The sequence below is a fragment of the Anser cygnoides genome, chromosome 3 (genome assembly GCF_040182565.1).
Source record: "Anser cygnoides isolate HZ-2024a breed goose chromosome 3, Taihu_goose_T2T_genome, whole genome shotgun sequence".
In the NCBI taxonomy this organism is placed as follows: domain Eukaryota; kingdom Metazoa; phylum Chordata; class Aves; order Anseriformes; family Anatidae; genus Anser; species Anser cygnoides.
In genome coordinates, this window is record NC_089875.1 from 5,353,033 (window position 1) to 6,506,465 (window position 1,153,433).

The 1,153,433-nt window shown below is 41.1% G+C and overlaps 4 protein-coding genes and 10 long non-coding RNA genes across 56 annotated transcripts; 6 read left to right on the forward strand and 8 right to left on the reverse strand.

Moving 5' to 3' along the window:
- Positions 1-626: 626 nt before the first annotated feature.
- PLCB4 (phospholipase C beta 4) lies at positions 627-202,627 on the reverse strand. Of its 16 annotated transcripts, none has more exons than XM_048060780.2 (41): positions 202,434-202,627; positions 200,484-200,638; positions 182,287-182,343; positions 128,544-128,611; positions 92,414-92,514; positions 88,280-88,360; positions 87,935-87,994; positions 86,448-86,591; positions 76,680-76,759; positions 76,093-76,146; positions 70,767-70,848; positions 69,537-69,637; positions 68,860-68,917; positions 64,126-64,234; positions 62,951-63,161; positions 62,244-62,337; positions 61,553-61,632; positions 61,010-61,094; positions 58,425-58,515; positions 57,417-57,512; positions 55,775-55,875; positions 54,042-54,077; positions 51,193-51,334; positions 50,491-50,575; positions 50,135-50,259; positions 48,151-48,202; positions 45,759-45,861; positions 43,342-43,506; positions 40,369-40,573; positions 35,406-35,494; positions 34,692-34,842; positions 31,898-31,947; positions 31,711-31,776; positions 24,288-24,403; positions 20,010-20,085; positions 14,008-14,183; positions 9,555-9,656; positions 7,843-7,900; positions 7,349-7,435; positions 5,227-5,263; positions 627-2,452 (listed from the first exon to the last, which is right to left on the reverse strand). In XM_048060780.2, exons 5-41 carry the CDS (start codon positions 92,495-92,497, stop codon positions 2,364-2,366), a joined length of 3,621 nt encoding a protein of 1,206 aa, XP_047916737.1. In that variant the 5' UTR covers positions 92,498-92,514; positions 128,544-128,611; positions 182,287-182,343; positions 200,484-200,638; positions 202,434-202,627; the 3' UTR covers positions 627-2,363. The 16 variants fall into 16 exon arrangements, 15 of the variants coding, with proteins under 15 accessions (XP_047916737.1, XP_047916741.1, XP_047916734.1 ...); XM_048060784.2 differs by lacking the exons at positions 200,484-200,638; positions 202,434-202,627 and adding exons at positions 170,042-170,126; positions 202,033-202,370; XM_048060777.2 differs by lacking the exon at positions 202,434-202,627 and adding an exon at positions 170,042-170,126 and having other exon boundaries at positions 200,484-202,000.
- A 7,047-nt stretch (positions 202,628-209,674) lies between these two features.
- LOC106036634 (uncharacterized) lies at positions 209,675-236,192 on the reverse strand. Its single transcript, XR_001207487.3, has 3 exons — positions 234,681-236,192; positions 210,322-210,406; positions 209,675-209,785 (listed from the first exon to the last, which is right to left on the reverse strand). It is a non-coding gene; the product is annotated as an uncharacterized lncRNA (long non-coding RNA).
- LOC106036635 (uncharacterized) lies at positions 209,687-228,163 on the forward strand. The gene is made up of 5 exons (XR_001207488.3): positions 209,687-209,814; positions 210,577-210,678; positions 212,625-212,693; positions 221,283-221,420; positions 227,945-228,163. It is a non-coding gene; the product is annotated as an uncharacterized lncRNA (long non-coding RNA).
- A 10,432-nt stretch (positions 236,193-246,624) lies between the features above and the next one.
- On the reverse strand, positions 246,625-678,976 carry PLCB1 (phospholipase C beta 1). 14 transcript variants are annotated; one of them, XM_048060933.2, is made up of 35 exons: positions 678,689-678,976; positions 677,799-677,922; positions 677,068-677,221; positions 616,551-616,628; positions 547,634-547,706; positions 528,407-528,475; positions 409,118-409,258; positions 402,377-402,456; positions 397,329-397,382; positions 396,665-396,740; positions 390,159-390,259; positions 388,579-388,745; positions 366,973-367,119; positions 358,988-359,145; positions 355,238-355,320; positions 348,313-348,397; positions 347,655-347,832; positions 341,556-341,626; positions 340,829-340,925; positions 336,430-336,514; positions 335,226-335,350; positions 334,055-334,209; positions 332,170-332,334; positions 330,199-330,298; positions 327,433-327,537; positions 326,533-326,642; positions 321,418-321,550; positions 320,484-320,537; positions 318,907-319,126; positions 314,889-315,069; positions 312,672-312,748; positions 312,468-312,557; positions 310,143-310,200; positions 309,094-309,180; positions 246,625-249,941 (listed from the first exon to the last, which is right to left on the reverse strand). In XM_048060933.2, exons 3-35 carry the CDS (start codon positions 677,100-677,102, stop codon positions 249,711-249,713), a joined length of 3,669 nt encoding a protein of 1,222 aa, XP_047916890.1. In that variant the 5' UTR covers positions 677,103-677,221; positions 677,799-677,922; positions 678,689-678,976; the 3' UTR covers positions 246,625-249,710. The 14 variants fall into 14 exon arrangements, with proteins under 14 accessions (XP_047916890.1, XP_047916891.1, XP_047916896.2 ...); XM_048060934.2 differs by lacking the exon at positions 678,689-678,976 and adding an exon at positions 678,399-678,416; XM_048060939.2 differs by lacking the exons at positions 677,068-677,221; positions 677,799-677,922; positions 678,689-678,976 and adding exons at positions 257,354-257,411; positions 661,727-661,883.
- LOC136790592 (uncharacterized) lies at positions 346,078-359,036 on the forward strand. Its single transcript, XR_010830844.1, has 3 exons — positions 346,078-346,185; positions 353,494-353,553; positions 358,908-359,036. It is a non-coding gene; the product is annotated as an uncharacterized lncRNA (long non-coding RNA).
- On the forward strand, positions 369,803-373,226 carry LOC106036633 (uncharacterized). The gene is made up of 2 exons (XR_001207486.3): positions 369,803-369,973; positions 373,125-373,226. It is a non-coding gene; the product is annotated as an uncharacterized lncRNA (long non-coding RNA).
- LOC125182440 (uncharacterized) lies at positions 547,730-582,621 on the reverse strand. The gene is made up of 3 exons (XR_010830847.1): positions 582,536-582,621; positions 572,497-572,691; positions 547,730-571,972 (listed from the first exon to the last, which is right to left on the reverse strand). It is a non-coding gene; the product is annotated as an uncharacterized lncRNA (long non-coding RNA).
- Positions 582,624-589,500, forward strand: LOC136790591 (uncharacterized). The gene is made up of 4 exons (XR_010830843.1): positions 582,624-582,734; positions 585,633-585,680; positions 588,019-588,295; positions 589,486-589,500. It is a non-coding gene; the product is annotated as an uncharacterized lncRNA (long non-coding RNA).
- A 64-nt stretch (positions 678,977-679,040) lies between the features above and the next one.
- On the forward strand, positions 679,041-703,695 carry TMX4 (thioredoxin related transmembrane protein 4). Its single transcript, XM_066995384.1, has 8 exons — positions 679,041-679,278; positions 688,174-688,289; positions 692,645-692,690; positions 693,795-693,923; positions 694,875-694,920; positions 697,122-697,223; positions 698,809-698,872; positions 700,515-703,695. Exons 1-8 carry the CDS (start codon positions 679,061-679,063, stop codon positions 700,799-700,801), a joined length of 1,008 nt encoding a protein of 335 aa, XP_066851485.1. The 5' UTR covers positions 679,041-679,060; the 3' UTR covers positions 700,802-703,695.
- LOC106036652 (uncharacterized) lies at positions 684,311-750,803 on the reverse strand. Of its 14 annotated transcripts, XR_010830839.1 has the most exons (8): positions 750,596-750,734; positions 748,928-749,035; positions 726,165-726,369; positions 722,167-722,361; positions 719,460-719,579; positions 715,643-715,835; positions 686,959-687,206; positions 684,311-684,447 (listed from the first exon to the last, which is right to left on the reverse strand). It is a non-coding gene; the product is annotated as an uncharacterized lncRNA (long non-coding RNA). The 14 variants fall into 14 exon arrangements; XR_010830834.1 differs by lacking the exon at positions 722,167-722,361 and having other exon boundaries at positions 750,596-750,801; XR_010830836.1 differs by lacking the exons at positions 684,311-684,447; positions 686,959-687,206; positions 722,167-722,361 and adding exons at positions 692,251-692,382; positions 700,173-700,271 and having other exon boundaries at positions 750,596-750,800.
- Positions 707,105-738,616, forward strand: HAO1 (hydroxyacid oxidase 1). 2 transcript variants are annotated; one of them, XM_013182177.3, is made up of 8 exons: positions 707,105-709,307; positions 717,505-717,656; positions 728,692-728,947; positions 731,679-731,854; positions 732,941-733,032; positions 735,882-736,040; positions 736,316-736,385; positions 736,787-738,616. In XM_013182177.3, exons 1-8 carry the CDS (start codon positions 709,171-709,173, stop codon positions 736,855-736,857), a joined length of 1,113 nt encoding a protein of 370 aa, XP_013037631.1. In that variant the 5' UTR covers positions 707,105-709,170; the 3' UTR covers positions 736,858-738,616. The 2 variants fall into 2 exon arrangements, with proteins under 2 accessions (XP_013037631.1, XP_013037627.1); XM_013182173.3 differs by lacking the exon at positions 707,105-709,307 and adding an exon at positions 715,861-716,590.
- A 3,466-nt stretch (positions 750,804-754,269) lies between the features above and the next one.
- On the reverse strand, positions 754,270-756,300 carry LOC106036653 (uncharacterized). Its single transcript, XR_001207505.3, has 3 exons — positions 755,789-756,300; positions 755,616-755,708; positions 754,270-755,029 (listed from the first exon to the last, which is right to left on the reverse strand). It is a non-coding gene; the product is annotated as an uncharacterized lncRNA (long non-coding RNA).
- Positions 756,301-860,123: 103,823 nt separating this feature from the next.
- LOC106036589 (uncharacterized) lies at positions 860,124-866,520 on the reverse strand. Its single transcript, XR_001207405.3, has 3 exons — positions 866,381-866,520; positions 862,638-862,867; positions 860,124-860,491 (listed from the first exon to the last, which is right to left on the reverse strand). It is a non-coding gene; the product is annotated as an uncharacterized lncRNA (long non-coding RNA).
- A 203,493-nt stretch (positions 866,521-1,070,013) lies between these two features.
- On the reverse strand, positions 1,070,014-1,077,496 carry LOC125182438 (uncharacterized). The gene is made up of 2 exons (XR_007162192.2): positions 1,076,943-1,077,496; positions 1,070,014-1,071,513 (listed from the first exon to the last, which is right to left on the reverse strand). It is a non-coding gene; the product is annotated as an uncharacterized lncRNA (long non-coding RNA).
- Between the last annotated feature and the right edge of the window lie 75,937 nt (positions 1,077,497-1,153,433).

A 1,153,433-nucleotide genomic window follows, 5' to 3' on the forward strand; every position in this document is an offset into this window, starting at 1 on the left:
TGCATCAGTATTAAATTCCAGCTCACAGCACTGTCTCCACTAGCTGTATTTTAGAAGATATTTTTATTACAAAAATAAAATAAAGTTCACCACCCTTTTTGAGCTGCCAGATCCTTTCCAGCATGCTCTGAAAACGCTGCTGCTCCCAGCTCCCTCCAGCACTTGGGAAGAGGACCAGCCAAGCTCAGAGAGCAGGGACAGCTGCTCCCAGTGCGGTGGTTCAGTGTGTGCGCACACAACCTGTCTTCAAAATATTACAGATCATAAGGAGCTGGAGGTGCCTCCACAGGTTAAGTGCATCAGAATGGGAATTCTGAATTGGCATCACAAGTTTGTTTAAATCCTGCCTTAAACACCTAAATACTTCACTGACCTCTGTTTCAGCTGTGTTCTCTGCTACACTGTACTCGGGTTCTTGGATTCTCAATGTAGTGCTGCTACACTGTACTCAGGCTGTTCTGTAGTACTGCAAAGACCAACACTGCACAATTCTTCAACCACTTGAAAGAAATAAGACTCATTTGAATAAATAAGCTATGATATAAATATATTTACACTATGCACATTCTTACAGGAAATACATCTTATTAAAAAATCATAGGCAATAACAACAACACCCTACAATCCACTATGGTCACTACAGGTTTTGAATTTTAAGTTTTTTATTAGAGAAGTTGAAAGTTTCATCTCAGGACCAACAATAACATAATTATCTCTTTTCATTTATTTTGTTTATAGGAATATGTAGAATTCATTTGTACAGGCATATACAACAAAGTAATCGGTGCTTAGTACATTGAAATCAGGAATCTGATTTGTTCTAAACTACCATTTTTCCATGCAGTCATCTTTGAATTGGCAGCATGGACAAATTCCAAGCGGAATGCTTACATGCATCGTTTTGCAATATAACTACAGCAAGCTTTGGAAACATGCAAATTAACACATTAGCAAATTGTTTTTGTATCTAATGGACATAAAAAGGTTATTCCTGATATGAAATTCTGAAAATCTGCATAAATACTTTTGTGTAAAATTAAATTAGTTATGTACTTTTCTTTTACTTGAAGTATCAAGAATGCCCACGTAATTAATATACACACATATAGAGAGAGACCTTGTTATGCTAAAAGTCTTTGTAATTAATCAAACAATATTCTGTGCCATTTATTTATTCAGTATTTACTGGCTAAAAGAATGACTGTGGTCATATAGTAGGCATTACAGTCTTATTAGAATTTGTATCACATGCAAACATACTCTTAGCATTTCTGTTTACTAATTTTATCATGTGGCAACATGTATGTGAATTTTTCTACAATGTTGTGATTCTGAAGTGTATAAATACTTTTTACATTTTCACAGTTACAAACTTTTTGCCAAAAGCCATTTAAACAATCTTTAAGTTACAATGAACTGTAATATCTGGGATCTGCAGCAACAGGATCAAAATGCAATTTCTGTACAAGCAATATACGATGTAAACTTTTCTTAAAGTGCCTAATACATAATCCCTTAGAGCACTGAGCAAGTTTGGCACAAATACACTGTATTTCCCTCATGCTAACCATTGCAGTAACTTTCACAGGATATCGGCTTCTTTCAGACATGATGGAGTTGATACGGCGCTTGTGGATTACATCATTGTACTGCAGAAACATCCTGTGAAGTTACTGTTACAGTTGATGAATTTGACAGATGACTTTGTACATATTGTACTTTCAAACATACACAATGTTCAGCTGTTTACCGTCTGCTGCCTGAAAAATTCTTTGAAATATAAATTAAAAATTGCCCCAATTCTACTCCTTACTAACTTGATTGGGATCAATATTATTACCTAGCAAAAAATCCAGTTCAGTGGGCTCAATGACAGCAGGTGCTGAGCAGCTGACATGTTACTTTTTGTGGTTTGGCAGCATGGGCTTTCTACACAATACCTCACACATGAGAACACAAATGGTAGGTAACATGACTTGACTATGGTTTTGTTGCCATTTGAGATAATAAAAATATCTGTTGTGTTTCAAGGCTCTGATTGTGTAATCGATACAGGCAGTCTGCCTGTGGAGATACATAAAGGAATACAGGACTGGATTTAAAAACTGTCTTCATCTTCTGATTAGTGTTTTCCTGAACCAAAGAAATTCTTATGGAAATCCAACAAAGGAAATTCAGTGCTCAGTGTTAAAAAGAATCAATGAAAACCTTAAGACTTGGTGGTCCATAGCTACATTTTCTATATATCAAAAAAAAAAAAATATGGGGGGGGGGGGGGGGAACAAGGAAAAAGCCCACTTTTCAACCTCAGCAGTAGTATTTTGAATTTTGCTCTCATTTTAAGGATGCTGTGTTTTCCAGCTTCAATTTACATGTTGAGGCTTTAGACCACTGTTGCTGGCCTGCGATCCATCTCTGCTTCCAGCTTCACCATCTGCTGCATCTCCTTTGCCTGCAATCCAAAATAACCACATGAAGCACTGTATCAGACCGTGTGTTCAGAATGATGCACATTTTATATGATAGCATCTGGGTAAAATACAGGCAAAACACACTGAAGATACGTGTAATAACACTATGTCTCTCCCCCCTCCCACCATGTCATTATGTTTTCAAAATCAGCTGTAATTCTTATGTCTACAAATTCTAGGAAAATATTTTTGATTTTATTCCAAGATTCATGGGTTGAATTTCTGAAGAAACACACAGTAAAATACAAAAGCACTAATTTTAGGGAAGAAAACTATTCAGATGCTGGTTCAACTGTTTCTCCTGATAAGAAATGTCTTTGGGAATGTATGGTCAATCACTGCTGTGAGAGTACTGCAATATACTTTTTAATTCCTGAAAAGTTCAGAGTTAATTTATGATCTGGACCAATTTCTTTCCATAAAGACAACAAATGATGAAAATCTGTCAGCGTAACATCTTTCTTGCAGTATGTTACATAGTTTGCCTTTTTTTTTTTTTTTTGAATAATCTTTATCTGGCCTGGAGATCTTTCTTGTCTTTTATTATTACAGATGTGAACTATTTCACCTCAAGATTAGACTACTGCTACATGTCCTCCATGGGATTACGCACATTGAATCCACCTGAAATTGCATCCAATTGCATTGTGCAGAATACACCACTGAATTTATGCCAGATCTTGCAATAAACTCTGCATGTCTCAGGCTTTGCAAGAATAGTTAAAGCACTGTATAAAAATGTTATCTGGCCTGGGAACCCTCTGCTTAGAGGGAGCTTTTAAAATTCTCTTTCTCTCCATCACACATACATACTTGTACATGCTTACTCCTCCTGTGGCTCAGCTACAGATTATAAACTGTACTTTGGTTGAAACTCTGTGGCTTGAAAGAACTGGGAGTCACCATCTCTTCATTTTCTGTGACGACTCTCAATCTGTGAAGTTATTTAAATCCATATCCCAAAGGACTCTGAATAACTTGACCCAGAGGGCAAGCTATCTTTACAACCAAGCCTCTGGGGATTAGGACAAGTTTAGGAAGAGGAAAACCAAACTAATCCTTCTTCAGTGTACCTCCTTTGTATCTGCTAGGCAGGGAAGAATGGTTACTGAACTTGATTTATGTGAACTCTTCCTCAGAAAGTTGTAAATGTTGCTTTGACAGGGAAATTTGATATACAAACTCCTGCTTAAGTAGTCACCTATTCTGGACATGCAAAGACATATATGTGAACATGGGCAGATGTAGATCTAAAGTAATGAGATGCACAGCTATCCGTTTTGCAAGGTAAACGTGGGTTTGTACGTATGTGATATACGTGCCTTCTTGAAAAATCTAGCCCTGTACTTTCACAATCATCATCATCATCTTGGGGAAAAAAGTAATTATGATAATAGCAAAGAAACTGTCATAAATATGATTAAAAATTAATCAATGCTCTCCATTTAAATGAGTTAAAAGCTTGAAAGTAATGAAGAAATAATTTTAACATGGAAATGTGAAAACATAATAAATAAATTAATATGTACAACCTCTTCTGAAATGTTGGCTGGATTTTGCCTGTGTGTGAAGTGCAATTCCAGATAAAACTCTGTGTTTGTTTTTTAGTGACTCATCCATTTTACGTTTTAGACTTGTGACTTAACTGCTGGCACATAGTGTCCTATAAATATTCTGCACGCCAGTGTATAGCGTACGGAATTATTTTAGAGATAACCTGGTTTCAAAGAACACATTAGCATAGGATCACGGTGCCCATTTTTGCTACTCTGAGGCCAGTTCAGACAGTGCACTCTGACGTGCACACACAAACACAATATGACGAGCTTTCTGGAAGGCAGTGCTAAAGCTACAGTGAATCCGTGAAGTTAGTGGCAGTTAATGGACCCTGCTTGCAAAAGATGCTTGCTCTCTAGTGAAATCTGAGACAGGCTAAGAACCATATATATTAAATGAAGAATCTTTTTTTTTTTTCCCCCCCCCTAGCCTAATGAATGTTTTTTTCCTCATTAGATGTCTGTAAATACATGTTGCAAAAGTGTGGTGCAATATGTGAGTATGTTATCAATTCAAGAAGATAATTCAGGTCAGGCAATACTGTAAAACTGGATGTTCAAGTCTAATACAACTATTTCCCTTGGAAAGACAAGGGTTAATAGAGATTTCTTGTGAGTAATGATTATTTAGGAAGCTACAGCAGCACAGCCACACAGTATAATTACCATACTTTGTAATGCGCTGGATTTTAAAGTGAATTTTGAAGTGCTGGAAGCCTCTTCTTCAAACACTAAAAAGCTGTTTCTAGCAATCTATTTTATAGTTCGCTATTTTTAGTGTGGAATTTCTTATTTTATTACCATACTAATATATGTGAATATTCGTTGTCTATCAGCATTACCAGTTAAGCATATGTATGTTAACACTAAAATAGTTTTCTTCAATCAATAGACACTTTTTGCAGACAGTTTAGAACTCTGAATGTATCTTTCAGTAACAACAGGTAATGTACAATACAAGTTAATCTCTAAATATTTCCTATTTACATTGTTGTACATATGCATCTGAATTGGAGATGCTAAAGCACAAAATACTGTTAGGCTCAAATACTCGTGTGCAAAAAAGATTAACATTGTGTTCACTATGTCAATGGTACTTCCCAGTGGTTGCATTTACAAGGAAGGCTCCAACGATAATGATTCAATTTAGAAGGAAAGCACACTGAAATAAGAGTTTGCTTATTATACGTCCATCCTACCTTGTGTTTGAGACACTGCATGACAGGATTTCAAAAGCTGTTTGTACAAAAATAATAATGTCAAAATTGAGTAATACAAGGAGAAACAAATTAAATGAATGAAAACTGAAGTGAGACTAAAAAATTAATGCAAGGAAAACATACATAAAACAAAAATTTAAATTATAACAGCTTGTATTGAAGGCTGTTTCCACCCATATTTCTACTTTTTACATTCTATATTTGTATGAAAAGTTTCTTCACCCATTTGATCAGAAAAAAAAACAACCACATTTTGAAATGTGCATTAAACAAATACCACCTTTATTTTGATCCAATTAGCTTTCACACATCAACGCATATAGCAACGAAACCAGACCTTGGGTTTGCATTGGTGCACTTTAGGGACTGAAAGGAAGTGGTCAGGACAGCACGTGTGGAAGTATATTTTCTGATGGATTAAATCAAGTGGGTTAAAAAGCTGTTAAGGACTGCCCATGGTGGAGGCCTCCACATGCCCCCACAAAGTGATAACCTGACAGAACCTGAATGATTTTCCTCTGTTTCATCACTGATGATGTGGGCTGACCTGCACTGTAATGGAGTATGAGCAAGCTCATGTAGGCTGTTATTGCCTCTCAGCAGTGGAGGCTGTAACCCCAGGTGAGGGAAGAATCTAACTGCTGAAAGAGGTGACTCCTTTAACGACCCACAATTATTTCCCAGCAGCCTATCTCCCTTATACATGACGTGTTTGCCACATTGTGGTTGAAAGTACAACTGTAATCATTCTCTCTTGTCCTTATGTGTTTAAACGCTGGATCTAAGGCCCTCTGAAGCCACCAGCAGTAAGACACCACTGATAACACCTGTCTTTGGATCAAGCCCACTATTTTTTGTCAACTAGTTCAGTTTACAGAGTTCTCTGTGATGTTCTCTAAAGTTAATGCTACAGGTCCACTGTACCCCAATTGCCTCCCCTAGGTGTCCTCCCACCCCACCTTTTGATTGTGTGCAGCTATTGCTCAGGAGCAGAATGACCAATAGATTCATTCGTGTTGTATGTCAGAGACGGCATCTACAGAAACCCTGGCAGGGGACAGACTGGAAGTTTTGCTTGCTGTCCAGAAGGAAGGTGGAGCAATCAGAAGGCAGAGCCACAGTGGCCGGGGTTCAGTAGTAGCAGCTGCCTGTGACCCTACTTGCTGTCATCACCCCAGAAGTTAACCCAGTCACACACAGCTTTTGGGACTCTTGTGATACTGGAAACACTTGATTTGGACGTACTCTTCCCTCCCACTCTGCAAGATTACTTTAATTCATAGTATAGTGTCTGCCAGAGAGTTTAAGTTCAGAAAATTTAATAGCAAAGAATTAAGTGCATAACCCTTGAAAGCAACAGGTATTAAACACATCCTTTCTCTCTCATCTTACTGAACTGCTGGGTATATCCCCCTTGCAGTTTACGCTTGTGTAAGTGCATTACTGCAAGTTCATGCATATTACAGCTCTGCTGGCTCAACCTTTCAGCAAGGGAACTGCTCAAAACAGTACTGCTTCTACCAGAATTAAGATTAGAATTTTCCTTGCCTTGCCAAGTAGCTTTTTCAAATAAAAAAAAATAGTGATTATAAACTAGCAGAAACTAAAAGTTATTTTAATTAGGAAAGGGTGTATTAGCACAGATTAAACTCCCCATGCTGCTATACTCCTCTATTGTTCAGTCCAAACTAAAGTGGCTCTTGGAGTTCAGAGATGCTCTGTGCACATGCTTTACCTCTATTTCCCAGTCAGCACTAGAAATATAAGTTCAAAAGCAACAGAAACAGATTTTCTTGAGGTAGTTTTGTGGAGTAATTAAAATTTGTATGCTGGGCTTTTTATTACTGTCATATCTAGCTAATGATTACCAAAGTGGCTGAGCTGCTAAAAGGACAGACTGACTAAACAGTTAAGCTTTCACATCTGAAACAAACCGAGTTCTACATCATTCATTTTAACTCTCCCAAGTACTTGAGTGACCATGACCAAGGTCATTTTCCCCAGTTTGGTAATGATTTATATTTAGAAGCATTCTGTTCAGCCTGATTCTGGTTACCATTCTTACTAGTCTGCTTTTATTTTAAGCATTTTTAAAAAATACCTGCTCATTCTGCTTCTCTAAGACTTCTAAATGCTCAAGTTGAACTTTTTTCAACTGATCCATTTCTTTTGACTGCTTCATTGCAAGCTGTAAGCGAGAGAAAATATTGGGAGAGAAATATAATGCATTATTGAAACACAAAACAAAAACTTAATTGAAATATATATATATACTGTGTTGCCTCCTTTGGATAGTACAAAACATCACAGGAGGCCCTTGTATCACAGAGTCTTAAGAAGAGCTATTAATATAAAAATAATATATTTATACATATTGCATATAATATATATACTACATAGAAGTCTAACAGAGACACATCAACCTTAACTTTGTTGTTTGAAAGTTTCCTCTTATATAGATGTTAGATCTTTATACTACAAGCATGTGGAACAAAGCAAGGACAATCATTCATTTTTATTTATTTTTTTACTAGGGCTGTATTCTCAACACAGAAATGAAAATGAATATCCAGAAATAGTCAAGGTTATAGTTACCCTTTTTCTCTCTTCGAGGAACTTTTTTGTGTTGCTGCTGTTCAGTTCTCTGACTCGTCTAAAGAAATACAAACATTGTCCATGAAGACTTGTTAGGAAAAAAAAAAAGAAACTCAAAGGTACCAGCAGAGAGAACCACAAACTTGTAAATTGTATTTTAATTTTTGATTATTTGTCACATATGGCACTAATGGCAAGCTGAACAGTCCTCTAGTTATTACACTTAATTGTTTCCAATGAAGTTTTGACTTTTTGCCTTACTCAGGAGTGGTGAACAGAACTTAAAAAACTGTTTAATTCATCTGTGTATTCTTCATTTCACTCTCCATTCATCAAACTAAATTGATTACAGAGTGCTACATCTCTAGCAGTGGCAATGGAAAAAACATCCGATCATCATATGTAAAGTTATGGTTTACCAATGCTTTAAGGTTCTTAAAGGTATTATTTATACAAAGATAAATATACAATACTAACGTAAGAGACACAATCATAAGCCTCTCTTCTTAGGATTCATGTCATGAAATATACCAGAAATAGTTCAAAGAACTGAATCAGACTAACCTCAAAGCCTGAAAAGTGGAACTGCATTCAGACTGCATTCAAATATTTGAAGAGATTTATTTTCAAGTTGTTACTGGAAGTCTTACATAAACTAAGCATACAGTTACAAAGGCCTCTGACAACTCATCTTTCTGATGAGCTAGGAATTTGTAACACTTAAGAGGCTTAATTTAGTAGGAACAGGTTCAAGCCTTTTGGCCAACACAGCCCAGTATCAAGGAGAAAAAGTAAAGAGGAAAGAATGAGCCAGATGGCAAGCCCAAAGTGAAGGGGAAACCTTGAAGGCTTATGAGACATCATCATGTACATTCTGCTTCTATCTACTTATTTGGAAACTTAAAGAAGAAACTTAAAATAGATATAATGCAAATCAATCTTCCAAAAAAGTCTCGGTAGCTGGTACTGGCAAGTCTCTCATGTCAATTGTGGCTGTCATCCCCAAACATGCTTTGAATAACCCACATTTAGAAGTGTAGTTGTGCCCTTGGTTTGCTGAGCTTAGATACTGGCCAGGTTCCTAATACCAGCACATAATAACAGAGAGAGCTGTGGTTCTGTTCAGGACCAGAGGCAATACACTTGCTGTTCAACAGTACACCTCCAGCTTCTTCACTCCTATCTTTCATCACCCTCTCCATTTATTATCATCGCTTTTAGCACTCCTGTCTTCTGTTCCATCTCTCTTCTGTGTTATCAGTAGAAGATGGAGAAAAGCATTCACTGGCACCACCTCCTGTGTTTTTAGTGATGCTGCCTCTTAAGTTATTCTAAGTCCACCTAGCACCAAACCTCAGACTCCCTTTTCAGAACAACCCTAATGTAATTTAAAAAAAAAAAAGTGCAAAAAAGTATACTGCACTCCTAAGTACAGTCATTACAACTCTTAGACCTACACCAGTCACTCACAGATAGTAAGTTTAAAGTTCAGGACATTTTTGTTTCCCTGAGAAGGGCATCACATTTATTAAAAGAATAAACACGAGAAAAGTAACACCTTTCTTAAAATGGTCATTTAAAAGTATTCAGCACAATCATTAGACATTGTTTCCCTACATAAAAACATGGTTTTAACAGAGTTAATCTGTGAGTTCACTTGCCAGCTTTTGATAATGTTCTTCTCTTCTCAGAAAGGAAGCTCTGGTACTTACCTCTCTCTTTCTGCTTTGTTTTTGATAGATTTGTCTTGGCTTATGGCTTTGCTGTTCTCCATAGATATTTTAGCCTGGTTGGCACGCATCTCCTTGCTTTCCCTAAGCAAAATCAAATAAAATCATGAATATACAAAATGCAATTGCTGATGAAGTTGGTTTCCTGGTTTCCTGCATTGTAGCTTATTTTGTCCTTGAAGTATTAGCGAAGAGGAAAGACCAGACTAACAAAATTGCTTTCCTTTGGGTAGACTTTATACAATTTGAGCAAGCATTCAGAAATCTTCATTTGTCCTAGAGAACATAATTGGAAAGAGAAGCTTTATGCATTTTACACTTTGAATGTTTTTAAAGGGTGGAAAATAGTCTTTTCTCCCTACTATAAAGTTGTCTGAACATGAGCTACTGTCAGCTATGTAGAAAATGCAACTTACCTATTACATATCCTGCACTCTGAATATGGCTGCAATATGAATAGTAGTAGTACTTCCTAGGGTGGTATGAGCTGACAGCCTTCCTTTCAAGACTTCTACTTTGGGACTGCAAAAAGCCCTATGTTTTAGACCATGGCCGAATCTGTGCTTGTTTTCTCCTTCTAGCCCAGAGAACCCTGCAGTCTTTTCTGTGAAACTGTGTAGCTTTAACAGGAGTTAATGATTCATTGTTGGGAATAACAGCACAGATGCTGACTTTCAGAAACGGCTTATGAACTGTGAGTGAACAGAATTTGGCTCAGTCTGGGTAAGCCAGCCAAGCTCCAGAAAGGCCTTCCCTGAAGGCTTTCTCTTACTTTCTGCCTGCTTAGTATTCCAGCTCTGGCAGCTCCTGATCTTAAGTGCTTATTTAAACAGGAATTATATATGGAAATTAGACAGTGAATAACTGGCAATAGTAATTGTGAAGTCCCCAGCAGTGCATAAGCATGTAAAAGTTACCTGTTGCAAGCCAAGGCAGTGCCTCAGTCTCTTTTTCTGGACATATCTTAGAGTAGAACGCTGATTAATTATTGTACTTATTAACCCCAAATTTTAAGTATGCACAGGAGAAGAGTGGCACAGAACAGAGAGCTTAATTTAATGAAATGTTGACACAATTTTTGAGGCAGTCTTTAATCTCTAGAAGACATTGATGATTAAGTAGCATGAGTAAACTTTGTTCCATAACTTACATTTTTCATACATTGAAACTTTTTAAAAAAAATGCAGCACTCTTTTTTCCTCTAAGAATTCATAAGAAACATTTCCTGAATACAGACTTAAAAGCAGTAAAAATGAGACAGAGCTCTAAAAAATGTTCTTTAGAGAGCATATTTCATTCCAATTGTCCCTTCTCCAAATAAAAGCTTTTATTTTCTATATTCAGTTTAAAGTAATTTTCAAGAACACTACCTTAAGAGCAGTATTGAAATAATTTTTTTTAAAATTCCTGTGCACTGGGATATGAAAAATGTTAAGTGTGGGTGTTCATACTGACTTAATCTATTTGCATCAGATATAATTTCAGAGTGAAAGCAGTTAAGAGGATTAGAGGACTACTGTGCATCACTGATGACTTAAAATGAGGCTTTGGCCATGGATATGGCTAGAAGAGCTGACACCTATCCATGTGCAACTGTTTCTCTGTTCTAGCAGCTATGATTTAGCTCTCAGTTGCACTGCTAATGGTCTTCCCGGGTGTTTTTGGTTTTCACCACTTGCAGGAAATAGAAGATATTTTTAATAGAAGACATGAAAAATCTCATCGTCCTTTTAAAATCACCAACAAGCACTTGTAGGGACCACTTCTTGTTTCTAAAATAGCATTTCCCAAAGACAAGGCCAAAGTTCTAGCATCAGTTCACTGCCTAACTGCCTGACGTGGGGCTTCACGTGAAATCCCGAAGTTCAGCCCATATGCCACAATTAAAGAACTCCCTCCTGCTCAGAGGTGATGGGTATACCTATAGCACAAGTTAACTGCAAAAAGTAGATAAGCCGGGATGGCAAAGGAAAAAGGGATTCTGAAAAAACACCACATGCGACTACAAAATTTAACTGTGGTTTCCTACTGTATCATACTGATTGTAACTCTGAAATTTGTACAAATGTCTTCTGAAAGGATACCTGAGTTTAAACACGCGAATCTATCCTGGGAATTTATACATATATTTAGATTACATTAAAGTGCATTAATGTTATATCACCAGTCTTGTTTGAGTATCTAGAAAACTCCTTTGTATTACAAAAAAAAAAAAAGGAAAAAAAAGGAAACAATTTTCCTTTCTCTCTCATGTTATTTAAATACAAAATGCTTGCAGATATGAGCTTCAAGTCCTCAAATTTCTGAAATGCTGCAAGCTCACTACATCACAGTCAGTAAAGCTAACCCATTCATGGTAGGTAGGGGGGATGGCATCCCTAGAGTTCAATAAGCTTCAGATTTTTAGTAGTATTTGCTGTCTTCTGCTTTGTTTTTAAACGAGCTCAAAGCATAAACTGTAATTGCTTTTCCCACTGCACATGAAGGGAAACAATCTACCCTGCAGCAGATAACTATCATTTTAGATTACTGATCTTTTCTACCAGCTTTGTGTCCTCTGTTGTGATAGCTAACTGATTACTTCAGCTCACAGAGAAGGGAAGCAGCAAGAACAGCATGCTGAGAGTATGGTTCACCTCCCACGCTGCTCTCAGATAGATCCCTCTTTTCCTATGGTTACCTGAGCTGTCCCTTGGTTATTATATGCACCTATACATATAAATGTGTATGTGTTCCCACATACAATACATTCTCTGAAATAGTTCACAAATGATTAAGTGTAAAATTTCTTTGGGGGCATTATTATTCACATTTCGAATTTCCCATTCCATATTCTTCTGAAATATTCATAGATGTAGACGCACTCTTACATTCGTTTTAAACAGGGAAGTTCCCGGTCTGCACATTTGGGGATTACATACAAGCTCCTGAATAAGCAGAAACACTAATTGCCATGAATAAAGCAAAACAAATTTTGAAGGTTGTTACTCCTGGGACAGCTGAGAAGAAAAAGTTCTCAGCATTTACCAGGATGTAGATTTTGAGGTCTGGTTCTTAGGAGCTCTAAAAATAGAACAATATGTGGACTTACACATAAGTGATTGTTAATAAGAGAGAAAAATCCATTAATAAGAATATATGAACCATTTACAATAAATTATACAGGGCCAACACAGAGATGCAGAAATTCTAAACCCAAGAGAGCACATATGGAAAACTAACTAAAACTTAATTTCAAAAAGATGAGGACAAAACTATCCTGTTCCACAAGCAGGGTATACATCAGTAGAATACCTTCTAAGTGCTGGAGTGAATTTCAAACAGGACAGAAAACAGGACTCTCAAAACCAAAGAGATATGATTTCTCTGGGCTGGATGATGCAGCCCAGTATGATTCAGAGACACAATACTAAGGACTGCACCTTCCTCTGGCTAGTGTCTTTTGAACAAAGCATTTGTATTATAATTTAACAATTTTCTGACTTTAGTTTTGATGGGGTATGTATTGAACGACAGCTTGAATACATGGGTTAACACAGAGATTAACATAAAGATGAGCTCACTAAAAGCCTTTTGCTGGGACAATTCTCTGTTGGATGGAAAACTTGCAGGTCCCAGCATGTGTTCTCTGATGCAAAGATAAGCTGCTTTTTTCACTCAGAATTTTTTAAAAAAATAATTTAAATTCCTTCGTTAAATGTGATTTATTTATTCCTTTTTCCCTATGGTTTTGATGTGAAAGATGCTGTAGACAATTACATATGAATATGTATATATGTAAACACACATATTGCATTCATGTGCTTTTAAGGCTGCTTCACATAATAGATCATAGCAGGGGAAAATGATTCCTCTCCTTATTTCTATTTTTTAACAGTCTGGATACTATTTGTATTTAATTTCTTCAAACTTCAAATGTGCAGGACAGTTAATCATACAAGGAATGTGACAGTAGTGTCATGCAGTATCTTCTGCGTTCCCAGTGATTATGGCAGTATATTGTATGAAGATATTAGTCTAACATAGCTTACCTCATTATCTGTTCTTTTTATGATCTTACGTTTTGTGGATCTTTCTTATAATCAACAACGTTATAAAAACACGTACCCACAAGTGCTAGCAATTTAAAGAACATTTCCATACTTGATCTTTCTCAGTTTTTCTGGGTAAAGTCCAGACACATCCACAGCTGATGTGAACTACCACCACTTCATCGCATCCTCTGCCTTTAATGAAGTTCCTGCAACCTAAACCTGCCAAGAAGCCCATTCCTGCACCTCTCTATTCCTTGCCTGATAACTTAATTCACTTCTACCATGCATGCAGTCCAGTACCTTTGACAGCAGTACAGGAGCTATCAGCGCAAGAAACTAGAGCATTCTACAAAACAGACACAAGCCAAGCCCTCGTCATCAAGTAGCACTGCCCTGCTCACCTGTCATGTGAAAATTTTAGCTGCTGGGTTTGTTGTTCATGAGCATTAATCAGCAGTTTCTTCAGTAGTTCACACTGTTGGTTCAAGTGTAAATCACGGATTTCTTGCTCTTCAGCACTGTGTGTATTGATCATCTCGGACCACTCTTTAGTGTGCTGTGCCACAATCTCTTTGACCTGTAGAGAAGGAACAGCAACTTTGCCAGTGGTTCTCGGGCTATAAGACCAACTATTACTGCTGCTGAAGATGATGTAGAGACAATCATAAAAAAAAAGATTATAAAGAATGCAGCTAAGCTGTGAAAACAAAGTTACACAAGTGAAATTGCTTCAGAGTAATGAAGCCACTGAGGACAGTACAGGGTGTTATAAAAGCAAATATAAAGCCACCCCTAACACCTAAAGTGCCCTGAATGAATTGACTGCATTTATGCTTTTGACTGTACTAACATTATTTTAAAACCTCCTCTAACACCAAGTTCATTATAAAATGCTTCCATATTCCTGGTTGCAAGGAAAAAAAGATATTAAGAATATTGAAAGTAACAATGGAAAAACCTAGTGAGCGGGACTTCTCTGAGGGCTTAAATACAGTCTTCGATTTTGTGAGACAACTTTAAAAACAGTTAGTTTACAGAGACATCCTGTATTTAATACAACCTGTATCTTAGGATAGGTTACATATTTTTGTTTTATATTCATTAAGTCAGCAGGGAATCTGACAAGCATTCTTCTTTTGCTTATCTCCCAAGACTCACAAGAAAAAAGAGATTAAAGTTTTGGAAAGTTCCCAAGACACAATTTGAAGAAGTCTAAATCACTAGAGTTGTTATTATAATAGTATATTACACTCAATGATTTAGAAAAGAAGCTAATAGAAAGATATATTTTATTATCCTTTAATAATCAGCTTTGGGTATTTTGACAAGCTATCTCACTTTTCCATAAATGGTATACAAAATGTGCATCACAAAAAAATAAACCTATTTTCAGGTACTCATTTCAAGTGCTGCTATGGTAACTAATCGCATTTGGGTCACCTTCTATGAAAGCTAAACATTACTCTTCGAATCAAAAATTGCCACCATCTTGCTCAAAAAGTGAGTGATGCCAGTATTTCAAGTGTGGGCCCACAGAAGCTCTGCATAATGCAGAGCTGATTTTCCTACACACACTGGTGATGGTGAAAGAAGAGGGGGCTTGAAAGGACCCAGTCCCCATTCTGCCCTGGAGAGGCTCATCTGAAGGCCACCCTACACAAAGGACGTGTAATAAAGCTGGATTCATAATAAAAAAAAAAAAAGCAAGTAATTTTCTAACAGATCTGGGTGACTACCACTACACGAAAAACAGACCTGCATTTAACTACAGTTAAACAAGTGTTTCATATCAAAACAGATAGGATGTGAAGCAGAAGCAGCTGCAGGTGAGCTACCTGTAATTTTCTGCAGCTGTCATAAAAAAAAAAAAAAGCACTTTGAGGGAGGACATTGGTAAGACCAAAATAGGCTTAATTCAACAGGATATTTAAGTGTGAATGTGCCTCCAGAGAAACGAGTCATACTTAATTTTGTGCATGTGGGTAAGCATACTACTAAAACAGAACCTGTGAAGTGATACGAGCACTGAAGGATGTGGAGCTGTTAGTGGGAGTAATAGCTTTAATAAGAAGTTCCTAAGGCGGTACTGCCTTTGGAGCCAGAAAAACATAAAGATTTGGTTTTAAAATGGGTCAAAACAAATGCTTGGAAGTTGGTAAGGAAAAAGCACTTATTTTTCAGATGGAGTTTCTGAAAGGTTAAGGTGCAGGCACTCCAACTCACCTCTAGCACTTACTATGGCACTTAGGTTAGGACCAAGTTTAGTCTAAGCTCCTTGTAATGGTGATGAGGAAAGTGGGACAGATTCACAGCAGGATTCATCACACCTACAGATTAAACACTCTCTGGAGATGTCCCTGTAATATTTATAGGGCCTCATGCAACTAGACACTTTGGTTATGAATTTCCTCTCAATACTGATCATTTGGCTTACCCCCAGGGAGACCTGGAGTCTACTTCAGTGGAGCTAAAAGTTAGCCATTGATGAAGTTTTTGGGAAAATCCATTATTTTTTTTTTTTTGATTTACTTTCAGCATGAGTCTCCAGATGGATTCAGCTTCATCCATGATTTGGAGAAAAAAGATTCAGGTAGATCCAAAGTCCTTAGTGAGTGAGTGTAATTGGGACCACAGCAGAAAACGGACCATGCACTCAGAAAACTTCTATTGTCACAACGTTAAAAAGTATTAATGTTTAGAAAAGAATAATGTAATTATGAGACCCACGATGCAGACAGAGCCAGCAGCAAATCATGTACCATATACCTTGGCACAGGAGCCAACACATGGTTTGCTACAAAGATTTGTGATTCAAATTACCTTCCCATAGAGAATACCCTGACTAGCCTCTGTCCCCTTTCAAAGGTCAATAAAACTGTAGCAGGCGCTGTGAGAGAGCTGTCCGGGTAATCTTCTCCCTCACTTGCTGCTGTGCAACTCTTCCATACAGTCAGTCACTTGGGACTGGGTTTCAGACTACTTTAAATTCCCAGAAAGTGCAGCGGATATTAACATATGAGATCTGATTCCTAGTCACAGTAAGGCTGTTCTACATGGACCTAGAAGGACAGGCATGCGTCCAAGTAAATAAAAGAGTTTGCTTTTATTTAAAGTGTCTTCACCTTGTACAGGAAAAGCAAGCAAACTTCGCATAAAAAAGAATTGTGACTCAATAAAACAATGAAACATATAAATGCATAAATAGTGGATACCTTGGTGAAAGCAAATATTCTGTGACTTTCAAGTGCAAAGAGCTTCTACAAAGCCCAAATAAATACAGAGAAGGAAAGAATCAAGTGCCCATTACAAATGTTTAATGTGATCACAGTTTTAAAATGGTTGATATATACACTACAGAAGAACTCGAAGGCAGAAATCCTGCATTTCAGATACACTGATAGCAAAGAAGAAAACCCCAAGGAGACTTAAGCATGGCAGTACTCTTAAGCATTTAATCTGAAAATACAGGTAATAAGAATAGAAAATTGCTTCTGTTCATGGACAGAAATGCTACTATGTGCTACTAATTTCAAAATCAGCATGTAATCTAAGTGGCAGGTATGGCTCCTTGTAAGACGAGTTTTTCTCTTGGGGTGGGAAAGAAAAGGAAGATTTCTTTCTTTCTTTTTTTTTTTTTTTAAATATCCTGCAAGCTAGAAGTCTTATTTCAGGAAAGGCAAGATATAACTTGATGAGTAGGATGCAAGGGATTTGCCAAACAACAGTTACAAAATTTGAAATACTCAATTTGACTCAGATTCAGATGACCTTAGAACTCAAGGCTATTAAATCATCTGGAATCCAATTTTGCTACAGGTCTGTGATACACTTCAAAGTTTAGATTTAATAAATTCAATATACTTCCTTGCTTTCTTCCAATTTATTAGCATTGCGGTTAAAATGACTATTTCAATTGGGCTGCGTTCTTGTCCTACTTTCCACTATTAAGGTAGTATTGCTTACCAAAAAGATAAAAAAAAATAACCATTAGCTAACTTCAGTCTTCTCTGCTCTACAAACTGTGTTTGTAATCCTGTCCTTTCATCTGTTCCTACACTGTGCCTAAGAGACTAATTAATATCTTGATAAGGAACTTTCTTTTGCGTAGGATAGATGCAAGATGTTTGTTTAGTCACTAAGTTCAAGCAGGAATAATCTTTGAAGTAATCTTTCTTTTTACTTCTTTTCATCCTCTGCCTGTGTGATGCTGGGACCTACTTTTCTAATGCAGGAGCGTAATTTGCATCTGCTATGGTAACTGTGTGAACTACACATTGGGACATTCAGATCTAATTTAAATATTTTATGCCAAATTGGGCTGGACGTTTCCTCATGACAAGAAGACTTTTGTAGATGAAAAGGCACTTTGGTGCTAAAAGTGTGCATGCACATTTTGACACAGAGCTACATTGAAGGACATGAGCTGTAATTAAAGCTGAATTATGGTACCATCCAATTTCATATTAGTGGGCCAAATACTGAGAAATGCTGAACAACTGTTAATTAATCAAACTGCCAGTATATCAGTGTAATGCATTCAGCATCTCAGAATTTCATCTAATAGTGCACCTACGTTCATCTATGATAAAAGATAATTTCCCTATGGTCTTGGGCACTGTTTTCTAACTTGTTGCTTGTAACGCTGCGAACAATCTCTGGGAATAATTCAAGGGCCCACACAGAGTAATTGAAACAAAAGAAATTTGTGAGAATACTAAAATTGGTATATAATGTGGAAAATTTTGATGGAACCACAGCAAGCAAGATATTGAAAATCACTGACCTAGAGCAAACCACAGAGGTAGATATTTTACAGAGGAATTCTTCAGAAATTTTCCAACATAGAGAGAGAGGCTTGGCATTTCAAAGGAGCTTAGATTTAACTCTCTTTGGAAAATGTCATCCTAAAACCTGACATGGGAGTGGAAAACATCAACCTTTTTTCCAGATATGGATTATAATTCAAACAAACTGTTTTGAAAGCAGGATTTTAAAAGGAACAGAGCTCAGAAATTGCATATATTTGTGGAAAGGGGAAACATGAGTCACATTTATCAGGTCTGGAAGATTAATGAACACTTGGATGGTCCTCGTGTACAAATCAGATATCTTAACTCCAGACTGCCAATGACACAAGCTGAAATCACAGCAAAGAATTTTCTACACAATATAACTTAAAATGAGTTTTGGAGCTCACGTCTGGATGATAGGGACCTAGTGCTCCTCAGAGAGTTTTTTCTCTAAGAAATAAATGAATTATCTTTTTAAAGTTGTCAACAAATCTGCTTTAATTAAGAAAACAATTCTGGGCTTATCATAGGAGAAGGAGATAGGAAGATGAGAAAGACACACCAGATTTTTTCTTCCTGGTGGTTCTCCTAAATCTTTGGCTGAAGAGGCAACAACAAGAAACAATCCTTGTTTAGAAGACCAGGATCTTCTCCACATGAAATAATACCAAAGAATAAAATTAGGAGAAGAAAAGATGAAAATAACCTTAATTCTCTAGTCTCAAAGATGTGGCTGCTTTTGTTCGTATTTTCTATGCTCATCTGATTCATTTCATGGGTTTCAGCTTTTACATTAACACTCCTGCTTACTTACTGTGTTCAGTCTCCTGCACACTTCTTTCTTCAGACCATTTTGTACATGGGTGTGTCTTCCAGTATACCTGCCACCTTCTAGTTTGAATATCTTTTAGAAACTTGAAAGCATGTCAACAAGTGGTAGGTAAAACTTTCAAAGAAAATATGCAGTCAGTGAGCATAGTGATAGTATAGAGTTACAGAGGAAGCAGCTCTATGCAGCTCAACATGAATGATGAATCACAACTTGAAAACAGCTTTTTCAAACGAACTGAGGTTGGGCCTCTGAGCACTTCTATTCTCCAGCACCTTGGAGAAAACAATGTAACTAATCCCTGGAGGACAAAAAAAAAAAAAAAAGAAAGAAAGAAGGTGGCACTTGGCTCAAGAGCAACCTGGTCTCCTGCTTCTTTAAGAGACAGACTAGCAAGTGTTGTCCATGGTGACAAAGATGGAAAATGAAAAAGAAACTTTTATGTATGTATGCTGGGAATGTAATGAATACTCAGATTTCACATAGCTTATTTTTTGCCTCTTTGTTTAGCTAAAACTGACACAAATGGACTCAAATGACCAGTTTTGCCTCATGAGGCATGCATATGGTGCTTTCTTCAATAATTGTTAAAGGACAGGAAATTGATGTTGCTTTTTAAATATTTTTTGAAGAAACACTTTTAGACACTCAATTACTCCTATTCTTTTTGACATGTTGTTATTGCCAAAAATCATTCATATGCTTCCAAGAAAATTAACTACCACTTGGGTCTCAAAATCTCTATTTCAGATGTTGCATGTGTTAAAATTGGCTGTTTGCTTACCTTAGATTTGTGATCTGATGTTAGTGCCTGAATTTTAATTTCAGTTTCTTTCTTCAATTCAACACAATTACTTCCTCTAAAAAAAGCAAAATTGAAAATGTGTGCCACAAGTTAAACATCTTCCCATTCAGTCAGCTCTTACTAATTAAAATGTTAATCAATGTTGAAGTGCTACAGCGTATTGGAATGAAATTATTTCCTCTGGCAATTTATTCACAACTTACAAAATATTGTTGGATTAATGATCATTTAATTCAAACTCCACACAATTAATTCTAGATTGGCCCCACAATTATTCTGTTGCTGAGGATATGTCAAACATCTCCATTTATAGTACTCAGTTTCTTTTTCCTTGCTAAAATAATCCAGCTTCTGCCTGAAAACCTACAGGCGTACACATTACCTTGCTGTGATTTTATCCTCTGGTTTAAAAGCCATTTTTGTTATTGTTTTAGTTCAAGGCAGAGAAAAAGAAGTCACTTGAATAACTGTCTCATGGGGCAATTTGGGCATATTGAATTTGAATGCCGGTTGAAAGTCTCGGTACCCCTTGGTGGGAGAACAGAAGTAAAACGGTAGCAAAGAAGGGGTCCCATGCGGATGAATCCAAGCATTAGTTGCCTTATGTGACTTGCAGAACAACGATCTTGAAGACAGCCCTTGCTCCTGCAATAGGCTGAATACAGCATGGCCTTTGTGACCAGGTAAAGTTAACAGTGTGTTGAATGCAAGTTGCAAAGTTTGTTTTGAGCAGGAGGAAGACTGTGATTCCAAGAAACAGGCTGGTAAAATGGCTGCAGAGGGCCCATGCTGAAGCCCCCCTGACATGCCTGGAAATGGATGACTTCTACCTCTCACCCACAGAATTTCCTTCACTAAAGATCGTTATTTGGGCTGTGTACTGGGTAGGGTGGATGCACAGCAAAACTATTACTTTGCAACTACAACAGCAGTTCCAATTACTATCTCACCAAAGTCTATGAATTTTTATAGGCTCCATCTGACAAGCTCCATCTTTACCTATCTAGTTGTTCCCCTTTGTGCAGTAAAACGTTTTTAGAACAGAATACAAATTCACACATTGGTAGTCTCAGTTTTTCAGTTTGTAATAATAAAATAAATTTAGAAGAGTCTACTTTGAGATCACTGCAATAGTTCTGTGATGGATCATCTGCTGATGTAAACTGATGTAATGCCACTGAATGGATGGAGGTGCATTCATTTTATAATCTGAAGCTGGCCCTAATAAGAATGGTTATTGCTTGACTGCTGTAACATTAATCCATGTTTGCTCTAGAAAAGGAGCTTAATGAAACTCTTAACAAGTTTATATCCTGCTTTAATATCAAAGTACTGCAAAACTTATGGAAATTAGCTGAAAACTTTATCATCAAACAGTACCAGGAAAGCCCTTACTGAAAATAGTAGTGTTACATGCCTTGAGTTCCCAAGGGCCATCAGAAGGACTAGTCATTCATTTTCTGGTTGCAGCAGGAAAATTTTTGTACAGATTTTTAATACTTGTTTGACACTTTGGAAGTAACAAAGCCATAGAGACAGGTTCTGACCATAGTTACCTCTGCCTGATTAAGAAAGAGCTGCAAAGAAAGAGTCTTTGCTTATGCACGTGTGTAGCTGTGATCAGAATCTGGCTCTAATTCATATATGATTTGTCACACACTACAAAAAAGAGTGTTCCTTAGGGGAATTAAACATATTTTTATCCCAAATTAGCCTAACTGGTCCAATCACCAGATTTTTTAGAATCCCAGTCTTCAAAACTACCAGTTGAGCCCTTCTCTGGAAATGCAGCTTTCATGACATCTGAGGGAAACCTTCAAGCCAGGCTGGACATAACTAGAGCTGTCCATACCTGCAGTGACATGCAGGATTAAACTGTCAAGTCACAACTGGGGATAAATACCCAGAAATGGTCCAATACAATGTAACATGTCCACACTCACGCACACATATACACTTGGATAGCCTTGATAAATCAGAGGGATCTCTGTGTGTCCCTCAAACTCCATTTCACAGTGGGAACACAAGCATACATATCTCCATAAGCCTCCCCAAAGATTTGTGAGCATTTCAAGTGTACAACAGAATTAGCACAGGGAGCAAAATCCTGTCCATCTGTTGGTGAATTAGCATGTGATTAAAATTTTTACTTTGCTGAACATTATGCAGTTGACATTTTGTCACACCATGTGGCAGAAATGGACCACAAAACACTGCACAACAAATCAGAAGAGAAACTCTTCTATATACCGATCAAAAAGGTGTTGTTTTTTTTTTTTTAGGAAGTGTCAAGTATCTGGCAATTTAAATATGACTACCTTAAAAACACATTTTACATGATTATTTACAACTTTTATTGGCTTGTAAAGGCTTCAAAATAATAGCCAAGGAAACGGAACATGTCCAATACTCACTGAACCCAAGATCCCTTATTCATCGGATTGTTTCAGTTCAAAAGAGTGTTCAAGTGTCAGCCAGTGCATCCACTTTAAAAGCACGCCCTGAAATACACTACCCAGCTGGGGTGAAGTGACCATGTGTCTAAATACCTGGCTGAATGGGGTTTGAGGGCTGCATACGCAAAGACCCTGAAGGAAGCCCTTACAACGTTTTGATGCTCAACTAAGAAGTGTTTTCACAGAAAGCCTGTGGTGGCATAGGATTTTGATTTGGTTGGTAATTAGATACCAATAGTTATTCTCATAACAAGAAAGAGCCATCAGATGATTGACAGCTCTGAAGTCCCCAAAAAGTATGGAGTTGTGGTGAAAAATAGTATCTGGCTGTGTATTGGATCTGCTTCTGAAGTAGTTATTTACAACTCTAAAAAAAAAAAAGTCAAAACCCAACAATGAACAAATAACTTTGTTGATAATTTAAAATTATCATAAGGGCTTTGGCATCCACAAGGGAACTGTTATAAAAATTAAAGGAAGACTCTGCAAGCAACCAACTAAATGATGTCAACCTGGGAATCAAATTATCAGCTACTTTTATACTTGTCCCGATTTGGTATTATTCTCGAAAGCATTGTTACACATGGCTTTCCACTATTCACTGCCCAGAGACAGCCATTACCACCTTTAACTTTGCAACATAGCCTCATTTGCTACTTTACTATGTCAGGAAGAGGCACTGGCCTCTTCTCAAGCCAACAGGAATACTGAACAACAGGAATATTCTTAAATAGCACAGCACTGGGAAGCTTTTCTCCCCTTGATGATGGTACAATGTCCAGGGCCTAGTTCAGTGACACTGTAGTAAATGCCCTGGTTTCATTTATAAATCCAGCTATGTCAATAACCTTCTGCTGTGTTATATTCAATGGAAATTGAATCAAAGACAAATTAAATTAATTTGTCCTGTAGTTAATCTCTCTGTTTGGTGAATTGGTCATTTTCTGGAAGAAACTACTTAGGTTAGAAATATTTGGGTGCTTACAATTCCCCCTTCCTGGAAAAAAATCCACAAACTTTTTATAGAGTTTATGTGCGCTTGTCATAATTTAGTGAAGAAAATTCTCCTTATCTTCCTTACTTAATTCTATTTCTGTTTTAAGTTTGTTATATGGACCCCCAAATATTAAAATAAACAAATAAATACAATACAACAACTCTGTCATTCCAAATCATTTATAAAACACAAAGTATTTGTGGGAGAATCCAATGCTAAAGATGCATTCATGTTTGGCATTCAGTTAGTGAGCTGGTTGCCGGTTGCTGTTTACAGACGACAACAATATGCAATTAAGGCTAACTATCAGCACAATTTTATATAGGACTAAATAAAGCAATTGCTGCTTTAAGTCCCAATGGACTTAAAAATGGACTTTTGCATGGCAAAACTCTATTAAAACTAACAGGATTTAGAAGCTAGATTTTTTTCTCAAGATCAATCGTTTCCTTCTGATCATTAGTGAGACTGAGGACCTGGGTCAGCTCTCACTGAACACAACAATGACATTCCCTGGAGAATGCAGTGAGACCAGATCAGGCCAAGGAAATGAATATTTGAGGCAATGCCTTTGCTTTCATGTTTCACCTACTGACAGTAGAAAACTAGAGAAAGGCAAAGTGAGTATAACATTTATGGCCCATGGTTAGAGCCTTCAAGCAACTCAAACTCAGTTTGATGTAATATGCTGGTTCAAGCTGCAATTAATTCATCTGAATGACCATTTTATGAATGTTTTATTCCAGAACACAAAGCATAAAAATCTATTTTTAGTCTACAAAAAGATTTAAAATGGTATCTTACCCTTTCTTCTTGATTGCCTTCTCTAACATTTTCTCGTATGATACCTTTTCTTTATCATATTGTGCCACTATTTTGTCAATTTGTGTGCAGTGCAACTTCTGCATAGCGCTGTGCTCCTGGAAAACAGTAGGACCTTACAATTAGGTTGCTGGATTTTTAATGTTTAGTTTTCTTACAGTGTAAAAATCAATGGATGAACAGATAACTTTGACAATGGAATTTAATCTGGGTTAGCCATCTGCTATTAAAGGTTCCAGATATTCCACCGTAAGTGCTACAGCATTTCTCCTTTGTTTGAAAAATGAAAATCTGTACTAGACCTTAAAAATATGGTATACTGTTACATCGAAACAAAATAATTATGGCAAAAAATACCAACTGGTACTATACGCTTAACTTCATCTTTTTGAACAAATGCCCATTTAAGTGCTAAGTTAAAAAAAATAAAAATAAAAAATCAGATTTATAAGCTCAGATCATACACTTTAAATTTTCTGAATACTGAGGAGAACAAAATTCATCCCAATCCCCTTCCTTGACATATTTCATACTGAATACAGCACTAGCTCCTAGGCCACTGCAAATCAAAAAGCTTCAAGTCCAAAAATAATAGCTAAAAATCAAATAATTAACAACAGAAAATTCTGAAGATCTGTCCTATGACCCCTACTGCAGCAGCAATCTTATCATTAAGAAATTCCATCTTGTTGTAGGGCATCTTCCTTTGCAAGCAATAGTAATCAGTGAAATATGGCATTCAACTACACATGCAGACTGCTGCAAATAACCATTGTCTTTTTTTTTTTTTTTTTTTCCCCAAGCAACACAGCACATGTTGACAAACTGGAGTTCACAGGGCTATTTGTAAAATATTTCACACTAGGGATAACTTGCTGTCACTACTACAGTTATATTATTTACACTGGTGAAGTGGCAGAGGAGGTTTATCCATGGAAAGGGAGGAAAAACCTTTTATAATGAAAAGATAGATCACTAACGCTCCCGATTGGGTCTAGCGCACAGACAGTTCCTTCCCATTACAAGACTGTACTGGAAACAACACTCGTAGCACTTACATGTAGACTTCATTATTAAACTTGACTTCTTATTCTCCTTTATCAGAACAGCTGTTCGTGAGGCAAATATTTAACTACAGCCAAGAGCACTAAATATTGAATTTACATTATAATATGAATATTGTTTGTTAATTTACATTAGTTTATTAATATTCAATTGCTCCACATTTTATCTAATCATGACAAAAAGTCTTGCATTAATTAATATGGCCTCTTACCAGGACTTTATCTCTGTTTTGCTTTTTATAGCTCGTTTTGAAGTTACACTACCCTTGTTATTCTACTGCTCTTTGTTGTTATTTTCTATACACCTGTGTTTGCCTTATCACTGTTTCTTCCTTTAAAAATACTAATTAAAGACTTTTGCATTCACTTTTACTAAAATGCTAATACAAATGTTGCGATGCTTTAAAAAACATAGCACTGGGATGTATGCAAGCACTCCAACATCTGCTAAGCACTCCCCCAGGGAACATACACAACTCCTGAATTTTATACTTAAGAGTGGAGAATTGAATTTTCTGTTCTGCAAAGGATTTAAAAGGAAACAAATAAATTCCATCAACATTAAAGCATGACAGCCTCACCAGGGAGTATCTACACTGACTAACCATGTAGAACAAAATATGGGCAGCAAAAAGAATGGCATAAGCTTAACGGTACAACAATGCCACAGGTGAAGTTGAGGAGAGTATCTAATTGTCCAACTACACACTCTCCCCAAGTCTAAAAGAACAATACAATTGCTGCTGTGCAAATATTGAAAAGTATGAGCCATCTGCATGCTCATGTGGCACTTCTGCATAATCTGCACATCACTTAAAGCTAGAATACCTGCTTTTACCTAAGGACAACCATGATTTAAGCCTTATATCTATCACAAACCAACTTTAAACTTTTGCAGAGACTCGCCTCTGATGCCATTGCTCCAAGACAACTCTATCTTATATATGAAACAGACATATTGCAGACCATATCCTTGCTCCCATTTCCTTCCTCCTGCCCACCCAGTTCAATAAACGTGAATTTGAGCACAAATATAAACAGAGCTGGAAGAGGAAGATGGGCTACTGTCAGCCACTGCATGGAAGGCACAGAGTACTGGAAGTCAGCACCATACCAGAAGTCTCCTGAACTACATGACCTTCAAACCCTGGAACACTATTTAAAATGGTTTAGCTGATGTGAGTTTGTTTTCTGTCTCTGCTCAAAGGAAAATTCATTACAGCTAGCTGTTGCATCCAAAACTGTCAAGATTCTAGGAAATATGAGTAATATCTTAAAACACTCTTTCTCAGTATACTTTGTTTTCAGATGCAAATTTCAGGCAGAAAAATTCTTGATTGATTCAGAATATGTTTGCAGATAAAGCTCTTCTCAGCTAGATCTCTCATGAGTCTCTTTTTTGAATTTGCATTTTGAATTCATGTCTTTTACATAGATATATTTAAAAATAGCACTTAATGATTATACTGAAAATTGAAGCCACGGTTCAGCTGGGGCTCTGGGTGGTCAACTAACTGATATAAAAAGATGCAAATCAGAGTAAGACTACCTATGGAAAAAAAGAAAAGAATCATATATAGTTCCATTAAAAGGAATGTAAAGAAAATCAAAATTCTACCTATTGAAGAGAAGAAAAAGTAAGTTCTTATGATACAAACTGTTATTCCTACATGGTATCTCCCTGACGTAACATTAAAACTCCTTTATACAACTGAAAACTGAAGTACGGAAGACTCTCATTAAAGAATACCAAAATGATGAAACGACAAAAAAACGATTATTTTCAAATTCACTATCTCTTTTACAGAACTTTATTCATCTAGAGCCCCCAAATCATTTGTACTGTCTCTTTTGTGCTATGAAATGGAGATATTTTTTTTTTTGGGCGGTTGTTTTCTTGAAAAGGCTTCTTTTCAAACAGCGCATACATTTAGAGTCAATATAACCGTGTGGGATATGATTCTGAGATTCATGTTTTGGGGTGATAATTATGCTGTTCTGGTTAGTGTCCGTGGCCATATTGAATTCCTTTAGGGGACATTTGTGACTATTGCTTTCTTGTCTGAATCTACAAAACTGTATACTACAGTGACCCGTTGTACCTTTGACTAGTAGAGAATAATCTCTCATTATCTTGCCTCCTCCTCTGTCTAATGCGAGAGTCACAGAAGCTATGTGACATACCTGCAACAGATTAAAATTCAGTAGGGGTCCATAGGAGCAGGTTGTTAGCAGATCAGAGGCTCTGACTCTTAATGTAAGTATGCCTCCTTGCCTTTATAGCTCATCTACCTGCGATGCCACCCAAATCATTTACCTAACTGTACTCTATATCTAACTTGATAAAAAAATATAAAAACTAATGGACATCATTCATGCATTCTGTAGTTCTACAGTAGCATTCATACGAAGAGACTAAAGTTACTTAAAGGACTGTAGGCAGAAACTACTGTGTTTCAAAAGCTGTCCAGAGTTTTTAAACATTTCTGCAATATGCAGAAGTGGCTGGACATATTATTTTAACAACACCAAAAGCACAGATTACTAAACCTAAGATTCAAGATGAAGTTATTCTTAATATGGATTTTTAAATGGTGATCATTACACAAACTTGCCACTATTTTTCAAATGTCAAACAAAACAAGGATTGTAGTATAAGAGGCAATTTCAGTTTCAGTGTGCCAGTATAGCTTCTCTGCTTCAGAAGAAGCAGTTGAGTTCTGCGACAGCGCTGTTTAATCAGTTTTTGAACCCAATCCTCTGCTTAGTTTGTGGCCTGGGTAAGAACAGAGAGACTTGTAGAGGGGAGAGTGAACTTAATAGAATCACAGGACTTGTTGTGAAACATTGTCACTCTTTGGTACTCACTACAGTTTGTTCTGCCTTTAGTCTCTACTCGATCTCTACTTACTCTATTATTCCCTTACAATCCTTATGGATTTCTCTGAAAACATTCTGCCTTTACAGAGCTTTGAATATGTGCCCTTTACATCACTCTGTCCTGAGTGAAATCTCAACTCTTCACTATTTATACACTTCACGAAATCCAAAATTCTGCATTCTTTGGCAAGCCACTAAATCTGACATCAGGGAATGGGCAAAGTTAACTTTATCTGTCACAGAATATCTGTCTGTGTTGTAATGACGATACTAAGACCAGTGATCTTTTTGCAACTTTATGAGCTCTATCAGGAGAACAGAGAAGATCAGAGAAGAGGAGTTGGAAGGGACCGACAAAGATCATCAAGTCCATCTGCCTGATCACTACAGGGCTAACCAAAAGTTAAAGCCTATTATTTAAGAGCATTTTCCAAATGCCTCTTGAATACGGACAGACATGACCAGATATCTTATTTTTCCCATATGAAAGTGAAAAAAGTAACTGTAAAGATTGTAATTCCAGCTGCCCAAACATCCTATATAAAAATTAACTGGTGCCAGGCTTTTCAGAATACAATACTCTTTGGCTTTGTACTTCTTTGATACTATCTTTCTTTTTATTTTCAATAGTTCAATGTTTCGGCCATTTTCACTCCAGCAGCATAATAAAATTCTCTCATCCCTCTACATATTACTATTAATCTGTTTTTCCTACATGGCATAGCTCCTTGCAACTGTTGTACCCTATACACACACAAACACACACACCCTACATACGGTGACCACACTTTATGGTTTTGTTATTAACTAATTTTTAAGAGAATATTTATAATTATTTAAGTCGGTGACCATTCATACTCAAAATTTGAGGAGGCATTTCTAAGGAATGCAGAGTGCAAACTGGCCAGACCTGTGATGTGCAGGAGAGGGATAAATGGATTAATACCTTTTGAAAGGAACTGTTTAAACCTCCTTTCTTCAAGGTCTCCTGAAGATGAGGTGACCACTTGTATTATTGTGCCTCCAATATTCATCATACTGAGAAGCTGAAATAACCACAGAATTACTCCATACAGACCTGGCAGACAGGGCCACTTTTCAAAAGCCCTGTAAATGCCTAATTGACTAAGCTGCACAGAAGTCCTTGGGTTCATAACCCACCTCTGCAAAAAAAAAAAAAAAAATTTTCCACTGGGCCTTCTGTGCTGGAGAGTTTTACATCCTTCCTGTACCCTTGGCATCAATGCTGTACTGTAGGTGGTACAAAAGTAATTCTGGTAATTAATCTGGAAATGCGGTGCCTGTAACTGTCCTACACATTCTCAAACCAGAGACTGACAACACTACGTGTGTTTTCCTACAGAGCAACCAACCTCCGCCTGCCACCATTCCAGCAGAGCTGCTAATACTTCTCTACACTGAGTGGATGCTATCAGTGATGAGGACCCTTACTGCTGCCATTTCCTCAGCTACCTCTGCCCAGGGCTATCAGTTTAGCTCCAACACTGCTTCACTGCTTTGATCAGAGCCCCTTCCTCTCCCACCCCTCTCTTCCACACTTGCATGCATTAATTTTCCATAATGAATTTTCCACAAGGCCAATTTTAGACAGAGAAGGGTTGAGGGTTGGACTTTTTTTTCTTTTTTCCTTAAACAATATGAACGTGGTTTTTTTGTATTTACTTATTCCTCCAGACCTCAGGAGTGTCTATGGTTAAATGAGAGCCAACCTACTCCTGGAACGTCTAAGTTCAATGTGCTTAATACAAAGGTTTTCTCTAATTGATCATGGATAACTGACTGCATAGCTCTCCTGCTCCCTCACAGCTTATAAAATGCATTAAGAACACACTGATGAGTACACAAAGCACTTTCCCAAGATCATCTCTGAGCTGCTATGGTCATACGTTTCGGCTCAGATTCTCTTCTCCAAATTCAAGAAGTTGCCCTTTCCAAGGTCTTTAGCAAGACATGCTCTAGACAGGCACTTTCTTGTTAGGACAGACTTGTATTCACTCAGCTTGTACTTGAAAGCAGCAGGACACAGGCTGGCTCAGACCAAAAATAGCTGTGCTTGAGCTAATGCTGAAAGCTCTTCTGAGTGCACAGCATCTTCAGATTGTGGCTGGCAATTTTTCCCCCAGATTAGAGGAAGCAAGTGCAAGCCTGAACAAATGAATCAATTTTTTAACATTAGCCAGCGCAGTGTTGGCTAAGATACCCTTGCACTGCTGTGGGTCGCATACATCAGGAATATATATCATTGAGTATGGCTGTTTCCTACGTAACCATGGTACCATTTTCATTTGCAAGAAGTTGCTACAGCTGACTACTGGGATGTTGTCCAGTGAAAGAGAAAGTAAGTGTTTAAAAATGATAAGCCTAGAAGAAGGCCTAGAAGCTGCCCATGACACAATGACTCATGTAAGAACAACCCATACTTGTAAGATAATCACAGCTGTCCATCATTATGAGACAGAAGTGCTACTTTTGACATGGGTGACACACTCTTTTTCATGAGCATCGGCTTTGTAAATAACACTAAAATGGAGAAATCACTCATTTGCCTTCTGCACACAGCCAGTATGGGGTGTTAAAGTTAACTATTTTCTTATACTGCTTTTAGTAATAGGAGCCCCAAAAAAGTGTTGATTATTCTAAGTATTTTCTTCATATTTAATTGCACAGACATAGTACTCCATATCCAAACAACAGTCATGAAAAGAAACACAGAGTGTGATATTAAAAAATGTCCAGACATTACTACGTTAGGTCAGATTTGCAATTTAATCTGCAATCAAAGAGAACAAAGGAGTAACTGCTCTAAAAGCCAGAAAGGATTTGCATGAATTGCTAAAATTGAGAATAGTTTTTTCACTTGTTTTGCCATTGTTTGAAACAAGACTAATGGTTTCCTAATGATAATGGGCAGGAGAAAATGGGCCGTAATTTTCTAATGTAAAGTATATTTGTGATACTGTTGTATTTGGGATATCACTGCCAACAGTATCAAGCGGTAATATATATGTGAGATGGAATAGCACATCTCATTTTTTCATTTACACATTCCAATTCTGTTTGACAATTTGCAGTTTCTCCACTGTCTTTGATGCAGCACCCCCTCACATCATTACTGCCTTTCTTCCAAGCTGCCTGCCAATATGTCATGCAAGAGGGAGCTAGGTAAAATCATTATCTGGAAAAGGTGAGCTTTGGATGCTTAAATGGGTCAAACAAAAGCACACCAAAAACTCAGGGAGACATAAAAAGGGTTGCTAAAGGGAAAATTAACTTACTGGAGCATATTTCAGTACACTTAAAACAGATATGCCCTTTCTTGGTGGTCCAAATACTGTTCCTTAGTTTTTCTTTTCATTTTAATTAGGAGCTGCCTATGCTAGTGAGTGCTGCAACTTATTTCAATTAGAGTGTGTTGCTCAAAGAGCTTTTCATGATCATACCTTTGCATGCTTCTTCTTTAAGGCGTTCAGCTCTTTCTGCTGTTTCTTTAAATGCTTTATGTAAGCCTACAAAAAGAGAAGTTGGATCAATTTTTCTGTGGTCATATTGACTGCAGCCAGATAAAAACCTGGCTACTTAAAACAAATAATTAGGAACACATCTTGAAAAGCCTGTGCCCATGCTTACCTTCATTTGCTTTAAATCTTCTATCTTCACTTGAGCAATAAGGTCTATACCTAGGAAGATACTGGTATGGTTTATCTAAAAAAACCTTTATGCATATTACTGTATATCACACTTCAGTATGAGTTTTACCACAGAAATCTACATTTAAGTTAGCAATTAATTACTATTTTTCACCATAAAAAAACTCAGGTTAATGAGAAAATTATTCATTGACATAACAAAGATACAGTTAATTTCCTTTTCAAATGCACTGCTCAGTCAATTGCCTTGTGAAAAAAGGGAATTGGTGAGTGTATTTTAATCTCTTAGAATTTTTCACTGAAGTGTCAAGACACAGCAATCTAAAAATTGGAAAAGCTCCTTTACTGAAAACACTGCAAACCATTTATACACACTAAAGTTGAACTATGCAAACTTCAGAATTCCGGTAAATAGCTGAAGATTGCTCTGGCACTTCTCGTTTCAGGGGGAATGTTTCTTTGGCAAGGTTGTGCATGACTATATACAGTTAACTAAGATTAGATATACTTATTCTTCTTAATTTAAAACACAAAAATTGTGGGAGTGAAAATTTATTTGCAGCCTGTATGTTAACAGAGGTAAACTTTGCATTTTAGTTAATATCAGGCTATTAGAAAAGGAACAATACTACGGTCCAAGACTAAAGGAGAATTAAAAGAGGAGAAACAAAAAATCACAGTAAGTAGAAATTCTAATGAAAATTCAATGTTACAATCAAATCTATCATGCAAGAATTAATGTACTACTTAGATGAATGAAAATATATTCTGATCTCCTGAACTGTAATGCAAACAAGAACAAATCTAATTTCATCTTTATGGTTTAATAAATGTTTTGTAACATATTATGACTTTTTTTTTTTTTTTTAAACTACTCGGCATATTCTACATGTAACCATGAATAAAAATGTCAATACAATGCCATTAGAGCTGTAATTTGGGGGCAGAGGGGTTTTTACATAAAAACATTAGATTGTTCCTAAATACACTGCAAATCTATTTGGTTAAATGCTATTAATAGTGTCCATGGACAGTAAGGTTCCTCCTGACTTGCAATGAAGTTTCTGCCTTTTAAGCTGAATTTAACTGATAAAAATCCAGATGCTGTTAAAAAAAAAAAAAAAAAAGAGGGGAGGGGGACTGGGGCAATCTCCTCAGGGAACAAGATTTTTCGATTCTCTTAGAAGCATGACATTTTGCTCAATTATATGCTATTAACATTAGTCTTGTGAATGAGACTGGAACAGGCTTAGGCATAGATAAATACAGAGGCTCAAGTTTTCAAAATCGCAGATCACCTAACTATTACTGAAAGTCACATAGAGAACAACGTAAAAAAACCAACAACATTCTTGTGCATTTGAAAACCTTCCCCAGACACCCTCTCTTGCTGGATATGTAATTTCTAATGGTGAGGTGCATTAAACATTGTAACAGTGGTAGAATTATTAAGATCTTAAAAGATCATAGAAGCAATACAAAAATAAGGCCTGTTAGTCAGGTATAAAAATGACCAGCTCCATTTTAACATGAAAGAATGTGAATAAAAACTGCTTGCAAACAAGAACACACTAGTATCAAAATCTCAGTTTAAGACCACATCTTAAACAGGGCACCACCAAGTGTGCCATATTCTAAACAAACTTCCTGAGGCTTTTATTTTAAAATGCCAACTCATTTACTTTGTTCACCAGGTCTGATTCCATGACAACCAGGAATTAGTTGCCAACCCCAGCAAATTTCATGCCCAATTAATGCTCAATACAACTAATGTTTGTGCATCTTGGTGATGATACATGAAATATTAAAACACCTTGCTGCATAAAATAATCTGGTTTGAAGAACTTTGAAAGCATTCAGGTGCTAGAGATGACCTGTTCTATTGCCAAAAGTGACTCAGGAGAGATCACAACTTGTTTCTCAAGAGATTCCTTCACATGTTTGTATTCAGCCATGTCTGCTTATGTTTGAGAACAAGAGCAGTTAGTACTCCTTTGCATTCCTATTGATCCTTTTGGGCCAAGATGGATGAAAGAGAATGAATCAGACTAACTCTTGAGGGCCATTAACAGAAATATTTATTGTGTTCCATTCAGCTGTACCAATTTGTTTTCTCACTTAATCTTCACTACCTGTGATGAGCTATGAGAGACAAATAATCCCATCTGACTCTATAAGATGATTTTGTAGAGTGAACAGTGTATAGTGAGAAAAAAATACTTATTCATTTCTAAATGAGCACATTCAATATGGGTGTTTTTGACAATAAACACACCATTTCCATAATCACTATTCAGAGTAAAACCACACAATGAAAACATTTCTAATTGTGGGGAAATCTCAACAGAATCCGATGAATTCTAAATACCTTTAATTACTTAAATCTGCAACTCTGCCAAGGGATTTGCAGAGGGAAAAAAGAAAGCAGAGGAGTTCTTGTGGAGTGTACCAAAAAACAGTCATTCCCGTTGCTGTGGCTCTAGTAAACCTTTGGTAAACTTCTCCCAGAGTCACGTAGGTTGCTACTATTAGCAGTGGGCATACAGCTGCACAAAGAGGTCACTAAGTAAAATAAAGCTGTATTGGATTTATGCAGCCTTTTTGGTAATACATGAAATTTCTTTGCAAATAGACCAAGACCACTACCAATAGCAGAAGTTATTATCTAAAGGGTAAGAATAAATAGACCTGCAAAACCAAAAATGAGTATTAAGTACTCTGTGACTTTCTGAACCACATCAGAGCTGATGGAGAGGCCCCTGATTTTTGTTTACCTTTCTTAGCATCAGTCCCAGATCCAAAGCCTGCCGTGGTACTTGGTCGAAGCTCAGAGCTACTCTGAGGAGTCACATTTGCTTTGGCATTATTGGCTTTTCCTTTTCTATCATTCTTTGATGTGTCATTTGGTACATCAGCTATATCACTCTGGAAGAAACGTGCACATTGTAATAAATTAAATGCTGTCTTACCTGTAGTACAAGAGTTGGGGTAAAGGAGATTTCTGAACTTGTTTGCTTTATACATAATTAGGAATGTTGCAACATATTTTCAAATAACACTATACTCAATAAAGTATTTGTAACCTATTTTAAATGGCTATGAACTAAACTATGGCTCTTTTCTCACTTCTCAAAATTTTCACTTCTATAGGATGTGTTATCATGGCCTGCGGAAAGTTAGACAGTGAACAGTATTTCAGTGCGTGTTAGCACAGGCCAGTGTTATTCAGAGCAGGCCAAAGAGGCTTATATTTGCAGATGAGAAATGGTAAGGTAATATGCATCCACGGGAGAAGGTCCAGTTTACTTAAAAACAAATAACAAACAAAACACAAAAAAGCAGCAATCCAAAAATCAAAGAACTAAACTCACAGACAACTGACCAAGTGACGGTGATCTTTTCACAACCTACATTTTACATCCTCTATTATAAAAAAAACCTTCACAATATGAACATAAAAGGGCTGTTTGTCATTAAGTTCTACTTACGGTTTCAATGCCCATAGCCCTCATTTGGTCCGCTCTTTTTTCTGTTATAGACAAAAATTTCTTTGGATCTGACAAAGCATCCACAATATCTGTAAGAAAAAAAATAATAAACTTTTTATCATCTTCAGAGGCATTTAGAAATTCATCTTTTATAAGACCTTCATTCTGCTACTGTTATATCAGCCATGGCTTGCAACAACACCCCAGCTTTCTACAGTGAATTTGCCTGGACTGAAAGCACTCATCAGCAGAGCACCTGAACACATCAGGAACATGAATCAGTTTATGAAGTGCCAAAGGAGTGATATTAATCCAGGTGGTTTATTTTGGAGAGCAGAGCATAGTTACTTTAAGTTCCTCACGGCTGATGTCACTAGAATTTGACACCAGAATGGGATGTCCTGAGTGACACAGTACTAACAACTTTGCCCTTTGGTTATTTGAGGGGGTGCTGACTGACTTGGGATTGCAGGGAACTGTAGAAGATGCTCCGTTATATCTCTTAGTTCAAGCACAAAGCTAAACAGCAATTTCATTTGGGTGGTTAAAGTGACCAGACAAATCCAGTCTCACTCGCCTTTGTGATGCTCCACGCTTGCAACGTGGAAGGCTGTGAAATGGCTTTTCTGTGAACCGTTAATGACCAATATTTGAATCTGGCCCATGCCACAGTACTGCTAGTGGTATCGTAGCTCTACTCAGTACCAGACACTATCAGGCTCTTCTGTTAAAGTGGTTAGTATTAAAGACAAGCTCCAGGAAAAAGTAATGATCTCCCTTGTTTCCTCCTATTCCGTAACCTTTTTCTACCCTCTGCTCCCCAGTAGACAGTGAGGATCTGAGGTTGGTTTCTCCAGGATTTCACACCAGAGTGAAGGCTGTACTGGGTGCTGGCATCGTTTCTTCTAACTTTCTGTGTGAATGAGTCTACAGAGTACAGCGCTATGATCATTTTGGCCATTGGCACACCAACTACCTGAACCACAACCTTAGCTGTTCCCAATAAAATTGGACACTGCCACTGAAGTCAGTGCACAACTGGCATGACATCAGAATTTGGGCCAGGAGTAGGGGTGAATATGTTATGTGTTCAGCCCATCTGCCCCTGCTGGAGTGTGACAGAAATATATAAAGCTAAAATTAAGAATTGCACTGTGTAAGTTTAACCATATAGATTAAAGAATGCTTTTTCCATATACAGTGATAAAGCTGTAAGCATAGGTCTGCGGGAAGACAAAGAAACACAAATCTTTACCTGCATACTGAATAATCTTTTTTCCATGACTAATTTCAAAACAGTCAAAGAATTCACAAATGACAAAGGAGGCCCTCCACAGCGAGAAATGATTTTACAAATTAAACTGGTTCACTATCTACAATAAGAACACATTTAGAGACCACAGCAGCGATCTGCTTTGATGATCCTTCTGACACTTTAACTTCAGTATTATGGACAAAAGGGTCACTGGTCTCAGTTAATAAGCCTCCCTTGTCAGAGCAGTAACTTAGGAAAGGAAGTTTAACTGCTGCAGCCCGATTCATCATTCATTACAAAATGTTGTCATTTAATTAACTCAGGCTTTTTGTCATGACCATTAGGGAGACCAAGGAAGGTGACTCACTTGCAAAGAATCTTTTTTTTTTTCTTTACAGAATGCTGCTGAGCCCTATTTTCAGCTGCTTACAAGTAAAAGATAAATGTTTTTGTACCCTTACATTTTAAATGGACTCACTAGCATAATAGACAATTATTTCTGCAGTGACAGTTCTGACAGTCACAGTTTTCATTATTTGAATGTTGTCCGTGTTCCATGTCATATTTTTGGCCATTTTCCAAATTAGCTTACAACAATGTGAGACAGAGAAGCCAGCCCACTAACCATGTCTGTAATAAACATCCAACCCATCAAAAGCTTCAGGAGGAAGTTTCTATCTTGTTCCAATGGGGGGCTGCACTATATAATCTCTTTTTCAACCTAAGTTGTCTGTGAACTCCTTTGAAGTCACTGGATGCATTTCTCAAGCAAAATAGCATAGACTGGGCTGCCATTCCCACAAAAGTTGTATTAAATAGGAAGCATTAATCTTGATGGCTCTCTTTGTTTTCCCAAATATGTTGCCTCCAGTAACTGGTGACCCAACTATGTCTTCTGAAACTGTACTTTATATACACAAAAATATAAAGAATTTATTTTCAGCCATACCCATGGCCTTAGGACCATACCAATGGTAGCTCAGAACTGAGTGCTTCCCTCTTGCCTAACTTAGTAACCATGTCTTTTTGTCCTTGGCACTTACTCTTCAATGAAAACCCAGGACTACCCTGCTAACATGATGCGTCATTTGAAAATAGAAGCTGATTATTATCAGCTTCAAGGTAAAAATGACTAACATGTTTGGGAGAGTGAGACCTTTGTGAATTGTATTACTAACCATATGAGCGCTACACCAATGGCTCAGCATTTCTACAAGTGGGATGTGACTCATCACTGCTTTTCACACTGTCATTTGTCCTTTGTTTACGTTTCTCTTTCCTCAGTGAGGTAAAGTGGGGGTAGGGAATAACATTCTATAAAAGAATCCCTATTAAATATAGAAGGGGGAAAATCAGGGGAAGAGTACATTACAGAGGACTCTAACCACTAACCTAAGTAGCCATGATTAGTGACGTACAAATTTCTACTATAGAAGCTTCTCTTTGGAGAATGCTCCTTCATTTGCATTAATTTGCACCAGTCTTTTGTTTTATTTGGACAGAGTAGCTGATGCAGATAAACCACACACACAAATAAGTAAACTGTACAAAAATAAAATTATGCATCTTTTAAGGACTATAATAGATTAATGACAAGTTATTATTCAGTACAAGTTTTTAAATCCTACTCATACAAGTTAAAAAATAAAAAGAAAGCAGGCAGCTATTGAATCAAGTTATACCTTCCTACAGGTTTGCTAAAACAATCATGGAGGTCCTAATGATAGCTCATAAAACAATAAGAGGTGCACTGCAGATGATAGGTACTTAAAAACACATGCCAGGAGAATATTAATGATTCCACATGAGTGTCAAAAGTTATTTCACAGTTGTTCATCAGCCTGCTCTATATCGATGAGAAAAATAGATGAGGCACATCAAAGCTATCTGGGGAAGGGAGAGAAGAATAAGTGAACTCATTTAGTTCATATTAATATGGAGCCTGTTTTTTCCAACACTACACCAAGACAGGACATCCAGTTTTCTCATTCTAGCAGCACTTCATTGTAATTATAATTATACTTAGGGGGTTGTAATATTTTTTTTAAGTCCTCAAGTCTGCCAGATAAACCACCTGTAGTAATTGTGACAATGCAGTAGATCAACCAGTACTGAGCTGCACACAATTTGCAAATTCTAAACCAAATTGTTCAAATTCTATATGAAAAGCAATTCTTTCATTTATGAATTTGCATAATGTGCTTAAAAAACAATAATACCTTCTTACTATACAACCAGAACACTCAGCCACTTGAACCATACTCAAGTCCTCTAAGTTTAAATTCTCCGCTTAGAAGGTGGTATCATTCAGAAAAATGTCAATCCCAAATCAGAAGCATGTCCCTAGTTTAGGAAATATTTTAGCTGAGTCATCTACTGGCAACTTTTCTGTCCTTAAGTTGAGAAAAAAATTAAAGCCAATGCTTAAATGTGTCCCTTAGATTCATGATCCAATTACAGCCTTGAGAATCGCAAGCTTAAGCAGAAGCTTACATTTGTCTTCGTAGTCCCTGAAGTTAAATACTGTTGATGAAATATGCTGCATAAAGGCATGGCAGAGCTCCAAGACCTGTGGCAAAACTCCAGCTGACTTGCAACAGTCAGGGTTTCACATGTGACGTATATAAATGCTTCTGTAAATATTTCTTCCATGGAGTTACTGTTATTGAGGTCTAGGCCTGTTTATTTTTTAAAGTCTGGATAAATACCAGCAAACAGTCTTTTAGATACATTATCTAATGTACTAGGTAAATCTTCCCTTTCTCCAATTTGTACTATGGAGAAGCCACCAAGAATTCTTTGCATAGATACCAAATTTGATATTGTTTTTGCAAAAAGCAAAATATTTTTTTATTAACAATGTCTCACCAATCAAATTCAAGTTGAGCTTCATTTTGCTGCAGAATCAGAGCACAAACATTTAATATAATTTCTAGTTTGCAGTTTTAAGTGGTTTACATATTGTCTAATACACAAGTGAATTTCATCTGCAGTGAAGAACACAATTCCCAAAGGTACACCCTGAGGGTGAACTTACACATTACACAGATTTAAGTGGTGTAATGATTATTCTCAGCTGCTTGCTTGTATCCAGACATGGCAATTTGCCACTGCTCAGTATAAATGATGATAGCCCTGCCAAACTGATCATGGAAATGGCTCAGATTAAAAACAACTTCCCTGAAAATCCAAATATAATTACAACATGCTAAAAACATATAAACTTGGGAAAGAAAAACGCAGAATGTTTTCAGACACTAAGTTCTTTCACTATCCGTTTTTAACAACAATACACCAATATTCTCAGGATTACCAAAGTGGCTTTATTTGATAGAGTGCATGTCTAGACCTATAGGACAAACACTACAGCTTAAATACATTTCACCCTTTCAAACCTATACATTAGAAAAAAATAAAAATAAAACCTTCTTAGTATTAACAAACAGAAAACAAACTCTAGCATTTGTTTATGTCCCAAAATTTCTGTAATTTAACAGGACACATTTCGTTGCCATTAACACTGATTTACTTGGTCTGAAACCTGGTTTCTAAACTGAAGACATGAGGTTTCCATGGCATCTTTCCAGCGCAAACCTCATCTTTCCAGCATTGCATGTCTACTCCTGGCTGGTATACTGACACCACAGTACTTCAGCACTTCCAAAACACTCAAGATTTATAGCACACGGAGGTACAGGTTTATCTCACCTCCAAAACCATCAGGCACATATGTTTTAAGCACAATGTTGCAGAAAACCGTTGGAAGAGAGAGTGGTTTGTTGCCTTCATTCCGAAGTGAAATGTGTCTGTAACCTGCTTGCAGACCATCCAGAGGCAGGATCCTCTGACCAATCAACTTATTATTGTCATCATATACTGCTATTCTCAGGACAGCCAGATCAGGAAGAATAACCTGGAAAGCCATAAAATGAAGAAATTTAATGACTAATACAGTAGCACCCTCCCCACCTCCCATGTTTGAAGCAATCTGCTCATTCACTTTGTATGCTAGAAACAGACTCATCACTGAAATATAACATCAGTCCTTGCAAATCACATACTTTCAGATTCCCTTTCCTAGATTTTTTTTTCACCATAAATAATAGGTAATTTCAGAATTATCCATTCTTACACTTACACTAGCTAAATATTTTGTGTATTTATTTTACGTTACTGGTGACATCAATAACAGGCAGGTAAATACTATTTGGGAAATGGCAGATACCATGGCAACCAAAGAGTAGATAACACTGAATCAGGAGGAATTATGACCCAAAGACTGGATTTGGGATGTATCCAAAAGGGCAATTAAGAATGGAAGGAATGCAAGCAGAAGCTAATGGGGATGTATGCTGAACTTTGGGTTCTGCAGAGTGGAGAAGCAGACAGAGGACAAGACAGGGTGAAAGACCTGCTGAAATGGTGTGCTGCCAGCCAAAGTGGATACTCACAACATGAAAGGTATGCATGGTGGGCAGGAATGCTGCCAGCTATCTGCATCTGTCAGCTCTCACCTTGAGTGACCAAAAGAATAGCAAAAAATCCCCTTCCTTCCTAAGAACAAAGATGCTGCCTCTGTGTGTGGAGCAGCAAGGAGGAGACAGACTAACCAAGATGTGCAGCCTCTGTGTCAGTCTGCCTTGACTGTATGCTGGGAAAGGTTTTCCCAATCTTTCCCTACCCATTTCTATTCACTGATGCTTATGGTACAAAAGACCTAAGTGAATTGCAGCTACCGTCGGCCTTGGACTTTCCCCCTAACATTTTAACTTTAGGTTTTAGAAGCCACAGAATAAAGTATGCTTTTGGTTTCTGAACCCACCTGAGCTATTCATAGATGTCCTGCTCTATTGCTCAGGATGAGTGATAACTACTCACTCACAGCACAGGTTACCACCAGGACTGACCCACATTTCCCCTTACACAACAGAGTGACAACACAGAAATTGGTTAGAATGACTGAAGCTTTATTTTAATTAAAAACAACAAAACATGACAGAAGAACAATCGAACATGTTACCTGAGAACAACTGTGTAGGATTAAACATCAGCTTAAGGAGAACATTGTAACCCAAATAGGTCAGGTAAGATCTCTCCTCTACAGGCCACAAATGAGTACATCTTTCGTTACTTGATGGACTCAGAGACTGACTAGGGAGCAGGAGTGGGGATTGAGAAGGTTATAGTTCCCTCTCTGTTCATTTGTTCTAGGGTATCCTTGAAGGCATTCCAACCCTCATGACATTTTAGCACTGTGCACCTCACATTTTCATTTCCTTCAACCAGAAGAACTGTTCCTGCGGTGCTTACACTGTTCATCTGCCTTGGTCATCAATGTATGTTTTGATTACAGTGCTGAGCTTGATACAATAATGACCTGGGATGAAGAAAAATAATCTCTTGGCTTACAGTATGAGTTACTTGAGAGAATGTATGACCATGTAATTGTTTATTGCAGAGTAGAGCAGAAAGTCCAAGGAATATTAGCATCAGCCATCATATTCATGTCATGATATACAGGTTCCCTGCTTTTACAATGAAGCTGAGTGCACCCTGTACTTTATGGGCCTTTTGATTTGACAAATTGGAAAGCAGCAGATGCTGGCCATATGGCTAGCAAGCCATGGGCAGCATGATTGCCTGTCACGTACTTAAGCACTTTCCCTGGGCCTTCTCATACACAGGGTAAAGCGCTTGAATTCACATTCATTTCAGAAAATATCTGAGTCCAGAAGAGTCTCTTGCATTAATTACATTTCTATTAAAAAATAGTTACACTGTTTAGAAAGCAGATGACGTGTGTCGTATACCCAAGAGTAAAGTGGTATCACCACGCGGCAAAGTCTGTCACTTTGGAATAAAAGAGCAACAATTCTGCATGACAACAAAACAGGTGTAAGCAAAACAGACACTCTCAAAGACAGCACTGCTAACACATGTAGTCTGGATGAAACTCCAGCTGACAAAAAATATATATGTGTGTCATATATATAAAGACTGAGAGATAAAAACTGAACATGGGCAATAACAACTGATCTCTCTTTTTAAATCCCCCATACTAAGAAAAAAAGGTTTGTTTTTCTTTTGTTATTGAGGAAAAAAAAAAGGTACATAATGCACATGGAGGAGGGAGCTGGCAACACATCTGAGGAACACAGCACCCTTCCAACTTTTCCATGTAACAACATTGACCTTAGCTTTGGATGCAGCATCTCACCTGCCCTCTGGGCTGAAGGAACAGTGCAAGATAGCAGCCACTGCCAGGGCAGGAAAGAAGAAATCTCCAAGGAATGATGGTGTCCACCAGCGGGGGCTCATTCTGAGCAGACTGCATACCTTGAACACAGGCATGGCCACGATGGAGGTGGCTACCTCCGAGTGGGAAGAGGAAGCAAAGGGGAGGGAAAAGCCAAACAGAAACAAAAAATCATGTGACAGCTACAGAGGTTATCCATTAGAAAAGCAAAACAATGCAAAATTAAAAAAAAATCTCTCGAAAGCTTCTTTCAGCTTTAGATTGTTTACTGCAGTAAACAGGAACCCTACAAACCCTTTTTCATGGGAGCAGCACTTATTCATGTGAGCAGTCAGACTGAAGCAGGGAAAGGTAGCTCAAGTGAGCAAGGATGCTCATGTGCAAAAGGGCTGACAATGACAAACTGTACTTTCCAAATATCCTACCTTTCGAAATACAAATGATTCTTCATTGTAAACAGGGTTCAGACCATTGTTCATCACCATGCGTGTTCGAAATTCTTTACGTATTGTGTCCGTGGGTAAACCATACATATCCACTTCTACATACGTACCAATTTTTTTGTCTGATAAAAACTGACCAGATATTACCTGCAACATAATAACAGAAGAGTTAGGAAAAGCAGTACAGAGAATATCAACAATACAATGTACACAGCACAATATGAATACTGGAAATATGGATATTTTTTTATTTAGTGAAGGCACTCTGACAAAAGCTTTATACAGAGCAGATATTTATTTAATCATATGAAAATGGTATAATTACTGCTAAAATTGCACTTACTTGGAAAAATTATGATAAGACCTTAAATATAACCTTAATTTTCATTTTAGTTCTCTTATATGAACTTACAGAGTAAACTCTATAAATGTGAAATGTGACAAACAAAAAATTACTTCACTCACTATGTTACAGTATTAAAAGTTATAAACAAGTTATAACACAAGAGCCCAATTAGCTGCTGTCTACAGAGGCATTCAAAATTTTAACAAAATATGCTGAATGAAACAAGCACATTGGGCACTACTATTTCACAACTGCTCTCAAAACATGCTTTAAACTTTTCTGTTCAGAATCTATTATGTGTCTCATCTACAAAGATGTAAAAGGAACCTATTGCTCTTCTTTCTCTTTGGTGCAGGTTTTATAGAAATCACATGTCAATCTAATTCCATATTCTTTGTCTGGGAAATGCACGATGCTTAAAAAGCAAACAAACGAACAAAAAAAATGCCATGCATGACTCCTCTGTATTGCTATGTATATAAAGATTTGCTGTGATTTTACTTCAAGTCAAGATTAATCTAGTCACAGCAGGTGATTACTCCAGGGCAAATTTATATTCCACCAGGATGATCTATTACTTAAAAATATAGCTAATGTTTTCATTACTAAGATCAAGGAGGGAAGAAAATCATTGAAATGCAATTTTGCAGATCTAAGCTCATTTGAGACATTCTTTTCTTTTCATGATCTAACATTCTTCCAGGGAACACTCTGGATAACAAATCTGAAAAATGTTGTGGCTGAGGTGCACCAGTACTGGCTTTGGTCTACTCTTACAGTTTTTTATTTTTAAATAACAGTATGCATCTACAAGGGGAGTCTTGCTCTTTGTCAGGGCTTCTAGCTATCACTGCAGTACAAATAAAATTCAGAATCAAGAGACTATGCAGCAGAAGATGGACTCCTTATATAACCCGGATCCATCTCTTTCTCTCTTCTGTGCGCTCTTCCTGCTGTTTACATCCACCAAGCTTGTTTTCTATTTAATAAGATTGTACATTCTCCTCTGTAAGGACTGTATCTTCCCATGTATCAAATGTGTACAGCATTCTTCAGCAAAGCCCCAACTCAGAGTAGGCACCAAACAGTAATCATTGCAAACAAAACCTTTTATATTTTTCCTCCACAATTCTTGAATGAATTGGTTGACATTATTATTCCATTCTTATGGGTTCAGGGAAGAAGCATGGAATTATACACAAGTTTTAGTCACTCCAGAAAAACAAGTGACAAAATAAGTGATCTAAGAACCATCTCTAGTGTTTTGTAGCACTATGTTCTCACCGCCAGATTCCACTTCCTCCTTGGAGAGATTGTACTGCCTTTAAATTTTGTTTTAATTTTTAAGTTTCTGTTCTTCTGGAGGTGCAAATGAAACTTAGATGTCTACAACGCACAATGAATCCTTGTTCAGAGAGACTCTGAGATCTCTATGCTACACACAGAAAGAGACAACTGAAAGCCAAAATTTTGTTAAGCTGCACATAGGGTATTTGAGCAAAGAGAGCCAAGTGTCAAGTCAGAAAACAGGATTTACAAACAATTACCAAAATGCGATGCCTAGCCATGTTTTGGAACCACAACAGAAGATTTATAGACTTTGCTAGTCATAGATGAGTCTAAAGTAATGACCTCAATCACAGGAGCCACTTTTCTCTACTTATTTTGAAAATATCCTGTCCACATATGCCCATATTCCTCCTTGCCCTGTGGTGAGGAGTGAAGTTTGTAGTTTCATACTATCCACAGAAATGAACTCCACTCATTTACTCATTTCTGATGTAAATCAAGAAGAGCATGAGGGGGCTTAACATTCAGTGATAATGTGTAATAACAAATCATTTCTAATTATATCACGTTCAATTCAGATCAAGTAAACACAGATGTCTTAGCTTGCAATCAAAAAACAACAACAACTGACAAAAAAAGAGAAAAAAAATCTGAGGACATACAGACAACCCAAACAGTTTTTGCAACTATCCTATTTCTATTCACATTTAAATGTGATTTGGGATGTCCTGAGATGACAGAAGTTTGTCTGCAGCAGTTTTACCTGTACAGAACACGTTGCAGCAATTACACCATCTACAGGAGTTTCAGAGAAAGGGTCAAACGTTCGATCTGGTCGCCGCATGAAATCTGGTTTAAGTAGATAGCTTATTTCAAGAAAAAGAAGAAGAAAGTTATTCTTTTGTGGAAACTGAACTTGTATTAACTACATAATAAGTGGAAATGGATGTTCTAGCTTTAAACAATGAACTCTCCTACAGCACTGTGAAATACAGACTCATTCTAGCTGCAAGTGTGAGGAAATAACACTGCGTACCTAGAATAGAGATAAATGTTAATCTTAATTTTGAATTACCAGATACTGAGGGATTAAATCAATCCTGGATTTCAAGAGGAAACTAAATGTAATGTAATAAAGGACATTTCAAAAAAATTTAGTAACACATTTTAAAAATACAGTGAGTTATATAATAAAAAAATAGATGTTCTCATTTATTTCTTAAGTGCTTTTGAAAAATACATAGAAAAATGCAGAAAAATACAACTGAAAAAAATTATTATTTTTTTTTTTTTAAATGAAGCAGTTCCAGAGAGTCAAGACTCACACAATAAATTTCAGCTTGAAGCTAATTTTTTCATCTCAGTTATAAAACCTTGGGGAAAACAGCTGATGTTAGTACTGACAGATTGTTAATTATAGTAGCACGAAAGGTACTACCATAATAACACTTACAATACATCCCTGAGGACTATACACTGGATCAACATATCAATGAAGCTAATACGTGCACTGGTGAATCAAAAGCCAAGGATTCTGCCATCAGAATAAAACAGTAGCTGATCACAAAAATGCTATGCTATATGACAGGAATTTTGTTCCACTGGTGGAAGAAAATGTGTAACCGGAGTCATCTTGCTAATTCTGTAGCCCTGACAGACCGCAGTTGCTAGTTTTTTTTTTTTTTTTTTTTTAATCAACATTCTAGCCTCTCTAGCAAATCACTGGTACACAATGTTATGAAGTCCTACACAGGATTCAGGAATAACTTAAAAAATGCTAGAAAAACTCTGAAAGACACACTCCCAATGCATTTTCTCCTATTTTTCATAACATGGTTTCTGTTTAGGAAAGTAATATTGCTTACTATTCTCACATTAAAAATGTGTGTAATTTCATAATATTTTACTGATTTAAAGTAGACTATGGGCAGAAGGGAACTATCTGAAACATGCTAAGCCTAGACTTCAAGGCCTGCTGAAATAAAAAATTTTCATGCTCTCATTTCACCAGCATGAAAACTGTAAATCAGAGAAAAAAAGGATAACAGACTGAAGGAAATGTAATTTTTAATTTTCATTGCCCTGAGTGTTTTCTCCCTGTGATGAAACAGCACCACATTTACAAAATATTACCACTATATTACTATCTATTACCACTACATTACTGTAATACCAGAAGACTCACACAAGATCCAAGAAATTTAGTGGATAATGAAGCCTGTCTCAGAGAATTTGCCAGAAGTATATAGTTGCTCTTCTACTAGGCTAGTGAATCAAATAAAAAAGGAACCATATTCTGGCATAAAGAATTTTGTTTTCTTCTGGTTTTGTTATTTTGCCTGACATGACCAGAGATTGCACTTTTGAGAAACCCAACAGCCTCTATCGGAAGAGTTCACATTTGAAAAGAAGGCATGAAGAGGCAAAGTACTATGCTGACCATTCTGCAGAAGAAGAATTTTTACCAAGCTCCATCTACTCAGATTTTCCTTCTGAATAAGACTTCTGTGAGTAAAAGAGATGTTTCTTCTCCAGGATGAGTTTGCAGACTTCAATGTGTTTCTGGACTGTCATTTCCTACAATTCCTCAAACTTTTTCCCTTCTCTTGATATTAAAGATCAATCTATCCTATTAAGGTATAAACTCAGCATCCAAAAAAAATCTATCAACATTGCTTTAGAATCCCGTTTCATGCAAAAATAATGAGCAAGAACTTAGAGATGAAACACCATTTTCTGTGAAATCTGCTCTCCACACAAAGTACAGGCTAAAAACCAAACCCAACCAACCAACAACAAACCTCAATTTACTCCAGGGAAATTTGGCTATTCTGTGAACTTGCAATGAATCTTCATTCTGAGTCATATTTTTGAAAAAAAAAATTGAAAACAGAAGCTGAAGATGGATTTAAGTACCTGTGAATGGTATTCCTGATCATCTTCATAATTTGTACACAAAGCTTCTTCCATCTCATCTTTAAAAACTGGGCATCATTAAAAAGCATACTAACTTCCCTGAATTCTGTTAATTTCTACTCCTCACTTAACGTCCCATTTTTCTTTTTTAACATATAATTAATAGTGACAAAATTTTATTAAAGCCACAGTAAAGAATTCTGATACACAGTGACAACAGTTTAAATCACATCACTCACCCGCATGATCCATTATATTCAAATTTTCCTTGATTCAACTGCATTGCTAAATCTGTCAAAAGAGAAAAATATTACTCTTTCTTCCTGAGTAATGCAGATCATGAACAATCCTTTTTAGAGAAGAAAATAAGACTGCGTGTCCAGAATAATAAGTTTAAATGAAAATTAAATTTAATGCATATAAAATACACACAGACCTGCAAACCAAAAGGAAGCAATATGAAAACTTCAGGTTTCTTCACATTCATAACAGCTTTATCAACCAAGCTGAAGCACAAGCTGTGCTTAGAAAACAGCTTCTCCCTGAATTCAAACATAGCCAGTGGTTGTGTTAAGTACCCGGGATAGGATTTTAGTCATCTAATTTTTGGCATTTACAGTACGGATTTCTCTATTCATGCTAGTGATCTAGAATCACTTTAAATAACAGACACTTTTAACAGTGAAATTAATTTTGTTCTAAGATAGACATCTAAAGCAAACATCCTGGAATTGTGTATTTCTCTACAGTGACCATACAGAACCACCTCTGATGAAGATGCCTGTAACCTGACGTCTTACAGAAGGCGAGATGAATATTGCACTTTTTCTACGGGTTTAATTGAATAACGTACCACAAAAAGAAACCACAGATATCACAGCAGCATTGCTTAGTTTAAACTTTTAAGGCACCTGAGTTTTATTTGGTGCATTATTATGACATTTGTCTATAAAGACAGAAGAGTAAACAGAAACCCTCTCCCAAACTTTATGATATGTTTTCCTGCAGGTTTCAAATTACACTGGAATACAACATCCTTGTTTAGCAATAACAAAGGCCTTCTTTTGCTCATAGACACTACTTATTAAAGGGAACAAAATTTCTTCTATATATTCTCTGTTACACAAAATACAAGATTCTCATATGCTCATATGAGGTATTATTTACTCTACTGGACAGCCTTAGCTTCTATTTCCTCAACTGTTCTTCAGCTTGCCAGCACCATTGGAACATGGAAGACTAACAGAGGAAAGTTGTTCATTTCCAATTACAAAATTAACACTCTTACTCTGCAATACAAAGGGGCTGAGAACAATGTGCAATGGGCAGAGGCAGTACTGGGAGAAGAGTGAAGCTTGCATATGTGCTCTGATCTCCAAACCATGTTCAGTGACTGGCTCACGAGCAGTGTACTCCAGTACAGCTTTCTCTTGCCTCCTCAGTTAGAAATCAGTCATGGCAAGGGTGCAAAGCTTTGCAGGACAGAGCTTGTGATCATTAGAAGTTTCTACAGTACCAAAATCACCGCTGAAGGAAAAGAAAAGCAAAAAAATACAGAACATTGGTCCTATCACAGATAGAAGACGAAAATGGAAAAACTGCTCTGTTACATATATAGCTGAAGACACTCCTATATTAATTAGAAAAGGAAACAAAACAAACACCCTGTTAGTTATACTCACACCTTGATTGAACAGAACAATAGATCTCCTCTCAGTATTTGCTGTGGAGAGGCATTTACATTCCTGGGTATTGTTCTCCAAGATGTGATCTCAGACCTCATTCTTTGATGCTAAACACATGACTCTCTAACACTTCACATCAGTTGGTCTAGAAATGCACTTGGCACAGTCACTACTTTTTACCATCTTAATTTGTATACTCCCTTCATCTTTATTTTGGAGATGTGCACAAAACTGTGCCAAAGCAGTGTTTTGTGAAAACAGTGATTCCCCTGCAATTAATATTTTTATTAATAAAACATTATCATTTGAGAAGTTATAGTACTCTCTTATTTTTCCATGAAAGGAGGCTAAATTTTCCTTCAAAGTAGAGCTTTTTCATTACTCCTTATCTTACGCTTCCATAATTCCCCCCCACCACATTATTTAGCCATATGTCCGTTTCCTCAAAAAATGCCAGAAGCAAATCCATGGCATCTGTTTGAGAGTTACTGCCCAAATCATTCTTTAGGATTGAGGTTCACTGGTCGTTGCTGCCTACCTGGGGTCTGATAGTTCAGTGAGACCATCTGGCAGCCAGCGTTCCAGAAAATTTGAGGCATGTAATTACTTGAATCCACTCGGCCTCCCTTTGGGTATATCCGACTCATTTGTCGTTTATTATAACTGTATAATTCATCAAGGAAAATGAAAGAACATCATAGAAATGTATGGTCACATCCTGGTAACTTCAGTATTTCTTACATTAATATTACTATTTCTTATCTTATAAAGCTACTTTCTTTTTTCCACTACAGACGTGGAACACTGCAAACCTAGAAATGTTCATTTGTTGTTTATCTGTAGCATTAATAGAGAGAAGGACCTAGCAATATCCAGGAAGACTTGAAAGGATACTTCACAAACTCAATGGCATGGGTCTTCAAATACCCTAGTCCAACTGATTCATTGAAAGAAGACATGTTATGATGAATATTACGTTCTAGAAAGAAGAGACAAGATATTTTAAAGCACTTTTGTAATGTCATATTCAAAATAATACACTATGGCTAACAGAAGGATATAGCAAATTTAGGTCTGCTTCCCCATTATCTGTTACTCATTGAATCAAATTATACTGCAGAGAAATTAAGCAACAATTCTGACTTGCCACTTTCTTTCACTTTCTGGGAAATTAACAAAACTTTAATTTTTTACATTACAAGAAAATTGCTCTTTAGAGCCTATGTTGTGTTGCTAGATAAGACAAACAACATGATAAATGGTCTAGCGGTGCAATATGAAAACTTCAGCTAACTGCTGACCACTGTGACAACCACTCTCACCTTACTTTACAGAAAGATGAACTAAAAAAAAGTAATATATTTGAAAGGGTCTATAGAATATAATCAACCTCAACAGCTTCATATTCTCCCTGTAATTTAGTGACTCCATGTGGATGATCAATAGAATAGCATGCTAACTTTATATTCAGGGAGACAGATGACAGTCATTAAAATAAATCTTCCACCATTTCTAAATTCATGAAATATAGAGATTAAAAAAACTACCTAGAATAAGCAGACAAATACTTTTATTTCATTCAACCTTTTATGTTACCTTCTGCTACATCGAAACCTTGAAATTTTACAGGCTGAGCATAGTTGACCATTGTTGATAAATATGGATGTATATTTGTTGTGGCACCTACATATTTGTAAGATGCCATCCACGCTTGTTCATCTTCAACAGTTACTAAACCCTGAAAACACATTAAAAAGAATAATCACTATTTGTGTATGCAAATACTGTTAGATTTTCAAATGTGACACAAAATTATACCCAAATCTGCAGAAAGTTAAAGAAAATGCATATTTATATAAGAAAAGAGGAAATTTCATGTCACAAATTATGATTTATTTTCTTGCTGATATATGCACCAAACATTCTCAATATTATAGGATGCATGTGAGAGGACCAATAATTAAAAAAATAAAAGATCCTAAGCAGTGGGTAAATATTTCATGATGTTAGTAGGGTAATTCTGGGGATAAAAGAGAAACGTTACAATGGACTGAACAATGCTGGGAGATCATGCTCATTGTCACATAAATTCCTAAGAACTGCAATTTAATACACACTTTCTGAGAAGAATTGTGGCAGTAGTGCACACTGTATACTGAGTACAATTTTCTCAGCATCAAAACACAAATTGATTCAATTGCTAATTGTTACTAATAAAAGCAAACCAAAAAATAGGATTTACAGCTTTCATTGGAGAGATAGATGTGACAAGACCAACAAGAGACACAGTACCAAGCTCATATCTCTGGCCACTTACAAGAATAAATATGTGAATCCATCATTTACATGAGGATACAGTATATTTTAATAGAACTGCAAGTTTTCTGCAAGTATCTCACATCATAGAAAACCACAATATGAAGCACTTCTCATGTGGATCTACCTGCCAACTTTTGCGGATCTGTCTACCTGTCAATCTTCCTTCCACTTTTTCCTTTCCCTAAATCAGTTTGAAACATATTCTTTTCACTGGGGAGAAGAAAAAAATCTCTGTAAATCCATGCAAATTCTGCAAGGTTTACAGTTCACAGCATTTTCCCACAAACTTATTTGCTTGTTCTCCTACCAGTGAACCAACAACCAAAAAATCTAGCATCCTGTAGGCTGACTATGAACTTCAGCAAGGAAGTACTAAGTATCTTCAAAATTTCTTAAAGTACAGCTTTTTATTTTCAGAATGCAATCTGTGCTTGTCAGGAAGTTCTCCTCCATTATTGTATCAGCAAATAGTGAATAACAGTGAATAACTGCAAAGTCCTTTCTTAGGCAGTAAGAGTCATCATACTTCACAGCATTAAAGCATGGAAGAAGACAGTCCACAGTACCTAAACTACTGCAACTCATTTATTCAGGAAATGGAAGATAAAAGTAAATGCGAATCTACTTATCAGTATTATGGGCATGTATCTGCACCTGCTACATAGTTCCGACATGTTTCAAAAAACGAATTTCAAGAAAAAAATATATGCCCTGATATGCTAAGATTAGTCACAAGTACTGCGTGGAATATACAAGTTACCAGAATGAGTCCAGGTACACATGGTTTTATTCACAGTTTAGACTGAATTAAACTTCCAGAGGCCCATGAAATCAAACTGATGCCTATTTCAAAGTTGCTCACCAGGGCTCAAACCAACTGCTTTTCAGGAATGGTTGAGGGTTCACAGATTTGTTTCCTGAATATGCCAAATGATACACGCTTTTATTAGTAGAATATAGGCTTTTTTGTTAGCAGGTCAATATTATGTAATATAGTATAGATCAAATTAAGGCCAAATTCCTTCGAAGGAACTAGTCCTTTTCAGGTTCATCATCGTTGGAAGGCCAATATTCAGGAAGAACTGACCACTCAGCTTCTAAAAACCAGGCTTCTTCAATGTGCCTTCTGCTGACTGCTCAGAATTGCTAATAATATTTTACTATCTTGATCCAAAAACATCTAAGTACTGAATCATGGTGAAAAGGAATTCAAAACTGTATGCATTAGTGCTGAACAATAGCACCCTGCAGGGTATAGCTGTATGACTAAATTACTGACACACCATCTCTATGATCATTTTCTAAGACAATCTACTGGCCACTAATTTCATCTTGGTTACCTGCAGACTTGCAATTTTTAAAAATAAACAGGCTATGCTTTTTGCAGTGTTCACAGCTAATAATTTTGAACTTTAAAATTATGAACTAGGGAGGTGAAGTAGGGATGGGATGTTTCTTAAAGCCTACGGAGACAAAGTAAAGGTTACGACAGGACATGACACTTTAAGGGGGAGAGAGAGAGAACAAAGGGAGAGTTGATCTTTCTAGGTTATTTGTACCTCCCCACCATCAAGAAAAGAATCAGAACCCACTTAGAAAACAAAATAGACTGAAACAAAGTGTGGTTAGAACAGGAGCAATTTTAATGACAGAAGGATGGAGAAGAGTGGAAGGAGGTGGAAAGAGTCTTACAGAAGGGATTCTTGGGAGAAGAAATGCAGAAGTCCCAAGGGAGAGCAAAAGGAGGAAAAAGAGAGAGGAAAACAAAATGCAGTCAAGGTAAGGGAAAAGATTAAAAAATAAAACAAAGCACAACCAAACAAAAAAATGGGGAAGATGCATCTCAACACCATTCAAAGAACTGCTGTTTCCCAGTGCATGACATTTGAGACTGAGATCACACACTTCTAAGCAGGCACAAGTCATGTACTCCTGTCTGTCCCCACGTTTTCTGAGACCTACCACCAGTATACAACTAGAGGAGGAAAGGAGGCAGAGTCACTTTCAGAAATATACTGTAGGAGAAGTGAAACTGCACATAAAATTGGTAAACCACTAAGAGAACAAGTAGTATGTATTTTATATATAAAGCAATAAAACAAACTATGTAACAGCCTACATGTCACCTTTTTATTGTTTTCTTGCTCAGAATCTTCAACAGCCTAAGGGGAAAAAATATATATGCATTACCCAAGGAAAATGCAATAGGAAACACTCACAGTAAGGAAAAAAATAACAACTCAAAAAGTTAATGCATTTAGCAAAAAGTACACCCTTTTCCACTTTGTTGCATGGCTCATCTGTCCCATATGAAAAATTTGAAGTTTCTTTCAAATTTGGGTACACAAAGTACGAAATTCAGCAGCTGGCTAGCAGTTAGAACAGGAGAGAGGATGCCAGACAGTTAAGCCCAAACAAGTTCTTATCACTAGATGTTGGGGACTGGAAATTTCAGAGAAGAATGAAAGAATGTCACACCAGAGTGCACAAAGGATCATCTGGATATGTAGGCTGCCCAGACTCTGAAAACTTAAGGGTTAAGAAAGCTGTAAATGTGCTTTAGATGTCTACATTTGGAAAAGGCCTATCTCAAGATGCTATTTGCAATGGGACAAGTAAGCCTCTCTGCTGTCTGTCTTCAATTATAAACTACCAGTACCAAGTATCTTAGATAAATGTTGACTTGGCACTGAATATACATTCCTAAAGAATAAGGATCAAGTCACTGATCAGCAAAGAAGCAGAGTAGTTAACAAAGGGTATATACTGATGATGAGTGACTAATTTGAAAAACAAAATAAAAATAATAAAAAGAAAAATGCTCAGGTAGTTAAGGACAAGCTGATTTAGCAAGTGAAACCAGCCCTAGAACAGAGGAGTTAAACAGTTCAGTGGGAAGATCCACAAAAGTACTGAAGAAGCAAAGATGGAGAATTGAAGAGAAACCAAGAAGGTGACAGGTCTGTTGTCTCTGTGATACTGCTGAAGAGAGACACAGTGCCAACAGCAATGTCTACTACGAAAGTTTTTCTGTACCTATACTTCTATCTGTAGTAAGATCCAAAGGTAGCCAGGCAGGTGAGAAGAAGTGGCCAAAACACTTGAGTGACAGAGGAGCATGATCTGATAAGGTACCTTAGTACTCAATTTTTGTTTTGTTTCCCTGTAACAAGTAGCAATAATGTCTTCAGTACCAGAGCAGGATTAGTTTTGAATTCCAATGTTCTGTATCTAATTATTGTCAAGTAATATTCTGTTCCTGAACACTAAATTTCACTAAACCAAGCACCAGTAGAACAAAGGGGACTCTTACGCTGTCTGCCACCTGGCTCTCTGGTACTGCCTCACTGCAGTACCACCCCACTGGAGAGTGATCTTCCTATTTTGCCTTTACTGCTGCAGATGAAAGGGACAATCTACCCTAAGAGTTAACAATAAAGAATCCCTGAAACAAAGACAAAGGATGCAGCCTTCCAAGAAAAGTTTACTGAGCAAGAAAGCTAATACTCACCTCATATTAGGGCTCTGAAACTGAGATGCAAAGTAAAATATCAGAGCCAGAGGGAAGAAACTGCTTGCTGCGTTTAATTAGTATGTTTGGTCAAATCCTCCAACTTCATGTACACATTTTTTCCTACATACTGATTCTGTTTCCTAAATAAGTATTCTGCCCGAACAAGCAGGGTGTATTTTGATCTACAAAATTTTGTCTTCTCATGAAACTAAACATTAAGAATCTGGTGAAGATCTTGTGTTTGACTCTTCAGATAGTGCTGTTATGCTTCCACAAAACACAATGTCTTTTACAGCCTCCTCCATGGAAAGCTTTCAAAGAGATATAAGAAAGAAGCAATCCCACCTTTTTGACACTGATGGCAACAGCTTCTTTTTGACCGTAATCATCTACAGTAAGGTCACTTCCAAATTTGTATTCTGGATGAGCTTCTTCTTCCTGGTCAGCTGCACAAAAAAGAAAGAAGGATCAGTGCAAAAACCACAGCAAACTGCTGTTTTAGTGTGAAACATGAAACAAATGATAGTTGAATACACAGGTTTGGTTACAGCATATCTTTATATAGAAATAGAATCCAGGGTATTAGATTTCCAAGGATTTAGTAGTAATAAATTACAGATAAGGCCTGAGATTCTTATGGCTTTGACATGGTTAATAAGGGAGATTTTTAGTGTATTTCTGAAGGAATCATTTTTTTTTTTTTTAAAAAAAGGCAAAAAACCACAAACAACAAAGAAACAAACAAACAAAAATGCACCAGCAATATAGGTTTGGGGTAATAACTAGAAATGAAGGCAGGGTTCTCTAACTAAAGATGAAAAAGGTTGCCTGCATCCAAACTCCTCATGTGGCTAGTCAGTCTCTCCTCATGTGCCCCTGTTACAGGGGATCCTTCCTGTTTTCTTTGAGGGTGATTTTCTATAAGAACGTGGTGTTCTCAAAGAAGCTAAAAAGGTCCCTTATGAACACAACATCATTAACCACATTACGCAGTTGGACTTAATCAATAATTTTAGAAAATACTTATTTGAGCCTCTTGGAGGTCTAGCACATAATTAATAATAGCATTATTAGAAATAAGCATTCCAATGGAAATCAGCTTGCCAAACAACAGAATCACCTCTGTGCTCTTAGGTCATTTGAAGAAAGACACTAAGAGGCCTCTCCAAAAAATCACTGTACTTCAGTCTCTTTCTGAACTGCAAGGACAGACACCATGGATCACCAAGAATATCTACCACATTGAACTCTACTGACTGTAACAGCAGTGACTTTGTGCTAGGAAGAAATCAAGGAGAGGATCAAGGGATAGGCTAAAGCTGGGACATCTGGCGTCAGATGGGTCACAGGCCAGCGGTACGGACACTTGCAGGTACTGAATGATTTATCTCTTCAGAAGGCGGACATAGGTGAGGTAAATCACAACCTAAAAATGTCTTTTTTCTCTGTTGGCCATAAAGACATTCTGCATCATTGGCTTATATGTAGATGTTTAAACTGAAGGCATCTGAAGTTTGGCAAGAAAAATCCTATCTTTGATTTTATCCTTATAAATGATAATGCAATAATCCAATCTGATGTTGACACAAGCATTATAAATAGTAAAAAAATCTCTTTTTGAAACAAAGATTACAGGTTCCCAGTCACTCTACCCCCTCCCTCCCTCAACACATATATGTACAGTGAAAATTGACTTTGTTTCTGTTCCAGTATGATTTTTGAACAGTAAGTAGAAGTTAAAAATTATCACTAGTACTAACTGAGCTCACATTTCTACCACAGCCTACAACAGAGCCAGGAGCAGCTGTAGTATCTATCTGAGATGAGATGGTAAGGCTGGAAGTCTGTATAAATGGTTCTACATTGAGCCCACACTTTCTGCTCCTGCCACAGGCTGTGACTCTGTGGGTAACGCACATACTACTGATGCCAGCCTACTGTTTTACAATAGGCAGTGTTTGAGAGCCCTTCTCTATGAAATCCTCACCACTTTCTATTTCTTCTTCATTATCATCCTCCAGGATATTTACAGGAGCAGCAGTTTCTCCAGCCTCCATCATCTTTTTCAAAGCATCAAGCTGTTCTGTTCATAAGAAAAATAAAAAGTAATCAGTCATGACATCAACAGTTTGTAGCACAATTAAATACATCAGAACAATCATAAATAATTCTCTGATCCTGAGAGCTACTTTTATTTAAAGGGATCTTTAAGATAGAGTTTTCAGTCAGCAATAAAATTTTACAGAGCATGAGTATCATTAGGCACGTACTGTTCTTAGATCTGAAAAGTGGTCAATAAGAGCTATATCCAAAGCTCACTGAAGTTACAGAAAATATTTCCATAGACTTCAAAGGCCTTTGGAGTGAGCATATTATTTCTTCAAAGAATAAGTAGACAGCTATCTCTTTGGTGGTTGATGTATGCAAATGGAGACAAGGCACTTGAATTTTCAATTGTGTTGCCATGTGTGTTTCAGCTAGACAGTATGAACACAATCATGTATCACTAAAGTCAGCAGAAGGTCTGCATGCTTATCTTTTACTGGAGAAGGACCAGGGTCTATCACTTCAGCCGTACTGGGAACTAAGATAGCAACATTATTATTACTGAAAGGAGATAAATATCAGAACTAGCAATAACAAGAAGAAGAGCAATTTGAAATTCCATTTCATTTTTTGCTTATCCTGGAAAAACACAGCAATGTAAACATACCAGTGTAGGCAGAATTTACTAGAGATCCTATCTGTGTTATATTTTAGCTTGAACAGCAATCTGATAAAGTCCCAGGGTTACATTTCCAGGTCTGTCTATGCCCTTGCTGAATGCAGATAGCAAGGCCTAAGCTCTGTCAGTCATATGAAACACAAGGGCAAACAAAGTATCATTTACATGTAATTCATATTCTTCAACAGAAATGTATGAGCAATTTGGAAGCCTTAGTAACGAAGTCCATTCAAATTAATCTAGACTTTTGTTTAAGACAAGATTACTTACTTTTTTCTACTTCAGGTTTCAACCTTTTATTCTTTATGAGAATCTTTCTTTTGAGGTCATTAGGAGAAGGTAAGGCTTTACCTGGATCAAGCTGTAAAATAATTTATAGAAAAGGTTTTAATAACATCTATTTGACCTCTCTATAACTCAACTGGGGATTTTGACTTTAGGACGGTAATGGTAAGGGGCAGTGAACAAGCAGTGCCACCTCAGGCACAACCCTTGGAGGCAGTCTGACTACAGTTGTCTCCTCTGATTCTTCCCTATTTCATGGGAAACCTGTGCTCATCCTCATCTACACTGGTTATAATGTCTCCCATTCTGTCCTGCCTAGCAGTAGGCACAGAAGAGACCTCCAACCATTCATCAGAGGACTTCCTACTTTCCTTCTCTACATGTGGCTCACATGCAGTTTAAGTCAGAGTTTAGCCCTTTTTAATTTCATCTCTAAATAACTCACCTTTTATAGTCCCTTCAAGCTGTAATAATGGAAGAGAGACTGCCCACATATGCAGAGTAAAAATGGGCTGGCACTGGTGAATGGAAAACTCTGCCCAGTCCTTAGCTAAGTGGTGAAGACTATTTTTGCCAGTAGGGCTACAGGGTCACATCTTCAGTATTCGTGAAAGCCAAATGGCAAGTCTGACATACACAGGAAGTACTACTAAAGGTTTTGTTCCAACTCCGGGAGGGAGAAAATATATTACTGGAAAAAAAAAAAAAAAAGTAAAAAAAATCCTCTGATTTAAGCCTCATCACATCACTGAGGCTAAGAAACAGATTTGGATATGATAAGTAACACACTCTCCACCTTAGGCTTGCTAAGGATATTGTAGAGGGAGTCACTGCTATAATGGATTGTGGTTCCCAGATAACTATAAATGATACAGGAGTAGAAAATATTGCCAGGACTAGTAAAAATTCTTAGAAGAAATGCTCAGATATTCTGATCCTTAAATCCAGCTCTGAGCTACACAGAAGCAGCACTGGGGACACAGAAACAAAAGAACAAAGCACCACAACTTGAAACCCAATAAAAGAAGCAGAGGTGACAATTAGCAACCAGGGAAAAAACAACAACAACAAAAAAAACCAGCCCAACTCCACAAGAATGGGTGCAAACCTCCTTCCAAGAAGGTAACAATATCCATAACTACCAGGGCTAGTGTAGTCATTAGAGTTTTGGCATGTTGGATGAAGACAAAATACAACTGTTCCTGAGAGTGCCTGGGTTGTAATTCCACTAGATGTCAGTGCCGCAGAGCTCATTCATCCCCAAGCACCCCCAAGCACAGGGCATAACTGCATGCCCATTTGGACGAATATTTCCTTCTCCTTAAAACTAAATCTGCTTCAGCCAGTGCTGTCTCTCTCTGAAGTCTGTCCTCCTCAGTCTGTAGAAGTACCAGAAAACAAGCACTCATACACAATTCAGGCTCCTTTGGCCATCTCTGCCACATTTGCTTTGGTAGCAGCTGGGGACTGAATTCACCCACAACAAGGAAGGGGTACAAACTGCAGAAGGCTCAGTACTGCTACAGAGCACAGGCAGCCAAGACTAATTACTGGGCCCTGAGGTAGAAGCATGGTTCTCTTTGGCCAGCTTTATTTTAGGCTTGCCTGAAAGCTGCTGGAGGTTGTCATTTATGAGGAATGTGGCAAGGTGCTACATATAGCAGGCAATTTTACAGGTTTAGTTCTCTCGGATGCACCTTTCATGGCAATGACCATCAGGTCACTGCACAGGTCACCAAGTCTGGTGAGTTGCTGTCCCTGCAACATGCAAGGAAACCCAAGAAAAGCACAGTTCTGAAGAAGATAATACCAGGAGGTCCCTTGCAGGAGACGACAAATAAAGCAGAATCCTCTTTGACATGGTCTCCCACAGCACTGAAGAGTGCCTGTAGGTTTTGGGTGGCTGCTGGCAGACAGTGAGCACATTGCTCAGGAGAGTAGCAAAGGACTGGGGGAGTAGTTGCAAGCAGTGGATAACAAGCTATTAAAGCCTCAAACACTGTGTTTGTGGAGGAGTGCCCGTTATTACTTCCTGCCACGCAGGAGAGTGAAGTGCATGCAGATTACAGTGCACTTGATAGTCCAAATGAGACTGCAGGGAACTCTGCTTAATTTAATTGTTAATGCAGTAGTGGAGGCCACCTAGACTTCAGGGTCTGATCTAGAGCATAAAGCATGCAAAGTGTAGCTGAAATAGAAGGTTTCCTGAACTGAAACCATGCAATTTAAAATTAATTGTTTTTCAACAGTGACTGGCAAGTTGCAGAGTTATGTATGACCTGGAAATACAATGTATGCGGTGTATTTTATATAGGAGCTGATATTGCATCACACATCAAGGGGATGGATTTCCCCAGGCTGCTTGCCAGAGCCCTGTACAGAAGAGATTGAACAATCAGATAAGGATGTTTGTACCAAAAAGCGTAGACATTCAAATACACTAGTCATTTTTGAAAGCACAGGACTGGTAGTGATCAGCACTCCAACTATAGGTGATAAGACCCCAGTTTATTGTCTCTTTTAAACACAGATAATGTAAAAAATAGAAACGCTGTCAGAAGGTAACATACTGGATGTGTTTCTAGAGGCTGCTTCAACAGGAGATCTCCAAAAAGATCTTCACAGTATTTTGACATCTTGTACTGCTGATATTTGCTGTAAAAGATGATGTTGGTTCATTTTTTAAATATAAAAAAGAAATCACTATTAGTCAGCAAAACAGAATAATACTAAGTAATGTAGACTTCCCAAATTATATACTACCCAATTTCTCTCAGCTGAGACACATTACTTTACTGTAATTAAACTGTCAATAAAGGTCTGTTATCTGACAGAGATGAATTTAATAAGACCAAGAAAATAGATTAACTGAATCCCACACAACTAATGGAACATGCAAATATATTTCACAGCTTTACCACAGATAAAAAATATTGCTATTATTAAGCTAGCTAAAAATTGACTATTAAAGTACATTCCCTTCCAAGTAACACCCAGCATATCTGCATAGCCCAACACACTTTTCAAGTACATTCAAATAGTAGCATTTTTGAGCTTTATCACCTTTCTCATCCATTGTACTAAAAAAAAATATTAAAAAGGGCACTATATACCTGCAGTGATTTTCAAATGAAAGAATGACGGGGTATTCTGATGTAACAAATGCTGTTTCCTTAATGGCTTGAATTACATCCTTTAAAATGCAATAATAGGATTCAAAATTAGAACAGATCAAATTACAATCATAATGAAAAAGATTTTTTTGTCCTCCTCCTCATCCTCAGAAACACAGAACTGAGTTTCACATGTGCCAACTGAAACCAGAACTAGAAAAAAAAAAAAGTATGCTCCTTCTTCTCTGTTTACCCCCCACAAACAACCTGTGCACCAGCACCCAACTGCAGCTGCAGTTTCTACTACCATCTCCATTCTGCCAGGAAGCATTTCTGTTCCCTGAATGACTCCTGCATCTTCAGGCTGTTTCCACAGCTAAGGAACTTCTCAGACAGCAGGGAGGATATTTACTCTGCTGTTCAAAGAGCCACCGAATGTGAAAATATTGGGCAAAGTAATCAAGCCTGCTTTCTGCATTTTTTGTGGAAAGGCAGCAGTAGCACAGGGGTATGTAACTTGAGCGGGAAATGAGCCTTAATATCTGGGAACAAGAAACCACGCCTATGCAATTTGTCAGTCTGTCAAAATGGAGCAGTGGCAGATGCTGAGGAGGAGAGGGGTGCCTTGCATGGATTCTTGTCCAGGGGTCCTACTGGGGTTTGTTGCCAGGTGGAGAGGTCAGGCATTTACCTTGAAAAGAATATCTGTACACATTGCTTTTCCATGCGTTATTATTGGTTCTTGGTCTTCACCTTTTCCATCCCAACAGTCCAGCTCAACACATCTAAAGACCCAAGAAAAATATCACCTTTCTTAGTGCTTCAGTACAGGTGAGCTGCCTGGGACAAGTTCTGAGCAGCGATGTTCAGAGCAGTAAGTTACCAAGCAGTTTTGGGCATTACGCAATTCCTTTTAAGCTGTACATGTGTAATTTCAGACTGCTTTTATTACTTCAGGTATTCTACCTTAAATACAGTATACGTGGGGCAAGATATTAATACCTGAAGAAAAAAATAGCACTGTAATACTCTTCTATTTATTATCTTACTCGGTTAACTGTGACACATACTAGTAGGTCAAGAAATCAAGCAGGAAATCATAAACATTCTCATTTACTCATAGGGTTCTTAATTACAAATCAAGAAGCACTCTGAAAGTCTTTGTTTGTCATTTTGATATCAAACTTATCTTTCTTACAACCCAACTCCAGACACCAATTTCTACATCCTACTGCCTTCCAATGTTTTTTGTGACAAAGTCTTAAATATGTATATTTTCATTTACCACATTGATATATTTATGCATTCAGTTATACACTATATCTTCACCAAAGTATACTATGTAGTCTTAAAGTATTAGATTCACAAATATTAAAAGACTTATCTACTGCTTCCAACCTGCATCCAGCCAAAAGTACTTGTCTGTACATCTCCACCGAAGACTTGCCACCAAACTGCCTGCCCGTTAAATATGTATTGTGAGAGGAACTGATAAAATAGTGAGCCAAAGGATGGTCCATTTCTTGATATAATTCCAAACGATCTAAGAAAACTGGTGCATTTTCATCTGACATCAAGTATCTGCAAAATCCATCACTTGATATGAGACCTAGAAGGCAGAAGAAATCATAGTAAATTACTACTTGAAATTTATAGTGGGTAGGATTCAAACTATCTTTCAGAACATGAACGCTAGCAAAAAAGGTATGTCTCTAAAGGTTTCTGCAAGCAAACACTTCTTTTCTTCCAGTGCTCCAAGCTGACCAGCAACTGTGTCCTTGATGCAAAATCTGACACTGTGTCCCCAGATAATAAAACCAGATGTACAAGAAAGAATCCTGACAGTAGATACGTTTTTTAAAAGTTTCCCAAATTTATTTCAGACCTCTTGGAAATATAAGTCAAAGAAAGACTCTAAATAATTAGCCACAATTCAGTTCCTGGCTAGAAGAATAAGCCAACATCAACCCCCGCTACAGCTTTGTGCTTGCAAAACCCTCTTCCTTGCAATTTAGTGAACAACACTTTCCTGTTCTAGATTAAGTCCCACCTTCATAAAACATGATTTTATATGTTCCATCCTAAACAGATGGCAACTTCTGTAGTATACACTTTTTTTATTTTGAAAAGCTTGTAAAACTCACTGGAATCAAGAGTAGTCAAAGAAGAGTGAATTAAAAAAAAGTCAGAATTAGAATCAGGTAATTAATACTAATATTTCTATTTCATACATGGCACATGCTCGATTCTTTCTAGAAGGAGTTGCCACGTTGTTCCCCATTTACTAAACCCCAACGTCAAGCTAACCTCTCCCATTTTGTACCAGGCTAGGCTGTCTGTGTGGCCACAGTGTAACTTGGATCAGGGAATTAATCCTTCTGAAAAATCACTGATTTTGAGGGGGAGATATCTTTCAGCAAATCAGTTTCCTGGTCTACTTCACTGGTTAGCCCTGCAAGTGCTTGCCCCTGACCACGAGGACCGTAATCTCCCTTCAAAAAGTTTGCAGGCTTCAGAAGAAATTCCCCAAATGCCTAAAAAATAGCAAATCCTGAATTTCCTCCCACATTTACCTTTACTCTTCAAGTCTTCATCTGGCTCATATGTCTCAATTATCTGCATTGCTCTTTTTGTGTCATAAAAGGGAAATAAAATTTCATTGAGCCGAGGATCTCGTTGATGCTAAGGTTAGAAAACAACAGAATTCAGCAAAACAATATAGTGCATGGCTACCATCCAAGAGCATTTCATTACTGCAGATGAGAAAGAAAGAAGTGGACATTTAAAAAAAAAAAAAAAAAGCCCTAAAACTTTCAGACTATCCAACAGCAACTTTAGCTTTAGACAGAAAACAAACCTTATCTTCCATAAGAAACTTAGGCAGCTTTATTATAAATATTTCCAAATAAATCCACTGTAACCGTATAACTGGTCTTACTGTTGCTTGTTCATGAAAATAATGACTGCACTTGGTATACATGCCAATGAAATGTTGACAATAGCTAAGCTCATCTTTATAAAATCTCTCTTCTTCCTTCCAATCTTTTGTGTAGATCATGTAAACTGGCAGGCTTGACTGATAGCACAGTAATCACCTCCGCAAAAATGCATGTCTTCAGCAATATCTATAGCTGAAGTAAAAATTGAAAGTAAAATAAAGCTGTACTATATATACATAATTTGAAACCTGAATTTAGAAATATGAAACTACTGATGTTTATTTGTGAATCCTAGAAACACTGTGCACTATTCAAAAAAAACTTAAATTCTTAGAAGAGATATATACAATTTAGAAGAACTTTATAGTATCCTCAATTCACAGTAATTTATGGTATTAAGATTTCATAATATATTTAGTATTTCTATGTATTCTAGATGCAATTTAGCAGTGATTTCTAATACACTAAAATTCAGAGGTTTTTTGTTTTGGTTTGGTTTTGCTCACAGTTGTGCTATATAACATTTGTTTTTCTCCACGCTGGATTAGAGCTGCACACTGTGTGCCTGATTCTCCATTAAAAGAAAATTAAAAACAGAATTGAACGGAGTAGTGGCATGTAAGCAGATGCAATAAAATGTAAAGAAATAAATATGACCATGAAAACACTCTTTTACCCCAGTAGATGCAGTTTTCAAGCTGCAGTTTAAGCAGAATTCAGAAATGTAACAGGCCACCCCCATATTGGTGATCAGTAATTTGGAGTGGACAGGATGGTGTTCACATGGCTTGGCACAGCATTATCAGCATTTGCTGTAATTCCTTATGTGTATGTATATATATATTTGACAGTTTTTCAGAAAGAAAAGTAGTTTCCAATCAAAAATAAGCACTTGATCTCTTTTCTTACAATCAATACATTGATGAATGTGCTTTATTGATTCCAAGAAATTACAACCAATGCCAATTTAATCATGCAGTTAAAGAGGGATCTTTCAAGTAAAGCTACTGACAGTATGCAGCATCTAAATTACAGCATTTTCATTGACTACAGATCGACTGTCTGGATATCTAAGTAAAACTCAGATGAAATATGAAATGAGAGCAGCTGGATGCAGGACATAACTTGCTAAGCAGCACAGAACAGCAATACAACACTGGCATGCAAAAGCACAGTCTAATATGACAAATGACAAGCTTTATATCATGAAAGACATTTCACTACTTCAAAAAAATTTAAGAAGTAGACAGAAAGGTTCTTACTCAAGAAGAGTACTCTTACCCATTCTTCTACAGTTAATCATAAGCATACAGAATAAAATAAATGGGATAAAGAAAAAAAGCCTCCTCTAGAATAAGACTCCAGAATTACTGTAAGTAGCTAAGAGCAAAATATTCTTCTTGTAGCAATGACCATTGCTCATTATCAACTTTTTTCCCCATTATAAAATCATGTCTCCATGTTTACTTAGTTTAAAAACCAAAGCAGATCTGACAACTGATGACGTGTTATTTTAAAAAAATGGAAGAATGCTTATTAGTGTATCTTGGGGAAATCTTCTGCATTACTGAGCTTGCTGGCACAGCTGTAACATAAAAGCTGACTGGAACTAAAAGCAAGAAGTTTCATCTAGAAAGACAACATGTCCCTGGACTAATTGCATATGTCCAGAGTTGCCTTTGCTTGGTCTAGTTACCATATGAAGTAGAGAACCCTTACCCTAGACATTCTTAACCACATAAGGGTGAACCATCTAAAAGAATGGGGAGAAAAAAAATCCTGTATAGTTCTGGAAAGAGAGAAAGACCATTTAGCCTCCCCGACCTGGCCTCCACTCTACTCTCTGAGCAGATATAAACTGAGATGTAAAGTAGCTTTTGTGCCCCAAATAATTTTACTTCTTGAATTTGTCCTGTGCAGTGGAGTAAGACTGGCATCCTTACGTGGAGATGAAAAAACAGAGGGAGACAGAAAGAGAGAGTAAATGAATGGGAATGAAAGAGGAAGAGCAAGCAAGAGAGTGGAAGGGAGGGAGGAAAGGAAGAAGAAAGGGAAGAAGACAGTGGGAAAGAGAGGGGGCAGTGGGAAAGAAAGGGAAAGAAAAGGATCTCCTCATACCTCCTTCCCAGGAGAAAGGTTGAATCCTGGTCAGATTCAGACTACTGAATTTCCACTTTGACATTTACTTAGCTTATAATTTATTGCTGCAAATGAATGGCAGGAGCAAATCTCAATAGTAGTGACCTCAGTTGTTTTTCTACTACATTTTCTTTTTTCTAAATTGGACTTAATAACAAAAACAACAAAAAAAAATTCTAAAACTTAAATTTCTAAAATCTTCCTAGAAGTTTTAATACTCATACACAACTAAATCAGCTGTCAGCCAGAAGCATTTAAAAGGCAAATAGAGATAGCATTTTGACTGGACAGATGCTCACCCTCCACTTATACCCAGTAACATACCATCATGCTCTCTTAAAAAGCTGTAATGCTTACAGTTTTTGTGGCCTGCCCTGGAGGCTATGGAATTCAAATTAATTTAGGCTAAAGACTCTCATGAATAATTGCCCTGCCAAGCAATTCTCTTCTCCTAAATTATCTTCTTGTATTTTCCAGCATTAAATATCACTACTAATTGCAGTACTGGCCTGTTGTAAAGGGGACAGAAATGATCACATCAGGTGGGAGAATTTAGTTTATTTAGTGCATTTCAAATCATGACCAAAATTTTAAACGCCAAATATATTTGAAGACCAAAATACCTTAAGCACTAATCCAAAGGCATTGGTTTCAAGTCACCAGACTAAATGTGCCATTCTATAAAACTTTTCTACATTTTTTTCCCAGCTCTAGTCACCAACTAAAGGGAAACAACCATTAGTCATGAAGTATTAATCACAGAATCACAGAACTGTAGGGGTTGGAAGGGACCTCGAGAGATTATTGAGTCAACCCCCCTGCCAAAGCAGGTTTCCTAGAGCAAATTGCACACATAGGTGCCCAGATGGGTCTTGAATATCTCCAGAGAAGGAGACTCCACAATCTCCCTGGGCAGCCCTCGCTGTGAAGTTCTTTTGCATGTTGGTGCAGAACTTCCTGTGCTCCATTTTGTGGCCGTTGCCCCTTGTCCTGTCCCCACAAACCACTGAAAAGAGGTTGGCCATATCGCTTTGTCTCCCACACTTCAGGTCTTTATAAACATTGATAAGATCCCCTCTCAGTCTTCTTTTCTGAAGGCTGAACAGACCCAGGTCTCTCAGCCTCCCCTCACAGGGGAGGTGCTCTTCTTTTTGAATATTCTCTTTTATATGTACTTTGGTTCGATGAAGAATGAGTGCATTCCCAACTGAAAAAGAAAATTTTACTCTGAAATTGATCTACGAATTCTGAATATGATCTATTTGATTTTTCTATCGGGGAACTTATTGCTTGAATCTTAATATAACAGTATCAGAAATATATACATTTCTGATATAAATACAAATGGATTTGTAAATAGTAAAATAATTTTAGAAGGAAAGAATTTTGGTAAGGCTTTTGGTCCCTAAAAGATCATGCATCATGCAGAGAAGTAAAGCAGCTACCCGTGTTCTATATGACAAGAATCTATTGGTACAAACCCAGGTAGAATGTACTTATTTTCCATGTGTAAGTTCTTGTTAAATCTACATAGTGCATTTGCTGTTGCAATTCTGATAGAGTCAGCCTTCCACAACTTACTGGGCTTTAGGAATAGGAAAAAAAAAAAAAAAAAAGAAACCCCTCACACTGTTTATTCGCACACTCATGATGTTTTTAAGAAATACTAAATACTCTTGCCAACAACTGTATTCTGGAAATACAGCAATAAAAATATTTCCTCTTATGCTGCACACATACTATTTTAAAAATCATATACAAACCCTTAAAATACCCTCTTAGCTCTTAGATTTGTAATAGATAGAAATATACTGTACAGTAGAATCAAACCAATGTTTTTAAAAGCCTACTTCATTTCTTCTATTATTCAAAGGCATAAGCAGATATATTTATCTGTGGCCTTTAGGTAAAAATAATTGCTTATAATAAAATACTGGATGTATTTTTAATAAAAACGCATCGAATGTAACAGTATAAAATGTATTAAACATACACAACACAAGACAACAAGCAAATAATCTACAGAAGCAATCTGCAAAAGCCAACATGTAGGAAGCACAAGAACATATAAGGTTGGAGCTGATTTTTGCACCTGGATGTTACCATAATGGAAAGATCAGCAGATCAGAAGCATAGCAAATCATGGCATGATACATGCAATGGATAGACTGGAAGAAGCAAGCCACTGCAGACAGACTTGTATGGTAGTTAATGTATGAAAAAGCTTACTTCATTTAGAAAGCTCACTAATTGGTCTACCGTTAAATAATCAGTTTTGTCTCCATTGCTGAAAAGAAATTTATTAGAGAATGTAAGTTTTCATATATGATGCTACAAGTAGGTATGATTTACATGTTGACATCGTCAATACTTCTAAAACCTTCCACTTCTCTGCCTAAAATAACTTTATAATCTCAAAATGAACAGTCACAGAAAACAAACTGTCTATGCTTGACACAATGTATCTCCTTTACTTGCTATAATTTAACACACATTACTTCATAAAACAACATGTAAGTCCTCCAGCTGAGAATAAATTGAAGGAAGAAACTTTTAAAACATCAAATTTCTTACTTAATTTAGTTAGTTTACATAGTGTGTTAATCACCTAAAGGAGCAAGTTAAAATTACAGTAGTTAGTAAAGCCAATGCAAAAAAAAAAAAAAGTTCCAGGTGCTTCTTCTAACTCATGTAAAAGTTGCTCTAAATACAGAGTGAACTTTTACATTAACAATCTGAGAGGGAAGGAAGGGGAAAAACATAGACTTAAGGCTTGTCTTAACATATTGCTGATGATACTAGGATTCAAGGTTAAACAATCTTTACAGCATTCTGTCACTATTAGATATGGACTAAAATTACAATAAAATTAGTTTAAAGGAAGATTATATTATATTTGAACTTACATCTTCTTAAAGAGGTCCTCTATGTCAGTTCGGGGACATATCTTTTGGGTGAGCTCATAAAATTTGTCATAAGTAAATGCTGCAGGCTCAATTTCATCATTCTGCAACAAAATGCAAAGGCACATTTGTTCAGCAAAAGACTGCTTATATGCTTTATTCCTAAGAGTGTTATCTTACACCACAAAAAGCAATCAAATACTGTTTTAGCTCTTTACCCATTATACATTTACTTTACCTAGTTTATTTTGTATTTTTTCCAAACAGTTCTCAATTCATCTTTATCACAGATCTGTCAGTTGTTCACATATTCTGACCTCACAGCAACATTAATTCTACATACACAGATTTGGAACCCAGTGTTTATTTTTTCTAATGAAGCTTAAAAAAAAATATCCAAACTACTGTATTAACTTCAAGATACTTATGCTGAAGCCAAGACACTTCAAGAAAATGTCTCAGGTTTGGTACAGTGGTTTTAAATAGCAAAGCAGCTCTCTTACAGGGGTGCATAAAATTTCCATGAGAGGGAATGCACAGCTAACACATTCAGTATCGTGCCCTTCTTTGGCTGAACAAGATGAGAACTGCAGCTGTGAGGAAAAAAAAAAAAATCACCCTTGGTGTCAAGCACCGCAACCGCTGGACACTCAGTTTTCTACGCTCCCCCTCCCTGGCTGGAGACAGCGAGCTGCTGAGCCTGCAGGCTGCCTCCCACCAGCCTTGGCAGGTGCCAAGCCAAAAACTATGGGCTGGAGTCTCCAAAATGAAAAAAGGGAGACTTGGCAGGGAGCAAAGGTGAAGAAACCAACCATGACTGTAGCCAGCTGTCACCCCTCTGGGGCTGCTGACAGGGGCTCCAGCTGCAAGCAGGACAGAGCTGGAGAGCAGTTCTTCAGTGGAGGGGAGCAAAAAGCAGGAGGAATCCAAGAAACACAACTGAGAGGGCAGCATGCAGCCATGTTCTGCACTCATGTGCTTTGTATAAACGCATGGGGCGAGGCAGTTATTACAGAAAAGAAGAGAAGCCTCATTTAAGAGGTTTAAGGATCGCTATGTCATAAACATTTGATTACATTTTGATTTTAGTAAACAACCTACAGTGATGAATAAGCTACTCACGAACAATACGCATGTTTTTGCATGATGCATATGACTTTGATCACAGATATGAATATGAATGATTCATCAGTTTATTAATGTACAAAGAATTTATTCAAAAATGCAAAATACCTTTCCACTGGGAAGACCTAATTCCTTAAGTGCCTGAAAGATCACTTTTTCTGTTTTACCTGATGCAAAGGTTCTGGTAATGCTAAAACAAAAGAGTGGGGGAAAAAAAGGGAAAAATGTTAGTAACTTCTTAAACAATCAGTTCTCTCTCTCTCTTGCTTTTTACTGCCAACATTTTCCTCCAACTTCAACTGATGAATATAAGCATCTTCCAAGTAGTAGTGCAGCTGAAAAAATGCTCCATGTTTCACAGAGCAGCAGTGTTCTGCCTGCAAGCTATCCATTAGAAAACATCAAAATAATGAACTGCAAAAAGAACAGAAGAGTTGCTGTTTTTTTCAGTATACTGGGATATGGAGCTGTGAAAAGCATTATTCTTTTGGATCTTTTCACCTCCACACATAGATAAATGACTGTGTTTAAAAAGTAGCAGATTCAACAAGAGAGAAGACTCATGGCTCCAGGCTTTCCTGCTTGCGGTGACTTCTCTTCCTTTCCAAGCATTAACCTATGCCTCCCACATCACCCTTAAGGTAGGCCTGAACCATTCTCAATGGCAGGTTCCTTCCTCTTTCCTTTTCAAGCAGTCTCTGCTAGCCAGGGACTCCCAGATACATGTCAGATCTTATTCCCTGCTCCCTCACCAGCTGCAGTGTTCACTCCTCCCTTCGAATGCTCCCTTGCCTTGCACGCATTATGAATGCCCCTGTTCTAGATGTACTATGCATTTAAGTAGGTTTCCACCAAACTGATTAACATCCATTTGCTTCCACAAAACAATAATTCCATTTAAAGCTTAGATATTTGGCATGTTTAATGTAAAAACATTTGGTCTATTTCTGTTTCCATTTGAGACAAGTTTGAACAGCCTCTACCTCTGGAAAAGTAGATCCAAATTTGACACTCTCCTCCTTTCCAGGGTCTAAGCTAAAAAGATGCATCCCAGAACTCCTTGATTTTGATGTCTCAATCTGGAGGGGAAAACTGAGGTCTGTATCCGGTATCTATTGCTAATGCTAAGAAAACCTGTATTGTGGGAAATACCCTATAGCTGCCTCATGAGAATAAGTTGCTTGTTATCATCAAGACAATCGTTTGCGGACTCTTTTTGTTAGTCTCATGCATACTAAATGATTTCACAAGGTGAAAGATGTGAAATCAACAGTTGCTGTTATTTGTTGCCATAGCAATTCACAGTTGTTCTACTCTCCAAAACACTCTAAGACTCCTATGTAAATATTTTCATACTAATAAAATGAAGATCAGGAAGCCAAAGATCCAAGTGATAAAGTAGTATTTTAACCTATCTTGGCTATTTTTTTACTGGGTTCTTACAACAGGTTCCCATCTCCCTATTTAGGTACATAATTAAGTTATTTGACTTCCAAAGCTAAGTACTGTGATGTTTTCACTGAATTATAGAATGAGCTTAACTTTAGGCACCTGTTTCTTAAAAAAAATATACATCTCAAGCAGCTATTTTCTCCCAATGCTATGACACTGAATAACATCAGGTCTATAATTTATAATCTGTCTCCAACCCTGTAAAAATTCTATGCCTGTTCTAATGAATCAGGCCCCAATAATAAATATAATGCCAAAAGTGTAATATTGGCATAAGTAATTACTCAGAAATGGAGAGCCAAGATCCCATGGCTGCAGAAAACTTCTTTTTGATATCAAACTATTTACTTCACTAAAGATAACAGCAAATATAGCAATGATTTGTAAATAGAGCAGCAGTCTAGAAACAAGTACATGAATTAAAAAAGAGTTTAAAAGTATACTTTCATTTTGCTAAGGGTACTGTAAATAAAACTATTTTTTATTCTATCTGAAGAGACTTCATCCTAGCATATTTACATTCATCTTGTAGTATACCTTGGAAAAAAATTGGATTATTTCTGACACAAGCAAGTTGCTGGTTGATAGACACCTACAGGTGTTAACTCCTCATGTTCTATGGTAGATTTTTTTTTTCTTTCTTACCTTTTTTTTTTTGTTGTTTGTGAGGGTGGGGGACAATGTATCAATGTGCTCTTTCATTTTTTAAAATACTTCAAATCTAGGACTGAGGGTTATCAATCTACCTTGCCTTTTGATGGATTCAATAACTTGGTTATTTCAAAATATTTACCACTTTCAAATCATTATTTCAAATATCAAATCAACACAGATACTATTCAAAACAATCACTTATTCTGGCTACACTGAATTTATCAGTTTGGCTAGAACTGGAAGTACCACTGTGTATACTGTCCAAAAAAATCATCTAAAACTACGATTTCCAACCATCATCTAACTATAGGAGCAGACATTTCTTCCAGGCACTCTGGAGTAATCAATACAAAGCTTATTTACTAAAATGTGTAATTTCAAATTAACTTAATTAAACCAGTATGAAACAAATGTAGTCTTTGTGCTTTTTTTTCTCTTTTTCTCTTTTTCTCTTTAATCTTTATAGTTAGATGCTAAATTAGCTCAAACTCTTTTAAATGTAGTCATACCAATGGATGATCATAGGTTGACCTAATTTCATTTCCAGCCAGGCTCTATCTGAACAGGCACAACTTTCACATACAGAAAACCTGTTTTCTGCCAATGGAAAGCTGCAGAAACAGAGTATTTTTTTTATGTTAACAAGCACTGACTTTTTCTGTTATCATTTATAGTAGTTTGAAAATCTGAAAATACAAAATATTTTAACCAGTGTTCTCCTAAGGCTTTTGCACTACTAACTGCTAGTATTTCTTCTCTCTCAAACACATTACATTGATAGTAATAAATATATGCCCCAGAGTAGGTTCAAATCCAATAGCAGCTGAGAAGAATCTCCATGACCTTACAACCCCAACAGTACTAACAAGGAGTCAGGAATATTTGCACCATTTACCACTGACAGCCTAAGGATTTTCACCTTCTCAAACTTTGTCATTTTCTATGCCCATGTGTTGGCTGCAACAATCTGTATTAAACCTAGAAAGAAATGCAGAGCTCTGACTTCCCAGGTGAGATTTTTTCCTCGGGATTTTACTTCATTTCTGTGTAGAAGTGAACTAAAGGGGATCTTGCGATACACATTCCTATAGCTTAACCGACCTGCTAGGTATTCTCCGAGAGGATACCATTCCTATCTGTATCCCCAGAGCTACAGTCACTGCTATAGGGGTCTCTGAGCAGCAGGAGGAGGTGGATGTTTGACAGAGCACAGCTGACTAGAAGACACTGAATTTTAAAACAAGGAGGTAATATGGGAGGGACTGACCATAGCAATCTGGAGGTCTGTTGAATGTGAAGCATCAGTAGTTTAAATCTGTAGGAAGATTTACTTGGGTAAACAACGTGAAACTCAGTGCATAGCAGAAGCATTCTGCCCAAATTTCCTGGTGCTTCTTGACTTGCCTTCCTTCAGCTGGTTTCCTCACCCGCGTACCCTTTTCCTCATGAATCTAGCTCCTCCTATTCCTTGTCTTCTCTCCCATACTCTTCCTTTGCACTAAGTGCTTGTGGGAAGAGGAGAGGTTACCCAGTGATGAGAGATCTGTGTGCCTGTGTCTCACTTCATAATAAGCAGGTGTTGCTGGACCAGGCCACTTTCATTTCACTGTCCTCCATCAGGGCTCTGCTGCGGAGGGGACGACAGAGCTCTGGTTCAACCTTTTTTCCAAGACAGGTCTAGAGAACAGTCTGATTTTTCCCGTTCGTTGTCATTCCTCTTGCTGACATCTCTCCTATTCCTTTCAGCCCATGATACAGTGCTTACTGGATGAGCACAAAAAGGTTGCCACATTTTACCCACAACAACGTAAAGAATTCCTTGAAGATGTAAAGATTCAGGTTCCCTCAGCACAGCATGGGATAGTAGATTCTTTACAAATTCACACTGCAAATCACTTTTGCAAGAAATTAACCTTCTAGAGACCAATTTGTGTCAACCTGGCACTCTTGGAACTGGAAACACTTTTAAGAAAAACTATTCAACTTTAAGAGACTGTTTAAGTCTTCCACAATCCAAACTCTAAATCTGACAGGATGATTTAATTCACTGGAATAACAAGCCAGTGGACTGGACTCTCTTCAGCAATATGCGGCCTTGTCTGCATAAGTAAATTAGTCTGCTATAGCACAGCAGAGAGAACTTGTGCCTCCCTAAATGAAAGGTAAAATATTTCAAGGTGGAAAAAGTTTCAGACAAGCTAGCACACTATTCATTCAATTCTGAGGAATAAAGCTCTGTGTTCAAACACAGACATAAAGCTCTGACATCTTGAAAATGAATTTGCTCCTCTAGTACTGTTCCCACATCTTTACCTTTCAGTTGATATTACTCATGGGACCTCAGCACAGGAGATGCCTCATGGCAGTTCAGTTCAAGTTTCGGGAATAGGCAGGAGCTTGGCAATGTGAAAGCAGAAAAATTAATACACTGAAGCAGCCTTAACATTGTCAAGGTGTTACTTGAATAATGAAACTGAAGAAACCTGGAGGGCAGCATAGCAGGCCCTTTATCTTTTTGCAGATTCTGAAGATGCATAATCCTCTCCTTCTTGCATGGAAAAAAAATATCTGTAAGGTTTACTTTACAAAGTCCTTTTTATTGTTCTTTTCTGTGTGTTCCTCCTCATGAAAAATCAGCATGCTCCAAAAGTGGGGGTTTCACATACTGGATGAGAAGGAAAGAAGCTCAATGTATTGGCAAGAACGTCTAGAGCAGGGCAGGGAGAATTATTTGCCTAGCCAGAGAAGACTGAAAATCAGTAACTTGAAATAGTTAATAGCTGTACAGAAAATACACTGTTCTAGTTTTTCAGTCACTGACAACTAACCAAATGATTCATTTACCATGTGGAGAAAACCAAATGTTATCCTGGGGGTTCCTATAAAAGCAGAAATAATTTTGGCAGAGCCGTATCTCTCTCTTTTACGAGGAACTACATTTTACAATGTACCTCTTTGTCCCCTACTTAACTGGCCTGCATTTTTATATAGCTCTTCTGTTAAGTATTTTATGAAAAACCCTTCCCAGAGTTTGAAGAGTTGTAAGCTGAGAAAGCTGATGCTCTTAGCTCTTCGTGACTGAAAACAATTACAAGAACTCATATCTTTAAAACGGACTAAGAGAAAAATCATTGGGCTGATAAGAAGTCCTCCCTAGTTTCCAAGGAGGCATGAAACTCAGCTCAGTATATCTAGTTCTATGCTTGTTCTTATATACGTGTTAGACAGTGATAAAATTGGTATTGTATTTAGTTACTAAGCCATAGAATTGTTATTAACATTATATAACCAGCACGTGATAAAAACTTGAATGCCCAATTGAGCTTACCTCCGAACTGGAATTTTCCCATTTGTATTTGTTAGAAAGGCCAGCTTCATCCAACTGAAATTAAGAAACAAATATTTTAAAAATACTATTTGTTAAAATTAGGATACTTATATTAAGCTTCAGATTACTGACATCCTTGTGAAATGAGTATAAGGAGATGATTGTTTGGTAATAAAAAATACTTCTCTGTAGTCTTTTAGTGTTTGAGGCAGAGCAGTTCTTTAATTGTAAGGGCAAAAAGCAGCCCCAAAGAATCAGCATATCAGTTAACAGGAGTTTGAAAAGAAGAAAGACTCATGGGATTCTGTTTCCATATACATCAGCAAAAGAACAATCCAGACAATAATTAAAACATACAACATCAACAAATCAAATGAACGGTTATAAATTCTCTTATAATTTCTCTTGGGCAGGTGCCAAATATAGACTTGAGAGCTCTTATGATCACAATGAAGGATAAATCTTAAACTAATTTAACACCATTCAGTTTATTACACTGTATTTTTAAAAATAATTTAAAAGAAATGTAAGAATGAAATTATAAGGCTAGAAAAAAGGAGAAAAAGGGAGGAAAGAAGGTAACTTACTGTTTCTTGAGACATGTCATTGGACTGACATTGTTAGCTCTAAAGTTATGTATGATGGATCCAAGTCCTTCTACCCATTGCTGAAAAACATGAACATACAGAAGCACCAAATTAGGGAAACTGTAGATGGAAGAAATTGGAAAGTTTGTCTTGACGGAAGGCTTTTCTTCCTTGCAGCTATGGATAATGTTAATATTCTGAGTTAAGGAAAAGAACCCGCCCACTTCACAGCCTACAACACCACAAAAAAGTCCAGCTGCATTTTACCCACTGATATGTTATCCTTCACTAAACAAAGTGATTGTGCTTTCTATTCTTCTAAGTACCACATGCAGCATCTGTGGTGCTATTAAAACAGTTTACTGCCAGCAAAGGAAAGCAGTCCACTGATTGATTTATTAAGCTTTCTAGTTATAGCCCATATAAATATATGCCTCCCTTTCAGTCGTTGCTGGCATTGTTAGCTATTACTAAGCAACATTATACAATATGTGATGACATGTTTAAATGGTTCAGTGTTAGAAAAAGGAATGAAACAAAATATTAATAAACTAGAGCAGACCACAGGGATGTACAACAGTTGCTCTCTGATGCTGACCTCATCTAACACCCTGTTACATATTCAGTCCTATTTTCTTCCTGGCTTTCATCCTTAAAAAGCAAACATTCCAGTAATCATTGGGATGACTTTTAGCCAACAGCAGCATTACATCACTTATGTAATTCCTTTTTATGAATCTTTTTTTCCACTATAGCTTGTACCTAGACTTGGTAGTGCTGTATAGCAGAAGCTTAAGGATTAGACCTTAACATGAACTCTCATTGATTTCACTGAGAATCCTGGCAGGATGAAGCTATAGCAAGAGAAAAAACGATAGCATTACAGGCCAAGTTTGATCTCAATTATGCCACTGTAATGCTAGGATTACTCAACAGATAAATTACACTGGTGGAACTGAGATGGGATTCAGTCCACTGCTTAACATCAACCTTATGAATAAAGCTTCTTGCTTCCGGCCAAATTCTGTGCGTGCTGCTTGAACTGACTTGGGCAGGATCCAGAATTTGACACTTAAAAATAGATGGAGATTAATATATTTTTATTTTCATGAATGAGTGCTGTACATCTGAAAATCAGATAAAAAAAAAAACAAAACAGCATTTATATAGGAAGAATACTAGTGTCTTTGGACATATTGTGAATTGCATGTATTTAAATCCCATTGGCTAAAATAATGAAAAAAAAAAAGGTTTAAGGTGTTCACTCAACAAATAAACACACTCAAGCAGACCCTTGTACTTGTGACACATTACAAGCCCATCACAAACTTCCTTTTAAACAACAAATTGTTGTCAGACTCCCTTAAATTAATCTTATAGATCTATCTGACTTTGGACAAATTATCCACTTACTAAGACATTTATTAATACTTACATATTCCTTTCTAAGTTATTCTTTTTTTAGGAAGTAATGCATACAAACAGATAAAGTGTGTATCTGAGAATCATCTAAAAATAAAAGTCTGACTTAAGAGAAAGGCATAGTATGTGGGGTTTCTCAGGTGTGTTTTTATGCTTTTCAATCATTCTTCTTGTTATAATTCACAGAATTATTTACCTTTGATTTTGTTATCACATTTGAAATACACAAGATACCACATACATTCATCACACGAGCAAGCAGACAGTCCAACAGACAACCAGGCAGTGAGGTAATGCAAGCGGACACTCCATCAGTTACTCTTCTTTCCAAGCACTGCTCTTTCTCTCTCTTTCCCTGTAACATTTGCTCTGCCCTTGCCGCCTCATTGTGCCCTAATAGCCCAACCTACCCTATATTTTCAGGCTTAGCAAGTCCCTGCCAGGGCAAAAGGCAGCCACCTCCCCACCACTCACAACTCCCAGACATATAGGATGTGGTGTCACCTCTAAAGCAGCTTCCACACCTGGGCTTGAAAACAGCCCACTAGTCTGTTCTCCCATTTCTCTTTTCCCAGCTTCATGAATAAATGGACTTAGTAGTCAGAGTATGGATGTGCTGTCTAGGGATATGAAGAAAGTAAGGATCATGGGGAGAGATATTTTAGTATTATTATTAAAACTAATATAATTGGAAGCCATTGACCAACTTAGGGAACACATATCTTTTCCTACAAATGTTCCCTCACCAAAGATGATACAGGAAGATTGCTTGCAATAATTTCAGGAAAAGTGTCTGAACAAGTCTCACATATATTTAGATTCCCTGGAACTGTGGAAACTTGACTCTAATTTATCAATTATTTTATTTATTTAATTTGATAAATTAGAGTAAAATGTCACTTTATTGCTACACTAACACTGTCACAGCTATATAAAAATTTATTTTCTCTATTCCCTCACAAGCAACTCAACCTTTTAACACTGACCCAGAAAGTAAAATGGTATATGCACTGTAAACAAACAAACATAAAAGAATCCTGCAAGATTTAGTTAGGCAAAATGCATGTTATGAATAAGGTTGTCTTAAAAAAAAAAAAAGGCATTTATTTCTGCTAAAAAAATGTCCTCAGTGCAGTACTGCCAATGACACCATTTCAACAGGAAATAAACACACACAGATCCATTTTGATTTGAAGGCAACGGACTGCAACTACACCAGACATGAGAAAATTTAACATTTAGCAGTAAGATTACCCAGCATTCATTTCCAAAGTTACTTCAATATATTAGGAACAGCTGCCAAAAAAACAAACCAAAACAAAACAAACAAAAAAAACAACACTGCTAGAAAAAAGTAGATACAGTGAGAACTCACTGAGCACTTAGTAAGCAATTTCTTTGCAGGAAGTATCCTGATGATTCCCACTTTAGAGGGACTCCCTAATCTTTATTTAGTGATAAGGCCCTTTCCTGACAGAGATGCCAAATCAGGAACTCGGTTCATGTTCACTGAAAGGGCACAGAACTGCAGCCAAATGCTGATAAAACACAAAAGCATCACATCTCTGCTGGCACCAAGCAAGAGATTAACCTCAAAGTCTCTGCCCATCTATGAATCGTCTTTACATTGGCACAATGTCCCCTGGTCAGGATATGGGAGCTCGAGAGCCACACTTTTTTATCCGTGCCACATCACACAGCTGCACGATGATGTAGCATCTGGCTGCCTGGGCTTCGGTTTGGGGCTAAAGTAATTTCTGGAGTGTTTCATCAGATCTTCCTCATGGCTACCAGCTGGCTCCAAATTAAAATTGGGAATAAGAGAGCTGAGGAAAAAAAGATGTTTCTGGATTGTGAAGACACTATGTAGAATTGAAATGACATAGGATGAAGAAAATTCCTCATCCACAGATTAGTATACAGGCTCTGTGCAATACATTCAAATTCTTTGTCAACTGGTCAACATGAAACATCCTTCTGAGCTAGAATGGTTTCCAAATAACAACCTCCATAATCACTTTTAAGGCAATGTTATCCAGTGTACAGATATTCATAAAGTATCCAAAGCCCGAATACTATATGACAAAAGTCAAGGTGCAACATATTCTTTTCTGTCAACAAAGCATTGCCGTATTAAATGTACCGCTGTCTGATGACATGGTGGAAGAGATGAAAGAGTTCAGCCTTTTCCCAGCTTACAAAGAACACAGCAGTGGCAACACTTGTGTGCTGTGAGAGCACTGCTGATTTTACAGATGAAGGTGCAAAACATGTAAACCTATGCAAGTAAACAGGGATAAAGATCCTCAACTCCTTTCCTTTGTGCTCAGCATCTCTATATTGCTATGTCTCCAAAGAAGGAAAATCCTACAACAAGATGAAACTGAAATGAGGTAGATACTTCACTTTGGTCTTACAGAAAACAGAGTTGCAAAATGTTTTTTGATAGAAATACAAGATGCATTTTTTTCTCATTTATACTGATGCTAAACATTTTCAGATTTTCAAAAATGGCTCAGTACCTTTAATCTGTCAATGGAGCTCCTAAATGGCTCTCTATATACCAATAATTACTCTGGATTCATATAGAAGAGGAATCTGGTCCCTGCTATCTAATCTTAGAGAAACAACAACCAAGAAAAGAAATAAAAATGAAGACAAAGATACCTTAAACACAAACCCTTAGGCTGGCACAAGAGGCCAAAATTTAAGTACGCTGTAGACTGGAATAAGCAGGCTGTTTTATTTTTCTTTAACAAGATCCAACATTGTCAAATATCTCTATAAGGAGAAGGTGCATGAAAAATTTATTGAAGAAGCACTCTCCATTTTTGCTGGAGTACTCAAATGCTTTTGAGGCACTTAGTGACCTTGTGTTAGCTGAGGTTCATTGATGAAATACAGGCAGCAGCAGCAGGGTGCACAGATAAGTTTGACCTCTCAGCTTTCTTTTAGTCATCAACCTTTCATTTAGGAGTGTTAAAAAGGGCAAAAATTATGAAGCACTAAAAACCACTGTAATCTACAGCTCATGCAATTCCAGACAAGGTCATCTGTGGCATATTTATAAACAAGGTCAGTATTATCCAGACCTCTCTTGAGGTGATTTTACCTTCACTTTTTCATTGCAATCTCTCCATGGTAGCACTCTGCTTAATTCAAGCAGTGGGAAAGCCAGGGAGGCAAGAAGGCATTCCCCCAATTTCAGTATTCAGTGCCTGTGACTGGCTTAATAATTTGAAGTTTCAGGAAACCCACGGAAAACAGAACCGTGTTTCTCAATTCTTACTGAGAAAGAAGCGTCCTGGCAGGATTCCCTGGTATTTTGCCCTTATCCATCGATGTTGTGACCAGCAGATGTCCCTCTTCTCTCAACACAGATGTCTCAGAAATCATTTCTGTTCTATAAAAATCACCATGCCTCTACAGCATGAGACAAGAAAAGCCAGGGCAGTAGACTAGAGATAGTGCAAAAGCCATCCCCTACCTGATCAACTGGAGCACAGATTTGTCAGCTATTGCTACAAACATTCTGTTACAAAAATAAAAGGGCCTCTTCCTACTTCAAGTATTTCATCTGGAAAGCTGAGGCTCACATAAACACTGCATTGCGAGTCGTGTGATGTGTCCAGATCGCTTCCACCCTTCAACAAAGCCTTCCATCCTGGAATGACTTTTCCAGCACTGGAGGGGTCTACTCTGAAAGCATCTGGAAAACTCACTTTGGCTGCTTCATTATGCAGGTTCAGACAAACATAGTAGAGATTTACTCAGTGAAATAGACCTCCTGGCTACAGAGAACCAAAGCTTAAGTTTTCAACTTATTGATACTTCTGTAGCAGCGTAGCCAAGAAAGAACATGAAAAAAAGCAGAAAGGCAAGCACATCGAAATCACAGACATTTAACCACAGTCTGGCCAGGATATGAAGGTTTCTCTAGAGAACATGGTTTTACTTACTTGGCAAAGGGCTACCTGAATGTGTAAGCAACAGTCATAATTAAGATGGTTATAGTTTAGAAATGTTTATCATGTAGGTTATGAGACATAAGCCATATACTAGCATGACATAGAGAACTGCAGTAGACTTTTAGAGTTACGTTCAAGTATGTTCTGCAGTTTTTTATAGAAAGACTTACCTTGAAACATAAAAACAAAGCAAAGCTATGGGAAAACAGAACCTTCCTGCAACATATCTTTGGGATATTCCTGTGGGAATCTTCTGCTGTCCTCTAGTTGTCCTCCTAGCAGTATGATTTGGGCAAATAATAACTTGTTTCATGGAGAAAAAAAAAACTCAGGGCCAACTGAAAAAAAATATTTTTTTTCTTTTAAGTAAAAAGAGCCATATACTAGAACAGCAACAAAAAAGATCAATCTGAAGAGCTTCACCTTAAAAAAATGATGGTGGTCCATTTGACCATTTTTTACCAAACATAAATCAATTTAAAAATGAAAAATACTAGTCCAGCTGAAAAGCTGAGATATTTAAGAACATCAAAATGAAATGATTTCAACTGCAGTCATCTTCAATGCCAAATATTATCAGTTGGATAATTAAGCTGGCATTTTGCCTCTATGCTGCTTTTTAGCATGAATAACAAAGTATTTCAGTATGTGCTAGTCATTCTGGTGCCTCACAGGTTAGCCATCAACATGTGATTCAATGTCTCAATAACACAACTGTAGAAAACATCAATTTTCTACCAAGTCCAGCAATGCTATTGTAAAAGATTACTCCCTTCTCCTTCCCTCACTGCCTCCCATCCCAACCTGCTACCAGCAAAAGGGTGTGTGTGAGCACTCCCTGAGTAAGGCTATCTCAAACACTGGTGTGAGCTTCAGCCCTAAAAAGTTGTTAATGAATTAGGAAAATTCACTTCCCTGAAGTGAATTAGGAGTGTTCACAAACTCCTCCAACAGCACAGCAGTGGGAACAGTACTTTCTGGGAGAGATGGTCCTTCTCAGTAGCGCAGCTGAACCTGAGAAAGAACTACTGTCAGGGCAAACTCATGCCTTTATTAAAGAATGCAAAAAGAGCTGACTTGGGATAATTTTTTAAGTTAAAATCCTCAGTGCGTTGCCAAAATGGATGAGCAAAGAAGAAAGTCCAGATTTGAGGTTTTTAAACTGCAACAGCTTCACTGGCCTTTTGCCAACATTGAATAGGCAGCCTATAGTCAGGGTGCCTTCACATCAGCACTATATTACTTCCACTGTAAGGAAATTTGCCTCCAAATACTCGATGGCCCTTTCAAATGTCCTACATTGGGGAAAGCAGATTGTCAGATTAAGTCATAGGCTGTCCACTTAGGAAGAAAAAAAATAAAAAAGCACATGTATGCACACACGTGTGTGTTTTAATTCTAACTCACAATAATCTCTATAACCTGATTTAATCAGGATTCAAAACATTAGATTTTAAATTCCACCTTTTACAGTCACTCCCTACTACCACATTGAAGTTGCTTTAGGAGTGGACCATGACAGCTGCTTGCAATCAGAGACAGAGTACACCCTATTTTGTCGTTGTTTTGTTTTAAGAGTGGAAATGAAAACCAATTTCTCAGCTGAAAACACCAATAAAATTTAAGTAGATAGAATGTAAATACCAGAGTTGGAGCTTGGAGACAAGTGGGAAGATAATAAACACACTCTTTTTGTTGGAATAGTTATCCTTGGAGCTCAGCAATGACTTGGCCAGACCTGCTGAGCACATCACCACAAGAGGCAGAGGAACGTCGGGCTGCCTCAGTGCAGAGATGAGGACAGATCAGTACAGACAGCCCTGCCTGGAGGGAAGGGTTAACTGCTACCCACAGCATCCCTGCCTACCTGCAACAGTGCGGGCACTCCTAAGGGACTGTTCCTACACTCGGTTACTCTGTCTTATACACGTGCCAGAATCTGCTTCCCACTGATCCCATTCCTTATGATATGGATAGCCTGAAGAAGGCAAACACCTGCATTCATTTTCTTCTATGTCATGGTTATGCAGTCCCATTTACAATCCAGCCTTCAATAAGTAACAATTACTTTTTGTCTCATATGAAAGTATGCAGTTTACCTGTCCAACATTTACTTATGGGAAAAAAAAAAGCTTTCCAATGTAGGTTATGGTCTCCTAACTCAAGGAGTTGGACTTGATGATCCTTATGGGTCCCTTCCAACTCGGGATATTCTATGATTCTGTGATTATCTACAGAAGCAGAATATCTTTTTGCCCTATTTCTGTCACTCTAAAATAAAGGTTCTGGGCTTTTGCATTTGGATCTGTCACTGAAGTCCCTTGTTTTAAAGCATCCCAATCAGGTGCCAACCAATCCTGATCTTGGTTTATCTGAGGAATGGCTAAAACTTCTGCAGCAAGTAACGCTCACTTTCCCCATGGCAACCAGCGAAAACAGCACACAACTACAGATACATCCCTTACCCAAATCTGGGCTGCTTAAACCACAGTCATTGCCCCTTTTTCTCCAAACTCTTGTCTCTGTCATTTCACAGTAACAGTTTACTTTTTAATGTGGACTATATATCAAGGCCCATTTTAAACTGCAGTAGTAGCTGCATTGCTACCTAATGACATGTAAAGACCTGCTGCTTCTAGAGGAGATTTAGTATGCTCTGGAAGAAAGATGTTTTCTCATGATCAAAACAGGAAGAATCACAAAGGAACACTTCTATCTGCAGATAATTCCTAGAAAATTTTATTGCAGCACAGGTATAGTAGCAAGCTGATGCACTCATCATATATGAAAGACCATCATATTACAGACCAAATGAATTCCCATATGTCCATATCCCCAGCAAAGCTGCAGCTTTAGGTGCAACTTAGAAAGCTCTACATTGTTTTTGACTTGATCTACCTTACCATCTCCCTTGTGTCTCAAACATATTAGATCAGGTGGATCAGCATTGTTGGCAAATTATGGAAAAACTCCCAAATGCAATTCTCTTACAACTACAGGCCTCTTAGAACCCACCCACAAGAAGACCGCAGTATATGACATTTCTGATAAGCATGTTGGTGGTTAATGAAGCAGGACATGTTTTAGATGGTATAATCAGCTCATCTATTGTGACAGCATATGTAATTGGTTAACATAGACTTCACAAACCGAATAGTCTAGTACAGTTTACGGAGATTAAAGATGGCTATCAAACTTCACTACACCTTTTTTCTTTCCAGAATAAATCAGAGACATTGTTGGGTTAAGTATAAAAGTGAATGCTGCAAGCATTTCTTTTTCTTTGCCTCTTAAATGTTTGTAAAACATAACCATGGCACATTATTTCCCTGAGAGCCTGCTGAAAATATACACAGTAAAATCCATTTAGTGTGTTCATGTAAGTTATACAAGAACGTCTCCTTTCATGGAGTTTACTCAGTACTCCCAGTGCTTAAAGATGCATGGATCCAAGCAATGAAAAATCAACCAAGTCTGCCAAGGGATTTAATGATGCTGTATTTAACAGGCACTCCGTTTTAAAGGAGGGGTTAGCAGGTGTATGTTACTCATCACTATTCAGTATGCATCTCAGAGGCAAAACAGGGTGTAATGTTCCATAAGTATGGACAATCAGAAGAGAAAAGCAAAAAATGTGAATTTTTGAAGTCCCTTGAATCTCTGGATTTAAGCTATTGGCAGTACTCTGGATCAAGCTTCTCAGAGCAGTTTAGAGCAGATAGAGAGAATACCAGGTCTTGGTGGAGCCACAGAACTTTCATTGTAAACTGCAATCTTCAACTTGCAGGAAAGATGACGTGTAAAAAAGCACCATTGTTTTCTTAAGGCTGTTCCACATAAACGGGAAACAGAAAAGAACCTGGGTACACTGGAATCCCCTTAACTGTACAGAATTTTCTTTCCTGCTTTTGTCTTTTCAAATCATATGAACCATATGATACAATTAGGTTATCACCGAACAAAATTTTGGAGGGCTGGGCTCCACTCACCATGGAAATGAAAGTAATTGCACTTCCCTTCAGCATCACTACGTGTTATAAATCCACTGCATAAACTCCACATAACGTGCTGTGCAAGCCTCATGCAGAGACACTAAATAGTTAGGGGGAATGTTGTGTCCTATATGTCTCTCTGCTTTTGATTAATTACCATGCATGTAGAGGATGGGAAAGTCACTATGTCCTTTCACCATAGCATATAGACATTTTACAGAATGCTCCAAATGGATGTTTGTTGTCCTTTTGCAGAGTGTGGTAGCAGACATTAAAAACAGGTATTTCAGTCAGCGAAGCAGGCTGACTTACTTCAGAAAAACAATCACATACTGCTGAGGAGCTCTCCTTTTTTTCCTCCCACACACTGTTTAACTGTGAAATACCTTGGCTATTTCTGTGTTTTCCGCTACCATGAAAGTGAAGCTGATGTTCACCAGATCTGTGCCACTGCAAACACACACTATCCGTCCTTCCAACTCATTTTCTGATTTTCCAACAGCCTCAAGTGCAGTTAGTATTTTGGGATCCTGTTAAACAGAATAAACAGCTTGTTACATTTGCAATACTGATGTTATGCAATGCATTATGGTAAAGATGCTATTCGATCTTCATATACAGTAACACCTTTAAACCTTTGCCAATCTTATTAAATGAGTGCTTTCACTTAGGATCACTGTGCGTGAACCTAGAAAACAATATATTCTAACAATCATGAGAACATGACCGTAAAAGCTCAGCTGTAAATGAGGTACTTTAAACACATTTCAGAAAGTTAAGTTAGAAATTACGTATATTTTAGTCATGAGAAAAGAAAAATGAATCACTCCAAGAAATGGAAATAGAGAAACAGTATTAACCTCTATGTAAATTATTCCTGTCTAGTTAAGTCTGTAATTACTGAGAGTTATGATCTGTGTGACTTTTTGGCTGTTTCTTAATGATACATCTTACAAGCTGGTATCTCTGCTGAGGGTCAAGAGCTATGAATTTAATGGGCATAAAGAACAAATCACCTATGTAAAGTCAGAGGTGAAGTCTGAAGCATATTGGTATGGTTGGCTGCGCATGAAGCATGGGGTTGTCTGCACCACCACTTCTCATGCGCCTTTTCTACGGGGGAAGCATTTTAGTTTATGGAATCCCAAGAGAACTACTAAGAGATGGTTATCTATGGTTAATATAAAAACATTTAGCAGTTGAAAGTGGAAATGCAGAGGTCTTAACAGATAGATTTCTTCACAACAAATTTTCTAAACTAAAGGCCTGGAGGAGAGAGGCCCAAATTTAATCTCAGAACATTCTGCTTATGCTTTCTGAAGAATACCATTTAAATTATTTCCAAAGTTTTGGGCTTCTACAGAAGCTGTAGCTAGTCCTTCTGCTGATGTTCTTCAAAATTGCAGACAGTGACCACTGACTCTCTGACCACCTAACTGCATAAACAGGAATGCAAACAAAACTTTCTAGGCTTTTATATCAAGGAAACAAGAAGAAACAACACATCTTGAACAAAAAGAACAAACTTTGGAATATGGAATTTTGTTTTTTTCCAGGTTCTTAAAAAATGTATCACAATACAATGTTAGAAAAATAATTAAGAACTCCTAACACATAAGCTTAATGCCTATTGCTCCACTTTCACAGCATTCTGAAAGCTAAGCGCCATACTAAATCAGGGAGACCAGATCACAGAATCTTCCCAGTGCAAACATACCAAATTACTTGAGTTTAAAACTTAAAATTTTAGACTTATTCCAAGAGAAAAGCTGTGTTGGTGGTATTTGTGAGAGAAATGAACTCTGTTCTGCATTTCACGTTTTGTTTAAGTATTCTTTGTTTAAAAGAAGAGTATAAATTAGCTATAGAGTACCTTTGGTACAGCTCCAAAACGAACACTGTTGATCAGAGAACATTCTAATACCTGTCCTTCCTGAAATGGAAAAAAAAAAAAAAAGAAAAAGTTGAAAGGTCTGCTAGGAAGTGCACCAAAGCCAACAGATTTTATTTGCAATCACTGTTCATTAACACTAAACAGTATTTCCCTCTTGTTTCTGTTAATTCCCTCTTTAAACACTTCTGTAAAGTCCAAAAGAACAGAACTAAAGGTAGTTTTGTATATAAAGTAACATGATATTTTACATTTTTAAAAACTAGGCAGTTTATAAACCAAGTGCAATAATACGTAATATATATTTTTGACATAACTGTAGTTTACCTTTCCTTCACTTTTCCAGCTCAGAAAAAAGCCAAATTCATCCACTTGAAAGAGACAGTTGCTTTCAAAGACAAAAGATTCCTATACAAAAGAAAATACAGATAATTATTTTAGTCAGTTTGAGAAATGTCATAGATCAATTTATTGCTCAAAAAATAAAAGACTGTTACATTTTTCCCCACGTGCCTTCCTGGGGAATTTGCCATTCCTAAGCAATCAGAAGTGAGAAGGAAGGCTTTTAAAAAATGATCATTTTTAATGATTTGTTTTTTTGCCAACATTTGAAACACTAGGATGCACTTAGTATTTTCATACTTTGCTTTGCAAGTATAACATTTCTTTTTTAATAAAAGCACCAATTCTTAGCTCAAAAACCTTAATGAAATGGAACTTCAAAAATATTTATTGAAAACTGAATACTTCAAACTATACTCAAACTAAGTTCAAAATTATGTAATTGCCAGCATTACCTTCAGGATCAAATGACCACATTTTATTTTAACATTCAGAAACTGGGAAGCACTTGTATGTTAGACTATGATAGTATGTATGCCACGAGTATTTTTTAGCCAGAGTATCTGGCAAGCAGAATTTGAAGGATATTGATTAGTAGAGAAATCAAGAAAGGATAGCATACCAGAGGGACTAGACAAGGCAAAATATCAGATTAGCTGAAAAAAAACAAATTTCCTCCACACACCTCCAGCCCCAATTAATGCATCATAAATTAAGCTAAAATGTAGGATAACACTGTGCAGAATCAATCATTTTCTCAATAAAAAAGGATCCAGGACTTCCTTACTTCCTTAACTGAAATCCAACAAGCATGGGGGCAGGCTACAGCACTGCTTACTGTTTCAGAGATCAAAGTGTTGCTCTGCATTCAGGGCTGAGATACCTTTCTGATATTCCCTGTCTTCCTCTGAGCATATAAGCAAGACCAGCCATAACATCAGAGGTGTTTCCAGAGTAAAAGGTCTTACATACAGAACAATCTGAATTGAGGTAACAAAACAGGTAAAAACTCCAACGCCTTCAGTCCTTGGAGCACACTTGTAAGTCAGTAACTCTGCCCAGGACAGACTTGTCTCACTGGGTGACTCTGGGGCTGCTCCCCTGCTCAGCCTGGGATGAGGGACTTCATGGGGCAACCACCACTGTCTTTTTGGTGTCTGCCATGGCACAAGGGCCTCAGGTGGGCTGAAGAATACTCACATTCCAGTTAGGTCTTATCCCGACTTCACACCAGGCACAAAGTCAAGCAAGTACCTGGATCCAGAGTTTGGTAATGTCTTTGAGCCCTCCTAGATGGAGGCAGCCAAAGGGGCTATGCTGTGCTTGGGATAATTCTTCCTCTTCCCTGGATACACTCGTTATTGAATGGTGTCTACCACTTCTGGACAATGTTTTTTTTGTCATCAAATGAGATTTACACAACTTAAGGACTGTAGTTTTCCATCCAAGTAGCAAACAACTATGTTAATTTTACAAGCAGGGAACTGAGATAGAAAATAGAAAGTTGCTGTAGCTTAGCCTGAGCCAACACCTCTACAAATAAGTTTCCAGCATGTACTGCTCTGCTCATCTTTCTCCACCACAGCTTCTATTTTCCTGCCTTCACCCTAGCACTCATCCCTCATGAAATGTACTTATTGCCAGACAACTCAGATTTACTAGTTTTACAGCCCTTGGAGTCCTGCAATGTTTCATATAAAAACACAGCTAGCTACCAATCAAAATGAGTGCCTCTTGCATTTTCCAGAGAGATTACTCATACAATAAAAGGCAAGCCGTTTTTTTTTTGTCAGTTATTGCATCCCCGCCTATCAAAAGCTCTTGATGTAACAAAAATGTTTTCACAAAGGTGTTTATGTAAACTGCATTCATGCTGACGTCCCACCCTAGCCTTGACCCTTTTCACTAAATTACTTTTTTTCCTGCAATTTGTCTTCTTGCACTGTAAAGAAAGTACCTACCATCAGACCATGTACTTGCAATTTGACTAGCAACGTTCCTAATCACGTCTGATTTTTTCTTCCCATATTCTGAGACATTCCTCTTCTAGACTCAGACTTCTCAGCAGTCAAATATGATAATGCTTTGCTCAAAATACATTTCTGCCACTTCGTATTTCTGCCAGTTAAGGGACTCCCCCATCAGGAAAAAGATGGATAGAGACACTGCTCCACATTACAGTAACCCTAGATTTTTCTAGACACTCAACGAAACTTGGGCACAAAAAAGACCTCCCATGCTGTACTAGAGCTATTCAGTCACCAAGACCCTCGACCAATATTCCTGAGCCCCAGTTCTACACTGACTTGTCGTGTGACCTCAGTTCACTTGCCATTTATCTTTTTCCCATATGGTCTTTCTGTTAAGGTTGGGGAATTAAGTACAGAACCTCAATTAGAATGAGAAGGCCAGATCTGAAATATTTATCTTGAAAATTGCAAGCCTTACAGTACAGAATTGGATCTTGCTATGCTTGCATAACATGACTAAAGCAACGGTGTTTTTCTCTTAGGTAGGCTATCTACTTACTACCACAACACAATTAAATCATTGCCTATGTATATCATAAATCTGACAATATCAAACAGCTACACCATCTAGTGCTCACTGTTTACAGGCTACAGATCTTAACTTCTGAGTCACTGTTTTCTTACAGCCCTTGATGATTCCTTGTAAATTGCAGATGAAATATACCCAAGTTACCCAAGTGAAAGCCTTTTAATGTTTCCAGAAGAGTCCCTTTCAATAAAACAAACCAGGCTTCCAACTGTACAATAGCAAACCTGGAGTGAACTGTAGCAAAACTTGCAGCAATGTAGATGGCGCTTGTCACATGGATGGACAGAGAAAATTCTGTTCCAAAGGTGGCAAGTAGGATCCCCCTTTCCGTGGAGTTTTGGAAGGCAATAAATTCAGCTGGGAAGACCAAGACTACTGGTTCTACCATTTAACCCCATGTATGCACAGCGTTATCTGTTGGCTAGTCTTCCACGAGTGCATGCTGAGCACACCAACCTACCGTACAAAAGAATTTCATTTCAAGATGTCTTTTTCTCCCTATCACTGCATCAAGGACACGTGTGCCACACTGAGCATTCTTGATTCCACACTGAGATCTGAGCACTTGAACTCTTTTCTGTATCATTCTCACCTAAGGTGCAAGAGAACCACCATGGTCCATAACTCCTCATTTGGATGCTCACAGACTGAATTTCTGGAATACCATTTACTGAAGGAAAAACAGAGCTTTTAGGAACCTCCTTTTTAGGTCATTCAATGTCTATTAGTACCTTCTTAGTTTCTCTGTCCCCAAAACTGAACATACACGGTAAAATAACTGTCCTTACCTTGTCGGTTCTCATGATAAAAAATACATTTTACCTACATTTCAAAAGGTTAAGAGAATATCATAATATCCCTGAAGGGACTCACTTCCTGTCCAAATGATTAAAAATAGTCCCTGATAAAATTATTCTCACAGGTATATCAATGCTGAATGTAAGGTAAATGTCTCAGCACTTTATTTTGGCTGCCTGTGTAAAATGTCCTAATTTGCATTCCTTTAATAGATTTGGATTAAAGTACAGGTGAAACCAGGATCACAGTAATCACATTTCAGAAAGATTACAGGTTGATTTTGTAAAGGAGTTAAAACCACTCCAGATCTCAAATTATGCATATGAATCACAATATAAATGCTTTGTATTCTCTTACTTTCCTCTATAACATGCAGGTCCTCAGTTTGTATCTAAAAAGACATAATCTTTCCCCCCACCCCAAACCAATACATTTAAAAGATGCACTTTGTTCAGTAATATGCTTTACGGAACTGCAAAGATGAGAACTTTATGAGCATTACAGATATTTTGATTCTAATCTCCCTTTCTCTTGCTCAGGATTTATTGCAAATCATTGGGATTAAACATATTTTAATGTTATTTCTTTTAAAAGCAAAAATCTGTATAGCAATGAATTGTAATGATATTTTCTCCCCAAACACATTTCTGCAGTTATGTGAAAATTTATGTACAATGAAAACAAAGCATGAAATATTCTGAAACATCTACATATATAAAGAGAATAGCAAATTAAATGCAAATGCATTAAATGGCCTCTTACCTCTTCATATCTATCAAACACAGCTCCATCTTGCATGAAAGAGGGAACTGGCTTCTGCCAGTTAAATTCGTATGGTTTTGCCATGATTACAGAAGAAAAACCTGAAATGGAATGAAAGAGCAGAGTTCAATTGCTGTCTTTTAAAAGGAGTATTTCAAAGTCTAAACAGGAAAAATAGTGACTTTTACCTTTTTCGTTCACACAGGAATATTAAAAAGTCACAGTGCATTTCCAAATGAAGTTTTCCTCACTAGAATATTTTTGTTTAGTAATTCAAATGAAAAATTATTATTAAATGTGTGTCAACTATTTGAAAAAACACTTGACACTGTAACATTGCTTTAGTTTAAATATCTGATGTATCACTTCTAGAGTATAATGAGGCTGGGATTAATGCAGCCCTAGGTGACACAAAATGTCACAACTGATAGCACACAGGAGTACTTCTTTTCAGAGGAAAACATCAAGTATTACATAAACTGATTTATTTTTTTTCCAATACACTAAATTGCATACTACCTAGACAAAACATTTTTTACCCCTCTGAATTTTGTGTTTCAAAATCCATCAATATTATTTAAAGTTATAGTTATTTACAGTAATATTTTACACATAAAACAATATACACATAATATATAGGTCCAAATTCATGGGGAAAAAAACTGTTTAGGAATATAGGCCATTAAATGAAACTAGCTAGCAGCATTGCTCATTTGTGTAAGTTTAGGAATGCAAATAAAAGAAACTGTTAATTTAGAATACAATACAGAAGTCATAACATATAGACCTTACAACAAAGCCTATCAAATTATTCAGTATCTTTTCCATCACCTTGGTGCTTTCTAGGTTATGTTGTTGTACACCACAAAATGTTCCAACTACATTCTCTGCAAAGTTTAAACAGCATCTGCGTCATGCCTGCTTACTAACACCATCTTGGTTACTCCTTCATACGCTAGGCCAGAGCTTTGCGTGAGAGGGAATACACTTGGCAGCAGCATGATAGGACTGACTCACAGATGTCAGCAAATCCATTCCATGAAACGATGTATTAAGACAAATGGAGCACACAGTCACAATAATCTGACCCCTCGTGCTCCTGCCTATTTCACAGGCAAAAAACACCTTGCCCTGTTCTTATGGGCTTGGCCTAACCCTCTTCTGACAACTGCTCCAGACACACTGCTCAGGAAAGGTGGTATTATACAATGTAGGAATAAAAGACTGCACAAACACTGCACCAAGAGAAAGATGTGTCTTTCACAACAAAGCAACACGCAGATGTTAAGACCATAACAAATAAAGTCCATCCTACACATGGCAACCATCTGAAGCCACACTGCTCTAAAAGCAAACTCAGGGCTGCAACTCGTAACTCAGTTTTCTGATTCCCTTTGCATCAAGAAACAGCAGTCTTCACCAGCCCTAAACTTCGCACTGGTTACTCTTACCTTTGCTGGACAGATGTACAGAAAAGAGGAAGTTGCCATCCCATAATCCTGCTCTTTCACCACACTTTCCTCCCTAGTCCTCACCACGTTGAAGGTACTGCTATTGGAAGGTGGCAGTGGACCCCCGCTGCCAAAGTGAGGTTAGCCCAGGAAAACACAATTGCTTCTCCCCCCAGTGTATTTGAAATGAGGTTCAACAAGTTTTTGAAGGTGAGAAACATCTAATAATTTCAGGAAGCAAATTCTGGGGAGAAGATCTCTCTATGCTTGCCTTAGTCTTACGTTTATCTACTATTGATCAACCCTAGCAACACGATACGGAGTAAGTGCAACCAGCACAATTCTTACTCTGTTATAGTGCAGGCACCTAGCCCAAACAAAGTTTGTCTAAGTGAGCAGAACAAAAAGCATACATAAAATTAAAGGGAAAGTATGACAGCCTGTGTAATCTATGCTATGCAAACCATCTTTGTAGTGTTTACTTATACCAAAACTCTGAATAGGAGACTAAAATATTACCGATTAGGTAACAATCCTTCAGTGATGCTCTTAGACTGAAATGGCTACTTTGACTGAACTTTAAACCCAGAATAGATACAAGTGCTTAAAAAATAAGAATTTTGCAGTGCCCTCCTTCTCCGTCATGTTCTCATTCCTATCAAAGATGTTCCAGCAAGAAAAAACAACAAAAGGACTCAGCAAATACTATTAAGGACTCCATCTAACACTAGCTTTAAGAACAGTTACTTTTGATAGTTCTATATTGAAAAAAATATCCCTACTTAAAAAAACAAAACATGCAAAATGCATTTTGATGCTGCCTATCTCCTCCTCCTCATCTCCTGCCCTTTTTAGGTCATTGATGTATAAACATGCATATTATGCTTCCAAAGCCTTGTAAGTTATATGAATTCATTCTCTGTAACTATCAAAAATACAATTTGACAATAATATACAACACCATTAAGTGTTCCCTTCTTTTAAATATTCATCCTTTTTTGTTGTTGTTTTGTTTGTTTGCTTGTTTGTTTTGGTTGGTTGGTTGGTTTTCTTTTGTTTTTGTTATGAAGAGATGATTTGAACAAAATAGAGAGCAAAGAACTAGGACCAAGAAGTGATCAGCTACATTTATTACTCTGCAAAAAGCCTCCCCCCGAGCATTTGGTTCTTACTACTCTGTAAAAGAGCAGTAATATCTTCCTCATGAGGACTGCAATGTTCTGAGATCCTTTCAGGGAATGTGCCAAATTATTGAATGTTTATTATTGTTTTAAATGTGCTTATAATTTTAGGTTCTCTCCTGGTTTAAGCTGGCACAGAGCTGCTTTTTTGTCATTCTATGGAGAAAGCTGTATAGTAGGACGGACTTCCCATTGCAGTAGCATGATAGTGTCTTGTTCTACACAACTCTCAGACTTCACAAAGTAGCTCACGGTAATCACAGCACCTTGAAAATGTAGTGCTTGTTCTTACAACAAAGCTACATTTAGAGAAACATCTTCAAAAATAAGTTGTCTTACTTCACAGGCTTTACAAACGGCAAAATTTGAAACCAGCACCAACAAAATCCTATACTATACAGCAACTCCTCAAAAATCTTGGGAAAATACCCTTTAGATTTAAAGGTAACTTAAAACATACACACCTGAAGCGATAAACACTCCATTTTGACAGTATATTGACCATTCCCCTATAAACATGCTTTTATCTATTTAAATGACTTTTACTATCAGAATGTTCCCAAGAAGAAAAGTCACTTTAATGTGATAGGTAGTTTATGTAGTAATACACAGTGCCAGCATGTGAAGTCCTTCTGGGAAAGGCAGATACGTTCTGTGCTAAATCATAAGCAATGTGATGACACTTTTAAGGCTGTGAAGAATACTCTTCAACAGTCCCTTTACTACATCCACAGCCTTCAACCTTTGTTTTCTTCTTCTCCAAACAGACACTGAACCCCATACAGACAGATTTTAAAACCTAAAAGCTCTGCAACTGCTCTGAACCCCTGTACAAGATACATCATAACATTTCATCCAGCATCTGCCACTCCGAATCCTGTATGTAGCAAGTGCTTGAAGGGACACCTATCTTCCAGAAAGAGTTATTACTTTCACACTACAGACATGCACTTTATTGACAATTTCAACTTGGTTGAGTTCATCATCCAGTCACTGAAACATGACTTTCTTTACAGATATATTATCCTTGTCTGAGCGCTTAGTACAATGAAGTTGTCTCATTACTTCATCACTGAAATTAAATAGATTGAGCTCCTCAGTTTCTTGCTGCAATGCACACTTTACAAATCTTGGTGTCAGCCCGAACCCTCTCCAGTTTCCCAGCTGTTTTTCTGAGGTCGGGGGTCTGGACCAGGACACACAAAACAACACAGCCCTCTATCATACAAGCTGGAATAATTCTCCTACTTCTTATTTGCATAACCTTGCATTTAGCTGCAAGAAAACACGCTTGATTGCTCATGATTTAGCAAGCAATCAAGTTCTGTGTCAGGGACTCAAGCTCATTGTTATTACCACCTCACCAATCTCTTCTTAGCTCTACTCTCTCACAGGTCTCACAGTTTACAGATGAACTAAGACAGATGAAGTGTGAGGGAAAGATGGCTTGCGTACACATAGCAAGGATTCAGACAAATCGTAACAAACAAGATTTTTAAGCCATATGCTTTGGCAGCTGAGTAGAAGGTGAAGAAATTTTTCTCTCCTTTTAGAAAACCTCTTCTCAGTCTCTCACATTTCTTACACTCCTCTCAAAAATCTGTTCTTCCACAAACCTCTCAGCTTTTAAGATCACCAAAAGAAAATATAAAACACTCCCTTGCCACTTTTTGGAACTCTAAATCTTCATCAACTACTAAGCAGTTTGAGCAAAGCTTAAAACAAACAAACAAACAAAACACACAGCATTCCAACATGCATTTGATTGCAAATATATGCATGCATACACCATTGCCAGGATGAAAATCAAGAAGTACTCTCTTTAACAAAATTTAATAACTATTAAGTGTGAAGATTCAACTAGGAGAGGGAGAGATTTTAAGAACAAAACTTAAAAACAGTCATTCTAAAAAATTTCACTCAGTTAAAATTTTAAAACAACATTTAAAAATTAAAAATGTTTTCACTGACATAGAATTCTTTAAGTATAAAAATGTCTCTGAATACATACCATTCACAAAAGCAGAAAAAAACACTCATAAAATACACCTCAGGAGTTGATCAATGACCACAAGGGAGAAGCAGGTAAAGTCTCAAATGCGGTAGTTAAATGCCTTCTGAGCAATCTCCCTTTCCTTCAATACTGATTTATGCCTGAGGTCATAATTTGGGACACACAAAAAAAAAAAAAAAAAAACACACACCTTCTGATTCACCTGGAGTACCCAAAGAGTTAGGACACAAAATTAACCATATCCAGAACAGCGTTATTTAACACAGAAGTCTTCTTTGCTGTACTACGCTAAATCTGGGGTGTGGGGGGTGAAAGGATTATAAATCCTGTTTTCGTTCTTTGACCAAACTAAAGACAAGGTGTGGCTGAACAGGAGGAGGAAAGGATTCTGTTAATACAAAACAGACAAATGTTTGGGGAAAGAGGTGATATTCTAAACTAACCCACAGGGCTGGCTAGCATGATGGATAGGATACTCCTCGGATCCCATAAACATCCTGTCAATGTTGAGACACTGTTGGAAAGGACAGCAGTATTCCTTAGAACTGACACCCCCAGCCTAAAACGCAGTAACTCACAATTTCCATTTTGCTTAGCCCCGAGCATTATAACAATACCTGTACAATTTTTTATTTTTTTTTTTTAGTAATTACTATTTTTGCCTCTGGAATGAATCACTACCTGCTGAGTGAAAGAAGGTGAGGAGGCTCCACACACTCTGTTAGCCATTTCACCACTCACCTCATCAAATTACGCTCCCTAAAGAGTGCACTGGTTACTGTCTGGGTGGTTTACAGGGGCAAAGTATAAGCAGCCACAAAACATGTTTAGCAATCTTGCTCTGTCATATATATTTTTCTTACAGTTACAAGGAAACAACTTTAAAAAAAAAAAAAACACTAATGAATTTCCTACTCTTTCCCCTCTTGAAGTATATACATCCTTCACCACCACTCCTCTTTAGTAAACAAGATTTGTCATAACAAAGACAACCAGATCCACATCAGCAGGCCTGTGTAACTTCTTGGGTTTGTTGTGGTATTCATTCCAATCCAGAAAGTCTACCTGCAGGGATATAGTTGCAGGGTTGTGATCCAGAGCTATGCAAGGCTCCTGCTGATCAGGCAGTGCAACGCTGAAGTTCTTATAAAAAAGCCACACTTGTTTTTTACCCTGAAGCACTGTCATATGCAAATGCCTCAATTGTTTCTAGATCTCTGTTGGAAGAAGACTCAGATCTTCATGTGTTTACTCGTCACAGTCAAATTTACTTGGTCCTAAATGTGCCAGCATTATCACATGAAAAATGCATAGAAAGGCTGTTTTTTAAACCAGAAAATGTGGTTTCTACTCTAGAACTTAAAATTCAGAGCAAGTTTCAAGAAAATTTAGAAAATAAGAGCAGCTACAGTGCAAGTCCTATGTAAAATGTAATGGTGAGAGCCACACTGCTGAATTTCTGCAGCATCCATACTATTTTTTAAAGCAATTCCAAGTTTTCACAGCTCACCAGGCCCTTCCACAGCCATATTTTGTTGTTGTTGTTGTTTTTAAAAAAAGAATGCTCTTTCAAGCAGGTTATTTTTAAACACATTATTCCCACAGCTAATGCAAGCAACTTAACAGTTCTCCCAAAAAACAAGGTCCAGAAGCAAGAAAAGACATACAACAGAGCTCAGGCATTGAAAATGTATTGTTTAAGTAATGGCCTCGTTTTCGATTTTGTTTTAATTGCTGGAATGCATTGGCATGCAGGGGCACCTCAGAGGTTAGCCCAGAACAAGTGGCCTGTTTGTCACTAACCTCTTTAGCATTTCACACAAGGTCAGTGGGGCTGCCCACTGCAGAGCTCTGCTTCAGGCCAAGAAATGAGTCTCTCTGCTGCTGACAGCAGAAAACAAAAATTGCTTACGCCATAGTGCTGAAAATGAGATGGCCCTGCCTCAACATAAGGTCTGAACTGTGCTTCAGTCATTACCTCTGATGACAGCCATTATCTCTAACGAGTAGAGTTCCTGATAGACCAGAGGAGCCAAACATGACCTCCCTGCTTCCTTAGCTGATTTTCTATTTGTCCCAAGGCCTTCCTCATCTGTTAATACTTACAGTGTTGCCCAGTTCATTCCCATTCATTCCAACTCTCTCATAATACGCCCTAAGTACTTACGACCCATCCTTTTTTGAGGAGCTTTACACTTCCTGAGAAGTCTACCGTACATAAAGAAACATAGTGGTATGTAAAGAAATTTATTCTGGGTAAAGTACGTTTGCAACAGCATAACAAGAACGTGTTCTGGCTTTTAGAAGTATATTTAAATGGGGCTCTTAAGGAAAGCTTCTCAGTTAGATGATTCAGGCCTAACTCCTCACTCCACTGGAAAACAGAAAGCCAATTAAGCCATCTCATGCTTAAAGCAAATACTTAGTCCTGAAAAGGTAAATTATTCCTAAGCTCAGCAGCAACAGAGTCACTGGAGCAGATTCTTCAATTTGGATCAATTCAAAAGGGATCACTGAAGTCATTTCAACTCTTCACATAAATTCTGACAAGACTGCAATCAGTCCTCATATGCCACCATTGCAAACTACAATTATTAGCTTATATGCTGACCAAAATGAGCCTTTAGATAAGTGCCACTTGAAGTGCTAAGAAAAACAAAAGCAACTTGGCAATTTCAACAGCAAAGTGTTAAAAAAAAAAAAAAAAAGGGGTAAATTTTTACTGATAGTGCATGAGGAAACTCCTACAATGAAAACAGAAGCTCATCTAGACGCATCTCTAGGAAACATATGTTTTGAATAGTAAAGCTAACTTCAGAGCTATCCTAACATAATGGAAAGTCAGTAAAAATTTAAGTGCTAAAAAATCATACAAAAGCATAAACTTTATGGAATAAGTAGTTTTTTGTTACTGTTCTTTCCTTTTGGTGATGGAAACTTTGATGTTTACATTTTCAAATTTGTAACAGTGAAAGCAAAAGGCAAGGATCTTCCCAAAGGATGATATCAGGAACTGACCTACACTTAATGCTGTCAATTGTACACAGAACTTAGCAAAATGCCTCATTAAACATATAATGATAATTAATTTTCATTTACATGTATTCTTCAGTACCCCTCTAAAAATAATTTATTGCTCTGACCAGTCAAGAGAAGGTAATTTCATAACATGAGCATATGTCGAACCTTTTCCTAGAACTTTTCCTGTTTTGTCTCATTCTAATAATCAACACTAACCATATATAAAATTGTGTAAAAGAGTTGAAGACATCGGGTTTATCTTTAGTTAAACAACAGAATTGTTAGAGGCATTCAATATTTTAGCATAATATCAAACACGCCATTTCCTTGAAGTCATCTCCTCGCCAGGTAGTAATTGAGAGTGAATTGGACGTAGATGAAAGCAATGGTTTGTGTAATAATTGTCAAAATCTTTTCTGAATTGCTATAGCATATAATGTATGTATAACATGTATCTTGATTTAAGAAGCAATGAATTTTATTAACTTTAATTACTTCACTCCTTGGCTTTCAAATGCAGAATGTTAAAACAAAGAACTTCTACTTCATAGAACAATCAAAAAAAAACAAAAACAAAAAACACCACCACCATCAAATACATATCACTTGCAAAAGATCATATATTTCCTGAATTACTTGACACTAAATCCTTTCTTTATGGTCTTTTAAATCTGACACCTGATATAATTACAGCAATGAGTCCCACAGGAAAGAGACATCTGATTTATTAAAAACTAAATAAAACAACAGACTCTTCAGTATAATATTTGGGCAATTAACACCATACTTAATTTGTACTGCCACTTAATCTGCAACTGACAGCTAACATATCTTTTAAAACTGTGAATTCTGTTTCTCCCTTTTAGGTACACCTCTATGACGTGTCAGTTATTTTAATTAAAAATATTAACGATTTTGACATTTAGAACATGAGTTTCTTCTTTGTAGTCTCTTTCTGGGGTTTAAGTGCTCTAAGAAGTCTCAAACAGAAGTGAGGCCTGTACTTCAATGTGATAGGAATACATAAATACATGTTTAAAATTAAAATGCTAGGAAGTATTCAGGTGGAAGTATGAAAAAACACCGAATAACCTTAATGTAGAAGCATTCCTGTTATGATGCAATAGTTCAGGGATCCCAGGCCATAAGACAACTGCAAAAGTCTAAGACCAAATTATTACTTACAAATACCGTGAAAAAAGCAACACAAACTTCCAAACTAAACAAATATCAGTAGCCTTTCATTTTTAAATGCAAGGAAAAGTTATGGAAATAACATCAGCTAGTATCTCAAACAAAAATAAAGCAAAATACAAGTATCAGCTGCTCCATGAACACATCTTGAGGACACACTTGTCTGTTTCCAAACATTCACACAGATTTGGTATTTGCATTCAAGACTTGTCAGACTTGTATTAATAAAATTTAACGAAAGGTCAAGATCACATTTTTGTATTAGCTTCTAAATCTGTGTGTTTGAAATAATCCCTTCACAGTCAGATACATTAGATCAAACCAAACTTTATTAAAGTTTTGACATGGCTTAATATGAATTTGCTCAAAATATACAGATATTTTAAAAACTAATAAGCTGTAAGGAACATTGATGTTACTCTAAAATCTGAAATTAGGAAAGCGACAATATAACTGCAGGACTCAATTCTAACTGGTTTTCTAGAAGATTTCTGAGAAAAAAGCAGTGAGCCACAATGCCAGCTTAAAAGATCAGATAAAAGCTGAAATGATCTTTAGAGATCGCTCTGGTAATCTAAAATGTATTAATGCAAAAAAAAAAAAACCCACGCGTTCATTATTTGATAGTACTGTGGGTGGGGTTAAAAGTAGGTATTTGTGGAAAACTTAAATCAATTACAAATTTATCGGTAGCCTGGGCAAAGCCTATAAACTACAATCACTATGAAAATACAGCTTTTTATACTATTTAGGTAAAATTCTCATGGTGCACTTTAACCCACAGCACTAGTCAGAAAATTTTTGCCTGCATTTTAGAAGTGATAACACTGCTCAGATTTCTTCTTAGCATCCACCTTGCACCTTCGAGGTTTTTGCATCCCCTTCTTTAAACAAGAAAAGATAATATGGAATGAAAAGTAGGAAACAGATCTAGTATCTGCATTTGAGCAGTACACTCTTTCCTTTTGTGCACACAATATCCTTTCTCTTGTTTTCATCAGCCTTCACTTCCCCTGCTATCCTGCTCGCTCCCACACTGGCACCTGCCCTGATTCAAGTCTCAGTGCAGGCATAGTGTTACCAGCTGGCTGGAATGGAAATCATCCCCTGCTGTCCACCAATCCAGCCCCAGCAGCTGTGGTAAATGCAAACCCTGGGTAACAGAGTGGTAGGAGCAGCCTTTCTTCTTTAGTTCTGTGTTATAAGGAGAGCTCTAGTAAGGGTGGCAGCAGGACAGCTGGAACCTGGCTGGCACAGGCTGCAGCTCCCCCAGAGCTTTTGTGTTTTGGTTAGTTAGTTTAATTGCATTTTTCTGAAAAAAAAAAGAAAAAAAAAAGTTTCAAATCAAACCAAAATACAAAGAAACAGAACAAATTAATTGTCTTTAATGAAAGCTCTTCCTATGATTCCTCCCAGTCAGTATTAGGAGAAGAAAGACTCTTGGTGTTCATGGCATGCACCTTAACAGCACTGTGCAAAAAGCAAATCTAGGAACTGGGGTGACATTTAACAGATGGAAGAAGATAATCAAACCGTCTGGCCTGAACACTGCTGTATAGGATCAATTTGTCTATTCTCCTCACTCAAAAACACTCTCATTGTATGCAGAAACAATGTTCATTACCAATTGTTCGGGGAGAAAAAAAATAAATAAATAAAAATACAGTCCCTTTGGATTACCTGGGAGTCAAGGGACTTGGGTAACAGCTGAGGTTCAGCCAAACAGCTCTGGAATCCTAGCTGGACACTGTGCTGCTTTCCATTTTCCTCTTATCCCTCTATAAAATGAGCCTAGCAAGACTTGTCTTAATTACACTTTTATTGATACTTTTTTTTTTTAAATCTGTACAGAGAGTTTGAAGGCAGTGACAGCAAGATGTCCCAGAACTAAAAGTTATTAATGCTATACACCTTTAATCACCAAGAACATTCCGTATTAACTCATTAATACATAACTGGTCATTTTTTTTCTGAAGATGAGACTGCCACAGTTCTGAAATATAACGTATCACAACTAGGCGAGGTGAAAAGTAAAATGTTACTTAAAATTTGGAAACCTAGCTCTCTTTCCAGCAGGACAGCTGCCCACATATGGACAGCCACATTTGAGATGCACCGAGCTATCAGCTACTTACAGCTTTAATTTCATAGAGATTCAAGAGGAAATGATACTGGTTTTGAACTTGAAATTATTATTATTGTTACTATATTATTGTAGGTAGGTGGCAGAGTAAGCCTTTCTTGTAAATTTGTTTTAGCCAAAGTTCTTTTCAAATGGTTGTTCTGCCACTGCCCAGAAGCAATAAAAGCTATGGAGACAGAACAGGGAAGAGTGCTTTCATTAAAAAAAATAATGACACTGATCCCTCAGCTGATAATTTCATAGTTAAACATAAATGAAAGACAGGGATATATGAAACATGATATCACATTCTCTTTTCACTGCCTCAGAAAAACAGTGCGATCTATATATATGCTTCTATTAAGTAAATATGAAAACAACTCTCTTGACATTGTGGCATGCTTCCTGTCACATCAGGCATTATTGAATAGAAGTTGTCTCTATGAGGTAAAATAAGATTGCAGGAGATATCTCTGATAAGTTTATTTGATAAAACAGTTCAGGAGTGCTAATGCACTCATTAATGATGCCTTCAGTTGTTTACATTCCTTGAGAACAATGTCCCTAAAATGTCTTTCTGAACATTAACGTACCTCGTGTTTAAAAACTGGGGCACAACTGGCCAGGCCAACTGTTTAAGAGAGGGGTGGGAGAGTGTTCCAAGCCAGCAGCCTCTCCAAATCCTGCTGCGGGCTGCATTTTGGCTTGTTCAACTATTCATAATGTACACGAAGATTTCTGGAAGAAAGGCATCTTACATTTCTGTATTGCTCCAAATGGATGATTTGACATAGTATTCCAAAAGGGATAAAAATAAAAGTGTTGGTATGTAACCTATTTGTCCACTATGGAGACAAAAAGGAGGGTCAGTCTGCCAGTCAGGGGTGCTGGTATGGCATGCTGGCATACACAACCCATTTTGAACACTTATTTGACATCTCATAATAAACAGCAGGCTTTACAGCATGCTGAGAGATTCGATTTATTCAGACTTTTCTGGACCAACTGGAGACACCAGAGCGAAGGGACTTTCTTTCTCTAAATTCCTAACATTAAGATGTGATTCAGTGTTACACAGCAGGAAAAAAAAAGCAGGGGGTGGAGAGGGGGGGAGCCGATACGTTTCCCAGCCCGCAGTACAGAGTAAATGGCCTCATCGGTTCTCTTTGTCACGTCATAGCTGGTATGAGCGACTTCCACCGAGGTGAAAAGGACACGTACAGCATGAGCAGAAGATACCTCTGCCCTCATGCTGAGACAAGTGTATAATGGAACATGTTCACATAGGTAGGAACATAAAAAGCGTTCTCCATGGAAAGGTGAGAATACACACATCATGCCCGAATATGAAAACATTATTGATTATGTACAACCATTTGGGGAGAAAGAAATGAAAGGCATGTATAGCAAAGCGCACAAGAATTAAAAAGAGGAGGAGGAAACTAGCAAAAAAATGCAGAAAGCAAGGACAGGATGTCTGACACAAATGTGAGCTTCAACAGCACAATGAAGCACCTGAGAAGGCCAATAAAGCTAAAATGAAAAGGGAAGGTGGCTCACAATGCTAGAGAAGAACAGTGGGTAGTTTGGAATAGCTGAAATGGAAATGGTTTGGGATAGCACAAGCATGGCTATTTTTAGAGACTGTTCAGAAACAGAGCTCAGTTTCTGCAATAGGGCTGGAAAAGAAGGGACAGAGTGGAATATATACTAGGAAAGACCAAAAAAACAAAATGCTGGTGTCTGTGTGGGGGGTAAAGAAGTGGCAAGAACAGTGCCAACATTCCAGGCAAGAGCAGACTGGGGTTATTTATTGCGGCAGCTTGGGAGTGGGGATGGCATGGCTCCCAGAGACAAGAAGTTCAGCATTCCCCCTTGCTGCAGACAAATTGAGGGGATGTGTGGGTGAGATGCCTGGGAAGGTGCAACAACTGATTCTAGACCACAGGGTGGAGGTCAAAGGCAGAAGAGCCAGTTTGGAAGTCATCAGATGCAGTGGGAATCAAAGGATGCAACTCATTACACCAAAAAAAAAAAAAAATTGATAAAACAGCCCTTACAGAGACAAAAAATATTTTGCCATTTGCATGGGCTGTATTACACTGAGGTGTTCTTTGGTGCTGAACTAATGCTGCCACTCTCCACACTGGCCTCCTGCAACTTCACACCGAGTGGTACACATACTAAACAAGCACAGTGCCCACCAAAATCAAGAGTAGTGACGTATGCAAAGCATAGCAGACCCTGCAGGTAAAAGCAACATTTTTACATGCCTAAAACCAGCTTTGCTCCATATATCACCATTAAGCATTTCCAACATGGTAATTACCATTGCACAGAATAATATCTTAGGCCCAGCAGGCTTTTCCCATAAGAAAACTGGTCAGCTAGTTCAGACTGCTTTTCTTCCTGTCACATCCCTATTAAATGCTCCAGACTGTTTAATGTGATAAAAATGTCTAGACTGTTTTTTGACTGAAAGCATAAAGAAGAGAGTTCTTTGCCCTTGGCTAGCAATCCCCTTCTTTGCTCCTTTCCTGGTAAGTACAATAATGTGCACGCTGTACTTCTGCCGACCACACTTTCTGCTATGGTAAATGTTATCTTTGTAAATCCAAGACTTTAGAGACAAGCCCAGTGGAAGGTAGAGAATATACACCCTGTATATATATATATATACACACACACACACACACACACGGTGCTGTACAGTGTTGCTTTGCAAGGAAAAATTTTGAGCTTATAATGAAGTGTAAATGTTGCTGAAGGAAAGACGATGAAAGAGCACCTCTCAGTCAAGTGAACAAGAAAAGGAGAAACTAAACAGAGGAATCTCTGTAAAGATTAGTAAAGAGCAAGATGGTTTGCTAAAGCAGGAAATAAAGGTAAAGTATTGGCAAGAAATTCCAGTGGGCACATTAGAAAAAGCATTACCAAATGTGAATTAGTGCTTTGAATACTTTATGGTCCCTAGTTGCCCTCAGTCTTTAGCAGCTGTTTATTTTTGTGTAACAAAACTTCTGACATAATTACAATCATGCTAAACTTAGATGCAAGTACACAATTTATACTAAAAATAACCCTCTGGCAGTGAAATTACCCAGCTCAACTGGTACACACCCTTCAGCCCTTTCTTTTTAGGCTCTATAAATCTGCATCTGTGGAGTGGGTTGTGGTCAAGGAACAGGTGCATCTGATTCTTGTCAGCATGTGTGACTTGTGTGTTGGAAACTAAGCTGCATACCATGGAAAAAGCTTGAGAAGAAACACTATCCCTGGACACCACTCATTGTAGCTGACTCCCATAGGAAATACAGCTATTGCCAAAAGAATTCATGGACAACGTGATGTGACAGAAACATCTTTTTGGCACAGTCGCAACTGGCTTGTCAAATAACATATTAAAGTCCCACTTTCCATTTTCCTGTACCCCGTTTGTTCCCAGATTAGCATAGTCTTAACACCCTGAGGGTGACTTTTTGTTTAAAGTGCCCTTATTTCTCATTCAATATCCCTAAATTGCTCGTTCTCTGTGATCAGACCATAAGGTGCACAGCCAAAGGTGCTGAAGAAGAGACAACTGAACACTCCACGGGATAACAACCAAGGGCGTGGGAATATCTGTGGGAAGGTTGGTCCAAGGAAAAAAAACGCAGCTTTTCCACATTAAAAAGCTCTGGGCAGAAAGACCTGTACAGTGAAAGTACTGGCCCACCACTGAGCACTTCTATTTTCCATCCTCAAGGTACCATTTTCGTTGAGCAAGTCAATGTTCCCCTCTGTTAAAAGTGAGAATAGGGTTTTCCAGCATCACCGGAGGTGATCTTACTGTTTTTGAAGCACTGAGACACTGCACTACTTAATACAATACAGTGGAAAACTGTACAGTATTATATATATTAGAGCAAATTGACAATTTTTGAAAAGAAGTTTTTGTGAAACAACTGTGTGTGCATGTTGAAAGTTTGGATCAGGACGGTTGCACATTGATTTTTTTTAAAAACTACTAATACAGTTTCTAGGTCAATAAGCCTTTCATCTTGTCAGTCCACTCCTGCAATCCTTGTGCCTGCACAGTTCCCACTCATGTCAGAGGGTGCTTTGCACAGCCGTGGCACTTCTGAATTAAGACCTTTCTTTGCTGTATATACGCACAGTTCCTCTAGGCATCTGAGTGAAATGGCACACACAGGGAAAAAGGAATAGGCTCAGCCAGCATTTCTCTGAAAAGCTCCACACCACCCTGAGTAACAGAGAGCTCTGCAAGCTCCTTATGCTGAGCAGCTGGTAGGAGCCTCCTGAAGGAAGGCACCCGCTCTGTACTTACTGAGATACCACGCTGCTGGGGATTTTTTTTTGGATGGGAGACAAAAGCAGCACAGGGAAGAGAAAGGCTGTTGCTTTTCCTGAAACAGAAGTGGCTGGCACAGACAAAGAAAGAACAGACTTCATAGCACCTTTTGGTACTAAGACAGGCAGTGTGTGGCCAAGAGATGCAAGAGCACCAACTTTTTTGGTGGCTGCAAGCTGTGATATCAGGCCAGCCAATCTCGTCTAACACACACTACTGAGAAAAGTCATTGTGATTTTGGGAACTTTGGGGTTGATTTTTAGTATGCTTCCTCTCAGGACCCTGAGTTTTCTGCATTCCATTTTCTGAGGACTGTTGTTTGAGAATTGGTTAATCAGACTAAGTTTGCTATTCCTGTAAATTTTACCACAGACTGCAAACTCTGCTTTAATGCAAAAACAACAAATCTAGAGCCACAGCTTCTGCTAACTTAGCTGATAAATTGAAACAATTTCAAGAGCTACTTTGTTCCTTTTTTTTTTTTTTTTTAAAATAAATCCTGTGTGCCCATAGACAGCAGAACAAAGAAGGGCACAATTTATTTATTTATTTATTTACGCTATGAAACCTGATTTTAAATTTCAGGATGGCAATACTTGAAAGTCAGGTTGAATATAAGATTATGCAGGTGCTGGATGTGATAAGTAGAAAAACTGAACTTTCCTTCAGAAATCCAAACTCATGCATGAGATAAGAAGGAATGAGGTACTCAGATATGCAAAAACCTATCACTGTGGCAAAACTATCAGGTTTAGGAAACAAAGGCCACACTTTTCGAGCTTCTATAATGAACAGTGTGCTGTTACAATTAAAGAAACCTGATTTCCTTTCTCATTTGGACTGGGTCCTGGTAGGCACATGCCAAAGTCAGTTCTATCCAAATCTGCCTTTCTTAGGAGGTTTGCCTTTGTTTTGGATCACAAATATGAAATAGATACCAGAATAAAACTGTCACAAGATCCTAAACTAGCAAAAAGGCACAATGATAAATAAGAGCTCCAGACAGGCTACCTGAACCCCTACAACTGTAGTCTCTGGCATGCGCACAAGTTGAACTTGAGGAACACAAAGTGCAATCTGCAATACTACACTGCAGGGAAAAGCCACCCACTTGCTCTGTAACCACGCCTGTGGCCGAAGGTAAGAAGGGACACCACAGAACTGCTGTATAAATGATGTGTCATAAGACCAGTTTACTTAATCTTTATAAAATAGTCTTGAAAAACATTTGTTAAATCCTTAAAATATAAGCCAATATTAAACAAGCAAAAAAAAATATGAAACTGAAGATTTTTCCTTCTTTTTTTTTTCAGGCATTAGTATTAAGAGATACATCCCTTTTTCTTGTATAAAGAGTGCAGAGAACTCTTGGATGAATGCATACCTCAATCCAGCATTTTGTTCATACACAAAAATCTTCTGGCATGCATGAATTGATGTTTCCTACTGGAACTAGGTGGTCAGTCCCTCAGTGGTAACACTGGTCAAAGATCAGGTATTTCTGATGCACAGGTTGGTAACAGAGAAAAAGCAGCTCAGACTACAATAGTGCATGCATCTCTTATTCCAATGTTCAGTGGGCACACTGGTGCTGTGCAGTGTACCTTGTAGATGTGCAAGTAGGCTCTGAGCTTTCTGGGATGCTATAAGCACCGTGCAGGCTAATTTAGTCTGCTTCTCAGCCACGCAGAGCTCCACATTGCTACAGCAAGGCTGCTTCCAGCTCACTCAGTGCTTGCCCAGGGATCTTTGGTATTTCTACCCATTACAGTATGTAGGGCAAACATACCTTCTGCTGCAAAACTGTAGTGTGAATGCTGCTTTGCAGTACATTTACAGTCACTCAAAACAGGCTGGCTGAAAGCCGTAAGACATCATAAAGCCATCTTTGAAGCAGAGATGATTTTAGACTGCAGTAATGTTCTCAAAGACTCTTCACTAACACTTGTCTTTGTTGAAATAACAGCCTGCAGTTACTGAATGTTCTGTAAATTACTCCATACTAGCAGTATTGCCATAATATTCATTTTCACAACCTATAAACAGTACCTGCTCCTATGTAACAAGACAGTGAAAATTCAAGTATCTATAATAGATTTCTGTCTTCTAACAATTAGCTTCTCCAGGCTAGTGCACTACAAGATAAGATTACTCCTGCAAAGCACAAGTGAAATATGAACCCCAGGTTTATACTCTAGTCTTCAAAATTGAAAATTTACTTCAATAAAAGCACTGTTTAAGGATTAGATTAAAACTTATACTCAGGAAACTGAAGCAAATTCAGCTGTAAAAAAGCACTTATTTTTCCCCACGGAAAATGTACTCAAAAGGCAGTGCACTCAGCTCATACACCACTTCTTAGGAACAACCTGTAAGAACCCCATAAGGCATTTGCAAGTTATGCTTCAACTTATGCAACCTGCCTGCTAGATCTCATCTCCAGAACATCTCGAATGGAATGCCGAAGCTAATTTTTTCTTATTCTGTAAGAGACATAAGCAAACAGTTATAAATGGTAACAGCCAACATACAGAGATGAAATGAAACAACCAACTTCTGGGAAGAGGCCAGTGTGCCTTGATTATAAACATTGTGACAGAAATGGGATGTTCTGGGACACCTGGGAGATGCAAAGGATGCAAGTCACGATTGCTCTGCTTGCAGAGGATCAGCCAGCAGCACCCTGTGTGAGACACTGAGTTTCACCACAATTTTCATAACATTTTTTGCTTTTCCCAAAGCCCTTGATAGCACATGATTAAGCAAAAGTCTCTGCATCCATCTTCCTTGTGGTTGCAGATAAAACTTTTTTAAAAATCTGAAATATCATTACGATAAGAGACAAAAATTTTTGCAAACACACAAATTTCAGTTAATCCTTTTCAGTTCTTCTTGAGCAGTTTGCAAGATTTCATACAGCTCTGGTTGCATTAAGAGTTTGAAGCTCTAGCAGCAACAGGCATTTCTCTTCAGTATAATGAACTCTGAGGCATCTCGCATGTCTTGAGTGATACGAGCCATCTGAAGCATCATTAGAATTATATTTCAGTCATATTCTAATAGAGGAGGAGGAAGAAAAGTTGTTTGACAAACATTTTGGATCAGCTCTGAATCAAATCAAATCAAACAGAAGACAGCTTATAGGTTTTAAATATTTGTACACACACACATATATACACATGCACCCCGAGTCAGAAAGACAAAGGGATTCATTAACCTGGGAATCTCCAATATCATTTGGTTTGGCTGTGAAAAATTTTCCCAGCTCTTAAATCTATGTCATTTATAAAGGTCTTTGTACAGTTGCAATGTAAATACATTCGATAGGTAATTTTGAAAACAGTGTTCTAATGCTGAACAGAAACATGTCTGTAAAAGGCACAGCGACTGAAAAGCCAGTGGACATATGCTTTGATGAAGAACCAGATGATCTGGTTTAACATTTGATTTTCCTCCCAGGGCAGTCCCACCTACTTAATGAAAAGGAATATATGCCTTGTTAGCAAGTCTTCGTAAATCTGACTGCCTGTTTTGTGTAGTATGAAAACACTACAACATTACCTCAATGCACAAAACCCAAAAATTCAAGCTGTGCTAAACCCAATCATATGAACTATTTTTTTGTACATCTCGGTTTGTTTTCCTATTAGCAAGGCATGAAAATAAGCCAGTAATAAGGAACAGTAATAGATATTGTTAACATCAGTATTAACCAGGTAAAATAAACAGCAAAAGAGAAGAACTGGGAGGAATATTGGTGGAATTAACTCACAAAGATATTGCTTAAGGAAGATTTCTGTGCATTGTGGACAACAGCAGAACAAACCTAATTAAAAATAACTAATAACATGACTAAAATCTTGGAGCCATTAAATGTTCACTATACTTTAACATCACAGAATCTATTTACTGTTTTATTAGCTGGATACCAGTTGCATCTATCAATCATCTTGTTTGTTTGTATTTTACAAAAGAAAATTTTTGGGTTTAGAGAATCCAGTTTACTTAACAGGCACTCAAAAATAATACATATTATTTTTAAAGATTACCAGGGTGATCATATGTAACATCTCTATTTCACCTTGTTTTATGTTCCTGGTGGTAAATCCTTGTTGTATACACAAGATGTGTACTGTTTATATATGTAGTGCCGTGCTTAATACTCCCTCTTAGAAAGACAGGAGAAAAATTAAAGCTAACTTGTTCCATTCCCTACTCTTGTGTAACGTAACATTCTTCTGCTTCATAGCAATACTTAGACACAAAATCAGTACTTAATAGCCTTGTATTACTTATTGAAAATTACTGAAATAGATTTATGATGAACAGAAAATGGCAATAAATTGTAAAGACAAAAAAAAGAGTGAAGAAAAATAGGCAATGCTAATGAATTTGAAGAGACTGTCTCCACCCAAGTATTATGATAAATATTACCATCTTACCTTTTTCCACAGACTGCTAATCTTATTTGTTTATATGCTGACATATATTTAATTGGCTTCTTGAAGTTAAAATTTATGTATGCAGCAGGAGGAATCAATGATCTTCTTAAATCAAAAGGACTTTCATATTTTTACCTTAAAGTCTGAGCATATTGTACATACTTAACTCTTCCTCAAAAAAAAAAAAAAAAAAAAAAAAAGAAAAAATTCTCTTCAAATCTCTTCAGGATTTAAGATGCAAAGTCTGGTCCAGTAATAAACTTGACTATAGACTGCAGTGCTCATCAGATGGTCAGAAAGCTCCCAAGAAAAACAGACACCTTTCATAGACAAGAAAGGATACGAATGGCAGAAAACAGACATGATCTAAGAGAATAATTTTATTTATCATCCACCAGATGTGGAATGGTATTAATTTTATACACCAGAGGCTCTAATTTCACCAGAATACCTAATCTGACATTGCAACTACTGCACTTGTTCTTACAGGTGAAGCACCTATACATATACAAACAGACAGCTGGGACAAGTTCACTCGTTTACATGTATACACTTACTTGATGTACAAGTTTGAAGACCATGAACTATCTTTCAAGAGGAGCACAGAGATATAATAATACCAAAGAAGCTGTTTAGTGAAATGTCCAGAATCACCTCTTAGACTCAGCTAACTCACACTAGTCTGTAAACCCCCGTGAAACACTACCTACACTGCTACACGTTTAAATACACTTGTAAATCTGGTGCTAGGAATGCGTAAAGTCAAAAGCACATCAAAGCAGAAACAGGTCCCCAAAAGCCTGATTCTCGTCAATATACTGAGAATTATGCTATTTTATTCCTGGAGTCAGAACTTCAACCGGGTACCTCAGCAAACTGTTCCAATCAACGCAAATGCTTGATAATAATTTTCCTCCAATTTCTGACCTGCTATCAGGTCAACTTCCTGAATGTCACACACTGCCACAATACCTACCAAATTCTTCTAGGACCATCTGGATGCTTTTTCCAGCTATAAAGCATACATATTCAATTCTTGTCATCATGGGATTTATCCCAATCTATTTTGAGAACTATCCCCACAAAAATGTCTAACAGACTTCCATCATCAGGCAAGTTAAAGCTTGAAATAAGCACAATGCTTCTACCCCATTTTGGTACTCTTCAATCATAGCTAGCAAAATTGTCATTTCTAATATTCAAGCCAAAGTAAAATTCACAATGTCATTATATTGGATCTGCAACATTTTCACATTAATTTGCAGGTTTCTCATTCATTCTTATTTCGTGCTTTGAATATGCTTGGATCCCAAACCAATTTCCTGAGATATATTCCAAAATGTTCAAGATTTAAATGTCATGAAGGAATCTGTAATTCATATTCAGACCAATTTTTGCTCAGCTTTGTAATTCCCTCCATATTAAAGCACCTTCATTAGATACTGTTACTTCGAGTGCTTTACCAGAATGGTTATGGCTTGGAAATATGACTTCAGTCATATTAAAAGTAGCAAGTCTCATTTTCCTATTTGCAATGTTCCGTTAACATATGCAGAACAATATAGACAAATTGGGCAGACAAAAATTAATATGAAGATGTCACCAAGTACAGTAGCATATCAAAGCAAGTGTCCAAGCCGCAAGAGATGTGACCAGTGGAGAGCTACAATTATGAAGAATAAACACTGGCTGCATTTTCATCTGATTTTTATTAGCACAGATTTTTGCTATCCTTTACCTACTTGGAAAAGCCAATGAGTATAGTTTCCACTACTAGATAATATCTTCGCTTTTGAGTACCTTTACTTCAAATTATTTCTCTCTACAAAACTATTAAATAATCTTGCATTATTCAATGTGCAGAGACATAATGATAAGGATGAATAATGAGAGAGAACTCAGCATGATCACTGCATGCACTGTTTAGGACAGGCAGCTTCATCTACCTCATAGTTTGCTTGCCACTTTACGGAAAAATTAATGCCACAACTTACAGAGACAAGGACACAATTCATTCGAAACTTGAAAGCATCAGAAAACCGCACAGTAGAAATACATTTCCATACTGCTCATGGAGACAGAGGTGTTTTTACCTGTCTAATGCACTTTGTCAAATCTGCCTACAAGAGCTCCAGATGTCTGACAGGAGACAAACACATTCCCATGGGAGAGCTGGGCATGCACGTGCAGGAGAGACCTGCAGATCCCACTGGTGCTGTCCCAAAGTACAGCGGGTATCTGCAGTCTGGCAACCGGCAACTTACTGCATAGCACAGAGGTTGATACCAAAATTGTACACAGTTGAGCTTGCAAAGTTATCAAACACCTGCTGCACACCACAACAAAAAGGATGTCTCGGGTCCTAGGTAGGATAATACTGAGATAATCTGTTCTGGTATACAGTAAGCAGTCATCACTTGCTCTTCAGGAGCTGCAAAATACACTTAATTTTAACTTAGTGCCAGTCATCTGCTTTTAACTGTTTAAAACAGAATACAGAGTAGGACCAAAGCACTTTTCCATACCACCCCTATTATCATGCCACTAACATAAGTTATAGTACTAGCATGAGTTTTACTACCTAAAATTTTCTATTCAGCTTCAGCCTAGATTAAAAGGATGCAAGGAATTAAAGAAGAATGAGCTTTTCAAAACAGATCTACATATAGTCCCATCTAAGCAAAGATGTGGTTACCATGGTCCAACTATGACCTAAATACTATGATCTACAAGTGTCTGCAAAAGGTTAACTACACGGATTACATCTAGTTTCACTGCACAAGTATTCACGTGTTTAGTTTTGTTCCCCCCACCCCACTTATTCTGGTATTTATGAGATTGACGCATTTGAAATAAATTCAAATGGGGTCTTAATCCATAATTTTTCAAAGATGCAACAACAGAAACCTCTACTAAGCAAAGAAATGATCAGTACACTGATCTTCTGAACTTGGAATACACACTTTTCTTCTATGTTTACTGTTTTGTTGGGAGAAAACACTATTGTTTAACTATTACACATAATGAAAAATAAAATCAATTTTCTCAATTTGAAATTATGGTATCTCTGAAAATTTATACACCAGTCATTGAAACACTGTATTAAGATGACAGGTAACCAACAACATTTAATTAGTTGATCTACAACTTCCTCTTGATTGCCAAAAGACCTATTCTAAATTACGTATAGACACTACTGCCTGCCCGGGGCTCAAGGCATGCTCTCATATTTATTTGGTAGTTGCAGTAAAATTAATGAGTTAACAAATATTGGAAGTGTTTCTAGGATTAGGACACAACTGCTGAGTAGAAACTTCTTGACCAAATTCCTTTTCCTGATAGCTTAAATCTGGCCACATCCCAAAATTTTGTGATTTAAATAATTTACACTCAGCCACTCAGAATGTTCCTTTGCCTTATATGCAAACTCTTTTGCAGGAATTTCTATGGGAAATTAGCATACGCTACTACTGTCTGACAGTGGCATGTGTTTCAAAATAAGCACAATTAAAAACTGAAAGTGACAATGAAAGACAATCACACTTACTTAGTAACGTAACAGAGAGCTCTATATAGTCATTTTAGAAAGTATAATGAATTGGCAAAAATTAAGATTCATATGATCACTCCACCACAGTTTAATTACTCTCCCAAGAGAATATCACATGCATAATCAGTGCCAGCTATACTCTCTGATTCACAGTTTAAACACTTACGTAAGATGATCTCTATTTCTGTAACAGAAGAGGAAAGCCCATCTTACGGACGGTAAAATTATACGATGCAGGGAAGGTGACAAATCCAGGTTTACCAAACCCTGAATTACGCTGAATGGCTTTAAACTGGAACTCCTTTTGGAACACTGCCAAGGATCTAGTATCAAGGGATACTTTAGAGCAACATATTCTGCATGCAAAAGTGCCGAGAGAGTATGTTAGAGAAATTAAATCATTCTGTTCCACTATTCAGCACCCGTGGAAGCCTAAGCAGAGGCTGGTAATTAGCTAATTTGCATGGACTCTGTGAAGAAGAGTATTTAAAAGAATTCCAGCAATATAATCTTTAAAGAGCATGACAGCCTGGCCTGACTGGCTAGCTGCTTGCATATCTTGTATTCCCTCTGTCTGTGGCAAGACAAGCCATTTTTAGCTGTACAAGGATGGGTTGGTAGATTTCTGAAAATAGCTACATCTACAGCTCAATGTGTAATTTCCTCACAAAGAATCTAATCAGACTCCCATTTAAGTGGACTGCAAAAGCTGGATCAAGAAAAGGAATTAATCCATCCCTCCTTCAAAACACCCTGTAGAAAAATAAACATTCTTCTTGTGTTTATCCAACTATCTTTGTGATCACAACCAGGAAAAGTACCAGGGCAGTCACAGATGAACTCAGGAGATCTATTTTAGGCACTGTGTAGCAAAATGCAGCCTCTATAGATGCTGTGATAGCCCTTGGAAATACCACAGACTTCTCTACTCCTCTGTCAGGGAACAGTAACCCCTAACCCAGAAATGGGAGGTTGAAGCCAAGGCATTTCTTCTGTCAATTTTCTTTGAGAAATGATTATTTTGGAGTCATTTACTACAGGTGGTAAATTACTATCTCTACAATTTTTCAGATGTTCCAGATAAGGGTTTTAGATTGAAATACAACAATTACCTTTCCTGTATATGAAGTATTATCTTCCAAAGCTCTAATTCTCCAGTTTTATGCCAAGGCCTGAGATTTGCAATGGCAAAATCACAGTAAGTCAAGCCTAAGTCCTTAGCTACAACAAACCATATTTTACATATAAAAGGAAAACGGCTGCACCAGCACGAACCTCTGGTTTTATATTACTAGTGTTCTGTACATGGCACTTCAATGACTGTGGTATATCATCTGTTTATAAGCTGATTAATTCTGTGCATGCAATGTGCATTTCAGAGGTAATATTTTTTTTTCTGATGATACAGCTTTATATCCTGCATATGAAACACCAGCCCAAAAGCTGTTTTCAAAGTTACACAAATATTACATCCAGTCTACTATGCAAACATTCATTCTGGAATCTTGACAACAAGGAACTAACTTTTAATGCTTCAACAACATTTGCAAGTTGGAAAAAAATAAAGAAATGTTCTGCGTCAACAGGATCCTCCCCTTCAAGGAAATTAAATGCCAAAAATAAATATGGAATTCCCTCATGTGGCCCTGATGTTTTCTTCACTGTTTTCCCATAGACCTCAAAAACCAGAAGAGTATGCCTGGATTTTAAAGAAACACATATATATAGAAGCTATTTTGCAGAAGGAAAGAAAATCTACATATTTCTACCAGGTTTTGCGGTTTCTAATTAACTACATGATGTGTATGGATAAAGTTAGCACAGTGAGATGAAATTTGCAGATTTTGTCCAATTTCTTTAACTGAGAATAGCTGAAAAGAAAACAGAAAAGCTTTTGGACACGGAAGCCATATTTTTAGTACTGAAACGGAAATAGCAATGTTGAAGCTAAATGCAGATTATATTTGAGCTTTTTTTTTTTCCCTTGATCTTCTCCTGATTTTTCTGACGTTTGCAGCCACACCTCCCAGTCCCTAGGATGAGGGAAGCAATCCTGTATAGCAAGTGTAACAGAGGCTCTGTTGCCCTCTGTGCACCTTCCCCAAGACGTTTCCTTTTTCTGCATGTCCCCTTCTCTGTTCAGACATCTCCCAGCTCTTCACAGACCTCCCCTCTTGCTGAATTGGTTGGTTCCACTGCTGTGATTTAAGCCACTGTCTCCTTTCCAAACTCTCACACCCATCTCATTTCATCTTCTCCTTTATCATCATACTTCTTTTGTCTCTTGTCTCCCTTCTCCAAACACAAGTTGCTCATGTCCTTCTGACTCCACTGTTCATGGCAATTTCTGTTCTCTCTCCTTTATCTTTGACTGTTCATGAGCCATTTTAAACTGTATCAGGCAGGGAGGCTTGCCTCACAGACAAGGCCTACAAAGATTGAGGTCAGACCCTGGTTCAATTACCAACTTGACTGCAGGCCCTGTGCCACTCCAGGCAACACTGCTCATGCTGCATTTCTACAGCAGAAATACAAGGTTATGATTTTCCTTCCTCAATGGTAGCACTATGAGGATAAAGAGAGGCTGGAGCATACTCACTGATTCAAAATCTTTGGAGAACTTCAGTGTAAAACTCTAAGTATACAAGGAGTAGTCTCCCAAAGTCTAAAGCTCTGTCTAATTTAGGTGATTTTCTATGGAGAAACGGACATAACTGACTCAACACAACTTCAACCACCTTATTGAGTACAAACTGTAAGAGCCAAGGACTGTTCATTCTGGTTCTGTATATGTTAGAGTACTATCAAGACACCTAGTACCGAACGAATTCTAAATAGTAACCCTTTTACTTTTTTTTTTTTTAAACACAGAAGCACAACACCCATTTATAAATTGAAGAGCATGTTAACACATCAAGTCTTTTTGATGCCACTACATCAAAACACAAACCAAGCACTATTTAATTAAAAATGCTACTTTCTTAAGGGTATGTAAATAACAGGTGACTTTTTAATTTTTGGATCTTTCATGATGTAGGCAATATGAAAATCTTGGACTAAGTGAGTTATTTGATCCTAAAACTGAGAAGCCAAGCAGCAAACAAACACTATTACAGTGGCATACCAAAATTAACAAAACAAAGTATCAGATATCAACTTTCAGGGCCCTGTCCTAAAGGACGCAATGGCCAAAGAGCATGGGAAAAATGTTCAAGTGTTGGCTGCACCTGCAAGACTCTGCATGCAGACAATCGTGCTGAGAATAAACAACTAGTCAGCCATGCAGCTATTTGCAGAGCTATTTGCTCTTAAAAATGTCTACTTTCATACATAAATGCTGGGCTTGAAGGGCACAGCATTCATGCCTCTAAATTGAAAAAGAGAAATTATGATCTTCGTGTTTAGGACTGTTCATGTGAGACATCCAACTCTGTAAGTCCTAGCTGTCATTCCTACACAATTAGAGCCCCTCCTAATTCCTGCCAACCAAGATCTGATGTGGCTACAGCTTAATTCAGACTGATGTTCCTTTCTAGTCTGTGCTTTATGCATCTACCTTTTAAATACCAGTTTTGTAAGTTCCTGTGCAAGAAATCCTTCTTGCTTCTTGGGGAAAAGGGAAATTAATTCCAAAAACAAAACAAAACAAAAACCCAAAAAACCCTCAGACATTGAAGGACTTGGTCAGCCTGGTCAGGAGAAACTTTCCTCTTCCTTCTCTTTCTGTCTAAGCTCAGGGACTCCCACGAGGTGAGGTGCCTCACAATACTGGACAGCCCACCAGTAGAGGTACAGAGGTCAGTACCTATACAAGGCTCTTTCACTGCCAAAGCCACCGGCATAACAGGCAAAGAGAAGAGAAATGTTGGCAGGTCATGAGAGTACAAGGAGGTGGAAACAGACATCAGACTATTCTTTTTTTTACAGCAAAATACTAAAAAGCAGCAATATTCTAAAAGATGCTATGTTCTGCTGCAGGCATAGGGATTCCTATCTCTGTGTTTGTCAGGCAACGACTTCATATTTGATTTAATTTCTCTTTGATTTTTATTTGAATAAACTTTGTATTTGGTCAAGTAAACTCTGCATACCAAAACATTGCCAAACATGGTATGCTAGTAACAGAACTGAGTAAAAAGGCATTGTGTGAAGGGAGGAATTTAGATGGATGGGAGGATACTCACATATAAAATGTCAATCAATTATGCAACCATCTGCATGACTCAGTAGATGTGAAAAATTATTCTCCTAAAGGAATGTACTTAAAAACATATGGAACAATATTCTTTTTCCATAACTTTCCTCTACTCCACAGATCCTCAGTCCATTTACCAATCACAAAGGTGCTTCAACACCGTTATGGATTACAGAACATTTCATTAAACCTTAATCTTTTGCAGGAAATAACAAGACTACAGCCTGTAGCTGCTTCACCCAGGCTTCACTTCCCACATCGTGGTAACTCCTGCTATCCAAGTATGAAACTCAGTAACCCACTATATTGCTGCACAGGACATTATCTCAGAACAGGATTTTCCCTTTTTTAGGTCAAGAAATAAATGAAAACTTGAGCCCTCTGGGTAATGGTCAGACACTTATAACTGCTTTACTGTACGAAGAGTCATGTAACACATCATAGTACACAAAGAGAGCCAGATTTTCAAAGCTGCTCAATACTTAAGGCTTCAAGAGAATTTCACTCCTTTTTAGGCTCATGAGTGAAGTGCCTGAATTTTCAAGTGCTCAGCACCCAGTGAGAACAAACAGTCCTGTTCGTATCACTTGTACAGCAATTGGCCATTTCTCAGAGGACATTATCAAAAGCTGTTCCAGCTCTGTTCTTTTCAACAGCATTGCTGCCTAATGGCACCAAACATTTCCTGCAAAATAAAGATAGGTTTACTTAGCTTTTCAAAATAATCAATTTGAAAAAAATGGGACAGAACATGTGGAATGTATTAACAGGTCCCAATTTTCAGGAGGAGCTGTCAGTTGGTCTGTATGAGAGTAGACCACTCTCCTGCTGTGTAAGCTTTGCACTTTAGGAACTTAGAAGCTGGCCAATGGCGGGGGGAGGTAAGAAATTCCTTTTCTGCTGAACTCAGTCGTAAAAGGATCTGAGCTCTGAGGTACCTTGTCACTTTGCTTTCTAAGAAATAAATTCTCTAAAAAATGAGTATGTTTTGCTAATCTGTGCAAGTCATAAAAGCAAGTTTACATAGTCTGGTGTTTCCCTGCTACGCAGAAGATATTTCTGTTACAACTACAGTTAAGAAACAAGATGTAAGTATGGTGACTGAAGCACTGTACAAATTCAGGAACAGACTGTTCTCTATTGAATAATCCTCTGGAAAAAAAAAACAGGCAAAGTAGAGATGTGACATTGTTTGCCATCGTGACTGTTTTCTGATTGTGTCTCAGTATGTGTGCATGTATGCGCAAGCACCGTTATATAAGTAACACTTATAGAAGCAACAGGTGGCTTAGTAATAAAACTGAATTAAACTTAAGCATAAAATCTTAAGACTTTTTTTTTTTTTTTAAGTCTTTTCTTCCCCATTTTCTGTTAAAGTCTGAAAAAAGGCCAAATTTAAGTAATGCTTGCCTTTTTTTTTTTTTTTTTTTTGGTAACATTAGCTACAAGAACCCCTCAAATAACCCACACCAAAGCCACAGCTATGGAACTGGGACAGCTAAGCAAAAATGAGGAATCGGCACTGCTTGCATGGCCTGCTTCCCACTCGGGAATGGCTATTCAGGAATTTCAGTGGTCCCAAGGTACCTTGAGATCTCCGACTCCCTCCCTTCACAAGTCCCCCATAAGAAAATGTTATGTCTCCACTATTAATGCATGGTTCCTTGTCAGTAACCTCTCCACAGCAGAGTGACATTTTAATCTATATAAGACTTCAGGCAATGGTAACAGCATTCAAATTCTAAAGGGTCAAATTTTAGCTTTAAATTATGTCTGCATTAGGCTTATAACTTTTGTATTTTCTCCCTCTGCCACTTTTCCCCCTCTTACTCCTACTATCTTTCATGGCAGCTTCTAAGTTTCAGAAAACTCAAGAGCAGTAAAATACTCTAATTTTGGTGCTCATGCATTGCAAATATACTCACAGGGAAACCTAGGCATCACCCTTAAGACATGCAATTCAGTGCAAGCAGAAAACGCCAGACAGTTCAATAAGATAATATGAGAATACACAAAATATGCAAGCAAAGAGAACAGCAATCAAAGCTAAAACAGATGGTATATGAGATAGTACAATCTCAGAGTCTGAAATCATCACTTACAGCACTGAGGTGAAGTGCAGGAAAACAACCACATCGCAGAAGCATTACTTCAGCTGAGAGTCAACACAAATCAAAACCAAATTGCAATCCACCAGGAAAACGTGCTCTACTAGTCTGTGAGTTTACAAAAATACAAAAGACAACACTTCTCCACTATAGCATAATATAGCCTTGCTTTTTAGCAAACTGCACTCAGATGTTGCTCCTCTGACATCATTAATCTCCATGGAAACCTCAGAATGACTGCTGGCCTGAAATAGGCTCTGTCATCCCAGATCAACTCATAAGTAGTCCAGCAAAAGATCTTATATCTCATATTTTTGGCTGTACATTTTCACCAGTGAGCACAACTGAAGAGTTACAATTCCCGTGGCCGCTATGAAATAAAGCTTTCATTCCTGATAATCAGAACATGCAAAAGTTGAAACATTTTTCCAGCTGAGTCCAAGATAGATTCAAAGATCTCCTACTTCTAGAGTAAGATGCAGACTGAAAACAAATGAAAAAAACAACGAAAGATATGTCTTTACTGAAGGTTAAAAGATGATAAAAACTAGAAGACTAACCTCCTGAAAATCCACTTGTATATCTGCATAGCAGATTTGCAGAGCATGCTATTTTCCACAGCATTTTCTCTCTACAAGCAGAGAGCAGTGTAGAGCAAAGATAACTTTCTAAAAACATTTATTAGTATTTACTTTGGGGGGGTCATCAGGGAAATGCCTGCATTAAATGGAGTGCAACCAGATGGCTTGTGTTGGGTTTTTCTTTCTCCTTCTCCATGCTAACACTGCCAGCCTCCACGACTAATGTCCCCAGCACAGGGTCAAAGTGTTACTCAGATGTTTTACCTACAAACAAGTCCTCTGCAAATGTTTTCTAACGAGTTAAACTGACAGACTGAGACAAGCAGATACACTAAGTGTCACGAAAGCTGTTCTCTTGGCAAGAAGCCACGTACACAAATTGTTTCTATGAAGAAAATATGCATTTGTATACATACAGGCAGTATGTGTTATACACATACAGAAATAATCAGACTTCTCAGGGACCAAAATTGAGAAAAATCTTGAAGAGTTTTGAGCCTTGCATAGTTCCTGCACTAAATAAACTTGCTTTCTTGAATGTAAATCGGTCATTGTTATGAATTTCCAAGGATAATTAAACAAATTGCCATATAATTTTTTCTGTGAGATGTGAAAGAAAAGAGAGACTTGCAAAAGAAAACAAGAGAAAAAAACTAAATTGGCATATAAGGATTTCTACTTATTTCATTCATTTTCAACAGTCTGAACAAGCACGCAGAAAATTACAGGATTCAATCCTAAAATGAGGCACCTCCACTTACAGCTGCAAGTACTTAGGCATTTCCAGAAAACCACACCCTTACTTCCTTAGGTCTGACCATCCCAATTTTAACTCTTCCAAGTCATTCCTTGATCATAGTTTATTTCAGTTCTGGACAGCAAATGTCTTCTGTAGTGTATTTGTCTTCTTTCAAACCCAATGAAATCCTGGGGCTCTCTATATAGCTGGGTTTTATATACTACAGTATTATGGTACAACAGAAATATCTTAAGACCAAGTTGTTAAAGGCTCACTAACTCAAGCAACACCACCGACTGCTAATAATATCTACGCTATACAGTCAGGTCTGTGGATTTGGATGTTTGTTGTTGTTCTGTTTGTTTTTTTGTACCTCAGCAGCTTGGAGAAGTGCTCTAGACAGAAAGGGCTGAACTTGATAGATGACTGACTGATACCTTTAATTTAACGTGTATGTTGTAACCATCTGAATTTATGAGTTCATTTGTTAAGTACCTAAGTACTTAAGGGTAAGCACCTAAGTGCTTGGAGACCCACTAGAGACCAACAGTGTCTGTACAGAGAGGTCCACATCAATTCAGAGGGGATACAAACATGCCACCAAATAGTAGCATTGTTGTGTATTATAGGAAATCAATCTGACAGATCACAGAGGTCTTGACCATAGCTCTTTGAATGGTGGGGTATAGTCATTGCTAGCACTTGGCTCCGCACAAGCTTCATTTAATCATCAAACAAGTTCTCTGCCTGCTGCATAAATGTCAGGCCCTTTGCGTACCTACTCTTTTACCAGGGAAACACAGAAGAGGATGAGAGGTATACATCTGATGAACATCTTGCTGGACTGTGATCTCCAGCTATTACCTAAGGTGCCCAAAGCCACATGCTCTCTAGATTTGTCCTTCCTCCAACTAACAAGAAGAAATAACAGGGCACCTGCATAGTGCAATCTTTATGACTAAAGTGCTGAGCGGGAGTGAATTCACCAAAACATTAGGACTGAATGATGCCAGTTTTACAAGCATGGATCTTGAGGGGGCACAATCAGCTCTTACCTTTTTCTCTCTGTGGAAGGACCAAATATACACCCCTATCTTTGTGCTCACTACTGATTACAGGGACAGAGTCCACAGGATGGCAACAAACAGAGCTTGTCCAACATGGGAGCAGAGGAAAGCAAATGCCAGACAGAAATGCCTTTTGCTCCCTCTAGGAGTCCCCTGTAGTCTGGTGTATGTTGTGCCTTACACTTGCTAAGGATATATCTGTGCATTTATTTTTATTTTTTTAATTTCTGAAGAGAATCAATGAACCACTGGATTTAACTATTAAAGACGTGTGCACCCAATAATACAACGATCATACAAGGCCTAATAAAGATTTTACCACCAATGGTGGCTGTGAGGTGATACCTAGGGGAACATATCTGATCACACCAGGTGTATAACTACACTTTTCTCAGAACATTCTTCTGTATTTTGGTGCCCCAAATCTTTTAGCCACAGGCAGCATTTTTATGTTAAATGTTTTCCTTGGTGGGCATTTCTTTCATGAGTTTGTATAATCTATTTATTACCTTCATAAGAACAAGCTCTAAATAACACAAACCCATGCTACCAGATATATAATCTAATCTGCTAGCTCTGACTAAACCTCCACCCTTGGAACCTAGGTATGGATATCTGAGGAGGGACAGCAGTGGGATTGCTGCTTACGCCTGTCTCTGTGTTTTTTCCTCCAGGTTTCCCTTCATTTTTATGATGGCTTCAGAACCATCGAAACATAGTGCAACATGAAAACACAAAACCTTTCAGCCAGAACAATGACTCAGTAAATTAGATTAGAATTACAGCAACAAATTGCTGCTTGTGTTTTTGTTTTCTGTTCTGTTTTTTGTTCATTTGTTTTCCCTAATTCTGCAAATCTAGCCCACCTTCTTTTCCCCTGCTCCTACCTCTGACAGTAAGAAGTTATGAAGCCTTAATAACCCTGCTACTAGCATGAAGGAGAAATTGCTTGGCTCCTGCTCCCCATGAGGCTTTTATGAAACATTTAGACTTCAACAGCTCTGCAAACAGAATACAAAACACTGCCTGTAGCACAGAACATCAAGGTATGATACACTTGATAAACAGAAAGAAAGGGCAAGTAATTTTTTTTTTTTGTAGCAACTAATGCTAAATTTCACAAAGGGCTACTCAAGTTTTTGTAACAAACCGCATGCCCTGGTTGCTTTTGTTACTCATCCTGACCACAATAAAATGCGGCATGCTGGTCTTCAAACAATTAACTGTAACAAAGAGAAGTTGCAAGGAGAAAAAGAGAAGAAAATACACAGAAGACTACTGAACTTCTAAGCATTTATGGAGTGGATTTAGGACCAAATGAGGTAACATCTGATAGAAAGGTGACATACATATCCTTCCAAGACAAAAGCTCTGTCTGTATTGGCAGCCTGACATTGCCAGGCAACTCACACTGAAGCACCAAGGGCATATCAATGCAAGGAGTTTGTTAATTGTTGTAAAGCCACCATGTCATTTTATAATTCAGGAAGCACCAGACATAGCAACAGATGAAAAGAAATGTTTTAAACATTCCCTATTTTTTAAAAAAAAATGCTCATTGGATACAAGCTCTCTTTTCCAATATTTTCAGCAAACTTCTGCACTAAACAGATCTCAACCATTGTGCACTCGTGTACTTACATAAAAGAAAGTTTACTAATTGCTGCCTTATTGCAAGGATCTCACATGCAGGTTTTTAAACTTTCAGTCTTGCAGCAAAAAAAAAAAAGTATAATTCTGAGAAAGGTTCAAACAGGCTTCTGAGCTACACACAAAATATTCAAAGCCAGTAAAACCATCATAAGGCTTAATTACAGAATACAAACAGTTGATTAAGATAAACCCTCATAGAGCACAGAATCTTTTGTTAGAGATCTAGCACTGGACTTAGATGCTACAGCTTGTTTGTTTTTAGATAAATAGAATAACACCTATAATAGATACTGAAATACTGGTTTATACTTCTTAAATAACACTAATTTAAAGGTAAGCCCTAACATAACCTGATCACGTTTGGTATTTTGAAATTTCAATAAAGACACACATTTTCATTTAGGAAATATATACCCATGCACCAAACGACGCCTGAAGCTAACAATACAAAAGCTTTCTGAACTGAGCCTGGATACTGTTCTACCGTAGCCCAATACTTCATTATCCACTTGATTTCTGAACAGCATGTATTCACTCCAACCCATATGAATGCCAAAAGAAACTTCTGTTGCTGTTTGTCAGTTGCCATGCTATTGTCAACTATTTCACCCTTTGGGAATACAACATCCACCCACAATTTCCCAAGTTTGTACTAGTAAGCTCTGCCTAGCACTAGCTGTATTCCCAGGAAAAAGATACCATTTTTCAACTATCCCTATCACTTATTTAAGCTTTATAACAACATGAACAGATTCAGTTTAAGCATTAACAGTGATACTTGAATCATATCCAACAGCAAAGAGGAAAAAAAAAAAGAGCAATACCCTTTGGTATATTCCCAGCTCCATATTTTCTGTGGACATTAGATCAGAAAATGCTGAATTGTTTGGCCTAGAGTTGAAACAAGTCTATGGATTAAAAAGGCAAGTCTGAGTAATGCCTGTACCAAATAGTCCTCCCTTTTTCTTCACTGTTGGTATGCACAAATTTGTCTGCCCGGTACTGATAGAAGAGAGAAAGATTCAAACTTTCTCCAATGTTTACAGTGAGATTTGCTTTGGTGATCCAGAGCCCCTGGTGATAATGAACCATCAGACCACAGGATATAAGTACACTGTCTGCTCCACAGTGTTTCACAGTTTATCACTGGAACATCATCCTAATTTTTCCAGAAGGATTTAATAGATTACTTAAGAGAGCACAGCAGTGGGCTCCCATGATAAACAGATATGCTTTAAGGAGCGAGACATTTGGGTGCATCACAAGAAGTTGTCTGGAGGAATAGTCATTTACATCTCCCAGAGTGAACCTAACGGGATCCTAAAATGTGTACAACATATCATATCCTCTACGGTGAAAAATTTTGGCATTACACTCTAACCTATACCTCCTAAAGTGAGCAAGCTGTAAGAGCCAGAGTAAGGTAGCAACAAACTGAGTAATGCTGATTACAGACAACTCCTATGACTGAAGGAAAGGGATTCCATTGGGCTTGAAATCTCAGATAGCTGTTGACCTATATAATAAAAGACTGGATGTAAAAAACAAAAAACAAACAAACAAACAAAAAAAACCTCTCTCTCAAATTAGGACACATATCCAGTATTTCTTATTAATCTGTATGCTGTGCACTGCAGCAGCTTCAATTGTTGCCAGTATTGCATGACACTCACACATAGCAACAGAGCTCAAAATTTCATCATGAAGATGTCTCCTATTTCGAAAGAGCAAGAACTAGATGGAACATCTAGCTGATCTTTTTGTTGGCTTTATTTTGTAATGAGACAGAGGTTACTATGAACCAAACAAAAGCTAGGCAAGTGCCAAACCTACGTTATAGTTTTGTTATGGTGACCTGCAATCTGGGAGTGCTTCTGGAATCCCATTAGCTGCTTGGGCAGCCCTGCTATACAGAAATGTGTTTCCACCTGCTACTTCATGAAGTTCCTCTTCACAAGTTGGTCGTCTACATGGTAATAATCCCCGACTACTTCCTCTCAAAGTAAGCAGGCTCTTTTTGTGGAAATACTGCTACTATCAGCTACCTCAGAATTTACCAGTCACTAGTTTTCCAGTGGCAACAGCCCATAGCCCACATGCTATAGTCACTCCCCAGAAAAACACAATAAAGCTGGCAGTAGGCTGTGATTTTAAAGTATTATAAGCCAATACCACTGTGAAACACATAAAACCCAGAAATTAACTGCTAAAGTAACAGCCTCCCTGTTCTCTCATACTCATAATCACTTTTATTTTTACTAATTATGGGATAATGTATGTGAAACCAAGTCATACACTTGTTAATCTATAGGGAATTGATTAAAAGAGCGATACAATAGTGGACTGAAAGCTTAAACTCAGAGACAGAAAGAGAGGAAGGAGGGCACAAGGAATAGAATTGGAATAGAATTTGCAAATTCCATTCCACTTATAATTTCTAGTTTGTAAACAAGTAACTTACAAAGTAGCTCTGGACCGGATGGAAAAACAGTAGCCTAATTAGGCTGATGTGCTGGGAAACTCTTCCTTCTGTGAAGCAATAAAACAAAAAGAAGTTCAATATAAAACCTGGTGTCATCTACCAAATCTCACGATAGGTAAAAACACACCCCTCCCACAGTTCACAAACATACAGTATCAAGATAATTTTTTTTTTTTTAATTAAGAACAGGATTCAGTTATGACACCTAAATCTTTCATTGGAAAGTTTTTGCTATGTGTCTTTGCATAGAAAAAGATAAGTTATGGCTGGTAGTGCTGGAAGCTCTGGATGAAGTATGCCATTCCCCACTGCACTGTGCCAGGTCAGTTTTTAAAATTCATAAAGCATCCTGAATGATTAATAATCATCACAAAGGAGCAGCTGAACAGTGCTGCCACATTTATACCTTCCAGAATAAACGCTAGCTGATTTTCATTGTTTGCGTTTCATGTGTTCCTTAGATGAGCAACATAAAGTTATGGAGCCCCAATCATACACCACACACTATTTTGTGTAGCATTGTACCAAAACAGAACCAAAGACATTCTGTGTCCTAAACAGCTCATGGGAAAAGTTGATAGCACACATAGCTAAACTAAAGGGGTAAAGCATTGGAATTAAGATAATACTGGTCACACAGGGGTCTTGAAACAGCAGTATTTTCAAAGAAAAGAGATTTTCTATGATGAACTGAAGAAGGATAAATGATGTAGCTTGTCAGATGTTAAGGTAGTACCATTTGCTGCAAGAAGAAGCAAAAAATCAGAGTATAAACAGGTCTTGAGTTGAGAATGTAAGAAGTGAGCAATGAAGGCTTGGGTCCTGGACTGCTCAGTGGTGAGGGTGTATTTCTTATTACAGAAACAGAACAGAGGTGAAAACCACTGAGAATCATGGTAAAGAGCCCTGAAAGCACAAAAGAGTAGTTGATGTTTGATGTCCAAGACAGGAGGACGCAAACAGGGCAATGGCACCGTCAAAGAAACAGGGTAAAAACTGGAGCCATTTCAAATTGGCATGAGCGAAGTAGGACTCCATTTTATCAAGACAAGTCAAAACATTTATCAAGACAACAGGAACGTGACATATTAAGAATCTGGGGAAGAATCAGATGTGTGCATGGATAAGAAACTTTTTTATAACAGATATTAGACTAAATGCATGACACTCCATTCTTCAGACCGTGACCCAAAGAGACCAGATTAACAGAACTGCTTAACACCTAAAATTATCAGTCAGAGAAGCATCATGATGGTGCTCACAGCACTTACTTTTGGGAAAGAGGGAAGTAGCAAAGGAATTTATGTGAGACCAAGAAGGACAAAGGAGGCCCTGTAGAGAAAGAGTGCAAAAGCAGCTTTTAACTGTATGTGTGAATTTAAGAAAAAAATGAAGATGGATAGGGGAAACTGAATTTAACAAAGTGCGCCAACAGTAGATGGAGCTGTGAGATAAGAGAAGAATCTAACTTTTAAGGGGATGAGTTAAAATAGCAACTCTGAAAAATCCAAACTTAAAACCCCATCTTCATGTTAAGTCATTAAACAATCCACAAGAGCTGTTTGATATGCATATGATAGCCATACCACATTAGCAGAAGGAGTTGAAACAACCTGTAGCTTCTTTTTCCTGCCCTTAAATAAGCAAACATTGTCCATGCCTAGTGCAAGTTAAATCCCAGCCAGCTTGCTGTCAACCAAGTGCCAGGATTAGCCAAGCACTAAGCAAATGCAAACTCTTGATCTGATTTAACAACTGCGTTGAGGGGTTGTACACATTCTTCATGCTTTGCAGTCTACACTGCATGCTAATACCTTCTGATTTTTTTCATAGAAGCACAGATGAGAATTTCATACTATTTTCTGAGATCTATTAAAAATAATTATTTACGATGAAGTCTGTTTACCTCTGGAAAGATGCAAGTAATACTTTGAGGTAGAGGGTAACAAACACTAAGGATATTTTAAAAGATCTGCAGAGACCACTGGTATCACACCATCACCATAAGAAAGTCTATAAACAGACTGCAGCAACGCAGGCTCCACTCCAGACCCAAAACAAAGCCGGACAACACTAATAACTCCAGATGGAATTGGAAATTTTATCTGAAACTTTTCTGTAAACAGAAACAAGGAAAAAAATAAACACCTAGTCCTGTATAAAATGGATTCCTTTATTGAACAATGTACAGTGAGCCTGTCAAGGGTAAGAAAAACTTTCCCTGTCAGGGTTCTAACAACCATTCCTACGACACATTGACACATTTTAACATCTGATTCTTCTGTGCACACTCTCCAAAAGCAGCATGCTCATGCTTGTATGCAACTGAGGCACAAAAATGGAACTACTAGCCTCTCTCACTGAAGAAAGACCCCAGAAGCGAAGCGCTGTGAGAAGAACCAAAAATAGGGAGATGACATATAATCTTTAATCCTTCATTCCATGAGGAAACCTTACCACTACCCCAATTCCACAAGTAATCTGGTGGCCAGAACACACAGATGATCAAATTGGCATTACCAGGCCTACTTTTCCAGAGACCTGGAAAAGAGCCTGTGTTCAAAAGCTTGTTTGCAGATCTCATCAGTTAGCCTGATAAAAAATATCATCTGCTCCTACAAATCTTGTTTCTTCAGGTAAAAAAGAAACAAATGTGTTAAATATAAGCACCTGATTGGCCATATTTATAAACAATTCACAGGGGTATCACTGAGGCCTAACCGTGTCACATGGTGCTAATTGCAGTGTGGGGCCTAGTTCAACAAGCTGTCAGATGGCCTGTCAAATGGGAATTATGTGCATAGCTACAGGAAAATAAATTGAAGTATATGATTAACTTGATCAACAATAACAGAGTGGGAGTACAGGACAGGTTTCATTTTGTACATAAATGGGTCCACAGTCACACAGCTAGCCTGCTGTACATCAAACAATCCATTTCTCTTATTTTTGTGAAGCTGAGCTTTAAATCATGTTACATAATTTGTAAATCACCATGCTGTAGCCTACTGATTAATATCATGCTTGCCAGTACTCAACCAAGTCATTTCCAGACACAGGGGAAGCCACAGAATTGTTCTGGGGCCCTTCAGACTACTGACATCCATGCTAATTATTTGCTACTTCATGGTCACATATAGTTAGATATAAAGTACAGCATGACAGGGTTGGTTAAGTCCTTTATTATTTAAAACATTTTTACATGTTATTCCTCCTCCTACCCCCCCTCCATAAATCAGCATCACAGCAAACATACAAACGGCACTGAAACTCATTCAGCACACAGACGACAATTGCCCCTGCCACATGCTGTCCCTAACTGCAACACCCTTACAAGCACAGAGCCCGAACATCTGCACACACAAACAAAATCCATGATGAGCAAATGCACAGCTGCCTGCTGAGATGTCCTGCTTCCCACTGCAGGGCCTCTGCATCTCTCTCTGCGCCCAGTGAACCTTGCTCCCGAAGACTTGATCAATGAAGAGACAACAAGAAAGGGGTTAGACACACAGCTATCCACCTACTCAAAGTGAATGGCACTGCTAATACATGACCAGGAACAGTCACCCAAAGGGGAGGCAGGGGAGGTTAGAATAGCAAACATTTTCTGTTTGTTTCTACAAACTCAAGCATTCGATCATTATAAAAGAGAACACAGTAAAAATAATGTTTAGATCTAACAACTGCCAAAGCCAACAATACAAAATCTTTCTGGTCCCCAGCGTAGCTAGTCAGCTGTACAGTATGCTAACAATTGAAATGTTACTGTTGTTGAAGAAAAAAAAAGTGATTGGAAGTACTGCAGTAGAATTCCAGGCAGAGCAGTAATTTCTGCCATAACAGAAGGACTGCTAGACGATTTGGAAGATTAATAAGAAAGCCAACATTCACAACAACACTGCTGGATAGGCATGGAGTAAGGAGGGGAAGGGAATGGCAGTGCTATTTTCTTTTCTTGAAGAATACTGGTCTTGATAGTTTCTAATGACAGTGAAGTACTTCTGGGAAGATCAAGCTGATAAACACACACAATCAAGTTTGCCTAAATTTGGCACATAGTAGAAGCCATATTCTTATAAAAATTCTTACAAAACCCTGTAACAAGCAAGTAGGGAAAGAAGGGGGTTTGTCTATCCAAGTTCACAAATCCTAAATAAGAGAGATATGAGCTTCCTCTAAACCCTTCATAACACATACAAAGAACATTATGCAAAGATCATTATACAAAGAACACAGGAATTACACAAGGAACGCCGATACTTATTTTAGGGAGACTGCATTGTCACCAGGTGCAATCTAAGGTGACCACTAGTTTCCTAACGGCAAAGCCACCTTAAGGGGTTCCTACCATCTTTCGTGCAGAATTATGTAAATTGGCAGTCTACTGCTGTCCTACTCATCTGTTGTGTCCGTGCCGCTGTTTGTGAGACTTGAATAATTTTAGGAGAAAACAACAAATCACAAAACCCTACCTCTATCCTTCCTTCCTACATTCTTTTTTCCTTATTTTCTAAACTTAGTTCACTGATTAGGGTTACAGTTTGGATTGACAAACAGATGCATGAGCACAGTTGAGGCAATATTAAGTAACAGTGGAATAAGGAGAAAAAAACATCAGACTCTGAGTAGGAATTATTAAAAAAAAAAAAAAAACCTTTACACCCAAAGCAATAAAACATGGACCTGCATCCTCACATTCCTATTTCATGCTGGCCAGAGGCATTCATGTTTTTCTTCAGTGCTGCCTTGTGTGTGCTCTTTAATTGTAGCATGCTAACAGCAGTTGGCATTTTACAAAATCCTGGAACTAGGGATTAAAGTTTTAAAGGATTTAAGGGCTGTGATTTCAAGCTGCTTTACAATAGTAAAGAACATTGACTTCTACAGAGAGTTGTAACAGGAGCAGTAAAAATCATGTCCAAATGGATGTGGGGAAGACAGATGGTATTCAAAATGATGAGATTTTAAGAACCAGCATACAGTAATGTGCCACAGCTAGAGCAACACATGGAAAATGAACTAAAACTCTTAACTGTTTGCTGGACTTTGCAACTGCTACTTCACTACTGAGTCAGGGATCTTTCTGTTAGTGCTGATGTACATATGTACCATAACCAGTGACTTACCCGCTGTTATACCCCTAGTGTGAAATCCCGGGCTTACATTAGTCAACAGAGAAAACTGCACCAATGTCAATAAACAGAGGTTCCTGAACTGGGGTAAAGAGAGTACTGTTAAAGGGCAGAGGGAGACAACTCTTCTGGAACAGATGCACTTAGCTCTGCTTTTAGCTTGGTCTCCCCTCACACTAACTTCAGCTGAAGGCTCAGACTATTCGCCTGTGTGCAGCCTTTTCACCTGAAAATACAAAGCATGTAGTAAGCACCTGCCTGCACACTGTTGCTATTGAAAGCCAGCACTTCCAGTAAATCATAGAATCACAGAATCGTCTAGGTTGGAAGAGACCTCCAAGATCACCTAGTCCAACCTCTGACCTAACACTAACCAGTCCTCCACTAAACCATATCACTAAGCTCTACATCTAAACGTCTCTTAAAGACCTCCAGGGATGGTGACTCAACCACTTCCCTGGGCAGTCCATTCCAATGCCTAACAACCCTTTCAGTAAAGAAGTTCTTCCTAACATCCAACCTAAACCTCCCCTGGCGCAACTTCAGCCCATTCCCCCTCGTCCTGTCACCAGGCACGTGGGAGAACAGACCAACCCCCACCTCGCTACAGCCTCCTTTAAGGTACCTATAGAGAGCAATAAGGTCACCCCTGAGCCTCCTCTTCTCCAGGCTGAACAATCCCAGCTCCCTCAGCCGCTCCTCGTAAGACTTGTTCTCCAGACCCCTCACCAGCTTCGTCGCCCTTCTCTGGACTCGCTCAAGCACCTCCATGTCCTTCTTGTAGCGAGGGGCCCAAAACTGAACACAGTACTCGAGGTATGGCCTCACCAGAGTTGAGTACAGGGGGACAATCACTTCCCTAGACCTGCTGGCCACACTGCTTCTTATACAAGCCAGGATGCTGTTGGCCTTCTTGGCCACCTGAGCACTCTGCTTGCTCAAATGCTCTTGCCCAACTGCCTGGTGCCAGTATCAGCTGTGCAAACCCACTCTGGAGATCACTGCAAGAATGTAAATTGGGCAAGACCACAGCAGTGAGAGAAGCTTATGTATTACCCCACTGCTTCTGCAGCAACAGGCACAACGCTAATCCTGGGAGCCCAAGGTCACACCCCTCTGCTCCACAGAAGGTCCTTGGATTCTGGGGATGTTTTCGGTTATCTGTTTTTGGCATCAAACTCCCTCACATGCCTCTCCAAAAAGATTCAAGTTTTAAATCTATACATCTTCTCAAAACACCCAGCAACAAGTTTGTCCTGAAGCCTCAAGTGTTAGGAGTTCATGGGAGCTCATTCTGCCTTGAAATGATAGCTGCACATCACTCCTCTTTCCTACAGCACTGTACTGAGTCTTTGATATTATTTATTGCATTCACTTTATAACAATTGAAATTTAAAAAGAGGAAGACCTTCAAAACCACAAGGCCATTTCAAGAAAAATGCCAACACCCCCTCATACTCAATTACAAAGGTTTGCAGACTGGGCAAACAGAAGCCCACAGTTGCCACAGAAAGTAAAGAACCTTCCGTAAGACAGGATGTGGCAGGACCAGAGAGAAAAAGCCACAAAAATATTTTCATCACAGCAGTAACTGCCTAATTCAGCTTGATGAAACCCATCATTTGTTACTGGAGACAGCAATGATTCCTTCGGCAGTGACTCAGGAGTGATACAAAGTGCCTCTACAGAGCAGCCACACCATAAGTAAATCCCCACAAGTGGAGATTTCTTGTAAATAGACAAATATTTTGTGCCTGAAGGGAGAAAATACACACGTGAAATAGAAATGAAGTGCTAAACTCTAGATAGATGGCAGCCAGTAGAAATAAAACCATTTAAAATATATGTTTATATTCACTGAAGATCTAGGTGCTCTGATTAGCACAATTCTGTGAAGGACTGCAATGAAATTAATTAAGCAGAAATACCGAATGATGATTCCCCAAATTTTCACTTTGTGTTCTAAAGGATTAAACTTGAAAACAGAAAAAGGTGGCCCCTTTCTGGCTGCAAAATGATTTGAGGATTTTCAGAAGGTGGCAGTTTGACAGTTTAAAGAAGTTAGGACAGCGTAAAGTCACAGCAAAGTACTACCATCCCAAAAAAGCAGCACATTTTGCATCTAGTCTTTCTTTTGATATTTCTATTTCCTTTTTCTTACTAGGTCAGAATAAAACAAGATTTTCTTCTACATATCCTTTTGCTACTGATTTGAATGAAAAAAGAATACACTGACTGTCATTATAACTTGCTTGGAGCATAATGAGGTATTTTGGAGAGTTGTAAGTGTCCATTCTAGCCTCGTGGTTATAGAAACAGAGAATCTATCATGACTTCCATATATACTGTACTTCACGGTTGGTTTTTGTTTGGTTTTCCCCCCTAAGGGTATACCAGAAGACTGTTTTTTTAAAGAAGACTGAAGGAAACACAATTCCTTCTTATGTGAAAGATAATGAAGTTAAGGAGTAACTATCTGTATTTTTCCAATGGAATTCTATCTTCAATTTTTCTATTCATTCTTTGCTTTTGTTTTGTCTCATAGAGATCAAATTAAATGATTATCTTAAATTTCCACATATCATTTGCACAAGCCAGATTTGTGTTATTTTTGACCAGAAAAATCTCAACAATGGTGCGTTTTTAATCCTTCAGCCTTACACCCACTTCCATATTTATATAATGGTATTTATTCACTTCCAGATACTGACTGTAGATTTCAGTGACACAAGTGGCTTTATTATTATTATGAATCAAATTAGATTAATATTTCTAATGCATGAATAGAAGCTCTTAGTGGAACACTGCCTTTGGTCTTGTCAACATACGCATTTTTACAAATTATGACTCCTTCAGATTTCTTCAGCATAAGGCCGCAACTCTGCAACCGCTTGCTCAATGGGGCCTCAATTGGTTTGAACTCAAATGATCCAAAACCTGAACCAATTGTCAAGGCCTCACCACAATGCAGCCATATCCTGATTTTTATTCCGCAGTAGCACGTAACTCATGTTTTGTGGAAAGGCCATATACTGACTTCCCTGTGGCTGGTTTATTGACAGGTCTAGAAGGTGCCATCCCTACTCAGCAGCCTGTATGAGAGCTTCCCAGGGCAAATGCCATGTCTGCCGCAGGAACGCCATCTATGGTCGGGTATCTAGTATATCACATTTATCTTCAAGAAAGCTGTAATACAGAAAGTCTCAAGTAATTCAAGTTTATACAGTAAATGCTCAAAAGGGATACAGTAACAATCTATAAGCCGAGGTTTTACTTGTCTACTGCATCTTTTAAGGCAATGATATTCTCTAAATTTTCATTTTACTGTCTAATAATGAAGCCTATCACCACCTAATCTTTTTCTCTCTCCAGTTCTTCTCTTTTAACCTGTCGTGCACTATGGCTTTAATACGATACGTCACTTTGACATATATACCCAGTTTCTGTAAACAAGGAGGGCCACTGATTTCAACTATGCAATGTATACTGTCTCAAAAAGGAATCTGTCGTAACTACACGTTCATTAACATTTCAACCAGAAATAACAGGGGAGCTATTATTTCAATCAGGAGCAGCAAGATGAAGCACGTGAGAATCATATTTAATTTACATTCAATGATTATTCCTTTTGAGACAAGGCTAGGGTACTGCTGGGACGGGCAATCTGTGAGGGTCACTTAGGGATGGATCTCAAGTGACTCCCCCACGCTCTGAGACAGGACTTCACTCCCCCAGAAGTCCACATAATGGCTGTTAACAGTAGTTTTCAGCACTGTCAACCCCATCACCAGGCCACCTCTGGCAAAACAGCACAAGGAACTTGAGGACTCCTGTGAAAATCTCAGACCAAATATGAACAACTGTGACAATTTGTTTTCAATCCCTATGCCTAGGCTGGGCACAGGGAAAAATCCCTCTGCAGACCCAACAATGTTGCCAAGTCAAATACAGCAGACTTCTTAGAAAGAAGTCGTCCAACTGATAACCACCACTCAAAGTAAGACCTTCCTAATGCAACAAAACATTGATTTCTATGGAAATTCCAGACAGTTTCAAAAAAAGTTGTCTATTCTAGATTCCTTGAGCATCTGAGTATTTGCATCTCTGAATGTATTCATGTGAATGAGACTCTGTGAGACTTAAAAAATAAAATAAAATAAACACTGCTGCAATGGTTTGTTCACAACAGTATTTCTTCAACTGAAGTTCACTAAAGTTTCGTACTGGCCCAATGACTGATGGGTCACCATTCCCATGAGATAACTATTTGAACTTGTGCACATATGGGAACATAATGCTGACCTATTTATATTTTTAAGCTAGTCCGTATAAGATGCATCTGTAATAATACAGTGCTCATGGATCTCTCACTGAACTTCTGCCATGTTTCCCACTTTAAAAGCCATTCCCTTTGGAAGCTATATGTGATCAAAGAGCTTTAAACATTTTTTCACGTCACTGGAATGGTAATGATTTCAGCACTGGAAGCTTCTTATTTGAGTAGGATTTCATGAACAATCACAAAAGTACATGATGTCACTATGGTCAAACGATCCTGTCTGGAACGGAATGAAAACATATACAGACATTTAATATACAACTGGAGAAGAAAAGGTCCATTCTTCAGAACATCAAGTTAAACATTTTCAGCATCAACAATAAAAGCTAAACTATGATAACATTTTCAGTTTCATGTATTTAGAGAATCAGTTGAGTGCATATACAAATATATTACAACACTAAAAAAAAAAACCAACAACAAAGAACTACAAAGGAAATACGCAAACTTGCAGAGCCCCAAACATATACCCTTCACGCAAGTAGTTGGGCTATATGATATAAACACTTACGATTTGCATTTCATTTAATAGGATGGTTTTGGTAAAGAACTCTAAGTTCACTACTAAAATGATGGCTTGTCACTCAGCAACTAAATGCTCTAATTCATTTAAATGTATGAATCAAGTCTTACTCAAATTTTATGCTAACCCTGTTTCATCTTATAATGATTACCAGTAAAATGCCACAAAAAAAAAACCGCATGGATCAATGTTTCCTCCTGAGGGGAGTGGAGGGGCAGGTGCTGAGCTCTGCTCTCTGGTGACAGCGACAGGACCCGAGGGAACAGCATGGAGCTGGGACAGGGGAGGGTCCGGCTGGGTGTTAGGAAAAGGTTCTGCACCCAGAGGGTGGCCGGGCACTGGGACAGGTTCCCCAGGGCAGTGGGCATGGCACTGAGCTGCCAGAGTTTAAGAAGAATTTGGACAATGCTCTCAGACATAGGGTCTGGTTTTGGGGTGGTCCTGTGTGGAGCCAGGAGTTGGTCTCCATGATCCTTGCAGCTCCCTCCCAACTCAGGATATTCTATCATGCTGTACGCTATCATTTCCCATGAAAATCTCTATATAAGCAAATATCGTAAGGACATCAATGCAGTGCCATGTAAAATTATCCAGTATCACAAAAGTCCAAAAAGCCAGGTACTTCAACTGTCATCTTATAAAAAAAAAAAGATTGGTCCAAAGTATTCTGTATTGAAGTATTCTGAATATATATTCTGTATTGCCAACATCAAGCCTTATACAATTATTTAATTCTAGAAAGACTATTTGGAAGTTGCAGAGAAGTCACATTTTAACAGAGAAAGGCCTTGACAGAAATGCGTACATTTAAGCCTATGATTGACCTCACTTCCATGAGGCTAGTCGTGAAAAAATAAAAAAGGCCTAAAAAATATTATTTACAAAAAGAACAAAATCATCAGACATTCTATTCTGTGGGAAAACTAAACAAAAGCAAGTTGTAGAAACTGAGGAGCATTCCAGGGAGCCTTTGTATGGAATAAGATCCCCCCTCCCCCCCCCCCCCTTTTTTTTTCCCTAAAGCTCCAGAAAAGCAGACAATAAGCAAAAATGAGTGATACAAAGACAAAAAGAGGAAATGACCTTAGGTACAAATGCAATAACAGAAAAATGTAAACGTATATGCTTTCATATTTGTTTCTTTATAAAATATTTGTCTATATACTTAGATAATTTTCAAAGCAAAGTTGATGATACAAAATTTTGATGATACAAATCCTCCACTTGGACTTAGAACAGTTTGACAGTAACTTTTTTGTTTTCTACTTTACTTGTAACATATAGACAATAACCTACATAGCCACTATTTTTTCCCTATAACTTAAATCTCCTAAAAGCTACAAATACACTCTGACCAAAAGAAAGATGCTTTTCTTTGGGCATTCTTAGAATTCCCCATGATGATTACTGAACAGAAAGACTATTCACTGCGATCTTATCACTCTACTACCACATATTGTAGTCTAGTTTGCTTCAGTGCAGGCAGGTGGAATGCAAGTGATTTCATCTGGACTGCATTTGGCCCTTACAAAGCTAATTACAAAGCTGTATGGAATGAGCTTAAAGAAAATGCATGAAATAATTTACAATACAGTTGCTTTGTGCTTTAAGAAGATCACAAATGAAGCTGCATCAGGTTTCTTTTTACAGTCAACCAAGCATCTCATTTCACACAGAAAAATGCTTTTCTTCTTTGGGCACATTACCTGCATCTCTAATTTCTTACATTTGACATTACACACAGAAATAAACTGGTAGGGTCATATTTGTTACTGTTTAAATAAGTTGTATCATGAGAGCTGTAAAATCACAGCTGAGCTGTACAACTACAAAAAAAGCAGCTTTTTAGAGCTGTTTGGGGGGCTTTTACTTGCCATGTAAAAACTACCCAGTTTTCCGTGCTTATTTACTCTCTCCTTTCCCCCTAGCCTCCACAAGAGTCTAGAACAGGAAGAAACTGCATTCCTGGCTTTGGCTTGCTACTATTTCTTTTAAGGATTTTTTTTTTTAAAATGGTTATGAATCAGACAATGAGCATGATTTCAAAGTGAATTCTGCCACTGACTTAATTAGAGCTAGGATTTCATCCAAAGAATGTTACCATATGCTATTTAACATTATCTGTAATGTAAACTGTTATATGAAATATGGCCTGACTGTTAAAAGAACCAAAAGCTGTCTAGTGACTTCCTGGTTCATCATATTTCCAAAATTTGTCTGCTATAAAAACTCAAGCTCCTTTTTTTCCCCCATTCCTTACAAAAGAACCTCTTCATTTAAGAAGGAAAAAAAAAAAAAGGAAAAAAAGGTAAAAAAAATTGTTTCTCCACGCAAAGCCAGGAACATATCTAAGCATAAAATTTCACCAGTATTGTAGCAGACTGGTTTCAATTTATTAAAACCACTGATTTGAGAAAGGCTAGAAATAGGAGAAACAGGAAACTATATAAAGAATAGAAAAACTGATACCTTAAATATGGAACTTTTTCGCTCAAAGTATGCGATCTTTAATAAATTGACATGTGAAGAGGCAGTCAGTGTGACTCGTCCAGCTAACTACATTGTTGCTCAGATCAAAGATGAATTTTAATTGTTTTGAAAGAAAAGGGAATAACCTGCAGAACTAGAATACGTTTTTTAAACAATACAAGGTGTTTGTTGATGTAAGGAAACAGGACATGACAACCACTGTAGATTAAAAAGATGCAACTACATTTTTCATCTGGCAGTGTCCCTGATCAAATGCCAGACCACAAAAATACCAGAATAGTTTCAATTGGCCTGCAAGGGCACTGTCCATACCCCACCCCCTGGAAGTGTTTAATACCAGGTTGGATGGGGCTTTGAGCAACCTGGTCTGATGGGAGGTGTCCTTGCCCATGGCAGGGGGGTTGGAATAAGATTGGCTTTAAGGTCTCTTCCAACCCAACTCACTCTGTGATTCATTCTATGCTGTATGCAGAGCCAGGCCTGAACCTCACAGCAATACCCAAGCATACCCTCCCAGACATCCAGGGCTTCCTTGCCTGGGAATTTTGGCTGGCTCACTGCAGGCTTCAAAACACCACCACCAGACAGCTTAGATCACCCAGGTGTTTGGGTTCAGCTGCAAATTTAAGCCTAGAGCTATCACCAGTGGTACAGATGTAGCCTATTTGAATTTACAGATTACATCCCATAGTCTTCACTACAACACAGACGAAAGTGGTGACTTACAATGGAGATTGCCTAGGTAGGTAACTCTTTGCCACATATAATTAGGGTAACTGTTCCTCTCCATACAGAAGTCTACTCTGAATTTTGTAGCCAGGCAGATGACCAGTCAATTTTGAAGGAGGGGGAGAGACTGACACTTTACCAGATAGAGCTGCAAATACAGCTTCATAATTCATATTCAAAGTTTCCACTTTCAACATTTATGTAAAGGTTCTTGCAATGTTTCACAACTTTTCTATAGGTATTTGATTGGGCTTATTTTGAAAGAGTTGCTTGAATTATGCTTATTTTATGAGGACTCCATTACTCATGTAATTCCGTAGGTTAAGTAAAAATAGATAAATACATTTCATTACGTTTTACAAGATTTTCAACAGTCTCAAAGTTTTATTGAATTTTTTTCAGTAGGGAAGAATTTACAGAAAAAAGTCTCGTAAGTCTTTTGACATTTTAAATTGCTAACTTTTCTATGCTGTAATAGGTACTTCTATGGCAAAGAAAACCAACAACGCCTCTGCCAAAAAGTCACAATAGGTTATGTACAACTTTAATAAGCACAACAAAAAAAACAAAAAAAGAGCTGTTATCAGACATCTTCCAGTTGCAAGATAGAATTAAAATGGCGCTTACTATATATAAACTATTGTGTATTAGACCAGTTTTGCCTTTATTAGTGTATGTGTACCCATCATATTGCAGTTCTGTAAAAACAAAACTGAATGAACAAATGGTTTACAATTGATTCATCTAACTCAATCGGTACATATTTTACTTCATTTAATTTTTAAAAAGCAAGAAATCTTATGCGTGCCCCAGCTATGCTCACCATAATTTAACAGTAATGTATCCAGACAGCCTCTAAGTCAATGAACCTTCACTTTTCATCAATTTGCAATGCAATGCCATTCCCCACCAGCAGCTCCGTGCCATTCCATTCACATCACCCATTTCCCATGCACTGTCTTCCACCTGTCCACAAAATGCTCTTGAGCTTCATGTCAGTGATACTGTAATTCAATACTTCTCCTTTAATTAGAAGGGCAGCTAACATGGGAAGATATAATTGATATAAAATCTGATGCATTTCAAACAAAACAACAACAGTCTCTTCATTACAGCTTCAATCTGTCAGGCTACTGGCCCATTTCCATGATTTTCTAGTAGCATTTTTCAGTATCTTACACTTGTCTTGCATGTTATTTAGTGAATAAAAGATAATTTCACTCTCTACCACTCCTATAAATATTCTTGAGTTAAGAATAAATCAGCCAATACACAACAAAAATACAAGTAACAAGGAAAGTGACCAAGTGTGTAACCACACAGAGGAACTGCTCACGCAAGTATGTGCTTACAGGCCTTAACTGATTGGATGTATAAAGGACACATTAAAAATAACATTAACCACTGTCAAGGCAGAAACAGTCTGCATTTTACTAGGTGTTTTCTTCTTTGCTAGCTTTCAGTTGCAGCAAACTAAAACTGTATCAATCAAGAAGTGTTTGAGACAGACTTATAATGTTTATAATACCTCAGCTATTCTGAAAAATGCATAACTGGTCTGAGAAGGAGCAAAATTTTAGAAAAAAACTCTTTGTAAAATTTAAAATATTTAATAAGTTAAATATGCCCTTGCTGTTTCTATCATGCATCATAGTACCCTCCACTGAGTTAGGCTTAGTCTACACTGGAAGATGGATTTATCTTAACTTTACCAGTTTTGCATCATTAAAATACACAGTACAATTTCTCTCATAGGACAGATAAGTCAAATTTTACTTAGATGAGTGTTTTTTCCCTTGGGTTTGTACTCCTTTATATACAAGAGGAATCCAAATAAAAAAAATACAATATTAACTAGTAATGTTGTAATCAATACTACATAAATTCAGGTGGGACGAATTATATCAACCAAAACCTACCAGAAACCAAATCTGATTTTTTTTCTTATCCAAACAAATCTGAATTGCAAAAAGCAACTGTATAGAACCATTAAGAATACATTTTTTTCTGTATATACACACACATTTATTCTTAAATAAGTAAAGCATAAAAAGGACTTTTATCTTTTAAAACCCCAATGCTATTCTCCATCTAACCATCCCTTGATACAACTCATCTCTTCTGTGAAAAATAAATGGCACAAGAATGAGCCTGAAAACATGTCTGTATTACATCTGCCAACCTTTAACAGTGGACACAGCTAACACTGCTGCTGGAGGCGGCGTTGCTGCACGCACCGAGGTGCTCAGCCACTCTTCATCCTGCCAGCACCAGTGAGGCCGGTCAGTGCAATGCTACAGGGGGCTGCCTCTTGGCGCGGGTACCCAGACGTGCCTGCTTCTCCAGTGGTGCTGACATTTCTGTTAGCACTGTTGCATCCCTACTGGCACCCAACCAAGCAAGGCAGATGGGTGACGCTTCAAATGCGACTCTCGATGCTGTGCTCACACAACCAGCTGCAGGACAGAGGTAGCATAAACACAGCAAAAACTTAACTGGAATCACTCTGACAGTGCTATTCTATGTCTTCCTCCATGTGAGAAACAAATTCCTTCTCCTGAGATCTGAATTGCCTCACCCTGCAGTACAGGGTACAACAACATCATGCCAGAATGACTTCTACAGAGCACAGAGAAAAAGGAAAAAGCAAAAGATGGAAAATAAGTTTGACTCTGTCTCCCCAAAGTCAGGTAACTCTACCCCACACACACCCTACCAGTTGATCCAGTGCCTGTCACTGCTTTGGCTAAGGCTGACCCTCAGAAACAGAAGGTAATCATTATCCATCGTATTTGCCATCCCCACGCTACTAGCTTCTCTGCAAACCTGTGAAAGGATCTGTTAGCACAGAACACGGTTCTATCACATTAGCCATTTTCCTTTCACTTATCTTTCTATTGATTTTTAAACAAGCCATCAGAACTTGAACGAGACAGCTCCTGCACTAAGAACTAAGCAGCGTCTCAAGATTGCAGGCAAATTGCTAAATTCAGGACGAAACTCTCAAAGTGTTCTATGATAAAGATTGGGCCTCCTGGGCAACCATACAATTACAGCATAATGCAAATAAATACCTCTGTCTGCATTACCACAATAACATCATCATCAGATGACACTAGATCATCACTGACTGTTGGTTCAGAATGCCACCTAATGTAGAAAATGAATTATCTGGTGCTGTCTCTGCAGTTATCTCCCATTTTGCTGACCCCCTCCCCCTCCCCCCCCCCAAAAAAAAAAGCACAAAACGGACAAATTTAGAAGGCAAATAAGTCACCTTTTCAATTTGTTCAAAATCATCATCTAGGAAATGATAAGAGAATTCCCTTGTGCAGCATTGCAAATGAAAATAAGATGTTATGAGAGAGCTAAAGAACAACTATACTACAGCTGAAGAGGACAATAAAGGCATTATGCTAAATGGTTTCAGTGCCCCATCTATCTACTATTTTCCAGTTATGATTAAAAGCAGAGGCAATGCAAAAAGACTGATAAAATTGATTCTGTTTGACATAAATTTCCTACCAGACAGCAAACTACTGTGAAAGAATGCCTGGTGACAGATTTTATGGTCACATACAAAACAGGCCCAAATTATTACAGAAATAATTAAAAAATAAAAATCAGCAGACCACCCAGATTGTTAATTGCATTTTTATTACACATTCTCTGAATATACTTGCAGATCAGATCCATTTTGTAAACAGGATTTTTATGGCTTAAATTCCATAAAGTAAATAAATAATCATCATCAGAGTAATCAACTATTGACCCCAATCTAAAAAACTGTGCTCGTCTGGAGAGGGAGCTTGCATTGTGCCGTTACTTAAAAGTAAGAGCATGTATAACTACGAGCTCCCCCTCACCTAAACAAACATTCATTTTTGTTTTGCATTCCTCTGATCTGTTGTGGGGTTTTTGGTTCATATTTTTGTTGTTGTTGTTTTTTGGTTATTGTTTTTTTGTTTGATTGGTTTTATTTAAAAAAACAAATTACCACATACTGACAATAGCTCTTGGTACAATGCAAGCCAGCCACGATTTTCTTCCAATATAGGCCATGTAGCCCTTCCAACTAATTGAGGTCCAGTCACTCCCACATTTGCCATATAAATGGAGTAAGCAAAATGGTCCTAGAAGTTATCTGCAGTTTATCTACCTCTCTGTCCTATAACTAGCAATACTCAAGTAGGCCAAATATCAAGAATGAAAATGCACACAAAGGCGGTCAATTTTTAACTGTATTTTTTTCTTTGGAAAACATAAAACCTTCAAAAGAGTCACATGTTTATAAGAGAAAAGGGAAAGTATCTGCAGACATAGCCTAATCAATTTTTCCCTTATGTGGGTATAGCCTAGAGCAATGCACTCAACTCCCAAACCTCTAGATCCCTAACACAATAAGGCATGCAAGTTGATACATACATGAAGAATACCCCTGTACAAGAAATAAACCAAACATTTCTTTTTACTAACCTTAAAAATATATTTACAGTGACGCTTTTTAGAGATGAAATGTAGTGAAAAGCTTCCAAAACGCATTTGGCTTCATATTTATAGGTATCTATTAATTCTGTAAAGTTCAGCTGATAAGCTCCTGTTAATTATAACACTTTCTGTGCATGCCTTTCATCTGAGGTTCTGGAAGTGCTTGGAAAATCTTAATTAGGTCTCAGAACACCACTGTGAAGAAAGAGTATTCTCTTTGCACAGAAGTAAAGACAAGGTGCAGACAGATTACGTGATTTGCCAAAGGTCACAAGAAGGCTCTGGTCCTAACTGGCACTCAGCAGACACCAGCGTTAGCAGAGCTGTTCTCTCCAATACCCTCATCTCCAGTCACATCTTGCAACCACCACACCGCTTACTTCTGTCCCTCACGTAAATATCGTATCTCCTCTTTGATTTTCAGTCACAGATTTAGCTGGAGTCCATGGAGACTCAGTCTATTCCAAGGAAAGTTCATTTCTAGTTTGGGGCAGTTGCATAAATTTCTCTGCTTTAATCTGAACTGGTCTATGCAGGCACAACTGTTCGTTAAAGCTACAGCAAACCTTGCTTGGTATAATTAAATGTTGTGCCTGGAAGGCTGGAATATCTTATAGCATCAAAGGTTTAAAATCTCATTTTCAGCCCTGATTACTTGAACCACTACTATAAAACTACAATGGATAAAATCTCATCTGAAGCCCATTAAATCTTTGCTGTTGTAATGGAAGAGTAGCAAACAATCAATTTGCATTTTCCAGGGATATTTACCTCTACTGCAGCTTTCAGTTCTGCAGTGAAGCATACTGTCTGCCAACTTGGTCTAACTTAAGTCCAAAACTTCCATTTTTTGTTGCCAATCATCTGCTTCAACAAACCATACTAAAAAAAAAAATATTAAAATCTGCTTTCATTTGTTTAAAATCAAGTGAGTAATTCTATTTGGCAGGATTTATGATAGCTGTAATACAAACGTGAAGTAATGAGATGACAGTTATAAAAGAAAAGCTCTAAAAAAATGGGAGTGATAAGGAGAATGATGATCAATTCTTCTAGTTGTAAGCTAAAACATTATTCAGCTTCCTACACAAACTTATACCGATGTGTCTAACAAGATGTTTGATGCATACATGCCCTTTTACCCATCCAGAATCAGAACTACTCAGACACCTCAAAAAAAAAAAAAACAAAAACACAACACTTTTCAGGAGTGATCAGCGCACACAGCACGTAACCTTTGTGCTCATCAATAGATTTTCAGAAGATCAGGACCTGGTGGCAGCAAACCTGAGATGAGAGCATATTGCTCTCCTGAAAAGTTCACATTTACCATGGAATCCAACTGGCAGCTCAGCTTGGGGGAAGGGGGGGGGGGGGGCCAGAAATCAAGTTCACACTGCCACTGCACTTTCAATTGAATTTAAACCTCACCTAAAACACAGCAGATTAGGAGTAGTCAAGCAAGTGTATCGAAGATATTACTCATTCACCAGGCAGGGAAAAGGTTCATTTTTGATTAGGGAATAGACCACAACAAATTATTCCAAATCCGTTTCTATTTTGTCCCAGTTAAAGCTTCTTACTTAATCACTCCTTGAAAATATAAGATATGCTTTCATTCATATTACAAAAAAAAAAAAACACAAACAAAAAAAAAAAACACTGCTGCTTCACACTACTCATTAATTTGAAACTTTTATATTTGGAATCATCATTTTCCATTCCAACTGTACTGGTGAGATGCACAAAGACCAAAGAGTTGTCAAACAAAACAGCATACAGTTTTTAAATGCAAAAACAGCCAATAGGAGCTTTTAGAAAAACACAACCTTGCAAAAATCATTTGGAAGTTGAAACTGTGGGTATACCCAGCACTTCCAAAAAAAAAACAAGAGGCATGGGCAGCAAGCAAGAAAAGTGGTGCACAGTGCTTCTACATTTAAAAAAGTTGGAAGTGGCCCCTCATACGTAGAAGAATGGAGATGAAAGCATTTTTCGCCCAGGTCAGATTGATGAAGACCTGGGTGGGGATAGTGAAGACCTGATCCTAAACAACAAAAGGAAAAAAAAAAAAAAAAAGGTCACCCCACTATTTTCACATACCAATAGGAAGAAAAGAGTAGTTAGTGAACCCCCTGGTATTGATGAGGAGCAGAAGGGCTGCTGCCAGCCACCCAGAGATGCATTCCAAAAGAATATACTTTCTTTAACAACGTTAGAGATATTTCAACTTATTGTTGTGCTTAGAGACAGTAGCAGTGAGATGTTTTCAAACTGGGCCTCATGTCTGAGCCCATGGTTTGCCCCAGAGGGCACTGTACGTTGAACAAAATCCAGTCTTACAACCCTGAGGCAAGTGAACAGCTCTCATGACAATATATGGACAGACAACCCAAAACAAATCAGTCAATACTCAGAAAACATGCTGGCTTCTTGAACCCACGTGCACAACCAGCCAGAGCCCCTTATTTATAGCTTTTCAGATCACAGGGAAGCTGAGGATAGACTGTGTTAATTTTATATCATGTTTTTTAATTAAGTTTTTCAGAAACTCAGAACCCAATTTTCTCTTCATAATATGAAGCTTTACTGGATATCTGTAAATAGAACATGGATTCATTTCCATATAAAGAGATCTAAATATACTACCCTTCACCAGTGGAAAAAAATAGAAAACTCCATGTTAACTAACAGTCCATCTAATCTTTCACAGACTTTACACAGTGAAATCATTAATACAGCTCATGCTGCTACGAATCAGTCCCTCTGAATAAAATACAGGCACTATTAATGGGTAGCAGTGATACTTTAGTCCAACTCTCCACGGCTAAAGAAACACTTCATTAAACTGAATGAAAAGAATGAGTATCAGGTTGGAAAACAATGGCCTTTGAATTCCCGCTTCTACTGAACTAGATCGACATTTTGCCACTGATTTTAGCAAGGGCCGAAATCACAATTAATTCTGAAGAGCACCAGGAAAAGCAGCAGAATTTCCCACTGAATTTCCTCCATGAAGTGCATTTTTGCCAAGCAGGGTGTCAGTTGCAGCCATAAAGCAATGCCTTCCAAGGAACCCTTCCTCCTGCTTTCTAACCATGAAAGAGCACAGGCGAAAACAGAAAGAACCGACTACTAAAACAAGACATGAGAAGTGAAGAGCTGTTTGTTGTTTTTATTTCAAGCACTCCATGGTTTCTCGAGTCATAATCATCACGATGACAGGGTTTTTCCTCAGGTCTTCATAACTAACCTAAACTATACATTGGGATTTGTGGACATAACTTAGCAGACAAAGGGATGGTCAATGATAGATAGAAAAAAATCCAGTTGGTTGTCTGTGCTCAGGTATACTCCTGATACATGCAAATTACCACAATTTCTAATATATTCATTACACAAGAAACATCATAAACTTAAGCTATAGTGTAATAATATTAAAAAAATAAATTTTAGAAACTATGCATGTTTTGAACATGTAATAAAATAAGGCATTATATCTGTTCATTCTACTTACTATCTAATGCATACACACGTTTGTCAGGGAAAAATCATATTTCTTCAGATGTTTAAAAATTTTCATTAATCATCTAACTACTCATTTTGTTTAATAAAAGAATATTTTAGCGATGAAGTGAAAAAAAAGAAATCATTGGCTTTCGAAAGAAAAACAGCTACGGAGTTTAAAAGTATATGCAATTAAACTGTAAGCTAAAAAGCAGAGTTCTACATATACCATTTCCAAACGGTTTTTGTACAACATAACCAGGGAGGCTGGCTTCATTTCCCAGCATTGCTTGTTAATAGCTTGAGAATGAAATACTTATTGTGGGATTCTGGTGACTACACCACTCAATTGTTAGAATGATTGCAATGTCACTCAATAATTTGATTGTCCTTACTGAGAGCCATTAGACACTGAATGTTTCTGAAAGTCTGGGACTTGTTTAACCAGGAACTGATCTCTTCTCAAAATATCACCAATTATTTATGAGGGAATAGTTGTTTAAGAGCTTTTGACAATTCGAATGTCTTCTAAACCCAGAGTCATGTAAGAATTAGCTAATGATTCTGATGGTAAATTATCTTAGCAGGAATGCAAGAAAGATAATGCCTGGTTTTAAATCATCATATACTACCACAGAATAATAAATAATAATTATTTTATTTTATTTTTTTAAGTAACAGAGGTATTTACCAGGCAGTAAAGCAAGAGCCAGTGAGTCCTAGACTGGTAAGTTTCTTTGTGTGGGGAATCACTTGAGTCTTTGGGTATTCTTTAGCAGCTTTGGAGCAGTCCTTGCGTCAATAATCTGAAACACATTTCAACAATTTTCCTCTCCCTGAGGAACCATGCTCTCAGGTCAGGGGTGTGGGACTGTGAAACACTGGAGTGGAAGAAGTTGACATCACGGGTGTAAACACCTAGGCTGCACATGGGTAGGTGCATAGCAGAAAGGTGAAGGAGGCAGAGAGTACAGAGAAAAGGGCATACCTTAAGTTGGGGCAGAAGGATTTCCTAGTAGGATGGGTAAAATAAAGAACATGTGGCTATGGAAGCATGGTGGGAAGGTGACAGTTAGAGAAAGTAGGGGAGACATGACTGATTTAATAAGTCAGATGCAAAGCTGAAACTGCTGCTGTCACGAGTAGCAGTTCCAAAGCAAACCATGGATGAGAACTCATGTAAGGTTATAAATAAGCATCACAACAAATAGAGCTTGTCCCCAAGCTCCACTGTTTCCAGCAGAGGTACTCTGTACAGCCAAGACTCCCTCAACATAAACCAGTTCATGTTAAAGGAGGGAGCATCCACCTTTGAGATCGGGGGAAGGATACAACATCCCGCTTCCAAAATGAGGAAGGTTAGGTGACAAGCCATCAGGAACACTAGGATCCCCAAGCAACCAGGAGAAGTTCTCCATTCCCCACCCCCATTAACTTCTGGTCTGTAACAGGAAACACCTTTTTCTACCTTCTCTGGAAAGCAGGCTCTGACCTAAAAACAAAGGCAGATAATTCACTGGAGCATTGAAGTGTGCAAGTGAGCAAACAGCGTGATTCCAGAGCAAAGGGCCCAGACAGCAGAACTCCTCCTGTTCCCAGCTTTTCATCCTGACTCAGTGTAAGAAGAGATTTACATGATGAGGAAAGAATCAGTACAAAAAGCAGAAAGGAACCAGCGCCGCTGAAGAAAGGGTGAATGTGACCCCTTTTTCTTACACTTCCACCAACACGGGAAATCGCCTGCCAAACTCTCTCTGCCTTCATTTGGCACAGGAGAGCAAGCAGTCTGAGTTACACTGCTGCTCATACCAGCAAGCTTTGCACCTTTCAGAGAAGTCCTTGCTCTCATTATCTGTCCAGATCATCCTATCACCATCATCATACACACGTCTCTGATACGCTCTCTCTCTTTGCTCCTTGCCTTTTCTCTTCTTCACTCCCCAAAACAGCAATATTGGCAATGCTATCTTAAAACGGTAATAAAATAATCAAACCCAGCATGAAGTCTGAACTAAATTCACTTCCTCTTTGAGTTGTTTCTTCCTCGCTCATTCTTCTCTTACTTTTGACCCAGATTATTACCAGGGCTAATCTACAATTTTCAATCAAACCCGGGATTTTTATGGAGAAAACATGCATTTGATTACACTTATTTTTGCCTGACCCCATTCTCATCAATGATTCAGTTTTGGGGCTGTTGTCATCACACTGGCACTATCACAAACTCTTTTTTCCTCAAGAGAAAGGCAATCGGTGATTAGCTGTAGTTCCACGTTTCTGGGTGAGAACTCTGCATCTTGCGTTTGCTTGGTATTGCAAACGCTGCATGCAGCCATATGAAAGCTTTTTTCAAGTCTGTCAACACAGCTTTTTCCCAGCCCACCTTATTGATACCCTACTAAAATTGACATGTGTAAAAGTTACTAGCACTAAAACAGAAAATACTGACTTCAGTAGTTCTCAGGCTATTTTGTAACAATCACTCAAGTCAAATGCTAAAGGAAACACCTGAAATTTATTTTATTTCATTTATTTCCAAATGAAATAAAAACACGGATGACCCCTATTTGCTTATCACACTTGATGGTATTCTCAAGAGTGATATTACTTAGGTTTCATAGATGCACTAATCTAAAAGCTGTCAGAAAATTCAGGTGTGTCAGAAGAATTTTGTACTGGAAGCATACTGTAAATCACAGACTGCTTCAGAGATGACATTTTCAGAAAAGCTTGAGACTAGCAGTAAGCCAAATAAGGATTTTTTTCAATGAGTCTACTACACAGTACTTTGTTACTCTCGATCTTTCTCCTTCCCACAAGATCTGTAGACAGAAAGCAGATTTCATTCACTGTGACTTGCAGTCCATGACTCAAAGATGTTCAGAAAGAAACTCAATGAGGGCAGCATTCCAGATTGCTTTCCGGACACAACATAACATCCCATCACCCCCAGAGGAAACACACCCAAGTGTTGAAATTCCTACTGGAACATGTGCTCCCTCTTCACTTGGCAAAATCTCACAAGCCAAAAAGCCTCAGCTGCTGTATGATACCACGTGCCAAAACAGATATCAAAGCCTTTGACATCATTCAACCTCAAACAGGAGAAATTCTTTTTATAACCACATGTAGTAGTTCTATGTATGCAAAATTTCTTAAAATGACACTTACGTGTACAGCTCTTGAACTGTCCCATATGCTTCCTTCCCTTCTTTCCCTATCAACGCTATCTTTACATCAGTATCAATAATACTTATTCCCATCAGAGGCTTTGCATACTTGCCATGGAAAACACTGCACTCTAATTTTTTCTCTTAATATCTACAAGCAAATTAATAGTTTAAGACCTTGTTTTATGAAAAGTGTACACTCACATCTTGAGTTAGCCCGGACGGTACTAAAAGCACAAAATTTATCGCCTGCTCACTTTTGGAGACTTACGATACAAGCAGACGGTGGAATACCCTGTTTTTCCCCAAGGATCATCTAATACAGCAAGATCAAATGAGATGAAAAAGTTGTCTTACAGAGCAAGTATCAGCAAATTTCAAAGCACTAGAAACACAAAGTGGATTAGAACATCTCCCTATAAAAAAAGGATCAGATAACTCCTGATCCGACAATGTCTGGCTACCTATCTTTGAACAACACATTTTGCCTTTGTGTTTTATCATCTCTACAACTGGGGATAATGCCATCTCACGGGACTGTTTTGAGGTTTAATTATTACTTGTAAAGGCCTTCAACTTCCTGAGCTGAAAGGCACAGTTTTAAACATTAGTAGCATACATAATGTAGATCTGTATAGCTTACAGACCTTAGCAGTCAATCCTAGCAAATAAAGCCAGAATATGTTACACGTTAATGTTGTGCTGCTACACGCAAGCATGCAGAAGATTGCGCACATTGTTTAAATTAAACTTAAGGCTCTGCGACAAGGGAAGCTATTTGACTTTACCACGGGGGTAAAGTCTACTCATTTAAAAGCTGCAATAAATCTATCAGGAACATTTCTGTATTAAATACTGGACATAGTTGTACGAGCTTTCAATACTCCTGACAAACTCCTCCCCTAAAAAACAGAGTTGGTAAAGAAAAATACAAGTAGAGGACATGAAACATTTAGCCTCTAGGAGAAAGGGGCTAACGGATCTAACGTAAGAGGAAAGTCAGTTCTGTGCAAAATGCATAGGCGCTTGCATAACAAGCTTTTTTTTTTTTTTTTCCCCCTTCTCATCTGCCACCTTTTTTCCCCTCCAACAAAGGGCTTACTGTACAGCATGGGAAAGAGGCAGCTGTTCCCATAGGACCTCTAATAAACTTTGGGCCTATAGTCTCATATGAAAATGATATAGCCCTTACCAAATCTGATTTTACCAAATAAGGACCTTATTCTGAGCTAATGTCCTTAATGTCACCTGTCAAACTCATCTAGCTACTTCCTTCCAGCTTATGCCAGTATGGATGATCGGAGTATCAAGGCAATCCCTACTACAGGAGACCTTGCTCCCCTCGGAGGTGGGACTGCATCCCCCCTATTCAACCAGACATTCAAGGCTCCACCACACCTCCCCAGCATGCGTTGCTTCTCTTCCTCATTTCACTCTCAGTACATCTTGAACGCATACTGTCTCCCCACAGCTCAGTATGTGGTGCCAGCAGAAGGAATCCCTCACACTGTTCACGTACTGCTCTCCTTATTTACACAGATGAGCACGATATACAATGGATTAGGAAATCAATATTCACTCCAACCGCACTGCAGCTAAACCTCAGTACAGTGTGCTCTATTTAATAAATTCTCCCACTTCTGATAGTTTAAGTTTCAGAAAACCAAATTAGTATGTTAGACTGAAATAAAAGAATACAGCCAACCCAAAAAAACACCTGATCTTTTTATCCATGTTTCAAGAGATACAGAACTACTTTTCAGTTTAGCTTTTTGTCATGAGCATTGTCTGCCTTTGAAACAAAAATACAATGAAAAGAGATAGCTGTGATCATCAGTAATTCATTCCTTTCCATGTGCATTTATACTTACACCCGTTAGGTCTCTACAACTAAATGCTGCACCCTATCAATATGCAAATAGCTGCTTTCCCACTTCAAGTTTCAGACACAAAAGAATGAAAGACTAGTTCATTTAATAATTGCTTTTAAGAGACCAGTGAGAATCATCAACAGTAAGTGTTCTTACGGGTTTCACTCTGATCTTGGACAGGAATACAATCAGTATGTGCTGAGACAAAGGTCCATGCTGAAAAGCAGGACTGATGAACTGTTTGGTAGAGGAGTGGGGGAAGATCCTGTCTCTGCAGCAGGCTGTGCATGTAGGCAGGGAAAGGATATACACACATGTACCATACTCTCATTGTAATCCAAAGGCTGAGTGAATGACAGCAAGTCACCTGTAACTTGAATTTCAGTCCTTTATAATGTATTAATGAAAAACCAAGACTGAGGTCACAGAAGGAGGCTTATATAAATTAAATGCTAGAACGAAGGAAAAAAGGGAAAGTTTATTAGCTAATGAACAGGTTGGCCTATTCCTTGGATCCAACCGGGATATTATGGTCCAGAGATAGGGACAACTAGGTGGCTGGGTTCAGACAGCAGTGATTAACGAGTCTCAGTCTACGTAGATGCTGGTGACAGGCCAGGTACCACAGGATCCTGCTTGACATTGAGAAAGGTTTCAGTGAATCCATGGCAATAAACTGACAGGTGCCTGGAGACTAACAGGATAGAGTGAAAAGTCATAGTCGCAGAGAAGTAAGACACATTTGTGTTGTTTTCCATTTATTAAAGTTTTATATAAGAGAAAGAAGATATTTATTTTTGAGGTTTCAAAAAAAAAAAAGATAATCTGCAAAGGTCAATATACAACGCATGATTACAAACTATTTAAAGGCCAAAGAGACTATTGTGCCAGTGCTGAAAGTCAGTTGCTGTTCTGTAACCTTTAGAATGACTTTCTTATCAACAGTGAGTAATTGTGACCTTTCTCATCAAAAAAGTGCGATCAAATTCTTAATCCATTATAGAGAACACAATGGAAAGAACTTTTTCCTCCTTTATTGTTACAACATTTACGCAAGCCATAGGCAATGAGTAGTTTCAGATGGTATTTTGATGTGTCAGGATAAAGACCAAAGGGAGTTGGCTTTTTTTTTTGTTCGTTTTTGTCATTAAGAAATGAAGGCTTGTATCCTCAATTTAGTTTTCTGTAACAGTTTTCTGTTGTTTTGGGGGGGAAAAACAAATATAGCCTTTTTCAGCTATTATAAAATTGAAGCAGAGGCCTAATGTTTCCCTTTGTTAATTATACAAAGTGTTTACATGATAACATGATAGCAATGTTGAACAAAATTCAATAACATTATACACAACGTCACTTTAAAACAAGTAATTCTTTTAGCACATTTGACAATTTCAAGGGCAACTACCTGAACTAGAACAGTAACAAGCACAAGAAAAAAAGCAAATATGTGTAAGCCTCGGACAACAGCTCTTGTGGTAACCATAAAAATGAAGAACTACAAATCACCTTATGTGCAGAGTTAGCTTTAACAGAGAAAATGAGCGGTTGAAACGTGAGTTTAATGAAGCTGAAATTTCTCACCTAACTCAAGAGTCTAAGGGCTATATGCACAAGCTAAGTTATCTGTCTAGCTCTAATGACTGCAAAATGTTAGACACCTCCGGAAGACAAGTCATACCATCCTTGGATATTTGTCTAGAACAAGACAGATGAATCATTCCCCCAGAGGTGCCTTATTCTCTCCTGCAACTTCAGGAGCCACCAAACCAATAGCTTAAATAGATGCGTTGCTTTAGGCAGCCAAACTAGGTGAGATAAATCCTACCCATACAGCTAGACAGCATATCAAATAATACTATATATCCACTTCTTTGTTTATGTAAAAACTGAGATGTGCCCTTTTTTCCTGCACTGTAACTTAATACTTCCTTTGTAACTCATCCCTCATCTAACCTGTTTTATGCATTCTCTTACAAATATTTTCTCCCCTGGTTCCCCCTCTCACTGCTCTCATCTCTTTAGAGAGAAAGTAAAAAAAAAACAAAACTTTTTAAAAAATAGAGAAATTTTCAAAATTGTGTAGATCTCAGTTTAGATAACACTAGAACTGAAAGAAATTTTAAAGCACCTGGAAACATCCCCTGCATCATAAGTTTACTTTATGCCACAAAATCACTTCCCAAGCTTCCTCTGCAGTGTTGGAGGATTTTTTTTTTTTTTGATGCACATTACTTAGTATTATTTTATCAAAAATACACTTAATTCTTGTAAGTGTAATAAATACAGAAAATATTAGAAATACTGTATTTTACCAGAACGCCAATAAAATCAGTGTGGCAATGAGTACTTGAGAATGCTACTCATTATATGTTTGGTATTAGTTACAGCTCTTTTCTAAAGACTCAGTACAAAAATATGGACAGAAAGATGCAAAGGCTCACGAAACTGCATGAACAGGGCTTTTATTAAGCATTTATGACCACGTAGACCATTGGTTTGATGTTATTCTTCAATTTTACCAAAAGTACCATAGATAAAGATAATTTCTTGTCAAATGAAACAAACACAATAAAAACAAAAAGAGCAGTGTAAGACCTTACAATTACTTCAACATCACCATATAAGTTAACTACAGAAATTAGCTCATGTGGAACATTTTATGATTATAAGCTATCAGAACATTGGCAGTTGATGTTATTCAGTGAATACCAGGAAAAAGTAATTATATGAGAGCACAGAGTTAGAATAAATATCTTCCCTGATAGGTGTGAAAAAAAGGAACAGATGCATGCCTGATGCAAACTCAAATGTTTTTTTGGAAGTTACTGGCATCTGAAGATGTGGACTAACATTTTTATTTTTAAGGAAAAAAGAAAGAAGAAAGTAAGGAGCATAATTCTAATTATGTAAATACCTTTTTTGTTAAACAAGGTTGTTGCAATTTTGCATTAAATCAAGCTACATGATTTCATCCTAAAAATTCTGTTAAGTAGTGTAGGTGTAAGAAGTGACCTTGTTCAGAATGAGAGCAGCCTGGCGTTAACACCACGTACTCAAAACTCTGTTAGAGGTAAGAGAATAGTACAGTGTTCTGGCTACTACCTGGCTGCTCACACAGTATTTCCTCAAGTATTCCTGCAGTTACACAAACAGCTGAAATTATCTTCCTCTCCATAGTACTGGGATTCTCAAGTAGAGTATTTCAAAAATGCCTTCCATTGGTTCTACTGCACAGCTGCTGTCCTGACAGCAAAGACAGTTTGATTAACCAAAAGCAAGTTTGCTTGGACCTTACACAGAGCTTTCTCCTCATAAGCTGACACAGAAATACATCCAATATATACAAGTGCATATGCAGAATCCAGCAGCAAAGACTTACCTAAAGTACCAACTACCTTTGTAAATGTAGCAGTTATCTGTAGAAAAAAATAAATCACCCCTTTAGTTAAAAAAGCACAAAATCACATCATGCCAAGAAGTAAAGATGGAGAGGTAAAAAAAAAAATCCACCACATAGCGCCTTTTATGTTTAAAAAAAAATGTATATACTTAGTGGAGTAAAGGCAGAGGAAGATGCACAGACTTCAGATGTTTATGTTCCAAGGAGCTCAGAGGAACAAACCATATGCCTGAAGTATGTTCTCATCCCTGAGGGTATTCTAAAGAAAACAAAAGCATAGACTGTCCTACTGAAAAGGGCAAAAAAGTCAAGCGTACAGTAAAGGACAAAGTGGGATAGGAGTTGAATCATACCTGCAGAAAGAAAACAAAAAGAATCTACAAAACATAGTCTGCATTTGTCTTTTGACAAAGCTCCTAACAGATCTTTTAAAATGTATTCTATTTCTCTTAGCTCTGATGAAAAGAACAGAAAAAATTGCTACACATTCTATGTTCTCCCAGATGTTCTTGTTGATGAACAGAAAACTTTTCTACTTTCATAAGCACAAGCTCCTTCACAAAGCCTGTGGAAGCCACAAAAGTGAGACTTATGATAGTTTTCTAAACATTGAAGTTGTTATGATCCTGATTCAGCAAAAGCAAACACGAATTCATGAAAGCAGTTATTCACACTGCCATTAATGAAACCAGTCCCACAAATTAAGTTGCATGATATTCAGCAAACCAAATTCTCTCCCTCTGAAACTATCAGTTGAAGAGAACACATTTACAAGCTTACTCTAAGAACCTCCAAGCGGAATAAAATAGTTTAGTTTCTGCTGTTAGGGAGATTCATTAGTCTATATTTTATTTATTCCACTAAAAATATTGTGAATATTTACCAAGTTTAAAATACTGTCTCAGGAAGAGCAGCCCTGATCCAAGAAGAGCTGAAAACAAACTGTTCATCATCTTGAGTTGAAGTAACTCCACTAAGAACAGAGATTTACTGAGAAAGACTCTTTTCCTATAGCTTACAAATAAATTAAGTTGGAGAATATGTATGGGCAAACATGAACAATGCTCTGATAAATATTCAAAGTATTTGTGCTGTAATAGAATCAGTGTTTAGAAGAAATGAAAGTATACAGCTGCATATACCTGACATAAACCTTGAAATCTGTTGTCTTTTAAATCCTAACGACATCGGAAGTATTTACTGGGTATACACTACTATACTTAAAAAGTGAAAAAGATAAACACTTATCAGTATGCTATCAAGAAAGGTAGTTTTTTTTTTTTTTTTAACATAAGAAAGCCGCATCGGCTCTCTTCATCCAAGAGAAAACAGAACTCAGAACAAGGTAATCTTAGACAAGACTTAAAATATAGTTAAAGGAAACAAACATATCACGTTAAAATTGACCTCTTTTTCAATATATATCTCACTGAACAATAAAGCAGTATGAAAAATAGAAAATGAAAACATTTACATTTGTCTCCCTAAGTTTACTGATATTTTTATTACTTGAACATGTACCTGAGCTGTATAGTACAAAGCAGTATCTAAGTAATGCAGAACAGCTACTATTCATACTTATAAAACACAATTTCTCCACGAATTGCCTTCAGTAAGTCCCCAAACCAAAACAGAAAATTATACTTCAGTAACACTGGCAAACTTTCAAGCCCCCTCACTTTCCGAAGCTTAAACTATATGGAAAGAAAACAAAACAATAAAACGAGTAATCTTCAGTTTTACAGAAAAGAAATGTTGCAGGTTCTAAGATAGAAATCCTTAGAAGTCTGAACTACATTTCACTTGAACAGTAAGACACTTGAATGGTTAAAAAAAATAAATAAATAAAAACAAGCTATTTCTTACAGGCATCAGAATGGTAGCACTAGGAATAAATTCTCACCTAGCAGCTAACGCCTCAAAACACTTTCCTGTGCTGGAACATGCCCTTTCCTTCCATACCTACTTTTTCTTCCCTACGTAGCTTTAAACTACGCTTACAAACCACAAAAATTAAAGTAGTGGTTAGGGTGCATACACTTGTATCTGGCTTTCTCTTAAACTAAGAATTGTAACAACAGCTGTTTAAATACAGCATCTTCAGTGCCAGATTACTGATCAAAATCTCATCCCAAAACCCACTTTTTGCTGGGGGCCACTTGTAACTCTATTTTGCAGACCTTCGGGCTTACATAGCTACCCCTAAAGTTCTCTATTATTACAGTTCCTTAATCAAAGCAACATAGATCGAAGTCTACACCTGCCTGCAATGCAATCCTCTCACCCAGCTGTAATGCAGGTACAAAATTTTAAGTTTTAGGTTGGGATCAAGAAGTTTAACATCTAATCTGTGCAGTATACACAACATTACTGACCTCTTTCAACTGGGCCATTTCAGACATCTGCCCAAGCAATATTCCTCAATCTAGGGAAAGTTAGCTTTCTGAATAATGTATCAGACATTTCCTCCCAGGCAATACGCTTCCATCCTGGCTATCAATTTGCAAGCCAAACCAAAAGATGTCCATAGACAAACATGGTTCAGTCCAATTGTTTTCTGCTTTCATACCCTAACAGAACAGGAGGGGAAAGACCAGGAAGAAACGAAAACAACATTTTCATCTTAAAATAGGACACAAAAAATGCACCACACTAAGACACCAGGACACCATGTTTCTAAAAGTCAATTTAATTAACCTCACCCCGCAACAGCTGAAGTCTTCAATTTCCAACCAAATTACTATTTCAGTAAGTAAAAGAGTAATTTTCTTACATCAAGACACAGCATAGAATTAATGTTGTTTTTGTTACATTTTAATGAAGCTCAAAGTGACACATGCAAAACATCAGAAATAAGAGCATCACCAATCTGAAAGCAAATATTTTAAAACAAATAGAACAAATGTCGTTTTACTGTGCCCTCCCTAGTTTCCCCTAAACATTTCATTTTCCTGTTTTTTAAAGCATAATTCTCTCTCCTGGGACTGAGTAACCTTTAAATGGATCTCTAGTGCAAGTGAAACATCTGACTGACTATTCAAGAGAAAAAGTGGAACTATAACTCACAGAGCACTCTCTAACGCACAAAGTAAACAAACAGGAAAGATGGAAAATCCCACTATTTATATTGTGGTCACCTTCTGATAAATGTAAATGGGAGAGTTGAATTCTACCAGTAGAAAGGTGACTTACAACTAGACAAGTATTACTGAGGAGAAATAAGTATGTTTCAACTGTTTGCTCTGAAACTTTACTGACTTTCTAGGTTTTGCAGTTTTCCAGAAGCCGAGGAAAAACCCTCATCAGGTCACATCTCACTGAAGCAAACCAGAAAGCAATGCTACAAATGGAAATCATGAGGAACGTTCTGACCATGCCACTTTTCCAAAGGCATGTCACAGTTCTTGAAAAAAAAAAAAAAAAAGAGTGGCAGGGTGCAGGGTCAACATCAGCAAGTTTTCCCTCCAGCATGGTTTTGATGTGCCTAACAACCTCTAGTGGAAACAAGCCTGTGCAGTGTCAGCACCCCCCAAGTGCTTCCAGCAGCCCTGATCAGGCTGGGACATGCAGATCTTCCAGGTCTCAGAGGGGCTGGACTCTAGAGAAGCCACAGCTGAGGAAAGACCTCAGTCTCTGAGCATCCATGGACAACTAGGTCTTCAAACTAACAAAAAATAGACACTGGAATTATTTGCAGGACATTCTCCTCAGACTAGTTTTGTTCTAGAACTGAACTATTTTATTTGTTTTGTATTTTATTTTCTCCAAGATTGGGTTCTCATGTACTCTAGAAGGGTACATCTATGCATTCATACAATTATTTATCCAAGGATATCCTGTATCTATAAAATGTCACTTATCCATACATGTAGTATAGATTTTTTTATATTTCTAATTGATAAGAACATTTAGATGTGTTATAGTTATATGCATTTTTAATATATCCATATAGCTGTACATTTGCAGCTAATGTTTTTGTTACATCATTATATAAATATTGTTATATCTTTTCTTCTCCCTTCAAGAATTAATCACTTGTAATCCAACAGAACAACATATTACTTGTCTAACTGGTGGGTGCAGTGTACAGAAAATCAAATGTGTATTTTTTTTTTTTGATGCTTTTTTTTGCTATGTATAGCATATGTTTCATTGTTACAGAATGTTTCTATGAGGCAGAGTGACATTAATGACAAAAAATGGACTCATCAGATACTCTGGAGAGTTGCTAGTAGTTTTTTTTGTTTTGATTTTAAGTATTATGGGCACATGGAAGAGTTGGCATTTCTGATTGTATACACTTAGCACAGAGGTGAATGTCAGTACAACAGATCCACTTACTTAAAAATAAGTAAATATCAAGAAGGTAAGACTTCCACCTCCCTGACTAGTCTTTACTATGACACAGTATTAATCTGAAGCACGTTTGTATGGTTAGAGATTTTACTTTCCTTAAGCCATACGCAGAGAAATGGTGTAAGAAAGGATCTTTAGACAAAATCTTAGTGACTGCGGTACACTCTAGCCATGTAGGAAGCAGCAAGGAGGAGAGTTGAACCATGGTCCCAAATTTTACCGCATCTCTTCCCAACTTCCCTTGTGTAGTCCTGTTAATGTGGGTACACATTGCATGAGTTGCATGATAAACATTGTAAGAATAGTTAGCAATTAACTGAGAACAATATTTGGATTTATACCCTGAAATTTAAAAAAAATAAGAGAGATTGTGAGCCCTAAAGTGGTTCAGCTTTATTTCCACAGCCAGTCTCATTCTCCTTGACACTGCCACTTGATTGCCTTTTTAGTCCCCCTCAAACAGACACAGACACACACACACACACAAAATAACAACAGGTTTACAGAGAAGCTATTAAGGCACAGTTGTGGAAAATACTATAGTGTCACTGAGCTAAACAGCCTCCCCAGCTTCGCTCTGCAAGTTTGCCTGTAGGAACATCAGTGGCTGGATGCCTGTCTGCGAGTCCTCCTTCAGAGGCACATTCTCTCTTTAGAGAGAATACTCTACCCTTTCAGCATACTTTGACTCCTGTTCAACCAAAGATACAGCACTTGTGCACACTGTTCTTTGAAAATACATCCGACATTATAAAATCCTCAGAATTACGTTCAAATGAGTAGTGTATCTGCAGCCCTAGCACATCGGATCGTTCCTTGTTGCAGTTTTGAAGCTGAAGGCTCCCCAGCCTGCTTGCTACCCAAATATACAGCTTGTATGCTGGACCTATCAATTAATTGGTTCATGTGCTGTCACTATGAACTAGTTATCTAGAGTTCCTAGAGATAATTGTGTTTTTCTACTTAAGCATTAAAAATTATACTACATATATAACAGGCAGACTAACACACACAAACTAAGCAGAAACAAACCAGCCGATTGAATTTTTAGCAGTCAATGCAAGATTTGGTTAGCGTTTACTGAAGTTCATCTGGTAACTTGGTATGTAGGCTAAAGCTGGCCTAGAATATCTTGTATTAATAAAATTATTATAAACCATTCACAGCCCCACTCAGCATCAGGTTTGACATATCACAGTTCTGATTCTACAGCAAATCTAAGGAAAACTGCATTTGTTCTCTCATCTTGCTCAAAAGGGTACTTTATTCTGTAGTTTTTCTAAGTGCCCTAGAAGTGATATGTATATGTTAATGGAACAGTATATAAAGTCACCTCAAAGACAATTGTTTTAAAATTGTAAACCCCTACAGATGGGATGTAGGGTGACAAGTTAATTTAAAATTAGATTCCTGGATATAGTGCACACCTGATAATTGAGAGAAGTGGGAGGAGGGAGAAGAAGGTTACTGCTCTATATTTGAAAAGGTGAATCCCTCCTTCATTAGGAGAGGAGAGGAACAAAATCCAGAACCATACTGCACGGCAGATGTAACTGCTACCAATTGCAAGGATTTCTAAACAGCTGCAGGGGATGGGGATGGATGTATCCATGCTTGTGCTTTTTCACTACAGGTGAAATCCATTCAAGTTCAAGGAAGCTGTCAGGGTGTTGTGGTAAAGAGAAAGACCACTGAATACAAACTCTCAAACAGCCCAACATATGCTCTTCTGCGGCCCTCTCTCATCACGGGAGAGCAGCAGAAATCCAGAGACACTATCGCCCCCATCTCCATCACTGCTCAGACCTGCCCACAGGGCACCCTGAGAACGGCCTCCGTGCTCTCCCAAGGCACAGAGGCACCACATCCAACCTGGTGCCCCTTGCCAACCTCGGTGCTGAGGCACACCAACCACACTTTCGTGCACCTTGTTGAATTTCACACCCACAGCCCATGCAGAAACCTCACTCTCTTCCCAATGTTTCACACCAGCAGCACCTACCAGCAAAGCTGAGGAGGAAAAGACAGGGCATCTGCATGTTGCCATTCCTGCTTCTGCAAGGCCACAGGATTTGGTGGTATAACACAACATTGCTACAGGTTATTTCTACCAACAGCAATTGTTATTTGCGAAATGCCAGCATTGTGTGTGCGACAAAGTATGACACTAAAGTAGAGCAAGAAATTCAGCTTTGTCAGCCACACATGGCACTCGAAAGAGGAGCAGACAGAACAGAGACAATGAGCAGAGAATACGGCCACTGTAGCTTCTTATTTTACTAATGGTTCTAATTGCTGACATTCAACATTCAATTATTCATACGCAGTTACATGTTCCTATTGTGCCAGAAGCATTGTAGGGACTTTGAAGATAAGAGTTGATAAGAGCTGCACTTAGAAGTATTTTGCCTTAATTACTTAAGAGAATACTTGCGTACAAAATATCTAGAAACACACAAGTCAATGTGAGCATTAGGAAATAAGCCAAACCCTGTAGGTTTAAGAAGCGTGCATAAGTGCGCTCCCCTTCCTAGCTCCTGAGGCTCCAGCATTTTGCCTTGTAATTTAAAAGAGCCCCAAGTACAATTCCACAACTGTTGTTAGAACTGCAATTGCAGGTAAGCACGTATACATGTTCACATACAACTACCAAGAAAGTAAATACGTATGCTGGACAGTACATCTCTAGAAATGTCTGATGAACAAAATAAAACAATGGGCTACAGTTTAATTCTTTTTAAATAAAATACGTAAAAATAGTCATAACAGCAGCAAAACCCTATACAAGAAGCTTACAAAACAACTAGCAGATGTGAATCAACACAACTGAAATCAAATCAAAATTCTATCTTTATGTTTTCCTTTTTACACTTCTACAAAAGAGTCAACCTAAAATTACAAGGATGTAAAAATGCTCTACTTTGGAAAAATTAAAAAAAAGTGGCATGCAATAAAAGATCTATTATTAGCTTTGTCACTGTTCTATTTGTCTTCAATATCTTTCATAATAAAACCTAGAAGAATGAAGGGCAATATAATTATTTCTAAATCTCTACATAAACAAAAAGGGACTGTCCCCATTTACAGTTTAATATAGAATTAAACACCAAATCAATATTAAATAATGACTGAAATTGTTTAGGCAGCTGGCTGCATTTATGTTGACCTTACCTGCCACTTGACTGAGAATTTTCCATATACTGAATACAAAATAGCTTACAGGACACAAAGCTGATTATTATGTCAGACAAACTCTTTCTTCTCCTTTAAGTTCATACAACTAAGCCTATGGCAAGCCTCTAAGAGGCTTTTGTCTTCTTCTGCATTACTGGGGGGGTACTTTAAGTGATGCCAAATTCAGTTTTTTAAAATACAGATCTTGAAACTACTGAAACACTTTGGAAAGAAGTACAGTCATTTACTCAAATTCCCTCCATGCTAACAACTGACTAATTACAGTTCCTTCTCTTAGCAAAGCTCGCAGTACATTTTTGTTGCATATTAGCCAGATTTTGTTTGGAGTAACTTTTCAGCTTTTTCTCTTTGCTAAGTACTTTTTAGCCCCACAGTGTCTGAGAAGCCCCTCTGAAAATATTAAAAAAAATAATAATACGCGCCATCAGCAACACTTCCTATTCTGCACTGCGGCTACAGAAGAAAGGAAAAAAGAGGAAACTGCTGACATGTTCTCCACCTGGTGTTTAAATGGTTTTACCCACGAGACAAACTGGACTTCAGACTGCTCAGATTTAAAGGCTCTCAATTTTAAAGTTTGATGTGTTAACTTCAGCACATGAAAATAAAAATCAGGAGTTACGATACATGGCTTTCTTTTTACAACATTGAGCTGGCACTGGCAAACAAACTCTGTTTCACTGGTTCTTTTGTGGGTGTGGTACTTCGAGTCACAGAAACAAAACCAGAATGAAGCATATGTGATGCTTAGGACCCTTGAGGGAATTCTGTGGTTTGCTGTCTTGCAGTTGAGCTATGAACAGTTACTGCTGTGGTCTAACCCATCTACCCCATGAACTCCAACAAATGTTTACCTATCTGCCGCTCTAATGTGTTACTCAGCAATTCTACAACAGAGCTTGAATTCACCAAACCCCTGGGAGCTGTTTCCAATATTTCATTGCATTCTGCAGAATGCACACTCATATACTTAAAATACACAGTGGGAAAGCAGTGTACTGAGAAAGGGCTGAATGACCATTGACATAGCAGCAGTGAATTGCACGTGGACAGTAAAAACAAGAGAGGAATCCATTTGTTACGAAAAGCACATTAGATATGAAGATGTCAGGGACCAGTTCCATTAGCACTAGCCTAACAGTAACCTTGAACTAGCTTTTGATTACTTTCAATTTCTGCAGCCATTGCTCTTAAGACAGTCACAGCTGTTGAAATCCTGACATCGCAAACAAGAACTCCCATTCGTGTTAAGATGATCAGGATCTTCATCTGTTTCCTCAGTAGCAAAGAGATTTTTGCTGCTTTACTCTGAATATGGTTTCAGTAGCAGTGGAATAGGGGAAAAAGCAATAGCCACATTTTTTGCTTGATCCAACAACACACACACACACACCTTTAATTTGCTCAAGTTTTGCATTAGCGCTCATCAGAAAAGCAATGGAGAAGCAACTTTTGTCCTTCTGCACATGCATTGAAAGCAACAAAAAAATTTCATTCTCACAAGCCTCAGCCTATCCAAATGGCCTGAAATAACTTCCTCCTTAATTTTTAGTGTTTTCTGTGAAGTTAGACATTCATCAAAAAACTACATATAGGAACAACATCTAAAGATGCACGGGAAATACTCCCTTATCTTGGAGCCTGGGATCATTTATTTTACTGCAAAGAATATAAAATCAATGCCTGAGAAAGTACTGAAGAATTATGATCATATTCTTAAATACATTAGTTCTGTATCTGATTACGCTAGCAAAAAAAATGGGCAACAGGCACTGAGTGTCTTGGTATTGAATTACCATGCAACCTTTTCTTCTAGCAACGCAAATTTTCAGTGTATAGACTATGAGTAAAATACTAGCTTAACACTAGTTTAAATTTGAAGTTATTGGCCACAACTGCCAGTTTCATGGCAGATGCAAGGTTCTGTTAAACAAAAGCTGGGTATATTATTTACCACAATTACCTATGAAATACCACATGCAGGAAAATAAAGGCAAAACCAGCTAAAACTGTACTAAAATCAGCATAACATCTTTAAAGTAAATTTCTTCATATCTTCAAAGCTTCAAAGAAATGGAAATATTGATTTGGAATGTTATAATTCACAGTAACCCCTGATCCACTGTTCTTCTGCTTATGACTTTGTTCTACCATAAATTTTGTTTCATATCAACTTGCTGACCAATAAAAGTTTCTGAAATTGCTCAGTACAATTACAGTAAGCACACCAGCACTCCCCCATCTAAAAAAAATGAACTGTACAGCTAATAAGAATAATCATTGTGATCAATACAGATCAATCTAGTGATCATCACACGAGAATACCCTTTGGCTGCTTAGTTTTTCTGGTTTTCTTTTAACCTTAATGGAACTGGGATGCAAAGAGGAAAGCTGAGAGCAAGAATTCCTCAAACAGGAGGACTCCTGCAACCAGAAATACCAGAAATGCAGAAGCACATCGTGGTACCAGCAGAGATCCTCGTTTCACTGTGCTAACTGCTCTGCTGACAGATGGAGGGGCACTTTTCTTTGAAGAATTTTTAAGGAGTAAAAAAATGGCTAAGAAAGTGATATGAGCAATCCAGAATCACTCACTGAACAAGCAACCTGTGCCTGCATTGCAGATCAATGGTGTCCCCCCTGAACCTGCCTGTTGATAGATTTACAGGGGAACTACAGGATAGTAGCAAAATCACATCACTACAAGAACAGGGGACACATGCAGATGAGATACCTAGCACCAAAATAAAGTTGCAAAAACAACAGCCAAAACACTGATGCTATCAAAAGCTCTGCAGGCTATACAATCTGCCACAGGAGCTGCAAGATTTGGTGGAAAGCCCCCATTATGCCGACAGTCTTGCCAACCAAATGAAATAAATTGAAGTGAAACATGAGAAAGCGAGAGAGAGATGGAAAAACAAACAAAAAAAATTTAAAAATTTATTTGGGTTCTCTCTTAAAGCACATGAATGCAAATGGTAAAGCTGATTCCACTGATTTCAGCAGGCTGTATCACCAACTCCTGAATAATAAATCTTCTTTCTAGTTCACATCAGGGAAAAAAAAAAGTCAATTGATACAAGATGTTACAGTGCTTGTGAAGTGTCCTGGCTGGAACATTGTCCAGGGATTAGAACAATTAAAGACTATTCAGGCTCCATCCCTTAAATCTAATTCTACTCCATTAAAACAGTTGGATTTTTCCCTTGTAACTGTGAGAAGAATTTGGCCTTAAATTACAATTGTCTGATAGCTATATTTACAGAACTGGCAATACCCTGAAAATACAGAACCTCCAAGAGAAAAGAGCTCATAAAAAAACCTTATGGGATTATCAATTAAGATATTCTAACTTCCAAACTTAAAATAAATGGAAAATATGTCATATGAACCTCTGTAGATATTCAATCATTTTATTTTTATTATATTGAGACCCATAATTGCACCTGGAAGGAAGGAAAAACTGGATCACTTCGTCCCCATTGGTCTAAAAGCACAAGTACCATCAAGAGACATACCTGACTCACGAGCAGAGTGAGCAGCAATGAGACCAGTATTAACAAGCTTCACATGAAAAAAAATAATTAGGACAGTCAAAAAAAAAAAAGAGGATTTAATTGTTCACATAGCTATGAAATAGAATCCACACCGTTTAGAAAGTTCAATGAAACAATACTGAAGTAAGGAGTTCTGCCTCTTACCAATCACACATACTGCCGTATAATCCACTACATATGCTAAACATACCTATTTTTGGATCTTAACTTTATCTTCCATTTTGTGCCTGATATTTAAAACATAGGAATCGTTTTAGCACAATACGGTTTGTATGTAACACACAGAAAACAAACTTTTCTTGAATCATGTGTGCATGCATTTTACCAGATAAGTCCAACAAATCAGCCTTTATCTTCTCCACACAATATTATGTGCATTTTCATAGAAACAATCATCTAGGTATAAACAGGAATGGCTCGACTGGTGGAGGTGTTTATGGAAAGGAAACAGAGGTGTTTATGCACCGGAAAAAAGTAACCTGCCATTGAAGAGAACTGAAGTATAAATAGCAGAGAGGGTCTCTGCACTTAATATTAAGCATATATGACAACTGAGAATGAAAAAAAATGAAGAAATGCCAACACAGAAAAATATTTACAGGAGGACATAATCAAGATTCAAGTTTAAACCTACCAGGAGCTTGCTCCCATCTTGTTCTCTATTTTCAAGTATAATCAATTGAACCAGAAAGCAGTTAATACAAAAACACTTACATGAGAAAGGCCTTGCTTTTCAGAAAACCGTTACAAAGGAATGTTCATTAAACAGGCATCTTATGTATTGCTACACCTCTAGTACCTGCACAAAGCAAAACAATACCTTTAATAAAGTAGAAGCCAGCAGCTTTCCTAATGCATCTCATAAAACCAGTGTGCGCAAAGCTCTATCAACCCTCCATTTCAATTTCCATACACATCAAGATTTCTCATCTACTGCTCATCTAAAAAGAGGAATAAACCAATTGCCTATCTGCTGAAATAAGGTTTGTGGAAAAAACTTGACTGAAAGAAAGAACGTTTTAAACTAGAAAATATATAATTAAAACATGTTTCATTCTAAAATGAGTAAGCCCAAGCTATTTCATTGTGTTTGTTTTGTTTTTGCCCTGTCTTTGCAACATATTTTCTGTCAAGTATGTTGCAAAGCACACATACCTGATAAAGCCAGACATCCAAGTGGACCAGACACCATGCAGCAAACATTTTGTTTACCAGAGACATTTATAATTCAATTTGGAGACATTTGCAAATGTTAGCTTTCAGACTGCCCTCTTAATGTGTTCTTTAACAACTCAGTAGATGCACAGTAACTGCAGGTATATTAGTATAATCAGTCTCGGGAGTAAATTATGCCATCTAGCCTTTTAGTAATGTTTTAGTTGCAAAATTCCAAAAAGAAAAGGCCATTTCAAGTAAAACAGACCACCTGGTTCAAAGGAAACCTGTCTGGTGGACAGGTTACATAAGTGAGAAAATGCAATATCAAATCATCTCTAATTATATTCTGAACATTTGTTCTGATATTTTGAAAAGTTCTGGATAGTTTAGCTGTTAAATCTTTAAAGTGAACTGCAGAAGTACTTCCTCAGTGGAAATAAAGGAAACTTTATTTGACAGACAAAGCAAGATAAAAATTCAGCTTGCTTCAGAAATCTTGTGTTGTCTTTTTTTTTTTTGACATCTTTTAATAGTTTTTTAAAACATTGTTATTTTAAATGACTTCAACACATTTCCTTTAGCAAAGAATCCAAGTTTTAGACTATACTGTCAAAGTCCCAATAAAACAGAGATACTTCCACCAAAAGGTAATAATACATGGTATCTTTTGCAATCCTGAGCTCATTAAAAACATCAACATCACAGCAAAAAAAGTGGAACAAAGTGCTTCTAAAATTAATATTTTAGAAGAAAAATCTCAAGATCCTCAAGTCACTAAGAGAAATCAGGTAAAAGCTTAAAAACAGGGGAGAAGGAAGATTTTTTTTTTTTTAACCTTTCGGTAAAGCGTCAAAATGACGCAAAATGATTAGATTTTCTCAGAGTGGGAAAAATTAAGAGTACTATCAAGCTATTAAACCTTCCATTGGATCATTTGTGGTATGAGTTATTAGCATAATTGGGGGCATGCTTTATTATGACCTCTGCAAAACTTTCATTTCCCAAATGTGATAGATACAAAGTGCTTTTGTAATACCAATAATGATTATTTCCTATGGGAAACTGCCAATTATAAGTTGGTGAAAAAGGCTATGCTGGGTGTACATTGAGAAAGCGAACACACCTACCAACAGTCAGACTAATTAAAGCCATTCTTCAAATATTAATAAAGCTTTCCAATTCCATGAAATATAACCTGTACATTTCAGTTCAACCACATCCTTGTCAGGTCATTCATTCAACAATAATAAATATTTGACTACTGTTTAAATACAGCATTTATGCTGAACATTCACCTTTCCCTGGCAGTAAACCAAAACATGTGGGAAGCTGTTTTAACATTTAACCACTTGACTCAATTTCATATTATTTATATCAAGTCACATCAAGCGCCAGCAAAAACAGACACAGAAACAAGTCCCTTGTGTTCTGGAAACACGTATTAGAAAAAAATAAATCATAGTGAAGATCACCTGTAAGGATAAGCAATAAACTGCCAAAGAGAGCGTGTTTTATAACACTGACTCCAGTATACTCTGCTGAGGTCACAAGTACAAGAGGTAGCAGAGTCAATAGCATCATTTCCTGCTCTTCCGTCACCTGCTGTCTCATACCCTCAGCTGCCAAGGTTCACATGCTAATGCGCACCACCAAGAAAAGAGGGGACAGAGGGCACAGCCAGACAAAATTCCTGAACATGCCAACTTGACAGCCAAAAGACAGGACAACCACCTTCCCACCCACCCACACAGAGCGTCCAGCTCTACACACGTACGTTAGGCATGCCAGAGTGGGAATGCTTTTCAGCAACACCAGCCTGAGGCATCCTGTTTGCAAAGCTTCTGTTGCAGCCGTGAAACCATACTGCACAGAAATGGCAAAGCCTTCCAGAAAATGCAGTTTTAGGATATATAGCGCACACAGTCTCTTCATAGATAAGCCCTGGCATTTCAAAGCTCTCCCTGGATCCCGCTGGTTGTACAGACTGAGTTGGTAGGCTGCAGACTCATACCAGAGAATAGATGAGAGCAAATGAAGCTCCATTAAGGAATACTTGGGATACAACCATGTGCTCCCACATTACTGAATAGGCTTCAGCTTTTACTGATTAACTATTCCAGACACTGTTGCTTTAATTACCATTACCTCATATTTAAAAGGCATTTGCTGTAATGTCTTTGCTTTAGCCACCATAATTTTTAGAAGTTCTTAGAGTCTGATTCTCATTTATGCTCCTGCCAATTTGCAATACCTTCGCGAGATGAAATAGACGTAAAAGCAAATGTAGAAATATTGTACTACACCTTTACCTCATCTCTGGATTAACACAGAAGAGTAGAGTATTAATGACAAATCTGATTTGAAACTTCATGTGACATTAGAAAACACTCCATGCTGATACATGAATTGAGAAAAGAGGAAAGCTTTTACTTTCCTTAATATATTCTCCTGGAAACTGCCTAAATTGTTTAAAATTTTACAAGAGCAAACTCCCCAGTTCACCAATTGTTTATATGCACCATTATGAAGAAAAAAAATGTTCTGGAGAGTCTATGCAACAGACAGCTTAATTAGGGCATGGAGGAAGAGGCATGTTAAACCAACAGAATAAAAGAGATCATTTAAAAACCACTTAAGGAAGTTTGTTCTAGGTTCTTCAGGATATCTTGCACAATGAATATCTACATCCTTAAAATCAGATGTGTTTACACAAAAACAGGTTGTAAAGACTCTCACAGAAACAAGACAGCTAGATTTCAGGCATACAGACCCAGCTGATTTGTAGATGGGGTTATATGTGCAAATGTTTTTCTATTTTTCCCCTACAAGTTATAATTATATTGTTCAGTCTGATAAAAGACACTTTGCCTAATGAAAGATTTCACTTTGCTTAGTTCCAACATGGCCACAGGCAAATGCCATGTGGATGTTTGATATGAATCCTTCCTTCTCAAAGTTAGGACAGGCAGAACTGACTTTTGAAAGGAACCACAGGCACCAGCTCCAACTTCAGCAAACTCAAGTTCTGATCCACCTGGACAACAAGTTTTCCATCTTGTATCTACCTTTCAGAGAGGGAGTTAAATGGCTTAGTGGACCACACATAAGAATCGATGTGTGCAAGCCCACACTTTATTTGGTGAAATTTAAAAAGTCAATTTAAAAACTCGTTTACTTAGTTTTCAAAGAGAAAGATTCAGAAATAACTTGAACAAGCCATCAAAGTACCAACGTGAGGCAGACATGCCTGACCATCTTGCTGGAAAGGACCTCCTGAATTCAAAGAGCCAGCTGCTCAGCATAAACGTAATTCAAACAAGCCGCATATATTTTAATAGCCAGGCTGCTTAGCTTTTCTCCTCCCAGAAAGTTTGTAAAGAATGAAAGACACAGTAGCTTTCTAAAGGCTACAATATAGCTAAGCTCAAGGTGAGATGCCATGCAAGAAGAAAGTGACTGAATTAATTTTTGTCAGACTGAACTTACAAACTGGAGCTAGAGATATACATTTGACCACCTAGACCTGATTAAATGCAGTAAGCAAAGCACTGCCTCTTTTTGTATGAGAAGAGTGATCTCGTAACCAGGCCATTTATAAAAACACTCACTGAAAAACAAGTATAAATGGTTGAATTCCTCCAAAGAAACAAATACCTGAGAAAAGGACTTTGTAGAGTTTGAAAAGCAGCCTGTGTATCAGTACAGGAGTTACCTGTAACCTCTACAGCAGTGCTGAAGATAGGCTCCCAACTGCTAACCCAGACTGCAGAAGATCTCAATGATCTTGTTTACAATCCAGATTTTGTCTGCTACAGATCAAACTGCAAAAAGTGCAGTTATTAAATCTATTTACTAAATTTACTTATTACTTTTCACTGTAATGTTTAATACAATGACTTATTAATTCTGAAAAAGAAGAAAGCTAAAAATACAAACAACTGAAAGGGGGGAATGTGTGCCATTAAGCAATAAACAACATTCCATATTTCTGTCTTTCCCCTTTGTTTTACAAAAAATAACTAGACAGTAGTCTCATCACTCCACATACTGTAACTTTCAAAACTTGGCAGAGCAACTCTTGCACATTGTGTTTCAGATCCAATAACTCAATACATGCTTCAAAGATCTGGCAGCAGTTCTTTTAGGACTTATTTCCTACTTTTCTGGCTTATGCAACCTGTTGAGTTTAGAAAATTTACACTCAGTAGATTAAGGTGATGCACACAGAGAAAGAGGAAATCATAATAACCACAATAATTATAAATGAAATTTTGAATGCAAATTTGATTGGCCACAGATATTTCCATTGCCTGCAAGGAATCATTCTGATGAAGAACAGGACACACAACCCTCTCAGATTCCAGCTTTCACAGGTACTACAACCAAAAACATTTTGTTAGGGTAAACTGCTGCCAATAGGGCAGACTCCATAACTATCACACACGCAAACTCCCTGTTCTCTAATGCAATACATGTTTTAAGAGCAACAGAATTACAACAGGTAAGGTATGAAAACTAGAACAAAAGCAGGTTCTGGCAAAGCCACAGGGTGATGGGGAGTTTTGCCTTTGATTAGAATCTGTTTACTTAAACACTCAGCCAAGCATCTCTCCTCTAAACCAGACCACAAATGTAATTATGGAAAATTTCACAGGGATGTTTTCTGTAGTTTCATAGTTTAAAGAAGTTAAAGACTTGGGGGGGGGGGGGGGGGGGGGGGGGTAGTCCTTTCCAAATGCAATGCATTTTCTGGCAGTAGTTGAGTAGTTTTCTTTTTGGCTTCACCAGACTACAGTAAGACCTAAAGATGAACGCACCATTTACATTGTATAAGAACACACATCAGTTTAAAAGAAAATATATACTAGTGTATCTCTAGTAGGGCTTGGCAGGTAGTTTCAACAGGAAAATGGAATCAGAAATGAATAAAACATCTTATCCAAACTCATCTGTGCACATGACCTCTTGCTTCCTCCCCCACAACACATTTCCTACATCTGACAGTTTTATTTTTACATTTCCTGGTTTTTCTACCACACTCTGTTTATTTTGCAGTTTTTCCCCTACCTTCCAAACTGTTCTGCCTATTCTGTAGCCCTCCATTTCTTTCTCATACACTCGGCTCCAGTTGAGTTCAGTGGCAAAAATCCCACCAACCTGACTGCAAAGGAATTCCTTGGGAACATCACCCACCACCTCTGCCCCCTGCCACCACCACCACCATTCAGCTTTCACACTGAGTCATGTCATCCAATTTTATGTTGAGAAACTGGAAAGGGAATAGTTTCCTCCACTCTTTTCTACTCTACCCTCTCCATTGCCAGGGGCATACTTCTACCAGTTAGATTGAGCAGACCCCAGGAGGCAATTCAAATCGCTATCAAGGAAGAAAGCAACCCAGAAAAAAAGAAGAAAAGAAAAAGAGGAAAACACAGAAAGTCAGCACTTAGTGTCTTAGTGAGCTGAGCCTGCACAGAGCAAAACTGTTTACAAAAATTCCACTTTCTTCAGGTTTCATTGAGGCCTAACAACACGAGCTGTCATTTTGTCTTACTTTCAGACCGTTTTCTCACCCACTGCAGTTTATCCCACATTGCCCACCTTTGCATGTAAGACCAGGTCTTTCCATATTTTAATGAAATAATGCTCTAGTGTTGGGCATTAATGAAACATAAAATTTGAATAAAATAGCATAGCTTAGTTCCTTATATAACATTCCGCTACCTGTGTGCTTTCCTTCCTGGGGAGTGCACGAGAAAAATCTAAAGGGAAAAGCTTTACTAGGCAGCCAGATGAAAAAATATCCAAACAAAAGAAAGCAAGCATTCCCAGCCTAAAACAAGTGCTAATTCAGTTTACTTGTCACACAGCTTTGTATACATACACCACTTCCAACAAGAGTCATGTATGCAGGAACACTTTGGGGAAAGCAGTTTTTATTTCCTAAGTGTCTGATCTTTCCCAGTAAATTATGGGTACAGATAGACAGACTGGATCAGACCCAAGGCCTGTCTACTGCAGTACTGTCTTGGATGCCACCACCAGATGCTTTAGATGAATGCATGAGAATCTTGCAGCAGGCAGTTATTGGATAATTTGCCCCCCCCACATAAGACTCATGCTGATCACTGATAGTCTGAGGTTGTCTTATGCAATGAGAAATAAGTTAATTATCCATTCCAAATTTTTATTATTAGTTATAATGATTATATGGCTATCATAAACAAAATATTCAGCACCCAAGAATTATTTCCTCCTTTTTTTTTTTTCCTGCATTAGAACGCCTGAAGATTCAGTCACAGTTTAAGACAGACCAACCATGGAAATGATGGAATATAATCAGCTCTCATCTTAGAAATTTATGAACAATTTTGAGGCAGTTCTCTGGTAAACTTCAAGAGTCCTCTCCAGAAATCCACCAGTCCCTCATCCTTTCCCTATTAACCTCCACTCTGCCACCACAAATGAAAACAGACTCATTTCAGGATTTTATTTAGCAAATCTACTTTTTGGCCAGATCAGTTCTGTGATTCGCTAGTTGCTTACACAGGTTTTTGATGTAAATGAGCATCCTGGGACAGAAATCAGAGGCTGGGAGTGAGATTGGGGACTGCTTTCTTTAGCAGCAGTGTACATGAAACTACAGGGAATCTGACAACCACAGCCGTGACTACCACCATAAGTGATCTACATACTTTTGTTATCACTTGCTTTTTAATTCCCAGAGCTCTCTCCCTTCTCTCTGAGCCACCAGCCTCCCTCAATCTGAGACCCTCACTAGTCCGTACTTCCTGCTCCATCCACGCTCACCTTTCCCAAAGAGGTCTACCTGCCACTAGATTTTGCTGTAATTATCTGAACAGTCTTTCACAGTAAAGTGTGAAGAATATGTGATTTCCAAACAGCAGGGAATGTTTAGAAAGCAATGCTTCATCTGGATGCAGTAAGCTTCTTTTAATTTTTTCTTTTCTTCCCCCCCTCTGTTTTACATCATTGACTCCAAGTTTTGATGACAAGATATTTTAAGCATTTCTGACTTAGAAGTGTGCTAAAAATAAGAGAATTTTTTTTAGGAAAACATTGCCTAACTTAAGGGAAACTTGGTATATACACCACCTAAGTAAGCTACGCATGTTGCTTACAAACAGCAGATAACTTTTCAGACCTAAAAACTCGATTTCTGGAAGCCAGAGATAACATGCATAAACAATCTGACAGGCTGTAGGATTCAATGGATCTGATTAAAAGAACAGAATTACGAGTCATGGGCAAAACAGATGCTACAGAGCAAAATTCATCTCAAGTGGAAAATACCTACGCAAAATATCTTAATTGCTGTGCTTGTCAGGGACAATAAGAAGATATTCAGTGGAGACAGAGTCTAAAGCTAAGGTTAAAAACCTCTATTTTGAGAATAGTAAACTGAGCAAATTGCATTGGTCTCTTACAAGAAGAGAATTTCTCTTCTTTGTCCTTCCCTATAAAGTGTCACTTCCATTTTGGGAGTGGTTACCATGCCCTATATAATGATCAGAAGGCAAATACTTCAGGACTAAAATTCATCCTCAGTTATGTGAGTGCATATATAGTTATGCTGTGCTGGTGGGAAGTCATACACTGACATAAGGAAAACACACACAGAGTATTTCTGGGTTCATAGCAAAAAAGATTACATAGAAGTTCATCAAGTTTTGGACTTTTAAAGTAAAGAAGTAAACAGTGCAACACTAGAAATTACAGAATGTAATTTGTACAAGTACATTGGGTGTGAGCAGCACCACATTAACAGTGTTTGCATTTGCACTTGCAGTACTTTCACAGCTACAAGACAATGTCTGTGGGTATGTGTCAGTATTTTGGAGGCTCCAGAGAAGTGAATGAACTAGTCACCTAAGTCTACCAAGTAAACCAACTGTTAAAGTAAAAACAGTTATAGATTCAGCTATAAAGATCAGAGCAGGCTTACTCTGTTAAGCTCCAGTACTCTTAAGAACCTAGGTTTTTAAAAGAGCCAGTAAATTGCTACTATTTTGTAATCACAACAGGGTGGAAAAACTTGAGCAACTGGATTACTGAGTGATCTGTTAATGATCTTCTTGAATACAGAAGAAACTTGCATCATTTCTCTCCTACCCTAGCAACCTTCATGTTCAGGTTCTCCATCCTTTCTCCCACCCTGCCAGGATGGATCAGAGCACAGAGGCCCCCGATGAACTGGTTCCAGTCTGTCATATGCAGCAGGATGGACAAACACTATTTACATGTCCTGGAGGGACACAGTTGCGAACATCACTGTTCAAATCTGTTTCATTACCTACACCACAAGAACTGCTACCCTGAAGGAATCTGCTAGTACCCTTAATACTACCCTCAATGTAATTACAAGATTAAGATTTAAAAAAGTACTTTTTTGTTTGAATAGTAAACACAAACTGCACAGATGCAGAACACAGAGAAACAGGTAAAGAGAAACAAAAGAAAGGTATATCTGTGTGTGGCTAATATGTTAGCTCCTAATATGCCTGCCTTCATGATTCTAACCAATAGTCCATCAGGTGTTCAAACTCTGGCTTGAGGATCCAGTTATACAATAACATCTTCAAGCCACATTAACGGGCAACGTTTATGGACAACATTTTACTAGTGAGAACCCTTACTTTCTTTTACAGTTCGACTTATCTTTGGTAATGGCTCTAATTTGTGTCTCTCCCTTCCTCCACTTCCACTCAGTCAGGAAGGCATTTAAACTGCTTCATAGCTGAGCGGGAAGATATCCGTTTCAGAAAAATATTAGTGTTTCTTGAGCATAGTCAGACTCAACTACTGTCTGCCTACAGGGTAAACAGTCAGCTAGTGACTGTTCCAGTGGGCTGCTATCTCCTAAACAGAACATTAGCAGAATGCTCATTTCCACAAGTCTGAGCTATCAGGGAGTGAGGCGTTTCCTTGTGTATTCCATGTAAATATACAGGTGGGTTGTTTTTTTAATAACATCACACACAATCACGTAGTTAGGATTAACAGAGGCAGGATTAACATAACTGGCTCTTACTGAAGACAAGATACAGAGATCATTAAGAATCACTTTGGGGTGAATGTTCTTAACTCCACATCTGAGAGAGAGAGAGTCACAAAAGTACCCACATGAGAGCACTAGCAATTTCAACAAAAATACCAAGGCCCAATAATCTGACTGTGCCCTTCACTCCAGAAAAAAAAACCTCTACACTTCTAATCTGTAAAATTGCCATAGGGATCTTATTTCACCTCCATAAAAATGAACTAAAATGTGGTAATGAATAAAAATCATGTAATGATCAGGACATTGTTTTAATTACCACTCTGGTCAGGAATGCCCACTGAACATTATGCCCAGCTTCAACACTACAGACTTTGATCAGGGGTTTAGTACTCCTCCTTTCAAGGAGGTCAAAAACTATAATCAATAAAGCAATTTTTATTTGGGTAATAGCCCAGTCTCTCTGCGAGTAGGAAAGTGGCAAAAGTTCCCGTAGCTGCTGACAGCATTGAAAGAGGTGACTATTATACATAGAGATGTGTTATGATTCAGGCAACATCTCTTATTTGCACCCCCCTGTCCTCCCAGCACTCTGTAAGCAGAATGAACCTGTAAGGACCCACTGGCTGACCTCAGCTCCTGAAGGGATACTGTTCAAAATCACACACTTTAATAAAAGACAATATTGCACAACAGTCTCACCTCTAATAATCTGATATGTTAGCGTGCTTGCTATCCAAAAAAAATTCTCCCAGGCATCCTCAAGGTAACTAGTATTAACTTCAGTACACTGCTAGCAGACCTTGTAACTGACTGTATAAATTACAACTGCCTGGGGCTATTTTTGTTTTGTTTTTGTTTTCTTGTTACTGAGCCAAATTCTCTTCATATTTACTTGATGTAAGTTCAGAAGTTGTGGAATTAACTTTTCCTTTGTTCCAAAGGGTTTTAACTTCTTTGACTTTAGATGTGCAAAGCCTACAGCATATCCCCATGCACATTATGTTTAAATGGCTAAAATTGCGTCCAAGTAGAAAGCGAAAAGGAGCAATCATAACTTTCTTCACCTAATTTCACGCTTAATGACTCTTACCACCGCTATGTAGAGTTTTATTTTGAAGGCACGCAAGTTGCTCAAATGCAATAGCTAAGGTACACTCAAGGTAAGGTACACTGATTCATCCCCTCCTTCTTTACCAATTCTAACAAATGAGCCAGTTATCCCAGCAGTTCTGTCACTAGTGTGATTTCATTCTGAATCTCCAGTAAGTTCTACTACTTACACCTGGATATGAATTTAGTTAGCACTACCCGTATTTTCAGACTGTTGCTCTAAGAAAACATTTACAGTAGTTTCTACTTTCCAAGAAAGCTATTTCTGGCCAATGTAGGTTTTATTTATTAATTATTATTTTAGCAAATAGCACTTTTGCCCATAAGAGAAATATTTTAATCATTTACAAATAAACAGACCAATTGTGATAAAACACCATGTCACTGTGCAACAAATTTCTCAAATCCTTGTGGTGTACATTGTGGGAATAAACCAACAACCAAGAAGTAAAAAAAAAATCTTGGGATGTTTTAGTGACTAATACCAAGGTTATATGTACATAAAACACTGCCTACAGCCATTGTGTTATTACTTCTAAAATTCTAGAAGACTAGGGCACCCACACACCCTTTCGTATCAACTACTTTTCTGCACTGACATTTTCCTGAGACATCCCTGCACAACAGATCTGTCTGGAATTGGAATCCTCATCTCAGATTCCTGATGATCCTGAGATTCCTGATGTGAATTTAGATACATTTTTATATAAGCAACAACAAAAAGTAAATACGTTATCCCATAATGGTCATTTACAACAATTTCAGTTGAAGGAAGAATGAATGTTCTAAACTGTATGTGCATGGGTAGAGCTCTGCTCCTATATACTGAGGTGATAGGCAAAGAACTCATTTAACTAAACTGAATGGATTAGCCAACAGGGCAAGGCTGAGGTCTCACCCAGAATTGGTGAGAAACTAGCATTTGCTTCAACAGTCCTTTTGGCCTGCTCAAGATCTGGATACTGAACCAAGTGGAATTTTGTGCTGATTTGGTGCTTTCAGAGGAGAGCAGACTCCAGTCAGCAGCACCAAAAAGGGTAAGAATCCTTGATGCCAAATGGCATATATAAAACTACAGTCAGACTAGAAGTACTTAAAGTGTGAAATCAAGGTGGTGTGCAAGTGACCAGAGTGCTTAAAAAAAAAAACAATAACAACAAAACATGTTTCCTGCAAATCTGAGGTGAGAAGAAATCGCTGGAACTACTTCGAAATTAGAGCACTTCCATTGCCTTTGCAGCTGTTTTATGAATGGATCCACAAAAGCTCGGGAGTTAGGTTGGGCCTTAGCAGGAAAGAGAGGTTTGTTGATTCCTTATCCCTTCTCCACAGAATGTTAGGCCACTACAAAAAGATGAGGTCAACAAGTACCTATAAACCCCTCAGTTGCCAGTGGTACCAAGCCATCCTCACACATCTTTCTTAGTGTCAAGGTACCTGGTTTTTGGGAGAGCTCAGCATACTCTGAAGTTGCAGACTTGTGACCTAAATTCTTGATGAAGTCTCTCCCCTCATGAACCTAAACTATTGTTCTTTCAGAACACATTCCTCATTCTACTAAGACTGCCAGCACAGCATCGAAACACTGAACAATATTTTAAAACTTGAAGTAAGTTATCTAGTAAAAATAAAAAAGATCAGATTAAAAGGTTAATAGAAAAACACTTACTTTTTGAAAATCAGAAATTACTCCGTAGAAATTCCCATTGTAGATGACATCCTTTCCCTAAAAAAGGAAACAAAACAAAAAAAGCCTTAATTGTACAAACTAATACCCAGTTAATAAAATACAGTGAGCTACGTCAAGACATTTTTAACCCCCAGAAATAATTTTTCATAATGATTACATCCATTATTGGACATGAGGATAATATCCACACAACAAGCAAAGCAGCATATTTACAGAAAGAGGAATGAAGGGGACAGAAGTGTTCAGAATTGAAGTCAAATCCGAATTTAGATTAGAAACCTATGCATTAGAAGAGGCTTTGAAAGGAAAAAAAACAAGTGTTCGGTTTTCAAAATAATGAAAAATTAACTTAAATAGATCTTTCAAATGAATGTCCATCAAGAACTCCTGCACCTTAGGATTGAAGTTCTGTTTTTTGCTCTGTCATTAAGCTTCATGTTTTTTTTCTTCCCTTGAAGGTAAAATAAATTGAAGCCTAGAATCGAGCGCATCCACTAGGCACATACTCAGGATTAAATCTGACCTGGTACCTTTCAGATTTTTATGAAGTGCAGGAGAAAAGATGTATGCGTGTGTGTACACATATGCATGTGTATATACACACAGATACCTCGGCAAGATTAGAAACAGAGGTTCTGGGAACCCAAACTCTCAGCCAAAGATATGCCAGAGCATGATGAAGGTCTAGCATTTTGCCCTGAAAACGCACGGTGCATGAAATGCCCTAAGTATCATACTAGAGTCACTAAGAACCACGGCAATCACAATTACAGCAACGAGAACAGTTAAAGAAAATCATTTCCTGTTCTGGTGGAATCTCCAGTAGTTGCCCAAAAATTCTACTAAAACAGAACTTTTTCTAAAACATAAATAGCTACTCAGGGGATGATGGCTAGGTATTTCATTCTTATTAAATATTGACAGTGCGCTCTTCTAATAAAAGACCACACAGTGCTTTTGCTTTGAGAAGGTATCATCACATCACCACCACCTAACAACTACACACAAAAGTGTCCTTATACTTATTTCTAGGGTCAACTGAAATCAGTTTAGTGCTAAAATAATCTCACAGTTCAAAACATGTTATTGTTGGAAAAACGATGTTACAAAAATATTTTAAGGCATGTAAACTACTTTAGTAGTCTGCAATGGCAGATACATATTCAGTATTTGTTTTCTTGCAGATTGTGGTCAAATTTTAACACGGTTACATCAGCATAAATGTAGCACAGCTCCACTGAAATCTGTAGCATCATACCACACCTAATGCACATAACAGAAGCAGAATCTGTTTCTCAACTGTTTTCAATCATTTACAGCTTTCAGGGTAAAACTGCCACTGGGCTCTGAAATTTCTCATGTTCCACGTACACAGATGAATATAATCTCAAAATTAAATCAAAAAATCATCTTCTCTTTAATTACATAAATATCAAAATCATTTTCTTTTCACCAGTTGAGTATTTCTTCAAGATCTTGTTTGTGTTCAAAATCTCCAAAGGCCTTTTAGTAAGACTGTAAATTCTTTGACAGAAAGAGAGCCAGAGTCAAGTCTCAGTTACACAGGCAGAAATGCAGAGCAACCCTTAATTCACAGTAACTCAAATACTGACAGGGAAACAGCCTGCAGCTGCAGCCTCAGGTTTATCCTTTGTTCCACAGCTGGTTGTAAAGGCCAAAAAAAGACAGACCAAATAATTCCTAATATTTTCATTCCTTTCCTGTCCCAAGAAAAATAAATGAAGGAACCAAGAGGTAAATAAGCTGGTCTTAAATACCTTGATGCCTTTTTTTTTTTTTCCAGAGAATCATTGATTTTATGTTCCTAAATTCCTGAACACTTAACCGCACAGATATCACAGATCTCAATTGCAACTAAAAACCTAAACAGTTGTTGAGGCATCAAATGCGGAAGTGTTCATTAATCATCACTGGCTACACCACAGATAACACTAATCCTTCTTCTACTTGAGACATTACAGGTAGAGATTTTCACCTTGGGGTTTACAGACCCCTGGAGACTCAGATTGTTGCTAAAGATCCACGAAGAGCTGCTTAGAAAAGCAAGACTGACAGCATACTTTCCATTCTGAAACCCAGCCTCCCTAAATATACCTAAATGTCCCAGACTTAGCAATTCAATTATTTTGTCCAGCACAAATTATAAATCTAGTAGTAAACAGAATACCTCTCACTAACTAGCCATCCAATTCTTTGTATTTAATAGTGCTATCAAAACTACTGTTGTCTCTCTTTCTTTCTTAAGAGTATCCTTATACATTTTGTGCTTGCCAGTCAATCCAGGCCTTACAAGCAAGGTAAAACTTCTTTTCATAACTTTGGTCCTTTCACAACAGGAAAGGAAACTGGACATTCAGCTGCCGCTGGGAACGTGCAAATGCATTTCTGCATGAGCCAGAGTATTGCCAAGACTAGAAAACTTCATACTGTTACAGAAGAACAGTTTCTTCCGGCAGGAAAGAAAATCCAACTTCCTGGTGGAAGAAAAAGAAGCCAAGCAACTCCAGCAGCATCTATTCATTGCTGAACTCCAGAAATGGATCAGTATTAAAAATAAGCTCTCAACTTGAATCAAGGGCAGCTCCTATTTTATACTGCAGAGATTTGCTACTCTCACCAGCCCACTCGTATATGTGAAGTATGAGCTGAAAGGGAATCATTGAAAGTGAACTGATCTGTTTTTCAAAAACATTTAGAAAACATGGCCATTAAGCTTAATAGTTTTGTACAGTACAGTTGAGAGAGAGACTGTGCAAGTGAGCTGTGTCTTGCTCAGCTGCACATGTCCAGTGATATCAACTCTTCCTGGTATGGTAGCACTCATTTATAAATTAGCCTTAAAATCTACTAGGTGCACTGCAGTATTCAGCAGAAAGTTCTGGCCCTATCAGAATGCCGAGCAACACAAAAATGGTCTTCAAAATCCCTCTGAAAAGCAGTTATGCTAGAGCTGAGCCATTGGGACCATACATCTTCACTTCCATATCATGGATAGCAAATGGAGCTTTTATTTCTCCTATCAAAGTGTCACTAACACCAAGAGACAACGCTCTTACCTGGTTCTGAGCTACTGTTCAGAAAGGCAAGACTTGTTTCTTGACTAGTCATCTGAACCATGCTATCACCTTAACCAGGCAGCAGAGCTTTGCCTAGTTGTCTGTCTCTCCCCACTGTATGACTTCAGGTTTTTCTTTATAGGTTACCAGGGGATTAGGTCTTCAAAATCCCCAGCTAAATCATGATGATCCATCATCACAACGGACAGCTTTCATTGAGACCCTGGGTTTGTCAACAGATCCCAAACATCCCTTTACTTTTTTGAACAAGCAAACAATTTTTTTTTTTTTAACCTTTTTTTTTTTTTTTTAAACTTTGATCTCTGAAAAGATCAAAGAATGACCTGACAGGAACACATTCCTAGAAGTCTCCAGTGGTTTCCCACCTAAGAACACTTGGCAGAGGATGAAGAGCACTTGCTTGTGTTGCCCACTGGGAGAATAAAACCTTAGAACTCAAATAAGGACTTTTTGCCTGATTCTAATTAAAAGCAGAGTAATAGTACCTGATTTAGAAAAGACTGTTAAAATCTTAATTTAACCACAATGATTTTGGTCCTACTCTAAAACAGTCATTACCTTCCAAACTTTCACTCATTTTGTGCCAAAAAGGACCATCAACCATAGTGTTGTGTTAGTTGTTTTTAGACACGTATTTCTTTTAAATTCCACAGACCTAAATCCCCTATGCAATAACATGACAATTTCTAGAACAGTTCTTTCTTCCTTTTCAACTTTTTTCAAGACCCGCAAATAAATAAAAGCTGCAAATCACACTTGCTTTAATGCTAACTCCTTGAGAAGACAATGCCAGCTGGTACACATTTGTGGGCAGGAAACCCCACACACTAAAGGAACGTGATGTCAGCCCCCTGCCTCTGACAGCACGCAGCAAGGCTGTGCGCTGCCAGGTGCTGCCTTCAATGGTGCAAGCTGTTCTAGCTAGGGCCACACTGTCAAGTTGTTCATCCTCGCCCGAAGCCTCGGAGAAACCTCAGCTCCTTCCTGGAGTGGAGCCGTGCCAGGGACATCAGTCTGTTGCTGGTGACACACACTACACACAATTCAGTGGCTTCCTGCTCAAAGCATTACATAATTTGAGCCTCTGGCATATCTTTCTGGAACATTTCACGTACTAACCCACAAGATCAGTAGCCTTTTCAGTCACCAGATAACTCTGCATCTTTTCTTCACCGATACTGATCCGGATGGTACTGACTGCAGGCCTAAGGCTGTCTATTCCCAAGGAAATAAAAAATGGACAGTTACGACCTACAGACACAGACAAAAGCAGCAGCTAAACAAATATGTCGGTAACTTCAGAGCCAGTGAAAAAATATATTTAATCCATTTCTGCCAAAAGAATACCACGATCAAAAATCGCATCTGGATTAATTAAGAACAGTTGCAGTTAGCTTCACGGAATTAAGCCAGAAAGTTATTAAACAAAGGAAACACACAACCTGCTGCTAGTGCCATGTGATACACTACCTACCGGTCATACATCTGACCCCAGCCATGCTCTCATGAGTCAAGAAAGTTCTCAACTCAGGACCTGCATGCATATAGCTATGTTGAAAACTTAGTTCTTCAACTACTTCTTGGTGTTTGCTGAGCAGAGTTCAGTATCTTGAATTCCTGAAATAGGCAGACTATTTTCCATAGAGACACCAAAAAAATTGGAGGCCAGAAATTATTCTTTATGAAAAGTATATTGATGAATAATAGTTAAGTACACTCTCAAGAATTATTTATGTAAATAAATCTCTCAGGCTTGTTCATACAGTGAATGAGTTATATTTATCTGATAAAACCACACCATTTGAGCCAGGCAATAAACAGCAGTGTGTTTATGCAATACAAAATAGATACCGCAAACTCTTATCAGTATGCAAATGTAACAGGCCTACAAAATCTGCAACTTGAGTGCTGAAATTTCAGGGTATCCTAAAGTTCCTGCAGGTACTTTTGCTTATGTCTTAGGAGAATATTTTGTTTTTCCTCAGAAAAACAAACACTATCTTCGGTCATCTACAGAAATTCTCTGGAACCAAAATTATCCTGCTGCAGTTTTGAGAGGTTTTTAATCTATGAAATCACTCACTGCAGATGAAAGCAGTAACAATCCAAGACCTCACTTAAGGCATTGCAAAGAATCCAGCTCAATTATGTGTAGATGCCTTTATTCTCCTTTGGCCAATGAAATTATTTTCACACAAAAAAAAAAATTGCACTCTGACTAAGAGCAAGTAAGACCTCTCACCATACCCAAAGAAAACAGAAATGAAGGGGCAATCCCAGAATCCATCCTGCAACCTGGGCAGCCGATGCAGGCACCAGAAAACAAGCAGCAGGTGAGAAGAGGGGAAGAAGATGGATGCTTCTTTCAGGCCAGCAAGCCACCAGCTGCCAGCTCTTTAAATCACTAAGATAAAATGCAATAATCTAAGGTCTCCAGGGATATCTCAATATGATCACAGAGGTCCCACCACAGCTCAGTCATTCTTTTTGAGATGTGCCCCTGTGCTCCAGAGTCTGAGAGTTCATTTCTCGTTGTTCATGTTTCAAAACGCAGACCAACAACTCCCACACAGCATATTTTGATCTGTGCTTTTATAATTGCAACCCTCGACAACAGTAAGAGAGAGGGATTACACAGCAGTATTTCTCCCCTTGAATATTTACTGAGATAATTATGTATCAGTTATAATACTAGTTGAACTGCACAGTGCAAAAACAACACTGAGTGGGCATGCCATTTTATTCAAGTCTTTTTGTCCCGTAACATATTGGGAAGTACACAGCCGATTATATTAGGGTAAGATCCTCCAGGATAGATGTGCTCAGCTTTTAAATACAGTCCCTTTTTTGGCAGTCATATTAAGATACATCCCCTCCCCCTACCAAAACAAAAAAACCCACACACCACTACATGACAAAACATTACCAATTACTAAAGCCACCTGCACTTCCAGAGAATGTTCCCTTCCATACCTTCTTTCCTTCCTTCCTTCTGGGCTGCACAGTGAAGATGAAGCAGTATATTTACAACAAATTTTATGCTAGCAGATTTTACACCACAAAAAACCTGCTTTGCTCCAAGTTCAGCAAGGTGGTGGGCAGAAGTTTACGCAATCAGGCATTATGAACTAAAGGAAACCACAGGACAGACATTTAATTTTATGTAAATATCTTTTCCCCCTTTCTCACTCTGCTTTCCCATTTGTTTTAATTCCATAGGAGAATGTGACTGGCAGTCACTTCATAATGCACTGCAAGGCCTAAGTGCCAGCAGCTTTTCTCGTCTCAACAAAACATACAGAGCTGAAATTAAATTACCACTGGCTTAAACACACTTATTTTACTGCTACCCACCTAGAACACATACCCAGTTCAAAGTAAACATGTTTAGTCACTGCATAATATGAAGCATAAAAGAAAAATGTTCACTGTACTTAACTGAGAGTTACGTTCCAAAACAATTTTGATTACTATCTCTGAATCCAGCAGCAACCAACTAGCTAAAACTGGCATTATTGTGATGGAAATAGCATGATATTTCAATGCAAGAAAATAAAACTTGTACCAGATACTAGCACAGGATTTGAAATCCACCCAAGAAAACCATTCGCATTATCAGTTTGTATTATTCTGCTCTTGCATTTTAACACCAAGTTTAAACATTAAGCTGCAAGTACAATGCCTTTTTTTTTTTTTTTAAACTGATGCAATTTCTTGGGGGCAAAATCTGATACGGCTGGTCAGATTTCCTGTCAAGCAAAAAAGTGGGAGACATGGGTTTAATTTTCTATTTGTCCAGTAAGCAGATTAAAGCATTACACACCTGCAACAGGGGTTTACAGAGCCTCACTGTGCAAACATCCTGGGTCCTATGCTGTAGGCTATATTAAAACCAATCACTGATGATGGTAGCCAGCACCAGTTTGTGCTAGGTTGCACAGAGTAAAAACTTACACCTAAAAGCCAGCCAATAATTTTGTAGTCCCACTTGACTGAAAACTATTACCACGTGCAGCTCCAATTTTTAGACTGATCTTTACCACTGCAATTAGAAGAATTGCTGAATGCTCATGTTGTTGCCTCTGTTTGAAAAATTGTATTCAACTCCAGGCTCCTCCAATACTGATGTTACAAATGCATTTGGGCAAACAGCATTTTTAACAAGTACGTATAATGCCTAAAAAGAAGTTCCAGAACCGCCATTAGATCTCTGAGTGCTGTAAAACTGAAAAGTGTCAAATAATTTTAAGCACAGCTGAAACATCTTTCTAGATGTATGCTTTGTATATTTGACAGCAATTTCTGCCCAATCTCTCCTATTGCTTTCCTCATCCAACTATGCAGTCTGTTTCTGTTGCCTTTCAGGGAACTAGAAAAGAGAGGGAGGAAACAGAAACAACACAACCCAGATAAATGGGTTTAAAACTGACAGGGATATTCTGTAGCAGACTTCATGTGTGCAGCTGCTTCAGTGCATTTTTTAAAAAACAAAATAAAAAGCCATATATATATGTATGGTTTTGACTTGAGACTGTCCCTTTAAGCAAGCTTTGCTGATTCAGACTATGGCTGTACAGTTGCCAAGGGGGAGGCAGGGGGGAGAGCTCCTGAGTTATGCTCTGACTTAGGAGGTTTACATAGGGAATCCTCATACCTAGAAATAACACCAAGAAGCACATTTACATTTTCGCTGGAAGACTGGTGTCACAGATTATACGAAAACAGACTGCTTGATAAATACTCTGTATCAGACTATACTTCTAAAACCGAACAGAATGGAACCTCGCTACTGCTGGGCTATAAATCAAAACTGGATCTGTTCCATAACAAAGGTATTAAAGACAATGGCCTCTAATACTGCATGACACGTCAATCTAAGCAGAATGAGCAGTGCTTTACTCCATACATTAAGCTGCACGCCTGGGAGTTTGCTCTGCTATAGTATGTGCATGTCCCTGATTTACTACATTCTGATTTGCAATTCAAGGTCAAGAAGTAATTTACCAGAATCCCTGTTAACACACATGCTGCTAGCTTCTGTAAGCCCTCTTATTACACTAAAATAGTCTCAACAATTGGAATATAAAAATATAACAAATTGTCTTAATCATGCTGAAAACTGCTTTATACCTTTAGACACTTCAGCATATTGAACTGAACAACATGGATGCCATTTCTTTTTAACTTACAACACTCAATCGCATAGTTAAAAACACTGTGCTGCAGTATATTATCTCATCCAAAGTACCAATGAATGGTCACCAGCCAGGTCAAAAGGAAAAAAAAAAACAAGAAAGAGGGAATGCAATATATGCCATAAAATAAATAATTCAAGGATAGTCCCTGCCCCAGAAACCTTGCAATTTAGGGCAAGAATAAAGAACCCTTAAGGGATCGTACCAAACCTACGTAACATTCCTGAATTCCCCATACTTTAAGGGCTCAAACTGCAAGTATGTGTTGCAGAAGATTGTTGTGTATCCAAGTATTCATAAGAGAATGAACTGTCATGTCAGGCACTACCATGACAGATAAGAGAGATATTGGAAAATTATCATAGTCAGACCACCAGAGGTGGGGTGTGTGTGCAAGACACTGTATTTAACCCAGATCCTGGCCTGGAACATAAAGAAATGTAAATTTAAAAAAGTTCTCACTACAGCCAGATACACCTATGTCCAAACAATACAGGAAGAAAAAATGGGGCAAGACTCCGGAATTATCACACAGCAAAGAAACAGCCTTCAAGCTGGGCCTTATCCTTCCTACGCCACAAAAGTCTACAAGCTCTAACCTTCAGCCCAGTCCTACAGTTAGGAAACATGTTTGTCTTGAGCCAACTTTTTGGATATACATTTCATTTTAGATGGAATAATTTGACCTTCCTTGGATGTATACCAAGGAAATTGTCAAATTCAGTTCTGAAGCCAAATGAAGTACTTCACCTGCAAAACACACAAACTGATGTAATCATATCTCAAGTTCTGAAGGGTTGCGATGGTGCAGGTGCAGCATGCTGCACCCGGTTCAGTTTTATTTCTCACAGATGGCATGCCTCCTTTTAGTTCCTGAGTCAAAGCCCAACGTAGGTGCCAGGAGGGCTCTGCTGGTGGAGGGGGGTGCTGCCCTTTACAACAGGTGAAGTAATATAATCATCATTTCTGATCATTCAATATACTACACACTTTTCAGATTTTGGTTCTGTCTTTGTCAGGTCTAATTTCAAGAGAGGAAAAAAATGAGGAGCCTCTTTTTATGCTTTATCTATTGGGTAGAATAGCCTTTTCTTTTACTCCCACTCTGTCTTCTGCTTTGCTTCCGAGTATTATTAAGCAACTGACAGCTTTTTAGAGGTAGCAAGTAGACCAGTACAAAATAACCATAGAAATAATATACTATAGCACCACTGATACAGCATATCAAAGCAGTCAGCAGACAAGCGTCATCCAAGCTTCACTAATACCTTGCAAGGTGACAAAGTCTCTTTCTAAAGACGGGAAGCTGAACAGAGGGGAAAAATTAGAGTGACTTACTCTAACTTTTGCCAGGCCAAAACACAGTCCCAATGACAGCACAACACTGGCATCATTGAGCTAGACATGGTCTACAGAGCCACTTGCTGTATTAATGTTAAGAAGCAGGGTATATAAATTTTATCAGCTCTTCAAAGATCATCTCACCAATCCTTACCTCATGGGCTTTGCTCAGAATGAGCTGTGCTGAGAACAGAACAAATCATGTCTCCACTCATGTACCCCTCATACGGTAATTTTCCTCTATTATTATTTTCCCTTTTAACAATGAAAAATAGACAAGTAAGTAGACACAAACAGTTTTGGCCTATAAAACCTGCAGATGCAGAAATCTAGCTGTGAAGGAATTACAATAAGAGAACAGATAAATTGGAACAGCTTTCTGAGAGACTTCTTAGCTGAGGCACAAAGTGATTTGGAAATGAATACAAGGCTCACGTTGACTTAAGTTACATGGTTGTAACACGCACGCTTTGTCAATAGACATTGCTGAACATAAAGAGAATTTTGGTTAAAAATTTTGTTTCAGTCATTAAGAAACATGCTAATTACCAGCTGAACTGCAGACTATCCAGCTAAGCAAAATGTGACCTGTCAAAGCCTTTAAGACAACATTCTTCAATTTCTAAAAACCTGAGAGGTTATGATACTTTGAAGAGACGGAAAGAAAAAAGATTTGTCCACTTTCAGTCATTTTTAAATAAAAATTCCTTTCTGTGTTTTAAAAATAACTATGAAGTATCATCTTTCCTTCAACTTCTACAAAAGAGAAAAAGACAGCCAGGAATTTATTTGTATTTCATGTGTAGAGAAGGACCTGTTTGTTTTTTTTACTGAAATGAGTTGGTTTCTTAGTTATTGAGGGATTCCATGAAATTTTGAGGGCTTACGAAATTAAGCAATATGACACCAGAAAGCCATTATCATTTAAAGTACCAATTATTTTTAAGGAAGAGATGTACCTTACATAACAAATACCACAGGTTTACAAGGTACCACCTTTCAGATATAAAGTTTTAAAGCTCTTAAAAAAACTGACATCTTGCTCTGATAATTACTACCTCTAAAATTTGAAGAAAGGCTTTGCCTTTCATCTGAGAGCTGTGGAAACCAACACCTTCATGATCCAAGTTATGGTTAAAGTTTCAAATTAGTCATGAAGGTCTTTATTGTACTTCAGTGCCACTAAAAGGCAGGAGCTATTCTTTTAGATATTGGCCTCTATTAAGAGAATGGAAAAAAATGAAGTAATTAAAAAACTAAGTCTATGAAAATTTAATGTAATTTTACATGACTAGTTTTTTTTTATTATTATTATTTTGCTGCATTAAGATTGTGTCTTGTAGAAAAATCCATTAAAAATGGAAGAAAGAAAGTTAAATGAAAATACACAGCAAACGTTCTTACACTAAATTACGGTGGTATGGAGCCAACTTCTCAGAACTGTATAATGTAACAGTTAATACAGCAATGTAATTCTCTGTTATTTCTACCTGTGAATTTCAAGATCTGTTTTTCAGTTTTCAAGAGTCATAAAGTAATCTCCACATTGCTCAGCACCTGAATCATGGAAAACTACTCACCGTATCAATCATTTGATGATTCAAAATTACCTGAAGAACTACCTGTATTTCTTTCCGCATAATTTCAGATCAATTTAATAGATGTTTTTAACATAGCAAGCATCTGAGAGCTTGGATTATATCTTTGTTTTCACAATATTCAACCTCAATTGTTCTGTGGGGAGGGGAGGTGGTTATGCTAAATTAAAGTGAGCAGTGTCTCATCAAGGATAAAATAGAAGCATAACCAGGATGAGAACTGTGAAGATTACAGGGCACTATTTAAGCAAGCATAACTAAAACAAAGATACATAAATTGAGCGTGTACGTATTGATAGATTGACTCAGTTTAGAAAACTGAAGTGCTACAAAGATGATAAAGTCCTCAGCAGCTAAGCTCACTATTTGTTGTTTTTGTTTTTAAATTACCCTACTTTACACCAACTCACAGCTACTCATGTAAGTATTGCTTTCATCTCAAATGTTTTTTTTTTTTAAATACAAGAGAAGTTTACAAAATAAATGTGTTTGTATAGCAGAGAATTACTACAAACATATACTTTCGATTTCCCCACACTTAGGATTACATTTGCATTACACAAGGCCTTTAGCTCATTGTAGGAAGTTGTTAGAAACTAACACAAGGATCTAAGCAAAATCTGGAAAGTACAATTTACCTTCCATTTTCAAAAAAAAAGAAAAAAGAAAACAAAACCACCAACTGAATAAGCAAACTGGTGATCTGTTACCATAGCCGAGAGCAACAACACGTTAATTTTTCTGGGGCTGCAATTTAGTGAAAGGAACAGCACTGAAAGTGAAGATGCAGTAGATAAATGGTGATTGAGGTTTTACACACAACCTGGACTAGCTGATAAAGGTTTAAGTAGTGAGCTGGGATTCCCCTATCAACCCCAATTTGCAGTGCAGACTTCATTAATAAAAATTCTTGTAAACGAACTTAAGCAGACTAGCAGAAATTAAGATTTATACCCTCCATACCAACTGAATGAAAACACGCAGTAGGAACAGCAACACTCAACACAACTCCATAGTAATGTTCATAAAGCTTAAAAGAGAAAAACAAAATGCAGAAGACTGATACAGCTGTTTCCTTTTCCTGTCCATCTAAGCGCCTATGCATCTTTACTACCAGTTCACTGAAGAGAACTAGAGTGATTATCAGCTGTCTTCCTTTTCCAAAGTAAATGTTTACTAACAGCTAAATCTGCAAAAAGAGACGTTTGGGGTACTCACTCCTATGCACACAATCCGTGCACCCGTTCACAAAAGTACCAGTACAGGTTACCAAGGTCATCAGCAGTACATCAACTTTTTAACTGGATTTGCCTCAGAGACTGTTAAATGCCATATGCTCCTTCCAAGGTGTCAGCCTTCATTAATTCAACAAGGGATGAGATGGCAAAAACTCACATAAAAGCAGTACAAATACTTCTTCCATTACCTGACACAAAGGCCAATTTAGCTGCAAGACATTTTCTTGTCTAAAGATACACACACGAAACAGCACACAGTTACAAACCACTGTTATATGACTTCAAGTTAACCTTATGCTCTCATCAGGATATCTCAAAGGAGACCATTCTATCATATACCACCTGTTGGGCAGGCTAGGCGTGTGTGCACATTCTACTACTTTCAGTCTGCGAAGGAGGTAGGGCAGGGGTGGAAGAAAATGAAAAAAGCACATGGGGCCAAACATGCATAACGTTTTAGGATGCAGCCAAGTAGATGAGGGACTGCCTGAGGTGTGCAGTGTTAAATGAACAATACATGAATGCAGGGAAGCAGTAACCTGTACAATTAAAAAGCTGCCCATTTTGTTCTGACCTGGGCAAAGGCTTTCTAAGAAGTTACTTCTGTTCCGTGCCACCTGCTATAGTCACAGGTCAACAAACGCCTGTATGTGTTTCATAGCTGAAAAACTGCACATCAGCAAAAAGAACAGCCAGACTGCTAGATACTGCCAGATGTGAAGGGTTTGGAAGCAATTGCTGTACTGGTTCAACCGAGGCAGAAAGAGATCACAAGACGAACAGACCCTCCACAGGGGAAACGTGACACAAGGGCTACCTCTCCTCATTTCAGAGCAAGCAGAAGCAGCTACAGCTAATGTGGGGGGCAGAATATGGCACCACCATCTCCCCAGGATAACGAGCAGCAGCTGAATCTCCTCCCCACTCAGGCTGCCCTGTTTGAGCCCTCCGTTATTCTCCCAGGTTGCAGCTCTGCCGTCTCCTCCATACACCCACCTTCTGCTTCAGCATGGGAATTCACCAATCAAAGCAGATAGCTGCATCATGTGAGGGCTAGCAGACAGGCTGAGGGAATTTCCGAGAGCTCCCCTGCACCTGCAGCATACACGGATGCAGGAGATTTCCAATGTGAAAATTACAAGCTGAGCCGCGATGTCAAAATACTCACATTAGCTGCAACTAACAGCTCTTACGCCAGACTGCAGCACCTCATTTGCAAGCTGCTCTGATACACCTGCAATCACATTCCATCTTCCCTTGTTGTTTAGCATATGACAATTATTCTGAGGCGTATTTTGTAGAGAAGTGGTACACAAATAACAGACTGTAAGACCAGAAAGAAATCATTACTCAGTCTATTCTTTGCTGATGTCAGGCGTGCAGTACAGTTCTCTGCATCCAGCAGGGAGACCAATTAATCTGCACCAACCCTCAAGAGCTATATCTAGAGGAAAAAAAAATAAATTTAAATCATGCAACAGCCCGTCTGCCTTACAGTCAAGGTTTAGGAACAATACATAGTCCATTTGATCAGCAGACCTTGCCACACAACCTCTCCTTTCACAAAAATATGCTCTATTGTAATTTCTGCAAACAAACCTACCCGGAGTTTCTCAGCCCCTCCCCCTTCTTCTTCAAAACCACTGTTCCTTCCCTGATCACAGTCCTTCACAGAAGTGATTATACCAATTCTGTTTGGTTCAGTAAATCATGTCAGCCTAGCCAGACCAACCATTCCATGACTCCACTTCATACATCCCAATATGTCATTTATCTTCTATTTCCACTCACTTTTCTGAGAAGGACTCTGGATGAATTAGAGTAATGTGCCCTTATCATGTCTGTGTAAGGAAAAGAGCAACTTGCATGAAGGTATTAATATTGAAAATTGCTTTAAAAAAAAAAAACTTTCATCCTAATTTGAGTATTTCAAAACAAGTAGGCTCTTACTGTAGCTGTTAATTCTGTTTCCTTCCTATGTTTCCCTTTAGCAGCTGCAGCAACAATATAGATGTCTAAAGGCTGCGATAAGGACAAGCGTCTTGGATCCAGAACATAGCCTCAACTAAGAGGAAACTAGAAAAAAAAATAATGAACGTCAAACAACATCTCAGGTAGGAAAACCAAAAAACAAATGTGAGAGAGACAGCAATTTCAAGCACAGGAAAGAAGAGTGCTAGAGGAAAAAAAAAAAAAAAAAAAGAGGAACAGAAAATCTCTTACAGTTTTGGAATGAAGGCCTAGAAGATCAAGGAGGAAAATTACCACTTTGACATGAGAAGCTCTTTCATCCAACCTATCTTGTTCAAAACCACAGCTTACATTTCACAGGCCTTCCTTATTATTTTCCACAACATCACATTGTTCACAGGATCACAGAAACTAGATCGCTGGAATCCAAGAGATGTTTCTTACTAACCTTTTAAGTCCTTACTCTATTTGCTCCCTTTGTTAGTCACTAACCTCCTGACTGCTCACTTCCAGGCTGCAGGAACATGTGTGCCTAACTTCAGTATAGATGTTGTTAGAAAAAGAAATCCATCTACAAGTTCAAGAATAATGCTCTTCAATAGTGCTCTTCAATACCTTTTTCATACCAGTTTCCTCCTCACCAAAATGCACACAAATGTGGATATAGTTGGATATCCAACTTTCTCAGATGGCATAATGATAGACCAGATATAATATGTTTTTATACAACTCTGATAGGTGGATTACACCTGTACATTTTTTCTCTTCATATTTTCATATCGTATTGCATAAAAAATGCAAGCAAAGGCCTAGATTACAACATTTCAAAGAAATGAACGATCTATCAATATAACATCTTAAAAGGAACAGTGCATTCAACCTGACCAGTTACTCTTGAACCTAACCTTGAACCTACATCTTAATAGATCTTCTTGTGGTCATCTAAAGTTATCTCACAAAGAAAGTCAGAATTTGAGAGCCCCAAAGTCAACTGAATAGAAACAACTTTTTTCAAACCTAGGAGCTGTGAACTCAGTTGCCTAGAACTCCAAGTTATTGTTACTGGTTAAAGAAACAAGCTCTTGATTTGAGAAAAGAACAAGCCCTTAATTGTCGAAGCATAGAGTTTCATCATCGTTGTGGTAAAATAATAGCTTCCATGTGAAATGAAAAATAAGGCCAAAACTTTAGATATATGACAGCTGCCAATTACCTACTTAAACCATGTTTCTTAACAAGTAGAAGCAAGAGGAGAGATGCAACATCAAACTTTCTGGTTATGGAGCAGAACTGCTATCAGAGAGCACGCAGCAATTCCAGAAAGTCAGATTATGGATTCACCTCCTCATTCAATGAGTTGGTTACAACACAGGAGGACAAGTGAAACCTCTCCATCCCTGTAGCTACGGGCTGTGTGATCTCCACTGTCCCACAACCAGCTCTTGGCCATTGGTGGGATAGGATCAATACAAGTAGCTGGCAATGGAAGAGAGCAGGAAGCCGCAGAGAGGTCAAAGTAAGGGCCCAAGTGGCCACAGAAACCTAAGCTGCGAAAGAGGCAAGTGGCTTTACCTAGCTGGAGACCTCACAGTTTTCCCTTTTCATGAGCGACAACTGCACTGATCCCTGGAACAGGTTTCCTTGCACAGAAAAGACAAACTGGTGCTTCTTAGAACTCCAAAGGTAAAACAAAGCTTTACAACCACTGACAAATACCGTTCATCAAAGCCTAGTAACACGCCAAACAGGCCAGTATGACTTTGTAACAGGCTGCCTGATAGCTGGGCTCTTCGGTAGAAAAGAAGAGAGTTTTGTTTCATTCCTTCCCTCTCCAGAAATCGATAGCCTTTTGCTGTTGCCTGGGTGCAGATTTAATGAGTTCTTCATTGAGTGGATGATACCTAGATATTGCACCATCCTATTAACAGCAGTAACAGCCTCACCGGAGAATGCCTTGTATAGACAAACTGACAAAAGAAACCACAGCACCTCACCACCTTACATAAGGCTGATATAGGTCTTCAAAAGGAGGGAACACAACTATTGGTTTTCCTCCAAGATCCCAGCAGCAACATCCTCACAGGTATAAGATCAGCCCAACATCCAGAAGGCTGCTGGAGAGGAATCTCTGAAGCCATAATAGTGCTGCTCCATCGATTTCTGTGCCTCACATAACCGCCCAGAATCATACTGCCCTGAAAGTACAGAGTCCTGGCATTAACACTACAAGAACAGCTGTGAAAGGGCCATCCTGATACTCCTACTCAAGTTGTAGCTCTGTTCTAAGCACTCAGATGTATCAGCACATCCTTCTGGAACCTGGAAGTTACTGCTGGCATTGTTAGTTAGACTCTGAGCCATTCTGGAACTGTTGTCTTCCACAGTTTCATAAGCCTCTTTATCCATGTTTAGAAAATTTCCAGAAACCTCTACCTTAAAGAGATGGGTAAGGAACAGTGAGATAGATTTTTACAGCTTAATGTTCAGAGTGAGAGCATAAGCAAAGCCTGTCCCTTAACATCAAAGCACAATATTTTTGGTATTTATATCGGCATTGCATATATTCAAACCCACTAGAGGTCAGATCTTTGGAAATACAAGTCCAATACCACACATCAAAGTCAAGCCTACACATACTTTTAGTGCAGCAGCAAGAGTACCATAAAGCCTGCTCCCAGAAAGTCCCACTGAATAAAATTCATCTGAGCCTTTGATGCATGCACTTAAGTCATTTTGTTGTGATAAGTACTACACATGGGTCTTTCATAAAAATATGATGTCCTAAACAGTATAATAATAGAAATAATCAAACAACAACAAAAAACACCACCAACAAAAAACATTTGAAGGGTTAATAGCCTGTCATAAATATCTCCGTCATGTACAACCTCTGATGACGTTAAAGAGTCTTCCCAAAACTGTACATATGACACATCTTGCAAAATCAGTAAATGAACTCAAGCTATCAAGTTTGCAATACTCGAAGCGGCACAATGCACCTATTTATTAGAGAATGGAACTAAGCCCAGGCTACTCATTAGCCACCCTGCAAATAATGCTTATGCAACCTTTCATAATGATTCCCACCAACAACCATCCAGAGATTTTACGAATTGGAAAATTTCGGTTCTAAACTAATTTACAACAATTTTCTGAGTCTAATGGGAGAGATGATTAAAACTACAGAGGAAACCAGTCTTCTCCAAAAAAATCAATGAGGTATCAGTTTTCATAACTAGTTACTCTTAGGTGAAATGCCTGGATTAAGTTTTTGTTCTCATTTTTAAAATTCTGATAAGCATTCCTCTGTCCCTTTTCTCCCTTCCAACTAGAAAAGGGATTAATTCAATTTTAAGAAAAATATGAAAACAGCAGTCTCAGACTTCATTCTTCTGCAAGTTACAAACAGGAAGGAACAGCAATTGAGCTGTTAAAACCACTGAGGGAAAGTAAACCACAAAACAATACAAGTAGACCACTAAAAGTGACAAGTTAAAAAATGAACAAGAAAGACAAAATAAGTAAACTCAAAGTATGGAAATTATAATCCTAGAAGTTTTCAACATAGCATACGCAAATGTTGCAAAAATAAAGTCATCAATTCCTACAAAGCTGTAATAAATATTTGACAGACTAACATAGCCCCAAGTTCACCATCACAGTCAGATATTACTGGAACAAATGGCCAAGTCTGCAGCAGAAGTCAGCAGCATATACCAAGCCAAAACAACTCACCATTATTTTAGAAAAATAGGAAAGCCGAACACAACCAGTGATTTTGGGTGGCACAAAATAAGAAGGTATTTCCTCTGTCAGTAAGGGAAATTCATATGAAATCTCTCTTCCCCCCTTATGGTCTTTACCTCTTCCCTCTCAAGGTTCTTTATTCCCTGCACAGTAAGAAAAAGCAGAGTGTACGTTACGCATAAATTCATGACAGAAAAAGCTGTTTTAGAACAAAGCTCCTCTGCGTGGGTGCATGTCTATAAAATAATAGGCATTGTTACTCAACCATGTACGTATCCACATCCAGCAATCAAATCAGATCCTAAAATTTTATTTTGACAGCTACATGCAGTTATATTCTCACCAGAGGTTTAACTTTCACATTAATACCTGGTTTTTAGTGCTATCATCAACAGATGAATCAAAATTGACATTTGAAGCTAGAGTGGTATTAATAGGTGGGAAAGGAATTCTCATCCCTGAAAACTGTAATTTATTTTAATTACTTTACAAAGTTACCAGTTTTAGAGAGGAATAAGTCTCTTCCCAACTCACATTAAGGAATAATCTCTGTGTAATACAAAATCACTCAGCTCTACATAACAATAATTATTTTGTGGAACACACCAATATTAGATACCCTTCATCCAGAAAAAGCCTGTAAATACTGTCGACGTTACACTTTCAGAAGTTAGAGAAAATACTGTCAGCTTGCTACAACTCCTCAGGTAAACGACAGAATACAACCACCAACACAAGCATGTTATGAAAGAATCTGCTCCATCCTTTCGCAGAATCAGAAATGCAACATTTTCTCCGCGCTCCATGTCAACTCCGTGTATTAATTTGAGAATTCCACAGCGCAACACCATGTGAAGCTTGAAAGCCCAAACATTATTTAAGCATTACGAGAGTGTTTCACAGTTGAATATAGATTTATGCTGTGCAAGACTTGGATTCCGGGTAGCCCTGACTGCCAGTCTTTCTTATGGATGCATCCCCATGGGCACTTTAATGTTATATAAATTCTCTCAGAGATAAAGATTATTTGATAACTTTCCAAAATCATTCCTCTTCGAGAAAGCATTACCTAACAAAGACGCATCACACACTTCACAAACAGATTAGATTCCCGGGCTTCTACTACATGCTAGCATGAAAGAATACCTGCCATTTATTTTCAGATCTTCAATAAAGAAGAGGGAGGCTGGCTAACTGTAGCTGGAAAGGATAAACAGCATTAAGTAACAGGTGTCTGACCGCACATATTTCAAAACCACGCATCAAACAGGGTGCACTGCCTTGGTGGCAAAAGGGAAACATTGTTTTGCACCTGGCTTTGGAAGTTACCACTGAGCAAGCGGCTTCAAAAGCCTGCATCTACTTCACACACACACACACAGGCAACCCAGGCACTCGTATCCCCAGAGACCTTTCATTTCATCTGGAAGAAAACAAACAAAAACCTTCAAAGGTGAGCCTTCTTCCAAGAAGGAGGAAGAAAGAAAAAAAAAAAAAAAAGAAAGAAAGAAAACACCGCAAGAAAGTTATACTTAACTCCACAGAAACATTTGTCAAACCGCCCAGCCCTGACAAAATCCGGATGCTCTGAAGGAACTACGGCGAGCTGCACAGCTGGCAGCGAGGATGAGGAGGGGAAGCGCCCCCACGCACACAGCGACAGCCACACGTCGGGCTCCGGGGCCGGGGACCGAGGCTGAGGGGACCCGGGGGGAACCAGGGGGGACCGGGGGAGCCGCCCCGGGCGGAGCGGGGAGCCCAAGGTTACGGCCCGGGGCGGGCACAGCCGCTGCTGAGGAACGACGTGGTGCTGCTGCCGGCACCCCAACGGTCACCCCCCAACGGTCACCCCCCAACGGTCACCCCCCAACGGTCACCCCCCAACGGTCACCCCCCTCAGCGGTCGCAGCGCGCACGCAGCCCGCCGCCGCCTTTTACCTCAGCCGCGCTGCGCAGGGTGGCCGCGGCCGCGCCGAGGCGCCGACCTCCTCCTCCTTCCTCCTCTTTCCTCCTCCTCCTCCGCACACTGTGCTTGTGCGAGTGTGTGCAACCCGCCCGCCTCGGAGCGGCGGCTCCCGGCTCCTCCTCCCTTCCCTTTTTTCCCTTTTTCCTCCTCCTCCTCCTTCCCCCCCCGCCCGGCGGCCCCGCCGCGCCCGCCTCAGCCCCCGCAGCGCGGAGGAGGGCGGCAGGGAAGGGGGAACCCCAGCGCCGCTTGGGCCGGCCCGGCCGCGATGCACCGACCCCCCCCCCCCCCTTCCCTTCTTCTTCTTCTTCTTCTTCTTCTTCCTCCTCCTCCTCGTCCTCCTCCTCCTCCTCCAACGCCCAGGGCCGCGGGCAGCGCATGGCAAGTGACGCCGGGCTGTGTTTTGTCCCCGTGTCACCCACGCGGCTGTGTCTGGCCAGGCCCCCGCACCGTGTTTACTACGGGGCTTTTAAGGGTGTGAAAGAAATCTACACCCCCACCCCCCCCGCCACCGGTCTGGCCTCTGTAGAGTTTGGCGCAGAACGCGCTGCTGGGGAGAGAAAGGATTGTTTCAGAGGTGGCTGGAGGGTTCCCCGGTTCTCTCACGTTGAAAGGAAATTGAGGCTTACCGACCCAAAAAGAGGCAGGAGACGACCGTCTTGAGTACAGAAACACTCCTCAAAGAAAGGGGCGAGAGCCCCTTTTAGCTCTTCTGTGAAAATCTCAGGGCCTGGCAGTGCTTTAAATCGTGCTGTGAGGTCAGCTGCCTTTTTTTTTTTTTTTCCTTCCAATTTTTGTCTCCAAATTACAGTTGGACTACTTGAGGTTTATTTGAAGCGAGCGGCAGCTCAGCTTGCTCGCCCTGCGTTGAGCCTCCTCTAAGTGCACATGCGGTCAAGAGTGTGGGATTCCCTCTCCAAATACCAGCCAGCCAGCCCTCTCACAGCTAGCAACTGACTGAAAACCACTGCTGTGGCGTTGTCCATGTAACACCCTGTCCCTTGTGCTCCTCTGTTTGCTGTCATTGTGTGCCTGGTCTCAATTTTCTCTCTCCCCTCTGGCTTTATATGAGAAGTCTTTACCTCCGCATCAAGAAAAAACATAAACACCCACAAAGACAAACAAAGTGCTGAGTTTTACAGCCGGAGCAGGTTCCCATCTGTTTTATCCTACAGCTCGCCCTCTTGGACTTTATTGTTAGTGAACTGCCAAGTTTGGCCACCTGGGGCTTCCAGCCTGGCCACCCCAAAGTTCCACCAGCACCAGGAGCTGGTGACAGCACTCAGGAGTAAGGAAGGGTAGCCAGCCATGGCTGTAGAAGTTACCTGGGGTAAACTGAGGAAGCAGTGGATAAAAGGCTGAGGAACCAAGTGGAGAAAAATCAACATACTTTTCTTAGACTGTCATAAGGGTGTTGAATTGCCACGAAGTACCCCCCAGCCTGGTAACACAGTGCCCAGAGCTTCCACGGGCAAATGACAACGTTTATATTATGCTATACCATAAACTATAAAAATCTAGCTTGGAACAAGAGCGCTGTTGGCACTAGGTGCTGTACCAGGATGTGATAAAAACTATTCTGCCTCTAAGAGCTGAGACAGTGCTCCTGGAGCTGCCATGGAGAAGTGAAGAGGTGATGAGAACAACAGCAATGATGACATGTGATTTCAGGGACTGCCTGTCAGCACAGCAGGCCTTCCAGCTGAGGGGTTTCTATAATTGAGGTAAGTGTTATTTTAAGCAGATGTTCTTATTTGCTTATGTCTACTCAATTAGAAATTCCTCACAGGCATGGTGGTGGTTGCAGGTCTTTAGAAATATATGAAGGGGAGCAAGCCTGCAGCTAAGGCTTAGGCAGGGCATATCATGCAAAAGGAAGAGTGTGGAGGAAATGACAAAGGAACTGGAATGAGAAGCACATGAGCTTGATGGAGGCCAGTATCACTGGCAAGGGTAATGGGATCAAGTTAACACATAAGATGGAGGAGCAGTGATTATATCCATTAAGTTCAGAAGGCATGAGCTTGAATGTGAAATAGACGCGGGGCTAGCAAAGAGTTCTTTGTTTGGGTTTCTGGAAGTATTGATTCCTGAATAATTGAAATGGACACATTTGTTGGTATACTTATGAAAGTATATGAAAACTTCTTATCTTTTTTCATTGCTGTTGTTTTGCTATTGGGCTGCATGTACGTTAGTTATTATAAAAGACAAAAGTATTAATTACTATTATTTTAATTCCAGTGAGGATTAACAGCTTACTCACTAGCAAATACTGTTTGACTCCCTCTAGGAATCCCTGCATGGTTTGAGTTCAGACCTCCAGAGGTTGTAATGTCTGTAAGCATAGACACTATTATTCTGGTTCATAATGCTGTCTGGCTCTTCTCATAATTTATCTCCTTCACCCCCAAAATGGCTTCTACATGATGATACTCCATCACTGACTTTTATAAGGCTGCCTGTCTGTGCAAGGGGATTTTATTCCAGGATAAAATTCAGGCCTATTGTCTTCATTTTTGTGGTTTTAAAAAGTTGTAGCAAAATACAAGGACTTGAAATGTTTGGGTAACTACATGAAACGCAGACAAGTAGTAGCACCTCAGAATTAGTGAAAGTAGAGTTTCTTTACAAAAAGCCTTTCTTTGTTCTTACATCGTCTTTCCCTTTCCAATGTCATCTCTGTGACCTGATGTCTCTCATTCAGTGAAAGAAGGGCAGTCTTCACAGGAACGGTCGTCAGGACTGTGACTCTACAAGAAAACTAGAGATACTGACAATGGCAGTTTTAACAGCAAGAGAACTTCACATTAAAAGGTTTTTAAAGTTGTAGGAAATAAGGCTATAGGAAGGGTCCGGGACTCCCTATGCAGCCTTAAGTGGTAGGGTCAGGCCTGCAGATCAAAATCAATTCCCATGTTGCAATTTTCATTGTGCTACATCTCTGTTTACGGACTTGAACTTCTAAACACACTGCAACGGATGACACTTTCATCCTTGCTTCACTGATATCCACCTGACTTCAGCAGCACTTTCAAGAAATTGGAAGAAAAACTCAATGTAACTAAGCCACTGAGGAATGAGTTTGGAGTGAACGTGAGAACCTCAGATTTTACAGCTAGTTCTTAGGTTGACTTGCTGTGGACAAGATACAGCTATTCCGTTTCTATTTCTTCCTGGCAAAATATTGACATTTCCTTCATTAAGAGTGCATGGCAATACAGAACGCTGTTTGTCAGTTATGGCTTTATAAATAGTACATATAAAATATGTGAATGCTAAAGATTACATGCTGGTGGCTTAGAACGAAGATTTAGGAAAAGGCAAACTGTGCTAACAATTCACATCAATTAAAAACAAAATGCCACAGGGAACTCAGAAAAAATCTAACCTCTGAAGTGATTAGCTGAAACACACAGAATTTAATATAGTTTTCTCCATTAGAGGTAGCCAGCCACATCACCTGATTGTGTTGGCTAAAAACTACATCTGTCCTCGGAGAAGCTAGCTCAATCTGAAATCTTATTTCCAAAGACATTGCCTGAAAAGTTGGTAATGTCACTTGAATCTTTCACTTTTATTTCTTACTTGATAAAAGGGTGCAGGACACTTCACATTCACAAGCTCACTATGTATGAGAGTATCCACGCAAAGGAGCTTATTCTGCATTTTATTTTCAGGTTGTCTTAAGACAGGATTTTCGTTGGACATCCCTGTGCTTATTGATTGAAAGTATGTAGTAGGTATAGAAATGGGATAGGTGTTTCAAGCTCTAACATGGAAAATTCAGTGAGAATGTTGAAGCTGAAGGTCTACTCCATTAGCTCACAGACAGATGAGTTCTGATATAGCCCATGTTGAGGTATTATGCAGTGTCCTTCCTACCCATTTATACCACCTCTTGATCTGACTGTTAATTTCTTTGGTTCTAGGCCTGGATGATCCTAGTAAAAATACATTGACATGAAATACTAAGGAACCCATCATCTGCATAACAAAACACAGTTATAAAATACTTGAATAAATGCTCCCTTTGCAGCTCTTACTTTGATCATGTGGATAGATACTATGGTGCTCTGACACAAGTCAGCTCAGAGCTAGCAACACAAGGCATTTTTTCCTCAGTCACAGTCCTTAGTGCAAGCTCAAGAGGACATTCATTATCTTCTCAACCCTCATCTTCTGTCCTCCTGCACATTGCACAAAAACTGTTCCCTGTGCTACAGGTAGTATGTCTCTATAGACATTTGGAGCAGACTGCTCTGACTCTGCTTAGAGCTTACTGGAAACTGCATTAGGATGATGCTCGAGCTAATATTCCTCGTGATACGGCTTATTACCGTGGGCTCAATGCTGTGCGCAGTAGCTACAGTGCTTGTAGCTACATGGCTTCTGCTCTGCACGCTCCCCTGGGAGGACTTTGTTGCTTCTTCTGCCAAAAGGCTCTACCCAACGTGTTATCATCTGCCACTAATGGTACCATGGTTGATATTGATGGGTGGAATTTTGGTCTCAGTTAAGTCAATAGCAAAGCATCCACTTACATCAGTGTTTTCTTCAAGTCTTACATTGCAACCAAGTTCACTCATCTTTAATGCAAAAGGCTATCCAATAGTTATTCAAAAGGCAAATTGCAGATTGAAACAAAAATACATTGATTTTTCATCTTCCAAAAAATGGCTGGGGCAAATAATTGTGGTTAGAAGTTTTTTTTTTGCTTCTTCTTCTTCATAACTCTTTCTTGAACATTGCTGAACCATTTCATTGCAGCCTCAGGCAGACATCAAGCTTGGAATAATTTAGTCAGGACAGTTAAAATTTTGGCAAAATATCAAAATTGCTAGGCAGTTTTAACTGTAGATGTCACTACCAGTTCCCCCTTGCAAAGTCTTGGCTACCCAAATATTTGGTTAGATAGGATGCAGCTCAGTGAAAGATTTTCTTGAAGCTTCCCTTTTTTTGCAGCGTATTTTTCATGAGACCATTCACTTTCCACATCTGTAAATACCATGCTGTTCCTGACCAATCATGGTCCCAATCATTTGTATTGGCTATGATAGGTTTGTGTTGTGGACCCATACCCCACAAAATGCTTGGATTTAAATAAAAGCCAGGGTTGCTTTATTAAATATTAGCTCTGTTGACAAGCAAGATCTCTTCCAGTATCTGGTCCTTGACTCATTACAAAAATAATGTTATATCTGATAATTCAGAAGGACTGTTAGCTTCTTCTTAGGCTTTTCAGGAAACTAGACACACACAAAGATGTGTTAATAGGAATGACTGGGAACAAGGAATGTTTTTCTTCTGCCTACAACATACTAATGACAGGCACTGCAATTATTATTTTTGAGGTCTTATTGAATGGAGTGAATATTACCACTCAAAAGTGTGATAGGGTATCTACTCAGAATACTCAATCTCCTCATTGTATTGTGATATATTTGTCTTCAGTCCTGGACTCCAGGTCCTCTGAATGCAGCAGGACAGAAACATGTGGCTGGAGAAGAGTTCCTCCAGAAGCTGGGTAATGCAGCAGAGAGGAAAACAGAGCTTTCATGATAATGCTGTTAATAAGATTGTTTTTTTCCATTTGGACATTAAAAGGAAGGGGTTGAGTTTCTTTGCCCTTTTTAATGACAAAAAAATAGCGCTGAACAACATTTTTTGAATCTTAAGATAGCAGTACCTCCACCTTCTTATTGAGAGATCATTTCTTTTTAGTGTCTTAAGAAAAGCAAATCCCCAGTGCCCCCAAACGTGTTTGAGAGGGCAAGAAAACACACATTTCAAATCAAGTTGACTTCCGCCTAAGTGTTTAGGCTAGCTGAAGGTGTTTGGCAATGCCTGCAAATAAATTCTAAGAGTATCAACACAATCACTGCTTAAATAACAGTATGTAATATTACAAATAACAGATCAAAAATATAGAAAAACAATAACTACTACTTGTTAGAATTTGTAAAGGAAGCCATATTAATCAACTGCAATAAATCTATGCTTACTCAGTTCTCTAAGTATTGATGAAAAATGCAAGGATTTTTCAGTTTGGGATTTTTGGGGTGGAAGAAAGAATTCAACCATAAAGAGGAAAAAAAAAAGAGTCCAATTCATGAATCCTTCTTGTTGATTTTTTAGTTTAGCAGTTGACTGTCCTTTCTTTTCAGTCCCATCAAGTGTTATTCAACACGAAGTACCCTAATATCTCAATGCTTGTGATTGGCTTATAAAAGTGGAAGTAAATTCCCCATCAATATATTTAAGTGGAAAATAAGGCAATTTTTTTTAGTAGCCATATGGTGGGCACAGTGAAGACTGAAGACCCTTTGTTTTGTGTTTTTTTCTTCTTTGTTTAAGTTTGTATCATGGATTATATGACAGTGCATGCAATAGAAGGTCCCTTCCAGTCCTATGTAAACATTTCCTATATCTTCCTAGATTTTTCTGTAAGTTTTCTAGGAAGTGACTTAACTAGTAACATTACTTTATGTATCCCTCCCAGTGACATACCTTCCTGTTCTTTCTTTTCCAGGACTTAGATTGTCTTCTCTTTCTCAAAACTTCTGAGAAACTGTGGTATGATATCGTCGGTCTTACTAAAGTACAGGCAACCTTGATGTCATCTGCATCTTTATATATATTTATACAATGCAAGTCCACATGCATGCAGAGTACCTAGGGGCTTTCTGTACTGCACTAGTATCAGAGATCCCTTGAAAGTGACGTTGTGTGATCGGATTGTGATTCTGCATAGAAGAGCAAACAAAAATCAAATTGGCAGATTGTCTGAAGAGCTTTGATACTTCAATTCTGCTGCTTGACATATTTCTCGTCCGGTACTTCTGCAAAAAGTCAGTGACATCAAATGAACTCAGTTGTCTTTCCTCCCCACCCTGGGCAGATGTGCAAGCCCACTGGGAGTCAGCCAAATGTGTTTTGTTTGAGAGCAAGCGTGCTTTGCTCACCTCGCCTGACAGTGACAAAACACAAGGCCATCTGCTGGCAAAGAGGGACGATGGGAAGGACAGCGCAGGGCACCTGCATGCCAGAGAGGGCCGAGTATGTTAATGCCACCCACTGCTGAACCATCTGCAGGTTATTGCATGATAGTGACTTGACGGACAGTGACTAATTAAAAAGGAGTCCCACCACATCCACTGCGCAGGCTTAAGTGCATCTCCTCCAGCTAGACTGTTATTTATCTCTTCACCTTATTTTCAGCATTTATGTTTAATTCATATACTGGTGGTGACACACTGCAGGAGTCCACGAATGCAGAAGACAGCCACTGCTTGAGCCTCAAAGGAACTGTCTTTTGGCAATAAACCTGAAGAACAGACATCAAACCACACTTTGGTAGGTACAGAAAAGGTTGGTCACTTGAATACTTATGCATGTGCTCACTGTGAGGTGTGTTACTTACCAGGTAGGGACAGCAAGAATGTGGCATTAATGCAACAGCAGCAGCGTCAATTCCCCAGTTTACAGGTCTCTTTTGAGGGACCTCTTTGACAGTAGTGCAGGATGGACAGCCCCTGGGTCTCCTGAACGCATTGGGCTCGTATTAGGGAACTGCAGTTACCTGCCTCCTTCTTTTTGCCATGAATAGTTGCCATTTTCTCCTCTTCTTGAATAATTAAGCTACAGATTAGTAATTCAGTGATTTGTCTAATGTCTGGTGTTGAACAGGGATTGACTCTCTGCAGCAACACACAATGGTTAATGCTCTTGCTGACCCCAGGGGTAATTTCCCCCCCCTTTTTTTTTAAACTAGAAGGACTCCAGTGCTGTTCTTTTTCGGCTTCCTCTCTTCTCTATTCTAATGCTGCCCTTAACCCTGTATCTTGAGGTATAGTAACCAACCTGTCCTTGCTGAGGAGTGGGGAGCAATCTCCATCATCGGGCCAGTGATGAAATGACATCCTTCTAACATCACGTGGACAATGAGCTGCATGAGAAATGAGATGTGGTGTTCTTACTAGTGGTATCGGTTAGTCATGCCATAGGAAGGCCGTGGCTTTCTCCTCAGGCTGCATAACAAGATTTTTATCTCCTGGCCCTTAAGAGCTGACACTGAATGGGTTTGAAGGAGACTGAGAGAGGCTCTTGTTATTGCAGACAGAAGGAGCTGAGACGTAAATGATGGTTCCTGCTTCTCTCAAGTGGAGATTCATTGTCAAAGGCACATCCCCAGTCTTTGTCCCTACCATTGCCTCAGAGGTATGTGCTTCCCCTCCCCTGCATTTACAGGGCAAGACCTTTTCCTGTGAGCCAACTTGATCCCTGGTTGAATGGAGGGTGCAAGACAGTGCCTGAAGTAAAAACTCAACATGGCTAGCCTCAGAACATGTTCAAAATAGCCAGTAAGAAGTACTGCTTGTGTTTCCCCCTTGTCAGCCTCCACTCCTCCTCACTTTCCTTTCCACCATCTGCTACTACTGCATTCGCCCACCCCAGACAACCCACCACAGCCTTTCCACCCTTTTCTTCTGCACCAGGAGGGGAAGGGACTCTGCTTGTGGAGCAGTACGTCTGCCCCAGGAGCACAGAGGGATTTGCCGGAGCACAGCCAGGTATGCACCAGCTGCTGCCTCCCTTCTCCAAGCACTGCCAGGAGCGAGGAAGGCACATATCAAGTCACCTAGCCTCAGCTGAAGCTGGGGACAGAGTATGGGGGATGTTAAGTGAGTGAATTTGGGCAAATAAATTACTGGTGCAATTTCACCGGTTTCACCAATTCAGCCAAGGATGACTTTGGTCCAAGGAGACAGTAAGAGTAGAGCACTTGAAGGATTAAGAGCCTGGGAATTAGTCCCACACCCTTGTGGTGGTTTTACGCGGGTGGGCGGCCGAGCTCCACCACAACTGCTCTCTCACTCCCCCTCCTCAAAGAGGAACAGGGAGAAAATACGATGAAAAGGGCTCAAGGGTTGAGATAAGGACAGGGAGATCATGCAGTAATTATTGTGATGGGCAAAACAGACTCAGCATAGGGAGACAGTAAGATTTATTGCTAATTACTAACAAGCTAGAGAAGTGAGAAACAAAGGAAAGAAACCAAAAGCACCTTCCCCCCCCATCCACCCTCTTCCACCTCCTCCCCCCGAGCAGCACAGGGGAACAGGGGTTATGGTCAGTCTATAACGCTGCTTCTCCGCTGCTCCTTCTCGGTCACTCTCGTCCCCTGTGCTGTGGGGTCCCTCCCACGGGATGCAGTCCTTGCCAAACTGATGTGGTATGGGCTGCCCACAGGCAGCAGCTCTTCAAGAACTGCTCCAGATATGGGTCCGTACCACAGGGTCCATCCCTCAGGAGCGAACTGCTCCAACCTGGATCCCCCACGGGCAGCAGCTCCTGCCAGGTCACCTGCTCCTGTGTGGGCTCCTCTCCACGGGCTACAGGTTCGGCCTGGAATCTGCTCCGGCAGGGGTCTTCCACAGGCCACAGCCTTCATCAATGCAGGTCCACCTGCTCCATCGTGGTCTCCTCCATGGGCTGCAGCGTGGAACCCTGCTCCACTGTGGTACTCCATGGGCTGCAGGGGGACAACCTGCTTCACCATGGTCCTCACCACAGGCCACAGGGGACTTCCACTCTGGCACCTGGAGCACCTCTCCCCCTCCTTCTTCGCTGACCTTGGTGCCTGCAAGGCTGTTTCTCACTCCTCTTACTCTCCCAGCTGCTGTGTGGTGCAGCATTTTATTTCCCTTTCTTAAATATGCTCTCAGAGACACAAAACAACATAGCTTATTGGCTCAGCTCTGATCAGCAGCAGGGCCCTTACCTAACATGGGGCAGCTTCTAGATTCTTCTCACAGAAGCCACCCCTATGGCCCCCTGCTACCAAAACCTTGCCACCTAAAACCACTACAACCCTACACTGACAGCACCACACATACACCATGACACTAGTTCAACAATTGCTCATCTTCAGTTCTCTAACTCAATAGCATCACTCGTCAGACTAAAACCTTAATGAGTGTTTGCCAAGTTCTTGTAATCACACCAAATTTCATAATTCAAACATGTTTTGAAGCTCCAGAGAAAAAATGTACATCAGTGAGAACCAGCCATCTGGAAAGCTTTGGAGTCTTTTTTTTGCTCATTTGTTTGTTTGCAATTCATCTACTACAGTACTGTAAGTGTAATTTTTTTTTTTTAAATAGGTTACAAGATGAGTTTTGACTACCAGATGAAAGCACAACTCTTGCAGGGATAATGCACTACTACAAAATGTAAGTGATTTCCAAATGATGAATGAGGTTTGTGATTATGCCAAGGTATCATCCATACTGTTATGACCTGCTACTTCCTGACACTGTTTGTGCAATGGTTGACAGTAATGTCATTTTTCTCCTGCCTCCTCCCAAGTTGTAAGCAAGGAGTAGGGTCCTGAACTTAAGGTAGAAAGGAAGAGACAGAAACAACCTCACTACATGTGAGGTATTAAAAAATTATTGGTCAAAACACCAAAAAAGATAAAGTGATTGGCTGAGGGGAGTATTTTATGATGTCCTTTTTACATCAGGTTTCAGTCTTCTCTGAAGAACTAAGAAGGGTGGAAATGTACATTTCAAAATGAAAACTAGGAGTCGGTGTGTCAGCTGTGAATACAGGGAAAGTATCAGTTGTTCCCAGAGAGTTAGATGGGGAACACTGCTAAATTTGGGAGGCATTGGTAATGGATTACAGAGGTTGTAGATCCCATGGAAGGGTTGTAATACTAAAGATATTTGGCCCATATTGTTTTATGGCTCATGGGCATAAGTGCTTATAGGGCTACAGGGGGATGAGGCAGCTGGAAGCTGAAAAAACATCTGAGAGATGGAGCTCCACCACAAGCTGCCATGGTGAACTGGCTCACGTACCAGGCACCCATGAGACAAAGGGGATTACAGTCATGAAGACAGTATTTTAGCTAATGAGATTGCAAGGCACTGCTAGTGTAGGCAAAGAAAAGCTTAAAATACTAAATAATCCTTGTGTTCCTAAAAAAAAATAAATCAATCAACTAAAGTTTTTTTCTACTGTGATGCAGCTACATAGCAAGTCCATAGTGTAAAACATTGATACTGCTTCCAGTGAGGTCCAATATAGCATAATAGTCACATATAATACAACTGCATAATATAGTTGAATAATATAATAACTAACATAGTTGAAGTTATTCCACATACAGGTGACAGCTGTAAAAACATCATTCCTAGGTTGTCCATTAGTGGCCAGAAAATGTTGCTATTTAGTATCTCTTGTGAGGTCAGTGCTTCTGAATACACTGTGTAAATCTAGGTTTTGACTAAGCAAACCTATGTTATTTTAAATTATAAATACAAAATGCCTTCTAAAAAAAATCCTTTAAAACATACCATGATCCCAGCCTGGGTTCATTATATATTTCATATTACAGTATGTGACAGCTCTGCCTTTGTACAAAATTGCTTTAAATAAGTGATTAGGTTATTCCTTCCATGTTCACACCTTTGTTTTTAATTATTTATCCTTGCTGACATAAGTTTATGTATCATATTATTCATTTCTTGATACAAGTCTATAGGTGTTGTATAATTCCATTTAAAGAAAACAGGATGAAGAATATATTTGTAGAATGTGATTTGATTTCAAAAAAACCTCCCCCATTTTTCAGTGTCAGCCCTGCCAACATCAGGCATGGTGGACAAAGCCCAAAGTTAGAGATTAGAGTACAGAGCTGAAAGGTAGATTGCTTCTCAGGGCTGCCAATTGTTAAATAAAATCACATGACATCATACAGATATTCATGGAAAAGCAATAGCATTTTTTAGAATTAAAAGACAACTTGGAGGTTCTTTTGGGGATATCTTAGTATTACCTTAACCAGAAGAACAAGTTTTTGTTTTTTTTTTTTTTTTGTATCTGATACTTCACAAATGATCCTCCCCATCATTTAAAGAAAGAAAAAGGCAAAGTGAACTGAAGATAGGCTCCTTATTCAGTTCAACTGTCCCAGCACTGAGTGCTGCCCACAAGGGCAGGGAAAAGCTCTATATACCAAGGGCCCTTGCATACAGTAGTGGGGAGGGGAAGACATCTTCCACCTTTCTGCCCCATCAGGTTTCCCACAAAATGAGAGAGAATGGAGAAAAAGAATTAGCACACCTATTCCATGCAATAGCTAGACAATCTACAAAGTGATCCAACACCTCATAGTTAGATGTGGCAAAAGCCACCTAGAGTCAGACTACAGCTCTTGATTACCATTCCAGCCATCTAGCCTGCCCTCCCCCCCGCAGAGACCTGGGCAAGTTTGAAGACCATGCTTAGCACTGCAATATCCTAATCCTAGCCTATAACTAGGGTGGTCTCTTACCCCTGATGGCCATATGCCATTATTTCTAGCCAATACAGGTTTGGGGTTGTTTTTGTTGTTGCTCTTGTTTTTATTTTATTTTGTTGTTGTTATTTTTATTTGCCTGTTTTGAGTGGCCAATTGAAGGGTAACTAACTGAGAAAACAGAGTCAGGAGAATTGAACACAAATCTGAGAAGGAAGGGAGAGGGAGACTACCAGCAAAGACAGCTTCTGGAGAAAGGAAAGCAATCCAAGAAGAGGAATGAAAGGATGCAGAAGAAAACAATGACAGAAAAGATAACATGGTAGAAGATAAGAGTGAAAGCGTGTAACACCATCCCACCCCCAAACTCGGGTAAAAACTGTAGGTGTTAAGTAAATTTTTAATTGAGAGCATAAATGATTTACATGCTCACAGCAGTGCATCCCTCCTTCCTCTACCATTAGTGAGGTTCTTTCAGCAAGTATCAAATCTTGATTTCCAACATCATTGCAGTAAATAAAGACTAGTCTTTATTCTTTCTATTCCTTCTGATAGTATATTGTTTTCTAACCCATCAAGCAAAGATCAAATTGAGAATTTTTTCCTCAAAAAATGTATATTAGTTGAACATGTCAACCTATGGTCACTAGTGGGGTCCCTCAAGGCTCCATTTTAGGGCCAGTCCTCTTCAATGTTTTTATAAATGATTTGCATGTAGGACTAGAAGGTGTTTTGAGCAAATTTGCTGATGACACCAAACTTGGAGGAGTTGTGGACTCGGATGAGGGTGGAAAGGCCTTGCAGAGAGATCTGGACAGATTGGAGAGCTGGGCGATCACCAACCACATGAAGTTTAACAAAAGCAAGTGCCGGGTCATGCACCTGGGATGGGGCAACCCTGGCTATATGTACAGACTGGGCGACGAGACGCTGGAGAGCAGCCCCGCAGTGAGGGATCTGGGGGTTGTGGTTGACAGCAAGTTGAATATGAGCCAGCAGTGTGCCCTGGCAGCCAGGAGGCCCAACCGTATCCTAGGATGCATCAAGCACGGCATTGCTACTTGGTCGAGGGAAGTGATTGTCCCACTCTACTCTGCGCTGGTGCAGCCTCACCTCGAGTACTGTGTGCAGTTCTGGGCACCACAATACAAAAAGGATGTTAACCTGTTGGAGAGTATCCAGAGGAGGGTGATGAAGATGGTGAAGGGCCTAGAGGGGAAGACATATGAGGAGTGGCTGAGGTCACTTGGCCTGTTCAGCCTGGAGAAGAGGAGGCGGGGGGGGGGGCCTCATCTCAGTCTACAACTTCCTCGCGAGGGGGAGTGGAGAAGCAGGTGACCTATTCTCCGTTATCACCAGTGACAGGACCCACGGGAATGGTGTTAAGCTGAGGCAGGGGAAATTTAGGCTAGACGTCAGGAAGAGGTTCTTCACCGAGAGGGTGGTTGCACACTGGAACAGGCTCCCCAGTGAAGTAGTCACTGCACCAAGCCTGTCTGAATTTAAGAAGAGATTGGACTGTACACTTAGTCACATGGTCTAAACTTTTGGGCAGACCTGTGCGGTACCAGGAGTTGGACTTGATGATCCTTATGGGTCCCTTCCAACTCGGGATATTCTATGATTCTAATCAAATAGTTGTTTATACTCTTCAGAGGAAAATGCAACTGTTAACATTTGGATAGTTCTACAACTAACGTTTGTATGATCTTACCTCTTAATGTGAACATATTTGAATGCTTTTGGGTGCGGCATGATAAAGAGCTGGTTACTAAACTTAGCAGCACTTCATGTAGATTAGACGTTATAATTGATGCTTACAGAACAGGACCCAGATAAATTAATTTTATGTTGCTCCAATTTCACTGGTTTAAATTTAAGTTACATGAAGGGCCTTTACCATGGGGAAAAGTGTGCATGTATTCATGGACAATTGAAACTGTCTTTGTTCTCTGAAAGTGGGTGGGTGTGTTATTACTGCCCAGGGTGAGCTCTCCCTAGCTCAGTGCCCTGTGATCTCACTATCAGACTTCAGCGTCTTTCAGTTTTCTTGGACTTACGCATTTTCCCCTGCACTCTGCTTCACTTCTTGTACACCAACAGCATATTACAGACTTGAACAATTCCTCTGCCCCACACAAAACAAGAACAATACTGCTCACATTGATTTTTCAGTCCTGTAACCATCCTTTTTCATAGCATTAAGGCCTTGGACATACTATGGGTTTTCAATTTGCATCTTCAGGAGCTTTAGCAGGGAAGGCATTTAGACAGACTGGCTTTGCAGAGCAGCTCCCAGAGCAATAATCCTTTAGCTGGCATAGACAAAGGAACAGCTAGAAATCCCCAGTGTGCATTCCTCTGCCTCCATTTCCTCTCTTTTCCTGCTCCTCTTGCATCATTCAACTCTTCCAAGGGGTCCAAAGTCCCCATTTCTCATGCACCTTCTGTTCTAAGTCAGACTCCTGTACTTTTTCCTCTTCCTGAATGCACTCTCTGGTCAGTAAAGTTACTTCACTGAAAAGTACACTCTTCCGTTCCTATTTCCTTTCTGAACCTTCTACCACAAGCTTCTCCACGTACCTGAAATTTTTCTTGCCCTCTGCACCTACTCCTGACACACACAAACTTTCTATCCTGCCTCTCTTACTCAGCCTCCAGAATTGTTACAGATCCGCTGGTCTAGTCATTAGCAGTTTTCCACTCAAAGATCTGGCTCCATGCATGAAATTGGGAAGAGCAGGGCTTTCCCTAGAACAGAAATACTTTTGTTTCTTTCTCCAGAACCTGCTCATGTGCCAAGAGCCTTTAATGATCAGCCTGGATAAATCTGTTGGCACCACGCTGTGCCTTCAGCAAAAAAGACTGCCAGCGACATAAGGTACTGATAATTCATACTAGTCAGAGTGGAATTTATATATTGGGATAGATAACCCAAATCATCCCAATATTATATTATACTCGGGAGACAATTTACTGTAGAGGTGGCAGGCATGAGGCCAAGCAGTGAGATTTACACCTCCGGAGCCAGGAACCTAATTCAGCCGCAGCTGATCAATGAAAGCCTGAAGTAAATGGAGCAGCTCCAGGATTGTACTGAGGTACGAAGCATTAGCCTGAGTGCAGACTGAAACCCTGGGCTGCGTCTTCCCAACCAGTATCTTTCCCAAGAGAGGGCTTGAGGCTTTGAGTTGTTCCAGATGCAATGCTCTAAAATACTCCTGCTGCAAGAGGTGAGAAGCCTCATCCTTCTCTTTCACATTTCCAGGTGGGTAATTTAGATGGCTCAACCTACTGGCTTCTGTAAACCATTTTCTCAGACATTTTTCTCCAAGCACTGTAGAAGACACCTAGGTGGCTGTGTGAGGGCTGTGGTGGAAGGGTACCCAGAGCTAATTGCAGCATGCACTGTACTAGGGACCTTTTGTAAATCCAGATCTAGCTACTGAAGTTGTTTCAGCACTTTTAAAAAAGTCTCACATTCACTAAAGAAGCCTTATTCTACAATTAAGATTTTTTTTTTTAAACTTTCCCATATTGTGCAACAGCCCTTATCACAGTTTGAGTTCTCTATGTTGATAAAGAAAAAGGAACCCCACAAATCTAGAGTTCAACTGAAACAAAAATAACCCTAATTCATGACAATCAATGAACACTGTCAGGGCTTGTATGGGATCCTGTTTTAGCAACTCTTAATTAAAGAGTTGGCACATTCCAAATACTCGTCTAAAATTGTACTTCATAGAAGTCATAAAAGAGGGAACTTCAATCGGTGTTTGAAGAAAGAATAGATTTTTTTTTTGTGTGTGTGTATGGAATCTCTAGTTAAATATTGGCAGAAAAGGGATGTAACAACAGTAACAGGCAGGGGAAACAACCTGTAGTCAGGCCTCATTAACATTGATTGTATAAAAATGATTTTGTTTCACTTTTCAGAAGTTTGCCCATTTTTTTTCCAGAAGTTAATATGAAACTCCATAGTACAGTTTTCATAGCCTAGTTTAAGCCTTGGAAGAAGATACTTTTTTTTTTTTTTCCAACTTAAGAAAAAAAATCCGATCAAATTCTCTTTGTGAGCCTTCCCTTCTGTTTTTGTCGTATCTGGGTAACCATAAATTGAAGAAAACAGTATTGCTCATCTGTCTAATCATTTGGCCTACATTTTGATTCTGTTTCTATGCAGCAATTCAGGTGTTATGGTTAGTGAGACATGGAGAGAGAAGCAAAAAATATTCTCACCTAATGAATAAAGGGGCAATAATATCCCAGGTGCTTCATTATTCATGAAGACATCAACATAGCTTAAACTGCTCTAAATTCTCAGGGCTTGTCTACACATGGTGGTTTTAATTCAGTTCAGTTAAACCAATGCAGACTTAAGTTGTTGGTGCTGACTAAACTTAAACAAGAGTAATATGGTAACAAAAGTATTGTCCAAGGATATTGTCAAAGTGATAGTGAACTGTATCTAAACACAAAGATATGTTTAGATAGGATATAATATGCATCCTTTGGGACTTAACTCTCATACTGATGCAAGTCAGGTAGAGGTACCCCAAAAGACAATTTCTCCTAACTGCCTGTTTCTAAACATACCCTCAAACTCTGCTGGACACTGGGCATGGTAGAGCAATAGCCTAATCACTGCTGCAAACCCTGCATGTTTTTATTCTTGTCTTTAGGGATGGCATTTCAAGATACCAGAAATCAAGTAAGTGTGCAAATGCAGACCTGCTAGACATACAGCATTGCTATGTTACATAGGCAGGCACTGGCATTACAAGAGTGGTCCAGTTAGCATTTAATGCACCTAAAGATAACTTGAGCACAGAATGCAGTTCTCAGAAGTCACATGCACTGTGTCAGGCCCAGACAGACAACAGACTGCAGAGCAGGGTGAACCAGGGTGTGCCCTGACCTTGTGGGTCACAGATCTCCCAATTTAGGGACCCTCCTGATGAGAATGTACCTTTGCTCTTCCCCTGGGCTTTATCATCAGTGTAAGGAATCACCAAAAAATTTAAAACCCTAAGCACAAGCATCAATATATTCAGTGTATTAATGCCAAATTTATCCTAAAAGTCTAAACTCAGGAACATTTTTCTGCCTTATACATATTTCTAGCTCAAAGTGCACCTTTTCTCCTGTTCTCAAACCTTTTCCTATTTATACCCTCCTTCAACAGCTGTGCCTTATTCCCCATTCAGCATCCATTTTCCCTTAAGAGGGATAATTAATTTAGAACTCCAGGCAATAAGACTTAGGTGAGAAACCAGCTTTCCTGGTGTTGCCTTTCTTTTCTTACCCATTAAACGGTGCAATTCTGTCTGACATTTGCATGGGAACAAGGGAATACATCTAAAATCGAAACCAAAAGCGAAAAATAAATTCTTTTATTGCTATACTAGCATAACAAAACAAAGGAGGAACTCCAGAAGTCATTTTTCTACTACTACAGTATTACTTCATCACAGGTTCTTAGTATCTAAAAAGCAAAGAACTGACAAAATGTAGCTTGATGTGACATTCACCTAAGCAATCACATGCTTGCCCAAATCAATAGTTTTGGGAAGTATTTTCTGGAACCTCAGATACAAGAGCAGTACTTCGGAGATTTCCACATGAAAACAGACCAGTCTGTTGGAGTTTATTTAATCTTTTGTACATGCTCCATACATTGTAGTCCTGAAGGCTTCTAGCAGTCAGGTGCTTCAGTTACCTGGTCAATCTCAGTCCATTCTTACCTGAGATGACTGATCCAAGTGATCATTTTGACCTCACAAAAAAAGCAAAAATTGGTCCCCAGACTAGGGGAACTGTCACCTCAGCTTTTTTGGCTGAACTGGTCTTAGGATATTTCTGCCTCTTACAAAGAAACTCATCCTGGATAAGAAAACACGAACCGGAGAAAGATTCAGTGTCATCCTACTCTGAGTACAGTTTAAAATCTTTAGTCAGTCAAGGACCTATTATCTGAGATACCTCCTTCACTGTTTTGGGTTACTTTAGCACTCACAGCAAGCTTGCCCTGATCTCAAGAAAGCTGCAAATATGGGCAGGTATTGCAATAGGGCACAAGTGTCCCAAGAACACGTGATCATATAACCAGGGACATATTGATAACAATGGTTATTCAGTGACGTTTGTACTGATGTCCGATCAAGCTAAGACTGAACTCAAAGACTGTTTTGATTTCAGTGCATAGAAAAGACTTCTCTTGGTGATGCAAGTATGACAACTAGTTTATTCCACACACATACAATGAGTGACTTCTGCTAGCCTACTTCTTGCATGATTTCCCTTTAGAACTAAAACCCCAGTCATGATTGTGAGAAATATTACCATTCCCACCCCCACCAATAATGTCACAGTACATGAAGTATTGAAGCAAAAGAGAAACCATTCACTCATGCAGTGCTGTATTTCTGAGTCTACTTTGACTCTTTACATAAAATCCATGTGGTTCTACCTTTCTAACACAGTATGTGCTCACTGTCTGCACTGTATTTTTCAGACACTACAAGAGTCGCCTTATGGAAGTGGATTTGTGGACAAGAGCAAGAGGGGAACCTACATTTGCAGTAAATAAAAGCATCATTCACAGATCATCTCAAGTCCTACCAGTGACCTTTTGGAAATACTGCCTAGACAGGTAAGGGAATTACAATGGTGATTATTTTTTAATTTGGTGTTACTTTTTGCTCTGAAGTATACTGTGTACAAAGGAAGAGGAGCTTGCAAACTGTATTTAAAAAGAAGTGGGTTTGTCGGAGATGACAATAGTTAGGGGGAGATTTAAATGAAATAATAGGTGTTTTTTTCATCTTTAATGTCTGTAATTAGTTAATGCACTGTGAAAAAGAGCACATCATTACTCTTTTCTCCACAAAAAAAAAGACACAGCACTGCAAACCCAGTATTTTGTTTGCTCATCTTTATGAGCCTGATTCCTATTTAGTATATGTTTAGCGACAATACATTCAATTGAATGATTTACAACATACATGACAACTTTTCAGAGGAGGTTTTTAATCAATGTCAGGCAGCTTCCTGTTTTTCAACATGTAAACACAAAACAGGAATCACCACTAACATTATTAGTGTTGGCTCATCTTCCTGCTGTTTGGATGGGAAAGCCCCATTTTTATTTTTTTTGGCAGTGAATTAATATTGTTACTTTTAGAACTTCTTCATTGTAAATGCTGAATTAAATTTATTATCATAAAAGAAAAGCCCTGTATTGTACAGACACTGCTCAAGTTGCAAAGCCAGACACTCCTGGAAAATGTTAGAATTATGTTTACATCATATTAATTTTGCATGTTATTACTTTTGTATTCTTAAGTACAGACAGCAACCTTACTGGTAATAGCAAGTCTGCTTACGACAGCTCCAGTTATGCCATGTTTACTCACAAGTATCCTGAGAGCAGGAATCCATCCCCATTCAAAGCATTTCACTTGGTTTGCAATACTTTCACTGGCAGTTAAACATGCGTAAGTAAGGGTTGTTTTAAGCACCGATGTTTAGCAGCACACAACTGCACCGCATTCTGGTATTCATACCAATAGCTTAACTGAGGATAATTTTAAGTTGAGCAAAGTCTAGTCCTTCACATTATGGTATATACAGCTAGCAGCTGCTAGCAGCTAACCCTGCCTTGTATGAAATACTTCAGTTAAAGTAAAAACTAGCTCCAAGCTAGTAAGAATTTTTTCTATCCGTGTTCTTTTCATATTGCAGCTTACCCTTTCACTTTGTTCAGGGAAGGATAGTTAGACTAAAAAGCACTTTGAAATAACAAAACATCACTAAACATTTAGTTTCCCCTTCCACATGATCATGGATTTTTTTTCCAGCCTTCTCTTCAAGCCTAATTGTTTCCTGTTATCCACACAATTTTATGTAGGTACACACCCTACATAAGGTGCCAAGCTGCACAGTATGCTGTTAGATTCAGTAAGAGATTTAAATTTAGCAATTTTCTGATTGGAAATAATACCATTATTCATATGCCCTTGTGCTAACTCCCAGGCTGCTGCCTGGTTCTCTTGATAATAATACATTCCTGATGCACATTATCTCAGAGGTCAGTGCAGAAGGAAAGGTGTTACACAACTCTCAAGAACAAATCCTCCAAGGAGATCTCAGATAGGCACAAAAATGTTATATCCTAATCTTGGCACAACATCTGCTGGTCTCTTACTCACTTGAAATATATACTGTTTCTAGGTGTTACTTATGTATGTGTCACTCATATGTATATTTCTTTAACATGCTTAGTATATCCATTATACAGGATATCTGTTAACAAGAATGGTAAAGAACAGTGGACTAATGGGCTAAACTAGGGAAAAATCTGAGTTTATTCCTATTTTTGAAGTTACACGGATGATTTTTACTAACTTCCATTTCTTTGTAAATAACCTACAAAGGCAAATATCTAAAGATAGTGATAAAAATCCGGAAGCACCTGAGCAATGGCCATTTTCTATAGGTGCCCACATTCAGAATTTTGCTGACCCTATAGACCCAAGTTTTAAATTTGTGTTTCTTGGTGACTTGATTGCTACACCTGAGGATTACGTGTAGTGTCTTTCTATCAGAGAGGGTGTTGTGAAAACGCAGAGGCTAACACTGTATCAGCATGAGAGTCTATACAGGAGTGCAGAGTCAGCTGGAGATGCTTCAAAGAGCCTGGGTACCAAAAAACACATTAGCCTTTCCTGAGCTCCCTGCTGTGGCCAAACACCTCCCAGTCAAACTTGTTCACGGCTCTCTGTTTTGCAGTCCAGTCACTTGTATGACTGCAATGCAGGCATAAGTCAAGGCTGGCGTAGCCCTATGGAAATAGAAAAGCTGTGCAGCTGCAAACAGCTGGTATGACCTGGGACAATGAGCTGATGAAAGTTAATAGGGACAGGAGCACCTGTATGCTTCTCCCTTCCCCACCCTTAGATCTACAACTAGCATCTTAATGTAGTGAGTTGCGCGCAACTGTGCATGAAAGCTGCCAAGAAATGGAGATTAAAATATTTTATTTGCCTGAGGTGAAAGGACTTATTGACACAAGGCAGGAACTAAGATCTTGTTTACCAGGTAAGTGTGGGGGCTAGAAATCAATACACAAAAAATTGCTGTGACCAGAAATTAAATTCACTTAGTGAACAAAATTCATGAAACCAAGCTATGCCTCACACCACACCTTTGCATGATTAATGCTTCTTTTGTCTTCTCCCAGAATGGCCCCTTTAGAACCAAACATTTCCACAGGACACTAAAATATTGTCAGTCCTTTCTAGTGAAGCAGTAATAAAGGCTTTAAGTCTTAATGAAAGTGTTGAAAAATTAGTAGAAAATTTAAAAAACACACATGCAGAAATTCACTTGTGCATCACTTTTAGTGATTGCTGGTAAAGCAGGTTTGATGGGAGCACTAATTTTTTTTCGTTTCCTTCCTTATTCTTTTTTCCATAAATATAAATTGTCCGACACTTACCCTCGTCATAGTCGTATTAAATAGGTAAAAAGATTTTCTTACCATGATAGTAGTTATTCTGCAAAAGAGAAAGATGGAGAGGCTTTATGAAACAGAGGTAGCAGAAAATAGTAGGAGTGTGTGAAATTGCAGAACAAGGGGGGGAGACAGGAGCTGCTGACTAGCTTGCTAATAGAGCCAAGGAGCTCTGGAGAAGAGATGAGAGTGGGAGAGCAGAAAATAAACCCAGTGCATCTCATACTGATATGCCATTCTCCAGATAAAGGACAGAAAGCCCAAAGGCCCTGCTCATACAGATTGGCATTGCTCTTCTAGCTCTAATGACAACTGTGCCTAGTTTGGGCAAGCAAAAGAAAATAAGTCCGATAAAAATAACAAAAGGAAAAGATCTGTATCCCTTATAGTATTATTTCAAACTGATCATCTTGTGATGGCACACAAAAGTTGACAGAAGAGCTACCAGTCTGTGGCACAAACATTTGACATGTTTGCTGTAGGCAGGCTTTTGCAAAACACATTTTGGGGCTCATACTTTCTTTCCTCCTTCTCTCACTTTTCTGGGACCTTAGGTGCAGCTGTAGTACTTTAGAGATTCTTTTCTATGTCAAAGCAGAAACACATTCTCCAGCTAGTGCTGATCCCAGTAAGAATGGTAGTACATATACTTGCAGGTAGTGGAGAAAGAGCTTCAGTCTACATAGAATACTGTGTCTGTATGTATTTCTGGCAATCAGCAGAAAGCATGCTTTACGAATTCTCTGCTTTCTCATAAGTCCTCACCTACAAGCTCAGATCACATCTCAACACACTAACCATGCAGTTGTGTGCAGGCTTGTCTACTCCTCAGGCAGAGTTACGTAAGAGTTTAATTGCCAGCAGATTAAAATTCAATTTAACGTGTATTTGCCCATGCAGTGCTGAATTCACTGCAGAGAGGAATGGTGATCTCCTTAGCGCTCTTTCCTGTGCTGTCCTGCCAATCCAGGAACCAGTAAAAATTATTGTGTGCTGCACCAAAAGGAATGGGTTTAGGAAGAAGTCGTCCTCCTCCTCTGACAAGGGAAGCATGCTATTGCTATTAAAAAAAATATAGGAACTATATAGGTTTTGACTTTTAAAGGTGCAGAGATCCAGAGTATACAACTGTGGTTGACTTTCAATATAACTGGTTTAAAAAAATCCACCACACACTATTTGTACAAGTCTTTCTTTCAAATAATTAAAAGAAGGACTAACAAGAATTTGCATTTTAAGCTTGAATATGAGTCATTCCTGGACACATCCTACACATTTAGTAAACAAAATCCCATTTTGTTACCTTTGTCTTTGCCTTTCTGATTGTAGCAACTGCAGATCTTTCCTAGGAAACGTACACAATTTGACCAGTGGTGAAGTAAAAACTTCTTGGAAATAACAAAGATGTTTTCATAAAAAAAAAGAAAAAAAAATCTATTGATTAAAGTTACCACTGAAAAAAAGCTACGGTAGAAAGCATACAGATAGTTTGAGTAGCTACCAGAGTCAGACAGACTAGAAAATAAGAGGCTATGCTCTATTCAAGCTCTAACCCCATGCTTCAACTGCTTCCACAGTCTCAGCACAGCTGGAGATTTTTGCTAAATTTATCAGCAGCAAAGCAGTGAACAACCAGGAAATATGAAAATGGCATAATTAGACTTCAGACTTAGCATCCCAGCAATGGGAGCAGAGCAGCTCCCCACCCCTTTGAAACCAGAGGCAAATCTCAAGTGTTGCAAACCAGACCAAAAAAAGATGTCACTACATGGTTGCATTTCTATTTGGAAGAGTTAAAAAGGCAGAACCGTATTTAATCGTACATTTGAAGGAGATAGAGCTCAAGGCAGCTGCAAATTTAATTTTAAGCAAATCAGTGTTATAGACACTCAGGAAAACAAACCAGAAATATCACACTTTCTAGTGATTTAAAAAATATATATTGGTGAAATCTTTTGTGACACTTCCAGTGAAGCGGTGCCTCTGTGGTACTGAGGTTATGGCACATTTTCTGAAGGATGAATTAACCTATTGGGTAAGACTTCACAAGTGCTAAAACTTGCTGACTTTCTAGATTAGCTAGGCATGTCTTCCTGTTTTGACAAAGAAAAAAGCAGTCAATTTGGAAAGCTTTACCTATATATCATTTAGTTTCTCTAAAAACCATTAAGCTGATATTTTTGAAGCAGATATTGAGGAAAAATGCTACTCTGATGAATCTATGGCTTTTTTAAAAAAAAAACACAAAAAAAGCATGTATACTGAGAATCCAAAGTCTCTAATAAAATCAATACCTTGCATTAGTTGCCCTCACCATCTCTGAAAAACCAAGTCTTCATATTATTATAGCATCAGTGCTCATTCTTCTAATTGCACTGTATGGAGCTGATGAACAAAGCAAGCTTGTTCTGCTGATTTTTTTCTCTGTAGATACTGAGTAGTTGTTGTAGTATAAACTGGTAGTTGTGTAGATAAAGTTGAGATATAACTCAGCATTAAGATACTGTAGAAAGAGGAATGAAATAAGAGCTACCATAGAGTAAAGAGTAGAGGATACCTTCTCCTTGCATTAACATTTTTGAACTGAAGGAATGGGCTCAGCTTTAGGTAGCCCAGTGTTTTGTACTCTATTAAAAAAGTATCATTATCAGAGAACATTTAACATAAATCCTTCCTAAGGATTCCCTACAGGAATAAGGTGGTCTAGCTAACAAAAACTTGCCTTATTCAATAAAATACACTCCTTCTTCCATCTAAAATCTAGATAGGGCACCTACTTCTACCATCTTTGTGGGTCAACTGCTACTGCACAAATGTTCCTTTATATCCAAAGGATACCTGATCGCCACTCCATGTTGCTACCTACAGGACAATAGTCTCCATTCATGTATCTTGCAGAGTGAACAAACAAGGGCACAAGATGTTGCTAAGTACACAGAAACCCATACAAACTCCCACAGACACACCACTTTCCCCACAGTATTGTCACGTAACATGTCACATGAAGGAAGTCAAAATAGCAGGATTTGCTGCCTTGGCTCCTCCCTTTGCAGTTTTGCAGGAGAGAAAGGAAAAGTTACAAGTCTCTGAGTAAGCTGTCAGTTCACTGCTGCTGCAAGAAGCAACTGCCCCACTTGCAGGAGACTGCAGTTATTCGGGGGCAGATTCTGCTTTGTTTCCGCATGCGGGCAGGTCAGGGCTCTCCTATTCCTGCAGTCACAAACACCTTTGGGACCAGATCTCCAGACTGGAGGAGATGAGGTTGTTGTCCTGAAAATGCACTGCTTGGAAGATCACATGGAAAAATCATAGGAGGACAGAGTTTTTATAGACTATAGGTTTAGTACTATGTCAGTACAGCTTTACGCCTTCCCCTAATACACTTTTGCTTCTCGTTTATCAGTCCTGCCTCATGAAAACACTGCAACACAGACATGTTCATCTCTCATTCTTTATATGGTGCCCCAAAGAGCAAAAACACCTCTCAACACCTGTCAAATGCCTTTGGTTTGGGACACATTGCATAGCTAGTGCAATCTAGCACATCTTCTGAAGGAGTACAGAGGTCAGAGTCTCGCTAATTGGCAATGTTCTTCAGGGTGGTCTTTGAGGTGATCTAAACTAATGTGTCTGGACTGAATAGATCTTATCTTCTTTTTCAGCATGCCAGTGGGTGCTGACCCGCTGACAAATTCTAGCACTAAAATAGGTATTCAAGGAGCCCCAATGTGGTGGAAACTGTTCAGCTGAGCAAGGCTAATACAGAAGAACTACAACTGAAGCTCTTGCTAATTACAGTAAGTGTGGGCTTTGCCCAAAGGAAAGGATACACCAAAATCACAGAAGTGGTTTCTCAGGGCAGGAATTGTGTCCTTGTATGAATTTACCTGTAAAGTACACTCCAGGTGTACAATAGAAATGAGTGATACAAAAGTATGCAGCAATAAATAGTGATGGCATCCAGACATCCTACCTATCAGCCAGCACATTGGCTACCTGCTTCTTATCTTCCCATAACCAGTCCCAACCTTCAACCCACCATCTTACCTTAGTGCAATGATTTTTCCAAAGGAGACTTTCTACAATTTAAGCATCAAAATTGTACTTATGAAAGAAGTTAAGGTCTGTTTCCAATAGTAGTCGGAAATCCAACAGGGTTTCCCAACTGAGGAAGTGTTACGGTAACAGATTTCTGAGTTGCATGTCTGCCTTTAGTTCATGAGACTGATGGTTCATTAATAGCACACACGGAAGAGCAACTTCCAGATACTCACCACCATCTATCTATACATGCACACATTACTGCTACAATTATGCTGAAGGCATAGGGGGCTTGTGTACTGACATTATAAATTAGAACAGATCACTTCCATTCCCTCAGCTTTCATAACTTGGCTATAACAAAAGAAATTGCAGTGTAGGGAGCTGGCAAGTTATGGTTTGTATTTGTAAGAGAAGGACATAGCAAGTAACTGTGTGTAGCATTTTGTTCTTTGTACTGAGAGTGTGTTACACTACAAAACCCTTCCTTATTTTTCTGTAAGCAATTATGTGTAAAATAAAATAGCAGCTATCTTAATGCTGTCCAAACCTAGCCGTTCTCTGATATGAAATTTGAAGATGGCTAAAACTAGTTTGTAAGCAGCTTCTTCCTGCTTAGTGTTAATCCTGGGGATAAAAGGAAGGAAAAATAAAAATATATAAAAAAATCTAACTGATATTAATGCCAGGATGGCAATGAAATTGCTTTTTACTCAGCTATGATGATTGAAGCATCATTTGTACTTGGGAAGCAACATGAGTAGTTGGATACTTTTGGATAATACTAGTTTAGCTCCCTTTGGAAACCATTTATGCTAGTCATTTATTCCCGGTACTGTGCTCAGCTGACTGTACCATACATCATCTCATCTCTGAAGAGAAGTTCTACATAAAATTCCTTCTCAAGCAGTACTTTCCCAGCGCAGGATTCTTGCACTTTGTTCTGTGGCAAAGATGAACTCGCTGGTACAACAGAACACCCATTTCTTTTAATGTATTAGGCCTCAAGGAGGGCTGGTAATTTCCATTTCCCCCCTAAAAACCCAGACCTACTTTCCTTTAAAAACTGATCTTTGCATTCTGTCCCACTCCTGTACACCTCAGTTTCTATAATCAGCATCTTATATAAGAGACCCAGAACTGGGAACAGTTATTTATCAGTTTTTGCATGCCCTCACTTTCTCCCCAGAGAGCACTGAAATAATGTGACAGATATACGCTTGGTATAAGGGCTGTTGTAGCAGACAGCTTCCTCCTGCTAGACTGAACCCACCATCACCCTAAAAGGAATGGTGCTGGGGAAAGAAAACCTATTTGTGCTGTTTGCACTATGGAGTCCCTACTCTGCTCATCACAGAGGTGCTGCAAGACACAGCAGACTCCCAGGGCATTCATACATCCCGCCATTGCAAGAGCTGCAGAAAAGCCTCCTGCCTGAACCGCAGCATAGCTCAGGGCTTATGATGTTCACAAAATAAGGCCAACCCCAGCAGCAGCACAGGGGGCTGTAGCCCACATCCTGGAGGCAGGGATGGGCACGCCAGTTGCATGCCAAATACAGACTGGGGAAGAGGATACAGGCATGTTATTCCCCTCTGCGCTAGCGCCCTGTTTTTTGCGCAAATATCCATCCCCAGTACAGGAAAGCAGGAGGGGGCCGTGGCACGCAGCTGGAGTCAGGCTCCCTCCCAACTTCACCCTGGGAGGCTATTTGTGCTTTTTATTGTTTGCCTGTTTATTTTCAGGTGACTCTTCCACAGCCTTGTCACTCAGCTGGTTTCTAACCGACCTGGCAGGTTTTTACTGCTCCCTTCCTGGTTGCTGGCAAAACAACAAAGTGTGGGATTTATAGGCAGCAGCTCCCTCACAGTAGCTGCAAGTAAAGCGTCCTCACGAGGAGAGGAAGCCTTGCTGACAGCTGCCTCTGTTTGAGATGTCTGTGTGTATTTAGGCCCTGCTCCATCACAGCACTGTAGCACACACTCAGCATCGGGCACATCCGTGCTGCTGTCACTAGGCTACACAAAGTAAGGTGTGTGCTCAAGTCTTTGTGGGCTGTAGGGCCTTAAAGCCCTGCTTTATTGTCCTGGCAAGTCATGGAGTCATTGTGTAGCCTGCAGTGTCCCAGGTTGATGATTTACAGAGCAGCTGAAGAGAAAACTTGCAGCACACAAGTACCTCTGCAGTAAAAAAAAAAAAATAAAAAAAAATGCACAGAATAACCCACTTGATTAATTCTGGGGAGAGGCTTTCAGGAGTGAATATGCATTTATTCTTTTTAATAGGCACTTTGGCCACAAAAATCTATCAACTCGGCACAGTTTTCTCTCTGTAGAGCACCAATAGGCAGGAATCGCTTCTAGAAGTCAGCAATGCATACCCTATAAATTGCTAATAGGCACCATACAGGGTGCAGGGGCTAGCAGCAGCCTTCTAGTGATAGATATTTTCTCCAAAATTTAGTCAGTGCTTCCACCCACTCCTTGTCTTGCCTATTCATCTTATGCCAAGCTTTTTTTTTTTTTTTTAATATCTTTGACTTTGTTATGAGAAGTTCCTTTGTGGGAAGCAGATGAGACTAACATTAAACCAGAAAGTTGTAAGGGTTTCTGAAGAGGCCAGAGTAGTTTGACAAAAGCTTATTCCTCCCTGAAGAAATATCCACTAATTATCAGTGAGCAGACTGTTTGGTGCAGAAAATCCAGCATCCTAGTTTGAACTTTGTTACTAGTATCCTCCACGAGCTTTATTCTTTTGAAAAACCATTTCTTCAGCAAGATGCTGTAACCCAGTGCCCTCAGATCAGCCATCCCTGCCCCTTGCCAGACCACCTTCATTCTCTCTGCTCTCCCACTTCCACAGAAAAACTCCAAATGCTGTACAAGCCAAACTAGAAAGCCTTATTTTTAAAACTTGCCACCCAGACAAAATGAGTCTTTCTGGTAAGGGAAAACCACTTGGTTTCTGAAACAGGAGCAGGAAGCAGCTGTGCCAGCTTGAGGCATCACACAGCTATGACTGGGAGTAACAGCACTCAGCCTTAGAGTTCGTCAGTGAGCCACTGCCTCCATAAGATAACCCAAACCATTTCCTGATGTTTCCCTAAATTGCCTCTGAGACTTCTGCTCCCCCTTTGGCTCAGTAATGCAAGTTCCCTTCACTTCTCTTCAAGAACTACATTGCTTTTACTGACAGGGTTGAAAATTTGCCTCAGATTTCTGCTAAATAGAAGTTGGGCCTCTTCATTTTATTATTCACTCATTGTCCACAAGGTTGGTCTACAGCAACAAAGAACAGATGTGAATATCAAATGTGAAGCTACCTGGTGTCATCACCACATAATCTGTGTTACAATAATGCTCAGTTTTCATCCGACCTTCAGAAATCAGCAGATTCAATTACTTATAGCATTTGCTGAAGATCCTCCAGGGATCTCACCATAAATTATACTGTATTCTACAAATAGATATGACAACACTAATCAGAAAATTAAGTGACAGCGATCATTCCTGCGGAGATACTTAAACATCTGATTGAGCGGGTATATTGGACCTGCGCAGCCTACAGCTTTAGTCTTCAAGAGGTGCTGCTCTCATGCATAGGAAATGCTGACCTTGCAAGCATGAACCTGTAGGTTACTTAAGATATCTAATAAAAGAAAAAGGCTGATGTCTCCAAGCAAACACTAATAGATATTGATGGATGGTGACTGTAGTCCCATCATAAATATTTTGCCCTGGTTGTTTCTACCCACTCAGCTTTACATGACAATTTCCAGAGTCACCAGAGCTGACGGGTGACTTAGGTGTGACACTTTCTAATAATTACCCTTTCCCCACAGGGGAATGCCCCCCTGCCCTGCCAGGTAGACCTAAGGCAGTACTTTCTGGAGGTGCACTCAGGAGCCATTTCTCAGTGGATGTGGACTGGTCCTTGTCCCATCTCTGCCCTCCTCGCCCTGTCAAGTTGCAATGGAAAAGCCTTGACTTTTTAAAACCCAGTGCTGTCAGCCAGCTGCTGCTGGGACTGTGCCCCATGTGTTTCACACATGACAGGCAGTTCAGCAAGAGCGAAAATACTAGCCTGGGAGGGCAGTGTATAAAAAGGGCAAAGCTGATGGCTGCAAGAGACCTTCTAGAGGTCATGGAGCAAAGGAGAAAAGTCACTAAAACAGTAGGCAGAGTGCATGGTGTATGGGCTGGGGCAGGCACCAATAGCAGGACTGTAGCAGGGCCCACGCTTGTAAGCCTTCAGCAAAGAGAAGCATGCAGGAACCCAATGCACTGCTCTGCTGGGAGGGTCAGCCAAGTGATCACAGAGACACATCCTGCACTCACAGGCAGTGTCACCTTCATCTGGCCCCATCCTCAAGCCTTTCATTAGGAGCAGGTGCCACAGGAGGTGGGGGCAGCATGGAGTGGAGAGGTGTGATCACATCTCCTACTGCAAGCTGTTATTTTGACAGCTCTATTACAGACATATAGAAACAACTCCTGTGAAGTGTAAAGTACCGTAAAAAAAATCCAGGAAAATCATCTGTCCTGCAATATGCCAGCTTTCACTGAGGAAGACGACTAAATGCCAGTGAGAAGATATGTGGTGAATTCTTTCTAGGGCTTTTTCTTTGGCCATAGCAAGTTAACATTCACCTGAAGAACAGTCTTTCTTCTCCCACTAAGGTGTGGTTAGTCTGTCCCCTGTTCAGCTTCATAGCAGCTCTCTTCCCCAGGAGAAGTCCTTTTTCCTTTGAGCCAAACAACTTAAGGAATGAACAGCCCTTTTCTGAAATACCTTGCTTGGAAGAAAAGCAAACAACTTATCCCAGGAATCATTATGCTCAGAGTGCAAGTTCAACTCTGATTGCGTTCACGTGAAATAACACAGTTTATGGAGAACACTGCTGTTATTTCTTAATCCAAGTGCCAACAGTGCCAAGTACTAGTACGCAGACACACGCTGTCTGATCAGGCCAACAATTTCCTTGCCAGCACCTTGAGAAAGGTTCCTCCCCGCCATTTCTCAATTTAACAATGGTGTCACATCCTATGTAAACCAAGGTTTATCTCATACAAAAAACACAACACCACTCAAAGGAGTGTGATGTCGTCTCGAGCCATCTCTGGAAGAGTAAACAGGCATGTGCTCAGCCCAGTGTGTGGCTGCAGCGAGGCAGCTCTGCTGGGACTCAAGCCATATACTGCCACCCCGTTGCTGCTCCAGGAGCCTGCAGTTGCATGGAAGAGCGGGCTGCCTGAAGAATTTCATGCCCTGTACACCTTTGAATGATAGAGATCTGTCTGAATAATCCAGCAACATGCTGGAAGTGGATATTCTCAGAGACAATAAAACCAAAACTTCAGGTATTTTCTTCAACTCGCCTGTTGGAGTTTAAGAAGTGTTTGGACTGTGCACTTAGTCACATGGTCTGAATTTTTGGGTAGACCTGGGTGGTGCCAGGAGTTGGACTCCGTGATCCTTATGGGTCCCTTCCAACTCAGGATATTCTATGATTCTTTTCCCCTCAACCTACCCCAGCCACACACAGTACTGTGTAGCAACAACATCTTTTAGCTTAACACAAACAATCCTGCTCATTTGTGTTAGCAATCTCAACAGATATGTATATGCACTTCAGTCTTATTGACCCTTCTCTCCCACCTTCGGGAAGAAAAGCAGCAGAAGTGCTGATGGAGGAACTCTGGTCACACTCCCTTCCAGTTTCTGGCGGCATTTGCTCAACAGTGATAGCTCGTAAAGAAGACACAAATGGCTTGCTAGTCAGGTGCTTGTTGTGGAGCCCTACCCAGAGGAAATTCCTGTCAAGTACTCTAGAAATTCACTGTGACTTTGTTACATTTTTGCTTCATAAGAGGTATCCTGAAAAGTTAAATTTCATCCCTCATTATTGCAAATTATTCCCACAGGTGAAGTGCTTTTTGGCTTAGGCAAAATACCACAAATTGGTGCTGTGCTCCGTTAGTTAAGGGAGGCTCAATCAGCATTACTCTTCTGTCAAGGGAATGCCTTCTTTCTGCACCTGACACTTCTTGTGAAGGGGCTCTCACAGCAAAAGGGAAAGTTTTCAACCTAAGGAGCAGCACCCAAGTGCTGCTGGCAGGAGGTAACCTCACTGGCAGCTTAGAGATGCTTCAAGTACTCTACAGATTGATGTAGTTATTTTCTTTCTTTCACTTACAAACCAATGACGCTATCAAACACTTCCACGGGAGATCAGGTTGCAAGGACTGAACTGTGGGAAGTAAAGTTGCAACTTGGTGTAGCAAATCCGCATGCCAGGGAAAGATTATTTCATTTTGAAACAAAAAGATAAATTCATTAATTCATCCTCTCACTTACTTGCTCACAAGCAGACAAAAATGCACATCCGGATAGCCCCACAGGCACTAGGATTCTGGTATCCAGGGGGTGCGTCCAGGAACATTCATGATGCTGTGGATGACAAATAATAGCTGCTACAAACCCCTCTGACATATCCTTGTCCTAGCAACCAGGCACTGTTTTTGAAGCTGCTTTCTTACACCCTTCAGGAGCTGATGAGGGTTGGTCTCTCCACCCTGTCCCACCTGTGAGGCATTAGGATTGATTGGCTCACTCTCTGTGTCTCCTGCATTGGGTGGTCTGAGGAGCTGCCTGTAGAAGTGCTGGACATTTCATTGCTTCCTAGCATATGTGCCTTTTGTGATTGTGCTGTTAGAGCAGGTTTGATAAAGAATGAAGCTCTGTGTCTAACTTCTGTCTTTTGAGCCTATGTGGTACTGTTGGGGAGGTCATAACAATACCTTCTGCTGCACCAAAGTGATGCCTCTGCAAAAGCATCATTGTTTCACATCTAATGAATTACTAGCAGGTTTTAATGCCAGTGTCAGTTGATGGCACAGTCAGCAGGTCAAAGTGCCTTCAGTATTTTATGATGCCCAAAAGCGTCAGTTATTTTGTCAAAGTTTAATTATTCAAACCTCATACGTATTAGCTAGTAAACCCTAATTTCTTGCTTCACAAACTTCCTTTCTTTGCTCTCTCCAGCAATCTACAGTTTTGCTAATGAGCACACAGCCTCTGCACTCCTCACAGGACAGCTCAGGGCATAATTCCTGCGGGGAACCTCAGATGAGGTGTTATTTTGCTTCATGGGAGAGGTGTCCTGTTCTAGGGGTCATTTTTAGAGAATGCAGAAGGAAAGGACTTCACCCAAACCCTACAGACTACTGCAGCTTCTAGCCTACATGCTTTCTGTCCATCAAGAGTGTGATATAATCTTGCTTGTAGAGGATTGTACTGCTACCGCCCGTTAAATTGGTGTAGCTGTCCTTGTACATCTGCCTGGAATATGGGAAGAGAAAATGCTTTTGTTTAAGCACAAAAGCTCTGCTCACAGCTGAGGCATTTGAGAATCACTGCAACTCGAGGCCATTTTTAACTTTCTGCTCTGGCCATCACCTTGGTGCAGTTTGCCAAGGGTGGATAGAGAGGCTTTCAGTCCCACAGAAACCATGCCTTTTTCTTGCTTGCCTTTTTTGTGCACGTATTTTTAAGGCAAGTCTTAGTCCACTGGGGCCACAGGCTTACTTGCAGCTTTGTGGGAGGCTCATCGTACAATGTGAATATAGTAAAAGCTACAAATAAGGCCTTTTGCTTTCTCCCTTCCCCCTTTCCTGTGTCCTCTGCCATGGGTATCACTGCGTTTTCTGGATGTTTATACAGTACCTCTTACATCTGGGAATGGTTATAGGAAAAATCAAGATAGGGCAGATATTTTAACCGTGGAACACCAAAGAGAGTTTCATTTGTCATGAGCTGGAGTAATTAAAAGTCATTTCTGCATGTTTTGGATGAGGGATTCTGACTTCAGTCAGGGCATGAGCTGTGCAAAGTGCTTATTTTTATAGTTTTGACGTAAATCATGGAATGTTTTCCTTCTTAATTTGGAACATTTGCCCCAAATGTTCCAAGTCTGTATAGATAAGTCCATGCTCTTTTCTTCCTCACGACATACATCCGTACACGCTAAAGTTGCAGGGTTGACTGCCCAAGTTCAGCTGTACTGAAGACAGGACTGGGACTTCTTTTAAAAATAGTAATTTCCAACTGTTTCTGTTAGGTCACTGATCCCAAGTTAGATGCACAATTTTACTACCTGTTAAAATCTATCTTCTGCTCTGCAGAAGTGCCTTTGGTCATTTGCTTAACAAAACAAACGTGCCTCCCTCCCCCAAATCCAGCACATATACAAAAATAATTTCATTGGTTATATCTTTTTTCTCTGGGGATATTTAAACTGTCAACTTTGCTGAGCTATGCTCTCCCCTCTCATTCTGTTTCATGGGAGATGTTCTGTTACAGGGCACTCATGGCAAACTCACATTTTGAAATTTTCCAGAGGATTTAATATTAATGCACATTCAAGAGACCCAAGAAATCTTTCTCTTTTGAAATGGTAATATGCTATCAATAGTTTCTAGAGCTGGTATTGTTCAGCTTTCACAACTAGTTCAAAATACAGTCAGTGCAAACACATCTGATCCCAGGATGACAAAGATATATCATTTTCCAGGTCAATCACTGGCCCAGAGGATGGGCAGATGATTGTTGGCTCTCCAACATTGATTTGAGAAAGCAATTTCAAATCAGCCCATGTAATTGTTATCATTTAATGTTGAACTAGGAACTCTCTGCATTTCCAGCTGTAGCTTCTCTTGTTCATGGAAAGTCCTGCTTGGTCACCAACAATAAACTCTTGAAAACCATAGGGCACATCTCAAAACCTCTAGAGGCAGATGTGGGAACAACAGAAGCTTTGATTTTGTTTAAATCTAAGTCATTGTTTAGGAACCAGTTATTATAATGAATGACAATGCAAAACCTTTTGAACCCATGAAGCCTGTTACAAATGAATCCACACGTAAGAAAAGGGTTTATCACATGCACACTTTCCTGTAGAATTGGGTGTGCTTTACCACTGTTAAATAGAGCGCAATTAAATAGTGCTTTCCTCAGCCCCCATGGGTTGTGTCTGTGAAGTCACTGTGATGACCCAGCCAAGGATAAAGGTCAGGTAATGCTCAGCACAACTGAAGAAAGGCAAAGAAGGCAAATGTAGCCTCGCTTCAGGAGGTTCCTTTTCCTTCAAAATCCCACCCTGGGCACATGCCACAGCCTGTATGCTGCTCCTGCCCTCGGGCTAGCACAAGTGTTTTAGGCCTGCATGGTACATCATATCAGGGATGTGATCTGGCTAGGAAAGAAGGAATATCTCCTTCATTCCCCTGCAGCCCTTTTTTTAATTGCTTCTGAGAAATACATACAGAAAATTGTATGTGCAGTCTCAGCTGTCAATCTTTGCAGCCACCCAGAGTCAGAAGTGACGGTGCAATATAGCTGCCAATCCCCTCAAGTTGAAACTTGGACTTAGTGTTTAACATCCATGACAAGCCATCAATTAAAATGCACTAAAATCCAACTCTCAAAACAGTTTAAATGATTAATATTTTGAAGCTGCTCATATAGAAACAAAACATGCCAAAATGTTGGCTAGAACAACCAACTTTGCACAACAATTTGTTTTACAGAGAGTACTCATTTGTTACAATAAAAAGCATGACGCAATCACCATTTCATTATTAAATGAGTACATTTTATTTTATTTTTATTTTTTATTTTTTTTTAGCAAACGTGGCAGATATGTCTTAGTAGCAACAGGGGATTCTTAGCAGACCTGTGCCCGAACGGTGTGTCGATGCCCGCACACCTTGCTGTACAAGTCTTCTGTCAAGAGAGCACATATTTAGCCTGAATCCGGCAGCAGTGATCGCGAATGCCTGGCTGTTAGTATGCCTGAATAGGCTTCATTTGCAATCAGATCCACAGTGTGGCTCAAATGGAAAGTTGCCTGGTAAATTGGTGTAATTTATTGTAACTAAGACTAGTCCTGTTCCTGCTGCAGCCGCCAGCAGATTGCAATTTTGTCAGGGAAAGCAGGATCAGGCACTGTTGGCTGGTGCCTGTATTTCTGCTGAGGTAAGGCGTGCCAGCCAGAAAGATATCCCAAAATGGTGCCATAAAAATATCCCCCATTCCTTTTTCTCCCCTTTTATAAAAATACGGCACACTTTTAATCAATTACTTGTCTTCTATAGCTCCCAGTGTTAGTGGTTTTATATCCTCCACTGATTTAGAGTCGCTAACTTCGATATTACTGCAAGTGTTATGATGTTTATTGATTTTTTGAAAGCATCATCTCCTGCAGTCATGTGAAAACAGTTTTCAATTCACAAATTAGGAATGGTTCCACCTCTGCTGCTTGCAAAGGAAGGTGCAAGAATACACTCAATAACTGCTGCAAGCACCCATAATATTACTGATGATAATTCTTATCATTACAAATAAGAATAAATTCCTGATTTAAATCAGGAAGCCTCACAGATGTCCCTGTTTGACTTTTGTGAGTGGGTGGCAGTACCAGGTAATAAGCCAACTCCTGCCCTATATGACTTTGCTGCTCCATCACCCCACAGCACATACACTACACTGATTTATACCATGACAGACTTACAGCCTTATAAACCCTTCCCCGGTTCTAAAGGCCACTGTAAGGAACTAATTTGAGTGAGTGATGCTGAGTGCTAATCCTACAGCACTCACAGTTCTCCAGTAGTTCATACCATCTGCATCCACAATGCTGCTGAGATGCTGAAAGCTGGCATGGTTTGGACCTGTTCCTCCTTTTGGCCTGGGGGCGAGTGCAATATTATCTTTTTCTACTATCTAAAAGAGACAGATCTGGTGGCAATTTAAGGATCATACATTATACTAGGCTATGGAAAGAATAATTTATGCCCTTGAGCCATTCTCAGATCTTTCAGCAAAATCAGACGTCTAAAGGAAAATCTAGTTCTTTGGAGAGCCACGGGGATTAGTAACACACCCAAGAGGACATGGGGGCCAGACATGATGGGATTAGTGTGATCCACAAGCATGGTTTTGTCATCTGTGACAGATTCAGGCATATACTTCATGTCTCTGTGTTTTGTAACAGCCATCTGGAAGCGCAAATGGGAAAAGACTGGGGTATGTTTCTTTCACGGCCCTGGTTTGTCTTCTTGCAGACAATAACATCACTTCTGGCTTTTGCACAGAGCTGTGGGATGCCTTCTCTGCTGCTGGCTTGCACCACTCCTCTTTCTTTCTGATGAGATGAAAAAAAAAAAAAAAAATCCTCCAAACCATCCTACGCAGGAGGGAGCACTCCAGCATAAACTGCCATTTTAAAAGGCTTTCTTGATGTTGTATTTCCTGGAAGATGAGGCTTGTGCAAGCCTTTGTGTCCTGGTGCAAGCCTAACTGCTCCACTACAGACTCAGGATGGGAATAACGACTGGCACGCAACCTCTCTGACTGACGTTCAGGTGATTTTCAGGCAGCATGCTGAGCCTTAACACTGCCCATGCAGGTTTAGGTGCCAGGTTTTTAAGGCATAAAGCAACTGCAAAACATAAACAGAAGGGAACCTGACACATTACAGTGGCATGCAAAGACACCCCCTCCCCTTTGGCCCTAATACATGCCTAAAAACTCGTCATAGCATGCAGTAGACCTTTGTACGTGTAGCTCTGAAAGAGAGGGAATATTCCAATAACACTGCAGCCAAGATGATCACAATCATCAAAAATATTCCTCTGGACTGGGAAGGAGTCCTCAGCCCTACTGGGCATTTGTCAAGCTGTCTAACAAGATAAAAAAATACCTGTTGCCCCCCTAGGATCTTGTTGCATTCATGCAAGGAGTAACTAAGACAGCTCTGCATCTGTTGGCTTTTGCCTTCTGCCTAATGCTAGGATAATCTCCCTCTGCCAAAAAAAACCCAAAGGCTGCCTGTTAAGTGCTCCAGTTGGGACAATTCCCATTAGAGACAGCAGGATCTATCTCCAGTTCCCTGAGAGCATCGCAACGGGCAGTCACAGTTAAACAGTTGACCTAAGGCAAATCTAAGATGATCTAGGTATTAAAAAAATAAAAAAGGCAAAGAACTTCCCTCCCATCCAAAAGGGAGCAAGACCATCCAACCACTCTGAGTTGGTGTGAATATGGGGTTTTCAGTCCAGCTCCTTCCTATAACGTTTGATGGTTCATTAAAAAAATAAAAAATGAACTGCAGAGGATTCTCTGGTGGGCTGTAAGAACTCCAAAGGACTTTTGACAGCATTCTCGAGGTATTATTAAGTTTTCAGAATATGTATGTGTAGCACAATAATTAGTTCCCCTGAAGAGACCCCAGTAATTGATGGATTTTTTTCTGATGTCTCTTATGAAAGTATGAAATGGCTCCTCATACAAAAGCAGCATTGGGTTTTCACTCTATATGCCAAACAAGCTAAAAATCAATATTAGTGCCTGGCTGGTAAATTCTGACACACAAAGAAGTCTGTGCTATGTGTCAGCAGACAGATTAGCAGTGGTGGAGGCAGTGCTGCCACGTTTCTGCAGGTGGGCTTTGCCCCAGACCCGAATAAAGGAGCCAGAGGCAAAGAAACCCACATGCCCGCTGAGAGGGAGGGTGCAGGTGAGGAGGTGGCAGCAGGTAATTCCCCTTGATCTGCAACTGGGATTACACCTGCTACTTCAGCCTCCAAGAATTACCTTTTGTACTTCTAAGAAAAATCAAAGAAGTCCTTACCTGGAGCAACAAGTTACAAGCATCATCTTATAAAGCCAGTTCTTTACTTCTAGTGATGCTCCAAAGTGCTCAGAAACTGAGTAAGTGTGCAATAAATAGGACACACTCTGCCCAGTGGCACTTCAAATACGTTAGAATAAATACCATATGGGCTCCGTGAGTTTTAGGAGTGGGGATGCAAACCAGCCAGTCGGGCAAGCATTGACAGAACAGCTGGGGACGGAAATGATTTTCCTCGCCTCGACCGTCGCGAGTTTCTGCTGAAGCTGCTGCAGAGCGTCAGCTAGTGCCAAAGGGAGGGAAATGTTTTGAGAAATGAAAGTGGGACCCAGGAGAAGGGCAGGAACCTGCCGGAAGAATCAGTTTGCGTGAAAATCCAGCTCCTTTCCTTGAGACGTGCAGATCCCATGCTTTTTTTAATGCAACTATTTTTATGATAGCACTATAGATAGTCAAATAGTACATTGCTTTGACTATCCTAGTGCTTGTAAGTGATCAGAACACAGGGAAAAAAAATACGCAGCTGTATTAACTCCGTGTGGCAAGACACTACCGACTGTGTAAAATTCACCTCAACCCACGGAGTCTCCCAGTGACACAGGTGCAGTTAAAGAGTTTTATGAGTACATGTAACATTCACCAGTGTCTGTCCCCATGCCCCAGACCCTGTCTGGCCCCCATGGTCGCCCCACGGCTCCTCCATCACATGGCCCATGGCACTATCATCGGGGTCTGCGCCAGTGGGGACCAGCAGCATCCCGCAGGAGCTAAGAGCAGCAGCATTTCCACAGAGAGACAAATAATTTCATTCTCATTAGTTACTTTGACACGAGAAAGTTATCATCACTCCCTGATCTGTCAGCAGAATGACAGAATGGGGATTTGTTAAGCCTGATACAGTTTTTAAATTATGGAAATAGCAAGACCATTGCTTTTCATGAAGTAACTCCAGCAGAAAGAGAGAGAGCGCACACACCTCAAGCTGAATGTCCTCAGGGAAAACAAAGTAATTATTTTGTTGCTATCAAGGAGATACCAGGGTGTTTTCTTCCTATTTCTAGGCTTCTAATATAATAACAGGAGTTAATAGCAGCAAGATGTGCAAGTCATTAGCTGATGAATACTCCAAAGCACTGGGCTAAATCAGGCCCCGTGCAAGAGAGAGCACACAAGATTTCTCAGCAGTGTGGACTCAGTTGCAGCCATTAGGACTTGTTCATCATGCTAAGCCAGAGATTGAAGGCACCTAAATAGTGCTGTATGAGAGGAGTTTCATATAATGACGAACTAGGAGTGCCTTTTTCCACACTAAAAAGAGACTGAACACATCCAAGAAACACTGTCTCTGGATGAGCAAGGAGACACCACCTATGCTCCCATCATCTACCCAGGTGCACAGCACAAGTCACTGTGCTCAGTGACCCAGGGGCTGCTCTTAAAACAGCTTTTATCTAGAGCAGATGCACCACACCAAATACAGCCCCAGACCTGGGCCTATTGTCACATGCAGAACTGCACCAAACATGCCCCGCACTTCGCTGTGGGTGCTGACAGCACAGAGCGTGTGCAGGAAAAAAAAAAAACTCCTGGGTACTGGGAAAAGCTTTTCCCTCTTCCCTGGGTCTGGCAGCTGTCTGCAGGTTTCTGAGAGCTCGCTGCCCTGCGCACTGCAGAAGGAAGCAGCCTCTGTGGCCTCCTCCAGTCACTAAATTACAGCAGCTAACAGCCCTGCTGCCATCGCAAGCAGCGGAGGTGGTGCTTAAAGATCAGAGGCAGCGTTTTGGAGCAGCAAAGTGAAAGCAGGGAGTAGTATTTATTTACTAAAGGGAAAGAGGCTTCTTCCTACTTCTAGGCATCCCTTTACATCAGTAGAGGCTTTTCCCCTAGATGGAAAAGGGAGCTTGAGGGACCAAGCTCTTTGCTGAGATCCTTGTACCCTTCAATGGAAATCGTGGCACACACCGGGTGCTGCCTCCTCCTGCTCCTCTCTTGGGCTCTGTCTCCAGCTGTTTCCCCAAGGCCGGCTGGCTGCCCTCGATGAGTCAGCGGCGTCTCTCACCACAGACTTCACGGCTCTGCTTCCAGCCAGAGTTCATCTGCTCCGCTCGGGTGGTGGCGAGCTGCGAGAGCACTGGGGTTGATTTTCTTTATTTATTGCTCAGAGCTCCTGGGATGCCACAGTTTTACAGATTTACGTCCTTGGAGAGAGGCAGCTCACTTTCTGAGAGATGTCCCATATAACTGAACCGTAGAGACTATGCTCAGCATTATGCTGCCAGCCTTTGCAATTAAAAGGACATTACAAAACCTTTTCCAAGGCAATCACAGCCTTTTTTGGGGGAGGTGGGGGGAACACACTCCAAGAGAAGAACAAGATTGTGCTAAGATTCATGGACCTTGAGGGCAGGAAAGACAGCTGGATCACTTAGTCTGGCTCAGTGGCCCTGCAGCCATTGCCCTCCTCTCTGCTGTGCCTACACGGACTGCATGATGCAAGTAACGTAATATGGCACAGTCCTCTGCAGCTCAACGGCCACCTTTGCTTTCAGTACTTACAATTAATCACCTCTGGTGAGTTTATACAGAAGGAGAAAAAAGAAAGAATATTGTGCCTTGCCTCTAACATGCTTGTGTACAGCTTCCAGTTCTTGTCATGCTTCCAGGAGGCTCAAGCGCTCCTCAACTTCTAGTGGTTTTCCCATGAAAGCCTAACTTTCAGCTGTCAATATACAGCACTGGCAGAACTTTTCTCTGCACCTTCCTGAAAATCCAGATACAAAACTTGCACAGCGTATTTAACACTTTTAACCTCTCACCCAGATGAAAGCAAGTCATCCACTCTGCTTGCAGTTCTCTCAACTCCAGGGCACATGCTGCTGCTGCTACTAGCAGAGCAGATGAATGCAGCGCCACTTACTAACTAAACATGCAATGTTACCTAAGAGTAGAACAAAGCTTGTTTATTTCATTAAAAATCAAACAAACAAACAAAAAAAACCAAAAAAAACCCCTGCTTTGATCCCTGTTACAGAGGCTATATCCATGTATTTGAGCATGCAAGTTATCCCACTGCAGTTCAGAAACACTAATTACATTACAGTTTTCAGCAACGAAACCTCTCCTGCTCATTAGCTAGGCTTGCACCATTGATACAGTAGCAGGTTATATAAATCTCTTTGCATTTGTCAGGTTGGCTTCCATTTGTTTCTAATTAGAGCTTTGCACCTCCCTTGCTACCTGAAGTCCTTCTACCTGCTCTGGCAGGCTCCAGCCAAGGTGATTGGCACCCCTCACCACGAGGCACAGCATGCTCTCCTCCCCACATTTCGTAGCCCACCATTCCACAAAACCCAAGCCTTTAAAATCATTTCAGTTATACAATAGGCAATGTGTTACCTCCCCTCCTTTCCTCTTTACTGTTTGCAAGCTGAACGCTTGGATTTTCAATTTCTTCCTTTTTATTTTTTTCTGACATCCATCTTTCTTAGGATGCTATTCCCACGATTCCAATCCTGATGAACTCAGGAACTGCACACACTTAGAAGAATTGCAATATAACTACATTGTGGAAAGCAGCACAAACCTCATGTCTTTTCTCCTGCTGACTGTCCTACCAGTGCACACTACTGGAGAGCTTCTCTCTTTAGAGGACCTTTTTTTAATTCCAGCACACATTTCTGCAGTCGGCTTCTTTAACTTTGCCAGTGACCATCACCAACTGCTTTTTGCACATGGCTTTAATTTCCTGCACTGACCCTTTTGCCAAGTAGCTGTTCCTTCATCGCATAGGAAATCCTCATTCTCTTGCTGAGCCTTTTAAGAAGAGAACAAGGCCAGGGCCCTGACCCTGGGGCAAAACTAGGTCTAATGATGGCCAAGCAAGTCCTGCTGTGCGCATTTAGGGATGCTCCACTTCTGGGCAGGGCTGGGTAAGGAGGTCAGTATTGTTTCAACTCTGTGGGAAATGGCAGGATCACAGACGTAGTCTCACCTAGCTTTCAGGTGTCTTCTGTGTATGATTAGGGCTAAATCCAGGAGAGGATTTATCTGTTTCCAAATTAAGTAACACTGCCTGGTTCCCTGATGCCTGGTGTCAGAAGTGAAAATCAGATGCAGAGTTAGGTTCTTCTACTCCCTCTACAGTTACTGGGGTAAGCAAGAGGTCTTTGAATGAGAGCCCAAACAAGCCACATGCAGTCACTGAAGCCCAATCTGTCAGTAAGAAATGGTGACCTGAGGTTTGCAGCTGAATCTTGGTGGCTTCTTGATGGGTTTGCAGAGCCCACTTGAAGCCTCAGCAAGGCTTGCTTTGCCTAGCATCCGCAGCTGCACGAGAGCACACAGCTCTGCCCCTGCTGCCTGGCCTCTGTGACACCATTGTCCCCTTGGTTGGCCTCCAAATAGCTCTTCCACACATCTAAGCTTGCCACCCTCTCTCCTCAGCAGCCAAGTCAGTCTCCTGTGGCCCAAGTACAACAAGTGCTGGGGACGTCTGCTCGGCTGACTGTGAGAATCCTGCCTTGCTGAGCCCCACGGGAGTCCGGGGTTATTTCCCAATCCTTCCCATGGCCTCCTGGCTTCTCCTGCTGTACTTGCTGTCACTGTCCGTCCTCCTCGTTATTGGGGTCTCCCCCTCATCCTCCTGAAAGTCTTCCCACCACACTGCTCCCTGACCCCACTCATCCGCGATGCATTCCTGTCTTCCTCCACTGTCCCGCCTCACTACATGACAAAGCCTCTGCAAAACCCCATTCTTGATGGTTTCACATCCCGCTATTCCTTCCTCAGGAAGGAAACGCACCCCTTTTTCTTTTCTTTTGCAGTGTTCCACCTCCATTTCTTTCATTTTCTTACTCTCTTGTGTCAAATTAATGGTCTTGATATTCAGCTCTATTCCTCCCTTCTTTTCTGCTTTTACGCTGCACCATGTCCATTCCTCTCTTCAGACCCCATTTCCCCAAACCTTTCTGAGTGAGCAATTTGAATCTAACTGCCTTGGAGACTATTTATTTTAATAGGTATATCCCTTAGTACACTGGATTAATATACCTGCTTATCTCTTCTCCCAGAGATGATAATTTTTTACCTCGTAAATTAAATGGGGAAAGGAAAGTCAAAAGCCAAAGGAATAGATTCATTTTCCAATGGTCTCAATGGCCCCTGCAAAGGTACATTTCACAGCACATATATAATTGCATAGATGATTAGTGAAACAGCTGGGGCAATGGAAAGAAGTAAGGCTGCTATAATTTGTTGAGGTAGTTTACAGGTATGGCTGAAAATCTTGCAGTTGTTGTCCTATAACAGCCTGTCTTGTAAACCAATAAATACTCTTATCGGTTTGTTAGCTGCCATGCACTTCTTCTGTTTTCCATTTTTTTCAGAACAGCAGCAAATACATGTTTTCCCTGGGAGGGGCAGAGGATGTCCTCACATGTACAATTTCTTGTTCTTATTGTAGTGAGCACAAGAGCCTGCGGGGAAAACTCATTGGCTTCTTGTGCCACTGCCCTTTTTGAGATCAGAGGGCTCGGTGTAAGGCCACTGAGGTCAGGAAGGTCTCCTGAGTCAACTTCCACTATAGAGTCAATGAACAGAGAGAACAACCACTTTGTGTTAAGAAATTTTTATTTGTCCTTTGGATCTGTAATGTAAGCACATAAAATTACAAGTGGAAGAAACATCATGCCACAAAATTGCATAGAATTTTTACAAAAATGTGAATTATGCCTCTGAAACAATCATAGATTGAAGAACCAAAAAATATGTACAAGTTAACTGAAATATTTCATCCTACTTTGAAAGCAAATCATCAAGGACTAATCAATCACAGACACTATTAATACAATGTACAAGAGCAACACTGATTTCAAAAAAAGGCAAGCAATGATGTCCCTTTAGTTATCTTTCAGTGAATGTTTAGTTACTACATGAGCATTAATTAACATAATTATGAACATGTTAAATCTAAAATGTCTGGCCTTCATTAGAATTTTTAAAATTCTGTTTATACTGCCAAAAACAAGCTATTTTCAGTAGTGTAAAGATATCTGAAGTGCACGACCTAGTTTAATATAGACAGCTCTATTCTATACAGCAGAAAGTCCACGATACAGCATTTCCACACATTCAACACGGAACAAGGCAAATACATAAAAGGCACAAGACTTGCACATCATAAAGACCCTTTTTCATTATCTTACTCTAGTTCAAGTAATATCAATATTAAATGATATCTGTTTCACTGAAATAGTTCGAACAATGCAAGATGTACAGTATTACACACTACCTTACACCTGCAGAAAGTGGCACTGTACAGATATAAAAAAATGTGAGTACAGTAAATGGTCAAATACAAACGTACTGTAAAATGACTACAGCTGATAGTATACTTAATCCAACCAGAAGGTTTTTTTTCTTTTTTTTTTCTTTTTTTAAATATAAATAAAAGGTTAATTGGTATTTCCCCAACTTTCTTCGAAGACTGTGGTGAAGTCCTGGCTCCGCTGAAGTCCATGGGAATGTAGCACTGAAATTCAAAGGAGCTAAGATTTTACCTAAAAGCCTGCACTGTACAATGAGTTCTATAATGCAATAGTCTTCAGTTTTATTGTGAAGAGTGCTATCAGTTTATTCTTTTAATAATTTAGACAGTATGTCATTTTTACTTTATAAAATGCAGCATTACATCTTGACTCTTCATTTTCCATGAACGATTAAGCTTGATTTCAAAGTGCAAAATAAAGATTTACAGAGGATTCACCTTCTCTAGTATTAAGATGGAAATTAGATTTTTGAATTTTATGCTCATTAATTTCATCATCATCAATCAGAATAGTTTTAATCCAAAATATGATCTTCAAACAATGTGCAATTTTCTTTCTGCTCTAAATTTAAAAAGAAACATCAAAATACTGTTCGTCTATGATTTGAACTTATATATATACACAATTATTTAACTGAAATTTTAAGCTTGATTTGTATTTTATTGCTTAAATTTAAATAAAATAAGTTCCTTTAAAGTACTAAAATCCTGAGGGAAAGGAGGTAAAGTAACTTAACTGTTATAATGTATTAAAATGCCTTTCTACCTAATTGACTTCTTTCTCTGTTTGCTTTTGAATACAAAGTAAGGCCCCAATCTTGCAAATGTGTGTGAACATTATTACCCCAAATAGTTCCACTGAGCCCAGTGGTGCGCAGTGTTAAGTTGTCGATGGGAATTTGCAGGATCAAGCCGCTCCATGCAAATCTGTTTTTTGCCGTAATACACTTTTTTGCTACATGGCTGAGGGAAAAGCCTTTAGCATCATGCACTGGCTTGGGGACAAATAAGAATCCATCTGTAATGTTTTATAATTCCTACTTCTGTTAATATCGGATGCCAGAGAATAGCGTTTCTTTACCTTTCCAAATATGCTGACTTTCCTGAAGTCTGTTGTTTGATATAAATTTCTGAAAATGTGCTGTTACTTCTCTCATGCATATCATACAGTACATTAACTTTGATTGTTCTTACATTAAGAAGTCAGTTAAACGGATTAATATACATTTTTAAATAACAGTGATCAGGTTTTTATATTTTGCTTTTAAATTTCAGACCTTAGTAAAACTGAACCTCAGTCTTAAAAATAATGGAAGATTCTGTTAAATTTCAAATACTGTAGTCCTAAACATTTTATAATCCTATCAAATTCAGTAAGCTTAAAATATGATACTTAAAATCAATACTTTTGTGTCTGCAAAATATATATCAAATTTATATTCTAAAACTACTTTGATTTACAACACTAACACCACAAAAAGAATTCCATGATTCAATGACTATTTTATATCAGTATAACCCAGATGTTAGCTTTCATAAAGACTCTCTATTCACATATCCCTGAAACTTCTCATTTGGCCAACAGACCATGCTGACTTCAAACAGAAACGTGCCATGTGTGTATATAGACAGATGTGTGTGTGCACATATATATATATATATATATACAAACATATATGCACTCACACAGTGTAACAAACACAGACGTACACAGACACTGACAATCTCCAGGCAAATTTCTTCTCTTTGTTTTTCTCTCGTCTCCACAGTTCCAAGAATTTTCAGCAGCAAATATATTTCTTTCCACGTGATAAACATGATATCAAGACAGCAAGCCACCAGTGCTTGCAAAGCTAAAAAGGATTAAATGTTTCAGTGCAAATGTAAAATGATGGTACAGCTGTCAAGGTGCAGTTATAAAGTAGGAAACAAATACAATTAAGTACTGTTATAATATTCTCTAGGATCTGTATTAGTTTGGAGCACTTCGCGCTGGCACTTCAAAAGGAAATCTGCACACATTTGTCTCTGTTCAATACACTGGTCTTCATTAAACATTCTTAACAGTGAACATGGCCAGAAAATTACCCATTGAAAATTGGCCAAAAAAAAAAAAAAAGAGAGAGAGAGAATGATTAACATATTAATTTTCCCATTACAACTGCACTAAGCTTTAGCATAATAATAAGATGAAGAATGAGAATGAAGACCTTTGCACAATACTTTATAAAACGTTCCTTTTGGGAAATGTGCACTTGAATGCAGATTCCTCCTGCCTTCCGAAGCACTTCAGTGGCAGCTCACTTTGGGAAAGCAGAGCCAGGCAGCTGGGGAGTGGTGCGCCCTCGCGCACTGATTGTTGCTTGGGCAGTTAAAAAGTAGTATCAAACACTTTTTCTGAATTATCTTCTTCCAATTCCTCTTCACTTTGCAGAGGTTTATGATTTGATTTTCCACTGTCAGATGCCAGGGAAGAGGGGGCAGAACTGTGGTCTCCATCTTCACTGATTTTCCCTTTCATGGCTTCCTGTACAAACTCCAGAATTTCCAAAGGCAGTCTTTTGAATTTGTCTTGATATTCCTGATCAAGTTCCACCTGCAACTGCAACAAAACAAACAAGCTGTCTTCAGTTGTATCTGATGTGACTTACCTTAGATACATCTGGGGAAAGTACCACATGAGGGGCGGGGAGGGAAATTAATAAATCATTTCTGCATGATTCAAAAATATATTCCTTTCTTTTCCATATTAGCACCACAATTATAATATGCCCATTAATAACCATGCAGCCATTGCAAAGCTGAAGGAAAGTGCAGCCCTTTGTGCATAAGGCCGGTTTTGGGTATCGTGCTTGGCTACCCAAATCCTTAAAACACTCGTGGTTTAGCTGTATTAGTGCCCACAGTCCCACTGGCTTTCACAACTCATTCAGGTATAGTAAGGATCACGGATAAGCCTTTGAAAGATCATGGCCTTAATTAAGCTTCAGGTAGCAAATCACACATTAATCACACCACAAACATTGCTCAGAGAACAATATAATAACTTGTGCCAAATTTCTTGGGTTGGAGAAACCATTAGGAAAAACTCAGTTGTCAAAGAGAGTCAGAGAGAGAGGGGAAAAAAGTTAAATTACATTTTTTAGGGCTAGATCATGGAAAGTTACATTATCTGATTGATGTAGTATGTGTCTTGGACATTACTAGGGAAAAAGTGTCATATCATCAACAGGATGCAAAAGGCATGCAGAAAGAAATCTGGCTATCAGTCTTCAGGAAGCTGTGGGCCCTTTCCCAGTATTTACTCAATTAGCCTTTGTTTTTAGTGCCCATATAAGGATCTGCATGATCCATTCTTTAAAAAGCGTTAATGCATATGGAAGTTTCAACTGAAGACAAAGCCAATTTTTTTGTCATGACCGATCTGAACATGGCAGGAAGCAAAAGGGTTGAGTTCCAAAGCCAAATACTGCTAGCGCTCTGTCCGTCCATCCATCCACCCATCCACCTACCTTAAAAAGAGGGAGTCAGATTCTGCTAACTGTAGCTGCAGCAGTTTTGCAATAGTTTCTTAGACAATTGTATTTTGAGCTGTATTTTTTCAGGAATGTATAAAGATGCTATGAATTCTGATTTTTCAGCTCTATGCTTAAGTCTAGTCAATCTAATTTCAAGTATTCACCCCACTGTGATGGATCTCACCTGGTAATACAAATTTTTACTCAAACATTAGGACCTACACACGCTACTCTTACCATCCATCTCCTGTCCACAGCATGTGACTTTACCACTACACCTCCCTCTGAGCCCTTCCAATGCCATTCCCTGTGCTTTCATCCTGGTTTTCATCCCTCATCTCTGACTTTTTTTTTTGTGAGGCCTCTTCTCCTTTCTCCTGATGTGCAGATCAATGTCCTTAGCTCACCTGGTCTAGATCTACATTAGACAAATTTTGCAGCTTTTCTTCCTCAGTATCTATGATCTAGCCTTTTCCTTTTGTTTTTTTTTTCTTCTAAAGCTCATTCCCTGCCTTGTTTTTGGCAATCTTCCTGCTGTTCCAGCCTCCATTTCCCACCTTGGCATCACATTGCTGATAAACACCAACAAGTCTGGGGCATAAATGGTTGCATTAAATACACCATGCCGCTAAAATACACGTTTGTGCCAACAGTTATTCAATCAGTACCATAGTACCCTTCTTTCACACGGTACTCTTCTTTTGAACTCTTGTTTTTTGGCTTTATGTCTAGATATTTTGAAGGGATATTCCTTTTGTCTCTGTTATGATAACTCTTCCAACAGTAATGTGTTATCAGAGAGAGAGAAACCATGCTGTAAGCATGGTTGGCAGGAAAAAAACCACAAACTATGCTGATTGTCCCTCATTGCCCACCGCAATCCATGGGAACACAGTGTCCAAGCACTCCCCCCCGCCAGGCACCACCTAGCTGAAGCTGCTCTAGGGACAGGCAGCCCTGCACACTATTTTTTTTTTTTTTAATCTAAGAGTGAAGGGAAAGGCTCTAGAGCACTGGAAGACGAGGCTTTATGTAAGGACATTAAATTCTTTACACAGGAACATCTGAGCCAGAGGTGGGGATGAAGGGCTGCTCTACCCCCCACCTCATTGTTGTATATGGAGGAACTGAACTTGTACATTTTGGGCATTTCTGGTATAGAAAGATGCATGTAAAATCAAAAGTCAAAGAAAATCTCCTGGCTCTCAACTTCCTTCAGAACCTTGATTTGCTTAATTAGGTTCAAAAGCAATAGAAATAATTGAAATCCCTCAGAAACAGAACCTTTTCTGAACCCAGTGCAACCATAAGCATGTTGTTATAAAGCAGTTGAGCCTAATATTCACCTCCTAAATGCCTCCAGCGGATAATCCCCCCTAAGTCGAGTGTTTAATAGAAATGACATCAATCTGGAGCTACCTCTCTCTCTTCAGTGTCTCCAGAGACAGTCTATATAGATATCTAATCATGAAAAGGTTGAAGTTAGTTGAGAAGGAGCAGACAGTAGACAAGGAGGGTTGATTAAAACTGTAACAGTGTGTAAAAATGAGGGGTTTTTTGATTTTAAAGGCATCATCAGTCTTTCCCCCTGCTCAGCTTCAAACAAGCACCTCAGAGCCCATTCCCTGACTCCCAAGCTATCACACAGGACTCAGCTGCAAAGAAGAGCACAACAGGTGAGGCTGGGCACACCACAGCCATCCCACTGCCAGACCTCACTGACGTCCTTTTCAGTGAGCCCGGAGGTTGCAAACCTGCATCACTCACAATGCTTTAGCCATGTGTTTTGCCTTAAACCACCAGCCCCTAACAACACTGGCAAACAGCTGTGGGTCAGGGTTAAAGAAATAAGTTGCTTGCTTAAAACCTGACTCGAAAAACCTAGCTGTTTTTTAAGTCTCAGTGTCCTTTTATCAGACAACGATAATGATATTTTGTGGCCCTACAGGGAGATGACTGTTCATGCATGAATGGGAGGTTGTCCTCCCATTAGTAGCAGTAGTCTTGTACATCTTTTATTCGTCTTTCTGACTCTGTGACAAAGTGCCACGCCAGGTACCATTATGAAACACCAGCTGAAATGGGCTGGTGTTGCCTAGAAGTACATGTAGCCTTTTGCTGCTGGCCACCCAGCTGCTTAAAGTATCCCTGTAATCCTGTCCTGCTGCGCACTGAAGACTCTTGGACCGATAACGCACAAACTGAATAGGCGGCAAAGGGCAAGTGGGCGTGTGGGTGTGTATATAAAAAGCCCTCTGCACAACCAGCACCCCACCAGCCTCTGGTCCAGTGTGCTCTTACTGTTCAGTTTGCTGTCCACTTGGGTTGCTTCCCATTGCAAGTCCACCTATCTGCATTTCTCTGCTCTGTAGCTACTAAGCAAGGTGACGTACAACTGCTTTTAGGATTTTAGTGCCTGACAAGGAGGGGAAGATGAGACTAATGATTAGATGGGCAGATTGTTATCTAGACCACTATTCCATTAACACATAACAACCTTCCTCCTTGTGTTAGCTCACTACTTGCCCTCTTACTGATCCTCTGGCCTCTCTTTAAACCCCAACAAAAAAACCCGTACTGATCAATGTAACCTGTGATCAATCTTGTGGAGGTTGGAAACATTATTTCTTGTTCAGGTAAATCACATTCCTATGTATTTAATTTACAGGCAATTACCTAATACTTTAAAATTTGGAGCTGTCATTACATGCTTGCAGTGGAGTCCTTGGGGATATGAGATGAATACGTTACACTCTTGAAGGCTGTGGCCATAAGCTTTAACTCTTGCATGTACATTTCTATCTACCTACCCTTTTTTTTCTTACCAAATGGTGCTAGTTAAAAAAGAAAAAACAATCAGTTGATGCTTACACCAGCTTTACAAAATGGTTATGTATCAGTTTTGTTACCCCCAAATTACAGACGAAAGCAGAGAGATTAAACTTAGGCAGGGATAGGGATAAAGCTCATGATATGCCATCCTCAGCTGCATCTGGTTAGAAAGGGGCTCTTCTCCACTCTATATGACTGTTTATCAAACTTTACACCCATCATGACAGGCCTGAAACTGTCTGTGGACAATGGGGACACCAAGTTGTCCTTCATGGAACTTGTACAGTTTGTGATTATATGCACCACCGCTCCAGATCACAGTAGGTATGCTGAGGCTTTGATTACAACTGTCCTGCCTCTGTTACCTGTACCCCACAAGGGTTCCCTCAGGCAGCCCGTGCCAGAGGGTCCCTTTTGACTTTAGCCAGGCATTGGGCAGCACGGGTGGCTGATGGGCCTGGGCTCCTGCGCCTCTGTGCCCCGGAATAACAAAATCTGCAGCCTTTGAACCTCAGCTCCAACCAACACAGCAGCTAGCCACATGGACGGCAAATGCGCGGGGCTTTACATGACTAAGCCTGTGCTTCAGCGAGCAGAGCTCCTGGCGGCCAGCCAGCTGCCCAGCTGATCGGCTCACATTCCCTTTTATTTCAAAGGGCTCTTTGGCATCCTTGGCTACAACTGCTTTCCAAAAAGGGTCATCATTCAGAGAAAGGCCTCAGCAACACTTCCTTGGAATGTGGGAGGTGAAAGTGAGTATGGCCATTCAGCTTAAAGCAAGGAAAATGCACTCAGGGAAGGAAACAGATGGTATTATGAAAGCTCTTTATAGCACTTATACCTAGCTATTATTATTAAGCATACCAAAATAACAGCATTAAAATAGTGACCATAGGATTAAAAACAGTAACTTTGATCAATAAAGAATTACAGAAGCAGAAATTGTGGTTTCAGAGTATCCCAATCAATCCCCTCTAGACTTCTGAATACTTGCAACGTGATCTAATGAACTTCTGTTTCTACCAAGAACAAAAATAAAATGATCACATGAAAAATGCAACGTGCTGCCAACACAAGTCACCAGGAGTGCTGAAGTTCACGTAGAGTGTTTTGGTTAAAAGAACTTGGAAAATTAGAAAATAAATATATTGAACCCCTTAATCTTTAATTACTCCACATTTAGGGTACTTGATACTATCTTGCCATTAATTTTAAGCTTAGAATACTGAGCTCCTCTTTTCTCACTACCTGAAATAGATCTCATCCCTCATCCCCTGTGGAAAAGCAAACAAGCTGGGATAATTAGGTATAAGAATCTAATAACAAGCTACCAAGAACTTTCAGGTGTGGAGGAAAGTTAAGAAAACCTTTGCGGTAGCTCAACCCATGGGAAGCAGTTATCTGCACAAGCACAAATATTTCTGGTTTTGGGCAACTGGATCTAGGATTGCAGCTGGCAGGAGCAAAGACCTTACTGTGTGCAGTAAATAAAACCAGTGGACTAAAATTTGACCCCAGCTGTCTCCAGTGAGTATGTGTGTGGTCATGGAGACCCAAAGAGTTCCCAATCCTGTTGTAATTGGAGCATCTATACAAGAATCACACACACAACAAATTTGGGAATGCATCTGTGAGCTGATGCGGTTGCCAGGGTCATGTGAAAGTCTATTACATCTTCCCCACAGCCAGCCTCAATGGCTTGAAGACAACAGACTGACACACAGCTGGCTGACAGGCAGCACCACTTCCATCCGACCTCCGACCTCTACCTTGACAGCCTAAGGGAAATTGTGGGGGAAACCATTTCCAACCTCTCACCCTCCTGTCACAGCAGGAAGTTTGAATACTTTGAAGTTGTTAACATGAGTATTGCTGCTCCTTCCCATTGCACCTCAAAAGGGGCATTTCGGAAGTTAGCAAACACAGTGATTTCCAGACTATTTTCCCTTCTCTTCCTTCCCTGTACAACTTGGTAGATTGCACGCTTGGTCTGCGCAGCAGTGACCACATAGTATCATTCCCCTGATGTAAGATCCCATCCCTGAGGCAGTTACCTAACGTAAAACCAACCCACTATCACACAAGGACTGAGATTCATCCAGATCACACATTTTTAAAAAATATATTTTCAACTCAAAATAATGGAAAGGTCACTACCTGAAAAGCACCTGAAGAACTAATCTTAAAAATGTTTTGAGAAAGTTATGTCTAAAATACAACTGGTTAAACATTTTGGTGGAAAAAAATAATCCACCAAATGCGATTTTGTTAAATCAAAAACATTCATGAAGGCCATATTTGTTTTGATGAAGTTCTTCCAATGAAAAATATTTAGTATGACTCAAAATAAACTTTTCTTAGTCTCAGATTTTCCATACTGCTTGCAATTTTTCTGTAAGGCCAATTTTCTGAGTTTTGTGCTCCTTTTAGCCTTTCTTTTTAATCTACCTTATTTTGCATTATTCATAAATATTTTCTTACCCTGATCATGCTCTTTCTAGCTGTGAATGATGAAGGAATTATGAACGAAAAATAATCAACATTACCTGGCTTAACAATCAAGATAAAATGCACGCTGAGGACTAAACAGTTCAGTATCTCCAGCAATGTCTGACTTTCCCAAAGGAAACCCTTTATTCTCAAGCTTTTGAAAAGATTTTAATGATTTTTGAATTCTAAATCCAAACGTGAAAAAATCGTAATTAGCATTATTTCCCCTTGAGGTTGAGAGTATAAAAATGTCAAAACAAATGACTTTTTTGGTACATGGTTACTACATTTGTTTACCAGTTGCACTTTGAAACTGATTTGTATCTATAATTTCTGTGGCACTACCAACATGCAGTATGAGATTTAGTGGCACAGAAATACTACCTGTTCTTTTTTTTTTTTTGATGATAATCTCAACTGCATTAATTTCTTCTATGCAATTTCATCAGGATGCATTCTGACAAGAATTAATAACCAGTCTCTACATGATTCGTTGCAAAAGGGTGACTGCAACCTCTACAGGACATTTCTGTTTAGCATAGCTCCCATTTTCCTTTTCACATATCATTGGAACTAACTATTTATTTTGTTAACACCGGTGACACTGATGTCTTCACTGGTCAGTGAAAGCATACTGCAACAGAAATACTGGTCTGAGATTGCAGGCCCTTTCTCACTCCTCCCCCGTTTCTCTAAATCTGCTAAAGCTCCAAATATTGTTTTTCTTCCTGCAAATGCTTGACCCATATGCCTAAAGATAATTTTGAATAGAGGATTTGGGGCTTTTAAGACTGCATCAGACAACAAATATGCATAATGTCAGTGACCTCAATTTAGCTTCCAAAAGAGCGCATACAGGACTCCTGGATTAAGGGTACAGAGAACAAGCAAGCTGCTGTTCTGCAGCTTTTCATTTTCCGAGCTTACTTAATTAGAAAGCCATTCTGGAGGGATACAGCATTAAAAGACATATGAGTAGCAAGAATTGTTAAAAGCAGATGGAGGCTCAATAACAGGGAGAGTGAAATTGAGGAACAGAGCGCAGGAATCAAGTGATTTATAGGCAGCAATTTTTGTTTAATTGGAAACAGGAGGACTTTCTTATTAAGAACCATGTTACTCCTTCCACTAAGCAGATTTCTGCTGGGAAGACAAAGGAGTAACCACTGCTTACTTGTCCTGGTGCCTCTTGCGGCCTCGGTCCCTCCGTGGGGCTCAGCGTGCCATGGGGCCTGCAGAAAATGGTGACTCAAGGTGAGGCTGATGGGTTTGGGAAGACCCAGGACTCCTCTACAGGCATTTCCCCAAAGTGATATACCTGCATCTGCCATGTAGAAGAATGGCCCAAAGAAAGCAGCTGGGAAATGCAGTTTCTTGGGAAGCCAGAGCTGGGGATGCAGAGTTAACATTGCTACATGTGCAGAGCTCATTAGAAGGCAACGGAGAGTTGAAGGAAAGTATTTTCTCTTTCTCCCAGCAACCGTAAGCAAGTGCTTAAAGGAACATACCACCGTGTTAACATTTGGGCTTAACTCAAGGACGATATAGCTAAATGTGAAAGAAAGCTGTTAGGTAGCTGAGGCCTTATCTCAAATGATGCTGGTGCATGGTATCGTTAAAGAAAACCTAAAGGCACTCTGTAACAGAGACAGCACGGATACACGCATTGCACTAGGTAAATGACAGCTGGTGTGGTCTTTACACAGAGTGGAAAGCTCCCATTAATGATTCCTGTCCTCAGACAAGGACATCTCAGTTTTGCTGCACTCCCACCACTGCCTTTACAAATAATGGTTACTTTTCAGACCATGACAGATATAAGTGACACCAACTTCAGGACTTTCTGTCCGTTAGCCCCACCTTGAACCCTTTTTCTTCCACATAAAACTTCCTAATCCTTCATACAAGGTCTAAGACACCAAGCTAATCTTGTCCTGCATGGTCTCAGTGCCACTCCTGACTGAGATCATGGGCCCTTGCTCAGGGGTAGCTGTATTTTCGACTGACCCACCCCTGGTTTCCCATGTCAACAGGTTTCACCGTCCAGATACTCTACTTTAGAAATTGCCCCAACACACGCTTGAAAAAATCAATATAGCACCTGAAGCCCTTTATAAGCCAAGGAATCTAGAAACTGTATATTGTGCTATCTTCCCTTCTTCATATGCTCCCTATTTGACATTCCCTGACTGCTATCTTCCATGTTTCAGCTTCCTGTCTCTTCTTATTAAAGCAAACGTGATTTGCTGCACTTTCCCCAATGTACAAGTCCCCATATAAATGAGTCCTTTAATATCTGCTGTCTCAAGGCATTAGACTGTAACCTTAGGGCCTTCATCAATCTGCGTCTCCACCTTTATTAACTGCAACTTCAATTAAACCAATGGGACTGCGAAGAAACCTGGGACCTAGGCTCCTAGGTTTTAACATTCTCATAAAGAAACGCGTATCTTCTTTCTGTATAGTAAAGCAACATCTATTCCAAGAGCTAATTAAAAAGTAAATGTTTGAGTGATGAGATGTCTATCGGTGTCCAGATTATGTATGTATTATATACACACATGCCTGCACTGTACTGCTGATGAAAACTTTTGAGTTAGAGAAGTTCCTTGCAGCAAAAGCCTAAAATGGTGACTTTTTCCTACTGGCAGTTATATTATTGTTAGTAATTTCAGATCTCTTGCGTTTTCTTTAAAGAGAGAGCTTGTACTGAATTCTGTGGGAGGATTTTCTTCACAGTAACTTTGTTTCCTATTTCTTCAGCAGGGCAGCAATTTATTCTCATGCAAAGTCCTCCTCTGTGCCTTGTAAGCTGTATATTTGGAATCATTCTTCTTTTTGATGAGTATTTTGTGTAACTGTTTCTTTTTGTGGATAAAAAGCTTTCTTAATCTGTCAAGTGTTTTTTGTTGTTGTTGACTGTATAAATATGTGACCTATGCATCTCATGATGCATATCAATAAAGATAATTTGAGCTGGTATGAATGGGAAAAAAATCCCTTCTTCATGAAGATGTATAGTATTTTCGGGCTAGATTCTGCTCTTTTTCATTATCACCGGAGAAAGTTAACTTCACTGTAAGCAGAAGAGAATCTGCTCTGTTTCAATGCAATAAATCCAGAGAAATTCCACTGAAGTCTCATCTATCAACAGATACTGCCCTTAGTTTATTGGGATGGATCCAGGATGAATAACTTTAGTGACATAGCTCAAATGGAGCTTCTTAATTGGTCCTTTCTTAAAAAATGCTGTCCATATTTTGGGTACTGTCTTCAAAACAAACAAGCAAGAAAAACATCAGTGCATCCATTACCTTCTACGGATGGTGATTTTTTCATTTCCATGTTGCACCCCGTAAACAGGCAGCTGACTGTCCAATAGCACAAGCCTTGAAAGAGTAGCAGTATTGCAACTCTCAGCTCAAGAGGCCATAACAGTCCCTTGGAAACTCCTTTTAAATGACATCTGGAGGTTATAACAGCAACAATATAGTCCAGAAATACTTCAAATCCCGGGTGGACCAGAGGACACGAGGCTCTCAGAGCTGTGCAGCACCAGAGCAGCTGAGTAGGGTGTCTCCTGGGGGTCCTGGAATCCATGGGGCCACTTATATAATGTGTTTTGCCTAAAAGTGGTGCTGTTCTGCAGAGTGCAAGGTTCTGGCTATTTTTGAAAGAGGACAGAGACAAGACAAGAAAGCTTCAGGTGCTTAAGGCCTCCTGTGCAAGGGCTCAGGAGCTGATGAAATACAGACCTGTAAAAACAGTGGTGAAACCCACACCACATCTTTTGGATCCTTGCCTAAACTGAACTCTGAATACAGTTTAACAAAGTGCTTTTCAGTCTCTCACATCCACCTTGCTAACAGATAATTATAGCATAGCCTGTGTCTGACTCTTGGCAGGACATCTCTAGCAATCCCATCAGTATTGCAGAAAATTCCCTCTGAGCAGAGAGACTGCTTCTCAAACACAACAATGAAATGAAAAGGAAATAAATAATTTATTTCTCTGTCTCTCTCTAGAGGCATCCCTGTGCTACTCAATGGAAAAGGAAGAGACGCATCCTATGATTAAGTCTGGCACCTCCTTTCGCTGTGATAGTCTGCTCTGCCCTCCTACTCAGCCCAAGGTCTCAAGCCTGTTTAGAGTAGTAAAAGCTCTGAACACACACTGAGGTCTGTGCATCTTGAGATAGCATGCTTCTTAAGGTATATGCTCAGTATAATTTCCATGTCGCTGATTATTGTCAGGGAACTGCAAGGAGTTTTAGAAGCAAGCCGTCATTAGTTCAAAAATAATCATGCTGATAAAGCCTTATAATGCGCATTGACTATACCTCTTCGTATTAGAAAGTCTCTGCAGGATGGAACCTCACTGAAAAGTGTGCTTGGAAAACTACTGAGCAGTCAGTCCTTCTGTTAATATCCTGTTAAAATGAATGTTTTTAGACTAGAAAGCAAGCACTCTCTGAATAAAGATCAAAGCCTCAGAAGTTTCTTCCAAAATTTTTTCAAGTAATTGCAGCTCTGTAATCCTTTGTAACAATGAAGGCTATTCCAAAATATTTTCAGCTCACTAGCAACGTGAATCTAGCTTCCTCTTTACTATTAGCAGAGACACGCATCTCCCCAAACGATGAGCCAATTTAGCAACCAACCTATTATTCTCTAACATAACCTAATGAAAAAAATCTATTTAGGATCTAACTCAGAGGTATCAGACACACACAAATGTATGCAGTCAAATGTGCATATGGTAGTAACATTAGGCAAACACTGGCAAATATTTCTGCTATTTATTGCAATGTCTCAATTCAAGCAATGTTCTTCACTTCCTTTGGAATAGGGCAGTGGGGCAACTGCCACGCTGCCAAATAAATCCAGATATCATTTCTGATCATTAGCCCTACTTCTGACCGCTGTTTGTCTTTCTTCAAATGAGGTTGTGGAAAGACAAGAAAAATGAAACATTACAAGCTAAGACTTTCTTTTGAGAGAGTAGTGTGCAACTTTTGTTTCAGTGAAGTAGCCTGTTCTGCTCTAACACCCACATGTCCCTAAACATACCAATAAAAGGAAAACTTCATTTGACATGCGAAGGACTTTTTAAAAAGAAAATTACCTGTATCACACTTTGCCAGTTCAGAAGTTTGGCAGTGTATATTATCTTTCCCAGAAGACAATTAGAGGTTAAGTGGATGAATGACTGGATGATAAGCATATTCTTTTCTAGCTATCTATGTCTTAACCTGTTCGGTAAATATTTTTTAAAATAAATTAGAATTAGCTAATTTTGAAAATTAAGATACAGTCTCTCAAATCATTTAGGTGCTCTAAAAGCTTTCAACTTTTAAGCTATTGTGCTAAAATTGGAAATTTAAATATGCTTTCTGCTACCCAGAGCTTGAGGCAGGTGTTGACCAAATGATTAATAAACGTAAATACTTGTAATTTGGTGAAAGCAACATCTTAAAGATCAAACACGAAATTTCTTAGGTGCTTGAAGAGCAACCCAAGAAAGATAGCTCAGCTATTCATGTCTTGGATGGAGACCACTTTGGGAAGGCAATAAAACAGAAGTACACAAGCACATTTTCATCTCATAGCTGAGTTTTATATTGACTTTGCTACTCTGCTTCACAGGTGGGGTTAGGTGACTTTTTATTTTTATTCATTTTTTCACAGTTTATTTGTCAAAAAAAAAGTTTTGGCAGGATAATCTATACATTTTTGAACTGCTGTCCATGATTTTAGCCATCTCAGAATGAATTACTGTAATGCTCTCATTTTTTGTTTTGTTAGTAAAAACATTAGAAAAAATCAAAGTGTTTTACTTCTTGAAGGCAAAATATTCAAAACCACTCAACTTTGGCATTACTATGTGCCTAGCAGAAGTTTAACAGTGGACACACAGCTACTGTCCTTCACTTTCCATCTTGTAGGTATAATGGTTTAGTACTTTGGCCTTTCTACTTCCAAGAGGGCAGTGTAAGGGAAGCTGAGACTGAGCTTAACAATGACAAAAAGTTGGAATTCGATTTAAATTCATTATATAATTAATATTAAACTAAGTTGTACCATTGCTGTTAAGAATGCAAAGTCTGATGTTGGTAATGGCTGCTCTATGTCCATATACTACTGCTATCTTCATTTCTCTCTACTTCCATCTTTTTTTCATCCATATACCCACCACTTCTCATTGTTTCATGCTATATTGCACAGCACACCATTTTACTTTTTTTTTTTTTTGACTTGGGGTGCAAAATTAGTATGGAATTCTTACTGTACCTCTTAAAACTTTACAGCTCAATGTAAGAGCCGCACTGCCCAGAGGTTCAACCTCATTAAAAATAGCCTGAAGGCTTTTACTTTCTGATACTACAATGAACTTAAAAGGAAAAATACCTCTTCTTGTCTGTACTGCTATTACTGGATTAAGGAGTACTATGCAAAGGGAGGTTAATGGAGCTATCCTCATGATTAAGTTCAAGGGATTAATGTTTCAGTTCAGTTGTTTTTTATTTAAACATTTTTTCAAAGGTCATATTAACACTAACTATCACAAACTCAGGCAACTCTCTAATTACCCATCAAGTTTAAATGAGCCATGCAGAAAACTTTATTTCAATGATGTTTAGCAAGCATCCCGCAATGCAAAAACTGACATATAAGGTAACTCATAATGCTAGATAAACAACAAAAAGCTTGTCCCAGTGCTGCACAGAGTAGGTTGGCTTCATTCCTGTTAAGAGGCAAAGCCAAAGTTCATTTATGTTTACAAGAAGACGGTGATTGACTTTGATGGGTTTTGGATTTACAGTACCAGCAACTGTTTAAATACAGGCAAAAACTAACCAGGTCAAATGAAAGAAGCATCAGCACTAAATAGCACAAAGTGCACACTCTTTCCCAAACAGAGATCCAAAGCTGATCAGGATTTTCAACTACCTTGACTTAGCAACTGAAGGTAGCTGCAAAACACGAAAGAGTTTAGGAAACAGGGCCAGGTTGCTGCTTAAAATCCAGGCCTGTTTCAACAGACAGGTAGAGACAACAAATTCCTGTGGAAAAGGTCAGATGCCATTCTCACGTCCAGACCCACTGATCTTTTTCTCTCTGCATGCAACCTGATGTGGGTTTCTGTCGAGCACCTAAGCTCCATGAAGAAAGGAAGCCTCTGAAGGTGTTTTGCCCCTCTTTTAGTTAGTATGGGTGAACAACTACCGCCCTTACCGTGCTGCAGCCCAACCAGCCAGCAGAGATCCTCAGGTCAGCTGTTCCCAAGTGTGGTGGAATATGTTCAATGGGCTATGCTGATAGAAAACATGCAAATCATAAACACAGAGGAGCAGTTGCATGTTGAAGTCTGCTCTATGGTATATTTTTCACCTTGCAGTGCAGTTGGACATCTTAAAGTCCTCTTGAACAGATTGGTCAATGATACTGCCACCAGCACACTTTGTTTTTGCAGTCAGACCTCTTGCCAAGGAAGAGGAATATATTCCCTAGAAGGTATAGCCAGCAGGTACAGGAAAATAAGGAATGCCACAACTTACTAACACTGGACAGTGATACCTTCATACTGGTAACAGCTTGCTGTATTCAAGAGAATGGGCTGAAGAGGGAGAGTCCATGCTTAATTAGAGAAAACATTTCCTTTAGAGCACAGTGTGAAGCTGCAGGTTCGAGAAGGACGCAAAGTACCTTTTGTCCATGGTGTCCTATCCTTTATAGAAAGATTCAGGCACAGCCAGTCAAGAACAGCATGATGGGCCCAATGAGAAAGAGCAGCCCCCAGAAAGGTGGACGAAGTACCAGCACCACGAGGAATCGGTTCCTTCAGTACCTTCCTTTCCCACAGGTCTCAGTGTGCAGAGACCACACCGGGGCCTCCTCCCGCTCTCAAGCCTACTACAGGAAGAGTGAGCTTTTCTATTGACATCAGCGTGTGCTGGATTTGGTCCCTGGCCTTTCTCCTTCTGAACTTAATATAGTTCATCCAAGTTTAGTTCACCAGAGGGTCAAGCTTGAACTGAGATGAATCCCATGGAACTTCGCTAAGTCCTTTGCTTTTTTTTTCCACTGAGATGCCACCAAAATATATAACATGACCTCCTTAGAGCTCTGATTTGTTTTTAATCTGATTTCATTTGTGTGTATCACTGTTGGTAGCCTCTATCTTGTAAAAGTTTTGTACTGTGCAAAACCTTATTTAAGAAAAAGAATTGGCAGTATAACCAAACCACTTTCCATTAAAAGAACTTATCTTCTTAATGCTCTATCTGTATTTTATTATTACTGCGGTACTTGACATCTTCCAAAGGCATTAAGAAGTTCTTGAGAGGTCTTATAACTTTACAATGTATTCTGTCATGCCAGTTCTGATCACAGTCTAGTTGAAGATAAGTTTAATGAACACTAGAAGAATACATGTCTCGCATGGAAAGTGATTCAGTTATTTGAGAAAGCAACAGTATACTTTGAAAACACTTGTTGCTTGGGTTAAAGCTCTATTTAAAACGTGTATAGTACACATTTTACTGAGGATAACAGAGACTGATTTTGAATTTGGGGAGTATTCCAAATGATGGTAGGCAAGTATTAGAAATAACTAAGATTGTTTACTTGCAAAAAAATCTTTTAGAACAATGACTTATAAAATACCATCTTTTCTGCATCTAATGCAAATGGATTTAGAACTATAGAACTACAGACAAGCATTAGATTTAGTAATGATGAGTGGATAAGCAAGTCAAATGCTACTCTATATAACAGCAATAAGATTATTCTGAGTTAGTTACAAGAGTTATTCCTAAAAAAAAAAATTAACACATGTTATTTAAACTTTCTTACATATCAATTAGTTTGAAAATAATAAGTCTTTAGGCTATCTATTAATTGCAGCACTGTAGACACAATCTGTATTTAAAATTATGCAGTGAAAATTAAGCCAAAGCACCAAGCAGTCTTGGCTAACAAAAAAGATTTCCTCAGCCCTTCGGATAAAGAAGGAGAGATAATGGGGGCACTGAATTCACAAGAGAACTCTTTCTCAGTTTACTATTCTCTGCTTGTCACATGTTAACACAGACTACCGAAGCCACAAGCTGTTATCCACGTGTTCAATTCGCAGTGTTGCATTTTCAGTGCATTCATTTTCTGATCATACGGTATGACTGTTTTCAGACAAAAAAGAAAAGAACTCCAGTGATTAATGCAAAGGAAGGACAGCAACATATGTAACCTGAAGAACAGCTGATTAAGAAGATTCTGCCACAGGATCATTTACAAGTGCAAGGTAAATGTAGATGGGAATTTTAATTAGTTTAGCTACTCTTTTTTAGAAGACAGAGGGAGGCTGGTTGCAGAGGAACATCTATACATCAGAAGTCACCAGTTTTAGTTTCTACTTGCTGTTATGGCTCTAGGCTCTCAAAGAAGGCTTCAAAGCACTCTTTTACGTCTTACTGTCTTTACAGAATAGATCCTATTAAAACAGAAGTTCCCTTGTCTGGACATATTTTGCTGCAATGATGTGCTGAAACTACAACTTGGCATTTGTACCATTATAGCTGGTTCACGCTGGCATTTGTCAGAGGTACACAGCATGGACTGCCACATCAGTCACAGCTGCTGACTGCAGCCGCTATCCTCAGTGGCAGCAGTGATGGGAACTAGAATTATTTTTAAAAGTGCAGCTATTAATTGATAGGTATTTTTTCCTGAGTCTTGTATGCCTGCAGCATCCATGAGGAGTCAGAGAACATTCAGCTGAATGGTGTCTTCCTGCCACAGAAATTAGGAACAAGCAGCTGAAATATTCTCTCTTGGAAAGAATGTCAGATGGAGGTAATCAGAAAGTATACCTGAGAACGATGCTTCTTTAAAGTCAGACAAACTGAAACAAACAGGTTGCTATCTTAAGTCTTCTCTGTGTGCTACACCAACAGCTACCAAGCTGTTACACCTTACTGTCTCTGGTATCTTGCACTTAATTATACTCTTACTTGATAAGAAAAGGCAGAGCATCGGGCAGTTACCTTTCTGTGTGTAATACAGCTCTTTATCCTCAGACAGTAGTGATTTATATTTCTGTGCTTGGAAAATGATAAACTCTTTGACATGCAGCCTAGCCACTGTGAGATTTCCTACTGTCAGTATCCTGACATGTAAGTTGGTTAAAAAACACTCTAAGATGTTCTCTACTATATGCATGTTTATTTTAAACGTGCTCCTCTAAATGCTCATTAAATTGTTATAGGAGGGAAATCAAGGTGAATACTGAGTCTATCCTCTTATGGCACGTCTGTATGTTTGTGGATGCATATACTCACAAAAATATGGGAAAAATAAGAGGGCATCTGACTATTTTTACGTAAATCAAAATACTGATTTCACTGGCATAAACAGAGATTTTCTATAAAAATTCACGTTACTGAAGTATTCATACCAGACCCAGGTAAAGAAAGGGTCTTTGGTGAGATACTTGTCTTTTTCTTTTCTTTTTTTTTTTTTTTCTTCTATCTCCTGCATATTATTGAAGGAGAGACCTGCTGAAAAAATCTCTGGGTACTGACAGAACTGGACATGAAAATGGACACTGTCATGGTGGTGACCTCTGACAGTTGTCCACACTAGGAAGAAGGGGTGGTGAAGCTTACTTGCCCAGAAAACTTTTGAAAAAGGAACACAGCAGGGCACAGGACACTCTCAACTTCTTAGCAGGCAACATTCATATTTGCAATGCATATGCTCCACCTTACTCGTGTTTGTACAGGAAGACAGACACCTATTTCACCTAAAAGATCTCTGAGCAAGCTTATTGCCTTTTCACATTATATCAATTCCTGCAGCTGCCAAGAGAGATGACCTTGATCATCTTGGCCTGGATCAAATCCTCAAACATGGTTTATATCACTTAACTGAATCTACTTTGAGGGAGCAGCAGCCATTAAGGAGCAGCTGATATTACAAGAAATTAACTCGAGACTTAAAAAAAAAAAATCACCTAAAAAGTAAAAAACAAATGAACAAAAAACAAGTAATAACTTAAAAATTGAATTAATTTTCAATCAACTAGTATTTTCTAATGTGAGCCACAGTAGTGCCTGACTGAATACAGATGGGAATGAAGGGTATTCCAGGCCAAGAGGAGACATTAACACTGACATGGAACTGGGGAGAAGTTACTGCAGAGTTTATTCCATTATGCCACAGAGAGCATGAGCCCCTGCTCAGAATTACAATGAGTCTTTGAGGAAAAGACTGACAGCGAATTATCATTCCCAGGAGGTTCTGTAATTTCCATGCTACTTAGCATTACAGACTCATACACCTATCACACCTCAACTTCAGCAGGATCCAAGCTAAGCAATATAAGATGTATTACTAAAAGAAAAGGGAAAGAATTAATTGCTTCCAAGGCCATCAGTCCTATCAGGAATACTGACTCCCAAAACCTGATCTGGGCTTTCAGATTTTTCAGCAGAAAAGATCACTCTGAGAACAGAAATATTACACTGAGATCCCACTGACCTATGCAACCCTGCAAAATACGACTGAGCCAAAAAGATACTTCTGAATATCCTGGTATTGAATAATCTCAAGAAGAACATCAGGAGATAATCTATTCTATATACTAATGGTTTCTAGAAACACTAACCTTCAGTATCAGCAGTTGGTGAAATAATTTGCCCTATGTGCTTCAAGCCGTATGTTTTATTCAGGCGTTAACACCTACTTTGTGAAAATAAAGATGTCAGAATGTGAGCTACCACATGCAATATCATTCCCACAGGCCATACAGTAATTAAGCATGCAGACTGACGTTGCACCACACATAATTCTAGATGTACGTAACAGGCATTAAAAGACTTACAAAAATCCAGGTTTAGAAAAGATGCCAGCTTGATTCTAGACAGCATCTACACATGGCTGAAGCCTAATGAAAAACTCTATCATGCACTTAAGTGTTTATCTGAAAGATCTTAAAGGATGAGGAAAGTGTAGCAGTAACTGTTGGTCTTTCTTTTCAGAGCTATCACAAGCCATCCCTTCCTGGCTTGGAAGGGATGCATGGAAAAAAAAGAGCTGCATGTTCAGACCAGACTTTTAAGTTTACATTCTCTTATTCTGCCTCAAAAAAATGTCTTAGGTTTCTGCTGTTGACAAAGATCAATCACTATTATCAAATGAAAGTTTCTGCTATAGATGACTAAGTGGATTCAGATAGTTCCTGATAGTTCCTGAATGAAGCTGTGAATTTAGGTCATTTCTCTACATTTATGCACAGCTACTCTCATGACTCATAAGAATTACATACCTCTCCTGCATATGAATATTCTCTAAGGTCATTAGTTTTGTTCAGCCTAAAGTCATTGGTTTCTTGTATGGGAGAGAGCGCTGAGATACGTCTTGATGGCCTGCATGAAAACTTGACTCTTCTCTTCCCTTCTGTGCCACCTGACCTCCTCCTACCCAGCCACTTCAGAGCATGAGAGCTTGGGACAGAAAGGAGTGGAAGAAAAAAGAACTTCCCATCATTCTCATATTTCCTTTAGAGCAAGTGAAACTGTGGGGTGGATTCCTTCCCCCTGGTTGGAGCTCCCTGTGTTCCTAGTGCTGATCCATGTTGTTTCCCAGTTTTCATGCACAGGTAGGACACACTGAATGGTAATTCCAGCATGCACAGCTTCCCTAATACCACATTCCCCTGTACGCAGTCTATGAGGCTGAACTCCTGAGAGCAGGACAAAGCAAAAGAAAGAATAACTAAAAGTGGACCAGACAAGGTGTTATAAGTGGTTACGTGGCTGCCACAGGAGGTTCTTCTCTGAGGTAACATTTGCAGGAGCAATTGGATTGCCCAGCTGCCCACCATCCTCCCAAGATATCCTGATTTGACCCAAGCAGGGGACATGAAGTTGGCCTCATATTGTTTAAAACGTAGATGATGTATGGTGAGAACAGAGTTAAGCACTTCTCTTTTTTAAAATGTTCACAGAGTGGTTTCAAGGCAGCTCAGCTCTATTTCTATCCTCCTGCTTTTCAGGAAAGGAAGACAGAATATCCCCGAGGAAGAGAAATCAATATTCTCATGACACTTATACACAAACAGCAAAGAAATCCCAGTTCCTTAATGAACAATTGCCAATTTAATGTTGCCATCTCTACTAAGTCACTCTTTTGAATACTGTCAAGGTGCCAACATATTCATTATGTCCTCTACTTTCTTTTGTCACAACTATGCTCAGGAAACACACGCTTTTAGTTGCCTTGCCTGTATCCAAGAGGAAAACAACATTCATGCAATCAAAGCCCCACCTAGCAGCTTTAATAGCTGACCTTATCAAATGAGAGAACTAAAAAATATTTAGAAGTAACTGCATTCTTCTTAAAAAGTGTTAGAAAAACACTTTTCAATAGTAGAAACATTAAAATAAATTGTAGGTATATAATGATATGTATAGATACATGAAAAATATGTTAGTGTCCCTATAGGCAGAAACAGGTGATCCACAGCAAAACAAAAATAAAAAGCCTGACCAATCAAGTTATAGTCACATGCTGTAAATCAAACTTATTTAGCATTTGTATTTCAGTAGAGTCTAGAAGCAAATCTCTATTTTGCAAGATACATATCAAACACACAGAGCTGGTTCCTTCTTTCTTACCTGTACATGCTCATAGAAGTATATGTGCATTTAAAAAACAAACAACCCCCCCCTAGGCAGGCTAATAAAACAACCCCTGAGGATGCACAAGGAATTGACACATTGCTGCTGGCTAGGGACGAGAGCAGCAATCATAGCAAACATGCTCCTTCACCACTGCTGAAGGTGCAGCACTGCTAACACCAGCATTGGCACCACACAGACTGGAAGTGTAGTCTCAAAAATCTCGGCCTTGGTTATCATTAGGAAGGGCTATAAATTATAAAACAATTATTAAGGCCTTGTATGTGATGGTGAAAAGCCACACAAGGATGTTCCCTAGCAGGGTGGAGCTGCAGCACTCTTGAGAAAGCTTCTTCTACTCCTGAGCATGTGTGCGAGTTGAGCCACAAGACGCAGAAAAGCAAACACTGCCTGCCTGGCAGTTGACCAAAATCCTTTGCATCCAGGTAACTGCAGCAGAAAGGTTGGTTTTGTTACCAAATACAGTCCTCACTGAGAAGCTATGGCAGTTCTCAAAGAGAAACAAAACATATCAAAACATTGCAGAAGGCAGCAGTAGAAAGAGAATATTAAATAAAAATACAAAGCAAACAGGATTCACTGATTCAGTGACAAAGGTGTGTGGTTTATTGTCACCCCCATGTCAGTGAAAGCTCTGGCATGACCATACTTAAAGAGGTTTCAGGAAGCTCACTTATGCATAGTCATGTCTCCTGATAGCAGAGATATCCCTGAAATACTAATTCCTTCTATCATCATGTTCTAATCATTAGCCCTCCCATAAAGCAAGGAAAAAAATATCTTTAATCTACTTGCATCTTTCTTCCAGGCTTTAACTGCCTTTCCCCATTTGTCTTCTGTTCTTCCTCCCTGAAAAACTCACTCTCTTACCTCTAAATCTTTCCCTTCAGGCTTTGCTAATCCTGCTTTACTGATTCACATTCATAAATTCTTTTTTTTTTTTTTCCCCAATTTTCCCTCCTGCTCTGACACCCTGGTTAATCCTTTCTTTCTTTATCCCATAGTCTGGTGTCCCAGATGACAAATCCTAAATTTATCTTCTTGGTAAGCTTGATCTTCAGAGGTACCCAGAATTCTCACCTTCAACATCTTTCCCCTAGCTCATTCTTTACATTTAGATGCTCTCAATTCCTACCCCTATATCTCCCCCCACATCAATCTTTACCTCTTCAGAGAGACATTTAACAGTGCCTGGTTTTCTGATCTGTGAGTACTGCAGCTACTGTGAGCAGAGAACAGAGGATATTCTGATGACCCAAAGGGCTGTAGGAAGATGGCTTATATAATCATGCTGCTACACACAGCCCCTGACCACTGCGCTGAGGTGGGGCAAAAGCGGCAATAAATAAAGCAGGCAGGCAGACAATGTGGTGGGGTATGATTTGAAGAAGCCACAAATTGCTTTACCGGCATAAAAAGAATGTAATGGCCAGTGGCGACATATTATGCAGCTAGCAGATAATAATCAGGGCTGTAATTGCTCAAAGATTTCAGAGGAACCACCAGGCAGTAAATTGTGTACGCTCCTGACTCAAAGTTTTGACATGTAAAATGAAAACAACATTAGCATTACTTGATAAAAAGGGGAATGTTTCACTCACTTTCACTATAGTCTCATATTCCATTTCTACTTCTGTTTTTCCTCTACTTCTTGTTCTTCTATGCTCTTTAAAACAAAACCAAGGATCATTTCAATTTGATGTGATTAACAATTACTCTAAGCTGAAATGACATAATTCTGTGCATTACAGTAAAATAACAACTCTTTAATCTATGTACTTAAAGAAAAACAAAAGATTACTTCATGCTTCTGCGTGCTGGCTCGTTAATATGTGACTAGGTAGTAGGAACACGTTAGTCAGAGAAACCAGTCTATGTATCACAACCTGTCACTCCATACTAAAAGAGGACAATATTTTGACTGTGTCATGTGGGAGATCTCCTAAGTTGCTGCTTAGGCACATCACGCGAAGTGACATGTTTTTTTTCTGGGAAAGGATAAGAAGTATGTCTCTGGAGGACAAAACAAGTATTGCCCATGCTACCTGAAGTCTGTGCTTGAAGAAATACCTCCAGCCATTGCAGCAGGAGGGCCTCAGGCTGCAGCCATGCCTAATCCCATGAACTCAGTGCAGTTTGCATGGAAAACCTTCAAAGACAACCCCAAGTGCTTACGAGAGTGGTGGAGCTCTTTCACCAGACAGCCGATTCCCCTTGACTCAGTCTTGCCACAGTGCCTGAGCAGGAGGGGTGCGGGACATGGTGCTGTTGGAGATGTCACTACTGTTTGCTTGCCTTCATTCTGACTTGGCGTTTCTCTCTGGAGCTGAAACTTCTGTTTGACAGTTCCAAAGAGCATCAGGATTTTCAGATTGTCCCATCAACCTAGAAGACCCTGATGTGCTGCAGGCATGCTACTCAGAGCTGTCTCACTGGGACGGCTGTGGCTCATCACACACCACCTTGAGCACCTGAACTTAAACTCTCTCTCTTGAAGAGGTCTAAGGTCTGCATCAGGGAAGTCCTGAAGGTATTCCAGCATCAACCAAAAAGACTCATGGTTTTTGTGCAGTTATTGGAAAATGGCTATAAAATTATAGTCTGGAACTTGAAAAAGCTGGCTTTCTGGTTCTTGCTGAGTGTAGTATTCCAACGAAGTTACTGTGCCATTTTCAAGTGGCTGCAGTATGTTTTATTCTCTGTTGTGTTAAGTTATTGTGGTAACTGCCTTGTTTTACTTTAAGTGTGATTTCAGTTATTAAGTGCTTCATAGAGATAGCAATTGCATGAGTATATCGCTGAACTTGGTTCTGTTTGTAGAAGTTAAACCATGGCTCTTATGTTACAGATGGTGCCACTAAAACCTTGACTCTTTCCGCCTCATGTACTTTATACCTTATTATGTATTCAAGATAATGAATACCACATATACCTATGTACAATGTCCAAGAGCCAGAGCTGTAATAGCATCTGATGTAATATGAATCAGCCCTGGAATAATCGCATGCAAGATCATTGAGGTCAACTGTATTTTGTCTTAGTCGTTGGCTGTCAGGTTTGCTACAAATGAAAATGCAAACTGAAACCTTTAAAAAGAAACAAACAATAGCACAAAATAAAGTTTTCTGTTTTAATATTTAAAGTTAAAATAGCTTAATAACTGTAGTGCTCTGTTTTCAATTGATCACAAAACATTTTCTCTAAAAGCAATTTTTTAAACTGAATGTAATTATTGAGCCACTTCCTTGGTAATGGGTAAAGCAGCAGAACGATACATTTGAGCACTGTGTCCTCATTCTACTTTCAGGCAGATTCATAAATGCCTTACAACTGAGTCACAATGAAAGGCAAAAAAAATTAGTTAATGTGGCAGAATTTGGTTGAAAATATTTGTAAAGGAACTTATACCACTCTTTCTTATACTGTGTTGCAACAAACGAATTAAACCATTTTTATTTTCTCCTTGAACTCTTTCTCACCTTGGTAGCAGTGGGCTGTAAAACTACTGCATTAGCACTGACACAAATGGTGTTATAAGATACATGTTGGGTATAAGATGTTCAGGAAATGGGTGCCAGTGATTGTGGTAGCTTGCACCATTTTGACATGCAAAATGAATCTAAAATATTAGCTGAGGAAGCAGAAAGTGACAGTTTGTAGCAGAAAAAATGTAGCAGCAAGAAGGTGAAACGTAAAGTGAAAAAAAGAAAGCTACTTTGGTTTGCACAGTTCCTGATCACTTCTGATGCACTTCGTTTTTCTGTCCCTTTGATCTCTACACTTCACTGGTTTTGTGCTCCCTCCGACAGACAAATCAGATAAAGTGCCCTATTTAAAATTGGGAAATTTAACAACATTACATACATGTTTGCAGCACACAAGCATTTTGTAACTGTGGATGTTGGCCTGGTTACTTCAATGAGGCTCATATCTACTCAGGCCAGGTTAAGATTTGACTAGAAATTCTTTTAAAACCAATCTTGGAAAACACCATTAAGCATACTCTTGCTAAATTCCTTTGTTTGTGCCACATTATTACTTTTTCTTACTTTAGACACTAGTTTTAGCCAGCCTCCTGTAAAGGAAACATTTGTGTTGGTGCAAATGTGTGTCTACTTTGCAGGCAGGTGACTACGGGTCTGTATTGGTTAGTGACCACACACCAGGTGTACAAAGTAGGCACGCATTTGCATTTGCAAACATACAGATTTTACCTACCTGTGGGGTGAACATCAGGCTCAAAATAACCAAATGTTTCAAAACAAACAAACGAACAACAACAAAAAAAAAAGGCAACATGATAACTTTTCTAAATCAAACTGAGGATTTTCCCTTTGGTTATTTAGCAAGTACTCAAAACACAGTCCACTGAATTTAGGAGAGATATCTGGATAGCATGAATTCCACAGTGATGGGAATTATAAGGTTACAAGATACAACTCTTTAGTTGTAAGTAGGGTACACACCACTCAAAACCAGTATCGTCTATGCAGCTTTCAACAATATAGTCTGTGCACTTGCACCATTAGGATTGTGCCAATCCAAATTACATTAGTGTAGCAGATGTATATTATATATTACACACACATATTTACCACAGGGTGCTCACTAGTTTTGGAGATCCAGGCACTGTCTTGCAGCATAGGAAAAAGAAAGTCAGAAAGAAACACAGGGATTAAAATGAACACTGAATTCAAACTCTTTTCTATTCTGGTGGTCATGACCATAAGTTGTCATCATCACATGATCTTTATAATCCCCAAGCAACTCCTTGATTCTAGCGTGAGAAATGTATTTCCAGATGTACAGACATTGTGCTAAGCAGCTTTTGTGAAATCTTTTGTGAAATTATGAAATGTGTGGATAATACAACACAGATACACAACAGATATATACTTTCCCATATCATAACTAGACAGCCAAATGTCTATTGCTTTTATTAGAGGTGAGACAACATTTCAGAGAAAAGTCACATATGGGAACTGGACTGTAGAATACTACTAATGACGTGGGGAAGTGTTAAAACACTATCTGCTATTCAGTGTCTACCTAATGCTGGTTTCCTAGCAGTTTTCTGGAGACATCTTCTAAAGCAGAAAGTCTAAAAATCATTCAGTGCAATTTCAAGCTTTTAAAATACTGAAGTTGAATATATTCTGTTTTATCTGATAATCCTGAATGTGTCCTTACTTGTGCAAATGGCCAGAAGAAAAGGCTGATTTTTTTAATTTCTGGTTTCTAAGAGTTCATGAAGAGCTGTGGTGTGTTCTTATTTATTGTGACAGTAGTATAAAGAGTGACTGCTACAATTAGTCCAGAGTTATGTTCTTGCTAGTGCACAGAAATGTGGCCCAGAATCTGATCACACACAGCAATAAATTATGACGACCTCACATCTCCAATCAAAAATTGGTAATATGGCCGTATTCTTTACAAATATCTTTTACAAACATTAAAAATATGATCAAGAAAAGCATATTGTATCAGGGAAAATAAAAAGGGAACGCTGCTTATCCACAAGTGCTGCCTCACAGCACATCATTTTCTTCTATGAATAATTCACACCCCTCCCAGTTATTCAGCAACTTGCATGTGTTGCTGTTGGCTCTGCCTTTGGCATACACTTAGGGTGTTTTCAGAGACCACAGCAGCACAAAATCACCACGTTAAATGAAGAAGAAAAAAAAAACCAAAAGCACTTTGAGGGGAAATGGAAAAGTTTTAAGTGATGGAGCAACCCAAGGGACTTGAGATTTTCAGATATAAGCCATCCATACCTAGCTCCTTCTGTTTCTGTGCTGTAACACTCCTATCAAGGGCTCATCTGGCTAAAGGATTCCACTTGACTGGTGGCAACTGGGGGAACATCTTCCTGCTGAACCTCTCAGCAGCTAAGAAGCCAGCATAGTTTACTGGCCACTAAACTGAAGAAAAAAAAAAAGCCATCTGGACGACAGTACATACTCTCCATTATTTAATCAATGGACCAAGCAAACAGGTCTTGGAATTTATGGAGGTTCTGGTTTAAATTATTATTAAGCCATGACTCCCTTTCAAAAGCTGTTTGCAGCTGTATTATGTGCTGTACAGTTCACCTTCAAAATAACGTGCCAGATGTATTTTAAATAAGTGTTCTTTATATAGGTATCTACAAATAGAAGATTGAATTGCAAAACAAAACAAAAAAGGAAATGAAAGGGTAGAGGGAATGCTTTCCCATGGATGTAATCTACAGCAAGGTTGCACAAACAGATACTTAGGACAAAATCTAGCTCATGGCAACACAGAAACAGTACAAAAAACATTCAAGGTAGCAATCTGTAGTCATATTTTGAAAGCTGTGAAATGTGATTATATTCTCATCTTTCTTGGGTCAGAAAAAGATCCTCTGCATCTCTATCACAAAGACAATGCACATAAAGAATGCTTATTAATTGATCCGAGACTGTGAACTAGACAGAGGAAGAAATGTAGGAGGAAGAGAGGTCCTGGCTTTGATCTCAGTGAAAGAGTAAAGTCAATTCAGATTAATTCTTTTGTATGGCAAAGAAAATCACTGTTTAACAACAATGTGATGAAATCAATCGCTATGGAATTTCACACCTAAGTTACATACACACAATCCAACTGTAGCACAAATAGTCTTCATTTGCACTCCTATTTCTCTTCCTGGACAAAAGTACATTTCCATTTCTGCTTATTATCAATTACTTCAGTTATATCATTTTTAAAAATCAAATGCTTCTATAGAACAGCTCTATAAATGCCAAAATATTATCAGAATATATGTTTTTAAACTAACAAACAATAATAATAGTTCCAAACCTCAATACAAGATCCAGGAAGAGCATAACCAAAATTCTGCATGTACAAAACATTTTATCTATACCTTTCTGTATGTAGAAGAACATTTATCAGTTTACAGGCTAGAAAAAGATCGAGATTGAAATTTATTTCTCAGAAACATGTTTCTATTAATATAATAAATGACACTTAGATGCAAAAAGTCCAATTCATGACTCTTTCCTCCAGAGTTCATGTTCATCTGGTCAAGCATGAACAGTTAACGCACCATGGTAATGAGGCCGACAAGATTCTGTGAATGTCTCAGTGGATGATTTTAATTGAAAGTCTCAAAGACACACTCATTTAGGACATGGGTTTGCTCCGCTGAAGTCAATCTTGATTTTGCTATTGCTATCAGTGAGAGCACATTAAAAGCTCACTTCTTACTTCATGGATGTAATTGGCAAATTGCCTTAGCTTGAGAGGTAGTCAGGCAACACCTGTGACTCAACTACTTTTCACAAATTACTTTAAGGGAGTCAGTGTTACTATAGCTAGTCCAGAACAGCAGGTTGGTGAGGGATTATTTTAGAGTTCATCAGCTTTTATGAAAAAATGCATTCCAATCTACTCAATTAAAGGGAATGAGAATATCAAAGAGATGAGACTTTGATTCCCATTGGGAGTGGGCTAAACAAAGAGAAGAAAGGATATGTTGTATTTTTACTAGGAAGATTTATTTTTTGTTATCATTCAGGAAGCACTAAAATAATTAAAGAGAAGTCAAGTTCTTTCACTGGCCACAGTAACAGGGCCACCAAAAGCTTCAGATACTAATATCTTCTTTCTGACATGATCATTACGGATTTTTAGGTGTTCGATAATACTCCATTCCTAGAAAGCTGGATTCTTGTTTGAGTGCCATGGCTTCTATACAGAAGACAACCAGTGTTCACAGAACCTATTATATAACAGGAGAGTAAGAAGCTGTCAAAGTCTTCATGCAAAAATCTATGTTATGGAGAGCACTTTTCTACTTTTAAAGATCTAGTCTGTCTAGATCACACGCACATTCAAAGTCATTTGATATAGACTAGTTATCTCAGTATTTCACATTAAGCAATGCTGAACTCTCACTCACTTTAAAATTCAAGTATTAAATAGATGTATATTTATGTGTAAGATCATAACAAGAACTGGGAGGGACCTCTTAGATGAACCATAAAACTAGGAGAAATCAGCTTAGCTCCATCTTAAAAATAGTGTTCTGTCTGCACAAAAATATAAGGTATGTAGTGTCCCAAACTGCAACTACTTGTCTGATGCCTAGTTAAGCATCAGCTAACCTAGTTATTTCTGTAAGAACAGAGCCTGCAGCAGTATTCTGCAATGCCTGTCTTCCCTCTGTCCTTATAGTAAACAGGTCAAACACAGTAAAGCCCAAACGCCTTCAGCGAAATACAACCATTGTCCCAATTTAGCAAATGTAACACAATATTTGATTTTTTAAAGTGTAAAGTGTTAATACATGGATTTTGTATAGAAATTATCTTCGGGGTTATAAAAGACTAAGCCCTCTGATCTGGATGGTGAGACAGACACTTCTGTTCCATAAATGATGTTCAGATTTGGAAGTCAGCAAACTAAAGAAAATTCTTCTCCTATACCAAAGTGTCATTCTAAATGACACCAGCACATATCCAAAGTGATACCAGTAACATCTCTGAAATGGTTATGAGCAAATGCCAGTGAAATTGAGATGAGCATCAGGCAAAAGGATGTTTCAAATTGATTCAATGACTCATATGAATTAAATAGTTTAGCATTCTTATCTGTCAAATTGATTTCCTTTGCACCTTTCCATAAGTCATTTCACTGCTAAGGTCTCAACTCTCCCATCTGCAAAATAAAAGTCTTAGTTCGAATTTTAATACTATTAGAATCTGAAAGCAATAGCAGAGCGTTGTCTTACAAAGCTAGCATGATAGCTTAGGCAATTTTAGATCCTTCTCTGTTAAATATAGCAGATTGCACAGCTTTCCCTGCAATGAAAGGAGATTTATTTCCTAAGAATGCTCAAAATCCAAATCCTTTTCCTAATGAAGTGTCAGATAAAAGGATCTTTTACTCCAACACCATATCAAGAAAACATCATCTCCCCAAATTTCATTAAACATTAAATGATTGTGAAATAAACAAATCTTGTTTTTTGACAAATTGTTATTAGTTCCATTCATTTTGTAAGACATAATGCATATGACAATTAGTTTTCACATGACTATATGGGAGAAATCCCTTCTATCCCTGTGCTCAGTACTGTATATTAAGCTCATTAGGTTGTGTCTAAGAAGAGATTTTCAGCTTCATTCTTTTCTGAAACCAAAGCTAGCCTTAAACAGATAATGTAGCTATGGCTGATAAACTCAAGATGCCTTAATATCAATTTGCTCAATGGAAAATCCTACTTATTTTGAACTAATTTAGTACAGCAGTACCTGTTCAAGATCAATTCACAGCAGACTATTTCCTATTTATTGCTAATTAAAATCACGGATTTCCTGTTACAAGCAGCATATAACCCTGAAGAATTAGCTACAAACCCAGTGTGTTATCGACTCAGCTGGTGGACTATTTCTAGACTTACTACCTAATTCTGAGTTTTATAAAAACAGCTAAGCAATGACAAAACTGCAAAAGTGAGGCCAGGCCAGGTGATGAAGGAAAAACAGGAGAGGCTCTCTGAGATTTATTTTCTCAACATTACAGAATTGCAGAATGGCTTAACTGTGATTCTTATCTCCAGCTTGAGGAACTGAGAGCACAGTGGGCTGGAACTCTTTCTTGGCACGTTAAATTCAGGGACCACCCGGCCTTGCTGTCTCAATTCCAGCCCTTTCCGGTCTTGTAGAGAATAATACACTAGCTGTGAGCCAAGGGGATATCTGCAGGTGGCATCTGGGTTTGACCTTATCCACCCACACTTTTGTTAGAATTACACAAACATATTTTCAACTGATTGTGCTGGGCAGATAGAGGCCAATTCTTTCACTTCTGGAACACAGTTGTCAGGAGAGCACACAAGCATGGGAACAGCTCAGAAAAAATGGATACAGTGGAGTGGTACTGAATTAAGGGAGAGTCCACCCAAAGCTTTCAGTGTGTTGCTTCTGAGCATTCCTGTTTGAGATTTAAGACTCTGTCTGAATGTCGGAGTTATCAGGAAACCAGCATCCACCAGACCAGATAAAAGGCTCCATCATGATACCAAATTTCCAGAGGCTAAGAAGGGCTGTCCAGTCCCTCTCTCTTTTCACTAAAACCCATAAATTGAGAGAGGATACAATTACAGGAAGACTGCACATTACTTTTGCTTACTAGTGAATTAACAACTTCTCCAAAAATCTTCACCTCATTCCCACAGAAAAAAAAAAAAATCTGCTTAGGCTCATCTTAGGGGGATCCAATCAATCCCAGCACCCTGAAATGCATTTCCACATAGAAGTTTGAGTTTAAAATGCTATGGAGAGAGTGATGTACAAATGTAAAAAACCTCAAGGAAGCAACCCTGCAGATTTCGGAACAGACATATCTTCAGAGCTTTTGGCAAATCAAGTGCTGGCAAATGTTCCTATTTGCACCAAGTCTTGCAAAGCCGTGGTGTTTCCTACCCAGTCTGTCAGCAGATAGAAGACAAGAGACAGAGTGTATATCTCATTTAAAGCCTCCTCTAAAGCTTTTATTTTAAGATAAGCTAGTTGTCTGAGCACTGTATGTGGAAATAACTTAAGAGTTTAATCTCCAACTGGTAAACGTTATGAAAGGTAACATTAACTGACGTCAGCCTGGAAGATTCGTAATTCTCAAAAGCTACAGTGATGCTCATCTCAGGGCAGCACCACTCAGGCACAACTGTAATAAGATCCAGACCAAAACTATAGCAATTGCTGGCCAGCAGGTAAAATTCTCACACCAAAAGCAAGTGGAAGACCTCTTTCTTCACCAGTTTAAACAGACTGATATGAGACTACTACTACATTTTAAGATGTTGCATTGAGTCTTACAAGAGTAAAAAGGCAAGCAAAAAAATCTCAATGCTTTATCAAACCAGGCCTGAAAATTCACAACTTCAGAAGCAACTGGAGTTTGAAGGAAGCCAACCTTGTTACTAGTGTTTGCTTTGACACCCCAAAAATACCTGTCAGAATCCCCTTCAGGTCTGGAGTCGTGTGAAATCCAGCAGATTAAGGTTATGACTTCGTTTTTGGTGCACTTACTGTTGAAAAAATCTTCCAGTTTTTCTTGTTAGGCGGAAAAGGGCAGATGCTCTTCTTTTAACATGCCACTCGAGTACACTGCTGTTTTAGTGTTGTTGGATTTCACCAACAGCAGCTGGTGAAACGAGCTGTGCTGGCATGGGGCACGCATTTGCATCTCCCTGGTACAATGACTCTTATGTCACTAATGTCTTATCTGTGTCACTTACATTCTCTTAAACTCAGCAATAAAGCTTCCTTTTCTTTACTCCCCCCAAACATTTTTAACCTCTCCCCAGGTTTGGGACTAATATCTTACTCATTTTGCTTTTCCTAGGGTAAGGTTTAATTCAAACAGATATTATTCTTTTTAAATTTTTTTTTTCATAACAGTACTTGGAGATATTAATCACTTTGCAAAAATATAATAGGTGCATAATTAATGTAATAATCATCCCGAACGTATATTCAGTAGGTTTAACAAGAAAGAAGTACTTCAAGTTTTCTTTCATTGTACAAGCTCTTTAATCTTGTACAAATATTTATATAATTAATCTGGTTGAAAACTTTGTTCAGGAAGCAGCTGGGGCAGGGACTGTCTTTTTCTGCAGTGACAGGCCCCTGCAGAACCAAGCATTTTAGGGTCTCTGCTCCTGCACTGAGCTTCTGCAAATTCATGAACACTACCATTTCTTGAAGAAACAGTCTTATTCTTTCTGCAAAAATACAAGGAGGCTTGTCATGCTTCAAATTTAGTCAAGCTCCTTATTTTTTTTTCAGAAGGAGGGCTTCAATTCAAATTCACGGATAAATGAAATTGGTGTAGCTGAAGCAGACAGTATCCCTGGCAATCCTTTTCTCTCCTGAAGATTACGCCATTCTTGCAGGCACAGCTGAGCAAATTCTGTATCTGCTCGCAAGTTGCTGTGGCTTAAATTAATTAAGTGCATTAATATAATCTGCTGCCAACTGGAGTCCACATTAACAGGCAGGACCATAAATATGGAAGCAAGGTGGGGGGCACATATCTCACTGAGCAGACTGCAAGGAAGGGCAGGGCAGAAAGCTAAGGTCGGTGTGAGTGCAGCTGTTTACACACAGTTCTCAGAGATCAAACACTGAACGAGAACCTGTATAGTGCCTGTGAACTCTGATCAAACACCAACGTTCTTGGTTCTGTTCAACCTCGTCTGCACAGGCAGTTCAACACCCCTGGAAGCCAATAAAGCCAGCTGCTGAAAATCTTACAGAAGGAAATTGGGAAGTGGGCAATTACCTCACCCACGGCACATGTGGCCTGTGACTTTGGGGGTGTTTCAATGACAGCTTTACCAGGGCTCTGAGGAGCTGTCCCAGCTGGGGTCAGCTTGGGGGATACCAAACAGCGCTAACAACTGCTGAAATTCAGAAGTAACGGGAAGTGATACAAATGCAAGCAAATATTAACAATAACACTTATTTTATCTGCATTTCTTATTAAAAGAATTAAATTAAATTAATAACAATAAGTATAAATACAAATGCTCGCGCTGATATTTAGATGATGAAATGTACTTCTGTTATTTAGAGCACTAACCAGTTCCTGTTCTTTGAAAGCTTGAAACAGTACTTCATTTATCTCCATCTTGTTTTCCATCATAACTTATTTATTTAAAGTATGTTAGGGGAGAAACCTAATTTGTAAGGACATTTTCCAATTAAGTTTATTAATTAAAAGTTAGACTCAGTTGGTTTGCAAATAATAATATTTAAAACCACAAACTTCATGGATTCTGGGAAATGGCTGAGAATGCAGCTATGCAAGTACTAACAGAAATGATCCAAATTTTCAGTCTCCCAAGCGTTACAGCATGTTTTCTGGCATTCTGAACGTCTGCTCGTTTTTACATGATCTGTAAACAATTTCATTTGCTCCAAGACTCTCTTACATTATTAGAGAGTTATTGTTCCCACTGGTTTCTGTTAGGTAATGCTATACACAAGTGCTTACATGGAAGCACGCACTTAAAACTAATGGCTTTAATGAGTTTTACATTTAAGTTCTGCTCTGAATATGACTCTTTAACAAGAGTCTCTGTGGAGATCTAACTTTATGAATTTATGCTAGAATCCAGTAATATCCTAGGAATTGTCTGCTGCTGCACTGACTCAAATGTCTGTCATTCAGACTGGTCTTTAGAAATCAGTGCGAAAACTCTCAGCTTCAGGCAGGACCAAGACTTTGTCTCAGATCCAATGAAATCCTTAAGTTAGTCTAAGTCTTTCAGGTTATATCTTTGAAATTAAACCAGACTCATGAAGAAAAACCCAGAGATCACATTGCTGTGTCTGACTTGGTGATCAATTAGAAACAGACTCATCCAACTGAACGGTTCACAACTACTGGAGAAAGATTTAAATCTAATAAACTGCAAAAAAATAATAATAATAAAAAAATTATTGCAAACCACTTTAAAACACTAAAATTACTTATTTCTCTAGTGCATTTATACCAAGTGAATAGCCATACTTTGTGAATGCAAGGATGTTTCACATCTAAAAATAACTTACACTGTACACTGATTGCAAATCTAGATATACCCAAGGCAGCCTGTATTTGTAGGTCAATTTAAAGAGGGAAGGGAAGGGAAGGGAAGGGAAGGGAAGGGAAGGGAAGGGAAGGGAAGGGAAGGGAAGGGAAGGGAAGGGAAGGGAAGGGAAGGGAAGGGAAGGGAAGGGAAGGGAAGGGAAGGGAAGGGAAGGGAAGGGAAGGGAAGGGAAGGGAAGGGAAGGGAAGGGAAGGGAAGGGAAGGGAAGGGAAGGGAAGGGAAGGGAAGGGAAGGGAAGGGAAGGGAAGGGAAGGGAAGGGAAGGGAAGGGAAGGGAAGGGAAGGGAAGGGAAGGGAAGGGAAGGGAAGGGAAGGGAAGGGAAGGGCTTAAAGCAAAATCAGATGTTATGTATTTCACATATCCATAGTGGTCATATGCTGAGTTACTGCAAACTTTCTCAGAAACATGGTAATTTAGATGAACATACTTCTTAACAGTTTCCTTACTAAAACAGATTTTTCCCATATGTTGAAAAAGTGATCTTCAGTGGACAATAAGCCCTTAGACACAAGAATGTGTATTATATTTCAACAATTTTTCCTTTTGTAATTCCAATCTCCTTTCAGCAGGACCAATTCTAATCCTCAGACACGTGCAGGTATGTTGACTGAAAGCAACACTTTCTGTGCCCTCATCTAGATGTTGCCCTGAGGCATTCTTCATGGTGGGCATGTATAAACACATGGCTGAGTCCTCCTAATCACATCCTACCCATCTTACAACAGCTTCACACAACATTTAAGCAGCAGTTTTCTTTGCTTCAGTGATAAACAGAAATAAACGTGGTTTGATACAATTACTGTGCAAAAAGAGTAATTTCTACGTTCCCACAAAATGCTTTCAGAAATAATAATAATAAAAAAATCTGGAAAGTCTGTCAGAGCCTAGCCATAACTGGAGAAACCAAGCGACTCCAAGTTTTGGACAGAATTGGTTCACAATATGTGAACACACATTTTAAATTAGCATGCTTGTGTGCAGACAACAGCATTGTATTCTCATTTTGTAGTGGTGTTTTTAACCACATGAGTCATAATGCAGAGAAGGCAGGCTGAGGAAACCTGATGGCTTCCACGCTTCAGAGTGTTTCCTTTGTTTAAGAAGGACAATGTTTCCTCTGTTCAGGACAATGTAAGGGGGAACTTCTTTGCTGTATGTTTGACATATGCTAAATCCATTTTGTAGATAGCATGGAACCTAGAAATCCATAAATCCGTCTTCCCCCTTTTTTATTTTCCATACAAGGGAAACTCTGACTTCATTGTTAATGCAGTCAACTAGGAAAACTTGAGTAGACCACAAAACTCCTTCATGGGATTAGTGGTTTCAAAACAGGACTGGGAACCATCCGAACCGGATTCTAATTTTGTCATGCAGGCATGTCACTCTGAAAGGTGCTTAAGCCAAAGATTTCAAACACTGACACCTAAAGTAAGGCAGCAAAATGCAGAGTTAGCTATGCTACCAGCAAATCCTCTAATACACAAATAATATTGTACTGTTTGAGTTGGGAACAACATAGGGAAGTTTTATTACATGTGTTCTCCTTTTGGAATTTATTATTCTTTTTAGATCTCAAACGCACAGATTTAAAACTCGTGACCAAAGTTGTCTTGATATTGTCATTTCAACTGAACTACACGTATTCTCTAGTTGCTGGTTTAAGCTTCAAAGACTTTTTAAAATGGAGCAATTCAAAAACTAAGTTTCCTCAAAAACATATCCTTGGCTAATATCTGGAATCTCTCTTTTTAACAGCAACTGACCGTAATGAATCATTTTCAGTAGTATTTGGTGTCTTCTGCCTCATTTATACCAACTGTGAATTTCAGTGGATTCTCAGTCATTCACTGAAATTTAGGTTTATATGTAGTGATTAAAGTAATCCCTGAGTTGGAATTAAATGTAGTTGCCACTGAAAAGCAGCAGGCTACCTAAGCAGTAGCAGTGGCCAGACAGATTTCCCAGAATCAATAAACTCTTCCTTTGGATTTTCCCTTACAGCACACGTGATTGCAGGTAACCCTCCTGTAGTCTCTGCTCAATGGACCAATCCTGTTACCAAGGTCACCTTTGCAGAGTTATATTTGCATCCAGCTGACGTTGATTCATGTTGCCAGATGGCTAAGGACAAAGCACAATCGCTCAACACAATGTGTGACCTACTTATACGTCTAACAATCTGCTGTTTAATACTTCATAAAAGCATGGAGACTTTGATTAAAATTTTAATTTTGTTTCATAGTTAGCCCACATGTGGCATGTGCATTTTGCATACCAGATACATCTGTTCCAACAGGGCAGTAGTATGATGCCTCTGACTTCTTTCTAAAACAGGGCATATGAATGCGTAAGTGTCATTTCCTTATTTCCTAAAGGCACTCTCAGAAGTAATTACAAATAATTGTTTTACATATGGACAACTAATGAAGAGCCAAACACTCTCATGCTAGCACCACATAAACAAACAATGTCAATAGCAACGTATCAGCTACAAAAAAGAAGAATGAAAACACGACACAAAATTCATATGGGGTTTCCAATCAAATATATGGAAAGTCATGGGGAGATTCTCCATTCCTGTGCATAGTCACATAAATTTAAGAGGATAAGTGAGACAACCAAATTTTTGCCTTAACTTTAATATGAAGATTTGCAAAAATACTAGAAATGACGTTTGGTCATTGTAAGCCAGATTCCCTAAAGAGCTCAGGGCTTTAGGAACATGACAATTACCAGACTGAATCAGACCCAAGGCTGCCTAAGACCTGCAAGTTGCCTCTGCCCTTGACCAGTACCAGATGCTGTACAAAGGAAAAGAGCCTTAGAGCAGCCACACAAAATAATTCCCACCTTCAGGTAGGCCTATCCGGTCCTGATCTCTAATATTTAAAAAACGGCTCATGTCTTGAAGTTTTTGTGTATTTTTAGTTCCTTGCAAAGTACTCATCAACAAGAATTTCAACTCTGAAAATTTTTCATTTCCGAAGTGGTCTCCAATCCAGTTTTGAATCTACTTAGCTTTGACAGATTTTCAGGCACTTGGCACCTCTAAATGAAGCCAAACTGTTAAAAGTCATGAGCATACAGCAGCTCCTGTTGTGAAAGTTCACAGCCAAACCCTCAGGAGAGTTTAGTGTGGTGTAGGAAGCTAGGTGCACACACGTCAAAAATTCTTCTAAAAGAGAACTCAGTTGTTTTTAAAATAGAAATCCTTTTCTCCAGACTATGAGAAAGGAAAGCGGAAATCAAAAAGCCTACAGGAAAACAAGTCTAATGTTATATTAGAGATTGAGGAGGAGGTAAAAGAGGCTACTTGGAAAATGTCCTACCACATATCAATATCATCACGCAGGAAAAAATGAGAAAGGAAAGCCAAACACAAGGAGAAGCAATTGTATCACCATAATGCACGGTGCTAATGAGGTCATTACAGAGGCAGTGTAAATGAAATAAATGGCTGGGCGTTGACTACAATAGAACTTCATCAGTGAACTGAATACTTTATTACTGAATAAAGAAGTGAAGTTGGATCCAGGACATATTACTACATTATTTGGCATTCTCAAGCTCCCCTGGTGAACACAATCTAAAAGTAGATACAAACTTAGGCTGAAGTGTACTAAATGCAGGAAGGACTACCCCCGAGAAGTTTCTCTCTGACTTAAAGCTCTTGTGAGCCTAATTTTGTCTGGCACCACGAGTTCTTCCTCTCTCCCCATAGCTCCAGAAGGCTGTATCACCAGCGGAATCACGGGAGGGAGCATGTATGAACATTTTGACCCTGCTGTGCCCATGGCATTTGTCACATAGCCAGACATGACGTTGTTTTACAAGGCAGTTCCCCACCCCTCTTTAGGTCAAAAGATGCCTTGAAAAGACATTCCAGTTGTGGATGAGAGAGAACAGAAGTAAAAAAAGAAAAGAAAAAATAAGATGCTTATGAGTTTGTATGTGTTATTTTCTCTACACTTATGCTTTATAGAAAGGATATACCCAGGGAAATGCAATTTCTTAAAGTTCTGTTAGTTCTGTTACTTTGACGTAACTGAAGCTTTGAGAGAAAAAATGATGTATGTATCCAGAATCCAAACTAAGTATAAAAAAAATAGCATTTATGTAACTACTGCGGAACTCACAACAGTTCTGGACAAATACCAGAACTCTGGTATCCATTAAAATTAAAAATCAGAGAAATCTCTTTTTCCTTTTAATTCAAAGGAAGTTCAACCCCAAATTTCTAAGCCAAATTTTCATGTGTAAATTGAAACTTCCATTATTCATAGAACAACAACGTTTTAAAAATATTTATTACATTTTTTGTGGGAATCATAATGATTATGATTAGTCTATCACACAGAACACAAGTTTTTTTGTACTGAGTGCCTCAGACTCTAGTAGAAGCAGGCCCTCATGGCACAGGTCTAAATCCTGTCACTGTGTCCATCTGGTGGACCTGATTCCAGAGCTTCTGTTCCGTGTAAACCTTTTTATACAGAATGTGTTCAATTACAGGCAGTAAACACATAGCAGGAAGCCTGTTTTAGCTGTGGCCAGTGACCCAGTTACAAATTTAAGGTTGCATATTCCCCTCAACCTACAGCAAAGCTCTCACAGCTTTGCAGAGTAAGAGATCTGCCAAGGAACTGGGAGATGACCTGGCGTTCATGCAACAAGAATGCTCTTTATAAGCACACATTATTATTTTCCTAGTTGCTGGACACCAAGCATGACACTATATCACGGATAACACTTCACTACATTTGATTGAAACTTACAATGTTTTGTATTCATTAGGGATGTACAGTGGAATAACAAACACAACCCAGTCCTGAAAGCACAGATTAAGTAAATCTGACTAGCTCTCTCTTTGGGCTGTTTAGCAGAGAACATCCTCCTCCTTTGCTAGGTCTGACTTTTTTTTTTTTTTTTCAACTTAAAAGCCTGTAGAGGGGGAAATGTGTCAGTTTAATTTGCTGTTGTGTGGGAAAGAGGCAAAGGTGTCTGTGATACTACGCTGTGTTTGGAAATTGTTTGTGCTTGGAACAGCCTGCAGTTTTTAAGATGCCACAGAAAAACAAACATAATTGAAGAGAGGCTCCTTAAATGAGAACAAAGTAAACAGAGATGCTTCATTAGAAGTTACATCCCCTGATCTTGCTTTTACTGTCAAGCCAGCTGATTTTTTCTCTTTGGCTCAACTTAGAAATTAATTATCTTTCATAGAAAACACAAGTTGTTATGGTTATGTTAAGCATACTTAGAAGAAAAAGTGTTTCTTTTGGCAAGTCTGACTTTAGGAAGAGATAAATTTAGTAAAAGCCATACTTGCTTGCTCTTTAGGTCCTTCAAACAGCAATTTGCAACTGCTTTTTGTGCCTTGTAGCTCCATGTTTAGATAGGGGCTATACTGACAGATTTATGTTGAACAATAACAATATCTGCAACTGGCCAAGTGCAGTAGGACAGCTTTTGTCACTTACTCCCCACCGACAGCAGGTGGTTTTAAGGGACTCGCAGGTGTCCACCACCCTAAAAAAGAAAGCCTGCCATGTATGAAGAAAGTATGAGAAAAGCTCAAATACACCCTCACTTCAATTATTACTGCTGCAGAAAACATCTGTTGGTCTGGTGCCTTGCTTTAGACAACACAGAGGAGAAAGATAATTCTGTCACATTTCTCCAGAAAATAGGCACTCCATATATTCCTTTCAAATTTTGTAATGATGGAAGATTAAAATTTTCATCATGGAGAAAATAGAAGAAGTAGATTGGATAAAAACTTCATTAAATTTGAGTGGAATCATTATTCCAAAATTTTGAAATTTGTCTCAGATATTTATAGCAAATAATGGCAAAACTAATCCAGCAGACTTGAATTCTTTCTGATGACCTTTAACAAAGACTGCTGGCTGTAAACCTGATGCAAACAAAACCTTTTATTCTTAAAATCCCACCTGCATTTAGGATTTAAAACTGTAGTTCTGACTGTCTTTCATTGCTCTGTTTTGCTATATTTGAGTTCAGAATAAAGATAGCAATGATAATCTGAGGTTACTTGATGGGCATTAGACATTATATTTTAATCACATTCTCAGAGGTGCAGAGCATATCAGGAAATATCATTAACTTTATCAGTCAGCTGTGGTTTGAAACAATCACTAAGCAATCACAAAAGGGAAAAACGTCTTAAATAGTATGGAACTGGATAAACTAGGAATAGTAATACAATTGACAGTTTTGTTTGTGTTAGCGCTCTGTTTTGGTGTTGGACTTTTTTGGAAGAGCTGGATGGATCATATTCAGGACAGCTCTTTATTTAAGGAATAGAGAGCAAATCAGAAATTGGAAAGTATAAATATTTAAAGTGTTGTTGAAACTTTACATAACCATTCTATTAAGGCTGAACTCCTTTTTCTAGGCGGTGACTACAATACATGTCCTTAAAAGCAATCACTTAATATAATATTGGCCAAAGACCAAGAGAAACCGTTTCCATAATGGTGCACTGGAGAATGCTTTATTTTAAAGTGCCACATGGAATGTCTAAATTAAGACACAGGAGCACAAAAATCTATGGTATCCAAAACCTTTGCTTGGACATATACTTCATGGCATCAGTCTGTTAATCTTATTGCAGCTAAACAGAGCTGTTCACCAATTATTAACTCAAATGATCAACTGCTTCAAAGTTGTCAAGCCTCATGCCAGCTCCTTTCAGAACTGCACTCTTGATCACAAGTCTAGATGTGCTTTTAGGGTTATAGTGAGGAGTAAGCCAGAAGAAAAAAAAATGCCTGAAGTCCTATAGCCAAGAAATAGTAATTTCAAACAGCTCCCAATTTGGAAATGGCCGAGAGTAGAATAAGATCACAATCAAAACCAATCTCTGGAAGCACATGCTTGAAGCAAAGTATAGGTCAGTGAGTCTACAAGCACCACCCCCTAACTAAAGGGCAGTAATGGATGAAGGCAAATGGGGAAGATCAGCCCATGCTAGAAAGCACAGTTTTTTCCTCTCGCTGACATGGTTACAGAAGGAATTCAGAGTTAAAAATCATGGTCTGTCTACCGTGTATTTTCAGCTAAGTAAGCTTTTTAAGTCAAAAGCACTACTTCAAAATTCCTCTTGTTTTGTCTCTCCACTGTCTGTGAAGCTGTTCTTGGGGACTTGAAAGCACTGTGACTGCTTCCCTTGAAGTGTGAGTGCCAGGCAGGTTTCACCTTGATCACCCAGCTATAAAATGCTTCCCTCCCCTCTCATACTTGCCATTTACCATCAGCTGTGATCTAGGGTGTTGTATCATCTCTGTGAAAATGTTCAGGGAAGCAGTAACACTTGTCCTTGTGAGGAAATGGGAATGACCTTACTTTGTGTCCTGGCAGGGCCAGGTATCAGTGCTGTCCAACGCACTGCCCAGCCCTTGCCCAGCTCTGCACCTCGCTGTGAGCTGTTCCCAGGGAGGGCCTGATTCTATTTGGGAACTGAAACTCTCATAGGTCTCTGAAGATTGCGATTGTATTTCTAGAGAATGTGCCATTTCATACTTTTACACCCCTGCTTTTCTCTTTCCTTTGTCAGTAAAGCAATGCTACCTAATTTTCCTTGGAGGAATAGCAAGTGCAGCTGAAATTTTTCTGAGTTTCTTCTTGTCTGAGAACAAGCTACTTAAGCCAGTTTGGGCGGCTAAGCAGATGCCGAGCAACAGAAACTCAACTTTTTGTTCTTATTGCATTAAAGAGTGAAACAGGAAATACAAGCTTGTATGCATACCTCCAGTTTTAAGTTGTGCACACAACAAGCAAAAAGATGAAATTTGACACACCTCCTTCAAAACAAAACATACTCTTTCTTACTTAGCCACTCTTCAATTTTCTTAGATTCAAATTCAAGTAATTTTTGCATGGTAGTGAGATACCTCAAATGATCAAAACACTTAACTGCACCATGCTGAAGATATGCAATAGAAATGGCTAATGGAAAAACTCAGCTGTGAACAGATAAAAAGTATGTTTGTAGCACAAGCCTCTGGCTGTCTGTCAGGATACGTATCAATATATCGAAGGACGTTTTCTGCAAGTGGAATAGTTCTTCCCATAGTAAACTTTAAATGACAACAATTTTAGCTGATAAGTAATGTAAAATTCAGTTCTTGTCTCTGTAGATGAGTGGTTACTAGGATGTCAATTTTCACTCTTTAACAAAGTTCACTTTAAGTTAAGCTCATGATTAAAGTCTGAATTTATGTTTTTAAATTTTACACTTTCCGAAGAACAGTCCTAAATTAATGAGATGCAAGTTTAAAACATTTGATCTTATCTTTTATCATTTTTCCTCTTTTCTTTTTCATTATTAAAATTGTTGTATATAAAAATTAAATGAGGAATTCAAACAGAGTGGTAAATTGTTATTTCTTTTGATTTGAAGTCAAGCAATGTAAATCGTAAATCTTTAAACTCCAACGTCCCATCCACCAGTATTCTTGGGGTAATTTAAGCTCCTCTGGAACAGCATAAAATACTCAGAGCATATTGGCACTGCTTTGTATTGCCAGGCAACAAAGCAGCTGATTATGTCTCTTAAATTACGTCTTCTTCCTGCATCTCTAAGCATTCCTTTCCATAACATCACCCCCAAACTGTCCATATTCTTGTTCTCTGATACAATCCCTACTGTTTTCTTCCTTCTATTCTTGATATTTCATCTTTCCTGGAAGCTGAAGAATATTTTTGAATAAAGCTAATATATTTTTTGAAATGTTTGCCTTCCCTCTGTTTCTTATACAGGCCTCAAACCTTAGGCTGCTTGAGTGAAGATGCTGTTTCATTTGCTTGCTGTCCATCCATTTGGAAAGAAAGGAAATTCCCTGAGGACAGCATTGTGCCTCATTCACAGGGGGGTAGGCATAGGAGGCCATTTACAAAGAGGACAGATGGGGCCAGGGAGCCTCTGTAAAAGGCTTAACAGTGTTTATAGAAAAGTTTTAAAGTAAACAATCTAGTCTTAATAAATTCATTTAGAGGAAATAAATAGCTATAGTAAGGCACTGTTATGTTTTAAAGAGCTATTCAATTTTTTAACAGATAATTTAAACCCAAGAACAGTTCTTCTAAAAAGATTTGTTTTTAGAAGGAAGTTTCACACCTGTCATAGGAGTTAATCTCAATTTATCCTTTCCTTAATAAATGTATTGCCTGTCTCCTTAATTAGAGATGTTTGAGCTGGTTCTGATTACACTATTTAACACCTACACACTCAATATAATTTTAAATCAAGATATATAGGATGGGTCCTATTGCGATCTCTTTGGAGTTCTATGTAAATCTGCTTGTAGAGAAGACATATAAAGTGGGTTAGGTGAATCCCTCCTAGCATAACTTGGTTCTCTCAGAGGAATTGAGCACAGGTAGACAGGTTTCTTGTAGATATCCTGATTTAGAAAAGATGAGTGTCACCTCCAGTTCTGCGCCTATTTCCCTTCAAATATTTTTTATATTATGTCATGCCCCCTTTAACTCACAAATAAAAAAGACTTACAATTTAACTGATCAGAAACAGTGCAGAAATACAGAAAAGTAAAAATCCTGAAAAAAAGGAGAAAAAATATATAGAGAATCCCATTTGGTCCATTCTGAAATTATAACTAATCTCATTTGCACAAATCCATGCAAAAGTAGCAAAAACTGAAAGGAACGAAATACTCCCTGGGTAACAGTACCCTTTTGTACTGCTAGCTAACAGCAGCATTAAACTTTAACAAATGAACTTCAGAATGCACTACACTTCTGTGTATCTGTAGTGATTGAGGTCCAAAAAAACGTAAGCAAGTGGAATAGTAGCTTTGTGCTAAAACTTAATCCAGCTCTATGATATAATGGTAACTATTTTCAGGAAAGGATGCTGAATCAATCACTGCTACTGAAAACCAACCAAAGTAACAATAATTTTCCTCAAAGACACTGACAACATCTATCAATGTCACAGTAATGAGGATTGGGGGAAAAAAAAAGAAAAACAGACAATGGCATTGTTTCACTGAATAAAATTAAATAAAACCTCCTAGAAATGCAGAATGGAATGATTACAGACCACAGTTGTCTTCTGTTTATGGCACCAAATGAACTTCTACCAATAAAAAAGGGTGAGTATTCAACATCCAGTAAGATATATGCGATAATACTGCACGTAGACATCTGGATGTCATTATAGGTAACATTTTCAAAAGGGCGTAACTCACTGAAGTACTTTATAAATGGCATTCATGTTTATAATTTTACCTTTATCTATTTAGCAACTCTAAAGGTCTGTATGCACTGATCAATTCATTAGGAAAATGAAGTGTTGTATTTAATCTTCTGACCCTATAATGATCTACATGGTGAACTATACACCGTACCCTTAGATGTATATGCTAAAAAATCAAACTGTCAGCCAAATAAGCCCAACTGTTCAGCTATCCTAAAAAACAAAACAAAACAAACAAAAAAAAACACTGATTTGATATGCTGGATGTTTTTAGGTATAGTAGCCTACACCAATAAATATGTAAGTCCCATAATTTCTCATATATTATAAGGACAAGATACCATCTTGAAAGTTATAGCTCTTAATTGGTAATTTAAGATAAAATATCAAAAATCTCTTATCTCCAAAGAAATTGGAACAGGCAATACATTATTCTATGTAAAAATATAAAAACTAGGAGAGAAAATGTTGCCAGCTAAGTGCTGGCTATCCAAGTCATCTCCTTCCAGCATCTTTTCATTACACACATTACTTGTCCTGTGGCACCTCACTGTTTCTTAAGTTCTTATTATCATTATTTGGGAAACTAGTATCGCCTGCACAGATGTCCCCTGGATGGCCACACAGACCATCTGCAATAGCCAAGAACACCCTGGAAACAATTTAAATTTGTTTGCTGTTAACTTGTGACAGAGGTGAAAGCAAACCAGTTAATGGGGCCTTTCTTTTTTAGCAACATAGAAAGACTACTCAACTATGCATCATCTTGAGTTGCCAAGAGGGTTTGGCAATGAAAAAGTACAAATTGGGGAAGAACAAGGAAAAAGTGGAAACTGGGAAAGCCTGACTTCTGGTTGCAGAGAAGAGAAACTGCTTATCTGATGGGCTAATGTCCAGAGAAAGCTCAAGCTGATTTGAGCCCTGTGAACAAGACGGAAGTATACACACAGCAACACTGAGCCTCATTGCTGCACCATGACTGTGTAATACCTCCAACAATGTCCTGAGAATGAGAATGAGAAAGTGCAAGTCAAGGACCCACAATTCTTGAAGAAAACAGACTGGAAAAGAAATGCCTGCAGAGTTGGTAGAACAAGGACAAAGGGAACAACCTCATCTTGCTTGGTTTCTTCACTGGATAGCCCCCCAAAAGGGTGACTTTCTATTCAGACCCAAACCTGACCCTAAATATTAATATGCAACACTTCTATGGATTAAAGCTACAGCTGAACACAGCTCTACAGAAATAAACCCCAAATGTCACCCCCAAGGAACTGACAGCTGTTTTTTTTTTTTTTTTACTAATGGCTAAGAATAATGAACAAACAAACAAACAAATAAAAAACCAACAACGAGCAAACCCAAGCAGTAAGCAATTTCAATGGAATTAAGGAGATGGAGGGAAGTCAAGGGCAACATTTCCAATTTTGTTTTCTGCACCAGAGTGGAACTGCAACACACATGCACAAAAAGAAGGGGGAGAGGGTATGGTTGAATGGTGGGTTGAATGGTAGTTAAGAGACCGTTAAAAATGGGTTAGAAGTTCTGCTTCTTCAGAAATTAACGTGTTTATGACACAAAGAATGCCTCAAAATCCCATATCTAAGTGTGTATTAAAAACATACATAACTAAAATGGTAGATGCTGAGTAATTAAAACATTTCTGAATGCTATTAAGGGAAATAAGCAAGAAAAATACACTGTGTAACTGCTGCTGGATATTGCTTTCATACCTCCTGAGCTGTGAAGGGAAGCCTGATATGACCAATAGAGTCCATGCTGTGGGAAGGCTCCCCTGATAGCCAATGTCTCAAGAGCCACACTTGTAGTAACTAATATCCAGCACTGCAGCCTTTACATACGCTCTTACGAAAAGTGTGTTAAGTTTTACGTATGAAGGACTCAAATGTGAGTGACAGGCTAAAACAGGAAGAGCATGAATAGCTGCAAGTAGGACTGAAAGAGCTAATTGAGGAATACTGTGGAAGAAGTGGGAGACTCTTATGGCTTTTGACAGGACACCCCTGGGAGGGGAAACCGGAGTATTTAAAAAGGTTAAATTATGGTTCATATGGCGCAATAATAGTATATTGCACAGAACTGTACAGATGATCCTAACCAAGGTACTTCAGGGAAACATAAATCCAGAAAGGCAATAGAAGAAGTGGAATCAATTAATGCTCTGAAGGCAGCTTTTCACACAGAATGGAAGGCCAAGTTGTTACAATTCACATAATATAATACAATTACAATTTTACACTGCATATTAATATTGCATGTTGTCATAGGCGTATGCATTAACAATAACTTTGCATGGATATCTGAAGAAGAAACAGAAACCTTGACCTGAAAAGCTATCATAAAGCTTAATGGAGAACACTGCTTTTAGTGGAAGCTGTGCAACACCCTTTACCATCAGGAAAACAAGCTGTAAGTCACCCCAGAGAGGACATTCATGAGTGTCCTCTACACAGTGAGTAACTATGCAAGCGAGGCAGACAATAAACATAAACCAACACAAGATGTTGGAGACAATTTTGTCACAATATGTTATCAACTCTAAATGTAAATGTAAAAAAAAAAAATCTGTATTTTGTGAGCTGGAAAGTACCTTTTTTTTTTTTTTTTTTTTTTTTTTAACAATACAGCAGTCTACAAAAGGATATGACTAAATGGGTTTGGGAAGGGGCTAACCAGATAAGTAGTAATGACAGCTACATAGCAGTCAAGGTGCTAATTATGTAGCAGACGTACTCTGTGGGCATATAAAATAGAAAATGTTAGGACACAGCCCTTCATCAAAAGGTAACAATCAAAGAAAAATGCAGGCATTCAAATCACCTCCACTCGCCTGCAAACATACTTACACAACTATATGAACAAGCAAGTTCTGGCGGGTATACAGTAACAACATAATTAGGCATTTAAGAAGTCTAGCGTATCTTGTCTGCATGGACAAAAATTGACTGTCAGAATATAAGAGAAAAAAAGCTCAACATAAGAACAGAAAAATGTGTATCACTACTGTAAGTACCAATATACTAAAGAATTTCAAACTGTGAAACTATCACCATTAATCTGAATGTTGTTAGAAATAGTTTGCACTGAAAGAGCTCTCCCAATCTCCCACATGAGGAGAGGCAGTTAGGGAGGTCAGGGCACCCAGACAATCCCACGAAGCAGCTATGCCAGATCAGTAGACATGAAAGCAAATGACACATAGAAAAGGAAAGGGATTGGAAGAAGAAGAATGCTTTTTTTTTTTTTTTTTTTTTAAACTAGGCATTCACAAAATACAGGAGTGAAAGAATAAATATGTGAGAAACTGGTGAACTGGTGTTAAACAGTATGGTTTATGTAGCTCCAGAGATACAGGTTTATTCCATAATGGAAGAATCTATGTATTAATTGGGATGCCATGCACATAATGAGTGCATGACGACGTTTTGATGCTTCACTTGTCACTTCCCCTGCCAATCCATCTCTCTGGTTTGCAATCTGCCATTATTCCCAATGTGTTAATCTTTGGGGTGAGAAAATAAATATGTTTCAGCTCTTTCTGTGTGAGAATATTCAGGAACAGGTACTTGCTTAGGCACTGCAAAGACTCTCTCCTTGGAGTGAACAGTCACTGCAATTTACAGAGACTGCTGAAAAAGAGAGTTTAGCTAGCAGTTAGTTCACAATGAAACTCTCTAATCATGATTTTTTCCTATGTCTAATTATTATCTAATTTGCATTTATATACCCTTTATTACCTAAACACATCATAATCTCAAATGTGCTTAACCTAACAGAACCCTAAAAATTCAGGAGTGGTAGGGAACTTTTATACAGATAAGCAGGGATAAAGGTTATTTATATTTTCTAATTTAAGCACTGGAGCTGGAGGGTTAGTCTTAAGTTTTCCACAGAATTGCTAATCAGCTGCTACCCTGGACATGTTCAAGCACAGGCTCCTTCTTAAGCTGTGAAAAGCATGAACTAATGTTTAGTTCTGTGGGTTTTCTTCTCCTGGGTGGATCAAACCAGATCAATGTGGCTTTACACCTTTAACTCCCATCAACACATTCCCGAGGTCCCTCTCCTCATGCCATTTTGCCTGCATCTGCTGCCAATGAAGGCTCCCACTGGGTGAAGAAAATTGTTTCTCCATAGTCTTCATTTATTGTCTTTTCAGAAGGAAAAAAAAATAATAATAACCTTGGCTGTTGAATCAGACTGCAATTAATAGAAAGGTGATCACGCCAGTTTAAAAAGCATTAATATTATTTTGTATTTTACATCCTACGAGGCTATGAATAACTATTTTAACAGATACATCCATAATATATTTATCAAATGAATCTCTATAAACACAGCATATGCATGTTCTTAATATATCTAGTGTGCATACACATACTGCACACATTACAAATATTTACTATTTGACATACACAGACTCAAACATATAATCAAGAATATAGTAAACAAATTGACTATATCTACTCCATTTAAAATTTTGTTATAATTTCCCTTTGGCTAAAATTCATAGCAGCCAGAAGAGGGTTAGTGAGTTTACAGGTAACAAACTGACTCACAAGCAATGCTTCATTTATTAACCTTCGGAAAATGCATGGTGCAGATAATCTGATTTTTCCTGTAGCAGACCAGAAATCGCACTCTCAGATCACAAACCGGTGGGCCTGTTTGCTCCGTCAGAACAGTGGGGCTGGAGCACAGCCTGCTCCAGCTAAAGCACCACTCAAGAGGAGCTTACATAGATGTAAATTATATGCAGGCTGCCTACAGTTATCGTAATGCCTCATTGTTCCCAGGGCTTTGAAGATGTGAATTTCAGTGCGACTGGGTAACCAATGCACTGTAAAATATTACTGTTGTATTTTGCTATAGGATATCTGTACATTACTATATGCATTTTGTTTGTTCTATGATATGTATTTGCAGAGCATATTTTTAAAGAAAAAAGGAGGGGGGGGGTAACATCACTGTATCACAGAAATTAGCTTTCCTGTTTTTATCTCATCTTAATTGAAGTCTGTTTCTGTTGCCAAGCAAGGTTTAGTCGGCTTCCCTGATTTATAAATCAAGGGTATTTGTTTCCCCAAAAGTGGTGTATAATTGCTTGCCAGCAGTCACCTTTGCTTTAAGAAAGGCTTTAAGAAAGGAGTGAAAGAAATCAAAGGAAATGTAGAATACTGCTGGAAACTGCCTTTGAACAATGAATAAATGAATAGGACTCTATGAATAGCTGATCAGGTCCCAAAGTTAAAAAAAAATAAATATATATATGTATATGGAAGGTTTTTGATACAAAATGTTTGCACTTATTCACGCTGAAATCATAAACTAAAGATCGTTTTATTCCTAATTCAATGAAATTCAAAATGAACCAGGACTATGACTTCCTGTCCCATATTCAGTAGTTTTGAAAGGGATTTTTTTCCATTAGACGATCATCAAAACTCTGAAACTTTTTTTTTTTTTGGGGGGGGGGGGGGGGTGGTGGTAGTGGTAGAATTAAAAATTGTCAGCTTTCACCATTGTCACAATCATTTTCCTACAAACAATCTCTGGATCCTTGGAAAGGTCAATGCCACAAGAGTTTAAAAGCCTTCTTGAGCATCCTTGAGCCAGGCTCCACACCTAACCACCTCTGGATTAGGCTTCCTCTTCCCAGACACATGCACTTATTCCACACAAAGCTTTCAAATCTCTGGGACTCCATAAGAGAGATCATTTACAGGTTCATAGCTGTAGTTTATATGCTTAGTCACACTCCACAATCTCTTGGCAAGAACCTCTTTCTGCCATCAAAGGGCTGAATAAAAGGAAATGTACTGAGTCACTATAGTTAAACCTATATCCTAGCACCCACAACTAGTGCATTTCTGTCAGAAAATGCTGATTTGTTGGAAATGAGTCACAGGAGAAATTTAATGAAACATAATCATCCAAGAGAACAAGGAGGCTTGGAGCAGCTCGCTTGCCTGCCTCCCCAGCTCTTTTGCTGCTAAGGAAGGCTGCCAGACCTCTAAAAGTTGTACCCACATTGCAAGGGAAGTACACGCTGGCATGTCTGAGATGCAGGTTTCCCTGCCACTATGGCTGGAAGAGCACTTTCTCTCTCCCTTCCAGATGATGTACAAGGTTTTCTTCCCCTACCAGACTCAGTACTCTCAAACTGCTGGGGAAGATAATGCATCTCAAAGCAACCGCCTTTTGTTGCTGCAGAATTTTTTGTTTCTAAACACAACAAAAGATTTCCCATTGTTTTCATCATCATTCTAAACAGACTTTTAATCAATGTATTCCTTTGAAACTCTTACTTTATTTTTGATATTTCTGTTACTGTTTCTACTAATATATTTATCATCCTGAAATCTCACCGTAAATAAGATAAACTTGGCACCCACCTTATCATGGTTGCACTAAGAGCAACCTGTATCTTTAACACGTACTGCAATGCGTACTACTACCTCATGGACAGAAACGCAGCAGTATTTTCATTAATGGCTCTGTTTTGCAGACTGATTCTGCACAGAGATATAAGCAACGTCTTAAAAATCCATTTGCATATGCAAAACTAAGCACACACTACAATCTTTGCAGGACCAGCGATTTCATAGCTCTGTTCATTAAGGAACATATTTTCTTCCCACTTCATGCATTTTAAAGCACCTCTCTAATGAGTTTACATAGTAAGCATTAATATTTCTTTAACATTTTTGCCTTAGCTTTGTCAGACTCAATCTCTTATCATTTGTCATGTTGTACTGAAGGTCTGATAATTAACAAATATGTTGCTGCTGTTGTTCAATGATGAATAGTTATATACAAGAGCGTAAGTATCTGCCTTTGTGGTATTTGCTGTTCACTCTGACCCTGACATAGAGTGATGAAGATGTGTATAAGATACTATATGAAGTACTATATTGGAATTTTGTGTGGGTCACTACGCATTTTATATATATTACGTAGACTACATATATATATATATACACACATATACACGCACTATGCATATATTTACTACATATTACATAGAGCACTAGAACAGCATAGAAAAAGGTGAAGAGGAGTCGACAACTTGTTGGTGCCCCGTTCCTCACTTTGGTTTAGCATGGAAAACACTTTTGCCTCTGCAGAATCACAACTATTTTTCTAGTAGCAACTTATCTTGTCAGGTTTAAATATTGCACAGTCTAAGCTACAGATTCTGACACAAAATGTTTGCACTCTCTGTCCTCTCTTTTTTTTTTTTTTTTTTTTACATAATTTTCAGCTTTTTCTTCAGAGATAACGTTGTTAATACACAAGTTAGCTCAGTGCTCTTTTTTCTCACACGTGGTTGCTACCTTACTGTCACCCACCCTCTGGGAAATTTTTGCTGTGGGAAGCAGTAAACGGAGAACCAAAGCGAGTGCAGCAGTGGGTCACAGGGGTGCAGGTTACTGAGTGACAGCTGCACAGACGCACACTGCTGTAGAGCAGAGAATAGGATACTGCAGACCAAAGTGCTTTGAGAGGCTACAGAGAACAGATAAGGAGCTTTTAATGCTACACTATTCACTGCGGGCTGGTATTTTCTTGTTATCCTCTGCTACCTGCAGTACACTGAAGAGCATCTTCTGTAGAGACAAGGTGCTCTGTCTAGGATGTTATCAACCTGAACTTGACTTTGCAGAAAGAAGCTACACATTCACTTTTCACATCCTGTTCCTGGTTTTCACTTTAATCTATGGTAAAACACACTGTGCTCTTCTCTGCATTGGAAATTCACTTCTTTTAAGAAGAATTAACCATTCAATAATGTTAAAATCAGAATTAAGGTCTACTTCAATAATTTATGTTACCAAGGGAGAAAAGATAATTTTTACTTTTTGCTATTTATTACAAAGCTGATCATTTGTATGGCAATTTATGACGCCCTTTTTTCTCCCCTTAATTGAACTGCTTTCTAACTCAAATTAAGCATTTAAGACAATTATAGTATAGTAGAATCAGTTACTGTACAAATGCAAGTCATTTTCCTGCTTTTAACAAGTGGTTTTGTTTGCACATGGTGATGGTGTTCTGAAACAACGTCCCTAATGGCGAGAAAACATGGGCTGCTCTGTCATTTTGATGGATGATCACTGCAGCACTGTTACAAAGAGGGAGGGGGAGGACAAGACATCTTTTTATCTGCTTAATGGTAAATAACAGCACATTCATTGCTTATTATTCATACCTAGTTGGGCTGATTTGTCTTCCCATCCAACACTTCCATGATATTACAGAAGCCACAGGGGTGGTAAAGGTGTGCAGCTTGCCCTGAAGGAACAGCATGGATGCCATATGCTGCCCTGTGCTGCTGTGGTCATCGGTAGATGCAAAGCTGGTTGCCTTTCTGAAAGCTGAGAGAGATCTCCCAAATATGCACCTCTGCACTGTTCCCAAACTGGACTGTTTTGGGTGCTGCTGCACTTTCTGCTGAGGAGAGGAGGGAATCTAGGGGACACTGCCTCTGACTTTGGGTACAGGGAGTTACCTTTGCCTTCCCTCCAGCCAGATGGGAGTTTCTTGCAGTGGGGACCTCTCCCAGTATCGGGCAGTACTGTGCCAAGCTGGACACCAGTGGGGAATGGCAGGGAACAGCAGGCTGAGCTCTGCGTTGGAGTTTGGCTTTCTATGGTCTGTCAGGAACGCTAATTGAATAGATAACCACAGTGGTTTGAGACATGGGCTTATCTGAGATGGATAAAATAAGAACACAGTCTCTTGTGCAAATTAGGGAAGAAAAAAAACCTGTGAGGTTTCTTTTGCCCAGGAAGAAGTCTCAAATTTGTGCCTTTAAAATAAAATATTCAGTGAACGCCTTTGCCCACAGATGGTAGCTGGACTCTGAAATCACTTTTCTTAAAAAAATAAAAAATAAAAAGTCACAGTACCCTCACAAATCAAATCTGTCTGCCACATGACCTCCATTGTGGACCATACTCTGCCTTCAGTCATGCCATTTTAAATCACCAGTGCCTCTGCTAGTTCCATAATGTTCCTTTTTATTTACACTAGTGGAAACTGAGAAATAACTTGCCTTTTTTTTTGTTTTGTTTTTTAGCTCCATATGCCACCCAAGATTTTCTCTGGTTTCCAGTAGAACAATTTTTTTGTGAGGAATATGTCACTCCCTATCAACAAATAGCAATCTGAAATTCTTATACTTTATCTCTTTCCATTAGACTGCTTCTTCATATTTGCATTCTTAATACAATTGGTTTTAACATTTTTCTTTAATATTATAATTTTAAATTAATTTAAATTTAAAAAGCATTTTGCATAGTCGCACTGGAAATGTGATGCTGCTGATTGGAAAGTTAGTATTCCTGAGTGTTCCCAAGACACATGTGTATCTGCAAGACCAATACCGACAGACATTTAATTAACATGGAAAATATCACCTTAAACTGTTAGATGTATCTTTTGTGACCTGATATTCATTGCTCACACTGTAGTATTTATTCTGGTAGAAAAATAAACAATCATTAAAAATGTGGATTTATGAAGAAAAAAAACATAAACAAGCAAACAAGGTCTTATTTTCAAATATTCCTTAGAGCATCCTGTTATTTGGACTGAAGTCGTTTGATCTCAGGCCTAGTGATGAACTAGTCACTTCATAGAAGTTAAGGGAGTTTTATTGGTATAAAATTGGCATAAGATAAAGGTCAGCCTATTTCATTTTAATGAGTGAAGTGAGATTATTTACCACTCAATTTACAGACCTGAAGTAAGTGCATTCTGTACTTCATCCACTGGGAGAAACAGAAAAAAGGAGACAACCCTAGTTTCCCAAAAGAATACTCTGCAGCCGTGAGCTGCCTAACAATCACAGTAATTAAACATTTAAAGAAATATCAGGACTTAAGCCACTCAAAGCTTATTAGATAAATTAGATTGATTGTCACTAAGGACCTGATGCTGAGAGGTGCTGAGCAAAGTGCTAAGGTCCTCAAGTGAATAGTCCATGAAAGCTGCATCCTTCAATTTAAATGCAATCTCTGGACTAAAAATGGGAAGATGCCAGATCCTTAAAGATCAAGTCATAGGGAGATTTGGAAATCTCAGCCTAAAAATTTTCATTTAAAAACATTCCTTTTAAATATTTGTTGTTCGCTGAGGCTAAGTAAATTCCATTCATTTCTCCGTGCTGTTGCCCATTTAATGAGGCAGAAAAGCATTTTATTATTCCCCTCTGATGAATATCCAAGCACCAAAACCCTAAGCTGAGCAGTGAAACAAACAGCAAATTATTTTCAATTCTTTTAATTCTGTGCTTTTTTTTGGCAGATACTGTCATAAATCATTTTAGCTCAGCAGCCATAGATTCAAGAGACATTTCCTTTTAAACTTTGAAGATGCTTAAACTGAATGAATTAACAGAAGAAATCACTTTTACCTAAACCATATCCATGAAGTGCAAAGTCCCATGAAACCTGGTAAACTGAAATAACCTTTTTCTCCAAACGCCTTCTCCGAAATTCTTGAATAATTGCCTATGGTTGAACTGGAATGCATTTGGAAAGGTTTGAATTGAAGTGCAGCTAGCCCAAAAGACAGTTTGGCTTCTTACAGAGGTGTAAAGGATAAAAAGGGATTTTGGTGGACAGTGCATTGTTACTGTGAATTATGCAGTGAGCTGAAATGACACTGGAATAGTCATCAAAGTTCCTAAGAACTGTTCTCTTCCAGATGAGCTAATAGAGTGGCTCTGAGCTCTGAGGTTAACTGAAATCAAATCTAAAAGTGCTGTGAAATACATTTGCTCTATTTGACTTCTTTCAAAAGTTAGAGGTTCTGCTGACCCTGCTGTCAGCAACAGCTCCATTTCACACAACGACACTATCTGCATGAAGATGGACACTGAGTTTTTTCTAAAGCATATATGACAAGCTGCAACCATTGCAAAGATCAAATATCACTTAGATATTGTAAGAAATCAATCTGAAATCTATGAAATCATTCACCAGTTTTCAAATATTTCCATTTAAACAACACTCAGGAGGAAAGAGTCACTGTCCAGCAGTTTTTCATTAACAGGCTTCCATGATATGTGATTGTAAAAACAGCTAGCCCCGAGATGAAAGGCCTTGGAGGTCCTTTTCAGCCCAATGTAACAAAAAGAAGACACTGCAGCTGTAAGAGGCTTACTGTTGTAAAGGATAAGCATCTCTTAATTTGTTCTGTAACCTGAATATGTGTCATTTTATGTCCCCATAAATTTTTCAGGTACAGTGCTAATATTAATTATTGATTGGATATAGAAGTGTCAGCTCCCATTGTGTGCAATTAATAATGCATGTTGAATTGTGAGATAATAAATGTGTGTCCTTTGAAAGTAAGTTAGCATGCATCAGATGTGTTTATTTTCCATTATCAAAAAACAATGTATAATTCTAAAGAGCTGTTGTCGTTATATTTTCTGAGGGGAAAGGGGCATTTTCTACCTTATGCCCTACCTTAAGGCTATACCATCTTCATTCATTTCAAAGACCACAGAGAGGCAACACTTAGGAGGAAGTTTGCACAGCTTATGGCTCTGTTACAGACCTGTTGTGGCCTTTTCCACAGACAAAGCTTTACCCTGAACCATGCCATCTTCCACGCTGCCAGAGGAGCCCACACATTGTGGCAGGACTTGGCTAAGCTGGGGTTGTGAGCAGCAGGGCAGGTGTGAGCAGAAACACGAACATGGGCTACAAAACTATGAACCACATGCCCTACATCTCTCTTGACAGCTCTGGCTGTAAAAACATGGTTCCCTGAAGCCAAAAGTGTCCAGCTAATGCAATGGGGAGCTGGGGCTGACTTCAAGAGCACTGGAGTCTCAGCTACTGTGTTGACATTCAAGTGTAACTCTGGCCCATGAGCCTCAGTAACAAAAGTCTCATTGGTTTCAATTAGAGGAGGCTCAGGTCTATTTACTGTAACTCAGTTGATTCTCAGAAAAATAATTAATTTCTTGTCATGCCTCATGTGTATTGATTTTCGTAATTACAACGAAATTGAAGGCAAGGGTCGGGGGAAGGAAATGCACCTGATTTATGTTTAATTTGATGCACAGGCTGTCAAGGACAAAGAAATTGAGATGCATACCCATCCTCAACGCACTGTGTTGTGCTTAGATAGTGAGTGCCAGACACACTGTAGAGAAGAATCTAAAATCACACAATGCTCTAACGCACAGAATTCAATACTGCAGTGTAAAGAGCTGTGTTTCTACAGCAGCCTCCACTGTATGTAGAAGAGATGCCCAAGGGGAAAAAGATAAGGACAGGACAAGCTTAATGTGTATTAATGACTAAGGGAAGAAGACAAAGAATTTGAATGGGGGAGAAAATAACTACAAGCTGTTGCTGATAATAAAGCTGCAAGTAGATAACATAAATACAGAGGGAAAAAAAAAAGGAGAAAAAAATACATACGCCTTGCTTAGCAATGCTGCTGTTAGGAATAAGACAGCGGCATGACAGCATTTGAACTTTGTTTTCACTGTGCTTTCACTACAATGGCACTCAAGCTAGAAATTTTTTGAACTATGGTCAGTCAGCATTTGACTTACTAATTAAATGATATTTCTCCTTTTCCAAACATGGCTGTGGGACTGGTTGCCTTGTTTCCGCATATACACACACAGATTTGATGATAATATTCAATTTCTAGTTTCTACAGCATCAGAGACTAGTTTGTCATAAAGATACCCTCATTACTTACATATACACAGTAAAACCTTTCAGGCCCGTTAAAGTCAGTGTTACACTGTTTTCAGCGGGACCACAAGATGAAGAATTATTTCCAAACTTTTGCCTAACAGTATCCATTCAGGAAGCAAAGTCTCCAACTCTTCCAAGAGAAAAAAAAAGCTACCTTTTTATATAATAGCCCTGCAAATGAAAGTTACAAAACAGTCTCACATCTAAACATTAGAAAGAAATTATGTATATGAAAGAAAGGCAAAGTTTCAGGGTGTGAATCAGCTCCAAGTACTTTCATATAAACACATGATATTTTAAAATTAAACAAAAAGTGAGCCCTCTGCCTCCGGTACAGGGAACTAATTTGCATTAAGTTTGTGCAGTTTCTAAAATCTGTTGCCTTAAATGTCTGCGCTCAAATGCAAGTTTTCCTCTGGTGGCCTACACACACCGCAACAAAGGAGGCTGCAAACGCATACTTAAAAAAAGAAAAATAAAAAAATAATCTCACTGGTATGGCAGTCTGTTGCCAACGCTTCGTGAAACGATATTCTTCCTGGCTTTGACAGAGCTCTGTGCACAAAGCCATAGCACAACAAATTCTGAGTCAGTAATAAATAACGAAATGAAAGTGATTGATGATGGCAAATCTGTCTCCAGTGTCTCCAATTGTAAAAATACTAAAAATTCTTTCCCTCATATATTAAACTTTTTGTTTAGGGGTTGTTGATACTGCCAGAAAACCCCTTTGACACAGCTAGCATAAATTTTAGTGGGCGTTTTGACACTGAAACACCAGAGACCAGTCTATTTAAAAAGCTGCCCCTAGAAAGGCTGCTGTATGCATAAAATACATTGGTGGTTCTCAGCTGGGAAAGCATTTGATCTATTTTATATCATACGCCCTGTCACTAGGGAAGCTTATGAAGCAAATATTCATATGAAATATGAACACGAAGAAAAAAATAAAAAGATACTTAATAAAATGAGTAATTATGTTTTGCTTAAATCCTCTCATGCCAGCAAAAAGCACATACCATCATAAATTCAGTAAAGTCTGCCCATTTCAGTAGGTGGGAAAGGAAAAAAAAATGCAGCCAGGCCCTGTGAGGCACATTACTGTAGAGGGTTTTCTCGGGAGAAATCAAGAGCACTGACTGAGGAGTGCTGATTACTGCAGTGCTTTAACTGATGGCCAGATGCAGGGGAAGACAAGGGATCTGGAGCTGCTCTGTGCCATGATCTAATGCTTGGCACATGGACAGCTGAAGAGTCTCATGCTACCAGTCCACCCCAATCTTTCAAAATGCAACACAAGTCCTGAATGACAAATTCTGACTGCAGGTATGCTACTTATGAGTGAATCAATAAATTAAAAAAAGAAAGAGAGAGAAAAAAGAGGACGCACAGAAAAGTAATGATGTGTCCAAGTATCTGTGAAAAGCTGAGGTTAGAAGTACTAATATTCTTTGAAACATGTTCAACATTTAAATTCCATTTTTTGGTTCCCATGCCTGAGAAGCTCATGATCCTACAGTATGAAATACAAACCATACTATTTTTCATGCTTTTAGACTCAGATGCCAGATAACATTGAAAAGTTCCAGGTTAATTATAAACATGGCTTTTAAAATGAAAGTAGAAAATCAGAAACGCAAACTTTTTTTTTCTAAACAATTTTAAGTTTCTAGCTATTCAGACCTTAGCCTAATTTATTCTCTTGATATTTGACAAAAATGACATGACAGCATTAAGTGACAACCAATACTAAATATTTGAACTGGAATACAAGCACATAAACATTAGGACTGTAGACACAAACGAGAAATTAAAAATGAAGCCTAGAGCACATATTTGAGTGAGTGCAGAAAAAATGAAAGCAGAGATGACACAATGGGCTGTGGAGAATCATACTTGGATATGAACTCTGCTGAAAACAGGTCTCCATACAGCAGTCTGATTACATGGTTACCTAGCTCTTCCTGCCGAAGAAGCATGTACAAAAGATGACTCCAAACCTTCTCCACTGAAGTCAGTGGCAAAATAACCACCAACTTGACTAGGAGTGGGAGTCAGCCAATAATATTTAGGATCAAAAAATGTATTTCAGAACACTGCTTGCAGATACAGTGCACAAAATAGAACAGGGGAAATCCAGCAAGCAATATAGAACATTTGGGACTAACATAAAAACTCTCATTGTTTTCCACAAAAATATATCCTCATTAATTATCACAAATATCCAAGACAAGCATGCTAAAAAGATATCTCTTTTTCATTTCAATGTAAACTGTGTTTTGGTTTTGTACTGCTAAAGCACAATAGAGTGAAGAGCACACTCTGCTGGTCAGAAGCACCATTTACACTAAAATCTTTTTAACAATGTAATATGAGTACTGAAAAATAAACCAAATTATATGACATCTGACTTGAGGTGGTGCTCCTTACTAGGCTGCCACTCGATTTTTTTTTCCATCCTGTATATTAAGGTATATAGCTAAAATGCTATGTATGCATTTTGTCATGTTTAAATATCAGTCTACATGCTATATACAACTCTTTCTTTCCTAAAGGACATTTTAAAGTATTGCTCAAAATTCTTTACCTTGGGCTTTTCATCCAGTATTTGCTGACGAATCTCCTTATGTTTTTCTACCAGTTTCTCCTGTCTTTTACTCTGAGCATCTTCTAGCTGTAAGAGAACAGCAGAGAAACTTGTTTCAAAGGCTGTATATTCTCCCTTTCCCACCCCTTCACTGGTAGAACTTTTATTGCATCATTGTGCTTTAACTTTTACTGTATGAGATGTGCCGGATTGATCCTGCCTCCAGAAGAAAAGTATTTGCATCTTGGAGTCCTAAACAAACATGCTGATCAATTTTAGGCCTCATTTAATAAAGCACTCAAGCATGTGCCTGACTCCAACAAGAACTGAGCATATTTAATTTGCTAATTCTTTACACTGATTCCTGAATCAAGGAATCTGTGAGCAAAAATGGGACAACATTTGAATTGAACTCTTCTGCACTGAAATTAAGAGAAAATTCAATAGTGGCAAAAGTTTTGTAATAATTTCCCACATCGAAGTATTGTAGTGCATACTTTCACCATTGCGTAAACTATGTATAGCTACAGAAATACCAACATCTGTAGTGAATTTCTTTGACTTGTATTTACAGAGCTCTCAGAATGCTTTTTGTTTTCTGATAACTGTACAAATGTATTTATGGTTAAAATATACTCTAAGATTGTTTATTAACTTTAAGAGTTCCTTATGCAATCTTTACATTCATGAAACAGCAAGCCAATTAAAAAACACACACAAATAAAAAAATCCTTAGTATTTAAAAAAAATCATAGAGTACATGTTCCATGAAAAAACATAGGATATTCAAAGATGAAATCACAACTTTATTAAAATATGTTCCCATTACTCTCTCCCACTCCCAAAGACTAACACTTAACAAGATCTGTCTGAAATTCCAGTCTTTCTTGCAGTAGAATGTAAATAGGAGCCCACACCGCATCTTTTAAAAATGTGCACTTGTGGAGTTTTTACACAGAAGCTTGGAATCTGTAGTGTAAAATGACCTAAAACATGAAAGCTGATGTTTTATCCCCCCAAATGAAAAATAAACATATGGCCTGACGTACCCTTTTTATGTACTGTACCACCTCCTGGATATATGATCGAATCATTTCAGTCTTCTCTCTGGGGAGAAGCAATCAACAAGTTATTGTAGTCAATAAGATCATACCAATGTATTTTAATTCTCCACAACTCCCTACAAGAATGAGTACGGTGATGTTTTGAACTTATGGATCAGCCTAACTTAACATTTAGTGGCTTCCTGGATGCGCCTTTTATAACAGGTGGCATCATTATTGTATGAAGGACTCTGATTTCCCCGGGAGGTACCACAACAACTCCTCTGCTCTTTCATGATAGTCTTTTCCCATAGGGTATTGTCACATCTTCAAAGTGATGGCAGCATTCCTTAGTGCCCAAATGTCAGTCTAGGAAAGCACACAACCGTCAGTAGGTGCACACTGCCACATTGTGGCACTTTACAAACTACTGAAATTATCTCTGTCTGTGTAGATGCTGCTGGCGACATCTCAGAGATGATGGCAAAGCTCCCACAAAGGGCTCAACTTTTTATTCCTCAGCTTTGCTATGTAAACTACAGAAAGCTGAACTTGGAAGAAGTACTCTAAGTGGCTCATGAGACAGCTATTAGGTAACTTTTGGTAAAAGACAAGATGCCTCAAAGGAATAAATGCACATAAAATAACATTCTGTGGATGCCGGAGTTGACCAGATTCAGGACAGTACTCTAAAATCTAATTGCCTAAGTCAAGAATAGTGAATTGCAATCTGCTGAGGTGGCATTAAAATCTGATGGTTTTAGGTAGTTACACAATCCCTGGGCACAGGTAGAATTAGAAAACTTAAGCAAGAACAATATGACATATTCTCTCTCTGCATTTTTTTCCTTTTCTTCAAATTTTCATAAGAAAAGCTTTAAATAAACAACAGCCTAGCAGGGAGGACTCAAGTGGGATTTTCCAGAAGGTCTCACTACTCCCTGTTCCACTGCAAAAGTGAGGACAAACTGCATCACTTGACAGAGGAAAGTTGGGTTTCCCATTTGGTTCCCATCTTACCTTTCCCAAGGGTTCTCTGAAAAGCCTGGCAAAAGAAAGCCCTTCGGAAAGATGAGCAAAAAATAAAAACAAAAATGAATTTTTACTTGTCTGTTCCTGAGCCTTTCACACTAGCACCTCATTTACCTCTCAGCTAGCAAATCATTTCCTATTGCAATTGATTTTACTGCTATATTTTTGTAATGACTATTTTTTTCTACTACATTTTATCAGCCCTAACCACATTATTTCTCCCCTTTTCATAATAAACTATTCTAATATTGTTATCTTTTTTTTGATGATGTTTATACGTTTCTTAAATTATCTGATGCAGTTCATCGCGTAAGTCTGTGACCCTCTTTTAGTGTTGCCAAACACAACGATTGTATGGAGAGGCTCCAAAATCTATATACATCTTTTTACCCAACATAATTGTTTCTTACTCACATGGTAAAACTCAGATATGATAGATTTTGTTGTTGTTGTTATTTCTCCTGTATTTTAACTGTTCTTAAGTGTTACTAAAATAAAGACTGGTATAAAAGAATATCCCAGCAAACAGTGAAAGATTAAAATGTTCCATTTTCTTTTTGAGCTGCTTGCCAAAACGAATGAAGAAGGAAAAGCAAACCTAGACACTGTGCCTTTGGGAAGAATATAATCACCTTGCATAACTCCATAACTTTGTATTGTCTGGTGGTGCAGAAATGAAATTAATATTACTGTCCCTGATCACAGAAACTGCACCCACAGAGCGCAGTTCTCCTCTGTCTTCTACCAGAAGTAACTGCACACTGAATAAAATTGTTACTGGAGGAGAGTCAGTAGCACAGCATCTGAGGGGAATTTATCACAAAAGTAGAGCAAACCTTCCAGTGTGTTGCTGCTATTTATTTTAGACAGCAGCTTTAACAGAGTTAAGAAGAAAAGATAACACAAATAAAAAAAATAAGTTACAGTGAAATCAAACCCTGCAGGAATTGAAGTCACTAAGTCTATTTATAGCCATACATAAAGGAATAGCATTTGGATTAACAGTGTCTTGGTGAATCATTGTCATGACACTCACAGGCATGTCCCTATATTATACATCAGCACCTTTGCAGCTGACCCAGACTATCAATGCTTGCTGAACAGGAGATTAGATTTGTCCCAGGAAATTAAATTAGTATCAGAGGAAGTAAGAAGGACTCCACTGCTCTGCTGAGGTATTACAGTCTAACTAAAAGCTGCCTTGTATTTAGGGTTGAGACCTTTCTTTGATTTTCCAGTTGTGAAAAATCTTGTGTCTCTCCACAACATATAAGGATATAGATCAAGGGATACACTTACTCTTCCATTTGATTTTTGTCCTTGGATTTTGCTTCTGTGATCTTCTCCTGCCTCTTCTTGTCCATTTTTTTCTTCAACTCTTTCTTTTCTCTGAAGTGTAAAAAAAAAAAAAAAGAAGAAAAAAAAGCAAGTTCAAAATGTATCTAAATGAAAAACACACACCACAAGGAGATGTAATCAATTATAAGGGGAATAGCACCTTACTTTTCACACGTTTCTTTCAGTTTCTTTAGCTGGCTGTTCTGACATTCCTCTGCTACATCTGTCAACTTCTGAATAAGCTAAAAAAAGAATTCCAAGAAACAGAAATATGCGTTTTCAGCAAAACATCATACATTCATCTAAGTTTCCTCAAACATCTGTGTTAAATATATGAAAGTGTTAAACCATTCCCTGATTAATTATCTATGATTAAAAGCAAGTAAACATTCTTATTAGTGCAAACACATTCTTAACTTGCGGACTCCAGACTTGTATAAGCCCAGCTTACATGGAAACTATGACTTCTCTGTACATCAAGGTGATATACCCTGAGAAAATTAAATGTAAAATCAAAAGATTTTTCTTAGATTTTACTCTTGCTATAGATTAAAATGTCTGTGATAATTCATAAATGATCACAAACTGAACTTGTGCAATATGAATTACAAGCTGAATTCCTGTTCACTTCAAGGTTCTCTGCGAGAGATGAAAACATTCCTCTTGTACAGAGTATTATTGCATGGAGTAGCCTGGATTTCAGTGTGGTCAGACAGACAAACATTCATGCATGATAGCTAAGAAAGTTAAGCTGTATCTTGATCACACATCACTGGATTCAGAATATCATAGTTGGTGTGCAGCGCTGGGTCCAATCTCATTTGAGCTGAAGCTGTTAACAAAACCATGCTTGTAGTTGTGATGCTGATGGATGAGGATACATGGACTGGGCCTCTGTTCAAGTTCAATGAATGGTGAATTAAAATGGGAAATGGGGCCAATTTGATTCGATCATGCCTATGGTTTAAGCTGGATTCTATTAAATAATCTTCTCAGGATGATGAACAAGAAAATGGATAATAATGCCTAGCTAGTCTCATCCAGCTTTTCTTTCCTTAGATAAAAGAAGAAAAACACTGAGAATAGGCTCTCCTCTGAAAGAAATCAGAAAGAATCTCTCCTCTGCAAGGCAGATTTTATGTGGAACAAATATTAATTCCAGCATAACTCAGAGGGAAAACTGTCTGAATGTTCTGTGTTAAAAAATGAATTTATCATGACACTACCTAACTGGACAAAGCACAAAATGGGACTTGGCTTTGGGAAATGCCATTTCCTATTTTGGAATGAGAAATTAATTAACTTACAATATCATCCCAACTATGTGGGTCCAGAACATTTTGTTTTTATAAAAAGTAAAATCCCTGAGATGCAACCAACAATTGTTACTGTATCCCTGCAGCACAGGTAACTGTGTCCACACACTCCTGCTGGAGCTGCTCCTGCTGTTTTAACACTGATGTGGTTCACATACAACTGATGATAAACAGCACCGCTTGGGAGCCGCAGTTCTGTGCTATGATCCATGGGAATGAATTTGTGAAAAGGCCTTGCTGAGTGATTTAAATTCATATCACTCTTCTGCCCTGCTTTTTGGATGGCAGGACAGAACAGACAAATCACTTCAGACACCAGCAATGAGGTAAAACATCCTACAATAGAAAAAAATTGTGAGACAGGATTGTCTGGAGTTGAGAAACAGTTTGCACTCCCATAACACACTTTTAAAAATGTTCTCTTCTGCCTGAGAACATCCATCAGCATCAGCTGCCATCTGCCCAAGCTCCTCTACTGCAGCTCAGAGGGCTATGATCCTGCTGCAGTTGTCAGCCAAACTCCAGCTGTAAAAACAAACTAGCTTGGACTGATGCATGCAAACTACTTCTTCACCATATACAGATTATGTCCTGCATCCCCTTAAAGCATTTGTCTGCAGTAGGAACACTGTTTGGCAAAACTCTGTGCCCTGGGGAATGTTTGAAGCTATTTTCATTTATTTATTTTCATAGTGTTTCAATTTATTTCCAGCTAATACTGCCTACTTGAGTATTGTACATTTAACTAAGTGGCAGAACAAAATAGGAACATCAACTAAAAGCTGCAGAGAACTTAGACATATCTAACTAGAGGTAAGGACTCAGTGCCCTAGCATTAATAATAAACCTGTTGCCTTTCTGCCTTCTATCCAAAGCCCTCCAAGTATGTTACAAGTGTTAGTGACAACGTGGCACAACAACCCCTTGAAGTAGCAATGGACCACATTGGAATCAAGATCTGAAATGGACTCCAACCGAAAGGAAGCCCCAGTTCGTTTTAACGGCACACTGCTTTCATTACTAACCCAGAGACTGCTATAAAGAAAAGCAGATACCATAAACGTACCAGCTTAATGTGCTCTCGTTTCTGGTACTTTTCACTGTAATACTGTTCCTGTCGGAGATTTAGCAGCTGCTGTTGCTGCTTCTCCTTCAGCTCGACTAGCTTCTGGGTCATTTCAGAGTCGAGTGCAGCTAATTCTTGTTCAATAGTTGAAGAACTGTGGTCTGGGCTGCCTGTTTCAGATCTGCAAAGACACACACACACACACACACCAGCTCCAAGTCACTAAGTATGCATGCTCTGCCCCATATTTAAACCCTGTTTTTAAGGTAGCTGGTTACATGTAGTCCATCAAATAAGTTTCTTGGCAACACATATAGAGGAAGAAGATGATTTTAGCCATGGTAAATCCACTAATTTTATCTTTTAGCAAAGAAAATAGTGCTATTTGTTTTTTCTAATGGGACATGTATTACTTTTAAACCTCGTATTACAAACCTGCTATGGTGGGGTGGAACAGAACTTAGTATAAATGAACTATAAATGAAACTGCCAGGATTTCCTATAAACATATGCCCATAGAACTTATTTCTCCACTTCCAGGCACATAACTTGAATTTCAGAGCTTCCTAGTCCTCAGCAAAAATGGTGAACGCTAAGTATTTTGAAAACAGAGTCATCCTTGCATGTGCTTAGCAATAAATTTAAGAGCATAACATTACATCTGCATTTATAAAAAGCTTAAAATGGTTAGGAACATCCCTTTATTTGGTATGTTCTCCCCTCTTCAGGAAATGCCATGCATAGCACACACACAAGAAAGTGCTCTATGGACTCCTGACTTCAGGAGGAAACTTAACTTCCCAGTGGGGAATATATCTCAGAAAGGCAACACATAGGAACAAAGAAAAAATATAAGAAAAAAACTAAAAAGCAAACACCAAGGACTAGATTTTATTTTTTTTCCTTAATATAGAAGGAAGGATAGATGTAACGGTGAAAGGAAACATGATGACACTGCTCAACGAAAAATAAACAAAAAAATGCAAAAGCAGTATCACTTTCAGGCCAGCAGTAAACTAAACCCAAGAAAAATGTTTAAAAAAAAATATGATTATGCTGTGTTTCTGCTTGGCTGCCGTGCTTACTGCTGTACTCAGGTGTTAAATCAGTTGCCTGGGAAACCTCAGGAACAGTACATGAGATGGACAAAACAGCAAAACCTTGAACAGAGAGGACTGACTTAGAAGAATGATTTTTCTACTCAGAAATTTGCAAAGATTACAATACAGAGAACTTGCTGCACTGGCTGCCTGCCTTTTCTCGCCCAGGTTCAACTTTGCAGCTGCTGTCAATTAGCATAACTTCAACTGAAATAATGTGAAGCTGCTTTCATCAGGCTGAAGATACAGACCAAGGTAGCCTATTTGTATCTCCTATATTATTATTATATTTGAATATTCTGCTATGAGCTTAAGTGGTATCAGTGTGACAGGTGAGGGTAATTTACATACAGAGCCACAAGACAGCATTAAAGAATATTAAAGTCAGCAAATTATGCCATTATGCTATATATTTTAAAGCTGACATCTCTTGTATTTTTGGCAAAACGAAATAAGGCTAAAACAGAAACCGTCTGTTAAGGGGCATGATCATTAAATAAAAACTTCAGAACTACACCAGCAAAATATCTGTGTTTGTGTTCAATAAATAGTTCAACTGTCCCATAGACATTGGCTTTACTGAATCTTTGCCCCATTTTAGACATGGGCATGAAACACTGATTGCTTCTGATCAGAGACAACATATTTTTATGACAATCTGATGCAGAGACTCTTGATGAAGTAGCGTTTTGTACTTTGCACTTACCATTTTAAATTATTAGTGAGGCTATTTACCTGTAAAAATTGCCTTTTCCCTTGGGATGCAGTATTCTATTAGAAGTCTTCTACTTGAGATAAAATGTACTTGCAAGTTCGAAAAGCCCTAAATACATACTCCTGCTCCTTAAAAATTCAGCAACAGATTTTTTAACCTTCAGACTTCTCAGTATCTTCGCATAAAACTTCACACCTCTGAAATCACTGTGACAGCTCCCCATAACAGAATACAGTGTTTTATTGACTAATATCATGCATGATTTATGATCAGATCATAATAAAATAAAAAACCCAAATCCTTTTTAGTCAAAGAAAGATGAGTCATTTATTCAGTTTGTTCTTCTACTTAAATTTGAATAGAATATGCTAGAGAAAAAGAGGAACAAAACAATATCATATTGTTTTGTCTGCCACTATCTGTCACACACACTTATGATGGAAAATACAATGAATAAAATATCACTGTGTATGCAGCTGACAACCAGTCATTAAGGGATTTTAACAAATTCAAGTGTAGAACCCAGAGGCCTGAAAACTGGCAACAGTTAAGGCCACCTGAGCATACATATTTTATGAGTACTAAGCTCTTACTAAGCCAAAAGACATTCTGTCATTGGGCAAGCATAAATGAGTAAGCTCCTTCCTAGGGACAAGTTATGGCCTGAATCTTGGTCACTTACAGTTAGAGGTACTATCAACAAGGGTAGTAGCTAAAGCTTGCTGGCACCATTTTTCTCCAATGGTCTCCTACCAAAAAGTATCCAGTAATTTTTTTTTAATGCTCATTCAATGTCTTCATGTTCAAGATCTGCAGCTATATCAATTTTATGCCAAAGTTAAAAGGCTTTTGTGCTTATCTAATTACATTTAAAAAATTGATTATGTTAGAATGAGAAAGCTGCACTAATGGGAGAAGGAAAAATTTAGGAGGGTACTCCTACATAATTATCATTCAGTTTTAATAGTATTAGACACTGATTGTACCTACAAGTGCATATGTTTTGCCAGAAGTTAAAAAAGATCTTTAGTAATATAAAGTTCCTTACCATATAAATAAGAAGAAAATTGTGGAAAGATTAACGAGACCCAACAGTGTTTGCATTTAAAACTGACAATTGCAAATGCAACTCTCTTTTATTATCAGAACAAATAATAAAAAATGATATCAGCAAACACAAAGAGATGAACTACAGTGCAATGCAACACTGAGAAAGAGACGTTGCACAGAAAGGATGTGCATGCAGAGGCAAAGCCAGTCGATCATTAAGAGATTCCCAAGCGGTCTGGATCAATCATCATTTAAACTATAGTCAGATGTTAATAACTGGCAGCTATTTCTTTCACCTAACTACACGTGATGCTTTTTACTGTAGTATGAGTTTTCTTTCCAGGGCTCTAACTTGGAGACGATGGTCTCCATCCAAAAATTCAGAATATCCATTCTAATCACAAATAACATTGGGAGGACTAGATTTAGTTTCTGTTTTGAAACTGGAGTCTTGCTCCACCACCAGGCAGCACACTGTGGTGGCCCAGGGGGAACCAGTTGCTCAATATGTGCAAGATGACTATGTGTGCTGGCTGCAAAACTTTCTCCTTGCTTGAAAAGGTGCCACATTATGATGCTGTATTATGAAGTGTGGGGCAAGTTTCCAATGAACTGACATCCCTTATCCTAAAGGAAGTCAAGCACGGGAGACAATGGGGTGCTCTGATAAAATGTGCTGCAGTTGACCTGAGTAGGAAACTAAAATACGTTATCCAGATAAGGTTTCAGTTCTTTGATGCCTCAGTCTGGTTCCCAAACTGCCCCCAGGATGTGGGGGAAGCCCAATCTCAGTTTGTGACTAAGTTTACCGCCTAACCACTGGCTCCTGTTGCCAGTATAGCTGAAGCACTTACCCACAACAAAGGACTAAGGAAAGTCCCAAGATAAATGTTGTATGATCTTATTTACAGAGAAAGAGGTATAAAATTGTGAACGACATATCTAACTTCTAGCAGAGAATCAGTGTATCACAGAGAGGGCTTTTTTCTGCTGATTTCCATATCAAAACACCTGACTTCATTTTATCTAGGAATATTCCAACTTTTGGTATTTTTTTTCACCTGTGATCTACTGTCACCTCCATATTAATTGTCTATCATAAAAGAAGCAAATATATCTGATGCCAAAGACAGGAAAGCTGCGTTTAACATACTTTTTCTTACTGTCTCTTTTTGCTGTTTTTTCTAAAACTGCTCTTCGTCGCAGGTAGTCATTTTGGATTTCATTATACTTTGCAGTGTGCTCTTTGATAAGATCAGTGGTTTTCTTGTGGTGCCTCTTTACAAGGTCCTTCATTTCCTTGTAGTGCTTCTTCTGAAGCTTTACAAACGACTTCTGTTGTTTTAGCTCCTCAATAGTCTGTGCTTCCACTTCTACAATGATAATAACAAAAGCCACTTCAATTTTCTAACAACATATGATTTCAATCAGAGAAATCACCTCCAGCAGGAATGAAACAAAGCATGCTTTCTTACTGCTGGTAAGTGAAATGTGTTAGCTTAAGCTAACCAAGTAGACTTCTCTGAAAATAAGCTAACTAGATTAAAAACACTGTGGCAAATTTAGAGTAGGAAATGAGTCAAAAATTTAGAACAACAGTATGTCCAGCAAAATAAAAACCATGTACTTATTTTTTTTTCCTCAAACCCTTTCAGATGCAAAAGATTCACATCAGCCTGACATATAACATCATCATGGTACATAGGTATGGTCACTGTTCTTTTTCGTAAGCACTGTGCCAACACCTCAGGTCTCCCTTCTCCCTGGATGGACTACATAACATACTAATGCCTAAAACCCCTTTACAAACAGCATTTCAGCACCTGCTCCTCTGCCTTGACCTCGGCACTGGGTGGGAGCAGCTGTCCCGGTATCATCATGGCAACCCAACAGATTTCACTTCTCTTGTGATGGAGACCCTGCATCAGGAGAGTCATGGCCAGCTGTCTGCTAGTCTGGCAAGGCATCAGAAGCTAAATGCCAAGAATTGCACTCCAGAGCTGTCACTGAGGATAGCAGCTATCCTGGATGTCCTGCTCTGTGAACCCTGATCAGAGTTCAAGCTCAGTGTCTGCTAGTCTGACCTGCATAAGCTCACCCCAAGTCAGCAAAAACAACAAAAAAAGGTGACAGAGGGAAGGAACCCAGACTGAAGACCCTTTCCCAGATCTCACAACAGATCGAGTATACGGAAATGTTGGAAAATGACTTAAAAATAATGAGTTAGGAGATTTGCAATCTAAAATATGTCTCCAAGCTGAAGGACTTGACTCCCAGTTGCACAGTAGGGCTCTATCTGACAGGCCAGTTTGCTTAATGCAACAGGATAATTTCAGTTTTGTAGGAGTGATAGGAAGGATACAGGGCTAATGGAGACAAAATCGTTTCACTACTATTCACAAGAGTAGTAGCAAATTTAGCTTCTGTTCTGAGCATAATGCTGTTTTTTGTTTGCATTAGATGTAAACATTGTGCCTATGAGAATGCAATAATAGAATAATTTTTAAAAATTCCACGTTGGCACCCAATGATGATCTCATGAAGCATGTGCTCAAACATTCAATAACTTCATGGCTGAGGAAGAAGACATGGTAAGCATATTTTCTATGAGTTATTGCAGTCATAATCATTCAAAGAAATGTTTAAGTCAGATGGCCCATTTCATTAAAAATATACACTTTTTTGTCAATTGAAATATCTTTTATATAATGTAAACTGTACATTTAATACCTGTGAGGACACTCTGAATAAGATCTTCTGTCTTTGCAGGTGCTTTCACCGAACCTAGAGGTAAAAGAGATGACTGATATAAATTCTTTTAAAACAACCACCAGTACTGTGCCACTAGATTGCATATTAAAACATGGCATGTGACACAGGATGCATGCTGACACAAGCATTTATTAATCATTTCAGAAGACACATCTTGAATAGAAGAGAAGCAACACAAAACAACACGAATCCTGTGAACTAACACAAAAAGGTAATCTAAAAACCCACCTGAGCTTCATTGTTTTACTTATGAGGAGGGTGCCATTGAACTCACTGATATGACTCATATGAGTCATTTAAGTGGTATTAGGCTGATGGTTAGTACAACTGACCTATATTATGATGACAGTGCAAAATATCTGTACACAAGATGAGTCCAGCTCCTTGGAAGTCAGATGGATCATGCCTATGAAGACTGCATTCATTAAATTATATACACTGTGACTTAACAAGCATTTATTATAGGAGATACATTAATATAGAATATATGAGTATGAAAACCTGTGTTTTGTACATGGAATAAGATTTAACTACTTGCATAAATATGGCATATTTGTAAAAACAATTTAAAGAAATTCCTTCATTTGCAATCACAAAAAAGCACTAGCAAACTTTCTTGTTCGCAATGAACTTCAATTTCACCACAAAAACAACTCTTAAATATAAGGTACTTGTATGATTGAAGAACGGCCCCCAACAGCAGAGTGGGAAAATGCCCACCCATTTTATAAACAAACAAACAAGCAAAAAAGAAAACACCAAAAACACTTTTTCTTGAAATACAAAGCACATGAAAAACGATCTACATTTCTTTTGAAAAGATAGTGTTTTCTATTATTGTTTTGCTTGTGTTGTTTGTGTGGTTATTGTTTTGTTTGTTTTTTGTTTTTACCTGGTGTTGGTTGGCTATGGACAACCTGAGTTGCTGGTTTCGGTGTAAGAGAGGCAGTGCAATTTACTCCATTTTCTGCTGGTGTTGGCCTAGGTTCACTGTTAGCTTCAGATGGTGCATCTCCATGGTCCACCTAAAAATACGAAATGATTTACATTACTCTATCCAGTTAACAGAATTTAAAATTTCCAGATCTGGTTTACCCTATTTTTCAATAAAATTATGTAGATGTTACACATAAATCATTCTAACAGGGAAAAAAAAAGGTATCTTTAAGAGACACAGTAACCCAGGTAGTACATTTATGCAGGGCAAATTTCAGGAAGAAATAGAGCATGTATTATTCTGTAGAAGTATTTTCATTTTAAGTTGATATAACTCATCAGGGACATTTTTCATTACAGTATGTATTAGCTGCACCAGATGTGAAATCTGTATTTTATTGAAAAGCATTGTTCTCTGCCATAAAACCTTTCTAGATATAATGTAGAAGGTGGCAAGAAAATGCTACTCAGATCCCTGCTGTGAGCAAAATGTGTATACAAAATTACTTTTAAATTTCATACAAACACAGTACTATCATTATTCACTGTTCTTACAGCACAGAGACATACTTCTGATTCCCAAGATCTTACATTCTTGTAATTACACTCCAAGGATATTATGTAAACAGTACCTCCATCCTGCTGCATAAATACTCCTGTGGTATCCAAATATTTAAGCATTTTCTACAATCTTTTCTTTCTTTCCAGTTTCCTAAAAGCTCAGGCTTACTATGCATTGAACATCTTGTAATTTTCCTCGTGGCCAACAAGTTTGTAAATGACAAGCAAGCACCCAGTGCTCAGCAAACAGAAGGTCAGTGAAAGCAATTTTTATTTTGAAATGGCCAAGCCCTCCTTCTCGCTGTCCCTGCAAGGGGCCAGTTGCCATGGTGTCTCAGGGTAGTCTTGGATTTGTTCCTTCAGCTGCTCCCATTTCACTCTTTGATGGTAATCACATTACATGCAGAGGCAGGATACCACAGTTGTTTTTTTTTTTTTTTTCCCTTGATTACTCTACACTAGCAAAATATCAGCCTGCACTGCATCAATAGAAGCAAAATACATTTTGATCTGTTTTGTGCTGCTCCTGCTGATGATTTCCTTCACCTTGGTCCTGAAAACAATCTAAATTGCAAAAGGATTTCCGTCTCAACAGCCTATTTCTACCAAAATTATAGGAGGGAGATACCATAGTCAGAAACATGATGCAATTGAAAACCAATGCCAAAAACTTTATTTATCTCAAGTGGGAATTACTGCAATAAAACAATGAAAAACATGACCTAGCCAATGTTTATGACAGCAGAACAATGTGCCTGGCAAAAGCTGTAGCTGTGACCACTGCTTAGAGACACGGGTATCCCCCTTGATTTCCCTTAAAATATATTCCTCACAGAACGCTATTCATTAGTTTGATAAAAAATAAAAATACTATATAGATCATCAACACTTAATAGAATCCCTATTTTCTAACAAGTTATTGCCCCAAAAGTCATTGCTTGAACAATGGGTACTGTCTTCTTTTGTGACTAGGTTTGTATGTGGTATGAAATGCTGCATCACAGATTGTTGAGAAGCTATTAATATAGCCTGTCAGTTCTGGACACAAAACATCTGTTTTCAGAAACTAAAGCAGAAATGCGAGACAGGATCAGGAAGTGAATAAAGAGTTATTTTCACTGCATCAGGCAATCTAATCTCATTAAAAAGCACTTTCTTTTCTCATAATTCATCACACAGAATGCTAAAGTAAACATGACTTTCCCTTAGTGGAGAATATTTTAGGCTCTTTTTAAAGATGATGCAATCCAGCCTTAGAATTTATAGTTTTAATATTCACAGAAAATGGTTTATATTCCACATGTTGCCATGTCTTTTGCAAGACAGTATGTTTACTATGTAGAAAGAGACATGCTCATACGGATACATATCTATATGGTCTGTATTTTTTTTATTTCTGCAGAGAAAAGAGCCTGCAATGGATTGGGATTGAGAGATCCTCCTCTGGTACTAAGTATATCTGTGCTGCACTGCTAGACTAGGTGGGCAGTTTTGAAGTTGGTTTGTTTCTATCCTTGGCCAAGTATAAGCAAGTCCCCCTATCAGAAGTGTCGGATCAACATAATTTCCATTACTGTAACTTGATCTGACCATCATGATTTACAAAATAATGGCTGCATTTTCATTTTAAATAGTGGTATCAGATGTGCTAAGTGCAGCTGCTCTCCTAGAGATGTTTTTATTTACTTCCCCCATCAAAATCATTTTTTCTTTAACTAAAGAAGCCAACTGGACTGATTACACACATTAGATTTACATCCAGGCACACAAAACAATAATTTCTATTTCAACACTGCTTTATGGGTAGAGACAGCAGATCCAATGCTCTGCTGCTTCTCCTGTCATTAACAAGCCCATGAGGCCTCCTGACTCATTGCCTCTGCAGAATAAATTGCATGCAGCCCCAGGGACATTACAGCAGCAGGGACAGCTGAAAAGCATTTTACTCTGGCTAGCTTCTCCTAGATCCCTAAACACTTCTGCACCCATAACGGTGGGGGGTGAAAACTTATGAACCAGTTACATCAATCTGTCTTACTATGGGATTAATTCATCACCAGAAACTCCCAGCTGCAAATTTCTGCATAGCCCATTCACTTTGTCTATAAAGGTTTGTCTATAAAGGGCAGGGGAAGAGAAGGCAACCTTCACTACCTGTATGCTCATAAAAGTACACTGTGCAAAAAAAGTATAGCTAAATATGCAAAACCCACACTGCATTGCAATGATTCCATTCGGCAAAGTCCTGTCTGCAAAAAGAGTTCTTTTAAGACCAGGCTGGAAAGCAGGACTTGGAAGTTATGAACTGACCAGAAAGCTCAAGGTAGGAATTCACATTACATTCAAGATGGGAACACTGCAAAACTAATACAGAATAGATGCTGTAGATTTTATCAGTTCTTCAGCATTCTTCTTTTATGTTATTAACAGGCAGTGTAATTTGAGGCTTAAAGAAAGGCTAATTTATTTATTTAAAACACTTTGCTGTTAGGTATCTGATTTGATTACTTTTTTGTAAGAAGTCTGAGGAACTTCCCAGATGCAGATTAAACTTCTAGGCAGCAAAAAAAACTCCCAGTTTTTCCTCTGATAGCTGCAAGAGCCCAGCTCAGATAAATAGATGTGTGTGAGAAGAGGGAAAAGGGTGTGGGGAGGTAGAATTTGTGCTTGGAGGCAGCACAGCTCTGGCCACATTAATGCTAATAGTGTGTAGATTTGAAACTGCATATAGGAAAATTGAATCCTGGTGTAATTATGTGTACATATCTGGCAAACATACTCAGAATTATTTAGCTATGTTGCCAGTGAACGTACTTGTAATTATTAACCATTGTGATTCTTGTGGGTCAGTGTAAGTGAACAAATCATTCAGCCTGGCCAACTGATGAAGAAAGTATTATCAGATAAAATGATCAGGCAACTCATGATTTCCAAGCACAGCCCAGTTGCCAAATACCTTACCTAGAATGAGAATTTATGAATAGAAAGTAACAATGCTGTACTTAGATTGCAACTTAAAGTGGCAGTTTTGTACCTGTCCCTTGCTACTTCGTGTAATTGAATGGTTATACATTTTTAGTAAATGCACCACTGCAATCATTACAGTTTTCTTTAAAAATATATTTCTCTGCTACTCCAAAACAAGCTCCTTTATCCTATGAGCTTTCCAGCTCCTTGACACATGGTAACATTACCTAAGCACTACAATTCAGCTTTCCATCTTCCCATTTGCTTTAGAAGATATTCTGTGACAGATTTTTTCTGCAAATAAGCCTGTACTTTTTCAAAAGTAAAAATGACCTCTAAGGTATTTAAAGGATTATGTTAAAAAAAGACTTTGCTATTAAAATAGAATCTCATGTGTAGAGCGTCCTAGATTACTGTCTAAGATACTACTGAGCATTTCAGTGTCCTCATTCAGCCGAACTTGTGACACTGCACAAAGAGTAAATTGTTGGCCACTGAATTGTAATGACTTTCACTCATTCGGTCTGCTTTGGGAATGTATTCTTGGTTACAAAATCTAGTTCAATGAGGCTTTGCACATCTGAGAATTGAAGAAGACAGTCACCATAGATGAGGACAGTTTAGGATTATAAAGTATTTCTGCATCTTTGCTAGAGACCTGTAGAGAGTGCCTTTTGATTCATGTGATGTGCCTTACATCTGACACAAGCAATCTTTCAAATACAAGGTAGATATTTCCAAACAATGCTAGAAGATGTCCCAGTGACAGTATCTGGAACAGAGACACAGAACATCTGGATGAACATAATGTTTATTGGAAACAAAAGCTAAACTGTCAGTACTCTTTAAGTATGCTCAAAATTACATCTGTGCATTTGTACGTACAACTTCTCCAATTCTGCAGAAAAATGAGGTTTAAAGGTTAGTCCTTAAGTAACTGTATATATCCAAACAGATACCTAACAACTGAAAATATGGTTCTCGTAGCTTCAGGCTAAACTAGAATAGGTCTGAATATTTAATTATACTATGCTCTCTTCCCTCTTCATCTCTCTTTCTAAGATCTATGAAGGGCTGGATCAGGTGACCTCCAAAGGCCCTTTCCAATCTGAATTATTGTATGATTATACTGGGTCTCCTTAGGGCAAAATTCTAATACTTTCAGGAAAAGCTGCTGATACAGAGTTGTCATTTTTGTAAGGGTAACTTCAGCATCACACTGGAAAACAACAGGCAATGATTTAAGATGATTTAATTTACTACAAAAGAAGCCTACATATCAGCAAAAACCTAACATGCTTTTCCATTCAGCATTCAGTGTTTCTTTACCCCCGAACAGTAATTTGCACCATGCACAACATACTGCCTGCAGCACAGCGCTACTCTGTTGTAACATACCCTAGTCTCATTCTGAGACGTTTGTAGGTGTTTAAGTGATCAACACACGCAATCCCCAGGGACTTTCAATATTTGTCTTTCTAAGCAAAGTAGGTGCTTCTAAATACTATAACATAATTTGCAGAGATTCTGAAACCTCCCTTACCTCTTTCTTTACCTCTTCTTCATCTTCTAGAGTAAGTGCTGCCAATTGCTTAGCTCTCTGCTCCATCAAGTTAACATATCTGATTGGATTGGATAAGGCCTCAATCACATCTAGAAATAACACAAATACTTCAGTTCCAAACCCCTTATGTTACGCACTCCTCAGGCTTTAAGAAGCTGTATTTTTCCTACAGATCTGCTGCTGACTGATACACCTAGGTCCTAGAAACATCAGTGAAAGAGAGTATACCATCATGCACAAGTACTCTAATGTGAACCCTCTCTGAGTTTCTGCTTGGGTCATGTCAATGTGCATTTTTGTGAATATGGTGGTTTATGATGGATGTTCAAAGTTTCCAGCGTCAGCCAACTTGGATCCTACTTCACATGAGGTACAAAGAGGAGTATTAGTAAAAATTATGTTGTTTAAAAATAAAAACAACAAAACAACTATATGGAATATATATATATATTTATATATATATATATTTTTAAACTGAAGATGCATAGTATAGTCTTTAAACCTATCCCGGTTTAGAGGTGATTCCAAAATACAATACTCTATATTAGGCACAACACTCCTCTGCTTAGGGAACAGCTACATACTATATCATGTAAGCAAAGTGTCATCTGTGTTTCAGTGGCAAATGCCTGACCTTTTTCCTCCTTTAGGGTTATACACAATCTGCTTAAAAGAAAATAGTTAGTCCTAATCCTAAACCTCAGGAAGATGGCTATAAATCAAGTCATCTTGTATGAGTAATTAGACATAATGATCCAATCAGGTGCACAGGTTTCTTCACTGGACTGTTATCCCCAAATGACAAATTGTCTACTACACGTTAATTTTGCATTTCAATTAACCTTTATATTCCTTAGCAGAAAATTTTCACAGAATTACCTGCGTAAGTATCAGGTACATAGTCTTTGACCTCTATGTACACAAAGAGAGCTGGCAATGTCAAAGGTTGGTTCCTCTCATTCCTCAAACAGATATAGTGATAGCCTGTAAAATAAAAAAGAACCAGTTCAGAGCATAAACTCCTCCACAGGTACATCATCCACTGTAATTCTGTTATCATTTGTTATTTATACTTTGGCTCCAACTGAGCCAGCAGCGCTAGGGACTTCTGGTAGGGAAAGGTTTACTTGAAAGATTTTAAAGAGAAGAACACAAACAAGGGGCCATTAGAAAGGCACGTGATGCTGCAGTTTAAAGTAGTATTTGTATGTTATTATCACATCTCTGAATAACACTAAACATTGTCATTAAAATTATTTTGGATGCATTCTATTTTATTACTTTTGGCTGGGTTGGTTTGTTTGTTTCATAGCTCTTATTTTGTTTTCTAAAGTGACCTTTGTAGTATGCGGGAATTTGAACTGCAAATTAAAATTGTAAAATATAGTAGTCCATCAACAACACAATATCTAAGTAAAAAAAAAAAAAAAAAAGAAAAGGCAACGTGGCACTATATCTTCAAGGTGTGAGGGGTGAATCCTTCACGTGACCAACTGTAGGAATATATTTGAACAAAGAGCATTTTCAGACAGTCTTGAAAGCTGGTTATCCTGTAAGAATAAGGGTATGGTGTTACAGCACAGATTAGTCAAGTTAAGGCAAGGCATCCCAGACAGGGCAGCCCCAAGCCCCTTCTGCTAGCCAACCGCTGCCCACTCCTGCTCCTTCTCTTGTGCACTGACACGTGCCTGACTTTGTGGATAGGCAGTTCAACAACCTAAATTCCATAAAAAGCAACTTTCAGAAACCACAAGGAGTCTTCCCCTCAGTTTAGCTCCCCCAAATGCCTCACCATAAGGTCAGACATGTATTAATGCCAATTTAAAAACAGTGGTGGGAGTGCACAGGTAGGAATGGAAGAAATGGACTTTCAGTCCCATCAAACTGTTACAGCTTCGGAGTGCTGCAAAGCTGCATCCTCTGCCTCACAAATCAGTGCCTCCCACACCATGGCTAAAGCTGGTGTCCTAAGGGATGATTACGGAGCTGCACGTGTGGGTAGTGGCAGGACACAAGTCACCAGCAAGATGTGCTTATCTGGGGGGATCCTCATTTGGTTGATATGAGAAACTTCCTCTGAAAGTAACAGCTAAATTGTTGCTTTGGGAATAGTGATAACTCTGTGGATTTTTGTAACAGTATGATATAGTTTTCGATAATGTCTCAGAAAAGACTTAAATTATGTATTACAAAGGTTTCTCAGTTCCTTCTAGCTCCTCCAGCAAATTTTCAGCATGTACACAAACTAAAATCAACATGCTGTTTTCCATCACATGCTGTAAACTAATGCTTACTGGAGTCAAAAGGACAGAAGAAAAGGCCTGCGGGTAAAAGCTCTCAAAAACGCTCATATGATTTAACACCGTGGCCTCTATTTGGAAAAGCACAAACTTAAAAACACACACATGATTTAGTGCTCTGCTGAAGGGACTCTGTCACATGAAGGGTAAGTACCACAGAAGGGGATGAGCTGTGGTAAGAGCTCACTTCCACCAGATGAGGGAAATCCTTCATAACTGCCTTTCTTCTCTCCCATAAGCTGTCTTCCTCTGGAGCTCAGCAGATCTTCCATGAAGCGATTTTGTCCACTAACTCAGCAGAAAATATACCTGGCATGAAAACGTGGAATTTTCTGCTGGACTGATTATCTGAGCTTGCTCACAAAAAGGTGTGGAGATAGGCAGAGCTGGCACAACAGAATAGTCAGGGATGTGGGGCCAACAGACAGGAGAGAGGAGAGAGGGAGAAGGGAAGGAGAAATGACAATTGCTGAGGAAATCCTGAAGCAATGAATGTCCAGCATTCACCTTCATCTAGCCTGTCTGTGTTCACAGTGAGGCCACATGACCCACGTCAGCTAAGGGACCGGTGAGACAGTAAGAGAAGGGACTGATTTCGACAGTACCTGAGCTCAGGTCTCCAGAAATAATACAAACAACTGCTAGATGCAGGGACGTGAGTTTTGTGCTACTGCTGGGACTGGCTAGAACAGGTATAATGTAGACACAGATACTCTTAAACTGTGAGTGAAGCTAGGAGCATGTTTATGGCCCTTATGCTTGCCCTAATTTAGGTTCATCTTGTCATACAAGATGATTTCCAGTTAAGTGGACACTAATTATAGTAGCAATAATAATATGTTTTCTCAAAAATCAGCAATAAGTATTCAAGTCATTTTGGGCTGATTTAAAGGTTTTGTAGATCTACAACAGCTTGCAAACAGGACACTTGATGTATGCATGTAAAAATTAGTCTAGAGGTGCATGTTTTTCTTTAATTCCCAGCCACATCCCATTCTCAAAAAGATGACATCAAAACTGGTTGCTGCTACCCTCTTTGCTCTCTGTACAAGAAGTGTACAACTGCATGTTTTAGCATAACTGTGTGAATATGCAGTTGATCTGCTGAAGACCAGCAAGTGCCAGCCATGTCTCTTGACACTTAATGCTAGTGGTTTTCCTGGTTCATTAGAAATTTACATCCCTGGTGAGATACGGTATTTCCCTTTTCAAAGTTGAGATATATTATTCAAATCCCCAGTTGCTATAAATCTGCAGGCTTGCTGCTGATTTACAGTGGTCGGGATTTGAATTTGCTGTTTATTTTCACTACATGTTGTCTGTCTCAATGGAGAAGAAGGTTTACCTGGTCGAATTGCTGAGACGGGTAATATCCGGTGGCCAATAAATTTCCCTCCTTCCTCATACACTGCTAGCCTCAAACATGCGAGGGAAGGTAAAACAACCTAGAAGGAAATATTTCTGCATAATTAACTTTCTGCTCTGAATGAAACAGTTCCTTTCAGACATAGCCTTGCAATATAGCAGACAAAGTTCAACCTAGCAGACAGTAACACCTACATATCCACAGAAAGGTCTTACCATACAAGAGATCAGGGGGTATGTACCTGTGCATCAAAATAAATCTCATAGAAACATTTTTCTTTTAGGAAACTTGAGATGGAAAATGAGTATAGTATGTTCAACCCAGCATTTTCAATACGGTACAAGGGACTTCGCTCAACTCTTACCGCACTTGAATGCTGTTCTATTTACTGCCTATTACTCAGCCTTACTTTTTTTTTGTTTTGTTTTGTTATTTTTTTCCTTTGTGTCTGTGCCAATGGGACTACTTATTTCTGAGAAAAGCCACTGGTAATTCTTATTAGTGTTGAAAACTTAATAAGCAACTCAACATGTTTTCCGGAGCGTGAATGTCTGAATTACATGAACCTTGTCAACTCCAGTAAAGTTTTCCAGTGCTGCAGCCCACTCACTGGCCAGGCTAAAGAGGTTTAATCAGGTGGGATGTTTACTAGCATTGGACGCTTTCTTAGCACTATGTAAGAAAGAAGACCAAACAGTGAAAAAAGAAAACAAGAAATTGAAAACAGCTAATAAACTGCCCTACTAAGATTTGAATTTTTAATATTATTTCTAAAAAAAAAAATGTAGTATAATTTATCTAATTTTCTTGTTGTATGCAAATATGCATATAAATATACATATTTTGAACCTGGGTGCAGATAAGTATTTTTTGCATAATGTCACCCTCAAATTTACATAGACAATGAAAGAAAAAAAAAAGCAACAATCAAAAAAAGAGTCTCTATAATTTATTTTCAACATTACTAAAAATAGTAATCTATGCTTCTCTGAGCATAGATGCAGTCAGGCATGATTGTAACTAAATAGAGAAATGAAGTACACTAATTAGAAGTTCATTACAGAAGAAAAATCCTACTGATGTTTCCAAACTTAAGCTTTGGCAGGCTGCCAAAGGAAAGTTATTCAGAAAGCAAAATATTCAGGGAAAAGGGCTGTACTCCCTAGAAAGCATAGCTGCAAGCACCAACTGTATAAACATCTTTGTGAACTGTGCATTTGCCTAGAGAAATTAAAAATGTATTTTTTTCAAATACCTGGACTCAGGAACCAATTAACCTCACGTTCCAATAAACATGATCCAGATAATAGCAGAGTTCCTGGTAGAGAACTGGCTGCAAGGATATTGTGAAGCAGAATAAGATATTCTTGTTGCATAATCCTACAAAATGCTCAGTATTTTCTGCTCCCATGTCTCATTTCAGGTAGATTGGGATTTATACAGCTTCATAACCTAGCTTATATCTATATAACACACTGTAGAATTAAGCAGAGATAAAATTGCTTTGAATGAGCTGGTTTAGAGAGCCATGTTGTTACAGCTGTACTCACATCATCATGCTTGGAGGCTAACAGGATCTGCTTTTCAGCAGGGCTGTTCAGCCGAGGCAATTCAGCTAAACTGTTTCTGAGTTCTGCACTTGCTCACTTATAGCATGGCACCGCACCATACCACACAGATGTGTCTATTGACATGTTTGCTCTTTCTAGCTGTATTCTAGTGAAACAACCAACGTGACTTGAAACTACTTTATTTCAGTAGTGGCTGGGCATGGCTAGAGTAGCAAAATTATACCAGAAATAGTTAATGACAAACAGCTGAAGCAGTAACTATTCAGCATCCATTTATCTTTTTTTACAAATGCAAATTTTCAGTAAAACACAGAATTACCCTATTGAACAGTGATGAATCAAGCACTGTGAAGGTTCAAGAAGCAAGTGTTACACCAACCTTCTTAAATACTATGGTTTCCTCTTCCCAGACAGGATTAACTGCATTGCCTTGAGAGGTCTTGGTCTTTAAAGCTTTTCTTCTTGTATCCACGGGCAGGCCAAACATGTCAACTTCTACATAGGTACCCACTTTTTTATCAGAAAGAAACTGACCTGAAATTATCTAAAACCAAACAAAAGAGGGATCACTACAGACAGCTTTAGTGGATTAGGGAATGAGTAGCTAAGGAGCAGGTGTATAATTCTCATTAATGATCAGATAGAATGCATTTTCAAAGAAGAAACAACAACAAAGAAAACCACAAAACATCAAAAAACAACAAACAAAACCCCACCATTTAATATTGCAGGCACAGAAAAACAACTTGGAGGTCTGATTTCCTGTGGCCCTATGACCCTGAATTCCCCTATGAGCAATAATATGGCTGACATCATGCTGCTGCTGTTAGCTCAGCAGGAATACTCATTTGGATCTCATTCCTCAATCTGATTGCCTATTTCCACAACATGCTATCTTTCAGATCTCTAATTTCTATCCAGTTTCAACAGCAGGTTCAAAAGACAAATGCTGGAAGAAAAGAGCAACTGCGTATGACTTACTGGGAGGTAAAAAAAAAAAAGTTAAAAAGTTCGTGTTCTAATAAAGGCTTTTCATAGTTTATTTTCTAGTTTTCTTTTCTAGTTCTTAATTTTAACAGGAAACACAACTCCCAGCTTTAAAATGTGAAAGAAAGACCTGCAATTCATTCAGAAAATTGAAGATGCACAGGATTATACAGCAGTGCCACTGCACCTTAACAAATTCAGGTTTGCCTGAAGCAAGTTTAATTCTGTTCTCAGCTGGATCATGTATGGGCATTGCCATTATACCTAGCAGAGTCTTCACTGAGCAGGCAGATGTGACTGCCTTCTGACAGTTGACTCGTGATTCCAGGTTGCTCATTCCTGTTAAAAATGCTGTGCATCTCCTAATAACTGGTGAATGACTTCCACCTCCATTTCATAAATTTGCAGAACAACGTGCCTTTTAACCCACAGGAGGAACTTCCATGATTACAGGTCACCATGAAAGGTCATTCCCACACAGTTGGTCCCCCCCACCACCATGTTTTCAGATTATTACTTTATTCATAGCCCTCTGAGCACTGATCTGCTATGCTTGTGTCTGCAGCCTAAGAGGAAATACTTGTTTTCCCTCAATGAAAACAGGAGGATATTTTGCAGGTGGATTCTATAATACAGACACTGTTCTAATGGGCAAGTCCATTAAAGGCAGAACAGGATTTCAGAAAGTTTATGTTTTTATAACTAGAGATATACTGAGTATAAATCTGTGTCATAGCCAATGCAATCTAATCCTCTAAACATTCATATACGTAGTTTTCAATTTGCAGATTCCTGGCAGTCCTTGAACTTCGTCAGAGGTCCTTAAAAAGGACAAAGAAAAGCAAGTTGGCAATGACCTGCAGCTGACATTTATGGTTCCACAGATTTGCTGGAGAATTTATAGTGAACTAGAAAATGTATTTATACTAAACAGTATGCTGTTCTACCTATTCCAGTGCAACTGACCGCTTTGTAACTGTGCTTTAAATTCAGCCCTTTGTTACTAAGAACACAGCCATGTTATTCTTAAATTCATTAACTACCCAATCACTTGCATGAAAAATAATATATATAATAAAAGTACATTTATTTAACCTAGAAAATGAAATATGAGGCAGCAGATCCTCTGCAATTTAAAAACTAAGTATCACTCCATGAAACGAAATGCATTTTATTGTCTTGAATTAGTGTGGTCATTTGCTAGTCCTCTGCACAACAGAAATACACCTATGCACTGACATTGTCATGAGAGTATTTTCACCAGTATGTATACGTACCTTGACAGACAAGGTGTTAGCTACTATTCCATCCACTATACCTTCAGTAAATGGATCAAAGTGTTTGTCTGGTCTCCTCATGAATTCTGGCTTTAACCTGTATCCACTTTTGCCATTGTACTCGTACATTCCCATGTTTATTTGCATAGACAAATCTAGGTATTAAAAGTATTGATAAAAATCAATTCCTAGATTTTTCTAACAATTTAGAAAAAAACATTAAAATAATACTATTTATTGTAAGTTCAAAGTGACTATAATTTAAACAGCTTTTTATGGCACACTGCTGCTTGTTAACAGAAGTTTCAGATGTGATTGCAGCCACCTTCTTGGACTCTTTCCACAAGAAAATCACATGCATAAAGTGTCTTTCAGAAATTACTCAACAAATAACATTTTCAGATTTTAAAAGGAGTGTTAACACTTGGGTATTGAGTACCTCAGCGTTGTACTGATTGCACTGTTGTATCCCACCCATTAAGAGGACTTAATGTTTCAAACTCCTTCTAATATCTGATACCAGGTGCCTGATACTTAGTTGAAATTGTCCTAGAGACATTTTTATTACTCTGTGGACTTCTAGGCTCTGTGGACTTTTGCTTTCCATGAAGAGGTGGTGTGTACACCGGCACTACTGGAAAGTAAAAAGGGAATAATACCATGGTACCATGTGCCTAAAGGTAGGACATGGACAGGGTATGTCCTGGGATGTCTGGAAATATTTGTATTTCTCAGAACACATGTAATCTCTGAAAACAGCAAAACCTATTTCAAAAGTGACTTGTGTATCTAGGAGCCTAAATGTTTTTGTTTCTAAAACACTCACTTTTAAAGTGGAATTTGCTGTCAAGTCACTCATGTCCTGATGTACTGAGACTTAGCAATTCAGGAAAAAAATCACTGCTCATTCTCAAATGCTGCTTAATGATAACCACTTGTAAATAACGACAATATGGAGGCCACTACGTCTGCATATTGTACTAGCTACAGACTGTTAATTACCAATATTCCAAGTTAAAAAAATAAACTGTGTTTAAAATGTTAATGAACAGCCTCAATCACTGTTCAATCACTGGACATCTTTTGACGCATAAAGCCTTTCTTACTTACCAGTCAGAAACTCTACCAGAACAGTGAAAAGGTACAAAATTAGGAGACAAGCACAACTTACCTACAGTTTGGAAGTTAAGAGCAACCATTTGGCAGCCAGCATTCCAAAAGACTTGGGGCATGTAGTTTGAAGAATCTACACGCGTTCCCTTTGGGTAAATTCGGCTTAGCTGCATTTTGTTGTATCTAGATGGTGGGTAGTTAAGATTTAATACATGTGACAAAAATGACTTTGCAGAGAGGCTGCACATTTGCAGTGTTTAAATGCAGATGATCTTTCCAAAATGGCAGTGGGATCTGTATTAGATTTCTGCAACTATAATGCTTCCAGAGATCCACAATTTTGTAGATATGATAAATATGGGGTAATTAAAAGTGCCATTCATGTACAGAGCACTCAGAATAAGCAAGGAAATAGCATAGACATATGCTTAAAAATACAACATTCATAAAATTCCATTTATCATTATAGTTCCTAATTTGGAATTTTTCTTAAGATTGCATTTTTAGAGGCCAATTAGCCATAGACAGCAAATCTTCCTCTGGTGGGGAGAGAAGTTCTCAGTTAAAAAGTAAGTGCTCTTCTGGAATGAGCATAAGAATTGGCCTTTACATAAAGACAGAAGTGACGAGTTTGCACTTCTTATAGTTGAGTCTACAAATCTCAGAGATGAGAACATGCTGCAGGTTATCTGTAGAAATTGCTTTTCATTAATCTTCTTTAAGACACTATTTTATCTTGATCATTTTTTCTTAACTGCAACCATGATGAGACACATTGAGAAGCATCATGAGGTCTAAACAGATTCCTCCTTTTCTTTAAAGGTTACAAGAGAAACGTTACAATTTCGGGTGGCAAGAGAAATCAGTGCACCTGGAACTAGAGGTATAATGGGAAAGAAAACTTTCTTGTATGACTTTGCAAAAAGCAAGTCAGCCACATTTTGACAATTTGCTCACCATAACTCAAACCACTTCATACAGGATGATAGATTTAACAATGAGAATACAAATTATCAGGTCTTCAATATGTAGTTTGTACCTATTCCCTCTAGTCCTAGCCCACAGCACAAGGACTCATGCCAGCTTTTAAATTAGCTCATCAGAACTCAGCCCAATTAATTCATCCAGGAAGACAGTCAAGTTTACAAATTTCATTTGGGTTCCCTATTTTCCCAGCTCCTGTCTTCAAATTTCAGTAAAGACCTGTAACAGATCTCAGATATAGAAAGACTAAAAAGCTTCTTTCTGAAAGTCAAGGATACTCCACAAATTCCACAGGAGACTTCGTAAGTTGCTCAAGCCCTTTGGTTTCCACAAAGGAAGACATTTCAAAACTTTTGTTGCGTTCTGAAATTTTAAAGGGAGAAGAAAAACAGTGACATATTAGAGCATGAAATTGTATCCAATACATGAGCTGCAAACAACTGGTTTAGTCTCAGTCCCCTGATCTCATCTACTGTTCACCAGCTCATTTCACCTTAATCTTAAAAGGATTTATGTACACAGGCATTTGCTGACAGCGGCAAGCTCGCTCTGTACACAATCAAGGGTTCTGTCCAAACTCACACTAGCAATGCCCCAAATTGAGGGGACTTGTATTGCCTGAGATTGTTACTGTATCAGCTGCGCATAACAGAAAGTCAGTGCAAGGACAGAGATCTCTCATGTTTGCTTGCAAAATACCATGTTCATATATTTGAGAGGTATTGTCCAAAGCTCACAGGTGAGACATAGAAGTATTAAGGCAGCTTTTGTGGGGAACAGAGCGGACTGACAGATCTCTAGACTCTTTGTGGGCAGATACAATGGCTTTGAGCCAATTTGAAGCTGAAATAACTACTGTCCATATCAGATTAAACTAAGCAATATCCTAGCTCTGCCTACAGTGCTTTGTTATTTTCAGTACATCAGGGTAAACTCACATCTGTCTCAAACAGTCATGGAAACAGTGCTATCTAATCATGTCTGAAGGTACAATCCTATGTCCCAGCAGGTCTTCAGACCTAACCTTCAGACCTAACCCTGGACTCGTCTGAAGCATCAATAAACTCCTTTACATGGTCAGACTTTCTGACCTGACAGTGGCAAAAAGCTCCTGCTAAGTGTATAATTAGGTCGGACTAAACATTCATTCGTGTATCATTTGTTACTCACCTTTGCCTGATGTTTGCAGAGCCTTTCAATGTACCCACATGACATGCTGTAGCACAGCCTAAGTCAAGACCCTTCAAGCTTCAATATTTTTTCTTTTGAACTTTTATACAGGAAATAAGGATTCCTGTAAAATAACAGCTTCCCATTTCAGCACAATCAGCTTCATAGATTGCCTACAAGGGACTACAGCACTGAGAGATCACATCCATTAAATATATCAGCACTGCTCTCTCTAGAAATGAGGTAAACAGAGCATGTAGTGAAACATGAACTCTCTAGCCTAACTGCTTTATTGAAAGCAAACAGTAAATCAGAGAAAAAAGCTTGCCCTCATCCAGTATTTGAAGGAATTGTGCCACAGTAATCCAAGGATGGCCAGGAGGCCAGCCTGGCTGGCTCCTTGAAGTCAAACTGGGAAGCTGCAAGAGCCTGATAAAACTGAACAAAAGCACTTGTCTTGCAGAGAGAAGCAGGACTGAAACAGGTGGGCATTTTCCTTAGAGGAAGCCAAAAAGGAAACAATGGCTCCAAAGATGTAAAGAGCTAGATTGTTTGGGCCAATGTGAGAAGAAAATGTACTGCCAACTCGTGATCTGTGAACTAGATGGTTGCAACTGTTCTCGTTGTATGTTGAAGAGTCAGAGGATGACTGCGCTGTTCCAGAAATGATTCTCTATCCCTAGGAGGACTGGGACTCACACTTTGTAGCAGTCTATATTTCTAATTAGCAACCGACATGCTACTTCCATTATTTATAGCTGTTGTCTCCTAAAGGTGAAAGATTCCTGCCATTCCTTCAAGGCTGCTTTTCTACCACTCATCTTCCTTTCCAACAAGCAATATTCTCTCTTTCTCTAGATTCAATTCCAGACAGCTCACTCCCATCTCTGCTCCTTATAACGTCTCTGAGATGATTCCCCTTGCTAATGGGATAGCACTAGCAATGCACACATATAGTGCTAATGTAGACTATGAGGCTGTCACTTGTATAACAGATCAGTTTGTTTATGAATAGGCTTTCATGTATCTGAATGTTTTGAGTTTTTTTTTTTTAACTGAATCATGAAGTTTCTTACAAATCATCTAAGAATGATCACTGATTCCCAGGAACATGCTATTAAAGGAAGCTTTCCTGCAACCCCTAATAAACACTTTGTATCACAGGAGAAACATTTCAGTAGATGGCAACCTATACAAAAAAGATCAAATGAAACCTCATAAAATGACACTGAAATACATTAGTTATTTTTTGTTTGACAGTCCTGTTCCACTTCTTCATCTCATTGCTTCAGCAGTTACTTAGTTTAAAGTGTGTCCTATCAGGAAACAGACTAGTTGTGTTCTACCTCCACAGTTATTTGACCAATGTAAGACTACTATTTAAAGTGTGAAAAAAAAATACTCAAAGAAAGAAAAAGGAGCATTTCTTTTGTTCTAATTAGAATACAAGTGCTAGATTATTATTTTTAAATTATTATTATTATTATTATTATTATTTTGTAGTAGTTTACTGTATCTCTCAGCTTTATCTTAAAGTAGCGCATCTGCAGAAAACAAGAACGGGTAGTTATTAAACGACTCACTAAATGTTCACAACTTAATCAAACTCCTAAATAAGAGCAGTTATTGCCTTGTAGTATCTGGGGACGATTAAGAAACCCGTCCTTTGATGAAAAGACTGTCCAAGAGAGGCATTTTTCTCTCATGATATGTTATACCGTGCTGTCTTATCAAGAGGAAGTCACTATAGAGTGGCTAAACAACTCACTAAAAACTCTGAAAAACTTGAAATAATACCTTGGAATAGTTACAATTATTTGCTGTCAGAGAGAGGGAACCTATCTAGTGAGGGCAATCAGGGGACTGTTACAGATCCAGTTGTATTCAATATTTCTGTTAACAAGCTGGATGCGAGACCAAAAAATGCACTTCTACAATGTACAAATGACAGCAGCAGTGAGATGCTGTTAACGTCATGGAGGCCAGGATCACAATTCAAACCAAATTATGAATTAGAAAATACTGAATTAGAAAAAGGCTATAACACTGAAAGATGAAACTTTATGCAAGACAAGTGCAGAGCATTACACAATGCAATCTGTTAAAAACTGGATAGGCATCAAATTAAAAACTAATCCTCATTTAACTCTTTACTTATTCAGCTCATCTTTGCTGAATTTAGTGAAGGTTCAGCAGTGGTTCCAGGCCAGGATTAAGACCAGAAACCACAAGTCTTGATATAGTGGCCACTGCTTTGACCAACTGGCAACATTTGCCTCATAATGATTTTTTTTTTTTTTTGACACAAACACCAGATATATTAGTCCTTTAATATTATGAGATCACAGAAACAGTATGATTGATCAGAGGTCACATGAAGACTTAGGGTTAAAAATGTGGGCATGAGCAGTTCTGATCAAAGGTCACATGAAGACTTAGGGTTAAAAATGTGGACATGAGAAGTTCTTCAGAAAACACAAAACTTGGAAAGGCGCAGGCATGTGAACAGAAGAAATCTACACAAGAGAATTTTATAACAGCTGCATCAACTTGTCCTGCTAGGATTCACACGGCTTCCTTTCCAAAAGGAATATCTCCTTCCCACTGTGTACTTGCAACTCTCATTAGAGCTAATGGAGATTATGAACATTCAAGGGACAATACTGTAGGGAACAAGCACAGCTCTCTGCACGATTTTGTGAATGCTTATGTGTATGCCGGTATAAATACACAAAAACATAAGAACAGGTAGATAACTTCTTATATGTTTATTATTCAAGATGAGTAAATGCAAAATCTTATGTACAGATATGGACTTATGCACCAATTACCTGTCTTCTGCTAAGGCCTCCACAAATCCATAATAAATTAAAATGCTATAAACTTCTTTAACGAAAAAGCTCCAAGAGCATATTGCAACCTGTCAAAACAAAGTGAAAAAGGGCAGGCAAACAGTAGGGGGTTCTGCACCAAGAAAGGAAAAGATGCTGCAGTGTTTACTGAGGATGCCACAGAGTGCATTCTTAGCAAGGCATCTTCTGTAAAAGCCCATGGGGGACGAAGTTACGGCTTTTTCTATACAACACACAGAGGCAGGAAAGAGTGAATTTGCTTGTGGGGAAGGGCACACTCCCTGCTTACACTGAATGCTATATAAAAGTAGCACAGGGAAAACAAAGCACTTGCTCCATCTGACAGAATATTTATGACCACTTTTCTCAAACTCCTTAAGTTACTCTTCAGGTATGGAAAACAAAGACAATCTAAGTAAAACATTTTTTAAAATGTTTTTGAAATGTCAGCATGTTTACTGTTGATGAAGCTTGATATTTAGACTAATGCAGGTTTCAAAATAAATATGGATTTATCTGGCTGGATACCAAGGAAACATCTCTGTCCATGCATCTAATTGAGAGGAAGCCAAGTCATTATTTCTCCAGAACTTTCTTCCAAATACTTGCTAGGTAATTTTTAGTATAAGATGCCACTCATGCTTAGCTTACTTACTTTTTGATACTTCAAAGGACTCAAACTTCACAGGCTGAATGTAGTTCACCAGGTTAGACATCTCTTCTGTGGCCATAGCCTCACTTCCAGCAGTACCCTAGGACAGAGAAGGGAAGGCTGAAGTTTTGGTCTGTTAAATTCCATGGTGGCCATCAGGGGCCACAAAACCAAAGCCCAGTTACTGTCAATCATGGTACCTTTCACTAATCCTGGCTTAGTGAAATCAATGCCTCACACTGGGAGCTTCACATATTAATGAAGAAAATATGATATAAAATTTAAATGTTTAATTAAACTGCTCTTGCATTCATTCTTTCAATGCGGCTTCTAGGGAAAGGTCTGTATTACCTGTGCAGATGGCATGGTGCTACACACACAGTGCTAAGCACACTTACCAGTACTATCAGACAAATAAAAAACATAGCTCCAAATTTTCAACATCTAGTTTTTCTTCCAACAGTGATAAATATACCACAAGCAGTTGTCTAACACATATCAGCTGTGGTATTAAGTCTTATTCCTCCCTAAATTAAAAAATAAAATAAATAAATAAATAAATAAACCAAATGTGCTTCCAAACTGAGTGACAACCAACTTCAGAAAGTTGGTGATTCCCAGTGTGCTGCCTTCCTTTCTCCACTAGATGGCAGTCCCACTCCTGGTAACACAAGCCAACCCATAACTGGCGGAATCTACCCATCACCATAAAACAAAGCCATGCCCTTACTTCATCCATCGACGACTTTTTACAGTCATCATCATAGTCATCGTCATCATCGCTCTCAATCTCTGCTTCTCCTGAAACGTTTTAAGCAGAAGTTAATTATTGGCTTAAGCAATAGCTATAAATAAAAGGGACAAATTTGTAAAAAGACATGCAAATAGCACTGCTTAGAAGATGTACATGTGCTTTTTGTGCAGCACAAATCAAAAAAACTGTCTTGAGGGATATGCCCATCCTCATCACTGGTAAGTTGTTATTACCTAACTAAACAAAAAACTCTTGCTTTGCAGCTGCTGGACACTTAGTATTGGAAATCATAAGGCAGGTATCAGCGCTAAGAAAAGAGCATCGTGGTGTGCATAGTGTGCAGAGTGTGTAGGTATAGTACTACAAAATACTCCAAAGAGATGTTCCCATGCTTGGGTCACAGCTCTGGGGTTTGGGATTTCTATGTCACAGGATCCATGCAGGACCTTCGGTGAATGCTGTCACTCCCCTTGGGAAGCAGACACAACAGCATTCACAGGGTGAAAAAAAGTGTGTGAAAACTGATGGGATTCACATGCTGTGGTAACAAGGGCTGCTCAGAGTAATACATCTGCTTTGAAGATAACACAGTGCATGTTCTCAGGTAGCATAGCTGGCAGGAATTGGCACACAATTCCCTTCACTGAGACTACTTTGGTGTGTCTTAGTGCTTGGACTCATAGCTCAAATGTGCCGGCTGAGGGCAGTGCAAATCAAATAATGTGACAAAGATGCATAAAGCTCATCCTTTCCCTGAAAACGTACTGATGGAGTAAATAGAACCAAATAAAACATTTTAAGCCTTGCTCCCAATTGTAGCGTACTTAAAAAATTCCAATTGGCAAGACACAGATTCTTTATTGTTAATTACTGAATATCCCTCCCCTCTCAATGCTTTGATATGGTTGAGCTAGAAATCAATCCATCTTTCTCTTTAGAAACTCCTCCTTTGTGTTTGGCTATCAAAAAGTATACATCATGCATCTTTAGAAGACTCTGGAAAAGCAGGTTTAACTTATACTGCAGTCACCTATCCACAGCAGACTGACAACCGTCCTTAAAGGTTTTATTCCACAAACCTTTAATCTCTCTTCAGTGGTGGCAATTCTATTTTGGCAGCCCAGAAATATAACCACCGTGCAGCATTCCCAAACTCTCCAGAGAATGGTAATTCACTTTCAGTTCCTTCCGTCCACGTAAGGTCGAATCCAAAGCCCACTGAATCTGGAAACTCCTCTTTGTTCCAAGAGGCCTTGAATCATGCCCAGTGGGCCCTTTCTGAACATGTACAGCACATATGATTTAAGTAATGAGTGTGCCTTTCACAACCAAATGATGACTACCCAGGCTGCATTTCCTTCCAGATGCAGATGTTGAAATGTCATGCTTTTATTCATGAACGCATTTCTTCCTGAACATTTCATTGAAGAAAATAACATGATTGCTCAACAGGCTCAAGGGATGGCTCAGGGAACTTCAATGCGCTGCAAAGAGCCAGCCATGCTCTCACAAGATTTGCAGTGACAGTCTTGGGACACGAAGCTCTTGATTTATCTGGACAGGCAAAATAACACTTCTCATTGTCTACAAAAAGGGGGACGTGTGTAGACTTTAGCCAGCTTCCACTGCCAAGATACCAGGTGGATGATAGCTTGCTTTTGCTATAAGTGTCCAAGGAGGGAAGTATGCAACACAAAATTCATTTATTTAAAAATATTTAACAGGAAAACTCCCAAGGAGATCAGATCTCATTTGGATCCGTCACTACAGGAAGAACATTAAGGTGCTGGAACATGCCAGAAAAGGGCAACAAAGCTGATGGGGGTTCTGGAGATCAAGTCTTATGAGGAGCAGCTGAGGGAACTGGGGTTGTTTAGCCTGGAGAAGAGGAGGCTCAGGGACAACCTTATCGCTCTCTATAGGTACCTTAAAGGAGGCTGTAGAGAGGTGGGGGTTGGTCTATTCTCCCACGTGCCTGGTGACAGGATGAGGGGGAATGGGCTAAAGTTGTGCCAGGGGAGGTTTAGGTTGGATATTAGGAAAAACTTCTTTACTGAAAGGGTTGTTAGGCATTGGAATGGGCTGCTCAGGGAAGTGGTTGAGTCACCATCCCTGGAGGTATTTAAAAGATGTTTAAGATGTTTAGATGTAGAGCTTAGTGATATGGTTTAGTGGAGGACTTGTTAGTGTTAGGTCAGAGGTTGGACTAGGTGGTCTTGGAGGTTTCTTCCAACCTAAATGATTCTGAGATTCAGTGATTATCAAGTCCCGCATCAGACTGCAAATCCAGAACACATAATACACAGGACTGCAAACACAGAATAACAATTCCTAAGAATTTTTGAGACTACGACTACATCTGCATTGCCTTTCACTCAGCAGCATGGTTCTATGCTCAGACCCCAACTTCTTTTGCTGTTACACTGCTGGGACCTGACATCAGAGCAAGCCTTGGCCAGACCAAGGAGATGTCTGTGCTATGGATGCCCCCGTGCTCACCTTCCCACAGTGCTGGTGGGATCAGCTCAATGACACCACTCCTGGCCCTCCTGGGAGTGTACAGATGTGGTATATCATAAAGGCACATGGTTTGTACATACGGCTGTGCTGCAGGTCCAAGCCAGTGTGCATTGGGGAGCATGTGTAAGAGGGACAACTAGCTGTAATGACATTACTACTATTATTTGCATTTAGATGGGACTACAAACCCAGGACAAGACAGGACGTCACTGTACTGTTATACAAATACAGGGAAAACAGAGAACTCCTGCTCCAAAAGCTTGCTTTCCAAGTATGAGACAAAAGCTGAGGGATTAAGAATTTGTTTCAAAATTTAAATACTCTTCAGTTAGCGAGCTTTGGCTACTTTCAGTACAGGCCTAATTTTGGTATGACGTATGGCCTCACCCAGCAGAACTGCAGTGTAATCTAAATATATATGGCTTCTTTGAAAATCTCACTTATTTGCTCGTGTCAGTTGTGCTAAAACTGCTAGGTCTAAGATTCTTCTTTAACAAAATGAGAATCTCACAAATGTTATCTCAGAAATTCTTTTTCTGCTTTGCCAGCATTGCTTCTTTATCCCAAGCTGTTGGATGTAAGATTTTACGCTTACAGACATTATACCCTACTGAAGTTAGTTTTTACATCAGTTCCATGAAAAACTTGCAAGCCATTCTGAAAAGCTATTGCTTCAGAACTGTTTTTTAATTATTGCTACCATATCACTATCACCTAGCTTTCATGTGGTATGTTTTATAAACATATCACAAGAATGGTTTATTTGGGTTTAATTAAATCTGACCTCAAGCAGTGTAAGACACAGAGAAGCCTGCTATCAACTGACGTACAGATCTCTGTATTTTTTGCTCTGCTGTGAAAAAGATCATTTAAAATCCCAAGAAGGCTAGATCAGCACAACTTTCTCCTGCAGATCAGCAGTAATTCTGACAGTTTCTATACAATACAATAGAGTTATTTGAATAATATGCCCAACTTGCTAAGTGTAAAGATTATATTAAGGTTGAAGAACTGAAACACTTCATGTTAAGAAAAGTTAAGAATTAGGCTTCTTTTAGCAAGTCTTTAATTGCATTATTCTTCTCACGCTGCATAAAGAAATTGGTACTGGGTATAGAGGAGCATAACGTCTGCAGTGCCTTACAAGTTGCCAATACCGAGATGCCTATAAGGAACGAGGCAGTGCAAAGATGGGCATCATGATGACTGCTGAGCACTGCCCTGTACAACCAGGCTCTACTCTGGGTCTTGCCACAGCAGTCATAAAATGCCAAATAATTTTTAAAAAATGTTCACAGAAAGCTGGCATCTGATTTACAGAAATGCTCAGTGGTCACAGATGGAGCTGCAGCTGAAATCTCTGGAGCTGTGCTCTGAATACTTAAAAATTCAGGGTAGTCTTTAAAAACAAATCCTGGATGTTCCTTGTCAGTTGCCCCCAAACTGTTCTTAAACCCTTTCAGACTCTGTTGTTCCCAGATTAAATTGGATTAATACTATTTCACTCCCCACAGGTATTGTTCAGATAAATTCACTGTTGTTTGTCGAGTGTTTATATGCAGTTTGGATATCCCTAAAGAAATTCACTGTGAGGTGAAGATGCTAGATCTGGGATCAAGAATTGAATGACAAAGAGCAAAAAAATATTGACTAATTGTCATTTTCCAAAAGAGGCATTCTAAAGGAGAAACAATGGCAAGGTAATGTATTTTGGCAGTCACAGATGAACCAAGTGACCACATTATTTTGCCATCTCAGTTCTAGCATTTTCTAAACTGTATTCATCTTCAAAATCTACAGTTCACAGAAATTGCTACATAGGCAATACAGATATAATATTCACAGTTAATGTTTAAAATTGCATATGCTTTTATGGGACTTATTGCCCTGCCTTGCCTCATCATCGACACAGATGATGTCATTGATTCGTCATTCACATGATGTCATCATTCACATGATGTCATAATTCACAGCCCAAGTCTTTTCCTATAAAAACGCATGGAGGGGTTCCTGAAGTACAACAACACTGTTATCCTCTATGAAGATCAGACAGAGGAAAAAAAAAATATAAAGCAGAAATCATGCAGTAGGTTGTTCATTTCTCACTATATTTCAATTTTTGGAAAGGAGGAGGTTGGCATATTCTCACTTATTTTTCTGTTGCTTGTGTTTGTCTAAAGCAAATAATGAAAACAGTATTAAAATCATTCCTGACACCAGGATGAATCTTCTTTTGAAATCCAAGTCCTACACCAAAGCATGGCCTTTGTAAAATTTATTAACACAATTGCTGAAAACTCTTTCTTTCTTTGTTTCTAATAGGATAAACAATGTTATCCACAAATTCAGTATGATTTTTTATTTTTTTTTTTTTTAGTTCAGCTTGAGGCAAACTGCCAGCATGAAAATTTTCAGCTCAATTAATCAGACTTTAGAAAAAATTACAAACAACTGGAAAAAAAAAATAACGGCAAATGGCAATGAACTTATATTCCAGCAGAGATTTCAATCTACACTGTAAGCATTCCACTAATAGGGCATAAACATCTATCTATGCTTTTAGCAATTCAAAATTTCAGTCTTAAGAGGAAGAAGAAATTCTGGTCCAGGGAACAGACACTTGCTTGGGAATCAGAATACATACATTTTGCTGCTTGTCCTGATGCTGATCTACTCCCATGGTTTAAAGTAAATACTTAGTTATCTCTTTCTCTGCACTTTTCTTTTTCTGTTCTAGTTAGGCATTAAGCTCTTCAGGGTAAAGGATGTATCTTACTATATTTTTGCGTAAAACACTCACAGTGGTCCCCTGCAGATCCTATAGGCATTAATAGTATATATGCATTAAATTAAAATAACTTTTCAAATTCATTTCTGATTTTGAAAGTTATGCTGATAATGAACAAATTAAATGATATACACTTTTTTCCATTGGCTACACTTCTAACAGTTGCTCTTGGTAACAAATATTTGTTTGTAATTATTTTTATTTTATTTTTTGCCTGTTTCCATCTCTGGAACAGAAGAACATTTTACAGCACTCTGCATAGAGTTCTGTAACATGTTCCCAACTACTGTAAAACCCTGCCTGACGAACAGATATTCTACCCCAGTTACCCTAAATCTTAGACATTACAGAACCACTGCAGTTCTCCTGTGCAGTAGGTTAAATGTAGCAAGGCTCTGAAAGGACACCAAATGATATGCACATCTCAGAAGCAACAAAAAAAAGAAAACATTTATATTTGATGTTGGGCTTAGGCATGCAACACAGGCAGACAACGGTGGGTGAGTTGGCTGCTTGCTCTATTTCCCAAACAGTGCAGATAAATGTTAGTATACATCGCTGATCTTTAGGTCACTCCGTAAGTGATTCCTCAGCCTCAAGCTTTCTCAGGCTCCTGGAGCAATGACACCTAGTGTTGTTTCCTGCTGAGTAAAACCTACACTGGTGTACCTTTACCTTGCTAGAGCAATGTAAATAGCTTGAAAAACACAGCTGTAATTAAGCATTTGTGTTTTAGTGAGAAGTATATTTGTAGATGCAATTCATACCTGCTCCTGGGGAGGAAGGTTCAAACATACTAGATGTATCGCTGCATGTGTTGGAAGCTTGCTCTGAGAGCTTCTTTTTTGCACTTCCATCTGCAGACTTATGGGACTTCTTTTTATTCTTCACTAGAATTTTGTACATTAAATCCATAGGGCTTGGAAGAGGAACCCCAGGCTCAAGCTTGAAGAAAAGGAAGAGAAATTTGTTACAACAACAGAAGAAACAAGCTTATGGCAATTTCTTAGGGCCCACATGGTGAAAGATAATTTTGTAAGCACTATGAGCCCTGTTAAAGTGAAGCATATCTTGCAAAAGAGGCAACCTCGATGTTAAATGAAACAGGGCTACTGAGAGCGCTTATGGAAAATACCTTATGAAATGTCTACAGTAATAACTGCAATAAATATTAGTTCAAATATGAAAGCATACGTTATAAAATGGCAGCTATAAGAATCAATTGCATTTAAAGGATTACAATTCACTGTAACGGAACAATCTCTGCAACAGAAACTATATGCTTAAGTCACCACAGCACACGTCATTTAACCCCCCTCCTTTAGATTATGTTTTGGAAGGCCATATGTAAAGAATGACACAGGATTGAAACACTTAAATAAAAACACAGATATCTGTGATTTGATAAATACCAAACCATATTACCGGATATTTTTCCAATGGATCCATAAGCAGTGCATCTCCAAATATTAATCTGCAGTACTCTGCCATTTTTGCCTGTTGTTTAGGGCTAAAGGGTGGAAAAGAAATAAATAAATGAGTCCGACTAATGCTACAGACTGAAAGCTACAGTAATGGAATATCTAATATCCCTAAACCAGATATAATTTCCTGATCCAATCACTGTGAATTGTTCACAGAGGCATAGATATATCATGCAATTATTCCAATTCCTCTGATAGAGCTTATCAAAAGGATGACACATGAAGTTTGTAGTCACTTGAATAATAGTGAAACTGAACTTTTAACACTGAGTTGTATTTTCCCATGTGCCTAGTAGAAAACAAAAAATGAGGATATCAGTTGTTACCTGGAAATAACTGTTGCATGAAGTTGCCTCTTTCAGGCAACATTTTTATTCAAAGTTTAAGTATTTTCCCGGTGTTACTTTATACATATGCCAGGCATTCTTCTTGCACCACCTTTTCTCATTTGGATTTCTTTCTCTTGTTTGTCATACCTAACCTAAGGCATCATAGCCCAAACAGTTACACAGCCTCCTCTGCAGGTGCCCCTGTTAAACTTCCCAAACTGTCGGTACCTGTCACCTCCCCCAGTGTGTCTACAGGGTACAACCATACAGAATAATGAGCAGAAGATGTTACTTGGGTTTCAAAAGCAGCAAAAATGCATTAATCAAAGGCGCTGGTAGAGACGCAACTAGTTTACTGCAGATTTCATTCTAGCAGCCCACTTTCCCACCCTTTTTGTGTTAGCCCATGTGAGATGAGTGCTCTGGGTGTGGTGGCTGTGCAGCGTGACAGACTGTCCAGCTAGAGCCCTGCTTGCAGCTGTGCTGCAGCTCTGCACTGCTCTCCACCATAAAGTGCTGGCCCAGCCGCAGACCTCATGGGTGAGGCTGGTACCAGCAGTTTGCACTGCTCTCGCCAGCTCCACCAGAAGCATTCCTCCTGCTGGATCCCCATTGGCAGAAGTCACAGTGCAGATGTAATTGGTACTACTGCTAAGATGTATTATGCCACTTTGGAGAATTTCTGTAATAAGTGCTGGTGTAACTGCACTTTTAATTAAATACTGCATGCATGTAATGCATATATAACTAGGATCAATATACCAGGTGGAGCTGCTCGAGGATTAGATTACTGTTTGGGTCACTGGTCAGATTCCTTATTTATGTATTTTGTTTTTGAATTATATACAGAGTCAAATTTTACCACCGTAAATTACTTCAGTGGTTTTCGTGACATCCTCCAGAAATAAACTGAACCTCAGCAAATTCTACTTATAATCAATTTTCCCAAAGTGCAACTCCAGAATGAAATAATTGCTGCATACCATAGTGATGGGAATTTTAGGACTGAAAATAGGTTACATTGCTTAGAAATATCACTAAAATCATCTGAAAACGTAGCTCAGTGCTACAGTCACTCTCTTTCTGATTTTAGACAACTATGTATTTTTGTTATACATGTCCATTTAATAAAATCTGCAACACTCAAGGCTTAGGTTTATTTGAAATTTTCCATTTTTGATACTCTGTTGAGAAGTTTCAATGAAAGAACAGGTTTATTTTGCTTAATATAACCTCCTCAACTACTATTAATTATGATCTGCATATCATGAAAGATACACGAATGGTATAAGCAGTTATGTTACCATGGAGCTATTTTTCATGACAAAGTAGAGCTGGGTATATATGAAAAAAGGCGTGCTCATTTTTCTCTTGCAAACTAGGAGTACAGCAACTTCTATGCCTATTTTGTCATTAGCCACCAACAGAGCACTTGGCACCGGAGCTCTTCCTGGGTTCAGCAGGGCCAAACCAGAGCTGAGATGAAGGCTGGGTGGCATTTGAATCAGAAAATGAAATTTCCCCAAGATCAGCATTCTGGATGTCCCTTGAAGCAGATTCAGGGTGAAACGGTCATTAGCTCAGTCATTTACAAAACATACTGAGAGTAGGTTTTAAATTATTCCACCAAGCTATACAAGCGCTGCATGCAGTTTAAATCTCTACAGGATTTCATTGATGCTTTCTTTTACCTGCAGCCAATTCTGCAAAAAAAGCTAAGAGCCACTTTTAGCTGAGGATGGAAAATTAAGATGAACACAGGCAAGGCAGTGAAACTAAGAACCCACGAGGGAGAAGGTGATGGGAAGAACAGATCAGACAATGACTGTGTGTTAGCTATTACTAACTGCAAGCTACCAAGGAAAATAAAGGCACCTCACTCTGCTCTAGTAAGAAAGCAGACTGGGTATTTGCTACACATCTTGCCTACAAGAAGTCATTAAAGGGAAGTTTATTTCAATCTTCTTCACCAGTGTTTTTTGAATAGGCCTATGCTCTGAGGACCCAGAAAGTTCAAGGGACATTTCCTTGAATCACAGGAGCACAATTACTGTTGTCCTAGTAATTAGATGTGAGATGCGACATCAGCATTTTTAAACGGGCACACCAACTCCAAAAACGAACTCTTTATAAGAAACAGAAAAAGCACACAAAACCTTAAATCTAATAAATTTCATACTGTCACCACAGCTAGAACAAATTCTTCTGATCTTCCATATTTAATTACATGTTTACCTCAAAGAGCACACAGTGAGGACTTTTATTTATGCATAAGAGAAACATTTAAAGCAGCATATTTTGGTTTAGCACATAAATTCCTGATCATCACTTTGCAGAGGCAAAAAGGAGGAAAAAGAATATTATGCAGAAAACCTAACAGTTTTTAAAACTATCAAAAAATCTTGCAATACTGGAGGCCAAAGAACATTTTTCATTACAGAATTAATTTTCATTGTGAACTGGACCATATGCACAGTTATTTTAAAAGCTCCTAAGAAAGGAGCTGAGTAATTTATGAGATAAAAATTATTCAAAAGTACCAGCATTTAAATGAGTGGTATTTTTTGCATGTTCCGCACAAATACATATTGTTTCAAGAGAGAGATCATTATTAATGGTATATATAGATTATGTATTACTTTTACAGTACTTTAAAAGTTGGAGTATAAGTTTCCTTTTACTTTCCCTTCTTTTCAAGCAACCAACTAAATACCAACTTTTCTACAAGAACGTGTTTCCTCAATTGTGTTGTTAAGAAACAAAAAAAAAAACATTTTTTTCCGACAGAAAAAATGTCCACACCTATTGCTATTGGAAATTCTCTTGGCATTCACTTAGCTTAATGAAAACGGATTGTCTCAAAACAGCTGACTTGATCTGCTTTATTTTTTTCACTGTGTGGATATGGACAGGTATCACACGGAGCAATTATGTATGCCCCCAGAATATGCCAGGGCAAAGGAAGATAAAACGGGAACATGATACCTAGAGATATGGAAATACAGAGAATCTGAAGAAATGTTTTCATTAACATTATTGCATTGCTTGTATTTTGTTTTACTGTGTTTGTACTGGGCCTATTATGAAGGTCAATCACAGAGGCTCTCTAGCACTACTGCGCAACTATTGCTCCTAACATTGTATTATTATCACTTCTGCAGAGATAGTTACTCTGTATAAGACAAATAAAGACACAGATCCTCCCCAGAAGAGACTAAAATAATTTAAAGTGTAGGAAAAAAAAGTGATAAAAATCCTTTTAATATTTGAAGTAACAATTCCAGCAAGAAATCAGCAGTATGAATAACTGTAATTAAATTTAATCTTGGAAGCAATCTTATATGGATACTGTTCAAGGATCACTTAACCTTTTTGCTATGTCATCAGTGCATTTCTAATTATAGAGTGTCTGCTTTCAGATTTGCAGATAGCTTATCTTCTTGTAAGCCCAATTTTAAACATCAAGGTCTTCTTGAGGTCTTTTAAGAATTTTCAGGATAGTTCTCATTTTTTGATAGAAGCACATCTTTTCTTAGCATTGTCTTTTTTCAGTGTGCACATTTAGACATCAATAAAAATGATGGTATATATAATATTTTATATATTCCAAAATCTATATGCTTACCTCTTTTTCTAAATTTTTTATTGCATATAAATAAGCAAGAATGAATATATGACACAGTGGAGTTACAGTAAACGAAATGAAATTTCTTCACGTTATAAAAGACATTTGAGAGGATTCTTTACAGGAAATACAAAAAAAAGAAATTAAAATGGCACTACATGCCAACAAACAAATGATTTATTCCTTACGTGGACAAAAAGTGGTAAAAAATATTCTCATGAACAAAAAACAGAAGGAAGAAAAACTGTATTTTAAGTCCACTGGTGATTAACACTGTCATATCTATATTGGTGATGTATAACTTAAAACCTCTGATAATTGCAATGTCTAAAAGTCATGCATACAAAACACAGAGTTAAACTGTATTTCTGCTTAAACCAATGTCAGTATTTCAACTGCTTTGTATTGGACCAGCATTTCACCCATGAATACTGACTCTCGTAACTTGAAAATCAGCAGAAAAATTTGAGTCACCCTGAAGTAGGAATTGATGTCATTAGGATTTGTTTGATAGCAGTTCTATGAAAACACTTATCATTGTTTGTTAATAACTCACAAACCTAGTTTTATGATCTAGGAGAAAAACAACATTCCATGTAAATGAAAAGACAAACGGAGTATTCCATGGAATTAGGTGAAGGTTTCTTTGAGTGGCATGACTAATTGCAGATTTCTCTAGCAACTAGTGAAGAAATGAAGGGATAATTGTAGCAGTCAGTAAAATAACTAGAAATTATTTTCAGCCAAAGCAAAATTAGAACTCATACACACTAAGCCTGATAGTTTACTGCAGCAAAAAATCATAAATAGCAAAAAGTCTTACAAAGAGAAAATATTTGATATTGCTTCCCTAGACTTGCTTTGCTAAAAACTTATAAGAACACATGAAAAAAAAGCCATCTAATAATACAATGAGGGATAATTCATTATTCCATGACTGGAGTTTTCTGAAGAGAAAGGTACAATGGCTTCTGTGGGAGAAAACTGTAAAAACGGGAGTAACACGGCCGTAACTCTGGTCCATCTTTGACTTGTTCTCGCAATATCACAACACCTTTAACTTTGACAAAGTTTCATCTTACAGTTTTAAAGCCCCTTACATACATAACTTCTTTCTGACAGAAGTTTAATTTATGCAACCATTTACTATTTTTCTTTCTTGAAACAGAACAGACCACCCTGGAATATTTGAAGATATAAGTCTTATTGACTTTGCAGGAAGAAAAATGTAAGTGTTCTGTTTAAGATAAATCTGATGTTGCCTCTTCTCTGCCTCATAGTAACACAGTGAATTTATATTTTAAAAATCAAGAAGAATGAATACGAAATATAATGCATTGAAGAATGATGGTTGAGACCTTTTCTAAAGACCAGAGGTTGTATTTGGAAGTGCTGTGAGTTAAAAGCTACAGCCATAGGTGAATATAAGCAAGTTGAAAGTGATATAACTTACACCAAAAAGAAAGGAGTGAGGGGACCGATTAGAGAAAGAAATTAAATACAGCATCTGTGTGATCTTTTAGAGTAGAACAGAATCAACTAAGCAGGATTTAACAGTTAGTTAGCTGTTTTAACCATAGCCATGTGTCCTTTAAACATGCACATAGCAAACATACTCATCCACTAAAGGTAATGTAAACTTATTCTGTAAGGCATAGAGGTAGTGTAGGTCAGCTCTCAGATTTTAAAGATTTCTACCTACATCATTTTTTTATCAGTATTGCCACATCTGTTCTTAAAACATTCTCACATAGCTTCTTCTACCAGTTCCTTCCCTTATGATGAAGATGTTCTTTCTAAAACAATGGAAAAGCAGTTAGCCCTCACCCTTTTTCCTTTTAAAGAAAAAGTTCTGACATCTTTTCTGACTTGTATTAAATCACTCATAACATTCCCAAAGATTACTTTTTATTTTAAATGAAAAAAAAAGTTTCTTAAACCAAATTGGCCACAGAAGCATTGCAAATGTTTTCATAGCAGAAAACAAAAGCAGAGAAGGCAACTGATGTTAAGGCACATGCTGTGTGTCAATCTCACCCCATTTTGAACAATCTGATCTCTCTATACTCAAAACCAAGCAAAAGAGTATGTCAAACTTAACAAAGAAAAAAAAATACAATAGTAATAAGATAGATAACTGGGACAAATTTAGAAGCTTTTTCACTTTGTTTTCTTTTCTTACACAGGAAAACAAGCATTCTTTCTATACTCAAAACCAAGCAAAAGAGTATGTCAAACTTAACAAAGAAAAAAAAATACAGTAGTAATAAGATAGATAACTGGGACAAATTTAGAAGCTTTTTCACTTTGTTTTCTTTTCTTACACAGGAAAACAAGCATTCTTTGCAATTAAAACAAACAAAAAAAAAAAAAACAGAAAATGGCTTAGGAAATTTTTTTGTTTGTTTTTGTTTTGTTTTGGCAGAAACTGAACAGTTCCTGGACTTCCACGTAACCTATTTTGCAATCCTAGCAAGTATATGGTTCTGGCCTCTACTTCTAACACATGAGAAACAGACCAATTCTATGCATAGAAGAGATGCACTTCACTTTTTTTTATTATTTTTTTTTATAGTCCCGAACAAGGTCTTTAAGCAGGTGAAATATTGCTTCTTTTTCTTTGCTGAAGTATCACTTCAATCCAGCAAGACATAACGAGACTGCAAAGTTAACAATTTGTCTCACAGTTATTCAAGCTTTTTCTTTCATACAAAAGTTTCTAATTCAGAAAAATTTTTAATAACATGCCCAATTCATTCTGATCATTTGGGGGTACATAAGCTGATGCAAGTTTTTGTTTTAGTAAGAGCTGTTGATTATATCAGATACTAAAACTGCCACAAATTCATACATAATCCTGTGCTTAGTTATAAAAATGTAAAACCTTACAGGGAAACAAAGTAATTACTTACGAATCCACATGATTTTCAAAGGAAAGGAGGATTGGAAAGGGCGATGTCTTAAATGCACACTCAGCAATAGCTTCTATTACTTCCTAAAGAATCAAAATGTATACAGTTAGAAATTTGTCTCTAAAGAAACAGCTTTTTTGTCTTTGAAGACAGAAAAGACCTAAAGAGTTCTGAAATAATATCCAAACCCCCTGAAGATCATACTCAGACCTTCTATTGTAACCTTTCCTGAAAGCTGTGCATATGCTTTTGTAGCAACTGAATTTTTCAACCTGATCTGTAATCAAATCTCCAAAATGTTTGACGAGTCTCCAGCATTGCATTTCTCCAGAAATGACTTACGTCTGCCTAAATCAATAGTTTAAATGTTAAATTTGGTCTTTGCATGGAGTTGTTCCATGCCTGAAGCTATGTCTTTCATGAATTATTTTGCATAATAATAAACATACTCTGACAAACTTGCGTCTTCTAAACATCATCTGCACAAACATGCATCTGTAAAATCCTTTAGTTACTCTGACTCACAAGTTTTTTTGTTTTATTCTGTTTTGATGAGAGAAACACCCTTGAGTCAAAGAAGAGAGGAGAAGAAAAGAGAAATTATTTAGTTGTAACAGTTGGCTGTGTAGTAATCATCAAACAGGGCTCAGAAACGGAAACTTCCATAGAAGTGTCTATTTGGTTTTGATGGAAAATGGCAACTGTAAATAGAGTAGAGGAATCATTTGATAACACTAATTTTAGTAGGGTGCACAATACAGCGAAGCACTCAGTGTTAGAAATTATTCATGTTTTCCTATTGGAGATCCTTTTTTCAAGAGAACGTATCAAGCACTGAAGACTTTACTATCTTTGTTGTCAACCTCTGGAGTTTAAAAGACCTCATAATCTTTTTCTGTCCCAAATCGTAATGACGACTAAAATTAAAAGGTTTATTTACTTTGAACAAGCACTCTGAGGGGATTCATTTTATTCACTTTCTGTACTTTAAAATGCTCAATTCAGAAGTGTAACAGTAAGAAATGCACTTTGTAACTCAAAAGCTGGGTTTCTGGTATGTTCCTCCTAATATTTTTTGAAAAACCCAGGGCTGGAAGTAACACACAAGCCACCTCAAGATCTTCTGATATGAGCTAGAGTACATACAGAATTTACAGTCTTCATGCAAGTAAAAAAAAATACACAGCTCAGGCACAGATAGTCATAGCTTCCCTTACAATATGAGAAACTTTTTCTAACAGGTCTAACAGGTGATGAATGACTATATTTAATAAAATGCAGTCACCCAATATTTAAATGCCTCACATACCACTAACCATTCATGTGCTTCAACTAAGCATTGAGAGAAAGCAGAAAGGCAAAGCATTTACTGTAAGAGTAGTAAATGGTGCAGAAGTCTGGATCACTGCAGGTGGGAAGCTGCAGTTTCACAGCAGCAATTCTCCCATGGGGAACGTCACTCCATGATGGAGTCATTCCTGCCACATGCTTTCTTTCCAACACCAGTAAATCATTGAGTGCTGGTGCCACATTACATCAGTAATAATATGGGATTCTCAAGAACATCTAAGGCAATTTTACCATTACAAGGGCACAGCAGGGCTGAGAACAGGGTTACAAATACCCAGCCCTCTCACCTAGATGCTTTCCACCCACATCATGGGTGTTGGCTTGATCTCCACCCACTTGCACCCTACCTCCTTGCTTATGGAGCTTGAGATGAGCAGCAGTGCAGAGATCAGTTCTGAGGCCTTTCTTGCTCCTACACACTACCCTAGCTGTGGACTAAATCCATAAAGTTATTTTCAACTGCATTCTCAGTTGCAAAAAGGGACAGAATTCAGCATGGGTGGAGAAGATTAGCCTGAAAGAGTAAAACCAGGGTGACACTGATGAAATCTGGGGGTAAAAAATTCACATATTGGTTCAATAGAGTAAGAGGTATGCTGGTGATTCAGTCGTGCAGTGCCTTCAATGTAAATGCAAATTCTCTATGGTCAGAAAAGAACAACATGTTAAATTCCACATTTTACTTCAGCTGCAGAATGACTCACCTGAAACAGGTCTCCAAGGTATATATAAGTACATATGCACAGATTCCTGGTTGTGGCATGAAAAATACCCTATAATATCATACTCTTGCAGCAGCTCACAGACTGCAGCTGAGAAAAACCTCACCGATTTCTATGTCATGAAGCCCGTAAAAAGCAAACAAACAGGAAAAAAAAAATCCAACACTAAAACCCCAAAACAAAGCCCCAGAAACATAAGAATGGGTAGTACATATTGCTTCTGTACCCGCACTTCTGAAAGCCTATCTGAGGCAGTGAAAACTGACAGACTGAACAGAAGCGTTGTGTGCTGTGGTCACACCAAACACATGAACCAACAAATAATTCAGCACTGAAGACCCAGTGATCACTCTGAATTGATTCACACACTTCTGACACATCATTTCGCTATCATTTTGCTCCTCCTAAGTCAAGCAGCACTCTTTGAGTGTTCAAAAGAAAACCAGCAGTCAATACATTTTTACAGTTTCTATGTGGAAAAAAAATGTGTCCTACAGTGACAGATGAAATATCCCTGAATTGGTTTAAAACACCTTCCAATATCTCTCCTGCAAAAACAAGGCCTAGAGTTGGACATCTAAATAACCAGAATGATTACCACTATGATTCTCATTCTTGCTAATGCTCTTTTTAAGAATTAATTTTGTTTTAAATTCCTGCTCATGGCCAAAGGAGTTGAGAGCTATCTTCCTTAATTAAAGGACTTCCAGCAATCAAACTCGATGCATATAAACATAAATGGTTTTCATCAGATTCATGGCAAAGTTAATAACAAAAGTGCAAGAAGGTTGTGTTTTACATTTTCCTGTGATTAACTCAATCAGTGGAGAGTTAGAGAAAGCAAACTGACAAAAAGCAAGGGGATGCTCTGGTGTGAGTGAAATTTGGTGTTTTGTCTGTGTAGTAGTATTGTTATTTTTTCTTCAAGGAAGGCATTATAAGACAAAAAAAAAATCAACTCATGCTTCAGTGTTGGAGACATGCCTCATATTTTAACTGGTAAAAAATCCACATCTATCACCTGTAATACAAGCAAATTCAGAAACGGACATTTTTCCACATCTTCTTGCACAGGGAAGTCTAGAAATATATTTTCAGGGCAAGTTAGTGTCTCAGATAACCAAGAATTATTTCTTCAGACTTCAGAAATGATATCTTGATGTATTATTACAGGCTTTGCTAACTACCAATATTGAAACTATAGCAAAACACCTCCATCCCATTCCTCTAACATGTCAGATCAAAAACGTCTTTGACAATAACAAGGTAACAATTTAACATTATTGCTAGGGTAGAGCATCTGCCTTTTATTATGGAAAAGGGAAATGGAAGATGACATTCAGAAATACAGATGATAGGTTTAGGGTTTGAATGGCATTAATAACCCCTCACATCCTCCAAAGCTATGTATTTTTCTTTTTCATCCTCTAGTGCTTCAGATCTGATCCCAAGTATCAGGGATATGTGTAATCACCAAGAACCTCTTCCTCTGCGAGTTTCGAATACCGCAACTTTTCCCATGATTCCCCACATTCTCTGAAGTCTCCTCTTAAAACTTCTTTTTACTCCTACGTTTTTCCTCCCTTCCACCTTTGCAGGAACGAATTTGTCATGCATTTTATGTGAAAGAAACCACCCTGGCTAAAGCCAACCACGTCAGCATGCTGTGTTGCTGTACCTTGAAGGATATTTCAGTTGTCATAGTGAAACCGTGTGTAATGACCGGCTCTTCTTCAGCTGTTCGTCCTTTCCAGCAGTCCAGCTCCACACAGCGGCAGCCTGACAAAAGCACTTGCCGATACATCTCCACCGATGAGTTACCAGCCAGCTGTCCAGCTGAGACAACATAACGAGAACATGAAAAAAGAGAAGTCATTTCGGGCCTCAGGAATAAATACAAATAATCTAATAATAATCAGAGTTAGCAGCATCTTTTACCCTTGGCCGACAGGAATACCACTCAAAGGCATACAAAAAGCACAACAACTTAATGGAAATGACTTAGGCAGAGTCAATGTCATGGTTTTTATTTTGCCATAAGTTAAACTGCTGCAAGTGAAGAGAAACAATTGAATCGAAGCAAATACAAAAACTTCTGTTAGATAGAATTGACATAAAATAACGTATTAGTTCTAAAAGACTTCGTTACCCTTTGAAAAGCAAAGTGAAATTCAGAGGCAACTCAGGACAGCAAGAGTACATTTTCTAATAACGTGCAGTGTTTAGTGCAAGATAAAACCAACCTCCTGCACAGTCACTAATAGTGCCATTACTAGGTCTCAAATCTATATTTAACTTTCTAATAGCTACATTCAATTGGTCAGTAAAATTTCCTGACGTGATAATCCACTATGCAGAAAGAAACTTAATTAGACTACCAACTTCCAACAATGACATAATATAAACCAAAAAATAAACACGGAAAACTCAGTTCTTCCCAAACTCAGGAAGTATTAAAACCCAAACAAATCCAGATGTTGCATTCAGGGAAGGATATCCAGCCAGGGTGTTTTCATCCGCTTCAGCAGGTTTGGTTCCAGTCAGATGGATACAAATTTCTTGTAGCAGAGAGGCAGAGATAATGGAAGAGTGGCTTAGTGCTTGTTTTAGATGTGAAGAAAATGGATGTAGTTTCCTGCTTTCTAGCAGACTTGCCAAGAAGGTCTTTATGGATTTCTTGAAGGGCATTCACTTGCTTTTTAAGGAGGCAGTGAGTTCATTTATGCTAAAGATTCTTCATTGACAGGAGTTGCATAAAACACTTCATCCAGACTGGCATATAATATAGCACAGATTAATCCTTGCTTTACTCTCTTTAGATTTTATGTTGGAAACTGTATGTTTTGGTTTGCTTCACTGAGTAGCATTGTCTGCTTTCTCTGTGTTTTTACCTTCTGCTATGTATGGACTGTAACAGAATAACCTTTCTATGGGAAAATTCCTATTTATCATGCATGTCTTATGCGTGAACTGGATCATAAATACTCAAATGCATTAACATTATTCCTACTGAAATCTGTAAGGTTTCTCAGCACCTGCTGGAACTGACGGGAAACACGCGTAAATAACACAGCTTGGCCACTACTGGAAGGTTCTGAAAATCCAAATGGAGTCAGCAAAGCGACAATGTGCCTCTTATTTTACTTCACTTTTTGTGTGTGTTTGTGCTTCTCCTCTGATTAAGGCAGGTTATCTTTGCTCACACAGTAACCTTTTTGGTGCAATCCCAGTATCTGGGGTAAGCAGAGGCTCTTTTTCTTCGCAGGACTCAAATGAGCATGAGCATGGATCAGGGTACAACAGCACACATTTCTGTGTACTCATCCCTAAGCATCTGCTTATGAAAACTTGGCAGTCATTATACGGGTCCTCTGAGCTCTGCTGCCTGAAAAACTGAACTGCATTCACTTTGAACTCTATTTTCATGTTCTCCATCTTTTCCCTCAAAGCGTATCAAATTTTGATTAACAAACTATTTTATGATTAACAAGCTCTGCTATACCTCCTGAGAGACTACTGGCTGTTATTATTGCTAAGTATTTTGGACTACAAGATCCATAACCTTCGAAAGTGCTTAAGTAAATCATGACATGCATTGCTTGTCATGTAACACTTTCCCACACTACCTTATTAATAAAGCTCGGTCCTTTTGGAAGGATTTCTGCTCAGAGTAAGAGGATATTTAACCGCCAAAACATTCAGTCATCAGAAAGAATCCCAGTCAGAGTGAAAAATGCTAGCAAAGGTTTTAATAGTTTCAATAGTTCTTAATTTTTTCTAAAACATGGATTATTAGAAATCTTTGCTCAAATGTTTTTGTATGTCTATTATTTATAAACTTCTGCCATGTGAGTCTCTATCTGTATCCATTCCAAAATGTGCTAACAGAGACACTAAAGGGAATACATGCAGAATGAAATTTTTAATATCCTGAATACAGATGAAAATTTTAATACTGGCAATTAAAAGCATTACGTATCCCCTTCTATAATACACATAGCATCTACAGTAGTGCCACAATATTTTTATTACCTTATGGTATATTGGATAAGGAGAAACAAATTCTGACAAAAAATAGCTTTTAAAAATGTATTGGGGCAGCCCATACCTGACATGTAACAGGACACTAAGGTCAATGAGCCTGTGCTCATTTATGCATGCTGAGAATATGAGCCTTGTTTTACCATATAGAGTATTTCCAAACTTCTATAGCTTTAAGAGACTCGTTGCTCAGCAAGTGCACTCTTGTTGGGTTCATTTAGCACTGTTTTGACAAATGCAAGATATTTGGAATATTACATGGACTTAAAATTTTATTATGATTTTAAGACATGTATCCTCCCCAAACGGGGGAATATTTAAATCCAGGTGTTTGTAGTCACTTGACTTCTTCATTACTCTAGAAATAGAAGCTGCTCCTGCCACCTCACCCACCTACGGCACCATGTTCTCCCATCACGAGGTGCCTGCATACTGCCTTTGCCCTGCACACGTGTGATGCCAGACCTCATCTCTTCTGGGAAGTCCCAGAAAAGCAGACAGTGCTCTGGAACATATGTCATCGTTTGCAACATGCAAACTCAGAGCCCTGTACTACTAGGAGTCTGGCTCTGGACTCCAGCAGTAGCAGAAGGTGTTGGCGTCGGTATTTTTAGACACCATACATTTATCTGAATTTATACTCCTTTTAAGGTATTTTGCCACAAACAGGAGAGTTGAATTAGACCCCACAGCGGTGTGATGTATGCTGCTGCTGCTGCTGCTGCTTGTATGTTAGTCAAAACAAGGCTCTTGCCCTATATCTTGTTATTTTTAATGCTTTCTCAGATCTGATCAATCTAATAATCTCAGATCTGATCAAACTTTTTTTTAACCTTTATGTTGACCTTTGTTGCTATTGGAAGCAAGCTCCCTCTAGAAATGTTGGTGTCAGCTGCTAATTTGGAATAAAATAATTAGTTCTGCCTTAAGGATACAATCTAATTGATTTTTCCCTCCTTTTTACATGGTTTCCACTCACTTTAAAAAGTAAAAACCCTCTCACTTGGAGTACGGCTTCTAAAAGAGGGAACTGGCATGGGTGGGCATGTACCCCTTTGGACAATAAAAAGGTAAACTGATGTTCAAGAGCACATATATGAACATTCAGCTGTAAATATTGGAGCAATCATTGAAAAACTTGACAGAGCTGGAGATCCAAGGCATTTTTAATTAGAGGTCTGCTTAACTGAGTACTCACCTTCTCAGAAAAGCCAACTGTCTCGGAGGAAGATGAAAGAGAGTGTCGGGCAGATAGGAATCACCAACCTACAGAAGCTGCTGAACATGTGCCTGCAACAGCAGACAGCTGTATATATCTGTACACTGATAGCCCATTTAATCATAATCTCAGCTAATCTGACTCCAGATGGTGACACATCATAAGTAAAACCATCAGGCTGTCCATTTAAGGTACAAAAATAATCTTCATTACTACAGTGTCTACTTATTCAAACTTTAAGTAGCTTTTTCTGCCCCATCTTTGAACCGGGGAATGGGTCAACAGGGTCCATCCCTTCTCCTGACCGGAACTCCTCCCCAGCTCACCCTTCTTCTCAGGAGAGGCAATGTCCTCTGCACAAGTGCACAGGAATTTATTTTCAGAGCAGGGTACCAAACTGGGGTCTTGCAAAGTTACACCTAAGACCTTTCACACAGATCATCTTCTACCTTCTGAAGTGACAACAGCTTTCCTTCCACTAATTTCTTTCTTTTTCAATGGATAAAGTTATTTCAACACTGTAACTGTGGAAACTGCTTCCACACTTGCGCTGAGTAGGCATCAGCAAGCAGATAGTGGTCTGTAGCTTCCTTCCTTCGAGGCAAAATGATCACATTCAAATTCAATTCACCTCTGGAAATTCAGCCCCGTTCCCTGATGTTACACAAGTTTTTATGATATTCTGATGGGGAATCATGAAAAGTAGAAACAGCTGGACGGTAAAAAAAAAAAAAAAAACACAAAAACAAAACAAAACAAACAAACAAAATCAGCAACAACAACAAAAAAAAACAACCACTATGCTCCTTCTTACCCCTTTTAGCCCTTGCGCTAAGATAAATTGTGACCCCAGTGTCAGGAAAATCCTCATTTATCTATCTCAGATGATTGCTGGACAGAATTTACTGATGCTGGTGGTGGGAGGGTATCTACAGCTCCTCCTCAGCGCTGCATGAGCTCCTTGAGCTTTCCTGCCCTCTAGTTCATCGGGAAGGATGTGGTGGGGCTGGAAGACAGCAGAGACTTGGGTCTTGTCAGCCGATCCCCTGAGCTCAGCACAGCTTGAGAAGCATGAAGCAGGCAGCCAAAACTGCTCCTGTTCTTGTGACAAGCTCATGCTCAGATCAGGCATCACCCAGCGTTCCTTCCTTTCCGTATGGTGTTGTCATCTTGGAGACTGGAAATACTGTTTTGGAGGCTTTGAAGGTGAGGAAGGATTCAGGGAAGCGTTGATTGCAGATAATAAGCAACAGCTATGACTGAGGAATCACTGGGAACAGAAAAGCTGGAGGATGGTATAGGAGAGGCCATAGCAGCAATAAAGGAAAAGAACATGCCCCTCATGGGATTTTTTTTTTATAGAGACCACTGAACGTACAGGACTGTAAGCAGGGAAGCAGATGCTGAGGGCAAGTGGGATAGTCCCATGCTGGCTACATACTCCAGACTGATAGCTCTGCAACCTATTGCTGATATTACTTTTCCTTTTATCCAAAACCAAAATGTGTTAAAGACTTGTGATTTTCATATTTAGCATGTCACGTACACAACAGCAAGCCATCAAAGTGTGCAATGCTGATAATGATATATAATCATCATTTGTCTTTGACTTTGGGTGCTGCTAAAAGAAATGTTGCAAAGTCACTCCCCAGTGTGACAACAGCAGTAACCTGAAGCAAGACTGGTGAGAAACCAGAAGAAAAGCAAGGTTGTATATTAAGGGTTCAAAGAAGTAAATAAAAAATAAATAAACATGACACCAGTGACAGACAGGAAATAAAAGTTTCTAAAAGTTGGCATTACTTTAAACTAGCCTAGGCTCAATGTAAATCCCTTCTTTCTTGATGGGGATTTTTACCTTTGTTCTTAAAAATTACATTTCCCTAAGAAAGCAGTAACACTTCTAAATAAATAATCAAGACTTGATGTACTGCCAAGGGTTTCTACTAAAGGCTAGGAAAATGATCAGGGTAATTAAAAATAAATTCAGAGTGTGCACATGTTTCTTTTTATGTTATAATGCTGTTTCTTTGTGGATGTTTTTTCTGGGTTTAAAAAACTAACAAAGCTAGAAATAATTTGTAGGGCATTAAGCACAGTAATAATAAAGTAATACTAAACTGAATGCTTTTCTTATTTTTCCTAATAGTTATTACATGAGTAGTTTCCATTTCACAGCTCCAGTAAGGGCAGAGGTGTTACTGAAGCTTCCCTTCCAAAGCCATAAGCACTTCAGCAGACCCTTTGAAATCTTCTTGGCAAAAAGAATAGTTTGTGACCATTAATTTCATAGATTTCAGCTGAATTAAGTCTTTGTTGGAAGAGTGCAAATGGTAATGTGATTGTTGTATCTGGTCTAGCCTCAAAGCAAAATCTAAGGCTGTCAGTTTTTGTAATACATGGATAAAAATCACATCATTAATCCCACTGACAGCCAGCTGCCACATGCTTACTGAACAAATGAACCCACTAAAAGGCAAGGGCACATGTTTTGTGCCTCTAAATGTGAAAATACATGCTCTTAAATTAATTTTGAAAGAGATTCAAACTTAGTTTGCCATATTCCCCGAGTTTACTCTGATTTACTTCTCTCCAATTTTCTAAGCCATGAATTTTATGTTAAATTAAGTCTGAGGATCATATTTTGAAATGTAGTTTCTGCAATTCTTTAAAAATGCAGGTGAAGAAATCTGCAGATGCAATCTTAGATGATTTGAAGACGTTCACATACAAGTCAAATTGAATTTGGACAGTTTCATCAAGGCAAATGTTCTTTCTGCTAAAATAATTAAGTATTTTATGTTATCTATGCTGCGATTAAAAATTTAGAATGGGTTGGACAAATCATGAATTTCTATCCTTAATTCTTTGTTTTTTTTTTGGCTTCTGTGCTTCTAGACATTTATAACATGACTCTGTCTTGATCAGCCCTGAGAAAAATCTGTGATACGGTACTGGCTATAAATTCATGCTGGTAGAAGGAAAGGCAGTATTTTACCTCTTTAGACCAAATTTAAACTGCACCACCTGCCCTCCCTTTGGGCCTATTCTTCCCACATTTGTACAGCTTTACTGTTTCCTTCCAGAAACTCTGTATAAGGCTGCAGCTTTTGGCTTAAGTGGGTCCTAATCCTCACTGATAGAACAAAGTCCATACCGGACACAAGGCCTGCAAAGTACTGTAATTAAAAATTATTTTTGCTTTGGAATGTCTGCACTCTTCCAAAGAACATAAATTTCTGCATATTAGAATCATAATTTAAAAGCGGCCATGCTGACTTTCTTTTTTTTTTTTAATTTAGAGAAACAAAATAGCTGTCAAACTGAATACTTATATGACAAGTTTTTGCACAAAACACATTTCACAGCCAAGATATAAACTTCTGAAAAATGGGTGTCTACTGGAAACAATGACAGTTCGTTCATATGAAAGCAACTACCACACGGTTTGTTTAAACTGGGCATCACCACTGTGTGCTTTTGTTTACGTTACTGCCTATTGGCATCCAGCAGGACTCAGTCAGTCGAGGCAAGTCTGTTAACTTAGTAACATAAAAAAGCCACTGTTATACATGAGCCATGTTTTGGGCAGACATTGTAGCATTACTTTTTTTTTTTTTTCACATAATGTTAAAACATTAGCAAACATGACAAGACAAAGCAAACATCAAATCAGAAAAGAGAATTCCTGGTGCACATCTGCTTGTCAAAAACATTTACTTTTTTTTTTTTTTTTTTTTTAAGGAATGTTAAAGCACTGTTGACTTTGGTGTTGAAATAATACAGTTTTGAGACTCATTAACTGAAGTTAACAGGATCTTTTGAATGCTCAGATTTTTAAAAACATGACAGCACATAAACTTTTAGGTCAGACATTAGAAATATTGTTAAAAAACGGATTTCCATTCCTTGCAGATATGAATGGACCATCAGAAAGCCATGTTGGCACCTCTCCATTCTCTGAATCAAAGCAAATTTCACTGAACACAAAAAAAATCAAATTTAATGTTTATGGGCAAATTTATTAGCTATAGAGATGTTTCCATATTCTACTTTGCATACTTGTTTGACTAGCCTGGGCTGCTGTTGAAAGTACTTTCTACTTCCCAGAAAAGGACCTGCTCTTGGAATTCTATCTAAGTAGAGGGAAATTTGCAGGGATTTCATTGGGCTTCATCAGAGTTTATCCAAACAACACAACTCCTGCTCACCTGTTAATGAAGGGATATTCAATGTATGAACTGGAGTAGCTAGGAAAACAGTTTAAAGTGCTACCCTTGCTTCCCTGAAGACTAAGCACTGTCATCATCTACTGCTATTGCTTTTGTTGTATTTTACGGTATCAGCACGAATATGCTATGAATTCTTGTAAGAGAAAAAATCAGATCTCCCCAGCACTGTACCTGTGAGGTAGGTGTTGTGTGAGGAATTGATGAAATAGTGTGACAGTGGTTGAGACATATCTTCATTTAAATCCAGTTTCTCAGGTGGAACAACGCCATTTTCTTCTCCACTCAGATATCGCATAAATCCATCCACTGATATCTGTCCTGAGAGAAACACAGATCCACGGAAAGCACCCATTACTTTCAAGTATAGATTTTACAACATACAGATGCTATGGTCAAAAAATACATTTATACAATGGTATATATGACAGATCATATAATCATCAGACTGGCCTTCATCTAGTTATTATTTTTTTTTTATTACTATTACCTCATTTTCAGCCATTTAAGTTGCATATAATACACATCTCTTTACCTGTACCAAAGAATAATCCTGTCATAACCAGGGTCTATAGACAATCAAAGGCACAGGGGAATCAGAGTTACAGATGGCTACATAAACAGAGAAAATAAACCACAGCATATCAAGGAGAGGGTTCTTCCAAGGATAAAAGAAAGCATCCTTGCTGGAAGAAACCAAGAAAACAACAAAAAGAATCACTCAAAGAAACAGGTTAACTTCAATCTCTTTTGAATATGATTCCACGTGTGTTATATGATATAACACACCTAAACGTTATATGATATCACACACCTAAACTGCAAAGCAAAGCTAACCAAATGAACCACTTTTTAAGGGGGAATTAAGCTTTGTTCCTTAATTCTTATATTTGTCTTCCAATTCTTATCTCACTAGAGTGCCAGCATAAATGATCATTTCATATGCCGCTGGCAAATTAGAAAGCTGAGTCCTATCCTCAGCCTAAATATCACCATTGATCTGAGTGGAGCTGTGCTTATCACATCAAGATGAATTTCTCCTCTCAAGCCTTCTGCATAATGTTGATTGTAGGGTTAGAGTTGATTTGTACATTTAGGCTAAAAAAAAATGGAATAAAAATACAGTAGTCTATAATCGATGATTAATGCTAATCTGAACCAATCTGAGACATTTTTCTTTGCCTGATGTTTTTGTAATTTTGTCTGGGTTTCATCCGTAGATGTACTCAATTGCGTTACTTTAGTTAATTTGGTTACTTCCTATAGTAAAACAGAACTTCTGTATCTTTGAAGAACCTCGAGGCAGCTACATGGCAGTTGACTCCCAGCAATTGCCCCTACCACAAAATATTCTGCATAGCATCTGTACCCAAAAAATCCTAGATCAACTGACTATGGCATTGAAAAATGGAACACCTCAGTTCTACTCCTGACTCTGCTATTCTCTCCCTAAGCATCAACCCCCTTTTACCTGTACAACAGATAAACTTACTTTTTTTTTAAACATATGAAAAAGCAATGGGCATCCTTGAATCACTTTTGTAAAGCCTGTAATCACATGATGCAAATATCGCATCTACATAAAATCTGTACTTGGACCCTGGGATTCGGCTCTTGCTCAGAGAGAAAAAGATGCAACAACCTTAAGTTTAGATGCCTCATTTTCATAACAACCTAAGATGGTGACACTAAATGAACCTATTCATATGACAAGAAATGTAGTGACAATACAGAGCAATGCAATTATCTTTCATTCTTATGACAACAATTGTAAGATGGTTGGAAAGAAAAACATCAAGTCCATCCACTATTTTAAGACCGTAATCTGAGTGCAGTCTTGCCAGGCTCCACAGCTGCTTTGTTATAGAGTAATTAATCATCCACAGACAGGGACCTATGTACTTTCATTTTCACAAGAAAAAATACAAGATGCAGAAAATCAGGAGAAAACACCACTGAGTTTTTTCATGAAACAAAGATTTATGAACAACCAATCTGCTGCATGAATCTACCAAGAGACATTATGAGTGTAGACAGAATCATCTGCTATCATGGAGTTAACTTGAGCTAACATTCATTGAATAGAAACACTGCACCAGTTTTGCAGTGATTTAAATATTGTGTGTGGTGTACATTCATACCACACAAGCAACATCCTACAGGAAAAAACGGGTAAGATCTGAATGGGATAGCCACTACATTACAGTGACTTATGACTTCTGATGTATGAGACAGCTTATCCAGAGTCATCAGTATCTCCATGTTGTTTTGAATGGGCTACCTTCTGCCAAACTAGGAGCCTTAAAGTTGCTGTCATTTGTTCTCCAGGCTACAATGAAACAGTAGTTTTTATAATTCCTCAACAACAAGAACCACAAGCTTTATAATCACACAGTGTTCTGAAAGAAAAGCTTCTTTTCACTATACAGATGCCTATGTTGACTCCTGTTGACAGTATTCAAGCATCTCAAAATGATCTCTGCTTTTAATACTCAAGAATATACCTGAAAAACAGGGTCCTTGCAGTCCCTGTTTTACAGATGGAGAACTGAAGCTAAAGATAAATTAAGTTACTGGGCATAATATATTAGTTATTATACCAAGATAAGCCTGTGGATTAAGCTGGGAACTGAACTATACAATCTCTGAAAGCCTGTTTGGGTACCTGACTCACTTGAACACCTTTGGAATAAAAGGAAGCAAGGCTGAGGGCCTGCATTTCCTCTCTTCTTTCTATTTAGTGGTTCATTTTGCTTCTTTGCTCCCTTCCACACTACATAAAGTTGAATGAACTCAAGGTCTGCAGAGTGGTCCTTCTACATATTACCATTGTTATTAACATAAATCTCTGCAAGCATTATTCACAAGTATAATTATATAGTTTTTGAGTTACACAGTTATCTGAGCTTATGGCTGTAGATTGCTATTTCCCCCATCATAATTAAGCAGTCAGCATTTCAGAAAGTGAAGCAATTTCCAAGTTCAATTACAGCTGATATCGCACCAGTGAGAGTTTGACTGTGGAACGGAGATGGCAGATGTCAAAGGGACTTTGTATCCTAGATATTAAAGAATAGATTGTTTGTGACCAATGTCAATGATGTTCTGAGGCCAACTGCAGTGATGACAATCCTCAGTGGACAGCCATCTGAAATGAAATAGCCTCAATTTATTGGTAAGATTTCTTCTCTGTTTTCTTAAGCATATTACAAATTTACCTCAGACATTGCCAAGAAAAAATAATTTGTGATCAGTTCTTTCTATTATAGCTGTCACCCTTTATCTTTAGATCTATATTAGGAAGACGTAATGGCATGATTAAATATAAAAAGTTAGATGAAAAAGAAGCACAACAGGAAAAGAGAAAGAGACAAGAGAGATTTATTTTTCTTTTTTCCCCTCACACACAATTGCCTTACTAACATCTAAACCCTAGGTTTTTGATGCAACTTTTAAATACTTGGTGTGCTTTATATAGTTAAAATTGTGGAGTTAACTGGCTTGCCTTTTCACTCATCATTGCCTTATTAAATTTGATCTGATGTCACTTATTAGAACAGAGACAGATCACTGGTGTTCGTTGAAATGCTACCGTCAACTTCAATAACGTTTGGTTCAAGACCTTCCTAAATAATCCTAAGGGCAATGTATAGAGAGACAAGAATCACTCTTTTAGCTATACTGGCAATGCCAGACCAAGAAGAGCAAACAAAGATGTAATCATAACAGAAGCTATCTCAGCATTTACAGAACTCTGTTAAGATCCTTTCCTCTACAGAGTTGGGCTTTACTAGCACAATATTTTTTTTTCCTCAAATATTTCTTCTGTAATTTGTCTGATTAATTAAAATTTCCCTATGTAGTCACTCATTACTGCTTTATTAAAATATTCAGCCACCACAAACTTAAAATTTCTTCCTTTTTCCTGTGGCATCTGGCCTATTTTTAAGTCTAACACTTAACTTTTCCCCCAGTGCCACTGGATCTCTTTCTGCTAAATATATAACTTTTCTGAGGAAAAAAGGTACACACAAACATCTGTCTATTTGTTGTGCAGGTAGCCTTGGTGCTGTATATATCACAAAATTTTCCTTCATGTCCTCAAGGTTTACTTGAGTTGTGTGGCAGGGTGGATTGACCTTGGACAGCTGCCTGCTGCCCACCAAGCCACTGCCTCATTCCCCTCCTCAGCAGGACAGGGGCAGTAAATAAGATGAAAAAGCTTGTAGGTGGAAATATATGCAGGGAGATTACTTACCAATTACTGTCATGGGCAAAACTGACTCGCCTTGAGGGAAACTAACTTAATTTATTGCCAATTAAAGCTAGAGTAGGATAGTAAGAAACACAGACAAGAATCAAAGCACCTTCCCCTGCTCCATGCCTGCAGCACCAGCACCTCCCCTTCTTCCTCTCCCCTCAGGACTCTTTTTCACACTTTTTTCACCTCATTTCTCACCCCTGTGCCGCACATTTGCCTTTTCTTCCAGCCACCTCCCCAGAGGTGCTGCTGAGGGGCTGAGGGGCTGGGCCCTGCGCTGGGGCTGTTGGAACCTTCTGGAACTGGCATGAGACAGCCCCAGCTCCCCTCAGGAAGGCCCCTGCAGCCAACACCTGGGCACAAAGACCCAATTCAACATGACAACTAAAATTACAGATATTTAACCAATTGTTCTGTTTTCAACTTAATTCAAATCCACTCTGATCATGGGGTGACTGCTGTCTCTGTGCATCTCTTCAAGAAGCAACTGCATTTTGCGCCTTAGCTGGATTACATGTAATGTTTGTCAGAACTGTCCAGCTCTGATACAGAAACAAAGATGCTCACAATGTGTTTGACAATAAACATGGATATTTTTCTTTCTCTGGACTTACTATATTGAAGAAATTAACGATTGTCAAAGCATGCATAAGGAACTAGCTAGAGTTTTGTGCAAACCAAATAAATAACAGATCAGTTTTTTTAAATGTGTAATGTAACAGGGCTGTAAAATAGAAGAACATGTCCTGAGGAGAAATATGAAAGTTTCTAATGTAATCTTAATCATAGACATTCCTAATACCTCAAAATTATAAAAGAGCATCTGAATACTTGTCTATAAGTTATATAAACTTTCTATAATTATAAAAATGTATCTGAACTAAAAACTTGCAAAAGCTAGAGGCACTGGAAACTCTGGAAATGTTTTTCTGTGCCTCTCCACATTTATCAAAACCTCTTCTCCAAATGGGAAGGAAGCTGCTAAAAGAATGGGACCTTGACTCTTACTCTGTTTGGGTTCTGGGTTTATTCTTGCTCTACTTTTCTGTGTTGCAGATTTAAATGCTGCGTTCACTCTAGTTGCACACACCAAATAGTCCTTGAGTGGCATGCCTACAATTCCCCTCTCCCCCTCGGTCTCAACATTTGGAAGCTGAACTTCATCTGCCAGTCACTTGGTGCTAAGTCTGTCAGTGACTGTCCCACCCAAACCTCATTCTTCATTGCAGAAAGGAAGCCCATATAGGGGACTCCAAGTATGCCCTCAGTGTTTCACCTGCAGCAAAGAGTGAAGCAGCTTGTTAGCAAGAGGTTCCACAGGACACCCTGAATAGCTCCACACAACGTGCTTGGTGGTGAAATTAATGCAGAGATCAAAGAAAAACCACCATATTTACAGTCAAGTGCGGACAACTAAACTTGATAGTTTTTCAGGAAAATTTGGTAGTAAAGAGGAGTGATTTCCTACTAGAAAGATAATATATTTAATAGGGACACTGACAGATTCTATTGAATTTCCCAGTCTGCGATCAGCTTCATTAAGTGAAACATGAAGTGTTTGTGCAGCAGCTTGATCTTTTTCTGCCTCCCTGGCTCCATTTGATTGCTTCAAAATGGTTACAAGGGAGAAAAGAAGAAGAAAAAAACAAAGGGGGGGAGGACTACAAATACAATTGTAGAGGCAAGCTCTGAGTATATCACAAAATTTCCTTATCACCTACAACTACATATTCACATACTTTTCAAGATCTACTACACTGGATCAAATATGCAAATGTTCATGGATGGCAGTTGAAAGAAAACGATGTAAAAATTTAGCTGTTACTTTGCCTGTAAGAAACAGGGGTCTTCTGTGGTCAACATTTGTAAGTTCTAAAAGACAAGAGGAGTCACTTCTGTCATCCCAAATCCTTTTTCTTGGAAGGTGGCATACTTCTGGTGAAGGACCTATTGAAAATTCACAAAATCTATAGGGGTAATGAAGCGAATCCACTGATTCATTTCATCTCTCTTATGGTTCTTCAATATTGTCAACACTAATCAATCAAACTGCTTTCTTCTGCAGGTTACGAGACCTGGAATTTCCCCACTCCTAGAAGATGGCACTTGTAAATTTGTCAGGGACCAGGAGTTTCAGCCCATCAATTAAACTGGTCGATAGGATGCACCATACTTTGTGTATATACTTCTCAAAGACTTCTCTAGTTGAAGACTTACTGTGTTATTGTAAGGTTCTTAATAATCCTCTTTGACAAGATCTAGAGAACCTCGTTTTTGTTATCAGAGGCCTCTGGCAGTCCTTGTGCAGGGCTAGAGTATTTTGCAGTTTCCCATGCCATCCTAGATATTGATAATAACCCCATGTAAAACTGTTCATGTGTGGTTTCCAGGGCTGTCAAAAGCACAGGCTGCTTTGGACACAACAATCTTTGTCTTAACGAGACATAAGTAACTTGACAATTTCCTGCTTTCCCAACCTCTCCAGTGTGCCAGCATGACCAGCTCATCCAGTTTCTGGATGTGGAAATGCTTGTGGATCCTTAGGAGCTTGCCAGCTCAACAACTAAAGGATATAAACAAAGCCCTGCTCACTCAACACCTGCAGCACCATGCCAAGAATAAGATAAGAGACGTGGGGGTTCAAAGTAGGGTTGAGATTCTAGAAGAAGCTTCTTCATTGGGTTAGCGCCCTCTGCAGAGTCATAGGATAGAAGTCAAAACCCCAGTAGTGTGCCTGGAGGAAATAGAAAAGTAAAGCTAATCCTGCAAACTTCTCAAACCAACTGCTTGATTCAAACTTCGTCCCCTTATTTCAGCAGACAAGCTGCATGCACAGCTACTTGATTGCTACCTGATTTTCCCCTGACCCTCAGCAGGCTCAGGTCTGTCCCCAGGAGTTTTCCAGTCCTTTGGGTAGTCTTGTGACACAGTAGGACAGCAAAACAGAGAGGCACAACAGACAATGGAAAAGACCACTTCTCTGATCATTCTTCTTTGCACTTCAGTCCTGCAACTTTAAAATCAGCCTTTGTTTGTCCCTTAACATTTGCAGAGGTTTTGTATGACAAGATGTGCATTTGTTTGTAAGCAGTTAACAAGTTTGGCTGCACAGATCTTGAACATTTCCTTCCATATATTTGCAAATTTAGTAGAGCTTTCCATTTGTTTATGCCCATGCTGTTATCTACTCATTTATGATGTAACTGGTAGGCACAATTGTGCCAAGAGATTTTATGAAAGTAAAAAAGTTAACAAACAAACAAAAAAAGGAGAAGAAGCAATTAATTGGCACCTCATATCTCCCAGCCAGCAACACAGAATTACCACGGTATTTTGTTTGACAGCGAAATCAGGTCTATTCCAACACAATCTGTAACTTTAATCACATTCTCTGTAATCCCGTATAACTGAACAAGTCGTTTCAAGTCAAAGATTAAAATCTGCCGAGTATAAAAGGTATTTGATAATCCTGTGAGAGATCTGCACAACATGTCCCATTGGGAATTACATTCCACCAACCAGCTCTGCACTTCACAGCTCATTAGATATTAAAATTCTCGTGCCCGGTGTAAAGTAGGATGCATATACCCCTGATGTGTCTCTTGACACTGTGCACACATTAGCTACTATATGCTTGCTAGTTCTGTGTACCAGTAGAGAAGTTTACAAGGACGAATTCACATAAAATTCACAGTGTGGGACGCAACGTGCCATTGCCACTCTGCAGCATTTGCATCCAAGTGCTTTTGGAATTCATGCTGAAACCTTTTCAGCTTTCCAAGTACACGTGCTGTTATAATATTGTCATGGCTTAACTGGAATTTCTGTCTGTACTGACTGTTGTAAACAAGGTAAGGACAGGACTGCATCATCCAAGTAACATCCTCTTAAACACAGTCATCACAAAAAGAGAATATGGTACAAGGTCAGCCCAGACCAGATGCCAGAACCCTACAACTGTGTTACTGGATGTTACTTCAAGAAAGTCACTGCTGCTCTATTTTACAAATACCCCTTGGGATAGAAAAGAGCTTCAGTCCTCAGTTCAGGATCTGCAGATATTTCAGAACATCTATGTACCACAACCATAATTTACAGACAACAGGAAGAGGAAGCCAGTAACTCCTCCATTTTAGCAATTTTCTCCATGACCAGCAAGGTGCAAAATTCACACTAGTCAAGACAGTTTTATCAAATTAATAACTAAGTGGAGGAAGGACAATACATTTGAATTGCTATATATGATTATTAGTGAAGCATTTAATAGAGTTTCTAAATTCAAACTATTCCTTATTGGAAAAACTAATCCGCAGAAAGAACAGATAGAAGCAAGCTGAGGTCAGAAGATCAGGATTTCTTTGAATTTGAAAGCGGAACTTCATGAAAGAAGTCCTGAAACTGCCACACCGATCAGCAGTGGGCCTAGCTTTTTATACAGCCTATAATAATCTGAAAAAGTAGAATCAACAACATAGTGTTTAAAGAACAGACAGTTATCTGGGAGCTGCTATCAAAGCAAGATGATAAAGCTGAACCAGGTAAATGGGAAGGAAATCAAATGAGAACATGCAAAATGGTAGCTAATAATTCTAGCAAAGAGCAATCCAAAATTGCTGAATTGGGAGCTGAATTGGGAAGAAGATGCCTAGAAATCCATCATCCTGAAAAGCAGAGAAGAGAGGGATTACAGAAATATACCTATGTGTAGCTGCATCAAAAATAGTAGTTGGAAAAAATGTATTTGATTGGCAGGGCATTTTACTGTCAAATCATTGACGAAAGAGGTAAACATACATGGCATCAAATATATCAACATACATATCCATAACTAAACTTAACCTACAGACCTAGGTAACCCTACAGATTTAATGGACATAATGTTTGGCCACAAACCAAAACAAGCTTTCTTTGGCAACATGTTCTAATGGCAAAAAAAAATAAAAAAAATGATCACACTAGAAAACTTACTCAGTAAGAAAGAAGAAAGAGCAAGATTCATTGCTCTACCCTTGAATGGATATATTGTAGTAGGACACAGGGAAAGCTGAATATAAACAGAAAATGGTATCTCCTATACAATATAGGAAATAAATGTTTACTGAATGGCAAGCAGTCAGAGAGGGAAAACACTGGAAGGTAAACATGTTGTGCTTAAGTAGTGTACATAAAAGAGCTTGCTCAGTATCAGTTAATCCATGCGGAAATATCACATGCCCAAGGACAGTAAGATCTAGAATGTTTTGCAGAGTAAGGATCATCAAGCAAGTAAAGCAGAATTAAATATGTTTGAATCAGAAATGTTTGTCATTCTAATGAAGCTATCACATCCATTTTATCCTCCGTACAAGTGCACAGTGAAAGCTAACACTGGATACAAATTTTTTTCAATAAAATGTTTGCAAATGGAAATCAGGTTTAAGAATGGATTTTAGAGGAAGTACTCCAGCTCAAGACACTTAGCTTGCTTTAGGGAAGAAATACTTCCTATAAGCTTTCATGCAATCCATCCCAAATAGCAAAACATGTTTTTATAACAAAGAGCATTTTCAGTCAGAATCAAAACTCTGGAAGCATGCCAAGGACATTGCCACCTTGAAAGGAAAAGGAAGATGGAGTTTCACCTGAGAAGAAAGGAAAGTTTCCAGACCTCACTTTTCTCTGCTGGTACGAGCCATCCATTTTACAAGTTCTTAAAGTCACAGGTTGTTTTAGCCCTTTTCAAACACCCACAGAAGAAGGGGTCTAAAGCCTATGAAATATATGTATTTTTCACTAGTAGTGCTAGAAAACAGCAACACACACATACAGGCATGGAATTTTAAGCATTCTTTCAAGATTTTAATCACATTTTTTCTTCCTCAAAATCTAAATGTTGGAAATGCATTTATTTTAATGGATATTGATCCTCTAAATCTCTATAGCAGCTTTAAACACCTCTGATGTAACAAAGCATGGCCACAATTCAGAAACACTGGTAAGCAGAGTTGATGTGTTAAGGAGCACAGTGATTGTAACCTGCTATATTGTAAACTACTGTTTTATTAATAGCAAATAGCACATATATATAAATATATGTCTATGATAGCTAACAAACACACAAGTGTCCAACATCTTTAATCAAGTATGTTTGTGTTACAAGTCTTTTATCTCACACATTTAACCAGATCTCTATATAACTATACATGTATAGATATATACAGATAGATATCTTCTATGTTCAGTGTGCTGTGAACTTTCTTATTTGTTACTTTACTGGAATACTAAGTTTACACAAAGGCTTCTGTCACTGGTGGTATCCCATACTTGTGCTTTTCACTTTGAATGCTACGTTAGGGTATTTCCCATTCTGCTCATTCTTCCATACAATATCCAAAGTGACTCCTATAGTTCTTTTTTGGTCCTTTGATGGACCAACTATCTACAGATACTCTGCTTTTTAGTTATGTATCTAACTTCTTAGTCAATCAAACCCTCAAAACTTTTTATGACTACTTACAAAGCTGTAATAATGTTTTAGGCTTCGCTTTACTCCACACTCAGCTTAGCAACACTGTTTTCTATTCAGTCACAGATAGCTTTCTTTAAACCAAAACTGTTTCTGCAACATTAGCACACATATCTGAAGATTTCATTATTTTTAAAGAGTGGGGGAAAATCTCACTCTGGTGTAGATAAGCAAACATGCTCTCCTAAGTCTCAAGACTGAAACGGCAATCAACATCATCTCCAAGTTGGACTGTTAAGAAATTCTACATCTAAAGCTATCTAGCGAACCACATGGGACTGCAGTTTATTCCTTGGCAGGTGTTTAGTTTTCCGCTTTTTTCTTTTTTGTTCCCTTTCCAAATTCAATTTTTCTTTAAAGAGCTGGTCTGATTTGTGCAGTCTTTACATTAGCAAGCCTCAGCTACTGCCTTCCAGATTCTCTTCCAAGAGGGGGACCTTGACTATTAAAAGCCACAATAGAACTACATCTGGATGATTTCAGCTGACATTGCAAAACTACGCAGAGCAATACAGCAATATAAAAGATGTTCCCACAATCTGTCCTTAGGATCCATTCTCTCATTGTAACTGCAGTTTACATGAAAACATATGTGCTACTCTGGACTTTGGTTGAGGTCTGAAGCACGATCCAGGAGAAGAAGGTGCTAAGGGCCCCAGGACCTGGGCTGGTTTCATTCATTACACCAGGACAGATGAAGCAAAGGCAGAACACAGTGAGGTACACCTCAGTCTCCCAGCTGACATCTTAAGCTTGGCTATTTCTGAACACTTTGAGCCCCAAGCTGCAATCATCTAAAACAATTACTGTGGACAGAAAGGCTACGGGGTTACTGGGTTTTACAGATACAAGCCCATTCTCTAGCTGCTCTTGACTTTTCAGCACAGATGTAGTAAGAAATTGTTTCTGACAAGATATCCTTTACAGACTATGAGAAGGCAGATAGTTTAGATCCAATTAAACCTGTAAAAACACTACAAAAACACCTTCATACTAGTTCCTAGCTAGCAGTGGAAAGAGCACATTATGACATGGCAGATTTCTATGACAGGCAGACAACTAGATAAGTGGAAAGCTTTTAAATCAGACAGATAAAAATACCATTAATCCCAGCAATACTACAGTTATTTCTGACAATCCTGAATGAAGGCCACTACTGGAATACATCACCGCCTTCCCAAACCTCTGGAAAATATGCTCTGCAGAATGCCTCGTAGTGATCCTGGGAGATGTAGTAATGTAAGATGGTGGCTTACTTCCAATTGCTAAGTTGCATTAAAAGATGTCTAAAAATACAGACCTTTTTTCTTGTTGGCAATACTTCACAACATAAGCTCTTGCTGCACTTGCCAAAAAGGCTGTTCTGAAGTATAATGGGAAGAAAGAAGAGCGTGAGCATTCTATAGGTGCGAAAAAAATGGGAAAAGCCTTCATAACAGTTAATATTTTTAGTTCCAGAAACTCCTCTAGTTGAAGAAGAGAGTTTAAATTAAAAAGAACTGGAAAAGAATAAAGGCATGGTTGTGCAAAGCCAGTTCAAATAAATTGAAAAGAAGGGACTTCAGCTCCTTGAAATGGACTTCCTTATCTGTTCCTTAAACTTGGTCTTGCAGTTACAGGCATTACATTATACACTTTTGTAAACTAGTTGAGTTTTACATATATATATGTGGGTTTTTTTGCCCTCTTTACTACCTCTGGTAGACTGTCCAGACCATAACATTAGGAAACTTCTCTTAATTTCCAGCCTAAAATTATTCAAGGCCACTTGATACTCCCGTGTTCTAAGGCCAACATTGTCCTTTAGCTTACAACTTCTTTCTGCCTCCCTAGTGTTAACCTTGGTACTTATAGGCAAGTTATATTCCAGCATATCCAGCAATAAAGGATATTGTTATAGGAGATGACTACATGTGAGGTTATAAGGGAAACTTCCTCATATGGTTGTATTATAGTAGCACACATACTTCAGCTATGTTAACAGCCCTGTTATGACAGATACCATCCACACAGAAAGACTCACAGACCGTTGTTAGCTCCTCAAGGCAGAGACTGACTGTCTATTTAGTCAAGTCAACCAAAGGAAGAGGCAAAAAAAAAACACACAAAAAAACCACCAACAACAAAACGGCACATGAAAGGGAATGGGCAAATGTTGTTGAGCTCATTTGTGGCAGAGCCAAGAAAACTGTGCTCTTCTGCCACCAGTTCTACATTTCACCCACTGGATCACAGCAGTTATTATTCCATTTGTCCTTATGGGCCCTTTGCAGCTGCAGAGCACTACATTTGTAGCAGTCATACTGAAGAGGCAAGACCCACAATGTTTATTCAACGTTTATCTATACTTGTTTCCTTCAGCCCATGAGTCTATGCTGCCTTATGTTTTCAGAAGTAAACTTTATCTGATATTCATCTTCAAATAATAAACCCTGCTGCTAAGACTGAATACCTCCCTGTGTTCCATAAAAGAGGCAGTGGCACAGCAACAAGCATAAAGAAGCTGTTTAACTTTTAGAGTAAGATTTCTATTTATGGGCTCTGATAGTCTGAGGCTGAGTCGAACACAATGCAGACAGGCAGCAGCAGAAAAATGTTTCTCCAGAACCCTTGAAAAGCAGCACTGGGTCTAAGACTCTCTTTACCTATCCCTCAGCAAAAGCTCCAGCTGAAGGGAATGATGCAGCCCAAAATATCTACCGATGTTGGCTTTGTGGTCCTGTCACCCCAGATTCTTTCACCCATTTTCAGTGTTACAAAAGGGCTTCACGCAGGAGTCCATTAGATGGCCTATCACATTTCCAAGATGTGGGTCAGGAGTTGCTGCTATGGTCAGTTTATATATTAGCACAGGTCTGCTCTGACTGCTGAACTTACGTTATCAGGATCAGTTTATGCTCTGCAGCTCTGAAGATACAAATTCCACAATGTGTCTGTCCATTTGACACACGTCACAGTTTCACTGACATCAGTGGAGCTATTTCTGGTACCAGATACCAGTCCCAAAATGCATTTCTGCAAAGCTCATTTTTCTTTCAAAGTATCTGTATTATATACAGAAGATTAGGAAACTTTCCCTCCCTGGAACCCTAAACATAATTTTGATGAATGCTATCATTAATTCGACGGCAATAGCAAAAACCAACTCTATGCATAAGCAGCTGGGTCTTAGACCCAAGCCAGGCCCTACCTTTTTAAAATGCAACCAAAGAACAAAAGGTAAAAACTTTTGCTTTTTTACTAAGCCAAATACTACTGTGCCTTTGTTTACTGTTGCCAAATCCATTATTACCAGTCCGCATCACTGTTGCATTTTATAAATGGTACAGTTAAATTATAAAAATAAAGCACTTGTAAAGTGGATGAAAAAAAGGGGGTTACGGAATATAGTAATTGAAGATTTTACTTTCTAAAAGACTTCTACAGTATTTGTTTTTTTCTACTTGAGATACAATCTTCTGAACAATTGCAAGATCCAAAATGAATTTTACGTCTCTAGTAATGCAAAAAAAAAAAAAAAAAAGCATCTAAAATGAAAAAACAATGCATTACAGAAGCATATTTTGCAAATTCATTTTGACAAGTATTGTTTCCATGAACTTATTTTTAGCGATACATTACTCATGCTAACCTTTGCTGCATATATGTATATATATTTAAAAAAAAGAAAGGCTTTCTAGCGAGCTTACTAACTTAGCACTTGCAGCTGATGACATGGGATAGGCTATGACTTTTTGTTTTGCTGATACGTTTTAAATAGTAATAAATTGTGACTGGGATCTATTGTTCTGTTGCTATTTAAGAATGGGCAACAATGCTAAGCGCTCTTCTCTTGAAAACTGGAATGCTGGAAAGCACTATAAATCCCAAAGTTAATGGGCTTTTTGATAAATATTCTTAATATCCAATGTTAAGTTAGGAGGCTGAAGGGTTTCAACCACTTTGGAAGACTTTCTACAAATGTTTCAGAGCCAGAAAGCTCCACCATTTGACTGAATGGTTTATATATTAGAATTTATGCTTTAAATATTATGAAGGATGTTCTAAAAGTGTAGCCGCAGTTGCACAGTACTTGTTTTTGACATTAAAATCTGTTGCCTAGAGAATGACCCCCTTCTGCCATTAAAAGACTCCAACGTGTAATTATTCTTAAGCAGTTACTAAAAGGTGAATTTAATGTGGTGGGACCAAAATGTTTAAAATGTATTGATGTTTCAGGGAGGAAAAACACATTTGTGCTTAAGTGAATATTGCCTGGTGTTAAGGCTGCCGTGAGAAAAACACATGTAGTAAATGCTGCATAAAATTAAATGTATCTTAATTTAATGTTAATTGCTTAATTTGTTTTATTACTTAAGGAAAAAAAAATAACAGCACAACTGCCAATAAATGTGCACTAGCAAAACAGAATTAATACTGAAATTCAAAGGGAGTTGTGAAACTGGCTCCCCTAGCATCTTTCTAAATACATGTCTAACTATAACTGACATATAGGATTTTTGAGTAAGTGTAGGTTTATGAATAGGTGGAAAATCCAGAGAAAGAAACACTTCATAACATAAGAGGAAAACTCTTTTCTTTCACATATCTAAAGGTCTGGTCATTTAAAATAAAACAGGCAGTAGCAGAACCTAAACAACTGAGTACTTAAGAGAAAAAATTAACATCTTTATACCATTAGTTATCTTAAAGATACCTCTAGTTAAGTTCAATCTGGTGTACAGATCCATTGGCCAGTAAAGTCTCCAAAGCACCTCCAGACTCTCTTTAAAGCTTGTATTACACTCAAGACAATTTCTCTCAGTTATAAAAACACTTTTAAAAAAATAGCTTATAATAACCTAACCTCCTTCTTGCTCTCACCAACTAGGATGATTGAAAGCATATATTTTATTGCTACAGCACAATTCCAGCTTTTTCATGTCTCCTTTCCCTTGCAAACCTCGTTTCCCAGTTCTTCATTGCTCTTCTTGTACATGGACTATAGCTCTGTATGCTTGGAGTCTAGAAACAAAGGTCATCGCTCCTGGGAGCTTGGACATTGCAAGCAGAGACACCTGAAATTCAGCATCCATGTGCCATCTCCTATCCATAATGTAGCAAGATCCTGAACAACTTCTGTACAAGCCTTCTTAAAAGTGAAAGCAAATAAGAAATTCTCCAATTAACAACTTGGCAACTGATTTATTAACACTCATCCCTTAATCAGCATGGTAACTAGAAAAGGAACACATTTTAGCAGTTATGCCATCTATCAATGCAAATGCTTCGTAGCTTGAAAATGCTGAATTACAAGATGCTACTTAACCAGGCCTAACAGCCACACAGCATGTTTTTGCTGACAGTGAGAGACTGCTCATTGGTACCACGAACTTCCTTCTGCCTCCACCTGATAAGGAAGCATGCTATACATAGCACATTAATCTCCTTCACTATATGACACAAAGCATTAATCACGCAGCTTGCTTCAACCACAGTAAAATACTACTCCATATGCTTAACCTATGTAGATGTCAAGCCCATGAACATGCTGATGTTGCAAAAGCTCAATCACATCCCAGAAATACAATCCCTAAAAATACATTAACAGTGTGCAGAAACACAAGCAGCATTTTAAATCAAAATTGAGTGACCTAGGGCCCTTATCCAGTAAGCTCATTGGTATTTGATTTTAACAGGTACCTGAAGGGCCAAGTTGTAAAAGTTTAAAATATTACGTACAGCTCTTGCTTACTGTGTTCAAAATACTTTAGTGTAGCTGCAACATGTACCAAAAAGGACCTATAACAGCAATCAGAAAATGAGAATCATCTTATGAGATGTCAAGTGTTTGACAAGTGCTGTAAAAGTTTACAGTCAGTGTGACCACTCTTTAGAGATTCATTTAACTAGCTATGAGAGAAGAAGCATTTAGTCAAAAGAGAATACTGTTACATAGTGGATGTGCTCAGATTATGAACTGAGTTAGGTAGAACACTAGGAGAAGATATAACCATCAGACAAGCGCAGGTCTAGCACTGCTGTCCAAGCAGGGTAGTGGAAGCCATGAGGGGCACTGCTGCGAGCAGGCCCTTAGGCCACACACGGGAAGGCCAGCCCCAGGTGGCTCAGCAGTTAGAATGTAACAGGGTTCTTCAGGAGTCTGATGCTCCTAGTTTTGCCATGGAGAAGATGTAAGGAGATAATGTGGCTTCTGGTTGGCTTTTTCTTCCTTGCCTTAAAGCACTGGAAGCTGGCAATAGCCTGGACAATGAGCAGTGCCACAGGGCCCCAGAGGTGCCTGCCCGGCCTGTTTTGCTCTGTTTTCAGAGTTTTGGCAATCGCCTCGCTGAGGGTCAGACCAGAATGTCTTCACAAGGATGAAATGGCAGAGGGCACCGGGACTCCTTGATGTGTCTGAAGGATTGCTCCTGTGGGAGATTATTGTGATCATCTAATCGAGTCTCTGCTGTGGAAGCAGCTAAGGCCTGTGCATCACACTCTTAGAAGTTGCCCTGGTAGCTGTTCTCATGTTTCTGCCCTGAAATTTCACTTCAACAAAGCTGGGAAATAGGTAATTATGGGAATTAAGTTTCAATAAAGAATTAATATGATGTTCAAGGAAATGGAGCATAAGAGATTTTATATAACTATCCTTTCTTCCCACACCACCCATAAACTTAATCATATGCTTAAGGGATTTATTTCTCTGAAGCCAGGATGTTCTGCATGTTGCAAACATGAAATCTCACTCCCACAGCATGAATGTTTTCAGCAAATACTTTTAATCCTTGAGAACTGCAAGAATTCATTTTCTGTTTGCATCTTGGCATGTGTGCTACTGCACCGAGAAAAAAGATAGAGACAATACATATTTTGTGCATCTTTGTGAAAGATGATTAGAAAACTAGGCCTTTTGGCCCTATAGAAGACCTGAAAAGTACAGACATTTGCCACTACATTTGTTTCAGGCTTTTGTAAAAGTCATTTTAAGCATTGGAAGTTTAGATAAGGACTACAGAAAGTTAGAATACAACAAATGAGCTTGGCTTATTTCATGAGGACGCTGAACATGAATCCGTTTAATTCAGTGGGATGTCAGAACACTGGATTGATCACTTAAATAATTAAATATGGAAATAATACAGAAATGAACATGGAAGTGGTCAGACCTTCACCATTTCTGTACATGTTTGTACCTAAGCATCTGATGTTTTAATGAGTTAACCTGACACAAGATAAGGAACAGAGCTGGTCAGGAAGACAGCTTATGGAACAGAGCTGGTCAGGAAGACAGCTTATGGAAACAAAACAATATACTTGTGTGCAGGCATGTGTGCACAAATGCGCACACACTGAGCAGGTGCAAAGGTTCAAACTCTAGAACAATCTGAAGAAAAAGGATTTAATTGGCATGAAGACTGGCAATTTATATCTCCTAATGCTTGCACCCAGGCCTTTAAAGTCTCTACCGCCACAAAGTAACTTCAGATCACTCATTACTCTTAAGAAATGGCTTAAATCACAGCTTTCAAATTTCTTTATGGTATTTTCTTCTGTTCTGGACCTGTATTTGTGATTTACTTCAAAGAGTAACTTTTCTTTGCCAGGAAAGAACAAATACATATACTATGCTGTCAGATCTTCTGGCTTGCTTCTTGAACCCAAACTCTGCAAAACTTGCTGTTCCCTGCTCCAAAAGTCCAATTATTTAATTGCATTGCTCTTGTACAACAATGATGAAATCATCCTTAGGCCACCCGTAACTTGGTTTCCCATGTTGCTGTTTATCATGCAGTTCTCTCACATCATTACCTCTCCCTTGTGTGCCTTGCTATGCTACTCACCTCTTCCTTATCCTATTCCTGTTTCTTGGTGTGCCCAGTTAATCCTGAGGAGTGGTTTAGTTGGGACCCCTTCCAGCTCACTTAAAAACGCAGGAGCACGAAGGAGCATGTGGAAATGACCCTAAGCCCATCTCTCTTCATGGAGCTGCTGGGCCTTGCTTTCTGAGAGAACTATACTGGATAAAGATTTCTGCTATCTTTCTACCTACTTTAGCTGCTGGTCCCACTACTGTAAGGTTTGTATCTGTTCTTACTATTTTAGCTGACAGTACTGGGGCCAAACATCTTGCTTCCACCCCTACCTCTCCACTGACCTTGGCCCCAGCAAATCAGGGGACTTGAGCAACATCACCACAAGAAATGTAGTGGAATACCTGAGCAGCAGAGGTAGGAACTTGAGGCTAACAAGTTCATGGGTATGTAATAGTGGACCACATCTAAATGTAGTTTGAACATCTTCAGGTCTACTGAAAATAACATCTCTGCTCAATGGTCCAAGCAAGTACAGTTTTAGTGGCAGGGAAAGCATCTCTGAAGTGTGCCACTTCAGTTTTCTATCCCTACCATTCAGCCTAAGAACAGTCCTTTATGACAGCAGAAAGTCTGAGTGACAATCCCTTTTACAAAACAGTGTATTAAAAGGTTAAATGATTATTCTGAATATGCACTGTTATATTTTGGTGACATTTTGCAGACGTGCAGCGTTTGTTTGCAATTATTCCACAAGTGTAGGACTGAGCACACACCTACACTTCATTTAATATACTGCGAACTGCATTCCCAACTTAGAGCTGAAGTATGGAAAATATTGCGTCCCCATGTTGCTCCCGATCAGCCATTTCCTTTAATTATGGAAGGGACATAATTAGCAGAACATGCCAGTTGCCACAGCTCATCTGACAGACAGGGTGCATATAAAGAGGTGGTGTCTGCAGCATGGAGGTGGCCAGCAGGTTGTGCCAGGTGTGTGAGAGTTTGCCGGATGAGTTTGAAGAACTCAAAAAAGAAATTAACTCTCTCTGGCCTGACTTTTCCTTTATAAACTCAGGCTTTTCTGCAAGAACTGATTCTGAAAGAGTAATACAAATCATACACAGGAAGGGAAGCACCTATAGAAGAGCAAGTGCCTGTACCAATTGTGTGCACCAATGTAAGTTAGGGTAAACTGGAAGAGTCCTACAGATCCTACTTTGAGGGTGTTGGCAAATACCATTGTAACACACTTCTTTCTGAGGTTCCTTTCATGCTCTCTCCTCATTGTTAGTCAGAAAGTGATTTCATTGTGACTTCAGTGTTCTGTTAGCACAACTCTTTCTAATAAATCTTTCATTTGGCTTATATGAAGTGCCAATATTTGAGTAATAAGAATTATCTTTTATGTACCAGATTTCCTTGTAGCTGAAGTGAAATAAGGTAAGCACATATTCTAATATTTACATGGATGAGAGAGGAGGTCACAATGTGTTTTCATCTCCTCATGCTAGTATTCTCACTGACGTCAAAAGACAGACTCACATAAACATGACAAAGAAGTAGGATTTAGCCCTCCATCAAAAATTCTGGGAACAACAACTTGTGTGAACTAGAGAAGAAAGAAGGCTTATGAAAAAAATTACAAGAGTTTTGCTTTGAGATAACGTTGATGGCTGTATCAAGAGCCACAGGTTGCCTTCAGGGAGCCACCTAGAACGTGGGGAAGAGACAGCTGACATTTGCATTGCTGCCTGAGAGATTCTCTTAAGACCCTCTTCCAGGTCAGGTTTTGAGAGTGAAATACCCTGCAGCGTGCTAAAGACTTGCAAGTATTTACAGAGCTCAGCTAACGAATTACCTGCCCCACCGCCTGCTCCCTCTATTAATCACAGTAAATACCATATGCTGTTTCTGTGCAGACGTGTGTTTCCATGCTAGTGTAAGGGGCAGCCTGCAAACTATGCAGGGGACAGAGAGGGCTGAGAAAGCACTCAGGCACAAGGTGAAGAACAGCCTCTCCTAGCTGCCTAAATCTGTATTTCAGAGAAGTACAGACTTGGCAGTAAGGAGATCCTAGCCTGGGAGTGAAAGAACTGCAGCCTTCCAGTGGGAAGACAAGTAGGATCAGATGCAACACTTGAAGAAGGTTCAAGTACAAAGAGGGGGGGATATTTTAAATAACTATTTAATTGTAACAGCAGTTTCTACCTCAAATGCAACAGCCTCTATGTAATTACTTTGGGTCAGAAGCTGCAGGCAATACTTTATTGAACTTTTGCTTCTCACAGTAGAAGTGCAAGGTCTATTTATAACAGGCTACTGCCAGGATCCTGCCTTGACAGTTTTATTTAACTGAGGATTCAAAGGCTTTGTCTCTTTGATGCTGTTTTGACCCTGATTCTTCAAAGGACAGAGGACATGGAGTTCAGGGTGCCCAGGAACTCTCAGCAAATGCTTAGCAACTTAGAAGGATGGGTCTGAAGTCTCTGGACCAAAAAATATATATATTTTTTTTGTGTCAGATCTACTTTTCGGGATATTCCCCCGCCCCTAAAATTTCTAAGGTATAAATGCACTAGAAGCCTGGGTAATCATTAGGATATGTGGATTGGAATAAAATAGGATGCAAAAACAAATTCAATACTATTTTAAGACTGGCGGTGGTAACAAAATTCTCTCACTGTTTTTGGCAAAATGCCCAGTTATGCCTTAGACAACACTCGAGATTTTCAAAAGGGAATTTTCTGTGATTCTGGCATGATATGCACTCAGCTACTTTCACATCTTAGTTTGCATGCTACTTTATAAGAAAGCAGAAGGCTAGACTTATTACTTATTCAATGATAGAATTATCATCATCTTAGTTTCAATGCCACTGTTTCTTTAAAATTTACCTTCCATATGCCAGCAGATAGTCATTGTGACAGTAAGGTTTCTGCTGAAGTTTGCATACCAGAGCAACTGTTCTAAACTATCAATTGCACATACTGAAAAATAAATACCCAAACCGGCCCATCCTTCCTAAACTGATACTAACTAAATACATTTAAAAATTAACCACGTGATGTCTCACAGGCTTGTATGATTCAAAAGCAGGTAGTTGGAAATGCAGTATGATTCTGAACCAAATCTTGCCTTACTGTGTACTGCAGGATAATTGATTCATTGTTTTAAATCAGAAACTGAGTACAGTGAGAACAGAAAAAAACACTGACCTTTCTTTGCTAGATTACTGTTGGGTTCATATTTCTCAATCAGTTGTTGAACTTGTTCTTGTTTTAACGGTGGATAAAGGATTTCATTTAATCGTGGATCACGTTGCTTAAGATTTATAAATTCCATCATTTGATCAACAGTAAGGTATGGTTTGCTCTTGGCACCACTAGGGAAAAATTAAAGCAAAAGCAAAGCAATTAAAATATGTTTCCTTGAAATCATGTTCAATGTTCTGTAATTTCCCAGGGAAACTGAAAGAAAATTCAAATTATCATACAAAAAAAAAAACACAACAAAAACCACAATAAAACAATGTCCCATTGAGTCTCCAAACTAATTTATTTTGCCAGCATGTAATGGCAAACATTTTTCATCAAACATCTAGGATTAAGATTTTTAGAAGCATTCAGCATTATTAACATCAATGGCAAGAGTTAGAGCAATGTTAAAATCTTTTCATTCCTCTTGAATTCCTGGAACAAAGCAATTTAAGAAAATAAAAGAGAATACGATCTGGAATTCAATCTTGCTGCAAATCAAGCTTGCTGCAAACACTCCACTGGCAGTCCTAGCCTAACTATTTGGTTTTAATGCTGGATAACAGCAGCCCGGACTTCATTATTCCAGTATTTGCTTGTTTTATAAACCTACAAAAAATGCTAAGCACTCTGCAAAGTAAATGAAAAGATGCCTATTTGGAGTTTGTAAAAAGAGTAGAAATTGGGTACAGTTTGTACCCAGATGGAGATCCATGAAGGCTCCTAGCCAGGTGACATGCTTAGGATTTTCTACAGCGCTCAGGACTGGCCTAGTTCTACTCTGCAGGAAAGCAATAGGAAGTCGACCCCTAGGTTCAATGGGAGCAAACTAGGTCATGGCTGAGTTTTCTCTGAAACCTGAGAGGAAATAAGCACAAAGAAGACTAAGTGAGCACGCTCATGTTGCAAAGATACAGTCACTAATTGCTTTGGTGATAACGGGATGTATTTTAGAAATTACTTTGCTTTCATATTGCTTCATGTTCTGACTCCATTGATTAGGCTCTGCTGAAACAGGGAAGTACAGTGACTTGCTGTAAGGGCCAGAAGCACTGTGGAATGACATGAGCTTTATAGCTTGTAACTGAATGTATGAACTCAGTTCTAGCTGGTTGCTAATTTAATTTCATGGTGGCAATTCCTGAAGCACAAATCCTAAAAGTTACTACATTTTTTGCAACCCTTAATCAAGCTTTTGGGGGCAATTATACATGTCTTCATGCCTATTGCATGCTTTTATTGTTTATTACTCTTCTTCCTTTACTTTCATGGAAGCCTAAACTATCCTCATTTATACTGCAAAATGAGAGCTGACAGTTGTGCTTGTCTAGGACCAGAGGAATCAACTCTGGCCATCAGAAATGGAAGCAAGACCTTGGGACAAGAGGTAACCTTGATCCTTGGTTAAACAACAGTCCTGCTTGACATTGAAAACTGTTCTTGGCAGTTGCTGCATGGTGCTGTAGTCTAAATAACCTACTTTGCCATCCCTAGCCCAGAAAATCAGTGGAGAAAAAAAACCAAACAGTGTCTTTTCTTACAACTCAGAAAAGATGTGGTCGATTTCAGGCCGAGGGCAGAGGTTGTTTAAGAACACTCTGTACACGTCGGGCGTGAAGTCGTCTTGAGGGATTGAATCATTCTGTGAAATGAAAAAAAATAGTGAAAGAACCAAATGGCACTTTTACACGCTTTTTGTAAACAGATCACTCGCTACTGCCCTTCTTTTGATATACTTCCTGCAACTTAGAGGAGCCCAGGCTTTGCAGAATAATACATTCCCCTGAATAACAGAGCAGCTTAAAGAGCACATCTTCAAAAACAAACAAAAAAGCATTCCTCATCTTCATTCCATAAGACAAAGTTCTCTCTTTCTTGGAGCACCTATGAAGAAGAAAGAAAGGACACCTCCCCACATAACCACATTATCTGTAGCACAAAATGAGCACAGCAGTCCTGAGGAAGCTGGTGACCTGGCCAGTGGTGCTGAGCCAGCATGCTTTGGCAAGGCATCGCACAGTACTCATCTTTCCAAAGCTTTCACAGAACCAGAGAACAAACTGAGTCACCGAGTCATAATTAATACTCTTGTTCTCTGACAGTACCAGAAATGTTTCCTCTTCCTTCCTGAAGATACACGTTTAAGATATCACCGTGATGGGCAAGAGTCACGCACTGTAGCTTTTCCATACACCTTCCTCCAAACCACTGAGGGTAGCTGATCAGGCAATCAGATTGCTTTTACAGAAACTGATAAAAGTGCTTTTCTTTAGAAGAGATACCAGTATTTTTTCTAAAGTTTACAATAATTTACATTCATTCTTGCTTCCAGATGATACTTTCACCATCCCCATTATACCTGGTAACTTTTCTCTGAAAAAAATAGAACGACTATATTTAAAGGACGGAATTTTTGGAACGGGTAAACAGTCCTTTGCATGAAACTCAGGAGTTTTCCCACTGGCAAATGCTGTCTTAAAGCTCCACACTTTTTGCAAAAGACAGCATGGACTGCTTTGTTAGCAGGGCTGGGAAAAAACGAGTACCCCAAGGAAGGTGCAAGCTGAGCAGTTTTCTTGGTGCAGAACGGTAATGATGCACCCACTGGTTCTGCATTTGCATCAAGGCACTGAGAAAGGAGAACAGTACAGAAGCTTGTATTCTTTGCAGAGAAAACCTCATAAGGAAACAAGAAAGTGAAAACACAAAAAACGCAGAATGCACATACAGAAAATCTGATTTTGAATTTCCTCCACGCAAGCTAACTTTATCAAAAGCTATGAAATGTCGTCTCTGGAATCACAAAGGAACCATGTGAGACTCTCAATGGCTCCAACTAATGCCTGAATCTGATGAACCAGAGGAGGAAAATTGTAATTTGGACTCAAAGCTGTTTGCTTTTAAATGTTGTTGAGCTGAATTTTATCGGGAGCAAGCTGCTGATCGAGGAAATCATTGCTTTTATTTATTCTGTCTGTTTAATGCAGTTGCCAAGGGAACCGGAAGTGTCAGTTCAAGCCTTTGGTAAAAGGAAGGGAATTTTGCAATATTTTTCCTGCTTTAAGTTAAAATAAATAAGTAAATAAACACTATGGTTGTCACTTTACCTCTCCTCTCATCAGTGAAATCCACAGAGGCCCAAGTGGGTTCTGTACCATGACCATCATTCAGCGTTTGTGTCTATAAATGCAGACTGAGCTGGGCAGCTCCCAGCTCTGTCTCACCCTCCATTCCCCTCAGACCATTACTCCTTCCTTATTTTGGCAGACTACATGAGCGGCTGCTATATCTGCTTAACCTAGCAAATCCTACCTGTAGCATCTTCTTCCCTGACTCAGAAGAGCTCAGAGCAATCACCTGCCCAGCTGCTGCCCAGGAGCTCAGAGTAATGCACGTGCCGTCACAGCCAGCATGAGGATGGGCAGCACCAAGAACCCCTGCTCAAGCCCATTTCTGGGACTTGTTCCAAAAAAACCCATGCTGCAACCTATTCTTCCTCCAAACAATCTTCCTGGGGTCAGCTGCAGTGCTTGCTCAGAGGATGCAAAACCCTGACTGGCTTTCTGTGCTGCTAAGAGTTTCATCTGGTGTCAACTTGGAATTTGCCTGCACACCTGCAACACTGACTTGTCTGCGTGGGCACAACCTCTAAGCGGAGGTTCCACCAGCACAGGATTCTGACCAAGGAGCAGGGACAACAGGCGCTAGCAACAATGTCCTCAGCACCTAGACAGCATGTGCCATGTTCAGCTTTTGGTGTTTCTCCAAACACTTCTTCACAAAAGGCAAAACCACCCAGTGATTCCCAGGTTACACTGCAACACCAAAGATCTTTCCCTGTATCATGTCATGAGAAATGGGGTTTTCTCAGTTGGTAACTTTTTAGCTGTTAGAAGCAATCATTCAGGATCAGTGAAAACCCTTGTTTCCTTTCATGCTGTAATCAAAAGGTACCGATGCACATTCACCTGGGACAGCTCGGGCAACTTCTTGTTCCACTCACCTCACACATCCCTTGCTCAGGGCCCTACCTACTACTGTGTGGTGTCTTCAAATCTTACTCAGCCAAAACAACCCTGTATGCTTTGCTACAGGATCAGCGTGTTGAGTCAGGTAGGTCACCAATGGCACAAATACTAAATCCCCTGCAAGGCTGGATGAAGAAGTTTACAGACTGAAGCTGGAGGATGGCAATAGCTCCTTTCAGGGAGAGCTGCGGGTGGCACAGAACTGCCTGTGAAACTGCACCTGCTGCGCTTTGACCAGTTTGAGCTGTGGTGCTGAGTAGGACCACTGAGACTTGCGTATTCCTAAAGGATGGGTTTTGTAAAGCTTGGGCATTTCTTATTAAAGGTGGCACCTCAATACTCAGTGCACCTATAATCACTGTTCAGCAGGCTACTGCTCCTCAGCCAGTGCTTCTCCTAAGGGCATTTTTGTCGTTGATTCTGTAATTACCACAGAATTACAGTCTCCCACTGACCTAGTATATTTTTTTCCTTTTCAGGGGATTTGAAGGTACTCAACAATGTAAAAATATGTCTTTTCTGATAACCTGAGATCCAGGCTTTTATTTGTCAGTTCGATCCAATTAAGAAAAACATACCTCAGTTTCCAAACAGATACCTACAAATACGTGTCTACAAAGAGGATAGCCAATACAAGTCCTCAGGCATAAATACAGACTATGTTAACGATTTATTATTTCCTACCAGTAACATAACTAGTGGGCTACAAGACACAGAGATACAGAGGGGTGAGGAAAGCCTTGCTGTAAGCATTCGTCACCCCAGGCACAACTTCAGACAACTATATTTGGGTTCCAAAATCCTGCCTGCCAGAAAGGATTAAAATACGCTGCCCCTTTCGTCATCCTGGTCTGAGCCATCCACGTCTCACTGGAACCACCCACACACCTTATGCGCTAATCTCTTTTTTGAGACCAGTGAACGAATCACAAACTTTCTGTGACACATTAGAGCCTCTCTCATCTCTGGCTTTGCAGAATATTGGTATTCAATTTTATTTTGTGATTAAGACTCTCTACTAATTTCAAGCACTGTTGATTTATGATTTGTCTAGTTATCCGCTTGCTTTTATAACACCTGTATCCATTCTATTTTATATTCGGAAGCACAACAACTAATTCAGATTATTTGCACAGATAGGACTCAACAGATGGTTGTTTTATTTTGTGTAAACAGTCAAGCTCACTGGTGCTTTATCATGAACCTCTACATTAACTGGAGTGCAGAAACCCGTCTTCAGAACCAGAGGTGACTAAAATAAAGTTCTTCAAATGCTATTTAACTAAAATGAAAACAAGCAAACCAACAACAACCAAAAAAAGCCCACAACCAGCCCACCACACCCAAAAGGAAAAACAAAACAAAACAAAACCTTCCCAAGGTTTAAAAAACTGTGGATGCCAATCTACGAATCAGATGCCAAACTCAAAAACTTCATTGGCATTTTTTAAAATATCATTTTCCTATATATTTAAACATTCTTCTGCTTTCAGATCTGCTAGACAACAAATGCTTCAGGAAATCTGATCATACAAGGCTTGGTCCTGCAACACTCTACACATGCCAAGCCCAATCCATAAATAAATAAACCCAAGCTTTGCAAATGTGCTTGACTTGAAGTCCGTAAATCATCCCATTGCATCATGCCCAACTGCTTGCTGAATCAGAGACAGAGTGCTCAGCACTGCAGAGAATCAACCCCTTGTTAAGGTTTCTAAATCTGAAATAAAGAGTTAATTTTAGGCCCTCTGGGAGGCCTGTCTATTCTTCTACAGCAGAACAAAGGCAGTCTTCCAAGCAATGAGAATTCTTCCTCCTCTTCCACTAAATGCAGTGCCTACATGTTGTCCCACAAGGACTCCTGGCAAGCATACACATGGAGTTTGCTCAAGAGAGGGGCTAGCAGATGCTGAAGTTTGTACTGTCACAGACAAGTCCATGCCATGACACTATGCACCAGAAGCAGTCAGGCTGCCCTATGCTCTGGTCATCACATAAGGTACATGAGGGACTGTCCCAGCCCTGAAGCTATGAACCAGGAAGATGTGAGACTACCAAGTGATGACTTGGCATCCTCCTAGACATGACTGTGAATTTAATTCTGTGTTTTAGGGTCATCCATAGGTTCTGAGAGGTGCAGTAAAACATCATGTGAAACTCCTGCCCAACAACACCCCCATCTTTCTAAGGAATGAGAAGTATGCTTTTTTTTATAGCAAATGTGGAGAGAAAATCTTTAGAGTGATTTTCATGAGGTATGAATCCAAAAATATAGAAAAGTCCAAGCTGTTAATGTTCTTGAGAGAGTTTCATGAATACTCTGCAATATTCATTATGATTTTACTGCGGAAGATTCCCTTATATTCACATCTTGCATGCTGCTGGAGTCCTATGCTCTTCAGGGTTTTACAGGAATAACAGTTGTCCCATAGTATAATGGGGTAGAAAAGCAAGAAAATGAAACTAAGAATTTTATTTGTTCAAATAAACAGGAACACAAAAGAAAAGAACTGAAGCCGAAGTACTGGTTTTCTTCTAATCCATTACCTTTAGGAGATTCAGAGATTCATTCTTTTCAAGCACTAAGCTCCTAAAATATTTTTTCCAAGATGATCAATACAGTTTTCTTTGTTGCATGAAGCTTGTTTCTCTTTTGTCCCAAGCAAAGAAAGGATCTACTTTATACTATGAATAAATTTTCACAATGGTATCCCAGCAACAAGTATCCAGCAATGTCTATGTTAAACTGACTCTATTAAAATAAACAGCAGAAAAAGGTTGCAGGTTTTTTTGAGGATTCCAGTGATGTTTGGATTTTTTTTTTGCATTGGGAAATAAGACATTGTTTTTTATCTTTATCAACATCAAGAGAAATAATAAATCAACTGATTTAAAAAGCAATGCTTCACTGTTGGTTTTTTTAGCATATCTTATTAAAAATTGTTTGCTACCAATTAAATGAAAACCCATCTTTAAAATAAATCTTTTCATGTTTCTAACCTCACAACATTTTTAACTAGTCAAACACCTATTTTACGTGCTAATACTTAAAGAACCTTCCTTCAGCTAAGATTGTTATAATCGTTTATATTACATGGCATAAAGCTCCAAAACCTGTGAAGGAAGGTCTTAGTGGAAAGTCGTATCAGAGGTTTGGCTTGTGAAGATTTTGCACCACAGCTCTTCTGGAGCAGTAGGAATTGGCTTTATTAAGAAGTGTTTGGGGACACAAAGGTTGAATGAACATCGCAGCACAGAGCTTTCTACAACAGTGAGGGATTAGGTGATGCAGGCTCTCCTCTGCTCCAGACTGGTTCTGCTCCATCTCTTGGACCTCGTAAATAGGAATTATCCTGCAAGAAGCTTCTTTGGAGGAGAATCTCCACCTAAAAGGAATTGTCTTCACTACAGTGTTTACTAAAATCACCCGCTTGATTTCACTCAGCTTGAAAGGGCTTTCTTGAGGCTGAACTACCAACCTGCAAATGCTTCTGGTTGAGGAGGGCCCCTGGATGAGCAGCATACAATGGCCTCATCCCCACAGCATTAACAGCTTTGACACACTACTAGTTCAACGTTTTTTTCATGTACCTTTTAGACAGGCTACAATGAGTTTAAATGGTCTCTTTTGTGAGAAGGAAACAGATTACAGCATTAGCTTCATGTCAAACCAATACTGCTCTAAAACTGCGCCTGGAAAACTGTGTACTAGTTACGGACTCTGAAAATATTCTCATAGGATTTCTCCAGGGCAGATCACATGACTCCCTGCCCTTTCCTTTAATCTATTTGCACTTCTTCAAGGCACTCCTGCTCCCTGTACAATTTCAAATCAAACAAACTCCAATTTGCAGTAACCTCTATGTGGGAAAGATAGACCTGCTGCTGAGGACCCATCTAGGAGCAAATCCAACACAGCATGATCAGCCTTGGACAAATCATACTCAACTCAACAGAGAGTAAATACCAGTGAATACAAGCAACACTTCGTCAGGGCAGGAATAAATTCAGATGCTTACCCTGGAAGATGGAAGATTACAAGCTTCTAACGCAGTCTCTACCCGTTTTCTGTCAGCAGAAAACAAGCGGTATATACTGCAAAATGAAAACAAACCAGAGTGAATTGGCTTAAAGACATGCCTTGTTGGCCCATGTGGCTTAAAGACTGGATATTGCTTCCCAGTTTCTCGTATCTTTAGCTATTTATTTCCATTTGCTGGATGCTACATAACACAAGTGAGATTAATGATGTCCACGATGAGTTTAATTCTACATCACACAAGGCCCTGTTACAGCAAATAGTTATTTGAGAAAGTCACCACTGCTCTCTTCACCACATTACCTCAGTGATACACAATTTGAGTATATTTATCCTCACAATCTATTTCAGAGCTAAAAAACCCAACATTTGTATTGGTGGTGGTGTTTTTGTTTGTTTGTTTTTGTTTTTTAAATTATACGCATGTGGAACAAGAGCAGAGAGGCTCAAGGTAACAAGGGTAATCTAAGGCCAAAGGCTATTTAAACAGAGACATCCTGAGAATCATTGGGTACTCTTTCCTTGGGGTATACCACAAATCACAAAATGATTATTCTAGACACAGGGATCACATGTTCATCCCAAATGATTATTCATACTCAAAGGTCAAAAGAGACTACATGGTAAGAAAGTGGAACACTTACTTCTTCAGAGGAATGCGCCCTTCTGGTGTCACCTGCAGCTTAAGTTTTGTGTAACTGTGGAGAGAAAAGCATCTTATTTTATTTTTAGCATCTTCAAGTGTCTCTTCACCAACTTTATAGCCCAACACTATTGCTTTTATCATGTGATAAGTTCCACCCAAGTTTTTTGCCCAAAAAGAAAATCCATTGGGATACTATTAATAAGTACCTTTTCCATCAACAGTAATGCACCTGCACTGTCAAATAATGTCTGCCTTGAAACAGGACATTGCAAACACCATTAACACACAATTTTACCATCCTTCCAAACTCCCCGCTCAAGCTGCCAGCCACTCTATCCTTCTGCTGAAGGAGTCTTCTTCCTTTCAGCTAGGTCCAGTGCAAGCATAAACAAGATTTCAACTTTACCACCTTCAAATCCACACGCTGTTAGGAAATCCTCACTGGGATGAATGGCAGTTTCGCTTTTGTGTTTTATCTTGCTATTATTCCCAGCTATTTTTCTGCCTTTCAGTAGCATCAGCAAAAGCATGTTCTTTGCTGGTAGCTGAATATAGGCATGTGGGTGAACCATATAAGCAAGATACTCAGGTTGAAGTTATGGATAAGCATGTGTAGAAGACACACTGTCTCCCTCTAGCTTGCTAATATCTATTTACCTGTTTGCCTATCCCCACTATCCTTTCAGTGAGGCACACAGGCTATACAACTTGACCGGAAAGGTGGCAGTACTTCTCTTCTAGAGGCTGAAATTGTGCCTGGATGTTGCACACAAATATCCCTGCCTCTCTAAGACATCCCCACTACACAGCTGTTAGGGTTCCTCTGTTTGACCCTAAATGCTGACACTCCTCAGCTGAAAGGAAGTCAAATTGCTGGCAACTGAAATGTCTCTGCACCAGCAAGAGTATATTTAGCAGCCCTGGGCAAGCCCATGACATTTCTAATCTGAAACAATATAAAAATTACATGCTGAAACCATCTACAGGCAGGCAATTACACAGCTTTTGAACTGAGTATTTAAAGCATCTCAGTATCTCAGGACCTGTGACTTCTCTCACATGCTCATTAAGGCAGCAGGATGAGGATATATCTTTCTTTGTTCAAATCTTTCCACTAGCTGATTCAACTCCTATTGAAAGAGGAGTCATGCAGTAGCTATGAGCAGCTAATGGGAAGCAGTTGGGCCTACAGTGATCATCTGATGCTTCTCCTGGTATGTGAGGACTACTGGTAACCAGCACAATGCTCACCAGCAGCAGCCAGCTGTAGTTTTGGTACAGACAAAGTTTTGGTAACAGGGGTCTTTTGGTAAGGCTGGCTTCTATGAGAAGAATCCAGAAGCTGCCCCATGTTAGATAAGGGGCCTGCCGCTGGCCTGAGCCAAGCCTATAAGCGATGTTGTAAGACACCAGGACCAGTGAAGAAGGAGGGCAGGAGGTGCTCCAGGCACTGGAGCAGAAGTCCCCTGTGGCCTGTGGAGAGGCCCCTGGTGGAGCAGGCTGTCCCCCTGCAGCCCACGGGTCCCACACGGAGCAGATCTCCACGCTGCAGCCCGTGGAGGAGCCCCCTGTGGAGCAGGTGGATGTGGCCTGGAGGAGGCTGCGGCCCATGGAGAGCCCCCGCAGGAGCAGGCCCTGGGCCGGAGCTGCGGCCCGTGGAGAGGAGCCCACACAGGAGCAGGGGGTCTGGGGGGAGCTGCCGCCCGTGGGGGACCCGTGCTGGAGCAGTTTGCTCCTGAGGGATGGACCCCGTGGTATGGAGTCGTGTGGGAGCAGTTCTTGAAGAGCTGCTGCCTCTGGAAAGCCCACGCAGGATCAGTTCAAGAAGGATGGCATCCCATCACGATAGCTGTTGAGAAATCACCCTGTCCTTATCTCAACCCTTGAGCCCTTTGCATTGTATTTTCTCCCCCTTTAACTTTGAGGAGGGGGAGTGAGAGAGCATTTGTGGTAGAGCTCAGCTGCCCAGCTTGGTAAAACCACCACACCAGCAAAGCACACATTTTGAGTGCTTTGTCCCTTCTCCTAGAATATAATTAAAACTATAAATGAGTTTTGCAGTAACACAATCTGGAGGAAAATGTAGCTACACTGAAGTACTTCAGAGCATTTATTTATTTATTTTTCCACTTTACCCACTGGCCTACCAAAGGAAAAAGAAACAGCATGGTTCTAATAAACTTTCCTTTTCTTCCCAACTGAAAATTCCACTAGCAACCACTTCAAAAACAAAATGCATATTAACATCCTTAACAAGTGTAGGAACATTTCCACAAATCCTTGTGTCCTCATACACATCTTCTGGAAACTGAAATATTCTGTGCCACTGTATCACCAAACAAAAATACTACCCACACCAGTCTCCCAGCAATGAGCTAGATTTAAAAATAAATAAATAAATAAAAAAGTCACAATGATTAGTTAAAAGAGTTTCTTTCTTCTGCTTTTGAAACTTTTGAGCACATTCTGGTCAAATTTAATGTTTTCCTCTGTAATCAAGAAAGCTAGAAGTAAAATAAAATGAAGAAATAAGAGTTTGCTTTAACTGAAGTTTAGAATCCTAAAGACGTGTCAGAAGAACAGTCAAACCCCACCACTACTAGCCACCTTCTTCCCCCCAAATTCTTTGGCATACATGCAACACTATTTCTTTCCCTGCAGCTATAATCCATCAGTTTGGGAAAATTGAATGTTATTCCTGTTAAGAGGCCTGCTAAGAGATACTCCCATTGGTAGCAGCTAAACAGACTCATTTCAGTAGCGCACTGCTGACTCCAGTGGTGACAAACTTTGGATGCAATACTGGACCAAAGTTTCCACAACAAAGCCATCCTGTACTTCCTATTGCACTGCTCAGTACTTCAGTACTAATGTACTGAAAGAAGTTTAGTTGTAACCTAACACAAAATTATACTGCAGGATTACAACAGAGGAATGTGCACTTTACGACCAAAATGGTGGTTTTTATTAACCACATCCTTCCAAATTAACCTGTTTTTCTCATATGACTAAAGCACAGGGAAGCTGCTCAATCTGTTTATTATTGCACTTCCAACACTGCAAGGGAGTGAATGCCACAAAGAAAAATGCCTAATTCTGCTCTAATGCAGTTTGTTTTTCTGTTTCAACAAAAGGGTACTGATAGGATTGCAACCAATCCTTTGCTCAGTACAGTAATTATAACAGGGAAATAGTTTTAATCTTCAAAGTGAAATATTTCTTAAGTGACTCTGATTTGGCATATGTGCTAAGGACCCTGGAAAACCAACAGTTCCCAAGTGATTTATTAATTAGTGGAAAAAAAGACACGAGAATAACATGCTTGCCTGCTACTGAATTGACGCAAGTGTCCGGTGACTTAATTTAATTAATATTGCTTGAATAATTGTAGAAAAATGTCTCCAAATAAGACTGGCTCGACTACATTGTGTGACAACACGCTCCTCCTTTGAATGTCACAGGAAAGCACACATTAGGCACAGCCTCAAATGTCCCTGTTACACACCTGTCAAAGTCCACTGGTCACCCAGGAGTTTGAGTGGTAAGGAAATAGAATATCAGATCAGCCCTGTAACTCATGTACGGTCTGTGGAGCTGAAGGAAATAATTTCTGCTCTCTCTCACACAGAGCTGTATTGATAAAGTGAAATCTAACTTAGCCTCAGCAGCTTGGGAGCAAATTTGGGAGTCCAATGCAAGCCTTGCCTCACCAACTGTTAACGTGCACTGTCCTGATGGAGAGAGGGGAAGAGGGCATCCCAGTCATTCCAAGGTCTGTGGACACCTACAAAAACCTGAAGAATGAACCAGTTTCCCTAACTTAGTCAAATTCATTTCTCCACTGACCCATACAGGAACTTGGAAGACCTTCCAGAAGGTACCTGCAACTGCTCAGGCCAGCATAGCGTGTCAACTGTGGAACTGAAGGAAATGTTAAATGTTTCCATCCGTTTGGGATTTGGCTTGCCTAATGTGTTACTGCTGTCCCATCAGAGCATTATCAGATACAAAACTATAGTTTTTGCAATGCTAATTCTCTCCAAGAAAAAAAAAAAAAAGTCAAGAATTTCAGTTGACTTCGTCCCATCATAGAAAGAACTATGAGAAGGAAACATACACACGCTCCTCCCAAAACAGGCACTTACAAATATGTACCCAGAATTAAAGTCAAGAACCTTCTGACTAAAATGGGTGCATCTGGTGAAAATTAGGCACGCACAATCTTAGAAAGCCCAAAATGCAGGTGGGTTAACTCGCTTCTTGGATGGAGACAACTTTTAGGAACCTCAGTGCCCACTTGGTATTTAGCTGGACTGAGCCTCTGTCTGGGAGCAGGAATTAGAGGTTGTTTGGGGGATACAAAAAGCTGAACTTAACCAGTCAACTTGTAGGCTAGGGATGGTATGCCTTCTTTTTTAGAACCCTAAAAGTCCAGCAAATTCCCCAGTTAACTGCCATCGTTATCTGGTAGGCTTTGTCATGCTGCTTTCAACCCTATCATTTAAGCAAAGCTATCTCAGCATGTGTATTTATCATCAATATGAGACTTGCTAACCTCAGGTTTAGTTCTCTTTCATTTCTGAAGGGTGTTTTTACACCCCAGATGTGCTCATGAACAGATTCTGTGCTTTGCTGAAACCAAATCAGAAGTTGCACACCATGCAAACCAATCTAAAAGCATGCTGAAATCAGAGAGATTAGAAAGAAAAATAAACCAGAAGCAAAATAGTCTTTGATTTTAAATGGAGAGCTTCAGACTACAGCTGAAGTTACTCCTTTTGTGTACAGAGGGAAGATGGCATTGAGTACTGTGGGTTTTTTTTTGCTATGACTTAGTAGTCAGCAAGAAGAACCCTAACAAGATGTTTTTAAAATGATGTTTAGATAACAGGCTTTTTAAAGCAATGAGAAAGGACAGGCTATGTTTACAATAGTGACAACTCATCAAAGCAGAGACAATAGATGACAATGTGACTAACAAGAAAAAAGGAAAATGACGCAGATAAAAGAGCAACACCCACAGCATTAAATACTGTGGCCACTTACGCTTTTTCCAGAAACGCGTCCCTTGACATGTTCTGTGCCAACAAATTTGTTGCCAAACTGAACACTTCATCTGACCATTCCTATAGAGACAAAATTTGATTAAATGAGGCTTAATTTAGATGTTCACTTACACAATGCAAATATTTTTGAAAAAGATAGTTAGCAATAAGTGCCTAATTAGTCTGAACTTGATTTTTGCAATTATAGCATCCCTCCCTGTCTATTGGACCTGACTTTCTCATTCTGCAAAAAATGAAGACTATTACAAATATTTTTTAAAGATACTTTATTCGACTGTATTGGAATAAAAAAAAATCACATGGATAAATGCCTGACATAAAGCATATTCAAGCTTCAGGGATGTGCAACATAAACGCCATAGAAAATAACATTTTCTTGCATGTTGGACACTATTCTGGTTGACACACTGAGGATTAAAAAAAAAGAGCCTCTATGCCACCATCCCTGTAAAGCAAAGCTGTAATGAGTTTAGATCTGTGTGAAGCTAGACAAACCTGACAATGTGGGATATAGACCATACCATAATACGTCTCTCGCTGCAATGTCTCTCCTCATGAGTTTGTTATGAGAACACCTGCATCTCTCCTTCTACAGATCGTGAAACAATTCAGACAACGAATATCGCACCTTATCTTTTATAGTAGATGCTGAATTAAGAACCGTAAGTACAAACTCCATCTGAGATGTTATCAGCCAACACGAGAAACATACTTAAGAACAACAGGAGAAATGTATAGGAATATATTTAAGTTGTTCCGATACAGTGGGAAGAAGGTACAACTCCAGTCAGAAAAACTCCTCCTCCCCCTATAATACACACCAGTACACCTCACGCTGAGATCTTATTCCTCACTAAGATATTTTCATCTCCGGCTGTAGGGAAGAACTGTCCTCACTGCTCACAGGATGCCTCCCCTTGCCTGCAAGCACTTCTCTTCCCACAGCACTCTTATTTTTCCTCTCTCTTTTCCCCCATTTTTTTCTCATTCCTAAGCACGTTCCTGAAGTCCTTCCATGAGATCCCAGACCTTTCCTGGGTTCCCAGCAAGGCTGATCCACGGCTGACCTTAAGTTCAGACTCTCTCAGCTTGTGCTGTCACTCTCTTCCCTTGCAGGTCTCTCCTGCAGCCTTTCCTTGACAACCTCAGCGCATTTTTCCTTGCTAACTTAGTGCTTATTTATACTCTGTAATTGCAATCCCTTTTAATCACAAATGTGGTTTTGGACAGGCTTTGTTTTGCTCTTTAAAGAAAAGAAACAAAAATAAACAATGCCTTTGCAAGCAATGTAATTTTTTTACTTGAAGTTTTCTGAGTTTTCTTTGAAATTAAAATTGAGTTTCATTTCATATCAGTCCAGATCCAAAACATCCATGACCACACACCGTCATAGACGCATTTGCTCTCCTCAGCTCTTTTTTTTGAGAAAAAATATGAAAAAGGGAATTTCATTCTGACAAAAATGGACGATGATGAAAAGCATCATTAGCTTCCACTGAAACAAATATTGCTGCCTCACACTGGAGCTTACCAGCTTGTTTTACCTAAAAAGCCCCAAGTTTCTGCGTGATGAGGTGATCAATTTGAGACAGGTTAAGAAGTTAGCATTTTTTATATTTTTCTTTAGGGTGTTAAGATTTGTTCCCTGAAGTTATCAGACCTTGTGTCTGAAAGCAATCTCACACAGTCGCTCCCAGGGAGGAACAGATAAGGCTACCTATAATCCTACCTCCACACAGACCTTTGATATCCTGAAACTACAAGATTCGTAAGTCCAACACAATTTACAAACTTGCACCTACGACAACACATCTGACGGAGATTCCTGGCAGAGAAACCTGCCTCCCTCACAAGCAGATGTGTTGTTTGGGAGTTAAACAATTGCTGCTGAGATATTCTTCCCCTGCACCTCTCGTGACTGCTTCCATTTTTATTTTTACTTGCTTTTGCCTTCTCAGGCCCTTTTTTTTTTTTTTTTTTTTTTTTTAAGAAAAAACACAACAAAACACAGGGGTGTGAGAAAGAACAAGAAATGAGACGGCTTCTTTAGCAGCATGACTGCTCTTCTGTGACTCTTGGAACAGAAAGCGTATTAAGTGCAGAATCCTTTTTTCTTCTTGGCAACTTATTTTTCCAGGCTCAAAATAGGCTCATCTTGTAAACACTGCTTTGTTTGGGCACTAATAATAGCAGTTAAAATTTCTCCCTGTGACACTAACGGCTGCAAAGATTAATGGCAACATAAAATATTATTCAGAAATCGAACATAGGTTGGCTTTTTACAGATCTTTATAGACTTTGTTTTGATCTCACTGATTCTGCTGGGCTTAAAAGTGAGCATTTTATAGAAAATAGATCGATGGCACTTCAGGAGTATCCCATCCCCCAGCTCTTCCTTCCCTTTGTCCAAGCACTTGTTCACAGGAATTTAATGGGAACTCACAGTTATTACGTGCCTGTCACGAGCGTTATTTATATCAACAGTCTTGCCATGTTCCTTTGCTAGCTCTTCCTGGCTCTTCAAGCAATCGCAGTGCCCTTGCCAAATATTCTAAGGGCTACTGACAGGCTGAGCCACTTCTAATGACACAGGTGCCAAGTCACCAAGTAAAAAGCAATATTTACTCGTTGCCTCTCGCATTTGTAGGCTCTTTGTTCCAGCCATCACAAAGCTGCAGCCAAAAAGCCAAGATCAGAAAACATGCCAAGGATCATGTCATCTTCCCAGTCACTGGTCTGAACCCTCAGCAGGAGGGGAAACAACAGCCCTGAGCACAGATCCAAAGAAATAAAGGAGATGCTTTTGACTGACTTTGATGGGCTTGCACCAAGCTGTGAGCCAAGATGCGTCTCACTGCTTTAGCTACCAAATGGTTCCATTGCCTTGGTTTTGCTGCATGGTATAGAGCGAAGCCTGCCCTCCAACTCCATGCATAATGCACGGTGCAGCTTCCTTTACCAGCAGCAGTGATTCCAGAAGGCAGCACCTGGTGAGAACGCTCCGCAGGGTAGAAAGCTGTTATGTGTAAAAAGAAAACAGCCTACTGCGGAAAGGTTAAAACAGCCTCTGAATCACTGCAGTAGCAGCAGACTCCTATACAGATGCAACACAAAAGGAAAATATAAATCGGTGTATTCTGAAATAGGACTGTACTGGTGCCAACAAACTGTTTGCAGACTGATCCCTTTCGGGAGCGGAAGAAGCCAGCCTTCCGACACATTCAATTCCAAGCAAGTCACATCCATCACGATAAGAGCTTCATGAACCTGCTCTCCTTTTGGCTACATCCTGTTACACTAATTCATATTTATATCGTTCCTGAGAACTTCACTAACAAATCATTTAGACACTCTACGCTTTGGTAGGCAACGTGTAAGCAGCAGTTCATTTTGAGATCTGTTGCTCAGTGAACTCATTTCTCTCCTCCATTACATGCATCAGGGTACATACCTTAAGGCATTTATCTCAATGGGAGCGATCAGACTTGTTCATAAGAAAAGACAGCACACTTTTGTGGAAACACTTCCTTCTAATCAGAACTGACTATGTGAGAAGACAATGTTCCTTACATGCTTGTCTTTGGTGGGAAGTTAACAAAGCAAGTTACTGGAATCCTACACTTCCAGCATCAGTATGAATTTAATTAAAAAAATCAAATGGACATGAATTTATCTTGTTTATTTTAACATTTTACTGATTAAGTTCTTAAATATGCATAAGGAGCTAAAAAATGAACGAGTATGCTGAAAAGCATACTACAAACTACCCGTGACCCATCTTTGACTATATCATTCTACTTACAGAGCAATTCATACTTCTCAGCAACAGATCTGATCAAATGCTCATCAAGTCAAAGATAAATAAAATTCCTTGGGCTCTGGATATGGATCTCTATGGCCAGGATGCACTAGTGTGATGTGCACAGAGTTGGTATGAGAGACAGAAAAGAGAGTGACAGGAAAGAGATGGGAACAAACAGGAAGTGCACTTTTGAAGTTACTGGATTTGGCAAAAGAATGAAATACCATAGAGGAGACACATAGGTTCACAGGTCAGACTTCTTCACGTTGGGAATAGAGACAGGGAAAAAGAACATCTGCTCAGCAAAGGTTTGAGAAGAGAATTCTTTCTTTATCCTGGCTTGTTCGTAGTTGCTCACGAACCCTGTCCCAAGACAGGCACAGGCACACCAGGCTGAAAATAAGCAAGCAGTGTAGCAGTGCTACTTCTCTTCATCATTAGATGTATCTAGTAATGAGCCTTTCAGACCGTTACCTCATGAATTTCAAGCTGCTTTCTTTGAGCAAACCAGCTGGTCAGTGCCCTTCAGCTCATCAGTAATGTACTTTAAATATTAGTTACTTTCTCCTGGAGGAATGCAAATAAAACAACTACGTTGTAATTTTTTGCTCTTTATTTAGTTCACTGAAAGCAAGTTCAATAGCCCATGGCTCATATCCTCATAATTTTCCCACAGCTTGGACAGTGGATGTGATGAACATGGTTTGAGTAGTAAGCCTTCTGCAAAGGAAGAAAATCTCATTACTGAATTATTTTAACTGCCTTACTAAAACTTCTACAGTTTTGCCTCTCTCCTTCAAGGGAGGACTGATTGATACATGTCCCACAGCTTGAAAAGTAAGGCATCAAAAATGAAGGGTTAATCAGGAAAATGTTCAGGAACTGAAAAGGGAAGGGCGGGGGAGTTTTTCATTGGCACTTGCTTTCCCTCTTGTCAGTGAGAAGTAGGGTCAAAATTTGCATGTGCGACGTTGAAAAATTCTTATGTTTAAACGCCTTCTCAGAGCTCCCTGAAGAGATTATAAATAAGCACATCAGGCAAAAATAATGACCTCTGAATCACTACATGGGTCCTGGAGACAATGAGGACCAAATCCTATAGTCTGGCTCACAGAAAGTCCAAAAATATGTTAAACATGGAAGAATTTTTAGATGCCTTCAACAGTGATCAAACTCTGTTCCAATAGGAAAAAAAAAAATCAGGATATTTAGTGAAATTTTAAAGTAAGCAAATCTAATGTGCAATGCTTTGAAAATCCCACCCCCAGGCAACAATGCCTGACTGATAAAGTATGAATTTATTTGCCACGTTTACAAATAACAAGGAAAACTCAGATTCTTTGTAACAAAGATCTGAGTAACTCAGGATTTAGAGCAGCAAAGCTTCTCTAAAGCATGATTTTATCTACAGTATTTTAAGGTTCCATTATCAAACAGAAAATGGCCCTAAGATACCAATTTCTGAACTGTTTCAGCAAATAGATTATGGTTCAGTGATTGCTGGCTAGACAGGAAAGCAAAAAAGGAGACAGGTTTCTGATTTAGGTGATTTTCCCTCTTCCTTGGTAAGGGCTAACAATTTTTGCTGTTAAAGCTTTAGCATACCTTTTCATTTTCAGCCATATGCTTAGTTTTTTTCCTTAAGAGTTGTTTCAATTGCCTTCACTTTTGCAGTGCTAGCTTTCTTAAGCACACCCACAGAACACAGCTCTGTGATCTCGAGTGTGGGGACAGCACTTCCCACAGCAGTCCACAGATCACCACAAACTCAGTTTGCTTCTGTGTTTTCATATCAAAGAAACAGAGTGAATTGTGTTTCCACCAGATTTATCAATTGGCTAATGAAAATTAGCAGAATCAGAAACCTGGCAAACAAAAATAAACCCGCTGAGGTTAAGGCTTCCATCCTAAGTCCTTTTTCACCTCGTCTGCCATTTTCTGGTGCCTGTGAGACAACAGAATAACACTCTACTGTTGTCAAATAGCCACAGTCTGTGAAGAAATTATCTTTTTAAGGCAATCTAATGGACTCAAGGATGCAAGCTGTATGGAACTGTGTTCTGTGCAGGGCTACCAGAGTCCATCTACATGAATGGAAGTGGAAAGAGGAGCTGCCTTTGAAATGCCAATTTGGGACAGATAAATCAAAGAGCTTGCACTTCATTAAACACAACTGGGTTGTATAGAAGGTGAAGGAAGGAAAAGAATAAACTTATGTACTAGAATCAACTGCAACATGTGTGTTGCACAGAACTGTGTTTACTGTGGCTTGTTGGACAGAAATGAAGGTACTGCCTACCTGCATGGAAAAAATACTTTGCTAAGGTAATGACATTTACATCACAGTTCTTTTCAGGGGTTATCAGCAAGGCTAAATGCAAGCGTAAAACTAACTGTTGAAGACCAACAGAAAGTGGCATGTGTATGTCATATTAGGTGTCTGTTTGCTCATATACATGAGTATGTAAGTTAGGCCTGTAGATTCCACTGCTCTGACACAGGTCAGCCAGAAAAAGTCAACAGTTTCCACTTGGATATTGTCCATAATTTGCACATACACTTAGAACAAGCATAAAAGGGTGGTGATAACTACTGAAAGGTATCAATATGTGTTCAGAGAGTCACAATATATTTCTTATAGTGGAATAAAAATTTGTGAATATGATTATTTTCACAGAGCTTATTTGGGCTTTACAAAGCAATGTTCTGAAGATGAACATGCACATCTGTGACATAAAATTTACTGAATATATTTCCAGAAAATGACTGCATGTTTCTACTTTCATACTGAACAGCACAGCTCTACAGCAGAATTGAGGTTCATTTCATAGTAATCTCCACTTTTATCTCATGTATCCATATCTCAAAGGAATACTTCAAAAACATTAATTTTATGCAACACAGGTGAACATGTATTACCTTTGCTATATCCTCTTGAAATGCCACCAAGTTCAAGTACGATATATTGACCAGGTCTGGACCATAGACGACGGTTATCATTCGATTTTCCAGTCGACCTCCTAGGTTCCCAGTATCCAATAGTTCACGCAGTTTTGGATCCTGCAAGAAACCATATTGCAAAATCGTTAAAAGTCTTCTGCAAATACTTCAGTTTTGAAAACTTGTGCTATTTTCAGCACTTTAAACATGGTCATAACAGAATCTGATCTGGTTAATTCTTCATTAAAATTGTTAAAGTTATTAATTCATAATAATAAAAAGAATCACTTCTGTAAACCATTCAAAGCCTCCAAGGCCCGCCTTAGGACAGTTCAGATGAAAAGCTGTCCAGTTAACATCAGCACCTTTCTCTTTTTCATGTCTTTTGTCTCTTAAGCACACAAACTGTTTTGCTTGTTGAATTTACACCTTCTGTCCAAAGGTTACCGGCCTCAGCAGAAAGATTCTCTATAATTTCATTTGATTTTAGATAAAGCTCAATAGAGGAGAACTTCGTTTTTCACAAAATAAGAAGACTGCCTGGAATTAGTTTCCTTAACTATTAAGAAATGAACAGTGTAAATTTTGCGGATGCCCTCCTCCTTCTTCAGGTCCAAAATGCCATGCGTTATTTAAATCGCGAGATCTCTTCCAATTATTTTTAGTTTTCAGTCTTTTTCAGGGGCATATCCAATATAAAAATGACTACATAACATTCCTGTGAGGGACAGATAAATTCACTGAGTTTTATTAGCTAATAAAAACCTGAACTTCAACTTCATTGGTAACTTAAGCATGTGAGAACTAATTTCAGGTTATTTTGTAGTTCACAAATTTCTAACAGATTAAATTGCAGCATTTCCAGGCAATGCACTCAGTGTTTTTCAAGCTAAGAAAACTGCTTGGTGCTTGGCCTCAAGATACAGTTTATAAAGGCAAAGGCAGATGAAAAGCAGCCCTGCATGACTGAAGTCAATCCTTTAATTGGACCAGTATAATTTGAAAGCTCAGGTTTCCTATATGGCAAGATTTTTCAGTCTGGTATAAATATTAAAAAATAGCCAGCAAATTGGATCATCATGGGATTACACTCAATTTTTTCACTAATCCAAAAACAGATTCTGTGTAGAGATCAAATGATTTCAAAACTGTAACAAATATATACTGCAGGTTGCACTTCATTCTCATGGACCTTTTCCCCTCTACAGTATGCATTTACGTTTGCTATTTATGGTACTTCTTAATATTTAGTAACTTCTGAATAACGATTGGAATCTCAACTAACACAAATTAAATTTTGTGGAACCGGATGATAAGATTAAGATGATAAGAAGGACCATTTCTCATGATTCTCACAGGAAATTGTATATCCACAAGGCCTCGGTCTAAACAAGGCAATGGAGTTATGCATATGTTCACTGAGTATTTCACAAGCTTTGGGAGAAGAATGGTATATTAACTGGAAAGAAGCTTCAAGGCTGTCCATCATAAAATGCTGAGCTTCTTTAAATAGAAGGTACGATGGCAAGTGTTGCAGGAAAACAGATAGAATAATCCTATTTGAGGGTTCTGTAAAGAAGGAATATGATTGTGCTCTGAGAAAAAGATTTCATGGGTAAACAAGTTAATGACAGGCTTTCACATAAGAGAAAAGCAGAAGAGGGATATAAAAGTAGTAGTTGTGTTCCAGTGATGGGGATTTGAAGACAGATAAAGAAATTGTGTTAATTTGCGTCTAGGAGAAAAAATGGAGAAATGCCCTGAAGATACTAAGTTAGTGATGGTGTATTACTAGCTGGTTTACTTTCTGAATGTTATAGCTGAATGTTATAAAGCACTCTTTAATTTCTCTGGAAGATGAGAGCTCATCTCCTTCTTAATCTGTTTTTTCAACCCTAAATCAGACTGATAAATGCTTCTACTAAAGTGGCTGGCTGGGAATAGCATCATTCTTCCTGATCTGAAACAGGATTGTCTACCTGTTTTTATTCTCTTTCACATATTTGTCATTCCTTTCTTCCTTTCCCTGGCTGAATCTATTGCTCAGTTTCACTGCTGGTGATGAACTGCAATCGCAACAAAAGAAGAAAGAAGATAACCTTTTCCCTACATATTTATAGTCAACTATAAGATGCATCTATGATGGATCATCCTCTAGTTAGTCTAAGATACGCATTAGTCATGCATCACAGAATAAAAAAGAAATATATTTGAAATGGGATGATTTATTTTTCAAAGCAAAATCATCAAAAAGAAGGTATTTGGGGCTGGTTCAGTAAGGGTTTTAGAAGTGCACAGTAAGTGGCCAATCAGGCAATACAAGTATGAAGCTGGTCTTCCAAATCACAGGATTTTTCTCCAGGTTTTAAAGGCAAGAAATCTGACAGAACATTCTTCTTGGGTTGGATTGTTTGGACGAATATTCTTCTATTCCATTTAAGACTTCTCTATGAAGTTTGAAGCACAAAATCCCTTATAGTAATGCATTATCTGGCTACCATGCAGCACCTATTAATAAAGGGTGTGCATCCTGAAACACCTCAGCATAACATGCAATTTGCTCCACAGACTTAAAATAGATATTATCTATATGTATGGGTTCACTGAAAGGGAATAACCTTCATACTAACAGACCAAATTTAGCTTCTTTTATATAAATTAGATTATTTTGGTTTGGATAATTCCATTTTAAAGAACGAGACAAAGCCTGCTGCTGTTTGCAGCTGCATTTAATATACTGGCTCATGAGCAGGCTGACTGGTTTTCAGAGTAAGTTTTTGCTAAGCTGGGGCCTCATTATGAACATTTTGAGCTCTCTCAGAGACATTCAGAAGAGCGATGCCTATTAAATATTGATTATAGTTACTCTTTAAACACCTGAGCTACTGAAGCCCTATCATCCATGGGATGCTCAATAGCAGCTGACTACTGACAATGCTCACATAAGCCGTACAACTTCTCTTTGCCAGAAAACATCAAATCATTGTGCTGCAAAGCATCATCTTCATCATCTTTCACCTCTTTAACTCAAAAGCTCTCGATGCCAGCTTGCTTCTTCCCTGCAGCTGAAGTCCATCAGGAACTCCAGCTCAAGGACCATGGCTGCCTGAAGACTGGCCCTGAAGCCAGGCCAGGAAAGTCGGTGCTCAAGTGGTGACACCGCAGTGGTTAAAGGGCTGACGTTCCCAGAGGGAGATGTCAACTGTTAGCAAGCGAGTACAGAGGAAGTGACAAGGATGGCACTAGCAGCACAAAGAGCTTTAAAATCCATTAAAAATCATGTTACCCACCCCAAACTGAGGCCAGAGGTGGGCAGAGGACTACCTGCTCCTTTGGCTTAAAACAAAACAAAAACAAAACAAACAAACAAAAAAACATAAAAAACCAACCCTCCCTACCTCATTCTGCTGTCTTCACAAACCGATCCAAAGAAAAACTACCTTAAAACAATCCAAAAGAAAAATAGGAAGAAAAAGAAAATTTAGCCAGAAATATGAAAGAAAGGCTTATGGAATTTCTATCAGATTTATGAGTGAAGACTGAATAAAGGTGATTTGTTAGAAACCAGAATCCTGTATACAGACAGATAAAAATAGATTTCAGTCAGACTTCCAAAACTTTCTCCTGTTTTATTTTCTTTCAGTGGAAATCATAAAAATAATGTAAACTTAAGGAGTTTAATGACAATGACACATTAATGACAACCTCTGCAAAGACTGCTTTCAGCTGTGGCTGGTGTTATTAAGATGTAGCTCAACGCTTAAATTCCAATTACTGCGTGCTCTGCACATATAGCAAATGCTGCACATCTTTTAATAGGATCACCATCTCTTTCAACTTGTTTCAGGAAAAGTTGCAATGCACCATCTGTCTGAGAAAATATGTGGGTTTTTTTGTTTTTATTTTATTTTATTTTTTTTTAAGAGTACATCACCATACATACATGTAAAATGCTGTTGTGTAGTTTTTACAGATCTTAGCCCTTATAACCTATGTATGAAACATTTCACAAGATTTCTTTTGAGGCAGAGAATCACAGAAGGAGCCAGGGCTGCTGGGGCATGGCAGCCCCATGCAGGGGCTTTGTGGGTACCAGCTTGGGAGCTCTGCTTCTGCAGCTCCCCTCTCAATGCACCCCATATTCGAGACTCACATAGCAAGGATTCACAGTCACTTCTCTTAGAAAGCAGCTGTGACCCAGCTTCCCTCTGACAACCCACGCACGCTATCCAGCTATCTCCCACCCTCTCCAAACCAAAAGGATTTTGGATTCTATTTGTCTGCTGTCACAGAACAGAAAACAGGTGTCTGCATTTAACGACTCCCAAGCACTGATCTGATCCCTCCAAGGGGCAGCGAGTCAGCCAAAGCCTCACCTTGGATGCAGTGCAACACCTTGTGTTCCTCACGCTTCTTGGAGCAGCAGCAGCGTTTGTGGGAGCAGCTGGCCGATCTCAGAAGGACATTAAGCAGCGACAGAACCTGTCAGGTGCTAAAGACCTTCCTCGGGGCTTAATAGTTACGGACGATGCAATGGCCAAACTGGATGGCTATCAGAAGACTCAGCCAGAACTTCTGGGTCGCTGAACAATTGCGCAATTCAAGTACTGCAGGAATTTTTATATTTTTCTGGTATTTGTTTGCATTGTAAATTAGTGTCTTCAATCTAAATGAGTGATTATAAAAAAATACCACATGGTATTTCTACCATGGCCTGAGTTGAACATCAGTAACAGTACTATTTGCTGTCCCATTTCCCGCTTACAAGAACTGTCTTGGTACTATTTTTTTTTGTATGGTAGCCTCAGATCAAGACTCCTTTGTCTATACTGCATATAGACTAAATTACACATACAGAGCACATACAGTATGTACCACATCATCTATGCAACATACAGTCCTGTGCATGCAAAATGTCATACATTCCCTGCCCACAGACAGCTATTGACCAAAATAATTTTCTTCTGTATCTCATGCATTAAAACATCTTTAACATGTCAATTAAATACTTGAGTCCTACTGAAGCTAGGAGAGGGATCCCAAAGCCTTCAAAAAATAGATGCCTAGAAACACCACCCACCAAACCCTATATACAGACTCAGTGTAAATCAGCTATTTGCATGACTTCTGTCAATTTGACTTGTGATTTCTAAACAATTTCTGGTTCTGGCACTAAAAATATAGCATCATCCTTACTTTGAAGCACTGTATGTAATGAAACAAAAGTTTCTGTCGGTAAAGCAGGGTTGTAATATTTGTAAACTATACTACGTGTTCTGTATTACTATATTTCTTAGACTCTAAAGCTTTTCACAATCCCAAATTGTTTTATTTGTACCCTGATAACTTCAAGAGTGGAAAGGTTTGAAACAAGATTTGCAATGACTTTCATGTTAGTTCCAATAAGATTTCCAAGCATTCAAAATTGCATTTTATTTTTCTAGCTCTTTATGTATCCCAGGGGAGGGGGAGATGGGGGAAAAAGAAGCTTAATTAGATAGCTACATATGCAAAGAGTTTTCCAAGAAATATTCAAATTTGTGCTTAAATTAAACAAAGAATCTTGTTAAAAGGGGACCTTACATTGTGACTCTGTCCAAGGCAAAACTCCCACACATTTCCTTCAAATAGAACTAAGTCTTATATTCAGGAATGCCTTATCACAGAGTGTTTATCAACAAAAATGTATATACATATATATATAGCATATACAGTTTGTATATTTGACCCAGATTCCCAAATACCAGATCTTAACGCTTTAAGCACCAGGTGAGCAGCTGTAGTACAGGCACAGTAAGTAAGAAATAGCAAGTGTCTCTGCAAAGCAGACCACTTACCATGTGGCTAACTAAGGACTTCAGCAGCCTTGCCAGCACACAAAACACCTCCCCAGGCAGTTACTTCCCCCCCCTCTCTCAGCAAGGACTGAGATACCCACCCGGCAGCCATTTTCTCTCCCTCCTGAGGATACAAGACAAAGGTGTGAGTGGTTTAAGGAAACTTCTACCTTTTGGAGGCCCCATAAACCAAATCTCTCCATACTAAGGAACCAGACCTCTGTGTTGCCTCTTAGGAAGCTCTGAACTGCTGTGGTGCAATGGTATGACCCTCAGGAACAAAATATTCTTGCCAACTGAATTAAATTTACTGTTACCAACCCCAATACAGATTTCAAAGCTGGTTCAGATACCCTTCCTGTCACACATCCCCTAGCAACAGTACGGGACTGAAAACTTTCAAGCAAGAGGATTGACAGACTCTTCTTTCAAAGAAATGTATGTTTCTTCTCTCTCCTTCCTTTGTTAAGACCAAAGTCAAAACTATCGATAGTTTATCTTTCAGCCATGCCTTTCACTGACTAGACAGAATGTCCATACGTGGGAATCACACCTACAAAACTCGATGAAAGGATTTTGTCTGTCTTCTTTAACGACAATCATGTGAAATGGATATACTCCAATTACTACATCAAAGATACTCAAAACAGTGTTCTCTAAACTCTATTATCTTTTATCACACAGAATTCACAAGAAGTTCGATATTCAAATATATTCATTCATGAGATCAAGTCATTTTTACCACGTTCATCATCATTAAACTAGAAATATGTTTAGTCCAGTACAAATAAGCAAGTGTACTGTTGTTTTTTTGTTAAAAAAAGTCCTCATTAATTCTTCAAATGTGTACCAGATCAATAAATTACCACAATATCTGCAATCAGTTCTTATCTGAAATTATTTTGCATTTCTAGGGCTCCAGAATGTATTCCAAATATCGCATGGTACCTCCATAGCCAGCTATGCGCAGAAATAAAGCCAATGTTTTGTTTAAACATCAAAGCCCTTGCTTTAGATTATCATTCTTGTGCAAATTTTGTCAGTGTGTACAACAGATGTTTCTTAAAAAAATTAAACAATCTAAACTGGTCTTAAGTTGGCCATCTGTCTAGTTAATAGGTGGAATACTCCTAGAGTGTCACCCAGCTCTCCTGGTGCTCTCGTGTTTTCATGACAGAACATTACACAAATGCTTGGCCTGCAGATGTGTTTGGTTCTCCTTTCCAATGCCCATTTTTCTTGGAGTTTTAGTTTCACAGTATGCCAGTTTTAAATTGGGCGCAAGATTCCGCATTCTAACAAAAATCAAATGTGAATACAAACTAGCTTAGTACAACTGGACTGTGTGTGGTATTTTTCAATCCTTTCTGATGTGGTTGTGATTAACATGAAAGTACTTTATATCTCAGTGTACATCTTAGTTTAAATGACAACTTAAAAAAAGTAAAATACCTAGAAGAAAGGTACTACCATGCACATCTTTCTTTAGATGTTTTCTAACTCACTAACATTTTTATCCATTTCCATTAGCTGCAGACGGTTCATTATTTTAAAAATGACCTCGAAGCACTTTCTTTTCAGTATTTTTCCCTTCTCACAGTACTTTGAGGTTTTCTTCAATATAATTTTAAAGGAAGAGATGAAGAGAGCTGAGAAAAGAATCTTCTCTCATCTTCATGTTCCTTCTGTTAATTCATTTTCTTGGGTCCATATTAGACTATTGGAATTATAAAAAGTCTTAAAATCAAATGATTTCTACAGCAGCTCACATAGCACGCAAGAGCAAAAATAGTTGGAACAACAGCTTAATTTCAATTTATCTCTAAATCTCATAAGGCATTGTTATTCCAATTCTGAATCACTGCGAAGAGTTATTTTAATAGGGTTACTGCAGAGGTAAAGCTACAATCATCTATATATTTATACAGCATTTGCAAAAATATAAATTACTTGCAACCAGCTGAATGAGAGGAACTGCATGAATGCCCACTATGCTTTTTTGAGTGCTCCATAAGGGCTGGAGCTTGCATTTTAATGTATTTTTTAGCTGGTGGAAGTATGTATATCCAGACGGTCTGTAATGCTGAATGCACCAACTACCCAACCTGTATAAAAATAACAGATGAAATACAGAAAGCTATAATTGAAAACATCTGACTAAGGAGCTGCTTGTTATTGCAACATTTCTGTTACATGCATCAAATATAAGAGAACGAGATATCCTGCTCGGCCATGCTAGCATTATTTTGTTACCTGCTTGTGAGACATATTTTGTTACTGTCAGTGAGAGAACTCTAGGTTATAATAGCTGCTATATATTTTTTCTTTAATTACCAAGTCATACGGGATGTATACCAGTAAAGGTTTCAATTTACCTGATTTTAATTGCTGTGAACATCCACTATTCCCATTATCCTTAAATATTTCATAGAATCATATAATGGCTTGGGTTGGAAGGGGCCTTAAGGATCACCTAGTTCCAAACCCCCTGCCATTTAGTTCTAGGAAACTCATTAGTGGTATAGCAAACAAATTCAATGATGCAGCAACAGATTCTGCCCTGGTGAAACCATAGGGAATGGCATTGAGACTTGCAGGAATAAAAGCATAAACTGCTCCTGTTAGAGCTCCAACCATTTTTTATTTTTTTTTCCATCCTGGACAGTACCAGATGCTCAGCTTCTGCAAATCAGACAGTGAGCTTACAACAAGGGACTCATACTGGCACACCTATTTCACTACTGACTGCCGCAGACAAGTTCTCTTGCCCTGCCATTTGTCACAAAAACTTCACTTATTTTATTACGTATCAGTAACAGTAATTCAGAAGCAAAGATGCATTCACAGACCCTTCTAATTTGAAAACCAGTGCAAAATTAGTCAGCATGGATAATCCTATTTCCTGGAGATCTCAGTAGGGCTGCTCCTGCTCATGGTCACCATCCAGCTCAGCAGGCATCTGAGCCAGGGTACCACAAAGGCCAGGGAACACTCATTACCTCAATGACGCCTGGACTCTGAAATCCTAACTACTACCATAGTATCAACTGAAAAGCAATTCATACAGCAGAGGCCTATGCTTCAGATGGCAAAGTATCTGTAGTAATCTATAATCAAAATAGAAACTATTTAAGATATTTTTTTTGAAGTTGGTCTGCTTCATTTTACTCCAGAGAGGGCAATTTTTGTAAATAGATTTTAACTTATTGTATAAATCAGTAACAGAAAAAGAGTAGAAACAGATTTCTGTTTTAGAAGACAACATGGCTACTGAAAAAACAGTGCAGTCTACTAGCAGTATGAGTAAGCACTACAAACGTGGTTTTTGGCTGCGTATATCAAGGAGAGACAGAGAAAACAATGAATAAATACAGAATCTGGATTTGGGTGGTTGCATGTTAAAGTAATTTTACTACCTGTGAAAGTACAGGAGATATGTTCAATCATTGCTGGGAAAAGAACATCCCAAGCCTAATGTCTTTGGTGAGCTGCTGCAGAAAAAAGTTCTGCAGGGATGTCATGGACATTATTTTAAGCAGTATGTTTTTTTCTCTATGGCATTGAGAAGTAATCAACAAAAGGGATATGAAACAGCGTGGATGGATCGACTGGAGATCAGACTAAGATGTATATAAGACATCAATCTGGAGAACGGTCCTGATGGAAATCCTGAGTACTACATGCTTGTGAGCAGCCAAACAGTATGAGAATATCAGGATGATGAAAATATTCAGGAGAATAAGGATGATGGAAAATGGCCCCAAAAGAGAATGGACTATCTCATGAAGTCTACAAGAATAAAAATCCAGCTGCAGACACTTTGGTGCAGTGAACAACTTTGTGCATCTGAATTATTTGCATATGTTATAGAACTGAACCAAAATTTGCTCATAAACACGTCTCTGCCTATACAGACATGGAGCATTAAGTAAGACGACTATTTAAAGCAGCAGCAGAAATAATGCCCAACTTCAAGTTTCTCCATTTCTATTAGTTTTTCTTATGGTTCAGAGAAAAACCAGTAGGGGCAATGTTTGTTAATCTGAAAAAAGCAGATAATACTCAGTGAACAGATCGTCAGTTAAAAATACAGTTGCATCTTTGATATTCACTGATTATTCTTTCCTAGAGCAGAAATAACTAAACATCACTTCATAAAAGTTCAAGGAGCCAAAGGATATTTACCACCTTAAAAACTACCATGAAAACTTTGAAAACCCATTTCTGAGCACAAATACCAGATGGTGCACTGAAATTAAGAGATAACTGAAATTCTGCTTTAACTTACATCCCTAACAACTCTCCTCACCTCAAAGATGGTACCCTGAATTTACAGTAGTTGGGAAAGAGTAAAAAATTGGTACAGACAGTTTAACAGCTATTAATTATTTTTAAACGTGCCTTCTTCGTATCATGCCAGTTTGCAAAGAATTAAATTCCTTACCTTTAGACGGGGGATCAGCACCTTTCTTCCTAATATCACTTGCTAAGTGCCAGAGAGACTTCTAGTTATCCAAGAATTTAGTGAACTACATCCAACAATTTAAGGCTGCTTCAATTAGATAAAAGGCTTTCCAACGTAAAGGATAAAACAGCCTTCAAAGTAGTGGAAAATAAAACATATCCCTGTGTGTATAAACTACTCAAGCAGTTAGTTAATTCTACAAATCACCTTTTAGCTGTGGAAAGTGGAGCAAATGGACGTGACAACCAGGCCGCAGTCCAAAAGAGTGCACAGAGGATGAAAAATGCTGTGGAAAGTCCAGGACAGGTTTTGTGGTCCACGCTTTGTCAAATTTCCTGAGGATCCTCAGCGGAGTATTTGACTGAGCAAAACTATGCACTCTAGGGTTTGACAAAAATATTTCTGAAAGGCCATAAAGTCTAATGCTTTTTGAAAAGGGAATTAAAAATACTTCATGCACACAAGATTACGGCACTTAGGGTACACTTTATCCAGTTGGATCCTTTCCAACACATCCTTGGGAAAAAAAATAATTACAACGTACAAAATTGGGAGAGGAATATTCTGAAAAAAAAAAAAAAAAAAAGAGAATATCCTCTTTGCCACTTCCCTAAAACATTGTTTGACACTATGGGTTTTAAAATCCAGTTCGTATAAAGATGCATCTAACCTGTGGGCACCAACTTCACGAAAGAATGTAACAGCTTTGCTAAAATATTTCAGTGGTGGTAGATTTTGCCATTTTCAGGTATTTTAAAAGTGGCCTGGCCCGTATGCAGGAGGTTGATTTTGTTCTTTTTTTCATTTAGACTTATCAGATAAATCAAACTGTGCAAAGTATTTGCCCACAGAAAGTACTAGTGAGAGGCAGACACTTTTTGACATGACAAACCAGTGAGCTGTAATGTTAGACCACTGTGAAAGCTAATCTGTAGACAGTTTAACATGGCATTTAAATACACTAAAACATTTAAGATGTGGCCTTTGCTCTGGAAGACCTCTGCATTTCTGAAACACTGTTTTGTCTTTCCAGCTAAGGTAGGAAACAGTTGTATTTGCAGTGCAAAGCCAATTTCAACAATGATCAACTGCCAGCAAGGAGAAGGAGACAGGAAGATCGGCCGAGAAAGTAGCAACTGTAGGAAGATTTATGATGCCAGGGTTTAGTCTAAAGCTGAAAGGATTTAAAGAGTTTGGATCAGACCATCAGCGAATGAGATGCAATTAAATTCCTGATGCTGCTAAAATTGGTTATGCAGAAATGCACACCACTTCCTCTGTGCAACAGGCTGCAGGATCAAGCAAAGACAGCATCACCCTAACCTCCAACACTATCCATAATTCAGTTCTACCACGCTGCTCTTGTGCTTTACAGCATAAAGCATTAACACTTTGCATTTCTCATGTTCCTTCCTTCTCCTTCTATTCTCCTTTATCGGGAAATAAGGAAACAAACAAAAAGCATGGACATCTCTTGTGGTAACAGAGGTCATAAAACATTGAATTTCAGTGTTTCAATTTCCTTCTTCTCCTCCTACCTCTGTTAAGTCAAAGTGTACTGAATTTCATTTTCCTTATACTCCCATCAACACCTCTTGCCTCACTTAGAGTGTTAGCACAACATCTCTTTTTATTTTTTTTTCCTTAAATCATTTTTAGAAAGAGAAATAAACGTGTGCTTCATACTTACAGAGCTAAATAGACTCTGAAGGGATGAAGCATATAAGCACATTGCTCTAATAGGAACAGAGTTAAGGCTTTTCCTTTTTTTTGCATGATTACGTAGCTGAGGATGCTGCTTTGAAACGCCAGAAGAGCCCATCCTCACATTACCTTGTGTTAGGTGTACATCTTGCAATACAAAATGGCACAGCATCCTTCGTGTACCTGTAACTGCTGGAATTGCAAAGCACAAAGATGCAGCTGGCGAACGCATGGCAGCGCTTTCCACCGACAACACCTGAGGCCCCCTCCTTGCACAGTTTTTGGGGGATGCCAGCGGCAGAGGAATTACTGGATTATTTTTCTTTCTAACTTTCAAGGTATAACGTCCCCTAAGATGACACAGAGGTGACATCCGCATGCCTCTGCCAGGAGGCAGAAGTTCGGTGTCTTAGGTCTCCTAAACATTCAAGTATCCTTTGAAGATTTACAAAGGTGACAATCTCAATTCCGCAGAGGCATACGTGACTCCTGAGTGCAGCCTGTAGAGAAAACCTTGGAGAAAATTCCCAGCTGGTGGGAAATTATGGCTTCAGTTGGCACTGCTTGCCCCAGGTCAGAGCCTCACGTCACTTCCACACTGACTGCGCTGCTTGGGTCCAGCCTTATTATTGTACACAACTAGACCCGACGGCTGATGCACTGTGCTGTGTTTCCATCCCCTGCAGTGTGTGTGCAATATGCAACGTTATCCCCTTGTTTTACAGCACATAAGAAAATGCTTAGTATTTTCTTACTCTCTTATAACTCCAAAAGGTCTGTGGAACCTTTCCATAATTTTCTATTACATTTAACTTTTCAACGGAGACTTTTAATAGAAAACTGAATACCAGTAGTGCTTTGAAAAACTTTTCCAAGACTCTGAAATATCATTTTCCTAGCAGACCCTTGGTAACAAGGTTACCTAACATGACAATGACTCTGAACCACTAAACCCAGCAAAATGGGTGACTTCTACGACACAAACAAAACAACCCCCTACAGACAAAACCCGTAATAGAGAGATCAACAGTGCCTGGTGTCAGCCTGAATACTTGTATTAATGACTGCCCAAAACAGCAGTAACACAAGGCCATGTGGAACCCTACCTGAGACTGTGAAGTGTAAACAATGTGGAGTCAGAGGCATCTGGGGACCCTTTTTTGCATATTTTCCATTCCATTTAGATACTTCAATAAGTTAGTTTTGGTCGTGAGTTTTTTGGTTGGTTGGTTGGTTTTGTTTTGTATGTTTGTTTTTAAACTTGCTCCTTTGTTTTTTGAAAAAAGGACATCAATTCATCCCTCATGGCAATCTGGAATCCTTTGAGAATATTGTGTTTGTTGCCAATTTATATTGACACCACGATCTGTTTTGAATCAACACGCTGTAATGATGCTCATGGCATCTGCCCCTTTCTGCAGGACTGACTGAGAGGAGCTATTCATTGTGCGAGTACAAGCAAGAGCAGACAGGGAATAAATCTCAGGAAGTTTTTTAAAATCCTTTTTTTTTTATCATCAAGAAGTGATTTTGCTTTTAATCCCGTCTCATAACTAGTTTCCTGGAGGAAGGGAACAACAATAGGTTTTGAAAGAGGGCTAAATGCAACATGGGGAAACCTACTATTTGCGCAGGAAAAAAAGCACTGCCTTACACCTTCCCTTGGAAAAATACTGTGCCCAATATAACAAATGGTGAATGGAGGTATTATAGAGCAAAGTTCTGGGCAGAATTCCCAGAAGAAATTTATTTTTGGCTTATCATGTTTCTAATCTATTTTTTAAACCAGGCTACTGAATAGGTAGAAATCTCCGGAGTGGTAGGAAGCTCACCGGATAGACAGAAATTTGTAGATCATACTTGATGTAGTCTACCCCAATATCTGACCTATTGAGTGCTGGAGAAAATATAAATTGTAGAAAGTTAGGACAATTGACACACACAAACTTACTCCTGTCCCCAAACCAGTTGGCTATAGCCTATCGTTTTGCTGGAATCTTTAGCAAATACATTTTAAAGTCACAAATTTACTTTCTTGAAGTTTTTCATCAGTCAGCACAATTAGGAAGGTTACAATTCAATACGGAATGGCTTTTATCTTTCAGCCCTAAATAAAATGGAATTTCCATATTCTTCATATATCTTTGATCAAACATCGGACTCTGAAAACCTGACTTTTTTTTTTTTTATGCCATGCCTGGCTTTTATTTTTCTGAAAACAAGTGTAGTACAGAGACTCTGATTCAGACCCCCAAAGAGCAATTGGATGTACTACTGATGACCCTCCTCACAGCAACTGCAGTATAAGCTTTCCCGAAAATCAGCAAAGCCACTCCACTGCCTTACTGCATGGCCTTACAGAATGAAGAGTGATAGACAGAACTAATCAGACTGAAATTAATAGTGTATTGGAATAAAGAAGAACTGTTTGATTTTTTTTCTTTTTTAAACACATGCATTTCCTAAAAATAAATGCACTCGCAAGAGCCAAGTCTAAAGCAATCCAAGGTGAATTTTTCGAGAAGAATATTGAGTCACTTTTTGCCTCAGTGCCCAACTCTTTTCTGGCTATTTTGCAAGCCATTTGACTTTTTGTTTGCTTGTTCCATCTGTAAATCAGGTCTAATCATACCCACCTCTTTTGTCAAGCATCCTGGAATCAATAAAGCTGGAAAGTGCTACCTAAGCTCTTAATTTGTTTGCATGTTCCAACGGAAAGCTCCACTCTTCTTGATAGATCTAACGTGCACAGTATCTAATAATAAATGTCTTCTTCCTCCATATTCCCTCTCAAAAAACTTTTTTTTTTTTTTTTTTTTTTTTTAGGTTTTGTTCCTTAGGTTTAGTCAGCATGTATGCAGGTTGGGATATCATACCAATTTATAACATTTTTCTTACAAGTCAAGGAAAATCACAGCCCATTTCTTAGCTGTTGGCCACACTTGCTCTACAACTGTGAAGAGAATATTCACACAACCCACGCTAGGCACATAATACTGGAGAGGCTACCGGAGGTGCTGCTGTCCCAGAGCCAGTTATTTAGTGTTACAGGATGGTGCTTGAATGCCCCCCAGTTGCCTGGACAACCCACTGGAGTCAGGACGTTTGGCTCAGGTCAGCTCCTTGCAGCACCACACATGGAGGCTCCACAGGTTCTTTCAGCAGGCTCTAGCAGTTTGTGCTCCGGTGAAAGGAATGAAATGGATGGAGAATGAAAGTATGGAGCCTGACTGTTGTGCTTTAACCCGGCTGGCAGCTAAACACCACACAGCCGTTCGCTCACCCTCCCCCCTCCCTCTCTGGGATGGGGGAGAGAAACAGGAAAGTGAAGCCTGTGAGTTGAGATAAAGACAGTTTATTAAGACAGGAATATAATAATAATAATAATAGTGATAGTGATAATGATAATAGTATTAATAATAATAATGTGTAAGAAAACAAGTGATGCACAATGCAATTGCTCACCACCCGCTGACCGATGCCCAGCCTACCCCCGAGCAGCCGGCCCCCCACCCCGGCCAGCCACCCCTATATATTGTTTAGCATGACGTCAGATGGTATGGAATACCCCTTGGGCCAGTTTGGGTCAGCTGTCCTGGGTCTGTCCCCTCCCAGCTCCTGCTGCACCCCCAGCCTGCTCGCTGGCAGGACAGAGCAAGAAGCCGGAAAGTCCTTGGTTTGGTGTAAGCACTGCTCTGCAACAATTAAAACATCAGCATGTTATCAGCGCTCTTCTCATCCTAATCAAAAACATAGCACCCTACCAGCTACTATGAGGAAAATTAACTCTGTCCTGACTGGAACCAGGACACTGACAAACTTACTTTATTTTTATCAAACTCAATACAATCTCTACCAATATGCGCCCCAGTGCATTTGGGATGAGCAAGCTGCTCTGGAAGGATGCCCACTGACTTCACGAACTAGGAAGATGAGTTAATGAATTGAACAGATTTCAGCTAACTTGGTGATAAGAAGAAAATTGAAATCTCACACCTTTAAAGAAAGGGAAAAGACACTCTTACACATACTGACATGAGAAAAGGTTGCCTCTTGAGACCTTCTCCAAGATCCTTTCCAAACAATGAAGTAACCTTACTGTTTCAAAGGAAAGCAAATGTCTAACAAAACACAAGTTCATGTTTTTAAAAGCTCAGAGCAACTCAACATGTTTTCTCCCAACAGATGTGTCAGCAGCAGCTGATAGTCATCAGGTCAGAGTAGCTGCTGAAGCCTACCATACCTGCCCCCTTGCTTTGCAGGTTCAGTTTACTTTCAAAGGAAGGGTATCATCTTAAATCTCATCTTGCAGCTAAAGGGAACCCAGCAGCCCTGCATAACAGGCACAGCTTTAGGACACTGGCTCCTGTGACATCCAGGTGTTGTAACTGCAAATATGTCTGCATCCTACCCAGTGAACAGGAAGGGCTGTGATCAGGGCGTCAGTGTCACAACTGATGCACTTTGAGAATAAAAGCATATGGGATGAACTCGGCCGTTACTCTGAGCAATGAAGCTGTACCATGGGTAACAAACTGTATTTAGACTTTCTTTTGTGAATAACCCCATTGATTTTAACATGAAAGCCTGAATGAGTAAGTCCCACATTCACATAACAACAAAGAGAAGCAGATGCCTGCAGAACACAGGAACAGTTCAGTTAAATGTGGGCTGCTTTCATGTAATGCTCTGGGATGGAATATAACAGTCATGGGGTGATGGCTTCCCCCCAGTGCAAGAGTCATTAGGCAACGCTGAGTCAAGCCATGAAGAAGCACGTCCCTTCCTCCTCTTTACTGATGCTGATTTCTCTCATGACCTTTGATGAGAGCTTTGCCTAAGAGGAGAATGAGCCCAGAACAAGGCTAGAGGCAGGTATCTGCATTGCAGCCAATTCCTACATTTCTGGTCTATCTCCTGCTGTCCAGTCCAGCAAAACACTGAAGCAGATGCTTAACTGAAGCATCTGAGTAGTCCCAGTCAACTCAGCGTACTACAGATTCACAAGTAAGAAACACAGAAATTTCATCTTATTTTATTTTTAAAGGACTTAACTTATATTTATATTTATTGTAAAAAACCCTGACACTTCCAGTAGGGTTTCAACAGGCTTTCATATAAAGATTTTTTTTTCTTGTTTTGAAGCACCTGTTTCTGACATACTTTGTTCCAAAGGTGTGACTTTTCAACATGGGCTTGTGAAATAAGAAAAACTATTTAGTATATGGATTTTTGTAAAAGCTCTGATTGAAAAGTTGAAAATAAGCCCTTAAAATCTTTGAAGAATTATATTGCTCAGGTACAAAATACTAAGAAAACTGATTGTTTTTCAGGCTGTAGAAGAAATAAGTGGCTTTGATATCTGTAAGACAATGCCACTTGCTTTTTCTTTTCCAAGTCTCATCTTAAATATTCATATTTGAAAGTAGCAAGAAGCTTCTCCATGGTATTAGACACAAAGAAGGAAATATTTCAGAGGAGAAACAGAAAGAGTTTTTGTTAGCTTGCATGCTGTCTGGGAACAAAGCCATGCTAAAGCAGTTGGGCAGGAGGGTTCACATGCTCAAGATGGTTTTTCCAATTAAGACATTCTTCAATTTTTTTTACTATAATTTTTAATAGTTTTAACCTGACTGTCATAAACTAGAGACCCAGATCTGCCATCATCAGGGGTTCAGACTTGGAATTAGTACAGTCCGTTTTCTAGAATGAGAGAAATAATGCTTAAGGAAGATGAATTCTTAGAGAAGAACTAATTTCTGTATGTGTCAGCTATGGTTATACCCTTATCTACGCACTTTCAAAATACAGCAGGAACTACCAGCTACCTGCTATGGGGAAAATCCTGAAATACCTGTCAGCACTGATTTTCTATATGGCTTGAGCAAAATGAGAAAATATTTGAGTTGATCTGGGAACTGACATTTTTCAAAATTGCCTGGCTGGTCTACATCCAATAGTAATTTTCAGCCTCGATGTTTATTTGTGCATTTATACACTAACATGATAAAGACTAAGGGGAAGAGGAGAGGCAGAAAAGGTCTGCCCTGCAACACTTATAATTGTGATCAGAGTGTCAATGGGAGCTAACAGGAGCCTGCTGAAGTCAGGTGAAAAATTGACAGGAACATCTATAAGCTTTTTATCAAGCTCTGCTTCATTGATTGATACTGTAAAGACTAAGATATGTAGTCATTTTATATTGGAAGAAATAAAGCAAAATAAAATAATTTATCAAGTACAAAGTTAATAAAGTTGAGTGGGTTTGAGTTTCTTTGGATTTCTAGGGAATAATCTGACTAGAAATTTACAGATTTCCTGTGTGTGCTATGTACCTGGGCCCAGGCTCATTCTCGCATGTCTCAGTTTGAGGAAGAGGAAGTAGGGAAAAAAAAAGGGAAAAATTAAAAAAAGAAGAAAAATAACAAGAAAAAGAGGTCCACCAATGTGCTAGACCAATGATACTCCAACAGGTCATAACGAAACTTTCAGGGTTTCAAGTTCTATGATACCAGGGACATAAGTGTTGGAAATAAGAGCTTTCATGGTGATATTGTTATTTTTTTCTTCAAGAATTTCCTACTTCATGCTGTATTTCAGTTCTTTGTTCAAATTTCTCTTAAGAGCCACCACATCCTTAATTTCCCTGGATCACTGTTTCAGCTTATGTGGCTCCCACTCTATTTTGTCTTCTGTGAATTCCAGCAGCTGCCATCCTTGACTTTGTTTGGCTGAAAGGAAAATTAAACACAGGCCATTTAATCAGCCTGTGTTACAGTTTTCTTTTATGCTGTTAGGGTGTAATAGCTTGGCCTTTATTTGCTGCTAACAGGCTCAGAATTATTTTTGATAAAATAATGCAGTGTTTGTTCAGCTCTCAAAATAGAAATACAGAAAAATGCAATGCAATGTAGTTACATGGACAGCTATTAAGTGGAAGCAAGATGGGTTCAGCAGCTGAGTACTTCTAGTCATTATCAGATTAAATTAATATATTTAAGTTCTCAAAAGAGAATATGAATTTTAAAGTACTCCAGCAAATTATTCCGAGTTATTAGAATGTCATTTACTATTATTTATCCACGTTACTGTACCTCACTCTTTGTTTAATGCTATTTTAGCTCCACTTTCACAACATTGTCAACCCCAAGCATTCAAAAGCCATGAGTCACCTACCTTTCAAGAAAAGCAACTACTTTAAATCCAGGCGATACGTTATTATTGTTATCGCTGTTATTATTAATAACAAAATCTTGTAAGTTCTCTGTGTTTTTCCAAACTGATTTCTGTACCTTCCATAACTCACACTTTCAATCTGTCTTTCATACCCATGGTGAATGTATAGTTAAGGTGAGATTCTTCTAACCTGAAGCTGACTGAAATGGGGATTGAAAGTTGGAATCTGTCCTTGGATGGGATGGATACACATCCAGGAAATATGCACATCCTACTACAGTTCTGCCCCAGTGTATTGAAAATGCTGAACAGGAAGTCCAAACAAAAACACCAAATATGAAATATGAACTCAGGTAATAAATACTTCGGGAAGAATACAGAAATCATTTTTGCAGCAAATTCACTGTAATTACTTGCTGTTCAAATTCTGAAGAGACATCTGGGGATCTATCCCAAAATTCTATCAATTTTGTTGTTGTTTTTGAAATGTTACAGAAATGCTAGTAATGCTGTTCAGCAACAGCACATATATATTGAATAATAGAAACGTACAATTTAGTCTTTTAAAGAGACTTCAAAGGTCTCTCCAGTGTAAGAAACAGCATTAAAACTGAACAGTGGAATTCTTCAGGACACAATCCAAATATAAGCTCAAGAATAGAAAATTTTTCATTCAGTAAACCGCACGGCCGTAACAATATCTGGTCTACCACCAAATTATGAAAGGTGGAACTCTCACGCTTTCTTTCACAGCATTCCAATTATACTTTTATTGTACTCTAATTTCATATTCGTAGCAATGAATGCATCCATAAAAAACGCTGATTACTTTCTCATCAGATTCTGGCACAGCACATGCTATTCTTTGACAGGTAGGCAAAAGTTGACTTTTTAATTTTTCTGCCAGCAAAAATGCTCCAGTGGAGTAGTACAGGAATATTTACCCTGGACATAATATTGTTCTCATGCTGCCATGCTGCTCTATCTTGAGACCAAACTGTATGAATGAATTCCGACTACTGAATGGTGAAAGGGTTTTCTGCAGAGCCTGCACGCTGTCTCACTTCCTTTTGGCAAGATGCCTTCAGGTTTGATTGCTATTTTTTCAATACTAAAAAGTCTATCCTGCTATTGCTAACTACATGCACCTCATTGCTGAGGCAAAAGAGGTTTGTCATGTGCCCACAGGTATGTCAGGACGGCTTTCTCCTTTTCAACAGCCTGCTTTGATTAGACTAACACAGCAATTCAACAGAAAAATCTCAGGGCAGAAACCAAGTATTAAAATCTCACCCTTGTCAGGCAATTAGAAATCTGTTATGCCCTTAAAGCCTATGGAAATCTGGTTATATTATTTCTGGTTATATAATATATAATACTATTTTATATTTTTACCACAAACAGCACAACGCTGCTGCTGTGTTGCAAGGTCGGCTGGCTCTAATTCCCATTTGACAATTTCCAATTTCTATGTATCGTGTCACAACTTCACAACAATAACTTTTTTTTTCTTTTAATAACTCCATGGTTTTCCCAATGAAGATCCTGTTCAAGTGTTTAAACCTTCACTATTTCCATGTTCCTGGCCTCTGCAGCCTCCCGTGGCCCTGGGCATGAGCCCTCTGCACTCCCACAGCTTCAGATTATAGATCTTCAAAGCAAATTGCAGGATACAAATATTGCAAATAAATAATACACAGCAGAGTTGCAGCCCGGCTTAAAAACAGAAAAATGAAACAAATTATTTTAATTAAGGAAATTAAGAAAGACTTTGATTGCCATGTCTCTGTATTACATTTTCCAGCACAGGCAGGAGAAGCTTTGGACAACGAAGTCCTTCATTTAGGTAGCTGGCAGTATTTGCAGCATAACTCATTGAGCAGTTCAGTCAATTACTTGATCTTCATTTTATTTATTTATTTTTACATTTTTGGATGGTTTAGGTTTCTTTTGGAATATTTTGGCTCTTATCTTCAAAGCACTTCCATCCCACTGAATTTTTTCACAGAAATGGCAAAAACTAACCTACCACCTGAGTTGTCTGGAGAGCTTTCAAACACCATCTCAGGGCAGAGATATTACTAGAGGGTTTTCATACACTTCTGCATTTGAAGAGTAGAACTAACAGTGCAAGATCCCAAGCAAGGTTTCCTGGTTAATTCAGGCTAAAAGTCACTAATTGAAATAGTTCAACACTGTGTTAAGTATAGTTCAACTTCGTCATCCACAGTAACGTTTAATTCAAGCCATCACACTTTTGACATGGCTTCTTTATTGCTCTTATGATTTAATTTTCCTACAGCTCTTCAGGCTTGAGAAGGTCAAGTCTGCTGTATTGGTGTCCATAATTCTTCATCAACATCAAATGAGATAAATCAGGGAGCTGTGAATAGGTTGGTGTCTGCATAGCCACATCGATATAGAGCTATTTACATACAAGTTCATGCCCATCCTGACACTTGTTTCATTGCACATATTTGCGAAAAACAAAATCTTGAATCTCCTGGCATCATGCCTAACCAGTCAAAAGGCAAAGTATTGAAAATAAGATCAAAGGAGAAGAAATCTTCGTAGGTTGGTGTTATTTTTCCTGAAAGTGCCCGAGGGGATCTACGACAAGCGTGGTTATTGCTGCATTGAGATGGCCAGTTTTCCCATTTCAACGTGAATCACAGAATATCCCGAGTTGGAAGGGACCCATAAGGATCATTGTGAATGTTAGCCAAGAGAGAATCCTGCCTGTTGGCAGGTGTGCTGGTGGTACGGTGTGCACAAAGCCTTTTGACAGCGGGCTCACCTGCCTGCTCACCGACTCTGCAAGGGTGCAACAGGCACCTCTGCTTCTGCAGGGCCCCGGCTTGCTTAACACTGAGAAAAAGTTGTCTGCTAAGCAGAGTCTGAGCAGCAGCCCCTGAAACGTCTCCACTGAAATCATGAGCTTTTTGATCGCGGTGTCACAAAGGCCCCAAATGAGACATTGTTCCTCCATTTGCAGCTTACAAGATCCCTGTTAACTTCCCCATCAGAAGCAGCTGTCTTGCTGCCACGAAAACCTAAGCCAAGATAAACCAACCAAACAAAAGAAACCCCACCAAACAAACGAGCATTTTAACAGATCAGTGCTTCTGCTTGTGTCAATCCTGTGCACAAAACCAGGAGGCGAGGCTGTGACTTTGCTCTCACCTGTCCATTTCTGCCCTAATAAATGCCAATGCTTAAACCAGGGAGGGCTGGAAGATTGTCAGAGCAGATGATGAAAAGACAAGGTTGCCCTACACAGAAGAAATTCTCCATTTACAACCCTGAAGCACATTAAATCTATCAGCAAACCAATAATTTCAGCCCTGGAATACTTCCTGAGAGACATCACCTTTTATTTATTTTTTATTTTTTTCAATAAACATCTCAGTACTTCAGGAGTTGGGAGATCACTCTTCTTAGCATCTTGCAAAGCCTCGCACAAACACTCACAGCCAAAGGACAGTGATATTTCTGCCTGTAGAGATGTGATAAATATTTGTAAATTTTGAGTAGTGCAAATGATGCATAATGAAAAACATAACCCATCAGGAGCAATAATGAGATTACTAGCGTGGAAAACCAATGCCTGATTATCAAATTGTACTTACAAGAGTGTGCTGTTTCTATACAACTTTCTATCACTACCACAGCCCTGCAGCCTGGAGCTCACAAGCCGTTCCCTTTTTGGCTAAAATACCCCAGCCCCAGCCATCCTGTCCCCACAGAGGTATGCCTCCCTCGGGAGGTAACACAGGTTAGCAAGTTTCTGGGGACAGGAAAAAATGGACAATTGGCGTCTAAAAGGTTTTTCTCTGAGTGAAAATAAATGCAAATTTGGAATAGCTGTTTTAGAAGTCTTCATTAATGCAGAGTATCTTTACTGTTTTTATTTTAAATTATGTGATACTCTTACTGTACGATTGCATGGTAATCCATGATTAGATTAATCACATTTTAAATGACAAGGACATCTATTACCAAAGAATCTCATCTTTCCTCAGCATCTCCTGAGAGATCTTCCACTGTGTTTTGATTTGGCTACTAAAGTAATGAGATACCCACCACACAGCTGTAGGGGAGTCAGTGCTGAGATCAATCCATCCAGCAATCCCACAGGTAACCTGCAACTCTCGATAGCCCCTTTTTATTTTCCCCAGATGATCATTTCATGTCCCCACGGTAAGTGGAAGACCAGACATCCACTTCAGCTTCTCCAAATACCTTCCTAATTACCCATTTTTAAAATGTTTTTAAAATCTGCCCGGCAGTCACAGCCATGCAGATCTGTGTGATGATCCTGACATCACTTCTGCTTCTAACTGGAGTTTATTTCATTTCTACCTTTTTCAAGATCAAAAATCCACTTCTATTTCAGCTTCATAACTTAATTCACATTTCACTAATCTCCTGCTCATTTCACATAAATGGTACATGCTGTAAATTGCAATAAAACATATTGGCATCTTAACTGGCTGCAGAAATTGCCTCATGGGGATTTTTATATCCAAGGCTTTGTCCCTGGATTTAGCAGTAGCATGATGTTCCCATGATACATTAAGCTTAGGGCTCCACACTTACTGCTTCACCAGATGTCCAAGCTGTTTTTTTGTTCTGCTGAGTTTACTAACTGAGAGCCCAGCAAGCTCAGCCCACGATATAAAACCTAAGCTAATTAAAACTACCAGAGAAAATATGTGGTGAGATAATTTCTTGGGGTCTTGATCCTCAGGTATGAGGAGCAGCAGTACCGGGGCTGCTCCCTGGGCAATTACAGTAGCTGATTACTCTAAACTAATTCATTTAAATTCTAAGCACGGTCTAATGAGGTGTATTGTAAATAGCAAAGATTCATGGAGAACGACCCCTACCTGAGATGCTTCCCAGCAGACAGAAAAGCCCTTGATAATCACAACATTTCAGGATTAAAATAACAGAAAGTAGGAGAAGGCTGGGAGTCAACTGTGCCATCAACATTTTGTTCTTATGCTTCTATAGCAAATTCCTTCCACTCAGCATTAAGCAACTGCCCAGAGAAGATGCCACGTGGACTAAATGCAAACGTACTTGCATACAGCAGGTAACACTGCCTGCAACCAGCACCCACTGCCGTTGCACCACTCCGACAAGCAGATGAAGGGACGCCTCTTCTATCAAGATGTGCTTGCAAATGATACAGGCTTCGAGAAACTTTTAGAGATTCACTGTTCACAGTATCCAGCGTTAAGACAAGCCAAGTTTCTCTAGCTGTCACACAGAAAAGAACACATTTTCCATTACCCTAAAGTCCTGGGCCTCCTGCGCAGGTTGCCAGAGGGAAGGTCTAGCTTGAGAAGGAATTCTTCAAAAGTAATAGCCCAAGAGGGAAAACGTAGAGGAACGAGTTTGTCTTGTTTAACAGAAGCGTGGAGGTCTGTTTAAATGGTCTGGTTGTGGAAAGCAAAAGAGCAAAGGAACAGTAACTGGGACTCAGTATGGACACCCGTCATGAAAATCCACTGCAACTATCAAGAAAAATCTCCTGTGTCTTCAGTGACTCCAGATCTAAAGTTGAGGTGAAAAAGGGAAAAAAACTAATAACCTCTTGGGCGATACCACAGGAGCTTAGCACCCTCCCTAGTGTCTGAACACCTTTAATGTTTTCAGATCTGAGCTGAACTTTTCCCGGCATGGCAGTGACCGGTGACTCAAGTTCCTGGGCACTCCTGTGCCCCAGGGTGTGGGGTGGACATGCCCCTAGCCATAATATCTTAAAGGTCAAGAGATAAGAGTTTTGTGGTGTGTTGTTTTTTAAGGATTGTTTTCTTCTAGTGGGATGCTATCCAAGGGAGGTTCTTCCCCCCAAATCAACAGTATCCGTTAAATAATAAAACCCACTCTGCCTCAGAAACAAAGCTTACAGAAGGCAATAAAACTGTCCACTGGTCACAAATCAGGCACTTTAAAGCAATATAAACAGCAATAAAAGCGTTAGAATGTTATTTCTAAAAGCTCCACAGCCAAGCCAGTATGGCAGTTTCACCTCAGCACACACAGATCAAGTAGCGTTGTTTGTTTATTTATTTTTAGGAAGGAGCAGACTGCTTCCCTCCAGAGGCGTAAAGGAAGAGGCAGGCACCACAAAGAGGACCACCAGGGCGTATGGGGCCCGGGGGCTGCAGGGTGGGCACCTCGCACGAACCCGCCTACAGTCCCTGGCGGCCCCCGGGGCCAGCAGCATTGGGCGCTGGGGTCACGAGCTGCTGCTTCATGTGATGCAGCGGCACACAAAGCCGACTCAAAACAAAACCAAAAGCTTCCCAGCATGTAAACGGATCCTCAGCACTGGGCTGCAGAGATTAGAGCTCTGCATCCCAGCTGAAAGCAAGGAGGCAGGTTCTCAGTGGCTTTAATCAGAGCGGTTAAAGGAAACTCTCCAAAGGAAAACAGCGTTTGTTCCTACAAATACAAGCTTCGATTTGTAAAGCACAAATTTCAGCAGGGACTAGACTTTTGCATACAGTGGGCCTGATCCTGCTGCCAAAACTCTCTGCAGGATGCTGACACCCCAACAAGTGGCCAGGCTCTCAAAGCAACTGCTGTGCAACGCCGCCTTCAGCAGAGCCAGCTAAGCCGCGAGCACGGCCATCTGGAAGGCACGCTCAATAGGGACATTTTTCAGAGAGACTTATTTCCCACACTGAGACTAAGGTTTATTTGTCTTTGCAGTGGTTAATGCCCCGTCCTGCTTCCCTTCCCTCCCAGTGAATAAATTGCAATTCAGACGCCAGTGCCCCTATGGTCACAAAAGAGACAGTCAGCTCCCCAGGGATAAAAGTTCAAACAAAGGAAAATATAGAGAGAAGATATAATATTACTGCCTTCTGCTAGAAGAAGCAGCTTCTCTCAAATATTCTATGGGTACTGAAATTTAATAGCATTTTTCACAGTGTTGTGGCACATCAAAATTCACGGACACCCAACGCCTAAGGGGTGTTGTGGGAGTGCTCCACATGCTCCAGGCTGACTGAAGGGATGCTTTACGCAGCCATGAGTTGCTAGTTAAAGAGGTAGTGCCTTGGAAGCTTCTCACTGAGAGACTCTGGCACTTCTCAAGTTTAAAAATGTACTGGCTTTGAGTACTTGCAAATCTGTAAACCTCTGAATTCCTTCTAAAATGTACACTGTGTTTTTATTTAGGAAAAAAAGATTTGAAACCCAAACCGATCACTGGGCCCCTCTAAAGAACAGAAACTTCTTTGGTTTGGTAGAGGACTCAAAGAGACCTTAAGGAGATACTGTCAGATTAAACTGACATGACAATAAACACTGAAATCAGTATTTGATGCCAATGCAAGCAATTTTTGGCACAACCAAACGATCTGGAGCAGCTCCGACAACCCACATGCTACATCCTTGTGCTGCTGAACCAAACTGCTCCTGGGTAAGTCCGCAGCAATTGGTAATGCCAATCAAAAGCATTAGAGTACACAAAGCAGCCTAGCAAGCAGCAAGAACCTCACAATACATAAGAAATCCGAAGGAGCCGGCAGCACAAAGAAGTAATCGCAATGGATTCATTTTCACAAAGGGAAACTTTGAGAAACGCAAATAGTAAGTGGCGCAGCAGAGAAGTACAAACAGGGCTAAACAAACATCCCTCACGAGGTTGTCCTTGAGCCCTTGTAGCCAAACAACTCATTAAACCTGGGAAGGAACAGGATGAATCCCACAAGTAGCTGCAGAGGAATTTAAAACTAACCAAAATCAGCTACCCAAAATCGTATGTCAGAAAGGTGAATTATGTGCACCAACCTCACTTTCTCATTGCTGTTATCTTTTTAATTAAGAGAGAAAGGTTAATAAAACCTAGCAGAAATACATTTATTACACTTCAAAGACAAGACTTTGCTAAATTTACGTCTAGTTCCATCCTGCAGTTAGTGACTAATACAGAAATAATAACCTGTAAGTTAAGAATCTTTTTTCTCAGTAATAAATACAGAAAGGTATTGCACAGAAATGCTCCCCCGGGGATTACAAATTTATACTGCAATGATTAAAGTCAACAACAGCAACAAAGCTTTCACAGCTTTCCAAAATCCTGTTGATTCTTTCAGGCAAAGCCCTCAAAGTAATAAAAGCAAACCAAGTTATCATCCTATGGGGCAACACAAGGCTGGATTGCTACAAATAATACTACCAAACCCCAAGCTGCTGCAGCGGAGTCCTTGGCTGTCCTCTGCAGATCTCCATTTATGTCTTCCCTCTTATTTGCTCTAATTTATTTTGCTTCAGCTCCTTCTGAAGATGAATGTTTACGCAGCAATCACATTCCAGACTGGACTGGGGACCCTGTGCAAGTTTCAGGCTCCAATCTGAAATTTGTTGTTTTTTTTTTTTTTTTTTTTTTTTTAGCCCTGGGTAATTTCCTTCTTTCAATGAGGTATAATGGATAATTAGATGGAATCAGCAGCAAAAAGGGAAATCTACCATCCGCCAAGCAGCTTGCTCAGGACTGAATTTTTCATTGACATAGTTTCATAACAGATCAATACAGTGCTGCAGCTATGTTGAGCTATCTCCCATCTAAACCAGGAGTGGCTCAAAGATAATTATTTGGGCTTAGAAATGTCAGCAAAGTGGCAATGAAACTCAACAACCACAACTTCCTTGTATTTTCCTCTGCAACCTCAGGTTCATCCAATTGTTCCCCAAGATGAGGTCAAAAGACAAACGCACATAAACTGACATGTATGTCTGGCTTTGCAGAGCAAGTGCTGGCCCCAAAAGCCAGCTGACCCCAATCTTGGCTTTTGGCTTCAGCCACCATCTAAAGCATCTCTCAACAACGAGGTCTCCCAGAACATTTCCTCAGCACATTGCATGAGCTGCAAAACCCAAAAAGATCACGCAAAAGCATGCTCAATCACAGCAGGTCAGGAGTAAGACTGTGTGATGAGAATTTATGGCTGTACAGCACTGGTCAACAAAGGGCTGGGGCCAAAGCACGTTGCAAAGAAAATGCTGTTAGCTAAAAAGTGACATCTCAGAAGGAACAGGGCTCAGAAAAAGCCATGCCACAGACTGCTGGCAACAGCAATGAAAATAAATTGAAGATAGTTATGTTTTCATATTAATCCACACTTTCAGTTCTAGCTTGGAGAAACCAAGAAGAAGGTTTGGGATGGCTATCTTGTCCTTTTTAACCTGCTCGGAGCATCTGCAGTTATTGACAGCACACCCAGAACACATGGACCTATTCCCTGCTCCACAGAACCAAGACCCTCATGCAGCAGCCAGCTGCACGATAAGCACGCTGGTGACATTACATCGCCAAAAGAATTCAAAGGAAATTCAATAAACTCCAATTTAATAAATTCAATATCCTGAGCACCTACTTTCCAAGCCTGACAAAGCCCTAATATACGCTGTTGATTATAAATGCCTAAAAAGTACGCAGCAGTAAAATGATGTCTATTCAGTGGTTTTTAAATTATGACCCTAATCTTATTCACATTCTCATCTCCTTGAAAGAAGCAAACGTGCTGCTTCTCGTGCCCCTGCCCCAGTCTACCAGAACCACACCAGCAGCACATCTGTAGGCACTCGACCGCAGTGCTGCAGGGTGCTTTGTGCCCCCGAGCACTGAGAGCAAGCTTGCCCGTCCTGAGCACCGACCCTGGCGAACGCAGCAGTGCTGTGTGTTTGTGTTTCCTCTGCCTGAACTTCTCCAAAAATTTCTGTTTAGCATGGATTACAGAGTAATCAAGGAAGGGAATAAACTGTGCACATATGTAAATACAGGGGGGAGAGTGATCAAGATAAGAGGGGGAAAAAAAAAAAAAGGACATAAATCAACAAGCTTGCGCACAACTGCAATTCTGCTTCTGCAGTAAGGTGCTCCAGGACATCCCAAACCAGCCCCTAGGATAAGAGGGTAAGCCACCGAGGTGTGAAATGAGCTACCAAAAAGCACGCTCCTAACCTCCATGTACACTGGAGCACAGCATTTAGAGCCTATTCAGCACCTTCCCTGCTTTAGTAATCCTACATACCTGCAGAGTTCAGGTCCTGCACATCGAACCTCAGACGCTTTTTGATTCCTATTTAGCTCCCAATCTCGATCATCTCTTTTGACAACCCATTTCATTACCTATAGCTTAATGTGAAACATGTGCTGACCTGCAGCTGTCAGATCTGATTTTTCCTTTCCACAGTGGCAGGAAAAGCAGAACATACACCCACAACAGTCTGATCCCCTGTGGTAACCCACCTGGGGTAAGATATACCCTTTTCTTCTTGAAAGCCCAAGGGAAAACAGGTGAAAGCCAGTCATTGATCTGACAAGTAATTTGTGGCTTCACTTGACAAAGATTAATTAATATTGGAGGAGAAATTGGAGCAGGAACGATAAGTGGCAGCTTTCCCCGAGGGAACTGATAATCCACAGATGTGTTTCCCAACTAACAGGCACATCAACAAACCACTGAATTTCCGAGTCTCTAAACTCAGGACTAGCAGCAGTGGGTGCTGATGGACCCCTCCAAAGGGACACCGAGTTGAGAGCAAACCTTGCTGGGGGCAGCAGGCACCCTGCTCCGGCACCCACACTTCTGGCCCTTCACATGCTGGGTGCCCGCGCAGCTGTGGCCAGGGGAACCAGACATCAAGGGGAGCAGAGCAGCCAGCCAGGACGTCCCCAGAATGCAAAACATGGCCCCAGTTTTGACTGCAGCGGGTGGCTCCATCCCCGCACACATGCCTTAGCCTCTGGACGTGAAGATGGGGCATCTCTGGTCACCTCCAGCCCTCCTACCAGGTTTAGAAAATCTGGGTTTTGAAGCCAGGACTACAGCTCAAATTGCAAACAGCCAATCTGACGAGTCTCTTTCCACTTTGTCTTTCTCAAAACTTAGTCTTATTTGGAATATAACTATATACAGCTATTTAAAAGCACAATAATATGTCTTTCCTTAAAACACGCCATCACCCCAAAGCTGGCAGGTACGCCCGGGAGGATGCTATAAATCTACCAGGTACCATTCTGAAGGAAATGTTTTTCTTTCATCCTTTAAATTGCATCTGCAGGGTCTGCAGACACACCCAAAATGTCTCACAGAAACTAAAATTGCACAGTATCCGTAAACACAGTGTGGTGATGGACGTGCACGTATCTGGCAACAGCACTCCCCTTGCTTTTCCTAGGAAAGGGAAGAGATGGCAAAAGAAGACTTTCACCCAAACTGCCATTTGGAGCACCTGAGTGAAAAGTGATCCTAAATTACAGAAATGAGTTTTCATACAACTACATTAGAATTATTTACCCTAAATATTTAGTTATTTACCCTAAATATATGACGTTTGGTTTCCTCACTGTAAATCAGTAAAATCTTCTAAATTTCAGCTCTGAGTTAGGCCAACATAAGTATTTGCTGGAAGTTCACCTGAATGTATAAACAATACAGTAATGACACGGAACTTTTAGCTAACCTTCAAACTGACCTTTTGCTTTTGATGAACTTTCTGCATATTCAAATTATTTTAAATTGTTTATTCTACCCACCACTGTCTTCGTACATAATGGAGATAAGATTCATCAGGTTTCACTCTGAGGCATAGAAACTTGCATCGGTCCACACGGGACCTCAGGGAAGGGCTCCGGACCTGAAAGTTTTGCCTAACTCGGTACTCAGGATTAGACCTCCTGGGGACAGGAGGAGGTAGTTACTGTCTCCAGATGAAAAGAGCTGGAATTGCTCAAAGGCAGGAAAAATACCTGTTTCATCAGTCGTGCAGCTGTAAGAACATCTGACAGAATTTATACTTTTCTGAGGAAAATTTCAGCTCTCTCTAGATTCAACTTTTTCTGACAGCATCTCTATTAACTATTTCTGGACTGTTCCAAACCAAGCCCACGTGCCTAACGAAAGGGAATGGCAACACCAAAGCACAAAGCCCTTCACCACCACTGGAGAAAAGCATCCTTGTGCTGGCTCTGAGCCTGTTGTGGAGCCAAACAGGGGCAGAGCCCCATGGGTGCCCTCAGCACCGCTGGAGAAAGCCAGTCCCTACAGCAAGTAGATGTATGTCTCCGTGTCTACATGGAGAAAACACATTTTATTGACTCTGATGAACTGTGTTTCAACTCCACCTTGTCTCTTACCTGTTTTAATTAATGAAGCAGACACGTGAGTACATGCAACACAACAGCAACATTTTTTTTTTCTCTCCAAGACAGATGTCTTAATGAGCTTGCTCTTGTGCATCTCCCCCCAACAGCACCATGTCAGCCCCTGCTCCACCAGCGCCTCGCACCGGGTCCATGCCTTACACGTGTATTGTGTGTTGAGGTACGGCACCTCGGTGTGATCCTACACACCTACCACTTTGTGCTGTGTACCTGACTTCCCTGAAGAACACCAGGCAGTTCCGCTAATTGGCTGTCTCATTAATTAATTAATCTTGCTAAAACACCTTCATCCTGCTTAACACGTACTGCAATCTCCACGAGGCAATGAAAAGTCAGACTTCATGTCACAGAGCAGGATGGAATGTCAATGAAGAGGCAGCAAAAGAGCAACCTTAGGAAAACAAACAGAACACAAGCAGAAGAACAAATCCTTGTTTTTTCCCACATTTTTATCAAAGGCTTTGATTTACCACTTTTTTATTTTTTTATTTATTTATTTATTTATTTAGGTTCAGGATTTAATTGAGTAAAATTCAGATCACAGCTCAGCTGCAGGCTTCATAGACAGATTTTGCTTCTTAATGGTGACTTTGGGTCGCTTTTCAAAATGCTCGATTTGCCCGCAGTGGCAGAGAGGTGTCCACTGCGACTCCTGCAAGCGCCTGCTCCCTTCACCACCTCAACACCTTTACAGATTTAGTCTCAAAATCTCAAAATCCCTCATCTGCAGAGACCGTGGATGGAAGCAGCCAGCCCTAGCACAAATTAAGAATTTTTGGACAGACACAGAACGAGCAGTCCTTGGGGTCAGGCAGCAGCTGGAGGGCAGTTTCTTGAAGGGATGAAAGACACAGACTCCTGATGGCTCTTGAACAGGAGACGTTTATTGCCCTTTTTCACTACTACATATACTTTCCCTGTAGCCCCAGGCACTGTCCACGCGCCCGAATCTGCCATACAATTGGTTAGAGACCCTCAGACGCGCCTCGAGCCAGCCAGCAATTGGCCACTGCCCAAAGCTCATCTTTAACACTGTAGCCAATTTACTTTATCTCTACCTTGCTCAAGTTTTTGTTTCTACCGCTTGTTTCCTCATTATCTCTAATTCAGGGACGTGTGAAACAGCGCAAAGCCACCTGCGAATTCCTTTCCCACACTTTCTCACCCATAAATTCGGCTGGGTGCCCTTTGTGGGGTTGTGTTTCATTTTGCTGCTGGGACTTCAGATGCTCTGGAGAACTTCAAGGCTCTGATCATCTGATTTAGACGCAGCCCCGGACTTGCAGACACCTACGTTGTGGGGGTGGCTGGATTCTCAATTCTAGCTCAGCCTTCACTCTGACTTTAGCATTATATAAGGCATCTATTTCAGTCTGCACCATCAAACGGTAAAATGAAGCTAAGCCATGCTTCATAACTGAATACCGAGTAACTTCTTGATTCTCGGGTTTCCAGCATATCCTACCCCCGGGACAAGGCAGGGACATTTCGCTATATCCAGTTACCTCCCTGGGCACACGTGTAAATGTCGTGTAGCAAACCTGTGCTCACATGCTTGGCTTTTACCATTTCTCTGCATCCAGACGCTGCTGACGGACATGCTCGCAGACTGGATCCTGGTGCCCAGACACAGTGAGGGCGAACTTGGCCTCCATCGGTCCTGCTAATGCCCTTTCCTTGCACTGACTTCAGCTGGAGCTTTTGACATCTAGCCAATTTCCAGCAGCAAAATAAAGCCTCACAATATGTTTCAGTGACAAGGTGGGAGCCAGCTAACACTTAGCTCCCACCTTTCTCGTAATTACAGTTTAGAGAATAAGTACCTGATTTTTTTTCCTGTGCAAGTACAAGTGATTTTTTTAAAACAAAAATTGCATATGCACATTAATAATTTAATGCATGAACTCTAAAGAATGCAACGTATGCCACTACTAAGAGTTGCCCTATGTCTCTACAGTATTTCTCAAACTTCAATCCTTCTTAGGGTTTTATATCTATTCTTTTATTCCCAGATGACAATCCGTGGACTTTTTGATAATAAAATATAACAAAAAAGCTTAAAAAGAAATTTAAATGCTTGATAAAACAGTAACTGGAAATGACATTAAAAAAGCAGCGCTTTCATATTTTATTCATGGTTTGGCTTTGAGCGGGGAAAGCTTGCCAATTCCTTTTCAGTATAACCTATTGTAATGTTGCTGATTTTGAAAGAAAAGACATAATTTTTCAGAACAGCTGCAAGTAGGGAAAAGTAGACAATCCCCACCAGTGAAGAGAAAATAAAATGCTTTCTCCTCTGGCTCTTAACGGAGGTGAATATTATTTGTTTTAATGAAGAATGGCTCACAGAAATGCTCTTTGGATCTGTTTTTTTTTTTGGAAAGATTTTTGTCAGGTAATGTTTTAAAGTATTCTCAAATGTTTCCCACTGAGCAGCCTACCCAATCCATTGTCTCATATGCAATGAAAACATCCAGTTTCATCTGTAGAGCAGAATATACTTTTAAAGTTAATAGGATTTGATAAATGACTCCTTCTTCCCCAGCTCTCCTTAACTTGACATGGTGATCACACATCTGCCTCTTTTCCCAGGGGAATATCCATTTCTGCTACCTCCAAGCCCTGAAAGCTCTCACCTGCCAGCTGATATTAAGCAACAGCCTGACAGCAGAGGAAACAAAATAAAATGAATCTGCGCCATTCAGGAGTAACTGGAAATACTCCTAGAGAGGAGAGATTAGCACAAGAATGACTGCTGATCATTAAGCGCTGTACAAAACATTTTGCAGCACAGTTCCCTCATGTTTTGCCTGTATCTACGCTAGAAAAATGTGCTCTGTTTGCATAACTATCTGCTTTCATACTTTGTGAGGAAAGGGATTCAATGGGTTTTACTCTGCTTTAACACACTGTAAACCAGAGAATTTTGTCAGATAGTATGTAGTATAGTGGTTACAACAAAAGACAACCTGTACCACACATTTCCCTGAGAAGCAGGCTGGATTTTTCCCAGCATCAAGTAACAACGGCTCATGTTGGACACAGCTGGGATCAGTCACCCACACTATTTTACTGAAAACACAGGAGAGAAAACCAAAAACCAAAACCCAACCAAACCTAACACTTGCTTGCAAACCTAAAACTTCCTTGCAGAAAATTGAGGGTGCTCACAAAGTCAAAAGCTACATTCTCAGGAGATAAGATGCCCCTTCAGATCCCGTGTCCCTGCTGTCTGTACGAACATTTCCATCTGCTTGCATGAGCCATCTCCCAGCACCAGATTGCAAAGAGCTTTAAGAGCTGGAGAATTAGGGCCAATTCATTCCTCTACCAGCAAAATGATGCAGAGAATTGTATATAGAAAATCCATGAGACATTTAATCAAGGATTTCAGAGCAGGAATGACAGGCTTACAGATCTCCTGAGTCCTCAGCCTTTGCCATGAAGCTTGGCATAGGAAGAATGCTGCTGCATTCAGCAAGGTGTAGTCTACCATCTCCCAAGAGGTAAGGGATGGGGGCTAAGCAACATCCCAGCTTCTTCAGATTTCACCTCTGGGCATCAGCTCATTCGTACACATACTCGTGCAGCCATGCAGCCCTCCCCAAGAGTGCTTCCCACCACAGGATGCAGATGGGCACCAGCACCAGCTGCGGCTGCTCAGCCAGGACCACGGACTCCTGTGCGGTGACGGCCAGAGTGACACTCCTTGCATTGCATCTGCACTTACTGCTGGTCTCACGCTTCCTAAAGGCCTGCTGGGCTTCTCTGCTCTGAGGGGCAGCTACTGCAAGCCTCGATCCTGTTGGCCGAGGAACCCTCAGGCTATATAAGCAGACACAGTTCTGCTTCGTGAAGCGCAACAGGCCTGGCAGATAGACCCCAAGGCCTCCTCGGCGCTGCGGTGGGACTTTGGGCACAGCCCTGCAGTGGCAATCCGGGCCGCTGACTTGGCATTGGAAGGCCACTTGCGAGCGCTCAGGAAACTCCCATCACAGACTGGGTGTGGAGGAGACATCACCAGTACTGCCATTACAAAGCAAACAAGCCCCGAACCTTTTACTGAGCAGACGACTTTGCAGTTTCTACACCAGAGCTCGTGCTCAAACCAGTTGTTCTGCAGCAGCAGCTGTTAAGCAAAGCTATTTCCCCAGCCCTGGCACGGCCAGTGAATGGTGCTGGTAGACATCTGTTCTGGCACGATAAGGAGGCAGAAAAGTTTGTTGGTGTCCAATAAAATGAACCACTTCACTAACACCATTAAAAACACAGGAAAAAGGCAATGGGTGGGGAATGAAACAAATGGGGAGAGGAAAGAACCTGTCTGCAACGCCGAGCTACGTGTAAGGAATAACGTGGAGCTCAGAAAGCCTCCCTCGAGAGACAACGTGGCACTGGAGGTGGCCACAGCCTCCTGTGCAGCTGCGCGCATCGCGAGCCGGCTCAGAAGGCCCGCTTCAGCACGGGGCCATCCCATAGCCCACAGCTGCCTCCCAAGGACACCAAGTGCCAAGGGCGTTAAGCCAAGGCAGCCAGGTTGATATTACACAGAAAGTATAAATGTATCGTACACACTTGGAAATACCTCAGATCATCCTGTTTCCTCCTGCCCCTGAGCTCAGCTCAGCCCTCAGGCCTCAAAAAGCCGGAGCTGTGCACACCGGGGCCGGCCCCTCGCAGGGGCTGGCAGCGAGCCCTTGGCACGAATGCTGGGGTTTCATTGCTGCCCTCTTTGTTTGACAAACGTTTGTGAACATTTTGGCTGATTGTCATAAAGCATATGTGTTCATTCAAAAACAGATCATTCAAACCACCATTCAGCACACTTGAAAATACATATTCAACAGGAGAGAGGAAACTTGGGCTTTTTAAAAGGCAAATCTGAATTTGGAAATAGTCTACAGATCTCCAGTGAGGATCTGTGCCATAAAGGCAATGACTTTTTAAAACTGTTAGTCTTAGGGAGGGAAGGTGTGTGAAAGCTTTCTGAACATTTTTTATGAATTAAATATCCTACTAAGAATAAAAGCAGTTAATATCAAAACCGATCATTTATAGAAAGTGAAGATATACAGAATAAATAATCTTCCCCTCCTCGAAAGATGCGACATGTAAGACCTACTGGAAGAAGAACTACAGTGAAGGAAGGACTCAGTAACCTGTAGAACACAGGCTGAAGCTGTACAAAGCTGTAGAATCAAGATTCAGCTCCAAATCCTCTATGAATATTCTTTTCTGGTCAAAATAAACTAGTAATTTGTCCCATCCCCTTCAAAGGGATTACTTAAGTGCAGAATTATGCATGTACCTAAAAAATTTACAGGGATGGAAATCTTTATGCAAATTGAAAATAAATTAATCAGTTCAGCCAGCCAGTGTTACAGCCGGGCCACCAGTGAAGACAGAACAGATGATGTTGTCCGAATAAAAGATGAGGTCATTCCGTAATCTCCATGACTGTAATTCTTGATCAGTTTATGAATAATATCAGTTCCCATTATATCTCCTAGTTGTTTGAAGTCATGCTACATCTCAGTATGTGCAAGCTGAATATCACTCCATCTGAAAATACATTCCTTAAAGGAAGCAATTTTGTTCATGTAAAAAGCCTAATCCTACAAAGTCCCCAGGAAAAGATTTTGCCAACTTCAAAGCAGAGCGTACTTCATGCAAAATATGGTAATGGTTATCCAGCCCTCCTGCGCATTAGAAATATGCATTTTATCAAGGTCATGCAATGAGACACACTTGGAGGACTTTGACTACTTGCTCATTTTAAAACTTCATTTCTCCCTATTACTCCGTAAGTGCAAATTTATTGTGAACATGAAGAAAGTGGTAGAACTCCTAAATTGTTAGGAATGAAACTCCGTGTGAACCCATGAGACATCAGTTAAGGGATTTTTTGTTTTTTAAGATGAAAACATGCTTTTCAGTAAACAGCTAAAGTTGATTTCAAGCTCATCCATATAAGGAGATTCATTTTTCAAGATGCCAAAGAGAAAAACAAAACATAAAATAATCAAGTGTGTTTCTTAATTGCTATTACCCAATCCAGGGTCAAAAATATCTGTTTTCACAATAGCCATATAGCTAGTGCTTGGCATCCTTAGACAGCATATCCTAAGTTGCTTTGATGCATACCTACAAAACGTACAATGCTGTATAATCCTTGGCTTTTAACATTTCTGAAGTCTAGGTTATATCCTCAACCTTAACTGAATCTCAGTGTGGATTTGGTCTGAGAGATGTCTACCAACACTGAGTTGTTAGTGGAATGCTTTGGACGGAGGAGCAAATGATCTCTCGTCCCAAACCAGACGAGGAAATCACATTGCCTACAGCCCTGAGAAAAACTAATTGCAGGTCGATAGCACATTGAGGGAAGGGGAAAGCACAGAACAGACTGTACCTACACATGACTGGCAATAACATATACCCTATTCTAAAGAAATGCCAATTTCTTTATGGCTTTTAAAGGTCTAAACCTTATCTTCCAAGCATATGGTATATCTTCCAAAGCTTATCAAGAGCAGAATTAAGCGACTGCACTGACATATAGCAAAGTTAACACCATTGCTAACAAGTAACTGCAAAAACAAAGTGACAGTGGAATATGAAAGCCTAGTTTACTTGTTACAGTAACAGAGGTCCCATGGCGATAAGGAGGGTGAAGGGTTCCTATTTTTTTTTCTAGTTTTTCTTGCAGGAAACTTTTAAAAATGAGACATTCCTGCCTAAACAGACAAGTACGTAGATGCAATCAGCAGTTTACTTTTTAATTGTCTTTCCCATGGCTCACTGCAGAAAAAAAAAAAAAAAAACCCTGCACCTTTATTCTGCAGGTACTAATTTCAGAGCTCTGTATTTTTAGAAAAAAAAAAAAAGGCAAAAAAAAAAAAAAAGCTGTATGACTGACACGTATTAATTAAACCCTGCTGTGATGTTTATTAGTTTGGGAATAATTATTTAATCAAGAAATAGCTGTTGCGCTTTTGATTCAATGCTGATGAATAGATATGTTCAAAAAGATTTCTGAAAACAACTGAAGTAGGAAAAAATCCAGATTAATTCATAGGAATTTGAAAGCAGTGGATCAGCATAAGGACACTGACCCTGCATTTATTCACGCTCTAAATCTGAGACATTTAGCTTCCTTCCTGAACAAACAGAGTTTTGATCTGCAATGTTCATTGGCATAACTGAGCCAAACATAAAAAAAATACCTGAAGGAAACAGAATAAACATCTTGGCAGCTCCCTGACAACTTGTGCTACACACATTCATTCTTTCCACTGTTCCTACATAAACACATCTAGTAGGGAAAAAATTATGTCAAGTGTATGTCCGCTTGCTTTTTCTTTAAAGAAGTGGATAAGCTTTGACTTCTTGACCAGCAGTAAAGTGTAAAGTACATTACAGAGGGCTCCACTATGCTACTGGAAGAAAATTCAGTTTTCCCTTCTCAGTAAATAAATGATATACTCAACATGTCCTGCCCTGGCTGTATTCACACTGCAAACTCAAGCAATAATCCAATGCAGATACTGTCAATGAGAAGAGCTCTAAAATATATTCTATATTAAGATGTTGCCCACCAACTTAAATAAAAATGTCCTGCACATAATTCATTCGATTTTAGGTCCATAATCAACATGACAATACAATCTCATGTACTATTACTATTACAGATAAAACCACAGGCACGCTGTAACTTATCACAGAACAAGGTATATCCAAATTCAGACAGCTTGCAATCTATCTAATGCCAGTCCTGCAATGAGTGGCTGTGGAAAGACTACAATGTAGGCAGGCACAGAACTGGAATTAAAAACTTATGTAATGAAAGAAAAAGAAAATCCTGAAAGATTATAATGGTGAAGGAGAAAGAACAGCTTTAGTATCAAACTTACATGATTTCTCAACAGTGCCAAGGTGAATGTCATGATAGATTAAAAATACACATATATATGTCTGCACATATATATATACACACATACATATAATAAAGCAAATACATGTCTTAGAAAAAAATGACAGTTTTCTAATTGTCTCCACAGACATGTTTCTAAGGGAGCTGAACCAGGGAAGTGGCTTGGAAATGAAAGGTTTTCCTATCTGGACAAGTTTTTCTCTGTCTTATTGAAAGCAGAATAACAAACTGGAAAAGGTGCTGTCAATTCACCAATTTATTTATGCTTCTCTAAAAATGATAAAACCTTCAGAGGATCGATCCGATGACAGCCCAGGCTGATAAGCCCGCACTGATTTGCTCTGGAGCAGCAAGACGTACTGAGGAAATTGTACCCGAGCATGAAACCAGGGACTTTGTAAGTATCTTAATGCTGACAGAAGGGGCTGCTGGAGCTTTAACAACAGGCTTGTCTGTCTTCTATTCAGTGAGCAGTCTTCTAATTTTAGAAAGAGTGGGAGACTTTGTGAGCCTGAACTTCAACAAAGGTTTTGTCTGTCAGAGTGAGGAGGTGTAACAGAAATGAAGGTAGGAGGAAGGCATCAGGTAGTAGAACAAGTGCCTGAACTCTCCAGGGCACGGAGATTTTCTCCTTCCCCAGGAAACCTGAACTCAAATCTGCCATGTTTGGGGCCCTCCCAAGAATACCCCAATGATGCCATCATTTCAAACCCACTTCCAGTTACATTTGCTAATGAGCATTCGTGGGTTTTTGTTTGTTTGTTCTGATTTGTTTCTTACTCGATTGGGGTTTACCTTCTAGCTTTTTCCATTAACATTTTTCTAACCCAGACAAAGCTTTCAGAGACAGCAGTTTGTACTTGCTAACCAGATGTGAATAATTTTAGCAGCTAGTTTAGGATCAAATTCTAATGAAGATGAGAAAGTTTCTGTTTTTCATGTTTAATCCCTTCCATAAAAAGGGACAGGCTTGCTGTTTGTTTTGAATAGGCAATACATGCTCCATCTACAGACAGCCTGGTCTCTGCTGAGATTTCACTTCTAGCTCAGAAACCATTTAGTAGAGACAAGGTTTTAAGGAGTGTCTAGGCTAGTCTTCACCCAGGTGTCATCTGTGTAGAAATACAGAAACATGTTTACACTGAGTAAGAGTAACCCAATGTAGGTAGGACTTAGAGAATTAATTACAGTTACAAAGCCCAAATAATTATGCAGAAGAATTTCAGGAGGCTAAAAGGCTTGCAAAACCTTTCAAGAAAGCCAGAAAATTCAGACAGATCCTAAGTAACCTATTCCACATATTTAGCAAGGACTGCACGCACGAAGGCTTGGATCTTGCCCCACTTACTGCAATATACTTGTACAAGTGCATGTAGGTGTGTGTTTTACCCCTACACGCACAAAAAGGACTGGAGGCTAAACTGGGTTAGTGTGTTATTGTGGCAACAGCTTTTATTCTAAAGGTGTGCACACATTGTACACAGAAAAGAGACCAGAAGGACAACAGAGCAATTACCTCTTGTTGATCTCAGGCACAGATGTGGAAGGCAGACAAGCACAGAAAGTTGCTTGGCTATTGCCTGCATTATTTTGTGTTGCTGGCTACCACGGATCTACTGCATTGCAGTATCTCTTGATAGTTCTGGCTTGGAGCACAACATCTCCACTGAGAGGCTATGGGCAAGCAGATTAACACTGAGCTCCCGTCCCATCATCCTGTCTTTCCCACACACCTAGGATGGAAGGGAAAAACTGATTTTCCTTTTACTTGTGAAACTGCTCGCCTTTCCTTCTGACAAGAACTATGGATAAAATCCCTTTATTTTGCAGATGAACAGCTGCCACTCCAACAAGCAGCTCAAACGAGCTGCTAAACCGACCTCAGACAGGCGAGGCTTTGACTGCCTGACCCAGCCAGACTTTTAATAGAAACAAAAAGCTCAAATACAGCTGAATTCAGGGTGCCCATAGTTAACAAATGTCCTTTCCCCACTTTCCCCTTCCTCTCAAACACTTTTCCTCTTGCAGGTCAGGACCACAGCACACCTGACAGACATAATTCAAAGGCCAACGAGATGTACGGCTCTGATTACGTTTAGCATCTCAGTGGCCTTTCAGCACCATCCATCCCTCTGATACTCTGCTTGCTCTTTGAACCCCTGTGGTTTCAAGGGTGCTTCTAAAGCAGGGCATGGCAGCTCTGCAGGCTTATTCAGTGCTTGGTACCCTTTGGCAGTAATCCTTCTGGCTGAACAAATCAGAAATATCAATATACTTTTAAGGTGTAATCTTTCAATTATGATCAATTGCCTGACAGCAGAGATTGGACAGCATACACAAAAGAACATTAAAAATTCTAAAGGAATACAAGAAAATAGATCTTGGACTCTTTTAATAGCTTAACATCTCCAGGGAAAGAAGAAGGAAGCATGCTGTGAACACAGCAGTGTTTTGGTTTAAAAATACAATGCATGGTTTATTAATTTTGACGAAGCTCCTTGTAGCAAGTATTGCATCTGTCTAACTTAAGAGAATAAAACGTATTTAATCCTGATCAGTCTCGCTGATTTTTTTTTTCTGAATTTGTAAGCTGAGCTCTGCAGCCACATAGCTGGGCCACACTTTTGTGTATAGAATATATATATATATATTTAAGAAAATGGCTGCATCTTACTGGATTGAAAACTGCAAGCAGCTGTAGAACAGAATCAGCATAATCTGTCTTCTAAAGATAGCTGAAACCTCAGCCTTGTGCTGTAGATGGCATTACTGTTTTCTGTGGACTTAGTCAAACAAAGTCACATTAAAAACAGGTTATTCTGCAAAGCTTGTTATCACCTCCCATATTATAAGTACCACTAAAAAAACACGTTACTGCTGCTTTGGCTCTTATCTAAGCTATGCTTCAGAAAGCATCAGAAAATGTATAACAACACAGTAAATGATAATCATGATAGATCGACATTTTGGTTTTATCACCAAAATTATTATGCAAACCAATCTGTGGGGCAACAGAACTGAAATAATAAAGACAAAAAGACAGCCATGCACATGAATCGGGTCTGAACATTATCTCTGATAAGCCTTGCGATCTGTTTGCCTACAACTGGCTTGGTGAAAGCAATGGGAACATCAAATATTATTCATCACCACCCACCTTGTAACACCGAGTTGTATGCTTTACCTTACTGTATTTGCAGACCGATATATAAACCTCATGAGTACTTCATACAGCAGAAAGGTTTATGCTCAGGACTTGAGATTGAGGGTGAACCCACCACAGGACATCACCTGGCTGGAGATAGACTAGTTAAAACCAAATAAATATCCCTCTGTTTTGTAGCATTGGGCCATCCTGCTGTGGTCTTGCTCCTGTCACTGCTCATCTCAACCCAAACTCCCCCTAGCATCAATAGGGAAGAGTGATACAATTTGGAAAGTATCCCACATTACACAGGTACTAATGTAGTAGGTTTCTGCGATTGAGAGACAAGGTTTTATGCCACCTCTACGAAAACAACCTGTGCACGCTCAACTGTTACACAGCCTTTATTGCAAAGTTTACCTAGATAATAGTGCTGTATTGCTGTATCAAAAAAAAAAAAATCCTATGAAATTCCCAGAGGGAAACAAAGAATCTGTAATACACAAACAGGTGGAAGAAAAGAAGAAAATCCCCAGCTGTGTTCCCTTTCACAAAATGAAAGCCTTTTCCTCATGCCTGCTGCACGTGTTTGGAGGGCTACACTCAGGACCAGGTAAGGATAAAGCAGCACAATTCCCCTGCAGCATGATCCTCTCTAAACATCCACTTGTCCTTGTTAACATCTTAGAATCAATGGCCTTTCCTAGAATTAGCTTAAATCCAGTGAAGGTGCCTATACGCATGGTGTACGCTGACCATAAGAGCTACTGATGAGCCGGGATGTTCCTGAACGTGCCCATGAGCTGCCGTAAGGAACCAGGCGATGCACTTTGTGCAGGTTAGCTCAGACTTCACCCTCCCAGTTCAGTGCTTTTATGCACGAGCAGGAGTTGAGTGAGGGCCAAGGCACAAAACTGTAATGTGAGTTAATCCCCACTGCTCCAGCCTTGGGAAACGGCGAAATCAGCCAAATGCTCTCCTAGTCAAAGGCAACTCAGCTGATTTCAGCTTCGTGTTTATATTGCTGAGGACTTGGCTCTGGTTTTCTAATTGGCGTACAGGCTTGTGAAAAGCTTTATCTCTCTTTCCAAAAATGTTATTTTAACCTTCGAAAGAATGGGACACTTCCATGAGTAAAGGCTACAGACTTGGATGCCTTGACGTTTCCCAACACGTTCCAGATTTTAAAAGAAATTCTTTCGCTAACTAGCCTTCATCTGGTCTCAGACCAGAGCCTGCCTGGGCAACTCACAGCAGAGGAGCCTGCTGTGATGCCTCTTGGTCCCCACAGGGATGTACACGCAGAGTGTGCCCCGGGGGCAGGACCCGGCTGCTGGTATGCACCTGGTAAGGCACGCTCCTTATGTGTGCATCTGGCACTTGTTGGTCAAATAAAGTTGCAGGCCAGCAGCCTATTGAGGTAAAACCCTGGTCCCAGCAAAATGTTTTTGACATCAGCAGGGTCCAGATCTCTCTTTTTGATTTTCTGCATGCACGATTTCTGATTATAAACAAGTGAAATGCAATGGAGTCATGGTCATACCTTAAAATGTGAGGGTAGTTTGATGGAAAATGTGAGAAGTGTTGAATGCTGTAATAGATAGCCCATTCTGAACAGCAGATTTTTCTTCCAGAGCAGTAGCGAAGATGTCAGTGAGCTATTGCCTTTAGTATACAGAGAGCATCTTGTCATTTCATCACTGGAACACGTACAAGACCCAAAGTTTAAAAACAATAATAATAGAGAGATGGAGAATGAGCATAAGCCTTCAATGGCAAATGCAAGCAAATGATCTTAACAGATAATTTTCAGCTACTTTAAATCAGCCTATCTCCATAAAAATCAGGGAATCCATCATAATGTGACCAGAGAATTAACCCCAGTTTTCCATGCTACCCAAAACAAGGGGGACAGAAGAAAATGTAAATTCAGTTCAAATGTCAGCTCATGTTTAACAATGCAGATGTTACTGTTTGATCTGGTCCTCCTGTTTGATGGGGAGAAGCATGGGGAAAGGACAGTTTTCGTTACAACATTACATACAGTAGTTCCTAAGAATGAGCTGCCTGCAGTATTTATAGCTCAGGACTCTCCAGTGAGTACTTCCAGGGTACATTTTATTGTCGGTAAGGCAGATGTATCCCCCATTGCGTAACTAGTGTGGCTTTCTATACCTAAATAAGAATCTTGCAACAGCAAACTCCAGAGAGTAACTATCTGGTTGTATTTAAAAGTATTTTAGCAGAATTTTATCAAAACAATTTACTCAGACTGCTGCTGCTACAGTAATAGCAATTGACTTCTCATCCCCACTTTATTAGTGCTGTTAGGGGGAAATGAAACCAACATTTCAGGGTAATTCCAAATAGGAAAGAACAAACAAGCTCAATCCTGTAATTTCTTTCTCCCTTATTAAAAAATTCTTCCCTTTACAGGAGAACAATAAAATGCCCTTCTTTTTAGTGTAGTGCTATGTATGCACAGATTTTTCTAGTCACCCATTGTACCCTGGAAATACCGTCTGGATGGTTCAGTAAGGCACATGCACTCAAGGGGCAACGCCCAGACGTATCAAAAGAGTTTTGTTTTATACAGCATATGTACAAGCTGACAGACAACTTGAAAAGCATTAGACAATATTCAGAATAGACTGCTTGCATTTTTCCTCGTTTTTGTCTTTTCTTGAACATCTATAAGAAAAAATGACAAATATAATGCTTTTATAGCTCTTAATAGATACTACATCAGAATAAGCAGGTGTTTCTGCATGCCCGTCCTCTCCACCAAAAAAAAAAAAAACACAAAACATAAATATATCTTTTTTTTAAATTAAAAACCAAGGAAGCCATGCACCTGTCAGCATGCTATCCCTCCCCAGACTGGAGGGCCCCAGCAGGAGGTAGCTGCCCCAGCCCTGCTCACCGCCCAGCCTGCTCGCACTCCGTGCTGCCATAGATACAGCCCCAATTAACAGCCCGAAGTCAGCCCCCCAGTTAGAAGGTTAGCTAAACAATTTAAAGGCACTTTTAAATTAACTCCCACTTCGTTTAAATAAATGGAAAGGCACACAGCATTTGCTCTTGGAAACCCAGAATTTTGTCCTCTCTGCTATAGTGGTTTCCCCTTGAATCTCCGTGGAATTTATTTCCCTCAATTATGAAGAAATTGGGATAACGACATGATTTTTATTATTTTTTTATAATTCTTTAAGTGATGTGAAAATACGAATTACAAAGCTAAAAATAAGACAACACTTCATTTGAACTTCTTTACACCCGTTTCCGATAGCAGTTCCATCAGGCCGCTCTTTTGCACATTTCTCTAGTTCCAAGCAGAAAATGTAAGTCTCCTGCATTTAGCTGGGGGACCTCATCTTGATTAAATTTATGGAGAGAAAGAAGCAAATTTCCTTAAACAACAATATGCAAAACTGATGGGAAAATGAGAACTTGTGGGGCCAAAATCCCTGGCAAGCCGTGCAGGGGTGAGATAAATATAAAAGCACATTTTTGAAAGCAGCACTCGGCCGAGCAGGTGCCTAGCAACAAAATGCCACGCACAATGTGGTTTTAAATAGGAGAGAAACTCCGGTAGTTGTGCTGGTAAGCGAAACAAGAATTCCGCCTGAAACATCATCTTGCTCCTGCTCTATCAAATTCCAGACGGCGAAGAGATGCTCCTGCAACGTCAAACTGAATTTCTAAACCTGCTGTTTCCTGCTACATATTTATAGCGGCTGTACCTTAATCCCAGCCACAGAGATATGTTTTCCTTTTCTTTATGTGTTTTGTTCATAAAAGAAGGTAAATATTTAAAGGAACTCATGTCATAAATTTGTGATGCTCAAGCGGCTACAACACTTCAAACCTTCCAGGTGCCATTAATAGATGGAGATGGCAGTCGTGATGCACGCTGCATTGCAATGCAGCCTGGAAAAAATGCCTTGAAGTCTAAGCCAAGAGCAGCTCCGTAGTTACACGAGTCCCTGGGATAACTTCATGTTGGTGCGTGCAGCTTGGGAGGCTGCAGCAAAGGTTTAATTGGCCTTTTCCATGTATTTTGGCTTGATGTCCTGAAGAAAGATGCGTGACTGAACCTGCAGTTAATCACTGTAATTACGGACACTTTGTAGTGCTGCATATTGAATTAGGCATGAAGCTATTTTCACACTGACAAAATAGTGTATAGCTTCATGTATATGCAATACATGTATATGCAATATAGAGAGAATTAAGAGGTAATACCTATATTAAGAAAAATATAGCCTTTGAAACACATACAACAATAGAAATAAAAAAAAGAATAGAAATATTCCATGGCAAAGGCTTTTATGTACTTGTTAGCAGTAAATATCAACTCATAAACAATTGCTTCTCTAAAAAAAAATAAAAAGATTGTGAACTTGCCAAATGTAAAAAACTGTGCCATGAAATCCCAACAGGAGCAAAGAGCAACTTTACAAATTCCTCTAATGTACGAGGTGGAGTTAAGCTGTCAGGCTGCATAAACTGCCACAGTCTAATATATATAAAAGTGAAAACATTTGAAATTGGTGTTTTCCAAAAATACAGTACTATCAGTCAAACTGAAAATGGTAAATAAAAATGGGAAGGAAAAAAAAAAAGTGCCATCCCACCAAGTCGGATGGGGGTCCAAAACAACATCTTGCAACTTAAGCTACCCAACAGCAGTGTATAAATACCAACTGTGAAGCCCTTCTTTTCCACTTCCATGTTAATAAAGCACATTTTATTTCAATTCCTCATAGGATTTGGGGAATATTTTGTATAGTATATCTGCTAAGATTGTTGTGTTTTCTCACAGAAGGATTAGCTGATGCTATCAATCCAGACATCAACAGGAGAGAGCTACTTAGAGAAGTTGCTTCGCATGTGGAGCATTTTTAACAACAATCTGTGCAGCTCTCCTGTCAAGGCTATACTAGTGCAGGAGCAGAGGTGTAACCTTTATCCGGGCTGCAGAGACAAACCACGTCTTCTGAATCCTGTTCTGAAACCTTGCTCTTGTTGCAGAGTACTTAGAGGAGCATTAGACCACAAGTATATACAGCAGTCTACAGAGAAAGTACATCAAGAATGGATCTAAAAGCAGCCTAAGAAAAGAAGTCAGTATTTTTACAGCAAACTATTGTAAAAATCTGACAATTAAGATGAAAAATGGAATGGTTATTTTCTAAAAGAATGAGCTCTGGTGATGTGAGCTTGGCACTCTCATAATGGCTGGTTTTTAGTGCATAAACTTATTTTATTGAAATACTTGAAAAAACTACTACTTCTACACAGAAGCAAAATCTATCCAAAATACAGCTGCTGGAGCAATTCTAACCCCATTTAAAACTTTCTGGTAGAGGTTTCAAGCCATAATAAGTATTATACCCATTAATTTGTGTGCATCTGTGCTGAGGATGCCTAACTTAATGTTTACACGTAGACAGACAGTCACACAAGTTGCTTGCTCACACCACTGATGATGTGTTTATGGAACTCTATATTTCTCCTGGATGATGTTACTGTATATTGCATTGTTGCCAATAGCCTTGTTTTTCAAGTAAAGTAATACTTTTTGGCTGTTTTTACCTAGTAGCAGGAACTTTCAAATATTGAGTCCTCTGATCCTTTAGTGTAATAGTTACAAGGACATACGGAAAGGAACATTACAACTTCTCCAGCAAATAAGGTCAGACTGAGAACAACCATGAATGTAAGCATGCATTTCCATTGTTCTTACAATGTTTTGTACTACACAAATTAATAGAAGAACCCGTAATAAAACAATTCTACTTTACCCTTTCTCATGTGGTTAACCCTATCTGAGCTGGAAGCACATAAGAAATGTTTTGGGAAATGGGCAGGAAAACGGAAATGATTAAAGATGTTTGCTCATCTTTCAAAATGGAATATTTGAAGGCAGAAAATTGGGTAAGGAAACTGAAGTTTGATATTCCTGCCTCTGCTCCTACACAGCTCAACTCTCTGCATCCCTGCCCTAACACCGACATGTCGTTGTTAAAAGCATACACCCCTACCCAGCTGTATCAAGAGAGACCATGCACATTGCTGTTGCACAGATACCCTCCTGTTCCCAGGTATTCCATTTCCAAAAAACTTACTTATCCTTTTATTTTACTGTGGGCCATTCTAAAATACCCAGGACCTTTCCAAAACTCCTCCTTCCCAAGTGCCATGCTTCAACCACCAGGTTATTCTTCCCCAGGGCTCAATGCTCTGCTGCTGGCCTCCAGCCTAGCCTGTCTATTCCTGCGCTGCCTCTATTCTGCCATTAGAAACACGAGAGTGACCAGTAACTTTGTAATGAGCATGCAAACAAGAACACCAAAGCCTCATCATGCCCTAGATGAAGAGTTCCTCTGGACGGTGATAACTGGAGTTTTTCTTGTCAATGCACAGTTTAATGTTCACCCAATGAGTTTAATGCATTTATAATTGAGTCTCTGACTGCTTGGCTATGAATAAAGGATTAGGTCTGATGCAAAAGGTTATTTTGACCTTGAGAGCTATCAAAGTTATAAGACGTGTTTTACCACCAGAGTAAACAATTTCAGTATGTCTTGGGAAGCAAAAAAGGTCCTAATAATGAAGCTGATAAGAAAAATCAAACGATACTTTATTCTACTAATAAAAAGTTTATCTCATCTCCTACAGCTATGTTAATACAGTGATTGTTATGTATTTTAGCAACTTGGTAACTCAGTTTAGCAATGACAGCTATTTTTTTTCCAGCAGTTTCCATCATGCAAAGTCTGTGCACACAAAAATACAAATTGTCAGTGATGCACGTAAAGAATACTTGCCTTATTAAGTGACATCACCTAAAATTGTCTTCGTACAAACATGATCACACCTTTTACTTCCAGGGCTTCTGTAAACTAAAAGGCAAATCATAATTCCACTGAGAAACTGCAGTTTCTAACAATTTTTTTTGAGAAAAAGATATTTCTCAAATGGGAACATCCTGAATTTTCTCTTTGCAATGTGGTGACGATTTTCTGTGAACCTTGGTCATTATAGTTACTAAAGTGTGAAAAATGCACATTTTAAATGCTATGATCAAATGGCTTCGTTTTTTTCTAAGTGAGATTGCTGCAAGACTTCATGAAGACTGAGCATTTCACCTGGGAAAGGGTGTGGGCAGCACGGGGCTGGATGAATACTGCATACACATACATATTCATCCTCCTTAATTTGAGTAGACAATCTTGATTCCAGCTGGAGAATCAGGTCCTACACTTGCCTATAAACGGATTCTTGATGCATTTCTGAACATAACAAAGAAAGAATTCCAGAAACAATAAAAAGATCAGCTTTTGGTAAATTATGAGAAAACAGCAAGCTAGTAAATACCACAGCTCCTCTCTTACACAAAATCATTATTTCATTTTTTACTTCAGACTACTTTCTGGCAGTTGTTGACAAAAAATGACTTTTTAATGGCCTGCATAGGCTTCACTGACAAATTCACATTATATATAATACCCTTGTAACACGTCACTGACAAATGAGCATACCCTCTGAGTGAAGATCGCAGCTCCAATACTGTATGCTGTTCACAACATACCAAAATACATTTATTTATTCATGAATTTCAAATAAAGACAAACACTCATCAAAGTGAAGTTTGAAGATGGATGACATCCTTCTCCTTATCATTTTCAAGATAAGACAAAACAACAGATCATGACGCTAAACACAGATCACAGCAATACTCTCCTAGCAGGCTTCTTCTGACTTAAATGGATACTTTAAAAGTTTAACCTCAGAAGTCACAGGAAACCACAGCCCAGTACGTCACAAGCACCTGAAGGACAGCCAAAATAAAATACTGGAATGAAACCATTCTGGCCTGCCTAATCAAATGACTGGGAATGCAACAGGGATGGCATCTGATAAAGACATCCAGGGAGGCTCAGCCAAAGCGTGCTGGGGCTCTGGTTGGCAAGCAGATCCTTTGTACCTGCCCCGGGTGACTCAAAAAGCTTTGGGTACATCCACACTGCCACTGCAGGCTATTCACTGCCATCAGATTAACAGCCAGCCTTGGCATGGGCAGCAGCGATGTCCTCTGCACTCAGGGCAGATTTATCGACCTCTCAATTTATTGAATGAAAGAGACCTAACGATCTCTTAAGCGACACAAACTAAGAAAAAAGTAATAGAATAAAAGAGCTTCTGTGACAGGCATTCAGGCATTGTCATTAGGTCTACAGTCTTTCATTCCTGCAAGGGATTTTCTCAATGGCATCCTGGTTTGCTGTTGTTGCCCCTTTTTTTTTTTTTTTTTTTGGAAAGCAAAAGAGGCGGACCTCACATGCTCTCCCAGTGACACCAGACACTGCAAAACAGGAGGAGGGAACTGCAGCAAGAAGATGGTATTTGTCTGGAGGGCAAGGCAGCAAAGAGCAGATATGAGAAAAGCCTGCTCGTACCTAAACCAAAAGCAACAACTTGGAAAACGCTGGGATACAGGAACACCATCATGGCTTGAGACCGTGAAAAGCATGCAGACAGTGCATACTCTTTGCTTGAGCATCGCTGCCTGCCTCATGGTAGCTCTGGTTTCTAAATCCCGGCAACTAAATGCAAATTGGAGCTTGCTTTCTACTTGCTTTACTTAATCTATCCAAAATATTAACACCCACTTGAGACCACATGGCATGGTTGCCTAAGCTGGTCATTTTGTAAGAGTGTTAAGGAGCTGCTATCAACCCCCACTCTGTTTACCTACTCATGCAATTCCATGGACTTTTACAGAACTAGTTGGGTATGATGAATATAATTTTGCCATAAAAATCTAGATCCTACTGCATTATGGTGTTTATGACCAGGAAATTTGTAATAATTTTCTTCAACACTAGTAGGCTTATTTAGAACCTAGATTATAAAGGCAATTTTCAACAATGTAATGTGTGCGTGAACAAGCCTTTTCCATAATAACACCACTTATTTAAGAGAGATGATAGTTCACAGAGCACCATCACATATAATAAGAGTTCTTATTATAGCAACTCTTCTGTAACCGGAGCATTAAATAAGTTCTACTGTGTTATTAAAAAGTCTTGCAACTACTCTTTGAAGTTACTGAAAGTTACATTATGACTCTGTCACTTCTCTTAGAAAATATCAGACCTGGGCCTCGGCGAGGGAGTCACAGGCTGACAACGTCAGCTTGACAGCCCCACTGCATCATCTCTGTGGCTGGAACAAGCACCAAAGCCATCGTGTCTAATGTCCTCTCCTGTCTCTAAGAATACAGCAAGCCAGGCTTATCTCCTTCCAAGCCTGTTCAAACCTCTTTTGACCATGCAACGCAAGACCTAGCCCTCTGTGCATGTTGTTGCACTGTTTCTGCTGTCTTTGGGCATATCTTCTGCCTGTGAGGCAAAGCATTGAGCCAGAGGAAGCCAGGGAAAGGTTCCTCCCTAAAACTGGTTCATTTTTGCTACGTGTTAACCTTTTCCTGTTTTCATATTGCTGAGGAGAGACTGATGGCATTTCTTATTTTAAATCTCATCACCCGCCGAATTAGCATGCTGTGCATCGAAGTTCAGACAGCAAGATGAAGAAGGCAGACCTAAACTTCTCCATTACATGTGTATCAATCACAGAAATTTGGCTTTTGCCCTTCAAATGCAAGTTCTTTTGAAAATAAACCACATTAGCTATCATTCATAAAATGACATATAAGAAGGTAGCTAAACCAACTGAACAAAATCTCTGCATTCTGCTTACTTGAATCCTACCAGTTTACCCAAGAATTGCTTCACATGGAACAAAAAAAGAAGAACTGAAGTGGGAAAGCTATCGCAGATGACTCAAGATTTAACAGAAATTCAGTTGGTGAATTATAACTAACATGCAGCAACGTTATGAAGATATTCTTGCAAACCAAAGTTGTCAAAGGGCTATCTCCCACTGGAAAGCAATGGGGGAATGACAGATTCAGCATGTCAAGGGCATTTTTTAGCCTGCACATGGGATTTGCAATGTGTTCTCACTGTGCAACTCTCCCATATGTTCTGCAGGGAGAACTTCTGCTCAAATAATTGATATAGTTTTAAACACCCAGAAGCAAAAACCTTGGATTTAACATAATTGGGCGATTCTCCTCAGTGGAACCTTTCAGCATCAGTCTCTCTATATATCACCAAGAGACCCAGTCCCATAATCTGTTGTTTGAAACCTTGCAGCCCCACTAAGAAATCTCAAGCACTGTTCAGAAGTTGAGAACATAAAAACTGATGCGAGCAAAGCCTTGGAAATTCAGACAATAAATATCTTATGTTCTCAGTTTTCTCATCTGAGGTGATAACTAGCACTATTTTTCTGCTTCACATTGTTTAAGTCTCCAGTCTCAGTACATATATGAATGAATAATTTTATTTCAGTCTGCAAGCAAACCCCAGTAAGATTTAAAATCAAAAACTTTTTTATGTCTGGCTTCCTAATAGCGGCAATGCATCACACATCCCTCTGCTCCGAACAGTGACAATTCAGGTGAATTTTTTCTCCCAGGATAGCCCAGACAAAGCATTATCGGCAGGATCCTGTACTCTGGGGACAGCTTCATGATTTCAGTGTTCACAGATTTCTCTATGTGTAAGCAGGCAAATGACAGGTTTGCAAAATTAACTCATGTCACCGTTCAACCAAATATACTGATTAGTCAACATAACTGGCAACAACACTGAAATCCTTTGCACCCTAAATCTAGCAAATGAAGGTCAGTATGACTGACACACTTTGCAATTAAAACTGAAAAGCTCTAATATGTTAAATGTAACTTTCCCCAAAATTGTAGTTAGGCAATGCCAAAATAAACGGCATGAGAGAAGTGAAGGTATTCTATTTTAGTATACTTTTGATGTACACAAACATTAACTTTAATTTCTACAAAGACCAGAAACAATTTTACAGATTTACTGGCTGCTTAGAAGCAGGGCAATTTAAAGTACGCTTCAGAAGTGAAAACATCATGACATAACCTGGCAAACCATGTTGTGCAATCTGTTACTAAACAAGGAAAAGTTTTGCCAAGATAATTAAAATTATTACCAATGGAGAGCATCCCCACTGCCTGTTCTTATACTGTCAAATCAGCAAAATAAACAATCTGCTTACAGGAATGTATCAAACACTCAAGGCCCTTTGCAAGTGGGAAAGCAGTCTGTGGGGGGACATATTGCCGAATGAGAGAAGTATTTCTCTCTGCTCGGCTCGTAGGCAGCAGGCATTCCAGCTTCCCGAGCGCGCCATGTCTCCCTGCACAGCAAGCCATTAAGTGCAAGCCTGCTCTTGCTCACCAGTTGCAATAAACGGTGTACAAACTGGTCATTAACTACTCCATAATACGTATCATACCAGAGACATGAAAGCGATGGGTACGCGGGTTCACAGGAAACAAAGCAGATGGTGGTACCTTCTCAATTGCAGGCAACTCTTTAAACGAACTAATGCAGCAACCGCATATTGTGAATTCAGCTGGAAAATGGGCAATTACTCCTAGTTTTGCATACTGGAGCTTTTTGTGCAGAACTAACCTTCCCAGTCTTAGCACTGCCAAAATAATTAGTTTTCACTAGCCTCTTAGCATTTTAACAGCTCTGTTGTTGACAGTATCTTAAATAAATGGCATGGTGGACAAAGAAACAGCCAGATGTTAATTGGAGTTACAAAGCTGTTCTCAAGGACAGCTGCTCACCTTCTCTGTCTCTCATTTTTATTTTGAAACTTGAATCTGATAAACAAAAATGGGGGGGAAAAATCATGGATCCAGCTTTTCCTCATCATAAACACCCATGGTCAAAGAAATCTGTACTTCACTAACTCTCTCAACATTTTTAACCTGAGGCCCTACTCTCAGACTACGTATCTCAAAAGATATCTTTCAGCCTAGTTCAGTGGACTCTGTGGGAAGCCCCCAAAACACAAATCTATTTGTATGAAAACCAGGTTAACACAGGTGGGCTATGCTTTGGCCCAAATAGCAAAAGAAACAGAGAATGAATCATTTTATGACAGTATCTCAGCACACTGCTAACCTCTACTGTCCTAGAGACCATGGCTCCAGGGATTTTTTTTTTATATTTTTTTGATCAGCTTCCCATCACACTGACTATATCCAAAGCAACTCCAATTACATCCACAGCATTCCCCTGGATTTATGCTGTTACAGGGCAGGTGAGAATCTGGTGGTGAAGTTAAAGGTGGACTCATTTTCAGGGTAGCCAGCCTTTAAAAAAAGAGCTGCTCCAACCCACAGAACATTGCTAAAAGCCATTTTCTTGACTGCAAAATCATTTGTTAGAAAACAGTGTGTACCTTGCCTGTTTATAACTAATTGTCTACTTTCCTAAAATCATCTTACCTATGACACCCAGTTGATGCTTTTAAGACCTTGTTGTTCTACCATAGCTCCATATCCGAATCTTGGAAAATACATAAACCTGTCACTGGCTGAAATGTTTTTTCCAAAAGTTTATAAATGAAAAAGTCTATTTATCCTTTTAGAGTTGTTGTTTTTAATAGTTTTTATTTAATTTTCTGGATTTAATTCTTCATTAAAATCAAAGAAGCAAAACAAATTGCATCTTGTTAAATGCTCATTTTCAAAGATGGAAAATATTTTCTAAATGTTTCCCAAGTAGCAAAGCTAATGCCTGTTTCACATTTCTTTTTGACTATGATAAATCAAGCAAACTTTATAACTACCCCACAAAATATACATGCAAATATTTGTAATATTGGTGTGCTTGGAGCTTGGGGGACCATAGTCTTGCAGCTACAGGCTTTCCAGGGTGGGAGTGGGAAAAAGACATGGAGAGGATGAGGTTCACTGTGATTGCATGGGAAGAAATGGAGAGGCAAGGAGGAGGCTCTTCCAAGAGAAGCTCTGAGAGCCCCTGTCCTGCTTCTAAATTGCAGAGGAGGTGAAAGCTTGCCCGTCTTTCAATATACATGCATCATATTCCCCCAAAATGCAAGCCTAGACATCTCTGAATGTAATAACAATGGGAGCAATATAATAACTTGCACGAGACTTTTAAAAAAATCTACAAAAATCATGCTGCTTTACATGAATGAAGCAAAAAGGGCTAGGAAAAGAGATGCAGCAAGTCGAGTGTGGAGGACGTGGGAGTTGGAAGAGGCAACTGCACGGAGCTCTCAGCCTCTCTGTGCACTGTGCCTGAAACCCTGGAATAAACTACAGCCCAATTGCACCTTGCCCTGGAAATCACGCTGCCTTGACATCAACTGGCTCAGATAAAACAATAGCTTTTGTGACTCATGACAGAAGTCTTAATGCTAAAATTTCCTGCAGAACTATTGAGCATGTCTTTTTGAACAAAGTGCTTATTACCAGGGACTTGTCGTCCCAAGATCAACCATAACCTTGACATCTGCTTATTTTCTTTCAGAAAACTACCTTGCTTAGTTATTACGTATTGAAAGCATTTGGGTTGCCAGCAGTTCCAGGGGGTTCATACTAGGAGGAAGTGTCACAAAGTGGTAATATTGTAGCTGCAGGACGCAGTGCTGCTAGAACCGAAAACAAAGCTATTAGTATAGAGACCTCTAAGCAGCAGAAATTCTTGATCTCCCAAGGAAAAATATAAAGCAAACCTTGCCCAACTCTATTCTGCAGCAAAATTCTGCTAAAAACATCCCTATGCTTCCCACAGGACTTAGGCTGCAGCTCTGTGGAAGCCAGAAGCCCAAGGCATGTCTCCGCCTGCTGCCCAGAGGTGCTCACCCTCCTCTCCTCGCCTGTGACCCTCTGCCAGCCTGGGGACAGGCCCAAGAGGAGTTGTGCTGTGCCCAGCCCCAGTGAAATGCCCTGCAGAGCTGCACGCTTCCGAACGTAGTTGTACAGCTCACGCAAACAACACCCTTGTGTCTTTCCCAAGCTCCCACTGCCATATGTGCCGCTGAACCGACCCACCAGAATTCAGCCAGCGGTGCGTCTTCCTTCCCTTCAGCAAACGACCTTACGTTGGAAGAGCACTCCAAGTGTTGACAGCAGAAGGAAGCAGCCTACCCGCGATCAGCCTCTGCACATCTGTCAGCACAGCACATGCTCTTCCTCTCCTTCTCCTTAATTGCACAGCACAAAACTCACACCACGGATGCGGTGGAGAAAACAAGACAAGGTCACCCAAGCCCCGAGGCCAGGTGAGCTGCCGGTCCGCTTCGCTGAGCCGTGCCTGCTGGCTCTCTCCTGGGCCTTCACATCTCAGCAATGCATTTTGGGTTCCTCTTTTGCCACTTACGGGATGCCCACAGAAGGGCTGCAGTACCTCCCAAGGACTAGTTTTATAAATACATACGTTTTCACACCTCTCTCCTCTCCCTCCTCCGGTCCCTCACACCTGCAGGGCTACATCCAATTCCCCAGGCTTTTTCTTCACATAACGAGGCACTAGAATAGCTGCAGAGGTGGTGTGAGAATGGTGGCTCCTTCACGAGGCCACAGGGTTTATGGGCATCAAGGAAAAACTGATTTAGTCTGAGGCTGAATCCTCCAAGCAGAGGAGCACATTGGCTCTTTGTGCCCCAAAAGATGTCAAAACCCTGGGTGCAAACAGCCTGAAAGTCTGCAGAGAGAACCTCGCTTGCAAATCTGTGGCTGTGGGAACAGAAAAATACTGCACATGCTTCCTTATGGATTTAGTAGGGTCATGTATGCCCACCTGTTGAAATCTGAACGTCACTGGACAGCATTAAAGATGATGACACATAGATGATAATGCAAGCTGCACTTAAATGTACACAGACCAAGGGTCTTAAATGCCTTGCAGGATATACCTTACCACCTGCATGATCAATACGTTGCATTCTGTTGTTTTTGTATTTTTTGTATTAAAAAAAAAAAGTATTTTAGTGCTCATTCCAGAAGAGTATAATACAGAACCACAGGCAAGGTTTTTCAAATTTAAATTAATTCATCCAATTTTAAAATCATGTGTAAATAAAGCTATAATGGGAACATCCTTGACAACTTTAATTATACTGGAGTCACATGCAGAATGGATGAAGGCATAAGAACATCAAGATTAGCATGAAAAATAAGGCTTTCTATAGGCACTGTTTCCATTCATGGTAAGCTCTGAAATAATGCCTCTATATAGCAAAGATGGCTCCAGGCGCTAGCTCAGAGGTAGGAAAGTCCCTGTAGTGCAGACAGCAATGACTACAGAGGTGAAGGGTACAAAGACAGAGTGGAAGTTCTCTGACGTCTGTGCCTTCTCAATATGGAGGGGTTTCTGCCAACAAAAACAGAAAGGTGAACTCAGCTTTCCTGACCCACTGTTACAAAAGAAAACAAAATTCTCATGCTGGTCGTTTCACACGTTGCTTTCTCTCGCCGTGCACTGCCGCAATACTTTGGGCAGCCCCAGCAAGTATCAGCTGAGTCTTTCTTGCAGTTACTCCCTTAGCCAAATGCAACGTCCTTTACCTCTTCTCCAACATCCTTTCCAAAATCCTATCAGATCAACTGGCAAAAACAATTACAAGACCTTACCTGGATGTCAAACACCCCCGTAAGCCTTTCACTTCCCTCTTCCTTCCTTCACTCAAAATCCTCTCAGGAAAACCTTTTCCGTTGCCCCCAAGCCATTTCAAACACATAATAAATAGTTTTGCTTCAAGACCCCCAAACTACTGCCCTAGCTCACAACTGTGGTCTTGTCTATTCCTATAATCTTTTTTTTTTTTTTTTTTTAATTTTCTCCTTCCTCTCTGCCAGCACCTCTTAGTCGCTGCTTTCTCTGTGTACCACTCCAAGAGCAGAGATCAGTTGTTCACATGTTGAGGAGTACTAGCTGCTTCTGTGAAAAATGGTATAAATAAGGATTGGAAGTCTTTTTTTCTGATTAGCATTTTTGGGCAGCTTTTGTGGCTTCTGCTTTTCTTTCAAAATAGATCTTTGAAAATTGGTGTGTTCATTCTTTTCCTTCTTTTCCATCCTTCCTTTTCCCCCATTTTTGCTTCTTAATGAGAGAGAAAATGAAGAAACAAATAAAAGAGGAGAGGATGGTTAAGAAATAAGATGAAAAACGCAGAAAGACCACAAAAGCAACACAGTTAAACAGAAATGGCCTAAAAAAATCCAAACTCTTAGGAAATATTTTTTTCAATTATACATTTGGCAAGTTCCGTTAACCCTCCAAGCAACTAAATACCCAAGGGGCAGTGAAGGCATCTTCTAGCTCCTGTGTTGGGTTAATCCATCCTGCCTTGGTTGTATGGACATGACTAGGGTGCCCCTGAAGGAGTCCAGCATGCTTTGATACGTGGGGAACCTACCCACCCTGTCAGAATGAGATACTCTGGATTACGCCTTTTAGGATGCATCACTTTCTCTAGGTACAGTGTGTGAATACCTGGAGTGTCTGTCTAAATATAAGATCATTAAGCATTATCTGTTACAAATATGAAAAAAAAAAGTGCTTAATCCTCAAGCCCCAGTCTTTATTTACAACAGTTGTTTCAGACCTGCCTTAATTATTTCAACAATAAAAATGTAACTCTCTTTCAGATAGGTTCTGGTGCAACTTCTGTTTCTTTCTTGTGCCTAGTAAGATACTCGTGTTCTGTTTACACAACCACAACAAGAGAAAATCAAGTGAAAACACAGGTTTTGCTAGAAGATAACCTCAGAGCTAACTCTATTCAACCATCTCACAATTGGAAAAAGAGGCAGCAGCTGAATGTGAATACTCACAAAGAGCTAATAAGAATTGGGCATTTTGTCTCGAAAACCCAGGAAAATCCTGTCTCTGCTACGAGCAGCAGTAGTGGAAGGACGTTCAGCAGTGAAAGGGATGGCAAGCCTCCCAGCCCACGGCGCTGCCTTAGCGTTGTTCCATCATCGCCAGCAAACAAAGAGTGGGCAACAACGCGCAGCTTCCCTTTATTACCTCATTGGAAGGGGATGGCAGCATAACGGGAATAATCGCACGGCAGTGTCAGGATGAGACACTTTAATTAAGGGGATGTGAGCCTCTCACAGCCGTCTTCCCTCCCCAGCGTGAGTTCTTAAAATGTACCTGAGGGCAAATCCTGCCCTGAGGATCGGGGGGTTTCACACGCCTTGATACAGAGCAGCTTTTAAGCAGCTTGGAAGGAAAACGCACATTTTTGTACTTGTGGTAAATCCTTCTTCACCTGGCAAAAATTGATTTATTTTTCCTCCCCTTTCACTCTTAAAAGTACTGTTCTATTCACATTTACATAGTACGTCTGTTTTTATAGTGGGGATGTAGGAAGCCCAGAGCTCTCAGCAACATTGCCATAACTCTTAAACTGAGCCCCGAGACGTCTCTGGGCTTCCAGACAAATGCCTTGTCAGGGTATTATCAGGGTATTATTTCCACTGTTAAAAACAAAAGAAAACAAAACGATCTGTTATGTTTCTAAAAGAATGAAATAGCTACAGAGCTGTAACATGACATTTCATTAATATTACCTGTACTTTATATATATTCTCATTAAGGACTTGACAACTAAAGCAATTTTTCAGTTTGTTGTTGTTCTCCAAAGAGTATACTCTACTACAGAGATCATTCTTTGCATTTCTATATTTTTTTTTTCTTTTCTGTTCGTACATAGTGAATAGTTTGTCAATAATTTGGTTTGTCTTTTTGGTCTGTAAATATCAAAAGCTAACCCACAAATTATGTTGCGTTCTTGATTCCTGAGCACCAAACCATTGCTTTCCAAGAAGTGTTTTTAAAACCAAGATCTTATCAGTAAATCAGATAAATTAATGATAAATCAGGAGTTTTAAGCTGAAGGTCAATGCAATCTTTCTACCTGCCTCACACCAATTGAATGTAATGGACTTCAAACGACAGTTCCATGTTCACAAAGCCCCACGGTGAGCAGACTGTGCTCAAATAGAAACAATTTCTAGTCCCTCCTCCAGCGGTCTGCCTATCATGGAAATTCCAGAAATAGAAGAGAAATTGGGAAAAAAGTTCAGCACATATATAATTTCAAGAACTTTGAAGACCTTTAGAGAATTTAACAAAAAAAAAAATGTTATTTTACAATCAATAGTTTGATACCTGGGTTATCAAACTTGTAAAAATATACCAATATTTGTATCATTGTAGGTAACTTCTTCAAAATAGGGAAGAGTTTTCTGACTCACTCCAGAAAGAAAGAAAAAAAAAAAACAACTATTTTATTTAGATAAAAAAGCAACTTACATTTGAAATATAAAAGCTTTAAACTGTATCTCCCTTCTCCTGAAACGTGAATGGCAAAATGAAAGAACTTTTCTCTAGAAGATTTGTTTTCCTACTGGTTTATGTGTGACTCAGCTAACATTCAAAGTAGACTTCAAAATGTCTGCAAAAGGTGACCAAAAGCAGCACGTGCTGAATACTAACTTATGACTGAGAAGTTTCCAAAAGGAGCTATGTCTCCTTTGAAAATGGTACGGGACCTACAAATCAAGGAAGCTGGAAGTCACTGGCAGCCTGAAAAGCCTCCCATTCACTTGCTATCAACCACACTGTGGTTACTCAGGCCATTATGTGTCAGAAAGCCCCATGACCCTCTGCCTGCAGTGGAGAGGCTTTCTGAGGCACCTAGCTAACAGCAAGCAGCACGATTTATTTATTCCCTGAAAACTTTCCACAGTTTTTGTTCCACGCTCTGAAAAACAATCAACAATTTTATGCCACAGGGCCAGGACTGCACTAAAGCACAGTACTGCAGAAAACAATATTGATAATGCTACACACACAGGAATAACGCACGATGATGCAGTTTAGATAGGAAGAAAATAACCCGGCAGAATTGAAACCATGGGCAGAATTTTAAGCAGGCTGAATGCAATATCCCAAACCTTTTTATGCTGTTTCTATTAGCCCATCTCTTTGAAATATTCTTTAAGATGCTTCTGATTCAGGCCCATACAGTGACACTTAAAACTATCTCAACGTGTGTACAAAACCACTTCAAAGCATGTTGCTTCTTTTATTGACGCTTTTACTGCCATCCTTATAAAAAGCCCGCAAAATAAAACAAACTGAAATCATTGCACAAGGAAGAAACAGTTTTGATGGATGGCTTTCAAAAGTTATGTGAGTTTAAAGAACGATTCTGTTAATTTCTTGGGAGAAAAGATAAACATGGCTTGAAAAAAAAACAAAACAACTTAATTCTGCAATTCATCCAAATATACCTGCCACAACACTGCTCACAGTCCTGTGCTGGTGCAAGGCTGATGCTTGAAGCTGCATCAGGTACATCACAAATTTTCAGTGCTACTTACAAGTTTTCAGGACACAAGCAGATTATTTGCTAAGTGGCCAAGGCTCAAGAACGCTTAAAAGTGCTGACAGACGGAAGAGGAGCTGGGGGTAAGCCCAAGAAGGGCTCTAGCTTTTAGGGTTTTGCTTCCCAATGTGGCTCCAGGGATCCCAGTGAGATGCTGCAGAGGCAGAGACACCCTGGGGCCAGGCAGGCACCGAGCCTTTTTCCCACAACCTTCAGCATTACGACCGCTGTAATTCGTAAGAAACTCATTGCAAGTATGGCTCCAAGCAGCAGCCTTCTCTCCGGAGGAATTAAAAAAACTAGGAAGATGGAGATCCAGCACAACTTCTCTGCTTTGACTCTAAAATACAGAGCAATCCACACACACGCATTTTAATAATGCATAAATGCTACTTCCTAGGTCCCAGGGGTTATTTATTCTTTCAAATGATCTCCCAAATTCGTAAGGAATGGGCTTAATTTCTTTCTGTGCTGAAAGTGCAAAGATCCTCTCTTAATTACCTACATATCTGCCAGAAGTATTTCTAGCCACACAAGACTGTTCCAAACTCTCAAACTGCTCAGCCACCAGAACATCATTCATTTTGTGATTATATGCAAAACTGAACCTTTGAACCATTTCAATCAATTAGCTTTTAATTGTTGTTTAGCAGCCCTATAATAACTACAAATATTTTCCCAAATTCTGGTAAAGCTGAACTGAGCTGTGTAATCAGGAGTTCAGTTTCTCCACAGACTATTTAAATATTGTTGGCATGTGTATATTTACAATATTATCTTCTGAGCAATTCTTCAGATTTATTTTTAGACTGTCAGTATTTACTGAGAGCTCCATACATCAGAGTTTTATCGACATTGAAACTATTCACTGGTTCATATTAAGTTCAAGCTCATGAGGGCCAGACTTTTTTCCAGAATAAATCAACGTAGCTCTATTGATTACACGGCTGCTCATCTATCTGGCAAACAAATACAGAAAGAGGATGCTGAAGACCTCTTAACTCTGCTTTCCTATGAACACTGGGTCATTTTCTTTCCCACGCACTTCTAATTTTCCAGCATTTCAGTACAAGGAAAATAAAAATGCAAACTTAATTTACACATAACGTACTTGCCGATACAGACAACTCACACCAATTATGACTAGATAGCCTGCACCATCTGCCCACTGCTGAAGTTCAAAAAAAAGGAAAGAATAAGTGACAAACTACCCTGCTTAGATGCATGGAATATTTCCAGTAACAAAAAGTGTCTGGGAAATCGATTGCATGTTTAGTAAGGAAGCATACATAAAATGAATTCATAGATAAGGTATAAGAAACTTTTTCTTGTATCTTCTGCCATCAGTGGCTCTAGGTTTCAGAGCAGTAGTCACCTTCTCCAGCTCCTCTGCACATTTGCATTAATTTTAAGATTGACAATAAATAGCTCTGAGTAGAAGAAGAAAGTATGGATTTATTGAGCTCTATCAGTACTAATTAAAAGGTGAGTTTAGAATTCAGGTCGTAAATTCTGAAAAAGGCAAAAAAATATCAGCAGATGCTTCATATAACCTCTGCAACCCTCTAGGGGCTGTTTACATGAAACCAAGAGAAGTTCTACAAGGTATGACCTTACTTTCCTTAGTTAAGATTTTCATATTAGAATCATACGTGCATTATTTCCAAAGCAAATCTAATACATCAAAATTCATAGCATGCTTTTTCAAAATGTGCACCCCATATACTGGTATAAACAACGTGGGAAAAAAAGAAAGTATGTTTTTTTGGGATGGGACTAAATTGAAAAATTTGCACTTACTCAAGACATTTAAAGTTTTGGATCAATTAACATGGTGACTGCTTCTAATTAGTAGAGTCCTGCAGTGACAATTAACAGACTTGGTGTCCCACCCCACATAAACCTTTGCAGTCCAGGAAAACCTCTTTTTCCCATGTAGCTTGCCTCTGGCAGTTGTCTAGTTCATCTTTTAATGTGCATCTGCGCAAAGCCTATTTCTGAAGTATTCACAGAAGCCCTCACTTCTGATGCTGTATGAGCACCAGCTTGCCAAAATCCCCAGCCAACGTTAATACCTTCACAACCTTCAAAATTAAACTTCACTGGGCTGAGAGAGCCCAGAAATTTATTTCCTTTGTACAGGAAATCAGGAGACATTTTTGAACTTTGGGGAGAACTTCAGGTTTTAGGCTTCAGTAATTCAGGATAATTATTCTCCTCTTCATTACAAGCAAGCCATTCTACTCTTCAATTCAAAATTGCCTAACCAAGACTCATTTAATTCTTTAAGGGTTGTGGTTTTGATTGTGTATCATAATAGCTATGAAAACAGCTTGGAGGAGTCATTTTGAAGAGACCCAACAGTTTTAAGAAGGGTAATTTATTGATTTACTACAGTAAATAGACAAATGGACCAGGAGATTTTTAATAAGATAGAAGGCAAGAAGATCATAACACAAGATTGAGAATAACCGGGAAGTTACAACCTGATGCTCCTGTTCTACATGCCCAAGATTATATTATATTATTGCTGTCTTTTGAAAGATTTGACAACTGTAACTGTATGTACTTATACTGACTGTGCTGAAGGACCATTTTGAACAGCGGACACATGTTTACTTCACAAGACAGCCGTATCAGCAACAGCACAGGAGCAGTGTATGACAGAAAACGATGAGACTTACAAAACATAGCAGTTACCAGTGTAAACCTGCCCAACCAGAACCTTGGAAGATCTAAAGGAGAAGAGCTTAGACATCAGGGCCACACCACCGATTTGAAACAAGCAAGCAAAAAGGCCCCCAGATTACTTATCTGAAGTTTTCTTTTCTGCTCCCTCGCTCTGGATTATAGCTTAAAAAAATCATTGCCTCCTTCCAATTTAGTACTTCAGTACTGCAAGCAATTTTGTACCTTAAAAAAGAACAATGGCAATTTTTGTGATTTTTAAGAAGTATTTCTCATTCTTTCTATTGTCACTGATTCTTTTCTCCCCCCAAAAAAGATTCACTGGGATTATAAAACAAATAAAAATTTACATTTGCTCATCTGCTGTAGTTGTGTCTTCTGTCAAAATGTGAACTGTCATGTGTTTGCAACTACTAATATTTTGGTGTTTGAGTAGAGCCAGAACTCCAAAGTTAATACGTAAATTGCATAATGAAAGCAGAAGAAACCTATTCAATTAAATGACTTATTTCAGATGACTATATTGTCTAACCCTCTTCTACAAATCTATTTGTTGTGAACAACGGGGAAACAAGAGTCCAAGCACTACTTCAACCTTTATTGGTTCTCTGTAAATAAACTTGGATCAAAAGAAAAAAAAGGAAGGTGGCAAAAAGGCAATTGGCATGATGTATCTTTTGGTTTCAATAGAGCAAATTTCCCAAGCCTTAGCAGATTCTTGATCCTTTTCTACAAAACACATTTATTATTGTTAGCTTGTGTTAGGGGTGGCACTTTCCTCTTAAGATCAGCTTTCTCCATGGTGGTACTAGCTTAATTCTGATTCTGCCTTCAAGGACTGAAGCCTTTATTTTTTTAACGTGAGTTTTCAGTGTAACCTACAACTTTCACCACACAAAATACTAACAATTTTGGATTTAGCTGCTGCAATAGCTAGCTCTGGCAGAATTAAAGATACTGTGAGATCTGAAGGGCCCATGCCAAATCTCCTCCGATTTCAGCAGGAGCCTATTTTGTGCATTAGAAGAATCTACTCAAGGTACTAAGACCAAGGTACTTCTGCTTCCAAAAAGCTTCTCATAGAAAGCAAGGAGACATTCCTTATGCTACAAAAACATTTTACATTTTTGCTACAGAATTTCAATGAGATTTAATCAAATTATGAAGTGTTAAAAATAATCTCCATTTTACTTCTCAGAAAATGTTAGGTTTGTGGGTAAATGAACAACACAAAACTGACACTTCCCAGTTTTCATACTTGTTTTGTGACCAACATAGCTTCTAACTTTTATGACTTGGGAAGCCAACTTCCATTATAATCCCTGTGGAATTTGGCATGCAAACTCCTCAGGTCTGAGGTATTGGTCCTAAAACCAGTCATCTCCCTGCTAGAAAATCCATGCAGGTGTCTTCTGTGGGTTAGCTATCTCAGTACAAAAACAGCAAAGAATCAGCCCCGCAGCTGGGAGTAACAGACAAAATCAAACCCAGTAAGAAGAGCTTTTTCACACCCGCACTTTCTTCTGTCAAACTGAGAATGATACCTGTAATCGGCATCCAAGGATATATGTATCTATTTTTTTTTAATAAACTGCATTATTTGAAGCCTAGCTTTAATAACGCATTCTCTTTCAATTTTTATAAATCATTTAGAGAACACAGTAACTAAGAAAGTTAGGGATCATTGTTCCAGAGAGAGTTATATCATTGCCAGCATTATTACAATGAATGAGGATATGAAATCATGGGGTAAAAGACTGGAACAAATATTGTACATATTTGATTTTCCAAACAGAAAGTACAAATATCGGATGCATGCAAGAGCAATGTAACTATTACTACACAGTTGAAATGTATTCACTTTTAGCTCTTCTTGCATCATTTAAAAACTCAGCAAGATTCATTTCTGTAGTGTTGCAGAAATACAATTACCAAGATCAACTCAATGCACCATGCCATTAACACGTTATTATAAAAAGGCTGCAGTATGAAAGCTTCTCATAGACAGCACTGTGTTTTGCAATTCATAGTGCAATTAGGTCTAAATCTGATTCAATGAATCTGGTCCTAAGTGGCATGCAAATTCTAGATGTCTTCGTCCTCCGATATAAAGGTCAGCCATGTAAGTTTGAATTAACTTCACCAGGCAATTAGCAGGATAAAGCTCTCTGCTAACAGGAAGTCTTCTCTAGCAACCAAAGCTGACACTAATAGCAACTATAGTTTAAAAACAAAACAACAGAAAAAAAAAATGAAAAAAAAAACAAAAACACGCAAGCCCTGAAACACTGATACTTAATGGTTTTGGCAACCTGTTCCTTGACATTTCCTTTTTTCCTCACTTGATTTAATTCATATGGTGACAAAGGCTTGTACCAACAACACAAACATGTAAAGGTGCATTAAAATTTTCTGCACTGTAGCTTGTGACTGAGAATCCTAAACTCCTGCGTTGTGTATTCTAATATTCACAAATAAATAACTGAAAAATACATATGCATATTAATAAGCTTTTCCTAAAAGCTCAAGTGTCAGTCCTGTGAACACAGTCCTCAATTCCTACAGACATATTGATGTTATCACTTTTGAGTGCATTTCTTCCTATCATTTTCACCAGCCCCAGTTCACAGCAGCACCAGAACCAAATGCCCCACGCTGCCTTTATCAGAAGCTGTAGGTATGTCCAACCATGCTTCATCCTCATGTTCAACCATTCTGGTTGGATCAAGAGGCTTGAATGTGCCCTGCTGAGCATGTTGTAGGGCCTGAAAAATTAGCAGTTAATCAAAAGTCAGTTCTCACACACTAATGACATAACAACCCCAAATCAGAACAGATAATATTCTTATTAAATGACTCTAAGCCATCAATGTGTGAATATATACATATATATATATATTTAATCCGGATATAATGTAACCTCAGCTACATTTTTTAATGTATTTTAAAGACACACTGAAAATTTGCAAAATATTGACTTTCAAAAGAACAAATGAGTTTACATTTAAAGTAAGCACCATGATTTTCAACACAACGAGGTATGTTTACAAAGTAAAAACCCTACAATCAAATGTAGCTGTTGAGCACCCAAATATCTGGTCCAAAACTCTCTAGAAAATCTAGCCCTGTGTTTGCAATTAATTGTTTCTGTTTTGGATCAAGCCTTGTTCCTCCACATAAGTCTATAGCCCTGGAGGCTATTCTTTAGCACCAAGCACTTTCAAACTTGCAATCCAAGTCATGTATATGCAAGCTAAGGGCTGAAAGGACAAGCCTAGCTACTGAAGTCCTCTCTCTTACATCCCTGTGCTGGGGTACTGGTGTGGGATGTAGTCATTGGTAGTAGGAAAGGCAAAGGCTCCAAGTGTTCCTTCAGACTGGTGAATGCCCCATAGTCAGCTGGCTCAGTCCAGAAACCCACAAGATATGCTTAGAAGTACAACACTACTATTTTCAATCATTGCCAGCCTAGATTTTATAGCAGAACATAATTCAGCTGCTGAACAACCCTGAATTCTTGATGTTGGTCAAGTTTTGTATTTCCTTTGTCTTTTAAAGCAAAACACAAAAGCAACATGTTACATAAATCAAATCCTTTACAAAAAGAACTTCTGAGACAATGAGAGTAAGCATTTAAGTGTTTCCTTAGGACTCAAATACATTCAGTGATGCTAGGATGAGGCAGAATATATATTGTGACTTCTCTTAGATATGAACAAAACATTTTTTTTCCTCAAAAGACCATGTGCACTAGGGGTCCTCTGGTTGAAGACAGCCGTTTACTCTCCTCTGTAGTTCACTCTCCTCAAGCATCTGAAACGAGAATGCAACCTGACCCCAAAAATGAACTTCCACGAGTGCATGACATCTCCTGGCTGAACACCCTTTTACTGGAGAGATGTCTCTTACATTTAGCAAGAAAAAGAAGGCTGAAAACAGATGCATTAAACAGGAAGAATGAATTTTACATGGCCTGAACACTTTTCAGCTTTATGAGGTAGGAATGTTGTTTTCAGCAAATATTATAATAATATTCTCTAAGCAGCTTCAGTGACTCAGTGGTAAGTCCCTGTATTGCCGCGTGGGAAGTTTGAATTTGAATTCCTTTTCCCCCTAGGTTGCCACTTTCTGATTCCTGTGCTGAAAGAAAGCCCCAGGTTTTGCAGGGGAGGAATCCATCGCATGCCCCCAGGATGCCACACATGCTTGGGGCGACCGCGGTTTGCCCCGCGGGGGTTCGAGCTGAACACCACTTCAGCAGGACGGCATGTTTACCAACTGCCAGCTCCAAATGGGGCACAGCGAGTCGTACACTGCAATTCCCAAGCTACCCTGTATATGCCAACAACAAAGGACTTGGGAAATTTGTTGGAAGCACCTCATGTTTATCACAGCATCCTTCTGAGCTACACACAAAGACACTGAGCTTCTTCCTCTTCTCCTCCTAGTCTTTTTCCTACCTTCAGCAGAGCAGCAGGTTAGGGGCACGAGTGCATGACCAATATGAGAAGCTTCTTCTCCAAAGAGCAGTGAAAAGGGATGATCTTGTGGCTGAGCAAGTAGATTGGGCTGAGAAGATTAAGGCCCATTTCTAGCCCCTTTCCTGCCTGGTCTGTGGGTGAACAGCAGAAGTTTGAGATATATATATTTTAAAGGGGGGAGAACTGCCTTCTTGTTTTGCATTCAGAAATAAAGAAAAGAAAAAAAATTATTACTACTTATTTTCAGAGTACTAAAATACTTGTCAGCAGAGGCAGAAGTGGGCACTGTAGGAGGGAAGGGAGGGAGGGTGTTAAATTACTCCTGGTTATATTTTCTTCAAGAGTCTGGAAAAAAAAAAAAAACAGATGAAAACCAACTGAAGGAAGAATTTGATTAGTTTAGCAGTGATGTTTCAGGGAAATATCTGTAATTCTGTGCTCAGCAGAGCCAGTGACAAAGGCATTCTAGCTACCCCACACAGGAAAAGAACAACTCTGATTTCATCTTAATGGGCTCTCCCCCTGATTAGGCTAAGGACCCGAGCTGAAAGCTAGACTTCCCACTGATTGCAAAGGACTTCTGACCACTAGCCCAGGATCTGGAACAAAACCGGCTCATTGTTAGGCTTGCAGCTGATGAGGGCCTTTTCTGCTATAACTACCTCATGAACAAAGGGAACGATCAGGCTCAAAAATAGAGCAGAATAGAAAGTACACTATATATTCCATAATAGGGGAAACAAACTAGGTAAACCATTCGGTTCAATTAAGACAAGCCAGTATGGGAGCAACTTCATTATCCAATTTGGATCCCAAACCACAATTTTATTTGCTGATACTCTCATGCTCTTAGCTCCCGGGAACACTAAATTAATCTCTCAGGTCCGTATTCAATAAAAGCTCCATCCTATTTTGGCAAGGCTGAGGTTTCATTCGTATTTAGCTTATTTGATGAGGGTGTTGGTAGAGCAGAAGCAGAGCAGAGCATGTTGATGAATACCTGCATATTCCACCACCATGGCCCAGGCGCCTGTTTTAGTGCCCGGAGGTGCCTGACGGTCTGGGGGCAAGCAGCACCCTGCCAGAACCAGCAGGTGGGTGCATGAAACCTGTGCGAAATCACTGGTGGAGATGCAGGAAAAAAAACTCCATTGTAGGCAGGACAGGAGCTAGATGCGGATTTTCCTGATGCATTTAGCTCTCTGCATTTCTTTCCTTTACCTATTGCTTTCTCATTTCAGACAGAACGGCAGATGGAGGGTGAAATTAAACAAACAGCTCTGTCACAAAAAGCTCGCAGTTTTATATGACACACTACAAACCAATTATTCACAGAGGTGAAAACATGGGATGACAATGACCAGTTTTATTTAAATAAATAAAAAAGATGATAAAAAAGAACAGTGAGCCTGTTTATTTCTGTTTTATCAGAAGCTGTGTTTCATCTATACCAGCTGAGATTACAACAAAGCTTTAGTATCACCACTGACCTGTGAAAATCACATCCTAGCAAAATAGGATTTTAGCTATTAAATGGATTATTAACTTCCACAGATTGCAACTAGGCAGCTGAGAAGACTTACAAAATGGTCATTTAGAAGGAATCCTAGTGTTTCTTAATGGTCAACAGAAAAATATGGGCCACGAGCGATGACAAAATAACCATGCACTAACATGTGCCAAAGTCAGCTACAACAGTTTAAATCTGGAGGCCAGCTACAAAAAGAAATGAGTGAAGCTGGCTGACAGGCTGAGCAGAGCTTTATTTACAGAAAATACAAACTCAGGCTGTAAAAAAGGCAAGTCCTGCGTGCCCTGACTGAGGAATCTGCCACAGCCCTTTGTATAAATACTTCTTCCCCTTGTCTCAAGGGCTTGGTTGCCACCGCGTTATTCACACCTTTACTCCACGCTCGGCAGGAATCAGTCCAGAGAGCCGGTCAATGCTTACGGCAACTGCAGGGCAGAGGGAACACAGCAGAAAATGGGCAATCAAGGAGAGAGAAAATAACTGGAAAACCGAGAAAGCTATAGCCAGAGCAGTGCGGAGGCACACAGCCTTCAGGAGGAGGATACAAAAGTGTGCACGACATGGAGGGAATAAAACCCAGCAGGTCCCGGGCAGGGAAGTGCTTGAATAGCTGGCCATACACACCATATAATGTACAGAGAAGAGTCTTGTCTCCTGCTGGCAATGTCCTCCTCTGCCATGTGTGATTTGGAGTGGCCACATCTTGGCTCACGGGCCAAGCCCTGTATACATCTGCTGAGCACCTGGAGCACCTACAGTTCTTTGTAATCAGTTAATACCACGGAGAGAGATCCTTCTGAAGAGCACACTGCTGTGACTGAGCAGTTTTTAGGCAGAGAAATGCACGCATGGAGTTTGCCCACAGTTATTCACTGTGTTCAAACAGAGCAAGTTTGGAAAATGCTGTTTAAACAGTGAAAGTGAATCACTTTTAACCAGCTGTTGATGAATCAATACAACATCATCTTTATACTAATAATATTAAAAAATAATGATCGCTAGACTGATGGGCCATGAACAGGTGATTAAGAGGATTGCAAGAACAAGTTTCAGCGATGAACAGTAGATTAATACAGGAAAAAAGTTAATAGGCACAAACAAGGATAAAATTGCTTATGAAGATAAATGACATCTTCCTTTCCAAAGGAAAATATGATGTTGCAAGAAAATTCACAATACTTTGGATAAATACTAGGAACAACATGACAACTGGCCTCTGCTTTCTAACAGATACCCAGGCCTGACTTTACTGCATCCCTCTCTCATACAGCCACAGCAAAAAACTCACAAGGTCAGTCCCTGATTAAGCTGCACTCCTTTTATGCAGTTAGGAGGCCCAGCAAAATTTTCTTGTCACCTTTGAGGCTCCCCTGTCCCTCCCTTGACCAGTAACACCTCTTATACGGCAAACCACCACAAAAGCCATATGGGAAATCTCCATATTATTTAAGAACCCAGTTTTCCTCCTCCTCTTCACAAATTGTGTCCAGAGCGCCCGATTTCCCCATGCACCAAACACCACCAGAACAGTACCGGCAAACACGAGTACTCAGCCCTGGGCATAGAGCATCCTTACACCTGTGCTGGCATGCATCACCCCCTGTGGAGACCTCAATGCCTGGCTTTAGACATGAACACTTGAGAACTGACTTCAAAAAATGACTAGCTTGGGGGAAAAATACCTAAGGACTTTGTTGGCGGTTTTAGCATAGTGAGCTGCCTGCAAAGGCACTGCCTCGGAACAAAATAATTGCCAGGGAGAAGGTGGGAGGATAAATGTGAGGCTCTAATAATGCTGATGACAAACAAGGTAGCAGGGCAGGCTTTTAAGATTTCAGCTATGAAATTAAAAGGAGCAGCTTAACCAAGTGGAAAAAGGGTGAAGGCAAACAAGTGGGGCAGTGCAGGAGGAGCTGGCTATGTGGATATGGCAATGTGGATAAGGGATGGCAGCTGGGTCAAGCCGTGGGCCGGGCGCTGCGGGGCTGCCACCTGAATGGAGCTGGGAGCGCACAGAGCTGCTGCACTCGCTTCTTTCAGCTACATCCTGCCCTCGCCTGCGGGACTGCTGAACGTGAAATCAAACTGATTGATATGTATGAAAGATTTACACACGCACATGTATACATGCACGTAATTTGTCCTATGGTTAGAAAATGCCACAGAGTTTCAAAAACAAACCTGCAGAAAGCATTACAAAATTCAGAAAACGTAGGCTCACCTGGTCTTCTGAATCAGCTCAGGGCAGAGAAAAATCCACAGGAACAAACAGCTTGAGGTAAGTGTTTTAAAAGCATGAACCGTGCCAGAACTGAGGAAAGGTCTTTGCCTCTGGTGGTGGAAATACACCAGGGGAAACACTTTGGTATTAAAACTGCTGATGTTTTTAGAACTGAACAAATCACCCAGTAGTACATTAATGTGAAATTAGGCATTTCAAAATGGGAAGTGATTAAAAATGTACAAAATAAAACCAAACCATAGGAAAGCTTTTTTGATGGCAAGATTACATTAGGAGTAATTTTTATTGCAGCTGAAGGGAAAACTGTATTACCATCCATTAAAATCTATAGTAAACTGATTACAAATAACTGCGATAGCTTGAATATGCACTTCAGTTACTTCTGAAAAGTACACGTCCAAAACTAATCCAGCCGGGCACGATGCCTCAGCGAGGGTTGGATAAAAGCTTCCCACCTGCAGCCTGGCAGCATGGACTCAAACCACCCTCAGAGGAAAACCAGAAGAAACCCAGAGGCAACGCAGGCATCTCTATTGTGCCCTTCGCTGCTGTGACTGAGCACTTGCAGAATTTCCTTAGAGAAAGGGCACACGTGTGCCTGGCACAGACACACAGAGGGAAGCACCACTGCCCAGCCCCATCACATCCCTGGAGGCAGCAAATCCATCCTTTGGTATGTGACTGGCCTTGAGGTATGCTAAGTGTCAGAGATACAAAACTTTGGAGATCTGCAAATATTGTACAAACCGTTAATATTCTCTGTTGTTTAAACTGTGTCTCGGTCAGGAAAGGAATGGCTTAAACAAAACACGCATCTCAGGGCACGCAGGAGACCTGCTAAGGTAGCCATGCACTCTGCAGATGTCTTGCGTAGACCCACGTTCTTCATCAAATAACACATTTCTGTTACAGCTGGCAGAACTTGGGCCAAGAAAGTCCATGCTGCTGTAGGATGAATGCTTTAGCATGGAAATTTTCATCTGACATCAGTGTTACCTGTGTGTGCAGAACTCACCTGGAACAATTTCCCAATGCATGCTTATTGCAAAAACGTATTTTTCCATATGGTTGCTGATGGACTTTACAAAAAATGCCACCTTGTATACTGTCAGCAGATTTAACCAGTTGCATCATGCTGTTTAAATGCAGGTTATGGATCAATGCAGCTAAACAATTAATATGAGACAAATTTTCAATGTTGCAATTAATATTTAATCAATATGTGCTGCCTTGTACTCTAGCAGCCACTTAAAATGCAGGGAACAGGTACAGTTTTACAGCATTGAAAGAATAATTACCACTCTGACTGGGTCCTGAACATAATGTCACTCTACTGTATTTTTCTGACAAATATATATAGACACTTTTACAGATTCAGTGACATTTTCTTTTCTTTTATTAAATACTCTGTGTGGGCAAGAAAAGAAAAAAGGTTGCAGTATAATTTATGATACCATTTAATATCAATACTACAATACAAATGAAGGAATTTTAAAAGAAAGTTGCAATGTTTCTTCCAAGTTTTCCCTTTTTGCTTTGAGTAAGTCATATTTCAGATATTCACAGTGTAAACGGATGGTTTTCCTTTCTCAAAGAAAATGGGGAACTCAAAGCACTGTCAACTACAAGATCAAGATGATGCATTTTAAAACTAAGAGATGAAAACTAAGAGATGAAATAATTACAGATTAAAATTAAAAGACTCTTCACGACAACAACAGGGAAAAGTCTGAGACAGGATAAGACAGGATATAAACAAAAGAAGGCGGGTAACGAAAGATCTACATCCTTACGATATATGCCTAAGAATACAACAGACAAGCTAACAGTTTATAAATATAATTTTAAAATGTTACATTATGGTAGCAATCCACACAGCAGCCAGGCTTTGGATACTGCAAGACGTTCCAGTTGTTCGGTGAAGGTGCACCAAGGAAAGGTAAAACAGAAGGCTTCAAAAATAAGCCTGAGTAGGTGACAATTATTCAATAAAAAGATACAGAGAAAACAACTTAAACAATCATACATAGTCCAGCACTCCCTTTTTAATTTAAGCCATGCTGTTTCCACGAGTTGAACTGAATAAACACAACATGTCTCAAGCAGAGGTTTGCATCTGCAGTCTGCATGAACTATTAACAACTGTGGTGCATGCAGATGCTCTATTCTAGATTGATGCCTGACTCTTCCTTGCTGGGTTGAATTGTAGACCAACTCTTCCAATCACAACAGCAGTCAGTTACATTTTGAGAGCATTTCCTACGACAACAGGCAATGTGTGGCAAACACAGTATTTAAACGGGCATGTTCTCTCCATATTTAGATCCTAAAGTGCAGATACAACCTCAGCTGCAAACTAGTTCTGTCTGTGCAATGCTTTACAAGACGCAAAACCAAAATTTTAGATCCAGTAGAGACTCTCAGTGTCCCAGTAGACAACACATCTTTAAACTGACTTACCGCTGGAGCCCTAACAGCAGCTGTTGCAGCGACATGGGATGTTCCTACCTGATTTTCATTTGAAAACTGCGGGTTCTCCACGCCAAGGAAACTGTTATGTAGTTATTTACTACTCTTTGCAGTTGGTGCTGACCTAGGGGCAAGTGGTAATGTGAGCAGCAAAGGGCTGAGAGATGTAAATACCAACTAATGAATTAAAAGAACAGCATTAACTGAATTTTTAGTCTAGTATTTCAACCACTGCTTAGCTTTAGAGAATCCACTTCAATTGTCCTGGGCAAGTTTTACACTAAGAATTTAATCATTTACATTATTCATCAGCTAAAAAACAAACAAAAAAAAAAGAAACACTAATGAAAATTGCCTGAGTCACAATTATTGGGCAACTGATTTGCGTCTTGCACACTTGTGTGTGTACACATCCAGGCATCAACAGACATGGATTTTCAACGTGCACTAGAATCACAGAACCACGGACTACTAGACTGACTGATATACTCATGCCTAAAGGTTGATCTGTTCAGCATCAGTTAAAGAAAAGTATATGTATTCTCTGTGAGACAAAAATAAAATAAAATCATTTAAGTACTTGGAATTTATCCTGTTCCCAATATTATGTTGCCAAATGACTGACATTAACAGGACACTGTAATAAGAATGTTTAACAAAGGAGCAAAAGAAATACCGAATGCAAGAGATGAAGTGCACTTTGCAAACATCTTCCCCGGGGAAAATGATATCATGTCTTGACTGGCCTCAGTCAGACATTCTCATACACCGGGCGATTCAGACAAAGTGGATTACACGTTGTCGTTTTCCACTCAGAAGTTGCTGCTGCTGTGCTGGACAATCGTGTGCTACCCAGTAATGTTCCCCATCTGGTCCAAAGTTCTCAGCTGGCATGCTAATTACACCTATCAAAATAATACCAGTAAACAAAACAGGATTGTCAGATATATTTTTATACTTGCTCTGGCTCCACAACAACCTGATTTCTAATCCACGTGCCTGACCACATAGCTAATATTCAGCTGTTGATGCACTTAGGGACAGGACCCAGACCTCATGCAGAATTCTCTCCGCTTTCTTTGCAGTCCAACTACAGGCAGATCATCAGACCAGAAGACTTCCAAGCTTCAACAGAGCAAAGCCTTTAAGTAATTTTCCACCGGCAAATAAAATAGCATGAACACTGGAAATGAACACCATCTTACAGAAAACCAGTAGAAGCCCACTCTGGCCAGTGCAGGGGTCTAAGAAGGGAAGGAAGAGTCTTTCTTCTGACATAAGGGGTCTCTCCTCATCCCAGAGTGGAGGGTGACAGTGCCCATACAATTGCTTATACCTCACCCTTATACCTTGTGCAAGTGTTAACATTTACGGTCTTTCTGTTTTGGTTACTTCATCTTTTCCTCCTTCTCAGTGTCAGTAGGGAGCTCATGTAACGCTTTGGGCTACAAACCTGCTTGAAACGTCCTGGCCTGATGGACAGATGTCAGAGCCACATAGGAAGGCTGCCCATGCTGTGTTTCTCTGGAATAGGGCTCTCTTGTTTCTAATTTTTAAGTGGATAATTAAAAAAGCAAAGTCAGAGGCTTTGTAACTCACTGTGTGAAAGATTTGTATTAACTACTGTTTGAAACTCAAGCATAAAATGAAGAAAACAAACTTGGGAGCTTTTAAAAAAAAAGAACCAGATTCCCAACTGCATTCTAAACCTGAAGACTGGAATGATACAAGAGGGCTCTAAGATAAGGTTTACTCTGTGAGTTCATCAACTGCTGCACACTTTGATACCCTGGGACATTTATCTGTTAGGATGAGGTATGGTGATTAAGTAGGTCAAAATGAGTTGCAAAAAGCAGTAACAGAAAGTAACAAAAGAGTCATGCTCAGCTGTCACTGGCGGGTCTCGGAAGTGACAATAACTTCCTCTCCTTTCATATCCCACCAGCAATATCCAGTAACATCCGCACATTGCTTCCACAGATACACAGTGCTGAGAAAGCATCAGCCTCTATCTCACCCACTTGAGAAGTCCAGCATTAAGATGCCTTTTTCTCCCCACCCCTTTTTCTTTTTGTGAAGTGAAGCAATTCACTGCTGTGGGGAAACAAAAGAATAAAAACAAACAAAACAAAAAAAAAGAAAAAGAAAAAGAGGAAGAAACAACATCAAAACAGCAACAAACACAGAGAACCAGACCAGACAACCCCCAAATTAAACTGTAGTGAAACCAATATATCTTTGCCCACTTGTAGAAACTCTTCTATCTTCACGGGGCAACTGAAATACAATTTAGATGCTTCAGGAAGAACAATGACCCTGCCAGCTCTGACACATTATGCAAGAAGCCAGACTTTAGATAATGTAATAACAGCATCCTGACCAGTACCGAATCTCTGTCTCCATCTCTCTACTATCTCAGTCTTTTGTTTTCCCACTTAAAATAGGCTTTAAATATTTTTTTAAGATGTTTGATATGAATTTGCAAGCCAGGTATTACAAGAAATCCCTGATTGTTTCTTATTTATAGAGATTACAAGTTAATACAGAGCCAAGGCATTTCTGGGAATCCCACTGGGAAGTCTGCGGAGTATAAAAGTTCAAGCATACAAAGATCTAAAAGGCTAAATGAAAGTCAGCTTCAGGAGTCTGTATTACTTTGAACATTAAAACTGAACTTCTCTCGTGTCTTAAGGTTTCCTCGAGCAAAGCTTAAGAAAGGAAAGCAGCAGCACCAAACATTTCATCCTTTAAAGAGGAGCATAAAAATAGGTCTTTTTACTCTACAAAAATAAGCTCTACTGTTTGGTATGGGGCAGATTTGAACACATAAACCTCTTATGAACAAGGAGGAGGCACAGCGTAAGTGCATTAGCACAACAGGAGGGCAACTGCACTGACATTTACATGCAGAACATCTCAGACCACATCTGACAAAGGTCACCAGACAACAGCTTCCACTTCGTGTGACCAACTTCAGATTCCCCCACGAATCAAAATCCAGGACGAGACAGACTTGCTTGGCTCCTCCTAGCTAAGGAACCTCTCTATACCAAACCCAGCAGTGTCTCCAGAGACACTGGCCTTGGCTGGCCGTGACACGAGGCATCCTGGCACTGAGCAGTCACCTGCAGCTGCCAGGGAGAGGAGCCCAGCCCGGACACAGGCACCACCACACAGAACGAGAGGACGATGCTCCAGGTGATACAGACCTGGTCCTTGGCACTGCAGGCTTATAAAAACAGGGAGGCAAATCCTGTATTTATCCATTAGGTTTTATGATGAGAAATGATAGCTATGCTAGAAAATTATCACACCTACCAGCATTTTAAAATGGAGGATACATTTCAAGTCAGCTGACATATGCTGTTTTCAGAGAGAGTTTTGAAAAATGGCTTGGGAAAACTACATGTATTCTGCCAAAACATGGAAAGGATACTTCCCAAACAGAAAGATTTGGCAGGTATGAAGCATTTACTTATTTCAAAGCAAAATACCTACACAGCGCAGAACATTTTTCTTAAAATATTTTTAAAAGAAATAAAATACCTATTTAAATGCCCTTTCATGAACATGTGCTATCGTCCAGATTACACAACTCTGCTTCTATTAAAAACAAAGCTTATTCTAACAAAAATGTTCATGATGTTTTGAAATAAGAAATGGATGACTAGGAGCATTTTCTGCGTTAAGTAACGAATTGCTTCTCAGAGATGGATATTTTAAGATAGAGAACAAGTGGCCGATCCTCAGCTGCTGTAAATTATCACTCTTGCAGGGAGCTCTATTTTTACCCGTTGAAGATTTGCCCCTAAGCATCTGTCAGGGAACCGCAAACATGTATATGGAATTTATTCTAAATAATGACAAGAGACATGCAACACGTTAGACAATTATGGAGACAGGAGGATTTGCAAAGCATGAAGAACAAAGTAATGCACACTAAGTGAAGAAAGAAGTATTTTATCTTTAGAAAAGTAAGATACAATATGACTCCTGGTTCTCATAAAATCAACAGTAAAACCACCACTGACTTAAAGCGCATCAGCACTTCACACTTAACATGGGACAAGAGTAGTTATTGCCACCATGCTATTTTTCACAGCTGCATTGGTTTAATGTGCAGAGGAGCTGGGGCAGTGCAGGCGCTGAGGCTGCACAGCCAGGGTCAACGGGAGCATCTGTCTGGAGGCAGACTTTGTGGTGGTTACAGACAGTGGGAAAAATGGTCAGGGTTGTAGTGCTGTTTTTTTTTTTTTTTTTTTTTTAAATGAACAAACAAAAATGTAATCTGCAGTACTGAAATCAGAGCTGCAACCCTCACTTCTACCCCCCAGGCTGCATATCCTGCGTACTAATTGTGCTTAAGCATCTGGGCTGAGTCAGCACCTCTGGTCCCACCCCGCGGCAGTCAGAGACAGCTGGTGAACACACTGACTGTGCTAAAATAAAGACAATGGTTATTCTTAACTGCTGGATTAAGCATTTACAGATTTTAAGATAATTTTCAGGCGCGTCTTGGCTCAACAAGTCTAGCCAGCGTATCTCAAACCACTTCCTTGACACCTGGATATTACGTCCTCCTGCTCTATACACTGTGCTCAGTCGGCTTCTGCCTGCGTGGCAAAACCCGTTGTGCAATCTGGCCAAAGGCTGGGAATGGGACGTCCCTGTTCGGAACTGGGGCACTCTCCTGTAGTGCTGGCCTTGCTTCCCAGGGGTGGCTGTCCTGAGCCAGTGCTGAGTTTTCTGTTTGCTTTCCCCATAGCCCAGCAGACGTAACCCAATACAGTCACACGCTCTTGATCTGGTGCTAATGGACTGTAACAGTAAAGCTTCGAAACCATCACGTGTGTAGAACAGTACTTGAGAAACCAGCCAGCTACAGTTTTAAGCAAAACACTTTCTCCAGCATTACACATAAAGTTTGAGTAAGTTAGACAAGAGTAGAGAAAAAAAGGCTCTAGAGATGCTTTCTTTTCCAATGCACTTCATTGCTGGTGTTAAAAGAAACAACTTCCCCAGTATCACGTATGTAGCAAGTATCCTTTTGCGCCTGAAAGCCTACCTTTTCCTACCCTGATGGCAGACACACTGCTAATAGCTGTCCTGCTGCGTCATTTGCAGGAACAAGCGACTGGAATTGTCACACGATGTTTGCTGATGTGAGCCAAGCCAGACCGGCTGGGCAACACAGCCCTGTAAAACCAGAACGCTTGGAATACATTGCTTGGTACATCCAAAAGCCATTAAAACGAGTAGCCCAATGACTGGTAAAGAACAGCTTCCAATTCCATGCCATAATCAGCAGTTACCTTTTATCCACAGACGAAGCATTGCTTCACATTGATACTGAAGATGATAACTAGCAACGGCAAGTGGTCAGCCACTTCTTTGGTACTTGATGGATGTGCCACCACACCACCCGTAAAGGTCTTTATAAATTTGGGTCCCTTTCTAAATGTCCACAAACACAAAGCAATGACAGGCTTAAAATCTGTGGAGGCAGGTGATTTGGACTTAAAGTCAGATTCTGTCAAGGAAACTTTATGAAAACAATGCAAACCAGCACAAGCAGACTTAATTTAACCTGTGCCCGATATGCCGCTACCACTGTACAGGCTTTATCCTTTAGGCCACCAAATCTACGCTAATCTCTTCAAGACTACCAGAAACCAAAAGCAGACAAACTCGTTATTTTCAGCATGTCAAAACTTGTCCTAAAATATCCTGCTTTAATGTCCTTTTCTTAATTTTTATTTTTAATTCCCCCATGAAAGGCCATTTTAGCTTACTACAGTAAATACTGCAGGGTATTTACTCTGGAAGTCAGAGCACTGGCTGTACTTTCATTTCATTGTAAAAAGCCAAGATAACAAATACAGATTTATTATTAAATGTCCCACCTTTCACACTATGCAAATTCACCCGGCCTGCAGCCTACTTCTGGCAGTCCTCTTTCCCAAGGGCCCTTTAGGAAGAGGCTATCAGCCAGATTAATTATTTTAACAATAGCAGCCTTTTCCTAGTGCCATTTTTTCTGTCACCGTAATGTGACAGAAAGCAGGGGGGAGGCAGAATAAATGTATCCAGCCTGTAATATCTATCAGTCCAAAAGTTCCCCGCAAGCACCCAATTCAGGGTGCAAGCACGAAGCCGTCAGCTTCACGTGACCTATCTGGGGGACAAGAGACACCGCGGTGGGTGTTTGCTTCTGGAAGGGGCCATGCGGCCCGCCGGGCTGAACATCACCAGGCTCTGTCTACAGGACAGACAGGGACAGCCAGCAGCACTAAAATAACCTGCTCCTGTTTGTCGTCATTCCTTACAATGCATTAGCTTCCAAATGGAAAATGCAGCAACTCATAAATCCTTTGATGCTCAATAACTTACATACGCTTCATTTACCACTCCTGCTCTCCTGACGGCTACTTGACAGGATCATAATTGTAGCGGCACGTGATCGTTGTGCACTGCACGCCAAAAGGACATGTCCTGACCTTCCCGGACGTCTCTGCGGTGAGCCCTGGCTGTGCGGTGCTGCAATGGGGCCTCCTGGGGCAAAGGAGCACACCCCGAAGCTGCCTGGGGCTGAGGGCGCTCTGGTGCTACTGCCATTGCACCACAGGCCATGGAGAGGAATCCTGAGGGCACACGGGACATTACATCTATATAGGTACAAACTGGGTGTGCTTACTGAAATAAAGAAGTTATATACAGGCAGTGAGTGTAAACATGGATAAATTATGGATTTTCTTATTCTGACACAACTCCTGAAGTCAGCAGCCCACAGTGGGTAGGCTAAGATAAAAATAGCAATTCCCTAACTCATTATTTTTTAACAATTCAGAGCCACAGATGGGAGGGGAAGGAGAGGGAATCATCCCTCTTCCAGCCCAAACCACACGGGGTGTTGCAACCTGCCCTTCGGCTGCAGTGCTCCTTATTTCAAATTTGGGCTTTTTGCAGATGCTGATCCCAAAGATGTAAAACAATGTGGGCACTGGAGATTACTTCATGCGAATGGGCTTTGCTGTATGTTTTATTTAGCAAAAAAAACAAAGCATTTGGCACTCCACAACCTACTCTGCAATGTTTACAAAATGATAATAACCCCAAAGAAATGCCAACAGGAACTTAGCACGAGTTCAACAAATCACCTTCAAAGTGGCACTCTGACACAATGGTGTCAAAACACATTTCCTTTCTCACTGGAACAATCCTATTATTCCGTACTGACAAATGAAGGGGAGAAAAGCGCTTTTAAAGCCATGGAAAAACTACAGATTTGCAAGGAGACTGAAGTGGCTGGTGAGCTCACACAACTACCTGGGGTGAAGCTGGACTTCTTTGGGAAAGAAGTCTTGAAGGCAAGGGATGTTTGACAGAGAAAAGACTACAGGATTATCCCAAAGGGTCATATCCACATCAGCATAAATCCATGACAAGACAATGTAATCTTGATGACTCCAACCGGCACCAGATCATAATCCCTCCCATGAAATGGAAAACATTTTATGCCCCTGTTAACTGCCCCTTCTCAATACCATGACAAGCAAATGGGACTGAGAAGAATAAATTATTTTCACACTACTCCAAGGAAGGCCAGTATAAGATATTGAAGGTATCAACACTTATATAAGAAAGCCTAAAATAGTGCCATGCAGTGAATAAGGGGGCATCATTTACACAGAACCTGTGGCACTGTGACGAAGTTCTTATTTCCTTGCAGAAAGTCCAACGTGTTTTTGTACATCCTTTGCTGAATGCTGGTAATTTTTATTCTTTTGTGATTGTTTATCAGCCATATGATTTGCAGCATTTTCTGTCTCTAAAGCGGTGGGATACAATGTTAGTACTATTTAAGAGTACCACAACAGGCAGGGAATATACCAAACATGCAAATGACAATCAGATGCGTCTCACCCAAGCTGAATGACAAAAGAATTGTGGAGTAAGAGTGAAGTTAACTTCAGCCTGCCACCTTACGCAGAATTTGCATGTTCATCAGACACCACTGTATGAATCTGGCAAAGACTACCTATTAAGATGCAAGAGGTTTAGTGCTTTTTGTACACAAGCTGACCCACATCCTCAGAGGCAAACAAGAACATCTGATTAGGAAAGGGACCTGGCTGAGGTCTAGCAGTCAAGAGAGTTTACCAGTCCAGTGACACAATCTAGATTTCCAACTCAATGCTTTATTTATTTCACTACCACGTCTCCTCAAAAGAGAATCCTCATGGAGTGAAAGAAAAACATTTTAAGGAAAATAAAGATGTTAAATGTCTCTTCCACAAAGAAAAATGAAGGGCCAATTCCCCTTTGCATTTCTTTTCCACGGGAACCATTTGATGTAAAAGCTGATGTAAAATTTGATGTACATGTAATGTAAAGCAGGAGGGAAAGGCTTAACATCTCTCTGGCTATCAGTACATTAGCAAAGATGCTGCTCATGCTGAAAACTTCATATTCAGTCCTCAGGAGTGAGGATGGGTGTCTGCTTCAGTGCTGCAGGTGAACACCCATTAATGGCACAAGCACATTAGGCATGCACCTGGAGCACAACTTCTGATTTAGTTTCATCCAGTTTGCGTATGCCAAGACTGCTGTGCAACATGAAACAAATCAGGAGAGATTTGCTTCAAAGAGCACTCCTAAAGCACCAGCGTGCACAAACCTTCTGTTGGCATGAAAGGAGCCAGCGAAGCGTACCTGTGCAGCACAGGCTGCTGGCTGCAGAAATCACGCAGGCAGGCATACAATGGGCTCAGTTTGCAGAGCTGCAGAATGAGCAGCGAACCAAGTTGCTGATAAATAGCAAAACAACATTCAGCACCAAGAAGCTGCCGTAGCCAAGAACCAGTGACACCTGACTCCCGGAGTTACAAGAAGTTCCTTTATCCAGACACAAAAGAAATGTGTCAGCAGTGAAAAATAACCTGCTGCAAGTGTTAATGCTTGAGGGTGACTGCGGTAGCGTGAACCTTTGTGTGTGCACAGATAGAGCTGTGCTGCTTTACATGTATGAACGACCACATGAGTACACAAGGAGCACCCTGAACAAATGACAGCAAAGGCTGCCCCCTCAGTACTTTTTAACTACTACTTAACGCAAAGAACATAAAGAAAGCAGAACAAATACAAACCATAACCTGGCAGCTTGTAAGGGAGCTCATTATTTTACAGACTATGCTAAAGACATCACAAAACTTCCCAGGACCACGTCCCTCCCTGTGTCTCAATTCATCACCATGTTTCAACCTGGCCCAAGGGAGCAGGAGGGAGATACTTGGGATATTTAGCAGACTTCCATTCCTATTAACGTATATAAAAGATCAATGAAATGGTACTATGGTATTCTCAAAAGAGCACAGCACAAACACGTGCTACTTACTTCTGAGAATCTCTCAAATCTTATACTCAGCAAAAACTAGCTGGAGACACCCAGTGTGACAGCTGCAAAGGAAAATCCAAGGGAGATTATTCAAAACTACACTGAACTCATAAATATCCCTCAAATTTAAGGAGGAATGAAACAGGTGCTTGATTTACGTGTCTGGAATAAAGCATTACTGAGTCCCCTATATTACAGAAGTCATTGGGGGGGAAAAAAAAAGCCAATTACTAAGACAAAGCTCCAATAATAAATTTGTTCTATAAGACCGTGGAAGGTCAGCGTGTGCAGGAACTGCTTCATCGCTCATTCTCCGCAGCTCACTGCAGGCAATCGGGAGTGGGTGGGAGGGGAGGATGAGGGTCAGCAGCACCACCAGCTCTCCACGCTCAGAAGGGAAGGGCAGCTCCGGGAGCTGGAAACCCCCACACAGACATTCTGGCATCCCAGCCAAAGCCTGGCTGACAAGGGTCCTGACGTGTCTATTCGCTGCTAATAGCAATCGTGTCATTATAAGACAATATTGATTTTCTTCTTTTTACTAAAACTTCAAACTCTTGGATCTCTCAGGCTTTATTGAGGGTTCCTCAGAGTTCCCGCAGCTGAGCTGGCTGCTTTCCTAAGAAAGCCGTCCATGGATGTGGGCACCTTATTCGTCTCCAGAGGCATCTCAGCTCAGTAATGAGGCTGCCACCTTGCACTTCCTTCTGGCTCTGAACAATGCATCTGCAAGCTTGCTCTGAAGCACATCAGCCATTTAGCCACACAAAGGGATTTCTTCCTGCCCAAAGAAGCTGAAGTCAGATTTGCGAATTTTTGGAAAAAAAAAAAAAGGTATAATTACCAACCATTAGTGGCACATACTCCCCCAGAAAGGTTGAAGACTAGCATTCCTTCAAGGGTTTCCTAAGCCTTTTTTGCTTGGTAAAAATATCTAACAAGGGTGGAAAAAAAAAAAACCTCCACAACATAAGCAGCAAGGAGTCCTTTTGCTGCATAATACATTTCTTATTTTGGTAATAACGAAAGTTGGGCACTTTCAAAAGCAGTTTGTTCCAGATTGCAGGCTCCCACTGTACAAAAATAATGACCCCTTCCCCACCCCATCAAAACAGTAGCATGCAATCCTTGCAGGACAATATCCCATTGTATTTCTCTGAATGCCTTATTGGCAGTGTAACTGGTGTGAAGGAGGGAACACAATCACTTCTTTGCCCTCCTACTGCTGCCAGCTAGAGTTCAGGGAAACATGACTCACGGCTGCTGCCAATATGTTGATTTGAGGGAATGAAAAGAGAGGCCCCACTAATATAAATGCATGGACAAATGCCACGCTCCGGCCTCTTCTCCTTTTAGCTACCAAAGGGGCGCAGGACAGGAAGTCCCTGCTGATCACCAACACCAGCAGGAGCACACTGCTGAGCAGGACAGGCCACCTCAGCAGCATTGCTTTCTCTGGTTAGGGGCTTATCTGGGCTTGGCTGCTTTATGAAGTAACAAATCTCCTTCTTCCCCTGGTTCTGAGTACCAAACAGAATCTCTCCTTAGCATCCACGTGTTTGCCCACTGAGACAATCTCATGATTTTTCAATTGTCTTTCAGCTCTCCCTGCCTTTCTGTCTTCTGTCCCAGCTGCCTGTCCTCTGCTTTCCTGCATTTACCAGATGGGTTTATGTCTCCCACAACACACATTCAGCAACTGGGATGCTACCCTGAAGACTGCTAAGAAGACCAAAGCACCTTGCAAAGACAGAGCTCCCACTGTACCGAAATGGAGGGACAGCTACATGAGGCAAAATTACGTAAACCCAATCCCTCTGTTCCATGAATAACACAGCCTCCCACTTGGGATGCAATTAGAACAAAAAGAAACCTCTGTGCTCAGGTTATTCATTTAAGGTAAAGCCAGTGAACCGATAAATAACATTTGTACTCCTAGATCCCTCAATTGCTTCATGGGTCTCCCCCATGACAAAGCCCACAACAAGCCCCCCAACTGCACGAAGGCAGAACCCCATCATCACGCAGTCTCGCAGCTCAGTGCACCAAAGCAAGGCAGGAGAAAACCCCCAGGCTAAGTGCATGCACAGGACGGTGCTGGCGCTGCAAGTGGCCTGCCACAATCCCATGCAGCCCCAGGACTATTGCAGCCACTGTTCCCCCAACTCCTACTGGCCATTCTTGCATACAAAGCCCAAGCTGGTATTTTGCCATCCTCTTTTCATGACTGTCCTTCTGATACCGCTTGCTTTTTCCCCAAGCCATTGATGGAGAGGCTGTAGCTGATGGTTTCCTGCAGAACTTGGTTGACAGTTCTGTTTTGTTTATGGCTCCTTTCCATTTAGCCACATAATTATGTCCATTTGCAGTACAGAAACAGATTCCAAGAATAAAGTGACTCACATTCATTAAGCCTGTTTGGACAGAATTTGACAATGTTGTACCCTACCCAGAAAGGACGCAGTGTCCACGCTTGCAGCAAGGCTGGACGGATTTATGACAATGACAAGGGTGTAAACCAAGATGCACGCACCTCTGCCTCTGCTGTGGGACTGGGAGCATGCAGCAGGCTGGCGATGAGAAGTCCCTGGTTTCCCTGAGTACCACAGTAAAACCTTTTGTGGTTCGCCACAGAACAATGGGGTTTCATGACTATGTTTTAAAAATGGGGCTAGGGTTAGGGTTTTCGGTTGTTTTGGGGTTTGTTTGTTTGAATGAGACTACATCTTGCAGCACAAGTTCCGATACCCATGCATTCTGTGTGGGAACACTGAACACGGTTTATGTCTGACTAAAAGCACATCCCAGTTCTGGAAGCTTTTTGGAAATTACTGGGAGATAGTACAAAATAGTTGTGAAAAGGTATTCCTATAGTCTCCTCTCAAACAGCACAATTATGATTATGATAATGCCATATGCAGATTGCAAGTCGTCAATGCTTATACTACAAGCTCACTTCTGGTTAGGCAAAGCAGTGGGTACACGTAAACCCAAGCAGGGAGATGACACCAAGAGGGACACTGATATTATTGCATTAAATTTATCCAGAGCCCTAGAATCCACCCACATGTTCCTGAGAAGCACAGGCCTTCACAGGTACACTGCTTAAAGAAAAATTTTAGGAACTCAGAAGCCCTAAACTTTGATACCATGTAAAAGCACTTTTTTTTTTTATTATTTATTTATTTATTTTTTTAAGTCAGAAGTGTATAACCTACCATCTCTTTAAATTTATTTGGGAATGTTTGTCCATTAAAAGCTAGAGAGCTGACCCCGAGGTACCTCAAGATAAATTTAATATAGCTCTCCAAGAATTAGGTAAGAATCCGATGTTGACCTCCGGGCATTACTGCTGAGCAGCACGAAGACAAGTCTGCACAACGCGACACTTTCATGATGGGGTTAGCACCTCTTTACTGCAAAATATTCCAATTGACCCTGAGGGGAGTCAAGCTACTACTGTATCTTCCTACCCTCACACAAACTTGTCTCCCCTCCCACTGACAGCAATGTATAATATTTCCAACAGCAAAAAACACTGCCCAATTTTTTTTTTTTTTTTAAGTCCTTCTCACCCACGATCACCAAGTGTCATCTGTGAGGCACTATCTCATCCTTTGGCAAGCACAGCAACTGTTCCTGTGCTAAAGTAGCAAGTAAAATCTGTATCTGGCACTGACTTCAGTTCAAATGATTTAGCTTAAGAAAAAAAAATAAAATCTCATTTTCAAAATCACCCAAGTAACAGGGTAACGCTAAAGCTGTGTCCTGCTGACTGTCAATAGGAACTGTGCTCCTCAAACTTCAGGAGATGACACAGATAAAACTGTTGAAGAAGCAGTAAGGAACAAAACGGTTTCACAGATTGAATACAGCTATTTGTGATTTCAGTAAGTAAAAAAGGCGATAATGACTGCACAGTACCATGCACAGAACATTTTCCACTAAAAAAAGTCAAGAGAATATGCACATTGCTTTTGCAACATGAAACGGAACAGAAAACCAGTTGCACTGATCTGAGCTCTGGACCTGATTATATTTCGACTAATAGGTACTGCTAAACTGAAGGGGAGCTGACAGCTTTCCTTTTCTGAAACTTTTATGGCCACTAAGTTAATATATTCAGATTAAATGTGTTTTATATACAGCTACACCGGAAAAAGTGGTTCTCTGCTCATTTTTACATCTGCCAGAGTGGGCGATAGACTGCAAATTGGACTGTAAAGCTGCACTACTGATAACCACCTCACTTTATTTCTTCCTCCCTAAAAGATTGTTTCTTTTTCCAAAACTTTGATTCATTAGTTCCAGCTATCTGGATGGGAATAAACTGGGAGAAAAAGCAAGAGCTGTTCAACGAGAAGGCTGACACGATGACTACTGCCTGGAAAGGGAAGCTAGACCAAGAATTGGAAAAGGTTTCATCTTCTCATTTCTGCAGGCAATTGACCATCAGAGTGGGTCTCCCACCCTGAGATTCTGAGAGAATCCAGGGATTAGATCCATCCTTCGAGCAGAGAGACTGAATAACTTTCTCAGTTTAATACTGATGGATGAATTTGCTATTGACTACACGCAACTTGATACTAATTTTAAAATACCTTACCCCATCAACCACATGCTACTGGCTTTGGCGTAGGAATCACTGGATGGATTTCCACTGCTCCTCCCTGGCATCAAACCAAGTGGCCAGGTTCCTCCTCTGTGTACACATTGGATGGACTTGTAAGGGTGGAGCACCTTGTGGTGTCACAAAGCAGGGATGACATGGTAACCCAGCACCAGGGAGGTCAATAGCACTCTGCAGAAAGAGAGCTCTGCTGGGGCAGTAAAGCAGACACTGCAACTGAATGGCATGAACCTCCCAGGGCATAAAGCTCTATAATGTATTTTAGGGGGTAGAAATTGTCCATATCTTTCCTTTTTTTCTCTACATTTCTGTTTACAAAACAGCTGGGAAATTGATTTTTTTATGCCCTCTTCTCACAAAACCTATGGTGTGTAAAGAAGCAATGCTGGTAAGCCATTAGAAGAACCATGAAGTAATATGGAATCATGAATAGCACTGAATCATAAAGCTCTACTATTTCTCAAATACCCCTTCCAGCAACACGCAGCTTACAAAAATAATAATAAAAATAATTTCTCAGCACTGCTGCTAGCAACTACAGGCCAGCTCCCCAATCTGAAGAAAGCATACTAAATTCAAAGTCTTGTCTAGAGGTTTGGAGACAGCCACCAGAAAAGCTAGAGGGATTGAAGAAGAAAAAGAGGCAGACACTCAGTGCTTGCGGCAGTAACGTCACCAACTCCAGCCACTTCATGCAGGCAGATGATTTTGTGTTATTGATTAAGACAACTTACTACTTCAGTGTATGACAAATGAAGTAAGATATAATGAATAAAAGCAATTTAAATATACACTTATTTTAGAATTAAAATAAAGCCTTGATTTCTTTGTTTTCAGAAAACATCTTATTGAAGTTCTATCATCTGCTTCACAAAATAATGTAAAGATAAATGCAGCTCTTCTCTCTCTTGCCATCAGCGAAACAGAAAAAAAGGCAAAAAAATAATTTAGTGAGTGTTCAGTTCCAACAGAAAGCAATACTGCTTTTAAGTTTTGAAAGACAGCCAACCAATTCATTTAGTATTTTCTAGTAATAGGCATTTACCCACGTCAGCTATGCCAGCCTTTTGTTTAGCACAGAATTATTGCCCGTATGTCTTGAAAATTGCGCCTGTCATACAGGTTTTTTTAAAAAATCCACGCCCATTTAATAAATAGAAGCATCTCAGAGATAATCATAACCTTGCAGGGAGCAATCACACGCAGGAGCATACTCCTTCTGAGGAACCTGGAATCAAACACACTTGAGCCTGGTTTCTCCTCCCTTCTCCCCACGAAGGGCACCTCGCTGCCCACCACCATCGCTGAAATACGCAGGACACAAAATGCAATCAACTCCAACGATTTCGTACGGCACAGCAGTGCTACAGATAGATGTGAAGTATACATACCGGATCTCTGGCTAGCTTAAAACCACGCGGGCCCCTCAAAGTGCGCTGTGAGTTTTATGCCTGATCTTGAAACATGAACTTGAACATGAACGCACAAAGATAATTTCCATGATGCAGACAGATGGTGACTTGAACGTAGCTAGTCGTGTCAAGCATGCGACAATACGTATAAATATACACATATATTTGCATACTCATTTTTTTTTCATATGGAGATAAAATACTAGCTGGCAGAGAAGCATATAAAGATGAGACTGCTGCTGAGTTCATTATTACTATTTTGGAGATGATTATCAAAGGAGAAGCAAGTACTTCGTGCTCAGAGAGGCCAATAGGAGGTGATGAGCACCACCAACCTCTCTCAGTTACGCAGCCATTACGAGCCATGTTCTGCTTCTTTCAACTTTCCCTGTGCAGGAACCATGGTACAGCATGTTCTGCAGAACAGTGAAAATATTTTCATTCTCCAAAATAACAAAAAGAACAACAATGAAAAAAAAACTCAGTACCCAGAGAATGAGCTGTTCTCTATGACGAATAAGGCAGGAGTTTTTGTTTGCTTAGGTTTATTAACCACAGTGAATGAAAAAAAAAAAAAATCATCTATTGCTACTTTATATTTAATCATCTGCTTTCCAGCTCTGCTTGAGGTTCTCAGGTACCTCAAGCTAGCAGAGGTTAGGCCCAGTAATGGCTACACTACGTGACGCTAAGTGTTTTTGACAAGCTCTATTATAATTATATTTAAATGTTTTGTTCTAAGGCTTGTGTTTGCCGAAGTCTTTGATGGGAGATTAAATTACCTTCACCCTAAAACCCTATAATAATCAAAACAAAACAGAAATGTAGTGTCAATTTGTGTCCAAATCTGCTTACAAAAGGGAATTAGCTCAGGCCTTTGCCTAGCCAAGCGCTTAATCATGTGCATAATTTCTCTTACGTCAGTATCCCCACTGATGTCAATGAACAATTGAAGCCACGATCACCAGGCTTCACACATGCCTGAGTGCTCTCCTGGATCGGGGCCTCGGAGAAGTCACGCACACCTCAGGGGCTCGGGGCAGGCAGGCCAGGGAAGATCTTGCCATGGATGTCAAGAGAAAGCTCAGCATGCAGCCCCATGCTCCCTCAGAAATAGTAAGCCCTGCATCATAAAACAGATGACAAATTTGAATTAAATTTGTAACAGAAAAAGCAGCGTTCCGCTGGCCTGAGATGTTGAAGTACCATCCAAAATTCAGGCAATTAATTGATGATTACAGTAGCGCCAGTTAATTAAATGAAATCATGACAGATACGAAAATTGTGTTCTTTATTGCATTTCTGCATAACCAAATGTTAGCGTATGTTTTACACAGTCCAGGGGAACGCACTGACAACTCCAATTCCCACAGCAACTTCTGCCTTTCTATCAGGGCCTCAGCACTTAGAAAAGCACTCACGCGGCTGAGCAGCAAATGAAGACGGCTGAGACATCTCAAGGTAACAGGCTAATTTGTGTGAAGAACTTTCGGGTCATTGGGCACTTGCCTGCAGAAAAAAGCAGCTCCTGTTGACTCCTCCTGAGGTCTACACATACCAGTCGGCACCTAAGCTTTGTGCAAAGCAGCGAGATGGCACCCTGAATCTGAACACGAGGAAACCCAAGACTTGGGAGACTTTTCATGAGTACTTTCATGAAAAGCTTTAATATGAACAAGTTTTGTTTTTGCATAGCAGAGACCAAGCTGGGAGCTTCTGAAAAGGACGGACATTTTTATCTATGTTATGGAGTTGGAAGCGGGCTTAGGCAGCCAGAGAAAAGGATTTAATTATCGCTTCGTCAACCATATCCTGTCCACAGCGAGCGCGGCTTATTTTGACGGCTGCTACTGCTACCACTTGTTCTAACCCAGCAAACAGGAGGTGAAGATAAGGTGTGTTTGGATTCTTTTTGCTGGATAGGATATTGTTTTTCCTTTGCTTGTTTCATGGTCTCCGGCTTTGTTACATCGTTTGGTCATTATTCAGCCAAGTGAAAAACAAATAAATGTTTCCTGCTCTCTGCGTAAATCGGTGAATGCAATCCTTAATCTGTATTCTTCTGCTCTGAGTTCCCATTAATTTACAGTGTATGTACATACACAACACATATATTTACATGTTATGTATACTATTTACATATTTGTATACTTTGCAGTAAGGTGCACGTAGCCTCTTTATTTTTCTCCAAATGACTGCTCTCTGACATCCTTTTTAAACACCCAATGTTAACAGTAGCTCATTATTAGTAGTACAAAGACAAAATTACAACTTTAATCTTAGACACTTGTCTAAACTCATCTTGGCACCACTGGTTTTTTATGCTGGTCAGTACCTAAACAAACCTATGTGAGAAGCTTCAGTTTCAAGTACCTTGCTTTACGTTCAGTTTCTGCAGAACAAACACATGGAAGTTTTACGTAACAGTGCCTGCAAATGCCAATCCTTGCTTTGAAGATAAAGCAGTGAAGACTCTTCTGCTTGGTACCTACTTCATCCGTCTTGTGCCATTACACTTGGCCGCATGACAGCAGCAGCTTCAAACCTTAAGGAGCCTGGCAGAACGATAACAAAGCTTTCCCGAGCTTCATGCTTAATAAAATAAACCCAAAGTGCCACAACACACAGCACAGTCCCTACGGAACAAGTGCTTCAGTTTTTCATGCCTGTGCTTTCCTCTTCCTACGCAGTAAAACTACATTAAAAAATGTATGGTATATATATGGTGGGTCACCAAAACATCACGAGTAGACAGGTGTCCTGACAGTTGAAATTGGTGCTTTTGTTAATATTCAAAGAGGATGAGTATGGGATTTCTTTCCCACCCCATCCAGGAATGTTTTTCCCAAAGGAAAAACTGCAGACAAAATTTACTAGATTAAGAGCTAAACCTATATTAAGTCATGATCCTTCACCAAGCAAATGCAACGTATACGCTTGGTTCAGGAGACACATTTTTATTACTTTTCTGTTTGGTTTTACACTTTCTTCATTTCAATAGAGGCTAAGAAATAATAAGTATTTCCTGGCAAGGCTGAGCAGTAGGGAGCATAAAAATCTTTCACAAGAGACTCCTTTTGCACAGTTTTTCACCTTGCTGGTAAAACTTCTGGGGGGGGGGGGGTTGACTCTGTGGCCATTTCAGGTGTCTTTCTAAACAGACTGCTTAACCATGATGTTCAACTTCCATTACTTTTAAATGATTCGTTGTCAGCTATGACAAAGATCAAGCACCTCAGCTGAAGTACTGACTTTGTTTACAAAGCACAACAAAAGAAACATCTCTGTGTTGCCTGTCCAACATTATTCCCAGAGGACCGCGAAACAGCTCTTCTGCTGAGGCTTAATCCTACATCAACTACTGAGACAGAGAAGACTTACAGAGCTCAGAGGGCTTGACGTTGGTCTGTAATAGTGACTGAATTTCACTTTTTCACTCTTCCACAAGCATCATCAGAGCAGAGAATGGAAACTTGTTCCATTCCAAGCAAAACCAGCAGAGGAACAGCAGGCAGAAGCCAATCCCAACTGTTTAAAAAGCTGTTCATATTAATTTTTATGTTGAACCGACAAAGCTGTAGACAGTTTCTGTTGTATACCCTTAAGAGGATAGATGCATTTTGAGCTGTTTTAGAGTCAGGATCCTCAAATTAATCTTGTAAGGCCAAACCAAGGTACTTATCTGAATTATAAAATATGCAAAATGCTGTTAAAAACAGTAGTTCTCACTGAATTTTTGAGCTCCAAATTCTTAATGTTAGTCATCAAACAATAGATTTTAGATTTATAATGCCTACAAACTTTATATTGTACTCAGTTTCAGAAGTGTGAATTCCAGACAAGTAATTCTGATGCTTTTTAAACTGTACCTTAAGTCCCTAAAAATGGCATTTTCTAATTTGAAGCATCCAAGTTTAAAAACTGACATCTTAACTGTCTATATATAGTATAAATCACACATTTTTATCAAAACAACATTCCATAGCACTAAAATAAAATGTTTCATAATTATCTGCTGTAGATAAATAAAACGCATCATGTATTTACCCTTCGCACCAAAGAGACAGAAAAAAAAAAAAAAAAAAACTGATAATCCAGCCTGAAGAGTTAAAATAGATTTTGGCCACTCTGTCCCCACACACTGCAGATGTTTTTTTAAAAACTACATGTTATGAATTACAGCGAAGTAAAGAATGAAACTACCCACGGGCACAAAAGGATTTTCAGAGGACTGTTGTTAGACATCTGGGGGATCAGAGAGGTTTAAAGATGGTACATGAACACTTTTATGGTGTTATTGACTGATCCTACTGAAAAAAATGCCTGCCAACTCACAAGATAGATGACCTTAAATTTGTCAACTACGGAAGTAAAATATATATTTCATTATGCAACAAACAAACTTATTGCTGCATTTTCTATCTTTTTTATGTTTGGTGGAACCATCTCCATGGGATTTCTGGAGCATTTCAGCATGGCTACTGCTCAGTAAGAAAACAAAAAGGAAGACTATGCTTCCCTTGCCAGTGCTACAACACTCAATATAGCAAGACCCCGGCACCTAAATGTGATATTTTCTGTTCCGTGAATTCTAGGTCAAGGGATGTTTCAAGAGGCCATCAGAAGATGGCTGTATCTTAACAAGTTTCCTGCACCATGGTCCTGAATAAACTGAGCACTTGTGATGACAAGCTATGGATCTTGGCCAAAATTGTCAGAAATGAATGGCGCCTGAGTCACTGCCACCTTTTACATACTTGGTGTGACACAGCTAATGTGCCTAACTCGGAAAGCTGAAAGCACTTTCTAGAAATCTGATTTTGAAGACTTCTACGAGGAAAGAAAATCCAACTGCCATTGAAAACAGTGGCCAGCAGGTGCATAAACCTCCCTTTCCATGCTCCACAGAATGGATTTTTGAGCATGTAACTTGAAAGGAGAAGGGTTAAACACAAAAATATATGTTTTTTGAGGATTTTTTGTTGTTCTTTTTCAGAGACCATTCAACTTCCAGACTTACTTGTTACTTAACTAGACTGGTTAAGAAAGCACCTCTTCGAAACAAGTCATGTCGGTTCCTCATTGTGCAGTTTAAGATAGGATCAAGTTCTTCGGGTGGCCTTTCCCATGTCACTGGCAGCAGAGAAGGGGACCTCATGCAGGTACCAGAAGTCATCAATGAGTTAGAGATGCTCCAGCAGGTAGGAAATACGAAATACAGCCAGCCCTTCTCATTTCTCAACAAAGACTTCCATCTTTTGTCTCTTCTCTGCAGACTCAAACATTTTACTTAGGAAATGACAGGACGTTACAAATAATTTGTTTCCAGTTCTTGATTTGTCTTGCCCTGAGGCTAATTATATTAATAGACTTCCCTGGGTTTAATTAGTATTTTGCCTAACCCCAGCTGATCGTTAAAATTTCATTTAATCTGATCACTAAAGTACATATTTTAAATCCAGTCCAGATGAAGGAATTGCAAGTGTACAATTACCACTGAGTGGATGAGCCACTAAATTTAACTAAGGCCAGGGCATTTTTCACTCGTAAATTCAATTTCAGTATCTCAACTCCATTAGTGTGGATTGCAGAATCTTTCTCCTCATTTAACTGACAGCAACAATAAATCACAAGATCATATTTGGTATATCTGAGACCCTAATTCTCAATTGCTGTCACTCTGCAGTTGCAGGTGGCTCTCCCATACACGAAACTCAGGTCTCTGCCTCTCTTTGAGCCTGGCTGGCACGTAACAGCAAAGAGCTCAGTGCAGACTTCGCTTCATGCAAGCAGTAAGTTATTTTGTCAATAGAGCCATTCCATTGAAAGAAATAAACTTCTGCCAGTAAAAGAACTGTTTCACTTCTACAGCTGGGTCTGTAATTGGGCATTTGCTACCTAAGATTTTCTAGCAAAAGCTCTACAACTGCATCCATCTTGGAGCAGCTGAACCCTCCGTACAGCCTCTGAGAGCCGTGCTTCCAGGTGAGTTATGGGGCTGATAGCTACCAAGACCCACAGGGGGATTTTTGCGAGCCCAAAGCTCTTGGCAAACATAACTCCACAGCTCCTTTACCGTGCCCAGAGGGACGTATTAACTCCTTTTCAGAGAAATGTTGTATGAAAGCGGAGCACGTACACTTCCCCGTTTATATGAAGTGCAGCTATTTGTGGAGGCTCACCGCAGAGTCATACATCCTCAAATTCCCAGCAGGTCTGAGTAACGACACGGCAAAAAGCAATATTGTAGATAAAACAAAGTCCTGAGAGCATGGCAAACATCGATTAAACCAATTCTTTTGAAGGAAGTGACAGCGTAAGCTGACACATTCAGTCAAATTATAACAAAAGCAAAGCCTGTATTTTTTGTGTCCATTAAAACCAAAACCAAGCAACTACATTCTGGTTCTGCCTAAATACTACCTCAAATATTACAAAGCTACTTCCTAAAATACAAGCTTTTCCTTGATTTCTCCATGAATTCTGATTTTGCCCAGTCTGATCAGCCCATGAGGATTCACTTGCCATCACTGATGTAAAATTAGGCAGTCCAATTTTCCAGTGGAAAATCTAACCTGAAAGTGAAAATGCTTCTCATAGCCTAATGAAGGCTCTTCATTGCTGATGGAGCTTACAGGATCCTCTGTTTAACTTCTTTGGTAGAACTGTTAAATAATTATTCTGATGTGGCAGTGGCAATCTATTTCTGTGTTATTATCTGTTGTCTCCACTTCAAAAGAAATCAGAGTGCCAAATGCAAAGTCTGACACCAGTTAACTTATGGAACCATTACTTATTTCCTCTCCTTATGTCTTGCTCCCTTATAATACATGAAATACAGCTAACGTCGCTGTGATAGAAAGAGTCCTCACAGAAACTCTGCTGCTGGTGACTGATTTTGCATGATGCTGAGTGCTCCTGTCTAGGTGCAGTATGACTTCAACTTCTAAATTTAGTTTAGATGGAAACTTCATCCTGCTGCTGAGTTAAATCTAGCATAAATCACTGCTAGGTTCTATATTTTGTGCAACTCATGTTTACAATGCCTTGTTTACATACAGTCATGCTAGCAGTCTTAAGGTTAACCTGAGAACATTTAAAATTGAAATAATTGTGTATATTTCCAAGAGTTTTCTTTAATTGTACAATATTTTAATAATCTGCTTATAGCCTGTCTGTTTTTGTTTATCTGGAACAAAGCAGCTCGCATGAGTAAGATAATTCAATTCAAAAAAATACATTCCCTGTAGATGTCTCCAATACACAGAATATTTTGGTCACTGATGTTTTTCACAAAGGCTGTGTTCCTCTTTCTACACTGAAGCCATAATACTGTTCCTTAGGGGAAAAGATTATTTGATGTATGAATAGCCTCAGATTTTATTCTTTTAAATATTTTGTTGTAGACCTGAGCTCCTCTGGCCATTTCTGTTTCCACAAATCTTTCCTGCAAAGTATTAGTCATGCTCTGATTTCTGAGAAATATATTTGATGAGCTGAATTCTTCTAGCTGGCATAGTGGCTCAGAAACAAAACATAGCTGATTTGTAAGCACTAGTATTACCCAAAGTTTGCAGCTCAGCTGCTTATCCAATCTTTCATTATAAACTCTGCTTATAAATCTTAGGAAAGATCTTTTCATTAAACCACCAACCATTAAAATAAAAATTCAGCAAGAAAAAAAAGTACTTTTAAGTAAAATAATAAAATGAAGCTCTTCTTCAATGTGTTAGTGCTTTAAGAACTGGATTTCTGGATTAAGCAATTAAACTCCAAAGTTCCAGAAACACACTACAAAGTCAACAGACTGGGGAACAAGAAAAACGAAGGATGAAATCGGAGCTCTGCTGAAACCGATGATGTTTTGTTTGCCTTTGGCTTTTAAAATACACAAATGTCAACCTCACTGAGAGAAACAATGCTGCTTGTGATTCAACGCAGTGAATGTGAGAGAGGCATCAGCAGCTGCATCTCCTGTGTTCTGTAACTGCTCACCAGCAGCACAGGGCTGGTATCATTTCCAGAAGAAACTGTTTCATCCTTCTCTTCTCCTTCTCTGTAAATCAAATCTTCATATGCAGTCCTTCAAACCGCACCCACCTCCTGACAACATAATCAGGTTTTCAAATTTCTGCACTAGGCAATTTCTATTCTTGCCAAGGAATAAAAGCTCATGACATGCCCTCCACACAGCCTACTCCACTGCTGTTACTTCCTGCACAATTAGCACTTGCTTGCACATCCTTTCAGGAGTTGAGAGCCCCTGTTTAATTAACAGCATACTCGGTCAGAGATTACCCGGTGATACAAAACGGAAATGCCTCCACAGACACTGGAAAGGAGAGAAGCATTCACAGAAAGACCTCCACTGAACAGCTTGCCCGTAACACTACACCTGGGGCAGGGTGTATTTAGCCTCTGTTCCACTCAAGAGTTTTTAAAAGATCTCTTTCTAATTTGCTTCCAAGTACAGCCTCATCATCTTGTTTTAAACATCACTGCTCAACCCAAACAACTTATTGCAAAGACACTGCAATCTTCCATAAGTAAAGTCTTGACTGACCAGGACAGACAGCATCCGTAGCACTGCTTGAGTAGAGCTGCTTGAAGAAGAAACTTGCACTTTGTGTGCGGAGACCTCTTCAAAGGAAGGCAGGCTCAAGGCAGAGGATCAAATGAGCTGCAAGCGGAGAAAAGAAGGAATGCAGCGGTGCTGCATGTAGTCCCTTTACAGGCTGACGATTTCAAGAGTTTTCTCTTAACAATTGATCTCCAGTCTGTTCCTCTCTCTCAGCTTCCTTTCCAGGAAATACATTTGAGCTCTGCCTCCTTTTAGACCTTTTTTTTTTTTTTAAGCAGGAAAACCCAGCATCCCAATGTAAACACCAGTTCCTAGTAAGGAACTAAGTAACAAACACAGTGCAATTAGGGAAAAAAAAAATTATCAGGACACCACATTCTCGATAAGTGACACAAACTTTGCATAAAGCTCACTTCATTAGTGCTATAACATGAACCACTGCATCATTTGCTTATCTTCAGCTGCTGTAAATCCTCCTAGCCAGATGACAGAACTAGAATAATGTTAACTCCAGCGCTTCTCTGTCAGGTGGTGTCTTAGGAAGCTGCCTTTCTGCAGGTCCTCTTTCCGAGATGTCTTCATCTGATGTTTAGTAATTACAAAAGGAAAGCTGAGGAGTGATACACAGCAACAGCAGCAGCTCGGTCGCAGCAGTTGTATATCTGGCATCAGTTTCCAGACCGTGCAGAGCAAGAAAGATCATTCAGAGTTCCAGCCCTGACTTCTACATGGCTTGAGAAACTTTTGGCTTTCTCGATCCCTATTTCCTGGACTCTGACAGTTCCCAACAATCTCTCTTACTCCAAGAAAAACTAGCTGATGAGTCAGAGAGGCACAATTAGATTGAATTATTCCAGGTTAGGGAATTAAAATAGCATGTGTACCAAATGTGATGGGGTCGTCAGGATTTACCTCCCAGATTTAGGGAAACAGATGAGACATTACAGAAATTCCTCACTGATAACTGAGGTTCAGCCTTACTGCAGGTCATCAGTTGAGAACAGTCTACTATCCCGACTTGAAAGAGATACTTATAACCACAAGTATTCTCCCCTGTAATTTACAATTGTGGGAGAAAAGAGTAAATTGGAGTATTTTTGTTTAAAAACAGAATGACAAGATTCATAAAATTGAAATTGAACTTTGAAAGGACTTGGAAAGTCATCAGTGGAGTGTAACTGAGGAGAAATCCCTCAGTAAAAACAAATACGCATGCTGTTGTTAATGCTGTTTGCAGCAGAAGCTCAAAGCTTCTCCCCAATTTTACAATATCCATGCTATCCCTACTCCACTGCAAAAAAATAAAAATAAAAATATTGAAGGCACTGTCTGATTTAGTGACTCCTGTAAGCACGCATTAGGCACTGATCCCAAAATAATACCTATTCTGCTCCTTGGCTTTTATACAAAACACAAATATTTGCAAACACTCTCTATGCCATTCCTGCTAGCCTGCAGTTTATGAAGCACAGCAAAAAGGCTACGTTTACAGTACCTCAGATAACGTATCTTGATCTTTCACTTTCTGTAAGTCATCTCTTTCATCACTGAAACAATGTCAATAAATAGCCATGCAGCTACAGAAGTACAAACAGCTCAGCCTTTAAATAAACCAAGAAAAACATGAAAACATTTGAAGTGAGAGTGCGATAATTTGCAGAAAAGGATTGGAGACGCAGGAGGCGGTGTGATCTGTCCATCTGTATCGCCCTCCCAGGCGGTGCTGCGAGCACACAGGACACGCTGCACGGGGGCATCAACAGCAGCACACGGCTCTGCGGGAATGAAGCAGGGGCAGCTCCCCGGGATCACAGAGCCTGGGGCTTAGCTCTCAGGCACCAAGTGCACTGTCAAACAGTTTCTTCTTTCAAGAAACACATTATAGTTAAATGAATGGAATTGCAAACAAACCATAAACTGTGTGGAAGCTAATTACCGGTTAATGCAGGACCCTAAGCAGCTGTGCTGGTTGAGTATCACTGAATCGAGCTACTGGGTTAGAGCGATGTCGCATGAAGTTCTCAAGAAGCAAGCCTAACGATGAACAAACTTTTAAAAAAGAAATGCAGAGAGATTCACTAAAAATGCAACTACACCAGGTTTAAATACTTTGGTGGGTTGGGTGGAGGTAAACAGAATGGCACGGATAGAAGTGTCAGTACTAGGCTAAAGGTTGGACCAGATGATCTTAGAGGGCTTTTCCACCCTGAATGATTTTAGGATTCTATGAAATCCATACCTGAAGGTTCCGCACGTGGCACTTGACACCACTTCAGCATGGCACCTGCTTTGATTCTAGCTATCAGTACATAAATAAGTTGTAGAGACGGTAGAGAAACAAGTAGGTAGATGTAATAAAGCTGTATCAGTTCTACTAATTGCTGGTTAGCGGGCTTTTTCTCAGCTTAGCTGTTTCCCACTAAAAACTAAGCAACATTGCTAAAACTGCAGAGGGAGGCTCTGCCTCCACAGCTGCCTCCAGCCTCTCCCGCTTCCCATCCCCAGCTCCTTGTGACTGCTCAGTGCCAACACACACTCACGTGGCTTAGAAACAAAATGAAACGGGGAGACAAATCGAACCAAAAGTCACCCTAGGGGGGAAAATACACCTGTTTTTCAGCCCTGCGAGGTCCCTAATGAAGGTATCATATCCTTGGTGTACAAATGCTTCTGATGCTACATGCGAGTCATGGCGCAGGGCTGAAAGTACGTGGCCAAAGCGAGTGGGCTCAGGTTCTTATTCCAAGGACGAAGCTGATGCCAAGTTGCAAGGTCTGGGCTGTGTTTTTAGACCTCTGACTTCTTCCTGGGGTCTCCGTGGCAGCTCATGCTTTCAGGGGCTGTAGAGCATTTCAAGAGAGGAAAAGCAACGTTTACGCAAAGGTTCATGCTGACCACGACCCGTCTTTCTATTTTCAAGGAAAGGTAGACTGCACCTTCCCAGGCCAAGGCACGGAGCTTTTCTTTGTGGCTCCCTGACATGTCAAGTTTTGCTTTGGGCACTATTATTGCTATTTTCACACGTTTCACCTCTCCTGGCTGCTACCCATTAAAATCTAGAGTCCTGTCACCAGTCTTCAGCTGCCTCTCCAAGAAAGCTGCAGTCGCACGCTGATGCTACATTTCTACCAGGCTGGGCAGGCAATCACTACCCATCCCTTCTCTTCAGGAGAAAAAAATCATGAGTAAGAGAAGACAGGTACATTAAAAAATAAATATTTACCTCATTTCTAAAGGAGGATGTTTTAGACAATACTGTTCATGCATTGTAATAGGACTCTTGGATTTAATATATATAAAACCACAAAGAACACAAAAATATAAAAAATTGAAACTACTTACTTATTTTAATGAAGCACAATTTCTAGTCCAGCAAAAACTAGATGACTTTCATTGATACCAACTATTTCACATAAGCAAATGAGCAGAAATATTTGCAATACATTTAAATTAATGAGTTTAAATAGCTCTCTCTTCTGAAATGCGTATTTTTTTCCTCCAAATCTCCCTTGTGATGTTGTTTGCTAAAAATGCTCATCAGAATTTTTTTGTTAACTTCATTCACTTCAATCTCAGGCTGAAGAAATAAAATTTATTCTACATTTGTTAAAGCACAAACAGTCTCTGGAGCTTTTAATTATGCTCACAATGCATATATACAAAGAAATCAGAACAGATGCATCAAGTTACACTGAAAACAAACAAAAATAGTTGAACGATTAACGAGTGTCACTGGGCCGTGAGCGCCTAGCCAGCACTCTGCCCTCCCTCCCTGGTGTTTTCAAGAGCATTTAAACCCAGCGTCAGCCACTGCCCACATCATTCATCTTATTTCAGCAATGGAAAGCTTTGCAAACACAATATGCCATCATATTTCTTTCCCAGGCACAGTTTCAAATATTACTTTTGTTTGTAGTTTGCATATTATTTTATCTTAGGTATGTACAAAGTGACAAATCAGCCCATTGTTTGCGACATGCCATTTCTTTGGGTGATATCCCTCAGCTGATCAGCAGCAAGGGCAACTTGGAAAAGAGTCACTGGGGACATGCAGAGACCACTCACGGTGGCTTTTCAAGCTAAAACCCTATTATTTGGTGTAAAATTAAAAGTAAGCCAATCAACTCACTCTGGGTGACAGGAATTTTAAGGAGCACTACCACGTACCTCAAGAATAAATACCATTGAAAAACAGATTTTTTTACTTTCCTTTGGTGATTTGCCTGTTGATTGCCTGTTCATTTCCTGGAGATATTTCTAAGCCCTCTACTTCCTAAAACCAAACAAAATCAATCCCCCTGCCAAACTGCAATTGTACACTGATGTGAGAGCAAAGAAATGAAAACAAAAAGGAAGCCTCACAGCTTTTGCCAATGCTTACAGCCCCAGCAAGGAAAACAGTTAGTTTATTTATTTACTTTGGGGTGAGCTTGCTCTGCCATCAAGGAAACTGGAAAATGTGGTAAATATTGATAACAGTCCTATAAATAGAATTTGACTTTACACAAGAACTCTGGTTTGTAGCAGCTGATACAAATGAGCTCCAGCTTTAAAGCACATGACAAGCACCCTACTGTAAACCTACCGGGTTGTATAAACAACTGTCATTCTGGTGAAAGTGAGCCTGAAATCTGCTCTTCTGCTCCCTCTGTCCCAAACTGGGCACATTGACTTAAGAGGAGCGCTTTGGCCATGCATCTTTTGCTTTTCTTTCACAGAAACCACCAAGTCCATATTCACACGTACACTGTGATCCCTGCCCTCAGGTGTTGCAATTCCCCAGCACAATCCTACACGCAAAGGCACAGGAAAACACTCACTTCTCAGCTTTCCTATCGTCAGCCCCCATATTGTCAGCAGCGAGAACAACAGCACGATGCTCACCTGGCCAGGCTGCACTGCTTGGTCATGCTGTTCATTTTGGGACCCCCAGAAGCACTCCACCACGTGCCCCAAGGGAAGAAAGAGCAATATCCATCTGCATCTACACCAGGGTCCACCACGTGCACCCAAGGGAAGAAAGAGCAATATCCATCTGCATCTACACCAGGGTCCACTATTTTGACACAAATAAAAGCATGCTCTCGTCATCTTTTCCCTTGCTGTGCAAAGTTAAAATGCTAAGGGTTTCTCTCGTATTTAACTACAACTGAATTAACTTAATATCAAACAGTTGTGTATCACATCTGATATCAGCTCCAAAAGTGAAAGAAAAGGCAACTTTTCTTATACTTTAAATAATCCTCCAAATAGTTTTGAATTTATTGTCAGGATATAAACTGCATGACTAACAGGCAGAGTTACTGCTCAGGGGAAAGCTTCTGACAATGCTTTTACATCCTCATCACTCATCTTAATTCCGGACTACTTAAATAGAAATCTCCTCAAACGACGCTTTGTCTCCCAGTTCTCCAGTTCTGGTATCACACCTTTCCTGTACGTGCAAAACAAATACTTGGCCATTACAGGTTTTCTTCCAGCAAGACTTCCTAAGCACGCTGAGCGCTGTGATGAATCAGGCTCTAGGAGCAGGCAGGATAGCAAGGCATTTCCTCTAAGCGGGATGCGCGTAGTTCAGCCGCTTAATCCCAGCTCAGACAATTTCGTATCTGTGCTTGCTGGCTCTCATCAAAAAATGAGCTCACAGGGGGTAATGTACGTACAGGGAATCTTAAATAAGGCTGAGTGAACCAGTATAGCAGTGTTAGAAAGGTGCTCAGGTTTGTCTTCCCTGGTTTTGTGGAGTTGCACAACTTCAGTTTTCTTTCTGAGTGCAGGAGCAAAGACAGCTAAACAGAACAATTGAACAATTATTCTGAATATTCAAACAGTTTGCAGATACAGGACTTCCTAGAGTCAACACAGAGAGGCAGAGGCCTCTGGAGAGCAGCTCGAGGCTCCTACACTAGAGTGGCATAGCCCATAGCACAAGCACCACTGCCCCTTCCCTCTCCTTGGCAGTGCCCCCAGCTGCGAGAGCCTTCACTGGACACCCGTTTTCCTTATTTCCAAGAACAACATCATTGCAAAGAGCATAAAACTGCCTGGCAGGAATTGGGTTTCGCCACATGGCAGAAAGCTAAGAGATTGGGTAGCATTTGTTTACAGCCTGATGAATTTTACCTTGGCATTCGTAATTAGCACAAAGAAGTTTTCAATTAAAGCAAAAAGCAGAGTACGTCCCATTCCAAGGCATGGGTGTTTAAATGCTCTTAATCAAGCTAGTATCTGATACCTAAAAAAAGGGTAAAGGGTTTCTTTTAATTATATAACCTGCAAGTGTCATGTAAAAAAAACTAAATTAGCAATATCAAGCAATTATGATTAGAGAACAAAATACTTTAAATATAAACCAAAAGGAAAAACCAAGCATCAAAAATATGACCAGAACTGACCACAGCTTTCAAAGTTTCCTTTTTTATTATATAAGTAATAGTAAAATAATCCCACTTCTCTCACTGTTTGCAACTCTCCCAACTCTAGCAAGATGTGGAAAATTCAGTGAAAAAAATTAGTACCCCCTGCTGAAATACTGGCACAAACATATTGGTGTCTTAAAAAGGAGCTAAATCACATTCGGTGTTTCCTACAACAAGGTTCAGCAGTAATAGCTCTTTCAAAATATGCACAAGTGGCTCCACTTTGAGTACGGTGGGAAACACGATGCAACGCTCAGTGTGTCCATTCCGATGATTCTCAACCATGGACACATCCCCAGCTTTAACAAAACAAACAGCCATCACCTGCAAGGGCTTGAGAACATCAGAACCCAGGAGAAGGGAAAAATTTATTTTTTAAAACTTAACGTACCAGGATAATGCTAACGTTGCCACCTCCGCAGTGAAGGTGTTCAGTTTGTACTGATGAAAAGCAGAATCAGTGCACAGACCACGAGAGCAAAATCTGACTGTGGGCCCAGCACAAGGCAGGTGTGAATTTCTATGCTATCAGCAGCCTCAACTCCCAGAGCACCCCAATGCCCAGCAGGCCACTCAGAAGGACAATAGGAAAGGAACTCCAAAATAAAACCTCTCCCATTCTTTCAGTTAAAACCAAGCAAAACCAAACCTCTGCAGTTGTGAAAATGATGTTCCTTTGCTGGCCTGTAAAACACGGACCCTCACCCCCAAACAAGCTCCTCTGCTCCCTTACTGACAGCTTCCACATTTAGCAAGTACCAACAGTCTGTGTCCATGAAGAAAGGCTTACTGATATTAAAAACAAATAGATATAAATATTTTTTTTTTAGAAAAAGATGACCGTCTCCTCTACAAAACCCCAGTGTTGTCTCAGGTGCATGTAAACAGAAAGAAATACCGGAGGAAAGACTGCCGGGGTGCAGCTCAGGGCTTAGTGCTGGGCACAGAAGCCCTGGTAGATCCCTGGGGTAGCTTTGAGAAGATGCCCAGAAAGAAATCTTTTTGCTTATCGGGGCAAAGTACAACCAAACTGGACTAATGAGGCTAGCAGAAATCAGCTTTCCTCCTCATAAAGCACAAAACGGGCATTTGGCAAATGATTTATTTAAAACCATACCACAGAAATCAGCTGTGTCTCAGTTTTGATCTGCAATGAAATGAAGGAAGCCTGAGTCTTCCCAAAAGCCAGAGCTGTCCCAAAGCTCCTGCTGCCCTGAGGGGCTGGCATCTTGCCCACGGCTGGCACTGCTCAGCCCCACCCCAGGAGTGCTGCTGCTCATCTGAAGACGAAAGCCCGGTTTTTAATGCAGCCAAGGGGCATGGTGCTGAGGAGCGCTGTCCCGAAGCTGCTCTGCAATCGCCTGTCGCTCTGCAGGATCGGGCACTTTGTATTTTATCATCGCTCTATCAGCTCTCCTGACACAGACGAGTTTCCTGTCTGTGTTACAACCTGCAGGTAACCATCCAAGTATTCTGTTTTACCTTCCCCAAATTTGGTTTGGTTTTCTTTAAACTTTTTAACAACATGCAAACTACTACCATTATTTCTGAGACCAGTGTGATGGCCTTTTCCTTCTGTATTATGACCCTACCTGGCACTACAGTTCTGCTTCTGCCGCATCATTAGCGAACATAATTGTGAAGCTCTTTACAAAAAACATCCCAGCTACTGCATACAAATTCCTCATATAGATTTTTTTCCTATATTTCATTAATCTTGGAGGAAGGAGGTTAAATCAGAGCAACAACAACAACATCTGCGTAATTTCAGTTATGGCACTATCAACATAGGACATGTTTCAAAACAGAAAAAAATAAAAAAAGGCATTAGATGCACTGCAAACCAGACCTGCAGTCAGTACAGCACCCCTGAAATCCTTCTGTCACAAAACTTCTTATTAAATCCCTGAGCTGGTAACGCTTTTTCTGTATTTGATATTTGGACACAGCAGAGAGGTCTCATTTCCTCTGACCTATATACATATATGTATGTATGTATGATTTTGTAATCCAATAATTTCCCAGTTGTGATAAACTATAACTTTGAATGCTATCCTAGGACCAGGACTAGAGGTAATGTTCCTGCAGGTAAAGAAGAAATTCAGACCCAAAGCCCTCCCAGCTGGCCCACGGGGGGGAACTAAAACCCTTTCCAGTGGTCCAGCACAGCCGCTCCGCAGCCCCAGCACCGACTGCTGTAGGTATGGCATAAATCAAATAACTGGATTACGATGTGTTTTTAAGGTACACGGATACTTGTTTTAGGGTTCCTCTCAGAAATAAATAGGAAAAAATACGTTATGGGGATGAACCATCATGAGAAATCTGCTGTCTAGAAAATGGTTTCCCCCTTTGGTGGGAGCTGAGCCCTGATGTAGAGATGGTGCACAACAGGATGGGGAAATATCAGCTGCTAGCGCGGCCCATTCCTAAATCACAAATTTGCAAGTTCATGCTAATTCCAAAAAGGCAACACAAAAACTGAACACTGCAAAGTACTACAGCCAAGGGTATTTCTTCTCCAAAGTAAGGTAATTGATTTTTTTTTTACCCAAATTCCCCAAGTTAAACAAAGTAACTCAGAAGCTCCCAAATGTAAACCACGTGGAATCAGGCTTTAAAAGAGCGAAACTTCATTTTAATTGATTACTGCCATTTACAATTACACGCAAAGGTTTTCTCTGCTTTGTTCTGCAATTCAATCAAGACTTCCTAAAAATAAAGCTGAACTTTAGTTAAGTTCAGCGTTGAACCTGCCCTTTGTGCTCCTTCTTTCTAGGACACACTGCAATCCTCAGGCTCTCCAGTACATTTTCCATATTTTGGTAAGATCCCTGAAATTTGAGGCTGATCAAAAACTGAATCTACACGTCCTTGAACAGTTCGTGGCAATGAAGTTTTTGTACGTACCCCAGAAAGAATGGCTAACTTCTGGAAACGTGCAATTCACCTATTTTCTTACACAACCAAAGGATGATTTCTGTTCAACAGAAACACCATGCATGTTCACTCACAGGATTTCTCAGCAGATTAACTTTCTCAAGAGGAACCAAGCCCTGATTTTTCTCATTTACAGACACCATCCAAGCACACAGGACAGTATATGAAGGACACTGGACACTACAAGGCTAATTACCAGATAAAAGAAGACCCGCATGTAGAAGACAACCGTTGGTTCTGTACATAGTCATCACTAGTGCAGATCAGCCACATCAAGGAGGGGCTACTGCACTACTGCCCATTCTGCCTTGTACCGATAGAAATGCTTCTCCTGGGGAAGGATGTATCCACAGTGCACTTGCTAGCCAGAAAAACCCTAAGACAGAGAGGTGCATCTCAATCTTAACGCATGGTCACATGGTCATTTGTGCCACGACTACACTGCACTTTATTTCCACTGCATTACCAATGGTTAAAAAAATGAGTAAAGCAAACCTTTGGCCTCAGCAAGTGCCCCTTTAGCACTACATACATAACCCTTTTGCTCCTGTGTGCACATGTCTGCATATCAGTGAGTGTCACCGTGCCATCCACTTCGCAGGAAGCTCCCTGCGGATGGCTCATTAACACCCCAGGAGTGGAACAGTGCCTCAGCTCCCTGGCGGCACCAGCTGATAATTTTGTTTGTTTAGCCAGGATTAGGCTGTGAGGTGACTGAGCAGAGAAAGCCAGAGACAGGCAAACTGTGGCCAACACAGCTATAAGGTATTGTGCTATCACAACAAAAATATGACCAGGGTTTATTTAATTAATATTGGAGTATGCATATGCCTTAGTAGGTAGCATATACCTATTTAAAGTTTAAAAAGAAATGGTGTGTGGCTTGAGGGTTTTTTTGTGTGTTTTGTTTTTTGAAGAAAAATACCACTGCATTAAAACAAATGATCAGATATACAGATGCACTTGCCTCCATCTTCTCACATATCCACACCAGACTAGAGCAGAAGAAAACAGTTTCATTCCTACTTGACTGTCTGGAAACCAGTGACATGTATTTAACAGGAGTACGTTGACATCATTCCACTGGAAATAGCCAGTCTCCTATTTTCTAGTTCACATGGGCTCTTAGCAATTTCCATGCTACTTTCCAAGTTATCTTACCTGTAACTACATCCCACTTTGGCTCTACAAACTAATCGTACCCCTGCAGTAGCATCTCTCGGGACAGCTGTGTCCCGCAAGCAGCAGCTGTGCACCTGCCAGGGTGTCCAACTGGCACAGGTTTGTGCCTTGGGACACAAACCAACAGACTAAAATGCCATGGTGATGAAACCAGGATTATTTATGGCAGGGGCTGTAGTTAGTTTGCGATCAAGGTTTTAGCTCAGAGCCAAGTTTCCTTCCATTACTTTCCCAAGACAAGTACACCAGATCACAAACCCATGGCAATTAACACGTTAGGCAAATGTGTGATTTTTCAGCCAGATGTGCTTGGCTGTGAGACCAGGAAAGAGCTAATGTAACATGGAAGATAACAAACTTTGAAAGAGCAAAGTGTTCTAATGGAGTTGAAGCAAGCTTCAATAACTTCAGTAGCAAAGAAAACTTCTCTGATGACTCCTGAATCTCCTCAAAACTCAACTCTTGAGTTACAAGCTCTGACCAAAGACTCTTTACACTTGCTCAAACTCGGGGACACTGCTCAGCTCCTGCCCTTCACCTAGAAGATTCACAGGCAGGGTTTGACACCCACCTCAGCACACAGCAGCCCCAGCCAGCAGGGAGAAGGGCTTCGCAGTGCTCATCACACGGCCACTCAGCTCCCGGCTAATAACGAGGTACAGATGCCATGGAAATTCACCAAGCTGGTTTCCAATAAAATGGGGAAATTTTCATCATTTGCTCTAAACAGCTGCAGAAAAATGTTTCTGCTTTGACATTTTTCATTTGAGTCTGTTGATTCCACCTCTGAAACTTGAGGGTATTGCACTGCCACCAAATCTCTCACTGTCTGCAGAGCTCCACGTCTGCTAAAATAGATGCTTTAATATTTATGAAATATTTCTAGATGTAGATATCGCTCAGAAGAAAAGAGTGGTATGACTCAGTTATTTAGTACACTTACATTTTCCAGTGAAAAATTCTGGAATCCTTTCCCATATGAGCGTTCATGACAGAAGTTGAATGAAGCATTTTTTGTCCTTATAGAAAGCAAGATTTTATTTATTATTTTCTGTACTAATACTGCACTTAGGAACACTAACTCATGAAACAGGACTTTGTTCTGTTTCCCAAGACTTCATAATCTTAGTGCAAGTCAAAAGGTCATGTGTGGGTATGAACCCACAGGACTGCGAGATAACAAACAGATAACAGGCAACATTGCGAGGCAATATTAACATCTTAGCATTGCTAAAAGCACCTCCAAAGTAACCGTACATCATCCTAATGATATTTAAATTGTGCCAGCCACTGCAAAAATACCTTTCATGGGACTCGACTGAGCTTTATCATGACTTGCAGGGGGTGGGTGTGCGACAGCCGTGGCTGGACATCCCCTGCTCGATGCCACAGTGGCAGCCAGGCTGCAGCCACCTCCGCTCCTGCAAGCCCCTTCCCATGGCAGGGGAAAGCAAGAAGATAAATGTAAACCTTCCAGCCAAACCAGCACAGAGGTGATCACGATCTACTATGTTACTGAAGCCAGGAGACAGAAAATATTACCTTAGCACTGAGCCTTGCATCTGCATGAGGCACATGCTCAGTTAAGCGATGAGTTCATGCCCTCCGGTGTGCTACTCCAATCTCCCACTGCTACAGTCTCAAAGCTCATAAGAGTGGTTTATGTGTGGATTTAAAATAGTTTTGGAGTATTACGTGTGCCTGAGAGCACACAAAGCTGTCTTTGTCAATCTCTCTTCACAGTCACATAAAAAGTCGTACTAAAGAAGAAAAAAATAGATGCACTCAGCATGCAGGTTTATTCAAAAGCATCTTCAGCAGCAGCATTTAAAGCTCAGGCTTACTCACACTTACTGGTGTTCTCAGCAGCTCAAATATCATGTATTTAATTGAGCAGTGTCCTATTCTAGCTTTTAAAATTTAAATGTTAAGTTTTAAAATCACATTTATGAAATATCTTTGTGCTTCTTAAACTACAGAATTTCTCATAATGTGCTTTATGCTATGTACTTTGGCATGGAAGTATAAAATTAATAAATGCTTTATACATATAACAAAAGAAAACATAAATCCAAGCAGCAGAGAAAGCTAACTGAAACAGTCAGCGAGCAGGAAAAAAACAAAAGACACCTTTTTAGCAATGATTCATAGTGAAAGTCTTGGACAAAATCCTGTGCTTTCTGTTACACCTGAATGTTAGGAAATGGTGAACGCGATGAACTACCAGGGAGCACTAAGTTTTACAGCCAGTGACAAGCTTCCGGAAAGGTCCCGGTCCCTAAGGGCCAGAGGGTTGTAAATAAAAGCACCCTCTCCAACCTGGATCATCCCAGCAGCACAACAGGACACGGATCATCTCAGAGGTGGCCTCAGCCTCAGTCATGAGCAGCCAAGTGAGCGGCGCCCGCAGGCAGAGGAGGAATCTCCGCAGGCTTCAGAGTGCAGGTGCAGCCTGCTGGTGCCCATCCACTCCACTGAGCACGGTGGCTGCTTAAGACATGCCTTGCAACCCGATGAAGCGTAAAGAAAGCAGCTACTGTGCTGCTAACTGAGTGCCTCAGTCTTCGTGTGTGCTTTCAGGAAGCTTGGCTTTGCTTCCAGCATAGCATGAGGATGGTTCAAACGGTGACATTTTTCCAGGTGATGGAGAAGTGAGGACCTCCTGTCCATGCTCCCTGAAGAGCGGAACTGACAGCCTCATTTTTGGAGATATGGCTGGCCTTCCCCAAAGAGGTTAACTTTCAAAAAACAAATTTTGGGAATATCTCTGTAATAGGGAAATTTGCTTTCTTTTCCTGAATAAGCAGCAGGACCTGGCCATGGGCAGCGGTGAGACGCTTCCTGAAAAGGAAGCCTGCACTGGTGGGGGAGATGTGGAAGGAGGAAAGATGCCAGCTGCCAGCAGAAGCCCGCAGGGTCTGTTGGAGCACGGATGCAGAGCTGCAGGAAGGGGCAGAGAAGGGAGCCAGCTAAGACTCCCACACGCACTTGCAGCTCCCACGCTCTGCAACACTGCTGCTGCTTCCATTTCCGTCTTACAGCTGTGACCACGTGAACGCTGTGCAAATAGTCCCCACAAAAATCCATCTTAACTTTCCTTAATAAAACTCAACCTAGAGCAAACTTTCGTACAATTTACTCTTCGTTATGAAAAAAACAGTGACGTAGAGGTAGAAAAACTGGGGGGGACAGGATGTCTGAGATGTCATTGCTACACCTAAGGTGAGTGGGAAGCAGGTGAGCTGCGTGCATATTCCAGTTTTATTTATTTTTGGCAGAAATAGAACATTGCTTAGGCATAATTTACATTAGAGTTTCTAATTTAATACCAAGGTTATTGAAGGAAAAGTGACACGCATTTATCAGCGGATAAAAATAACAGCAATACCAGCATTTGAGACAGCGACAGAAAGCGACAGAAAGTGTGTGCTGCCAAGGCCAGGCCTGCTGCTCGCCCGTGCTGTCCTGCAATCCACACAGGCAGCAGCAGACTTCTCCAGGGAATTCACTGAGTGGACAAAAATGAAAATGGAAAAAAAAAAAACAGAAAGCAACCCACAACTATCTGTCATTTCCCATATGCAGTCTAATCAGGAAGGTTATTAAACATGACAGAATTGCCCCAGCTCAGACTTGATCATAAAGAAATTAATAACTACGCAGCTTTCAGATGTGACCAAAAAGACAGAAGCATCTTTTGTTCTGCTGGTAAGAGAAGACCAAAAAACCTGACCGTAAGACAACAGGCTGCCAGCAAAAATGTAAGTTAGATACCATAAAGAAATCAACTGACTGAGGTTTATTTTGACAGGCTCTTGTCATCGGACTCACAAATTACGAGTTAGAGCTTTATTCCGATGTAAATCAATCTTGTGTTATCTGTGATTTACTTTATTTGCATCTGTAATTTATTTATTTGCATACGCGTGCTTTGAGTGAGTTTGAGAGTCCTCCACTCAGGTTTGCATATTCAGGCAGTAAGCTTAAAAGATGAGAAACGTCTACGAGACCATTAGCAACATAACAGGCAGCAGCTTACTTTCCAGTTACCTGCACAAATTCTACCCAGATGCCAGTAAGATCCTCCTGCTTCTAACTCAGTGTAATGACCACAGAGGGAGACACAGGAAGGCAGCAGTGCTGATAGCTCTAAGAATTCAAATAAAGACCTGATTTCCCTGAGAATCATCAGATTTTCTGTTGCATCGTTATTTAGACATTTTTATGTTGGTTTTCCTTGTAGTTTGAACCCATCTACTTGAGGGATTTTCTTTTTTCTCTGCAAATGGGTTACGAAGAGCCAACTCTCTGCAGTGTATTTTTAAATGAAAGCTGAGATAATCCTGAAGTCATCGCACTCTAGCTGAGGATTTCAGGAAAATCCACCGAGCGCAGAGGCTGGTGACAATACCGTAGCAGTTGAGGCCTCGGTACATTTCTGATATTAAGAAAGCTCAATTGTTTTCCTCTGCAGAGCATTCTCCATTAAGTGAGAACGTTTGGGGCAGGGGAGTCGGAAGTGTTTCTGAAACTGGGGACGACACACTGTAAACATTTTGGCATAGAAGTGATCCCATCATTCACAACTTCCTCTCCTGCAGGTTCCATAGCATATGTCATTTAAAGAAATTCATCTCCTGCTGAATGATTTATGATATCTTTGAGGGAAAACATACTGATGAAATGCATCAAAAGTTTTAAATGTGAACATTTGCCATGGGGTTATTTCCGTATTCTTGCCAACTTATCCCGATATTTCTTCTTGCTGCTAAAAACACTTATACAGTTGCATTAAGATTTTAGTTTCCATAGAAACTGTTATTGGCTAAAGTAAATACAAGATGGTAAGAAGTGTGAATTTCTTAGTCCTGTGAGCACACTGCAGCAGCACTGTTACACCACCTAACCTTTCCCAGTACTTAATGCTGCAGGATGGCTTTTGCTACGTCTCCATTTTAAGACCAGGGACATTCTCCTGAGCGGCCCCCCTCCACACCTCTCAGAAGGTGTGTGGATGCTCAGGGCTATTTATATGTCTTTTTGTACAAAAACACATTTCTCTGCAGCGCCCAATGTGTTATTTTGTTTTGTAGACCACTTCACTGGACTTTACATGGGGAAGTGCTGGTCTTCATTAGCCTGCACACCAAAACAAAGCTGGAGAGAGGGCTACCAGGTAATGTGTGAAAAAGAGGAAATAAATAACTGCTTCATTGCAACTAATGGCTTCCACACGCCTTCAGCATTTGTAAATATAAACGATGTGAGCCCCGAGCACCCTGGCGCTGTAACCCTGCTGAGGCCGGCTGCAAGCTCTGGCTGCCTGAACACGGTGAAAAAAGGCACGCGGCGCTTCCAGCCGGCTGTGCTGCGGCTATGCGCCGGCACGTCTTTCGAAGGGAGAAATGAACTGCATAATAATCTCCTGTTCTCAAAATTTCTCTTGTTCCCTTCCTAAATGATTCTAATGCTTACTAAAAAGGCAAAGTCCTGATAATCATCTTACAATTCCCTCACTTCTTTACAAATTTCATTGTATTTTGAATTCAGGCACTTTTTGTAACATACACAATTAGTGAGTCTTTTCTTGCTCTCTTCAGAACATTACTTCCATTTATCTTCTCATTTAGAGATCCGCAGCAGTGCTCTGTACTGCTGGAGATTTGCCCTTTTTCCAAAGAATAAGTCCTTGCATGTATATTGCACCGAGACGGAAAACTCTGTTATCATTTCTAAAAATAGCAACCGAAGGCAGAAGGACTCACACTTGACAAAACGTGGAAAAAGAAGGCAATGCTGAAACTTCTCAGTAACATGGGGTCATTTGAATACACAATTCATTGATTTGGGGATGGAGAACAATCTTATCCCCCACCTGTTACATGCTTAGGTACCTACAGAAGATCTCCCTTCTACGTTATTAGAAGCCTATGTTCCTAGGAAAGACAAACAGGCTTATTTCCACATACAACCTTTACTCTTCATGCCCTACTTACTTTGCTGTAAAGCCATTCTGACCCCCTCCCCAAGACCCACGGGGTCTACCTAACCCTCTACATCTACCAATTCCTTTGGCTGGGCATCTGAGGTAGGATGGGGGCTTGCTTAAGTCTCCCGAATTTGTCTCAGCTTCCCAGCCTTGCGTGCTTTTTTGTTGTTGGTTGGTTTTTGTAAGGAGAGGACACTGTCCGGATGCAAACATGCTTTGAGTATTCTAAAAAGATGAGCACAAATCCGCAGTACAGCCAGAGGAGCTGAGGTGGGACAGCCATGAACGTGCTACAGCACACTGCGGCGTGACAGCCCAGACGATCGTTACTGTCAGCTCCTAACGTTATGGCCTCGGCTCCAGGACTGTCATCTAGTGCTGGCTTACTCTAATTGGTTTCAGCCAGCCCCCCTGGGTAACTATTACTATTTAGGGACAACATGAAATAGGATAAAAATAGGATAAAAGAGAAAGAGTACAATGGTTTCTAAATAAGAATAAGGCATTTGGCTGTTTATCCTTCATTGATGAAAACTCCTCCAGAATGATTTTTTTTTTCCTTACGATAGTGCCTAGAAGATGCAACAACAAAAACACAAGAACAATCACAAAATACGTGCATCTTGATTTATGGAAAAATATTGTGAAAAGCAAATGCCAACCAACAAGGCTGAAGGAGAAGCTAACTGAAAAACCCTTTGTATTTCTGTTTTTCAGAAATTACGAATGCCAATAGTTGTACAAAAGGTATGCTGAATGCAGCATGGGAACAGACTCTGTTTCCAGCCATCAAAAAGACCAAGAGCGTGGCAGATTAATTAAGCCAACCAAAGAAATGTTCCTGCTGCTTAATATGGTAGCTTATAAGAAAGAAGTGTGTATTCCAGATGGTGGAGGGGAGGAAAGTTTGGGGTTTTTTTTGGTAACAAGGGCTGCTTACAGTCCTCCAAAATCACTACTTGCTGGTGGTCTCCTGTAGCAGCACACCTAACAGGTTTGGGTAGCTTGCTGTGGGTGTCCTTAATCATGCTGAAATTTAGTTTACTATAAAAATAAAAATGAATTGCATTTTTATTTAATGTTGAATAGAAAAGCCAAGGATTATTGAAAATGACACATTTTTATCAAAAGGTTCTATTTCTACATCAGAAATACACTAAATGAGGTTGAAAGATTCCCATTAACTTCTCAAGTTTTTAGTGACAACCCACAGATGAAATCCACTCCCTCTTACAATTCTCAAAATAGATTAAAAAGATTTGCACAAACTGGTATAAGTCCCCTAACAGTATAAAAATTGTTTAATACTACAGGGATGGGGGATTGGCAGGGGAATTAGGAGATAAATCACCTAAATCTCTTGTTTTACAGTGAAAGCTGTGCCAACACACTACAGCACGCTGTCCTTTCCATCTGGCAAGACAAATACAGGAAGCAAATTCCCAAGTCAGTGATGATCCCACCAGACCACAAGAGATGACCTTCTGGGATAGCTAAGGAACATGTGAAGTGATACCACAGCAGGGGGAAGCATTTGTTTCTGAGGCAGCTTAACTCCGTTCCTGGTCTGCAGCTTACACTGGAGGCCATATTACCTATAGGGCAAGATGCTCAGCGGGTACCTGTACATCACAACAGAGCCACCCCTCTGGACACAGCTCAGATTCATCATCACAGCACAACCATCACGTGCATCGCACGTTTGCCATACATCGAGCAGGCTGTGAACAACCTCTCTGTGTGCTACATGAAGGCAGCTTGCTTTCCCACGCAGGAACCATCCCAAAACAGCGTTCGCTATTTACGCTCACCTGAGTACCAGGGTGGCTCAATCTGAAAGTACAGCTGTGGAAAAGAAAACCTGGGAACTTTGGCGAGTGTCACACGGATGTGGTGCTACTCACTTAAGCCCATATACCAGGGTTTTTACTAGAAACCTCCACACAATCACAAGCTGCTACTGCTTGGCTTAGAGCCAAGCCTTCCTGCTGCTATACGAGTTTTGTGTTTTCTGTGGACAATCAGGGCTCCTGTAACACTCACTCACCTGCAGGCAGCACTCCTTCGCTGAGCCCCACTGCACAGATCAAGGCACAACAGACACGACTGGCCCCAAAATGAGCATTTTGCTTCACACCACTTGCAAAATCCTATCAACAGCCAACCCAGGTGCTGTTCCCATTCTGCCCACACACAAACCCATGACAAAAAGCAAACCTATTCACACAGGTGGTGCATTTCACCACCCTAAAAGTCAGGATTTTCTCATACCCTTCATTTAATGCCACTGCTGTCAAATCCATAACATGTGGTAACAAAAACAGCCTTTATGTAACCTAATAAATAAAAGTCACCAAGGCAATAGCTATGCATAAATTTTAGCTAAAAACATTTTGTTAGAAGAACATGAATGTCCTCTGTAAAGCGGGTAGCATTTTAAAATAATGTTCTAGCCATTGTTAATACTTTATTGCTATTCATCATAGAACCATTAATCATGGTGAACTCATTTGGTATTAATGTGGATGTCATAAAGTACTTCTGCTGCATTTCAATTATAACTCAGCCTTTAAAACGCTGCCAACATTACATGAAAGCTCTGAAAACCAAATTTGAATAGTCTGTTCAGAGATAACTACAGTTACATTCTGGCACAGAGAAACCACCTTTTCCAGCCCTAGGCGCTGAGCAGACCCCAGGGCAGTGCCCTTGCCCATGGCTGGGAGCAGGGAGCCCAGCAGGAGGCTCGGTGAGGCTGCAGCCTCCAGAACTGGCCATTGTCCCCTGGGATGATGGCAGGAGACGCATTTCTCCAGGCTGCTTCAATCTCACAGGCTCAGCAGCAGCTAAGCAGCAGCAAGGCCTTACTTTCAGGACCCTGTAAGGGATTTCTTTTTCTCCTATCGTTCCTGGGATACCCCACAGCACACTCTTGCTTCCAGAGGTGTGCACTCCATTGTTGGTTTGTTTGGTTGTTTTTTTTTCCTCTCTGATGTGTGGTTGCTGTCCAAACAAAACCACCACGGAGTACATATATCTACAACCTCCTGTCTTTACAGACAGCAAAGGAGTATGCAATATATCAGAGAGGACCTAGGGGAGCTGATATCCTGACCTCTCTACAACCGTTTAAAAATAAATATTAAAAAAAAAAAATCCTTCTGGCCTCAAGAGGCACTGAAAAAGGAAAATAAGCAGGCTGAAATGCAACATGGAGCTCAACAGCCATCAGCTCCTGGCCATCAGGGAAGCCAGGAACTTGAGCAAATTTAAATGTAGCTCCAGATAAACCAGGATTTTTGTTCATTCACTGTCAGCAGAGCTTCCATCATCAGTTTTTAAATACAGAATCAATGACAACAGCTCAACTATCACAACACTTCTTATCAGAAACTGTGATAAATGAAGCAAAGACAAAATGTTTCTTATTATCGAAGGAAACATTCTTTGAAACAAATTCTTGCATGTAATTCCCATTCTATTTTCCTAGGTAGTCAATGCAACAGGTAAGCATACAGCAAAACCGCCTACCTTGGGGGCTCTGGCATGTTTTCCACATCTGGCATCTTTGACGAGACTGATATCTAGCAGCTCCGTCTCCTAGAAGAAAAAATTACAAAGGTAATTAAGACATCAGTCAAAAAGTTTTGCTGGTGTGCTACACACATCTCGGATCTGACAGGGGTTCACCCGTTTGCAATGACTTCTGTCCAAATTGAGGGCAGTTTTGAGGCATGCTGTATCGCGCTTAATCTAGTCTAAAAGCAATACAGAAACACAACTTAGTTTCCTTTAAAACGTGCATGTCTCATGATATACAGAATATACTGAAGCCACATTAGTCAAGCTTATTTCCTGGATCAGTAAATACCAGCTGCTGTGCTTTTTTTTTTTTATTTTCTTCTTTTTAATACAATGTAAGCTTTTTGATGCTAGCTACAGTGAGAAAAAGATGTTACTAAACAGAAAATCCTGTCTCTGCAATAGAAAACCTACTTTATCATGGTCAGAGGGTTTTGAAAAGTCCACATAAAACTCCCAAAGTGTTACAAACACAATGTCAACATGTCACAGGAACCTTCCAGTACTTACTAAAAACCCTGTGCTTTTGACAAGCATTTCACCGTTCATACGTTACTCCCCAACTTTAGGTTATACAACACATGCTGCACTTGGAACAAAACCGGCACATGATGACAGCTCTGTTGGGCAAGCTCCTGTCCTCCCCTACCCATGCATCCCATGAGCAACCTCCCCTCTCTTGGGTGCTCTCAGTGGTGCCAGCAGCATGGTACTCCCCCGGGACTGGGGGGAAGCATCCAACCCTCTGCAAAGGCACGGCACTCTGTAATCTCCTACCAACATCACCTCCCCAGTCTCATCCTGCGACGGGGCATTCATTTCCTGATGTTGCCGTGTTGGTTTTTGCTTCAGTGCCTCAACCTTTGCAGGCATGGCCAGTCCGGGAGGAGGAAGGGGGCTGCAGACCAGAGGGGTGCAATTCCCTTGCCGGCACGCACACTACAAAACCACGTAATGGTACCCAGCTTTGCCCCCAAGCGATGCAAACCGTTTTGCAAGACAAAGCAAGATCATCTGATCTATCTGGCATTACTTGACAATCTTCAAGCACATCTTAACACTGTCTGCCTCATTTACACTAGTATTTGGACTAATAGCCCATGCTAGCATGGCTCGATTACATACTAAATATAGTTTAAAAGTACATCAGCAGGAATGTGACCACACTGCAATTACAGCTACACCAGTTCAGTGCATTTCAGCCTTCTAGCAGTTCCTGCAAATACTGTGCAGAGAATGTGGTATCTTCTGTGCAGCATAAAGACACTTCATTGTTTAATTCCAGTGGAAGAAAAAAAGATTTTCTCATGGACATATTATTTTGCCATGGATTACTTTGCAGCCTTATTTATTTTTCATTTTATGGGACCTGCTGCTGCAGAGCTCTTGCAGACGTTTGCTGTCTAATAAGACGTGAGCTTACCACACATGACTGTACATTCACAACATCCCCCTCCAGCCCTCATATCAATCCCAATTCTCTCCTGTATAGTACCAGCTGAATTTGCATGACCATTTTTTCCCCTCTTTATCTAACCTGTTTAGGGGAAACTTGGACTTTTGTGATCTTTATTTTTTTATCATACTTCCCAGAAACAGGAAAAGGAGGTGAAAACTTTCAGGGGTTAGGAAGAAGTATAGGTAGGGCTATAAAGGGGAATATTCTATAAACCTCCTTAAGAAATCACTCAAAATACACCAATACACAAGGCATGCATATACAAGTACTCCTCCGAACGCTCTGCAGCCCCTCGCATTCACGGCTGACTTGGCATCAGAAAAGCATCTCTACAGCTCTCCCTGATGCAGCTCAGGAGCATCTGATGCTTTGTGAACCCAGCTTTTACATCCAGAAGCTGCTCTTACTTTCAGATCTAAACTCTTCTCAATCAATCAGTCTTCCACCTGACAGTAGCACAACGGACACAAGGAGATTAGGGCAAAACTCAATCCTCCGAGTGCAGAAAAGGCCCGAATGCACAAAGTTCTGGGTAATCCTCACTGTTCAGGGAAACAACTGCATGAGGAATGTCTATAATCTGTAGATAGGTGGATATAGAAGGCCATTCGGATATTGGCAGAATGGAAAATCATGGCATGGGACAGGACTGCACTCGGGTTTGTCTCACCCAGAGCAAGAACTGAAGCAGGAAACTGAGTCCCACCCAACATAATTACGGGGAGGAGGGGAGCAGAGGACAGGCACAACAGGCAAGGAAGTGTAAAGAAAAAAAAAAAAAAAAAAAAAACAAGGACAAGAGCCAGACTATTCTGTGAGCATAAAGCAAAGGGAAACCAAGAGACACGATGCAAGCCCAGAGACCACACAGTAAACATGCCGTGGGATAGAGCACGGAGGTGACAGCACTTCAGAGTTACGGCCCATGAGCTCCACAAGAGCAAACACGCATCGCCTGGCTGCCACAGACAGCAGCACGGCCTTTGGGGTGAAAGGCCAGGTGTGGTATTTATCGCAACAAATAATACTTGTGCCCCAAAGCAGTCTCCAGCCCATGACGAAGTGCTCTACAGAAGCTATGGGCACATGCGTGGTGTGGCATGAAACTAAAATTTTGCAGACTGAAAGGACTGACAAACACCACAATTTTTAGCAGTAAGCACTAAGATAAATGAAAGATGTCAAAAAAATGGATCTTAAAGATGGTGAACCATGCAGAATGAACTGCAGATGCTTTTTTTTGGTTGGACTGATCCGGCATTTTAGCTCTTAAAAAAAAAAACAACAGAATTAATCATTTGCTCACTTACAAAAGTGAAAAGTGTAACTAGATCTCCCTTTGCACACACATAGACAGACCCTGTCAAATGCAATAGCACACGTTTGGAAGAACATCCATCTTCTGGCCTCGCTGTTCTGTTTCCTCTCTGCTGGGTTACCTCTCTGAGCAGGTTTTACAATCCTACCCGTATATTTATTTATATTTCTATTTGACAAGAGCATTTAATTTTTGAGGAAGCCACCATCAGATATCAGGCAGGAATGGTCCAGCTTCCATAATTAGATTTTATATGTATGTCCTGGACTGCAGAAGCAATAGCCTGGTAGTTTAGAGCCCAGGCTATGGCACCTACGCAGAGGGGAGCAGGATATGCACCCACATAAGCGCCTTTGCAGGCAGCATTCAGGGGGCTGGATAAATCAGAATTCATAATGTGCCATTTCTTAGAAATTCTTTAGTTCAAAAATCCCAAACCTCCTGGAATTCCCTGCCCCCTGGGCGCTTGCTTTCATCTTTCACTCAACTAATTAACAAGACAGAGAGCAACTTCCTCCCAAATGAGAGAAAAGACAATTTCCCTAATCCCCTATTACAAAGTGTGGACAGACGTTTGTAAAGTGAAAACAGGCACATGCACCGGGCAGAAAACTGCCCCATTTCCTGTGCAGCAAAAATGTCCGTGCCCTCCTCTGCTTAAGTCAACAGTAGTTTTGCTACCAACTTCCTCAGCATGGGCTTGGGCACTGCTTTCTGTGCTGCAGGAGGCACAAAAGCCAGAGCAACTGAGAAAAAAAAATAATCCTGCACCAGTCCAACTTCTCTCGGTTTAATGACCTCCAACTCACTGCTATTGGGACTTACTAATCTTGCAATAGAATAACTCTTAATGCAACTGGTAGATCCCCTTCATATTTTATAATACGTAAATTCCTGAGAAGTGAGTTATTAATCCTACCATGTTTGTTTTCAATTAGCAGCCGAGACAGAGATGTATTCATATAGGGCCCGATTGCACAACCTCACTTTTATGGGTGAGCACACGCTCACAAAAGCAATGGATTGTGCAACCCTCAGTGACTGCTTGAGCACTTATAGTTAGGCCTGTCTGAATCTAATAGAGTAACACCAATTTGTACCAGCTGAGGATCTGGCTCACTCCTATTTTAAACTGCCCACAGCGATGCCAAGTGAATCACGCTGTCTTGGGAACTTGCTCGTGACGTAGCGCCAGCTGGGAAGCAGGACTCCTCGCTGGCCTCGCTGAAGAGCTCTGCTGAAGAGCCCTCGGTGGCACAGCAGGCTGGAGAGCAGGATCAAGTGTCCTACACAATTTCACAAAAACTATGTCAAGGAGACAGAGCAAAAGCGGGTGTGCACTGCAACAGCTGCACGGGTAGACCAGATATCTAATTGCTTTACTTATGTCCCGAACAAAAATAATTCCACTCTGCTCAGAGTGCTCACTGTGGTTGAAGAGTCAGGCAGTGCTTGAACCCCCACTTGTCCCACCTCCATTTCCACATCCCTTCTGTCGCGACGTCCTTGCCTTGCGCTAGGTTAAACAGCTCTGCGTGCTGCTATGAACCACTGGATGATGTTGCCACGGCCATTGCAGCATAGGGTTACAGAATATCTGACGGACAAGTAATTAAACTCTGAAAATTCATTTTCCACTTAGCTGTGAAACCTGCTGCTCCTGGGTTCAAACCCGAAGAAGAAACTGTGTGCCTTAAAGTTTATCTACTTCTTCTAAATGTTACCAGTTGAGCTAATAAAAGACACAACACACTGCCTTCAAAGTTTGTATCACACAGTCCTGGCATAATAAACTTTGAAAAACCAAGCCCATTATTTTGTAAACAAACACCATTAATGCTAGTAGATGGCAACATCTGGCAAAAGTTTTCAAAGGGGAAAAAAACATTATTGCTGAAGCAAACTTCTCACGAAAACTTAAACAGCAGCATCTTCTATTGGGAACAGTTAATCATAATAAAATGTTTCTTTAACATAGAGAGATTCCATTTTAACATTTTCTGAACATGAAAGCATTGAACATTTCTTGAGCAAAAAAAGCCTATTCAGTTCTAAACTACATTTTTATCCTGCATTTTTTAAATGTATAAAATAAAAACACAACTGACTATAATTTCCTTATAGCATGTTAGAAAGAAAATATTAAGGTCAACGTTTGAATCTGATTTGGAACAATTACAAGCTATGCTAAATAAATATCTCCCTATACATTCAGACTAAGTATGTAGGCAAACTCAGTAATTTACAACCATTTATAGAATAAGCCTCATTTAGGTTTCAGAGACTTGACAGTGTGCTTATAAATCAGCCACACTCAAATTGCTCCAGGACTGAAATTTTCTGCATAGATAGAGAGCATTTAGCACTAATTTAGAAAGGCTGCTTTCACAGGTATGTAATCCTCCTGCTAAAAATATATAATTTTTCCTCATTATCATTAAGAATAGATTAAATAAAACACAGCAATTTGTCTCCTCATTCCAAATGAAAACTTGAAAAGGAGAAAGATTTTAAAGAAACCTGCACTGATGGCTGCAGGAACAAAAAGCAAGACTTCCAATGATGTTAATTGGAGCTGAGCTAAGGCTGTGCTGTGTTTTCCTGGAAGTCCTCTCACGCAATTCATAATCTGCATCCTCCTAGAGAGAGAGAGTCCCTGAAGAAGCTGCTTCCATGTTCCCTCCTGCCAATGCACAGCTCAGTTATAGGCATTACAAATCAATGGTAAACCTCTCCCTGACAACAGCAACGTCTTTGTCAGCATAAAGTTGTTCTTCACAAGTTCTAGGTATTTAATTCCCTTCCCACTTGCTCTTTTTAAGAAGCCATTGAAAAGAATTATATTAATGGCATAGCTCATCAACTTGCCCAACACCACCAGACCTCTCCTAGCTCCTTGCGTGTGCTGCCCTCCTCACAGGGATATGAAGTAGCAACCACCACGGATTCATTCCCTTAAACAAAGAGTAAAGTGATGCACTACTACAGTCACCGAGAGTCAGATGGTGGATGACCTCCCCCAGGGAAACAGTTTCAAAGGGTTCAGTATCACAGGGAGGAGAGGTTTTTCAAAAAAAATTAAAACAGAATGACTGCTTTCCACCCAAACTGAACTATTTGCAAGCTTCAAATTGAAGCAGACTTCATCTGGGTGGTCAGTTAACTGTTCTTACCTCAAAAACAGTCAGAAGACCTCAGCCCCTGAAAGGTGAGAGTTAGTATTCATGATTTGACCCAACTGCTCTAGGAACGAGCTCCAAATGGACCTGCAAGCACAGAGACCTCGCAAGGTAAGTGCCAAGTTAAACGACAGCCCTACTGAAGGGCCCTTGCAGCACTCCTATAGAAGAGTCAGACAAACTGGAAAGTTTTCACTGTCTTAATAACGCTCAGTCTCTCAATGCATCCCCGGAGACTTGAGAAGAGCAACATTTTATAGTACAGGGAAAATAGTCTGTCATTTGTATGATGCACAGGGCTATTAGTGAAAAAAAACGAGAAGGAATTTTCATGCTAAGTACCCTTTTAATAATGAAAGCAAAACAAGCCTTCTACATCTATCCATATAGCTCTTTGCTGCTTCATTAAGGAAAATTTCATTTACTTGGATTTACAGACAGTGCCTAACCAGTCTAGAAACTGGTGCATCGATTTCACAGCACAACTTTTAGTGCCAAAGAAATAGTTGTGACGCAGAAAAAAGTGCAGCAGTAAAGATTTGCCACCTGCCTTCATCTCAGCAAATAACCAGCGTAAATGGATGAAGGGTGAACCAAGGAGTCAGAGGGCTCTGCTCACTGGTTCAGACTTAAGTCTTAAGTATTTACAAAGCAACACACTGGGAAAAACAGAAAATTTCCCAAACAGGCAAGACTTCAGTCTGCCCCCTCCTTCAGTCACGTCTGAAGCTGCAGTTTTACCCCAAATTCACCGTTGGTATAAGCTCAGCTTGGTAAACATAAATAACTACTTCCCATGTTAGTCAGAGTATCGGTACATACTCCACAAAAACAGGCCACGACCCTAAGATCTTTCACTCTAAATACACAAGACAGCCAGAGGATGAAATAAGAAATAGGTATGTGAAATAAACTCCCAGCAGCACAAAGGAAAATAGTGGTAAAGCTGGAGAAGCATCTCCCTGTCTTAGCCCAGGCCTACGCATCAGTGCGCTGTCCCTTTCCCACCTCTCTGCCCTTTGCAGCGCACTCTGCCTACCAGTGCTCTACCTTTTCAGGACAGGCAGCATATCCAGGGGTGACAGAGATGGATAAAGACATGTTAGACAAAAGCTAGGAGCTTTATGATGATGGCAACCTGATGCTTTTGGAGAAATGAGTGGGCAGACAATGGGATCTCCAGCACCTACAGGAGCCGCTCTCCAGGTTCGGGCTTGCTGTGTACAGCTGGAAGTTTCTCCCCAAAAGCTCTCGCTTGTCACCCAGCTGGCAGCAGGAGCTGCGTGGACACCAAAGCACCACTGATGGTCGGGCTGGGTTTGGTTCTGCTGAAACGGTTGTCACAGACCTGCTCTCCACACGCACACGAGTGAATAACCACAGGAGGAAAGGGAGAACTGACGAGGTGCAGCCAGCATTCAAAGAAAAAAGAGCTGGGGGAGGACCAGCTTCAAAAGAAAATACAAAGCATATTGTAGGCAGCCTTCATAATGGTACTTGACTGATTTTTATTCACATAACTCAGAATAACCTGGCAATTTTTAGCTCCAGAGTCACAAGGAAAAGTACACTGAATTGAAGTTTTTAGCAGCAGATAAAAAAGAGGTGTTTCTATTAAGAAGCTTCTCGGTTCAAATAAAAAGTCTCAATCATGTATGATTATGATGATTAAACGCCTTCCCAGAACGGACCGTATCATATTTTGGGAGTGATGTTCTTGTGCCATTACTTCATGCCAACAAGGGATCACAGAGCATATAGATCACTGGTATGACTTTCCTTTTGAAGCAAGTAGAGTGTTTTATTTTCAGCAGAGCGCCCCGAGCAGCGAAGAGCTGCAGAAGGGACTTGCGTCTCAACTCGCACCACCGGGGGCAGAGCCGCTGTGGTGCGGCTCAGGGGAACCTCCTGCCCACCGCGAGGGCTCGCCAAGAGGGAACGAGCTCAAATCCTTCGAGCTCCTGCTATACAGGTACTTGTCTGCCCATGCAGCCTAAGTTTGATGCGTCTAAAATAATGGCAACACGTTAAAGGGTTGTAATATACCTTTGTAGAAGGGGCTTTCATCAGGTGAGGGTGCTTTTGGCAGGACTGCACCGTTCTGTAATGCTGTTCTTTCTGACTAGCTTGTTTTGTGGAGGAGTTTGCAGACTGCACTTTTAATTATTGTTAATAGCCTGGAGCTTTTGGCTTCTTTATATTAAAGCAATAAATACTTTTTATATATTTAGATTTAACAAAAGCAGAGGAGGAACTTGGAATCGCTCTGCTAACTACATAACACACAGAGTCTCAAGGCTAAGGCTCAATGTATCAGTACATGCCCTACACGTGTACCTATGACTTCTGTGCAGGAATAAAGTAAAAGGATCATCAACAGAAAACTTTGCAGTAGCACAATGTGCATTTCCTGCCCATTCTTCCAGCCAGGGCCCTAGCATGCATGGCTTAACTGGAAAACCCAAAATCCAGGCAAACTTCCAACAGGAAACTCACGCTGTAACATGATGCTTCCGACACTGAAGATGACAGCTAAGAAGTCATGAATTAACCTTTGTAAATGTTTTTAGAATCCGAGGCCTGGTTGTTGAGATTTAGAGCTGAAACAGCACCAAGAGACATGTTGCCAAGATTTCTCCCCCAGACATAAAGGTCCCTCAGGACCACTGATTTTGTTAAAATATCTGTTAGTATGGGATGAAAATTTCTCACTAGATTTTTAAACAAATCATCCTGGTCTTGCATCTAATCTGTACCAAACCTGAAAACTGAAGAAAAACTAAAACTTGTAAATTTTAGAAAAGGGGAAGGAGTGGGCTATGACCCAAGCAGCTGTAGGCATATTAGTCTGGTAGGCAAAGCTTTAGATCATATGCGGAAAAGAGCATAACAACATGGAAGTAAAACAAAAACAAGAAGCCCCCACCTGGGCTTGCCAGCCAAATCATATAGAACTAAGCTGATAAATTTTTTGTTGGCACAGGAAGCTTTGAAGATTGCCTGAATTTTGATGAATTGCATAAGCCAGAATTGGTGCAGCATCATCCAAAGCTCTGGTCACCAGCACTCAGAGTTGAATTTAACATGAAGGAGGTACAGAGGGGGTTTCACAAGTGATCAGGGACCTGGCAGCATGCTCTGATTCAAGGAGAGCTTGGCTTCCTAAGAACAGCGAAGGAAGGCCAAGAGGAGTATGGTTATTGTCTGTACAGCCATGCATTGTAGCATCAGTTGAGATGAAGAGGAGTTATTCAATCTAAAAAGAAATAAGAATTGAGCAATATTGATTCTCCACTAAAAAGTAGAGGCAATACATAGGACTGTTTTACTCTAGATATTGAAAGCAAAAAAAATACACTTTGAGATTTTTCTGAATGTGAAAGTAATACATGCACTGAACAGCATCCAGATCTCTTCTTATTCTATGCACCTAAAGAAATTGTTCTTATTTACAGCTAAGTCTTTGACTTCTCACCACTCCAACCAACAAAGAGCTTTGTTTAGGAAGTACCAAGGGACACGTAAAAGAATAATCCATTACGTACTAGTTCATAAGTGGGCTATTTAGTAGGTCTTGATACTCCAGCAGTTTCAGTAGAAGTTTATCCCAAAGAAAACCGCTGGTTCCAGGCTCTTCGTGCCAACACCAGAAATAAGCAACAGAAGTTGCGCACACAAAGAAAAGCCTTCTGGGTTGAACCCTTGACATTTCGCTCCTCTACAGGAAGATCAAGTACGCAGACAATACCAGCTGAAGATGTCCACGTACTGACAAATGTTTGAGAATAATTTAGATGAGTGCATAAGATCAGCGTAAGAAATCATCCCTTTGTCATTAGGCAAATCATATTTTGTTTCTGCAAATGCACACTGTTCCTGGTGCAGTTACTCAGCAGCAAATCTCAGCTGCTATGCTCTCCTCCCCATACCACAGTGGCAGACAAACGATTCCCCTTGTCGGAAATCCCTTGTCCCATTCTCCCACAGCCCACATTGCTTCACCTGCTGCTGCCATGCTTTAATTTCCCTCATTACCTCCACTTGCTACTTACCTTGTAAATATAAGTGAGTTTAGGACAGTTATTTGTTCAATATTCATGAATTAATTAGAAGGGAGTAAGGATATCTAATTTAATTCATACAAGCTGTAAATATTATTATTTTTGCATGCTCCCAGGGCTTATGGATAAGCACATTTTAAAAATCAAGGCAAAAAAAAAAAAAAAGAGTATCCCTAGATCAGAATCAGTGGGTGGATTTCTAAAGATTTAATTTACATTCATCTCCTATTAAACTGAATGCATAATCTTCTTCGTTATTTTATAAATCTCCAGATACATCTGGGAAATTATTTTTTTATTGATGTATTTGCATGTGCATGACTAAAATTCTTCTAGTCTTGGCAGTTGTACTTGAAACCAGAATTTACACTGAATGAGGAAATATGGGTCATTCAGCAAACAAAAACAAAGATGAAGCAAAGGGCAACTTGTTTGAAGACCTTGAGCTCTTGCCAAGCCACGTTTCCCAAAATATTGTGCTCTACACCACACTCGAGCCTTAATTATCAACTACTCTCCTGCAGGAGCCAGCTGCTTGGAGCATGAAAGGCAAACACAAAAACATGACCCCGGCATAATTCAGCAACAGACTTGGTGACAGTTCGGCATGTGCGTGATTAGCTCTTCTTATCTTTAACCAACCTGAAGAATGCCCTTTTCTTCACAGGGCTCACTTCCTCCTAGGCTGTGCTAATAGATGGTTGCGCTCAGTGTTCGCCCAGTCATGCTGAAGCACTCTTGTTATTTTGCATGCATTTCATCGCCTCAGCCTAACAGTCTGGTGGGCTGTTAGAAGGTTTTGGGATCCATGAGATGTCTCCACTTGTTGACAGCACACAAAAAGACATTTTTTCTCCTCTCAGGGCACTCTCTGCTCTTGCCCGTTTATATTTTGTTCCAGTATGTAGAGTTAACTGCAAAGCAGCAAAGCCAAGGTTCGCCCTGCTGTCTAACGATGTTTCCTTATTTAGCAGCTAGTTTTATTGCAATCTTCTGTTCTCTCCCCCACAAATGTTCTAAGTTCTGTTCTCTGGAGCATAATTACTCCAAGTACCTTTCCCTCCAGCAGCAGCATGCTAATGCTTCATGGCTTTTCAAGAGACACTTTGCCTTCTTAAAGGCGACCAAAACATCTTGAGAGAAGTACCAAAGGGCTCCATCCTGACAGAGAATTTCAGCAGAAGATTAGCACCTGAACGTTTTGTGGAGCTGTGCAACAATACCTCTGAGACACCTGAGCCTCTAAAACATACAGTACAATTCCCCAATTTCTGCAGTTTTGCAGCATCTCTGGGGCAGCTTCCACGGGCACAAGCAATGTGCAACCCCGAAAGGCATTTCACATCCAGGCAGACTGGTTTTAATCTGACCCCATTTCATGTTCCCAAAAGCACAGCAGCACTGTGTGCAGCTGCCCAGCACCCTCCATTAAAAGACCTGGACATCAGCTCCTCATTTCTTTGCCAAACTTGACCCATTCAGACTGAAATAACCACGCTGGACGATTGCCTGGGCTGGGATTGCTTGCTTGCTTTTGTTCCTGAAGCAGCAGCAAGGGCAATCTCACCAATTTCCTCTAATGAAGTTACAATTTCTGAAGTAAGGTACATCTCTGCAAAGGAGATGAATGTGAGCCAGAACAGTTTACAAAATAGGTTCTCTACATGCTCAAAAACATCAGCTACTACTTATACGTGGGAAGAGCTAATGCCTTCCTACTTGCAGAAATACCTGTGGATTTTAACACAGTCAAACAAATTGCAGCTCTTTGTACCAGACCTGTGAAAATACAGCCTTGTTTCAACAAACCAAGAAATTCTGCTAGTCTAATCTGCCCATATGAAAGAAAAAAGAAAAAAAAAAAAGAATACATATTCATACTCCTACTCTCAAAATGCATAGGGAAACTAAAATAAAGTTTTACCTAACATTTCCTAACTTCTAAGTGGTTGAGTTTGCAGCCTAAGTAATCTCTTAACATGTCTGATTTCTTTTTAGCCAGTGTCTCATTTTTAACTCTAATTTTATTACACATTAAATTTCATTTTAAAAGAAACGAGCGTAGGAATTAGTGTGTCTTTCAAAACAGGCAAGGCTGACTCCGGAATGACTCTAAGAAGTGCTGTTAATGGGTAAAAGCATGCTAGTTAGAAGGGAAAAAAAAGCCTGGCAGACTTCGAAAATGGATGCTTCTTTCAGTAATTACGTGGATTGAGAAACAGCTATTTCTGTCAACATCTTCAAAGAAACTTTTAAAGTTATGGAAAGTAAACAGAAGGAAAATCAGCAAGCAGATTTTTTTTCCCAGAAAAAAAATGTTATTTTGAAAAACAACAATGACAGCAGACAAATCTATTTTGGAAAACAAAGATCGCCACGTGGGTAGAGGCTTGCGTTAATGAAATCACCTACCGTGATTTTAATCCACGCACACATCAGATAGATCAGGCATTTCAGCGAGGAGATTTTAATTGGAGCTTGGTCACCGTTGAAAATCCCTCCCATAAAACCCAGCCAGGCTGGCTGTAAATCAGGACAGTAGGGATGATGACACAAGACACTCAAAATTAGAAATCGTCTGACGGCTAAGCCAGTTACAAGACTCGTGGCAAGGGAGAGAGTAAATAAACAGAACTTGCTAGAAGGTTGGGTTTACGTTTGGTGGCCAACTCTTGCAGCTTTATCATGACAACTGTGATATTTAGGGTTCTATCTGGAGATTTTTTTTTTTTAATGTTATTTGGAAGACCTAGTTGCTGTATGGGAATTACAGGATAAATGTGGAGTGAGTTATGTAGAGGGACAGCAGATTTTAGGCACGCCTCTCCTGACGTGTACACGTATTTGATGAGAAGTACTTTTTCCAATTAAACCAAACGGACTCTCAGGTTCTCTTGATCCTTCTGAGGGTACCAATAAGCACAATGTACTAGAGGCCCCATTTGGCCATGATCCCTTACTTTTTTTGCAGGGTCTTTTAAATGAAACCACTTGTAGCAAATCAACCAAAGCTTCTCCCAGCCTGGTCAAGGGTGACCGAAGTGAGTGTGTTTTATTTCAAAATGGGCAAACCTAAAAATGTGCAGAAACCATGACACAATTGTTGGGTATGTGAAACAGCTGCTTTCCGGAACTCTGGTTTTAGACTCATTGGACCACACTTGGAGGTATTTCTCAATGCGACTAAGGGAATCCAAATCCATGCTGCCACAGAAGAGTTTTTTTCCATTCTGGAGGAAGTTATCTCATTAATTTACCCAAGCCAATGCCTGATATTACAGAAGCTTATGCATCTCAATTTCACTGCAGAGGTTTTGTAGAGCGGTTAGCTAGCTAAAAGCCAAAATTAAGAAGGCCAATTTGGCCATGACCCTCTGACAGCAACAGCTGATCCGCCATGAACTGTAACTGGAAAAACGTCTAGACATAAACATGGCTCTTACTGTCTTCTGCTATTGTTCACACGCATGAAGAGTTTTAAGAGCTTTGCTGTACATGTTGCAATTGTCTAAATTTAAAAAAAAAAAAAGGCAGAGGGACTCGCAGCCTACTTTCTCCTACCAATCTCAGTCCAAGTGCTTTACTGTGTTAGCCCAGTAAGAAAAAAAAGATCCCTCATGCAGATATATGATGTTAGAAAACTTACTACTTCTTTTTCATTCTGGACTACAAATTTTAAGGATCTTCCAAGAACGACTCAAAGCGCTAATCTGTGTATTAACAACTCTTGTGCTGTGGACGTACAAACATGTAATGGCATGCCTGTTTCTTTTTCTAAAGCAAATATTTTTCTTTCACAAAAATTTGCAGAAACAACTTTAATTTCTCCGAAAATCTGTTTTTACATGCCAGTAGAGATCAAGATTTACCTATTTCAATACTGAAGAGCCTTTTAATTTTTAATAGTGTTTATCTGTCCTTTAAACTAACTTTTTATTCATGTTGGTAGAGGCTTAATCTCTCTCAGTAGTCTCAGTCTTTTCAAAGGGATTATTTACCTCCCTCAATTAAACAAGAACAGAGTAACGTGGCCAATTAAAAAGCTGAAGGAGCTGAGGTTTTCTATGAAACTTGAAATTAGCCTTGAAGCTACAATTGCAGCTATCCTTATGAATAAGCAAACCTTAGCCAATTACTGCAGCAGCAAAACAAATTAAGATACAGTATCAAACCAGATTAAACATGAGATTAATTTCTTGAACAAGCGCGTTCCCAAGACAGCAGAACTCTTCAGCAGCTGATTTTACGCAAGCCAGCACATCCCCATGAGTTACGGCACTGAAGCAGGAATACAGATCCTACTTCAGGTGTTCAAGGTGTTCTGGAAGTTTGGATGTTCAGAACCACAGAACTGTTTTAGAACCAGTAGGAGTGATTTTTTTTTCCATTATTTTAAATATTTGTTTTAGTTTAACAAATTAATTTGTTTGAGCTTGGAAAAAATCCTCTAAATATTTGAGTAACATGTTGTCTAACCTTCCCCAAATAAATCCATCTAGATTTTTTACCACCCTGGATATAGTATCTACATTTGATCATCTCATAAATAATTCCTTGCCTCTCATTCTCAGAAGATTTTGAATGATCCACTAACAAGCAAAAGCCTAAATAATGCAACGTTGTTCTGGTTCTATTGACGATATAGTTTTCCCCACACTAAAAGTGGAGTAAATAAAATTGCAGGCTGGCTGTACCACTTCCATTTGTTTCAGAAATAGAGGTGGCACTTTTTGTTTTTGGTTTATATTTACTCTACAGGGATAGGAATCTGCTCATCTTCTTTCCCCCCCCCAACAATAATTCCTGATGAAATATGAAGCAATGCAGAGTGCATTTCTCAACATCCTCTACTGCCAGATCAATTTGCTCCTGAAGGGTTTTTCTGTTCCATCAGAATCCGAGGCTAACAAAATGCCATGAAGTATGAAGAAACAGGAAAGACTCATGCTTCCTGAATGGATTTAAAAGGGAAACTTTAGACATACAGCCAGAGCATTACCGCTTACTCTGGCTACAGAAACTCTCCTAGCGTTTCCCTGGAATACAGAGCTCCTCCTCATGATGGTCTTCGCACGTTGCTCCGTCGAGCAGTTGCCCAAGAGGATGCTTTGACCTCAAGACAAGACACAGCACCTCCTGAAGCACACCATGCACCACACCAGCATGCATCCTGTACCCACTGCAGGGGCTGGCGACGCAGCTCACCTCACAGCACAGACCCTGTACCGGCCGGCACACTGTGGTGCTGCAGGGACTTGCTGCCACCCCACAAACTTCTGAGCAGCTTCAGGTGGCGGCGGGAGACACACGGCCCCCTCCTTTCCCTGCCCAGGAACCAGCCCCACGCTGGTGCTGAACACGTCTCGCATACGCGTACGGGCAACTTCTCCTTTGAGGCTTCTACGCACTCAGTCCCTGTTGCTCTCCCCTTCCAGTCTCAAAATGAGATTGGTTCCAGAATGCTACGGATGACATCAGGAAACACAGCTATCTGCTATACTGGGCAGCCCAGCGGTCTGACCAGTCAGAAAACTTCTAGGCTTGTTCCTGGTAGGAAAACGGATGTAGTTCTAAAAATGGTGGCAGTAAGTGCCACTCCCAGAGGGCCTTCATACATCTGCATTTACAGCTCCCTGAGCAGAAGGGGATGAAAAAAAAAGTCTGACTTGAATTTATTAAGTAATTTCTATGGCTTTTATGGAAGACATTGCAACAATTGTCCACTATGCACACAGGTTAACATACGTCCCACACATTACAGAGCCAGTATCCCGCCCAAGGTAAATCTCAAAGTTCAACATGCCCCGAATTAAATTCTGTAATGACTTCTAAAGACGGCATTACAATCTGTTATGTCAATACCATACAGCAGTCCACGGTTATAATTTGTTAGGTCAATAATTCAGTGTAGCCTACTAAACTTAGTACTGCTTCCTCAAGAGCAATAAAATAAATGTTTAAAAGGGTCACAATAGCGTATTTATAGTCATCTATAATTAGCTCTGCAGCATCACAGAAATACATTACAGAAATTACGTATATAAATCAGACTGCAACCTTCATTTATAATTTCTCACATTCTCCAAGGACTGGCATAAAAAACTGCAACCACTCCTCTGCAGATTATAGCCTTAATTCACAGCATAGCCTGCACTATCAGTGAAGTGAGACTCCTCGAAGCTTTCTTCTCCCTTGACTCCACCACGAGTTTGAGCAGAGACTGGAGACAGAGTCCGTCCAAGAAGTAACAGGATCGCTCCCACACAGAAACCACCGGACCTGCCCTGTCATTCAGCCCAGTCGCGCAGCCAGGACTTGGTGCTGTGGTGGTCACGGAGAGGGCTGGCTGTTGGACCAGGCAGGGGCGAGGAGATGCAAAGGGGGAAGTGCACCCTACGTGAGGGAGGGCAGAATTCATCAGAGGAAAGCTTAGGCACCATGCAGAGGTGCTGTCCGTACTGCCACTGCTTACTCAATTCACATGTAACCTTCTGGGCAGTCTACAAGCCCAGATCAAGAACAGCCAGTAAAGCCAAAGTACTGACTTTCAGCCAAAGGATGTACAGCAAGTGGTAGCTTGGATCCTATATTACACTCTTTTTTAAAAAATAATAATAATTAAAAAAAAAGATTTCTGTATTAGGCAGCCAGGATTTCTACTGCATGCAAAAGTGCTGGCCGTGGTCTGCAGTGACTGCATGCTTTCAGAAGCTTGCCTCTACCTTTGGGATTGAGATGAGCTCCATCAAGGGGAAAAAAAAAAGTCTAGCTGGCAAACACTGATGTATGGCAGCTCAATTTATACTGCACACTGCTGGATTCCTTTTTTTTTTTTCTTTTTAAATCTATATGCCAGGAACAAGACTTAAGGCAAGACTTCTTTATTGCGAGTTTTGGCAGATCCAGTCAATGTCTATTATTTATGATTATGGTGGTGTTTCTTCTTTTGGTTTGCTTCTACTGCAGTGTCTCAGTCTGATTGTCAAGGCCAGATAGGACTTCACCACATAATTATTTAAAGCTCATTTACTAAGTGATGCAGATGCAAGATACAGGAGAAAAATAATACAGTCAGTATGAAATTACATTCCTAGCGGCACTGCAGCAACATCTCTCTATAAGCAGAAAGCGCATGGCAGGCTAGCACTAAAAAACTCCTGGGTGGGCTCAAGACTTTTTTCACATTTCCTTCAGTAACTCAACATCCTTTGTTTTCTGCATTTACTATGAAGCTAATCTACAGTGACAGAGTTACCTGGACCTGCACTCGCAAAATCCCACTTGTACCACTGTGCAGAACAGAACTGACATCACACTTTTTGCTTCAAAAAAAATTAAAAAAAAAAATCAGTGCCCTGAGGGCCCATGTTTTAAGTAGAGCCAAACCACCTCTGAGACCTCAGGAACACTGAGAGGGGAAACGTCTCTCTTTTCTTGGTGTATTTGTCCTGTGGAGGTGCCCACAGGAGCCCAGCTGGAGTCACTGGCATGTGGGCAACAGCACGGCGCTGCTACATGCAACTCTGCGCAACATCCATCTGCAGCCAAACCCCTCTTTCCCTCCCAAAACAGGAAGATAAAGCCTCAGAGCCCGATGCCCAAGAGCCACACGAGTCCCAGGGCGGTGAGGAGATGCAGGAACAGCCAGCCGGGAGCAAACAGCCCATGGCACCGTGGGCAGTGACAGCAGGGGCTGGTGCCTGCCCAGGACACGGCATGGGTGCTGGCCTGCTGCCACCGCAGGTACAGCTCACAAGTCAAACTCCGCCTGATGCAGGGACATGGTGGGGCCCGAGCTGACAAATTAGCAACGTGACATTTCAGCAGGGTGACAAATTTGTGATACATTGCCATATTTGTCATATGATGAACCCACATAATAGCCACAGGTCCTAACTTTCACTCAGGTTAGCTGATGGTGCATTAGGCAGATTGCAGTTTATTGCCCTACTACATCTGAGCTTCCCTCTTCTGCTCCTGGGACAGCCAAAACTTTTCATACAGAAAGGTGAAAAGTTTTTTTTTTTTTTTTAAAGTAGTTTCATTATCAAATACATGACAAGAAACAAAGTCCATCTTCACTTGTTTTCAGGGCTCTTTGCAAGTAACCACATCTCGATGCATCTGCCCTGCTTTCACTCATGCCATGCTCCTTTTTGCACGAATCTTCTAGCTAGTGATAATAACAGCAAGCTTCAGGTTGGAATTTGCAAATGCACTAGGTGTGGGAGTTGCACAGCTCCCACCGGAATAAATGGTGTAAGTACTGGTAGTGCTAATGGAGGAAGGCGGCCAAAAATAATTCCTCTGAGAAACGAGCTTGTATGACTTACCGAGTCTGCTATGACTCTTGGAGGACAGAGGAACTTCGGCAAAGCTGCACTTGGAACATCCGTTTTTAAGCCAGCATGGCAACAGAAGTCTTGTAAATTGTGGCAGACCAAAAAAAGCTCCAGTAATAAACTGCTGTGTAGTAACTACAGTACAAATGTGTGCATTCTGCTTTGAACTGCACCTCTACCAAAAAAAAAAACAAACCCGAAGGGTAACTGTGAAGCCCTGTTTTAATACCTTTCTTTGCATGTCACTTGTAAAGACAAAGGGTCAGATATTGCCCAGTTTTTGCAGTCCCCAAGTGAGAGATTGCAGGGACACAGGGCCACACTAATAACCTTAGGGTAGGTACACAGCCGAGAGCAGCAGCGGAGTTCAGTACTGCACACGGTGTTTATGCAGGGATTACACCTCGGTCAGGCAGTGTACAGTGCACAACTTCCTTGGGAAGAAGGCAGTGTGCACCCACCAACTACCAGCCATGCTTCGAGGCCAGGCTGAGGGCCACCAGCAGTTGTTGTCCCTGCTTCCATAGGCGAGATAACATGATGGGCTCGACCCTGCTCCGGTAAGGAGCAAGAGTTCACACAACCTGGAGAGAAGAGCATTTTGAGCAGGATCTTGTTGGGATGGTGAGCAGACAGACCCCATCTGCAATTTAGGGCTGCTGGCTGAGGAGTTTAGGTGGGCTGAAATTGATGTCAGCCTTTCCAGGTACTCCTCAAAGCCAGGGCCCCTGTGGGGGGCATCTAGTTGCCCGGAGGGTTCGATCCCAGTGCAAGGGACAGCACGGTGCTGGCTGCCACGCAGTGCCCAAGCACTCACCTGCCCAGAGGCATTCAGCTCTCTGAACACCACGCTTCCTTCTTTTAAAACTGCAGGCTTCTCCCGCTTTGACCTGCAAAGCAAAGGGTTTACTGAACATAAAACCAGATACCGTTTCTAGGGAATCCTGTGCGCGGTCCCCAGCCGGCACTGGTGGGTGGTTTCAGCAGCTGCCCGCAGTCAAGGGAAGGTTGTGCACAACACAAATTCCTAAAGCAGAGTGCTGGAAGTCGCTACCCCAACTAATTGCCGCAGCTGCCCTTCCCCAGCATCTTGCTAACACAGCACAAGGTGTTGCTGAGTACGGAGCAGCAGGCAAGAGGGAAGGGGAATTTTAAGACCCGATTTCCATTTCTGCTACTTGAGGTATTTGTTAAAAACTGCTCCAAAATCACCAGCAGAATAGAAATGTTACTTTAGGGTCCGCACTCTTTATAATGAAAACAAGAGCGGTGATAAGACGACACTAATGCTAGCCATGCATCCATGTAATTCAGTACTAAACTGTTCTATGCATGGGCAGGGTCTAAAACACTCAAAACGGTTAGATGGGAAATTCAGAAGCAGACATTTGCTTGAAGTAACAGACTGGCACTCCGTAAAGCGTAATAGCTGCGCTGACTACGTGTGGGCGCTCACAGCATTACATCTCACAACCTGCAGCTCCCGCTTCCATTCATCTGCCATTCCCTTTCTGTGGTTTCGTCTCCCTCTTTCAATATTTCCGTTCCTGTAATACACACAGGATAAGTGGTCAGGCGAGCAGTAGCTGCATTCAGAGCAACAGTGCCTGAATTTGGGCACCGGACCTCAGTGATGGGATCTTGCAACACCAGGCTTGGAGCAGCTGCGCTGTAGGATGGGGTGTTTTTTGTGTGACTTTCAAAGGAGACCCTTAAACAGCTGTAGAGATTGCATTTGGGCAGTGATGCTCTGAGGTTCATTTTCACTTAAAAGAAGTTAAAGCAGGCAAACAGACTGGCTGGCAGCCGTTCCTGACACCAGACACACTGTAAGAATGCTTTCTGCCAGCAATTTCAACCGCACGTACCCGGTGCTGGGCTTGGGTGTGCAATGTTAGGGTTTCACAAATGACCCCTCGACGCAAATAGAATCTCCTTCCCTCACACAAACCCAACGTACTCTTACTTCAGGCTCAGGATGCTCACTCTGACCAGAATGAAGTGCCAAGGGTTCATTTAGCATGTCATTACCCGTTAAGGTGGAGCAAGCGCATCCTTTGGCTGGCCAGCACAGACAAGCAAGAGGCAGAAAGAAAAAGCCGTTTTCAGCACCAGAACATCTCTACTTTAGGGGGCAGGCAGCACCACTGACTGGTGCCAAACCAAGCGCAGACTCTTCCCTGGGTGCTGGAAGCAAAGCATTGCTGCTGCCCTCCCGGCACACACACAAAATGGAGAAGCCATAGTGTGGCTGAGGGACGAGCACCAAAAAACTTGAGCCTATGCCACTCTCAGAAGGGGACAGCAGAGGAGCTTCCACCCTCATCTCCCGTCATCTTTTCTCACCACTACTGCAAAACTAGATGCGTGGATGCGTGAGTGAGACCGGGGTAAGACTCTTCATCGCATTGCCTGTTAACTTCTTTCTCCACTTTCTGTTCAATTATTCCTCGTATTTTCTAAAATGTCCTGTACCTGCGCTCTTCTGCAATTTGTGCACACTTTTGGTTTTGGAGCAAGAAGAGAAGGAGCCCTGAGAGCTTTATTTCAAAACATTCACTTGGAAAAGAGGCAGGAGAAGAGAGAGAGAGAGAGAGAAATCAGTTTTACATTTTAAATTAAGGTCTTAGACATCCTCTTTAAATGCTGACTGAATGTTTTCTATGAGAAGATGGAGAAGATAAATTAACCCTATTTTTTCCTTTCTGCTTTCCAAGAGGAGCCCATTTACATCCTGCTGCTGTTTTGCAGCATTAGTACGTATTTCCTCACGAATCTCTTGCTATCAGCATCTGACCTTGTCTTGAGTACATACAGCAAATGGCAGCATGTAGCCGTACTTGAATTTGGGAAGGAATTGCGTGTCTTCCCACGAGCAGCCAAGCCAAACTAATTTGGGGGCTAATTTTAAATTGCATATGAGCTTAAAAACATACATAAAAAATACTTTTGGTTTGTTTGTAGCAATGGTGCATGTCATGGACAGTCAGCTTCAACTTATCCTAGTATTTGACAGCTTGTTGTTTAGCCACAAGGGAGAAGAGAAAAATTTCTTTTGTGGCAAAAAGTAAACAGGCCCCCTCTGCCCTTCCAAGCCCAATCTTCCTCGTGCATGCACCAGAAGAACCAAAAAAAAAAAAACAAACACCACCCACCGAGGAAATCAACTTAAAAAGATAAACAAGCAAGAAATTCCTTAAAATATATCACCTTTGAAGAGAATGTTTGGCAATCACTTCAAAATAAGAAACCGGGACATGCAGCCCACATCATAGCTCCTCCCTTTGCAGAAAGGAATTGAGAGATCCTGTGACACTTGAAAGATGTGCCCACAAAAAACACTGTGACCTGCACGGCTGCAGAGCCGACAGTCAGCAGACCTATGGTGTTGGCAGAGCCTGCCGTCTTCAAAGGCATTTAATCTCCTTTTAATCTGTTTTGAATTGTACGTCAGTACTGTGAAGTTGGCACATGCTTCTCTTTTTTTAAAAAACACTCTCCAATGTCACTTCCATTAGCTGGAAAAAATACTGGTTTGGGATATTGTCCCACCTCTACCACCAAACGTACATCCAGGGCTCCACCCCCGTGACAGCTCGTATTTTATATTTGTGCCCAGTGACACCAAGCAAACCTTCAAACAAGCTCACGTACTGTATGGTTTTAGAACATAATGCATTTCAGCTTCTCTGTTGTTTCCCTTCTTGTTCATTTTGTAACTATTTCATAGTTTTTTCAACTATGAAAGCAAGAAAATTCCTTTCTGAACACAAGCACAAACCTGACTGCCACATAATCATGGGACTGCAGGAATTGGGCTTTAAAGGCAAAGCCAAATATCACGAGGCTTAGGATGTAACTGCAACTTCACAGGACTTATGAACATACAAAAACCATGAAAACCAAGGGTAAAATAACAGCACCTCTGACATCAATGGGAATTTCACCACTGATTTCAATGGACTAGATTTTTCATATTGCCGGTCCAAATTTAGTTTCCTTTGTGTTAGCTGATTGTGCCTTGGCATCTTGCCCTCCTGATACGAGTCACAATTTTTAAAACGAGTTCACAAGGTTAAAAAGTGCAAGGAAACGACATTTCCTACCACTAAACAAAAACTACAATGATGCATTACGGTAGCTTTCCCAAAAGCGCGCGCTGGTCACCATTCCAATAAGGAAACACTAAAGCTAAAATCCAGGCGGTGACCCATTTGCCCATTACCCCAGCGCAGGGCCACACAGCCCTCTGCTGGGGGATGCTCTCAGCCATGGGACCGTGGGTTAACACCCCACGGCTCTGCTTTCACGTGGGCACTCCTGCCAGCCTACCTGCTCCCCTGCAGAAGTGAAAGTGGCACATGAGTGCTGACCTGACAGCAGAACCTCCGCCGATAATACGGCCCTGCCTCCAGCCCTCTGGGTAAACCCACTAAGGTTTGCTGAATCACCGCCCGTGGCCAAGCCAGTGGTTTGAATTTAGGAAATGAACGCCTACAAAGACTGCAGTGAATTTTTTCTCGTGCATTCAGAGAGTAAATTATTCTAAGAGGAAAACAGGTGTAATGTGAAAAAATGCATGGCAAAATTCAGGCAGTAAACGATCCTCTTCTAAACACAAGGTACATTTGTCTGCTCTACAGGATGATGATCATCATCATAGTATGTCTCGGAAGAAATCTGGAGTCATATCTTGCTGTCTGTTTTGCAAACAGAGTTAATGACAGTCATGTGGATAATGTTTTTCATTAAATTGAGGATATGAGCCTGAATCAACTCCACTGAAATCAATGGGAGTCTTTCCCTTCATCTTAATGAGGCTGAATCTACTTTTATAACACTAGATTGCAAAAGCCTTCATTCACTCTGCCTAACAGAAGGTATTCATCACTTTCAAAAGAGTACTAAGGACTACTGTACCACACCAAAAATGAGCAAAATCAGGTCAGGAGAAAAGAACGTATATCCACAAGGGCATTTCGGTATGGAAATACCTTATGTCAATAGGAAATACAAAGATATTACCCTTAGTCTACTATTTTCAGGGTTGCCTTCATATCAACTGGATGAAGTATTTTTAAACGTGATCTGAAAAAACTCAGAATATATTGCCAGAGAAGTAATGCATGTATGTAGGATTCATGCAAGGAACTGAAGCATAGCACAGCCTTACATTTTTATAAAGCAATGTTACAGATGTAAACAAAATACAGAATTTTAAAAAGTCCCTCTTTTTTTTCTGAACAGAAAAACCTGATTAGTTTCACGCACTCAGAAGGAAGAGGAAAAAAAAAAGGAAAACAATGTTCTCCTCTAGACAAGTGCTGCAAATGATGTATTTTAACAAGTATAAACTATTTTCAGGGAAGACAAAAATGGAGCATGAAGTCTGACTCCAACGAAGGACTGCTGTGTTCTTTTGCAAACCCATAAAAGCAGCAAGTGTCAGCACCTCCACAGGTAAATATTTTGTTAAAATTTCCTTCATAGCTTTTTGTTGTTGCTGTTGGTTTTATACTAAATGATGGCAAGGTGATGGGCAGGAAAGGAGGGGTGCGTCAGGCCAGAAGTACGTCAGGAAAAGCTGCAAAGATTGACAGAATTGTTATTATCTGTACCACAGCAGTGCCTGGAAGCCCATGCAGCACTCAGCGCTGTCTTTGGCTAGAGCCAAGGCAAACACGCTGCAATACAGTCCCTACTCTTCAATTACAGCGATGCTAATTTAACTGCATATAAATTGGGAATGAAAACACTTGTACTTAACTTTTGGCTTTTAGCTATTCCAATGGCAGTTCTACCACTCCTGGTAAATATTTCCACCAACTTTCAGCAACTTCCTCTCTCCCCAGTTTTTCTCATTGTTAGCAAGTACATCTGTAATATTTTTATTCCTCCTTGTTTTCCTTGTAAACTGTGCACATTATGTCCACCACCTTCCCAGTCCTTTGGGAGCTCTGCACTTTAAAAGGAGAGAAATGTTTTTGTGTCATACCTGCAATTTCTGTTACAGTTAATGAGGGTTACGTGTCAAAAGTTCATTTAGGGAGGCTGTTCTAGTTCCTTGCCCATTTCCCGTAGCATTTGGGGATGCAATTCATCTTGCTCTAGTGCTTTGTCAACTTTTCACAGTTCTAATTACCTTATTAGCTGCTTCAGTACTCGAGCAAAGCCTTTTTGTTTTCTACATTGCCTTTCAGGGTCCTATTGCTCATCCTAGCAAATAGTTTTTTCACCTTTTCTTTTTTTCCCCCTCCGTGTGTGAAAAGCTGTGCAGAGACCACAAGTGAACTTGCTGAGTGAACTTCCCATCTCTTGCCCGGCTGCAAGCCTGAAGGCACATGCTAATTAGGCACATGCCAGACAGATCACATTGGATGCCTCATGCTTTGCTCTTTCCAGCTGATTGCCTTTTATCAGCACCTCAAATCATCCTCTGCTTCATTTCTTTTCCCAGATTTTTGTGTGCCTGTCACTTCACAAAGGATTATTTTAATAAGGAGTATCTGGAGAGAGACAGGGTGGAATCAGATCTGAAAAAGTAGGAAAGCCAATACAGAAAGTGCAAACCACAGAGATGGCAACGTCAGACTCCCCGCTCCTGGGTTTTCGTGAATAAACATAAGCTACACATCCTATCAGAAGTATGGAAAGGCTATCTGGAAGGCTGAATGTTAATCATCTACCGGAGAGGCAATTAACTTCTAATTGCCGTTTATTCCCATTAAAGAGAATTGCTTCCAGTGCATCTTCAGAGCTGTACCTAACAAGGTGTTCAAACTTTCCCTGCGTGGGACTCACGTGTAGCGAAGATGAGCCCGGACCTTACAGCAGTGGATTCTGCCCAGCGGTTCCAGCAGTGAGCCTTTCTACCACTGCCTGCTACTCAGTGTATCCCCAGTTGATTTACTTAGCTTCCAGCTTATAAAGCATATGTAAAAATGGCATCTTAACGAGAAAAGAGAGCTTTAACTATTCTACCCAAACCAACTAAACTCACTTGTTCAAGTCAATAACATCATTTCCCTAGGAAAGAAAAGGAGGAACTGAGTCCAAAAGCCTAAAGCCAGAACTTAATTTGACACACCTTTCATGACAGAAGAATAACCCAGCTCGATGGCCACATACGACAGTGAGCTAGCTTTTAGTGCAGCCACTAAACCACCTAACTTTCTTGTTCTAAGTTTCTGGTTCTCGTTGACCAGCAAGCACCAAACCGAGAACACAAGGAACATGGGTCTCTACACTGTCACTGCCACAGAAGCAAGTCAAAATATTTCTAAGAAGCTACAGACAAGAGGCCAGTACAGAAAACTACAAGTCATAAAACACTGTGTATATAAAGAATACTGATTTCCAAAAAAAAAAAACATTACAACCTATCTTCACTGTGACAAGATGCTCATGAACCCATTCAGACCACAAATACCAATCTTCAAGCATGCAAATCTGACAAGATCCTGACAAGCTACATTTTCAAAACAGCTCAGGAGCCACTGGAAGATTATTTTCAAGTCCCTCTCCTTTCAGAGACTGAGGCCTTCTGAAAATGGCAACATGGATTTTGGTGCCAGTGGGACCCATTAATGGGCACAACCTGTAATGCAAGGGTGAATAATACAGAAAATCCAGACCTATTTTTGGGTGCCAAAATCCTTTCACATTTTCTGAAGGGTGACTGACTGGAAGATACATCAAGCTGGCGGGAAGGAGAAGTTCTCTTTTCCCCCATCTTCCTCTCATTCTCTGTTTGCTTCCAGCAAGCACCTATAACCTCCCATTCCCATGATTTGTTATTGCTACACGTTAATTGCACCTATTCTTTCTTTCTTCTGTTTACCTATTCATCTGTTTTCTTTGGCTTTATTTTAGTTATCTGAACAGCTGATTTCCTTCCTTTAATCACACAGTGCACTTCCTCACTGATCCGCACAGTCCCAAAACACGCAGCTCTGAGAAGAAGTAAGGTTTGGGGGCAGAGGATTTGTTCTGGTTTTCTTCACCTTATTTGTTTGTTATTTTTTCTGTCTTTAATCACTTCTCTCCTGCTACAGAAGCACAACGTTGCTGTGGGGGACCTGTGTGATCAGATCTCTGTTGATGAGAATATGTTTCCTACTGGATTAGTCAAGCCAGGAAAAAAAAAATCAAAGGGAAAAGTCCAGGCAAAAAATAGTTTTTGATCTTTGGATTAATTAAACTGCATCAGTCCTCTAGGATGGGAACCAAACAACAGATCCAAACCCCTTAAAATAAGTTGCAAAGCAAGACAGCCATTAACAGCGAAAGGCAGCCATAGCAGTGTGATGGGAGGGATTAAAGCAAGCCAGTTGTGCCCCCAAAGGATGGCTGCTGGCACGGAAAGAATTCAGACTTGGAATAAATTACAGGGTTCTTATCCCACCTATAGCCAGGGTTTCCAAGCATTTGATACTCACCATTGGGACCAAAATTTCAGAAGTTTCAGAAGGGCTCAGTTAGTTCCCATTTAGGCAAATTGTTCAAAGAACTCAACATCTAGCAGTGAGCTACTCTTAATATCTGTATGGAAGACTCTGGTGTTAATACATATTTCTTTCTCATTCCTCTACACCTCTTCTGAATTCACTGATTCAATCTCATCTTTCAGGTATGTTTAACATCCACTCTGTTAAACTTTTATTTTCTGTTAGCTCCTTCACAGCTGTTTCACTTCTAGTCTCACATCCTCACTCATTATTCTCTGAATTACTAGCATTGCTCTCTCCTTTGCCAGTTCACACGTGTTTTGAATTAGGAAGCAAGCCAAGGCTAGCAGCACACACTTAGCTCCCATTTTATTTCCTTTTTAATGGATCACAGCCACTGGTGCCCAGGTAGCTAAATCCCTCCATTATCTCACTGACCTTTTTGCATATTTTTAACAGGTTATTTTGTGGGTTGTGCAAATAACACAGCAGAGTTCTTGGAGAATTGCGCTGTCTTTCCCACATCCTCACCTCTCCCAAAACACGCTCCCTCACTGGTCATCTTACAATCAACAAAGGCAACAGGTCAAACCCGGACTATTCCTACTATAAGCAAACGCTGCAGGAGTAAGCAGGGAAAGAAGTGTTTTGACGTAATGCACAAGGACTTGCTGCATTACACTAGAACAGTCTGAATCACTTTCTGCTAGAAAAGACCCAGCCCACAGAAAGAATGGAGAACCTACTGCACCAGGGAATAAAATAAGAGAAGAGAAAAACATGAGAAAGCCGGTACATAGTGCCAGGCTCTGTAACTGTCATTCCTAAATGCTTGAGGAGCCTGAGCAAGACTAGCTCTGGTAGAGAGAGAGAGGTTTGCAACCTTTGCCTTCCTCTAACAAGGACTACAGTGGGCTGGAAACACTGAGCACCACCAGAAAGCCTGACAAGGAGGCCACTGGGCTTGCAAGCCACAGCAGCTGGAGCCCACGGCTGGGACAACTGCACAGGGCTCACCCCAAGGATGAATTTTGCTGGCCTCTCCCTCTGCAGCCGTAACTGCTGAACAAGGACTACATTCTGTGCTTGTTTGGAACTTTTTATCTACAAATGAAATAAAAGTAGTGCAAAATTTCAGAAGTCTATCAAAAGAAGCTGAGTAACTCAGTACTTTACAAGGGCAGTATTTTAAGTTACATAGGTTTCGCTTTTGTGCCAGAATCAAAATTCACCCAGCTCAGGCACATACCTTGCGTGATGCTGTGAATATGTGCCAGTAACATCTCTTCCATTCCTATGGAAGTTTTTAGTTCTGCAATATTAAGTAAGGCTCCTATTAAAGATTTATCGCAACCTGTCCCTCTGCATCTGGTGGCTGTGTACTGAAGCTAGAGAAGCACAGCAAAAATGAAGTAGCTGCTATAATGCCAGCCTTGCTTCCTGCAAGTTCCAAAATGTCTTGCGACACCGAGCTTGCTGTGTAACAGAATATAGAGCTATTTCTATTTAATACTCCTAATGATCCATTAAATTAGTGCGTAGAATGAGGAAGAAGGGGGTAGGAGAATTGAGATTTTAAATGACATTTTAGTATATTTCAAGAAGTTATTATACTACAGTGGAGATATTCAATGCATAAATATCTTTCTAGAGCAAAAGATGCATTTTTTCTCTGGTCTTTGTTAGTCATTATATTATTGAAGACCAAAGGGAACATAAAACAGACTGGGAGGTAAAATAAAGTTAACCTCCACAAAAGGGCTGGACAGAACTACAGCCTCTGCCTAACAGAGAGGCAGGAAAGGCATCAAGAAAAGAGGGATGGTGCTTCTTTGCACTACAGTTTTGTGCCTGATAGTAATTACTTAAATTAAAAAAAAATAATCCACCCTTCAATTGAAACAGATACTGAGATCTGACCCAAAAAAAGTCCAGAGATTCTTCCTTAGCTGACATTCAACAAATACAAAATGACAACTCTCAAAGCTGGCATGGTTGCTAGGAAAACATCTGGGAAAACCTAGAAGTCTGCAAACAAAATGTTAGAGTAATTGGGGCCATGTGAATGCTCAGAACATAGAGGCCTGCTTACAGAAGGTGAAGTAAAGTAACTGTGGCTAGCTGGTTTATTCAGATGCACATGGAGACCTGTACGCATTTCACATCAAATCAGTGGGGCAGACTCACTGCTACCATGAAGATCCTCGCACTGCAGAGGTTTGCATGACACCCTAGAATTTGTATATCAAATAGTAGTTTTCTGTTAGAAAATATGCACCTTTTGTTCTCAGGTTTTTTTTTGTTTTTTTTTTTTTTTTTTTTTTTTACAGAGAGCTGATTAAGCTTCTCTCCCACATTCAATTCAGTACTGCATACTCACAAGATATGTCACAATTGCATTTTGTTAAATCAATAGGGATTATAGGGCGCAATCAGATCAAAAATGGAGAACACAACTTGCACAGCAGAATCCTGACACAATAAACCTCCCCATTAAGGGCTAAGTTGCGCCATGGGAAATGGAGGCGCGCTTCTGGCCTGCTTGCATTTGCAGAGGGGAACAAAACCAGACAACAGCTTCCATTTGTATTCAGGACAAGGAGGCAGCAGCAGGATGCAGGGACTGTAAGCATTCTCGCAGCGCCTGGAAAATAAGGGGCCATATCAGCACTACACACTATTGGCTTTCTGCATTACCATAAGGCTCTTAAATCAATAGTGGCAGAAGGATCCAGCTACCCAGCTCCAGGGCACACTGCTCTCTTCTATGGCTACGCTATATCAACTATCGTTAAGCAACAACAACAAAGTAACATCCCTGAACATATATAAATTCCTAAAGTATTTAAGGATCTTTGGGAAGTCCCGCATAAGTAGCAAACCTAATCAGAGCAGTCAGGAACCGGTGCAGACTCCCTGAGCATCAGCTCAGCTTTCATTCAAAGGAGCACTCCCCCCATGAAGATGAAAAATTCCAAGTGAGATTTGAGACTTACCATAGGAAGCCCTTGACTAAATGAAAAGAAGGGATAAAGATAGCACTTACTATTTTGAGATCCCAACCTACTGCTTTTCGTGTTGTTTTGGTTTTCTCTGTGTTTAAACACAGCATCCCACACTTCTTTAACACCTGTTTAATCACTTGATACTCACTGAATGCATTCTTGTTAAGTGGGATTTATGGCACTGACCTGATTAGGCAACAACCATTGGCATTGATAATCATTAGGTGAAGATGGTTCCCTGGGAGATGTCCCAGTAAAAGTGGCTGTCTCAATTAAGCACGTCGCAATTAAGAGAACTATATCTATAGGGTGATCTCACAAGGATAACAAGGCATATCAAATGCCCTCTTAAAAAAAAAAAATTCAAAGTTAGCACTTTTGAGTGGAGAATAGAATACTACTGACAGATTTTTCTAATAATCCCTTTTTTGGCACCTGCAAACTGTTATTTCAATGCTAAAGACTTCCTCTCCAGGTCGCACTGAGGTCTCTGGCAGCACATCTCTGTCTCTCAGTTCCACCTGCCCCGCGAGGCACAGGTCGTGCTGGAGGCTTTGCCAGCCAGAGCCATCCCAAGAAAAGCCCCTTTGCCTGGGTGCTGATGAGGGAGAACAGAGACAGAGGCTGCTGCCCACACTTATCTGCTTAATTTGGTAGAGGAATTGAAATAAAACAATAAACAAGGCTAGGAGAAGCAGGAAGGAAGCACAAGTCTTATCGTCAAAATCAGTCCAATTTTGTTGTCAGCACCCCATTTTCTCCAGAATTGCTGGGAGGTGCCATGCAAACCGCCTGGGCATGTCTTCACAACGAGCTATCCCAGTCCAGATTGCAGAGGCTGGTCCAAAGCCCCTTCCATCCACACACAAAACTCCTGCGTGACCTTGGGGAGCTGGCTGGGTAGCGAGATGGGCACATGCCAAGAATCCATTTCTCTTTTGGCCCAGACCCAGTCCTCCATGCAGCGGAGATGTACATTACCCTCCCGAGTGCTGCTGACCTCCAGTGCTGTCCCAGGCTCCCTGGTGTTCAGGAAAGCACTGTATTCATCTCCTCCTTCCTGGGAAGGGATCATATGGCAGCTCGGCTTACTTCTGCATGGAGAACCTCAGGGAGCACAGGCACTGAGAGACAAGTTTCCAGAGCATCTGAGTCCCATGCACTGGGTGCCAAGTGCCTCAAGCTTTGCAGTAAGGCATGTTTTCAACCTTGCATACATTGCTAGTGATGATGCATTCCCCATTTTAGGGAGGATGCATAGTGGAGGCCTTTAGGTCTCATTTGCTGCGGAGCCAATACTTTTAACTTACTGACTGAGAAATCTTAAATCCTTTCCAATGCTTTCTTACTGTTGGTTGTTTTTTTTTTTTTTCTTCTTTTTTGTGTGTGTTAATTAGAGAGTACAAGTGAAGGCATTTGTGTGTATATTCACAAAGAGTGAGGTAGTCATCCTTCAAAGGAAAGATTTGGGGTACACTTGTAAGGCACAAAGCATCCATGGCACGTACAAATACCTCTCTCCATTTGGGAAGCTTTAATCCCCTCCTGCCGGCTGCACGTGCCCACCAGCACAGCAGCTGCTCTCATCAAAGCAGCAGAGCTGGCACGCGTAGCGTTGTGCCATCAACTGGGTTGCTGAAACTGAAACTTCGGACACTAAAACAGCGGAAAAGATCCCATTCAAAACAGGTGTTTAATTTTCTAAATCATGAAGATAATTGAACACATTACCCTTCACTTACAGCTTAATACCCATACCGTCAGAAAAAGCAAGGCAAAGCTTATGGTACTACTTTTACATTAAAAAAATTAATAATTATGAGATAGCACAACAAGTTCTTGGTCACTGGCAGGTCAAGTTTACGGATTCATACTTCATCCTCAGCAAACTTCATTTAGGCAGCTGCCCGACACCTCTGCCCCAGATGAGAACAATTAACCCAGTAGGAGCATGCAAGGCACACACTCCAGCGCTGCCTCCATGTGCAAACCAGTGCCATGGAAACAGAAATGCCAGCGCGGCCGTAAGGGCAATCGGCAGTCACCAGATGAGTTGTGAATCAAGGGCTGAGGAAAACAGCTGTCAGCAGGATTGTTAAAAGGGATAGATTTTCACAGGGCAGCTCACATTAATACTGCAGTGTGGTATTTAAAAAAATGAGGACAAATTTGTTGCTTCATCATTAGCTACCACATTATCAACTTTCTGGCCAGATAACAAAAGGTCAGTGGTACAACATGCAGATAGAAAGGATTCAGCTTCAACTCTCACTCTAAGTTTTAATGCCCATTTCTACTCATTTTCTACAGCTGGTCAATTTAGACTTTTCTGTATCATGTCATCTAAACAGCTGTATATTGTTTTCCTCCACTTCTACCTTCAACGTAAGAAAACAGAGCAGCCCATTTTTGTTGTCCTACAGCACTTGCTAACTTTGGGAACTTAAAAACAAGGAAACATTTTAGTAGCATCAGACAAACCCCTTGTTTCAAAGCATGGGCTGGGAACATGAGATAATTTTGTGACTAGTCGACCACTAACGAACACACATGCCATGATCAGCCATGTAACATCTCTCAGAACTATTTCACTACCATTTTACCAGTCCCCTTGCAAGGTGGCATGAGGTCCTGAAGGACTTAGCTTTCTGTGTTTTCAGAAGCTATCTTTGAAATTAGATGTTGCACCTATAATGGAAGTCCCATTGCAGATATTTAATCTTCAAGTTCCAAAGGACATTCATAATATTTTTTGGATCACTGGAAGAGCCAAAGTTTTTTCTTTTTTTTTTTTTTTTTTTCTTTACAGAAGAAAATGAACCCTGGCTTCTAGCACACTAACCACACTCTTCTATGCGACACACACAAACCCCTCAGCTACATGACCTGCCACAGAGCTTACCCTGCACAACTGTTTTGAACAACTCAAGAGAGACTGGGGGGGAAAACCCCAAAGCACGCATGGGGATTAGAAGACTCAAGATTTGAGATCTTCAGAATTGAGGAATTTTCATAATCTAATCCCCACTGAGTGTTTGCTTGTTTGAAAACCTCCTTTTCTACAAATTAGGTCTCCCCTTTCCTTTTTCTCTTTAAATCAGAATCCTTCAAGTAGCATGATAAGGGGAAGAAAAACAAGGAGCCTCGCCCACCCCCCCTAAAATAGAAAACGCAGAGCTGTGCTGCCAGCACAGCAACATTCCTCATGCTTTCTCCTAAAATTTTCTAATAACATGCTTATTTAAGCACTACAGCAGGATACTTTTCACCATTTCTATTTATACAGTGTACAGAATTCCAGTTAAATGACCAATGGCAACATTTCAATAATTACTCAACAAATCTGGCTATTTGAATCAGTGATTTCCTGTTTTGCTCTCACTATAGGACTGATTCAAATCTCCCCTGAAGCCAAGAGCAAAGAGATTTCAATGCGGATCAACCCAAGGTTCCCATCTTCTATGATTCAAGGATGAGGGGCAGAAGGGGCACTGATTTGCCCAAGAGGCTCATGGAAAACTCGAGTTGCCTGATCACAACAAGCACAGCACTCTGTGCACTTCCGGTGGTACTGCTGGATGCGAACAATAATGGGGATGATCTCTGTAACCTAACAAGAAGAATATTATGAAGAATATACAATATCAGCAATATATTATTTGTAGCCTGAGAGAATAATTTAAAACCATCTTAATGGTAAGAAAGCATGTTCTGTACCCAACGTCCCAGTCTGAGTAGAATTTAAGGCATTTTCACATTAGTAAATGTCCGTGGCTAAGGATAAACTCTTTCTGACTTTATATTTTACATTTGCAAAGTACATTGTCAGAAAAACTACATTTTTTTGCAAGCAAATTTACTAACCATATATCAAATCTCTCCTGACATGCAGCGGAGATTGGGTAAAGCTATCAGTCAGTTGTGACCAGGGCTGAGAAACATCTTTTAGCTGTTTTAACACAGATTTTGTTCGTTCTAAGGTTTTGAAAAGGAGTTCTACATACTTAGGATTTAGTTTTCTAGGAGGAAAAATGTTTGAGATTGTTCTACCAATAAAAGCAAAACAGATAAACTTTAAATCAAGTTATTTAACAGTTGGCAATTAAGCAGTATAAACAAATTAAGCATAACAGAAGCAACTCAATGAAGCTGGAATACACACTGTCCTATTAGAAACAGCAGGTTCTCCTAAAGTGATCTGACACTTCCACAATTCAAAAATTTGGACAAACACTTGTCCTCCTTTGTGAATATTTTTCTTCCTCAGTCATACAGCAATTCTAGCTTTGTCATTCTCTTGACTGTGTGTGTGGTGGGGTTTTGTTTGTTTTCCCCAACGCCCAAGTCCTCCAGCAAGGGAATCGAGCATTAGGTGTTTCAGATGGGTGTGAATACCTTAACAGCTCTGCACATTGGCAGTAAAGGCAAAATTCCTCAGCTTCATTCTATGCAACTGATGGTTTTTATACCTGTCTCTTCAATTCTCTGCCTATGATCTATCCCACAAGGTTGCAAAAACCACAGCTGTTATTCTGAACTATCTGTATCCAGATGCTACTTTTTTAGGCTTCGCTTTTTCTTTAGATTTTAGAGGGAAAACCAGAAGAGTTTAGCATTGCAATTTTTTCTTTTTATTTTCCTCTTTCTGGCTTTGATAGATTTTCAGTTTCAGGGCTTTTCCTTTCATTATGAGACACATCAAATCAAACTTTCAAACTCAGCCAATATGGGTAAGGACTTAAAACTGAGGTGATATTTACAAGAATATTAGTGATTAAGTTTCTTGTGTCATTCTAGAAAACAGACAACCCTTCCCACCCTAACTGCTGCTCCATGTACTACGTACATGGTCCTCCGGGATTAACATTGCCCTTCCCTTCCTCTGCAGCACTGAGAAGGCAGAAGCTGGAGTAGCTCAGCAGGACTCCTTCAAGACTACCACACAGGAGTTTCACCTGCTTTGCAAACGTCAGCACTTGCCACAGCTGCAAGCTGGGGACTTAAGTCCACAGCTGAACCAGCACTAGGCTACCTCCAGCTATATAAACTTCACAAGAGTATATAAAGCCTTCTGGCAAACGTCCACCCCAAAACATTTTCCTCAAGTTCCACAAACAGCTCCAGCATGAGCCAGAAGCAGCCTCTGCCACTTCCCAGCCACAGCTGCCTTGCTTGCTGAAGATCCCACCGCCCAGCCCCATCAACTTTTCCCAAGGTGATGTCCCCAGCCTGGCTGGACCCTGCTTTCCAAATCCTAAGAGATGGACCCAAAGCACATTTAATCTTCCTGGCATCTTCCCCCAATCAGCTGAGCTTCTGGGGCTGGCCAGGATACTTCGTGCATCTCTTACTGCTGTGAATGAGTAAAACTCTCATGTCCAGGCTGTAGAAGCACAAGAGACCTGTTAGTCCCTGTTCCTGAAGCCAAACAATTGCCAAGCCATCAGCCAAACAATTGAAAATCCTAAGTGAGGGGCAGGGGAAAAGGCATTGCTTTCATTTAAAAACACCTTTCTTCTGCTTTTGAGCTTTAAAGTATGGAAGGGCAGATACCCCTGCAGCTTTCAGAACCAGTAATTCTGTTTTGAAAGTCTTTATCTTTTCAAGAGACAATAAATCTCGAGGTATAAACTGGGAGCAGATGGAGTGGGATGTTCGACTGTCAGCTTCCATTAACAACACCAGGGCTCCCAACGCACCGCAGCCAGGCCGGAGCCTTTCATCGCGCCTCTGCGCAGCTGCTGGGGAAGCTGCTTGTCTGGGTTTGGGTTATTGACAGGGGAACACGAGTCAAACCCAGATGTGACTACAGTGGCGGCCAGCCAGTTATTATGTTAGAGGATCACTCTGCCAATAGATCACTAGATCGCAGAGCTATCTGGCTCATATTTGAAGTGGTCAGGAGTTTGCACCATGACCACAAAATGCCACAATGGTGCAAAGCTGCCCGGGGAAGCAGGGGTGGGTCTCCAGCTTCCTCACCCTCCTTTTCTTCCAAGGCTGCCAAAAGGAAAACCGCGACGCTACCTTATGTTGTCCCATGCAGACGGGAAAGAAGAAGCCGGCTTGGATGAGCACCATTCCAGCCCTTCGCAGCCCGAAGGAAGGTGACTACAGCCATTTGCAAGCAGGGCCAAGGGACAGCTCCCCAGGACAGGCAAGCTCCCTCCAGCTCCCCAGAAAAAAAAACAGCACAAACCTCTCTGGGAAAACCATGTGGGGTCCGAGGAAGCCCAAAGCTGCACAGCCTCAGGCACTCCAGATTCACAGCGGGATTCTTTAAGATGCTTAAATAACCAAGAGCACGAAGGGACACACACACACACAGATTCACAATCTCTTTCCTCTGTTTTTTTCCCCCTTCTCCTTAAAAACAAGTTACAGGGCAGAGAAACTATGGTATTGACTCATTACTATTCTACATCAACAACACACAGGCAAACTATTGTCCGACTGATGTGTCGGTTAAACAGGTGCAAGGCCTAGATATTTTGGAAAGCACAACTCTGGAAATAGAAGAGGTTTGTTTGGCGCCACAAGCTTTCTCCAAGCCTCCTTCCCTCTCAGATATTTCCTGTTTAATCACCAATATATACATTATGCAATGTTTTCAAACTGAAGAGCAACATGCTGCTTTTATGAATAGGAAGAACGTAGCCATGTTGACAAGAAAAAAGGAATAGAGAAGGAAAAAAATACAGCAAATCCAGTGACTGGCCCTAACCTGAAGTAAACCGCAAGCCCGTTAAGGTAGCCCATGAAAAAAAATCTCGTCTTGCAAATATGTAATGAAGTGCCATCTCTCAAGGTTGTGTACACTCTACAGCATTAATAAGAAATGCTGTGGCAGAAATTCAAGTACCACATGAAGGTAGAATTCTAAGGAGGCATTTAAAGGAAAAGGAAGGAAGAAAAAAAACGTATGGAGTTGTTATGTTTCAGCTCCTAAATCATTAAAGTACCTCTCACAAGTTGCAAAGGGTCTAGAAAAAGACTTCAGTTCTGCCCATGTGTGACAGTAACAGCGCACTGGTAGGGTGCACATTATGCAGTCTCTGCTCCTGGACAATCAGTACCATGGGCCTTGAAGCAACTTCACTCCTGACTTCAGCACTGTAACATCCTGATTGCTTGTGACAGGTGAAAAAGGACACAAGAGGACAAGAAGTGCTAGGGGCAGCCATCTCTTCCTCAATCTTGCTGGGCACAGCATGAAGTATTTTTGAAGCACTTTGCTGGAATCCAAAGAAGGAGGTAAGCGTGCAAAGTCAGGGTCAGACAGATTGCCTTGGCTGACGAAGATCCTGGTTAATTGGGGTTGTTTGCATAGTGTGAGAAACTCAAGTATTTCCAGTACTGGCTCTCTGTCCTTGAATCAACCAGCTCAATCTTTGCCTTCCACTTGCATTCAGGTGTTCATTAGTTGCACATAACCCCCTCTCCTGAGGTGGACTCACTCACAGCACTCTCGTTGAAGCATCTGATAACAGTGATCATGAAGTGCTACCACAGATGAAAAGGAAGCAGGAATACTTTGCAGTGAATTCAAGATGGGATGGTTTGTAAGTCAGGCAGCCAGGAACACTAGTTGATTCTGGTTAATCATTTTTCTTTCACCCCTAGAAATCTTTAGAGCTAAAATGGTTTGTGTTGCATCCCAGAGCCAAAACTGGAAAGGAAAGTAAATGCTGGGGAGAATGCTCCAAGTTCCAGCAGAAGGATTTCAGAAAAATTACAGAAAACGTTCATTGTAAAGACAAACAACAACAGAAAACAACAACAACAAAAACACACAACACCACTTTGAGTAGTATCAATGAAAGAATTTAGCTAAAGTAAACCCTTTTAATTCACCCCACACACACCCTCCCAGTAAACTGGGGAATATTCTGGAGAGTCAGGACAGTTGATTTGCCTGCAGACTTAGGAAAGCTTTAAGAAGAAGGAGATATCCAGAGATAATTATGAATAGTTCATTTAAGCCTAACTCCAAGGAACATTCTGAGGAAATCGGAAGGCTCAGGAGATGAACAGCGAGTGAGTCACAGCTCTTTGCTTGCAGGCAATCGCTGCTAATCCAGCCTAGCTGTCAGCAAACCGAGTTGTTAGCTGCTGGAGGTTTGCATGAAATGGTTACTCACCAGCCCCCTCTGGAGCCTCCACACCATGGGAGGGAGAAGTACTTCCCTCTGCAAGCGCATTGGTTTACACCAGGCAGGACTGCTCATTTACACATTTTAACCTTCCACAGAAGGCCAGTTAGCCTTCTTAGCCAGCACTGAGTTGATTTAACAAAATAAAAGCTAATTTGGCCATTTACAGCATCATATAGACACTAGACATACTCACACCTTGCTGAGAAAGTTTAACACTAATCCGAATTTTGCCCCAAGCACAGGCTTGGCACCATGCTGCCTCTCCCCACAGGATACCAAAATTCATGATTTGTCTGCTTTGCGTATTCCCAGGCAAGCTGCTTTGCGAGCTGCCACTATTTGGCAAGGTCCCTTCCCCACTACCAGCTGAAGCCTTTCGCTTTCTTCCTATCGCAGCTGTCGACGACCTGCTCAAGCCCAACATCAGCCTTGCATTAGCAATGCTGCATCCTCAAAATCTTTTCAAAGATTTTCCAGATCAAAAGCACCTGCTCCAAATCACTCTTTAGTTGGACACGTTGTGATGCCTGAAATTCCCTCACTCAGGGTTTTAGCAGTGAGGCAGCAGTGAAGGTGGTATTACCTGGTGGCTCTACAACTAACCACTTCGTGGTCCAGCTGCACTGCTCACCACTTGGTCAGTGTTAGATGTCAAGCAACAGTCCTGCTGCATTAAAATGAGGATGGATGCGGTGCCCAGCAAAATCTCATCAGCAAAGTCTGTGCCGGACACTGCTTGGAGCCCAGCAGTGCCTGCAGGTTTTTCAGCTCCTGGTGGTGCTTTAGGTTTTCACCTCTGAGCAATAACTGGGAACAATTATTTCCAGTGACTACAGAATACAAAAATAAATGCTTTATCTTTAATTGTGTCATCAAAAGTAGCGAAAGCAGCGAAGAAACAGTCAGAAAGCTCCATTTGCTCCATTCGAATCGCCACCTTTTCTAACAGACCCACCCAACCGTAGAGGCAGCATTAAGCAAACAGACGAAGTACAGGGAGAAATTTGCCAGCACACAAGCATTGATGCCAACTGGCCACCAGCTGATTAAGTGGAAAACACAAGAACACAAATAAAACCCACAAACTAGAAACAACCTAGAAGATACTTTCTGACATTTTCAAATGATGAGCTCCAGTTTGGCATATGGTACTCCCACACCTCACAAAAAGCTGAAAAGTTGGTTTTTTACTGGCAGTCAAATAACTATAAACTTTTTAATACAGTCTGCACTCCAAGAAAGTCATCGGCTTCTCTGCTTTTTGAATGTAACTATGATTTTTGTTAAAAGTTACGACTTCAAGGTCTCCACGAGACCCTGGTTACACCCGTTCCAGGGCTGTCTCAAAGAAGTATCAGCTCAGGCAAGGCATGAAGGAAGAGAGAAGGGAAGGAATATCAATGGCACGTTGGAGATCAAGGCCTGAAGCAAAGAAAGGTTACGTGAACCCTTCCTTGCTTACCCAGGAAGTCTGTATCTAGTCTGGAAAACAAGGCCAAGTCTCCTAATTCCCAGTCCAACAGACTTCCTTCCAGCTAATAAAGGTTTACAGGAATTTTACTTCGACATTCGCACACACGCAAACCAGTAAATCTTTCACAGCAGGAGACAGAGCAAAGACAGATACAAGAGAAGAACGAACAGATAATGCTATTTTAGATCCTCTTTTTTTTTTTTTTTTTAAGTGTACGTGTTTTTTTTTCTGGCCTTCCCCAACCCACCCTCTCCTGCCACCACACGGGCAAATAAATCCCAGCTGGCCAGCCACACGCTGTGCACGCAGCCTGCTTCACTGCCTGCACGGTTATGACCCCGCTGAATTTAACTCTATCTTTGCTCTGGGAGACAAACCGAGTGACGCAAAAGCTGCAGTACAGATGGCCTAAAGTTAATGGGAAAAGAATCAAACAAATTATTGCAGTGGTGTGAATTAGCTTGGAAAGCTTGCAGGGAGCAGCAGAAGGGCAGCTACCTTTTGAGCTCCTGAAAAGCCACTGCAGACTGCTCCGCACACTGCAAGCAGTGAGGTGCCCCCGAATTATTATACAAGTTATTGTGTATTATAAATTCAATTTCTCTACTTCCCATCATAAAAGCCTAACTTTCTGGAGTTCTAGCGTGGTTTTGAGCTTGACGAGCTAACTGCAGGCCCAGGTTTGAATTAAATCAGTATGAATTAGTTCTAAACTGAAAAGTCACTACTAATTGACAGGCTGAGCTATGTCACCCCGAGAGGACGGGAATGAATAAACCCTTATTCCTTTGGTACGGATCCCACTGTCAGAGAGATGACACATTGGTGTCAACGCATTATAGCTCCACTTTGACAGCAAGAGTTGCACGTGGCCTGTCTCCAGAAAATATACAGTATTTTAACTCTTTGGAGCTGGCATCATGCTCTCAGCAAACCTTCAGAGCCCACCAGGAGTCGGTCTCGGTACAGACTGTGCTCGGGCTGTGAAGGTGACAGCTGGCAATGCTGAAACCTGGAATTGGCACGATGCATGTCTCTAATTACCACTGATATGAGACATTTACAGTCCTGCACAACAGATTGAGAATATTACCCTACAGGGCCATGTTTATTTATGTACGCAGAACACACTGTCAAGTTAGAAGTCATTTGTGTGTGTGTGAACAACCCCACACTTGGGTTCAAAGAGCACATTTTACTCCCTGCCTGGGGAACTTCAGGTCCTGCAGGTGCTGAGGAGCTGCTGCACACCTGAAGCAGCCAGGGCATCCTGCCAACATGGTGTAAATTTGGAGGAGCTTCTGAGCTCTGCACCTGTCCTGCTAGCAGCTTGTTTCTCTGGGTGGATGGAAACCTTTCCTTTGGTAGAGGCTTTTGCAGATCTGACAGCAGTGAACATCATTTTCAGGCTTTTGGGCATCACCACTTGCAAAGTTCAAGTAAAAGCCCACAGTATGCAAGTGCCATTCTAAAATGAATAATTTTAAACAATAGCAACATTTCTATGAAGCAACTGGTAACACTCCTGAAGAACTCTTTTCCTATGCAACCAACCAAACATTACACATCAGGAAACACAGTTCATGTTTTCCTTTGGAGCATCTCTTCTCAAATAGTTTTGTAGATTAATGTTACCGCATACTTCATTCAAATAAAAGTTGTACACTGGCTACCCAACTGATCAGCATCTGGAAGGGACTGCTTCCGCATTGCTGCACATACTTTTGCAGGAGACAAACAAGGAGCTTTTCTGCGGTCTCACAGCACATGTACGCAAACATAGCCGTTTTAAAATAAGCCACATCCAAAACTACGCCTAAGGACAACTAAAGACAAATGAGGCTTCATGACTGCATGGCACGAGAGAGCTGGAACAGGAGGCTGACCCACCCACCTGCTGAATAAACCAAGTCAAGCCAAGAAACCTACATTACCAAGGAGAGCATCCATTTGTGAATTGCTAGGTATCAATGATCACGGTAATTTAAATCTATCTCCTTAACATACACCTGAAAAACAGACTGCAGTAAGTACAACAGCCAACTTCGTGCCATATTAACTTTAGAGACGTAAGGAGTTAAAGAGCTGAAGTGCAGTAAGATCAGGGCAATCAGATGAAAACAAACAAAATTATCTTTGACAAAGACAGACTCAGTTTCTTTTATACTCAGGTCGTAAAAGAAGAATATTTAATTTCCATATCCTTCCAATGAACTAGAATAATATCACCTAATCTGCATAATTTAGATGAGAGTTTGTATCCATGATGAACCAAAATCACAGAGATGTAGGAAAAAATGTTCTGCGGGAATACTGCAAAGTCTAAGCTTTCTCAGGGGTTGTTGCTATAAAAGACCTTCAGTATACTTGATCTCATTTACTTAAAAAAGACTGTCAGAAAGACTTGTCAGCAACTTCTTGGAAGGCAGCAGAGGGAGGAGAAGCAGACTGTTAACATTAGAATATCACCTACCATCTGGATGTGTTTAACATAGGATCACATATAAGATTTGGATGTAAATTTGCAGTCCTTGGTCTCATGCCCAGACAAAACTTGAACTCAAGAACTTAAAGACATGTTCTTGTCTGTGGGATGGAGCATGTTAATAAAAGCTCCAAACACTTGAGACAATTTTGTTGCATATACTCCCTTATACTTCTTTAACAACAACAACAACTCTAAGTGCATTCAAAAGAGAAAAAGAAAACTATAAAAAGCCAGTAAGCAGCCATAACTTCTAACATATGCTAAAGAAAAAAGGAAAAAAGGGGAATAGACAGAACTACTGCAATCCCTGAAATCCTGCAGTTTTAAACAGTCACCTTAAAAATGGATTTCTTTATGGGCACTGGCTGAAAGCAAGATCCTGATTGTCACTCCAGTTATCTCAGTCTCTGTTTCTACTTTTGAACAGAAAGATTAATGTAAAATGCATGGAGTAATGTAGAAGAAACCAACCACGTAGCACCTCCTGACAATATATTCAACAGGAGTTCCCAGCATCATCACAGCCATCGCTGTTTCCCTCCCCCTCCACCTCTCTCAATCCCTTTAAAAGGACTACTTTCCCAAACAACCAACCAATAAACCCCAATCTGCATTTTGATCTGTGTTTTCTGTAACTGTAGTTAGTTTCACTAAACAGAGTCGATAAATAATTGAATATGCAGAAACCTGGGACTCTGCCTGAAGAGATGAGAAATACAGTTCACCTGGTCTGGGAGCTCCACTTCGTCCTTTGGAAGCAGCAGAACTTGCCCAGCACATCACCCTGAACCTACTGCAGCAGCTCTCAGATGCAGGCACAAGACTGTTCTTGTCAACCATAAATGAACAGCGCAATAAAATGAGTTTATGGTAATTGATACCATGCAAAATGAAGAATGGCAATATCCTTCCTGAAAGCCAACAGAAGCAGAAAATCAATTTCCAGCCCCGCAGATCTGGGCGTACTCCTCAGGCTCACCTTCTCCTTCCCTCCTGGTAGCAGCAAAAACTCGGAGGGGGCTGAGAAAAAGCCTTCACCCTACACCATTAATCAAAGGTGCCTTACCATTCTCTTAACACCGAGATTTATAGGCAGCACATAAAAGAATGAAGATGGTGAGCTCTGAGTGCTTTTCATAGCGTATATGCAGAATACATCAACACAAAACGAGCCTAATAGCAGGTAGCTATCTTGTCAGTAACATGAGTTTGCAAAACCCAAACTTCAGGAAATTTCCCCCAGGCTTCTCCTTACAAGCCTACCCACCTTCAGCAGCCCCAAACAACAAACTCTGGGTAGGAGCACCTCCTGTACAAAAGGCCTGTTCAACTAAAATAAAAACTAGAGCATGAAACTTCCAGTGCATTTTTAATCAGTTATTTCTAAGTTTTAAATATTTATTGTCATCATCAACAACATCCAATAATAATCCAATAAAAAATCATCAACATTTTGCCTTTTCCATAGTGATTTCCCATATTTGTTCTTCTTAAGTAAATAGGAAGTCACAGCACAGACAAAACAGATTTTTCTGGATGGAAACAGTCATTTTGTGGTCAATTACTGTCTCTCCCCCTTGTTCTTTCTAAAGGGAGAGAAAGAAAAAAGGGACATTTCAGATCAAAACGAGCTAAAGATTAAAATCATAATCAAAAAAAAAAAAAGGAAAAAAACACCCAAAAAACAACCCACAACTTTTTTCTGTAGCTTTTAAATGTACTCATTCTTTACATAGCCAAATCACACTGCAGACGTATCTCCACCACCCACATAATCAGCATGTCACTTCCCAAGTCATCTACTGCCTGGAGTGCTGGCAGCTTCACACCTACACGCTTTGTCTTCCCTGCCAAGGAAGGTACCTTCCTGCCACGGGTAGGTAGCACCCAGTCAGTGCCTTGTGAAAACCTCCCAAAGACACGTTGCTTCGTTAAATCAGGCAAGGTCACCTGGTAATAAAGCACCACCCTTGCTCACCTAGCTCAGAGCAGAGCCATGCACATCCCAGCACTGTAGGCATGGTGATGCTGTACTGGAGGTGACGGAAGGACGCGGGAGAGGAAATGCCTTTTCCCAACTCAGCCCACCTGGTGAAGGGGCCACGCTCACCTTTTCCAGCTGCTGCACTGCCCTAGCACACGAAGGAGGACACGGCGTCTGTTCAGCAGGCCACAAGGTGCTTACGTCTCTTATCAGGTTCCACGTAATGGAGGGGAAGCTGCAACCCCAGGAGCTCTTTTCCCCCGGTTAGTGAGAATTTTTCCCACAAGAAATTCTGATGAATAACAGCACATTGTCCGACTTCTATTGAAAAAAAAAAAATACTTTCTTGCTGAAAAAGAAAAAGCTGTTTTCACTTTGGTGGCCCAAAAAAGGAGCAGTTCCATGCTTCCAGTGTATCCTCATAACATTTCTTTTGAGAATATAAGTTTTCTAAAAGCTGCCTATTTGATGAACTAAGCAATCTCTTAAGCAGAAAAAAAGAAAATTACCATCTTGACCGTTTGGAGACATGCCCTACCAGTTCTACTTAAGAGAGGAATAACCCCACAGTGCCTCTCTAACAGCATGGACGATCCCATTCAGAAACCCTGCACTCCACAAGACTTAGCCAGCACGGGTCACAACTGAAATATGCAGTTACTGCTGGGTGTTCGTGACAGGGCATATGCTAGCACAGCACTTTTAACCTGGTACACGATGTGTGCATTCATTCTTTTACAGTTCTGCTGTACCTGAAGCACTGCCTCATCAACTCCGTGGCGCTGCACCGATGAGCAAGGCTACGCTGACCTACCTGGCACACAGGCTGTTCCTCCCCCTCTCTCCCCCTCCCCCCCCCTTTTTTTTTTTAAGGTGAAACAGAAATTGCAAAAGCCGTGACAATAAAGAGATCTCCAGTTCTCTTTAGAGTAATGCAGGTGATCAGGTCAGCAACGTAAAACAGGATAATCTCCAGAGCGAAGCACACAGCAGACTGATGCTTCATTGCAGCAACTTTGTTCTTAAGTCAGCATTTAGCAATGCATTAGTATAATGCAAGGTTTATTTTGAATCATTTTAAGATCCTGAGAGAAGTACTCTGTGTAGAGTCTAGTACTATGTCAATATTAAGCTAAATCAGAAACCTTCTAGATGTCATTTAAACAGCAATATTCCTCAGGTGATCCACGGCACTTATTTAATCCCAGCACCCAGCATGGGTTGCTGTCTGTGCTAGGGTGTGCGGGTGCAAATGCTAGGGCAGTGTGTGAGGATGAAATGGGACCCGCATCAACAGCTGTGCAAGACTTGCTTTCATTAGGATAAAATATTTCCCTTGAGACATAATATTCATGCTGTTGATGTATTTCTGGTTACTGTCACTGTGCTTTAAAACTGAGCAGTTCCACGTGGCCACAAATTAAGACAAGAGCCCTGCAGTCCCAGCCCACAGTTTCAGTTTGGTTGTATCAAGGTATACCTGTAATACTGTGAACAAAAGCCTGCCCTGCCAGAGCTCGTGGGCATTTTGCTACTGACTCCAACATAAGCTGCACTCTTCCCCTTTGCATCCACGGTATCCAGTTTCACGTTATCATTTAGCTTCTCTCCAGCCTGGTGGTAATCTTGCAGTCGGGCTGCACTCAAAGTATTCGTGGAAGATCAGTGTATTTATTGTGCATTTAGGCACTCCTCAGCATCCACGAGGACTCAGCCTGCATCACACTCTTCAGCTACAAAGCAACATTTGATCATCTCCTAGCACACTGAAAGCTCTCTGAAAATAAACTGAGTGAAATGGTTTACGAAGCAATCACCCGGCCCCCGTTCCCGCTAAAGAACACCGTGTGAAATTAACTTGTTCTTTTCAAACTGTTATTTAGCTGTGAGCAAAACCAGCTAGATGTACCCAAGTAATTAGTTGTGACACACAGTCATCTTGCTATCCAGACCCGTTTAATCAAATTGGCTTTCACTAATTCCCAGCTACACTGCAGGCAGCATATATGCAGCCACTAACGTCCTTCCCTCCCCCAGAACAGGTTAAGTGCATAATGTAACTTCACTTCTGCTGCTACACGCTGAAATCGGAAAGCTTTCCTGAATCGGGACACTGCAGTCACTAAAATCGTGACAGTCAAATTGAACCAAACCACCACCCCTTATTCAGGCAAAGACCTTGCCCTGATTTTAATTTCTGTTTATTTTCATTACAAGCAGCAGCAACCTAGCTGCTCCACACTATTGGGCAGACTTTAATTCCTAAAGCAGAGAGCACTGCTAAAAAGACAGACAAAAATGTTCAAAGCATCTAAGATTCAAAGGATTTACCCTAGTCACAAAGTAGCATCAACTCCCCCCCCAAATAAATTAATTGCACATGAGATTCTACATCATTTAGCTGCTGTTGTCTTTGACATGCAGATTTGTGCCACAAACAAAGCCTTTCTAAAACGTGATTGTTTTCCATCCTCCAAATTAGTCCTTGTATTCCCTGATTTATCTTGATATTAAATAACAACAATTTCCTATTGTAACATTGTGCTTTAAGAACATTTAACAATTTATCTTTGCTACTGAATGATAACAGACTGCACAAATCAATTGCAGTCCCTCTGTTTCCTAAAACATAGCTGAGATTTCAAAGCCACAAAGGGACAATTAAACAGCCTACACTCACTAGAAAATAGCTATTTGTGCCTTTGAAGTTTTCTTCCTAAAGGAAATGGCCAGAATGAATGAAGTTAGAAAGGCTTCTGTACTAGCACGACTTCAAAATTTGTGTGTTGAGCTTGCTCTCTCAACCTAAGGATGCTCACTCCCTCCAGTTTACTGAACTAAAATACATCAAAGTCAGTAACATTCCCCTCTCACATGGAAAGTTCTCCCACAAAACAGACATGGTGTGTCTCAAAATTACTACATAAAACTAAGCATCAGAAACCAGGTAATTATCTTATTTATCAAACAACCACAGGACGGATTTATTTTTTTTGACTTCAAAACTACAGGCAGTAAGATCAAGAGAATTAGAAGAAACCTATCAAATGTCAAACATTAACTGCCAAGATATCAAAGTTGGAAAATTAAGATGTGTTCAAGTACAAACTCGTTAAAAATAAATATTTCTGATGACCCTATTAATACCTTTAGGGGAAGAAATAAGAGAAATGAAGTGCAATCTGTAAGCAATCTGAGTAATCCTGAGCATGATGGCAACAGAATCTTATAAAAATATGAAAATATGCATCATTATGAACCAGCTGTAAATTAATGGGTCATAAAATAGCTTTTGCTTGTTTCATGAGATAAGAGTCGCTTGTGAGGAATAAAGTCTGATTACCTATCTCTGCTTCTTAACCTACGAGTATATATGAACTATTGTCAGTACAGACACTTGGCTTTCTTATATAATTAGGACGTAGGAAGTCTATTACTAGGACAACTACGTAAATATTAAATTAGGACATTTATTCTTCTCAGTTAATACAGTTAAGTCACCAAAATAAATCCTTTTACATCAACAAATTAGCATTAATCAAACTTGCAGTAAATTAAAGCTACCGCATAGACATGTCGCTCTCACAGAGGTATTACTTTAACTCTGAAAGTCAAAAGCAAATAAATATTTTTAAAGACCATTAAATATTATAATTCTTATTTCAAGATGCCTGTTCAAGGAGAATTCCCATGGGAAGCTTGTCAACACAGAAAAAAAGATAACTCAAACACCAGCGCGTAAAGAACACATGTATTCCTTTGCTCTTCCTAGCTCAACACCCTGGTATTAAAATACAGCGCCTACACTGCACGCTGTCATGTGCTCCTTCCTCTCATCACCACCGTCAGGATTTCCAACCAGTGGACTTACTGCAACAAATAACCAGTGTCTAAGGAGCTGACTTAGCCACTTCGAATTATCAATTGTAAGAACTTTAAAAGAAAGAAACTGCTTATGCATATTCGTGAGACAAACTGGGTTGAAGCAGACAGCATCACCGTGGGTAGGTGCTCTCAGTACAGGAGAAATTGCTGTAACGAGGGCAGGGGGATCAGAGAGACAGCTCGCAGCACCTCTTCCCAGTCACCAGGTCAGGCACTTGTTTCTGCAGAAGGGGTTAGCCCAGGCCCTCCGAACACCACAGATTTTGGGATACTGACAAAGAGCTCCAGGGCATTTAGCTCTCCAGCTCTGCACAATAAATTGGCAGATGCTACAGGCGCTACCTTTGTTCTAAGGGATGTTTTGTCACATAGCCAAGACTTCATCCACTATCTGTTCATTTTTCATGAATAAATAGATAGTGTTTTGTGGCTTGATAAAAACAATTTCTAGATCTCATCCTGTCTTTACTTCCAAAAGAAAATATCCTCAGTAAAAGGAGAGCTTCGTGTATTTGTTCAGCTAACTGTGCGGCACATGGAGGAACTCCCCAGTATGTCAGTGAAGTCCCATTTTAGCACGGAATCACTCGGCTGAGCTGGATGCAGGAGATAAGCACAGCATAACATTCACAGTTAAAACCAAAGGCTTTGGTAAGGTGAGGAATGGGAACATTATCTAATATTTTATATTATACACCAGAATCCCTACCTCAATATATCGTTATAAGCTGCAAGTGAATCCAGCGCTGAAAAGAAGTTCCAGTCCAAAAAGCACGGAAACCCTACAAAAACTTACTTATGTGCTTCCAGCAGAACTAACAGCCTCCCACTGTCAGCAAGCACTTCCTCTCTCTCCGGGTTGGACACAGTGAAACAAAGCAAAAACAAAGCATTTAAAATAGCTCAGACCCAGCTCTTCTGTCTGCATCCCCACAGAAAGGAGGAGGAACCCTGAGGCAACCCACAGAACTGCTCCAGCTTCGCTCTGCAGCCGCTGGGAGCCAACAATGGCACCCTGCCCTCCCACGTAAGCACTGGTAAATAAAATGCGTGTAGGCTCCAAGTGAAACACCATATTGTTCGCCTCTTAACAAGTGTCTTGTGTTACAGGACACCGAACAACTGGTGCATTCACGCTTGCTACCAGCACAACACGAGCCATCTGCGTGCTGCAGACCCGCGGAGGTTGCTGTGCCTGGATTCGCTTCCAAGGTGAGCAAGGTTTCTGTGAAGGGCCTCCACTTCAGCTCCGTCCTGCAGAATTGGGGCCGCAGCTCAGAAATGCTGCCTGGGGAACGCACTCGATCCCGGTGCGGTTGGCATTGCAGCAGGCAGAGTAGCCTGAACTGACGAGAAACTTTTCCTTTTTGAACCACACTATTTCCAGTCAAGCACTCGCAACTATTTAAAGATCCAACCAGCTGGGCCCCGTCTATATGCGATTAAACTCCTGTCTGTGTGAAACCAAAGGTCACCAAGCTGGACTGCTCTGTGGCAGGGAGGGGAGAGTGCGCTGCCAGCGGGGCGCTCCCGGGGGAACCTGCAGCTCCGCGTTTCGTGCCACGGGATACCTCCTGCTTCCATCAATTCTGGCCGTACGATGCAAAACACATCTACCTTAATAAGTTTCTCGTGGAGAACAGAAGGCGACTGGGTAAATACCTCAGCTGGAGCAAAGTACTGGATTACTTGTCGCTCAGCATGGCTGTGCAATTTTAAAGGCAAGACCGGCTGCAGAATTTTACCTGTTGTTATAATTAGGCTTCGCCCATGACACAGCTTAATTGCATTTGGCTTTGTGTACACACTAGGATGAGATCTATATTTAATAAACTCTGTCATTACACTTTGGTCAGGAAATTGCTCACTGTAGACAGACTTATCATAACTATTTATGGTTTAACTTCAACAAACTCTACAGAATACAAAGAGCTATACCAAGAAAAACTAAACAAAACACGTTTATGCTGGTAAAGCAATGCTTCTATCAGGGCTTGCATCGCCACAGGGTGCTAAAAGCACCCCATGTTTATCTCCTACCTGCTGTTGCTGCGCGACCCAAATAATGAGTGCACACTCGGCCAGGGTACGGGGCAAGCCCTACCCCAAAGTGCTTACAAATTACAGCAAGAATTACAGAAGAAAATGAAAACATTACCTTTACTCTGCTCTTGGGGAGAAGGCCACGGATAAAGTGAATTGGTCAAGGTGACACTGAAGATCTCTAGCAGAAGTGAAAATAAAAACTACCTGTTCAGCTTGCTCAGGGATTCAGCCACCAGACCTAACTTCTCTGTACTGTCAGAGTGCAATTTTAAGAGCATACAATTTTAGCTCTATACATTTTATTTTAGGAGGAGTACTCTCGTATCAAGAGGAACGCCTGACATTCATTCACAGTGGAGCATAGGAGGACTTCAAAGAAGAGAAGATAAATTATCTCAATAAATGATGAATCACTTGCAAAACATCCCTCTCCAATTTTATTGGGAGACTCAACCTTCCTACAAGTCAAAATAATAGTATCATGCATGTTTATGCTCATGGCAATGTGTTTTACACCAGAATCTAATCTTGCCAACGGCACTGTCAACAACCTGGGGAAACAAACCAACATACTTTTCAAACACAACAAGCACCAACACACAGAAAGCTGAATGTGGAGATACTGGGGGGACTTGTATCAGCCTGGAAGAATCCCTGTTGTCAGATAGTCCATGTCATGAAACAACTTGCCATCTCCAAGAAACACAATAAAACGTTTAAAATCCCCTCCAACAATTCCAGAACAATTTTTTAAGCAAGCAAACAGAAAAATCTGATCGTATTGGTGGGTGAGAGTGGGATGAGCAGATGGGGTGATACAGGGAGGAGCCCCACCACGACCAGGAAGGGATGGTTCTCCTCTGAGAGATGACAAGAACTGTCAGCAGAGCAGCTGCCAGACAGGGCTGTGCTCGATCCAGTCTGGCTTGGCCACCAGAACATGCCAGAACGATGGGTAACCATCCTATTAAGAGAGCAAGGTCTTTTATAAGCCACAGCCAGCTGCAAGGGTGAGCTAAGTCAGGTGGAGATGCTAACACCGTGCACCCTGTCCCACCTGCCCAGTAAGTCTCACAGACAGCTCTGCAATTTCAGGGGCAATTTTATGCGACACAGCTTCTGACCCATCCCAGGATTTCAAGGCCACCGTGTTACCTATGGATAGGGCTGAGATTTCTGATGGCTGCAATTAGAAAATACTAACAGGCTGTAAATTCTCCTCTCAGGTCAGAGAGCAGTTGCTATAATTGCCTCCAGCCTGGGAGAATGCTGCGGCACACTGTAACCACCGGCTGGTCTCTGGGACAGTATCTCAGTATTGCAAGTAACTCCCCGCAGTTGTCCAGATTGCAGTATTTCCTTCAAATCAGCTCAGCCTAAACCCATCCGTAGGGGAAGATGTTGGAAAACATTGCTCGTTGAGACCTGAAAGATGGAGTGACCCAGGCGATGTCCTGGCAAGCAGAAGAGCACGCGCTCAGGTTCTGTCCATGAGCAAGATGATAAAACTTGCAGTTAAACACAGCACCCGAACAAAATCAGACAAACATGTGCTACCCCTCCTCTGACAACCATGTGCACGCTGCTTTGCTTTAAAGTGGTGCACTGCAGAACATGAGGATGCAAAACCAAAACCAAGCAAGGCCCAATCCCCTCAGCAGACTGACTCAAGCAGCTGTCAGAAACGGGTGGGATCAGGGTGTGCACAGCACGGCACGCATCTCCTTTGATTTTCCCCTGCCAACACAATGCCAGCTCCGCAAGAGCAGGGTGCCTTGGAGGCTTCGTTCACATACTTGGATCATTTTTATCTGCCAAGATATTCTCAAGCTATTTCTTTCTGGAGTGTCCCAAAAGGAATATATCAAACCATAAGGATTTTTCTTGAGGATTGAGGTCTACTTCAAAAATACCACTGAAGTCAATGCAAGTCTTTTAACTTTGTTAAGCACTAGCTTCAGCCTTTGGTAAAAACACGAAAAGAAATAAAACACTTGCACACAACTTCTCCAGCAAACCTGTGCCTGTCCTCTGCAACACATTCCTGGGACCTCACCACCGTGACACTTAAAAATCTTCTCGCCGTGGGTCACATAATTACCTGCCAACAGAAGGCATTTGTGAATGCGCTTATTAAGCGCATGCATTTCATCCTTTCAACTTTCTCTTGTTTCCTGGATGCCAAGACATCAGCTGATGCTTTATGAAATACACTGTGGAATCAAGAGGTAAAAGGATCCTTCCTGCACCCCCCTCACAGCTGCACCTGTGCTCCAAAGGGCACCGTTTTCAGGAGTGATCTCTGGCCAAGTAACTGATGTCCACATGGATCAGGGCTCAAACCCTCCTCAGCAGAGCAGCCGTGCCCACATTACCCAGGCAGCGGCCACAAACCCCCTGTGCCCCACGTGGAGCCCCTGGCACCTTGCAACATGTCAGGCAAGCTCCGTACCTCCTGGAGGGCACACAGGCCAGCATGGCACCCACTCACATCGCCGTGATATGCACCAAGACGGAGCGATGCCAGGCTGGGTCTGTGAGAGCAACGTGGTGGTTCCAGTGACCCGGAGTCACACACCTGCATTCCTCTCTTTCAGATAGTGCTGCTCAAAGAAAGAGTAAGCACCTGCCTAAAGCCTGCACATAGTTGTTTAAAATCTACAGATCGAGAAGGGAAATGGGTTACAGCTGCTTTACTGCAACCACCCTCTGGGCACTGTCACTCAAACCACTAATACACACCAACGATACCATCTCACCTGCCACAGAAACCTAGGTCAACCTCAAATACTAGTGTCTATTTTTATTTCCAAATGCTGTAATAGTCAATGCGCGTAATGATGAAACAAACTATTAAAACAAACTACTCGGAAACATTTTCTTAGAGCTTCGTTAACTCAGTATTAAACCAAATTGGGGTGTACCAAGCATATCTACAGGGTAGAAATTACATTTGCATTTTAGTGACACTAACATTACATAGTTGGGCCGCAGACTGCCACCTCTACCTAGAATAAGACTGTCGCTGAAGTTGATGGAAGTTCTTAGATGAGGTCTCTGGATCTCAGGGCATGACTTCACAGGGATGCTCAGAGAAGTCAACTGGCAGTTTAACGTATGACCTAAAGAAGATTAGTTAAACTCTATGTGCATGCTTTCCTTCAAAATTAAAGTGACTTTAATATGATTTTGTTACTTAAGTTTGGAAGTGAAGTAAACTAAATCGAATTAGTCCACTTTAATGCTGAAGAAAAGCATCCACGCAGAGTTTTGATGCAGTACGACAAGCTGCTTAAAAAATTAACTCGATTTAGTTTTCCCATGTGTCTATTTGTTCAAAAACTCTTTAAGAAGGCTATAGTTTTAAAAAGTATTCATCCAATTAAATGAAATTCCGCTTTATCAAAATGACACAATTCTACTTGCTACTGTGAAGAAATCCCTAAATATTAGACTGAGCTCCTCTATGGAAAAAAGTCATCCAGCTTCAGAGGAAACAGACTATTTTGCTGCAATATTTCATAGTGAGTTATATCAAAAGACTACAAAAACCCTCTCACCTTTTTCTAGGATGCACTTAGTGACATCCAGTGGGGTGTCAAACCTGCTCAGGGGCAGGTTTGAGGTCCTTTTTGCTTTTACTTTAAGGCAGAGCAACTTCATATTCAGCAGAGAGCATGTTCCATATCTATTAACACAAGGCATACTTCCAGCTATGAAGACCTCCAGCATCTTCCATAGCCTTCCACACAAACTAATTCAGGAAAGTCAATTAATAGTGGTTAAATCATTAGCTAACAGCTCAGAGGAAAAGACAAGGCAGTTAAGGAAAGCTGAAAGGATGATTCGACATACACTATCTTAACTGTACTGTTCCAGTCAATACTGTATTTGCTAATTCCTGCTGACGGAGAAAGAATTGGTGAAGATGAATCCAGAACAAGTACTGAAGTAACCTCTAAGGCTTCAAAAGCATGGCTTACATTTTTTCCCCCAAACTGTTTTACATTTCAGTCAAATACCTTCCCTTCTGTCCCCTTCGCACAGAAGGTCTGCAGCCAGCATTACACTGCAGGTAGAGAGGTCTCCCAATAGAGCCGTAGGAGTAACACCTCTTCACAACTGACTAATATGCCATGCGTACATGTGCATTTTTACAGGACCTTATTATAACACGCACTTCTGCCAGTCCCCAGCTACATCAGAACTTATCCCGTGTTTTAGGGACACTCACGCTTCTTCTTGGAGATGATCTAGAGGCACCAAGGCACCCAACTAGCCTGTGTACTCCCGAGCGAGCCAGACACAGCTCACGCCCTGATCCACAGCACACAGCAGAATGGGACCAGGCCTTCCCTTACTGTGACCATTACCCCCTTATTGTGACATGCTCGGGCGTCACCAAGGAGCGCAGCACAGCACCACATCAGTAGGTACGTCACAGCAGTCTGCACTCTAATTTTTCCCATAACAGCCACATTCAAAAATAAGCCATCAGATGGATGGATTGCTGGATTATTCTCAATGCTTTGACAACTGCTCCCTGGAGTCTGATAGATGTTAGCAGCGTTTATACCAAGTGAAGTAAAACCAGCTGGCTTAAGAAGATTCTAGCACCCAAAATAACAGTAAAAACAAAATTGGCGGTTTGAGAGCTTCTTTTCTTTAGACCTTCCTGGCTCCATGAATTGAGAACAGGGGACAATTTCAGCTTAACAGCAGTTTTTAAGAGTAAATGTTTAGGATGTGGCAGATGCATGCTCAATTACAACATGTTTGAAGTAGGTCTCCAGATCAAAAGGAAAGAAATGTTACACAAAAAAAGGAGAGAGTTGATCTAAGCTGCAATTAAGAACACAAACTCAAGGGAAAGAGTTGTTTGAGCTGGTAGGGGAAACATTATACACAGAATTAAGATCAGTATTATAGTTTTAGAAATGAAAAAAGCAAGCCAGATAAGAAGCAGCACATAATAATCGAGTATTTACACAGCTGTAAAACATCTACCAGGAGAATTGCAAGTACATGTGTCTGGAGTCCTGGCAGGGGAAATCTTCTCCACCTGATCCTGCACAGCAATTTGCTTTATTGCCTGGTTGCTCTTGGTTCCTACAAGAACACCAGGAAAGGTTCATCGATTTAAGCGGTGTGAATCTGAGATGAGTAAACTAACAATCATATAAACTGGCAGTTTATATAAAAACACATGTGCACACACCAATAAGGCTCATAAAGCTTAATAGAGGAAAATATTAACTTAAAACCTAAAACAAAGAAATGGAGAAGTACTTCAACTAACAGGCTGACCAGTTCTTTCATTACTTAATTGGTTCTGGCTTATAAGCAGGCATATTTGTTTTTAATCAAGTGTTTACTTAAGAATAACTTATTCTTTTATTAATTTATTATGTTTAATAGAGACATGAAAAGCACTTTAAACTTTCTCAGATTTAGACTTGTAATAGCCTTAGAAATGACTAGTTACTGTTGTGTTTAGTACTGTTATTTAATACTTAATTTTTTATAAAAGCTACTGATAATACTCAACACATAGATGAAAATGAAATGAAAATTGCAGGAGATAAAGAAGGATGGACCTACTACAGCCTCTGCCTTCTAGTCTCAGCACCATCAGCTGACACTGGAGCTAAATATCACTAAATATACGACTAAATAGTCATAAACATAGCATTCAGCCAGGGGAATTGTAGCAGTTCTCTCACACTTAGCTCTTCCAAAGTTGATAGCACAGAAATGAGTATCAGTGAAGAATGCATCTATGGCATCAGCCACTTCACTCTTTGCCACTTACAACAATGCACTAAGAGTTTTTGGCAAATGCTGAACACGCACAAACAACTTCAGAAGGGGGCAAACACTCAGACTCCCTTAGCTTTCGTAGGAAGACTGGGGTGCTTCAGAATAAGTTCACCTGCATAAAAGTGGGTACAAGCTTCCTAATATGGTCACAACCAAAATTATAGGGACATTTTCCAACCTACGGACTTGATCTCCTCCTTCACTTTGCCCCTTGTTCTCAGTACCTGCCATAACTAGGAGACATTCTCTGTGGTGTCCTACTCCCCCTTCCACCACCCACCAAGCACAGCAGAGGGAGAAAGAAGCCCTGCTGCCTTGCAGATTTGGTACGCGGCCCCACGATGCTCCGAGAGGAGCTCTGAAATTCCTTTTCCTACGGCCATGCTCTCTTCTTGGTCCCAAACCCAAGAGCAGGAAACATATGTTGGGACAGAGAGCAAGAACTAAGATACATCACAGCAATCTCGAGGAAGCAGGTGGTTCCTCGCAGATCACTGCCAATGCTCTTGTCTTCGAGCAGCCTGTGGCCTGGGTGCGGCAGAAGCATAATCAGTCCCTAAATATCCCATCCCTTGCTTCTGCACACTGCTCAGCCCACGCACAGCAAAGCCTCCGTTCCGCTATGTCTGGTGACACCACAGTAGGAAAGAGGTTCGAGATGCTCAAGTTTCCTGTTTTTATTGTTTAGCACACTTTGGCAGCGATATGCTTAAAAACAACCAACTTGGGTCATTAATCACATCAACAGAGAGCTGGCTAACAATCTGTTTTAACTCAGTTGGCAACTGATGGCTGTCTACATCTCTGAATTTGCGTAGCCCCGATTAGTTTTAATCAGCCGCACAGCCGCTAAGCCGTCCACGTTCTCCAAAGGAGGCAAATTCTGGGAATTAAGCTGGAGATGTGAATAGTTGCACTCGCTCGCTCTGAGCACAGTTACGGAGAAGACTCCGCATCTGTCACTCAAAAGTTGCTGTTTCCTTCGGCATTGCTGCCAGTAAGTGCTTTCTCTGCAGCGTTGTTGAAAAATGAAAGCCAAAGGGGAACAAACACAGGCAAGTGGACATCCAGATATGGTAAAATCTTGGGACCTTGAACACAGTCCAAAAATTTTCCCTTTGCCAACATGAAAGCACATTTCAAGTTAAGGCCAGAAAACTAAGAGGACAGCTCTGTTCAGTAACCACATGGTTTAGAAATAGTGTGTCTGCCACTCTCGAGATAAACACACCTTAAAAGAAACAAATTAATAAACGGTTATAAACTACTAGTAATAACAAAGACTAAAATAAAATAACTATTCAAAATACTAAGTTACTCCACCTTACCAAGAACGCTCTACTGCAGGACTGTGACCAAAAAGCTTGTCTATTTCCAAACATGAGACACGCAAGCTAGAAATAAACAAGTCCTAGATACGCATCACTGTCACAGACACCACCCAGTCACTCTGCGGTTCTTCATACACTACAGTTCATTTCTGACAGTCTTTATTTTCTTTCCCTTTCTAGGCATCAAGAGACCAAAGGAAAACAATCCAGCCTGCCAGCTGCCATTAGGTACATTAGCACTTGTCCTTTATTCACTCTCTGTTGTTTCTTACCCTGGATTTCTCGCATTCAAGTAGTGCCTCCTGGCCATTCTCTCCATAGAATGAAAAACATCTAGATCCTGTGTTGAGCTACTATTTTTTCTCAGAGAATATTATTCACATGCTTGACCATTTTAGTTATTATATTTATTTAAGCAATAAAGCGCAGATGGGAAGAGGCTTAACAAATGGTCAGCATCTGGACGCTGGAAGCTTCACTTCAGCCACTGAGGGCTTCCTAGCGGTAAAATTATCTTATGTACGTATGAGCTGGTCTTACTATATCCTGACCGTAAGAGAGAATTGTTTTACTTAGGAAAGTTGCTTTCATGTGCAAAATCTAAGAACTGTATAAGCATAATACTGCTGCTACTAAGACCAGCAAGTATACGACAGACCATAAAATTCACAGGGTCAGCCTCTGCTTTTATGACTAGTTTTGCAGTCTCACAAAGTGTTTGAAGGCAAGATGGAAATAGGATGCAAAATAAATGCAGAATCCTTGAAAATAAACGTTAATCAGCCAGTCACAGTGGAAGCACATCTTAAAGTCACAACAGCAAAGCTTCTCATAGTATGAATATAGACAAATGTTTTTGTTGGAGATTCGCTGGGACTTCTTAGGATCTTCGGATTAAAAGAAAACTATGCAAATAATTCCAGTCACCATACAGATACATAACACATGCAATAAGCTGTCCCCCTTAAAAAGGAGGAAAACCACCCCATTTTAATGTTGCAGCATTACAAGGATCAGTCACCAAGTACACAAAAGTAAACTAACGTAACCGTAAATATTTTATAAAAGCATCAGCCAAAAAGAAACAAATGTTAAAAATAACTTGAAAATTTGCATATAGTTGAGCCACAACCAGAAAATGCTGCATTCAAAGTCTACCTAGTTTCCTACCATCCTTATGTAATGCCGTTATCTGAAGAAATTTCTTAGGTCATCTAAGGTCTTCCAGAATACAACATTAATTTTCAATAAACAGCTCTGCTAAAGTTAGCGCTTCAAACCTTTACAAGACAGCACACTTTTCTCCAGTTTCTAGGCCACAAAGAGCAAGCTGCCTTCCCACAAGCTCTCCGTTTCCATTGTTTGCCCAAGGAGAGCTCCCAGGCTGTATCCCCATCCCTGGCATGGCCATCACCAGCAGCTCCCTCCTGCCTCATGCTCAGCAGCCACACCACATGCACCAGCAGCCCTTTTCAGCCCTGAAAACTCTAGGTGTGGGGAGCGTAAAGTTGTTCTAACAATCCCTTATGTTCCGTCTTCCCACCTGAAAGGTCAGTGCTAAGGGCATGCAGTCTCCAGAGGGCTCCCCCAAATTTCCAAGAGGCTGTGCCATGTGCTTATGCCAGCACTGCCCCCAGCCCAGACAAAGGTACAGCCTCTCAGGCACCAACTTGCCTGGATTGGCACCAACTAACCATGCCCTAAATCCTATGTCTTCTGCTACCAACTCACCAGAAACTGGGCAGATACGCTCCACAGGAGTCAGCAGAGAGCCCAGCCACAGAATTTCTGTGCTTACAACAAGAGCAATTTCTTAGAAACAGTCTGAAACTCAGTGCTATATAGTTTAACTCATTTCAGGTGCTCATCGGCACAGGTGATAGCAATACAGCACTTCAGTCTTCTCTCAAGCACAGAGGAACAGGCTTGGCTTGCCTTTATTGCCTTTGCCATAAGCACTCTAAGAGAACAATTTAAGTAACTGGGAAGTTAATGGAAATGTTGAATTAAGTGATATTACTGAATATTCTCAGAAATGAGAACTGAATTAGCAAATGCTAATCTCTGAACTGAAACCCCAGTTGTACCAGAAGCTGTGCTCATCAGCGGAAGGAACAGCTACATCACACAGACCCTACGCATCCAACCAGCCTGAAGGTCAGATGCTAAGTACACTTTGCTCATTAGCAGTCATTTGAAGAAATTGTCCATCCAATAATTTGAAAATGTACATACTTGATTCTCGGTAATAGCTGATGTTCAGTTCTTAAAAAGGGAAGCAAGCCGAATTCAACCAAAAGCAACAGCCTGGAGTGACTTATGAGCATACAGAAGGCCTGCAGGTGCTCAAAAGATTTAGCTACTGAGCAGGGGGTTGCAGGGCCCACAGGTGCAAGCAGTATTTATTTCCAAGATAATCTTTAGAAGCCAGTGCCTTGTAATCATGTATGTTTGCTCAGGAAAACAGGCAGACAATGCTACAGGTTAAAGCATTATCACATTGACAAAAGGAGGTACCACCTACGCATTCATGAAGTTTGCTAGGAAAAGTCATGTTGTTTTTCAGAAGCACCGCATGAAGGACTTCACTGGGTCTGTTCGAGAACCTGGCAGCAGTAAACCAGCTTAACAGAGCCAACATCTGAAGGCAATGAACAAGTAAATGAAATCCAGGAGCATTTTAGGCCATGCCTAAAGCAACCAAGCCCACCTCAAGGTCCTGCCCATCTATCGCTGAGTTTGCTGCCAGTGCCCTTCTAGCTGTACCAATGGCATGCTGAAACACCTGACACTGCAGTTGGAATGTGATAGCCTTATAAATCCACTCACTTCATACTTTGCTAGTAAGTTCTGTGCTGTGCGCATTTGCTTCTGAGCAAGTGAAATATCTCCAAAGATAGTATTTTATCTTAAAATGTTACACTGAAGTCTTATATCCATATAAGATCAGGATCCACGCTTTGTTTTGTTTCTTAAATGCATGCTGTTGTGTGCCCACAGCTCATGTGAAAAGCAGTAACAGGATTAATACAGTATTTTCAGTGCTATAGGAGAAACCCCAATATGAGAACCTTGTATGTCGTTGAGTGCTTATGTTTCTGCTTATACGTTGCCTTAACATAATGGTGGGTGGGTTGTTGTTGTTTATTTTGTAATTTATTATCCTCTCACCTTCAAATCTTCCTAGCTCTTACCGTATCTCACTACAAATCCCCAGATGCAGCAGAGCAGAGAGTGTTCCTCTAGAAGCCAATCTGTCTTTTTTTTTTTCCCCCCAATAGTAATGCCACAGCAAACACCACTTTGACACAGACTGAGTACAAGTTATTTAACATCACCCATGGTAGAAGACGACAATGAACTATAAATGAATTTGATCCCTTCACACCTTCTTTCCTTTATCCTCCTCTGCACTGAAGCTAATACCCAGAGCTGCATGTAAAATCACTTGGCAGCTGAATGGCTCAAGCTGCCAAGTTTGGGAATTATTCTTTCCCATCTCGGCAACAGTAGCAGGAATACTATCATGTTTTCTGTCCGTTTCTGGCTATCCCACTGAGAATCACTGAATTCAGTTGTCTGTGGATGCTTGATGTGCTTCTAGCAGAGGGAAAAAAAAAATCTACTCCAACAGTTTTCCTGTAACTAGAAAAAAATAATATTGTCTTGCTACAGGTTAAATTTAAATGTTAATTAGAGCATATGAAAGACAACTGTCCTATGTTTTAATCCACATCAGCAGCCAAAAGACTGGGCAGGCTTTAAGCTCTGCTTCTGTAGCTGTGGAGACACTCAGCAAGATGTCATCCTTGTTTGCATCAAGAATACTTCTGAAACTGGATCCCAGTCTCATTTCTACCAAGTGCCATCAGTTTATATCTCAGAGAATTGTCTTAGAAAATAAGCATGCTGGACCGATTTTCTACAGCTCCACACGTTTCACTTTTTATGGCATTCACACCAGTTCTAGCCCTGCACTATACATGACTGAGTTACAAGTTAGAAGTTACACTTCATTTTAATTCCCACCCAGGGAAATTAAAGAGGAGGTCCCAGGGCTCGGTCAGCCACTGCAGTCAGGTGAGGGATGCCGACAGCTGCAAGCAAAAAGCAGAAGCCGGTTGAAGCTGCAGGGCTGAGAAGATGCTGCTGCCCTCCTCCCTCCACTCATCCTCCAAACCAAAGCCAAGCCTGCGGCACCCGAGCACAGAGCCTCCTAATGGTGCTCAATGGTACACAAATCACAGACAGGAGGTTTGGCAGATGCAGTTCTAAAAGCCATTACTTGTGTGCTACAGGACATTCACAGCCATAGGCTAAATCCAGTTGAGAGCATGGAAAATCCTCTATTTCATTAAGCCATGAGGCAGCGCTGGGCAGAACGCGAGTCTGCTACCGTCGTCACTGCAGGATAGCAGTGAGAAGCACTACCCAAAAATGGTCATTTTATGGACAAGTGTAAATCCATTTGTTGTAGTGGAGTTTCTTAGAATTAGGCACTGCAAGGAACTAACAGAAATTATAAGAAATACCAAAGGAATTACTTCTTACCTATTAAAGTACTAGAAAGAAGCACAGAGTAACATTTTCCCCCAAATATTTACTTTTCACGCCTTTTTCCTTGGTTTCGGTTTTGTTTATTTTCATTCCAATGTAATAGATGAAATATTTTACTTTGCAGTGTAAACAATATATTAGATACATCAAATGCTGCACTAAGTGGGCCAAAACAACTTGGAGATACCATGCATTCTTCACTGCTACTATTATGATCTTCATATGACAGCACAATCTCGCAGATCAGAACGTAGTGCAGAGATTTCCCAGCTAGCTGGAGGGATAAAAGCAAACCTGAGTCTTCTCGTTACAGCACCCAAACAATTTGATTTAATCCTGACTGGACCATTCATTCCCAAGGGCTCAACTACAATATCACATACATCTCTATAATCTGTCTTCTACCTGTGTGGCAGCTAGGCAGTTCATTCCAATAAATGCAGCTTTAATTGCATCTGTCAGATATAAAAAGCAATTTTCACAATAACAACCAATTACTCAAGTCAGCTTCTCACAGAGCAACTCTGATCTTAAATTTCTTGCCTTTGAAGCAACTGCATACCTAAGACTTATAAGCCCCTACCATTGATCTGAAAACAGAATTTCTTTAATCTAACAGGGCATTTAATAAGAATATCATTGACAAATTAATGTTAGTGTGACGGATGCTTTCCATGGCAAATACACAATAAAGCTTTGTGTATACAAGATGCAGAATTCAAAGAGCATAAAATAGTTTTCAAGAATGATTTTACACTGCCCTTGCAGCTATAGTGTCAGTATAAAATTGAAAGGAAAAATGTCTTGACAAATCAGAATAAGATTGCATGTGTTTAGTGCACCTATAAGAGGTATCTAAAGTTGTCATCACAGTTGGCAACGTCTCAACTGCAATTCTAGATTAATGGTTAACATACTACTCACCTCTTGAGCTCTGTGGAATGGGAATTTCATTATGTATCTAAATGAGCAACACGCATCAGACAGTAGAAAGCAGAAAGACTGCAATCTTGTTCCTTTATCACATTGCTTTTCTGTGTTACAGAGACAACAGCACTAACTGGAATATGGATACCAGAGGGAAAAAAAGTGCACTGTGTCTGTAAATAAACAGGAACAGTTCAATATTTCTAATTAAGCAGAGATCAGAAATGCCATAAACTAACAGAATTGCCTTTGGCAGGAGCTTATTTAACCACATTTCAGAAGTGTTCTTGAAATTCATCTGATGATCACTTACTGCTAGTACCTTCTGAAATCTGTGGCATACCCAGCCTTCTAGACAAGAAGATTCACGCTGACATTACAAGAGATTGAAACTTTTAATTGAACAGCTCAGCTTTCCTTAATTGTATAACGCTCATTAATCGGCTGAGTTGGCTGACTGGCTCTGTTTTCTGTCATTTTAGCCAATGACAAACAGATAGAAAGGAAAAGTTGTAGTTCAGGCTATTGACATATTAACTCCTCAAGTCTTAAGACCTTACACACGCTACTTCAGCAAGAAGAATACATCTTGGACATACAATAAGGCTAAGCAATTTGCATAATGTCATGAAATGATCTTTTAAGTTGTCAGCATCAGGAAGCAGAACAAGAGGAACAAATTTCAACATACAAAACCATTCATATACCATATGTCACATAATGTATGTCATGCAAGGAATGTTAAAACTGATATTAATTTTACCAGTCAAAGTCTGTGGATACAAACTCCTTTTTCCAGTGATGTCAACCCTTGCAAGTACAGAAATAACATTTTATTCTAGTTTAAGGACGGAGCTCCGCATGGCTCAGAAGCCTGCCACTTCTCAGAACAATGCCAATATAGAATGAACGTAATCAGACACTATTAGGAAGGATACTTGTGGGAGGCAAACCTAGCAGTACTGTGTGTGTGTCTTTGACTTCTTTCCTCCCAAATTTAGAAGCTAGCAGACAATCAACATAATTTGCATAGCGACATAACTTACTGTTATGAATACCATAGGTGTGTATCAAGGCAAAGTACCCACAAAACAGTGACCCACATTCTTTTGAGCTGCTTTCACTAGAACAGGAAAGAACTAAATTATGGCTTAGAAGTGTCAGGCAGCCTGGAAAATGGATAGAAGAAAAAAAAAGTGTGAGAGATTATCCTTCTGAATATAAAGTGCTATACTTTAAGGCTTATTGAGATTAATCTGTCCCGCAAGTGAAAGAATAGATGTTAGAAACTTCAAACACCAACTGAAGCTCAGGTGTAGACTGGCCTACAGAGAGAGTATCTGTGACAGCTAGGAGACAAACTGGTAAATTAAGATGCAGTAATATCTTCCGTCCCCCTCAGATAGTCACTGAAATACTCCACATCTGTTCGTGATCATTCCTTTCTTTCTTCCATCTTGTCACCTAGACTGTGCGTGGGGAAAAAAAAATCTGGAAGCGATTGAAGGAATAACATTTTTAGTCCTGAATATTAATGACAGAAGAGTTATTTTATTCTGTGAAAAGCATGCAACTACTAATTGAGAGGGAAGTGGAAGCACCCCAGCTTGTAATTACAAAACAGATTCCAACATCATTCTCCACGAGCATTTTGATGCTGCTGCTCTCACTGAGAACAGTTTGCAAACCACAGTTTTTATGGTTAAAGAAGCATGGCCTTCCACCTCCTCTGAGGAGAAACATGGGTCTCCTTTCTGACCTAACCAGCATCTCACTTGGTACTTATTCCTGGCCCTCACAGTTTTCCAAAGAAAGCTCTCTTTCCTACCTGTTTCTCCTCACTTAAAGCACTCTAACAAGCACGACCATGCAGACCACATGAAATCACCCAACATAGCAGGGAATAGTGGAAGAGGTAGGTCCTGTCTGTTCTGGCCACGCCAAAGGTTGATGAAGGGTGACCCACAGAGAGCCAGGTAGCTCTGTATATTTTCCGCATAAAACAAGACCTTCTGGTCCTTTGAGCACGTCCAGAATCTGGAGATACTCAAGCAGCACACTGCTGATACACCGTGTGAAATCAGGCAGATGACTCGAGCACAGCCAGTGGCTTGCTGCCCAAATTAGGCAGCACAGGATTTTTATTAGCTTGGGATTTATTTTTTTTTTTTTGCTCAAAAAGCTTTGTCATAAATAAGATAGAATGGAAGTCTTGAAAGCAACTTACGCAAAACCTTGAGGGTTTGATCTTCCCTTACTAAATCATTTATCTATACAAATATTATGTATATATTTATATAAATATTATATATTATATAAATAGATATCTTAATGAAAGTACAAGAAGTGTATTCCAAGTATTGACATTTCTTTGAAAGCACACATGAATGAAGATAAGCAAGATTCTGGTTGCTGACAAAAGAAATTGTTTATTTAAACTCTCATGGATCAACAAGTTATTTATTTCCTTAAAAGTTCTTCTAGAGTTAACATAATTACAATATCTTTAAGTTTAAGCAGAACTGGCATTTTAAAACAGTTGGCCTTAGCAATGGCATTTAAAATAATGTGGGAATAATTACTGACATTTACTGTGCTGTAGGGAGATCACACAGAAAAGGAGCGAGCAAGCATTTGAGCTATGCTGACACCCAATAGTTCAACAAGATTATTAGTGTCGGTACAAGGGTACATTAAATCTGGTGCTCCACATCCATTCCAAGTTTGTAGATACTCAAGAAGCACTTATCTTCCAGTAAATAAGAACTCAAACACTGTTGAAACTACTTGAGGATGCATATTATAAACTTGATTCTGGCACCGTTCAGGATTACAGACACAAATGATACAGCATACTGCTCAGAGTACGAGTTTTGCAGGCCTTGCTATTTCTAGCCTGAACTATCAGAAGACTGAAAATATGCATGGCCAGCCTGTCAACAGAACAACAAGTTTTATGTTAAAGTAAACAATTATTTCTACCCTTTTGACTTGAAGAGTTGCTTTAATCCAAGTAAAACCTGTGCCATCAATGCTCTGGCTGTTTTTGAAAAGACCCGCTGAAGTTATTTATGTTTCCAAAATCCCCCTAAACTATAGAAGAGGAACAGCATTTTCTGCTGGTCAAAAAACAACAACAGCAACAAAAAAAAAACCTAATTCTTGTGGATGTCAGGACTCTGTCGCTACATTTTCCACCCTCATCTCTTAGGAAAAATGACACCAGCAGTGGCTGCCTTTTACAGTGATCATCCCAGACTCTGCTCTTTTGTTTACAAGCATTCTGCCTTTCTTGGCATCATCTTTTATGCTGTTCCAACTGTTTAAAAATACATAAATTAAAAAACTTTTTCTCCCCCCAGAAAATTCCTAGGCAGCCTATTGAATCCTCTAAAAATATGCCAGAAAGAATTCCCCATTCAGAACAGTACCTGAGGAGTTCCTGATCAAGTGCTCATCCCGCACACTGCAAAGAGAGGCAAGCATCTCAGAGGCAGGGACCATACCCTTGTGTCCTTCCCCTGCTAAGCACACTGTAAGTTTGCCACTCGGTGGGTATTTTGGTGCATGGAGCCAAATCCTTTTACTGCCTGAGAACTGATGCAAGTCTTCCAGGTCTCCAAAAAAAGCAGAGAAAAGTAGAACTTTGTCTGATTTGTGTGGCAGAGAGAACGAATTCTGTTACATGATTTTTACCTTAATTCGGCAGTGACATCTCCAGCGAATACTGCCAACGACTGTTTATTTGTAATGGCATTTTAAAATGTTAAGCATCTGAGACACTGCTCTCTGAAAGCAGGCACACACTTTTCAGACATGCTATCTGGAAGACAATCACTGAATTTTCAAGGTCCAATTATTTCAAAGTTCATTGTTTTGGAAAAAGGTTTTAGAAGACATTAGTGAGAGCAGAACTTTTCAAAGCTCATCAAAAGCCCCATAAAAGCCAAAACCTTCTCTTGCTCAGCACGGTGAAGATTAGAAGCAGCAAAATGCACTGCTCTGTGGACAGTGTGCTGCTTCTCCAGCACTTTTACACATATACGACACACAAGGGTGGGATGACAAGAAGGTTCTTGGGAAAAGCTCTATAAATAAGAAAGTGGCAGCAGGACAGTGGGAAGGAGGAGGGCTTAACAGCATACTGACTTTTATGGCAATATCATACAGGGTTCTCAGCAAAAGCGACTTTATGCAAGGCTCACTGCCTTACTGCAAATCCCTCTTTCCACTGTTAAAAAAAGCCAACCACCAAATAGCCACAGTGCCCTGCTGCCACACACAAATGCAATCCCTACAAAACCAAGAGAACACCTTCTCGCTTCTTGCAGGGACTTGACAGCCCTCACAACACTCCAGGAGCCAAGGAGATGATTTTTTTTAATTCTGCAAAGGCCAGCCCTGGCCACAGAGCCAGCCTTTGGGGCATCTGGGTGCTTCCACCTCCAATCCCTCAGTGTCTGGGAGTGAAGACCAACGGAAGTCACTGCTTGCAGAGCCCTACACAGCATCCTGGTGAAGAGACAGCCTCACCCCGTTGAAGTCTCTCCATAAGCATGCTTAGAAGGGTACTCAGGAAAGCAGAGCCGGTGGCTCTGAGCACTTGCGGTGTGCCAGCAGAGTTCCCCACCCCAGCACAGAGTGTGTTGGGGCCACTCCCAGTAGCTCCAGGGTTATTTCCCCCCTCCTCCATAAGCTGTCAGTCCAACATGCCCATCACATTGTCAGACATCCAACAAGCCCCAGTAGGCTCAGTGAGGCTAGCTGGAGGCAGAGCTCGGCTGGACAGCCGCACGTTGAAGGCGCAAGTGAAAAGCCTCATGCTGGCTCAGCCAAACTGATGAACTGATGAACTGTGATAAACACAAAGACGCCAAAACATATTCTTTAAATTAGCATGTCACGTTAACTTTTGGTTACTGGCTTAATGACAATACACCAGTTGGAAAATGAAATGTTTGGGACAGTAGTGAACACACTTTGATTTGCTGTTTTCCCTGGCAGCTATTGTTTATCTTTCAAGTATTTGCACATTGCACATTTCATAATAAATATCTGATTAATTGGAAAATAATCTCCATGTTTAGCTTGACTCAAGCTTGTCTTGTTTGTTTACACATCTACTTCTCTTTTAGCAAGTGCAACAAAGATTTCAAGAAAAAACTAACCATACACAGACATTTCCTTTGGAACTTTCCATCAACCTTGGCCAGGCCAAGTCTTGCTTTATTTATTGCATAACTTTTCTAGGAGGTAAATACGCACCATCCAGGAAATAACAGCAGAGTTGTTTTCTCCTGACGTGGAGAACGTGGATAAAACTATTGGGGAAGGCAATCTCTGAAGAAGTGAGTCTTCTGCTCTCCCAGCACAGTGTACTGCCTGGAGAAAGGTCCATGAGCATGCCATACGGATGTGTTTGACTCCCACAGCTTTTAAGCGCCTCTTCCTGAGCTCTAAAAGTGCTTGGCTCTATGTTTATGTACCCAAAAACAATCCTTTCCCATGGAATTTCACCAATTTTGTATGCCCTGGGAAATGAAGAACTGGAACACATTCAATACAAGCAAATACATGCAGTAAAACAAGCTGAGGACTCAAATGGCTGAAATTTCTAGAGATGATGCATAACAGAAGTCAACAGTAATTTGTTTACTGTTATTTTCTATGCAAAACACAATAGCATGCTTTATAATCAGAAATATATATTGAATCTAATGTAGAAGTTGACATGAGGGGAAAGGGAAGAGGCAAGTGTTGCATGAACTGGAAAAAACAGGTTTTCCTTGAAATGATACAGTTTGGGTAATGATTATATGGAAATGCTGGATGAGTTCTGAATTTTATCCTGAACACCATAACTACACCTTCCAAATAATTACTTCCTGAACTATTTTTTAGGTTGGCTTAAAAAAAAAAAAAAAAAACTCATCCCAAGCTGCCACTGGTTTCTAAATGTCTAGTAAGAAGTTTCATAATGGCCAACAACAACAAAAAACTATTTAGCTGGCAACTATTAAAGGCATGTTTTACATTCAGCTTAAGGCTTTAAGTATTAAACATATACTACTGACTGCTTTAAAAAAAAAAAAAGGATTATTTGCACTGCAGTGACACAAGATGCCCATTCACAGGTCAGGATCCCATTCTCCCAAGCACACAATTAGTTACCATCTAGGACTGCAATCGAGCAGGAGTACAGCACTGCGTTATTTGTCGTGCAGCCTGGAATATCACAGCCTGACAGAGCGGGGATCTTGGCCCATGTGCCAAGGTTACAGCCTGCCCTTTCTGGAGGAACTATTTCTTCACAGCAGAAAGGACTTTGGTTTAATATTTCATCTGAAGGACAGAATCCCTACTAAGGGATAGGCTCAATCCTATTTCTGCTCAGTAACGGTTTGCTATGAATTTCCAAGGACTGCATTTAAAACCTGGAATTTTACAGTATATGACACTGTACCAGAACACCAGCCTTGAGAATGAATGCAAAGGTGTCCTTATAAAACATGATTATGCTATGATTTCTAGTAAAAATACTCCAAAGTGTCTATATTAAATTCTTTGGCATCATAATATTAAATAAATTTTCTTCACTTCAATTGAGTATTTTCATGAAACTAAACAGTACAGCTTAGCATTTCCTAAATCTCAGGATCTGCCATGATAAAATAATGGAGTATCTCCACTGACTGACAATGAATTTAAAGCTGGGATCTTTGAAATGTTTTCTACTTAGTGAAGCATCTGCTAACATTAAAATAATACTCAAACAACTCAAAAGACTAAGGATTGGAATTTTGCTGCTCTAGCTCTTACAGATCCATCTAGATATACTTTAATCTTTCAAAGAGAGGCAGTAGCATCCGCCACAAGAGCTGTATTCAGCAAATACCTTGAAAATCTAAGTTTCATTTGCTCGGCTGCAGCCAAGAAATTTCTCACTTTTGCACATCCAAGTTAAGAAAATACTTTGAATGGACCTTTTAGCTTCAAAAACACACAAAAAAAATCATACAACATCAAGGCTAGTAGGTACAATCTATGGAAGCTTTCAGTCACCATCATTTGTTGGGTTGAAGACAAACACCACAGGTTTCATATAAATCAGTCTCTTGCGAAGTAATACCATGAATTTGACAAGACACCAGGTTGTATTTCTGTCAGCCTTAATGACGTAAACCTATTTTCGTCACTTACTCCAGTCCATCACAAAGGAGAAAGTCAACTTCTCTATCCAATATTTCTACTTTTCTTCACTGAAAACGTGGACTGCAGCAATGGCCCAAATTTGCTAAGAATCTTTCAAAGTGAAACCAGTGCCTCCAAATACACAGAAACTACCACAAACAAGATCTTGCAGTGCAATCTATGACCTACATTTCAGGACATTGAGCTGAATTAGGATTTAGCCAGAGTGATTCTGTCTCAGACTGAAGTGAAAAGAAGGCAATCAAGATGCACCTCGTTCAACACTACTTCCCTCCAGCCCTTCATAGTTCAATTCATGGCTTTTCCCAGGCTTCAGTTTTAACCTCCCTACTCACTTAAACTAGCAGGTCATTCATCGTAAGAGTAAGTGAGCATACAAATTAATTTGTCACAGCATTTTATTCAGTCAGTACAGCAGGCTGCACCTTAAGCTCTGGAAGTTGTACCAGCTCCCAGAGAATCAGATGTTGGAAAGGCCGGCTGGAGATCGCCGAGTTCAGGCCCTGCTAAAATACAGCCAGCTCTTTTTCAAGAAAGCTGAAATAATTCCAAATATCAGACATCAAAGATATGAATTTTTTTTTTTTATTTGAAGGTCGGCTTTTTTGTTATTTCTCCAATGACAATACCAGAAAAGCTGCAATTACTGTATTTTCCTCTATAGCCATATGCTTATTTAAAAAATCCTGAGGGTTTATTGTTTTTTTGTTTGTTTGTTTTTTAATAAAAGTTACTAGTATATGTGCTACTCTGAGGACTCAGAAGGCATAATTCCAGCACACAATTTACCATCTCAATGCGACGACATTGAAGGGACTGTGGTACCCTATATGCAACCTTTTAACTTCACTTGCTGCAAACAAGGCTCACGCGATGGCAGGCTGTGCGTTTTGTGGTTTCACCAGTTCCATTTCTCTGGTCTCACAGTTAGCTAGTGCATGACCAATTCCGGCCAAACCTAACGAAGCTGGATGGAAGCCGAAAGACAGGTCCTCTCCTAAATGTTTACTGAAAATAATAATTTTGCGTGGCTGTCTAAGTCACTGAGAGAGAGGGTGCAGCGTGAATCCAACTCTCTGTAGCTGTAAGGGAGTTCAGCCTGAAGATCAACAATTCCACCAGCCCGAGGACCACCAACAGGCTTCTCAGTGGTTACTGCTAGCAAGAGCAGAGATCAACACTATGAAACCATCTGAGCCGCAGAGGAAGTTACAATAGCAATAATAACAAAGAAAGCACCAAGCTAAGTCATTCTGCTGTTTACAGGTTTTGTTTTCACACCTCTACAGAAGTTCAGTGTCCTGTAAGTACAAAACTTTTCAACAGGTCACAAGGGTTATAGACAATCAGCAACAAAAACACTCCAAGGGAAGTTGACATGCCTGGAAGTTTTGTTAGCACCTAATATCCTCTGTGCTAATAATTATTTCTAGTTACTTTAAAAGGCCAAGTTAATGATTACACTAGTAGTAACAGGTGGGGATTATACATAGCTGGCAAAAATCCTTTCCTTCACTACATAATGCCTTATTACTATTCACCTGCGGAAAGCGGAAGCCAAATGCCCTGGGGAGAAGATTCAGACACAGAGCTCATGTTTATCCACATCGGTGTGATACAGCCAGAAAACACAACCAGCCAGACAAGACACACCCTCATGAAGACCTCAAAGCTTCAACAGGTTTCAGACTAACGCTGTTTTTTTCCCACTTTTATGAAGTGTATTTGTAGCCAGTCTTCAAGGGCATGAAGTAACTGTGCCCACACCAGACCATTTAACAACATCAGCTCCTGCAGCAGTCCAGCTGCATCTTCAGTGACACTGGAGAGTTACTTTGCACCAAGATCTCAGATGGGAAAGTCTGGCCTCACAGTCCCAGGAGCATATGATGCTCCCCAATCAGCCAGGAGACTGTAAGGCAAAGCCTTTCTTCTGCAAAAAATCAGTCCTTTTCCTAGGAGGAAAAAATGCTGTCTCCCACAAAATGCCACCAGGCAACAACTACCTTTAGCTTCTGAGAATGTCACCATTCTGTCAGAGGCTGCCTGGCAGCCCCCCATCCCTACTACAGAAGGACAACTGGCAAATTTCACCTAAGCACAGGAAGCTCAAAAGAGCCTAGCAAAAATACCGTTAGCGTAGAAAAAAAATCTACTAAGATTTAATATGTTGCACACCACATTGCTCACAAGACCTCCCCATTCCTCTATGTGCTGTATCATTAGGCAGAAGGACAGAAGTCCACTCTACTGCTTTGAGTTTCACAGGACGGTCCAAATTCTTCAGGCCAGCACTTGCTCTCCCACTCCAGGATTAGGCAGCAACAGGCGATGAGGAAATCGACATCAATATACGCTGTTTTAATTGACTTTTAAATTGTCAAGGAATTAAATGTTGCTGCCAGCAAGACAAATCCCAGAGATGTACCTGTCTCATGGCGGCCAGCTGGAAGAGGCAGAAGTTGAGCTGACAGCTACAGCATCAGTCAACCCGAAGCCTTGCTCACAAGGCAGGGCTCTGCAGTTCTTCAGCAGTACCTCACAGCGTGCAATACATGAGTGACAGCTTAAAAGGGGGACAAGCCCATGTCCACATTACAAAACGCAGACACCATAAAACAAGAACGCTCCTGGTATACTACTCACTGAATTTTGTACCACAGACTTGGCAAAAGCCAGAAGCCCCTGAGCATGGCTCTCTTCCTTATTTTGTATAGCAGGCCAGACAAAGCTTAAAGGCCTGAAGACACAAACTTCTACCCCACTGCGTGCAGATGAAGGTGATATTCCAGACTTGTCACTCGTTACCTTCTACTCAGAAGGTCCCTTGCAAGGAAGGAATCTCTGGGCACAAATCTAAGACAATAGAAAGCAAGCTTGTCTCTGGAAACCAATTTATCTTCAAAGAACAAGCCCTAGCACTGTTTTTCTATTTTGACAGCATGCACAACATGAGCCCACTTAAAAATACTGCACGACTTTGAATTTTCAGAGGCACAGAAATTTATATTGCTTACTTAAAAAGAAAAAAAGAAAAAGGAAAAAAGGGATTTTCTTCTCTATTTCAGTGAAAGACCTCTCCAATGCCCAGTTGGGTAACTGTAAAACCATACAGCTTCATCTTACTCTGAAGTTTAAAACCACAGAGTTTAGACTGACTACTTAGAAAATGGTCTAATTGAAAAAAGATCCTGGAGTTAAGACGAAATGGCTCTAAACTATCTCCCCATAGATTGCAAAGGGAGGTTTTGGTGGTTTTATTTTTTTATTTTTTTTTTCATATTTGTACTTTAATGCTATATTCGTTAGTTATTTGCCTCCCAATCTAGGGTTCAATTGCCAAAAGCTGTTTATCAGCAGCATAACGTTTGGAAGTGGATGCAAACCAGCAGTCTGCTCGTAGCTCTAAGATTGCTAAGTAACAGACAGCACTCCTCCATTCCCCTCCTCACCCCTGCCCTCAATCCTACACACCAGCACTTTGACTGAGCTCAGCAGTCCAGCACCGTGCCGCGTGTTAACGCACGACTCTGACACGATTCCAGCTTACCAAAGCTTCTCTCGTACAGCATTACTAAGCCTCCTGCTTTCTGCATAAAACAGAAAAAAACTAGAGGACGTAGAAGGCATTCAAGAAGAGGACAAGTCAAAACAACACTTAATGTAATAGGAAAAGGCTCATCTACATTCTGCAAGAGTATTTAATAACGCATATCATTTACTTCAGTGTCAGCATACGTCAGCTTGATAGAATACAAAGTTCACAACAGATCTCAGGTATTCCACAGGTATGTTCTTGTGAGTTGAGGAGGGGAACAAAAAGAAAGCTCACACGCAGGCCTATGTTTGTGGCACATTTACAACTCCAGCATATCCTTTAAGAAAATCTCTGGGGGAAAAAAAAAAAAAAAAAACCAACACGACTTCTCTCTAAAATAAACAAAACAGGTAACTTGGTTAATCCACATTAGAATACGGCCTGAGTCTTCCAGCCAACCCAGGTTAGAATTACTGCATCTTCAACTCAACTGTTAAGTGCAAGGAAAAGTACAGAGGCAGAAGTTATACCAGAATATTTGTCTTCTGAAAAATCCAAGTAAGTTTGGATTTAAACCAGAATTGTTCATTCTGCCTTACATTACAGAAAGCAGATACTAACATCTACTCCTATTCCCCACAACAATAACTAAAATCAAATATGACATTCAAGACTTCCAAAAGCATTCCATTAAGCATGAGAAGGCCTGCCCATACCAAAAGTAATGAGCCTACGCAAGTTATCCTACTTTATTTTATATACAGCTACAGAACCAAGCATTAGAGACCCAAGCAGGATCTGATCAAATCTAGGGATTCCATCTGCTCCACAAATAATCCTAAAACAACACCTGTGCTCAAGGAGGAGGAACTTCCCACATCCCTCACAAACAGGGCAGGTGGGAGCCTGGGCTGTAAGGAGCAGTCCCACCTCCTCTGCTACCCATCCATCTTGCTGGGGTACGCATCGCAGAAATTCCTGGGCCTCCTGGATTATAGGAGAGGTGACTGCAGTCTCGCTGCCACCACCATCGGGGCAAGCACTAGTCCTGCTGAGAAAGCCCATATATCTTTCCCAGCCGACTGCAGCCTGCCCCTTACACTGCCACTCTGCACTGACATGTCAGTTTTCCTTCTGTAACAAATATCAAAGCCCCAGCTGTGGCAAGTTGCATCCTTAGGCAGCAATCAGTTCACAGCATTAGCAGGATGCGGCCACAAACCAACTGGCAAGGCTCCCTCTGAGAGCTCTTTCCAACCTAGTGCATGTGACGGCAGGGGGCAATGACAGATGATAGCAAGTGATCATCTGCCACTGCCCGCGAGATCTGTACTCGCATGCTGAATTATTGCTGCTGTAATCCCTGCATGTGAGCAGAAAGGAAAGAGAAAACGAAATGCTGAAGTGGACAACAACAACTGGCTGGTAATAAGTCCCTTGACTCCTAAATGGAGTCCTCCTGATGCCCACAGGTAATTCTATTCAGTCCGATCTTCATTCTGCTGAAATATCCAGGTTAAACTGAGTTTTGTCATTTCACGGATGTCACCGAGTCTCACAGCCTGGTACACTCCGTCTCCTTCCACACAGCCCCCCTTACACGTGGAGTGAGCTTCACAAATGTGAACACTTAAAAACTCATTGCCTAGCCAGAGAGATGGAAAATCTTCACCTCCACAGGTAAGAAGCACACAGATGGGGGAGAAAGGGGCTCAGAGACCTGTGGCAGGAACTGACACTGCCTTTTGCAGCAGGCCACGAGGCAATCCTTTGCTCAAAGGATACAAAGCTTGCATCTACTAGACCCGCAATGGGCATAAACAGCCTTTTCAGTTCAAGTCTTCAACTTGAAACAATGCTGTTCTGTTTGGAATACGACTCCACAGCTCATAACACGCTTATTTGCATGTTCTCAGGCTAATTCTGCAAATCATTAACAACATAATTAACGATATCAATATGAGCATTCACACCGCCCAACAATCCATATTCCAAACATAAAGCCAAGCCAATTAAACAACATATCTAATGATGTTAGGATATTATCCTAGTGGAGCAGATTTTACAATTTCTGAAACAGTCCATTAAGATTATGTGTGAAGTGCTTTCAGTTCCCCCAAAGACCTTGCTCTTTCAGTTGTACCCATATAATTGGCATCTTTTTTAGTCTCTGGGGAATTTACTGTCAACTTGTAACACCCTCATAATTCAGAGGGATCGTCATGTCGGTGTCATCATCGTGTTGATTAAACTCAAATGCACAAAATCAATTCACAGCTGAAACACTAGATGTATTTTCACCAGTCTCGATACATAGATGCTAAAGCTCCAGGCTTCAAATCCCTCCTTTGAACAAAGCAGAGACTGGAGCATACATCTCTAGACTCTGAGGGATCTGCTATTGGTCAGTCACTCCTTTTATGCAACAGGAGAAATTAAACATGCTGTTCTCAGGCTAGGAAAAGGTTCACAGAAGAAAATCCCAAGAAGAGGGACCAGTCAGAGCCACCAGCTGAATGCTTTGTTTCCTTCTCACTTTCTCCGATCCCCTCCCCACACCCTGGCAGCAGGAGGTGCAACCCATCAGATTCCACCCCACTCCGTGTGGCACAGGTGAGGCTGAATGCCAGACCTCAGACCCACAGTTCCCCAAGGTAAATGCGACTCCAGATGTTGGCCAGCTGTGCTTGAGGGGCTGGCCTAAACCCACACAAAACTGTAACCGAGCTGTGAGCCGCAAGTGTCCAGCTCTTACAACACGGGACTGTTCTAGCAAGCTTGGACTAGAATTTCTGAAGTCTTTGAAATCCTCCGATGCCAACAATACCTGAAAGGGATCCACAGAGCACCCTTCTGTGTTACCTCTGATACCAAAGGGGTATTAGTTTGGCTCTGAGCAGAGATCATTACAGACCAGCACTTTTGACTTAATTTATTAGAATTACCACTTCTGTCTCTCATTGTTCTGATAATGTAATACCATAGCAACAAATGAGAAGCTCCAAATTATAAGCATGGCTCAGAAAGGAAGTGCATAGTTCCTGTATATACAAACTTTGATCTACTGCAGGACGGTCAACAGCATCTGTTACTCTAATATCCCACGTTATTAGAGCCATTTAGCTAAACAGATCACAAAAAGACTGTTCCATTAGCCATCTTCCTGGCATGAGTCCAGGGAAGTTGCAGAGTGGCCATGGCTGAGCACCAGCACAAACCTCAAGGACTTGGACGGACAGCTGTGACTAAACGCCCGCATTCGGCAGTGTTAGGAGGTTTACGTTGCTGTTTCCAGGCTCACATCTTTAGCTACAATATTATAGATGAGTTTGAGCACTCTAAAGAAGGTGACACAAACTGACGTCATTCAGAATTACGTTTGTAATTGCCAGTCCAACCACATGTGAGCCCGCTTCACATTTACCCTGCTCCAAAGGCAGTCCGTGAAGAGCCTTTTTAATGTAACTTGGGTGGATCAGAGCTGAGCAGCCCGTGCATTGTGGAGTCCATCTGGAAACCAGAGAGAAACGGCAAAAGTCGTCCTTCTGCACAGGCAGAATTTCTGCATGAGAAAAGAGGACATGTCCAGGAAACTCAGATACAAATCTAGACAGAGCTGTATACACAGATTTTATCGGTTCTGCATGAGGCAGAATTTGAGCCTGGAGCAGCAGTAAGAGGAGGAGGAAACACACAAGTTTTAGCCTGAATCCCAGCATGTTCTGCATGAAATGTCAGGTTTTAAACAGGACAAAAAAAAAAAAATGAGAAGAAAAAAGCTTCACTCTGAGTTATGAAACGTCTCATGTTACTTCCCAACCAAGAGAAAAGCCCCTGTCAAGGAATTAAAAGATCTTGTTTCCACTACCAGCTTTGCAACAGGATTTCTGAAGAGGCTACACCAAACTTTTTCCTCACTGTAACTACAAAAGGGTAGATAATTCTCCCCTTACACAAAGGCTATGATGCCAGAACCATTTGTGTCATGAAATGTAGGGATGCTACGGAGATGGGTATAGACGCATATTTCAATCTGCAAGTCAGAGTGGCTGACTTGACCTCTGGCTTTTGGCATCTTAACCTGTACTCCCTTCCTCTGTACCTTTCTCTAACTACTTGACTTCAGTAAAAATACTGATTGCAACTTCAACATATGCATCTGCACGACAGGAACCTACATCTGCGTACGCAACATGCTGATATGCAAAAGATACTGGTATGAGTTGTCAGAGACAAGATACATCTGCAGTCAGCTCGCTGAAAACCTACTTCTGGCAGCAGCAAAGCAGCACCACTTTTCAAGCTGATTTTCCCCAGTTTAAATTATGCTGCGTGCAAGTCTAGTGAGAATTGCTCTTCGCCTCGTCCATTTAGTACATATGACATCATTATGCTCAGAGCATTACTGCACCAACTCTGACAGGCTCTTCCCAGCAACTTTGGCTGGCAAAAACGGCCAGTTTTCTGTCTTCCAGTACATCTGCAAAAGGGTACGATACACAGAGATTTAGCTGTGATAAGTTTAGACTGTGACACTTTTGCTGATAACATTCTATTTCAATAAGCCAACTTACTCCACACACAACTAATTTCCAACTAACTCAAAGGCATAGGCTGCAGATGGGACGTACTTTTCACCTACAGAAAGCACACTAAGTTCCTCGCTGAATAGAGGTTTTACAGGGCTGTGATAAGTGCACATTTAAAACACAATTGTGAAAGCACATTACTTTGTTGTCAGGTACCAGTTACTTATTAGCCACCTCCCTGAATTAGGGGCAGTTGTATTATTCTCACTTACCGCATCGCTTTCCAGGCAGTGCTGTCGAAGTGCCACTGCCATATTACGGCAGCCTAGCTGGCAGAAGCACCTGGAGGCTTTAAAGATGCACCACCACACCATGGACTTGAGTGGCAAGGGAAACACCAGTTCAGGAAGTCCCAAATCGTACCTTCCTTTACAAGGGTGCTCTTCACAAACAACAAAGCCTGATGCTCTTCGCTACTTACCAAGCAAATGGGAGTTTAAAGCAGAAAGACAACATCCATTTTTATTATTATTTTTATAGGAACTACAGAATAAAGATATCTTTTGTAAAACTGCTTTGTTCTGAAAGCTCCCTTAAATACTGAATATTTATTTTTCCTGATCTCAAAGTTTAAACTGCCTAATTATTTAAATTTCTCTAATGGCACTCTGTTTTTTTCCATATTCCTAACTTTCAGGCATTAGTGCTCTATTTTATAGCACCTCTTATTAAATAAAGCTTTACACCTGACTGTCCTGACTAAGCCCAGAACAACTAGAATAACAGATAAAAACTTCCTTCAGAGTTTCATTACTGTTTTAATAGTAGCTTCAGTGAGTATCACTTAGTACCAGACAGCTACCCTGCTAATCAATATTTTTATTATTACTCTTGTTAAACAGCACTTACTGCTGTTTATCAATCAGAAATAATCAGCTCCCTGGGTAGTAAATCACCTGTCCAAATTATTCATAGCCCTCTTAAGTGAGACACATCATACAGGTAAATACATTACCATTTGCACAGCTTATTCAACGTACTGTTATCAGCAAGGCAGCATTCGCCTAGGTCAGCTGCAAGCCAGCTCTCAGTAAGCAGTACTTGAAATAGCTGGTGGCACAGCTGTGCTGTAGCAGCTAACAGCCCACAGGCTTCTCCAATTTTAAGGCAGACTTCACAGCCTGGAGCTGCCAGGGATGTAGCACACAGCCAGTTTGGGGTGCCTGGACAGGCTGCAGCCACAAAAGGCTCAGCAGAGCTCTGGAGGCACACTACGACCTGCCTTGAGAGCAGGGGGAGGCTCTGACAATCCCCAGCCCCCATATTGCATGGGATCTCTTTGGGGAGATAGCAGTGGGGTAAAATTCTGCCGGTCATATAGAACTGCAGCCTTGAAATAGCAATGTTGTACATGCCCCCAAAGATGACATTGCTATTGAGCTAACTGGACAGCACCGTGTTTAATGTGCCCCAGAGATTCAGGATTTAAATCCGTTCTCCAATGACAAACAATTCTCTTTGAAAAGAATACACACTGTTCCTCTTGCACAATGTAGAGCACATCTTGAATAAAGACATGTGCCAGTCTATAAAGCAGAATCAATCTCCACACTAGACATTCAGACCCTGGAAATCACTTTTCCTTGGAAATGAACGAAGACAAAAGCCTAAACCTTCTACATCACCTTCCTCCTAGCACTAGTGCAAGATGAATTGACGTCAGTAGAGCTACGATGTCACACACTACATAACAGAGATGAGAACATGCATCTATTACTGTCTGTCCTTCGCTCACGAAAGAAAGCAATGACGTCAGGAAGTCAGAATACACTGGAAAACTTGCCTCCATGGGAAGATTCATTAGAAGAAGTAATGAAGATGAATACTCATTTCCTCTCTGGTGAAGAGCCCTAACTCTGAAACGACAAAGAAGGAAGTTTGCGTGCTGACAGCACACGTACGCAAAACCAAGCCGGGGAAGGCACGGTCTCTTCATCAGATGCAGACACAGTCTCCCCTGTTTTGGTAGGGTTTGACATCCTCCAGAGCTAGCTCTGAATTTTAGTAGGAAGACCTCTGCCTGTTGAGAAGATGCAGCAGCACAAGACATCATGAAAAGGCCACAGACAAGAGACAATATACCACTTGCAGAGGCTGCCTACTGATTTTATAGGGTAACCCAGCAGAATATTTGGAGGAGAACGGTGCTATACAAACAACATCTGGGTAGTTAGAAAAGCCCAAAAATAATAGCCAGGCACACATAATGAACCTAAACCTCTTTTCATTTGTAGCCTGAGGTTGTTTCTGTGTCACCCCAGTACTGGGATATATAATAAAAGTTGTCATTAAAGCACAGACTATAGGACTGAAATATGATTCTCTGAGAAAGGATACTACAGAGGGTCTTCTGTCCATACACACTAACCCCAAATCAAAAAGGAAGGCAGCGCCATACAACAGAGAACATTGTTATCCCTGTAAATGCAGGCCAGGCGCTTTGCCATTTCTGCTCTGTGTGATGCTAACTGCAGGCATGCAGAGCTGCTGTACAATACCACCAAGACTGCAGGAGTAAGCAAAAGGCAGGAGAGGAAAGCAAGGTCAAGCATACATTTTTAATGGCAAAAAGCCTGAAAGCAACTGAGGCAAGTATTAGTACAAAACTGCAAGCTATATGGACATTTGTTGCCAGTTACTTGGACACTCACACAGGAAGATCACATGTATGGAGACAGAACATTTTATTTAAAGTGCCCTGAAAATAATGCTCTATCTCCTAAAGAGCTTGGGGAAGAAAAAAAAAAAAAAAAGCAAGCATATTGGGGATGGAAACAGCTAGGGTAGGAAGCATTAGAGAAGTGTCTGAGCTTGCACCACTACAGCCGAGCAGCAATGTGACAGGCACTCCGAGAGATCAGTTATCCTCCCTGCAATCAGGAAAGCTGATGTCCCAGAAGCCAATTTTCAAACTGTGCAAATAATAGGTCAGTCAGCAAAGCACATGCTGCAGAAATTCAGCCAAATGTACGTACAAACAGTGGACGTGAACACAAGAGACTGTTTTAATTAAGGAGGAGAAGTGAGACTGAGGACTAACTCTCTCATTTACCATGAGCACATGAGCATCTCCATCAGCAAGGCACGTGTGGTGTCGGAGGCCGGCAGCACCCTGTGCCATCTGCTGAGCAGGCAGTCGCAGGCAGTCCCCGCTGCAACCTCCTGGTGGAAGACCTCTGATGGACAAAGTCAGGAGAGGGCAGACCGGGAGGCACAGCAGCCCATTGCCAAGTTAGGGCAAATCATGACTGAGAAGAGACGAGTGCCCAGGTCTCCTGACTCCCAGACAGTTCCTAAAAGCATGCATTGCTCTTAGTTAAGGCCAAGTGTCTACTGACACATTAAGCAGTACTATACCACAGGAGATGTGAATCAAATAACAGTTTTCCTATAAGTCACAGCATTTGAAAGCCTGACACGGATGCCCATTAAAGAAGCCACTTCAGTGTACAGCTAATATTCTTCTATGCCACAAATTGTCTTAGGACTGTTCTCAGTACCTGAGAATTTAAAAGTGCCAAAATTTGGATTTCAGAAGTCTGTGGACAGTCCAAAGTCATCCTCCTTTTTTGAAGTTCTTTGGGTTCCTCATTTCAGAAACTGTACCCTGGACCTACTGTGTAGCTTAAACCCAAACCCTGTTTGCTATTCCTGCCTCCCTCACAATAATAAGGGAGATATTTAGCAGTGGGAAATGCTCATTAGAGATCTGTGTTTGATGTAGTACCATTTCCCTAATGGGCCTTGAACAATTTCCATGTTTTGAAAGCGGAGAGATTTCCTTTTAAAAATAAAATCAGCAGCCTGATGGGAAGTTGACCTCCATGAAATATTTCCTTCCATTATCACTTTCTGTGGCAATCCTCTACCAATTTCCTTGTCTTTTTTATTCCACTCACATACCAATATTTTTAGTGGTTGCAAAAACCCGTGAGCTGCAACTTCCAGCTGTTGCCAGGCTGACTGCCCTGCATGCCGGGAGTTATTTCTGTACTGCAGAGAAAGCACCAGCAGGCAGGTGAATTTTCCAGGATTGCCACTCTGGCCACTAACAGAGCCAGCAGCTCAATGTTTGAATGCTTTACCCTTAGCTGCTTCAAGGCAGCACTAGGGCCCTCAGCCTGAGAACTGCTGTTAGGGATTAGTTAAATTATCTACTGCCAAGCTGATTCTTGTGATGTTTCTCACACATCTGCATTGTCTGTGGAGGAAGAACTCACCTTTAAGATTTCAATTCCAATGTCTGCACTGCTGAGTCTACTGGTTACAATCATCCGTCTTAGCAAGCAGCTGCATTCTTGAAGAACTTCTCTTCCATTTCTCATTAAAAATGTGGCAAACACAAATATTGGCATCCAAAGTTGTAAGTAATTTTCTTATCCAAAGTTTGCAGCCTGTTCAAGAAATAACATCCCTGTTCTTGAGCTCCTACTGCCCCTACAACAGCTCCCAACATTACACCTCAAATTCATCAACCAAGAAGATGCAAAACCCAGGCAGAGGCCCAGGTATTTGCTGTGCCACCACTATTTTTTACTAGCTTCTTCAGCTTCACTCAGATTTCTAGTTTTGGAAACCTCACATTACAACTCCTTGTCCCAGAGGAGTCCTCATCCAGATTCCCAAAGAAAACTACCCTGTGTCACCTCTTCCAGCATGTGTCATCTTTGTTCCGAAAATGGGATTTCAACCAGCTCCACCTAATTGTACTGGAAGACTAGCCTGGCTTCCTCAGTACCTGAGCCACCTTCAAACATAAAAGACGCCTCATTCCCTAAATTTCCAACTGAACTACAGTGAGTTACTCCTGCCCTGAAAAATCAGAAGCAACCCACACATTCAATAAATGGATAAAGGAACAGTGCCATATGGGCTCAGCCTTAAACGGTGCCATTCATGGCAATTTAACTTGTCCTTCAGTAGAAGAGGATTATAATCCAGTACCACAAGGGTCCTATTGATAAGAAGCTTTCTCAGCTGTAGCATTATTTCTGTGCATGCCAGTTTTACACTAGAGAATGGACAGATGTAGATTATACATCATATTTTTACAGAAGTCTATGGAGAAGCACCACAAGTACTAGAGCACTGAGAACATGAGCCATTTAATACAGAACTTGCTACTAGTACAACAAACCAAACACTCCTCAAAGACTTAAATATACAGGTCTTATTCAGTACCTGGTAAAATGCCAGTGTGGCACAGGGATCTAAGTTCTTCCAGCTCCTATGTTTTGCAGCTAAATCAAAGGCAAGTCTATTTGCATGTCAGAAACTGTGTGATAGAGTCCCACGTATCCAATATTCACTATCAAACAGTATTAACAGACAGCGCTGTTGACTGCTGAAATGCTAGCGCTGCTAAAAAAAAAATACGAGGAAAGCCAGCAAGTTTTTCATTGTACACGTTAAAATAACCATTTCCATGGAGAGACATGCACCATCTTTTCTCATTTAATTAATGATATTTATAATCTCAGTTCTCCAAAAGGTCAGTTATTCAGCTTTTTTCCCTTTTACATGCCAGGAAGAGAAGTGTGAATACATGTTTAACGATGCACTTCTTGGATGTTCTCAGCAATGAGATCCACCACCGAGTAACCTTGCTCTTGAATAAATTAAGCCAAACAGTTGGTTTTAGGAGCAGGTATTTTTAAACCTAGTAGTATTAAATATTAAATCCTTCCCATTAAATTATTACATATATTTTAAATATTGATATATTAACTTCAGCCATTATTGTTTGCTTGTCAAATGTACTGTAAAACCTAGAAAGATGTAATGAAAAGATCTTTGACCCACAGGGCAGTCCAAATATTGACCCGATTGCTTTAAAGCCCCTATTCAAGACAGACACAGAAGAACTCTCTCAAATAACTCAGCCATAATCCCCAGCAGCTGGAAAAACGCCACATCTTTCATTTGGACGAGGGCAACGGGAATGACACGGAATTTGCAAACATGCTGAAGCCAAGCCTAATCCTACGGAATCCTACCTACTGCAGGCAGAGCCCTGGGGCTCTCCTTCACACATCCACTCAGCAGTCCACGTTTGGTTTTCAGGCCCAATGAGACTCGGTCACCTCAGGACACAAGAGGAGAAAGGACCTTTGAGTCCAAAAAATATCCTCTCATTATCACCAGGAACCACAGTGTGTAGTGTCACGAAATGAGAAAGTTTCGTCTCAGGAGGAGCTGGGGAAATGACAAGCTGTAGGTACTTCTGTACCACTGTGGTACACCATCCCGCCTTCTCTCAAACACATTCAGAAGCTCAAGCTATGAATTCTGCAAGCTTCCCCAGCCTCAGAAGCAGGGATGCCTTCCTGCTATCCCATAGCTTAGGTAGTGCGAGCCCTCTGACTGCAACCAGCAGAGGCGGGAAGCTTCAGCCACGCATCCCCTCCTACTGAGCATCACCTCAGCACTTAAAGCAGTTTCTCAGCACTGACTTCCATTGGACAAATGGGATCAATATCTCTTTACAACAGCTTTTCTGCGGAAGACAGATTAGAAGGCATTGTTGACCTCCCAGGCCTGGACACCTACATTTCATGACCCACACTGTTGGATAGCCCATCTCTTTCCATGTGGATGAGACCAGGTCTCCATCCCCCCTATTTTCAGCATGCTGCCACGTCAGTGAGGTTACCTACCTTCCCACTTAAACATAAATCCATCAACACTAAAAACTGATGCCATCCATTTGATTGCGTAATACAACTTACAGCTAGGTGATGCAAAAATAATAATGCACAAACTGGCCAACAATACTCATTTCTTGTCCTGTTCTGCCTACGCATCCGTTGATAGACTGATTTCTGAGTGTTTCTCTAGCTTTGCTTCCAGGGCCTTCTCATCTCCTGAGAACTGCTGTTATCCTTCCTTTTTATTCTGGTAGAATTACTTTTCACCTGGTTGAGTTTCAATTTGTCCGTCTTCAACACTCATGAACAGAAGAACAAACGACAGAAATGGCATTCCATTTTCAAAGAAGTAGCAAGGAATTGAGATATGTTTTAGTAAGGTCATAGAAATACAACAATGCAATGAATATTGTCTGCGTTTCCTATAGTTAAGAAACATTACTGAAACAATAAGGTATATAACAGATGCTAGCTTGTCACATTAATTAATTTTTCTTTTTTTTTTAAAACCCCATGTTGAGAATCATTCAAGTAATAATGTGAAATCAGCCAGCACTCTGCATACAGATGAAGCAAATATTCCAGAACCTTCATCAACAAAAGAATTTCATACCGAAATATCCAACTAAAATCAGAAAGCTGTCCTGCCATCTGTTTAAAATAGGTTTAAAATTTCCTTGTTGTTATCAGAAAACAATATAGCAAAATGCTATGTATGACTATTTTGAAGGCTTATCTTTACTGATGGCAGCAAAATATAGTTAAATATGCAAATATGCAGTGAGAGTGTCACACCACAGGATCCCACAGTGCTCCTGTCAAAGCACAAGACCAGAACTGAACTGAACTTGCTTCACAGTCCCTCACTGCAGCTAAGACCACGCTACGGTATGCAGCAAAGGTCAACCTAGCACACAAAAATCAAAGAAATGGCACATGGCCAGAAGAACCCGTACACATTTCCATCCTAGGCTACTGTTTACTCTGCTGATAAGGTCAATTAAACAGAGAAGCGTGATCAACCACTTTGTAATACAAAACCTCTTCAAGTCCAAGTGCAGTGGTGCTGGGCCTGGGTATCTGGCAGGACACACCTGAGCCAGCCCAGACATAATCAAAGGCTCAAAACACAGCCATGAAGGAAGAAGCAATGCACGTGGGTATGGATCTTGCACTGAGGGAGGCCTGAGCAGTTCACTGCTTGCCTTGCCTGAGGTTGTCAGATGCGGGGAGGGAAATGCTACCATCTCATTCATCCTAAACCCAAAAAGCAACACACAACCTCTCCAGGAACTCAGTTCTTCGTGCAGCCAGAGCTCAGTCTGAAGGACTTTTCAGACACGCTGCTAGACACCACACGTTATTTCCTTTCTCTGCAGAGAGGAAACAGGAAAACAATGCAAGCACAACCAGTTAGAGAAAGCTGCACAGCTACAGCCACCAGTGACCTAGGTTAAATAAAAAATTAACAAGGGGCGCCTTTTTTTTTTTTTTTTTTTTTTTACTATACAGTGCTTCATGTATTTATTTATTTTAGATTACTGATGAGACAACAGCAACCAAAGGAGCTAAACAAAAGCCAGTTTCTTCAAAATAATACTAGGTTAAAAAAACAATCACATAGTCACACAGAGGCTGTGTCCTTCTGATACTATTTCTTCCAGTAATTCCACTGTCATCACAAAATCACCATTTACACAGAAAGAAGGAAATGAAGAGAATTTCTATATACCCTCTTTTTTTTTTTTAATATATTTGTCATTTCACAGTAAACACAAACCCAACCATTCTCTGCAACAGCAGAAAGTGCCGTTTCCTTCCCAGTCCTTGCAGTATCAGCACCCCAACAGAAATATATTTTCTTTATGTAGGCACTGTTATAACGGGGTACAGGAACAAGCTTTCCCTAATTGCCATGAATTATTAACCAGAAAAATATCCTTTTTGTTGCCCTTCACAGAGGCTTGATTTGCAAGTTTAAAAATCAAACTGACATTTAATGTCTCTTGTACAAATACCCAAGCTTTTAAAAAAAATGCTCTGGGCATTATAAATACATTTTTTCATGAATATGAGAACAACAATTCTATAAATAGCTATTCTTCACAGAATTGCTTCAAGACATTGTTTTTAGAGACAACAGTAGGAAACTGAAGGAGGTCTTAGTGCCAAATATATTAAAAGTTAAATAAACTCTCCAATCAACTCTGGTTTTCCATTTATTACTACAAAGTTTGCTACTCTTTTTCAACTTAAACAATTAGCTTATGCAAGGGAAGCAACAAATCAGTAGACTGTGCTACGTCTTAGCATAGCTACTGAGTTGGTGTAAATCAGTCATATCCTTCAACTTCTCAGGGGATCCACTTTGCTTCTTTGGGCAGCTATTTAACTCCAGACTGTCAACAGATGAACGCATTATTAACCAGCACCACCTTGTACAAGCACAAGCAAAGTAAGGCAGGATTTTTATTATAACTCCATGATATGACTTTCAAATACACTGACTCAAAACTGTTCTCCATCTCCTCTAAAAAGCAAACATAGCAAGATAAATATGAGCTAATGTAACAGCAAATTGCCTGTACAGTCTGCACATTTAATGGTTGCTACCTCCTCAAGCAATTTGTGCATTGGTATCTAAACATAAAATCAACAGGAACTTGTGAAAAACAGCTACACAATGAGCAAACCAGGTTTCCATAGCCAGAATAGCATACTTAGTCATCTTGGCATGTACTCCAAAACAAGGCCAAAGCCCCAACACTACCAGGTTTTCAACAGGCAACGGGTACAGGCACTTAGCTCCTAAGCACTCGAAAGTTCATCTGCAGAAAAGAGGAACCTATTTAGTTTCTAGTTTTAATGCAGCATTTTGCTATAACAATTTCAGCAATAATTTGCTATTATATATTTTATATGCTTTACGAAAGAAATTGTACCCAAGTGCTAATTGCACAGATGCTTTCACCATGCTGCAAACCACAGTCTCCAACAGCTGGAAATATGACAGTGCTGATTTCAAGGGGTGACACCAACACAAAATTGGAGTAATGAAGCGATGAATCAGGCCATGAGCTTCCCAACAGCTCCCCAGCCATAATAGTGATCTAAGCATGCTGGAATGTTTTTAAAAGAAAGTGAGCGTCCAGTAAGGATTAGTAAGAATTTAGTGACGTGGCCCACCAGGCGAGACCAGGGAGCGTGCGGCAGCTCAGGAGGAAGAATTCAAAAGGAGTTCCAGCCTTTGGGTATTCTAGCTCTGCCACGTACCACATGGAAGGCAAGACAGAAACCACAAGTCAACTATGAACCAAAACAGCTAGATTGATTCTCACCTGTAAACCAAAGCATTTATACAACTCATCGGGCAACAGATCATCAATGTGGCTAGAAACAACAGGAGCACAGCAGAAATCCAGTCTCTTACCCTTCTGTCCATGTTTTGTGCACCAGGAACGGACTGCAGACCTTTTTATGTTTGCTCCCCAGAAGAGCAGAGGAACAAATGCTGATGCTATGTTTGTCTAACATACCAGAACCAGCACACAAAGCCTCCTTACTGCTGCCCATTGCACCACAGCAAACAGAAAGAATCATTCTGGAGTAATAAATCTTTTCCTCTTACCTTGTTTTGATCTGTCCAGTAGAAGAAAAATCCCTGTGGATCTGTTCTGAGAATAATTGGAGTGACAACAGTGGAGTCCTAGAAAGAAAAAAAAAAACCACAAAATAACATGTCAGCACACAGATAATTATGCACTAGCTGCTTTGCCACCCCTGTTAATGAACTACAACATCCAGATACTACCCGGAAGGTATCACTTGCAAGATGTCACTAGAAGAATTTGATGTCACCTACCTCATCTCCATTTTCCTGACATAATGTATTTCCATTACTGAAAAGACAGTACTAAATAACTTCAAATGTGTCAATGCATGGAGTTTTTCCAGAAAAGCTGGAAGTGGAGTTAAACAGACATAACGTGCTAATTGTCAAACCAGAGCCCATACAAAAAAGTACTACAGTTATCACAAGTCCCATGTGAATCCAAATTAACCTTTAGATATAGATAAAACCTAAATGCATACAAGCTTTACTTAACATATAAAGACTGACTTTGCCAACAAAACCTGAGGTAGTACCTACTATGTTATAATAAGCCTTTGTCAATTACTTTAACGCCAACAACCACCACCATGCAGCTATTAGGGTTTTATTCATGAAGTACACATGCTCTTTCCTTTCCACCAGATCAGTTTAAAACCTGTCAGCTCTGGTAACAAACATAGGTCAGGTCATTTAAAAACAAGCACGCTTGTAAGCGCTAGCACTAAGGAGGCCTGGTTTCCTACATATTTATGTATTCTGACTGGTGCCTGACCCAGGAGACATAAGCTCTATCCAAAGCCTCTCCTGCAGGTGGGTGTTCATTACATCTCTCACCCACTGGGATTCCCTGGTGCCTAACAATAATTGAAATCAGTGCAGCCTGGTCCTAATAGAATTCCTCTTCTCCTTCCTCTACCATTTTTCATGACATCTGTAAAAAATGCTGCTGTATGGGGACCTCTACCTTTTTGCCAAACTCGATTAAAAAGTTATGGAGGGAGCACAGAAAAGAGGAAGGCAGGCAGAGAGAGAGATTGCTTACACCTTATCTCCACAGGAAATCAGACTAAATACACAATTCCTCCTCAAACAGAACGTAGATTTCTGTCAAAGTGTTAAAGGTATTTTACAGCTTTAGTATCCACCTATTTTCAAAGCAGCAGTATGTGAGGTCAGTCTAAATTCCTTTAAGGACAAAAATAGGCTCTGATAGGTTCAAATCAAAATCAAATGCATTTGTGATTTGTTTGTTGTTTTCTTCAAATGCAAGTGAAGTTGCTGGAGGTGGCATTATCATAAATAAATAAAAACTAACTTAATGTAAGTGTCGTCTCGAGGGCAAAAAGATAAGCTTCCTGCATCATGCCATTAGTACAGTCCTTTGTGATGGAGTAGCAAACTCCCAGTAATGGACGTTCATGAAACAGGGAAGTTGAATTATTCCCAATTTGCATGTTTTCTATCTCAGCACAAGAGAAATACAAACAGAAAAGCAATTCCACACTAAGAAGAAATATAAGATCAAACCCCTAAATGAGTGTAGAAATCCTCTTTGCTACCAGAAGACGTGGGCTGGGGATTAACTGTGCCACAGGTACAGTGACACCCAAAGGGCTCCACGTGGGCTTTCGGAGGCTGGGAACAAGCGCGGCTGTCCCAGAGCTATGGGAACAGCCCAGCTGGGAGCAGAGCTGCTTACACAGCACCACCGACCCCTCTTTTCCTCACTACAACAGAAAAAAAACAGTTCTGGAGACAACTCTCTTCTATTATATTATTTTTATGTTCCACACAGCCTTTCCGTAACTATGTAAAATGAATGGAAAAGACTTGAAATGTCCTTCTGCTTTGGGATGAGATACAACTTGGGGGGGGGGGGGGGGGGAGCAAAGAGAAAGAAGTGATGAGAAACAGGTATGAAGAGATTATGTCTCAGATTAATCAATTGTGCCAGTTAACTGTGTCAAATCAGCTGCTCCAACCCCAAAGTTGTTCAGATTTGTCTGTGCTGATGACTTTGAGCCGTCAAAGTAATACTTGTCTAGCTGTGGGTTGTAAGGCGTTGGCTTGAATCAGACTCATAAACGCAGAGCTTGGGGAAGAGAGCCTTCAATATCTAGTAGGCAATATAAAGCAAATCTCATTGTAACAATGAGTTAATTTAAGATCCACTGTGCTCCAGGAAAATTTTAATAAATAAATAAATAAAAAGCAGCCATACATTATGCCTGTCTTCTAGATGAGCTACACTTCTCTGACATTAAGCACAGCACTATTAACACGCTGATGAACATGAGAACCCCACCCTGTCACGCTGAACACAAACACAGGATCAGAGAATAACTTGGTACATGTGACTTGGTGTACGTAACTATTAGGAACCCGTCCACACAGTTAACAGCAGTAATAAAAGTCACATGCAGAATGTTTTATATATTCTACATGATAACTATAAATCTAAGTCCCTGCCACTAGGAGCCAGACTATTTAGTTCTGGGAACAGAAGAATGGAAATAAACTTCTCTAGTCAGCTCTGCAAGTTGTTTTGCCCACTCGACAAAGGACAGAGTGTTCGTGTCACGTGGAAGAGGTCTGTTGCTTGTATATTGCTTTGCAATCATCTGCAAAGGCAGGCAACAGTCAAAAAGGTACATAAAAAAAAACTTGATACACATCACATTCAGGAAGAAGAGTGGTTCAATTCTCTGAATTAGAAACTTGTTTCAAATGACAGTTGTCTGGTACATTTATTTACAAATATATATATATATATATATACACACACACACACACACACACACTCTATTATATGGAAGAAAATGTGACTTCTTACCCAGAAGACACACCTGCAGTCATTCAGGACAGCGTCCTGAAGTCCATTAATTCAGTTTCCTCATCCAAAGAGCTGACCTGTCTCATAACTCCCCTGAACAGAGTTACCAACCACATTCACTTCTACAGAAGAGGGTAACAGACAGGACCAAAGTGATGTGCACTACCTCTCAGCCCTCTATCTTCTAGTTGAGGCAGTTCTACACAGAGCTGTAAAAAAATAAAAGGAAAAAGGAAAAAAAAAACAAAAACTTGGAGGACAAACATATAGGGAGCAGAGGTTCATTTCTTCCCTAACCTATTCATATCCAGAACACAAAAATAAAACAGATGAAAAGAAAGAAAAAAGAAGTTAGTGTTATAAATCTCTAAAACTGTCAGTCTGGGAAATTAGCACACATTTGTGTGTCTAGAAGGGGCACAGATCCTCTGGATGGCAACAAAGCAAGAAGCCCTTTGTGTAGGGACCCCAGATTCTTGAGACACTTCCAAGCACATAAGGAAAGAAGCAGGAGTGGTGACCAAGGTAAGAATCAATGGTGAGCAGGCAGGGGAGAAGAAGAGAGAAGCAGGGTGTCACAGTCAGTGAAAGTGTTTGTGACTTCTCAGTTTTTTTTTAAAAGCCACCCCTGGGTGCTCCTGCCAAGCAGGGGCTTGGTTTCTGACTGATGGCACTGCAAAGTCCTCGAATAGAAAGGAGAAGTGGTCCTATTCTGACAGGCTTAGCAGGCTTCATAGCACATCAGTCTGAATTTAAGTGAACGATTTTTTTAAAAGAGCTTTTAATTTGACCTTTAAAGGCCCCCTACCTTTTATTTGTTGACTTTGGGCCAGTTCTCTACTTTCCTCCAATTTCACAGCCTCAAATCAGTAATGTGGTTTGGTCTATACATATTCCATTCATTTGCCTCCTAATTGCCAGCACAACCTCAGACCCTGCAATAGCAATATTCTCTATTTTATACTTTTAAACAAAGAGGTTTCAAATTTATTCCCACAAAATGCCACCGAGAACTCTGGGATATTTACTTGCCAGGCACAGCAGAACATGGCCATAAAAGATCAATGTGCAAACATACATTTAATTGTATGTAACTGTTGCAAGGCCTACTTTAGGTGTAGGCCCCCTAAGCCACATCCCAAATCAGCCAGCAAAAGCTGCCACCTCTATTTTAATATTACTGACCAAGAACCCCCTATACTTCATTCCTTACGTGCTAAAGCAAAGGTATATACTATCACCACCATGTTTTGTGTCGAGAACAAATCAGTGTTAAAACGATCAGAGAACATCACTACTGTACCTGTGATGCAAATATTGGATCAATCCCACGATAAGTGGGAAGCTTCTAATGGATCTTACAAGAGGTTTAGAAGGGAGTGAAATTCTACATGTACCTTGTCAACCTCAAGATCACAGGTCAGGTGAGTCTGTGTTTTTATAAAGCAGACAGGTATTGATGATGTTACCTATAAACAGTCACAGTCAAAAATCCATACCTACAGACTTTTAAAAGAACAGGAGACCAACCTTTCTGATCAGCTCTTCCTACAGGTGGGGCTCACCGCGCTGCCTTATTAACCCTGTGCATTGCCTGCTTTTGCCTCAGATTTTCAGACGCCTCTTAACATCCCCAAATAATAACCTGAATACTTTTACGCACAGCAGTATTTCATGTGCTTGAACCTTCTCCTGGAAAATTTCTGCCAAACTGCTTCCAAACACAACGCTAAGAAATATAGGTTGTTTCTGGCAGAGGCCAAGTATTCTGCAACTTTTCTTTCACCTTGGAGAATGGGCTTGAACTCTGGTTGAGCAAGGGTGTAAAGGCTGCATGGAAGGTGTGAGGAGAGTCCCTGCAAGGAGTTTTCTTGCCACCCCACAACGTATGGGGATTGCAGGATTGAGGGGAGGAAGAGGAAAGGAGAAGGGATAGCAAAACCATAGTTTAGATGCGTTCAGCAAATAGATTAGCTTCTGAATTCCATAATACACTGGGCACACTCAGACTGGAACTAAACTGGATTATGCAAGCAATTAGCGCAATGAATTTTCTTAGTTTGACAGCTGAACTACAAACGACAGGGAGAAGCTGTCCGTCCCCTGGTTTGCTTGTAAAGGAACAGATTGCCAAAAGGGAAGGCTGGAGACACTGCAATGAGCGCTGGAGGTTGGAAGCAGGAGAGGAAATCAGAACTGGAACTGAGGGCCAAATAGGATTGGGACTGGATGCAGGACTAAAAGTGAAAGTTGGGACCTGTAAACTGAAATCCCACTTGTTCCACGGGAACATGCAGGGAAATATTCTTCACCATTAGAGTGATTAAACCCTGGAGCAACTTTGCTGACAGCACCACATGACAGAAGTCATCATTCTGGTAATTAAGGCTAACTTCCTGCAAGTTTAAAAGAGCTACTTCAAGCAGGATTTGTTTCTCAGAAGCAGACGGCCCCTGCCTCTTTCAGGACGTCCATGATCTTAGGCTAATTACAGCCTTATTTCATGTAGCTTCCATTTGTCTGCGTGAGCCCTTATTTGTTGTAGATGCTGCAAATTATGCAGTGAAGAAGGAAGGAATAAAGAAATGTATGTAGCCAAACGCCAACTAGGAAGCTATCATCTCTGCCAGACAGTTTTGTGATGCTGAGCAAATCATTTAAACCAAACTGCTCATCAGCATAACTGCTGTATTCTGATTTTAAGGGAAAACCAGAATTCTATTTCCACATTTCATTACCTAAGTTTTAGAGATGCTGAGCCCAAATCAGTCATCTGCAGTCACTAGGGACTCATTCTGAACATCTGACTGCGTGGTGCTATGCAGTCGGAAAATTAGGTCCAATGTATCTAATCACAGATTAAAAATTAGTAGTTTTTAATGTTGGTCTCTTTTTTTGGACCTGCAACAGTACAATAGGGAACACATTTTGCCACCAAATGGGTCTTGTGAAAATAAATTAAGAGGTGCTTATGAAGCATTTCCTTTATAATAGATAAAAGGCTCCATAACGATTTAAGTTAACTCTACTTCACCACAGCCTTTTATTAAAAAAAAAAAAAAAGCTTGCAGCACTCAAACATTACGGTGAAGAGTCCATACAGTACACAATCTCAATGCACTGTTAACTTCCCTTCCACGCAGAATTCTTATTTACTTAAAAGAGACGTGTTCTGATTTCCCGTTTCCTTAGTATCTGAGGCTCCCAGCGCTCAGAGGCTACCATAACAGATGTTATCTACAACTTGAACCACGTGAAGTCTTCCCCAGATCTTTGAAGGCACACATCGCACCACTCTGCAGGGGACGGAGCTAAGTTCAGGCTTTCCCCTTTACCGCATGTTAACTGTTGAGAAATTTTAAACTCAATCTGATAACTTGCTTATGTTGCAAAAGACCCAAACCACAACTTCTATTCATTTAGGTTAAATATTTTCATATAGCACAGAGCTGTTATTTGTTTACTACATGAAAACAACAAAAACTCTAAAATGTTTGACTAACTTCTTCCCTCCAGACTGAAAACATTCAGAAAAAAAATAAACTGTTTTCAGTTTATTGTTTTAGTTTTATACACACAGAACAATGGTTGCTCATTTTTCACAGCCCCAGTACTACCCTGTAGTGACAAACTTGTGCAGAGTTTAGAGAAATGCCGGGGGGGGGGGGGGAACAAGCTACACGAGCATCAGCATCTTAAACCGCTTCTGAACATTTCCAGTCTTTTGTTGTTGTTGTTGGATCTCTGCTTATCCATAAGGATACTCGGATGTTACATGTACTTGAAAGTTTAAAGGGGATGTACCTCACACTCTTCATAATCTTCTTTAAGAGCCTCTAACTAAATAGAGAAGCCTGAGAACTCTGCATAGCACTCGTCTGAACTCAAAAACATTTATAAAGACAAAGAAGGGGGATCTAAGAAAAAGAAGGCATTAAAACAGAACTTAAAAGACCTGGGCTCATTTTTGCTTCTCACTGGAATACCTGGTGCTGTAGCCACTAAACAATACTACCGATAAGTAGTTTAGTTTCAGTAACTAAAGGTTCCTTTAAAATAATAATAATGAAAAGGAATCACGTCCCTCACCTTAGGCTTTCTTACATTACCTTACCCGTATCGTTAACTTGCAAGTAAAAGTAAATAGCACAAGCTACAGAGCAACCAGTCAAATTCTTTATGTAAAGTGCATATTATCACTAGGGAAGACAAGAAAGCCTTTAAGCAAGAACTGAAAGCAAACCTATTTTTGAAAATACACCATCAAATTAACTTGCTTCAGTATGCCAATTACTGCTCTTAGAAAACACCAGTTCAGCTGTGCTCTAGCTGTTGTACTATTTGTTAACTCTGTTATGTCTACCTTGTTCCCACTGCAGGCCAAAGGAAAATAGAGCAAGAAAAAAAAAAAAAAAGAGGCAGAGGCAGGTCTCAGCCCCTTCAGACTTCAGCTCAATGCTGAGGGAAGTCTTTCTTTAAGAAGGAACCTGCTTTATACTCAGGGTTCATTGATGTCCTCAGCTAGCAACATATTCTCCTACGTTAAACTCAGCCCCCTACAGAAAAGCTTCACCCATACATTTAAATGCATCCTTTTTTTATTTTCAAACTGTTTTAAAGCTCATCAGGAAGAGCTGCTACAACCCTGGGTTTCACTACAGCTGAGTGGATCAAGTCTGCTCTTCTTCCTCTGTCACAGACGTCACTTCTCTCTAGGAATGACAGAGCACATCTGTTCACAGACCAGACCAGGGCTTAGGAGACTCCGTCTCTTCACGGCAGTAAAGAAGTGGTTGTAAAATCCCAACTGGAGGCAGCATGAAGAAACAGGACTTGAAGAAGCTCAGCAAACTGGCACCATAAACCAGGCACACATGCATCCACAACCCCCCCCCCCCCATCTATGCAACCAGTCACTTTCACCCTTCGCTCACTCAAGCTCCAGCTATTTCTGTCCGGTGCTTTGTGAATCCAGTCCAGATATCAAAAACAAGAATTAATTCTAAACTTGGTTTACTGACTGTAAGACTGCTGTAGACTAAAACAGAAACAGTGTGAGAAAAGCAAAATAACGATCATCGGCTTGATTTCAGTGCTTTGCATCCTGATCCCAAACTGAATTTGTGAAAAGCCTCAAGGTAAGCATTGGATAGCTGAATGTAAGTGCCATTGTAGCCGACCCCAATGCACAGAAGTGTGACTTGAATTGCAAAACCGGAACTTTTTAATTGACCCTAATGCTTTTCCAATTTAGAAACTGAAAACGGTCTGCGAAAGAAACAGAATTTCAAGGCTCCTGAGCTGCCTGCCTTCCACCTGCCTGCATTTGATCTTAAGTGCTTGATGTAACCTCTTCCTCTTCTCTGCCAAGATCTTAGCACAGCTCGGGCAAGGCTTTTCTCCTTCAAACCGGATTATCATCACACCTCGGGGGGCGGGAGGGGATGCGGGCACTGGAGGAGATCCCTATGCAATATGTAGCACACTTCCCCGCTGCTCCTCAGAGAGGAGGCCCGTATAACAGTGCCAGTACCACATCTGCGTATTAGCAGCTTTGCAGTTATCAATTAGGCACAGAGCTACTGGAAGCTCGGGATGGTGAGCACCGGGGTGGGTCTGTTTGGAAGCCTGTACCGCTGCTGCCTTTGTCAGACGCGTTCTGCACAGCACACTGCAGCATCCTGCTGAAGGCTACCGAACGCATTCTTTAACAACTATTACTCTACACACCATGAAATTCCTTACACGCCTTTCATGCCCTGGTTAAAATCCTTTCTGCATTCCCATTTAAAAAAAAAAAAAAAAAAACGCACTACTTTTCAGTAGTTTATAACTCAGCTGAAAAAATTTTGCTCTGGGCTGAAACTTGGTGCAAGTCCTAGGAATTCACTGCAAACTCTCCTTTGCCTTATGAGAAGTGAAGTCGAGTCAACAGAGCCATCTTTAAACTGGAACACAAAACAGCAGGAAAGCATACCGAAAGAGTACGCCTGCGACAGGCATGAATGTTGCCCTGGTGCATGGGTGATGCAGAAGTACTGAGCTCCAGTTGTTACTCAGACACGGAACAGACCAAATTGGTGCATAATAAACACCAGCGTGTGAGCCTAGCCTCTCTGAACAGCCCTGTTAGCGCAGCAGATCCAAAGCACTCATTACGGTCAATTCCATGTTACTGTTATATTTTGTAGTTTACTATTTCTCATTACAGCCCATTGTTTCACTGAGAGCTTGTGCCCGTGTATTTACACGACAGAGCACAGAGGTTCGGATTAATTATCATCATTTTCAAAAACCCTTGAAGCAGATTAATTGATAGAAAACAAATACTTTGAAGTGGTTATTGGCTACTCAGTGACAAATACCCAAAGTCACTGAACATGCATTCGCCTGAAGACCTCCTTACGGCCAGAGTGCCAAAGGAAGGAGGTTAATTTCCACTGAAACCTTTGATTTTGTCTGGCTTCCACTGCTGAGAAGAAACATTAAGGGCAGGACGGGGCAGGAAGGGCGATGCGCACACACATACACACAGTGCGTGGTCAGCAGTCAGGTACCGCTGGTGTTCTTCATCACACAGGTGTGGCTCGATACACAACTTCCACAAGATTGCTGAATTTGCTCACAAAAATACTCACTAAACACAACAGGACTCTCAGACACACTTTCCAGGTAATACTCGCGTATCGCTCAATATCACCTTTAACCTGAATCTCGTATCTTTTGCCAGATTTTAGCCCTATTTCATTATGGCACCCTTTATGTTTAAAATTGAAGATCTTCCATTTAGTCTATAGCAGACAGATTAGCCACTGAACATCCACTGTGCATGGAAGTCGCCTCCTTCAAATGTTATGTGTACAGTATAGTGCACGGAAATAGCACTTAAATCATTTGAATTGTTGCCTAATTGCTTGGACTCTTGGTCTGGAGACTGAAATTACACCATTGACATGACCTCTGGATCTATCTGCATAAATTTCATGGTAGCTTTGTAAATTTCCTGGTAACTTACCAAACTAAAACAATAACTGCAATGCCAAGGCTAAGATTACATTGTACTATACTGATGAAAGAAACTGACTGAAGGAAAACATTCTCTGACTATCAGGCAAGTGATTCAAGCTTAGCTCCATCTATCTTCAGATCAATCATAACCTGTGTCAAGCCACTGTTTATTACTGTGGACAAGGTCAGGTTGCTCAGTTTATTAGAAAGGTATTAGCTCCTTATTGTAAATAACATTCCACACCGCAGTTGGTTCATTTTTTTTTTTAAGTGTGTTTTCTTTTTTTAAAGTGTTCTTTCCCTCCTTGAGAGCCTTTATCACAGGTTTATAGAGGTCAGACTCACACATTTGGCTGCTGGACAGGCTGAGAGCAACGGCAAAGCAGCGATACGTAACAGGACAAGAACAGTTGTCAGACACATGAACTGCTCCTTCTCCCTCCCGCCAGTTGTTGCTGTGCGTGTCCTTAGCACAGCAAAAATATCCAAGAGCTGTGTTAAGGCTCTCAAAACAAGTTATCCTCACAGCTCTTCTGACACTCAAACTGCCCAGCACACCCAACTTCTCTCCCAGCCGCTCCCCTGCCACAGCTCTAGCCTCACGATGCCCCTCTGTCTCCAGACCATTCACTGCCAGACCTGTGGGGCACCCAGCCCTCCACACACAACCAGGGCACAAACACCCAATGTCACGCTGTAGGCACGATGCTGCAAGGGCAAAGCTAGCCGTCCTGCCTGTTTTCCTTCTCTACCGCACAACATTTGCACTTTCACGGTTTGACAAAAAGGCAGCTAAGCAGAGAAAGCTTTGCTTTCCCCTGCCTTCCTCTGACACAGTCCCGGGCACAGCCTGAGAGCAAAGGCAGTGCAGCTGCCCCCACGAAGGTGAAGCAAAAGCCATGCTCCTCTGCTGTGTGGGGCAATACTTGAGGAAGTGTCAGGAAGCAGCAAGTGGCAAGGGGAAAGCAGGGGGGATTCTGAGGCGAGTCTCGTGTCCTCGTGAGCCAAGGAAGGAGAGCGCCTTCCGCAAAGGAAGGAAGATGAGAGGGAGCAGGGAGCTGAGGGACATCGTGCCCAGGGCTCGACAACCCTGCCGGGCTGGAGGCGGACAACGGGAGGGACAGGAGCCACAAGGACAGGACAGAGAGAGGCAGGGAGGAGGAAAGGAGAGATGGAGCAAGAGGCAGGGAACAGGTTGAAACAGCCGCGTTAGAGCCACGGGGACGGAGACGAGCAGGATGACAGGAGGGAGGCGGCACAGCGACAGGAGCCAGCCGAACCACGGCTCGTACTGGCGAAGCGAGCGCGGAGGCGACTTCAGTCTTTGGAGAAAGTTTGGCCGCCCGGGGCTGGCGCTTCAGCAGCACCCCTGGCCCGGCACAGCCCGGCACGGCACGGCGCAGCCCAGCACGGCCCGGCACATCACGGCACAGCCCAGGCGGTGACACCGACGGTGCCCCAGCGGCCACCGGCTCCCACCTGCCCGCGGGGCGGCCCGGCCGGGCTCTTCCCCACCGCCGTGCCGAGCCGAGCCGAGCCGAGCCGTGCCGGTCTCCCCGGGTGCGCCCGAGCACCCCACGCGTGGCGGAGCCCCCCCGGGCGGACAGGGGGCAGCGGGGCAGCTACTCACATCGTCCCACTTGACGAATTTGACGCCTTTCTTCAGCGCTTCGGAGACGCAGACGGGCTTGAGCTGCAGAGCGTGCACGCCGGGCTGTGCCCCGGCCATCTGCCCCGCATCGACGCGCCCGGCCCGGAGCCGAGGAGCCTGGGGCGAGCGGCCGGGAAGGGCCCGGGGAGCGAGGCCGGGAGCCGCGGCTGGGCGCGGGCAGGGCAGCGGCGGCCGAGCGGCTTCAGCGGTGCCGGCCGAGGGAGGCGGCGAGGCGGCGGCGGGCAGGGCGAGCCCCGCGGCGGCACATCCCCTATACGCGGCGGCACATCCCCTATATACGGCCGCGCGCCCGCTCGCAGCCGCTCGGCAGGGGCACGGCGCTGCCCGCTCCCCGCCCGCCCCTCCTCCTTCCTCCTCCTCCTCCTCCTCCTCCTGCTGCTGCCGCTGCCCGGCGCGGCCCCGCTGCTCCACCTGGCGGCGGCCACGGGCAGCGCGGCCGCGGGCAGCGCCCCCCGGGGCTGGGCAGGGCCTCGGGCACCGCACGGCGCCGGCTGCCGCCCGCTGGCACGGCTGCAGCAGCCCTAAAAGAGACCAGGGCCCCCTAAGGGTGCCCGGGGACCGAGGGTGAGGGGCTGCTGCGAGGGGCAAGGAGCGGTGCCCCTTGGCAAGGTCAGGCTGCAGAAGGGGTGAGCGCAGGGGAAGGTGAGGGCTGTTTTAGGAAATAGCCGTGGCACGCTGATTTCCAGAAGAGAAATACAGTGCTCAGCCTGCAGAGTGGTGAATGGGACAGCAAAGGAGGGAAGACTCTAAGAAAAACGTGCATGCGCTTCCCATCAAAGCTTGGTGCTTTAAATACACAGAAATTGCTTTCCCAAAGCTTGCTGCTTCCTCAGCATTCCTTAATTCAGTTTAGGTATACTTCACACAGAAGACAATGCTGATAAAGTCTCCTTTCACCCACCAAAATCCTCAATTCAAGGTTTCATAGGAAAGATTTTAGAAGAACAAAGCCACACGTGCGCCAGAAATGGCCTTCTCTCCCTTAGAGTCCCTGTGTGGCCACGGTGGAGATGAAGCATCAGATGACACAGCACAGGAGATTTCTGATTTCCCTGTAAAGGTTTCCATTTGACCCTTATGAGTTAAGGGCAGCAGGTCAAACTTCTACCATAGACAAAGCAATTGATGTAAAAGAATGACTTCAAAGAAAAATTGATTTTGTTTTAGGGGAATGATGTTTCAGAAGATTACCAGGTGAAAATATATATGCTATAGGTGGGGAGGTGACTTCAAAAAAAAAAAAAAAAGCTACAAAACTGGCACATTGGACTCCGGATTTGCTCTTACTGTTAGTTACAGGGTTGTTAAAGCTTGCTGGTCCTCTGCCAACTTTTTTGACTTCAACAAGAAACTTTTTATTGCCTTTAGCAGGAGCTGAATCCACTCCACAACAGCCTGTGCAGGCAGCATGCACGATCCGGGGCCAATCAATCCATTTGTTCAGTGTTTTATTCTTATCAACCTTCCAGGCAAATAGCGGTGCCATGTCAGTCAGGCTGCAAGTCTGCTCCCTCCCTGCTGTGCTCCATTTCCCACTGATTTGCCAGGACTTAAACAATAACAAATTCTGGGGTTGAATGCACTGATGTGGGTACAGGATTGCTTTCTTCATGATGGGGGTATGGGGGAGAACTTTTCAGTACCGTGCTCACATCTGCCTTTTCATCGCAGTGCAGAGTATACAGAAGAATGAAAACAAAATATTAAAATCCCTCAGAAACTAAGAGCAAAGAGCCCAGACACTACCGTACTTATCCATGATCACTTAAGCACTTGTATTCATAGCAGTCTGCCAAAATCAACTGTCTGGAAAACGTAAAACTACCAGTGATTGGGACACCTCTGGCCGTTTTCTCAACAAGCCCATAATACGTTTTTGCTTGGCCTAGACTTCTTTAAACTCTGTCAGGAAAAAACAATTACAATTCACAATGATACCTCCTGATTCCTGATGCTACCACAGAGCCCTGGGAATCCGTTAGTCTGACCACGTAGGAGGTGACCCTATAGATCAGTACAAAATCTGATATTTGTAGGTGATATTTCAGATATGAGTTGGTGTTTGGAGGAGTTTTATGGCTTCTCAGACTTAACGGTTTTAATCTGATGAAATGTACCAGACCATGGTATTTGGCCGAAGTGAAACATGCCTTTTGTGTGGCAGATAGCTAATGGATTGTGCATCAAAAGGAGGAAGAAGCACAAAAGGAAATGGCACTATGACTGTGCCTATTAAACATCAATTCTGGCAAGTGCTTATGATTCAGTGTTTGCTGAAATCCTGGGCTCAGTGAAATCAGTGGGAATTTAGGCAACCCAGACAGTTTGTGTGTTACACTGTTGCTCAGTTAGCCCCTACTCCAACTAAGAATACCTTTCTTGGTACATACTGCAAACACTTAAATTCAAAGGACATCTAAATTCAAGCTTCTTCCACAAAGCATGGCATCAGTGACCTGGAAACAGGCTACGCTCAGCAGGATCACTACACCCAGAAAGAGTACGATTATCTTATCATTAGATGATGGGACTAAGTCAGGCAAAAGAAAAAACAGACACCTTTTATCCAAGCGTGCAGTAAGCCTCACTAAATACCTAGCATTACGCCTATCTTCTGTTTCTCCTTGACTCAGCCCTTTTAGTTCCATGGAATTAAAAGACGTACTGTTAAAAATAAACTTGCAGTGAGCTTATTCAGGTAGTTCTTGAAAATTTTACATATCAGGTGTGATACACTCTGGTCTTGCATTGCTGCAGGAACTGGCTTCTGAATGGTTTTCTTTTTGCAGGTTCCAGAGTTTCAGCCTGGACAATAAAATGATTGTCTCATGTAAATAAGCTACTAGAATGCAATATGGCTGTAAATCATTTCTTCTATATGACATACTTAGGTAGCAATATTTAATTTCCAGAGGAATAAGCTGAATACCCAGTATGTTTACATTCACATGTGGAAATGCATGTAGACAAATAGGAGAAAGGAGCCACAAGTGATTTAAACAACAGATGGCATTGATCAAAGCCAGGTCAGATGAAGATGCAGAGAAAGCTATACTGAAAGAATATATCATGAGGTGATAGGAGAAATGCATTAAAATATAATTTAGTCTTTTAATATTGATTTCAAAGAAATAGATATGAAATATCTCAGTGCCACTTGCTGTCCTGAGTTTATTGGTGTGAGTCTATATTTTTAAAAGAAGCAGTGGCCTCAGCCTCAAAAATGCTTAAATGCACTGGTACACCTGACATACGAAGAGTTAAACATAAGTGGCAGTGTTTGCAGGATTGGGATTATAGATAAACTCAGTTTCAACAGAAGTATATCATACTAATTGCATTTTAAATTGGGCCAAATTATACTTTAATTATCAGTGGGAGCAGAATCATTAATTTCTACAGAACAACTCTCCAGAAAAGAAATATAGAAAACGTGACCCTACATCTCTGGTATAAGCAGTCATTCTAAGAGAAGCACCGTTTAAGTTATGTAGGCAGTAGAACTCAAATCTAACCTCTGAGAGACAAACACTGCAAGGTATACTGAAACTGCCTCGTATATGACTGTCACATCAAAAAATGAAACCTACTGAAGGTAATAGCCCCAAGAGAGGTTTTTTTTTTTTTTTTAAGTCACTCATTTACTAGAAGTTTACCTGTGAAATTGTTACTCCATAAACTCACGGCCAGTGGAATATGCTTGTATTTAATTTGATCAATTTACTAGATGTCATACATACAGAACATCAGCAGTCTGATACATCCTGTATCTTTATGAGTGAAACTGATAACTTATGTGGCACAGCCACTCAATCAGGTGACTCTCCGAGACTGAATATCAAATTCTGGCACACAAAACACCACCATAGCAACAAAGACAGCCTGGCAACAGCAGCTGCTGCACAGAAAGAAAATTGGAAGGGGAGGGGGAGAGCTTACACAAAAGTCCATTTCTTGTCAAAATCATATTTTTCTTCACATCAGCATCATAAGATGTCTTTAAAATACTGGGAGGATAAGATTAATGCACGGTGTTTGGAATTATTTATGACGGCCAGTGTCTTTGTGCACATGGAGTGACCTAATCACTGTTACACTCACTGGGACTGTATTTTACTCTGGGTGGCTTGGCCTGGTGCACAGCTGGCACCTGCGGATCACCGTGCCACAGGAAGCCATCCGCATTCCTCCGTACAGTGCCGCGTATGAGGAAGAACGACTCCCCGATGGCTTGGGCAGAGGACACCACCGAGCAGAATTTCTCACCCACTGGCACCTGAGACCTCCTCCATCAGGACTTTTCACAGCATGGATTAATTCCTTACTGCAGCAATTAGCAGAGCTCCATGTGTGTACTGTTCACATGTACATTTCATACACAACCAGAAGCTGAAATTGATCTGCGTAGAAATATTTACCTTTTACTCAAACTTTTCTCACTGTCTCACCCTGCCAGGCCCCTGAGAACACTAACAGGCTCTAACAGCCCTGACCCCAGGGGTCTGCCCCCAGCCCTGCCCATGGCCCAGGACCCCATTTCATCTCAGCCTGGGGCCGTCAGTCCCTGCCCCAGCAATGCTGCAGGACAACGCTCTGCAGCTCTGCCACAGCCCTGCCCGCTGCCTGATGCCCTAGCCCAGCCTCAGCCCAGCCCCTTAGGCTGCCATCCCAGGGCTGTGTCTGTCCCTCACCTTTGCCTTTTCTTTTTTCCTTCTGCCTTTTAACAATTGTCCCAGCTGTATAGGTAGGCTAGAACCAACTGGAAAGCAGATCATCTCACCTGCTTTTATTTACATCCAGTTTATTTTATTTACATCCAGTTTAGCTGTGAGTTGAATTAAAAGATAAAAAAACATAAAATGGGTGGCAAAGCAGGAACTGCAATGAAAACAATCCCCAACTGGTCCTTTGGACTCTGTAGCTGCTGGATGAATGGGACAGTGCTCTGTTCTTCATACAAATAGAAAACTGCCTGGTTTGTGCTTTTCTCACAATGCCTTAAAATTGCAGGAATCCTCTCATCATATTTTTTGGAAGCATAGGGGTCAGTGTGTACTTTCCCTGGATTCCCTTCTGTAATTCCCACATGCTGGAGAGAGGATGGCCTGTCTTTAGATAGGATGCAAGATTATGAGCCTGAAAAACTGAATTATGGTCTCAGATCTGCCCCAGTCTTCTTTCCATAAATTCAAATCAGGTCCCTGAAGATGACTATTACCCATTTAGACTTAAGTTCCTAAAGGGAAGAAGCCTAGCGTACACATGCCCTGAATTTCTAGATACCACCCATAGCATGAGTTTAAGTAGCTTTAAAATCAAGCTTGATAGAAAGGGTTTTATAATTATTTCAGATGATATAAAGTTAAGGAGAAAAATTTTGTTGATGTCAGCAATTTGATACATTTCCAAGGTTATTTTAGATTTCACAAGTGCTTTTATGACTTTTGATACTTCTCAGATCCAGCCAAAAAGATTTTGATGATATGCCTTACCTTGAAGTTAAGCAGCTCATTTAAAATTTTATGCCTTGCTGTAATCCACTAACATTCCTTCTGTATTCCCTTTTCAGAACTATTCTTACAATACACTATTCTGAATCACACACTTCTCATTCCCATTCTGGCTGTTTTACAGAACTTGCAGTTGTAAAGGGTGAAATTCCATGACTGACAAAAGATTAGTCACAAAGCAACAGAACACCATTTATGTAGTTGAAAACAGTTGCTCCAAAATTGTATTTCTAAGGCTTGGAGCAATTGTGTTGTGATGTAAACCTTGAACCATAATATTAAAATGATTTGTAACTCTTCATCGCAAAAATAAAATAATATTTAAAGGGCGCTTCTAAAAAAGATGGAGAGTGACTTTTTACGTGGACAGATAGGACAAAGCTTTTAAACTAAAAGAGGAGAGATTTAGATTAGAGGTTAGGAGGAAATTCTTTACTCAGGGTGGTGAGGCACTGGAACAGGTTGCCCAGAGAAGCTGTGGATGCCCCATCCCTGGAGGTGTTCAAAATTCAGTTGGACAAGGCCCTGGGCAACCTGATCTAGTGGGTGGCATCTAGTGGGGTTGGAACTGGATGGTCCTTAAGGTCCCTTCTAACCCAGGCTACTCTACGGTGATGATTTTATGACTCTGTGATGTAAGCAGTTGGCTGTCTGGGAGGCAATCTGCTCTAACAGGATGCCTGCTGAGCAATCAAACAACATTTACCAACCTCCCAACTAGAAGACATTATTAGAAGCATAAAGCCAGTGTCAAAGAAAAGCAGGAGGTTAAACAGAAGAGGAAAAATGCCTTTTTAAAAGAAGAGCACAGACTATGTCATGATATTCACGAGCAAAACATAGCTAGCAGGAAAAGGAGAGAAACAGCCAACGTGTCTATTCCGTAGCAGTGACCAGCAAACAGCACTGATCCCCTTATTCCCATTTTGTCCTCAAATTTGATATCAGACGTTAAGCTCCACAATAACCAAAGTTCTTTTGTTCCAGGAAAATAGAAATGAAGAGGACTAACAGGTAAAACTGAATGGGACCAATGAAATGTTGGTTGAAGACATTCCATCAGCTTTGATAGGAGTTCCAAACATGCCCCCTGAAAGCAAATAAGTTATCTTACAATTATCTTTGTATAAGATTATGCAACGGCCTTGATGAAACACCTGATGATTAATTTAGTATTCAACATTCATTTTCCCAGCAGTCTTGTAAATATATAAAGGTCATGACATATAATTTCAAATAAGAAAGAGCAATTATTACAGAATCTCAGGTTTCAGAGAAGCCAGCAGATACAGAACCGTGAGCAAACCCAAGCTAAAAGAACATCACTGACTATAATAAAGAATACCTCTTGACTTCTGTAAACATAGAGATTTGTAGGAGTCATAGGGAATATCTGGTACATGCACTGATTTGAATTAATATTCCCACCACCAGTGTGGCCAGTATTTCATAGGTCATCTGCAAGAAAACTCTGTGCTTACAAAATTAAACTGAATCTAAATGCCAACTAAAGAAACTACTTTTTCTTGTTTATTCAACAGAAAAACAAAACAAAACAAAACAAGAACAATAGACATTATTTGCTTTGCAGTGCCAAGAATATGTTAACCTGTTTATAATCTTGTAATGCACCAAGAATTCAGTCATCAGTATAACCATACTTTGCACATACACAGTTAGCTGTTTGGACAAGGGCTGTTTGTTGCTATCTAAATCAGTGACATAAAGAAAGGAAGCGTGCTCAGAGCGAGTATTATCACTCCCCTAAGAGACCACAATCTTACAAGAAGTCTTAGACAAGCTGAGGACTGAGCCCAGATTTCCAAGAAAGCTAATCAAGTACTGTTTCTCTGCTCTCCTACATGCCTCACAGCACTGATAACAACAGATGTTTTAGATATGATGCAATAACAAGAATGAACAGAGCAGCACAGGGTGGGGGGAAGGATCTTGTGATTAACATACAAACAATTGATGGTGAGCATTTAATATGATTTGGTACCAAGTTTGTCAATAAGATTCTAACCATTGCTACTATCTCAAATATGCATCAAACTAAGATAATAGGACTTATTCCTGAAGAAGTGTTTGAATTAAAGCAGAGCTGCCTTGCAGAGCAGTTCAGGAAAGGAGCATAAAAGAAAGCAGAGGAACAACACAGAAGTGTGACATCAGCTTGGCATTTCAAATAAAGTCACTGAAAATTCAATAGTGTGAGCTCATCAACTACAAAGCCAGAGCAGTGTCAGTCCTGCTTCCGAAGCTACAAAGCCAAGTGCCTAACCATGCACAGTACTGATCTACCACGGTATTTCACTGATTTCCATTGGGTTGCAGATCCTGATTTCTTCCTGGGATTAGTTCATTAGAGGTGGTTTTCACAGACAGAAGTGGGACATGGGAATTCTAGGGACCTTTAACATGGAGGCTGTGTCCATTTAAAAATCCAGACTCTTACAAGCAAATTAATGTGCATGTATTTTTGACAGGAAATGCAAAATACTAACATGTGACTATCTGCACAAAGCTAGGATCTATGTTACGTAAAGCAGGTTTTTAAGAGTCAGGTCTCCCTGCTTCGTTCCTTTCTCCATCACTATTCATCAGTAAAAGCTTCCTCCTACCTCAAATTACTGATCTAAAAAAGGGACATGGGTATTATCTGATAAGCATTTTGCAAGCTGCAATTAATATCTAATAGTACTGTAGAACATGAGTTAAAATGCTACCTAGAGACAATGGCAGTGGAGACAGAGGCACTGGTTTGGGGCCAGTTTGCTTCCCTTGCAGGAAACCATTTCCCTCTAATAATTCTGTGGAAGCAGTCAGACCTTTTATTTATGTAGCAAACTAAAGTAAGAAAGCAAGGAACACAATCCCCACATTCTGTGCCCTGAGTATCAGCTGTACACCTTTGTCTCTTCTATGAGGGAAACTGTCTGCACCTAAAACCTCCTGATTTAAATTTTTCAGCACCTTCTTACACCAGGGAAGGTCCAAGCTATACCCTTCACTTCCCATTCCCACCGTCTCTAGTCTCTCCCTTAAGAAGTCCTCAGCCACACAGGCCATTGGCACAGTAAGAGTTGAAAGAGTAGTGCTGCAGCAGCAGTTGAGCTGAACCTCATTCCACTGAGGGAAGAAGGACTGCTGGAAATCATGTCTATGGATGCACAGATTCCCCCACAGAACGAACTGAGCCTCAGTTAGGAGCTTTATAACATGCAGCACCTCTTCTCATGCTCCATCCAGTATTTAGCAAAGGATAATTTTTTGTACTAGAAATGTTTTGATACCAGATTTTATACCTGTGAAGAATTCCAGATATTACACGTCTGAAGATGGAAAGAAATATTGTAGTCAACAGAAAATGCCATGCAACCCACAAAAACAACAAGCCATGAATCTCAGAATGTAATTGTGGTGACTGTAGAGGAAAGTTGCTAGATAAACTCAGTATTACTTTTTTTGTAGAGAATCTTAATGTGCATCTCAAATGGCTGTATAGAAAGGTTGGAGTTACACTAACAGGCAATATAAAACACAATCAGTTTGTTAATGCCATGGCAACACATGCAGAAGGGGAGGCGTTTCATTAAATGGAGGCAATAAAGTTCATGGCATGTGCTCAAAAAATGGAAAAAAGAACAAGGACAAAGATCCATAGAAGTAGCTTCACAGAGCACCCTGGGACATTTATGATCACTGAGAATAGCAAGTTCAAACCACAACGAGACATTAACAATTGATTTCTATATATCCCCAGCAGGATTCTCCAAAAGTATTCTAACATTATCACTCCCTGGTAGCAAACAGCTGACTTCTGATATGCCACAGAGGCGCCACAGTCTTCTCACTTTCCTTCCAGAAATGCTTTTGAAGATAGCAGATCTCCACAGACTTAGACGAGGTTGGAAGAGCTGATGAGCTTGAAATATTCAGTCCTTATTTTGTAGCAAGTCATTATTTCTCAGTGCTGTACCAGCCTGAGTACCTTCTGTGTTCGCTTTTCCTGCCAGGTAGGACTGCCTCCCTGAGGAGGCATTGCATTTGACAAGTTTTAGAAAATTTAGAAAACACTGGTTTGCATGTGCTGTGTGCAGTAGTCTGGGAGGGCAGGGCAGCAGAATGCTGTGATCTCCTGCTCATTTGACAAGACAGTGTATTGTGTGCTCTAAAATACTTCTATGCATTTCTGAATGGTTTCCAGCAAAGCTAATCAAAGTGTAATTATCTGAGAAATAAAGTTTATTCCTCCATAGAGAAAGTGTTTCAAAGACTAGACTGTGTTCCAGTCTAGGTTGCTGCTTATTTTCCAACATATCTTGTGCACACCTTTTAGAAGAATTAGCATCTTGGTATAGTATTTTCTCAACATAATTTTTTAAAGAATGTTGAATATGAGAACATTTTCGGGTATTTTCCGAGGTATGAGAAAGGGAGTCGATAAGCCTCTTCCCCTTTGTGTGAAAGAAGGGATGTGACTATTGTCCATGCACACACACATCCCTACTTATATTAATCTAAAAAGTGTTATGCTTGGAACATGGCATACTGAATGCCTTCATGGAAAACTACAGTTTTTGCTGTCATCAGTTTTCTTCATTTTCTCAAATTATTTGAAATCAATTTCCAACAGAATGACCACTGATTTGCCCCTCTGCAACACTTAAATCCCCAAGCCCAATTACAGCCTGCTTTGCCTGCCTCATTGCTGCCTTAAAGAATCAGCCTGCAGCATGGATCAATAGATAAATCACAGCTGAGAGCAGTTTATGAGGCTGTTAATTTATGAAACAGCTAGCCAACACTTCCCAAACAGAACAGAATTCATCCCTCCTGCCTTTGGGCAAGGGTTAGTTGCTGCCTCCTGGACACCTCTTACCCATAGCCTGTACCTCTCAGGACCTGGTGGGAGAATTGGAGCTTGTAGGTGGCCAAGCTCTAGGCATGGTGGGACAGAGGTGAGATCAGCTGCCTTCTCACAGCACAAGCTCAGCTCAGTTCTGCTCCACTTCGCTCATGCCTGTGGCTAAAAAATAATCAATCCCAAACCATGCATGCAGCAGGCTAAGGCTATTCATGCATGTCAAATATCAGTCTGAGATGATCGGAAGGCACATCTGGCTGAAGCATGGGGCAGATCTGCAAGGGACAGGAGATGCATCATCTTCAGGATTCTGGATGCTGCTGCTCAAGTGTCAGTCTGACCCCAAAGTACAAGCAAGGCTTGCTGACACGAAAGAACACGCATTGCTTTCTAGTACTGCAAGGTGGTAGATGGAGGAGGACAAGGCTACTCTCACAGTCACCAGGAGGCACAGTTTTTATCATACCAGTACACAGATGTTCCATTTCTATAGTTGATGCTGTATTCCTTAAAGTTTTTCTTGCATCGTAAATCAAACTTGAATGACCAAGGACACCTGTTAAGGTAACTGGGAAATGTATTTGGAGATCCTTGACATTTTGGGGAAAGGAGAAAATTCCTACTGAGTCAGGTGCGCGTTAAATTTGATAGCTGTTTGAGCTTGGCCCATGCTGCTTCCAACAATTGAATAACAAGGCTTTTCTGCATAACTTTTTAAAATGTCTCTAAAAGCTTTGAAAACAAGTAAGAGTTCAATCTTTGCTTCAATATATAAAGTTGTGTTCTCTAATGAAGAGTTTTAACCTCTGAAGAATTCCTTCCTTCTAGCAGATACAGAGCGCCACAGCCTACCTCTAATGGCAGCATTTCTATGGTCTGAGGCAAGGCCATTAAAAGGTACTGCCTTACAGTGCTATAAAAATGACTTAAAAGCCATTTTGCTGCTAGGTGCTTTATATGTACAGCTACTCAGAAAGAAACCTGTCTGTGTTATAAATCTGAGAGGGAAATACGGACAATATCTTTATAGGTAGAAAATGAAAAAGGGATGATTGCTTTACATATAATATATAACACTACTGACAGATTTCAGTATACGAAAATAGTATTCAATATTTAAAGGGATTATGTGGGTCCCTTAATACCAAATGATGCAAGATCAACTGTGCATGAAAAACAACGTTATCAAAGGGTACTGCACCTACCGAAGATACTGTATAACTGTAATAGAGCTGCTGCACTTAATATACATGAAGATATTTTCATTCTAAGTTCCTGATCTTGGGTGTTCAGTTGTCTGCAATAAACACCCAAGCTTCTCTGCCTTTCCTGAAGTCAGACTTTCAGAAATGGGCATGCTACATGTCTGAAGACTGTTTTGCTCTCTAGTGAATTTGTTATACTGCATTATTTAATCTGTGAAGACTCTCTAGAGCGAACCAGGTCTGAGACAGGAGCAAACAGGGGTGCATTGTCTGTGCCATGGCATACAAATTAGTTTCCCCAGATAGACTAAGAAATTGCTACATTACATTCAGAACCATTTCCCATGACGTTACTATTCATTCTTGATTAGCTCAGCTGGCTTTACCTGTATCACGCATTTGAGTCAAAAATCTTTCATATTTGCTTCATATTTCAAGTAAGCAAATTCTGGGATAGAAAAATAATAGTGAAGTGCCTGCAAAATATAGCCACGCTCCCCTCTGCGTTTGTAATTTAAATGCCAAATATTTTAGCACAGTTAAAACCCACAAGGAACAAAAAGACTACCAAAGTATACATAGGGTGCTGCCAGAACTGCTGAAGAAGTTGGATGTCTGCATCTCCATCTGAAAAGTCTCCACATCAGTAAGAAAGAACTTCACTTTCTCCTACAGAAACCACTATAACCCAGAATACACTGAGACTGGTTTAGATATTCCCAGTAAAGGGAAGGTTGCACCAAAACCTTGCCATGTAAACCCAATACAGCCCCATCCCTGGAAGTGTCTGAAGCCAGGCTGGATGGGGCTTTGAGCAACCTGGTCTGGCGGTAGTTGTCCCTGCCCATGGCAGGGAGGTTGGAACCAGATGATCTTTAAGACCCTTTCCAACCCAAGCCATTCTATGATTCTATGATTTTAAAGCCCTTACCCTCTTGCCAGCCAAGCTTAAACTGCCCTGGAGGCCACCTAACCCATCCTGGCTGTGCCAAAGCAGCTCTGGTGCACTCACATACATCCTGCTGACAGTTCTGCATGAAAACCTAGAGAGTTAGGGCCAAAAGATTTGCCTGATTTAGCAATGCAGTCAAGCGCTCTCTGACGTGTGGGAGTATTCACCCACTGCAGACAATTCACAGGCTGAACACCAGCAATGTGTTAAATAGCCCAGCGACTAAAGAACAGTGATCTGCAAGTAAATCCTCACGCAGTAAAAGACCCTAAGTATTGTCTGAATTCAGGAATATGCCTGTTATAAGTCTAACTGCCACGGTTTGTGATCTGTTAGTGAACTATTCCATATAAAAACACCATAATAGCTTGTGATTTACACTCCCTGTTTAACACACTTTCTAGCTAGCAGCAGTATTTTGGCAGTGATTTGCTTGCTTTAAGTGTTCAGTAGAGAGCGATAATCTTGCAGGCAGTAATTGCCACATCTCGAATAATTCTAGCCTTTTAGTACTGATTTTTAGGTAAAGTTTATGAAGAGTTACCTATGCATATTCAAGTATTGCATTATAAATATAACTGGTAGAGTAAAATATCAGTTTAAAAGAAATTTCCTTCTCATTACAGTGTACTTTTAAAATACAGCAATAATTCCTTTTATACTTCATAAATAATGCTTCTAGCACCACTGCTTGGAGTTAAATTAATTTTTTTTCCTCACACAATCAAAGTCTTTGTACTGTAATGCTGGCATATATTTTTAGGTTGCATTTGTAAAATACATGTTTGCTTTATTCAAGTGTTAGTCTTTATACTTTTCATAAACCAGTCCCAGCTGAAAGTTTCCCGAATCACAATAAAATCAGAAGATAACGCATATTTGCTGTGGATACCTTGAGACTCAACAGGCAGTAGACAAGTCTTTTACATAGGAGAACTGTGAAATGTGAAAAAAGATGGATAACCAGAGCTTGTTTCCATCAGCAGGACAAGTTTCTCAATTGTTTAATCAGGCTTTATCCCAAGTTTTGAGGCTTCACCTGACTGAGAATCTGGGCAAATACATTTTGATAAGCATGGGAAAACCACATCATTTTGTAAGATGAGAAGATGGCAAGAGCAAAACCCCAAAGAGATATTGAAAGAGCAGACAAAAAAATGCAGCATAATAAAGGGCTACTGACATGTAAAGCACAGAGAGCCTTCAAAACTTCATTCAGAGGAAAGAAAGATGTGAGAGTATCAGCATTTACTACAAGTTTTATCTCAGTAATATTTTAGACCTCTTTTTCCACTAAAATTAGCACATTGGAAGATAAACCAAGATCCTCAGGTGATGTGAACTGGTATAAAGCAACAGTGCAATACTAATTCATAACCCCCAGAGACCCAGAAAAAATCCAGCTCATGTTGTAGTCAAACTAATATTCTTAGTCAGACTAGTCCCAATGATTACATGAGAAGAACTTCTGAGACAAAACATGACAGAATTTGAGAAGAGCATAACCCAACACTTGACATTTAGAGCAGTAATTTGGAAAAATGATTTCAACATAATTGTGATCAACATAGGAATCATATGAATGGGAACACCATCTGTTATTGGACATGAACAGTAGAAGGACTGCAATGCTATTATGACAAGTTCCAGCCCATCTTTTATTCATTTATTACATTTGGAAGAACAACACACACTGAAAGGTATCTAATGATTGATGGGGTAATTTCTAGGATATCCTAAAGCTATAAACTTATGAATATGTGAATATCTGTTGATACACAGATCTTATTTGGAACAACATTTGCTAACTGATACTGTTTTTTACAAAAAGATGTCAAAGACAAATTTGCAGGATCCAGGCTTGTGTGGAATATCAAGCCATTAGTCACTGGCTAATCCTATAAAATACTGTTTCTGATTAATGCTGTTTATCAGAGCAATACAACCAACTGGGAAAGGAACATGGGCACGATTACAAATATTCCTGTTCTACTACTGTCATCTATTAAGAATAATAATTCTATTCCCTTCTGTACAAGTTGATGCCAACATAAATAAGCAATGCATTCTAGTATACCTGTGATTTAACCTTTCTCCTTCTTAAGCAAATAATTTTAAGACAACTACAAATAAACACTTAAAGTTTGTTTGGAGTATAAATAGAGCTTAAATGTATAAATAAACCATTAAAATGTTTATTTTTTCTTTATCCCAGATACTTCTGAATTTATGTCACAAAAGAAGTCAACTTTTTATACAACCATGTTATTTGAGGAGATACTGAAAATTTTCCTGTAAAATTTGTTCAAATGGCACAGATTAAATAAGCACAAAACATGCTGTAATTACCAAAAGACAGATGAAAACACTCACAGAATTATTTAGGTTGTAAAAGACCTAGGATCATCAAGTCCAGCTGTTAACCTAGCACGATGATTCACCTATGAGTAGCTAAGTGGGATTAAGTAAGCACAGGACCAGATCCTCAAATGCTTTTGCTTGTAAGTGAATCAAGACTTTTATAGGAAATCTGGTACCCAGATAGGGATTTCCTAAGTAGTAAGAGATTCATATCTTCAGGAACATTCAATTCAAAAATGGCTTTTTGAAAATATGGCCAAATATTTAACTGCCTAGACTAGATGGAGAAGTCTGGCTGTGATTTGGATGTTGAGTTCTTTTTTTTTTTTTTTTTGAAAATGCAGCCCAATAAACTATTCAGCATCTGATTTAACATCCTACCCACCTGACAGATGGGATCAAGTAGCTACAATTCAATTTGCTTTAAAGCTCCCCAGGTTCTAGAATACTTTCCCTGACTCTCACACTCCAGTGGCTGTGATTCTCATTAGTAATACAACAGAAAACCAGAGGACTCACACCCGCCAACACACACACAGCCCCAAAGGGGTCCCTACTTGCCACACCCTGTACTGACAGTCCCCTGCTTGGATGCAGGCTATTCCTGGCACCCACCACAGAGGATGCTCAGCCAGGTCCAGGTGGAGATTATGATGCTGCAGGGCAACTTCTGGCAGCAGCAAACCTGTTTCTGACAACTGCTGTTTCTGCTCCAGGGTCTCTTCTCCACTGTTGCAAGTTTTCATGCTTCTTTGCCACTATTTTTCAAGCTGATTCCTTATGTCTTTTGCGTTCATATGAGCGATATTGGGCAAGTGTGCTCAAAGCCCTCTTGAGAAGCCCAGCCACGCACCCTGCCTACACTGCTGCTCCTACCTTGGCAGGTGGTGTTACCCAGGCCATGTACCATGGGTATGCTGAGCAAGCAGTTCTAATTTTTGTCAACAAGAACAGTTACAAACAAACCTGAATTAGTTGAGGTGACTTATACTATGGACAAGAGTGGAGCAAATCATTACGATTGTGTAGCAAAGTACAGATTTTGCTCAAGGCCCCTTTTATGTAAATCAGTCCTGTTTTGAAGTGCAAAGTATCACCATACTTAATGTCAGGTTTTTTACACCATAACGTTATGATGCCTCCTGCTTCCGTGTGGTGTTTCAGTATCCAAGGATCTATTGGTACTTCTGACAGGAGAATTGGAGCTTTTCCTTTTCTCCAGAAGACCTAGTGACCACGTTGAGGTTTGACAGGCCTTTTGTTCCATGGGTATGCAAAGCTGAGAATCCAGGAAACAGTCTTCCCTGCAGCCGGGCTTCTGTTCCTTCCCCTTCTCCCATTTTTTTTAACCTACTAAAGTGAATATACACTTCATTCTCAGAATGCTTGCTCCTCACAGAAGTACATGAAAAGCAATGGGAATGCTAAGTGGCATCTGAGATCATCTTTGAATAAGACTGAGCCTGAAAGCTCCTCAGAAGTACAGACTTACTCTTATAGGAAAGGAATATGAAATATGTCAGTCCCAGCTACTGTGACCACTCTTTTATGCTAATGGACTTTGATGGGAACTTCTCTCATCAACAATTTTTAATGCCTCTTCAGAGTGCTTCAGAAGCTTAATAGGCTTAATAGTGTGGGAAACTGAAAGACATGCAGACGAATTATGCTTTCATAGTAACATTATATTGTCACTCTCTCACTGTTTTAACTTTAAAGCAGTACTTAGGGTTAGAGTGACCTCAAATGCACATCGAATCCTAAGCCGTTTTGAAATCTTTTTAGCTTTCATTACGACTTGGTTTATCCTGCAGACAAATTATTCTAAAATCTAATCTGTAAGGAAACAGGAATTGGACTTTAATGTGAATATGAATGGCCACAGCACTGTTGACTAGAATAAAAAGCATTTATAAGGAAAAGTCATCATCCTTCAGGACAACCAACATCCTCCCAGGGTGAAAAAGAGACTCAAAATATTGAGATAGATCCCAATGTAGTTGGCTTACACTGCCCCATGCTATAAGAAGAGAAAAAATACCCTTTTGTGGGATTCTCATAATGCACAAAACAGCATGTAGGTAAAGATAAAGGCAACAGATCTAATCCGTAGTCCTGCAAGGTCATGCTAGAGTCTGACCAGGACTTTGAAGTTACTCTAAACCTCTGAGCAAGCACCAGTCAGCTATGCAAGAACAACTGCTTCCACTTACCTAGGACCATACCAGGCCAGAGCAAACCATTTGGCAAGCTGAACAAAAGAATTTTGCCACTTGGGCTAGCATTTCTGCTTCTATTTTAATAGCTGCCAGAAGTAGGGAAAAGATTTGTTGTTCTGATGGTTTGGGGGTTCTACCATTTTCTGGGTTTTGCTTTTGTTTTTAATCTGCCTGTTGCTTGGGATGAGACAAGAGCATCCCAGTTTTTCAATTGCAAGTCAGTAAGTCCACAGTATAGACTGAGTCTTCCATAAGAGTTTCTCACACAATTTGATATATGAAAAAGAAAGGAGGAAATTGCAGAGGGTCAGGCACACATGATACCATAATACTCAATGTTTACATGCAAGTGGAAACAGAAAGTGACAGTGTGTATAATCTTTTAAAAAAAATGATAAAGGTCAGAAGAATCCACACAAAACAAGAACTCTTAGCTATCAGACATTTTTAAACTAAAAATCAAACCAAACCAACCCCGATGGAAAATAAACTGCTTCCTGAAGGCAGAAAGATACCAGGTTAAAGAAAGACAATTATGAGAACCTTAGCAAGAGAAGCAGATACAGCAGCAAAGGACAGGCAAGTGACTGCCTGTACTCCTACAAGCTTGGATATTCAAAGAATAGAAGGATCAGGGACAGTTACTTACATGCAAATTTTGAGGCATACAAATGCAAAGAAAGGAACCTGTGATGGTTTGTGGCATGCCCAGAAGAGCCTTGTAGCATTTTCAGCAAATTTGTTTCGATGTGGAAAGAACCACTACGTGCTGATACACAAATGTTACAGCTCAACAGATGTCAATGGGGAGGTTTGAATAAAGAATATTCAGGGAAGAGCCACTTTTATGAACAGAGCTCCAAGCCATGACAATATAAAAGCAAAAGTATGTCTATAGGTAACACCAAAAATGCTATTATCTATCACATTATATATATATACACACACAATAATGAAAGCCTTCATAAGGATGAAAAACCCTATAGCATTACATAGTGTTCCAGCCTGGTTAACAAAAGCCGGAAACACACCTTACATAAAAAATGCAGAGAACATAATTAAGGACTAGATGCCACTTAATTTATTATATCCCGTGTTTCTTACTGGTTGGCTCTAGGAGCTTAGGAAATACTGGGATTTAGATATGGTTTTGATCAGAAATCTGTGCTGTCAGTTCTAATCCCATTCATTCAGTTCTGCCTTACTCTGAAAACACACCCTGTAACATTAAAATTGGAAGTCGGGAGAATACCAGGTGCAACCAGCCAGAGGTTGGTTCAAACAAACAAACAAACAAACAAAAAGAAAAAAAAAAGGAAAAAGCTGGAGGTTTTTATGCCCGTAGCAGTCTACAGCATGACAAGTTTGAGAAAGGTCTTTTGGGGTAAGAAGCTACAGAGGGCTTTACAATTTCAGAAGGTACATTTCACCTACTCCCTGAAAAAGTTATATCTGCTGGAAGCAAGCACAGAGAAAACAGAGCTATCCAGGATCTGTCTAAAGCTGTCTTCTCTCACTTCTGTACTATAGGGCTACAAGTCTATCCACAAAAACTTTCCCAGAAAAGAGAAACTGATTTTATAATGAGGGCCATTCCTATACTTACAAGTAATTAGCAAACAAAACTGTGAGGAGACATTCCCAAGCTCAGGAAATGACAATTCACATAATTATCTTCAGTCCCTCCTTTCTATAACACTCAGTGCAGCCTTCAGCTTTTCACTTGGTCACCTGCAATTGTTCATCTTATGTGTGCTTAGCGAGCATAAAAGATAACCAAATGGGGTAAATTTGCAAAGAAAGAAACCAAGTAACACCCTGTCTCCAGCAGCTGGGGGTCCTTGCTAACCAACAGCAGGATATTCTCACTAAGACTTGATGACAGGATGCTTCCACTTTGTATTTACCTGCTCACTCTGTCAAATCCTAATATCCAGGGAGTCAAGCCCTCAAATAAGTCAGAAGGCTCTTGGATTCTACTAGCCCAGTCCCTGTTTTAGGAACTTTTTATTGGAGGTAAATGAAGTGATGTGACCTATTAAATTGATCACCAGACAGAATGAGCTATTTGAGGTTTAATTCTGCCTTTGGTTCTAACTTTGAAAGATCACTTAGATTCTTATAACTGTGACAACACTTGTGCTCCATAGACATATAATGGTTAATGAGTTAAAATTCCCCTTGAAAAAAGTGTAAAATGCTACAGAAGTGCTAAATACCATCATTTTTTTTCCATAATAAATTGGCATAATTCCTAGACCTGATACCAACTTGTCCAAAAATTATGCATAATACATATATACACAAAAAGGTACATCATCCATTATATATGACCTCAAGCAGTCTAGAGAAAGGATATTAGCGTAAGTAATCTGCTAAGTATCCTGCTCTAAAATGGTACAGAATTAATAGATTGTAAAATATGTATCTATTCCCTATCTTTGCTTGCAGTTAGTACTGTAATAAAAATTGTTTCTCTAATACATTATGAATTATGGAAGGGTCATATGCAACACAAATCAGTTAAATTGGCATTCATTTGGTTTGGACAAAATGTAAAAATTATAGTTGAGTAATAAAGTTGTTTTGAGTAGATATCCAAGTTGTAGTTTCATACCATGTAGCAATGCAGCTTGAACCTTATAGGATTTAAGATTACAGCTTCCTTATACAGGAGTATCATACCCATGTTTATGAAAAGAATCAAGTGAATTAAGTGAATTGCCCAAGACAAAATAAAAACCAGACTGTGACTGAGCTAGAAAACTTGGTCAGTTCCCTAAGTTGTTTAGTTCAGTCACACCTCCAGCTCTTTCTTACCAAAGGATTTCCTTTCCAATATATATGTTGTTTTACCTTATTTGTTAAAAATGAAGATCTCCAAAATGGTCACACGGAGATCTCCCACTCCGAAGCAAGTAGCTATTAAGAACAAATAAAGCAGACGATGGAATGGAAGAGTGTTAAAGGAGACAAATATGCCAGGCTGAATTTGCAACAGAACCAAAATGTTTGTGGGAAGAAAGCCCTGGTAATCAGCTCCTTGGGCTGTCAAGACCAATCAAAAAAACAGTCCTGGAAGAAAAGAAGCATAGTCTCGGAAGCCCTGATTTCATTTCACTTAGTTGCATAATACAAGAAAATCCGGTGTCATAATCATGCACAATAGCTTTGTTTTAGAATTGCAGACAATAAGGACTCCCACTTCTAGGAGGGACTCAGCTTCTAAAATGAGGCTCTAGACATTTTTGGAAACATACGTGGCATATTTCCTCAGCTAACTTAAATTTCTCTTAGGCAGCTGGTTTCACGAGTAAATTTTGGGGAAGATTTTCCTGACCCTGCTTCATCTCTGAGCTTGCTTCAATGAGCAATAACTCTTTAGGACTCACGCACCCTAGTTGTAAGGAAGAGCCCAGCATGACAGAAAGCTCCTGTCATCTTTGCCACTGCAACTCAGCATCTCATGAATTTCAGGGAGTAAGTCAGAAAATATGTTTTAAATAATACAGTAAGCACAGATCCCTCCAAAGAACAGAGACAAAGTTACAAGGAACCTTTTAAGCTACAAGAACACTAGCCCTACACCAAACTACCATCAGTCAGTAAAGCATTTAATAATTCTATTTATACTCTTCAAACACCCTGTTTTCCTGTTCACCATCATGTTGTATCACCTTTATCACAGGACATGATTAGCTAATGAGCATCCCCTGGCTGCTGTAGTAGCCAGGACATTCCCAACCCAGCCTGAAAGGTACACAAACACGTTGATGACCACACTTCCAGCTGGAATTTATGACTGCTCTGTTAGAGATAATTTTTGTCAGTATTTTAAATACTGGCAAGTGGCAGAATTTAAGAGGAGAACAGAGCAAAGCTGGAGTTTATTCTATTTCCACTGTGGAACTAAGGAACAGAAAAGCAAACTGCATAGCTAAGAGCAAAGACCATCATACTACAAATACATCCAAGTAGAAGAATAGCACAGAGTTCTGCCCTGTTATGACCGATTCAGACTGAGTCCATGAAAAGGAAGGTCACAGGAGTCATCCTCATCTTCCACTCCCATACTTCCATGCACATTACCTGACTTGGAAACATTGACCTGAAAATACGAGGACAGCAAAAAGCAGCTTGTCTGTTCACTGTCCAGTTAGCAGAAACAGGATGGAGATGAAACTGAGCATCTCCACATCCCTCTGCACACTAGTCCTCACGTTTGAGTTTATTACTGTAACAGCTGCTACAGGCTGAGACTGAAGATGTTACACCCTAACAGCAGAAAGTAGTTGATTTAGGCATATCCATCCCAGCCCCTTCCTAAATTACAGCTGTACTGGTGTGACTTGCAAGCTGCCCTCCATTTGTCTGCAGCTCAAACCTTTGCCTGAGTTGTCAGTGCATCTGGCAGAGGAAGCAGCCCTCCAGGCTGAATCCTATGCTCAGAAAATAGGAAGAGCATTCATCCTGTTAGCGTCATGCTAACTGCCCACCGCACAGAACACCTTCTGCAGACAGGAGCACCACCTTTCCCACCTTCTTCTGGCAATGAGTTGCACCCTGAGGAGGGCACTGCTGCTTGCCAGGAAGGCAATTAATCCTTCATGACTATTCAGTCCTTGGCCTCTGAGGATTCCCCACTGTCAGGCAATGCCAGCTGCGCAGCTCTGAGATATGCCACATGCCAGCAGAGAGAAAAGACTTAATTCCCACCATTTTCAGGAAAGAGTATCAAATACTTCATTTGCTTACAGCTTGATTCTCAGCTCAAACCAGTTCCAAGAGAAGTCTAACCCTGTTAGTAGCTCTGAGTCACTCAGATGACTCTGAACCCTGCACCAGAGCTGTTTATAAAACCCAGCTTTATTAGCATGCATCTGGTGAGAACTTGGCAGACGAGACTGCCCAATGGCAAAAAATATATATATCTATTTAATCCTTGGAATGTTTGCAGGCTCCAGAAAGCCGACCAAATGAGGGCTCAGGTGCTTTTCCCAAATATGAATTTGTTGTTGGTTTCCAGCTGGTTAAGGACTGTATCTAATTGCTAATGAAGTTGATAAAAACATTCAATGGTATTAATGGGAGATGATTCAGGCTCCAAATCAGTTAAACCATTTTAAATATTTAATAAACACCTTAAAACTGAGCTGCTATCTTAAAACTTAATAAGAAAAGGCTGATTAACATGATTTTTTTGCAGATTGTTTAGCTGCAGAGGAGGCCAAGTTTTTATAGTAGAAAAAAAGCACTTTCCTTACTATGAGATCAACTTTGCTGTGATAACTGTTTTTAGTTGTGTTATGCCAGGTTTGCAGGAGATCAGAATATCTGGGTATCTTGTAGTACTCCAAGCTGATCTCAGTGCAATAATGTACAAGGCTCTTCCTTAACTACAGACCATTATTATATAGGACGTTATTAGTAGCACATTAAAGTTACTACATTTTAAAATCCAGCATGTTGAGACCTTTAAACTCTTGGAGCCGAGACTGTCTGTCCTGTGTTTGCACAGTGCATAGCAGAGTGCAATTCCAATACACAAATAGGGCTCATAGGTAGTCCAGTAACACAAACAAATTTAGTTTTGTTTCAAATGTCTTCATGTCACAAAACAGACGCTTCTTCTTTCATGTGCAAAGGGTTGTAACATACTTTTGACTAAGCAAGTGTGAAAGACAGATCTTACAAACCATGTGACAGATTTATTTATAAAATAGTGTACTTTCAGATGTACTGCCTGAGAACACGCTTGTCAAACAACTGCGTAGTCTGCAAACACACAATAGCCTTAATATGGCAGGAAGTGTAAATAAAATGCACACAGACTCCTGTACCCTTGCTGACTCCAAGTACCTTACTCCAGCACAGTCCCACTGAAATCAGCTGTTCTGCACAGAGCAGAAGGGTTTCACCAGCTGGTCGTTAAATGTGCTAATTCCCATAGCACAGCATAAGCCATCTTAATCCACTTGCCCTGCTCATACCCACTGGTATCAGTTATGAGTCACTGCCATTCTGAACTCCACTCTGACTTGCTTAATTATGACAATCCCCAAAGGAAATGGGATTGTTATCTTGGAAGCCAACATGCTTCCCAGGCTGTGTGAGCTGCCAGCATTGTCTGGGACCCATGTAGATCTCTCACCAGTGATGAAGGTCCTAGTAACAATATTTCAGTTAAAATTTGGTTTTGATATCTTTTTCAAAATGTCTGAAAATATGCATGGTCTGAAAAGATTGCTAATGTCCTCTAAAAGAAATTAGCAAGAGAAGAATCCTACTCACACCACAGAAACAGCACAAGACTTCTTTCCCCCTATAAAATCATAGAATCACAGAAGGGTTTGGGTTGGAAGGGGCCTTAAAGACCAGCAAACCCCCTGCAGAGATACCACCCACAAAATGTTTTTTTCTTCTAATAAACAGCTTATTTAGTACTATAACAGAAAATTCAATTCAAAAGCTTCATTCAACCAGGATAAGCTTTCATTAGGGCAAGCAAAGCAGTGATTTGTATACATTAAATGCCTGCAACACAAACTTCTAAAGACCTAGTGCGTATAATGCTGGATTGATTACTGCTTGGCACAATGTGCAAGAAGGAAGCATACAGTGAGTTAAAAGCACGGTGGAATCTGAGCAACTTTCTTCTTTTTATTTCTTGCCTGCTTACAGTGCCTAGAAGTGTCTCTCTTCCCCAGGCGGAGAGAAGCTACCTAAAAAGCCCTGAGATACCTGGTTCCTCCGCACAGAGCTGCCCGACACCCTGGGCGAGGGGCTGCCCTCCCCTTGTTGCCTTCTGCCTTGCAGAGGCAGGGAGCCAGGCCCCTGCTGGTGAGGAACGCCCAGGAATCCTCTGCAGCTCCTGGCCCCCAAGCCAGCCACCAGCCCACACTGCACCCTGGTACTCAGTAGTTGGCATCTGTTTGGCAGAAGTTCCCTCAAGCACAAGGAAACTCACATTCCTTACCCACAAAAAAAAAAAAAAAAAAAGTTGAAAGCAAGAAAATCAAAGAGCACCTAATACAATAATACAAACATATATTTTCTGAAGGGACAGAAGTCTTTATTTGCTTTAAGATGCTATTTTACACTACAATCCAGTTATAACTTAGCTTCTTAATACTTTCAATTGAATTCAAAATTATTTCCTATCACTAACAGAAGTATGGAGGCTGAGATTTATTGTTTCTAATCCAAACCTATTTAGATTTGCAGACAAAACATCTATTCCATCAACCATCCTAAACACAAGCAGAAGCAGATCTATTCTAGAAGAAATCTTTACATCAGCTTCGGTTGTGAGTGGCCAAGACACTCCAATCCAGCACACTTATTTTGGTGCAGCAGGGTCACAGAAGAGGTTTCAGAACGGACAAGACACTAATGGCTTATTTCTGCTTTTCCTTCTAACAGAAAAACAGGTATGTTGTACATGATAAAAAACAAGCAGTTCTTTATCTAAGAAAAAAAAAGTACTTTTTCCCCTGATCACAGATTCAGGCAGTTAGCCTGCAACCTTCTCAAATTATTTCTGTACCTGGAAAGAATAGCTGACATTCAGGTGTCTCCTATCATAGACTAGCTGGGAAAGCACAATAAAAGGAAGGGTCAATGGCAGAAAATACCACGGAAGCTGCAGGCTTTGTAAATAGTGTCTGACTAAGGGACTGCCTATCACTGCTGGAACACTAATTCTCTTTGGAAATGAAGTGCTTATTCCACATCTAAAATAGTCAATACCCTCAAAGACCTTCAGAGAACACCAGCTCAATTCTTGTTCATTTGCCCTGTTTCATACTCAGTGCAAGGCTAGATGACAACCACCTTGCAACAGTCAGCACAGCAGTTTGCTCTAGAGACCTGCTTTTTCGATTTCTTTGCTTTCTACCAACATTTACACCATTGATGACAGAGGCTGCTATGCCATAGACATTGGCCAGGCTACACTGAATCTGTTTCCTGCTGCCTCTACACAGGCATTGCTCAGGTCATTATCAGTGCCTGCACACAGGCAACTACCAACCATCAGCCTTTGCCTGTTACAGACTCACCCCACTGCTCTGGTTTGCTATTACCCAGCAGCAGGGACTGATCACTGCCAGCTGCACACGTCAAAATACAACAGCCAGAGCCACCAGTGTCAGAACCATGATGGGTGCTAGACCGAGGGGAGTTCCTTCGCTACTTCGAGAGAAAAGGAGGGTCTGCAGCACCACAAGTCAGAAAACAGTTGCAGTTTGCATTGTGAGGGACAGGGACAGGAACACAAGGTGATGCACCTCTCCCTCTTGCAAGTGCACGCAGGGAACTGCTGATACGGGTGGCAATTGCTGCAGGGTGCTTTGGGACTTGTTATTGGTGGTGATCTGTCAAATTTAGTTTAGCTAGCCCTGTTTTATAGCACTGATCTCCTGTAAATCACAAAGGATTTATCACTAAATCATATACAGACATCTGAATAAGTGGCCTGAATTTCAGTGAGGGGATAAAGTTCAATTCTAATGTAACATCCATTGAAGTACATGGTAAGGTCTTCATGAGTTTCTACAAACACTAAATCTACTCCCCTGTCACCTCCACACTCAGCCTGTTAGAGACTAATCTGAACAAGTCTATAGGTGTGAGAGCAGAGCTGCGAGGATCATGGACAACGGGACAAATTTCTCAGCTACGGAGCCTTCAACACACCATCCACACATGGGCCTGGGGATGTCCTGAGTACAGCACCTAAGCACAGGGTAAGGGCCAACCAGTGCAAGACCAAAGAGATTAATAACACTTGAAATACTTCAGGCAGCAATCACAGGCTGTGTAAGCATTGAATAGCTTCTGACTGTGTATATAAAACATCACTGCAATTCAATAGTGGCATGACAGAAGTGAAAGAAAACTCAGCTTCAACACAAGCAAAGGCAGCAATTATTTTTCAAGGCATTATTTGCACAAAAAGCTGATTAAAAAGGGAGAAAAATGTTTGTCAGACCTATTGGCATTCACCCTCAGGTTGGATATCTTTGAGAAAATGAGAAAAAAGGATTACAAAAATATTTTACTCCTCGAAACACACACCAGGAATTATTAGCTGCTACGTGTGCTAAATCTTGGAAATTCTTTTCATTCCAAATGGATGATGTTCAAATAAAATTTAGATAACCATGAATTCAAATACTGCAGATTCATATTCTATGTTTTTATCTAGCTTTTTCTTAAATATAATCTGTGAATAATCTTGTGTTAGAATGGCTACATATATATTTTTCACCAAACTACTTCAAATTGTTCTAAAATGTGTTTTTTTCCCTCACCCAAAGGAAAAGCATTTTTAGAGAAAGTCTCTGAAGAGCAAGCATTTTGCTTTTCAAAGAGTTTCAGACCTCAATTCAGATGAAAATTAATTGCATGCAAATGTACAATGAAACTCTAAGATTCAGCTCAGCCCCCATGTATACAGCTGCAGCTGATTTTTGTCCCCTTCTAGGTAGTCAGGAAATTAGTTTGAAGCCTGCTGCTAATACTTCAGTTGAGATTTTAGGATTTGAAGTTAGCAAGTGAATGAGTCTGAGGCTTGATATATTAGGCAGGGGGCTTGAATCACTGAAGTGATTAATGGTGTCTATCAAAGCAGCCTTAAACCTCCACACCGAGCTTTAAACATGTGGAATGGAGAATCAAAAAAGGATGAAATAGTTAATGTGCAGAAATTAGTGGTACACTGATGGCACAAAGCTGAATCAAGACATCTCCGTAATTCACAACAGAGGTCTCCAGCTTTATTAACTGGGTTAGTAAAGTCATGTCCTGAGAGGGAAGATTTACAGAAATCAAGCTAAAAATCCTGGTGCCTAGGAACAGGCATGCTAAAAAAGCTAGGCAAAGTCTCACAGTGGCATTGCTTTAGCTGACAGGACTGCACATTACCACTGCACTGCTGTTCAGCTGTTCTGAGCTTCAAAGAGGAAATTCTAAGGGGACAGGGTAGCAAAGAGGATAAGGAAGATTAATTTAAAGTGCACATTTTATCTTTTTACTCAGAAAACCAATGCTCAAATAATAATGTCCATGCTTAAGAGATAAAGGTAAAGCAGTAGAGAAGAGCCAAAATCCATTAGTACAATGAGCACTTCCAATTTTAGTAGTAACAAGCAGAGCCCGTTCATACAGAGGTTAGCTAAACAGTTATTTTAAGGACTCACTGTCCTTAGTGGAAAATTAATAGAGCAAGTGTCAAAAGCCTTTCATGATTTTAAAAATTAGAACAGTGTCTCCACTGGGTATCTGTCCTGCATAGAGAGCTTTCACCTACTGAAATGTGGAGTGTGAAATTTATTCAGCTCCTAGAACTTAGCAAAGCTGTCCTGAAATCATAACATCTACTCATCTCAATCACACATGGCATTTGATGAGTATACTGGCTACCTAGAGCCATGCAATTCCTCTGCTCAAGTCATTTACGTCATTCACAGCAGTGGAAAATTTAAAATATAGTCACTTAGAATCACAGAACACTTCAAAAACCTCCCTTTCTAGAGGGAAGAATAGGGGCATAAGAAGCTATTAAAGCTGCAAAAGAAAACTCTGGAGGAAGGAGAGGGAACAGGGTGAACATTTGCCAGATTTGAACTTAAAAGCAAAAACCCAGACCTGAAGTTCTGCCCTATGTCATACAAAGTTTGGCTAATCTTTTTTTGGGAATCACACAGGTGTACTTGAAGGTAGAACTGGGTTTATAATATTCATGGTTCACGAGATGCTTGCTTCTACACATGTCATTTGACTTTTGCAAGAAGCTGAACGCACTTGTCAATCAGTCCCCTGGCCTGCAGTAGCAGCTTTCACTTGCTATTCAGCCCAGCACACATTTATTTTTGGACTGCAACTACCATCAACTCCCACTTGCCCGTGGGTGGTTTGCCTGAGTTGTAAACTAACAGTGCCACCTATTGCACATTCGCTCTGCTGCAGACAGAAGACTTGGCTCTGGGTAGGGCTAGCCATGCAGTGTTAGAGCAAGTTTAGCTCCGCGCAAACCAAGCACTTGGCTCCCAAAGCTGGCGTGGGCTTTCAGACAGAGTGCCGGTGATGGCCCCAACTTGGACCTAGCGAAGTTTGTTCACTCCAGTTTTAATCAATTACAGTCTTGAACAGGTTCTGGAAGAAACCATTTTGTCCCTTCACACTACTCTCTCCAGCATGTACCCTAGCACCAGGACCAGCTAGTTAGAGCATCCTCCCCTTACGCCAGGCAGAGAAACTCACTATTTATTTACAACAGGCTCCAAATTGCTTTGACTCACATATTCAGCCTTACTCAAAGTTTATAAGGAGAATAAGTAATGTTATGACAGTACACAACTTTGCCCCGATGAACACAACTCTACAGGTAATCTGATTACGGAGTTCAGCTAACAAGTGCAAGCAGATAAATGTGGTATCATTATGTCCGCCCCTTGTTCCAACATTGTTAAAAAAGCCCCTTTCTCTTTCACTCTACTTGAATCAATACATATTTGTCACGCAGTTTTTGATGATTAAGTGTTTAATTTTAAGCTGTGATCAGACATAAGAACATCAAGCCTAAAGTCTTGTCCCTCAGTGAACTTTCAAGATTTATTTTTGTGCATCATCTCCACAACATCCTAAATATAGCTTTGATACTCTAATAGCAATCTAATTTGGCTGTAATGTCGCTGGAAAAAGTGAATTGTACAAGAAAGTGACTTTTCAGGTACCATAACTATGTGGATAGTCATGTCCAACTGCCAATGTTATGCACAGCTGCAGTTCAAACATTTTGATTGTATTACTCAAGCAATTTAATTCTAAGACAACAAAAACAACAAAAAAGAAAACTAAAAAGTAAACCTCAAGAACTCTGGTTGAAAATTAGCTTGAAAACAGTTTTACAATTAATTTGGATGATTTCCATTTAGCAGCTAAAATAATTTGCCACAAATGGTATTACAACAAATTTAGTTTGCATTGTCTTTGTAGCAGGAGAGAATTCCTGACTAACATAAGTGAGAGAATCACAGGCTGTAGTGCTGCAAAATGGATCTGGGGGAGAACAATAGCTACTGTGGAGCTGGGAATGAGAATACTTTTTTCCTCTTTTCCTGGAGAAGAACAGTAACTATGCTTCCAGAGGATGCTCTGCACTTGTTACTTCTGAGTTTTTTTTTTAAAAAAAAAAAAAAAAGGCTGTATGAGCACATGCTGAAATTGCTCAATATTAAAGAACATCACATACATTCTTTGGGATCTTAAAATAATCTCCCAGGGGAACATTGTGGTTCTTCTTTGAGACTGAAGGCTGCATGAATGCCAAGTAAAGTTCCCATGTACTGACTAATCCGCTATCTATCATTCTACCAGCCTGCTTCCAGTTCTAATTCCCTTTGTCTTTTTCTTGGCATGACTGAACAACTCATTGTCCTTTGGTGCTGTTATACATACAATTAAATTGGTTTTACCTGTGAGGATTTCCCCCACTAGAAGGCATTCTTCAGTGGCCCCTCTTCTGCTTTTAACACACATGTAACAGCCTTGTCCTAGTATTTGCAATGAGCTGTTTTATGCAGTTAGATCCAACTCTGTACTGCATTTCTCCTTGTGAAAAAATAGCCTAAGTGAGGCATATGAGGCATTGGAAAGAATATTTCCTAATTGTTAATCACTGTACATACACACACACACACAAAAATCCTGTTCCTAGGTAAGACAGTTCTTCAACTAGAGCTTCAACTGTAGTGGCTTAAATAATTAAAAAAATCCCCATTATATCATAAAAACATACAACATTGAATAGTTTCACTATTCAGAAGGACTAGATCTATGACTTGTGAACTGGCAGAAATTTTATCAGAAAGTTAATTTTTCAAGGGAAAGCCAGACCTTTGAAATCTTTTATAAGCTTTTTTGGCAGAAATGTCAGTTTCTGAATAAACTGCGATTGCCTGAAACATGGTAAATATTAGCTTGAAATAAAAATACAAGAGGAAGTTACACTACATAGATTCAAATACACGAAAGACCAGGGAGAGATGATTTTGAAGCACTTCAACAATTCATAGCTGAAATACGTCATTAAAGGATCAAATATTTTTACCAAATCAACTTCCCTCGTGAAGATAAGCCTAGTTTGCTGACCTTCAAACACTAATTTAAATTCCTATAAGGGACTCCCCCTTTCCTAGGAAGTCATGTTTTCAATTTTAAAAAGTTCATGTCTGCACCAACCAAAAAACATGAAGAATCTCACTCCCCCAAGCCCCACACAGGTTTCTATTAACAAGATCATTTTATTTTTAAGCTGTTTTTGTTTCTTGTTTTCTTTTTTGTGGATACAAAAACAAAAAGGCAGGACTAAAAGCAGATAGAATATCTTTCAGTTCTAAAACAATGCTACTCTGAACTTTGAACATTATCATGCCTACAGTATTCATCCAAACTTCAGGAATTAATGGAAATTCAGCAATTCCACTGGTTTTGATAGACTCTGGACTGGATCCTCCATACTCTTAACAGCAAAGAAGGTTGAAAATATAGGCAGAAGGCAGTAAGCAAAATGCTAAGTGTGCCAAACTGATTCTACTGTAATTATCTGTATTTTGGGCTTGCAGCAAAGTAGATGAAATAGCTTTGCAGTTAATGTAAATAATTTAGAAATGGAAGACCCAGCTGTCAGAGCCCAGAGCACATTCCCAATGTAGGACTGTAAACTGGGTGAATCGAGTAGCTTAGCTGGCTGAGTCCAAGGCCAGCTGCTTCACTGGTAAGAACTGTTGTGAAGAAAGCCAGAGAAGAGGGCCTGCCTCTCCTTTCCTTGGTAGTTGATTTTAAACTGAGGCTTTACTACTTCACATATCCCTGACTCTGACCTACACGCACTGCCCAGGCTTTATTTGTAGGGGCTAAATAATTGCTTTGTACACATAAATTAATACAGACTTAGGCCAGGACCCTGTTTTCAGCTGCTCTCCTCCAAAGATCACACGATCTATTAAAGAGACCACATGATCTATTAAAAACTCTTGTTCCTACAGGAAGGCCTGTGACAAGGCAGATTTTCCTTGCTGGCTTACATTTTTCCTCAGACATTCAAAGGCAACACCCCTCATTCATGTTAAGAACCTCTCAATACTTAGTGCTGCAGGAACTTACGTACAGCAGTAAATCAAGTAGAACCAACAGCAGGACATAGGCACAGATAAAGACCGAAAGGAAAAGATGAAGAACATTCTCATACACCTCTCATTTCAACAACTGCATGCAGCATTTTAGTAGAGCAAATACTTCTTCCTTCCACAAACCCAGCATTTTGTCATGACTATCAGTCCCACATTGCTGATGTAAGAGTATACAGCTAAAAAAGCAAGTGACTGTTTGTCTTTATTTAATAGCAATGGAAATCAGATAGCACGGGATGAGAGGGGATGAATTGTGCCATCCATTTCCAGGAAAGAAACAGCAGGAACTCATTACTTTTTACAAAGAGTTCTGATTTTTCAGAAAATGAAGGTCCTAACACACTGTCATTGAGTACATGTATTTTTACACTGATCCAAAAAGTTGTGTGTGGTTTTTAGAAGAGATAGTGTAAGAAATTATGAATTTCTGTAGGATGCTTTGGGTATTTGCATATTAATAACCAGAATATGTAGGTTTCTTAGTATTTAATACAGTTACTCTGTACTGAAGCTTTTAAAATGAATTTCTCATTAAGGTATTTCAAGAATGAGTTGCATTAGGATGCTGCCCACAGATTATCACACTACTTGCTTAAAGATCATATTGTCCATCTACCTTGAAAACGGAGTGACTTTATCACTGCTAGTTAACTACACTAAATCCTTAATGAAAATTACATTTGAGTATAATGGCAGTAAAACCTTCTTGTTCTATTATGCAATTTTTACAGAGAGCTTTATCTGTGTCCCTCAGTCCATTTGCAGATGGGGGAGCAAACAGACCAGGAGGTGAGGCAAGTTGCTCCGAGTGGCAGAGAAGGGCCCACAACCCATTCTTCTCACCCAGCTAGTGATTTGATCCCCTGCTCCACACTGGAGGCGATGCCAGCCCAAAGCAAGAGTTTGTTCAAATCATTTCAGAAGGGAAATGGAGTAATTTTATCAGTTCTTATTTTAAAATATGTACATGTGTCCTGTTGTACAACCTGACATTCAAAGCTGACTAAATTAGCGATGTTCAGATATTTTTAGTAACACTTATTTTACACCTGGAACATGCCTCACAGGTAGCCTGCAGATGCTTTTCAGCTCAGACCCTACTGAAATCCTTAGGTTTTTTTTAGTTCCTCCCTGCCTTTTATGTCCTTGGGTAACATTAAAAAGTCAACTGTGATTTTCAAAAGCACTGCAAGATGAAGAATCCGAGTTCTCACAGGAAAATATTTCATTTCTAATGCTCAGCCCAAGTACCTTTTTAAACCTGGCAAAAAGCCTAACTTCCATTGGCTTTCAATAAGATGCAGGATTCAAAGTGCTCAATATTCACTGAGCTTTTTTAAAAACAGTTCATCCATAACAGCTTTCTGGTTACTCATCCACTCTTGGGACAGAGGCAGAGAGACAAATTTGAAGGTCTGCCTGTTACTGCTACCTTTCTGCTCTTGACAGTCACCTCAAAGGAAAGGTAGGCAGGTATGCTTCCTATCATGCTTCCAGCCACATACTTCAAGAAGCTGGTGGCAAAGAATGAAAGGGGCATTTTCACTCCTTACAAGAATGTATGATAATTCAAGTCTCAATCTTTCACCATGGCTTGCAGTTTTAATGTTGCTTTTTTGGCATCTTCCTCTTTTCCTTCAATTTACTGTAATGAAAGTAATGCACTAGGAAGCAATGTTTTGACAAGAAAATCAAAGATAACACTTTGAAACTGTTCCTTTTAAAGTAATTAGCAAAATCCAAATTCATTTTAACAAGGAAACCTGAGCTTTAACCTGGTAATTAATGGAGATGATTCCAGAAAGACTACTCATTTTTCATGGGGCATAATGAGATCTTGTTTTCCATAAGCAAGTTAAGAGAAAGCTCATGAGCATTCTGCTAGATTCCAGCCAACATTGACTGTTTAATACCAAGGCCTCCAAGAAGTAATTTTATTTCCTATCTTTATGTGCAGTTGAATTTTCTCCAGGGCAGAGAGTGTAGACAGACTGTCAAAAGCTGAGAGCTGTGAAATCCAGACACAGCACATTTTCCCATATTCAATTTATCCCCCTTGCTTTTAAAATAAGAGAAAATGTTGCTAAAGATGCAGGCAGATAATTTGATTAGAGGGTTCTTCTATTAGCTTTACTTTTAATTGGGATTGTCATTTATAATGTGTACAAAGGCACAAAGTGAAACAAGTTCATTACTTCTGTGGAAGCAGAAGAAGAATTTTCTAAATATACACTGGGGCAACAGTCATCAAGAGTCCAGCAATGAGATCACATGTCCTGAGAAGAAAATAGGTTATTTATACACTGGTTTTAACCGGAATTTCTTACAGTTGAAGTCAATAATTCTAACTGCCATGCAAGACTCACATGAAGCTGTCCCCTGCAGCCTTCAGTGCTGTGTGCACATGCAGAGGTAGAGCAATGGATGGGAAAAGGCCCTCTAGGCAGCTTAGCCTTGGCAGCCTGCTCAACTCCAGCAGCATCTCTGAAGCCACACTACAGGTCGCAGTGCTGCTCCCAGCTGATGCAGTTCAGCACATTGACTCCGCCCTATGATGCTTCTCGTTACTGTGACATATGAGGAGGGTCTCCATGGGCAGCCTTTCAGCTGCCATCCCAGTGCTAGGCCTGAGAAAGTTTGTCCCCTCTGACCTCTGCTCTGGCAACATGGAAATGAGCAGAAACACAGGGGCCTCATTTTGAGCCCGTGCACTCAACTTACGCTAGTGACCTACAATTTCTAGACAAAGGAAGTTGAGAAAAGCATCTTTACTCTGTACACTGTCAGATAATCCTCTTCTTACAGGGACTGATTATCCTCCCAGGAGGTCTGGGCATTTATTTATACCTGGAAAAGTGAGTATCAAGTGCTGCCTTTCCAATTTGGCACTTGTTCCCTCTCCCCCACACTATATATTGATGGAAATATTGCCCACAGCATTAGCCCATACAGCTCTCATTGCTGGGCATTAAGCACAAAAATGGAAATTTCAAGAGTTTGATTGTTTATCCTTAAGGCACTTAATGCCTCCTTGTCTCTTATTAGAAGCTCAGAAAATGCAAAATTAATTGTCTGCTACCCATACCTTGCCAAGAATTGATTCTGTAAGTACACTAAAACACTACACATAGAAGATGCTAGAACAGTTTGTCCACATCAAAATATAAACTGGAAAAAACAAACATCAACAAAACAAACTAAAGGAAAATTAAAGGGTCTCTAGCAGCATGGGTGTTTAATAACAGATTTGAAAGCAAGCATTCATGAAGGAGGGGAAAGAGCCAGTCATTCTGCTTGCTGCTATAGACACATCTCAGGTGCATCTTGAAAGATATCTGAACCACTGAGTAAGCCAGTGGTGATGACGACATGAGGGGAAGTAGAAGAACTCAGAAAGCTACAGTTCTGCTGAAGAGAAAACACACATGCCACTCATGTACAAACCCACACCACACAAGAAAGCTCAATCAAGATCAAAATAACCCCTTCACCTTTTGTGAAGCAGAATATTTTTCTACCGTCTTACAGCAACTAAAGGCTTGACTGGTTGCCTAGACATTTTGGGGCCAGTGTTAATTCCTTGTCATCATGAAAAAAATTAAGAAAGCCTCCAAAGTCTCAGCAAGTACAACAAAGCTGGTGTTCGCACTGGGGCTCTGCACAGCAAGAGAGGCTAGCAGTACCAGCAAGGAAACCAAGCTCAGCCTGGAAACAATGTCATTACTAAGGTGCTGGTATTCTAAGAGAAGTTAAATCTACTTAGCAGGAGGTGCTATCTTAATTTTGCTATCCTATAATCAGCTGTTGACAAACTGTTAATTGACTGAGCACAGCATCCACCAACACAAGCAAGTGTTGAGGAGGGCATGGGTTGTCTAACTGGATGCATTCCCGATCTGTCATCACGTTTTCAAAAGACAAGTACACAACTGGTTTATCACAGAAATGGAAATCACACCTGCCCCAAGCTGTCATTAGCATACTACAATGCCAAGTAACTAGGAGAGAGGTAGATAGATAATGCGAGGTGCATTTACATCTACAGCAGGCATTTGCTTTCTCTTCATAAATCATCAGCCCAGATTCCACCACAGTCAGTGGAGTAACACTCAGTATGCAGACTCCTAAAAAGCAGAGGGAAGGAAAAAAACTGATTCTTACATTACTAGACCTAAGAAGCAACCCACTGGCTCTGAAGCCATAGGTCCTAAGTAAATAAACTTTTTGCAATGCAAAGCATAATGAAGTTGTGAAAGCTACTGCTAAAGAACCTAAAATCTATGAACAGATTCAAAGAAGGGATAAACAAATTCACAAAAGTTAAGTCCATTACCAACAATTAAATTTAGAGCAAAAGTTTCCTGGAAGAGAAGCTTTTAAAGTATTAACACCAGGCATTTCCAAGATGGAGAAGATGGTATATGCAGTCTGCGCTTGGACTGTTTCCCTAAGAATTTGTTTATACCCAGTGTTGTAAACAGAACCCCGGGTTTGGCAGAAATTTGTCAGAGAAAACCTTGCAATTTTTGCATTTAGGATTACTTTAGTCCCAGAGGTTTAGTCAGGTGAGAAAGAGGAGCCAGGTGTCAGAGAAAATCAGGAAACAAGGGAAATTTCACAATCCATTTAATCTTAGCAGCTTTCTTTTTTCAACTCCATAGATTAAGGATGACTTATCACACTTCATTTCCTATGATTTCCAATTTCTGGGAAGTACAGCAATAACATTAACATTACTCACTAGGGTATTCCGATATTCAAGTATTTTTAAGAGGTACTCTATCTGTGCAAAGTGTTAGCAATGCATCATCAATAGGAGGGAGGTATTGGAAAAAAAACTTTGTGTACTTTCAATATCATGCAGCTTGTATACTACCTCTGCAGAGAGGTAGAAAACACCAGTGTTTAAAGCCTGACTCCTACATCTGTCAGGAAAATCTTTCATGAAGACAAACCAAGAAACTGTCTGCAGAACTCCTATTACCAAACAATAAAGCATTTGTGCTCACACGTAAAATGTATATTTAGAAGACTAAGAGCAGTAGGTATTTGTTTTGGTCAAATAAAGTACTGAGAAGACATACAGAAAAGATGGAGTTGTTAAAGCAATGAAGAAAGCACATTTAACTCAGCTCAGCTGAGCTTGGTGACCTTGGACTGTCAGCTATTCTCTACCTGCACCAGCTTCACTAACCTTATTGAGTTAAGGATAAAAATATATATTTAGGATGTGCACACAGTATTATGGATATGAGTGGTTACACAGACCTGTTCAAGAGCCTCTTAAAGCAAGTAACTGTCAAAGTGTTTGATTTGACACCTCTATCTTCATTAATACTCAGCCCCTCACAATGCTGCTCTCACCTTAATGCCTTGAGAAACAGACATCTGAACAGAGACCGCAAAGCAGCTCAAAAATAGCAGGACATACTGCAAACTGCTACAAAACAGCAAGACATGCTGTAAAATGTGCTGGCAGAGGCACAGGTACTTGTTTTTTAAATCAGAGATGAGGGAAATTTTGATCTGAAGAGACATTTTTACTGGGTAGTCATCCATATGAAGTACTTACTCCATTGTTTTCTCACGCCCCAGGAAAGCTCAGAAGTTCAAACATCCCCTCTTTTTCATCCCTCCCAGCTTGTATTTTAACAAACAGCCCTTCCATTTCTTCAGAATTAAAGCAGGTTGACAGTTAAAGCTGTGAAATCAGCATGGCAATGTTATTAAGTATGCCAGGTTTGCTATGCTACCCAGCAGAAAAATACTGAGCAATACTAATTAGAATCCAGCCATAAGAGGCTGGGTGAATCCAATTCAGTGAATACTGACACTGCAACTTTCAAAAGCTTTTAACTCAATCTGATTTCTCCAAGAAGTTACTGCTTGCCACACATGGAAATTAGATACTCTGCAAATAAGTACTAGACCTGAACGTGACACTTATACCCACACTTTCTGGCCAAGCATGCAAGACATACAAAAAGCTCTGGCAATGGAGTGCATTAAACATCCCATTTCTTAGCTCTCCCCTCTCAAGAAACTGACAGTAGTCTCCATTCCTCTCCAGGCAGAAAGTAGGTTCTTTCAGAAGATTAGCTTCGCAACCAGTAATCTGTTTCTCCAAACAGCCTGTTCTGAAGTACAGAAGCAAATCCTACTCTCTGTAATCCTGTTGGTTTCATTGACAGACAGGAGTTTGTGACACACATATATCCTATTATGACAAAATACCATGCAGCATACAGCAACTGAGAAATATTACTTTCTTTGCTTTTGCCAATTAAACACTAAAATAATTTAATGAGGGAAATAGCAGATTGATTATTTCTAGAAATTCTTCAAAGAAGGACTATGTATTTCTCACTGTTACTCAAGTCTCCAAAGAATTTAAGTTTAACTTCTAAAACTAGCACTGACTCTTGTCTTCAGTAGTTTCATTCCAGTCCCCATTTAGGTATCTTCCTGCTTCATGTATCAAGGAACAGCAAAACCAGGGCTGAACCACAAGCAGGGCTTAACCAGGACTACAATTTGACCCCAATGCAGAGCTAGTCCTCTCTAACCTAGGCAGCATCCTTCAGTGTCTAAACATGGCAGGCAGTACAAGGTTTCACAGTATCACAGATTTCTAGGTTGGAAGAGACCTCAAGATCATCGAGTCCAACCTTTGACCTAACACTAAGTACTCCACTAAACCATATCGCTAAGCTCTACATCTAAACGTCTTTTAAAGACCTCCAGGGATGGTGACTCCACCACCTCCCTGGGCAGCCCATTCCAATGCTTAATAACCCTTTCGGTAAAGAAGTTCTTCCTAACATCCAACCTAAAACTCCCCTGTCGCAACTTTCGCCCATTCCCCCTCGCCCTGTCACCAGGCATGTGGGAGAATAGACCAACCCCCACCTCGCTACAGCCTCCTTTAAGGTAACTGTAGAGAGCGATAAGGTCACCCCTGAGCCTCGTCTTCTCCAGGCTGAACAAGCCCAGCTCCCTCAGCCGCTCCTCATAAGACTTGTGCTCCAGACCCCTCACCAGCTTGGTCGCCCTTCTCTGGACTCGCTCGAGCACGTCCATGTCCTTCCTGTAGCGAGGGGCCCAAAACTGAACACAGTACTCGAGGTGCGGCCTCACCAGAGCCGAGTACAGGGGCACAATCACTTCCCTAGACCTGCTGGCCACACTGCTTCTTATACAGGCCAGGATGCTGTTGGCCTTCTTGGCCACCTGGGCACACTGCTGGCTCATATTCAGCCAACTATCAACCAATACTCCCAGGTCCTTCTCTGCCAGGCAGCTTTCCAGCCACTCATCTCCCAGCCTGTAGCTCTGCTTGGAGTTGTTGCGCCCCAGGTGCAGGACCCGGCACTTGGCCTTGTTGAACTTCATACAGTTGACCTCAGCCCATCGGTCCAGCCTATCCAGATCCTCCTGCAGAGCCTTCCTGCCCTCGAGCAGATCGACACACGCACTTAGCTTGGTGTCATCTGCAAACTTACTGAGGGTGCACTGGACGCCCTCATCCAGATCATCGATAAAGATATTAAAGAGGGCCGGCCCCAGTACCGAGCCCTGGGGGACACCACTAGTGACCGGCCTCCAACCAGATTTGACTCCATTCACCACAACTCTCTGGGCCCGGCCATCCAGCCAGTTTCTAACCCAGCGAAGCGTACGCCAGTCCAAGCCCCGAGCAGCCAGTTTCTTGAGGAGAATGTTGTGGGGAACTGTGTCAAAAGCCTTACTGAGGTCAAGGTAAACCACATCCACAGCCTTTCCCTCATCCACCAAGCGCGTCACTTGGTCATAGAAGGAGATCAGGTTCGTCAAGCAGGACCTGCCTTTCATAAACCCATGCTGACTGGGCCTGATCGCCTGCTTGCCCTGCAAGTGCCGCATGATAAGGTGCACATAACAGGATCCAGATGGGGCAAGGCTGTGAAGCAGGCTCTACAGCTATACCATTAGCAAACAATACTATTACATACATACAAACTATAGCCTTAAAGCATAAAAACCTACACTCCTATAACACAGCTCAAAAACAGGAGCATAGTGCCTTGGCCTGAGCTTAAATAGGGCCCAAAAGCCTATGTGAAGGGGTATGGGTGGGCGTCCCAGGTGCAACTGATCAGGGCCACTAAAGACTTATTAGTGCCCTCAGGGCCATAGCATAGCTCTCTGTAAGAGTTGGGTTCTGTAGGCAAGCCAGTTATTGCAGATATTTGTGAGTGCATAAACATCAAATGTTTTTTCCCTTTTGGAAGACTAGCTTCAGCTGCAGAGGGAATGGTTAGAGTATAGCTGGTTTATGGCTTATGATAGGTTTTAGATGTACTATGTTGAAATGTCAAGGTTTGTTTCTTCACAAGTATGTCTGCTACTGTATTTAGCCACCTTTCAACTATTTCAGTTAGCTGTGAACTCTTACTAATTTTAATCTGCAGTGTCTGTGGTATGAACTTGTAATCACTCTTAATAGCTTTGAGTAAGAAAGTGCTTTTTTCTATCTACTATGATGCTTCATTTTAATTTATTACAATAGCTGTTAATGCTAACTTCTCTCTAGCTTATCTATCTATCCTATTAGCTTCTGCTTTTCCATGGACTATAGGTTAGCAAATAACACTTCACAGGTCGGAATCTGTAAGGATGTCATAAAGCTAGCTGTATAGGGTACTGTGTTCTCCTTGCCCTTCACAAAAATTTTCTAGCTAATCATATAGACTTGAGGAAACTGAATGTATGAGTCGGGTTCCTTTGTCCTTAAGCCTCTCCTTTAAAATGTGTTTATCTACAAAAGGTTCTGGTGGTTATTTTGCTGATAAGTGCAACAAAGCTCGTGGAGGGTCTAGAGAACAAGTCTTACGAGAAGCAGCTGAGAAAGCTGGGGTTGTTTACCTTGGAGAAAAAGGAGGCTCAGGGGAGACCTTATTGTACTTCACAATTACCTTAAAGGAGGTTGTAGTGAGGTGGGGATCAGTCTTGTCTCCCAAGCAAAAGTGATAAGATGTGGGGAAATGTCCTCAAGTTGCACCAGGGGAAGTTTAGGTTGGATATTAGGAGAAATTTCTTTACTGAAAGGGTTGTGTAGCATTGGAACAGGCTGCCCGGGGAAGTGGTTGAGTCACCATCCCTGGAGGTCTTCAAGAAATGTGTAAATCTAAAACTTAGAAGCATGGTTTAGTGGTGGACTTGTCAGTACTAGGTTAAAGGTTGGATGAGATGATCTTAGAGGGCTTTTCCAACCTGAATGATTCTCTGACTGCCCCTTTAAAAGCCATCTGTACTGCTACAAGAGACCCCTGGAAAATTACACTGTAAAAGCAGCAGAGGAATGGTACTGCAGTAACCTTAAAGTAGGGGTTACCCCTTCTCTGCAGGCCCCAAGCATTACTGGGGTATTTTGCTCACTATTTATGTTCAGCCTGAAAGAAATCTTGAAAGAAAGCCTGAAAGAAATCTTGGGCATAAAACATGGAATCCCTCATGGGCAAAGGAAGCAGTCAGCACTGTTAGCAGCCAAAAAATTGTTTTAATTGTTTGGCCTTTTGTTTGCAGAACAGACTTTACTGGGAAATAACTGAACCACAAGTAGCAGCAAATGATATGCAGAGAGCTAAGAGGACTTTAAAAATGTCTGTAACACTTCCAATTGGCAGCCTTCTGTTTTAACAAATGACAACAGAACTCCCTTCCCAGGGTGTGGTGGGACTTTGCTGACTCCCTGCATGTCCTCTTTGCTTTTTTTTCTTCCCTGCCTTTTGCAGCAGAAATTTATAGTTGCATTTAAGAAACTGCTTGGAGGATTTGGTCACTTAAAATAACATTTACTCTTTCCTAAACTGTAATATTTTTTCTTCTACCTCAATGAAGCATGGAAATCACTTTCTTCACAAAGATGTGTGGAAGGAGGAACATGACTGCTGTATTATCAGGAGCTGTGTTTTAGCAGGATATATTCCCCATGTACAGATTTAGAACAAAAATAAGTAGTGTATTGATATATTGTCTGCTTAACGAAAGTACAGTTCTTTATGATGTCAAATCAGAAGGTAATTTTCTCATTATTATGGCCAAGGCTCTGTCAGAGTTACTTGGTATAAATGTCTTCTCAACCATTTAACACAGCGGTTTCAAGGTACCTTTGGATTCAGTTGCCCTCGGGTTTACAGTTCTGGTGATTTTCGTACATTAATACATCTCTGACTGAGACAGCAGCAAAGCATCTGCCTGTGGGGTTTTAGATACAAGCCAAGAAGCTGTATTAGGAGGCCATCATTGTCTTATGCTTTCCCACTTCAACCTAGTCTTTCAACATGGAAAAAAATCACAGAAAATAACAGAAAAAAATGTAAAACATCAGCTTACAAAATTTCCATCATCTGTGCTACAGAAGCACTTGGATCAAAAAGCTGTTCTGCTGGGTGAGGCACAGAAATATGAATTCCACCCTTTCACTGTTTTGAGCTGTGGGACAGTTGCATTCCCACTGGGAAAGAGTTGCGACATGAGCTATAATTAGGGTCCAGCATGCCAAATGGTATATTTGCTTCAGGGACAAGGCTCTGCAGGAGTGACCGAGAGTCACACGACTAGAATGCAGTACTTGGATCTACAGTTCTCTTGCCAGAGAGGAGGGTCTGAAACCAAAGAGGACTTGCTTTGGCAGCTGCTGCTTTGCAGACTGCCTCAGTTCTCTGTGCTTGTGTATGCCAACAGCAGTTCATTATAAGGTCAGGTCTGGGTCCCTGAAAATTAGTCTTCAATAACTTTGATAAAATGAACTGTGCCATCTGCAAAGCAAGATAATTTGTTTCTTTCTTAATCAGTGATATGGATGGAAAAAAGATGTTCAGGGATATGTAAACCTTTGTAAGTGGACTAAATGTTTCATGTTTCCCTCGAGGAGAAAAGGCATCCAGGAGAGTCGAGCGTATGGGAGAAGCTGACTGACCAGAATGCTTTTCACAAAGTTGTTGCCACACAAAAAGCTGCGCCTTGGCTGGGAATACTTCAGCAATACCAGTGAACTTTCAGTACAGGTCTTTTCTGGAATGAGCCATTTAAGACTATATACCTAGATCCTTAAAGCATCCTTTAGATTGTTACCTTTGGTAATCCACTTATGTCTGTTTTTACGTTGTCTACTTGTGGAGCTGAACAGTATTAATGGGAAAAAGCTATCAAATAAGGCTCTGAGCACTTACCAACTTCAACTTTCTTAGTCCTTACAAAGCATGCTATTTGTAGATATCTGCTAATGCAGTCTTTGGCAAAGGGGTAGCTCTGAAAAAAAGTTTTAAATAAGCCCTGTCATCAGCCCATGCTACAGATAAGCGTACACCCCCTACAGTTTTCCCTTTCTCCGTCAAAAACAAAATATCTCGAAATTGTGTGCTTGACGCCCTTGTATTCTAGGACTGGATCTCACAGATGCTCTGTACAGGAAGCCCCCAAAGAAAAGTCAATGTCCTTTACGTTGGTCAGCTTCACTATCAAACCCCGTGTCTGAAAGTTGCAACAGGCTTAAATATTTACAGACACTTTGGGTGTTGCACTTAATTGTGGGAAGATAACTGGCCACTGATGGTGTATTTGAAGATTTCTGTGGCCTTGGCAAATAAAAGACTAGAATTTCAGCCTCCTGGAAGCTTGAGTATAGCCTTTCTCTCAGGCAATTTACATTGACATAGAGTTCTTTCATGTCCCAGTAACAATATGACTTCCCAATCTAACAATCTGTAGCCTAATCCAACTGTAACTCTTCAGGCAAAACTCCTGCTAAGTCTAACAGTCTTTTTTTCTGAATTGAGACTACTACAGCAGGCCCAGGATGACTGTCCCACTACTTGAAAGGCAGTTGCAACCCCCAGATGACAAACTGACTAAAAGAGCCTTTCAACAGTGGCAGTATGTGGGCCTCTGGCAAGTGTCACATTGAAGCAGCTGCACAGAGAGCTATGCGACTGCTCTGTGCCAGATGGGGACTATGCTGGAAGCAGTTATCTGGGTGGCCCATTTTCTTCTGCACCTGTAGGAGCATTTAGTCACCACCAGCAGAGTCATATTCATAAATACATCCTTGCAGAGGCCTATTGATCTACGTGCTACTTCTTTGTGCTGTAGAGAAATATTTTTATGGCCACATAAATTACTATAAAATGTGGGTAGTCTTCTCATTCTATTTTGCAGCAATACTGCAGAGATGATCCATCCTGCCTGTGGTAATAAAATCACCTTGTATTGGTAGGCTCTTCATTCATCTGGCTTTTATTTATGAGAAAGACATGGTCACGACCAAGAATTTTGAACTCAGCCAGCTTTACATTTAAATGCAGAGAAACTTTCTTTGATCATGTCCAATTTTCTTACAAGTTACCTCTCTAAAATCACTGGGATGAATTTACAGCTATGACTGAAAGTGTCTGATCTTTTTCCTAATATTCCAGGAAAAATTTGAGTTCATTGTCTGAAAGATAAATGGCCTGGAATGTCTATTGGACACTAGAGATGCAAGATGAGTGATGAGATAAACTTAGATCATATTGCCATGTGATTCTTCTTTCAAGTAACTTATTTTAAGTTGTCCCTTGGAAAGAAGGTGGTAGAATTATGAAGAGAATAACACAGGCAAAGCTATGGCAGAATCTAGTTACATAATTACATTTCTTTCATGCTGCATTTCAGTAAGTTTCTCTGCATACCTATTTTTTTCCAGCATCTTGCATTGTCTTTTGTATTCGTTTACCTTCTTTAAAGGGTTACTGGAGTATGTGTATTTGATAGCATTACTCATCCATTTCTCTTGATCTACATATTGCACAGGTCAATGGGAGGGTTATGGGGAAATATGCTTAGAGATGTACGCAATCACCAGTTAAACAGGAGGGCCAGGATAAGGGTTTCATACCTGTTTTGTAAAACTGAAGAAGAGATGAATGTTACTTACCAAAATTCGAAAATGTTTAGAGAAGTCTATTTCCATAGGAGCCTCTAAGATATTGGCATACTTACCAAGCCAATATACCTAAGAACTGCTCAGCTGGGAGCCAGAAATATATTTTTCACTGCATTTAGATGAAGACGTATTTTCTTACTGTGGGAAAGACTGACCACCAGCTCTGAAAAGGTAGTGCAGATATAGCAATGCATTGGGAAATATTTCTTGTTTCACATTTACCCTGCTGCCTTCATCAGAAGTAACTTATCTCCAGCACTAAATTTAGATAAATTCTATATAAAGATAGTCCCACAGGTTGGAAGATTTGGAAGCTTGGCTTGAGATCTATGTGCAATGGCATCTGGATTTGTGGCTTTGCTGCAGTATCTTTTAAATACTCATCCAAAAACTGATTTCAAGCAAAAATTTAGCTTATGATATGCCAGTTTTCACTCCTCAAACACACAGTCTACTCAGGTGAGCTGTTATTCTTTTGGCAGAAAATATTGGAGGTATTGGACTTTAAGAAAAAAAAGCAACAGATTTTGTTATATAGTGCACAACAGATACTCTGCTACAGAACATCTGTGAGTTTAACCTGGGTTTATGTTGTGCCTTTGGGCAGCCTGCTTCACTGCTTTGCTCCCACAGCATTCAGAGCAGGTTTAAAGTGAGTGTGACATATTGTAAAGAGAGCTGCCTACTGTTAGCGAGACTGTCACTCTCTGGAATGGAAAAAGCATTTCAAGTGTTTTCAGTACCTAGTGCAGCTTTCAGAAACCCAATTTTTGTGCAGTCCCTGTTGAAAATGGAAGTTCTCCATGTCTATCTGGCTTCAACAGTTTGATTCATTCTTTTAACACCACACCTAGCTGCCAGAAAGGAGCAGAAAATGGGCTATGTCAGAAATAAGAAGTCACTGATGGTAAAAAGCCATGTATAAATAAATATCCATGCCATATCCAACAAATCTTATCCTCTATTGTGATAAAGGCCTGAATTTTGGTTTCATGTATTGTGTAAGGAAGAATAACTCCTTCGCCTTTACAAGCATTATTTCTGATTTAATTCAGGAGCACAGTCAGAATCATTTTACAACAATGACTGTTTACGTTATAAACATTGCCCTACATATACGTCTGCCATTCTAACAGTTGTTGGAATGGAACCAGTATTACAGCAGAGAGGAATAATGTCTGCAGTCAAACAGCACCATGAATGAAAATGAAATTTGGCCACAGATGTTTGCACTAGATTTACAGTCTGACAAGCCTAGCCAGGTTGAGCTTGCATCATAATCTAATAAAAACCTAATAATACCTTTCATGTAGCTCACTCAGCCACATATATCAGGCTTTAGAGGTGTCAGATCTAAAAGAGAATTGTGTTTCTAACTTAGATATTTTTTTTTATTGTTGAGGAACAATATGTTGCAAGAAACAGCTCCTTACCCAGAAGAATTCCATTTTAGAAAAAAAAAAGTCAAGCAATAAAAAAAACCATTTCTTATCAAATCTGTCCTGAGCTGATGCACTCAAACTTGAAAGCTTGTTCTCCTATCTCTTACAACTTTTAAATTCTGAAGAGGTTTGACAGGCAGAAAATGAACAGATGCACACTAGAGGTGGGAGATGATCTTGTAGGAGGTCTAAGCTTGAGTTATGCAAAGATAAGGATGCGGAGGCATGCCTGCATGGTGGAGTGCTGTGTGGGTAGAGCAATCCCCCCAGAATGCACTTCTTTGCAGGACTGGATATTACATAAGGCTTGCAAATGACTTCCTGCCTGTCCATTTTGTATCTTGGTAGATATGTGAAGATACCAATAGAGACGTTTCACCAGAAACAGGCTGGACTTCTGGTTCCAAATCTCATTCTTTCTGTCCCAGTTCTCCTGCGACAGTCATCTTTTCAAAGCCAGCAAGCAAGCAGTTTCTCTAGCTCGCACACAGGCATCATATGCTTCCTGAACCAGGTTTTCTCTGGCATCTCTGCTCCCTGAAGATGGATGCCTTTGACCATGGGAAGTATACTGAGTATACAACTTTGTTGTTTCAGCCTTTGACAAATCTTCACCTCAGTAGCCAAGTGTCTTCTGCGGTTGGAAATGCACACAGTATGAAAAAGCATATTTTTATATTGTTTTTTAATGTTACAAGATCAAGAGCACTGATGCAGGAAGGTGGGACATAACTGTTAGCACGCACTAATGCACCTGTTGTGATGCTCATTAACTCACCTGTATAAGAAGCATAAACAACAAAAGAGTTATCAGGGTTATTTTGCTAACAACAGATTTTTTTCAATGCTGAGTATCTTTGAATCAGAGTGCTTGAAAGAACAACTATAGTTCTTCACATTTATGTATGACAGCAAACCTCAAGGTTAGTCAGAGATGTTCTTGGAAACTACATTTAACTAGGAAAAAAAAACTTTAAGTATTATAGGTACAGTATCCTCCCTAACTTTCTGTATGAAGGTGCAAAATATGACTTCCTGTTGTCATCATATACTTACCTTCTGGTGGGTACTCATTAGATGAGGTTCAGTCAAACTTGACTCATATGAACAAGAAAATTCTTCATACGTTTACTTTAATATTCCAGGGAATTTTGTAGTCTGATTTATGAAGGACAGATATGAACATTCCTGGTCAAACTCTTGTATAAAAGTTTTGATTCACTTTAGATAGATATCAAAAGCAAAGCTACTGTGCATTTCCAAGAATTAGTTAATTGCAGTGCTGTGGTGTATTTACTGATCCATCTATTTTAAACTAAAGCATTCTCCATAAAAAAGATATGCTTTAAGGTTAATAAATCTGTGTTAGAACATGTATAAAATACTTATTTCTGAACATAGTTTATTCTCTACTAATTACTTGACTTAAGTTAAAAAGAAAGTTGCAAACTCATTTATGATTCACAGTGAAAAATATATTGCAAACGTTATTTCATTAGGCACAGGGAAAGATCACATTAAAACTGGAAATATCAATTGCTGTTGCCTGTATGATAAGAAGTTCCTATTTTATAGTTTAACAAACAGTATTTTAAAAATAAATTCTAAAAGTCTAGAAAGGTAGTTCTGGAAATCCAGTGTAGAACAGGAAAATATACATGGATATTGAGATTGGGCATATATTGGGAAAAATGAGTGTTACAATAATTTATTCTGCTCTAGGCAGTGTCACAAATCTATCATGGCATTCAATAAAACACCAACAAGTCTGAATACTTTTCTTTACCACAAAAAGCACACCTGAATTAATAATAGGACAGCCTTCGATGAAGTAGAAAATAAACCTAATAGAAATAAACTTAGAAGGAAATGTCATCTAAATATACCCTTTATATCACACACCTAAGATCAATGAGTTTTTAATTCCCTTTTTTTTCTAGCGGAAAGCCGCAGAATTGCAAAAGTGTAAATTGCAGTTCAGTGAACATAAAAAGTATACATATGAAAAATACTTGTGGAGCACAAAGGACGATCTTTCTCGTGACCTTCTAGAGAAACACAGAAATTACTGTTAGGGAGGTCTAGGAAAAAATGTATTTGGTGTTGTCATCTGGGTAGATTAGGGACTGGTTTTGAAGGTAAATAAACATTCCAGTACAGAAATATTTGTGATGTGAGCACCTGCAGTACCAGAGAACAGAAGGAAGATATGTTGTTTCCATCTGTCCTTTCATTCAGGTCTACCATGTTTGTTTATTTATTTATTTGTTTCCCGTATTGTAGTTCAACTTTGCATTTTATAATCAAAATAAATCCATATCCTGAAGAGGTCTATGCTGACACATCACCTCTAAACTACTTTTAACCCCATGTCCTCCTGCTACTGAAAGAAACTTTATTTGGCAGCTTCCCCTGATAATGTGTACTAAAGATTTAAAATAATATACTTGGCTGTGAATGCAGGAAGTTGAAAAACTGGCTTCTGTTGCCAGCTTTGTAGCAGAAGAAGCAGATAGGTGTAATCACTAAAATCTTAAACCACCCCTAAAGCAGATTTTGAGTTGGAGTCCAAAGAAACTGACCTCTCCATCTGAAAGACATTGTCTTCAGCTCCTTAGTTTTTTTAGTATTTCATCTTAGCTTTGTGCTATTAAAACAAGGAGCTAAAGAAGTGAACTCATAAATCCTTTTTTCCAAATTCTATCCCAAACTTACCTGTGGTTAATGGATACACTTCCAACAACAGACAAAACCTAAACTGACATATTGACTTCCAGACCTTTTCTGTAACAGAAGTTGGAAAAGTATATTTCTCTTAAGATGGTTGCAAAGCCAGCAGAGCAACACACAAATGGGGGTAAAAGCTAAAGATGTACAGGTTTAACAGAAGCAAAGTGAAGCTAAAGGAGAACAAGTTTTGTAAGGGACAGAGTGATTAAAGTAATGAGTAAAGTAATAAATGGTTTGGTCCAAACAGTTCTTCTTTTCTAATTGTTCAGCCCCCCCAATCTCCCTTTTTCCCTTTTTAACCTGTTTCCCATTTCATGCTCCTAATCAGGTTCAAATGAGGTGTATCTGCTCCATCTTTGCAAGCTTGACCTACTTTAGAGGGATTAACAGTGCTGTGACATGTCTACCCTGTTTTAGGAACACTCAGTTCTGTTTTAGAAATGAAAGCAACTCTGCCTTGTTCCTGAGCAGACTTGCCTAAACTGCAAACCTCCTCGGTGCTGAATGTGGCTAGCAATTACTTCCAAACCTGTTCTGTAATAACTGGTAGAGAAGAGTTCCTTAGACGTACCCTACGTTTTTTTCTTTCTTCATTCTGAAGTCCATCTTTCCTGGTCCTTTTGGATTCACAGGAACCTCCTCATATATTTGGGGCCATCATTTTACATGCTTCCCCTTCTCCACTTCATGGACATCTGTTTTGTCACCTCTCTCCCTCACATGCTCTTTGAGGACAGAAATATAAATTATTCAGCACCTTGTACCACACAATAAAATGTTCCTTAACCCTTACTTTCACACATCAGCTCTTTGTCATGTAAATCACCTAATTTGATTCCAGCAGGTGAATTCCTCCACCACCTTTCAAACTTCTTTTGGTTTTGGCTGATCACTTTTTTCATTTTCTTCAGAGAATCTACAGGAAAACCAGTGTATTTCCCTCAGGCTTCCCCAGTTCTTACTGAGCAGCAAGGAGAAGTCCTTCCTGTACTATCTCATCACAAGGGAACTTCAGCTAAGTATGTCTTCTCAAATAATTTCTACTGCTGTATTTCTTTCTCTTTCCTACATTATTTCATGTCTAAATACTCTTAGGTCTAAATATTTCTAAAATATCACATTCAACATCAAAACTATTCACTCAAGAAGGAAGGGCACTGATAAATTAGAGGGGTTTTTTTTGTTTGTTTTTTACAAACCACATAAATAGCTAAAGGATTAGAAAAAAAAATAATATTGAGTTCAGTCTCTGTGTACTGCATGGAAGATAGAAGGTATGTGTTCCCTGAGGCTCTTACTTACTTAATTCTCAGCTGGCATTAATTGTGGTAGCAGGAAGCTTACAGCTCACAAAGACAGGGCTCTCAATGCTGGGAAGCTATCAATGAAAAATCTTCTTTGGTAGCAGCAGGTAGTTTTTGAATACCTAGTGAAGAAAGAATATAAGTCATCGCTGAATCATTGGGAGATGTGACCTACCCTTGTACAGTAGCAACTGAGGAAAATTGCTATTGATGTTTCATTTCTGCATAGTGTGAGTAGTGCTATGGGCAGGCCTGTCTCCCTGCTCGCTCAGTGTTGGAGGAACCTTGAAAGCCCTCAGCTGCTTCTAAATTCCTCCTGATTATGAGCTGTCTTTTGCTTCTGTCCCCAGACGCTAATGCTGAGTCCACTTGAGTGTCAATAAAGGCCAGACCTATAAAAGCCTAATAAAGGCCGGGCTTTAAGGAATGGTTTGATCAAAACCCAAATTCCTATGGAGAAAAAATTGGAGCAATGTAAAAGAGCCTCGTTAGACAAACTGGTAGTGTGATAAAATGGTGGTTAAGTCTTAAAATTTCCTCAAGCAGGGAAAAAAATAAAAAAAGCTGTGTAAATGTTTTCACAACAGGGCTTACTAACCTTTGGAGTAACTTTTAAAGAATTCATCACACAGAATTTTCTGAAATCTTGGCTGAAGACTACAACCTGTATGTGGCAGGAAAGCAGATCAGACCTTTACATCAGTCTTCTCTGCTTTATTCAGGTCGATTTACCAGGTTATGGAGGTTGGCTGTCCTAATCCCCATTAACTGAGGGTGCAGACACTACGCTCAGGGGCAGGGCTGCCGTTCAGAGACCAGGGCACCCTAAAAGGCATGGTGCTGAGAGGAATCTGACTGAAACCAGCAAAGAAACGTGAAGTCCAGTACCTGGGTTGGGCTAGGGGCTATGTGCTGGAGTCGGCTGACTGGTTTCCTGACAGAATGTAGTGGGGTCGGATGACTAGACTTGAAGATACAGCGCTGGTGGCCAACAGCACGCCAAGCTCGCCCTTTCACTTGGCACTCCAAAGACGGGGATGGTCACCCCGATACGAGAAAGCCTCCAAAAGCCGGCCGAGCCCCGTGAAACCCCGACGCCGCCATCCCGGGGTCGCTGCGGCAGCCATTGCCGCCGCCACCTCCCCTCAGGCGGCCGCCAACGGCCGGCAGCCGGGGGCCGCCCCTCGCCGCCCCGCCCCGCCCCGCCCCGCCGCGGCCGTTGGCGCCCGCCCTCGCTTCCTGGGCCCGGGCGGGGGGAAAATGGCGGCGGGCGGCGGCGCCGGGCGGTGGCTGTGCGTGGCGGTCGCCCTGCTGCAGGCGGCAGCGCTCAGCCCTGCCGCTGCCCTCTCCTCCTCTTCCTCCTCCTCCTCTTTCTCCTCGTCCTCCGCGGGCAGCCCCGGCGAGCCGCGGAGCCGCGTGCAGGTGCTGGGCGGCTCTAACTGGAGCCTGGTGTTGCAGGGCCAGTGGATGGTGGAGTTGTGAGTAACGGCCGGGGGCTGAGGGGCTCCCCCGAGGGGCTGGGGTCGGGGATGGGGTCGGGGTCAGAGCCTCCTCACGGGGCACCCCCTGCCCCGGCCCGCTCTGCAGGAGGAGGGGGCTTCCTCCCGGTCACCTCTTGTGCAGGCTGGGAGAGCCCGAGGGGGATAAAGTGGCCAAGATCTGGTAACCTGGGACTGCACTGGTTGCGCTTCAGAGGCCGTGGTCGAGAGAAACTTGCTGGGGAACAGTGTTAGGCAATGCACCTTACGCTGCTTATATGTTTGGGACTTTTGTGGGGGCTTGTGCGAGCTGAATTTGGTAAGTAATGCTTAGCAGGAGTGGGAAGTGTTCCCTAAAATCCCAACACCACCCCCAGCAGCATTGCTGCAGGGTTCCTGCTGTCAGAGGATGTGCATCAGGCTTCCTCAGCTCCTCAGTGCTGCTCCTGCTGTCTCCTCTTGACAGCTGGGCAGGTTTCCCCATCGTGCCCAAGGGCTTTCAGTGCTGCTAACAAACTTCTGTGGGGCCACAGCTTCGCCACTGGCACAGAGCTGTTGTTGAAATGCACGAGATGTCTTGTGCTTGGGGACAAGCTCATCTGGTTGTATTTAGACAGGAGAAAAGGAACTCGAGGTTTTCTAATATACCAGTTAAAAAGTAGTTTGGATACTCGCATGGCACCTGTAAATGTGAAATAGGATTTTATTGAGGCATGTGTGCTACTTCTCTGTGGATGTGCGTTAACAGTTTCAAACAGACTAAGTAGCCTCACGAAGGAGATGGCTTGTCAACACCTGAACTCATGCTTCCTCATAAATATTTCCACGGCTGCTTTAAGTTTTGTTCTGCTTTAGTGTTGAATTTGAGTTAGTTTGAGTCATTTAGGGGAGGGATTACGACTTCCCCATGGGCTTTGGTGCTCTGGATCCTGATGGAGTGTCATCAGGGTTAGGTGGAGGCAGCCCTGAGACACCTGACTGGAGGCCCAGGGATGCCCACTGCTGTGGCTAGGGACTTGGGTTTGGTTTTGAGCCTTTTTTTTCACCTCCATTTATCTTCTTCTAAAAGATGAGGGAAGAGAGAATTTTGGAGTGAAAATAATTCTTTTTCAAATTTTCTACGTTGATTTTTTTCCCCACTTCTGACATCTGAGTCCTATATGGAAACGTTTGTATTAAGTTACCTATTGACTTACAACCCAGTGAATACTGGGGAGGAAAGGGTTCACTTCAGGTGACCCAATGCTTTCTTTTATTTCTAAGAGAAAGTATGTGAGTAACTAATGGTGCATGACCCTGGGGAAGGAAGAAGAGAAGAACTGACTGAAATCAGAAGTGGTTGGGGTAGTGAGCAGCCACATTGCTTTGTGTGTCTTTACTCTGCTTGAAACTCTGGAGTGACAGGTAGCTTGGAATGACAGGTAGCTGAGAATAGTAAGGGTGCAAAAGTTAGCTTTAGGGTAGCTGAATTTGGTACATCGTGCTCTGTTGCCTAATTTTTTTTTCTATTTTGTATACTGTGTTTCAAGTGGCAAAGAAACTTGGCTCTCCATGCTGCATTCTGTGGTGCACTTCTAATACATCCTACTTGTGAGAAGGAACCTTTTTCTCTCCTGAGGATGCTGCTGATTCTGAATTAAGTCTGAGATTCCCAGTTGTCTAAACACTAATTTAAGGTCCTGAATTAGTTTCTTGTGACTCTTACAGTTCTCATATTAACAGATTTTGGCTTCTACTGATTTTCATCTGGTTTAGAGCTGGTGGTGTGGACAGGAATCTGGCACTTGAGTTCAGAGGTTCCTCCCATGCTGCATGGTGGGTCTGTTGGCAAGGCAGCAGCATCGTTCATCAAAACTTCATTTGATCGGAGAATCTGCTGTTTATAAGACTTCTCTCTGAGCAGTATTTCTTTTTATTTTTTTAATGCAAAATGCTGCGAAAGTTGTTGCAGCATCTCTTTGGAAAAAAAAATGGTCACTTGTTCTAAAATACTGTTTTGAAGCCTTTTGTCATGGTGCAAGCAGGTACTACTCCTGCTTAACTTCATTTTTTCGATTTGTGAAAATAGTGTAGGCCAATTACCATATGCTGCCACCTTATTATTTGTTCTCGAGTGTGCAAATGGAGAGACTTAAGTCAGAAATAATTTGTGTGCAGGATTTGTAGGGGTAATAGGATTTTTCTTCCTTCATCCCTCCTAGCTGAAGTGCATGTACTTGGCTGACTTCTTGTAAATATTCAGGCATTCGTAGCTGGCAAAACTGCAGGCACTGGAAGCAATGCTGCATTTCATTGATAATGTTCTGGATAACTTTGTGTCTCAAAGACATTGCAATGCTTTTTGCTTGCTGTTACTATCACAGCATGCAAATCCTTGCTGAAGTACTTAAAGTATGGTGATGGAGCAAACTGTTATAACAAGTTCCCTTGTTAAATTATTTCTACTCTGTATCTACAAAGCAATGCTTTGTTAGCATGAATAGTTTTCTTCTGTATTTTTAATATTGTGTCTATTGGGAATATAGAAAACTAATTCCTTGTGTTTTTCGTTAAAAGTGCATTTTGCATTTTTAAACATAGCTTGTTCCAAGCTTGATTGATCTCCATTTAACTTCCTCTTCTTTTTGAAGTAAATAAGTGTTTATAGTCTTCATGCCTCTGTTTACAGACTAAACTAACTCCTGCTGGTCCTGCAGTACTTCAGGTGTTTGCCCGTTGGGAAAATCTCTGCTTTGGTTCCCACCCGGGCTGTGAAACATTTTGGTTCCCTTTAGTTTCAGGAAGTATTAGCGCTATGTGCTCCAAAAAATGGATGGGTTAACTATTTTAATTCCAGCCAAGGTTAAAATTGGGAGAACAGTAATAATCATAACAAGAATCATGCTTTCAAGACTAGCTTATAGCGTACAGCATAGGCCCATAATTTATTTTCCTATAAATTGTAGTTAAAACATTGCCGTGCTGCCTTGCGGGCGAGATCATCACAAGGGTTCAGTGCCTGGCAGCTCCTGTTAGCTGCACCGCTTCCGAAGGAGTGTGCTCAAAATCTAGCTGAATGTGTCACTGCTTACATGGATTAATGCTTTTAAATAGTTGGCCAAAAAGGCTGCATAAATAAACTTAGGAAGAATTCAGTGAATTATTTAACAGTTAGCGTAACTGAGATTCAGGACTCAGTAAGATTGGGGAATTTTATGTCACTTGGGAGTGTACAGTCTCACACTGCCTCTTGATTTATTAGTATCTAGGCTTTTCTTTGTCCTATTCGTTTAAAAAAAAAAAGTCTGCAGGGAATGCAAATCAAGTTACTAGAGCTGCAGTTTGGTTGCGAAGCTTCTGCACACCTCCTGAGGTCAGAGAAAGTGACCAAATTATCCTACTCAGTAACTGAGCATCGGCTGGTTCCTGTGCTGGTCATTGGCTGAGCAGAAACTGATAAAATGTGAAACTGAAATATCTGTGGTAGCAGATGCTTTACTACTGTTGCAGAGACAAACCTGTATGGAGTGATGGAACTTAATCTGCTGAAGTATGGCAAGAGTTCACATCACTTTTCAGCGATTGACTGGCTTTCTGTTTTAAAAAGGAATGCTCAATCTTTTTCAAAAAAAAAAAAAAAGCCTGTGAATGGAGTGTTAGTTGAATTGCAGATGGCACTTTTATCATTTCCTTGGTTTTGAAAGTAGAAAGCTGAATAATTACAGTATAACTGGCTTTGCTTGCCATCGTGGTCTTGAAATGTTCAAATGCACTTCGGTACTGAGCTGTGGCATGAGGGCAGGATCGCACTCCAGCTGTTATCCTAGAGGATACAGTTTAATTGGCTCGCAGTGCATCACAGCACAAAGTAAGCAGTTACATTTCCCCTTGTGCAGGTGTTACCAGAAGAGATCTGCGTGCCAGGTTACTCCAGTGCACCCAGCAGAATGGGAGCTCAGCGGGCTGCCAGTGGTGCCTGGTTTGGGCTTTGCCACAGGGTCCAAATCCTGTGGCTGTGGCTCTGAAATCATCTGCTGAGTTTCTGTGAACTCTTACTAAAGCTCAGGCCTAGCAGGGCAATATACTGCAAAAATGCTGTTGGCCCACAGAAGTCACTTTCTATAAAGAGTTTGAGATGTGTGCATGACAGCATCTGAGAGGAACCAAACAGTTAGTGATTTACTTATTTTTTAAGCCATTTATGTGAAGCCCTGCAGGACAACCCAAGGGAAAACTTCACTTCTTTGTTCTGTGATGTTTGTGATAGGCCTTTAGCAATTTGTAAAAGCTTAACAGTTGTGGAGTTGTTAACTGTTTGGGGGTTGGGAGATGTTCACTGTCTGCTTTGGAGGGTTTTGGCATGCTGGAGGCAACTTCTTATCAGCTTCCAGAGTCTGCACTGTTGTGTTGTAGGCATGGGTGGGTAGATCGTGGGGGCTAACATCTGGCTATGCTGTTAAAGGTTTCTCTGTCTCGGCACAAAATGCTAATGTGTGCATCCCGAGGGTGTGTAGGTTTGGGGTTTTTACCGTGGAAATGGTGCTGTGGTTTACAGAGGCTAAGGACAGGCTGTGGAGGAGCAGAGCTGGGAAGCTGTTAAAAGGAATGGAGGAGGGCGAGGGCAGAGAATACAGGGAAGGAGAGGAATCGAAGCTGTGAAGGAGGAGAAACTAGTCTGACCGAGTTGTGGTCCTGCACTCATTAAACCTTTGGGAGGTTTCTGTGTGTAACTCAAAAGGGAAAAAATCTGGCTTCTGTTAGGCAAGTCTCTTACATTTACAACACTTGTAGCAGTAAGACAAAAGTTGATGGAATAAAAGAAATGTCCATTTTACTGTTACTGCTATGACTGTTCTACTAGGAGCTGTCTCAAGAGTTGCACCTCTAATTTTAATAGCACTTCCAATCTGAAATTAAGCTAAGAGCTTGGTTTATTTTCAACAGTACCTTTCACAGAAGGAACAGATGAGATGTGTGTCTTGAATGGAGAAAAAATAAGACTAAGCAGGACATTTTTGTCTTGGCTGTTTTGCTGTTTTCTCCTCAGTAAATCCTCTTGTGCCTGCTGCCATAAGCTGCTTGGCCTTTGTTCTTAGATTCTTGCAACTTCCTGAAGTTGCCATTGCAGCAAAATGCAGAACAGGATTCGGGGTTGCATCTGTTCAATACTGATAGCCGCTGATGATAGCACTGGAAGGGCAGATAAAGGAGTCAGTTACATTCATCCGAAAATGAGTGAATCTGTCAATTCCCTAGCCACCTGCTTGGAAGAGGAGAAACGATTAGCAGTGCGGCCTGCGAAGCTGTGGGTCAGTGCAGTAAGTGCAGTTGTTCCCTCTTTACCTGTTCCCTCCAGCGACAGCAGTGAATGGTGTTTGCTCGGACTGGTTTTACCCCAGCCATCTGTGCAGCTGCTGTGTCTGAAAGCCAAGGCTTGCTCTCTTGTGCCTGTGTAATGCGCAAATCACTGCAAGCATGAGCTGATCCAGCTTTACATCTGAGACAGATGCAGACTTGGCTTTTAATGACTTTGAAATCTTAAAACTTGGCTTCTGGATTATCTTTTTTTATGCCCTCTGAAAGAGCTTCAGGTCTTGTAATGGATTGAAGTGGGGAAGAGAAGACACCCGGCTTCTCTGAGACTGTGACTGTAATCCACTTAAATCTGGTGTTCTTGCAGTGGACCTGACCAGCAAATAGACGTTTGCCTCAGTTACGGAGGGGATGCAATGGATGAGGTTATTTCAACTGTGAAGCTTTGTGCTGTGTAAGAGGCCTGGTAGGGCCATGGGTGAGGTGTATGTTGGCAGGTGTCTGATACATACTGCAGTGAGGAGCTTGGCTATGTGTAATTTACAGGTACGTGATGTTTTCAGTCAGGTTTTTGTAAATGGTGGAGATCAGTAAATTGCTGTTAAATATGTAACAGGCTACTGAAAACTTTTTCCTCAACCAAGTGTCCAGGTCTTGCTTTAAATTCCAGTAGGCTTTGGTTTAACTTGGAAATACCTGCGTGCTGCTTTTTTGGAGCACCTGGAGGGCCACAGAGCACAGTGTGAGCAACACCTAAACAGGTAAACACATCCCCTTGTGCAAAGGGAGCTGGGAGAGCAACAGCCCTAAACCTGGTGCTGCTGCTGCAGTGCTCATCACTTCCTGGCTGGTTGATGGTGGAGTATAACCGAAGAGATTCGGTTGCATCTGCTTTTGTAAGTGACATGATCTTGAGTCATAAAGCTCGATGGATAGTGACAAGGACTAGTGAATACACATGTGGATCTGCTTACCTGCTCCTACAGACACTTTGTGGGTTTTTTTGTTTGTTAGGGTCCTTCTTGGGAGGGAGAAGAAGAACAGTGGTTGTACCATGACTTGTAGAAGTACTAAGCAGCCATGGACCTAAAGGATTCAATAGAAACCTACATTCAAATCAACATAATTGTCATCCTAAGCTTCAGTTCTTCAGGGTGCAAAGGGTTTTGAAACTTTAGATAAAGGTGACCTAAATGTGAAGCATTTTACTCCTCCCTATCTCACAAAAAGTGTAAGGGGAGGTATTTTCAGATTGACAGACAGAGTAGAGCTTTGGCAGCAGAATATTTTTGTTACTTCCAGAAGGCATTCCTCATAGTGCTTGAAGTGCTGAGTAACCAATGTGGATGTTAAAGCTTCAGAGAAGTGAGGATTTTGAAGTAAGCAGCAGTAAGGACCCTGCAAAAATCTGATGTTCACTGCAAGTTGTGTAGGGGCAGGGTGTTTCCTGGCTAGCAGAAATTGAATTTGTAATTTCAGGAATGCAAAGCCAATATTTTCAGGCAGATGACGTGCCAATGTTCAGCATGAGTGCCTGGATCTTGTAGCACTGTATGTGACTTAGTTCTGTCCCATGTCTGGTACTGATACTGAAAGGAAGCCAAATAAGCAAGACCTTTTGTGAAATTCATTGTTCTCCCTACCAAACAGTGGTAAGGGTGGATTTTAGTGCTGCTTTGAGATAAAGAAAAGGTTTCTAATCATTTGAATATTATCTCAACTATGCACATTGAATATTCCACTTAATTTCAGATAGAAGAAACTCTCATGAATGTCAAATGTAAGCGCGAATGTTAATATGGCCAAATTTCCATTTCAAGATCAGACAGTACCTGAAGCATGCTAAAGGTTAAATTAATCTTGGAAGCGTTGTGGTATGAATTTGACACATCTAGAGAAGCTGGATTTAGAAAGCGTTCCAACTTCTGTCTTTAATTTTAGAGCAACATCAGTAGCGTTATCTGACGTGGTTTTTTACTTATCAGTCAAACTATTGTAATAAGCTGTAGTCTGTTTTTGAAGCGCAGTATCTGTCAATCTGTTATTAAGAGCACTCTACAGGCCAGCAGCTCTGCATGTGAGATTTGTTTCCAGCATCTTTTTAAGTGATAGTGACAGGCTGTTTCTTGGCAAGATCAGATTTATGTACTTTTTTCAGGTGTGCTCATAACAAATGATGTTACTTCAAAAATCCACAATACTAGCTTTAATACTTAAAATCATAAATTTCTATTACAGTAAAATACAATGCGCATTTTTAACTTGTAATTTTTTTTAACATCCAAAGTGCAAGACTTCCTTTTTTGAAATACTTAGTTTTCAAACCCCCTATAAAAAATTTACAAAGCACTCAGTAAACTCGATTCTACCTCTTCTGTGAAAAGTTACCTGTTCAGGTTCAGCCTTATTGACCTGAAACATCAGTGGGTGGCTGGAGAGATCTGTCCCCAGGTGCTGAGGAAGCAAGTGTTCCTGCTCAGAAGGCCACTGGGCAGGGAGAAGTGCCTCTAGGTCAGGTAGCAGCATCGGCAGGCAGACCCACGGCGTGAGGCAGCCACTTGCAGAGCTTCTCAGTCACGGTGGGCGTGTGGGCTGGGAAGGATTTGGGGTTCTGCCCATGAGGAAATTTCTTCTTTCTGTAAGGAATGGAAGAGGAACACGGTAGCACGTTTTGAGTGCTGTGACAAGTAGGGTGACTCTAAACCCCCTACATTTGCTTCCTTGCCTTTTAAAATAGCAGAAGCCTGCTTATACATTTCAAACCCCAATAAATTAGGGGACATCTCCTAAAGGTCTCTTAACGTTCATCTGTAAAAGGTATGGCTGGGGGGGAGTGATTGCCATGGCTCACTTACGTGCTATGCCTCACTACTTGTGTTATCTTAATTGCGTGTATGAGCAACCGCTGCAAGCTGCAGAAGGCTGACGTGTTAGGGCAGAAATGGGGTCCTATCAGAGTTTAAACATTTTCTGATGTTATCCTTTCAAATTAGCTGTTCTGTCTCCCCGTTGATACTATCAATAACAGTGGTAAACTGGGCTTGAATAATGCAGTTGGTATTGTAGAGAACTCAGCTTTTAAAACATGCTCTCTTATTTTGCTGAAATTAATCCTAAGATAAAGCAAAACTTGAGAAAGATAGTCAGTACAAGCAGTAGGAATTTAAGGTGTACTTTCTTCAGATCTCCAAAGAGCCGTATTGAAAAGGGCATGCTCTGATGTATTGAGTCGCGGGCTAAGGCCAATGTAATTTCCAGAAGTTCTGAGGTGTGGGAAATCAATACGAAATGTTACGTTGAACTAGTACAGCCTGGCTTCAATAATTCAGATAGCTGCCATGAAAATGGATCTATTTTATATGTAAATAGAATAAATCATGAGTGGTGAGGGTTTTGATATGAATTTCTCAAGGTTGTGGAGATTTGCTTTTGTTTTAATAACATGAAGAGGAACACAGGGATCGATGCGAAACCTACTTGATTAAGAAAAACTGTATTCTTTTCTGTAATTGATCTGTTTATATTTTCCTCTATATGTTAAATCAATTTGAATGTGTACACATATAAGAAAACTAAAATATTTAACCTGTTTTACCCCTCTAGCTATGCTCCTTGGTGTCCAGCTTGCCAACAGATTGAATTGATATGGGAGAGTTTTGCAAAAGAAAGTGAACATCTAGATATCACTGTGGGAAAGGTGGATATCACTCAAGAACCAGGTATGTATAGTACATAGACAGTGTTTTTAATAAATGAATCAATGTAAGTGCAACTTAATATCTGGAAGTGTGCTTTATTTTACTGGAGTACATGGAATGCCAGCCAAGTCAGACATTTCTATACCAAAACAGTGCTTTCCACATTTTGCTTTTCTACATAGCTCACATCTGTATGCATAAGAGTTTGTAAGGTTAACTTGAAGAAATTGTGAGGGAATGATCTGGCCTTACGCTGTATTAAAAGGGGTTTGCTCTCTGTTTTAATCTACTTCACTGGAAGCTGTTGCCCACCTTACTTCTTTCCCCTCCGAACTGTCTGCAGAAGCATCCAGTTCTGTAGCCTCCAGTTTCTGAGAATTTCAGGGTGCGGTAGCATTACCACAGTGTGAGCCTCCTTTAATAAGTTTTAAACTATTTTGCATTACAGTGCTATTTTACTGTCATGTTAAATTGTAGTAGTGCTTTTAAAGTACAACCTTCATTGTTTTTTTCTGATTTGATGCATCTATGCAAATACACTTACAAACTGGCTATCCTATCCATCCACAGAAGCATAAATACAACATTATTTGTTCCTGCTCTAGTGACTCCTTTCAAAGTTTTGAATGCGTGTTTCTGTAAACAGTACCAACGTTTATTTTTTTTTTCCAAATCTCTACCATCTATGAAGAACGCTTCGTGCTTGTTTTGGCTTTGAGGGGATAAAAGATTTTTTCAGCAATATCAGAAGATTGACAGCAATAGCTGTTACTAGACCAAAAAGATTCCTAGAGCTTTAGGATTTTTTTTTGTCTTAAAGTCTGTGAGAATGTGTTCTGTTTATTTGAGAACATGCCAAACAAGTTAGTTTTACGAAGTTAACACTAGGTGGATGAGTTAAATTGCTTAAAATCAGAGATTTTAGTTCACAAGAAAATGCCAGCTGTTCTAGCCATCATGTTGGTTAATGTTTTGTTTAAAGACTTACAGGTATACAAAAACTCTGATGTCAAAAAGCTGTTGGTGTGGGGCTCTCCTCTAGTGCAGATACTCATCAATAACGGATTAAGAAATTATGAGTTTGAACATTAACGTTTCTACATAGGTGAAACTTAAAGCCAACTTCTGCTTCTTCACCTTAACAAAGCAGGGCTTACTGTGGAGTTAAGGCTTCAATTGGGGATCCATTATAATCCCATCTTGTTATTTTCTCCCAATTAGATAGGGATTCTTTGCTTACGTGGTGTTCAAATAAGAGGATTTCAGTCTTGATTATGGCATTAGGATGTGAGTAACTTAAAAATGCACTTTCAAAAGTGAGGCTGTAAAAATAAAATATTTGGGATCCTGAATGGAATTAGTCTACCTGGTAAAAAATTTGAATGGGTGTGTTGGGACCTGAAGGGATCAGGTACTTGAAATTTCTTTTGGTGAAAAAGAATGTGTGCAGAGCCACATAAAATGCCATTTCCAAACACTGCAGGGGGAAGCAGCCATTCATGGTGCTTAATTATAACAGATGCCCAAAGAATGAATCCATCAGAGCCTTAGTGGATTTACAGCATGCTTCGGTCACTTGATGTATTAGTCTGAAAGTGCTTGTTCTTTCCTTGTCTTTTCTACTGAAACATGCAGTATTTCAGGAGTAAGTAATGGAGGTGCTTCTGGCTCACAAAGTTCCTGGTATTTGCAGTTCCCAAATCACAGCATTTTTAAGTTTTTAAGTTCCCAATCACAGCATTTACAGCTCTATTTAAAACAAGATTTCTTGGGTCTTCCATAATCTGCTTTGAATATTTGCTTGTTGAAAGCAGCAGTATTTTTAGATGGCTTCTATATTCTCTGTATTTTGGGGTGGAAAGGCAAATACAAAACTTTTTTTCCCATGGTCTTGGTTGGCTGTTGACTACACGATGGGCATGTGCCAGGATGTGATTTGCAAACACATGCTTAGCTGTGTTTCAAGTTAAACTGTTACCCAGTTCAAGTTAGTATTAAGCATGCACCAAAACTTGCTGTATGTTCTTAGCTTTTTGAAGCTGACTTGCATCTGATTTTGCTGACCTAAGAAGGTGTTTTAGATTAGCACAAAACCTCTATCTGAAATTTTGGGATACTTCAGTGCACTTGGCAACAGATTTTGTTTTATGCCTTGCATTGTTCATGCTAAGACCATTGGTACTTGCTCTAGGATAGGTTATTGGTAAAAGGGATTTAAGCTGGCTATTTCGTTTGCCTGCTTAGTCCTTGATAGGATTTCAGAGTTTTTCAGTATTTCCATGACTCTGCTCTTTATAAGCTTATAATATTCTTTACAGCTCTCCACCTTTTCTTGTGCTGCTATTCTTTCTGCTTCAGTAATTCTTCTGTTACACTTGTGTTTTTGTTTATTTAGTGTCTCCCTGTGCTGGTGTGGCTTTGAACTGTTTTATAAGATTTCCTGCCATCCTGTCCCCTATAGCAATAAAAACAGAAAGCTGAAAAATGAAGATGCCTTCTTTTTTGGGGGACTTTAAAGAAAGTTGTGTTTGATCTAAATATGTTCAAAAACAAAACAAACATCAACAAAACCTGAAAGCGTTTTTTGCTAGTTCTGTAGGGGGTTTCACTCTAGAATAAGCATTAGTACTGAAACCTAAAAATACCTGGCTTAATTCAGTCTGTGTCCTCTTTTTCTCTGTGGGTAGAAATTCTCTTGCTGTAATACTTTTCCATGACTAACTTCCTGGTGCAGAAAGCTGAATAAAGATTTAGTTTCCTGAAAGATTTTTCAGAGCCTTACAGAAGGAAAAGTTAACTGATTTGCCTTCCTTACGTTGGCGCTGTCTATGAGCAGCAATTGCCTTTACTAGTGGAGTTACACTACATACCTAGGGGTTGGTAAGCTCTGACACCAGTATTTCTTTTTCAGAATAGATGACATTACTAGCACATTTTTTGTTTCTGCAGTCTTTAAGCTGGATGAGTTAAATATTAAAATTACTAAGCACTAAGGCCAGTTATTCCTCTCACTTATAGGTTTTGCTAATTGTCAGGAGGTGGTAGTGTCAAGTAGCCCTGACATTTCTCAGTCTTGGGAGCAGGGATAGAGTGATACCTTCACCTGACAACTGTAGTTAGCTGAGTCTTACAGACACTCTGCTTGTGAGGTATTTCAGAGCTTTCTGTTTCACAGATGGCTTTGCAATGAAGCCATACACTGGGAGATCTTCATCGGTGTAGCAAACACAGCAGTGATGCTCGAAGCACTTGTGCTTATTGCTCTATAGCAGTACTGAGTGGAAGGAAATCCAGAGAACTTCAAACGCTTTCTCCCCCACAGCTGCTTTTTGATGATTTGGAGAATTTCTGTCCTGCAAGTTGCATTATGTTGTCACTGTCAAGTGTGGTACTTGTAAAACAATTATTGTGTTTGCCAGTTAGTGCGACACCTGCTTTCAGTGTGGGTGTCACTTCCAGTCAGCCTTGTGAAGCCCTGCTTCAGCCTTTCTGCCATCTCTCATGTCTGATGCTCAAAATGCTAACATGGCCCACCCTCCTGGGTGGCAGTAAAAAATTACTCTCATGGCTGAGATTTGCAGTATTTCATGGAACAGAATGTTGAGACATCCCAAGCTTTATTATCAATCTGTTAACATACCACTTCTGCTTTTGTAGATAGGAATGCTTTTTGGGAAGGAAGGATAAGAACCTAGAAACAACCAAAACATTGTCTTGCTACAGTCATGTATGAGAGAGATCGTATCATCATACAGCATGTCAGAGCGGATTGCTTCTTCCAAATAATCCTTGTACACTGCACAACCAAACAAGCAAATAAGATTATTTAATTACTTTAAGTACCTGAAATCTTACATGCGCAGCTCTAAATCATCTAAAATCAGCTAGAGGATGAAATAAAACCGGGGGCCAGAGTTTGAAAGCCTGCATTGCTATGTTGTTAGCGGTCCAACTTTCTAGATGGAGCAGTGGTGATCTGGATGAGGCTGCGCACAGGCGTAAGCATGCAGGGTTCTGGAATAAGGGTGCATTTGCGTGGCTCATCTTCCTCTTGGAGGGGAGCACTCCCAGTCTCATCAGCATCTTCAGCTATGTGCAAATAGGAGTGAATTCCCTGTAGAAAAATCATCCTGTAGTAAGCCTTTTACAAGGTAAACATTTTACTTAATTTGGCAACGGTATTTAACAGCTGTTAGTTTATGGCATGTCTGATGACAAACTGTTAACTTGTGTTTACAAAATGGTGGTAAAAGCTATGCAGTCTGATTTCTAGTATACAGATAAAGATTTGTAGGTGTTTATAGGTAAGTCAAAATGCTGGGGAATTTCTGTTTTACGTAACAGTTTGATATTTTTTTTCCTTCCTTTCTTTCTAGGCTTGAGTGGTCGATTCTTTGTAACAACACTTCCTACAATTTACCAGTAAGTGTGTAATACTAAAAACAATTGTCTATTTCTGTACATTTTCTTTTTTCCATGTCCTGTTTGTACAGTGACATGGAAGACGTGAGGTACAACTGTTTTATCTCACTTGGTCAATTTTTAAAACGTTCTTTAGGAGCTCAGTGTGTTTATTGGATATCATGTATTTTTAACTTATGGGGGAAGGTTTTCCTACAAACAGTTTTGTACTTAGGTAAGTGATGCTTTTCCAGTCTGCAAACAACATTTGATAATATGTAAGAACTGATGCAAGTCTGCAGTATTGGCTTCTAGAAACCTGACTATTTGTGAGCAGAAACACTTGACCTTGTAGAAGTGTCAGTTCAATTTCTCCTTTTAATAACAGACCGCACAAATCCTATGTAAAACACTACAGAAACCTCTCACTAAGCATGTAGCACTGCTTCTGTTACTATAAATTCTTAATCTGTTGACTTTATATTGGTATGTAGCTGTTGAGTCCTGCTTCTCGCCTGTTTTACACCGTAACTCTGAAATATAGATGGCGATGAAGGAATATTGACTTTCAGTTTCAGTTCAGGGTAAGCTAATGGCTTTGGTTATGTTAACACAGTCCTCATCTCAAGACTTTCCTTAGATTAAGTTGATTTACTAAATTCTTTTGTTACTAATACTGTTTATAAACAAATCACACAGGATATTTGCTGTGTCACCTTCAATAAAGGATGAAATCCTTTAAATGGAGAACTCTTTATTAAATCGTGGTATTGAGTCATACGTATATATGTATGCATACTTTTAATTCTGAGATGTGCCTAAAAATTAATGTGATTAATATCCCGTGCTTCATATTCACTACAGAATGAATTTTTATATAAGAATAATAACAATTTTAATAAACAGCAAAATCTCATTTTGTTGAAAATCTGAGACCATCCGTCAGATGCTAGTTTCAAAACATTGAGAATCCTTGGGTACTCAGCTTCCTGAGCAAGTTGAATCTGTGTACATAGTACGCTTTGTTTTTTTATTTTGAGGAGGAGGGGAGGAACAGCAGAGCAGAGGGTTGCATTTTTCCTGTACAGTTTAACCATTAAGTTAATGTGTACTTATGCTTTTTAGTGCAAACAATGGAGTATTTCGCAGATACAGAGGCTCACGCACGTTGGAAGACCTTCAGGGTTATGTTTTAGAGAAAAAATGGAAAGCTGTGGAGCCGGTAGCAGGATGGAAGTCCCCGTCTTCTATAATGTAATACTTTGTTTTTATTAACAACAAGCATGTTTTATAGCTCATCATTCATTAAGGGTGCTTTGCTGACAGCTTAAAGACAAAAAGCCGTTGTTCCCTAGACAAGTAGGCTTTGCAGAAGCAATCCTTATTGACAGCCTGCTATGCAGTTTCTCACCTTTAAAAGCAGTGTATTTTCTGCACTTGATTTTGTCCATGCCTGCTGAGGTTTGTTGATATTATCTCTGAAAATATATAAGGGGAGGGAGGTAGAGCCACCTGACCTTACACAAGTGTCAGTTCCACTGCTTGCTAAATATTTTCAAATGTATGTTTATGTAGATTATTACTTGTTGATTTCTGGTCACTTGCAGCAGCAGCCTTTAGCTTTAAGGTTTTTATTTTTTTAAAAGGAAGTCTTCTGTCTTCCTTTGGAATAGGAGACTGGTAATGCTTTCACAGTATGCTTGTCTCCAGAATGTTGAGATTGCTTCACCTTTTACAGCACGCAAGTGTTCTATGCTATTTCAAAGCAAAGATATGAATGCCCTGTTGCATTTCATTTTGACTAAAGCTATCGTGTATAAATTTATATGAAAGATCTGGTGTCTGTCCTTATTTCTCATCTGAGAATGAGGAAGTATAGAGTATTTAGTAATAGGGAGAGGAGCTGTGGGGCTGTATGCTGCTGTGAGCTGGGGAGAAGGTGCACAGACTGTGGAACTGATATTTTGTGATTATGCTCAAATGCTATGTCAAGCTACCGTTTCAATGCTTTGCATTGAGCCAGCTTAAATGAACGTAACATAGAGAAAAACGTTTGTTTGCATTAGTTTCCTTCTGTTGATTACTAGGGGCTGAAATGGTATCAAAAATCCATAAGCAGAATCTTTCTCTGGTTTTTGGATAGTTTACTTTATATCTTAACTCTTACTTGTCCTAGAACATGTTCTTCCCTTTGCGTTTTTTTAGGATGCATGGTATGGCAGGGCTATTTCACCTCTCTGGGTGGATCAGGGTAAGTAACTATGTGGTAGCATATTCCATGCCCCTCTTTCTTCATGCTTAGAATAATATTCTGTTTAAGAAATCAACATCTAGTTGAATGTTTTCATTACTATTTTATGAGACTTCGATTTTCCATACGTTTACTGTACATTGGATGTGTAGTATCTTTGCACTAGAAATTTTGCAGTGCTGATAGACAATAGCCTCCATGCCAAAAAATGTAATTTGATTGTGAAGATTATCATAAATACTGAAAATACTTACTTGTGTTACTATCTTGGTATAGTTACTATTCTGTCAAAGTGTGCCAATACCGAACTGATAAAGTAGTTTTTTGACAGCTGCTGAATATGTGGCTGTGTGCCTCAGGAATACGTTTAGTATCTACCAGAGTCTCTCACTTAATCCTATTCATAAAGATTATATCCAGATTCATTTTAGAAGTTGTAAATCATGCTCTTCTGCTTTTTGTCTACATCTAATCTATTGTGCAGATGAACAGAGTAATGGCCTTATTCTTTAATAAGAATTCTTGCATCTGGATTTCAAACTATCAATAAGATTGACATAAAAACAAATTTGGACGGTGCAATAATTACCAGAAGTAATGGAGAAATGCTTAGTGTACAATAAAGTGTGCTTTGAACTTACAAAACATTTCAAGACACATTTGTTTGGGAGATATCAGAGTTTTTCCTGTAGTACGCAAATGTTGAGAATTTTCAGACACTTTTGCAATTTTGGTTGGGAAACACTTTCTTTCTTAAGATTATCAGGTGTAGCCAAGATCAAAAGACTATCTGTAGCAAAACAAGTCTGAGTATTTTAATATCTACTTCAAAAGGTAGTAGGGAGTTTGAACAGAGTTTGTAGCACTTCCAGTAAGCATCTAACTATATCGGAATCAAATAAAACTTTCCATTATTAGGTTTCCCGTGCAAGCCATCTTTGATTCTTTCTTTCATTGGATAGTATTAACTTTTTTACAGCCTTCTGGCTTTTCTCTTCCTTGGTTGCTGTGCAATGATGTTTTTCATGTCTAGTTTCCTTCCTGAAAGATTAGAGAGTTTTTTCTCAGAGCATTTAATTTGCTATCCACCCTAATACATATTTCAACTCTACATTTCCTCACTCTTCGTCCTGTACTATCCTTGCATATAGTTTAAGAAATGTTGGATGCTGTTCAGATGTTAAGGGGCTGGGGGAGGGCGGACACAGACCCTAGAATTTTCAATATTAAAGCTTCTGTAAATGTTAATTGCGGTTTGTTTTCTAATGGAAATACTCTTTGAAGAGACATGATGTTATAATTTACTTCCTACTGGACAATCTGACTTGATGTGATGCTTGGTTCAAGTCAATAGATCTGTAGGTTTAAATAACGGAGTTCAGTTTCAAAGAAATTGTGATGTTGTGTTCCAGTTAGAAACCACTTATTTTGTATCTGTGTAGAATGTGTGGCTCTTTTTAAGAACTAAAGAGCTCGAGTAAAAAATAAATGGCTGCATTTTAGTTAATGAATGAATTCCCAAATTGAAGTATTTGTTTTTAGCTTGTGCAAATTCAAGCACCTACCATTCCTCTTCCCAGATACAGTTCTTATCCCAGGGATAAAGCCCTTTTGAGGATCTGTTTTTTCCTTGGTGGTGTGCTTGTAAAGTGGGTATAAAATGACACCTGCTTTGAATCTGATGTGATTGATTTTTATTTTTTTTTGGTTCTGCAATGTTTAAGTTCTAAACTACCATTGTAAAATTTGCGGTACTGGTGTTCTGTCATTCTCGGGTATGCTTACTATATGGTCTCCTCCCTGCAGCAGAGGCTGTAAAAATAGATGTACAGGTTCACGCCATAGATTCATCTAGCCCGTTAATCTGTTTTAAGCAGCTGTCACCTTCTTACAGAATATAAAAACCTAGGATGTTGTGATACATTCTTGTATGCTCTGAGCATTCCTCGTACATCTATCTGCAGTAAGATTACATGGGGTGCCTTTTAATGTGAAAACTCAGTAAAGCAAAACAAGATTTCGTGCTATCAGAAGAATCCTAGTGTGACATTTAAAGGATGGCTGGTACTTGAGAGGGAAGACTCTAGTATAAATGCTGTTATGAAAGGTCTTAATTAGGTGTCGATTTATGTAATAGTGACAGCAGTATAAATGCTGTGTGGTGTTTGGCATGAAGTTGATAAATATCTTCTCATTTCCAGCAAATTCATAGCTACCTCACTGGAACTCTTGGAATTCACGTTTGGATGTCTTATGCAATCTTCATCTTGGCTACCTTGTTGATTGGCCTGTTCCAGGGTTTGGTAAGAGAGCGTATTCCTTTCTTAGTTATTTAGAACTTTTGGTTTGCATTAACTTCAGTGGAGGGGGGGAACAAAAAACTTCACTGATACACTGCAGCACCTGATTCTAAATTGCTTATTAATTGCTCGTTATTATACTTAAGGATTGCATGTGTGTGATCAGAATGGTGTCTAAAGGCTCCAGATTTCTAAAAACAGACTTTCTGGAGTGACTTTTTTATTAGCTGAAATGGAGCTGTATTTGTGGGAGTTAGCAATGCAGGTTTGCTGTTGCACTGTTACTTAAGATGAAAGGATGAACATCTTTTCTGAAAAGCTTTGAAGATTTGGCGTTTTTAACTGACATACCCTATTTCAAGCCATTAATGTTGTGGTAATGTATGCAGTATCAATACATGTGAACAAATGCTTTTTTATTGTACGATTAAAGCAGTTGCATCTTTTGAGATGATAGACTTTATTGTCAAATAAATGCAAATCAAGGTAACATATCTAGAAGTAAATGATAATGCTGATTTAAATTAAAAAAAAAAAAATCTCCTTCTTCCACTTAACAAAAAAAGACCACGAAAACACCCCCCAACAGCCCACCATGAAAAAAAAAACTGGAAAAAGTTGAGAAATTGTAAACTTAATCTTTCTGCCTTTACTAAAAAGCTTTTCTGTGATGGAAATGTAGTTTTTATCATTGTATCCTTTATCTCTTTTCTTTCCTTTGCACTATTCTTAACATGTGACAGTGAGACACTAAGACTTTTCCCTTGCATTTTGATTGTATGTGTTCCACTCTGAGGCTGCTTTAACAAACAGAAAACCAAAAAGTACAATAGAGCATAAAAGGTGAAAGTACAGATCGTGTATCAGGGAACTGGGGAGTCAGAATTGAGTAGCATCCTAAAACACAGAAAATCTTGACCAAGAAGCTTTCTAAAGCTTTAAATAAAGATCCTCAGCTGTGTGCTGGGCATCTCTTCTGAAGATGCAAAGCATTTTCAATACTGAATAAATTTAGGGAAATAGGAGGCAGAAGATGTGGAGTGGAAAGCAGAGTATGTTGGTTCATATACAGAGATAGCACTTCTTTCTTCCAGTATTTTTAATTTAGCTCCTTCAGGCAGCTCTTTCCTATGAGCCAGATAATGCAATTTTCTAAATTTTTATTGTATGTTTAAAAAGGATGAGTAGGTCTTTGCACATACTGTATATTAAATTATCAAAAAAACACACATTGCCTTTGCTCAAGTCTAAGTATCTAAAATTACTTGGCACTTAGTGAATACTTACGTATTCAAATAATAGCATATTAATCTTTTTGTAAAGTTCTGCTTTTTAAGAGCTGCTGCTTGTGAGGATGCACTGAAGTGAAAGTATCTTGAAATTCTCTGAAGTAGAGAAAATAAATCCAGAATCAGTGCAGTACTAAAGTGACGAAGATGAATAATGAAGTATCCCAAATCACAGTATTTCTTCTCATCATCAGCTTGCCAATTACATTTATACACAGGGTACAAATATAATAGTGCAGGGGCTGCTGCGATGAAATGCGTGTTTGTTAACAAATGCTTTTTTCCCCCCCTATACCCAGATACTGGTCTTGATTTCAGACTGCCTTTGTCCATCAAAGTCAAAATACAGAACTGAAACATCTGGTAAGAACTCCTGAGCGAGCGTGATGCTGTAGTTTTAAATGTATGTTTGTGGGAGGGAGGGCAGTATGCTGTCAGGCACTTAAATCTGACCCAGTAAACCAGGTATACATTGTGGTCACACTGTGACAAGGATTGTCACCCTGTATCAGGCTCTATTTAATCAGTCAAAGCATCTGCCTGGTAGCAAGGCAGACAAAAATACTACTACTACAGCAACAAAAGCCCTCAGTACTTTATTCATACTTCCACAAATGTGAAGAGGCCAAACGCATTCAAAAGGAGGAAGCCTTGAAGAAATATACTGCGTTTTGTTTATTTTATGCAGCTGTATCTTCATTAGGTTTGCTGCTTAAAAGGAATTTGCCTTGGCAGGACATTTCCACATCCTATTATGCACTCTATATGTTGCCTTCGGAGATGCAAAATTCTGAACCTATACAATTCTCCATATAATTTGTGGAAAGAAAGGGAAAGAAGGAGGTAGAGAGAATCAAATCTAGAGACTGCAGGGAATAATAAACTGGCATAATAAAAGCCAGAACTATACAAATTCTGTATCTGACATCGCTGCCAGTTGAACAGACTTCGGCTGTATTTTATCACTAGTCACGGATCAGACCTGGTTGCAGTGTTGAGGCTTTGAGAGTCCCTATATGAGCTTCATGGGGAAAGATTAGAACAGCGGTGTTTCTAGGTCCGCATCTGTTACACAAGGCTGTTTCTTATCACATGGGTTGGGGGGAACTATTTAGTCTCCTGTGTGATTAGAGGTTGCCTTTTTTTTCCACCCTGTAGCATGTAAAACCAGATTTCCCTCTGAAATTCTAAAGTTAGTCACTAAGCTCACAAGGAAGTAATATATGGTGTGTGGCATTGCATATCCTTTAAATAAAAAGAAAACATACATCTTCCTGATCCTCAGTGAGAGGGTTTCAGGCCAGCATTCTGTACCCTAGGGAATGGGAGGCAAAAACTTGCGCACAAAGTGAAGTCTCCTGTAAGCACCAGATGTGTTAAGTTCCAGAACACCTTGTGACATGATTGTTCTATCAAGTGGTGTCAAAACTGAACAGTAATTAAACGTTTCATTTGTAACTGTGTATATTTGTGTGTGCTGGTTTGCAGTTCAAGATGAAGATACATCTGTGATACTTACCAGGAAGACTGTAGCCAAATCTTGAATTTTTAAATACGCAAAATTACTCTCTTTAAAATCCCTATCAATAGAAAAAGCATACCGGTGCAGTATGCTGTCCAGTTAGCTAATTGACTCAACAGCAGCTGTTACCTGACAGCTTACCAGTATCTTATTGCCTTCACACTGATTTCTTTGGTAATGATACCTCTTCAAGGAACCAAGCAACATCGATCTTGTAACTTTGTGGAACCAAATGAAAGCCTGATAAGCAGGAAGAACAATTGACGATGAAAGAAAAATTCTACTGAAGAAATATTTGAATAATTTAGTAATAAAGGAAATATAATGTCTAACAAAAGTTTTCAATAGTAAAGTTCATTAATATTTTAGTATTGTAATATACTGTAAAGTTCATGATGTATTTCACATAAACAGTGGTGTAACTTTTAAAGACGTTGTTTGGAGAGTCAATCTAACATCAGTATTTGAAACTGTTTTGTTTAGAAGAAGCAATTACAAAGGAGAATGTGGAGAATGCAGCATTAGAAGAACCAGAGGAGGCTGCTGAGCTTTCTGCAGATGATGCAGAAGAAAATGCAGAGGCAAAAAACCTCTCAGATGAAGAAGATGCAGTAAATTCAAGTGCTGGTGACTCAGAAGAGGATTTGGAGCTTGGAAAAGAATCGGGTGAAGAAGAAACAGAAGATTTGAGTGAACAGCCTTTAGCTGATTCAGAGACTGAAAGCTCAGTAAGACAGCGTAAAAGTCGGGCAGCTGACAATGGACTATAGTTGTTCAGTGGTGTATTTTGTACACTTGGACCAAAGAAGTATCAGACCCTGGGTCTGAAGCTGAAGCTTACACTTGATTTGTCACTTGTGTTTACGCAAAACCTCTGCTCTTTTAGCAGGCTTTTCTTTTTTAAGCTAGTAATTACTCATTGAGTTTGTTTTATAAGTATATATACTGTTTATTGTATAACTTTAGCCATGACAATCAAATTAAGTGTATTGTGTGTGTATTACGTGTTCAAAGACTTTTAAGGGAAAAGAGAGGTGGAACCAAGTCTCAGTTCACCGGCTATAAAGTGGTCATCTGTGCTTGTGCTCCTTTGTAAGTACTGACCAAGACAAAGACTTTTAACTCTCAAGTAGCTTGGCAGGGCTTTGACTCTTTTGAATGTTTATTTATTCCAAATGCCACAGAAGCACCAGATAAGTGATATGGCAGTGAAAGAAGGCACCTTATGAGTCTTCTGTTGAAAAATGTGGTGTAGGATGGGTTTATTTTTATCACTTCTAACTGAAGCACCTTTATATCTTTCTTAATGTTTGTTTTGAAAGTATATCATGCGGTGCGCCTTGTGCTCTGATTAGCATGGCCCCAAATTTTTCAGGCTTTGGTAATTCAGAGGCATGCTGCGTAGCTCAAGCTTGCCAGCTGAGATTATTTTTATTTTTTTTGACCCAAGGATTTTTGAGTAATCAAAAGCTTCAGGCCCAGAGAGAGTGGCAACTAGATGCTTAAAATGTGTAGTACTTAAAATGGCTTAAAGGCAATTATTTCGGTCAGGGAAAACTGCCAAAGCATGACTCCTTTCTTTAAGAGATTGTAGCAAGAAATACTCATTCTGCAGCCAGTAAGTTGCATATTTCTTGCCAATACAAGCTTATGATGTACAGTGCAGTTCTGCTGTTTCCAACCCAGAATAGTTTTGGCAGAACTCAAGCTGCTTTAGTAATACTAATTGAGGAGGCATTTAAGGCTTCACCTTTGTCACTTTTCTACTTTGTCACTAGAATCAGCACATTGGGGAAAGGGAGGAGCAGGAGCAAGCAGCAAGGAGAAGCTTTTGGTTTTTGCTAATTATATCAAGATAAATATGTATCTATGGAACTGTATAAAGTGAAAATGGCTTGGCAGGTAGACAGCTTTAGGTGTGATTAGAGGACTTAAGTCATTAAAGACACCGGTCTTTCCCTCCTTTGGTTGACTTGTTCAATACTAGTTTTTTTTAGGTAAGGAATATCTACAGTAAGACCTTGTATGTTATGTTTCTGATTGGATGTGTGATCATGTGCGTAAGGTGTCTTAATCTTGACTTTTTTTATATTGCATAAACCTTGCTAACGTGCATGAATTTCATCTTGTTCTTCTAGAATAATCAGATGAAATCATTTCTCTTACTAGAAGAGAAGTTGCAAGTGCAAAATGCTAGTTTCCTTTGAGACTGAGATTAATAGGGCCAATTTGTCTTGACTTTTTTAATGCTCGTAAAGAGCATATTTACTAAGAAAGCTTAACTTTTGCTCTCTGCGTCCTGTTACATATTGTGTCTTGGAACCATATAGCAGAAGTTTGGATTTTTTTCTTTACACAAAATTACACTGCATGTATTGAATATGAATTTTCTTAAGGAGTGCTCTCAGTGCTGAGGTTGAATCTCATTCTACTGTAGTGGAGATGTATAAATATGCTTTCACATATGCAGAGACATACAGATGTTAATATATGTACATTGCACTATAATGAGAACAGTTGGTTTGTCTTGTGTAATCTGTGCGTTCTTCAATGTAACTAAGAAACTGTAGAAGCTTACAGACAGCAGAACTCAGTTGAGGTACGTGCCTATTTTTTTTTTCCTCCAAACTAAGCATGTATTTGCAAAAATTAAGAAAACTTCTGTGGCTACCTTAGCGTGGAGGGAAGAACTATGCACATAAAAGTTCAGAGTACAGTTTTGTTGTTTCCAGGACACGTTTGCTTTTTTCATTTATCTGTGCAGCAAGAGCTCATAAAATTCTAAAAGGAAAACAAGACTTAGGTGTATTTCAGGAGAGAAGTAGGAACCAGTGTTACGTGAATTTGTCAGATAAGAATTGATATATCCCTTCAGTCATGGATCCAAAGCTACCAGACTCTGAAAAATATGAGACCATATCCGGTGTAGATTAAGGGTGCTGATGACTTTGCTTGGGTACCAAAGAGGATGTTTTAAACTGCACAGGGCCTTGTTATATTCACAGTGTGTAGGAGGGAACGTGTCAATATTCAATTTTGATTTCATTTCATTTTCATAATAGCATGGAGCCAGTCATCTAAATTCTTCTCTAGCTGTTTAAAGAGACTTGACTTTAAAAGATACACAACATCCATATACCTCACAGTTTGTCTTACGCTGCTGGGAAAATGAAGTATTAAAAAGTCAAGTTACATGTTGTCAGTACTCAAGATGAGGTATTAAGGCTTCTTAAATGTTTAGACAAAGAACGTGTTCTCCCAGGAGTTGTATTTTGTTAAGGTGTCTTTGAATTTAAAAACACAAAACACAAATGTGACTGACCTAGTAGATACAGGGTTTCTGAGATACTGTGAGAGAAAGATCTGAAATTGCTGCTGTGTCGTGATTCTCTGGAGTCTCTGCTTACAGACCTTCTGTTCTTGCATGTCACTGTTAAGTTTGGATTACTTAATGTAAAGTTAGTATTTTCCATCATCACGGACCTAACAAGATCACTCTGTGCAGGGATTAAGTTGGCAGGCAGCAAGTGACAGTGGTGCATCTCTTCATAGATCTCTCGTGAATCTGGAAATGAGCAATAGTGGGCTTCTAGGGCTTTTCAACATAACATGTATGTTATTGCTCCTGTGTTTTTATGAATAAAATAGGAAATGTTAATGCTAACTTGGGTTTGACTGTATTTGACGTGTATTGCAGAATCTTATTACAAAGTTCACTAATAATTTAGTGAAAATTAAAAAAAAAATTAGAAAAGCAACTGCTCTGCAACCATTTATATCCAATTTGGCTTAACATCTGCAGTAAAAAAATACTGTAGCATGATATCAGAGATACTTTAATACTGTCTTGTAAACAGTAAGTAATAAGTAGCAGATACTCCAAAGGCTACACTTGGGCTTAACAGAAAGACCACTAGTTCCGCAGTCAGAGTGTAATGGTAGCGTACCTTTCAGAATCAGTTGTTTTCCACTGGAATACATTTTAATTGAATCATACAGGTACAGTACTGATTAGATGATTACAATTGATTTAAAATATACTAAATTTAGTATGTTTTTTTAAAAAAGTCAGTATCAACCTTTTGTGCAAACTGAGCATTTTGTCATCTGTCCTCTGTTGTGATTAATTTTTTAAATGGAAGTTATTCTTGCAATTCCAGTATAGACAAAATGTCCTTGGAGAAGCTGCTGTGAACACTGTTAAAAAATGTGTTGATTAAGGATAGAGCTGTTAAGTATAAGGCTGGTAAACCAGAGCTATATGTCAAAAATGACTTAAGATTTTTGAGAACCAATTTAAATTTCAAATGGGATATGTACTGCTTTGAAAAACAGTCCCTGATGGATCTGAATATGAATGCTTCAAGTCAAGTCACTCAAAAAATCCTGTGGGTTACTTTTTAAAGAGGCTAGAAATGCAGCTTTTCAAAACTGCTGTCCTCAAGGTTTGTATGAATCGTGTGTGCAAGTCTTGGAGTACTGTGTATGCTGCACGCATGCTGGGCAATGCTTGTTCTGTGGGCTTTCTTCATTGAAATGTTACACAGCATTGTCTTTTATATGAAAGTTTCTACTAGGGGTGTTTTTACTAAAATTCCATATAAATTTTGTATTTACGATCTTGCTGTAGTTCTCATTTTTTTCAGTGTATAGATGGCTCATCTGTTTAATTAACAACTTTAATACTGATCTTCTAATTAATAATGGCTTGTGACTTGCTTCTGAAGATTCTTCAAACTTTATGAAACAAACCTTTTATCAAGGTTTGAAATGAACAAAACAAACAAATGAAACAAACCTATTATCAAGCAGTTTCCTTTGTATACAAGTGGAAAAAATGTTTGGAAACACACCTAGATCTAGCCTTTGATGGTAATAACTGTGGACTGAGCAGTAAACTTTTGAAGGTATAAAATGCAGCTGGGCAAATGGAGACTGAGCAAAACAGTGCAACTGTGAACCCTTGATGGTTGTCACCTCTACATTGGGTTAGGTTTTTTGGCTAGTAATCTACTGTCTAAGCATGCAAACAGTGCTAGCACTCTCTGGGATTGGAGGACAGCTGTACACATCTCCCTACTTACCTGTGGCATCCCTCCACCTTATGTGGGGTCAGGAAGGTACAGACCTAAATCATACTTCTTCTGACAATTCTCAGGGAGCAGGTACTACTAAAGAAACAAGCCCTGGGGCTGGGTGTACTGGAGGGAGAAGTGGTGTTTTGTGACTACCAGGAAATATTGCTTCAGCATATTTGGGTGATGTGAACGACAGGATCCAGTACGCAGTTGGATACATCAGGTGAGTTTCCTGGGCTGCCTGTCTGCACAGAGCAGAACTGCTCTATAGGTGGGGTGATTTGCAATTCCCTCTTTCTTTTCCATTGCATTGATTTCCTGAGGTGTAAAGTCAGGAGGGTGGTGGTTGCTATGGAGCCAAAAATGATGCTGTGAACCTTCTTGTACATCTTCCCTGCATTGTTTTCCTCGTACCCAGTTATGTGGGTCCTCCTAGGATAACTGTTCCTCTGGTTGATGCTCCAGCCTCCCTGCACCCTGGCAGTCCCGAGACTTCCCAACTGACTTCCCAAAACAGATGTTCCTGGGGCCTTGTTAGGGCCACCTACTTGCTGTTCCTGGGTGAAAAAATTGTCTTCATTCATACAACGAAGCCATTGTCTTTGGCTCAGTCTCATGCTGAAGTCAGATGGCTGAAGAAAAATACTTTCTGTTGATTCTTCTGACTTGGAGGGGTCAAAATCGATTGGTTCAGCTCTGATTGACGAGATACTCACTGAAAACACTTCACTTTAGCGTTCACAATTATAAAGGTGTGTTTTCTGACTTTATTTGCAGAACTTCAGGAATGTCCATGGGGAATTTGGAAGTTAAAACACAGCCATTTACCTATGTAAAAAGTTACTTGATAAAACAGCTTTCCACAGCACTCTTGAGAAACACTTAAGTAATCTCTGAGACATTGAAATATTTTAATTATATACTGGAGTTAACTTTTCCAGTTAATCTTTACTTCAGTTAACTCAAGTGAGAAAATCCCAGTTGACTCATTCCTCACCTGTGGAGTTTTTGCTGCTTCACAGGAGATAACTGATGTTTCTCTGATCCTGCAGTAGGAACATAGTGACTCAGGCTAAAATTCTATGTAGTTCTTTTCCTCTCTCTGGCAAATAACATATGTAAGGACAAGTGTGTAATGATATTTCTTAGAACACTTCTTTTTGGCTTCTGATTGAATCACTTTCTGAGCTGGAAGTTGTATGTCTGTAATTTGCAGCCCTCTGTGGGTTTTTCATCCTGAACTTCTGATATCCCTTTTTTAACTTAAGTGCAAAGAGGTTCCTTTGCAGAGCCTGGTACAGCTGAGGTTCACTTATGTGATGCTGTTTTCCACTGGCAATTCACTAGTGACCAGCTCAGGAAACAACTGAGAAACAGCTGATATGGGAGAGGGTGTTACTGGTACACTTCTTTTTTCCCCTCTGCCGTAATCACATCTGGACATTTCACAGAATCACAGAATCGTCTAGGTTGGAAGAGACCTCCAAGATCATCTAGTCCAACCTCAAATTTCAATTGCACATTGACTTTTGCCAGTGAGATTTGTCTTGGTTACCTGGGCAAACTCCTTGCTGTTAAATAAGATGCTATCCTTTTTGCACCAAGGTTAAAGTTAAGACAGCTGATGTCTCGTTAAGCAGACAGGATGTCCCTCATCCAGAGAGGGAGCAGCCAGATAGATTCATTAAAATAAGGATCCAATTACTTGGAAAGAAGCTGTGTCAGAGCTGGTCTGTGTCGCTGTCAGATGTGCTGGGGAGACATTTGCTGTGCCCTCCTAGGGATTACACTCATGCTACCAGTAAGAGGATACGCAATTGTAGTGTAGCTACAGATTAAACTTTTTTGCTTAGTTTTGTTTCCTTTGTGCTGATACTGGCAGTTTCCTCCATGCCTCAGCTCATAAACTGGCCAGTGGTGGTAAGGGTTGTCTGGAGTAGAAGCAGCTCTAGCTCCTGGTGGGCTTTCGAGGGCTGTAACTTCCGAGGGCGTGTTGCCTGGGCTGCAAGAAGAAGTCACTGTGCTTTGGCATGTTTGGCATTTTCTTGGGGGATCTATAAAGGGTTGCATGTGAGCAATTTAGTGATGGGGAGGGGAGGAGAACTTTTAGTACGAGTGGCAAAAAATGACCGGTAAAGACAGGCTGGTATCACGTGAATATGATAAATGAACATAAATGGAGAGTGAAAGGTTAATGTGGGAAGTGCTATGAAGAGCTTAACTCTTTTTTTTTTAAGTGCATATAGATGTAAAAGTAGGGGGAAAGATCAGCAATGAAACAGTGTAGTTACCTTCAGCAATTTTGTGCAAATTTCCAACATGTTGCATTCATTAATGTTGAATTCAGTTGCACACATTAAAATGTTTAGCTATCACACAATGCTTACTTCCTCATGCTAAAAACAGCCATTTATCCTAGAGCATATGTGATGCAAACTGAATAAATGTAAGCAGATATATCCCCTGTTTTGTGCTGGGAGCACAGAGAAATGTCAATGTAAGCCAGTTTGCATTTAAATTATATGCAATTATAAATACCCGATGGTGTAATTGTATATTGATAATCATTTCCAGTAATTTCTCCCATGAATATTCTGACCAGCTATAAAAATGAACACCCTAAGGGGCCCCATATGTTTTAAGCTAAGATGCCCTCATCTGGGAAAGCAGCTATTTCTAGCTGCAAATCTCTTCAGTGCCATCATTCTCTTAAGATGATTTCTGAAACTGACCTTACAGTTGGCACCATCCTTCCTGCTCCAGTCCCTGAAATACTCCTCCACAGATGCTTGACAATCTCCTTTGAATCTTAAGCACTCCTCTCACTCTTTGCAGAATATTGTGTTCCTAGTTGTTATTTATAAACCAACAGCAAGGATGATGGCTGTGGTTTTAACAGAGGTATATCTATATTTAACTCGATTTCTTCATCAATGCTGAAGAATTTAGATAACGCCAAGTAACTTAACATCCCAAATTTTTGGAGGAAGTAAGGCACGTATGTACTTCTGTTGCATTGCATTTCTTCATGTTTGTTCATCACGAGATTCCTCACAAATAACTGACAGTAAGCAAACAACAGGTTCTCTGGTTTGCTTGCACTGTAGACAGAAACAGAGGTGTGTGCTGGGCTTTGGTGACCACAGTGCATGCTGCTTTGTTCCTGTGCTTGTTGCAAAGCTCTGCCATGTTTTATACTGTGCTTTAGAGAGTATTTCCAAAAAAGGGACCAATTTCTGTATTCTCCCCCAAACCTGTTTTTTTATTCTTAAAAACAATTGTTAATAATTCAAGTGTGCAGGAGGAAAACTGAGTTTTATATACACATGATATAACTGCAAGTTTTCCCTATCAAACAAATACTGTATACCTGTTCCAAACAAAGTATATATGTGGTATTTGTTAAATCCTAAATGAAAATTAAATCAAGAAATCTTAATGTTGTATTTTGGATGAGTATCATCTCTAGTAAGCTAATTTTATTTGAAGCTGGTGACTGCACATGACTTGATAACATTCTAAGAACAGAGCTCTCTGGGTTGTGGAGGTGGAATTACCCTAAAAAAACAGGAATTACTTGCCTGAGGGTATATTAAATGTCCTAGCTGGGTGACAGCTGGGTTTATGCAACTTGGCTCAAAATTTGGAGTTTTAATGGAAATAACTGGAAACATGCTTGTGTTAACTGTTGTTCTAAATGCCAGTCCAGGCTCAGACCTGCTTTTATAAATCAACTAAATCAGAATTTTGCTTTTTGAACATAAAAGGTATCTTTTTTTCAGTCTCCTGGATATTTTTGACGATAGTTATACACAAGAGATGGTACTTGCCTGTTACTGGAGTTTTGAGTCTTTTTCCATTATGTTCTAGGTTCACCTCACCACATGAAATAAAATGTGGTGCTGAAGTCCAATATGACACAAGAAGTTGGTGTATATTTTTTGTGCATAGATAAGCAAGTCAAATCTCGATGAGATCCCACATTAATGATTTACAGACAGAAATACAAAGTTTAAAAGATTGGAAAGTAGGAATAAAGTTATCCTGTGAGATCTGCAAACATGTCTGGAAAGCCAGTTTGTATTTCGGATTTTGAAGATTATGCTAAAAAATTTCTCCCCAAATCAGTGTATGATTATTACCGATCTGGAGCGGATGACCAGGAAACGTTAGCAGATAATGTGGCAGCATTTTCAAGGTAGGAGGATAATTTAAGGTTGTAGAGTGCGTAAGTTCTGTGTTATTAGTAGATGTGGTGCAATATTCTTTTTGTGTCAACAAAACTTGCTTTTTCTGAAACTTCTTTATTTTTAGCCAAATGACTCAAAATTCCTTCTCAGAACATCTGTCTCTCCCCTTTCTTTTCCTTTACCTAACATTTTCTATCAAAAAGCAGTACCAAAAATCCACTAGCATGATTTAACTTTACCCACGTTTCTTTTGTTTCAGGAAACAAACTTTCCAGGTGTAACGAATATTTCATAAGCTGATGAAAGTGTAGTTTCTACATTTTAAGCTATAATACAGGCAATGCATTTGTGTATTATTGTACTTTTTAGGTCCCGAGTCAGTTTCAACACAACTGTACCTCCTAAACTGAGTTACTTTTGTGGCCTTCCCTGGTAAGTCTGTGCAACACTGCTAAATTGCAGCTGCCTATCCTAGCATATCCTAGCCGTGTGCTCTGGAGCAAGCTCTGAAAGCCAGTGCTCAGTACTATGTGGCTGTTGTGTGACTGACTGTTCAGGAGATTTCCAACAAAAGGTCAGCACTTCACCATGAAATATTGTAAATGATAGGTATTATTGTAAACCAGTTTTGACTTGCAGACCATAGCTCTGGGCTCCTGTCATCAGTACCTCAAATCACTCAACCCTTTGTCCCAGAAGTGCAAGGTCAGCACAGAGTAAAGCAACATTTCCTGTCAGATTCAGTGGAGGAGTGTCAAAACTCATGTCAAATCACTTTGTGTTATATTGGCTCCCCATTCCCTGAATCTGTGCTGCAGCTCTGCTACCAGAGCATCATCCCCAGCAGAGCAGAAAGGAGAGAACGCAGCCAGCGGGCTGATCACCTCATCCTGGTTGATCCCAGTCAAACTGTTTAAACTTGCAGGTGTTAACTTCCCTTTCCTTCTGTTACTGTCTTTTGTTGGTGTGGACATCTAACTCCCCTGCACTTGTCTTTTACTAATCTCTTAAGGCTTTGTCTTTAATCCTGCTGTGTCTAACAAACCATAACTATTTTTCCCAATTTATTTTCAGTTTTTCTCCCTCCCTACTTTGGTTTTCTTTCACTTTCACAAATGTCACATATCCTGGCAGCATGGCTAATAGTTTCTGCCTTGAGCTCAAACAAAAATGTCAAACCTGGACAGATGTTACAAGCTGCATTGTAGGAGAGGTTAGGATCACTCAGCATCGTTTTTTCTTTTAACATCAGACTAGGGTAGAAATTTAAAGTTGGCACTAATGAAGAGTCATTGAGTGAGCTCAGTCTAAACTCAAGGGGTGTGGATGTTCCCATGCCTGTAGAGAAATTTACTGGGCTGGATTCTCATGTCCGTATGGGGTATGACTCAATTCCCCTTCATCTCACAGCACCTGCCACTAGCTGGATTTCAAATCACTTTACAGTGGTGGTAGCTATTGTTTGCTTTATGCCTTTGAAATGAAATATAAGCTAAGGGTTAGAGGAAGGACAGGTACTAGTTTCAGCGCTAACTTCTAGGCAGCTTGCTGAGTTGGGACCTGCACACTCAGGCAGAGCTGGGTGCCTGAAAGGAAACCAGCAGCACCAGGGGAGTGAAAAGAGGGGCCACCAAGCTAATTGGTTCCCAGTGTCTGAAGTTGAGGAGATGCTGCAATGGAGCTCTCATCTCTTTCTGAGCCTATTGCAGTCTGTAATCGCCTGGGAGATGAAAATGTTTTTGTTGACAAAGGAAAGGGTTGTGTGGGAACACTTCTGGATTTCAGAATGAGTTAAAAAGGGAGCAGCGGTTTTGAAGGTATAAGTCTTTTTAAGTTTCCAGATGCTTTATAAAGGTTATTTACCCTAATAAGAATAAAATAAAATGTTAAGAAAATCACGTTCAGAAGAAGTGATCAGAGGTAATAAACTATAATAGTAGTGTGTTTTTTTTAACTACTGACTACTAGAGCTAATCATGGTTACACCATGAATCGTAGTTGGATCTAATCTGTTTGGAAACCAGGTAAGAAAAAATGAGTATGTCAACTTGCCATTTTGGTATTAGTGGGGCTAGATGTTAGTGGTGATATAAAAGCAGCTTTGCTCTGAAGTTGTTTCCCACTGCAGGAGCAGACTCCTCTCATACAGGCCTCCTTGCATCACCCTGGTCACCTGTTGGATTCACCTCTTTCCTGCAATCTTTCATTGTATTTTCAGCCTCTGGTTTTAGGCATTCAAAACTGCAGAGCTCACAGGGAGCCTGTGACTGAGGGTGGTATTAATTAGCAGTGCCTTGAACAGCCTGAGGGCATGTAAATTTGCCAGATCTTGGTGTGACTGAAATGCCCATGTACTGGCTTCCTCCTCCTCAGCAGTGAAGTTACAAATGGGGGTGGTTCTGGAGGTGGAAGCTGTGTTTCTGTTTTTGCTCTCCGTTCATTTGCCTGAGTATTAGATGATCCTATTCCAGCAGTTGCTCTAGACCATTTAAATGCCTTCCAAAAGGCAGTTAATAAAATCTAAATGACTGACAAATGGGATTTACTCTATTAAATCATCAAACAGAATTTACCAACAGCCAAAGAGAGATGGCATGGGCCAGAAATATTGAAGTCAAAACTATGCTTGTTATCTTCATTTCACTTCTCCTCTCTCTCTCTGTATAGACCCAAGCACAGACAAGTGCAGTGACATGCTGAAGGCCACCTAGTAAAACAGCGGGAGAGCTGGGATCAGAGTCCAAAACCCAGTCACTGTTGTAAGACATGCTGTCCACTGGTTTCTGATAACTGCAGCACTGGCACAGCTCTTCCTATAAGAAAGGGTAACATAACCGAAGTCATCTGCCAGATGGTCCTTCCCCTCTGTGAAGGTGAACCCTGAACTCTCCCTTCTTTAATGGGATGTTGGACCTCTGTGGAAGCATGTTGAGCATGGTGCTCCATGGGGTGGATCTCAATAGCAACGGTGGTCCCTACTTGTAGCTGCTGAGGGACCCCATGTGACAGTGTATTTGTGTTTTCTTAGCATATGGGATGCTGTGGTTAACAATTTCAGGCCATGTGTAATGGCTTCCTTGCAGCACATCTAGAGATGTGAAACTTGGTATAAAGACTTGAGGTTATCTTAGATTTTAAGACTAACTTCAGCACAAGCGACTTCGAAAATCTTCGTTTTTAATATGATGCTTCTCTGAGAGAAGCATGGTCGAACCATTATGGATGCAGGGCTGCTACTCACTCTGGATTCAGTCCCTGACTTGCATCGTCTTTGCCTTTGAGCATGTTATTGGTTATCTCCCTGCTCCTGAGTGCTGATCATGGGTAAATATAAAGTAAGATGGACTTTACACTCACAAAGATCACGAAGTGTCAGATTACTTTGTGAAAGAAGTACAAAGCTTTGCTTCCAATGACCAGAGAAATCTCATTTTGATTTCTACTGTCAAAAGCTTAGTAAATACTGTTTCAGGACACAGGGATCAGCCTGTTTAAAGATTTAAAGTATAGTATTTAAATATTTATAGGTATCTGTATAAATATTTGTATTTAAATGGAAAAGAAGAAAACATGAAATTGAACCAAAAGCATGAATTCTTAGCCGGTATTTTTGTGATGCATGGTGCAAGATTGTTTAGGTGATACAGAATGATAGGACAGTTTCTATCTGGAAAAAAAAAAAAAATCAGTCGAATTTGTGAGCTCTTAATTTTTTTTGGCAACTTAATGGTTGCATTTACAATGGAAATAGATTATTACTAAGGAGTGATCTAGCAAATGAATGGCTGTGTTGATAAATAATGCAATACCTTTGGAATGGCCTATGCAATTTTTGGAACAGCACAATTCATATCCATTTGATAAAATCAAATGGCCTGGCCTTTTGACAGCACAGGAGCTTAAAGTAGTTTGGACTTGTAATTAGATACTGGAGTATAAAATGCCCCCAAAAGACCAAAGTTTAAGATGAAGTCAACACTAGGTACAGTCATTCTTCTCCAGCTTCCAGTTTATCTGAGATTTGATGTTGGATTGAAGAACTGGTGTTTACATTTCAACATCAGCATTTTCCTGATAAGGCCAGATAATTTTTTATTCAGTTTCCGAATGAAATGGAAATGGCACTTGCATAAGTGAGGCATTAAGGCCAGAGACAGCCATTTAGGGTGTCAGAGCATACATTATTCCCTATGGCATTTGACTTTATTCACCTTGCATTTGTTCTCCGTCCCAAAACACCATGTGTCCTTCCAACACTGTGCTGTCTCGTGATTAAATTCGCACTCAAGTTGTCAAGAAAGCAACAGGCCTGAATAAAGAATAGATTTTATGACAAGGCTTGGATGCCTTTGGCTTGATGGCTCTCAAGAAATCAATCTGAAATCACCTCTTTCAGCATTTTAATGAGGGTAGAAGTATGTGTGTTTAGGAATACATTTCTGATAATCTGCTGTGACATGTTTTGCCACTGACTTCCCAGTGGCATTTGAAGTTGCATTTTTTTGTCGTGTACCAGGAGCTTGTTTATCAGTGACAGCACTGATGCATATTTTCTGTAAATGTACCATCATATTGTAGCTAGGTATTAAGGGCATTGAAACGATTGGGCACATGCTTTTTTTGACCAATATTTAAATTAAGGCTGAGAATGTGATTGGGGTCAAACAAGCATGTCAAGTTGCAGGGAGAGGAAAAGAAAGGAATGCTTGCAATAACAGGTTGGGTACATTTCTGTAATGTCTTTCACCTCAGATTCAGCATGCTCTGAAAAGAATTGCTGTGTGGATGGTGAGACATCCTGGTAGAGAAAATGTATTTTCCTCAAGCAAAAGCAGCTGTTGCTTGGCCTTGTGCAGCAATAGTACGTGCCCCTTGTGATGGGAAGTAGAAGTTGTAGGGGAGATTAAGGTTATCAAAGAGGGTTGGAGCTGGGATGGGGCCTTTGCCTGAACACTGCATCCTTTCCCAAGCACACTGCTAGCAATGCAGTGTGAAGGAATTATTTAGTATGAATTCAGAAGAGAAATGAGAACAGCTGCTTGAAAAGTGTGCTACGTTTTGAAAATTTCAGCAGTTTTTCAAAGCTGAAAGAGTCTGAAAAATGAGTGCTCTCCTCTTTATCTTACTCAACTGCAGGATAATTTACATTCTGAAATTTCTGAACAGGGAGGGAAAAGGGAAAGCCCATTAATCCCCCTTCACTTTCATCCTTCTTTCAAAACAGCTTTCAGCTGAAGTTGTCTGAACTGGGAGAGCTCACTACCTTCCCCAGTGCAGCACTTCCCAGCCACCAGCTGGGAAGAAAGACGCAGCAACTTACAATTAGTGATTATAGCATGCAAGTGTGGGCTTTGCTTAAAAAGATGTGGGTGACAAGAAGATAAATTACAAATGTACAAGGTCTTCACAAAATATCTTGCAAATGCTATGAGCAAAAGCATTGCAGGAAGCATGTCTTGTGTGGCAGTCTAACAAATGTGTGCTCTAGTTACTGGGAAATAATGTTCTTGGTTTTTGCTTACTGCTGTTAAGGGTATATCCCTATGGCTTGTCCAGAAAATACCTAATTTCAGTTGTCTAGTAAACTCGCAGCTGAAAAAATCCACATTTGATAAAACCTGCATGCTCTTTACAAAAGCAGCAAATACTAAGATGATGATCCCTTTGGCGTTATTTGTGGGATCCAGTAAGTGCTCAGTTATGAGTATTGATTTGATGCTGGTCTAGAGCAGGTGACCTACTAAGACGCAAGGAGAGGAGAAGCCAGAAAAGCAATCAGGAGAAACTTCATGTTTAAATTCTGGGGCTAATAAATCTGATGGCCCCAAAAAGCTTGTGTACAGAGTTATTTGATGGTACGTAAAGGTGAGTGGGAAGGAGAGCGTTTATCACTGCTTGTAACAGCATCATTTTTCTTGTATACACTGCTGGGGGGAGATAGGGGACTTTTTCTCTTTCTGCTTCTTTTCTGAGCTAAAAGAACTAAAGAAATTTTTGTTCTCCAGGACTGACACTCAAATGTGTGCTTTGAAATGGCAGTTGTTTGCACCAGGTAAAAAAATCCTACAGGTCAGGGACAGCTGAGAACTAGGTGGCTGGAAAAGGGTAAGATATTTCATGTCCTTATGCTTTTGGGTTAGTCTGTAAAATTGAGTGAGATTATTAATGAATTTGTATTTGCTGGGAAAAGATGCCTTGGAGCTGGGAGAAAGCCTTTGGAATGAAGATCAGGAAGAAGGGGAAAAAAGTCATGTTTTCTATGTCCCACCCTCAGCCTGTCCTCCCCTAAAAAATAACAATCTGCCATAAAAGCATGAAAACAAGTCTGAGGAGACATACTTACAGTGTGTGTCTTGGCGTCGAATAATACAGATGACTCCCACAACTACATCTCTTCTTCTAAGCATCATAACCATCCTTCTCCCTTGGGAGCGCTTTCTGGAGAACTAGCATGGCCCAGTGCTTTATGGCATAAGAAATTCGGATCTCATCCTGGCTATGTCTCAGGCTTTGTATGGAAATGAAAATTGATCTTCCTATAAAATGAAAAGACTTTTTCTTTTTCTTTCTTTCTTCCTCCCTTCCCAACCACCCCCAACCTGCAGCTTAGTATGCAAGCTCAAGCTGACCGCTACTCAGAGCACGATCTTAAGATAACTGGCTCTGGTTGCTCTCTTCATGCTAATAATAATAGTACCCGTCTCCCTCAGGCATTCTAGTGCTGAGCAGGTAGTCAGGTTCAGCAGTACTAGAGATTAAGCTTTTAATTATTTTCTTTAATTAAAATTCAATAGCAGTCATCTAAAAGTGCAGTCTTTCAGAGAGAAGGATGCATTAGTAAGACATTGATGCAGAGCCAATTACTGCTTGCAGAGAACATTTGGACCTTGCTCAGAGCACACCCCTGAGAGCCAGCACCTGCTAATGCACACCCTCTTGTGGCTTGTGCTAACAATGGCTGCACTGTGACGTTACGTGGTTGATGAGAAAAAGTCCACTTTCACAGGTACTCCCATGAACGCAGCCATATTAACATAGGTTTGGATATTGCCAGTGGTGTCTAGCTGACCCTGTGACAGGGTTCATTGGCCTGTTGTGCCCCCATTTGGGAGCAGGAAGGAGGAGATAAATTTTTGTGTCCAAACGTGATGTCCAGCCTGACTGCGTATTCAGATGTGTTGTGTGTGTTTTAGTTCTCTTTTGGAGTCAGCTTCCATTTGTACCCAGGCTCAAGGAGAATGAAGCCCTGGGTTGGTGTGGTTTCTGGTGGATGCACTGGAAGCAAAGCAAGGTCAGGAACAGTTGAGCAGATTCAGGGTCAAGTCATTCAAGGACTAGATTGTAATTTAGTCTCTTGGGAAAGTAATTGTGCTACTTGGTCTTTTCCTGTACCAAATTACAGTGGCTGCATTTGGTCTTTTCCTGGAAATCTCAAATCTTTGTGGTATGATGGGCTGCTCCTGGGGCTGCAGTTACTTTTCAACTAAGCGTGTGATGCACAGCAGCCTGTGTCTGCTGGGGTTGTGGCTTCTCCAGGCCTAGCGGCTCTCAAAAGGTGCCAGCAAAGACGTAATGCAGAGAATGTTCGCAGCCCTCTGAGCTGAGAAAAGCCAAGGCAGTGATCCTGCTCACCTGTTTTCCACTGGAAGAAGTATGGCAGCTCATTTTTCTCAATGCAGAGACCCAGAGCACAGGGACAAGAAGGGGCGAGAATGCTAGCCAGGCTAGTTTTATCCAAAAATCTTGTATCCTTTGGCTCCCTGGCCCATCAGGCAAACAACTGAGGGAGCTGAGAGGGTGACTAATTTCTTCTGTTCCCGCACACCTTCTGTCATCCTGTTCTGTCCCAAGGTTTTCCGGGAAGCTGAGATTCACTAAATGTTCTTTTGCAGCTCCCATCTTTTCTTTCAAATGATACCAGCCAATGGTTTTCAAAGGATCTTTGCCTCTTTCACCCTCTATTGACTTTCACCCTCTATTGATTTTGGTCCTTTCTTGCCTGCTTCTTCCTCGCTTTGTACGTTTTGCAGGTTCTCTACAGCTCCAGGTCACACAATGTTCTGTTCCAACAATCCCCTACCTGGTGCCTTGTTGCAGCATCCTCCCCTCCATTTTTCACCAGTTTTCTCCTGACAACAGGAAAATCTGCTCTTGTACTTAAGGAACTATAATTCCAGTGATGCAGGTATTTTATTTATTTGTCAGATGGAAGCTGTACCCCCGGGTGCTCAGGGACGTGTCTGTAATGGACCTGTCAACTTCAGTCTTAGGGCAGAAAATCAGCATGCCTGTCTGCGTTGGAGCAACTGCTATGCAGCGCATGGCTCACGCTGATGGAGAGGTGGCTACTGCTAAAGGTAAACTGTGCAGCGTCCCTGCAGTCCTCTTATCTCTGAATAAACAGAAAAACGGTGGGAAGGGAGCAGGTGGGCACTTGTTTCTGTGTCTTCAGAAGGAAAAGGTAGATGCCCAGGACATCAGTAAAGAAGGTGACTTTGATCTGGATCCCAGACTTAAGGCACACACAGGCTTTGCCCAAACATCTTCAACAGTGGTTGCAATCTGACATATCAGAATAGTAGTACTTAATTTTCAAAGGTGAAAATGGAGGGGGAAAAAATTGCTATTAGCTTTAGTCCATGTTACAACAAATACAGACTACAAATACAGATTAACGTGGAGAACTAGACACGGGAGGCATGAAATGAAGCAGGTTGTGTGACCAAACTGGAAGAGGCCAAGGAGAGCATCTGATGTCCCTCTGTGGGTGAGCTGGAGCTGTGTGATGGCTCCAGGAGTCGTCTTTTCAGCCCTCTCTGTTGTAACTGTTTTCTATTAAAGATTGTGTCTTTCTGGATAACTGGCAGAAACATTTTTGTGATCTTCTGTAATACAAATACATCCCTATCTTTTTAGGGCTACGAGAGACTACAGTACTTAAATAATATGACTACATTATGTTAGTCCTGCAACTGCTGGCAGATTGCTTTTGTACTACTTTGGCAGCACCTTTTTAGGAAAGCCATTTGGTCTTGTTTTGGGAATGAATTGGTAGAAAAATCACCTTTTTTTTTTTTTTAACAGAAATGGCAATTAAATAAATAAATAAAAGCTGCCTGTTTCTGGCTTGAATTTGCAAGCTTTGGATACTTTTTGCTTGGCTGAAGGGTCACCTGGTGCCAGAAATCTCCCCTTGGTGTCCTCCTTGCCCACTCCACCAGAGCATCTGTCATGGTGTGAGTGACTTGATTTCTCTAACTATGGATGTTTCACAGGCCTGCAGGAATCCTTAATATCATTTGTCATCAAAATAAAAAATGAAAACATCTGTATATTTATACATTCTATAAATGTAAATGTGTATATATTTTCATGACAAGATATGCTTCCTTTCACAAGACTTTATGAACACCAGTGCTCATCCATGTCTTTGCTTCTAGAAATTCAGAAGCCCTTGCCTATCTCAAGACTTTTTGCTTCAAATATGGCATTTTTTTAGGACATCCCAGGGAGCTAGCAAAATAAGGGCCCCTCCAAGCTAGATGATACACAGAGGTTGCTGATGTGGAGCTCGCAGCCTTAAAGTGTGTGAGAAATGGAGTATTAAACAGAATTCAGATGTAAAAATTTCTCACTCCTTAACCCAAGTTGCAGAATGAGACAATCTCAGAAGAGGTCACATGGTGTGCCTGCTGCATACAAAAAGCATCAGGGTGTACATTACCAGCATTGAAGAATGGAAATAGTTACAAAACAGAAGTAGTGCTGTGCATGGATGAGCTATTAATTTAACAGCAATTCCATGACCAATGCAGCAAATGCTAGTGTGAAGTGAGTCTGATTATATGCCCTGCAGTGACAGCTGGTCTTGATTCTTGTTAAAATGCAGCATTGCTGGGAGGTTCACTGTGATGAGCTGCAACACTTCAGTATTGTCATCCAAGGCCTTCAGCAAACACAACCTTGTTGTAAGGTTTAGACTTTGCTTCTCAATAAGGAGCAATCTGAATCCTCCTTTCTGTCAAAGGAGGCTTATTTTAATTTATAGTATATTTGGGGATGCCTTTTGTTTTTTTCTTTTTGCTAAGAGATTTATTAAGAAGCCAGATAGCATGCGTATTGTATGTGCAGGCACATTCCACACGATGGAGCTCGAATACCTTAAACTAGTTGGAGAAGCAGCGTCCTGTCAGCTGTGTTAGTGCTGTCCTGGCCTTTGGCAATGCTTGTGAATTATTTCTGGCCCAGGTTATGCTGGGAGGAAACTCTGAAGCATAATACTGTTAAGTGCAAACACATTAATGCAATGTTAAGAGTGAGATTAGAAATACACAAAACCCAAGATTTTTCTTAACAAAAATACCCACCAATACTATGGCTTGGCCGCATTTTAAGTCATAAATCTATAACTGCATATAGAGTTGAGTGATAAAATAAGGCTAACTACTAGGGCTGAGTTATGGTTGTGGTAGATAACTTAATTTTGGAATTTCCTGACTCTTTTGCACTTAGTTTCAAACTGTAACATGATTATTGCATTTAATATTCCTGGATTTTCAAGCTAGGGGAGAGCTTAGTGTGCTGGCAATGGTCTGAATATGTGGTCAAATAAACATGTCCTCGGGAGTTGATAAATTTTTCATCACTTTAAGGACAGTGTAATTAAAATCACACCCTCTGTGTTGCATTAGCATATCTTGTAGAAAAAAGTCCTCAGTTTTGTGCTCTGTTAGAGGTGGAGCAGGGCATTTAATGCCAAGCTTTTGGTTTGACCTTATAAGATGACAGGGATTAGCTGTAAAGTACACGTTTGGCTTAAAGCTTCCCTTAAATTTGGGACATTTGGGATCAAGGGTTTTGTTACATCCAACTTCTCTTAAACTTAGTGATACCTCAGAAATACAAGTGGCTAGGCTGGTGGTTGCTTTAAATCCACTTTTGTTTCAGCTGCACTGCTTTATGTAAGTCAAGAAAGTCTGATCCATAGTCTTGTGGCTTTTTTGAAAGCACTATGTACTTGTAAGCTTGAATATACACCTCAGGTGTATAGGGAACAATGCATGCAGCTGTTGTGATGGCCCTTACAAAGCACAGCGTGGTCTGAGCCTTGTCCCCTTCTGGCTTGAGCAGCTGTAGGACCAGGCATTATGCATCCTGACTCTCACTGGGGGGCACAGCAGCTGCCCAGAGGAGCGCCCACAGTGCATTTATGTGCGTGTGCCTGGGCAGGTGCCATAAGAAATGTAGCTGCCGGGTTGGGATTGAACCTCAGGAAAGGATCTTGGATTCGTGTCATCTTCACCTACAGAACAGGGTGGTGCAGGTAGAAATAGCAACCTTTTTTCCCCTGTTTTTGTATTTCATCAGCAATGTCTAGTCCTACCAGTGACTTCCCTTAAGCAACAGCATTGTGCTTTGATCTGTTCTGCTCTTCCAGTGTGTTTGCCTGCAGGCTGCTGCATAAATGTCCTCTCTGGGGAGAAGGGCATCGATGTCATGCTGTCTCTCATTAGGTAAAACTTCCTTTGCAGACCCCTTGCTTCAGGAAGGAGTTGTGTTTTGGGGAGCTGCTGTTTCTCCTTGAGGGAGGCTCCTCCACAAATGACCACACTGGTGTAAAGGAGCATGTGTCTGACTTAAAATAGGTCAAAGTCTGGCCATTTGCCTTAAACACACCTTCATCAACAATTCGGTTTCATTAGTAAAGGTTACTTTGGGGGAAAAAAAGTTGAATTGTGATATTAAAATTTCCTGATGGTAGGCAATTGAACACAATATTTGTAAGTTACTCCAAAAGTTAACTCCACTCTGAACAGTATAAGCTGTAATTACGGTCAAAACTTGTATAGCTTCAAATTCCAGAGGTTGGATTTTGTTATACTTGTTAGCTAGACTTTATATATATAGTCCGTACTGGCTGCAATAAGTTTGTTCGTCAGTTTTCTTTGACATATCTAAAAGGACATGGAGTCCTTCCTTATTGAGTGCTTTCTCATACTTTAAACAATTTCATGGACCTTGGCAGAAGTTATTCCCTTTTTTTTTTTTTTTTTCAGGGCTTGCTTCAAGTATATTCCCTAGCATTTTTGTTGTAGTTCATCTGTGGCAATTTTCCAAATACAGGATTTTCCTTTTCAGTAGAAACTGAAAAATTGGGAGGAAAATTGTTTTGGATTAACTGAAATGTTTAATTTGATCCAAAAGGCAATGTTTTATTTCACTTTCCTACTAGCTAATGCTTTTAACCATAGCTCGCTTTTGAAACAAAAGTGTTAGCTCAGAAGAAAACATTTCCATTTTGAAAATATCAATGCATGACATTTTGACTTTGGTGAATTTTTCTTGTCCTTCCCACTCCAATTTCAGCTTCTTTAAAAAATATTTGCCAAATTCAATGAATAATCTTAGCCACCATTAAAGAGCAAAGGGCTGTTCTCTAAATACTTTTCAGCAGAATTTTTCCTATTTTTTCCCATTTGTCCATTGGAATATTCACTGTTCCTCAATGCAAAGACATTCATTTCCATCCTGACTTCATGATGTGCTTGCAAACCAAAGTGATCCCCATGTTATCTTCTGTCTGTACTCACGCATGAGTACATGTACTCACCATGAGTACAGTAGCACTTATGGTCCTGTAAATAGGACCCACCTTTAAGTACACTGAAACAAAATCTTGTGCATTATCCAGCTGCTTAGCAAGAGATAGCAATTTTTTGAAATCTCAGTTGATCATGAACAGATATGGAGCATTATTTTATCAAGATTTCTATTGTTATATAGTGATGCTAATTGCATAATGCTGTCTTAATGCTTACTGACTACCTAGTATTCTATTGTTTTAGCCCATAAGCGGTATTGCAGTACCTGACTTCTCTTAGATTTACTGAAAATCGGGCTGAACAGCTTGATTGTTTTCTTGGCCAGATCTTTCAAAAATGTTGAATGGTAGTTGTTCAGGTCTGATGATTTTGTTTACTCTGCGATTGCTCTCAAACAGCTTTCTGAGTTACTGCTGACTCAAGAAGGATTTCACCATCACCTGTGATGCATCTGCAGAGTCTGCTTTGCCAAATGGAGAAGAGGAATACTGGCTGAAAAGCTTTTTTCCCACCTGTTTACTTACTGTTAACTCTATCATTTTCACCTAGACTTGGATCAATACCTTTGTTCCCTTGGCTCTTAACAGGCTTCTAAAATGCTTTTTGTTTCTTTAATGCTGCTGAAGATCCGAGTTCAGGTTCCTTGTGCTCATCTGATGTTCCCATGACTTTGAGCAAAGGATTTTGTGATCTGCTGTTTTTTGTGCTCAGCCCCATGGTGACAACAGCAGGACTTTGCACCCATCTCTAACCTGCTACTTATATGATCTAATAAAATAAATTTCAGGGCATGGCTACTCCACAGAGTCATTGAAAGGAAAATATTCATGTGGGACAACATGGGACCTGACCCTGACTCCCCCCAGAGATGTGTATGGCCAGGGTACTTTCTGGTGCAACTCTGTACAGGTGCTCTGGCATGACAGACCTTCAGACCTGGAAGAGTGTTTTCCTGCTGCCTTCCTGCCCAGCTGACAAAATGTTGTGTCAACAAATTGTAGGCCCAACTTGCACAGAGAGTTTTGAAAGGGATAAGTGAGGTAAGTCTGGGCAGGGGATTTCTCAGCCAAGTGTGTTTCGTCAAGAGAGCAATGTTAAGTACTTTAAACAACTCTGTTTCTTAGGAGATGCAACTCAAAGAACATAGCTACTTCTCTTGAGAAATACCACTGTGCCAAAAGGACACCATGTTGATCCCAAACTTATCCTTTGGCCCCGAACATGGGGACAGTGGATTCAGGGAAAAATGACCACAGTGGGGCTTTTTGGCTGATGTGCTTCTGAGATGCCCCTGAAAGGCAAACAATGGGAACTTGCAGAGCAAGAGAAAACCAGCGAGATTTACCATTTCCATACAAGGAAGGTAACCCTGACAAAACACAAAAGGTTAAACTGGGATCTTCTCCAGTGCTTTCCACTGAGGTGTGTTGCCTCTGGGTTGCCCACAGGAATAAACTCTGTACCTTTTCCATATCAGTTAATGTAGTGATATCCCACCAGAGTTAGAAAGGAGACATGGTTTAAAGATGAAAAAAGGGCTGAGAAACATTATTATAGAATCACAGAATGGTTTGGGTTGGAAGGGACCTTAAAGACCATCTAGTTCCAAGCCCCCTGCTGTGGGCAGGGACACTTGACACTAGACCAGGTTGCCCAAAGCCCCATCCAACCTGGCCTTGAATGCTTCCAGGGATGGGGCATCCACAACTTCCATGGGCCACCTGTTCCAGTGTCCCACCATTATTGCTCTGTTCTCCTGAGGACTTCACAAGTAGGTCCTGTCCCATGGTCAGCCTTGATTTGTTGCTACGTAAAATAGTTCAGCTGAATTCCTCAAGAAAGAAGACAGTCCTGTTTGGTTTGGGTTTATCTTTCTTAATGAAAATAAGTGTCCTTGTGTCTCAGTTCAGGTGTGTCCAGAGGCTCAGGGCAGGTGGCAATGGGGTTGAGGCACCTGTGCCCGTGCAAAGCAGCTGTGGAGCAAAGTCTGTGGAGGTCCTCTTTCTTAAGCACCCTATCATATCCCAATTAGAGGTGCATCTGGCCTTGAACTAAGGTGGAGTACAAAGAACTTAAAGCTTTATCATCCTGATCTTGACAACTCCCCCTAGCCTCCTGTGTGTGCCTAACGCCATGCTTTCTGCTCTGTCACTGACCTCAGTGGGAACCTGTGGTGTGTACAAAGGTAAATGTATGCTTTGGGCAATGCTTAGGATTTGGGTTTAAAAGATGACCTTAAAAAAAAAAAAAAAAAGGCTATCTGAAATGGCATGAGGAAAGGCTGGTTTAAAAAAATCTGATGTTTAAACTCTGGCAAATGTCACATGTTGCTGCAAGTTTCCCGTGGGAATACGGATCTAGGACTGACTTGTAACAGTAAATTTAAGTATTCGCAGCACCCCTAAATTGAAATGTAAAATATAGTTGTTAGAGGAAATGAACTGCTTCGGTTTTCTTCAACTGCAGTTACGTATGTAAGAAGAAGTATATTTTGCCAAATCCTGATTTGAGGTAGGGAAAAAACTGGTAATACTTTGAGACTATGTATCATATTTTTGAAAGCCTACAAAATTGTCAAAACCTTAAAAATGATCAAGGTACAAATGTAGGTCAACTAAAACTGAAACCTGGAATCTCCAAAACTTTGAAAAATTTTGTGTACATAGACTTTGAATTTGACCGTGAAAAATCACAGAATCATTCAGGTTGGAAGAGAACTCCAAGATCACCTAGTCCAATCTCTGGCCTAACACTAACAAGTCCTCCACTAAACCATATCAATAAGCTCTACCTAAACGTCTTTTAAAGACCTCCAGGGATGTCCAAAATATATGTGTTGAGCTGGTGCTTTACCAGAGAGTGGTTAACTTTAAAAGTAGAATGAGGGAGGAATTTTGTGAGTACACTCTTATGAAAACTCCATAACCTAATTTGGGATAGTTGAACTTTGATTTTCATCAAAAATCTAATCTTAAATAAGATGAAAGTGTTACCTTCTCTTTTGCCATATATCCAGGTAAGTTGAAAGGATATGGTATTTTGTGTTTAAAATCTATTCATTGAATATACTGTGGGGTTTCTATTTCCATTTCTGCTTTTGCAATTGTTCTTGTGTCCTTAGGGCTGTATATGTTCAGAATAAAAGTAAGAATAGAAATAAAAGGATACCTAAAGACAAATTGAACCATAACATTTACATTTTTCCCTTATCTGATCTGAGAGTTTTGCAATTGCTGGGTTAGTAACCCCTCCCTCTCATTCACGAACTCATATTTGACAGAGCAAAAGGAATGCTGCTCCCTTGTTTCTCAGCATCACTTAATGGACTTGATTGAGTAAATCACTTGTAATGGGATTTGTGACAAACCACCACAGCTGATCTGAGCAGGATTTTAGGCATTCAGTGGGTTCTTCAGAAGAAACTTATTTCTAGGTACTTAATCTGTGAGAGGGGACTATTTCCAGTAATTTTAAAGAGACTAATCAAAACCCTCCACATTGTAGCCCTTTGGTTCTTTGCTAGGTCTGTGCATGTTCCACCATGGAAAGCTTGTGCCCTCCAGCACAGCCCCTCTAAGATGTGCAGAAAGATTATTATTTTTATTAGTTACTAGTGTGAGCTAGGCCTGGAATTTTAAATTGGTCAGTTGTTTCCTTTTACTCCACTGAATCAGATTGTATTTTGAGTCAGTTAATATTTATACCTTATTTCAGTCCAGATTTTTGTTCCTGTATATTGTAGTCAAGCAAATATAGCAGCAGCAAGAATAATTGAACATGACTTAAAAATTGCAGTGATTGAAGTGGATGGCTGTGGTGTGATGCAACTCACCTACCTTTAATCATTTACACGCAATCTATTCACCAGAGGCTGCCTTTATAGCCAATGAGGAGAATTATACCTTCTAACTATTTCACTTTACTGACTTCAAATGGAGTCTAGGAGACTATCCCATATGCACATGCTTGTATTTGCTCAGATACATCAATCTTAATAAATTAGGCAACAGATGCATTGACAACGGAATACTATACATTGACATACAATACAATACATTGACAACAACTGATTGACAACGGAATACTATAAAACAATTGACCTGTGAGGATTATTCAGCAAAGACTTCAACAGTTTGACCCACTTAGCCTTTTGATTAAGTTGCAGTCTAATTGCAAATGATTGGGGAAGAAAATACAACACAAATCGGTGGTTTCTAATGCACCTTTTCTTGGGTAGGCAGAGGGAGAAAAACACTACCTTACCTCAGTTCCTCTTAGGACAGCGCAGATGCATCTATATCGGTTCGTGTTATATGCTGTCTTTTGTGATGTATACCTTTTTTCTGTTTGGAAGCAGAAGGTGAATTTAAGTGGGCAGCACTTTCTGAAGCTTGTTAGATGTTTCTTTAGGCTGCTCCTTAAAATCTGTTGTTTCAGCAGTTTACAGCTCTTCATGAGGTAGCAAAACCTGGAAGACATGGGAAGGCATGGGTATTTTCACTGACTGAAAGCTGCCTTGTGGCTCTATCCAATTTGTTTGAAAAAGCTGTTCATAAGCTTCAACTCTGAGACTTGTAATCCTCATTTAATAAAATGCTGTCATAAAGACCACTTTTTAATGCCTTCATGGGCTGGAGATGAGGTTTTGAAACAGAGGTCCATTTACATTTAAAAAAAAAAAAAAAGTATTGCGGTAGACCAAGAAAAATAGGCTTCATATAATATTTGAGTTTTACAGTATGATTTCCTTTATTTTACATTGTGATAGATTACTTCTAAAAGAATAAGTCATATATTCATAAAAATGTAGTTGTATGAGGTTAGCTGGTTTGCAGTGCAGCCCAGTTTGGAAATCACCCTGTGGAGGTAGCTGGCACAGAGCCTTGAGCTGCTTGACCCCTTCTGGGATTGTTTGCTGACGTTTGACCATGGGGCTGCCCACACCTCAGGAGTGATTTCACTGTACAGTTATTGAATGTGAAGAAGGAAAGTGCAAATAACATTTGGTATGAACTCCCATCCCTTTGGCCTCTGTGGAGATTTTTGGACATCACTTGTCTGGTGTACCTGCACATCTTCTTTTTCTCGTTTAGGGACTCCTGGATGGCAACTGCCACTTGGGATGTTTCTCTCACTTTCAGCAAGACCAGATTTTTATTTTTAGTTTTATTACTTTTCCAGAAGAGTGAAGCTTTATGTGCAGGATCAGGTGATGTATGTTGAGACCCACTCCTTTAGGTCATGAGATAGGATGCAAAGATGTCAGACGAAACACTAGTGGAGGTTCCCCCTCGAGTATTTAAATGTCCACCAAAAAAATCCTGTAGAGGCATTGAATCTAAACATCATGTTGGCTCTGATCTCTGGGTGACAGTGTTCATAACATTAGCTTTGTAGTCTTAGTTTACCACCACTCTTCTGAAGATTTGGAGCTAGATAGGAGCCCTGTTCAAAGATTAGTTGGAACAAAGTCATTTTTCAGTTTTTCAGTTGGAGAAAATGTGATTAGCTACCTAATCTGTTATCGGCTAAGACGTACTACAGCACCCTTTTTCTTAAGTCTGTTAACATTTGTACTGTGTACCTACATACACTTATCCAACTTGCACTGTTTTACAAACAAATACTTCACAAATTGATGTTTTTTCCATTTGCATGAAATGGTGAATGAATAGCAGAATGATGTTTTAACATTTCAGCATAATACGATATCGGAAAACAATCTAAAAATGCAGGCAGGGAGGAAATAAAATTCTTTCATGCATTGCATGCAAGAAACTGAAATGTTCCCCTGTGAAACTGACCATCCTAACAGCTCAATATTAACTCATATGAGAGGGACAATGCACTTTAGCTGGTGCTTTTGGCTTACATCTGTGGGAAGTTCTTATGTGGAAAATAAGAAGCCCTCAACCTTGAGGCCAGTAGCTTCCTTTTTATAATCAACAAGAGCTATAAAAACAGCAACACTTGCTAGACAAGAGATCTTGGACAAAATAAGGATCGCATCTATGTAATAAGGTTGCCTGCTGGACTGTGTCCTTTCTCTCTTCTGTTATTATACACTGAAATACCCTGCAGGGATGAAAACAGGCACTTGCTCAGAAAAGTCCTAGGAGACGCCTTTATTAAAAGTGTGCTTAATGCTAGCAAACATCTTGGGGGTGGGAGAAAGTAGTCAAAAGGCTATGATAAAAACTTGGAAAAGTAGCAAGTGCTCGAGGGTGCTCATGTGGCAATGGCGAGGAGGACTAAAGAGCAATGTTGACAATGATAGTCCTAAAATGCCAATCTGCACCAATGTGGCAGCATTCCAAAAACTGGAAATACGAAATGATTTTTTTTTGGATCATTTAAGACTATGTGTATGCGAGTATGTCCTTAAATGTGTGCTAAAATTTCTTGACGAGTGTTAGCCAGACTCTAGAGGCTTACAGAGAGGCTCCCCATAGGATGAAGAATTAGTAATGTGGGATTAGGCTTATTCTGATTATAATGTCTTTTATTTCCAGTATTGGAACAGGAATCATCCCAAACATGCACACAGCAGTTGCCAGAAATAGGCCAATGAACACAGAGAATAAGCCAGAGAGCTCTCGCAGCAGCCCATTGCTGTTAGTAACTGCTAACTATTAACATAGCATTCACTGAAAGACTAGCAGCACATTCACGCTGGAGAAAGGCAGTGTGAAATCACATGCACTGACACTCTCTCATGAGCCAAGTGCTCCTGTTTAGAGGAGCCTCTGTGTTTTGGGGCAGTCTTGAACATGACCTTGTGTTCCTCCAGCCTGCCAGGCCATGGGGACAGGGATGATGCTGAGCTCCTGGGCGACCTCCTCCATTGAAGAAGTTGCTGAAGCAGCTCCTGACAGCCTTCGCTGGCTGCAGCTTTATGTGTACAAGGACCGGGAGGTTACCAAATCCCTAGTGAAGCGTGCGGAGAGAGCAGGTTACAAAGGGATCTTTGTGACGGTGGACACGCCATTTCTCGGAAGGCGCATTGATGATGTGCGAAACAAGTTCCAGCTTCCTCCCCACCTCAGGTAGGTGCCTGCTGGTGGGATGTGGGATGAGCATTTGAGTTGGTACGCTGTACAGACCCTGACTAATACTTGCTGAAGTGCTGGCACAGTGGTAGCAACCAAAGATTGGCTGGAAGGGTAAAGAATGAATGGGATGTGCAGGACTTGGGTTTGCAAAATGGAGCTAAAAATCTTGTCGGAATCTTGTACTTACAAGGTCCTGATACTGTCCGCAGTATCATGACATATTTTAAGAGTACTGTGTTTGCCCTTACTCAGAATCTGGAAATGAAAACAAAATTGAAATTAAAAAGAAAAAATATATATATTTTGAAGCAGATTAGTATTGATTTGAGTTCTGAGTGAAAGTTAATTTTGAATATTATTAATGTATCTGAAGTGCTCTTCCAATGTCTCCTCTAACTGTTATGTTATGCAATGTATGTACCATATGTAATATGAACATACCAAGAAATACAAAATCACATCCCAAGGTTCTTCATTTTCATAATACTCATTTCAAAGGTAAGCCATGGGACTGCACAATAAATCCGATTGTTCACCTTGGAGACACAAAGCTCCAGAACATGGGGTGTCAGATCCCCCCCTATATGCCAGTCCTTGAAGCTAATATATGAGATAGCGAAGACTGACAGAACAGCCTTAACTTTGCCTCTGATTTCTATATTAAAGTACAATCTTATGAGAAAAGCACCAGAAGACACAAAAATCCCTGACAAACCTGACACTAAAATGTAGTACGCTGGTATGTATATGCCCCACATATTAATCCTGCTATAGATCCGTGATTGACAAAGCATTGTTGATACACACTGTCATTTTACCCGAGGAGAAGGTATTTTTAAGAGCTTTTTTTTTTAGGGACAGTATCATTTTAAGGCCTGGGGTTAAAGTTAAACAGTTTTTGAATGAGAGTCAAATAACCCAAAAAATATTTGAGAAAAGCAATAGAGAATTTCTGAAACACTTTGACCCCACCTGACCCACCAAGAACAAGGTTTTGTTTGATTGAACCATATGCAATAATATGAAGTTGAAGTAATCTTTAAAGGTTAAAGTTCCTTCAGATTTCAGAATGACTCTCAGTCAGTGTTTTGTTGCAGAGTTGGTGGTGAAACTCTCTAGTGTGGGGCTCTGCTTAGTTATGTGATAACTTTTTCTTGGCTTCAGATTTTCAACAAAGTTTCAAAGCAACAACAAGGTGCCATTGTGCTCAGAAATGTATGTAAGGCAACATTCATTCAAGTGTTGATCTGTATTTCACAGTCCAAGAAAAACAACAGTTATTTATATAATCTTATCCATGGTTCTGTTTTTCTCTGGGTACCCCACCCTCCACAAACCAACAGCTGAAAAGCTGAATCTTGCTGAGAGCCTGCTCCTTTCTCATTTTCTTCTTTGCTTGGAGCTGAACAGAAAACCCATGTGAAATGTTGCTTGTTACAGGCATGAAATCAGCAGTGAAACTAGCCATTTTCCGTGAAAAAATAGTGTGTGTTCCCAAAATGTGGAATATGAGTATAAAATAGCACAACATGGAATGACACGCAATTTCCAAAGAACAGAGCAATCAGCCTGGTGTGGAACAGAGGTGTCCTTGGTAGTACTGGTGTCACTGATGGTGGTTTGGTGTTTGTGAGCACTCGGGCACTCAATTTCTCTGCGCACCCTCATTTCCTCCTCTCCTGCCTTGTCTAGTCAGACTGAACTCTGATGCCAGGGGCTGGTACTTACCATTTGATTCCTAGAACTGATGAGATTGATTTGGTGCTAAAGAGCAAATAATAGCTAATGTTTTCATATGAGCTTTGTTCCCCTACATTTTACAAGCAAATGTACAAAAAAAAGATGAATTGTACACAAGAGGAACTGTCTGGATGTTGGTCTTGTCAGCCTGATGAAAATTCTGGTTTCTTTGCAAGGCTTCATGCAGTTCCATCTAATTCATGGAACTTAGGAAAATTTCCTTTCCTTTTTCTCCTCTACCATCTATACATTTCCCTATTCCCTTCAGTGCTTGAATCCCCTGGATTAGAGGGGGGAAGGAGGAAATGGCAGGAAAATACTTGCGACATGAAAGCTAAGGGCATTTCTGCTACAGATATGGGTAAGTAGAGGTGCACTTCTTGACGTCTGTGGGTCCTGGATCATGTTATGAAAGATCGATGTTCTCTTGGTACATGTAGCCTTTGCTGCTCAAGAGTCTGAATGGCCCACAGTCTCTGACGCATTTATCCTCACAGATATGTGATATCATATCATATATCACAGATATCCTCCAGATGCTCCTGGAGATACTGTTGTTCCTATTTTATGGTGGGAAACTTAGGCAAAAGGAGTGGCTAAGGGTTGTGTCCAATGTTGCATGTGAGGTCTATAGCAGGATAGATGGTTGGGCCCAAACCCTAAATTAGTCTTTTCATTGGGTTTTCCCTCCTGATCGTGGATTTGATGCCAAACCTTTAGAGTTTGGACTTTATTCTATTTCCTTCAAAAACATTAGGAGTGTTGCCTTGGGCCAAAGAAATTTGCAACAAAGTTAACGAATGTTTTGCCAGCCAAAGATCTTGACTTTGACAGACCCTGATACAACATCCTGGGGTAGGCTTTTTTGCTCCTGCCCTACAATACAACACAAGTTAGCACAAGTGTGTTGAATGCCGGCACTAATATTTTTATGACTCCAGTGAATATTTCTCAGACTATTTTTCTATGCTTTTTGTCATTTTAGATTAAAAAATTTTACAAGCAACAGCTTGGCCTTCTCCTCAGGAAAAGACTTTGGAGAAAATAGTGGACTGGCTGTCTATGTAGCCGAGGCGATTGATTCAAGTGTCAAATGGGAGGACATCAGGTGGCTTCGAGGGCTGACCTCACTGCCCATCGTCACGAAAGGAATCCTCAGGGGTGTGTAGTTCCACTGCTTTCTATGAGGCAGGCAAGGTGCTCTTTCTTGTGTAGGCACCAGGGAGTAAAAAGTGCTTTTGCTGCTGGCACTTCTGCAGAATTGTATTACTTTTCAATGGCAAGCATCTGCTTTACTGACATTAAATATGGTGGTATATATGTTCATATTTGTGTGCTGTGCAAAGTAGGGAAGATTTGCCAGAGTCCAAAACAATCAAAGGAAAAAAACTCTTCTTTGTGTATGGTTAGTATTTGGAAGGTGACAGGTATCACCAAATGCTCATCCATTTTGGGTAGGTTCAGTGCAATGGGAAATGGGGAGGGTGATTATTGTGCTGCCTCTGTATACGAGCTCCTCCATGTGGAAGGTAGTCTTTGAAGCAGACAGGTTTTTCTTCCTGTTGACCAGCAGGGACTTAACTTAGTGTTCCTGTCTGGGGAAAAGTCAAAGAAGGGGATTTTGCATTTTGCTGGTTGAAGGTACAGGTCAAGGTTTGTGGCTTATCAGGCCTGGATAATAATAATAATAAACAATAATTCTACTTAAGTTTGATAGGTTGGTATAACATCAGTTGTATCTGAAATCACATAGTCAGGAGGATCAAACTTGCACTTGTAAACCGTAACTCTAATCTGAGTTGTGTGCTACTTAAAGGAAAGCTGGATATCTGTTCTGTCAAAAGAGCACCGAAGATGGTAAAGCAGCTTCATTTACTATGGATTATTACTGCAATCTTATTGATAACTATGGCATTGAGAAAATCATTTAGCAAAAGAATTTTACTGAGTGTTCCAGGACAGAGAAAAGAGAATAAAAAGCCATCAAAATGGCTGTTAGCTGAAAATGATAAAATATTCTGCTCCAGTATTTCAAGTGACCTTTCTAGTTTTTTTGCTTAAAGACAAAACTGTTATTCTGTGTTGAGATGAGCATTTGGAAGGATGAAGCCCTAAGTGGTTTCCCAGTATCTTGCAATTTATTTTATTTTTTTAACTGATGCCACTGATGCCATAATTTCCCTCATGATGTTGCATTCCCAGTTCTGGAAAGGAGTATCTTCTCATTATGACTTTTTTTTTCTTCAGCTGATGATGCTAAAGAAGCTGTAAAGCTTGGGGTAAATGGTATCCTGGTGTCAAATCATGGAGCACGACAGCTTGATGGAGTCCCTGCAACTGTAAGTACTGGTGCCAATATGCAACAAGTTCTCTCTGCCTTTGGCTTCTTGTTTTCTTCCTCTGAATACATGGTAGCTGGAGGAAAAAAACTGTAAATACATCTGTTGCATGCTTTAACCCATGAGTCTGTCTCCCCCTCTTTCCTTCTTTTTAGTATGTCACAACATACTTAGAGTTAGAACCAGCCTTCCCTTTTCCAGATCAATTGAAAAATCACTGGAGGGTTTACATGTGACTTTCTTCAAGCTACCTGGGTACACTATCCTGGCTGCAGTAGCCAGCATGGGAATCCAGAGGAGCAATTTCAGATAGCATATTATTGGCAGTTACGCTGTTAGAAATTAGGAATATATTTTTTTCTAGTCTCCTCTTTTATTTCTTCCTCATTCCTTTAGAAACCCTTTGTTGCAGTTTGTAGAACACCAAGGATTGTACTAAAGATGTTATTTCCTTTTAATATTCTCCAGAGATTTATGAAAAATTAAGTTACAGAACAGCTAAAGACAGAAGGAAACTCTCCCTTTTTCTCCTTTCAAACCTTTTCACCTTTGGAAAAGGTACAGGGTGGTTAAATAACAGGTTTTTTCCTTCTTCCTTTTCCTTACCATGCTACCCTGTACATCTTCCAAAGGTAAAAAGGGATTTGAGAAGTTCTCAATTGACACAAATGAAAGAAGTAAATGAACATGAAAAGGGTTGTGTTCAGGTTGAAGGAAAACCCTCAAAATTCCAGTCATCACTCACTATGCTTCATTTGGTGTGAGAAAGCTGCACAAGTAAAGAGAGAATGAATGGGAGGAGAATCAAAGCCCAGACGTGACTGTTTCAGTATTCTTAATGTGCCCTTGATGAAAAACCTCCTGTTTTCCATGAGAATTTTCTGGAGGGAGAAGAGGACAGGTAAGACCTTTTCCACTGTGGGATGTTTTGTATGTGAAGTTTTAGCAGTTCTGCCCTGCAGGCCCAATGGTGTCCCCCCTTATTACCCTGAAGTATTTCTACTTTTCTCCTTGGGGGCAGCTGAGGATTTCCCCAGTTGATTTCATTCACCAGCTGATTCTTCAGAGGTCTTCAAGTGGACCCACGTGAAGCCCATGTGGGCTTCTGAAATAAATTTATCTTTAACTTTTGTCTTCTTGTCACCTTTTAAGAATGTATGCCTCAATTTTACCAAGAGTATTGGAAAAATCTTGGGCAAGTCTGTGTGAGGTAACCCAACAGCAAGAATATATGAGGATATTGAAACAAATTTTGAAAAATGAGAACTCAAGGAAAAGAATTATTATTTTTTGCCAAGTAGAACAAATTAAACTTGTGAACTACTTGTTTTGAGTTATTCCTTTGCAACACTGTTCACTGTGCAGATGACAAAGCACTATCAAAGCTGGCATGTTCACTGGATTTCATCTTACAAAGAACTATTTCACAATGCAGTTTTCATAATGTAAATATCTGTATTGGAACATGCAAGTGTTTCTGCTTTTGAAACAATTTCATGGCTTTCCAGAACGTGAGCTGAACCCGAGCTGGTTAATATTTCTAGTGTCTAGTTACACATTGAGGAAATCTATGTTTTAATTATGGTTTGCATCATACTTTAGTTATTATAGCACTTTAATGTTGGTACAGTTTGTCAGGATGTAGAAAGTGGTCTCTGTATATGGAAATAGATCCAAAATATGTTTGGCAAGAGAGCAAAACCAAAGGGAGGGGAAAAATTACAGCAAGTGCCAAACTTCAAGAAAATTTTAATCCAAATCTAAAAACAAACTGTACTTTCAAGTTTTTTTTCCCTCATCTCCTGGTCATTTTTTATCCATTAGAAAGGAAATGAATTGCATCCGTACTTGAAAGACATGAATTTGTATGCCTTTTGTCTTACTACCACACACTGTTTCCAGTCTCCTTAGTACCAGTTCTTCCAGTTCTGTGTCTTTCCTGATATTCATGAAAAGGAACTGTTTAGGCATTATAGGAACAGCTGCTATGTAATGCTTGAGCCTTGAATTCAGGAGGTTCATCTCTTCCTGGGACTTCTTGCATGGTGTTGACGTGTTAGTAAATTCCCTGGTTACTTGTCTGTACATTGGCAAAGCTAAGCATCCTTTCCCTTTCCCTTTACCACTGGTGTAGGGAGTAAGGGGAGATTGGTAAAAGCAATATACATGTGCAGTAGAAGAAAACATTTTCCACCTTGCTCAAAATTCAGAGAATGCTAGATTTTTCTTATATGAAGAAGCTCCTTCTACAACTATTCCTGTAACCAAAATGCATTTTCATGTGGAAAAATACATTCTTTACTTTTTCTGTGAACTCTAAGAGCAAGTTCCTCATGACACATCTCTTACTCAGTGTCTTTATGTACAATGCCCACTTTTGTGTTCCTTGGTGCTAGCTGGCCCTCATTAAAATTAATAACGACTTCAAGCAAGAAAGTGAAGATGGTTATTTAAAAAGTCAGTGATTCAATTTTATTCCCAGATTACTGAACACCAAAAGTTTGGGGAGGGGGGCAATATCAAGGAGCAGACCTCATCTGTGCCTAGTATTTCTTTATATTCTTCACAAGTATCTCATACTGGCTTGTGTTGGATACGTGTCATGGGATTAGATTGACATTTTATGTGATTCTGCTGATTCTCATTTTATTTATGTGACTGTCCAAGTAAATTTGACCTTTGTATGTATCTGCTAACATGCTAAGTCACTTCAGTTTTTGAACACAAAGCTGTATTATTTGTGCATACAATTAGGCAAGCAATTGCTGATTTAGCTTTTTAAAAGCTTGATTTCAAAAATTTTGTGCTGCAGAAGTGGACAAGCTGTATTCCTGGTTTCACTCTTCTAGATTGATGTCTTGCCTGAAATTGTTGAGGCTGTGGAGGGAAAGGTGGAGGTGTTCCTAGACGGTGGTGTAAGAAAAGGCACAGACGTTCTCAAAGCGTTAGCCCTGGGTGCCAAAGCTGTATTCATCGGAAGGCCTCTCGTCTGGGGCTTGGTTTATCAAGTAAGTCACAAAAATCTCAAACTTATGTTTTTAGATATCCAGACTAGCTGTTCAGGCTTAGTGTATGTGCATGTGTATATGTGTGCATGTAGGGGTGTGTGTGTGAGAGAGGGTTTCTGAATGCATGTGGTTATCCAGATCTTCTTAATAATCTAAAACCTCCTATCAAATACTTAGGAGTCAGGGTTTCCATGAAACGTTCTTTATATGTTATCTGTATCTACACATGAGCTACAAGTACATATAATAGTGCATGTTGTTTTCTAATTGCCTAGGGTGAAGAAGGAGCAAAAGAAGTTCTCCAGATGCTGAAGGAAGAGTTTCGCCTGGCAATGGCCTTGATGGGTGAGACTAGTTTCCTCTCGGTAACAGCCACCTCTGCCTCACTTTTCCTCTGAGCTTTCACTTGCCCTGTGCAAGGTGCTATAGTAATCTATAGAAGGGAGATAGAAATGTTTGCAATGTAAACAGATCAAGCTGCAGAGAGATGAGAAAAGAGATTGCTGTTAAGAGACTGCTGTTAACCCTGTCTTATATATGGGGAACTGAATAGATTAAGTAAAAACAAGTGTAAAGGTTTTTGATAAGGAAAGTGATAAATCCATAGAAAAATAGTGGCAAATAAAAGTCACTAGGGGGGTTGGTTTTGTCTGATTATGCAGATTTCAATGCGATAGAAAAAGAAAAAAAGCCTAGAATGGGATAGAAAAGTGAGGCTTTTGACCAATATGTAACTTGTCCTCCAGGATGCCGCAGCGTAGAAGAAATTAGCAGGACGCTGATACGAAGACACGACGTATTGTTTTCCAAGATTTAGGTCTGAAGGTGACCACCTCGCCTGTTGTACAGAAAGTATGCTACCAAATAAAAAGAAACTGCTCCTCGGGCCTCAACCTGCAATCCTGACTGAGAAGGGGTCGTTTGTAAGAGATCACTTGCCGAAGAAAGTACATGAAGCAAATTTTACAGGTGTTTCTGTATTCTGCTAGGCTCTTATGGAAAGCTGCTCTGCTGGTAGTTGTGACTAGAAATTGGTCTTTATACAAGATCAACACAGAAGCTACAAGGTGTTTCTGCAACAAATGTTAATAATAACTTATAAACCTCCAATAATTTTTTGTTAAAATGAAACTATAAACAGAAATGATCAGATGGCAAACAGCTACCAGAATGTAGAAATTTAAAATGTAAAAGATACTTCTTGCTCACTGTTTAGAGAAATTACACTGTAGATCAAAGATTAAATTTTGCTTTATGAACAATGTCCTTTCCCTAGCAACTATGTGATATTCCTTTTTAAGCATGTGGGCTTGTAGGTTGTAGAAGCTCAGAGGACTATTAGTTGTAAAGAACTGAACAACAAAGTGAAACTGGGGAAGTTCTGTTATCTGACACAAAGCCTGTTGCAATCAGACATCCACTATGCTTGTGTGTCAGACGTGCATCAGATTCTTGGTGTGTGCAAATCCTTGCAGTCCTAACACTGTTGCCAAACTGTGCTGACAACACCCAGCTTGAGCCCTAATTCATGTTTTCCACCTGGACTCATTTACTGACAGCTTTTTAGATTATTAATTGGTTAAGCCTGTGGTGTCCTGCATCCCAGTTGCATAGAATTGATAGGCAGAGGCTGGCTGTAGACCCCAACAGACATATTGGAAAAAAAAAAAAAGTTTCTTCTCGCTTTCCATGGATAGAGAAACTCAGTTGCCAGCAGGTCACTCTTTCTGTATTATGACTATAAGTATAACTGAGTTTAATCCATCCCTTTCCAGCCTCTTTCTGTTTTTCATAAAGATGGGAGAGTTTGTAGGATTTGCAGCCACGTGTAAAAGAAACTTGGATAATTGAGGTATTAACCCATGATTTGGGAAGATCCTAGTGGCTCCATTCAGTTTCCATGAACACCCTTTAGAGAAAGATGAGTGTTAACTCACTTTATGAGGAGGATACAGATAAATACAGGATGTGCTTCTCTTCTTGTAACAGTCCAAATACCTACTGAATACAGGAGAAAGAACATAGGAATATCTTCATACAGCAACCTGTCCCAGAGTGAGCAGACAAAGGAGGTAAAGCTCTATGAAACTCATCTACAGTGAAAATAAGGGTGGCTCTTCATCTGTCACACTCTTGTTGCAGGCATGGCAATATTACTGGGAGCAGGGAGAGAGGCCACTGCAGAATGGTTTTGAAAATCTTGATCTGGAAACAAAGTGTTTATTTTTAAGGAGGATTTAAAAAAAAAGTGCCTTGATTTCATTGTTCCACTGTCACCGACATCACTGTCTCCGCCATTTGTTTCCCATCAGTGTCAGAAGAACTCATGCATTCTGATTCTCCCTTTTTGCTGTTTGAAATATCCCGTACTGAGCTTTAGAGGCAGCATTGTAATAAAATGATGGAATATTACAATGTGAACTTAAGCTGGGACTGGAACTCAAATCGGGGAGAAAACCCAAAAGGCCACATGCTTGCCCTTCAGTTGTAAAATTTGTACTCTTATTTACTGCCGAATGTAGTGTGTTGTGTGAGGGTTGCGTAGCAACAAAATAAAGTTTATCTGTGTAGAGAAATATGAATGTTTCTCAGAGCATAGAGAAGCATAATTTCTACTGTTTACTGCACTTATCATATCTGTTGCAATGTGGACTGTGTCAGATGTCAATTACAGACTAACTTCAGAAAGACTGTTTATTTTAGATAATATAAATGTTACTTAAAAGAGAGGGGCATAATATCTTATGTTTACATGTTTAAGATCCATTTCTAAAGTTTAGAAGATGCAGTTTCCTGTCTTTGCCCCAACCACATTCAAGAAAAGTTCTGTAACTCTGTGGTCCAGGATAAATTCTGATGGTGAGGAAACTGGTTTTGTTGCTTGTGCGTAATTAACTATTTCTAGTTCCTTTGGGATAATGGGCTTATTTTTTTCCTGCTTGTTATCTGAGAATTGTCTGACTGCCTTCCAGTTCAACCCTAGTAAGGATATACATACATTAAAAATCAAAATTAGAGCCAAACACTGAGAGGCTGTGAGACAGAGCTAACAGAAATGAAAGTGATTTGCCTGGTAGAAAACAAAATATTCCACAGTCAAGAGAATTTTCCTAGATTTGGAGACATCCAAATACAACTGCTTCTGGAAATGATTAACAAAAGACAGTTAATCTTTTTGGTTTTGACTTCAGGATAGAAAGCAGGAAGACCAATGATAGTCTCCTCAGACAATTTAAAAGCTGAAAAATGACCAGTAAAAGCAGAACTCTACAGTTCCTCCACCTGGAGCTGAGAAGAAAGCATATCACACCTACCAGAGTAATGGTAGATCTTTCTGCAGTTTGTGAGGGTGTTTCTGAAGATAATACAAGCAAATAACTAAAGAAAATAATAGATACTTGTGGGATATGTTAAAATAGATTATTTTCCTCTGAAGTAACAAGTGAACTCAATGAGCTCTTGGGAACAAGAAGTCACAGTCCTCAAATCAAGGCATAGAAGTAAGGCAAAAACAAAGTATATTTTGCATTTCTGATGCTTTAGTACCTTGATGGTTTTAATTGTAAAATTATTTTCTGAATTTACTTTACTTTAAGTTAAACCACAGATACCAAAAGAAAATGTCTGCATACAAAAAATGTGTAGCGTTGTGTATTATGTATCCAGCAAGGGAAGGACATTGAATCATATTTACCTATCCAGAAAGCCAGCAGTCAACTGATGTGCTGGGTGCCTTAAAAAAAAAACAAACACCACCACCAACAAAAAACAGTCCATCTGGGAGGCTGGTAACTGAACAATAACTGAATGGGGTTCCCTAGCCACCTTTGAAGTAGACCAGGAATATTCCCTGAAAAAGATTACAGCTCTCATTGAGAGAAGATTTATCCAATGTTTTGTGGGGAGGAAAGATCCAAAGTCAACCCCTGAGAGTGTGAAAGATAAGGAAGATCCTAGACTTCTGAGGAGAAAAGGGGTATCTCCCAAGAGCCGAAGATGTGAGACAGGGTTTTACATTACTGATTTTTTTTTTAATTCAGCCTGTGTGTGGATTTCTCTGGTGATGTCAGCTGGGAAGACTGTTTCTGGAAGTGTTCCCACAAAGTTATCTCCTTGGCGTCCATGAGCTCGTAGAGGATTAAACCCACCATAGAGGATACAGAAGAGCACAGTGCTCTAGAGAGGATATGTAGAAACGACTGGGAAGATGCTGAGCGGCTTCAGCTCTGGTATGGAATCTCAACAGGTGAGCCCATTTTCTAGCAATTACTAGCAAAGACAGTCTGTGTCAAAGCAATGAGGTCAGTGAAAGAGCCTGTGACGTTGTCTGGACGTCTGGCAGAGCACATCGAAGCTGGACATGCAAGGAGCAGGACCCGCCTAAGAAAAAACAACACATTTCTGTGAAAGATCCTGAGCAGCAACACACACACGGTCTGTGCCTGGAGGACAGGTTTGGCTGTTTTGGGAATGTATTTGCCACGAGAGAGGGACAGTTACATACAGCAGAGGAGAGTGCTGAAGTGTGGAAGTGCACGGCTGTAGGCATGGCAGTCTGTTAGGCAGAAGGTGGCAGGAGTCAGCTGAGGATTGTGAGACCATCTGACCTTTCAGATATGAAGTGAAGGAGGAAGTTAGTGTAGCTTTGGGATAGATCTTACACCCTCACTTAGCCCGTCAGTTCTTTGAAGCAGAGACCTGCTGTTTTTTGAACGTTTGGAGCCTGCGCACAGGGTGGGGAATCCAGTAAGTAAATAATAGGAGTCATAATTCAGTTCACTGAAGCTGAAGAGCTGTGAAAGACATGATCTGTTTTCTTGTGACCTCCACCTCTTGCTGTAACTCTGGGACACATTATTGCATTTTGCTTTTTACTGGTGGCCAAGTCAAACAAATAGCTCTGGAACTGGTAAGAACTCCACCTCCATCCCCAATTTTTCAGGTTAGGCAAGAAACTTGTCTGTCTTACAGAGAAGAGAATTTCTGAACATAAATAAACAGACACTTAGAGTAACTCGGTTTGATAAATGGGCAGTGTAGGTTGGGGCCTGTTAGATATGCAGGCAACTCAAAGATGAAGCAGAGCTGGGGAAGTAGGCAGGAATGGCTCTGCTTTTCTTGGCCCCTCAAATGGTTTTCAGGCTGAAATCAAATACTGAGAGCACGAGGAAAGCTGCCTTCTGAAGTCATGATTTTGCACTGAACCTCACTGTAAGGATATCTCTTATAAAGCTACTTTTGATGTGGAAATTTGGCTCCAAACCACACTGAAGGCCATTATAAATAACCACTTCATCACAGGACACACAGAAGTTGGCTTCCTTGAACAATCCTAGAAAGCAAGCCTAATGTTATTGAGCCATAACCTCAGCTAGTGTAAATCAGAGAAACTCCATTGACTTCATTAGCTCACACTGATTTACACCATCTGTGACTGTGGCCCACAATACAGCAAGATATGTCAGCTTTTAAATTCTATCACTGAGTGTTGAGCAAAACTGTTTTTAAAACAAGATTGCCAATCCCAAATTTAGATACTAATGAGACACAGCACTGTAATTGTTTCACGATGCCTATATGCTCCATTTTGTTTTCATTTTGCCTTGCTTCTGTTTTTCTTATCTCCTGCCAAACAGAGGGAGAGTACCACATATGTTACATTCATAACAAAGATGTTTTGCTGCTTTGAGAACATGTCCTCCAGATGCAAAATGCCTTTGTGTTGTAGTTCAGCTTCTTTCTTTGCATAGGTATGTTGGTTGTGTGTCAATATAAGAATGCCCTTGAGGACCAGCCCCATGTTTCTCCAGGGCCACCCAGAGGCTGTCCCCCCTAGACTTCAAAGGTCTGATTTCCCCTCAGGGATTTCCAGCTCCTAAGTCATTATTTCAAATGAACAGGAATGCCCTGAGACCATCAATCCATCTCTGTAACAATTCTGCTGGGCGCTCATGGAGTTAACTCTATTGAGTAATCAATTGCACTTGCAGCACCTTTATGGTATGCAATGCTGGTAGATACATACAGATGGCTTGTTCAGGCAGGGGAAAACATTCATAAAACTAGATTGACAATGATTAATATTTGTTATTATTTTATGACAACAGCAGCTGTAAGTTCTAGTCAAGGTCAAGACAGTATTGCGCACTGCAACGATGCTTTGCTGCCAGCAGCAGTCTCTACCCAGTAGAATCTGAAGTCTAAATTGACAGGCACATGAAAAGAATGTTTTTATCCCCATTTTATAAAGAGACTTACTGATTCACCAAGGCTAAATCACAGGATTGAACCCAGTTCCTTAAATCTTATTTTCACTGTCTTAAATACAAATCAAGCTGTTCTCCCGAAGGCAGATAACTCTGAGGTGGACATCAGATATTGCAAATACCCAGCAACCATGGGAAAGGTCCACAGATGTACTACAGAGCAGAGGGAGACCTGGGCTACAGCAGAGCCCTTAAGTTCTCTATTTTTCCTTGCAGAAGGGGGAGGCCCTGAGGCAAATGGGACCATACCTAACCTTCTGCCAGCTTGCCAGGTGAACTCTGCTTCTGGTGGATTTGCAGTGGGCTTCCTATTTCTTCCTGGTTATCTATAATTCAGTAGCATAACGCCATAACATTATTTTCTTGGGTTCTCCATAAACACTTCAGGATGCTAACACTTCTAGTTCTGTGTACTGTATATTGGAGTTTTCTGTTATGAAGAATCAGAATGGTTTTACAACATTTTATGCTCATTACAAAGATTCCTGCAGAGCCAGGTGTTCACGGTTAAGTTTATTTCTCATGAGATTTGTCTAATCTTTAAGAATGGCCACTAAGACATCAGAGGAAGGTGCAAGAATCCTACAATAAGCCCATGTGGCAGAAAGTTAGCTTTTATGCACATTCGGGATGTGGATTGTACACTATTCTAATAGGTACTGCTAGTTCAGTGTGTTATTGTTACCAGACCCAGAAATCTAGCATAGATGTGAGATAAGCAATCTTCATAACAACTGAGATCTGAATCACAGAATCATCATCTAGGTTGGAAGAGACCTCCAAGATTACCTAGTCCCACCTCTGACCTAATGCTAACAAGTCCTCCACTAAACAATATCACTAAGCTCTGCATCTAAACCTCCAGGGATGGTGACTCAACCACTTCCCTGGGCAGTCCATTCCAATGCCTAACAACCCTTTCAGTAAAGAAGCTTTTCCTAATATCCAACCTAAACCTCCCCTGGTGCAACTTTAGCCCATTAGCCCTCGTCCTGTTACCAAGCACGTGAGAAAATAGACCAACCCCCACCTCTCTACAGCCTCCTTTAAGGTACCTATAGAGAGCGATAAGGTCACCCCTGAGCCTCCTCTTCTCCAGGCTGAACAACCCCAGCTCCCTCAGCCGCTCCTCCTAAGACTTGTGCTCCAGACCCCTCACCAGCTTCGTTGCCCTTCTCTGGGCTCGCTCAAGCACCTCGATGTCCTTCTTGTAGGGGGCCCAAAACTGAACACAGTACTCGAGGTGTGGCCTCACCAGAGCCGAGTACAGAGGGACAATTGCTTCCCTAGACCTGCTGGCCACACTGCTTCTTATGCAGGCCAGGATGCTGTTGGCCTTCTTGGCCACCTGGGCACACTGCTGGCTCATATTCAGCCGACTATCAACCAATACTCCCAGGTCCCTCTCTGCCAGGCAGCTTTCCAACCACTCATCTCCCAGCCTGTAGTGCTCCTTGGGGTTGTTGTGCCCCAAGTGCAGGACCCGGCACTTGGCCTTGTTGAACTTCATACAGTTGGCCTCAGCCCATCATGCTGATTAGAGATGGGAATTTGACCAGCAGGATCATCTATCATACCCAACTTTCTTTTGAGTCTGTAGTGTAAGTGGAGTCTCTATTGTAAGTTTAATACAAGGTGTCATTGACTCCAGAGGTACACATCTGCAGCCACCGGGTAGCTAAGAGCAGCAAAAAATACTGAATTTCAGGTGAGTCATCTCCTTTTGACAAGCATAAGTATCCAGCAAGGAACATGGAAAACCTTTTTTTTTTTTTTTTTTTTTTAATAAAAAAAAAAAGTGCCCTTCATACATTATTTGAAAAAGTTACAATCAGAGAAATTTATATTAGGAAAAGAGAACTTGGTCACAGTCTTAGGAAAACACAACAAAATATATCTGCAAATAAAGAATAAGAGCTGGCAACAACCCACCACACTTCCTTTCAGCATACTGGCAAGTATATTCCGCAGCTTCTAATCCATGGCTGCAGGTTCGGGGGTGCCAGCAGTGCCTGATCCAGCTCTGCTTTGTTGTGGCATTACATCTTGCTGCATCCTGCCTATTGCCGCCATTTCCAGCCTTTGTTGCAAAGTCCTTAGGTTTGATCTCACAAGGAAGTTGGAATAAGAGACATGCCTGGGACCTTTGGGCAGAGTCTTTGCCATTTGCAAATACTTCCAAACAAGGTGTGGACACGTGCATGTTGGTGAAGGGCATTTGGCCAGAAGGTAAGAGCTCCTTTCATTTTTCAAGAGTGCCTTAGCATACCCAGTATTGAAGTTGAAGTCTTGTTCTAGTGACTTCCTAGATGGGACAAGGGAATCTGAAAAGATGGCAATTTGGCATGAGCTACAGGTTGCATACAGTGCTTCGGCACCACTTTGTGTCAGTAGAGATAGCACAGAGCACATTGTCATGACAGAGGATCCCAGTCCCCAGTTCCCAGGCTGCATGCCACCTAAAGAATTTAAAAATAAGGCTGGCAAAGACCTTAAAGTACTGTTGTCTACGTTGTTATCTGCTCAGTGGTGTTGTTCTGTGGCCAGGAAGGTTAGAGATTGCTGTTCCAGAAGTTCTGCTGTAAGGGTCATGCATTTGGGTAAATAAAGAAGCCCCCTACCGTTACAACATCTATTCCACTTCATCTGTTTAGATGCTGATGCTATCTTTGTCTAAAATGTTTAGGGCCAAATCTTGAACTAGGATAGCTCTGTTGCAATCTGCGGAGTTGTACTGATCTCTGTCAGCTGAGAATCTGAACCTACAGGCTCCTCTCTCTCTATCCTCCCAAGAGGCATCAAAGTTTTCACCTATTTAATTGAAAGTTTTGTGTGAACCCTATCAGGCCCATAGTATTTGAATTTGTGATATTTGCAGTTATGCAAGGTTTTCAAATGTCACTTTTTATTGGGAATTTTGAGACAACAGCTGGAGGAAAGCAGCAGGTTCTGTGCTGAGACCATGATGATTGTTGTTAGTTTGGCAAGACTTGTACAGTTACCTTCTGAACGCTGCCAATCTTTCCCAACCAAAGTTGCCCTATTACACAGCCGATATTGAATATCAGAGCTTGCTCTTGTGTGAATGGAAGAGCAAACAGCCCTGGTGAACGACATACACACTGAAACGTATGAACGAGTACTTTATGACTTCTTCGCTCTTTATGCTGTCTATCCATAAACTATACCTTACCTGGATTTTCCATCTCCCAGTCTCTGCATTTTATGTTCACTGTTAACCTGGAAGTCTGCTACAGCTGTGCAGCAGGCCTAGAAGAGATCTCTGATAGTCCTAGCCACAGCTTATTTTCTGGCTATGCAGTGGTGCCAGAGAAACTCTTAAGACCTCACGGTGCATCATTAACAGTGTCTTCTCATGTTAGTCTATGGATAGTCACACACAAACAGTTATGAAAAGGTTCATAACTGCTGCGTAACAGACTGCAAACCACACATGACCTAAATAATTTACTGGCATGCTAATGAACAGTAAACCCAGACAGTTAACCATCTGCAAGCTCTGCTTTTTATCAGTTTCAAGTGTGTTAGATTCGGGTGTTGTCGTCCTCCGACATAAATATATGCTTTTGATCTATCACATAAAGGCCCTTTTACCATAAAGATAAGTATTGCTTTTGATTCTCAATCCTTTTTCCATTATTGCTCTGATATGGATGGGAGTTATATTGTCAGTTATTACAGAAGACATAGAGAGCATTCAAAGAACAAGGAATTGCAGGGTAAATCCAGCCCACAAACCTATTTATTAAGTTGTGTTGCTGCTTACTGGTGTGATTGAAAATCTTTGGCCCTACATGATGAACAAAGATTTTGGCTGCAATGTCAAGTGCGTGTTGCTGCTGTGGTCTATAGAGCTACAATTGTAACACAGTCATGGAAAAAGTCTCCCTTCTGACTGAATCTTCCTTGTGATGCACTAGATAATTTACCTTGGAGAATTTTTATTTTCTCTGCCAGAAGCTTTTTAGTTATGAATAAAGGAAGAGTAATATGTATTCAGATACATAGCTGCATGGGTCTCCATGTATTAATGTATCTCAAGCTTTGTTGTTTTGGATGGTTAGAAAATTGCAGACTGACATTTTCCAAAGGATTTGTATTTTTTTTTAAAGCATAATGTCTGCATGCCATATGATATGATGCATCAAAGCAAAGGTGTCTTTTTTTTTTCTTTTTTTGCACAGGAGACAGCCATATTAAATAGTATTCCTTTCTTCACAGCTAGCCTTTTTCAGTCTCACCTTCATGTTGTCTTGAGAAAATGGCTACAGAAGAAATTCCTCAAAGTTTCTTTCCTTTTCTACTCAGTTGGTGAACGTTCCCTTCCCCTCTGTATCACTGACTGTAGGAAGGTGGTGCTGTGATGTATTTTTCTATTATTATTATTTTCCTTGTTTTCATTTCCAGTGCTGGCAATAGTTAGGTTGTCCTACCATGCACCAGCATAGAAAATGCCAGCAACAGCTTATCTCAATTTTGTTTTGTCAATTACTGCTCGCTTACGTAGTTCCAGACACTTCCATTGCCCCAACAAGAAGCTTTTAAGCAGAATGGCAGCATGTAAACAGCTGATGAAATCAGCCTAGAAAGAACTTTGGATTTTTGGATATTAGTGATTTGCTGCAAGAAAGCAACCAGTATGTAATTTCATGGGGCATTTGGTGTCAAAAGCAACAATTCCTGATACATTTGTGTCAGTGCAAATAAAAGTGTACCTTGATGATTATTGAGAGGATTGAGAGAGGATTGGATCTTGTTTGGAGATAACAGAGAGAGTTTTGAGGCTCTTTCATCTCAAAGTAAAGACATACAGGATCCAGTGGCTGCAAGCTGGAGGTATGAAAAACAAAGTATGGGATTTATTTTCGCAGCAAGGGTTATTAGTGTTGGAATGTTCCCAAGAGATGTGGTAAATTGTCCATCCTTTGTAGTATTTAAATGAAAAATAAATGTGTTTCTAGAAGATATGCTCTATTTTGGCCACAAATTGTTGGAGAATTGTTGAGTGAAACACTGAGTTTTTCATGGTGGAAATCAAATTAGGTGGTTAAAACACCTCTAAAACCTACCAAGACAATTACTTTCCTTTTAATGTTTTTTTTTTCTTTTTTTTTTTTTTTCCCTCTTATTTATGGCAGAATTGCTGTGAGACTGGCAAGACAGATAAGTTTGCATGATAGGTGTGACTTCAGCTACAAAGAAGTGTACCTGATCCTGAATGGTGCTGGGCCTTTTTATCAGAACAACACTATGATTGATCATGGGGATTTAGGATTTCTAAGCCTCCGAGATCCAGTGATGCTTTGGATAAGATCCTCCTCTGGGTCCATCAATACAGCCCTTTTGACTGGATTAGTACGTTGCTTAATGAGACTCAAACAGGATCTGCACTGTTTTCTTGCTTCTCTGCTTTTGACTTTGCTGGTGTGGGTATGTCAGATACCTCGCTGTCTTACTGACCCATAGTAGGTTTGAGAGCATAATTCTAGGCTTTGTAAGAAGGGAACATTTGTAAAGCAGCAGTCTCGTGCTAATCTGCAGAGGAAAAGCACATATGACAGGCAGTGGGGATTCCATTTCTCAGGATCCAGAGTTTAAGACAGGCTTAAAGGAGTCTTATTAAAAGTGTTTTCCAGTGCATGTGGCTCCTCCTGACAGCACCCAGGTGGTTCAGAAACCAGTATTAAGAATAAAAGCTGCTTCTCTTTTCTGTACAACAAATGGTTCAAGTGTCTGGTATTTGATTCAGAAAGGAAACCTGCAGCAGTCATGTCCCCTGAAATAAACCAACCAACATTTTGAGCTGCCAACACTTCTGTCTATTACGTCAAGGCATCACAAAGTTTAAAGCATAGCAAAGTAATATATATATATGTTTTTCTGTAATCCCAGGGTAAATATTAGGTAGACAGTATTTCTGCTTTGTGCATTAAAAACCCGACTGAATTTGAAAAGCCTGCAAGTGCACTTTGGGGATTTTGGAAAGTGTCATTTGGCCATGAGCTAAGACCAGAAGCTGCCATTTTGCAGATGGGGCAGGAGGGAAAGGCGTTTGGCCTCATTCATAACTTCACAGCTACTGCAAATATCAGCTGATGAATATTTATGTTATGCCTGGCAAAGGCTCGAAAGGCAAACAGGGGGAGGAGCAGAGGGGGAAGCTTAAGTTAGGAAAATGGTCGTCTGAACTCTGTGGGATTTCTTTACCAACACTTTCCATGCTTGAACAGTAGCTGCTGAATGAAATCATTATGCACTGAGCCCCTGCGCAGGAAAACAAAGTTTGTCAAGGCTCTGTTCGTTAGCACCTCGTACTTTGTTTGAACCTTGGACATTTGCTGGGCCCTGTAAATGGAAACTTTTTTTTTTTTTCTCAAATCAAACACACTGTACAGCTAGCCTGTTTTCTTTTGTTTAGTCATTGCTACAATGGTGATGGTGCTAATGGTAAAACAGTGTCTCATCGTTAGAACAAGTGGGGTCAGACAGAACATGAAGTGCTGCAGTGTGGTGTGGGTACCGAGGAGGAGGTCCTGCTGCAAGAACAACTGAGATAGCAGATACGGAAAGGGTTAAATTAGGTGTCATTATTGAACAGACCTGTAGCGTTTAACTGTGTTCAGCTGTGTCTGTTGGTGTCTGTAGGCTCATCTCCCTTGCCAGGAACCCACTTGAAACTGGATTTCTGTCCTGCAAGTTGCTGCACAGCTGTTGATAAGAAGAGAAGTAGAAATTGAATGATCTGGGCATAGAGCTGAGAGATAACAAAAGCCAGCGACGCTTTCCTCTATACTGTGCTAAATTTAGAAACAGCACATATATTGTGTTGCATTTAACTGCTGTGGGCAATAAACGTTGGGTTAAAATGAAAGTCATATTGTTTTTCACAAGACAGTAGTTCTACAATAATTCCTGCATGTGTTGGCAGTCTCCAATGTTACTGGATTAGTCAGTACAACACCCGAATTTTAAGGAAGAAAAGCAAGTGAGTGCCCTTCCCCTGTCAAATACACTGTAATTCGAAAGTAATGTATTTCTTCCTATTTGTATTAAGATTATCTCAAGCCAGCCATTGAAGAAAAAAATCCAAATCTCTTTCCTCTGCCTTCACCAGGCTGTAAATTAACAGCAAGGAGCAACTTTGAATAAAGCTCATGAACATGACTTCACTGTTTGGATGAATCAAGCCCAGGAAGGAAACTGGCTGAAATAAGTGACTGCTGAAAATCAGGTAGGGTTTCCTAAACAGACTGTCGGCTGCAGGTGGCCAGGCTGAGCACCTTCAGAGGACTGCAGGTCAGAAAGCAGCGACGTAGGACTGCATGAAATGCAAGTGCCTTTAAAGGCAGGCAGCTCGGGTTAGACACATGGAAAATACAGAAGTGTCCAGAATGAACCAGTCAGTACAGGAAATTATTCCCCAAGGGCTCTGCAAAGTTTATTAGGCTTTGCTCTATAGGAGTAGGGAAAAGCCTAGATTTTGTCCATTAAAGTTCTTCAGAGAAGGAGCCTGCAGTGAAATTCCTGAACTCCGAGTTATCCACTGTTTCACTGGGAGGTGGCTTTTTACTGAGATGACTTATTCAGAGGTGTTTCACTTCTTCTTTTAAAAGGAGGAAATTCTTTATGAAAAATCCATGCACAAGAGAAAACAGTGCCTTCGCGCCCCAAGAAAACCACCTGCGGAGCTGTTGTGCTCCCTCCTTCCCGCCCTGCAGGGAGATGCTTCTGTGTCCAGTTTACCGAAACCAGCAGGTGGTGCTGCAATACACCAAGTATGAAATCTCTGGAAGGAGAAAACTTCAGAGCTGATGTACTAGGGGCTGCCTCTGGCCCCGCTGAGGCAAACCAGCTGCCGGGGCAGCTTTGTGTGCTGGCAAACACAGAGGGTGCAGCTCTGTCTGTCTCTCAGCCTAGAGGAGAGAAATCCCAGTGCACCCAAAACACTGACCCCATTATATGCTCCCCCCCAAACACCTCAAGTGGTTTCCTGCCTCGGGGTCCCTTTTGGTTTGACTTTTCCTCACGAGGCAGCGAGACAGGGCTGCCATGGAAGTGGTGGGTGGTTGGCAGGGGCAAGGTGCGCACTTCTCAGAGGTGGCTGGAGAGGGCTGTGGGGAAAGGCTGGGCATGAGGAGACGGGGAAGGCTGCCAGCCCCTGGGGGATCACCCTGCTTGGTATTTGCCGTGGCAAGGGGTTTGCCTGCCAGCACGGGTTTGGGTTTGGTGGGCACTTCTCAGAGAGGGCGGCCCCAAGCCCCAGCTCACCTCCTTCCTGGCGATTTTAATGGCGGCAGGTTGGTGCCCGCGGCTTGGAGCAGAGGTGAGTCCTGACTGTAGTGCTTAGGGTGCTGGGTGAGGGCTACTTTTCCTCATAAATATAAAAAATAACGAAAGAAATTATGATTTTGTGCCCAGCACTGCATCCCTGCTGCCAGACTGGCCCATAGCCTTTGCCCCCCCCCGAACCTTCTGGGGTTTTCTGGAACTCTGTGGAGATTCTGCTCTCCCTGGCAGTGGGGGCTGCAGCAGTGCTAAAAACTGAGGGAAAATGCCCCAAAAAAGGGGCAGCAGAGGAACAAGAAGATTTCAGAGTGAACTGTGGAAGTGCACACATGACACTGTGAGCAGGCAGGGCCCGTGTGTGGAGGGGTACTCTGTAAAACACGGCGGTGTTAGCTGGGGGCAGCGTGGAGGTGATGTGTTGTCTTTCCTCCCCTGTGGAAAATCCTCAAAACATTTGCCATTTATTTTTGAGGTTGTCCCTGCCTGCCAGCCCAGTGCCTGGCATCTCGCTGCCGTGAGAAGAAGCGGCCGAGGAGCTGCTTAACAGGCGGGCGGCAGCAAGGACAGGGAGAAATATGCTCGGGGAGGGACCCGACAACGCCGCGCAGCTGTTTTTGTTATACCACCAAGCTGTAAAGTTGAAAAATGATTTGAAAAGCAAGGGATGTGCCGGGAGTACTGGCGCGTCCTGCTTATGGGCGCTTGGGGCATTCTGTGTAAATTGAACTTTTTTTTTCCCCTTTTTTTTGGATGGCTTAATATCGTGGAAGGGAAGAGCATCAACACACTTGGAGTGCAGAGCCTCTTCCCTGATCCCTCTGGCACAGAACTGCACCAGAGTGAGCTGAGGACAGAGGCTGCTCCCTGTCTTTTCACTGCTTTAACCCAAAGCTTGACGGTTACTTCAGTACAGAGGTTGCGTATGAGAAGGCCCTTAGAGGCCTTTTTTTATGAAAATATCAAATAAAGAAAAAATCAGCCAGGACGAGAAGGATAACTTGTGTAACCCGACAGCAGAGGAGGGACCTGGCACAGACAGGAGGGGCCCTACAGGAGATGGAGCCATGTGCAGGGGGGGACGCCGGGCCCCTCGGCTCTGCCCCCTGTATTTATTTGTGCGCTGATGCTCTGCAGATGGTCACAGTTCAGGAACAAGACTGCCTGCTTCCACTTTGCAAGTAAATAACAATATGCAACCTTTCTTTTTCACTGCAAGATTATTTGATAATTGTGAGTTGGGTGTATATGGAGATAACCATTTTTTATTTTGTTTTATTTTTTCTGTCTGCTTGGAAGCCTGGTTTGAAGGTGACCCATTTGTTTCCAACCAAAGGCACCAAGGAAAGCCTGCCCCCTGAGAGGAATTACTCATTTTAGCGAGGGAAAAGGGATGGAAAGACAATCATTTTGTCTTGTGGCTAGTGCAATATGTGACTCAAAGCGTTAAGCAAGAGTACAGACGTGATAGACTCTTCCTCGCATCTTGAATTAAACGTGAGAGGTGTCAGGTTGAGATGTGAAGTAATTCCCCTGAAGCCAGGTTGCTCTAGCTTTATATCCAAAGCATCTGGAGTTGGAAGTTAGTTTGTAACCCAAAGAAAATGGAACCATTTAACAGGCTTATTCCTATTACAAACACAAAAATTTTAAAGTCTTTGTTGTAGTCTGTATGTTTTGATTTAGCAGATAGAAAGTGTATTTCATGCAAGAATGCAAGAGGGTGCTGCGGAGGTGAAGCAGCCTCGTGGTGTCAGGGCGTGCAGCTGCGCTGGAGGCTCCTTCTATGGCTCAGGCAAAATCTGGGAAGTATCCTCCTCATTCCTCATCTTGTCCTTCTCGCCAGACTCTCCACCGTCATTCTTGGATTTGTACAATGCAGTTTTGGACTTGATGTTGGTGTGGGAAATGGGTGCCAACGTTCGTTTTGCAGGATAAGGATTGTGAGCTGTTTTTCCTGCCCTTCTCAAATGTGCCTGTCCATGCCCCTTCTCTAAGGGATTGAGGGGTTTTAATCAGACTGCAAGGATGGATCCGTGCAGGGGCTCCTAATGTGTATGAGAGGGAATGAAGAGCTGAGCTGTGTGCAGAGGATGAGTAATTTGTTTCAGCTGGCACTTTTAGATTTCAGAATATGACTTTAGGCTGAGTATGAGGGACAATAAAAATAATTATTCTATAAAAATTGGAGAGTTACGGGAAATCCAGTAAGTCTCCCAGAAAACTGAAGTTTGTTTTGAGAAAATGTGAGGAGAAAAAGAGGAATTGGACTCTCTACCTTTGTGTTGAAATGAAAAAAAAAAGTTGCTATAACTTTATTTTTTTATGTATTTGCCTTTGGGAATTTTCAATATAAAGAATTCTTTTGTTACCAAGGGAATTTTATCTTCCTGTTCTGTACAACAGAAAACCTTGATTAAGCTGACTTGTTTCATTAGGATATTCTGCCATTTCATTAGGATATTTCTGCTGGGGAGCAATTGCCCAGTGGGGTTTGCTGGATACTTCTTGGGAAAAATGATGCTGTAGTCCCACTGCGCAGGGGCCTATTACAGTGTGACCGTGGTGCTATCAATTGATCACTGGAGAAGGATGTGCTTAGAGAAAACAAAATCCACTACTGCTGTCATTAATGGCTCAAGTCTGTGTTCTTGTTCAGGAGTAGCTTTGCTTGTCCCAGTCTGTACCGGGCTGTCTCACTGAGGCTCTGTTAGCAGTTTTACTGGTGGTACGTACTGAGGTGGTTTTGCTCTTGGAACAGTCTGTGTGCACTTGGTTTCTCTCCCTCCTATGCAAAGACACACTTATCTGAAATGGTGGATCCCAGTACGTTATATATAAATATGTATATTTATATATACATATATATAAACAGAGCAGCTGTTGCAAATACCTCCTGCACCATATATGTTTTTTCAAACCTACAGGTTGCTAGTATTAGTTCAAAAGAGGCAAGGAAATTCACACTTAGAAAGAATGTGAGTTGCAGAAGTGGCACTCTATGTCATTACTCTCTTCCCTAGCCTTACTTCTTCCTCCCCTCAAATCTCACATTTATGGTTTGGGGCTGTGAGCTTGAGCACAGGACTATCTTCAGGTAGCACATATGGAAGGAAGAGAAGCTTTAGGTAGACAAATATTCTTTTTTTTTTTTTTTTTTGTGGAAGCCACTCACTGCAGAAAGTGTCTTTGAAGGATGCTGGCTAGGCCATCCTGCTTGTGGGAGAGCTGCCAGGAGGCTGAGCATCTTGGTGTGGGGTTAAAGGGACTGCGGGGTGAGTCGGGACAAACCGAAGGTGAGGGAGCCTGTCTGTGAGCTGATGTCCTGTAGAAAAGTGTTTTGCCTCCTGCCCAGAAATGCTTTGTGACTGTTTCCACACTTACTTCAGAGCCAGTCACAGGATGTAGCACACTCATGTGACTCCTGCTGCATTGTATTGCTCTAGATGATGTTTTTTTTTTAATGAACAATCATTTCCCAAAACATGTTGTACTGTGTTTTGCAATAGGTTGGTAAAATACTGCTTTGTTTGTCAACTATGGGATATACTGTGGACAGCAAATGATATGTTGTCTAGCAGACAGGAATTTCACTTGTAAGAAATGCTTTTAATTTGACTTTAAGAAATCTGCCTTTATTTTATTTTTCCATGGAAGTCTTGTGAGAATAAGATGAATTTGGATCAACTCTCACAAAGGTAGTGACAGTAAAAGGGTGGCATCTTAAGCCACAGCAGATTTGACCATAATTTGTACGGCTGCTTTAAACATTTTTTTTTAGCTGTGCTTTTATTTTTGACTTCAAAGAAAGTAATGCCTTGCTTTGGGTTGTGACATGCAGTTCTTGTCCCTGAAACTGGACAAAACCAAAATGGATAACTCAGGTCTGCTTTGGAAGGGTTTACAATTTTCTTCTGGAGGTTGCTGAACTTTAGGAGATCATAATGTACGTCCCACCCAGGAAGGTGTTGTGTGGTTTGAGGTTTTATTATAGACATTTTCTACAGCTCTTCTCATGCTAGATTCATACTTAAATGGAAGCCCAGCAAGGCAAAAGCCAGGTGTTTAGGATGTGGCATTGGTGACTCAGTAGGTGGTACATTTCCTTCTCCATCAACATTAAACAAGTGCCCTTGTGTGGTAACAGGGATGGGTTGTTTCTTGGCTGACAAGAAAAAAAAGCAAGGTCAGTACCAAGACTCTGGGAACTGTACAGGAAGGTCTTCTGTTCTCTGCAGTGGTTGGGCAATTATTCTCATGATCACTTAAACTGAAAAACCAGCACTTTTTAAAATGAAAATTGAGAAGGGTTGTATTGCAGTAGGAGCTAGAAACCCCAGCTGATGTCAGGGTCCTGTTGTGCCTCATACTCCAGAGACAGTAAGATACCCCGTTCTTTCCCTTTGGCTCCAGCTGGACCTAGAACATGGAATTAAACAGCAAAATTTGGAGTCTTGACAAAATGAAAACTTCTCTGAGCTCAGTTCACATTTAAAATATGTTTTAGGCACAGAAACCAAAAAAACTTTGTTATTGTAAACAGAAACTCAGATTGTACATTACAGTTAAGCAGCAAGTAGCAGCGTTTGTATCTCCTGAGTTACAGCTTGTATAGGCTCTCAGTCTTGTTTGAAACACCACAGCGTACCGTTCAAGTGTAAAGGTTTGAGCTTAATTTTCTGCCAAGATTACAGTAAATTCATGTTTTGTCTTCCTGTGGAAATTACATCTGCATTATTTCTTTTGCTACACCAAATTATTATATAGGATTATGTAGTATTATATTTAAAAGTTTCAGGAAAAATGTGTATGTCCTTCTAAATGCTTTCACTACCTTACCGCTCTTAAGCGTCTGCCTTACACTCAGTGACAGTTGGGTCCTTAAACTCCTTAGAGGCCTTTGAAAACCCTGTCAAATCCCTATCTGCTTAAACAGTTTTGAAAAGCTAATCTGTAGCCTCTCTCTGCCTCATTTGCACCATTCTGTAATAACATAAAGAAATACCTGGGCTCTTCTGCTAGAATTAGCCATCTTCTTGACTTCAACGCCCACAGAGCAGTGTTTGCTGTTCAATGGAAATAAACCTTGTACATCTCCCTGTATTGTATAAACAAAACAAAATGCAGCAGTTATGCAGCGTGAATAGTTTATAAACTCATGAAAAATCTTTTTCTTACTTTCAGACAGCCAAATAATAGGCAATAGGACACATTGCAGGTGAGTATCATGTGGCTCACTTATAAGAACAAGGAGCAGCAAATCACTAATCTTGGGGTTTTGTTATCCCAGGTGGTAGGAATTAAAAGGTGATATTCTTATTTACAAGGTCGTGAAAACTTGTGTCCCGTTTCATGGTCCACACAGAAGCAAGGCTCGTTTGAGAGGCAGATCAGGAAAACTTACTGTGTTTCCTAACAGAAAATGAGGAAACCCTGGTTGTGATGATACTTCTGTCAGTCATTGCTAGTGGGATCCAGCTCTTCTGTAAGCACTAAGTAACCTGTGGCACCTGCTAGTGAAGACTTACTCTGAAGAGACAGGAGGAAAGGAGCATGTATATGTATATCTTTATTGGTAAGGGTAGTAGCTGGAGTAATGTTTCCACTGTAATGTAACTGTGTGTACTAACTATATTTTAAGAAAAGGGCAGGAAAAATACCTGGAGTTATATCCTGATTAGTCACTTACAAAGGGACTAACGCTAAGGAAACTTTTCACTGAATTGTAATGCTTACTCATGGTGAAGTGGTACGTTATGATTTCTTAGCTGGAGACTAATCTGGGGATTAGTGCTGCAGAGAGACACCCAGGGAATGACTAGAGAGGGAAACGGGCCTGATTCGTTTTGAGCTTCCTGGCAATTTCCACTTGGTGCGAATATTAGAAGCGTTTTGTTTTTCTGGTGAACTTTTGTCATTTTGAAAAGCTGAGAAGCATTTGGTAGGAGGGCTTAAGTTTTCTGATGAGAAACTCTGGGTTTCTATGGAAAGCAAAGCCTCCCTTTGCAGAGTGAGGACCTTTCTGGTGGGCAGGTTGCTTTAGATGTAAAAACCTCCTACCAGCTCCACATATCTGAAAAAAAAACAAAATAACTGTTTCTGAATGATCTTTCCAAGTGACAATGAAGCTATTTCAGTAAATCTTGTGCAGGCAGAACACGCTGGGATTGTCATACGGCTGGGCTCATTGCAAACTGTCCAACTGCAGGTTACTTTTAAGATAAGTAATTTACATTCCAAGACTCTTCACATTGCACAGGAGCAGCCACAACAGCAGCTTGTTTTCGGTAATAAATTTACTGTTATCTATAATGACTCCTGTGATGTGAGGCATTATATTGAGCTAGGTGATGTAACAGCTATAATTGGTAGGGCCTGCAGTAAACAAAGAGCTAGTGTTTTTTTGCAGAGAATGAAACTGATTCATAGCAAAGTTGTATAAGTTCCTGCATTCTCTACTGGCCGTGATTTGAAGGTAGTTTGTGGTCTTTCACTCAAATGAATCCCAAATTTCCAGCAGAACTTTTTTTTTTTTTTTTAAATACTTGAGTACTGATAAAGACACACCTCTTTAAAGTTTACAGGAGCTGGGTAGTTTGAGTGGCAGCTGAATCTCCCTTCAGTGCAGAAAGGAAGGTCAACTCAAGTGGATGTGAAGGTAATGTGAGATACAGGCATGCACTACATGACAGGAAAATTTTCTGCCAGGTTGGTGTGGCTGTCCTAGGAAGTGCTGGAGTACAGCTGAGTTGTGAAGATGTTAAAAGATCAGTTTCTGCAGGAAAGGCTGGAAGGTGAGCAGCAGAGAAGCCGATTTGTCAGGGAACCCAGACTGTCACAGTCAGTGTTTTCAGTTTGTGCTCTTTCCCTGCCATGGCTCAAAGCAGGCATGGCTTTGTCTCCTGGTGTACTGGCTTTTTCTCCTGCACATGCTAGGGTCCCAGGGGAGGTGCTCTTGCAGGCATGGCTGTTACCCAGGATGTGCTGTCTGTACTGGGCTCTAATCCCTGCCCTATTGATGACAGAGTGCCCATGGCAATCCTGAATTATGTTACCCATCGATGGAGTGAGCAGAGGCCGAACGAATGCCTGGAGTAACGCAAAAGGATCTCACAGCGAAGCAGCAGGAGTTGTGTCCTGGCATGCTGTGGACCTGGATTTGCTCTTACATTTGCCGGCACTGCATTGGCTTAGTACGGTGAGGAGCACTGAGGAGGAGGTGAACAGTGGGACAAGGAATGGGAGCCTGCAGCTGATGGATCCCATGCAGCTGCACGTTTTCCTATCTTCCCCTCAGTCATCTGTAGTGCCATTGATTCTCATGACCTCGGGATTTTGCTGTGAAAGTTAAGTTTTAAAAATTACTATCATTTATTTCTAATTATAAATAATAATAAAAACAGAGGCAGTTTCTGGGCTTAATTAATCCCTCGCAGCAGGATTCCCCCTTGACACTGACCTCTGTTCCAAGCCACCCTCTGGTCCTTTTTCTGCTCTAAACTTTCCGTTCTCCAAACAGTAACCCTGTGTTACAAACAGCTCTTAGTTGCAGCATAATGCTCCACAGTGTGGATCCCCCTGTCTCTCCCACCCCAAGGCCTCCTGCACTATCGCTCTGCTCTGATGAGGAAGGATTTTGAAAATGAAAAGTCCAAAATATCTACATTAATCTCTAAATTAGCTTCAGAGAGGCGACACCCAAGCACGCCATTTCTATATGTTTCCAAACAAGCTGTATATTTTCTCTGAGATGTTAAGGCAAGTTTTGCAGGCTGAGTATGGCAAAAATGAACAGTATCAGCAAATACTGACCTTTATGATACAACAGGACATTAGCTTTAGTAATTGTGGCCCAGGTCAGGTAATCCAGATCTGGAAAGAAGATAAAATTACTTTGCCTCTAAATGTGATCCAGTATTTCGTAACATCTGACTTTTAGGAATAAATGTCATGTCATAAAACCGTAGAGTTATGACCAGAAAAATAACATGGAGGTTTATTTTTTTTAGTTATACATATATATATTCATTTTAATAATATCACAGGATTTTCACCCAAGGTTAAGTATTAGCCATATGCATCTAATAATTTCCTGCAAAATAACTGTCTGCCTTATTCTCTGAAAAAATAAATCAGGAATTGGTTCTGACATGCTTGTGGAAGTTAAATAATAATATCGACACCAACAAACCATGGTTTATGCATTTTCCTCGTCCCCAAAGTAGTTAATACCTGGGATCCTTACACTTTTGTTATGAGAAGCCTTACCAGTGAAAGTACCAGTAAAGAGGGCAGGTTTGCCTAAAATACAAAGGGTGGAGGGGACTCTCCTCCCTGAAGTTAATGTATTTTGAATTTTATCAGCTTTCTTTTTTAATTATTTTATTTTAATCTGAACACCTTCAATATTAATTTAAATTAATATCCTTTTAATCATCAGCCAGCTCTATCAGCCAGCACAGGAGGCTGCCTCTAGATAGATTTTGGCCTCCAGCACATCATCAAGTTACCAGTCATCAGCTGAGCTGTAGCAACCGATCACACATGGTTTTTTTGACTGATGCCTACAATTAATATGAATGGGAACTGTATGTACAGCTTTCCTAGTGAGATTTGGACTTCTTGACCAATTTTAAAATACTTTTTGTTTTGTTCATTTTACTCTAGAGACATCTGTTTGTTTTTATTCCAATGGAAATTAAAGAGCTAACCTCGGTCAAAGTTTAAATTTGTTATTAATGTTACATTATATTTTCAGAAATTTAATCAAGCCTAAGTTCACTCAAGGAATTCAGCTCCTCTTAATAGCTTAGCCTTCTCTTTCTCCAAGTTCTTCATTGACAGCTTGTGTTGCGCTTTAGTGGGCAGAATTAAAATCAACATCCTGCTCATCGGAGTCCAGGGTAATACTGAAGTTAAGGCAACGCAACCTCATACGCTCTTGGAACTGGCTTTAGGAAAGTGAATTTATAAGCTAGTGTATTTACTGCCCCTCAGTATCTATCAGAAGGTCACATGTACATGTGAGGTTGAAATTTAACAGCCCCTCCCCCCCCCCCCCCCCCCAAAAAAAAAAGAAAAAAAAGAGGTTAATTTTAATGCAAGTGAAATGCTTTGCCTTTTTTAAGTTGTCATCATCTGGATGTCTGTGGCACTGTCACTGGTGGAAAAGGAATTGTTTCTATGGCTGCACAGAAAGAGCAGTTTTGATAAGGGACTGAACTGTCTAAGTAGCAGCTTTTATGTACTAGTAATTTTTTTGAAATTAAGGAAGTTGGTCAATGGAGCCTGTGAATGGAAGAAGGGGAAATTGCTCTGTATAGCTGCGTAAACACACATCCTGCAGTATATCACTCAGAATAAGACTTTGCAGCTTAACATGTGCACCTCTGAAATCTTACATCATACATCTTCAGCGTTTCCTCTATAAAAGGATCAGAAAGTTCTGAGAGAGCTGTTTGCCTGAAATAAGTTATTCAGTCCTGCATCCATCTAATCCAGAGCTTTTCCATCAACACTAGACCAAAAGTTTCCTGTTCCTTGGTTCTCTGTGGTCTACCTTCTTACTCACCATAACCTCCTGACTGCCAGGTCATGCATGACTTGTAAGTTCAGACCTGCATTTGATTATAATACGAGCTCCTAAAACCCTTAATATGGTTACTAAATCCATTGGGAAAGGCTGAAATAAAAGTTTAAAAACAAAATGTTATTTACTAAAACCCCCATTTTAGTAGTATGTAAAAAATGTCCAGTTCCATCTAAAACAGCTTTTTCACCTTATGATAAAATAGTCTGGTGGCATCAGAGGGACACTTACTGTATTATTTTTGGCCCATTCAAAATGGCTTTAACTCTATCTTGTCTCAGCCAAAATTGTGGCAAAAGGGGTCAAAAAGGAGGCTACAGTAGCCACACTAAGAAGGTCATTTTTGCTTAGGTTGTTGGGTTTGCTCAGTTAAACCCTGGGGCTTAGTATCTAAATAACATTTGATTAGCTTGGATCAAGTACGAGCGCTTCTCTACTGGAAGCTAATCCTGATAGGTGTTACAGGATGGTTCAAGGTACTAAAACTCTGAATGATGGCAAGTTAAAAGGAAGGAAGACCCTGCTAGGCTTGCCTCTGGAAGAAATGTCAGACTCAGAACGGCTCTTTTACTTCCAGGAGGATGAGCAGGAGGGCGTTGGGATGCTGACTAAGGCTGACAGAGCCTTGATGGCTGGGGAGGTGGGAGTTATGCACTGTTTCCATTATGCTAAAGTCAACTTAAATACACAAATGCCCATCTTTGTACCTCTTTCTGCTCCCCAGAGCCTTCTAGCAGCTAAATCCAAGTAACAGCCTAGCTGCCGTGTTCCCCCTCCCCAAACTCTGCGTAGCACTCAGCTCTTAAGTCTTTTAAGGTGAGCACACAGCAGGGATGGGAGTGAGCATTATGAGCAGCAGAGTGCATATTCTTCATGCAAAATAATATGAGATATTGGCAGAGGCTGTGAAACAGTTCCTCTGAATTCCAGCGAGAGTTTCTTGAGACTGGGAGCAATTCTTGTAGGGGAGATGCTAGAAACAATGTGTCAGGCAAGTGAGAACAAGTTAGGAGAGGGGAAAGAGAACTGGCTGGAGTACATGCGGTCAGACAGCATGAGGGATGGAGTGAGAAAAAGACAGGTGTACACCAGGATCATGCTGCTGATACGCCTCTCAGACTGTATTTTTCTCCTGACGGTTCTTTTTTGTAAACCTGCATGTGTGTCTTGATTTCTGGGGAGTTGAGAAGGTGAGAGTCCATGCTGCTTCCTGGAAAAGCAGTGGGTGGCAAAGATACCCTTTCTGTTTTCAAACATGATCTGTAACAATGCCCTGATACAACATGTTGAATAATCCACTTCAGCCTTGTTTTATATCTACCTTTAAAGCTTTGAGGAATTGACATTCATTGGTATATTTCTACTAAAAGTTTTCCTTGGTCCTGACCTTTTCTGCCATGGTATTATCCCTGTATCTGTATTTTAGAGATTATGTAACAAAACATTAGGTTTCTTGACTCTCCAAATTTACTAGAATTTGAATTATGCTAGAAAAGGATGAACAATATATTTCATTTTACTAGCTCCCTGCTCATTTTTTGCTTGTTCATTGTATCAGACTGAATTTAGATAAAAATTGGAATTGAAGTTAAAAACAAACAACAACAACAACAACAAAAACAAAAAACCAACACAACAACAACAACAACAAAAACCGTTTAAAATGTTTTATTAGTTGTTTTAAACATAATGTTACTGAACATATAGGAAAGATATTTTGCATGTAAAGCTAAATTGTTAAATGCAAAAATAAAGGAATTGAAAGGTCAGCTTCTGATTATCATGTACTTCAATGTTTCAGAGTCCTTAGGCATCATCATTTATTTATGGATTATAAGAGGAAAACAGGCTTTCCTATTCATGCAGGGATTGTAAGAAGAAAAGAAATCTTCCTTCTTTTTCACATCTCAGTCTTTACCAATTCTGAATGAATGAGTCCTTTTAGAGACCTGATTAAATGAACGAGAATTTCTTTTTTTCCTTTTTCTTTCTCTTTTTTTTTTCTTTTTCTTTTTTTTTTCTGGTAGGAGAGGGCCTGCTGTCAGAAGCTAGTTATCAGTTCAGTAAGTGTTCTAACCATTCACCAATATTGGTCTACTGTGTGCTTTAACTTTCTCTGTGAGCTTAACAATAAATACATGTACAGCATCATACTGTTTTAAAAATGCAATTTAAAATAATTTAATAATTTTGGGGTTCGAGCTTTACCATGGATTTGCCATTACTGAATAATACTGAATAATTCTTTTTAAACAGGAAAAATATCTAAGTGGTATTTAAGTGGACAAATTTATATTATTCTTAAATTGTTTTTGAGCCCTAAAGGAAAAGAGTCAGAAACACACGTAATGCTGATGTAGGCCACTTTGTACAGGGGAATCACAACTAGACTCACAGGCTTTTTTTCCTGGCTGCTTGAATGTCAAACACAGCCACCTGTGGTGATTCTGATGTTTGTGCACTTCTCTTTTTCACTAGGCTGGTGTTGTAAGCCTTGAGGGTCTTCCAGTCTGTGTCTACATTGGTGTAAGAGTGGAAATGGGATGCTCTGGATTGACCTCTTGGGTAAGGAAAATCAGATCTTTTCATAACAATCTGTGGATGGCCAACCTAAGAAGACTGAAAACATGTAGGTAGGTTTTAGAAAAAAACAACAAATGTCTTCTTTCTACTTAGCTTTTCTATCAATAACTGGTCGTTTCATCACCATGACACGAATTTAATGAGTTCTTTTGTTACTGAGGCACTGTTTACCAAATGGTCGGTTTTAGGAACCATTTTATTTGTAATAATTCACTGTTAAATAACTTGGCTTGTTGCCTCCAGACAGTTACACAAACACTTGCTCGGAGAACTTTCTGCATGGGTATTCCTGCTCCTGCTCTTTCTGTGCTAATGCCTCACCTGAACAGATGGAAGCAGCATGATATTTTAAGTCTGTGAAAGTCAAATAGAAGAAAATACAGGCAGATTCCTGATTCTGTTAATCCCAGATCTGAAAAGAACAAAGAGCTATCAGATCTGTAATTTGTGAAGCTGGAGTCCTTTTGCATTGAAACAGTTCTGTCTAAGACCTTGTACTGAATTCATTCAAGTTGGTTGCAAGTCGTGCACTGATCTCAGTTGAAGGTTCAGGCCCTAGTGAGATTAACAACATAAACAACGTCTCTAAGAATAAATGCCAAAGAAACAGGAAAAGTAGACTAAATTTCTATGTCTTCGACTTAGGTCAGGAAGAATGAAAACAACAGGGATAGTGTTCTTTTCACAGAGAAATGGACAGGAAGCACAAAGTGTGAAATAAATCTATCGTGTATTTCCACTGCTGGTTGTTGGAAAGCAGTGAGAACCTTTTTCCTGCCTACTTCACCATGAGGAAGGAAGGGCTGAACTAAAAAAAAAGATCTGGGCTTTAACTCCTAGCTTTTCTACAGACCTTTTATGTGACCTTGAGCAAGTGATTCTGACCATTTTTATCGGCAAGTAGAAGATAGGAAGTTTTTTTTGTTAGCCTTAAGAAAAGAAAATCTGTCTCTATTCACCACTAAAAATGTGAACTTTTTTTTCTAAGTTATTTTCTAGAGAGTGAAGAGAGATGGACACCTACAGAGACATCCCATCCCTTCCCATGGATGGGATGAATTGTCATTTAAATGTACACATCTCCTTTGACAGTACAGCTAGGCTTTATGGGACCAGTCCTTAGTTAGTGTCTCACTTTTCATGTTAGACTCTAAGCATGGGCTCCGTTCAGCCCTAGCATGTCTGAGGTCTTGTTTTACTTGTTTTTATTTCGCTATGAAGTATGACCTGGAAGCAATGATATCATGGGAGGGTTAGAAGACCCTGTTTGGGTGGCTCTTAAGACTCACGGCTTCCTGGGATCAGTGCTACAGGATCAGTTGTTGTATGATACCCTCATTAAAAAATTATTTCAGATTTTCAGTCACAGCATTTGCAGAAACTTAGACAGAAAGTTGGTTAATTAAACAAACAAACAAAAACATTGCTGGAAACAGAATTGTTCTCAAAACGTTTTTTTAGGCAAGTTTTACTCAGCACCATTTTGCAGGTAATTTGCAGCTCTGTTTGTCCACATGTATAGTGTGACATGTTTCCACTAAGCCCAGACCCATTTCCATTTCTGTGCAGAAATCATGTCAAACAAATGGTTTGGCACAAATCAAACTGAAAGCATGAAGTGGGCAACTAGTTGACATTCATACCTTGTATGTTTATTTAACTGGAAATGAATAGACTTGCTGTTTTCTGGACTGTTTTTCTGAAGAGAGCACATGTATTAGAGATGTGAAAGACACACGCACACACAAAAGTTTGAAGCCCTTGGGCTTCTGTGAAATAATAGGAATTAGACCATACAGTCACCACCAGAAGCTTTATTGACCAAGACTGCTGGGTGACATGGTGGGCCTGCAGAGGTCCAAGTGTCTTGCGTTTAGTAGTCTAGGATTTCACCCATCTCACATTGTGTAGCTGCAATATTGGATAAGTTTTTGTTGTCCTGAGAATATTTATGACTGTGAGAACAGAAATCCTAAATACAAAAAAATAAACAAACAAAACCCACTGAAATTCTAAGCTGTGATTGTCTTCTGTATGTGTGCGTGCGTATTATTTCTGGCTACCATGGCATTTTTCCTATGAAATTTGGCTTTGTTAGTTGATGGTATTGCTTTGGTCAAACCAACTACATTTCCAGACCTGGACTGCACAGACCATTACAGAGGTGAACAGAGGGGTTTTTAGCAAATAACCTCATTAATCTGCTAAGTTTTTGCTCAGCAAGAAAATATTCAGTGTGCAGTGTCACAGTTCTCTGAACTCCTGAAACTGAGTGGGATTTGCCCAGCTGTTCACGAGCTGGTTTTCTTTCTCATCACATGTTCTGTGCTGTTTACCACACATGGGTTACAGATGGTAATTTCAATTTAGAAACCCAAATGTAATAAATTCAGTAGATTAGTATTTGGCCAGGACTGAGTACTGAGATTGTTCAATTGACTATTATGGAAAACACATCAGCCAACCTCATCTCTGACCAGAGAGCAGTGGTTCCATCCCCTTACAAACAAAGCCTTTGTTATGTCTTCCTTGCACTATGGCTCTGGTCTCTACTGTGCGTTTGTTTCCAAAGCAAAACAAAGAATTCATAATCCTTGGCAGTTTGAATATTTCAACTTGGATTTTCCTGTTATACAATTTACCTACTAGACAATGGAATATAAGAGATGACCTCACTGCAGAGGAACAGTATGTTTTCAGATGCATTCAGTCCTATTTGTTTCTGGTTCAGCTTTAAACAAGAGTGAACTCTAAAGCAGAGTCTGAGGATCTGGGCTTTAGTGCTGATATCCCTTACTTTATGCAAGAGGAGCACTCATGCCTCCTTATTTGGATATAGTTTTCAAGAGATACTAGAGTTTGGAACTTTGTGGTTGAGGTTTGGGTTGTATCGTTGTTAAATATTAAAGAAAATAAGGGCTTCTTTATCGTGGTAGTTTTGGAAAAAGAAAAATCTATTATTATTAGCATTTTCAAACTTAAATAGGATAATATGTACACACAGATACTTATTAGTACATACTTTGTAGTCCCTATCACTTCATTATAGGAAAAATCTTCCTGTTTTACAAATACGAACACACATAAATGCATGATTTATATTCACTGTGATAAAAATTTAGAGGAATATGGATAAATGGCAAGTGTCATACAGCTTTTGATTGTTTTAACTGTATTTTGCCTATTGCTTTTCTCCTGGTTATTTGTAACGTGTCTAGACTTCTATCTGATTTAATGAAAAAATCATAATGGCAACAAAGATTTAATTTTTTCCCTCCAGGTTTTTCACGAAACTGACATTGGCTTGGAGTGCAGAATGAACACCCTCATGCTGTGGAGATAGTCTGGAAGTCCTGTCATGTTGCAGGTATGTACAGGTAGAGATTTTAGCTTTACAGTGAAACCCTCATGCCACTTAGTTTTCCAGTGAGTCATGATATCAATTCCTTATTATTTTGACCATTCTGTTTACACTGGTTTTAAGTGTTTCATTTAATTTATTCCCCAGAATTGAAAACAACATCCAAAGAAGCGTAACAGTGGAATGTAGAAGAAGGAAAAGTAAAAGGCTGTAAGGTACCAGTTTGCTGTTTGATTTTTGTCCTTTACCAGTTTAAACAGCATGATCTGTTAACTGCGTGGTCATTGGTCGTAACTGGGTGGGCCTTCAGAAAATCAGCTTTTAATTTAAAAAGTGAGTACAGTGCCTAGGTGAGGACTGCACCAATATGAGTCCTGAAAAATGAGCAATGAATGACTCTTACTTTTTCGATGAATATTTGTAGGATTAACATATAAAGTTGAAAGTTGAACAAGCAAGATGAAGTGAAAACGGAAAGAATGACACAGGCTGCTCTGCCAATCACTTGCTGTCTCAGAGAGTGCACTGTTTGGACAATTAGTAATAATTATTTATTTTAGTATTTTAGGATGTCAAGACCCTGACCAAGACTGGGGTTTTGTTGTGTGTCACACCCTGCTCATGTAGGGACAGTTCTGCTCATAGGACTTGCAAAGTGTAGGAACAAAAATAAAGACACACAAAGGTGCTATTTGTTTCCACAGGGTGATGAAAAAGGTTAAGCAGCAGGACAATGGCACAGCCAAGAGTAAAGCCCAAGTGTGCTGACTCCTGGTCTTGTGTCCTGCTTACTAAACATTGCCTTCTTTAGCAGGAAAATGGAAGCCAAAATGCTGCAATAGCCTGGGGTGGGGAAGGGGTAGAAAAGAGACAGAGAAAAAACACGTTCAGCTTTTTACGTAACTGCCATAATCAGGACTTGGTACTCAGAGTGACAAAACTGCCTGTGCATTTTTTGTCTATTGAATTTTGCTATTCACCTAAATTTGTTAGTTGATCTTGACTGCTGATGCTCTCTCTATTTCAACATTTCTCTCTACATAATCATGATATAGTCTGGTACTTCTTTTGATTGTTTTATACCTTTCCAGTGACTAATAGCATATACATACAGTAGCAATCTGTAAATTAGACAAGTTCAGCATCTTGTGCATCTTTAAGTGGTGAAGTGATGAAAATTTAAAGCCTGGCAAGTCAGCTTTTTGGGAGGAGTTGGACAAATATTCTGTCCATTCTCATGAAGCTTTTACAGACTGATAAATGAACAGTCATTGCCATAACCATTTACTAGAACTCTTTTTCCATTTCTGACAGTGAACAATAATATGGTGTCTGCAGTGTTCATTGTGCTCACTGTATGAAATGGATAAAGCATACTATGCATATGGTAATAAAGCTGAGCGCCTGCCAGTTCCAGAGATGTATCTGATGAGTACTGTATGGGTAAGAACTAACATGCTCGGAGTATGATAGGAGCGCTGGGCTAGGAGTCATTTTACTGAACAGTGAGTTGATTTAACTTCTACCGTTTACCACTGAGACCTAGATTTATGTGTTTATAGTCATTTCTATGTTAGTGCGTCAGCGCTTAATGCAGATCAGTTCCCTCTGAAGTAGACAGGAATGATCAGATTTCCTCTTTACTGATGGGTGAACTGGAGCCACAGAAAAACTTCATGATTTGTTCACATAGCCAGCCAAGACGAAATATGGGATTCCCAATTCCCAGTTTGTTATTCTAGTGATTGGTGGAGGCTGTTTCCATTCCTGAACTGTTAAAGAACACTCCTTCCTATTCCGTATTCTGAACTAGAACAAATTGTACTGATCTGACCCCAGTTGTAAAGCTATAAATTTAATTTACAAGGTCATTTATATGGGAGGAGATGTAGTGTCAAAATACAATAATCTATGCAAGGAGAAAACAGAAGAGGCATAGATAACATAACCCCTATAAAATGTCTCCATATGTGATTTGTGTGGAAACAGTTGCACTGAGATCAGAAAGAAATCTGTTGCTTTTGGCAAAACTGGTAACTCTACAGCTCAGTAGTTATTAGGGCCTCTGTGTGATGCTTTCTGAGCTACAGACTTATCTTAAATACTTCCTGTTTTACAGCTTTCAGCCCTGTCAAGATGTATGCTTTAGTGTGATTCAGTTCTGTTGTTATAATGATATCAAGATTTAAAATGAAGATTTAAAACAGTTAAAAGATTAAAAGATAGTCTGACTGCAAACATGAAGATGAACATAGTTTGGAATGGAAAGTAGAAGACTACAGAAGCAAATTTCAGGCTGGAAGTTGATCTGGCAGTATTCTAGGCACTCTGTGTTTTCTGTAGCTGTCAGTCCAGTGAGCCTGTCCTCACTGTAACACTCATTAGCTCTAAAAAAAAACACCCTTTTCACCATCAGCTAGCTGTGGTAATTCTGCATGGTCTAAAACAACTGCAGGAGCAGATAGAAATGACCAAATTAAATTCATCAGATTTGAAAAATGTTAAGAATGTTAATGCAGGAGTAACTAGAGAGTATGCACCTCATTTGTGCTAGGTGCTGCACACAATTAAGTATGTTCATAGAGGTGGTCTGCTCTTTGGTAGCTACTGTAAGTGATGTTAAACAAAAAAATGGAAATAACTGTCTCTGTTTTAGGTTGTAGACCCGTAGGGCACATTTTGAAGCTAATAAAGGAAATTACAGCTGCATTCATGTGGGACTATTTGGGGAGAGAGCCTTGAAAATAAACCTTTATTTGACAAAAGGATCTGGCCATATATGGTCTTCCAAAGGCAATAAAGGATCTGACCATTAGTGGGAAACACTACAAAAATTTCCTCTTTATAGTACTTCCATGAGCTTTCCAGGACTGACAGTGTCGTTGTATCTCAAGACTCTCCAGCCCTGTAAAATGCATCATACCAAATGACAATAAAAAGCTATCAAGTAACTTGATCTTAAAATCACAAATCTATGCACTTGGAGAAAAAAAAAAAAGGATGCCAAAGCAGTTTTTCATTCCCCAGACAGTACAGATAGAAACCTGTAGGATCTTTTATGGGACACCGCGAGTTCTCTCAATTTCTGTCATTTTCATGCATCAGGGCACTGAGGTGCTACTGAAATGTGGCAACATAAAATAGAGAATCAGGTAAATATTCTAAGAAAGTACAGCAGAACCAGGTGTTTTTTATCAGCAGTGCTTCAGGTATGGGACAACACTTTTGCCTAGAGGTTCAGCTTTCTTTCCTGAGTAATGTAATATGCATCTCAAAGAAACAGATATAGGCATGATTGGAGTTCTTCTTGTCTGAGGTTTATCTGCACTCTAAAGAAAATACTAGCAAAATTGGGAGAGAATGGACAATTCCCATCAGTCTGTAAAGCAAGCCGGGATGGATATGGCACACTTGTACAAGCTCTGTGTTAGAACTAATAGAAGTATTAAAACAGGAGATTTTCTGGTGAAATACAAACAGAAAAGAACACCCAAAGCAAGAAAAATGGAAGGGATCTGCCCTTCCATTACAGCTTTGTGCTCCATTTTTAACTCCCAATACAACACAAGTGTAGCACTGACCTCAGCAGCATTTGGGCAACTGTTTTCCCCCAAGCCACATGTGATGACTGGAGTACTTGATCTAAATTTATGACTTGCTGTTCCTTGTTAGGCTACAGCTTCCAGCCTGCCTGGCAGTGTTTTTGGTAAAAGAGCAGCCTCCAGAATTAAGACACATAATGCCTCTAAATGATGACTGTTACACTTTCTTACCTGACTGTAAAAAGGAAAAAAACAACTCAGAATTGCTTCTTTTTTAAGTTTCCTAGTCTTAGCTAGGATATGTGAGGAGGGAAATGGTTCTGATTAAATTAGTGGAAATTTTGCTGTTATCTTGCAAGAGGTCAAGATTTTACCCAGGCCTCAACAACAGGCAAGTCTGAAAGAGTAGGTAAAGTGCCTCTTGTTCAACTTTGAAGGCAAACACGTGGGCTAACCTGGGTAAGCTGGGCATACTTCAGTATTTCTTCTTCAGCCACTGGAAAGATGAGAGAACTTCAGGCTGTTTTGGAAAGTGAAGTTATGACTTAAATGTCTTAAAATAAAGTGTGAAGGGATGAATGAAATAATGGACTAGTTCATAAACTTACAATTACTCACGTGGTCTCCTCCAGTGTAAAGTCACCTTTCTCCTTTCACTGGCAGGTTTTGTTGTCAGATGTAGTTAATGGTCTAATTAAATAAAAATAAATTTAGCAAGAATTTTTTGCTGGCCTTCCTCTCACATTCATGGAATAAGTGAAGACATACCTATCTGACCTGGCCCTATGACACATGGGGCCAATCAGTCAAAGGGTTTGCTTTATAGAACAGTTGTTTAGATAGCAGTTCACAAGATTTACACCGGAGATAAATTAGACTGGACTCCAAACCACACCATCTCCCTTGCTTCTCATAAGGTTGAAAGGGGAAAAAAACATTTGCGAAGGGGTAGAGGACTGGACAGGAGCTGAGCTCTCACTCTTGCTCTGCCACAGAAGTAATTGAATGTGTAGCTGCTCTAGGCTGCATTTACATGTATGGCAATCGGATATTTCTGGCTGTGCTGCTGAATTTGATGCAAGCGTGGGCACTCAGAAAGGTGCTGATTTAATAACTCTTAAACTTCGTAGAGGTTCTTCTGGGGATGCTGAAGCAGCTTTGGAAAAAGCAGCTTATTTCTGTTATTTTGGGGAGAAGAGAGCTTCAGTGGCAGCAAACATACTGTAATAGACTGAAGATTTTTTGTATTGTGCTTAAAAAAAAGAGAGAGAAATCTGTTTTGAGCTGTTATTAGTTGTCACTGTGCAATTGAAAGGTCAAACCTGATGTTCTTGCTCAGGCGAAACCCTTCTCGAAGCCAATGGAGTTTTGCCTGAGAAAATACTGGATAGAAACATGCACAAATGTCAGCACTGGGACTGGATTTGAACTGTATTCAGGCACTAGTTAAGAGAGTTCCAGAAAAAGCTCTAAATGTAGAAAGAATGCTACCTTTAAAGGGTACTTTTACATAAGAAATATGAAGTGATATCCTCAGTTTACAAACTCTTGGGGATGAGAAGTAAGTGGCTGTAATTCATGGCTCTGCTCCCTCGGTTCTAGAGATGCCAGTTATCAAAATGTTATTAAATAAGTCTAAGGTCAGTCTAAATGCTGCTCCAGCATGGAGCAGCTGGCTGTCCACAGCCTGACCCACTCCTGAGCAGGTGGTATAAACCTGCCTTTCAATTCAGACCCCTTCACATTGCCTCTGCAGCCATGCTTCCCAAACAAACATGAAACGGAATGAGTATTTACAGCGCAGTTAGCAATATATGATGCAACAACTAGGAAATGCTAGTAGAAGCAGGATTTCATTTATGTAGCAGCTGCATATGCGGCTTTGCTGCATCTCTTCTTATCCTGAACTTAGTTCCACACCAAAACGTGCCTCCCACATTCTGATCTCTTCTCCTGTGATCCTTGTTCTGTAACATTCACGAGACTGTTTTATATGCGACAGCTTAAGCACAGGCTGAAACACTTCTTATTTCTGGTACAGTTCTTAATCTGACCTTTGCAGATTTGGTCTCAGTACCCAATCGTAGGACAGAAAAAGTAATGACTAATTTTGGTAAACAACTTACACAATGCAGTGTACTAAATTAAATTGTAAAATGTTAACAAAAACTTCTCATAGGTTATTCTGGGAGGGAAATGGCAAAGAAGTTCACAAGTCCTCTCAAATAAATCTGAGAATATCTCAAGCTACTCACAAACAAAAGAGAAGAGATGGAGATTTTCCAAGAAAATTATTTTATTGCTCAGCTCTATTCCTGTCCAAAAGGTTGGGAAAATGAGCAGTCACTTCTAGCTTTTGCAGTTCTAATTTCTAAGCAGGGCAGGACACAGAGTAATGAGTCGCTTGTGAATACTCCCAACACTGAGTGATGTCTCCTGGAGGTAGGATCAAATGTTTGCAAGTCTATAGAGAGTCAGATCTCCTGTTGCCTATGAGACATTCATGTTGACTGTTCATAGTGGTATTTTATCTGTTCCAGTTACATTGGCAAGTGCAATGGATGGAGGTGAAGGCGTGTGGAGGGGTTCTTGACTCTTAAAATAATAATAGTGATGGTAATAATAAATGCTGGTGAGACTAAACCAGATTATCAGCTATCCGTGCATTAAATCATAACTTAGTCTTTGTACACAGACTATTTCCATATGCTGACTATTTAAAGGACAAGCTAAACTGGATTAAATAAATAACACCCCTTTACATCAAACGGCAGAAGTATTTCAGGCTCTTCACTTTATTGAGAAGTGGCTTGCTCACAGTGTACAATTTTCTAAATGGTTAAAAAAGCATAATTGTGGAGTTTTGTCTACTCAGACAGATGAAGGTGTAATAAGAGCCAGCCACTAGAAGAAGGAGGATCCATTCGAAGTAGGGGTAAGGCTGCATTTTGAACAATAAGGGTATTTAACAACTTGGAAAAAACATTGTCTAGGAATATGGTGGATCTCCTTCACTGAAAGTCTTTAAATCAAGAATGGAAGTCTTTCTCATGACTGTGCTTGATGCTGTAGCAGGAGTTATAGGCTTGACACAGAAATTACTGGGTGAAATTCCATGGCTTGTGTCATCCAGGAGGCCTGAGGAGAAGATTACTTTTGGTCTCTAGTGGGCCACTAGTGCCTGCAAAGCATTCAGCTGGATTTCTTCTTCAGCATATGTGGAAGAGGAAAAGTAACATTTCTTATATCTGGACAATAGATGACAAGGGGTTTCCACTGGAGCTATAGATCAGGTTTCCCTTAATTTTCCAGGCAGTGCACTAATTTGTCAGGGAATAAGGAAACTGCCAAAGGACCTTTTGGTTGTTTTAAATTTGTGCAGCCTTTCCCCTCCTCCCACTTGTCCTCCCCTCCAAACCCAGTGTAGAGGTAAACAATGCATAAAAGTGGTCTACTGGTCCAAGTATGAAAACATTGGCACTGAGTAACTGTGTTTGCATTGGGCATCCTTTAAATTATATTAATAAAAAGTTGACTGCATTTCTCTGAGTACTCTGAAATGAGTTTTGAAAGAAAACAGCTTTTAGCAATTCGAGAGAAAAAAATACATATATTTCATTTGCAAATGGCATATATTGACTGAAGTTGGCCATAATATTTATGAATAACCATAGAAACACGACAAACAGGATCTACACAGTTACTTCCAAACTTCATTGCCAGAATCAGTATATTCGTATAACACTCCTAATCTGATATACCAGGTAATGGCAAATATTACGTTCACGAAAGAGAAGAAACAAACAGACGCATTCCTTAGTGAAGTTCTTCTGCAAATAGACCAACACTATGCACACACTTTGAGCAGACCATAACCTGTTAATTAAACCACAAATATTTACTGTGGTTTGAAAAAGCTATAACAGGACATAAAATAGATTTGCTTTACATTTCAACACACTTGCTGGCGAAAATAAATGACAGAAAAAAAAAAGAGGGAAAAATGAAAATGAAAACAAACAGATTGTTTCCAAAATCCTACCAAATATGTGATCCACTGAAATTATCAGACTGTTAACTGCTTGTAAATCTGCCTAGACTGGGGATATGAAATTATTTTTAGCGTGACAGCAGAAACCTTTCTAATGCTACCACTGTGGCACCGTGTCAGCCTGAGTAAGAAGCAGCAAGAGTGGCATAATAGTCAACTGAGCAACCTGAGAACAAGGCAGCTTAGCAATACAAAATTTTCTTTCCAAATAGAAGAAGTATACTGATGTAATTATGTTTACAGCCTGTGAACTTCTGAAATCCTAGGGAGAATAAATGTGAGGACACTGCCATCACCTTACATAGTCCAACTAGCAGCTACATAATTTTCAAAGAACATCCAGAAGCCTGAGAAATCTTGCTCGGCTGCTTAATAGGGTGTGTAGAGCTCTATTGTACTTAGTGGAAATGATACATCTCCAGCATGACAATTTTGTATCCTTTACTGTTAACATCCATCCCACTGAGTTGTATTTTGTGCTTCCCATAAATTGTACACTTGGTCCAGAACGGAAGAGCTTCAAATAAATGCATTTTTAGTTTTTTATTTTTTAGTTTACTTATTTATTTATTTATTTATTTATTTTTTACTTGCTGTCTGGTTTGAGATTTTGGTAGTGGTAGGGGATGAATTTTCTGTGGTCTCATGAAGCATCCTTTCTTCTGTGTGAGAAAGTGGTTTTTGCATTGCCCATACATCAGGCTAGGTTATGGTGTCAGCAAGGAGGGCTTTTCTTTGGAAGAGGGCAGAAGAAGACGTTATGGAGGTGTTCAAGAGAGTGGGAGAGCTTTGTTCCTCTCTGCCCCTCGTGTTTTTGGTTCTCATTGTGCTATAAATGGTTTGAATCACTGTACTGTTTCAGACAAGGTGTACAGGCAGATGCTGGGCACATGGCAGGATTTCAGATTGTTTTTGTTGTTTTTGTTTGTTTTTTAATAGCACTGGAAAAAAAATGTAGATTGCAGAAGTTCAGCTGAGCATTTCTGCTATCAGCAGGGGAAGAGTAGACAGTGTTGACACAGTCATCTTTTGGTTTCAGATTTACTCTGCTAGGATGGGAAAGACAGGAATTCACATCCCTCAAACATTGTTTCAAGTTGTCTACAGACTAGAGAAGCACTACACTGCAGCAGCTTACTTTTTTTTTTCTTATTTTTTTTTTCTTGTAATTACAAGAAAGGATGATTGAATTTCTAAGTGTTGATTTCAGTGGGAATAGAAATTTAAAGACACTTTTGGAAACTTGTCTGCGATTTATTTTAAAAATTAAGCTTTAGATTTTTAATGTCAGTTCTCTGAAAAATGTCAAAGAGGGAGAAAGAACAGTTGACCATTCATATTCTACCTGAATAATTCTGAAGAAAATACACGTAGTTTTGTGCAAATTAAATTGCTCAGAGTTATGAAGGCCTAAAAAATTTAACTTAAGAAAAGTGAAAACTAGCTTTTGAACATCAAACTAAAATGAACTCGTTACTTAACTCTGTAAGTTGTAACAATTCCATTTCTCCAAGCTACTCAGACAAGATAAGCGTTGTCTTCCAAGCAAATGACAATATATTATACAGCGGTGTTGTATGCAACGTAAAATGGCTTCAGCTTCTTTATGGAAATGGGAAAGATTCTCAGGCTTTCTGTTCCCAATCCAGTTTAATTTCAAGTCTCAGGCTCAGTTTCACTTTCAGAATGCCCTAAGAGAAAATGTAATTTAGACTAGAGCTGCATTTGCAAGTTAATGGCACTGACTGTAATCCTTCAAAATGATAGATACTGGAATTTTCCCCCCTTTACAGGAGGAATTGCATTTCTCAGTGTCACATAAGGAAAAGAAACAAACATGCAGAAACAGCAACTGGCCTTCAAATCTTTGAGGATACATTTGTGTTTCCAAAGCTGAAGTGATTTTCCTGCCAGAAATCAATGCGACCTAAAGTTAGAACCCTTGTATCTGTGCACTATTTACAGTATTGACCTTCTTAAAGATACCATTCTATGTATTATAAGAAAAATTGGAATTGGAGGGGGAAGGCAAGAGATCATCAAGCAGGCTAGGGATTTGTCTGTCAAAGTACAGAAGAAGCTTAAACACAAAACTTGGCTTCTGTTTTTTCTCTTATGTTCTGCATGCTGCTAGCTATCATCAAATGTTTAAATACAAGTGTTTATCAGTTTTGACTTGTTTTGCAGTATTGTATCTTCTTTTGCTTTATTTTAGATGGATTGATTTGCTGCCATTGTTTTACTTTCACATCTGTGCTGTGCATGCAAGGAGATTCCTTGCTGAATGGCCATATCCTCCAAACATTGTTCTTCAAGAACCTTTGAGGGTAAGAAATCGATGTTTCCACCTGAAACAGGTGGTTAGAAGGATGATACAGAGCTATTCTGATCTCTTCCTCCAGTAGCACAAACCCTAGTAGCAAGAAAGGAGGCCTAAGAGGGATCTGTCATCCGTAGTCAATACAGGGAAGGTTGTTTTACTTAGAATAATTAAACCCCAGACCCCAACTCACAATTTCTGCAAAATTATCTCTGTTCCTCGTTGGAGCTATATAGGGAAAGTAATTCTGTCACTCTGAGACTATTGGATGGGGACAATGCTCACACTTAAGCTCAGCCCAATCAATGAACAAAGGTCAGAAAATCCTAAAAACACTGAAAGCAAAAGCTGGCAGAATAGCATCCTGTCTCTCCTGGCTAATAAAAGCAGGTGGTCTCTGCTGTTAATGGAACTACTCAGTGTCTCCTTCAAATAAAGTGCATATCAAACTCATAGAGAAATGTAAGGCTTTAGCTGTTCAGACAAACAGTACTCATCCAGAGGGAATAAGATTCATTACATCCTTGCAACACAGGGCATAATTCAGCATCAGTTGGATGGATGTTGTACTCAGAGCTACCTGTCAGTCTTCACCAGGTTATTTCTCTTCCAGGTGACAGCTATCCATTCAGCATTAATGGAAGCAGCATGCGCAGAGATGTTTTTTTTTTTACCACCATACAGTGTCTTACAGCCTCAGAGTTGAAACCTCAATGCTTACATTGCTGGACTTCGCTGCAGCTTCATCAGAGTGAAGTACAAGGTATTACTAGTATAGTACAGGAGGAGCAGTATCCCCAGAAATCTGGACAAGAGCATTGCCTGGAATAATATTAGTAGCTTCTCCTGTCCCGTAATGTGTTGGAATATCTAGTATGAATCATACCCCATTTATGCTAAGGTACTGCAGTGTTGGATGGGGGTCTGGTGTCATCTGTTTGCTTCCTTTGTTTTTGATTGCCATGCTGTAGAGGGGACAGAATGGGGGAAATAATCAGGGCATGCGTTTAGTACATGTGGAAGGTGATTTTCCTGGGCAATAGAAGGTATATCTAGGTCTTGTCAATATTTTTCTCTGCTCCGTCTTTGCTCAGGTGCCTTCTTCCAGGAATCTACCGTTTCATGTGTGTTTGCTGCCTTTAAACAGGGAATAAAACCAGAGGGGAGAGGAAAAACAAAAACGTGACACATAGTAAAAGAAAGGTTACTCCTTTGTTGGTGTTTTGGGGAACAGTTTTGTGTAAAGATTCTTAATGTTTGTTTTTGCAAAGAGATATTTACCTTAAATCTCAGGTACCTGACAAACGAGCTGGAATACCTTACTGGATTGTATCAAGACTGCTTGGTGATGCATTGACATTTGGTGTCATGACTCCATTAATCAAAAATATTTTGGAGGAAATTCTTCCTGGTTCATTCATCCACAAATAATTTACGCTGGGAGCAGTGGGTCTAAACCTCCTTGGCAGTCTGAAATCGAGGAGCATGATGAACAGCTAGCCTGGCTCCTGACTGACCAGACACCCACTGCTTACCAGTGGTCTCATTTTTTTCAGGCATGCAGTTAGTCTGTTGTGCCTGGAGGGAGCTCACAGTAGATATTTGTGAATGATAAAATAAAAAGGGACCGAGGGGCCAGGGACTCAACACAGGCTCTCAGGTGAAAGAAAGCACAGTTGTTAACCTTCCTGTGCCTGATATGTGGTTTGTCAATTAGGCAGCAGAAGCTGAGTTGGTTGTATATTGACCTACAAGCATTAAACAACTGGCTGGGAGCCATATCCTGTGAAGACTGCACTGTCTTTTTGATTTAAAAAGCAGCACCACAGTTGCAGTTCCACTTAAGGCTGGTGTTTTTTTGTTTTGTTTCTAATTTCAACTCCTATTTTGAAACAGTCTTTAATAAAAAAAAAAAAGAGAGAAAAAAATAGAAAAGTATCTTTCACCAGGTGCGCTTTGAGTATTTATTTGGAAAAAAAATAAAAAGGATTTTGCACAGAAGTATCCAGAGTTTTCCAAAGGTTATTAACATGCATAGCCATGCCTGGCTTGACCGTGCAGTATGCTCCTAGACAGAATGACAAAGCTGGAAAAATGAAGTCAAGGAAATATGAGCTGATTTATTTTTTATGCGTAACAAGCTAAACCTTGATCCAGTGCATCTGTGGAGCAAAAGAATATTTATTCAGTTCCACCATCAAAAACACTGACAAACACATGAGGTGAGTGTGAATTGTCTCAGCTGAACTCATGTATTCTCCAGACATAATTAAAAACTGGCCCAATTTTTAATGTGGGCTACTTAATTAGATGTCAGAAATTCCACATTTGGAGGTTCAGTTTGACCTTTAGTTACATAAAAGAAGCGTTTAAGAGCCTCCAGTGAGTGTCAGTGTTTGAATGCAGATGCCATATTTGAAAACTGTGCTCCTTTACAATGATGCATTCCAGGCAAAAAAGTCCTGATCCCGCAAACAGTTTTGAGCAGGCTTCAGCTTGCTGCCACTGACACCAGTCTGCTGGAATCCACTCATTCCAGGCAATGGTACACTACTGAAGATGAGTACATACAGGGAGCAGTTCAGGTCTAAATTAGCAAGAGATTTTTCTCTCATTTAAGTACACTATAAATTTGAGAATTTAAAGGTGGAGATTCAAAAATGAAAGAGAAAGTGCTCAGATAACTCGCTCTCCTAAATGCCAGAGGATTTGTAGGGAAAAAAGCAATTCAATTACAGTGAGGCTTTCAGTAAGTGGAAGAACTTGTTAAATAAAGCTAGTGTGACCAGGTGAAAATAGGACTTTTACGTACAGAGGGCTGTTTTTAATCCAGTCAATCTAGAGGAGTTATATAGCAGTGAAACCTGGCTAGATTATGTGTAGCTCACACTGCCTACCTAAGACAGAAGCAAGAGATGTAGACAAGTATTCTTGTTTCCAGCTGTTGGAGAGAGAAGTCAGTAATCCCTAGTGAAGGGACCCAAAGGAACACTTTTGGAACAGGGAAGACCTAAAGCATCTGAAGCTGTTTGCTCAATGAAGCTTTGTCTATGCCTTATGACATGGAGAGACTATTGCGGCTCCCGGTATCTCAAGCTTGACTTGTGTCAGTACCTTGCACAGCAGGGTTAGGTAGGCTTGCGTAGGCTGAGGCTCACATCATCTACCTTTGCATGCAGTCTGTGATTCTGTTTCTGGGGTTTAAAAAATGGCTATAGTACAACATCAAAAAATTAACTCATAAAGGGAAATGTTTTGCTGTTTTTTTTTTTTTAAATGCTGTGATCTGCCTACAAGATTTGCAAATGATGTGAGAGCCTCCAGATTCAGCTTTGGTTTCTAATATTGCTTGGATCAGTATGTGCAGGTTCCCCTTTACTATGATGTTATGCTGAAACATGCAAACTGATGTTCCAGTATCAATTTGCTTTGGTCAATTAAATTAACAAAAATGTAGCTGTACGGGTAAAGATGTCATCAGTAAAAGGCATTGCTCTCTGAAATGTGTTCCTCACTTGCCAACTACTACTTGGCAGGAATGAACAGAGGAGGTCATTAGTTTGGTACTTTCTGGAGAAGGATGCTATGTGCTTCATACAAACTGCAAAATGCAGGGGGATGCCAGACTACTGGCATAGAGTTATTTTGTTTGCTGAGCACAGGGGATGTTAAATATCTGTAGATAATTTTTCTACTTTAAACAAATGTTCTTACTGTGTATGGCTTGTAGTTCACATAAGGCAGATAGATGTTCATGGGAAGACAAAACCAGGTGAAAACTGGGCTGTCTGTCAGTCAGGACTGAAAGTGCTCATATAACTTGAATTGCATCCATAGTTCTTGGTAATGCAGCTATATATGAAAATCAGTTTGAATTGGCTGATGTAAGTGTAGGAAGTACTCCAGCAAACAGGGAATTCCCCAGGAGAATTATGTTTGTCTTTAAAAGTAGTTCATTGTCTCATTCAAAACAAACAAAAGAGTTTCACAGATAAAGAAATGGAAGTTCTTTCCAGGAAGGAAAAATATTGCATGATAAATAATGTGTGAATTCGATAATTCAAATGGTGTGGATCGTAACCTATGGAATATAGACGGGAGGGATCTACAGTCTTATTATTTGTAATGGTTCTTAAATCACACACAATAAATGCTTACAATATTATGACCAAGACTTAAAAGGAAAGACAGTTTTAAAATAAGTTACTTTTGTTTAAAAATAATCTAGAGTGCATGTTTTCATTTTTTTTTCTCTATAATTCCGTGGACTAAAATCTAAAAGAAAAGGAGCACCCAAATTCCCAAGATTCCAGAAAGTGGGGCTTTTTTTCTTTTTCTTTCTTTTCTTTTTAGAAGAAGCCCACCCAGTATCAGAGTAAGTAGCAAAAATAATGAGTGTGGCAATCCTCTTGTCACACTGAATTTCCTGCACTTTTTTTTTTAAACAGATGATGGCCCTGGTGAGAGGGCTCACCCTCTCACTGTGTACAAATGTTTGTGGTTTAGAGCCCAGTTTTCCAAAGAGAAGTCCAGAGTACACAATACGTCACCTGTTTGTATTCCAGCTCCATGAGGAAACTAAGACAGAATTATACAGCGTTTCCAGATCAGCTCTCCCATGGGGCTTCAAGGCTGAGTTTTGGTCTCTGCAACACACAAAAATGTTTCCCCACATGAATTCAAATATTACTTCTTGGCTGTACAGCGTGCTACAGGCTTTATCCACTGGTGTTACACTTTTATACTGTTTTAACCATTCCCAAACTAAGGTGGGGAGCATGGGTTTGCCAGTGTAGTATTAGTCTACCCTTGGCTAAGGGAGTATTTGCATTTCCTGCTATTACTGCTAAGCAGATTATTCACTGTTTATGTGAAGCAAATTTATAATGTCTTGCAAGGTTGCAGCGTACCTAATGAGAGACAGAGGGGATTTTGCCAAGCGGGACTCCTCTACCTCCAGTTTAACCCACTTTAATAACTGACTTGGGGAGCAGCAGAAATCAGACCTAGTGTGTATTTTTTTATTTGATATAATTTGAATGTAGAGCCCAAATGAATATCTGGGCATGTCAAAAGAAAGGCTGCTATTATCTTCAGTAGCTTTGGAGGGTATCCCAAAGTTCACTGAACACTACCAACAAAGACTTTACTAAAATGAGAACGTATACTGGCATGTAGCTCCTCCTCCATGCCTTTCTGCCAGAACGTAGTGCCAGGCTGTGAAGGGTAAAACTTGCCCTGTAAGAATGAAGAATTTTATGACAGTATTCGGTTTCTTTGTGCTGATAGTCAGTTGGAGGATCAGCTAGTGTCGCAAGTCCCACTGGGCATGTATGTTCTGTCCCATGGTCATCTGTATCGGAGCATCCATTGGCTCCTTTCCTGGTCATGCTCCCTGCTTGAAAGATGTATGCAGGCCATGTTCTTGTTCCAAGACATGGAGCAAGTCCAGCAAAGTGGACTTGAGCACACCTCTCGTGTCAGATTTCTGAGTACAAACACAGAAGGAGCATGGAGCATGGCTATTGCATACACAAATGCAGAAGCTAGCTATAGATGGCTCTTTCTTTTTATTAAATTTTTTACTCACATACCAAGCAAGTCCCTTGATTATTATTACAGTTTTTAATTTTTACAACTATTTTTGTCTGTTTAGTTGTAAAAGGTCTTTGGCCAGGTGGCTTTCAGCTCTCAGGTGACATTGATATTAGAGACAAGCTGTGGTCATATTTTCAGAATCCTTGTGGTCGTATTTTCTGTCAGGAATTAGGGCAAGAATAAGACCTTTCTTTTACTCTCTGTAGTTAGAAATACTGGACAGAGGCATCTTACTGGTGTTGTTTCATGTTTGTTCATTTTGGTGTGGACCGTGGACTGTGTCAATCGCACTGCACTGTCAGTGGAGCAGAAAGACTATACAAGGAGGGGAATTGATGTGCATGCTTTGACTCAAGGGAGTATATACTGTGCAAGTCAACGGAGGAGGCAGGCTACTAAGCCACTGAGTGTTCCCTTTGTGCATCAGATTGTGATTTTTGGCTTTTTAAGGCAACTATGTGAGCAAAATACAGCAAAGGATAGATTTTTCACTAGCCAGCTCCAAGCTCTCCTTTGCCAAGAAAATAAGTGCAAACGGAAACCCAGTCATATACAAGTGCATGTTGAATTTCAAGGGATGGAAAATTTGTGTGAGACTCAGAATCCATGTTTGCATTCTTGATGTGTGTGTGTTGGTTTTTTTTTTTTTTTCCCTCTCTCTAAGAGAAAAATGGGATTTGGAGTGGGGAAAAGAGGGGAAAGAAAGAGCTGGCAGAATTGATAAAGGAAAACACCCTGACACTACCTGACCATAACCTGCATTTAACTGCCAACAAAGGCAATGCTAAATAAATATGAAGCTCTAACCAAGCACTACTGGATAGATTTATTTTTTGTGTGTGTTTTGTGTTTTGTTTTTTTTTTTTTCTTCTGCCCTCAGTGTTTTTGTTAATTATAAGCTGCGACACTGAGAATATTTAATTTTGTTGAAAGGATGTGTGGTTTTCTGGGTGGTGGATGTAAAGTAGATGAGCGTGCTACAGAGGTGAAGTGTCCAAAGTAAAGATTTTAAAGCATTCCCGGTCCACCTAAGCAAGTGCCTTGTGGTGTTGAGACTTTTATATAACTTTACCACTGAGGCCAGCTTTAGGGTGTTCTCTGCACATACCCTTCAAGTTTCAGTAATATAACTCTAGTTCAGCAAGGGTGTTCAGTTACACCATGATAATTGTATTTACACCAATTTTGATTATTGTGCTGATAAATCTTTACTGATTTTAAAACATAAATGCAGAATGCTAGTATATAAACTAGGGACCTTTGTACAAAAGGTGTGAAGACTGGGTCTGTGTGAATATCTTTGTTGAATATACTTTTTCCTATTGTTCTATGCAATGATTATACCTGTCTGCTTCTGGAGGAATCTGCTGTAACCTAGAGGCGCTTACTGGTGTAAATGGGAGGCATCTGCTTTTCTATCAGCCTCTCTGGAAACATTCAGTTATTTGTCAGGACAGAGAATGAAGGAGAAAGCTGAGTTTTCAGCAGCTGTTGAAGCCATATGGAGCTCTAGGTAGCTGATCTGTTTCCACATCCTTTATACTCACCTTAAGGCTGAGGGTGCCATTTTATGCTCAAGGAACCCATTGCCTGTTCTCTCCATCTCCACCTGAGACACCAGCTGGGAGTCCTCCTGAAAAGATGTAAGGCCTATCGACAAATAAGTCAGTCCTAGGTCACTTTGTGCATTCTACTACAGCTACTCTAGTCCCTGTGAAAGGATGGCTTGAAACTAGTTCTCTGGATACAGACTTCTTGTGAAGTGCTGAGAGACAAGGCCCAGAATTTTAAACCTTTTGTTTTTTACCTAGAAACCCCTCCAAAGACTTAGTTTCAGAGACAACCACTTATTTCTACTCAAGGCTTAAATATATATATATATATATACATATTTATATGACTTCTTAGAGAACGCATAGAGCTTATCTGTTGGCAGGAACCAAGACAGAAAGTTCTCAATCTGGTTATTTTAATTTCCATTTTATTTGTTGGGAGGTGGCTGCAAAGTCTCTCAGACTGTAGATTTCTGTCCTCCAGCTGACTACAGAGGGATAGGATGCTCCAAACTTAGACATCTCTAAGTCCCTAACTGTAGATAGCAAGAACCTGGAATGAATGAATTTCTGTGGTCTTGTTTTTTCTCTTTACTTCTTTTTCCCCCTTTTTAATGAGGAAAAAAAAGGTTAAAAACAAAACAAAAACATTTTTACAATTAGTGGCCAAATTATAATAGCATTTTCATCTTTCTCTTGCTACCATTATCCATAAAGAATAAGACATTTTTTCTTGAAACAGTGGATGTGAAGCTGAAATGACTGTATTAATTTTAGAGTAACTATGGCTGGAAGACAAGAACCAAAGTCATGCTGGCCTTTGGGATTTTGGTGTGAAGGGAGAAAGTGATGACACTAGTCACAGCTTCAACTTTTCAGACTCAGCCGTGGGCTTTGAGGGTTGTGTCTGCTCAAATGATCTTCAACAAGCAGGTTAACAGCATTTATGGCATTTGTGTTTTCCAGGTTGATTCTACTTTTGATGGCCTGTTTCTCTCTACCTGTATGCTCAGGGAAAGACAGTCCTGCATCACTTCGGATTTGGTGAGTTTTCTTCGGGATGGCAAAAAAAAACAAAAACAAAAACAAAAACTTTAAGTTGAAAGTTCAAATCTAGCATAAGTCAATACCAAACCAAATAAATGCTCTGAGACAGGTATTCATCTGTATCCTGATACCTCTGCAGAATGTGCAGAACAACAACAAAAACATAGATAATAATCTGTCACAGCACCATATTTATTCTGCCAGTGTTTTGTCAACATAGAAGCCCCCCAAAACAGTAGGCCTGGAAACAAATGTTTCTGTGGTCTTGGCAGCAGCTGGATGGTCTGACTGTTCAACAGTTGTTATCCATTATTATCCACTACTGTATAAAGGTGAGTGTCCGCAAAAAATAAGTACTGGAGGTTGCACTTCTTTTTAAATGTAAGTACACTCATTTATACACCTTTTAGCTTCTCTACATGGTTATTAGCAGTTCCCATATGAATGAGCCACAGATTATTTTTATACATGCTTTGTCTCCCAGTTAATTGGTTTTGTATTCCTGTTAGCATCAAGAACACAAGTAGATCTTTTATTTTGCATTTTTATACTTCTTGAGTTGAGTTATAGAAGCAAATGGCTAAATGGTCAGTGTATTTTGTTCAGGAAAAGAAATAAAATGCTTCATTCTGCATCCCAGGAAAAGTTTCAAGCAAACCTGACCTAAGTTATACACTATGAAAATTGAAAATAGTCAAAAGTTTAGTGTTTTGAGCTGCTGGAATTCCACTGAAACATAGTCTTCAACTTTGAAGCAAAGGGCTAAAGCAGAGCTGGTATATTTTGTTGTTACTAGGTCAGCACACAAGGATGCCATCAGTACTTTTGTAGCTGAAAACTGTGCTTCACAGGGTTACCAAATTTGCACATGGAGCTGGTCAGAGAAACAGGAGAATACTGTTGGGAAGCACTTCAAATTCAGCAGTGATATAGTGGTGTTATTTGCAAGGTTAATTAGAAATATTATTTAGCCATTCTCTCTGCTTTCCTCAGTCCTCAACTAATTAGGTACCTAGTAGAATTTAGATACTAAACCAGTATAAATTTTTAAAATTTCAGAAATCATGAAAATTGGGAACTGTTAGATATATTTTTATCAAATGCATGCATTTATACTCATAAAAACCTGCCAATTTTATGTTCTTAGACAAATACATGTAATGTGTTTGCATTGATATCATTGTATACAGGCACTTTTGGGACCTTATTTGTTATCCTAGTAATACGTATAGCAGACCAACTTACAAAAGTCTTATCTGAAAGGATAACTGTAATGGCACAATCAGTCACAGTGGTAATCATCGTGCTCTGCAGAATTGCAACACAGTGGAAGGAGCAATGAATGTTACACAGAAACATAATCTTGCCAAAGCTGAATTATATGAAAGGTTTAAAGTGATCTAAAGAAGGAATGAATAGGGCTGTGCTTTCCAAAGGCGTCTGTTCAACATTTTCTGACATCAATTGTCATGACAATAGGTGGCACCCTTATGCCAAGAAATACCATCTTGTTTAGCTTAGCTGTGCTTCTCTGGATATTTTTCTACTGCCTTTTTTCTAATTTTTCTAATTCCTTTAATCAAAATTATTGGGATTAAAAGCAAAAGCAAGTCATCAAAACAGATTATTCAGTGGGAAAATAGGGGACATGCCTAGAAAATTAAAATATAAACTCCATTCTGACTACAGAGTATAGCACATGACAACTATCACTGCTGCTCTGTTGAGGAGGAATTTGAGAATTTAAAGTATGAGCATGTACTGAGTGATGCATACAAACTGTGTTAGTGTATACTTTATAATTGATTAATTTGACTCCTTTGGGAGTACTTAAAAATGCAAGGGAAACAAGATGTGTCCTGTTTTATTTTTCCTGTTACACAAACACTTGGTTGCATGGGGATATCCAGATGATCTGAAACTTACACCTGTGCAAAATCAGAAAGGGAATCTCATAAGAACGAACCTCTCTCAGTAGAGTTTTTGTCACTTTTACTTCTAATGTGAGGCAAAACCTGGAAAAAATGTTAACCAAACTTTGTCAAACCACAAGCATTTTGGCTTGCGGTTTGGATAAAGGTTCAGGTCACTTCTCAGTGTACCCTGAAAAGACCTTATTCACTGCTCCTCTGCTGAGGTTGAAAGGAGATAGGAAAAGGCAGAAGAGAGAAGATTAAAAATGCCTAAATGCATTGCAGAACCATGGAAGAACACCGCACATTAGAAAGTGTGAAAAGACATCAGTTTTTATTGTATATTTATGGAATTGGGTATAAGAAAAGAAGAGTTTTGCTAAGCAAAAAATTTATGTTTGTTTTTTTCATGAAAATAGGGTTTAAAGATCTGATGTAATACTGAGGACATAAATTGTCTCGGGCCTGCAGATGGCCCATAAAATTTGCAAAGCCTTGACCATTTATAAGCTGGAATTAGATCAGAAAAAGCTTCAGGATTCATTGAACTTTGCTAGTCTTGGCAATGTCTCTGTTACACTTTTGCTGGCATTCTGTTTCATTCTGACATTGCAAAAGTATCATCTTATGGTGGTAATGCAAAGTTGAAGGGGAAAAAGAATTCTGAAAGAATCAATGGAGCTAATGAGGTACTATTTTAATTTATGAGGCATAGTTAACACAGCTGTTCTCTTAGGTATAATTTTGCTGAAGTGGTTATGATGCTATAGGCAAAATTAAAGTTTCCAGTGTTCCATGAAATGTTGCTTATTTAAACCTCTTCCTTTCCCTTTCATCATCTCATACTGTTTTTTGTATTTTTTTTGCAAAGCAGGGTACTACATTGGCAAATTGTATTTGATGCCAAAATGGGTATGTTGAATTCTGCTTAACATTGCTCGTCTGCAGCAGTCAGTCTGGTTTTGGACAGGTGGTTACAGAGCCAGTAGGACCCAGAGGCTACTGCAAGTCAGTTAAGTCTAACACATTGCACTTAAAGTGTCTCCCTTTAACATCATTTACCAAACACTTTCATATGCTCGTCTTGGACTGACAAATATCCTATTGCCACTGTTAAGTCTTTCTTGTAACACTGTCATATTTTGCATTTTTTGGGGGGGGAAAATACAAATCTTAAACTTGATTATAAATTGTTTTAGGTTTAAAAAAGAAATCTGCAAATTCTGTTTGTTAGAGCATAAAAACAGCTTAAGGAGCTGCACCACTCTCCAACTGTTTCATGTGTGTGAATGTTCTTTCTGCAGAAGATATGCATATTTCCTGGTAGAAATACTTGTAATAGCTTTGGTCCTTTGGTATGATGCATTTTAAATATTCTTTTCATTATCAGTGAGAAAGAAGATAGAACTCCTAGATGGAAGGTCTTTGTCAACGTTGCTGATAATACTCTTAACTTGTTTGTAGGCTTGTGACATAGCTTTGCCAAGAGAAAAGAATTTTAATTTTTTTTTTTTAACAGTGCTTTTAGAGTAGGCAGAAGTCATTTCATTGCAATAGTTATTGGTATGTGGGGGGGGTTGCCAGTCCAAACCTCTTCCATCAAGGCTGTCATTTGATAGAAATACGTTGTGCTTTTTTAATGGGAAAATAATTGAAAAGGAAAAAGTCAATTGTCTTTTCATCTTTCATGAACTAACTTCTGATAAGTTTTTTGAGAGCATAAAATGTTACTCATCCACAATTTCTGAAACAAAAAAGAAGAAAACATACTCTGTCTATTGAGGGAACAGTGTAATGGGACTGTATGGAAGACCCCTTTCCTATTGTATTTTTCTTTCATGACTAGTCCTATTTATCTGCCAGTGATTATTTCCCCTGGTATTTTGCGTATCAAATCATTCATATCAGACATAAGCTGTCAGACGTCAGTGGTAAAAACTAAGCACCCACTCTGGGCCAAACACAAAACTAAGCACCAGCTTTGTCTTTAAATGACACTTTTCCTGAAGAAACTCTCTCTTCGTACTGATTCACAGATTCACAGATTCACAGATTTCTCTAGGTTGGAAGAGACCTCAAGATCATCGAGTCCAACCTCCGACCTAACACTAAGTACTCCACTAAACCATATCCCTAAGCTCTACATCTAAACGTCTTTTAAAGACCTCCAGGGATGGTGACTCAACCACCTCCCTGGGCAGCCCGTTCCAATGCTTAATAACCCTTTCGGTAAAGAAGTACTTCCTAACATCCAACCTAAAACTCCCCTGTCGCAACTTTAGCCCATTCCCCCTCGTCCTGTCACTAGGCACGTGGGAGAATAGACCAACCCCCACCTCTCTACAGCCTCCTTTCAGGTAACTGTAGAGAGCGATGAGGTCGCCCCTGAGCCTCCTCTTCTCCAGGCTGAACAAGCCCAGCTCCCTCAGCCGCTCCTCGTAAGACTTGTTCTCCAGACCCCTCACAAGCTTGGTCGCTCTTCTCTGGACTCGCTCGAGCACGTCCATGTCCTTCCTGTAGCGAGGGGCCCAAAACTGAACACAGTACTCGAGGTGCGGCCTCACCAGAGCCGAGTACAGGGGCACAATCACTTCCCTCGACCTGCTGGCCACACTGTTTCTTATACAGGCCAGGATGCCGTTGGCCTTCTTGGCCACCTGAGCACACTGCTGGCTCATATTCAGCCGACTATCCACCAATACTCCCAGGTCCTTCTCGGCCAGGCAGCTTTCCAGCCACTCATCTCCCAGCCTGTAGCTCTGCTTGGGGTTGTTGCAGCCCAGGTGCAGGACCCGGCACTTGGCCTTGTTGAACTTCATGCAGTTGACCTCAGCCCATCGCTCCAGCCTATCCAGATCCTCCTGCAGAGCCTTCCTGCCCTCGAGCAGATCGACACACGCACTTAGCTTGGTGTCATCTGCAAACTTACTGAGGGTGCACTGGACGCCCTCATCCAGATCATCAATAAAGATATTAAAGAGGACCGGCCCCAGTACCGAGCCCTGGGGGACTCCACTAGTGACCGGCCTCCAACCAGATTTGACTCCATTCACCACAACTCTCTGGGCCCGGCCATCCAGCCAGTTTCTAACCCAGCGAAGCGTACGCCAGTCCAAGCCCCGAGCAGCCAGTTTCTTGAGGAGAATGTTGTGGGGAACGGTGTCAAAAGCCTTACTGAGGTCAAGGTAGACCACGTCCACAGCCTTTCCCTCATCCACCAAGCGCGTCACTTGGTCATAGAAGGAGATCAGGTTCGTCAAGCAGGACCTGCCTTTCATAAACCCATGCTGACTGGGCCTGATCGCCTGCTTGCCCTGCAAGTGCCGCGTGATGACCCTCAAGATAATCTGCTCCATGAGCTTCCCCGGCACTGAGGTCAAACTGACAGGCCTATAGTTCCCCGGGTCTGCCCTCCGGCCCTTCTTATAGATGGGCGTCACATTGGCTAGCCGCCAGTCAACCGGGACCTCCCCCGATAGCCAGGACTGCCGATAAATGATGGAAAGCGGCTCGGCCAGCTCCTCCGCCAGTTCTCTCAGTACCCTTGGGTGGATCCCATCCGGCCCCATCGACTTGCGCACATCCAAGCTCCGTAGTAGGTCGCCAACCATTTCCTCATGGATAGCGAAGGCCACATCCTGCTCCCCATCCCCTTCCACCAGCTCAGGGCACTGGGTGTCCAGAGAACAACCGGTATTGCCGCTAAAGACTGAGGCAAAGGCGGCATTAAGCACCTCAGCCTTTTCCTCATCCTTAGTAACTAGGTTTCCCCTCGCATCCAGTAAAGGATGGAGATGATGCATGATGAAAAGTGCACACTTGGAAAAGTCAGTTGATTTTGAGGGACCTTGCTCTGTAATGATTCAGATATAGAATGTATTGGTAGTTTCTTTCTTTCTGTATAGCTGCTTCTCTAAAACTTGTTTTACTCAATCTCCCAAATGCTCACATGGGCATCAAAACAGTCTACTCAGGATAAGTTGCATAAACATTATTTCATAAACATTTTAGAATTTCTAAAATCAAGACCCTGCCTACTCTAGTGGATTCAGTATTATAATTAGAAACTATTATAATATTCAATATTATAATTATATTTTATATATTATAATTATATTCAGTGTTACAATTATTCGGTATTAGGAATAAGATAGTTCTAAATACTACCTTCAACTTTGGTCTCGATAGGATGAAATTTAGAACTTTCTAGAGCATACTGCACTCTGGCATTGGTGCTGGCATTGTCATCTTTGTAGTTTTTCTTTAAGATAAGTTATTTATATTTTTCACATTGCAGTCATGTTTGTGATTTTTTTTTTATTATTTTTGAAGTAATTTCACAGTAATTTTTACTGGTTACTTTCAGAAGATTGTCCTAACTTACAGTCTGAGGTCTAGGAGTTAAAAATACTTACAAAAGTAAATGCCATGGTGTATCAAGCAGTGGAAGAGCCCTTCTTCATAAGAAAGAGCCTATTTACAGCTCATTTATACATGTACAGTGTATGAAGTATCTTGGCTCATTGATCATCTAGCCAAATTTCGTATAAAAATAAAGAATTCCTCAGAAAATAAAATTACAGATTGTGTGGTTTGCAGGGAGTTGCAAAACTAAATGAAGCACATTAAAAATACATTTCTGGTCTAATTCCATTTTCCAAATCCACACATTAAACGTAAATGTAATAGTGAAGGTTTCAAAACCAACAATGTTCTCCTTAGAACTCAACATCTTTGTTTTTAGAATGTTGAGAGTTTGCATGAGTGATGCTGTACTCATAGCACATAGACCTGGACGTGAGTAGTAGGACACTGGCTTTAACCTAGCACTGAGAGCCCAGGAAATCTTGAGCAATATGAAAGCTAAAGCTAATGTCCATGTTCACAAGCTTCATTAAAAGTTTCTCAAGGTTTTTGGTTTCTCAACTGTGGAGACTCAGATTTAAATTCCAACCTACATTGGAACCTTTCAAGGATGTAAATACTTTTCTGGAAAAAGATTTTACCGTGTTACTGTGTTACAGCTCTCTATTTTATGCTTGTGGATTGTGCCCCTTTGGCAGTAAGCTCTTCAGGGCAGAATAGTCTCCTTCTGTGGATATGTACAGATCCTTGCGTGAATGACTCTGTGGGTACAGGACCTGCTTTTTTCTTTTTCTTTTCCTCTTTTTTTTTTCTCTCTTTTTTTTTTCTCTTTGTGAACAAGACTCTGGAAAGTAGCGCTATAAGTCAGCTGAGTGAGTCTCAGTTTTTAGGGTGGGACAGCCTGCTCAGGTGTTGTAATGATATGAATAAGTAGTTACAGGAGATGCCTAAATTACCCAGTGAAGTAGCTGTGGGATTGAGGTAAGCTTAGGCTTTTGTAGGAGTGTACAGCTTCTGATGTGCTCAGTGAGACAAACTTTTGGCTTTCCCTTATTTTGCTTCCAGCAGCACAACAGAGATGTAAAATGATATGTTGATGCCACAGAGCAGGTCACTACTTAGTATCTCCACTTTCTGTTACCTCCATATTTACCAGCAAGCGGTTAGATAAGGCACGGTAGACCTGCTAATCTTCAGACAATCCAAGTGCCTTTGTGCATCAGACATTTCCACAGGACCTGTGGGGAGACAACAGTAGGGTTGACCACTAAAATGTGCTATTTTATTGGACATGGGCAAACAAATAAGGTTATGGTCAAAGCGGTTAACAAAGACCAAACTGGCATGCTACTTGCTCATTTTTCTGATAGCTGTGTATGTGCTAGGGAACTTTGGGCCTAGCTGGAAACCTTGGATGCTGTTAATGAGTCTCTGTGCTTTCGTTATGAGCCTTCAGCGTAAGGTTAGAAAGAAAGAAATCCCAGACCTGTGCACCATGCTGCAGAAAACTTATTTATCATGCACAGATCTCTGGAGAAGTCTCCCACCAAGCTGACATTAACACTGACAGCCAGATGTGCAACTCAGTTCAGAGCAACAATGAAAATAGACTGTGGTTTACAGCTACTTACAACAATAAACAGAGCATATCAAAGGATCCCCAAAACACACTTTCTCTGTAGAAACCTGCATGGTTTTATTTTTCCAGTCTCTAACTTTAAAGCATTTTTGTCATTTTTTTTTTTTAGAAGAAGAATTGAATAGCTGCAGATTCCTACCAGGGACAATTGTCAGGGACTGGACTGAACTTGCTGGTCAACCACATCCATCCCAAAGAGACTCTGTGCATAGTCAGCAAAAACTTCTTCAGAAAAACATTCCTTGCCAAAATCTACTTTCTTAAATTTATGATGCATTTTTACAGGGACGTTACTTTATAAGGCTCTTCCTACTGCCCCATACAAATTGTTACGAATGTCATTTTATATGGCTTCAGAGAGACTGTGTGGTCAGTCCTTTGCTTGATTGTTGGTGAGTTCATCTAGCTGGTTAATGGGATGAAACAAGAGTGTTCATCCCCTCCAAGCAAATGTTATGTTTTTTTGTAGGTAGACACAAATAACACAAAATGGCATGACAAAATGCTATAAGAATCCTTTGAAACACGTTTCAGTGTGTAAGCATTGAAAGTGAGTAAGGTGGAAATCGAAGTGTTTCTCTGTTAAAAATAAATAAATAAATTCAGCTATGCAAGCTGATCTGGAAGAAATAACCTGTGAACAGTAAAGTGACAAAAGCAACTTTAATATGGAAACAAGTAAAGACTCTGTTTCAGCTGGCCTCTTTTTTTTTTAATTCTTCTTTTTATTCAATCCTGAATCTATTTTAAATCTTGAGCATTCTTCTAGCTTCCAGATTTCAATAAAGTTGAAAGATGCCTTGTTCTCCAGGGCTCATATCACCTTACTAGGAAAGCCAGGGAGGAGGACTCACAAAGTCTTCAATTATAGAGCTATATCTTAATGTTGACATGAAATTCTTTGCTAAATTTCTGGCAACAGAGTTGGAGAAACTTATTCCCTAAATTGTTTCAGCTGATCAAGCAAAATCTGGAATTCTCTCTATGTCCTGGAACTTCAGAAAGTTGATAGTTTGTATTATCCTGAATCAGTCAAACTCATGTCACTTTCCTGGAATCTCTGTGGGCTGAAATACTTGGGTATTTTTACTTTTGCAGACATCTGCACTCCGCCATGGAATTAAACGTGAGAAAATTTTAGTTGTATTTTATTGCTTCAGAATAGTTCCGCGTAAGGCACTCTAGGTGGAAACAGCAGACAAAAATAATTGTCTTAGATTAAGTTCTTCTATTCTGACCCTCCCCTTTTTACCTTGATGTATTACTCCTGCAGGGTTCTGGATTTTCCTACATTAAGGTAGGGATGATCATCAGGTAACAAAATATTGACATGATAATTTCACCCATGTGTGCTACGTCATCAGATTTCAAATAACCTTGCAGACTGTCATTCTTTCCTTGCTTCTCAGAGGTAACAATTTAGGAAGCCAGTTGTTAAGGATGTCAGGAAAAAAAAAGATAAAAAAAAGCCATAAAAAAAAGCCTGCAAAGACATCTGAGTTGACTGAATTACAGGAGAACGAAGGGCAGATTTGAGGAATTTGCTGAGATGCTAAATGATGCTTCTTGTAGCAGCCTTTGTCTCAGGTGGCTGTTAATCTGTGGTATCACATTGGAATGTACTCTTCTCCAGCACTGAAGATGGAGCTCTATAAGAAAGCGAGATGCAGGAAAAACTGTTAAACACAGTCAAGAAGGATCCTGCCTGTAAAAGCGTAGTGATTATGGAACTCTGGATGTGGACAGTTGTGATCTCTTAAGTTTTAATTTAGATTAAAATGTTCAGAATGTAGAGACCAGAACTGAGTGACCTCCTCCTCAGGCCATGCAGATTCTTTTGCTCAGTGTTCTGAAGACCCAGAGAGCTTGACATCCTTTGCTGCACAATGGTATGGCTACAGAAAGGAAGAGGATTAGTCCTGGCCTTGGGAATGCAAGCTTAAACATGAGACTGAGGAGAACACAGAACTTATGCCTCCTGCTTTCAGGGTATGTCCTGTTCCCTGAGTCACATGTAAGAAGGGCAGACGGTATTGTCTGGGTGTCTCTATCATCATCTCCATATTTATCCTCACTGTAGCTAAGCCAATAGCTATTCCACTGTGGCCCTCTGTTCCCGGTATTTCTGACAGACTACAGATTTATCAATGAGTGGAAGCGGGGTAGAAGCTGAAGTGCTTTCCTAAGTCGCTGGATCATCTTTACATGCTACAACAGACAAGCTCTTGCGGTCATGAGATTAAAATATTACAAGTTTTGTTTTGAAACAATGACACAAGGAATGTTCGCAAAGACTCCTTGTGCAGTGGTTTGTGATTTAGCTCATGTTTGGAAACCACAGTTTCTAGATTGCAGGACAGCTCATAGCTTGGGAATTTCCAAAGCAACCATTAACTGGAATGTCAGTTTATATAACTGTGTCTGTGTGAGTTTAAGATTTGTCCTCTTACAGGTGGCGGTGGTGCTGGGCAAGGGGAAGGAGAATAAAAGGAAACCTACTGCAGTTCCTTTTGGGTGGGTGTGGTGGAAATTCAAACTTCATCTCTCACCCATCATGTCTGGAATTAATCTATCTGTCTGGTAAACCGAGTATAATCATGGCAAGAAAATTTATTTCCTATACTGAAGCTTTTCCTATGGGCCCCATCCTGCTTCTTATGAGGTCAATGGTAATGCCTTTGTAGGCTTCAGTGGGGGTCAGAGCCAGCTCTAAGAGGATGCTATAGGTTCTTCTAGTCTTAAATGGATGCAAGAGCCTCCATTCCAGAGAGCGCTGTAGGGGATCTCTGTCAATGCGCATAGGCACCTGAGACACTGATAGCACTCTAAGGTGCTTAAATACTTGACACATTCAAGAATATGAGCAGCTTCCTTAGATCTCTGTGGTTAATGTACAGCTCCATGTGCCGAGGCTGCACTTTTGTACTACCAATTTTTTATGCAACCAATTTCTTCATTCTGAAGCTAGACATTGCAAAATGGATAGGGTTAGAAGAGAGGTAAGAGAGTCTTTGAGATCCTTCACTAGGAAAGAGAAATACCATCTCTGTTGTGACTTGGTATTATTTATTTATTTATTATTATTCTAAGATTGTTAGGGTAAAACAATTATAGTCCTTGCAGAATACTGTGAAGTTATTTCTGACCCGTCAGTCCTATAGAGGAGCCTCACTGCACCTATACATTAAGTACCTAACCTCAGGCAGGGGACATGATTTCAGACACACCTCTTCAATTAACTGTTTTGCACAGTGGTTCTTAGAAATCTCAGGCTGTGATCTCTTTCTTTTTTCTTTTTTTTTTTTTTTCTTTCCTTTCACCTTAGGTGAAGCTTAGGCACCGTTAATGCTAGCCATGCCTGGTGGTGCCCAGCTCTGCTATGGTCCCTTATACCTCCTGAAACAGAAACATGCAACTCCAGTCTCTCTACGTAGTAATACTGGCTTAAATACTAAGAAGTAATGATAATTAAAAAAAAAAAAAAAGACCATGATATTACCACTGAATTCTTTTTACTTGTCTTCTCAGCTCTTTCACTTGAAGGTGACTGCTTATTTGTAGTTTTAACTCTTTTGGAACTCAGTGCTCTTAAACTCTCACCTAAGAGGAACACCTAGCTTTTTCCAGTGTCTAATCAGTGCTTTTTCTTTAGTCACCAATGATTCTTTGAAATTTTCCTCATATCTGTCATGATTAGAAATGTATGTTTTTAAGGTGAAAGCTTTGACTGCAGTTTGGTGTCTTCGGCTAACACAGATCTTTTCGATGAGAACCATAAATATTCAATGATTCTTAATACAGTGGTAAGGAATGTTAACGTTACAGATACATTTACTGAAAAGTGGTGCAAGTGCAGTAAAAATGGGTGGTGAAAGCTAATGAACTATGCTGTAGAAAATTAAAAGCTGCGTTCAGATTCAAGACCCTCACGCCAGGAAATGTGGTGACATACTTTCTTCAGAAGTACGAGTTAGCAGAGTTTTACAGGAATCTACTTCTGAACCTGGCATAGATATTTTCCAGAGATAAACTGCTGCTCAGACTCTGCAAATCTGAAGATTATTGGACAAAGAGGGACAGTAGTCCTCTCTTCTGAGAAGATCTTGAATTATTTTGTGGAATGCAGAACTTTTGCTAATACATTAAATGTAAGAAAACAATGATTGAAAGGATTTTAAGAGGATTTTTATCTTGACAAGTGAGTGATGCATTTTAATGCACCATAAACATGTAACCTCACCTCTTCTGCGTTACAAGGTAACATATTGTTTTGTTTTCAGTTTACCTCCCACCCTCTAACTGTTGTTCTGTTTTCCATTACTGCAGCTTGCAGTGTAACAACAGAATTGTTGAATCATATGAGAAGGGTCCAGCAAATCTTATTTGTTCCACCAAAATTCTTTCCATGTGTTCAAGCTTCCTTTTTTCTTTTGCTAATTTTTGTCATGAGCTTCATTTTAGTCATTTCTCCCACACATTGGAGGCTAGCATCCTTCCCTCGCCACTAACAGGTTTCCAGGTCCTACAAGAAGTAACCAAAGCCCATTGCACTTACCACATCCTTAGAAGAATGTAATCACTGTGCATAACGAAAAGCTGCTCTTGATAAAAGCAGAGTACAAGAACAACAACAAAAAGACTTAAATAATTTACCATGGTTCAAATTAGAGATGATAAATGGTATGAGAAGAGAGCTAGGCAAGAGGTAGACCTCTCACTGATGCTGGAGGAACATTTGATGTTGAAATGGACATCTACACAAAATTAATTAGTTGAATTCAAATGAGGGAAAGCATTGCACCTCTAAGATAAATTAAGCAAGCTTGTATGGGAAAGTGTAGGGCAGTGTAGGATTTTGAGCATGTTTTTGCAGGAGGTCCTTTGAAGTCCCTCAGCTAGAGCTCAAAATCACGCAGGATTTCATCAGGAACTACTGTGAACTTCATTTGCTCAACAACGCATTTTGTGCATATATGTTTGGGGGCAGGTTTCCAAACATTTAATGCTTCTTTCCTTCCTTTGGGAGAGGATAATTTGGGTCATTGGTCTCTAAAGAACTTTTTCCAACAACGGTTTTGATTTGTTCAAGGAAAATGAATGGGAATTCTATTAGAAGCAAATGCATAACAGAGACATCTACTACTGCCCTTTAACTGCTGGAGACTTTGCTCTTGTGTGTTTTATTCACCTCATAAAAAAAAGCTTAGAACCTTGTAAAAAAAATACATATCACAGAAAAGATGTGAGACTTAGCACAAATATATGCCACACACATAGGGTGGTCTTTTCTTTGTGTGTATCCAATAAACTTCCTTTTTTTTTTTTTGCATGTTGTTTTTGCCAACTTCCCATTGTTTCCTCTTATATGAATTTGTTTTGGCTTGGGCCATGCTACCTCCATTGTTTTTGTAGGGTTCTCCTCTCTCTACGGATTTATGGCTACCCAATAAAGAAAAGTGTGTGAAGATGCACTTCATTATCAGAACCAAAATATGTAAATGTTTGGAAGAAGTAGTGCTTGCATTAATCTTAAGTAAACTGCAAAAACATATAAAACTTAAACACTTTATACATTCTAGACACTATATTTTCGTACAAGACTAAAACTTCTGCTAACAAAATGCTGAGGATGAGAGGACTGGAGCTGAGATCCAGGGCTGTCACATTGAAGTTTTGAATCTGGAAGGTTTTGAAAACAGTGTTTGAAAATAGGATTTGAAAATATTTGGTTCATATTCATAGCCAGGCCCCAGAGGAATCTTTGCATTCTTCCATCGGGTCAAAGGCTTGTACTGAGAGAGGTGGAGGACTCTGTGTGCTTCCTCACAGCTAGTCATCCACCAGTACAACTACTGTCCTCATTGCCTCTGCAGTTGCTGTTCGTTATTTAAATGCACACTGGAGAAGCCAAAGGCTCCGTGAGATGTGGATTCTGAAGCATGGTCTAAATTATCTGTCTTTTGCAAGGCAGAAGTTCGCTTTTCAGCACAGTCTTTAATTGCACAGAAGTTAGGCAGAGCATTTGTACCAGCATGCTACTTATTATCAACATGGTTTTAATTTGAGAACTTTAAAAAAAAAATCTATTTGAGATTACTCTCCTTTTTTAAGATGTTGGACTTTATTTTTCTTAATCTTCACTCAAGCTTCCTGCAGAGGAATAATTCATCCATGACAATCCTCTGTCTATTTTAGTGTGCTGTTATACATATGAGATGAATTTGTAATGCTGTCTTTTAGTATAGATGTAGGCTTCCACAAGTCAGAAAAGCCCTGAAAATCCCTATTTTGACCCTACTGGGCATTACTGGCCTTTGAAATCCTACCTGCAACCCTTCCTGGGCCCAAAACCCGCAGTTAGATTAAAACATTCTAGAGAAAATGACAGTTTGAGCAATAAGCCCATGCTGCCGTTCTTATGAAGGAAGCACCATAGCAGTTTCTGTAAATTGATTTTTGTTTATCTGTTTTTTTTTCTTCTTCTAAAAATGATTTTGTTGTTGTTGTTTGGGGAAAACAGTTAAAATTAAAGGTGTTACTCTTTGGTTTTCAGTTTTGATGCATTTTGGTGTATGTGTACGTTACGGGCAATGTTCTTTGGCCTCTTTAGTGCGATGTTCTTTGCACAGCCTAGGTCTGAAGAAACAGAAATCTTCTGTATGGTTTCATGAATTTCTGTTTCGTATCAGGGTGTGTGAAATTCAGCTTCTACGTTTAGAAATGGCTACATTACAAAAAGTGCATTTCTTCATCTCCTCTTACCTTCTCTTTCACCTGACTGAGCATGACCGTTTATTTTCTTAAAATGCAAGTTGATCCCAGTAAGTTTTTGGAAGAAGTTGATAAACTGTGATTTTTCAAGTGGTGTTTGCTGTATCTATTTCTGAAGTCACGATTGTAGTAGAAACTTCATGGGCATTCTGAACGTGTTGCTGGTGATGTCAGAGATCTGTGAAAACCTGAAGAAGTTAAAGAAGCTTTAATGATGCACTGAGCCAAATATATGCAATAGAATTGAGCTCAAGTAAGTCCATAAAGTAGTCTGTAATAAATAAACAGCATAAATCACTGAATGTGAAGCCCTGCCTTCCCAGTGGCCACTGCTCTGTAAAGCTAGCTGAGTAGTCCGCTTCCATGAGATTCCTCCATGGAGGGCTGTAGTTGGGAACTGTAGGACCCTGTGTTCTCAGGAGTTATCTCTTATTTGTTCCAGCAAGGACATTTCCATCTCATGACAGCTTCCAGGTGTCTGAAATTTTTCTTTATTCTGCCTCGGATGGAAGACAAGTTCACCCAAACCAATGGTGCTTTCACTGAAGAAATGACTATCGTTCCAATCCCAAATAGAAAAACTGATGGTTTTGGCCAAACATTTTTTTTTCTCTCTCTCTCTTTTTCTTTTTTTTTTTCTCCTGAAAGTGACTAGAAAGCTTTCGTGCATGTTAGGAACACTACTGTGAAAATCTCTTTCCATGGAACATTTTAACAAAACTGTATTCTTTCATGTAGAAAAGTTCTGTCAAAAATATTCTGACCATCTTCTAAAAAATTTTCATGAATATTTTCTAACCATGGTGCTCTGATTTGCACTTCCTTCTGGCATGCTTCTGTCTCTGAAATGTGCCTACTGTCCTTTGGACAGTAACATTTCTGTGCTGAGATACTCATTTCAAGACTGATATGATACTACCTGAATCTTTTGCCTCTTCTCCTCTCCTTCCATCTAAGCCTTTCCTCATTGTCACTAAAGAAGTCCCCACAATGAAACCTGTCCATCTCTATCCATGGTAACTTACTTGTAACCAGTTCTGTATTTGCATCTAATTCAATTGAAATTGGATAGTGGGCTCAGAAGTTCCTGGTGGGGGGGAAACACCCACGCCCACAAATGCAACATGCTCTCATAAGCCTCATTTCCTTTGGAAACCAGCTAAAAGCCACAGAAGTGTAAATTACTTCACGTGGTGAAAGACCTTGGCAAAAGAGGCCCCACGGTCCAGTCTGTGATCTGAATTACATTAGCATCAATGCAGATGAGCTGCAGAGACGTCAGGGCGGCCGAGTCCAGGTCCCGCAGCCTCAGCAGTAAAGCTGTGGCCTGGGGGGATCAAGATTGGGACAAAGGTTATGAGGACTCTGAAACAAACAGTCCATGCTTCTTCTGCCTCATTGGCCATTTATGCTAGTCTCAGTGCAATTTTTCCAAAGAGTTAATGAGAATTATCCTTGCTGACTGTAGAAACACTGTTATCACTTAACATACTGATCATTGCTTACTTTGGTCTTTTCTCAGTGTTGCTATCTGTCTTAAATGGAATCAGGGAAAAGATGTTTTCAGTGAAACTGAACTTTGCAACCTTCTTTACTTAAGTAGGTTTGAAACTGGTTTACATACAGAAAAAAAAAAAGGAGTTCACAAATGTCCACCAAGAATTTTTCCTTTTCACTCTTCTCAAGCTGTAATTGTTTCTCTTTGGTGGTCTTAAACCCAGAAGACTCCCTCCAGAGTTCTACTGCTCATGCCAGATGCCTGCAGTGAAATTCAAGGGTGGTAGGAATGGGCTGCAGCCATTATATAACCACAAAAATCTCCTGATGATTCAGAAATTTCATTTAAACAATAAAAAGCAGGGTACAGATAACAAAGAAAAGAAGAATAGAAATAAGATGCAAGTGTGTCTCTCCTTTACAGTTCATGGGCTACATCTGTTGTAGCTAAAGATTTCATTAGTGCAGCTGTTGTCTTGCACTGTCTACTTTATACTTAGTTCTTCCTGTGAAAACGCAATACACTAAATCTGGGCTTACTGCATTAGATGCCCTGGTCTTCAATATTTAGATGACTAGGAGGTAATTCTGCCACTTTGTAGATTGTACTATTGTCTAGGTAAAGCTTTATGGGCTATCTAGCAAAAAAGGGGTGGTGGTGGAAGGAAGTTACTTGAGTCAGCTGCTGTGGGAAAGAAGGAATAAAAAATTTGAACATTTCTTTTTATATGCTTGGCAATAAAACTGAGACCAAAGGCCAAACTAGCAGCTGCTCATTCTCATTGAGATGTAGCTATTTCTTGGGGAGATCCTGAGTCACATTTTCCCCCTGTGACAACCATGCTAATCCACTGATGTCAACTGAGGAGGCATCTGACCTCGTGACTTTTCATTAGTGATGGTATGGCCACAGAACTACAAGAATTGCTCCTCTAGAGCAGAAATCCTCCCCTGAGTGTTTCTGATGTATGTAGCTTTGTTGCTGATGCCTGTGATACTTGCTCTGTCACTTGTAAGTCAGGCAGTAATGGAAATGGGAGTAGAGCGAATCAGATCCACAGCTGCTGTGAGACAGCAATTTGCAGGTGTAGCTTTGCTGCACAAACTAGTGGAGTGAAGGCAACCAACTCTTAAGTTTTCTCTCCTTATATCTCTTTTCATGCACATCTGTTGACATAAGTAAGTCCTCATGGTGAGAAAGGGAAATCAGAGCACAGGAAAATCACAGAAGTTTAAACCAGTAACTGCCTGATGTTGGACAATACTTCAGAAATTGTCTTCCTGAGGGAGGCAGCTCTGATGATATGAATAATCAGTTTTTCCTAAGTTAGGAGAATATCTTAGGTCTCGGTAGTCTTCAGCCAACTGTGTTCTTTTCTTTGATATTCCTGTTTCAGGTGTGGCTCTTAGGGCCCTCCGGTTGCTTTTTATGAGAAGAAATAGCACACTATGTGTCCTGGTGTTAGTTGTGAACAAGATGACTTGTGAGTCAGTCGTGACTGTTTATAGCTGTTGACAAATATTTAAGCATACAGAGAAGATGGTAACAGTTTTATAAACCTACAGATTTATCTGTCATCTGTCCATGAATTTTGAAAGACATGAATTTTAGGTTGTGGTGGAAAAATTATTAATATTTAAGGTTTGAGAGGTATGACCAAGAAGTTTGTCCTACCAAAAGAAACATTCCTTTCGACCAAAAGCTAGCAGCCTGATTGTTTCTGTCTCCCACTTCTGAGCTAAGAAAATGCTGGGTGTGCTGCTCCTACAGGCCCCACTGCAGTGCCAGCTGTGGCAGTTAAGATACTTAAGGAGTCCATCCCTCCCAGGAAGGGGTACTGGGCTTTGCTAACACATAAATGGTTGTCTGGAGTTCCTTCTTCCCAAGAATGCACACCTGGCTTTGTAAGCATTAGAATGATTTTCCTTACCTGTTTGATATCTTTGAAGCACTTTGTGAGTCGGGTCTCTGCAACCACTGGGTAGAGAAGACAGGGGGCAGAGAGGGGATGCTGGCGGAGCATTCTCACACTAGGATCATAGCTAGTAAAGCTTCTGTCTGACCTGTCTGAAATTGTACTTGTGTTATTACACACTTGGAGTGCTGATATTCTCCGACAAGGTCAAATGCAAGTTAATTGCCTACATCTCTTTTCTGGTTGTAGTGTCAGTCGCACTGTTCCAGTTGAATTGGTAGTTGCTTTGCGCTTGTTTGAAAAACCAAATGACTGTTAACAGGCATGGAAATGTTTTGCCTATGTGGTAACAATATTCTGAATCCTTACTTTGAGCTTTGTGTACTGTAATCAAGAAAGTTATCACATAATAATTCAGGGAAATTATTTCCACTCAAATAATCTTCAAGTGACCACAGATATGTTCTATCGTGTTCTTTGGTACATTTTTAACTTGTTAGTGGACTTTTATATCTCATTCCATTTGTGCGTTTCTCCTTGGCCTCTCACAAGATTTTTTTGTTTCATCTTATTCCTCAGCTAGCAAACAGGGTTACAAGAACAAGATTTAAAAAAAAATATTTGTTGTTGGAAAGTAAATTTTAATCAGTCAGATGGCTTCCATGTATAACAACTGTTTAAAAGCAAACAAAAAATTATGGGGAGAATTCCATAAACAAATAATTCTGGGCTTTAGCTTATATTCGTTATCCAAGTGAAAATACCATTGAAGTCTTTCAGTTCTCTGCTGAAGCAAGACACAGAGGATCAAACACTGATTCTTTTAAATACGGCTTTTTACCCCATTTACAATGGTCTAAACTTTTGGGTAGACCTGTGCGGTGCCAGGAGTTGGACTTGATGATCCTTATGCGTCCCTTCCAACTTGTGATATTCTATGATTCTAAGATTCTATAAATTACTATTTTTTTCATAATGTCTAAAGGTACATCAATAGGTTCATGCTATTTGTGTTGTACTGTGACAATAGGAGATGCAGTTCTGCCTGACTGCTAAGAGAGGGACTTTATGTGCATGGTCACAGCTCTTGAAGCACAGGCAGATGAGTTTGTACCTAGTTGTCCCAGTGTAGGTAGAAATATCCTGTAGAAGCTGCACTGTGACCCACAACGTTAAAAAGCCGTTGTCTTTTCAAACCTGGTGTTCATATTTGTTCTATTGATAACTCTGAAATGGGCTTATTTGCTTGGATGCGAAAATAGGGATGAGTGTTAGAACTTAATCTTTACTTGTCTAGACCACAGAATAATGTTGGCTGCAGGAGAATGTCATCTGATCTAACTGATTGCTCAGAACAGGCCAGCCTCAAGGTGGGGTCCACTTCAGAGTTTGATCGGGTTGCTCAGAGACCAGACTAATTCACGGGGTTTGGAAGATGTTTTGAGCAGATTTGTACTCCAGCTCTGTGCTTTGGGAGAGGAGCCATTTTACAACTAAATTGGACAATGCAGGCAGCAGCCTTCCAGGGATGAAAAGTAAACATCTCACAAACTTTGGCTTTTGAACTGCTGAGAATAAGGATAGAAGTCATCATCAGGCCCATATGTAATACCAGTGCAAGCAGATGACTGACGGAGCAGCACCAAATGCAACAAGACATGGCTGCCTGATGGCAACAGCTGGTTTCCAGGAGGAGATAGAACATGAGCAGCATTGGCAGGTGGTTTGGCAAGTGTTGGTCCTGATGTAGCAGGTGGAGGTGCTGCCAGCAGCCTAGCACAAGTGTTAGTGACTGGATTAACAAGTCTTTTAAAGACAGGAGCTACCGGGAGTATGCTTTGTTCTCTCTGTGCAAATGGTGACAGTAGTTAAGAGGCCCTCTGATGAGCTGGCCACTTCATCTCCCCATAACTTGTGTGGGGCCCAGCCAGGAGCAGACACAGCCCTGACCACATAGCTGTGACATGATGCTGGAGGCCGGCACCATGCCAAGAGGTCATGAGAAGGACCAACCATCCCCTGAAGCATCTCTTCTTCTTCTCTCTAGTCTGCATGAAATTATGCCCTCCTGTTCAGGCTGGCCATTCTGAACTGGTGTGACCTAACCGAAGAGATGCTCTGACAGTGATTCCAGGAAAGAGACGGATCCCTGGGGAAGCTGGTTGTGTATAATGGCTTATGACCTCTGGCTGTGGTTGAAGCTGAAATGTTGTAGTGGGGTGTGGGTTGCAGAGCTCATGCTTGTGGAACAGTCTGCTCATGCAGTCTTGGCATGGGGTGGGGATTTAGCACTGAAGCACCATGTTGAGTTGATAACTGGCTCGTGAGGAGCTGTGCAATGGCTGTGGTAGCATCTGGATTGCCCTGAGAGAAGCCAAAGGAAGCTGGGGAGGGGGTGAGAAGATACTTCGTTTGCAGACAGTGTCATTGTGCTTGATTGTGCCAGGCTTTACTGGGCCTGGAGGGCTTGTGCCTCCTGTGCTAATGGCAGTAGTAGCCTTGTGGCTAGCTGATCAGCCCCTCGTTGGAGTGGGAAAGGGAAGGCCAGCAGGGACTAGCAAGGAGCAGATGCAGCCCAGATCTGGACCTAGGAATGTGAAGACTATGAACAATCAGTCTGCCAGGAATTGGGGATCTGGTTGTGTGTGTTGATGTAGAGGGGTACTTGCTCTCTGCAGTGAGTTCTGCTGTGGACGTTTTGGCCCTGTGCCTATGACTGTGGTGGAGCAAAAAAAGATGAGCTGGATATTTTTTTAGAAATGTCCTAGAGGGATAGGCTGTGGGACAGTTTAGATTGTGGTGTTAATAATGGAAGAATTCAAAGACAATTGCTGGCAGAAGGGGAACTGGAGGCTGCCCAAAACATTAGTATTTCCAACTGCAATGGGAGCACCAGCAATAGGCTTCCTAGTTTTGTGCTAGGAGTGCAGAGATTATTACCCCTTAGCGCAGCACACACATCAGCAATAACAATGCAGGACTTGGTGGAAGAGCCTGACACTTCTGAAGGGTATTTCTTCTTCATGATGACAATGCAAAATAATGAAAGCAAAGTATCTCTGAATATTCTGGCTCATAAGAGACAGATAGTAAAATCCTGGGGGGGGGGGGGGGGGGGGGGGGGAAGGAAAGAAATTGAAAGGTTTTTGTTTTGAACATGGAACAAAAGACATGTTTGTCTTTTGAAGAGGGAGCAATATTTGCTCAGTCCAAATAATTGGGCCTTCACAAACAATATTAAGCTGTGACAGAATTCAACAGTCAGTAAGCACTAGTGGCTGGATTTTATCAGCATGCAGAGTGGTTGTGGATGGCACCAACAGGTCTGAGCTCAGCTATGAACATGGCATAGACTTGCACCACACTGGAGAACATGGTCACAAGATCCAGATTCTGTGCTTGATCTCGCAAAACCTGGACAGAAGAGAAAGCTCACATTTCTAGACTGAGGTAAAATCTGCTAGAGAGTAAGGAATTGCAGGTAGCAAACCGTTTGCATCTTATGGGGAACAACGTCTGTAAGAAAACTTAATGTTGCAATCATTTGCAGAGGTTTATATGAGTTTAATAAGTTGTTGCAGAATTATGGACATTTTCCAGAGACTCCCAGTAAATGTGTCACTGCTTAGCAGAGGAAAACCTCTACAGAGGAGTGGTAGTACTGGCAGAAGTGATGCTGAAAATGTATCAGCACTTGAAAAGGAACTGAGAAGAGAGAAGGCAAAGAATTCATGTCTTACCAACTAATTTTTTTGTTTTCCGGAGATGGGAAATAGTGAGTCTGGTCTATTGCATAGGAAGGAAATATGGAGTCATGGCAACTGAGTACAGTGAAGCCTTGGAGTACACCTGAACTGCAAGATTTTGCCCAGAGCTTCAGCCTTATTAGAGCCCTTGTGTCAGCTTCTAAGGAAGGAGACAGAAAATGTCTTAAAAACTATTTGAGTAATTTAAACTCCTTGGTGGATCTTTGCCCTAGACAAGGATTTAATGTCATGCGGTATATTGCCCGGAGAGTAGAGGTAGTTGTGTTATGTTGTTTGATAATTTCAGAGAATGACAGGTTGGATATGTATCTGGGCATTGGCAAAAGCTGAATGGGGCAATTCCCAGTGAGAAAGAGATCATCTATGTTTGACTTGAGGAAAAATAAAAATATACCCTACAACCTCCCCACACATGTCCCCCCCTCCCATCCCTGCATACCGCCTGCATGAAAAATGGCAGATACCGTTTCTAGAAAAATGTCAGAGATCAAAACAGCTGCGAACTTCTTGCTAGCCCTGGCATCTTCCTAGGTGCAGAGCTGAACTTCTGTCTCACATAAGTGGGCCTGGACACAGAACATGAGATACCAGTCTTGATGCCATCCACTGTATTTATGCAACAACTAAGAGGGAAAATACAACACACAAAACAGTAATGGCTTCCAGGAAAAGAGTAGAAAAGGAAAGAAACAAAATGAAATGAAATGTCAAAATTCTGTCCTTTCGTGGGTTTGGCAGCATTTGCTCCAAGGCTGGCAAAACCTGGCAAGGGTGAGGCATCTTGTGAAGCATTATTCTGTGGGATGAGAGCATGTTTTCACAGGGTTATGTGAAGTATATTCTGCATTTTCATGTAAAATCTTTGGCTTGGAGCTATTTAGGTCACCAAGAATATCTAGAAAAAATAGTGAAATGTGATCAGTGTCACTAGTTATGCCAGCAGATCGTCCTCCTGCAAAGCGTGCTCTGTGGAAATGGCCTGGACATCTGTGATTGAAACATAAACTCTCAGTAGCTTTCTGACTAGGAAAATGGCTGGTTTTAATCAGTGTATGTACGCTTGAAATAAGTAAAAGAGTATGTAACAACTTTCACCTTGGAAAAACTCACCCATCCTGCCACCAGCCATGGACAGGACACTTGCTGAGCAAAATTGAAATTAAATCTCTTCCAAATTTCCATGTCATCCAGACTCAAATTACCAGGGAGGGGTAATCTTTATAGTGGAGATGAAAAATAAATGATTAATGGGAGCATGGAAATGGTTTATCTGGAAGGCTATGAGCCCAGCCCAGATTTTGATAGGAAGGAAAGTTAGGTTCTCAGCATGCAAGTGGGAGTGTAAGAGAAATAATCCTTTGAAAAACAGTCCTGGGACTTACACCAGAGACCAGAAGTTGTTTCTGAAGTTGGGTCAGTCACTAGTGGCAACTCAGATTCCGGGCTGGAGACTGAAATGACCTGAATTTAAGGCTGTTGGTGTTGACTACGAGATAGGATGATACCAGGATTTCTTGTGAATTACTCAGAAACAGCAGTCTTTGCACTTGGGTGGTGGCCATCTGCAAGAACAGAGGCCAAGATGAAATGACATTATTTTGGGAATGCCCAAATCAGATGCACCTAGAGCTGCTCTGCCAGAAGACTGCCAGAAGAAGACCTTGGCCTAAGGACAGATCTAACAGCTGTGTTGAAGCCTGCCCTTGGAGAGAGATGTCTGGGCTGTGAATGTAGAGGTGCTGCATAAAGGAGAAGAGTAATTCTAATGCTTGTTGTGTTATCTAGACTAATACAAGTCATGCCATGCTTTGCTTCTCCTGTGCTTGCATCCTGTTTTGGAAGTGGAACCTCAGCTTTCTGTCACACGTACGTATTGTGCCCTTTGTGGTCTAGAAGAACACAGTGGTGATGTCCTGCCTGGGGTACTTTGAAGGAGAATTTGAGGAAGGAAGGAACGTGGTCTGTTCAATGTTTTTGTGTGTGTGTGTTTGTAGGGTGCTGTTAAACAAATAAATTCAATCGCTTGCTTCAGAACTGAAAAACAACCTTGGAAAAGGATCTGTCAACAGTGTAAAGAAGAATCATGTGGAAGAGGGAAGAAGGGTCTAAGAAAGGCCCCCAGCAAGGAAAAGAAGGCAGGCAGCCTGCTTCTGTAAGAGGATAACTTCAGTTAGGAGAAGATGAAGTAGAGAAGTTCCTTTCTCGATGTCCAGTTTTGGACGTGCATGTGTTTTCCTAGACTTTTTCTCTATGCTCTGTATAAACAGAAATGGTCTTTCTCTCAACTGGAGGCGATGTTGCATGCTGATCAGGTGGCCAGTAAATACACTGGAGAAGGTAAATTTGAGCACAGTGGTTTCTGGAGCTGAACCACGGCAAAAGTTCAAGTGATGTTGGTATCCTTTTCCTGCTTTGTTTTTTAGACAGATGAATTGCATATTCTGATTGCAGAGCTCTGCAAAACTCTGTAGCTCACGCACAATGCAAAGTAGAGGTGGCCTTGACAAATGCACAGTCTGCTGTGTATAGATTCTCTGTCTGTGAATGGGCCTCATTCACTGAGTTCTGCCTCACTTAGAGTCCCAACGAAAAAGCATCTGGTTATGTCCTTTAGGGATGTACAGTATGAACGGCTGAACCTTGCCTGTGCTGCCCATTTGTACGGTCATTTTTCAACAACGGAAAACTTTACATGGTGTGTTACAGGCCATTCAGGAAGCAAATCTGTCAGAAATACGTGATGACTGCTCAGGATGTTTGGGGCAGAAGAGCACAGAAAAGCAACTTGTGCAATTGTTAGCACATAACTGAGAAAGCATATTGTTTGCTATAAAATAAATGGACAAAATACAAAGGCTGTGACCTAACATGCATAGAAATAACTTGGAATTTGTAAAGCCTGTGTGCAGAATTCAGCTTGACATGATAGAAACTGAACAGTTATTATAGGATCTAACGTAAACAGGGGAAATTCTTTAATGTTGTCATACTTAGCGATAATGAAACTGGCTGTCTCAGGGAGAAGGCTGATGTAGGTAAGCAGCAAGCATTCCAGTGTTACCACCCTTGCCATTTTTGCCTCTGTTCTCACTGGCCCTTTGGAGCTGTCCAGCAGAAGTCACACAGGTGCTTTGTGGAGGTGTCCTGGGGGAGGATGAGCCTCAAGCTGATCTCAGCCAAGGCACCCATGGTTGTTTGCATGTTTCTAATGGACAGAGGAAGCCCTGGCACACATCTGCTTAAACAATCACTTATCTTCCACGGCAATTGGCCAAAAGAGCTGAGCGACTTTCCTCAGAATTTCCATCCTGAAGAAATCCTGACAAGTTGATGCTTCTTGCAGTTCCAAGTCTGAATTAAAAGAAAATATAGTGGAAGATTTCTGTGGGTTGAAAAGTTCTGATGACTTTTCGTGAGAAATAACTACTTAGCAGAGTGAAATAGTTTGGTCCAAACCAGTCTGTCCTTGCACATGCTCCAAGTTAAGTCCTGAAGAGCAGTGGTTCCAGAGCTTTTAGCTTATTATTTTGCTTTTCAAGCCATGGGCTTGATTTGGTTGATGCATTTTTCATGTCAGTTATTTACACCTTTGACCATAGCACTGGATAAAAATGTTGTTGTTAGTGTCTAATTGTATTATCATGAGCTGTGCACAGATCAAGACTTGTGACTTCATTGACTATACAAAAACTTTTCTTAAATGCATGAAAAGAAACCACACTGACAGTGCTTTGGCTTTTGTTTCTGATGTCATAAAAGAGATGAATATGATTCCTCCTGTAGCTTTGTTCTTGAACAATAAATGAGGTCAGCAAGACAATTCAGACTGAGTATGCCCCCATCAGAAAATGGGATTTAGTTAAAATAGAAATAAATCTCTGCATCTGTTTAGTGGTGGTGTCCCATAGGACCTACAGTTAGTTCCAGGACTTTCCTGTTTTATTATCTCCCCCAGGACCTGCATGGCATCTGCATTACACTTCAAAATTTGCTCTGATATAGCACTGCTTTATGAGTGATGAAGTCTTGCAAAAACAGCAGGTTTTTAGATATGTAGATGCCATAAGTCACCTGGAACTACTCACCTTCAGCGATAGTAGGGATTCATTTAGTCATTGAAATGGATGTTGGCTTCCAAAAAAGTATTTAGGTGTGATTTTTTTCTGACAAGAATTCTGTGGAAATCAGTTCTTTCCCGCAGAATAATAAGAATATTTGCTTGTCATTTTTCAATGGGAAAAAGAATTCAATGGATTTTTTTTTTCTAATTTGTTATTATTTTCTGTATGGAGGTGATGAAATTATTGGTAATGGTCAAGGTGATGGAGATAACCTACCTCCTTCTCTTCAGCTTCCTTTATTCTGGTATGTTTGCAGTCTTGGCGCCATATTTAACCTATATAGAGAGTGGTTGTGTACCTTTGAAATGTGATTGGGTGATACTCCTAATTTCACACGTGCATGAAGCAAGAGTGGAAAATAATCAGCTGTTCTGTTTTATCTTGAGACATTGGAAATAATATTATTTAGGCTTCTGCCTAAAATAGCTTGGGCCTGGTTTCCCAGTATGCTGATAAAACATCAAAATACCTCTGTTGAAATCAGTATTTCAGAATGCTTGAATGAAGGCAACTAGGTTTAAATATTTAAGGTACAGGCAATTTCTGTGGGAAAATTGTGGGAAATTGTTCTGTGGGAAATAAGTCTTTAGTGAAACTTTCAAATACCATAATACCCCTTATTCTGCACAGTTATCAATTTCTTCTCGGTTGTGGCTTCTGTGGAAGGCTGATTTTCTCCAGCCCCTGCTCCAAGAAGTTACTATTTTCATTCACCCTAAGAAAATAAATTTAATGGAAGTGTATATAAACACTTGCTTCAAGCTGCTCCGGTAGAGTCCAAAACAGTATGGACAGAAGTCTTTCTAGTAACTTCAGTTTGATCATTTCCATTCAGTCCCATAGCGAATGACAGTTTAGTTAAAAAAATAAAGAAGAATAAGAAGGAAGCTTTGCTGAAGAATAGCACTTGGTATTTGTAAAATGAATCCAAGTGTTGCTGTTTTCTGTTGTTTAACACAGTTGTATCCTGGGTAATACTTGTAGCAGTTCACTCCTGTTCAGAAATACTGAACTGCGTTGAATCCAGTTTGATCTTTAGCTCCAGCTGTTACTTCCATAGCTATGCAAATTCTTTACAAGAATGATTTAACCAACTTAGTTCCTAGGAAATTATTGCTTTCCCTGACTGTATCAGGTACTTTTTTCTTCAGAAAGCATATGCAATGGTATCTGAACAAAAACGTATATACAAAGCAATTCTGGAGAGTTCCAGTTAAGTCTGCTGGGTTCAGAGGGCAGCATTCTTGCCTCACCAACACCGCCTAAGTCAGGTCCAGATAGTGTGATACAGAGTTTGAACGAGTCTGACAAAAAGTCAGATCAGCCTCCTCAGCTGTGAATGACCTTACAGGTCATGATCACATCTTGGTTTGTTCGTGACATGGATACATAACCTTACACAGATGTGTCTATACAGACTCCTTGTTTGGGCAGGTTTTCTCTCGATGATGTGTCATGCAGCATGCCTCTTTGCTGTAGCCAGGCTCAAATAGGATGTAAATCATAGGAAGTAAGGAAAAAAAATAAAAAAGTGTGGTTGAACCACAAAACCAATTTCCAAGACAGAAAATCAAAAATAGAGATGTTGCAGGATGGGATGCCAAAATGTCTTTGCCATCTGGGAAGAGGACATTGGGCAAATTTAATAGAAATTTTCTGTGGAGTTGTAACAAACGGCAAGTGTGTTGCAAAGCCTGCAAAAATCTGTGTAGTCCTTGATTTGGATGGCTGTTGGACTGAGTGGCCATTTAATATCTTGATTCTTTATAGAGAAAATGGCATTGTTATTTCCCTTTGCTCAACTGTAGCTTTTCACCTGTGTTGTCACCACTCACATATGAGCTATCTGTGTAGAATGAAATCACTAATACACAGGAAGCTGAAGGTGGTGGATATGATTCCCCCTTACCCTCCTTGCTGCACAGGTAGAAGAAAACAGCACTGAACTCTGGTGTTAGCTGCCAGTAGTTACCTATTGCTACCTGTATTGCCAGTTCCTAAAGCTTGGCTCACTGTCAGAACGATGTGACACGTATTCGTGGCAGTGTCATAACATCCATAAAACTACCAAAAAAAAATATTCAACATTTCAAGGGGGAGATTCATTGTTCTTCTTTTTCTCTGCTATCACAAATATAAGATGCTATTTTTTATTGCTTAGCCTTGGGCATTAGCTGTGGCAATCTATTTAATAGCACTGCTTTTTTAAGAGAATACAGTCTAAGGAAAATGATCCTTTGGTGTAAATTGACATCATTTCACTGATGTCACTACTGAGAGAATCATCTGCATGAAGCGAGTATCATACCTAGAGTCTGTATCTCCAAAGATCACAGGTGTATGCCACACCTTCTGAACCTTCTGCACTCATATTCAATGCAGAGGTATGTGGGATAGCTTGAACACTGAAGCAATTGGTTGTTTTAAGAGGACATTGCATTCAGAAACATGGAGGTACCTGCAAAGACCCGGACATATCTGTGGATTGACCAAAGTATCCCAAGATTATTGAGCAAGGAAAAACTGTAGATGTCTGTCTGTTGGACTCCCATTTTATCTAATAAATATATGAAGGTTTGGTTCAGTTATCTGTCCTTGCTAAGGGGAAAAATGGATCTGAAAATTAAATCATGCTGAGACTTTCCTTCTTTCTCCTTCCACATGGAGCCTTGGAGTAGGTGATTTCTGGCTGAAAAGGACCCAAGAGACCAAGCTTACGTATCTATATATACATAGAGAGAGAGATATTTTTTAGCATTCAGTAGGACTGAGAAGGAAGGGGAGGGTGTTATTTCTCACCTGGAATAACACAGCTCTCAGCTGCATTTTTATTTTTATTTTTTTTTATCAGAAGAAGCCCAGAGTAAGATGAGTACCAAGTTAAAGGAAACAACAGGAGTGTAAATGTCATTTAAACATATACATCTGCAAGCCATTCTATCCTGAATGTTTGGAAAATTTGCTGTCTAAATATTGCTTCTTCTTACTCCTTCCCTGCTCTGTCTAGCTCTGATCATTCTCAGCCTTGGAACAGAAGGTGGGTGTGGTGCTCAATACCAACAGTGCACCATCACTGCAGAAGTCTTTAAAGTCCAGATATTGCTCCGTGCAGAGCAGTTGAAAAACTCTGCCTTGAGACAGGCAGGTGGAAGCCTCGGCAAGGAGCCCAATGCAGGAACTAAACCATTGCATGCACAGCCCCATTAAAGTACCTTTCAGTTTGGAAATGGGAAAAGTGCCTTAGGCAGACCATTCTCAAAATAGCATTGTGGACACAAAGCCAATATAAACATTAGAAGCTCTTAAAGTGCATTTGTTTGAATCATGGGTTTGAATCGACTCCTTCACCACTGACAGACAGTGCATCTATCTCACTTGCAGCTCTCCAGAGGATTCTCAGCTGTTTGTACAGAGACAGAAACGATTCTTCAGGGAGGTTTCTGTAACATGGCTGTTTCTAGAAGGTAAAAGGTCAAAGCAAAATTCTAGAAACCTAGCAAATTAAAGACTGTGACAGCCCTGCCCATCATCTGTGTTGACAGAATTTTCCTGCCACAATTAGTGTTATTTATTTGTTTTTACAACAGCAGCACTAATTTACTTTTATTAGAAGCCCCAGCTGTGGCTGGGGTTCCATTGTTATAATCAGTGGAGGGTCATGGTGTAATAGGCAGGTCCTTTCTGAAATGTTAATGTTTTATTCTGAGCTGCAAGACTGTATGGGAAGCAAGAGGGATTCTTCTTCTTATCCTACAATTGGAAAATGGTGGCATGCAAGATTTCACAAGTAGTCTAAGGCCACCCACAGTACAGAAACTGTAAGTTGAGGATTGTAAATCTATCCGCTTTAATGAGGTGTCTTGCTAAAGAGAATCTCATATGAGCCCAGTTTAAAAGTTAAACAGAGGAAGCACTCAAAGGTGCCATACCCAGCATACTGTGTGTCCTGTTGATACCGTTGAAGGCAGCGCAAGGTCTCCATGTTCTCAGAGTGCACATGTGTGAACACTCACCCGGGTCTAGATCAAAGCAGAAAAATGGCAGATTTCAGCAGAGGACAAAGTTTGCTGAAAACACAGACCGTACAGCTCTGAAATGACAATCTGCCCCCTTTTTCCAGAGTGAAGCAGAATGTATGTAGACTGCTTTTTCTGGACATAACACTCTTCATGCTGTAAATCAACAGCTTCTTGACCCACTCATTTAGGTGTTTACCTTCACACCTGCAGCAATGCAGGTGCTCACAATTAGTTGAATGATGTTGCCTGGCTTTCACCAGGAGGTCAAATAAAAAGTGCAATGAGAGACAAAATAGTCTAGCATGTGGTGGTAGAGATGGCAAAAAGGAGTGGAAATGAAAATGGCTTCCATTTTGAAGCAAAGAACTTTTAAAAGTTAGTTCATGAACTCTTAATGGCTGCACATTTCCTGTCTTCCCTCATTCTGTATTTTCTGATATATGAAGTTAGGATGTTCCAGATGGAACAAGCTGCTAGGATGACAAGAGGTTGTTTGTGCAAACTGAAAGCCTGAAATGTTTTCCTTTCTTGGGTTTGGGAAGATGGTATTCAGTGGTAGCATTTGCATTGCTCTGGCTCCTGAAAGGAATAGGTTTCAAAAGTCATGCAGATAATCCCTGTTTTTGTCCTGTTTTAGTCACTGAGCAGCTATTTTGAGCTGCTGCTTGTGGACAGGCAGCAAGCTGAAGAGGAGAAGGTCTGTTCTCGCCCAGAAAGATGGCAGAATGCTACAGAGAGGAGCTGAGTTATTGAAGATACAGGAAGTCTAATTTCTTTTGTCACCTTTCATCAGTCTCCATTTTCATAATGGCATTGTGCATTGATGAAGTTAGGGTAAAGATATTATCACATGTTTCCCAACACACGATTCTAATCAGCTGTACGGCTGATAAGGTATTTGGAGGACAAACAAGGAACTCTTCTAGGGATGAGCCTGATTTGCTGCCAGGTGAGGTCAATGAGAAGACTTCTGGCCAATCCAGCTAGGCTTGTTTTTTACCGTAGTAATTAAATGCTTGTTGTGATTCTGCCTTCCTGTTTCACCTTCCCGCAGACAATAATCCTTTAATGTTGCAAGTGTTCCCTTTTCTGAAAGTGCTGTTTTTGTCAGGTGGGATGGGAAGTGCAGACTACATCAGGCTACTTGATGTTCTCTGACTGGGAAGAGACTTAAGGGCAGTCTGCCGGGACCCTGCCACTCTTGATGATGCAAGGACCTGTGAACCCTTCTCTCCGTAGCACACCATTATATTCCTCATTTGTGTGATCTGAATGAAGGTGTCCCCCATACAAGAGCAGAGCACCTTGTCATCAGGTACATGTCTGATCACAGACCAAACCACACGCTTGTACCTACAGCTAGGCAGCTTTCATCTACCAGCAATAGGAACATGGCAGAGAGGCATAACTGAACCTCCTAGAAAGAGGCAGAATAGCTTGAACAACTCCTCGCTGGTGGTGTCTCAGGGGCCTGCAGGACACAGCACTGCAGGAGAGAAGCAGGCTGGGTGAGCAGCCCAGCCTAGGCCTAGGGCAGAGATTAGCCACCTTTGATGCAACTTACTGTAAGGCATTGAGACAAAAAATAAGGAATACATTACTTCCCTCTGTCTTGTCTGTATATACTGTACTAATAATTCACATTGTAAGGAAAGAAAGATACTGCTTTAATTAGGTGTTAAAACAGGCTACTTCTGGCCAGTCCCATGTGATTGGAAACACTTTGTTCATCACTATCTAATTTTCCCTGAAGTGTTCATCACATTTGTTCTTGATTTTTTGCAGATGTTAAGTAAAGAAACTCCTTCAATTTCAAATAAAGAACATCCTAAAAATAACTTTGATTCTTAGGAATCAGAAAAGTACCTAAAACATACCCAAATAGACTTTTTTGTTTGTTTGTTTTGTTTTCCTTACTGTAGCTACATTAGGGAAATCTGAAAGTGTATCTGCTGTAGTCACTAGTAGGAGGTGGAGGGGCATTTGTACCTTTAATGCCATGGCCAGCCCTGAAGCCCTGATCAATTTGCCAGACCTGGGATAGTCTTGGTTCTTTTTTGTTGTTTTTATTAGTTTTGTTTTGTTTTAAATTAAGGAAGGACTGTGCTAGGTTTGTAGGGGAAGGCTGATTTGTAAGTCATGTGTTTGGGCTGTATTTATGGACAGCTGTAAGCAGAGGAAAAGCTGGACTGGGAATATACTGCTCTATGAAAGTGAGCTGTAGCAGTTCAGGGCTTGGGACAGAGCTCTTTTTATAGTGTGATGATGTTAAGCTGAGGAATACTAACTGGGATGAGAGCTGTTGCTGTGAAGGTGCCTCCTGAGGAAAAAGAAATCATGTGGGGAAGCAGCAAGGGATGGAGTTCAGCAGTTCTGTGCAAGGTTTACTGAAATCTCTGAACTTTCCCCCTTGGAAAAGAGGAGTCTGCTGAGGGCACTGCTGAGAGTAAAGAGTGAAAAAGAATGACTGTACAATGCAGTAACAGCCCTGATCCTCCAGCAAGTCTCTGGTGGCAGGGAAATGGGGCCTGGCAAGCTTACTGCAATCCCTGTCAAGGCTGAAAGACAAGCAGAGATGAACTCTGATGAGCTGGGCTGGGTGTGAGATCCAAGGTTGCTTCTCCCTCAAGAAAACCTTCATTTGAAGGTCTGGGGACTTGAATAACTTGCTTGCTGTTCCGTGTCTTCACATGGCAGGCAGGTGAAATCTGGCTTCAGACATAGGCAGCCTGTGGAAGTGATGCAGCATTAGAAGCTGTTTTGGAATGGTAAGTGTGACCCATGAGACCTATGTTTGGTTGTAAGGTGCAAATGTCTTTGACCAGCCTGTTCAGGATGTTGTGGTTTTTAATACCTTTGATGGAGATGGTGGGCAGTGGATGGTATTATTTTATAAATGTGCATGTAAAAAGGTAGAAGTGCACAGCTATGAAAGTTAACCTTCTACCTTGCTTTGCCTGTGTGTGCCCTCTGTCTGTAGCTCACCACAGTGTGTTCTCTGCAGCTAAGGAAAAAAAAATAAGGCTGGCTTGTGCTGCAGTCTGATACTGAAGCTTTTTTTTTTTAACTGATGGTCTGTTGTTGGGATAGTGTCTATGAAGTTAAAGCTCTTATCAGAAGAAGCAGTGAAGCTTTAAGTATAAAGAGAATGTTGTAAATCCTGGAGTACTGCACACTCAGAAAAAGGGTGGCATCATTTATCGACATGCTTTTTTTAAGCTGATTCACCATAATCTGCAGACATTTATTGGTCCAGATGAGCTTACAGGTGGTTGATGTCTGACCTCCATTTCTTTTGCAATTTGAAGGATTATGACAGATACTGAAATATACTGCTATTATTAATGGGAAGGAATAGTTTGAAATCTTTTGTACTAGGATGTAAAATTTCATTTTACTTTTGTTAAAAAAAGAATAGTTAAAATACATTTAACTCATGAAGCATAAAACGTGGCTTGTCATCATCATGTGTAAAGTGATGGCCAATGGGTTGCTAATCCACAGAAACATCTGAAGCTTGCATGAACTCTTATGCAGCTTTCCAACTGCTCATGCCTCAATTGATTTATGGGACAGTGGATACAAGAACTAGTGCGTAAGTCTTGGCTGGAAAATCGCAATGCAACACTACTCCTACTACCGTAAGGGAGCTTCCCTGCCTAAGCCGGTTGTAGATCTAGACCAGGTTGGGCTGATGTGTGTTTTTTGCCAAGACTACTTGGCGTACAAGATTTGCCTTGAATAGTATGTTCTCAGTGATCACGTGAGTGGTCGAACTAGTGATGGTGGTGGTTACAGACAGCATTGATGAACTTGCTAGCCTTCCCTGTGTCTTCACTTGGGTCCATGGGAAGGTGCAGAATGCTTTGCTGCATTTCTCTTCCTGAGCTGAGGATGCCTTTCCGACACCTGATTCTTGTTGTAACTCTGTAATATGCTGCTAAGTCCATTCTTTGCTGCTTCTTTCATTGATATTCTTCCTTTCCTTATAACGCTGAGGGGTTGGAGTTGGGGAAGGAACCAGAAGAGGCATTTTAAAGCTATAGGATTTCCCTTCTCTTCTTTCCCCATTCTTGATTTTTGGCTAGAGGTATTTAGTCATCCTGTTCAACTAGTGGGGCGTGCAGAGTGATGAGGAACACAAAGTCCCTGGAATATTAGTAATTACTTTTTGCAGTCAAATATCCAGGAGAGTGAAAATACGAGCGTAATGCCTTGCCTGTTCCCTGTGATGCCTGATGCAAATAATGCCTCTTTTTTTTGAAATAGGCTGTGGTTTGGGTGGTAGAGGGGGCTAGGAATTGTTAGTCATCAAACCCAGCCCTTTTTGTAGTTACTCTATTCCCGTGTGTATCGGCAGGAATGCTGAACAACATGCATATGGTCCAGAAGCTGGCTTACTATCTAAAGCATAGAACTTCCTGGCTTGACTAGAGTTCCGTAGTGGCCAATATTTCTTTGTGTGCATTTTGTTTGGGTTTTGCTTTTCATTAACAATTATGCTGTGGTCTGTTAAGACTGGATCCTGCGAAACTCTGGTTGGATCAGGAAATTATTTCTGGTTGGAGACCACTGAATCTACTTGAAGAGAGCAGAACTGAGCAGGTAGGAACATCTCAGCAGGGGTCTGAGACCTGCCCCTCAAGGTAATGCAGGGAAACCACTGCTTGGGAGTAGCCACCCACAGCTGAGAGCAGGATTGAAAGACCTTTGTAGGGTCTGGGCAGAACTCGAGAAGCCTGTTCTGGAGGGAAGGGGGTAGGAGAAACGGTTAGTTTATGAATGTCTTGATCTTCCACAGGAGCTGAGCGTAGGAGATGATCTAAGAGCCAAGCTCTGGATGGCTCAGGGTGCCATTGCAGGCTATGTTGGTGAGGCTGTTGTCTGCCTCTTGTTCTGTCCCTACAGAGTAGTGGTGCTGTATCCTGAGACCTCATTAGGAATACCTTACTCCTTCCCCCAAAATTCATATGCACACATACTGTCTTGTTTTACTTCCTTCTAGCCAATGTTTTGGCTCAAGTGATGAATGGGGTGGTAGAAACCTGTCTTTTCCCTCAACCCGTCATCTCCAGAAGTCTGAGGGAACTGGGGAGGCCTCTGCAAAGAATTTCTTGATCAAATATTTTTTCTGAGTCTCAGCAGAAAGGCCATAAGAAACATACATAGTGGGGAGCAGTAAATGCAATGTGTGCACTCGGTAATGGAGGAATAATTTTTGACACTTGCAGCTCAAATTGGATGTTTTTTTCTAACCTCACAGCTTAAAGTTTTTGGAATTTCTGCCCTCAGAGATTTCCAAGACTCAACTAGACAAGTCCTTGAGCAACCTGGTCTAATTACGCATGCTCTGAATTGGGGGTTGGAGTAGATGACTTCCAGAGGCCCCTTCCTGCTTAAATTATTGTATGATTTTAATAAGAATATCCTATACTTTGGTACTTTTCTCTCTGGGTGGTGTGTGATATATGTTACGCTATTTTGGAGGGGATTTTCCAATTCATTGAAGTGGTTCACACTGAAATAGTCCTTAAAAAGATTAATAAATGTTACACAGTATCATCTTGCCATTTGTGTGCTACTCTTCATATCAATGTTTGACTGACTTCTTGGCTGCTGTAAATCATTTTAGCTATGTGGATGGTTAGTTGCAACACATATTTAATCTTTTATATATTCACATGTGAAACTTGTCTTTCTTAGTACTGTGTGTCCAGTGTGCTGTGGCTAGAAGGAGATCTAGAAGGAGAATCTTGGGGTGTTAAAGTTATCTATTAGCATTTAAGTGCATAAGGAATACCTCTTTCTAACTTGGGCTAAGACCCCTTCTGGGGAGGGGAGCAGGGGCAAATACAATTCAATATTACTTCTAATCTCTTCCTTAATGCTACTGTGATTTAAAATATCTTCTGTGTAAATGAGAGCTGGGTCTTAGCATGCTTCATTTTAAGATAGGAGTTCAAAGTACTTATTTAATGTTAATCGCTTTCAAGCTGGTGAAATCCTATTGATTTTTATTGGCAGAGAATTTGCCATATTCTGCAGTGTTTGAGGGTTGACAGATTGAAGATCCAACCTCTGCCAGTTGACTTGGAGGTAACACCAAACCTTGGATGTACGTAATCTTGTGGGAATCTTCCAGACTGCTTCTGGAAATCAGGAAACATTTCCCTGAACTGCTGATTGCTGGGAGACTATACCGCAGGAAGGATAATTCACTTGCTTTTTTTCTGTTCCTGAACAGCTGTTTCCTGGACATGGCTAGAGACAGGGTACTGGCCTAGAAGGACCTTTGATTTGACTCATTATGGCGGCTGTTGTTTCTCTGTGAAGTAATAGCCAGTTGGAGCTATGCCTAATAATGGTTGGTAAAGGAGGATCCAGACAAATGATACAGCTGGGGATTAAGAGAGGTTGCATTGATGAAGAGTTATGGAAGTGGTCATACTTGACTGTTGAAATGAAGCTTAAAATTGCTGCTGTTGAACAAATACTACTGCTGTTCAACTCATGTTGCTGGCTAAAATCTCCCTTGATTTTTAAGGTCTTAATCATATTGCTCTGACAATCAGCAAAATGGCCATATTATGTGGACCACAAGATGTCAACAAGACACACCCACTGTCCACATTTGGCAGATTATTTTTTCTAAAAAGTGAAATAACAAGCTCCAAGAGAGCCAAACCAAACCCAAAATGAAGACAAAACCAGAAGGACCATACAGATGGGTGTGACACTGTGTCTATTATTTGAAACAGACCTTTTTTTCAACAGGTCTCATGACACACTTGTCCCAAACTGGAATCTCTAAGTCATCAGGTTTATGGTAACAAATGACTCAAAGTGAGCAACTCCTTCCCTTCTTCTGAATGTTCTGGTTTCTTTAAAATTTGACTTCTATTGTGAGATGAAGGGAGAAAGAAAATGATGCTTGTCTAACCTCAAACCTCTAATACAGAATTCCATTATTGGTGATGGATAGCATGTTGTGGGCATACTAACTGCAAAAAGTTTTGATAAGGTTGATGCACACCTTAATTTAGGCTTATCTCAGACACACTTGGGGCACCTAAGTCCCTCTTCTAAAGGACATGAAAGGACATGTGCTTCAAAGTATGAGGACTAAAGCAATAGGAGGACCACCTGAAAACATAACTGTTGTTAGGAATACTTTCTACTTACTTTATCACCTATCGCATGACTATCAAACAGCATAGGCAGCTAAATCTTTATAACCTTCCTTTTTGTGCTCCACTGCTAATGCAGAACCATTAGTCAATTCCTGTTATTAACTATTTAAAGACATTTTTTATTATTCCAGAATATAAATCAATAGTATAGTTGTTCATAACATCTAACAATGAGTTTCATTTATAAGATGGACTCTCAACTTTTTTTTTCTTCTTGATATTAAAATATGAGCTACAACAAAAATATCTGCCTAACTTTTTGAGTTAAGTATCTCTTGGGGAACCTCATCCAGTTTTTCAAATCTGCCACAGTCAATTAAGTATCACAGCACTTGCTTATTTCGAGTTGAAATTTTGTGGCAAGGATGTTATTAGAATGTGTGGGATCTTCCTTTCTCATATACTGGTGTCTTGGAAGCTACTACTGTGTGCTCTCCACCTTTGGCCATAGAGGACAGAGTTGGTAAGCAAAACTTTGCATCAGTTCATGACATGCGGTCAAAGTCGCATTTCAGCAGGCACTAAAAAGGTCTTACTCAGTTTAAGTTGGTTGACATTCAGGGCTGGAAATGTAATCATAAAAATGATTCCTTATTACATATACACTAAAGTGCTCTCTTCTGCAATAACTTCAGAAAGGAAGTTTAAGTTTGCTTTAATGCACGGTATATTATTAATGACAGCTCATCTAAAAATCCTCTTCTATCTGGAGGAGGCTAGAGGGTGTTTACTCCAAGCAGACATTCAGAACTGATAGGTAAGCAAGGCACTTCAACTTTTTATGTATTGAAACTTTACATAGAATTTCTGTCTTGTATCAGCAAAACTGATTTGTGTGTTTTCTTTGAAGAGGCTTTCTGTTTTACAAAGTACTTTTTTTTTTTTTCCAATGTCTTATCCAATTTCATGTTTATACTATTGGATCTCAAATTCTGTTTCTCCAGTACCATTTCTTCCTATATTAAATAATTATTGTATTTGTGATAATAGGTGTCCCAAAAAAAGTGCTGAGAAGTGTGTGGGCAGGTGCTTTTCTGGCAAACTACTTTCTAAAATAAGTCTGGGCATGTTTAAAAATATATTTCAAACGAGCCTATGAGACTCTATCATGGTCTAGGGTGATCCTGTCAGGTATCATGTAAATACAGTTCTATAAAAATGAGCATTTGCCATGGAAGGATATAATTTTCTTCTTTCCTTTTAAATTTTGTATTAGGCCTTATTGTCTTTTAGAAGCATCAGTAATAACCTGGTGTTGTTCCCGTGTGCATTACTGGAGATGTCGTGGGTTTTAAGGTATTCACTGTATCTTCTACATGCATTAAAAAAAAAAAAAAGACCAAGTTATGTAACATAACATGTAGGTTACATGTTGTGCCAGACTACATTTGGCATAAGCAATCAGATGTAACATAACATGTAGGTTACATGTTGTGCCAGACTACATTTGGCATAAGCAATCAGACTGATTCACTGCGATGAGTTATTGTGAAGTTCAGTGGACATGTGATAAAATATTATGTAGCTACTTGTCAAAGAAACTTGCAGCAGCACTCTCGAGGTACTTCTTGAAAGGCAAGGGAACGCTAACAGGGTCATCTGGCTTAAAGCTCTTGGTGGTGAATAAATTCTGAAGCTCAACTTGTGTCACTTTTGCGTTACTTCACACTCTGAGCATCAGTGCCTTGCTGGCCTCTGGGTTTAGCTATGATGCACCAAGTCTTTTGCCCACGGCAAAGTGTAAGGGGGAGTTGTGTTGACCTGATTTCTACATTTCAAAGCTGCAGCTTCTCTGGCACCATAAAGCTTCCCAATGGACTGAAGATGTAGTCTCACATCTTAGTATGACCTTCGTGTGAAGCTGTCTGTACTTGTGGGGCAGTCCTTTCTGCTTGGTTGTTGCAAATCTCACTCTGTAAGGGAAAACGACTATTATTGGTGACAGCCGGCTCTGATCTTTTTGTCTCCTACTTCAGACAGTGCAGTACATCCAGTGGTGATCCTTCTTAAAGGTTTTCAGAGTCTGACTGCCTTTCAGGTATCATATGGTTTCTTTGGGCATAGAAAATAAAATTTCTCTCAGCGGCAGTAAAGACTTGCTGTGTTTTGTAGATGAAGGACTGATCACTTGGTGTGGTTGGGTGCAGGAACAAATATAGATGGGAGAACACCCAAGCTGTCTTGGAAAAGGGTCACAAGATCTCAGCAACCTATTGCAAGCTGGTGAATGACTCAAGGATATGATGGCATAAACCAACAGTAATGACTTAATGACTTTATTTTTACATGATTGGCAAAACTTTAGGAAAGCTGAAAGAAATGCTTTTAAATAGTAGAAAGAGTGGTTTTCTTTTGCTTTCATTAACTTTGGTGTATGAGTATGCATTTCCTAAGGAAGATGCTCTGTATTTGCAGACTAGTGCACTTGCCAAGTACTGCTTCTATTAGAATAGTAAATATTTGTTTTTGATTGAAAGCCCAGTAAATATTTGTGTATAACACATATTAATAGTTAGGGGCATTTTAGAGCTACAGCTAAACAGACAAAGCCCTGCACTGGCCTTTCTGGAAAGCTTTCCTCTTTTTCTGACAACTAAATCATAGTTTTGTGGGACAGAACCAGAAATGGCTGCTGTGCTCTCCACCTGCCAGAGATCTGGAGATAGGAGCCATGCAAAAACACACAAAGATGATCCCCAAATGCTCAGACTTTTCTGAGCTTGAATTTTGAGAGGTGAAATCTTGATGTAGCTCTCTGTATTATAAGCCCATCTGTAATTGTAATATTGGTTTATGCTGTAAATTTGGTGTTTTGTTTTATTTATTTATTTATTTTTGATGGGGAAGGAAAGTGGCAGGACAGAGGGGTGGTTATCTGTGATGCACTGCGAAAGGGCTGGTTGCTCCTTATTCTTTAACTTACTCTGGGAATCCTGTTTTTTTCGATATTTTTCTGCTTGCTTACCAGACATGCATATTCTCTTCTACTGGGATCTAAAAGCTTTTGTTGGTGTTTTTTTTTTCTTGTCTTTCTTTCTTTCTTTACAAAAATGGCTCTTCTTCCATCTATACAACTGCTGCAACATTAACCATTTGTGTTTAGCTGTAACTTTATATGTGGTTCAGTTTTGTTCTGAATTCTTTGTGGCATCTTCACAGTGGCATAAATAATGTAATCAAGATGCCTTCTTTGTTCTCCTGCTTTAACAGAAGCCCAGTGCTCTCCCCGGAGTCATTAAACTGATGTTAAAACTGGGTGCAAGTCAAGCTGTCAGTGATTTCCGTCTCTGCTCTTAATATGCTGAGGAAGAGCTTATGCAGTAAGGTTAGTCTGCTGCAGTATGGGTTCAACAGCAGAAATACAGAAAGTGCTGTCATTGTGCTGTCATAGCCCTTTCAGGGGCATGCAGGGATGGTCTCTCCTGTTTGGGGAGTGTAAAAACTGTGGGAAGCCTAGAGTAGGGGATCAAGGATGGGAGGGCTGGGAGTGTTACTGAAGAACAGTAAGACTGAGAACATGCATGTAACACTGAAATAGCAGCTCACTCCTCAGTATCTGTGTGCAAGACTTAGTTGAGAAGGAAATGTTCCACACACATTCTTTCTTCATGCTTGTTCATCACAGGGCTTATTCTTTTCCTTAAAGCATTTGGTGATGACCTTTGTCTTCACAAGACTTGCTCAAAGATGACTTCTCTTTTGGCACTATCTAGCTATTTCCCTAATAGCTTCCTAAGCAGGAGGTGTGCCTAAATATTAGAGGGGTATAGCGGTAACCAGATCATCAGTAGGTGGTGTGTAGGGTCACTCCAGTTCCATACAAACAATATCCAGATATGCAGCACACTAACATTGCTTTAGCACAGACTGTAGAGTGTAAACTCTTCCTCAAAGGTGGGGATCTGGAACCAAACCCAGGGAAAATCCAAACCTGGAGAATTTTCAGGTGTGTTCACTTCATGAATATTTCCATGATGGGGACTCTATAGGTAACCAGTCTCTACAGAAATGAAAGAATAATACAAAAAAATGCAGCTGAACAGAATGCAGTTCTTTTGGAGCATCCTCTGGCTCTGAGCAGGATCAAATCAGGCTGTCACACCTTACAGATTTTCTCTCAACCTGTCCTTAATTCTCCTAATGGTGGATGTTCTGTCCAAGAAAAACATTCCTGTGCTTCACTATTCTTTACTTTCAATGTTTTCTTTAATATGTGTAACTTAATCATATTTCTATTTGTTCTGACCACCGTGGATTAATTCTTTCCACTTTTTTTCAGCAGCTCATTTCTCTTCTCTTTAAGCAACCCCAGTTCCTCGGTCTTTTGGCAGCTTGTGATTTCTGAACTTCAGACCATTCCCATGACTCTTCCCTGGAATTTCTCTAAATGGTCCAAATCAGGGCGTAATTATTCAGCTGAGATCTTACAAAAGCTGAGTGAAGTGGGCACTTGATATGCCTTGCAGTTTTTACTCCTGCTCATATGTTTCAGGATGATGGTTACAACTTTATTTATCCAAAAATCTGGTTCTCTTCTTGTAGGCAGCAGTTCTGTACAGTACTCACATCTTCTATACATGTAGTGGGTGAGTACTGCTACTTCAATGTAAGAACATTACACTTAGTGAACTTCCCCTGATGTTGTTTTTACCGTACAATTTATTATTATTATTTGGAATTTCAGTTTTCTAAGGCAGATTCCCCTTTAGCTGCATCATCATCCATCTAAGTTACATTGTGTAACTTAGAAGGCATTAACTTGGTCAGATTCTTAAATATTAGGAACTGTGGTTGATTCCTGGCCAGTCCATACAGGAAAGGTGTAGTAAGAGCATTGCATCCTATTTTGAAGATGAGAGAACTGAGGCCCAGAGGAATCAGGAACTTGGTCAAGGTCATGGAGAAAGATGTCAGGGGAATAGGGTCCAATCCCAGCTGTGTCAACTCCCAGACCAGTGCCTTAACCACAAGCCCATCTTTCTGCTCACTTAGCCTTTCTGTCTGCTTCCTGGGCAGAGCCGGAGGCCTTGGTGAAAGATCAAGATACACTGTAAGCAAACTTGTGTTTATTTTAAAATGTGGTACTTCGTAGGCTCTCAGATAGTTAGCTTGGCTGCTGAGTTTCTGGAGATGTTGGTATGCATCATGGGGGTTTATGCTACATTGGTATGTGCATAAACCCTGTGACAAATACCAGTGTAGCCAAGGCAGGCTTTAGGAAGCAGGAGGCACCTCAGCTGGAGTTGATTACCACTTCTGTATATCCTGTTGGCTTGGGGAAAATCTGGCAAATACATGTTGGGAAGAGTGGATAGTGAGAATAGGAAGGAATTAGTGGTCACAGAGAGGTCAGAGTGAGTGGCACAGCTTGTTAATATTAGTCCCGAAGCCAGATGGGCTCACAAGATATATTGAATTTGGGAAAGGTGATGCACTGACTCCATTTGGATGCCTCTCTTATGAATTCACTGTGAGATTTGGCTAGACCAGCTTCATAGCGATGCCAGCTGTCTTGGTTTAACATGAGTCCTGGAAGTAGAGGAATAATTATGCCACTGTTTGTTTTTTGGCTGCTTATCATAGGAAGTGTGTACCTACCTCACTGGTGGCCCTTCTTGCAACTTTGTTGAAGTACTGGGCCCTGGAAACATCAAGCAGATGTCAGTGAAGGATAGACTTTCTGATGAAGATTGGCCTCTCTAGCTAGCTAGCTGTTATCAAGTATTTATCTTCGAGAAAAGATGACATCTCCTTCCAAGAACATCATCTGGTTTAACCTACTTGGATAATGACCCAGCAAAAAAGGGCTATCTCTGAGAAATTTCTAGCAGTGATGTGATTTGTAGAGGAGATCCTTATGGATCAAGTGTCTCTGCATTGCCTAACTGTGTAAGGTGCTAGGGCTAAAATTGTGCTGTTGAGGTTCTGAGCAATCCTGGAGCGTTGAAATAGTAGGAATGAGAGGTAATGATGTCTGGGAGAAGTACCTATGCTCTAAGCTCCTCTGAGAAGTAGAAAGAAAGAACGGGTTAATGCAGCTTGTGGGGGAAAACAGGAAATGTCCCAGCTGGAACTGATTATGTCTGCTGTGTAGACTATGCTGCTCAGATGGAAGACATATGGCAGAGAGGAAGATGTGTTGCTTAGTGCACAAGGATCTGCCATCAGTACTGAAACGGGTCTTTTGTGTTGGTGAAGCCTCCCACCATATTTAGGGATGGATCTGCTGGGCAATGGCTAAATGTCAGATCTCACTTAACCTTCTCCACAGCCTGAGGCCAAGGCACGTGAAGTAAAAGTTGCCCATCTTCCAGCATCTGGCCAACAAGCAGACCTGCCTGCTGCCGCGTGGTTTTAGAGCTGTCCAGTGCCTCACTGTTCCTGCCTGTTTGCCTGTATCTCGAGGTGAAACCATGACACAAAATGGCCGGGCAGCTCTGAGTATTCAGAGATGGGAGCATGACTGAGGGAGCCCTGCTGTCAAACGGCCTCCTGCAACTTGACAACTGCCAGGGGCATGTTAATTGTGGCTGTATCTAATTAGCAGGGCACATGACCTCTGCACGAAGTCCTAGTTCATAAGCAGTTACAATACGTACTAGCTTCTTCTGAGTCATCAAAGCAGGTTCATGTTTCTTCTATAACAAACAGAGCCATGGGCATAATCCTGTGTCCAGCAGTGGTTAGTACCAGGATCTGTGCATAATACTCACTAATGAACAGCTATGGGACAAGCCATCTCCAAAATACTTGTTTGTGGCTATTTTGGTTTTTAAAAAGCATTTGTTACAGAGTACATCCTTTTTTCTTTCCTTTTTTTTTTTTTTTCCTCCCCACAGTATAAAGCTGAGGCAGGAGTTTCTAGAACCACTCCACGCTAGACACCTGCTTGGTTAATTGTCTCCATCTTTACAAGGTGTCTTGCAACTTCTGTCAGATCCTGGAGTTTCTCCTTGGACTCTGTATGCAGCAGCTGGGGAGCATCAAGGCTCATGCACTCAGGCAGGGCTTTGATGTTGCTCCAGTGATACTGTTGATAACACCTGATTGTTTTCCATCTCGATCTCCTCAGAAATTGAATTTGATTGGACACATGTTAGGCCCTGTAAAACTAGACAAAGGCTTCTCCAATGGGGCTAAAACAGCAGTTGTACAGCTTTTGGTTTTGTTTTATTTAATAAACTGGTACTATTTTTCCTTTTTTTCCTCTTTTGCTGTGTGTGGTGGTGGTGGAGGAAGAAGCAGATGTGGAGAGAGACAGCTCACGCTGGTGAGAGAACCGTTTGCATTCCTGCTAATTAGAGCTGCATAAAGCAAGTCATTTTTACCTTTAAGTAAGAAATTCTGGTATTACGGCAAGAAAACTGCAACTAAGCACTATTCAGTGGCCCTGACAGATTCAAATCCACTATCTGTTTTACGCTACAAGGGCTCTTCTACCAAACTGCTTCTCCATTCCATAAAGAGCTGCTTCCCTGATGGTTTAGGCTTTGTCAGACCCTGGAAAAGTGGAAAGTTGGTGAAATTCTGAATACATCCCCCAAAATTCTGACATTGAATAGATTTGAGCAGATACAGTTCTTCCTCCATGCTGGGAAACAATATGAACACCTTTTCTTGTAAAAGGAAGGTGGACATTTCTTCCACGGCTTTAATAACTGCAATAGCCAGAGGCAGTCGTTCCCAGTTATCTGAATCTGACTGGTGTAAAAAGTGCCTGAGTAACCACAGCTGGGGTCAGATTGCTGCGCTTTTTTATTATTTTTGAGAGCATTTTTGAGGTGATACTTAGCATTTACACAACAATAGCTGTGGAATTTCAGAGTCATTTCTGCAGAATGTAACCCACACATGTATGGTTTGAGGAGACCGTTCTTACACATATGCTAGTCTTTGTTTCTTTTATCCCTCATGTTAAAATTGAAATGGTGGAAAAGATCCCCCACATGGGGATTTGACGGGGAGACTGCCAAGCCTGACACAGACAAGGGAAATGATTTAGTGGTTCTCTGCCACATAAAGGTCTTGGAGAGTGGAGGTCTCTTTGCCAGCCAGACCCAAACCCAGTGGGAGAACAAAATCCTCCCCTGAGCAGGGGGTGGGCACTTAGCGTTTTTGCCACTTAAAAGGGCTGGGTTGAGACAGAAGTGATGCTTAGGCCTTGCTGCTCAAGGGTGGATGGATCCTACAGAATGGTTCTACTCAGGATAATTAGGGGTGGCAGTGCTGGTCCCATTTGGCTTTCACCTACCCAGTTAGGGAGATGCACAGCTTCAAACCCTGTAGTAATTCAGTTGACTTGATCCTGTGCTGCTGAAACCACTGGTAAAGCTCCCGTCTTAACTTTCAGCACAGCACGATTGATATTGCAGGAGCCGTTGGGGATATGAAATGCAGTGAAATGGGAATTGCTCCTGTATTTGTGAAATACAAATATCTGTATCATAGTGCAAGGCTAATGCTAAAGTTTCTCACTTGTTTTTTGCTCCAAGAATTCACATTCAGTTTGTAAAGAATGGGAAGATCACTGGCAGCACAGGAGAGGGAGTCTGTACTGCTCTTCTCATTTCTAATATGCAGTAAAGCCTGAATAAATGACTCCAACTTCTTTCCCTGGTGGAGTTTGCCTTGGCTTGGTGACTGGGCTGCTTATTCAGTCTCTTTTCTGAGTTTTATCAGGGCTCCAACACTCTGGCAAACACTTCCATGTCTCACATGTTTGTGGCCCTTGGAATTTTTCTTAGATTTGTTTAAGTGTGATGACACAGATGATGTAAAAGCTTTTTTGCTAGATAATTATTTGAGCCTTAACATCTTTAAGTGTTTTGTGATGTTCTGCAGCTCGGTATGTGACTTGCTTTTATTTTTTTTTCATGATCTGCTTTTGTGGAGATCTTGACATCCTCTGCTTGCTCATGATGAAACAAATCTGTAGGCAGAACCTGAATCTTTATAGAAAACATCTTTAGCTCCCTTAATGATGATGTTTTAAACACCACTGATAATTAGATTCTAAGTGACTTGCTGGAGTTCAGACCAGATCTTCAAAAGATCAGTGACCTAATGATTGAATGGCTGTTCTATTTAAATATTTGCAGAAATGTACTACCCAACAGAAGATTTATGATGCAGCAACTGAAATTGTTTTAATTGTTTTTGATGAATAAAATGACATCTGATTGGACAGTAATTGAGATGTACCTGAAGATATTTCTCAAATACTTCAACCTCTCATAAAAACAAATTATGTTTGCAGAGTTCCAATTAGTATCAGGATAAGATCTGAAGTCTATTTTATTAAGTAAGGTTTTTTCTTATTTGCAAAAATAAGGGTCGGGCTGTTATGGTTAAAAGAACCAATGCCTCTGTGCCATTCAGAAACATGGAGGTATGGGGATTCCTTGCTGCCCCCTCAGATCTGAGCCTTGTGTAGTTTTGGCCTAGCAATAAAAATTACAGGAGTGCTGGTGAAGACTCACCCTTTCCTCTCTGCTCAGTTCCTTGTGGGATATGCTGCAAAAAGAGCACGCACGTGAAATACGGTCGATGAACTGGCTGCTGCTGCAGCAGAGCCCTGCTAGGCGAGTGATACCAGCTGGAACAGCGACCCGGTCATGGCCAGGTGGAAAGGAGAGGTGGTGGGACCTCCCCTCTCCTGGCTCAACCAGGCCAAGGAGGGGAGATGGCAATCTGAATTACAGGCTAATTTTTAGTATTTTCCCCCTCTTTTCTGCACTGCTGCAGTAGTGTTTCATTAACAAACCTTGATGATGAGATCAGATGAGTCTGTAACCCACATGGGAAGGGAAGAATGAAAATAATTCTGATTGAACTCTCACATGCTGTTAGTGACACAATGGGAGGCAGTAGGTGATACTCAGCGTAGCTTTAGCTAAGGATGTGGGTCATATGTAACTGAGGTACTCAGTGGCCTAGCCAGCTGTAATGGGAAGAAAAATATTACAAGTTTTTTAGCTGATCTTATCCCTCAGTTGAGAATAATGTCCCTTTCTCTACAGATGAGCAAACCCCAGTCCAAAACAGGGAATGAATTTCTGCATGTGGCTTAATGGGTAAGAGAACGTAATGTTTTATATGTGATTCAGCATTCTGGCTCCCAAAAGGTTATTCAGCTAGTGTAAAATATAATATGCTTGGAACAATGACAGCACCCCTTCTGTTATATTGTAGAAACTTTTGCAGTATTTTGTTAAGGATCAGTGAAAAATGAAACATTACTCCTTAATCCCTAAAGAGTCATCTAGCAGAGCAGTTGAAAAGCACAAGGAATAGTTATGAAGAAGAAAATAATGGACTTGCTGTTTAGCCCAACAGAAAGTCTTAGGTGGCAACTCCTGTTTTGCAGTGAATAGCGATTTCTCTGTAGGCTTTTTATTTTGCGTTGATGTAGGTCAGTAGAGCAGCAAAATTTCATACACAGCCAGAAGTCAAACTGATGGTTAGTTATATACATAAACAGAAAAGGCTTGCTTTCTATCTCTGCACTTGTAAGTTATGAAATGTTTACATTGGGAAGATCGGCTTAAGTGTGTGGAAGCAGAAGACCTGTATGTCTTGAAGCCACCCTATCAGAAGAGCAAGGCATCATCAGTACAGCAACTGTGAACATCCCTTTATTTTCTTTTGGATTCATTGGCAAAGAACGAAGTAGTTACCAGTGGACTACTGGACTTCATAGTGGGCAGAAGTTACACTGCGGGAAAGATTTCTCAAAACTATAAGGCAATGGAGTAGGTGGTTCCTGCTAGGTTTAACTTGGGATATTTATTAATTGGGATATTTTTTAACTTGGGATTAGCATATTTAGTTCTCCAGGTGGCTCTGAAAACTGTACCCTAACCAGCATTTAAATGCCTGCTTTCAAAAATTGCTGATACCTACAATGCACTGTAAGATATTGACCCAGACAGGGCTGTAGAATGGGATTGCATTTCAGGAATGCATTAAAAGCATAAGATTTAGTGTTTTCCAGCTCCCCCTTCTCTGACACTAGCATTGCTCAGTTACTTAGGTGCTTAAAATTCTCATCATCAGCCTGCACACTGGGGTAACACTGCTGTGCCTTATGCTGCTGCCACAGTTACCTTGGGACAGAGGAAGATGGAGACATGAACACTGGCTTGGCGTTCCTCTCAGGGAGAGCTACAGGCTGTGCAGAACCACTGCTAGTGCGGATCAGCTTGCGGAGGAGCTGTCACCAGCTCAGTAAATTGACTAATGCTATCTCCCTTTCAGCTTGGAAGGACTGTGGCTTGGAGAATCATGCATCCAGACCGTGCCTAAAAGCCAATTTTAAGCCTATGCCAAAAACTTAGCATTCAAAATGCAATGCCTTACTCCGGCCTTCATAGTCTAATGCACGTTGTTCTGCCTTTTTTTAACTAATACTGTGGATCGCATTAAAAGGTAAACCAATATCATAGTATGCTATTGACTTGACTGTGGTATAGCCTATATTTAGAATGGATGCCACAGTATGGTATTTATACTGTATCCTGGCCAATGTTTACTTTTAATGATGCCATCTGTGCTTCAATGTTGCTCTCTTTCAAAGGCTTTAAAATGGGTAAAAGAAATTCAAAGTAGGAACTGATAGTTAAAAATGAGTTACGGTGTCTTTGACATGCTGCCCGTTGTCAAAGATTTTGCAGAGCTGTGTAATTCCAGACACAGCGATGGGACAACTGCCACTATAAAACTCTAGAGAATTCACTCAACTAAAGGGGACCCTGGCATACGAGAGCAATAAGGTAATAAAAATAAATAATCAACAGTGGGTTTTTCTTTAAACAAACAAAAAAAAGAAAACCCAAGAAAACCACAAAACCCTCCTGCCCCAAACAGAACAAAAACACTGCAAAACAGACAGCTAAGAGGCGGGAGGGAGCTCTGCATTTTGGAGCCCAGTATGTGTAAAGGCAGGGTCTTCTGGCTGAATGCATCCTTTAAGGAACCTTCCTTTCAGTCTGTCATTCTGGGGACTGTGCTGCTGTCTTAGCAAAGCATTGCTTGGACACTGGAGGGCAGATAGACCTTGTAGCTTTATGACTTCGGGTAAGCAGCTCCGTTATAAGTGAAGACACTAAAGGAGTGCTTCCAAATAGTAGTGCTGAGGAATGTAGTGCATAGAAACTCCCCCATGTTGTTCTGGATGTTTTCCTTGGTCTGTTCCCTCCTTTGGCTGAGTTGAGAGAGTGGCCAGCAGATGGAAAGCTGAAGGTGCCTGTGCTGCTTCCACAGCAGAGTCCTGCTGCACAGGGCTATGTGCTGCTTGTGCCCTGCTGAATGCTTGTAAAATGCTTCTGAACATACACATAGGTGTTTACAGGTCCAAGCGGGAGAGACTATGTTCCGAAAACCTCAGGAGCTGGCAAGTAATGGAAGAGCAAAGTTTGCTCTAAATGAGCGCGTTGATTAAAGCATTAGTTCGTATTATGATTGATTATTCAGTGAATCTCCTGCAGAACTTTGTGTATAATGCTGATTTGTATGCTGCAGGTTTTTTGGCATTTTGAGCCAAAGCTGTAAATAGACAGACTTGGAAACGTGACTTTAGTTATATGGTATCATGCAAGTGTACTGTTTTTTGTTGTTGGTGGTGGTGGTGGTGGTTTTTTTTTTATTATTATTCTGATTATGAAGTTATCAGGCATTTTTTGATTAAAATACTATGCATTTTCAGATGGATATTAAATAAGCAAGCTGATCAGGATGACCACCATTTAAAAAAAATCATGGAGGAAGGGAGGGGAACCTCTCCTGAGCCTTGCACAGCTGCCTGTTCAAATTTTCAATGGTGCATAGAAACTGCAAATAATGTTTAGGGCTGATACTTTTTGCAGGCCCTGAAGGGGCATCCCATGATTTACTTACCAGAGAGGAGAAATCTTATACTGACAGAATCTGTTAGTCAAATATAGAGTTGCGCTGGACCAACACTGGACAACTCTTCAACTACTGGTGCTCTTTCTTAGCTTTATAGGTGGTCTAGATCTACAGTTAGTGTAGCATAACAGTAGTAATTATGATATCCTGTCTCATGGTTTGTGATATGGGTGGGAAGACCAAGGGAAAAAGGAACATCTAATGCTTACTGGCAAACTATAGATGCTTACACAATTTAGCCCCTGAAAACAAACCTGTACTAAAGCAAAAGAGATATAAAAGGCTGTAAGCAAAGATCTGGTCAGGAATATTCCTAGCTGGCTAACCATATATAAAATTTCTGGCTTTTTTTTTTTCTTGTTTACTAAATGGAGTGAATAACTTTGCAAGTTTTGGGGCTGGAAGGAGAAAAGCTACTTCTGGTCCCTGTACATAGCACTCCTGATTTGCTGCGATCTACCAGGATTTGAGCTTCAAATGGAGTAGAAAGACTGTGCACCTTGCAAGAGTAAACCCTTTAGTGGAATTAAATACACAGAAAAAACCTTGTGGTCTGCAGGGTTGTGAGAGCAGTACTTCGCTGTGGGTCATGGCCACAAAGTCTCACTGCTGGTGTGTTGGTTCTCAAATTCACTTCTCTTGTTGAATCTGCAAGGTGAGTTGTTTGGCATGGCTGGTGTCTTTTGCTCATAGACAAAGAATTAGTGGAGAGTCACTATTCTACTGTTTGCAGTTTTTCTCAAAAGCTCTTCATCACCTAGAAAGCAGTACTTGTTTATAAGGACAGCCTCTCAAGAAGCAGGAAATTTCCTTCTGCTTCTCCCTTCTGTCTTTGCATACTGACCTTATTTATTCTGCCAGAGGTTTGCTGAACCCTGGACACAGGCAGTGTAAATGCTCGTATCTCTGTGTAGAAGAAACTTAATTCTGAGCAATTGGCTAAAGCTCGCTTAACAGAATGTTGTTAAGATGAAGTTACGCTGACTAGCTTTGACCATGTGAGTTGTTAAACTGCACCGTACTCTGGAAGGAAACAAAAACTAATGGAATTGATAAAACTTGGAAAGGATATGGGATACCAATAACAAATGAACATTTCCTATTGCCTTAGATCCTATTAGTGGTGAAATATAAGCTGCTGCCTAAAGGAATTTACAGTAGGTCGGCAGATTACATGTAGCTGCTGCAGATAGACTCAGTGCTGCTTAGTAGTAGATAGTGGGGAAAAGTGAACTCCAGAAAACCTCTGGCTCCTTTCCTAAGCATTTAGGCAGCTGAGTTACTGGACACTTGCTAGAGGCTGGCTGTGCGTTGGCCCAAGTGTGTGAACAATGATTTCTTCAAGTTATTTCCAAGAAACTGCACACTTTGCGTGGCTCCCTGTGTCTCTTTCTGTACCAGGAAAATGCAAATTAACTCTGATTAAACTTTGCTGATGGTATCTAAATCATAAACTGTCCTGATAGATTCCACTGGCAACTTGGGCAATGAGACTGGTGGGAGTTCTCCTCTAAGAACCCTGAGGCCTTCAAAACCAAGGGACTCCTGCCAGGACATCCAGTGCGTGGCTCCATAGGCTTTTGTATTTCTGAAAGCTAATGAAGCAAATGAGCCTAGGAACAGCCCCAAGGCCCTTGTCACTTAACTGGATGTGATTTGTCAGAAAACCAAGTTGTAAATGTTAGTCCTCTGTTCACAAGCAAGAAAGGATTTTTAGCTGCGTAAGGAGACAACGAGGGCTCAGCCTAGGTGATTTGGCTCTGAGTGAAACTGGGGATGCTGGTGGCTTTGTGCAAATCTGCTTCTGGTGGCCAGTAGTGATGGAGCAATGAGTGTGCTTCCCATTAGCAGCTGTTGTTACACAAGAGGACAAATTGCCTCCCTGGCAAGTGACGTGGGTCCTTTGCCAAAGTTAAAAGTTTTGTTCTGTGTCAAAACTGAGACATTTGTGCATTTTCTCATATGTGATTTTATTTTTTTTCCTGAGTTTTCTTTAGTATACGGTCATTTCTAGCACTGGGCTTTGACATGGAAGACCCTGCAAGACTGGACAGCTAAAACAGGACTTTACTGCCATGAGACTCCTTTGTTTATCTTTGCTTCTTTAGGAAAAATCATGATGGAGGTACATTGTTAGCCTGCTGCACTCGTTGTTTGAAGGCTCCCTTGCTGCCACCTGTGAGGACTGATGAGGGTATAGCACTAAACAGTTGGATTGGTTCTTGATTTCTGTATTTAAATTGCTGGTGTGCTGCTGCTGGCTTTGTTGCACTGTGGGGAGGGAAGGAAGGAAGGAGAAGAGGGAGGTGAGAGATGAGTGAGAGAATAGCAAGGTGAGAGAAGTCATCTCTGATGCGAAGTTATGCAGACAGTCAAAACTAAAGCTGCCAGTGCAAAAGGCTGCAGAAAAGGCTTACTAAAAGTCAGAATAAGTGGTACATGTTTGGGGGAAAAAATATTAATTTCACAAGGTGCAACAATGGACTATAAATTATCTATTAGACCTCAGGAGTGAGGTCCTAGAACCAGCCAAAGCAATGACTGTAGAGGACATTGTTTTGTGCTCAGCAGGCGTAAATATGGCAAACATCACTTTAGAAATTGTTAAGGAAGAGTTGAGAAGAAAACAGTGAATGTTATTAGACCATTGTCTAAATTTATAGTGTGCTAGCATCTGAATTGTCCTAAGTGGTCCTCATCACCCTGTCTCAGAAAAGATGCAGTGGAACTGGAAAAAGTGCAAAGAACAACAACAAAAACTTGCCTGTGTTGTAGCATGATCTTTGTATGAGGACAGATGAACTGTGCTAATGCTCATCTGAGGAAAAAGTAGAACCGAGCACAGGCTGTAATAGACATCAGTGTTATGATGAGTGATTGGGGAGAGGGAAGAGGAAGGAAATAAAAGATTTTTTTCCTATTAAAGATGACATAGGAGCAGCCAGTGAAATTCAGGGAGAATTCAGAATGGATTCTTGCTGTAAAGGTATACGTCCAAATAGTAGAATTCATCACTAAAAAATGCGGTCTAAAAGTATCTCCTCCTCCCCCCCCCCCCCCCCCCCCCCAATAAATAAATATAAATAAATAAAGAAATAAAAGGTAACTGTACATATTCACGTAGGGGAAGGCTTTGGGCTGTAGAGCAAGACCCGTCAAATGCAAACTTTTGACTCTGGAGGTCCTGTGCCAGAAGCTGGGAAGCCACAACAGAAGAGGGAAGAAAATGCCTCTATATACCTGCCCCTTGGTGCTTTCCTAAAGAAGAGCAAAACCTAGAGAGCCTGCAGCTTATCTGATGGGTGGATCTTGGGTTATATACACCCAGACTTCAGCCCGGGTGAGGAGCTTATATTCCTATCCTGCAGTCTATTCCAGACACCTCTTTTTCCTTCCCTGGGAAGCCAGTGCTGAAGAAAAGATGCTAATACCCTAATTTTCAGCATCTCTTACTCCTAATTCCCTTTGGTCTTGTAGGAAAACTCCCAAGATCCTACTCTTTTTCATGGGAAATGAAAAGGTGGACTCTCTGAGCCTGAAGCCAGCAAGAAAGCCCACAGCGTGCTGACACGGTGTTATCAGCTGCCCGATCAGTCAGGTCATATGCTCTCCATCAAGCTCGAAGAGCTAATGCTTGCTGCAGCTTGAAACGCAGCTTTGGGGAAGTTGTGGTTGGTATCTTTGTCTCTGGCAGTGCTGTCTTTTTGTGGCTGTTGCAAAGGCCAGCATCAGTACGGAAAAGGTGGGGTCAATCATAATTAGCTCTTTTTTGGGAGGTAGTGCTTTTAATGCTGCCATTGGGAGGAGGAGATGGAAATGTTTCACAGCACTGGCGGTGCTGATGATTGTGCTGCCTGTCCTGCCAACACAAGGTCATGTAACTGGGGCAAATGTGCTCTTCCTTAAGCAGTTCAGAGGCTGCTGTGTTGCAAAAGAGTTCTCGGTGCCTGAAACATGAGCCACAATATTTGCGTGTGCCTTTATGTGTAGCTTCTAACCTTGGTGTGAATTGCATGTGCATTGTTCTGTCTTGTTTTGGTTTTCTTCCTTCGTCGGCTGGTACCAGGGTGTTCAGGGCATTTAAATGGAACTGAACGTTACCATTTTTTTCAGTGCTAGAGCCTTGTCTTGCTGCAGATTTTTCTAATGTCACTTTCTCTTGCTGATTGCTGGTGAGACTTCTGACCAGCTGCTGATAGACACAAATCTCAATATGATTTGTTGCAATGGCTGGAGTTAATTCAGAGCAGAAATATATCTCAAAGAATTGTTGTTTCCCCTTGTTCATAGTAAAGCATGTAGAGCTTCCAATGCCCGAGAGCACGTATGGCTGCTAACCAAGCAACATCCTGTTCAGATCCATCCTCCTAGCTATTGATCACAAATCCTGCGGCTGCTGCTACTGTGGTATGTTTCCTCCCCACTCCACCCACTCCAGGCTGCTGCTGGTGGTCTCCCGCTCCATGCTTCCTTCATCAAAGACCAAACTGTCCATGTTGCAGATGGTGTTAATAATAACAATTGTCTCCAACAGTGCTAATGGCCATGGGCTCCTTTTCATCCATCGCAAATGTTTGAAATCATCTTCTAGCACCAACCACACCTTCTTCAGTCAGCACAGTGGGGCGGTTTTGGCTTATGTTGGGAATGCCAGCAGGGATACTAATGATGAAACAAAATCTTAATTGCAGTACCCAATGGATTCCCCATTTCCACTCCTTCCTCAGTGCTAGCAGTGGAATGAGATAGCAACTATGAAGTGAGATCTGAAATGGCAGTGGTAGGAGTAGCCCACTGACTCTGCTGAGCCATCTGATGTGAGCTTAGAAACTTCTTCCAAAGTTTTGCTTGAGAAATAAATCTATTTCTAGGCTTTTTATGTGCTACAAATAAAACCCAGAAAGTGAATGGAAACCTTCAAATGCAGCCTTTCTCAAGTGAAGGTCACATCTTGATTTATGAACAAAATTTTCTGTTTTCAATTTTTTACCAGTTCTCCTGTTTCTTTGACCTATTCAATATCTCTGAAACACATCCTCTCTTTTTCCAATATGCAAAAGTAGGACTGGAACACTGGGAAAAGTTGTTGGCCATTTTAGGAACAACGGTAGGCTTTGAAAGAATAAAACTCCTGTGATAAAGGAGACTGGAACACTCAGTAAGTCACTGAACACTCCAACTACATCAGTAAATGTGACGTTCCTCTGTGCTGAGTCTGGCTCAGTGCACAGCACTACAAGGCCTTCCTCTGGGTGACATTTTCAGCCCCTGAGCTGTTATGGGAAAACATGAGATAGTTCTTGGAGTTGTCTTGTAGAAAAATTGGGCCAGGAGTCAGCTGACAAATACCTTATTTTAGGCTTTTCCTCTGCTCTGCCATATATTCATATGGATCATTTTCTGTCTACTCTTATCCACATCTCCTAAATTTCTTGTCTGGTTTTATAGTTTCTGATCTACTTTCTGATTTACTTTGTTAGGCTGCTGTACTGGACACAGTGGACTAGACAAAATCACCAGACAAGTGCAGGCTCTCAGGTGGTACTAAAATATTACCACAGTTTGAACAACAAAAACTTGAGAGTGTAATGTCCAAAGCATAGCAGGAGATGAGAAAGGAAACAAATTACTACTTCTGGAATTACAAAACAAACAAACAAAAATCCCACTCTCTTTCATCTCCTGATTTTCACAGTGTTGTGCCCCTGGTTCAGATTTTTTGGGACTTAATTATTGTGTAATTGGAGAGTAAGGCTTTTTCAAAACTAGGGAAGAGAAATTCTATTTGACTGTTTCTGTAGACTATGAAACTGCGAAAAAGGTAATTGTTACAGGTTTCAGCCTTAAAGGGGAGTTCGTTTTAAAAATCTACTCAGAAAAATACTCTCTCTATTGTGTTTAATCTAGGCAGTTCATTGCATTAAATGTGTGCTTTCTTCAGTGCTTTTTTCCCTCTTGGAAAACAGATTTTGAATGAGGAAGTGTCTTCTGAATATTGATGGCGGATGCCAGCCTCAGTTTGAAACAATTGTAAATTAAGAAAGAATGAGCTGTCTGTTTTGAATCGCAAGCTATTTACAGGAAAAGTAGCAGTTCTCAGTATTCCATGCTGACCCTAAAACTAAATACAATCGGTAAATATTCTGGTCAAAGTAATTTTTACAGTCAGTTGAGTTATGCAAACTCTCCTTGGAGAAAAGCGGGAGGAGAGATGACATACAGAAAAAGCCCACCAACGTGACAGTGGGTTAGAGCAAAGCTTTCAGGGGCAATCAAAGCAATCCTTCTTTTCTTATTTGAAGACTGCAGCTACACTCCTTGCAATCCACAATGTCATTTCCCAATAAATTGGGAGATGAGAAAGAGTATGGATAGAGTCACAGAAAGCATGGAAATACGTGTAAGTATGTCTATGTAGCTATCACAGCAGTCCTTACATTTGCCTGGCCTACAAAACCCTTGCTGTCTTTCTCTATGACGTTGTAGTTTTGCTGTTTTGCCTTAACTCTCAGCATCCAGCATAAAAGGCTTAAACCCACAGGCCAAAATGCTGGGTGGAGTAAAGCAAAGGAGTTTCTCAAATGAGATTTTGAACTAGATCACTTTAGGGAGGAAGATGTGGTATTAAACTGCCATCCCTCTGCAGGGGCTTTACTAGAGCTGTGAATTTCTGTGCTCTGGAGTACCAGTCTTCGTGGGATTTCAGACTCATCTGTTACAAAAGGCAAATGACCCTGATTTGAACTTCCTCCAAGTCTTCCCCTTATTGCTCGAAAGACTTTTTTCCAGCCAACTGAGCAACAGTTCAATCCCACCCCTTCTCCCTCAAACACCACTTAAGTTTCTGAAAACTGTCCTGTGTATTGTAGCTAACGTACACCGTATATAATGGCTTGAGCTGTGTCTTGTTACTTGTGGCATTTCTGGCAGAAGCGATTCTTGACTGATGTGTGAATAGTTGCCCAAGTTTTGCTTCTACTGAAGAAGGGATGCTCTCAAAGCTGCATCATTAGCAACAATTTCACAGCAAGGATATGAAGTTTTCAGAGCCAGATGGCAAATATTGCTAATCTCTCCAGGGTTTGCCTGGGAGAGAGAATAGCGAAGGGAACCCTGTTAACTTCCTTGGATATAGAGATTTAGTAGAAGAAACAGTGCTATTTCTCAGTCTGCTCCCTCATCTTATTGTGGGCACTGACACTGCTCCTGCTCTAGGTTTCTAATGACTTCTGTGGTCTCCAAAATCTTCCACTCTTACTCCTTCAATCACCCACTATTGTTGGTTTATTCTTCCTTTATATTAGACAGAAGGGGGGGTAGACTTTAACTGATCCATACTATTTGCTTCACAGACTCCCATGAAGTATAACGGGAGCTGAACACCTCCTTTTCCCAACTGAGTATCTGTGGCTTTTCTCCCTCTTCCTGTCTTCAGGAACCCCTGTAACAGACACCTGGTCAAAACCTTCTCCATCAACAACAACCACCACCAGCTCTACTGGAAGCAGCCTTTGTCTAAAGGAATTAAAGCAACACAGGATGGGAGCCTGTTTTGTCCTTTATTTTGTTAAGTCTTACAAAACCTCTGATAACTGGGAATAGAGAATATCTGCAAGTCCATTGTGAAACTGCATAAATTCAGAACTTAATGAATTGTAATTAGTGACATCATAATAGGCTCCATATGTTAGTAAGTCATTTAGTAAGAAATACAGTTGTTTGCCATTCTGCACAGCACTATGACAAATTAGGATTCAAACCATACAAGCCTCTGTCTTTCATGGATCTCTTCTACAATATGTTTGTCAAGAATGTACTGATACGAAATGATGTGCAAAGCAGGATGCACAGAACTGTTCTGTCTTGTTTCCATGTTGCCTCTTTGTATGTGAGGGAATCAAGTACATGCATGCCTGGTTCTGTGTTACAGGAGGTTCAGGCCATCTTGAGGCTTGGATAAAGGAGTGCTCAGACTATAGGTTACCCTCTGTACTTATTTCAGTATATCCTGGACTTACAAAATAACTGCTTTCCAGGGAGGGAAGTATTGTCTAATAGATTTGGTTGTCATGCCTGAAGGTGCTGTATAAATGACAAACAGACATATGTTTGTATAATCTTCATTACTTTTAACACAGCTCAATATAATTTCACAAAATGTTTCATTTATTTTTATTTCAAAGATTGTGACAGTTAGGATTTTGAAGTACAAGTTGCCATCTGCAATCAATTTATGATCTCTCCCTAGTGCAATTGTGGAAAAAAAAAAAAAAAGGAAAGGAAAAAAGAGAGAATTATTTGGAGTAAAAAGCATTGAAAAACAAGTAGAGTGGAGTAATAGCACATCTGTTTTCGTAAGAAATCATGGAACCTGGACTTTTTTCAGTGTGGTATTTTACTACCACATGGCTTTAATCCTACATCTGGGCCTGTTGTTTTATGAAATATTTCCCACAGATGATGTCAATTATAATTTTTGTCCCGCTCGTCAATTTACGGACTTTTGGAATAAGACAAAATGAAACAACCAGAAAAAGAACAACTTATGTGGTCTACTCTCTGACAAAATTATAGCTGTGTGATACACTTCTAAAATCAATAACTCTGTTAATGATTAGCAGAAAACATTGCTTAGTTTATGAGCAGAGATGTGGCCCACACTCACCAGATGTTTGGCTCTAAGTTGCATTCTTGTTTGCTGTGTATTTACCAGCAGATGTTCAGCAGTTTATTTAATACCTCTTGTATGAGCCAGTAGTAGGTCTAAGTCTGTGCGACATTTATAAGCCATCTGCCAGCAATACAGGTGGAATGCTTTTATGATTTTTCTCTTCCCTCTCTCTCTTTTTCCAGTGGTGATCTATCAGTGAAATCATAGATAAGTCTTTATAGATTTATATAGCTATTAGGAAATAGAGCTCTTATCTTTATAGGAGTACCGTAAAATGTATACCTCAGCAGATGTCTTTTAGCTGTTCTTTTGTAATTACTATTTTTACGCTTCTTAACCTACAGTATTATATGAAAGATCAGATGAAGCTCTTCTCCTCAGAGAGGTATTCCAGCTGTTTTTAAATTTAGACCTTGATTCAGGTATTAATGTTCCTAAGGCTCATGCTTGTTGGAGTCTAAACTTTTTTTTTTTTGAATTGGTCTTTGAAAGAGGGACCTGGGCAAAGTAAAGATCCAGCTTGTGTTCCTGGCTTTCCCAGAGTTGAGGAGTATTTGAGTTTAGGGTTTATAGTGAACTAGACTTAAATTGTTTCAATGCATGGGCATGCACAAATTCCAGTGCTGGTTTTAGTTGGAAATGCTCATGGGGTCTGATCCAAAGCCTATTGAAGTGAAAGACTCTTGTTGACCTCAGTGGGCTTTGGATCAGGTCCATGGAAAAGTGTTTCTATGAAAAGAATGCATTTACTGTGGCCCTGATTCAGCAAGGTATTTGAGTATGCACATAGTGTTTCAACATGTGTATGGTCCTGTTGATATACACATGTGTTTATTGTTACACAAACGCTTGCATATCTCCTTGAACTGGGGCCCTCAAGAGCCCCCACCCTGTCCGAGTTGGGTGAGGATTTATTCCCTGGTAGGAAGAGAGGCTTGGCCCCGAGCTCTGTAGAGCTCCAGAAACCTACTCTGTATAAGGGGAATCCATACAAAAAGCTTGTTTTCCTGGCTCAAGGCTATCCCAACTGGCTCTCCAGGAGCATAGCTGGAGTAGGTAATAGGATACTATCCTATTCCTAATAGTGTATTGGACTAGACAGTACTTCAAGAAATGGGACTCATGGGAGATAGTCAAGGGAGCGTGGTCGGGCAAGGCGGTCCCTGGTGCCTGATAAACTGCAGATTCATAAGATATCCCAGGCTAAAGCTACCAATAAATTGCGGAACCACATCACAAGTTATATTATCATGTGAATTTAATTTCTTGTTGTGTATTAATATCACTTGGATATATACATGCTCGTCCTGAGCGTTTACCACAGTATCCAAACTGGTGCATACGGAACTGCTTTGATAGTGAATAAATGAGCAAACAAACAAAAATGTCTATTGCTGTTTTAGAGGAAGATATATCCAAAGCAGACTAAATAAGGGCAACAGACAGAAATGGACATTAAAAGGTATATGGTGATTGGAACTGTCGTTGATACTGTCACTGTCTACTACGTATTCTGGCTGTGTGAAGTGTTGATTTTTTTTTTAACTTTGTTCCTTTCCTTGTCTTTACCCCTTTTGTGTCCCCCAGTCAACTCCCAATCAGTCTGGAAAGAAATACTTCAATTTCCAAAGAATAGCTTAGGGTTGATGGAAAACACCTGTTGGAGGTGGGGAGATTGTGATCTGCTGAAATAGTTCTAAAATATTTCTCTACTTCTTTAAATTAAAAGTGTTTTCTGTGTCAGTCCTCACAGTTACAGTGTCCGCTATGGTGGAGATACAAGCTAGATGAGCCATTCAGCCTCCAGTCTCAGTGCAGTCCTGTGGTATGAGTGAGACCTTTGAATGTGTATGAGAACACACACCAGCGGTGCTTTTGCTTCTCTACACAACATCAAGGCTCGCAAGAGAGCCCAATCCTTCTTCCTGGGAAGCGATTCAGTGTAATTTTCAGTGAGTCTCAAAAACAAGTCTAAACTTAAGTATGGGGCTTTTAGACCTCAATTTATGTAGCTATCACAGCTGAAATTAAGGTGCTTTGAGCATCATGTAGACACTTGTACGCGAGAAGACACTGGGATGGTTCCAGTTTGCTGACATGCGGAATGAGATCTAATGGCTGGTCAAAGCCCCACTGCTTCAGCCTGGAGTGAAGGTGAAATTTCGTAACAGTGATGTAAGCAAGCCCTGGAACAAATTAAGGGGGAGGGGGGGGGAATTACTTTTTCATCAGCACTTAAGGTTCTCAGCGTGAGAGTTAGGGACTTGATTCGGTTTCCTGCAGACGAGACATCTCCAAAGGCACTTAACGCTTACGGTCTTGGAGAGACTGAGATGAGGCTTGCAGAGTCAGCAAGGGCTCATAAGAGCATAGGCACTTGTGCCCTTCTGGAGGAACAGGCAGATGATAAACTCTCCAGCATTCAGAACAGCCCTAAGTGTCTCCATGCAAGCAATGGAAACAAACCCTACGTGCCTGTCTGAAGCATACCAGTGCTTTAATCAAAGAGAACAAAGAGAAATTATTTGGTATGTTAGTATTTGTTCCCTTCTTAGGGAGAATAGAAAGATCTATACTGGTCTCAGCGCGTCCTAACCCCGTCAAAATGTGAAACTATAACCAAATCTCATGTTTCAGGGCTTCAGCCTGCAGGACTTGAGAAGGATTTATTGTTTGCTTTCCTCTGAGACACCAGATTTTTCCCAGCTGGAGACATGACACTGGAGGTAGGCCAGTGCTTGGACGTGGTACATAAAATCCTCTTTTTGCAGATGACTGGCTGGTCAAACTGATTTGATTACCAGATTTGGGAAGAAATTTTCTTTTGCATCACTTGGTATGGCACAGATCCGTAATACGGTGTTTTCATTAGAAGGGCAAAACAGACAAGACCCCATGGTACGGGACCTTAAAGGAATTAGCTGAGCCCACTGACAAAGTCTCTGTTGTAGTCAGGGCTTCAGGGGTAGATGCTCAAATTCAACCCAACCATGAGTTCAGTAAGGCGTCTCCTAGCCCTCTCACCTCTGTCCCTAGGAAGGGAATCTGGGCTGGGCTTCACTTACAAGTCCTCAGGCAAAATTTCTAGCACTGATATTCGCTGTTCAGTGTAGTCATGCTTCCCCACCTTGCTAGTCCTTGGGGCTTTTGGATGCCCAAGGTCATACTGGCTAGTTTTTCTGCTGCTCCATAAATGCTTTGTTTCCCTCCCTCCTCTGGGGAACAAGGCTCTTCTAGCTTGCCATGCAGCTAAGTGAGGAGGCAAGAGTCCCATCAGAAGTGCAAAGGGATTCATCTTCCTCTACATCTGAAAGCTCCCTTAAGGACCAGGGGAAGCTCCAGGTTCTGGTAGCAATGTTGTATGCCACAATGTAAAGCTAGACTAGTGCCTCTTTAAACTGAAAAATACTCCTGTCCCTAATACTCAAAGGCATTGCTCTTGATGCCCTGGGGATGCCTGTGACCAGATCAGATCGTATGGCCTCCTTTGGCCTGACTCTGAATCAGTTGCTGTCAAAGCCTGAAGAAAATAGCAGCAGTGGGGATAAGTGTGTGGATTGAGATACTAAGTGCCATCTGTAGGATCAGGATGTTTAGTTCAAAACTCATGGAAATTGAGTGCCCAGATCTTCTAGAATACTTTGGAATACGCTGGAAGTCTTATTGGTATATCTAACTGCACTCAAGCTGTATGGGAATCTGGAATAATGTTCAGCAGCAGGATCTTTTCAACTGACTGAAACAAAATAGCTGTCTTGAAACTGCCTGTTGACAGAAATCACAGGTTTTCAATTAAGCTTACCTTGAAAAAATGCTTGCTTTCCAGGGAAACCTTTTTTCTTGAAACCTAGTTCTTGAAATTCAAAATGTTTCCATCTGGATAAGCTGAAGCGGTGGTGTGGGAATTTGTTGGTATTCTGCAGCTTCAGATTCCCATTCATTTCTCTAGTGTGTGTCCCCCCAGGAATTAGGAAATACAACTTTGGTGATGCAGCAGCTCTTGTCTGGAAAAAGGGAAATCAGCTGTATCATGGGGCAAAAAGGGAAATGAGAGTATGAGACTTGGAATTCCGTCTCCCAGGGCACCATGCAGCAGTATTTCCTAATGGAAATATTTTGGGTTTTGGTTGAAATATTTTGGTATTTGAGTTTCAGCCAAAACATTGGATTTTTTCCTTTGAAAAATTGAGATGAAAACTATTTTGTATTTTCCTTGAAGTTTTGCCCAGGAAAAATAAAACACTTTCCAATGAGCTTTACTGAAGATCACACAAATCAGACTCTCCTTTTTTTTTTTTTTTGACCATTTAAGCAGCTGTTAGAGGATTAAGATGGATGCTACAGGCAAGGAAAAAACTTTAAAAGGCAGTGCATCAAAAAACACTGAAGTCCAATTTTTGTTTGTGTTTTTTTTTTTTTAGAACAGGGCTTCAGCTGTGTCAGTGAATTGTGTATATAAACACAAAGCATTAAATGTGCCTTCTAAATATGAAATTATGCATGAAAGCCTATGAAGGTTTGTCTGCTTCTTCTGTTTTGTGCATGTTCGTATTTGCAAGTAGTCTATATCAAGATACATACAACACTTCAGCATAACTGAAAATACTTATAAAAATGTGGCCCATCTCTTCTAGTGCATTTCCTGGATCCGTCTTTGCTTACCAACAAGGGAAAAGAAGAGAACAGAGGTTGAAGCTCTCAGCCTGCACGCTCTTGCAATTTTTTTTACGTTATCATGAGAACATGCCCAGCCATTTGGCATACCAGCAGATCAGCATAATGTCTGTCTGTGCTCTCTGTGTGTGCGTGTTCTTTGTAGTTCTAAGTATCAGTCAAGATGTATGTTAGAACAGATACAGAACGCCTCAACTATGAGCATCTCTCCCTGCTTCACTATCTGAGTCACTTTGCCACTAGCAGAAGGTACTTAGTGTTAAGAGTGAGTCACTCCTCCAGGCCCTGATACAGCCTACAGAAGGTGTACGGCATTGTGTGCCTGGTGCTTCTCACTGCTCTGCATCCAGGAGTGAGCCAAAACAGCAGCTGGGTGTGTATGCACTGCTCTGGTGTATCATTCCATATACACTTCACACGCAAACAGCTTGCGCTTACATGAACGTGCTGTTTCTAGTTGAGGTTTTGTTGTGTCAAGAGATGCAAGCAATGGTGATTGAAGAGTGGATTCTTTAAGGGAAAAACTTCACAAAGGACTTATCTCTATGGGATGTTTATGAGTGGAACTATAACTGTGTAACTTGTGCAGCTGCAAGTCCTGCATGGACAGCCTCGCTCCAAAATAAGTCTTATTCCACTTAAGACAAGTCACCAGCATACAAGGAAAAACACTAATTTTTCAAAGCTTTAATGATACATTGTGGCCATGCCATTGATAATTATGGTCTACGTAAATCCCAAGACAAGGTTAAATCTATCCTCAAGGCACCCCAACCACAAAGTGTGTTGCAATGAAACTCCTTCCTGAAGATGGTTAGTTGTTATTATAGGGTTTTACCTAACATAGAAACAGCATTTTATCCTCTGATGGAACTGCTGCACAAGAGGATGAAATGTGACCCATCTGCATGTGCTCGTGACAGTGCAAAGACACAAATGCTGTCTGAGGTGGTTTATGTGATCTCAGTGCACCTCTGCCTTCATTGTGGCATCTTCCCATAAGAAACACACACTTGACGTGGTAGAAGATCAGACCAGAAGGCCTCTTACCTTTGATTTCAAGTGTTCCCTTTTTAAAGTTTAGAACCATCATAAAATTGATAGAAGATACACGAGATTCTTCTAAAAGATTAAGGAAGCTCATAACTGTGACATGGGAAAAAGCTCTTCCTTCTTATCCTGGGCGTAGGTCTACTTGCCACAGGTGTAGCATGACTAGAGATGGGCGGTGTTCTTTCACTGCAGTACTAGACTGAGACAAAAATGCATGTAGCTGATGAGAGCTGCTTTTTGTACCACCAGTGATGGAGAAAGGAAGGATGCAGATCTAGAGACAGCTAAAATATCCTGGGTTGCACAACTTGAATGTTGGTAGTAACAGAAGCCTGTGTGCCTGCAGAAGCTCAGGTTATGCATCCTATGAATGTTACGTGCAAGCTATTTGGGACTCGCAATGGAGGCCCGTGCCAGGAGTGTGTTGTGAGTAAATGGTGATATGGAAATGGAGGAAATGCTCAAACAGTGTCACCGTGATTAGACAAATAAAACACAAGTCCAAATGTGGCTCTCTGTTTAGGAATTGAGGCAGGTAGTGCTAGAGCACTTAGAAGACGTGTACTTTTGAACCTACTGTATGCATGTTCTGAAAGTCTTCAGGTCATGTGCAGGAATTCAGATAGTCTTATCGCAGAAGTTAAAGAGCTAAGGCAGCTCAGATCAAATCACTTCCCGATTTACCTTCTGAAGAATCCAAGTTTGTTGTCTGCTCTGTCAAACACCTTGCACAATCTCTTTCGTATCTGTTGCAAATGGATTAAGTGACTGTTATTTGCTGCCATGGGATCTGCTGTAGGAAATCAGGTACTGTTATTGCAGATAGCACAACAGCATGTTCATGGGTCATAAATTAAACTCCTGCCTGGACTTGCTTAAGTGTGATCCACAGAGGGACACAGTTTCGTGTTTGTTTGTGGTGTTTTTTTTTTTAGGTTGGTTGTGTGGGTTTTTTTGCTTGTTTTGTGCTTCTTGTCTTAGAAAAGTTGCTTACTGAGCACAAACAATTGCCGTTGCTGGTAGTGTTCTTGCAAAGAGAAAGGTCCTAGAGATAATTTGAACAACTCTATCAGACCCTCTGATAATTTAGAATTGGCATTGAATACAAGTGTTTTTTGCAACACCAGCTATCAAGCACAGTTTTAAAAGGTTTCTATGTCAGTGTTGTGCCTTCAAGGCATGACGATGGTGACGTGATGTTGTGTGTGAACCTCTGCTATTAATGACCAAATGCCACACAGTAGAGAGCTGTTATTGAAAAAACACTAAGTGCAGACACTGTTTCAGATACTTGTTGGACATTATTTAGACAGAAGTTATAGTCTACCCTGTTGGAATTAACTCATGGACAAAAATTAGTGATGTATTTGTAACTTTTTGTTATTTTCACATTAGGACATGAGGAAAACCTAGAGCAGGTAATAACTGAGCACAGCAACTTCACCTGGATCATAGCCCCTCTGGGACTCTCCCCTGTGCTTCCGAAATCAACCAGAGCATTACCTGCATGTAGACACAGCCATTCCAGTGCGAATCATAGCAGCCTCAGCATAAATTTGGTGATTTTAGCAGTATGTAATCTCTCTCTTTTTGCTCTGATTGCCTTCTCACTGTTTATTATTACCAAAACTGCCTTTTGCTTTTAGATTCTCTTAGTTTCTCCTTAATGATCAAGATCAAGCTCCCTCTGCCTGCCCTTTTTGCCTTCCCTGGACACCATACTTTTGGAAAGGTAGCAGTACAACAGGTGTTACAAGAGGTATCAGGAGGCCTTAAATTCCCCTCTGGGGAATCTTATACAGCTAGTAGATTTTCAGTAGGAAAAAAAGAAAAATCTTCGACATAATCTTCAAAGTTTAGTATTTAGTAAACCCACATATGATTCTTAACATTTTTCTTACTCTTTTATCCATTCTTCCAGCAATTTAACTTCTGTTTCTGAATAGGCTTTTTCGCCTGCTTGCTTTTCCTGAAAAATCTGTGCCTTCTATATTGATATTCCTGTCATATGAGTTATTCCATTATACCTGTTTTGCCAATTAACCTATAATTTTGGTTCTGTACTAATGCTTCCAGTTCTTCCTTTTCATTTCCCATACTACTTGCATAAATATGCAGATACCAGCAAATCAGCCCTCCTTTTCCCTTTCTGTCCCTTCTATAACCTTGTTATCACTACCCACATTCCCTTCCCAAGGGTTAGGCTTTTTTCCAGGTCACCCTGTTCCCTGGTTGCACTGACATTACTTCAGCAGTCAGTTATACATGCAAAACCAATGTCCAGGCAATGTCTTCTCTGAACTAGGCAGTAAACTTTTTTTTTTGGTCTGATAGTTGTTTCCATTTGTATGCATTGTTGGGAGTAACTGAAGAGTCTGAACAAAAACAGAATTGAGGAATGAGCCAGCAAGCTCAAGAAAAATCATTGGTGTGTAAAGATGTTATGAACAAAACAAAATAATCTACGTGCTGCTTTAGGGAAACTATAGTCCAGTGTTTGTGACTTGTTAGGAGAGCTGCTGTATTTTATCCTGAGTTATTGGAGTGTTGCAGTGTACCATTACCACCAGTGAGTATGTCTGCTGGTGAGTCTAGGAGGTTTTATAGTCTGTCTTGCACCTAAATTATTGCGAGTGACATAGAACCCCTTCAAATGGGGCATTTGCTAGAGGACTAGTGCTAATGACATGGGTGGTCTGGGGATTACTAAAGTGACTTTGAGTCATTTTAATTTTCCCTTTTATGTCTACCTGTGTGGCCCTACAGGAAGGAGAATAATGAGGGAAGCACTCATTAAATGTGGAAAAGGGATCTAGTTACTCATTTTCAGGTGTCGGCATGCATAGATCCTATATGGAAATGTCAATGTATAAATGAAGGGAAAAATATGCTAAACGTGAAAGTTTGAAATTCTGCAAGCCTTGCACCTGCCTTGTGGCGTGACATGTGACAGGGAAAGGGGGAAAATTGGCTGAGTGATGCCAATAAAACACTTGAAACCTAAAATAGCAGTGAGAGTTTTTATATATCAACAATCCCTGTAGCACAGGAGTTTGCTAACTGCCAGGGGGAATGGAAGCTAATAGGAGAGGCCTTTTGAAACCAAGGGTTTTCCATGTGCTTAATATGTGCATGACCTCTGCTACTCTACCAGAGAAACTCTTGAAAACACTGTTCACATTCCTCTGCAGGCATCTTGGTCTGGGAGCACCAGTGTTTCCTTGTCTCTGTTGCAATGAGATGTGGAAAAACCACTTGACCAAGTCCATGGATGCAGGTGTCTGCAGGTGTCAGGAGATCCTGACATCAGCTTAAGCCACTTCCCTGTCCCTGTGCCCCACCCTCCCATTCCCTGGCTGTCCAGCTCACAGGGCTGGCTCGCTTTAGTCCGCTTGGTCACTTGTGATTCCCTGCGTGCTGCCTAATTCAACAGTCTCTGAAGCTGCAAATGTCACCCCTTTGCTTTTGTGCTTGAGACAGGCACCTTGCATGCTGGGGTCTTTAAATGCAGCTGAAGTAAAGATACGCAATGCTTGCTTATACATTCTTTATGTGTTTCTGTCATTGCTTCTCCTAACTTTCTGTAAAGGGCCAGTCATGAGTACCACCTTTAGAGTTAGAGGGAAGTCAGTTCATACCTTTGGGAGTCATGGCCAGTAATAACAGCAAGTAGCATCTCCCAAATGATGCGTGTTCTCATCCATGTGCAAACATTTTCACATATTTCACATAGTTCTCACTGCAACAATATTAATGTGCCTACATTTTATGAGTCCACCTGCACCATCTGTCCCTTTTAAAGCTCCCCTTTACCGCAGTGGTGCAGGATCAGGCACCCTCAGCAAAGAGAGACACTGGCTGCGGTCTCTATTCTATGACTATTTCCGAGTGGAAATGCACCAGTAGGTAACACAATAAGGGAACACATGGTAGGAAAATTGTCCGGTGCACAAAAGAGATCCTGGATGACATTAAACAAATGGCCCAAAGTAGCTTTAGAAATGGTTTCATGCATCTTGGGCTGTTAGCTGTTTTATGTTTCCTGTCTGGAACGAAGAGAGAGACAGAGCAAAGGAGTCAGGGCCTTGTTTATGCTCATGTGTTTATTGTATCAGAGACATTTAAGTGGGAGGATATGACAGGTTTTCAAGGGGACAAGGTATGACTCAAATCCAGGTGCAGTTTATTTTCCATGAAATGCATCACTTGCCTATTAGACATAGATTTACCGGCGGCCAAAACAAATCTTGGCAAAGTTGGCATTCTTCTTACCGTAAATGAACAGCATCTCAGCTTGTTATTGTTATTTTACAAATGTAACAGGTGTTGCTGATTTCTGCTCGATAACCTGCTGTTTAAGGGGAGTTGTTTAACTTATACGCACAGATAAGTGGGCTGTTGAACCAAATTCATCCCAGGTGTAACTGCAACATTTCCTTTGGTTCCTAAACCATAGATTCTTATCCTAAATCCTATTTATTAGAACTGGACACATGTTACTGTGTTCTTCCTAAACTAGTGGATTTAGAGGTGTGTTTGCTTCAAGGAGTTGAGATTTTTTTTTTCTTTTTTTTTTTTTTTTTAAGCTCCAATCATTTTGGTGCCTTCTAGTTGCACTTGTCAAGGAATAAATGTCTACTTTCTACATTCTTTGTAAAGTAGACTTTCTGCTGTGGACGTGCCAGAAGTCTAGGTCACAAATGGGATTTCAGCCTGCAAATGCTTCTGTACTATGTAAGGTAAAAGAAAGTACATTGTAAGAACTTGGAGGGATTCATTTGGATCATAAATATATTTTAGAAATCTGTGTCCTTTTAGAGATTAAATGAACATGGTCTGTTTAAGGCACACCGAAGCTACTGCAATGTTTTAAAACTTTAGCTAATGAAGAACTGTCTATAGACCTTACTGAAGTTTGGGGGGGAGGGGAAGAAAACCTAACTTTTTTGGACAGTGGATGTTTAATCCAAGGGAATGGTATTTCCAGGTAGCCTGCCAGCACCGGGTGCTGCATGCAGCACAGCAGATAAGATCTGCTACACAGTTTAAAGATATTTGAACACTCCCAACATTTCTGCATGCTTCCAAAGAGAGAAATACCACAGACCTGAGGTTATGGGTGTCTGTGTGTTGGGTTTGGTGGGAGGGAACAGATTTGTCCAGTCACCCCACTGCACTGAATCATTATTTCCAGAAATGTTACCTCCTGAGTCAGTCAGTCAGTAATTTGGGGGTATCCACAAGTCCGTGCCTGTAGGTGGGTATATAAGTACTCACTCACATCTAGTGTAAATACCACTGGCAGGATAACCTCTGCGTGAACTACTGTGCAGCAACCCTTTAGGAGCTCGGGAGTTAGTGCTCCTTCAGCAGGCCTTTGGTTATGCTAAAAACTGTCCAGCAGTTACTCTTGTCCATGGATGGAGACAGTTTCACTAACTTACAATTTCATAAGCTAAATCATAATAATGGTTTTACAGTTACGTCAAGTTCCATCTCCAGCATGATTCATCAAAATGGCATGCGGATCACAACCCCACATAATGTTGCTGGCTGTTGTATCTTTTGTTTTGGTTTTGACTACAATTGCTGGTCTTTCCCATAAAAGTTTTTGAAGTTTTTTTTATTATTATTTTTATTTCTCAGAAGAAATAAAAGCAGCAGAGATATCTCTCTGTGTGGCTTTGTGAATGAAGAAGATTTGCTGCCACTCATGCTGCTGGTTGCTACATCAGTTTTATTGCTGTATGTGCTTTAAAACGTACCATAGATTGATGGGGGTTTGGGTTGGTTTGTTTTTAAGGTTTATTTGTTTCTGTGGACTCCAGTTGACATGGTGGCCTCTTGTGCTTAATGCTATATTTTTGAAATTGAGGATGGTTTCTGGTCGTGAGAGCTTTATAAAGTCAGCAGACATGACAGGCAGACAATACGTTGGAAAATAGTGTTAGCTGCATTTTATTAATGCACGGAAGTCTTACAAGAGAAATTAAGTCACCAGCCAGTAGGTGAGACAGAAAAAATGTGGCAGAAGTAGGAACTATCTGATTTCAGAAGTGAGGTGAAACTCAACCTTTTACTTGAAAAATGTCACCAGTTTCATGGTTTATGTTCTCAGACTGTATTACAGTACATCCTGGTGCATTTCTAATAGCCCAATGGCAAATAATGCCAGCAAGAGCCTTGCAGCATGTGTATCCAGTCATGCTGGATATGCAAACATGAAAACAAGTCAACCAAGCAGAAATGTGTTTGTTTGTTTGTTTGTTTAAAATCCAAAGCAGCCCATAGCATACCTGATCCTAATAATTTTGCTTCATTTAGTGGCTTGTTGCATTGGCTGTGCTCATTGCCTAGCATTTGAGCACTTTCTTTATCTGCAGTGATATGTGGGGTCTCTCTTCAGGAAAGTCATATAAAGCTTTGAATTCTGCTTTGCGTGCCAAATTACTAACCAGGTTTTTAAAATTTGTCTGTATAATCTCTAATTTACCCCAATGTGTTCTTGCCTTTGTTAATCTCAGGACAGTGAAGAGTGAAGGGGAATGAATTTGTATGGTTGCTCACTTTTATTGGCTTTTTCTTTGTGTGCTCTTTGAGGACATAAGTTTGAACTCTGCCTTTGTATTCAGAGCGGGAGAAGTGTTAATTCCTGGGGAGATCTTGAGCTACTCCCAGACGGGAGCTTCCAGCCCCCAGCCCTTCTGAAAAGCTGCAGATGCTGCCAGCAGAGCTGCCTCCAGGCACAGACACCCAGCACACCCTCGTTCAAAGTCGAGACATAACCAAGCGGGTTTGGGTGTCACTGTGAAACAACCTGGCAATTTGGTTGTGGCAAGTCTCTTTCTTCTCCTGTGTAACTGATTTGGCTATTGTCCCCTACAAATTGCAAGTTTGTAATTGCTTCCCAAGTCTCTTCCCCTTTGGTGCTTCCTACTGCCAACTCAATTAGATGTGTCTTAACTCATCTCCCGTGTCCCGGACAGCTTTTCTCCTGCACTCCCTGTGTGTTGGTGACATCCCCCCTTGTCCAAAGACTGAGGTATTGAGGCTGATTCCAATTGCTCTGCTTGCTTGGAAATGCAGCTGTATAAGCTAGAAGCCATCCTCTCCTTCCCCATGATATTTTTCGGGGTCTAGGGCTCCTACAAACAGCTGTTTTCCTCTTCTGTACCTTTATTCCAGTTGTGTCTTGCTCTCTCAACTGCCTTTGTCAGACAGGGCTTTTTTTGTGTGAATTCAGTGTTCATGTTGCAAAATATGCCTCCGTGAGACATGCTGTGCAGATGGCAAACAATAGCTGTCTCCTGCTGGGGAGGAAATCCATTTGTCACTGTTTCATCATCGGTCCCCATTGTGTCGCCTTCAGACAAACCCATTTATCAAGACATGTTCCAAAGTGCTGGCATTTACCAGGGATACTGCACAACCCATGTCTGCTTAACTGCAAGTCCTCCCTCTGTGGTTTCTAGCGTTGCTCTTTATTTCCGTTACAAGGATGTCTAGAAAGACTACCTGAGGTCAGCAGCCTGTTTGCAGGGGATGTTTAGTTTTCCTCCCTGAGTGGGTTGCTGGTAAAAAGGACAGAATCTAGGACCTTTTTCCTGACAGCCCATTCAGCCTAAGTGAGAATAGATGGCTTTTATTTAGTAAGATGAAGTAGGATGGGAGCTTGCATGCACCGTCCTCTACATGCTGCCCACCACTCCTGCCAAATACCTCATACCGAGAGGAGCCCGTCTTCGTGCATCTTGCAGTCTTTGTGGAAATGGCAGGGCAAAGGTGTGGAAAGAGGCTAAAAGATGTCTTTTTGTTTACCAGGGTAATAGCAGGGTCTAGACAGCACCCAAGTTCTTCTTTTCAATGTTCTGTCCATTTCTTAAAGCTTTCTTCTGAGACTGGATTCTTCTCTGCTGATATATTGATATCTACAGAAAAATGCACGCTCTGAAGGAACGTCTGTGGTCACACAGACAACCTGCAAAGCACAGAGCGTAGGGTTGTAACTGCAACTCCTGCAGACCAGGAGAGCAGCACTCGATGTCAGGTGGCTGTGCCACTAGATCCAGCGCCGGTGCCAAGCGGCCACCGTCTCAGGAGGGACAGTGGGTACTGCAGGGTCTGTCCCAGCACCCTGAGGAGTCTGCCGTCAGCTAGGGGCAGCACTCTGCACTGGGCTGTGTGCAGGAACGGTTTTGTCAGTGCCAGGTGAGCCTGACACAAGTCTTTAGTCTCACAAGCTTCGTTTAGATTTGAGGCATTTTCAGCCAAATTTTTGCCTGTTACAGAGTAACAGTGAGACATTGCCTGCCATGGTGAGACTCAAAAAGAGGCCATGAACTGGTTGGATAAAAGGTCCTTGAGATGGCAACAGCTGTGATAGAAGCAAAATCAGGTATTAAAAATATATGTGTAAGAAAACTGAAGTTGTTGAATTTTGGGTAATCTGCAATCACGAGAATGCAGCTGGGAGAGTGGCTGTGGAGTTCGTTCACAAAGCCAGAATGTGCTGGGGCGGGAGGGCTTATCCAGAAATTGAAGCGAGGATCGGTCAAAGACTGAGGGTTATCTAGGAACACTGGTGTGGGGACACTGTGTCGGAGGCACTGAATTAAGGGGTTTCTGGCCAGGGTGTTTAGTGAGGGAGTGTTCATAACAGTAAGCAAGCGGATGCTGCTAATCAGAACAACATGGAGCAGGCAAGCACCCTTCATACTGCCGGGCTTTTCTTTTGCCTTTCTTTTTCCCTCTCCCCTCCCTCCCCAGCATGTATATCATGTACTGTATGAGGGCCTGTTGATGGCGCTTGGCGGATTGAAATCGGTGAAGATAGGCTGTGTTACAAGAGCTGAGGATATAGCACATGTAGACTTAATTATAAAATCTGCAAATAAAAGAAGCGTTCAGTGTACCCGAGAAATCACGGAAAGGTTTAGTGTTTCACCAGGAAGCTGACAGCACCACAGTGGACCACAATTAAGACTTTAAAATATGTAACAGCATTTTTATGACATCAAAGTACAGTTGCCGCACAAAGCAGCATTTATGAAAAGATCCCTGCTCTTCACCCTACAATCATGATGTACATATTGGCAATAAGGAAGTCAGCAATAGCTATTTACTGCTCTCCTGCAGCTGTGGACTTATAACTTAGGTCCCTAATTAAGTAGAAGCAGGGCTAACCACGAAGCACACCACAGTGCCTTAAAATGGCTTTCATACTGCGGAAATCTGGTGTTTGGTTACTCCAGAGAGTGGGTTTTTTCCCCTTGAAAACTATATTTGCACATTCAGAAATAATTATCTGGAGATTAAAAAAAAATGCTGTCTTGATGCACCAGGAGATCTAAAGAGCTTTTCATGGAAAGCATTTTAAAAAAAATAAATCCCACTCTATATGGGAGATATTGACACCAGCCCCAACTTTGTCATCAAATGTGAGTGATTGTTAGCAAAGAAACTAGTCATGCTGCACAAAAGAGATCACAGCATGTGTGTAAATCTGCATAACCTAATTGACTATCTTGGGAACGTGATCTTCAGCTGTAAAAACCCGCTTTTGACAAAACAAAAAAGTTAAAAAGGAATGTCGCATCATTATGTTCCTTAAATGTCACAGGAACTGCAGTAAGTGCATCTTGGCAGAGGCGAGCCTACATCATTAGTTCCTCTCCTGGTTGCTTTTAGGTTTTTTGTTCCACATGGCCTGACTTGACAGGACAACAAATAGGCCTTTTGCATCTGTACACATTTATTAGTGGATTTTATCGTTGGACATCAAGGAAATTGAGTCTCATCTAAAGGTTTATGACTGTACACATCTGTGGATTTTACTACCCTTCTTTCAAACAAACAAACAACAGCAGCAGAAAATTATTTTTGGAAAGTACGCTCTAAGATTTAATAATCATTTGATGTTCGGAGAGGTCCTTGACTGTTTGTCCAAACGCTTGCTGAACATTTGTCGAGCACTTTGCTTACTGGCGGGGGGGTGCGTAGGAGGCTGGGGGCGGGTGGTCGGGCTTGCTTCTGCCCTGCACGAAAAGGTGATTTGTGTAATTACAGCCTTCCTCTCTACCCCCAGAATAGCTGCCTTCTGACGGATCATGCATAGAGACAACTTACGGGGAATAACCACCTTTGTGCATACAGAAATTCTGCCTCTAACTGATAAAATTCAAAGGAACCCCAGGGGCATTAAATTGGGGCAGAATATTGCCCTGTGCTGCCCCTGATCTGGTTTATTGAGTAAAATTGCAACTCATTCCAATTGGTTGGCAGGAGAGGCTGAAATCTAGCTAAGGGAAAGCAAGGCCTGAACGGTCGGCATGCTGTACTCATTTAAATTCCCGATGATATTAGTGGGTGAAAAAAAAATGTTGAATATTTCCTCATAATCAAAGTACTGCACAGTTCCTATGCCAGGAACTTCACACCTGGCTATAGTCTGAGCTGTCATATTTAAAAAATAAAATAAAATCAGAATCCCAAAGCAGATCTTGGAAGCAGCAGCTGAGTGTAAAAGGAAATGGTGCATGCCTGACATTTCAGAGGAGCTTAAACAACGCGTTTGAGTGAATTGCTGCCTAGTTTTTCTTAATGCTATGTTTATTCGGAAATGTAAAAATGGGAGCTTACATGCAAAAATTCTGAAATGTTTTGCTGATAATAATTTAAGATTCATAACTCCTAGTTGTCATTGGAAAGGGGCTCTTCAAGATAAAAATTGAGGTCTTAAGTTAATGGAGCCTGTTTTGATGGATTATGCTTTGTTCATGAATATTTTGATAGTTAACATGAAAGAGGACTGGAAGCTGATTTTTAACTAATTTTTTTTCAGACTGGGGGTAAGGATGGGGGAGCACTTTGGCCTAACAGGAGATGTTTGCTATCTATCTTACACAAAGGATGTTGTTTCATCAAAACAGCTTCAACCTGCTTTATTTCAGCTTGCAGGTGTTTCACCTGTGATGTTGTTTTCTAATGGAGAGACTGACTGGTAGAAAGAGCCAGAGAAGATGGTATTTGTTAATCCTTGTTTTGTAGAGAGAAAACAGGACTCTCAGGTGACCTTACAGACTGATTTTTACTCTGATGTATGCTGATAGATTTGCTTTGAGGCAGGCTTTCGTACACCAGACTGTGGACAAAGCGCCTGGAGAAAGTGGAGAGGGACGCTTGTCACTTCCTATGCAGATTGGTAAATGAAAAGCAGGGGCAGTGGGTTCAAGTCAAGCAAGAGGAAATGGCTCTGCACACAGCAAAGTACACTGAGCTGTGACACACTGTGGACATAAGTTCATGAGAATTTGGGAAGGTATTGGACAAGTTAAAGAAGTAAAGGTCTGGTGAATGCAAAGGGTGACACCTCTGCGCGGTGATTTTTTTGACATCTAGGAGAACACTCCGTGGAAGCATTACAACAGAAAACTGCACGTCACTCACATTTTCGTCAGACATGTTTTTTTGGGTGCCCCAAGAGACAGGCTACCAGACTTCCCTGGTGCATCCCTGGAGAGAGGGCTACCCTTCCTTCTGGCTGTGATCATGATGGTCCATTTGGAGGCCCGCTTCAGGACAAGTGCCGTGCTTGGTCTTGCTCCTTTGTGACTGCCAGAAGGTCGTGACAGCGCCTGGAGCTGGGCCAGGGCCTCCATACAGACCTCCCAAGTCCCCATGCTGCGGCCTGACCTCAGGATCGGATTGCATTGTCATTGCTGTTTAAATAGGGCTGTCTGGATAAAGAGAAAGCTGCATGTAAGACTAAAATAATAATCATCTTAGAGATGTGTAGCCATCGGTTTCTCTATGGGGCCCAGGAAAAAGCCCCAAGAGCAAGTCTTCAGGACAGAGGATAGAGCAGTATTTATGCCTTTTGGTGTGCTGTTGCAGCCAGCTCATTTAACAGTTCTGCAAAGGCAAAGTTTAAAGAAACAGTTGCTTGCTGGGAAGAATAAATGTATGTTTTCTCTATACCACACAGTGCAAGTGAAACTGCCACTGAGGTGAAGAAAGCCTGTGGCAGTCCCTCTGCTCAGTCATTTGTAAACCTTTGAATGAGTTCCCAATGCGAATTGTTACTCCGCTCTGCAGTGGGCTACTTTTTGGCCAGCTCAAAGAAGCCCCAGAAAATATTGCACCCATATGTGCTTTTTTTTTTTTTTTTACATTCTCATTAAGTTTATAAAACCCACAAATTTAGACCATCTGTCCTATAAATGTTTCTAAACTGCACCAAGATGAAAAAGCTGTTCTAGCTTTTTGATATAAGCGGTCAGCAAACCAAACACAAAACCAGAGCAAAGCAAATATTTTCTTGTCATACATGCTTCCCAACCGTGACGGATGAACTGTTATTTTTGATGTGTGTTTGGATCCAAATTTTTGAGAGAAATGCCTCCTAGATATGCGCACTTAACACCAAACCAGTTTGATATGAGGAATTCTTGTTGGGGAGGGGGAAACAGAGAGAAAGTTGCACCACATGCTGCCCATGGACTGTATTAAAGAAGCTGTTTCTTCAATTATTTGTCTTCCAACTGCCCTGGTGACTGCTATAACAAAGCCATCCCAGGCATGGGCTATGTCAGCCCAGACTCACGGTAAGGTGTTCACGCTTGCATTCGACCCACCTCTCTCTTGGATGTTAATCCAGGGATATTTATTGTCCCCACGTGAGACTCCAAAGTGTGGTTGGAGCACGATAACGAAGAGAGGCTGTTTGCAGGGCTTGGCTGACAGGTGGGATTAAGCCCAGGTCCTTGTTCACAGCCAGACTCAACAGCAACCCGGCTATCGAGAAAAGGTTCAATAAGGCAAGTGGTAGAATGTGGAAATCTCACTTGAGATCCCTTTTCCTGATGTTACTATGGACACAGCAAATTCCCAGTCTAAATCCTTTAGGAATGAGAAGGCGCTGTTAAAATTGTATACTCTGCTTGGGGATTCACAGCCCAGTGGAAAAAAAGAAATCTGACTGCATCCGACCGCCTTTTCAACTTCCTCCGCTATTGACACATTACTGCTTTGAAGGCCAGATCTTCACCCAAATACTGGGTCAAGGATATCTTGAAGATGTAGGATGGACCCTGATTTTATATAGAAGGATATCTTTCACTGTTTGATTTAGGTATATTACAGCACCTACGATTGCAGCTCCTGCAGGCTTAGCCAAAGCACAGATAGGAAGGGGCCGGTCATGGCACAGCTGCGGAGCTGTCTTCCTGGCTGCTGAGGAACCAGCCACTGAGCAGTCTGGAGAGGAGCTGTGAATGCTCAGTACCCCAGGAGACCCTTACTGAATTCTCACCTCTTTTTCCTGGAGGACGAAAACGATAGTGAAGTAATGCCAACAGTGAGGGATAAATTGTTGCATGTGCAAGCAGAGCTGTTTTGTGTTTTTTTTTGCTTATTTTGTGTGTGTGTGTGCCATTGAACTCAACTTGCCTATCTTCAGCCATTGTCTGTGCAGGTATCCACAGCTGATAGTCCTTTGGGCTCTCTTTATCATCAGTAGGATTGCACTTTAGGACAATTCATCTAACCTGTATTAATTGTCTATCTTTGAGGTGAGACATGACTTAAAAATGTTTATTTTTCTCTGTGTGTGTCTAGGGGCAGTTGAGATAAATGGCTTGTAGATGCCTACACTTGGGCTGAGGAAAGCATCCTAGATGTCAGTTCTCTGTTCTGCTACCAGCTATTTTTGCCTATAAAGCCATGGTGCAAAAGCACGAGGTCCTAGTTAAACAAAATAAAAGCTGAGCTGCAATCACCACTGCCATCACTGCCTGACTCTTTCATGGTATTTGAGGTTTCTGCATCTGCACTTGCCCAGCCCAAGTCCGATTCCAAAACTGTACAGCTCTTCTGATGCTTTACCTTCTGCTTCATGTACCTTCAGGTCCCGTCCTGCCTGCTGATCACCTCACAGAGTTCTGCTCCTCATTCTGGGAAAATGAAGGTTTATTCTTCTGTCCTGGGTTTGGGCTTTGACAAGTCTATCAGTTTTTAGGACAAAGCAGTTACTTCAATGAACAGCAAATCTGCTGAAACAGATGTATCCTCCATGAGGTTGGGACAAATTGGCCAACAATTTTGGCTTAAAAGCTCTGTGTGGACAGAAGAGATGTTGAAACTGTGTCAGTGCTTTATTACTATATCCATATTTGGGGAAATTTGAAACATTTAAGTTAGGTTTTACCTCAATAGAACTTCTGGTGATTTGATTTTTTAACTTTTAAACATAAAAAGGGACCTTTCAGGAGCAGGAATGATTTTTTTTTTCTTTGCCTGCAAAGCCCAAAGCTTGCATTTGACACAACCAAGCTGGGCTTCTTTCCCTGGTCACCCAATGGATTTGTTGGCTATTTCCACAGCCTGAGTTGTAACTGCTGGGGAAAAATGCTGCCTTCTGGATCTTGACTCTGTTACGGGAGAGGCTGTGCAGTGCATCAGGGTGTGATATGTGTTGTGTGATGTGCCTGTTTCCTATAGGGTGCTCCGAGATCACCAGGAGTCTTTGTAGGGGCACCAAAGGATTTTCTATTCATAACTTGGTGGGAGTTTCATAGGTCGTCTGATTCCTACAGCCTCCTGTGTATATCTGGTGTTTTATAGGAAGTACAGTTAGATTATCAGCCTAAGATTGTGCACTTTACATAAAAGTCCTTAAAAAAACATGCAACTTTTAACTAATGTACCTATATATGAAAACTTCACATGCACACATTTGCTCACATACTGGACAAAGATCTGAATTCGCTGCTGAATTGCCTTACCGATCTGCCAGGCCCTGCAGCCAACCAGCAGCTCTTGATAAATCAGTTTTTAAAAAGGAAAAAAAAAAATTGGAACACCCCTTAAGAAATGAAAGCGGAAGATTGAAAAGAAACATTTTAGAACCAAGAGAAAAAGCACACAAAGAAACCATTTTGCGAAAGATTTGGAGAAATCATTAACTCTGCTCCTTCCCCCACTAAAAAGAGTGGAAATACAAATTGTCAGTGTTCTCTTCAAAGGTTTGCAGAAGTTCAGCATGCACCAGGCTAAGCAGTGACATTTTTTCTGTTCATTCATTTACAAAAATAAACAGGAAATTTTGCATTTTCATTTCGTCTAGTGAAACCCCATTACAGCCCTTCATTATTTTTCAGAGGGTTTTCCCCCTCATGCAACACAAACACACGGGCATATGCATTATTCTGCCAGCTGAAATGAGTGTCTGAACTTGAAGTGGGGTCACTAACACTACTATGGGTAGTGCCGTGCTTGTTTTAGCCAGGCTTTTCAGAACCAGAGCAGCTGACTTAGATCCCGGATCCACATCCAGGTGGGCAGCCATCCTGCCGCCTGTCCCCCAGACATCCTCTGTGGGCTTGGGGGGGCTGCGGTGGAGGCTGGGAAGGGAGGAGAAGCATAGGTGTAGCATACCCCGTACAGTTATGAAAGAGCTCAGGAATCTGGGACATCAGCGAAGCGCTCCGGTTGGTTGTCAGTGATGTCAGCTTATACCTTTGCCAGTAATGCCCAGTAGCTGCCTGCTGTATTTCTGATGCATCAACATACTTCTAGCAAGTTGCTTTTCATTCTTAACAGCGTGCTTCTTTAAACAAGAAGAAAAATATTTTATTTTACTGTTAGGGGGAAATATCCTTCTTTGAAAGAACTCTGAAAACTGCAACAGATTCATCCTTTTGCATCAGAGAAGTGTGTGTGAAGGTTTAGTTTTAGGAGCTGGATCCAGTTGTTGCCCTCTTCTTTGCACTCAGATGCTTGCAATGGATGTATTTAATTGCTCATTTATTTATTTAATAATAAAAAATAATAAATAATAATAAAAAATGCCGGTGTCAGTATTCTGCAACCCCCCACTGTCACACCTCTGCCTAATCGTATTTTACAGCGGAAGGATGCTGACTGCTCTATCTGTTGTCTGTATCTATTTTACTTTTCGTATCTATTTTACTTTTCCCTTGAACTGGGAATGTCCTTAATTACTGTGCTTATGGTATGTTAGCTGCCAAAATTTGAATTTTTCTCCCCCCATAGTGCAGCAAGAAAGCAACAAGATGTTTGCATTAGTGCAATCAAAGTAGAGATGTGCTGTTATCTTCCCACTTTGAAAACAGAATTGAACTGGTGTGAAAGGTATATACTTACATAAGTGATGAACAAGTTTTATGCTTATATAAGTAATTGTACATATACATCACTTAACATGGTTGAATTGTACAAAAATGCAGAAAGATGCAATCCTTTATATTGCTTTGTGTCACAGCAGTATTTAATTACTTTGCACACAAATCAGTAGCTCTAGTGAAGTTCTAGAATAGTCTATTTTGTCTGGCAGTAATTTATTTCCTCATCATGAGCAAAACAGGTTGAGCTGTAGGTCTTCCTTTGCTGTTACCCTTTGCACTAGTGCTTGCTGGAGGTGTGCAGGGTAGGAAGATACAATGCTGCAGCTAGATTCCCATGAACTTCGGACACAGAGCCATCAAGTGCCATATACTCGTGCAAAATCAGAGATTTCCGTAGTAGGAAATACTGTACTTTTACTCCATAAGTACCACAGAGACCAGCATTTATTAATTATTTGCTTGCTTGGACCTGTTTTTCCCTCTATCTGTGGGTTTAGATGGGCAAACTGAGAACGGCTATGATTTTTTTAGCTACACTCAGGAATGCATTACTAAAAGTATTGCTATTATTAAGGACAAATGACAGAAAACATTGTTTTATGTCTCTTTCTGAATGCAAAAACCCTCAGCAATACTTCTGACGCCCATCTCTACACCAGCAGAGGACCTTGGTTCTCGGGTACCAGATACTTTTCCATCATTTCAGTTGCCAAACACAGGAATTGATCCAAAGCTCACAGAAATTAACAGGCAGCATTTCTGTTAACTTCAGTGCAATTCATGTCAGACTTGTGCTCTGGAAAGGCTGTTTTGTTTTCCTTCCCTCCCCAAAATAAAACAGGTGGCTGTTGCCAGCAGCAGCGATAGCTCTCGTGCAGAACTGAGTCTCCTCCAAGAGGCACACCGTCTGCCCGCTGATTGATCCTCCAGTTAAGAGGTTCTTTCGCCAAGTCTGTTATATCTGCAGTATTTGCTTTTTGACATCTTTGTGTGTATATAGGAAGTAATTAGGAGTTTTCCTGTCTCATGTCAGAAGACCACCGACTGACCCTGCCTGATGTGCTTTTAAATAGACAAAATGATTGATGTGCAAGTTTTCAGTATTGACAGAATATAATCATTTCACTTATCATTGAATCTTCTTTGCAGTGAGCTATATAAGCAGCCCCATAAATAAACATAGTTGCTATGAAAATGCTTCACCAGAACACAAACCTAGCGAATCTCTGAATTCAGTATGATTTTTTTCAGCTGATGAGAAATTGTGAAGTGTTGGACAGTATATCCCAGTAAGAATGTTTCCTGTGCTGAATGTACCACCTGTTAAACCCAGTATCCCTCGTGCCTTTGCATGTCAGCAGGCGGAGGAATCAGGTTGTGAAGTGAATGAAGCTCACAGAGAGGCTAACATCGGTATAATTAGCACTGCTTGGGGATGAGCAAATCAGCATTCCAATATGCAAAGTAGAGTAGAAAAAATACCTGTCGGCCTTTCAGGTTGTGATCAGTAGCGTTTGCTGCTTTACTTTTTTGATGAGGAACAGCTGTGGATTAGCAGAGGGTAATCAGACACAGTAGACAAGCTGGTAGGGTCATTGTGCATCGCTCCTTTGAAATGCTCAAGTTTATGGGGTGTCAGAGCAAGCCAGGGCATGAACCAACTGGGCTGAGTTATAACAATAGTTCGCATCACAAAGGGACGGATCATCAGCTGGGTGAGATCAGGTCAGTTCTGCAGTGCAGATAAATCCGCTTGCTCCAGGTGGGTATTTGCCCCCAAAAGCTTTCTCCTGATATCTGCCAAACTTCTATTAGCACAAGAATTTGATATGATCTCGATTGGATAGATGACTGTAGGTCCTGCAGCCACCCCAAGTGAGAGGTGCTGTAATGGGTAGGTTTTAAAAGGAGACCACATTGAGCCATGACCTCATTTTTAGAAATGACCAAAAGCGTCTGTTTTTTCTGTGGGCTGTGTTTTGAAAAATGACTTTTTTCTAGATTGGAGATTGTTTTTTGACAAAAAGAATTTATTTTTTAATTGACATATGAAAAGTGATTTTTTTTTATTATTATTATTATTTTTATTTCTCCAGTTGTATGGCTTTAAACTTGTTTCCTGCCCACAGGTGTGTCTTCCTGTTTTTTTTAACTACCCAAATTGAAGAAGACCAGTTGAAAAAAAAATAGAGAGAAAAAAGAAAACAAATGATGGAAGAAGAAAAGCAAAAAAGTCTTTTTAAGAGAGGACGAGCAAAAGAATGAACTAAAATAACACAACAATACTGACTACACTATTTAATGAAAAAATAATTTTTTACAACTCTGTCATTTAAAGTATTTTTTTCTACCGGGTCTCCTCCCAGTTTATTTTTTGCACAAGAAATATGCAAGCTTGTCTATCAATGTATGGTCCATTTCAACTTTGTAAAAGTTTTTTGTTCCTTGCTTTCTCTTTGCTATATCCCCCCTGAGATTCAGGGTTTGTTTTTTTTAGTTATGCTCTACCTTTTAATTCAATGCAAGTTGGGTGAAATAAATTTCTAGACTGGAACTGAACATCTCAGCTAAGCACTTTTGGATATGAACCAATTTTTTTTAGTGCTGTTATCTCCTTGTGCCAGATTATGGACTTGGATGTTCACCCCGGCAAACTGTGCAGCAAGTTCAGCAACAAACCCTGTCCATTAACACAGGGCTTCTGTGTTCACTTGTGGTGTTTGTCTCACCTAAATAAATTTCCCAAAGGGGTTAGAATAGGTAGGGAACATTTCTTTTCCTTTTCCACCCATGTTTGAAATTGCTTGGGATTTCTCCCAGTACATAACAGGAAAAGTTTTTTGTTTTTTTTTAATTGAGGAGAAAAAAAAATAATAATAAATCAGTTGGGGGGGGAGGGTGATTTTGTTCAGAAAATCCATTTTTAGTGGAAACTATGTCAGGTTTGACACGCTAACATTTTCCATCATAGCCTTTCCCATGACAATTCTCTTAGGCACAGATCTATCAATTCAGGTAGACTATATTGGCCTGCCTTAACCAAATTCAGGTCTTTTTTTTTTTTTTAGATACTGCAGTGCTCCATATTTTCTGTGACTCTCTGTCCATCCCACCCTGTTATCAGCCCCTTTCCTTTCTGAGCAATTTCTGTAAATGGTAAGGAATGTTACTCGTCTGGAGTTGGAGGCTTTGCATTGATACCTTCATACAGATCTGTGTTTCCCAGTCCTAACTTTGAGCATCATTTCTCTGCCAGACTGCCTTAGTCTTATTTCAGGACTTGGTGGCCAAATACTACATATCCAGGTCTTGTCTCCTATAAGATTGGAAGGAAAAGTTGTCATAAAACACTGATAACTTATTTACCGTTGGCTTGATCAGAATCAAAGTCACGTTTCCTTTTAGCTTAATGTGTTCACATCTGCAGTCCAGCAGGCAGATCGGTCGTGTCTGAGCAGGAGTAGCGCTGACAAGGGTAAGAGCTAACCAATCATGTCTCATGCCAGGATTAGAGTAAAATACTGGGGTGCTTGCTGTCGCCAGGTCACAGGAGTTTGAGCTCTGTGGTGAGGTTGATGTCCCCAGTGCCTGTGAGGAAGGTACAAAATTCCCTCTGGTCCAGCAGCATGGCATAATGGGAGGTTCCCTGGTGAAAGAAAAGGCAAATTCTGGGGCACACGTCCGTGAAAGTAAAGAAACTAAAACAAGGAAATGATCGCCAATCTTTTGAATTGGCCATAAGTCAGGTCGTGCATTAAGAGTTCCTCCTGGATGTCACCAGCCAAAGGTCTTGTCTGTTGGTACCTTCTGGGCACATCTGAACAGAGTGGTCCTTTCTTTCATGCAAAATTGGGAATTTGGGAAGAGGCATTTGCAGCAGTTGAGTAAAGATTCGGCCACGCTCAGACATCATTGCCTCTGCCAGTGCATGCGTAAGATAAAATGAAGGTGCCTGATTTGCCCTTTGGCAACTAGACAGCCTGGCTTGTTTTTGTTTGTTTTGCAGGTGTTAACATATGATACTACATAAAAGTGAGTTAGTCCCTACTCCTCAAATAGAAATGAGTCGATAATCAGGGGCAGATGGGGAGGAGGGTGTGGGGGGTAAGGAAATGTTGCATATTGTTTGATTCTGCTGTTTTTTCAGCTATTTCTGCCCTCTTCCTCCCTGTGAACACTCCAGATAATTTAAGGTCCGTTCCCTATAGCTGACCCACATTTCACAGAAAAGCAATGGCATTTCATCAAAGACAACAGTCTGTCCCATGCCTGTAGGACTGGAAATAAGATCTGAGAGTGTCCTGCTTACCATAAAATGGGAGCACAACTCACAGTGCTGCACCTGCACCCTTTTTCATAGTTATGCAATATGCTAGGCCTGTAGCATGCAAAGCATACGGGGGCAGGATCAGAAAGTGCTCTGCTTCTATTCCTCCTATACCAACTTCAGCACACTTTCTGCTCTCTGGAGCTAGTCACCTTTAGCCTCAGTATTCCTGTCTACTACTGATGTTAGCATTTGTTGGGGAGATGTGAAGAGTTCACAGCAAGTCTAAAACTTTCCTTGGGAAGTGTTGAAGTCCTAACATGGAATAAGCATTAAGAAAAAATGGAGATAATCACGTGTTGAAGTTTGAATTCAAGTAAAAGTCTTAAACATCTACAAAATGGTATTGGAATCCATGGAATGCCACAGGTGCCATAAAGCTGTGGATTTGTACTTAAATGCTTCCCTGGACTGAAGCCTTAAGAGTTCTCCTTGCTATAGTATTAGGTGGTGTCATATTCTGTAAACAGATCTCTCCTCCAGACAGCCCTGCTTTAAAAAAAACGGTGCTATAATTCTTTTGCAGATGAGGAAATTGAGGCAGAGAGAGCCTTGTCTGCCTTCTGTAACATCACCTGTAGTAATCCTCAGGAAACATATCAAAAGCTGAGCTTCTCATACACCTCTCTGAACTCCCCTACTGACTTCAAAAACTGAATTACAGCCTGTTACTTTTTTTTTTTTTTTTTTTTTACTTGTATGTGTATTATGTGTAAAAGATTGGGGTTATTACTTTACAAATTAGCCCAGGGTAGCCATGGGAGTTGATGTATTCTAAAAAAACACAGAAAGAACTGGAAGCATTCCAACTGTTGTTACCAGTGATTTGGGATAACATGCTAACTGAAATCTAAGTATGCTCTCTCATAAGTGGTACAATAGTTTAAGTTTTTTTGCTCTATTGCAAAACTTGTAGTTTATGCAACTGGTGTCAATGGAGCTATGGTAACATATGCCAGCTGGTCTGATATTTTTGCTTATTATTTTTGCCTTGGCAGGAGAAATATATAATACTGTTTTTCCCAAAATATTGGCTGAATATTAGTCATTATTGACTAATTCTGGGGTTAGCCAAGTAGGACCAAGATTCCTTTCAGTAGTGGGAACATCGATCATTAGGGTGAAACAGATAGTATTTTGCTGAAAGAAAAGCTCCTTCTGTTTATTTGTAGGGCATAAACATCCCATAGGGCTGTTCAGAGTTATAACAGTGTAAATCCATTCTAGCCGAGTGGAGACTCGAGCCCATTATTTTTCAATGAGTGATATTCACCTGTTTGCTTAAATGATGCCAGGTGGACAGAACCTGCTTTAATAACAAATTTAAACTCCTCATAAACAGAGCTTTAACTTCCCGTCTTCTTTCATTTCATGCTGCAGCCTTGAGAATGGTGGGGACATCTGTACAGTTGTGGTGAGGCATAAGAGCAGGTGAAGGAAAAATTATTTGTCCTTATCCCTGCTGCATTGAACAGATTTGCCTGCTCATGAGATCCCAAGTCATCTGAGGGGGAGCTAAGTTACACTAATTTTTGGAAAGTTAACACTTTCTGAAACTTGAAACTCAAAGCCTGGCCCTGTTTTGCCTGCAAGTCCCTTTTGCAAACAAGTGGCCTCAACTTCAGCAAGTGTAGGCACCCTCTGGCTCTTCCTAGCAATGCTGATTTTCACCAGTTTCAACATGTCACATTCAAGCTGGCAAGGGCTTGGCCATGGCATATGAAAGCAGGACCTGCAGCAGATAGGAAACCTGGACAGCAGATGGAAAGCTGCAGGATTTGTCACAACATGCATGGTGGTGATGGGGGAGAAATGGATCGCTGGGTAGAGAAAAGTCACAGAAGAAGAGGCAGGGACAGGTACAGAAAATCTCAGTAATTTGTTACATGCATATTGGTGCTAGTCCTACTTCCTAAATTCATCCAAGGGTGCAGAGAAATAATGGAAAAAGACTGAGACTTTCTTTCCCTGCTGGTAAGACATTTCAGAGCAGCGTCTGGCTGAAGTCTGGAATCAGTATTTTGATTTCAGAGCAGGTCAGACTGCCTCTTGTTCTTTAAAGTGCCAGACATTCAGCTCACAGTAGGGCCTTCATCTTTGTACAGGGTGAAGTTTCTGTAAAAATAATAAGACTCAGGAGAAAGAATTGCAGTAATCCTTCCTGCATGTGACAGAAACAGGGCTGACCATTTCCAGGTCTGCAGGAGCCTGGCAGGACTGAACGTTAGCCAGAGTCCTGAAAAGACAGCAAGCTGCTTCAGTCCGTCTTAGTACCAGGCTTTTGAACAGAGGGTTGTGGTTCCAAGGTGTAAACGCTCACATTTCTCGCAGATGTGCAGGAGAGGAGCTAGTCTTCTCCAGAAAGTGCATGCAGCAAGGTTTGGGTTAAGCAGTGTTTTCCCTACCTTCTAAGTATTTGTACATCTGAGCTTTGCTGCCTGTTTGTAAATCGAATAAAAATGGAAGTACAATCATCCCATCAATGCAAGTGTGCAAAGGTAACCCACTCGTGCTCAGACAAGCTTTCCAGTTGTGATCTCATTCCCTACAGAATAATTCCAGGTGTTGACAAATATGTGGCTGGAGCTGCATTTTTTGATGAACTCTCATTCTTTTAATCTGCCATTTTTACTGAATTCTTAAGTACTGAATGCGCCCCCTTTATCCTTCCGTAATCTGGTCAGCACCTTTAAAAGACAAAATAGTACCTAACGCATTGTAAGCAGTGAACACTTCTCAATTGGCTTTGGTTTTACCTGTGCAATGAGTGGAAGGGAAACGAAGAGCCAGACATCTCAGAAGTCACTGCTTGGTAGGCGAATAGTTATTCTGCTCCTCTTCTGATATATCCACAAGCTAGGCTATTTCACAGGGAAAATTTGTACCGCTGTAAAAGACAAATCCTTACCTGAGCAGTGCATCCAACATCCTCATCTGCCCTGCCTGCTGTCCCTGTGCACTCTGGCACCGTGGCTGAGGTATATGGGATCTGCCACTGTTGGGAAAACCCTGCAGCTACTCCCCTGAATCTAGCAGAGGCTGCCACCATGCTCATGGCTACAGGAGGTAAGAGGCTTTTCTTTATAATATCCTGTAAGTTAAGATGAGCCAGCAAAGCGATGGTGAGCAGCTAGCCACTAACCACATCTCTTTACTTAAGCTCATGGTTTTGTTTTAATTTAGGACACTGCATTTTTGCCAGTTTCAGGGTATTCTCATTCAGCCCATTCTAGGGGCTGTTAGAAAACACTGTGTTCCAGCCATCGTCAGGAGGTGTCATTACCAGATGTAAATCCTGGATCAGGAAGACTAGTTTTGCTGCAAACAACTGGTCTGTAATAAAGCACACTTGACCTTCTTTGAAGTCTTCAGATCAAACTGCTTAGGCATTTTTTCATTCTTCTTCCTGCTTTTTGGTGGTAAGATACCCGTAACATACTGTACTGTACAAGTGCCCCAAACTCTTGTGTCTGAATGGGTGATGTTAGGGATGGTGTGAAGCCATTGGTGGTGTTTGCACAGATTTCAGCACAGCCAAGGCTTCAGCTAGTGTAAAGGCACCAGACTCTGGCCCTGGCTGACCAAGGCCCAGTGGCAGTCCATGGGAACTAGAGTGCCTACCAAGGACAGCTTCCCAAAGGAAACCATCCGTTTCCCCTTGTGCTGACCCAGATGCTCTGCTCCATCCCAGCTCCAGTGCTCCTGTCACCCCGTAAGGTGTATTGTATGTTGAGCCTTGGCAGCCCATTACACGGTAGGCAGATTTGGCTGGAAGACCAGGGCTTACTTCTGTTCAGGTTTCTCATACTTTAGCTTTCCATTATAAATGTCTTACTATAAATTCTTGGCTGACCAAAGAAGTTTGGCAATTCCTAACTTCTGGATGCTCATCAAAACCAAAGCTTGAATTTCATCCACCATGAATCCTAGTCTATTTTTAATGCTGCTGTTTGGAAGCATAGCTCCATGTGCTCTTAATAAAATAGTGGAAACAACATGCGGCAACTTTGTAAACAAACTTAAAAATTATTATTTGCTTTAGAGAGCCAACTTATTTGTAAATAATGTACACCAGATGTTGGCCATGACATGAATTTCCACTATTAGTATTTTTTTTATAGCCTTGGACAAATCAAAAGTCTGTCCCTCAGTTCCCCACCCAAAAAAGGTGTGGTAGCTTGTGTGGACACTAATACTTCAGGAACAAGGAGTTATTTAAATAGGAGACAAAATTTGTGCTTAGACCATAGTTGGAAGTGCTGGAAACTAGAGGCTCTTAGATGCATGGTTTTTATACTCGCAAAATTGCCATGATCTTAGGACTTGTAGCAAAGGCCCAGCACAGTCCAATCTGTGTTTATGTATTTAGGATATATTTTGGATAGTGCTACTTGTAATTGTGCTGAAGTCACAGAGTAATAGTAGAGGCAATAGTAAAGTAATAGTTGAGGCAAAGCTGGCCTATTTATGCCTAAAGGTTGGTTTTTCCAAAAAGAAGCCTGAGGTACACCTATTTGCTCGTTCTAGGCTGTGGGTTTGATTTAAGGATAATGTTTTCCAGAGTTGGGGACCTGAAGTCAAGTTTCTGGGTAAGACTTACAAAATGACTCGGAGTTTCCAATCAACAAAAAGTGTTGAGCTGCCAAGCTAGTTAGGGATTACATGCTTTTTAAGGTACTGAACCTAATTACTTAAGTGGTTAGAGACAACACCATGGTGTTGCCTCAACTGCCAGCCAATTAGGTGAGCAGCGTAAGCATCTGTCAGCTCAAAGTTGTTAGCAGAGCCCTGTGCCATCCTGGGGCTGCTGACCCTTCTGAAAAGTGACTGCTCTGGCCTTGCCAGAGTTTCTGATTTGGATGTTGGCAGAACCAGCATGGTGAAGTGTATACCAACAGCACAGACGTGCCCATGGTTGCTTTTAATCTGAATTTCAAGCTTTTGAAGCAGATACAAAAACAACTCAGTTTTCTAACTAAATCAGTCTTTTTTTTTTTTTTTTTGTGTGTGTGTGTAGTGGAAATGTTAGTATTTCTTCATACCTTACAGCACCCACACAGTTTTGTTGCTGAGCTCCTCTGTATTCTTCTAATAATGAAAATAACAAAACCTTATTTTCATCCCCTTTCAGTGCCATCTTAGTTTTGATTTCAAATTAATTTGTTCTTATTTGCTTTTCCAATTCCTTCTGCAAAGATGCGTGAAAACTGAAGGAGAAAAGACCAGATGTACAGATCAACTGTAATATAAAGCTTCCCAGTCCCAAAGTCAGCACGACCAAATACATCCAATAGCTCAGCAGCTGAGCAGCTCCCCTTCAGCGTCCCTCAAGGAGAGATAAAAGAGCCTCTGGGTTGTTAGGCAGGGTTTAAAAAACCTCATGCTTTCATTCATCTCGGCACAAAGCGGAGTGGATTGTAGCTGCACACCTGCAGCTGTGTTCTAGTTTGACCTTTCTTGCTATCCCTGCCAAAAAGTAGATCTTGACAATAAATTCAGAAGAAGCTGGTATGCTTTGGAAAACAATAGCAGTGTCTTATTTCTCCTTTATTATTTCCACATCTGAGAGGCAAGTATAAAAGAGGAAGCAAACCCTATGTGCAGGTGGAAATAGGGTGGGTGAGATTTAGTAGTGCGCATGGTGGAGCAGGTCGGATGTAACTCACTGCATTTCTGAGGACTTTTTCTGCCTGAGCTAAGTATTGTTTTTAATAGGGAGAGCATTTTCCCTGATAATAGTGTGACCATTTTTTTCCACTTTAAAATTAGGTGCAATTCAATTTATTAAAAAACTTTCAAGCCCCTCAATGTTAACGTGGACTTTTTTTTTTTTTTTTGTTAAAATGTAAAATGCTGACAATGGCTATTCCTATAAAAGTGTTTTCTCTGGGTGGGCAGGGAGAGGAACGTGCCCTAAGCACTCCTAGGCTTCATGCTTGTAAGCCTTATTTAAAGTTTCTTTTGCATTGGATTTTACCCTATTTTGGCAGAAGGGGGTGAGGTAAGTGAACAAACATTGCTGTAAACTCAGTATAGGTTTTCCAAAACTGGTTCTCAGACTAACAGCAGAGGATTATTTCGTTGTATTTGTTGGTAGATAAACAGCTAAAAAGAGGCCAGTCTGCCTTCTTTCCCCCTGAGGTCCAAGGTAGGATGCAGGGAGGTAAATACAGCCCTGTGCTGCCAGCACTGCAGGGCACACAGTGGTTGGACAGGGTTTGAGAGCATCGTTCGGGGCAGCTCTGCCTCCACTAGCAGTACTGCTTGCCAGATTGCTCCAGCAAAGGGCTTAGGCACCAAAGGAAGCGTCTTTCCACCCATTTTGATGGTTGTCTCTGGGTACCAAGTCTCTGTTGCTGTCTGCACGTTTCTTTTCTTCTTGCAGGACCATGCCATTTTTCTTCTTCCCACTGTGACTCCATCCCTCAAACATCTTTCAAGGACTCTTCCTTTTCTGTCTGCTTGCACGTAGCCCTGTTTTTTTCTGTCCCTTCTCCTCTTGGTATGAAGAAGAAAGGGTCCATTCTGCCCATTTTGCTTGCTCTTGCTGAAGTCAGTGAGATGGCTCCTATTTGCTGAAGTGGAACTGAGTTGGGCTTTTTGCTCCGGGATTGAAAGTACTTGCTGATTTTGGTTTTGGAATGGAGGTTCAGCTTGTGACTCTGGCTGCCTTCAGGAAAGGGCATATGGATAAACATGAAGCCAGTGAAGATCTCCGTTAGATATTATCCACCCATTCAGTGCAGAAATGGTCTTGTTTGAGCCCCCTGGGTAATTGGCTCTGAGTTCAGGAAGGAGCAGAAAGAGCCCAGCAGCTCGCACAGGACCTTTTGCAGTTTGGGAGTTTTCTGAGTGGGGAAAGAACAGTGATTTTTTCAGGATTTTCACTACTGGAGGTGGTTGGAGTGGTTTTTATTGCTCAACATGTTCAATGTGATGAATGCCACATCTGAAAGAAAAAACACTCTGAGGAAGCATCAGGTTTGGGCTCTGAGTGTAGGGTGGTGGGGCACATGGGACAGCCAGCTGTGAACAGCCCTGGGGGGCTGGCTTGTCCCATGGGCCCACCCCTTCCTCGGGGAGGGAAGTGTGCAGCACATGTAAACATGTACCTTGTGTACCTGATTTAATTTTTCAGATGTTACTGCTCTCTTTATCTCAACATTTGCAGGAAATCCAGCCCTTTACCCCAAAACATACGTGTGGAAAACTCCCTCCCCACACACACACGCTTTGGACAAACAAAATCATTGAGGGAAAACTTTCCCAAATGAGCTTTGTGACTAGGGGAAAAAAGTAATTACTATGTTCAAGGAAAATAGACATTTTCCTCTAATTAAAAATCCAATTTTCCACTGGGGGAAAAAGAAAAGTTAAGTTCAACATCTATAGTCACAGTATGTGCTTGAAGTGCGTGCAGAAAATTGCACAGATGGCAGCTCTGTGAATGAGAAAGTGGAGACAGCTAGAAAGGTCAAACTGTTTGAAGGCTGCATATGCATGGACTGCTTTTTAACATCCCTTGGAGATATTATTTTTGCCTTTTTCCTCCTTTTACTATGGATTTTTCCCCCTTTTTTACCCCTATTTAGATAATTTAGAAAAAATGTGAAAAAGGCAGGGAGGGGAAGTCCAAAGAAAACTTAATTATATTTGAACCACAGGCATTTTGAAATAGCTTCTTATTTTATCTTGAAACTTGCAGAAAGACTTCTCTCCTCCCACCCCCTGTGTTGCAGATGCATACATTGGCCACCGGTAGCCGCATTAATCAGCCTCTTGCTGCTCTACTAGTCTGCCTGATGGGAGGTAGGCTGCAGGTGATTTAGAGGTGTCAATTTGGCTCTGCAGTTTCAGAATACAGATAAAGAGCCAGGTTAAGAAGAAAAGTGACCACAAGATCTAGCAAACAGCCGTGGTTTCTCTCCATGCTGTTGGATGTGATCATGGCTAAGGGCTCGGGTCGAAGGGAAGAACCAGGAGAGGCTGCGCTCCGCTTGCACAAAGGAGGTTCTGTAGCTGTCACAGTGGTTGTCTTCTTTCAGGGTGGTTTTGCTTTTTTGTTTTTTTTGCTGCTCTGAAGGCGTATTTCATGGGACACTTCACAGAATCAATGCAACTCATCAGCAAATGGGTGCTATGCACACCAGGGCTGTAAGAGGCAGGCGTTTGTTTTCACTGCACACCAAGGGCTTTCAGTCCTACACCGACACCGAATGGGTCATCCTTTTGCTGATCAAGAGAGGTTTTTGCACAACCAGAATTTATTCTATAGATGCAATTGGTGCTCTGGTAAAAATCAGATAAAAATCCCAGCAGAAGATTTTTTGACTCTGAGGTGACAGGCCACAGCTGATTAACAAGCATCAAGCACTAAAGTTTAGAGATAAAACATCATCAATGACAAGGCCTAAATTATCTTCCAGTCTATTTATTTTTCCTGCAAATCTGAAGGTAAACAAGCCTTTTATAAAAGCCCTGGTAAATGCACCAGGTTTGTAGATAATGCTTGTTTAAAGTACTTAAACTACCAACTCCACGAGGCAGGCTTTCCTGTACAAAATAAGCAGTCACCCATTTGATAACCATTAGTGCACAGAAACTTACAGAAGGGGAACTTTCAAAAATTGTGCATGAACTCAGGTGATGCACATGTGTCTGTGCAAGGAGTTTTGCCTGTACTTACGGAGTCAGCCTCAGGCTTTCCGGTGCTGTGGATCAGCCCACAGCAGCCCTGAGAGATCAGCTAACAAAACATGAAGGTGTTTCAGAGGTAATCATGGAGGAAGCTCACTCTTTCAGTTTCCCTCTGCTTTCTGAACCTTTTTGTGGGGGTTTGCTTCTGGGTTGTCTACAGCCTCAATGGCCAAGGATGCATTTTTCTGCAATTCTGCAGAGCACACAAAGTAACATTAAAAAGGAAAAATAAAATAAAAAATAAAAGCCCTGTATCCATATCTACTTTCCAGGCATATATTTTTAATTATTTAAGTTTGTGATAAAGGAGGGCAAAATAAAATATATTGGTCTTCATGTACATATAGCAAAATGAGTATGGATATTTCCCTGTCTCACCTGCTTTAATTGCTGGTTCTCTTTAGACTCTCTCAATATGTTTTATTTTGTTGTATTTATTTTTTATGATGCCTAGTTCAGTAGGAGCATGCTATCAATTAGTTAGGACCTCTAGGAACTACTGTAATATAAGTATCAGCATTATTAAAAAAAATAAAGGAAAAAGAAGAGATCTGACCTACAAATGGGCTCAGGCTGGAATTTCAAGCTTATGTGGTTCATGTGGTTTGCTGTCATTCAGGGAAGTGACAGTGCTCTTCTGTTACCCCAGCTCCTGAGTCAGATCTGCTTAAGACATCTGTATGTGACAACTCCAATGGTTTCTTTTTCAGTTTCTAGTGGCCTAGGATGAGCTGATGTGAGCAGTGGCACCGACTAAATCACACTCTTGCTGTCAGCATTATTTTGCACAGGAAACTGATGCATAGAGATATCAACACTCAAAGCTTCTTTGTCAGCTGTGTTGTTCCTTCTCTAGGAGGACTCACGCACATTGTGTTATTAGAACAGCTTCTTATTACTGACTTCTCTTAAATGTAGATGGTGTTGCCTAACTTTACATTAAGAAAACCAGACCCCAGTTGACTCCAGGTATTATACAGTCAGAGGAATATATTCTTAGTCAGTGACCACATCGGTTCACACTGATGATGATAAGGTCTCAGCCAAGTTTAAAGACTTTGTTCTAAATGGCTTATCAAAGATCAAATAACTAGATAGTAACGGGCTAAGGAATAAAGTCTGGGTATCCCTCATCTTTAGTCCTCCTTTTTGATCACTCAGCAAGATAGCCTGCCTTAAAAGAAGGATAACATTGCTTTGTCTACAGAGCAAACTCCCAGAGCCAGGGGCTTACGACAGCATCTTCTGATGTATCCATGTACGGAAAGCCAACAGGAGAAATTCTGCCCACGTTTACACATATGTGACCCAAGTTTACAGTTAACTGAGTGCAGAATGCTGTCCTGCATACATAAATATATTAGAAAACATGTGTGTTTTATAAGGATCGTACTACTGGTTTTCAGCATGGTTTTATTTAATGAAAGTTAACATGATATATGGTAATTGTTTGTGCAGTTATGAGTCTTTGTTGACGTAAGCATGCAGTCATGAACCCACTCCTAGCACATGGTTTTAATTTTTTCTTTGTTACTTTCACAATTTGACACTCTTGGCCAAATAAAATATTTTTTGAGAATTGATTAATGAACATTCCCTGATTTATAACAATACTGATTTATAGAGCATTAATGAAGAATAACAAAGTTTACCCTGAGATGACTTAGTCTTTCTTTTCTGGTTGCTTACTGATATGGCAGGTGGTAGAAGATAGCAAAAGCATTGTAATGAAAAAGGCAAGGCAAAATTCCAAATATGTTCCACAGGAATCCAGGAATGGGAAAACTTACCATGTATTCTAATATTTGGGCAACTTTCAGATGACTGCAGTGGGTCTGAGTAATCTGCTATGGAAATGGTAGTTCCCATTTTTAAAAATTGTTCTAATGGTGCCTAATAATGTAGATGGCTCACAACTTGCTTGCAGTGGAAATAAACTAAACTTGGTGATCTTATAAACTGATACCTTTGTAAACTGTGAGTATTGATATCTGCATGCATGCTTTCACTGAGAGAGGGAGGACTGGGTGAAATGAGACAGCTCACAATCTTCAGAAAATCAATGCCTAATGCATCTGGCACAGCAGCAAGACAAGTACTATTCTAATCTCTTTCTGTCATGCTTCCTCTGTAGACATGGCTTTTGTGGAAATTTAATAACATCTCATAAAAAAATTACAACAGAATGCAATAAAAAAATTTGACATGAAGAAAGAAAATATGAGGCTGAATAATAACCACGATAGTATCAATTATATGATAGTTCTTATTGTAGTTTTGCTATTTGAGTGCTTCGTCAATTTAACTATGTAAAAATCCACATATTTGATCCTTTTCTTCCTGCAGTGATCAAATCTTTTTAAACTTTTATACGTAGATCCACTATGTGGAGCTGGTGCCAGATGATGAGCTTCATTGGTTCGCATCACAGGATTAGCAGAGTGCAGACGTTGCAAGCTTCTTCCATGTGCCTGTTCCTCAGAGCGCCTTCATCCCAACTTGGTAAAAGCATCCCAGTCTCAGTCCAGCACTATGCACAGCAAAGATGAAATTACTGTAGATGACTGAGATTTGGGGGATTCTTGTACCTGTCCTCTGTGCTCTGGGCTTCCAATTTTAGCTCATTTCAGGTGAGCCACACAGCGATTGTTAGATAACAATGGCCCTGTCCCTGCCATTGGGTCAGATTCAAATCAGTGACCTACAGCAGAAAAGTAATGCAGGCTGCAGCCATCTCCTCAGTTATACAGATTTTCTGTATTGCAGGGAATGACTTCACAGGCTCCTATTTAAATCCGCCCTTTCTCACTTTTGCAGTATCATTTTTTGCTTTGCTCTATGGGCAAAATTGTCAGAGAATTTGTGCCCTGTCTCATATCACCAGACTGAAAATATTATTATAGATTCCTGCTAGGGTAGCAGTTCTCTGTCTTGCTGTTTTGCTCCTTCTCCCATTTCAAACCACATGAGGTGAGGCGTACTTTAATTTATTTATTTTGAAAAATCAGGATTTCAAGCCTTAGCAGGTGCTCTGGACAAATTTAGGACCAACACTTAATTTCATCTGCAAATCAGTCCTCTGTGTATGCTCAGTTATGAGGTGGGGAGGGAAGGAAGTCTGAGAATAGTGTAGAAACATCATCTTGCACTGGGGTGAGTTACAGAACTTCGCTACAAACTGACTCCGGACAGCTGCTGAGGTTCTGATGCCCAAGACAAGTTTCCTCCAGCTCAGGCTCTCCCTCAGCTTTCCCTTTCAGGTGTTAGCGTGGTTCTGAGCCCTTGAGCATTGAGCTGAGCATGCGTCCTTTACAGAAGTCGGTTGTCATCTTGGGATACTGTGATTTCTGGCTCTGTGTTAATGAAAGTTTTCCGAGGTGGAAGCAATCAAATGTAGGGAAAAACAGAGAGAAGACAGAGGATATGTGCTTCAGTCTTTGCTGGACGGCTTGTCTAAATACGGGTCTAAATGAAAGCCCCAAAGCCCCTATGTAGGTTCTGAGTGCTCAAAAGGATTAATAGCTTGGTGCGGGGGCTGTTTTCAGGGCTTGGATCCCGAAAGGGCTTTGCATTGGTATTCATCTACCAGCAGGTATGCCTTTCCCAAGCTGCGATAGCTCTGTGACGTCCCTTAGGTCACCTGTTGACCAGAGAGCTGCAATAGCATCTGGCTTAGAAAAATGGATCTGTCTGCCAAATCCTGCATTCCAAAACCAAAATTACCAAATGGAAAGAGCAGTATTTCCTCACATAGGACAAGTAATACCAACCTAAGAAAAGCAGTAGTAATAAAAGAAATAGTAGTAGAAAGAAAGAAAGAAAGAAAGAGAGAGAGAGAGAGAGAAAGAAAGAAAGAAAGTAAGTAAGAAAGAAAGAAAGAAAGAAAGAAAAAGAAAGAAAGAAACAACCCTCACTCATGCTGTACCATAGATCTCTGTGGCCACATATTTACTTGCTCTGTGCCTCAGTTTCCCGTCTATTAAGTACTTAGAGTGAGGCTTCCTTTGCCATGTCTGCGTAGATTTTGAGAGCTTTTGAGTGAGCTGTGCCTTGTATGCGACTGTACAGATGGTGGACTAGAAGGGCCAGGCCCTTTCTGGGTGCATGGAGCTGCAGATTGTTGTACGGTTGAAGTAGGTGCAGCTGAGACCTGTGCGCATGTTATGGGCGAGCTGGATGCAAACGCCAGATCACACAGCAGCGTACTTGGGCATAGCTCCCATGCTGGCGTCGAGAAGGGATTTGCAGTGCTGCCTGTTGTAACAAGGATTACAATTGTGAGCACAGCAAAACACCTACTTCTCATCTTAAATTTCAAAACATTGCTGTAAGGGCCTATTGTCCCCTTACGCACATTGCAGTGCTCTCGCTGGCATTAAATTCTCTGAGCAGCAGAGGCAAAATAGACTCCTGTGTATGTATTCTGCATTAGTCCCTATTCAGTGCTTAAGGCACAGCCTGGAAATGAGCCAAAAAGAAATATGAATTTGTGGATCTGAGTGACTTTTTTTTTTTTTTTAATAGCTTCCCAAAAGAGCTACTTGCTCATACTTGGGATTCATCTCTCATGTGTGAGTTGGTCTGTTTGGCATAATTGGCATGTGAATGCGTGCTTAGAGAGCTTGTAAACACTGCAGTGCTAAGAGAGGAATAGAGATACAAGGTGCTAACAGATTTCAGGAATAATGCTTGGGAAAGCAGGGTTCAGCTTGACCTACTTTTCATTAGCTTTATTCTTTAAAAAGCAAAGCAGAACAAAGGACTTGACTATTATTTAATTTTTTGGAGTGGTTAAAAAGTGCATGAAACATTCAATCTGAAACAGAAACCAGGAGAAAACGCCTTAAAGCCTGACTGTGAGATCCTTTCCATACTTCAGGGATGGAAACAGGGCATCTGCTAGCTAGTGCCAGGCTTGGTACCTCACCACAAGTGCAGAAATTGATCAGACTGCTCACTGTAGAAAAGAGTATTAGTGTATATGGAAAGGTATACAGAAATATAATGGGGGCTTTTCTGTTGCTATTACTTGTGTGAATGGAATTGGGATACCAGGGGTGTCAGTAAGAGCAGAAAACCTTAAGAAGATTCTGATTTCAATGCTCAGGAGTTTACATCTCCCACAGAGGTAGAGATGGTCTGAAGGGTAATGAAATCTTCAAGAAAGATTTCACTTATTCCACAGGACCTTGAACTGCTTCTGTATCAGACGCAGACCCAACTGTATGAAAGCACTTCACCATGTATGCAGTTACTAACACATGAATGTTTTTGTAAGGAAAGTTGATTTGCTTATAATGCTAGGCTGAGGCCTCATGAGATCTCCAAAATATATTTTACAAACATTGTGTGTTGCTTTGGTTTAAGCTTTGAGCTACACCTCTTGAGCTCTTCTTGCAGATATGTGTCCATAGCAAACCTGACTGGTACAGGATTGAAAGAAACATTTAAAGATCTGCCTGAGCCAAGCGCAGGGGAATGAAACCAGTAAAGCTGGGGAGCAGAGCATGCTGGACCAAGCAAAAACTGTCTTGAGCCATCTCCACCCCAGCCCTAGAAGTAATGACTCAAAACATAAGATGTCGTGGAGGCAGGGGTTGATACAGCTAAGCATCCCACTGAGAGGAACTTCCCTCCTGCTCCACAGAGAAGTCAGGGTGCACGGGGGAATTTTTAGGGGCTCTGTATCCAGCAAGACTCCAATCCTGGGAAGAGGTGGCAGTGTGAGTGTGAGTGTGTGAGGTGGCAGTGTGAGTGTGAATTACAAACTCTAGTAAAAAGCAGGAGAAGACAGAAGAAGGGCTGACAAGCAACAGTATGAAAGGAGGAAGTATTAGGAGAGGAAAAAAGGAAACCAAGAGAAATTAACAAACGTGCTCTATGGTCTGATGGCAGACAGTAGGTGCCATCTTTCTGCTGTGCATTTTCACACAGCTGCTGTCCCGCTCAGCGCTGGCTTCTGCCTACTGCCACATTGCTGCTACTGCTAATAGCGGCTGTCTCTCTGTGTATACGCGTGTATGGGTGTATATATAAGCAAAATTCACTTTGGTTTGTTGTCTTATCTTTTCTCGTCTCTGCAAATGTGCTGAGGTAGGAGAGAGCCAGCTCTCAAGCATGGACAGTGCTGCTCCTTTGTAGAGGTTGTGGTACCGTGTGCTCAACTAGGGAGGGAAAGGCTCCGGCAAAGGAGGTGCATGGTAATGATTTCTGCTTGGCAGTGCTGCACTAGGCACCTCAGCGCTGCAAAATCAGAATCATAGAATATCCCAAGTTGTTCTCTGGACGTTGTGTGGTTCTGTTGATGCTTACACAAGCAGGGGGTATTTGGTGTTCCAGCTTGCTGGTGGAGAAACTGAGATCTTATCTAGCACATGAAGCTCATGGGAACAGTCAGCGCCATGCTGAACAAAACCTGTTCCTCACACTAGCACCTGAACCACTACACGCCGCTTCCTGCTGAGGCACAGATGTGATGCTGCAGTGAGTTGAGCTGTTACTTTCTGGGTGTCATTTTGTGTGTGGGCATCCCGTAGAGAGCCGACTTTCCGCTCTTGGGGAAATGCTTTTCCGCGTCTGTTGGCATGGAGCAATGAAGACATCCGGTGGCTGGTTGTGTTAATGGCAGGTGAGTACGTGTTCCTCGCAGGGAGCCTCGCTGAGGTTTTATACGGCTAAAGGTGCCGCGCCAGACCCAGTTGAAGCTTCATGTTGCAGCCACCCACCAAGGCTGGAAGCACGCACCTCCCACACACAGAGCTGCATCCTGCCCTGCTGGGGCTGAGCTAACAACCTGCTTCTTTCTCCCTCAGCACTGTGCTACTGTGCTCCTGAATCAACTCATGTACAAAGGGGGCTGGGAAGAGGTTTCAAGGCTATTACATTCTTTTAAATTCCCCCTTCTTTCCCCTATGGTTCTTAAGCAACAGCTCAGGAGGATTTCTCCTGGAAAGCTGGTAACCAGTGGACCAGATGCTCATGTCTGTTCCTCTGGGGACTCACAGCTCCAAGTGCTACCAGTGACCTTTGAGGACTCCATAAAAAAAACTAAACCGCACACTGTTTTCCCATAGACTGTCACTGTGGAAACTACAGTCTGTCTTTGTGCTTCATTCATTTTCAATTTGGCCAGCCCTGCCACTGATACATGGACAAATGAGGAAGCGGCAGAAGAGAAAAGAATACTTGACAGAGGAGACCGGCAAATAAAAACTGTTATGTTATGCTGTCAAGCCCAAGTGTGAATAGCGCTGCACCTGGAGAGCACTGACAAAAAGGCTGCATTCATGCCCAGTCCCTCGTGTGTGGGAAGCCAGCAGACGTAAAGGAGTTGCCGTGTCAAGAGCATGATTCAGGAGACCTTCCTTGTTTGGGATTAATCATATAAAAGGGAGGCATGAGTAAAAATATCCTGTTCACAAGAATATCCTGTCCACTGGATGTATGTATTGGTATTAGCCGAGCAGAGCTGCAGAGAGGTCTGAGACATCTGGGAGATGAATCATCCCCATCCAGAACTGGAGCAATTAGCTACATTTAGATCAGCAAAAGGCCTTGAAAGGTGTCTAATTGAGTGGCTTGCAACTGCGCCAGGAAACAATGTGGATTTGACAAGAATCCCACAATTAATTTCTGTATTGACCTAGTGGGACACCATTTGCTAATGTGTACAGATTATCCTAGATAACTAATTCAATTCTTACAGCATCCACTGCAGACATAAGTGTTTTGTTAACTAGGAGAAAAGTAAAGGATGTAGTTAAAGGCAAGTCTTTTTTGCAGCCCATTATTAAATCTGCGACCATTTAAACATGAAACGGATTTTTGGCAAGGTCAAGGCCACACATTTCTTGGGAACATAAAGCTCAAAATTCTGCCCTGGCAGCCCCAGTGGTTTTGAACCACTGTGTTAAATTATTTTAAACAAGCACACGTTTACTGAGGACAAATTTAGAAGCATAATAAAAGAAGACATGTCAAATCCAATTCATAGGTATTAAAAAAAATAGAAGCAAATTATGTTCTAGGTAGGTGTGCAAACTTAATTTCCCAAGAAAAACAGAAATCATTTCCTTTATAAATACCAAAAAAACACAAGCTTTTGAGCTTACTTAAAATATTTTTTTAACACTGACAATATTTCTTAAACTTCAGACTTTATTATATGGAATCGCAACGTATGTATTAAAATTTCTGTTTTTAGTTGGACCAAAAATGGCTGGACCTGAGAACTTGTTGGCAGCTTATGATAGGCAAGATTAAGCCAGCTTTAATTTGTGAAATTCAGAGCTTTACAAATTATTAGTAATTATCTGTGTGTATGTATGCATTGTTCTGGAAGAGTAATAGGTTTTGTATAACAAGTTGCGAAAATAAACAGGAGTGTTCTGGGGAGGAAGGTCTAACTCAGTAAGCAGGGAGGCAGACGTGGGTACCTTTAATGACTCTGACTTTTGTCTTTTTCTTGGTGGTCACGTTAGAGGAGTGATTAGAGTTGACTAATCGCATTGGACCTGTGGCTTTGCTATCAAAATCCTTTTCAGAATAACAGAAGTTTGTATAGAATTGGCCCTTCTGAAGCAGAGAAGATTATAGCTGCTCCTTCACAGCGGCCAGAGGCAGAGCTGGGCTGTAAAGCACTGCAAGTTACCTTCAGATAGGCAGATGCAGACCAGCCAAAATTCATTTCTGAGCCAAATTGTGAGTAGATGAGCTGTAGAGGTCTATGTTTGTGATAACTTCGAAGGGAGGTGCCTGTTAATACAAGGGATGGCTTGTTTTATTATTTTAGTAACGTCAAGAAGCCCTACGGGGTATCATCCCACCCCCATCAGTGTGAATGTGAGCTCTCGAGTCCCATCCAGCTCAGCCCTGAGCCTGCCTCCTCTTCTGCCAGCTCTGTAAACTCACAGCTTGTGGCAGTATTCATAGCTTGCCTAGCTCTGTGTTCTACTTCAGAAAGTAGGACTAGGGAGGTAAGTCTGATGTCAGAGGAACGATTAATAGAATTATCAGTTTGCGGATGTTTCCTGAAGCAATTACTAATGAACTTGTGGCAGATGCCTTAAGGTTTAAAAACAGCCCTGCTTTGCACCTTGCAAACAGCAAGGCTTTAACAGAAGTCAGTCTTCAGGGAAGAAATTATGGAGCAGCTTATGTGCAACAGGTCATTAGGGAGAGCAAACATAATTCAGGCATTGTGCAGAAATTTCTGTATGAAGTTGTGGGGCCAGTACCAACAGCAGGAAAGACATTTGCCAAGGACTCCTGCTCAGTGCAAGTGTGATTTCTGACCCCGGAGAGCAAGGTGTGCAGGATGTGTCACATCAGCGAGCTGACACACCTCTGTAAACAGGGATGTGTAACAGGGCAGTGGTATAAACTAGAGCAGAGGGATTTGTGAGTCAGAGATGGGGGCTTTGGAAAGAGCCTTTAGAAACTGCTTCACTCCCAGCAGGCCAATTTGCTGCAGGGAGCAGCTGTGTCACATCCCGGGGGCTCAGCAGCCCCCAGAGATGCAGTCAGCTTTTCAGTCCATCACCTGGTTTGTTGAAGGGCAACTACAAGAGATTTGGGGGTGAGAGCAGCAACAAGCAGATGAGCTTTGTCATGACTCTAGATAAAATCCATTCTGGACTCAATAAATGACGATTTTGGTGACAAGAGCTGCATAAGTAGACACTACTTCGTTTGTTTGTTTTGTTTTCTTGACAAGTTCTTTTAAGGTAAAGCAGCTTTCTGACAAAGGAGATGTTTCCACAAATTGTCTTTCAGTTTGCTAATAAAAAATGTTCATTCACCCTTTTCCTCTCCCCCCCACCCCAAAATGAAAGCCGCCAACACTCAAGAACAAACAAACAAAAGCAAGTTCTTGGCATTTGTGTTGCCTTTCATTCGTTTAACTTTAATTTTAAAATAAATAATTTCATCTACAAAGGTCAGAGCAAGAGAGATGCTCTAGAGGGGAACAATTCCTTCTCCTGCCCAAAGTGACTCCATTAGGAGGTTACCCAGTAGACCGGAACACAACTCACTTAAGTTACCAGATTATGACATCCCTAATGTATAAGCTTAGAAAGGGAAATCAGACTGATGCCTGTGACAACTGCGTGAGACCCAGAAAAGGGGATGACAGCTCTTCCCAGGCAAGGAGGGGCTGGCAGCAATAACATATGGGGGCCAGTAGTGGTGGTGGCATTTTAATATCAGTAATGTTTTGGGAGATTACCTACACAACAGGATGGTGGAGTTGCTATTGACTCCAAGTAGTTTCCATCAACAGCAACAAGAGAAGAAATTAAGAATGAAGTAGGCTGAACTCGTTTGACTTCATGAGCAGCTGAGGCACTTGGCCCCAAGGCCAAATTTCAGCCTTAAGCATGAGTGTCCTCCTGTAATGCACAACGCTAGTGTGATGTCAGAAAAGTGTTTACAGATTATTTCCAGATATTTATTTTAATTATTAAAGTGGAGTCTGGAGTTTTTGCTTGATTGTTTTTTAAGCAAGCAGTTGTAAGCTGAAGTTTAGTGGAGCTAAGTGAGTGCAGCCAATAGAGCAGATGTTATTGCCATACACGGCAGGAGAGTTTCATCAGGCTCTGGTAACACAGTAGAAGTGTTGGCAGAAATAGGCAGAATTTCTTTTGTACCCAAATGAGTTCTGAATTTCTTGGATCCTTTGAGAGAAAAAAAAAAAAAAGGCTAGGAACTCATGCATGCAGTTGGTGAGAGTTTCTACTTAACAGCGGCAGATGCAGCATAAAGGCACTGGCAGGTTTTCCTCCATTAAACTTGAGAAGGATCTTCCCCAGCACTGCTGCAGACTCTGGATGTGGTCCCCAACTCTGTGGTTAGCTGTGCTGGGGACACAAAGTGAGTAAGAGGGAAAAGATTGTGCAAGAGCTTCTCCCCATGAGGAGAGGAGGGATGTGAGCTTGTTTGGCTTGGGTAGACAAGTAACCCACTTATTTTGCCATGAGGACAAAGCCTGAACTTCTCTTAGGCCCAGAAATGATGCAACTGTTCTCCTGAAAATCCCAATGAAAGAATTAATTCACAGGCTACCAGTTCTTCAAGGCATCTATACTGGGCTGCCCTACAAGCTGTTTTTAATGGATCCAGGAAAACTTTGTTGTCCTTCCTGCTTCCCGGCAGGAGTTATGGGAAAACACTGGAGAATTAGCGGTACTCATCTAGTCACTACTCAAGTGTCTGTCTCTGGGCCAGCCCAGGCCAGCTAACGAGCCCACCCATTTAAGTTAAGAATTCCACTTTTGTGTGAGGTGGGACTCAAGTTACAGCATGAGCTAACTTTGCAGTGAAAAAAAAAAAAAAAAAAACCTCTTTCAAAAGGAATTTTCCTAAGGCCTTTCAAATTTTGAAGGAAACACTCAAAATAGGTCACTTCTTCCTTTCACAATGAGGTGATGTCTATTGCTAACCAAGCTTATTTAGATGAAATAGGAAATACAAAATAAAAGAATAACATTTTGATAATTCATAGTTACAGCTGAGGAAATTATGGAAAGCCACGGGCTCAGTCGACTGTTGTGCAGATAGACTTTGTGATGATTTCTCTTCATCCTTCATGTACAGAAGCATGTTTTGTAATACTCTGAACTCTTAGTAATACGAGACCTCCTTAAAGCAATCTATTAAATTTTAGTGGAGAAGGAGGAAGAGACCACTGCTTTCCATGCATGAATTATGAGGTGTGTGGATTAGCGAGGGGAACATTAACGAGGCTCCACTGTACTACTTTGCATAGGGTATTCGTTACCCTGTCAATCTCACTGCTGCGGGAGGTCACCAAGTCAAACGCTGTAGAAATGGGATGGATGACTCTTCTGAAAAAAAAAAAAAAAAAAAAAAAGATTAAATTTGCTTAAGCTTTGCTTCCAGTTTGCTTGATCCAAGGCATCAATCAATAGCCTTGATTTTGAAAAAAATAATCCCCCCTCCCCAGATCAAGCACCTGAGTCAAGATGCTTCAGTGGAACAGTCACATTTTCTCTGACAGTTATTGCAAACTTGACAAGCAGCTTAAAAAACAGCAGCTTTGTTTTGTGAGTCCCATGTGATGCTCTGTGTAATCTTCCTAAGGGCAGAACTCCTGGAAGTTCTCTCTGAAGTTAGAAGTGATGGATCCAAGGGTGTGACTTTGTTTACTGAGGAGACTAACTCAAGCTCCATGTCTCTGAAGGATCTTCCTGGAGGTCCCTTTGTCTGAATGTCTGAGTACTCCCATAGAACTAGGCGTGTTGGTGAATCCAGTGGCGTGAATGCTCTGGGTCGTCAGTAGATTCCTGAGAGCTGGTCCCAGAGGTATAAGCCATTCTTAATAAGAGCTCGGGCGTTACTTCTGGCCACACACGTCTTGCTCAATCCATAGGTAAGCTTCTCCAACCTATTTTGAGGCAGCTTAATTGGAATCTGTATCAAATAACTACTAATCATGGCTCTGAGGGGAACAAAATTATTTGCCTGACAATTGAGTCATCTTCGTTTCATCTTCCCACAGCTATTAGTTTGCTTAAACTCGCCTCATCTTTTGTATCACTGTTGTCCTCCCGCCTCCACTATTGATTCCCATATGTTTTACCTCTGGACTGGAAGTCCACTTTGTATACAATTGAATTCTTCTTGTGTGTGTGTTGGTTTTTTTTTCCTTGCTCCCGGGAAAATCCTGTTCTTGTAGCTAATTTATTGTTCCTTTCCACTGCGTGATATCATCTACTTCCAGATGTCTTTTTATGTAGATGTCAATGATTCAGACCTATCTGAAACTGGCATCTGAGTTTTCCACACATGAAAAGGAGTGTGTGTTGGAAGGTATCATCATTGTTCACAAGACTCAAGTAATCTCTTGTGTGCTTGGCATTTGTTGTCTTACAATTAGACTCCTTTTCTAAAGATAATAACCTAATTATAGGCTTTACTTCAGCAGTTCAGTGGAATATGTTGGTGAATCATGGGTGAAAGGGGCAGAGGAAGATTCTGCAGATATATAGGCAAAAGGTTGGGGTATGACAGTCAAACACCCCTCTTACCTTTTCTCCCTGATCGTACTGCTATCTATCGCTGCTCTGCGTGTCCCTGTCAAGAGATTAGTGTTATCTCCCTCAAAGATTAAAAATGCATGTAATGCATAGCTTCCCTTCATTGCTCATACAAATTGCAGCATCTAATTGCAGTAATATCCATAACACGTACCTTATTTAAAAAAAAAAAAAGTCTAGTGCATCTTCTTTCTGGAGATCTTTTCAACATAAAAAGCAAATTCAATTACTGATGATTTATTTTGTGTTTGCTTTGGCATTTGTTGCCACGCTGCTAAACTGCTATCCTGATTAGTCATGGAGAATGCTTTAAGTTATTTCTTTAGCTTTAGTCAAAGAACAGCCTTCACAGTGATAGTGATTGGCATGCAAGATCCAATCGGAGATCCATTACGGTGGCTGTATTTAGTGCACAGCACTAGGGTCTTCTTGAAAAAGTGACTCTGCCACCTTTCGTATAGTTCCAGCTAGCATCACCCATCTGTATTTGGACTGATCTGTGTCACCCTAAAGACAGACAGGTGTGAGAAAAGAAAGGGAAGAGCAGAAAGAAAAAGGATTTTCTCAGGATCACCCAGCAGGGCCAGGAGAAGAACTAAGCTATCCTGTTGGCAGTGGCTTATTCCTCCTGGAGTTACACCAACATAAATCCTGATCTGTAGGAGCGGGAAGAGTGCAGTTGTACACATTTGTCTGGCTTCATCTGATTTAGGGCTCACAAGTGAAATACTGATGGAAGGCACGCTAGAATGCCTGCATGGTGAAATCTAGGTGGGGATGGTAGGTGTGACTTCAGGTGCTGAACTTCACTAACTGATTCAGAACACAAACATTTCTGGGGCTGCACATCTGCTACGCGATTTGGGTTCTTTTGTGCCTACATTTTGGATCTTGCATTTTTCTTGGTATGTAATATTAGTTTCCAAAACAGACACAGACGTGCTGCTTTCTGACTTTCGTACACAGGTGTTTCTTTAGCTAGCCCTAGCTTATCATAGCTCTGGCTTGCTCCGAGGAGCCCAGCTTTCACCTGGGTAAGCCTCCTTTGGAGGCTTCATCCCCTGACTGCAAAAGCGGTGCAGAGACCTGATGCTGACTCCTTTAACTGTCCCGCTAGATCTGGGCACCTGTTATGTAGGTGATGTCAAATTGCCTAAATTCAGACCTCACATGATAGCTGTAGGCAATCTCTAACCTCCCCTGCTTGAAAACATCCAGACTTTTCCAGCTTTTGTGCCCAGTATGTGCTACAGCCAAGATCATATTTCTGAGAAGGCATTTTCTACATGCGCTGTGTAACACAGTGTTTATCACTGAAGATAAAATGTATTCGGGTTTTGTCTTCTGTTAACACACTCTTAAACACGCTAGATCCTCAGCTGATATAAATTAAAGTAGCTCTGTGCAAATCAATGGAGAAGTGCCAGTTTACACTGATTAGGAAATATCTGTGCATTATTAATGAGGGCTTAGATAATGTTTGTAGAAACTTAATTCTTCAGCCAGAAGATAAATAACTAAATAAGATATAAACCAGTAACGAGTGCAGTAGGCCAGAAGTACATACTGATGTGGAAATGTCTGAGATGTAGTTGTTGGCTGCGATAGAGTTTCCTTTCCTAAAAGCCAGGTGGTACCTCCAGGCACATGAGGTTAGCACTGGGATTTGGGGTCGGCAACCCTTTGCAGGCAGCATCGGGAGGTTAAATCTTCAGGTTTGTCTAAGCCTGGAAATGAACCAAAACAGCTATTCCTGAGTATCTGGAATAGCTATTTTGGTGTGTTTCCAAGTACAGGCTGCTTTGAAATGCTAATGCTTGAAGCTGTTTAGCTCTTACAGTAAGAAAAAAAGATAACAGCCCACTAGAAACTTGAGGGAATGGGGGAGATTCTTGGAACAAAAAATAAAATTGGAGTGGCTTTTATTTTATTATAAATGGTGACTGAGCATCACTGGTTCACACAAAGGGCTAAGATGACTCCATGGCAGTGAGTTTCTGGTTGTGCTTTGGATGTTAATGATACTGTGTAACGAGGATCTTCGAACATGTCCAGGCTGCTGCCGAAGGGGGAAAGTTCTGTTGCCCATTCTGTAGTGGGTAGGACAACTGGCAATGAGATTAAATTGCAACCAAAAAGAGTCAGGCTGCATAGCAGGAGGAGCTTTCTGGTGTTAAGATGAGTATGGTGCCAGGGAGGCTCCACCACTGGATGTGCTCAATAACAAGATAGCAAGTAACTTTCTAGAACAGCACAGGGAGAAATGATTCTGCCTTGGGGTAGCAGGTGGGCAAGGAGACTAGCACTGCTTTCTGGGATTGTAAAGCATGTATTAATATTTTGACATGCAATTTTTTTCCTGGCATTTGAAGAGAAACAGGCTTGGAAAAACTGAGGCTAGGGCGAGTAGAATTTCTATATACAAATGAAGAAAATGGTTGAAGCACCCACAGATACCAGGGCTCTGGAAGTTCTTAAGAGGACGCACCTGTAAATGTGTAGCTGGTTTATTTGGAGGGCACATGATTTGTATATCTATTTATGCGAGCACTTACTCGTGTCAGCAGTCCCCCTGACTTGACTGGGACAGCGTGTCCCACTACCAAAACACAGGGCTGACAGCCTAACCAAGGTATTTTTATTTCACCTGCCTTGGGTGTGCTCCGGATCCTCAGGTATTGTGTACCTCTGCACGTGTATCCGGGCTATGGATGTGCTCGACAAGCACAACACAGGATGTCCTGCAGCATCTTCGCTACCCAGTTACACCCATCCTGGTCCTCCTGTGCACTTACAGTAGATGCCTGCAGAAGGGGCTCCCCCAAAGCACCTGTTTCACCCAGGAAACCTGCCAGGCGCTGAGGTCAGGCTGGCTGGGGCTACTTGCAGAAGGTGGCTCCTTGCAGAACGTCCTGTGGCTGCCCAGGAAGGCTTCCCCAGCATCCGAGCAGCATCCTCGGCTCGGTCCCACCTTGGCCGCAGATCCACGCTTTGGGGAAAAGGAGAGCAAGAGCCCAGAGGCCTGGCGGCCAAGGTAAGTGCCGACTGGAACAGGTAGCGTAATTATGAGTGGCATGAATGGACGATCACTCCCATCGCAGCAAATCAAACCTGTCACATGGAATCCGGCCTTTTCCAGGGAAATCAGCTCACACTGCGGGCTGCCAGCGCCAAACGAGCTTCATAAAGCACCTGCAGATCGGAGCGTCAAGCAATTATTCCACTATCTTGCCTAAAAAGAAAAAGGGCCCTGCCCTTTGGTTGCCCGCGACCTCTTCCAGCTAACATAAACTAATTATATTTGTGGCAGGAGGAGGAAGGGGGGAGCCCAACCTTCCTGCGGCCCTTCCGGGGGTGCCAGGTTTGGGGGGCGTGGGGGCTCCCCTCGGCCTAGCGGGGCCGGGAGCGGGGCTGAGCCCCGGTGCCCCGGGACAAGAGCGCCTTTGTTTGGCATCACTTAGCAGCAATTACAGCCCGTCAAAACAGTTTTTGTTTTACGACAACGTGTTAATGGGCCCACGGTTGGGTGTGAGAAGTAACCCAAGCCGCCTGCACTGAAGCAGGGTTAGAGGTTAATTGAGACTTTCTAACGCAGCGCATGAGATTTTTGCAACCTTTTGCAGCAAGGGAAGTGGGGAACAAAAAGGAGATAATGTGATACAATTAGTTGGAAAGCAGGAGGGTCAAAATTCCCAGATGGAAAGGAAAACTGGCCAAGTGAATCAGGCCAGATGGGCCACCTGGACCATAACGAATGCCAAAAATAGCTTCAGTCCTTCGTCTGGTGGACGAGGCAGTAGGTGGTACGTCTGTCCTTCACAGTGGATTTAAAAAAAAAAGCAAGGTCAACGTTATAAACAGCAGTAGCCCGTTGTGATTTGTATTCCAGATCTACGATCATTAGAGAGGCTCATATTTTCATATTTGTTTTCTTTATTTCAAAGTCATCTGATGTTAACCCAGCAGCCCCTTTCAGGCGCTCTGGTGGTACTGGTCTGCTGGTAAATTTTGTGAGCCTTCCACCGCTTGCGTTGCTTTCCCTGCACGAACCTCGGGAGCGTTATTAACTAAAGCATTAACACTTGGAGACAGCTTTGGTGGCAAGGGTTCCCCACAGCCGGCCAGCACAAGGCCATTTCGGTGTGCACCTGCTCCCTGCTCGCCTCCCTCCGCAGCCGGTGGCTGCTGCGCCTGGAGCTGGGGAAAGCTGGCGTCTGCTGGGCTGACGCTGGTTTCGGTGCCCAGGGATGTGGCTCTGGCTTTGCCTTCCCTGGATGATTGCTAGGGCTGATGTGCTTGCCCCCTGCTTCTGTGCTGCTTCAGCTGCTCCCTTCCTTGTCCGTACTCTGACATCTTTCAAGACCTCTCTGCAGGGTGACACATGCAAAACAGGAAAAAAAAATCTTGTATTTGCCTCCCAGCTTGCACTGGAAATGAACTGCAAGGTGACTGGAAGTGCCAAGTCATTTTTGGCACCTGTTGAGTGCTTATTTGTATTCCTAGAGCCAGTGTGATTAGTTTCCTTCACTACTTCGAGACTGTATAAGCTTCCTCTATTGAAGCTGAATCATCAGCTGCAGGTGCCTGTAACTTTTTCTGTGTCACGTTCGAATGTTTGGGGAAACTGCGCGTAACGAGTGTGACATGCAGGAAATCGTGCCACCCTCATCTGCTGCGGATTGCTGCCTTTTCCTTGCTGCCTCAGCAGCCTGTACGTGCCGGCTGGATGGCCCTCGGTTGCTGTGTTCCCCCTCCAGCGGGTGGCCGAGGCCGGTGTCTGACCTGGAGCTGCTGCCAGCCCTCAGGTACCTGGTACGAGGTCAGCAAAGCCCAGCTGGGCTTCATTAACGAGGACCGGCCTGGTGGAGAAAGCGTTGGCAGGGGGACAATGGCACAGTGCAGCCTTTGGAGCCTGAACCACCAGCTCAGCAACAAGCTGGTTGAGCAGTGGAGTGCCAAAGCTGAGCCTGACTTTGCTGACCCTGCCCCTCCGGTTTTCCATCTCTCCTTCCCCTTCCGTACTCCAAGAAAAACAAACTGGGGGAGGAGATGGGGCAAGAGGAAAAATGGGGATGGAGATTAACTCAGGAAAAAAAAGTGAAAAGGTGTAACAAAATTAAGAGAAAAGCAACTGCATTTCATATCTGTGGATTACCTAACGTGCTTCTAGTAACCAAGGTCAAAGTGGCCTGGTAATGGCAAAGGGAGAAGAAAAATAGAGGAGGTTTGAAATAAGAGCAGAGCCCAGCTATTCAGTAAGTGTAAATGAGAGAAGTGGCTGTGATTTAGACAAGCCTGGCTGTCCTTTGGCAGGATCGGACTGCGTAACCAAAACTTTGCTAGCTGTTGAAAATTGTGTGTGATGAACAGACAGTTCTAGGAATGGGAATCATCCATGGAAAACATGATAAAACCCTAGGCTTTCATGGATGACCACCAGCAGACAAGTCTTGTAGCTCTGTGTTCATCTGGGATCTGTTTCTGTGCTGTTAATCTGCCCAAAGTGAGCGCTCTCCAGAACATGCTGCAGTGAACACACTGCAAGGGAATTGGTGGTGCATACCGTGTTAGAGCCTGCAGTCAGCACTACTACTTTCGTACCCAGTTGTGCATCCCAGGCAAACAGGATCCCTGCCTTTCCCTGGCTCCTCTGCTCCAGTCTGCACTATTTGCTCAGCTCTTTGTAAGACTGGCACCTACCTGGTGGCTGGGGAAACTAGAGCAGAATAATGCTAAAAAAGACAGATTTGAATACAAAGCAGACTTGACCACTGCTCAAGCACAGCTCTTCTTGTCACTAACTGTCTCCAAAGAGGGAGTGGAAAAGACCGGGGGAATGTGAGGAAGAAAGGGCCAGCCACAGCTCCTTGCGCCGACGTGTGTTTGGGTCACAACACAGAGCTGTGGAGGTGTACTTTTCGCCTTTAGCTCTGCTCTGCCATTAGCTACGATACTTTTATCCCAGGTACCGTGTGAGATCTCACAATACTGTTTCAAAAATACTCAAAGACTAGAATTCAACTACATTATTTTTAATTCTATTAATTCATCCCTTATCCTGCCAGTGTGCAGTTCACAGGAACCAGGGACCCTTTCTTTTCCTTTCATTGAACAACATGGCGTCTACGTATTGCTTTTGTTGTTGTTAATGATTCATGTGTTGGTAAATTTGATTTTTTCCCTTCTCTTTGAAGCATCACAGGCTGGCTCCAGCTGAAGGATGGAGGTAGGATGCTGGGTGACTGATGTGTGCTCATGTTCCTGTTGCTCCTAAGCAAACTTTCCAGTATCTGGTTGGTGTCTCATTTTCCTACGTTTGTTCAGGAGTCAGGGAGGAACTTCTCAGATCAGATCACTAGGAAAGTTTTTACTGTGGTTTTGCCGTCTCATGCTGCCTGGACCATTACCTACTTCCTTGGTTCATCCGCATGTTTTCACATAACAAATTCTGTATTGTTTCAGTGGCCTCAGATATAAATGTCTGTGACGTTTCTTTCTGTCCTTTTGCAGTCCTTGGTAATATTCCTGGGTTTGCGGTATGTTGTATTAAAAGCCTCAGAGTTTTCTGCAGATGCCAGGGGGTTTCTATGGCTTCTGGCATGTGGGACAAACTCTTTGGGCGTTCCTCTGGACAAAAGTTCATATGTTGCTGTGCTGTGGGAGGTCTGCAGGAGGTTGTCCTCTCCAGTCTTTTGTTCTTTTCACCCACTAATTTTACAAATCCAGTAAAAAAGCCCAACCCAATACACTTTCGAGCAAATATTTTGGAAACTTAGTTTGGAATTCTTAGTTACTGATGCTGGGTGTTATCACAGATCACAACTTTATTTTCTCCATTTTTTTCTTTTCCAAGGCCAACTGTCTTTCTTCTGTGATTTGTTGTTCTTTACTTTTAAAGATCTCCTCAGCGTTTCAATTACTAGTGTAAAAAAAGAACCAGTGCCTTCTGCTTTACCAGTCTGTCCTAGTGGATAAGGTCGTATCTATACTGAACATCCAACTGAATTAGCCTAACTTTGTGAAACACAGCGGCTATGTCTTCAGCTGGTGAAACAGCTGGAGATCTGGCTGCTAGTAAAAACATAGCTTGGTTTAAGTCAGTTCCTCCTATGATTTCTGCTGGATACAAAAGGACCAAAATCTTAAAATTATCCAAAAAAAAAATAAACATCTTTGGGACTATCATCTTTCGAGCATAGTTTGACACCATCAATGGCATTAGTTTCAGGTACAGCTATTACCAGATGTGGCATAGCTTTGACTTTGTTTCTGGCCTGTGTAGTTGGAAGAAAGCGTGTTTAAATATGTTGGGGTGAGGAGGTTCCAAATGCTTTAAAAGCAAGTGTATGATAAGGATGATATAGATTTTGTGAGAATGCCATCAGAAAGCATATCTGCTCATCACAAACGTCATGCCTGGTGATTGTGGTGGACATGCCTCAGGAGAGGATTGTAAATAGCTGATGTCCATGTGTGTGTGTGCAAGACAGGAAATAACTCTTCCTACTGGTATTCCTGTTCCTGCACCCAGCAAGGGAGCAGCCACAAACCTGGTTCTGCAAAATGCTAACTCAGCTGCAATTACTTATCATTTGGATACCAGAATGTGTATGTTGGTTTTCTTTTGAGTAGCTATTTAGGTATTGAAGCCATAGGATTTAGTTAATTTGTCATGAGAAAAGGTTAAGAGTGTTGCTTGAGCAATAAACCAGTTTAAGGTAATAGCTTTTGAGACTGGAACAGAGCAGTGAAATAGGCTTAATGGTCAGCTCATTTCTCCTCTGTGAATGTTAAATAGTACCCAAAGATTTCCAGTAATAAGTATCTTGTTTTAAAGCTTGGGAAAAGCACAATGGGGAATAAAAACAATGGAATAACAATAAGGCTCCGTGGCTAATGAAACACAGGTTATTCAGAACAAAATACTGCTTTCAAGGACAGGAGCTACAGGAATACTTCCCTTATCCTTGGGTTGCCTGCCTCTGTAATGAAGACTCAGTTCAATTCGGTGAAAGGTATTGCTGTGTGATCTTTTACCCAAATGTCTTTTTGAAATATTACTTCATTGCCAGCATCTAAATAAGGTGAAATTTCCAGATTTGGAGAAGTTTTGATCAGCTTAACAGTCTAAATGTAGAAAGGGAAGGAAATTCCCCACAAAAAGAAGAGTACCATTGATTTTTTTGTTGTTTTAAATTGTTATTTTTTGTTAATCTGGGAGTTTGGTGACCTTTCTTTTTTTTTCCCCCAAAATAATGATCTTGCTGATTTTAAAAGTTATTCCAGGCTGACAGTGCTGTAGATGAGGGGAGAGGGAAGTGTCTTCTTGTACCAAAAAGGAAAGCGGTTCTACTGTCCAGCAGTACACAGTGATGCTCCTCTGAGCAATGGGTGGGGATATCGCACCTACAGCACCGCTCGTGCATTCAGCATGGGAATCTTCTGTGGAAACTTGCTAGAACCCCTGAAAGCTGGGTGTAGGGTAAAGAGCAAGAAAAGTATGATTTCTGAGAGGGAGGGGGTTTTTGAAGTCACTGACAGCTGCACTGTTAAAGACCTGGGCAGACCTGACAGCCCCAGCGCTCGGTTTGAGGTGTTTCCAAACACACCATTCCCTGCCTCTTGCCTCAGAGTGAACAGATGGAAAGTGTTACCCGTAAAGCACATTTTCATAGGCTTTCTGGTTCTCTTTAGCAAAAGCCTTACAAAAGTCTTCAGACAAATTAGTGCCTGAAGGTAGAGGAAGTCTTTAGTAGCGCTGGAGAACTGCTGACTCAGCCTGTTCTCAGAGCCGCGTCCGCGGGGACCTGCTTTCTGCCTTCGGCGTTTCCACCGTGGATGGTGATTCCTTCAGAACCAATTACATTACTCTTAAATGTCTTCTTAACTTTAGTGAGTCCAGTTAAATCCAAAGAGTTGCTCATGAGCCGTAGTTCAACAAATGGCAAACACAGCCAACACGAGTCAATGTGTGACCCAGAGAAAGATCGCATCAGATAAGCCTGATCTCACCCGGGATGTGCACTCCTGCATTTTGTGTCCTTCTAATCCCACGTCTTCCTGCCCAACCCACTGCTGAGCCAGGCCACACGTGTGCCTTTTTGGGGTCTGTGCTGTAGGACAAGGACAGGCCTTAGCTTGGCCATGCTGCAGCACATCTTCCCCAGCCACGCACAGCTCTGTGCAGGGAGCAGGAGTGCGACAGCAGCACAGTGAAGGGCTTCTTGGGGGGGTTAAATGCATACACGTGTCTATATGTGTGACCATATGCACACCATTAGCTGTAAAAATTCAACAGGGTAATGTACATACTTATAAAATACACAGTCATTTAAAACAGTCATTTAGACTATTGAGAGTTGTTTGGGCTAGATACTCAGCTGAGCAGAGTTCGCATCAGTGCAGCTACTCCAATGGTTTATTTTTGTCTGTGCTGTGCTGATAAACTCCCGTGCTTTACAAAATGTCATCTTCCCACTGTCCCCCATGGGAACGGGTATTCTCTCAAGTGTGGTGTGACACCACTGCTGCTCTTGGCTGCTTTTTTGCCATGGCACACGCAGACATGTGGATATGGGGTGGGGCAGGGCTGGTGGCATCCCTGCCATGACCTTCTGATTGCTTTTATTGTCATCCAAAGCCCATAGATGCCATGAGGCTGATCTTGGGGGGGGGGATTTGTTTGGGCTTTGGAACAAAGCAAGGGGAAAATTTCTGACTTCCCTGTGGAGTTACTGTAAAACTGATATTACTGTATTGTGGAGGTCAGGCATAATATGGCATGAAAGAAGATGTGGAAGAGGACACGGGCACCCAGAATCAGGAGTGTCGTGGAGAGGCTGTGCAGGGAGTGATCGTTCACTGTCTCATTCAGCACAACACAGCAATGATCAGGCAGCCTGCTGTGAGCTCATGGGGTACTCACCTGCGCCATCTGGGACAGAAATATTTTACCTTGGGGCTAAAATGAGTTCATATCTCCTGTTTGATTCTATGTGCAAAGTCCAGCTTACAGCTGCAATGCATGGCATCAAAAAGATTCAAACCGATACTTTACGTGCCCAGAACATAATTTTTAAACAGCTATAATTATTATTTTAAAATGAGGGTTTTTTTAGGGTATTATTTCAAACTGGGAAAACACTTAGTCTTCCATTAATCACTTGGCAAGTTCAGTTTTGAAGAAGCAAGGCTGTTTTTAAGTCACATGAGAACCAAAAGAAGAACATGTCTGGAAACTCTTTAATTGATTCTTTGTATGGTCTATAAAAGTCAAATATAGCTGAACTAAATTTTTCAAAATCTGTTAAAAAATTTGATTCCAGACTTAAATTATCTCTGCCAAATTTCAGCTCAGAATGAATTTTCACCCTGATGTTGATTTGGAAAAACATTTAAGCAGATGGGTTAATTTAAGCTTTTACGTCATGGGGACTATGCATGTGCTGAAAATCAAGCATGTTTTTAAATCTTTTGCTATGATAAGGAGGGAGATGTTTCATGTTGAAAAAGGTCTTTTTGAGAACTAAATATCCAGAATTTCCATACTTTCATGTGGAGGGTGTGTTTCTCCTAGAAAATAAAATATGATGGAGTTAAAGTTCTTTGCACAGTGGAACGGACCTACTAATAATTAGAGAAATAATTGCTCAAGATCTTATGCTCTCTGATATGTAGCCAAATGAATATAGCCAAACAAAACCGTGCCTGGAGGTGCACCTTTCGGGATGTGATGTCACGTGGTGCTTAGCACGTGTTTAAACTTCTTAGAATGAATAGTTTGATTGAAAGGATGACTGCAGGAAGATCATTCTTGCGTGGAAAGTTCAGTATGCACTTTAGGACCAGGCTGACCTGGAGAAAGGGGAGAGCCCAGTGTCTTAAAAGAACTCACGATAGACAAATTAGATCAGCAAAAGGTTAAATGTGGACTTTTTAGAGAAAATAGGAGCCTGTATAAAACGGGAAGTCATGGAAGAGTGTTTATTCAGTAGTATGTGTCTAATAAGGGCAGATTTTGAAGGTACATGTTTGAAATTCGTCTAATTCAAAGCCCACTGAAAAAGCCTTTGGCTTTAAAAGTCATTTGATGGGACCTGTAGTGAGCAGACAACCGAGCTGTTGAGCTTGGGTGCTGGTACTGAAGAACCTGCCATTTCTCATGTTGGAAAACGCGGTCCCACACTGCAGGCAGAGAGCTGGTGCCTCCGGGAGTGCCTCAGGTCAGCCACCCAGGTGCCCGAACCCGGCCTCTGTGGTGTCCCTGACTTCATTGCACTTGGAGCACTGCCTGAAATGCAGTTGGTGGGCAGATTGATATGTATTGACTAAGACTTGGGAAAATGACCTAATTAATTACCTTAATTGGGGAAATTGGTTGCTCCTTTCTTCTGTGCAGAGGACGCGGGGGCTGTTCGCAGCCTGCCCTCAAGGCAACAAGCCACTTCACCTCTGTGCCCGTGTGTTACTTTGTACAACTTGCATTTCTAATTAGAAAGAGATACACAGCATGAGTTAACCTTGTGTTCAAGGCCTGAGAGCTCTGCTGAGCAATCTGCACATTTCCAGTGCTCTCCTCTAAAAGGAAAGCTTGCTGTCTCACCCTCGAGCTGCCCATTTGAACCTGGCACCAGGGCAGTACTAACACAGGCCCTGGTGCCATGGCTCTGCCAACACTCCTGTTACTCTACGTGTGACAGAGTCTTGCTGAAGGTCCACTCAACTTCTCTTTATCTTTTCCCATCACAGGATACCTCCGGCTACCTCTAATTTGTTTCTCATGTCATAAGTTTTCTGCTCCTTGCCTATAATTCAGAGCCATTACTGTAATAACTGGGTCAGGCTTAGTTTATTTCTTCAGGCTGGCAGAACACAGCAAGAGCAAGGAGTCTATCTGGTTTTCCTGGTCATCTCGGTGACTTCTGTTGACTTGTCTGAAACTGTTCATGAATAAAGCAATATAGTATTCCAGGGTTTACAATAGCTTAAGCTCATTAGGCTGCTTACTGAGGGAAAAGGAAATAATACATATTTCCCCTTTACTGATGGGCTTTGCTTATGCTGAAGGAAAAAGATTCTGGTGTTGCAATTGCATTGTAGTTCTGTAGATGATTTTAATCTTCCCATTTCTATATGGAGGATGGTATCACCTGCCTTTTGTGCCTATTGTCATTGGTAACTTGTCAAAATTTACCAAGATTTGCAAAAGTGAGAGAGGCAAGAAGAAAAAAAAAGACTTTTTTGTAGTTTTAAGTATTTTCAGACTTTCAAAAAAATCACAGCTGTTTCAAATAGTTAAAGATGAAATCTTCAGAGAATAGAAGCTGAAAAAGTAGAGAAGGACAGGGACATTTACTTTAGCTGAGAAAAGAAAATAAAAGTGAGGAAAATCAGAATGAAGTACACATACTCTGAGAAACTGAGATTATTTCTGGTTTCAGCCTTAAGGAAAGGAAAAAGCTTCAACATATTTTCCATCAATGTATTTTTCTGAGTCTCTCACAGTGTGAGGGAGACCCTTCCCCAGCCTCAGCAACCCATTTGAATCCCCGGGAGGAAATGAGAGGGACTGTCCCTGACCTGCATGGACAGGGTTGGATAGGAGAGCCAGTCTTGCAGTATTGACACCAGGCCATATAAGCTGAGGTTACTGAGTCTTTTCATCTGAATCAATTCAATTCAGCTGCACTGAAGGTCTTTAAATCAAGATAGGATGTATTTTTAAAGGTCTTCTTCAGCTCAGTTGTCTGGCATGGGTTTGACAGAGGAAGGGTGGGGTGAGCTCCTCTTTTACAGGATATCAGATTGACCCCTCATAGACTCAAAGCCCATTTAGCCATACCGGTCACTGAAAAGTCTCCAGACAATGCTGACTCTGAATGGTACCATCTGGACTTCATTTCAATCAAAAATCAGGGTGGAAAATCGTCAGTAACGCTCAGACCCAAAGTCCGAGGCTGGAAAAACAGAACCCACCTCGGTTGCAAGAGGGCAGCTCTCGCCGTGCCTGTGAGCACTGACGTCTCTCCTGTGCTGGTGAGAAACCACCCACAGATTCAGAAGTGTTTCATGTTTTTTTTTCCAGGGTAACCAGAGAGGCATGTGTGGATTATCCTTATAATAGACTGGTTGGCAGGAACAGAATTGTATGTGTTTAGCAAACAATGTATTTTGAAATTAAACATAATGTATTTTTAAAGCTTCTGCTTGGATTTCTTGCTAAAATCAGCAATAGCAGCACAGGCTAATTTTCCTGGTCAGCAAAGGAGTTTAAAATATTGACTTTTTGTACTCTTCTCACTGCAGTTACAGGTAGCTGGTGTTTATATTTTAACTCTGTAAATTAAGATAAAATAAAATGCAAAGGCTGGAACCCAAACAATGATATTACCAAACTGGGTGAATTAATCCTTGCAAGAGGAGGCCTTTTCCTGAGTACCAGTTGCTGGGAAAGGAAGTGTTGACCAATGTTTGCAGCAAGTTCAGTCCAGTGTGCTTACTTCTGACATCAGCAGGTTTCTAGGCACTGTTTTTATATGATTAGGTGTAGAGAAGGGTGAATCTCAAAAGGCTTTGGATGTTCGATTCTAATTATTACAAGCACCTGAATGGGCAAACTTTTATCTGAAGGCCAGCAAAGCCAGCTGGGAGGCTCGTGAGCAGAGCCTCCTTTTTGCCCTTCAGCTTGTACTGATGTGCAGGGCTCTCCAGAGCTCCAGGGGCAGCAGGATGTCTTCGGGGAAGGCTGTGTGGAGCATGGCTGGAGCAGAATGTCTTCGATGTGGGTCTTCGTGGTGTGGCTTGTCAACAAAGCCCGCTAAATCAGGTCTCCCAGCTGCGGTGCTGAGCTAGAGAACGTGACAGGTCTGAAGGGACAGAGATGGATCTCCTTAACTGTACGTTATAGGAAGGGTTGCAGCTAAAGATGGTAGTCAGGGAAGGGAAGGGGTTTCCTCGCCATTCCCCTCCATCCCTAGCAGTGGCCAGAATTTGAATTATGTCGGGTTTAGGCATCATATTGTTATGCTGCTGTAACCAATGGCTCATTTCAGTCTGCCTGTAACTCCGGCTTCAGCCAAGCTAAGACACAGTACAGGACCATGCATTAGCAGATCATTTTGGAAGGATGCTTATTCCTATGAGATCTTTTCAGTGACATAAACCTAACTACATTGCCCTTGCTGTTGCTTTTGAGCAAAGAATGAATATTGCTGTCTCGGTTTTTATAAATGAAGCTGAACTTGTGTAGCCAAATGCTTGGGAATTTGGGATGGCTCTAGTGTTTTGCTTTGATGCTTGCTTGTTTGTGATCATTATGACTCATGTTCCGACAGGAGTCAGAGGTTATGTCTGAAAATGAGTATCCCGCTGTATACTTTCAGTGACGTCCAGGCCCACTTCACAAACACGCAATCAAAACAGATCGTATAGAGAGGATGGGAGCATTACTCAGCGCCTTGTGATGGGAGCAGAGCTGCGAGTACAGTCCACGTCTGGCACTGGGATGCTGCTGCAGAGCTGGGAAATAGTCACATTTCACAATACCATCCTTCTTGTTGACATTCCAAGTATTATAGAAAAGCACCACCATAGTAAGAGTAAGCACTGGCATCCCTTTGTTGAGCACACAAATAATCTTGGCTGTTCCCAAAAGAAAAGCCAGAACATAGGTATTTTTCTCGTTTGTTTTTATTTCACAATAGAATAAATCTTCAGCATATTTTGTCTGTGTGGTGTAGGTTAAAACAACACCACTGTAGCCAGAAAGTTCTGTATTAATGTGTGAGGAATATTTCAGGAACGTTGTTATTTAAACATAACCAAAATGCATCTGCTCATTTTTAACCAACCCCATTGTTTCTGTGTACTGCTCTGCAGAGTAAGTACCATCCAAGAATTTAAATATTAGCTCTTTTCCAAGGAAGAGAATTCAGAAAACTTTCTAGGTTATTTCATTCACTTTTTCATCTATTTTCCCACCAACCTTTTCTCAAGCTGTAGTTACTTTAGCTGTATTTGTCATTGTGATGTTGTAGTTTTATGGTGGCCATCTAGCACTTGATCTCTGGTATGGCCAAGACCATTTCCACCTCACTTCTAGTTGAGTTATGGAGGTCAAGCTCGAGTCTTATCTCAACCATAGTCACAAAATCTGAAGTAATCCTGTAGACTGGGTGGAAGTAGGCCGGCTGCACATTGAGCTCAGCAAATTCTGGCCAGGAGGCTCTGTCTGCAGGTGAATTTTTGTTGCAGGATTCCTGGAGAGTACTCTGTAATGTCTCCGGGTCTCACTGTGATGGCAAAATTGCATGAAAACTACCTCAAGTGATTTTTTTTTTTTGTGCCCCTCGACCGATGTTTGATTCTTGCAGTGGGGTTTGCGCAGAGCATGTCTTCCTCTGCCTTAGTACGCTGGGGAAGATGAAACAACTGGGGACTATGGTGCACATTCTTGGCTGCTTGGGGTATTGAGTGATATAAGACACGTACCAGCAGAGACTGCTCTTAAAGTAAAGTATTTTGGTATTTGCATGACCCAGTGCGATAGCATGCAGGATGACAGTGGCAAAGGAAGTGAGTCAGCATCCTGAGGAACAATGAACCAGACGGTGGTTCGGCACCATGGAAACAGCGCACTTTAAGATGTCATCTGCAGAAGCACCTCATTAAGTAGACCACCATCATTAAGAGAATGATGACAGCAGAGGCAATATTTTCAGTTCCCTAGAGGAAACACAGCTCCCACTGAAAACCTCCTGGCAATCACTTTTGGGAAAATAATGTCTTGATCAACATTTTGCTGTAGTACAGGCCTTCTGAATAGTTCTCTTGTCTTCCAGCCCTAAAATCCTCTTGATCTGGAATCCTAGTATCTCTGTGCCCCTGGAATAAATGCCATCTAGGAAGATTGTGCTTCCTGCCCAGGTTTTGCCACAGTACCACTGTGAATGAAGATCACAGATCCAAGAGCAGCTGTTGTTCAATGCTGTGGAGCAAGGCAAGATGTTGGGCTCAGTCCAGGCCTGATGTAAGCAAGTCTTGCAGGGCCTGCAGTATTGTTGAATTTGGCCCATTCTTCTAATTCAGGAATGGATTGTGCTGCCTACTTGGCTGTCCCAGTCCTTCATCCCAAGCCAAAGGAGGCTAAGACTATTTGAGGAATCTGAAAGTGAAATCCTGGCCCTCTTCAAATTAATGGGCATTTTGGTGTTGACTTCAGCAGGGTGAGAGTTTCACCCTGGGTATCACAAGTGTCAGAAATACTTTCTGCTTTTGTGATTCCTTGTGTAAGATGTAAGATGTTGTTTTCCTTGTCTGCTCAGGTAGAATGGACCTGCTTGGATTATTTTAATTGGCAAATGCATTTTTCCAGCGTCTGTGGCAGAAATAGCTCAGTGTGTGAAGTGCCAGGCTAAGTAGTTCCTGTTAAGCAGCCCCTCTGCAACCTTGCTGTTAACACCAGCTGTTACTGCCAGACCCCTCTGCATGGGTTGTGTAATGTCCCAGTTTTTGGTGGCTGCTGCTGTTCTACTGTTGTTGTGTTGGGTTTTTATTTATTTTGTTCTGTTTTTCTTTAATTCCTGGAGGTATAGTCTGTGATTTGGAGGTAGAACAGGGGAGGTGAAATTCTGGTGCCATTGCAGGTGAAGGCAACGCTTCTGTGGGTTGAGGCAGGGTGAGAATTTAATCTGAGAAGTCTGAAGGGAGTAAACAGACCATAATATGGGCTTGAAGGGTGCTAGCACTTGACATTGCCTCCTCTGGTGTTGAATGTGGAAGCCCCAGGTGTGGGGGGGTTCCGGCAGGCAGCCGCACATCGCTGCAGAGCTCTGAAGTGTTTCCATGCTGAAGGCAGGGTAGGAAGGAGGGACAGAGTCTTAGGAGCAGGTAAACTGGTTTTAGCTGTTATGCTGGGTTAATTGCTGGTTCTCACCGTGGACTCCTGGTATGACTTAAGGTAATCACTCCAGACCAGGGTTTCTCTAAGGCAGATGTAACCCTGTGGGCACCTCAGAAGTGATTTGGAGTCCCAGTTCTCATACAAATCTAAAGAATTTAGAAACCCTTTGCTTCTCTCAGCCCATGCGTGCCAGGTCCATGCCAGAAAATAAAATGGGCAAGGGACTCTCATCTATTTTTGAAGGCAAGTGCTCCATCAGTGTCTCACGTCCATGAACTGACTCTCTTCCCTAACAAAGGAAAAAACAAACGAAAAAACACCATGCCTGGTCCATAACGCTTACAGAGTGGTCCATGCCCGTGCTGGTGGTGTCAGAAGAGCACAAAGTGCCACCAGCCAGTGCCTCCCCCCAGAGCAGACTAGCACAAGGGTGTGTGGGCAGCCACCTGTGGTGCCAGGGCTTCTGGCCTCCTGGCTTCCTAGCAGTGGTGGGGGCTTTGTCAGCCAGCTGGGGACGGAAGGGCTGTGTACACGTGCAGATGGGTAGGGAGTACCTCTATCTCAGCAGGAGAGGGGCCATCAGCTTCCATGGTAGTGTTTCTTTGATATTCTTACACATAAGAGAACATGGGTGCATTATGAAAATATTTGGAAGTGAGAGTTTTCCAAAATATTTCTTTTCTTTCTTTCTTTTTTTTTTTTTTTTTCTGCACAAGTCTCATTGCTCCTGAAATTTCCCGGAGTATATGTACTGTAGAAAAAGTGAGGCAAGGAATACTGATTTTTTGATGATTGTGGTTTAATTGTAAACTCCTGTTTCCTGACCCGAATATGCAATCCCTTTATCAGGCTTTTGGTACTTCTGGCTGGGCATCAGGGTGGTCTCTTAAAGGGTTTTAAGAGTCCCTGTGCTACAGTTATTGCATCCTATTCTATAAATGTTCACCTGGAATCATAGAAGTATTATTATTATTATTACTATTTTAATTGTTAGGTCAGGGTGCTCATTCCAGAAGGTTTTGTGTGCCCAGTTTCCAGATGAATTAAAGGGTCCTGTTCTATTTGGTAATGTTGTGCAGCAATTAATCATATTTTTTTAAACATCAGCACCTGTTCCATGACAGCTTCCCTTCTCCCTCCCCCCATTTCTGACACAAGTAATTTATTTATCGAGATTTTATTGTATTTCATAGCTGAACTTACCTTTGAAAATTTGTTGGAGAGGACCTAAATAAATCAATAGTTCACTCAGCAACACCATTAATGTGGTTAATAAAACAAATTTTATAAATTTGTCACAGCCCTTGAAAGTGGTGCCAAAACCTGTTAAATCCAAGCACTACTTTTCTTCCACACACCCCTCCCACCGTGCTGGTCACAATTTCTGTTTCTGCAGCAGGGTGGCTACAACACCAAGGCAGATTTTAATTCTTCATAATATGGTAAATATACAAAGCCCCAGGTCTGTTGCCCAGATGGCAACATCCTGTAAAACCTGCCAAGTTCACTTCTGTAAAACAATTTACAGTCTTTAGCTGAGGGACTGAAATTAAGTGAGTAATCTTGAAAAAGAAAAAGTTCAGTTATTCCAGTTGAAAGTGCTTTTGCAGAAATAACTGTTTCCTGTGAGAGAAGGAAGGTCCCTTTGCCTGTAGAGCTGTGTCCATACACTGACCATATTACCAGAGTGATGCTGATTAAAAGTAAGAGGTCAGGAGCCTGAAGGAAACCAGTTGTAGCATTATGTTGATGCTTTGTTTGCCTTACATGTAAGACAAGCATCATCCGTTGGTGCTAAAGTCGTCCTAGCACCAGAAGACTCCCCGTGTGATGATACAGCCTGCAGGAATGCATGCAGGGGAAGCTGCTGATTTCAGCCTGGGCAGGGAGAGGTTTTCACGAGCAGCTTGTGTCTTCCGTACCCAACCCAAGCATCCTGGGTTAGAGCAGGGCCCTAACTGCCAATGGAAGCTCATGAAGATGAAAGTCTGTATTCCAGGGCAGTAATGCAACCTGTGTGGCTGTGCCTTTGCCAGTTTGGTCTCTCTTGGGGGCTCTCGTTCAGCTTCTCCTCCAGGCAATGACCAGGGCTGGTACGTAGCTGGCAGGTCCTGTATGCAGTGAGGAGTCTGAAGCCATACCTTGCTCCTCCAGGCTTGGGGCCCATTTTGGAGGTGCTTCCATGTAGTTCTGTGCAAAATTTTATGTGCTGCTGTGGAGCACTTCAGAAGCCACCTTTCCACTGGCTTCAGAGGGAACCAGACTGAGCTCGGGGTCACGGCAGCAGGGCCATAAAGTCTATGGCAAAGTCTCAGGTGCAGGCAGTCAAAACCATTACTAGGAGGGAACTTAAAAGCAGCCATGGAGGAGGCTGGGGCAGTCTGCAGAGCTCCCCTCCAGGCTGTTAATATCTGGCTGGCTCCAGTGTTATCTCCTTCCAGTGCTCCATTAAGACCTTATGTCTTTCCACCAAACAGCCAGCTGATCATAACCAACAGGATTTTATTTCAGTTTCCCAACAGGGTTTTTGTTTTTCTTGAAAAAATGACTGAGACCAGAAGGGTTTTCCAGCTGGAAGATAAGAACTGTCAGTTGGAAATTCTGACTAGACCTAAGCGGACACCTGTATAATACTTCAGATATATTATGTGGCTGGAAAGGAGTGTGAGGGTGCAAGGAAAATGGAGGGGGCAAGAGAGGAAGTTAAGGAAGCGGTTATGTTCATAGCTGGTTTGTGTTTTCCCTGTTCTAAACAAAACTTATTTGGGCAGGGGGAGATCAAAGGAGAGTAGTACTAAACATAATAAACCTGAATATAGAGTAACGAGGGAATTTATGCTGGACCATAGTTTGTGCTTGATGAGGTGCCGTAACCAGTGGCATCCACGTGCTGCTGTCACTGTGGTACAAGGTGATTTGGGGGAAAGCCACCAGGACTCAGATGTCCCTTTAAGTCAGTGGACTTCCATATTACAGTGCAGTGCCAGTCTGTATCAGCTCTCTGTTGAGGCTAACTGGCAAGCAGAAGTGTGAATGGAGGAAAACTGCAGTAAATTTGCCTCTTCACCTGCCTTCACTGTTCTCACTTCTCCCCAGTGGGCCACATATAGGCGTCTTGTTATGTCTCCTGGTTCACAGTCAATGTAGTGGAGGCTGATGTTTCTGTATGAGGAAAACATGGATATAAAAATGTGCATTTTTTTTCTTTATGATAGCATTTTTATGAATGCAGCCAGCCTACACAGCCCAACTCCCCCCCCCCCCCCGATTTTTTGAGTAAGAATTGAAAGAAATAAAACTGTATTTAAAAAGTCTGGGTATCTCAGTAAAAATATTTCAGACCTACTCAAGTTCTTCACTTCAAGTTTGATGAGAAAATAAAACAAGAATTTTGTAAAAATGATCATAGTGGAATCCAAGCAATGTAAAACCTGCCCAAATACCCATGTTGGTCCTGAACATTAACCAGACCAAATGGGCTGCCTGCTTTGTTAAGGTTCCCGGAGACATTTACCAAGCCCGGAGCTTTCGTTTAGTGGTGGTGCAGGTGAACGATGCAAAACTCACCTGGGCTAGTTTTACTTCTGTATCACTGAGAGCTTTTTATTGGTTTCAGTATTTGTTTGAATCTGAAATGTGAAGAGAATTTGGGAATTCAAAAGCACCGTGGACTGAAACTGAGGAAAATATTTTTACAGCCTGCTGTGACCTGAAATCCCTAAGCTTTGCACAGCTGTAGAAAGAAATCCATTTCAGAGTCTATTATGTTCGGACATGAATATAAAACACAACCGCTCAAGTGCACGTCCCAGGAATGAAGAATTAGGCATTTAGGGAATGCGTTCCCAGCAAATATTATTTATATCTTAATTTATCAAGCTAGCGAAAGTAAATTAAAAGTCTGGGCTGTGGTTTTTTGTCAGTTTGTGCTCAGGCAATAAGGTTACGATGTTTTAGAAGCACAACGAGGAGGGCAGAGGCAGTTCCCCCAAGTCCCGCACCGGTGCTGGAGGAAGGGCTGTATCTCACCCCGTGCCTGGCACCCCGGGTAGCTGCTTGCAGCTGGGGCCTCTCACCGAAAGTCATCCTCATCCACATCCAGGCCAAAGCTAAAAATAATTGTACCTGGATAATGAGTTACGAAATAATTATAAAACGTTCTGAACTGTAGCAGAATCAGCATGGGTCTAAAGATTAGCCGCCATGCCAAGACCTAAAACAACTGGAATAATCTAGAATGGAAACCCTACTTTAACTTGTTATTTCCATCGTTTATGAATTCACTAAGTCTTTGGTGTTGGTGGTCATATTGCATCCTGTTGTTAGCACCTGGAGCCAAGCTGAGAAAATCCCCTTCTTGGCATGTAGAATCCAATGCTTCGCATCGACATGTCGTTGCCAAATTACAGGGAAAGCATTCTCTTGCCAGGTCACTAGAAATTAGATTAATTGTAACGCAGAAACCACAGGGAAGGGAGAAAAAGCAGAGTTATGCTCTGAATATCACGGCACACCTTGATTGTATAACAGGAAAGTTAGCCTGGAATAGAAACACTGGGCAGCGTGCACAGAAATATTTCCTCTGTGCTCACAGCTCCTTGGTAGTGGGGCTCAGTGTATAAGTGATGAACGTGCTGGTACCGGTAACCTCAGGGGCCATGGAGCAGGGTGGGGAGAGGAGGCGTGACTGACACAATCAGCTTTCCCACTATTACTTTGTTGTTTGCTAATGTAGATGGCATCTGAGCTTTTCTCACTGGGACTAAATGTGAAAATAAGCATCACCGTCTCTGACAGCATCACTTTTAGTTATGTTATCTTTCTCTGAAGCAGTTTTTGCTCAGAGTGCGGGCCAGAAAGGCTCCCCTGCAGCCTCCTAGAGAGGTCAGAGATGAAGCCAGGCCAAGGTCTCTGTGCAGGTACAGACCTGTTGTGCCCAGCCTTTGCTGGAGGGCACAACTGTGGAAATACCCTCCCACCTCACGTTTTCCATGGTGCTGTTGCACAGCTTGGCAGGAGACCAGTATGATTTTGGAGCAGCTCTGATGTTCCCTACGTGGTCCATCCAAGCACCCGGAGTCACAGCTGCTTCACACAGGGTAGAGTGCGAGGGCTTTCTGCTTGGCTTCCTAAGCAAACCTTCACTACTGAGGTGCGGAAACCAGGGTAGAATGGTTGTTGTATGTTTTGTTTTGTTTATTTTCCTCTGCTTTCATATATGAAAATGTAAAATTTCCTTTTGGGCTACAGCCTTTAGGCAATTGTTACCAGAGGTAGTTAACGAAGTTGAAGAGATGTAGTGAACGAACTGCTGTTTTGGAATATTTTGTCAACTGGAGGATAAGCCACAGGTGGATTTTTGACCAACATTGTCCATTTCTTGTCTGCTAAGAGAGGGAGTTCTCAGGTAGGCTCAGCTCCTCTGCCTTGAGCTTGCCCATCACTTGCCCCCCTGGCATTTGGTTTGCTGACTCTGAAATGTTGCTAGGACTTACCTTCCTGCCAGATGGTGTTCTGAGACCTACAGGTAGAATGTGTAATAAACAGTGCGTGGTAGGTTTTCCAATTTTATAGCAGGGTGGTATTTCTATCTATGCAACATCTAATTTAAGCACCCGACATGGAAGGATTGGGGAATGACAAATAGCAAAGAAAATAATTGTTTTATGTATGCATGCTTTATCTGTAGTCACATATGGGTGTGGAAACAGTTGTTTCACATGTATTCCCACATATAAACATCCTCAGGAGTAATGCCAGCAAATAGCAAGCAAAAAAAGGCATTAAGATTATTGAGGGAAATGAGTACTTGGAACACAAATAAATATTCACAAATATTTGCATCCCTCCTGTATGATATCTGCCCATATTCTCCTACACTGTCCTTCTTCACTGGAAGGAATTCCACTGGGCCTTTAGCTTGAGGAAGAGCTTGAATACTTATCTTACATAAGTGTTACCTTAGCTAGTGCAAATAAACATTTTCTTTAGTCAAAGTCGTTAATGAACAGTTCTGGAGAAGTGTTCATCCATTGTGGCAGACTACTGTAGAGGGCACAAAGGAGCCAAGCTTTGAATGAAAGCTCTGGTCGCAAGCCCACAAGAGCAAGTCAGTCGCTACCTGTTCTTTGTATGAGGAAGCTAATCAAACAAAGTAGTTCAGATAGGATTTAGTTATTTATTAGATGTGCTTACAGTGTGGAGTGCTTGAGAACACAAGCTTCATTTTACCTATGTGTATCTTGACAGCAATCAAACGGCTCTGTTGACTTTGGCCACAAGCAGTATCTGTGGAGCAATCTCTCTAAGAAGTCATGCCTTGTGCAGCTGTGGAAAATCCCTCAAGGTTAGCAACTTTCAGATGCAGAGTTACTTAAATGCTGGGGGATGCCTTTGAAAAAAACAAATGATTGTCCAAGAGCAGTCAGCATATGGGTATAATATCAGAGCCAAGATGGGAAGAGAGGAGGATCCTTCAAAGAGGACCATTATATTCTCCCCTATTTTCTGCAGAAAATATTTCCTGTGCTATAAAAAGACAGAATGACTAGTGTGTAACCTAAACCCATAACAGAACGATACTTCAAAGACACCTTGGGCCTGCTAGTAAATTCATGCTACCCACCGTCCACGACAGTAGTGGAGAACGTTGTTCAGCAGTTTCCATCAGCACATGCTTATCCTTTTTTGACATCAGTCTGACTGAGGAAGCTATTGAAACACATACCTGATTTCCAGGACATGAACAGTCCCATTGATTTCAGCCTGCAATATAAAACTAGTAACTATCATAATGATTATGAAGCATTCCTGAGTCCTAAACCTTTGGTGATTCATCATCTAGTGTGCCCGACTGTATTTTATCATATAAGCAGCTTCTTTCTTGAAAAAAAAAAGGCTCATTCGTTGCCTGTAATTATAGCTCGTTTGTGATTTAAAGCTTTTTGTAGGCCTAGTAATTTAAAGGTCTATCTGATCACCTCTTCCATCCTATTAAAAGCAGTCTACAAAATGCCAGCTGTGCGCATAAAATCGCATGCCTTTTCCACTTCCCGTAGGTTTCTTCTGAATCTTCAGCGTGAGTGAAGTACTAACAAAAGCTTAAGTTTGGTCCTTGTTTTTTTCTGAGGATGGAGGCATAGTGGTCCTCCTGCGTAACAGATGATGCTTCTGTATTGTTCGAGGACGTGAATAATTAAAGCATGCATCAACTCTTAACTGTTGCAGTTTTAGGTGTATTTGTGGCTGGATATTTTTCTGGACTGCAACGCAGAAAATGCATGCGCAGTAGACTCTGGCAAACAAGTTCAAAACTTCATAATTAACTGGCTGTCAAAAATTTGGAAGCAAAACACAGGAGGTGGTTAGGAAATCAAAGTATGATGTGTTTTTAATCACAAAACACAAGGAAATTTTAAAAATTTATGAGTAATAAATCCATATTGTTGCTACCAAATGGCTCCCTTTGCAGCCCTTTAATGTAACACCTGTGCTTCCTCTCAGAGAATAACGACCCATTTTTTGACTGCCTGAGGAGCAGTGCAAGAGTAGGTTTGCAGGCTCAGGAGAACAAAGCCAGGTTCCCAGACTGGGCTCTGACTGCGCTTTAGGATTCCATTTACAGTCTGTTTGGTTTGTAATTCAAATCGCTCCAGACCAGAGTTAATGTTTAGACCACAGCCACCTGAAATTTGCTTCGGGGCTGAAGCCCAGCCAGATTGCAAATGGAGGAAACACTTGAGGTTTGCTAAATACAGTTAATAGGGGATTAGTGGCTGTGTTTTTTATGGTAGCGCAGGGAGGTCTGTAATAGAAAAAATATTAAAATGCAAATATATAACTTTGGCCATGTTGGGAAGGATGCAACTGATTTCACTCTAGCTGTCTAGTAGCTATTCTTCCATTTGTGAAATAAAGGGAAAATGTGAAGAAGAAGGTGACAGGGCTCTGATACAGCTTTTGGTGAGGGATGGTCTCCTATGGCTGCTACTGGCTGATGGGAAAGGACCTGGTGGTGGGGTGGCTGGTCTGTGAGTTATCCATTTAGCTCCTTGGGTACCTTCATGGTGCTTGTTCTCAGTGCCTCATGCAGGGGGGCGTGGGTACAGACATTGTACAAATATTTACCACTGCCCCATAAATCACAGAGTCACAGGAATGGAGAGCTGGAAGGAACCTTGGAGGTCTTTGAGCTGTAGATGAAAAAGGATCAAGCGTAACTAAGCCATACCCACCAAACATTTGTCTTAACATTTTCTTTAAAACTCTGGCAAAGGAAATTCCACATTTCTAGGTTGCCTGTTCAAGTGGTATTTATCTAAACTCTGTCTGCATAATTTCAGTGAAGGAGATTCCACACTCTTGGGTTGCCTGTTCCAGTATTTCACTGCTGAAGCTGAAATGTTTTTCTAATATCTGCCCTAAGTTGTCTTTGCTAGAGATTATGCTGATTCCTCCTCTTTCCTCTTCCGCGGACTATGAAAAACAATCAATCATTCTTCTCTTCTTAGAAGTCCCTACGTATTGGAAGACTCTTGTCACATTCATTCCTCAGTTTCCTCTACTCCAGACTAAACAACACCCAAGTCTCTATCCTCCCCTCAGATGGCAGATTCAGAACTGCAGCTGGCCATTAGGGAGATTTCTGTATTGCCAAAAATGTGTGCAGCCCTTAGTGGTTTCTCCAGAGCTAAACGCATTTACCCTTCTGGAACTTCTTGCAGACTTAGTCCTGAGATTAAGAGGTTCAAAAGCTGGTGTGGATGGAGGAGGCACCTTACACTTGATATGGTTAGAAAGTTAACATCAGAGGACTCTGAGCAATTCCACTGGTTTTAGGGCTTGTGTGTGTAAGAAAGCACGTGTGTGTGTGCGCAAACAGGCTTTAATTTGGCAAAGCTGGATTTTAAAGGATGAGATTCATTTTTTAAAAAAAAAAAAGCTTTCCTGAAAGATGGAACATGAAGAGCTGGCCGCTTGGGCAGAGAAGCTGAGGGCAGGCAAGAATCAGAGGGGACACGGGTCGGGTAGGGCTGTCAGGACCACCTTGCAGACGTGCACTTGCTCTGAAAAGCCCAGGTCTGTCTGCCACAGTTCCATCAACCCGAACTGCAGGGGCTTGAAAGCCCTTACTGACTTTTGTGTTCCCTTCCTCTCGCCTCCCTGCCTTGCCATTTACTTTGTTATTTTCTGATCCTGTCTTCAAAAAACTTCAAAAAACAACAACAAAAAGCCCTAAAATAATTAAAAAACAAAACAAAACAAAACAAACAAACAAAAGACCTAAAATTCCAGACTTGGAGAACATTTGTTTCCACATTTTTGCTCTTAGGAAAAGGACTTTAAATTTCCGATGTGAGTCTCATGATCTCAGCTTGACTTTTTGTTGTCCTTACTAGGAAATGGAAGAATTTTATTTATTTAAAAACAAACAAACATTCAGACCCCAACCCTCAAATTTCAAAAGGCTCCCCCAAAGTCTAGACCAGCCTGCCACAGAGGAAGTGTGTTTATTTATGTATTTATGTATGTATTTATTTATTTACTTATTATATCTCTAATGCAAGAGTTCATTTTATCAAGAGCCAGGCTTTGCTTTAGGACAGAGATTTGGTCAGATATTCAGTCAAAAGAGGCCATAAGGAGTTTCTGAGCCGCTTTCGTTGGAGACCACCAGCAGGTACCACATAGCACTGGAGGAGACGTGGGGCAGGAGCTTGGCTCCCCCAGCCCATCCTGTGGAGTCAGACTGTCACCGCGATGTGTCCCCGTTTCTGCCAGAAGCAGAGAGCAGGGGAGGCTTCCCTGCACCTGCAGCTGACTCGGCGTATCTCCAGCAAAGTACTGGCCACTCCTGTGGCCAACAAATTTTATGGTGCAATGGCTTGGCCAGGATTTCATGCTTTCTTTCAATTCAAGGCAGAAAATATGTGAAGCAAGACACACGTGCATCTTCTTTGATATCCATGGGGAACACTCTTGCCTGCTGCCCAGTGCTAGGGATATTGGCACGAGGAAGAGGCTGTTATCACAAAGCTCTCAGCTGTCTTCTCAATCCGCTTTTGAAGAAATCTGGCTGATAGGTGTGATTTTATGTGCAGTACATCTCTGGCATCTATCTAAAGAAAAACTCTCCTCTGTGGTACTGACACTGAAGTCAACTGCTTTGTACCACGGTAAGGGGTCAGAGCTGGGAGAATTCCTAAAACCTGGTTTGTGAAAAGATTCAAACAACTCATTGCTCTGGTGGGATTTATGCTCCCTCCACTGCCTGCAAACAGGATTTAAATCAAAGAATACAGACCCATGTTAACTGTTACTGTTGTTGTTGATCATGACAATGAATTCAAAATTCTTCAGGGACCAATATGATTGTTTGCTTTGACCTGTGGTGTAGAATAAGCCAAAGAATTTGACCTTGCTATTTTTATATTTTTTGTCTACCAAGTAAATGAACTATCAATAACATTAATCTGTGACTGAGCCATGAGCGCATCTTTCAGAAAGGCATCCAATCTTGATTTTAGATTCTGAGTGATGATAGAATTACAACACCCAGGAGAAGTTACTCTCATTTGTTTTTTAAAAACGTATTCCCTATTTGAATGAGATGAGCTTCAGCTTCTAATCCAGAGCTCTGTGTGTCCTGCCTGCTAGATTACACATCCCCCTAACAGCACTTATCTTCTCTGATCTAGATTTTATAGAATGCGAAAGGAAATGATTGACTTGTTTCTTAGGAAAGAATTGTTTCTTAAGGAACTATAGATGTTTCAGGGAAAAAAAAAAATCACCGTTGCTATTGGACTTCTAAAAATTGGCTTTTTAAAAAGTTGTATTTTTAACTAGACATGGTAGTGCATAACATTCAAGGAAAAGGTACGTACCCTCAAATATTTCCATTTGGGGAGCTGTACTGAAAAATTACAAAGGAAAAATTACATTGATTTTAAACATTTTGAAACAAAAACTACCCTGTAGATGTAATCATTTAGCTGTTCTCAGATCTTTCCAATTTTAATCACATTCCTATTGCTTGGTTATCTGTCACAACTTTGGACTCTAAAGTCCTTGTACAAAAGGGTTGTCTTTATTAAGCCAAAGCTTAGATGTATACTTGCCTCGGTATAAAAAAGATAGGAGAAAAATTGTTTGTGCAATATAAATGCTGGTGAAAATATCCTTTGCACAGGTTTAAATGATGTAGAAAAGCTTCAAGAATTCCAAAAGCCCTGTAACTAATGAGAAAGTTGCCATTTCCTTCAATAGGGATTTTACTTGGAGCTTCTGTACTGACTTAGGGAGTCCTTGTCATACTTCTCTATCTGTAAACAACCTCCATATTTTTCTTTCTGAAAGCAGCCACTGAAACCCAAAAGGTTTAATCAGTGTGAGGAAGTAAAGTTCAAAATTCACATGGCAAGGAAGCAGATAGTTGACTAGAAAGTGGGTGTTTGTAAAATACAGATGCAAAACCCAGACATTTTCCTGTTTGGTTCTGCTGTTGGATTTTCAGAAACTACTTTTCTAGCCATTTCCGTGCCCATTATTCTTAATAAAGATTTTACTGGGTTATGAACTATTTTCTTTGGGCCAGGCAAAAGGTGCTAAGATATTTCCTCTGGAATTTAAAGATTCTTTTTTTCTGAGGGTAGGTATGTTATTCTGCGCTGAGTGGGAAGCCTGAAGGGGGAAAACTTACAAATAATTAATTTGAGGAAAGGTAAAATACTGTTTACTCTTTGATTGACTCCTGGGAGAAGGGAGGCAAAAATAAATCAAGACATTCCACTCTCCGAGCTCCAACTTTTATGGATTTCCCATTGGTAATGTTTCACGTACTATGGTTAAAGACTGTGTAATGAAGTAGGTTAATATATATAGGAAAGCAGCTATGCCGGCAAGGTTTGCTTGATCCTGGACCAGTAAACACAAGGTTTTCTGTTTAAGTCATTTGTGCCAGCCACCCCTTTTAGACTGTCTATTTCACTTCCACTGCAACAGCCTCATTTAAGCTGTACCTGCCAACTTGCGACAAAAAATGGTGTACTTTTAATTTCCCTGAGATCACACACCTTGACATAAGACCACAAAAAGGAGCAACTTCATGGTTGCTGCTGCTCTTTAATTCTCCAATGTTTCCAAAAGAAGAGGAAAGGGGGACAGGAAAGAAACCATGCAGGGTGTGCATGAGAGGGTTGGAAGCACGGAGCAGAGCCGTCCTGCTTTCCAGAGCCAGGGCTAAGTGCCCTGCCAGGTGTTTCACTGCTACCATCCACTGTGCTGATGATGCACAGTTTGATGACTTAAATATTCCTCTGCTCTGACCACCTTATGTGATGAACTCCTTTTCTTATTAAAAGAAGTGGGGGAGTGAAGGAAAAAACAGCAGAAGTAGCCTTCCTAAGCTGCTAGCTTTTCCTGGCAGATGTATAACCTGCTGTCCAGAAGCCCTCTAGCACCGGTGTCTGCTGAATTCCTCATAGACTTGTTCATATTCCAAAGAAAATCACTGCACTTGTCTTCAGCTGTTGCCTCTGTTGGAGGTCCTCACAAAGAAGCCAAGAGCTGGGGTGAATAAGGTCTTGTAGTAGAGAAATAGACTGGGAGTTCTGGGCTCTTCTCTCATCTGTGCCATTAGATCCCTACATGCGTTATATTTGAAAAGCGTATATGAAGAAGAATGTAAATACACTTGTATAAATAAAAGTGTATGTAAATATAGATGTTTTATATGAAGAATACAGTGGAAAGAACACTGGGCCTCTTCCTCCTAAGACAGTGCTGAGGCAGTACATTTTATTTGAGGTTCATCAGGGGAAAACTGGAGGAAGGCAGAAGCAAATCTGGCCATGTCATGAAACCTCAAAGATGGCATGGCCACATTCTCTGAAGAGGGAAGGTGACTAATAATGCTGAGGATCCAAATCCAAATTCTGTACCTTGTTGGAGCTGCTAATGTCTTAACCAGTTGCTAGTGCCTGTATTGCCAACAGCTTAACTAAGCACAGTTGTAAGGTCTGGAGGTAGAGTGATCTCTTTCCCTGTCAGGTCAGGATTCCTTTAAGTCCTTTCTTTTGCCTCTCCCTCAACTATGTTTGTGTGATGAATGCATTTTTCTGGGAGTCACTGGCAGGCGTAATTCCTTGCAATCTTCCAGGTGTTGCTCATGCGTGTAATTCTGTAAGCATTATGCAAATTCTCAAAACATTAAGTTGTTCCTCGGTTGTTGACGTAAATCCTTTCACAGAAACTGTCACAACCAACTTCCCTCTTGTTTTCCCTTAATCTCTTTCTACCAAATTTCTTAATGTGAAATCACTAACAGAATCACAGAACGGGTTGGATTGGAAGGGATCTTAAAACCCACCTAGTTCCAGCCCCCTGCCGTGGGCAGGGTCCCCAGCCCCATCCAGCCTGGCCTTGGGCACTGCCAGGGACGGGGCAGCCACAGCTCCTCTGGGCAGCCTGGGCCAGGGCCTCACCATCCTCTGAGTGAAGAATTTCTTCCTTATATCTCATCTAAACCTACCCTCTTTTAATTTAAAGCCATTCCCCCTTGTCCTATCACTACACTTGCTGACAATGAGTCCCTCCCCAGCTTTCCCGCAGCCCCCTTTAGGCACTGGCAGGCCGCTGTGAGGTCTCCCGGGTCCTTCTCTTCCCCGGGCTGAAAAACCCGACTCCCTCAGCCTGGCTCCGCTGCAGAGGTGCTGCAGCTCCTTCATCATCCTCGTGGCCCCTCTGGCCCCGCTCCAAGAGCTCCCTGCCCTGCTGGCGCTGGGACCCCAGAGCTGAACGGGCAACAGGGCTGAGGCGGGGAGGAGATGGCAGCCCACGTAATGGCCGCTCGTGTGCCAGCCGCCATGCCAGCGGCCCGGCCCTGCTCGCAGGCAGCTTCCCGCCATTTGGACCGGCCGTGTGCCATGGGAGCCCCAAGGCCTACCTGCACGGCTCGCCTCAGGTGGAGGCCGGGCAGGGGGCGGCGGAGTCAGCAGGGGCCCCTGGTGGCTCTGTGGGGGCGCTGAGACGCAGTGCAGGTCGGCAGGGAGGCAGCAGCACCGCAGGGTCCCCCAGGTAGGTACAGCCATCTTAGCTGGCACCCAGTGTCCGTCTCGGTGCGGATCCAGTCAGTGAAACGGGCCCTGAGGTCTCACTTCAGTTTATATCGCTTAAAATACAGGAATTGGTACCTAACCTGAAGTGTTTCAGAGGCAGTACCTCCTTCAAAAACAAGAATACAAAATATTTTCCCAGCAACAATTTACAGTTTTTATTTTTTTCATTAAAAAATGAATGCTCTAGTATTGATTCTGCACTGTGGTGCTTGTCAGATCACTTTGCATTTTTTATTGGAGACTTTAATCTCTTCCCAGTACCAACAGCCATACAATATTATTTTGCGCGCTCCTCTTTGAACCTACAGCACTGAAAATTAAAGTGCAAATATGCACGCGAACCACCCAAAAGTCATAATAAGATTATATGAGTGCCTGAAACCACACAGCAGAAACAATGGGGTTGCACAATTCCTCCACGGCGGCAATGCTGAATTTTAATGAGGGATAGTTGGTACATGCTGATATTCCTGTAGCTACCCTGGAGCCAGAGAGGTGATTTAAGATGCCAGTGACAGTGTGTAGGTGAGTCTTAGCTGTAGCGTGCCTTGGGGAGCGGAGCACGATATAGCAGGCTGAGAAAATGCCAGGGAAATAAGCAGGTTAAATTAGAAGGAGAAATAGGAATGGTCGGAGGAAGAATCACTTAAAATTGCCAATCACCAGTGCTGCTTACACTGTCTGTTGAGCTCCTATTGGAGAGAATATGACACTGTAAGCTGATAGAGTAATATGAATAACCCAAATACAGAACATATGCTGTCACGAATCAAAAATGTCATGCTTCAGGGTTTAAAGTGATCTCTTAAATATCAGGGATTAAGAGGGGAATTCAGTGATGTGGCGTTACCTCTCTCCCATGCCAGAGTTTTTGCCTTCTGGAGCTGCTAATACTGCTAACCTAGGTACACCTGGGAGCCACTTGGGAAACATTAGCAGTAGGTGTACCTCTCAGAGATGTGCTTCTCAGGCACAGAGATATCCCTCTGGTTTGCAGCTAATCTAACAATAAGCATCGCTCCGAGCGAGTTTCTTTTCAAACCTACTGTTCCCATTGCACAGCACAGGGTCCGCATCTCCTGTCGGACTCTTAGTCTCTTGTATGTGTTTGTAAGACTGCACATGTGCTTTTCATTTCAAAACACTTAAAATAATCTGAAAGGTGTGTTGGGGCCTGCGAGGGTGTGTTTGTGTAGCATGATGCCAAGGAGATGTACAACACGGCCGGGGATATGGGAGGACAGTGGCCTGGGATGTGGAGGACAGCGGGAGGCAACCCTGCCCTGCTTGTGCTTGAGTGTGAGCTATCACAAGAACTACAACAGAGATTTGTCTTCTAGGGAACCTGCTGATGCCTTACAAGTGAGAGGTTTGGCCCAAACCAGCAGGGGTGCTGGGGGGACAGCCAGAAGGCTGAGGCAGCGAGGAGAAGCAGTGTTATTTTACAGCATAGACTGGGTTAGTGCTCTGTGAAAGTGATAAACACTTTGTGAAAACTTTCCAGCAAGTGCTGATATACTGTTACAGGGTCTCTCATGACCCACATATTGTTGGGGAGTTCTGATTTTTGTAAAGAAGCATATTTTTAAAAAATGGAGTGCATGGCCAGGACTAAACAAACTGTTTCATGCAGTCCACAGGAAACGAGCATGAAATGGCAGCTGATATTCAAATCCCACTGCACCTGTGAGTCAACAGTGCTACTGTCAGCTTCTTGGTTATTATCTGGTTTTAGGGTTTTGCTTAGAGGTCTTGCTCACAAGCCACTGTTTGGCACTCTCTGAACACAGAATAACTGGTATCAGCTGGTTTGTAAGTAAACACTGAGAGTGAGTGGTGAGGTAGAATTGAAATTGCATCTGGTCACAAGCTTTTTTTTTTTTTTTGTCTTTCCCTATTTTTTTTCTTGAATATCTCTGGAGGATATAAGGCCCTTGTTTGTCAGCCTTGGGTATTTGCCTTATTCATTCAAGGGATGGAGAAAAGGTGAATTACACAAATTAAAGTTTGGGTGTGTTTTACTTCTCCCTGCAACTTTGGAGCATGTCTATCCTCTACGACATGAAATAGCTTGAGTAAGAGGAACCCTTTTCACTTGTTTCAGATTTGGGGCAGGGTTTGTTTCATTTTGAAATTATTATCCTGGCAGAAACTTTCAGGGAAAAAAAATCTTTTGACTCATTTTACTCAGCCATTGAGTGATATAGATAATTACGTGTTGTAATTTTGCTTATTACTGGAAACTCTCTTACTGTGACTTTGTGTTTGGGCTTATAGCCTGTCTTGTAGTGCAGAAGAAGGAAGTCTTTTCACCAATAGCCAATTTTTTTTCTTTTTCCATCTCTCCAAACTTCTTGTGCACAGATCTTAGACAGAGACTTGGCCACAGTACATACTTCTATAATTCTCTCAATTACAGAAAACATTTGCACAGAATTATCATTAGTACATAATATTTTGCCGGGAATAATAGCTCAGTTTTACATGGGAATTTAATTTTATTAATACCCAGTTATGGCATCTCAGCCCTATGTGCTCTCCCTTGATTGCATCTTCTCCAGAGGACAAAAGCTTTAACTTTTTGAGGCAAGGTTGTTTTGTTGTTGTTTGTTTTTTTTTCTTCCCCCCCCCATTGGATCCTGTGTGCTTCAGCGCTTCACTTCCTGTAATACCATGCCAGAATATGTTTTTTATAGCCCAGAATATGGTATGTGTAGCTGTATTCACCTGTTCTTTCAGAAATACTTTAATGGAAACAACCAAAGTATCAGCTGGCAGTTGATAGTTGTCCACAACCAAGTGAACCACAGAAAGCTGGAGTGAAAGCTCCTGCCCCAAAACCTCTACCCAGGAGCTAGTTAAGATCGTACATCCACAACTTAGTCTGCCTCGCAGTTCAGGGGTTTTGCCCAGGGATTGCTGTGCTTAGTTTAGCCAAAAACTGGGAAAAATATTTCTCATCCCAGAGACACTGCCCACTATATGATTTATAGAGCATATTACACTTTGATGAGATGTCCTCTGTGGATGATGCCAGCTCAGTCTGTACAGCGTGCAGACATTTTTCAGCGATGAAGCATTCATTGAAGCGTCTCTTGGGCTTCCCATGGATAAGACAGGCCAGAATTCCTTAACTCATCGAGCCCAAGTTGGTCATTCCTCCCCAGCCCCACTAACTCAGAAAATGTCAGCTGTTTTCTAGATAGCAAAGACACATTATCTTCAAATCTACAGCACGATAAACCTAATTTTAAAACTACTTAATCCTTTTTTAAATACTGTTAGTCTATGTCAGGAGGTTGTGTGAAGGTCATTTCTTTTAACTGATCTTGAAAGGGAAAACGTTTTTTTGGACTTGGTGTTTTGTCTATAGGAGGAACAAAATGAAGCTGTGCTAATCATGTGCATCTGGCTTTTCTTGCAGTTTCTGCAGGGTTAGAAGTTGCGTTTCCTGAAGCACATCTTACTACTGAGAAAGGAAGGTATAAGTACTGCCACACCCCTAAATTGATTATTCTTGTAGGATTTGCTCATCCTATTTTGGCTGTTATGAAACGCAATGGGAGCAATTCCAGCTTGAGCACATCACTCCAGAGTCAAGCAGCCCATGATGTCATAAGGAATTCCTTGTCGTAAGGGACGTCTCCCAAGGAGAGCATTTGCTCTGCTGGAAAACAGCCATCCGCCCACATGTGCCTTCCCCACCCAGCTACTCTGTCCAAATAACCAAACCAAAGGGAGTGCTTTGATTAATCGGAGTGAGTAGGAGTGATGCCATGACAATACAATAGTGTGTCTGCTGTAGACTATTCTTGATTTGCATTTGAATGTTTGCAGTCCTACCCAACTGTAGCCAAAGGCAAGGAGTGATAACCTGTCATGTTATATAAAAACAAGTTTGGAAAAAAGTGGAGGAATACAAGATAAATAGCATATGTTCTTTGGATCTATTCTTTCCAAGCTGTTCCAGTCATTGCACAAGTTGCTGTTTTCTCTTTTTAATGGAGGTTTTATTTTCATACAGTTTCCATCTGAATAAAAAAATTAAATGAGTGAATGAAAGCACAATCTATTGCAATTTGAAAGGAAATATGAAATAAGCGGGGCGTTAGGGTCAGGCCCTTAGCAAACGGACAGGAAAGCGAAAGGATAAGTGGCATCATTCATACAGGAGCTGGACAGAAAGGCTTCTGCTCAGTCGAGGTAGTTGTGCTACCTTAGCTCGTGTCACATGGACGTTCTCTGTCTTTGTTTCTGTGCTGTTATGGCACTGAAAGTTTGATCTGGAAACAGCAGTGAATCATGTCACAGGGCTTGAAAGTTCCCCTCTTCTGCTGAACACATCTTTTGTTCTTCTATAGCTGATTGTCAGTTATTTAAGTTATGCAATAGAATTAACCTACTGATAAAGCCTGTAGTGAAATCTTGTTGGCTTTGTTTAAGCTTGTTTTGTTAGGCTGGTTTAGGAGGCTTTCCCACCATGTGTATTACATAGCCTCAGAGGCAGAGGACTATCCATCCTATAAATAGGGGTAAAATATAGACTGGAGAATCCCTTGATAAACGGAGGTTGAAATATTCCCATCCCTTAAAATTACCTCCAAGGGTCACGCTCTTTTAGGTAAGTTGAATACCAGGAGGGGATTTGTCAAAGTGGAAAGCACGGAAAGTCTTCACTTCCATCATGAGAATGGGAGCCAAGTCAAACTCACAGGTAAGGTAGTTGTAGATCCAAATTATTACTGACACATCCCTCTGTTTTGGACTGAGTCTTCTTAACTACAAACCTAAAAATGTGAATTCCTCCTCTCTCAGAACAGAGACTATGGTGCAGTGGCAGCCTGAGGACCTCATTCTCTGTACCCCACATAGACTTTTTCACATTTGGTCCCACTGAACTGAGAGATTTTTCTCTACTGAATCTTTTGCAGTGTGATTTCCTTTACTTACCCTTCCCACACTCCACGAGGTGCCTCATCACTGCTGTCACAGCAGAACAGTGACCAAAGCGGGGACACACAAAGCTGCACTGCTGACAGTCCCGTTTCCTCATATGCAGTTTTATCCTCCCTGGGTTATTTCGTGATGGCTGGCTGTACTGTAAAGCTGCCTAGTCAACCCTCATCTCTTTGATACCAGGCCTGTAAAATACCAATTAATTATGATGGCAAGACATGGCTATGTAGCTTGATGCTGGTAGATGTGAATGAGAGCCCATCATATGAACTTACTCCAGTCATATTTATGCATGTTATCACCATGTTAATACAGCCTGCGATCCAAGCAAATCCCTCCTAAAACACAAGATGTTTTAGTTTAAGCATAGTACTGCATGGACATGACTTGCTGGCTCCTGGATTAGAGCTAACTTGCTTTTTGCCAGTGCAGAGTGCAAAGCTGAAGGGCTGTAATTGTAGATGAAGTGGAGGTCTGTGTGCTTGTATGCATGTGCATGGACGTGTTAATGTTTAGGATCCCCTGGACCCTTGCAAGATGGAAGCCTGCGAGATGCAAACTTGTTTGTCTGCTGTTTTCAAGTATCAGGTTTACAGTCCTTAGGTCTGAGAAGAAGAGCATGAAAATGCAAGTTATTCTTACCTGCTACGGAAATATGCGGGCACTACATACCTAATTTAGTTAGCTCTGCTGTTGTGGTAGCCCTGCATGGCCATTCCAGCTCTAAAAGTCATGTAGGAATTGGGATTCTTGCTTTAATTTGACCTCCTCCAAAGGGGCTGAGCTAAAACAAAACCCAATCCTTCTGATGCAGTTAGAATTTCATCAGATTTCCATCAAGGCAGCTGTACTAGTCTAAATTTACACTTCAAGCTGTTCTGATGCAACTGAGCTCTGCAGATACCTGGTGTATGTTTAGATAGTTTGAAAGCATAGCCATAGGTGTGGGATTGTCCTGTGCATGAGAAATGGGTGTTGGCTTCAAAATCCACTGTTCCTGGGGCCTTGCCAAGTCAATCCTAATGGAATACCAGGTGTGCATATGAGCAAATGTATGTGCGTGCGTGTGTTGAGACTTAAAGCTGGAAATAGGGATGGGCAAATAGCTGTTGAAAAGGAATTTTGCTTTTGCTTTGTTCTGAGTGAAACCTCACAAATTGGTTAATTTCTACCGCATAACTATCTGAGAATAAAACCACAAACAATTAGGTAATATTTTGATTTTTCCTTTTAAAAATTGTTACGGCTTTTGGTTTTATAGTGTGGAAGGCAAAGCTGTTTTCAAATTTGTAAGCATTTCTAGGTACCCTCACCATCCCTTCTTGTAACTGTCAGTGAAATGTATGTGACATCAGATCTGTATTTTCTGCTGGGTCTCCTCTTTGATTGTACCTCTTTTCTGGGGGGAGAAAAGGGTCTCCCTGATGCTTTGTCCTGAAGGGGAAGAGCTTGGGAGGCTGAGCGTATCCCACCGCAGCAGTTAAGGCAGAGCAGTGAATAAACTAGCAGAGCTGGGGCACAGGGATGGCACTTTGCTTCTCCTTGCTGCGGAGGAGGCCTCTTCCCAACAGAGGGAGGCAAAAGATAGACAGCAGAGAACTGTTGCTTCAGAGGGAAAGATGTGTGTGGGTGTATAATGAGGGGACTTCACAACTAATTCTTGGTTTTTATTCATTTTAAGGGGCATTCAGTTGCTCTAGAGATACCCCATGGAGTATTTAATTTATGGAGAAGTTCAGATGTGCAGGGTTTTGATTTTGGTGACTTTTTGTTCCCTGCCCAATGGCAGAAATTGTTTTCATAATCTGCCCTGGGGACTACGCTGTGTCTTGTACCCTGGTTATGTGCACAGCCCATTTTGAAATATGACTTTTTGTTTTGAAACTGAAATAGTTCCAACTAATAACACCTTCCCTTCAGAGTTTCAGAAGTGACCCACCCACTATTGAATAATAAGACTCAATAACCGCAGTTTCTCAGATAGTGTGCAGGGAGCTGCCAGTATTGCTTAGGGACTAAATCAGGAAATCACTGGCTGGTGGTATGAAGGAGGCTGTTATCCACATGGGATCATCTACCCTTACAATCTTACATAAGAATGTGGGCTAGAGATCTTCTGTTTTGAAGATGTCCTGCATTAATAACAAAACGACGGTACAGATTTGAAGAACAGAGCAGAACACATCCGTTTCCAGGTAAAGAAAAGCTGTGCTTCGGTCCAGAGTAAGTTAAAATCACACACTTATGTGAAATCCGCAGTAAAGGACATTTATAGTGGAAACATTGACCAACTGTTAACAATAGCAGTGAGGCCAGCTTGGCTGTAACAACAACTGGAAATAGCAGGCAGTAGCGTTACAAGGCCATATAGGCTAGGGCAAGTTCTTTTCCTTAATCTAGCCTGAACATTCAAAGAGAAACTCCCAGAGCGGCTGACTGAGTCTTGTCTTTTTTTCCATTAATTGGCCACGGTTTGGTACTCTGAAGTTAACAGAAATAACTGCTGTGATACTAGCCCAAGCCTAAGCATTGCCAAAAGTCATTTTATTTCAGACCTTTCTGAATTACAGTATAATTTCCTATATTGCTTACCTAAGAGACCAGGAAGTTGGCCATGAGTCTGCTTAGTGAAAGTCTCCTAGCTTTACATGACATAAAACTTCATTTCTTCTATCTGTGGGAAAATGAAGTCAGGGCACTTCCAACTAGGATGAGGATATGGGATGGTAGATTGAGCTTAGAAAGATTCCAGTGATCCAGGTTCCACATTCATGCCCTGGCTGCCACTGTGAGCTTCCCCTGGAGACTGCACAGCTGGGTAACAAAAAAATCACAGCTCCTGTGGATCTTCTTGCTGTATGCCGCCTCTCCCCTTGCAGGTAGGCACTTCCTTTCCTTTCTCACCAATGTGCAGATGAAGAGGCAGAGACGAGATATGGGGAAAACAATGTGATGACATGTAAATCTCACATGGTAGGATAATTTGAACCTTAAACAGGGATCCACGGTTCAGATCTTTTTTGTGTTCTGGCTCTGTGGTGTGTGATGCTGCAGGAGATGCATGGTCCCACTCCTGTACAAGCCACAAGCTCTTGAAGATGAGGTGGTTTCCTGCTCGGTGGCTACCTAGTAAAATGTATCTTAGAGCTACAGCAAACAGACAACTAGCAATAGCACTCATGTTCTCTGATGATGTTGATAAGACCTGGAACATCAGCTTTTCAGGATGATCCAGATTAGTATTCTTCATGACAATTTAAATGCAGTGCATATGTTTTCATAGCAGAGCTTGCTCATTTTCTGGGAATCTGTTGGGCTGTTCCACTCACCCAGATGTTTAATATTGTTAGTGACCTGCAGCTAAGTCTCCCAGGCAATTCTAGCAAGACTTGTTCATCTTGTTTCCACAAGATTATGAAATGCTGTGTAGTAGGTGCCATTCCAAGGGCCAAATTCAGAGGTGAATATAACTGAGTTTAAGCAAGTTGAATTTCAGAGGCAGTCTCGATTAGTGCAGTCTACTGATTTACTTGTTGAACATATAATTGAAAGGTCTTCATGTGTACTCTCTAAAGTCCTGCACTTATTAACTTAGACTCTTTTGGATTCACTGGGCCAAATAAAAAGATATTGTATATGTTATATTCATCTATTCCATTAATTTCCACTTCCCACAGATATTCTGTACCAAAGCTTCAAAGATACAAGATGTACTATCCTCTCCCCTAAAATAATTTGTAGTTCATTTTGGTTTTATGCAACAATTTAAATTCCCTTAGATGTTGGCATAGTGCTTAGCTATAAAAGAGTTAAGATAAACATTGTCTGAAAGTAATGATGCTAGCGCAATGCGAAGCTTATTATTACAGTGATGTAGTCAATTCATTATTACTTTAGCAAGGAATCCTTGATTTAAGAGACAGCTTGATCAAGCAGATTAAATGCTACATCTCATCCACCTGTCCTCCCACACTGTCTCTTTCCATCAAGAAAAAGTTAAGCCTCTGCAACTGAAATGAGTTCAGGAGTAAAATAGTACAAGCATTATGTAAAAGGCAAAAATCAGAGAAGTTCAGATGGCTTGTATTGCAAAACACTTGAATGTTACATCAAATACTTGGATCTTGAGTGTTCTTTTGATTAAAAAAAAATTGAAAAGCTAATGATATGAAATTTATATTTTTTAGAAAAAAAGCTGCTTAAATTTTCAAACTTGCATCCTGATTTTGCATCTTTTCATTGTTGCTTGGTGATTCTGAGTGATATAAACACGTGATTCTCAACAGCAGCTCAACCCTGAGATTCAGGACCTTTTAATTTGGATACACAGAGCACAACAACATTTAGGACTAGGAATGTTGTCTGTACTTCTTAAAAGCAGAACACTGTATTTAATAATGGACGAAAGATTAAAGATATCTCTCTAAAGAAGATAATTCTTCTGTTGTGGAGAGAAATCAGCAAGCACATACACATTTATCTGAAAGTTAACCTTCAAATCAGTAGTAATGTTCCTAATCTCATGTATAAAGTTAAATATCTGTATGTTTTAGTACTTGCTAGTATAAGATAGCTGCTTTTTTCAGTAGGAGTGTTCCTACTTATGCCCATAACATTTCTTTTATTTTATATTCTTTGTTTTTTCTATCAATAATGTCAAGGTACAGAAAATGGTATATACCTCATGAAAATATTTTTTACATTGTGCCTTCTCCAAACTATTGGTAAATTTCAGGACTGAAATAGAGGCTGAAATTTAAGATTCTCAAAATCAAACTACCTTGACTTGTACTGAGAGTCTGATAGTGAGGTGTCTGATTTACCTTGTGTCTGATAGAGTAAAGTCAGCCCGTTTTCAGAAAGAAATCAGGAACATCAATTGATAAATATAGTGTAATATGGACTACAAGACATGGGAGTCTTGATTGCATATTTGGATTATATAACATACATGCATATACACACATTATGTATGCACGCATGCATTAGGATCATTCTCTGAGTAAAGTCATCCAAAGTCACAAAATAAACACCATGTTTTTCAGGTCAACACTGTTGCACAAGCGTCAGCGGTTTAGGTACTTCCCATAGGCTTTCACTGTAAGATACAAGAGTAGATGGAAATGACTTGATTCTGGTCTTTCTAGCTACCGCGCTTGAAAGCAAGCCAGAAATATTGAGAAAAGAGAATTATTTTGGGCATTTCAACTTCTTGCCAGAGTCAGCAAGATGAATAGATATAGGAATTTGAAATAAAAGCAAGACAAGTTTAAGTCTTCTGACTGTGCAGTTCAGTTTCAAGTTTAGGGCACAGATTTAAAAAATGCTGTTGCCTGAACTCTTATGCCCCGATACCCAGAAGGCAGCTGCTCTCTGCATTGCAACCCCCCCAAAAAAAAAGTTACAAAGAATCGAACTGGAAGTAGTTTACTCCTTCAGATCCTTTACTATCCTGGTTGTTCTGGTAGTAGGATTGTCATTCAGGTGCTATATGAGTGCTGAGTCTTTTTACATGCGAGAAAAGTAATAGCTGGAAGGAATTCACACAGCTCTAAAAGGTATTTGATGTTGAAATCTGTCAGCTCCATCCAACTGGGCTAAATACAGACGAGAAACCTGAAATGGGATCCAGTGTTCACCCTTAAGAGGTGCAAAATGAAACTTCTGGTCCAAGAAAACATACACAAAGGTGATATGGTATTGCTGTGTTTTCCTACTCTTCTAATCTTGGATCATGCACAAAAGTCTTCACTGGCCCAGATCTCTGCATTTGGGTGTGCAGCTGGAAAAGTAGAGGAATTAGCTTGAGTAAAATCAGGCGTAATCCAAACCGAGGTCAAAACTGATCTGAGATTAGAGAGTGGGCAATTCGTTGTTAGTGGTTTTGAGCACCTCTTAACTTTTTGGCCTGGACATGATTGCAATATTTCTTTAAAAAGCAGGAAGTACAAGATAAACCTCACATGAAAACCTCTTCCTCTGCAATTTCTAACCTAATTTTGTTGACAAACCGTATGTATACATTGCGACTTGGAAATGTCAAAATGTTTATTTTCAGTCAAAATGTTTCAACATTTCAGACTACAAAAATGTTCTGAACTTTCGATTCTGTGGGGAAAAAGCTTTGGGTGTTTAATCTTGATTTGAAATGAAAATCATAATTTCCTGAGGTGGAAATCTTGATTTTGGGTGCCTTATTGCACTACTGTCCCCATCGGTTTGGTGAACGGTCACATAAGAAACGACCAGCTTAAAGGCAGGGCTCGGGCTGACCAAGCAGCTAGCCAGTAACTGATGTTTAAAAGATGCCAAATAGTCTTTAAAAAAAAAGCTTCATTTATACAGTTATTCCAAATAATAAATGAGACAAGGCCTGTATCTTTTTTCCCCCATGTTTAAACAGAACCTACTCTCTTCCTCCTGGATGGGACAGGTCGCATCCTAACTTGATTGAACTGGCCGTGTTTGGATTGAGGGGAAGTCCCCGTTTCCATGCCAGGGTGCTTGGGGTATTTATAGCAGGCTACCTGCAGAAGCAACCCCGTTGAGCCATAAGCTGAAGGCTGCGGTAAGGAGACAGTGCTGAGGAGCCTTCCTTCAAGGTCGCTCTGAAGGCCAGCAGGGGCGACAGTGCTACCCCGTCGTCACAGCGGCAGAGACGTGCTGTTAATTATGGCCTTCAGATTTAATCTTTCTGGAAGGACATCCTTTTCTTTGTAAGATCCCTTTCCATAAATGACCTGGGTTTTGCATCTTGAGTTCATCATTTGTGGCTGACTTCAAAGAGAAGGAGATGGCACAGTGCATTTGATAATTCAGGGCACAGGCTGAACGGGGAATGCGGGTGGCTGCCGGGGTGGCACTTTGCTACGGTGCGTTTGCAGCACGGAGGATCTTCAGCAAGCAAACTCTGCTGTGAACATTTAGGAAGGAATGGGCAGGGTGCCAGCAGGGCTTGTGAGTGATACACAAGGTGCACCCTCAGCTTTTGGCTTGATTAATGTGTGCAAGAGATAGAGGCAATCGATTGCCATCATGTTAATATTAGTTAATGACCAGCAATGCCTAGCTCAGTGTGTGTGATAGTGGAGACCTGTTAATTCACTTACTCCCAAGGCTTGCTTTAGCAGATGGAAAAGGATTATTTTACCATATTTTCAATGGCAATTCAGGTCTATTTTTATCTATTTTTTGGCTTGTGTGAAGGGAGACTGCCACCTGTTTTTTGCAGGTTGTTTTCAGCACTGCAAGCCAGATTAAAAATTGGCCTAGTTAGTGCTTCATGGAAAATGAATTTGTTGCTCAAGCACAGAATAATGAAAGCATCCAGGGCCAGTGCTGGCGTCCAGCCCTCTGCAGTTGTGTGAACTCTCGCTCCAGTGAGCTCTTCTGGGTCATCGGCATCCCTGCTGCTGGGTCGCGACGTCTGCTCCACAGGCTGCTCCTGCCTCCTGGCTATGACAAGTACAGGAGAATGGAGGGGGTTTTGGGGGGCTGCTCTTTGCATGGCACCATTCAGTGCTGGCTGAAATGTCTGGGAGAATAAGGATGCTTTAGCAGAAAGATCTGGAGAGCCATTATGACTTTTGGGAACACGAAACGTTTTAGGTGGACAGCCTGTACCAGGGAGTTACTTTCAATCCGTTACTGGGTTTAGCAACATCTGGTTTTAGAGTTTACCATTCTCCACTCCTTGCATTAATGTGGACTGTCTCTCTGGTACGAATAGCCCGTAGTTTTGCTTACCTACTGCCATGCACACTCCAGCATCTCTGAGGCACTGACAAGTCAGCCCTGGGAGATGTTACATGCGACTCTATTTACAAGCACCTGACTCAGAGCTCATTTTATTTGTCACCAGTAACTCCACCAGAAGAGCTACATCAGAGCTTGGCAGTGATGTTATTTATTCCAGCTTCTGTCAGGGTGGCTTTCTGGTTTTATTTTTTTGTTGTTGTTGTTCTTGGGGTTTTTATTTAGGTTGTTATTTTGTTTTGTTTTTTTACAATTCAATTGTCAGACTTTCTTGCTTTCTCCATTCGTACTTCTGGACCCACTCAACAAGCATGAGCTCCTGTATACCAGGTCTTTTCAGTCCTCTTCCACTAATTAACTTGTAATTTCATCTTCAATTTTGCTCAATTTGGTACTTATTCTACTGTAAACACCCATTTGTTCCACTGGGTAACACAGCTCTCTGAACATCTGGAAGTCATCATGTGTCATGAATGACATGATGTATCCTCACTGTTAGACGAGCACAATGCTAGATCTGATGGATGGAAGAAATGTGTCAGGGTGAAGATTAATACACACTTTGGTTGTGACTTGTGACTCACAGGGTAAACTTCATTCTCTCTTTGATGGTACAGATCCAAGATCTGCATTTTTCCTCTCCCATTTTGGTCCTGGTTTATAGCACAGAAGCTTGTTATAACGACTCTAGAGCTTTTGATAGCTGGATCAGAACCCTTCACTTCAGTCTGTTCCAACACATCTAAATAAATCGTCACTTTTGTATGCCACAGCTGTGCACAAGACTTTCTTCCGGAGATGGTTTGCTACCCTTTGGCTGGATAACCGATGAGAACTTGATAGTGTTTGCTCCTCGCATGCCTCTGGCGGTGCACATTGTACAATATCTTCTTCGAGTGCCCTATGGCTGAAGGATTAAACAACAGCTGTCTGAAAAAACAAAGGCATTAATATTTTATTTCCCTGTTACAGTTTCATACTGATTTCTCTCAAAATGCCATCTCGTTCACCATCCCTGCCCACCCATGTTTCAGTAGCACTGTGAAAAGGCCCCTTGGGAAGCAGCAGGATGGTATCTTAATGGGAGGGCTGCAGCTTAGCTTCCTAACGTGTGGATACAGGTGATACTGGCAGGAGCATATTTTTACAAGCATAACTGTAGGAAAGAAAATGCACAAATTCTAGGTTTTAAAGCACTTCCTTAGGCACGCTAGATCTAGGCAGGGTTTTTTGCTGTGGCCACTTATTCTGTATCAGTTATCATCAAGTAGGTTCTTGGCACCTCCTTCAAGTGCTACTCGTACTTTTATTTCCTTGGGAGAAGAACCAGTCAGAGTGAGAATCAAAGCCCTCTAGCCACTTGTGGCCGCTTGTGCCTCAACACATGGGCTGTCTTCTGCCCAGGACACCACAGGTCTAAGCAGAAATGGGTTTTTATTTTATTTTATTTTGGTTAGCAAAGAGACAGTAAGCTCAAAATATATTTTGTGGGGAAACACAAAAGGCAGCCAGGGAGAGCCTGAAGGCAGGGCTAGAGCTGAAAGAAAGCCTGGAGTTTCAGCAGTTTATCCCCTGCCTGACTCCAGCAAGGGCTCCAGTCTGGCGAGTGGCAGCACCAGCAGCAAAGAAGATAGTCAATGCTAGGTTCCTTGCAAAGCTGAAAGCTGCAAAGGAGGCCTCTCCAGGTGCAGAAGCATTCATAAATTTCTAGATAGATGCTTTGGGAATGTTAAAAGATCACTGTGTTCACTTATACCCTTGCTGTTTTTTGTTGTTGTTGTTTTGTGGTGTGTTTTTTTTTCTTTCCTTTTTTTTTTTTTCTTCTTTTATGTCTTTTACCTGGAGTCCTGGATCTTTATGATTTGATTTGAATTTTATCTTTCTAGGAACTGCATTAACTCTAATTACAGTCTTCTTTATCACTATTCATTATTACATATTTGGTGAGCAGGGAGCAGGAAAAAATAGAGAAATTGTTAGAGGCTGTTTAGAGTGGGAACTACTGTGATGGTCATTAGAAGGGAAATGTGGTATTTTGTCTGTGAAGTCTGTCAGAATGAGGCCAGAGACAAGTGAGCAATAATGAGGCTCCTGAAACCCGTCTGCAGGTGTGTAGCAGTAAAATAACAGGCAGGTGCAGAGAGCGAGTCTTTAATCACAGTCTTGGCAGGGATCTTGTTCAGGGTCTGCCCTGTTTGGCTTCTGTGCAAAGGAGAACATTTAGTGGCAAAGGACTCAAACACAAACTGCAACTTCTCCTTGTGCACCACAGATTCTTTTATTTCTTTCTTTTCAATGTACCACTATCCCAGAAAGCGGAAGGCTTGTTCCTAATAGCAGGAATAAATGACTATGTCCTTTTCCTTGTGAGAATAGTTGGCTCTAATCTAGAGATAAATGCCTACGTCAACATTTTCCATAAATACTGCAACTGCAAAAAAAAAAGTTTTCAGACCAATTTGTTTTAGCAACAGTTGTGATTTATTTTGGATTCCTTACCAGTAAGTATTTGAGCAGGTTAAGTAACCTTTGTGTCACATTCAAGGACAATGCAAGGTCCCAGACAGCCTTGGAAATGAGTGGGAAAAAGGTATTTCTAACATTGCAGAATTTCAAGTGTTTAGTTTAATTAGTGTATACCAAATTAGGACAAAGATCAAAAGTATCAACATCTGTGATCTGGGAAAAGTGAATGGGAAAATAAGTTTGCAGCAAGAAAAGATTGTCATATCATGGGACATATACAGGGGAACAAAGCATCCAAGTGGTCCAGAACTGTGATTTTCCATCCTTGTGCTCTGAAGATGCACCTCTGACTACTGAGCTGAAGCAGCTCTTCTTCCTGCCCTCCCCAGCAGAGCCATCCCAGCCCTGCCGGTCTTTCCTCTGAAAAATGTTAACCCTCTCTCTTTCCCCTCCCAACTGCCTCCATTTACCCTGGATAAAACTCCAATTTCAAACAAGGAAAAGTTTTGTTTGAAACCAGGGCGATGAGGAAATGATGATTAGCTCAAATCATAAGCTCCTGTGCCAGAAATTCAGAACATACTGAAAAAAACTATACCTATAGCTTGTGTGTCCAGCCAAAACTAACCAGCCCAGCTCCACGGCTGAATTTCAGCAACCACAGTCCAGACGTACTGGCTGTGGTGAACTCTCAGACAATAACTACTTTTAGCTATTACTAATCACAAAAATTTAATTAGTGAGTACTCATGTTAAGACAACTGCAAGTCACCTGTTGACAGTTGGTGAAGGGAAGAGTGATGAATTACCCCATTCATTTGTTCAGCCCAAGCTGCACAGCACATCAGTCTGCTCTCTTTAGCAACCAAACCTGGAGCCTCTGCTGCAGCTTCAAGTTGCTGACCTGAAGATCCACGGCAGGACCTAAATAGGATTATGCAAAAAATTGTCACTTGTATACTTCTGTCACAAAGCCCCTCTTTGGATGGCTGCCATTTGCATCACTTTTTTTTCCGCAAGTTTTTGTTAGTGAAACTCCATAGTTTAACTGTTCCCAGTTTCCTAAATCTTAACTGTACTACAGTACTTGGTGACCTGACAAGACTAGGGCTTTTAAGCCAGCCATTTTCCCTTCCTGACTTATTTGTGGGCATCTTCAGAGTCTTCTAAAGATGGATGTCATGATGGTTTGTGAGTCTTTCTGTATTCATGCAATCAAGGGATGGTGCAGCCTCTTGCCATCAGGAATGACGAGGGCTAAAGCCCCCAGATTTGCTGTGAAGCAGCAAGTGAAGACTTCACAGTGGCAGAGAGACTGCCTTAACTGGCAAGCTGTCAGGTACTCGGGTGTGAACCTTTCTCTCTGCTGCATTAAGCTTTGAGGAGGGCCCGTTGCAAGCTGAGGCAAAACTAACATGGCTATCTGATCGACAGGGAAGATCTATAGCTCTACACCCATCCATATGGGCATGAAACTCACCACATGCCTTGCACAGGGGATTCTTGGAGCTGCTGTGAATTGGTCTAAGCAGCAAGTAGTTCAGACCCCCTACATGTTTAAGCCTAAAGGGCGCTGCAGGAATCTTCTGTGTGGTCTAGCATCTACGACATTATTAGTAGGGGTTATGCTTGTCCTGCTGGCTTGTTTGCAGGAAGAGCTGTGTGGTCTTCACGGCGCTCTTTGAAGTTAATGCAGAGTCACGAGGACACAATTAAGATGAGCTCAGAAAGACTGATTTCAGGTGAACCTAGAACATTTGGGAGGATAACAGTCTCAGTGCTTGCTGCATGCCTTATGCAAAAAAGACAGAGAACACCTGATAAATTATAGCCATGCCTGAAAACAGTAGTGTGCAAAAACATTTTAGCTGAGATAAATCTCAGCTAGCAAACAGCTCTCAGAGGCAATGAAGTAAAAGCTCAGACTACCTGTGTATGAATTATGGCGGACTAGTATACGCTTGCTGTGCTTCTGGGGCAAGCAAAAGAACATATCTACCAGGCTGGAATCTAAAATCTTTGTGTAGTTTTGATTTTTTTAACTTTCAGCTGATTAGGGTGTAATACACGTTTTCAGGTCCCTTCTCTGCTCCAGAATTTCTGTCATCTCTTGGGAAACTCATTTGTCTTCTCCACATGCTTCATATTCAGTGAGGATGTCAGCACCACAGTGGGCCAAAACCTCGGAGGTGCTCCCGCTAAGCTTATGGGAGCCACAGAAGTTTTAAATACTTTGCTTTGTATTATTTTTCTGTTGCTGTTGAATGTAACCATCAGTCATATTGGTACCTCATTTCATAATATAATAAATGATAACCACTCTTCAAAAGAAAACTTCCAGCAGGATTGGCTTGTGACCAGCTCTCAGTTCTCTCTACTGCTCCCACCTGCCCGTCGTGTCTCACAGACCACATTGGATCAAAGTAGTTCCTTGGCAAACATAGGGGAAGGGAAGTTGTGATGTCCAAAGGAAGGTAAAGGTGTGCGTGTAGCACAGGGAGAAGTAGATGCTATGTGCTAGCTGGGGTTCAGTATAGCAGCAGAAAGGAAGTAGCTGTTTTTGAAGAACAGTATTGTAAGTATGTCGGTCCTGCAGCGTCAGGCAGAGAAATACTTGAAGGTATAAGGATAAAATGGGATTGTTTGGCAAACTTTCTCAGACGAGCAAAAGGAAAGAGAAACGTTAGCAGTGGCTCTTGAACTTTGTCAGATTGTGCAACCTAGTTAAAAACAAGGGGAAAAACACTTCCATAGCTACCCCACGCAGATTTAGGAGCGTCGGTCACTGGTCAAGATATACAGCTTAGGCTCCATGATGTTTCTGACCAGTTTTTATGAGGCTAAATTTATACATATATATCCCTTTATATATATATAACATTTTTCTCCATTTCTGCTCCTGTCTAGTCTCTCTGATTATCATCTCTCAGAGGCTGTCTCTCCTACCGTGCTAATACAGGGCATACGCATGCAAAAAGTATTTTTCTTCTAAAGTGAAAGCTTGCATTATAGATTATTTTGTAAGACAATCTCAAGAAATGATATCAAGTATTAATAAAACCCGCTTATTGATATTAGCATAAATGCAAAGCCAAGTAATATTATCAGTATCGATGCTGGAACAGTTCCATCACATGCTCTTCACATCTCTGTTTATCTCTTTCAGGTGATCTCAAAGAAAAATGCTCAAGGGGAGTTCAGGGACCAGAGATTTAATGGTTGCAGTTTTATAGTCTTTATCAGACCATCAAGGCTGTAATAGAAAGATAGGAGTTATCATCTCCAAAAGTTTTGTCATCTCAATCAACCTTCGAGGGAAAATCATCGCAAGAAAGCTTCTGGTAAGTCTGAATTAATCCAGATTTGGAAAACATTAAATAATTTGTGTTATGTTTACACCTGCAAACTCTAGTCAGAGGTCAGGAATTTGCTGTGATAAATAAGAAATCAAAATGAAAAGCAAGTTGTTTTCAAAAGAAAAACACCAACAAACAAACCAACCAGCCCGAAAGGGTGGTGTGTTATCTAGGCCAATTCATATATGTGTTTGTTGCATAGCACGATTACATTAAGCTCATGTGATGTGCAGAGTCAACTGCATCTTTTCAGCGAGCTGGAAGCTCTAAAAATTGAGATAATCCCAGTTAAAAACCTGTGGAACAGGGGGCTTGGAGAATGTACATGTCAGCATGCGTCTAGGTGGTTTGAGTAAGACAAAGTGGTCATTAAGACTGGAAATGATCGGTCATTAGGAATGTCTTTCTTAAGCCTCCTCTCCTGACAATGTGTACTAAACACTATAATGCGGTAAATACTCGTTGTGGACCCTAGCACAATAACTATTTAATCTGTAGATTTAATTAATTTGCATCTGTTTATTGTATTTAGTGGGAAGAGGTTGGAAAGATTTCAGAAAGAGAAGTGCAGCTGGGATTCTGAGGGCTTTGCAGCCCTGATTGTATCAGTGCCATACTGGAGTACTTTAGGATATCTGGTCCTTCCTGAGCTGCAGAGTTCAGAGCTGCCTTGCTGTGACTCTGTCCCCGTTTGGCTAAAACAGAATGTGAGCTAACTCAGGTTGTGGCCACAACAGCCGAGAGGGACAGGCACTTCAAAGGATCAGTTCTGCTGAAGCGTTATCTGTGAGTGTGTACTACATCCCCTGTACTAGCCATCCGAAACAGATGTCTGCTCGTATCAGGACTGTCCATGTTGATACAAGGTTGCTGTGGAAGCATGCTTACTGTGCGCTCGGCTGGGTATTGCACATCTGGTCAAGGTCTTGAGCTTTATTTCTCTTTCGCCTGATTTGGGACTTCAGAAGCATTTACTCAGTATTAAGCCCAGGGCTATCTTTGTTCCATGAGGCTGCCCCAGCTGGAACCTGTTGCTGGTTGACACAGTCAGATCTTATATTGAGACTATTATATTCTTTGGCATATTACACCGCGTTTACATCTTTTAATTCACCCCAGCAAACAGATGGGTTGTTTTAAGAACCATGTGTAAGAGCTTTCATTAAAACCATTAAAGGACACCAGATGGGGATGCAGAATACAGCAACAGGGCTGCTTGCTACCACGTTGGTCTTCTTGAGACACAGTCAGAGCTGCATAGCTCTTGCCGTTCTACTTCTGTTCTGTTCTAAACTTGTCTGCTTTCTGGCATTATGGTGTCCCAAACATTTCTGGATTTGAGCTGCTACGTCTTGCCAAGCAGGGTGAAATGCACATGGATTTCTTCATCTGAGTTTTCCAGATCCTATCATTTAAAAATACGCTTGGTATGGCAAATATGATTTTAGTAGGTGTGTTTTACAACAAAGAAGTGTCAAATGAAGTAGAAATTAAAGTTTTCTGTTTGTTTGTTTGTTTTCCAAAAGGGCTACTCTCAAGTTTTGCCTTTTTGCCTTTGTAAGCTAAGAGAAAAGGACTATTTCTTAGGATTTTCAGTGCTAGAGTAACTTTAAGAGGTAAAACTCATCAGTGTCACTGAGGCGTTCTCAAGTATGCTATCTATACTAGCGCCTTAAGTATACTAGTGTCTAGAGAGTATGCCAGTGGTCTTAAAAAGATAGAGGAATAAGTTTCAGAAGGAAAGTAGGTCAGTGGATCTAGTAAATCTTGACCTATTTGATTCAGATGTTCAGCTGAAACCGGTTCAAAAAACTCTGATCTGTGGACTTCGGGCTGGAAGTTTTGTGAAATAGATTCTCCTATTAGGAGTTTCTCCTGCCACATCCGTTCCTGAAAGAGTGCCAAAACCTTTGGGACAGTGTCACAGCTGTTTGGTTTGTCTTATTTATGAGTTTAACATCTGCTAAAGTGACTGCAGTAATTAATAAAACAATTACCAGTATTTATTATAGTATACCATAGGGCCATAGGAGCTGTTTCTGTATGCCTGTTGTTGACTAACAGTTTTAGCTAGATTTCTAGGGCACATTTAGAAATAACAAAACAGTTGTTGTTTTTTTTTTTGTCAGGTATCAGTCTTTCCTTTAGAAAAATACCCAGTGTTTTACTTCAATATTATACAAAGGTAATATGTTGTCTTTTGTTTTGAAATTATAACCTGAAAAACGGCCTAAATTTTAAGAGATTCTAAGAAGAGTTAAGTAACCTGGAGGAAAACTAAATAAAAAATCAAGGTTATGAACATAAATTTGTTTTTAACATTTTCTAAGAGGAAGAAGTCCTGTGTTTAGGTTCAAAATCTGCTTTAGCCCAAGGATAACATAACTATATTTTCCAATATCTACAGATATTTGATTCAGATTCTTTTATAACTTGGTAGTAAAATGTTTTATTGTATCTTATTTCAATTTCTCTATGTGATGAATAATACAACCACTTGTTTATGTTGAATTTTGCATGTCTTAAGGCAGCTGGAGAGTCTGATCAACTCAGCCTTTGCTACAGGTCTCGTTCCCTGGCTGGTCTTTCCCCTGTGCACCTACCCTCAGCTGATTCTCCTGACACCTAATGTCAGACTAAACATCCCTGTGTAACCTCATGGGAGGCAAAGTGCTCTGTGGATTCCAGTCTGGTAGGAAGAGAAATATTTAAATACCTGTTGGCTCTAGTTCTGCAGTTTAATAAATCAGTGGACTTTCAGGTTTTAGCTTTAAATGAAAATCTGTAATGTACTTCAGAAACTTACAGCACTGAACTATGCAGGCTTTTCTAAAGCTAAAACTTCAGCTCTGGAGGTCACCTAGTTTGCCCATCAGCCTATTTTGAGTATTTTACAACTCTAGATGCTGTTTTCTTCCTTCACTATCTGAAATTCCTGTCTTCAGACTAGCCCGGACAGTGTGAGCTGAGAGTCCCAGCTGCTCTCTCCCCAGGAGCACATCCAAGCAGATCTGCATCCGCACAAGCAAGCGTGTAAACACAAAGGCTAGCACGCAGACCTTACCTCCTGGTGAACTCTGCCATTTGCTAATTTATCCCTCTTCTAAGTTTTCTCTTGTTTGCCACCTTCTGTGATTTCTTCCTTTAAAGCCTGTGTGGCCTGGCTTCTAGATTCACAGTGATCTTCTAATACAGCAGTTTCACCTCCAGCTTTGAACATAAATCAGCAGAAAGGTCTCACAGGTTCCTTACGCTCTGTTATGGGAAGGAAGGAGGAATAGAGCAGATACTGAGGTAATGTTATCAAGCTGCCTAAAGTGAGAGAAGAGAATGATAAGAGAAAGCATTGTATTTATGGTTTCTGGCATGTACAATAGCACAAGTCCTATTTGAATTCTTCAGAAATTAGTATCAGATGACTTAGGAACTTCTGGCATATTTGTATCTTAAGTGGTTACAGATAATTTTGCTCAGGCTTTCTTTCAGTTGTTGCATGTGCTACTTCTTTCTGTTTGTTTGAAGGCAGGTTGGGGGAGTCCACAAATTCTTGGAAGACTGGAAAAAAAATCCTGCTCTCACGGGGGCTGAGTAACAACAGGGAAGCAGATCCTACCTGAGATCAGTGGTAGCCTCTCTTCCAAGTGTGTGTGTGCCTGTAAGATCGTGTGGAAAGTTTTGTCTGTATGACTACTCAGTCTGATGTTGCCATTACTTTACAAATATGCGTGACCTTGCTGCCACCATGTATGATGTGGATATGGTAGACATCTGGTGAGGTAAAGGGTCAGCTTCAAATTAACATAGTTTTTGTCTTCAATCTGGGTTCTCGCATGAAGCACCTGAATGTGGACTTTATAAATGGTGGAGAAAACAAAAAAAAAAGGTAATATAAAAATTACCTTTAGTAATTTTAAGGCATTGTTGTCATCAGAGCACTGTGAAAACCTTGGTACAAAGGTGCTCCAACAGCTCAGAGGGTGTGTTTCCTTGCTGCTTTTTATTTGTTTGAGTTTGCCTGCATCTGGCCTGAGAGCTAAGCCCATGCCACGGCGGGCAGACTGGGCGTTTTGGACATTAAACCTTCCCCTCCCCTTGTGAAACCTGCTGCATGGTGATCCTGGCAAGCTGCGGGTGGGCACTGACCTGGGTGTCTGCGGGCAGTCCTGCCACTGCCCTGCCTGTGCTACAGGTTTGCCTGAGCTCTTCTCCAGGCACCTATGTACACGTGTAGGAGCAGCCTGGCTCAGACTGACATTTTGCTGGGCTTCCTGGCGAACCTCCACCACACTCCAGCTGCAGGCGGTGCAGCCGCTTGTCCTGCAGCCTGCCAGCAAACGGCTGGGAGCATCTGCAGCCTGGCAGAAAGCGGGCTGCAATCACACAGGGCTGTGCAAGCACCGCAGCAGGGACCACCTGCCTCCTGGCAGGGCAGGGAGCCTTCCCTGCTGCCCACACCATGGCCTCGCCAGGCTCCCACAGTTTCCAGCCCTGGCTTTGGCAAAGGATGCTCTTCTGCCTGATCCTTGCAGTTACGGGTTGGGTCAGCCGTAGAAGAAGCAGTGGTTTTCAATCTCCCTGAGGTCTCTTGAGTCCTAAGGGAATAATAAGTCATTGGGATGGTTGGAACTTGACAGGGACCTGGAGGTTTATTACTGTAATTCCCTGGCAGTATCTTTCACCCTTGGGGCAGGACAAGTAGGAGTTTCGCCCACAACAGGAGTCAGAAATCTTCTCCTACAGGAAACACCCAGGCCAAAAGGCCTCCATCCACACTAGTTCTTTGGGAGCAACTCACTTCAGGTTCAGAGAATCTCTAGCCGAAGAGAGACCTGCTAAATGGATTTGTTACTCGCGGGCTCTCCTGGCTGTATCATTAGCATTTCCACTGATCAAAAGATCAGATGAAGAGGTGAATAAGAGTAAACAAGTGAATAAATCTTTGCATTTAGAAATAATGATTGTTGGGGAAATCCCCCTCTATTCTTAATCACCAACGCTAAAAGATGTTGAGGCAGATTCTCCTTGACATTGAGTCAGTGTTATCTTGACACAAAGGCAGAGAAAATAGAAAATTGCTTTGTGTGAGTATTTTATATCCAGGCTGTTATGAACGATGATGGGTGACTACAGAATCAGGGTGTCTTATTCAATTTTATGGGAATACCCATCTCATTCTCGTAAAAAATAATTGTTAACATATATAATTTGACTAGATGACTCAGCTCCTCTTACAGATTTTATGTTATGGTGAAATTAGTTCTAAATATATTGTATGTTCTGTAAGCATTGCCTCTTACATGGTTTCAAGGAAAGCTCTTATGTCCTGATGGAGACCAACTATGTCCTCAGCAAGGCTTGTCTTAGATGTACCGCTGTCGTCTTCATGATCATCTTACTCACACATGATTTCTCGTACAGCTAAGAAAATGTCAGTGGGGAAATAGTCAGTGGGGAAAGGCAAGGTGCCAAATGTAGGTTTACAGGTTACTACACAATGTACTGAAGACTGTTGAAATCGTAGGATAAAGTTCTGTGTATAAATGCTATCGTTCAGATTACCAGTTCAGACTTCATTTTGGAACATTCTGATTTCTGGTTGTTCACTTTTGTGCATTCAGTTGTGTGTTTTTTTTTTTTTTTTTTTTTTTAAATTGTCTGTTGATTCAGTATAGGCTACAGGTAATACTGTCAAGGGCCCTAGATTGTGTAGGGTTATATGGAGCAGAAGCCACCTTAGGGCTGAATCCTATTGCTCTTCTCCGTGACTTGAACTGTGACAACCTGTATGCTTAATGCTCCGGTGCATAATCCGTGTTGCAAGGTGTGGGGCACAGTGCCTAGATCATGCTCAGTTAATACCTTTAAAAGTTCCTAAATACCCTATGGGCATCTGAAGAAATCATCTCTGTTTCTTCAGTTTCTTTTAACAAGAACGCTAATATAATCCATGTTAGAGTTCAGTGAAAGTTATTTGGCTTGCTTGTTAGCATGTGTGAATAAATGTGTATATCATTTGCACAAGAAATGCAGGTTAATGTTTACAGTATACATTGAAATACATGTAACTAGTAACTTGTATCTTCAAACTGTCCTACAAAAATGTATAGATATGCAGTGTGTGTGTGTGTGTGTGTGTGTGTGTGTGTGCATTTTTACTAGGAACACGTCCTTCAGTGTTTCTGTGAGTTCAGTGGGTTGAATGAAACACCCATGAAAGCTTGCCAGCTATGCTGACGCAAGCTCCAGGCCCATCCTATAAACATTTACGCTTCTGAGTAACTTCAGTCACGTACAGACGCTGGGACGAAAGAGATCTCATGGGTCACTGCTTCCAGTCCGGTAGTATGACAGCAAGTCGTGTAGTGCTTCTCAGAGAATGGCCAAGCTTTATTTTAATGCTTCCTGAGTTTTCGCTTTTCATCACTCCTACTGGAAAGCTTTTCCATTACCTTGTTCAGTTGCAAGTTAAAAACTCTTGCCTCATTTTCAGCCTCAGGTTAGTCATGGACAGTTTCTACCAGTTTGTCCTTGTGTCAATATTGGAAGTACCTCTTCTTCCTCCCAGATGTTTACCCAATGAGACTGATTGCTCAGCTGAAGTTATTTATGGGCATTTGCAGCTTTGGGTCCTTGGGACGGATGTTCACATGTATTTTACGTACGTACAGATAAACAAGCAGAATGACTTGACAAGCCAACCCTGTCAGAGTAATTAAAACAGAGCAGGATCCTGCAGTAAATGAGATAAGGATTGTCTCTGAAACAAGTGTCCATCAGTGTGCAGCTATTTCTGGGCAATTGCAGGAGGCTAGCTTTGGAGCTCTGTGATGTGTATCAGGACAAGTCTCCTGCTCGCATAAAGCACAGGGTGCCACAGTCATCATGAAAGAGGATATCTGAGTCTGTCCCTTATTTTTCTAGCAATCAATCTATGTTAGCTGGCAGAGCCGTTCATTTCAACTTCGGGTCTGAACTGAAGGGATGACTCGCACTTCGGTATTCTTCATTCCACGTTGGTATTTATCGTGTTTGCTGTGAGTGAGTCAGAATGAGGAGAGTTGGACTCTCTTTTCCCACCTGCCCCTGTCCAGTCACTGACAGCACCCAGCACAGGGCAGATCCTTGCTTCTTGTGGCACTGTCAAAACATGGAGGAGAGGAAGGCAAATACTGCATTTCATAGGAATTGGCCACCCAACTTCTCTATCCCTTCTCTGGGGGTTACAGAGATGTGAGAATATGCAGGCTGAGAGCTGGTAAAGCAATGAGTTACACGAGAGGAAGGAAGGGGGCAGAAGTCTTATGGCAATGACAAGGGAGTAAAAGCTGACATAGGAGGTCATACGCACATTGAGGGGCTCAGGAATCACCACATCAGCTAACAGTCTTAGCAAGGAAACCAGAGACTGAATGGGACACATCTTTGTGACATGGGACACATCTATGCTCTCCATAAAACAGGCTTGATTTGCCATCTTCTAGCTTGCTCCCAGTACCTGGATATACGAGATGGGCTTATGCCAAGAACACTGCACTAGTGTATTTAATTTGCATTTAATTCATTCAGTATTTTAAAACACAGATTCCTAATTAAACAAATAATTTTAAAAGACTGGAAATTGAACTGAAAAATAATATGGATAGAAAGCCATTTTTCTGTAAGAGGACTGATGAAGGAAGCTTCTGATAACTAGGTGTAGTTTCTGCTGGCTGCCCAGATTCGATTGTGAGTACTCAGAAAGTTGTTGCTGGTGCAGCAGTACTGAAGGTGGCATTTTGGACAGCACTGCAGTACACTTGGAATAACCTCTTAATAAAATGAAATGAGATTTTCATAAGAATGTTGGCATTGCAAACCTGCTCGCTGTAGCTCTATTAGAAAGTTGTTGGCAGTTCTGCAATGCCAGGTGATTTGTGCAGCAACTTGTAACAGCAGTTAAGCAATGGAGTCAGGTGCCCTTCCCTGAGGCGACAGATGAATCACCGAGTTACAGGCAGAGAAAAGAGATTGGGAGCAAAGAGGATACACACTAGTGAAGAAGAGAAATGGGAGAAGTTGGGGTGGACAGTGATCAGCGAGCCCAGAGAATGCATCTTGGTGTTTCTGTGTTGAGCAAAATGTAAATAGTGGTGACTGGAGGATAAAGATCGGGACACCAGTTCAGAAATTGTTTGGGCAAGCATCAGTTGAGAGTAGCCTAACAATGGATATCAGTGGAGTTTCATTGATTAAAAAAAAATGTTGTGAGGTCAGAGGAAGGCCCCCCAATTGTTCCAGTCCCTGGACTCTAAATGAAGCCTCCTTTGTCAGCCACCTGTAGCTTCCTGACGTTCCTAGTTTAAAGTTCTTTAAAAACTTTATGTCACCATAATTATTGGTAGTATTCATGAAGCTTTGTTGCAACCTATTCTTATGACAGCTAGATAGCACAGAAAGCATACCTTATGTTTTTCCTCCACAACTCTACATAGCCTGGGTTTTCCTGGCAGATCGTGCAGGGATTTTCAAATGAAATGTGATCTGTGTTGTAGCTTCACAGCTTCAGAGTCACAGGATGGGATATTTTAAACCTATTTTGCAGTCGTACTGCATTGTCAAGTAGCTGGTTGTGGCACACTTCATTAATCCAGCCATGCTGATGCTCTGACAACAATCCTTCATGTGACAAAACAGCCACTACCACCGCAGGCAGTGGAGTAGCAGAACGAAGGCTGGAGCTGGGCATGGACCTAGCTGGATGCCTACAGTTGTGCCTCCAAGTGCATCCTTGCACACCTTTGTTTAGTTCAGGCTTTAGTTCAAGTGTCTCTATTCCCCGTTGATGGGGACGTGTGTGTGAGAGTTGTTTCACTTTCAATGCAGTTACCAAGGGCAGTACAAGCATTGAACAAAAGTGTAAAATATGGGGTGACTGCCCAGGCTGGGGTTGTCTCAGAAAAATTGCAAAAAACTTCGTTTTCTCCAGCCCTGTGCTGATACGCCTTCTCAGCATGAGTGGGTGATTTGTAACGCGTTTCCACTGATAGAGTACAAATCCAGAGCCCGGTGCTGAAGATGTTTTACCCAGGCAGTCAGTCAGATTTGACATACCCAGGAAGGACAGTGTCTGCCGGACTGTCTGTGTCCTCCCTGCAGTCTGCCAGGCAGTTTTAGGGGCATTTCTCTCACCCTCTTTTCCTTGCTTGGTTCATGAGGTCTGGTTAAATCAAATAAGGACACACTTTCAAGAAGGTCAGTTTTAGTGATGAATAGATACACAGTCTTTAAAATGTAAATAATTTAGAAACATCGTGATGTTTTTTATGTCTGCTGTATTTCTTGTGTAGGAGAACTGCATAATTAATTTGGACTGTTTTTTTGTGGGGAAAATAAGATTGCCTCTTGCTTTTGGTAGATTTATAAATTTGTCCATCATATCTGATACCATTTCATAGTGTGGTTTCATATTTCTACGTACTGAAATGAATAACCCTTATAAGGCAAAAACGATGACCATTTTTAGTAATTAAATGGCTAACGTTTATGCTCTAGAGTCCATATTCAACACCACATTTAGGCTCAAATTCTGAACCAGTTTCCCATCGATTTGAGTGTTGAACTGGATACCAAAATATGCCCCCAAAACCTTAACATTAAGCATGCAACACTTCTTGAAAGCTCAATAAAAATCACAGCCTTTATATAAAAGTAAATTTCATTGTCAGTTGAAAAAAAATGTATTTGAGAGAAGATGTAGAATTAATTTTAATACCCTTACACTAGACCTGGAAAGTAGCATGCCTCCTAGGTAAAATTTTATTAAACCTTTCCTTGTTGCCAAGGTTTTGTTCTGTGATACAAATTAAAAGTTTGTCCAATGTTTTTGAAGGTGATTGTCTTTATCTTTATGTTCTTCACACTAGTTTCACATCCCATCCTATGTTCTTCTTTAAACATCATCAGACACTGGGCCCTGATTCACTCAAATTAAGCACTAAAAGTCAAGGATTAGTATCCAAGCTGCTGACCTGACTGGGAGATGTATGAAAAACTAAAAGCGAGGGTTGTGTCATTAAAAATAATAGGAACAGTATTATTTTAATTAAAATTTACAGAACAGGACTTATGTGAAAAAATATTGTCACCTACAGATCCTGACAACATATTACAGTATCTACAAAAGATACTTTTATTATAAAAATACCCTGGTTTGTAATGTTGTGACTTCATTCAAATCCTGCTCTTCAGCATTACTGAAAATCAAATACATTATACAGCAGTTAGAGTAGCCTTTTTTTTTTTTTAACTGTATTTTGATCTGTCAGTGTTACATAAGTATATTATATATGCAAGCTGAAAAGTTAATAAAAGCCTACAGGCTCTCATTCAAACCAGCTAACACCAGTTCAGTAATCCTCAGAGCAGAAGAGCTCTGCAGCTATTGCAACAGCCCGCCCTCCAAAACATGATACTATATGTTCCTTTTCCCTTGATAGGATATTTTTGAGAAGGGTTTCACATCCAAACTGCCTTTGTAAACCATTCTTGGAAATTCTAAAACAAATATATTTCTTTATACCTGTAGCTCAAAATTAATCCGGATTTGTATGTTTTTCTAAATACTTTCTGTGATCTAATACCGAAACAATTGAGCCATTGGCAAGTGATCCAAATCTGCACATCAGTGGCAATTCTGAATAGGCTCTGCATTATTCATTCCATAATTAAATGAATGAGAAAAACCTCTGCTGATGAGTGTCCCTCACAAGGATTTCATAACTGGGCACTCTGTGGGTTTAAGATAGGTCAGAGTAACTTCATGATGGAGAAAACCACAAATCACCGTAAGAAATGTTATTTGTGGCAAGGCTATTCCATTTAAACAACTCCAGTTTACCAAGCCCCATCATAAGAAAATGTAGATCTAGTTTCCTTTGGTAAAATACAGCAGGAAATAATTTTTGAATGTTTTCTAAAATGTGTCTAAGAGTTAGGGTGTGATGCTATGGGGATAAAGCTAAGCAAAAGGGATACAGCTGGTTCTCTGTACCTTGCAGTGGAATAAAAACTGAGTCACTCCCATGGAAAGGTCACTCTGGTTCTCTGAAAGCGGGTTGGGATTTAACATCAGTTATCCAGATGTATCTGTAGTATTCAATATATCATTCATAATTTTATGCAGAAAAATAAGCATATTGAAGTAGACATGATGTAAAATTAGAGCTATTGGGAGTCTTCTCCAAAGAACAATAGGAGTTTTGCTTTTATTTCAACAGGACTGAAATATATCCCATTTCTCATAAGAAAGAGCAGCAAATAATATTATCCTTTTGATATGGAGCCATTACTGGAAGCCATTATCATCACATTTCAGGTTACTTAATCAGCCCTATGAACTGATAACCCACATAAATAATTGCCTTACCGCTGCCAATAGTGCTCTTGGCACACTATGAAAATAACATTATTCCTTAAGAATTAAACCACAATGAGATTTTAACTGACAGATTAAAGGCTTTCCTTAGGTACCTCAAATATTTCCAAACTGAGCAAATGAGCAGAGACCCACCATTTTGCTGGTATGTGATATAGGTGAACTACGGTTGAGCTCCCTGATGGCACAGAAACGAGATGCATGTGTCCAAACATGCCAAGCAAATGCAGATGATGAAAAAGAAAGATTAACTGCTGAAGAGCCACCTGCTCTTCAGAGCATTCCAGCTATCAGGCACACCCCAGCCGATACTGTAATGCTCGGCAGCGTATCCACGGGACTTCAGGCAGGGGCTCCATTATCTGTTTGGCTCTTTTCCTTTCCTGTGCGGAGCAGCTTACAACTACAGTGTTGTGCAAGACATCCGTGTGTCATTAATATCCCTCACTTTTGCATTCGTTTCTCTTAAATTGAGCCTTTCCCTCCCTCCTTTTTCTTGTTGTCAGAAATGACCAAAAAGACAAAAATCAAGCAAAATTATTGGTCTGTTATTTTTTTGTGATATCAAATCATCTGGTTGTCCTTGGCTGGATGTCTGCTTGTAGCCTGCCTTTCACTGTAGGTGAACGAGAATGTCTACTGTGAAAAAGAATCAGATATATCAGCATTTTTTCTCGTCCTAAATTATGAGGAGATGACAGCCTTCCTGGTGCTACCAAAATCTGCGTGTGGCTAGGAGTCTTGAAACAACGCAATGCATAGATAGGAAGGCAGCTGAGGGGGTATCTCCAGACAGGAGGGGTGAGGTCTTGCAGGCGAGGCAGCTGCTCCATTTTCGAATGGCACGGTCCGCGTGTCACCATGGGGAGAGCCAGCAATGTCACCAGGAGAAGCTCCACTTGACGCATTTGCTCTTACAGCAGAAGCTTCAGGTTCCCCACGGGCAGGGGAGCTGCCTTGAAACCCTGCCTGCACCGCTGGCGTCTCAAAAGCCACAAGGGTGCAAAGGTCCTGGGAATTAAAACTGAAAGCGGCATAGTATTTTTGGAAGCATTTTTCACTTAAAAATAATCAAAAGATGGCATTTGTGTTTTGGCTTAGGTCCTTCTGTATTATACCATACTCCTCTATGAGCTCTCATGATCTTTTGTGAGTTGTAGCCCAGGTGTTTCAGCCTTCCTTCATACCCTGTATTTAAGTGTCTTTTCTGCTGTATTGTGTGGGAAAGAGGGGAAGGCTAGATAGTTTAGGAGATGAGATCTGGCCAGGGATCTCAGACCTGCACAAGGGGGTGAGGAAGGAGACACCTGAACTTGAAGTGCTCTACAGGGAAGAGTGATCTCATACTTGACTCAAATGGAAAGATTTCATTTAAGCTATTTCACTTTTCTTTTGCAACACTGGGTGGGAGGTTCGACAGAAAACAATTTCTCTTTGAAAAATTTCTGGCCTGATCTACTTGTTAAAATCTGTGTTGCTGTATTCAGTTCAGCTCTCCCCACATGCATAAGCTCTACTTGCACTGGCAAGTGTCAGCTCTTAGGGCAGGTACCTGAATACCTGAACCTCTGTAGGCAGTCACCCCAGTAATCTTGAGGAATTACCTCTAGATGTCACTCATGAACCCTTCTCTTAGTTGAGGGATTTAAATAATTAGTTAGGATACCTCTGACAAAGAAATCCTGCAGTCACCGTGCTTGGTTACCTAAATATTTGTATTCTGTGCTTTTTTTTTTTTTTTTTTTTTTTTCTGCACTGTTGGAGTCAGGTAAAGGCTAAAGGCAGAGAGGACACCTTCAGCAGTGGAGAACCTTCTTAGCTCACACGGGAAATGAAAGAAAAGCTTCTGTAGTCTTTGATGCTGATTGAGGATGTTGGGAGAGCTCAGTATGAAGTGATAGTTTATTTAAATATCTATGTCTTGATCCTACTTGCTTAGCAATAGGTACAGACGCTTGATATAACATTTTCTAGCCCTTGATTAAAATGACTAGGTGGCTATTTCCACACTAGGTAATGCTCAATCGAAGTGGACCTTCTCCAAAAAGTAAATCATCTCTTGGGGCTCTTTTCAGTGGATTTTCATTTTTTTATTAAAAACTGAAAATTCTTTGCTTGCTTTTTTCAGTAATAAAAATATCCATTCGAACAGACCTGTTCCAAACCTTCAATAGGAGAAAAGTGCTCGTATGGAAAAGCCATTTATTTATAAAAGAAAGAAAAATTTCAATGAGAAAATTTTGGGCACGTCCAGCAATAAGTATGGTTTCTGAGGTTTTGACACCCTTACCCATAGTAAGTAGTATTTTATTCTGTAAATAGTTGAGCTGAAATCAGAGACTCTCCTAATGGAGTCAGACACTTCTAGTGCATATAAGAGTATTTGAATTCTCGTACAAGCTGTGGCTGATAATTGTTCCAATTTATCTCATGTTTGGAAAAAGTTTGGCCTTGCGTTGTTCCAGTTCAAATGTTAATGAGTGATGTGGTTTCCCACAAAACCTTCATTAAAGTTTTTGGGGGTTCCCTCACTCCTGAACTACTGGAAGGACTTTTTCTTCAATGTTATCATATTGCTAATATTCACCTTCCATTGAAATCGGAATTATTTGTCTGAAGTCTGCATTTCAGCCAGGACTTCCAGAGGGTTGGCAGTCAGAATGGACAAGATACTAAAAAGATTCCTATCGCATGGTAAACAAAGCTTTTAAAAATAAATAGGTGGTAATGAATGTCTGGCAGTGTAAAGCAAACACATTTGCAGATCAAATAGCAATAAAGGCAATGTGAATTTATCATGTAATTAACCTCTTAATGGGTATGTATACATTCATGTGTGTTTGTATATATATATATATGTATAAAAATATTGATTGTTGCCCCTTTTACTTCCATTTTGCTTTGAAAGACAAGGTCCTATATGGAGAGTTCAACAGCACAATAAAATTCTGTTACTAGAAGTGGAAGAGACAATAAAACACTTATAACCGTACCTCAGTTGCTTATGGTCAACAGGTTTTACAAGTGCAATTTAAAAGTAATGGAAGCTGCACTTTGATGTCATCAAAGTTTCAAAGTTACTTAGGTTTTATCTGTAATGAAAAAAAAAGATAAAAAAGGTTATATAGGGCTGACAGCATCCATAAAAATCATCAAACTTTTCTAAAGGGTTAGTCTTACAATGTTTATATGTATGTATAGATATAACCAGGCTCTTCTAGGAAAACTTCTGGAGAAGAACAGCAGAATATCCCAAGTCTTTAAGTGTGATTGATGTGTATGCCTGGATGGGGGAGATGTGCTCTCTGTGCCATATGAGAAAACCGATTGAGCCAAGCCTCTTCTGTATTTGTGTCAATGGCCCCGATCAGTTTGGTGTTGTACCAGTCTGGTAACTATGAGGTTACCTGTAATGATTGTAAGATGCAAAGGTTTATTTGTTCTTCACTTCTCTTTTGATTAGGTATTTGCTGTCATGTTTATATTGCCCAAAGTATGTGTGTGCACCCCCGTGGCACTGGCAGGATGTTGCTTCTGGCTGAAAAGGATTTTTGGAGTTTGGCAGGTGAAGGCTTCTTTGCAGGTTGCGTGATAACACTCACTTGATGGCAGAAGCCCAGCAGGAGCCACCTGCTTTTCTAGGGCCTGCAGGGAGATGGTAAGAGTTTTTGGTGTTGCTGGGGAGAAGGTTAGAGTGGTACAAGCTTCCTACAGCTGCACCTGCAAGAGAAGAAGCTCTTGTGGCTGCATGTCAGGCACAGAGGCCTGGGGAGAAATATCATTTACAGTAGGTAGATTGATCCACAGGGTTTTTTGTTGTTTGGTTTTGCTGTGACTTCACACTTACAAGTCTGTGTCATTTTTTTTTTTGTTTTTTTTGTTTTTTTTTCTGTGGTGTACACAGTGGCACTGGTCCCTAAAGCTGCTGGGTTCTTCACTCCTGATGGTCAGATTTAGGCACCTGGAACACCTCTGTGTCTGAGTTCCTAAGGACTGAAAGCAGTGACCACAAATAATCTATGGCAGGATAAAAACTGTGGGAGCCCTTTGCCCATACCTCTGAAGACAGAAACAGGCAGTTGTTAGAGAGACATTGTGTGTGTCAATACACAGGTACCAATTTTGTAAATGATACTGGTATCTCTCCCTCAAAAACAAACAAACAAACAAAACAGCAATAAACCAACCCAAACATAGGTGCAAAGAGAAAGTAGTGAAGGGTTAAACGTCAGGTTGTTAATATATCACTGCAGCAGTTAAAACAACAGGAAGGTAGGGGAAGTGGAAGATCTTGGGGGTACAGACCTGGTTTGAGATTTAGAAAGAAAAATCAGTTCCTATCTACCCTGCAGGAACAGTCCTGGGGTGATGGGAGATAAGTCACCTCCTCTGCCAGGGGAGATGCCCCTGCTGCTCAAATGGTTCCTTCTTCGTGCTCCTAGAAATGAGGTGTTTTGTCTGGATTTTATGGAGGAGCATTCCCAGGGAAATTGTGAAGTCTTGGAGATGGGGCAAGTTAGTTTATTTTGCTCTAAAAAATTGAAAGATTAAACGTACAAAAACCCCATGCTGGAAAAATAGTTCATTTGCAAAGCTGAGTGCTCCAGACTTAGGACATTTCTGAAGTCCACAGGACTCATCTGTCTCTACTATGACTGATACATGGCCAAAGGGTGTGTGAAGAATGCGCTAAGGAGGATGAAACTCACCAAATTAAAAAACAAAAATCCTGACAACAAAACTATTTTCTTGTTCCTGTACCACAGAAATGCTTAGAAACTATTTCCAAGTTCCTGGCATGATTTCTTTTTGCAAGAAAAAACTGGAAAAGGTACAAATCTGGTTCATTATCTTATCGTAATTATGCACTCACTCAAATGATGAAAACCATTTCTGAAATGGTTTGTTGGTGCGGCGATCTTGGAGGCTTTTTCTGTGTGGGTATGCCTGCTTGTGTTTAGCACAGCAGGCTGAAGATGTCAACCAGACACTCCAGGAAAAAATGACTTAAAGAAAAAGAGATCATATAATTAGGGGTTATATCGTAGTGCATGTGCACAAGGGGACAAAATCAACCTTTGTGCCATTGCTTGGACTTGAGCCACTTGACTGAAGTGCAGAGGTAGTAAGTCCTCCCAGTCTTGGAGCCTGTTTCACCCTCGCCTGTCCCACCGCTGGGGTCTCTCCGCAGTCATCCGCGTCCCCAGCCTTCCCTCCTCTCACTGACATTTAACAGCGCTTGGTTGTTATCACTGATATGATGGAGAACTGCTTCAGTGGTACACAGGCAGGTCATGCAGGAGTGGAAAGGGCGAAGGGAGGTGAATTTTCTACTCCTGTGTGACCAAGCACTGTGGTTACCCACGTGTGAGCTCTCAGTAGGGTCGTGGAGGTCCCAGTGGTGGAGGTGACGCTGGACACGCTCTTGCTGGAGTGCCGTCAGCGGTGGTGTGATGAACCCAAGGTGGCTGCGCTCCTGTAGACAGCACTGACAACAAGCAAGGCCAAAAGCAGGGAGCGGTTGGCCGCACGCCCCAGGCGCGTCCCGGGGATGGCACTTTAACCTGTGTCCCTTCAGCCCTCCCCCCTGCCAGCCCCACCACATCCCCTCTCTGCCCTGTGATCTTGCGAATGAGGGGGTGGGTGTGCTGCGAGAGGAGGGCACGGGCCTTCTGCTCCGCACGTGGGGCTCCAGCCAGCGCTCCAGCTTTGGGGAAGACGCACCAGCAGCGCGCGGTGCAGCACCACTTCAAAGCAGGCTCTGGCAGCGAGGCCAGGAATCGTCTGGTGGGATTAAACCACGTTGGAACCATTTTGGAAAGGGTTCGAGTCTTTGATTCTTTCGTATACAAATCTGACATCAAAGCAAAGTCCTGGTGTCTGTCAGATATGTCCTTCATCTCCAGATAGAGATAAAACAGCCTCCTGTCAGTCAGATAACATAATAATTAGACAGCGTGATAATGCATTTATCCTGGTGCTTACAATCCTTGATCATATATTGCAATTATGTATACAGGCCACAGCAGCCAGTGTCTTTAATTATAACCTTGATGGCAAAATGATAGCGAGAAGGAATCTTCTTAAGGGGAGAAAAATGAGCCTTTTAATTCATTTTTATAGATCCTCGCTGAATATAATAGAAGGGATTAATATGGAAGTCCTCGAGTGTTTGTGTGAAGTGATGAACATGTGTGTATAAACAAGCAGCGGTGTGTGGATATTACATTAATACAGGCCAGATATTAGAGCAATATGAGATAGGTACCAAGCTAGATAGCAACAGCAAATAGCACAGCATTTTCTTTTTATGTTAATCTGCTGCCCTGGAAATTCATTTGTAAGTGCATATAATAATATTATTATTGATATTCATTAAGGGTAGGTTTTCCAAGACAAATAGGAGGCTTAAACACAGATTTCTCATTCATTTAATCGGTAACTCCTAGGTCATGTTGCAAATCTCAGCCAGAGAAAAACAAGTAGATGATATTAGCCCTGTGCAAGAAACTGCCTCTGTACCTGAGTGAACGAGACTGCTGGATCAGGAACCTAATGGCTTATACCCAGTCTAAGAGCAAGTTTGTTGTTTGTTTTTTTTTAACATACCATTTAACTGCAGTTGTATTTTTAGAATTATTAGAGTATTATGAAGTTCCTGACTGAAATAAATAAAGGAAACAAGGGATAGCTGTGGGTGTTGGGAAGTAGGAGTTGGTTGTAAAAGGTGTAAGTGCAGGTACTTGAGATTTATTACATTTCCATTGCTCAGTCTGGAGTCACAAAACACCCACTGAGTGATGCATAGCTGGCTGCTGGTCCAGCCCAGATGCTACACAAACTCCATTTCTGCTCCTGTACAAAAAAGTTGGCTGCGTCACCACATCTCTCTCGTGGGGTCCCTGTGACCGTGCCTGGGAGAGTGCCAGGACTGGGTGCACCATAGCCTGGGCACCTGCTTGGCTCTCAGGAATGGAGGACAGAAACGCAGAGGAGAGGGAGAAATGTAAAGGGAGGGTTTTTCCAATGGACTGTTTTTCACTGTTTTACACAGTGAAAATCAGTCCCATTAAAATAAGATATTTTCAAACTGAAACACCTGGGAAAAATTATTGCATTGGGAAAACTGAGGTTAAGTAAAGATATAATCATCTGGTTATAGAAGGCTGTGCAGCCACCTCTAGATGTGTCAGAACATGGACGTACCTGTGTCAGGACACGAACTGCACCTGAAGTTCTAGGCTCCCATTAGCATCTTTACTCCCATCACCCTCCTGAGGCAGCTGCTGAGTTCAGCCACAGATGAATGCAGTGCGGGGCCAGAGTTAAGTAAGCCGGAGAATAAACCTGCTTGGCTGTGACTGTGTGTTTGCTTAGTAATGATCTGCACTGTGACTTCTATTAGCCTTGTTTGTTCCTTGTTCTTCAGTACAAAACTATGTGTTTATCAGACAGAAAATTCCCTCTTGCCCCTCTGCATCTCTTATTCTTGTAGGACCTCTCCTCTTCCTCCTTATGTCACTGAAGGACTTTCTTCTCTAGTTTCCCCTTAGGCCCTTCCCAGCAACAGTGTCCTCCAGATTATCCTCTGTGCCTACTTAGTCTCTGAATAATGTAATTCCTCATTGTCAGCAAGCCAAATGTGTGGTATATTTAGAAAATCAGGCTTGCTAGGCAGCTGAGCCTGTACTGCCCGTGTCCTGAGTCCAGACTCCCAGGAGGTGACTGCTTAAGTAACATGGTATTGGTCCTTGAACGAGCAGCAGATCTCAGCAGCTTGGTACGCATGATCAGAAAGGCTGAGATACACGGTGTGTTTGCCAAACAGCTGTGCTGACCTGGTTAGTAAGGTTTGTGGTTTTGAAACCCCCTTTCGGATTGAAGGCCAGTATTTGGGCCCTACAGACGTTCACATGATGCCATTGATGGTCTTGCAGTTCTGCAATTCTCCTTCTCTACTCCCATTTTTTCCAGCCCAAAGCACCAGACAACATGTTTGCAGAACTGGAGATAAGGATTCCCATGGAAATTCTCCATGGAAATTTCCCCTCCACGATTAGGAGATTAGTCTCTGTACTGGAGAGCCACATAGATGCATGGGAGGCAGCTATAGGGCTTTTCTTATGGTCTTACTCCTCTTGTGTGTTGTGTGAAGCGTTTGCTCCTAGACTTTAATCTTACTGTCACAATACACTAGCTCAAAGACACACCCATTTATTGATGTAAAATTTCCATTTTCAGTAGAAGAAAATGTCTTACATAAAAAGTAAAGAAACGCTTTTCAGTCTTACGATTCTAGAAAAGTTTCTATTGCAAAACCATAACCGTGTCTTTATGTTGCCAGGAACCTAGATTTAAATTTTAAAATCAGCTACAGTAGAGCAGTTTTCAGCTGTCAAAAACCCAAATGAAAGCACACAAATCAGAAGACCTTTAAGGCAAGGGTTGTTTATTTTGGGGAAGAAAGCCAGATGCAGACATTACAAATTTCTGTTCTGTAAAAAAACAGTGATGGGAGTTGCTCAACTAACTACACGTTTTGATATATTATTGTTGACTCCTTATGGCAATATTAAAGTGTCAAGGGGATTCAGCCAACTAATGTAACTCTGTATGCCATATATGTGTATATATGTAAATATATATATGTAAACATATATATGTAAATATACTTGCATATACATAAAAGTAACTGGTAAGTGCAGTATTTCACGTTATAAATCATTTCTTCAGCCATCCATTCCAATAACACCCAATGCAGCAGATCTTATGGAATATTCTTGCTTGGCTGTGGGTGTTGCCTTGTGTTCGTGGCCCTGTGGGGATGGATTAGCCTTCAAATACATGGGCTGAGGAGCTGCAGGGGGAGCACTGCATGTTCAGTTCTTGCAGGGAGGCAAGGGGAGATTTATCAGCAGCTTCCATGAGGTTAGGAATTGCCTCATGAATATTTACATGTGAAAAGAGATAAACTGTGCAAATGTATCCAGGACAGCAGTTCACTGCTCCGGCATCTCCTTGGTTCGAGGTAAACAGGAAGCTCCCAGAGAGGGAAGCGCTGCCCCTGGCTGGGGACAGAAGGGTGAGAAAGGCAGCACGTGAGCAGGCTGGAAGAGGCTGCCGTAGGTGTTATGCAGGTGACACATTTCCATGGCTCCCAAAGAACGGGAAGTGGTAGCAGCCATCGCGAAGGCAACAGCAGAGGGAGGCATAGCTTGAAACAGCTGCAGCGAGTACAGGGTATAGCTCTGAAGTGTTGATCTATATTTAATATAAAAATGGTGAAAATAATAACCATCATAGGGTAAAGCTAGGGAAATGTTGAACTATGGTGCTGTAATTCCAGCAAGGGCTTCTGGTGACGTTGTAGGCCTTAGGAGTCCCAGGCTAGTGACAGAGTTGTGGTTCTGTGGTTCGCAGTTGCTGATACGAGTTTTTGATATGCTTTCCTTCTTTTCCCTTTGTTGATTGCTTAATAGAGGCAACCTGCCATTATACAATTAATTAGTGGCACTAGGACCTAAAAAAAACCACATTCTTTATTTTACTTGCGCCTAAAACGAGCAAGAGAGGCTGGATTGACTCTTTTTAGTGGGTGTGTATCCATTGAGTAGTTTGCTACAAATGGCTGCAGAAGCAAGGTGTACCTGGCGCCATGTGGGCCTGTACAAGACTATTACTTTCCTTCCACAAGTGCTACAGCATGGCTTTATGCCTACCCTAATTAGGAGTAATTAGCTCAAGCACTGGTGCAGCTGTACAGGGTTTTTTTGTGTGTCAGGCCTACACCGCACATCTTCATTGCCTTTGCTTTTGCACTGGTGCTCTACAGCCTGCTGTTCAAAACGTGGACTCTTCCATGTGCAGCTGGGTGTTTGCTCTCCAAGGCCTTTTTGCATTTCTTCGTGTTTCTGAGAGGAGAGCGTGCAACTCTCAGCTTTCAGTCAGAGCTCCCAGTCCTCTGCCTGGGGCTGGAGAAGCTGGAAGGGTCCAATTCCACATCAGAGCCATCTGGTGAATCCTGATAAACCATCAGACTATTTACCTTTATTGTTCCTCCAAGCTGGATTGCATGTGTTCTTGGAAGTCACTGTATTTATATTTCAATGGAGATGAGAAGGATTAAATAAATAGTAGTGGTGGATTTTTAGCCCTGGTAAGAAGATCTCTATGGCTAGGAGCTTTCCTTCATCTGAGATCACATGGCTTTCTCAATTAGGCATATATCTTAAGTAATAACAATAAATCATTTGAAAATGGGATCTGCCCCATGGTAGGCTACTGCTTTCAATTACGTTTTGCAGAGTTCAGCCTATCTTTTACATCAACCAAACAAGCCACAGTTGTCCTGAAAAGCTCCAGGTTTTGCTCAGCATAGTGTGAGCATGTTCCACCAGCCCTGGGGGCCCCTGAGAGTGGAAATGCTTTGGTTCCAGCAGCTGGTTTTCCAGAAATACTTGGGGTATTTTCTCTTCTCTGAGCAGCCTTAGACTTCAGATCCTTTCTTTTTTAACTGTAGTATTTTAAAGCAACTCTACTCCCCTTGCTTTCTCCTTCCCACGTGCTGCTACAGGCTCTCTGAAACCTGCTGTGTTTAAGTAGGCTCTTTTTCTTTAGAGCCACTCTTCCGAAGCTGTTCTGTCATTGTTTTTCTTGTTGTAGTTTTTAAATTACTGAAGTTGTTTCAAGGCTAAAGAGATTGTCATGAAGAACTTAGTCTGTCCCAACCATCGAAAGCATCACAGGTTAGGTTTCGAAGTCCCAAGGTGCTTGCACTTGGATCTCATTGTGTGCACAGCTTGGGCAAGTTTGGAGTCATCAGAGAGAGGTCTGCGGGTGCCACGCAGGCCCCGGAGCATGTGGGGAGCATCACCTGGCTTCCCCATCTGACTGGCAGCAGATACCTCCGAAGGGGTGTTCAGGAGGTGGGTCAGCTCCTAGGTGTGTATCAGGGTCTTAGCTGGGAGTGAGAGCAGCAAGCATGGAGTTGTTCTGTAAAACAAGAGGTAGGTAATTTCTGTCAGCTCCCATCAGGATGTTCAGCACCCTCAGACGATCCTTTGAAGTATGGTTACAAAATGGGAAATGAGACATTTTACTCTGCATAATGATTTAGCAGTTTTAGGACTCCTGTTCAGAACCCTTGTACCTCTCAGACAATTTTTTTAATCTGCTTTTTGCTTTAAAAAATTAGGTGACTAAATATCCCAAATATTTTTCAAGAAGCAATACTAATGGAAAAATGGGCCTTACTTAGGTTTCATTTCTGATCTGCTTCTTAATAGTGTTGATGTTTCACAGGGGAGGAACTTTGATATGGGTTATTTTGTTAGGTGTGCTATAGAAATATGAGAGGAAGGTTTGTCTAGGTGAGAAAATATGTTTTTTGAAGTCAGCTAGCTTGCTAGGCAGACCTCTAAACAAATAGATATCTTCTGTTTGAACTTCATGTTCACATTAACTGGTGGTGTTGCTTCATGATGCTATTTAATGTAGCAAAAGTTGGAGAGTCAGAGCTTACAGCAACACCAACATGACAAATTGGGGCCATCAGCATTTCTACAACTGCCTTTTCTATATTTCTGTTTTTCTAAAACAAAATTTATATTTGGAGCCCAAGCAAACATGACGGCATCATGTAATCACCTTTCCAATCATTCCCTTCAGAAAGCGATTCCTTTCATTTTGTCCTACAGCCAGGAGAACTGAGTTATAAAACAGCTTAACGCTAATTCTTCTTACTTTGACGAGGGCTAATTAAATTCATACCTTTTTGAGTAAGCTGTTAAAAGCCACAGTTAATCAATGTTTTGGCTGATGTGTCCTCATTAAGAAATGTTATTTTTAGCAAGAAGTAAACCACACTCTTTAAAAACAAGCACATAAAGCAAGCACACACTGACTTGCTGTTGCGATCTTCACTGGGGCCCGGGTACTTACACAGCACATAGTTCACCTGGAGTTGTGTGAAGTGGTTTATTCTGCTGAAAATGTGCTTTGACTATGACTCTTCTAAAAAGAGGATTATTGCCCAAGGGGCATCGTATTAGCGGGGCTGAGACGTCCTGATTCCAAACAGTCATTAAGCAAATTGGAAGTAATTTATACTGTGGTGAGCAAACTAATGCAAAGCCCGCCAGCTGTCTGGCCCTTCCAGTATGCCTTCAGACAAAACTTTGAAGGTCGGTTCGGGAGCAGTTTCTCTTCCACTGCCTTGTTGTTGTGACTGGAGGAGGACAGTCAAGTTCGGAGGCAGGCCCTGATCCAGCAGAAGCTCAAACATCTGCATAGTTTTGAGCATGTGAGCAATCCCATAGGAGTCAACGAGGCTACTTTAAATGCCTAGAATTAGGCATGTGCTTAAGAGCTTTGCTGGATGGGAGCCACGGTAAGAACCAGCCCCAACTGTGACCTAAAATTAAACGGGAACACTTTAAAGATTAATTAAGGTCTTGTCTACATGGGAAAAATTGTTCGTTGTGGCATGAGAAACTTTCTTCTCATGGCGTTTGTGGCCCAACTGGATTCAGACCATTAGCACTGTAGTCGGCTCTTATGAGGTTTCCTGACCGCATTTGGGAGGTGTGGAGAGTTTGGGAACGCACCCAGTGTTTGGAAGTGCATCTTTCATTTGCCAGCACAAATGAAATTTGTATACCTTCATAGTCATCCTTATGATAGTATCGGCCTTTCAACTCTTGGGAAAATGGCAGAACCATTCAAGTAGCCAGAGAGCAAACAAACAGACACATTACACACCTTCCTTTTTCACCACAGCTATTGAAAACCCTAAACACCACAAGCCGGAACCATTCTCCTTTTAAAGCTAAAGGATGTGAGGACTTTGTGGATCTTATTCTCTTTCCCAGAAGACATCTGCTTAGGCACTCCAGAGGGGCTGTGGGGTAGTCATAAATTGCACTTGCATCAATTTGTTGCCCCTTTTGATTGCCAGAAGAGAAGAAGGGGAATTGGTGTGTGTGACCAAGGCATTAGGAAGTAATAAACATCCTGTCCCAGAAAATAAGCTGATCCCTTCATGCTTGTGGCACAGTGCTGTTCCTACAAACCCATTCCATGAGGACACAGTAGGGAAGCAGAGACCTGTGCCTGCAGAAACCGTGATGTGTCAGGAGAAGGTTGTTCTTGTAGTCTTGAACATGAAAGATCCCAACAACTCCAAATGGCAACATGGAGTTTTGTACATGCTCTATTTAGCCCTACTGCTGTTTTTTCCATAGGAGGACTAAGCCTGGTTTTGAGTGTCTTTACCACAAATACTGAAGTGATCACTTCACTGTGACATGGATATGGAGCCTTCTTTCTTCCCCGCTGTAAAGGAGCCCTATGTCAGTGCTCTTAGGGCAAAGATACACATATATTACTTCAGCATTCAAAGAAAGGCAGAAAGTTTTCAGTGCCTCAGTGTCCCTTCTGGCTAGGCTAAATTGAAGCTTCATTTTTTGCAGTCCAGGCTCCTTCATCTATATCACAGCAGAGCTGGACAAATCTGCTGTAGTGGCTGATCGCCACCCTTCACCTTCAGAGACCAACCATTTGCTCGCAGACGGTGTTGAGTCATCCTTCAGCTGAAGAAAATGCTGAACCTGAATTAACAATTCAGCTCTGCTCTGACTCGAGACACACTATGATAGAAAAGAGGTCTCTGGATAGCTGGAAATATGTCTGTATTTCTGGTGTTACTTTATTAGTTTCTTTACGATGGTTGGCTATTAGCTGGTATTCAGAAGTCGGCTAGTGAGCAAATAGAGAGAAAAATAAAGATAATTAGTTCATGTGGTGCCTTGCATTTGTAAAGTGCATTGCAGACCTGAGGAGTAATTCATCTCTGCTGTCATCTGTGTTTCTGTAAATCTCGAATCATTTTCTACAACTCATACACAATTTTATCCACTTGCTAAATGGGTCTCAATTGTGCCATTTAGAAAGGGCTTCCTAGTGAGAGCTGGAGGTGGCAAATGGAGTGGTTTGAGGTTACAGGAGGACCAGGAACATTTTCCTGCTCTGTATCCTAGTAGGCAGGGGGGTCACACACTCAACTTTTGCTGTGGGCCTCATGGGACTTCAGTCTGTCCCTAAATTTGCTGTGGTAATGGCTGGTTGAGAGTCACAGTGAGATGGAAAATACTCTTGTAAGGAGGCGGAAGGCTTCTTACAGCTTCCTATTCACCTGCTGCTCTGCTGCCTGCGCCCAGTTTGGATCAAGCCATTACACCACCTCGTACGTTTTTTGTCTCACCACTAGCAGTCAGAAATGGTGAAAAAAGGGCTGCAAAACATTTCTGCCTTTCATCTGGGAAAGAGAAAGGAAAGCTTTTATCCCTGACCATTCTAAAGCATGCTTGCATAAAAGCTAAGGAGAACCCGAAACTGGGAAGACTTAATTTATGGGAATTAAAAAGAAAAGAAAAAAAAGTGGCCTGGTTTGATTTTTTTTTTTCTGTTTTAATAAATGTGTTCCTTAATGCAATCAGGGACTCCTCCTGCAGCTACTAGGAACACTGGGCCATATTCCCAGCATAAGGCAAGGGAGCTATTCTAACAGACTGCCAGCTAGTGATTTTTCTCTCTTGTATTTCTGACCTATGTTTAATGGACTATAAAGCTGTGTACCAAATACAGTGTTGAAAAATCAGGTATTTGTTGTTATTGTCATTGCTGTTATCTTTCCTGTAGAAAATGACAATATGTCCATAAAAAGTGAAAAGTAAAAATTGGTGAAAAACACACAAAACCCAAGTACGCTCAGCTTGAAAGCTAGATTGAATTGTCCATTTGGGCTGAACTGGTGATTTTCATTTTCAGATTTAAAAAAATGGCCGGACAGATTGTTGAAAACAGTCATGTTCTGCAGATGTTTTCAACTGGTTAAAAAGAAATGTTTTTAACCTAAAAATGGCCCAACCTTTTAGCTGCCTCTAACACTAAATGCCCTGGCTGTCATTCAGCACTGCTGTTTTCCATGCTCTCTGATCAATTAATCGGTTGTTAAATGGGTGTTCAGGTCATTGATGGCTATTTCAGAATGGGGTTACCAGGACATGGAGAAAAGTCTTGCCTCACATGTGGTGCTAAAAGCAATGGAAATCAACAGATTCAACATCAAAAGGCAATGGAAAAAATAAATTAGGCAGATTTGTTTATATAAATGGTTACACCCAGCATTTTACAAAGTAAATATCCTGCTCAGACCCCAAAATGAATTAAAAGTTAATTGGAAACAAACAAACAAACAAAGTAGCATAAATAACTTTGCAGGTATTGAGGATTAAAATCTAAGCCTGTCTGAAGAAGAAGGGCGGCTGAACTGGCTTGGATGAAATAAAAACCCATGTGAACCTTTGTCTAAAATTCAAATTCAGTCAAACTCAATCTTTTAAGGTTCAAAAAGATCTTTTTGCTTTAATTATCGCATGTGTCTCCATTCCCTCGCTTAAGCTATGACTAAAAGCCATGAGAAGGCTAGTCATGAAAATTTTCGGCTCTTTGTTTGGTGCTAGTGCAATGCTGCAGACTTCCAGTGACTTGTTGTTTTTCCATCCGTGCTGGTAGCCAGGCAAGTTTCCCTAATGACAACCATCTCAGTGGTGTGAATGCCCAGTGCTACCCCTTGGTGGGCATCGACCGCCGGCCATCTCAAGAGAGCCCATCTGTAGATACCGAGCCACTGGCTGTCAGCCTCCAGCAGTGCTGAACCAGACATTTATTGTGTTGTGGGATGTGCAAATGGCATCCAACCTACGTGCTGCTGGCTCACTGAGGATTTGCAAGTGGGCTGTGTATTTATTTAAGCAGCTGTGGGCTCTTTGCAAACCTGAGGTAGGCACTGTGGGGTCCACCATGAGCGTGTGGGGATATTTTACAGACCTGGAAAGACTTAGGCATATCTGGCACTGCCCTTTGAAAAAAAAAAAAAAGTCAGTGTTAAATCAGAATAAAATAAATGCATCTTAAGCACAGTTACGTTTGATTATCTTTGTCCAAATCTGGCCTTTTTTTTTTTTTAGTGGGAATGACATGTTTTCACTGGGTGGCACTTGCTAGAGCACAACAGGGTCTTTACTGGTGGCTGGGGACAGATAGGTACTGAAAGGCAGCAGGCGTTGCAGGAGGCTATGGCGTCTTTACCTTGTTTTCTCTTTGGTGTTCTTCCGTAGGGACAAACCTAACAATACAGCAGAGAGCATACAGGCTGACAATACTTCAGCAAGCCATCTAGCCTTCTTGTTTCAGAAATATTTCTGAATAGACTGTCACTTTTCCATATTTGGCATTACCTGGAAGTTATCTGATGATTTAAAATGAGGAAAAAATAGTGTTTTACTCCATGTATCCCTTTATGTTTCTTTTGACTCTGGTGTTGGTGATTATGTTTTCAGTTGTTTGGGTCACTGAGCGGCTCTTGTTTCTTGACCAAATCGCTGCAACATTAAGTGTCAGCATGGAAGAAGTCAAAAGGATTTAAAATAAATCAACACAAACTTTCAGGTAGGATTTCCCTGACTGTTCAAGTGAAAAACATGGCACTCTGGTCATGAAAAATGAGGAACAAATTCACAGGTATGAGTCATCTTGGAAAGAAAAATGTTAAATTGAGCCTTGAATATTGCTGAGGCAAATCTGTGAGCATGGGGTCTTTGTGGCTGCTACTTGGTTGTCCATTAAAGAGATTAAGTTAGATTTTCAGTAGGTATCAAAACCACTGTGTTTACATCAGCTGAGGATCTGCCCCCACATGTACTGTAAGGAGGAGTGTGGATAAACTTAGATGGAAGGGCAAGAGATTAAAGATAGGATAGCCCAAAGCAGATGATTTGCTTTCTACCAAAAAAAGAAAAAAAAAATGTAGAAGTGATAACATTGGCAAGCCCAAAACCATATCACACAAACATTACTCAAGATTTACCATAGATTTTGTGCTACAATAAAGTTATGTTTTCCAACCAAGTATTTATACTTACAGATGGGTTTCCAAGAGCAACATTTTTAGAGCTGCAAGGACAAACGCACTGAAGCCTGGGTAGCTTTAAAAACATCTCTGCTTATCAAAAGGTTTTGCACATGGGGGCTCTGACACAAGCTTTTCAATATTTTATAATTCTGGAAAAAATTGAACCTTTCACCTTTGCATAAAAGGCTCCATTCAGTTTACATTCCTGTTTGGTTACCTTATTGATTCACTTTTTTTCCTTGGCCTATTTGCACATCACTGGAATACTCTCCTGTAGCTAATGCTACACATCAGTTTTGCAGAAATGACTGCATTTGAGGCACTCAGTAAATCTTCCAAGCAGCTCAAGGGTCAAATTGTGAGAAATATCTGACATAGCTCTGCGGAAAAATGAGAAGAAAAGAACCCAGAACGTGAGAGCCGTAACATTTATTTCTGGCAACCCAGGCTGTTTTGTTACTTTCTGCAAGGTGTGTCAAAACAGAGCATATGAGCGGCTTTGAAATGAAGATGTAAATTGCCATCCCTCTGCTTTCCCCCCTGCCCTCCAGTCTTTTTTTTTCGCTTTGTTCTTCTTTTTAATGTCCTCCCCCCACACCCCTTTGCCTTTAACTCTGCCTGCCAAGGAGGAGGCTGCTAGAATTGCCAATCCATACCGTGTATGCAGCTTTTCCTACTGCACTCCCCTTGCTTTTGCACAAAACCCTGGTCCAAAGCCCATCACAACTCCAGGGGATTCTTTCCATGCGCTTCCATGGGCTCGAGATCAAGCCGAGTAAGGAGAATTTTTTCCAGCGTGCATCTTTCAGCTTTCTGCCCCACCTGTTTCCCACCAGACCCCGTCATGGGTACTAAATGTAATTCATGTCTAATTACGGGTATTTACACCTCGACCTCAAAGCCATCCGCTTCCACCTGCACCCTGGCCGCCGTGGGCTCGGGGAGCGGGCGAGCGGCTGGCTGCGGGAGGGACACGGGAGCAGCTGTGTTTGTTTGATCTCCTCGCTGCCAGGTCTCCGCGCTCGGGGCTGGAAGAGCGGACGGAAGCTACTAATAGAGGCAGAACTAAAGAAACATACAAAGCAGTTCCAGTGTTACCAAATACACATCCCTGGTTTGAAAGAAAAGAGCTAGAACAAGAGGGAGAGAGCACGGGGGAAAAGCCTGAAGAGGCTCCGGTAACTACAGCGTAAATACAAACAGACCCCGTGTTGCTATGTGTTCCCTGAGGTTTCCAAAATGTTGAGAGAGCTTGGCTGTAGGCTTTCGCTTCCTCCGGAGGTGGGGAAAAGGCACTGCAAGGGGGCTAAGGTGTTTCTGCAAAGACCAAGGCTTTCTACGCAAGGAAGGGAAAACCATGAGGGCCTCCCACGCTTTTGGTTAAGATGGTTTGAAACAGCAAACAAGTGCAAAACAACTATAAATAGGTTACGTGGAGGATGTTCAGTGGGTCTGGAATTGAGCGATTCTCTTCAGGTGCATGACACGGTGGCCTTAGGGATTGCTTTGAGCAACCCAAATGGGCTAGGGAATGAAATATGGAAATGGTTAGGGTTTTTTTCACATGGAAACGACAGCTGGGCTTCATGTACAGTCGGAGAGAGGTTTGTGGGCTCAGTAGTACATGATGGTTACCACAGCAGAGCATAATAAGCAACTATGGCTGTGACTTTCCACCTCTTTCAGTACCTGTAGGCACCTAGGGGTGCTCAGACCTGGCTGCAGTCAAAGCCAGAGATGGTAGGTAGATAAATTCCTGGGCATTTGGGGACCTATTTCCAATTTTAGTACCCTTAAACTGGATTCCTAGCCTCTGCATTTATAAAACTTATTTTAAAACCTTCTGTTCTGAGATGAAATTGTTGAAAGTGCTCTGCTGCCCAGGCATCTGGGGTGAGCAGAGAGGGACAAGAAAGCGTAGGAATGGTCATCCTGGGCTGCACCAAAACCTCCTGTTTCCAACAGGAGCTATTTGTGGATGTCCGGAGACCTGGCAAACAAAAATTGTTTAGATAGTCTTGAAATCCTTCAGCTAATTCCAGCTGAGGAAACGTCCAGGTCCTGATGTGGTTTGAATGGTTGGGAACACCTAAAGGATCTCGGGAACGTGTGCTTGCTCAATCCAGCTTCCCCACGGATTTACTTTTGTAAAGGTGTTCGCTGGCAGTATCTGCTTTTGTCCAGCTGCATTTGAAATATTTTGTCTGAGATTTGTTGTGCCTTGCACACAGAGTGGGCAATCTAAAGAGAGGAGGGAAACAAGGGGAAAAAAAGAGGAATGTACGCTTACGGGTCAGGCACCCCACCTAAGACTGCCCACTTAAATGAGGTACCCGATTTGTCTTGGGTTTTGTTGGACTCCCTCTATCACTGACTGAGGGAGGAAGGTGACTCCAGGAGTGATTTTGGTCAGGATGGGCTGTGCAACCCTGCATGCTACAAGGAGTTGGGGACCTTCAAAGGGCACCAAAAGGAACCAGGAGGTCTCTGAGCCAAGTGCCTGAAAATGGATGAGATGGATGCAACTGGCTGTAAAATACTCATCCAAGATCAAACACAAAGTCCAGGAATTTGACTCAGACCTCCTGGATTGCAACCCAGGACATCAATCACCCAGTTCTCCTTTCTTCATACACTGATATTCTCCTTTCATTTTGTACATAAGTAAAACCAACTTGCCATGGCTGTCATGGCCAGTGGGAAGTCTCCAGTCCAGCCTCCTGCTCCCAGCAGGGTCACACTGAATGCAGGGCAGGTTGCTCGGGCTTTGGCCAGGTGGGTTTTGAAAACACAGGTTCCTCCAGAGTAATTGTGCAATGAAATCTTCTTTCTTTCACCAAATGTTACCAAAATATTGCAGGATTTGTCCGTAGAGGTGCTGCCGGCATACCTACTTTATATCTCACCAAGAATCTCAGCTACTAGTTCACATTAAGTATTCTTAGCAAGCTGGAGAAAAAAAAAAAAAAAGTAATTAAAAAAAAAAAGCAAAAGAAATTTATGAAATTCATATTTGGTTATGCAAACTTTTGATGAGATTATTTCCATTTATGTGAACCCTTTGAATGATTTAGAAACACGGGCTCTTTTCCTTCTGTTTCCAGTATTCCAGACTACCGTACCCATGGCAGTGGAGTATCTCAGAGGGGTGACAGTGGACGTGTTACGTTACTGTTTTACAGGAGGGCAGTGAAGTGCAAAGCACTCGCTGCCCTGCAGATGAAGAGCTGGTGGGCAAACCCTGCCGTACCCAACTGGCCATCCCTGCTGGCAGAATGATGCACTCGTTTCCTGAAACGGGAGGCACTTCTGGGGCCTCTCTCTTGGTGAAGCACAAGAGGGAGGGAGATGGCTCCTGGGCCATGGTCTAGGGAGCACATCCAAAGGGTCCCGTCACTCATCCTAGAGCTGGATTGGGACGAGCGCTTGGAAAACCTCAGTTTATCCTCTCTACTTACAAATCTCTCTCAGATTAGATGATGGTCCTAACCCTAACAAGCTTGGTGGGGAAAAGAAATGATGAGCCAGAAGGAGCCAAAATCCAGCTGCAACCGTTGCAGCAAACATACCTTTTCTTCATCCCTCTTAACTTTAGCCTGATTGCTACAGCCCTATGTTTCTGCAGTGCTTTACGGGCGTCTTGTTCTCTTACTGCAACAACAAAACCCAAATGAGCAAGGTGTTTCTTGCAGGGATACAGGTGCTGTTGCATGACCTGAGATAGACTCTAGCAAACTCTGAGCCCCAAAACCAGATCAAAGTAAAAATGCTGGGAAATACAAATGTACGGCCTGGGTTTTGGCAACTTCACACCGCACCAGTTAGTGCCTTTGTAGCCGACGCTATCCACACGGAGCTGGAGACACATCCTGCACAGACAGGCGAGGTTGGAAATAGCAACCCTGTGAATGGGGTTTAATAGCAGAGAAATGGGTTTTAATAGCACAGAAAAATCAGAGTAGCAAGTTGTCGAGGGATTTCAGGGGATCACAGCTAACTTTCCAGTAGCAAAATTAACTTGCCGCTCTTTCCTTCTGTTATTTTTGTAATAGTGTTTTCTCATTGACTGATTATGATCTTTCCAAAGGGGGAAAAAAAGGGACCTGGCAGCATACTTGGTTTGAAGGGCTCAAATTAGGAGTTATCAAGAATCTCCCTGTAGCCAAGCAGCTAATTTCAGTGGCAGAACAAGAGAGCTTCTGTTAACACGCTGCACTGAACTCCCGCTGCTCTTTCCATGGCAGGTGTGGGCCCAATACCTGTTTATCAAGAGTCTTACTTATATAAAAGTAAAAGTTCAGGAAACTAAAAAATCTGAGTCACTGTCTGCTGAAGTCCCAAATAAAATAGTTTTATTTTCCAACCAACCCAGTTTTCCTTATTTAAGCCCAAGGAAAAGAAAGAAAGAAAAAAAGCTTACTCTGAACCCTGACCTTTGGAGGTGTATTCCCCCCTGGGTGATTCATCTGTTTACCTTAGGACAATTAAATGTGAGTCAGTTTAAATAAACTTTAAAACCAAAGGAAAAATATGCTAAAAACAGACCTGACCCCACCCCTTCTCCTGTTAGGGACTAACTGAGAAGCATGAAAAAACGTAACACGGATCACATTTTCAGGAAAACCCAGAGGAATGTGGAGTGAAGTGGGGAGTCCCGGCGGTCCTGGCCCACTCAGGAGCTGGGAGGTGGAGCTGCTCTGGGAGGGACCACGCAAAGGCTGTCCCCACACTGCCACCAGCAGCAACCGGCCACCACTAATAAGCTAACGGGAGGCCATCAGGGTCGTTAACCCCAATGCAGTATAGTTAAATGCTTCACCTTTAGGCTACCGGTGGCTACAAGGAATTTTGGTTCGGTAATGTCCTGACAGCTTGAAATATTTGGCATTGATAGCATTGCTGCTAGCTGGGGAAATACTGCAAGCACCCAGAGGTTTGCAGCAGATAAAAAGGAGATAAAATCACCAGAGAATTATTAACTGAGGCCAATGGGGAAGAGCAAGAACAAACCCCACTTAAATAAGGCAGTGCTAAATGCTAAATGTCAGGGTTTATGCCTGCAAGAAATGTGGCAGCTGCAGGGTGTAGCTCTTAAGAGGCCATTAATGGAAAGAATCAAAGCTGTTCTCAAACGCTTCAAGCAGCACTGCCAATGCCCTTAACAGGCATGTGTCGGCTCTGAGACTGCCTGAAAAGTGGTGGGATTAAACAAAAAACCTCAATATCTGAGGATGTTTGTCACTGACTTTTTGTTTCGGACCTGTTAAAAGCACCTTGAAACCACCTGAAGACTTCAGGAAAATAAAAGTGAGTCTGAGAAGCAGCAGCAGTAAGCTGTAAGACCTTGGCTCTTCAACCACTGTGTGAAATTCATAGTAGAGAATACAAACCGATGCAAGGTCTTTTCCCTTTGTATTGACACAGTGGTCTCTCCTATGTGTCACTTGACTCAGGGATTAGCTTCGCAGGATGGTTCAGTCCTGACGTTGTTTCTGACATTGTGGCGAGCGTTGTGCTTTCTGGTGGCTTTGGGACGTAGGGACTCTTGTGGCTGGGGCTGCCAGAAGCTGCTGTCAGAAACTTTGTGAGGACGTCTGAGGCAGCTTCGTGCATGTGAAGCAGAGAAGCAGTGAGGATGCACCAGCCCCGGCCAAGGCTCTTCCAAAATGTTTTTTTCACGTTGTTCCCTGGGGAAGCCTCATTTCCCCTGAGTTTGGAGGTGCGGGAAAGTAAGATGAGAGGGATTGCTGGTAACGAGACCCTGTGGAAAATGGGATTGTCCCTCTTTTCATCAGTGTTCAGGGATGTGACTGCCAGTGCCTGTAGGTGCGCCTTCCCAGGCCTGGGTGTGAGCAGCCGTTCACCATTGGTTTTGGCACTTGTGTACAAAGAGCAGAAGTGTAGCCAACATACAGACATCGGCTCCCAGCTTTAAGGGTCTTCATCTACCACTTGGAGCACTTCTTTTCAAGGATAGCCAACCTGTAGGCGAGCAGGTATGCTCCCAGGGGGCTGAGAAGAAGGAAACATACAAATTTCATGGGGAGGAGGCTGTGCAAAGGCAAGTCTTGTTCCTCGTCAAGGTGCTTTAGGTAGCTGTGTGACTGGGCTTTGTGAATGCCAGGGCTCAGCACAAAGCTGCCAGGCTGTATTCTGATCCTTTCCTGGGTGTGTGCAGGAGCTGCTGTTGGTTTCCTCTTAAACAGGGCAGAGTATGTCAGGCAACACAAGAAGCCATGGGAGCTTGAGAGGTAGCAATGCAGCCCTCCTGCCTGGTTCTTCTCAGGCAGAGAATATTTTTTAGGTTTGAGAAAAGGCAGGGCTCTCTCTTGGGGAGTTGTGGAAACCAGAAAAAAAAAATTCAAATTAATTTTGTGACATTGAGATACAACTGCCTGCATGTTGTTGAAAAGAAAAACCTCTTTTTGTGTGGATGCTCCTCAGCAGAAAGCCTGGGTATCGCTTAAACTCAGCATCCTGAGCCCTGGTACAGTGAGTGTTGTGTTGGCCTTCTGCTAATGGGCATGTGTGTGTGCAGCTGTGCAAGCCTGACTGCAAATCTGACCTCTCTGTGCAGATCACCCCATCTTGCAAGTTCTGAATGATGCTGCAAAAGTCCCTTTTAGATTTATGAAAGGTCCAGAGGATTGCTGTCTGATTATGGGTGTTGATGCCAAAACTGTGAGAAATGCACTTATTTCCATGCATCTAACCCTTGCTTGGTCCCAGACAAAGTGCTGTGTCATAGTGTTGTAGAAAAATAAAATGTTCTAACAGAACTGAAACTGATAGGTGAGATGAAGTATTTTATCATTTAATGCCTCTAGGGACAGGAGCAAAATCATCTGCATGTCTAGTAAAAATTGCTTACATGTAGAGTACTCCTCGTGAACTGCACACAAGCTAACTGCAGACGGAGCAGTATGCTCAGACTGGTGGTCTTCAGGAACCAGATCCATCCTTTTGTTGTGTTGTTTGTCCAGCTGCTTAGGAAAGTGGGTCCCTAATTTGTGCTGGGTGCTGGTCTGTGTTACAGTGAGCCAACATACAAAGACAGTGAAGGTACTTTCAAATCACAAACCCGTCTAATAAAATGGCAATCAGCTGGTGGAAGATTTATGCATGGAGAAAGAACAAGAGGAGGTTTGCAAGTGGGATTTTGGTGCTCTCTTGCAGGGATCTTGCCACACTAAAGCACGCTGTTCAGGCGCAGGAGTGGGTGTAAATGCACTGTAACGTTTATGCTCCTGCCCTCTCATCCCAGAATATGAAAATGTGGGTTGTGATGGCATGTTACATGACACAGTCACAATAACCTCATTGACTCCCTGCAGCTCCATATTCGTACTTGTCAGTAGATGGCACTATTTCTATTGCCTGCCCATAAATACGGCCACATCTCTAGAGCTGGCTGTGCGGCTGAGGATTAGGGGAGAAATGGGGTTCCCCCAGGGAGCAGCATTTCAGGGACCTGTGGTGAGGCCTGTTGGAGTCAGGGAGGCGAGGGACCAAGTACGAATGGAAATCCCCCTTCCCAGAGAGCAGCGCTCTCCTTTCGGCTCCCTCCTGTAAGCTGGCAGCCCATGGGTTGTGTAGGTGAGGTGCCTCTTTTGGGAGAGCACCACTACTCCTGGGGGCTGTTGTCCTCATTCTTCTCCTGGAGTCTGGTCTTGCCCCGTGTGGTCAGCCTACAGCTCCACGGTTTCCTTCTTGTGCACAGCAGGACCTCGGTGCTAAAGCTGAAGAATGAGGGCTCTGTGCTGGCTAGAGAAAGGTGCCGTCCTTGTTCTGTGCCCGTCCAGCCACACCGTGCTGGGCTGCTGTGATTTCACCCAGAGGGAAGACCATGGGATATCAGTTTCCCCAGGGGGTCTCTGCTCAGCATCTGCCTGCAGCAGGATCTCCTTGCACCTGCACTTAGAGCTCTGTCCTCGTCGTGCTGGCCCGAGGATGTGAACAGAGCGGGGCTGCTGGCCCCATACACACCCGTCCTGCAGCCGGCAAAGCCATTGCACGGGGCTTATGTTCAGACAGTGTCAAAGCACTAAGTCATTGGTGGGGCTATAAAATAAGGTCCTTCCTCTACCTCTGTGTACAGATGGGCTCAGAAGTCATCCCACAGCATTTTCTCCTCTGAGCTCCTTTATGCTATTCTAAAACTATATAATTTGCTGTCAGCAGCTCCTCGATTTGTTTAGGCTCCACACCAGCATTACGTTTGAAAATTATTTCGGGCTGTTTGGGTCATCATCACTTATACAACATGGATCCCAGCTCTTCACCTACCCGGCTTGGAATTAGGCAGGCCGTACAGCTTGCTGCTTGTGAGCGCATAGCCCGATTTGCGTAGAGGAAAGGCGTGAGTGTGCGTAAGTGGATAAAATAGAGTCCTGCGTCTTGGATTGCTTCCATGCCCTGTGGATTTATGATGCACGTCTAGCAGAGTGACTCCCAGATGCGTCTATGGACGGCATTGTAACGTGTTCCCTCAACATTCAGATTTACTGCTCTGCATTAAAATAGTCGGCTTCTTAATTGGAGATAGCATCCTGGGATTAAAGCCCAAAACAATTATCGGACTGTTATAAAACTCTTTTAAATAGTCCTACCCAGCCATTTCTTCGTTAGGTAATGACTAGCCAGAATGTTCCTCCCTTCATTTTCAGACCTCATCGTTAATGACCTCAAAACAGGTGAGACTGCAGCTTCGTGAGATACGGGAGCTTTAACGTAATCGCTTTGCACTCTGCAGCCATTAGGTCAACAGAGCTTTACTAACATGCGGTGTGTTTACACAGCTTCCAACAGTTCAAAAAGCCAAAGGAGGATCACAAGTCTATCTTCAAGCCAAAGGGGAAAAAGATTGACACAGGGTTGTAATCATCAGTGTCTGAAAAAAGCCTTCTCATCTGTTTTTAAGCATGTTCAAACAAGACGTGACTCTTTGTACAACAGGGGCGCTGGGAAGGTGGGCAAATGCCATTCTTGTGGTTTAATTAAGGACCTCGGAGAGGATCTAACAAACGCAGCGCGAGCTGTGCCTAGTGGGTCTCGCATGTGGATATGGAGGGGAGGGAGAAAGGGAGGGAGGAAAGGAGGGGGGGGGTACCGGGGAGGGTGGAAAGGGTGTGGGATGTGAAGGACGGTGTGTGGCAGCTGTTCACAGCAAATACTATTCTCGCTCATGGCTATGTGTTCCAGCCCTGTTGGAAAATTACATCTAAATAACAGATCACGAAAGAGCAACCCTGACAAGGCCTGTAATTTAGTCCCAAGAGGAAATTCTTCATTCATCAACTGTACAAGAGACTAAATTAGTTCTCTGCTGGACGAGGCTTTGCTGGCAGTCTGCAGGTCAGCCCTACCTTCAGAGCAGGTCCTGCTGGGCAGTCGCTCCTGCCAGGGACAGAACCCCTCCCAGCGGGAGGGACGCTGCTCTCCAAGCCTAGGGCAGGGGCTTCTTCCTTGTGTGCATTTTTGGGGCTGTGGGGAGTAACGAGAACTGCCTGAGGTTGTTGGATGGGAGCTCTGCAGTGAGGGTCAGGCATTTGCCCAAGATGGAGCATCACCTGAAGGCAGCTCCCCATCTGGAGCTCCTAGCAGTGGGCTCTGTTGCTCCATCCAGGACAAGGGAAGATGCTTTCTGCTGTAGCAGGTCTTTCACTGGAAAGCTCTTCTGCAGCTCTCTGCACATGCTGGTGTCAAGATCTCTGCTTTCTCACTCTGTCTGAACAGGCAGAGAGCGCCCAAAGGGCTTCCTGGCCAGAATAGCTGCACAATGCAGACCTCTGAGATCTGTAGGGCTCCATCGCTGTGCGTCTGGATGTGCACACAGACACAGGTGTGTTTCTTCTTCTTGTTGTGTTAGCAGATTTTTTAAAATGGTAACTCAGTAAATTCACTGTTAAGGCTTTCGTTGCAGACAAAAGCAAGGTGTGTTGCCTTCAGCTGCTGCTTTCACAGGAGCTGCTATTTGTCAGGTGCAGTTAGCAGTTCTGTCTCCAGAGGCCTGGTGTGTGGGTGTGAGAGAATAAATCAAAGACACCCCGGTCTGTAAGAGGTGTACTGGGCAGTTAAAAGTGCATCTATTGGGAACCCCTTGCTACTTCGCCTTTTTTTCTCTTTGTGCTTTGAACCTGGTTCTGCCACTTTCGCTCATGCTAAGTAGTGTTCTCCAAGGGACACCCTATTTGTATTGGGAACTCAGGAAGGCACTCCAGAAAGTCAGGAAGCCTCCAGGATTAGTCCCAAACTGTAACCATATTACAAGAAGACAGAGTACGTAGTGCAATAGGACTAGAGGTATCTGCTCAGACACTTCTGTAGAGCTATCCCTATAACTTCCCTATGCTTAGAGATATGCTGCTATTCTAATGCAAACCACGTGCTCATTTGCAGCCCCAAAATTAATTCTTGGCCAGTACTTCAGCCCAGTGTCTTCTTTAACCTATTGATAGTTCTACGTGTTTTCAGGATAGTACCAAAACAAACCCCTTGTAGATAATTATGGAAAGTTTTTCTGCCAGCCTGTGCTTTGTTTATGTCTGGAAATCCAGGGGCTTCAGTCACTCTAGGAACAAGCTGGTCATCTGCAAGTCCTTACTCCTACAGCTGTTGAATTCTGTTTCGATGGTCTCTCAGCATTTGGTCACAATGCTTTTCTGTAGCAATACATCTTCCACGTTGGTTATATATGAAGGTGTTGCCTTTTATTAGTTTTCATTTTTTCTTTCTTGTTATTTTCCCTGAATGTTCTTTTGCCCTTGGGTTAAGGGATGCAAAATATGTATGAGGTGCTCCCCACCCCCTTCCACCGTTTAAAGGGAATGTTCCTGTCCCATCCCCACTTACTTGCCAGACTTGCAAATGAAACACCCCTACCCTTTCCAGACTCTCTATAGAAACTTCTCAGCTGCTTATCATTCCATTTCTCCTTCCTGAACCACACACCCTCTTCTGAATCTATTACTTGCTCTTCTTCTGTAAGGGTATGTAAAGGTATGTTAGCAAATAAAGTAAACATTTTTCCCTTTGGTCTGAGAGGTGAATCATTATTTAAGGCCTTGCAGGACTTTTTTCTTTTAGGAGGAGGAACGGATGACACAAGCCAGGTATGTACATTGACACAACCTGTTTATTTGCAAAGAATGCTCATGACTCCGCGAGCCCCAAACGCAACAGGAGCACACAGTGGAAAGTCCTGTTGCTCGTAACATTCGAGTCTGTTCTGCCAATCATTTCTAAGCCGCAGGGAGCTCTGCTGCTCTTCAGCCTGTCATCTCTTGGGTTTGCTCCTTTCTCCTGCCACACATGCGCACACAAACACACACACACACACAGCTCCTGCCAAGCTGTGATCGCACCCATTCAGTTGCAGTCAGGGTAACCACCTCTTCCCAAACATTTGTCTCCAGATCAGGCCTTGGCATGGACAGTGGCTCCTATTGTTTCCAGCTACCTTGCTACATAAATGACTTTCTCCTTTCACACACAAAAAGGAGACATCTGACACCCACTGGCTTTGTGCAGAGCTTTTATTTGCTATAGGCCAGCGACCCAGCTGAAGGCAGCCACTAGCTCCTTTCACATTAAAGAAACCCCATTACCTAGAAAATGTTCAGTCCGGCTTTCTGTCACATCCTTCATACTTGTTAGTACTCTGTTTACTTATTAGGCTCACTGTACCAGGTACGGAGATTTTTCTTTCAGCTATTTAAGCTTAGTTCTCCCTGGCCACAGGCAATGACAGGTAATGTATACGCCAAATGCAAGTATGAGTAATTTTCCATTGTCCTTTGTAGTAGGCATTACCTACACTTGTCATCAGTGAATGTTGTCTTCCCATTCATCTGCTTGTCCCAGGTTGTGCTGAGTTTCTCTGTAGTCTTCACTAGTGTCAATGATACGTTTTCATACAGACATACCTTCTCCCATTTTCTGGAGAAGATATGTCTGCATGAAAATACGCAAGCTTGTCCTGGAAGTCTGTTTCTGGCCAAGAGTCGTGTATAGCACTGTCCTCTCTAGGACTGCGGCTAAGCCCAGGGCTCTTCTGTGTAATGAGCTGGGTAAGGGGACCTTTTTTCTGTTCACATGGCAGAGAAAAGCTTTTTCATTGGGGTGGTCCGAGGGAGCAGAAATGAAGCCCTGGGAGGTGTCCAGCCCAGCTCCACCATGCAGTCACACTGTGGATCTTTGCAAAGGCCGTCCCGTCCCACCTCGCTCCTGTCTCTGGACTCCTGTCTCAGGGCTGCTGTCAGGGTTGGCCATCAAAGAGACATCATCTGGTTTTTTCACTAAAAGAAAGAATCTTCATTATGTCTACATGAAAGAGTCCTAAATGGAACAGATGTGACCTGTGTGGAGCTGAGAGGTAACATTGCAGCACTAAGGATAAGTTACAGTGCCTGCTCAAGGCTTTCAGATACTATAATGCTTGCTAGATGCAAGGCATTATTATAACTACCAACGGAGATGGCAACAAACCCTCTTGTGTCCTCAAAGTTACATTATTTTTGTGTTGTCTCATACCTGGCAAATCCAACTGTGGTACCTTACGTTGCTTTCTTTTTTTCCAAAAATATTGGATGGATTATGAAAAATGTAGTGGTTTCAGCTGAAGGTCAGGCAGCCCACAAAGTACTGAGAGACTGCTTCTCAAATTCAGGTCTTTGCCACATTTATTGCTCTGAACTCACTTTCACTTCTGCATCAGCCGTTCAGGAGAGAATGAATCTCTTTTCATAAAACAGCAATCAAGAGCACAATTTCCACCTCCCTCTTACAGTTACTCGATAGAGTAACATCTTTTCAGGGTATTAAAATGAAACAGTCAAGGCATGCTTTATTTTTTCATTGAGGGGAGAGGAACTGAGTCCTGTCAAGACTCATGCTGAAGGTCATGTACCTTCTTGTCGTGGGCTGAGACCAGATCTCCTAAGTACTGACCTGTGCTCCCACCGTAAGAGTACTTAACTCCTCCTTTCGAGAGAGGAGCTGCTGAAAGCTGATCTTGCATGTCCAGGTGCAATTGTGACCTGGCAGCTCTTTGGAAATAAGAGTTAGACTTGTCTTGCTGGGAACAGGTGAGGGTAAGAGCTGGATTTCATGCCATTCTTTTGGTATTAAGATTAAAAATACATAAAAAATGGGAAGCTGTTTAAGGTGCTGACTCATAACTGTACCCATTACATGGCCAGTGGCTTCAATCTCAATTTGCTTTACAGAGTGGACCAGAGGCTGTCCTCAAACTGAGCCTGTAAAGTAAGCATCGCTTGCTAACAGATAGAGCAAGCCCAGTAGCACCAGTGACCCCAGGCCTTTCAGAGCATTTCATGGCTGCACACATTGCCTGTGGCCGTAGGAACAGCACCCAGGCGACTGCCTTCCAAAGCTGGGAGCTGAGAACTGCGGGGTTTGCCTTGGTGACTCTGTGCTGGCACGGTATTTTGTGGTATGGCTTCATCTCAGGTTTTCCTCATTTGTGCAAAATGTGACAGCCTCCTGAAGTATAATTTACTTTATAAAGGCTGAAAAGTGCTCAGCTGGTGTCAGCTCTGGGTCCTGGCCAAGAGGGAGTTCATGAACTGGTGAGCTCGTAACTGGCCCCAGAGCCTGTAAAAGTGTTGTGCAAAAGCATTGTCTGTGAGCCCCTAGCAGTGCAACCACAATTCAGTTAGACAACTAGGACTTTTTCCTCTTTATTGCATCTGAGGACACTGCTAGCCTTTTAACTGATTGCTTAAAAATCATGGCAAGCTAAGTGCCCCAGGTGCCATTTCTGGCTCCGAGTTGAAAGGCAATCAGCAGGGACACGCGGGCAGCACTTGAGGGACTTGTGTAGGTCTGTTCATATTTGGTGTTCATGTCTGGAGGAGTGAACTGTCTTGTTGGGATTTCTCTTAAGGGATATGGGAGAAGGGATGCTCCTGAGAAGCTTTCAGTCCGCGCGCAGTCCCATGTTGTGGGCGGAGCAGGCAATGATGAAAGCCTGCAGCAGTGAGAACTTGGAGGCAGATTTTCTGTCCTTGCACCAGGTGATGTGACCACCAACACACATCTTTTCTTTTCAAACTCTCAGTGCATGCAATACTTGCAAAGGATTAAAAGGGGTACGTGATTGCTCCTAAACCATAGGGGCAGCACTTAGAGCATCCAAACCAGTGAGCGCTCACCGCAGCTCCTGGGTGGTGAAGCAGCATAGATGGGATTTCCTGGCAGGGCTCTGAGTGGCTTGTAGGGCGTTGTGCGGGGAGGGACTGAAGAAACTCCAGTGCTTTGCTCAGTTGGGATTCCCATTCTCTTCTCCCTCCCTGTTTTGCCACACCACTGCAAACATACGTTGTGAAAATAATAGCGATGACCGAGGTCATGTCTAGAATAGGAACGCTGTACAACGCGTGCTATAACGGAAAAATGCTCCTCGCCTGAGCGTGGCTATACAAGGAAAGCTGTACTTTGTAGCCGCACACGGCGAAACCAGCCTGCCACCCACCCTCAGGCACAAGAAGCAGCAGCCTGGCTGTCCTGCCATCTCTGGCCTTCGGGGCCGGGGCAGCGCAGCCCCACCAGGTGCTGCCCCCTGCCCTGAGCAGGGTGCTGCTGGGCTGCAGTGTGCTGTGCTGGAGCCTGTTAGCTGAGTGGTCGCTGTGGCAAGCAAATCCCCTGGACAAAATCTCAAGTAACTAATTTTTCCAAGAGTTGCTATGACACTCATGCTGCCTTTAAGTGTCAGCAATAACCATATCTGCTTGTGCAGTAATTATATAGACGCTGTGGACTTATAATTGCATGCGCTCATGTTCAGCACGATTATCTTCCTCTCATTTTATCTTTTTTTTTTTTTTTTTCCATGGGAGCCTGTTTCACCAAGCTTCTCCACTGCTAAATCCGTAGCATTTGCATTAGAGCACTTTACCAAGACAGCAGCATGTGTCAGTATCTGCAGGCTGGATGGCAGTGATGGCACCAGACGTTTTGCGCTTTCCTCTCTCTTTTTGCAGTCCTGTATGGAAAAAAGTTATATGTATACATGCATGGCGTGAATCAGCTGCAGTGCTATCGTAGCCAGGTCTCTGTTTCCTTTGCACCCAAAGGCTGGATCCCTGGGCCAGGGATTGTCTCCACACTGACTCAGTGACTGAGGTCATCGGGGTGTTTAGACACCCATCTCGCTTTGATGGCAGGGGAGGAGGAGCCTGGATGGTTTGGGAGGACTTCCACTGTGTGTCTGTTGTCAGCATGCTTCAGAAAGTTTGTGCTCCACGTGAGCATGTGGAGAAGCTGATATTTGTCACAGCCCAGAGATAAGTCAGCTTTATTGCTGATTATCTCAGATTCGCTTTTGAGAAGATGGGCTGTTGCTGTAAGATAGGGCAACATTGCTGCTGGTTGTCAAAATGAGAGGGGAGGGGACTGTTGTGCTTTTTGGGAACAAGATAGATTTCTTCTAGTGATGGCAGCAATTCAGACAGACTTTCCTATGTGCACTCTACTTAAACACATTTCCATGACCTTAAAGCAAAAAAGCTGTATTCAGATAGGCACAGGGCAAGGTAAAAATTTTGCCAGCTGTCACTTTCCACTCAATTCCCCTATTTCCAACCTCGTTGTGTAAGCCTTGGTAGATAAGCCTATGGTAAACATACATGTGTTTGCCTTTGTGTACGCATATATGCATAATTCATGCATAACATTCATGATCCCCAGAGGCTTTGCTAAATATTGTTGTTTTACCACCAGATTGATTGCTTTTGAAAGACTCAACTGGGCATGGAAACTGGAATCTGCTCTCCATCCGAAAGACATCACTCACTGTGTAAACAGTTAAGAGGATAAGAGGAGATAGTGCCTAGATCCCAGTGCTATATGGCCTCATAATTTGGGCATCAGGAAAGTCACCAAATATGCCTTTTCTCCCTCATCAGGCTAAAAATCAATATTGAGATAACAGAAAAAAAATGGAAAACTCAAAGGTTTAATGCATACAAAAGCTTTTGTTTACTTCCTAAATATTTACCATTTGTAGCTATTATATTTCTATAATATTACCCTTTGCATCTATTGTGTTTATTATTTTCCTATAGATACAATTTATTTTTATTTTATTTTTATTTTCTCTGCATTCATGATGGCAATGTAATCTTGTGGTGAAGTGTGGCACTATCTACGTTTGTGTTATGTGCAAAAGTATTCCTTTCATGTTGAAAGTTCATTGTTAATGCTATACAAAAAAAGGGTAAATAGGTATTCCAGCCTACTTTCCCTGTACTACTCCTTATTTTATATGCTTATATTATCTCCTCTTTTTCATCTTCTCTTTCATATTGGCCCTACCTAGAAAGTTTCAGGCATTTGACTGGGCTGGTATTTTAAAAGCTTCACGGCTATCGTAGGGTAGATGCAGGATGTGTTCCAGGAGCCCCCTTTCCCCCCATATGGAATAACTTATACCAGTATAAAGAAAACAAATATTTTAAGAGAAATTATACCAAATCCCTTTAGTGTTTGTTTGTTTCTTTGTGTGTTATCTTCATAAGCTATAGAAATGGGAAGCCTCCTTTTAGCCAAGAGAAATTGGAGTATCTATTTCTGCTACCAGAACCATGGGACAGTGCTTTCTTTTAGGCTGCAAACAAGAATGCTATGTGAATCTGAAGCAGAGCTTGTGAAAATACAAATGGTATAAATGAATTTGAGTTAAGTTTAGGTTTTAGAAATTCATGGGTTTTAGTAAGCTTTTGTTTGCATTCGGACACACAGTGCTTCGTTAGTTTTAATTGCAATAATAAACTACATATGCATGCTTATGCATATGCATGTGTTGCACACATACACGTGCCTCAGAAGCGTGCCTATTTTTGAAAGTTTTTAAAAGACTTTCCATACAGAGACAGCAGCACAATAACTCTAAAAGAGCCACAAAAGCAGCAATCATTAATAAGCACTATCGCCAATGAACATGCTTCTTCATGAGCTCGGCAGTGTCCACAGCTTAGAGGAGCGACTAATGAACCTTATCTTTGCATGAGATAATGGTTAGGACCAAACAGGGGAGGTGGAGGGGAATTTGACCACCCACAGAACAAATACCATTATCAAAGTGCAACTTATGCCCCAAAGCGAACTTGCTCGCCGGAGTGACATTTCTTCTTGGCATTTCATCTGCTTTGCTAGGTGAGGATCAGGGAGGAGGAGGGGAGGGAGAGAGGGAGGGAGAGAGGGAGGGAGGGAAGGAGAGCAAAATAGCCCAGCTGACATTTCAAGTGAGTAAATAACATCTGCAGGAAGCTGGCCTGTGAGATGTTTCCACTCGCAACGTGTAATTCGCGTGCGGCTGAGCGCAGGTTGCGCAGAGTGGCGTGGGGAGGAAGGCGGGCAGGGCACCGTCCCTGTCCCCGTCCCCGTGGTGGGCTGGGGAGGCTCTGGCAGGGCCGGAAATCAGGGATCAGCCTTGTCAGGTCCCATTGCATCAACGCAAGGAACGGCAAAAACTAGGATTTGTTCCCACTCAGGGTGCCATTGGCTCCTGCGGCCCTTGGAACGTGAAATCAGTTCAATTGAGTGAAAAAGGCAATGTGTCGTTCTGCTGCAAATGGCTTGGATTAAGTCACCCATGAGTACTTCTCGCATAGCAAGAGAAGTCAGCATTGAGGAGCGCTGGCTGCTTTGGGGAGAGGGGAAATGAACACTTCAATCTCTCTTGGAGGTCCTGTAGGATTATGAGAGCTTTTGGTTTCCCTGTACATGTTCAAAAGGAACGTCTGCTTGTTCGTACCAGCCTAGGAATCTGCCTCTATCTTACAGTATCTCTTCAGAGGATACGTGCTCTTATAAAATGAACTACTTAAGGTTCTGAACACTTACCCATAACAGCTCGAAAGATGGAGATAAAGTGAGTTCCTCAAGGCACTGAACAGTGCATCTTCTTCTGTCTGAGAAGTGGGTATCTGGGCACAGCACCCCAGGCAGCTCCCCATCTGTTGGGCCTTGACTCTGTGAAACTGCAGAAAACAACAATAACCAGCATATCCTGGTAGAAAGCTAACAGATAAGAAGGAAAATAAGGCTTAAGCTCTCAAATCAGAAAAACAAATGTGAAGGTGGGGTTATGCACAGAAATACTTAGAGGTATGTTTTGTCTTGGTTGTACGAATATTAATAGCTGTCTGAGCAGCAGTCAGGATCAGTGCAGCTGAATCTGAGCATATTCTGCAGGAAGGGTGCCCAGTGGCAGTACAGCACTATTGCCCCCGCATTATTTCTGATAAAACAATGTCTGGTCAACTGCAACTTCACAGGAAGTGTGATAGTGATGCAGCACTGGGAAAGGGAAAAAATATCCTGGTCTGAAAAAGAATGTGGACAGGGAACAGCCTGTTTATGTGCTTGGTGCCATGTCTGGCTCTCCCCCATGCTTCTGCCTCTGGTTCCTGCTGGCTGCTTGTGGACACACAGGCACTTGCCCACTCCCTTATTACAGATTTCAATAATGATGTGAATATCAGATCAAACCAAAACGTTCAGTGCTTCTCAGTGACTTTGGGCTCCAAGGTTCTGCAGTCATTGCTTATAATGTTATGTGGTTGCTTATAACGTTATGTTCATGTGGTGTGAATCCTTTTCTGGACCACAGGAGTGTTCTTCCATGGCAGTCAGCTCATGGATTTGGACCTTGGTGATTAATATTACTTCAAAGCAGAATATAGTTCGTCTCCCAGACACCCTTTACTGGGCCATGCTCTGCGAAATGTAGTGAAACATGGGACGCTATCATAGGAAGCCGCTCACCAGTGGGGTTTGCTGAAGTATTCATTGTGAACATTCCTGCAAATGGAGTCCCTTTTGTAGATCCATGCAGTTGTCATGAATCATTCTTGACTCGAGTAAATGTACGTGATATTCAAAGGTCAGGAATTATCTTCTTAATCTTGTTTAGACTCCTGTTCTGTGACAGTCTTAGAGGTGCTCAAAATAACTTTTCTAGAGAGTAGCGCAAAATAGCTAGGAAATAGTTCTACAAACTGATAGTTTTCAACATTTGATTTCTCTTTCTACAAAGCAAAACCAGGCTTATGAAATACTTCGAGGCTTTGCTAACATTCTGATATAATTCTAGTTGAAAATCTGGTTTTCATTCATTCTTTTACAAATTATGTTTGTCTTCTGTAGGAATGATCAGATCGCTTTCCACGTGGAATATGTTGATCCATGTGGCTCTGAAAGAACTAAAGAATATTACTCTCCATTTCAGTGCAAAAATCTTACTTTTGTCAAATAAAACAACAAAAAACTAGTGTTTTGTCACAGTTATTACTCAGAAACCCCAGTAGATGAGCATGCTAATTAATGTATAAAATGTTTTTGACCATGAAATAAGCATTATCATCAAGGAATCTGCTGAAGTAGGTAGTACCGACAAAGACTGTATCCTGCTGCTAACTTTTCTGAAAGCTTTCTTGAATGTGTTCTCACTTGGGAGAAGTAAACTTCATTTGTTGTGTCTGTTAGATCTTTTACAGCCTCCACTATCCCAGTAGCTGCAAGTATGTTACAGTTTAAGAAGAAATCTACTTTCACTGGACAGCTTTCAAATTAATCTTGACTGCAAGGAAATTGGGCATGTTGCATTTCTGCAATTCTTCAACTCTTGAAAGGCAGCAATGAGGATATAATGAAACTCTCTTCATCTCTCTAATTAAATGTCTTGTGACCAAACAAGAGAGGGGTAGGAGTGGAAATACCCAACCCAGTTAGGTAATTGCTGATAATCACAAACCTGCTCTCGGTGCTTGAAAAACTGCAGGCTGAGGGCTTAATACCTGCGCGGCTGCCTGGGGCTGCCCGGGACCAGTTATCTCATCCGCATTCTGCAGCCCGGCACGAGGGTGAAGGGGAACCACCACACTGCGTGCAGAAACATGGCCCTGCAGGGAGGTAACAAGGTATCCGCGAGACAAAGAAATGCCTTTGTGCAGGAGCTGCAGGAGCCGAGAAAGGCTGGGGTGTGCTCGTGTTGCCCATGCTGCTGTTGACCCCATCACGAAAATTCACGTTGTGACCCGAGGGGCTCCAAGGGCTGCTCTGCATTTTCGAGACAGGGGTCTAAGCTGTTACAGTCCCTGCTTGTTGGATCCAGAGGAGCTTTCTGCAGACAGCCTGAAAAGCTATGGTTACAAATGATCACATCTACAGCAATTTGACTACAGGATCTCTGACACATTGTGGTGGTTTCCCAAGAAATGCGAATGCGCTCGGGTAGGTGCTTGTAGCCTGTGATGGTGCAGTTGCCATTTGAGACTCCAAAATGTCTGGACAACGTAGAGGTTTATCCATCTGTAACTGTCTAATAGCCAGCAGTGCTGTTCTACCAGGTACAGGATTAAAAGTGAAATTGCCGTCCAGTGTCCATGAAGCAAATAAGTGGAGAATATCTTAAGGAATTCATTAGAAGAGTGCCTCACTGAGGAAATGAGGACATTTGACTGATAAAAATAATTTGCTATGTTTTGCCCAAACAATTTAGATCTTTCAGCTGTGCTCATGTAAGGTGGGAGTAACAAAGTAGGTGTTATGTACAGAGATTCCATAAATAAACACAGAAAATTGCTTTAGACTTATATCTTCCTTTTCATAAGCATCTTCCCATTTTCCATAACTCTTTAGCAGCTGCATTAGGAGGAAGCACCAAAATCCTTCTGCAGTTCCCTTAAATATCTTTGCAAATACTGGAGCAGAGCTGCTGAACTACACAGAGCAGAGCACCAAATTTTTTTCTGGTTTTGCACATTTATTAAGAAACTGGGAGAAGGTGCTGTGGGTGGGTCCTTCAGGCCCTGCCAGTGCCATTCCCTGCACGTGAGAGATGCAGAAGTCCAGGTGCTGCTGGTCTCATTTACAGTCAGGTGACCTCAGCAGGACTGATGTGAACATTTTGGGGAGCAGCTTCCTACGGGGACTTTTTTCCAGTGGTTTTGCTCAGTCACCAGAGGGCAGACACCTGTCCTTTCCCTTTATTCTTCTGTCCTTACAGTCTTTGTGCAAGCTGGAGGCTCACCAGGGCAGGTTGGTTTCTGAATTGTCAGTCGGGTTACTGGAAACTAGAAGGTGAATCTTGAGCAAGCCAGCAAGAAACTCCCCCCGTCATTTCTGACCATTTCTGGGAATCCTGTGGCATTGAATGAGATACCATTGATCCTCACGAGGGAAGGAAAAATGTCCTCACCGGAATGTTGCTGTGGCTACGACAGGGAGGCAGCTCTAATCTTTTCTCAGAATCAGTGTGGTTGTTAAGCAGATCCTTCTCATTAAGTTAGTCTGTTAAATATCCTTTACTCAAACATACAAAGAGTAGTGTTTGATGTTAGGGAAGTCAAGGAAGCACCAAAAGCAATAATTTTTTTTTTTTTGTTTTCCATCATAACTTGTTTTCATCGCACAATTGACACTGAATATTCTGTACTTCTCCGAGTCACTTCGTTGACTCATTTATCTGCAGAATTCCTTTAAAGTTTAACAATGCAGAACTAATTTTAATGACTCAGTAGCATGAAAATTGTTATTTTAAGTGCCGAAAAGGTATTTTCCCTGTGGATTTTCTAGCACTGAGGCAACATTCTGAATGTTTTGACTGCTACTTTGTCTGACAATGTAAACAGACAGGAATAACTTAATGATTAACTCGTTATCCTTGATGCATGCCTTGATGTCTCATCTTGTTATTAACAGTTTGGCCGTGTTTTGAAATATATACAATATGAAGCAGAGCTAATTTTGCTCTGGCATGCTCTTTAAGACCATTCCACAAGGTTTTCCAGCCACTGGCTGAGTGTGGTCAGTGAAGGTGCTCTCTATTAACACCCCAGCAACTTGCTCTGGCACTTTCAGCTATATAAGATTAAACCCACTAATAAGAAACTGTTCATCAAAGAACTTGAATATGTGCATAAGTCCGTCCTTATTCAGCCTACTATTCGGGCATATGCTTACCTTTAGTGCACATTTGCGAATTTGGCTTAAAGCTGCCAGACTCCTATTTTGCTGGTTGGGTCTTTGAAATACTTCCTGGCACCACATCCTGTTTCTGTCATCTTTAATAGTTACCTGTCTATCACTGCCATTTCCATGCACATTCCTCTTCTGAAAAGCACTTTGCAGAAGACTGCAGCCTGATATAAGATCTTGGAAAAATCACATTTGTCTTTGAGCACGAGTGCTTTCTTGTTTTCTGTACAAACTGGAATGTCAAAAAATAACAGAGCGCATTTTTCATCAGGGAGAATTTTTAATGCCTTTTCACCCAAACATTCAGTGTGATAATATCATTCTGTGCCATTCAGTATGGTAATATCACTCTGTGCAGTGGTTTTCTTTTTATATTTGTCACATTTATGAGATGACGTGTGCGCTGCATGTGAAGCACTGAGCACATTTTAAATAATACCAACTGATCCCATTAGCATCCAAACAGCTGAATGGATAGGCAGCATTAACAGAGCCTAGGCTGAGCAACCCCAAAGAATATGAAACTCCTAACAATCCCTCTTCCCGGTCCTTGGAAAGCACGATAAAGAGTTCAGTCTCTGCTAGTACTTTATGAATTGATGTACCTGAAAGCAATCAGTATGTGAAAAATGCAAACTCAGGCATTAAAACAAGCAGTAAAATAATCATAAAAGCCGCAGTGGGCAAAGCCCTAGCGTACATAGCTATTTCCAGCAGATGGTGGCGTTAGCAATTCCTGCATTCACTCCCTTGTCCTCCAGCGCGGAGTTGCCCCATTCCTGATGCCGGCTCTGTCTCTCTATGTGAATTCAAACTAGTGAAATAAATAATAGTAGCACAGTTATTAATACATTTCCTCCAGAAGCCACTAATAAAAAATCGTTTCCCCTGACATTCCCATTCTGCACAAACCCACTTCAGAGCTGTAACAGTAAGAGTTAGGCTAGTAAAATGAAAAGAAATGACCTGGCATTATTTAATTCCTGTCTGGCAAGTGCCAGGCAATGACCAAAAAACTCACAGATAGATAGACAAGCACCACTGAGAATGTTGAGAACTAGTTGGGAATGGGCAGCGTCTCTGCAAACACACTCTAACAGCAACAGCAGTTGTCAAAGCAGTGCCCGCTTGTATTTTGTGGTGTTTCAGCTAAATCCTTCTCTTACACTGTTAGGATTTCCCCTTTACTTTGGACTCCTAATAACTCAGGTTGATAAAAATGTGTCTTTGTACATCTGATAAATACCTCAACAAGGAAGACAAGGCACTGTAGTTCCTCCTGTGTGCGGACGGTAGCACTGCAGCCTGGGGTTGTAGGGCTGATGGGGCAAAGGAGGCTGCATGGGCAGTGTGCGGGATTCGGTATCTTTTATCTTGTATCCAATAAGAAAAACTCAAAGAAAAAGAGAAAACTACGCAGGCAGTAAGTGCCAGTCCCTCCATCCGCAGGTACCATTATTTGTAATTGAAATAACTGCATGAATATGAATACACATACAGTAGTGTTTGCAAGGTTTACTCAAACAACTTTGATTGTAAACAGGACGCTTGTGTTCCAGAAGCACGTTTCCGTGGCAGATACCGACATCTGCTGCAGAAATGTGAAATCACTAAAGCTATTATGATTTAAGATGAAACGTGAAGTCTGGGCTACCTTTTGGCAGGAAGCTATCGGAGACCCGGTATCTTTTAAAGGACTTTAAAGGAACTTCAGCTTTGTGGGTACCGTAAAGGAATGTAAACTCTGCAGGAACTGTGGAAAACCACATTCAGTGCATCTTCTTCAGACACATGCTGTCTTCTGCAGCGGTAGGCTTGCACCCATCGGTGTCCAGCATAGCTCTGATGGCTCTCTGCCTTCTTGCCTGGCTCAGCAAGGGGGAGGGAGCGGGAGCTCATGGCACAAAGCCCCTCTCTCGGCCCAGAGGCTTGGCAGAGGAGCAGAGATGCTGAATGTGACCTCGTGCCAGATTAACTCCGCCTGAACTGCACCTCTCTCCGCAGGTGGGAAGACAGTCTGTCACAGACAAAACCTGTCGAAAATGCATCTGGGGTAGCTGAGTGTTTGTGTTGCATTAGCTTCTGGCACGGCCTCTACTGTATTTATTCTTCCGCCCACCTACCTTCCACAGAATAGGGATGTATGCAGTCACCGATCTTATCACCGCCATGCTTTGATCCAGCTGGGATGTTAGGGCCTTTGGGAATTCCCCACGTTTGATAATTCCTGATAGTTACTTTTAAGAAAATACCAGCTGAAGGATGGGGAGGGATTCTTTAAATTCCAGCAACTGACTGAATGGCAGAATTTATCAGGCAGCCAAGCCAGATTTCCTTGGAAAGAACACATTTATTTTGAAGTGTCACATTTTCATTGTGTTCAGCAAACAATATCACTTAAGGCCAAAGAAACCCAGTCTAACAGGACATTACTAGCATTTTTAATATGCACAGGAGCCGGCCCTGATAAAAGCATTATGAGACATATCTAAGATATGAATAGCTAAGCACTGGGTTTATCCCGAGAGGTAATTCATTACCCCTTTACGTTTAGCTTTCAAAACGCCACCTTGGGAGAAACTTGACCCCAAGGAAATCTATTTCAGGAATGCGTGTGGCCCCCATCCCAGCACTCTGTGCCTCATGCCCCCCTGCGAGGCAGGACCCAGCCATCCCCCCAGTTCCACGGAGAGCAAATGGGAAGATGTTCATGCTGCCATCAATACCTACGTGGTGGCGGTAAGCAATGTTCCCAGGCTGGAGGAGGAAGTTCGTGGCAGAGCAGCGCATGGGAGTGGGTACCCGGTGCGCCCCGCGCCTGCCCTAACCCAGGGGTAATTTTGGGCAGGCAGGGTGTGGCTTCCCACCTCCCGGTAGCAGGCAGGTTACGGGGCTGTCAGAAGGTGTGTGTTTGTTTGTTTTTCCACGGGGTAGCATCAGGAGAAAATATCCATCATCTCCCGAGACCAGAGGCATTCCTGAGTGAAAGTGTGGGCGGCAGCAATGTCACGCCGCGGCTCTGGGGAGCTGTTTGCTGTGGGTTGCTCCCAGGCTGTGTCCAGCTGGGCCCACGGCAGGTTTGGGCTTGCAGATGCGGAGGATCTCGCTGTGGCTTTGTCAGGCTCTTTGGGGGAAAAAAAGAAGGAAAAAACACAAAACTGAGCGCTACGGCTGCTTGTAACCGGTCTGTTGATTTTGTTGGATAGCAGCTTAAGCCCCAGATGAACTAATTCAAAAGATTTAAGACCTGAGAGGATCATTAGGAAATCTGTGCTGACCTCCCAAGAAACACAGGGCTCTCACTGCTGCAGTTCCTGCGCTTAAGTGTCTGATGGCAGCGGTGGCTTTGGTTTTGGGCCCCCCCTGCCTGCCTCCGTGCTCCCGGCTGCTTCCTGGCCTCACCCTGTGTCCTGCAATGGGGGAACTGGCCATGCGGGTAGGAAAACTTGATTTCTGATACAGGCAATGTGCCATAGGGAAATACGATAATTGGAAGAGTTGATTAAATACCACGCAAAAGAAAAAAAAAAAAAGTACTGTGGATTTTAAAGGGCTCTTTTTTGTGTCATTCTTACCTTTGTTACCAAAAGGCGACGTGCTTGGGAGCATTTAGCGCTGCCTCTGGGCTTCCCTGAGAGTCAGTGTTTTTTCCATGAGAGAACTAGATTTGTGCAATTGAAAAAAAAAAAAACATTTATTCCTTTGTACACAGCAAACAAAATAGGGGTTAGGGACCCCCCAGGTGGTGGTACAGCAGGATGGAAGGATGAGTGCACACACGTCGTTCGGTGGCTACAGCCATAGCAGGCAGCAGTGACTGGAATATCTGCTTTTTGTACTTTGGTTATATTCACCAACTGCTCCTGTCTCACCCAGGAAATATGCCTGAGAAACTCCTTCTTCCCACCACAAGCAAACACCCATAGTCCTGTTCCTGAGTGAAAAGAAAACAGAACTGTTTCACTTTATGTACACATATTCCCACGCAATTTAAGCATTACCTGTTTATAATTGCTTGAGAAACGTTTTACAAGCATCTGCATCAGGTGGAACATCTTTATTGTGGGAGGCTTTTGTAGGGAGACTTCATATGCTACTGATCACAGGCCCTGTTTTAAAGCCCACTGGAGTCCATGGGAGGGATGTGCCTTTCCCATGTCTCCAGCGCCCTTTGATCATGGGCACTATGTGAAAGTGTTGTAGGACACCCTGCAGTCTGCTCCTCCACGGTGTGTTTTCTGCGTCCCTTGGGCCAGACGCTCCTAGCTCCCCCATCGTGTGTGGTGAACACACCACGAGACACCCATGTGCAACCTCGTCCATTGGCAATGTCTGAGGCGGGCACAAGAGGTCGAACCTGCATAGTCTACAAATGAACAGCACGGCGTAGTCCCTTCCCAATGTGTGTGAGGCTTTTCAAAATCCTGTAACTCCTCGGCTTGTTGGGTTTGTACCTCTGCTCTTCTCGGTAGGGCTGCAGGGGCGGTGTGGGTGGGATCTCTCCTCTCCCTTGCTCTTCGGAGGCTCTACGGGCATGGCAGGGTCGCCCAGCAGCCTGCAGGTCTTTGCGTGTGTGTGCAAGCTGTGAGTACTGGCCTCTCTGCTGTTTTCTGGCCTTCATGTCCTTTGCTCAAGCCTCTCTTCTGCTCCCAACCATCCACAGGTACCAGACCAGCCTCTGGGAGAGCAGACAAGGGATTTTTTTGCTGGCATATTTTGCTGCATAGTCTTGGTCCTGCTGCAGCTGAAGCAAAGGGGGTAGGAGAAGTATCTCATCTCCAGCACCAAGGCCTGGCTGCAGGGGAGTGCATGAACCAGTGCACGATTTTCCACTCTCTTGGAGATGAGCAAAGCTTGGAGGATATTCCATGAAGAGCTAAGGCACTGCCCAAAGCTGGCTCTGCCATTCACCTGGTATAAATCACCAAAGATCTGCTGGTAAGCATAGCCTCCATATCCAACACACCAGCATTTTTTGCAAATACTGCAAAACTCCTTTCCCCAGCTGGAATTACTCATGCTAAGAAAATGTGTGATGTCCCAAGGACTGACTAATTTGGCATCCCGAGCTCCTAGGCCAGTATCTCTGCTGCCAGGACTTTTATATTATCAGTTCCATTCATTCCTGCAGAGGGCTGATGGGGTGTGATAAAGCAGATGGCCAAAGTCCCAGACAAAGGCCAGGCAGAACAATTAATGACAAGCCGTCAGCCCCACAAAGGGCATGGGCCCTGGATAATACTGGCTCTGGAGGGCTGCTGACAATAACATAAAACCTCTCCCTCACAATGGGGAGATAAGATACAGTACTGTAATAGGAAAGCAATCATCACAAAATGCCATCAATTATATAAAAGCTGCAGCAGTGGGGGACTGATTAAATATGGCCCTGTCGATGCCTTGACCTACCTTGGCTGAGCATTTTGCCTGGCTTCTCATGACAAGTCAAGTTGGGCACTGGAGAGGCTGAGGCTCCTCTACCCCAGTTCTTTCATCAGTTTTTGGCTCATGAAATTACGCCGAATAATATGCTTATTCAGGTTTTTATATCTGTGCACCTATTTTATTACCTTTTATAATGCATACAGGGTCGGATCAGCTTGCAGCAGAACAAAGCTAATTACACCTTTCATTACCTAAATATAGCATAATGACAGAGTGTCATTCAAGTGTGGCATTGAGCTGAGAAACCTCATGGCAGGCTGGGACAATGGCGGAGGTTATTCAGCCCAACCTGAATGCCGCCAGTGCAGCGGGAGCGGGGCAGGGTTAATAGACAGGTCACTACGTAAATTACAGTATCCTATTGAAATGGTGAACTGCTCACACGGCTCCCATCAGCAACTGTATCTTCCCCAGGTAGGAACCTCCAGAGCCAGCGTTAACCTCTTCTGGCCCTCTTGCTCACACACACATAAATATACGCAGCTAGTTACAAGACCTGGGAACAAAACAAGCCCCTGATGCTCTGCGGTGCTGCGTTGCACCCCAAACCCATCACGTTTTGGGTGCTGTAGGAGCGTCACGTTTTCTTGGTGAAGCACAGCAGTTGATAGCCATTTCAGCTCCCACCCTATTATGGTGCTCTTGAAACATACTTCAAGGCTTATACCCCAGCATTTACCATATTGCAGGGAATTCTCCCCTGTGATCACGAGCTAGGCACTGGACAGAGGCACGGGAGGCTGAGCGATGCGGTCCCTGTCCCACGGCCAGCAGGTTACCACTGCCTCTGCCCTCAGGCTGCAGACCCGCTGCTGCTGAAATCTTCACTGCCGGCTGAATTTTGTCCCAGGTGACATGAAGGAGAATTTTCCCCCAACATTGGTTGGAACCCACTGCCTTCACACCTCTGTAAGGCATACAGGGATGGTGGTTTGCTTTTTGCTTATTTCTTTACACATCTTTTAATAAGAGGCTTCCCTCATTTTTAATAAAGCAATGGTGAGAGCAAAGGCCGGCAAAAACAGTGTTCTTAAAAATGATTATCAAAAGCTATTTCATTTATGCCAAAGCAAGCAAGTCGCAGAAAGTTTCTACTTTCCTTGGAGTGCTTCTGTTTTTCATCAAAATGAGAAAATGAGACATTTTAATTTGCAAATTTGTTCAGGAGTTGAAGAACATTCATTCCAGTTTTCCAAGGTTCTTGCTGAGAATTTGTGCTGGGCTTAATGGTTTTCTTCCTTATCTTTTTGGCTGAAGAAAAAATATTTCCATAGCAAGTCACCCTTTCCCTCCCTAGTTTTTCCCTGAAAGGTGAAAGGCATTGCCAGGCTGTAATTCCACCGCAGCACCGCTGCCTACATGAAAAATCAGTAGGGCCGTGAACCTACGATGGGAGACAAATGAGGCTGCTTTACACCTTAGATGAATTTCCAGCTACCTTGAAGAGAGACATATTCTCCAGAACTTCAAGAGTTCACGCTGATGCTGGTTTTGTTTCTGGGAGAAGAGTGAAATTGAAGTATATTCTCCTTTGATGGGCTGATATTTTTTGACAGATTGAGTTAGTTTGTGGTTTTCTTTACATAGGTTGCATCATGGGTGTTGAAGCAAGATATTGTCTTGTTCCTCTGTTTCTAGGGTAGTAACGCTTTACTAGGATTTTTATTTTTTTGGGGGGGGGGACGTTCTTGAGTCAAAGGAGAGTTTGAAGTGATAAACTGGTTGTTTTGCTTTTGCCTCTTCTCTTTGCAAAGGTGCTGGCAAGGTGCTTTAGAGTCCCAAAGAATCCCAAAGGAGTCCAAAGCTTGAACTCTTTGGAAGTGTCACCAGTTCTTTTCTGCCCAAGGGTCCAGAATTTCCTTGAAAAGCTGGCAGATAATGTTTTCAGTGGCCACAGGACCAGCAGTATGTGACAATGATTGATGTAATAATGCTGTCCACTGCTGGTGTTCATCAGAATAGCCTCGTGACCACTGCTTACATGGAGTTCTTGCTTCTTGTGGATGCTGCATCTTGTTAGTTCTCCTTGTCGGTTCTGCCTCCTGTCTGGATTCCTTCCTATTTACTAGAAGTGAATCAAATGAATCCAATTTCCCTTTTCTACAAAAAACAAAAAAAACCTCTTCCCCCAGATACCAGCTGTTCCTCTTGCCAACCCCTGTACTTAGGGCTGGACACAAAGCAGCACTGAGGTCAGTGCAAAGATCCTTGACTCTGTGGTTGTAGCACCAGGGTCATAGCAGGAAGTAAGTGAAGTGTATTTTGCAGAAAACCCAAATCCAAGGCGTGGAGGAGCTGAGTGCTTTGAGCAAGGTGGCAGGGAAAGCATCTGATGGGACAAAAACCGAACCCAGTTTTCCAAACCTGTAGAATGAGCACCCCACCAGCTGCTCACATCTGCAGGAGATGCAAGGGCTGTGTCTCTGATCTGATCCAGCTCCAAGTGTTGCACAAATCTGTCTGCTGCCAGCTAAGTCCACATTTTGATACAGCTTCTCTCTGCCCGTAGCCCTGCAGCCTCCACCCTCCCGGAGCTTCTGTGTTTGTTAGGTCCTGGGCAGGATCCTGCTTTAGAAAGCAGGGTTTTATCTCCTTTGTTGACTAAAATAGTTGATAAAACAGTGCTCTTTTGCATTCATTCACCTCTGAGCTTCCTGAGTCCAGCAAAGAAAAGCCTCATACCCATATTTATCACGTGAACCTTGAAGAGCTTCAGGGACCTCCTTGAATTATTAATTTTCAGGCCAGACACTCGGGCATTTTCTTACTGATACAGCAAACTGTATCAAGAAAGCAGGGAGGTTGGAGTTAGATGGTCTTTAAGTTCCCTTCCTACCCAACCCGTTCTGTGATTCTGTGAAACTAAGAGGGTGAGCAGGGGCGAGCATGGTCCTCTAGTGCTCATCTGCTCCAGGGACACTTACTCCCTCATCTCCGTTTCAAGCCTTGACTGACTTTGTACTCACTCTTGTGAAAGCCTGGCTGGATCAGGGGATGCTGGTGGGTTTGGCAGGTTTTCACACTCACTTTCTGAGCTTTAAATCAGCATGGGAAGTCCCAGCGGTTCTGAAAACACACATACACTCTTTTTTTCCCCTTCCCTTTCTTTTTCTTTCTTTTTTTTTTTTTCCCCTCTTGGTCTGCAAAAGCCTCCCAGCCTCCTTTTTTTTTTTCATTTCCCTTTTTGCTTTCGCCTTTATCTCTCTCAACTGTTGTAGTTACATCCTCTGATGATAGCAGGAGTGACCCCCTGGAGTGACCTTGGAAGATTATTACATTAGCTGCAAATTTTGAACCTGGGCCAGCCAATGCAGTAGGGATTGCAACTCCCATCCTTTAAGTGCAGGAGGATTAGCGCTCGGGAACATAAGTACGTTAAACCACTCTGCAGACACAAGTGACCATTCCTTTCTCTGCGTATCTTTGTATTTCCCTCTTTAAGACCAGTTGGGGAATAGAGCTTTGCTATTTCTGTTGAGGTGGTGAAGGGGAAGAAAAAGACAGCATTCATGACAGTCAGGGCAGAACTGCATTAAATAAAGCCTCCATCTTTCATTCTTAAGCTCAGCTCCAGGTCCTTGATGAAGACAGATTTTTCAATTAGACAGGCAATGTTTGTTCTAATATTTTATATATGAACCGCTCGGCTGACATCTTACCCAGATTTATGAAGGAAATCGAATACAAATGGGAGTTTTAATATAAATTTATTATTCAAATTTATCACATATTTCCGCAAATAAAAATTATGGTTGCCTCAAAGAACACATTTAAAAAAAAAAAAAAAAGAAAGAAAGGAGTTGATAAAGTTTCTTTCCAGCCAGTGAATAACAATATTGTAAGCTAAGAAAGATCTGTCATAATATAAATTATAACACACATGGAATACATTTCCCATTGAAGACAATATTTCTTTCTTATACAAATGTTGCACTCCTTCATTGAACTGAAAGGAAGTTCAGGAAGGTTGGCAAAACAAAGTAGCCCATTTTTAACACTATACAGAACAAAGTGTATTCTGCTGCCAATTACCCTTAACTGAAAATGACTGCAGCTTCTGGGAGACACAGCCAAGGGTCACGGGTGGTAGAAACGCTCCCCAAAGAAAAAGAAATGTCAGGCGACATTCACACTTTAGCTATTTAAAGAAAAGGATGAAGAGAATTTGGGGGAATAAAAGGCCCTGCAACACCCGTTTTTAGCTACAGGGAAATTGCTCCAATTAATGCTTGGCCATTTAGAGCACGCGTTTCCATACGGTTTTCCTTCACAGATGACGTACTTAATCTAGGAATAGATTAACACAGCAGGGCCTTTCATCTCCACTCAGACTGAGAAGGAAATAGAGGAAAACTTTTTTTATTTTATAAAATGAAACATTAAAATGAAAGATTTATATATTTGGGTTTGCACAAACCAAAGCATTTAGCTTCCTTATTCAGATGCAATGGCATGGTTTAGCTGCATTTCCAGGTCCCTGCATTTCAGTTAAAATTTCCCTGTTTTCCACCTTTCTTTTTGACTGGAAAGCAGTACAAGATGTGAAAGGTGATCAAAACCCATGAGAATACTTTAAACTTTCCTGCACTTCACATCGGTAAAAAAAGAGGGGGGAGAACATGAATGATCTTAGCAATAATGTCAAAACCATTTGTGCTGAGTGCTTCAAAAACTGAAACAAAGTGCAAAATTTCAAAAAAAAAATGTTTTGGACAGTCTTGACTTTTTTTTTTCATTGAATTCTGTTCTAATACACACATATATGGATGCATTTACAAGTTGTTGTGCCTGCTGTACTGGTGCTTTCGTGAGAAATTTCAGCCAGCTCTGCTCATACTGTGATGTTATTCGGTGCCTTAGTAAACCAGACACCAAGCAGATGCATACAAAGACAAAAGGTCATATACTAATGGCACTTACTAGTGTGCAAATCAATGGTAGAGACTGGTGGGATATTCAGAGTGTTGGGGTGTCTTACCCTGCTTCATATCAGTAGGATCTGGCATCCCCGCAGGAGAGAGAGCTTATCTCACCTGAATGTAGCCACCTACAGAGGCTGATGCTCCGAACCACACGTGAACTACTCACCCTGGTGCAGGAAAATGGGATCAATAAAGAAGCCTTGTCTTCTTGGCCATGAAGGCACTTTGGAAGGTGAACCTGGATGCAGAGGCATGCATTCGGTTAGGTGGTTCCCACCTGATTTTCCTATCTGCAATTAGTTGTAACTCAAATGTAACTCAAAGCAGGCCCAAAATGTCTGTCCTAATGAGTACAGATGTTAGGTTGAGGTGAATTTTTTTCTCTTTGCTATTTTAGATCCATGCCCTCTTGTAGCACTACAGGGGAAAAATTTGTGCTAAGACCCTGGGCCTGCGTATTTGGGTGTTCTTGCCCTGAAGGTGCTTTCTTGGCTGGCTCGGAGTGAGATTTTCAGAAGGCACGTGGCTGCAGATCCCTCAGGGACTGAGTCTCTGAGCTCCTTGTGCCCAGGCCAGTTCATTTCAGGGTTTAAATCTGATTCAGTCAGAGGAAAAACCCAAAGCTCTTGACCGGTATGGGTACTAACTCCCACTGACAGCAACAAAAGCATTGTTTTAGAAGCCTTTGGAAGTCATATTTACCTTTGGTTTAGAATTGTAGTTGGTCAAACACCTTTAAAAACACCACTTGAAAATCTGAGCAGCACAGAGGAGAGCTGCACTCAAAGACCTGTAACTCCTGGAGCATGTGCTTGACTTAGAAGCACAAGAATAGTTCTGGTGCTGTTTGAGGCTTAAAATTAAATTCTAATGACTGTGCTACATTTTGTCATGTAGTTTTTGAACAGGAACCACTTCTACTGTCCGTTGCACCCATAAATCAGAGGAGGCTGTTGCTAGGTCGGTATGCTGAGGTGTGACATGGGATGTGCGACTGCAAAGCCAGACCGAAATAGCAGCTTAGGAACAGCAGCAAGAGGATGGGAAATCTCCCCGCTGTTTGCATTTCACTCTGAAATGGGCTGTATGGCACAGTTGGGAAACAGAAAAAAAAGGAGATTTGGTGTATATATTGCAGAGTCCTTTAGGAGTCCAGTTGCTTCTGCTTATCCCCCAAATGCATAGACCCTCTCCTCCTCCCAGGGTCACGGTGGCTGCTTCCAGGTGCCCACGCACCCTTCCCGACAGCCCCACTGACCTCACCAGCCACGTGGCAGCTCACCGGGCAGGGGCTGGTCCTGGGGACGGAAGCACAATTCAGAAGAGAGCCCTTGCTTTTTTTCCCTGTCACCTCTCCTGTCCTCAGCAGATGTAAGGTGTGACCTGGCATGTGTTTATCTACCTTGAGACATCCCGAGTGAAGTCTCCACAGGATCAGGCACTCAGCTCAGCTGGGGCTGGGGCATTTTGCACTGTGTGCTTCTTATATCCAATCTACAGGTAGGAAAACAGAGCGTAGACCAGATTAGGAGGAGGTTGAGAGTGTTTCTTCGTGCACATAACTGACACGAAGGACAGCTACGCACACCCCAAGTTATCTGTAAGGGCCAAACACAGCGAAAGGATGAAGGTTTCAGCTAAGGTTGCAATCCAGGAAACTACTGCTGCTCAGGCTCTGGACGTGCCTGTCCTTGACCACAACATCCAGGGAGCAGCTCTGCCCTCTGCGTGCGCTTCAGCCTACCTTGTGTCTCAGCTTTTGGCCAATATCGAGGAATAAAGCATTGCAACATCTCTCTTGAAAGACCTGACACCGCCGAGGCATTCAAAGCGCAGTCCTGCTACTGGGTTCAGCATCGGTCATGGTCTTCTTGGCTGTTTTCTTTCAAAAGTAGCTAAGTTGTGCCAGCTGCCTCCCATCTCATGGCCTTGAGGTCAAAGACTTGGCCAAGGAAGTGAAGGGTCTCCATTCGGCTCAGGAGGAAGATGCCCTGAGGAGGAGGGGAAGAAAGGTGAGCACTTCTCTGTTCTTGCACCCTCTGCCCGTGTGATGGAGATGGAGCAGCAGCACGGCGCTGAATGCAGCCTCGTGGTGCCAGGGGACGAAGGGAAAGGGCACCCAGCCGGTAGGTAGGCTTCCTGGCTTCTGATCCCAGCTCCTGAGATTATTTTCCTTGGTTTTTCTTTTGTTTTGGTTTATTCCAAGATTGTTTATCATAAAATACGTAAACAGTCCTGGGAGAGCTCCCCACATGCAGCTGAGTGCTCCGACCACGGGGCGGTTGTGCAAAAGGCAGGGCATTCCCACCGGTGTCTGGCTGCGCCTGGGAAAAAACAAGCTGTAAACACTGACCCTCCTGAGAGGGGCTGAAGTGGATGGAGGCACCTCCCCGGCTGCTCTGACTCAGGCGCCTGCGGCACGCCAACAGGGTGGCAGTTCACACATATCGCTGCGCTCAGCATTTTCGGTTGGCTAACACCACAGACTCGCCGGGGCTGGAAGGACTCCTGGAGATCGTCGTGTCCACCCACAGCACTCAGAGCAGGGACAACCAGAGCAGGTTGCTCGGGGCCGTGTCCACTCAGGGTTTGAATTCCTGTGTGGCTGGGGACTCCACAGCCTCTCTGGGCAACCTCTTCCAGGGTCCAGTCACCCTCTGTGTTCCTCCCAGGTCCTTTGTCCATCCTTGCACCTCTTATAAGCTTCCTTTTCATGTCTCAGTTTTGTCAGGAGCTCTGTGTTTATGCCTGCAGGTTTCCTGCTACCTTTGCTTGCTTTCCTGCTTGTGGGGATGGGCCGTTCTTGAGTTTGGAGGTGATCCCTGAAAATCAGCCCGTTCTCCTGAACCAGGTCTCACCAGGACCAGACCTGCCGTCCTTCTCCCACACCCAAGGGCAGCCTCTTGGGTGCCCTCCAGCAGCAGATGTTGCCTCACCCTCAGGGGTTACCACGAAACCATCGCTGCTGAGAGAACAAGGCAATCACTTCTTTTGACTGACTTCTGTCTCAGAAAACCAGGACTGACTTAATGTTTTTTAATCTCAGGAAGGATCTAGTTTACTCCTGAAATATGTGATAATTAGGAACCCGTCCATCCTTGGGCCGAGCAGCCTTGAGCTTGCTTTCTTGGGCCGGTGCCTTTGTGCTTCAGTGGCACACATTTGTCATCCAAGCAAACTTAACCTTTTCATGTCTTAATTTTGCCAGGGAAGATGAGAGGCTGAGGCCAGCTGCAGGAGCTTCCCTGCACCCATGTCCGCGCAGGGCCAGGTGTGCTTTATCATGCTCCCCAGGCTGCTTTGCCTGCCTGCAAAGCCCCAGCTCCTTGAGGGCAGTGCCCCTGCTCTGCAGCTGTGTTGTACTCGTGCTGGATGAACGGTCTTCAGAGCTGTGTGACATTACATGTTTTGCCAGGCAGCTCATCTGCATGCTTTCTTTAACGTCCGTAAAATCCATTATCATTGTAGCTCTGGCTAATTACCCCATAAATGTTCCGGCTAGGTCAATAAATTACTCTGCCCTTAAAGAGCTTATCATGCTTGGTGTAACATGTAGGTCTATGCACTTCTTTCTTTCTATTAAAATAGTCAGAGTATTATTTATATGACTGAGACTGAACTATGCCTGAACTGTGAAAGAAGCACTGCGCTATAAATAAAGCGCGTTTTACTGTCCAAAGACTTTAAACCTAGTTCGGAGCATGTTAATGTCTGTCTAAGCCATCTAACTTTGCTTACTCTCTACTCCAAACAAGTAGAGGGTGGACTGACACAGTGTATTTGGAAACACTAATATATGGTGATCTGCTGTGCAGATAGACAGTGGTAGGGCTTCGGAGGGTGCTTTGATTTTGAGAGGTCGGTGGGTGGACCATAGCACACTACGAGATTTCTGGAGATAAGAAGGAACTCCTGAATTTCGTTGTGGAGCTACATCATGTATGCTTTAATACACACATATTTTGCTATGTCACCTAGGTTGATCTGTAACTAATTTGGCAGGGAAAGGTGTTTTGTTTCTACAAATATTAAGGAAAATTCATCAGCATTTTTAAAGCAGATAGTTCTAAAGTTGACACTTACTTTAAGCGGTTAAAAATATCAGCTTGGGTCAAATATGGAACACAATGGCATTTTTTTTCTTCCAAAACGAGCACTTCCAGCCAATTCTTTTCTTTAATGTTTTGTAGTATTTTAATGGGAGGTCATTTTAAAAGGTTTTCATTTTTTCATTCATGTGAAAACAGCATTTCAAAGGGAGTTTCTCAGAGACATCCAAGGCGTGATCCAAAGCCCAAATCCAGATGCGTGCCTAGGGAAGCACTCAGGGCGGGCGGGAGGTCTCCTGCGGTGCCCTGGCTCCTTCCCTGCTCTCATTAGAAACATCTGCACTCGCTCTGCAGAGAGCCACCCAGGCACCCACCCACACACCGCAGGTGCAGGGCACTCACCTCCGCGCTCAACAGGGCTTAAGCAAAAGCCATAGCAACCAGCTATACTGCTGTGCCTTTAGGACAAATGTCTGGGGTTTATCCCAGCAGAACAAATGCAGCTAACTAGATTTGCCGTTTATTCAGCAGCTGATCTCAGAGCAGTTGAGAGAGGCAGCAAAGGCGTGTGCACGGTTAATTTCTTCTACAGGTGGCACAGCTCAAGGCAGGTGGCCAGTGGGGACTCTGCGAGTTTGTGCCACTGGTAAGGCAGCAGCCACTTCTCTTCTTTGTTTCTGGAGCGGGGCTGAAGACCTATCTTGCCACCAGAACTGTTGTGTGGGGCTGGCAGCAGTACTCAAGGTATTGTGCTGTAGTAGGGATAGCAGGAGCCCTTGTGCAAGGTGCAGCAAGGGGGTCCTGCCTAAGGCCACGTGGAGGCTAAGGGGGTAGATGCAACCTTGGTGTGCAGGGTCCTGTAATGCCTCTGTCTTTGAATAGGTGGTGATTTGGTGACAAATTAATAGCATAAAGGCACTTCTGCCTGGATGCATCGATGTGTCCACCAGGAGCTTTATCTCAGCTTCTGCGAGGATCTTAGGGAGGTCTGGTGCATGTGGCTTCAGTTCCAAAGTGTGGCCTGTCTGAGAAATACACCCTACTGCATATTTGCAGTTGAGGAGGGATGCGGAGGGATGGATTTTGTAGGGACACAGGTCTGAGCTATTTCCCTGTCCTTCTTCAACACAGCGGCACTTAGGAGGGATGGGGCTTGCTCTGGGCTCTGCCTGCAGTTCCTTCTTCAACCTCAAACAAGGTGTTCTTTTTGGTTTAGTTCTCCATTGCTAAGATGACAACGTTGCATTTCTTAATTATTTTTTTTCCTTGTCTGCTTAGGTGGTAAGGTCTTAAGGTTACTTGTTACCTAGTGTTTGTTCTGTGGCACCATGCTGAGCGCTCAGACAAGACAGGGATTTAGGTGACTGTACCAGCTGCAAACAACAGCGAGTCTTCTCACCACCTGCTGGGAATTACCACTGTCCTCTCAATTTCATTTTAAAGGACTGAAACATTTGTAATCTGTAGGAATATTTGTGTGTGTGTGTGTGTTTTCATTAAATATATATATACACACCAGTTTATGAAATAAACCAGTTTTATATATATATAAACACCAGTTTATGAAAACAGCTTGGCCATTACTTTCTCAAGCCCTTCCTGTCTTTCCCCTACTCCTGATAAATTCATCCCAGGCTCCATCACAGTGGAAAACTCAAGGCTGAAGGGGAATATGCTACCCAAATGAAAAGCCGAAATATTATGAAAAGTTTATTAGTTGTCACTCCAAAACATGCACGTATTCTCATTGCAGGTATTGTCGCTGGTTTTTTTTGGTTTTGTTGTTTGTTTTTTTTTTTCAACTTTGAGCAGCACCTCCGTGGCCAGCATGACTTGCAGTTGCACAAAGCTTGCATCAAGATCTGTTTAGGCCACAAGCTACAGGTGAAACCATGCACTCTGTCTTGCCACTTGTGTTGTTAATGCTTATTCGAATAGGATCGATGTGTGTAGTTCAGTGAGACTTCTTTTTGTTGTTGTTGTTTTGACACAAGAAGCTAAGGAAAAAGATTGACACGCAGCTCCAGTAGCATGCAACACTTTAAAAGCATTGCCCCTGTTTTGCTCAGTGGGGTGTAAAAGGAACTATGGTGTATTTTTTCCCATTGCTTTTGTTAGGTCAAAGAATGATAAACTGTTAGCAGTGTAATTCAACAGCCTTCCTTTTCTCAAACATCAGTTAACTTTAGTTCTGAAGAGCAGAGATTGTCCCTGAAGAGAGAAATGTATCTCAGTGCACTGGAACATGTTCCCTGGTCATGTATATTAGCATTCCAGCATCTCCTGCCTTGCAAGATGAACTCTGATTCTGCATGTTCTTACCTGTGTGTGTTGGGCTAAGGTGATTATATATTAAGCTGGTCTTAGGAGTTGTTAATTATAAACACACACAAGTTTTTTGACTTCAGGCCTCAACACTACAAAAGAAGTCAGGTTTGGAGAAAATCATTTGAGCAATGTAAACTCACCGAGGCAGATCTTACAGGTGGGGCTTTTAATTATTTGTAAACAAAAACAGGCAGTGTATCTCTCTGTTCAAGTATGCATCAAGTAGAAAAGATTCGTCTGTGGTTGCTCAGTTGGTGATATTTAAATAGCTATGATTTTGGTGACTAGAAGGAATGTTTTCTTGAACCAAACAAAGTCCAGGCTCTTCGGTGAGAGACCAGCTCATTGCTCATGCAAGATTTTCTGTTATCTAAGAAGTTGGTAGGTGTGAATTTATTATATTTAGGAAAGAAGATGACTTATCTGTGATGTTTTTAATGTTCTCTGTTCCTGTGATGGAAACATTGAGACTTATAGCTGGCGATTTAGGTGCAGGATTGTCTTCTCTGACAATACTATTCATGTTAAAGTGGCGCTGTTCATTAGCCTTTTCACTTCAAACACTTGGACATGATCGCAATGACCTAGGTGGTTACTCTGTGTGATGCTGTCATCTTCAGAACTGACTTGGCCCAGCAAACCCTGAAGAAACTACACTCTAGGTCTACTTTTTTCCTGTCTCTGAACAAAGCCGAACTCTGTATTTACCTAAGGCTGGTCCTGAGTAGATGCTTCCCAATGTATCCTCAGCAGTGGATATGGTTATGACTTAAATACTTTTTTTAAAGCAAGATGTTTAGTTTTAAATGAACAGCAGAACAATGTTAAAACTGTACTCTCTGACTGCCTCACTGAAATGGTGCTTGTTCACTTCAGCAGGAGATGGGTAGAGCCCATGTTTTGAGTTTTTTAGTTTCTTTTTTTTTTTTTAAAAAGGTTTATGGACTCACTTTAGCACTTTCCCAGTCTTTGGATTCATACAAAGACAGTGTCTTGCGATTGTTCTGTAACAGAGTGGATAGATTAATTGCCTTGGTTTCACTTCCACTTGCTATTCTCTTCAATATCTCTTCGTTCTGAGCATCCCTTCTGTCTATTCTTTTCAGATACCATTGTGTTGTCAAAAGAGACTTTTCACAGGACAATGAGTCACCAAGCCCTTGCAGTGATTAACTATATTTATTTTCAAAAGCCTTCAGCAGGGTCCCCCTACCAAGCAGAGTAATCCACACCCTAATAACACAGGAGTTGTTCTAAATTATCAAATTTCTTTCTTTCTGCTCAGTTTTGGGTGACACGTTTACAGAGAATCCATCAATCTGCTTGCCTCCCCTGGGCCACCAGCTTGTTGTGAGCCTGCTGGGGAAGGCATCGCAGCTCCAGAGGGGTCACCAATTCCTGACAAGTGGCTCCAAGCACACCTGGGAGACTGGATCAGGAGCCGGTACTGGGTTGCTGCCCTGACATCCAGAAATGTAATGGGTGAAATCCCGGACCTGCCTGAAGTCAATGGGAATCTTGCCACGGGCTCGAGCAGAGCCAGGACGTCACCCAATATATTTCCCAGCCTCCTGCCGTATGAGTGTGCGAGGTCAGGCTCTTACCCGGCCGCGCCACGCTGCAGTCTGGAAGCCATTTATTGAGTCTAGTGGAATCACTCCTCATTCTCGGTAATGAAATTCAGCGGGAAACCGTGCCTGTGTTTTCATGGGTAGGAACCAGCTCCTGGCTGCCGAGCGCGGCTCCCACTGCACACATGGAGGGTGGACGTGGAGGCCATGGAGACATTTGCTTCCTGCAGAGTGCTTGCCCCAGTGGGGTTGATGGTGGTGGCTGTTGTTTTTTTGGTGTTTGTTTTTTTTTTTTTTTTTTTTTTCTAACAACTTCTTATTCTCTGCATGTTACATGTTCTAAAAGAATTTGGTCTTAAACCCTGCAGGGTATGTGCACATGTTGCTGCCCTTTTTTTTTTTTTTTTTCTGTGGATAGACTTGATCCAAAAAACTTGGATCCTGGAATTTGCATGCAGCCATAAGTGAAGGGTCTGGCGTGGGAGGGGGTGTTGGTCCTGCCTACCCCGTGAACAGCAATTAGCTGACTCTTTCTTTGCCTCTCTCAGATGTTCACTGATGGCCTGCTTGTAGGGTTATTGTCCAGGTCTACCTGTTGATTTCTTTCACTACTATAATATTGGAAATTGAGTTTAAAAAATTGTTACTTTGACCAAGAAACTAGAGTCAAACTAAACCAACAAAAACAGGAAAGTTCACTCTGAATTTCTGGGATGAGAGCCAGTTCTCAGCCACATGTTGTAACTGCATTATTTATGTCCTTATTTATTGACTACATTGGCACCTAGAGTTCCCCATCTCTGCCTGAGGCCCTGTTGCAGCGCATGTGAGAAGCATAATAAGAACGAGTCCTTTGCCCTGAAGACCATACAAGGCAAAACAACCATGCATACGTACGTACACAAAATCCCTCTATAAATCCCATTTTGCGGAGCAGGAACTGAGGCTTGTTTGCAAGGTTGAGGTGAGAGGAAAGCCAGGGTGCCCCGTTGTATCCCAGGTAGGGGCTTTAGAGGCAGTTACAGCTGCAATAATACTCCCTCTCCCTTCTCTCCTCTCTTTTCATGAGTAAATCTCTTTTCAGCGTTTCCCTTGTATCTTGCTCTCCGTTGTCAGAAGCAGTGCCACCTCTGGCACTGCGGCCAAGAAGATTAAGGGAAGGGCAGTGTCCCGTTCTGTGTTTCCCTTGCTTCAGTGGTTGAGGGAAAATATTGATATTGTATATATATTAAAAAGAAAAAAAAAGTTTCTGGAGTTGAAGCTAATTTATTTCAGTTGCACTTAAAATATATTGGGGAAAAAAAAAGGACACCAACTATTGTGGATTGCAGTTTAGAATCATGTTGCCTATTGCTGAGGTACCTGTGATTTCTTTTCCTCCCTGAGGCTTTCAGTCTCTTTCAGCCCAAACTAGTAAGGTACAAACGTGGGTTTCCCCTAATAGCGAAACACAATACCAAATTGGGAAGCTTCTTGAAAGGCTCGTAAGGGAAGTGCACAAACATCTGGTTGACATTTAATCTAGAAATGTCAGGCCTCAGCATTTCCAACCCAGGCTGACAGTTCCTTGGGTTGAACACCAAAACATACTTATTGAAAAAATATAGGGAAGAGGTAGATCAGAGACCAAATATTAAATTGGAAAAAGTTGTTGTGTTTTTTTTTTTTTAAGTGAGTACAAGCTCTGTCTGTAGAAACCCTTGTGCATTCTTGATTATAATCAGCATACCTTTAGAGGAAGGTGGTTTGCTGTGAAGAAGTCTAGGCTTAGGTTTCTTGCTAAGCTGGGGATGACCTCCATTAATCCTTCCATCGTTTGAGTAAGTCAAACCTTACAGCAGCTGGCCAGATCAGACCATGAGGCTGAGCAGACAGTAGAAGGTCCCCATATCCTCTCTGCTACACTAATGTGCTAGGCATCATGACACTACATTTGCCTTGGAGTGAGCTGAAGTTTTCAGTTTAGCGAAGGATTTATCAAAAGAGGTGGTGCCTGTGTTCCTCACTCTCAGGGTTGTCCAAACCCAGCCTGCCAATATTTTACGCCTCCCTGAATTCCAGCTCTTGGTGCTTCTTGTCAACTGGCTGCGCACTTCTTGAGGCACGTGGCTGGTACGCAACTCTTTGCTCAGCTCTTTTGTGGGGCTGAAGAGCTTTAGTTGCCCAAATCCTGGAAAACCTCAATCTTAAATGTATGTTTAAATCCCAGTTGAATCAATGGAAACTAAGTATATGCCTAGAAAATGCCCTACTCACTTGCTTTTGAGACCTGGCACGGGTTGAAAATGTCAGGGTTAAGGTCTGATTGCAGAGCTCGGTAAGATTTTCCCCATTTTAGAAAGAAACAGTAATTTTCTTTTTTCCAAAAAGTGAAAAAAAATAAGGAGAAACCATCTCCTAAAAATATACTGTTTTACTGTTTTTGTTTTGGTTTTGGAAGGGGTGATTTATTTATTTTTTTTAAAGGACAATTTTTTATCTATTCTCCTGAACACGTTCTTCTAGTTTGCACTTCCTTACTTTGTGCCCCTCAGCATCCTTAATTCTTGCCAATCTACTTCATCTTTGGGGAAAAAATGAGCGGATGCTGACATGTTATTCCAGATGAGGCTCTACCATCTGCCTGTGAAATAATAAGGTTTGTATTACTTTACTGTCCTGACCTCACGTTCTCTTGGCTCCAACAGTGAGCCAAAATGCTGCTTGTGCAGCAGGCAGGGATGCCTTGCTCCGAGCCCTCAGCTGATTTTGACTCTTCCACTACACTGAAGTCACTTCAGTCCACCCAGTGCGCCGTATCTGTCAGTAACCAGCAGCAGATCTCCTTTCCCACTGCCCATTCACCTTCATTTAGAAAGTCTTTTTGCTTAATGGTGTGTCCTGGTCCTGAGCGAACTAGATAATTGTGTTGTAGTTTTCTTCTGCCCGTGTCAACGATGCATGCTGCAAACAATGTCCCAGGGCATGATGTTGGTGTTCCTTGCATTCAGCTATGGTAAAAACAGCAAACAGGCTGATTTTTTAGAAGATGCAAGATGTGATCTGTTTTTTATTGGAACTGGTGATCAAGTTCCCATTCCAGCAAAGCTCCTGGCTCACAGCATTTCATTTGCGCTGGGTTAAAACAAAGGTCATTAGAAAATGTACCCAAGAGGCCAAGACCTGTTTAAATACACATTAAGGGATGTAATGTTTGAGGGAAGTGTAGTTAAACTGAGTAAATCTGATAGGAGACCATGTCACCGTAGCTTTTAAGGGATGCCTCAGACTTTCAGAGCCTTTGTTTATTGTTGGCTGATCAATAAACGGGCTCGGTTTTGCTCTAGCAGAAGTGGTGGGGCGGGGAGAGGACGGAGGGGGCATGAAAACAGTTCGTTTCAGGAAACAGTTTCATGTAAGCTCAGCTTGTAAGAATCACAAATTGAAAAGTTCACATGACTGGAAGGCAAACTCCTCTGGCCGCGCGCCAAGTAGGGAAATGAACAGCGTTTGCTGGAGGAGCTTAACCCCGGTTGGGGACGGGAGGAGTGGCTGCCGGGGAGATAAGCATGCACGCGGCACCCCTCAGAGCCGGCTTCTCCCTTTCTGAGCCCACGTTGCCACCTCCACTCCCCAAGGAGGCTGGAGCTGAAAGGATGATCTCAAAGGGCATGGTTTTGCACTGCTGTTTGGGGCCACGTACTTACGGAGAGGCACCTTGAGAAGGGTTGCTCAAGCACAGGCCATCCAACATCTCATTTGGCCCCTTGTTTCAGCCCCTTTCCAGGTGGTATGGAAAACAGCAGTCCATGCTGTGCCTGGTCAGCTGGTGCCATCCTGGCTGCACAGTGCTCCTGCACCCCTGAGCCAGATGCTGGGATGATGTTTTGAGGTCTGCATGAAGTCAGACCTTCGGTCTGATGGTCGCTGCTATCCCCCGGTGTGTGCAGCATCCCATTCTGCTTCAGCAAGGAGAAGGAAAAGCTGGAAGGGCTGGGGAACGGAGGGGCCATTCCCTCTCCTCCCCTGGAGGATGCATTGTGTAAGTGGATACAAAGGCTGTTAAAATCAAAAGATTAAATTGGAAAGCTGCTTGATGTGTAATGGCCTCCAGCAAATGGGGGACAAATCTGTGAAATTTTCAGTTTTAGCTAATATCTTTCAATCTTTGGTTGGCCGGGAACAAAAGAAAAACTGGAACTATATGCGTGAAATTCAGTTTGTGTGTAAATTTTTCACTTCGGGGGGGTTTGTTTTTGTTAACCTCCCAAAGTATTACTTTAAGTCCAAACTCCAGCCCTGAATGGGATTGGAAGCTGGTTACAGAACATGGAAGAAAATGTTTTGATTTTTTTATCATCAGTAACTCACTGGAAAAGAATTCCCAAAGGAGGGTAGGTGGGTGTGTATTTACACACACTTTTTAACTTCCACACAAAACAGTTGTGGTTTTTAGCCAGTGATACTGTAGCTATTGAACTGGAAGCTTTTTTGCCCTAAGTTCTGTTAATACAGGACCCGGTCTGACAGGTCTCAGATGTGCAAGTTGCATAGACCCAGACTTCAGCTTCTTGCAGAGCTGGGATGCGTTTTGATGGGGACGTGGGTTGAGCCCCAGCTCCAAGCGGTACCTGCCGTTTGGAAGTACGTGCAGATGTGTGTCTGGGAGCAGAGAGCTGAACCGTGGCTCCAAACCAAGGAGTACTGCTGTGTGCTGAGCATCTCTGGAAATCCAGGGCTTTCCTTGAGTAAGATACCCATTTCCTAGACCAAAAGGGTGCGTGGTTTGGTACCCAGCTCTGGTGGAAAGCCATGGAGAGCTGGTTACACACCTGCCCTTTGTGACGTTGAAAATGTATCCCTAAATGACTGAATTCAAGAGCTTGTAACTTTGGACTTACTCTTCTTGTGCTCTTGGTCAAGATCACTTGCAATAAAGAAACCAAAGGCTGTGCTTGCTCAGTGCCAAAAGGTAGAGCTAGAAAAGTGCTCAGGATGCTGCAAGAAGCCGGCGTGCCAGCCCAGTCCCCAGTGAGCCTCAGGACATGTGTCTATCCTGCACGAAGCTGCCATTCTCCCCTGTGTGTCTCCAGGGGCCATCAGTTACTGATGAGCATGGCAAATGCAACTTCTTTCTCACCAGGAAACTCAGTCCCTGTGCTCCTGCGTATGTCCAGCTTGGCCATACATTAACTGCAATACATCATCAGGTGCTTTCTTTCCCTTTTTTGCTGTATATGCTGGTAATGTACAGATGCTTCCGGAGGAGGTGCTTTGGGGTGAAGTTTTTGATGATTATTTTTTGGTTTGTGACTCCTGTAGCCTGCATGCTTCAAAGGTAGAAATCCTTCTAAAAATACCACCTATTGCTGGAGAGCCTAGGCAGAGGTGCTTTCCTGGTCTCTTTTGTGGACCCAGTAGCTGAAATCTGTGGCTGGGGACGTTGGCTCACACGCCACTGCTGCAGAGCAGCAATACGAGAAGCAAGCCTGTGGGCACGAGGTGTCCTCCAGGAGTCTGCCCACTTGAGCGCTTGGCACCTCACAAAGCTCCAGAAGCGTGAATGGAATATTATTAATACTGCTGCAAGAATGTGCCCAGACTTTTTTGATGTTGAAAGTGGTGCAGAGCTGCAGGAGCACCACCTGTGTCATGCTTGCACTTGCATTAAATAGCCAGAGCTGGGTTGCAGCAGCTGAGAAACTGAGTTGGCAGAGATGTAAAAGGATGAAGGATTAGACCTTAATGGCTAAGCTGTCTTTAGGAAATTCCTGGCTAAAACTGTTGCTGTGAGCAAGGCTGGGACTAGATAGGGCACTTGGACGTGCGTCGTGGCCGAGCCCCCACACGTTTTCACCCTGGCATGTAAAACTCCCGACCCCTCTGCAGCGATCGGGCTCCTGCTGCTTGACACCAGGCCCAAAGTCACCACGGACCGTGCAAAACGGATCGGGGAACACCGTTTGTGTCTGGTGGAACGTATTTAATCATTTTCCCAAAGATAGCCCTGCGATATGAATGGTAACAGGATGTTTATACCAGAGATAAGGCTGGGATGAAATCCTACCCCTCTCTGGGAGCTAATAAAAGCAGAGATTTGGAATTAAGTATCACTTTCTCCGAGCTGCACACGAACGAGGAAATGGGGTCAGAAGGGCAAGCTGCAACGTTGTAGGCACTTTATCTAAAACATAAACATTACTAGAGTGCATTCTGACCAAATTAACTCTCTCAGATCTGCGATGTTAGCATTCCTGTAGTACTTAAGCCTGCCAGCTTTACTGCTCCTCTGACTGAGGGCTGAACTCCAAGTTGGGGTTGACACTTGTGAACAGGGCTCTTGGTGGGGAGGGTCTGCTGAACCCTTCTGCAGTTAAATGTCCTCCAAAGGAATGCCAATGGCATTGCAAAGGAGGGGGGAAAAAGGGGGATGGTGGTGGTGGCGGCGTGGAAAAAATCATCGTAGAGCCAGAAAGAAATGTGATTTGCTCGGACATGCACAAAATGAAAAGTAGAGCTCTACTGCTTGTGCAAAGAAAACCAGGAGTATTTGCTCTGCTACTGTTCACAGCAGAGCACTGGGAGGAGAGGCTTGAAATCCCAGCCCTCTGTCAAGTCCAGAGAGAGCCCTTTGATTTCAGGCTGGGTGATTTATTTCTGCGCGATGCCAAAAGCTTCCTAAAATGAGGACACAACTTGATGGGGAGGGAACAGTTTATCAAGGCTACTGGGCTGCTTGGCTAAGTCAGTATCTTCTGCACTTCATGCAATTCCTATAAGAGTGGTACCTGGATGCTCAAACCAAAAGCAAAGTCCCATTGTTCCAGGCAGCCTCCAAAAGTCTCATCATGAAGGGCAGAGAGGACGGGGAGCACATGCTCTCTCTGTACGTGCCATGAGGGACTGGTAGAGCTGATGCTATCTGCACTGCACTGCAAAAAGAGCAGCGAGGGCCTGGAAAGAGGAGGAGGAATGCAGCATTAAAATTAGCACTTCCCAAAGATCAGACAAGCACCAGGGAGCTGAATTGCTTCCTTGCTCTGGGGAGGGGGCAGAGGAGAGCAGTGCATGCCCCACACCTCTCCACAGAGCAGATGGCTCCCCGCAACAGCCATGGACCTCAGCCAGGAGATACAGGAAGGGTCAGCTCTGGGGCTCCTCCCAGGCCAACCTGCGGCTGACCGAGTTTGGCATCACTGTCCTACTTGAAGTGCTGCCCTGTTCTCATTTTTATTTAGTTACGGAGGTTTGCACTCTGATTAAAGGTAAAAAGAGGAGGATTTTTTAAATGCACTTGAGCAAGAGAATTTCTGCTAGCTGTTTGAAGAGAAGAGGCTGTTTTTAATTTTTTATTTTTTTGACAGGAATAGTTCCTCAAGGTCTCCTAAATGCATCCACGGTAGCAGCCACTTTGCTGCTTCCAGCCCATCAAAACCCCAAGGTTGCCTCAGATCTTGGGTCTTCTGGGGCCCTGAGAGCATCACAGCCAGGGGGCTGATGCCCCCAAGGGTGGCGTGCATGTGGTGGGGCTGCCCTGAAGGTGTGGGACTGAGGACACTTGGTGTCCTCACTGTTCCCCATGTAGGCAACCTAAAAGCGTGGCAGTTTCCCTCGTCTAGCAGCAAAAATGCCACCACCCCTTTGGGTTGTCTAAAGCGGGTTTTCCCAGCACCTGCACTGGATATCAGCTTGGAATTCCTTCTCTAAAATGTTCTTCTTTCAACAGTTTGAGACTTTAGTGATGCTAGAAGTATTGCTTACATTACTAGTCTTTACTTTCCGATCACCTCGCTCCTTTCTCACAGCACTGGGAGCTGCAGCCATCCAGAGTTATGCGAGTTGCCCAGACTCCCACCAGCAGCCAGAGGAGAGGCAACCCAGATCCAAAGTCCCAGTCCCTTCTTTTAAAACCCCAAAGCTACCTTTCTCTCCGAGCTCCTTCCTGAGGAACCTCTCAAGTTTGTAAACCTCCTGGTTGTTTTTTCTAACACAGTCGCTCGAATTCTTATCATAATTCCTTATCTATGGCAAAGAACAGTGTAAATACCTAGAGCAAAATCTCAGCTCTTCCGGGAACAGCTAGTCCTTTTTAGTTCGCGATGGTTTGTGTTGTAGATAGCGAAGCTATCAGAGGAGGCTTTACACGGCAGTGGTTAAGAAAAAGCCATCCTTTTGCCAACTGATGTCCGCCAGAGTCCTCTGGAGGACTTTGCTGCCACAGCATCCCCTGGTTGGGCATCGATGTGCCCCTGCAAGGTGCACTGGCAGATGCCAGGGCAGCGATCACCTTGAGAGCTGAGCTGAGCAGCGCTGTGGGTTAGTGGGAAGCGCGAGCTGCCAAGGGATCGTGCTGCCAGCTCGCTCCTTTCCTCGCTTTGTTTCCCAGCGGCCCGGCTTGGACCAGCTTCCAGCTGGATCCTGGCCCTTTGGAAAGGGAAGGAGACGGACTGAAAGCTGTGGTTTGCTCCAAATGATAAGCATGGGGGAGAAAAATGGGAGAGAGTTAAAAAGTTGGGAGAAGTTCTTCAGGTGGTGCAAAGCCATGTTGCTGTCTGGAGAGGGTGCTGAGCACTGCAGGGTAGGACCAACAGAAAATCAGCCATTTCCTCATGCTGTTCACGTTGGTACAGTGTCAGATGCTTCTGGGAGCCGAGTCAGATGGATCAATTCACACTGGCCTTTTATATCTTACAGAGCACACGACGTTCCTAAAGTTTAAAACCACGCAGTGAAATTACAAAGCTTCTTGAGCTTGTCCCAGGCTGGTCATGTTCAGGAGGAGCAGCGAGTAGCACGCTAATCCCTGGCGCTAGCAGGGATCTCGCTAGGTGAGATCTGCTCTCCTTGCGAAGGCTGCCTGTCAGTTTTCTTTTCAAACCACAATCAAAACTCCCCCGTATTTTGTTTGAGACTTAAAACAGCCAGTGGTTTGCTGATTTCACATAAAGGGTTTCTGTGCAGGGGGTTGTACCTCCGTTAAGACACCGGGGCTGGTCACCCCTCCCTGAGCTGAAGCTTATAGGAGGCTGGGGGCTTCCACGCCAGCCTCCCCACACGGGGAATGAAGCGGTGCTGGGGCTCCGGACTGTGTGGGGGCTTGCTGGGGGGCTGGCTGAGGCTGCTCGAAGGGCAAGTGCTTGTAGTCCTCCAGCCCTGCGGCTGGGGCAGGGACCTGGGCTCCCAGCCTTGTGGACATGGATGTGGCCACGTCTGCCAGTGGCTGCTCAGGCCACAGCACGTCTGGTGCTGTTGCTGTTGGGGGTGAATCTGGGGAACGCAGACGTGTTACGTTGGGTGTCTTCATTAAAGCATCCAGCATTCTGCAACACACCTTGAGGGGGAATAAAAATAAGTCTAGTTTATCTTCCCTGCTCGCCTGGATGCTATGTGCGGGGTGAGGCTCCCTATGTCCTTGTCACACTGCTCCTCTGGAGAGCCTCCGCTCTCCTCTGGGCAGCTCGCTCTCTCCCTTCCCATCCGTGTGGGTTTGAGGCCGTGCTGGGCTGGGGCCAGAAGCACCCTCCCCTCTCCACCACCTCAGAGCAGCTGTCAGAAAGTTGTTTTGGAGCTTGGCAGTGCTTTGGGGAGGAAGCCAAGCTCTGCATCTGAAATAATCAGAGTATCCTGATAAATAGGTCTGTCTGACGGGGCTTCTATATTTGGGTTTCTGTTCCTAGTGGTTGCACAGAAAGATTTGAAAACATGCACTGTACAGACCAACAAAATATAAATCTGTCTTTTTTAAAAAATTGCAATCGCTAAGCCAATCTCATCCTTCAGTACCTAACGAATGGCTTTTGAATGCATCCTTCTGGCAAAACTGAATACCTCATTATAGCTGCAGTAGATAAGTTTACATCAGCTTATCCCCAAATGACTGAGTTCCCACATAGGTCTGTGCAAACTGCCTTGATTTTTTTCAAACAAAATAATATTGTGCAAACAACATAGTTTTATCTAACTGGGCTGTGACAGGTTTCAGGTTTCCCACCCCAACCACCTTTTCGCAAGCACAGTGGGGTGTTTCAGATTAAATACGACTTGCAGATATTTTTCTCTCTTCTTGAATTGCGCTCATGTGCAATTTAGTTTACACGGGTGGAAATTGTGCGTGTAACCCCCTCATTCTAAACTGTTGGAGATGACCATGTATTTATTAATTTAACACCAGATCGGTACCATGGTTTTCGTGGAAATTGCTGAGACTTGGTCGATTTCTCAGTGTGAAATCCGCTGGGAGATCAGGCCCTGAGGTCAGCTTCTGCAGCAGCTGCAGGCTCGGCTGGAAGGAGCATAGAGCAAAGGGAACCAGCTCTGGTGGCAGCTGGGACCTGCGTCATTGTCACTTCTGCAAGAATTACGAAGTAACTTGTGCTGAGCGTAACTGTACCTGGCCTAGAGTCTGTTTTATCACGATCCCTGTTGCACATTTTCTCTGCAATAATCAGCTTATTCCTCGTTAGGCAGAGAACCAGGTCTGGCTGCGTGCTAATTCCTGCACACAAAGTTGCTTGGTCTGGCAGCTCGTGGGCACCCGTGGTATCGCACTGCAGCCAGACACCCCTGCCTGGCGGTACCAAGGCCATCTGCCCGGCATTCAGGTGACTCTCCCCAGAGTCCTTCAGCTTGTGAAGAGCCTGACAGCACGTCAGGGCTGTGGAAGCCCCTTCGGTGTTTCCTGGGGTGGTTACTTGGGCTGCAGGCGCTCGGCTTTCCCACCCTGCAGTGGGGCTGGATTGACACGGCCCTAAGGAGTTTGGGACGTGCGCTCCACATACGGACAGTTCTCATGTTCGACACCATGTGTATCCGTGGAGGGGACGGTGTTTGCTGTGGAGTGGCTAGGAAAAGGAGGTCTAGCTTCCATTTCTGCTTCTGTCATTGGCTTCTTGTGCAGTTTTTCCGCAGTTACGGGGCGGCCGTGTCCCCAGAAGGCTGTGAGGACAGGCCAACCGCTCAGCCCTCGGCTGCTGGCCTCTCTACCTTTTGGTTATCACGGTGTGGGAAGGTGCCTCCCACCCCAGGTGCCTTTCATTGCACCTACAGCACAGTGCACGAGCCAAGGGCTCCAGTCTTCTGGAGCGCCCAGCACCGGAGAGCTGCGGTTGGAGCAGAGAAAACCAAACCCTGCTGCTACTGGTTAATGGCAGCAGTACGGGTGGCACGGGAACTGAGAGCCACCTCCTCAGAGGCAGGTTACCACTCCTTGTAGCTCTTTTCCTGAACTGTTTCCAATTTATTCCGACTAGGAAGAAGTGAATATATATGTAGAGATATGCCATACGGTTCTGGACCCCTCACTTTTATTCTCTTTGCCGAAACGCGCGTTTATTTAAAAGTTCAGTGTGGGTAAGTTGAGCCAAAACCCTGACGTGTGCTCCTGGTGAATGTGCTATAAACATTTCCCTAATACTCTCAAAGGTACCCTTTCTGTCTGAACTTCAGAGCAGGTAAACTTCCCAGAAAATATTGTAGTCAATGAATTTTTACATCACAGGGTCCCTCTCACACTCCTTTCCTGTGTTCTTTTTTCTTTTTTCCTTTTGAAGTGGAAACTGTATTCATTTTCAAAGTAGATATGTGCAGTCAGCAATGATGAAAATGAAGGTAACTGTCAAAAACACTGCCAGAAGGGATTTCTCCACTTTAATTTCTGCTTACATTATTAAGACAAGTAAATTATCTTTTCATGGAATGTTTCCTTTTTTTCTGGAAGCACTACTGATAAATGATGTAATATTCAAGGCCCTTCTCCACAGCTGTCGGAGGCCCAAAATTTTGATTCCTGACACCACAATAGACACAGACGCCAAGTAAAACCTTAACCTGACTTTCATGATTAAATATGATGGTATTGCAGGAGGAAATAAGGAGTCTACAAATATTATTCTGAAAGGAGTTGATTAAGCTTCCCCCCCAACCCAGTATTTTAGGAGTCTGCTGCTGTTGTTCCAGGGGTTAGGAAGAAGCCAGGCACGGTTCTGGATGGGCGGCTGAGAGCGGCTTTCTGTAGCTGTACGCCGAAACACTATTTAAAAACCACCTTGACAGGAGCAAGTTAGCTGCTGTGTAAAAGCAGACTCCTGCTATTTTTATCACCGAAATCTTAACCTGTTCTCAGGAAGGGATTTCTTTCCATGCCACTTTCAAATTCATCTTCAAAAATCAGGGTGTTTTTTTTGTGTTTTTTTTTTGTATCATTCAGGAAGATGAGTAGCCTGGGGAGAAAATCCCTTAGGCTGGCAAGATAATACAGTGCCTTTTTATGACAAGGGGCCTCTTTTCTTTTTGTTTCCCTAAATTAATTGCTGAAATTTGAATAGCAGAGGCCAGTTTTGCTCTGCATCTTAAATAATTTAGGTCAGTTGTTGACATCTCAGCGCAAGTAGCTTATCGTATAGGTAAGAGCTGCTTAACCCATTGCAAGAAGGGATGGATACATTTCCCCCTGCCCTGACATAAACAGTCCACATACTTTCCAAACAGAATTTGGGAGGTTCTCTTGACATCTGACACTGGGCAATTTACTTCCCTTGTCAGGTGAATAGGTTTGTCCCTGGTGACCAACGCCGGTCCCATGCAAGTCCCTTGTGTCCCAGGGATGCGTTGCCCTGCTGCTCCTTGCAAGTAGTCTTGCTGCTTCTGAAGAGCACCAGCTTCTGCTGCTGTCTTCCCTCCATAGGCAGAAATGCAGATTGCCTGGGCTGCGTGGGAGTCAGCTCTGGCCTGCTCGAGGGCCTTGCCCTTTTGCTTCAAAGATCAGGAGAAAAAACGATGCAGTTTCATCGCTGTAATTGGCTGGAGCCTCCTTGTTTGTCTCTTTTCTATCTAGATAAGCAATCTTTAAGGGGAAAGCTGATTCACAAACTCATGGCATTTTAGGCCTAGGAGGCTGTTACGGCCACAGAGCAATTAACAGGTTGTGGGATTACCTAATAATTCTCGTCTTGACGGGAGGAGAGAGTCAGCTCAGCTCTGGCTACCTTGTTCTCTCACTCTTACCCTGAACACAGGCAGCTGCGCTGACTCCGCGGTCAGCCCAGAGCTCTGCCCTACCAAAGGGGGTCTGGCGAGGTAGGGAATAGTGGGCCGGGATCCAAGGGCACAAAGAATGAATTCCAGGTGAGAATCCACGTGAAATACCTACATGGTTCTTGGTTAATCTTTATTGCTGCTCTTCCTTGAATCCATTCCTCTGAGCAGTGCTGGTTTTAAATGTGAACATTAACCAGAGGGGTGGGGGAGGGATATACAGAAAGAATACCTAAATTTTAGGAGTTCAGACCCAGGTATGTTTTTCTCAGGTTAACTATCAAATTATTTCAACTAGAAAGCTGGTTTTTTTTTGTTTTTTTTCTTTTTTTTTCCTGATACTTTACACAGAAGACCTTTAGGGTCCAAGCCACATTCACTGGAGGACAACTGCATGAGAAATTTTAACAAGGCAAAATATTTTTTTGGACTTCTAACATGTTTTGCTATATTCACAATCTTCATCTGACTTCTGAGGGCGGTCTGCCTGCTGACCATGACCTTGTCCACTGCATGTGGAAGCATGAGAGCATTCAAAAACTGGAAAGTTTTGCAAGGGGTCCTCTTGGGTACGTGTCGGAGGTGGGCAGCTGCTCCATCCAACTTGATTTTATTAATGTTGCTGAGGATGTGCAGCCCCCAAGGAGAACCCACTAGCTGGTCTGTGTGTGCATTGCCGTGCACAGCAAAGAGGAGGGAAGAGGGAGGTGAGTGACTTGTAGGGGGAGCTGCAGATGGCTTGCAGTGGGCAGAAGTGCAGAGTTAAGACATTGAAAACATTGCATGGACACGGTGCAATGAGCACGGGTTTCACTCTGAAGATCTGTAAAAATGGGAGAGGAACTGCTTAGTTACTCAGAGCTTACCTAAGGCATTTCCCAAGTACTTGTTTATTCAAACACTAGTTCTCAATAAGAAAACACCGCTTATGTAAGTGCAAGGAGGAGGAGGGGAAAGGAGTTGTCATTATGACCAGCCTCTGAAAACACCCAAATCCTACCCCTAGTGTTCAAGATCCCACTCAAAAAAGCACTCAAATAACAGCAAACACCAGGCTTCCCAAGGCACCAAAGACCCAACTTGTGGCCATTAACACCCTTCAGTTACCGTGCCTTGGGATGCGGTGGCCTCCAAAATATAGGGTCTCTTGTGAGCTATGCTCAGGATGCATTAAACAGCAGCTTCTCTGGTAGCAGCAGCTCCAAAGGCAAAACAAGAGAGGCTAAACATGCGTGTGATTCATTGCACTGACTTAAAGTTGGGTTTGAATGCAGCCGGCAGAGCTTCCTGGTGTGGCAGTGCTCCCCAAGAAAACTTTACGCATTCTAGGTGGAGGTGTTGACTTCAGCGCATGAAGTCAAGCGATGTTTAGCAACAGGCTTTGATGAGAGCAGGACCGCTTCTGTCACATCCCAAAGACATTACCTAACCATCTGCTTTCTAAATTCCTGGGAACTGCCCAGCGAAAGACTAATGGAGCCAGCCAGACACATGCACACACCAAAATGAGTTCTGCTGAACACCTGGGGCCAACACCTCAGCTGCTGTACAAGGGCAGCAGTGACACTAAGCTAATTTATAGCAGCTGAAGATTTGGCCCAGGAATGCTATTATTTTTCTATTTAAAACGGTGCTAGCAATTTGCAGGAGTTTGTTATTAGGAACGGGCCAAATATTTCGGAGGAAATTATGGAGTAATAACAACCACAGAACCTAAATTAGTTGTTTTTAAGTTATAAGAGCATAAAATAATAGCATCTGACACCACTAACCACTATTCTTTTTTGCACTCCTTAAAACTTCAGATGCGCTTTGCCAAACCAATTGTTTCCAAATTCTGTCAAAAATATTGTCCTTGGGCAGAAAGCTTGGATGCTAAATTTCAACCCAGTATGATTTTTATGGCTGAGTGACAGAAACCTTGAAAAGGGGATTTATAATGAATACAACCTTAACTTCTGTGGCGTGAACAGTGCTGCAATTCTCATTAGCTGAGCTTTTTTTTCCCTTTTTTCTCAGAATTTTGGAGGGTGGGGCTGGCTGTAGGAAGTAGTTGACTGGTGTGTACGCTTCTGTCATGGCAGGAAAGGAACTCAGCAGCTTCATTTCCCCCTTTCATCTCTGGACATCTGTCTGGGTTCAAAGATTGTTGTGGATCTGAAGCAAGAGGATTTCAGTACGGTTTTTCAGGCCGTGGCCACGAGCGTGGGCAGGCTGCGCATATGAGCCGAGAGGTTTCGGCACCAGGAGTTGCCTCTGTCCTCCTGTTTAATGAGGTTTATTCACTGGAGGATGGCGGAAGGCTGTGGATTTGAAAACAAGCCTTAGCAAAGGAGGAGGCAGAAAGACCAGAAAGCAGAGGATCTGCCAGGTTCCCATTCCGCTCAGCTTTGCTGCTAAACTCCAGTTTTCAGGTTGTGGGAAAAGGAAAGTCTCTGCCTTTGTATATGTTAAACACCAGGTGTGCAGGGTTGGGAAGTGGGAGTGGAGAGCTGGCTGGAGGATTTTTTTGCTGTGGATTTGGACTTTTGTTTCCCAGGAGCAGCGAGTGCAGTCACAGAGCTCTCGCAAGAGGTGGTACGAGTGCATCCTCCATTTGAAGGCATCTGTTCAGCACGGCACAACATTCAGTGCAAAAAATAAAGCCTTGAGAAACAGTTTGTTAAAGAAACACGAGGCTTTATAGCTCCATGTAGCTCTGAAGCAGGATTGTGGCCTTTCTTTGAGAAGTTCCCAGTGTAAATATCGCCTTAGGTATCCAACTTAACAGCTCTCCAGCTGGGACCTCAGCTTTGGTGGCAAAAACTAGATGGAAACTGAAAGCCCTGAAGTACAAAATGAGTTATATAGTGCACCGGGTCTCCCCAGCGCAGTCTCCTGGGATGGGAAGATGGCACATGTGGTGAGTAATGTCATAATCATCACACAGTAGAAAACAGATCCAAGCAAAAGGTCTTAGAAGTCTTTCATCTCTACTTTCCCAAGCCACAAATGGCGAAATCCTCACATGGCTTGCTCAGATTGCTTTTGAAAGTTGAGAACTTCCGTCCTCAATGGGAGAGGCAGAATGGGACTGAAATTGCCCTGTTAATGAAGAAACCATTAATAATAACTGCTTCTGCTGAAAGCTGTTCTCATGGTGCCTTCTCTTGGTGCCTTTGGTAGGAAGGGAGAAGGCTTTAGTGATCCCAGAAGGATCTGTCCTGTCTGACTATAAAAATCATCCAAATTCTTTCAAGATGAGAGAGGCTTCCCCCAAAATGAGCGGCCCAGTTCACAGCTTCCTAATGCATGTACTTTGCAGCTGATGGTTTGAAATGCTTTATCTTGCTCTTGGCACGCTGCCTTTCAGGAACCATCTTTTTTATGAATTGCTTTTTTTTTTTTTCTCTCGTAAAAAGAAAACTTTCTGTCATTAACTCAGGAAAAAGCAAATGAAATCTGGGGAACTTGACTGTCACCTGGATGGGGAGGAGGTGAATCCAGTTCAAGGTGAAGACTGAGTTGAGCGCAGCGAGGTGTCGTCCCCCAGCCCTCGATACCTAAATACATCCGAAATATCAAAGTAACAGGAGACTGGGATGTATTTCAGCAGCTCGCTGTAGGTTGTGCATACTCTGCTGCCATCTGGCTAGCGTCGAGCCCTTCGATCCTACCTTGGCAATACAACGAGGAAGCTTTCCTTGCCTCTGTTTTGCGGGTGGCTGGGATATCACTTCATGCACTTATACACAAACACAAATACTGCTTCTCTGCCACAGTGCAGTGGCTTGCATACCCCAGCACAACAGCGATGTATTTGGTTCAGGAACTCTATTTTTATTTCTTCACCTAGGAATGGCCATTTAACACATCGATGCAGCCCTTGGTCTTCAGCAATTTTCTGTCTTCAGAGCTTTGGGGGTTTGTGCGTGTGATCTCCATTTGACTGCTAATATGGGCAGCTTAAGAGGAAGCACCTGCCAGTGTAAAGGTGTCAGTGCATGTGCTTTGCCTGGCCTCTTCTTTGGGACCTCCTCTTCCACCCGCCCCGTGCTTGTGTAATCCAAAGAGAAGGCTGCACCAAGCCAATGCAGGGCAAGGGGAAGCGAATAAACACCGACGTGTTTATTTCTATCCTCTTACTATCAGATACAAAGAACAACTTCAAAGCAATACATAACTAAGTTAGGTGATACACCAACAATAATTAAAACGCCCCTGCAGGAAGTCATGTCATTGAAAAAACAACTGCTTCAGAAAGCAATAACATTTTTCTGCCAAAAGCATGTGAAACTGCTGTATCTGGGCCTTGACGCAAAGAAATAAAAATAAAAAAAAATGGCACTTGCTTCAATCTGTCCCTGCTCAGGACAACTGAATAATTCTGAGACTGTGCTGGTTACAGGGCTGCAAAATTAAGGCCCCTCTGTGGCAGAGACATCTCTGAGCAGAGCAGGCTTATGCAAGAGAGGAGAAGAGGCTGTTGGAGGCCGTCTCCTGGGGAAAATTGAAATGCGAGGGGTTCGTGGGCAGTGAAGGGGCTGTGTGACGCCTGTCTTGGCTCTTGGAGCATGAGGAATAGTAACAGTGATGTGCTGTTACAACATTGCTGAGTGTTTGCAGCATAAAGCAATATTCAGGTGGGAAACGTAGATGGCTGCCCATCATGAAGCACTGTATTGGTGATGGTTTGCACAGAGGCTAAGTAGGTTGCCAGCTCCACGTCCCTGCCTGTACAATCACTGTGGCCATTTCAGTGTGACACCAGCTGGTTCTTTTCTTCATCAAGCAACATCCAAGCCTAACAAGCCAACCAAAAACCCCCACCAGGCTCTGGATCATGCTGTTGGGCCTTTGTCACAGCTAGACAAAATGGTCCTTTACTATTAAAAATTATCTGCACGGCTTGCTTTACAGCCCACATAGCTATAGCTTTCTGTAGATGCCATAAATCTCAGTGCTCTCTTCTCCCACTTTTTTTTTTTTTTTTTCTCTCTTATAGTCAGGATTGGGAAGGATAGATGTTGCTGAATGATTATTGTGTTGACTTCGGGAGTCTTTACTTTAAAGTCAAGTTGCTCTGCTTATTTAAAGAGTAGCAATTATAAAGGGAAGGAAATTGTTGAAGAGATCTACCTGTAGGAAAAAAGAAAAAGCAGTTGCTGCTGTTTTCTAGTTTATAAATGTAGTTTAAAGCACAGATGCTTAGAAAAAAAAATGAATGCATGTCACTTTGAAGAGAGGAGTTATTCAGAGCTTGAGCAATAGGCCCCAACAATGAAGTTAAGTTGCAGACAAAAACCATGTTTTATCAATCAACTGCTACTTTTAAGTTTGACAGCTTTTGTAAGCAGGAAAATGTCAATTACATAAGATATTTGAACCTGTGGAAATAACCCATGGAAACACAAAATGTCTGTTCACACATCAAAATGATCCAGACTTGAAGGAAGTTAAAAACCAGAATGCACTAAGGAATTATCTGACGGAAAAATGGAAACTTTGTTATGAATTTTCAAGAAATATTGGCTAATTAATTTCTTTGGTGAGTTTATAAGGTTATTTAGGATTGGAGAAAATGAGGTAACTTCCCTATTTTTCCTGATGTGTAACAGCTATGGAAACACTTTGAAATGAGTGTCCCATCATTACAAATTCATTTGGTTATCCTTTTAATAACAATGATTGTACTCAGGCACTTTATATGAATGTTACATCCCATCTCTTTCAGGTGCTGCTTGGTCACTCCAATGAGCATTTGTCAGCTGGGTCTTATTAAATTGCCATTAAGGAAGAAAAACTAAATACCCAGTAAAAACATTGAAAGGGGAAAAAACCTGAAAAACACGTAGGCTTGGACCTGGAAAACTAGCTCTTATGGAGTAGAAGATGCTCTATTGAAGTTAACAAAAAAAAACCAAAACTGCCAGGAGCCTGGTTTGACAGAGCCCAGTCAAATCGATTGACTCAATGTTCATTTTCTGCCCTCAGTCTGCCTTTGTGGGATGTAAACAAGATGAGATCTTTGGTAATGTGTTTTATTAGATGCAACTAATGTAGCTGGAAAAAGTAGACACAAACTTGCAGGCTTATGGGCTCTTCTTCAGGTCTGAAGAAGCGTGTGATTTAATACAGCGTGTTTTGGGGAGTGTGTTAGACCAAACTACCAACGTCCAGCAGTGCCAAGTAGGGCTGTCTGCATGGAGACCTAATAACTAGTAGCAAGTTTGCTTTGAATTCAAATGCCGCTGTGTGTTGTCTTCATTTTATGAGTTAAGCTGAACAAATTAGGATGGCTTTATATCTGCATAAATGCCCGTGCAGAGTTTTGATGCGATTTTACTGCTCTGATGAAAATAAGCAATCTTCTGTTTAAAACTCTAGGCACAGGAATGCAAAATTAGTGCCTGAAATTATATAGTCAAACAAATACATTTCCAGCAGCGAGGAATATAGCTTGTAGCTTATTAACATATCTGGGAAACATTTCCTTTTTTCCATGGAAAATTTAACATTGTCATTAAAGACTAAACATTTTTAGTCTAACCTGGAAAGTTTTCAGCGCAAGGCTGCAATGGGATGGTTTTCAGCCAAAAATCTTCTTTCTCTTGTAGATTTTAATTTTTTTTTAATATATTTTCTGCAAAGTGTTTCCATTAGCTAAAACAGACATATTTTGTCTTAAAAACAAATCTGATAGAAATACTTAATAGCACAGTTAAAATTATTTAGTTTAGGAGGATAACAAGCTCTATAAGTGAAGGACACTCATCTTGCATGTGGCCTTAGCATCAGGCATCCAGAGTCCAGTGTTTCTACCTTTTTGCCTCAAATTTCTCTCCTGCCAAGGGAATGGTGCTGCATAGCCAAAATCTTCTGCAACCCCCCAGCACACTGATCCTCCACGAGGGACTGAGCATACAGCAAGTCAAGTCCCAGCCCTGTACACGGCAGTGGCCTGCCCAGAGGGGGTGGCCACAGGGCCATGCTCAGCAGCCTTTCGGTTACTTCAAAGTTGGCTCGGAGATCATCCAGGGAGCCTACAGCCAAGTTTATGCCAGCAAAGCATCACAGCACTGGGAGCTCTTTCCTTACCTCCCGATGTAAAACACCACTGTGGCTTCTCAGCCTCACTAACCAGGCTGAAGGAGACATTGTGCCCATCTGCTGCACTGAAGTGGAGCAGCCCTGCTGAGCACTGTCTCCCTCAGAGTAGCCCTCAGTGGACCTCAGAGCAGGGCAGCACCCTGGGGTTATGCCCTTGCTGGGTGCTGCATTGCATGAGCAAAGGGCCCTCTCGTGGAGCCACCCCAAGAGCTCAACAGGTGAGCTGCGCTGATGAGATTCGTGCCGTTAACCCATCTGGTTATTGCTTTTGCTCATGGCAGCACTAACTAGCCCTCACTTGATCATCAAGCATCGTGAACGTGCTCCAAGGCTCTTGCTACCTAGGGGAGAGCCTTTTTATGATCGTGGAGCACTGGCTCTGATACTCATCTTAGAGCAAGTTCCCATCAAGCCTCCTGACATCATTGGATATGATTGCTGACACCTGTTTGGTAAATAAAATTACATCAGATCTTTTCAGCACCAGGCTGTTAAAAGAGAGCTCTAGTGCAGATGTAACCTCCAGTATGAATAGGAGAATTCATTAGGCATCAAGGTCTTTAAACTCATCAGGGTTAAACAGCAATTTACCTCACACCATAACTGTTAGCAAGTGATTTAGTGACAAGGAATTGACGAGGTACATTTCCCTGGAGGGCACAATAAATAATTTTTTTCATCCCAAAGCGTTTTTGCAGAAATGTTTATGTAGTCAAGTATTCAAAGTTAATTCATTTCCAGTAGTTTGACAGTTTTTTTTTTTCAGTGACCGATGAAAATCTTGTGTGAGTTCATCTCTTTTTACAGTATTATTTGGTGAACTTTTCCTGCATGATCTAATCTCACAGTGGAAAACTAAATAAAAGTTTATTGGTAAGCAGGAATGAGTTCACTGGCCTGCTCAGCTGGCATTATAGACGAAAACAATGCTTTGACGTTTTGGAAGTAGTACTTTTCCTTGGTTTTGGAAGCCATTTTGGTGATACTAAGGAAATCATATGCAGTGTTTCTAATTATGCCATAGATGTCCTCGAGAAGACCGTCAGGGTGATCTTAGCTGCCTTTCAGCCTCTCCATTTCTACTGCAGATTGAAAGAAGAAGCCTCCAGCTATTCTGGTTGTCACACACAGTCTTTCCATTACTGTTTTAAGGGTTTCTTTACAGTCTTTTGAGTTTTGTTTCTGCTTGTTTCTGCAGAGGCTCGTTGACATGACTGATAACGGGAGGCCATCATGGGGCAAAAGCCATGTTCCTCCAGACACCTTCCAAACAGACCAAGGTAGGAGGATTTCTGTGCTTCTTTTTGGATAGTCCAAGCAAAGAGCCTAACTCAATTAAAAAAAAAAAAGTCAAGGTTTTAGTAACTGGAACTTAGATTTACATCACATAATGTGTCATCATGGATAAACTTACCTGTGGGGGGACTTTCCATTAATACTGAACTGATTCAAAATGAAAAAAAAATATTTTAAGGTGTTTTTCTGTGATTTTTGTAGTAGTTAGTAAAATGGAAAGTTTCATGGAGAAGATTTTTGAGCTTTCATCACTCCAAAATTTGTCCCAACAGAGCATTTCCAGCAAGCTCTAGCTATTAATAGACATTAAAGCAAATGGCAAATTGAGGAGATTTTGAAATGTCAGGCTGGCAATGGTTAATTAAACAGCACTTTGCTGTGTGCCCATTAAATTCAAGTAATGCCACTCCAGCTGCTGATTTAAGGCTTTTAAATGACAGGCTACTTAGCCTGAAGCTTGATTTGTGATTATTATTGACTTAATTCACAGCTTTCACTTTCAGAGGGGTTTTGAACTTAAGACTCCTTGGGTTAAACTTTTCAGTTCAATTTTTTGACCTACGCATGCGCCAAACTAATAATATGTCAGGTCCTGTACTGAAAAGGATGTGAATTTATGTTGAGTGTCTGTTACTTTTTCTGTTACTTTTTGTTGTGATTGATGTTTATTATGATCTCTGCCGGGGTACAAGTCCTGTTGCATCTTTGATAAAATGTTGGCATAGCAGCCTTTGATGTTCACAGCAGATGGTTTTGGTGGTTAATTTCTCACAGTTATGATAGCAAAAAGCAGAACGATAGCTTCAAACAAAGCGTGTGTTCCACACAAGAGAACGCCTCCTAGGCTAGGGCTAATGCGGTACATCGCCATGGTGTGGCTCTAACAAAATGCAAAGAAACTGAAATCCTACCTGACCAGCATGGACTGAAACTTCTCATTTTCTCTTCTGTGCTGAGTTAATGCTGTTCCTGTATTATCTAAGTGTCCTATTTTTTGAGAGTTTTGTATGCAAGCCCAGTCTTAGAAGATCTTTTGTGTTTTTATGGGCAAGAAGTTTGTGTTTTAACTGCTTCACACGCAAGTAGGAAGCTACCTACTTCCTAAAAGTATAGCTCTGTCCTATCAGCAGGGTCCCAGATGCTGCTGCCAGCTGGGGATGTCCGCGTGTCCCACCTCAGCTGTTGTTACCAGATGTAGGATGCTCTGTTCTAGCTCTTTGCCCAGGTGGCCTGCGTGGAGGCGTAGAGGTTGTGGTGGAGGGAAGGTATGTTGCAGCAGCTTTGTGTCTCCGCAGCAGCCTCTTTAGTAGGAATCTCCCGCTTCAAAATTTGTAATCAACTGCTCATTTCCACTGAAATTTGTGCTTGCAGTGACCAGACCCTCAAACATACTGAGACGCCTATATCACTCTCTGGTGATTAAGCCCCTCTGAAAGCAGGATTTAGCCTTTTTAAGCCATGTAAGTGTTTCTGCAAATCGCATGTTGGTTCATGAATTAACGGGTGCTGATGCTTTCTTTGGCAGTCACGCTGACGGTCGTGTTCAGAAAGCTTCAACCGGTTGTTTTCCAATCCTTGCTAATATATTGGGTCAACAGTCATGTCTGTCAAACCCTTCCTATAGCACTTGCAAGCCTGAAATACTTTTTACAATGTTAATGAGGATGGGAGAGGACTTTTCCTGTCCTAGGAACAGGCTTAGCATAATAGTTTTTTTCTGTCCATGTAAGATCTGTTCTGCCGATGGGGTGGAAAGAAAAAGGCCCCTGCAAAAACAGTGCTTGGAGTTTGCTGCTTTCTATACACGCATCGCAGTGGCGAATGACTTCCCTCCAAATGAAAGCTCATGGTGAAAGAAGACAGCAACAAAAGCACCAAGGTAATCTAGAGGCCATGAGGGAAACATTCCTTCTTCTGGGAGGCCTATCTAAATCCCCGCTGAAACACAGCGTATCATGTTTTAATCCCCAAAGGTTTCCTGCACCATGTTATTTGCTCGGGCTGTTCATTTCCCACCCACAGGAAGACAGAACAACAACACGGGTTGCTGCTCTTGTGTAGCTGTGTGACTTTTCCCAAGAATTAGGAGATTTTGCCTGCGACCAACTTCCCACTCGGTTAACACCTCCTTATCTGAAGGCCAGGCGCTTGCAGAGGCGGGGAGCAAGGCTGCGAAGCTCAGCGCTGCCCCGAGTGTGTGCTCCTGCGCTCCGCTGCCTCCGAGGGATTATTTAATGGCTTGTTTCCCAAGGGGATTAAGCTGAACCTGATAAAGGCGCTATCAGCATCCACCCATGCAGACATTGATAAGTATATATTCCATCAGAGCTGCCCTTGGTTTCTTTTCCAAGTTAGACAAGCTCCAGAGCAGGGATTTCTGAAAGCATCCAAGAGGCTTAGCGACACATCAGCTGTCTGATTTTTAGCAGGATTCGTGGTCCTCTAAAGACCTTCTCTAAAGATAGCCAGAGATGACAGAGTGTTTGCAAATATCAATTCCTGTTCTGGACAGCCGTTCGCGTCGGCCACATTTGTTCCCCATTTCTTGACCATGGAGGCGTCTCTGGTTTATGATGTCTGTGGGAATTCACACCAAAACCCGTGCCTTCACACCAGCACCCATGCTCTCGTGGGACGTGTTCCTGGTTCTCTGGTGGCTGGCCAAGAATCAGCACCTAGTAATGAGCAGCCAAAGCAAGCAGCACATTAACATCCCACAAGCTGTAACAGATAAAATATCTGACAAGCATTTGTGAATAAAATAGGATCTATTTTCTTTTTCTAGGGTTGACAAAAAAAAGGAACAGAAATGAAATGCTCTGAATGCTGGTGTTTATCCCACTTGCATTTTTTCATCTAATAACTGAACTGTATAAATTTAGTTGATATTTTGAAAATTCGTTTTCATAATTGAGATGGGGAAAATTATGTATTTTTAAAGCAATTGTTTTCTTTTTCTGTAATTGCTTGTTCTCTCTAAGTACAGTTACACAAAATTGTATTTTGAGAAATAATTGATAAGAGTCGGAATTCACCTATTTTTCTTTTTAAAAAATGAACCAGCTCTGTTCTGCTAAGTAGAATTCTCTGTAATATGAACTATATGCATTTAGTTTTATTTTCACTCTAAAGAAAAAAAGAAAATTGATTTCCTATTACAGCTCCATCCTAATAATGCTGTTACAATATATTTTCAGTTGCATAGAATTTCAACCAATCCATATAAATGGAAATGAAGCTGCTTGGATTTGCTTTTCATAGGCATCATTTTGGAAAACTGGATGCCAATTCCAGTGCAGCTCGGCTCTCATTTTGCTGTGCTTAGTCCTACAGGAGTAAGTGGCCCTGACTTGGGACGTGTCCACAATTTTTCTGTATAGCACCTGATGTGGTGTGGCTACCATCTTTGGGATATTTGTCTTTATGGGATCTATTGTAATTGTCACCTTGCTCACAATTTCCATCTTGGTTGCAGCTGATTAGATATAGGCCAGATGGGATTGCAGGTCACACAAAGGCAGCGGATTTTGAAATGTTTGCGTGCCCATAAATGAGAAGGAAAAATGTCTAGTGTAGATTGCTTGACAGCTGTGGAGCAGTATGGCAGTGTAGCATCCCAAATACCTGGAGCCAGCTGTGCTGGCTGTGTATGGCAGGATTGGCACCATGGAAAAGCAAAGAGAGCTTTGTGCTTTCCTCCTGGGGCTCTACATCTGCCATAATTCTCCTTCAGTGTTTGGTCTATGACAAAACCTGGTTTAATATAGCAGAGCTTGATTGTGCTTATTTTTATGAAAAAAAAATGCTGTCATAAACGGGTTTTGATTGTTGCTGGTTGTAGCCACAGTCGAGCAGTTGCTCAGCAATTGGATTTGCTGCCTCTTGGCGCTTTTTATATAACACCGCTGAGACTCAGCGCTCTCATGGGTTACGCCAGGTCAGCTTTTCATTCCTTTCCTTTTTCTTTCTTTCTCTCTCCCTCTCTCAATTTTTTTAATCAAAAAGATTTTTATTGGTGCTCTGGAAAAACAAACACAACACACCGCTGTGAGTTTTGTAACTGAACCAATAAAAAATGAAATTCACTGATGGATTCTTTAATAACAGCGAGCGAGCCCAGTTTCTAAATGGATTTTATATTGTGCCGCTGTGCATAAAAACCACGCAGCGATAGCCCTGTGCTGAGGGGGCTGCATGCAGGGGAGCACCCCCAGGCCTCTTGTTCCTCATCCGAAGAGCCTCAGGTGGGGATCTGGGCTAAGTATGCTCAGGAATGGAAGTTGCTGAGCCCAGGTGCCCTCAGCCTGCTCTGAAGCCCATGAGCTGTTCCACTTGGTGTTGCCTTTAGCAGTTGCTTTTTGTACACCCCACTTGCATCTGCCCGAGGTATTGCTTTCAGAGCCTCAGCAATTTTTATAAAAGCCATTTTAAACACTTCCCTTTTAATGAAACGGTCCCAGATAAAACATTTAGAGCAAGGTTTTCAAAGCCATTGAGGAACCTCTAGGCAGGAGGAGGTGCCAGCTTGGACTCTTGAAAGCATCGCAGCATTTCATATTCCCCACCATTTCTTTCGGAGGCTGTCCCAGAGCCCGGTGATGACTAGGGTCGGGCTCAGGCTGACTTTAGGAGGAAAATCACTCAGGATTGACACAAAATGACCCCGTCGCTTCGCAGCAGGCTTCATCCCCATTCAGAGGATGCCCGTGGGGCGCCGGGGCCCTCCTGCGGAAAAGGCAGCTCTGCCTCCTACCAAGCACTGGGACACGGAGCACGACAGTGAGTTCCTGGACATGTGTTGTCTGGATCCCAAACAGAGAGATTTTTGTAGCTTTTGAAAACCAGTCTAAGCTCTTGCTCCACAAAGCGCTGCAGAAGCTGCAGAAAGCACTGGCCAGCTGCTGGCAGGGTTGGTTTATAGGAAAATAACGGAGGATAAACGCGACTGTAAGTCCGTCTGTCGTTGCTGTGGTCCGAGGCTTGGCAATGTCGCCTCAAAGAACTTCAGGACTTAGGTCCTGCTCCTTCTCTCGTTTTTTTGTCCACTCTGTTTCATGCCCAAAGGTGTGGGCAGGGAGCAGGGAAAGCCCAGGGCAGGGCTGGACTCACGTGGGGCTCCGCTGGAACCAGAGCACGGTGGGCAGGCAGCAGCCCACCAAAGACTGCACCTAACCCAGACAGACCGTGTTGGAGGGGGGACAAGGACCCCAAGAAGGGGGAGAGAAGATGCTCATCTGTCACTGAGCTCACCAGCTGCCAGGACGCAGAGACACTGGGGCTGTGCTGCTGGTTTGATTACGCGGGGCTTATCTACCCAAAGTAAGGGCTATTATCTGCACCGCATTTTGCTCGGGCTCGGTCCAAAAAAAATACATAGAACAGCTGTGGGGCTGTGAAAATTATTTTCATCTGTTTGGCTTTTAAAAATGAATTTACATCAATCTTTCCATGGTCCCCTCCCACCCACACCCTCCCCTCTCGTTTCAGCTATTCTTTCAGAGAGGCGAAGGAGAGCTGGTCCAGGGGAACATCTCCATCCTGCTCTGTTCCTGTGTCCTGTGGCAGACATAGGAAATGCGAAGTAGGCTCGAGCAGGGATGTAACTCTCCTCTCTGAGGGCACGTTGTGGGTTTTTGTCCCTTCCCATTTCCCCTGTGCAGAGAGGAAAGCCGTGGATGCGCTGATGACCTCTCACTGATGCTGTAGGCAAGAAGGGACCAGGGAGGGCAGTGCTGGGGCTTCCACTTCTGGGTCCCTCACCAGCAAGAGGATCCGAAGCAGGGCGTGCGATGCCCAGAGGAGTGGTTGCAGCTTCTCCAACTCCCTTGACACCACTGTTCATTGTCTGCTCCCTGGGGGATAGTTTTTGAGGGGGGAAACCCCATTCTGCCCCAATCAAAGGATGTACAAGCTCTGTTGAGTATTTCTGTCCCTCCTCTGAGTCACTGTTCAGCAGCCACTGCTAACCCCAGGGCTGCTGAGTATCCTTTAAAAAGTACGGATCCTGTAACTTTGGATTGTTTCACAATGTTTGTCTTTTTTTTTTTTTTTAACAGCTTTTTTCTTTCTTTGTGCCCTTAAGAAACGGGTGAGAGGAGAGCACTCCTACCAGACTCCTGTAAAGACACCCGTGTGTGCATGTGCATTTATGTGTGTGTTGTACATAAATATTCACAGCCTGGGGAAGTACTGCTGGCTTCAGGCGAAGCCATGTTTTTGCTCATGGCATTATCAAAGTTCATCTCCTGTGTACTCTTAATTCCTAGAATCCAAAGGAGGGAAGGGAAAAAAATAGCATCAGGTGTTTTCTGTTTTTTCCTTGCTAGAACACTATTTAATCTTTGTTGTAGGGTGAGAAGGTGAAGCACCAGACCTCAAAGTAGGCTGCAATAGGATTCTGGCAAGCTTCCCACACTGTAAACTCCATCCATAGGCAACACTTGGTTCGTGCCAAGTTTGCATAGCTAAAAATGACTGGGCCCAAGTTCCAAAAGTGGCTATTTGGCAACAACTAGCACTACATTATTTTTGTCTTAGCAAGGAAAAAAGTCACATTGTGAATGACAAGGAAAAGAAGGTTGGCTTAGCTCCTTCTGGGTAAATCGAAGCAACTTCATTTCTGTGACACTGCCCTCCTTGTAAAGCACTTTTGTACCCGAGGATGAAGTGCATCGGGTAACAGACCGGTACTGCTGTCACAAGGCAGCAGCAATAGCGTGCTCCTATCCTTTCTGCCGCGCTCATCACCCTGCTCTCTGGCATCAGTTGAAGTCTGTGGAGTCATGCCAATTTTCCTTGGCTTATCTGGCTTCCTATCTTGTTTCTCAATTAGAGGAAGTAAATGATCCTTTTGTTTTCGTCTCCTCTTTCTTTGGGAAACGTTAAAGATGGGCTCAAATTGCAGTGGAGCTGCACCACTGGGGAGCCAGATGGCCGATGGGGGACCTGGAGGTGATTCGGGGGCTCAGGGCTGAGGGCTGGGCTCCCTGAGGTCTGGCCTTGTGGCCTGCCTGCTTTACCACCAGCTCAGCTTCGCAGGCTCGCAGCAAGCCCGAGTGCTGGAAGTGGAGGAATCAGGCTCAGCTTCCGTGCCCTCCCTGCAGTAGCACCTGTTTATGCTGTTTGGCAAGCTCTAGGAATTATGCTCTAATATTAACTACGTTATCTCTAGTCTGCCTTCGCAAGTATCTTTAACTATTTATTAAAATCATAAATGAATAAGAGGAATAAAAGAGTAGGTGCTGGCCCTTACCGCACATCCCCCTCAGGTTATGCCATCTTCTAAAGCATCCGGTACAAGCCACTGTCGGAGAACCTTTCGGCAGGCTTCCCCACAGTGCTAGCTGACTTGGGTGAGGTAATTGAGAAGCAGAATAAATTAGTTCCCAGTTGCCGTGGCCAGGTCACCCCCAGTAGCTGAAGCAGGCTGTCTGCAGGGCAGCGGTGTGCCCCGTCACTGCGAGCGCTCAGGTTGCCGAACAAGGCGCTTGCAGTCGTGGTTTTTCCCTCTTTTTAATAATGAATGACGTTCCCAGCATGCCAACATAGGTTGGCGAGTGCCAGGAGCTTTCCCACTGCCTTTGGTGGGAGTTCACTCTTGATACACTGAAAAGGATGCGAAGGCCAAGACTTTCCATGACTGCAGATGTGAAGTGCTTTAATTTTCAGGCACCAGATATCCAGATCTCTAAAGGAGGCATAACCTGGGGGGAGGGAGGGCAGTTCAAATCTTGTTAAAACCTCATCCTGCTGTAGGGTCTCAAGTTTGGCATTCAAAATCATTAGCACTCTTTAAATTTGGCCTAAAAATCCCTATGAAAAGTTACAGCACGTGCTGAGTAACTACTTTTCACAATGTAATAACTTGGCCCTTTCAAAGAGTAGGTTTTAGAAGCACATATTACCGACTATAGGCTTGCCAAATTTCTTTTTTCCTTTCCAAACTCCAAGCAATGATTCATAGAGACTCATCAATTTTGTCTCTAATAAGGTGCTGTTCTCCCGTTCGCAGAGGTAAAGGAAACCAGAGCAAAATTTCGAAGAAAGATGTTTTGTCTGGGAGTCGAGTCATCCAAAGCCGTACATGAAAAGCATTCTGAGGCAGAAAAAAAAACACCGCCTGGTGCTACATTAAAAATCGTATTTTCATGGCAATTTAGCATCTGCAGAAGTATCAGGTTGATTGCACTGAGGTCTAACATACTGTTTGCAAGACAGTAAATCAACTATTTGCTAGCATACCTTTACCTATACCTTGTGTTTGTGTACACGTGTGCACATCATAGTCACCTGAATAGCACGAATGGTGGGCTGGGCCCACTGATGTGAATCACCGAGTTCTCCAACAGTGAGTTCATTCATGCTTTACTCATTAGTAAAGAGTTGCTCGTTAATAAAATCACTGTGGCTTCTGACAGAGCAAGGATGTGCCCACCCAGAGTGAGACCGACGGCATCGAGCCCCTGGTGCCTGTTCCTAGCAGCGCCCACCTTAGGGGATGTTTCCAGGAGCAGTCAGTGCTGGAGCATTGCATCTGTATGGGTCACATCTGTCTGTTCACCATGTCTGGGCTTTGGGCTCAGAAAAAGAGTCTGGAAACTTAGCACAAAACCCAGAGAGATTAAATATGAACAAGGTTTAAAAATCCCTTCAGTTCCTACACGCACCAGCCATGGCTGCTGTAAAAAAAGACTTTTCTTTCTTCCAGTGCCTTTTCTGATCGCTGTAAGAGCGGTTAGTTGAGAGTTCATCTCCTCGTCTCTTTCTGGTTCCTTTCAAGGCTCTGCTAACAAAACCTGACCCAGACCTGTACAGCTCCCTCCTCTTTCTCCAGAGTCTGAAAAAGACCAAGCCTACCTCACTAGCCATATTTTTTCCTAAGTTTCTGACCAGCCAGGCAGTTTACTTCAGGGTATGATCAAATTCCAAGCCACAGTGTGAAAATGTCAAAGGTCCCTGGAAAATATGTAATTACATTTGAGATTTGGAGGAAACAATTAATGAAATGGAATTTCTTGGCCCTTCTCTCCGTCGGATGATATGTAGTAGCTTGTCTGTGAGCCGAAGCCTGAGTACACTTATGGCACAAAAGAGTTTTTATCATTTTAAAACTTAATTATATAGGCTGTAATTAAGGTATATACAAAATGTCTGGTTCTTTGAAGTATATTAATTTTGGGGAAGTTCTCAAGCACCCAGTAGCTGCAGAACAATCATGAAAGAAGACAAGGCTTGAATAATGATGACAGTTGCAAGCCACAAATAATAGGAACAACCTTTCCAAAACAAAGGGTTTCACATTTTCCAAAAGTACGAGCATTATTATTTGTGTGTATTTGCAATTTGTACATGCCTTGGAGGGACTAACCTCAACTATAGTGCTTGAAATAATTGTGGGATGACATAAATGGGCACTTTTCTATTGAGGCAATCGTTTTTCTCGCAGCATGCCAGTTTTTGTTTACTATTCAGCAACTGGAAATGAAAAAAAAGTCTTAAGTCTACAATAACCAGGACAAGGTACTTGCATAAGCTAATATAAGCCAATATTTTTTGTTTTAAAAAGAAGTGTGGGGGGTGCTAAGTGGGCATTTAGTGCATGTATTTCTGTATTCCTTGCAGAGATTGAGCAGTCCAAAGGGGGCTGCTTTCTGCTCATCTGTACAGCACCTAGCCAGAGCCATGTCCTACAAGTGACAGAAATACAGGTAATGAATTCAGCACTGGCAGCAAAAACATCTTTGTTTCAGCCTTTACTATGTGGTCTCTATTTTAATAATAGGTCCCCAAAAACATTTTCTTTCAGGCCAAGGTCTGTATGCATTTGGAGATGAAGGACTTTATTTCTTCATTTAAAGGGCTGCTGTGAGCTTTAAAATAAACACAGTTCTCTCTGGAAATCTTAACTGTTTCGTGTTGCCTTGGCTTATTGGCGTGCTGCATCTGGCAGGCCACCGTGCATGGTCCAGACTCAGGGCTTCAGCATCTTCTCTGTGCTCAAGTGACAGCACCCATCCGAGCACTTCTTCCTTCTTCGGGCCTGGTTGACAGCGGTGAAATTTAAGCCGCTATCAGCAAGTTTCAGCGTGCCAGCCCCTCTGGGGAGCAGAGCAGAGAGCCGTGCCTCTCTGAAGGAGGGAGCTGCACTGCAGGCAGACGTTCATTTTGCAAATAGCCGTGCTGCTTGGGACAAGGCTTCCCACTCCAGCTGCCGGAGGTTTGCAATCCCATGAATCTGCTAGCAGAAGAAATGAGTTGGGCCTTTCCTGTGCTGCTTCAAGCAAAATCCCCAGCTTAATTTGTGTGGCAAACAAAGTGAATTGCAGGCCCTCGGATGCCTCTCCTGGCATGAAGAAGCTTCCCAAACATGTCCATAGTCCTTCCAGGGATTTGGTTTCTGATCCCTAATATTCTTTCTGAAGACTTCTCTTTACTTACTTCTCTCCAGAAAACGTTGACTCAAAATAACTTGTTTTCATTTGACTTTCTCTGAAACTACTGGAAAAGTTTCATTTAGCTGTGGTCTTTATAAGTAGTTCCCACTATAAAATCAAAAGCAAGATTCTTAGTCAAATGCAAGGCTCTTTAAAACTGAACCCAGGTATGGAGCGTGGAATCGTTCCTGTTCCCCTCTGTCTGTGGGAACCATCCATTTTCTGCTTGCTCACAGCAATGGGGAAGTTAATGGCCTATTCCTGGCTTTCTTAGCCACATTTCCTAAAGGCAAGTTATAGCCTGGGAAATTGGCTGTCAAGCCAATAAAATCATGTGGTTGCATTAGGCCTCTTTGCACTTAAATGGGCTTAGAAATAAAGATAAGCCTGGTTAAGTGGAAAACTCTTGGTATTTAAGCAACGTCCATTGACGTTTCTTTATTTTTCTTTCCTTCTTTCCTTTCTAAGGGAGTTCTGGGGCCTGCCTTGATGTAGAAATGCCAAAAAACTACCCCAAACTTTGACTTTAAACTGGAAGGGTGAGATCTTGGGAATACTTATATGAATTCAAGTAATTTCCTTAAAACGCTCACCTCCAGAGAGGAAGGATGTTCTCAAAGTGGAAGCTTAAATAATCTTTCTTCATCTAAAAGTGCATACTGGACGTACTCGTGTATTTCAAAGTCTCCATACATTAGCTTTATTAAAACAAGCAAGTCCATGGTACCACACTGGAAGTTTATTGTACATTAAGAGTCACATCAGGGCAGCTGTCTGCATGCGATCTGAGTAGGAATGCACTTTATGTTTCCAATTACAGACAATGAGCAATTAATGCGCTGAAATTGAATGAAAGGGAGGAACTATTTACAAAACCCCTGCTTCTTTCTCTAGCTCAAACCCGTAAATCACTTTGAAAAAATTGACGAACAATTCAAAAATTGCTCAGAAGCTGGAGGAAATTAGTAGTAATGGGTCTGCGTGCATTGCAACAAACCTCTCGTTTTCATAGCAGCGAGCAGGAATTCTCTGTCCCGGGTCCGTGTCCACCAGCGGCATCCCGCGGTGTGTCTCTTGGGCTGCAGCGAGTAATCCAGCCTTTTAGAGGAGTGGATAAAAATCCAAACCTTTCGAGCTCCCCTCCTAATTGGATTTATATAATTTTAGTTTCAGTGGGGGAGGTTCTGAAAGGGACAAATAGGAGGAAAGTGCCCTTTTCCGTGTGTTTTTAATTGCCTCCAGTATGCTGTTACTTCCACAGGTAAAAACTGAGCTTAAAGTCTTGCTGTGCCAGGAATGTCTAAACACACAGTTAAAGCAGTGCTGCTCTGGTAGCCTGGACTGTCTACAGACATAAGGCAGACAAGGCTCGCAGGTAAAGGTAATCTTGTTCGCTAGGTCAGCTCGTGCAGCTGGAACAGCTTTTGGGCACACAGAACTACACAGAAAAGGCTTGTGTGCCTGAAAATGTGATTATTTTTTCCAGCCGTTCTAACTAGTCCAATTAGGGTTTGTGGGGAGAGTTAGCTTCATTCTCTGGCAAACAGAAAGTAGAAGTAAATAATACATTTTAAGATGTTAGGAAACATCTAGTTGGACAACCTGTTAATTCTGGCCTATGGAATTGCATTAGGTGTTGTAATCGTCATAATGGTGTGTTTGGCTGTGGCATGTCAGCCTCCTCGGCCTTGCTTCAGGAGACGTGGATCCACCAGCCCGAGGCAGTGAACCCGGGGCCGTTGGCTATTTGCTCCCACTGCCTTCGTCTGAAAGGGTCTGGTCTCGCTTCTACCCAATGCTTCCCACTCAAGTGCCAGGATTAGTATGTGGCACTCAAGAAAGGAGGAGCTGAGCCTGTCAAAACTTACATGAAAAGTGCAATGATTTTTCTTGAAAGAAATAGATGATGGCTTTTAATCTGCTTTCTTAATTGTCCATTGTGTTTATTGTCCTGTTTATCAAATGGTATGGCTGGACTTGTGGCTTTGCAAATACCTGGGCTGAGCGGAGAGCTGACTTCGATCAAAAATGTTAGCAGTGGCTAGGAAGAAGACACTATTTCTAATGGCTTCACAGCAGATTAATTGAGGGATTTTTTTGTTAAGGCTTCTGAAGGACAGGGCTAGGTTGCTAATTCCACCAAGCTGAAGGCTGGAATTGGGTTTCCTCCAAGACGGCAGCTTGTGTGCAGGACAAAGCGATTCTTGGCGTATGGAAACCTAATATTGGATCTGTCCCTGGTGATCTCAGAGCTGGAAGTGAACAGGCAAAGAGCACAAGTTCATTGTGACTGTCCAAGTTGGTTGCGTTTTTTTCAAAGTAAATGTGTTGTGGTTGGAAAATGCTGATGTGTCAAATCTGAAATGCCTTACAAGAAAGGGTCAGTTTCAGACAATTTTTCATTTGAAGAAAAAACAAGGTAGAATGTCTCAAAATTGTTAAAGCAAAAATTTTTGGCATTTTTCAGGTAAAAGTTATGACTTTCCCATCTAAAACAGCATGCTGTATAGAAACATACTCTCATTGTAGTAAAAGTATTGGAAAATGGTTGTGTGTCGAAATCCTAATTACACATTACAGAAATGAAATCTTTCAGTTATTCTAAATTATTCTTTTAAACTTTCACAGCACACAAAATTGCCAAGGTTTTCATCAGAACTCACAATAGGAAATATTTTCAATGCATTAAACATGATACATTCAGTAAGAACTGATGCTCAGCGTGTTTAAAGTCTGCTTGCAACATCATTTGTTTCAGTCCAGAAGTGCAGTGTTACCTCAAGGCTGGCAATTTCAGAAGCTTCTGACTTCTGGACTTTGTTTGTTTTTATTTATTCACTTTGGTTTGTCTTGAGTGTGGTCTAGCAGCAGGGCCAAACTTTGCCCCAACCTAGTGGTGTAGGTCTTCTCCATTTTAAGGCTGCAGTCCTTGCAGGAACAGTGCTTCAGGGTCCATTCCTGATGCCCGGTAGGACGAGGGGTAGGTCCTTTCTCCTAAGGCCAAAGAGCTGCATTTGCAAGAGGGAACCATCATGCCTCAACCTCAGTTCCTTTCCTGCTATGTACTCGCTGAAGCTGTTGACTCGCAACACATGGTTGTCATCCAAGCTGCCAGTGAGCATCCCCAGTGTCCTAACCAAGAAGCAGATATTTTCCCAGTGGCTAATGTCATTCATGCAAGGAAGAAACATTAGAGAAGCACACAGTCTTGAAGCACTCTACTTGGCTGACAGCTGAGAGCTGAAGTCAGCCAGAGAGAGGAAGAGGCACCAGATGGTCTCGGGGACTGCATCCCACTGCGGCGTGGAGCTGGGAGGAGAAGAAGAGAACCACCCTGTCCGCTCACCAGGACGGGGGGTGATTGTCACTCAGGGCAGTGGTTTTACCCCCAGCAGATGCTGTACCAAGCAGAAGGGAAGTGGGCTATAACCACAGCAGCAGGCACCTCTCTGCTCTGTTTGTGCCTGGCCAGGTGGCATGGGTGAGCCTGGGCCCTGGCAGGAGCTGTCTGGGCTTGTTTTGCTGAGCCAAGCTCTGACCAAGGTAACGCACACCAAACTCAGGCTGGGGGGTTCCTCTTCGCGGGGTCGTCTTCTCCAAATCTAGGTCACCAGAAAAGGGCTGGTTTTGTTCCTCTGATAACCCAGTAAAACAACAGCTCTTCGTTCTGAACCAGAAAGTAAAGGTTAAGGAAAGGGTTTGGGGTGATTGCTTGGTTTTTGTTTCTTTGCCTGCTTTTACAATTCCAAATTTAGCTAGGACAGGCATTTAGCGGTCTTCTTAAGGGAAAATGGTCTGTTAAAGTATCTCAGGAACATTGTTTCACTGTAATCAGTTACACAAGTTTAATAGCTAGAAATGGTTTCAATATTACATTTTTTATTTAAATAATAAAACCATATGTTAGTGGGATAGCATCATAAGGAGATAATTCGGTGCAGGGAACTGTTACTTTGTTTTGGAATTAGATTAAGTCATAAATAAATACTACTTTGTCCTTAAGTTAGAAAATCGTTCCCATCCAAACAGCCTCTTAAGACATTTTCCACCTGTTAAAGGACGTGTAGTATTGGGAGTCTTTCATAACAGTGGAAACTGGCTCAAACTTTCAACGGGTTTGTAGAAAATAAACCAGCGTTGATTTATGAGTTGAACTACGACAGGGAACATGTAAGCAAATAAAAACAATGAACTGAGAAAAAAGCAAATATACTGTTGATTTGGCACCGCATGAATCATACGGGCAAATCTGAGAGGAATAGGAGGAACGAGCTTCAGAGTGATGGATTGGGAAAGGGGATCTGATCCCTGGGTAATGAAATGTGAGGGGGTCTTGCCTTATGCTATTGACCTAGAGGTAGCCTGGAGGAAAGTGATTCCTTCTGACTATACAGTGTTAGTTAAAACAATCCCCTGGGCTCAAATATCAGCTATTAAAATAAATTCAGGAGACAGAGGAAGCGATGTTTATAAGTTGGAAGTTTGAGCTGCTTTTTAAACAATTGTGGATCTACAGATTCTGAACTGGAAACGTGATACGGCGGGAAGAGGGCAAGAGGAAACGACAAGAGGGTAACCTGGGGGTGAGGTGGTAGAGCAGGGAACTGGGAGGCAATGTGGTCTTTTTGGGGGTGGAGGGAGGAGGCATTTTTGCAGGGCCAAGTAGAGAAAATCCCTATACATGCTCTCGCCTCACCTTTCTCCATTCAAAGAGCCGTCGCATGAGGACGCCACAAAAACTCAGGCTGCCCCAAAGATAACAAGGGCTTACAGCACATCTGGGTGTGTTTGGATTTTCAGCCATGATTATGAGAGCTGGTCACTATTTTCCAGCAAAACATTTTTCCTCCAGAAATGATTTTTCATTGAAGCTGAGATCTTTTATGGAAAAGTGAATGTGGCTTGGTTCTGGAATATATATATATATATTTAATCAGTAATAAAAACAAGGATGTCAACATCATAGCAGAAACCTTTCAATTTAATCGCAGCAGCACCAACAAAAGACATCTTTAACAACAAAAGAAATCTTTTAGTTGACCACTGAGCAATTTTGGTTTTGGAACAAGCGTGTTTTTTATAATTGTGGCATTTCCCTTAAGTGATCACTTGAGTTTCAGCACTACTCCAAAGCATTTTGGAAAACTGAAACTCTAATTTGGGTAACAGCATGACCCAAGCATTACAGGGATGCACTTGAAATGGCTTCTCCTCTCCTCTCTGGCGTTACCCTGTGATGTTGTATCCAAGCAAGTCGCTTTTCCTGCCTTGCCTATTTCTTCTAGCCTGGAAGCTGATTAAAGCAGGGGAGCTCTCTTTTGCTGAGCAAATACTCTTACACGGTGCTGTTCTCATTTTGGTCCCTAACTTCTCTGTGTGTATATGTTTATATATCTAAAAGTGTGTATTACATATAAATACAGAAATGCAGGTAGGAAGAGTTATTAGTGGGTCTGCTCTGCTTACAGTTATTCTGTTGCTTCTCTAACAGGTGGATTTGTTTGTTACTCTAAATAATACAGTGAGCCTCAGAGTGTCAGAGCTTTCTCTTTCTTTCTTGATGCTAGAGGTATCCTGTGGCTTTTCCAAATGACCTTTCACCATTTAAGGTCTTGTCCATGTCTAATAATGATACACAAGCAAATGCCCCTCTGTTCGCACACACATCCCTATCGTATCTTTTCTTGTACTTAATAGTCCCACGCGGTTGCTTCGGTGGGAGTCTCATCATCTATTCCTCTGCCATTTATGAGCAGGATTGGTGCCTGGAATTTCGCAAAGCGCCAGGTGAAAGACAGGCTCAGAGATCCTTGTATACAATTCTGAAAAAAATGTGAAAGGCAATGAAATCTGAGCTTGGGCTTTCAGAGACAACTTGACAAGTCAATTGCCCTGTTAGGAGTTGACAACAGTGACCCTGATAGTAGAAACGATCCGTTTCCTCTGTTTTAATTTATCACCCCAGGATTCTGAGTAGCTGCTCAGTAGCACAATCTTCAGATACTGATATAGCATCAGTCCCAAGTGGGACATTTTGTCAAGGGAAAGTTTACAGTCCTAAAAAAAAACCAAAAGCCCCAGGAATGCACAACATGTTTATTGTTCAGAGCCAAATCTGATATATGTGAAGCCTCATGTTTTAAAATTGCAAAATATAGGATGGTTGTGCACATTGTTCCTCTCTCTTTTTAGGCATTTAAAACAGTGTTCTTAAATGCTGTCATTCTACAGATGTAAAGAACAACATCCTCAGTCATTCAGAATTAAAGGTGGACAAAAAAGCCTGTACAGAAGATGTCTGGGGAAGAACACTCAAATGAAAGAATTTGTTTCAGTAGCATGCACAAGCTTCTTTTTTCATTTCAAAGGGCACTGATGGGAAGGATGCTTAGTTTTGTAGGCCTGTTCTTGAAGCTCAGAAATTGTGAAAACACTTCCACAAGTGTTACCAGGACTTTTACAGTCACACTCAAGACCTCAGAGGGAGAACAATCAGGAGAGACAAAAAAGAGAGAAAAAATCAGATTCATAAAAATGTACTTAAAACATGTACTTCTTTATATATTAAAAAAAATAATCAGCAAGTAGATAAATAACAAATGCCAATGAAAAAATTTGAATTAGAAATTCACTCTTGCCTGGTGCCTCTGCTGCATCTCTCCTGAGCTGCTGCGCCAGGGAACCAGTGCTCAGACTCAATTTGGGTACCACTTTCTTCATGTCACTAATCCAAAACACATTTCACAGGTGAGAAACTGAGCCCCAGGGATGTCGGAAGGGCAGAGGGGATTTAGGAGTCTGCTTTATGCTCTTAAATTAGGAGCCTACATTCCCTATAGAGCCAGTAAGTGCACTGCTCCTGAGAGTGCTCTGAATCACCCAGCCCAGCTCACTCAACTGGCTATAATGGAAGCCTGAGCTCTTAATATAGGCATTGAAATTAGATGTTTGAGTTAGATGGGCGAATACCCCCCCGGTGCAATGCATCCAGATTTATACAGGAAGTCTGTGGCAGAGGCAAGAATTGAACCCAGCTTTCCTGTGACCATCTTTTTATTCCCAAGCTTCCAGTTAAACTATAATCCATCTTGAACCACTTACTGGAAATAGTTCCCTAAAAATAAATTGAAAGTCTAAGTGATCAGGAAGTTTACCTAAACTTCAGAGGCAGGTTAATATGAGGGTACTTTGGTTTGACTCATTGGATCGGCTCTTCTCGCAGAGCTTACTTTACTCTTCTCTGCGGGCTTACTTCAGTCCTCTGCTCCTGGAGATCGGTCGTTCCTGCGAGGTGCATCCTTCAAAAGTTCACACGGTTTGCCTCATGAAAAACATGCACCAGTGACACTTGGACAAATGGTTAAAGAAGAAAATTAGGGGATCTCAGATGAGAGAGGTCTGCTTTGCTTCTTACGTGAAAGGCATTGCCAACACAGATTGGGTTCTTCAGCAGCTGTAGGAGGGGACATCACAGCCCTCGCGTGGCAGCTGACGGGAGGTTTGCAGCCTCTTGGTACTCCTCTGACAGTGCCATTGGGGGGCTGGTTTCCAAACTGGTTTTTTGTGCTGGTGGTGTTAAACATAAGTGGCTTTGGAGTGGGTTTGCTGGGAGAAATCAGCCTGTAATAAATTTGAGAGGTAATTTGGCCTCTTACACATGTTGCTTCACTTCTGAGCACAATATGTGCGCTGCTAACAGAGACACGACTGTTAAATATGGTCACAGGACAAAAGTTAGCTGACATCATTAAATTGCTATAAATTTTTACTTTTTTTTTTTTTTCTAAACTTAGCTTGGCATAGACTCAGAGCAAATGCAGGGAGGTGCACATTAGCTGCAGAACAACCGGGTCTGTTTCGGAAGGTGCTGGTGTCCCAAACATGCTGCCGCTGGTCCCAAGCTCTGGTTGAGGGTCCTCTGTGAAGCCGTGGCATGAGCCTGCAGCAGCCTCAGGCACTGGTGCTTAATGAGTAAGGATGTTTAGTTTGAGGACAAGAATGCCCAGTAGTCTGGGAGAAGCCCTGATGGCTCTCAGTGGTCTGATGGATGTGAAATATGTGGAAATGAGTGATGTGTGCTGTGCCGCTTGCAGGGTGGCGTCAGCACCCAGCTGATGGTTCCTGCTGGGGCCACTGATGGGAGCACAGAGAGCTGCAGAGCTGGCTTCAGGCAGGGTGCTGCAATGCCTGAGTGTGGGTGATTTTCAGTGTTTGCCCCCATACAGCAGACAATACTATAAAATAGATTTTGTTTAGGTATTATACAGGTATATAGATATATGCTCGTGTGCATGCACATGGGTGCAATATATTAAGAGTGTTGAATGAAAAATATATGAAAGATTTTAGCGAGGTCACTGATTTCATTGCATTTTAGGGTTTCTGTCAGGAAGGGAATTGCAGTTTTCATGGGGTAAGTGGTCATTTGTGCACCATCCAGAAGCAGAGCTGCCCTTTTTAAAGGGAAGATTCATAAAACAATTCCATCCAGTCTGAGTATATAAAGCCAGGCATTGCCTAAAAGCGGTTGGAAAACAGCAAACGGGTTTTTTTTTTCACCCTAATGTATGTGAAATCTCCATGGGAATGTTTACATTAGACAAGTGCCTGCCAGCTTTACGAGGACAGCTAAATCCCTGCTGGGGACCTCGTATACCACTGAGCCTGTAGACAGAGATAAGGGCTCACCAAAGCATGACGCAGAGCCTCTCTCTTTTGTATAGAAATCAAAGTGGCCTGGTTGGGATGCTCTGCGTTGCCTTCCTGGGGAGATCTAGACCTTGGGGTGGGGTTTTTGCAGTTAATTCAAAAACACACAGTGAGCCCAGTGCTGACGAAATGAAAGCCCAGCTCAGGGTAGCGTGGGACACCAGCTGACCTGGAAACCTCTGAAGCTGGGTCCAAAAAATGCCATTCAGCAGCATGTGGCTATGGTCCCCTGTGGAGCAAGTCTGTAAGTACCCTCTCTAGAAAGTGGGGAGATATGTTAACATTGCCTGGTGTTTCCCTACCACTCTATTTTGGCCCCAGCTTCAGGGCAGGATTGCAGTACGTAGATGTCCAAATGGCAATAAAGGTGCCGCCACCGGGGTGTGGGGGGGTATATGCACAAAGGAGGAGGCAGCTTGCAGCATATCTGTGTTTCTAATCAAAGGCCTCTTGGAGCATATCCCCTTGTACCCAGCGAACGACTGCATGGATCGGGTGTGGGGAGGCTGCGGAAAGTCTGTGTGAGGGAGAAACGGAGATGTGAGACCAGTGGTAGACCAAAATGGATAAAAAAGTAACGAGGGCAGTGATGTTAACTCAGGCTACGGGAGTAGCTCTCCAGAGACAACATCCTCTTTCTAATCTTAGACTTCCCCAGGAGATATATATGTCTGGGTGTGTATGTATAGGTATAGGCACAAAAACGCACTCACATAAGAAAGACGAAGAAAAGGCACCCACAGTGCTTAGAGCCCCAAGGCTAAGGGCTGCACACAGCTCTGTTTTGAGGTTTAGACTTGCTGATGATAAATGTGCTGTTATTCTGGCTGCAGATTTTTATTTCTGGGGATATCAATTGAATTCTTATTATGAAAGCAGAAAATTGGAGTTACATCTGGTGACTGACGCATGTGACAGTATCACTGCAAGGAATTCCAGTTTCCTGAAGCTTTTCAATTAACTCGGTGCACTTTTCCTCAGGTGCTACGTGCTGGGTTTTTCAGCATGTGCCTGCTTCCAAGTTGTAAATCAACGAGGAGGTTATTGTACTTTCGTAGGAGCACTTGTGCCAGTAAAATGAAACAGCAAATAATAAACCCCAAGGAGATTTATATAGCCTGAGTTGATGAAACGATTACTTTCTCATTCCTACGCTCTCTCAGAGAGGTGGGTTAAAAATAACTGAAAATTTACAAGAGCCTAAAACTGAATCTGAAAAGTACAACCTCAGCAACTTATTGGGCTCAGCCTAGCGAGCACCAGATTTACTGTTTGCAATTTCTTCAACTTGTTCGGTCATTTTTATTATTTTATTATTTTTTTTTCAACTGCCCCCTCCCCAGTTTGATGACAAGCGTTGGCAAAAACATCTGTGCAAATAAAGCAGGGGAAAGAATGAAGGAACTTGGCAAAGAGCCCCATGTGTCTGCTATGGCAAAAATGTATGATAAAAGCATCCTTTGCCTCAATAGCCCGGAGTCTCCAGGGGTCACTTCTCACGTGGCAGATGAGGAGCCTGCTTGGGTTACGGCTGCTGGGGGTCTCTGCCGGGCACCTCGGTCTCCTCGCTGTGGGTGAAGTTTCAGGAAGAGGCTGAGAAACCTCCACAGCACTTTCAGGGGTGAACTGGGAGCCCGAACCCAACCAGGCGGTGACCTCTCCCCCAGGACTCCTGTCCGTGCTCCCAGCACTGCTATGGCTCGCGGACGGTGACTTCTTTCAGGCCAAATGCTTCAGCAGTGACAGGAGCAGAGACTAGAGCTGTGCTTGCCGTTGGCATGCCCAGGAGCAGGGCAGGGCAGAGAGGGATGAGCAGTGCTTTGAGAGCAATGGGAGGACTACCCGCATTGCTCTGAAGGACGCGTGTTGGTTTAATCCCTGCCTGATACGTCGGCTTGATAAATGCTCTGCTGACAGCATCGGGATTAAGCTGACAGCACTTCCCATTCAGACCAAGCCAGGAGGTCCCACGGTCAGCTGCAGCTGGGGCACTTGGGGTCAGAAAGCAACAGGACAGTGGCCATATCCTTCTGTCACCATTGGTGATGGCAAAGCCCTGATGAAATAGTGCATTCCCCTGTTTTTTCTCTGCTTGTACTAGCGAATAAACCCAGCAGCCCCTCCTCTTGCACAACTAAGATGCCTTCATGTCCTGCTCACTGTCTTCCTCCGTTCAAGCTTCCTGGGTGCCTGAGAACGAGTCTGTCCTCTCGGTGAGTCACTCCTGACTCAGAGCCGCGCCGAGGGCATGCCAGGGCCCCACGCGCCTGGGGACAGGCAATGGTGGCCGCCTCTGCACGACGCCTCCAATGTCACCTCGCTCCCTGCTTCCTACTGAGACCTCCTGCAGAAAACAGCTGCGCTTCGGGGAGCAGCTCGGGGTTTTACAGCCCTTGAAACGGTGGGGTTTGTTCCTCCTCTTCCTCCTCTGGATCATGGGCAGCCCCTGAATAATGCGATCCAGGTTGATGTGGCAAATCCTGCCCCTCGTGCTCTGATCCTGGCAGGACCACAACAGCCAGCCAGGACATCTGCACCTCCCTGGCCACAGCTGCTGCTGCAAAAAGGCTTTCTTCTACGTTTTCCTATATGACTGTTGAGAAGTTCACTGGAAAGATGGGGGAAAACGAAGAGGTTGGTCGGTTTTGTAGCGGCAGAGATATTTCTGTTGTAAATGAGGAAGAACAAAAGAATGTGCAGGTGGGCTGTTTGTTGGCAGGATTGATTCGTCCAATGGGAAGTTCTGCTGTCCCCCCAAAACAGACAACTCTACGAGCATGTTTGGTTTTTTGAATTTTTTTTTCTTTTTTTTTTTTTCTTTTTTTACCAAGAACAGTGTCAAGGCATTGCTTTCAGCTGGCCCCGGGACTTCCCCTGGGTGTTGTGCTCCTCGCCCCGAGGGCGCTCCCCGATGTAGCGGCGGGCGTTCCCCGGGGATCGTCAGGCCCTGTCTATCAGTGCCGCAGATCTTCACATTGAACGTGGTGGCTAAAAGAAATAGCGATATGCATTTTAATGGGCCAATTACCCTCTGAAGGTTTGCATGTGATTCTTATTTTCGATGTTATATAAAAGCTAAGGGTGGGATTTTCAAAACCACTCAGTGCTGGCCTAATTCCGCTCCCATTGAAGTCAGTGGGGCTTTCTTACCCTTGACTGTAATAGGAGCAGAGTTAAGCCAGCGCTGAGTGCTTATGAAAACCACATCCTAAATATGCTCCCAGACCTCACCCATATTTCTGCTTTCATGGCATGAAATTTGTTTTCATCATATTACATGTGCTGGAATGCTGATGTCTAAGGGAAGCTACTAGGGATTGAGTTCGATATTAAATCTGACCGGGCTTGGCTTTGTGGGTCACAGCTAAAGCGTTCCCGTAAGTACAGCGTAGAGGCTCATCACACAAATAACGCCAGCGGTGTCAGGACAAGTCAGAGCTGGTCACGCCCCAACTTGTCCCAGGTGCTCAGGGTTTAGGGAAGGCACGGGAAGCACCTTGTTCTCCAGGCAGACACCTCCTGCGAGGACCAGAGTGTGCCACGAGCCATCTCGGTACCCATGTCCTTCCTCCCGGAGGTGTCAGGGAAAAGGAGTCTGCTGGGAGCGTTTCTGGGTGGACTACACCCAGAGTGGTCCTTCTCATGGAAGTCAGTGTCCCAAAGTGGCTTGCTTCAGCAAAAGTGGAGGGGAGTCTTGGGCCATGGGTCCCTGGAGCTCTGTTGGCCCGGGGAAGGACCAGTCTTCTGCGTACAATGCTGGGAAGCAACTGCTGCGGGAATTTTTAGGGAATCGGACTTTCTGCAGAATAGAGTTTGGACAGAAAGTGTCTGTTTAACTCAGAAATGTCAGCTCCTCACAGAGAATTGCCAGATTGCTGATTTGGAGAACTTGGTCTTTTTTTTTCTTTTTGGTGGTTTTTTTTTTTTTTTCATTTTCTCTTCTTTTTTGCATGTGTATTTGATCTGTGAGAGGAGGCGGTTGCTATAAAAATGTTACTTTGATTCTCAGATTCTTGATAAAAAGTTGACATTTTCTGAAGGAAGAAAGAAGGTTCCCCAGCCTTACCCCTTAAAGTCACTGTAGCACATCGCCTGTCAAGTGGGCTGGCAAAATCCTGTATTTTGTGCTCAAGTTAATTTGGAAGTGACCTTTTAGGGGGGGAAAGGTGGCTGTGCCAGGGGATTGGCTGTGCTCAGCAGCACTATGGGATGTGGCGGATCCCATCCCAGTGACCTCCATTGTTTCAGGATTTTGTCGGGATCCTGGTGGAGACTGAAAGGACACCACCAGTGAAAATTCATCTTAGGGAAGAGATCCCACCCCAGCCTCCGTAACCCAGGGATGAAACCAGCTGGGAAGAGCTGCAATCTCTTTCACTGTGGCCAGGAAAGTCATTTTGTGTTCCCTGCGCAAGCTGGACTGAACTTGGCCCACGGATGATTGTTGCTGTCGATCCAAATCTCCCAAAAGGCTGGTGTATTTTCTTGCTAATAAATGTCCCACAAATGTTTTGAATTTCTGCACTCATTAGGGCTTAGGGAGGCGATTTGTCAGGACCAAAGACGTCTTCTACAATAAACCAGCAGCTGTCTGCAAAGGGTGAGGAGACATTTGTTGCCGTGAGCTGAGTCTGCTGTCAGCAACCAGGCCCCTGACCAGCCCTAGTAAATGTTTTATTGATTTAATATTAAATTAACTGCCCGGGCATAAGGAGTGCATTATTTTTAATGGCATTCTGATATTAGGGACTGCAGTTTGCTAGAATGCACCTGTAAAATTAGTATCCCTTAGTATTCTGCAGGAGCCATAAAACGTAGTGCTCTTTGTGCGCAGCGCTCTGAAGCTCGCCGTGGGTAATGTGACACGGCTCTCACTTGTAGCCTCTCTGGTGGCTGCACCAATCTCTGCTAGGAAAGGAAGAGGATTTGGGTCATCTTGGAAGGCTTATTCCAAGTTCATCTCTACTTTGCTCCGAAAGGGGTAAATGGAGCCTCTGAAGCCAGGGTCCTAATCCCAGAGCATCTTGTCTGACCAGGCATGGTACCACATGGCAGTTTCTATACAGGGCACTCAAAACAGCAAGGCACCTTCTGGAGGTCAATGTTGGCACCAGTGATCTTCCCCTGTTTTTTCCAGTTAATGCAAGAAAGGGAAAAATTACAATAAAAAATTATCACTTCTTCAGCCCCAAATGAACCACTCTGTAATGTGGCTGTCTTTTAGGGAAAGAGAAGGAAGCATAAGAGTGAAAATATTTCCTGATTTCAGAATTCATCCTGTTTTGTTGTTGTTGTTGTTGTTGTTGCTGCTGTTGTTGTTGTTGTTTTTTTGTTTGTTTGTTTTTACTGGGTTATGAATTTAGAAGAAGAAAAAATTAACTCATCGCAAACTGTGTTTTGTTTAACAACAACAACAAAGTTCAAACAGCATCACCCAGCTGTAGTTCTTATCATTCTTTACTTCTGGAAATTAGGGCATAAAAAAAGAAAATCTATCACTGGGAGCAGAGGGGATAGTTTTTGGCATAAGTTCTGCTCTCTAGTGCAACAGTTGCTTTTGTTTTCTGCTGAGTACTGCAGCCTGTTTCCATGTGGTGATCTCTTGTTTTTATCAAGTTCTGCTATTCAAGTACAAAGCGAGAATTTTTCTTATGTCAATAACATACACCTTGCTGCTCTACAATTACTGTTGGTTTTGCTTAAAATTACTATGATCGCTCTTTTGCTATGGCAACCTTTCTCTTTTTGCTAAAATGCATTCCTAGTAAATGTTGCATTTGGTTTTATGAAGGTTATAAAAATGTCACATTTGAGCTGTTTATATTTTTTAACTCCCTCAGAAATGGTTAATTACAAAGTCAAATCTTCTTAAATGGCATTCAGATGGGGATTCCAGGGAATCCCAAGATTTCTGAGGAGTTGCTTTGCATTGATTTCACAGCAATGAATCGCAAAGCTGAAACAATAATGGATACAAGACAGACCAGCAAGCATAAAGCCATCATCTTAGTACTTGTAAGTACTCGGTTATGAAAATGAAAACACTAAACTAAAAGTGTGTAATCTTAGGGAATGAGGAAGGGTACCAAATTCCGTATGTTTTGTCAGTAAATTAAAGACTGAAGAGCTAAGGGGCTTTTCCTATGACTGAGCGATTGAATTAATTTCAAGCAGCAAATCCAAGTAGCACAGCAATCTCAGGGGGTAGGTCATGATTAAAATGGACACAATGGCAAAATCTGACGCAAGGCCTTTTTCAACCACTTCCTTACAAGATAGCTCTTTGTAAATCTTGTTTGCAAAGGCACAAATGATCTCTCTTCTGCTTGCTTTCTTGGGCATACCAGTGAATGAAAATCACGTGTTAATATTCCTTAGGGAAATGTTGACAAGAAATGTTTATTTTTGTTGTGGTTTTCCACAGGAAATACAGGTTTCCTTTGGAAAAAAAAAAAAAAAAAGGAAGGGGGGAGAAGAAAATTGAAAATTTCACTGAACTTTTTCCTCAGAGTTTTGGGGACCAAAAATCAAATAGATCTCCTTTTCTAGAGAAAAATATGGAAGATGAGACAGAAAACTGAATCATATTTTTAAAGGCGTCAGTTGTTTTCTGTAGAGATTGTTGTTTCATCAGACGTAGTTTCTGTAGGAAGTCTCAGAAGAAAAAAGTTCACAAGCTCTCTCTGTGAGAGATCCTTTTTGTTGTCATAGTTGTTATCAAATTATAATGAATTTATCAGAAGACAAAATCTACCCAGCATCTCTCCATGGCTCTGACCCATGTGGGTGCACCAAGAGCACAGGGAAAACCATGTAAAGTGGCTCTGTGTTAAGGCTCCTGTTGTCTTCAGTACTAGATAGAATCATAGAACCGTTCAGTTTGGAAAAGACCCTTCAGATCACCAAGTCCAACCATCAGCCTAACACAGCCAAATCCGTGAAGCCAACCTCTTAATTTTTTCTATCATGATATCAGCGTTGTCCTTCCCACTCTTCTGCCACTTTTCCTCATGATGTATATGACACTAATTTGCCACCTTTCGTTTAAAATTTGGAGGTAAACACTTTGCAAGAGGGCCTGCATTTTGGGCCATTTCCACGGACTTAGCAAAGATGGGGCAGCTTAGCACTCATTTCAGGAGCTAGTTGTGTGAGTATCCTGCCCATTTTGTGCTGGCTCTCAGCTCAGCTTTTAGACCGAGGATTAGAAAATTGTACCAAAAGGTGGGTGACTGCTGGATGATCGCTTTTGAGTTGACAAATGCAGATAATTCATTGCCCGGGCAACTTGAGTTGACAGAGTCAAACCATACTTTTTTCAAAGGATGTGGTGGATTTACTTATTCCTGTTTCTGTATTTGATTTACTACCACATGATTTCATTAAATAAGAACTTAACATGGGGATTTCTGCCAAGCAACTTTAGGCAAGGCCCATATTCCACAAATCCCTAAATTTGAGGGTGGTGGGTGGGGGAATCATCATATTTTTCTAGCAGATGTCTGTGCTGCCTGTGGACTAGAGTTTGGGGCGGTTTGTTATTACTGTTGTTGCTTTAAAACCCTTGTAAAATTATGTTTATTTTTCTCCCATTAGATAATGAACTTGATTTTTTCCATCCAGTAAAAATGATGATAACTTTAATAACTATTAATTCTCTTAATTAATTGCAACACTGGAGGGAATAAAAGAGAAACCTTCAAACAGGCTTGAGCTGGTTTCAAATTCAAACAGAGCTCTCTCTTGCCCTCATCAAGTATAAGGCCACACAGCTCATGTTTGCTGGCATTTCTAAGTAGATAAAAGTGTGTTAGAAGGTTCCTACCATAATGCCTGGATAGAAAATCCATGCCCTGGTAGCTCAACTGTCCAGGTCACGTTAAATTGTTGTGGAAAATGAGAGAATGCAAAGAAGAAAATGCCAAAGAAAATGCAGTGAGAGAAGAAAAAATCAGGCAAGTTGGCCAGGAAGTCAGTTACACTTTTTGGCCCAGGTTCTGGTGTGGTATAAATCGTTACCGTTCAGCTTCGGTGCAGCCATTCTACTTCGCAGTTTTCAGTTTGACCTGTTGTCAACTTTGAGCAAAGGTGGTAACAGTCAAAATTACACACAGCCACAAAGCAGTTTAGCTCACTTTTGCATGCTGATCTTTACCCTCAAATGTTGTTTGGAGGACCTGTTCCAGTCCTCACCATTAGGGTGAATATAATGCAAACTGAGATCATAGGAACAATACGCCTCAGCTGAAGGTCTGGTGTGGGAGACAGACTGGAGATGATCCATTGGTCTCAATTTCTGAGCTAGGTACCCACTCCTCTATTTGAGAAGGATTTCTAAATGACACCTAGCAAGGAGAAGTTAGAGGCATTTATGTGATCTCTGTCCACTGCCACCATCTTCAGTAGACTCTGGTTTTTGCTCTGAAATGCTCCAGAGACATTTCTGGGAGCTGTTCTCTGGAGCCTATGTCAAGTGTAGCTCATCTGAACCCCGGGGTCCAAGTCAATGTGCACAGCCCTCAGGCAGAGCAGGCTGGGAAGGCCACCTGCTAACCGTAAGCCTCAGTACTTCTTTTTTGTTCTTTATTTGTCTGTCCTTCTTGGTCATTTCAGGTCTTGGCTTCAGGTGACAAATGGCACCATCGACCGGCTGCCATCTAGCAGCACATGCTGCTGCTCGCCTTCGAAACCCCTGAAGTGTTCTGGTCATTGCCCCAAGAAATTGTGTTTACATCATCTCCAGGAGACATCCGGAGTTAAAAAATGGCCAGAACAGCTTAGTGCTTTTGGCTTATTGTTTGAATATTTAAAGACATTGCATCTGGAAAGTATTCCATTAATTTGTGGCTAGCACCCATATATCAAATCCATGAGCTTCCAAGTAAACAGCTGTCACTGAAGCTGCCATGGAGGGAAATTGGCACCGCTAGCTTGTGGTGAGCAGAGAGGGAACATGCTGGTACAGACTAATCCAAGGAGGAAACTTTAACCCAGATGTGTAGAGGACAATGAATGAATTGTTCCGTAGAGCTCCTCAACTTTTCAGCTGCATTAATATGAGACACAATTAAGGCGTCAGACTGTTCTGTTCACTCACACACATACACAGAAGCATGCATATCATCACAGCCAGAAAGATGGGGTTGCATACTGTAACTATATGCCATAAAACAGCCTTCAAGTCATGCCTAGCTCTGGGTTTCCTAATGCATCAAGGATTGCCTTGTCTAGCTTCCCTCCAGCCATAGGAAAGGGCCATTCCAATACTGCCACCAGTAGCAGTTGTGACCTTGCCATAAGTTGGCCATACTCAGCCTTGGGAAGTGATTCAGCCTAAAATTAACTCCACAAACAAAATACAAGATTCATCTTCAGCTAGTGCCACTTCCTGAAGCAGCTTCCTCTGTGCCCGTGCACACAAGAAGTGGATCGTGTGTGCAAGGAAGAGAGGAGACTGTCCGTGTTGGTGGCAACCTGTCTTTAGGCGGGTTCAGCCACATAGGCGTCTTGTGGTGGGTATTCAGCCTGAAAAACTGAGGAACCAAAACCATCCATGCCCTCCCCACAAAAGACACAGTAGGCTCAGCACCCATCCAGACCCTGGTGTCGTGGGGAGGCGTGTGGGGTGTTTGCCACAAAATTTGAGCTGCTCTGGGGCTCTTGGCAGTGCTGTGTCCCGAGTGCCTCAGTTGGAACTGGGCTCAGCTCGGAGCAGTGCAAGAATTGCTACGTGAAGCCGGGTGAAATGCCGAGCCAAGGACTCGGCTTCAGTTTTCAAACACTGCCGTTACTGGCAGAGCCGTTGTGCAGCCTAAGGCAGGGGGGTGAGGGCCGGTTATTTTCAGTTATGTGTTTGATCAGTGTGTTTTCCATGCGGTGCTCAAGTAAATGAACTAATTAATTAAGAGGAATTGTACACATGGAAGAGGGGCAGAGGTGATATTGCTGCTTACATTTTCTAAGTAATGTTCGTCATCTAAGGGATGTTAGAGAAGTATTGAGAAACACCACATCAAGATCAGCCTTTCTCGTGGTAGGTGCTGGGGGGCATCCGGGGAGCTTACAGCTGCAGCGGTGGAAGGGCAGCAAGGAGGAGGGCTTCCCTTCTGCTCTCCAGAAGGGAGGATCTGAGGCCAAGGGACACGAGGTGGGGCCCCAGAGGAGGTGACCACATCAATCCAAGGGGAAGCGTGGATGACCTGGGATGCAGGGAAGAAAAGGAAGGGATAACCTTTCCAACTTCTGCCCAACAGATGCTCTGGCATCTACTGTGGATGCTCTGGCTCTCCACCGGACTTGGGATCTACCTTGTGTTTACTAACCAGCCCAAAGTGGGTTTGAACTGGTGACCTGAAGGTGAAGGGCTCTGCATCTTATTAGAATTACTGTGAGCTGCTGAATGAGTCCCCCATGGCAGTTAATATTTGATTATGGTTCTAGAAAATGTTCAGCTTTTACAATTAGTGTCAAAGCAGTGGTAAGCCCCTCTTTGATTCCTGGGTGTAGGCTCGTGCTTTTCTTAACCTCACACGTATGCTGGCATGTTTACAGTAAGTGCTCAGGGGGTTGGGTTTTTTTATTATTATTTTTTTTTGAATTAAAAATGAAAGTTCCCCAGGGAAATTATGCAATGGGAAATAGCCACTTCAATAAACTTGACTCACACATTTTATTGATTATGGTAAATTTAATTATTCCATTTAAACCTTACTTACGCATAAAAAAAATATATCCTTCCTACATGTTTTTTCCTGATTTTGTATCCCTCGCTACAGACCAAACATGTACTATATACATTATTCTACATTTTTAGAGGAGAAACACTCAAAGCTAAGCTTCTCCCTAATAATTATAAATTAAAATGAGAAAACATACCATAAATGGTATTCAAAACATCCTCAGATAGAACTTTGATTAATTAAACAGCAGTAATTATAGCTTTTAAATATTGTTTTGTCTCTGCCTTATATTCAGTGCACCATTTTTGCTAAGGGAGACAATTACTCAAGTGCAAAGGATGTTAAAAAAAACACAAAACAGGTATTTCTCCATCTCAGTATTTCATTAGGTGATACCTTTCTTTTTCTGTATGCTCAGGTAATACCTAGAGGCCTCGATCTTTTTGGGAAACCACTGCACTAGGGTCTTTAGAGACAACAGTCGAAAGAGCAGCAAAAGAGCTGGTCCCTGGGTCATTCCTGGGTTTTAACCTTTTTTCTCTAAAACAGAATTGCAAAATTGCTACTGGGTATCTTTCCCTTTCCCTGAATTCCTGCCACTGCTCCTGACCTACTGAACCGCTTCCAATGCAGGCAACCATCTTTTTTTTTTTTTCCTTCTTAAACTTAAGAATGGTCTCTCCTTCCTGAGGGAATTCATTCGTTTATTACCTTCTGACTCTTCCCATGAACAGGAATCTGTGGGACTGAGGGCAAAGCAGTTCACCATGGGTAGGAATTAGGCCACAGAAAGAGGAATTAGAGATGAAAAATGAAATGTAATTCACAAAGTTTTTGTACTGCCTCTTGCATGAGGGGACCATTTGGAGCCAGCCCATCCCAGCAGTGAGGCAAATCATGGTTTGTCTTCCTCCTTGAAGCTGCACAATTCAATCCGGAGTGCAGTATTTGGGGTTCTGCCTGGTTTTGAAAGCTGAATGGAGCCGGGATTTGCTCAAGTCATTGTTGCTTGGAGACACATCTTCCATCCAAGTGCTTTCTCAGGGCTGTCAGACCTGGGATTGTTGGAATCCCATGGCCAAACTCTCATCTGGTGAAATCTGAAAGGGAGACGCTTACTTCAAGGGAGCTGCACCTCTTTCATCAGTGAGGTGAGCCTGGGAGAAACCGGTGAGTTGCTCCAGTTTCTCTCCTGGCAGCACTTTTGGCTGCCACCGCAGTCAAGCACAGTGACCAGCCCAGCACCCTTCTGGAAATCCCTTCTTGGCAAAAGATGGGCTGGGGAATACTCCACAAAGACCTCAATGTCATTTCTGTCCCCGGGTTTTCCACGTTACAGCATAAGTGACTCAAGATAGGGGATACTTGTCCCATGGCTTGAAACAAAAATTTGGATGCTCTGTATCCTGGTGGGTTACAGATTTATTTGCTTTATTCAAAAAGTATAGCTGGAATTAAGTACTTACATATTTCTACATGACCTACCCTTAAAAATAACTACTATTTGATGTAAACTGGCGAGGTTCCCTTGAGTTAAATGGATTCACTCCAGGTTGCACCAGATGAGGATTAGGCCCCAAGATTCATGCAAGCCTGGTTGTGATGACCTTGAAAAGAACTTAGATTAAAGATGAGTTTGGAAGCAAACCGATTCATAAGCCTGGCTGATTTAGTTTGTTTTTCTGGCAAGTCCTAGTTTTCTGAAAATATGACCTTGTTACAATATGTATTACACCAAATCCTTCACTTAATGAGCCCATTGCCACAGATGTCACTCTCCATGCCATAACTCCCCAAAACATTTCAATTTCCTTCCCCATAACTGTCACCACGCTTGCTCTGGCCGCCGCAGGGAGGAAACTTAGCCATGTAGCGGATCCCAGACTCGGCTCTTGGCCTAGATGACATGCAGAAGAGTTATTTTGCAGACGGACCAACCTAGGACACGTGTTCCCGCTGGGATCGGCACTCTGCTCTCCCCTCGTGGCCTCCTTAATGAGAGCGCGAGAGCTCAAACCAACAGCCAGCTCCTCAAATGGCAACAACAAAAGCCTCCTTCTCATTACCCAGGCTGACTCAGAAAAGAGTAGAAAAGGGTTTTTTTTGACAGAACTGTGGATCACAGACTCGCGAGATACAGCTTGTCACCTAGCACTGTCAGCGATGCTCCGTGTGAAGTTACAAGGTCATCTGCTTGCTTCCTGCCTCAGTTTCCACAGTTGTGGGGATAGTAGTGTCTCCCTGTGGGCCAGGGGCTCTGTGAGGATTAGTAAACCAGGAGATCTGGTGTGTAGCTCCTACGGTGTCGGTGGTGATATAGAGAGGCATATAAGCAACACTTCAAATGACGTACGAGCTGGAATCCCATGGCTAGAAGGAATTCTAACATCTGACTTAGGAGTTTAGGAATCACTCCAGAAAAAAAAATAATAATCTTCCTTTTTCCCTCCTAAAAAGTGAGCCTAAAGCTGTTGTCTCTCTTCCTGCTTTTCGCAGTCTTGCATAATGATCTACATGAGAACCGCAAAGTACAAAAGCCAAATGCTTCATGCTCTAAGTTTTGAAATGGAGCAATTGCAGTGCTCTTGAGATTTTCTTTTTCCTTTGGATGTTTTTCTTTCAAAGCAAAGTGTAGTCAAAAAGGGATCTACTGGTGGGACTGCATATTTCAAAGAAATAGATGTGTATTCCTTATACAAACCCTATATAACCACGTAGGTATATGGTTCTTTTATATGGCTCTTTTGAAGTTTTGCCAGCCATTTCTGTTTACCACTGCTTCAAAGAAAGCGGAGTAGAGTGTCTGTGGAATCCCCGCTCTCCCAACACACAGAGACCTCGAGGTTGAAAAGAAGTTGCAATATTATTTTTCCCCCGCCTTTTTATTATTATTATTATTATTATTATTATTATTATTATTATTACTGCTATTACTAGTTGCAATAGCAAGTGCTTACCCAGTGAGGTGCTACATACCTTCAGCCCCCATGGGAGTCGCTGACAAGAACAAATACTCCCATAAGGGTTACTTGCCCATAATGTACTAGCAATATGGCTTGGCCAATTCTGCCCACCTTCCAACTCTCCTCTGAGTGCAGGAGGAAGGTCAGAACTGCCAGAGAAGGAGAGGTCTGGGAGGGAAAATGCTCCTCCTGGGTAGTGGACCCAGGGATGCTTTGGGAGCAGGCTGAGGTAGAACGTCTTCTGCAATGCCTTACTCCTGGTTAGTGCTGAAGATGCACAGGCACCAGTGTGCCAGCCACCTGCCTCATTGCACAGTGACACTTTCTCACATTCCTGTGAGAATAAATAGTTCCTCTCCCCTTCTCTATTTACAAGAATACCATGGTTTCACAGGGAAAAAAAGACTTGATTTTTCCACATCCCTTCCTCTTCCTTTAGCCTGTTTGATTCACTAATTAGTTTTGTACCCTCTAAGATAGACTCACTTTTAAAGCTTTATTTGTTTCCCTTTTTGTTTGTTTTTGTTGTTATTGGTAGGTTCAAGAGAAAAGTTTGAAGGCCTCATCTACTAGATGGCACGTGTGCATGGCTTTCTTCACTTTGCCATCCTCCACAAGATCTCATCACGCTTGCCTAGAACCTAATCTGTAACACCCACCACAGAGCTGGTCCCAAGGAAAAGAGACAGTGGCTCACCACGTGACATCCTTTCTCTTAAGATCCCATTTCCTTCTACGTGGCCCCACTTGCCGGGCTGGCAGGATGGGTTCCCCCACTGCGCCGCGCTGGTTGGACGTAATCGCTGTAGTGCCACTGAGCAACATGTGGCGAACAGCTTTATCACCAAGGGCAGCCCAGCAAGCCGGGATGGATGAATGAGAAGCAGCTTCCAGCAGGGATGCTCCTCCATATTTTAAGTTAGTCTTTCGTGGAGAGTTGGGGAAGAAGAGATTGTTGTTTTTTTTCCCTCTGTGTGATTCATTTTAAATGGCGCTATCTCTCACGGCACAGAGGGGCACCAGACAGCTTGTATAAAAGGTTGTCCTCAGGGATATCCTATTAATTTCTTAATCATTGAAAAGGCCAAAAATAGCTTCAGAGTCCAGCATCTCTGGGCAGCTGATCTGAAGGAAACCTGGAGAGAACAAGCCTATATCCTGAGAGCCCTCACCCAGCCCCATTTGACCACATCACAGCTGAGTTTGTGGTTGGCCAGAAACCCCATCTTGCATCCCTACAGAGCTCAGGCATGCCTTCAGACAAGTGCTCTACTCGTAATCTATCTATCCTACATGGTCTTTTTCTGAGCACCTCCCAGACCTTGCTACGTTTATCCTCTTAGCACCTCTGTAATTATCTCTCTTGTAACAGATGAGAAACAGAAGAACATGGAGATTTTGCAATTTGAGCTGAGGCAGGCAGGAGCTCTTTGGCAGAAGAAGAGGCCTCCCAAGGGGTGAGTAATGTCCTTTTGACAATCCCATTAGACTTCTGTTTGTATCATTATGTACCTGGATACAAACCCCAAAGTTAAGCCCAAAGCATCTTGTAGACAGCAAAGTCACTCTCTGAATCTGGCTCTTCTGGGAGCGATGGCAGTGCTCTCACCACTGTCCTTCCCAGTCCCTGTCATAATTCCCAGAGACCAGATCTGCGAAACAGTTGCATTCTGTTCCAGTTTGAAGGATCAAGCCTTATTTATACAACCAACATAAACATCTCTTTAGCTTGACAAATATACAGAAAATTCAGAACAGCTGCAGTCGTTGTGTGCAGTATTTTTCAGAATAATTTTGTGCACTCACAACTTTATTTTAACCAGAGTAACTGGCACAGTGAATCAAATGGCACTTGGCTTTAAATGCTTACGGTCAGCCCTAGTACTGATTATATCAACGGGAACTTTACCAGTTACCTGAATATAGCATTAAACCCTAATCAGCAGAAGGAATTGAGTATAAGAAGTGCTGAGTGGAGAGGGAAACCAATTGGATAATGTCCTTCAGGTGAGGCACATGCTTAGCCAAATGGAGGGCTCTGTATAAAACCAAGTGGAGCAATGGAAATCAGATCAGCAAGGCCTAAGGTCTGCCTGATGAACATCCTTCCCAGCATGTGAGTAAGCGGCACGTTAATTAGGCATAGCTAGGCAGGGAGCAGCGGTTATGACAGGAGAGGCTTTAATTGATAGGATCATTTTCAGCACAATAATATTAATTAGCAATTGCGATAGGGAACATGAGGGCAGGCGGAGCACTTTCTGTCAAGGTATTTTTGTAAAGAATTAGTGTGTATAAACACCCATTGTAAATACATAGCCCTTGTCAGGCATAATAAATGTCTTGGCACATACCATCCCTTCTCACAATGGAAAGATAATTAAAGACACAATTGCATACTATGGTGTTTCTCCCAGATGCTAACTGTGTCACTGGAGAGATCTAAATAATTATGGTAGGAAAATATTGGGTGACTGTTAACAGCCATTTCCAAAATGCAGGCAACAGATAGATTGTGAAAAATGCTGTGAGCATTGAGCCAGCCATGGAAAAAGCTAAAGGAAAAATATATTTCTGAAGAGAACATGGAAATTTGAAGTGGGAGTTAGGTGCCTAAACATCTTGGAAGAACTTAGACCCCAAGCTTACTGAAGCCAAATCCCACCCTAGCCTGCAAATACTTTCACATTCACAACCTTCACGATTCCTCCTATGTATGTTGTTCTTAGAAGCTTGTACAAGAAGGGCCGAATCCTGAGGACATTACTTACCGGAAATTTCTATTCATCTCACTGAATATTTACTACTGATCATCCTAGTAATAATTATCATAAAAAAATGTGTTATATTACTTGTTAAATTTTATTATATATTGCACATATATTGTATAACTCCATATTACAGGTCTACATTACATACCTGTAATATTATGTCCTGGTAATTAAACCAATTAAAGTGCAGTTATGATCTCACTAAAGCCCAGAAATATGAGATGTCAATCAATTCGGTTTTCATCTAGATAAAATCTTATCAAAGCCAAGTGATTCAGTTCTTAAAACCAAGTGTTCTTATGTCTGTGTCTCCATTCATGACGCATAGAAAAACACAATCCAGAGAATGCCTGTATAGGCATATGTGACCTGCGTGCACAGTCCCCGTTGTGAAACAAACTGCTACTGGGTATTTTTAGCTCTTTAGTTCCTGTGATACATCATCTGGGCAGGCTGTTCTGTTGGAATCATAAAATTTCAATTATTTAGGAATATTGCATAGTTCTTTACTAATCTGGTATGAGCAATACACAGCCCTCCGTCGAGTGTGTAGGTTTTGCTCATCTTCCCTCAGAGGACACCAGAACAACCTAGATGAGCTGAGCTACCTAGCTGTGGTCAGATGCCATTTTCCTGGTTGCTGCAGTACCTAAACTGGTCCCTGCAGAGTCGGCAGGTCCAGCTCTCCCTCTCAGCTCCTACAGGGCTGAGAGGTGATCCTGAATTAATTCCTTTGAAGTTGCCCAGGACTAGTGCATGCCTGCCTGGAGCATGACATTATACTCCGGGATAAACATACGCAGGGCAGAAATCTTCATCCCACTCAAGTTCTCCCATGGCTCTTACGGTGCGGGTAAGATTTTGGGCAAAGCCTCACTGCTGTCCCAGTCAGTTGCTGGGAGCTTGTTTCCTGGGGCTGAGTAATGGCAATTTTGGGGTTTGTGCTTTGCATTAAAAAGTCATTTGGTACAGCCATGTTCATGATCACCAGATACTGCACCACGAAAAATTCCAGTTACGCAAAAGAGGCATCAGAGGAGTGGCAGTGACATAGGATTAATTGAACTGGGCTGTTTCTGACACTGACCAAGTGTTTCCCCTAATGTCCTGCACTCTGTTTCACAGCTGCATTGCTCTAGATCTGCTCGAGGCTGAAGGCAAGGACTGCGTTCGCACGTTGTCTGCACAGCATCTGCACCATCATCAGGCCTTGATCCCGGCTATCATCTCCAAGAGAGGCGCAAACATAAGCAATAGTAGTAATAATAATAAGGATAATGCCAGTGAACGACTGGTGATAGTTACCTTTTAATATGCTCCAGAAGAGCTCCGCACATCAGTTTCAGCTCATCTGCGCGGGGAAGCTGTTTATATTCATATTGTCTTTCTGACGGGAGGAGAGTGTTAATGCCCAGAGTTGGAGAGCATGGGGAGAAAAGAGAATGTGAAGTGATTTTTCTATTGTGCCCAACAAGATTATGATCAGAAGAGGAAGAAGAGAGGAAAATGCGGACAATATTTTTATTACTAAAATGAAAGAATTTGAATGTAATCATAGCAGTTAGGGAAATGTGTTTTAAAAGACCTTGAGAGAGGTCATAATGAGAGTTTACTTTGTAGATCTAATCATGGTTTACAAGACCGTATGCCAGTTCCCAGTGGTGTCCATAGTGAACAGCAGGACACCAGTAATTTTCCAGATGTGGCTTCACCCCCCAGGAGGAGAACAAAACCAATGAGAAGAACTGGAGTGGCCCAGCACTGGGGGAGCCTCTGAACTGCTCTCCATCCTTTGTCTGGATGCCCTCACGAATAGTTTGGCTGTTGCCTGGTAACATTGGCATAAATTCTTCTGCAGAGTGACTGGGAGAAACTCGGAGCCGGGTCATAGGACCGATTTTATGGAAGAGTCTTTATGAAACAGGGCTGAAGTGCACATGCCGTGACATCTGTCCCAGATACCTGATGCATATTCAGGGCCTCATCGGGATTGTGGGTGAGGGTAAGGATGTTGGATGCCGGCAAGGCACTACTACCTCGTGAAACATCCCAGCATAGAGAAGGTCACGGTCTCAACTTCTGGCCTAAATTTCCTGCAACTTGAATGCTTGCATACTTGCCCCCCCCTCGGTCAGATCCATCCATCATCCACCTTGTGTGCCCTATTGCACTGCAGTGGGAGCACTCTGCTGGTAAGAGCACACCAGCAATGGGGACTTCGCAGGGGACTACATGGAGTCACCAGATCTTTTCCCATTTTTGTCTGGCCTTTGTTTTGGAGGAGTGGATTTAAGAGGATTTAAGAGGAAAAGATATCTTGAAGAAGGTGAAAAAAATGATGTTAAACAGGAAAGGAATCTCTGGAGTTAACCCCCTCTGGAGGTTGTTCTTGCAGCCTAACACGCTTGCTCCAGGTTGCTCTTTCCCTCTCTGTCTCACGTGCTTTGCCCTCTGGTTTGTGATTGACATCAGCCTGGGGAAGGGAATTGTCGCAGATGACACAGAGGTTTGTGATTTCACCAGTAACTGATTCATAACTTACTTTGGAAGATTAGGGAACACACTAAGATACACAAGAATAGCTTCCATTGTGTAGATGGTAGCTGATGTCTAGGCATTGCTTGCGCTGTGGTTGCAGGGAACATACTGTCATTTCTGTGAAAAAAGCACAGGTCATGATAGCCAAATCTTTACATGGGAGGAAGGGCTGGAGTTCCCTAACGAGCTGGAGATGGAAGGAGGAAATTGTATTCAGAGACACCGAGTGGTCATCTCAGGGCAGTGATGCATCAGAGGACAGGGAGGCCTCGTTCTGCTTAGCCAGAGGAGCGTTGCCTGCCCTCACTGCAGATCACAGCAGGAGCTGCTGAGTCAAAGAGGAGAGCAGCCCGAGCCGGGGCTGTGCCGAGGAGGAGTGCACTGCTATATGCATTACTAGGGATTGGTTGAGAGTCTTGGAGAAGAAAAGGGAAAAGCCCTCATGGGAGATGGTCTATTTTTAATGAGCCCAAACCTCTTCCACAAATTAAGTGAAATATTTTAAAAGGAAACAATATTACTTTGGTTTTATTTGTTTCAGCTACTTAGTTACAGCTCCACGTGGACACAATTAATGGAGGAAATAGAGTATTTTATAAGCCCAGGACTCTGAGATAGATATTTTGTGACCATGTGAATTTTTTTGCCCTAATCACCGTGCATTCCTTGGGAGAAGGTTGTATATTGCCGAAAATTATTAACCTTGGTTCCAAAACCGTTATGTCTAGTCATTGAATGGCAAAGGTTAAGAATTGTCATGGCATTATTCAGTGATGAGTTTTGCCCTCCGTTTTTGATTAAAGTCCCTGCTGTCCATCTCTGGCTCAGGTCTGTTCTAATTCTGTTCAAAGTATTCCCCTGCAAGAAAGAGAGAAATGACCTTTCCACTGGAGCTAGTTTTATTTCTCAGATCCCTTTCAGACTCCCCCTTGTGACTTCACATAAATCACTTGGATGTTCAATACCTCATGTCTCCATTTTTTAATGGAAAGAATGTGATTTCCCCTTTATTTGCCCATTTACGTGATGAATTTCTCAGGACAACGAATCCTCTTGTGTGGGTGGTATCTAACACCAACACATCTGATCTTTGCTGGTCAAAGAAGAAAAAGAGATCAAGGTAAAACCTGGGGATGAATGTTGTCTGGATGAAGAGTTTCGTCTGTGCCTTGACATGCTTTCTTGGTGATGGAAACAATGAAGAAGTCATCCTTAGAAAAAATAATGTGTTCTTCCTCCTCTGGGAGTGCATGAAATATCAGAGACAGGAGCCATGAAACGCCAGGTCTGGGCTTTCTGGCTGCAATGAGTGCGACGGCCGGGTGTGATTTCTGGATTTCTGAATGGAGACAATTGATCAGTTCCTCGGATGATACAAGCCTATATACCTCGTTAAGCAGCCATCCAATTCTCACAGGCAGACGTCAGTATTCTCCCTTTTAGCTCTCAGACCAGCGCTGCTGAGAAGATTTCACTGCAACAGGCTATTACATGGAGGTAAACAGCATCTTGTGGACACGGTAATCTGTGCAAATATCCCGACAGCTAAGCGCAGCAGTGCAGTAAATAAGCAAACAGCCCCAACTCCCCTTGCCCTCCACCGTGCCAATAAATACAGTTTACTGTACACATCACTCTTCAGGGCCGTGTTGGGATGGTGTGAATCCATTAGTAGGGCAAGGGTGAGTGACTTCTGACTTCAGTGACCCTTAAAGTTAATCCAGCATTGTAGGGGCAGAATTAAATGTGATGAGCTCAGAAAGTGTGATAAAACCAGATTTAAGTGCACAGCTGGGCAGCAACCTATAAAGGCAGAATTTAAAACCGTAATAAAAACTTTGTAATCTAATTACGACGGTAAAGTTAAAGGTGAGGTATTTGCAGCATGATTCACATGCACCACGGCTAACCTCTGACATCTTGAATATATTATGTGGTTTCTTCACTACAGGAGTAATTTTTTAGTTGCTCTCTTGCACTACATGGTTCCCCAGGTTTTATTCTCAATGTCTTTGGAGGTTTCGGGACAGGACAAAGCTGCGGGTCAGCACTTGGCAAAACATCTGCTTCCCCGTGCGTCTCGCTCGAGGCTTCTCACAGGGCTGCTCCTCCCCAAGCTCTGGGCACTGGCACCCAGGCACGGGGCTGCGGCAGGTGCGCACCTCCGAAAAATCGCAGTACAGTCTGAGGAGAAACTACAGCAAGAGCAGGCATATCCCAAGCAAATTTTAGCCTAGCTAGTCCTAACAGGAGGGAGGATGCAGAGCAGGATACAGGCTTGGATGCAGGATCTGATTGCCAGCAGCCAGCTCCCATGGAAGCCCATGCTGTCATGTCTTCATTGCAATTGGCACCTAATTAACACCACCTCAGATATGCGGTCATCTCTCTGATTTCAGTGCTGGCTTGTCCCAAAACCAAAGCAATGGGAAAAACCAGCCCCTTGAACTCTGCCTGATTCTCCTTCACTGCTGCCAGTGGACAAGACTCATTTTCCCCAGCTGGTGGGCTTCAGAGCTCTCCTTCTGGGACAGGCACTGAAGGCTGTCAGCTACAATAGCAGCCTTGGGTCCAAGTCTAGCCTCTTTCACCAGAAAGGCCACAAGGAGTTAAATATTCTGAAATAAAGGTCTTTTTCCTGGGTCCCATTAAGTATTGTCCAACATCCAACGAGCACTGCATGTTATGGGGGTGTAGCGATGGGATTTAAACAAGTTTGCTCAGCGTGGTTACAGCTGGGCAGTTGCTCTAGGAAAAGCAGCTGGGAAGCTCACTCTTTTTCTTCAGCCAACCTGTTTCAAGACAGAAATTTCAAGTCATTTAGAAATCTGTTCCATGAGATAGATTTGACTTTTCTTTTTTTCTAGATTCCCCAACTGGAACAACAATGTCAGAAGAAAATCTCTTTATATGAAGCATGAAAAACTATATTGTAATTTTTGAATTTACAGAACTTGGGGACATCTTAGAAATCAAATTACATTTCATTTAATTTTGTTCGAATTTAGCCCAAAGGTTTCCTTTTAAGTCTGATTGACGTGAAGCAATGTTCATACAATGTACTGCTCACAGAAGTTGTTGTTCATGGAAGTGTTGTTTGTGGAATCAGCATCCCAAAATAAACTACATCCTCCCCCGGTGCAATGTGCACCCAGCTAAACAAGCTCTGTAAATATTATTCTTAAACTGCTTAAATATTTCCTATATTTGTGAAACCTAATTGAAACAAATCTGTTGCTTAGGTTTCCCCAATATGTAATCAAACAGTGTTCTTCCTGAAGGAAATTAGTAATTTTTCAGAAATTGCGTTTCAGAATCTGTCCTTCTTTTTCCCCTTTCATCAAGCTTGGAGGTGAACAGCAGAGCCACCAAGGACAGTGTGCAGGAATCAGAGTGATGTTCTCTCTCATGGGAAGAGAAAGGTAAGAACCAGTAGCATAAAAGAAAGATTAATATCAGCAATGGGTGGGAAAAAGGTGTGGGGTGCTCTTGGAAGGGGACTACTCAAAGCTTCCAAGGGCAGCTGGCATTTGTGGTAGCGGGCCTATCTCTATTGTTATTTAAAGAAAGAGAGAGAGGCTTTCTATTTTAGAAGGAGAAGAAGGTGCTTTGTGTATAGACTGAGGTTCTGTACAGATTTCTGCCACTCCTCAGATAACTTCATCCCAAACTCTCCTCCTCATACAGCCGTACAGCAAATACACCAGGGCAGAACCCTCCATGGGAGACGACAGCCTGTAAACTGCTGGGACTACCAGAAAACACAATAAACACCGTGAACCACCGGAAGGAGCCCGCCAGCTGCAGAAAGGCAGCAAGAGGATCAAAAGAGCAATGTCCCAGGTACAAACAGGGTGAGATCCTACTGAGCCCAGGCCAGCAGCCACCCACTGCATACTCCAGTGGGTTTAGAAATCCCATCCTGTACAGCAGCTCCTACACGCCTGAGCTCACTGCACTGCAAAGAGAGCAAGGGAGCATTTAACACCCTCAGTCTGCAAGGCACAGACAGGAGGTGGTAAATACCTTGATAAGGAAACTGCAGTGAAAATACCAGCTTTAGGCAATCCAGATTTTATCAGGGAAGTATTCAGGGATGAGTAACTACCTGACATGCAGATGTACCTATGCACAGTGCCAGCAGTCTGCCAGTCCACACATCTGGCCTCAGGCATCATGCTTGCATTTTCAAACCCATGTGATTTGGGGGTACATTGGGGCGGGAAGATTTTTGCATGGAGTTCTCATTTACACAATGTCAGTGCCCAAAAGGAATCTGCGGCTCTGTGTCTGGAATAAGATACAGATTTGACACTGGAGGCCTTTTTTTTTTTTTTTTTTTTTTTTTTTTGATATAGGAAGCTGCTTGGCTTCTTAATGCTATTAATAGCTCTTCCTAGCAGTGGCATGCATTTCACAACATGGGAATCCACATGTGACAGGTGACAAAAGGACCCTGGAATCCAAGGGCCCAGCAAAGTCCTGAAGAAATGAATGTTGTGTATTGTTCAGTGAATGGGTGGTGTCTTCTGGCCCATCACTGTCAGCATGAGACATTGACAAGATCTGTGCCTGGTCCCATCACAGTCTGTGCAACATAAATCACAAATTTGGTTAGAGTGGTTGGAAACTGAAGTACTGCAAAGTGGCTTTGGGGCACAATGTGTGTATTTGCACTTGAGGAGATAGGGGAATGGTCTTAGACCAACAGCTTGCAGAATTATTCAGGTACTCCAGCTCCATAACCCGAGATCAAACCACGCAGCTGCCTGTTTGCTCTTTCCCCCTTGCATGCTGGATTGTCAGCCTAACCATTTCCAGGATTGCCATCGATCAGGGTAGGAGATATCTGTTCAGAGACCTGTTCCTGCTCCAACAATGCTCTTCAAGTGTCCAGCAGGCTCCTGGACCTGTTTGGTTTTTTTGCATTCATTCTTGACCAGGTTTACAATGCAGCAGACAGGACAATCAGCCCTTCCTATGGGAAGAGAAGAGTGAGAGGAGCTCGGAGCTAGGCCTGGCAACGTGAACCAGGAGGAAGGAGAGACAGCTTGCTGGAATGATAAGGGGTTGGGGCAGCGCTCGCAGCTCTGCCATGCCAGGGGCTTGGCTGCTGACAGGGTGGGGACGGACTCTTCCTGAGATGGTGCTTAGCATGGCTAATGACAACCAGAAGTAGGAGAGAGAGGCCCAGGAATGGATAAAGAATAAATTGGCTGCACTATGTACAGAGAGGGCCAAACAGATGTTGGGCCTGATCCAGAGCCCATTGAGTTAATGGAAAGGCTCCCTTTGGTTTCATTGGACACTGTATCAGACCCATTACAGCTTCACAGGAAGCAGTGGAGACCAAGAGTAATAACTTGTGGTGACTGGAGTGGTGTATGTTGCATAGGTGTGGGCTGTGAGGTTTTCATGGTGAAAACAGATGGGTCTTCAAGACCTGTCCATTTGGCCTGGGTAACCTTCCTGCCTCGCCTCCCCCACCTTATGGGAAGCAGTCTCATGCGGTTTTGGTCCTCTAGCCAACATTTTGGCATGATTTTGTGCAGAAGTGCCCTTCTCCCTTCTGTCTTTCCCCTCCTTCTTGATGAGGTTCCGGTGTGATCCTGTGGCGTCCCAGAGCTGAGAGACCAGTGGCTTGAGCTGTCCACAGAGAAGGAAGGAGCAAGGCCTGCTGAGGACCGTTGACCAGGGAGGATTTTTGTTGTGGACCAACAAGAAACATAATGTAAAGCAGGTGTTTCTGCAGTTGTGAGACATTTATAAAAACCAACATTATCCAACAAGTCTCCCACTCACATTCTCATCCACATGATATGGCAAGGTCTCACACGAAGGACTGCAAATAGAAAACATCTCTTTGTACTAGTTGGCTTACAACCTGCACTAGGGCCTCTCTCCCCTTCTGCTGTCTGTGCTTTTCTGTTTATTTAGGTGTGTGATTTTGTTTCTGTTTTTACGTTTAGCACAAGTGGAAAGGAAATGGAATTTTGTGCAGCTTAGGAGCCTGAGAGCACACTGTGTTTGGATCTTGGTCCTTTATTTGTCCTCATGCCATAGGTGCAGGTGTTCGCAGGCCAGATCCTCCACTAGTAGAAACTGCCCCAGCCTCCAAGAGAGCTCCCTCCATCTGGCCAACACATTTGAGGAGGTTTGTGATATCCAGAGATGCAGACACAGGGCAGACTCAGGCCAAATTGTCTCTTAAACTCCTAAACAGGGGTGAGAACTTGCAGCTGAGCAGCAGCCATTTTCTCCTGGTGACTACCAGGAGGAATGGATTGACCATTGCATACAGAAATGCGTCAGCATACTGTAGAGGCTGGTTCATTCAGGGTCATTACTTTATTGGAAATGTAAATTGGGGGGGGAAAAAAAAAGTCTAATTTAGCCCATTTTGGAGAGAGGTAGGGAAGTAAATTATCAGGGTAACATCAGGTCTCTTTTCAGGACGGCCCCTACCCAAACACAGATAGCTTTGCTCCATCTCTTTCTGTCAACAAGAGAAATGCTCAACAAGGGAATAGAGTGGGATTCACTAGTATTGCTGAAATAAAAAGCTTTGTCTTTCTTCTGTGGAAACAATGCTCTGAATGAGGCTCATAGTTCACAAAGGTTGTATAAAGTAGAGCTTGCTCAGCATCAGGACCACTATACTGATTTATTCCAACTGAAGACCTACCCCAGTGTTCCTTCACATACCCATAGCCCACAAGTGAATTATCAGTCATCCATCAGCAAAGGAGCCACTCCCCAATCTTTAGAAATGCTTGTGCACCTCAGAAAGTTCTTGTGCACCTCATCTCCAGCTGAATTCACGTAGACTTCATTCCTAACGTGCCCCTTTGCATGCACATTACTGCTTGTTTGAACAAGGGAACCCATGCTGGCAGTGGTGTGCACACACTACAGTGGGGCTGAGCTTGGCTCAGGCTGAGCTGGGTTTTAGGTACATAGCAGGTCAAAGTTGTGACCCTACAACAACCAACATCCAAAATATAATCTCTCACTCCTAACGATAATAATACACTTCTAGCCCTGTTTAAAAAAGAGCTGGTACTGAAAAAAGCCGCTGAACTTTTTGTGTGAGGTAAGGGTCACTGTACGGCTGGATAAATTGTCTGGCAGAAAGGTTGTGTGGCAATTTGGCAATTGTACCACAGCACAGCTGAAGGAGAACGCCTGAGCCATGTCTTCTAGTCCTCTTTTTAACCATGCTGGCTTGTTTATGTTTGGGTGGTAGATGGGTGGATCCCTTACTCCAATTTTTGGCTCGTATCTGTCCTTTTACTTGGATGTCAACGTAAACTGCTGCAATTATATCATAATTGTGTCCCGCTATTGGAAATGATTAGTCTGTTCGTGTTCCATAAATGCTGGCTGGCTTCACCTGGCAGTGGCAGGGAATTGTCATGGCAGATATTCATATAGGGACTATATGAATATAGGGACTCATAACTTCATGTGAGTTACGGTGTTTTCCAGGTGGGAAAGCCTAACAAGACTATTCTATTGAATTTAGATGTAAACAGGATGCTGGAGCAGAAATGTCAGCTTTTAGACTGGGATTCAGGTAACAATAGAGAATACACAGATATTTTGAAGCAAGGGCAGTCTTACTTTTCTGTCTCAGTCAGAAAGTTAATTTCTTATTAAAATAAGTCCCAGTCTAATGGGGGATTTTTTCAATTTCAGATTAAAGTTCAAAAATATCCAGACTTTATAATTAAATAGCACTTCCCATTCCTACCTCTCCACCATGGCAGCCTTTGCTCTTCCATACCTACCAGTTCCAGTGTTCGGAACTGAATGCAAAACGTAGCCAGTGTATTAACTTCAAGGTTATTTATTCTACAAGTGAGCTCTAATTCCAAATAACACCGATGCCAACCTTTTTTTTTTTTTTTTTTTTTCCCCCAGGACTCAGGCATACAACACACTTTCCTCTATTGGAGCTCATCATTCCATAACTCCAGAAATTGCAATATAAACTTTGGCTACTATGCATGCTTCAACTTGAAAACACAGCAGTGATCTGGAATTTTAATTCGAGCAAATTTGAAAGTGGATTAGAAATAGGATCCAGCTGTATCTCTAATAGTCAAAAGACAAATTAGCAGAACATTGGAGTCGAAATGAACTCCGTCTTTCTTTTTGCATTTTCCCTCCTTTTGCTTAGACCTAAAATACCATAATTAAATTGTCATTTGTTCCTTACCTTGGTAGAAGCTCTCCCCAGCTGAACACATCTCAGTTTCCGTCCTAAGCATTTACCTACAGCACAGGGTTGGGGGAGGATGGGGTTATTACTTGTTTGAAGAAATTAGAAATCAGAGGTATGCGCAGTCTGTCTGTTATAGTCTTCAGCGTGCGTGTTGCCAGGCTCTACAGGTTATACATCATTAGCGCACAGAGTGTCCAGGAGAGCCCAAAGCTTGTGCAGGTGTGTTGGCAAAGCTCACACCACTTCCCTCCCTCCTCCCTCTCTGCTGCACTTCCAGCAAGCCGATACTTGAAACTCGATGTGGCAAAATCGCAAAGAGCTCTTCTAAACTTTGTTAGCTCGAAGCTCACCCAGCAGACGTGACTGTGAGATGGCGCGTGGAACCTGGAAGGGACTCACTGGAAAAACAAAACCATTGAGTCAAAAGCTTAGTGTGTTTTTCCATGATTGTATGAAAAAAAAAAAAGTGCATGTGTGTTTTTTTAAGCGCTTTCAGATATTAGAAGTTTAGTGAACACAGAGACAGTTTCTTCTGTTTTTTCTTTTCCCCTGCCCTTGAACTTTCGGAATGACTATAGGGAATATATTCCAGCCTGTTTTCAATGACCCATTCATATGCTGGTTTTATTTCAGCTTTTCCCAAAAGGGAACAAGCTCCATTCTATCTCTGCTCCTGGCATTAGCTGCCATTATTTGTGCATCCCACTCAGATAATCAATAAAGTGGATGGCATCTGAAAATAATTATATACACAGCTCTTCCCCCGCTTCCAAGACGGAGACAGAAGCTGGGAAAGGAGCCTTTGCATATTCAGCACTTGTTAAAGGAATGAAATATAGCATTGTGTGTTATTGTATCCCAAAACCTGGGCATTCAGCAGCAGTTCCTTTTGACTCTGGCTGTGCAGCACCTGATCACAATGCTAGTCATCCTTGCTATCTTTCCTGGCTTTGCTAGAAAAGTTGCCCCGTCTGCTTGTGCGGCACGCCAAAGGGCAAGAACTGTCAGATGGGTCTCAAATGTAACAGCAGTGGCTGTGGCCTCCCTCAGGGAGGAAGGATCTAGCTGCGTCCAGTACCCTCCTTTGTTTAGGAGACACCATCACAGTTGCATTTTTACAACCAGATGTTCTGGCCCCAAGCAAGAGCTTGGTGACAAGTGGGTGGCCTGTGCAGGGCGTGGTGTCTCTGTAGTATGGGATGAGATTTTCCAGTGAAAATCATGTTCAATCCTGAGCTAAAATGGCAAGGCTCCGTCTTTATACTGCTCATGGCAAAGTCACCTATGTCCCTAAGGCTGTCACTGCCAAGTGACCTGATTCAGGTTCTCCATCACCTGTTGAAGTTCTACCAGCCAGAGAAATAGGTGAGTCATCTCATTTTAGAAGATATTTAATGATTATTTTAGGAAGTTTGCAGCTTCAACCTCCCTTCTTGCAGTGGCTAAGATGAACCCCTGGCATGAACCTGAGCATTTCCGATGCAACCTGCCCAAACAGCAGCTGCAGCAGGTACCAGCACCAGGCCTCTGAGCCGAGCAGGTGCTAGAAAAAGGAGAGGCACAGATTTTGCCAGGGCACGTTACAACTGCAGAGTAAGGCTTTCTCTGTTTGGTCCTTCAGCTCTGAAGGAGCTTTGTGCAGTACTGTCACAGTGGGGACTTGATCCTGGCTGTGGCCCTAGACAGTGCCATTAAAATCCATTTTACTGTTCTTTTCCTGAGAGTCTCCTCATGGCCTCCACTGAAGACAAGAAGAGAGATGAGGTGCAGCAATGGACTGACCCAGCATGGCCCTTCCCAAATATTTCATTTGCACCTTTCTCTCTTCAGCTGCAGAGTCAGGAGGAAAGCCATGACTCTGCAGCCAGGAAGACCTGTAATGTCTGCAAGGGCTTATGGCTGGGGACATCAGGAGTTTGGCAGCTGCCTCCCCAGGAATGAGCTGAGGACACTGAGCGGTTCCCTGCTCCCAGCTGCTGGGTGCCAGCAGAGCTATTTCACATATCCGGAAAGCAACAATTACAAGGGAGCAATTATTTTTTGCCACTACTACAGGGTCACTGCTATCTCCTGATCTAGGCAGCCAGCAGAAGTGTTTGTTCATGGCTTGCTCCATTGTCCATCCCCAGCTTTTCTCCATGGCAGTACATTGTTTGAGATGTTGTTTAAATCCTCCTGCCAGTCCCAACAATGCCTCACGCAACCCCTGCATGTCAGGAGCTTTGAGGCCACAGAAAAACCAAGCCTGCTCAGCCCAGAACTGTTTGTTACAAAGTGTTTGCTTAGTGATTAACTCATGCACGGACGTACACAGCCACAAATCTCTAGGTTGTCTCACAGCCCTTTCATTCAATTAAGTCTGTTGACTTAGTCTCATTTTGAGCAGTAACTGGATTTAGATAAGGCAGTGGAAACCAAAACATCAATTGTGTGATTTCTGGCCCAGCCAGTATGTTGATCTGAAGGGAATGTTTGTGCGGGTGATAACCGAGGTAGCGCAGTGATTAGGACAAAGTCATTTCGTGCAGGCTTCTGTAAAGTAAAAACCACTCTGCATTAAGTACCAGCACGGGCCACAGGGAACCAAAGGGAGCTCCTTGCCGCTGCAGACTCCCCCTTTGCCTCACTCAATGTGCTGTGCTATGACCAGCAGCTGGCAGTGGGGAGGTTGTGGTCTGTCTGAAGGAGCAGCTGTGGCTGGGCTGGGGCTGGGAGCTGCCACCGGGCAAAGGGGCTGTGCTGGAGCCCAGCTGATGTAACCCTGGCCGCTCTTCTGAAGCCACAGATACAAGGAGGTAATCATTTGGGATTTAGACAGTTACTTTTTCTCAGCAGTAGCCTAAAGTTATTCTGGGATAATTTCTTCCCACGAGCTCAAATTTGCATTCAGTTCCTAATGGGGTTGGTTTGCCCAGCTTGAACTAGCCCTCCTCACACGCATCCCTAGGAGGAGGAAATGCAGATGGCACAGACTCAGCATCCCCACTCCTTACAAGTCAGAAAAATCCTCTGTTCTACAGTGGGTAATGTCTCCCTATATCAGAAAGGGAAAAGAGAAAGGGAAAAGGAAGCTATTCTATTTGCAAGCATACATTTTTGTGATAACCTCCTGTGTCTTCTATTGTTGACACACTACAGTGAGAAAGCATATTGGGAAACATACATACATATTTGTCAAATGTATATTTCAGTGCATGACTTTTTTGGTCACACTGTTTTCCATATTACTGTTAAGCTAATGGGGAAGATGGTTTGTAGGCATTCCTGATGTCCTGCGGATTTTCAGCAAGCATTGTGGAGGAACAGAGCAAGAAAAGCTAGCCAGAAGACATTGCTTCCTGTGCACATCAGGTAAGGTATGCTGTTAGAAAGATAGCAAATATATTGTTGCCTTTCTCTTTCTTCTTTTCCATAGTAGGGAGGGTTTCTTTCCCAAATTACCCTTTCCCCTCTGACATTCATCTGTCACATAAAGAGATCGTTCTAGCTTGTTGCACTTTGCTGACGGAAATTGAAAGGGGGACACATAAATTGTCGGTGGTTCAAAGCAATGGGCAGGGTGCAGCCTTGGAGCGCATATTCCTCCAAACAGTACAGCTTCACCACTGTAGTAATGCGTTGCTTCAGAGGACATCTCTCCCCAGGTCCTCCCACCCTGCTTGTTTCTCTTTTGGGCCATGCAGCACTTTTCACAGAGTTAACATTGTAAAACCAGTGTTTATTGAGAAAAGTGCTGAGTCCACGTGCATCCCGTGAGGTATGAATGGGGAGGAGGTGCTGAACACCTCCAGACACCGAGCCAATATTTCATGTCACCACTCCGGGTTTGGAACAAGAACCACCATGGCCAGCCTCAGCCATACCACTGTGTGCACTTGCAGTCACGCTTCTTATTAGACCTTCCTATGGGGAGTACAGCACGTTGGCACTTGGGCAGAGGGTGTTTTAGTGCCTTCAGACACTGCTCAGTGTTTCCATCAGTGACTCGGATGACAGAGTGCTTTTGGCTTTCTTGCACTGGGGCATGACAGAAGCGGTAGACGTGCATCACGCACTGTAGCCTCACCGCCTCGCTCCCTGTGTAGACGCCCTCAGCCTGTGACTGGTTTTGTCCCAGCTGCTGCCACCAGAAGCAGGACAAACACGTTAAAAGTTGCTTCCTCTGGGCTGCAAGGCAGTGGTTGCTGCGATGCCGTCGCCCAGCGGTGCACATCCCCACGGTGCAGCTGCAGAGCTGTGCCCGGCGCGGGGCTCTGCCCAGGCTCGGCGGGTTAGCACAACGTGGTGTGCAGCTCCTGGGACACAGCAAGTGGCTGGGCAGATGTGTATGCACACACACAAACACTTAATTGTTGGCAACTTAGCATATATTAAACATCTTCTGGTAGTGATGAAAGATGGCATCCTCCCAGAGTTTTGCATACCTGTGAGCTAATCAGCCCTTTGTGTGAAAGCGTAGGTGGGGACTCTTCTAACAATACAAAGCTGATTAGCTCATCATCTTGGCTTTAGGGGCATACTGATGTGCCCATCCTGCTTTTAGAGCTATGAATAATCTGGCTTCACTGCCATCTTCTTATAAAAAAAAAGAGAGAGTGTAGTTTCAGGGCTTGGTACTCAAGCCTATTTCTCAGTGCAGGTGATGAGTAGGTATTTGCCTATTATTCACTAGTATCACTCTTGGCTTCAGGTCTCCTTTGGACAACTGTTAGTATCAGAAATGATATCTATCTGACAGAAATAATTGCTATTTTTCAGCCATTGGTTGGAATAACACTCTTGCACATTAGGTAGGAGTGATTCACTGTCAAACTGAGAAGGTGCATCAACAGAAGCCTGTGTCGGTCACAGTTCATTTACGTCTCTCTGTTAATGGTTTGGATGGTGGAGCAGACAGGGCTCTCACAGTAGGATAAAACAATGAAATAAGCTGGAAGGTCCCTCCCTATCTATGGGAGGGGAAGGGGATTTATTTTAAATGTTCTCAATAAACTTTAGAAGCAGTCTTACATGAAAAAGAAAGTACATAATCAAAATGCACATAGGAACCTGGTCTTGGTACTGGAAGTATGCTAGGGGAGATGGGAGAAGAGAAGCTCAAAGTCTGCCATGTGATACTGTGGCCAGAAAGATACTTGTTATTAGGAGAGGTATTAAGAGCGCTCCTCATGGTGAGGTCATTCTGGAGCTGGAGAAGCCCAGACCAAAGATCTGCGCTCCCTACTTTGAAAAAAGATGTAAGCACACAAGGAAGTCTGGAGGAGAACAGCAGAACTGATAAGACCTTTCAGAAAAACATGACCTGAAAGGAATTGTTTTTTAATTAGGTTTGTTTAGTCTAGAAAAGATAGCTGGGAGAGACTGCACATGTGGGGACAGTAGCTGAAAGGGGTATAAAAGGATGTGGTGGTCACTGGGTCTATCTGCATGGGGAAGAACAAGATCTAATTGGCTTTATTGGCAGCAAACAGAGGAGGTAAGAGTTCAGGAAAGCTTTGTCTATAAGGAAAGGGAGACACTAGAACTGATGTGAGGCGTTGGGATCTCCACCACTGGGAAATCCCAAGAATTTAAACAAAAGTACAAGAGGAATGGTGTGGGCACAGGCACAGAAAGATGCAGGAGGGTCTCTCCATATCTACTTGCCTTTGGTTAAGCCCATTCTTCAGAGATTGTTGCTTTGGTGGTGGTAGCAGGAGGCATGTGGGACACAAGTTGGGTTGCTAAAATAGAAAAGATGCTGATAGGGTGGTATGTTTGCACAGAAAATGTTGATAAGACAGGAAAAATGATATCGTTGTCAGAAACAAGAGCCAGCAGTTTTAGATGTTCTACTTCAAAAAAAGTATATTTCAGGAAAATGGATCCTTTGGCAAAGCATCATCTTTCATTAAACAAAAGATTTAGATGGAAAAAATTGTAATGACCTCTGTAGATTAGGAGCCCAGAAATATCACGAGACACCTAAGTGCAATTGCTAATACTGGAGATGGTTACTTTTTGCCATTTGGGATTAAGCAGAGGTAAGATAATATGGAATGGAAAGATGGATAGAGAGATTCTCAGGGGAGCCTGGGAGTAGCTTCACCTGCAAAAAAGGCAGCGCAAGAACAAGTATGCAGAAGGGAAGAACAAGTATGAAGAAGTGCAATAACGTGCCAAATTAAGGGGGAAATGGTATCTTTCACAAAGTCAAGGAAGGGCTGCGGTTAAGGGATGAGAGTCAGAAACCCAGCATTCAAAAACTGCTCGTTCTCACAAAGCCTGCCCTTATATGTATTCAGTCCAGGAAACTGGTTAGTGGGATGTGAAACTACCATATGTTTTTGCAGATGCTACAAGTATGTGTGCTTTCCTTATGTATATATGCTTTATACCCACTTTTGAAAATGAGTCAAAGCCTTCCAGTCCTCCAGGATAAAAACTCTGGAGAATTTACAGATCTGAGATACCGTGATTAATGTTTCTGGACAGTAATTTCGCTTTCCCCTGTTGAGGCTTGGAAAAACAGGGAAGAGTGCAAAAGGAGATCCACACCAAAGATCAAGGCAGGCACATCTGCCTGGCTGTCAGATTTCACGCCAACAAATTGGAAGAAAATTAAAAAACCCAGGCCAGATCTGGTCCTTGCTCTGGAAGTACAAAGAGGTCTGAAAGGGTCCTACACAGGCTTGGCGTAAAACCACCACAGAAACTCCTGTTTTTCTCTGCTCTTGCCATCCTTTTAATACAAAAATGCCAAGTGAATATGAAGGAATGAGATCTTCTGGTTAAAATCATCTTGGGTTTGTATTACTTGAGTTAAGAGGTGGTTGCAATGTCTACCTCAGCCCACCACAGCTCACTAGCAGCCCTTCCCAACACTTCAAGTCACAGGCTTACAGCTTCAATCAACAGTCCTGCAAGTGTAGGAGCTGGGGGACCACTAATGCTCAGAAGTAGGGTTTTTCACTAAAGCCCTGGATGACTGGCACCCTGAGACACCATCAGGTGTGGAGGATGAGCTACCTTCATCATCACCTTGCTCTTACATTCAACTTTCCAGCACAAACAGCCCCAAACTGCTCTGGAGTGGGGGCAATGTGACACTGCCAGATGATTGCATATTACCTCTTAATACTAAGCAAATTGTGTTGTTTGTACGCCATTACTCAGTTCCAAATTACAAGCCTTATCTCCCAGGAAGCTGAGGATGGCTCTATAGTTTTAGAAACCTCATGGTAAAAGGGACAGGTTTTAAATATAGTGTTTTCCAGAAAGACTATCTTAAAAACATAGTGCTGTTCAAATCCTCTGCTTCCTTTAATGCTATTTTCAGGTTGTTTTTTTTCAAATTAAACATTAGGCTTAGCAACATACATGAGATGTTAGATTAAAGGGACACAGCTTGGGTTTTCCATCTCAGTCTAGAAATAGCTATTCCATGGGTGGGCCAGGTGAAGTCCAGCAAGGTTATTGTCGCCTGACTTCCCCCGGGTTTCTGGGTGGGGGAGAGAGAGGGGTGACTGGCTGCTTGCAGAAAAATCTGGCCAAGAGCATTGGGCCACATCCTTTGCCGAGGTAAATCAACATCATCTGAGTGGCATTTCTGGAACCATGACTATTTTCATCGGGATCAGGCCTTTTACATATGGTGAGGAAGTGGTAAAGATCACAAAGGGAAGGAAAGATATACATGCATGGCAAAAAGTTATGGGGTTTTCCTATGTAGGTGGTGTCATTTTCTCTAAAGAATTAAAGCGTGGCTTTCCCAGCACTCGTTCCCTTTAAGGATACACGCTGAGCAGCGTGTCCCGATAAGACAACAAGCACAGATGCCCGGAGGAAGAATACTATTGTTGTGAAGACACAGGCCCGAAAGGCAAAATGTCTGGATTTTATTTGCAGCTCTGCCACGAACTTCCTGGATGATCGTAGCCAAGTTAACCAGGTCCGTTTTTTTCAGGCAGAGTCTGTGCCCTCCCTGCATATGCATGAAGCCCACATCGCCTTTCAGGACTTTGTGCAAAAGTCCAAGAAACGCAAAGCTGCAAAGAAATGCTGCCACCTATATGCTGCCCCAGTTTCCCCAGGCAAAGGGTGATGATGTGGTGAAGCCACTAAATCCCTGCCAGCAGGGATTTGGATCCAGAAGCAGGCAAGAGCATCAGAGCAGCTGTGCTGCTCTGGATCATAGCCCACCATCCGATGGCCCGTCACTGGCAGCTGGTGGAAGCGAGTGCCCAGGGAGGAGAGCAAAAGCGGGGTGAGCAGAGCTGGACTCATCCACACTGTGCTTTCCTGGCCTCTAACCATTCAAGGCGGGGGGACTTGCACAGCTAGGAGTGGTTTGTGTGAACTTAGCAACCCTCGAAGGATTTCTAAACCTGGGAGCATGAGTTGTCCAGGACAAGCTCTCAGAGATGTTTAGCTTCCTTGGTGCAGGGCTCATTTGTTCAGCTCTACGTCAGACCTACTGGGTCACACGGGGCTTTTGTAGCTGCTACAAAGGAGAGCCTTCCCTTCGCTGTGTCAGCTCCCTGCCGCTCAGGAGGAAGTGATGCCGCCTGCCAGGGAGTTGAGGCTAAACACACTGATGTTTCCTCATGCCTTGGAAGGGAAGAGAAGTCTGGAGAGAATTATTGTTGTGATGTATAGGAGCTTTGCCAGCACAATGCCCTGTAATAACAGCTACTCTTCCTTCAGGTCATTAAGTTACAAATTTTTTAGTACTCTTGCTCATGACAAGTAGATCCCAGGTTTAAAGAGATGTTTTCTTCCTCTTTCCTTTTCCTGACTTTCTAAATATATTTTGCAGATTTTCTTTTTTTATGGCAGTGTGTCCAAATCTCCGTGTTCAATTTTTCTTCCAGATCTTTCCTCAGAGCCAAAAGGCTGTAACCAGATAACCAACACATTTGTTCCCTGTCTCCATGGCTCAGTAAAGCGTTAGGAGATCCTCTGAGAAGCACTATAAATGCTGAAACCGGATTCAGAATGAAGGTCTACCTTCTCTCAGAAATGGTCTTGCATCTGCTTTGTCCGTGCCCCATCCAGCCACGAGCAAGCTGCACCCTGGAAGCCACAGAGATGAGTTAGAGTGGTGCTGGTTCCAAGCTTTCCCCCCAGCTCATGGTGGGGTTCGTACACCTGGGCTCCAAATGGTGTTAACGTGGCTGCACAGCTTTGGTGTGGAGATGGCTTTTGTCCAGTTGGCTGAGAAGGGGGCTGGATTGACAGGCAGCTGTTTGCATCGGCCGGTGTAGACATGCCCAAATTCTCCTAACATACTACTGAAGGGTACTCAGATATTACAGTGATGAGGGCAGTCTGAGAACCTGTTTAGACCAGAATATGGGTTTCAGTGGCAGTTTTCTGGCTGATTAATTGGGTGACTTTGTGCAAGTCTCGACTTGCTGTTGCCCTATCCAATAAATGGGAATAGCAGCATTTGCTTCCCTTCGTAAAACACTTTGAGGTCTATGGATAATCCTCCTCCTTTTTCCCACCCATGATGATGGGACCAAGTGGAATCTTACGACACATTGAGTTTCTGTGGTCTAGCATTTGCCAAGCATTTGAAAATGACTCTTTGGCTCGAGTTTATTATTGAGTCTGTGATTGCCACGTGATTTCTCATGGAAGCTCCTAGTTTAAATCAGGTCACTAAACAACCAAAAGTGCATGGGATTAGGAGGGAAACTGAAGTAGTCATCAGGAATCTACAGATCCATGATGACCTAAGTGTCCCGCCTGGAGCACCCTGCAAGCGGTAACCACACATCAGTAATTTTGTCAATAACCTACAACATTTTGTGGTTCAAAGATCTGCAAACATTTAAGAGTGGAAAACTCTAAATAGGAGAAGATTTCTCCTGAACACCGCGTTGCTCTCTCCATTACCCAGTAAGTTGTGCATGCAGTAGACAAAACTAGAGAAGGATGTCTTCGTTGGGCATTCAGAGGTGTTCTCACAACCTAATGTTCAACATTTGAAATTCAAGGACACTGTGCTGCTGTGGACAACTGATTTTTAGGACACATTTTATTTTTCCTTTGGGTTTTTCTTGACCAAGGATGTTTTCTCATATACTGGATATAAGTCCGTTCTTAGGTCTCATCCCTTCCAGGTCCCAAAGGAATGTGTTACTGAGGTTATGCTATTTTTTACAACGACCTGAAAAAAAAACTAAATCATCGCAAAAACTTTACAGATGAGTTGGGAACTGAAGAAGAGAGTAAGTAGTTAAGAAAACAGGTCACAGATACAGAGAGATCTTCCCAAAGAACATTGCGAGGCTGTATGTGAGACTTGAAGAGCTAGGAAAGAGATTTATATCATGCAGCTCGATCTAATGAGCTTACAGAAGAGAGGCTAAGGGATGGCTTGATCACAATCTCTAAGTGCTCACAAGAGGAAGAGAAACATGGAAATGAAGTAGATGTATACAGAAATACTGCAGCTAAAACTTAAGCTGAACATTTTTTTTCTTTTGCAGGGATAGAGCAATAGCTAAGTTCAGAGTTATTTCTATTTTGGGTGAACAGGAGCAATAGTTAATTCCAGAGCAATGCTCCAAGGCGTCTGTAATAGCGCCTGTAGTCCCCAAGCAAGTGGGGGCAGGTGTTTAAAAACATACGGTGTAGTTCAAAGAGGAACGAACTGGAGGGTGTCTGGAAGCCCTTGCCAGATGAGGTACCAGATTATGTGGTCTTCCCGAGTCGTACAGGTAGTGAACCACTTTGTTTTGGACTTCTTCAGCCACAGTAATTTAAGAGAATGCCACATCTTGCCACGCATCAAACAAAATTAGTAAGGGGAAAAGTCTTTTAAGAAGAAAGAGCGTTTAAAAGACTCTCCAATCCAGATAGCTTGAGGTATCTGAGGTAGCTTGAGCTACCTCCTGTCTTGTCCTTTACCTCAACCATATCATTATGGGATGGCAGCGTCAGAGTTACCTGCGAGAATTTCTTCCTTTAAATTACTAAAATAATAATAATAATAACATAAAAAGAGCCCATCAATGATTGCAAATAAAAGACTGCTGTATGAGCTACTGAGATATCCCAGAGCAGCACTTAGGGTCTGCTTCTCGGTTTGAAGACAAAAGTGTGGGGGGACGCAGCTCCCAACTGGGCTGGACCCAGTGGCTGCGTATTTTATGAGTCCTATCAGATACCGTCTGTCCATACACAAGCTATGTTTTACTTATAAAGTAAATTACATTACATGGCCTATAATGTACGTTTTCAAAGGGGACCCACCTTAAAAACATTTTGTTTAATAAAATAACTTAATTAGAAGAGAGCTTCTGGCTGATGTGGTTGAGGCTGTGATAATTTTTCCTTCTCAAATCATTTTCTCTGTTTATTATACTTAATTATAGTGTAATTATGTATCCATCCTCTAGGCAAATTATGCAATCAGAAAATGTGAGTGGTTCATTTGCCACTGCATTTGGGACCCGTGTTTACATCCCTAGTATAAAATATGGGCATTATTTCTATTATTTATAGTATATATGTATATGCATATATATAAAAGATGTTTCACACAGAATGAAGCATTGGTGTAAAGATTTTATTGACAGTCATTTTTGCATCATCCACCTAATTCATTTGTGGCCTGCTAATACTAAAACCATCCAAAGCTCAAAGTAGTAAAATCTTTATACCCTACCAGGAATTTTCTCAAACATAAATCCTGCGCAGCTGAGGAATGTAGAAGTTCCTCGGTTTAGCTTCAGTTTTGGGGGGTGGATAATTATTACTTTTAAGAGCTCTTTTTTGCATTTCACCTTCTAACTTTCTGGCCAGAATTTCCTAGCACAGCAAGAGAGGAAGGAACCCCACAGTATTCAGTTACGGGCTGTAGATTTCTGTTCAAGTCATGAGTTCAGACTAACCTTTTTGTCCCATGTGCTTCATGAACTTTCTAGCCATGGCAGCACTGACTTTTAAAGGCTAGGCTGTTCTCCCTCTTTTTTTTTTCTTGATGGGAATTGACAGATTGTGGTTGAACATAGTGAAAGATGAAGCCAAATGTCCAAATCTTGAAAAACCTTTTGAGATTGATGTTTTCTCCTTCCTTGGCCAGCTCTCAGCACAAATTCAAACTGGATTTCCTCTTGGCAATTTCAAGCTCTCTTTGTGTGCTTATTTTGCAGAGATGGGGCCGCTCACACCAGTGGAGCAGGAGGGGAAGAAAATGCTTCTGTGGGTGAAGCTCGGCCCAGTCCTGTTGGCATCAAGCAGACGTGTTTATTGTAGCTGGCAGAGAGGTGAGCTATCCCTGCAACATGGCAAGCCTGCCTAACTGTCACCAGGCCAACCCCACAGCTGATGGAAATCTGGGTAACTATTTGATCTGCCCCATTTTCCCCATGCTGGGGAGCTGGTCCTACCTCTCCCATTGTCGCTCATCTGCATAGTGTTCTCCACGAGTGTCTTGCAAACACACCTTTGCAGGAAATAAAAGGCCTTGACGTGGTCTAGCTTCCACCTCGTTCCCTGCAGGCAAGCTGGTATTATTATGAAGAGCGAGAGTTTCTCAGCCACGTAGGCAAAATTGAATTTTGCCACACCACAGCTGAAGGGCCAGGACCTGCCTGGGGAGCGAGCGGTGGGGAGGTTGGGGCAGAGACGGGCTGGGTGGGGAGAGCTGTGAGTGTGGGACCTGGGGACTGGGGTGATGGGAGAGCTGGGGGTGGCAGTCCAGTCCCCTGGCTAGAGATAGGAACCAGGAGTGGAGAAATAAGATGATTTCTGATCCTCCTCGCCCGCCCTGCAGCTCCCCCATGCCGACAGCAGCCTCAAACACCCTTTCCATCTCCCCAGCCTTGAAACACAGCCACTGCTCCATTCCTCTCCCTGGGAGGGGTGCTGTCAGTTGTGGTCTCTGAGGGAAAGGCACTACCCCAGCCCGCCTGGGATAAAGTAGTGGAGTGCAGAATCAAAGCCCAGATCCAGGCAGATACTTCGTGGTAACTTAAGATCCAGTAAAAGTCTGGGAAGATTTTCAGAGGAGCCACCAAACTTTCCCAAGCGGTGGTGTTCCTCCATCCTAACCCACTGACCCACTGGGGAGCCGCCGGTCCTGGCAAGTCCTCATGCACAGCAGGTAGGATGAGATGTGCTAACAGCTCCAAGTCTGCAAGCATGCAGTAGCTCTGCAGAGCACTGAAGGACCACAAGACCAGGCACTGACTCAGTCCACGGCGAGCAGGCATGTCCCCAGAGCAGGATGAGATGGGAGCAGTAGGTACGTAAGATGTTTTTGTTTTTTTCCTGATGTTATCCCCATTTTCCCAGGTCTCAGCTTCAGACAGCCGTCTGCCATCCACTTTGGCCAGACACCGAGACGCTAACAATTGGCTGGCGTTACTGTCATGAGCAAAGGTATGGCACTGTGAGTTGTCTGAGCCTTGTCAGGCTTTTCCCGCAGTGATTCTGCATGGTGTGAAATAGGTTGGGAATCGGAGAATGGCTCTCTGGCTGATCGGCCTGCTGCCAGAGGAGGATTTGTCCATGATAGTCTCACTTGCTTTCGGGGTGTGGCCTGAAAGGGAAGGTTTGAGACAATATTTGTTGGGGTTTTTCCACTCTTCGTTGTGAAACCCTTGGTTTTCTCATGCCTTGATTTTTGGAGTATATGCCTTAAAAAGCAGTATGACAAATGCCTAGCTCCAGGTAATGCTTTCCACCTGTATGTCTGTATAGAAAGAATGCTGTATTTTCTATACTCAAATGATGGGGAGGCTGTGATGCCGTTTGCCCAATGTCAGGCAGTAGTCTGAAAGCAGGGCTTGGAGCAGGAGCTGACTGCCAAATCCCTGCCCCTTCCATGGGCTCCACCATCCCTTCCATCCTTTTCTAGTTTTGTTTCTCTTTGCTTTCCTCAAGAAAAATGAAAGGAGAAAATTAAATAAAGATTATGAGCTCCAGCATCTGTGTTAGGGGAATCTGTAGCCAAATGAAAGGTGACTGAACTAGGTCCAGTATTGGCTATTGATTCTTAAGGACCTCTTACTACAGAGTGAACTGCTTCAAAAATCAGCCTGAGGGCTGATAACCCGCAGCTCTGAGTGAGAACAAGGGTCACCACTCCTGATCTGAGATTTAATCAGTTGGGTTTCAGTTATCAAAAACCGAGGCTCATAAAGGAAGCCTGATGTTTTTATATCTTGCACTACTCCAGTGAAAGCTGCGCCCAAGATCAGGGAAGACAGAAATTATACATGGGAATGAGATCTCTGTGATACCCTTTTGAAGCCTCTGGATGATCATATAACGCACAAACCAAAGCCCTGAGTGGTTTATTTTGATATGTGGATCCAGGCCATTAGCAGTGAAATGAAGTCCGTGCGTCCTGCCCGGCAGTGTGTTTGTGCAATCGGTATGAAAGGGCTGATCTAGCAAGGCTTGCATGAGAATTTTTCTTTCCCATACATGCTCTCAGGAGGTGTTAATGCTGTGCTGAGGAGCTCTGCTCGTGGACTAGGACTATTGTGTGAAATGTGATACTGTCACGTAGTGGAGAAAATGCTGTCATCCCCATCCTCAGGATGGATATGTCTGCTACAAGTGAACTCATGATTGTTAGGGCTTCCAGACAGCTAGCGGGGGGCAGCAGCAGCTCCCTGGGATGCCTCAGCCCCAGCAGTCTGGCCCAGCACTGCTTCAGCACACAATGAGCCTCATGCTCATGACAATATCTGAACTTTTCTAAGTTAAAGCCAGCAGAAGTGGCTTTCCATTCAGACCTTCAGCTTCCATGTTGACATGCTATTATGACATGAGGCAGACCAGGAAGAATACTCGGACGTACTAGGCAATGGGGTTTAGTTCATGTGGCTCACGCACTGTTACTGCAGTGGAGAAATCGCGAGTCAGTGTCTGCAGCTACGAAGGGCCAAACTGAAAGCTTCTCATAAGTAAGAAGCAAAAGGGGATGAAATGGGCTTTGCCCAGGTTTATTAAACTTGTTGTTTTAAACCGCCACTTCCTGTCCCAGTCAGCAAAACCCAAACCCTGCTGTTAGAAATTACTGCTCTGATTCTGGTTGGGTTCACAGTCCTGCTCCCTCTCACAGGCCCACCTGACACCTTTCACCTCAGGAGAAGGTTTGAACAATAGGCATCCAGCTGAAACCCCATGTCCCAGCTAGAAGCAAAACACGCCTTTAAATCAGGGGCATGTTTCCCAAATGCTCTGCTATCTCCGGTCCCCTCTACTTTGTCTGTGAAACTATTACTTTGCATAATAGAAGGGAGAGACGCTCTGACCATCTGGTAGGCAACGCCATGTATAATTTAGGTTGCTTCACTCACTCTCCCATCAACAACAGGAAAGTAGATTCCTTCTGGTTTCCCTTGATCTCTTAGCCCTTTGCTACAAATGCGAGGACACAAGCAGCTGCGGGGGAGTAAACTGCATCCTGCACTAGGCCACAGAGTTTTGAGGGATGCCTCTGCTTGTGGGTGGGACTCCTTCACAACCAGGTCATTTCCTGATTCTGCATGAGCAAAGGGATCAAGAGCTCAGTAAATCCCTGCCAGGAAAGGACAGTTGGTATCAATGGATCTGCAAATTCCCCTTTCCCCTCCCAGGGGTTCCCCAGGACAGGGATAGCATCATCAGGGCATTGCTCTCTGGGGAAACACCGTCATCCCCAAGGAGCCCCTCATCGCAGGGACCAAGCCACCTGTTTGTCCCATTGGCGATCTTCTTAGAACAGCTGCCAGGAAACCTGCAGCAGGTAAACCACCATTTGCTGCTATTCCTCTATGTCAATTATTTGGGCCTATCCAGGCCTGCGCGCTTGTTTATCCACTCTTGGCGAGCACAGTGAGGTGGTTAAGGCCCTGATGCTGAAGTTTATGGCTTAAATCAGCGGGATTATTCATGAGGTCAGAGATAACCATGTGCTTTTATACCTGGCTAGAATGGCGTCTCAAGCTGACGGCTGGGAGTCAAAAGCTGAGTCATCAGGTCCCTCCTCACCTTCCTGTGTGACCAGCCTACCCGTGTCTGCTTCCTCGCCTGCCGCAGAAGGAGGATGACAGCCGCTTTTATCTGATGGTTACTTTTAAATGGCCCTAGAGGCCTCTTCTGGTCTGATGAAAATTCAGTAGAAGCTGGACTAGCGTGGAAAAGGCAGCAGGACATTTGACTAATGAACGTGCTGGAGCTCAGGAAAGCAATTACATCCTTTCTTCCTCCTCCCCACATTCCCACACGGGTTACTCAGAGATTGCTGCAGAATTTTCTCTGAGCAAAGAAAAGTGGAAGGCCATGAAAAGGCTGAGACGTGTCCCTCGGAGCTGAAGGAAACCTCATGTGGGATGGTGGTTTGGGTGCCCCGTACGGCAGATTGCTATGCTAGCTGATTCCCAGCAGTAGTTACACCTTAAAAGAGGCCCCGTTCAATTAAAACCCGTGACCTTGATTCTGCATACCTCTTCTTTACATACGTAGCTCGTAGAACAAAAAGATGCGGAAAAACAAGAGAGGGAGAAAGAGGCAAAAAACTGATATTTTATGACCCACTATACAACAGCTCCCCAGGGAAGTGTGTTGGAGGACTTCTGCATTTGGCATGCACATCTCTGCTTGGGTAATGCGAAAACCCGCATGCAGTGCTGTGTACAGCTGCCGTATCCATGTGAATAAGCAAGGTTGAAACCCTGGAGAGGAGCTGTGGGCATCCTCCCAGCTGCCCCGTGCTTTTGTAAATACAATTGCTCTCACTTTCCATTGATAGAAATCAAACGGCAATTAAGAATCAAGCTCTTTAAATTGATAGGTCTCTTGAATTTGAAACATTTTTCATTCTTTGGCTGGTATCACTGCCTAGATTAGATTATTTTTTTAAAGGCAAGATTAAAATAAACAGTATTTATGGTTTAATTATTTGAATGACTAAGAAGCTCCAGCTTTATTTTAACTTCACAGAGGACTGGGAGATGTTTTTAATGATATGTTTGACTCGCATAGAATCTTTCATCCAAGGATCTCAAACTGCTTTTCAAATAATTAATTAATCCTTGTACCTTTCCATGAGACAGTTTTATCTCTGACATTACTGATGGGTAAACAAAGGCACAAAGACGTCAAGGCACAAACTGCTTTCCAAATATTAATTAATTAATCCTCGCACCACTCTGTGAGACTGTTACTGTCTCTGGTATTACCAATGGGTAAACTAAGGCACAAATATGCAAGCAACTCGCCTGAGGCCCTGCAGGTGAGTCAGTAGCAGAGCTGAGAATAGCATATGACCGGTCGAAGTCTTGGCTAATTGTTTCTAGCAAGTGCTATGCCATGCTTCTGACAACAGACCCTGCAAGCCCCTGCGTGAAGCACAGCTGAGACCAGCTGGGTTTCTGAAAATATCCCCTCCTGTCTGTCTCCACCCACTGGAGGCTGCCTTTGCCCACGTTCGCCTGCAGCTCCTTTTCAGCTCGTAACGACTGGTGGAAGCCCATGTCGCTGTGATGACAAGTGGTTGTTGGAAGCTATCTGGGGAGTTTTGAGATCCTCCAGTGACCAGTGACGGGGGCTGTGCAAACGCTTTGCTGTGCGGCGGGGAGGCGGGGAGCTCCAGGAGAGCAGCATGCAGGTTTTCTGGTGTTTGCCCCTATGCTGGCCCTGTGTGGCACTCTTGGGCCAGGAAAGCCCCAGGCTCGGCCATGGCCCCTCAGCAGCCAAGAACACCTTGCTTCCTGGCACGGTCCGTCAGCTCGGACTTCAGTGGGTATTTAGCCCACGGAGCAACAGCTCTGTGTCCTCTCCATGAGGAAAAGGAAAAGCACTCTCTGCCCTCAGGAAAGGTCTCTCCTTTCCATCCAGCCGCAGCAATTTTCTGTGCAGGCACCTGAACCCTCACCATGCTCACATCCCAGCTGAGCTATTTCAAAAATGGGCTTGGCCTCATCAAATGCAGTCTCATTTCCACATGAAAGCGCTGGAGGAATATGAAGCCAGCTCATCTGTATTGATAAGAATTTGGCATTACTTTCCCCCAGTTATCTAAGCTTTCTGTGTACATTAATCACAATGCACAAACCAGGAGCTGGGGGGATGCATCTTCTCATCTGGCTTTCCCTGGGCTCAGGCAGTAATCCGGCTCTGTTTTTTTTTTTTTGTTTTTTTTTTTTTGCGTGTGTTTTTGTTTTTGTTGTTGTTTTTTCTAAACTTCCTTTTTCCAGTTCCACTCTGCTGGAGCCTGATTGCTCCCTCCCCTCTGCAATTTGGATGCCTCATTCTTCTTGCTACAGCTCTGATGCAAGCGCTGCGCTGCCGTGCTTGCCAAACCTGGCATGAGTACCCACTGCTAGTCTAGACACCAGTCTAACTGTAGCGCTAATGCTAGGGTTTAACAGACTGATCTCGGCATTTGTCATAGCTCTGCCCACGGTCATCGCTTTGATCTTTATCCTTGAAAACCACAGCCATTGACAAAGGTAAAATGAATTTCTGTCTTTGAAAGACTTTGATGGCATTCCCGTGTTTTGTTTCTTTTTTTTTTTCCTTCTCTTATTTGCTCTTCCAGCTGAACTTCATCATAACGCTTTTGATTACAGCTGCAACTCCAGGACCAGCTACAGTCGTTCTTTCTTTCTTTCTGCTGTACAGCCATTTAAAAATCTAAGGGGGAAATCCTGGGACACTTCTGAGACAAACTGCCAGTGAGTGTAATGTAAATTTTAATGGGAGTCAGCGACTGAGGGCCCTCAGGATTTGTCATCTTGAATAGGGCCAAGTGCCAAAAGCAGGAGAGGAGAACTATTTGATATTAGATTTCTAGTTCAAAATCTGCACTCTGCCAAGTACGATTGTTTGCCTCCATGTAGTACCTAGAGGTTGAGCTGAGACAAGGGCCTTCTATTAGACGTTGTATAGACACGTTGTAAGAGATTGCTTCTGCCTGGAGGTATTTATAATTTAAATAAACATGATGAGCAAATCGAGTGTTACTAGCTCCATCTTCTAGATGGGGAAGTGAAGGAAAGGAGCGTACACACCTTGTCCAAGGTCACACAGGGGACCTGAATTCATTGGAGGGCTCCAGGTATGACAGTTGGTGATAACGTCCCCTTTGCTGGTGAGCTGTTTGGCTCCAAAAGCAATGGCTGGGCTCTCACCATGCAGCTAGAGGTGCCTCTCGTTTGCAAGGATTTATGACACTTTTCCCTGCTTGGAGTTGCAGGATTTGGCTTGCTGCGGGGGAATTCTACACAAACTTCCCAGCAGCTCAGCCACCACTAGAGAAAAAGCTGCTTTTGAGCCAAACTTTGGGTTTTTTTTGTAATGCTATAAAAGCCAATTGTGAGATGCCTCATCCCTTTGAATTTACTGTAGGAAACAAGCTACGCGAGGAACCTTCAGCAAGGTACTTCCACCAGCCTTGATGTAGGAGCAGTGATGAACTTCAGTGAAGCCAGACGAGGTGGTCCTTCCATGGGGCCTGAGATAAGAGCAGGAATTCACAGAGCTTGGGTTTAATATTGTGCACAACGTAAAAGTAAATAAACTCAATAAGGAAGGCTTTGATTACAGGATATACACGGTGCATTATTTGCACATCTGTAAAAATCTTCCAAGGGCTGCGAGTGAAATCCAGGTTTGTTGAAGTCAATGGGATTTTTGCCACAGACAGCTGTGGGGCCAAGTTCCCCCTAAACACTTGCACATCCTTTCCCTGTTTTCTAGCACACAGGTGATGCCAATGGGACTCAGAAGCTGCTGGAGAGGAGGGCAGTACCCCAGTGAATTATAACAGCACAGGGAGGAGAACTCCAGAGGAGTTACTGATGCTGGCAACTATGAAGGCCCTGACAGTGGTATCACACGGTCCATCCAGAATGGCCTTCAGGGTAGCCAGTCCATAGCTAGGACAAGTTGTTTGTCAAAAGTGGGTTTTGTTCAACACACAAATAAATCTGCCTTCAAAACTGGAGCTGAAAGTTTTCCTGTTCTCATATATAAATATCGAATAAACACATACACATACACATAGTTGGCAAATAAAAACTTTGTATGTAGGTAGTGTGTATATTTTAGATAGCAAAACGCGTATATTTTATACATACTGTCATGTAGCTATATATATTCCCAACATCCATAAAAATGTATTTTCCTGTTTTTTCCAGCCACTTCACCAACTGATTCACACATGCCAAATGTTGACACAATATGTTAAAGAGCAATGTTGACAGTTTTCCATGGACAGTTTTCTGCAGTCTCAAAGAAGTTCTGCTCCACATTTCTTTTGAGATTCAAAGGGATTTGATTAACATTTTGCTGTTGCCCATTTCTGACTATCCTGATTTCAGCCGGGACTGGAGGAGCACTTGATGAGTATGGCTCTTTTGTTATTTACAGCCTTGTCAGAACGATGAAGTAGCAGGAATCTCCTCAGAGAGCAATGTATCACAACATTTTTCAAGATGATTTCCAAATCAAAGATGACTTCCAAGGAGCAGCAAGGGTGTAATCCTGGAGCCAATCAAGCCAATGGCAAAAATCCCACTTTTTGCATGATATTCTTAATGGAGCCTCTGAAATTTTGGAGCTTCATATGTTATGGCTTAAAGATCCTGTCCAAACTCAGCATCTGTGAGCCTTACAGAGGCATGACCCCAAAAAGAAGTGATGAAAAATGTCTATTTTAAAAACAAATATCCCTGTTTATAATGAGACCAGGGGGAAAATGGAGAATTCAGTACTTAATACTGACACCTGCCACTTGCAAAATCTCTCCACTGCTAGAAACAAATATTAGTGAGAGTTTGGAAACTTTTGGTCACTCATTTTTTCCTCGTTTGCTTCCATTTTGCTCACTGGTACGCCTGTCCAATAACATCACGGACATCGCTGAAATGTCATGATGAACTTTGTTCATGTACTAGTTCCAGGTGAGATGGCCATGGGAGTAGCTATAATTCTTAACAAAACAAAACAAAAGAAGTATTTGCTAATATTTCTGGATATAGTTGTTATTTCCCAGGCACAGAGATTAGTCAGAGCACCCATAAATATCACTGTCATTTAAATCTGATTTCCAAGTTCTTTCCTGGAAATGCCCACTGGCTGTGGAAACCCAACCAAGCTTTGGCTGCTGGGCTATAAACTCCTTCTGGGCTCTGTTCGGCATCTGGTGCGGTGGCTGGGGGTCTCTGCCAGTGCAATGGGGTGGTACAAGCATCATAAATGGCCGGGTAGATTTTTACTCTTCCTTGAGTGACTCTGAAAGAAACTGGGCTAGATAGAGTCTTGGTCCCAACAAATACAGAAGTTCTGACATTGTCATGTAAGGAAAATCCAGTTTCTTAGAGAAAACCTCAGAAAAAATAGCCATCCCAAGATATTTGTTGATTTACACTATATAGATGCAAACAAAACCAACACACCTTACAATAAATCTGTTACTGAGCTTTACCAGAACATTCCCACATATCTGATTTCTAGCTGGTAGGCTTGGTGTTTTTTTTTTCCATTGGTGCATTTTGGTGAACGACAACTTATATTCCAATTGAATGAAAAATTTTGCCTCCAACAATATTCAGTTCCACTGAAAGGTTTAGAGCTCTCTATAGGAAAAAGCTAAGAACATCAGTTCAGTTATTTTCTAAGAGGTTTCTTCAGTATTGCACTCCCCCATCACCTCAAAGCTACCCAGAAGTAACATACTATCCGAAATAACAAAATTCATCCATGTCATCAGCAGTTTTCATGGGGGAGAGGAGTAGTCCCTGGTTGTGTTCCCCATTTATGCTTAAATCTGGTATTATTCCAGCTCTGACCTCCGTAAGTGTCTGCTCTGCAGCATCCCAAAGCCACATGGGGCTGGACTCAGAGCTGAACTCAGACTCCAAGCAGGCCATTGCAACTCAACGCCATGTATTAATGACAATAATAGCAATATCCTTAGAGCCTACTGGAACCTATTGAAAGCCAAAATTAGCTCAGCTGAGCTGGAAATGCCTCCACCACCGATTCTCTTAGCAAGGTATGTGAATGCAGGGAGTAGGACGTGGTGCAGTCAGATGCAGGCTGGGCCAACACAGGAGAAAGCCCACGGGGTGTGCAGAAGTGATCGCGGCTCAGCAAGTTGGGGTAGAGGAAAGAAAGCATGTCTGAATGGTACCATTTAAGCCCCACAGGAAAGCCCAAGTGCCGGCCAGTGCCAGGAGATAAGGAGCACCCCGGAGAAGGGCACAAAGGTAGCACTGATGAGCAGCGCTTGGCTCGGCTCCCACAGAGGTCGCAGCTGGGTCCTCTATTAACTTTCCTCAACACAGCGTTATTGAGATTATGCCGAGCTACTCAGTAGTAATGCCTCCCTCCCACGGACCTTTCAAGAGAAAAGAGAAGTATTTGATGTCCCAGGCATAAGCGAAGACAGTTGAAGGCACTGTTATCTTCTATTATAAGCTGGAGAATTTGGCTACAAGTATGCAGAGGTCCAGCAAAGCACGTGGGCAGTGTTACTCCTGTGAGCAAATTGGTGCACGAGCCTGCAAGATCTGCCTAAGCAGCGGCGGGACTGAAACCTGGGTCTCTGGTGGTGTGTCCTGGGCTCAGCTGCGAGAGCCTCCACTGGAAATAGACGTAACTGGTATAAATGTGTCCACTCTGAAATTTAAAACATTACCTATATTATGACAAGGGGAAATTCTTATTTATTACCATTTCTCATTATCCTCGTGGAGCTGAAGTTCCACACAGAAGCCTGGTTCATCACACAAGGAAACCTCTAGCATGGAGTTGTTGTCGTTCTTATTCATCTCTGTTTATTTTCCAGTTCCCATCCAATCGGCTCCAATGAATCAAGGTGGGAGGAGGTAAAGCAATTGGAATGGGCAATTTTTAAGGCTGCACTGAGTATAAGGTAAGAAAATATCATAAATTTTATTTCATGCCTTCTTGCCAATTGTTAGAAATGTGCAGTCCATATGAATTCTTATAACAAGGAGGGAATGTTGGGAAAACCAATAAAGATTTTGTGGTCTTAACTATAATGAATGTAGTTTGATATAGAGTCTGTTTTTCACTGCATGGCAAAATGAATCATAAAATACTGGACCTTGAAACTCCTGCATTTTTTAACAATAGCCTGGGGACAGTTTACAGTGTAATGAATTGTAATTAACCCACCTTCAAAATCTTTTATGAGTATTTTGCCAATTAGCTTCGCATGCTTGCTAATGACTCATGGCCAGCGCATGTCTTTACAGAGCAGGCTTTTACAGCACACGCTAGCCTGTTAAGTCAGCAGAAGTATGCAGGATGGTGAGGTATACACAGGTAAGACCCAGCCAGTCCTAGCAATGTGCATATTTCAACATTCAAAGAACTTTTGCTGTTCTCTCAGACCCAAAATAACTGTAATAATGTATAGCAACGTCAAAAGGCTTTGGTTTCCAAAGGATTGCAAGGAATGCAAAGGGCTCAAGTCCTGACATCTGTTGTTACTTAGTACTAACATATATAATGCTGCTAATTGCTGAGCCATCTTTGTTTTCCTTACTTAGCACTAAGGTTAGAATTATTTTATTTTTGTGGTTCATGGCTTCCTGCCACTTGCAACACAAAGTCCACTCTAAAGAAAATAAAACAACTACCAGGCTGCCTACTAACAGTGTGGAGGGCTGGGGTTGTTTCTTCCCCCTCTTTGGCTTTATTTTTTTTTTATTTTTTAATTCAAGGGGATTAAGTGGAGACGTGCCCCAGACAGGACCAGCAGCGCTGGGACCTGAGCAGCATCACACCAAGCAGCCGTGTGAGCCAGTATCCTGTCTGCTGGCGTAGCCAGAAGGAGATGCGGAAGGAGGAAACTCAAGGAGGAGGTACGGCGTGATCCTTCCCCAGCTGTACCCTCCTTGCTTCAGGCAATCCGTGGTTTATGGACTTCCCAAAGCAGAGGCTGCCTCCAGACCAGTGTGTTTTAATAGCCACCCATGGACCTATCCTCCTCAAATTTTTTTGATCCCTTTCTCAAGCCATTTATAACTTTTGGCCTCCGCAACATCCTGTGGCAACGAGTTCCACAATTTAATTATGCTTTGCATGAAAAAGTACTTCCTTGTGTTGGTTTAAACCTTCTTGCGTGAATGCTGTGTCAGGTCCCCTTACGAGAAGCAGTGGACAACCATTTCCTATTTGCCTTTTTCTATACATCATTCATGATCTGACAGACCTTCACTGTACCTCCTGCTTCTATCACCCCTTTCCACCCTGAAGACTCCTCATCTACGTAGTTTCTCATCTTTATGGAAGCTGTTTCCTACCTCTCCTCATCCTGAATGCTTTCGTTTCTGTGTTTTCTAGTTCAGTTCAACCTTTCTGGACTTAGATGACCAGAAAACACACTACCATCATGATACAGTTTCACTGAAGACTGCTATGATGACATTTTATGTTTTGTTCCTGCATCTTTGCCAGCTAATTCTTAACATGATGGTTGCCTCTTCTGATGGACTTTAAATGATGTTTACAGAGAACTCCAAGCTCTCTTTGCTAAATGTTAAACTGAGGTCTCATCCATGTTGAAGTATAGTTAGGGTGAGTTTTCTGTATGTGCTCTGCTTTTGTTGACACTGCACTACATCAGTCATTTTATTGCCCAGTCACTCAGGATCATGAACTCTTTCGGCAGTGCTTTGTGGCCAGATTTAGTTTTACAATGCTGAATAATTTGCATCGTCTGCAAAATTTCTCATCTCACTATTCATCCTTTTTACCGGGCTATTTATGAATACATCTGAGCACTGTCAAATTAGTATTGCAACGACCTCACTTCTAAGTAATGCACAAAAACCTTTCTCTTGCACAGAGAGATGTGGCAGATGTCCTAGCACGAAGCCCTGAGGGGACCCAGTTGTATCCTCCAACAATTGTGAACAGAGCTTTATACCCATCTTCCAGAAAGACATCTTTTAACTTGTTATTACTCTGGGAAATATCTTTCTTTTCGCATCCTTTATCGTGGAGCCTCGATGCAGATAGTTTTTGGGCGTTTATGTTTATTGGCATGACTCTTAACTCCTCTGAGCATGTTATCAATATTGAGTGGGTAAGCTGGAGAAATCTCTGATAAGAAGTCCCATCTGGTGTGTCAAGTATTTCATTCCATGGCCAGGGATACGTCATTTGTCGGCCTATTATTTTTAATAACTATCAGATCATCTTTCCCTGATGATCATAGTTTCGCTGTAAACCATGCAGACCATCAAACAGAAGGACCTCAAGTTAGTAAGAAGGACTTCCCTCTGCACACTCTCTTCTTCATGCTCCGTGAATGGAGGAGGAGCACATGTCAGAGCCCAGCAGTATTTTCCTTTGAGCAGTGACTCTCCGAGCTTTGGTGCAGGCTGGAAGCAGAAATGCAAACACTTTGGTTGGGCAGTCGGGTTCCTCCAACCCCATACCCAGGAAGGCGTTCAGCCTCGGCCCAGGATCCTGCAAAACAGCTGATGTTGAGCAAAAACTGAACCACCATCCTTGGCTAGCCAGGAGTTTGACATTGTACTTACTTAACTTGGGATGATTTAAGCTTAAAAATCATGCGAGAAAACCCAGGCTGATGCTTGGTCTGTAATCTGATCCATCAGCCAAAGTTCAGCCTTGTATCCAGGTCCTCTCCTACCTTGAGCAGTGTTGTGTTTGATTATCATTGTATGCTTTTCAATGTAGTAGTAATTCAAAAAACTCCATCTGAGACTTTCAGAAATGATCATCACTGGCCTAAATGGGCTACTGATGAGCTGAGCAGCTTAAGGCAAACCTTCATGTTTTGGAGAACTGTTCATGCATGTCACACATTTATATCCTGGGCAGCTTTTTTACCACACAGAAGTTAAGGGCTTTCCATTATCAATATTTCCTAAAAAATGAAAATGTCACCATACACTTAGTCCAGTAGATTAAATCCACAGAATAATTTTGAGTTTAACTGAATTTAAGATAATGCAAGTTATGTACTATTGAGTACAAGTTGAGTGCAGTGCTTCGTGGCGTTTTTTATTTCCACATCCAAAGATTTCTGGTTTTCAAATCTAGGGATTTATGTCCCTTCTAACTCTGAATTTATTTTGCTTTCCTTTATATCAGCAAAGGTGATCAATCTGGTCACACACATCTGAAATATTTTGCATCTTGGATCTCTGAAAAGCTGAACTCATCCTGATCTGCTTACACAGATCAGCTGAAAAGAGATTTTTTTCTCTTTACTGTACCGCAGTATAGATCTATTTCTCCTGGAAGATCAACTCTCACAGTAGTGTGAAACCAGTTAGCATTGGCAAGCCATTTCCTCGTTTCACAAAATAGTGCCACTTCTCTGTTGTCCCAGATCATTCTCACTCCCCCGTCAGCCAGCTGTCCAAGTGGTTTAGCAGGAAGGGCCAAACTTGTGGACTTAACCCAGACTTAACTTGTGCCTCATCCTCGAAAGTTGTGCATCTGCAAGGTGTCCCCGGAGGGCTGTGACTCAGCTCTCCCCTAGCTCTGTTGTGGTGCCGGACCTGTCACACCAAGTTATCATGAGGTGCTGAGCGTTGCCCCTCTGGGGTTGTTCTGCACACCGCTTTCCTCCTGGAAAACCTGTTTGCTGGCCATGCAGGTAACCCATTGCAGAAAATTGTATCACAACCGTGGGAGCCTGGTACTTGGAGCGAATCTGAAAGAGGAGCCAACATCTACTACATGAATTGTACAATTCCATGAATCTTAAGGGTTGAGCAGCAAGTTTGGACCAAAGGTTTTTTTCAAAGAAAAACTGCAACTTCAATATATTTCAAAATTCCACTGATCATGCCATACTGACCTGATTTGCAAATTTCAACCTTTTTTTTTTTTTCCTCTTGTTAATTCAGTGGGAGCTTTGCCTGTTCTGTGCAGGACTGGACCATCTGCATATGTCCAAGTAAAGGCAAAATATTCATTCTGTACTAAATAAGCTCAATATGTCTACAAACTACAGGGATTTTCAATCCTGCTATTTCTACAAAGTATGGACTTTGCTTCACTGGGGGCCTAATCCTGAATCAGTTTACTCAGTGGGAATGGCAGCATTAAACTAAATGAGAGCACAATCAGACCATGCATTATTTTAGCCAAGCTAACATGCCACAAAAAAATGTGTTGAATCATTTATTAAAAAAAAAAAAAAAGAGAGAGAGAGAAATAAAACATATGGTTAGATAATTACTGGGAATCACTGAACACCTACACAGGATAGTTGCAAGCATGGAAATACTCATACACATATTTGAAGTTACACCACAGATTCCTTGGGTGGGTTTCTTTGCCTTGCTATTTTATGTCTGGACAAATAATTTGGATGGCGATTTCTCAGGTAATGTAATCTGAAATCATGTTGCCTGTGTAGAAAACAGAAGTGAAAAGAGAGAACATTTCATTCCTGTCTAACACGAAGCAAAGTTCACAGCTGCAGCGTTTCATTCCAAGCAACACCATTGCCTGTAACGCAGCAAAGCATGGCGGAGGGGGCACTGAAATTGTTTTTCTTCTGCCAAAGAGCTAAGGCATGACTTTTCTTTTGGGGGGGGGTGGCTTCTTATCAACTCCAGAGGATAAAAGCGAGCAGTGTTCCCATACTGCAATAGAAACCCATTCACTTTGTGTAATTCCAGCATACTGCCTGCCATGCTTGGAGCCATTATTTTTGTGCACAGTGGCACAGACAGGGAGTGTGAATGTGGTAGTGTGGGATGGGAGGTGATAGAGGTGCAAAGGACTCTCAGGCTGACCAGGTAAATCTTCTCAGCAGATCCGTTCTCTACTGTGTGTTTTCTACATCAGTTGCAGGGCAGTGATCTGAGGACCAAATCAAGCAAGGTCTAACAACGGTGGGCTAATGCCTATGTCCTACAGAAACTCTTGAGACAGATGAAATCCTGCCACTGAATGGTGTCTATCTTCTTTATCTTCTCTAGCACTTAGCCTCTAAAATTTGGTGGAAATTTCAAAAGCTGGAAGTGGCCATTGCACCCTTGAGTAAAATGCTGGCCATTTTACAACCAGCCAATTCATGCATTTGTCTGTGAATTCCCCACTCTCTCATTTAAACGCCATCTATTTTTTAGGGTTATTCACCGAAGTCTTTCATTCTTGACATCACCCACCATTAAAAAATGAATTCATTTCTCCATGTTGACAGACTGTTAGTGGAGCAGCTCCTCCAGTGGGGGCAGCACAGCAGCTCCCCGGGTCAGGATGCAACATGGGGGGCAGTGCTGCCAGCTAGCTGCTGCCTCTCCGTGCATGGCACGTCTGCCTGCTGCATGGTAAGGGAAGGCCTGGCCGACCGATCTGCTAATACGACGGGGAGGTTTTGAGGCTGAGCAGTTGCACAAGTACCTCCCCCCAACACAGGGCACATTTCTGCCCTTTTCCTCTCTCCTCAGAGCAACCTTCAGTCCCCGCCCGCTCCCTGCATCAAGCACAGGTGGGTCAAAAATCAGGCTCAGTAGGAACACATTTTGGTGAGTGCACAGCACATATTTACACACGAGAAAGAGCTTTGCTGCACCACGCACTTTGATGTCATCTACACCTGAGCCTCTCTAAAAAATATCCTATCTGAGTAGCTCTGAGCTAACCTGGATGTTTGAATACAATATGAACAAATACAGATAGCAACTTCTCCCCTCCAATTTCCCCAAAAGCATTTCATTTCTTTGTGGTTACCTGCATTATATTGGTCTAAGTATCACTTTGCAGGCAGAAACATGTTTTTATATAATCCCTATTTTTTTCCTGATAAACAGTTTTTCTGATATTCTTTTCCAAACCTATAGACATCTGCTGAGAGCCCCCAGGCATGATTCCTCTTGGGCTGTTGCTGCTTGAGCAAGGAAAGATTCACAGCAGTGGAGTATCTTCAGGTTTCCTAAACACCTAAAATTTAGTATGGTCTCTCTCTTTTTTTTTTTTTAATAATAAATAAAGAAATAAATAAAGTTTTGTCACCTAAGAAAGCCCTACAAATTTTAAACCTCCTTACATTAAAATAGAGCCATCTTCCTTTGAAGACAATACAAAAACCCTGCAGACAGGGTCAGTTATTAGTTTTGCTTGAGAGCAGACCTCCACACCCCTGCCAGCCTCCCTGGCTTGCTGATAGAAATGCTGCTTTGTGATGAGCCAACCAGAGGCTTCAAATGAGAGAGACAATGAGAATTTGGCACGTTACCCTGCAAAGTGTGATCCCAACACAACCCGGCTGCTGCTTGGCACGCGTCTCCAGCTTTGGTACAAGAGACTGCTGTGTCAGTAAGTTCAGGCCCATTTTCCCCCACCATGCTTATGAGCTTTTCTAGCAAGCTCCATCGTAAATGAGGAAATTGTTCGTGCTTGCTCTCACCAGTACTTAGGAAACCTTTCTCTAATTTCAGTCTAAATCCATCCACAGCAGTTTGTATTACCATTTTCGTACCAGACAATCCCTTTGCCTGAAGAGTTCTTCAGCTTCCTTAATTTTTTTTAATATATTTATAGACAGAAATCTCAGCCATTGCTTTTCTCAGCTAATCCCTCATGGTGTCCTTACCCATAGCAGGCCCTCCTGCCCTTGCCAACCTTGGTAGCACGCTTTGGCATTTGCTTCTGCCTCAGCTCATTTCTTGTTCCTTGGTGAGCACAGAAGGGCACCGTGTTGTGCCGCGTTGAAGCCGAGCTCTCGTCTGTGCCCGCTGTGCTGCCACTGTCTTGTCTCTCCCTTTAGACTGCATTTCCCTTTTCATGACTATGGCATAGTTGTGGCTCAGAGTCACCCTGTGATTACAGGACACCGAAGTCTTCTTCCTCCCCGAGCAGCTCTAAATGCACAGCTCATTACAGAATGTTTTCTCAGTAACAATACCCAGCTCTGGTGATTTGCATTAGCTACGGGTTTGGGCTTCCTCCTCTAGAAGAGCCAAGGCTTTGCCATTGACACCAAGTGAAGAACCAGCTCTCAGTACTTGATGTGTTGAGGGGAAAGAAAAAAGTAATGAAATAAAGACAGCCAGAGCTGCGTCGCAGCCTAATGCATTATAGCACTACCAACCAACACAGAGACTTCTCCTGCCAGCTTAGAAACAAGATATAAGTAGAGTGCTTCTATTTTTGCATTAAAATGGAAACAGGTGGGAAGGACGTATGGGATTTATCAAGCCAAAGAAATACTTTTTTCTTTCTTTTTTTTTTTTTTTTTAATTTGAATGGAATGGAAATGATAATCTTGCAGTGTTAATATGGTGCTGCAGTATTGGCCTTCCCCTTACTTGGCTTTTGGCAGTAAGGATTCAGTTGCAGTGAGGCTGCAGCATTGCAGTTTACTTCCACACCCAATCTAGCTCTCTCCTAGGGCTGCCCCTCTTTGAATTATTGCACTGCCTGGCACAGCCAGAGGATGTGACTCTGAAGAGAAAAGTTAAGTTTTGCAATGATTTTTTTATAGATGGCTAATTGAAAAATATGAATAAAAATGAGCTGCTGGATATTTCATTGCTTAGAGGGTACGACATCTCTGGTTGGTCGGATAAGTAATAAAATGGACTACCAGGTAATGCAATTATCTTGATTATTATTGATACTATATTATCTTGATTGCCTTTTTAAAACTATTTCCAGTAAACAGCTGGAGTCTGAAATTATTTTAAAGCACAAAAATATTTAGTGATTCAGCTACTGAAAGGTCTGTGATAGACTTTTGCGTCCGTGTGAAATGCCACTGAAATCAAATGGATCAGGCTAACTGCATGCATTCAGACCAGCAAACAGCCTATAACCACAAGCAGGATCCGTACCAGTGAAGTGTCCTGTGTGCCCATCTCACAGGGCTGTATTGGCAGTGCTACACACCGCTGTCCTCAGGGCAGTGCGCTACTGACATGAAGCTTCTGGTTCAGAGAGCTTAAAAAAATGATTGCTTCTTTCCTTGAACTGCATACAAGTGACTTCTTTATATTTTTAGTTGGAATGAAAAACACTTTTCTGTTATGTTAAGGTTTGGAGGTGGAGTCCTTTTGTTATTATTATAGTTCCTTTTTTTTTTTTTACAGTTTTATGCTTCCTTGTACTTCTTGGTTTGAGACGGAACCAGTGAAGTGTTTGCAAAAGTCCCGATGGTTGGGAGATCGCTGAACTCCTACAAACCAAGAGCAGATGAAAAGCTTACAAGAAGAGTTGCTCTCCAGAGGCTTTCAGCCCAATTACGAGGAAACGAGGCAGGTTGAATACACTCAGGGCGATGGATGGAGGGAGGAAACGTTCAGGTACCTTTCAAATATGCAACCAAACAATTTGAGGTTTCCCTGTCACATGTCTAGACAAATGTTTCAAAAGGGTATAAAATAAAAGAAAGAAAAATACGCTGTCTGGGAATTCTTACCCGGTGATTGTTGCGCAGCTGAAAAGCTGGGTAATTCTCTTCAACTGAATAAACATCGGAGGGAGTCTGAGAGCAATTTGGCTCCAGAGCAAATATTGTTACCGAATTCTTTGCACCTGCAATGGTCAGGGAGATGATAATACGCCCTCTCCATGTCTTCTTATCCCACGCTTTGGAACGCAGCCACACAATATCTCACACGCCTGCTACAGCATAAATGTTTGTGAGGGCAGGACTTCAGGCAAGCCCCTGCTGGTGGGGTTGCAGTACGTTCCACGGCCCAACCCCTAACACCCGCTCTTGTCTCGGCCTCGAGCAAACCCGACACCCCGACACGACTCGCGAGCAGCAATGCTGCTGCACTGCCACTGCTGCGGCCGATACTCAGCCGGTGCTGTGCCAGCTTTGCACCACGCCACCCAGCTGGGGTTTGTCACGGCGTTTACTCACTAAACAGGTTTAAAAATAATAATGAAGAGGTTAAGGGCTTTGGCTGCCACAGCTTCTGGTACCATTCTACCAGCCTAGGCACAGATACCAAGGAAAAACACACTTACCTGGTATAGTATGGCTTGCCGGAGGCTAGGTTGTATTACAGCGGTATGAGTCCTTGGTGCCCTGCCTGACACAGCAAGATGCATGCCACTAGTGAGGGAGCATCCCCAGCGCGGCTGTGACCTCAGCCTGCACCTACCAGAGGCACACTGGGGATGGGGTGGGCAGTGCTGGTACCACCGAGTCCATAGCAGCAGAAGGAGCCAGGAAATAGGGAAAATGGCTCCATTCTGCTGGGCCAGCAAGGCCAGGGCACAGCTGGGGACACAAGAAGGTGAACTTACACCCCTTCCACAGCACAGGGAGGCCAGGAAGGCATCTGGACCTCTACAAGGGGTGCCATTTGATTTTCTGGACTGTTTCTTAGGAAACACAGGTGCCACAGGACCTCAGTGCCTTGTCTATAAAATGGAGAGCATTCCTATGCCTCTGTCTTGTCACACTGGTGTGCAGCTTAATGCATCCATCCACCGAGGAGCAGCTGAGGGATCGAGCCACCAAATGGCACCAAGGCAGAGAAACACTCTCACCATCATCGTGTGGGCTTCACACAACTGGGCTGAAGGTGAAATGAAGGAGTTTGGTGTCAGACTCTCTACTCCAGTCACCAATGGCCTCCTTCAGCAGGGATTTGAGGACAAAGCAAATGGAAAGGATAAAGAAGAAATGAGATGCGGTTTCTCCTGTTCCTACCTTAGACACACTACAGGATAATGGCTTACACAGCAAGGTATCAGCTTTGTGTGTGTGCATGAGCTGGAGTCCATCAGCACCGTGGCTGCTCAGGTAACGGAGCTTCAAGACAAATCAGAAATAGAGGATTTAATACATTTAATATTTGTAGTATTTTAAAAAGTTCCCACTGTAAAACCACTTTTTCACTGGAAGACTCTTAGGCAGATATTTATAAAGAGTTCCTGCATCACATTTGGAGATTAAATTCAGTCCTGAGTCATAAGGTATTGGTTTTATGTTACTCTTCCCATATATTCGACTGTATTTCCTTTAATACTTAGTAACTGCTGAATTTTTTTCTTGTGTAGGGAATTTTTCAAGTTAGTTGCATTTATCAAAAGGACAGAAAAAAGTAGGTACAGTCAATGTTCTAGTAAAATACTTTTGTCCTCAGTACACCATACTGTCAACACCATAATGTGTCATCCAGCATAGCAGTAGCCATAAAATTCAGCCACTTAGTCTCGTACATAGCCCAACAGTTTGCATTTAAAACAACTGCCTCTTGGCTATACCCCTGTCCCGTAAAACCCCGCATCAGCCACTGCTGTGGGTTTCCCAGGAAAAAAGTGCACACACACATACTTGAACAAAAAAAAAAGTGTACGCACACATACTTGAACGAGCTAGTACTGAGTTAGCGTAGCTGACTCGCTGTCCCTAAGCTCCATCCCACTAAAAATGAGTGTTTCATATCCATGGGGAGTTTCATAGTAAGAGAAACTCACTATGTGGTACACTTAATGCATTAAAAGAAATTCTGTTTTGGAAGAACTACACGTGCATGATTATGCACAGGCATATGCCTTTATCTTCTAGACCAAGGGTCTTGTGGTCATGCCTAGTCCATGTTTTTGATAAGTAAAATAAATCGGACTCCTTCACATCTGCATCAATAAGCAGGTTTAAGAACAGGTGACAACAAAGCAGTTTGGACTCTCACTGGGAAATAAATGCTAGGTAAAGAAAAAGTCGCACCTTAATGTGAAGACGGTGATCATATTATTAGGAAGGAGGACAAAAAGAGGAGATGATGATGAGTTACAGAGCCCAAATTCAAAGGAATTTATGCCAATTTTTGGTAGCTAAGTAGCTGTAAAGACTACCAAGTATTTTCTTAAGATTACTAAGCATATTAGCTGATAATTATTAATATCTGTCCATGAAAATTAACCCCGTACAACAGAGCAATTTAATCACTGTGAATCCACATTGGCAGAAAAAGAGTTCTGGTTTTTGTATCACTTGGCTAAGTAAATGAAAACACGGGAGATTTGGTTTATCCTCCACGAAGCTTTTGGGACATGATGTGATCAGAGAGGAACAGGACAGTCGTGTGATTAGTTTTGAATGGCGAGAGTCCTGCGCACTAAACTGGGTTTATGAACTATGCTACTTCCAAGCCCGGTTGTGGCATGTGTTTGCTGTGGTGGGCAACGAAGCCCCATGAGATGAGACTAATCCCCTTGGCCTATTTTGTTCATTTGGACGCGGAAGAGAGGCTCTGGCAATGTAGGCATGCAGTGCCTCCAGCAATACGTAAATAAACAATTTAGGAATGAACCTGAACAAACCCTGATTTTTTTTTGCTCAAATGAGGGTGATGTGGAAAGCTCTTACCCAAACTCAATGCATCACAACACATTTTGCTCCTCTCACCACGCTAGCAGACCCAATCAGCCCCAGTAATCTTATCCACCCTGCTAAACCCAACCATTAATTTCTGCTGAAGACATACTCCCACAGAGGCACAGAGTAAATATGCTTAAGCGTCCCAAGCCAGCGTCGTACCATTGCCCTAAAGGAGCAGCCCCATTAGCAGAGCCTCTGCTATATTCAACCCAGACTTCCTAACAGTATCACATCATAAAACCATCATGCATCTGGCCCAAATTTAAGGCACAGTTGGCAGTATTTGATACAAGAAAGAAACCAAGGACTGAATTAGTATCCCATGAGGTTGGTTTTTTTCAAGTCACAGATGAAGTGCAGAGCCATGTGGAGAAGTCCTCCATACGCCTACTAACCCTTCCCAAACGAAAGAAGGGCTGTCTAGGTTTTATGTTCTTTGAAAATACCACTTCATTACCGCCCCTTTTCTTGTTGCCAGGAGAGTTTAACAAAATTACTGAGGGATGAAACATACTTGAAACATTCTGTCTGGATCATCAAACAGGATTAGTGTATGAATTACACTCGGCAGTGCAGCACACCTGAAGGAGACGGGGCTGGTGGGACTGCACGCTCCCCTGTCCGTCTCCTGTGTTAACAAGGACAAAGCGCAGTGCATGGGGTGTGTGCATGCACATGTTGCTTGTTGGCTACCGGCTGGAGCCTTTGGAGAGGAAGGAGAGGAAGAAACCAACCAAACCAAAGTGCTTGCTGCTCAGGGCCGCCTGAACCACGGCACTGCACTTCACTGCTCCTGACACGGAGTCTCGCTTTTGGCAGAGCCTTGGCAAGTGCTAGTCTGGCCGTGCCATGAGCGTGGTGCATGCAGCTAGAAATCCCCACCAACGCACACCCGAAGGGACTTGCCTCGCTGCCGGCGCACCAGGTAAGGCAGCGGGCCAGGTGAGAGCCACACGCTCTGGGGAAGCTCGTCTCTCCAGGCCTTACCTCCTCACCAGCAAAGTCCGCGCTCCTTTGCAGCCTACTGACATGACAACCACCAGTTAAACCTTCAGCAGTGAATAGTTCTCCCTGCCTTATCCTAGGTAGTATGGTGTTTCCAGCTCCTCACCAGGTAAACACTCTTCCTACTGATCTTTTTTTAACCCATCAATAAACTGCACGGATTATCCAGAGCTTGCACATTTCATGTGGCACAGGATGCCATTTGTCTTTGGTCTTCCAGTGGCCCAGGCAGGTGGGGCTGCCTCATTTATTCATACCAGTGTTTCAGGGCGGTAATTTTTTTTTCTTATTTTTCTCATCACTTTTCACTAATGGGTTACAAAAATAAAGCTTTATACATATCTGTGCTTAAGAAGAACAATCTTTCATGTAAAATGCATTTTACAACATCACATAGATCGGAATCCAAAGCTGCTGCTGCAGAACAAGATGGCACAGAGGGTTTCTTCTTTTGGGTCAGTATTTCTGGTAGGCACCTGAAAACCAAGGCAGCAGAAGCAAGAGCCTGCATTGTGTTCGGTCAGCGCTATTCCCTGTGTGCTGAGGCATATTTGGGTTTGGAGCAGGGAGTTTGTAAATTGAACACAGGAGAAAAAAAATGACTTTCACAAAGATGGCCCACATGACTTAGCAACGGGTGGTTCCAACCTCAGCAGCATCACCTCAACCAGCTGCTGGACTTTTCAAGTTGAACAGCACATCTACCAGCCATTGCTTTGAGATATGTATGGGGGAGAAATACCTGCCAGCTGCAGCGATTTTTGTCTGTAAACATTCATTTGTGAATGGAACGGGACGGTTCCAGCTGCAAGGACCCCATGCAGCCTCCATCCTTCATACTGAACACCCACATCTCCAAGTATCCTTGTGGACATGCGACACTGAGAGGAGGAAACAGTAAAACAAATGCAGCTGGTGTCACACTGTACTCTTTCAGCTGAATTAACTAAATCAACTAACTGATGATTTTAAAAGCTTTGAATTCTCATTCAGCCCAAGGATCAGGCTCAATTGCTTGTCCTTGTACAAATTGGAGGGCTTGGTTCTCCCCATCTTTGTGTATCCAGTAACCAACCTGCTGCACGCACTGAGCGGGTGAGCGCTGAACGAGAGGCAGGCATCATCGGGGATAGGAGAGGCAGAAGAGATCAGCAAAAAGGAGGCTGAGGAAAAGGGCCCGCTTCACAAGTGATATAAACCAGAGACCCCCCCCCCCCCCCCCCCCCACGCTTCCCCTCACCAACTGGAAAGCAGGGACCAGAACCTACATCATCACCCTTCCTTGTCTGCTTTATGCGTTTTTCCTCCATACGCTCTTCAGGAGAGGGCCTGTCTTTCATATGCATGTATACATCGCCCAGCATAAAAAAGATCCCAAACCATGCTCCGAGTCCTGAGACTGCACTGTAATTGCTTGATTTCAGAGGTTTAATTCAGGTGCAACAGCCATCCAGTGCTGCCAGACAAGCTATTGCAAATTGCTGCTGTCCACTGAGACAAGATGAATGTTGATTAATCTACAGCATTTTTTACTGTCTTGTGTTTTTTTAATATCTCACTTGTGATCTCTACTTAATGGCCTAGCAAGTTCCCTTGCTGATTACAGTTATTTAGACCGCCCTAGCAGCCGAAAGCATTTATGGTCAGTGTAATTTAAATCTCTTTGTTACAGTCTTAGGAATCTCCTGAAAATAGAAAGTAAAACTAATGGGAAACACAAATGTTTTATAGATTATATGCATGTCTTTAAGAGGTAGTAGCCAGCTAAGCAGAAGGTAGGGGAAAAAAGCAGAGATCAAAATCTAGGTCAGAACAAATGCTGGGCAAGAGCCCATGCTGTCAAGTCCCAGGCCTCCCACAAGAGAAAGAATGAAAAGAATATTTATTTTTTTTTAAAGGAGGAATAATGGTCTTTTCAAACATCCTATGTTAGTAAAAAAGACATTTCAGAAATATCATTGCTCCAGCCATTTCTAGGACAACCACTGTTACCACTAATTTTACAGGTGCTTCATTACCTGTGCTGCAGAGTGAAGTCCACAAACTGCAGCCCAGGAAGCTCCATCTGAACGTGAGGAAAAACTTCTTCACTGTGTGGGTGACAGAGCACTGGAGCAGGTTGCCCAGAGAAGCTGTGGAGTCCCCTTCCCTGGAGACACCCAAAAGCTGCCAGGACACAACCCTGGGCAACGTGCTCCAGGGGAGCCTGCTTGAGCAGGGCGGCCGGACTAGGTGATCTCGAGTCCCTTCCACCCTCAACCACTCTGATTTGTACTAAGCTACACGCATGGCAGCTCAATAGTCAGGTCCCAAGTATTGGGGTGCAGCAGCCTTTACACCTGAAGGTGAGCTTTAGGGTTGCAGGAGTACCCAGCAACGGCCACGGGAAAGGGCAGGCAGCGAGCACAGCCTGCCAGCACACGTAACAGCGGAGGCCGGGCACCAGCACAGACCTTTGCCGTGCCTGCTGCTGCCCACGGCTGGAAGCACCCTTGAGTGCAAGCGCTGGCCTTCCAGGTGAGAAGACAGCAGCCACAGCCATTTAAGACTGGGGTTAATGCTTCACTGAAGTCATGTCCTTAGGCTACACTTCTCAAATGTGGCAGTGTAATTTTAAAAGCCTCGCTTTGAGAAATAACTTAAGCACTTAAATGGTAAGTCTTAGTAGCTTACAGTGAGATTTACACCCTTAACTGCCTTCGGTTACTCTTGACATGGCTCCAGCCATTTCACTTGTCCCACTGAGCGACCAGAGCTTCTGGGCAGGGACTGCTGCCTCTCACTCCATGGTGGGTTTTCACTTCATGCCTAAATCCCTGGCCCCTCTGGGTGCCAGCATGTTCGAGGTAAGAGCTGCCCTTTTTATTGTGGGGCTGATGCTGTGATCTTTATGGAGCTACTTTTCCTTTTGAAAGCCAAGGCAGAGCAGCCCACCGTCTTGGTGTCAAATCATTCTCGAGTTGAGTGGGATATGTGACTTGACACACAAAATACCAGTATTTATGAGAGGAACTGGCCACAGTGTGATCATAAGAACATACCAACGTTGTAGCTCCCCACCCTTTGATCTTGGTGCTTTAATGATTAATTAGTGCTAAAGTACTGGAAAAATACCTCACTTGAGGCAGTTTAAGCTTCTCTTTGTATAGATAAAAACTGTGATTCACATAAAAGGATAACCCGGAAATGCAAGACAGAGAGGGTGAGATTAAAGCAGAAGCCTCTGTTCACATGCAGATGTTTGCCCAACAGGACAAATTGGAGAATCTGTTGGGCTTTAGGGAGCATTTCCATTAAACTGCCTACATTTTCCAGTCCGCGACTTGCATTGCAAGAAAGGCTAACTGTCAGTGTAGAGGGAAATTTTTTCCCTTAGAAAGATACATACGTGTTTGAGGAGATTTGAGCTTTAAAGAAACATCACATCCTATGGCAGTTTGCAGAAAAGTAATCCTTGCCTCAAGCGTTTGAAAAGAAGCCATTTCCCCCTTCTGCTGTCGCAGCTGCGTGTGTAAATGTTTCCAAATATGCTTCGGGCTCTAAGTCCCACTACCACCAGTGCTCAAGACGAAGCATAACGTGGGAGGGAAAGCTTTTTCTTGCTCAATCCTGCAGAGTTTATGCATACCACACCAAAAAATCTGGTGCTGACCTTTTCAGAGGCAATGCACCCAGTTATACCCCTGCACTCCCCCTTCTTTTCTGGCTGACCGTGTACCCCTCTGGTTGCAAACGTTCAGGGATGCAGAAGAGGCCAAGACCATGCAATCTAATCAGCAATGGTTTATGCGCCTCCCCAGCCAAAAAAACAGGCAATGTGGAGGGTCTGTGAACCAAAGCTGACCATACTGTGTCTTCTTTTAACGAGCTGTGGCTCACATCCCACCGGCAAAGGGCTCGGGACAGGGCTGTGCCTCCAGACTGGTCTTCCACTGCTGGCTGCTAGTGTGAGCAGTCACAGCTTCCTGGGGAGGAGCACGTACAGCCATGTACGTGGCCAAACAGATAGGGAGACTCTTCTGAAATGGAGTAATACACAGCACTTAACCTGAGTCCAGCTCAGCACTGAAAACACGTGGTTTATGGCACATCTGTAACAGCACACGTCGAGACTGCTGCTTGCAAAGCGCTACTAAGCAAGTGGAGTTGACATTTTTCAAGGCAAAAATCAGGAAAGGTTTGTTTGGGTCTTCTAAATAGACAATTCTAAATGAAATGTTTGACTTTGACGCTATAGCAATGAAGTGCTTTTGTGAAAGATGCCGTGACACCATGTGCAGTTTGGACGCTGCCCCGCCACCCCCCGTGACTGCAGCCAGGCTGTTGGTCTCAGGGTTGGCACCGTGCGTCTTGACTCACCCAAACCCCAGCAGTGCAGAAGGACCGGGAGCACAAGGCACCGGAGCTGTAGTGCCATTTGGTTTGCTGGTGCACAACTAAATGCTGGGACACTTCCTGGGAATATTTTATCCCTTTACATAATCTGTTCCATAAACACATCACTGTAGCAAAATTGTGGTCTTCTGGGGAAGAAAACAAACACTGACTTTCTCACAGGACAGACATTCCAGTTTTCACTTCCCATTTGCCAGTGATTTTAGGATTCATTTCTCCATATATTCGATGTTTCCATCCATAGCAAGGGTGTGGGATAACCCTTAATTGATTTGCTTTGAGATCATCACATCAAAGCTGCCCTTGAAGTACAGATCATTAGCGTTGTATTGGCAGAAAGTAGATTTTAATATTAACTAGCAGAACTACTGGAAGTGCTCTTGGTGGAACCTGAAAGGCAGAAGAATTGGCCAGGCTTTGCTTTCATTACAAAAATTGAAACTGAGCACAGGTCTGCTAAAAGGGCAGCTAAACCTCCGAGGTGAATCACAGCCCATGGTTAGGTAGCCTAGGGGCAAGGCCAGATACATTATTATACACCCGCATCACATGAAACAGGAAAATTGTTTTATGGTTTTGACATCCAAAACCACTTGGCTTTAGATGAATTCCACACAACTCCCAAATTGAATCAAAATCTGAGGTAGGAATACAGAATTCCTAGCCTGTGTAATGACAGATCTCTGCTCCCAGAGCTTTGATCTTGTCTTGGGTAAGCTGAAGAGAAAGGTTGGTATAAATAGCGTTAGCTAGGAGAGAAGAAATCCAGCTAGGAGGATTTCTGAGCATGCAATGTCAGTTGTGTTATGGGTTTTGGAGAGCAAGGATCCCATCCTCCCCCAAAGCAGGCCATGTACCTGGGCAAGGCAGAAACCCAAGGCCACTGATCTCAGTCAAGCAGGGTCCTCGCTTGCACCCTGAACTGCCACTCATTGGGCATGGCAGACACCAGGCTGTCTGCTCAGCCACAGACATAGGGGATAAGGCAGGGTGCATGCATCTGCTTGCTGTCTTTGTCCCTTCTCCTTTTCTTCTCCTCCCTCAATTCCATCTTGGACCCAAGACTTTGTCCCTCCAACCTGTCAAAAAACAAATTTCAGCTTGAATGATGAAAATGCCAGCATTTTCTAAAGACGTGTGAAAGAAAGATGCCTGAAAAGTCTGGAAATAAGCACCTGAAGATCCTTATTCTTATGTACACAGCAGCAGCAGCTATAGCTCGCAAAATTGGATGAGATGTGCAGGCTGGAAAACACAATGCATCTTCTTGCACTGCAAGGTAAGCAAAGCAAACGAGTCCACGAGAGGGTACAGGGAGACACAGAGTTACAGGCAACATCAGCTGGGCAAGGACCTCTGTCATTCACCTCCAGGAGCAGCAGTCACCTCCAAGCCTGGTTAACGCCCTATGAAAGCAGAAGGTGCCCGTACAGAGCAGACACAGCTTTTATCATCACAGGGAGGAGGAGAGCAAGGACAAGGTACACCTGCAAAGAGGAGTGGCAGCACAGGGACTGTGCAGTGTGCTCACCTTGCCCTGTCAGCTCAGGGCTGCTTGTGGTCATCAGGAAGACCCCGAGCTCGGCTCCACTTCCAGCTCCCCCCACCACAAGGAGCTTCCCGGCCCTTTGGAATAGAGGGGGCCAGCATCAGCCCCCGTGCTCAGCGTCTCTGCCTCGAGGCCGTCCAGCCCCAGCTCCTCCTGGTAGCTCCGTCTGGGTGGGATCTGAACCTGGGGTCTGGAGGGAAACTTGAAGTCTGGCAAATGCCTCATTCTGCTGGATTTCAAAGAGGACACCTCTGCAGGGCTGGGAGTCGATGCTGAAAACAGGTCACTGCTAATAAAATACAAATGCTTTGCCCTAAAATAGTGAGCAGTGCATACGGAGCTGGAGTAAACAGAGACAACACTTCTTAATTCAGCTCTCAGTGCTGTTTACCCCTTAGGATATCCCAACAATGTTTCCTTCCAGGGGCAACTACAAGGAGATATCCACACATCTGCCTGGCTTGTGAGGATGTCAGGAGAAAAGCTCCCAACAAAGAGCTGTATCTTACCTCACACCCTAAATGTAGAAAGCCTCGGGGCATTGGCATACCTTTGTGAGGAGCAAATTCCTAAGTCGAGGGCTCTCTGCACAGGAACACCCTATCCTCCAGCACCGCCACATTTAATCCCCAGCCCCATCAGGCGGCACTTCCCACCACCCACAGGTCCTGGGTGATGGAGTGACTCCTGTTAACACCGCGCACACCGCTGGCAGCCAGCTCGTTGTGCCAGCGAAGCTCAGCCCCAAAGCAGTGGGCAAATTTTGCAGCCCTGTAGTTCCCCAACTCTGTCTCTCAAAGGAACAAAAAAAAAAAAAAAAAAAAGTGTTTGTTGCCTGGTTAGCACATCCAAGGAGCACTCTGACACCTCTACTGTAAGCCTGGGACCACTCACTATTTTTCTTTTCTGGACTTAATAAACTGGGAGCTGCCGGTATTGTCAGAAAACCCAAACACTGATCCTTTAGCTCAGTTTTGCAGTTCTGGTGTTACATATTCTATGTGTCCTTGTGTGCTTCCTTGGCATGAATTTATTTGAATAGTCCCTTTTTTTGTGCTGGTTATCTTCAAGAGTTTTATCAGAACAGTCCAGGCTAGTTTTGTAAATGAATATTAGTAAGGCAAGATAGCTTTTCCGCTGTATTTGGATAGGGTTGGTATCCATATTCATTTATTTTTTTAGGCTCAATCCAAAATGAAAGGCAACTCCTGCCCTATTTCAGAGGGACAGAGGAGTAAAATAGAAAGATAGTTCCAGAAGCTGACATGGACCCAAACTTGCACTGCAGAACTAGGGCTCATTTTGTCTGGTGGGGGACTCCGGAGTGTCTGAAAACTACGGAAGGAAAGAACCCCAAACCCACCAAGAACGAAATCAGGAAAACCATGAGTGTCCAGCTCCTGGGTGGACCCAAGGTGGTGTGGACACTGCAGGCATCTCCTCACCAGCACCACGTCTCAGCGTGTCGGAGAGCTCAACAGCAACCCGCCAGAAGCTATGATGGGCTACCCAAAAGGACAAAGTCCGAAAGGCAGGAGGAGAACCAGGTGTCGGCGGGGAGGAGCTCGCTCCCCTTGGGCTGCCGCAGGCGGACTGGTTCAGTGACTGTTTCATTTGCTTTTCCCTGGCCCCCGCATGCCAGGTGCTGCCCCTCATAACCCTAATCTGTCCCCATGGTGGAGCAACTCATCCTGGCTTCCTGCACAACTGCGTGAGCAGCTTCTGCACTTTCATTACGATCAAGAGAAGAAAGACGATCTCATGGCCGCAGGTAAGGATTAGAGGCTGGTGTCTGTGTCCTATTTCAGGCTACGCTGTTGGGCAAATCATTTAAACTTTCCATACTTCCTTGTGTAGAAACTTTACATTTGGAGAGGAGGAAATCAGCATACTTCCTTCCCTCTTTGAATTAAGTATGTGTCAATTCTTTGTGAGATGCAAAGGGATCGAAAGCCCACACAAACACGCCTGCAGATGCTTTTCTCTGGATTCTATAGCTAGAGGGTCCCATTGAAATGCAAATGCCAGGCCCTTCCCAATTACACACAGTTCTCGTTCATATACCTCGGATAACCTAAGCTAAAGGAAGTGGAATAGTCTCTATGGAAATAACCATCCCATTCAAAATTTCACCTATTAAAAATGAAACCTGTAAGTGCACCTGGAAAGGCATTGCTGATTGCACAGCACCTGCGTGACACGAAGCCAGAGGGAAGTGCCTCCTGACACAGGCGGTCCTGCGCTGCCTCGGGAGCAGTCGGGGGACCGCCACGGCCATAACCTGCCCCCGAGCTGGCAGTGGAGGCGCAGGGGCACGGCCACTGCACGTGAAGGGAGCTGTCACAGCCTGGTAAAGCTGCTGCTTCCCACCTCGAGCTCTGGCAGTGTGCTTGGACGTAGCAGAGGCACAGGCTGGAGCCTGCCTGCAGGAACCCCACGGTAGGAAGCTCGTAGCAGGAAAAAATCTGTCTTTCTGTCTCCTGTCATTGAAGCTGGGTCAGAAAACTGGATTTGCGTGCATGTGCATCTAAAACACAAAGCCAGTACATGGATGCAGCTCTGCCAATCCCATTTTAACCCAGCTCAAGAATCCAGCTAACAAAATCACTTCTGGTCCAACTCAGCCCTTCAGGGTGTGGGGGCATTGACCACAATATATCAAAGGAAAGCCACCGCTGTTTTGCAAAACCTAGGCTTATTTCTCCCTACTGGTGTCCCATTTCAGCTACAGAAAATTGCTGTCTAAAGGTGCAAATACCATTTTTTGTCAGTGTAACAACAAACAATGCACACTTGCAGCTCGTTTAATTAAAGGGGCTAATTTCCTTCAATTGTCTGTTCAGGCATCACACAGGTGTTCTGTTTCGGAGCGTATTAGTACATGGTGCTCTGAGCCTGAAAGCTAATTTTTAACTTAACCTAATAATGTCAGAAATAATGACCCGTGATTACTGCCTTGTGAATCAGACCCTATGATACTTAAAATAATTAGCATCAAAGCCTAACTGGTAGCTTGCTAAATTCATTATCAGCCATAAACCATCAGCGCTGAGCCCAACTTTATATTGAATGTTGGCGCGGGCTCCCCCTGCCTCTTGGAGGCAGCTTTTTAACACATTTAATTTAGAAATGTAGTTAAAGCTTTGGCTACCGATCCTTCTTGAAGGAAGAAACCGTGGTGCTAGTACCAAATGCCATTTGATTAAAAACAACCAGCTATTTTATGTGGCTCCTGTTGTGTGTGGAGCAAGGGTTTCTCAAGGCTTCTTCATCCCAAGAAGTTATCCTCATACCTTTTGCACCCCTTCTTGACAGCCAGCCTTCCCACCAGGGTCAGACACAGACACAGCTGCCTCTGGAAAGCCTGCCCTGGACGAACAGACACGGGCACACAGCTGGGGCTGGTGGCTTCAGCATCCATGCCAGCAACCTCAGCTGGGAGCCAAGGATGCAAAGGCTGCCCTGCACTGGCAGGGTTACCAATCCTACGCGTGTGCCACAGAGCAGAACAAGCCAAACGCCAGTCCCTGAGAGCTAAACGAGATTTCCTGTGTAACCAACCAGTAGGACAGCTGCCCCGGTGAAGAGCGTGTAGTTGTTGTTAACATCTGCTGAGTCCAAGCTGAGATCTGAAGCTCAGTCTATGCTTGAACCTTCTCCAGGTGCTCAGATTTCCTGATGTAGATCTGCCTGACAAACAACAACAACAACAAAGGCCTGAGAACAAGCTGATGATTTGGAGAAGAATTTCCTCCTCGCATCCAGGGAAGTTCAGAGAAGAAAATCACTCGTCTGGGATGTACACCTGATAATACCTTCTCACAAGCGTTCCCACCCACAAAACAAATAGCAAAACCCATTGGCTTTGGGGTGTAAACCAAATTAGAAACAGGGATGGGAAACCTACCAAATACCCACAAGGAGTTTGGCTAAAGGACTCTGATGCTCCTGAATATTTGACTTGATATTCTCCCACTAAAAATCACAGTGAGTCCAAAGCCTAAGGAGTCACTTGCTTTAAAAATGCTACGTTAGGCCTTCAAACCTGTTTGGAAGTTTGTGAAAATTTTGTCCTGATGTTATTAAAAAAAAAAAAAATCCTCAATCACAACCACTTTGAATGCCAGAGGTCCCTAATGTCCCAGTTCTCCTATTCATCCCAGCTGCCACGTTACCACAGCCCCATATGAGCAAGTCCCTGTAAGACCAGTCATGGCCAGCAGCTAGGAGAACAATCACTAAGGAAAAAAAATATATCCTGGACTGAAGAGGTTAGAAAATATTTTTGGTGACTGATCCTGTAGGTCACTGCTGCTTTTGTTAGGGCCGAGCATTGCCGAGCAGGCTGTGCTGCAGAAGGCTCTTGGAGCTCACTTGAGTTCATGGAAGATCCCAGAGGAGGTTTTATATGAGTGTTTTCAATATTCACCCTGGACTATTAGAATTTTATTTCATTTCTATTATTAATTACATTTTTGACTACCCTTTAGCTGTACTGGGAGACATTTTTTTGCAACATCATTAAATAAACCAGTAAAAATAAAGTGCTTTGCTGTTAAGTGAAATGACTCTGTTAGGCTTTCATCTCTTTTCTCCTCTCTTAAGGCTTTGGGCTTTTTTCAATAATTTACACTCTTTTTTTCCAGCAAGAAAAAAGAGAAGAAGAATGGAGGGGGAAAGAAGAAGATGATAGTCACCGTCTAACCTTTTTTTGACAGAAAGCAGGTACCTCTGTAGAGATAGGTCATTAGCATCTCAGAAAATTGTCCAGCTAGTTTTGTTGTTTTCCTGTGCCTTCACGCTGACCAAAAGAGAACCTTTTTAACCCCAGCAGCTTGTCTCCTAAGGCTGGGAAGTGACTCGGACACCATGCGGGTTGACAGGACCAGCGTAAGTCACCACTGTCCTGGTATTGCTGAAGAGCTGCAGTCGGTGCTGCTTTACAGGCGGCAGCTGCTAGAAAATTATCTCCCCCTGGGCCCAATCATTCCCTGGTGTCATAGGGCTGATCCTGGAAGCCAGACTCTGCGCCCACGTCTGCTTTTGTCCCAGGCTGACATGAGGTGAGAGCTTCTGCTAAGGCTAACACGTAATGAATGTGAAAATGACAACTGTTGTATGGTCCCTTCTGGTTTGGTTTTGGTTTTGTTCTTGCTTTTGGTTTTGTTCTTGTTTTTGTTTTTTTAATCCTGTGGACAGTTAGCCTGATTTGAGTGCTAGAGCACCAATATTTTCAAATAAGTGGACGGCCCCCTGACAGTGTCCAGGGCTCCCAGCCAGCGCCTCCCGCACAGCCCCAGCTGCTCCGAGCCTTCCTTCCCTCCAGACCCATCTTCTGCAACGCCTCTCAGCCAAGCAGCTCCTCCACCTTCCTTGCTACTAGGTGGAGCTTAGAGAACTTCACCTGCCCTTGCAAGTCGGTGAGCAATAAGCCTGCAGTTCCCTGCAGGGCTCCAAAACCTCCTGTGAGGGTGGAGCAGGAAGAGGCTCCTGCAGCCCTCCTGCCAGCTGCCGTGGGAGAGGTGCAGCCCAAGGAACGGCAGCCGGGCGTGGGGAGGGAAATGGATGCTCGGAGCAAGGCAGGTGAAAGGAAGGGGAAAGGAAAGGAAGGAAGAGTGAGAGCAAGGCAACAAGAGACAGAAAGACATTTTTAGAGATAATAATTTGGTATTATCTAACTACTGGGATTGCTTCTGCAGGGTTTTATTTGGGCTGGTATGTGCTGAACAGAAGTACACTATAAGTACATCATCAGAACACCACTAGAAGGAAAATGAAGACCAGGTCTATGGTTCACCTGGAAGGAGGAGGGCGCATATGCACTTAGATAGCCTATGGAGGAAAAAAAAATGGCTCTGAAGAATTTGGCATCAACTCCTCAGTATCCCCACAAATGCATTTCCAGCCTGTCTGCAGAGAGCTTTGCACGTTCCATATACAAAACCATACCAGGAGATACATGCAGGACTCCATGACAGTCACACAGTATATAAATCCCACTTCTTTCACTCCACACAACATGATGTAACCTAAAAGTTACTCATTGCAACTTGGTAGGATTTTATTCAGTATGAAATGAAAACCATGTGGCAGAAATGCAATCATTTCTGTTGCTACAAGGCACTGCCCATGAAGACCGCCTTGCTCAGGGTTTTGTTCTACAGCACCAGGAGAAGCGGGCTGGGGTCTAGGGGAAAGAAATTGTTCTCCACAAGAGCTAGAGTTGCTAATCTTTCTCTTCCAACCAAATTTTGAATAGCAGTCTGTGGGAGAAACTGGAACACGGGGCAAAGCCTTATGTCTAAGTAACATCAACCACCGAGGCTTTTACACGAAGTCTGGCACTGGCCAGTGATGAGGGATCTCACTGCAGCCACAAGCCTGTTGTTCCTCCCCCTTCCACACACCGTACGCACAGATACGCAGCGTTAGTGGCTGTGTTCTGCAGCTCAGCTCGTGCTTCCCCCAGTCACCTGTGTCTGGCGTTTGAGTCTGTGCCTGACCCCAGAGCACGGCGGCTCTAGGCTGCTGTTTCAGGGAGGAAGAGGACCAGGCTGCAGCTCTCTGGGCTACGCTTCACTCCCAAGACTGCCTGGAAGTGTTTACGTGCCCCTCTCCACTTGGCCACACCGCACTGGTCGACCTTCCCAACCGGTGCCTGGATCCTCAGGGTGTGAAAGCCATTGCCACCTTGCTAAGAGCTGTTTCGATGGCTCCGTGCTGGTGGAAATGATTCTTCGAGAACCCCTTCAGGTGCATTACTAGCTCACAAGGAAACCTGCTGATAGATGTTCGTGGTGTAACACAGCCATCCTTAGGACCAGAGATGAATAGAGGTGTTCAATCGGAGCCGTCCCCTCCTGTTCCCATGTCAAGGAGCTCAGCCAGATCCACATCTGAACTCTGTGGCTTGGGCCTGTTCTTAGCTCTGATGCTCAGCAAGCTGAAAGGACTTGGGAGCTTCTCCATATTGCTTATAAGCATCCATCAAAACAACTGTAAATGAGTTATGTTTCAAGTATGCAAGAGCTTGGTTCTCTATGCCAAAAAACGATTAGTGTTCTCAGGCTTCCAGCAATGCAAAGCAGAGTCTGAAATATCCTGATGAGAGATATATGCATTTCCTCTTAGACAATTAATATTAGGGGTGGGTTTTATTGCTATTCTTTTTTATGTTGTTAACATCCTGCCCTCTTTCCTGGTTCCTCCCAAAGAGCTACAATGCAATTTGCAAAACTCCCCTTTGTAAGATGTAAACATTTACTAAACATTGTCTTTCCACTTTGTATTATGACAAAAGAATAGAAGTCAAGATGTTAAATATATTTCTGTATTTGCATCTGAAAGCCCCAGGCCTTCCTGAACATACTTGTAGATAACTTCTATTGTTTTGAGCACATTACCTTTTCTGTTGATCATCATCTCCATGAAAATCCAAAGGCGAGGTCTTTGCTGAAACGCTGTGTAGGTCTCATTTATTACTCAGTGCCTTACAGACGCATGAATGCCGTGTGATGATCACCTGTGTTATTCCACCTCATTATTTAATATTGAGAAACACGCAGCCTGGCTCACAAACTCACCGCTGGGGATTTACAAATGAGTGGCCAGCATATCTTGCTTATTCTCCAATGCAATTACTGCTAAACCAGAGGTTGAAACTACTTCTGCAGAGGCCATTCCCAGAGCTGTCACACGCTTTGGCAGCAAAGTCTTGGGTGATAAGACTGATCCGACTGTCTTTGTGGGACAGCTCGGCTGTATCAGCTCTCATGGGGCTGCAAAACAGACTCACCAGCTGCCTGAGCAGCTCGGGAAGGCAGCAAGTGCAAGCGAACCCTGAACATAGTGCACAAATCTCCAGCAAGCCAAAAACTCTGCTGAGTTTTCTCTGAAGCCAAAACACCTGGAAGCACTTCAGTCACTTCCCCCTCGTCTCTGCTAGATAGAAGAAATCCAGTGGCTTCATCAGCTCTGCTTGGCCAGAAGCCTTCAAAATTAAGACAGAACCTTAGGCCTAGTTTTGACGAAGATGAAGCATGGAAGCATCCAAAGCCTCCTTTTCCAGCTTTCTTGTCAAATGCCCCGGGCAGACTTCTGCCACCATGGCAGTACGCAGCAGCAGACCCACCGTGATCTCATTTTCTCTTCTTTTGCATTTGCTTCCCTCTCTGCTTGCTGTAAACATGTTCCTGTATTTTACAGGTGGTACAAAATGGCATTACTTTGACTTGTGTTGCAATGTTCTCCAAAGGCTTAAAATAAAACTAGTTTTCACAATTGCATTTCATGTCCATAAGCAAATGCTCTTCCTTACCCTTTCTTCCCCGTTCTTGAGTGTGTGCGTGTGTGCATTTTTTCATGAATAAAGAGCATAGTTTACCTGCACGAATTCTTTAAGCTTAATTATTTGGAAGATTTCCAGTTAAAAGTCCTACTGAATAAGCACACATCGTTTAGAGAAGATCTGCTTAGTGTCACCTGGCATTTTTCTTCAAACAAGATGAAAATCCGATACGAGGAGATACAATCCAATACAAAGAGATGCCCCAACTGAATCCCCAAAACAGATGGGACTTTGGGATATGACTTTGCAAAACTGATTGATACAGTGGAGCAATTTTGTAAAGACAGGTTTTCTAGAGCTACGGCAATGGTTTCAGAGCAGGCGTACTTAAATCTCTTTAACATCACACCACATCCACAGAGGCACATCTTTGTGAAATTTCTGGAGGGAGGTGGGGTTGTTTGTTTGTTTCAAGTAGCCTGTTAACCTCGTTTTCTGCTGCAGACAAAGCCTTCAGGCCAATCCTGCAAACACCTCTGGTATTGTTCAGAGCAGTTGCTTTTGCACCTGCCAGGAAATTTGTAAGATCAGAGACTCAGATCCACCTCTTGCAACCTCTTTGCCTTCCTGGAAACTCCCCCAGAATAGCTGACTGGGTAGGATTAGGCACTTGCTTTGGAAGTTGATTATGTGATCTCTGTTTCTTTCAGTCCTGCCAGCCAGGGCTTACCTCCAGATGAGTATTTCAGCACGTGCTTAACCTTAAGCAACGAGATACTCATGCTTATAGTTAAGTATAGGCTTAAAAATTTTGTTGGAAGCAAATCACAAGCACATTCTTACATACTTCTCTGGGCTGGGCCTAACCAGAGTTCTCCTGTTAAAACAGTCTTTTTTTCTTTTTTTTTTTTTTTTCCCCCAACACTTATCCCATCACTGCAATTTCCCTCTTCAATAACGCTCTCCATCTGCCTCATTCCAGTGCAACCAAAGGGAAATGACATTTTTGTCTATGGCAAGTAAATCATAACTGACAACAAACTGGTACATTATGCACAGCTCTGCGGGAAGAGGTAGTATCTTCATTTCGACCAGCTAGCCCAGGCCAACTAAACAGACAGGTCTGTCTGAGACACATCTCTCACCGAACCATCGCCTCTTGTACTCCTTGTGTTCTCTAAGAGCTGCACTACCCACACGGGTGCCTTACCGAGGTTTTTGGGGGAAGCTGCCGGCTCCGCTAAGCAGCGAGGAACACACAGGGAAAGCAGCGTCCTGCTCCTGCTGCATACGGCTGCCTAGCAGAGAGTTAATATCGTTGCACACGAGCCATTTCACCTACAGCAAGAAGTGAAAGCATGCGACTACACCCAGCAAGTGATCACAGAGCACCCTGCAGGGAATTTGCTTCCATTTCAAAGGGAGAGATCAAAACCCACAAAGAAGGGGGATGGGGGGGGGGGGGGGGGGGGGGGGAGAAAGAAAGATGCTCCCAGCCTGTGCATGAGATCAATGTTGGGCCCGACCTCATAAGTTTTCTGAGAGGAAGGGAGAGATATGGACAGAAGAATCAGAGAGCACCTTCAGTGCCTGATTATTTATGTGCTGGGGGTTTGATCCTACACACTGCAATAAATGGGAGGTTTGCCACGGACTTCAATGGAAGCAGAAACAAGTCCTATCACCTTGAGGTTTATTGGCTGTCTGCAGAAAGTCTTCAAATTTATATAGATATTAAACAGAGGATAATTTGATAGTTTAATGGTGATGTCGTGGTTCTCACATTAAAAGAGACACAAATTTATCCTTTGGTTTTTATGGTTTTCTTTTTCCTGGCTTTTTTTTTTTTTTTTTTTTTTTAAGAAAAATGCTCATGTTTCAGGGGAAGAAGGATAAAAATGGGATGGTCATGTGCATAAGAAAAAGAGGACTTACAGCTCAGTCTTGTCCTCCTTCCTTCACTCAAGGCTCAGTAGTTTAAAGCAGTTGGCATTAGTGGTAGCATCAAATGAGCCATTCTGTAAGTGTTCCCCTCCTGTGCCAAAAGCAGAAAAGGCTGTCCTAGTTTGAACTGCGCCAAATCGGGCATTTGGTCATGATAAATGACTTTAAAGAGCTGAACAAAAAGATGTAACTCTGTGATCAGAGCCTGTGTTTGGGATATATTGATCAGCCTGAAAAGTGAGGAGTTGGCCATAGGTGGCAGAGCCAGGCCCAGGACTCCCTCCAGTTCCTTGGGAGATACAGACTCAAAAGCATGTGGAAATGCCCGAGTAAATGCCTTCCATCCCCTTGGTCACCTTGGTTGTTTAATTATTAATTATTAATTATTAATTATTGTATTCTTCCACATGCTGCAGCCAGTTAATGCCACTACAATGACCTGTTTCCCTCTGATAGAGTTTGGGCTCAGAAGCCTGGTGACAAATATTTAAATTACAGACCTCATTTCCAACAACGTAATAAAATTACCCATCTCCAGCTTGTTGCTGTTATTTTCTTTGGAAACCCAAAGCACTATGTGGTGGCAGCTCCTCATGTCCAGGCAGATCAGGACGGGGCCCATCCCCTGCTCAGGACCTGAGAGCCCAGCAGCCATGAGGCACGGGGAGGGCAGAAGGGAAACGCCGGAGCTGACAGCGACGGGAGAAACTCAAGACCACCACCAGTCTCTGCAAGGTGGCCTTTTCTTTTGGAGACCTTTTGCTCGATAAGCCTGTCCTGCACAGACCCTCCGGTACCCGCAGGCAGGCGGCTGTGCCTGCATCCCCCTGCATCCGCCTTCCCTCACCTGAGGGATGGGTCCTGGAGGCAACGCTAATGGCCCATCAGCCTCGGGGTGTGGGTGCAGCCCTGGAGGAAGGGCAGGTAGGAGGGAGGATACAGGAGGGACGGGAGGAAACGCTTGAGGTTCGCACAGGAATGAAACAGCCCCGATCCCTCCTTCTCCCACACAAAGCTTCCACCACCTAAGACTGTTATTTCTTAGGAAAACACAGGAGAATCCTTGGTGTGGGAAACAACAGCAAAAAAAAATCTTTAATCGTGAAAAATACAGCTTGACCAAAACTATTTGAATTTGTGCCATATTCTGTGAGGGTTTTTGTTTTGTTTTGCTTTGCTTTGTTTTGCATTGTTTGATGCCTGCTTGGGGGAGACGGGACGAGCAAACACATTTCAAATCGACCTGAAAGGATGTTTTTTCCCCTCCTGAGATATTTCCACTTTGGTTGGCGTGCTGGAGGAATCTCTAGCTCCCACAGCCCCTCCGCTTCCAGCCCCCCAGCAGCCAAATTGCTGGGGCAGATGCCAGCCCCAGGGCAGTGGGGCTGGAGCTGCCCTGCACCCTGACGCTGCGTTCGGCCCCCGAATTTCCCCGCTGGAGGCCGTGCTGTGAGCTACGGCCGGTGGCTGCTCCGGTGAGGAGACAAGCCTCTGCTGCGAGATGCATAATCTCCAATTTATACAAAGCTTTGAAAGGCATCCAACGGTCTAATTGGGAGGCCCTTAAATTAAAGTGGGGATGGGATTTGGAATCCACTTTAGAGCTTGCGGTTTGGAGGGAAGCATGGGGATCCATTTCATCTGTGTTGATATCAGGGGAGCCCAATATAAATGTTTTCTGGCACTTTTATTCCTCCAGCCCTGGGGTTTACATGAGGGTTGGCTTTTTGTTCATTTTTTTTTCCTTCTCCTCTGTTGTTGTTTTTTTGCACTCTGAAGACTCTTCCAAGTGTAATTGCAGACGAGGTGCGCTATCGCAGTGTCTGGGGCACCACCTCTTCACTCGCAGTGCTGCTGCCAGACCCAGGCACTCTTGCAGCTGCTGCCCCACGCCTGTCACCCCGCTGCTGGCTGTGGCCCTGCCCGAATCCCGAGGCAGGACAGTGGTGGTACCTATAGGATAGGAAGCAACCTCATGCACTTCTTTCAAAGCAGTGCCATCGGCATGGGGACACGCTGCCGGTGGGCAGAGGAGAGGCGAGACGTGCCCACCACAGCTACAGCCCTCTCCCCTCCAGCCTGAGCTGGGTTTTCACAGCTCTGGTGTTAAAACCACGCTGTGCCCTCTGGCTTCAGAGACTTAGCTCGGGGGTGGCTTTATTGGCCTGCCGTCAGCAGGAAAGCTCTGTTGCCCTTAAGCAACAGCTTTGCAGCTGAGGCAACCGCGGGAGGCAGGAGAGAAGGGGGGTTCTCCTTTGCACATCTGCTTTTAATCTGATTCCGCTGGAGAACTGCAGCCATTTTGCATCGCTCCTCATTTGGCCCACTGACAAGGACCCCATGGCTGAGTGCACCTGAGCGCTGGCTGCAGACCCCGTGCTCCACCGCCATTCACTCACAGCACAAACCTGGGCTCTTATTCTACAACCACAGAAATGCATGTTTCTATCCATCAGGAACCAGAAGCCAAAGGGGACATGTATTTTCCACATGTCCCACTATCCTGGGCAGCATACACCCAAAGGTGAGAGACTGCAAGTGAAAAGCTCACCACTCAAACGAGGCATGTGCTTGTAGAGCCGATGGGCGAGCGACGGTCCACAAGGAGAGGAGGGCTTTGAGTGGTCCCACAAGCCCCCTCCTCAGCTGCCACAGCACGGCCAGGCTGATTTACAGCGCCGGAGAGCTGACCTCTGCATATCGAGAGTGCCGAAATGTGTCAGCAGCTGCTAAATGCGGCCACTTCTCCTTCTAATCTTCTAATAAAATATTCAGCAAGCGACCAGAAGTAAAATGATTTGAGGGAGTGGGAGTTTCCTCAACTTCGTGTTTTTCCTGCCAGCACTGAGTTATTTCTCCTTACCACTTGAGGTGGTTTATGTTCACAAAAGCCCTGGAACAACAATGCCGTGCGTGAGCAGGAAATTCCCTTCACATCACAGTGACACAAGGAGGAGGACAGGGAGCGTACAATGCATGTAAAAATATAAACATGAGAAATGACTTCATTTGTGCCAATGCTCAGCCTGATTATATAGGTTCGTGGCCAGAATTTCTCCCAGGGCCTTATTTTCGCTCTCCTCTCCGCTGATGTATGCCCTGATCAAAAACAGGATAGCATAATTAAATAAGACTTGGCCTCTTCTCTTGTGCTTTTCCTCCAACTCCTGAGCCTCCTCCCTGGGCAAGCACCACAGTGGCTCCCATTCTCCCGGAGCTGGGAGGGCAGGTTAGCTTTGGCCCCATCCTCACGGGGAGCAACTGCGCAGGCTGAATGCTCTGGCAGGACTTCCCTGGTGGGAAACACACACGTATGAAAATAAGGGAAGGGCTTGAAGCTAAAGTCCTGGCAGGAGACGCAGAAAAACTCGCCTTCATCTCCCAGCTCTCCCTTGGTGACATCTGGCTAATCCTGGGAGCCCACAGATTACCTTTGTCCCCCACCACTGGCACAGCAAAATATTCCTGCCACTTCTCCCCGCTCCGCAGAGGCAGACTGGCACCCTCCACACCCCCTTCCTGCGAGTGACCCCAGAGCTGTGCATCTTTTGGGATGACACACTGGGGAACACATCTTAGCCCCAGTCCAGCTCTTTCTATCCAGCAAAAGTCACAAATCCAGTGACATCCTAACCAGAGAGGAGGTTGAACTGCCAGATTTCTGTTCTGCAAGAGGCTGTGACATTTTGTTAGAGTGCGTGGGGGGAGCCACTTCAGAAAAATAAAGAGGAAAATTTCCCACAGAAAGGAAATTACTAAGGATTTTTTGTTTCATCTTAAGGGGAAAAATGTGAAATCTTTCCACTGGATTTGTTTCCTTGTGAAATAAATAAATAGCTGGCTCTTTCGACACTTGAGGATTTGCTACTTTACCCTGCCCTGGGGTCACGGCGAGCATCCAGCACCCTGGTAGCAAAGAGAGGCAGGAGGCCCTGGTGGGATCCCTGGTTCTCCAGCTGAGATGCTTGGCACCAGAGAGCCCCCATTAACCCCACATGTCGGCCAACAAGCTCCACGTCGCCACAGATCCTTGTCCCAGGACCATCCCCGCCTGCAGTGTAGCATACAGCGCCCTTGGTCCTCCACTCCACGGCAGAGCAGGATGGCACAGCTGCCCTGTCCCCCCAGGAAGAGGTGTCTGTCATTTGGTTATCTGCCTCCTGCTCCCCTGCCAGTCCCTTCCTTCATTAAATTAACACCTCGTTATAAAATGCAAGCTGCTTTGTTCCTACAAATGGTGCTGGAGGGTGTTTACTTTTCTAATGAATATCCTGTGTAGAATGGAAATCTGTCCCTGGCAGTCCTTAATAAGTGCTTCATTAAGCTGTTTGAAAAATGTTCTTTTCTGTTCTTTGAACAGGTTACACTTTACTCTTTTAAGCTAGTTTTTGGCTGCCTCCCCATACCTGAGAGGATGGGTGGAGAGGTGGCCATCTGCTCCCAGAGTAAGCAGTCCTTTTAATCCTCAGCAACAGGAAATGTGCTGACAGACAGCGCAGTCTCTACCAGGTAAAAGAGCATCCCCCTGCTGACGGTGACAGCAGGGACAGCCCGGCCTGGCAGTGCCCAGTACAGTGCGAGAAGAGAGAGGCATTCACCTGTACATGGAGCTACGAGGGTCATGCTCTTGCAGTACCATTACAAGACCAGGGAGTTCAAAAGCATACCAGAAATAAGTAATGAGGGGTGGCGGATGAGGAGACCAGACAGTCAAAAGTATGTAAATTCTGCTCTGAGTTAGGCATAGACTTCAAAAACTGTTTGTCCGTGACAGCAGGGTGAAACTCTTACAGGCAAGGGTGCTGCTAAGTGTGATTGAGTCCATCTCCTAGTCTGTGTTAGCAACGACAACGAAAACTGTTCCTATGTCTGTTGAGTAGAGCTCAGTTTGAAAACTCTATTTATTAAAAGCTTTGGGATAAAGAGTGTTTGGTGAAGCTTCTTCCCAGATCAACAAAGGGAACTAGGTACTATATATGCTGCCTTCCATCCAAAACTGAAGGAATGCTCCCAAAAAAGCAGAAAACACAAGACAAGTCCCTTTGGGACAGGAGACTCAATGCTGTGCCGATGAAACTGGGCTGCACAGTCTCCCCACAAAGAACTGCATGTTCTGAGCTGATATATTGCTCATTCCTGTCTCCAGTCAGTCCCACGTACAAATGAGAAACCTTTAACATCCCCTCACGCACCTCAAAGGGTTACTTCCATGGGTGTCTGAACTGATGTCTCCTCCTCCGCCAGTCAGATGCCAGCAATCACAGCTGTTGAGAAGTTACCAAAAAGACGTGTTTGGGACTTCTGGACTTTGGCTAGTATTGAACCTAACAGAGGGTTTTAAAGGAGATGAACTATATTGCTTTGAGGGTGAGGAAACTGCACTAGTTTAAAGCTAATACAATCTTCTTTGTCCTAGAATTACTTCAGGAGCCTAATTCACCTGGATAAGCAGGTAACACACTAGAAAAGTGTATGCAGCCATGAAGCAAGGCTCGTTCACCAACCCCAGGAGCTCTTATTTTGCAGCCCTAAAATCTGACAGGATTCCTCTCAGGCAAGAAAGTCTGGGGAGGGATATGGTGCTGCAAAAGTGATCTTACTTCTGTCAGAGTAAATGCAGGTCCCTCTTTTAAAAGACCTAATCATCTTTGAGGAAAGTGATGCCAGCACGATGCAGGTACAATAAAAGCAGAGAAAAAGCAAGTTTCAGTGCATATGCGTGTCATTATGGCACTATAGGCACAGGAGAACTGCAGTGAAGTCAGTGCAGATTTACACTAGGCTCAAAATATGGACTGAAACATGCAGTCAGTGACATAAAATCAGTAATAACATTTACAGAATGAGGAAACAAACTGACTTCCTAACCAGCCATCCCATTAAGACACATTCCCTTGTTAAAGCTGCATTGATAGGAGAGTTGATAATTAACCAGCCAATGTCTGTACTGTACTAGCACACTGTCCAGTGTTATCTGACCGTGGTCTTCGGAGATAACACTGGACAATGGCCTGCTTAGAAAGGCAGTAAAATGGAAAGAAGTGCTGGAATGCTTGCATGAAAAAATAATGCCACTATTCAGATGCTAAGCTACTAAATTCAGCCACTCCACATAAACACTGGTTTCACTCGGATAGCTTTCCTAACAGGTGATATGTAACTTTGACTGAAAGACCAGTAGTCCAGCCGTGATTTCACTTTGATTTTGCTCAGTCTACTAGTTCATTCAGTAGAGAGGAAAAGGAGTCCATCTGCCACTGGCCAGCGAAAGGAGGCGGCATTTAGAAACCACAGTGTTGAAAGCAGAGGAAAAATAGCTGAAATACTCCAGAAGACCAGGGACAAAGCAAGCCAGATACCATCAAGCTTTTCTTCTAGCAAACCCTGAATCCAAATTCTGGCCACTAATCTGGGTGAGGAACTGCTCCAACCAGTGTGAAGAAGAGTTCTCACACAACCTAGAGAAAATATGGCCTAGAATAAACACAAGTCCTGTCTAACAGGCCTGTCCTAAAACAAAGGATTTTGGCTTTTCCTGTGGCCACATGATTCCAGGCAGACCATCCACAGGCTGCCTCAAGCACTCACATCAAATTAGCATTGTCATCATCTATTAATACATATGACCCGTGATTGAATACTTGTAAAACAGGATGGGGCTCATTCTGCCCTAATTGACCAGTATCCATTAGGAATAGCTACACCGAAGCTGGTGGAGTCTCTTGGAGCTGAGATTACAATCTAACTCGATACCTCTAAAGATTTTTTGTTACTTGCCACTTAATATGAGCTAATGAGCAGCTCTGCCTCTCTTGTAAATCTCTGAGAAATGTGTAGCCTAAAGAAATAGATCTGCTTTTCTACCTATTCTATGCCTGTTGGATCAAAAATGGTGAGTCTGACTTTATGTCCACACACAATTCAGTTACCCAGAAGAAGCTGGAAGATTATACTGAGATGTATTTTAAAATGCTATTTCTACTATTTTTTCCTTTTAATTGCAGTGGCTCTCTATAATACGTGCTCTGGGAACAACAAAGAACTGCCATCTGAAAAATTGTATTTTATACACACTTAAATGTTCTCCACAGTGGCAGCAAATTTACGCAGGGAGGAGGACAGGACAGAGGTGGGCCTGTCTTCCTTACCACCAGTCCTGCAAACCCATCACATCAAAATATGTGGCTGAGCACTGTTTAATATATATTAAAAAACTAGCTTCAAAGGCAGGCAGGAAAAATAACTAATCAACCCTGTTCCTGAAGAGAAAGGGAAGGCATTACACTGTAAAGAGCCTCTTGCTCCCTGTTCCTGCACAGCTTTCAAAACAAGATCTTGAATACACTTTATTGGACCTCTGAACATCTCTTCAGGGCTGGGCTAATGAATCATAGCTAATGCCAGAGGCAGTGGTGGAAAACTTGTCGACCTGCTTCACATTCTGTTCTCTTGCCATAAATTTGGAGAAAAAAAAAAAAAAAAGAAATAGTGCATGCAAAGGTCTCCCAGAGGTTTTGGAAATTTGTACACACTCCTTACCCAGCCAGGCTTGCAGGAGCTTCACAATAATTACATTAAATAAATCCTCAGTGACCCCACCAGCAGCAGAGCCCGCTCAGCCAGGTTTGCCCCCGGCACTGTCACCAACGGCTGCCCTGGTGTCACCAGAGCACGTGGAAACCTCCAAGGCCTACAGGATTGGCACTCCCTGGGCAAGCACTGCTCCTCGGGCAGTGTCAAGGCCGTGATCTCCAGCAAGTGCATGTCTGACATCCTCCCCCTTACTGCAGCTGGGCAAATCAAACCCCTCACAGAAAGTAGAGGGATGGAGCAGGTTGGAGGAGAAACATCGACCAGCCTAGGACCGAGGAAAGAGCTAGGCCTCACCTCCGCTCTTACCTCAGTTGTCATGCCAGCTTTTTGTCCCCTGACATCTCCATCATTTGGCAGCTGTGGGCTTTCCACTGCGGGTGCTCCTAGTGCTCCAGAGCTCGCCATACCTTGCTCAGCCACCCTCCTCTACCCACAAGTGTCATTTCCTCACACCAACCACGTTTCTCCCTGACTGGAGCAAAGCGGTTAAGTCTGGGGCTACCACCTGAAGGAAGCCCCAAGGCATGTGTGGCTCTCAACTTGCCTGCAGCTTTTGTAGCCAGATGTGCCAGTGGAAAATCTAATGCAAAAATCTCATCAGCAAGGTAGTGGTTTACCTCCAAATTGTGCCTGAAGGGTTCAAAGTAAACCAGGGAACACCATCTCCTTGCCCATGGCAGGGGGCTTGGAATCAGATGATTTTTAGGGTCCCTTCCAACCCAAACCATTTTATGATTCTAATTCAAGAAAATTAGTGATCTCTTCTAAATATAATCCTCTTTCTCTCCACAGCAAGCTAATCAGAGACCAGCTCATTAAGATCACAGAGTTTGCATCTGGAGCAAAGCTACGATTAAAAAACATGCAGGGCCTGATCTGTGCAGCTGGAAAACAAACGAACAAAAAAATGAAAAAACACCAAACCAGCCATCCCGAGAACCCTAACCGCTACAAGATCACTTCAAAAGCCCCCCCACTTGTAGAGGATATGAGAATCAGGGCTCAATAGATGCAGCAGAAACCAGGGCTGGCTCTCTTTGCCCTGAGTTCAGGCCTTCCCTCTTCACGGTGGCACTGTTGCGCACTAATGGAGCATTAGGGCAATAAAAAAATGCTGCAGTGGCAATAAAGTCAGTTCCTATAAACTTCTGTTTCATCACAGCAACATGCTGGATCTTGGGTGTGGTTTGAAACTAGCCCACGTTCACCAGGCTATCAATAGAGTCAACAGCTCAACTGTGTTGAGCTTTGTAGCTGTGTGATGTTTGGAAATACTTAGGTGCTGTTCTTGGGGAGAGGGATGGAAGAGTTGTTTTAAAGTGGGGTGAAAAATTGTCCATACAGGAATGGTAAGAAAAAATACAGGCAGGCAAGCAGTAAGCTCATCAATAAACAGAATCAATAAGATAAACCCTTCAAAGACTAACCCAGGGTGTCCTCACTGATGGCAGAGGAAACCAAACATCATCTCAGCATGTATGTATCTGCAGGGGAAAAGGACACAGTAATGGCACTTTGAGCCACCTTTCTTAAACTGAATTCCTACCAACTTTCCGTATCCATGTGACAAAGGCATACCGAAGAGCACCACTTGTTCAGAGAAGGGAAGACCCAAGCATCTCGTACAAAGACAACAGCAACTTGAGGTGCTCAGGGAACATGAAAAGCAATTACTGTAAGGTGAGGGTGAAAGCGTGAGCCTGGAGCTACAGTGGAGCTCTCTCAGACCCTTCCTACACCGTGCCCAGCCCCAATGCCCCAGCACATCGTCATCTCATTGAGCCTCTTCTGGCTTCTCAGAAACATTAGTCAGAAATTCCACCTGTTTCAGTCCTAAGGAGAGTCTAGTCTTCTCAATAGTTTTGTAGAAAAACAAAGAACAAAATCTAGCAGCAAAAAATAGTGGTGTAGGTTTTCCTACACTACATAACAGCTACACAGCAGCTGTGGGAGAGCCCCACTACTGCCAGGCACCTTTCAAAAGGCTTAGAGCACAGGATGAGCCTGCACCTCCACTCACACCACTCCTACTCCTGGACCTTGCACGAGCCTCTCACGCAGATCCCCACGCTGAGACTACTGCACCTCCTCGAGGCCGTAGCCACTTGCAGATTTGCCAGTCCTCAGCTACACTTCATGCCTGGCCCCATATCCTCCTGAGCTGCCAGCTTCGAGGGCTGACCTTCAGGGCCACCCTGAGGGCCCGGGGTTTTACCCCAGGGCAGGAGCAGCTCGGGGCCGGGCTGAGGAGCAGCGTATTGCCACCCCAAGGGTGCTGGGACTGCAGGGACACCTGCCCTGTGGGGACTCTTCTCCATCAAACTGCAGCAATGCCACCAAGTCCCAAGACCCAATCCCTTCTTTCAGCTTTTTTTTTTTTTTTCTCCTTTCTTTGCCTCACTGTGGTTCTTTTTTGGTCAAATTATTCCAGGGAACTCTTTATTTTAGTAAGAACTCTGATATCATTCCTATTAGATGATAAACATTTATAAGCCAAAGCATAATTCCAAATACTTAGCCCTTAGGTAAACACTAGAAAGTAAAGGTCAAACTATAAACATCAGTATTTTTGTAAAGATTGTGCGCATTCATGTTTTGAATTCTTGTTTTCCTTAAGTAAACCCCAGGCAAGAGATAACAGATGCCTAATTTCAAAGATCCTGAAAGTTGTAATTTGGCACGCAATGGCATGCGTTGTAATGAAGTTTACAGAAGCACTCTCTGAAGCGTTCACACATGAAAAATTAAAGTGGAGATAGTTGTTTTATTTAAATTAAACCTATTTTCAGAAACCTTTTATCCAGCCATAAACTGCTGTGGAGTAGAAGATCAACATTTGCGTCTCCAAGTTCTCTTCCTAATAACAAGCCACTAACGCAGTGCGCTCTGCCTGAAAGGACCATTAGGAAAACATTTCTTTGCTGGGGGGCTTACAGGGATGTTTGCTACTCACAAAACAGATAAGAAAAGACTTAATGTTCTTGCAAAGCCGAGCACTCGAAAGTGACGAAAAGCCAGGGATATGGTAAATGGAGCAATTTTACCTCCTCTTGCACCTTGTGCCTGAGTACGGACTCTGTGGTGGGATGACCCCACTCCTATTTTCACCGCAGGGTGCGTGTCCCGGCCTCGGCCAGGGCGGGGAAGGGGCCTGACCCTGCAGAGCTGTTCCATAATCGATGGGAGCCTCGGCATGCGCTGCGTGCTCCTGGGCTGGCCTTGCTGCACATGACTCAAGCCCAGCTGCAGCGGCAGAATTAGCCATGTCCTCAGCTGCTTCGCTATGGAGCTCTTGATGCTATTACTTAGGCGCGTCACAAAAATGTATCTTCACTGTTTCCCAGCGAAGTGCAGGGGCGACCTTTCCCCCATTTTGCAGGCTGGAAAGCAAGGAAGGAGAAAGACGAGCTGAAGGATCCATAGCTTTGGGGATGGTGCAAAGGCTGGGGATTGCCAAAGGCTTTTTGTTTCCCAGAGTGCTAAGGCATTTGCTATAAACCAGCTCTCCTGAGCTTCTATTGCAATTGTGACTGCTCAGCATTTCAGGTCAGATCCCTGGGTCTCAAGTCAGATACCCAGAATATGAGGAACACTTAATTGGTGACCACCCATGAAGAGTTTGGTTTAAGTGACTTGCCTGGAATCACTCTGGCAGAAGCACTGAAAGCTCTAGTTCCCTAGTGTACATCTGAACAGCCTTAAATATTTTTCATCTTTCCACAAGCCCCCACCTCATTCACTGTTCATCTTCCCATTCCTGCCAGAAGCGGGTTAGAAATCCTCGGACAATAGTGTCTTTTACTGCACAACCCTGATTCTTTCCCCAAGCAGGTCTGTAATTGTAGTGGTCTAATTAAAGACTGTATTATAACACAGATGATGGGAGCAGGCCTGGGAGAATTAAAGTTGCAAGATAATTTTGGTACATCCTAAGTGTTTTTAAATACAGTTCGCACACAGACAAACACATATGCATATGTGATTTCCTTGACTTCAAAAACAAAGAAATCAAAACAAAGCTACGAAAATCCACTGCGTCACTGGAAGCAAATTCCAGCAGTGCTGGGACCCTTGGAGTTACTGAACAGACCTCCAGTAGGTGAAGCTGACGAAGAACCTGTGTGAAGGCGAGCTCCTTGTCCTCTGCTGTGCAGGCAAAAGAGAGCTGAGCACGCGCTTTGTCTGGGGGCTTCCCAGCTACTTGCTGAGCTGGGTGAAATGCAGGAATGACCAGATCCATTTCAGGTTTCTGCAGGGAAATATGCTGAGCACAAAGTTTTCTACTATCTCCCCAAAATACAGAGGCCTCCCTGCTCTCTTTTCTACTCTATTGTTTGTGCATCTAGGCACCAAGGGGGAGGAGGAGCTCTCTGCAATCATCTAACCCTCTCCTGGGAACAGAGGGAGGCACTCAGCTAGAGACACAGGTTTTCCTGAGATTACTCCCATCCTGGAAATACAGCTACAATTACTGAGCAACTCCCTTCTTGCCCGTGCCCCCTCCATCTCTGCAGAGGACGTGCCCATCACGGGTGGGGGCTGTGGGGAGCAGCCCGAGCTGGCTCTGCAAGGAAGGTATTTTTCCCTTAAACATCAGCGGAGCACGTGCAAGCTGAGAGATTTGAAATGTTCATTAAGTGGCCAGGTTTGGCAGGAAAATGAAGTGAAAGTCACCCTCCTGCCAAATCTCAACAGCACGGTGGTGCTAGAGCTGCTCAAATTGGAGGATATCTTAATGTTTCAAGGCAAGCTAAACTTCTTTTTCCCTTTTTCCAAAAAAACTGGCAGTGCCAGTCCCGCATCAACCACATGCTATAGACGCATACGTGCAAAAACACACACACATGGAGCAGCGCTGCCACTGACATTTCGACATTGTTAAGCAAAGAGATGGGCTTGTTCTGATTTACTGCAAACTTCTGGGAAGTTTTATATTTCAGATCCACCCATCATAATTACAGAAAACCGTACAATGGCTGAAACTTCTTCCTGCAATATTTTTAAAAATATTTCCACTATCTTTGCCCACGTGCCACCAATAAAGAAGGCTTTTGTATCAGTCTGGCCAGAGTCATTTTTTTGTTTGTTTGTTTGTTTTGCTTTTACTACGATTATTCCTTTTGATTAGCTGTCAGGCACGGCTTTTTTTTTCTTACTTTTTCCTCACTGGGCTGTGGTTGAACAACTTATCACCTGTCTACCTCAAACAGAGAATCATTTTAGACTCACAAAGTTGGATGCATTTTCTTTGCAGACCTAATATATATACATCATAGGCAAATAAAAAATGTGCAAAGGTAAACTACAAATGGATTACGTGGGAATAAGAAAAGCACAGTAGACAGGGGTACAAACCTTTGCATTTAAACTGTTAGGAACAAATAACCACCTTGTTAAATACAATATAACTGCCTATATTTGATTCTACAAAAGGAAGGCCTCTCGGAGACCGGGCCTACCAGCAAAATCTGGTTTTACTGGTCTCACATTGGACAGTAAAGTTGGCAGCAGCTGCCAAAGCTGGGACTTCAAAGAACTGAGGATTTGCTGGAGAAGATTCAACCAAGTCCACCCCAGGAGCTCTCCCCTGACCTTATGTAGCACCAGATATGTGAGAAGGAAGGAGAAAAAAATCTTCCTTCCCACTATACTTTTAGGGCTGTGATTCCCACAAAAGTGCAATTATTTTTCCCAGTAAAATTCACGACTAATATACATACTTTTGTTAATTCAGACTAATTGCTTTTGTAATTAGGTTCAAGCTCTGAGAGAACACTGTCCACAGCCATCTATTTTCTCTTTGGGATGTGTCTAAAGAACAAAGAAATTGAATCAAATACAATGAAACAATAGCTAAGGAGTATATAGCTCACCAGATATAAATGTCAGCAAACAATGGTATTTCTCTATTTCCCATCAAGGAATCTGTAGGACTGGACAGATAACAGCTATTTTTCTCAAGACTTAAAAAACAACAACAACGAAACCACCTTAGGCCATTTGCACCTATACTGCCTCAAAGGTACTATAGACATTTTCTGAAAATCATGAAACTTTTCAACTTTGTTGACTGCTTAATCAATTCACCAGAGCAGCAGAAAGCAAAAATGCTTTTGGCCCAAACAGACAAGAAACTGACAAACTGAAAAGAAAAATAGGGGTTTCTCCATAAAATGCAATTTTGGTTGAAAAAATTCCAAAGGAAAATTTTCTTACAGTTCTGCATTTGGTTCTCCTACCACCTTCCTCCTTTCCCCAAACAAGTATTTCTACTTCAATCAAAGGCAAAAAGGAAAAAAAGAGACAACAAAAAGGAGCCTGATTTTCCAGAACACCTAAATCCCAGCAATCCAAAGAAATTACCCTTTGAACCATCTCAATCTAGACACCCAAATATTGAGACACACATATATATATTGTTATTCAGATCTGAAGTGCTGGCCAAGGTTTTTATTTCACCAGATGATTATTCTGAGATGGCAAAATATGCTTGTACAACCAGCTCGGGAAACACACGGATCCCTGCTGGCTTGAGAGTCCCCAGCAGAGAGATGGAAGCAAGCAACCTTTGCGCTAACCCATTTCTGAGCTTACAGATCTTCCAACAGAACTCTGAGGGGAAACATTTGGCTGTCTGCTCAAACATACGCTACTTCAAGATGGTTTTGTAATAAATGTCATTAACGTTGCACGTTTGAGAGGTCTTGCAGGTTGCAGCATAACCTTCCGAAACTCTGCTCAGTTACACATTGACTAAATGAACAATGTGGAGTTGGTTTGGATTTCACCATGTTCGGCCTGAAAGAACCTAAACCAGCCCAAAAGTCGCCCGGTATGAGCCAGTACCAGCTAGATTCTCAACACTTCAGCAGCTAACATTTCCCTTCAGCGTCACTGAAGTTTGTGAGGTTTGCTTTGGTGACCTGTGGCCTTTCTTTCTTCCCACCCGCCTCATTCTTTCTTTCTTTGCTATGTATGTTAATTTGGGGAAAATCATAGCCTAGGGCAACACACCTGACTGCTTCCCACCCCAAAATCATTTACCATTTAATGCACGGTTACATTCATTCTTCTGCCTTTATAGTTCCCTAATGAGCTTGAACTGCAATTAACAAAATGATTGCATTCACTCCAGTACAATGCACCTGCAAATACCAGGATGAGAAGTCATATTTAAAACAAAAATACACTCGGTACATATTTCAGCATAAACTTGATATTCTAGCATGGGCTTGAATTTTAACAGGTGTCAGTGGCTGCAGTTTGCTGTCATTTTTGTATTCTATTCTAATTGGTTGAAGGTGTCCCTATATCATCAGTTCATCCACGGTTCAATGGTTCTGTGAGTAAAAAATACAAAATACTTCCCTTTATTTTTCTACTGAAATAATTTTTCATCCTGTATTTCACATTTTTTCTTGTAAAAATTCTGATTGAAGCTGGTATTATAGCCTCTTATCTGCATGAAAATCTTTTTAAACCCATTGTTAGGATTTATTCAAAAGTGATATTTATGAGAAAAAAATGCCTGCTAGAAAAGTTGTTTCTTACACTATTTCAGTGATATTGGCCACAGCATTTTAAGAAGTATGTGACATCCTACTCTGTGTACTGCAACTGAACTCCTACATATAAATTTTTACTGATTTTGGTGAAAAAAATAATATTTTCTTTCTCTTTGCTTGTTAAATGGAGCACAAACCATACATCATATATAGATATAACAAAAATATCATATATATGGAAACAAGAACTCTTTACAATTGTATTGATCCATCTACTGCTCTTCCTCGTTGCTTTCTCTCTGTCACAGACAAACAGAGGTTAGACAGATGCTCCGGAGGTCCCCTTGTCCAGCCTCCTGCTCATGCACAGCAGGGCCTGCTTCAGGTCACGTCACGTTGCTCAGGGCCACATCCAGTCAAGTTCAGACACTCTCCAAAAGTGGAAAATTCACAATTCCTCGGGAATAAAGTGCTAAACCACTGGTGCTGTGCAGAACTTTCTCCTTATATTCGGTCAGATTTCCCCTTGTCGGTATCTGTGGCAGCTGCCTCCTGTCCTTCCACTGCACACCTCTGAGCCTGGCTCCGTGCCCTCTATACCCTCCTTTTGGGTCATGGAAGACTGTGATTAGATCCCCCTTTGCTAAATAAGTTAGGATCCTGCAAACCTGTTCCCCGACCCCTCCTCAGCTGTCTCCAACCTTACACCTGTCTGTTGAACTTGAGGAGATTCCTGTTGGCCCATTCCTCCAGCTTGTCCCTCCGATGGTCCCTCTGGCCAGCAGCCTTACTTGCTAGTGTATCGATTCACTTCCCAGGGGCTGGTGTCAGCTGCAAGCTCACTAAGGCAGCAATCTGCCCATTTGATCAGGTTGCTGATGAAGATGTTAAACACCAGCAGACCCTCGGCACCTTCAGATGTATCCTGTCCAGCTCCATGGGCTTGTTAGTGCCACGCTATCTTAGTGATCTTTAATTTTCCTAATGCAGGTACCACCTCTCCTCCAAACTCTGCCACTATGCACAGAGGCCTGAAAGCAGATCTTGCCAGTAAAGGCCTCCAGCAACACACTGAATATGTCAGCTTTGTCACATGCCTTTCATCACCAGCTACAGTCAGCAGAAGGCCCCCATCTTCCTTTGTCACTGACATACCTGTAGAAATGATCTGCTCACCCTTCACAAGCCTCATGAGTTCCAACTCCAGCTGAGCATTGAGTTTCCTAATTCTGTTGCTACATGCCTGGTCAACATTTCTATGTTCCTTTTTGGTAGCTTGTCCCTGCTTCCACCTCCATACTTTTCCTTTTTGCATTTAAAATCAGTCAGGAGTTCCCTATTCAGCCAAGCTGGCCTCCTGCTTTACCTGTTCAGCTTCCTGAACATCAGGATGGACTGTTCTTGTGCTTTGAGGAGGCTGTCCTTGAAGACCAAGCAACTTTCATGGGTCTCTCTGCCCTCCAGGGCAGACTCCCCGGAGATCCTGCCTACCAGTTCCTTGAACAAGCCAAAGTCCACACTCTTGAAGTCTTGAGTGATTATTGCCTTTCCCTCTTTCCTCAGGTTCTTGAACCACCATCCTATGATACTGCAGCCAAGTCATCCCCAAAAATGTCTTCCATATTCATGAGCAGCAGGTTGAGCACCGTTCCTCCATCAGTCAGCTCATCCAGCACCAAAATGTTGTCTCTGATGCCCTCCATAAGTCTCCTGAATGGTTTATGCGCCATCAAACTTCCAGCATATGGGGGAAGGGTTATGGATCTCCTAAAAGGGGGTTGCTTAGTATCAGAAAAGTGAACCCGCTTCTTGGTAACTGGAATTTTGCTTGTGTTAAGAGCAGAATATTCCTATTGTGACTTTGTAAGCCATGGTACTATAATTGTAAGTAAATTGTAGGATCACAAGTGGAATCTGTATAATATAAATGCAGCAATTACAAGCAACTCTGAACGAGGTCCATTCAGACTTGTGGACAATCTCTGGAGTTCTGTATACAGTGTAGAAGTAAAGGCAACGCAACACAAAATTAACGCCTGAAGTGTTTGCTTATAGCCAATTTGGACCTGCTTATAGCCAATTTGAGCAGCAGTGGCTTGTTTCAGGAGCTGAGGAAGAGGCATAACACGACCTACCTGAGTGACGAAAGCTCCCAGCCAGCCAGTCTGCCTATTGCACCTGTCCAGAGGGCAAGGCCAGGAAATGAGTAAAGGAAGAAGCATTTCTGTCCCTTGTGGGCCAAGTCCAATCCCCCCAGTCACAGACTGTCAGAGACTTCAGTTTTTATCAAAAAGACAGGATCTGCAGAAGTGCCACAGGGTAGCATCAGGAACCTGACCCTCACTTTCTAAAGGACTCGGTTACTGGCTGCAGGTAGCACCTTTGCTGGGTTTAAATCAGGCAGTGGGTAGTTTTTTGGACTTCTGGCCAAATTCTCACTCAATCTTTCAACCCCACTGAAACCAGAGTAAGCATAAGGCAAGCTTGGCCTTCAGTTTGAATTGCCTCTCACAGTTTACGCAAGCTCAGAAGAAGCCTGGTGATGTAAATGAGTGCCTGATTTGACTGTGACTCATTCACCCTGTCAGACAGCCCTAATGATGGATCTGTCCTGGCTCTTACCTGCCAAAGAATTCCGAGGAATTTCTCCTGTTCATACACTGACTGTTAAGACATTCAAATCTGCTCATCAACCTTCTTCTTCCTACATATCAGAAGTCCTTAAATCCCCCTGCAACACCACTACTGCCACCATCCTTATTTGAGCACTTCATAATTTTTACTGAATTTACCTTCACAACTGCCCTGCAGGATGGATTTCCCCCAGGTAAATGATAAGGCAACGATGGGAAACTAAGGGCCAGATTTTTTTAAATGGAATTTAGTTCAAGTTGCAGCGAGTTTCAATAAACCTTTACTTTGCCTCTGAGCTGGGTGAGCTCACAGCCCGATTTGCTTAGTGCTCTGGATTTGTAAGGGTTCAGGCGATGCAAAAGTGCCAAGTTTCACACTGTTTTGCACATGAAACCATAAATCCCTCTCCAGAACCCCAGGGGCATGAGGGGGGCTGTTGTTCAAAAGGTTCATGAACTTGGGCAGATATCAGAGTTTATAACAACATACTAAATTAAGTTCTGTCCAAAACTTTTTCACTGGCCTAGCCTACAAAATAGCTAATAAGAACATTTAAAGTTTTTCCAGAATTGGGCCACTGGCAAAAACAAAAAACAAACAAAAAAACATTGCCATATTTTATTCTTAGCTTTATCTTTTTCTGTTAATTCAGTGCATTACTTTCTCCTGGTAAATGCACAGGCAGTTTTCTTTAGATTTTTAACTTTTGCTAGGTATCTAGATGTGATTCCTTCCTATTTTGTTTTTAAGGTAGGCATCTACCAAATCAAGAAGACCACATTCCACAAGGTGAGACTACATGAAAATGTTTACTTGGCCTAATCATAAAATCGTTATTCTTCTGAAAAATCTTTAGTACACAACATGAAGTAATCCTTTGACAGTATTCCTTATCTGCTCACTTCAGTAAAAAGCTAAATCAAAGTAATAGAAAAATCTGAAGTAATAATAGTTACCACCCCAAATCCATTCTATTACTCTGATAACTCTGGCTTTCAGTGAAAATGACAACCACAGTTTTCATTATCTTCTTCCAGTGAAGTTTTAGCGAGGAAAATTTGCCATTCAAAATTCAGGATGTTCACTATACTGTCTTGAGAATAAAACTGAGAAAAATATTTGCTCACCTATTCTGCAGGCAAACACGTCAGCACATTACAAAAGCACTCAGTTGACAGTTGCTTTGAAAAGCAAACTTCAAGAGAAAGGCTTATCTTGCCAGCCAGATTTGAGACTTCCTTATGATAAACAACAAGTTAGTCCATTACAATCCAGCATAATGCTACTCATCATAAGAAGAGAGAGAGACAGGTTTTCTTGTCTACAAAGCAGTCATTCTGATAACCCAATACACAGAGCAATGGAAAGGACTCTGATTTGATTAATACTGAAGTCACCACTGCAACAGATCCAGCTGCAGCTGTTCAGAGTAGCATCCATCTCTTTCCTCCATATTTGTATAGTGAAACCTCATTTCAATGTATATTTACCACCATCTCACCAATAACTATCATAACAAGCAGGATCAGATAATCTGACAGCTTTTAACACTGCACAGTGTTCTGCATGTAGTTTGCAAAGCACATTGGTTACTAAAGTGCTGAGGGGTGATGATCATCTCGAGGGCCAGTGAAGAACCTAGGTTCCAGGACCTTCAAAACATTTTTCTGTCTTGACTGACATTCTGGGAAAAGCAGCCCTCTGCGGACAGATATCTCCTAGACACCCCTCGCTTAGCTCTGGGAGTAGCATCAATGGTTACTGAGGACAGCTTTTCATTTCCTGCCTGCCCAGAACACAAAACTGACATGGCCAAAGAGAGTAGGGAAGAAAGAGAAAGGAGAAAAAAATAAGGAAGAAAAAAAAGGAGGAGAAAACAAAGGAGGAGAAAAAGGAAGAAAAAATCTGAAGGAACCTTTAATCTCTTACGGGAAAAAAAAAAAAAAAACAGCAACAACAAAAAACTTATTAATGGAATGTTAAGATTGTGTATTAAACCCACAAAAGTCAGAAAATGAAGGATTTAAAGACTCCCTTGGCTCTTTTAACCCTTCCCTCTGCCTGTGTGCATTACAGGCTTTTCATTACACACCCACGTAACACTGGGCAAAGGGACATAACCGTAGGTGATGTTTAAGTAGGAGCATGGCTTGTTATGAAGTAAAGCTACAGAAATGAAAATGTTAATAACTAGTCATTTAATCTTGTAAAAGTTTAATATTCACTATTAAAGAATGGCAGGACACTAAAAAAAATGGCAAGATGTTGTTATGGAGCTAAATGAAATATTGAATAAATGAGCTGTTCCCCCCAGTAAATATTTTCACTGGAGTTTATTTGCAGCAGTATTTATCTCTCTGTGAACCCAATATGATGGCAATATATCACGGTAAGTAACTATCCCCCAGTTTATGCCCATGCGTAAACAAGTCTCACTGAAATAGGCTGTTTGCCCTGTACCAAGCACCCCCAGATTTTTCAGTCCTGTGCCTGCAAAATTCAGCATGCTCCCCCCTGCTAAACCCTCTGCAAGCTCCCTGTCTGTCGCACTTGGAGTAGCTGCACACTTCCCAATCAGTAACACGCACATCCTCTTCGTGAGCAAGGAAATACTATTATCCTGGCTCTACAAATGAGAATTCTGGGCACTGAGAGATTAAAGCTAAGCATTTCAAAGCATCCCAGTTAATTAAAATGACTGGAAAATGGGTGTCCAAATTGTTTAGATACCTTTGAAGTCTCAGAATAATTGTATTGCTCAAGGTCACACAGGGAGTTTATGGCTGACCCACAACTTGAACCCAGATTTCCAGCGTCCCACTCCAGCACCTTAATCACAAAGCCATCTTTGCTTTCCAATTTAATACTGGCCAGACCTGGTTCGCATGCAAACCTGTTACCAGCGGACGAAACCTGTTATTAATGCCTTAATGCCATCTAATGTAGCTATCTATCTCTCCCCTACAGGATAAACAGCAGTACATTTGGGCATCTCTAAATTCCTTAAGGTACGTATCATTAGAAAACACTTAGGAGGCAGGGGGATTATTTTGATTATATTTGAGGATTAGCACAAAAAGACAGCGAGGGGCCTTCCCAAGTGCACCGTGACTCTGCAGCAGAGTAAGGTTTGCAGTCTCTCCAGTCCTTATTCTGGTGGCCCTGCTGCTAATTTTTCTGATGCAGTATTTGACTAGCAGCATCTCTTTTTAACAGGTTCGGCTGCCAAAGCCAGTCCTGTTGCTATCGGCTTGGCTGTGAATTCTCTACCTTCCATGATAAGGCCCACTTGACACTACAGCCAACAGTGCCGCCGTGCTTTTTGCCACCAGGCGTGCTGGATTAGAGTAGAAAATAAACCTTCAGAGATGTTCAGAGTAGCACCAAGACTTCAGCAGCAGAGCATCTGGTGGAAGAGCCCTTTCCCAAAGAAAAGTTCAGGAAGGTCCTGATGGAGAAACCTCCACGCCACGCAGACCGAAGAGCTTGTGCACGCAGTGCTGCCAGACGCTAGCACTCTATGACACTCGTCAGCCTCTCTCGTGTCGCTGCGGTCTTTGCACAGAAGAGGGCTGCACTTCATAAGCCAGTTTTGATATCTACTAACAAACCTGACCTCAGCTTAATTTCTCTTGGGCATACACTCTGGTTATGCACTCCTCTCATTTCCAGCTGTAAGTCAGAAAGCTGCCTTTGCCAAACAGCCTCCAATTGTTGGCACAAAGCATTTGGGCCTTCGAATGAACGGATGCAGTTACATAAAGCAAAGCTCCCCAGATAGGATTCAATCTCAGGTTCTCCCTAGACACACCAACACCCTCTAGGACGAGGAACGCAATGCAGCACAGAGATCAACATAAAGCACGCACACACACTCAACGTGCTGACTCTTTATCATGGAGGTTGCTAATTTCCCATGCTAAGAACAACCTTTGGAACTAAAATGAATTATGCGTCTTATTCTAAGTGCATCAAAGAGTAGACAGCCTTTTTAAAGTAGTCGAGATCACCTCAGCTGTGCTTTTGTTATCTAGCCCAAGGTTAAGGATTTGGCCTTGGGCTAACAATTGGCTCAGAAAACCAGGATCATATAATGAGAGTTCCAGGAAGAGAGAAAAACCAAAGCTTGGTAAAGGCACACTCTTCAAAGTGTCCCAGCATCTGACCCTTTTTTCCCTCCCCCTCAGATGAATGGGGTAAAAAAAGAGAGGACTGGAGTCTGAAACGCTGAAGGATGTATTCACATACAAGATGAGCTGGAAAGACATTCCAGATCTTTCCCAGACGCTCAGGCTTACAGAACAACAAACTTTCCTCACCAGTTAGATGGAAAAGTTGGCAGTAACCCGCTGCATGGCTAAGGTCTCAAGAAGAGGAGGCTGTTGGAAAAGGCAGCACCTGGTTTATTTTCTTTGATATAACACACAAGTTAGACTACTTCGATTCAGAAACCTGCAAAAACGGGCTAAGACCTTCCAGCAGGTGAGAACTGCAATAGCTACCTGCCAGCAAAATGGCCTGCTGGGTTACACAGAGTTGATCACAAACTACTGGTCTTTTTTTTTTTTTAATAAGTTTTTTTGTTTTGTTTTGTTTTTTGTTTGTTTATTGGTGGTGGTGGTGGCTGGTTGGTTTTGGTAGCGTTTTTTTTTTTTTCTCCCCAGAACCTGCACATGGGAGAGTCACAGACCTCTTTCCCAACCTTTGCTGCCAACAAACACCAGAGCTCCACCCACACTCTCCGCTCATTTCCCAGGTGTTGGTCCTTCTCACCAAGGAACTCTGCAGTGGGCATGAATCAGTAACTTAGCAGGTGTGTAGGATCTCTCTCTAAATGACTCTGCCCTCTAGGGTACATTTGGGTTATATTTTCAAAGATGAAAATCTTTTCATTTGCAAACCTGGGAGAATTCTTTGCCCAACCTGTCAAAAAGTAGTTAACAATTAACTATTTCCTTTTAAAAAAAAAGTTAAAAGATAAAAATAAATCACCAGACCAGGAAAAATAAATCAATTAGTCTTTGATCCTCCCCTCAGCAACAACATCATCCAGAACATAGGCTATTGCTAAACCTAAGTAACCAAAAATGTTGATGGACTTTAAAAATACCTGCAATTAAGAAAAGGAGAGCTTCAATTCCATTTCCTTCTGATTTTTGGGTCTCAAGGTGCCATTCTGAGGCTTTTCCCCAGAGTGTGAGGAAATTTCTTTGTAAGGATCTCAGATTTCGCGGTGTACTCACAGGATTCCAGCACTGGATGCTTTAAAGTAAGCCTGCATGATGCCACTGGTCTGTACATTGAAAGCAGTACCTAAAAAATTACTTGCCTGCCATTCCAGTAACCTAGGCCTTGAACAACAGGAATAAAAGACAATCAATAATGCCAATAATATTTTGCAGTACAAAGCTGCTCATTTTCCACTTAAAGCTACTGGGCCTATATTTTTTTCACAGTGCCTGGGCTGGGAAAACAGCTTGCATGCACATTAGGATCTGGTCCAACGACAACAGTTTGTGACATCAAAACCACCTTCGTGTCAATACTATGATGTCAGCTGGAGGATCAGGACTTCTCATGAAAATGCACAAGGATGCTGGATTCTTAAAAGAGCGAGCCTCCTAAGTACAAGATCTTTTCCTTCAAAGGAAAAGAGAAAATGCAAGCAGAAAAGTTGTGTCAGAACTGTCCTTAAAATAGAATATTTAAAATAATTGTCAGTGAGCAATGTTTATCAGAAATAATACATACCTTGTCTCTCTTCCTAATTCCTAACAAGTCAGTAACTCCAGTGGTCTATGAAGTCCCATACGAAGTTATCAATAAGTCATGAGAAAAATGCAAAAGTCAAGATTATAATGAAATGAATCATTGTTTCTGGCTGTAAAGCAGAGGCATTCTGCTCAGACCACGTGTTTGGTGCAGTGGCAGTCAGACATCCTCTCCCCTTTCCCCTCCCATCACCATTGGCCTTGCAATTAAGCTTCAATATGCCTGTGTGTATATTATTGATGTGGAAACAGCTATTTCCATCATGCCGCAGACATTCTATACTTTTGAAGTCTGTGGTTACAGAGTCATTATTCCATACAACACTTTCCCATCGCTAGGGTGTGCAGGATGCCATAAAAAAAATGTTTTTGTGGAAGTTCCAAGCTACTGGAGTTATGTCAATAGTTACCTTAAATACATTCTTTTTCATATGTGCTCTCCCTGCCTTCTGAGGCTTTGCTTTAATAAAAAGAGCCAGATTGTCTGAGAATGAACTCAGCAGAGCTATGCGCACTTGCAGATCTGGTTGGCATTTCCATCTTTTAATCTGCATGTTGTTTCCAGGATGATGATGCTAGTAATAGTAGTAGTAGTAATAATAATAATAGTAATAATAATAATAATAATACATTTGCCTCTGTTTGTAGTGAAATGCTGCTGGAGTTGAATGCTTTGTTTTAATGAGACACACTGAATGAAGCAGCATCCTGCAGTGCAAGAAGTACATGTCAGCTCTCCGCTGCCTTGGCATTACAACCCAAGCTACAGTACAATATTCATAATTTTCTTGGTGATCTCCCAGAAAAACCTTCTTAATTTAATCTCTAATGGGATTATCAGCCTCATTAAACTGCAAATCTGCCACAGTCCAGCTGTTGTGGGAACCTGAACTTTTGTTATCAATTTGCTGCTCTCATTTCTCTACCTGAGGTTACTTCAGAAACTTTTAACACTTTCAGCTTCAAAAGCCTGCAGGCCTTTCCCCCACTTCCCTCACCCCTAACTTCTTCCCTGCCTTGTTGCCAACTAAAAAGCCAGACAACTGCTTCTTTCCTGGAGCTCAGCCAATATACCCAACCGCTGCCGTAACCCAGTCCAGTTTCTGCACCAAGAGCCAAACACGTTCGGCAGAAGCCCCCACAAGAATGAACTGTGAAGAGCAAAACCCATCGCTGCCCTGCCTTACGAGCCAAGAGCCAAGCTGACCCACTGCAAGTTTCATTGCTCTGGAGAAGACCAACAGCTCTCAGCCGCTGTTCGCCTATCGAGGGCAATACAAGCCCGGGCAGGCAGCACAGCTGAGCCTTCACAGCACTATGTAAATACAGAAGCAAATGAGCTCTGGCCCTCAGACTGCTGGCAAGTTACAAACATGGTCCCCGGTGCTCCCAGGTGTCTCCTGCTGCAAACAAACGCGTGCAAAACTTCAGAGCCTTCCCAAACCAAAATTCTTGCTGAAGGCAGGGACAAATTTCCCTCTGCAAATAAGACAGAAGCA

Bases quoted from the DNA above. Each gene is read 5' to 3' on its own strand.
- PLCB4 (XM_013182082.3), bottom strand. From the start codon at position 122,070: ATGTGGTTGTTTTCCTGCACTTCACCTCAGTGCT. The intron at 43,507-45,758 runs GTAAAACTGCTG...ATTATGTTGCAG, and splicing joins CTGCAACGTGTTCTGTACAG to GTAATATCTGGTCAGTTTTT. The intron at 7,436-7,842 runs GTAACTATAACC...TCTCGCTTACAG, and splicing joins TCCTCGAAGAGAGAAAAAGG to CTTGCAATGAAGCAGTCAAA.
- PLCB1 (XM_013182138.3), bottom strand. From the start codon at position 661,842: ATGCTGCTGGAGTTGAGCAGGCTGCCAAGGCTAAGCTGCCTAGAGGGC. The intron at 335,351-336,429 runs GTATCCTTGACT...CCCACCATCTAG, and splicing joins TCTCCTGTGGAATTTGTGGA to ATACAACAAAATGCAGCTAA. The intron at 330,299-332,169 runs GTTGGTGTAACA...ATTTCCTTCTAG, and splicing joins AAACCATAGTATTTAAGAAG to GTTGTTTTACCTTCCCTCGC.
- TMX4 (XM_066995384.1), top strand. From the start codon at position 679,061: ATGGCGGCGGGCGGCGGCGCCGGGCGGTGGCTGTGCGTGGCGGTCGCC. The intron at 679,279-688,173 runs GTGAGTAACGGC...TTACCCCTCTAG, and splicing joins GGCCAGTGGATGGTGGAGTT to CTATGCTCCTTGGTGTCCAG. The intron at 693,924-694,874 runs GTAATACTTTGT...GCGTTTTTTTAG, and splicing joins AAGTCCCCGTCTTCTATAAT to GATGCATGGTATGGCAGGGC.
- HAO1 (XM_013182177.3), top strand. From the start codon at position 709,171: ATGTCTGGAAAGCCAGTTTGTATTTCGGATTTTGAAGATTATGCTAAA. The intron at 733,033-735,881 runs GTAAGTACTGGT...TCACTCTTCTAG, and splicing joins TTGATGGAGTCCCTGCAACT to ATTGATGTCTTGCCTGAAAT. The intron at 736,041-736,315 runs GTAAGTCACAAA...CTAATTGCCTAG, and splicing joins TCTGGGGCTTGGTTTATCAA to GGTGAAGAAGGAGCAAAAGA.